This window comes from Aquarana catesbeiana, linkage group LG01 (genome assembly GCF_042186555.1).
Source record: "Aquarana catesbeiana isolate 2022-GZ linkage group LG01, ASM4218655v1, whole genome shotgun sequence".
Taxonomy (NCBI): domain Eukaryota; kingdom Metazoa; phylum Chordata; class Amphibia; order Anura; family Ranidae; genus Aquarana; species Aquarana catesbeiana.
In genome coordinates this window covers 571,069,131-572,186,623 of record NC_133324.1, presented here as the reverse complement: position 1 = coordinate 572,186,623, position 1,117,493 = coordinate 571,069,131, and the positions used below count along the sequence as shown (strand labels likewise).

General features: G+C 42.3%; 2 protein-coding genes across 2 annotated transcripts; both read right to left on the bottom strand.

Annotated features, from left to right (window-relative positions):
• Positions 1-44,349: 44,349 nt before the first annotated feature.
• ANXA3 (annexin A3) lies at positions 44,350-145,726 on the bottom strand. The gene is made up of 13 exons (XM_073597445.1): positions 145,599-145,726; positions 125,082-125,113; positions 102,591-102,678; positions 90,451-90,545; positions 87,405-87,518; positions 84,994-85,084; positions 77,213-77,292; positions 76,256-76,312; positions 59,237-59,330; positions 55,957-56,052; positions 48,661-48,719; positions 48,325-48,447; positions 44,350-44,548 (listed from the first exon to the last, which is right to left on the bottom strand). Exons 2-13 carry the CDS (start codon positions 125,094-125,096, stop codon positions 44,489-44,491), a joined length of 972 nt encoding a protein of 323 aa, XP_073453546.1. The 5' UTR covers positions 125,097-125,113; positions 145,599-145,726; the 3' UTR covers positions 44,350-44,488.
• Positions 145,727-231,448: 85,722 nt separating this feature from the next.
• Positions 231,449-1,061,743, bottom strand: FRAS1 (Fraser extracellular matrix complex subunit 1). The gene is made up of 74 exons (XM_073597432.1): positions 1,060,856-1,061,743; positions 1,002,345-1,002,376; positions 828,031-828,138; positions 825,666-825,758; positions 798,172-798,331; positions 778,661-778,794; positions 776,278-776,361; positions 763,309-763,410; positions 761,628-761,819; positions 738,769-738,858; positions 736,859-736,897; positions 727,724-727,871; positions 723,519-723,662; positions 717,817-717,951; positions 698,089-698,232; positions 682,796-682,936; positions 655,081-655,221; positions 586,329-586,502; positions 566,169-566,309; positions 562,487-562,630; positions 543,095-543,247; positions 541,874-542,017; positions 530,944-531,090; positions 507,305-507,445; positions 502,428-502,568; positions 499,144-499,284; positions 479,936-480,206; positions 471,501-471,585; positions 469,058-469,378; positions 462,571-462,724; positions 456,389-456,570; positions 444,301-444,417; positions 441,723-441,837; positions 431,591-431,728; positions 428,706-428,738; positions 426,565-426,696; positions 420,739-420,864; positions 419,788-420,035; positions 409,783-409,934; positions 404,239-404,416; positions 401,223-401,355; positions 391,065-391,255; positions 388,967-389,120; positions 380,623-380,886; positions 371,911-372,099; positions 371,053-371,172; positions 368,555-368,734; positions 366,322-366,446; positions 363,025-363,165; positions 353,155-353,382; positions 352,641-352,754; positions 349,254-349,404; positions 346,902-347,061; positions 341,048-341,216; positions 337,595-337,841; positions 305,807-306,151; positions 305,056-305,216; positions 301,233-301,380; positions 299,028-299,233; positions 297,737-297,893; positions 297,144-297,344; positions 293,554-293,741; positions 285,652-285,927; positions 281,387-281,619; positions 281,084-281,244; positions 271,015-271,229; positions 270,026-270,176; positions 269,422-269,529; positions 267,026-267,185; positions 266,836-266,952; positions 265,424-265,590; positions 263,809-264,014; positions 237,042-237,188; positions 231,449-235,414 (listed from the first exon to the last, which is right to left on the bottom strand). Exons 1-74 carry the CDS (start codon positions 1,060,935-1,060,937, stop codon positions 234,827-234,829), a joined length of 12,048 nt encoding a protein of 4,015 aa, XP_073453533.1. The 5' UTR covers positions 1,060,938-1,061,743; the 3' UTR covers positions 231,449-234,826.
• Between the last annotated feature and the right edge of the window lie 55,750 nt (positions 1,061,744-1,117,493).

Here is a 1,117,493-nt window from a genome sequence, read left to right as displayed (position 1 = left end):
TTCCTGTGATTTGCAGTAGAGGAACATCATTTTCAGTTTGTGGCTCTACCCTTTGGGCTCCCCGGGTGTTCACAAAGGTCCTAACACCAGTACTGGGTCTTTTAAGGGCCCAAAGGATCTTGGTGCTCGGGTATCTGGACAACCTCCTGCTCAGAGATCACTCACTACAGGCTCTACAACAGAGCATAGCCTGCACAGTGTGGTATTTGGAAAGCTTAGGCTGGATCATAAATACCAAAAAGTCAGTCTTGAGACCAGCTCAAAGTCTAAAGTATTTAGTTCTGATCCTAGATACAGTCCAAGCAAGGGTATTTTTGCCACCCCTAAGGATCTGTGCGTCAGATAAGGGGCACCAGACAACCCTCCATTCGGCTCTGTATGAGTCTTCTAGGGAGGATGGTGTCCCCCTTCGAGGCAGTGCCCTATGCCCAGTTCCATTTACAATAAGACATCTTGTTGGCTTGAAACAGGAGAGGATAAGCCCTGGATTATCCAATGTTCTCATCTCCTGGGGCACGCTTAAGCCTAAACTGGTGGTTGCAGGATCAGAACCTGTGAAAGGGAAAATCCTTCTTCCCGGTAACTTGGAGAGTACTGACTACAGATGCCAGTCTCTCAGGCTGGGGAGCGACCCTAGAAAGGCTCACAGCGCAGGGGAAATGGTTAAGGACAGAACAGATCCTGCCCATCAACGTCCTGGAGTTACAGGCAGTACATCTGGCCCTACGGTCCTGGACGGTGGAGCTTCAGGACTGCACTATCAGGATTCAGTCCGACAATGCCACTGCAGTGGCCTATATAAACCAACAAGGCGGTACCAGGAGTCATTCACTTCTGAAGGAGGTGATCCACATACTAGCCTGGGCAGAGGAACATATGCCAATTCTATCGGCAGTCCATATCCCGGGAGTAGAGAACTGGAAGGCAGATTATCTCAGCCGCCAGCAGATCTGCCTGGGCGAATGGTTCTTACACCCAGGTGTGTTCCAGGAAATTTGCCAGTGGTGGGGATGGCCAGAGGTCGATCTACTAGCATCCAGGTTCAACAACAAGCTACAGCAGGTTGTGTCCTGAACTAGAGATCCTCTGGCAATCGGAGCAGATGCTCGGGTAGCTCCATGGAGCCAGTACTCCCTGGTTTATGCTTTCCCTACGATCCCTCCTTCCACATTTGTTGCGCAGGATTCGGAGAGAGGGCGTTCCAGTCATTCAGGTGGCACCAGCCTGCCCCAGAAGGCCCTGATTCCTAGAGATTGTGAGACTGACAATAGACAGGCCATGAACGCGCCCACGTCGCCCCGATCCATTGTCTCAAGGTCCTGTATTCCACCCCAATTTACAGTCTCTAAATTTAACAGCATGGCTATTGAAGGCAGGGCGTTACAGGACCGTGGCATCTCGGGACCAGTGGTGTCTACCCTAGTGAATGCTGGAAAAGCGGTCACTAGGAAGATCTATCATAAGGTCTGGAAGACTTTTTTTATTGCTTGGTGTGAAGCCAAAAAATGGCATCCTTGGAAATACGTGATTGGGAGAATTCTCTCTTCTACAGTCAGCTGTGGAAATCAGATTGGCTTTGACTACAATCAGAGGTCAGATTTCGGCCCTGTCATTATTCTTCCAAAGGCCTTTAGCCTCCCATTCGCTGGTCTGAACCTTTATGCAGGGGGCAACTCGTTTCCTCCCCCCCCCCCCATTAGGGCACCTATGTATACTTGGGTCTTGAACTTGGTGCTGTCTGTGTTACAAAAACAACCATTTGAGCCTATCAAGGAAATTCCATTAGACTTGCTGTCACGCAAGATAGCCTTCCTGTGGGTAGCGGCCCTTTCATGCAGGGAACCGTACTTGATCCTTCACCACGACGGTCGTGTTACGACCTGTTGCCAAAATTGGTGTCAGCCTTTCATTTAAATCAGGACATTATTTTGCTTTCTTTCTATCTGCCTCGTTCGGCGGAAGAGAGATGACTGCATTCCTTGGATGTTGTCCGGGCAGTCAAGGTTTATTTGTCTAGATCTGTGGAGATCCAAGGATCAGACTACTTTTTTGTTTTACCAAAAGGACCCAAGAAGAGGGCAGGCAGCTTTCATAGCTTCCATTGCCAATTGGTCATTCAGGCCTATGGTCTGAAACATAAAGCTCCTCCCTTCAGGGTGAGCGCTTATTCTACCAGGGGTGTAGGAACCTCCTGGGCTTTTTGCCATCCGGTATCTGTGGCTCAGATTTGTAAGGCCGCTACCTGTTCTTCAGTGCATACGTTCACAAAATGTTATCAAGTGGATATTCGAGCAGCCGCGGATTCGGCTGCAGTGTACTATGGGCTGCCATATAAGGTCTGCTGGCTATTGTTTGGCAGGGTGTTTCCCTCCCCTCAAGGCTATTGCTCTGGGACGTCCCAGTAGGTAATGAATATTAGCCTAACTCTGTGTCCCATGATGTATGAAAAAGAAAATATAGGATTTTTTGTCATACCTGTAAAATCCTTTTCTTTGAGTACATCATGGGACACAGAGATCCCTCCCCTCTTTTTGAGAAATCATTGCTTGATACAAAACTGAAGTACTTCCTCCATGGGAGGGGTTTTATAGGGGATCACTTCCTGTCTAAAGACCTTTGGTCTACCCCTGTCCATTCACCTGGAGATTAAGTATAACCCAGTAGGTAATGAATATTAGCCTTAACTTTGTGTCCCCTGATTTATAAAAAAAAAAAGAAAAGGATTTTACAGGTAAGTATGACAAAAAAAAAATCCTATTTTTTTGTCAGCTCGCCAATTCCACTCGCCATGTTTGGAGGCGGAGGAATGCTGACTATGACTCCAACACCATCCCCACGGTCAAACATGGAGGTGGAAACATTATGCTTTGGGGTGTTTTTCTGAACAACTTCACTGGGGCCATGTACTGTCAAATCGTGGGTGAGAACCTCCTTCCCTCAGCCAGAGAATTGAAAATGGGTCATGGATGGGTATTCCAGCGTGACAATGACCCAAAACACATGGCCAAGGCAACAAAGGAGTGGCTCAAGAAGAAGCATATTAAGGTCCTTGAGTAATACCATAGAAAATTATATGGAGGGAGCTGAAGGTTCGAGTTACCAAATGTCAGCCTTGAAAACCTAATGACTTGGAGAGCGTCTGCAAAGATGAGGGCAAACTTGGCCAACTACAAGAAACATCAGTACTTGGCAAAACCCTTGTTGGCAATCACAGAGGTCAAAGTCAAGTTTTGCGAAGGGGTCAAATACTTATTTCACTCATTAAAATGCAAATCAATTTATAACTTTTTTTGAAATGCGATTTTCTTGTTGTTCTGTCTTTCACTGTTAAAATAAACCTACCATTAAAATTAAAGACTGATCATTTCTTTGTGAGTGGGCAAACATACAAAATCAGCAGGGGATCAAATACTTTTTTCCTTCACTGTACAAGAAAGGTGAGAAATTGTAGTAAGTTTTGAAGAGCAAACTAAATGAATAAATCAGCTGCTGCTGATCCAACGCATTCATTTTTATTGACCTATTTTTTTTTTGCATAAAACTTTTACCCCCTCTACACATTGGACCTTCAGCCTGTCTCTGTATGTGACCTGTATATTTACCGTTTTACCCCTCATTATTTAGCACATAAGCCCCCTCATCACCATCCCCCTATTGTATATTAACCATTCAGCACCACCTCCATCTGGTGCATCAATACGAAGATATAGTGTAGGATATGTTCTAAAAAAAAAAAAAAAAAAAAAAAGCAATTGGGATCACATTGGGGTGTCTACTTTCCATAAAAAGGGTTATGGTACTGTCTTGGCATTTTAACCACTTCAGCCCTGGAGTGTTTTACCCCCTCCCTGACTAGGCCATTTTTTGCAATGCTGCACTGCGTTGCTTTAACTGACAATTGTGCTGTCCTCCAACACTGTACCCATTATTTTTTGCGCTATAAACAAAAAAAAAGACAATTTTGAAAAAAAAAAAAAATCCAATAAAATAGGCCAATATGTATTCTGATATATGTTTTTGGTAAAAACAAAAAATCCCAATAAGCGTATATTGAGTTATAGCGTCTACAAACTATGGGATGGATTTATGGACTCTTGTAAATGGTTTTTACTAGTAATGGCGGCGATCAACAATTTTTTATCAGGACTGCAACATTGCGGTTGACAAATCTGACACTAAGTGACACTTTTTAGGGCCCAGTGACACTATACAGTGATCACTGCTAAAAAAATAAAAAATGCACTGTTACTGTATAAATGACACTGGCAGGGAAGGGGTGAACATTAGGGGCGATCAAAGGGTTAAGTGCTTTCTAATGGGGGGGGGGGGGGGGTGCTGTGACTAGCAGAAACACCAGATCCCAATTTTCCTCCCTCACTGAACGACGGTCCACCATTCTGTCTCTCATGTGAACGATCGGCAGGTCCCAGGGGCCATCACGCTCGCTGCTCCCCCTGTGTCCAATCACAGCAGGAGCGGAGCTCCGTCGGCATGTGCGCTCCAGAGCCAAGGAGAGGAATCATTTACAGATACGTGATTTTGTGTGTAGCCTCCCTGCCGGTATTCCTGAGTGTGGCTGGGGGTTAAAATTTTAGCACCATTAGCGGTAACTCCGAGCCACACTCAGGATTACATCTCAGGATCCTGGAGCGGTATACTTACCTTGTCCCCAGGATCCTGCGATGTCCCCCCGCGCTGTCTGCAAGCTCCGTCCTCTGCCCGAAGCCTCTCTGTGCCAGGCTCTGTTCTCTGCGAGCGTCGCGACACACGGGGGCGGAGCCTGGCGGCAAATTAAAAAGAGTGTCAAAATCATAACACATACAGTACTGTAATCTTACAGATTACAGTACTGTATGAATTCATTTAACTTCCCTTCTGTCCTCAGTGCTTTGGCCCATGCCCTGCATGCAGTATTATATATACTGTTCTTTCTGCCTGGATTGTCCATAGCAACCAAAAAGTGTCCCTTTACGTCAAAAGTGGCTTTAGACCAGCTAGAAAACAGCGATAATAAATTAGAACATTTGCAAAGTTGAGCGATAGTGAATCGTGGGGAAATTTATTTTATTATTATTATGTTATTAATTTTTTTATTTATATTTATTTATTATATTATAATTTATGATTTTGTGTTTCAAACTTCATCATACCCACGATATCTACTAGACTCTTTGTGGACAGATATAAGTGTGTTATTGCTAAGAATTACAGACCTACAATATAAAACGCCAAATTTCTATGCAAAATAATAATTGTACCGCTTTGAGACGCAAAAATCTGAAATAATCATACCACCAGGGAGGTTAAGGGCCGCCCTGCCGCAGTATATGTATGTGGGGCGGTCCTTAAGCGGTTAAGCAAGGTAAGGAAAACTATTTTTTTAAATGTTTTATCTTTTTTTCCTCTTATAGCAAGGGTAGGCAACCTTTTGAGCACAGTGTGCCGAAAATGTTTTCAAAGAAATTGGGTGTGCCGATTTTATAACAAAAAAAATGTCAACTTCACACTCTCAATCACGAAAAGGATTTTTTATAAAGTAAATACTGTAAACTACTTTAGTAGTGAGAAATTAACATCTTGCACTCTCACACCTCAGATCAGCCCCAATTCCTGCAACTCCACACCTCAGATCACTGTCCCTCCTGCAAATCTTTCATCACTGTACCCCCCTGCTCATCTGCCCCACCACTGTAACCCCCTGCTCATCTGCCCCACCAATGTACCCACTTTCTCATCTGCCCCACCACTGTAACCCCCTGCACATCTGCCCCACCACTGTGACTCCCTGCTCATCTGCCCCAACAGTGTAACCCCCTGCTCATCTGTCCCACAAATGTACCTCCTTTCTCCTCTGCACATCTGCCCCACCTCTGTACCCCCCTACTCCTCTGCCCCACTGCTGTAACCACTTGCTCATGTGTCCCACCAATGTACCTACTTTCTCCTCTGCTCCAACACTGAAACCCCCTGCTCCTCTGGCCCAACACTGAACCCCCCCTGCTCATCTGTCCCACCACTGTACCCTCCTGCTTATCTGCCCCATCATTGTACCCCCCTGCTTTTCTGCCCCACCACTGAACCCCCTTCTCATCCCTCCCACCACTGTACCTCCTGCACATCTGCCCCACCACTGTACCCCCTTACTCTTCTGTCGCACCACTTTAACCCCCTCATCTGCCCCATCAATGTATAACTTTTCTCATCTTCCCCACCACTGTACCTCCCTGCACATCTACTCTACCACCGTATCCCCATGCTCTTCTGTCTCACTACTGAATCACCTTCCCATCTGTCCTAACACTAAACCCATCAGCTCATCTGCCCCACCACTGTAACCCGCTGTCTCATCTGCCCCACCAATGTACCTCTTGCACATCTGTCTCACCTCTGTACCCCCTGCTCTCCTGCCCCACCACTGTAACCCCCTGCTCACCTGTCCCACCAATACACCTCCTTTCACATCTGCCCCACTGTTCTAACCCCTGCTTTTCTGTCCCACCAATGAACCCCCTTCTCATCTGGCCCAACACTGAACGCTCCTGCTCATCTGGCCCAACACTGAACGCCCCTGCTCTTCTGGTCCACTGCTGAACTCCCTTCTCATCTCTTCCACCACTGTACCTCCCTGCACATCTTTTCCACCTCTGAACCCCTTCTGCTCATTTTCCCCACCGCTGTACCCTCTTCTCATCTACGATATGCAGAGTGGTGAAAGAAAGCAGAGATGAGACACATCTACCTGTCCTGGCACCTCTCGCATCCAGCCTATGTGCTTGTATGTGATGTCACATACAAGCATCTTTAATGGATGCGCAATGATGAGCTCAGGTCAGGGGAATTTTCTGAAAGCAGTGGGCCTGTGTGTAGGATCATAAGTTGGGACCCCTCAGATGAAAAAAAGTGCGATGATCTGTGCCACAGGAAAATTTAGGAGTGATTTTCATTGTGCTGAATACTGGCTCTGGCTTAAAGGGACACAGAGTGCAGGGGTTCAGTAGTAAGTGATGGAAAAGTCTCCAGAAGCTCAACAGTAATGTGTGGTTTTCTCAATCACAGTGAAATCCCTTCTTTCTGGTGGGCGGGGCTAGCAGGACTGTGATTGGCTTTAGCAGTGGCCAATGACAGTCCTCCTCGTCCTGGAAACAGGGACCCAATCTCTTCCCCATCACAAAAGCTGACGATCGCAGCTACAGCAAAGTTAGAGAACCAGTGTTTCCCATCTTTTACAATGTGTGGGGCGTGTTGCCTCCCCCTCAGTGCAGGTACGGCATGGGAAATTCTGAAATTGCAATGCATTAGTGTCTCGCCGACACTTCCCTGTGCTGATGATGGGGAGGGAGTCGAGTACCGACAAAAGAGGCTTCATGTGCTGCTTGCAGCACCAGAGCCAGGGGGTTGCCTACCCCTCTCTTATAGTGAAAGTTTTTAAACAGCACCAAAAGACACCTTCTGAGACACATCTGACTCAAAAACAATGGTATAAAATTTGTTTGGGTACAGTGGAAAGGGGTGTGTCAGGGGCTATTCCAAAAAAATTGCCCCACAACAGCAAAGTGTTGTGGACTATCTCGGTACCCAGGGATTTAGACAAGGTAGATACAAAAATATAAATTTATTAAAGAAGAAACAATGATACAAAACATTAAATACAACAGTACATAGAATGATTATTGCACACAGTTACAGGTGGTTCAAAAAGGAACAGGTGTACCTCACTGGTAAATGGGAAGTAAAGATGTAAGACATAATCCTCTACATGTTTTGCAACACAAGTCACTTCTTCAGGAGAAATCGACCATAAACATCTATAGAAAAATAGTCTCATAGTTACATGATCACAAATATTGGAAACAATAGAAACAGCAAAAATACAGTAAAAGGGCACCAGATGGCACAATTAAAGTCACCCTATACGGGAAATCCCCCCCCCCAGCGGCAAACACGGGAGGCACTAGGTGTAATAACTGAAGTCAAAGAATATTGAAGATATTCTAATGTGGGTCTATATAGTCTACAGAACGCAAACACACAAGACCAGTGGGGAAGGGGAAAGGAAGGGTAGAGAGGGAAGAGGGGTTTGGAATGGAGGAAAAAGGGGGGGGGGGGGCAAAGGGGATCGGGGAAAAAAGAGGGGAAAGGAGGGGTAGAGGGGGAAGAGGGGTTTGGAAGGGAGGAAAAAGGGGGGGAAGGAGGGGGCAAAGGGGAGGGGGGAAAAAAGAAGATGGAAAAGGATAGGGAGGGAGGGGAGGAAAGAGATGGGAACGAGGGGAGGGAAAAGGGAAAGGGGGGGGGGAGGAGGAGAAGGGAAGGGAGGAAGGGGGAAAAGTGTGGGACACAAAGTGGGAGAAAAAAACAGGAAAAACATCAATCCAATCAAAAACGACCCCACCCAATAGATAGCATGTAAGTAGTGTAGCACCCGGGGGGTGTTTAAGGTCGATGGTACCCACCCCTACTTTCTTAACCACCTAAATTGAAGCATTACTCTACATTGTTTGGGTGCAGAGTTGCAAAACTGAGTAATTATAAAATTATCACAGTGCTATATAAACATGGCAGCAGTGGGCTAGGTTTGGTTGCTGCTAAGGGACCACACCTGTTCCTACACAGGCAAAACTCGTTATCCTAGTGGCACCCCTACGCACTGGAAACTGCAGCGCAGTTTCCATGCACTAGGAACTGCATTGCACTTGTGGTTTCTGTGCAGACTGCATTTTCAGAAAAGTTGCAGGGACCTTTTCCCTGCGTTTTCAGGAGGCACAGCTGCTATTTCAAATTGGCGGCTGTGCCCCTGCCATACACAAATTGCAGAACCGCACAAGTGTGAATCTAGCCTAAATGATCAAAGGGATTAAAGACAGAAAAAACATAACTGATATATAAGCTTATGGAAAGATTATTTCTGATATTAATAGTGTTGGAACAGGGTCCTTTACACGGCTGAATTCTGAACCTGCAATGTAAAGCTGTATTTCAACATTTCCAGCAGGGGGCAGTGGATATTTGAAAAAGCCTGTACAGATTTAAATAAACGAAACTCTTACAAAAGACTACACTGTAAATGGAAGGCTGACCGCAGGTCAGCCTGATTTTGTAGGAGGAGTCGGAATGTATTTAAACCCGCCCTCCTTCCTCCTTGCCTGACGACGATGTCTCTCGTGTTTCAGTGGTGGCTCACGTATTCCTCGTTGGTTCCATCGTCACTTCCGGTTTTCGGCACTTCCGGTTTTCGGCACTTCCGGTTTCGTTCAGCCAGATGGCAGCTCGGGTTGGGCTGCAGCAGGTTCATTTTATTTCTCCAGGCGTTACGCCTATGGTCAATGTGGGTGGGAGTCCCGAGGGGGTGCTGCCTGCCTTTTCACGCACAGGTCAGGTCAGGTGACTGGAGCGATCAGTTGGGCAGCGCCCAGCCCCGGTCACCAGAGCCGGTGTTCTGACATATAGTGTCCTCCTATCAGATAGTGTCCGCCCCGTACTGCGCAGGCGCAGCGCCTGCGCAGTACGGAGGAGCAGGAGATGCCGAAAATGTCCGAAGTTGATCAGCTGACCATCAGCTGTACACAGCGCTCGGGCACCTGTTAGCGATGGCTGTGTGAGAGGGCCCCTCGCGGGCTCGCTTCGCTCGCCACGCTTCGGGCACGGCCTCGCTGCGCTCGGCAACTATTTATTCTAACTCTATGTCCACTTGGATAGTAGGGAATGATCCTGGACATAGGGTAAGAATAAATGCGCAGGCGCCGTGTACAGCTGACGATCAGCTGTTGAACTTCGGAGTCTTTCGGCGTCTCGTTTGTCCCCCGTACTGCGTCTGCGCAGTACAGGGCGGACACTTCTGGATAGGGGACTGTATTTGACAAGACACCGGGTCCTCCACCCTCGGTAATCTTTATTTATCATGTCATGTTCCCTCGCTGCGGAACGTGCTCCATCATCTAATTCCCCTCCATCCCCCCTGGTCATCCTCAGACAGTGTACCGCCAGTTCAGAGCACGGAGGGGGCAGAGCCACTCAGTCTGAGGATCTGCCGTTTGTCCGAGCAGGGCTTGTCCAGGCATGGGATGGACGAGGGTAGTGTGGGTCGGGCTCATAGGTATGGTTGTATGCATGGCTGGGGGGGGGGGGGGGGGGGGGCGGGTTAGTTGGGGGCATTCTGACTGGAGTGCAGATTCCTGCTCCCCAGTCAGAAGTGTGGGCTGGGCCTGTCTGTGGGCATGTAAGTGTCGGAATAACTACATTTCCCGTCATCCTCCTTGACACAAGACATCACGGCCATATTTGACTCTCAATGGACGCTGCAGATGGCAGCCATGGAGAGGGCTCTACTGCATTCATGGCCCCGGCTCGACCAGTTCGGCCTGTCCGCCGGAGTGGCCGAGCTGGGTACTGGTACTGGGTATTGGGAGCATGGATAGAGGAATCCCCTGCTGGGGGTACTGTATGCTGGCACCCAGTGCAGTTGGGGTTTAGACAGCTTTCTAGCACCTAGCACCTTGGTTTCGTCTGCGGGTTTGTCAGGTGTGTGGGTGCCCACATTGCCAGTTTGCGTGCGTTTTGTCTAGTTATTAGGAACTGGACAAAAATTTGTTCAGTGTACAATCAGTTTAGCGTAGCTCTCAATGTCGCAGCTTTCGTATCTCGTTCTTACTCACATTTTTCTCATGCGATTTCACATTTCTCATGCGTTTTTTTTATGTTTCTCATGCAATGTTATGTTTCTCTTGCGATTTTACATTCTCATGCGATTTTATGTTTCTCATGCGATTTTACGTTTCTCATCCAATGTTATGTTTCTTATGCGATTCTTCGTTTCTCATGCTGTGTTATGCTTCTTTTGCAATTATACATTTCTCATGCAATTTTACGTTTCTCATGCAATGACATGGTTCTCTGGCGATTTTACATTTCTCTTGCGATTTTTACGTTTCCCATGCGATTTTACGTTTCTCATGCAATGTCACGCGATTTTACATTTTTCATGCGATTTTTACGTTTTCTCATGCAATGTTGTTTCGCATGCGATTTTACATGTCTCATGCAATTTTACATTTCTCATGCTTTTTTACGTTTCTCATGCAATGTCACATTTCTCATGCAATTTTACATTTCTCATGCGATTTTTATGTTTCTTAAGCGATTTTACGTTTCTCATGCGATTTTACGTTTCTTGTGCAATGTCACGTTTCTCATGCAATTTTTATGTTTTCTCATGCAATGTTGTTTCTCATGCGATTTTACATGTTTTATGCGAGTTTACGTTTCTCATGCTATGCCACATTTCTCATGTGATTTTACATTTCTCTTGCTTTTTTACGTTTCTCACGCAATGTCACATTTCTCATGCGATTTTACATTTCTCATGCAGTTTTACATTTCTCATGCAATTTTTATGTTTCTTATGCGATTTTACGTTTCTCGTGCGATTTTACATTTCTTGTGCAATGTCACGTTTCTCATGCGATTTTTACATTTTCTCATGCAATGTTGTTTCTCATGCGATTTTACATGCGAGTTTACGTTTCTCATGCAATGTCACATTTCTCATGCAATTTTTATGTTTCTCATGTTGTTTTTATTTTTCTCATCCAATGTCACATTTCTCTTGCGTTTTTACATTTCTCTTGCGGTATTCCATTTCTCATGTGATTTTTACGTTTGTCATGCGATTTTGCGTTTCTCATGCAATGTCACGTTTCTCATGCGATGTCACAATTTTGCATGCAATTTTAGGTTTCTCATGGAATGTCATGTTCTCTCGCAATGTCACGTTTCTCTTGCGATTTTTCGTTTATCATGCGATTTTACGTTTATCATGCAATGTTATGTTTCAAGTGTGAATTTACGTTTCTCATGCAGTTTTTTTTTTTTTAACAAAAGGTTCTCATGCAGTTTTACGTTTCTCATGCAATTTTTTATATTTCTCGTGCAACTTTCATTTCTCAGGCCACGCACGGTTCCCTGTGTCATTCACGTTTTCCCCGTGTCTTTCACGTATCGCACGTTTCTCATACAGTTTACGTGCTCGTGCAACTGCGCTTCTCATGCTGCCTCGGTTCTCATGCTGCTCATGCTACTCACGGTTCTTGTTCAGTTACGTTCTTTCACGCAGCTTACATTCCTGTCGCAGGTTACTTTTCTCAGTCTGCTCATGGTTCTCACGCAGTTTATGTTCCTCACCCAGTTGTGTGTTTTTTGCATTCAGTTCATGGTTGTTATTTTCATCATTTTGCTGGGTATCATTCATATGTTTTTATCATTTTAGTTATAATTTCACGGTTAGTCTTGGGATTATCCACTGCAGTTACCTGTCTCGTTTCAGGTTCACACGGATTGAGTTGGTCGTTTTTAATTGGCTTGTGCAGTGGCAAGTCTCCTCATCTGTGTTACATACGTTACATCTTGGTGTCTGTTCAATAAGTTATCACTTGCCTGACACATTTTCAGGTTCATTGTGACCACGTCATGACATCTCACTACTCATTTCATTTGCCAGACACGGCTTCAAGTTGCATAGGCCTGAGTTTACGTTTTAATTTGCCTGATGTGCCTCAGGTAATTCGGCTTGGCTAGTTTCTTGAGACTGGTACGTTTTCAGTCCAGCACAATATACATTTCTTTATTTTCATTTCATTCATGAGTCAGGTTCATCTACACCTTAGGTCTCTCTGCTACACTCCACTGCAGGGTTACCGATCACGTTATGGGTGCCAAAGGATTGAGTAAATCGTTTCTAATTGGCTTGTACAGTGGCAAGTCTCCTCATCCGTTCGCTCATGACCACGTCACGAATTCATACGTCATGACATCTCACTACTCGCATCACTTGCCTGACACGTCTTCAGGTTGTATAGGCCTGAGTTTACGTTTTTAATTTGCCTGAGGTGCCTCAGGTAACTTGGCTTGGCTAGTTTCTTGAGACTGGTAGGTACATTCCTTTCATTGTCATTTCATATACAAGTCAGGTTCATATCTACACATTAGATCTCATGGCAACGCTCCTCTGCAGGGCTACTTATTACGTTCTTGGGTTCTAAAGGTTTGAGACAATCGTTTTTAATTGGCTGGTATAGTGGCAAGTCTCCTCATCCGTTTCTCACATGTCCTGTCACCAGTTCATACGTCATGACACTTCTCATGTCTCTTGCCTGACACGTCTTCAGGTTGCATAGGCCTGAGTTTACGTTTTTAATCTGCCTTACATGCCTCAGGTATCTTGTGCCTTACTAGTTACCCATAACGGTTACTTTGACATTTATTCTCGGTCACCTTTATATGAGTAGCGGTAAGGGAAGCAAGAGTTTTTCTTTTTTCTTAAGGTAGGTTGGGATTCATTTGGTTAACTCTTGTTCATGACATTGTTTATATCATTTGCATAGGTCATCTCACTGGCAGCAGATATTGAAGACTTCGCCTCCATCCATCTGGCTTCGGTTAGGGGTTCTGTCGGCCTGGGATACCTTCCAGGTTTTTCCGTCTCAGTGTCCTAGGTTCTATTTGTTCATGCATTTAATATCTACTTGCGTTCATTGCCTTTTTGCCACTCTCAGCTCAAGCTTTCCACAAGCTGGCGCTCAGTCACAGTCCTAGACCGACTCATGGTGGCATCAGCGGAAGTACCCAGAGACGGGCCACTTTGCTTGTCCCTGGTGCTCCCTTCTTCACTAGCGCAGTGCATGAAACATCGCCATACCCTGCTACCTTACCTAGGTTTGGCCAACTTTTAGGATAGGTTCAGTTTCTGCTGCTTCTCTCCAAGGGGTCCATGTTTCACATTGTGGAGTAGTTAGGTAGGTGAAATTCAGCATGCACCTCCGGATACGTCCCGGATCCACTTGTGGAGATGTCATGGGCTTTCATGCGGTTGGCTGCTCAATGTCATATACGCTTACTTTTCATCAATCTTTTGCTAGCTCATACTACGGTCTTATTTTTGCCCCCTTTTAGGCATACTGACCATGTGACTTTCGGTACACCCCAGGTCACTTTTCCCGTTTCCCCTCAGACCTTTCCAATACGTATACATGAGACTCTGAGTACAAAGTAAAAACAGATACACATTATTTTACTGTTGTACATCCTATAGATCTTTGTTTGAGCTCCTTGCAGACGTGTGCATTCTTGAGCAGTGCCTGAGCATCTCCATTTTAATGTGGTGACTGAGGCTAAATGTGCCAGTGCTCTATACTTTGGCATAGCTGCTTATAGTTCAATTTAGGGGTGTGCAGGAAAGGATGACAACATTGAAGCTGAATCATCATTGTGCCAGAAAATTACCTTTCTGAGGCTATAATGTATGAAGGTATGATTTATTGAAAGCAAAACATTAAAATAGACCATTGACATTACAGGAACATGTACAACATCCAATTTAAGAATATAAACTAGATTAATAATACTTTACAACTTTTTCATTTCACTGCTATTTTTTTTTTTTTTTTAGTTCCCTTTTTTTGTATTCCCTTTTGTTTTAAATACCTTTATACTTTTCCTTTTTTATGTAAAGAATGCTGTGTTGGTGCATGCCAGAAAGGGGCAAGTGTTCCATAGACATAAATGTTTCCTGTTAAGCACAGTGAATACTCTTTTATAAGCTGTCCAAATACATAAGGTAAAAAGTTATTTACTGTCTGCAGCAAACTGACACCCTGCTTGATTTCGGGGGCCTTACAAAAGACGCATGATACCAGTTAACCTTTGCAAAGCAGAATCTGATAAAACAATCAGACCGGTGCCTATGATAACAGTATTTTTTCCCTCATCCTCAAGATAATGATTGATGGAAGATTGGACAAAGACAGGGCAAGGGAAACTCATTAAAAAGTATGTCACTCAAAACATTTTTCTATATTTTTTTACTGATGAACACAGCAGTATTACGCAAGCATTAAAACAATACATAATCTCCTTTAAGTACAGTGGGGACGGAAAGTATTCAGACCCCCTTAAATTTTTCACTTTTCACTCTCATATTGCAGCCATTTGCTAAAATCATTTAAGTTCATTTTTTTTCTTCATTAATGTTCACACAGCACCCCATATTGACAGAAAAACACAGAATTGTTAACATTTTTGCAGATTTATTAAAAAAGAAAAACTGAAATATCACATGGTCCTAAGTATTCAGACCCTTTGCTGTGACACTGATATATTTAACTCAGGTGCTGTCCATTTCTTCTCATCATCCTTGAGATGGTTCTACGCCTTCATTTGAGTCCAGCTCTGTTTGATTATACTGATTGGACTTGATTAGGAAAGCCACACACCTCTCTATATAAGACCTTACAGCTCACAGTGCATGTCAGAGCAAATGAGAATCATGAGGTCAAAAGGAAATGCCTGAAGAGCTCAGAGACAGAATTGTGGCAAGGCACAGATCTGGCCAAGGTTACAAAAAAATTCTGCTACACTTAAGGTTCCTAAGAGCACAGTGGCCTCCATAATCCTTAAATGAAAGACGTTTGGGACGACCAGAACCCCTCCTAGAGCTGGCCGTCCGGCTAAACTGAACTATCGGGGGAGAAGAGCCTTGGTGAGAGAGGTAAAGAAGAACCCAAAGATCACTGTGGCTGAGCTCCAGAGATGCAGTCAGGAGATGGGAGAAAGTTGTAGAAAGTCAACCATCACTGCAGCCCTCCACCAGTCAGGGCTTTATGGCAGAGTGGCCCGATGGAAGCCTCTCCTCAGTGCAAGACACATGAAAGCCCACATGGAGTTTGCTAAAAAACACCTGAAGGACTCCAAGATGGTGAGAAATAAGATTCTTTGGTCTGATGAGACCAAGATAGAACTTTTTGGCCTTAATTCTATGCAGTATGTGTGGAGAAAACCAGGCACTGCTCATCACCTGTTCAATACAGTCCCAACAGTGAAGCATGGTGGTGGCAGCATCATACTGTGGGGGTGTTTTTAAGCTGCAGAGACAGGATGACTAGTTGCAATCGAGGGAAAGATGAATCCGGCCAAGTACAGGGATATCCTGGACGAAAACCTTCTCCAGAGTGCTTAGGACCTCAGACTGGGGTGAAGGTTTACCTGCCAACAAGACAATGACCCTAAGCACACAGCTAAAATAGGGAAGGAGTGGCTTCACAACAACTCCGTGACTCTTCTTGAATGGCCCAGCCAGAGCCCTGGCTTAAACCCAATTGAGCATCTCTGGAGAGACCTAAAAATGGCTGTCCACCAACGTTTACCATCCAACCTGACAGAACTGGAGAGGATCTGCAAGAAGGAATGGCAGAGGATCCCCAAATCCAGGTGTGAAGAACTTGTTGCATCTTTCCCAAAAAGACTCATGGCTGTATTAGATCAAAAGGATGCTTCTACTAAATCCGAGCAAAGGGTCTGAATACTTAGGACCATGTGATATTTCAGTTTTTCTTTTTTAATAAATCTGCAAAAATGTCACCAATTATGTGTTTTTCTGTCAATATGGGGTGCTGTGTGTACATTAATGAGGAAAAAAAATGAACTTAAATGATTTTAGCAAATGGCTGCAATATAACAAAGAGTGAAAAATTTAAGGGAGTCTGAATTCTTTCCGTCCCCACTGTACCTTATCTTGGGATATTATGTTGCATACAGTGCTGTATAAGGGTCATGCACAAAAAAAAATAAAACAGGATAGGAATGATGATGAAAAACTGGTGTGGAGTGCCAACATGGAAGTAGGAAATAAACTAGTATCTGATTAGAGTAATTTCTGGGAGTCTAATGACAAAAGGGATTGCCCTAAATGTAGTTTTCATTTTGGGTGCAGGGGTCAATGTAGGAGGAGAGCAGAGAAGACGTGGAATAGAAGGCTGGTTTACAGAATAGACTTGGTGCATTAAGAAAATGGGTGATGGGGAGGGGAATGCAGATGACCGTGTCCATATAGTCCCCATGCAGGAATGCCTTAGCTGGTTTCTGAAGGTTTCACTTCCGTTTTGAAAAGGAGAGGGCAAGGCCCTCCATTGACTTGATAGCTTCAACTTTATAGGGGCCACATACAGTAGTAATCTAGGGGGAAAAAAATCTCTCAATTTTAGAGGAATACAAATTGTGACAGCATTCAAAAAAGTGCCAGTGGATGGGCTCATCCAGAAATCTGTAAAAAAAAAAAAAAAATTTTAATATGACCTTGACCAAGTCAAAGGGTCTCAATTTGCAAGGTCCTACGATGAATTCTACCAACATTGGTCAGTAAAATTTATGGAGAAGCAAAGTCGGTTCTGTACCATCTGTAAGAGATTTTTAAAATGGCTCTTGGAGTCTGGTACATATTGAGGACTTTGAGAAGCCTAAAATCTTTTGGCAATGGCCAGGTGTGAACATTTAAATTTTCTTTCCATTCCTTAAGATATGGTGCTTTGTCATCAGCTTTTGAAGCCTGAGGTGTGAACTATATATACGCTGTAGGGTTGGAATGTCTCAGGGGGCCCATAGGTCAGAGCAAAGTGTTTTAAAACCCGTAAAGGGATGAGAGAATGACCTAAGAGCAGTGGAAAGGAAAGGCAATGTCTGAGAGCCAGGTGGAAAGGACCTGTTGGGAACTTGTTTTGACAGAGAGCAGTGTTCCAAGGAGGCAAAATGCAGGGTTTTTAAAAACTTTTGTTCAGGAGAAAGTTATGAAATGGGCCTTCTGTGGAAACTGGGGCAAACTCAGGGTTACCCATAGTCATAAATGGCGGGGAATGGGCAGAGGAAAGGCTAGACTATTGGAGCACTTGAGAGCAAATTTTTAGTGTGGGCCCTATTGTAGGATGGGACTTAATTGAGAGGGGACTAGGAAGCATTACCATAGAAGTCTGTTCAGTAGAAATTTAGAGAAGGACTATTCAAGCAGAACCCATGGCTTGATGTCCTCATTTCTACATCTATTAACCTGGCCAGTTGCACTGTGACCTTTTGTGAGGTCTGGTAAGATTATTCTCCCATGTGGTTTGTGAAGGCTTAGGGGTTGCATTTTCAGTCTAGGGTGCTTGTTGGCCCATACAAATTTGGAAGACTGTTAACCCTATGTAAGTAGGACGTGATCGGGGAGAGAGGCAAACAGATAAGAAATGCTGCTAAAATGGTTATCTTGAGAATGTTACATTGGCCAAACAGGGAGAATAAGAAAATAAGTCCCATTTCTGTAACAATACGAGGACTTTTTGAAAAGAGATGGGAAATACAAGGAGAGGGTTTCTTTAGAGTATTCAGGTACTGAATAGTAATTGTAGCCCATCTGAAAGACCCGTTTAAATTCAAAGTGCAAATTTGTTGCTAAGATATCACAATGTTTATTGCCTCCCTTGTGGAAGTTTATCTTCAAGTGAGAAAGCTACCCGTATATTAAACTCTTGTAAGAGGTTCGGAAGAAATCTGTGGGATTGTGAGAGAAAAAGGAGGAGGTTATCTGCATAGGCAGATATTTTGTAGTTTTTCCCTGGGATGGCCTGGATGTTTGGGTTGTTTCGAACCCTACATAGGAAGGGTTCTGGGGAGTGCACAAAAGTCAGTCAAGCTAGTCACCAACAGCAGATGGTGTGAAAGAAAAGCTGGTACCATGGCTGACATTTAGGAAGTTGATAATATCTCTAGATTTACGTTGACAAGATGAAGCTAATCTGGTCAAGGCCAATTCATTCTGACACAATTGAGAGAGAGGAGGGTTTGCTGGAGTTCCAGATCCACATTTAAAAAGTGATTGTAAAGTTTCTTTTTTTTTTTTTATAAAAGTAATAAACGTTATATTTTCATACTTACCTGCTCTGTGCAGTAGTTTTGCACAGAGCAGCCTCAATCCTCCTATTTTCGGGTGCCTCTTCGGTGCGCCTGGCCCCTTCCTCCTGTTGAGTGACCCCACAGCCAGCAGCTTGCTATGGGGGCACCTGAGCCAAGTCACAGTTCCCTGTGTCTATTCAGACATGGAGCTGCGGCCTGGCCCCACCACCTCTCCTGATTGGCTAACCGACTTTGACAGCAGCGTGAGCCAATGGCGCTGCTTCTGTGTCTCAGCCAATCAGGAGGGAGAGTCTCAGGTGGTCAAGACACTCGTGAACATCGGTAGACAGATGGGGCTCAGGTAAGTATTAGGGGGGCTCAGCACACAAGGCTTTGTTGAAGCCACCTTTAGGTGACTGGACACTGGAAAAGACACTCAAAGCTTTAAATAGTCCCTCATGTAACCCCTCCCACAATCCGATCCTCAGTTTTATAGCAAGCAATGAATGACCAACAGCACAGAGGTGAGGGCACTGTACTGTAGTCCAAGAAAAGGATTTTCCGGGCATGTAAAAAAAAAAATCTAGATTTCCTTTAATCGCACAAGACAGATTTTCTTCATAATGGATGGGATGTCCCAAAGCAGTAATTGAAGGAATGATAAGCAATAACAAAATTATAGCAAGCAGAGTCCCAAAAAGAACTCAAAGTCCTATGGTCTTATGCACAGTGACTATTTTTTCTGCTGCTCATAGGGGTGTTTGGAATGCCTTTTCCCCAACCCCTCCCCTGACTTTATCCAGCCCTGTATGTGTCCACACACAGGCATTTAGAGGAAGAAAAATACCCACACCCAGTGCATCCTGGAGTTTTGACAGGAAAAAAAAAAACTGGCAAGTTTAAACACATGTAGACTATAATTATAATTCTGGCCAATGACATTAAAGAGGAAGTCCACCCTAACACTAAAATCTCTACATCTGCAGGCATCCACAATCTAAGACTAACCTATCTAGCCCTGTAAAGCAAAAAGCTCCGGTCCGGTCTCCAGCGGCAGAAGCTCTGCAGAGGAGACAGCCGACAACGGCTGGGAAATTAATGGGAAGTGACATCACCCATAAAGTTACTATGGGGCTTCTGTTGTCGGCTACTTCCTCTGCACCCGCCTCCACAGAGAAGCTGCCGCTGACAGCTCAGCTTGGGACCGGACCCGCTTCAGAAAAGGTATGTATAGCGATTTCTTATTTACAGAGCTAGATAAGTTAGTCTTAGATCGTGGATGCCAGTAGATTTAAAGATTTTAGTGTTAGGGTGGACTTCTACTTTAACACCCAATGTGCCTAAACGTGCCACACAAGTTTACAAGCGCCAGAAATAAATGCACTCTTGTGACCGAGAAGTGAAATATGGCCAAAAAGCTTTGGCCATACTACTCTGTTATGTTAAGAAGACTGTCTTGCCTTAAGCAGTGTATGAATCACTGATTCCGAAATGCCCCTTTCCCTTAGTACAAGAAGCGATGACTGTCTAGAAAGCAGTCAAAAAAGTACTCAAGGACTTTGTTGGTGGACTAAAGGAAGAAAAAACATGCATCGATTAAAGAACACATTTTTTTTATCTTCATCAACCTGGCATTTAATTGTTGGTTTTAAATCGAATCACTTTTGTCTTCCATGGAGGAGTAGCGCACCGACAAGGTCATGGAGTACCTTTTTGGCTGCCTTAGACAATCATTGCTTCTTGTTCTAGTTTACAGGATGTGGTAGTAAGTAAATCTCTATTAGATCTGTGGCATTGTGTGTTATTTTCACTTAGTACCAGGGTCTCAACAGCCATGCTGTTAAAGCCAGGAACCATGAAAAAAGGCAAATAGGACTGTGGTCAGTGGGTATGGACAATCTGGAAGACACTGAGGCAGTTCCACTAACATGCAAACAATGTCCAAAAACCAAGCCCTTCTTGGCCAAATTGGAGCCACCAGAATCACCATGGCCCTTTCCAACTCAATCCCGCAAGGCAGACGAGGTAGAAACCGCAGCTGGGGGGGAGGTCATGAGCCAGATGGAATCAATCTTACAGAGTCACCAGAGTATCTCCCACCAGCACTAGAGAAATTATAAAGTAATATAGGGCATCTCTTCAATACACCACCCTTAAGGGGTGTACCTACATACCTTTAATTATTTAGATTCAAAACCAACCTTATATCTTGGGGAAGTCCCGCACAATTAAGTTCCCCCAGATATGGGTGTTGGTTTTAAATCAACACTAGAGCATCCCTTGTTGTGGACATAAATCAGTTCAGTGTCTTGTTGAACCTGGATGCCAGAAGGTTCACATCCAGAGTCATTTAGTGATGATAGATTTACTGGAACACCTTTGGGTGTAAACAACCATTCCATCGGCGTCAGTTCCGGATAACTTAGAAAATCCGCCTGCCAATTTCCAAGGTCTGGAATGCCACTGAGTGTACGTGACTGCCTTGAATGAGGCCACTATTCCTAGGACTCTCATAGTAGGACCTCACCAAGGGATGTGCAGATAGTGTCCAGGCCTGTCCTAAAGGGAGACAAGTTGCCCCTGTGCCAGAAACGCCTTGTTCTGGATGGGATCTAGTAACATTCCTAGGTATTTCAAATATTGGGATCCAATCTATGCCCTGAAAGATGTGGATTGTCTGATGAAGGTTCTCCCATAAGGTCTCCCGCAAGAGTAGAGCATCCAGGTAACCTAGGACATGAATCCTTTTATATCGTAAGAAAACTGGAGCCAAGACTTTTTTAAAGACTTGGATATCCATGGCTAATCCATAGGGTAGAGCCACAAGCTGAAAGTGGTTGTCCTCCACTGCAAAGTGGGGAAAATATTTGTGTAGAGGAAAGATTGGGATGTGTAAGAACACATCATGGATATTGATTGAGGCCAAGTATTCTCCCAGACATGACAGATTTTTCAGATTCCATCTGGAACATTCCTGACTTTCAGAAAGGGGTTTAGTGACTCGAGGTCCAGAATGGGTCTGACTTCCCTGTGTGGTTTGGACATGTAAACAGTTTAGAGTAGAACTCCTGGTGCCTCTTTGCCTTAGGAAGCAGAATCACAACTTCCAGAGACTGAAGTTGGGAAATGTCTTTTACCAAATCCTCCTTGTGTTGAGACACAGGTACATTTGACTGCCAAAAATGAGGCGATGTTTGAGATTCCAGTTTGCAACCCAAGAAAATTACCTCCCATACCCAGGAGTCTGGGTATTCTGGCACCAGACATTTGCAAAGGCCAGCAAATGCCTCACCACTGTTCCCAGTGAAGGAAGGGGCCTCTTCATTGTGAATGGGACTTGGTACCAGGCTTAGACTTTTCTATGTTGTTTGGGCCATCTAGTGGTCAAATTCAGAATTTTCAGTTTTAAAATCAACAAGACTTTTGACCAGCACAGAAAATAGTCTAACCATAAGATCTTGCTGCATATGCCTGCCTATCACTAAAGATTTTGACCTGGCAGAGGCAAAATAATGCAGATTTATACTATATTCCCACTTTCTGACATTCCTACTAACGTAGGTACTTTCAAAAGGAACCAGTCAGTACCTAACACTAATTGAGAGGGAATGCACATCTTCGATTCCCCCTAGGCATTCTTTCATGTACATATTAATCAATGCCCCATCTGAAACCCTCAAGCCATCATTTTTAGCTAAATGGGAAAGAGACCTTCATATAAAACATCCTCGATGGAATAAACTGACAAAAAATAAATAAATAAAATAAAAAACTTTCACCCATAAGGTTTCAACTTGCACCAAACAGAATCAAACTATAAAATTCTGACCAGATGGTATCTTACCCCTCATAGGCTTCACCACTCCTATTCAAATACATCCAATCTCTGTTGGTGATGTGGTGACACCAAAGGAGACACCCTGCATATCTTCTGTAATTGTGACAAACGCTGCAATTTCTGGTCTATGGTGAGGCGTATAATGCAAACATTTACCAATTACCTGATTCCCTTAGAACCGGCCTTCTTTTGCTTACGCCATAATACCAAACCTGAGACGACTTACAAACGCTTGGTCTTAACACATTTGCTTAAGACCTGTTCTCTACCGAAAAGGGCTCCAACAAGCTCCTGAAAAAACGGTTCCATTGGCGTGAATTCTTGTACTCTGACGATCACAAAACCTTCATGGAGACTATCCACTGTTCCATGGTCTATGGACTCTGAGCCCCCCCCCAACCTCCTTTTTTCCCCTTTACCGATTATACTCTCTTTGCCCCATTTCTCTCTCTTGTTGGTTAATTATGGTGTATTTTTTACATTTTTCATATTTCTTTACGCTTCTTAATTCTGGCAGTATGCACCTGTTTTTCCTGTAAACCTGAATAAGCTGTGCTACTTTAAAGTAAACCTCCCTACTTTTACTACATAACTGTAATGCTTCTGTACTCGCCCAGGTAACACTTTGAGGTTGATTTACTGTGCACTGCAAGTGCATTTGCTCTAGATCTGAGGGGAAGTTCTATAATGAGGGGAAGCTCTGCTGATTTCTATCCAATCATGTGTAAGCAAAAATGCTGTTTTTTTATTATTATTGCATGCAATGGAGTATTCCTTGCAAAGTGAAGTTTTACCTCATTTACTAAGCTCTGAGATACTTGCAGTGCACAGTTTATTTTTCTTTAGTAAATCAACCACTTTATCTTTACAATATTTTACTACCTCAATATATGCACAGCTTGTTTGTTGAACTCTATTTGAATTGTAAGTACTTCCTTTGTTAAACAAAAAAAAAAAAAGAAAGGAAGAAGAACCGGTCAGGTCAGAACAATAGGATTTGCCCCTGTTGGCTATCCCAGGACTTACCTTATCCATCTTTCTCTTTGTGTCTATGACCTGAAAAAAGCATGTGCATATCTGATGTCAGAATGCCTGACCTTCACATGCATGTCAAGTATTCACAAAATAGTGAAGCAAGGATTAAAACAATTTTGGAACTTCCATCTTTCAAAATTTTTACGTCTTTAGGGCCCTGCGTATTCAGGGTATATGCGCAGAACACCTCCATTCTGGTCATATGTCCCTGAATGCATACAGTGATAAATACAAGTAGCCCCTGGGGCAACGTTTAACCCTATCCAGCTACAGCCAAAGACTTTGACAGGCAGCAGGGCTGAATGCTGCACTAAATCACCAGGATCTCATGAACAAAGGCGCCCACTGTGCAGGGTGTCGAATTATTCATTTTCTCAGCTTAATTTACACAGGTATTTGCCTGGTTTACTTTAAAGCAGAGTTTCAGGCTAAAATCAAACTAGGTGTAATCCAATCGAACATATTAGAAAATACAGTGCAACACACATACAGCTCAGTACACCGTTCATACATGTCAGTATATACAGTGTAAAACAAAAAAACACAAATTTGTTGCTCTTTATGTATATAAATGAAGTTTGAATTAGAAAGTCTTATTGTAAGCTGCTGGCACAATATTTACAGTTGTGCTCATAAGTTTACATACCCTGGCAGAATTTATGATTTCTTGGCCATTTTTCAGAGAATATCAATAATAAACACAAAAAACATTTTTTACTCATGGTCAGTTGATTGATAATGGCTTCAGCCACTATGTTTCCTCTTTTTAAATCATAAAAACAGAAACTACCCAAATGACCCTGATCAAAAGTTTACATACCCTGGTGATTTTGGCTGGATAATATGCACACAAGTTGACACAAAGGGGTTTGAATGGCTATTAAAGGTAACCATCCTCACCTGTGATCAGTTTGCTTGTAATTAGTGTGCGTGTATAAAAAGGTCAATGAGTTTCTGGATCTGTGGGAAAAGGTAGTTGAATTGTATAAAACAGGACAGGGATATAAAAAGACATCCAAGGAATTGAGAATGCCAATCAGCAGTGTTCAAGCTCTAATCAAGAAGTGGAAAATGAGGGGTTTTGTTGAAACCAAACCATGGTCAGGTAGACCAACTACAATTTCAACCACAACTGCCAGGAAAATTGTTCAGGATGCAAAGAAAAACCCACAAATAACTTCAGGTGAAATACAGGACTCTCTGAAAACATGTGGTGTGGCTGTTTCTAGATGCACAATAAGGAGGCACTTGAAGAAAGATGGGCTGCATGGTCAAGTCGCCAGAAGAAAGCCATTACTACCCAAATGCCACAAAGTATCCTGCTTGCAATACGTCAAACAGCACAGAGACATGCCTCAAACCTTCTGGCACAAAGTCATTTGGAGTAATGAGACCAAAATTTAGCTTTTTGGTCACAACCGTAAACACTACATTTGGAGAGGAGTCAACAAGGCCTATGACCATTCACCATTCCTACTGTGAAACATGGAAGTGGATCGCTGATGTTTTTGGGATGTGTGAGCTACAAAGGCACAGGAAGTTTGGTCAAAATTGATGGGAAGATGAAGTATGTTATCAAAAAATACTGGAGGAATATTTACGTTCATCAGCCAGGAAGCTGCGCATGGGACGTACTTGGACACTCCAATGTTAAGGTTATGATTAACAGCTTCAATCGAGCTCAAGGTTATCTGTTGCTGTCTCTAATTGGAAAGTGTGGATAGGCATGCATATTAAAGTAAACACTCTGAGACACGCTCAGCACCGTTACATCTTACACTTCTGATTTATTCAAGGTGGTGCTAATGTTTTATACACAGATACGTCATTGCTATGTTAGTCTAATAGGTACATCTCATTGGTTAAGATAGAAAAGATGATGGAGAATCTTCATAACGAGGTTTGGCTGTCCTTGGTTTTATCTTCAGTTCCGCGCTCTTCTGATGTGTGGGATGTAGGGGGTACCCGCCATTTTGAGAAGATATAGGAACAGAGCTAATCTGTATACTTATATAATGAGTAAGGAGAAAAATATGTATACACATAAGAAAATAGACATTTTCAGATTATTATCTACATCACATTCCTTCACAGTCCCCCCTAAAATGGCTATTTTCTCTTTTCTGTCCCTAATACTAAAAGTCCTACTTCACCTGGCCCATTCTCCTCGGCAACTCTTTTAGACTGTATATAGAGTTAGGCAGCAACTTGTTCACTTCCCCCCTCGATACAGCTGGAGAGGTGCAGTCAGGCGCTATCTATCCCTATAACCCTATAGGATTGTGGGATTTTGGACAGGGTGTGATTGTAGAGGAGTGAAGGATTTGTCATCTTCCATCATAAGGAGGTCCTCTTCTTCTTGGTGGAGAAATGTAGGTGTGCTATTGTCTACAGCCTTGCTCATTAACTTTTTACGAAAGGTAGAATACAGCATACAATTAGGGCTAAAAGAACCAGGATTATTAATACTGTTACCCCTATCTGGGCGAGCACCTTCTGCCACCCACTCATCCAGCTAAAGTATTGATCCCACAGGTCTGTGATTCCTGAGTTCTTCTTCAACTCCAATGACAGATCTTCTAATTTTCTTTATAGCTAGAGCAGTGTTTCTCAACCTCGCTAGTGCTGTGACCCCTTGATAAAATTTCCCAAGTTGTGGAGCCCCCTAATGGTAACATTATTTTCATAGTGTGGGTTATCAGCACCCAAGGCAAGACAAGTAATTTGCGCTCCTAACCCATGGTCATTTAGCGCTCCCTATGTTCCTTCCGCTCATACAGTATTAAAACCCCTTATCGTACATTTTAGGATGTACCACTCTCTTTGTTCTCCTTTCTTTCCCTTTTACCTCTCTATCCTAATTTCTTGATTTTTTTCCCCCATCCCTCTTTCTAGCTGTTTTTCTTGTTCTTTCTCTCCCTTTTTCTTTGTTCCGCCTCCTCCCCCTCTTTTCCTCTCCCTTCCATGTATTCTCTATTTTTATTCCTTCTCTTACTCCGTGGTGGGGGGAATGGGATGAGTGGCAGTGCTGGCGGGGAGTTCTGATCAGCCAACTTAGGTGATCTTGATCAAGGTCATCTGCTGATCTGAGAACTGTAGTGGGGACTTTTAATGGCAACTATAATCACAGGTAGTGTTACTCACTGCGTCTCCGGCTTCACTTTGTCTCCAACTTTGTGGTGTCTCGTAGCAGTGACACCTATGCTGAAATCTGGGCTGGGAGAGCAGTGCAGGCTTCAGGAACAGCCAAGGATTTGGTGACCCCTGGCAAATCATCATTTGAACCCCGAGTTGAGAACCGCTGAGCTAGAGTAACCTTACCATTTGGGCCAGTATTATCAGGAATGTAGGTGCAACAGGTTCCCGTTTTTTCCTATGATTTTACAAACACCTCCTTTCCCAGCTAGCACCATGTCTAAGGCCATCCGGTTCTGGAATGTCATATAGGAAGTGGGGGGCTAACTGGTCAGCAATTCCCTGGAGGGCATCTTTAGTGTAATTTACGAATCTCTGTTGGATATAGTATATGTAGTTAATCCAATCTACATTCTTGTTGACAGTTATTATGGGGATCAAAGACTCAAAACCAGCTTTTACCTGGTCCCTGGCTTTAAATTCATCAGGGACCCCCCTTGGAACCCCTATGGCATCTATGTATACATGAGGGTCAAAGCTTCCGGAGAGAATCGCTTCCTCCTCGGACTGTGTGCTGGGTCAGTGTATGTATCAGGGGTATCTTCGATTAGGATATGGGAGGCATAATGACCTTTGCAAGAGCACATTCACTGGTCCAGATTCCCTCTAATCTGGTCCTGATTTTCAAATTCCCACAGATCCAATACACATCACCAAGGGACTGGACCCGGTTTAATACCTGTCTTCTGCAAAGTCATTCTGCTTATCAGGGGCTTTCTATTTTCATCTTTCTTGTCTAATGCACTCTGGGGTCACCCAGTCTGGCCCTGTGTTCCAACCCACTTCCCCCCCCCTGGAACCACAACTCTGTCCCCAGTAACTGTCTGTGTGGCATACATATATATCCTTACCATCAGGAATGTCACTGTACCGATGACATTGCCATGAAGGGTCAAACGGACAAGGTACTATGTCACAGTAATCTAAGGTAAAGGTGGTCACATGTGTACCTGAAGAGTTATACCAGTATATAATAAAGTGAACCACCGAAGGTCAAGTATGTTGCCTTCAATATGTTGCCAACATCCCAAATCGGTGCATAGGAAAAGACCCTAAAAATAGGGAACTTATGTACCCCCTAGTACAGTGGGACTTTATGGGCGAACAAAACAATTACATTTAAGTAAAAAATCTTATTTATTTAGAAAAAGCATAAAAACAAGATATACTAGACATAAATCTCTACAAAAGTGCTTATGCAATGAATTTTCCTTCATATAATTATTGTATACTTCCATCTATAGACACATAAGTATACAATAATTATATGAAGGAAAATTCATTGCATAAGCACTTTTGTAGAGATTTATGTCTAGTATATCTTGTTTTTATGCTTTTTCTAAATAAATAAGATTTTTTACTTAAATGTAATTGTTTTGTTCGCCCATAAAGTCCCACTGTACTGGGGGGTACATAAGTTCCCTATTTTTAGGGTCTTTTCCTATGAAGAGTTATACCAAAACGTAATTATGTTATCGTTTTTGTGATGGCCACCTCCTGGGCCCCTCCCCGATCAAACAGAAAAAGGATATGCAGCACCCGAAAACACGCTCTCCTGCAGTGATAAGCATGCATTCAGGTGTTCTTCCTGGCCAACTTGACTGAGGTGGCTGTGGTCAGCAAAACTTGGAATAGACCATCATATCTTGGCTCAAGGATCTCCAGACAGTAGTTGGTGTGTTCCTGTATCTAATTCAGGATCTGGAATGGAAGAAAACACCTGGACATGCATTTGGGTTAATTCTCGTGATAATGAGGTTACATAATTAGTCAACACACCAGACTGCAACTGTAACTGTTGTGGAAAGTAACAACCAAGTCTGGGAGCTGAACCAAACAAAATTTCATAAGGGGATAGGGCGTGTCTGACACTGAATAGGGCAATGGGCAAACTGTCTGGCCAACTCATGTAAGTCTCTTAGGCCATCTTTAACATCCTGTTTTTTATTTAGTGTCCCATTCATCCTTTCTACCTTCCCGCTACTTTGAGGGTGGTATGGGGTGTATAGTGCCAACTGAACCCCCAGTTCTAACCAAATCTCTTTTGTAAGGGTTGCTGTTAAGGCTGGGCCCTGATCTATCAATATTACCTCTGGGACCCCAAATCTACATACTATCTCACTCAGTAGTTTCTTAGCTGTGGTCCTGGCAGTCATGACCACGTCCACTAGGGCGTATTCGAATCTGCCACTTCTTGGCACTTGAGAATGATCAATTTGCATCCTCTGGAATGGGGTATAGGGCTTTTGCCAGGTGTTTCTTCTGTGTTTTTTCTGTGCGTCCTGGGGTACTTTTGGTGCAGATAATGCATGATCTGCAGAAGTTGTCGGTCAGTGGAGTAACTCTTGGTGCAACACTTGTTGATAAGAGAGTTCATAAAAGTCTTTGTCAAGTGGGCAGCTCCATGTGCCCATTGCACCACGGCTGGGTACATACTCCTGGGTAGACAAGGCTTCTTGTTGCACTCGAATAGTCCATTTCTGAGAGTTGCTCCTCTCCGTTTCCAGCTTTCCTTCTCATCCGGACTTGCTGTTTCCTGTAGTTTTTAGATAAACTCTAATGTATACGTGTGAATGCGCTACTTTCAGATTATCACCACTTATCTTATTCCCTTTTTCAAAACAACCACTTATAAATATTATCATGTGCTTTAACTCAAACCAAAATTAAACATCCAATGCATAAAAAGTCCTTGAAATGTGCTCCAAAATTCTTCATCTATAATTGTGACTGCCGTGCTCCTAGGTTCCTTTGATAATCGTGTGTGACTTAGTGAAACACCTCCACCATCCAGATTGGCCACTCACCAGATGCTTATATAAAGATGTGCCTTTGGTTCATTCAAGGGATAACCACTCCACCTTTGTAACACTCCTCACCGGCTAACCTTGGACTCTAGTATTCCTCATATAGAAGTATAGGGACAAAAAGCGATCATAGCGCAATATGTTTAAAATATTTATTTAAAAACCAAAGAAAGAGTATTCACTCACATTTAAAAGTGCCCTCGAGCCGGCACGAAGCTTATCCAGCAGTTACGGGCGGGTGTTTGGCTGTATGCATGGTCCGCCTGTTGATAATGTGTGATATCCACACTTGGCTTGCACCTCAAGCCTCGTTCTCGTTCCTGTCTGGTCACGTGATACGAAAAAATCTCCCAGCAGCCTCTACGCGTTTCATATCATAGAATGCGTCATCAGGAAGCTGCCTTTTGATTGGTGTATGTGCTATTTATATTGCGTTTAACTGGAAATGGATGTTCCGCCATCTTAACTGAGGTTATATTCCCTTTCTCATTTCTTCTGTGTCTTACTTCCTGGTGTTGCCATTTTGACTAAGGGCCTTTGCCCACTTTATGTATCCCAGGTGTACATACCCACTTCCACTTGTTGTCATTCCTTAGATTGTATTTGGATGTGTTGCTATTCAATATTAATGTTGACCCATCTACAACTGCTGGAGAGGCTTTTACATATATTAAACATATCAACCATATACAGACATTATACACATTGTTCCCATTCCGCCGTGAATCCTGATACATGGGCAATATGAGACAGCAAAAAACCTATCCTTCAATATGCCTATTTTAAAACCATTTTCTTTTTTATTCAAAAAATGTCCATATTTCTATAAACCCTATTTTCCCTTTTCATATCCCCTTCCCAATACTTATGTAAATGGATGAAAAAAATATCAAATATAGAAATGTATGTATCAGGATTCACGGCGGAATGGGAACAATGTGTATAATGTCTGTATATGGTTGATATGTTTAATATATGTAAAAGCCTCTCCAGCAGTTGTAGATGGGTCAACATTAATATTGAATAGCAACACATCCAAATACAATCTAAGGAATGACAACAAGTGGAAGTGGGTATGTACACCTGGGATACATAAAGTGGGCAAAGGCCCTTAGTCAAAATGGCAACACCAGGAAGTAAGACACAGAAGAAATGAGAAAGGGAATATAACCTCAGTTAAGATGGCGGAACATCCATTTCCGGTTAAACGCAATATAAATAGCACATACACCAATCAAAAGGCAGCTTCCTGATGACGCATTCTATGATACAAAACGCGTAGAGGCTGCTGGGAGATTTTTTCGTATCACGTGACCAGACAGGAACGGGAACGAGAACGAGGCTTGAGGTGCAAGCCAAGTGTGGATATCACACATTATCAACAGGCGGACCATGCATACAGCCAAACACCCGCCCGTAACTGCTGGATAAGCTTCGTGCCGGCTCGAGGGCACTTTTAAATGTGAGTGAATACTCTTTCTTTGGTTTTTAAATAAATATTTTAAACATATTGCGCTATGATCGCTTTTTGTCCCTATACTTCTATATGAGGAATACTAGAGTCCAAGGTTAGCCGGTGAGGAGTGTTACAAAGGTGGAGTGGTTATCCCTTGAATGAACCAAAGGCACATCTTTATATAAGCATCTGGTGAGTGGCCAATCTGGATGGTGGAGGTGTTTCACTAAGTCACACACGATTATCAAAGGAACCTAGGAGCACGGCAGTCACAATTATAGATGAAGAATTTTGGAGCACATTTAAAGGACTTTTTATGCATTGGATGTTTAATTTTGGTTTGATTTAAAGCACATGATAATATTTATAAGTGGTTATTTTGAAAAAGGGAATAATATAAGTGGTGATAATCTGAAAGTAGCGCATTCACACGTATACATTAGCATTTTCAGCCCACCTCAGTGAGGTTTTTATGGAATGCCGCAACTTTGACACATTATATATATATTTTTTGAAAAGTAGTGGTTTTTGCGCCGGTGACACACATTCATTCACATTTAGATAAACTCTGTCCACTGGGAGAGTCTGTAAGGTAAGCACGGGGTGGTCTTCTACCACCCTGCTGTCCACTTCCAGTGGACCACTAGCTGTCTGTTTGGCAGCTGAATTGGCTAGATGATTGCCTCGAGCTTCCTTTGAGTTCATTTTGTCATGTGCTTTACTCAGAATAGTCACTTGGGTTGGGAGAAGCAAGGCATCCATCAAGTTTTCATAGGTGTTCCTGCAGCCGTCAGGAATCCTCTGTCCTTCCAGATAACATCATAATCATGGGCAATGCTGAAAGCATATCTTGAGTCCATATGAATGTTGGCTCTTTTTCCCTCTGCCCATTTACATGCTGTAGTAAACACTTGCAGCTCTGCCTCCTGTGCAGACATCACCGGTGGTAAGGCTTCAGCTTGTAGAAGTGTGTTTTCAGTGGTGACCGCGTGTCCTGTGCGGTATTTGCCACGTTCTTCAGCAAACAAATTGTTAGGTCTGAATTCTGAATCCTGCAGGGGTATTTCACTCACATGGGGAAGATGCGTGGTTTCCAACCATATTAGTTGGATGCAGTCAAGGGGTGACAAGTCAAGACTCTACTCCTCCTCCTTTCCCCCCTCGAGAAGTGGAAGAAGGGTTGTAGGGTTCAGTGTTTGCCAACTTAATAGAGTAATGCTGTCCAGTAGGAGGGAATCTCCTGGATCTTGGTTGAATATGGCAACAACGTCATGGGGAGCAAGCAGAACGAGGCAGTGTCCGAGGACCAAGTTCAAAGTTTTGTCAAGCAAGGCTTGTGCAGCAAAGTCAGCTCAGGGACAAAATAAGAAAATAGGCCTCCTCTTGCTACCGCATCCAGCCGTCAGGAATAATATCCTATGGGGCGTAGGCTGATGCCGTGTGATTGGGTGAGTACACCTGCAGCATGTCCCAGACGTTCGGATACAAAGAGCTTGAGCGTTTTGTCATAGTCTGGGAGCCCTAGCGCCGGGGATGGCGCACTTGAGGGCCTCAGAGTTAGATATTTCTTTAGGAGACATCTGGAAGGGGTCTGATTGCACATCAGTAGGAAGGCTTCTAGAATCCATGCTCCACACTAGGAAATTAGTCCAAGGAAGGCATGAAGGGATTTCTGGCTTTGTGGCAGTGTGATGTCAGAGATTTAGAGTAATCTCTGCCTTCAGTGAGGTGTCTTGTCCCATAGGACAAACAGTGTCCAAAGAAAATGACAGGTGTTGAGCACCACTGCAATTTGGGCTTTGAGGCTTTGCAACCTTGGTTGGCAAGATAGCACAACAGGCTTTCTGAGGTGACTTCAACAGGGGGTAAGTCAGCTGCACAAAGGAGAAGGTCATCAACATATTGGAAGAGAATCACTTCCGGGTGTTCCTCTTGTCATGTGTCAAGGATAGTCATAGCTTTTACAAACTGGCTTGGAAAGTTCTGTGCCCCTTGTGGCACAACTGTTTAGGTATGTTGCCGTTTCTTTCCGTGGATGAATGCAAAAAGGTATCAGCAGGAGGGGTGAGGGGGAACACTGAAGAAAGCGCTTGTAAGGTCCACCACTGTGAGGTACTTTGCAGTCAAAGGCATCCACCGCATGTACCTGGTTCTCTTTTAGGGGTTCTCTTCTTCCTAGAGAACAGAAATGTGTTGCATGGAGATGTACAGGCTATCAGGGCTCCATTTGACACGAGGGCAGCCTGCAGCGTGGGCTAACTTTAGGGGGTATTGTGATTTCCGGGGCAATGATGCGCCCTCTTTTAGCTTGACTGAAACTGGTGGCACCTTTAAGTGACCGTTGTCTTCCGGTCCTGTGGACCATAGGCACGCAGGTATTCTGTCAAGTACTTCCTTCAGTATTGAACTTGAAGTTATTGCTTCATGAAGTGTCATCAGGTGAGGCAGAGAACACAAAGCAGATGAGTCTTCTAAGGATAGGGGAGCATGTAACTTCACCCCCCTTCAGGCGTGTACATGATTGAGGCCTGTAGTCTGGACAACACATCAGCTCCTAGTAGATTCAAGGGACATGTAGAGGACACCACGAATCTGGTAAGCAAATCAAAAAATGTCCCCACTTGGAGTGGCTCAGCAAATGGACTGGAGTGGGGCACCCTATCCACTCCCACACAGGGAACGTGGGTGTGTGTGTCTTTTCATAGTGGGAGAAGTTCTGATCATCAAAAGCCTGTATGAGTCTAGCATGATACTTCTTCAGACTCCCCTTTATCTTGGGTAATATTTTGGATTGTGGTGGTCTGATCCCTCAATCTCTCCTTTGCCCAGTCATGGAGTTGTGCACAGAACTCCACGCCTGAGGTGTAAGAAGTGGCACTTGTCAGGCAGGCATCATTGAAGGCCGTCTGCATGACTGGCCAAAAGACATGTCCTGCTTTGATTTGGCATAGGTTGATCAAGTCTCTCCAGGCAGCTGAGTAAGTTTCTTGTATTTGCACTATCCTGTGGTAGAAGGGAATTGGCTGCTTCTCTGGGTCAGGCAGACTTGTCACTAAGGTCACTGCTCGTGATGTAGTAAAAGCGACATATATCACTGGTGCCCCTTCTGGTAAGGGAGACTGTTGTTGGGGCGGGGGCTGGGAAGGGGCACTATTCCTTACGGTTGCCAGCATGTGTTTGAGATCCTCTCGGAACTTTGAGTCCGGAGCCGGATTGGGGGTTAAATCAGCGGGTGGCCTTGCTGCCTGTTGTTGGGCTTCCCACTCAGACGTGTCTTCATCATTAACATATCCGGCCTGTGAATGTGATGCTTCCGTATAGGGGAAGACAGGTGTGTGGTATGAACCATCCTGGTTTAAAACAGGAAGGACTGGGTATCGGCTGTGTTTGAGCCTACTGGGTGTACCAAGATGGCCGCCGGCAGGAAGTGCACTGGGTTGGGTAGAAAGTGAAGGTATGGGTGCACTAAGATGGCCGCCAGGCTGAGTTGTCACAGTGGGTTGTGCTTGGGCTGGGGTGATGAGAAGGGAGTGGTTGTTAGGCGGAGGGCAGTGCTGTCCCTCCCCTCCTTTTGTTTAAAGTTCCAACATAGCGCGGTGGTTCACATATCATCAACTCCGTGATACAGGTAAAGGCACTGGGGAGATGGCTGTCATTAAATCTTCAATAAATGCACAGGTTTACATTGAAATTTTGGACACTTTTCTTATCCCATCTATTGAAAGGATGTTTGGGGATGATGAAATAATTTATCAAGACGATAATGCATCTTGCCATAGAGCAAAAACTGTGAAAAAATTCCTTGAAGAAAGACACATAAGGTCAATGTCATGGCCTGCAAACAGTCTGGATCTCAATCCAATTGAAAATCTGTGGTGGAAGTTAAAGAAAATGGTCCATGACAAGGCTCCAACCTGCAAAGATGATTTGGCAACAGCAATCAGAGAAGGCTGGAGCCAGATTGATGAAGAGTACTGTTTATCACTCATTAAGTCAATGCCTCAGAGACTGCAAGCAGTTATAAAAGCCAGAGGTGGTGCAACAAAGTACTAGTGATGTGTTGGAGTGTTATTTTGTTTGTTTTTCATGATTCCATAATTTTTTCCTCAGAATTGAGTGATTCCATAATTTCTTGTTAAATATATTTATTGAGTTTTCACAGAAGAAGAAATAAAATGATACAATACATGGATACATATCAGTCGTCAGAAGATCTTTGCAGTATGATAAAAAAGATAAATAAATAAGTTAATAAAATAAAGTAATTTTAGAGATATCTTACAACCATATTTACTATACACTAGTTGGGATTCTAGATGTAAGATTAGAGAAATAAATCAAGTTATTAGACTAAGTATCCACAGGAATATTTTAGGAAATAATAAAAGAAAAAGGAGAGGGAGGAGAGAAAGATGGAGAGAAAGATGGAAAGAAGGAAAGAAGAGAAAAAAAAAAAAAAAAGAGAGTTTCCCGGGATGATGATCCAGCTCTCATTAGGTATACAAATATAATATATATATTTCAGTAATAATATGATATATATCTTAGTGTGGTAACAACAGAGATTGGTCAAAATCTGTAGGGAGGTAGTTTTTAACCCATGGTTGCCAAATTTTGCGAAATTTATTTATTTTATTTTCTTCAATAGCTGTCATCTTGGCGTATAAAAGTGCTCTGTTCATTCTGTGTTTAGCTTCAGCAAGAATTAGATTTTGGGACTTCCACGCCTTGGCAATCGTTTGTTTAGCTGCAGTGCTAAGTTGGATAAACAATTGGAATTGAGTATGGGTGAGTATTGTGGGTTTAAGGTTTAGGAGTGCCGTTGCAGGATCTGGAGGAATCGTGATTTCCAGGGCTTTAGAAGCCATAAGAAATATATTCTTCCAGAATTCTTCAACTACGGGGCATTGCCACCATATGTGAAAATGTGTTCCTGCTGTGTCACATCCTCTAAAGCAATTAGGTGAATATGTGGGGACAAATTTAGCTATTCTAGCTGGTACAAGGTACCAGCGTGCTAGAACCTTGTAATTAGTTTCTGCAGCAAAACAATTTGGAGAGGAAGTTTTGGTGGCTGACCATATATTCGACCAATCTTGTTTATTAAACACTCGATTCATATCTTGTGCCCATTTAGTTGTGTATGAGGGTAGAAACTCACTAGATATCATATTAAGTTGGAAATATAATATTGAGATAAGTCCTCTAATGTGTGGATCACTTATACAAATCCGCTCAAATTGAGTCATTTGATTAAGAGTTGAGCCTGTACGAAGTGGTTCATAAAAATTTTTAATTTGTAAATATCGAAATATTTCAGTTTTAGGTAACCCAAAGGTTTCACATAGTACAGGAAATGTATAAATAGCTTTAGTCGAGGAAAGATTGTATAAACGAGTCAGGTTCGTAGAGATCCATGCAGAGAATGATTTTGGGAATTTCCAGGCAGGATAAAAGGCTGGATTATTAAGAAATGAAAGCAAGGGATTATGTGTTGATTGAAGATTATGTGCAAATTTACATTTATCCCATACTGCTAGGGTCTGTTTCGTGATAGGATTAGAAAGATGTATTCTATCAGCAGGACAGAGCCAAAACATATTTGCCACTGAGATAGGGTCACTTTCCACTGATTCAATAGCTACCCATAGGGGAGCTTCTACAGAAGTATGATACTTGGGTATAAGTGCTAGCTGTGCAGCGTAGAAATAGGAGGAAAAGTTGGGCAATCCCAAACCACCACTCAATTTATTAAAGTAAAGCGTAGATTTAGGTATACGAGGTTTGGTGGTACCCCAAATGAAGGACATAACTCTACGTTGAGTAAGTCTAAGAAAGTAAGATGGTAAAGAAATACTGAGTACCCTAAATAAATATAAGAATTTTGGCAGGATTGACATCTTTACCGCATTAATCCTTCCCAACCATGACAATGATAGAAGAGCCCATTGTTTCAGGAACCCGGAAGTTTGTTTAAGGAGGGGTAAGTAATTTGCCGCAAAAAGGTCTTTAAGAGAGATTGTGAGTTTTATTCCTAGGTATGGAAGCTGCTTTGGAACCCAAGTAAAGGGTAAGGAAGTTTGTGCCTGCCGAAGTTCTAATTGAGATAAGGAAATATTTAATGCATTTGATTTTGTTGGATTAACATGTAGTCCTGATATTTGGGCAAAATTATCTAGTGTTTTTAGTAGATTAGGGGTGGATATATGGGGATGAGACAAAAATATGAGAATGTCATCCGCAAAGAGACATAGTTTATGGTGATAACCACCTAGTTCGATACCTTTAATGTCAGGATTGGTTCTAATAAGGTGTGCCAGGGGTTCTATTATTAGGGCAAAAAGTAGAGGGGAAAGAGGGCATCCTTGTCTAGTGCCTCTTTTGATATCAATCATTGTTGACTTATAGCCTGCATATTTGATATATGCTCTAGGATTATTGTATAAGGATGAGACCCAGGTTAAAAAATTGTTTCCAAATCCCCATTTACCAAGGACATATTCCATATAAGGCCACGTAACCGAATCGAATGCTTTCCTTATGTCTAGGGATACAAGGCAAGCTGGGATTCGTCTAGTTTTAGCCGCATTAATAAGTAAGAGTGCTCTCCTGATATTATCTCCAGCTTGGCGTTTAGGCATAAAGCCTGTTTGGTCTTTATGGATTAGTAGGCCAATAATATTATTCAGTCTAGTGGCCAAAATTTTAGCAATTCATTTTATATCGAGATTTAGGAGGGATATAGGACGATAATTAGTCCAGGAGGTGGAGTCAGAATGTGGTTTGGGGATCATTGCTATTATAGAGGTGAGAGTCTCTGTTCTAAATGAGTTACCTTTAAGGATCGAATTGAAGGCTTTAGTTAAGATAGGTGTTAAGATTGATGCAAATTGTCTATAATATGTTGCCGAAAATCCATCTGGGCCTGGTCTTTTACGTAATTTTAAAGATTTTATTGCGTTAAGGACTTCAGTATTTGTAATTGGACATTCAAGAAGATCTTTCTGTTGTTGATCAAGGTTAGGAAGCATGATATTGGAGAACAGTGTGTCTGCTTTAGTTTTATCAAAATTTGAGGCAGAAGAATATAGTTTAGATAACTTAGAGCGAAAAATTTCAAGTATTTTCACTGGGTTACTAGTGTAAGATTCCCGGGATACTTTCAATCTGATAGGCGTATGTATATGTTGTGAATTTTTAAAATTCTGGCCATAGGTGTATCAGGTTTATTTGCCCTGCGATATTGAACATGCTGGCGTTTACTTATAAGTTTATCTGCGGTATCAGTAAGAAAAAGATCTAGATCCAGGCGGGCTTTTTCTAGTTTGGTACTGTTGGTAGCATTCGGGGAGGTTTGAAAAGTTTGATGACAGTCATTAAAGGTAGATTCAAGTTTTGCAAATAGTTTGCGTTCTCTTTTAAGATTAGTTGCTTGTTGTATCAGTCTACCCCTAATGACTACCTTGTGCGCCTCCCATAATGTAATAGCAGAGACATCGGCTGTATCATTGGATTTTAGGTAATCAGAAAGTGCTTTTTCAATCTCAACACGATGAGAAGGGTGGGTCAGAATTGAATCGTTTATACACCAAGTGGTATCGTGTGATCTAGGAATTGTGGAAGCAATGGTAATGAATACTGCGCAGTGGTCTGTCCATGGAAAAGGAATGATTTTGGATGATATGATTTCTGGTAGCATACTTGACGGGATTAGAATATGATCTATTCGTGAAAAAGAGTTATGCGGATAAGAATAATGAGTGAAGCGCCTACTAATAGGGTTCATGTCTCGCCAAGTATCTACCAGGCTATGAGTGGTGAGTAGATGTTGAAAAGTTAGGTTTATTGAGTTTGTGGTAGGTCCAGGGGGAGATTTATCGAAGAACGGGAAAATAGTAGCATTAGAATCCCCACAAATAACAGTACCAAACTTATGTACTTCTATAAGTTGAAAAAGGTGGGATAAGAAAGCAGTTGGGCGTTTGTTAGGGGCATAATAAGACACAATAGTAATAGGATTATCAGAAATAAATCCTGTTAGAACATATCGTCCTTCAGGGTCTGTTATTTTGGATACAAGGTTAAACGGAGTGGAACGGTGAAAACCAATGAGAGTTCCGCGCTGTTTAACCGTAGCTGAAGCAGTATAGAATTGTGGATATGATGATGAAAGAAATTTGGGATAAACTTTGTCAGTAAAATGCGTTTCCTGCAAACATATAATATTAGCTTTTTTCATAGCAAAAGAGCGTAAAGTCTTGGTTCGCTTATGTGGGGTATTAAACCCCTGTACATTTAATGACAAGATATTTATAGGAGCCATAAAACAACGAATGCGAATATTATAGCATAACAAGCAGAGTACTCACCGAGAGCCAGGATCATCAACCCGAGAGTCAGGAGGGAATAGCAAAGATTAAAGAAAGAAGCAATAGAATAGAAAAAGAAAAAAGGAGAGGAGAATCGAACAAACCCAATATGAAGACAATTTAGCAGTATATAAAGGCTAAATAATAGGGTGTAGGAGCATCTCAGGAGAGTTTTTAGAACTCTGAGAGGGTCCGGGACCACCAATAGAGACCCCCATAACAATGGTAGGAGTCCTTAGGTGGAATAAAGGGCAACAAGAAATTCCTAAGGGATGTATAACATCAGAGGACCACAGGAACTATTCCATTACTATCATGGAAAAATTTTGCTTAAATTGTTACAAAAAAAGAAAAAATAAAGTTCAAAAACTTGAGAGGAAAAAAAAAAACAGAAAAAAGTTAATATAAAAAAAAAAAAAAAAAAAAATTTTTGTAACATAACAGTAGTATGTAGCCATAACTCATTTTAGTCATGAATATGGCCAGTTAATTAACTCTGTCAGCATACTGTGCTGGAAAAAAGTAGCAAGGACAAATAACTAATCTGGCTTAGATTGTCAGTCCATTGAATCCTCATTGTTTGGTGGTGAATGTTCATATCGACCTCGCTTGTTAAGATTTTGATGGGAAGATGTGGAATAGCTGGGTTTTGGGTCTTTGTTTTGCTGTGTAGAACGAAAAGCTGAGCGCCTATGAGACTGGTCATTTGGTAAGATTGCTTCGGCTAGGCCCATATCAAATAGGGCTGACTTCAAGTCCTCAGAAGAGCGACAAACATATTTTGTTTCCAAATGAGTAAATCTGAGACAAAAAGGAAATCCCCATTGATAGGAAATTTGATTTCTCTGGAGTACCTGGAGTTGAGGTTTAAGTGCACGTCTTTTTGCAACCGTTAGTGGGGACAAATCCGTGAAGAGTTGATAGGTATTGCCCTTGAAGCTAAGAGATTCTCTCCCTCTGGCACCTGTTAGTATCTGTTCTTTGGTTCTGTAAAAGTGCAATTTAGCTATAATATCCCTCGGGGGACCATTTATTTTGCGTGGGGCTAACGCTCTATGCACTCTATCTATTTCGAACCTGTCAATAGGGGTTCCAGGTAATAATTCTTGAAAGAGCGCCGTGATATTAGCCTGCAGGTCTAGAACAGATTCAGGGATTCCCCTGATTCGATCGACGATCTCTGTTCTCTTGGTCCTCTAAACGATTTTGTAATGTAAGGTTTTCCTCTTTTAGTACCTTCATCTCAGACATGTAGTTCTGTGTAAAATTATCAATTTCATCAACCCTCAGTTCTAAGTCAGCTGTTCTCTGACCTAGTTCTCTAATTTCTTTAGTCAGTTTGTCAGTTATATGATCAGAAGTCTGTTTGAGGGCTTTCTGAAGCATACATTCAAATTTTTTGAAGATGTCAGACTGTGTAGCAGCTTGTAATTCACAGTATTCATATTCAGACTCAGACTCACCGTTAGCAGCCTGTGTCTTCTGACTGTGAGGTAAAGATTTTTCAGTGTATTCACCGCTGTGCTGACTGTGAGGTAAAGATTTTCCAGTGTATTTACCGCTGTGCTGACTGTGAGGTAAAGATTTTCCAGTGTATTCACCACTGTGCTGACTGTGAGGTAAAGATTTTTCAGTGTATTCACCGTTGTGCTGACTGTGAGGTAAAGATTTTCCAGTGTATTCACCGCTGTGCTGACTGTGAGGTAAAGATTTTTTAGTGTATTCACCGCTGTGCTGTGGGGGAGAGGATACTGCCGCCATTCCAGCCGCCAGCCTGTGTGCCGTTTCCTTCGTTTTTCCTGCTTTAATTTTCGTTTTAGGAGCTCTCAAGACCATTGTCAGTGAAGCTGACAGTATTAGGTAGGATTTTCTGCAGTTTTGGGATACTTGTTGGTTCACTGGGACCTGTAGTCCTCCGATGAAAACTCCCGAGGAGCGGAGCTCTAAGGTAACATTACCTTCACCTCAGGTTGCCGCACATGTGCCCCCGTGATTCCATAATTTATTCCCTGTGCTTGTTCTATAAATCTAACTGTTACCGGCCACCACAATTATTTTTCTTGATTTCTTTTAGTGTTTCTTAAAGCCAGAAAGTTGCCATTTGAAATGCCTTTAGTTTTTGGCCATGTCTGTGATCTGCTTTTTTTCTACAACAATAAACAACTGAAGGAACATCCTCAGGGACTGGTGATTCCATAATTTTTGCCAGGGGTTGTATTTCAACATCTTCTTCTCTCCTTTTCACAATATCACATTCTTCACAATATCACATTCCTTTCTCTCTCTGTTTCTCGGCTAACGGCTTAAGAGGAGAATACATACAACTAATGGGTTAATATTCTTTCTCACTGCTCCTTAACAAATTCCTTGGGTGGGGGCACATAAGGCTGCGCTCCTAGCTGGTACTGTCTGCTATAACCCTGTAATGTACAGTTAATCTCAGTACAAACAATACAGGGGTATTGGGGAGCAACGGGTCTTCGGGTAACCACTTTCTCTGACTTTCACCAGTCCCCAACCCCTCTTGTGTATAGCAAACAGTAAACCACAAATACACTCAGGACATTACACCTGCCACTCTTTGAACTACAAAATTTCAGCAGGCTAAGATAAACCACAGGGGCAGACAACTCCCCTTTTAACCCAGTTTATAGACATTGTTTCACCTCCCGCCCCAGAGGCCGACAGCTCGTCTGGGGGTGAGACTTCTGTAACACTTTCATACTGCAAAGCCAGCAGCTGAGAACCCTCAGAGGTCCGACAAACCTTGAGCCCGTCTATAACCATCTGCTACAAGGATATATCTCATCCCAGAGGCCGACAGCTCGTCTGGGGAAGAGAACACACATATGCACATGTAGCACTTTCAGTCTGCTGAGTTTCGTAGCCCAAAGAATGGCAGACAGTGAACAAATACAGACAGCAGAAACCCATCTGCAGGTTCGTTAAAACAGCCTCAGGCGAGGTAATGATTCCTGCCTCTAAGACAGTCTCAGCATACCGACAGAATCCAGCGGTCAACCTAAAGATAAGAAAGTCGTACAGTGGTAAGAATATAAAAGAAAACTTACCGTACTGTTAAGGCTGCGCAAAGACCCCCTCTGTTATCTTATCAGTTAACGCTGGATCGTTATCGCGGTCTGGCTTCAACTGTAGCCTGAAGCTCCCAGGTTTCGGCACCAAGGTTAATGGTTAAGGTTATGATTAAGAGCTTCAATCGAGCTCAAGGTTATCTGCTGCTGTCTCTAATTGGAAAGTGTGGATATGCATGCATATTAAAGTAAACACTCTGAGACACGCTCAGCACCATTACTTCTTACACTTCTGATTTATTCAAGGTGGTGCTAATGTTTTATACACAAAGATACGTCATTGCTATGTTAGTCTAATAGGTACATCTCATTGGTTAAGATAGAAAAGAAGATGGAGAATCTTCATGAGGTTTGGCTGTCCTTGGTTTTATCTTCAGTTCCGCGCTCTTCTGATGTGTGGGATGTAGGGGGTACCCGCCATTTAGAGAAGATATAGGAACAGAGCTAATCTGTATACTTATATAATGAGTAAGGAGAAAAATATGTATACACATAAGAAAATAGACATTTTCAGATTATTATTATTATTATCTACATCACATTCCTTCACACCAACATGCCAATGATCCAAAACACAAGGCCAAGTCGACCTGTCAATGGCTACAGCAGAATCAAGTGAAGCTTCTGGAGCACTATCTCAGTCTCCTGACCTCAGTATCATTGAGCCACTCTGGGGAGATCTCAAATGTGCAGTTCATGCAAGACAGCCCAAGAATTTACAGGAACTGGAGGCTTTTTGCCAAAAGGAATGGGCAGCTTTACCATCTGATAAGATAAAGAGCCTCATCCACAAATACCACAAAAGACTTCAAGCTGTCATTGATGTTAAAGGGGGCAATACACAGTATTAAGAACTGGGGTATGTAAACTTTATCAGGGTCATTTGGGTAGTTTCTGTTGCGATTATGATTTAAAAAAACACAGTTGATTGATAATAAATGGCTTCAGCCAAACACTAACCATGAGTGAAAAACATTTTTGGGTTATTTATATTCTCTGAAAAATGTCCAAGAAATTAAATTCTGCCAGGGTATGTAAACTTATGAGCACAACTGTATAGGTAAAACAAACAGATATAGTAAAAATGGTGCAGCACTTGCTACCAGTACATTCAGGAAGTAATGTCTTGCAGTTTTTATGAACATTTACAGCACAGTCTGTCCGCTGTCGGACAGACTGTGCTGTAAATGTTCATAAAAACGGCAAGACATTACTTCCTGAATGTACCGGTAGCAGGTCAAAAAGGGGTAGTTTTTACAAGCCTGCAGTGTCTTCCCACATATATTAATTTGATCAGCAAGGTAAAGCCTCATTGCATTGCTATTGTGCATCTGAATGGGGCTCATGTGCAGGGACGAGGGCCCGGAATGACTGTCACCAATAGAGGAAATTCAAGAGTGGAAATACAAGCAATGGCAGGCAGCAGAAACGGACTTCAGGTGCTGTGGTAGAGACGCTGGGGAATATCCCTGAGGTGAATTGTTGGAGCTGTCATTTGAGTGATATCTAATGCGCTATTTATCTCATTAGAGGGTAAGAGGCAGTGTGTTTAGGTGCTGATGATGGTCTCCTTACGTCTATAACACATGGTTTCTGCTTTAACACTTACCACTCTGGATGTATATATGGACTTTTGTTATTATAGTGCTGCACCATTTCTACAGTATACACAGTGTAACACACATACAGCTCAGTACACCGTTCATAGATGTCAGTATACACAGTGCAGCCCTAATGTAAATTTTGCAAGGAGAAGGAATTCTGAAACCAACCATAGACTGTTGTCACAAATGATCTGTTAGATTGCTTTTAAGTTAGATCTACTAACAGCAGATCACCCTGTCCCAGGAGAAAATAATACAAATATGACTTTTATAGCAATATATTCTTTATTAGCAGCTGTTCTGTAGTTTTGTGTGTTAACATTTAGCAAAGACAAAACAAGTATAAACTCTGATACTAAAAATGTCATTTCTTCACAGTAGCAATATTTTGACCACGTTCTCTCTTTAATCATCTCCTCCACAGAGTTTCAACAGCGCTGCCTCGTAGTCCCCAGAGGTATCCGACTGAAGACAACAAATATAAAACAATGTTGTGTTTAAAGCACACCTTTATAATTGACAGTCATCAGAGGCAGAAGACTGAAAACAATGCTTTTGGGAGGCCCTTTAATTATTACTTTATTATTCCCTTTTATATAACTGGCTAACATGATTGGATTTCCTGCAACTGATAGAGTATACATAACAAAATAAAAAAAAATATATAAATCCCTTATGACCATTTTTAAGTTTAAACACCACCATTAAGAAATACTTACCTTAGAACAAAGCCCTCCAGCGGCGCGCTGTAACCGCTGACAAGGATTCCATCTTCCCCTGGTCTTCCTTCCAGGTTCGCAGACTCTGGCTGTGTGAGTGGGCGGAGCCGCGATGACGCGTCACTCCTGAGCATGTGCGCGGGAGCCCTCAGTTCAGGCAGGGTGACATCACCGGCTGCATCCGGTGTGAATATCTCCTAAACGGGCAAATTTGTTTTGCCTACAGGTAAACCTCATAGTAAAAGCTTCTTTGCAGAGATGGGCTCAGAAAATCCCTCGATTCATGCCTGCATCATGGTATTGGGTCTCTCCATTACCTTTTTCAAGGTTTGAGACCTTGCCAAATGTCCAGTTTCACTCTAGACGGTTGAAACTGAACACTCTGGCAGTGTGAGACAAAAAGACTCAGTTATTGTACTGCCCTATGCGTCTAAACCTCAGGGTCAAACTCGCCTTAGCATGGTGAATTTTCAACACAGCGCTGGAATTATGGAAAACCTTTCCTCCACAATCATGGAAGATTCTCACAACAGATGCCAGCCTGTTGGGGTGGGGTGAAGTCCTGGATACCCTTTCGGTGCAGAGAATGTGGTGATAGACGAAAGTTTGCCTTCCCATCTACATTCTAAAATTCAGGGCGATTTGGCTGTCTCCTCAACACTGGAACCCTCTTCTGCAAGGACACCCTGCAAGAATCCAGTTTGACAATGCCACAACTGTGGCCTTCATTAAGTGAATCACCAAGCAGGCATCAGGAGTTGCGCCACTCTAAAATAAGTAGACTTGATCCTCTCTCAGGCAGAACTTCATGTTCCAGTCTTTTCTGCCATTCACAGCCCAGACATGGAGAATGGGCAGACAGAATTCATAAATTACTAGTACCTAGATCTGGGGGAATGCGCCCTCCAACTGCAGGTATTGCAAAAACTCTAGCTAAAGGACACAGGATGTAGATCTACTGATGTCCAGATTCAGCAACAAACTGGACAGGTTTGGGGCCAGGGACCCTTGAGTCTTCACAGTAGATACTCCGGTGACTCAATGAGACCAAGTCAACCTGATCTAAGTCTTCACGCCTCTCCAGATTCTTCCTCGCCTACTTTGCAGGATTGATATGAAGAGCAGTTCAGTGATCCTCATCGCACAAAATTGGCCCAGGAGGATATGGTACTCAGACTTCTGACAGATGCTCCATGGGCACAGCCAGACATACTCCTCTTTCTCAGTTGCTGGATTTAACAGCATGGCTGCTGAAGTCACAGTCCTGAGGGACAGGTGCTTTTCAGATTCTGTTGTTCCTTACTTGATAAAGGCTAGGAAGTTGACTTCCCACAGAGTTTAAGACTGTACAAAAAAAAAAAAAAAAAAAAAAAAAAAAAAAAAAAAACTTGTTTTGCTTGGTGTGTGGGGAGGAACTTTCATCACAGAAAGTACTCCATGGGTCTGTCCTACAGTTTGGTCTGGACCAATATTTGGACTTGAATACCATCAAGGGACAAGGTTCAGCCTTAGCCATTTCTGTTTCAGAGACCTCTGGGCTTTCACTCTCTATTTAAGGCATTTGCTCATGGTGGTGCTCACATCTCTCCTTCTGTCTGATCTTCTGTGTCCCCTTACCTCAATCTGACTCTTTTGGCTCTGCAGAAGCTGCCCCTCAAACCTATCAGGGATATTTCCTTGGCTAACCTTACCCGTAATGTGGCCTCTCTTATTGCTCTCACATCTACTAGCCAAGTCTATGAATTAGTGACCCTAACCTGTACAGATATTTTTTGTTTGTTTTGTGAAACAAAGTTGTTCTGAGGCTTAAGGGTACTTTCACACTGGGGCGGTGCCGGTGTTAGCGGTAAAGCGTTGCTAGTTTTAGTGGTGCTTTACCACTGTTATAGCGGCGCTTTTCAGCCATTAGCGGGGCGCTTTTAACCCCCGCTAGCGGCCGAAGAAAGGGTTAAAAGCATCCGTGTTGCCGCGCTGCCGAATCGCTTTGCAGGCGCTTTGGAAGCACTGCCCATTCATTTCAATAGGCAGGGCGTTTTGGGAGCGGTGTATACACCGCTCCGGCACCACCCCAAAGATGCTGCTTGCAGGACTTTTTTCCCAACCTGCAAGTGCACTGCCCTAGTGTGAAAGCACTCGAGCTTTCACACTGGGGAAGCATGAGAGGTGCTATTTTTAGCACTAAAACGCCTGAAAAGCGCCCCAGTGTGAAAGGGGTCTAAAGCTCTCACCAAGGTAGTCCCTGCTTATCACCTCAGTCAGGAAAATGTCCTTCCTTATGTCCTTCTCTGAAGCATCCCAGGGAAAATTGCATGCATTGTGTGAATGTAGTGGGCTCTGTGGGGCTCTAGCTATGACTTTCTTGCAGAAATCAGGATCCCCCCCTTTGTACTTCCTGATGACTCCCGCAAGGACTTCACTCCCTCTTGCCCCAGGTGGATCACACAAGTTATCCTTAATGCCTGTAGTCTGAAGAACAGGCATCTGTATCCCAGATTTGCAAGGCTGCCCCTTGGGCTTCTGCTCACCTTTGTGAAGTTCTTTCTACCAAGTGAACGTTCAGGCCCCTTCTAAAGCCAGTTTAGAGCACAAGGTACTATAAGCTGCTCTCCAGGCCTCTCAAACCATTTTTGTTCTGTGGGTCTGTTGGTATTGTAAGCGGTGTTGCCCACCTCTCAGTTGGATTGCTTTAGGATGTCCCACTCATAATGATTTAAAGAAGCCTTTGTCCTATACTGTAAAATCAGGACAATATAATTTTTGACTTACCAGTAAAATCTGTTTTCTGAGCACAGTACTGGACACAGACTCCTCCCCTCTGTTCATATGCTCTAATTGCTTGCTACAAAACTGAGGCCAGGTTTGAATGGGAAGGGGGGTGTTCACACAGCTTTTTTTTGCCAGTGTCCAGACACCTGAAGATAGCTGCTATAGTAATGATCTAAAGAAGCCTGTGTGCCGTAGTACTCCAGGAAACTGACTGTAATGAAAGTCAAAAATGCCATTTTATCCTTCCAAAAAGTGGTTATGTATGAAATACAGTATATTGAAGTTTGGATACTTCATTTCCATTTTTGTGAATTGGTCCACCATTTTTGTTTAGTGGTGCTGATTTATGGTTGATAGATTCTTACAAATTGTTTACAGATTTTGCCAGTATCTTTTCTTCTTTAAGTACTACCCCTCCTTTAAATAATAGCAGCCAGCCATATCAGGCATAAAGACTGGTAACAAGCACTCTAGAAACGTGTGGGGACCAATCTATGCTATTAACCATTACACATTTTCACAATTATGTGGGTGCTTCTAAATAAAAAAACAAACAAAAAAAAAAAAAAAAAACACACGTCCAGTAGACTGGCATCGACCAATACTGTAAAGTAAATCCAGGTGCAATTTTTTTGAGAAATTGAATATTTCAGCTATAACTGACAGAAAGTATCTTGTAGATGGTGGACCCAAAAAAAAAGTTGAACTTGGTGGACAAGTGTTGTTTTCAAACAGGTTACTGTTAACATAACTTACCTTGAGAGCTGAATGCAGGGACTCCCCAGAAAGATTCTTATATTCGGCACGGATGTCCAACAGATCAATTCCTGATCTGGAGACCATAATCCTTGTAAGAGTGTATTCATCTGTTCCTGCACCCTACCATGCAAAGGAAAATTGAAATAAATCCGATCAGGATCTAAAGGCACATACAGGAATGGTTCAGTATTAATGCTACTCAAAAATACTAAGATAACATGTATATTTTCTGGCTAGGTTTACTTGATTGTTGTGTAGGTTATATAAAAGTCAGTAGATGTCATAGAAACACTTTGTGAAAACAAAAAACATAAATAAATTGCATATAAATACCTTAATGGCTTTGTGTAACCTTTCAGCAAAGAAAGCAGGGGTGCTCCTTGCACATTTTACTGCATAAAAAAAAAACAAAACACACTGTTAGCATTACAGTTTAAATGATTTCAGTACATTAAATACATCATTTCAGATTTTAATTCCAATGAATATTAAATAGAGCTTTATTTTTTGAACAAACTGAAAACATTTCTATAATTTTTACATCATGCAAAAAAACAAAAAAAAAAACCCAAAACTACTAATTTTAGTTTAATTAAATGTTCTCCAGTACAAGTGAAAGTTGACTGCTTTAAAAGTGTGGGGTATTAAGTTACTTGACACCTGCCCTTCTGACGTAATCTGAAAAGTCAGTACAACAGAGTTCTCCTGGAGATCCCTTTCTTTCACAGCTGCTGCCTTTCAGATCTTCAATCCATAGCCAACAGCATTAATAGAGATACTCTAGGGTGCGTGGCTTGGACATGGTGAGTAAGGAAGCAGATCTTCAGAGCTCCTCACACCCAGCAGCTAAATCAGCTTGAACCAGCGGAAGTTTCTCTCTCACACGGACCCCACTGGAATGTCCCAGCACCGGAGAGCCTCCTCGAGACACAGCGACACAACCCAGCACGGGACAGGCTCCATCAGCTCCTATTTCGGTGGCGGAGGGCAGCCGTGTGGCGGGACGTCCAAAATGGCGACTGGGAAAGGCCGCGGGACGGACGCTGCAGCAGGGACCCGAGCACTACAACACCCTGCTGTGTCCCCCATTCTGACACCTCAGCTGGTAAGAGACATTGCCCCCCTGAATCCCCTGGCTCCTCTGCCTCACTTAATCAGGGCTCTGAGGTATCAGAGCTGGTGGGTGACCGGGACTTGAAGCAACATATATGATCTCTCCCCACAAAAGAGGACCTGGACCACTTTGCTACCAGAGTTGAAAAGGCTTTCAAACAAGACACAGAAAGCAGACACCACCCAGCTAGGCACCAGGTTGGAGACTCTGGAGCAGACTGTGGGGAATCCCTGCCTGCCATCACCCAGCTCAGGGACAAGAGTGCATAGCCCAGGATCACCAAATAGAGACTCTTATATCACAGTTAGATGACCCTGAGAATCGCAGCCGCCAATCCAATATACGCATAAGGGGGTTAGAGGCAACAGCAGCCAAGGACAATGTTCGCACCCTGCAAGGCATATTTAAGGAACTTCTATGCCTCCCCCCTACTGTAGCGGTCGAGACTGACAGGGCACACAGGGCCCTCTGTCCCCCCTCACAGGATGCAGACAACCCCGTGACATAAATTTGCAAACTGCACAAATATACTGTCAAGGAGCAAATCATGCAGCTCGCCTGTTTTTACCAGGATTTGTCCTGATGCAGCACAGAGCATTACACCCCCTCTAGGAATCCTTACGCACAGCTGGCATTACATATAAGTGGGGGTTCCCCTTTGGCCTTCACGTGGGAAGAGATGGTAAATCTGCTACCCTACGTTCTAAAGATGACCTCCCGCGCTGTCAAAACTGAACCTGGAACCAGTGGACTTCCCGGTCTGAAGATACTCCCTGGATGTCCAAACAGTACCAGCACCCCAAAACTGGCAACCAACTTGGCCCAATCGGTACTCAAGGAACCACAAGCGCTCTTCCTCTGCAACTGCAAGACAGGTGCCGGTGACCGAGGCACTCCCAGACCCCACTACAATCTCAATGATAACCCAGTGACGGCCATTAGACTTGCCTGCTGCCTAAACATGGCTTCCCAAGTTACACATGCACCAGGGGTGTGCTACCTAGTTATTCCGTTTGAAGCCACAGTTTTCTTGTTTACTATATCTTTTGCACATGGGTGAATTTACTGAGGCTGTTCAAGGGCAACACCATTCTAGTACCCCTTTTATCCAGGGTCCCGACATATACCAACTCCCCAGAACACTACAGCTTTAACTCCTGTGGGGAGCAGGAACTTCCTGGCTTTCTATGTCTGATCACATACCCCACATAGGACAACCCGTATTGAGTATTAGCCCGGATATGGGCACCTTGCCTCACTCATATGGCTCCCCTATGTAAGGGGGGCTGTACGAGTCAGGCAAGCAGTTTAGGGTAAAACCACATTCGGCCTCATGGGCAAAGGCAGGATATGTAAAGAGAGCAAGAAACATCCATAGCATAACGTTTTAATGAGTAAAATCAGATAAAAAGATGTAACCAAATGGCTCTTTACATTTAAAAGTGCCTATCTTGGCACTGGGGCTGCTGGCTTCTCATAAAGAGTAATGTGTAGAGTCACCTCCGCGTCCACCTCCGTGGATGGCGTGCGTTCCACCGGTTCGCACCGACAACCAGCTGCATCGGAAATGGCGTAGGCAAAAAAAAGTGAGCAGGTTTTTTTTTTCTTCACTTTTTTTGCCCAAGCCATTTCCGATGCAGCTGGTTGTCGGTGCGAACCGGTGGAACGCAGGCCATCGCACGCCATCCACAGAGGTGGACGCGGAGGTGACTCCACACATTACTCTTTATGAGAAGCCAGCAGCCCCAGTGCCGGGACAGGCACTTTTAAATGTAAGGAGCCATTTGGCTATATCTTTTTATCTGATTTTACACATTAAAACGTTATTATGCTATGGATGTTTCTTGCTCTCTTATATATCCTGCCTTTGACCATGAGGCGGAAGGTTCCTATCATCTACATTCCAATCAATGTGAGCAGGCACAATCCTGCAAAAGCGCTGTGTAACGAGCCCCTGCTCGCTCGGTTCCACTCTCCCGACACTCCTCTGCTGCTATAGAATCAGATTGCAGATCGCAACGTCTGATGGTTCAGTCATCCGATGCTCTGGGATTTGAACTACAACTATGTGCCGTTGGAATCCAGTTGTGATAGCTCAGAACAAACGGCTGTATGTAAGTTCAAACAGGAATCTCCTTTATTGAAAGGAATACAGGCTCTTTTATACAGTAAAAGAGGAGGTGCATACCTCCTACTCATATTACTCTGAACATACACCTGTGACCAGAAACCTAATTAACATGGACTAATTAACTAATCCCTTTAGACAGCCTAGATGACTCAGTCAGACTGGCTGTCTTGTAGCTCAGAAAATCCAATCAACATTATCACAAATCAACACAGAACTCTTCTTCACACCATAGCAGAGTTAGTTAACACAAACAACAATGGGGATCTAATGACTCTTAGATCCCATACTAGACTTATTTACAATAAACACATTCTAGCAGGCAACAGACAGACAGGTGGCTGAAATTGACATCAGCATCTCCTAACAGTATTTGTCCCAGCATTATGAATCAGCCACTATTTCTAATATGGCAAATCCAGTGTCCCCAGAGTCTGTGTGTCCTGGGGGACCAGGACCCGAATCCACAGTAATACCACCTCAAGGGTCCCCAGGCATACAGCTCACAAAGAGCACCGTTCCCCCAAATGCCAGGGCCCATAATCGGTCGGCAAGAGGCTTGCATTCAGTCCCCTCCAAAAGCCCCTATCCCGGGTGAGTCTGTCACACGCTGTTTAAACATCTTTCCTAGGAAAGAGCTCAAATTGGTCTAGTAAGCAGGTCACTTATCCATTCACTTTGGGTGTTGAATTTTCTAATTTCTGGTGAAGGACCACTTAGATTTTGTTGGAAGACATCATCACAGTTGGAAGATTAGTGTGCTTTCTGTGGACTTTTATGAACGATTTTTCACTGACTCACATTTTATTTTTGTCTTTATGGATTGATTGTATTGATTTTATTTTCTGCCCAGATGGACAATCTGAAACTACACTTCAATTTGTGACTTTATATAACATTTATTTTACTGTTTCATTATACTCTAGAACCTTTCACTTCACTGCTTGTTATGAAATACCAACCAGTTAATGAATATCACTAACCACAGCGCCCCCTACACCCACCTTTTCACAGGTTTTATAGTGGAACGGGAAGCCAATGACAACTCTAATAGGGCCCTCCAGCTTATCCACTGGGCACGCACACGCGATCGAATGCCTCCTTACTTGATCCTGTCTACGGACACGGAGAAGGCATTAGACCATGTGGATTGGGACTTTCTTAATGCTGTACTTCAGGGAACGGGTTTAGGCCTGCATATGTTACACTGGATTTCAGCGCTTTACGTGTCCCCTACCTCCCAGGTTAAGGTGAACGGCGGCCTCTCTACAGCATTCCCTGTCCGTAATGGCACGAGACAGGGATGCCCGCTCTCACTCCTTCTGTTCGCACTGGTCTTAGAACCACTGCCGCAGAGGGTCAGATCCAACCCAAGCATCAGAGGGGTGCAGGTAGGCTCTCTTGAGCAGAAACTTTCTGCCTACGCAGATGATGTCCTATTTCATGTAGTGGATCCCCTTGTCTCTCTGCCAAACCCGATGGGAGAACTGATTGCCTACGGAGAGGTATCTAACTTTCGGATAAACCTTACCAAATCCGAGATCCTACCGATTACTGTCCCCCCACCTCTGGCAGCCTCCCTGAAGGGATCTTTTCCTTTTACATGGTCATCCCCCTCTATGAGATACCTAGGCATTCAGCTTACGGACCGACTTGACTCCCTATAGACTCACAATTATGCCCCCTTACTTAGGAAGAACTGTCAAGATCTGCAGTCCTGGGACAAGGCGTCATTTACATGGGTTAGCCGGACAAACATTCTAAAAAATTACGATACTGCCCCGCATTCTTTTCCTCCTGTAGATGGTACCTGTGCATTTACCTAAGCGCTTTTTTGCAGAACTTCGCAGCCTCTTCATTAAGTTTGCGTGGGGTGGCAAGAGACCACATCTTGCCATGGCGATGCTACAAAGATCTAAGCCAAAGGGGGGTCTGGGGATACCTAATATATTTCAATACTACCAGGCGATCGCCCTGCAGCATATTTTAAATTGGAGATTCCACACACCCCTAAGTTACGGGTTCCCCTGGAAAAAACAATGGCAGGCCTATTTATCCTATGCTCCCTGGGTCCCTGCAGGAGATAGAGGGCTCTCTGACTGGGTTTCCCCACCAACAGTACACTCCCAGAGGGTGTGGGACAGAACAAATGCCCGTTTAGCTTTGGCACCACAGACATCCTTACTGGCAGCTATAAGTAGGTAGATACACACACCCCCAACCCCCCCCGCGCGGAGCGGGTGGCCTTCCTTTGAACCTGGACAAGCGACGAGGTTGTTAGCCTGGCAAGATTCGTAGCGGGTAGCTCCCTGACGCCACTTGCCACCCTACGGGAATGATATGGTGGCTTCCCTTTTGATTTCTGGAGGCACCGCCAATTAGAAACTTTCATAGCAAAATACCACAGACACGCACAGCTTAGGACTAATCTAACTGAATTTGAATATATGTGGGCAGCTGAAGCCCCCCTGCCCTACACGATTTCGGCTCTATATAGGATGCTAGAGACAGCAACAGCTAGCCCCAAGCCCCTTTATGTAAAAGAATGGGAACGGGACCTCCTAATTTTCACAGGAGAGCAGCTCTACCACCTGTATCGCCTGACTAAAATTCAATTGACTCTAGGACCCAAGAAAACAATTATAAGATCCTATTGAGATGGTACAGGGTACCCACTAACCTGGCTAGAATTTTCCCCTCTGCTTCTGACTGGTGTTGGAGAGGGTGTGGAATGAAGGGAACATTCCTCCACATTTGGTGGGAATGCCCACTGCTAACACTGTTCTGGACTATGGTTGGTAAACACATAGCAGATGGTTTGGGAATAGATATCCCAGCTCTGCTAAAACATTTTTTGCTCCACATCCCCCCCATGCCTATGTCTCGCTACAAACGAACACTCTCCCCCACCTTCTTAATGCAGCAAAACACCTTGCACCAATACACTGGAAAAGCTTGCATATTCCAAGAGAGCTTGATTGGTTGAGGAAGGTGGGGGAGATCATGGAAGCAGAGAGCTGGCTCACTAACTATAGCCTCATCTACTTTAGACGTTGCCTTACTTACCTTAGCAGATCCTTCCTTTGGGAGACTTTTCCAGGCGAACCATCCTCCAACGACTACCGGCTCTACATAAAGAGGGCCCAATCCATCAACGAACCAGGTGAGAATTTTCACTTACATCTTTCTCCTACTATTTTTTTCTCCCCTCTTTTCTTATTGGTGTGTTTCTTCCTTTTTACACCCTTAGGATACCAGACTATCCATCTTCGAACTACCTGGACAGTCACCAGGTGTTTGGCCGGTCTAGGTACCTCGAGTTCACTTATGATGTTTTAAGCTATGCGAGTCGAATATGCAATAATTCTAGACTTTATGCTTGCGAGCACCCTACCCTCTTCCAGTTTGGGAGAAAGGCTTGTCCGTATAGATCGGATGTCTGGGACAAGAAGGGTGCTCTTATAGCTATAACAAACTGAAATGTCTCCCTGTTGATACGGTTGTCCACATTTAGACCATGCTAAATGTTATGTGACCTTGTAATGACAAACTGTTTATAAAATAAAAATAAAGATTATATAAAAAAAAAAAAAAAAAAAAAAAGATACTCTAAAGACCACTGACGTGCTGCAATAATGTAAGAAGCATCAAAATTCTAGTTTCCTACTTATTATTATGATCCACATGCTTTCCAGTCACTCACCTGGAACAAGCATACAGCTAAGTCAGTGAGAATGCACGACCCTAGATCTACATATAGGTTCTGAGCAAGTGACTTAGAAAGTATCATAGCATTCCGCATCAGTGTCATATAACCATTCATTTATGATCAAACTACCTTTTGATGTCTTCTTGGTCAATTTCTTGATCAATAAATTACTTTTCTATAAAATGGGGTGTTAGCTGGACATACGAATGCTCCCGTTTTGGGCAATGGAGGAGCTGTGTGCAGAAAGTCCTGAAACTGGGTATTAACAGATCAGGCAAAGATCTCTATTCTGCCCAAGCACTTTGTTCTCTAAGAATGTCTATTCAGGGTTGTCATGGCACAACAGACACTAAATTGTTATCAAATCTTCCCAAAACAGTAGTCTTTTCTATGGGCACCTTAATTACATAAAACAGATGATGCGTGACAAACAAGAAATTTAGCACTACAATTCCCTGCAAGATGGTCCTCATACGAAAGCTTTTCTGTGCTCCCATGATATGAAATCAGACAATCACTTTAACTGTCTAACTTCTTGGTGTATCTAGCAAAGGTTATCATGGCAACCACAGAGCATGCATCTTAAACAAGCTGACATTGGCAATTTCCTAATTCTATCCTGACAGATTTTTTGTCTCTGCAAAAATATGATTTCAGTAAGCAGAACTCTGGTCTTACCTATGGCAAGAAGCAAATCTTCAAGGTGACCGGATATTTCACCAGCTATGCTTGCTTCAATACCTTTATTGCAGATTTTCTGATATTCATCAAATGCTGTTTAAATAGAAAAAAAAGCCACCCTTGAGTAAACGTTACTTAAGATCTTTCACCCAATACGCAGCAACATACTGGCCTAACTTCACTTCAAAACTGAATTAAAACTCCAAAAAGACATGGTGGTAGGTTAAATGGTTCCTGTCTAAATTGGACAAATAAAAAGAAAGAATACCGCGCTATGAGCACAAAATAAATAAAATGAAATAACATAAAAATGCAGCCGCAACAAAAAAACTACAAATATTAGTGTAGCAAATAAGAAAAAGAAAAATAAGTGCGCTTGCAAAATGATGATTATCCAGTAATAGTGAATCATATGTGAAAAAGTATATTTAAATCACAAAGTGGTGGTGAAAGTTCATAAAGTATTGAAACATGAAAAAAAAGTCCATTCATAAATACAAGTTCAGTGAAGGAAAAATATGTGAATCCAATAGATGGGAATCCCACATCCAAAATTCAACCACCTCAGCCCGCATGAGAGGGAAGGGGAAGAGCGAGATGTGAGGGGAACTTCCAGACTCCAGGTGCATCCAGGTAACAATAAGACTGAATGCTTACCAGAGTTGGCGGACCTCCTCTATGGCAAGGTCAGACACAGGCAGATATAACCCTCTGCAGGGATGAACGGACTCCCACGTCAGGATCCTCGGATGTCTGTAGTATTCCAAGGGCAGACAGGTCATTCTGAAAAAAACTCACTGAAACTTTTGCTGCACTCAGCTTCCCACAGGTAGTCACACTCCCAGGACAGCTCTTGGACTAATTATATTATCTATTATATTATCTGTGGACCAGCGTTGGGATCACTCTACACACTGAGAGTAATCCCGACGCTGGTCCACAGATAATAGTTTCATTAGTCCACAGCTGCAGAAGATTTTTGAGAGGGTTAGACAGAGTGCAGATTATATGCCAGCCTGGCAGATGACCAAAGTCCTAGAGGAAGAACTGGGCCCTGACTGGAGAGACAAACTGGCATATTTTGAGGAGTGGCCCTTTGCAGCAGCCTCTATTGGTCAGTTACACCTCGCAAAGCTGCTCGATGGGCGTGAGGTGGCTATGAAGTTTCAGGAATTGCTCAGAGCAACAAGAGTGATGTGGACAATCTGCTGTCTGTCCTCAAGATGAGCCTCGTTCTGCCTGATGGTTTGTTTCCTGAGAACAGTGTTCAGGTCCTGCAGAAAGAGCTGTCCTTGGAGTGTGACTACCTGTGGGAAGCTGAGTGCGGCAAAAGCTTCAGTGAGTTTTTTTTCAGAATTACCTGTCTGCCCTTGGAATACTACAGACATCTGAGGATCCTGACATGGGAGTCCGTTCATCCCTGCAGAGGGTTATATCTGCCTGTGTGTCTGACCTTGCCATAGAGGAGGTCCGCCAACTCTGGTAAGCGTTCAATTTTATTGTTACCTGGATGCACCTGGAGTCTGGAAGTTCCCCTCACATCTCGCTCTTCCCCTTCCCTCTCATGCGGGCTGAGATGGTTGAATTTTGGATGTGGGATTCCCGTCTATTGGATTCACATTTTTCCTTCACTGAACATATTTATGAATGGACTTTTTTTCATGTTTCAATACTTTATGAACTTTCACCACCACTTTGTGATTTAAATATACTTTTTCACATATGATTCACTATTATTGGATAATCATCATATTGCAAGCACACTTATTATTTTTCTTTTTCCTGTCTAAATTGGCACTAGTATGTGTATGTATGAATGCGAGTTAGGGACTTCAGATTATAAAGCTCCTGGAGGGTAGCGACTGATGTGAATGTACAATATATGTGTAAAGCGCTGTGTAAATCGACAGCCCTAGATAAGTACCTGTAATAAATAAACACCACACCACACCACCTGCACCATTTGCCTATACGTGCAAATATCTAAACAGACAATCATTTAGCAGCAGCCAATGGTCATGCAGATACCAGCCAAAAGCTTCGGGTAAATGTTCACATTAAACACCAGAAAAAAAATTTAAAAATAGGACCTCAGTGATTTTGGTCTTGGCACAATTGTGGTACCAGATGAGCATTTCTGTACTAGTTAATCTTCTGGGTTTTTCACACTCAGTCTGTAGGGTTTACTCAGAATGGTGGAAAAATATTCAGTGAGCAAAAGATGGAAACAACTTGATGAGAGAGGTTAGATAACTTCAATAACCACCCTGTGGTAAGCAGAAAATTATAGAAAGCACATGCACAGAGGATGCACAAAGAACTGAGAATGTTTTTGAGAGCAAAGGAAAACTCTACTCAGTTTTACTATAGTGTTCATGATAAAGTGCTTGGTAAATGTATATAATTAGTTGCTGTTAAGTGCACCCTTTATTCAGTAGAACATCACCGAAAATAAAGGTAGTTGATGGGCATAGCTAAATGTTATGGCCATATGTGGAGTTGTGATATAATTATGCTGTTCTGTGTAGACCACTACCCAAGGATAGGCAAAAGATAACATTTCACACAATAACTAGTTCATCTTATTAACACTATTCCCACATGCCGGTGAATAGTGTATATCACTAAAAATGCCCAGTGACTCCTTAGGAGTAAAAGGTTCATCTCCGTCAAATTATTCAGTTCACCAACACTGCATCTTGAATTCCTGTAATTATTCTTATTATACAGGTTTTGTATTAACGCCAACAGTTTTCTCAGCGCTTTACAAAATGAAGGCAGATATTAAATTTGGTACAAGAGGAATCAGAGGGCCCTGCTCGTTAGAGCTTACAATCTACGAGGACCAAAGAAGTGCAAGCTGCAGGGTACACAGCATGTCATCCTCGGGTATTGGGAGCAGATGACTAAAAGATGATCATGGCTTCCAGTGCGTCCCAGCCAACAAGAGAGCCCACAACAGGAGCAGGCAGATAAGCCATTGTGTTCTGGGTTCTTCTCCCACCATCCAGACCCTAGGATACAGCACACCAGACTGTCAACAACCAGTCAGGTTTTCAGTATAATAAAGAACTAAAACTACCATATGTGTGCTCTCTACTAAACATGCATGTATTGTGGGAGACCTGAGAGGATATCGGAAAAAAAAGTGATATTTCAGTGGTCTGTTTATGGCCTATCCACTTTCTCTGTGTGCTTTATACTAAAAGGAAACAATTTCATAAAACATTCCACCACAAAGCGGATTTAATTCCCAATAAGAAAACAAAAGTCATACTTAGCCGGAGTTGTGGGAAACTTCTCAAACAAAGAACTTCAATAAACTTGTCCTCATCTGTCCCCCACTTTTTCTCCCCCGCATTGTACAGAATCTAGGTATAAGAAAAAAACTGAAAATGAACACACACAATACAACACAAGTCTCTTATCCAATGTATTGTCAGCCATATGCATCTTCCAACATCCTCTGAACTGCATACAGCAGACCGTCAGCAGGTGTTCAATACCTGTGTACCTGAACACCTACTACATTATACACTACCAGCATAAGCATGTCAATCAGAATAAGTTTTCAAATATGTTTAACCAAAGCTGAGCTCACATCAATCATCAATTTGATCCACCAAGAATAGTTAAAATACATCATTTACTGAATCTGAATCATGCCAGGTGGAATAGAAAGGTCTCAACGTGCTTTCAACCCAGGTACTTAAGACTTTATGCTAATGTGCCATTTTCCTTCACAAAGGCTAGAGTGCAACACTTAATAGGTGGAATAAAACAAAGTTCAAAGTACCGTCTGAACACAATGGTCAGGTCACTAGCTAGTGCACACAATCTCCCTTTTACCAGAAAGCTCCACACAAGTCCTGATTAAGGGGAGACTGAGGAGTAGGTGGCGGTCTGAGACGGAGGTGTTGATAGCTGGTTTTACCAAATTTCACACATGTATACAAATAACATTAGGTAATTTTAAAAGTTTACCATTTTAAATTACACTATTTTTGTACCTCAAAAGTCCCGCTAAGTTTATTTTCATTTGAGCATCAAATATGCACTGAGGTCCATGGTACTTTTTTTTTGTTCAAATAAAATGCAGCAATCAAAATTCACATTGTGCTTGGTTAAAAGGACCTCTAAACTCAACATATTGTGGAAATTAGTGCAGCCACTACATCTAAGGATTGCTGGTAAGCTACAATATATTACATTTTTGTTTTGGAATTGAGATACGCTTTAAAGCTGAACTCTGGGCAAAACAGAAAAACGTACACAATTATGAAGATGATCCAAGTTTTATTCTCTGTGATGTCATCACAGGATACCCTTGCAGACTTCTGCCACAGCTCCAAGAGGGAGGAGTATGCAGGGTGCCCTAAATGTCGTTTTGTACAGCAAACTCCAATCGTTTGCACCACTAAACCAAACACTCACAAATTACCACAATTTCAGCTATTTCCCACCCGAAAACTGTGTGACTGCTGTAGCGGCAGTATAGCTGAAAACAAGTTTTTTTTTCAGCCTTCCCTAGCACTCAGAAAAGTAACTGCAAAGGCCAATAAAAGCAGATCTTGTAATGTCAGATTGCTACTGCTCTTCCCTGAGTGTGCAGCATCTGTAGTTTACTGTATATAAACATAGGAGCCTTTTCACAGTTGCACCGCTCTGCCTTAGGAGTAAAGCACCGCTAGTTTTAGCGGCGCTTTTCGGCCACTAGCGGCCAAAGAAAGGGTTAAATAAATGCGCCCGAAAAGAGCCACTGCCCAAGCGCTTTGCAGACACTTCGGCAGTGCTGCCCATTCATTTCAATGGGCAGGGATGTGGAGGAGTGGTGTATACAACGCCCCTAAACTGCTCCAAAGATGCTGCTGGCAGGACTTTTTCTAACGTTCTGCAAGCACACGGCTCCAGCGTGAAAGCACTCAGGCTTTCACACTGGGGCTGCAGGGGAGGCATTTTTCAGGCGCTATTTTGAAAAAAAAATTTTTTTTTTTGTTTCAAATATTTTTATTGATAAAATCAAACAAAGCAACATTGTACATGTTGTTTCAACATACATGGTACATTAATATTGGTTGAAAGCATTCAAGAAAAAAGAACCATCATTATCCAAAGCAAAGAGCCCAGCATAAGCCTTAATGTGTAGAGATAGATCTCACGTTTTGACTTTCTTTTTTTCTGTCAGTAAATTTTGTAACCAAGTAATTTTTCGCCTTCACTAATGTGCGCTGATGAGGCGGCACTGATGGGCACTGATGAGGTGGCACTTATGGGCATTGATGAGGTGGCACTTATGGGCACTGATGAAGTGGCACTGACATTCCACACTTATAAGCACTGATAGGTGGCACTGGTGGGCACGGATAGGCAGTACATATGGGCACTGATTGCCAGCACTGACTGGTATGGCTAATGGGCACTGATTGGTGGCACTTGTGGGCACTGATTGCTGCCCCTGGTGGGCACTGTATGCTGGCATTGGTGGGAACTGTATTGTGACACTGTATTTCACCATTGTAATCGGGGCACTGATGATCAGTGTGAGGCGAGCAGAGCCGATTACTGGCATCCCCGTATTTACATGTGATCGGCTGTGATTGGACACAGTCGATCACATGGTTAAAGAGCCGCGGACGCGGCTCTTTACACAGATCGGGGTCGCGCCTTGTCCTAGCAACACGGCGCGATCGCCGCGCTGTCATATGACGTCATCCCAGAACAAGAGCAGCACCATCGTCCTATGACGGTGGGCGGGCAGCAAGCAGTTAAAGATTTTACCATTTGCTGACTGGCTCACGCCCATATACGTCGGCAGGATGGCACTCCTGCACAAACTGACGTACCTGTCTGTCAGTCTGCAAAAGCCGGATAGCAGGCGTGCGCCCATGGGTCCCGCAGACTCGATGTCCGCCAGAGGCCTGCGATCGTGGCGAGGAGAGGCAGAACGGGGGAAATCCTATGTAAATAAGGCATTTCCCTGTTCTGCCTAGTGACATGACAGATCTTATCCCTGTCATCGGGAACAGCAATCAGTCTCGTCAGTGGTAGCCCATTACCCTTATAGTAAGAACACTCTGAGGGAACACACTTAACCCCTTGATCGCCCCCTAGTGTTAACCCCCTTCCCTGCCAGTGACATTTATACAGTAATCAGTGTCTATTTTTATCTCTGATCTCTGTATAAATGTCAACGGTCTCAAAATAGTGTTAAAAGTGTCCGATCTGTCCTCTGCAATGTCGCAGTCCCGATAAAAATCACAGATCAACGCCATTACTGCTAAAAAAAAAAAAAAAATTATAATAAAAATGCTATAACTCTATCCCCAATTTTGTAGACGCTATAACTTTTGCGCAAACCAATATACACTTTTTGCAATTTTTTTTAACAAAAATATGTAGAAGAGTACATATCGGCCTAAACTGAGGAAGAAATTCCTTTTTTTTATTTTTTTGGGGGATATTTATTATAACAAAAAGTAAAAAATATTTTTTTTCAAAATGGTCTGTCTTTTTTTGTTTATAGCGCACAAAATAAAAACCGTAGAGGTGATTAAATACCACCAAATATAGCTATTTGTGTGAAAAAAAAAAGGAAATCAATTTTGTTTGGGTACAGGGTTGCACGACCGCGCAACTGTCAGTTAAAGCAACGCAGTGCGGTATCGCAAAAAATGCGATCTTCTGGGGCTGAAGTGGTTAAGGGAGCCCAGTAAAGCAGAGTTGTAAATCATTGGAATTCTAAAGAAAGACAGGCTTTGATTTCTGCCAGATTGCTACTCTGCTGCCTCGAATAGAGGATGAGATTCTTATGATATTACAGCAAGCTACAGATTTCACGCTTCTTCAGGGCAGCGTAGTAGCAATCTGATAGTCTGCTTTGTATTCGGCTCATCCATGGAGCCACAGCAAAACAGACCACAGATCAGTGCATCTTGAATATGACATTATAGTGAGGCAGAGCTGAAGAAAAAAAAAGGTAGGTGGTGGGTGGAGACAGACAGGTAGAACCTGTCCAAACCTACCAGAAGTACAAAAAAAAAACTAAAACTACACTGGGGCATTATACAGTGCCTTGAAAAAGTATTCATACCCCTTGACATTTTCCACATTGTGTCATGTTACAACCAAAAACGTAAATGTATTTTATTGGGATTTTTTGTGATAGACCAACACAAAGTGGCACATAATTGTGAAGTGGAAGGAAAATGGTTTTCAAAATTTTTTACAAATAAATATCTGAATGGTGTGGTGTGCATTTGTATTCAGCCCTCGAGTCAATACTTTTTACAACCACTTTTTGCTGAATTACTTCTGGAAGTCTTTTTGGGTAGGTCTCTATCAGCTCTGCCCATTCTTCTTTGCAAAATAGTTGTCAGACTGAAAGGAGAGCATCTGTGAACAGCAATTTTCAAGTCTTGCCACAGATTCTCAACTGGATTTAGGTCTGGACTTTGACTGGGCCATTGTAACACATGAACATGCTTTGATCTAAACTATTCCATTGCAGCTCTAGCTGTATGTTTAGTTGTCATGCTGGAAGGTGAACCTCTGCCCCAGTCACAAGTCTTTTGCAGACACTAACAGGTTTTCTTCTAAGATTGCCCTGTATTTGGCTCCAGCCATCTTCCCATCAACTCTGATCAGCTTCCCTGTCCCTGCTGAAGAAAAGAATCCCCACATGATGCTGCCACCACCATGTTTCATGGTGGGGATGGTGTGTTCAGGGTGATGTGCAGTGTTAGTTTTTACGCCACACATAGCGTTTTGCTTTTAGGCCAAAAGGTTCCATTTTGGTCTCATCTGCCACTCATCCATAAAGACCAAATTTGTGGATGGCACGACTAATAGTTGTCCTGTGGACAGCTTCTCCCACCTGAGCTGTGGATCTCTGCAGCTCCTCAGAAGTTACAATGGAAATCTTGTCTGCTTCTCTGACTTATGCTCTCCTTGCCCGGCTTGTCAGTTTAGGTGGACAGACATGTCTTGGCAGGTTTGCAGTTGTGCCATACTCTTTCCATTTTCAGATGATGGATTGAACAGCGCTCTGAGATATTCAAAGTTTGGGATATGTTTTTAACCTAACCCTGCTTTAAACTGAGATTAAATTACACAGGTGGACTCTATTTACTAATTAGGTGACTTCTGAAAGCAGTTGGTTCCACTAGATTATAGTTAGGGATATGAGAGTAAAGGGGGCTGAATACAAATAAACGCCACACTTTTCAGATATTTGTAAATACATTTTAAAAACATTTATCACTTTCCTTCAACTTCACAATTATGTGCAACTTTGTGTTAGTCTATCACATAAAATCCCAATGAAATACATTTACGTTTTTGATTGTAACATGACAAAATGTGGAAAATTTCAAGGGGTATGAATACTTTTTCAAGGCACTGTATATTCTTGTTCCTGGCGACCATCCTGCACCCACAGCAGACACAGGTGCCCAGTCCCCTGGAGAGGAAATGCTGGGGAGAAAGCCTCTGAAGGATGACTTCAATGGAGGACAAACTCCACAAAAGCAAAATAACATCTTTTTATCACAGGATTAAAAAGGTAAAAAATTACCTACATTCAATTTGAGAACTATTTTTGCCCTGAGATGAGTTTTAAAGCAGAAAATAGAAGAAAACAGCTAAACGGCCACACTCCAAATAACACCTTTTTATTCGTGGCAAAACAGTTTAGAAGATCCAAAATCTCTTACATCATGGTGATGAAAGGTACAGACAGGCTAATGCGTTTCATATCAATATAGAGCAAACTCAAATTGCCTGAGGGCCACATGACAAGTTTTCATAACCCATGGGGGCCGCATGCAAACTTTCAAACTTCAAAAACAAACTATATACAGTTGTAGTTACTGCTTGCTACCAGTCACTGCTTACTGCCAGATGCTTGGCAGTGTTTGCTCTGTGTTAGATGAGCCAAGTTTGCTTTAAGTGAGTAAGCAGTTGAGACCCTAACAGCAGACGCATTATTAAACCCAGCACTGATGTCAGCAAAACACATTATTAAACCCAGCATTGCCCCCCACACTGCACAAATACCCCCCACCCTGCACAAATAACCCCCCCCCCAAATTTCTACCCCAGTCACCCCACTAAGGACTTGCCTCAGTGTGATGGCTCACTCACCTCTCCTCAAGTTAGCTCCTGGCTTCAACACAGGGCACCCAGAGAAGGACACAATCTCCTGCCCTGAGGTGGCAGCAGGACCCTGGGTGGGCGGGGCGATGGGTGGATCCTTCCTCCACTCGGTTCTCTCTGGGCTGCAGCAGCATGCAGCATAGGGGACACAGAGACGGAGACAAAGCTCTTTGGCGCTTCCCCCACTGCGGTGCAAAACCGTCCAGGATCGGCCCGCCTGCGGGCCATTTGTAACCAGTCCGCGGGCCGGTACTTTGAGACCACTGATATAGATGCTTAATCATAGCTGGTGACCATAAACAGACTGAAAATATTTATAGTGAAATAAAACCAATTAGGGGATAGACAACCCCCAGAAACTACTCCCATATCTAATCAGACTAAAGTGGAAACCAAATGTGTACAGGAAAATGGGCAGTACGAAAAAAACAGAGCCAAAAGGATTAAAACCTCTGAAAGAATGACAAAGCATTAATATATACTTAGTAAAGTCAGAATAGAACTGGTTCACTGTGTTGGCGTGCTGTCCCATAGCAGATAATAATGCTAACTGGGTTCTAAAATAGATACAATATACAGTATAAAAACATGACAAGGCACTGAACAATGCAATAAACATATCTGCACGGCTGAGCGCAAACTTACCACGAACAATAGTAGAGAGACGATCACTGCCAGAGAACTGAAGTTGACTAATGTAAGGCTATTCAGATTGGGGCATTTAGGGTGTCGGCGGTAAAGCGGCACTATAATTAGCGCCGCTTTACCATCGTTTTAGCAGCGCTGTTTGGCCGATAGCGAGGCCGTTTTAACCCCCGCTAGCGGCCGAAAACGGGTTGAAACCGCCGCAGCAGCTGCGCTGTCCCATTGTTTTCAATGGGAAGGGCCACTTTAGGAGCGGTGAATACAGCGCTCCAAAGATGTGGCTTGCAGGACTTTTTGTACCGTCCTGCAAGTGCACCTCTCCAGTGTGAAAGCCCGAGGGCTTTCACACTGGAGACACAGCAGAGGCGCTTTACAGGTGCTATTTTTAGTGCTCTAGTGCCTGTAAAGCGCCTCAGTGTGAAAGCCTAAGGCACGGTTATAAAATATTATGTAATAAAGAGTATACCAGTTGGCCAGTTTTGTAGACTCAAATGTTTATGTAGTAAGGAGTCTGACTTCAGGAGAGAAGCTACTCATGACATTCAGATTCAAGGACAGGGGGTACTCCAGCTCTGTCATCAATAAGGCCCTGGTTATTGCTGAGAACACCCCAGCTGATGCTTTGTTGAATAGTGGGTCTCTTGGCAATAAACGTCATAGATTGAAAACTTCGCAATTCTCTAATATCCCTGTATTTTCAACTCCTTACAGTATAGCGTTTGAGAGAATTAAAAAAGTTATTAAGAAGTACCTTCCTGTTTTGACCAATGACCCTATATATGCACAGATCTTATTCGATGGGATACAGGTCGTTTCCAGGAGAGCGCCCACTCTAGGCAGGTGTCTGTCACCCAGTTTATATACTAGTGCACGACCACCCGTGCACTGACTCCAGTTTAAAGGCACTTTTACGTGCAGTGTCAATAGTTGCTCATATTGCTCATTTATTAAAACAGGTGATCGCGTCACTTCGTTGTCCACAGGTAAATCTTTTAGGATTGGTTCCTTTATTAACAGTAACACGTGCTATGTGGTTATGTTATTACATGCACCACATGCCAGATTTAGTATGTAGGAAGGACCACCCGATGTCTGGGGGACCCTTCATATGATCATCTGTAGGATATTGAAAAAAAAAAAAAAAACAATGACACTACTAACGTAGCCAGACATTGGGTCCAACACCACAATAAGGATACATCTAGCCTAGTGATTCAGGGTAAGGAGAACAAGGTGACAAGTTTGGTATCTTGTGCAGTAAGGAAGTTTACTGGATATTTACTTTACATACAAGAATACCAGTACGGTTAAATTATTATTGAGACGTTTCCTACTTTAATGAATAGCAACACTGAAGTAGACCCAGTCATATATTGGTATTCACACTCCTGTATACATATACCTTTACATGTGCTATTTTGTCATTCTTATGTGCATGTACAGTTGTGTTTTTCATGTTCTCTACTATCTTTGCACCTTATATGAGTGTATTTAGGGCGGTAATGCCGGCCATACACGGTTCGAATTACGAAAGAATTTTCTTTCGAAAATCGTATCAAAGAATTTTCGTACAAATTTCGCACCATTAGTGGGCTGCAACAATGGCCGATTTTCGTGCGGCAATCAAATTTGAGGAATCGAACATGTTGGAAATTTTTTGAAAAACAAACGATTTTCTAATCAATGATGGGAGAATCGTGTGAGAAATTTAATAAGAAAAGAAAATTTACGGAGAGAAAAGAAGATTCCTGCCCACGAAAATTCTTTTCTGTAGCAACATGAGGTTAAATTGAAGGCTTGGTCGGACGAATTTCGAAAATCAATGGTGGCACCATTGGATCACCAAAAAAAAAAAAAAAAAAAAAAAAAACTGATTTTCAAAAGAAAATTAGTTTGAAATTCGACCATGTATGGCCTGCTTAAGTCTATGTACTTTTTGTCATATGGTAGATATTCTAACACGTCTCCTTATAGCTTTTAACCTTGCATTTACATTTTTTTTTTTTAAATGAGACTTTTAATCGCACTGCTATGGACACTGCCTTTGACATGCATTGGACGACTGTTGCTTTATACTGCTGTGGTTCACGCATGTCATATTTTAGCTGGTTGGAGTATCCATATGCATTTGACGGGAGTGTCCATATATGTTAGTCGTATGCAAAAGTTTAGGAACCCCTGACAATTTCCATGATTGTCATTTATAAATATTTGGGTGTTTGGATCAGCAATTTCATTTTGATCTATCAAATAACTGAAGGACACAGTAATATTTCAGTAGTGAAATGAGGTTTATTGGATTAACAGAAAATGCGCAATATGCATCAAAACGAAATTAGACAGGTGCATAAATTTGGGCACCCTTGTCATTTTGTTGATTTGAATACCTGTAACTACTTAGCACTGATTAATTGGAACACACAATTGGTTTGGTGAGCTCATTAAGCCTTGAACTTCATAGACAGGTGCATCCAATCATGAGAAAAAGGTATTTAAGGTGGCCAATTGCAAGTTGTTGTTCTCTTTGACTCTCCTCCGAAGAGTGGCAACATGGGGGCCTCAAAACAACTCTCAAATGACCCGAAAACAAAAGATTGTTCTACATTATGGTTTAGAGGAAGGCTACAAAAAGTTATTGCAGCGATATAAGCTGTCAGTGTCCACTGTGAGGAACATAGTGAGGAAATGGAAGACCACAGGCACAGTTCTTATTAAGGCCAGAAGTGTCAGGCCACATAAAATATTGCAGAGGCAAAGGCGAAGGATAGTGAGAACAGTCAAAAACAGCCCACGGACCACCTCCAAAGACCTACAACATCAACTTGCTGCAGATGGTGTCACTGTGCATCATTCAATAATTCAGCACACTTTGCACAGGGAGAAGCTGTATGGGGGAGTGATGCAAAATTGCCTTTTCTGCACACACGCCACAAACGGAGTCGCTTGAGGTATGCAAACGCACATTTGGACAAGCCAGCTTTATTTTGGAATAAGGTGCTGTGGACTGATGAAACAAAGATTGAGTTATTTGGTCATAACAAGGGGCGTTATGCATGGCGGCAAAAGAACACATCATTCCAAGAAAAACACTTGCTTCCCACAGTAAAATTTGGCAGAGGTTCCTTCATGCTGTGGGGCTGTGTGGCCAGTGCCAGTACTGGGAATCTGGTTAAAGTTGAGGGTTGCATGGATTCCACTCAATATCAGCAGATTCTTGAGAATAATGTTGAGGAATCAATCAAAGTTTAAGTTATGCCAGGGCTGGATATTTCAACAAGACAACGACCCAAAACACTGCTCAAAATCTACTCAGGCATTTAAGCAGAGGAACAAGTACAGTGTTCTGGAATGGCCATCCCAGTCCCCAGACCTAAATATCATTGAACATCTGCAGGTGATTTGAAGCCGGCTGTCCATGCTCGGCAACCATCAAACCTAACTGAACTGGAGATGTTTTGTAAGGAGGAATGGTCCAAAATACATTCATCCAGAATCCAGACACTCATTACAGGCTATAGGAAGCATCTAGAGGCTGTCATTTCTGCTAAAGGAAGCTCTACTAAATATCGATGTGATTTTTCTGTTGGGATGCCCAAATTTATACACCTGTCTAATTTTGTTTTGATCCATATTGCGCATTTTCTGTTAATCCAATAAACCTCATTTCACTACTGAAATATTACTGTGTCCTTCAGTTATTTGATAGATCAAAATGAAATTGCTGATCTAAACACCCAAATATTTATAAATGACAATCATGGAAATTGTCAGGGGTTCTTATACTTTTGCATTATATTTGCAATTATATATAAATAATTGTATTGGACAACGGTGTTGCTTTATACTGCTTTGGTTCGTGCATGTCATGTCCTGGCTGGATGGGGTAGAATGCCCATATGTGTTTTATGGACACTCAATGTATGCCTTATGTATACGATATGCGGTTTACTTGCTGTTCAAAGTGGTTCATTTGTGAGTTTTATTTCAAGAAGCTTGTATACGTTGACACACGTATCTGTATGGTTTCCTTAGCGCCATCTGTGTAGCCCTTTGCTTTATTGACTTCTGCCTGAAATCATCTCTTCTACGTTCCTATGTTTCTGCCTTCTTGTCTTTGCCTTTGTTTGTCATTAGCTCTTTTCCTTCTATTTCATAAACTGTTTCTGTTTATAAGGTCTTTTCCTTTTTCTTTACCACATACATAGTAGATTCGAGTCCGATCGCTTGGTCTCAGCATATTGCTTTTTGCTTATATTTCATTTATATTTTTTTCACTTATGTCCGACGCAGTAATATGCCTGGGATAGAACATTGATTACTACTTAATAGTTTATAACCATGCCTTACATTAGTCAACTTCGGTTCTCTGGCAGTAATCGTCTCTCTCTACTACTGTTCCTGGTATGTTTGATTGCGCTCAGCCGTGCAGATATATTTAATGCATTGTTCAGTGCCTTGTCATGTTTTTATACTGTATATTGTATCTATAATAGAACTCTGTTAGCAATATTATATGCTATGGGACAGCACGCCAACACAGTGAACCAGTTCTATTCTGACTTTACTAAGTATATATTAATGCTGTGTCATTCTTTCAGAAGTTTTAATCCTTTTGGTGGCTCTGTTTTTTCGTGCTACCCGTTTTCCTGTGCACATTTGGTTTCCACTTTAGTCTGACTAGATATGGGAGGAGTTTCTGGGGGTTGTCTATCCCCTAATTGGTTTTATTTCACTATAAATATTTTCAGTCTGTTTATGGTCACCAACTATGATTAACCGCTTGCCAACCAGCTGCCGTCATTTTACTGAGGCGGGTCGGCACGATGCAGCAAACCATCGCAGCTATACGTAGGCTCGCAGGACCGGGATAGCAGACACACGCCCACTGCACTGCAGGGGTGCCGATGCTTGTGGCCGACAATCGCGATGACCGACCGACCGACCGATCCCGAGCATGAGGGAGAGGACACGGAGGTGTGTGTGTAAACACGCAAATCCCTGTTCTGTTACGAGTGACAGATTTTGTGTTCTATTAGCTAGGAACCACGATCCATCACTTCCTCTAGTCAGTCCCCTCCCCCTTCAGTTAGAATCACCTCCCAGGGAACATAGTTAACCCCTTCACTGCCAGTGACATTTTTACAGTAATCAAGCATTTTTGTAGCACTGATTGCTGTATTAATGTCAATGGTCCTAAAAATGTGTCAAAATTGTCCGATGTGTCTGCCATAATGTCGCAGTCACGATAAAAATCACAGATCACCACCATTCCTAGTAAAAAAAAAAAAAAAATAATAAAAATGCTATAAATCTATCACCTATTCTGTAGACGCTATAACTTTTGCGCAAACCAATTAATATACGCTTATAGCGATTTTTTTTTACCAAAAATATGTAAAATACATATCGGCCTAAACTGAGAAAAAAAAATTAGCTTTTTTTTTTTAAAAAAAAAAAAAAAAAAAAACCTAACAAAATGGGGATATTATAGCAAAAAGTACAAAATATGTTTTTTCAAAATTGTCTCTTTTTTTTTTTTGTTTATAGCGCAAAAATAAAAAACCACAGAGGCGATCAAATACCACCAAAAAGAAAGCTCCATTTGTGGGAAAAAGGACATCAATTTTGTTTGGGTGCAGCGTCGCAGGACAGCGCAATTGTCAGTTAAAGCGACGCAGTGCCGAATCGCAAAAAATGGCCCGGTCATTCAGCAGCTAAATCTTACAGGGCTGAAGTGGTTAAGAACCTATATTGATGTGAAACATGTTAGCCTGTCTGTACCTTTCATCACCATGATGTAAGAGACTTTGGATCTTCTACACTGTATTGCCACGAATAAAAAGGTGTTATTCGGAGTGTGGACGTTCAGCTGTTTTCTTCTATTTTCTACACAACTGTAGAGCCTGCACCTGAAGTTGTGAGTGGGGAGGGCGGCTATTAGAGAAACCAACACGCTTGGAGCAGCATCGCTACCTCATGAGTTTTAAAGCAGTATTAAGCCCAAAAGCAAACATATTGCAGTTTACCGATTCTTAGTCTGTGGTTTTTCACAAGCTCCAGCAGAATGTATCAGTTTACAGGGATGAGAAAAACCATTTAATATTTTATATTAAATACTGACAGGGCTGATTAAAATGATCATCTTTTGTGTAAAACCTTTATCCCAAAATTAAACAGTTTGTTCTAACAGATTATAAAATATGAGCTGGAGATTGGTTTCAATTTGTTAGTGCATCTAAATCTGAAAAGAAAAAAATCTGAAAAGAAAACTGAAGCAGCCACCACACCTGATTGTTAAAGCTGCAATATATTACATTTTTGGTTTTGGTTTAATACTGCTGTAGCCTCCCTGGCGGTATTCCCGAGTCTGGCTCGGGGTAAGATTTCAGTACCAAAGGTGGTAACCCCGAGCCAGATCGCATCGCAGGGTCCATGTAGAGGTTACTTACCTTGTCCCCTGCATCCTGCGATGTCTCCCCGCTGTGATCTGCGAGCTGCCGTGTCTCGCTCGATTCACAGTGCCGAGCTCCGTTCCCTGCGAGCGTTGCGACGCACGGAGACGGAGTTCGGTGCCAAATTCAAAAAGTAAAAAACACAGTATAGATACAGTATACTGTAATCTTAGTTTACAGTATGTATCAAATAATTACACATCCCCTTTATCCCTAGTGGTCTGCCCAGTGTCCTGCATGCAGTTTTATATTATAAATACTGTTCTTTCTGCCTGGAAACTGGAGATTGTCCATAGCAACCAAAAAATGTCCATTTACGTCAAAAGTGGTTTTAAACCAGCTAGAAAGCAGCGATAATAAATTAGAATCACTTGCAGAATTGAGCGATAGTGATTTGTGGGGAAATTCGTCAACTAAAAGCAATGACAGCGACAATTCTGCAACTGAGCAAATTTCAGTGTTTTTGATTTGATTACATTATTGAATTATTATATTATTATTTGTTATAATTATAGTTATTTATTATATTATAATTTATGATTTTGTGTTTCAAACTTATCATACCCGGGATGTCTACTAGACTCTTATTTGGACAGATTTAAGTGAATTATTTCTAAGAATTACAGGCCTACAATATAAAACGCCAAATTTCCATGCAAAATAATGGTACCGCTTTCAGCACCTAAAATCCGAAATAATCATACCGTCAGGGAGGTTAACATACAGCCTAATAAATCAAATCTCTGTCAAAGTCCTCATAGCTTTCATCACCCCAGCTACTCAGTCCTTCTGAAGTGTTCTGCATTGCTATTGGTCCCTTTACACCTGCTCTTTGCACATGGTATTCAATGTAGCCCTGCCTGCAACTATATTTAGATTCAAAGATGTCAGGATCATTTTATCAATGATCAAAAACAAACATTTGTCTCAGGACCAGATCAGATGCCCACTTGAACCTATAAAAAAAAATTCATACCAGCCCCTTTAAAGAGCCCAATTTTTAAAGTGGAACAAAGGTTTTTTGCTAGTCTTGGACAGAGTGAGGAATGGTCAGAGCCTCTGTTAGATTTTATTGAGCAGCTGCCCTAATAAGCAATCCAATTACCTAATTATCTTTTAACGTCAATGTCCTTGGTATCAGGGACGTGCAGTCAAGTGAGTCAGAGCCTTACCTGCCATGAACATAAAAAAAAACAAAAAAAAAAAAAAAAACACACGCGCGCCGAGGGTCGTAACTCGGCGACCTGAGATCACAGAGACCCCAAATTTGGGGGATAGATAGCATAAGTCCTACTCCATGAGGGATCCTATGACCTATGGTTCCGGAGATATGGGGGTCCTTGCGCAGTCTGTCAGAAGCTACATACAGGGCAGCCAGTTTAAATACAAGCTGGCACACTCTGTTTTCAGCAGACTGAGAGGATGAGCTCACAGTGCCTCTCCTCACTTCTTGACAGAAGCACTGACATCAATGGACAGCTTGGAGTCTTGGACCAACGGTAAAGTACCATTAGCCCCAGCTGTCCAATAAAACTGCCGTGGAGGTATGCCTCTCACTGCAGTGTCATAGAAGGGGCATGTATCTAAAAGACAAATGCTCCCTTCCAGCCCAGCCCTCCTAACTACAAGGAAATACATGGGTTTATGGGTATGTTTTTCTCACACAGGTAAAAGGGAGAATGAGAATCTGATGCGGTTGAAAAGGTACTGTTTTAATCAAGCTAAATCTGCCCTCAAATTTTCCACTCGCCTACTCGTATTTTGCAAAGTGGAACATGAGGGCTGGCGAATGTGGGGCTGCCCGGGAGCGAGGCGTGGGGGGGGGGGTTGGGGGGTGTGAGCACCGCCGGCATGCAGGGTTGAAAGGGAGCCGTTCTTCCAGCTCTCTCTTCCGCGGGAAGAGAGAGGAGAGCAGGCGTCATTATCAGAGAGTGGAGACATCGCTGTAACAGCTTACATTTCAATTGCCGGTGTTCCCCGCACTCACCGTCACATTGATGGACAGATCACACGTCCAATCCCGGGACGTGCAACATATATAAGTCTCGGCCAGGAGGTGGGGCTGTATGTAACGGCGAGAACACACTGCAATTGAAATGTAAGTATATATATAGATATGAATAAGAGAGAGAGAGAGAGAGAGAGAGAGAGAGAGAGAGAGAGAGAGAGAGAGAGAGAACGAGAACACACTGCAATTGAAATGTAAGTATATATATAGATATGAATAAGAGAGAGAGAGAGAGAGAGAGAGAGAGAGAGAGAGAGAGAGAGAGAGAGAGAGAGAGAGAGAGAGAGAGAGAACGAGAACACACTGCAATTGAAATGTAAGTATATATATATAGATATGAATAAGAGAGAGAGAGAGAGAGAGAGAGAGAGAGAGAGAGAGAGAGAGAGAGAGAGAGAGAGAGAGAGAGAGAGAGAGAGAGAGAGAGAGAGAGAGAGAGAGAGAGAGAGAGAGAGAGAGAGAGAGAGAGAGAGAGAGAGAGAGAGAGAGAGAGAACACACTGCAATTGAAATGTAAGTATATATATAGATATGAATGAGAGAGAGAGAGAGAGAGAGAGAGAGAGAGAGAGAGAGAGAGAGAGAGAGAGAGAGAGAGAGAGAGAGAGAGAGAACGAGAACACACTGCAATTGAAATGTAAGTATATATATAGATAGATATGAATAAAAGAGAGAGAGAGAGAGAGAGAGACTCACTAAAGATAATGCTTTTTTTGTATAATGAGATAAGATGTTATGCCAAGTAAATAGATACCCAACATGTCATGCTTTAAAAAACTGTGCACACTCACGCCAAACTTCAGTACTTAAAAATCTCCATAGGCGACGCGTTAAAATTTTTTACAGATTATATGTTTAGAGTTATACAGAGGCTGTCTAGTGCTAGAATTATTGCTCTCGCTCCAACGATCATGATGTATGTAACCTGTTTGTATCTGGCTCTGATACTAGCCAGTGCCTCACCAGCCACTGACCTCACCGCACGTCCCTGCTTGGTATGAATATCTAGAGTGAAGCAAGATCTCCAGACCTGCATACTTTTTCGATGTCAGTAAATCAGAAAGTACTGAAGACAATGGATTAGAATAATATCCAGGAAATTACACACTTTTAGGAGAGGGCATCAATGGCCATTGGGGGCCTTTCACACTGGGGCGGGGGCGTTGGCGGTAAAGCGCCGCTATTGTATGTATTACCCCCTCACTAGCGGCCGAGAAAGGGTTAAAACCACCGCAAAGTGCCTCTGCAGAGGCGCTTTGCCGGCGGTATAAGCCGCGCCGTCCTATTGATTTCAATGGGCAGGAGCGGTGAAGGAGCGGTATACACTCCGCTCCTTCACCAATCCGAAGATGCTGCTAACAGGACTTTTTTTCCCGTCCTGCTAGCGCAGCGCTCCAGTGTGAAAGCCCTCGGGGCTTTCACACTGGAATTAAAGCAGCGGCACTTTCGGGTTGGTTTGCAGGCGCTATTATTAGCGCAACAGCGCCTGCAAACCGCCCCAGTGTGAAAGGACCCTTAGGCATTTCATTTACAGTCATTTTCAGTTTATGAAATCAATTTCTAACCAGCTTATGAGTACTAAAATATCTCAGCTATGTACTCCAATAAATCTGAGGTATATGCTAGATTCCCTACAGGGTGCAATAAGTTTTGCATTGGGCCTACCTACATCTTACAGCATCCATGAAAACAGCCATATTGTGTCTAATCCAATTCCGATTCCTTATACTACCCAGGCACCAAAGGAAGTAGTGGTTAACCCTCTGCTAGACTTGCTTATCAGCTAGATTTCCCATGATGCAGCATCAACCCCTAGACTCGCTTCTTTACTGGCTGCATTAAATTACCAATTCTTTGCACTAAAATATGCACATAGCTCATCAGACATTGACTAAAAATGACTATCTGATAAATAGGACTGTTTAAGAGGTAGAAATTACAAGTCATTAGCATGCTAAGTGAGGGTGGCAGGCTGTATATATCATTATCAGGTGTCAATGGTACAGGGCTGCAGGGGAGGCCTGTCTAGCTTAATTTACCTCTGCATCCTTTTTAGCAAGATGTTCATCCACTTTTGAACTTTCATCACGTCTTGCCTGCAGAAAAAAAAAAGAAAAAAAAGAGAATCAATTTTTATAGATTAAGTATATGGAGATTGATTGTGTTTTGTAAGGAAAGCTAAAGGCCTCAATCCATTTACTGAGGTAAACTTTACCACTACATTTACTAAAGACTTTGGTGTGTTCTCAGCAATCATTACAGCATCTTCATTAGGTTTTAGATCCATACCAGAACCTTTCTTCAAAGCCCACGTTTAAAAGAAGGACGAAACTATAATTTTTGCAATAATCCAGTGAAAATCATAATGCTTGTCAGCCATTTTCCCAATTAGTTTAACATAAATACAGCACTCATAAGTGAATGTAAACGCATACTGTTTGTATGTTTACACACATTATATCAGTACCAGACTGATATTAACAGACAAAGCCAATCAGATGCCAATCTTAGAGACCAATAGATGGACATACCGAGAGAAATATGTAGGCTGCCATTGCTGACATTTGTCTATAAATGCCTGATGCCTGTCTGTCCCTGGCTTCAAGCAGACTTTTTTTCCCCCCATTTCAGATAGAGTGGAGGGAGGGTTATAACCTTTGTGAGCTTTATTTTTGCCACCCATGTCCCATTGGAGAGATTTCCCCTTCCCAATCTGTCCTATAGCTAAAATAAAAAGTGAGAAGAAAAATTCCTCCAAAGTGAGGGACTCCCTGGTGAACACCAGAACTAATGTCCCCCATTGGAAGGTTATATATTCCTGCTCTAGTGCCCACTTTTTTTCCCCTTTAACCTTCAGTGATAACAGTAAATAGGACAATCAGAAAAAAAATCTACTCAATGGGGACACAGACAGCAAAACCTGCCATGTGTTCTAATCCCTTTACACCATATCCAAAACTAAAACAAAAATAAGTTTTGCCTAGTTATATACTTACATTAGCCAAAAAGAGCAAGGCTTTCCGAAAGTCACCCGAGGTCTCCGAACTGATGTCATCTCCAAGGCTTTTGCCATATACTGCAAGACAAAAGAACAATGCATTAATAGGGAACTGCAGACATCTTTTAAACTATAAAGTGTTGGCCACAAATAGAGTTGCAAGTACTATAACCGTTCTGAACATTACTCAGGTGAGAAACATTTGGGAATAGGGGGGATCAACCACAATACAAAATGTGCACTACCACCTCTTATAAGAGATTGCTTACGCTGGCCATACATTATACAATATTCCTATTCATAGTTACATAGTAGGCGAGGTTGAAAAAAGACCAACCTATGTGTGTGATTATATGTCAGTATTACATTGTATATCCCTGTATGTTGCGGTCGTTCAGGTGCTTATCTAATAGTTTCTTGAAACTATCGATGCCCCCCACTGAGACCACCACCTGTGAAAGGGAATTCCACATCCTTTCTGCTCTTACAGTAAAGAACCCTCTACGTAGTTTAAGGTTAAACCTCTTTTCTTCTAATTTTAATGAGTGGCCACGAGTCTTGTTAAACTCCTTTCCACAAAAAAGTTTTATCCCTATTGTGGGGTCACCAGTACAGCATTTGTAAATTAAAATCATATCCCCTCTCAAGCGTCTCTTCTCTAGAGAGAATAAGTTCAGTGCTCGCAACCTTTCTTCATAACTAATATCCTCCAGACCCTTTATTAGCTTTGTTGCCCTTCTTTGTACTCGCTCCATTTCCAGTACATCCTTCCTGAGGACTAGTGCCCAGAACTGGACAGCATACTTTAGGTGCGGCCGGAGCAGAGTCTTGTAGAGCGGGAGAATTATCGTTTTATCTCTGGAATTAAACCCCTTTTTAATGCCAATATTCTGTTTGCTTTGTTAGCAGCAGCTTGGCATTGCATGCCATTGCTGAGCCTATCATCTACCAGGACCCCCAGGTCCTTTTCCATGCTACATTCCTCCAGGAGGTTCTCCCCCCAGTTTATAGATTGCATTCATATTTTTGCCACCCAAATGCATTATTTTACATTTTTCTACATTGAACCTCATTTGCCATGTAGTTGCCCACCCCATTAATTTGTTCTTTTTGCAAGGTTTTCACATCCTTTAAAGGATAATTCTAGTAATATCCTTAAGAGAATTTCCTTTACCATGTAGTGCAAGGGCCAGCCTTATTGCATACAAAATTTAAAGTGTTTAGGTTTGACCTATTATATGGTTTTGGTAAATCCATATGAAAATTAAATAAGAAAGTTGTATAATGTAATGTCAGCCTAATGAATACTTCAGATCATCCACCTTCAAAATGTATAATAATTGCCACATTACATCATATTAGAAGCACAAATAACTTGAATAATATGCATTCAGATAAATACAATTGTACCAAATGAGTCCCATGCAGTCCCAATTATTACTGTATACATTATAAGTGGATATTATGATAGAACATAACCAGAGCAAAATACTGCTCATTATCCATGGCCAAATTAATTATCATAACTATGGGACATGACTGTGTGAAAATAATTTAGTCCCATGAATAAAAAGTCCTTGAAAACATTTCACTTTGTTAGAGAAGCTTGTTCCACAAGAAAAAGTAACTAACCACTTGCAGCCCAAGGTACGTCTCATGACGTCCTTGACTTTGCGGGGGTATATCTGAATGATGCCTTGCAGCTACAGACATCATTCAGGTATCATCTTTTAGTGCTGGCGATTCCCTACACCATAAGAATGATCATAGCGGCTGTTACTCCGCTTGATCGTTCTTACGGGCGGCGAGAGGGGACGCCCCCCCCCCCCCCCCTGCCAGTACTTCTACCGACTTACCACTTCCATCGGTGAGTCGATGGTCGCTGGAGTCTATGATCGTTCGGAGGCCGGGCGTGATGTTATGACGTCACGCCCGGTGGCCTCTGCATTCAAATGAATGGTGCCGTTAATTTTTTTTTTTTTCTTCATTTCAGGCTTCCCAGCCTAGAGGTGAGATGTGGGGTCTTACTGACCCCATATCTCACTGTAAAGAGGACCTGTCATGCCATATTCCTATTACAAGGGATGTTTACATTCCCTGTAATAGGAATAAAAGTGATCAAAAAAAGGTTTATTTTTTTAAAGCGTCAAACTAAAAAAAAAGTAAAATTAACAAAAAAAAAAAAAAAAAAAATTTAAAGCGCCCCTGTCCCGTGTGCTCGCACGCAGAAGTGAACGCATGCGTAAGATCCGCCAACATATGAAAAGGGTGTTCAAACCACACGTGCGGTATTGCAGCTAACGTTAGAGCGAGAGCGATAATTCTAGACCTAGACCTCCTCTGTAACTCAAAACATGTAACCAGTAAAAAATTTTAAAGCGTCGCCTAGGGGGATTTTTACGTACCAAAGTTTGGCGCCATTCCACAAGCGTGTGCAATTTTGAAGCATGACATGTTAGGTATTTATTTACTCGGCTTAACTTTATCTTTCATATTTAATTTTTTTTTTTTTTTTTTTTTTTTTTAAGCATGAAACTTTTTTTTCCAAAAAAACGTGTTTGAAAAATTGCTGCCCAAATACCGTGCGAGATAAAAAGTTGCAACGACCGCCATTGTATTCTCTAGGGTCTTTGCAAAAAAAAACATATATAATGTTTGGGGGTTCTATGTAATTTTCTAGCAAAAAAATGATGAATTTTACATGTAGGAGAGAAATGTCAGAATTGGCCTGGATAGGAAGTGGTTAAAAGACAAAGTCCATGTATTCAACATATTGCTAAACAACCCACCAAACCCAGAGCACCCCTGGTGACAGTATGTTTTTTATTCCCAGTTCCCAGGGCCGGACTGAGAATAAAAACCAGCCCTGAAAATAATTTCATACCAACCCCATAGCATTATTTTACCAGCCCAACGTCATTATTTTCTTGTTCATGAAAGGGAAAACCATGCATTTTAAAGCACATTTGAAGAGCGTATTATATATACATAAGACAGATATGAAAGCACATAGGGCTAGGAATAATATATAAATATATATTTCAGCAAATTTCAGTTGAAAGTAGTGAAAGTGAAGCAATTATCAAGGGGGACAACATGGGACTCTGGGAATGTGAGGGGGGGGGGGGGGGACCAGAGACCACCTTCCGCAGAAAATACACTAACGTAAGGTGTGTGGGGGGGGAGGGGAGGAACCTTTATATCAGTGCCCCCTTACATTATTGTATTCACTCCCCCCTTACATCAGTGACACCCCCCCCCCCCCCAGACTGGCCTGGCGGCGCTGTCACTGACCTCCTCTCAGGTGCACCATGCAGGGCTCAGTCAGTCGGCTCCAGCTTGGTGGCTCTGGTTTTCCTATAGTCTCCTCTCCACAGTCCACACATGTCTGACTTCTCCCATGACCCCCATCCCCGTGGCGCTCCCACTCTTGACTCCTCTCCAGACTCCCTCAGAGACTGCAGACATGATATAAGACAAGAGATGGTCCGATGCCGTGGGCATATTACAGGAGATGGTCCGATGCCGTGGGCATATTACAGGAGATGGTCCGATGCCGTGGGCATATTACAGGAGATGGTCCGATGCCGTGGGCATATTACAGGAGATGGTCAGAGGCCGTGGGCATATTACAGGAGATGGTCAGAGGCCGTGGGCATATTACAGGAGATGGTCAGAGGCCGTGGGCATATTACAGGAGATGGTCAGACGCTGCGGGCATATTACAGGAGATGGTCAGAGGCCGCGGCCATATTACAGGAGATGGTCAGAGGCCGCGGCCATATTACAGGAGATGGTTAGAGACTGAGGACATGATACTAACGATGTTAAGAGAATGTAGACATGATTCAGGAGATGGTCAGAGACTGCAGACATCAATGCAGCCTCACTGTGCCCATTAAATGCAGCCTCAGCGTGCCCATTAAATGCAGCCTCAGCGTGCCCATTAAATGCAGCCTCAGCGTGCCCATTAAATGCAGCCTCAGCGTGCCCATCACTGCAGCCTCAGCGTGCCCATCACTGCAGCCTCAGCGCTGTGTCATGGAACTAAGTGTGAAATCATGTTCGGCCGTGCTGTGACAAAAGTCCCACCCTCCTCCTAGACCAGCTCGTGTGATAGACAGATCACTGCGTTTATCACACGAGCTGGTCTAGGAGGAGGGCTGGACTTTTGTCGTAGTGCTGTCGAACATTTCACAGGTCCATGACACAGCAGTCTCCCGCTGTGCGTAAGAAGGGGAGCGCTGCAGCCACGGCATAGATCCAAAACAGCCCCAGCACCCAGGGCAGGCAGCCTACTGGGAAATGTCCCGGTATCCCGGTAGGCCAGTCCGGCCCTGCTTCTCCCCCACAGCTGCTGTTGCTTTTGAAATCAATGGTGCTGTGCAGGGCTCCACCCACACAGGTGCATCATTCGTTCACAGAGATCTGTGAACGAATGAACTACAAGTCCCATCTATCACTGCGGCAGATAGACTGGTAGCTCTTAATGGAACAGGAGTGTGGTGATCATAGAACTCATTGATACTTCCTCCAGCTCTGCAAGGGAAAGTCTATACCTCTGTACAGGTAGGGAGCTGGAGGAAGAGCCTGCAGGAGCCGGCATTGCACCAGTGATCCACTGATCATGGATGCAATGCTTTGCAGGCTCCTGTGTAAAAAAAATAAAAAAATAAATGCACATTTTTTTTCCCCTTCAAAAACATGTACATTTATAATTTTTTAAAAGGTGAACCTATACTTTAAAATCACATACTTTGGATATTAACAATGTCATCATTTGTATATTTTGGCCTTATGATGTATAGAGAGCAGTTTTTTTTTCTGGTTATGGAAATTACTATGCATGGAACCTTGGATTGTGAGTAACGCGGTTAACAAGCGTTTTGTAATACGAGCTATTATTTTTTTTAAATCCTGACTCAGTTTGTGAGTGTTGTCTCGCAAAAAAAACAGGTTTCAAGCCTCTGCGGTGTGCAGTACCGCATTAGGCCAGTGGTGCGGGGGCACCGGTGACAAATGGAGCAGCTCGGAAACACTCGGAGTGTTTCTGAGCCTTTCCGAGTATTTACGAGTCTCTCCAGCCCCCCCCCCCCCCCCCCCCTCGGCCAAATGCGGTATTGCATGCAATAGTAGTTAATGTGGAACAAGTTATCTTTGTTTCCATTGACTTCTATGGGGAAACTCGCATTGATATGCAAGTGCTTTGGATTACAAGCATTCTCCTGTAACAGATTATGCTCGTAATCCAAGGTTCCACAGTGTTAGTGAGTATTTGTATTGTGACCGAAGGAAGTACAATGAAATATTCATCACTGGGCCATCTGTTAGACTGATAGGGTAGTGTACATTTTGTACTTGGTCGATTTAAAAGTTTGGATGATGCTGGGTCAATCTGGAATGTGGTGCTTAGATGTAAATAAAACATGCCATTTTCAACCATATCCTCGCCGCTTTTCAAATTCTCAGTGAAGGTTATAATTATAAGTTAAGCCTTGGTTCACACCAATGTGGCTTTGAAATGGCACCAGAGGTTAAGAGGTTGAGAGGATACTGGAGCTTTGTCACACTTCCGGATCTTGTGGGATTATTCAGGTTGCTATGGAGATGTTGGTAGGAGCTATATAATGTCACTAGTTGCTAGGCTCCCCATCTACTGAAGAAACCAGATCATGTGGCACAACACATCTAGGGGAGGAGTCCAGCGAGTGACGTAATGCCGGAGTCGCGCCGTGAGAGGTGGTGAGCCAGACAATATTGTTTTTGAGTAGCGCTTGTATTTTAAATTTCTTGCAAGTGTAAATTTCAGTGGGGTGTTAATAAAGTGTCAGTACAGAATACACTGTTTGTCCTTTTGCCTTGCTTAACATATGAGCAGAGTCTGTGGTAATCCTCGGTGAGTCGGGAAGATGGAAGCCTTTCATTAGCTGCAGAGGGGTGCAGGTTCTACCTGGGGTGTAAAGAGATGAGCATTTGTCGATTTGTATCGAGGTGAGCAGGCCCCTCACCTGGTGATGGATTGTCGCACTGCACGAGAAGAGCAGGCACGGGGTGCTTTGATACACAGGTATTTCTCTACATTAACACTGAAGATTGCATTGTGTTTGCTTTTATACAATCACAATATTATCACTATGGGACTTTTTTGGACTATTTATTAGGTTTATTGCTGCTCTACATGGATTTATTTTGTTAGGTACAGGTCAAGGTTAGTGTTGAAACCTGTGTAGCGGTGTAGTTGCCACTAGTAACAAACAATCCACTAATTCACCCCAATGCCAGACTCCCATAAATCACTTGCAGAGACCATGAATAGTCTTTTGCTGGTTTTGTTTTTTTGTTTTATTGGGGGATACAACTTGGTTGGGGAAAAGGGTATATGGGAGTCCCATAGAATAATTTAATTGCCATCATATTTTAAATTGTAAAAGTTAGCACATAGGTAGAGCCAGAAGAGATGATGTGCATTTGTAATTGCTATGATCTTCCTCCTGCATCACCATGCAGACTGTTGCTCCTCCTCTGCTCAACTCCCACAGAGTATTACTTCCAAAAATTCCCCATCCATTACTCGTGTAAAGGATGCGGACATCACTCTTGACCATGTAAGAATAATGTTCTCAGAACTTCTCTCCTCCTGCACAAAGGTTATCCTGTAGCTCCCCTCATGCACAAAACTTATCTTGAAGTAAAGTAATGTCACATCTTCTTCCATGAGCAAGAAGGACCCACTCTGAATAAGTCCTTAAGCCAGCTCTGGTTGCTTGCTGCTACTAGACCAGAGGCCTGCAGCACCTCTCCCCGGAGGCCTAGTACTTTAAAAGTATTTGATGGATGGTGGACTACTGTTCCCAGCCAGCCCAGCTTGCAAATCCTGTGCCCTCAGGCCACATCGATTTGACACATATCACCACAGTCTCTCCTCTGATCCAGGACTCCCCATCATTCACCGTGTAAATAATGAAGACTTTGCTAATGACCATGTGGAAGCAAAGTTCCCTCACAAACTTCCTGGCACATCCAGCCCTCCACTGTGGTAACACTCACCGACCTCTCTGTCCTGAGTCCTTGATGGAGAACTTGACTGGCTCATACGTTCCCGACAGCTTCACCTGCCCCTTCTGATCCAGGAGAGTTCTTTATCAATGACCGTGTGATAAAGACATTGCCAATGACTGTGTAGAGGCAAAGTTCCCTCACAGATTCCCCCAGGGCCTCCTACTGCGATCGGTACACACCCCCCCCCCCCCCCCCAAGATGGGTGTGCCCTCCTGCTGCTGTCTAGTATGCCATCCTCCACTTCACTCAGCCGACAATACTCCCCCCGTGGCATGTTACCTCAGATTATATAGGAGGCCCGCCCCCTGCCAATACCAGTTGGGGATTGGTCAGGGCTCCCACACAAGCTGCCTGCCACTCCAGTCCTAGGCCGTGCCCCTCTGGAAGCAGGGGAGGCGCCTCAGAACTAGAGCACAGGTGGCCACACCCACTGCTACTCTGACCACTCCCAGCCCCCAGATCAAAACAGACAGGCCTAGCTTGCAGCATAGGCCTGCCTAAATTTGCCTGTGCTGACAGTCTAGATCTTATACTAGCACCTACCTATTGGTAGAGGGTGCTACACCAGCAATGGCAGCTTTCAGTTCTAACAAGTCCCCAATAAAAACACATGGATCCATAGCAATTTCAAAAATACTGTATGCCCGCACCCTTTAAAAAAGAAAAAAAAAAAAAAAAAAGAAAGCAAGCACACAGTAATTTTGGTCGGTTATAATATACCTGTGTAAAATGCATCTCCAACTTCTTTCATTTGTTTGCTGGTTCTAGATGCTAAGATTTCAATTAAGATACTTTCAGTTGTTCCCGTGCCCTGGAATTAAGAAGAGAAAGTAAATGTACAGCAAGTTTGTGAGAAAGCCCAAGTATATATAGTGTATTGATAAAGTAAATGAAAAAAAGAGCACTTGCATTGAAGGTTTGATCAAGTTACCTTCAGGCACTCCTGTCCGTTGCCAGGTAAACTGAATGTTCAGCTCAGGAAGGGAAAAGTGGAGATAAGCAAATTCCATGGGTTCTGCTCTTAAAGTGGTTGTAAAGGCACAAGGTTTTCATGCATAGAATGCAAAAAAAAAAAAACCTGTGTGCAGCAGCCCCCTCAAATACTTACCTGAGCCCCCTCTCGATCCAGCAATCTCCACGAGAGCCTTGCACTCTGGGGACTTGCACTTTTGATTGGCTTTTGGCAGCAGCGGGAGCAATTGCTGTCAATCACAGCCAGTGAGCCAATCAGGAAATGGAGGGGATGGGGCCAAGTCATGGCTCCGTGTGTGAAAGGACAGCTGCTTGTTGTGGGGGCACCCAGCAGGAGGGAGGAGCCAGGAGGGCCTGCGTGGGACCCGAGAAAAGGAGGATCCGAGCTGCCTTGTGCAAGACCACTGTACAGAGCAGGTATGTATAACAGGTTTGTTATAAAAATAAATAAAACACACAAGACGTGTAGGGATCCAATATATTGTTGCAACATCCAGCTCTTTTCTGTAGCGTGTACACTTTAACATGCATACAATGAAAAGCATAAGCTGATGTGAGCTTCTTGAGCTTTGTAGAGTGTGAAAGAGGTCTTACTGTAAAGAGTGGAAGCAGCCTCAGCCGAGACCAGTGATGACAAACCTCGGCACCCCAGGTGTTTTGGAACTACATTTCCCATGATGCTCCACTGCACTGCAGTGTAGTGGAGCATCATGGGAAAAATAGTTCCAAAATATCTGGGGTGCCAAGGTTCACCATCACAGGCCATACCCCCAACATATTTCACCCCACTTACTACACCCCGTGGGCAGGACAAAACATGTTGGGGGTGTGACCTGGATAGGGTCTAGGCTGAAGCTGCTTCCGCTCTTTACATGAGGGCTGTGTGTAATGTGCGGCTCCTGGGACTTAGTTTCCTTCCTCATTTACTTCTATGGAGCGGAGACAAGCTCTTTCCCTACCTGCACTCCCAGCGGGTCAGCATATAAAGACCCACTAGAACCTGAAGTAGCACCCTCAATTTCTTTGTAAGGGGTAAAGTGCACAAATCCTACAGCCAGATTTCATCAGATCAAAAGCATGCATTGCACTTAAAGTGTATGTCTGGAAAAAAATATTCAGTACGTCTCTGCAATACATGCATTTGTCTCCAGGAAAATGCATGAGTTTATACTGCCATTAATCCAGTGAGTTTCTAATGTCCTATAGTGAGCTGAAAGAACAGTGCCTTTGCTGCACTGAAATATCTACCAGGATAGGTAGGTGGAAGGCCTTGTACAAGCAGTATAAAGTGCACAATTATCAAGCTCCATGCTTGGCAAAAAGATGTGTTAGATTGTTTGTACTGTTCTAGTGTTATTTAGTGTATTAAACCAGAAAGTAAAGTTTTTTCTTTTAACATTTTTGGTAAAAAGAAGTTAAAAGTAGAAAAAAGTTAAAAAAAAAATGTTGGTAATTGTCAAAGCAACATAGCACTGCAAATGTTAAATTAGAGAATGAAGGGGTATTTCAGGCTGGTACTCAAGTGGTTAAAGAAACAGAACATGGGGATGTACTGTAATATTTTTCTATATACCGTATATTTTGCCCAGGGACATATTTTAACAATTTGTTTGTGTAGTGCATTATTGCAGGTGAACAAACCAGTATGCAACATAGAAAGGAGAGCAAGTGTGACTTTATTTACATTTTACTGCCTGTATGAATTTAAAAGTGAATTTCCAGCATCTCCATTTATACATTTATGTAGAAACACAGAGTGAAAATGATTTAGAATCATTTTTCAGTCCCAAAGGATAGACAAACCAGTCACTTTGATATGAGACTGGCAATGTGATGAAACAGGCAAGATGGGAATATGTTGTCACATTGTCAAACTGTCCCACACATTGCCTGTTTTCCTTTGCAGCCATTTCATACCACTATACTAATTGTCAGTTAAACTGATCATCCCTACGTACAAAGCTACCTTTGGAAGTATAAAGCAGTTTTAATGATCTACTACAGAAAGGACAGGGAATAGCTTTATTTTCTTGTTGCAAAAACCGCAGTATGATAAGAAGCAGAACTAAAAAAATGGATATAGGAAAACTGCAAACTGCAACAACATAAAAACTGAATGCATCTAGGTTGCGTTGTAGTGTTGGCCATTTCCAATTTACCTTCATCGCTTTCTTTAGCTGTTTGGCATCAAACACAGCAGGAGGTAATACGAGGGAGACCAGAAGATGTTCAAAATTGCCAGACAGATCACTTTTCAAATCATCTTTTAATTCCTTAATAAAACAAAGTAGAACAGGTTGCTGTTAGTAGCTAATTTTGGTAAAAGTACACTACAGACTAATAATAAAAATAAAAATAATAATAATAATAATAATAATAATAATGATGTAGGTAATAGACATTAGGCTGCAATCTTACATTCACAAACAACCAATCCTTTTTTTTATTTTTAGTATCTAGATGCATCATACAGAGTTGTAAGTCAGTGTGCCCCGAAAGCTCTTATGCCACAGGGCAATAAACACAGACCTGCAAGCTGATAAAAAAAAAAAAAAAAAAATCTAACAGTGTTTGGCTAGCTAAAGCAACTTTAACTTTCATCGGTTGTTATGGACAGCAATCAATTTTTCAATGGCATACAATACCGACAGCTCGCCATGCATGTCAAGGCATCTTACTAAACAGTGTGGATTGAGGGATCCTCCCTTCCAGCTGTTGCATCCCGATAGCTGCAGCATCTGCAGCTGTCTGAATAACTGAACGGGGACTGCATCCAATCAGATCGAGAGACAATTTTCCACCCGGCTCCTTCGATTTTTCAGCTGAAGGATGTTGAGATAAAAAATTGCTGACCGGGCCAACTGTATATCAAATTTTGGCTGATTTATCAGGAATTGGCAGAAGCTTATGGTTTCTTAAAGTAGAACTATAGACAAAACTTTTTTTTTCATTTTGGATAGAGTAAGGGAGGGTCATAACCCATGTCAGTTTATTTTGTGCCATCTGTGTCCCAATTCCCCTTCATTTCCTGTTCTTTAGCCAAAACAGGAAGTGAGAGGAAATTCCTGCAAATTAAGGGAATTCCATAGAGCCCCCCAGGTCACCAGAACTAGTGTGCCCATTGGAAGATTTCCTCTATTACTTTTCTGTCAACAACCGAAAATGTGGGATTTTCTTTTACTTTCAATGATAATGGCAAGCAAGAGGAATAGAAAAGGGTGAACCTCCCTAACAGGGGCATAGACGGCAATAAAAATGAACCGGTGTACTAATCCCACTACACCAGTGGCGGCCCATCCATATGGGGCGCCGCCCCCCAATCCATGCACCCAGCCCCTAATGTACATGCAGGGCACTGGACGCATGGATATGGATTCCAAATGAGTTTTTTTGTTTGTTTTTTTTAGAAGCACATGATTAGAGCCTGAGGCTCCAATTGGCTAAAAAAAAAAAAAAAGGGTGGGAAAAAAAAAAAAAAGTTGTGCGACCATAGCGAATTAATATTCGCTATGGTCTTCCCAATTCTCCTCCCGGCCAATCAGGAAGCAGGTCCTGTGACCCATCACTCGATTGGCCGAGAGGAGAAGCGATACTATTGGCCGCCAGGGAGAAGGAGGGAGAAGACGCAGGGGAAGCCGCCGTGAAGCCCAAGAGGAGGAGACGCAGGGTGAAGCCTGGAGGTAGCACTGCCAGCAACCTAGAAGGGGTAAGTGCAGGGCTAGTGGTTTTCCTGTGACCTGACCTAATGACAACAGACCGATATACCACCAATCGCCACTGCTCTACACTATATCCAAAACTAAATGAAGGTTTTGCATTTAGTTGTACGTTAAGTAAATATCATTTTCTCAAACCATTACTGAGACTGAATCTAATTATGTCTGGTAATCTGTGGTTTAACACAAGCTTGAATATACAACAAAATCTACTGTACACAAGCTCTCATGCCATAGTTTATTAACTGTGGCCTAAATTCAAGATTCCTTGGTTAGATTGGTAATAGACTTCTATATTTATTGATCCAACAATCACTTTTTATATACAAGACCTCAGGAGTGCCATATTTCAGTGGAGCAAGCCCTAGAAGCTTCAGAGTAATATAATATAAAATATAATGCTGGCCCATACATGGTTCAAATTTTGGCTGATTCCTTCAGAAAAAATTCCAGCCACGGGTGGCCCTGTCGGCACCACCCACCTCAACAAATGTCAATCTGAAATTTGGAGGAGCCAGGTGAACAATCAACTAAACAGTGACTTTACCCCATGAGATGCAGTCACTGTTCGGGTATTCTGATAGCTGTAGGTGCTGGGTAACAGAATACAATAGCAGGCGGGGAAAATGCCTCCATCCATGAGGTTTAGTATGAATGGAGTAATCTATTGACCTCTCCTGTTCAGCCCATGGGGCTGAGTGAAAGAAATCTTGAGAAAAGTATGGGTAAAAAAAAAAAAAAAAAATATATATATATATATATATATATATATATATATATATATATATATATATATATATATATATATATATATATATATATATATATATATATATATATATATATATATATATATATATATATATATATATATATATATGTTTTCGCTCAGTTCTTAGTCTCCAGTGAGCAGAGAGCCAGTGACTGTCTTTGCTCTGCCCCTCCAGCGCTCACTGGAGTGCTGAGCTGGGGAGAGAGCAGCTGGCTCAGTCTCCCAGCAGAGAGCCTGGACCGGCTGAGTGATGTCAGCAGGCTAAAACGGGTCATACGACTGCAGAACTACATTCCTGTGATATCCAGGAGAATTATAGCTAAAATAGCTTTGGCTATATTTATCCTTTATTGTGTATGGCTAGACCAAAGACAAAAAGTACTCTTGGCTTACAGCAGGAGTCACATGAAAGTATAGTCAGGATCAAGGTGATCTTCTCTTAAACTTGATTGTGTACTAACAAGAAAAAATTATGCAGTGTAAAAAACAAAATAAAAATACTGAATTGATATTTCCCAAACCAGTTATAACAGACATCCACTTTCATACAGATCTTCACAAACAATTTTTCAGAAATTCTTAAATTAAGGATCATGACAGGTTTTGACAAGCTGAAAGAAAAGCTGGTACTTCAGAGGCCAGGGATACATATGACATTTAAAATGGCTTGTACATAAAAAAAAAAAAAAAAAAAAAAAAGATGTATCTGAAAAATACCTTTCCACAGGCTGCCTCATATTCTTTTGCAATTAACTGTCTCTGCGCACAGGATCTTTGTGTCAGTATGTTGATTAAAGATTCTTCATCAGTTCCTGGGTAAAACAGAATTTGAAATGTATCACCATTGTGGTTTATGAAGGTAAACAAAGTTAGAATCTCCCAGCATCTGACAACTAATTCAATAGCAAGTCAAAAATGCATATCCCATATGACACCAGACTGTCTAAAATGCTGCTCACACTGGTCCTAAAAACCCATTTTTTTAAAATATTTTTGAAATGGCTCCTGCATTAAAAGTTTAATTTTTTTTTTTTTTTTTTTTCAAAAACTGAAAAGGATTTGGATCGCCTCCAAGTTTCACATCTCTCAGGGACTCCAGGAGGCTTTTACATCTGAGCGGTGTAGTAATAGTTTACTGTGTGGTGGGCATGGTTTGTAGCAGATATCTGTAACGGCTACAAACCTCCTTTGGATTATTTTCTCTGGGGACTTTGTAGCTAGCTTCAGAATGCACAAAATTAAGCCAGGTCAAAGAGACTCCGAAGTCTGGTGCAAACTCTTTAAAGCCCAACACCAATTTTTTTTTTTTTTTTTTTAAGAGGACGATGAACCAAAAATGTTGCAGGTTTAGATTTGTCACTCTGTTGGGCAGATTCTACAACTTCCTGTCTCCGATTCCAAAAAAAAAAAAAAAAAAAAAAAAAAAAAAAAAAAAAAAAAAAAAAAGGGGGGGGGGGTTGTGTGGTTGTTACCAAGACAGGAATGCATTGAATAAAATGCAAAAATATATAAATCTTGCGAGGTACTCTAGAGCAACCTGAGACTACAATCAGCGTCAGGTATAAAGTAACCTGAGGTTACAACCTAGCATCAGGTGTGGTATTCCTGTGAAAACAAAGTGCAATTTCACAGCTGCTAAGCATTGATCACAATCCCATAATCTGTGAAAACATATACAAAAAACAAAAAAAATGCAGCGCTGTGTGATACTGAGCCTTACCAATGTATAGATAGTGCCATAAACAATGAAAATCAATATTGCTAGAAAATGTAACTATGAACATAAAAAAAAAACATTTTGTGTAACAAGCAAGCTCACAGTAAAAAAAAAAAAAAAAAAAAAAAAAAGAGATTCTTTCTATCCAGCCTCTTTCTTGTTTTACAATTTACTGGATTTTTCTGTGGGATCCTGCTGAGCCAGTTTCACTTAGAGCCCAGGAGTGCTTCAACTCCTGGGCTCTAAGTGTGCGGTCACACTGTTGGAGGTGAGCGCATTCACACGGGTGGGGGGGGGTGCATGTGTGTGAAGTCACCCTCTTCTGATCAGAATTATCATCACTAGTGTCACTTTTTGGACAGCAATACGTATAATCGTATAATACCCCAATTTGCACTTTTGTCTCTGTGGATTGATGAAAATTTGGAGAAAAAAAAAAATATTTTTTTGGACACTTGATATTAAGGAATAATACTAAATTTTTTTTTTACTGTGAGATTGCTTGTTACACAATTTTTTTTTATGTTCATAGTTACATTTTTTAGCAATATTGATTTTCATTGTTTATGGCACTATCTATACATTTGTAAGGTTCAGTATCACACAGCGCTGCATTTTTTTGTTTTTTGTATAGAATAAAATGCATTGTCAGAGGTTCTTATGGTTCCCCTATACACAGGTTTCTGATCCCCTTGACTGTTTTATTGGCTAAATTACTGTTACCGATTTAGGCTCGATTCACACCTATGCATGTTGCTTTTGAGCGTTTTTGGAGGTTTTTTTTTCATGCTTGCCACGTTTTTGAGCCGCGTTTTTGCCGCGTTTTTGCCGCGATTTGCGGTTTTTTTTTTTTTTTTTACAGTCTTAAAAAAAAAAAAAAAAAAAACGGCAAAAACGCACCAAAAACGCATCAAAAACGCTGCAAAAACGCAGCACTTGCGTTTTTGATGCTTGTCCATTGAAAACCATTACATGCAAAACGCTGCTTTTTGCATGAAAAAAAGTCCCCGACCCTTTCCAAAAACGCTGAGATACAAAAAAGCATTGATGTGAACATGTTCCATAGGAACCCATGTTAAAAAATTCCCGTGCATTTCTGCAAAATGCAAAATGCATCAAAAAACGCGCTAGTGTGAATGGGGCCTTAAAGTGGATGTAAACCCGACATTTTTAATTTTTTTTTTTTTTTTTTTGATATACTGTAGAGTATAAGATTTCCCATCATTTGAGCCCAGTCTTGCCACACAGAGTTAATCCAGCTCTGAGCAATCCTCTTTTATTGTTCAGTGAGAGAAATCTTGACAAACTGAGAAAAACTTTGTCAAATACTCCCCCTTGCTGTGAGTGACAGCCTCAGACACAGGCATGATTTTTTAATTCCCTCCCCCACTCCTTTCTTCAGCAACTCTGCAAGGATTGGCTGTTCCACACCTCAGCATGATTTGGCATGTTGAAGTCATGTGATTACTTTCCTGTCTTTTTACTGGATGTTAGAGATCATAGCAGAAGTTCATTTAGAAATACAAAGGAGAAAATGCATATTGACAAGGAGTGTAGAGGTGGGCGGGGAGTCTACTGACATCACGACTCCACCCACCGAGCTCCAGACAACAGACCCACCCACAGAATATGCAGTTTTTCGGGTCTAATAACAGACAGAGGGGAGACATTTGACAGGTAAAGATACATGCAGGAGGCATGTATATCCTTATAGATAAACCCCATGGCAGTAGTTTAGAAAGGATGACATTGGGTTTACATCCACTTTAAAGCAATGTATCCACATTAAAGCCAAACCTTTCTATGCAGCTGAATGCCTTCTTAGAGAAATTACTGTTGTGGTATAACTAACTAAAATTCTTCGCTATGCATTTACAATCCCTGATATGACACTATAACTGGCAGCTGAATTAGAGAACATGAGTGGCTATTGAACCTGGAGATTGTGCAGCTAAAGCTGCTGGAATTCATTCACTATGCAATTGGACTGCAAATCTCTGCTGCAAGAGAGAACCTTCATTGACTGGAATTCAGATTTTTTTTTTGGTGATTAAAGTATTGCTAAACCTACAACAGTAAAATCAGACAATATATACAGTAAAGCATGCTGGTTATACTCACTGTGGAACCTAAGGGGTTAATCCTCTGCCTTGTGTAAAAAAGCTGTTTGATCCTGTCTTCTCTGATCCTCCCCTTCTTACTGTCCCCAGACCATCTCCTGATAGTACAGAGCCTTGGGGCACTCTGCACATGCTCAGTTTAGTGTGTATTGCTAGAATTTTTTTTTGTGCACGTGATCAGCACAGGGCCAATCAGCACTGTCCAGACAGAGGGTCAAGGGTCATGCAGCCTCATAGGTCAGAGGAGAATGAAAACCTCTCCTACAAGCTTTAACCAGTGCTCATCCGGAAAAAGACAGAAGTCACAAGACTGCTAATGAGAAAGGGTATTTAGCAGTTATGAGTTACTTAACCACTTCCCGCCCGCCCACGTCATATGACGTCCTGGGCTTTGGGCGGGCATATCTGAACGATGCCTGTAGTTACAGACATCATTCAGATATTGCCGGTTTCAGCCGGTGAATCTCTACACCATAGGAACGATCATAGCGGCCGTTCCGCTGCTTGATCGTTTCTATGGGAGGCGAGAGGGGACACTCCCCCCCCACTGGTGCTTGCTCCGACTCACCGTTACGATCGGTGAGGCGGAGAGCGGATCCGCCAGCGCCATATGTAGATCATAGAGATTTCCGGCGGACCAGATGGTCGCCGGAGTCTCTATGATCATCGGAGGCCGGGCGCGATGTTATAACGTCACGCCCGGCCTCTCCATTCAAAAAAACGGCGCCGCTTCGGCTAGGAAGCGGTGATCGTTTTATTTATTTTTTTTATTTCAGGCTTCCCAGCCTAGTGGTGAGATATGGGGTCTTATTGACCTCATATCTCACTATTAAGAGGACTTGTCATGTTATATTCCTATTACAAGGGATGTTTACATTCCTTGTAATAGGAATAAAAGTGATCAAAAATGTTTTTTTTTTTTTTTTTTCAAAAAAGTGTCAAAATAAAAAAAAACAAAAAAAAAACAAAACAAAATATAATTATCAATAAAAAAAAAAAAAAAGAAAAATTTTAAAGCGCCGCTGTCCCCGTGTGCTCGCACGCAGAAGATAACGCATACGTAAGTCCCGCCCACATATGAAAACTGTGTTCAAACCATACATGTGAGGTATCGCCGCGAACGTTGGAGCAAGAGCAATCATTTTGTCACTAGACCTCCTCTAACTCAAAACATGTAACCAGTAAAAAAATTTCAAGCGTCGCCTATGGGGATTTTTAAGTACCGAACATTGGCGCCATTCCACGAGCGTGTGCAATTTTGAAGCATGACATGTTAGGTATCTATTTACTCGGCGTAACTTCATCTTTCACAATATGCAAAAACATTGGGCTAACTATATTGTTTTTTTTTTTTTTTTTAAATATAAAACTGTTTTTTCCCCAAAAAAAAAAAGTTCGAAAAATTCCTGCGCAAATACCGTGCGAGATAAAAAGTTGCAACAACCGCCATTGTATTCTCTAGGGTCTTTGCCAAAAAAACATATATAATGTTTGGGGGTTCTATGTAATTTTCTAGCAAAAAAATGATGATTTTTACATGTAGGAGAGAAATGTCAGAATTGGCCTGGTAAGGAAGTGGTTAAACAATTGCATTTCTGTGTACTGTGGGTCCTGGGTTTAGTAACACTTTAATTTAAAGTATAAAATCTTGGTGGACTAACACTTATTAAAAAACTTAGTATTTACTACAGTTTTTGCCATATTTCCTTTAAAGGAATATTTTTTAGACTTGTAACCAGACAAATATTTTTCCCCCAGCCCTGTGAAGTGATTACATTTGTTCACAACTAAGACAATGGACTTTTTTCAAAAAGTGTTTAAATGCAGACATTTCTCAAGTTGACTGTGTTTTGCTACAGCTTCCTCCTTTGCAGGCTCAAAGAAGTCACTGTTTAAGAATAATTGTTGAACACTTTCGTGAATGATGAGGTGAAAAATGACTATAGGGCAAAAACTAAAAGCTATTCGAAGAACAATGTGAGGTTAGCAATGATATGGCTATATAAGGCCTTATTCACAACACGTTGGATGCAAAATAACATCCAGCAATGTTTTTTTGTAGGCTGCTTTTTGTTTGCAACGGGACTGTGCTCACAGCTAGGGGATCCACTGAGGGCAGTCATGAAAATCAATAAAGCAACCAAGGTCTAGATGCTGCAGATAGTTAGGACCTTCATGCCATTCCCCTTGCCATTAGCCAAAAAATCAGGACGGGTCTGTGGATTTTTGTTGCATTTTCCAAAAAGTCTGCTGACTCTACCCCCCGTATTTCAAATTAACATTTGAGACCTGTTGGCCCACAGAATACTTTTCAAGCATCAGTCACCCAACCAACTCACTGTAACCCCATTTTCAGCTCATCCACATCGATGTGGACCTCTGCTATTGCAGTCCATCCACTTTAAGGTCTAAACTGTGAACTTCCTATCAATTTATACATATCTGACCATTCTAATTTGACCTTTTACTACCAAAAAGGTCCTGTCACCCATTGAAACTAAATACTGTAGTGTATGAAAATACCAGGAAGGAAGCAGTTTCTGAAATGCTACAATGAAGTTAATCTAGCATATTCTTCCACAAATACAGTTTATTAGATCACACAACCATATAGCTTGTTAAAATATTTGGGCAAAGAGCGACTGAACTTCCTGGCTAGGTCAGCGGACACAGGATTTATGGTAAACATTAGCATTACCAATCTGATGTTCCCAATAAAAGGCACACTGAGTATATATGCTAGCTTCCTTATTGCACAATGGTCAAATTAATATAAAACACCAATAATCAACTTCTGAGTTTTTGACATAGAAAAACCTGGTGCAACATGAACACTGAGTCATAAGCATTATATGCTCAAAGACTTATTTAATGCCCAACTCTATGCAGTAATAAAAAAAAGATAAAAAAAAAAAAGAAGTTTAAATTGTCCCCACACCCAGGAGAAGAACAATATAATGCTTGTTTTATGGTATGACCTAGCAATACTTACAGTGCCTTGAAAAAGTATTCATACCCCTTGAAATTTTCCACATTTTGTCATGTTACAACCAAAAACGTAAATGTGTATTGCCATTTTATGTGATAGACCAACAAAAGTAATAAAGTAATTTTTTTTACAAATTAATATGCAAATAACGTGACGTGTATTTCTATTCAGCCCCCGAGTCAATACTTTGTAGAACCACTTTTCACTGCAAATATTGCCACAAGTCTTATTGGGTATGTCTCTACAGGTTTTGCACATCTAAAAAGAGTGAAATGTTTGCCCATTCTTCCTTGCAAAATAGTTCAAGCTCTGTCAGATTGGATGGAACAGCAATTTAAAGTCTTGCCACAGATTCTCAAATAGATTTAGGTCTGGACTTTGACTGGGCCATTCTAACACATGAATATGCTTTGATCTAAACCATTCCATTGTAGCTCTGGCTGTATGTTTAGGATTGTTGTCCTGGAAGGTGTAGTAAGGAGGGGTTTGGGTTCCTGGAGGACTGGGCCGACTTCAGTCGATAACCAGTACTATAGAAGGGACGGACTGCACCTAAATGAGGAGGCTGCAGGTCAGCTGGGAATGAAGATGCCCACAAAGTTAGAGGGGTTTTTAAATAGGCAATATGGGGGGAAAGTCCAGAGGTAGAGCTAGTCAGCGTGGAACATATTCCAGAGGGTAGTATTGGGGGCATTAGTGGTAGGTTGACCAAAGCACATAAGCCCAAGGTAAGTAGGTTGCAAGTCCTAGTTGCAATCTCGGAACACCCAATAAGAGGATAATATGCGACCGGCCTAAACTACGTGGCATGTTCACCAATGTCAGGAGCCTGGCGGACAAGATGGGTGAACTAGAGATACTGTTGTACGAGGAGGATTTGGATTTTGTGGGAATTTCAGAGACCTGGTTCAACAGCTCTCATGATTGGCTGGCAAACATTCAAGGGTATACCCTTTATCGCAAGGATAGAGATGGTAAAAAAGGGGGGAGGGGTATGCCTATATATAAAGAATAAATGTACAAGTGAATGTGAGAGATTACATCACTAAGGGAGCTAGGGAGGAGGTGGAAATCTTATGGGTAGAGCTCCAAAGGGATGAAGCTAAGGGGAAAATAATATTGGGAGTGTGCTATAGGCCCCCTAACCTGAGGGCGGAAGGGAAGACAGATCTCCTATCACAATTTGGATTAGCAGCAAGGATGGGAAGTGTTATAATGGGGGATTTTAACTATCCAGACATAGACTGGGCGGAAGGAACCACACATTTATTCAAGGCTCGCCAGGTCCTAAATGTCTTGCAGGACAATTTTATGGGTCAGATGGTAGACGCACCAACTAGAAATAAAGCGTTACTGGATCTACTGATTACCAATAATACAGACCTGATCATGGATGTGGAAATATGGGGCAATTCAGGTAACAGCGATCACAGGTCAATTGGCTTCAGTATAAAATCACACAAATAGGAAACATAAGGGGAATACAAAGACACTGAATTTCAAAAGAGCCAACTTCCCTAAACTACAAACCTTGCTAGAAGGCATAAATTGGGATAAAATCTTAGGAACAAAGAACGCGGAGGAGAGATGGGTTTGCTTTAACAGCATATTAAATAAGGGCGTTAGCCAATGCATCCCATTAATACATTTAAAAGAGTGAACAAAAGTCCTGGATGGCTTAACTCCAATGTAAAAATGCATATAAAAGCAAAGGAGAAGGCCTTCAAAAAATACAAGGTTTAGGGATCATCATCAGCATTCAGACTTTATAAAGAATGCAACAAGAAATGTAAGGGTGCAATAAGGACGGCTAAGATAGAACATGAAAGACACATAGCGGAGGAGAGCAAAAAAAAATCCCAAGAAATTCTTAAGTAAGTAAACCGTAAAAAAGGGAGGACAGACCATATTGGCCCCATAAAGAATGAGGAAGGACATCTGACTACAAAGGATGAGGAGATGGCAAAGGTATTGAATTTATTCTTCTCCTCAGTCTTCAAGAGGGAATCGGGGGGCTTCAGTAACCAAAAGGGCAGTGTTTATCCTCATGACACATCACAGGAAGGACCTCCATGGTTAACAGAGGACAGAATTAAAATTAAACTTGGGAAACTTAATATTAATAAATCACCGGGAACTGACTGGCTTGCACCCGAGGGTACTTAGTTTAATTTTTACTGACAGTCTACTGACTGAAATGGTACCAGCTGATTGGAGAAAAGCCAATGTAGCACCAATATTTAAAAAGGGCCCAAAATACATCTCTGGGAATTACAGACCAGTTAGCCTAACATTGATAGTATGTAAACTCTTGGGGGGGATGATAAGGGATTATATACAAAATTTTAGTAATGAGAATGGTATCATTAGCAGTAATGAGCATGGATTCATTTAAAATTGTTCTTGCCAAACCAATCTATTAACCTTCTATGAGGAGGTGAGTTGCCATCTAGATAAAGGAAGGCCCATAGACGTGGTGTATCTGGATTTTGCCAAAGCATTTGACGCAGTTCCCCATAAACGTTTATTGTACAAAATAAGGTCCGCTGGCATAGACCATAGGACGAGTACATGGATTGAAAACTGGCCACAAAGGGCGAGTTCAGAGGGCGGTGATAAATGGGGAGTACTCGGAATGGTCAGGGGTGGGTAGTGGGGTCCCCCAGGGTTCTCTGCTGGGACCAATCCTGTTTAATTTGTTCATAAACGACCTGGAGGATGGGGTAAACAGTTCAAACTCTGTATTTGCGAATGATGCTAAGCAAGGCAATAACTTCTCTACAGGATGTGGAAACCTTGCAAAAAGATCTGAACAATTTAATGGGGTGGACAACTACATGGCAAAGGAGGTTCAATGTAGAAAAATGTAAAAAAAATGCATTTGGGTGGCAAAAATATGAATGCAATCTATACACTGGGGGGAGAACCTCTTGGGGAAGCTAGGATGGAAAAGGACCTGGGGGTCCTAGTAGATGATAGGCTCAGCAGTGGCATGCAATGCCAAGCTGCTGCCAACAAAGCAAACAGAATATTGGCATGCATTAAAAAGGGGATTAATTCCAGAGATAAAACAATAATTCTCCCGCTTTACAAGACTCTGGTCCGGCCGCACCTAGAGTATGCTGTCCAGTTCTGGGAACCAGTCCTCAGAAAGGATGTACTGGAAATGGAGCGAGTACAAAGAAGGGTAACAAAGCTAACAAAGGGTCTGGAGGATATTAGTTACGAGAAAAGGTTGCGAGAACTGAACTTATTCGCTCTGGAGAAGAGACGCTTGAGAGGGGATATGATTTCAATATACAAATACCATACTGGTGACCCCGCAATAGGGATAAAACTTTTTCGCAGAAGGGAGTTTAACAAGACTCGTGGCCACTCATTAAAATTAGAAGAAAAGAGGTTTAAACTTAAATTACGTAGAGGGTTCTTTACTGCAAGGATGTGGAATTCCCTTCCACAGACGGTGGTCTCAGCGGGGAGCATCGATAGTGTCAAGAAACTATTAGCTAAGCACCTGAACAACCACAACATACAGGGATATACAATGTAATACCGACATATAATCACACACATAGGTTGGACTTGATGGACTTGTGTCTTTTTTTGCCCTCAGCTACTATGTAACTATGCAACTATGTAATCTCTGCCCCAGTCTCAAGTCTTTTGCAGACTAACAGGTTTTCTTCTAAGACTGCTCTGTGTTTAGCTCTATTCATCTTTCCATCAACTCTCACCAGCTTACCTGTCCCTGCTGAAGAAAAGCATTCCCACAACATGATGCTGCCTCTACCATGTTTCACGATGGGGATAGTGTGTTCAGGGTGATATGTAGTGTTATTTTTCCGCCACACATGGCGCTTTGCTTTTAGGCAAAAAAAAAAATATTCAATGTCGGTCTCATCGGACCAGAGCATCTTCTTCCACATGTTTGCAGTGACCATGGCTTCTCGCAAACTGCAAACAGGACTTCTTATGGTTTTCTTTCAACAATGGCTTTCTTCTTGCCACTCTTCCATAAAGGCCAAATTTGTGGAGTGCACGACCAATAGTTGTCCTATGGACAGGTTCTCTCACCTGAGCTGTGCATCTCTGCAGCTCCTCCAGCATTACCATGGGCCTCTTGGCTGCTTTTCTGACTAATTCTCTCCTTGCCCAGCCTGCCAGTTTAGGTGAACAGCCATGTCTTGGTAAGTTTTCAGTTGTGCCACTTTCCATTTTCAGATGTTGGCTTGAACAGTGCTCCGTGAGATATAAAAAGCTTAGGATTTTTTTTTTTTTTTTTTTATAACCTAACCCTGCTTTAAAATTTCTCCACAACTTGATCCCTGATCTGTTTTGTGTGTTCCTTGGCCTTCATTATGCTATTTGTTCACTGAGGTTCTCTAACAAACCTATGAGAACCTCACAGAACAGCTGTATTTATACAGAGACTAAAATTACACTCAGGCGGACTCCATTTACTAATTAGGTGACTTCTGAAGACAATTGGTTTCACCAGATATTAGTTAGGGGTATCAGAGTGAAAGGGGCTGAATACAATGCATGCAACACTTTTCAGATATTTATTTGAAAACCATTTATCATTTTCCTTCTACTTCACAATTTGTGCCACTTTGTGTTGGTCTATGACAGGGATATGCAATTAGCGGACCTCTAGCTGTTGCAAAACTACAAGTCCCATCATGCCTCTGCCTCTGGGTGTGATGCTTGTGACTGTCAGAGTCTTGCAATGCCTCATGGGACTTGTAGTTCTGCAACAGCTGGAGGTCCGCTAATTGCATATCCCTGGTCTATGATATAAAATACATTTATGTTTTTGGTTGTAACATGACAAAATGTGCAAAATTTCAAGGGGTATAAATACTTTTTCAAGGCACTGTACCTTACTCCAAGTTCTCATGACAGATGGTAGGCTGTTTCCCTTCCAGATTTGGAATACATGATAAATTATTGGATGTGCACAGAAGAGCGCCTGGTACAAGAGGTTATCATTTGAAGGATAAGTTCACCTTTTACAAAATAATAATAAATGCATCAACAGATCACAGGTGTAATGCCAGGACTGCAAACCATTAGTACCTTGTCTGCCCGTACCTCCGATACGGGCAAGCAGTTACTGAATTGCAGGAAGAATAATGAACTACAAGAGTGCTCATCAGAAAACTTGCAGTTCATTGAGAGCTACAAGCCATTGGTCGAGGTGGCTGAAAATACGCGTAGTTCATTCATTCACAGAACTCTGAATGAATGATGCAGCTGTGTGGGTGGAGCCCCGTTTGTTTTCAATTGTTTTAAAATGTGACAGCATGTGTGGGGAGAGAAGGGGAGGTTGTTGGGAGAGGAGGCAAGAACTGGTACATGTTATATGTTCCACCCTAAACATGGGTGGAACATTAACATGTTCCAAAAGTGAACTTAGCCTTAAAGTCCTTTAAGTGAGATGATCTTTTGTGCCAGGCGTTCCTCTGTACACATCCAAGAATTTACCATCCAGCAAGTGCTTCTTTAGCCGCCAGAGAGGTAGAAGCCTAGGAACAGAATAGGGGTCTCCCAGATCTATATTTCTACAGGGATCTGCTACTTTGACACAAAGCTAATCTTACAGGATATCCATCTGAAACCAATTTTGAATTCTATCAGTCCAGAACCATCATACACACATCAGGGATCTGGAATGTGGTCTACAGTCTTCCTCCCTGCCAGTTTGGTTGCAACGACTAGTTCACTGAAGCTGCCCTTCTTGTCACTGTCCCTCTCACCATCACCATGAACAAAGCAGGACCAGAAACCTCATCCTATCCTAGTGAAGTGTCTGCTGCTGCCATGTTCTTTAGGCTATAAGGCTGTCCACCCACATTCTAGCCTGGAGGAGCAGAGAAACAGACTGTTGGTGGTCTCTGGGCCATGTAGTAAGGCAAATATTATTCAGTGTAAGAATTTCCTAGATAAAACAAGAAATATATTCATCAGGGGTAGAGGGAACAATTTTGATTATTTTATTATGCTTCACAGATTTATTAATAAAACTTACCAAGACCTTTGATTGCTTTTCTGACAGCATCAGCATCCCTTCCTGCACTGAATCCAGGGAAATCTTTAACAGTTCCTCTGCTGCCAACCTGTGAGTGATCAAACATGATCAATAAAAAGTCTATGAAGCTTTATTAAAATTTAAGCGACATAAAAAATAAAAAAAAAATGATGAATTAAACAGAATACTGAAAATAAGTCATAGCAATTCATGAAATTTAGATTCAAATAAAATAATTCCATGTTATGGTGAGTATTAAATGGTCTTCCTTTGTTGTCAATCCAGTTTAGCTTGAAGAGAGTATATGTTTAACCACTTGCTTACTGGGCACTTAAACCCCCCTCCTATCAAGACCAATTTTGAGCTTTCAGCGCTTACGCACTTTGAATGACAATTGCGCAGTCATATAACACCGTACCCAAATGAAATTTTTAGATCATTGTTTCAACACAAATAGAGCTTTCTTTTGGTGTTATTTGATCACCTCTGCAGGTTTTTACTTTTTGTTAAAAAAAAAAAGTAAAAAACTGAATTAAAAAAAAATAAATAAATAAATAATTTATATATTTTGTTATAAAAAAAATTTAAAACAGGTCATTTTCCTACTTCATTGATGTACGCTGATGAGGCAGCAGTGATGGGCACTGATAGGCGGCAGTGATGGGCGGCACTGATTGGCACTACAGGTGGGCATTGATAGGTGGCACTATTAGGTGGCACTGATGAGGCAGATGTGCCCATTCCACTTCGGGACCGATGTCCCTGACATCTGAGCCGGTGATAGGCTTTTTTTTCTACTCACGCTGTTAGCGGGAGTAGAAAAAAAAAAAAAAAAAATTACTGATCTTTTGTTTACATCATGTGATCAGCTGTCATTGGCTGACAGCTGATCACATGGTAAGGGGCCGGGACCGGCCCCTTACTTAGATCGGTGATCACCCGAGTCTCAGTGACTCGGTGATCACAGCGCGCTCGGCGCGCGCCCTGTAGGGTGTACGCAGGGAGCGTGCACGGGGGAGGCAGTCATATGATGGCCTCCCGGGAATTCAGGTCCGCGCTGTGACCGTCATTCGGCCATAGCGCGGATGTGAGGTGGTTAAAAATGTTATCATTTGTACATAGTCAATCCTGGTTCATACCCGTGCATTATCTAATGTAACGCGAGTCGCACAGAATCACCTGACAAGGGAAATCACATTATTTTCAATGTTGCCCATTCACATTAATGCAACTCTGTGTGGTGCAATTTTGGAAAAGGTTCCTGTGCTACTCTGGTGCAATTTCAAGTGAACAAGCTGAAGTTAGAAGCTGAGTGGCTACCATGCATAGCTGCATCAGATTTAGCACTCTCCAGTTTTAGTAAATCAACCCAATAGACTGATGTCAAGTTCAAATTGCCATGTGCTATGCTATGTTCAGCCTGGGTTCACACTGCTGCGGTGCGAAACACTGCATGTAATTCGCACAGGATTACATGTGGCGTCTCTGGGGTGCGATTTGAGCCATGGATCTGTATGGCTCAAATTGCACTGCATTCGCATCAAACTGGTGCAGGAACCTTTTTTGTCTGCAGGTCATGCGATCCAATTCTGCAAATTGCACTGCGTTTTGAAAACCTATTGCGGGGTCTCGTTAACGTAACATACACTCTGCAAACAGTTCGCATAGACGGGTTGCTATTTACATGCAGTGCCGAATTGGCATTGAATTCGCACCGCATCTGGTGTGAACCGAGGCTTAAGGTGCATTTATGGAAGTAGGCATTAGGCTAAACACATCCTAATCATTTTCTTGTCTTTAATGTGCCCACTAAAAGATCTAAATCCTATTTCCCTAACAGTCCTGGGAGGCGCTGTGAAATATTTCCACTCCAATACTTTTTCCACCATTTAGAGAGAGTGGAAAGGGTATTGGCATATAGCACTTAAAATAATCTATAGATTTATATTAAATATATACAGTGCTGTAAAAAAATAGGATTTTTATAACAGCTTACCCGTAAAATCCTTTTCTTGAAGTACATCACGGGGCACAGAGCCACAGTAATAACTGTATGGGTTATATGGCACCTTCAGGTGATGGACACTGGCACACCCTAAACAGGAAGTTCAATTCCCCATATAACCCCTCCCCTTAGCAGGAGTACCTCAGTTTTGTAGCAAAGCAATACACATGTAACCAGAAAGAGGGGAGGGACCTCTGTGTCCCGTGATGTACTCCAAGAAAAGGATTTTACAGATAAGCGGTTATAAAAATCCTATTTTCTTTATCATACATCATGGGACACAAAGCCACAGTAATAACTGTATGGGATGTCCCAGAGCAATGCCACCTGAGGGGAGGGGACACAAACAAAAATAGGGTGCAATCAGACCTGAGGACCTATACTGCTGCCTGCAGCACACTGACCCAAAGGCGATGTCCTCATGACTTCTTAAATCACCTGATAGAATCTGGTGAATGTATGGACTAAAGACCAAGTTGCAGCCTTGCAGATTTAAGCCATGGAGGCTTGGTGATGCACTGCCCATGAAGCACTAACAGACCTGGTGGAGTGCGCTTTGACATGAAAAGGTGGAACCTTCCTCTTCAAGCCATAAGCTTGAATAATTACCGGCCGAATCAATTTGGCAATAGTGGATTTCGATGCTGCCTGTCCTTTCCTAGGACCTTCAGGCAACACGAACAAAACATCTGTTTTCCAAATCTGAGCAGTCACCTTCAAATAGATCCTGACTGCTCTCACTACATCTAAAGAATGTAGTGACTTTTCTTCCTTAGAACCGGGTTCTGGAAAAAATGAAGGTAAAACAATATCCTGGTGTAGGTAAAAACCTGAAACCACCTTTGGCAGAAAGCTAGGATGAGGATGCAATACTACCTATCCTTGTGAACAATTAAATATGGCTCTTTACAAGAAAGACCCACCAACTCTGATAGCCATTTCTTCTGCAAGAAGGGTAACAGAAAAACTAGCTTCCTTGACCAAAGGAATATGTCATATCGGCTAAAAAGGCCGTTTCTGTAATGCCGACAGAACTAAATTCAAGTCCCAAGGGTTCAGGGGTGCTCTAACCGGTGGATTAAGCCGCGTTACCCTTGTATAAAGCTTCGGACCAAAGAATGCAAAGCTAGCGGACATTGAAACAATACTGATAAGGCAGAGACTTGGCCCTTGATAGTACTCAAGGCCAGTTTCATCTCTAGCCCCATTTGCAAAAAGGTAAGAATTCTAACTATGACATACTTCCTAGGATGCCAAACCCTGGATTAACACCAAGAAACATATGCCTTCCAGAATATATATATATATAAATGTGTTGTCTTTCTTAAACCATACTCTGGTGAATATATATTCACCTTGGTAACAGACGTCTATATCTCCAATTAAAATCCCATTATCCTTAAGGGAGCAGTGCCTCTCTCTTACCTTCTATTTTTATATGCCTTCCAGACTCCATAATAAATGACTCTGGAAGCTGGCTTCCTTGCATTAATCAAGGTAGGTATCACTGAGCCAGAAAGCCCACGATTCTTTAGAATGTGAGTTTCAATAGCCAAACCATTAAATTTAGCATTTGTAAAGTAGGATGGAAGACTGGTCCCTGCGATAGCAGGTCTGGACGTGGTGGTAGGGTCCATGGGGCCCCTAACATCATTTTTACTATTTCTGCATACCAAGATCTTCTGGGCCACAAGAACTACAGACTTCCTTTCCCACTTGATCCTGCGAAGAAGTCAAGGTAGCAGCAGATTAGGAGGGAATACATAAATCAGTGAGGTTGATCCCACGGGGTCACCAATGCATCTGTTTCGCATGCGAGTGGATCCCTTGTTCGTGACACAAAGTTGTCGACTTTGTTGTTGAACCTGGATGCAAACAGATCTACATCCGGGATCCCCCATCTTTGGCATATAGCCAGGAAGATGTCGGGGTGAAGGGACCATTCCCCTGGGAACAACAAAGATTGCCAATATGCACGGCACATGTTTTTCTGCCCAGGTTAGGATATGGTTTACTTCTCCCTGGGCTGCCTGACTTCTGGTGCCCCCTTGGTGATTGATATAAGCCACTGCTGTGGCATTGTCGGATTGAATCCTGGCAGGAGAATTCTGCCACCTGAATGTCTAGGCCCTTAGGGCTAGACGTGCTGCCCGATTCTCTAGAATGTTGATGGGCAAGGTCCTTTCGGTTCTGGACCCTTTCCCTTGGACAGACGCTTCTTCTAGGACTGCTCCCCAACCTAAAAGGCTGGCATCTGTTACCACCTTCCAGGTAACTGGTAAGGAGGATTTCCCCTTCTGCAGATTCTCGGATATCTTCCACCAACTGAGGCTCTGGCGCACTTTTGGCGACAAACGCATTGAAAAATCTAGTGCCTGAATCTTCTTGTTCCAGCGTTCTGTCTTGCGGGTTTCCTCCTCCAGGACTTCTTTTGTCCCTGGGGTTGACCCTGATGTTTACCTCTTGAACCTGACGGTGGAGGCCGTCGCGACTGCCTGGAGGCGGATGCCCCTGGCACTGGAGAAAGAGCCCTTTTAAATGAGGGACATTTAGTCTTTTTCTTAACTGGCAAAAGGGTACTTTTCCCACTTGATATTTTTTGGATATATTTGTCCAAATCCTCTCCAAACAGCTTTTCACCGTAGAAAGGAAAACCAGCCAGGAGCTTTTTGCATGGCGCTTCGGCTGACCAACTTTTTAACCATAAGATTCTATGCATATATACCAACCCAAGCATAAGGCGAGAGGTTTGAAGAATAGAATCTCTGACTGCGTCAATTGGAAAACACAAAGCCGCTGGCAGTTCAGCTAATTCCTGGGCCTGCTGTTCAGGGAACACCTAGAGTACCTGTTTCAAATTGTCTCTCGAGGACTGACATACCCCAATTGCTGCCACTGAACCTGCCAAAGAGAAAATGTTTTTTTAAACAGGAATTCCAATTTTTTTATCAGTTGGATCCCTAAACATTTGTGCATTGTCAACCAGACAAGTCAAACTTTTATTCACAGAGGATATAGCAGCGTCTATTGCTGGTATACTCCACATCTTAGTAAATTTTTCCTCCATGGGATAAAGTGTTGAAACTTTTTAGGAGGGAAAACATGCTTATCTGGGTTATCCCACTCAGAATACATAAGCTTTTCTAGTAATGAATGGACAGGAAAGGCACGCAAGGCTTGCGGAGGCTTTAGTGAACCCAAACAGGAAGTGGGCTCTTCAACCAACTCCGTTAAGGGTAGCTTAAATGTGGGGCGGACCATTTCAGTAAGAGAATGCATCAGTAACTTCTCAACATGTGAGAAGTTGATTCCTCGAAAGGGGAATCATCAGCCTGTTCACCGTCCCCTGAGGGGGATTCATCTTCCCCCTCCCACAGTTCCTCCGTTTGAGGATCCCGGGTGGTAGAAGGGGGCCTAATGCATTTTCTTCCACTCTGTGAAGATGTGATTAAAGCCAACAATCTTTCCTCTAAACCACTCATAGCTGAGGCGAAAGCCTGCTCAGTTATATAGACAGGGGCTGAAGTGTCGGAAGCAATTTCAGCCCCTGATGACCCCGCTGGCTCACTCTGCCCAGCCTCCTTAGATCGGGATGGTTTTGCAGAGGGAGGTCATTAGGACCTGAGGGCGACCCCTTTGTGTCCTTGGTTTTTGTGGCATTTGTACCACCTCCTCTGGTCATAGTGCTGAGCACAAACGCAGAGGTACTACCGAAAAAATGCACCCCCCATTTTTTTGGTAGTACCTTTGTGTTTGTGCTCAGAAGAGGGAGCATGGCATCAGACGGCAGGATGCCGCGCCGGTCCCGCCGCCATTATGGCGATTCTCTTCGGCAGCTCTCCTCCACCCCAGTCCTCCATGCAGTCCAGCAACTGCCGCTACTATTAAGCTCAGCCTGATGCTTAAGTAAATGTGCCTAGGAATGCCTGTGTCACCCACTCACATGCCACCCGTCTGCTCTGTGTCCCTCCTTTAACTGTATGCACCTGAAAAAAGGTGCATTTTATAGCTATACAGCACGCGTTGTGGACGCTGAAGCACGCCAACGCTGCTAAGCCCTGCCCCCTTCCTCCGACCACCCATTGCGCCCCCCCATCCATTTTAAAATAGATCGTTTTCCCGCGCGAGCGGGCTCCGCTCCTGACCGGACTGCATGGAGGACTGGGGTGGAGGAGAGCTGCCGAAGAGAATCGCCGTAATGGTGGCGGGACCGGCGCGGCATACCGCCGTCTGACGCCATGCTCCCTCTGCCTGGAGTAAAGCTATCCAGGTGGGGGGACATTCCTAGGAGAAACCCCCCCCCCTTTCCCACGACTTTACCTGGAGCTTGAGCCGGAGGAAGCGTGCAGCTTGTACACAGATCGAGACTGACAAGCATGGAACAGGTACGTGCTCTTGACAGCCCCCGGTGGTGACTATAGGCATGACAACATTTACTTAACAGCTTCAGATCCGGGCCATTGCCAAATGACGGCAACAGCGCGGATCTAAATTGCCGGGACGACGTCTATTGACGTCGTCCCGTGCATGAGCGGCCTGCGCGCCCCCTGCAGGGCGCGCGCGGCGCGCTCGGTGATCAGCGAGTCTATGAGACTCGCCTGATCACAGATCAGAGTAAGGGGTTGGTCCCGACCCCTTACCACATGATCAGCTGTCAGCCAATGACAGCTGATCATGTGATGTAAACAGAGCCGGTAATCGGCTATTTTTCCTCCTCGCGCTGACAGCGCGAGGAGGAAAAAAAAAATCCGATCACCGGCGGCCATGATCGGGACATCAGTCCCGATCACGGCGATCTTCTAACACAAGGCAATAGGCAGCAGTGCTGCCTACCAGTGCCCACCAGCGTCACCCATCAGTGCCCACAGTGCCAACAATCAGCGCCACCCATCAGTGCCCACAGTGCTACCCATCAGTGCCCACAGTGCTACCCATCAGTGCCCACAGTGCCACCCATCAGTGCCCACAGTGCCACCCATCAGTACCACCCATCAGCACCCACATCAGTGCAGCCTATCAGTGTCACCTACCAGTGCCCATAAGTGCCCATCAGTGCCACCCATCAGTGCCCCCCCATCCGTGCCACCCATCCGTGCCACCCATCCGTGCCACCCATCCGTGCCACCCATCCGTGGCCATCAGTGCCGCCTTATCTGTCCCCATCAGTGCCGCCTTATCTGTCCCCATCAGTGCCGCCTTATCTGTCCCCATCAGTGCCGCCTTAACTGTGCCTATCAGTGCCGCCTTAACTGTGCCCATCAGTGCCGCCTTATCTGTGCCTATCCGTGCCCATCAGTGCAGCCTATCAGTGCCCACCAGTGCTGCCTCATCAGCGCATATCAATGAAGGAGAAAAATTACCTGCTTGCAAAATTTTATAACAAACTATGAAACATGATTTTTTTTTTTTTCAAAAATGTCCATCTTTTTTTGTTTGTTTAGCAAAAAATAAAAATCCCAGATGTGATCAAATACCACCAAAAGAAAGCTCTATTTGTGGGAAAAAAATGATAAAAATTTCATTTGGGTACAGTGTTGTATGACCGCGCAATTGTCATTCAAAGTGCGACAGTGCTGAAAGCTCAAAATTGGTCTGGGCAGGAGGGGGGTTGAAGTGCCCAGTAAGCAAGTGGTTAAAGGAGAAAACCCACAAGAATTTGAAAAATTCCTTAGGAATCTCTCTTACCTTATCCAGTTGCAGGGTTCTGTGGTAACAGACCCAATCTTCACCACTCACGGTGGGCTCCATTAAAAAACCTTCAGGGTTTTTTTATATCCCCCTTTATATTGGGGGATCCACAGCCCTGGGCCTGTAAAAAAGCACCCCACCACGAATATGGCTAAAAAAAAAACAAATACTGGATCCCAGGGTCCAGCTCTCTAAAAAAAAAAAAAAAAAAGAGAAGAGTTACAGGTAAAACCTCATTTCTTCGGACACGAGGCCCGGGTACCATTCAATTCGGCCTGGAAAAGACACTTTGAATGGATCCGGTTGCATGGCTTGCCCCAGCAAGGAATATTCCAGCAGAGCTCAGCACAGCACATCTTTACTCGTTATCAACACCGGAGAAAAAAAAACTGGAGGTACTCCCGGTAAGGGGAGGGGTCATATGGGGAATGGAACTTCCTGTTTAAGGTGTGCCAGTGTCCATCACCTGAAGGTGCCATATAACCCATACAGTTATCACTGTTGCTCTATGTCCCGTGATGTACGATAAAGAAAAGTATTTCAATAGAAGCGGTCTGACCGTGAAAGTGAAGCGCAGTAAAGATCTCAAAAAGCAACACATCAAGCCGCAATCTAAAGAAATTCTAGAACAGATGGGGAAAAAGTAATTGACATGCATCAGTCTGGAAAGGGTTACAAAGCCAGTTCTAAGGCTTTGGGACTCCAGCAAAGTACAGTGAGAGCCATTATCCACAAATAGAGAAAACGTGAAACAGTGGTGAACCTAGGAGTGGCCAGCCTACCAAAATTACTACATGAGCATAATGACGACTCATCCAGAAGGTCATACAAGAACCCAGAACATCATCTAAAGAAGGGCAGGCCTCTCTTGCCTCAGTTAATGGCAGTGTTCATGATTCAACAATGAGAGACTGGACAAAAATGGCATCCATGGGGAGAGTTCCAAAGCAAAAGCCACTGCTGACCAAAAAGAACTCCAAGGCTTCTCTCACATTTGCCAAAAAACATCTTGATTATCCCCAAGACTTTCTGTAAAATATTCTGTGGACTGAAACAAAAGTTGAACTTCTGGTGTAACACTAAGCATTTCATAAAAAGAACCTCATACCAACAGTCAAATATTGTGGTGTTGTTTGATGGTCTGGGGCTGGACGACTTGCCATAATTGATGGAACCATGAATTCTGTGCTCTACCAGAAAATTCTGAAGGAGACCGACCAGTCATTAGTTTGACCTCAAAGTCAAAGTCCGGACTTAAAGCGGGATTCCGGCCAAAAAAACAAAATTAAAATTAAAAGTCAGCAGCTACAAACACTGTAGCTGCTGACTTTAAATAAGTACTTACCTGTCCTGGGTGCCCGCGATGTCGGCCGTCCGAGGCCGACCCGTCCCTCGGCACTGCCATCCTAGGTAAGGGAAACAGGCAGTGGAGCCTTGCAGCTTCACTGCCAGTTTCCTACTGTGCGCGAGCGGCGCGGTGCTCTGTGAATGGCCCCGTGGTGTTCTGGGAACACACACAGTTCCCAGAAGACAACGGGGCCGCTCACCGAGGAGCAGAAGAAGAGGAAGAGGCAGATTAGGAAGACTGCCTAGCAACAACGGTTTAGGTAAGTTTAATTTTTTTTTTTTTCAAATGCTTTTATTTTTTTAGGATTTTTGGTGTAATTTTTTTTTCAGGGTGGCCCTCCACTTTAAATTCGATTGAGATGCTGTGGCATGACCTTAAAAAGGCCGTTCATGCTTGAAAACCCTCCAATGTGGCTGAAATAAAACAATTCTGCAAAGAAGAGTAGGCCAAAATTGCTCCAGAGCAATGTGGAAAAAAAAAAAAAAAAAAGTGAAAAACCCATTGCCAGTTATTGCAAGCGCTTGATTGGAGTTGTTGCCGTGAAGGGTGGCACAAATAATTAGGTTTAGAGGGCAAATACTTCTTCACATAGGGCCAGACAGGTTTGGACAGCTTTTTTCCCTTAATAAAAACAGAATTTTGTATTTACATATTAAAAATGTGTTTGGTGATCAGAATCGTTTAGGTGTGACAAATATGCCAAAAAAGGAAGGAGACAAATACTTTTTCACAGCATTGTAACCAGCTGAAATTGTTTTCCTTCGTTTTGGATATACTGTGGAAGAGTTTGAACCATGATCAGGTTTTTCTGCTAGGTTAGAAAAATTCCTCCCCCCCCACTTCCTCTACTTCTGACAATGTTTTACGAGCCAAGAAAAGACGATAACTCTTCAACAAAAACAGACAGAATTTTTTTTTTTTTGTAAAGTATAGGAAGGCTAAAACCCCATCAGAACCCGTATGTTTCCCTACTGAAGATTTTCATTCCTGTCTTGTAAGGCTCAGTATGCATTTTTTGGTGCTTTTTGCAGAAAGCACTGCAGTTCATTTAAAATGGTTTCCTATGGGACACGTTCCCATCTGTGCTTTTTTTAAGTCTCTGCATCATTTGAGTTTTGTGTTTTTTTAATCTGTCCAACAACAAATTGAAAGAAAAAAAAAAAAAGCATAAAAAATGCAAATCGCTGTAAAATAGCATGTGCAAAACGCACAGCAAAGAGCACTGTAGAAATGATCAAAAGCAAACTGCATGGGTGTGAACCGGACCTAAGATTGTTGTCAGCAGGACAGAAAATGAGGGTAAATCTCTCCATCAGAGCCCTGAAAAAAAAAAAAAAAAAAGTAAAAAAACCTGCCAGTAGTTCTAATCCTTTTCCACGTGACCCAAAACTAGAAAAAAAAAAAAGTTATTGGCTTAGCATACACTTTAAAGTATGGTTCTCTAGGCACTTTTTCTAATGCTTGTAAGCAGCATGGTTTTATCTAGGATTCTCCTTTAATGTCTGAGTCACTTGGGATCATATTGGCTTAGTATCCACCCATCACAAATGTTTCTGTGCCAGTGCTAATTACTGCCACAATAAAAAGCCGCCTTACCACAAAGCAGTGGAGCATGATAAAACAAACACAGTTCTTCAAATAGCCACGTATTTTCTCCTACACGGTCTCAACAAATTCTGGACTCAAATAAATGATTTACCGTAGGCTGCAACATAGCCTGTGCACATCCTCTGTATCAGGAAGTTCTGATAATCGTTTTCACAAAAGATTTTCCATTCAGTCACATTCCAGGCTTTCCCCCACCAGCTCATTACATTGTGCACTACAATGAGCTATTGTCCTGTTCTCCAGGGTTTAGGCCAGAATACTGGCTGAATTAGGGCTCACCGACTTTGTAACATCATTAACCAGGTTTTGTGGCCACCACAACTAGCCACATTTTAGGCGATCTATTGTTTTTGTAAAGGGAAATATGTATTCTATCAAGCGAGTGCAAGGACCTAATACAACTGGTATCACAAACTTCTTTTCTTAGTTTTGATAGCGTTAAGGAGAGTTAGAACCAATGCAGAGATATGCCTTATTTATCACAAAGAAACGTCCCCTGAGAATATCTCTTGCATAGACTAAATACGTATGGGGGGGCTACCAGCCTATGATGTCATCACAACCCCTGGTATACCGCAGCATGGTGCCTGTGAGCTTTTGTTATCCTGAGATGCTTGTGAGAATATTTTCATTAAATATATTGGCGTTTTTAATAAGATTTCTCTATGGTCCTCTATTTTCTTTGAATCTTACTGCAGAGAATTGCGCTTTCCAGACAGCCAGCAGAGGACCTGGTAGGCGTGGAGGTTGTTACCATACTCTGGTGTGATTCGTATTTGGTGTATCCTGCTCTAGTGATCTCTAATAATCTGGAGCTCCTGGTTATCGGTAAAGTCATTCATATAGCTATGTCTGAGGTGCTTCGGACTAAAACATGTGGATATGTGGCATTTCATTTTCACACAAGATTCTACACACTGGTCCCCTAGTGGAGCCCTGAAACATTTTGGGAATGGACTTTCATTTTAAAAAAACGCAAGATTTTTTTTTTTTATATTGCCCCCCCCTAATGGAGCCCTGTATATCCCTTTGGGGAGTGGACTTTCATTTCTACTATATCACTGTTTGATTTATATTGAATATGCCTTTTTCCACCTTATTGGTGGTTTTATTTAATAACGCTGATATTGTTTTTATCACTTTGTTTGCTTTCATTTGATCATTTATGGTCAGAGATTTTGCGCACTCTATTATTTTGGTTTTAGGGAACATGGTGTGCAGCATTACCCTCTAGCACAGAGCGCATAATTATTTGTGGATTTATTAATATTGGAAAAATGTTTGAGGCGTTCCAGTTATAAAAAAAAAAAAAAAAAGGGTGCAATGATGGTAAAAATTATCCAAAATAATTATTCATATTTCACTTTTTATTGGTGTAGAGGGGTTGCTTTGGATCACTTTTTAAATAGCCCTGTAGAAGACTGGAAGTACAGGGACTGTGTATTTCAATAGTAACATGATTATAAACTTTGGTTGCTAGAAACTGGAAAATCTAGCTCTACTGCAATATATGTACAGCTGCACATTCATACCATAAAAAGCCTAACATTTTACAACTATTTAACTCTCCATGGTTGTCACTTTAATAGCAACAACGTTATTGATAAAATAATTCAGATCTGCCTTATAAACCACACTATGAAGGTAAGAGCCAAAATTAGCATAGGAAGAGATGTACAGCCAGGAATGTGGCTGCTTTATTACACACAAACATTTCATGTGGATCTTAAGGTCATTTATAGCACACATTACTACCAGTAAATTTACAAAATCAAGCTGCATCTGCAGCTGTACCACATTTGAAAATTACATAAAAACAATCACTAAAATTTTAGCTTTAAACAAGGTAAAAAATGTGTGCCTGTTCCAGAACAGGAAAAATTGGGGCTATAAAAACGATGCTAAAGAAGTGCCTTAACGTGCACTATATGCAGGAAAGGGGTGCAAAGGGCAGCTGACAGTATGTACTGTACAGTATGACAGCTGACAGTATGTACTGAAAAGGAATGTGAAGGCAATGACAGTGAGCAGTATGTGTGGGAAAGGTGTGCTGAAGGCATGACAGCTGGACACAGGTATGGGAGAAACGTGCAGGGGGTGGGACAGTGGGCAATACACACAAGAGTGGAGGGTATGACAACTGGCAGTTTGTGCAGGAGAACACTGATGGTATGACAGAAGCCAAAAGTGCAGGAAAGAGTGTGGAGTATATGACAGCAGGTGTGCAGAGGGTATTATGGGGAGAATTGTGTGCAGAAGAAGGGTGCAGGGGGTAATAAAGGGGGGTAATCTGTGCAGGAGTGGAGTGTTGAGGCAGCGTGTGCAAGAGAGGAGTGCTGCGAGTAAGACAGTGCATAAAATATGCAGTAAAGGAGCCCATAGGGTATGACAGGAGGCATTATGTGTAGGAGAGAATTGTAGAAGAAGAATAGTGTGCAGAAGAATAGTGAAAGTGAAAAATAGGACAGTGGGCAGAATAAAAAGGATAAGTATAGCCAAAGCTATTTTGGCTGCACTTCTCCTGGGGATCACAGGAGTGCAGTTTGTTCTGCACTCCTGTGACCAGTTTTCAGCTTTAGCCCGCTGTCAGCCATCACTGAGCCAGTCCAGAAAGATCCTGACTTTACAACTGGGATCCACCCAGATGCCTAAACTGAGAGCAGCTTGTGAGCTTAATACAGGCTTCTACTCACATTAATTGTCCAGCAAAGTCCACTGCTGTCACCATCAGGAAACTCATCCTGAGAAATGCCATGCAAGCATCCCTGCAGTGTATGAATGCAGATAGGACATGGACTACAAAAGGCTGGGGGGGGGGGGGGGGTGGATTCAGCACTGGACACAGCTGAATAAGGTTCAAACAGTTCTTATCTCCAATTATAGCATTTTATGTTCACTGGTAAACTTCATTTAATAATGAGCTAATGTCAGCATCAGATAGAAGATACGTTTAATTTTTAACCAGAGACCAAAAACTTTATGGAATATTATTTTATACTGAACTGTGTATCCATAAAAAAAAAAAAAAAATCAACCAAATGCATAATGGCTTCTTTTCTCTTACTAAATGTGAATTTTTTTGTACAGCTACATTGTCTAGTCTCCAGTTTTAAAAATTATGTGTCTACACATCCCTAATCTCCTGACAGGATGCTATGTTCTGTACACAGCTTGACTAAGCAATATTTCAACACTTCACTTATTTTTGCACAGATCATATTATCTAGTTTACAAATAAACTTTCTTTGGTAAACACCATTGATCTAGATACACTGAGCATTTAGGGCCCTTTCACACTGGGGCGGTTTGCAGGCGCTATTGCGCTAATAATAGCGCCTGCAAACTGTCCCGAAAGTGCCGCTGCTTTGTCTCCAGTGTGAAAACCCCGATAGCTTTCACACTGGAGCGGTGCGCTAGCAGGACGGGAAAAAAAGTCCTGCTAGCAGCATCTTCGGAGCGGTGAAGGAGCGGAGTGTATACCGCTCCTGCCCATTGAAATCAATGGGACAGCGCAGCTACACCGCCGGCAAAGCACCTCCGGTGGTTTTTAACCCTTTCTCGGCCGCTAGCAGGGGGGTAAAACTGCCCCGCTAGCGGCCGAATACCGACGGTAAAGTGCCGCTTACAACAGGGCGCCGACGCCGCGACCCGCCCCAGTATGAAAGGGCCCTTATTTAGACAAAAGTAAAAACTCTTCCAAGTTATCCATTAGGCCCCTTTCACACATGCGGACCTGAACGGACCTATGGAGGTCTATGCGGGTCTATGGAGCGACGGATGTCAGCAGTGACATGTCAGCCGACATCCGATCCCCTCCGCTCATCTGAATCCAGGCTGATGGAAACCCTATTTTCCATCTGTCTGGTGGATCAGATGAAAACGGACCGTTTTTATCCGATCTCCCATAGAGGAGAGTGGAGCTCTGACAGGTCCGTCCCTACACAGTGAGCAGAGACGGACCTGCCATCTGCCGGCTCAGCGAGGGATCAACAGAGCGATCCCTGCCTAAGCAAGCAAAGTCCGTCAAAATGGACATGTGTTCGTGAAAGGGGCCTAACACTTAGGCCACTTTCACACTGAGACGCTATAGCGCTAAAAATAGCGCCTGTCCTCTCACTCCAGTGTGAAAGCCCGAGTGCTTTCACACTGGAGCGGTGCGCTGGCAGGATGGTAAAAAAAGTCCTGCAGGCAGCATTTTTGAGGCGCTGTAGGAGCGGTGTATACACCGCTCCCAAAGCACCCCTGCCCATTGAAATCAATGAGCAGCGCCGCCAAAGTGCCACTGCAGCGCTTTTAACCTTTTTTCGGCCGCTAGCGGAGGTTAAAAGTGCCCCACTAGCAGCCGAAAAGCACAGCTAAAATGACGGTGAAGCGCTGCTAAAAATAGCAGCGCTTTACCACCAATGCCCCATCGACTCAGTGTGAAAGTACCCTTAGAACTGTTCGTTCTTTCTACATTAAAAGGCCTCATGCACACTGGACGTTTTTACAGCTGCTGTTTTTAGCTTCAGACGTTTTTTATTCTACAGTCAAACTCTCCAATATGTTATCCTATGTGTCCATACACACATAGGCTGTTAGCAACTGTTTTTGGCTGGGGTGTTTAGCTGTAAAAAAAAAAAAAAAAAACCCACACAACACACAAAACTAGTGGATTCTGAGAGGAATTTTTCAGCTGTAAAAATGCAGATAAACGCTCAAAAATGCAGGACAGCAGCGTTTAACGTTTTTGATCCATTAAAAAAAAAAAAAAAAAAAAAATTGCTAACACATAACGTCCAGTGTGCATGAGGCCTAATAAACACACTGATGCCAGAACTCAGATATCGTGTTTCCCCGAAAATAAGCCTGGGTCTTATATTATTTTGGCAATAAAAGACACAGGGCTTATTTTTGGGGTAGGTCTTACCACGTAATGTGCTGTCTACTCTCCCCCTCTCTCTCTCCCTGTCTGACAGGAATCCCCAGTGTGAACCGAGTTAAAATGCTTGTAAATCCTATAATTCACTCTATTACAGTAGTAAATAATGTACAATGTGTGTGCGTTTCTGTAATATAATTGTGGCAAATACCTTCATCATAGCGCTGTTCTTCTATTCTGTGACCCGCCTGAGCTCTCTTCCCCGCAATTATATTACAGAAACACACACACACATTGTACATTATATACTACTGTAATAGAGCAGATTATAGGATTTCACAAGCGTTTTAAACTAGGGCTTATTTTCGGGGTGGGGCTTATATTGCAGCCCTCCTGGAAAATAATGCTAGGTCTTATTTTCGGGGGATACGCGTAGTAAAGCATTTTTTTTTTTTTTTCAGTAGAAAAGAGGTTAGAACTGTGAATGTCTGTATCCCAACCACAATATCTTTACTTGCTGCCAAGTGACCGGTATAATTTCAGAAAGTGAAGGTACATGTTCACACATTAACATTTTGTAAATAATAAAATCGAAGCGTTCAAACCTTTTTTTCCCCCCTTCTAACAGATGGGGTTATCCTTAGAGTTTATTAGCCTACTTTTGCATAGCAACTGCGATTTCTACACAATTGGGACACAACAATCTACTGGAGATAACCATGGAAGAACACCATCTGGTAAAAAGGTATATCACTTGGAAAGGACACTGGGATACTGGTGCCAGCCCTTCATACAGACACATACAGCTGTATACTATAACCATTCATGTGTACAGTGCATCTGAAAAGTATTCACAGCACTCCACTCTTTCCACGTTTGGTTATGTTACAGCCTTATTCAATTAATTATTTTCCTCAAAATTCTAAAGACAATACAGCATAATGAAAATGTGAAAATAAGTTTGTTTGAAATCTTTGCAAATTCATAAAAAAAAAAAAAAAAAAAACACACACACGTACATACAGTGCCCTGAAAAATTATTCACACCCCTTGAAATTTTCCACATTTTGTCATGTTACAACCAAAAAACGTAACTATTTTATTGGGATGTTATGCGATAGACCATCGCAAACTGGCACCTAATTGTTAAGTGGAAGGAAAATGATAAATGGTTTTCAAAACCTGTTACAAGTAAAATATCTGAAAAGTACCATGCATTTATATTCAGCCCCCTTTACTCTGATATCCCTAACTAAAATCGAGTGGAACAAATTGCCTTCAGAAGTCATCTAATTAGTAAATAGAGTCCACCTGTGTAATTTAATCTCAGTACAAACACAGCTGTTCTGTGAAGTCCTCAGAGGTTTATTAGAGAACCTTAGTGAACAAACAGCATCATGAAGGCCAAGGAACACACTAGACAGGTCAGGGATAAAGTTGTGGAGAAATATAAAGCAGGATTAGGTTATAAACAAAATATCCCAAGCTTTGAACATCTCACAGAGTACAGTTCAATCCATCATCCTAAAATGGAAAGAGTATGGCACAACTGTAAATCTACCAAGACATGGCCGTCTACCTAAACTGACAGGCCAGGCAAGGAGAGCATTAATTCCGAGAAGCAGCCAAGAGGCCCATGGTAACTCTGGAGGAGCTGCAGAGATCCACAGCTCAGGTGGGAGAATCTGTCCACAGAACAACTATTAGTCAAGCACTCCACAAATCTGGCCTTTACAGAAGAATGGCAAGAAAGAAGCCATTGTTGACAGAAAGCCATAAGAAGTCCCGTTTTCAGTTTGTGAGAAGCCATGTGGGGCACACAGCAAACATGTGGAAGAAGGTGCTCTGGTCAGATGAGACCAACATTGAACTTTTTGGCCTAAAAGCAAAACGCTATGTGTGGTGGAAAACTAACACTGCACATCACCCTGAACACACCATCCCCACCATGAAACATGGTGGTGGCAGCATCATGTTGTGGGGATGCTTTTCTTCAGCAGGGACAGGGAAGCTGGTCAGAGTTGATGGGAAGTTGGATGGACACAAATACAGGGCAACCGTAGAAGAAAACCTGTTAAGAGTCTGCAAAAGACTTGAGACTGAGGTGGAGGTTCACCTTCCAGCAGGAAAACGACCCTAAACATACATCAAAAGCTACAATGGAATGGTTCAGCTCAAAAAAATATTAATGTGTTAGAATGGCCCAGTCAAAGTCCAGACCTAAATCCAATTGAGAAACTGTGGCAAGACTTGAAAACTGTTGTTCACAGATGCTCTCCATCCAATCTGACAGAGCTTGAGAAGAAGAATGGGCAAAAATGTCACTCTAGATGTGCAAAGCTGGTAGAGACATCCCCAAAAGATTTGCAGCTGCAATTGCAACAAAAGTTGGTTCTACAAAGTATTGACTCAGGGGGGCGAAATACAAATGTACGGCACACTTTTCACACATTTGTAAAAAATTTTGAAAACCATTTATCATTTTCCTTCCACTTCACAATTGTGTCTCACTTTGCAAAAAACAAAAGATTGTCCAGGAGTCTCAACCTAGTAAGGTTGTCTGGACGGGGAAGAGTGTGAGTTTGACAATAATAGAAAGTAACACTTCCACAGCCCAAACAAAAACCATTCACCTAAATACATACAATTTAATGATTAGGTGTGTTCCTCTGAATCAAATAAGCATATTAGAAAAAAAAAAAAAAAAAAAGGGGAAGAGAGGAGGACCAAAGGCCCAGACAGGATTCTTCAAAGAGAAACAAACTGGAAATATCAAAGAGTAATAAATAGTAATCTTTATTGAAAACAAATCCACTAAGGTATCATTAAAAAAACAGGAAGAAAAATACCTCCACCACAAATGTAAAGACTGATAACGTTATCAAGACACAGATGGCCACAACATTCATTCAACTCTCATACAAATAATTTACCAGCTGGTAAGGTAAAGAACCCCCAAAAAGAAAATTTCCTTGTGTATATATAGAAGCAAAATGCTAATTGATAATCACTGAGGATGTCTTTAGGCTTTACAGCAAACTTCAGCTGGTGACACTAATACCGTGTATAGAGAGCAATTTTACAGACCGCCCTGGATGGATTAGGATGGATAACCACAGAGGGGGGCTTGATAAACCGATAGCGAGCTGGCAGAAGTACAGTCCAGAGATAGAAAATAAGCTTCACATAGGGTTCTCCAGAAAGATACTTCCACTCCCAGCTAAAGTGTCATCTCATTGAGGCCAGCTGAACAACAGTAAATAAAAATAGATAGGAGAGGTGCAATGTAGGGGAGTGAGTTCCCTTCATTTACCCCGTCCGCTGATAGTGTTCACGGATGAAAACTCACCATTCTCCTGGGGTCCAGTTAACAGATAAACTGTTTGTTTTAAGACGATTTACTGTCTTAAAGTAGCGAGACCAAAATGTCATAATGCTTCCTCTTCCTCCTTATTACTTTGATTGATAGTCTGGGTGTTCTGACGGTTAGTGTGCCAGTATCTGAAGATTACTTTGCGTAGGAAACAGCTAACATCTTTGTAGCCCTCAAACGCATTCATAGCTGACTTGGGTGAGAAAGAGAGTCCCCTTGTAAGTAATGAAATGTGATGTTGGTTGCGTGGAAATTCAGTGAGATTAACCACCTTCAAATCAAGATTCTCTGTTCCCCCCAGGTTCTGAGCTGAACGATGGTCTATTTCCTTTATCTCCTGCGTGTACTGGCTCTGAGTTCCCTTGTATTTGTTCCTAGAACTTTTTCTCTTTCTTTGTGTTGGTCTATCACACAAAATCCAAATAAAATACATTTACTGGTTTTGGTTGTAACATGACAAAATGTGGAAAATTTCAAGGGGTATGAATACTTTTTCAAGGCACTGCAAGTATTCACAGCCCTTGCCATGACACTCAAAATTGAGCTCAGGTGCATCCTGTTTCCACTGATCATGCTTGAGATGTTTCTACAACTTTATTGGAGTCCACCTGTGGTAAATTCAGTTGATTGGACTGGATTTGGAAAGACACACACCTGTCTATATAAGGTCCCATAGTTAACAGTGCATATCAGAGCACAAACCAAGCCATGAAGTCAAAGGAATTGTCTGTAGACCTCCGAGACAGGATTGCATCAACGCACAGATCTGGGGAAGGGTACAGAAACATTTCTGCAGCATTGACGGTCCCAATGTGCACAGTGGCCTCCATCATCTGTAAATGGAAGAAGTTTGGAACCACCAGGACTCTTCCTAGATCAGACTGCCCGGCCAAACTGAGCGATCGGGGGAGCAGGGCCTTAGTCAGGGAGGTGACCAAGAACCTGATGGTTACTCTGACCGAGCGCCAGCGTTTCTTTGTGAACAGAAGAAAACCTTCCAGAAGAACCACCATCTCTGCAGCACTCCACCGATCAGGCCTCTATGGTAGAGTGGCCAGACGGAAGCCACATGACAGCCTGCCTGGAGTTTGCCAAAAGGCACCTGCAGGACTCTGACCACGAGAAACAAAATTCTCTTGTTTGGTGAAACAAAGATTGAACTCTTTGTCCTTAAAAGCAAGCATGTCTGGAGGAAACCAGGCACTGCTCATCACCTGGCCAATATTATCCCTACAATGAAGCATGGTGGTAGCAGAATCATGCTGTGGGGATGTTTTTCAGTGCCAGGAACTGGGAGACTAGTCGGGCTCGAGGGAAAGATGAATGCATCAATGCACAGAGACAACTTTGATGAAATCCTGCTCCAGAACGCTCTGGACCGCAGACTGGGGTGAATGTTCATCTTTCAACAGGACAACTACCCTAAGCACACAGCCCAGATTACAAAGGAGTGGCTACGGGACAATTCTGTCAGCCAGGGCCCAGACTTGAACCTGAATGAACATCTCTGGAGAGATCTAAAAATGTCTGTGCACCGACGTTCCCCATCCTAACCAATGGAGCTTGAGAGGTCCTGCAAAGAAGAATAGGAGAAACTGCCCAAAAATACGTGTGCCAAGCTTGTAGCATCATAGTCAAAAAAACTTGAGGCTGTAATTGGTGCCAAAGGTTCTTCAACAATGTATTGAGCAAAGGCTGTTAATACTTATGTACATGGGATTTTTTTTGTTTTTTATTTTTAATAAATTTGCAAAGATTTCAAACAAACTTCTTTCACATTGTCATTATAGGGTATTGTTTGTAGAATTTTGAGGAAAATAATGAATTTAATCCATTTTGGAATAACAAAATGTGGAAAAAGTACAGCGTTGTGAATACTTTCCGGATGCACTGTAAATAAGTGGGAGCTGGAGCAAGTGGCTTTCGGTGCTCTCCTCTTCTCCTTGAATCTTCAAATTATGGGAGGGCCCTCAGTGTTCTTATATACAATAGAGGATCATTGGTCCTGCATTATACTTGAGGTGACCGCTGGACTGCGTGCCTTAGAAAGGTGTTTTTTTTTTTTTTTTTTTGGTGGTGGTGGTGGTGGTGGTGGGGGGGGGTTGCAAAAAAAGGAGAGATTAGACCCCCAGTCAGTTTGCTTTGCTTTCATTGCTCCCGTTAGGGAGATTTGCCCTCTCTATTCGTCCTGTTTACCTTTATCATTCAAAGTGAAAGAAAACCCTAATTTTGGGTTGTCCCAGGAAAAGTAATGGGAGAAGAAATCTTCCAATGGGAAGACTAGTTCTGACGACCTGGGGGTCCACAAGGAATGCTCTTAATTTGCAGGCATTTCCTCTCACTTCCTCTTTGGATATGGGACAGGAAGTGAAAGTAAATCTCCCCAATGGGGCACAGATGGCAAAAAATAAAAGTTTATAACCCTCCATTACGCTATCCAAAAAGAAAAAAAAAGTTTTGCCTATAGTTCTACTTTAATGAGTATTTAACCCTTGCAGTATGGGAAGGCCCCAGAGTAATTTTATGTTTGGTGCCCGAATGTGGACTTAAAAATTCATGCAGGCATAGGTTTACTAGTTCTGTGATACACCTGCCATATTGTATAGCCAGACAGCTAACACCCTGATTTCCTGGTGCAACCTAGCATCTACCTGTGTCATGTTGAGACTTAAAGCTTGCGAATGGGGCAGTAAGAGAATAATTACCCTATGTGACAGCTTCTCAAATTACATGCTCACTATGCTATGTCTTCAGGCGCCACATGGTGCAGCAGGGGTTAAAAAAGGAAAGGTAGGTTGTGTGCAGCTAGTGCGACAGCCATTGAAGTGAACATGCATTGGCAAAGCACATGTTCACTTTAAAAACTATTTAGCATTCAGCGTTACAGAAATGAACTTTCAAGTTAAGAATTTAGTATAGTGCAAAACCCACTTGCCCAACACCTACTATGGGAACATTTCAGGGTAGAAATGACATTCTTTAGTGGCAAATCTTAAAAGCGGAGTTCCACACAAAAATGGAACTTCCGCTTTTCGGAACCCTCCCCCCCTCCGGTGTCACATTTGGCACCTTTCAGGGGGGAGGGGGGTGCAGATATCTGTTTAAGACAGGTATTTGCACCCACTTCCGGCATAGACTCCCATGGGAGTCTATGCCTCTTCCTGTCCCCACCACGCTGTCTCCTGGGAAACACACAGCTCCCAGGAGATAGCGGGGACCACTCACGATGCGCAGCGCGATTCGCGCATGCGCAGTAGGGAACCGGGAAGTGAAGCCGCAACGCTTCACTTCCTGATTCCCCCACCTAGGATGGCGGCGGCAGCTGCCGAGAACCGAGCGGGTTCTCGGCGTCGCCTGCCGACATCGCTGGACTCTGGGACAGGTAAGTGGCCATGTATTAAAAAAGTCAGCAGCTGCAGTATTTGTAGCTGCTGGCTTTTAATATTTTTTTTTTTTTTTTTTGCGGTTTGGGTGGACTCCCTCTTTAAGACTGGAAAGCACAAAAATGAGTGTTGATAACATAGTTCACTGATGCATAAAATGAGGACATTACTATATGCAGGTCTTTACCAATCAAGAGGCCAGATTAAGAATAAAACTGTACATACCCACACGGATGCCATTTCAAATTGGGATTAACCTGTTAAAAAACAAAAAAATAAATAAAAAAAATAAATAGGAGCTGTAATAATAACTTTACATTCATCAAGTCTAATATATTGCATGCAGTGACTAAAATACGATCAGTTACCTATTTTCATATTCAGCACAATACAACAGAAATAGGCCTCTAATGCAGAAGATAAAAAAAAAAAAAAAAAAAAAAGAGAAGAGAAGACGACATTTGTACCATGATCACCAGGACTGGGTAGTCCAAAAGACTCCTTTTCAACTGAGGCTGCTGTGTGCTGCATTGTTCTCCCCTATGCATAATTGTGACAGTCAGGTTAGACTAAAGGGCCATACACATGGGCTAGATATCAGGGGCATTGGCAGGTTCAATAGAAACCAGCTGACATTTGGCCCGTGTGTACAGCAGCGGGCTTCTGTTGAGGCATGACCAAAAAAAAAGGTCTGCCGGTCGGCGCCTGATCAGTGCTTGAGTGCTGGCCCCCTATCCCCTATTTAAAAGAGAAAATTGAGTACTGTCCATGATACTTTTTTTATTTGCACTAACATACAATTTTTCAGGACAAGCTTTCGGGGTATGTCCCCTTCTTCAAGGTCCAAGCAGTACTCAGTACCCTATTTAAAAAAAAAAAAAAAAAAACAAACAAACAAACACACGACTACTGTGTGTCAGGCGTAAGGCCAGCCATAGACGGTGCACATTTCTTTCCTGCAACCACACAGACAGTGCTGACAGTAGAATCCTGGCTGCCGAACAATTGTCTTATCCCAGAGTCCCAGAGGGGGGGGGGGTCAGGGGAAGGCGTATAATTGAGCTGCACGATTCTGGCCAAAATGAGAATCACAATTTTTTTGCTTGGAATAAACATCACGATTCTCACGGCGTAAAATCTTTCACATTATACAAAAAACATTTGGGCTAACTTTACTGTTTTTTTTAATTCATACAAGTAATTTTTTCCAAAAAAATTGCATTTGAAAGACCGATGCGCAAATAAAGGGTGACATAAAATATTGCAACAACCAACATTTTATTCTCTAGGGTCTCTACTAAAATATTATATTATATATATATATGTTTGGGGGTTCTAAGTAATGTCTAGCAATTTCTAGCAAAAAAAAAAAAAAAAAAAATGATGAAAATACTTGAAAACAACAACTGCCAGAAAAAGGTTTAGTGTTTAAGTGGTTAAACGTTCCTAATTTACAAACAGAAGTCTATTCCTTTGATGTAAAAGACAAATTGATACAATGTTTAGACTTAACATTGGACTGATAGAATGTTTTTAAACTTGGCAGACTGCCCAGACTTTGACTTTTGATGCTGAGAGCAGAGAGAAAATTCATACCACAGATCGGGAAGATCGGGAAACCCTTTGTCAAGATCACAAGGGGGAAAAAAAAAAAAAAAAAAAAAAAAATCGCGATAACGATTCTTGACGATTAATCGTGCAACTCTAGCGTATAGTTGCCGCTAGCGATAATCACAAGTGAAACTTGGTACATTCAGCCTGCCCACACACTGCTGAACTTCAAATCGGCTATAGCCGGCCTAATTCCAATGGCCAATTTGTTTGTAAAGACAAGGGAACTACAGTACGTGTATGTAGATAACCAGCTAAAATTAAAGTAGATAAAGCAAGAAGAACACTACATTGCAAGCAATTGTTAAAAGCAGAAAGATAACTTTTATATTCTAGCCACATCAGCCCTGGAAAGGATTTACCCTCTTAAAAAAAAGGAGAAGTGCAATTCGTTTTGCACTCCTGTGACCTGTTTTCAGCAGAGAGCAGGCTGAAGTCTGCTCTCTGCTGACGTCACCAATGGCCATCCAGTCTGAATCCGCAGGGTGCCTGGACTGACACCCCGGTCAGGCTTTCAGCAAGCTGCTGAGAGTCGGAGATGGCCGCTCCCGCTCCCTCCACAGCTCAGCCCTCCAATGAGCGTGGAGGGGGTAATGCAGAGAGCTGTGATTGACAGTCTACAGCTCTCTGCTCACTGAGCTCTGAAAACCGAGCAATTGGCGGTGTTCGATCGATCAGTTCGCGGTGTAGAGGCACTGGGGGACAAATGCAGCAACGGACCGATGACTCCTATGGATCGCTGTCTCCTATGGCAACAATCCTGTAGCAGTTACTAACGGTAGTTGTATTCAACTATTGGCAACAAACAGTTCTCCGCTTCCTCCACAGTCACTCACTGTGGGTCTTTACTCATGAACTCCCAGTCTTTCACTAGACTTTGGATCAAATAGCCACTGCATCCCCTGAGCTTTTCCACTTTAGTGCACAGTATCTTCCTCAAGGGTCACCCCCACTTCCCTGCTGGGTCCCTGGCTTGGCACTCACAGATACTCATCAAGCATCACCACTGCTGTCCCGCTGGGTCCCTGGCTTGGCACTCACTGAAGCTTTCCCACTTCTTTACTGTGCCCAGCTGGCGAGAAGACTGCTCTGGTACTGGTTTCAGCTTACTCACAGTGGTCTCTGGTAACAAGGTGGTTAGTCTCTTAGTGGCGACAGCTTCCCCTTCTACCTCCGACAACAGCTGGTTCCCCGTCCGGCTGAACCGCTACTTCTGTTTGGATTGCAAGCCAGCAGTCCCAACTGCTGCTCTCCTGCTTCTGGATAGGCCTCAGACAGCCTAGCAGCCACACATGTCCCGGGATAGGCCAGTACAACACACGCCCACCCAGACAGCCGTCCAGTTGGCACAGAACCCCGCTCACCTGACTCCACCCAAATAAATAGGCTCTCCCAGCAGGGCAAGGGACCAAAGAACATCCATGCCCATTGGCTGAGACACCCTATACATTCAAGTCTGAGCTTGCAAAGCCCATGTCTTATCTAATGTCACTAGCATGGTGCAACAAGTCAGATTTAGAGAGGAATCAATTGATCTAACAACTGGCCAAAGCAACTATTGACTGGTAACTAAATTTGATAGCAACCCTGCCTAAACATCAGGGTGCTACATCAGTAAGGCCATTTATTGCGATACGGCACTACATTATTTTAACTGACAATTGCGTGGCCCTGCGATGCTTTACCCAAAACAAAATTTATGTCCTTTTTTTCACACAAATAGAGCTTTCTTTTGGTGGTATTTGATCACCTATGCGTTTTTTATTTTTTGCGCTATAAACAAAAAAAAAGCAACAATTTTGAAGGCAAAAACTATTTACTTTCTGCTAAAACATATCCATTAAAATAATGTAAAAAAATCATATTTATATCTTCATCAATTTAGGCCAAGCGTATATTGGTTTGCACAAAAGTTATTGCATCTACAAACTATGGGATAGACTTTTTTTTTTTTTTATTTACTAGTAATGGCAATTAGCGATTTTTTTGTGGGACTGCGAGCGGAGCTTTATCGTCTGTTTAGCGATGCTATCGGGGCGCTTTTAAAAGGGTTAAAACCGCCCGCAAAGCACCGGCTTTGATTTCAATGGGCAGGGGCGCTTTAGGAGCGGTGTGTACACCGCTCCTACAGCGCTGCAAAGACGCTGCTTGCAGGACTTTTTACTGTCCTGCAAGCTCACCACTCCAGTGTGAAATTGGCTCCCACTGTGTGTCTATGGTCGCTGACGGCACACACGTGCCCGAGACCAGGAAGCGCGAACATCGTACAAGTACGTTGTTTCTTAGCTGGGTCACCCTGCCGCAGTATATGTGCGGTCCGGAAGTAGCTAGGGAGGAAATATATATAACATCACATACATACATACACACACACTACTTGTTTATTTGTTGTATATGTTTTATGTGGATAGAGATAGATATATATTTTTTTTTTCTTAAGTGTAATATGTCATATGTCATGTGTAGGGGCATGGTCTGGACATGGCTGAGTAGAGACGTGTGTCCTGTGGGCTCCTGATCTTCTCCTACCAAAACGTCAAGACAATCCATAAATCCCGTACCACGAAGTCTGGGGGAGAAATAGAATGGTATTTCTCAAGTTCCCGATCGACCTCCCCTGAATCCAAGATGGCCGAACCAAGCGGCCCTCAGCACAGAACTCCTGACATCATGGCTCCCCCAGCCTCCCCTGCTGCCTCTACAGCCTCAGATGCCTACTCTGTGACACACCGGCGGCTTTCAAACCAGACACAGAGTGACTCCCAGCCATCCCTGATGCTGCGGGTGGACAATGACCTCAGGACGCTTCTTCAGACCCTCCCATCTAAAGCGGACATTGAATTCTCGGTCGATTAAGTACCTAGAGACAGAGATCCCTCGAGACTTTCATGATATTTATCCCCTGAACTTCAGCCCCTTACGGACTAAGATCAGGCGCTCTTTAGAATCATGGCACCATCTTAAACTATCGTGGTTCGGCCAAATGAATGTCCCCAAGATGGACACTCTCCCCAAATTATTGTATCTTTTTCAAGCCCTTCCCATCACCCTCCCTTGTGCCTTTTTTCACACACCCCTCTCCCTAGCGATCAAATTCATCTGGCACCACCACCCCTCCAGACTCAAGCATAAAATACTGTGGACCTTCAAGCTCTACTCTGGGGATATCACAATAAATTCCACACCATGACAGAACTTTCCCCCTTGACACTGGCGGCATTATCCCTATGGTATGGTAAACAACTCACCTATGCGCTGTCCACAGACCCCAGCCCACTGACCCCCTAATTTGACAACCCAGCACTCCTTGCATATAATGCCTTGGGGTACATTGGTTCTTATGAAAGGACTCGATGGCCCACGGCACGGCAATTTGTCCACACCACTACAGGCAGATTTCAACCACATCAGGGCCAACCAGTCCCCCACCACAGCTGACTGGTTATCCATGCTGTCTCTATTGCAATTTAGCAAAACCCTACACCTTTCCAGACAGATTCACAGACCACTTACAGCTTTTGAAGACGTGTAGTCTCTCAGATCCCCAGACATACCCTATGTCTGTCTGATATACAAAGAAATTCTGTCCCATACCCATAATGCACTACCAAACTTCATACAGAAGTGGTCCAGGGATTTGGGGATTGAAATATCCCCGTGGCAATGGCACACCACATTTACAATCACAAATAATCTATCTCTGGGTTCACACAGGAGAAGAACTACAAACTCCTATGTCAGTGGTACAGGGATCCAGTCACAGTTCACAGGATGCTCCCCAATACTACTGACATCTGCTGGCGCTGTCACAGAGGAAAAGGTACCTACCTCCATGTGTGGTGGGAATGTGGTCGCGGTCGCCCTTTTTGGAACCGGAATTTTCAATTCCACAATGACATGTATAAGGATTCTCATATTCCCTCCCCTAAGGTGGATCTGCTATCCATCCTGCCTGGTCCAATTAAAACAAGAAAAAAGAAAAAAAAAAAAAAAAGCCTCCTTAGATTCTTTTTGTCAGCTGTACCAAACTGTGGTACATCTGGCTTCATTACTCCTCCTCTGACCCTCTCCTTAAAAGGATATCCGCATAAGTGACATGAATACCTAGGTCTAGCTGTACAACACCGATTATTCCCAGCTGGGGTCAATCGGTGAAATCAGGCTCTGAATTCTGACAACAACCTTCTCTCCAGTGATTGGGACGCCAGATGCTGTGATTATATTTTGTACATAGTGTTTGTATTCCTCCCCCCCCCCCCACCTCCCCTCTTAAACACCCCACACAACTGATCATTCCTTTTGTTGTGTACTACTGCTCAGTGATATGGATATCATACAATGTTATTGAGAACTGTTTTGCGCACATATACAAAAAATATATACATTGTTTTGTACACGTTGCGGTATTCGTTTACCACTACCCCCCCCCCCCCCCACTTCTGTACCCCGTTGCTGTATTTGAAAAAAATACCGTATTTATCGGCGTATAACACGCACCCCATTTTAGGAGGGAATTTTAAGGAAAAAAAACTTTTAGGAGGGAAGTTGAAGGGAAAAAAAAAAACTTACATTCAAATGCCCATCATTGCAGCCTTCTCAGTGCAGCCTTGCCCCAGTGCAGCCATGTCAGTGCAGCCTTGTCAGTGCAGCCTTCCCCAGTGCAGCCATGTCAGTGCAGCCATGTCAGTGCAGCCTTCCCCAGTGCAGCCTTGTCAGTGCAGCCTTCCCCAGTGCAGCCTTGTCAGTGCAGCCTTCCCCAGTGCAGCCTTGTCAGTGCAGCCTTCCCCAGTGCAGCCTTGTCAGTGCAGTCTTCCCCAGTGCAGCCTTGCCCCATTGCAGCCTTCCCCCATTGCAGCCGTCGATCCCCTGTCCCTACCATATTGGGCTTCAAAATCGCCGACCGCGATTTGAAAATGGCGCCGAAATACACAGAGCCGGTCCTCGGCTCTTTCCGGCGGCTCTCGTTCATTTTCGGCTCCACTCGTAGTCCCGAGCGGAGCTATCCGAACCTAGCCGAGTAGGTTCGGATAGCTCCGCTCGGGACTACGAGTGGAGCCGAAAATGAACGAGAGCCGCCGGAAAGAGCCGAGGACCGGCTCTGTGTATTTCGGCGCCGGCGGCGCCATTTTCAAATCGCGGTCGGCGATTTTGAAGTTTTGACACCACGGGATCGCAGGGGATCGGCGTATAACACGCACCTGCGATTTTCCCCTGATTTTAAAGGGGAAAAAAGTGCGTGTTATACGCCGATAAATACGGTAAATAAAAGAAAAAAGAAAAAAATTCAACCTCAAAGCGGACATTGAGGCTATGATCGGGAAGATTGGAGACACACCGCCGAGACTTTCAGACGGTTACACTGGAGGTACAATCCCTTTCAAATCGCATGACCGCTTGAGAATCTACTCTCTCCACCCTAGAACAACGTGTGTCTGCTCTGGAGTCTCTGAAAGTATCTCATGTGGATACAGTGGTGGCCCTGCTTCACCTGGAGGACAGGAGCCGCCGTAACAACTTACGGCTCCGAAGACTCCCAGAAGCTACTGACGTGGAAGATCTACCAGCAACGGTGGTTGCCATCTTTCATAAAATCTTAGGAGACTCACCCCCTGCAAACCTGAACTTTGATAGGATACACAGAGCTCTGGGTCCCCACTCATCAGACCCTGATAGACCACGGGATGTTGTCTGCAGGCTGCACCCACAAAGAAACCATCCTCCGCAGTGCTTTGGAAGCGGGTGCTATTGACTTTGATGGAGTGGCTGTTAGGATTCTCCCAGACCTCTCAAGAGCAACTCTACACTGCCGGGCTCTGCTACGCCCCATCCTGGAGTGAGCCTGCCAGCTGGGTTTCACCTACCACCTTGGCTACCCCCTCTCCACTACATTCCGTAAGGGATCCTTCACACATCTGGAACATCTTCTGCGTGGAGAAACCCCCCCCCCCCGCCCCCCCCCGAGATTACAGAGGCTCCGAAGGCGATCCTGTGATCCATCCTCAGAGGAGCTGCGAGAGTCTTAGCTGACCTGTTCCTGCAATGCTCCCTGGTCTTTCGAAAGCAACGTGCTGGGGTCTGGTAATCTTAATCTTTCCCTTTACATGACTTATACAGCTGTTTAATGTACATACCTGCCTGTCTCAAAAGGTTTCATATCTACCTGAGGAAACAAGATTTCTTTATTGTAGGTGTATCTGTCTACTGTCACAAATCAACAGAACTGACTAACTCTGGCAGTGATAGTCACACCGTTCTCACCCTAAAGGCTTGGTTCGTTGCTGTTTACGGGACAGTTGGGTGGCCACTTCATCTATTCCTGATAATGGTGCCACACATCATTGCATTACTCTCCGACCTAAGTTTTGGGCTGCTGATAGGTCACACCTCCGTGAGGGACGGTACATCTATTTCTCGCTCCCACAAGATGCTGTGTGTAAAGATCCCCACCTGCAAGGACTAAGTGCCTTAATGTTTTTTTTTTCTACGGTCTTGATAGTGGAGATGCTACCCAGTCAACTGATTTCCTTTGAGATAGATAGATAGTGTTCAGACCCCCTTAAATTTTTGCTAAAATCATTTAAAGTTCATTTTTTTTTTTCTCTCTAATGTACACACAGCACCCCATATCGACAGAAAAACACAGAATTGTTGACATTTTTGCAGATTATTAAAAAAGAAAAACTGAAACATCACATGGTCCTAAGTATTCAGACCCTTTGCTCGGTGTTTAGTAGAAGCACCCTTTTGATCTAATACAGCCATGAGTCTTTTTGGGAAAGATGCAATAAGTTTTTCACACCTGGATTTGAGGATCCTCTGCCATTCCTCCTTACAGATCCTCTCCAGTTCTGTCAGGTTGGATGGTAAACATTGGTGGACAGCAATTTTTAGGTCTCTCCAGAGATGCTCAATTGGGTTTAAGTCAGGGCTCTGGCTGGGCCATTCAAGAACAGTCACGGAGTTGTTGGGAAGCCACTCCTTTGTTATTTTAGCTGTGTGCTTAGGGTCATTGTCTTGTTGGAAGGTAAACCTTCGGCCCAGTCTAAGGTCCTGAGCACTCTGGAGAAGGTTTTCGTCCAGGATATCCCTGTACTTGGCCGCATTCATCTTTCCCTCAATTGCAACCAGGCGCCCTGTCCCTGCAGCTGAAAAACACCCCCACAGCATAATGCTGCCACCACCATGCTTCAATGTTGGGAGTGTATACAGGTGATGAGCAGTGCCTGGTTTTCTCCACAAATACCGCTTAGAATTAAGGCCAAAAAGTTCTATCTTGGTCTCATCAGACCAGAGAATCTTATTTCTCACCATCTTGGAGTCCTTCAGGTGTTTTTTTTAGCAAACTCCATGTGGATTTTCATGTGTCTTGCACAGAGGAGAGGCTTCCGTCAGGCCACTCTGCCATAAAGCCCCGACTGGTGGAAGGCTGCAGTGATGGTTGACTTTCTACAACTTTCTCCCATATCCCGACTGCATCTCTGGAGCTCAGCTACAGTGATCTTTGGGTTCTTCTTTACCTCTTACCAAGGCTCTTCTCCCCCAATAGCTCAGTTTGGCCGGACGGCCAGCTCTAGGAAGGGTTCTGGTCGTCCCAAATGTCTTCCATTTAAGGATTATGGAGGCCACTGTGCTCTTAGGAACCTTAAGTGAAGCAGAAATTTTTTTGTAACCTTGGCCAGATCTGTGCCTTGCCACAATTCTGTCTCTGAGCTCTTCATGCAGTTCCTTTGACCTCATGATTCTCATTTGCTCTGACATGCACTGTGAGCTGTAAGGTCTTATATAGACAGGTGTGTGGATTTCCTAATCAAGTCCAATCAGTATAATCAAACACAGCTGGACTCAAATGAAGGTGTAGAACCATCTCAAGGATGATCAGAGGAAATGGACAGCACCTGAGTTAAATATATGAGTGTCACAGCAAAGGGTCTGAATACTTAGGACCATGTGATATTTCAGTTTTTCTTTATTAATAAATCTTCAAAAATGTCAACAATTCTGTGTTTCTGTCAATATGGGGCGCTGTGTGTACATTAATGAGGAAAAAAAAATGAACTTAAATGATTTTAGCAAATACATACATACATATACACACACACATATACATACAATGTTGATTAGAGGAGAGGGGGGCTTCCTTCGAGTATACGAGATCCGGTGGAGGGGTCATAGTGGCTGTGGTGTGAACCCCCTATAGTTTATTAAACTTTTACACCCATATCTATACCCCTCTGCGAGGTGGGGGCTCTGCTGGTGTGGCTCTGGTAAGTGGCTTGAGCGGTGACCTTTTCACGGCTAGCTACTCATGTGTCAGCTGTTACAAAGGGCCTCGCTCTCCAGCGGGATCCCCATTTGCAAAGGTCTTGGGATAAGTGGGTTAACACACAGGCATTATTCCCTACCATGGCTGTCCATGTAAGGCTTATCTGTGGGGGTCTTGTACACTGGTACGAGAACGACGGCTCCAACGCCCCAGTGACACCCTCCGGGTGGTCCCCCTTGAAGAGCGCCCGCGCTTCTCCACCTGCCTATGGGGGAGGGTTTTGGGATTGTGGGGGACGTTCTTGTGACCAGTTGGCCTGGGAGGTGGAACATCTTTGCAAAAGAGGCCGATGTGTCCTCCATCCCTCGCCATCGCCCTGGACTTTAGACCCCTGTTTATACCTATACACCACGAAGGGGCTATGCTATTGGGCTCTTGATGAGCACTCCCTTGTTAGCAGAGCATATTGTTGCAGGCATATTTGACCATTCTCCCCAACATTACACGCTAACTGCTACTAGGCGCGCCCTCTTTCCCTTACTGGAACTCTACAGCGGGGGAAAGTACCTCCACCGGGAGCTTGGCAATTCATAGGCAACATAATGTTCGCTTGGGGGTCTCTTAGAGATCATGACTTGCAACAGCATTAGTTTTCGTTAACTTATTATTTTAAATAGTGACACTAGGCTGCATGTACATTGTTTATTGTTGTTGGTTTTTTCTTTTTGTGCGTCTCTCTCCGATTGCACGGGATGGGTGGGAGGAGTCAGACATTCTCTCTGGGCCTGCTCTAACAGATTCCCCATTTAGGCCAGAGCACACACATCCGATAGCGAGTTGATGTGCGCCTTTGCAAATGTATTTTTTGCTAGTGTAACTAGAGAAACTGCGCTCTTCTAACAAAGCTTCCTTTTGTTCTTTTTCTTTCTACCTAAACTTTTACTTCCACTTACCCTCTGCTTCTTCCTTTTTTGTTTGTTGTTTTTTCTGTGTAAGATGGGCACATTGAAGATAATATCGCTTAATGCTAAAGGTCTTAACGTTCCTGAAGAGACGTATGCTTCTCCAAGAAGCATCTACATGCAGATGTAGCCTTTATTCAGGAAACCCATTTCAGAGATGGCAAGCTCCCCTTCCTTAATAGATTTTATCTTCAGACCTACCATTCTACTAATGTTGCGGCCAAATCTAAGGGAGTCTCTATAATACTCTCTAACAAACTCTCATGGACTTGTCAGGAGACCCTTGACCCTTGTTCATTAAGGGTACAATTCGCGATGTCCGGGTGACACCAGCCACGCTGTATGCACCTAATGATCGTCAGGACCTCTTCATCAGTCATAACTTGGAAAGACTTCTTGAATTTGCGGAAGCCCATTTGATTCTGGGCAGCGATTTCAACGTCCCTCTGGCTCCAGCCATGGAAACTTTGTCTGGCTGCTCCTCTATCTCAAGCTCTTCATAATGCTAATATGGTTTATATTTAGTGTTTGCTTCATTCAGAAGAGAGAGACTATACATTTTACTAGGGGTGTACCAAATGAAAAATTTGGTGCCGATACCGAAAGTGAAGGATGCACTAGGCCGAAAACGATACAAAAAATGACCGTTTAAAAAAAATTTAGATTTTTTATATATGAAAATTGTATTACATTCAACTTTTTAATATCATCAATTAAAATTAATATGAATTTGTTTGCCATTATTGGCACCTTTAGTGCAAGAAAGGTCAAGAAAAATGCAGTCTGCAGTCTCTAACAATCTCTTACTTAAACACATTGCTAATAGTGTTAGCAAAATTTCCATTCGGTTCACCTCTAGCAGATATGATACAGGAGATGGTCTGAGACTGCAGACATTATACAAAAGATCAATGCCTCACCAGTGTCCATCAAATGCAGCCTGCCTGTGCCCAGCAGCCTCACCAGTGCCCGTCAAATGCAGCCTGCCTGTGCCCAGCAGCCTCACCAGGGCCCATCAAATGCAGCATTCCTGTGCCCAGCAGCCTCACCAGTGCACACCAGGGTGACACTCCCGCAATGGACCCCGCCCCCTTTCGGTATCGGCTATTTTTTGCTATCGGCCGAATGAAAAAAAAAAACACCATTTTCGGCTGATAATTTTTGGCGGCCGAAATTTCGGTGCACCTCTACATTTTACTCTACCCCTCACAAGATGTACACGCAAAATCGACTTCTTTCTCATTCCACATTGCCAACTCCATGCTGTGGTGGATACCTTCATTGGTATAATCACTTTGTCGGATCACGCCCCTATTGTTTTGACGTATGCATTATCTGACGTTCTCTCCGCCGCAAGTAGATCTTGGAAGCTGAATGAAAGCCTTTTACAGACTCCTGAAGTTCTAGAGGACGTAGAAAAGCAATTACGTTTTTGCTTTCAAATGACTCACCAGATGGAGACCCTGGGATCTTATTCAAAGCCCATAAGGCGGTCATCTGAGGAGTGCTCATTAAACATGGGGCGCGGATTAAGCCGGCACAAGAGGAGAAACTCTGGTCTCTGCTGACGGAGATTAATATTCTAGATTCCCAACGTAAAGCTGCTCCGGACCCGATGCTAGAACGAGATCTTTTAAATCTTCAGAAACAAGTAGTCGACATCCTATGTTATAAAACCTAAAGCTACTCTACAAACGTGTTGTAAGGTATTTTACGAATAGGGCAATAAATGTGGTTGGATGCTGGCCAGATCAGTCCGAGATCAAAAATTGGCTACTTACATTTCATCTGCGAATGGCAAGAAAGCTATCCTGCCCAAGCAGATCGCACAGGAGTTTAGAGACTTTTCCGCTCTATATAATTTACCAATACTATCCCCTTCACAAACACAATTGGAAAACTCTTACCTCATCCCACATGCCACAAATATCAGCAGAACTGAGAGAAGGACTGGAAGCCCCCCATCACATTGGAAGAACTTCTATCGGCTGTTGGTGCAACTAAGCCAGATAAAGCCCTGGGCCCCGATGGCTTCACGCTACAATATTACAAACAGTTCCTTCCCACCCTTGGCCCGTACTTGGTAAGACTAATGCACTTGGATCAGAAACAGCACTTCCTAGAGATACTCTGAGAGCACGTTCTCATCATTCCTAAAGACGGCAAAGATCCTGCCTCCTGTGGCAGTTATAGGCCCATCTCGTTATTGAACCTGGATCTCAAGTTGTTCACCAGAATTTTGGCGTCTCGCCTCCAAACACCACTTGTAACACTTAATTCATTTGGACCAAGTAGGATTTATTCCCACTCGAGAAGCTCGTGATAACATAGTTAAAGTCCTTAATTTGATCCATGTGGCCAATGCGACTCACACTTCATGTGTTTTCGTAGGTATGGATGCCGAAAAAGCATTGAACTGAGTCAACTGGAATCTCATGTTCTCGGTCTTGCATAAGCTTTGGAGAGATCTTGGTTAAGTGGATCGGCAAAATATATGCTGATTCATCTGCTCAGGTTAAAGCCAATAGGGTTCTCTCCAACCCTTTTCCTATTACAAACAGGACGTGACAGGGATGCCCGCATCACCCCTTCTTTTTGCGTTATCTCTTGAACCATTTTTATGTAAAATCTGTTTCAACCCGGACATTATAGGACTGACCATTAATAGAATCCAACACAAAGTCTCATCTTACGCAGATGACTTGCTCTTCTCTAACCAACCTCTCAATTTCTCTCCCGGATATCCTTCAGGAGTCTGAATACATATAGAATGTTGTCCAATCTGAAAATCAATTTAGAGGCAATGGGGGTTGAGATCCCGCCTCCTCTCCTTCAAACTATGAAACACAATTTCAAGTTCAAGTGGACACTCGGCCCTGAAATACTTGGGCACATATATCCCACTTAAGTTAACCCGTACTTTCAAACTAACTTCTCCCTGTTCTTACACAGGACTCACGTCTTGTTAGTATTTTACCAAAGTTTCTGTACTTGCTCCAAAAATTACTGATACTTTCCAGTTACAACAAATACACTCACTTTTTATTACATTTATTTGGGCACATAAATGACCTCGCCTTTCCCAGTGTCTTCTCTCTCTCCCTAAACAAAATGGAGGTCTGGCACTACCAGACATTCAGAATTATTACCAGGTATCATATCTGAGTAGACTTATTGATTGGCATCATCACTCCGACATCAAACTTTGGGCCACAATTGAACAAGCACGAAGTACAATACCGTTAACAGGGGCCCCTTGATACTACGAGGCTCTACCTCGAACCGTGAGATCACATCCCCCGACTGGACCCACGATGCGTACACATGCATCTCTCTCTCCTTCCAGATCTCCACTATTCCCCATTTTAGGGAACCCACGTTTCTCCCCAGGCGTACAGGATGCGACTTTTCAAACTCAATTAGAACGGGAGACACCGAGCCTCATTTTCTGACAGCAGGTAGATGACCTATTTCGTCCCTAATAGACGTCACGGGTACTTTCCGTTTAACATTCTGGAGAGCCCTTCAGTTGCACCACTTCCTACACTCATTGCCAAATCCGCAAGTGTTTGGCCGTCAATTAAACATATTTAAAGATTATTGCTCCGACGAGGGTGCACTGCCTCAGGCACTCTCTAAAACTTATAGCTTACTCATCACCCCCTCAGATGAACAAATCCTGCCGCACCTTATGAAATAGGAAAAAGATTTAAATCGCTCTTTTACATCGAACTAAAAGCAAAACATTATCAGATTCTCCATCAAATCCTGGACGAAGATTTAAGAAACCAATTTCAAAATTCTCATGAGGTGGTATTACACCCCCCCCACCAATTACATAACTTCTTTCCTACGACCACAGATCGTTGTTGGAGATGCCAAGAGGGGGTTGGAACGCTGCTTCATATCTTTTGGTCATGCCCTAAACTTGAGTACTTTTGGAAAGAAGTCCGAGAAATTTAAAAGTTTACTGATTATGTAGTTCCTGACGATCCAGCCTTTTTCCTATTACACGTTTCAGACATCCCGGCTAAAATATGTAAAAAAATTTAATTTAAAAAAAAAAAAAAAATTTTAAAAATCAATTGGACGTCATCTTTTAAATGCGGCCAAATCCTGTGTACCCCTCCACTGAAAGAAAACACAACCACCGACTAAGTCTTTGGCTTCGCAAAGTGGAGGATATAAATAAAATGGAGGATTTAATCCTTACAGCGCAACGTAAAAGTGAAAAATATTCCAAAACATGGAGGCTGTGGAACATGTTTGTTCTGTGGAAGGGGCCCACTCTCTCTCTGAGGGTCTTTATCAAGAGGCCATTTAGGCCTACTTCAAGATTGGTACTTTAATAGATAGCTTGACTGATTACTTTACCGTTTGTCTGATAAGTCCATTTACAGTTGATGTATTTGCACCATCCATTAGACTTCATGTATCCTTTAATGTTTCCATGCTAATGCCCTGTTACACTAAAGCTGCCTTTTCCAGGTTGAATGAATAAATAAAATATTTAAAAAAAAAAAAAAAAAAAAAAAAAAAACAAAGTCATGTGTAGCGCTGGATGAGACTACAACTAGATTTCATTTTATGACTTTTTGGAAAAAATATTATTCTTGAAATTCCTTCTTGATGGTCAATGTTAAATATAAGAAAAGAGAAATTTTGGAAAACGCATTTCACAATTTCAAAATATCTTCCTAAATTTTGCAGTACACCTGTCACAGACAAAAATGTACCTGTTAAACACCATACATTAAACACGGTATATTTTTTGTTCTTTTTTCCTGCTATTCCATCTAACAATAGCTGTGCCTAGATGCAGATTAAATTATTGCTCCTATTTTTGTGTCATGGTTCTCTAGCAGGAGGCTCCTAACTTTCTAAACAATGGGCCAGTTTACTGCACTTTAGAGGGGCCAGACTGTGGCCAGTGGGAGAAGAAAATGCCTAATGCCGCGTACACACGGTCGGAATTTCCAACAACAAATGTTCGATGTGAGCTTGTTGTCGGAAATTCCAACTGTGTGTAGGCTCCATCGGACATTTGTTATCGGAATTTCCGACAACAAAAATTTAAGAGCTGGTTCTCAAATTTTCCAACAACAAAATCGGTTGTCGGAAATTCCTATCGTGTGTACACAATTCCAACGCACAAAATTCCACGCATACTTGGAATCAAGCAGAAGAGCCGCACTGGCTATTGAACTTCATTTTTCTCGGCTTGTCGTACGTGTTGCACATCACCGCGTTCTTGACGTTCGGAATTTCCAACAACATTTGTGCGACCGTATGTATGCAAGACAAGTTTGAGCCAACATCCGTTGGAAATAAATCCAGGATTTTGTTGTCGGAATGTCCGATCGTGTGTACGCAGTATAAGTGTCAGTGGAAGTAAACAATGCCCCACCATTGGTTTTAGTGGAAGGAATAGTGCCCTATTGTTGATGTCAGTGGGAGGAATAGCACCCAATTCTTGGTGTCGGTGGGAGGAATAGTGCCCCATCATTAGTGTCAGTTGTGGATGGAAAAGTGCCCCAAGGGCCAGATAGAGGCAAGCAAAGGGCCACATCCGGCAGTTTGGAGACCAGGGTGCTAGAAGGGCGCTCCCTCCCCCAAAGCACCCACCCCCCCATGTTGAGGGCATGTGGTCTGGTACGGTTCAGGAGGGGGCACTTGCCTGTCCCCACCCCCTTTCCTGACCGACCGGGCTGCATGCTCGGATAAGGGTCTGGTATGGATTTTGGGGGGGACCCCACGCCGTTTTTTTCGGTGTAGGGGGTTCCCCTTACAATCCATACCAGACCAAAGGGTATGGTATGCTCCTGAAGGGGGAACCCATGCCGGTTTTTTTATTTAAAATTTGGTGTGGAGTTCCCCCTCAAGATTCATACCAAACAGTGCCAGGGATACAAGTCGGATCCCCGTTCAATACGAGTCGGTACCCTGTCGGGTTGCCATGGAAATGGCAAACCGCAGCTAAACGCAACCGCAGCTAATCGCACTGTGCACTTACAGCTGATCGCAGTGCCTGGAGCGTTGAATTTCACAGGAAAAAAAAAAAAAAAAAAAAACCATGCTTTTAGCTGCGGCAGGATAGCCGTCCGTGTGAAAGGCGCCTTAATCAAAGACAATAGGTACAGGCAAATATTTCACTGTTGCAAAGTTTGATAAGACAAAATTGTTAACCAGTCTATAACTGGATGTAGGGTGGCTCAGCACCTTGGAAGTTGTGTCCGGAGGGCAGCATTTTATTATTACATCTAGGAAAATGCCTGTAATTCTGCTTGGCTGTGTTTATATTACATTCAGGATGTGATGCAAGAAAGCTACCACTCCTAAACCTGATGCACACACCCTAAACCAGAAGGGATTTTAAAAGCAGCATATTTCCCAATCATTCCCCAGCACCAGAGTGTTATCGTCAAGGCTCAGGAATCTCCATTTTACTCAGACAATCTCAGGGTTATTAGAAGTTCAGAAAGACTTTGTTAAACATCTGTTTGAAAAAATCGTAATAACCGATATGCCATACAGTTACAGATTTATTAGATACACACAATGTCATGATTTTATGTGGGCTTACTGTTACACTATGGTTCACACTTCAGTTGGACAGTTGGGCATATGTTGTCATTACCAAATCACATTATTCTTATTAATAAAAGTATCTATACGGCCATAAACAAACTTTTCCCCATCATAAGACCATGTGGTCTCAGGCTACCATTTTATACTGCAGAGTCTCTTTTTTCAATCATCAGCGAACAAAGATAAATGCAGTCTGTACTCAAAGTATTGTCTGTACTCAAACAATTTTTTTAGGGTTGGTTCACAACAGATGCAGTCCAGTGCATTTTTTTTTCTGCATCATAAACACATGGAGAGTAGATTATATGGGTTCCAATGGCCTAGTTCACACCAGTGTGGTCAGTTCCGGTGCAGAAAAAAGTTTTGTTGAAGTTTTGACAGCTGAGGGTGGCGGATGTCAGAATACAACTGCTGGCACTGCGTAGTCATCCATCCACGCTATTTAGAAAGGACTCAAAAGCGATAAGCTCTAAACATTTCTGCGTTCAGAGCTGTCAGCTTCTTCCCCGGTCAGGGAGGAGACGAAGTACAGTCAGTGCTCAGACAACTTCAAAAGAGTGTACATGTGACATCAGGGATCTAATTGTGATAGCAATAAAGCAAAATTAAAAAATAAATAAAAAGGTACTCAAGCTCACGTCAATAGAGTCTTTCTAAATGTGGCCTGGGCTTGCATTTCATCCCTGTTGAAGCAGCCTATCACTCCCCCAATCTCAAGAGCTGGCCAAACTCAAAGGACATCAAACACTTGTAGAGCCTTACGGTCCCCTTATATCATACAGAGGAGAAATTCTGTAACACCTGGTAGCCATGGTCTACGGTCTCTTCTCACTTCAGATCAAGAGCTATACTTTAATAATCCCAAAGGGAAATCAGGAAATTATTACGACACAGACACACTTAAAGCTGGGGTCCACCTATCTATCGTTTTTTTTTTAGTTCATTCACAAACTTTTCTTCTCAGCATTACATACTCACATATTGTGTGTAATATGTCCGCCTGTGTCAGATTTCGTCGGAAAGAATAACTTATATTATTATTCACTGCAGGCGGTTTCCATCTTCATTGTGGGCATTTGAAGCCCACAAGCATTTATTTCCTGGATGCGGTGAATGCTGTGCTCCCAGCATTCACCGCTCGTTCCCGCACATGCTCAGTGGCTTTCTGGGAAGCCTGAGACTAGCTCCCAGGAGACTGTGCGGAGTCTGGGAGAGGCTAGAAACACGCCTACTCCCACGGGAGGAGAACCAGGAAGTGCAAAGAAGAATAGAAAAATAAAAAGGTAATTACTGCGATTTAAATTTTTTTTAACGGCATGTCAGCATCTAGGCAAGGAAGAGAATACATACAGATATTGTTCAAAATTTGGGTGGAACCCTGCTTTAAAATGAGGCTCCACCCGAAAGTGGAACTTCCGCTCATTGTACTCCTCCCCCCAGAAGGTGCCAAATGTGGCAACGGGGGGGGGAAGTAAACCTGTCTTTCACAGGTATGCTTTCCCCACTTCCGGTAGCCTCAGCCGCAGTTATTGACATCACAGCTGGAGATCCCTCCTCCTCCTCCTCCTGTCGCCAGTCCAGTAGGAGAGAGGAGCAGAGCGGAGCCTCACGCATGTGCAGTAGGGTTCCCAGTGTGAAGCTGAAAGGCTACACTGCCGGGTTTCCTTACCCACAATGGAGGCGGCATGCACCCGACAGCTGATGGAAACATCAGCTGCAGTGCCGACATCGCTGGACTCCAGGACAGGTAAGTGGCCGATTATTAAAAATCAGCAGCTGCAGTATGTGTAGCTGCTGGCTTTTAATTTTTGCAGCGGTGGGCGGACATCCACTTTAACAAAGACAAATTCAAGATCACAACAATAGACTGAACAAGATGCAAAAACACCACAAAATTACCAATAATACAACTACACTACAAATAACACATCCATACAATTAAAATACAACATAGAATAAATAACACAGATTAAAATAACAGGCAAACTACCAAATAACACATCACAATACATCTCTCTAATATTGGTCAGTCACCCAAATCCTCCGGGCAACCCTGAGCTCATTATGACTGGCCGCATCTTGGATAGATTTTGACCCCCTATCCAAGGAAACCTCTTTATATTATTTCACCGCATTTAGGTGCCACTGAAAATGAATGGCACCCGAACATGCATTTTGTGATTAAAGTGCGATTTGAGATCGCAGGCAGAAAATCAGCGATTCTGCCCAAGATTCCAAAATGTCAAATATACAGCTTACACTGCACCATGATTGGACAAAGCTTTGCCAAATCAGGGCGCAGAATGCACTGTGCATTGCAGGGTGTTTGTCGGGGCGAACGCCCTGTAGATTTGGGTGTTTGGCGAATGGGCAAATGCTCAGCCCAAACTGTTCGCCCATCCTTACTAGTAAGAGCCCTTGCACACTGGGGCGGTTTGCAGGCGCTATTGCGCTAATAATAGCGCCTGCAAACCGCCCCGAAAGTGCCGCTGCTTGTATTCCAGTGTGAAAGCCCCGAGGGCTTGCACACTGGAGCGATGCGCTGGCAGGACGGTAAAAAAAGTCCTGCTAGCAGCATCTTCGGAGCGGTGAAGGAGCGGTGTGTATACCGCTCCTTTACCGCTCCTGCCCATTGAAATCAATGGGACGGCGCGGCTATACCGCCGGCAAAGCACCTCTGCAGAGGCGCTTTGGGGTGGTATTTAACCCTTTCTCGGCCGCTAGCGGGGGGTAAAACCGCCCCGCTAGCGGCCGCATACCGACGGTAAAACACCGCTAATAATAGCGGCGTTTTACCGCCGACGCCGCCCCCGCCCCAGTGTGCAAGGGCTCCAAGGATGAGCTCCCACGTATTCGCACACTTCACGTGCAGAGCCCGCCAGGAAGTCGGCACGGCGCTGCGCTAATCACAGGCAGTGAGATATTGTCCCGATGCACGGCTACAGAGTGTAAAGTGGTCGGTGAGTGTAAATTGATTGGATTAGGGAGGTCATTATATTATACGGCTTTGGTAGAGCTAAAGTTGTTTGAATTGTGTATGGTGACCCGTAGGAGATTGCCTATGGCTGCACAGACAAACTGTTGCATATTAGAGATTAGAAGCTCATTATCACAGATAAGCCATTCAATAAAGCAGTGCACTTGTCATACAAGGATGTGTAACCTAAACAGTCCTGGTAATCATGTAAAAGCTGCTGCTGAGGATGGGACAGGGAGACAGAACACACATAATGTGACTAGGAGTGTACAGCAGACAGATCCAGTACAGCAGACAGACCCAGTACAGCACACTCCCCTCACTCTCCATGTTCTACTCACCGACTCGTCTGCTCCAGTCACAGCACTGCTTCTCCCCTCTGGACTCAGGCTGAGGAAAGTGAACAAGCCGCACCCTTCCCGGGCTCAGTCATAGGAGGGAGGATGGTGATGAAGAGTAGGTCCAGTCAGCGCTCCTCCTCCCGGCATGCACTGCACCCTGCACGTCAGGAAGTCTCCTACCTCACACACTGGACTCTCCTCACACACAATGCAATAAGAGAGCGACTGGCCAAGTCTCCTCACACGAAGGTTACACTCACACTAGATTTATTGAAAATGCAGGTGACAAACTTCAAGTGTAACTATAGTCTAAACTAAGTTTAGAATAGAGGGGTTAGACCCCCCCCCCCCCCCCGTCAGGTTTTTATTGTTGTCTGTGCCCCTGGTATACACCACTAGTTTTTTTTTCTTCGTTTAACCCAGCAGACTGAACAAGAAAAAAACTGACAGCTCAGATCAAAGCCACTGTACTAACAATCTGATGTTAGTACAGCGATATCCCCTGCTGTTCTCTTGTGTTAAGACAGAGGAACGCCCCCCCTTCCGCCAGCAGTGGCGTCACTAACTGGTGTCACCCCCCGCCCCATTTTCAGGACGGTGGTTTTTGGTGGTGCTGGGCAGCAGTGTGGCCCTCTCTCTCTGGTGGGGCTGGGCAGCGTGGCTCCCTCTGGTGGTGCTGGTACAGCATGGCGCTCTCACTTTGGTACAGGTACAGCGTGGCGCTCTCTGGTGGTGCGGGCACAGCGTGGCGCTCTCTGGTGGTGCGGGCACAGCGTGGCGCTCTCTGGTGGTGCGGGCACAGCGTGGCGCTCTCTGGTGGTGCGGGCACAGCGTGGCGCTCTCTGGTGGTGCGGGCACAGCGTGGCGCTCTCTCTGGGGGTGCAGGCAGGGCTGTTTTTTCCACTGGGCCCGCTGGGCAGTTGCCCGGGGGCCCCCACTTGTCTGGAGGACCCCATCCAGGGCCGATCCTCAGTGCTGCAATCTGCTGATTAAGTTGAATGACTGCACTGGTTGCTCACTTGCTAGAATTGCTGGCTGCCCAGCATCTAGCTAGCAACCAGTGATGTCAGTCAGAGGCCACGGCTGCCCCTGCATTCATAGTGCACCGCGGCCGCCCCAGCAGCTAGTGAACAAGCTCTGCCCACCTCTGCCATGTTCTTCAGACAGCGTGGAGAGGGAGCGGAGCGGAAAGATGGCCCTTGATAGCTGGTGCTGCTGCGCTGCTGTGAGTGACACACTGTACTGCTCCAGGCCAGCGGCCTCAAGTAAGTCTAACACTGTCTACTTAAGTACGTTCAAGTTGTGCATCACACACAGCCACTGTCTGTGCCCCTTTAAAAGCTGCCACTGTGCCCATCAAACGCAGCCACCGTGCCCATCAAACGCGTGTTGTATTGTCCAAACGTTGTGTTAATGTTTAAACACTGATTTTGTTGGAAGTACCAATAAATATAGCCTTTTTGATAATTTGCATTTTTATTCTCGTGTGTGATTGTGTAGACAGTGCCCCAGTGCCCTGTATTGCCCAGGGGCCTATAATGCTCTTAAGATGGCCCTGGGTGCAGGTACAGCGTGGCTCTCCCTCTGGTGGTGCAGGTACAGCGTGGCTCTCCCTCTGGTGGTGCAGGTACAGCGTGGCTCTCCCTCTGGTGGTGCAGGTACAGCGTGGCTCTCCCTCTGGTGGTGCAGGTACAGCGTGGGATTCTTTCTGGTGGTGTGGGTACAGTGTGGCACTCTAGTGGTGTGGGTACAGTGTGGTATTCTCTCTAGTGGTGTGGGTACAGTGTGGGATTCTCTCTAGTTGTGCGGGTACAGTGTGGCACTCTGGTGGTGCGGGTACAGTGTGGCGCTCTCGCTCTCTCTGGTGTTGCAAGTACAGTGTGGTACTCTCTAGCTTCCCCCCACAGTCCTCTTTTTTCCTGTAGCACTCACTCCCTCAGCATTTTCTTGGATTCCAGACTCTCAATCCCCCCCCCCCATCAGAATGCATGCTGGTGGCTTTAGTCTGCACCCTGTGGACAACAACGGGGCTGCCAATTTTCCAGGACTATATGTACCATGATGCTCCCCTAGTCTCTTCTGATTGGCCCTCTGCTGTGCACAGAATGGGCAGCAAGCTGGGCGGCAAATCAGATAAGAGCCGCTCTTTATTCTCCCACACTGCTGACAGGAAAAAGGGGGGCGGGGGAGAGATACACTTACAGCCCACAGCTCGCTCTCCCCTGTCACAGTGCCTCTGCTGTTCTCTGGCAGACTGAGCGGGGAAAAGAGCCCGCTGTTACCGCTTCACTGGTGTCGCCACGGTGTCATCCGCACTCCCATAGCGATGCCACTGCCCGCCAGAAGACTCCGGTCAGCGCTCTCAGCTATTAGCTGAGAGCACCAATCAGGAGCCAGTCGCAGACCTTTTTCGGTCATGCCCCTTCAACAGAAGCCGGTCCAGCTGCCATACACACAGGCCAAATTCGGCCAACATTCAGCCCCTGTGTACTAGGCTTTAGTCACCTATTAGTCCTGTTTATAGACATTGGGGTTGATTTACTAAAAACTGGAGAGTGCAACATCTGGTGCAGCTGTGCACGGTAGCCAATCAGCTTCTAACTTTAGCTTGTTCAATTAAGCTTTGGCAGAAAAACCTGGAAGCTGATTGGTTTCTGTGCAGAGCTGCACCAGATTTTACTCTCTCCAGTTTTAGGTAAATCAACCCAACAGTAAAGACAGACAAGCCTGCTGTCAAATGGAAGCGATCTGGTGGCTGAGCAGCCACCCAATCAACTCTCTGGAAAAGGCCACCCCCTGCATGTGCCCTCACCATGCATCCCAGGGTCCACATTCCCACCAGCCAGGAGCTGCTGGGTAGATGGGGGGGGGGGGGGAGTGAGGCAGACATGTGTCCATTCTCCTCCGCTTCTTCTTGCTGACCCGGAAGCAATGTGTAAAATGTCACTTCCGGGACACCGTGTCAGTTTTTCCCACCTGTATGGCTGGGGAAGAATCCCCATTCATTGGACAGGTGAGACATCCAGAGTCTCATTAAAGCTTTGGTCAACCTATCACCAAAAAATCATTACATAGGAGACATTTGTCCCCTATGTGGTGGAAAAAAAAAAAGTAAAAAAAAAAAAAGAAAAAATGTAAGTACCACCCAAGCACACAAAATCACCCCCAAAATTTTGAGGCCCCCCACATGCATGCATATACAAAATGTAAACACACATATTAGCGATACCAGTATCGGTGCCAATACTAAGCATTAGCATGGGTAATGAATTGAATTAAAGACTGGACAGCCGCACTCTATTGACACCTTTATTGAAGATGGTTTAAAATTCTTCTGGTACAAAGGCTTCAGAGACACAGGATCAATGAAAAGTGACATGTTTCACACCTCTATAACTAAGCACCCCATAAGTTGTGAAACATGTCAGCTTTTCATTGATCCTGTGCCTGATGTCTTTGTACCAGAAGAATTTTTAAACCGTCTTCAATAAAGATGTCAACAGAGTCCGGCTGTCCAGTCTTTTCTTCGATTCATTCCTACATGCAGAGCCAGCACCAGGAGCGCCTAGATTGGTGTTCTTTTGTTGTTTGCATTTGCATGATTACTTGTGCAAATACTCCGATACAGTAAAACCTTGGATTGCGAGCATAATTAGTACCAGAAACATGCTTGTAATCCAAAGCACTTGTATATCAAACCAATTTCCCCATAAGAAATAATGGAAACTCAGATGATTCGTTCCACAAGCATTTATTCATAAGTCCTTCGGTTTATAGTCCATATAACAAAGGTTATAGCAATGTGATAAAACCATAAAACGTCCATCCACAAATGGAAGCCTCCACATGGGGATTAGAAGCAAAATCCAGCAGGAGCTACAGTGTATAAAAGAGAAGAGAGGCGCCTCTAAGTGTAGCAATATGTTGCTAAATGTTGTACCTTCATTAAATGGAACCATATTGCTACACTTAGAGGCGCCTCTCTTCTCTTTTATACTCAGTTGTGGCATGACACTACTTGTATATCAAGTCAAAGTTTATTTAAAAATTTTGCTTGTCTTGCAAAACGCTCTCAAACCAAGTTACTCTCAAATCAAGGTTTTACTGTACTTGAAACCGATACTTTTGCAGTGCGATTTCAGCCCATGCAATATATAATAGTCAGGCATGAAAATACAAATAGTGGCGCATACTGTAGTATATGAAATGTAACTTAACCCCCCTGGCGGTATTCCCGAGTCTGGCTCGGGGTGGATTTTACATACCAAAAGCGGTATCCCCGAGCCAGACTCGGGCTTGCATCGCAGGATCCAGGAAGAGTTTACTTACCTTGTCCCCTGGATCCTGCGATGTCTCCCCGCTGTGATCGGCGAGCCGCTGTGTCTCGCTCGATTCACAGTGCCGAGCTCTGTTCCCTGCGAGCGTTGCGACGCACGGGGACGGAGTTCGGCGGTAAATTCAAAAGTGAAACACATAGTATAGATACAGCATACTGTAATCTTACAGATTACAGTACTGTATCAAATAACTACACATCCCCTTTGTCCCTAGTGGTCTGTCCAGTGTCCTGCATGCAGTTTTATATATATAAAACTGTTCTTTCTGCCAGGAAACTGGAGATTGTCCATAGCAACCAAAACTGTCTCTTTACATCAAAAGTGGTTTTAGACCAGCTAGAAAAAAGCGATAATAAATTATAATCACTTGCAGAATTGAGCGATAGTGATTTGTGGGGAGATCCGTCATCAAACACTAAAAGTAATAAAAACTATAATTCTGCAACTGAGCAAATTTCAGTGTTTTTGATTTGATTACATTATTATATAATTTTTATTATTATTATATTATTATGTGTTTTAATTATTTATAGTTATTTATTATATTATAATTTTTTATTTCGTTTTTCAAACTTTATCATACCCATACCATACTAGACCCTTGTTTGGACAGATTTAAGTGAACTATTCCTAAGAATTACAGGCCTACAATATAAAACGCCAAATTTCTGTGCAAAATAATTGTACCACTTTCAGCACCTAAAATCTGAAATAATCATACCGCCAGGGAGGTTAAGTCCATACAAGAGTCATTTGAGCTATATAGCTCTATGTGAGATGACAGTCTGTGTAACCAGGGCAGCCTTGCAGGGGGAGTTGAAGCACACTCTAAAACATATGGAAAGAAAACAGAAAATAGGCACCGCTTGAGTAAAACTGTATTAATTTAATAAACAAAGTATATTAAAAACTCACATTGAAGTATCTTTACAAAGGCACAGTGGAGTCCAGTGAGAACGTCAATCTCTGTCTCAGCTATCAGCGCTAGTCTCGTCCTGTTGAGCTGTGTTGTGTGAGGCTGGCGTCCTGTCCACCAGGGATCTTTCGGCTCCCAGGCGGGATCCAGAACAAGGTCTGGAACGCAGCCAGCAGGTCTCAGGAGAGAGCTGGAATGCAGCATGTGGCGGGATGACGTCACAGACATGATGCAACGCGTTTCAGAGCATGCACAGTGGGAAGATGGTGAAACTGCATGCTCCTTTGTCAAGCTAACCCTTCCATCCCCCCCCCTTCCTGTTCCCTCTCCTTTGCTATATTAATTCTAACACTATATTAATAACTTGTTTGTGTAAATGAGACTATTCATAAGTGGATTTTAGCATTGCACTCTGTCTAAGGAGAGTGTGTGTGTGTGTGTGTGTGTGTGTGTGTGTGTGTGTGTGTGTGTGTGTGTGTGTGTGTGTGTGTGTGTGTGTATGTATATTATATAATATATTTTAAGGAAAATTTTTATCCATACTTACCGTAATTTTCCTTTCCTGGATCCTCCCCACGTCAGCCTACTATGGGTCAGCTCCACCACCTCTGACCCCTCCAGGACCACCTCTTTTCTAGCCCATAAAAGGGCGGCTGTCTGCCCACACCAGTGTTAAAAAAAACCCCACCTCGCGACGGATAAACTGGGTGGGAATCCTCTGGCTGACATGGGGAGGATCCGGGAAAGGAAAATTATGGTATGGATAACAATTTTCCTTATTCGTGGACCCCCCCCCCCCCCCCCATGTCAGCCTACTATGGGATGTACCAAGCAATATTAAGAAGGGAGGGTAGACAAAAAAAAATATATATATAAGCCAAAACCCTCAATGCAATGCTACTCAAAATTTTTAATGGGCAACAACCGCCGTAATAACCGTAGAGTTAAATGTTTCTTCAGGCGTACAAGCCATATTAAGCTTGTAATGCCTAATAAAAAGGTGTTGGGCGCGCTCCAGCTTGCTGCTCTGCAAACTACCTCAGGGGCGACCTTCGCGTATGCCCAGGATGCTACCTTACCCCTCGTCGAATGTGCTCTGATCTCTGAAGGAGGAGGAAGGCCCAGCGTTTTGTATGCAATATGCATGGTCTTGACAAACCAGGAAGACACAACTCTGGATGTTGCCGGCATACCCTTTTTAGGGAAGACCTACAGCTGATCTTGTTTTCCAAACCTTTTAGTCCATTTCAGGTATGTTGAAACCACAGAGACCAGGTCTAACCTACTCCACTCATCAGCTGTATCCGCCGGAAAGGCTGGGAGAATGACCTCCCAGTTCATATGAAATTATGTGGCCACCTTAGGTAGAAAGCTCGGTATCGGCCTAAAGACTATCTTGTCTGGGAGCACCAAACAATATGGTTCTTTAGATGAGAAGGTGCACAACTCGGAGTCTCTTCTAGCAAATAATGAACAAGAGAAAGCTTGATCAAACGGAGAAACCAGCAATGTTCCCAAGACTAGTGTTAAGTCCTCTTTAGGAAAAAAGATTTCAATGGCTGCCCCAAAAAAAAAAAAAAAAAAAAAAAAAAATCAGATCTCCACCAGATGTAGATCATATCTTGTACACAAGGCAGGGATTTGACCCTTCAGGGAATTATAAGCTAACCCTTGGAGAATACTCTGCAGAAACTCCAAAATGGTAGATACTGAAGGAGATCCAAGGTCCCAACCCCTTTCCGTAGTATTCTAGATTCGGTGATAGGTTACATTCATTCTGACAATCCTGTAATAATGTCATTAACTTTATCCTCCTGCAGTTCGGGTGTCAGGCCCCACTCTGCAGAAGGAGATTGTGACAAGGAGGCAGAGGGATTGGTGAGCCCAACTTTATCCTCCAAGCCAGAGGGAACCACAGCTCCCTGAGCCAGTAAGGTAGGACTACTATTGCTGTGACCCTTTCCCGCTGAATCTTCAGGAGGATTTTGAGAGCCAATGGAAGCGGTGGGAACACATACACCAAGGGGAAGTTCCAAGACCTGGACAGAGCACCCTGACACAATGCCTGTGGAAGCTAGGTCCGGGAGAAGAAGCAAGGCAGTTGACAATTCTCCAATGCCATAAGATCTATCAAAGGCGTCCCCCAGACCCTGCAGATCTTGCGTAGGTATTTGGGGTTGAGGCCCCATTTGTTGTGATCCCCAAAGCCTCGACTCAAGCAATCTGCTAAAACATTGCCAGGCCCTGGGAGTTAAGATGCTGTAAGAGAGCCGAGATTCTTCTCTGTGCTTAGGAAGATTGACATGCCACCTGAAGGAGGGGGTGACTTCTTGTGCCCCCTTGATGAGATACATAAGCCACCGTAGTTTGTTGTCCAAAAGAATCTTGACAGCTCGACCTCGCAACATAGGTTGGAACGCTAAGAGCGCGTCTGACAGCATTCAATCCCAGGAAATTTGAACTCTTCGCCCCACAAGGGTTCCATTGGCCTTGAACCTGCTGTCCCAGGCAGTGTGCCCCTCAGCCTGCCAGACTGGCATTGGTTGACACCACTATTGGTTCTGAGGCCTTCAACAGAACTCCGCGGGAAAGATTGCGAGCTACTGACCACCAAGCAGGGACCAGATTATCGGAATTGGCAGACGATCCCACTGAAGAAGAAAGTTGCATTGAAACCTCCTTCTGTGCCACCTGACCCATGGGACTACTGGAACTGTGGCTGACAAAACCCCCAGATACTGCATGCATTCCTTCAGCATCATAGAAGGCCTACTGCTTTGTCTGAGAGTGGATCTCCTGGACCTTCCTCTGAGGAAGAGAAACACGACCCCGATCCGTGTTGAATTGTACTTCTAAATACTCCAACATTTGGGTCAGATGCATCTAGCTCTTCCGAAAGTTGATCAACCAACCAAAACGAGCTAGTGTTTTGCAGGTGAATTCACATGAACTAGAAGGAGCTCATTTGCCTGACCCAGAAGTAGCATGTCGTCTAGATAATGGAATATTTGCACTCCCTTGACCCTGAGAGTCGCAACGACAGCAGACAGTAGCTTTAAAAACGTTCTCGGAGTAGTGCAGAGACCGAATGGAAGAGATTGAAAATTAAAATGAGAGCCTTCCACGGAAAGCCTGAGAAAGCGATGGTAAGATGCGTCTATGGAGACATGAAGATACGCATCCGCCAGATCGATGGAAACCATCCAGTCTCCTGACTCCACAACCGAAACGATTGTTTCCAATGACTCCATTTTGAATGGTGGAACCTTCATGTAAGAATTCAGGACATTGAGGTCAAAAACTGGTCCGAAACCCCCTGAAGCCTCTGGGACCAAAAACAGAGGGGAATATACTCTTTGACCCAATTCGTGCCTTGGAACTGGAAGGATGGCCCTTGCTGCCAACAGCTCCCCTATATATCCTTGCAAACATTGCTTCCTTTCCAAATCCCTAGGAAGTCCAGTTTCTATGAACAAGGTCTGAGGGGGCCTTGTTCTGAACGCGAGACGATAACGTGATCGAATGATGGCTACAATCCAGGCATCATGTAATTTATCTGCCCAAACACCCCCCTGAATTGGGCTAGTCTTGCTCCTACTTGAGAGGGTTAAGCGGAGACAGCTTCAGAAGGACTTATTTGAAGCCTTATGCCGCGTACACACGGTCGGACTTTTCGTCTACAAAAGTCCAACGGACGCTGACGGACTAAAGCTGGCTGGTAATCCGATCGTGTGTGGGCTTCTCCGGACTTTCAACTGACTTTTTTAGCCTCAAATCCGACGGACTTTAGATTTGAAACATGCTTCAAATCTTTACGTCGTAACTACGACGGACCCCGAAGTCCGCTCGTCTGTATGCTAGTCCGACGGACAAAAAAACGACGCATGCTCATAAGCAAAAACTAAACGGAAGCACTCGGTCTAGTAAAACTAGTGTTCGTATTGTAGGTAGCACATTCATCACGCTGCCAAATCTGTGATCGTTGAATGCAGCGCATTTTATTTCTTCTTTACGAATGCTCTAAAGAACGAAGGTGTTTTGCTGTTCATAATCAGAGTTCTCCTGAACTGATTTCTGGATTCTTTTTCTCTTTGATCTCATGAATGATATAGTATGCATTTTAAAAACAATGTTTCCATACTAATAATACTTTTTCCCCTTTTTTTTTTTTTTTTAGGTTTGTAAAGTTACCACAAAGAACCCATTATTCTAGTTTTTTTTTATAGTGATTCTTTTTTAGTTTTTAGATAAAGTTAACCCAAAGCACCGTTTTTGGTTATGTAAATTTTTTTATTTTCAAGACTTACCACTTGAACATTATTAACATTAGTAATGTATTTTTGGTGTGTTTTTTTCAAACTCAATGAGATTGTTGTCCCTTGTTAATTTAACATTGTGTGTAAAATCAATGATTTAAAAGAAAACACATAAAGTCTTTTGCTAAACTCAAAAAAGATCCATTTATTCATGGTCAAAATAAAATAAAGAGGAAGTCAACGCTGGCAAAAGTCGGTGTACAAGAAAATTGGGATCTTGCGGAGTCCATATAAGAGGGAGCACAATCTGGTCCAAGAATCCCAGAGATCAACAGCACCAGCAGATGATCTAGATGTCCCCAGACTGTGGTCCTACAACAGCCTGCGTCTTCTGTCAGACCAGACTGAACCCAGGTCATCACTTTCTTCTCTTCCCTGCAGCCTTTCCTCCACGCTGCCCTGCAGCCTTCCCTGTAGCCTTCTTTTGAGGCTGTGGCTCTGGTGTTTCAGTTGTGGCAGGAGGAGGAGGAGGAGGAGGAGGAGGAGGAGGGGGGGCTGCCTCATGTAGTTGGGTGTTTTGTGTTAGCGTGCCCTGCAGCCCCTTATGGATTGTTTCCCCAAATAGGCGCTCACAAATGAGGCGCTGCTCCCAATCCATCTGAAGAAGCCTGCTGGCTAAGTAGCAGCCATAGGATTCTTCCGCTTCGGGGGGGCTCCTTAAAAAACGGGTGGCCTCTTGCATGAGGCGCAGGGATGCGTCCTGTGTGACCATCCCCTTCCTGGCCCTTTTTTTGGGAAGGTGGAGGGGAGGCACTTGGGATTCGGTCAGGCTCCTACTGGGCCCAGCCACCTCACTTGGCCCAGCCACCTCACTTGGCCCAGCCACCTCACTTGGCCCAGCCACCTCACTGGGAGCAGCCACCTCACTGGGAGCAGCCACCTCACTGGGAGCAGCCACCTCCTGCCTGACACTGGGCCCAGCCTCCTCCAGGATGATGGTGAATCCGGCCTCCTCCAGGCTGTCCATGGGCCCGGTCTCCTCCTGCCTGCCACTTTCCCCACATTCCTCCTGGATGGACTCATCCTGTGTATAAAAAAAAAGGACAATAGTTTTAGTATATTTTTTTGGGTTCATCAATGACACACAGTTTGCTTCTCATGAATAGCAAATTCAATGTGAATACATCTCTTTAATAAAAGTCTAATCAGACACCCTAATTATTTCAAGCAGGTGCCAAACATATTTAGCCACTACTGTCAATTGATATGTATACACAATTTTGAGTGCAAAATTATTTTAGACAATTATAACATCCAGTTAACATCATTAATATTAGTACAGTAAATATTTGTTAAAATAATTTACCTGACTCCAGATGGTCATATCTGGTTCATCCAGGATGGAAGACCCAGCTTGCTCCTCATCAGCCTCTGCTGGGGTGGAGGGAAGGGTTGAAAGTGATGGCCTGGCTTCATTCTGGTCATCAAGAAAACGGAGTTGATTGTAGTACCACAGCCTGGGTACATAAACATCATCTGCTGATGCTCCTGATCTCCTTGATTCCTGGATCTTCTTATGCTCCCTCTTATACATGTTCCTCAAGACCCCAATTTTCTTGAGCAATGTCTCCATTGTTGCTTCCGGGATGGTCGCCTGGACAAAGGACAGAAGTCTCTCCAGCGTTGACTTCCTCACATGCTTTGCATAATACTGAGGGTGTTTCACCTCCCACAAATTCCTCATCTCTCGATATTTCGAAATAAAAGCTGTAAGGAACTCTGGATCCTTAAATAGGGGATTCATTATATCTGGAAAAGATGAAGTCACAAGACAAAAAACACTTTTATTATAGGTTTCTGCTAACCCCTCATCATCTTCTCCCTATGTAGGCCTCATCAATCTATCAAGCCATATAGGCCGCTTGCTACAAAGTCATGACCATAAAACCCAAAAAAAAAATATCTAAAATTACCTTCGTTTTGTAACGTCCTGGTCCACTATCACCTACGCACAGAACGTACGTACGACATGTGCGCAAGGGCCCTCTTTACATACTACGCATGTGTGAAACTCCGCCTGCGTCGCCCGCCCCTGACGTTCGAAATTAACTCATGTTCTCCGCCCCCTAATTCGACGCACAGAACGTACGTACGTACGACACGTGCGCAAGGGCCCTCTTTACACACTACGCATGTGTGAAACTCCGCCTGCGTCGCCCGCCCCTGACGTTCGAAATTAACTCATGTTCTCCGCCCCCTAATTCGACGCACAGAATGTACGTACGACACGTGCGCAAGGGCCCTCTTTACATACTACGCATGTGTGAAACTCCGCCTGCGTCGCCCGCCCCTGACGTTCGATTTTAACTCATGTTCTCCGCCCATTTTTTGTTACGGCGCGTAGTGGAGTAAATAATGGCGGAGACACCTGACATGTTGACGACCTCAGGTAGTGGAGACAGCCCGGAGGCTGGAACGTCAACAAAATCTGTGAGGCCTAGATTTAAGGCCTCTAATATGAGTTTTAAAGAGATGGTGGAGATGGTGGCCATTCTTCACAAAGACGACTATGATGGGAAGTATGGGCCGTACGCACGGCCAAAATAATGGTGAAGGTCGTGGACACTTTGCAGGCATCTTTTGGGGTCCAGCGCTCCAAGGATCAACTTCGAAAAAGATGGTCTGACCTGAAACTCAGGGAGCTGGATCAATACAGACGTATCCGGAAAGTTCTTAAAAAAAGTAAGTACTTGTCGTGTTTTTCTCTTGTGTTTATTACCTTGTATACTGCTCCATGTGCTTTTCCTTCCTATACGATTTTTTTGTTCATCGTTTTAAACGATCTTTTAATAAACTTCGTTACATATCTATCTATCTATCTATCTATCTATCTATCTATCTAGAGAGAGATATAGAGAGAGATATAGAGAGAGAGAAATATATAGAGAGAGAAATATAGAGATAGGTAGATAGATAGATATAGAAATGTAAAACATTCTTTTTGAATATTTTAAGTTATCTTTTTTTTTGCTTTACATTTAGTTAGATATTTATAGATTTTGTTCCAGATATAGAGAGAGATCAAAAGATTATTAACTATATTTTGAGATATTGATATCTAGATATCTATCTATACGATATGTCTTTATAATTTTAAATATTGAGGTAAAATAGGAACTCTACACAAACCACTTCACTACAAATGTTGGAAAATTACTATGTACTAAAATATCTGTGTGCTAAGTAGATTAATAATTTTTTGTTTCACATAGGGGAAAAATCACTCAGCCAACAAGAAGACAGTCCACCCCAAGCCAAACATGATTGGGAAATCAGCCCAAGTCCCACTGAGGATGTGGAGGAAGGAGAGGTGGGCGACATGGGCACCCCACCAGGTGAGTGTCTGACACACCAGCTTACGGTAATCTATGCATGGCTGCCTTTTGTTTAATGTAATTTGTCTACTCTATTTTAGGGGATCTGGTTGTGCTTGATTCAAGCAACAGCGCCACCCCCGAGGATGTGGAGGAATTATGCTACATGGGCACCCCACCAGGTCAGTGTCTGAGACAACAGCTTTATTATGGTAAGGTAAACTATGTATGTGTGCATATTTCTAAAGACATTTTTTGGTTTCATTCCACTTTAGGTACAACAAGAAGTGACTATTTCACCTCAGAAAGTGCCCAACGGCTAATTGGTCAAATAATGGCCTGGAATAAGGACATCGATGAAATGCGTAATCGGCTGGATCGTATGCAGCAGGAAATGAAGGACATGATTGATGTTTTGGGTCGAATCTAAATGCCCTTTTTGAAACCCCAAAACAGCAATCATGTCCTTCATTTCCTGTTTTGCTGACCCCATTCTGGGCCTTCTCTTTATTTTTTTGGCTGAACAGAAATGGCTGTTTAACCTAATTGAAAAAAGGAGGGCTGTTTCTCGTAAATACCTAAAAAATCCACAAAAAAATAAAACTTGATTTTCTCAAAAACCACAAAAAAAAAAAAAAAAAAAAAAAAAAGATTTTAAAAAACACAAAAAAAAAAAAAACACAACTTGATTTTAAAAAAAAACAAAAAAAAAAAAAAACCAAAAAAAACTTGATTTTCCAAAAAACAAAAAAAAAAAAAAAAAAAAAAGCCTGTTTGCGAAAATCAAAAAGCCAAAAATATTTTTTTGTGGATTAGGTAGAAATATTTAAATATAATTATATTTTTCTACATTATTAAGATATCATTATATTTTTGTCTATGAACATTTTATACTAAATGCAGAACTGAATGCATAACAACCATTAATAAAAACATCTCCTTATAGGAATTAAATAAATGTGTGGTTTGTTATTTCAAGGCTCAGTATCAGTTTGGTTATAATTGTAAAAAAGTTGTTTACAGTGGCAATGGAGCTTATTTAGACATTTAAAATTAAAATACAGTTGGCACTACAACTGCTCGACCATAACCTAGGAGACAGCCCAAAAGAAAGGCAAGCAATAAATATAATGCAAGATTTCATCAATATTTTTTTTATTGTAAAAAATTAAATATCCTGGCCCATTGCAATGGCCCCCCTACCCATAAAATAATTAACATATTGCTGTCTAACTTGACGGGCACTTTGGGGGGCCAAGCCAGTACGGACAGTATCCAGGCCCGTAAGGTTGGCATCTATTTGTCCGGCCTCAGGCCCAACTGTGCCTATATAATTCTGAGAATGTTTGTTTAAAAAGTTGTGCAGAATGCAGCACGATAAAATGATAAAATTAAGTTTGTATTCCGCCAAATTAATGGCTGTTTGAAACAGGCGGAACCGGCTGGCCAGAATTCCAAACGCATTCTCAACCACTCTTCTAGCTCTGGCCAGCCGGAAATTAAAAACCCTCCTCTCCGGGGTGAGGGTTCTTTGGGGGAATGGCCTCATGAGGTGCTTGCTGAGAGCGAAGGCTTCATCGGCAATGAAGACAAAGGGGAGTCCTTCCACGTTATCCGCATCAGGTGGCAATCCCAGGCCACCACTCTGGAGACGCTGGCAGAACTCCGTCTGGGCAAATACTCCTCCATCCGACATCCGGCCATTCTTCCCTACGTCCACATATAAAAAAATCATAGTGTGCCGACACCACCGCCATTAAAACAATACTGTGGAACCCCTTATAATTAAAATAGTATGACCCCGAATGGGGTGGTGGCACAATGTGGACATGTTTCCCATCTATAGCCCCTCCACAATTGGGAAAGTCCCAACGGCTGGCAAAATGGGATGCCACAGTCTGCCATTCCTGTGGCGTTGAAGGAAACTGGGGAATCAAACAAGAAAACCAAAATCAATTAATTTGGAAGCTAACATTGCAAGAAAATTAGACAATTAAAAACATTATTCCCCAGCATCAGTATAACATTCAATAATTTAATTCTTCTGGAATAACTAATATGGAAAGGCACACTTATCAGATTGCTCACCCCCTCTGATGGAACATTGATTACATTTTAGGGGGTTGTGAAATCCCTAAAAAAGATTACTTTTAGGACACGCAGGAATTTAGGGACTAAAAAGGCTACAAGACTGCAGTTGTCGCACTCTGCAGGTGCAGTTGCTAACCAGCTTACAGTAAATGAGGTAATGTAAAAAGGCATTCATGTTGCAAGGAGTACACAATCACATGCAAGGGCAATTAATGAAAACACTTTGAGGCTTGCATATGATTTGATGATGGAAATCAGCAGAGCTTCTGCTCATTTACTAAAGCACTGGAACAAATGCACCTGTAGAGTGCACATGCATTTTGCAAAGTGCAACATATATTTGCTTTAGACAAATCAACACCACAGAACATTCAAGCTAATTTTTACGAGGGTGGGGGGGGGGGGTTGTGAAATCTAGATAATTGCTATTTAGCAGCACACTATTTGGAGTGAGTTTAGGTGGGGGGGGGGGGGGGTTGGGAAATCTAGCTAATTGCTAATTATAAGCACACTAAATACACTCAAACAAAATACATTCAAAATGAGTAGACTAGGTGGATATGTTCCCATCACTTCATGCTGGGGAGGTTATTGAAGGAAAATATACATGCATGACAAAAAATAACAGGAAAAAAATCCAGCATGTGTGAGGATAAAAAGGGGACATTCACACTATATTGCAATGATGGTAAGTAGTGTTTGAAGCAAGAAATACATTACATTATCAAAGATTACATAAAAGAACATGTGATGCTAATAAAAGAAAAATATCTTACCTTAATATAGTCCTTCTGCAGGACCTGGATGATGGCAGAACAGGTCTCTGGGATAAGGATCCCCAGAGCCTGGGGGGAGATGCCAAATACCGCAAGGTAGCGACCAGCCTCTGCTCCGGAGTGATGGCTTGCCTCATGCAGGTATCCTGCCTGCTGATATAGGGGGTCAGCAAAGCCAACAAACGGTCAAAAACGGGGTCCGTCATCCGGAGAAAGTTCCTGAAATCCTCAGGATTATTCTCACGGATCTCACGGAGCAAAGGCATGTGACAGAACTGGTCACGCTGAAGCAACCAATTCTTGGTCCATGAACTCCTCCTCGCCCTGTTCATGGACTGGTCTTGGGCTGAAGAATAAACTACAGCACCAAGCACATACAATGCACGAGCTCGACGACGAGTACGTACAGGTAACATGGCTTCAAAACGGTCGGCTGGTCAGAACGCACTAAACAGAACGCACTGAAGAACAGCAAGGCCTGTGAAGAACGACCTGAAAATCAGGAACGAGCGGCCAATAAAACAAAGATTTCTCAATGCCAACTGACCAAACGCACTGAAAAGCAGATACAAACCTCACAAGCACAGACTGAACAACAGTTAAAACGAACTGAAAAATACGAGTCTCACAAGCGCGAATCGTCTCTCACCAAACTTCTACTAACACGAGATAAACACGAGATTAGCAGAAGGAGCCCAAAGGGTGTCGTACGGGCTATTGAACTTCCGTTTTATAGTCTCGTCGGACTTGGTGTACGTCACCGCGTACTAGGCTGTCGTACTTTTGTGTGGTCGTGTGTAGGCAAGTCCGTTCGTAAGAAAGTCTGCCGCAAGTCCGCCGAAGGTACGTCGGAAGTATGTCGGACAGGCTGTCGGACTTTTGTAGACGAAAAGTCCGACCGTGTGTACGCGGCATTAGGCTCTGTTTCCACTACTGCGAGTTGTTGTGCGACTTGACACATGCGAAGTTGCATGACAAGTCAAAACCCATTTTAATGTCCCCGTTCTAATTGGTGCAACTTAAGTCGCAGCAACTCCAAAAAAAGGTTTTTGCACTACTTTGCTCCGACATCTGTGCAACTTGTTCTCACATGGTTTTCACAGGTCGAATGACATCCCATCACAAATCGCACAGCAAAGTCGCAGTGTAAATCACACGACTTTGGGGACGCAGCAGTGGAAACACAGCCCCAGGAGCTTTGTTGGCCCTGGGCTTGGAAGGTTTCTAGAAGGTTGAACCAGCTCCCCTCCACTGTCTGAAAAACTGTAAGCACTGGCCTCTCTGAATCCTTCTTTGGATCCCTTGTTAAACCGAAAGGGCTGCTGTGTCTTTCTCTTCTGCGGGATTAGGCCAGATCTGCCACTGGAAACCCACTGAATTGCTGATTCTAATGCCGCGTACACACAAGTGGACTTTACGGCAGACTTTGCCCGGCGGACGGGATTTCGTGAGACAATTCGATCGTGTGTGGGCTCCAGCGGACTTTGTTTTCTCAAAAGTTGGACAGACTTAGATTTGAAACATGTTTTAAATCAATCCGTCGAAATCGAGTCCGGTCGAAAAGTCCGCTCGTCTGTATGCTAGTTCGATGGACAAAAAGCCACGCTAGGGCAGCTATTGGCTACTGGCTATGAACTTTCTTGTTTTAGTCCGGTCGTACGTCATCACATATGAATTCGACGGACTTTGGTGGATTGTGTGTAGGCAAGTCCGTTCATTCAGAAAGTCTGTCGTAAAGTCTGTCGAAAAGTCCGCCGGGCAAAGTCTGCCGTAAAGTCCGACCGTGTGTACGCGGCATAAGTCTTCACGAAGAGTAGCTTCCCGTCAAATGGACCCGAACACAGACTGTGCTGAGAAGCCTTATCGGCCGACCAATGCTTCAACCATAAGGCTCCGCGGGCTGTGACGGAATGAGCCATTATCTTTGCTGTCAACTTGACCTGGTCGACAGCCATAACTCTACAGCAGTCTTAAAAACTGCAAAGGAGAAGAACTGCCACTTCCCAGACTTTCATCCAAACATCCACCAGCTCCGCTACCCACACTCTAATGCCCTGTACACACGGTCGGACATTGATCGGACATTCCGACAACAAAATCCATTGATTTTTTTCTGACGGATGTTGGCTCAAACTTGTCTTGCATACATACGGTCACACAAAGTTGTCGGAAAATCCGATCGTTCTAAACGCGGTGACGTAAAACACGTACTTCGGGACTATAAACAGGGCAGTAGCCAATAGCTTTCGTCTCTTAATTCATTCTGAGCATGCGTGGCACTTTGTGCGTCGGATTTGTGTACACAGGATCGGAATTTCCGACAACGGATTTTGTTGTTGGAAAATTTTATAGCAAGCTCTCAAATTTTGTGTGTCGGAAATTCCGATGGAAAATGTTTCTTTGGAGGCGACGATTCTTCCTGCCACTTCATCGCATCCTAAACAACCTCCACCAAGGGGGGAACCAGTGCAGAAATCAAACGTATGCGATTCTGAGACTATCTCAGCCTCAGATGGATCCGAATCGCTATCGACTGCAGAGTTAAAACGCACTGAAAACACATGATGTGAATCTGCAGATGGTGAAGATACAGCAGGATGAGCAGGATTCCTTGAAACACTCTTTAACCCTTCCTTGACTGCATGCCTAATGTAGGATTTAACCTGGCATGCTTTCGCAGCATTTTCCTGAGCTGTCTGATGTCTTGACCTCTCTTGGCTTGGGTCCGAGCGACTAAAGTGAGGTAAGAGCGAGGGAGATCTGGAAAGCTGTGACAACAGGCATCTATCCAGCTGCATGCGACTCTGCGATTTGTCATGTCTAGTCCCTTCTTTACTCTTTTGAGGCTGGAATGCTGATTTGGAACCTCTTTGCAGGAGTTTATCTCCCAGTGGGCCCTTCTCTCTGTAAAACACAGAGGATGTGCTCTCTTTTAAAAAAAATAAACTTTTTTTTTTTTTTCAAAACAAAAATAAATAAATACAATTAAAATAAACTTCTCCATCCAAATCTTTAGTGCTAAGGTAGCTAGGCAGGCAGGCAAAATTCCCCAGTCCTAAAAGGTACAGGATAATAAAAATTCTCTGACAGACAAGTAACACAGCAGAAGTAATGAGAGACCTGGAAGGAAGCTTACCAGAGCAGAGTAGCAGATTGATCAGCTGGAGACTGAGATCAGGCTAGAGGACAGAGCCTGCTGCAATCAGCAGTGAGCATTCTGATGTTTGCTAGGCAACCCAAAGAGGAAGCTACCTCTGACCTTACCTGCTCAACTCTGAGCTTCCTGAAAGGAGCATATGTGGAGGCGGTGAACTACAAGTCCCAGCGAGCCCTGAACACACAAAAACATGGAAGGAGAGAGTGCCAGCACCTGCCTAGGGAAGGTATATACAGTCATTTATACTGCCAGTGACCTTTGCCAGTAATACACAGTCATTTATACTGTACCATACAATCCCAGCACCACGGGAACCCACCTCCTCAGGAGATTTACAGCCTATATGGAGGGGGTCTTCTGAACCAGGAGAGGCTGAATCCGACAGGATGGATGGAGGAGGAGGAGAAGAAGAAGAAGAAGAAAAAAAATAAAAATAAAAAAAATAAACATTAAAAGGCATCCGGAGCAAGGACAAAAAAAAAAAAAAAAAAGAACACCTTACGTGGGCAGACAGCCGCCCTTTTATGGGCTAGAAAAGAGGTGGTCCTGAAGGGGTCAGAGGGGGCGGCCCTGACCCATAGTAGGCTGACATGGAGAGGTCCAGGAAATATATATATATATATATATATATATATATATATATATATATAGTAAATCGGGAACAGCTATGGCCCATAAACTAATATAAATATTGTATATCATTGTTTACTTTATTTTTTAAATTCCCTTCAGACTCCAATCCATTTAGACATGCCTGCGCTCATATATGGCTGCATAACTTTAACTAATTATCATATACTCATTTCTTACTTGCAGACATGTACCATTAATATAATCTCAATAACCAGTTTGTTATAATAACATTAATTTTTTAGAATAATTTTTTCTTGATTAATTCATTTTTTCTTAATTAATATAATTTTCTCTTAATTTTTAATTATTTTTTCTTGAATTTTTGTCTTTTCTACAATTTACCTCTGAGTACATGGGTATTATTGACCATTATTGGTTGCTTATTTGTCTTAAAGTGCTTTTTCAATTTATTGAGATATAACAGAAATGGGGTAATTAGTGCTACCTGTGTTCGGAAAGAAATGGGGTAATTGGCACTACCTGCGTTCGGAAAGGTGATCTACCAGGTCACTCTTTATATGGCCCAGGGAACTCCACGAATAGTTGGATCAATGTGGTGTGTTTAAACATCTACACCCTACATGAGGGGTAAGTGAAAGTAAGGGTACACCTATATAAGGATAAACAGTGATGATCTTAGTTACACCAGTAAATGTTAAAAAAATATTAAATAATATTTAAGCAATACAATAGTTACTCCAACCTCGTGTAAACGCAAAAAGTACCAAAATGAATAAGTGAAAACTAGGGCTAGTGGGTGGAATGCAGTTGGAGCTCATGCTGCGTATCTACAACTCGAGTTCCTTTTGCTGTCCATCAGTTAGGGTTGGGTTATGTGCTAGCACACCTATGCTGTATGGACTTTGTTCTTTGTTGTTTTTTTTATATATTTTTAGGCACTTTTCACACTGGGGCGGGGGCGGCGTCGGCGGTAAAGCCGCTATTGTTAGCGGTGCTTTACCGTTGGTATTCGGCCGCTAGTCTTGACAGTTTTACAACCCGCTAGCGGTCGAGAAAGGGTTAAAAACCACCGCAAAGCACCTTTGCGGAGCCGTGGTGTCCTATTGATTTCAATGGGCAGGAGCGGTGAAGGAGCGGTATACACACCGCTCCTTTACCGCTCCAAAGATGCTGCTAGAAGGACTTTTTTTACCGTCCTGCTAGCGCACCGCTTCAGTGTGAAAGCCCTCGGGGCTTTCACATTGGAGACAAAGCAGCGGCAGTTTCATTTTACTATTTTGTCAAACAAAATTGTAAACCTCTATTGCTAGTTAGAGTGCAGTTACAATTTCCTCCACCAGGTGGTAGTACCACCAAGGCACATAAAAAGGCTGCTCACAGCCCATTCTGGTTAGCTTGAGAAAGGAGCACGCAGTGTCACATTCTTCCCACTGTGCTTGCTCTGAAACATGTTGCATCATGTCTGTGACGTCATCCTGCCACATGCTGCATTCCAGCCCTCTCCTGAGACCTGCTGGCTGCGTTCCAGACCTCATTCTGGATCCCACCTTTCAGCTCTCAGTCGGGATCCCGAACGATGTCTGGAACGCAGCCAGCAGGTCTCAGGAGAGGGCTGTAACGCAGGTTGGTAGCAGGATGACGTCACGGATGTGATGCGATGCATTTTAGAGCATGGGAAGATGGTGACACTGCGCGCTCCTTTGTCAAGCTAACCAGAATGGTGGACAGGACGCCCGCCTCACACAACACAGCTCAACAGGACAAGGCTATCGCTGATAGCTGAGACGGAGATTGACGTTCTCACTGGACTCCACTGTGCCTTTGTAAAGATACTTTAATGTGAGTTTTTAATATACTTTGTTTATTAAATTAATACAGTTTTACTCAAGCAGCGCCTATTTTCTGTTTTCTTTCAATACATAATATGTAGGGTTGCACCAATAATGTTTTTTTTTTTTTATCGGTGAGTATAAGTACCGATACTAGTGCTCATATACTGGCGAATACCATATACCGATAACTTTGCAGTGCGGTTTGAGCCCATACAAAATGTATGGGCTCAAATTGCACTGCAAAGAATCACATGCGATTTGAAGAGAAATGCAGTGAGATTCCTTTCTGAATCATATGCAGTTTCCCACACCACTCCTGTGTGAACCCAGGCTTGTCATAATGACTTCAGCCTGGGTTCACACAGGAGCGGTGTGGGAAACCCCATGCAATTCGGATTGGAATCTCACTGCTTTCTTGTTCAAATCGCATGTGATTCTTTGCAGTGCGATTTGAATACATTAATTTTGTATGGGCTCAAATCGCACTGCAAAGGTATTGGTATATGGTATTCGCCAGTATTTGAGCACAAGCATCGGTACTTATGCTCGCCGATAAAAAAATAACAGTATTATATCCTACATATTATATATTGCCACGTACACCGAAGTGAGAGCAATAATTTTAGCACAGACCTGTAGGAGCTTTAAAAGTTTTGCCTATTGAAAATCTAGAGTAATGAAGTTTGTCGCCATTTCACTGGTGCAATTTTAATTTTTGACATGTTGGGTATCTATTTACTCGGCACCACCTCATTTTTTATATTTTATCGAAAAATGTACTGAAATTTTGTGTTTCCTAGACCTTTGCACTAACATGTAACATAAAAAAAATGGAACTACCACTATTAACAGTTTGCTGAAGACAAGCAGACTAAGGACCTGGATTACTGGAACCATGTCCTGTGGTCTGATGAGACCAAGATAAGCTTATTTTGTTCAGATGGTGTCAAGCGTGTGTGGCGGCAACCAGATAAGGAGTACAAAGACAAGTATGTCTTGCCTACAGTCAAGCATGGTGGAGGAAGTGTCATGGTCTGGGACTGCATGAGTGCTGCCGCCACTGGGGAGCTACAGTTCATTGAGTGAACCATGAATGTCAACATGTACTGAAGCAGAGCATGATCCCCTCCCTTTGGAGATTGGGTCGCAGGGCAGTATTCCAACATGATAACGACCCCAAACATATCCCCAAGGCGACCAGTGCCTTGCTAAAGAAGCTGAGGGTAAAGGTGATGGACTGGCAAAGCATGTCTCCAGACCTAAATCCTATTGAGCATCTGTGGGGCATCCTCAAATGGAAGGTGGAGGAGCGTAAGGTCTCTAACATCCACCCGATCTGTAATGTCGTCATGGAGGAATGGAAGAGTACTCCAGTGGCAATCTGTGAAGCTCTGGTGAACTCCATGCTCAAGAGGGTTAAGGTAGTGCTGGAAAATAATGGTGACCACACAAAATATTGACACTTTGGGCCCAATTTGGACATTTTCACTTAGGGGTGTACTCACTTTTGTTGCCAGCGGTTTAGACATTAATGGCTATGTGTTAAGTTATTTTGAGGGGACAGCTAATTTACATTGTTATATAAGCTGTACACTCATTACTTTACATTGTAGCAGAGTGTAATTTCTTCACTGCTGTCACATGAAAAGATATAATAAAATATTTACAAAAATGTGAGGGGTGTACTCATTTTTGTGGGATACTGTATGTCCTGTTACCTGCAGACACCTGTTTCTGCTTTAAATCTTCCCCTCACAGCTGTCAGATACAATCCTCAGCAGCTGTCTTCCGCCGCTGTGGGGGCCCATTCACACTATGTGCACTTACCTGTGTTTTTCCTCCTGGATAAATGCAGGTAACTGCAATGACTCACAGAGCACAGTGTTTCTCTGCGTTCCAGAGCTGTGAGATATTATGTTTTCGCGCACCTCTTTGGAAGGCCCTGCATGTCATTGCACAGCATGTGCCGCGCACCACACTTCATATAAAGTTCACACACAGAAAAAGGGAGCAGTGTGATGCGATAAAACAGCTGCTGCTTACACACTAAACCACTGCAGTTTAGTGTGCAGGCCAGTGTCATTAGCAGCCACTGCTACTGAGAACGGTTGCACCAAATGCCTGCACACCTCCGCCATTCACAGAGTTTGACCTACTAAGCCACAGTGCATGTTATCCTTTTAACCAGTTGCAAACAGCCTGTCTGCAATGTACTGTGGACGGACGGCCCATGCGGGCAAAGTGGCATACCCACATATCGCTGCCTGCTTCTGGGTTTAGGGCACACACGTGCAAGCCTACACTGACACCTGCTGTGATTGTACACAGCAGGAGTCTGTCAGCAGATCCTGGCCAATGATTTATGGCCAGGACCTGCTGATCTGTTGTGTCCAATCACAGCCCAGAGCCCTGTGTTAACAATCAACACAGGGCTCTGTACGAAGGGAACCATCTCTGTGTTTCTTATCTCTGCAAAGCAGGGATAAGAAATAATGAGATCTTTAGTAAAAAAAGGCACACATTACACATTGTTAGGCACACATTTCACCCCTTCATTGTCCTAGATATTAACTCCTTCCCAGCCAGTGTCATTAGTACAATGACCGTGTATAGTATTATCACTGATCACTGTATTAGTGTCACTGGTGATGTTAGAGGCAGTTAGTTCCCCCCCAGCATCAGTTAGTGTCACATTGCCTGCCATACTATTACAGTCCCATTATAAGGCGCTGATCACCGCCATTAGTAGTATAAAATTTTTTAATAAAAATTCAATATGTATATTTATATACCTTTGTTTGTAGACTATAGTATATTATTTTCACGCAAAACAATCAATATACAGTCATTGGGATTTTTTTTTTAACCAAAGACATGTAGCAGAATACATTATGGCCCAAATTTATGAAGAGATTTGATTTTTATATATTTTTTTATTAGATATATTTTATAGCAGAAAGTAAAAAAATTGTGTTTTTTTTTTCAAATTGTTGGTCTTTTTTTGCATGCAGTTTACCGCACAGCTCCTGTGTGAACCCAGGCAGAAGTCACTATGACAAGCCTGGGATCACACAGGAGCCGGGGAAACCACATGCTATTCGGACAGGAATCCAATCACATTCCTGTTCAAATCAGATGAGATTCTTTGCAATGCGATTTAAACCCATTAATTTTGTGTGGGCTCAAATCACAAAGCAATCCCATTTAAGAGCATTACATGAAATGTTGCTCACTATAAGGTCATCACAAACAAACAAATCTAAAAAAACTCTTTAATGGCAATTAAGTTAAGCAGCAGATTAACAAAATACTGTGTATATGTTATAAACCTTGTATATTTGCATAATTTTTGGAAAGTATTCAGCTCAATGTACCGTATCTGCTAGAACTACTACCTGAAGAAAACCCTTCCACAATTTCCTCTTTATGTAACTACATATTAAACATTTTTTGGGGGGAGGTTTAACTTAATTTTTATTTTGCATGCTATTAGCCTCACCATGTCACCAGGCCCACTATGTGAGATGCCATTAAAACTTGGACTTTATTTTATTTTATTTAGCTTACCATTTGGCCCTGTTCACGCATACTGCAGAGACTTGTGTTTTATCGCACTGGAAGAATACAGGTCACTGTAAGGACACAAAGAATACAACAGTTTTCTAATGCCCCGTACACACGGTCGGACATTGATCGGACATTCCGACAACAAAATCCTAGGATTTTTTCCGACGGATGTTGGCTCAAACTTGTTTTGCATACACACGGTCGCACAAAGTTGTCGGAATTTCCAATCGCCAAGAACGTGTTGACGTCAACCACTAGAAAAGGCCATTTCAGAACCAAGAGCGGCACCCTTTGGGCTCCTTTTGCTAATCTTGTGTTAGTAAAAGTTTGGTGAGAGACGATTCGCGCTTTTTCAGACTCGTGGCTTTCAGATCATTTTCTGCGGTTCAGTTTGTGCTTGTGGGTTTGTATCTGCTCTTCAGTGCGTGCAAGCAAGCTAGGCGTGACTTGTCATTGTGTTCTTGTTCGTTTGTTACTGTTTTTCAGGTCGCTCTTCACAGGCCTTGCTGTTCTTCAGTGCATTCTGTTACTTCGTTCTGAGCAGCCGACCGTTTTCTAGCCATGTTGCGTATACGTACTCCTCGTAGAGTTCGTGCTGTGCGGGGGCTTGGTGTTGGGGTCCTGACCTTGACACAAGTCCAGTCCATGAACAGGGTGGGGAGGAGTTCATGGACCAAGAATTGGTTGCTTCAGCGTGACCAGTTCTGTCATATGCCTTTGCTCCGTGAGATCCGGCTTTGCTGACCCCCTCTATTAGCAGGCAGGATACCTGCATGAGGCAAGCCATCACTCCGGAGCAGAGGCTCATCGCCACCCTGCGGTATTTGGCGACGGGGAGAAGCCTGCAGGACTTGAAGTTCTCAACAGGCATCTCCCCCCAGGCTCTGGGGATCATTATCCCAGAGACCTGTTCTGCCATCATCCAGGTCCTGCAGAAGGAGTATATGAAGGTAAGATTTGTATCCTTTAATATCACATTTTATTGTATTTAATGTTTGATAATATATTGTATTTCTTTCCTCATTCCCTAATTACCATGATTGGAATATGCTGTGAATGTCCCCTTTGTCCTCATGCATGCTGGATTTTTATGTAATTATTATTTTGCTTCTTCATACATATTTGCCTTCACTTACCTCCCCAGCATGGTCTACAGGCCCTATATTCACCTCATGTAGTCACTTAACAATGTATTTTATCAGCTCCATAGTAGTGCTTTACCCCAAACACCCCCTAAAATGTTTTAAAATGTGATTGGTGCTTTAAATTCAGGCAGAGTGCCAGAGGCTTTTTTTTTGTGGGTCCCCAAATCATTTTTAACCCTCCCTCCCCCCAACTGCTAAGTCAGCTGATAACAATTCTCTATCCTTAATCATCTATCTGCTGACTTTGCCAAACCCATAGACACTATACCCATCTCTTTTGTGGTCATATTTATGGATGAATTCCCCAAAGCATGTAGTGCAAGGGCCTGCCTGTATACTTTCAAATGGTACTGTTTAAAGTTTTTGTATCCTGTTATTATCTTGATAGGTAATAGCAGAATGTCCAAATGTGCTCAAATGTGTACAATGTGTATTTATATCTTTGTATTATGACACTTCTTACCTGTCCAGTGGGCTGCCAATAGTGTAACTAAGGAGGGGCTGTTCAAAGTAATACCCATTATTTAGGCATTCATCTCTCAATGAAGTGGAGAGGGTTACCTGTCCAAGAGCTCACCCCCCTATAATGTTAGAAATGGCCCATGAGAGGGGGTGGGGGAGGGGGAATCTGATAGGTGTACCTTATACTTTGGTGTTTAAAAATTCCCATTAATAAATGTTATCTTGATGTTGGCCAAGAATGTTTGTGTCTAATCTGCTTTCCATGTTTTAATGTGCAAAAAGACAAATTTTTTTTTTCCTCCACAGTTTCCTTCCACACCACAGGAATGGCATACTGTGGCCTCCCACTTTGCCCAGCGGTGGGACTTTCCTAACTGCGGAGGGGCAATTGATGGGAAACATATCCACATCGTCCCACCACCCAACTCGGGGTCATACTATTATAATTATAAAGGGTTCAATAGTATTGTGATGTTGGCGGTGGTGTCGGCTAATTATGAGTTCCTATATGTGGACGTGGGGAAGAATGGCCGCATGTCTGATGGTGGAGTCATCGCCCAGATGGAGTTTTACAGGCGTCTTCAGAATGGCAGCTTGGACTTGCTACCTCCAGAAGACAATGTGGAAGGACTCCCATTCGTCTTCGTTGTGGATGAAGCCTTTGCGCTGGGGGACCACCTTATGTGGCCATTCCCGATGAGGACCCTCACCCCGGATCAGAGGGTTTTTAATTACCGGCTGGCCAGAGCCAGAAGAGTGGTGGAGAACACATTTGGAATCATGGCCAGCCGGTTCCGCCTATTTCTTACACCCATCCATATGGCAGAGTATAAACTGAATCATATAATCCTGGCGTGCTGTGTTCTACATAACTTTTTACTGTAACATTCTGCCAACTATGCTGGCTCAGTTGGGCCTGAGGCCGGAATTATAAATGAAACAACCCTGACGGCGCTTGAAAGTGTCCGTCCTGGCTTGCCCTCCCTGAGTGCCCATGATATCCGGCTAAGATACCTTGAGTTCTTTGCGGGTAGGGGGGCCATCAATATGCCAGACAATTTGTGAAACCTTGATCAAATGAAAAAAATTAAGCAAATCTTTGGTGACATTTACTGCTTGTGTTTGTTTTAGCTGACCCTGACCAAAATGTGAGTCCTGAAATGGCGTGATTGTGTAACCTTATACAAAGCACTGTTGGGTGTTATTTACTAAAGGCAAATACACTTTGCACTACAAGTGCACTTGAAAATGCACTGAAACTGCACTTGGAGTGCAAAGTGGATTTGCCCTTAGGAAATAACACCCATTGTCACAGAAAGCAGCAATTACATCACCACAAAAGTGTTGTAGCGTTGATACAATAATCCACACATTCTTGATTAACAATCTTTTTAATACCTGCACAATCACATGTGCATTTAGAAAAGGTTTTTAAAACAAACCAACATGTTTGTTGTATAACAATTTTTGGGGTGGCATTATCAAAAATAGAAATGTCCACTCAAGATAAAACAGGCATGTTTCAAAACAACAAGAAAGACACAAATCTTGAACTTACAAAGTTCACATTAGGTAAAACTTGAAGGCAATATCAGACATGAGTATTTAGGAACTGTGTTTGATATTGTGTTCAGATGGGGTGAAGTCACCCCAGGAAAAGCCAAATTTTGAAGATGCACACCAATTTACGAATGTCAACATGTGCTAGCTGCCATCACAGGGGATCAAGGGACGTGTTTTGGGGGAGCAACCCCTTCCTCTCAGCTACTTTATTATTGAGGAAGGGGTTGCACCCCCAAAACGCGTCCATTGATCTCCCGTGATGGCAGATAGCACATATTGACACACTGTGTGCATCCTCAAAATTTGGCTTTTCTAAAAATCGCTAAAAAATTTTTAACATTGTAGCACACAAAAAAACAAAGGGATTTGGAGGGGTTTTAAACTCTCCCCAAAACATCAATGATGTTATTATTTTTTTGAATAACATCATTGATGTTTTTCTTGAGGTTTTCCAATGCAATATTACACCCCATGATCTCCCCGATCAGGATCTGTGCACTTTTGGAGGTGAAATGCCCTGGATCCACGACATCACGATCACCTAAAAAGAGAGAAACCAAAAAAAAAACAGGTATTATAAATATGCCGGCATCCATCTCTTACCCGAGCCTGTGGTCGCAGACACTCACCTGTTGTGGTGCCTATTTCCACCACGTCTTCCTCCTCCTGTTCTGTTTGTTCTGGGTTGATTTCCCCTTCTTCCCGAGGAGAGGGGTCTGTGGTCTCCTCGGATGAGGGGTGTCCTCCGAGTCTTTTCTCCCCTATGTAAAACAAAAATGATATACTTAGCACACAGATATTTGATGGCAGAACTATAAAGATGAAACATTGCTTGGAAGTGGGGTACAATTGACTATTTTTGCAGAGTTCCAAGATGTAGAATTTTTAGTGTCCTTTGTCAAGCATCAATACTTTACCTGTTTTGTACAAGCTTCACAGATGGAGACCCCCCTATAGTATCCACTGGAGCACCTGTGTGGCCCCCCTAATAAAAATGGTGTTCTTGTGTCCCACACTAGTGCTCCAGCGTCCAGATGTGAAAACAGCTGATGAGTGTCCTCTCCGTACACAGAATCTAGTTTGCATTTCATTCTAGTCACAAACCCATCTACGCAACCAAATATTTTTCATACAAGTAGGCCCTAAAAAATGTGGGCAAATGCATATGGTCAAAACAATGGTGTTTTATAGGCCGAAAGAAAAATGTTTGATACGAACGAATAATGTGCCCATGAACATGAAAGTTTCCATTTTAAACTGTATAACACTTAAGAAAAGCACATGGAGCAGCACGTACGTAATACAGACAAAAAGAATAGGAACACAGCACAACTACTTACTTTTTTGCAGCACTCTCCGGATCTTTCTGTACCGCTCGGGCTCTCTTAATTTCAGGTCCGACCACCGCTTCCTGAGCTGATCTTTCGATCGTCGTACCCCGAAATTCCGGTGCAGACTTTTGACCACTTTCGCCTTGATCTTGGCCTTTCTGATATTGGGGTTGGGGTAAGGTCCATACTTTCCGTCATAGTCGGCCTTCTTCAGGATGTCGACCATCTCCAACATCTCACCAAAGGACATATTTGAGGCCTTAAATCGTCTCCTTCTGGATCGGGACGTTTCCGGATCTGGGCTTTCCTCCTCCTCCTCGTTGCTATAATTAGCACGCACCTGCTCTGACTCCACCATGTGCTCTTCACCCACTGCGCCGAACGAAAAGGGGCGGGGAATAGACTAGAAAGAACGTCAGGGGCGGGCGGAGTTACACATATGCGCAGTGTGTATAAAGCCTAACACGCGTGCGTAGTACGTACGATCTGTGAGCGGAGGAAGGAGTATCGGAGGCGCCGATCGTGATAACGAAGGTAAGAGCCAAACTTGGGCCTATACTGCTTCTAGATTGAGGCCTATATTGTAACTAGATTAGGAGAGTTTTGCCTGACATTAGGGTTTGTCTTGTGTTGTGTCTTGCAGTGAAAATGGATATCTTGAAAGATAACGACTTTATGGCAATCCTCATAGATATGTTCAGGGAGCTGCCTTGTCTTTGGGAGATAAACCACCCACATTATAAGAACCAAACAAAGAGGAAGGCAGCACTGGATCAATTGCTGGAATTTGTGAAGACGGTGATCCCCACGGTAGACATGACCTATTTGAAGATCCTAATTGGTGGCCTGAGGAGCACTTATCTAAGGGAGCACAAGAAGGTCCAGGATTCCCAGAGATCCGGAGCTGCAGATGACATCTATGTCCCCAGGATGTGGTACTATGACAGGCTGCATTTTCTGGCAGGCCAGACTGAACCCAGGTCATCACTCTCCAGTGTTCCTTCCACGCTTCCTTCCCCCCCAGCTGAGGCTTCTGAAGCCCAACCTGGGCCTTCCAGGCAGCAACATGTGGAGGAGCCCAGCTTGAGCCAGGTATAGCATTCCTCTAAATATTTCTGGTTGTCCCATCAATGATGTTAACTAGATGTTAGTTTGGAGTACTAATTTATGATTGTGATTGATGATGCAAAAACTAAAACCATGTCTCTTTTTCATACACAGGGAAGTCTCAGCCAGGAGGTGGCCGGGCCGAGCAGGCTGCCTGATATCCAGGTCCCTCCCATCCACCTGCAAAGAGAAAGTGGCAGGAAAAGGAGTACCCTGGAGGAGGCTGCCATAGGCCTCTTTTGGAAGGCTACAGAGGCCCTGACAGCCCCCCACACTGTGGAGGAGGACTTTGCTGGCATAATTGCCTGCAAAATGCAGCGGATGGAGGAGGGCCAACAACTCATGTGTGAGTCCTTAATGTTGGAAGCTCTCAATAAGGGGTTGAGGGGCCAAATAACATCTGCTACCCACATTTGTGACCTCACACATGGTCCTCCTCCTCCTCCAGGTCCTACTAGTCCTCCTCCTCTTCCAGGTCCTACTCCTCCTCCTGCCACATCTCCAACAGCAAAGCCACAGCCAGGAAGGAAGCATGGAAAGAAGACCAGAAAGTGATGACCCTGGGTCCAGTCTGGTCTGGCAAAAGATGCAGGCTCTTGTAGTACCACAGCCTGGGGACACAGATGTCATCTGCTGCTTTCCGGATCTCGGGGACTTCTGGACCAGACTGCACTCCCTTAGATATGGACTCCTCAGGCCACCCATTTTGATGTTAAAGAATTGATGTCTGCCCTGGGGGTCCAAGGCTTCGCCAATTTCTGCTGTTTCTCCAGCGTTGTCTCCCTCTTTGTTTGGTTCTGAGCCCTTAATAAAGGAATTTTTGTTTCAATTATACTCGCCTATGTGTTTTTTCCTTCAAAAAGAACAGTTTGTTGGTGAGGATTCAGGTACATTTCTAAAGTACAATGTGAAATTAACAAGAGACACCAACACCAAGCAACCTCCTTGAGATTAAATAATACAAGATATCAATGGTGTTGTAGTAACTTGACACACAAAAATATTCTGGAGTAAAACTAAAACTAAAATAAAACAAAGATCAGCCTTGAAAAAAATACAAACCAAAAAAAAATCTGCCTTAAAACAAACAAAAAAAAGGAAATACAACACAAAAATAATGTTGTCAGATGTGACAAATCAAAATATATTGAGGGAATCCCGATAAATAGTAAAGAAAGAAGTTTGTGAGAAGTCTGTGTGAATATGAGCAGCAAAACTACTTAATTCTTCTCACATTATAAAGAAGAAGAGAGTGCGCTGTATTAAACCATTTTTAACATTGCAGTGTGACAAAAGTGCTGTATCCATTGCGAACGCTAAGTTTACCAGACCGAGCTGTTCCGTCTCGGAATTTCTTCTGAGCATGTGTGGCACTTTGTGCGTCGGGAACAGGCCACACACGGTCAGAATTGACGCAATCGGATTTTGTTGTCGGAAAATTTTATAGCCTGCTCTCAAACTTTGTGTGTCGGAAAATCCGATGGAAAATGTCCGATGGAGCCCACACACGGTCGGAATTTCTGACAACACGCTCCGATCGGACATTTTCCATCGGAAAATCCGACCGTGTGTATGGGGCATAAGTGTGTTTTTCACACCACAACGTTGGTGTCATGTGTGGTGCCTTGCATTAAAATGCTACAGGTATGCAACGCAGGTATGCAACGCAATGCATGTCAATGCACCGCAGGTCTATTGAGAACAAAAAAAGCTTTGTTATTATTCTGTCCTTTAGACCCATACAGCAGCCATGTTAGAGGGGAAATAGACAGTGTGCAGAAGCTGGCTAGTGAGGTGCCTTAATGGCAGAGAGAATCATTTTTGTCTCCCTACCACTAATACTGTATTTGGACTTTTATTAGAGAAAAACATAATCCCTCGGAAGACAATCAGTTTCAGATCGTTCGGTGTCTTAATGTGTAAAGACCTTCTAGCTGCTTTTGCAGTCACATGGTCTGTAGGATTCTTTTGAGAGCATCATTGGCAGCTAGATGTTAAATTAGGTCTACAGGCCTAAGCTTTATTTTCAAATTGGGAATACAAAGACACTGAATTTCAAAAGAGCCAACTTCCCTAACCTACGAACCTCGCTAGAAGGCATAAATTGGGATAAAATCTCAGGAACAAAGAACACGGAGGAGAGATGGGTTTGCTTTAAGAGCATATTAAATAAGGGCAATAGCCAATGCATCCAATTGGGTAATAGATTTAAAAGAGCGAACAAAAGTCCTGGATGGCTTAACTCCAATGTGAAAATGCACATAAAAGCAAAGGAGAAGGCCTTCAAAAAATACAAGGTTGAGGGACCATCATCAGCATTCAGACTTTATAAAGAATGCAACAAGAAATGTAAGGGTGCAATAAAGAGGGCTAAGATAGAACAGGAAAGACACATAGAGGAGAAGAGCAAAAAAAATCCCAAGAAATTATTTAAGTATAAACAGTAAAAAAGGGAGGACAGACCATATTGGCCCCATAAAGAATGGGGAAGGACATCTGGTTACAAAGGATGGGGAGATGGTGAAGGTATTGGATTTATTCTTCTCCTCAGTCTTCACAAGGGAATAGGAGGGGGGGCTTCAGTAACCAAAACTGTAGTGTTTATCCTCATCACACATCACAGGAAGCACCTCCATGGTTAGCAGAGGACAGAATTAAAATTAGACTTGGGAAACTTAACATTAATAAATCACCGGGACCAGATGGCTTGCACTCGTGAGTACTTAGGGAACTCAGTCAAGTAATTGCCAGACCATTGTTCCTAATTTTTACTGACAGTACCAGCTGATTGGAGAAAAGCCAATGTAGCACCAATATTTAAAAAGGGCCCAAAATACATCACTGGGAATTACAGACCAGTTAGCCTAACATCAATAGTATGTAAACTCTTGGAGGGGATGATAAGGGACTATATAAAAGATTTTAGTAATGAGAACGGTACCATTAGCAGTAATCAGCATGGATTCATTTAGAATCGTTCTTGCCAAACCAATCTATTAACCTTCTATGGGGAGTTGAGTTGCCATCGAAATAAAGGAAGGCCTGTAGATGTGGTGTATCTGGGTTTTGCAAAAGCATTTGACACAGTTCCCCATAAACGTTTACTATACAAAAAAAAGGTCAGTTGGCATGCACCATGGGGTGAGTACATGGAATGAAAACTGGCTACAAGGGCGAGTTAAGAGGGTGGTGATAAATGGAGAGTACTCGGAACTGTCAGGGGTGGGTAGTGGGGTCCCCTAGGGTTCTGTGCTGGGACCAATCCTGTTTAATTTGTTCATAAATGACCTGGAGGATGGGGTAAACAGTTCAATCTCTGTATTTGCGGATGATACTAAGCTAAGCAGGGCAATAACATCTCAGCAGGATGTGGAAACCTTGCAAAAAGATCTGAACAAATGGGGTGGGCAACTACAAGGCAAAAGAGGTTCATTGTACAAAAATGTAAAATAATGCATTTGGGTGGCAAAAATATGAATGCAATCTATACACTGGGGGGAGAACCTCTGGGGGAATCTAGGATGGAAAAGGACCTGGTGGTCCTAGTAGATGATAGGCTCAGCAATGGCATGCAATGCCAAGCTGCTGCTAACAAAGCAAACAGAATATTGGCATGCATTAAAAAGGGGATTAATTCCAGAGATAAAACGATAATTCTCCCGCTCTACAAGACTCTGGTCCGGCCACACCTAGAGTATGCTGTCCAGTTCTGGGCACCAGTCCTCAGGAAGGATGTACTGGAAATGGAGTGAGTACAAAGAAGGGCAAAAAAGCTAATAATGGGTCTGGAGGATATTAGTTATGAGGAAAGGTTTGCGAGCACTGAACTTATTCTCTCTAGAGAAGAGAGGCTTGAGAGGAGATATGATTTCAATTTACAAATACCGTACTGGTGACCCCACAATAGGGATAAAACTTTTTTGTGGAAAGGAGTTTTTAACAAGACTCGTGGCCACTCATGAAAATTCGAAGAAAAGAGGTTTAACCTTAAACTACGTAGAGGGTTCTTTACTGTAAGAGGATGTGGAAATCCCTTCCATAGGCTGTGGTCTCAGCGGGGGGCATCAATAGTTTCAAGAAACTATTAGATAAGCATCTGAACGACCACAACATACAGGGATATACAAGGTAATACTGACATATAATCACACTCATAGGACTTGATGGACTTGTGTCTTTTTTCGACCTCACCTACTATGTAACTGTGTAAAAAAATTCTGAATTGTGCACATTTAGCCCTGCCAGTATATTTATTGAAATTATTAAATACAAACAATAGAAATATTAGCAACAACCAAATCAGAGTCTCAGCATAACATAAGAATATATCAGAATGCAGACAATAGTTATCCAGATAAGTACTGGTCATTCAGATAAGGATATATATAATAAACAACAACCTAGAGAGGCAGAAATCATATAATCAATTTGTCAGGCATTCCAACTTCTAACCGTAGTAGTAATCAAATAGAAAACCACAGGAATGGTTAGGATAATTATTATACCGGAGAAGAGAAAAGTGGCATCCCCATACCTGAGAATATCATTTTAGTCGGAACCCCAAAGGGCCTCGGAACATTCATCAAAATAAGAGGTAAAGAAAAAGACAAAGTGAAGAAAAAAGAAAAAACAAAGGGGGGGGGGGGGGTAGGTCAGCCAGGAACAGGTTAAGAAACTTACAAGTACCAAATCCATGGGTCCCATGTTTTGTTAAACTTAAGCTTCACATAATCAAATGGTACAATGGTAGTAGTTAGTGCTGCCCCAAACAACAACAGCAGGAACAAATAAGTAATACATTTCACATATTTCTTTTGGACCTCGTCAGGTAGCTTATGGAAGAGGGTCGCCTCCGGGGATCTGCGAATATTCACTCCCGTCACTGAATATGTAAAGTTAAGCATTCTAATCCAAAATCTAGTCACTATAGGGCATTGGCACAATATGTGACACATTGGGGATGGACCCCTTACACTCACCTTTTTTGAATTGTCTTGTCAAGCAAGAGGCCTCTTGTGGGGGCGAATCTCTGCAATATATGCTTCCCTCACTGACCCGACTACAAAACTTTCATATGACTCAGTGGAAGCAGGACCTGAAATTTACTTGGGAATTGCCTGGCTTGCAGGACATTGCCTATGCCTTGTCTAAAAATCTATCAACGCCACACTGATAGAATCTAACTATAAAACTCTTTTGCACTGGTATTTGGTGCCCACCCGTATTGCCAAAATGCATCCTACTGCATCGCCTGCCTGTTTTTGATGTTGTGGGCAAATGGGGACAATGGGGGTTATTTACGAAAGGCAAATCCACTTTGCACTGCAAGTGCATGCAAGGAAAATAAAAAACAGCATTTTAGCTTGCACGTCATGATTGGATAATAAAATCAGCAGAGCTTCCCCTCATTTCAGATCTACCCCTCAGATTTAGAGCGACTTCACTTCCAAGTGCACTAGTAGTGCAAAGTGGATTTGCCTTTCGTAAATAACCCCCATTGTCCCCATTTGCCCACAACATCAAAAACAGGCAGGCGATGCAGTAGGATGCATTTTGGCAATATGGGTGGGCACCAAATACCAGTGCAAAAGAGTTTTATAGTTAGATTCTATCAGTGAAGTTCAATAGACTTGAATGAAAAGATGTCTGCCTCCTCTTACTAGTTTGTGGCCACAATCCAGACTTTTCCTCCTGCCATTATAAAGTGTTACAGAAGGCGTATGTGGAAGCTCCATCTGCCTTCCAGTGGCGCAACCACAAAACTCTCATGTTTGTAACAGAATGTGTCACCGCTTGTACTAGGTCTATCAAGGCATCCACCAAAAATCAGCTACCAGGTTCAACTCCTCTAGAACCATGCCAAATCTTGTATTTAAAGCCATTTCAAAACACTTTATATCAACGGCAACGCTGTTACTGGTCGACAGGCAAATGCCAATGTATAGATTCTCTACAAACTTGATGGGCAGTTGACCATAATTTCTGCATTCCAAATGTAATTCTGAATGAGTATTTTTTATGCATTCCAATGCGCTTTGCCACTTTTCAGATGCGTTCCATACAGAAAAAAATGTAACGTTCAATTATGTTGACTGCACTAGAATGTACTGCACTGGTGTGAGCTAGGTCATTGGAATCCATGTTAAACACTGTCCATGCGTTCTTGAAAAAAATATACTGGACTGCATCTGATGCAGACCAGCCCTGAGCCCACTTATTGATCCATAAGATCTCTAAAGGCAACTGAATTTTCTGTAAAGAAAAAAGAAAACAAAGACACTGGATGCGCCAGATGCTATATGGCAGCACCCACCCCTGGAACTGAAGCGCATAACCATGCATCAGCCGCCTTCATCTGATAAAGTTTAGAGCACCTGTTACTGTAAATTGGTCTTCTGATGAGGTCTCTGCCATTCCTTATCAACGAGTTCTTTACGCTCTGTCATTATGGGAAAAAGCCCTTTCTTCTTCACATTTGTAAATATCTGTGTACTTTTTTGCGATGACAGGGCCTCTGGCCCCGATACTAAAGGAGCCAATGAGATTGAGATCAAAAGTATGCACACCCAACCTCTCTTCGTGTTGGCTGTAACATGAATATTTGCAGCATACTTTCTGCTACAGAGTTCTAAATAGAGGCTTTGAATTTTGCACAACCGCATCCTTATCCATTATCACTTCTCTGAGGCAATGCATGCAATGTAATTTCTCTGCCACTGCAGACTGCATGCAGGTCCAACATGGCCCCTGAGCTCGGTGAGGCATTTTTCTATTATGCTGACATAAACGCATGTGAGCCAGTGCCACATGAGCTGCTTGGGGAGCATGAAAGTCACCTTGTGCAGGACTCTGAGGAACGCGGATAGTCCTGGTCAGGGGAAGATGAGTGTTGGCGGGTCATGCGTTTTCTAACGTGTTTGCATTTAGGGCTTCTGCTCCTAAAATAATGCAAAACATCATAGTTTGCGGTCTTTGAGCAATCTTTTAAAATCATGGCCCACGTTGCCCCTCCTACCTTTCCCTAGTCTTCTGTGCCATTAACAGATGTGGCAAGCTCATAACTGAGAAAAATATATAAAGAAAATCATATTAAAGAGGAACTGCAGTTTTCTCACATAATTTGTAATAAAAACATCTTTGCCATTCTGAAGCTTCCCTCCAACCACTTTGCATATTATTTTATATATACTGTGATTCTGTACTTGCCAAATATGCTGCAACAATCTTCCCTCACTGAGTCTGGCTGCAGCCATTTTAACTGTAGCTGCTGCCTGTTCACTTCCTGGCAAACTCTCATGAGAGTGAGAGTGAGAGAGAGAGCTGTGCATGATGTCATAAGCCTAGGCTTTTTAACAGACAAGAAACAGGAAGTGGGCTGTATAAGGTATTTACTGGCAGAAAAAAATGTTTTACTATAAAAAAGTTAAAACAAGGGCAGGGGATTGAATAGATGGAAAGATGAAAAAATGTCCCTTTAAGGCCCATCTGCTTGCATCAACTTACTTCAGAAATTATATAAACCAAAAATGATCTTGTGCAACAGTAAAAACACACTCAATAAAGAATATAACCTAAAATCAAATATACATGATAAGTAAATAATAATAGATCAATAATAAATTAATAATAAATAAAAAAAGTGATCTGAGACATCCAACATAAATTATAATAATAAAGAAGTCCATATAGTGATGTATTAATCCTCTTCTAATCAGGCATCGCTCTCGATGGTAATTATCTCAAAATAATGTACTCATAAATACACTAGGTTGCCCACAAATCTTTGTGAATAAGAGAAGACATATGTACAATCCAAAAACAAGCTCACAGAACTCTCACCTCCAATCCTTAGATCGTCAGCATAAAACTTATTGGATGTTTTTTTCTCCTATTCCGATAACAGCCATCAGGGTGTCCTCCGTCCCAATATAGGTTGTACCTATACACATGTTCCATATCCGGGTCTATATACCTCTGTGATAATGAACTCACAAAGGGGAGGGGGGAAGGAAAGAGACCTCCGATAGTGTAGTATGTCAAAATAGTCAACTAATTTATTAAATAAAGTGAATTGGACTCTTACATAAATAACAAGGTTTAAAAGCAAAAAATGTAACAATGTGGCGTTATCTCGCCGTTCTCACGTCACTTCCGGTATTCAAATAACATCCACTTCCAGCCACTCCCTACGCGTTACGTCATCCACGTGACTTCATCAGGCTGCTGCAGGCATCACCCAGTACCGTTTTTTAGAGCCAGCAGTTGGCTTTTTAGTGATAACAACCGATGTGGCTAAAAGCCACTCGGCTGTTATTCTAAAGGTGCGGGAGGGGATGCCCCCCCTCCCTCCGCTGCCTTCCGCCGCTCTTCCCGGGCCTCCTGTTACACCGGAGAGACCCGAGCCACCAATTGGCCCATCCGCTGCATAGGCTAAGACCTTAACAAAGCCAAATTCGGTGCTGATCGGGTCTCCGATGTAAAATCCCAGAAGTGAGGTCACAGCGTCACTTCTGGTTTCTTCGGCTGCCAATGCGCCAATTTTAAAAGAATGACAGTATTCAGAAACACAAATTTTGGCTCTGAATACTTTTAAGTGCAAAGAAGGGATTTGGGGTCTTTTATACCCCTGATTCCACCATAAAGAGTACCTGTCACCACCTATTAATGTTACAAGGGATGTTTACATTCCTTGTGACAGCAATAAAAGTGATCAGATTTTTTTTTTCTTTGAAAGGGACAATGTTAAAAAAATAAATAAAATAAAATAAATAAGAAAAAAATAATAATTTTAAAGCGCCCCTGTCCCCGCAAGCTCGTACAGCAAAGAAACACATACGTAAGTTGCGCCCACAAATGTAAACCGTGTTCACATCACACATGTGAGTTATTGCCGCGATTGTCAGAGTGAGAGCAATAATTCTAGCAAAAGATCTCCTCTGCAACTCTAACCTGGTAACCGTTAATTTTTTTTAAAACCGTCTCCTATGGAGATTTTTAAGTACCATAGTTTGTCGCCGTTCCACGAGTGTGCGCAATTTCCAAGCTTGACATGTTAGGTATCTATTTAATCGGCGTAACATCATCTTTCACATTATACAAAAAAAGTGGACTGACTTTATTGTTTTGTATTTTTTTTTTAATCATGAAAGTGTCTTTTTTCCCTAAAAATTGCGTTTGAAAGACCGCTGCGCAAATATCGTGTGACAGAAAAAAATTGCCATTTTTTTCTCTAGGGTCTCTGCTAAAAAAATATATATAATGTTTGGGGGTTCTAAGTGATTATCTAGCAAAAAATATGGGTTTTAACTTGTAAGCAACAAATGTCAGAAATAGGCTTAGGCATAAAAGGGTTAACAGGTGCTGACAATATAGAAATCACACCGGCAAACAGTTAACCACTTTCGTCCCATAGGATGTCATATGACATCCTTCGGTTGAAGTGGTGATATCTGGATGATGCCTGCAGCTACAGGCATCCCTCAGATATCTTTGTTTTCAGCCGGCGATTCCCTCTAATGTAAAAACCACCCTAGCGACTATTTAAGGCAGCGGGATGGGACGTATCCTCCCTCCAGCTGCCGTCCGGTGCCTCTCCCGTAAAATCGGGAAACCGGAGATTAGATCGGGCGGCGCCGTCGGATTACCATAGAGCTGGGCGAGGACCGGATGTTCCCGGCCATCTCTATGACCCTGGAAGGCTGGAAGCGACGTCAGACGTCACTTCCGGTCCTGGCAGAGCTAAACACATTTTTTTTTTCAAGTGAAAAACAGAGATCAATGTTTTTTGTTTTTTTTTAATCTCATGCTTTCCAGGGTATACTATAGGAGATATCTGGGGTCTTAGTGACCCCCGATCTCTCCATAAAGAGAACCTGCCATGCCTTATTCCTATTACAAGGGATGTTTACATTTCTTGTAATAGGAATAAAAGTAATAAAAAATAATAATTAATGGGACAATGTAAAAAAAAAAAAAAAAATAAATAAAGATAAAATAAATAATAATAATAAAAAAAATTAAAGTGGCCTGTCGCCTCGTGCTTGCACGCAAAAGCGAATGCATACGTCGGTTGCACCGAATATGTAAACGCCGTTGGCACTACACATGTGAGATATTGCTGTGAACTTTAGAGCGACAGCAATAATTCTAGCACTAGACCTTCTCTGTAACTCTAAACTGGTAACCTGTAAAAATGTTTCAAGCGTAGCCTATGGAGATTTTTAAGTACCAAAGTTTGGCGCCATTCCACGAATTTTAAAGAGTGACATGTTAAGTATCTATTTACTCAGCGTAACATCATCTTTTATATTTTCACAATAATTGGGTTATATAATGTGTTCTTTTGCATTTACATTCATTAAAGTGTATGTTTTCCAAAGCAATTGTGTTTGAAAAATTGCTGTGCAAATACCGTATGACATAAAAAATGGCAACAACCGCCAGTTTATTCTCTAGGGTATCTGCTAAAAAATCTACATATAATGTTGAGGGTTCTGAGTGATTTTCTAATTTCCTGTAGGGAAAAAATGTCAGACTTGGCCTGGGTGGAAAGTGGTTAAAATGGTAAAAAGTTAACTCAACCTTTCTGTTGTGTGTCTCTGTGTGCCACACGGAGCATGGAGAAGAGAAAGAGCAGCAAAGAATTGTCTGAAGATTTGAGAAAAAATGTGGAAAAGCATAGATCTCAAGGTTACAAATCCATCTCTAGAGATCTTAACCAGTTCCCGACCGGCACACGCTGATGTACGTCGGCAGAATGGCACGGCTGGGCAATGGGCGTATGTGTGCGCTGCCGGCTGGGAGCTCCATGAGTCGGGTCGCGGGTCCCGCGGACTCAATCGCCGTAGGGATACCCACAATCGCCTCACGGAGAGGACGAATGGGGAGATGCTAGTGTAAACAAGCATCTCCCCGTTCTGCCTAGTGACAGTGCCACTGATCTCTGCTCCCTGTAATCGGGTGTCACATGTAGCCACACCCCCCCACAGTTAGTAACACTCCCCAGGACATACTTAACCCCTCCGTAGCCCCCTAGTGGTTAACCCCTTCATTGCCAGTGTCATTTACACAGGAATCAGTGCATTTGTATAGCACTGATTGCTGTATAAATGACAATGGTCCAAAAAATGTGTCAAAAATGTCCGATGTGTCCGCCATAATGTCGCAGTCATGATAAATTTTGTTTCGTCTGTCCACGGCACATTCTCCCAAACGGATTTTGTCTTCCTCTGGTAAGTTTTGGCAGACTCCAATCTGACTTTTTATATTTGTGTCAGCAGTGGGGTCCTCCTGGGTCTCCTACCATAGCGTCTCTTTTCATTCAGATGGCGACGTATAGTGCAAGCTGACACAGTTGTACCCTGCGCCTGAAGGTCAGCTTGAATTTTTCTGGAAGTTGATTGAGGTTCTTTATCCACAATTTGAACAATCCTTTGTTGCAATCTTGATCAACTGTTCTCTTTCGTCCACATCCAGGGAGATTAGCTACAGTGCCATGGGCTGTAAACTTCTTGACAATGTTGAGCCCAGTGGACACAGGAACATTAAACACTTCAGTCCTGGAAGGGTTTACCCTCTTCCTGACCAGTGCGTTTTTTTGCAATTCAGCACTGCGTCGCTTTAACTGACAATTGCGCGGTCGTGTGCCGTGGCTCCCAAACAAAATTGACGTCCTTTTTTTCCCACAAATAGAGCTTTCCTTTGGTAGTATTTGATCACCTCTGCGTTTTTTTTGCGCTATAAACAAAAAAATAGCGACAATTGTGAAAAAAAACGCATTATTTTTTACTTTTTGCTATAATAAATATCCCCAAAAAATATTTTTAAAAAAACATTTTTTTTCCTCAGTTTAGGCCGATACGTATTCTTCTACATGTTTTTGGTAAAAAAAATCGCAATAAGCGTTTATTGATTGGTTTGCACAAAAGTTATAGCGTTTACAAAATAGGGGATAGTTTTATGGCATTTTTATTATTAATTTTTTTTTTTATTAGTAATTGGTTTTCGGGGTCCCGTACGCGGCTAGGCTCCCAAAAAGTCTCACACATGTGGTATCCCCGTACTCAGGAGAAGCAATAGAATGTATTTTGGGGTGTAATTTCACATATGCCCATGGCATGTTTGAGCAATATATCATTTAGTGACAACTTTGTGCAAAAAAAAAAAATTGTCTTTTTTCCGCAACTTGTGTCAAAATATGAAATATTCCATGAACTCGACATGGCTCTTAGAAAATAACTTGGGTTGTCTACTTTCCAAAATGGGGTCATTTGGGGGGGGGGGGGTTTAAACTGTCCTGGCATTTTATGCACAACATTTAGAAGCTTATGTCACACATCACCCACTCTGCTAACCACTTGAAGACAAAGCCCTTTCTGACACTTTTTGTTTACATGAAAAAATATTTTTTTTTGCAAGAAAATTACTTTGAACCCCCAAACATTATATATATTTTTTTAAAGCAAAGGACCTACAGATTAAAATGGTGGGTGTTTAATTTTTTTTTTCACACGTTATTTGCGCAGCGATTTTTCAAACGCATTTTTTTGAAAAAACACACTTTTTTAAAATTTTAATGCACTAAAACACATTATATTGCCCAAATGTTTTATGTAATAAAAAAGGTGATCTTAGGCCGAGTACATAGATACCAAACACGACATGCTTTAAAATTGCGCACAAACGTACAGCGGCGACAAACTACATACATTTTTAAAAGCCTTTAAACGCCTTTACAGGTTACCACTTTAGATTTATGGAGGAGGTCTATTGCTAAAATTACTGCCCTCGATCTGAACTTCGCGGTGATACCTCACATGCATGGTGCAATTGCTGTGTACATATGACGCCAGACCGACGCTTGCGTTCGCCTTTGCACGAGAGCAGGGGGGGGGGGGGGGGGGGCAGGGGTGTTTTTTTTTTTTTTTAATTATTTATTTTGCTTTCTTATTTTATTTTTAAACTGTTCCTTTCATTTCTATTTTTTTTATCATTTGTATTGTTATCTCAGGGAATGTAAATATCCCCTATGATAGCAATAGGTAGTGACAGGTACTCTTTTTTGAAAAAATTGGGGTCTATTAGACCCTAGATCTCTCCTCTGCCCTCAAAGCATCTGACCACACCAAGATCGGTGTGATAAAATGCTTTCCCGATTTCCCAATGGCGCTGTTTATATCCGGCGAAATCTAAGTCATTAAATGCTTGTAGCTTCCAGTTTTTTAGGCCATAGAGATGATTGGAGCCCTTCTGGTCTCTGATCAGCTCTATGGTCAGCTGGCGGAACCACCGGCTGCATTCTCAGGTTCCCTGTTGGGACAGGAGAGCCAGAGAAAACCATGGAAGACGGTGGTGGGGGGGGACATTCACTCCCACTGCTTTTAAAAGCAGTCTAGAGGCTAATTAGCCACTAGGATTGCTTTTGCATGAAAGGCGACTGCTGGCTGAAAAGAATGATACCAAGATGATACCTAAACCCGCAGGCATCATTCTGGTATAACCACTCAAAGTCCAACAACATACCAGTACGTTGCTGGTCCTTGTTGGGCATATATTGTAATCTTTTTTTTCATGCAGCCTGTGGGCTGAACAAAAAAAAGAGATTGATCGTGGGTATGCCCACCATTAGAATACCTCCCTTCATCCACCCACTTCTAATGATGGGCATACATGCACTGTTTATATATGCCGAAGCATGGGGGCATCCGTCAAAAAAGGTTGGAGCAAATCGCTCCTCCGCCCCTGCTGCCCCCATGCTTCGGCATATATGCTCTTTTTTTTAACTGTGGTGGTGTCAAGATAAATAAATCTGCGCTGCAGCTGAATGGCGTACCTGCTAAGCAAATGAAGGCCTCTTGAGCCCCCTAGGGAAAGAGAGCCTTGACTGATGGGGGCATGGCTAGGTGTGTGTCAAGGGGAACGATTGGTTGGGACATGGGGATGGGATGGGCCTGAGCTCAGGAAATCGTGTGCCCCAGGGAATTCTGGGTCTTTCGGAGGAGTCGTTGGAAGAGCTGAGAGCTGCTGTGGACCCTGCACCCTCTATCATGGACAATGACCTCCTGTTGGCCAGGGTCCACGAGCTGGCTCTCCAGGGACAGGTTGTATTCTCCCTCCTCACCCCTGAGATGCCCCCCCTCTCCGAAGTCGCCTGGGCCCCCCCCGCCTCCAGGCTCAGGAGACGTACCTCCCCCCCCTCCAGGCCTTCATACACTGCCTCCACGTCCCTCCGGAGTCCCTGAGGCCACTGGTCCCGCCCCCCCCTCTCCGTCCCCTCATGCTGCCATCCGTCACCAGAGTCCTCTCCAGCGGGTCCCCCACCATCAGTGCTCACCGCGGGCCGGGTCTCCTCTCGCCCGGCCCGCTCCCGGAGCCCCAGAGTCCAGCGGTCGGTACGGGCTTTCTCCAGCCGCCTACCCCCCCCGCGGGCGCTTCCCGCCTCCGATCTCCGCCCGCGGGTGGGTTAGAGAGCTACCGTTGTCCATGGTCCCCCCCGCCCCGCCAGTGTCCGGCGGGGGGTGCACTCGGGGGGGCGTCCCGCAGTGCCAGACGCCGGGCACGCCAGCCCGGAGTTACCGCACTTGCAGCCCCTCCTCCTGCTCCTTCCTCCATGCTGTCTCTCACAGCTGGCGTGTCACAGCCAGCGTCTCTCTCTGTGCCCAGCGGGGCGGGAGATTCAGATTTCGGCACAGTCCATACTGCCTCTGTCGTGGCCACTGTGCATCCATATCCCCCTGCACCCAGCTGGGTGGGGGATGATGGTGCACCTGTCACTCATCCCCTGCAATTAACCCCTGCATTACCACATCCCCCTGCACCCAGCTGGGTGGGGGATGGTGGTGCACCTGTCACTCATCCCCTTCAATTAACCCCTGCATTACCACATCCCCCTGCACCCAGCTGGGTGGGGGATGGTGGTGCACCTGTCGCTCATCCCCTGCAATTAACCCCTGCATTAACGCATTCCCCTGCACCCAGCTGGGTGGGGGATGGCAGGGCAGCTAACACCACTCACCCCCTGCCACTGCCCCCTACCGTCCCACATCCCCCTGCACCCAGCTGGGTGGGGGGATAGCAGGGCAGCACATGCCGCTCACCCCCTACCGTCCCACATCCCCCTGCACCCGGCTGGGTGGGGGATAGCAGGGCGGGCACATGCCGCTCCCCCCCTACCGTCCCGCATCGCCCTGCACCCGGCTGGGTGGGGGATGGCAGGGCTGCACAGGCTGCTAACCCCCTGCCACTGATCCCTGCTTCCTGTATCCCCCTGCACCCAGCTGGGTGGGGGATGGCGGGGGCGGCACATGCCACTCACCCTCTGCCGCTGCCCCCTACCGTCCGGCATCCCCCTGCACCCGGCCGGGTGGGGGATGGCTGCGCTGCTCAGGCCTCTCACCCCCTGCCTTATTACATCCCCCTGCGCCCACCTGGGGGGGGATGGCCTACGGTCGCCTGCTTCCCTCCCCTCATCACTGACCTCTGTCCACTATCAGCTCCCTGCGCCCGGCTGGGCGGGAGATTCCGTCCAGACGTCCGCTGACACAGCCTTGCCCTGGTTTGCCGCCCTGCACCATCTCCCTGCACCCAGCAGGGCGGGAGATGCCTATGTGATGCCTGCCGCTGTGGCCTTGCCCCTGCCTGCGGCTCGGCACCATCTCCCTGCGCCCGGCAGGGCGGGAGATGCGCATGCCACGCCCGGGATGTGGGCTGAACCTGCCATGAGTCCTACACCTGGTTGCTCCGGATGCTGCTCGGTTGCTGTCCTCCGACCCCCCCGGGCTTAACAGGTTCGGTGGCCAGACCGCCACCCCTGGACCTCCTTCCACTATCCTTCACAGACGATCCTGTACCGGATTTTCCTCCTGGACTTGCTGTTGGTCGTCCTTCTTCTTTGACTGCACACCTGCGACTCAGTGAGTATGATTTTGATTTGGGGTAGGTCCGGTGACGCTGCCGTATCGGGTCCACCGGATTAACGCATTATCACGGTTGTAATATCGGTCCGGTCTCGCATGGGTGTGTCGGGTTTCGGCATGTAGTCTAGCCTCTTTCGCAGGTGGCGCTTTGTGGGCGGTTTAGCATAGCAGCACACACCTGTCGGAAGACGTCAAGGATAAAATCTGGTGATGCGAATTTATGGATTTCCTCGCCTCAGTCCCTCCCTGACCGTGAAACGATCAAAAAATCCAGTCGGTTTGACGTGGCGGTGCGAAAAATCGAAGCGGCTTCCTCGGACATTCAGGAACTGGCTGCCAGGGAAGAGCTGAGAGCTGCTGTGGACCCTGCACCCTCTATCATGGACAATGACCTCCTGTTGGCCAGGGTCCACGAGCTGGCTCTCCAGGGACAGGTTGTATTCTCCCTCCTCACCCCTGAGATGCCCCCCCTCTCCGAAGTCGCCTGGGCCCCCCCCCGCCTCCAGGCTCAGGAGACGTACCTCCCCCCCCTCCAGGCCTTCATACACTGCCTCCACGTCCCTCCGGAGTCCCTGAGGCCACTGGTCCCGCCCCCCCTCCGTCCCCTCATGCTGCCATCCGTCACCAGAGTCCTCCCCAGCGGGTCCCCCACCATCAGTGCTCACCGCGGACCGGGTCTCCTCTCGCCCGGCCCGCTCCCGGAGCCCCAGAGTCCAGCGGTCGGTACGGGCTTTCTCCAGCCGCCTACCCCCCGCGGGCGCTTCCCGCCTCCGATCTCCGCCCGCGGGTGGGTTAGAGAGCTACCGTTGTCCATGGTCCCCCCCCGCCCGCCAGTGTCCGGCGGGGGGTGCACTCGGGGGGGGCGTCCCGCAGTGCCAGACGCCGGGCACGCCAGCCCGGAGTTACCACACTTGCAGCCCCTCCTCCTGCTCCTTCCTCCACGCTGTCTCTCACAGCTGGCGTGTCACAGCCAGCGTCTCTCCCTGTGCCCAGCTGGGTGGGGGATGGCGGGGGCGGCACATGCCACTCACCCTCTGCCGCTGCCCCCTACCGTCCGGCATCCCCCTGCACCCGGCCGGGTGGGGGATGGCTGCGCTGCTCAGGCCTCTCACCCCCTGCCTTATTACATCCCCCTGCGCCCACCTGGGGGGGGATGGCCTACGGTCGCCTGCTTCCCTCCCCTCATCACTGACCTCTGTCCACTATCAGCTCCCTGCGCCCGGCTGGGCGGGAGATTCCGTCCAGACGTCCGCTGACACAGCCTTGCCCTGGTTTGCACCGGATTAACGCATTATCACGGTTGTAATATCGGTCCGGTCTCGCATGGGTGTGTCGGGTTTCGGCATGTAGTCTAGCCTCTTTCGCAGGTGGCGCTTTGTGGGCGGTTTAGCATAGCAGCACACACCTGTCGGAAGACGTCAAGGATAAAATCTGGTGATGCGAATTTATGGATTTCCTCGCCTCAGTCCCTCCCTGACCGTGAAACGATCAAAAAATCCAGTCGGTTTGACGTGGCGGTGCGAAAAATCGAAGCGGCTTCCTCGGACATTCAGGAACTGGCTGCCAGGGTTCCGTGCTTACGCTGGAGTGCTTTGCGAGCGTTTTCCAGAGTTGGTACATCATTTTTGTTATCTTGATCTCACATTTGGGGTGCCTACAAGGCGTACGAGGACCAGTGTTCCACTATGACACGCCGTTTTGCCAAACAGAGGTATCAAGGAAGGAGTTCTGCTTGGATTGCCAGGATGGTAGCCTGTGGTCATTGCTTATGCTCTTTCCCGGCCGGGGGCCAAGCTTGACATTCCTAAACCGGAAGACCCCAGTGATCGTCTCAGAGATGCTTCCCTGGTTAGACCGGTACTCCCCCCCCCCCTTCATAGAGGGGCCTTGGCCTTGAGGGATGGTTTGGCCCGTGGTTTTGGATCCCCCCCACATTAACTCCTTCGGGTGTGCCAACCATGGCACCTAAAAAAAAAAAAAAAAAAAAAAAAAAAATTCACCTTATCCACCACTTGTCCTATCTTTCTGGCTCCTCGGTCTAGGACGGCATAGACTAGGAGGAGACCAGGGTCCACTACGCCTCATTTTACAAGGCGCTCCACTTGATCAGGATAGCTTGGCCTTCGGCCTTTTTTCTGGCCAAGGCGGACATTGCGTCCGCCTTCCGCCTCCTCCCGGCCACCCGCAATGCTTTCATCTGCTGGGATGCTACTTTCAGGGAAGTTACTTTTTGACATGTGCCATTTCTTGGTATGTCTTTGAACTCTCCAGTAGTTTTTCTTGATCGGGTAGTTGTCCATGCGGCTGGTTTGCAGTCCGTGTTACACTATTTGGATAACTTCCTCTTCACGGGCCCAGCTGACAGCTGTGAGTGCCATCCCGCTGTCAGCCGACAAGACCGAGGGCCCTGTGACAGTTCTGGCCTTCTTGGGTATTGTAATCGACACCGTGGATATGGTTTTCAGCTGGCCAGGCTACTGGTTGCTGGAGGAGGTAATGAACTCACAGCTGGAGCTATACACTGATGCGGCAGGCTTCTGTGGTTTCGGTGTTTTTTCCAAGGGGAGTGGTCTGCTGAATGTTGGCCGGCCTCATGGGCCCGCATGGATTTTTTTTTGCGCAACCTCACATGGCTGGAACGCTTTCCGATTATTGTCGCCACTGAGCTGTGGGGGCGAGCGATTGCGCAATCGATAGGTGGGTTTTTCTGGATAACATGAGCGTGGTGCAGGTGGTCAATCAACAGTCTGCCAGATCCCCGCTGGTCATGTCGTTGCTGCGTTTTTGGTTTTTTAAGTGCCTGCAGTTTAACGTTTGCTTTAGAGCTAGGCATGTCCCTGGAACCGCTAATGATATTGCTGATGCCCCCTCTCGTTCACAGCATCATCATTCCCGCACCCTCGCCCCGTCGGCTGCCCCGGAGGGCCTCCCCTGTCCGGCCTACTTGTTGAACCTCGTTTTCGAGGTTTGCCAGTCCTCTGGGTGTCGCCTTCCCTTCGGACGTGGGCGTTATACTGCCGCGTGTGGGACAACTAGGTCCAGGCATTTGCCGGTCAGTTTTTTCCATCTCGTCTTCACAGACAAAAAAAAAAAAAAAAGTAATACGCAGCAATGGCTTTATTTCTTACCTTGTTTATTTACTACAAGAGGTTCTTCAGGTTGCCATGGTTTCGTTGGCCATTCCTTCTTTGTCCTTTTTGGTTTCAGCTCCTTGGGTGGGAGGACATCACAAAAGCGTTTCCAACCCGTCGGGTCCTGCGGGGTTGGAGGTGTGCGGCTTATTCCCCTGCTTCCTGGCTTTCGGTTTCCCTACCTATTCTCTCCGGTATCCTTTCCTGTGACCGTCCGTTTGTTTCCCCATTTGAGGCCCTGTTCTTTTGGATCGTGGGAGATTCCTTCATTTACTGGGCCGCGCATCGGGCAGAGGTTCGGAGCTACGGGAAGAATTGGGGTTTTACCTATGATCTCGACCGACTCTGCTGGCTTGGGCTTCACGGTTTACGCTGGCCTCTGGTCCTTCCAGAGGGTTTATGCATTCGGTCCCATGTGTCTGGCACCATCATCTTGATTCTTCACGCTGGGGGGAATTATGTGGGTTATACACGTTATGTGACTTGATCTCTGCCATCAAGCGGGACATTGCTCAAGGCTATGCAGCTTACACCAATTTGGTGCCCATCTGGTCGGAAATTGTGCCCCGCCTGCTGTGGGCAAGGGAATTACCCGCCCCCCCCAGCTAGAATGCTTCCGTCAGAAAGTGAATGCTCAGGTCGCCAAGTTTGTTCGGGAAATAGGGGGGTTCGTCATCAGTCACAAGGACCTGGAGGGTAATAATGATGATCTGTTGAGACCAGGTGGTGATCACTTTAATTACATTGGGTTGTATATATTCAACCTTTGCCTGCAGCGAGGTGTGGAACAGGTGCTGGCTGCGGTGGGGCGCTCGTCAGTTATTAACTGACGGGCGTTTGGCGGTTTTCTTGACCTTGCCAGCAGTTAAAGTTGCTGTAATGGGCTATGCCCTTGATGGAAAATTGGAAATAGGCTGTCTGTCCAGCACTTATGGTAAGGACAGGCCCCACTTCCCTCTTTTGGTTAAGTGCTCACAGTACGACTGTGACTGGTACTGGTTAAATATGTTCACCACTTCCCTCTTTTGGTTAAGTGCTCACAGTACGACTGTGACTGGTACTGGTTAAATATGTTCACCACTTCCCTCTTTTGGTTAAGTGCTCACAGTACGACTGTGACTGGTACTGGTTAAATATGTTCACATGTTATGTGTTGGAATTTAATAAAGCTGTGGCCTTGCCCTTTCCAACCTAAGGGTTGTAAGTGTCTTATTTAATGGAGTGAAGGGCAAGGGTGGTGGGGGATTTTTTCCCTTGGTGTTACGTTAAGTGGGACCTAAGCCCATTGCGCCTCAGCAGTCATGAAGGCCTCTTGAGCCCCCTAGGGAAAGAGAGCCTTGACTGATGGGGGCATGGCTAGGTGTGTGTCAAGGGGAACGATTGGTTGGGACATGGGGATGGGATGGGCCTGAGCTCAGGAAATCGTGTGCCCCAGGGAATTCTGGGTCTTTCGGAGGAGTCGTTGGAAGAGCTGCCCACCCTCCCACCCCTTTTTCCTATGTTTGGTATGTCACAGCTTGCTGCGGTTTTCTTGACCTTGCCAGCAGATAAAGTTGCTGTAATGGGCTATGCCCTTGATGGAAAATTGGAAATAGGCTGTCTGTCCAGCACTTATGGTAAGGACAGGCCCCACTTCCCTCTTTTGGTTAAGTGCTCACAGTACGACTGTGACTGGTACTGGTTAAATATGTTCACCACTTCCCTCTTTTGGTTAAGTGCTCACAGTACGACTGTGACTGGTACTGGTTAAATATGTTCACATGTTATGTGTTGGAATTTAATAAAGCTGTGGCCTTGCCCTTTCCAACCTAAGGGTTGTAAGTGTCTTATTTAATGGAGTGAAGGGCAAGGGTGGTGGGGGATTTTTTCCCTTGGTGTTACGTTAAGTGAGACCTAAGCCCATTGCGCCTCAGCAGTCATGATGGTTAACAATAAAACAAAGTAACATTACAGTATAACAGTAAGACTTACCAAACCTGCAAAGCAAATACAAAAAAAATAGTAAAAAATAAAACATTTTATAACGCAACCTGTGCCTATAATATATATATATCCCAAAGCATGGGGGCATCCACCATCCACCAAAAGTTAGGGGCAAATCGCTCCTCCGCCCCTGCTGCCCCTGCTGCCCCCATGCTTCGGCATATATGCTGAAGTATGTAACTGTGGTGGTAAAATCACCTCCGACAGCGCTGGAGTCAAGGCTTTATGTATTGTGGGAGCAAACGCTGTTGCTGTCAAGATACATAAATCCGCTGCTGAATGGCGTACCTGAAAACAAAAAAACGGTTAACAAGAAAACACAGTAAACAGTAAAGTATAAAAAAATGACATACCTGAAAAGCAAACAGGATAAAACATGATAACAATAAAACATTGCAGAATAGAATACAGTAAAAAAGAGCAGAACAATAGAGAGAGAGAGAGAACAATAAAACGACAACTATTTTTGTTTTTTTTATTTTATATTTTTTTGTTATTTATTTATTTATTTATTTACACTTTTTTTGTAACTAACTTTTGTAACTGTAAACGGTTCCAGGTTCGGGTCTCTCAAAATGCGATGGCATCTTGGGAGACCCTGTGAAAGTGTGCCTAGTCTGTGCAATGCTGTACCCTACGCTGAAATTCCACTAGTGTATGGTAGCGTTGAAAACATTCACCAATGCAAAGACCAGGATTGTCAGGACAGGAGGGACAATAATAGTGTGTGTCACGCCTATATCTGCGCTTTCTGCAGACACAACATTTTCTTTGGGGGGCTCGTTGGGTATGGGTACGCGGGAGGACATAAGGAAAATGCCTCTCATGCAGCCGGTTTACTGCATTTGGTTGGGGATGGTGAGGTGGAGCACCGTCTGGAAACAGAAGGGCTCTGACGATCTCTTCCTGGAATTTAGGGAGGATCCAGTCCGTCCTGAAGCTCTGTATAGCACATGAGCGTTCAGCAAAGCCAATTGAAATAAATAAACAGACACTTTTTTATACCAGCGTCTAGCCTTACGGGCAACTAGGTACGGTGCCAACAACTGGTCGTTGAGATCCACCCTTCCCATATTTTGGCTATATTCATGGACACAGAGGGGTTTCTCCACAACACCAGTCGCCGTAGTAATTTGGATCGTCCTGTCTGCATGAAGGGAGGTAAGAACGAAAACATTCTTATTATCCCTCCACTTCATAGCGAGCAAGTTATTACAATTCAATCAGGCTCTCTCCCCCAGCCTAAGACGGGAATCTACAAGCCGCTGGGGAAAGCCCCGACGATTAGATCGCACGGTGCCACATGCTCCAATCTGATGATCAAAAAGGTGACTAAAGTGACACGCTCGTGTAATAATTGTCCACGTACAAATGGTACCCCTTTCCGAATAAGGGTGACACCAAGTCCCCACACAATCTTGCCAGCGCTTCCTATGTAGTCAGGGCAGTTTGTCGGCTCTACGTGGCTATCTCTTCCCTTGTAAACCATAAAACTACATGTATAGTGTGGCCCTGTCACAGAGCTTATACATCTTGACCCCGTATCTGGCACGCTTGCTGGGAAGGTACTGTTTGAATGACATGCGGCCAGAAAACTTAATCAGGGACTCATCAACGCAGACAACTTGATGGGGAGTACACAAGTCTGCAAAACGTTGGTTGAAGTGGTTTACGAGGGGCCGAATTTTGTAGAGCCGATCGTATCCAGGGTCTCCACGAGGATGACAGAGTTCATTGTTGTTGACGTGCATGAACCACAAAATCTGCTCGTATTGTGCCTTGGCCATGGAAGCAGAGAACACGGGCATATGGTACATTGGGTCAGTGGACCAATATGACCGCAACATACTCATTTTAACTATGCCCATGTTGAGGGATAGGCCCAGAAAGGTCTTAAATTCGGAGACCGTAATTGGTCTCCAATCTCTGGCAAGGGAGGACTGGGGAATAGCGGCGATGTATTGACCAGCGTACAAATTGCTTTGGTCCACAATAGATCTATAGAGATCTTCGGTGAAAAACAGCGAATAGAAATCAAGTGACGTAAAATCAACTGTTTCCACCTGGATGCCAGGTTGGCCAGTGAATGGGGGAAGTACGGGTGCTGCAGAAGTGGTGGGCTCCCAATTCAGATTGGCGAATTCTGCAGGAAGGACACTATGAGCACGACGGGCCTGTCTTTGTCTTCTTGGTGGCAGCGGGACACTACTTGTGCTTGCCACCTCACCAGCTTGAACTGCACTTATGGGACTCGCCGCGTGTTACTGCAGTGTTGGATGTACGACCAGGGTGTACTAGGCCGCTGGTGCTTGCCAGTTCACCAGAAGGAATAGCGGCGCTAGTACTTCTCTGCTCCATACGAGAGCCCTTCGGTTCTTGCACCTCAACAGCAGAAGAAGAAGATTGGGGTCTGGTACGCCTGACCTTGGCAGGGACAACTCCGTCGTCAGAGCTATCTGTCATGGAGCCGCTGCTGTCTACAGGTTCATATTCTGAGCCTGAATCTGACAGATGAGTGACATCCTCTTTACTATCTGTCATGCTCAGAAACGTGCAGGCCTCTTCACTGGTGTACCTTCGATTTGCCATTTTGGACTCTAAATTTACTGGTACACTAGTGAGACTCACAGGTAAAAAAGCTCCTGACTGTTAGCGACTGTATCAAAACGCCAACAAAAAAATTGTTAGTGATCACAGGGATCAGGCCTGACTCTGCGAACGCTGCAGTTATGTGTTTAGTGTTTTGTAAGTGACAGTGATCGATCGATACTGCACTTGGGTGGGCAGGGCTGGGCTGGACAGAGGGGCAAAACGCAGTTGCTAGCAGGTATCTGGGCTGATCCTGCTAACAGTGCGTTTTTGTGGACCCTAAACTGCTGGGGACGCTAGTATAGATCTGATCAGATCAGATATTGATCCGTTCAGATACTATACCACTAAGGGAGGTGTATGCTGCATGCGTGGGTGTCAGCAGTACTGGCACTAACCTGACACTGCCTGGGGTGACGCAGACCCTATCTGACCCTAAAACCTAACTTATATCACCCGCCGGGCGATTAGGGGGTTAAACCTTTATTAGGTAATAAACGGCAGGTGCCGAAACTATAAAAAACAGACTAACTAACCAGCGTCACCCGTAACAGTTATACAGTGATCACTGGTGAAAGGGTTAACTAGGGGGCAATCAGGGGGTTAAAACCTTTATTAGGTACTATATGGGGGTCCCTGATGCTATAAAACGCTGATGGCGAACCTAAATACTTACCTCCCTAACTAGCGTCACCTGTGACGCTAATACAGCGATCAGAAAAACGATTGTTTAGTGACACTGGCGAAGGGGGGTGATCACAGGGTTAAACCTTTATTGGGGGGGTTAGGGGGGCACCCTAGACCTAAAGGAGCCTACCACTAACTGCCCTACCACTTATAACTGTCAAAATGACACCAATGCAGTAATCAGTAAGAAAAAAAAAAACTGCTATTGGTGTCACTGTGACAGGGGGTGATTGGGGGGGTGATCGGGGGTCACTAGGGGGGTGAAATGTGTGCCTAGAGTGTTCTACTGTAAGTGTTGTGTTTGGTGCACTTACTTGGATGTCTTCTCTCCTCGGAAGCCAGAACGAAAAGGCTTCACGAGGAGAGATGACATCACTTTCTCTGCCGCTGTTTACATTACAGAGGCAGAGGAAGCATTTCATTCGTCAGGAGCGATTGCGAGGGGGTGGCCATGAATAGATGGCCTCCCCCTCAGCACGGATCACTCCTGCAACAAAGCCGACCGCCGCAGGCACCGGGGAGGGGGTCCGATCAGACCCCCCACCTGCAGGCAGGCAGGCAGGCAGGGACGTACAGGTAAGCCCTCATGCCTGCCTGTGCCATTGTGCCGACGTACATCGGCATGTGGCAGTCAGCAAGTGGTTAAATAGTCCAAATGAACTGTATTATTATAGAGTGTATCTTGATGTAGACATCAGGACAGCACAATCAAAAAGGAACATTTCTTTGCATATATGTATAGGTTTTTCAACAATTCTATTTTCTTTATAGATGCACAAAACAGTTATATTCCCCTTGTGCCTGGCCCCTACTCCTTCTGTAGTGTGTAATAGTTAAGGAATCTTTCCAACATTCCTCACATAGCTAAATGTGAGCCTGTGCTAGGCTTGGTGTACTGTGTATTAGTGTACTGTCAATTGGCCAGTACACTATTTAAAACAATTTTCTTTAAAGCAGTGGCGTCTCCAGCTTTCATATTTGGGGGATATGACAACTATAATAGGATAGGGCAACTATAAAAATGTATGTATATGTATGTGTACATATATATATATATATATATATATAAGTATTCACACCCCTTGAAATTTCCCACATTTTGTCATGTTACAGCCAAAAATGTAAATGTATTTTATTGGGATTTTATGTGATAGACCAACAGAAAGTGACACATAATTGTGAAGTGGAAGGAAAATGATAAATGGTTTTCAAAACAGGCAGCGCACCGTACGTCGACGTCAAGTGGTGTTAGGGTAATATACTGGCAGATTGGGGTGATATAGTGCCAGGTTAGGGTGATATAGTGCCAGGTTAGGGTGATATACAATAGTGCCAGGTTAGGTGGTAGTGGCAGGCTAGGTGGCAGTGCCAGGTTAGATGGTAGTGCCAGGTTAAGTGATAGTGCCATGTAGGGTGGTAGTGCCAGGTTAGGTAATAGTGTCAGGTTAGGGTGGTAGTGTCAGGTTAGGGTGGTAGTGCCAGGTTAGGTAATAGTGCCAGGTAGGGTGGTAGTGCCAGGTTAGGTAATAGTGCCAGGTTAGGTATGTAGTGCCAGGTTAGGTAATAGTGCCAGGTTAGGTGGTAGTGCCAGGTTAGGTAATAGTGCCAGGTTAGGGTGGTAGTGCCAGGTTAGGTAATAGTGCCAGGTTAGGGTGGTAGTGCCAGGTTAGGTAACAGTGCCAGGTTAGGGTGATAGTGCCAGGTTAGGGTAGTAGTGCCAGGTTAGGTAATAGTGCCAAGTTAGGTAATAGTGCCAGGTTAGGGTGATAGTGCCAGGTTAGGTAATAGTGCCAGGTTAGGGTGATAGTGCCAGGTTAGGTAATTGTGCCAGGTTAGGGTGGTAGTGCCAGGTTAGGTAATAGTGGCAGGTTAGGGTGGTAGTGCCAGAGTAAATACATGACAACATTAATAGATAAAAGTCTTGTTACCCTCTTCCTCCATCACCTGCATTAAAAGCATGAATCTATGACTGTCCCTGCTGCTGCAGAACCTCCTTCTCCCCTCCCTGAAGTAAACATAAAGAAAAAAAACTCAAATTAATTCTGGCTTCTTCTTCCTGGAACTGTAATCAAAATGTGGCGGGTGGGATGGGAAGAGGGAGGGGTTGCAGCACGGACAAAGCATTGCAGCCTCACCATGCCCATCATTGCCGCCTTATTGTGCCCATCATTTCCGCCTTACTGTGCCCTCATTACAGCCTCACCATGCCCTCATTGCAGCATCACTGTGCCCTTATTGCAGCCTTACTGTGCCCTCATTGCACCCTCACCGTGCCCTCGTTGCAGCCTTACTGTGCCCATCATTGCCGCTTTACCGTGCCCTCATTGCTGCCTTACTGTGCCCTCATTGCAGCCTCACTGTGCCCTCATTGCAGCCTCAGCGTGACCTCATTGCAGCCTCACCGTGACTTTATTGCAGCCTCACCGTGCCCTCATTGCAGGCCTACTGTGCCCATCATTGCCGCCTTACCGTGCCCTCATTGCAGTCATACCGTGCCCATCATTGCAGCCTCACCGTGCCTATCATTGCAGCCTCACCGTGCCCATCATTGCAGCCTTACCGTGCCCATCATTGCAGCCTTACTGTGCCCTCATTGCAGCCTCACCATCGTTGCAGCCTTACTGTGCCATCATTGCAGCCCTACTGTGCCCTCATTGCAGCCTTACTGTGCCCTCATTGCAGCCTCACTGTGCCCTCATTGCAACCTTACTGTGCCCTCATTGCAGCCTTACTGTGCCCTCATTGCAGCCACACTGTGCCCTCATTGCCGCCTTACTGTGCCCATCAGTGCCGCCTTACCATGCCCTCATTGCAGCCTCACTGTGCCCTCATTGCAGCCTTACTGTGACCTCATTGTAGCCTCACTGTGCCCTCATGACAGCCTCACTATCGTTGCAGCCTTAGCGCTGTGTCACAGAGCTGAGTGTGAAATCATGTTCTGCTGCGTTATGACAAAAGTCCCGCCCTCCTCCTAGACCAGATCGTGTGATAGAAAGAACACTGCGTCTATCACACGAGCTGGTCTTGGAGGAGGGTGGGACTTTTGTCATAGGGCAGCAGAACATTTCACAGCTGCGTGACACATCGGTCTCCCGCTGCGCGTGAGAAGGATGGAGGGGAGTGCTGCGCTGCAGCCACGCACGGCATAGATCCAAAGTGTCCCCAGGGCAGGCAGCCTACCGGGAAATGTCCCGGTATCCCGGTAGGCCATTCCGGCCCTGTTGGGGGGGCACATGGGGGGCCCAGTATGATGTTGGGGGGGGGTCAGGCTGTAGACGCTTCTGCTTTAAAGCACCTGACATTAATCGTACAAACTATGTATAGTGTGAGGAAAAAAATAACCTGTAACCTGATGGTACTGAAAATTTGTATTACCTATATATACAGTATATATTGTGAGAACCAGCTTCAAACGGTAGAGCATTATTGATGCAGCCGCTTACTTGAATCTTCTTTTTTTTTTCCAAATAACATTTTATTATTGTTTGTATTTGCGATACAGAATAAAGAGGTACACAATTTCAAAGGTGTAAATCGTAATAAGCATCATTTCTAACAGATAGTTATTCATGAATATTGTTGCTATGTTTAAAGACAGCAGTCATTATTTATCTGGCGTTATCGTTTTGTCAAATATGCATCTCTTATTCGTTTAATAAATCGTAACAATTTATATGTTGCTGTAAGAGTCACAAGAATACTCTATTTGAAGGGAAGGAGGGGAAAGAGGAAGAAGGGGGGAAAAAAGAAGTCATCGCGATAGCTTTTATTTTTTTTTTATTACCTGATCATGGTGGATCTTCCCGAAGGTGCCACAGCTCCCAGACCTTATTATGAGCCTCCAGTCTGTCCTGCATCCTAGCCGTCATTTTTTCCATCAATTCGACATCATAATTCTGGAGAAAAGGGCTTCAGGAGAAGGGGGGGTGCGGCGTTTCCAATTTAGGGCTATGAGACAGCGTGCTGCTGTGAGAACATGGCGTACTAGTTTTTTGTAGGGCGCGGGGAGCTTCAGCGGTGGCAAACCTAGTAGTAAAAATTTTGGGGTCGCTGGGACCAATTTTTCAAGAAGGTGGGCCAATAACTGTTGGACTGTGGTCCAATATGGGGTGATTAGTGGGCAACTCCAATAAATATGGAGGAGGGTGCTCTTCGCCCCCTGACATCACCAACACCTATCTGTGTTAGTCGGAGGATTTTGTACGCATTTTCTTTATATAGTGTACATATTGAACTTTTTGCTGCTTGGGACCATATCACCTGCCACTGTTCTTTGAGATTGGGTTAGGTTGAAGTCTCCACCCTCCACAAGAATCCCATGGTTTGACCGGAAGATGCGGGCATATACCCTGGACAGAAAGCTGTGTTTTGTGTTTGGGGAGTATATGGCACAGAAGGTGACCTCTTGTGTTTGCCAGAGTCCCTGCAGTATGATAAAGTGACCATGGGGGTCGCAGTATTGGCCGAGCTGGTGTAAGGGGACCCACGTTTAATAAGTATGGCAACTCCAGCTTTTTTATGGAGTCAGAAAACACTTTCTCTCAAGTCTCATATCCGAGACATGCCCTTAGTATAGACTGGGTGTTAACGCTGGGGCGATTAGGGGGCTCTTAGGGGGCTCACTCGAAAAAAAGAGAAAAAATGAAATTGTCTAGGGCTGATTCATCTGCAGTGTCTAAGTGGTTAGTTCTTGCGTTAATCTGGAGCTGCATTTAGTATAGTTCAGCTGCTTTTGTGCTCGGCTTGGCAGATCTGCGGGGAGTGTCCGTGGATCGAGGTCAGTTAGAAGGGGGTACTTTCTGCCAAATTGTGGGTGGTGTTGGTGGTGTAGCCACTAAGTCCCAATCCGGTAGTTGGGAGGTTGGTATCCCCAGAACGTCACAGAAGACACGTAGATCCTCTGGGTACCGTAGAATGGCGGATTTGCCTTGATGTTTTGCAGTGAGGCTGAAGGGGAACCCCCATGGGGGGATGGATTCTTCTTTCAATGTGTGCAGTAAGGGTTGGAGCAGTCTGCGTTTTTGCAAGGTGATCCAGAAGAGGTCGGGATATAATTGTATCTGGACATCGTCAAAAGTCACTTTGCGTGCCAGGCAGGCTTGTCGCATAATTTCTTCTTTGACAGGATAAGAGCTAATCCTGCATATGATATCTCTTGGCTTAGAGGTGGCTCCCTTGGGACGTAGGGCTTGGTGGGCCCTGTCCATTTCTAAGTATTTCGCTGGTGGTTTGCCAAGTAGGTTATTGAATACGGTCTGCAGGGTCGATTGCAGGTCTTCTGAGCCCTCTGGTTCAGGTATGCCTCTCACTCGAATGTTGTTTCTGCGTCCCCTGTTGTCCAGGTCCTCTGCATGTCATTGCATGTCTCTGAGCAGGGATCGGTGATCCGCACCCTGGAGTTGGATCCTATGTATGGACAATATTGTTTCCTGGATTTCTTCTTTGGCCATTTCTACTCTGTCTGCGAGATGTTTAAGGCCTGATTGGAGTACCTGAATTTCTGAGTGGCATGTGGATTTGGGATGTTGGGATTGCTTGCAAATAAGTGTGCCACTGAGGGGGCAAAGGAGGTGTTTGAACAGGCCCATAGAACTGGGGGGGGTGATGATGGGCAGGATGGTTGCGGTTGGGGGCCTGTTGTGGCCACGCCTGTGGCCTGGTGCGGATTTGGTGCTGGAGGGTCCCACGGTCCTAACCATGTCTGAGCCTGCCCTGGCTGGGGAGGCCTCACACTGTGTGCCCCTGGCGGAAGGGGGGCTGGGATGCGGGCTTTGAGCTGGGATCCCTTGAGCGGAATAGTCTCTGCTCCTTGGGGGGGGCGAGGAGGCTGCATGGAAGCCTGCAGGCTCTTGAAGTATCTGGCTGGTGGGGTATGCAGGGCCGGAAAGTCCAGGGAGAAGTCTGAGGTGGTGGGGGATCCTGGATCTTTGCCATGGACGCAGGGGTCTGAGGCTGTCCTCAGCAGCCTCGGGAATGCTTCCGAGCACTGTGTGTAGTGCTGAAGGGGGGATTAGGCATGGTGGCCTGTAGCCCACGTGGTGAGGCCTCCGGGGAGGTGGGGTTATTCGGGGGACTCACCGCTCCGGAGTGTTGGGTGGACTCCATGGGGCCTGTGGCTGCCAGCGGGGAACCTGTGGAGGCCCGATGTGTGGAGGGAGCTGGAGGAGAGGGCTGCATGGTGGTCCGGGAGCAGTGTGTATAGGCGTCATCTTGTCCTCCTCGCCTGGTGGCATGTCAGGCGGGTAAAAGAAGGATCGGAGGTCCGTGGAGGAGCCCGGAGGGGGCTCCGATGTGCCCCGGGCTTTGGATGAGCGTGTGGTCCTCGATCTGCCCATTCTGCTGATTATGCTGCGGGCTAAGAGAGCTTGGAGATCAGGCACCCATCCAGGTCGACTTCTGGTCACACCCCCCCTAAATCTTCTTTTTAAAGGCTTTTCTTGCCCACTTTTATTAAAACAAAGTTCAAAACATCACGCAAGTTTCCCTTGCACGGTTTTTAAGCATTTTTCTGCCACTAAACAAATTTTCATCAACCTCCTGGTTTACATTTGCAGTTCTGCTGCTCTTGCCTCAATCCTCAGGCCCTTGTCTCCATCCTCTGGACAGTCTTTTCACACAAACGCTATGCAAGCACCGAGCAGCTCCCTGCTGACATCATCACACAGGTGGGTGGAGCTGATTAAAAACCTATTGGGAGAGCGGGAGAAAAGAGGCAGAGGAATCATTGCAGATAACAGTTTTTGCCTTTATGAGAGTGTTTGTGTGTTCTTTTAGGGATGCAAGTACAATTTTATTATGCTCAATAAACAGTATTAAAGCAGAGAGCACTAGATGTTCTCCTCTCCAGGAAGCTAAGTCAGTTCTTTCTGGAAACAGTGAAAACGGAGGAGGGGGTTTGCCAGCCAGAACGAAGTGACTGTGAAGCTAACTTTCATTACAGTGGTTTGTTGGTGTTATCAACACCATCCCTTGAGGCGTTCCAAGGGGTCCATTTATAAATGTGAGCGTCCAGCTGTCAGCACATGGGGTAAAGGTTTTATAGACCAAAGGTGGTGGTTTTTTGCTTTGGAGAGGAAGATAATAGGACCACTATTTTCATTTTGTCTTTTTAGTTTTTATTTTGGAGTACTTTATCACTAAGGACACTTTCTTTCTTGTGAAGATTTATAACAGCAATTTGTATTTGAAAGACACATTTGTTTTTTATTTCACATACTTTGATCATTTACACTTTTTTGACATTATTATAAATGTATTTATTATACATTTTTGCACAATTATTTTATATGCAACTTATTGTCCATGCAAAAAAGAGTTATGAGATGTAAAAAATTAAGAAATGACACTTTGCTGCAATGTAAAGTAGTGAGTGTACAGCTTGTATAACAGTGTAAATTTGCTGTCCCCTCAAAATAACTCAACACACAGCCATCAATGTCTAAACCGCTGTCAACAAAAGTGAGTACACCCCTAAGTGAAAATGTCCAAAATGGGACCAATTAGCCATTTTCCCTCCCTGGTGTCATGTGACTCATTAGTGTTACAAGGCCTCAGGTGTGAATGGGGAGCAGGTGTGTTAGATTTGAAGTAATCGCTCTCACTCTCTCATACTGGTCATTGGAAGTTCAACTTGACACCTCATGGCAAAAAACTCTCTGAGGATCTGAAAAAAAGAATTGTTGCTCTACATAAAGATGGCCTAGGTTAGAAGAAGATTGCCAAGACCCAGAAACTGAGCTGCAGCATGGTGGCCAAGACCATACAGCGGTTTAACAGGACAGGTTCCACCCAGAGCAGGCCTTGCCATGGTTGACCAAAGAAGTTGAGTCCACATGCTCAGCATCATATCCAGAGGTTGTCTTTGGGAATTAGACTTATGAGTGCTGCCAGCATTGCTGCAGTGGTTAAAGGGGTGGGGGGTCAGCCTCAGACCATATGCTTCACACTGCATCAAATTGGTCTGCATGCCTGTCGTCCCAGAAGGAAGCCTCTTCTGATGCACAAGAAAGGACTGCAAATAGTCTGCTGAAGACTAGCAGACTAGGGGCATGGATTACTGGAACCATGTTATGTGGTCTGACGAGACCAAGATAAACATATTTGGTTCAGATGGTGTCAATCGTGTGTGGTGGCAACAAGGTGAGGAGTACAAAGACAAGTGTGTCTTGCCTACAGTTAAGCATGGTGGTGGAAATATCATGGTCTGGGGCTGCATGAGTGCTGCCGGCACTGGGGAACCACAGTTCATTAAGGGAGCCATGAATGCGTACATGTACTGTGACATACAGAAAGCAGAGCATGATCCCCTCCCTTTGGAGACTGGGCCGCAGGGCAGTATTCCAACATAATAACGACCCCAAACACACCTCCAAGACAACCACTGCCTAGCTAAAGAAGCTGAGGGTAAAGGTGATTGACTGGCCAAGCATGTCTTCAGACCTAAACCCTATTGAGCATCTGTGGGACATCCTCAAATGGAAGGTGGAGGAGCGCAAGGTCTCTAACATCCACCAGCTCCATGATGTCGTCATGAAGGAGTGGAAGAGTACTCCAGTGGCAACTTGTGAAGCTCTGGTGAACTCCATGCCCAAGAGGGTTAAGGCAGTGCTGGAAAAACAAAATATTGACATTTTGGGCCCAATTTGGACATTTTCACTTAGGGGTGTACTCACTTTTGTTGCCAGCAGTTTAGACATTAATGGCTGTGTGTTGAGTTATTTTGAGGGGACAGCAAATTTACACTGTTATACAAGCTGTACAATCACGACTTTACATTGTAGCAAAGTGTCATTTCTTCAGTGTTGTCACATGAAAAGATATAATAAAATATTTACAAAAATGTGAGGGGTGTACTCACTTTTGCCAGATACTGCATGTATATATATTTATCGTCGTGGCCGTATGACCGAGACAGATATGGATCACATAAATACGTGACAAGACTTACAATAAAATAAACCTGAAGTGTGCCTTGGTGGTCTAGTCGGTATGCCAAGAAAATGGGGCATACCCAAGATAAGTAATGGGTAGTTATGGGGAAGGATGTGCTGAGAAGTGCCCTAAAAAAGGGAGGGTATTGCGCACTGGAACCGACAAAGAGCATGGGCGAGTGGGCTGCTTAAACCCCCCTGGGCTCCTACCATAAATTCAGGCCACCATACTGACCTTCTTATTTATTGTCGTGGCCCTATGACCAAGACAGATATGGATCACATAAACACGTGACAACACTTACAACATAAATAGACCTGAGGTGTGCCTTGGTGGTCTGATCGGTATGCCAAGAAAAGGGGGCAAAAGACTCAGGGGAATAACTCTTTATTGATTCTTATGGTTTATTGAGCTAGCTTGGTGAAGGCCTGTGCCATTTCCACCTAAGGATTTGAGATGTGGCAAAGCAAGCGGACTTCCATCTGCCTAATTTCTTGATCACGTGGTCTGGAACTCCATGCTGGGATGCAGCTGAAGCTGCTCCAATCCAGAAGGAATGTTAAGATCTCTGATTGGGGTTAAAGCCAAAGTTGCCTAGGAGGATGCTGACGTGCCTGATAAACTGGATGCCACTCAAGGGGTTGGTCGGAAAGGGTAGCAACGGGCTACCACCTGATTGGCTGAGTAGATGGGACAGTAGCCGGTCGAGCACCATCACTGGGCACCAGGTGTTGTTAGTCTGAAATAAGTTGAGGTCAACCCCGGGCCCGGTTTGTTGGGTTTTGGAGACTGTAAGATGAAGGGTGTAATGGTTCTGAAAGCGAGTCAGGTGTTGGAGCAGTGTCTGACTGCTGGTGCTGTTAACAGTAATTCACTAGGCCACAAGAAACCGTAGAAGGTAAAGAAGATGGCCGCTTTGATGACTAGGCTGGGCAAAACCCCAAAAGGAGAACGTGTAAGGATTTTAGACTTGTCCCTGAAGATGGCACTCGGGATGGGTAGGCGTTTGCCACTGGCTATGGGCTGGTGCTTTTGGATGCCCCATAGGAGGGACCTGGGCCGTGAATACTGATGGTTTACTAGGGTCCTGTAAGGACAGAAAACGCCGGACGCCGGCTAGGTATAGCCTGATGGTATTGTGTGAAAGGGCCAGCTACATGTGATAATACGTTTTGATGGCTAGGACACGTCTAACATCACCTATAGATGCCCCGGGGCAAGAGGCCAAAAACTTGTGGTTCCAAGTGTTCCAAGCTGTGTGATAGATCTTCAGTGTGTTGCATGCCAAGGAGTGGTTAATGAGCTGGGTTGCGTTGGCAAGGAGCGACTTTGGTCCATTGTCAGCAACGACCAGGGTGAGACAGGCGTAGTCATTGGGTCGGCTCCAGGCTCCTGCTGGAAAAATAAAGTAAAGCTTAGGCTTAAAGGGAACAGCGCATCTGCTGTGATATTGCATTTGCCAGGAACATGCTTGTAGTGAACATAAAACTTGTGATGGAGTGAAAGCTGCACGAGCCTGCACAGGAAGGACATGATGGGGAGTGATTTGGATCTGCCTTTATTGATGTCAGCCGTGGCCTGGTTGTCCGTAGTGAAGACCACTGTTTGTCCTGTCCAGGTGTGGCCCCAGACCTGGGCAGCTGCTATGATGGGATACAGCTCGAAGAGTGATGAGGACTGGGTGAAAGGAATTTAGAAGGATTCCTGGGGCCAAGATTCGGCAAACCGGTGGCGGCCGACAATAGCCACAAAGCCCGTAGAGGCTGCGGCATTGGTGACCACCTGTGGTGACTGAGCTGATGATGCCAGGATGAACATTGAAATGCCGTTTCAGTTAGTGTGGAACTCGTTCCACATAGCTAAGTCTGTTATTGCTGCTGGGTCTAGTTTGAGAATTCAATCTGGTCTTGCACTGCTGTGAGAAAGACTAAAAGCCATGATATAAAGGACCGCCCTTGAGGAATAATCCACATGGCGAAATTGAACATTTCTAATAAGGATTGCAACTCCCTTCTGGTACACCCTTGCGACCAGGTGAAGTCATGGATAAATGTCCTGATACGGGCTATTTTGCCACGAGGTAGGCTAGCCTGCATGTCCAGAGAGACACCTAGGAAGTTGACAGAGTGTGCCAGGCCTTTCACTTTATGCTCAGCCGTGGGCACATTGAGGTTGCTAAACACTATTCTGAACCTGTCTAGATCTGCTGGGGGTGTGCCTGGTTGTTTGATGAGCAGGAAGTCATCGGGGTAGTGGATGACCGTCTGACAGTGGGCCTGGTGTGACAGAATCCATGCCTGAGTGAAAACGTTGAACAGCCATGTGCTGCTGTTGGACTCGAAGGCCAGCTTGTGGCGAAGCAATGAGACTCCCTCCACTTAATGCCGTGCCACCACCAGAGAGACGGCTCGATAGGGAGGAGTTTGAATGCATCTGAGATATCTGCTTTGGACAGCCAGGCGCCGGGACCTATCCCAATGATGGCCAGGTCAACTGAGGTGTATTTGAGGGAAAATTCCTGCATTCGTGGATGGCGAGTGGTAAGGGTATAAGACCGGTGTGGGACCTCGCTGTGAAGCCGTGCATCAGGAATATGGCCAGTGAGAGGGTGGGGTGTGTAGAGAGGTAGAACCCCAACCAACTGACATGTATCCGGCCTAGTTAGGACTTCCCCTGCTGTTTCAGTTGACAGGTGGCCTCCGGTAGTGCATTATGGCATGATGTGCAAACGTGGAGAAGCCTGCACTAGCCATGGAAGCATCCATCCTAATTGTAATTGTTACATATGGCGGCACCCCCTACTGAAAAAGGTGGTCTGTCCAGTTGCCGCAATTGGTAAAGGGCTGGCCAGCCTTGACTGGTGCCGGAGGTGGAAGGGGGGTAGAAGGGGCGCCTTATGGTTGCATCAGAGCACCAATTCGCCGTGTGGATAATGGACTGGCAAATAGTACAGAGCGGGGAGCGGAGGCCTGTGAAGTGGCAGCAGAACAGATCTGTGTCAGAAACACTCCAGTCTGGGATGGGCTGAGCCTGGCAGCTGCATTGGCCAAAAACGACCGGTGGTAGTCGTAGAAGGAGTGCCCACCGTACTTGTATCCTAAGTCCATGACTGTGTGGAGATATAGGTCCAGCGCTTGCCTCCTGCTGGGGGCGGTTGAGCAGACAACATCTCTAAACATCCCGAATGCCAAGACAATAAGGGGGACCTGTGACCTACACACCTGACTGGCACCCTAGTAGCGAGGTCCTGGCACAGATCGAGACTGAGTCAACCAGAAACCAATGGTGAGGGTGACATAAGTGTTGCATGTGTACTCCCTTTACCTAAAATGAACTGGCACACCCCTGTCATGCCAATGACCCTGGTGAAGATGCAAACTGTATGTTTTTTCCCTCCTTTTTTTTTTTTTTTAATTATTTTATTTATTTTTATTTATCTGAGGAGGTAACATCCAATCTGGTGCAGGATAGAAACCAGGACTGACCTGAGGGAGAAAGGCAGAGAAAAAGATGAGTGGCCCGCATGCCACTGGAGATGAATGGCCAACTGGATGCGTGTTTATGTGGCTGATTGTGTGCCACTAAGGTGTGTTTGCAAGTTACTTTTGTACGCGGGTTTGCACGTAGGTGCTTGCTGTGAAGTGTTTTATACTACTGGAGACAATATTGCGTGGTTGCAAGGGTCTCAGTGAGTGTCAGGTTTCTGAGACGATATTGCATGATTGCAAGGGTCTTGATGAGTGTGAGGTTGTCTGAGACGATATTGCGTGGTTGCAAGGGTCTCTGAGTGTCGGGCTGCTGAGACTATGATATTGCGTGGTGGCAAGGGTCTCAGTCAGGTTTGCAGAGGCAATATTGTGTTGTTCCAAGGGTCTCGATGAGTGTCAGGCTGCTGAGACATAATTGCGTGGTTGCAAGGGTCTCTGTCAGGTTTTCTGAGACGATATTGCAATGTTGCAAGGGTCTCTATGAGTATGAGGTTGTTTGAGAGGATGTTGCATGGTTGCAAGGGTCTCGATGAGTGTCAGGCTATTGAGACAATATTACATGGTCGCAAGTGTGTGAGCTGCAGAAGACGTTGTTGCAGATACTGCCCGTGTCCGTTCTGCAGAAAACGTGGTTGTAAAGGGACAGATAGCTGTCTCAAAGGTGGTCTTTGACAGGCGAAGACAGAAAAGATAGAGAAAATTGACTGTAGAGGCTTAATTGTAACCCTAAACGGGCAAGTATAGAAAAGGACAACATTCGTATAATCCGTAAGTTCCGTAGTGGAAACTAACGAACGACGGGGGGACACAACGAATGGTAACGAATTGACCTGACATGAAATTTATTGACAAATCCTACCAGCGACAGTGAGCCGCGCGAGTGAGTTTGCATCGGACAGTGGAGGGAGTGCAACCGTGCATGAGGCACTTAAATATAACTTTGGTCGGGGGGCGTGGCCTGGAGAGTGATGGGATAGGACGGGTTTGATGAGAGCTCCGCTGCCCATACAATCCTGCTACAATCCGGGCGATCCTAACCTCTCTGCAGTATTCAACAGGCCCGCTTTGTTCCCGACCTGGCCATCGGACTAATCCGGCCGTTTGGAGCGCCATCCGCGGCCGCGATCGCCGGATCTCCCCGCCCGGGGACGGCCTGTAGGACAGACCGCGGCTTCGGCCTAGTCTATGGAGCGGCGGCCATCTTGCTTCACCCGGCAGCGGCTCCATCACAATTCCTGGCTGCATCCTGCTCCCCAAAGACCCCTGAGTAGCTGCCCTGGCCACCGGACCACCTAAGGACATTACCACAGCAACTTTGTGCCCTATAGAGGCTGGCTGGAGGGTCTGAGGCCCGACCTGCTGCCTGGAGCGGCGGCCATCTTGGTACACCCGGCGGCAGCTCCTGCACATTTCCCTGCCACAGCTTGCTCCCCGGAGACCCTGGGCTGCCTGTCCTGGACACTGGATTGCCTGTGGGCACTGCCAGGGATTTTCTACGCCCTTTGGCGGCTGGCTGGAGGGTCTGGGGCCCCGACCTGGTCTCTAGAGCAGCGGCCATCTTGCTGCACCCAGGATCACCTCTGACCCTGCAACTCACTTGTGGAAGATTCTTAAAGCAGCATCAGCAGCGGGTCTTTAAGCCGACGGACTTCTTCACATGCACCGCCGATCATCCCGGCCAGCCAGAGGAAGGGGTAAGAAGTTGAAATTTCCCCCCGAACCGGTGGAGGCGGAGGCGGCCTGTGTAGGCCGCGTGGGGCCCGGGAGGCGAGCCAGTGGCAGCATGGCGTCCCAGCCAGAGCAGTCCCCCTCTACACAGCCAGGCCTGGCTGATGTCTTGGCTGCTATAGGAAATTGCCAAGCCTCCCTTACTACCCTCACCTCCAAGGTAGATGCCGTGCAATTAGATGTCGGTCTAATAAGACTGGACATGGATAAAATAAGGGGCAGACTTTCTGATGCCGAACAGCGTCTGGGGCAGGTGGAGGACACTGTGGAGTCTCATGGAACAGACTTAAGGGCCCTGCAAACCAAAATTAGAGCACTGGAATATAAATCAGAGGATGCGGAAAACCGTAATAGGAGGAACAACCTCCGTATTGTAGGTCTGGCGGAAGGAGCTGAGGGGAAATGCCCGACGGAGTTTATTGAAGGCCTACTACGTTCCCTCCTACCAGGGGCTCAATTTTCACCTTTCTATGCGGTGGAGCGGGCTCACCGGATTCCTCCCAAGCCGGGCCCCCCTGGAGCACCGCCACGCACATTTATCCTAAAGTTTCTGAACTTCCGTGACAGGGATGAAGTGCTCCGGGCTGCTAGAGTGCAGGGAGAAATACGCCATCAAAATAACAAGCTGCTCATCTTCCCTGACTACTCTGTAGAAACTCAAAAGCTCAGACGCTCCTTTGACCAGGTGAAGGCAGCCATGCGTCTTAAGGGCATTCGATACAGTGTTCTGTTTCCAGCACGATTGAGGGTTCAAGACGGGGAAACTACCAGATTTTTTACCTCCCCCAGGGATGCTAACGCATGGCTGGAATCATTGCCCCCCGACCGTTAAACGCTGCAAAATGTTCTTCCGTTCTTCTGCTCTGAATATTGGCCGCTGATTGTTCAAACTTTGACAGGGGACTTAATCTTGCACCCGTTGTGCCTTTTGTACTCCCTGTCAGTATACAATATAAGTGTTGTGCCCCTGGCTGTGCCAGGAGATATCTACTCTCAAGCTTGCCACTGTTTGAATCTACTGTGGGATAACCTCTTTTGCCCCTGACAAGATGTTCCTGAGATGTTGGGACCTTTTAGAGATGAAGATTACCTATGTTTACTGACTTACTGCAGCAATGACCTGTTTGGCTCTTTTGGAAGCTCAGATTTCAGTAATTCCTGAAGGAGGGTCACTGGCGGACTCTAGTGACCATTACACATAGTGCAGGTTCACTTTTTTCACTTGCACGTGATATATACCTTTCATTATGACTGCCTAATGCTGGAATTCCAATCTGGGAGACAATCAATTGATAACTGCATTAGAAGGAGAAAGCGTTTTGCCAGATTGTCTGCCTAGAGTATGGCATACCCTGTATTTCTGAGCTGCAGGATGACCCTCCTCATCTATCCTAAACAGAGAACATATTTTATTTTATTTTCATTTTTTCTATTCTTCATGTGCTGCTAGTTTAATCCACATATCTACTCACCCACATTGGTCCGAAATGAGACGGCCCGAAATAACCTTGTTGGTTGGAACGCTATTTCTCTCCTAATTCTTACTGGCGGCGGAGTTCTCGTTACCTTACGTGGACAGTCCTCTCCACTAAGGGTCTATACCCACTGGTTCACGCTCCCTGAACTTGGGGTTTTATTTTTCTTTTTTGATGTTTGGGGAACAAGGCATTCCTAGGTTGGGGTGGGGGATGCGGGGTGGGGGGCGGGGTTCAATGCTGGGTTTGTTTTTGTTAACACTATTTTGTTGTTTCGGGTGCTTTAGATATGACGTATGTTTGAACAGAACCATTTACACAGTGCTATGTAGAACAATACATGTGTGGCTGGACTGGGATGCTACCTGTCTGGTATGTTACATAACTGCATATCCATTATACATCACACTCCATGGCTGAGATAAAGGTAATTTCATGGAACGTTCGGGGGCTTAATACTGCTGTTAAGCGTTCCCTGGTGTTTCGTTTCCTTCGCTCCCACAATCCACAAATCTGTATTCTACAGGAGACGCATCTGCCGCAAAAAAAAACGGTTTGCCTTAGGAAAGCCTGGGTGGGCCTTAATTATCATTCCACCTTTTCCACCTATGCCCGAGGGGTTAGCATCCTGGTTCACAAGACACTACCGTTTAGGCTGATTGAGGTTAAAACAGATAAAGAAGGGAGATTTGTTGTTATACATGCTAATATATTTGATAAGAATGTGGTACTAGTTGGGCTTTATGTTCCTCCGCCAGCATCTGGCAGGGTCCTTCACGAGATCATGCAAATAGCTGTGCAATTTGATACCGCATTGGTATACCTCGTGGGGGACTTTAACATGGTTCCACTGGTGGAACTTGATCGGCTGCAATCCTCGGCTCGGGACACTCCGGACCTCAGGCAGTGGGCTGAAACTTTTGCCCTCACTGACGTCTGGAGGCACTTGTACCCGACATTGAAAGTTTTCACTTGCCACTCAGCCTCACACAAAACGCTATCTAGAATTGATCTTGTATATGCTTCAGGCCCTGCATTGCAGTATGTGCATGACCTATCTGTGCTTCCCAGGGGAATTTCAGATCACGCACCATTGTGCTTGACACTTACGCTGTCTGTTCCACCAGGGACTCGCCTGTGGCGTTTATCCAGATTTTGGGCTAATGATGAGAGACTGTTGGAACCCCTAATGGCCTCTATCTGCAATTTCTGGATGGACAATGCTGAATCAGCTGCCCCTCATGTTATATGGGACTCATTTAAAGCTTGGATACGAGGGGAGTATGGGCATAGTATCACTCGGCTCAAACGTGAATCTACTCGCTCCCTGAGTGAGCTGGAGGCGCTGGCGGGCAGGTTGGAGGCTGAATACGTTTCTGCTCCTGGGGAGGACCGGTATAGGGCGTGGAAAAAGGCACTGCGTGACCTATCCACCACTAGAATGGCCCAGACAGACAAGGCCTTGTTATACTCCGCTCAACGCGTGTTCGAGCATGGTGGTAAAAATGGGAAGCTTCTTGCGTGGCTGGCTAAGGGAAACATACCTTCAACCCCCATAGGTTCCATTAGAGACAATACTGACCAGATCCTTACTGCCCCTGCTAATATTAACGACCGTTTCCGAGAATACTTTCAGGAGGTTTACTCCTCTAGAGATGTTGCATCGGATTCATCCATGTCCTCCTTTTTTGACTCCCTGTCTATCCCTGTGTTGTCTGAGGAAGCAAGGGAGGGGCTGGAGGCTGACATCACACTTGAAGAGATACAGGTTGCCATAGGACATCTCAAGGGAGGGAAGGCCCCGGGTGCAGATGGGTTACCATCTGAATTTTACTCCAATTTTTCTGAACTACTGGCCCCTAAGTTGACTTCACTGCTTTCTAAATTTGCAAATCTGACAGCCCTACCTGACTCAATGAATGAGGCGGTTATTGTACTGGTTCCTAAACCAGGAAAGGACCCTCTTGACTGCGCATCGTATAGGCCCATCTCGTTGCTTAATGTTGATGCCAAGATTTTTGCTAAGGTCTTGGCCACCCGACTGTCCCATGTAATAGAAGACCTAGTGGGTATAGACCAGACGGGATTTATGCCAGGCAAGGGCACAGATATTAATATTAGGCGCCTATTCCTTAACTTAGCAACATCGCATGACAACACAGGGTCCAGGGTTGTTGCCTCTTTAGATGCCGAAAAGGCTTTCGACTCTGTTGAGTGGAAATTCTTATGGGAAACCTTGCGTAGATTTGGATTCGGCCCTAAATTTATTCACGGCGTACGTTTGTTGTACCGATCCCCCCGGGCACGGGTTCGCACCAACAATTGGGTCTCAGACTCCTTTGCTCTGTTTCGTGGTACGAGGCAGGGATGCCCGCTCTCCCCCAGCCTGTTCGCCCTGGCGCTGGAGCCTCTGGCAATTGCCATTAGGAGTGCACCGGACGTTCTGGGCCTGCGGGTGGGTATGATGGAAGAGCGCCTCTCCCTCTATGCCGATGACGCATTATTGTACCTTAATGATGCTGGACCCTCTCTTCAAGCTGCCCTGCGTATTTTTGACAGTTTTGGTGGACTCTCGGGAGTTAAGATAAATTGGACCAAATCAGTCCTATTTTTTATAGATGATGAGGTTAACTCTGGACCCCTCTCCTCCCCACTACAAAGGGTTAGGGAATTTAAATATCTTGGAGTTGTGATCACTAGGAATCTCTCTGATTTTATTGTAAAAAACCTGACCCCTGTCCTGAACACCTTACGTTCGAAATGTGCTGCCTGGGAGAATCTTCCTCTGAATCTTCTGGGTCGCATTAGTCTCCTTAAGATGATGATCCTGCCCAAATTCAACTATCTGTTTAGGAACTGCCCGGTCTGGGTCCCCGCCTCGTTTTTTAGGGAAATTGACCGTATAGTGGGATCCTTTATTTGGTCGGGGAGAAACCCTAGGTTCTGGGAGTGCCCAGTTGTTGCACTGTTTTGGACTAAGATTATAGGTGAAATCAACTCCAGATTGCAGACCTCTATTCCGCTCTTGCCGGCCATGGCGTTGCTGGGGATACATGATGATGAGCAAAGGCCATATCATCTTAAATTACTGATTTCCTTCCTTCTTTTCTATGCCAAAAAAGAAATACTCATGAAATGGATAAATTCTTCCCCTCCATCCTTTTCAGCCTGGGAGGCACAGATTGAGGCAGTGATCCCCATGTATAAAATGACATATATAAACCGTGGCTGTCCGTGGAAATTCGAAAAAGTTTGGTCTCCGTGGATGGCCTCGTAGAGAAACATTCAGTCCACTACGTTTATTTGCTCCAATAGGGAAGGGTTCTGGAGGGTGGAGGGTGGACGGTACTTGATGAGAATGGTACTATTAACCTTACGTATTGTTTGCGGGTTTTGCATGTTAATTTCCCTATCCTCAAAAATGTAATCTACGTATGTAATGTATTGTACTCTGTTGAATGGTATTCTGTAACTGATTATCTATTACAACAATAAAGCACCACTGTTTTTGTTAAAAAAAAAATATATATAACTTTGGTCTAGTGAATAGATGAGAGAAAAAGTGCATACGAATGATTCAAAAGTAACAAAAAAGTAAAAGTAACTGAACACATGACATGGGTGACACGAGTGGCCACGAATTGATATGACAAAACATGGTAACGAATCCTACCTGCAACGGTGGGCCGTGCGACTGAGTTTGCATCGGACTGTAGCGGTTGTGTAATGTATCAGAAAAGTGTGGTGTGGCGCCGTGCATGACGCACACCAAATAACTTTGGTTTGGTAAACAAATGAGAGGAGAACCATGTATGAGGGATTCGTAAGTTACGCTGTGGAAACTAGACACGTGGCATGGGGGATACAACGAATGGCAACGATAAAAAGTATACAATGTATCTGATACAAATCGATTGTAAAGAGAAAGGACTCAGATATGAACTGGTTATAAAATGTTTGAAATGAATCCAATACGAATTGGTAGTAAGGAGTATTAAATGAATCGGATACGAATCGGTTGTAGAGTGTATGCCACTCCTTACTCTGAAACTGAACACATACCAACCACCCAGCCCCCCAGGGGAATCAAAGTACAGACAAGGCACCAGGTGGGTCTAATTACCACCTCAATCAGCCACAGAACCCGTGCAAACAATACATGCTCATCTCCAAATGGATGAGAACTACTTCTACATCGTAGGTCTGCAAGTGCACGTAGGTCAGCGAGTGCACGTAGGTCTGCGGGTGCACGTAGTTCTGCGAGTGCACTTAGTTCTGCGAGTGCATGTAGTTCTGTGAGTGGTCTGCGAGTGTACGTAGTTCTGCAAGTGCACGTAGTTCTGCGAGTGCACGTAGGTCTGCAAGTGCACGTAGTTCTGCGAGTGGTCCACGAGTGCATGTAGGTCTGAGAGTGCACGTAGGTTTGCGAGTGCACGTAGTTCTGCGAGTGCACGTAGTTCTGCAAGTGCATGTAGGTCTGCGAGTGCACGTAGGTCTGCGAGTGCACGTAGGTCTGCGAGTGGTCTGTGAGTGCACGTAGGTCTGCGAGTGGTCTGCGAGTGCACGTTGGTCTGCGAGTACCTGTGTATTGTCTTGTTGAGTATTAGTGTCAGGAAGCTAGTTGTTAGGTAATTTGGACAGGGTATAATCCCCAATCCTCATTAAATTTAATAGGTACAAAGCCCGGCGGGTGTGGAGAGGCGACTCGTTGTACATCTTGCGGCATGTATGCATTCCTTGATCATCCGATAAAGGGTGAATACTGCTGTGCAAAATTGAAGCGCATTGTTTCCCTGGAAGCCCAGGCTCTGAATCTGGGGAAGCAACTGTCAGCACTGAGAAGTCCCTCCATACTAAAGGAGAGCCAGGAACGTACACGGCAGGTGTCAGCTGGGGCCAGCACAGAGGAGGGTGGAGACAAAAAGGTGCAGGCACTAGCAAAGAGTAGATGGGTGACAGTCAGGATGGGTAGAGGGGTAAGTGCCAGGGAGGCCAATCCAGGGCTGGAGCATCCCAATAAGTACGCTCCATTGAGTGACGTTGGTGAAACCAGTCAGGGACCAGCACTGCTGGAGCTGAGGGACTCTCCTAGCTGCCGGGGGAAGAACTCCTCCAGTGAGAGTGGTGGGGAAGTGAAGGGAAAGGAAAGATTCTGGTGGTAGGGGACTCAATTCTTAGAAGGACAGAGAGGCCAATCTGTAACAAAGACCTGAAGCGCCAAACAGTATGTTGTCTACCGGGTGCTCGGGTTCGGCACATCACGGATTTGGTGGACAGATTACTGGGAGGGGCTGGGGAAGACCCAGCTGTCATGGTGCATGTTGGCACCAATTACAAAGTCAAAGGCAGATGGAGTGTCCTAAAGAATGATTTTAAGGACTTAGGAGCTAAATTGAGGAAAAGGACCTCCAAGGTAGTATTTTAAGGAATACTACCGGTACATCGAGCCACACCAGAAAGGCAGAGGGAGATTACGAAGTAAACAAGTGGCTGAAGAGCTGGTGTGGTAAGGAGGGGTTTAGGTTCCTGGAGGACTGGGCCGACTTCTCAGTCAATAACCGGTACTATAGAAGGGACAGACTGCACCTAAATGTGGAGGGTGCAGATCAGCTGGAAATGAAGATGAAAAAGTTAGAGGGGTTTTTAAAATTGGCGATGGAGGGAGGGTCCAGAGGTAGAGATAGTCAGCACGGAACATATTCCAGGGGGTAGTATTGGGGGCATTAGTGGTAGGTTGACCAACGCACATAAACCCAAGGTAAGTATAGTAGCAAGTCCTAGTTGCAATCTCGGAACACCCAATAAGAGGATAATATGTGACAGGTCTAAACTACGTGGCATGTTCACCAATGCCAGGAGCCTGGTGGACAAGATGGGTGATCTAGAGATACTGTTGTACGAGGAGGATTTGGATTTTGTGGGAATTTTAGAGAACTGGTTCAACAGCTCTCACGATTGGCTGGCAAACATTCAAGGGTATACCCTTTATCGCAAGGATAGAGAGGGTAAAAAGGGGGAGGGGTATGCCTATCTATCAAACATAATGTACAAGTGAATGTGAGAGATGACATCACTAAGGGAGCTAGGGAGGAGGTGGAATCCATATGGGTAGAGCTCCAAAGGGATAAAGCTAAGGGGAAAATAATATTGAAAGTATGCTATAGGCCCCCTAATCTGAGGGCGTAAGGGAAGACAGATCTCCTATCACAATATGGATTAGCAGCAAGGATGGGAAGTGTTATCATAATGGGGGATTTTAACTATCCAGACATAGACTGGGCGGAGGGAACCGTGCATTCATCTAAGGCTCGCCAGTTCCTAAATATCTTGCAGGACAATTTTATGGGTCAGATGGTAGATGCACCAACTAGAAATAAAGCGTTACTGGATCTACTAATTGCCAACAATACAGACCTGATCACGGATGTGGAAATACGGGGCAATTTAGGTCACAACGATCACAGGTCAATTGGCTTCAGTATAAATCACACAAATAGGAAACATAAGGGGAATACAAAGACACTGAATTTCAAAAGAGCCAACTTCCCTAAACTACAAGCCTTGCTAGAAGGCATAAATTGGGATAAAATCTTAGGCACAAAGAACACGGAGGAGAGATGGGTTTGCTTTAAGAGCATATTAAATAAGGGCATTAGCCAATGCATCCCATTGGGTAATAAATTTAAAAGAGCGAACAAAAGTCCTGGATGGCTTAACTCCAATGTAAAAATGCATATAAAAGCAAAGGAGAAGGCCTTCAAAAAATACAAGGTTGAGGGATCATTATCAGCATTCAGACTTTATAAAGAATGCAACAAGAAATGTAAGGGTACAATAAGGACGGCTAAGATAGAACATGAAAGACACATAGCGGAGGAGAGCAAAAAAAAAACCAAGAAATTCTTTAAGCATGTAAACAGTAAAAAAGGGAGGACAGACCATATTGACCCCATAAAGAATGAAGAAGGACATCTGGTTACAAATGATGGGGAGATGGCGAAGGTATTGAATTTATTCTTCTCCTCAGTCTTCACGAGGGAATCAGGGGGCTTCGGTAACCAAAACTGCAGTGTTTATCCTCATGACACATCACAGGAAGCACCTCCATGGTTAAAAGAGGACAGAATTACAATTAGACTTGGGAAACGTAACATTAATAAATCACCGGGACCAGATGGCTTGCACCCGAGGTGGTACTTGGGGAACTCAGTCAAGTAATTGCCAGATCATTGTTCCTAATTTTTACTGACAGTCTGAAATTTGGACAGTTGTGGAGGCAACAAGGACTCTCGTGGTACAATATGAACTTACAGCAGTCAATTTACAAAAATATATAAATTTATTATGCACAAATATACACATCATAAAAAGCCTTCAATAGTAGATAATATACATTGGATGCTGCTAATCATGGAGCATCAACTTATCTGACATAAATTGGAAGAACTCAGATATATATAATAATGACTCCGCGCTGTTACACACAGAGATTTATTCTTCCAGTTGCACACTATACATGTTTCGGGGTGACCCCCTTCTTCAGGAGTATATTAGGTCAGAAAATGATCTACAAGAAAGTATATGGATCAAATATACAGTATTAGCAACAGAAAGACATAACTAATAATCAACCTTCGTGGTATACTGGTATACAACCTTCAATACAGATAGAATCTAATATACCCCTCAGTATATCCCTTGACATTAAGGATTAGGCCCATTTGAAATGATTAATTTAGGAGCAAAAAAATAAACTCACCCACATAGCCGGCACCAGATTTTGGGCATCACAAGGCCAAAAAATTGACAATCTCCCGGGCGAGTGCGGGAACCAGGAAAAGTGAAGTCACATAAAGAAATTGTTACATGGAGAAGAAAATACTTGAGAAATTAAAAAACTAATATTTAAAAAGTTCATAGGCTACAGAGATCTATCTCACAACCATTGCAATTCAGGTAATTAAATTCAAAGTATACAATCAAAGTATTTCAATTAGTGATACACACCTATGGAGTCTTCACTACACAGAGCATGTAATTAGGCAGGGAGAGAGTGTGTTATCCAAGTGGATATTGAAGTCAGATGTAGATGGAGATAGTCCAAGGAACCATCTAAAGCCACATACGAATTCTATATAATACATAAAGAACATTAACCGCTTCAGCCGCGGAAGATTTTACCCCCTTCCTGACCAGAGCACTTTTTGTGATTTGGCACTGCGTCGCTTTAACTGACAATTGCGCGGTCGTGCGCCGTTGCACCCCAACAAAATTTACATCCTTTTTTTCTCCACAAATAGAGCTTTCTTTTGGTGGTATTTGATCACCTCTGTGGTTTTTATTTTTTGTGCTATAAACAACAAAAGAGCGACAATTTTGAAAAAAAAACGCAATATTTTTTTACTTTTTGCTATAATAAATATCCCCCAAAAATATATAAAAAAAATTTTTTCCTCAGTTTAGACCGATATATATTCTTCTACATATTTTTGATAAAAAAAAATCGCAATAAGCATATATTGATTGGTTTGCACAAAAGTTATAGCGTCTACAAAATAGGGCATAGTTTTATGACATTTTATTATTCATTTTTTTTTTACTAGTAAAAAAATCTGCGATTTTTATCGGGACTGTGACATTATGGCGGACTTGTCAGACAATTTTGACACATTTATGGGACCATTGGCATTTTTCTTTAAATTCTATATTTTATTTTTTCAACCACAGAAAAAGAAAAAAAAATTACATTTTCATATATATATATATATATATATATATATATATATATATATATACATATAAAACAAATATCGTTATTGCTGCTTCCAATTAGCAGAGTATAACTTAGCACATTGTGATTCAGTTTTTAGTAGACACATATGACTTATTATCAAACAAGACAGAAAAAGAAAAAGCAAGAAAAAAAAAAACAAAAAAAAACAAAAACCCCAAATACAAAAATTTCCCTATGGCATTATTTAGGTTCTCTCGCTCTCTCCCCCCCCCCCCCTCATAATGACCCATCCTGCTCTCCGAGCGCATATCCGTACTCCCTGGTGCAGACCAGAAGAGACCATGAATTCCATTTTTTATTAAATTTCTCCACCTTACCCTGTGTAATCGCAATGCCTTTTTCCATGGCGTATATACAGTATCTGCTACTTTTTTTAACCAGTGAGATCGAGGGGGGTGATTCTTGCTTCCAAAAGGCCGGGATACAGGCCTTTGCCGCATTCAAAAGATGGGCCACCAGAGAATTCCGATATATACACTTTGAGAGGTCCGAAAGATGAAGAAGATATCTTGCTGGGTCGGACCCCGGGTCATACTCTGCTAATTGTCTTACAGTATCTCGTACTTTAGACCAGAAATCTACTAACTTTCGACATGACCAAAAGATGTGGAGCATATTACCCTCTGATTCTCCACATCGCCAGCATTTATTTGTCCGCTCTGGATACATTTTTTGTAGTAATGATGCAACTTTATACCACCTTGTAAGAATTTTGTAGCATAACTCTTGGTATTTGCTGGCAGTTGAGGAGTAATGAGCAAAGTGTAAAATATAGCTCCTTTGCTCTTTGGAGAGTGTAATGTCCAGATCTCTTTCCCATTTCGAAAGAAATCTTGGGACAAAGTCTTCAGGGGGATCTATTAATATTTTATATACCTCCGATACTCCATGTGCAGAAGGCTCTTCCAAAAGGCATACATTTTCTAATGGTGTATTTAAGCGGTCTGATCTTTCCCCCCTATTAATGGAGGTTAGGAAATGTGTAAGCTATTGCATCTGCCATGGATCCAGTGGCAGACAGAACAGCGATTGCATTTCCGACCATTGGCATTTTTACAGCGATCAGTGCTATAAAATTGCATTGATTACTGTAAAAATGTCACTGGCAGTGAAGGGGTTAACACTAGAGGGCAGTGAAGGGGTTAAGTGTGTCCTATTATGTGTTCTAACTGTTCATACTCTGTATGAACAGATGATCTGTCTGTTCTCCCCTCAGAGAACCGGAAACTGTGTGTTTACACACACAGATCCCGGTTCTCCGTGTCCGGGACCGCTGGGCACTCGCATCGGCTCCGTGGGCCCCTAGTGGCCACAGGGCGAAGCGACGTTACACAACGCCGTTTTGCCCGGCCGTGCCATTCTGTCGCAATACAACTGCGGTGTATAGGCGGCAAGTGGTTAAAGAAGCTTATCGTTAGAAGGATTGAAACATCTTAGCGCAGATCAAATCCTAATGAGAGTGATCAAAAGAAACACCAACCTATTTGAGAGGTCTCAAAGCATAATGTCAAGATCACATCATGCGGGCTGGATATACTCAGTAGGGATCCAAGATTCAAAGAGTGTTCACAATGAAGTATTACACAGGATCTCAGACAAACACCAGATCAACCAGGATCTGTGGAAAAACATATCTTTAGACCGTGGTTCATACAGGAACACATCATAAAGATCATACCAACACATATAGCAAGACACATACCAGTCAATCAACTCTACAGAGTGTCCCCCTGGGAAACCTATTATTTCTGAAAAGGAATCTTTAATGGAAAAGGCTAGCAGATATGTGAACTCATTTTTAATGCCACATGTCACTTGCCTTCCATCTTACATTCGGGACCTATTGAGACATATTGAGGGGACTCATGTTCCTCCGGGTGCCCTGCTCGTAGCTGTGGATATAGAGGCTTTGTAGTATCCCACACGAGTGGGGTATCCGGGTGATCGAGTCCTTTCTAAAAGAGCAGGATCATACCACCTGGTCCCATAATGTATTTATTCTGGATATACTTAGATTTGTACTTACCAGAAATCATTTTGTCTTCATGAATCAAGCCTACCTACAAAGGCAAGGAGTGGCAATGGGCACTTGTTGTGCCCCGGCTTATGCCAATTTATATTTGGAAGAATGCAGTTGTGGCTAGATGGTTATATCAGATACGGCACCTCATCCCGAAGTAATTAAATAACTGATAGGAAAAAGGACAGGGGATTATAGCGGTGCTAGAGCAAAACAAGTGAAAAATAGGGTAGAAATATAAAATCACAAATATTTTATTTCACAATATTCAATACATAGAAAAAACAATAAAATAATTAGCAACAAAGAGTGTATATATTGCGTGTGACCCAAGTGCAGTAGGGTGGGCCGGATGAAGACGGCCTTTGAAGCAAGGGCTCAGTTTCCTACATGTTTCGCCAAAACATTGGCTTCCTCAGGGAACAAGAGCTTTTTTGCAATATAAGAAAATCTATACATAAAGATACAAAAAACATTGTGTAAACAAGCAAGAACATTAAAATATGAGCTGTTGTAGACATTGTTAGATGTTGGAATATTGAGGCTGGACAATCTCACAAGGGGGGTAACCCTAAGGTGACACCAGAGTTCCACACATACCTGCATCCCTCATCCCTAACAAACCGTTTATCCATCTCTGACTCAGCCCTTAATTATTTTCTCTCAGGACCTATCAACTCCTTGCCATTGCTTAACCTCTCACTCCAATGCAAATTATGTGAACACTGCTTTGTGACTGTCACATGCCTTGCAAATAAGTTCACCGGGTAAGCAATTTTCTGTCACCTCTCTTACCTCTTTACAAGATTGTTGTTTAACAATCTTTGCAATGTTAACTGGCTCACTTTTTCCTATACAGATTACTACTCAATATCTCCACCAACTATTTCCGTTTGCCCTCTAATCCATCTACAGGCGTTCTTCCCTTTATTAATCAACTTGCTTTTAAAAGTGTGAGTTCTCTTGAGGCTGTTATGCCCTATTTAACTTATGTATAGTTTATTACCTTTTCTGTTCTTAAAATTTAATGCCTTACACACATCTAAAATTTACTTAGCCACAACCATTCCTTAACTTTCAATATACCTAATCGCCAAGTTTTCTATGTGCCCCCTGCAAGCATAAATACGGTGCAGCCTGTCCTTCCCTCCTCCGGGGGTCTTCTGCCGCGCCTCCCCTGGGTGTCTGTTGTTCAGGTATGTGTGGAACTCTGGTGTCACCTTAGGGTTACCCCCCTTGTGAGATTGTCCAGCCTCAATATTCCAACATCTAACAATGTCTACAACAGCTCATATTTTAATGTTCTTGCTTGTTTACACAATGTTTTTTGTATCTTTATGTATAGATTTTCTTATATTGCAAAAAAGCTCTTGTTCCCTGAGGAAGCCAATGTTTTGGCGAAACATGTAGGAAACTGAGCCCTTGCTTCGAAGGCCGTCTTCATCCGGCCCACCCTACTGCACTTGGGTCACACGCAATATGTACGCTCTTTGTTGCTAATTATTTTATTGTTTTTTCTATGTATTGAATATTGTGAAATAAAATATTTGTGATTTTATATTTCTACCCTATTTTTCACTTATTTTGCTCTAGCACCGCTATAATCCCCTGTCCTTTTTCCTATCAGTTAATTTATATTTGGAGGATGGGAGAGTTGGTTGTTCTCCGATGAAAGATTTGTACCCGCATGATGTGATCTTGACATTATGCTTTGAGACCTCTCAGACAGGTTGGTGTTTCTTTTGATCACTCTCATTAGGATTCAAGTTCTTCCAATTTATGTCAGACAAGTTGATGTGCCATGATTAGCAGTATCCAATGTATATTATCTACTATTGAAGGCTTTTTATGATGTGTATATTTGTGCATAATAAATTTATATATTTTTGTAAATTGACTGCTGTAAGTTCATATCGTACCACAAGAGTTCATGTTGCCTCCACAACTGTCCAAATTTCTATCTAGTAATAGGACGAAGGTACATTAATTTTTTATATCAAGTAGCGTTTTCATATATTTACTGACAGTCTACTGACTGGAATGGTACCAGCTGATTGGAGAAAAGCCAATGTAGCACCAATATTTAAAAAGGGCCCAAAATACATCCCTGGGAATTGCAGACCAGTTAGCCTAACATCAATAGTATGTAAACTCTTGGAGGGAATGATAAGGGACTATATACAAGATTTTAGTAATGAGAACTGTATCATTAGCAGTAATCAGCATGGATTCATGAAGAATCGTTCTTGCCAAACCTATCTATTAACCTTCTATGAGGAGGTGAGTTGCCATCTAGATAAAGGAAGGCCTGTAGACGTGGTGTATTTGGACTTTGCAAAAGCATTTGACACAGTTCCCCATAAACGTTTACTGTACAAAATAAGGTCTGTTGGCATGGACCATAGGGTGAGTACATGGAATGAAAACTGGCTACAAGTTAAGAGGGTGGTGATAAATGGGGAGTACTTGGAATGGTCAGGGGTGGGTAGTGGGGTCCCCCAGGGTTCTGTGCTGGGACCAATCCTATTTAATTTGTTCATAAACGACCTGTAGGATGGGGTAAACAGTTCAATCTCTGTATTTGTGGATGATACTAAGCTAAGCAGGGCAATAACTTCTCCGCAGGATGTGGAAACCTTGCAAAAAAATCTGAACATATTAATGGGGGTCCTAGTAGATGACAGGCTCAGCAATGGCATGCAATGCCAAGCTGCTGCTAACAAAGAAAACTGAATATTGGCATGCATTAAAAAGGGATCAACTCCAGAGATAAAACGATAATTCTCCCGCTCTACAAGACTCTGGTCTGGCTGCACCTAGAGTATGCTGTCCAGTTCTGGGCACCAGTCCTCAGGAAGGATGTACTGGAAATGGAGCGAGTACAAAGAAGGGCAACAAAGCTAATAAAGGGTCTGGAGGATGTTAGTTATGAGGAAAGGTTACGAGCACTGAACTTATTCTCTCTGGAGAAGAGACGCTTGAGAGGGGATATGATTTCAATATACAAATACCATACTGGTGACCACACAATAGGGATAAAACTTTTTCGCAGAAGGGAGTTTAACAAGACTCGTGGCCACTCATTAAAATTAGAAGAAAAGAGGTTTAACCTTAAACTACGTAGCGGGTTCTTTACTGTAAGAGCGGCAAGGATGTGGAATTCCCTTCCACAGGCGGTGGTCTCAGCGGGGAGCATCGATAGTTTCAAGAAACTATTAGATAAGCACTTGAACGACCACAACATACATGCATATATAAGGTAATACTGACATATAATCACACACATAGGTTGGACTTGATGGACTTGTGTCTTTTTTCAACCTCACCTACTATGTAACTATGTAACTATGAGACGGCAACCCCATGGACAGTGAATCCTATAACCAGTGGAGTCTATGTCGAGTGATATCAGACAACGACCGACAGTGGCTTGGATCTATGAACGAATCGTATGTTTGTAGATGGGATGACAAGCAAGGCAGAAGGAACCTGTGAATGTACTATGCCTGCCAAATGATGTTGGAGGGATGTGAGATAGGAAGCATAACAAATCGCAACATTGCGTATGATGCAACAAGATTTGAATCCTACCTGCAACAGGGAGCGTGAACCGCTGATAAAGACTACGAACAGAGAAGCTGCAACACACTTGTGATCGAATGCACAGACTCGCGAACATGAGGTGAGCTGGGAAGAGTTGGCCTAGTGACATGTAGTATCGCGCACTGGAACCGACAAAGAGCATGAGCGAGTGGGCTGCTTAAATACGCCCCTGGGCTCCTCCCATGAATTCAGGCCACCATACTGGCCTATATATATATATATATATATATATATATATATATATATATATATATATATATATAAAATTTCTGTTTCCCTACTCACACCCCAGTACAGCCCCCTTTGGAGGATACAGAACCAAGTTTGATTTTGTGGTGCTAAGTAAAAACGATAACAAAGAAAAACAGTAAAATTGATATCCTGCAGGCAGCAACAATATATTCCCCACCAGCAACAACAGACCCCCCCGCAACCAGCAGCAGTAGATCCCCCCAGCAACATAAGACCCCCTACAATAGTGGATCCCCCCAGAAACATAAGACCCTCCCAAAACAGTAGATCCCTCAAGCAACACTACTTTCCCTGTAGTGAGCATCAGTAGACCGTTCAGCACATCCCAGTACCCCTTGTCAACACATACATTCAGTGATGGAGGTGCCTGAACTGCATACCACCATGTTCCCGCTGAAAAGCCCTATATACAAGGATGGAGAGAAAAGTTCTTAGCCTTGTATAGAAAGAGTTTATTAAGAGTCATTTCTCAGCATAATCGCCTTTCGAGCCTTTGTACTTAGTCCATCGATGTTCCAATGCCATAATGCCAGTTTTGTTGCAGGTTTCCTCAGCCAATGGCATATACATATTCTCTTTTCTGCACATAAGAATCTTGAACTATACAGACACATGAGGCAGTGGTGTTGCTGTAGACAAAAGAGAGTAGTGATCATGGTGGCACTGGATATATTTGTAGAAAAAAACTGACAGCCACTACCAGTGTCTATGCCACTGAACATCTGACAAATGACAAACTACAGACAATTTAGTCAATATTACCAAAATTCTCTTTATTAATATAAATGTTTCATGGCACATATATTTCAGGTACAATATATATGTACTGTATATATAAAAACAATAGGTAAGTTGGTATTCCTACATTTAAAGCACCATAACTGGGATACTGAGTCATCTCATACAAAGACTCGTCTTGTGCACATAGTGAGTGAGAGGAGCTCAGTATTACCCTAGTGAGCATTTCGCTCTGTCCACACTCACATAACTTTCCAGCATTTTTTATTCCCACAACACAACTGTCCAAAGCAACCTCCCCCGCATTTCAAGAAAGGCAAAATGACAACCATGCTAAAAGATCTGGGTTCAGTCAAGACTAAAAACAAGAGGCAACATAATGCTTAAGGTTGTGTTTTTAGATTTTCTACATACAGTAAGGCATTCAAAAGATTGGAATTGCAATAAGTTAGACAATGTTAGATGGCACAAAATACTGGCTCTAATGAATAATATTGAGTCTCGCTATCCTCTGCAGTTTCTATAAAAAGAATTGAATGCTTGTTGGACCATAAATAAAATATTACATGAACCTAGAGGAACTTGGAACGTCCAGACAATTTTATTCATTAGTTGTATGTGACCTCCTACAATTTTGGTACATACTTATTTTCATCTTTGTTTTTTAGGGTTTTTTTCATATTTAGAGATTGTTTTATATAAATTTAAAGAGCACAAAATAATGCAGTAGTGTTTCCCATACTAGACAATCAGATATTCTTTATTTTTTCATTCATTTGATACATTTGTTTTTACTACCGAGATTATATGATTATGTTTCCATGTCTAAATAAATATAGAAACTTACCAATCTGGAAGTTTACATTTCTTTCTAAAGGCAAAACACATATTGCATAGAACATGTATAAAAATAATCTGTCATGTATTCTTGACTAAAAAAATATTCAATTTTTTTTTGTAGTGAGAATTAAAATATAATAGTTGGTTCATGACATAACACGGGCTCTACAACTCTCTCACCATGAAAAAAAAAACATAGTAGAGGGGCCCATTTTGCTCTGTAAATTCCAGTGCATATGCAGCAACTGCATTTTCAGAAGTTTTCAATGGTGAATATCTACTTCTTACCAAAATAAAAATCTTAAAATTAAGATAAAAGGGTCATTTGTTACCACTAAATTCCAAGAGCATTTTTGCAAGCTGTATTTTCAGTAGTAGTTTTGTAAGATGTGCAACCTCCCTTCCCTTGCCAAACAAAAAAGATCCTTTATGCTCCCCCTATTCCAACATGTACCTGCACCAATTACACTTGCAGTAGTTTTTTTTCCTGTACATATATAGTACAGGGAATAGTTTATAGACAGTGTAGCCTAACCAGCTCACTCATAACTAACCTATATAGTATGGAAGATTTTTTTGTTAGGTCCATAGACTTTCCACCATTTCTAGATGTTAGCTACACAGCAGAGCAAAGCCAATTAGTACTGAGGCTTAATGATCAATTCTATTGAGCATTATGAGTTTTAATATGCTTAATTAATAGAGCCTGAAATTAGCTTTATTCTCCACTGATCTATACATATTTGATTACTTGTCAGTGTTATTAAAAAGATTTTTAAGTGTAAAATAAAAGTTACAATAATAGACAGCAGTTTGAAGTATCAATGTCTAAATGTAGACTAATAATGTATTTAATATTTCAAAAGTATGTCATTTTCTTTTTTGAAATACTAATTATTAGTAATTTTAATTATTGATGTTGCTTCTGAAAACTCATTTTAATTGAGTTTTATCCAGTGTTTTAGAAACAAATAAGCCTATTTCCATAAAATAAAAAGAACAATATTGCAGGTTTATAGGCAACCATACACATTCTACAGTGGTGTTCTACCTCATAAAATAATACTTTGTGTATAATCTTCATTTCTCCTAGAATATCACAAATGTAGCCTATTTCAGTCTGCAGGCTGATCCTTCCTGCTACCACCCTCTATGCTTAGTAGTAAGCACAATAAAGGCCTTCAGACATAAGCTGAACTTATAAAATGAATTAATTACAGCCACAATGCTACAGAATATGTGTCTATGTCACCATTAAAATGTATGTTTGGATAAACTAAAAAAAAGTTAGTACATCTCTGTAATATGGGCACATGTTTACATTTTGTCTCTTTAAAAAAAGCTGCATGTATAGAAAAACGCCTGCTAATCTGCCAGAAATCCAGTATCCCTGCTGCACTTAAATCCCAAGCAGTGCTGCCTATGTTCTTCCCTTCTGCACTGCAAAACTCCTCCCTATCTTCTTATCTCCAAAACACCAGGAAAGGGGGTATTTTGTTGTCCAGCACAGGAAAGTTTCCAACTCAGTACAGTAAGCTGGCAGATTGCTGGATTTCTGGCAGATCAATGGATATTTTTCTATATGTGCAGCATTTTCAAAGAGACAAAACATAGCAAATATGAACGGCACATGTTTTTTTTATTTTGCCCAGATATACACCTAAAGTGGAACTAAACCTCCCATCCTTTAGAACCAAGGAAATGGCCATATTAGCCTCTGTTTGATCTGCAGTTGCCATGGTGTTGCACATGTGATCAGCTATGACACCAGCCATGTGATGGCTTCACAGTTCAGTTTAAAGCTAAACATAAGCACACTAGTAACTATAAGTTATCATTCACAATATGCCTTGAAAGTAACTGCTTTGGGAAACTGTTAAATTGGTGGGTTTAGTTCACTTTCGTGATAGGGGTATAAAGTTGAAACATACTGTAGGTTATAGTCTGTTAATTTAATGATTTTTCTTGGAGAGAGTCCTCTTAATCCTAAAATAATATTCTTCAGGAAACCTAATAAATTAAGCATATCAGTATGGATTCTCTATTAACCTTCATAAAAAAGATGTGTTGATATTTTCAGAATTATTTTAACGTATCACAAAAAAAATTTAAAAATGGTATATGGAAAATATTTGCATCCTAGAGACGAAGACTTTGAAGGTATACAATAATGACATAACGAAAAACAAAAAATGTGTTTAGTGGTTGGATCACGTGCTATAAAATGAATACAGTGCAGGTAAAGCTATTAAGTATAATACAATGACATGTGATTGACCTTTGGTGGCAGTGCTTTATATGTGCAGTGCATCACTAGGGGAAAAGAACAAAAAAATTTGTCACATTTTTCCCGATATCTCACACACGCATGGGCATAACGAGGTAGCTCAGTTGTGAGTCAAAGTACATACTGCACATCCGTTCATCACTCTATTACTTTCCCTTTTCACTAATAGAAAAATACTGGTGTTTCGTTCTCTTGTTTAATTCGTATAAAAGAGCAGATATTTTGTATCAAAATATATTTTTGTGCTAGCCCATGGAACATCAAACTTCTGTCCCATCATGTAAGTTATTGTGAACTTTCACTTCAAAGTTCATCTGTTTGATCTTGACGCCTTTGACCTCATAGCTATCTTTACTTTCACTGAGAAGGTTGACGTTCCTTACAGTACAGTGCTGTCTGTTTAAGTTCTTTTCCACACGCTCAATATTTTTCCTTGAAGCATCCACTTTGGTGTTTAGTGGATATTCTTCTGTGGCATCCTTAGGTGGCTTCTTTTTCTTATTTTTTCTGCATTTCTGTACTATGAGGCACACAGACAAGAAAACAAGCATCAATAACATTATGGCTGCAAATGCACTTCCAATGGAAGCGCCTGTTTGTGATGCAGCTGTAGCCGCTGTTTCCACTTCTAAGCTCAAAGTTTTCATGTTTGTGCCATTCTTAACTTGATCTCCTTCATTGTCATAGATCAAAGAGTCATCCAGTGTTAGCTGCCCATTCTTGTCTACTAGATCTCTGCGTCCACGTCTCAGCTGATAGGTTAGAGATCTCTGCACTCTGGGTCCTGCCATCGTCTCTGGTCCAATAATGTAGATAACTTGAAGGTACCACTGATGACCAGTTTCAACCTTTCAAAAAAAAAAAAAATCTTCAGTGAATAAACCATACAGGACTTAAATTTTTTTTTTTTTTTTTATCGCCTTGCTGCATCATTCGTGGTTATATAAGAGCACATACACAAAGGAGTGTATAGTGTTCTGTTTATGTCAAATTTCAGTGACCCTAAGGTGAAAAATATCATATTTTGGAGATGCTTAAAGGACTACTCCAGGGAGCACACCAGTTAGTGTATAAAACAGAGTCATGTAGAAGTCCTTAAAGCCTAAGTACAATGAAAATAGAAAACACAAAAATAAGCACAAGGGACACAACTTACCGTTAGCAGGATGTGTGCCTTGTGCTGATGCCTTTTCTAAGTGAAATCTTCCTAAAAGCTGTAGTATGGCTTCTATGAATTAGGAGCTGGGTGTAAAGGCGTGTCACAGCTCCTACAGTTCTATTACCCCCACTGTACCTGAAGATTGGGGGGAAGGGGGCATGGAAGGAGGGGGATTTCACCTAATAGAACCAGCATCAGTACAAGGGACACATCCTACTGACTGTAAGTTATGTCCATTGTGCTGATTTTTGTGTGTTCACTAACTGCAGTAAACAGGTTACTTCAGTTGTGCCTTTATAATTAACGTAAATTTTTGTTTGCACAGTTTCCAAAACCTTCTTTAAATTAAGGCACACTGGTGGCGACTGTAAATATGATAAATGGCTATCAATACTTCAGTGTACCCTAGATGCCAAAGCACACTATTAGAGATCTGGAAAAGATTTGTCATTAGACTTCACTATTGGTCAGTGACTCCATCAGTCAGAGTTTTAGGTCTATAGTGATGCATTGGAGGCAGATGTTTTAGGTGTATAGTAAATAATAAATGTAGCGCTATGTGTAAAATTATAAATATAAAGGGCAAATATCTAAAATAAATAAATCCTACATATAGAGGAATAGTCCATAAAATGAAAAAATTAAGAAATAAAACATGAAAAACATGAAATAAAACTGTGCACGTTTATTATTAGGTTATCTTATTTAAACATCACAATATTTTTTACTTATGGCGCTGATTGTTTCATCTTATAAGATGTTTTAGGTGTGGCTAACTATGATTTTGGAGCTACACACTCCCTAGCATTTTTGTTTTCCAGGGTGCCGCTGACCTTTAGGATACTTTAAGAAGCAACCCTAGCTACCTTCTTTGCAAATGTATTTAGCATCACTACAGGTGTATAAACTGTTGGCGCTATATAAATCCTGTATAATAATAATAATATTGAAATCAATATAAAAAAGTAGATTTTATTTTGTGAAATGTGTCAACATAATGAAAATAGGTTCAGTCTGCTACTATTTTGTTGCTATCAAACTACATTGTGGGTCTGGTACATTACATGTTGAATGACCTAACTGTATTCATATTTTTAATGCAGAATTTTGCTATGAATTAATGCATATATACCACAGCACTATTTATAGGTAAATTTAAACAAAAGTTAATTTAAGTGTGTTGCTATAAATGTTATAAATAAACCTGCATTGCTAAGCTCTGTGTTTTCTGAATAAAGTCGGTTTATCTTATTTTGAAGTTGATTGAAAAATGTGTAAATATACTAGTAGTAATTATAATAATAACAATAGCACACCTTATACAGGGCATCAACTTTCATAGTAAACCCATCCACTCCTGGCATACCGCCCATAGCATGAAAATCCGGTTGATCTGAAGCAAACCCAGCTTCAAACGGAACGTCATGGAAGTATTTATCAGTAACTTCCGGCTGGTTTCGATCCTGCAGAAATTGAAGTAAATAGCAAACAAGTTGTTTATTAAAATCTATTGATTAATAAACTTCGTATAAGAAATAAGCAAACTTACAAGCACACAGGAAAAGTGCATCTAATATTACATAAACAACAGGAAAGAAAAAAATGCCTAGTGCAATTTACAAAGCCATCCATAACTCTGCCCCCAGCTACATCACTAACCTAGTCCCAAATTTCCAACCAAGCCGCTCTCTTCGGTCCTCCCAAGACCTCCTGCTCTCTAGCTCCCTTGTCACCTCCTCCCATGCTCACCTCCAGGATTTATCCAGAGCTTCTCCCATCCTTTGGAACTCCCTACCCCAATCTGTCCGACTGTCCCCTAATCTATCCATCTTTAGACGATCCCCGAAAAGCCTTCTCTTTAAAGAAGCCTATCCTGCTTCTAACTAATACACTTTTTACTTTCTCCATCAGCTCATCCCCCACAGCTATTACCTATTGACCCTCTCTTTTAGATTGTAAGCTCTAAGGAGCAGGGCCCTCTGATTCCGCTTGTACCAAATTGTAATGTAACTGTAATGTCTGCCTTCATTTTTTTAAGCGCTGCGCAAACTGATGGCGCTATATAAATCCTGTATAATGATAATAATAATAATTATCTACAGCACTTTAGTAACAGGTGAAAAATACAAATTCTATTCACAAACTAAAGTGGATTGTAACATATCTCAAATACAGAAACCAGAAGTACGCCCTCTAGCCTCAGAGGACCATACTGGCTGATGCGTTTCTGGGGACCGACCCCTTCTTCAGAGCAAAGAATGGTTATCTACCAACCTCCACCGCCTTAAATATAAGGTTACGCATAAAGCCTCCCACCTCCCCCTGAAGGGGTTGGGGGAAAGAAGGTCAGAGTGGAACACCACCCCTGGGGATTCCAAGTGGTATACTAACGGTGGCACACAACAGACCCAACTGTACGATTCAACCCAATCAGTACATTTTACACATGGCAACATACGATGTTGCCACGTGTAAAGTGTACTGATTGGGCTGAATCGTATAGTATAGCATGCACACCATTTTAATATGAACTGTAGCATTAAATGATTGATGCTCATTTATTTGATGTTGTCATTGGAAATTACATGCTAACGACAGTTTAATTTACCACTTGCTGCCCACCCACAGTCAAATGACAGAGGGGCGGTGCGGCTCTCATTCTGAGCAGATGTCAAATGACCTCGGCCCGTTCAAACAGGGCATGTGCACGATTGGAAGCGCAGCCTGCCACTGCCGGTGGCGGCGTGTCACCGAGACAGAGCACGTCACCAACAGGGGTGAACAGCCAATGATCATGGCTGTTTACCACATGAACGGCTGTGATCCGATCATGGCCGATCACAAATGTAAACACAGACCGGTAACTGGCTGTTACCGGCTCTTCTCTCCTCACACACCGTCTCTAGTGCACTGGTCACCATCAGTGACCATCGCCTGTCACCCATCAGTGAATGTCACCTTTCACCTATCAGTGACCGTCGCCTGTCACCTGTCACCCATCAGTGACTGTCACCTGTCGCACAGCCCATCAGTGACCGCCACCTGCCATCCATCTGTCACCCGTCGCACAGCCCATCAGCAGCATGCCAAAAAAAGTTCATAGCAGTAAGGAGGCATTCCAAATCCTCTCCATGACTGATGAGAGCAGTGGGGAGTTCTCATCAGATTCCAATGCCAATTCCAATTCCAAATCAAATTCAGCATTTGAACCGATTGATAGCAGTGGATCGAAAAATGAATCGGCGGAAGAATGGGTCCGTCCTAAAAGGGCACAGCGCTCTGAAAACCAGGCAGCCACCAGCGAAAGACCCCAAGATCAAATGCCCAGGTCCAGTACCAGAGCTGTTGCCAGCGATAGACTCCAGGAACAAATGCCCAGGCCCAGTACCAGCGCTGCCGCCAGTGACAGACCCCAAGAACAAATGCCCCGGCCCAGTACCAGCGCTGCTGCCAGCTGTAGACCCCAGGATCAAATGCCCAGGCCCAGCACCAACGCCGCAGTATCACCCCCAAGTACCAGCACAGGAATTTCAAATCCCCCAACTACAGCACTGGAGTGTCACCTCCCCCAAGAGTCAGGGCTGCTACATATCTCCTAGATGCTCTTGCCGACTCAACATGGCTGCCTTCTGACTCGGGATCAACAAGTATTCCCCCTTTCAACACACAGCCAGGTGTGCAGGCCAAAACTCCAAATTTCTCGGAAATTGATTGTTTTTATTTATCTTTGCCCGACACTTTGCTGCAATTGATTGTGGACCAGACCAATCTATATTCCCAGCAGTATATTGCAAACAACCCCCATTTATCATATGCCCATCTATTTCAGTGCAGAGATTTGAATTTGGAGGGGTTCAGATTGTTTATGGGCCTCACTATAAACATGAGGCTTACAAAAAAAAAATGAAGGACATGCCTACAGGTCCACCAACTTCATCAACCACATGCCCATTTATTCTGCCTTAATGCCCAGGACCCGATATGAGATGATTATGCGTTTCCTTCACTTCAGCGACAAAACCCAGTGCCCTCCCGAAATCATCAAAATTATGATAAATTATGTAAAATTCGCCCACTCATGATTTTTTTCCCCCAAAGATTTGCAGAACTCTATGTCCCTGATCAGCATATATGTGTGGATGAGTCCCTGGTACCCTTTTCAGGACGGCTAGGAATAAAACAATATACTCCTAGAAAAAGACATGGAGCAAAATTTTACGTTTTGTGAGAGAGTCACGGGATATCTGTATGCATTCTGCATATATGAAGGAAGAGATTGCCAGCTCCACCCCCCTGAGTGCTCGGCCTACATGGGCACAACTGGAAAAATTGTATGGAACCTGGCATACCCACTGCTGTACAAAGGTTATCATATATACCTGGATAACTATTATACCTGCCTGCCCTTTTTCAAATACCTATACCGTGCAAAAACCTGGGCCTGCAGAACATCCAGAAAGAACAGGAAGGGCTTCCCGCAATCTATAGTTAACAAAAAACTGTGAAGAGGGGAAAAGCAACAAAGTGCTGGTCTTGAGGTGGAAGGATAGCAGGAATGTGTACATGATGTCCACCATACATGATGTTGAGGTTCAGAGAAGATGAGGTCCCATTGTAAAGCCAACATGCGTCCATGAATATAATCTCTTCATGGAGGTGGGGGTGGATTTCAATGACCAAATGCTTCAGCCCTATTTGGCAATAAGGAGGTCCTGTTTCCAGTACAAAAAAGTATCAATTTATCTCATTCATTTGGCCATTTATAATTCATACAGTGGGGCAAAAAAGTATTTAGTCAGCCATCAATTGTGCAAGTTCTCCCACTTAAAAAGATGAGAGAGGCCTGTAATTGTCATCATAGGTATACCTCAACTATGAGAGACAAAATGTGGAAACAAATCCAGACAATCACATTGTCTGATTTGGAACGAATTTATTTGCAAATTATGGTGGAAAATAACTATTTTGTCAATGTCAAAAGTTCATCTCAATACTTTGTTATATATCCTTTGTTGGCAATGACAGAGGTCAAACATTTTCTGTAAGTCTTCACAAGGTTGTCACACACTGTTGCTGGTATGTTGACCCATTCCTCCATGCAGAGCTCCTCTAGAGCAGTGATGTTTTGGGGCTGTCGCTGGGCAACACGGACTTTCAAATCCCTCCAAAGGTTTTCTATGAGGTTGAGATCTGGAGACTGGCTAGGCCACTCCAGGACCTTGAAATGCTTCTTACAAAGCCACTCCTTCGTTGCCCGGGCGGTGTGTTTGGGATCATTGTCATGCTGAAAGACCCAGCCACGTTTCATCTTCAATACCCTTGCTGATGGGAGGAGGTTTGCACTCAAAATCTCACGATACATGGCCCCATTCATTCTTTCATGTACACGGATCAGTCGTCCTGTTCCCTTTGCAGAGAAACAGCCCCAAAGCATGATGTTGCCACCCCCATGCTTTACAGTAGGTATGGTGTGCTTTGGTTACAACTCAGCATTCTCTCTCCTCCAAACACGACGAGTTGTGTTTCTACAAAACAGTTCTACTTTAGTTTCATCTGACCATATGACATTCTCCCAATCCTCTTCTGGATCATTCAAATGCTCTCTAGCAAACCTCAGACGGGCCCGGACATGTACTGGCTTAAGAAGGGGGACATGTCTATCACTGCAGAATCTGAGTCCCTGGCAGGGTAGTCTGTTACTGATGGTAGCCTTTGTTACGTTGGTCCCAGCTCTCTGCAGGTCATTCACTAGGTCCCCTTGTGTGGTTCTGGGATTTTTGCTCACCGTTCTTGTGATCATTTTGACCCCACGGGGTGAGATCTTGCGTGGAGCCCCAGATCGAGGGAGATTATCACTGGTCTTGTATGTCTTCCATTTTCTAATTATTGCTCCCACAGTTGATTTCTTCACACCAAGCTGCTTGCCTATTGCAGATTCAGTGTTCCCAGCCTGGTGCAGGTCTACAATTTTGTTTCTGGTGTCCTTCGACAGCTCTTTGGTCTTCACTATAGTGGACTTTGGAGTGTGACTGTTTGAGATTGTGGACAGGTGTCTTTTATACTGATAACAAGTTCAAACAGGTGCCATTAATACAGGTAATGAGTGGAGGACAGAGGAGCCTCTTAAAGAAGAAGATACCGTATTTATCGGCGTATAACATGCGCCGGTGTATAACACGCGCCAGCGTATAACACGCACCCCAAGTTTAGGAGGGAATTTTAAGGAAAAAAATGTTTTAAGGAAAAAAACTTACATTTAAATGCCCATCAATGCAGCCTTGCGCAGCGTCCATCTGCATGCTTGTCCAGTGTCATTTGTAGCCTTGTCAGTGTCATTTGCAGCCTTGCAGTCATTTGCAGCCTTGCAGCTTTGTCAGTGCCCATCTGCAACTTTGTCTGTGTCCATTTGCAGCCTTACCCAGGCTGCAGTTAAATTGCAGTGACTTGTCAGTGTCACTGCAGTTTGAAAATGGCGCCGCCGGCGCCGAGATACATAGCCGACTTGCGGCGGCTCTCGGCCACTTTCGACTCCACTTGTAGTCCCGCCCGGGATGGGTGTGACTGTGAGCGGAGTCGGCGGCGCCATTTTCAAACTCCGCTATGTATGTATATTGGCGGCCGGCGATCGCTCCGCTCACAGTCAGCGGGGGATCGCAGGGGATCGGCGTATAACACGCACCCGCGATTTTCCCCTGATTTTAAGGGCAAAAAAGTGCATGTTATACGCCGATAAATACAGTACTTATCTTCCACCATAATTTGCAAATAAATTCTTTCAAAAATCAGACAATGTGATTGTCTGGATTTGTTTCCACATTTTGTCGCTCATAGTTGAGGTATACCTATGATGACAATTACAGGCCACGCTCATCTTTTTAAGTGGGAGAACTTGCACAATTGGTGGCTGACTAAATACTTTTTTGCCCCACTGTATATCATCTACACCAAATCCACGGAAAGCCCCTCCACCTTCCTAAAATTCATCGAAGAAGTTGTCACGTCCCTCATCTATCAACAAATACTCCCCCAGAAAACCTTCGCTCTGATGCTGTTAGCCAACTTCATGAGCACCACTTCCCGGACAACATTCCACCATCTGAAGCATGCCTATGATGCCAAAAAAGATGTTGCGTATGCAGCAAAAGAGGATTTCGAAGAGAAACCAGCTAGCATTGTTCCCAGTGTCCCTCCCAACCCAGCCTATGCATTGGAGAATGCTTCCGATTTTATCACACATTCCTAAAATTTTAGCCCATATTTTTAACCATTTCCCCATTTTCATCAACTGTGCTGACCATTTTCCATGCTTTCTCAAATAATCATGCCACTGCCTTCCATATGAACTGACTCTGGCCTGTTTTTTGACTATGCCCCTGCCTACCGTTTGGACTGTTTCCACGTGAACTGACCCTGGCCAGTTTTATATGCTATGCTTTTGCGTACCGCTTGAACTAATCTGTTGCCCTGCTACTGTAGTACACAGGGGTCTCACATATGTGAGGGGCTCCAGAATTGTTTTTCGGGATGGCGAAAACACATTTTTTAGCTTTCTCCGGGTTTCATAATTTCCGGATTAGGGTCTGGAGTCTGGTGGCTTCATAGAGATTTGGGTGGGAGAAGCTTCTACCCCTGTGCCCAGATCTTACCTGACTGAGTCCCTCAGCCTGCTGCTGACCTACTGCCATCATGTTTCTGCCTGCCGCATGAACTGACCACACCTCTGCCTGCTACCTGTACTATGGAAATAATTAGCTGTAGCAAGAGGCAGTATGTTTATGAAGGGCCGGAGAGCGGTACAATAATGAGTGTCTGAAGGTAACAGTGTACCAGGACCAATATTATGGCTGTGCTGGCTTTCTCTGCCTGGACAATTCCTATGGCCAACTGCTTTGGCTGTTCTGACAATATTCCTGCCTGCTGCTTGGATAATTACTATTGCTGTCGCTAAGCACATGCCTCCCTGTTGCCTGGACCAATGCTCACCTCTGTGGACACTACTAAAACCACAGGTAATACTTTTTTTAGCCTTTCCTTAATAGAATTTATTTTGGAGTGTAATTCTTGGTATGTACATGCTATGTGTTAGAAATATGAAGAGGGGGGCCTGGCTTAGCGATGTTGGCGTGAAGACGCTTTTCCTGGAGCTCTGTATGGGCTAGGTCGGATAACAGGCAGCTATACCGCACCGCTCAGCTCTTCTCTCATGCCGGGAGACTGGAGACAGCAGCCGCTAGCTGGGGATCCACGGGGAGCCAACATCACTCAGTATTTTCTCTGCCAGCACTCCGTTCCCTCACCACGGCCTCTTCCAAAATGGCGCCGCTCAGCACCACTAATGCTGCTGGCTTCGCTGCCACTAAACTCGTTTTACGGCGCGGTCTGATATAATTGATCCTCGCGGTGTTCCCAGTGATAACGACTGTGAATTACATGCTGTACTTGCTTTGATCTATGTAAGTGTACTTGCTACAGGGGGGGAAGATTTTTATTTAATCAATAAAAATTCTTTTATCAACGGTATCACACTATGGAGCCCTCTCTTGTTTTTGCATATGAATGAGCGGCCCCGAGGGAAAGACCGTCCCACTTGTCAGCTGATGAACACTAATGATCGCCCGTCTGTGATGAAAACTAGTATCCCATGCCGTTTTCATGCTGTTTGACCCACCATGGTCTGGTAAGATTTGAATCTTTAAGAGTGTTTTCCAGTGATCCATTGGTGATTTATCCACATAGCCGTGGACAGGCCCCCTCCCCCATAGTTTTGGGCTCTACAAGTTTAGGCGATTGCTGGCCTGGTTTTTTTTTGCAGGTCCCTCATGAGAGCTCTGGACGTTTTGTCTTTTTAGTCTATTTAGCACCCGCTCCTTTATGCTCGGAGCCCTTTTTGGTGGGGAAATGGGGCCTGTCTTGCGGCTTTGCATTTTCTTTTGACTCAAGTGTTTTTTGCTTCACTGGTTAATGACATTAGAAAGGATCTTCGACCTGTTCTGGCTGGTATGAGTGGGCAAGATGATGGGGCTTACTTCTTTTTTTCTCCCCCTCCCCAGCTGCTCAGGGTAGCGACAGGCTCCAGATTTCCACCTGGTATACTACTGTTAAGCTGCCCCCGTTATCTTGGTCACTATGTATTAGGTGTTTGTGGTATTTCTTTTGCTTCCATAAATGTTTCTTCTGGGCCGTACATCTCCATCTCTGATTTTTTAGTTACATAGTAGGTGAGCTTGAAAAAAGACACAAGTCCATCAAGTCCAACCTGTGTGTGTGCTTTTATGTTAGTATTACATTGTATATCCCTGTATGTTGTGGTTGTTCAGGTGCCTATCTAATAGTTTTTTTTTTAAATTATCGATGCTCCCCGCTGAAATCACTGCCTGTGGAAGAGAATTCCACATCCTTACCGCTCTTACAGTAAAGAACCCTCTACGCAGTTTAAAGTTAAACCGCTTCTCTTCTAATTTTAGTGAATGGCCGTGTGTCTTTTTAAATTCCCTTTAGCGAAAAAAGTTTTATCTCTATTGTGGGGTCACCAGTACGGTATTTGTACATTGAAATCATATCCCGTTTATACCTCCACATACCTTTTTAACGGAACATTGACTGACTGCTCAAATGCATATTTGGTAAACCTGCGTTTATACCTCCACATACCTTTTAAACTGAACATTGACTGACTGCTCAAATGCATATTTGGTAAATCTGTTTGTCACCACTGTTTCAACTCCATCTGTAGCCAAGCTCACATTATTTCAATGTTTATTTAGCCATTAAGTCTTACCTAAATTATGGGTTCCCTTATCTTTACAATTTTGGCCTTTTAGTCCCCTTGCAGTTTGATTGTGGTGTGAAAGTTATGCCCTGCTAGCTGTGTTCCTAATATGCACTCTTAATTGATTAATTGCCAGATTCTATCCACACCCAACACACAGTATAAAAACAAGGCCTTCTTTACGGGAGAACACATACAGGGGGCAGCACATACAGGGGTTCTTCCAAAGAAGTGGGGTTCTTCAAATAAGTGGCACTTCTGCTCTTGCACTTCAGCGATTTGCACAAAGCAAACTACAACAGACAGCAGATGACCTCTATTCCAAATTATCTCACCTTCCTCTCTGAAACATGCTCTCTTTACCTCTCCTCCTTTTCACAATTGCTGCCTCTCTACTCAAACTCTCTTTTCTTCACCCCTCTGCTCCATCCCACAATTTGTACATATCACGTTCACTTCTCCCCTCCCCCTATTACTGCACTCATGACCTCTTTCTAACTCTAAGCCCACTTGCTAAGAAACCCCCCAGGATACTGAAGCATGTCCCCTCATACAAATCATATTCTCATATTACCTCCCTTACTCTTCTGCTTCTCCTAACCGCTGGAGATATTTCCCCAAACCCTGGGCCTCCCTTATTTAACTGTGCCCAACACACCCATCACCCTACACCCTCTGGCAGTAGTCGCAATCTACGCAATTTAGTCTTCATTCCTCTTCTTCCCAACACCAGCCTCCCTCTCTCCTGCGCCCTCTGGAACACCTGCTCTGTCTGCAACAAACTCACTGCTGTTCATGACCTCTTTGTCACTAATTCCTTTAATCTACTTGCTCTCACCGAAACCTGGCTCCATGAACATGACACCCCTTCCCCTGCTTCCCTATCCCAGGGTGACCTTCACTGGACTCACTCCCCTAGGCCTAATGGACGCAAGGGAGGTGGAGTGGGATTCCTCCTATCCCCCCAATGCACCTTCCAGGTTATTCACTCTCCTCCCTCTTTTTCTCTCTCATCATTTAAAGCCCACTGTATACGTCTATTCTCTCCTACTTCCCTAAGAATTGCTGTGATCTACTAGCCCCCTGGACCATTATCAACTTTCCTTGATGAGTTTTTTGCCTGGCTACCCTACTTCCTCTCTTCAGAAATTCCCACAATCCTTCTCGGTGATTTCAACATCCCTGCTAATACAGACACTCCTGCTACTTCTAAACTTCTTAGTCTAACCTCTTCATTTGACCTAAAACAATGGGTACAGGCTTCTACTCACTCTGATGGCAACACCTTTGACCTTGTATTCTCCTACCTATGCACTCCATGCAACTTCTCAAACAATCCTTTTCCTTTCTCCGACCATCACCTTATTAGTTTCTCCCTCCCCCTGTCTTTCACCACCTTTCCCTCCAATCGCCTAACCATCACCCGTAGAAATTTTCGCAACTTCAACTCCTCTCTCCTCTATTCTGCTACTGACCACCTCTATGACAAAATCTTTCCCCTGTCTTGCCCCAGCCAAGCCACGTCCATCTACAATAAATCCCTGTCCTCCACCCTGGACAAGCCCGCTCCCCTCAATACACGCAGAATCAGGCCGCGACCCCTACAACCCTGGCAAACAGATTACACTAAAATTCTCAAAAAATGTAGTCGCGCTCTTGAGCGTCTGTGGCACAAGACTAAGTCTCTCAAAGACTTCAACCAATACAAATCTGCCCTCCAAAAATACTATTCTTTCCTCCACACTGCCAAGCAAACCTATTTTACAGCTCTTATTAACACCTTCTCATCTAGTCCCCGTAAACTCTTCTCTACCTTCAACTCTCTACTTTGTCCTCCACTGCCTCCACCCACTGACTCACTCACTGCCCAGGAGATCGCTAATCACTTCAAAAACAAGACTGATACAATCCGCGATGAAATCTCCACTCTACAGGTATCTCCCCCAGCTAAGATCCCATGTCAACAGGTACAACTGACACTCCCCCTATTCAAATCTGCTACTACAGATGAAGTTGCTAAACTCCTTTCTGTCGCCCACCTAACCACCTGTTCCCTGGACCCTATTCCCTCTCATATGCTACGGTCGCCCTCTGACTCCATCCTACACTCTCTAACCCACATCTTCTTTTTTTTTTTTTCTTACCACATCAGCGAAAACCACTTGAGGGCAAAATCAGGTTAACGTTCATTAGCTGCCGCCTTCACCAGTTCACATCATTGTGGTGTATGTTTTCCTCTTTTAGTTCTGTTTTTTTTCTTTTTTATTAGTTTTGATATAAAACACACATACCCAAAACATACCATTTTACTTACAATTTTTACATTGTTAACTAGTAAGCACCCCCGTGGCTAGGTATAAGTCCCAGTTATATTAATTTTCCGCCCTCCCTTTTCTTTTTTTTTTTCCTACCCCCTTTCCCCTTTCTTTTCCTTTTCCCTCCCACCCTCCCCAAGGCCCTAACGTCCACCCACCCCCCTCCCGCCCTTGACCCACCAGGTGTCTCCCTCCCCCACCACCCCCATATAATAAAAGTACCCGGAATATCTTAAATCCAACTAGTTTTGTCTCTATTCTGTTCCCGCCCACCCCGATACCTTTATGTTCCCACGTTCACATCGATGTAATTTACCGTCTAACTTCCTCCAAGTTTCAAGGGGGAATACCAATCCAATCAAGCCATGGGCTCCATATCTTTACAAATTTACCATAGCTACACCTTCTGACATATGTTGTTTTTTCTGTCCACACTAAGTTGTTCATTACTTCGACCCAGTCTTCCGGAGTTGGGGGTATAGCAGAAAGCCAGGACTGGGCTATCAACTTCCTTGCCTGGTATAGGCACCTCCGCATGGCGATATTAGTACTGGTAGACCCTATATTTTCGCTTATCAGGCCAAGAATACATACCCTGGCCTCTAGTGCTAGTTTGATCTTCCACCTAGTTTCTATGATTTTTATCATCTCTCTCCAGTACCTTGCTAATTTTGGGCATCTCCACATCATATGGATAAGGTCTACTGTGTCCAGGCACCTAGGGCATTTATCATCCAGCCTGCTACCAAATTTATGTAGTCTTTTTGGGGTATAATAGACTCTATGCAATAGAAAAAGGTGCGAGGCCTGCTGTGATGGAGAGACGGACACCAACGGGCAATACTCCAGAATCCTCATTCACTGATGGTCCGTGATCTCCCCCACATCTATCTCCCACCTTGCCCTAACTCCCATAGACGACTGTGGGGCAAGTAGCTTTTCAACCAGCTGCCCGTATGCCTTTGCTATCAGGCCCTTGGTGCTATTTGTTTTTACAATGCTTTCAAGGAGAGAAACCTTGCACCACACAGGCGGGCAATTCCTGAATTGGCTATCCAAGGCATGCCTAACCTGTAGGTAATAGTAGAATGTTTTTTTGGGAATACCATAGTCAGTCCTAAGCTCAATAAAAGATTTTAATATTTTATTGTCTCCATATAGTTGGAGCCTACTAATTCCTTTGAGTTCCCAAAACCTATTTTTTTCCAAGGTCATCAATTCCTGCAGAAATTTATTTTGCCATATAGGTGAAAATTCAGTGAACCCTCTGTAATCCATAATCCGTTTGGTCAACTGCCAAACTTTCTTTACTAATCTGTTTGTTGGAGGCCCATCCTGTAATGACCCGGCCTCCAATGCCTCTATCAGAGATTTATGGGGGCTATTCTGTAGCATAATTTCCCCGCTAGTGTTCTTCCACCCCTGGGTCTCGCATCCCCCTATATGCTGCAACTGGGCTGCCAGGAAGTAGTTATATGGATGAGGCACTGCCAGTCCCCCCTCTCTGGTAGGACGCTGTAATGTCTGCAGGCTAATCCTTGCCTGTCCTTTCCTCCAGATTAGTTCTCTAAACAAGGTGTTTATTTTTGAGAACCATTTCTTCCCAATCCAGACTGGGGAGTTATGGAGTACGTACAGAAGCTGTGGCAACCATATCATTTTGACTAAGTTAGTTCTGCCTGCCATTGATAGATGTCGCTTTTTCTTTTAAATTTTTCCAACAGGGGGGTTAGGTTATCTTCAATATAGTGCTGGGGGTCACTGGATACCGTTATTCCCAAATATCTCATTTTCTCATCTTCAATCTCTCCCTCACCTCTGGTGTCTTCCCCAATGCTCTAAAACATGCACTGGTTACCCCCATACTTAAAAAGCCGTCCTTGGACCTTACCAATCTTAACAACCTACGTCCTATCTCCTTGCTCCCCTTTTCCTCTAAACTCCTTGAACGCCTGGTTTACAACCAACTGAGTGACCACCTCATTAAAAACAACCTTCTTGATCCCCTTCAATCTGGATTTCGCCCTCAACACTCCACAGAAACTGCTCTTTTAAAACTCACAAATGACCTACTAACTGCAAAAACCAATGGACACTATTCTGTACTCCTACTTCTGGACCTTTCAGCTGCCTTTGACACGGTTGACCACCCCCTCCTCCTCAAAAAACTTTACTCCCTCGGTCTCCATGACTGTGCTCTTCAGTGGCTCTCATCCTACCTATCCCAACGCACCTTCAGTGTCACTTACAATTCTACTTCCTCCACTCCTCTTCCCTTCTCTGTCGGGGTACCCCAAGGTTATGTTCTTGGACCTCTTATTTTCAATCTACACCTCTTCCCTGGGTCAGCTGATAGCCTCTCACGGCTTTCAATATCATTTCTACGCTGACGACACACAAATCTATCTCTCCACCCCTCAACTCACTCCATCAGTCTCCTCACGCATCACTAACTTACTAACCGGCATATCTGTATGGATGTGACACCACTTCCTCAAACTCAACTTGTCCAAAACCGAGCTTATAATATTTCCTCCCTCATGTGCCTCTTCCCCTGACTTGTCTGTCAAGAGCAATGGCACAACCATCCACCCGTCACCACATGTCAGGGTACTAGGTGTTATCCTGGATTCTGAACTCTCCTTTCGGCCCCACATCCAATCACTTTCCAAAGCTTGCCGCCTCAACCTCCGCAACATCTCTAAACTACGTCCCTTTCTAACCAACGAAACCACAAAGCTCCTGATTCACTCCCTGGTTATCTCTCGCCTCGACTACTGCAACTCCCTCCTCATTGGCTTACCTTTAAATAGACTATCCCCCCTTCAGTCCATCATGAATGCTGCTGCCAGACTCATCCACCTTACAAACCGCTCAGTCTCTGCTACCCCCCTCTGCCAATCCCTCTATTGGCTGCCACTCGCCCAATGAATTAAATTCAAAATACTAACAATAAGTTACAAAGCCATCCACAACTTTGCCCCCAGCTACATCACTAGCCTAGTCTCAAAATACTAGCCCTCTCCATTCCTCCCAGGACCTCCTGCTCTCTAGCTCCCTCATCACCTCCTCCCATATCCGCCTCCAGACTTCTCCCGAGCCTCGCCCATCCTCTGGAATTCCCTACCCCAATCTGTCAGACTGTCTCCAAATGTATCCACATTTAGGCAATCCCTGAAAACTTTCCTCTTCAGAGAATTCTATCCTGCCTCCATCTAACAACTGCACTATTTTCTCCATTAGCTCATCCCCCACAGCTATTACCCTTTTGTATAACTTGACCCTCCCTCCTATATTGTAAGCTCTAACGAGCAGGGCCCTCTGATTCTTCCTGTATTTAATTGTATTGTACTTGTACTGTCCTCCCTAATGTTGTAAAGCGTTGCGTAAACTGTTGGCGCTATATAAATCCTGTATAATAATAATAATAATATCCCCTCTCAAGCATCTCTTCTCCAGGGAGAATAAGTTCAGTGTTCGTAACCTTTCCTCATAACTAAGGTCATCCAGTCCCTTTATTAGCTTTGTTGCCCTTCTCTGGACTCTCTCCAGTTCCAGCACATCCTTCCTGAGGACTGGTGCCCAGAACTGGGTGGCATACTCCAGGTGCGGCCGGACCAGAGTCTTGTAGAGTTGGAGAATTATCATTTTATCTCTGGAGTTAATCCCCTTTTTAATGCATGCCAATATTCTGCTTGCTTTGCTTGCAGCAGCTTGGCACTACATGCCACTGCCAAGCCTATAATCCACTAGGACCCCCAGGTCCTTTTCCATCCTAGATTCCCCCAGAGGTTCTCCCCCTAGTGAGTAGATTGCATTCATATTTTTGACACCCAACTGCATTATTTTACATTTTTCTACATTAAACCTCATTTGCCATGTAGTTGCCCACCACATTAAATTGTTCAAATCTTCTTGCAAGGTTTCCACATCCTGTGGAGAAATTATTGCCTTGCTTAGCTGAGTATCGTCTGCAATTACTGAGATTGAGCTGTTTATCCCATCCGCCAGGTCGTTTATAAATAAATTAAATAGGATTGGCCTCAGGACAGAACCCTGGGGGACCCCGCTTTCCACACCGGACCATTTCGAGTACTCCCCATTTATCACTACCCTCTGAACTCTCCCCTGTAGCCAGTTTTCAATCCATGTACTCACCCTATGGTTCACGCCGACAGACCTTAGTTTTAACAGTAAATATTTATGGGGAACTGTATCAAATACCTTTGCAAAATCCAGACACACCACGTCTATGGGCCTTCCTTTATCTAGATGCCAGCTCACCTCCTCATAGAAGGTTAATAGGTTGGTTTGGCAAGAACGATTGTTCATGAATCCATGCTGATTACTGCTAATGATACAATTTTCATTACTAAAATCTTATATATAGTCCCTTATCCCCTCCAAGAGCTTGCATACTATTGATGTTAGGCTAACTGGTCTGTAATTCCCAGGGATGTATCTTGGCCCTTTTTTTAAATATTGGAGCTACATTGGCTTTTCCCCAATCTGCTGGTACCATTCCAGTCAGTAGACTGTTGGTAAAAATTAGGAACAATGGTCTGGCAATTACTTGACTGAGTTCTTTAAGGACCCTTGGGTTCAAGCCATCTGGTCCCGGAGACTTATTAATGTTAAGTTTTTCAAGTCTATTTCTAATTCTATCTAATTAGTGTGTCTACCACCCCCCGATAGGGCTGTTCCCTGCCTTGGTACATCATGTGCTTTGTCAGGGACCCACGTGATACAATTCATATAGATTTTACCTATCCTACCCACCTCTTTCTTCCCCTCCTCTTTCCTTTCTTCGGTAGTAGGCCGAAAGGAATTAAATTTTTTGGCCTGTAGTCAGTTGCTACCTCTCATCTCCTTCACTTTTATTTCCCCTCTTTTTTTTTTTTGTTCCGCCTTTTCTTCCCCTCTCCTTTTTTCCTGCTTCCTTTTGTGATTCTTTTCTGGTTTCTGATTTCTCTTGTCTGGGGCTGCTCTGTGGGGGGCTTATTCCTTTTGTTTTACGGTTAGTGTGTTTCCTTCCCAGCCGCCATGGGCCTTCTTAGGGAAACCTCCCTTAACGTGCAAGGTCTGAATGTCCCAGCGAAACATACTCTGCTTTTAGCCGACCTCCGGAAAAGCAGATCTCAAATTGCTTTTCTGCAAGAGAAGAAGTGACATGATCCCTAGACTGACCAACAGAGACTTTCCTCTGATATACCACAGTCCTTCATCCATTTCTAAATTTAAAGGAGTTAGCATTCTGGTTGCCAAGTCTGTGCCCTGGACCTTTGGTGCAGTGCAGTCTGACCCCCAGGGTCATTATCTCCTTCTCAAGGGGAAGGGTCTTGATGTTCAGGTCACTTTTGCCAATGTCTACTTCCCAAATGTACACCACCCGCAGTTTCTGCAGGACCTTCTTCTCGTATTTTTGGAGTTTGTGGAGGGGCTCCTGGTTCTTTGGGGGGGTGATCTTAATTTTGCCATGGATCCTTTAATACAGTGGTCATCAACCCTGTCCTCAGGGACCACTAACAGGCCAGGTTTTATGTATTGGGGAGATGCAGACTAGAATACTGCAATCACTGAGCAGCAAATTATATCACCTGTGATGTATTTCAGTTATCTTGCAAACCTGGCCTGATAGTGCGCCCTGAGGATAGGGTTGATGACCATTGCTTTAATGTCTCTCGGGGCTCTTTTCTTTTATCCTATGCCCAACCTAAACGCCTAAAGACTGATCTGCAACTCCTGCAGTTGGTAGACCCCTGGCGGCTATTACACCCTACTGAATGGGACTATTCCTTTTTCTCTCAGGTCCTCCATACTTATTCACGTCTTGATTACATTTTATTTTCTCATAGGGCCTTACCTAGGGTTGTCTCTGAAATATCTGTTATTTCTTTTTTGGATCATGCTCCGGTTCATTTAAACCTCCAATTGGGGCTGATCCTTCAGAGCCCCCTGTCATAGGGATTAAATGGAGCTCTTCTGCAATCAGTGGACATACGCACTGAATTGCATGCGGCTTGTAGGAGTATTTCTCTGTTAACTGTGACTCAGTGGATAATCCCCTGGTTGTGTGGGAGGCTCACAAAACGGTCATTTGGGGCATGTTCATTGGGACTGGAGCCTGTCTTAAGAGGGAGACATCTCGACGTACGGATGAACTCCTAGCTAAGTTACAAAGTCTGGAATCTCCCCATGTGGCAAATCTTGCAAGTTCCACCTATCAGGAACTCCTTCAAGCTCAGGAGGAGCTCCGGTCCCTTTTATACCATAAAATAAAGCAAAAATTGGCCTGGGCCCATCGTGCTATGTACGCATTTTTCAATAAACCTGGTACATTATTGGCTCGGGCTTTGCGTGGACCCAGCACCAGAACTTATATCCCCCATCTTTTGGACTCCGCTGGTCGGCAATTTACCACCTCTACAGCGATGGTGGCAGAGTTCTGCACTTTCTACCACGGTCTTTACAATCTTGATCATTCTTTTTTGTCAAGCTCCCCTTCAGCAGCGTTCCAAATGATACAATCGTATATAGCATCTTCAGGTATGCCGTCTCTCCCTTCTGAAATTTGAAATAAATTAGAAGAACCTATTACAGGGGAGGAGCTGGGGGTTGCCCTAGCCCATTCCAAACCTAAGAAGGCTCCAGGCCCAGATGACCACGCCACCGGCCTATTACAAGGCCTTTTTTGAGGTATTGTCTCCTTACTTAGTTTCCATGTTTAATTCCATTACGTAGGGGAAGCCCATGCCCCTGGACATCTTGCAGGCAAACATCTCTCTGATCCCTAAAGAGGGGAAGAATCTTACTCAGTGTGGGAGCTATTGCCCCATTTCCCTTCTAAATGCAGACTTGAAGTTATTTACAAAGATTCTGGCAAACAGGCTACTCCCCCATATCCCCCGTTTAATTCACAGAGATCAGGTGGGATTTGTACCTCTGTGTGAACCTCGAGACAAGACGATGTGGGTTATAAATTTGATTCACGCTGCCAGAACCACTCATCATCCCCTTCTCCTGCTGTCTACGGACACAGAGAAGGCTTTTGATAGGGTCAATTGGCAGTTTCTGCCTGCCACCCTGGAGCATATTGGGTTGGGGTCTTTCTTGCTGAGCTGGATCTTCTCCCTCTATTCTTGCCCCTCTGCCGCTATCAAGGTTAACGAGATGAGGTCTGACTTTTTCACAATCACAAATGGTACCTGCCAGCGTTGTCCCCTGTCCCCTTTCATTTTCATTCTTTCCCTGTAACCTTTTCTCTGCACTGTAAGGGTGGACCCTGATATTGCAGGCTAGAAGTCATTCGATGTCCATACGGTGGCTGCCTTTTCAGACAATTTGATATTTTTCCTGATGGACCCTTTATTGTCTCTGCCGCATTTGCTTCAATCGCTGTGCACATATGGTGCCCTCTCTTACTATCAAATTAACTTGTCTAAGTCCTCTGCTCTTAATATTTCAGTGGATTGGGCCACGATTGACTGTCTTTGTCAATCTTTCTTCTTCCGTTGGGGGGTGACTCTATTCGCTATTTGGGAGTTAATATTACTCCTGAACCTGCTTCTCTCTATTTGCCCAATTTTGACCCAACTGCGTACTGATTTACTCCATTGGCACTTGCTCACTTTAACCTGGTTTGGTCGTTGCAGTGCCCTTAAGATGACAATTTTGCCCAGGGTTCTTTATCTTCTGCAGGCCCCTCCTATCCTGCTACCTCCCGTTTTCTTCAAACGTGTGAACTTCCTCTTTCGGGAGTTTGTATGATTCCATCGGGAAACCTTGCATTTAGTTCCAACTTCTCCACCTTTCCAAACGCCATGGTGGAGTTGACCTCCCAGATATACGGGTGCACTACAAGGTGGCCCATCTCACCAGGCTGATCGATTGGATTGTCATGCTGATGCAAAACATTGGGTGGCTATGGAGATGGAGGACTCATGTGGAACTGCAAAGAGCTGGCCATGGATCACTCTTTCGTTGCCAAAGAATCTCAGTAATCATCCCACTCTTGGTAGCACATTGAAGGTCTCCAGAAACATCTTTCTCAGCTCTTCGGTCTCTACATCACCTTCTGCCATGATCCTTGTTCTGGGCAAGCCGGAATTTGAGCCGGGCCTTCAGAGTCCCTAGTTTCAACGCTTGGTGTCCAGTGGTCGTCTCCACCTCTGGGACTTCCTGGGGCCTGATGGTAAGCTCTCTTCCTCTGAACCCCTATTTGATTTCTGGAGTGGTCTCCAGCTCTGATATTTCCTTTGTAAATGCCGATCCTCTCCAGATATTTTTCGTCAACTCACGGAATTGGAGACTATCTTTCACAGATGGGAACAAATCCGCCATAGTCTTTCTACCATATACGCAGCTCTCATTCAGCCAGCGGTGGACTTCACCCCTGGCTTTCTCTCTAAATGGGAATCTGATTTGGCCATGCAATTCACTGATTCACAAAAAAAGAAAATTCTCCACTTTGCCCAGAAGTCTTCTATTACCACAAAGGATCAGGAGACCAATTACAGGATCTTAACCAGATGGTACGGGGTCCCCACAACTCTGCATCGCTTCTATCCTCAGGTATCAGATACCTGCTGGTGATGTGGTACTGGACAGGGTACCAGGCTACGTATTTTCACTTTTTGAACGCGGCAAAGGTGTATATTCCTTTGTGCTGTAGGTCTGTGAAACTGCCTACAAAGTCTCTTTGGTTTTCCAAAATTAATGAACTCAGGGAGCTGGAGGACCTCATGGCTACCTTACATAACAGGGAGGAGATCTTTCATGACACATGGAGGCCATGGCAATATTCTGTGTACACTGATGCTTATTTGCAGGTGGTCTCACAATCCGGCTGAGCCCCCAGGGCCTGTGATACTTTTTTTTTACCCCAGGCGAGAGAGTCTGCTTTTTCCTGGTTTCTTCCTTCTTCCTTTACTTCTTCCTTCTTTTCCCCCCTCTTTCCCATTTCTCTGCTTCTTCCCCCTATTTTCCTTATTCCCCTCCCATACCCTCTATGAAGTTTGTTAATATATTCCTTGCAGTTTCAATGGGTACCCAGTCACTATACTGTGTCCATTTGGTTGTAGGCCCTGTCTGGGTCATTTTGGCCTACAGGGCCTCTCTGAAGACCCCGGTCTTCTTTATTTAAATTGAAATATACTGTAGTTGTTTTCTTGCTTTCTTATACTGCATTTCATTTGTATGTGCTGGAGACGCTCACCTGCCACCTCTTTCTGGGACTGTCATGTTTTTTGTCCCCTGATTTGCAGTTTGTCATTTCTTTGGTTCTCATTGATGCTATGCAGATCATATTGCATTATCACTGTTTTTTTATAAGTCTGTCAATTCATGTGACCTTTTTATGCACTATTTGTGCACATGTTTGGAAATGCAACTTTTTGTTAAATAAAGGAATTACAATAAAAAATGAAAAGAAACATGTAGGGCCTTCAAAAATGATAGGTTGTCAGGAAATTAGATGTGTAAGGTGCTACTTGAATGTTGAACTTCTGTATGTGGCCAGGCTGTGTAAAAGTCTCACACATGTGGTATTGCCATACTCAGGAAGAGTAGCAGAATCTATTTTGGGGTGCAATTTTTGCTATGTACATGCTATGTGTTAGAAATATTGTATAAATTGATAACTGTGTAAACAAAAAGCGTTTTCATTTTCCTTTCACATTTTCCGAAAACTTGTGGAAAAAAATGAACCGTTTAAAAGACTCATAATGCCTCATAGAATATACGCTGGGGTGTTTGCTTTCCAAAATGGGGTCATTTTGTGGGCGTTTTCATTGTCCTGGTGCTCTAGGGCCTTCAAAAATACGATAGGTCGTCAAGAATATATGTGTAATTTATGCTCCTAGAATGCCTGGAGGGGCTACTTGGATGTTGGGCCTCTGTATGTGGCCGGGCTGTGTAAAAGTCTCGCATATGTGGCATCACCATACTCAGGAGGATTAGGAGAATCTATTTTGGGGTGCAATTTTTGCTATGTACATGCTATGTGTTAGAAATATTGTATAAATGGACAACTTTGTATAAAAAAAAATGCGTTTTCATTTTCTTTCCACATTTTCCGAAAACTTGTGAAAAAAAATGAATTGTTCAAAAGACTCTTAATGCCTTATAGAATATACACTGGGGTGTTTGCTTTCCAAAATGGAGTCATTTTGTGGGGGTTTCCATTGTCCTGGTGCTGCAGAGCCTTCAAAAAGTGTGATAGGTCATGATGACATTAGATGTGTAATTTATGTCCCTAGAACACCTGACGGTGCTCCCTGCATGTTGGGCCTCTGTATGTGTCTAGGCTGTGAAAAAGTCTCACACATGTGGTATCGCCATACTCAGGAGTAGCAGCAGAATGTGTTTTGGAGTGTAGTTGCAAGTATGCATATGCTGTGTGAGAGAAATAACCTGTTAATATAACAATTTTGTAAAATAAATAAATAAATAAATCTTGATTTTGCAAAGAATTGTGTAAAATTATAACTTTAAAATCTCACCACAGGACTTGCTAAACTCCATGGAATGTCTACTTTCCAAAAAGGGGTCATTTTTGGAGTATTTGTACTTTGCTGGCTTGTTAGAGTCTCAAAAAATGAGCTAAGCGGGGGGCGTGGCTGGAGGCGGAGGAAGATGGCCGCTATTTAATTGAGCTCCACTGAGTTAGCTTTCCCTGAAGCGGCTTAGAGTGACTTATGGAGGTACTGTGGGCATAGATAGCTACCGGAGGACCCAGAGAAGTAACGGGTCACAATAAGAAAAAGAAAGGACCACAGAGGACCCCGAAAAATAGAGAAATATAAGTACCAAATAGCTGCTTCTGTGAGGAGAAAAGGCGCTGTTTTACCTAAGCACTCTGATGCTGGACAGTAGTCAGCGCACCTCAGAGGGGGAGAGATTATTAATACTGACAATGGAGAACATGTCAATGACCCAGATATGGTGGAGGATATTGGTGGCCCACAAAGGCAAAGCAGAATAATTTCCCCCTCAGAATAGCTTGCAAGTAGTTCAACACTTGAATATGACAAGCTGCCTCATGATAACCCCCGTGCTGACAAATTTCTTGCCTTTCCCACATCAGGTCAGCCTATACTTGAAACAAATATTAAAGAAATGCTCCTATCCCTGAGAGGAGCAATTCGACAAGATGTGAAATCATATATGCACAAAACTAATGTGATAATAGAAGGTTTGGGAGTAAAAGTAGATGATATAAAAATAACAAAATGGAGGATGTCACTGACGCGCATAATGACCTGGTTGACTCTCATTTTGAGCTAATAGAAGAAATGAAACAACTTAGACTGAAAATGGCAGATATCGAGGACAGGTCCAGATGCAATAACATTAAATTTAGAGGGATCTCCGAATTTGTCAAAAATACGGAATTGCATGAATTTGCTAAAAAAATGATGTCTGACCTGCTACCAAAGATTCCACATCAGGAGTTGATAAGTGACAGGGCACATAGACTGCCGAAACCTCAGCATATATCAGAAAAGCTCCCAAGAGATGTTATTGCGCAAATTAATTTATATCATTTTAAAGACCTTCTGATCCAACGTGTTCCATTACCTGATCCATATGCAGGCATTATTTTCTACTCCGACCAGACAAAGATTCTTCATAATCATAACATCAAGTATTGATGGGGCGTCGATCGTAATGATATTTCCTACACCGTTCACTCATTGGACGATGGTCTGAAGTTACTGGGACAATGGGGTTTAATCCCCATGGATGAAGATAACCCACAGGGGAAATTACTTACAACTTGAACCTCCCAAGAAGGGTAATTCAGTCATGTCTAAAGCTTACTGACTCTAACAAGGCCAATGTATTTTTCTCTATTGCGGCTAATATTGCCACATCCCCAGGCCTATCTGTTCTAGGGGAAAGTTTTACCCCAAAAGAAAGTGATTCATTTTCCCCAATATAACAGTGCATATATATGCACCCTAAAGTTGCTTGCCAACCTACAGTTCTTATTCATTCTTATGTATTTTTATGTTTGGTTCTATTTTTGTTTTGATACCTTATATTATAACAGGATCGTAATCTTACTCATATTTCCTAAAAGCATCTACCTTTACTCCTTCAAGGGGACGTCTCTTTATTCAGGAACAATATAATTATAGATATTGGCCTATCCACATTATGATGCAGCTACTACTTGTCATCAACGCCAAAACAAATGTCGCAACTTTTCTCAACACCAATGGGCTAAATAGCCCTCATAAAGAAAGCACTCTGAACTGACGCTATTAGACTCAAGAGTGACATTATATGTATACAAGAATCGCATTTTGCGAAAGACAAAGCACCTACATTTTTGCATCGCCTATTTCCACATATCTTTTGCTCTAATAACTTTGGAAAGAAGAAGGGAGTGATAACGGCAATTTAGGAATCAGTCTCGTTCCAGCTATTAGACTTTGTAATAGATGACCAAGGCCGGTACATTATTCTGGTTGCTTCAATAAACAATACTATCTATACAATAGCCAATATTTATGCTCCTAAAAAACATCTACAAAAATGTATCATCAATATCCTGAAAAAAGTAAAGAAGATACGGAAAGGTCATCTCATCATATGCGGAGACTTCAATGCTCCAATGGATCCGAATTTAGAAACTACTAAAAGAGACCGCACAAATAGATTGGGCCTGGGCGACATCTTTGCTGCAGAGGATTTGTATGACCCATGGAGATGTTTCCATACTACTGAAAAAGATTATACGTTTTTTCCAACGTACATAAAACTTATTACAGAACTGATTTCTTCATTGCAGACAAATTACTCTTACAAAAAAATTCAGATGCACAAATTCATAATATTACTTGGTCGGATCACTCCCTAATCACTTTAATTATAGCGACAGGTCAACAAGGCCCTACATCCACCCTTTGGAAGAACAATACATTCCTTTTTTGACAGGAGACGTACGTGTCTGCAATGAAAAACAGAATTTTTTGATCTGAATGATGATGGGTCTACCTCTACCACAAATATATGGTGTACTCACAAGGCATTTGCTAGAGGTATACTCATCCAAATGGCATCTAGGGATAAAAGGGAAAGGTTCAAACTTATTGATACTTTCCTAAAGGACATATCTAATCTGGAAAAAGAACACAAAAAAATCTCCTAATAATTCTAGCCTAACACAAACACTCAACAATAAAAGTAATGAGCTTGATCTGTACTATTGACCAAACATGATAAATTCCTCAAAAAGTTGCTTAATTAAAATTTACGCCAGCATATTGGCCAATCGCCTACTGGAAATCACCCCCTATTTGATCAATCCAGACCAAGTGGGATTTGTTAAGGGTCGACAAGCCCCAGACGGCATGAGAAGGATGATCAATCTGATCAACTATGTGGAAAATACACAAACGTCTTCTCTGCTCCCTAGGTCTGGATGTAGACAAGGCGTTTGATAGAGTTAATTGGGACTACAGCTCTAAAACCCTGGAGAAATTAGGATTAAAACATGAGGCAATTATGTTACTTTATACGCAACCTTCAGCAAAAGTTTCCACCTCTGGATTGTTATCTAAGAACTTTAATCTTACAAATGGTACTAGACAGGGATGTCCTCTTTCACCCATCATCTTTTCTTTGGTAATTGAACCCTTAGCGGAAACAATTATGACCAACAAAAACTTTTCAGGAATAAAAATAGGTAATAGAACACACAAAATTGGGCTATTTGCTGATGACATAATTCTATCATTAACTGATCCCGAGAAATCCTTGCATATGGTACAATTAGTACTTGACTCCTTTAGCAGAATTTCCTACTATAAAATTAACAACAGTAAAAGTTTTGTCTTACCTATGAACATATCCGCCGATACAGCTTCCATTCTTTGGGAAAAATTCAATTATAATTGGGACGCGCCTTCACTAACTTACTTAGGAATCAACTTTACTTTCCCACAAAAAAATTATATGCAACCAACTTTCCAGCCCTATTGGAATCGATTTCTAAAACATTAAAAAAACGCACTTATCCTGGATAGGTAAAATTGCAGCATTTAAAATGCAAATTTTACCGAAGATACTATACCTCTTTAGATCCCTACCTTTTACAATGCCCTCAAGTTTTTTTTAAAAACCTAAGTATTAAAATAAGAAACCTAATTTGGAACGATAAAAAGTCAAGGGTAGCATTTTCTATATTAACGTCCTTTAAAAACAAGGGAGGTATGAACTTACCTGATATGCAAAACTATTACTACACAACACTCTTTGTCTGTCTATTGAAAGAGAACTCACCAAAGGCAATGATCTATTTGCTTTATCAATGGCTTATACAATGATCCCTAGGGTTATAATTCCTAAACTGATATCCATTAAAGCTACCCTGTTAGCGTGGAAACTGCTCGTCTCGAAATTTCAAAAGGAGATTTACAAAAGATAGCTATACCACTTAGAACTTTTGAATATTGTAGCGGTCGTGTCTCATTGTACAATTGGATCAATCAAGGTTTTAACTTCTATGTACATCTCCCTTCAGAACACAAAGCCACAATGAACAATAAATTAAATAAACTAAATCGCCTAAAAAGTTTTAGTCCAAATCAAGATTTTGAAATCCCGTCTTTGGTTTGGAAGCACCTCACAAACATCAAACCTGGGAAACATAAAAAGCATAGCTTTTTTGTACAAGGTGTTTTCTCACTATCCTAAATTTGAGAAAAATCATAATACCGGTATGTGTAAATGGGAAAAAGATTTAGGACAATTATTCTCAGACGAGTGTTGGTACAATGCTATGAGAATAAATCAAACTGCCACATCCTGCTTGGAGCATTGGGACAACTCCCAAAAAATATTGACTAGATGGTATATGACTCCTTATAATTTAGCTAAAATATATCCATCTACATTTGCCACTATGCTGGCGATGTAAGGACCAAATTGGGTCCTTATACCATATCTTATGGAGCTGTAAAAATGTGATCAGCTTCTGGAACTCAATCCCCTCTTCATTGCCTCTCTTACAGGTAATTTATCAAAACTACTACCAGCTACGGCACCCAACCTTGACATTTTTCCACCTCAATATAGAACAATAGTGGCAAATATTCTTATAGCAGCAAGACTCACTATCACAAAAATGTGGAAATCAATTGAAGCCCCTAATCTAAGTGATGTCATTCTGAGATTAAACACCCAAGCATATTATTAACTGCTACTAGCGCTTAGGAATTACAGTGTAATTTACTGGCCTATACACCTGGAAAACCAAAAACAGTTAACACTGCACTGTTAACACAGTGTACAATGAAAAGTAAAAAAATTTAAAAAAAGTAAAAAATAACCTACTAATTTATTACTAATAGGTTTGAACTGTTTGCTGGCAATCACCTCATTAGCTTAGAGCTACACAGGGGAATTTTAGTGGCACTATCATGATACTAGAATAATCACTATGTGTATCAACTGATTGCTAAACAGGCTCACTAATCTCATATAGTCAAAACAAGTTCCAAACATGCAACTGGTTGCTGCAAGATCTGCATTTATTTTGCCAGCGACTACTGTCATAGGGAAAATCCTGAACTTGACAGTAGTTGTCACTGGAACAGGGGATGAGGACACATTTTCCAATGAGGACACCTGGTAACAACTGTCAAAGGTGGGCTTTACCCTCAGTTTGTGGAGATTTCATGTTACTTCCTTCAATGTATCAGTGTGACAGGATATGTTACATTTTCCCCACGCTACCTAAAAAATATGTCTAGTGTTCCACTTTATGTGAAAAGCCCACTGACACTGCATCAAGTGGTGCTGTTGTCAATAACAACCTGTGATATTCCATATTTTTCCATGTCCAGGAAAAACTGTATTTTTTATCCTGCTTTAATAGCAAGCCTTACTGTATCTACTCCCCTATTTAAACCTAGATTAACAAAAATAATATAAAAGCAGCTTTTTGCAAAACCCATTATGGTAATTGTTTATAAAAGGTCTCCTACTTACCAAGAGCAAAAAGCGGTGCTTCAAGTTTTTATTAGGTTGAATACAACCATACTGAGGCCCTTCATTATATATAGTTCCAGTAGGGTCAAAGAAAGGTACATATCCATCCTTCCCAGTGCAAAGATAGACCTTCTCCAGCTGCAGCTTGTACGCAGAATTGAGGTTCTGGTCAGGATTCCACAGTACTCTTCCATATAGTGTTTGCCCTACAGTAATATAGTATACATTGAAAATAAAGAAAAACAGTGGTTTGCAAGTCGTTTAAGTTTAAAGCAAACAGAGTAATAGTATGAAACAGTGAAACCATGTAACAAAATGATCACTAAATCAAAGGATAAAGGCAGCTGAATTTATAACCAAATCTCATCTTGGCCTTGATCTCTCCTACCTTCCAAGGGAGGTATTCCAGTGAGGCATTCTTTTACTTTAGAGGACTAACAGGGAGGATTAATAGGTAGAGAGGGTGGGACCAAGCTTGATTTATAGGAATAAATAAGATCTGCATATAGTTTAAGCTGCCTTTACCTCTCTCTGCATGAAAAGTTTGAAATGTTGCTCACTAAAGATAGCCTCTATATATTCACCATTATATGCTTATTTTGACATGTCTAGGTTTCAGACAGGTTCACTTCATTTGGAATCATAAGCTACATTAGACTTCCTTTTCTGGGAAGACTTCCTCTCCACCAGCAGTAAACCCCTATGATAACCTGTCATACCAATGGGTTCAAATCAAACATGCCCTACTTAGAAACAAATGAAAATGTAAATATGTAACACATAAGGAAACTTTAACTGCTCTACATGAGTGTAAGCAATATACCTCATGCTGAGCCTATATGGATAGCAAGATTTCAGATTTTTGCACTACATAATTGATGGAGTACTGCATTTTCATTAAAGTTTGATTAATTAATCAAACTCACAAACTTGCTAGATTCAGGGGTTTTGCTAACCAGTTCATTATGTATGTGGCTTGTGACGAACCTCTTCTCAGTAAATGTCAAGATAATTGATTGTTGAATATTATATGCTGCATGCATTATTTTGGCTTGCATTGAGAATTTTTGATGAATCCTTCCAACAGCTGATCGTGTCATTCTGCTAAAAGTTCTGTATAATCGTCTGCGTGTGTGGCTGAACTGGCTGAGATGTTTGTCCTCTCCTTCACAGAGAGATGTTTAGTCGGAAGATTAGCGTACAAAAAGATAAATGCCTGATGTTGGCATTTACCTTCATCTTGGAGAATTGTTCCTTTGATTTCAACAAGATGACCTTCACATGGGGCAATTACATGCATGTCCTGTTCAGGGCTGTGTTTTTCTGGCACAGGGATACACGTGTTGCATGCATCCCCATGCTAGTACCCTCACGGATGTCATATTGGGACACAGCAGCTATGTCTGTGCAGCTGCTGCATGTCAATAGACAAAAATGGGACTGCCCTGAATGGGACATGCATGTAATTGCCCCAGGTAAACGAGGCCTTACTGGATGTTTCGGATCTTGTTTATAGTTTTGATTATACTCATTTGGATCATTTTATTGATGTTACACAGTGGCATGTTAAACATACTACTAACAAAAACCATTGTTGCATATCAGACACTGTTACCTTTGGAAAAGGCCCCTTTATAATCCATCTCAGCCAGGGACATTTCAGTCTTAGTTGGGTCCATCAAGAAGATCTTTTCATTGTTGCAAAGTTGGAATTCTGTGTTTAATGAATATACTACAGGCACTGGACGATTCGTTTGCTGGAATGCAATGGGAATAAGAAACCTAAGAACACAAAATTTGAAATGCATTGGTTATTTATGCATACAGTATTATATTTTCTTATTAGATAAGCTCAAAATATAAATTATAACCAAACAGAAAAATTCAGTTAAAAACATTTTCTCCAAAATCCCCATCTTACACATTCCAAAACTACTTTAAAAGATACAGTACTTGTATCACATTTAAGTGGTATACTGTATTTTTAAAGCCATTTATATGATTAAGATCTAATCACATAAATGGTTCTACCCCTATTCTAACATGATCCACTGCAGGCCATGCTGCCTCTTCTTTGCCAGAATGACAGTTAATAAACTGTGCACCTGAGAAATGAAAAAGGGAGAGGAAAATGTGAACCCATGATTTACAGCAAAGTTCCCTATGGGGATTTCAGCCCCAAATGTTTTTAATTCTGCAGAGTGTGTAAGGTTTAGAATGCTTTGGCTGTCTTGAGCCTCAATGGGAAGCTTTCACTTAATTTTCTGTCACTGGTACCATACAGAAAATAAAATAAATATCTACAGCAGATGGAAATACATTTATTTCCTCAACAGGGATACAGAAAGTGGTAAAAAGAAACTGAAATTCTTATTCCCAAACTAACCAAACCAGAACCTGACAGAACGAAAATTCCCAAATAAAAATGAACAAAGGGACAGACCTTGGAGAATAGCTAGGAGAGGAATAGGTAAAGTGGACATTTCTAAACAAAAAGAAAGTTTTATCGGCTGACCTTTCTGTCAATAATTTTATGTACAGAACAGTAAAGTGACCTGATGTGCAGGTATTAGAGCAGTCCTACTGACTGATAGCCAGGCTACTAAGATGTATTTAGGTAGCACACAGCCAAACTAAGTTACAAGGGGATTTGTCTGGAAGCTGGAGTACATTTTTTACACAGCTATACACTTAAACACTAAAACATGACCTGTGGGTCTAATAGGCTTGCAGTTTCCAAAGTGAGGTTTTAAAGGGATGGAAAGCATCCTTGAAGTATGTCAATCACTGCACCCTCTACAAAGTGTTCCCAAACTGCTGCATGCAGGAGCTCCCACCATTTCTGAACATGATATTTAACTGTGCCTTTCCAAGTGGCACAATATTCAGGAAAATGCTAACCTCTGAACGAGGCTCTACAGCTGTGCTATTACAATGTAATAACACACAGTGCTGCATACTGTTTGAAGAATATACAATTCTTCCAGCAATTTCTATAAGAGAATATTTAAGTAATTCAGATCAGACCTTTCAGGCGCATGGGCTGTGCAGGCCAGAGGTTTATCTCCAGGGTCAATCCAAGGCTGGGTGGGCTGTACTGTGCAAGGGATGAGATAGATGGTATACTCCCCTGAGTAGTCCTTCCTGTAAAGAGAGGAATGGTTAAGAGCATGTAGCATACAGTTGTAGCTAATTTACATTATCCTATTGTTCGCACCTGCTATATGAGCTGGTTGCTCTCCACAACTGATATGGAGAGTCAAAAGTCTGGGCGCTCCACAAGTGCTGAAGGTCAAACTCAATGCCACCCAGATGATCAGGAGCAATAATACGAGATTTAATTTCTGGCAAGGTATGGTGCTCCATAACAAACTGACCTGTCGAAAAAAATGAAACGTAATTTGCTAAGGATACGTGGACATCAGTTGTGCATTGAAGAAAGAAGATTTTTACATTAGCATGGGATCTTTACACTGGACACTGGTTAAATTGTCCAGTGCCCTTTTGCTTGAGGTAGTAATGGCAGCATCAACCATAGAATTTAACAAAGGACTGGATGATTTTCTTACAACTAATGATATCCACAGTTATACTTTATTTCTTAAAGCAAAATATGGGAATATTTTGATCCAGGTAATGTACCAGAACTTACTCGGGAGTCAGGAAGATTTTTTCTCTGCATGGCAAAATTGACAACCACTGCCCAGGGGGACTGTTTTAGCTTTCTCTGAACCAAAACTGTAATTTATTTATTGTAATGTTGTGTACATCCATCTTCCAACTAAAAAATACTCTTAAAATGATTTTGTTAACCTATTTATAATATTTAGCAGTATCAGTTCATTCCTAGTTTTAAGTTTCAACTGTAGGTAACCATTAAAGGAACTCCACATTTCCAACTTTTATTTCGTTTTTGTCAATGTAATCATATTGGGTGAATATTTTCCCATTGTGGGATTGTCCTACTTTTTTTACTTGTAGGACTCAGAATGTAATCTTTTCAAATTATTTTCCTTTTTCCATAATCCATCTATTCGCGATGTTATCCATCTGCCCTGCATTATATATTATCCCCCTTACCTGTTCTGGAGCATGCATACTTTTATTAGTCCCAATCTAATGTTGGGATGTAAATTGAAAAGCAAATGCTGGGGAGGGGTAGAAGGGTATGACTGTGAGCAGACAGAATTGCTGGATTCATACCTTTCTTTACAAGTTTTAACGTGTTTTCATGTACATTATTGACGATGGTGCATTTTTATTGTCCTCAACAAGCCCTATAATGCTCATCGATGCATCACATAGATATGAACTCGCATCATTTAAAACAATGGCCAACCTTTGCATGCACTGAGGTACATTACAACACAGGAAATAAAATACATAGGTGAAATGGACCTTAAGGTCAGTTTGTTTCAGTATGGAGAAGAGCAGACAACGAAGGCAGACACATTGAGGATGACTGATTAAAATGTTGAAAATCTTAACTAAATAAATTGGAGCTGTGTTCACTTTGCATACCCAATCACATGCAGATTAAATAAATGTACAATGCTTTTCACATGATTAGATATTTTAAGTGGATCTTCACTCTATTTGTTAGGTGAACATTCTCAATTCATTTAGTGAATCACTCTCCTCTTGAAGGCACAACAAACCTGTGTTTTCTTATACATTCCCTAGTGCCTTGATTATGCACACCATTGTATTTACAGGTCCTCAGTCCCCTCTTTAGCTATAGGTATTGTGGAGAAATTCATCTTCAAAGTTCTCACAGAAATTTTATTTTTTTCCCCTATTACACCAGAATCTTAGAAGCCTGCCGGCCTTTAAATGTAATCATACAGAAGGAATGTCTAAGCAGTTAGAAACCATAAAACAAGCTTTTGAGTCTTTGTGGTGATCATTGAAAACTCATTACTTTAGAGTATATGCAACTAGAGGTAAGCAAATGCTTGTTTTAAAGCTCTTTTGAAATTGTTTAGAATATGTAAATAATTTAAAGTATAACTAAATTATAAACTAAAGAATAGAGTGGAGAGGGATTGGTACACATGTCAGGTTTTTATTGATGTCTGTGCCCCCATTACGGAGATTCACCCTCTCTATTTGTCCTGTTTAATGTTATCATTGAAAGTGAAAGTAAAAAAAATCCAATTTTGTGTTGTCTCCAGAATAGCAGAAGAGGTGAAATCTTCCAGTGGGGACACTAGTCCAGGTGACCCTGGTGACAACCAGGGGTTCCCTGAATTTGAAAGGATTTTCTCTCGCTTACTGTTTTAATTATGGGACAGGAAGTGATGAGAAATCTCCCCAGTCCCCAATGAGACACAGATGGTATAACCTCCCATTACTCTATCCAAAATGGAAAGAAAATGTAGCTTTAGTTCTGCTTTAATGTCTATGGTCTGGGTATTTTAATGTCGATAAAACATTTGAGCTTAGATGCTCAATTCACAAAGCTTTGACTCAAGGATTTATTTTTTTTTAGTCATGTGATTGTAATTTTCAAATCTAATTGAAAATAACTGTAAATTCTTTAGAAAATAATCCTTATGTTATGTTAGCTTTGAAAATTGACCTTGATGAGATTTACATTAGTATGAATGTTACCTCTGAATTTAGCATGCGTTTTAAACTCTATCACCAGACGTCCATCTTCACGAATATATATGCGAATGATCTGGAGCCTAGCGGACAGAACACTGTCTGTCTGTATACCTGTAAGGTAAAACAAATACTCATTGTCAATATTTTACAGACTGGAAAATGTTATGATTTCTGCCAAGATCCCCAGTTCACTTTTTGGCACAGTAAACTGTTGAATTCAGTGGTTTCCAATTATTCTTTATTAATGTCCACACTGCTCTTTTCAAAAGTACAATCACTGCAAAAAAGAAGGTTTCACCATGTCAGACCAGTGTGTTGCTGCAACATCCCTAATTTTGGTAAATGAACATTCACAGCACATTTACCAATATCTTCATGGCATTCACCCTTCACTGCCAACAAATGGCAGCAAATTCAGGCAGACAAATGTGCTTGGATTTTCCCAGTACTTCTATAAAGACCCATGTGTGTATTATGAACACTATATTATACTTCTTTTTTTCTCCAACCGGCTGAACACAAATACTGCATTGCTAATAACTTGATTTGTGTTCTAAAATAGTCAACATCTATATTAATATTCCTTTATAGTGAGAATAAATCTTACCAGTTCTCCAGAGGACTGTGTCATAGAAGAAGGAGAATTCCATCTCTGTGTGGTGCTCCAGTGATGCCCATCCTCTGGGTGCAGTCACATATATATACGATACGTAGAGCGGTACATGAACAGTTAAAAAGGACTGGGCCGAGTCTCTCACCTTTAAAGGGTTATGAATAAAGATAATCATTGCATTAAACATACAATACTCTAATGTTACAACTTACTTGTGACAGGGGTTAGCAGAGTAGCAGAAGGAAAGTGCAAATCCATATTGTTTAGTTCCATATCATCTTAGCATCACAAAAGCTGAAGAAACGACTCCTAAAACCATACTTAATTTTATTGCATAGGGTCTTAGCATAAATGTTAATGTGGACCCAACATCAGAAATATATATTTTTAAATTTAAGTGCATGCTAAGTAATGTGCATGCCTGTTTATATGTTTACATTGCATTGTGTTAGCATATGTTGCACTGACGTGTTGTGTTAGGGCACCCTATTACTTAGGATTCCAATGAACCATAATGCATTCAAAATAAATGATAGCACAAAGCGCACATGTACTGCCGCCCTTTGCACATTTTACCATGCTTTACTGCAATGCTGAGGTGTGAATGGGCCATTAGTAAATGACTTGATGGTAGTTATTACCTGTCAATCCATAGTATAGTACATTTCACTGGGTGCAGAGCCCCCCAACCCCCCCCCCCCCCCCCCCGTGGCTACATAAACCCATTCATAGAGGCACTCCCCATCTCAAACTGAGCAGCACAATCACATTTACACTGTTTAAAATACGGTATATAAAGCATAAACTGGGTAGTGGGAGGTGGAGGAACCCCACTAACATTCCAAACCTGAACACAAACAAGACTTTTCACTAGGAAGACATTAGAAATAATATATTTTAATATATGCTTGCTTTTCTGGACACACTGTACATCCCTAGTTTATACTGCTGTACATAGGTACAATAATACGACAGAACAGTACCTGAAAGTCAGCTGTTACAGCACCACCACAGACGTCAATAAGTTCAGTCATGTCATAATATGCATCAAAGGTCCAAATGCAGCTCTTCAGGTTCAGGTGTTTGTATAGTTGCACAGTCTTTGGCTCTCTCACATTAGGATCAAACTGGTATGGTCGGTCATAACCAGGACCCACAGCGATGCTGTCATATGTCACCTCATCTAAGAATCCTGCCTCTGAAAACATAAAAATAATTATGCATCAAAAATAAAAGCTTTGTTACCTCTTATTATTGACTCATTCATATAAGTATGGCAAAGTATTAATCATGCTATATGTAGAAATGATGGCAGAGAATATAATCTACTTATACTACTTAATATTCTTTTATAACCAGGTGCAGAGGTACCTGAAAAAATGACATACTAAGAGTGATAAAAAACATTGTTGACTATGAATTACTGTATATAGTTATAAAATCTGAAGAGATAGGGGATTGGCGCTGTTCACTAGTGAAAAAAATAATAAATAAACTATAAATAAACTCCTAACACAAGGGAAACATAACACCCCAATCCTAGGTGGGTGAGAAGTGTAACACAGTGTAAAATATTATTTGAAAAAAAAATATACGTGCTGAAAATATTCACAAAAATGTGCAGACTACCCAAGGTGAAAAATTAAGAATAATACATGAGTTAGAACTGCAAACAATAGTAAAAGTGAATGATCAATCAGGTGTATATAAAACCACAAAAAATATATATTCAATAAAAAAATATGGGTGAGTAATACCTAGGAAAGAGGACAAACACAGTGTTGCCCACTAAAAATTAGTGTATATACTAGTGAAGCTGAATGTTATTGAAAAACTGAAAAAATATATATAAGCTGAAAAAAGACTACCGGCATGTAGTGTGCATAACAATCTTAGTGCACAAAGAAAATCAAAAAAGTGAAAGAGAACCAAAAAGAAAATGAAAAGTCCAAGCAACCAGAAAAAATTATTTCAAAAAAACAAAAAATGCCGTGAATATTAAATCTATCGTTCAGTGTAAATAAACAGTTCTTGTGCAGCAAGCTAGTGCATCTTCAAAGGTTGCAGGTAAGTCCGTCCCAATGAATGTATACTGTTCTGTGTGGAGTCCCCTCTAGTGCCCCCACTCACCGGAGCGCCCAACCCCTGCAGGGGTAATGAGCATGTAGATGTGAATCCGATGATAAAAGCGGTCGGTGTCCCCCTCACCACCTATTTTCCACCTGTGTCACCAGATCGCTTCAGACATTTTACGGAACTTGTCCTTCGACATAAATCCCAGAGCCAGACCAAATTCTCATAGCTTCCTTCTTGCATGGGAGGAAGCTATGAGAATTTGGTCTGGCTCATTACCCCTGCAGGGGTTGGGCGCTCCGGTGAGTGGGGGCACTAGAGGGGACTCCACACAGGACAGTATACATTCATTGGGACGGACTTACCTGCAACCTTTGAAGATGCACTAGCTTGCTGCACAAGAACTGTTTATTTACACTGAACGATAGATTTAATATTCACGGCATTTTTTGTTTTTTTGAAATAATTTTTTCTGGTTGCTTGGACTTTTCATTTTCTTTTTGGTTCTCTTTCACTTTTTTGATTTTCTTTGTGCACTAAGATTGTTATGCACACTACATGCCGGTAGTCTTTTTTCAGCTTATATATATTTTTTCAGTTTTTCAATAACATTCAGCTTCACTAGTATATACACTAATTTTTAGTGGGCAACACTGTGTTTGTCCTCTTTCCTAGGTATTACTCACCCATATTTTTTTATTGAATATATATTTTTTGTGGTTTTATATACACCTGATTGATCATTCACTTTTACTATTGTTTTTTTTTCAAATAATATTTTACACTGTGTTACACTTCTCACCCACCTAGGATTGGGGTGTTATGTTTCCCTTGTGTTAGGAGTTTATTTATAGTTTATTTATTTATTTTTTTTTTCACTAGTGAACAGCGCCAATCCCCTATCTCTTCAGATTTTATAATTATTGGATCGCACCTTTGGTGCTTTCTCTATTTGGGGGGCTGCAGTTCGGTTACAAGCCCGTCCTAAGCGCGGAACACCACTATATACATTACTGTATATAGTTGCCTGTGGTAGACTGTCACAAAGATGAGGCTAGCATAAGGTTGGTTTAGTTCACACAAAGGGAGGTCACAGGGTATTTATTTAACAGAGTGAGAAACAAACACATTGTATTTGATAAGGGACCTGAATATTTCAACATTGCCTTAATAGGGACACACATATTAGTACAATAAAAATGTGATGTGTGTCCCAATTTAGAACAATAGGAGAGCATATCCTAGACAGTTTTGTCCTTCTGACAAAAAAAAATAAAAAATGGTTGTGGTTTTCTGGGCAAGCACATTACAAACTGTATCTGCTTTTCTCCTGTCTAGCACTTCTGGAGTAGAGGGACTGTTTTCACCCACTTTACTCATTACTAGTTTAACCCTTTCATGACTAAGCCTATTTTTGACATTTGGTGTTTACAAGTTAAAATCCGTAATTTTTGCTAGAAAATTACTTAGAGCCCCCAAACATTATATATATATATATTTTTAGCAGAGAATCTAGAGAATAAAATGGCGATTGTTGCAATATTTTATGTCACACGGTATTTGTGCAGCAGTGTTTTAAAGGCATCTTTTTGGGAAAAGTGTCACTTTCATGAATTTTAATAAAACGAAACAGTAAAGTTAGCCCAATTTTTTTATATAATGTGAAAGATGATGTTACGAGTAAATAGATACCAAACGTATTATTGCATGATTTATAATTGCACGCACTCGTGGAATGGCGACAAACTATGGTACCTAAAAATCTCCATTGGCAACGCTTTAATTTTTTTTTACGGTTACCAGGTTAGAGTTACAGAGGAGGTCTAGTGCTAGAATTATTGCTCTCGCTCTGATGATCGCGGTGATACCTCACGTGTGATTCAAACACCAGTTACATATGCGAGCGCGACTTCTGTATGCGTTTTCTTTGCTGCGCAAGCTCGCAGGGACAGAAGCGCTTTAAATTTTTTTTTTCTTATTTATTTATTTGATTTATTTTTATATTAATAAATTGTGTTTAAAAAAAAAATTGTGATCACTTTTATTGCTGTCACAAGGAATGTAAATATCCCTTGTGACAGTAATAGGTGGTGAGTGACAGGTACTCTTTATGGAGGGATCGGGGGTCTGAAAGACCCCTGATCCCTCCTTTGCACTTCAAAGTATTCAGATCACCATTTTCAGTGATTCTGAATACTGTATATTTTTTTAAAACCGGCGCCATTGGCAGCCGAGTAAACGGGAAGTGACGTCATGACGTCGCTTCCGTGTTTACAATCAGGAGACTGGAACAAAGCCATTTCCGGCTTCGTGCCAGTCTGTCCCTAGCCGCCGGAGGTGGCGGATTGCCGATCGGGTCTCCCGGTGGGACAGGAGGCCAGAGGGGGGGGCGTCGGTTGTTATCCCTGGAAAGCCGATCACCGGCTCTAAAAAACGGTACCAGGATGATGCCTGCAGCTGCAGTATAACCGGTATAACCCTCGAAAGCTGAGGCCACACATCTGCGTACGCTCAGTGGGAAGGGGTTACAATCTTAAAGTGGACCATCAGTCATTTTTTTCAAATTTCCATCTATTAAATCCTCTGCCCTTGTTTTTTAACTTTGGATAGTAAAACACTTTTTTCTGCCAGTAAATACCTTATACAGCCCACCTCCTGTTTCTTGTCTGGTAAAAAGCATAGGCTTATGACATCATGCACAGCTCTCTCACTCTCGTGAGAGTTTGCCAGGAAGGGAGGGGGAATGAGTCATAAGAGGGCCAATGAGAGCTGAAGGGCTGGAGGTATGCCTCTGTGTGTCTGTGTAAATCCAGGAAGTGAACAGACACCAGCTTCAGCTGCCCACAGTTAAAATGGTGGCAACCAGACTTATTGGAGGGAGATCTCTGTAGCATATTAGGTAAATACAGAATCACAGTATATATAAAATAATATGCAAAGTGCTTATGTGAGCAGACTGCAGTTCCGCTTTAAATTATATATGCCTACTGGTATGCTGGAAGAATAATGAGATGCACAGTCTTTTAATAAAAAAATTAGGTCAATAGTGTATATTAAATAGGAATTTTGACTGACCTGTAAATTCCTCATCTTGGAGTACAGTACAGAACACAGGACTTGTATTCATAGACCATGCATTATATGCAGACTACCTTGGGGTAATCGGACACTGGCAAAAACCTGCCAGGGCCATCTCTAGTGTGCACGCATATAGCCCACTCACCCTGCAAGTTTTTTTAGCAAGCACATTTTTTAGCAAGCAAACAGAAGTAATCAATGGCACAGATGTGGGGGGGGGGCTGTACCCTGTACTGTGCTCCAAGATAATACATTTACAGGTAAGTCAGAATTCTTATCATCCGAATTGTACAGTGCAGGCCACAAGACTTGTATTCGCAGACCATGGGACAGCCCCAAGCGATAAAATGAGCAGTGGGCAACAACACAGGAAACAGAACTGCTAATAGGCCCATAGGAAAACAAGGGTAAGAACCCAAATACAAGAACAGAATAAAACTTGGAGAATGTGTAAACAGAGGACTATGTGTCAGCCTTGCAAATCTGGGATATAAATGCTTGATGTTGAAAACCCTAAGGAACACCAACAGTGCTGGTGGAATGAGCTCTGATTGAGCAGGGAGGAACCCTTTCTCTAAGAATGTAGGCCCTGGCAACACATTGCCTGATTCACATGGCAATGGTGTAGCAGGAAGCAGGATGCCCTCTCGGAGAATCTACAGTCAGAACGAAGGGGGATTCAGTTTTGTTAAGAAACAGCATGGTTGCTAGGTAGATGACAGCCCTGGCAACATCCAGGCTCTGAGTTTCCTTAACATGTTTTGGGGGCAAGACAGAGGGAAGGAAGAACAATGTCCTAATAGAGATGTAAAGAAAAGACCAAATTATTAGAAAGGAAGGTTTTGGTCTCAAAACCACCTTGTCCTTGTGCAAACATAAAAGACCATTCCGAATTCCAAATCCCATATACTGAATTCCGTGTTCCTAATTCTAAATTCCGTGTTCCAAATTCCAAGTTCTGTGTTCCGAATTCCGTGTTCTGAATTCTAAAATCCGTGTTCCAAATTCAATATTCCGTGTTCTGAATTCCAAGTTCGGTGTTCCAAATTCCGTGTTCCGAATTCTAAATTCTGTATTCCGAATTCCAAATTCCATGTTTCGAATTCCAAATTCCGTTGTTCTGAATTCCAAATAACGTGGTCCAAATTCCGTGTTCCAAATTCCATGTTCCGAGTTCCAAATTCCGTGTTCCAAGTTAAATTCCATGTTCCAAGTTCCATGTTCTAAATCCCAATTTTCGTGTTCTGAATCCCAAACTCCGTGTTCTGAATTCCGCTTTCTAAGTTCCAAATTCCGAGTTCCAAATTCCGTGTTCCAAATTCCGAGTTTCATGTTCCAAATTCCGAATTCCATATTCCGTGTTCCAAATTCCAAATTCAGAATTCTGTGTTCCGAATCCCAAATTCCGTGTTTTGAATCCCAAATTCCGAGTTCCAAGTTCCGTTTTCCGAATTCCAAATTACGTGTTCTGTATTCCAAATTCCTAGTTTTGTGTTCCAAATTTCGAATTCCATATTCCGTGTTCCGAATTCCATGTTCTGAGTTCCGAATTCCAAATTCAGTGTTCCGAACTCCAAATTCTGTGTTCCGAATACCAAATTCTGTGTTCCAAATTCCAAATTCTGTGTTCCAAATTCCAAGTTCCACATTCCAAGTTCCGAATTCTGAATTTCGTGTTCCGAATTTTGAGTTTCGTGTTCCAAATCCCAAATTCTGTGTTCCGAGATCCGTGTACCGAATTCCAAATTCCATGTTTCGAATTCCAAATTCCGTGTTCCGATTTCCAAATTTCGTGTTCCGAATTCTGAATTCCATGTTCTGAGTTCCGTGTTCCTGTTCCAAATTCTGTGTTCCAAATTCTGAGTTTCATGTTCCAAATTCTGAATTCCAAATTCCGTGTTACGAATTCCAAATTTTGTTTTCCAAGTTCCCAATTTCAAATTCCAAGTTCTGTGTTCTGAATTCCAATTTTCATCTTTCGAATTCCAAATTCCGTGCTCCAAGTTCCATATTTTGTGTTCCCAATTCCATGTTTCGAATTCCAAATTCCGTTCTCCAAGTTCCGTGTTCCGAATTTCAAATTCCGTGTTCCGAATTTCAAATTCCGTGTTCCGAATTCCAAATTCCGTGTTCCGAATTCCAAATTCCGTGTTCTGAATTCTAAATTCCATGTTCCAAAGTCCACGTTCCGTATTCTGAATTCCAAATTCCTTGTTCCCTATTCTGAATTCCAAATTCTGTGTTCCGAATTCCATGTTCCGTATTCTGAATTCCAAATTCTGTGTTCCGAATTCCATGTTATGAATTCCAAATTCCGTGTTTCGAGTTCCGAATTCCAAATTTCGTGTTCCGAGCTCCAAATTTCGTGTGTTCCAAATTCCTGTGTTCCGAATTCTAAGTCCTGTGTTCCGAATTCCAAATTCTGGGGTTCCGAGTTCCAAATTCCGTGTTTCGAATTCCAAATTCCATGTTTTGAATTCTATATTCCATGTTCTGAATTCAAAAATTCCTGTTCTGAATTCCGTGTTCCGAATTCTAAATTCCGTGTTCCAAGTTCCGAATTCCAAATTCCATGTTTCGAGTTCTAAATTAAAAAATTCCTGTTCTGAATTCCGTGTTCTGAATTCTAAATTTCGTGTTCAGAGTTCCGAATTCCAAATTTCGCGTTCCGAATTCCAAATTCCGTGTTCCGGATTCCAAGTTTCATATTCCAAATTCCGTGTTCTGAATTTCAAATTCTGTGTTCCAAATTCCAAGTTGTGTGTTTTCCGAATTCCAAATCCCGTGTTCCGAATTCCAAATTCCGTGTTCCGAATTCCGTGTTCCAAATTTCGTGTTCCAAATTCCCAATTCCAAATTCCGTGTTCCGAGTTCCAAGTTCTATGTTCCGAGTTCCAAATTCCATGTTCCCAATGCCAAATTCTGTGTTCCCAAAGCCAAATTCCGTATTCCAAATTCTGTGTTTCAAATTCCATGTTTCGAATTCCAAATTCCGTGTGTCCAAATCCAAATTCTGTGTTCCAAATTCCATGTTTCGAATTCCAAATTCCGTGTTCCCAATTCCAAATTCCATGTATCAAATTTCGTGTTCCCAATTCTGTGTTCCAAGTTGCAAGTCCCGAATTACAAATTCTGTGTTCTGAATTCCGTGTTCCAAATTCCAAATTCCGTGTTTTCCAAGTTTCAAATTCCGTTTTGAATTCCAAATATTGTGTTTTCCGAATTCCAAATATTGTGTTTTCCGAATTCCAAATTCTGTGTTCCGAATTCCAAATTCTGTGTTCCAAATTCCATGTTTCGAATTTCAAATTCAGTGTTCCAAATTCAAACTTTCGAGCTCTGAATTCTGTGTTATGAATTCCAAATTCCATGTTCCGAGTCCCGTATTCTGAATTCCAAATTCCATGTTCCGAGTCCTGTATTCCGTGTTCCGAATTCCAAATTCCATATTCCAAATTCTGTGTTCCGAATTTCTGAGTTCCGTGCTCCAAATTCCGAGTTCTGTGTTCCAAATTCTAAATTCCATATTCAGAATTCCAAATTCCGTGTTCCGAATTTCATGTTCCGTGTTCCAAATTCCGTGTTCCGAATTCCAAATTCGGTGTTTGTCGAGTTCGGTGTTCCAAATGACGTGTTCTGATCTCCTAATTCTGAATTCCAAATTCCATGTTCCGAATTCCATATTCCGTGTTCCAAATTCTGTGTTCAGAATTCCAAATTCTGTGTTCCGAGTTCCAAATTCCATGTTCCGAGTTCCAAATTCCGTATTCCAAATTCCGTGTTCAGAATTCCAAAATTCCATGTTCCGAATTCCAAATTCCGTGTTCCAAATTCCATGTTCCAAATTCCGTGTTTTAAATTCTATGTTCCAAATTCTGAGTTTCCTGTTCCAAATTCTGAGTTTCCTGTTCCAAATTCCGAGCTTCCTGTTCCAAATTCCATATTCCGAATTCCAAATTCTGTGTTCCGAATGTCTAATTCCATGTTCCAAATAACGCCCTGAAGAAAAGTCTTAATTAGGGATTTTGAGGCAAGAGGTTTCTGGAATAAAATGGACAATGAAGAAACCTGTCCCTTAAGGGTTCTCAGGATCAGAAACTGGTCAAGACCAGACTGAAGAAAGGCCGAAACAAAAGTGATAGAGTAACAGTGTATGGTCAGCTTTAGAGTGGCAACCTTCTCCTGAGAAAGGAAAAACAATTTTTTAAAAGTAATTGTAAAAAACAAACAGGCTTATACTTACCTGCTCTGTGCAATGGAATTGCACAGAGTGGCCACGATCCTCCTCTTCTTGGGTCCCCCCTGGCACTCCCGCTCTTCTTGGTTTGACACCAGAGGAAGCGGCTTCCTATTGTGGCACACCTGTAGGCTCGCTCCCGAGCCACACTGCCTGTGTCCATAGATACAGACAGTGTGGTTTGGCCCCACCCCTCATCAGTGGATTTAACTGAGATCAGTAGGAGCCAATGGCTCCTGCTGCTCTGTCATGCCTGTAAGAGCAGGGAGAGAGCCACTAGAGACAGACACAGTGCTGGATCGAGATTGGGCTCAGGTAAGTATAAGGAGGGGTGAGGGGGCATACTGCTACCTAAACACTTTTTACCTCAATAGAAGGAATTAATTAAGGTAAAAGAATGTTAATGCTTTAGAAACACTTTACATTCCTTTTTCATGGGATAAATCTCAGCAAAAAGCTTAGGGGGAAAGAATATCCTTTCACGGTTAAGTCAACCCTAAAGTAGTGCACAATCAATGCGTGCATGTACAGGAAAAGTCTTTTTTGACTTTGCTAGCTTCTTGGTGCCCATAGGGGCTTGTCTTGGGTTTTGACTTGTCAGGTGCTGCTAAGCTAAGACTACTCAGTGTGTCCACAGTAGAGGGCATTTCACCCGAAGCCGTAGGTTGTGCCTCTTAAAACGCAGGGGAAAGAAAAACCTCTGCTGTCTCTGCTACAAAATCAGTGTCCTCAACACTTTCCTCCATATCATCTTCAAGTAGGTTAGGAAGTTACCTTTTTATTTCCTGAAGAGGGTCAGAGGAGGCAGAGGAAGTGAAGCCTTTCTGGTCGCTGGAAACCGAAGGTTCTAAAAGCGCTGAAAGTTTTATTAAAACATTCAGACATAGTGGAAGAGAAGTCTGCTTTTGTCAGTTAGGCTGCATGGTGCACACCTACGAAGGGACTAGAGTTAAATGAGGGAAGCATCATAACAGGACATTGCTCTGGCACAAGGGAATTGTTATCACTCCAAGCAGTGTTCTGAGATTCCTGTAGGTCATCTGCAGGACACATGCTATTCGGACATTTTTGGAGGCATTTTACTAACTGCATCATCATCCTGAGACTAAGGAAGAAAGAAAATGGCAATTTTAAATTTCTCTAGCTGGAAAGTGTTAGAGGAAAAATAGTAGGGGGTACCACAATAAAGTGAATAACTGTCAATTTCCCAACCTATAAAACTACGTTGTGTGATAAGCACTGCAGCTTGTCTTATTAAAAGGCAGGAACAGGTGCCAACATATAGGGAAACCCTGTTTTACCTTATCTACAATGCTGAGCCAGGCTTCATTAATACTTAGTAGGCATACCTTTGAAGAGTCTGGGAACTCTAGGGACTGGGAACTGTAGAAATAGACCACGGCGCTGGACCTGTATAGAACCCTGAGGCTAAGTACACACGTCTCAGCAATGGGTGGGGTTTTATGAGTGCACACTAGGGGCGGCCCTAGCAAGTTTTTTGCCATTGTCCAATCACCTGAAGATAGCCTGCATATAACCCATGGTCTATAAATACAAGTCCTGTCTTCTGTACAGTATGAGTCAAATATATAAATTCATTTTCTTTTATCTTACGTTTTTAAAATGTTATTTCTCTGGCTTTGAAACTAAAGTGCATACAATACCTGAAATGCCTCTCAAGTCACGGATGGTGACAAGGTTGGAGCACACATGCTGATGGCGATACACAGACTCAGAGAGAAGAAAGTGCAGGTTATGCAGAGGCATAGTAGAGATGAGAGGTAACATGCCATCTTGGTGTGGTATCTGCACTGAGATGTGAATTCTAATGGGAAAAAAATAATGCACAGTAAAGATCTAGAATTAAGGCCAATGATGCCTTTCTTTAACTGTAACTACATATTTTGTAATATTTTATTTTGGGTTGATTTAATTTCATTATCAAATTAAAGGAGTGTATGACATACCTGTTGGGATGTTCTTTATGTTTGACATCCAAATATTTCAAAGTAGCTATAAAAGACTGGGCCTGGAATCCTCTAGCCGTGCCTGCTACTACTGGTGTATGGCAGATGGCACTGTCAGTTCCTATACTCACGATATTGCTTCTCAGTGGTGTGCCCACATGTCCAGCTTTATCCACAGCTTTGGCTACACAGCGTACATGAAAACGCCTGCTGAAATAAATGCTATCCAGCACCTTGGGAGGTCAAATAAGTCAGAATCACTTTTAAATACTGTATCATTTAAGGTAAACATCAATATATAATTAAAATAATTTAATCAAGTATTGTATACATTTATGAACATGTGCAGTATTATTGCCATAGTTGTTGTATGTCATTTAAATGAGGAAAACAATAAATGCTGATGGGTGGAAAGAGGATAGTAATAAAAAGTAAAGTAGTGCCTACAGGTGTAGACTGGCAATTTGGTAACTCTGGTATTAGCCAGGGGAGAAGGAGATGATATTTCTGGGAGTATATAGGCAAATGAGAACTTCTAAAGTTGATTCAGTGTTGCTTCATTCTTCACTTGGTCCCCGATACATCTCTGAGTTAGTAAGGGGTGCCAGTACATGAACACTGATAAAACATTGGGCTTAAGAAAAGTTGGACTGTGTGCTTAACTTGCCAAGATTCTTTTTTGTGCCTAGGTACCAAGTACTTACTGTATCTGTGCACCTTTTGGTGAGGGAGATAACAGCAGACAGTTATGTAAATGGCCATGGCTGTACCTATTATGTATTACTTTACCTACACCTATTTTATTAATTAACAAACAGCAGCAACCAAATCATAAATTAAACAATAAACACAAAATGTGAACACTATTTGCTTTCTAATGCGATTCTCCTACATTGTGATCTACAATGAGCCTGGGTTCACACTAGATGCGGTGTGAATTCCCAGCGAATTTGCTGCGGATTCGGCGCTGCATCTACATTGCAACTCGTCCATGTGAACAGATTGTGAAGTGTATGTTAACAACTCCCCGCAACCAGTTTGCAAAATGCACCGCAATTTGCAGAATCAGATTGCATGGGTGTGAACACCCATGCGATCTGATTCTGGTGCAGACAAAAAAAGGGTCCTGCACCAGTTTGGTGCGGATGTGGTGCGATTTAAACCATACAAATCCATGGCTCAAATCACACCCCAGAGACACCACAATTAATTCACACAGGAATGTGCTGCAATTCCTGTGCAAATTACATGCGTTGTCCTGCACCACAACAATGTGAACCTGGACTGAAAAGTTAAATCGGTATTAAAGTCCAAAACAGAAAATGATTACAGCTCACCAATTTTTAGGTGTGGTGGCAGCATTAGTTTTCTTTTCTTTAGGCTTTTTTCTTTATTTTCTCCTGGTGATCCAGCTAGTAAGTCTGTTATTTTTCAACTTTCATTAACAGCCCAAGCTGTCCAGACAAAGTAGTAGTTAGGGGGTTGAGACAAACCCTTTAACACTAACAGAAGCTTTTATTTATTTATGTAAAACCTTTAGCCCAAAAGGAACAAAACGGTTTGCTGTAACTGCTTATAAAGTGTTAGCCATAGTTCAGTTTTAAATTGTTAGTCTAGTCTATCTAAATTTGCTAGTTTAATGCCGCGTACACACGGTCGGACTTTCTATCCTACTTGGTCCGGCACACTTTCTGACGGACTTTGTCCGCCAGGTGCGCCGGACTTTAAAACGGACGGACTTGCCCACACACGACCGGACTTTCCGGCGGGCTAAGTCCGCCCGTCTTTCCGACGGACTTTCGCCGAAGTTACGGCGGACTTTCAGAATGAACGGACTTGCCCACACACGGACAAGTCCGTTCATTTTGAACGTGACTCAGGTGTGACGGGACTAGAAAAGGAAGTCAATCTTGCCGCTTTTATCGGCGAGATTGACACCTTGCGAGCCCCGTCGCGGGGCATACCAGGCCCTTAGGTCTGGTATGGATTATAAAGGGAACCCCCTACGCCGAAAAAACGGCGTGGGGTCCCCCCTAAAATCCATACCAGACCCCGATCCGAGCACGCAGCCTGGCCGGTCAGGAAAGGGGGTGGGGACGAGCGAGCGCCCCCCCCCCCCCCCCCCTGAACCGTACCAGGCCGCATGCCCTCAACATGGGGGGTGGGTGCTTTGGGGGAGGGGGGCGCCCTGCGGGGCCCCCCACCCCAAAGCACCTTGTCCCCATGTTGATGAGGACAAGGGCCTCTTCCCGACAACCCTGGCCGTTGGTTGTCGGGGTCTGCGGGCGGGGGCTTATCGGAATCTGGGAGCCCCTTTAATAAGGGGGCCCCCAGATCCCGGCCCCCCACCCTATGTGAATGAGTATGGGGTACATGGTACCCCTACCCATTCACCTAGGGAAAAAGTGTAAGTAATAAAACACACTACACAGGTTTTTAAAATAGTTTATTAAACAGCTCCGGGGGGGGGGATCTTCCTCCGGCTTCGGGGGTCCCTCCGCTTCATCTTCTCCCGGCGTCCGGTTGGTTCTTCTCCCGGTGTTCCAGTTCTTCTGCCAGCTCCTCTGCTGTCTTCAGGTAGCTCTCTTGCCAGCAGAGGTCCGGACTCCTGGGCTTCTGGGCTTCTGGGCTTCTTCTCTTCTCTTCTCTTCTCCAGATGTTGACACGACGCTCTCTCCGGCTGGACTGCTCTCCGAGGGCTGCGTTGTGACTTATATAGGCGGAGACCCCGCCCCCTTTTGATGTCACAGTCCCTGGGCATGCTGGGACTGTGACGTTTTAGGGGGCGTGGTCAACATCACCCAGTGACCACGCTCCCTAAAACGTCACAGTCCCAGCATGCCCAGGGACTGTGACATCAAAAGGGGGCGGGGTCTCCGCCTATATAAGTCACAACGCAGCCCTCGGAGAGAAGTCCAGCCAGAGAGAGCGTCGTGTCAACATCTGGAGAAGAGAAGAGAAGAAGCCTAGAAGCCCAGAAGCCCAGGAGTCCGGACCTCTGCTGGCAAGAGAGCTATCTGAAGACAGCAGAGGAGCCGGCCGAAGAACTGGAACACCGGGAGAAGAACCAACCGGACGCCGGGAGAAGATGAAGCGGAGGGACCCCCGAAGCCGGAGGAAGATCCCCCCCCCCGGAGCTGTTTAATAAACTATTTTAAAAACCTGTGTAGTGTGTTTTATTACTTACACTTTTTCCCTAGGTGAATGGGTAGGGGTACCATGTACCCCATACTCATTCACATAGGGTGGGGGGCCGGGATCTGGGGGCCCCCTTATTAAAGGGGCTCCCAGATTCCGATAAGCCCCCGCCCGCAGACCCCGACAACCAACGGCCAGGGTTGTCGGGAAGAGGCCCTTGTCCTCATCAACATGGGGACAAGGTGCTTTGGGGTGGGGGGCCCCGCAGGGCGCCCCCCTCCCCCAAAGCACCCACCCCCCATGTTGAGGGCATGCGGCCTGGTACGGTTCAGGAGGGGGGGGGGGGGGGGCGCTCGCTCGTCCCCACCCCCTTTCCTGACCGGCCAGGCTGCGTGCTCGGATCGGGGTCTGGTATGGATTTTAGGGGGGACCCCACGCCGTTTTTTCGGCGTAGGGGGTTCCCTTTATAATCCATACCAGACCTAAGGGCCTGGTATGCCCCGCGCTCGCCGCAATAGGAAAATGTGTTTTTCCTATTGCAGCGAGCGCGAGATGCAATACCCTGCCCTCGTGTCGCATCTGGTCCGTCGGACCAGCATACACACGAGCGGGCTTTCCGTCGGACCAGCACACACACGAGCGGACTTTCCGCCCGAAACTGAGTCCGGCGGAAAGATTTAAAACTTTCTTCAAATCTAGGTCCGGCGGGCTTTTGGGAAAAAGTCCGCTGGAAAAGTCCGTCGGCGCCTACACACGGGCGGATTGTCCGACACACTCTGGTCCGCCGGACTAAGTATGCCGGAAAGTCCGACCGTGTGTACGCGGCATAACACTACTCTCTCCTCAGAGAGACAATGCTGCTGACCAAAGGTGTCTGCTTTACTACTTCATCTAAAATGCAGACGCCCTAAGATAGGGAGTGTGTGGATCACCAAGCGAAATAAAGGCAAAAAGCTTAAAAAAAAAGAAAACAGATGCAGCCACCACCTCTAATGATTGGTAAGCTCCAATATATTACACTTTATTTTTTGGGTTAAATAGCATTTCAAATTGAACTACTGCATGATGTTGTCACTTATCACTTCATGTTTAACCAAATAAGGATGATATTTTTTGTTAGTACTCACCATATTATTGACACTTGTGAAAGGGGTAGTATCAGTTATCGTCTCAAAAGGAGATCGGGCCCCACTTGAGTCAGTGGGAGCTGCCACTTCCCAGCTGAATAAGATTGTGGACTGGTTGATGCCGGCCTCCTCACATCGCTCCCTCATTATGGAGTATTTAGGAAAGTGGTGGTCACATGGTGTGACACATACCAATGGGTACCCAGGAGATGGAAATTTTTTTGAACCCTCTTTGGTAACTTCCTCCACATGGTCATAGTCAGCCAAAGATACCACCTGAAAACAAACAGAATAATTCATTAAAGTACTAGATGCAAATAATAGTGTAAAATCACTCTTAAAATAAGGCTGCACATTAGCAAAAGAGGCAATAATGTTTGTAGCTACCACCAGGTCCATGTTCTTGGTTCTCATAATGCTTAAAGAGACTTACAATGATTGCAGAAAAAAAGGGGAGAACATGGCAGGACTTTAAATGAGACATGCAGTCAGCAGTGGTGGGTGTAAAAAATGGTATATTTAATTTAAATCATGATTAAAAATTCATACAGTGAGATACATGATAAAACAGCAAAATTCATATATATACATATAGGAACATTAATTAACATGACAGTATGTAGGCCCTTATGCTACATTAACTGAGAGACTTCCTATTTGTTTGAAATTACTGATAGCATTTCAAATATCCACATACACATGAAAAACGATTAAGCGGTTTAGGCATTGCATGTACTACAGCTCTACGTGTTTCGTGGAGTGTGTTAATCCACTCATCAGGAGCAGCAATGTCTTTGATCTGAAAAAGAGAGACAATGAAAGATGTCTAAGTCACTGCCTTAAGGGGGAAGGTACACCGAGGGGAAAGATGTAGTATGAAAAAATATACTCTGAACAGTACTCACAACCGCCATGTGGAGATGCAATTTTGAGAGCTGGAGGCTCCCCTAAGGGTATCTTGTCCGGGAGCTGTGGCAGAGTATGGCACAAGCAGGCCTGCCAAAATAGCCCCGTAACCTGAGGAAAAACTATCCGAACACCGGTGGCTCATCTGCATCAATTGCAAATGGTGGCTACAAAGATCTTGAGTGATTTCTAGAATTAGGTGGGACATATAGGCACTGAGTCCCAGAGGTGATTGTTTGGCTGCCTGTGGACAGTTGTGAGAAGATAAAGTGCAGAGTAGACAATCAGGGATTTGGCCTATATGAAAACAGTTTGTTGCTGATGACTAGTGGGACTCTCAACATAAAAGAAAAAGCTGCCATATCATTTCATGTATGGCGCATGAGTGCTTATAGTGTGAAATGTAAAAAAAGAGGGGATGCTGGGAGGGAGGCACCATGTTAAACTGCTTTTTGGGGAACAGAAAAGGGTCCCAAAAAACAATAAGTCAGATCTAGATCAGATCATATCTAGATTAGCTCAACGATTTGGCAACCATAAACACAATAGGGACATTTATCAATTCTGTCACAAGGCAAACAATTTTTTTTTTTATATATATAACTTTATTTGAAAAGTACTTTCAAATTTACAAAGGTAATGCCCTGTACACACGGTCGGACATTGATCGGACATTCCAACAGCAAAATCCATGTATTTCTTCCGACGGATGTTGTCTCAAACTTGTCTTGCATACACATGGTCACACAAAGTTAAGGGAAAATCCGATCGTTCTGAACGCAGTGACGTAAAACACGTACGTCGGGACTATAAATGGGGCAGTAGCCAATAGCTTTCATCTCTTAATTTATTCTGAGCATACATGGCACTTTGTGCGTTGGATTTGTGTACACACGATCGGAATTTCCGACAATGGATTTTGTTGTCGGAAAATTTTATAGCAAGCTCTCAAACTTTGTGTGTCGGAAATTTAGATGGAAAATGTATGATGGAGCCCACACACGGTCGGAATTTCCGACAACAAGGTCCTATCACACATTTTCCATTGGAAAATCCGACCATGTGTACAGGGCATAACAGAGGGGAAAAGACATCCCAGGGATACAAAATATTAAAGCAAGTTCCACCCAGTTCTGTGTTTATTAAAAGTGTAGCTGCTGACTTTTAATAAACACACGTTCACGGGTCCCGAAGCCTCGCTTCTCTCCCCCGCCTGTATGCGGCGCCGGCATTACTACTGTGGACACTGGCTGTGACAGCTTGCGGCTTCACAGCCAGGTGTGCACTGCGCATGTGCAAGTTGCACTGCGTATCCTGAATGGCCGTGCAATCTTCTGGGAAGTGTCCCAGAAGATTGCAGGGAGGGAGGGGCTGCCTAGGGTGAGAGGAAAAGTCGCCTAGGTAGCCCGAGTGGAAGTGGGGGGCTGGGTACCTGTCAAAACTAGGTACCTTTCCGCCCCCCCAAAAAAATGACATGCCAGACGAGGCATGTCAGGGGGTAAGAAGTACTTAAAGCGGAAGTTCCACTTTTGGGTGGAACTCCGCTTTAAGGACATCAGTGCAATCATAAAGCATGTGCATATGATACTGCAAAGTTACAGCCTTGGTTACAGTCATAAATTCCTTATTTGGCTTCTCTAAAGTAGCACTGCAACTAAGTGAAACCTGCTCCTAACTACTTCTTAATTATGTGTCTGGAGTTAAAATCTGTCTCATTTTCAGTAGCAAATCTGTCTTTGAACTTTTAAAACTGTTGCACTTGGCAGTCCAGGAACAGAGATGCACAGGTCTGTAAACCTGTCACAGAGACTTTACTGAACGAGATCTAGCTTGATTTGCAATTAATTTTTGAGATAATTTGCTTGAAAAATGTCCTCCAATGCGCTCACGGCTGAATGATGTCAATTGGAGCATGTTTCACTTCATATATCAGAATACTCAAAAATGTTGTTACAGCTCTACAGTGATGCTCACCACTGAAATAGTTGACTTTTCGGTGCTTATAGATAAGATATGGAATAAGGCCAAACAACATTTTCACTATGAAGGGTACTCTGAATGGTCTCATATATGGAACAATAGCAATTTTCCCGAATTGTGTAAATTGAAGGGTTTCTCTGTGTGGTCTAGGAGCGGGGTGGGGTATATTCAGCAGTTATACCAAGGAGGACTTTTGCGGGACTTTCAATCCCTAAGGGAAGAATATGGCATACCAAATGTTGTGTTTTTTCAATATTTACAACTTAGGCACGCCATCTCAGCACAAGCTACACTATCCAAATGGGAATTGACTAGACCAACGGTGCTCACACAGTTGGTAACTTCAATGTCTAGGAAAGGGCAGATATCATCTATATATGAATCACTAATAATGCAGATATCCAAGACTATGTCATTAAAATGCAGGACGAGTTGGGGGGAGGATATAGGTCATATCACAGATGAGGAATGGTCTGCCATAATGGAGACTGTACCCAAGGTATCTCTTTCCTCTTCCCAAAAACTCACACAATTATTCATTATACACCGAACTTACCGTACCCCCTATAAACTATATAAATGGAACAGAAGAGATGACCCTTTTTGCCCCCGTTGTAAGATAGATAATGGCACCCTTATACACATGCTCTGGAAGTGCCCAAAATTGCAAAGATACTGGTCTGAAATAATCAGCTCTATAAATAAAATATGGAATCTTACATTTGTGGTTGACCCCAAGCTGTGTCTGTTGGGATGGTTGGACAAGGAGCTATATACACCGCACACATATATAGCCATTACAAGAATATTGTTTATTGCTAGAAAACTTATAGCTAAGAAATGGCTTTCGGTGACACCGCCGACACACGCAGAATGGGTGAACACCATATATTAAACTCTATTGAGGGAAAAGCTGACATACCAACACAGGGGTAGCCCAGCAAAGTTTGAACGTATATGGGATCCATGGTTGGAGGTACCTGGTCTAGCCCCCTTCCAATTGGTCCAAAATAAAATACTCGGTGGCAGGACGCAGACGCCTACCCCCCTTGTTTGAGGAGGGAGGTTGTCTACACTGGATGGATACAGGATGATATGATGTTATAGAGACTCAGAATGTGGATCAAACTGACATAATAATTTTGATGAGAAGCTGTCTTACTCTGCAGTGACGAGTTATATGGTTTTAGTTATATATTAGTTAAAGAAAGAACGCTGGAATCACCCCCCCCCCACTGTTTAGGGGGGAGAGGTACCTCTACACCGACCGATTGTCCTTTCAAGGGCCGGGAGCAGGGTAGGGGTACAAAGTACTAAAAGGACACATTTACTAATCATAGAAAATACGAGATAAGGCTGAAATTGGTATGGATATGTAAAGATTTGTCTTCATACGTTGATTGTAAGATTATATATACCATAATAATGCAGGAAACGTAAGCCGATTGACTGTACATTTGGATAATAATATGTCCTTGGCAATGTAATTTGATATATGTTTTTGTTTTAAGGAAGAGTCTTTTCTCTTCCTATGTTTTAAAAACCAATAAAAAAAATCTGATTTAAAAAAAGAAATAGTTGACTTTTCTATAAAAATCTGGTTCCGTACAGAAAAAACACTCAACCAGTTGTTCTTACCCCCAATTCACTTTTACTAGTTAACTAAATAAGGCAAACACATCAGCCATAACATAGAACCTACATAGGGTGATCAGGCTTGTAGGACCCCACTGACCACATTGTGTTAAAATCACAGCCTTTAATTTAATTAACTTTCTGACAAGTAATTTAGTAGGCTCATTTGATAAAGTTTTGCGTCTCTTAAGATGAGCAATAAAAGTAACAGACCGGTATTGGTAAGCTGCAATATATTACATTTTTAGGTTTGGGTTTAATATCGCTTTAAAAAAGATTGACATTAAATAGTGGAGTGTGGAGTAGGGAGAGAGAAAATACTTTTGAATAATAATTCCAGAACAGTTATACATCCATGCAAATTCTTAGTCCCCAAGTGCATAGCTTTACATTTGTCAACATTAAACCTCATTTGCCACAGTCGCCTGATTAAATAGTGCATTGAGGTCGGCTTGTAAGTTGGAGACATCCTGTAAAGGCGTTATTCCATTGCATAGCTTGGTGTCATCTGCAAACACTGAAATTTTACTTTTAATCCCAGACCCTATATCATTCATAAATAAATGAAAAAGTAAGGGTCCCAACACTGACCCTTGGGGTACACCTGTGATAACCTTAGACCATTCAGAGTGTGAATCATTAATCACTGCTTTCCGAATTTGGTCTTTTAGCCAGTTTTCAACCCGTGTACAAACAAATCCTTCCAAGCTTGTAGACTTTACCTTACACATTAGCCATGTGTGGGGAACTGTGTCAAAACGCTTTTGCAAAATCCAAGTATACCACGTTCACAGCCACCCCTCTGTCCAAGGTTTTACTTACCTCCTCATAAAAGAAATCAGATTTGTCTGACAACTTCTGTCTTTCATGAATCCATGCTGTCTGTTGTTTAAAATACTTTTTTTTCAGCAAGAACTCATCAATCTGGTCTTAAACTCCCCAGTATCTTCCCAACTATAAAAGTTATACTAACAGGTCCATAGTTACTTGTTAAAGACTTTGATTCCCTTTTAAATATAGGCACCATATTTGCCTTACATCAATCCAGTGGTACTATGGCAGTCATTAAAGAGTCCCTAAAAATTAGAAACAATGGCTTTTAAATGACAGAGCTCAATTTTTTTAAGATCCGTGGGTGTATTCCATCTGGTCCAGTTGCTTTATCTACCTTTATTTTGTCTAAATATTTCTGGACCATATCACTTTTGAGCCATTGTGGATCATTCGGGGCTGTGTTAAAACCATCCCTATTACATTCGAACCTCTGAGCCGTCGTGAATCAACCAGGGTCCCAGCTTGTCCTAATATTCTACCCCACCTGTGTCTTTCCCCCTTCTTACTTTCCTGTCTTTTGGTTGTTAATGCAGGCACACAAATAGTACACCAGCTGGAGGTTGGAGATGGAAAGAGGAGGAGGGAATGGGAAAGCAAATGTGAAATGTGTAAGAGGATGAAAGGATCCTAGGGCTCCCTACCTTATCCCGTGGACAGATAAATATACATATGTAATGTTCATATTAATGTATACTTCATCATTTCACATCAACCTAACTAAGAAGCAATATCTGTAAGGAAACTGTATGATCAAATGTACATATGAAACCTGCTATTCCTTCTCTCCATAATGTTGTTTATTGTGATGACTTTGTGCTTGTATTGCATCGTCTTTGCCCACGTTGGGCGTTAATAAAAAAACGGGACATGAGCTCCCCCATGCTCCTTTGTATACACAGAGCTGAAGAAGGTATTTAATAAATTTGCCTTCTCTTTGTCCCCAGTCACCCACTTTACATTATTTTTTAAAGGGCCAACATGCTCAGACCTGACCTTTTTACTATTAATATATTTGAAGAATTTTTTGGGGTTTGTCCTTTATCTTTTGCAATCTGTCGTTCATTGTGAAATTTTTGTGTCCTTGATTTCCTTTTTACATATTCTGTTATATTCTTTGTAAGATTTAAACTATGATCTTGTTCATTCATTTGTATATTTTATCAATAGACAAAGAAAATGTCTTGCAGTCCATTTGGGGACACTTGTGTGTTTATGATGATACTTATACTGCTTCGTTAAAAACCTGAAACATACAGTAAGAGGGTGCAAAAATAGAAAGCAATAGCCCCGCTGCCACACACCTCACCTGGCCCCAGTGGTTAGCAGGTAAAAGCCTCAGCTTGACCCATCCAGGCCAACATGTATCTCTTCCTATTTTTTGCAGTGTGCTTTGGATCTGGACCAAAATCCCCTCAGCCTGCACCCTCACCAGTCAGCAGTATCCAACTCATCAGACCTTGAAAGCCTGAGCGAGGACACTTAAGCATTTATCATGGGTCATACTGTAAAAGGGGTTATCCTGGGCTGGCCTACAGCTTTTTTTGTTTCTCAGGGTGCAATCCTCCTGTAGGCAGCAGTATAACCAAGAAAAAGCTTTTATGGTGAGTACAAAAATCCTATTTTTTTCAGCTAATAAAAAACATTATGTTTATTCTTAGATTGCAATAGTGTAGGCATCTGACTGCATCTTAATATCAATCTCAAGTAAACTCTTGTATCAGCATTCAGACTGGAAGAGTACTGGTCAGCATTCTGAGCCAATCTGTTTGGGGTGTGTGTGTCATTAGGCTTGAAGTTCAGCTTTAAACCCTATCTGTTAAATGTGAATAGATTATGCTTTAGAATATCTATAAAACCTCACACATTGGCAACAGAAGCAGATCCCAGATAGCAAGCAATTATGTTGCAAGTTTGAAAATTACTCGCTAAGCTATTTCTGGACTTGCTAGGCTTCACAAGTTTGTTACACAATTGCAGCAAGTCCGCATTGCATGACTCCAGATCAACTTTCTTTGCAAACATTCTGCAAGTCTGTTGCAACTTCTGGTTCAGTTATGTTGTGCAATTCTTCCCACCACGGGGGGGGGGGGGGGGTCACTGTGACTTGCAGAGCTCTTGCCACTGCAACTTTGCTCTTGCTGGAGACTTGCCACACACATTTTCTACAAATTTTCTACAAATTGGAGAAGTGTCAACTAGAACCTGTGCTTCAAGAGCTCTGCAAGTGTACAACGTGCCAGTAAAAATATGCAGCAAGTTAACAGACTTACAATTCAACACTGCCACAAATTTGTGGCAAGTTATCCTTGCTATCTGGGATGCTAGCACAATCACATTATTATCACAAAATATAACCATTTATATATAAAATTACACATACTAAGCATTTATGTCTGATATTAATTATAAAACCTAATAATATTATATTTTTTTTAGGGAAACAATATATAATGACTTTGAGCTCTTATGGTGGGTGTTACAGGATTACCCGAGAAGATAGCTAAACTGACATATATTTCAACTTCAGCTAACTATAACAGTACTTACTATAGGTGGTGAAGGTAATATGAGACTTCCTGCTGCCTCCTGATCCAGAATTGTTACTGTTGCAGTTGTGATATCACCAAGAACAGCCTCAACTGGGTCATCTGGACCGAGAACCACTGAAAAGGACTCATGCCATTCCCTGTCCTCATTTGACAGAATCTCAACCTTAAAAAAGATGTGGTCAACACCTGCAAATAGTGACAGGTAAACCATAAACTGGTTAATGAATACACCTTCATAGTTTTAAAACAAAATGTTTCCTTTTGTTCAACTTTTAATTCAATATACCCATGCATAGCTGTACAAAAGCACCGATCAAGGATCAGTTATAATAATACATTCAGCAAAACATGTTTCAATCAATATAGGATTTTAAATAAATAAGTAATTAAAATGTAAACTACATGATCGTATGTTTGAGGACGCCTGTCCATCACACCTAGATGAGCATGTTGGACATCCCATTTCAAATCCTTTGCTACAACAGCTTCCACTCTTCTGGGGAGACTTTTCTCAAGATTCTGGAGTGTGTCTGTGGAAATCTGTGCCTATTTCAGCCAAAAGAACATTTCTAAGGTTATGCATTAATGTTAGTTGAGAGGACATGGCTCCTGGTGTGAAGTGGGGGACTATGATAAATAGGGGAGCTCCTGAATTGAAGGGGAAGGAATCTGATGTATATTGAGCTCCTGATGTAAAGTGGAGGACTCTGATGTAAAAGGACGCTCTTCATGTGAAGGGGAGGACTAATTTTCACCTTCCTCTTTTATCTTGGCTGTTGCAGCAGTATACACTCTGTGTTGTATCTTACTTAATCCTCCTGACAACTGCGCTCTGTATGTTATATAGTTCTAGTTCTGACCAAAATGTTAAATGTCCCAACAACTGCTGATTTTAATGAAATTCGTCTTTAAGACAGGCTTAGATAAAATGATCGCTTTTTAATGCAGAAAAACATATGTGATGAAAGAGTTTACCTTCTGAAAAATTATCCTTTGTCCTTAGATTTATATTCTATGTGTCACTGACATTGTCACTTGTGGCACAGTCATTTTATGGTACACTTGCAGTTTACACAGTGAATAGGCACAGGTTCTGTTTCATCATCCTAATTTAAGGCATTCCCACTCTTGGGTGGGAATCAGACCATGCCTGCTATTTGCCGCAGCATGCTACAGGTTTCACCATGAGTGAAACTGAAATAAAATTCCACATTTTGGGTTATCACCAGAACAGGGATGACTGGGAATCTTCCAATAGAGACATTAGTTCTGATTACTCTTGTGACAACCAGAGGGGGATATGATATGATGGTGTTGAGTTTTTCACTTTAAGGTCATCACAAAGGACAAGGGGCACTCTTTACGTCTTTACGTCTAGAGGAAAAAAGATTTAATCCCCAAATACGGAAAGGTTTCTTCGCAGTAAGAGCTGTGAAAATGTGGAATAGACTCCCTCCAGAGGTGGTTCTGGCAAGCTCAGTTGATTACTTTAAAAATGTCCTGGATTCTTTCCTAAAAGTACATAATAAAACTGGGTACTGACATTTATAAGTAAAGTTGATCAAGGGAAAATCAGATTGCCTCTCGGGGGACCAGGAAGGAATTTTTTCCCCTGCTATAGCAAATTGGATCATGCTTTGCTGGGGTTTAGGATTGTGTATATGGGATTGTATTTTTTTTTGGTTGAACTAGAAGGACTTGTGTCTTTTTTCAACCTGAGTAACTATGTATCCAGGGGTTTCCTCTCTTTGGAGGAATTTAAGTTGGCTACACACTATGCAATTTTTATAAAATTTTCTTGTACAACTTTTCTTTAGAGTTACCAAAACCATATAATATGAGGTCAAACCTAAACACAAATTTTTCAAATTGTATACAATCAGGCAGGCCCTTGCACATAGTTGAGGATAAATCTTAAGGAAATTGAACAACAAAAATTGTATAATATGTATCCAACTTTACTCTCACTTTCTGTTTTGGCTATGATGTGTGGCCTCCCAGATGATCAACAGAAGTTGATCATCAGGCTTCTGACAAAGCGACATGTCAGAATATATTCGGACGATCAGCAGCTGCAGCCGATCAACTGTAGCTACTGTCAGAATACAATGTCCCAGAAGGGGGGAATCTTCCATCCACCTCATTTGTGTAGATAGAGGAATCTGTTCACTGGCTGAAAGAAAAAAAAATTAACCTTGTATGGCCAGCCTTAGTCATGCTTACATTTTGTCATACTGTTTTGACTTTTTTTTATTTGTTAAGATTACTTGTTAAAGGAGTTGTAAACCCTCAGGGTTTTTCACCTTAACGCATTCTATACATTAAGGTGAAAAACCTTCTGTGGTGCAGCTGCCCCCCAGAGCCCCCCTTTTTGTTACCTAAGTCTGATCATTCCAAGCAGAACAGCTCCAGCTGCTGTCTCGGGTCTTCATTGAACAGATTGATAGCAGCAGGAGCCGTTGACTCACGCGGCTGTCAATCAAATCCAGTGACACAAGAGCCGGGGGGCGGGACCGAGTCCTGCAGTCTGTGTCAGTGGGGGCACTTGATGAAGAGGAGAAGCCAGGAGCACCGCTGGAGGGCCCCAGAAAAGGAGGATCGGGGCCGCTCTGTGCAAAACCATTGCACAGTGCATGTAAATATAGGCATGTTTGTTATTTTTAAAAAAATTAGCCTTTACAAACACTTTAAGGGTATTTGTTACAATGTTAAAAATGTTTATACTGTTTAAATATGTAGGCCTCTTTCACACAGATAGGTAGCTGTGCCCACTGGATTTCTGCGGCAAGAATCAACAGATTCTTGCTGCTGGAATGACTGGGTCATGCATTCAGCAGTGACCTCTCAGCCCATTTAAACTAATAGTGGGCGGACAGCGGTCACTTAGCGAATAGCTGTGGTTAGGGACAGATGTCTGAGCCTGGTCGCAGACTATTTTTGTTTTAAGCTGGGTTCACACCTAATACCGATGCGGCCCCCAGCAGGGGTCCTGTTCGTACCCGTTCACCATTTCAGGTCCGATTTTAGCCAGATTTTTGTCTGAATTCAGACCTGAAATAGACCAAAAGAAGCAAAGGGCTCCTGTGCATAGAGAGCCGGTAAAAATCTCCTGCTATTATGAATTGGATGCGGACAACCTGCATCCAATTCACAATGGTGTGAACCCAGTCTTAGTGTCTGATAAATTTTCTGTCATATTTCAAGTTGCCATTGCTCTGTCAGTAAATGTTCCATGTTTTGTGGTTAACAAAAGTTGTGCTGGGGTGGTGGCCCCAGTGCAGCGTCAAACCAGCAGAGTGCAAGAGAACAGTGCAGCCCCATGATTCCTAATGACAGCTCTTTGCATGATCAGTAACTGAAGATTTACACAGTTCAAATATTAGTGCTGGGTTTATTGTGGGGCACATGAACTTTTCTAGACAGAATTAAATTTGTCCACTACTTTCAACCTTTCCCTCTGACCCTGAAGGCCCCCACATTCCTGCAGATGTCTATTTGACCAAAATCCAGAACCACAGAAGTATTTAAACTTTAATTAACAAGTTTACTGTCACTGGTTGCCCTAAGTTCTTGGCAAAAAAAACTCACCAGGACTGAATTTAAGAACTCGGCTTTTTGGATAGTAATCAATGCCTGACTGAGCAGATCCATCTCGAGTGCTGCAGCGAACTTTGGATGTCCTATTCTGGTCTCCTTTTCTGATTACTTTGATGTTCAAAGTAGCCACTCCATCTGGCTCCCGAGGCTCTCGGATCTGATAAGTAGACTCTTCAAATTCAATAGTTGGTGCTATGGATTTTAAAAAGAGGTTCATGATAAATAATGTATAAGCAGATTGAGTGATCATTTACTAAACATTAAACACGTCTACAGAAAATGTGCCAAAAAATATAAACTACGATTTTTAACACAGTTTAGTACTTTCATAATATTACTAAAAAGCATACTGACAAAGCTCATTGTGTAGTAGATATATGAAAAACAAATGAGATTAGCCTTGCTATATCATGTTTTGATCTGTGTTATTTCAACAGGAGTTGTCTGAATGTCTTCTGTGGGCCCACTACAACAGTTTAATGATAAGCTAAGCGGTATCTAACTAGGAATAAAGTTATTTATTGCATATGACTTGATTTAAACACATATGTTAGTAATAGATTATATTTCTATACAGCACTTACCATCTTCATCATTAGAGATAGTAATGGTGGCCATATCAATCTTCCCAACCCTGGCTCCACTCCAATGACTGCCAAGTGGATTGCCTAAATATATTTTGAACTGTTCCTCTGGTTCAAATACGGAGTCATCATTGATAAAAACTGTGCAGTTTTTCACCTGTTTACAAAGATACGTCAGTCATACATTGTGTGCAAGCGCAAGGGGCCCCTGAAACAATGGGGGGCATAGCTGACTCCTACAAGTCATTACAGGATGTGGATTCTGTCTGTACAGAAAATACTATTTATTTTTCCATTTATAATGTTGCTAAGTTACTGCTATTAAAAAACTATAAGATATTAATCATATTTTACTAACATGTCAACAGATGTTTCTATTAAAAAAATGCAAGTCAAAACATACAAGAAACTTCTGTGCTGTAGTGGATTTGAATGATAATGGATGCTCTCCACTACTGGTGCTCTTATTGGCTTAGATGTTCCACAGGTCACCAAATACCCACTACGCCCTTCCAAAACACTGCTTGACACAAAGCAAGAAGGGTGCACCAGCCTAGCACAACACCAATGGCACCATTTATTAAAAAAAATAGACAAATATACTCACAAACATCAATGAGTTGACATCCAAAATAAATGTATAGCAGACACTACATTTCGAGGGTGGTCCCTATTCCTAAGAGCTGAATGTCTGCTCACGCAATATTGATTTATATATTACAGTATGTAATGAGTTAGGACTGACAAGTGTATTATATGTTATAACACACACATATATGTTTTATTTGTATTCTTTTGTTTAATTTGAACCATTTGTAATGCTAGATCAAGAAACTATATATGTCTGCCCCACAGGTTATATGCTGTCTCAAAGGTGCAGCTGCCACATTAAAAAATATTCCAGTTAATAAATGGTGCCACTGGTAATACACTAGGCTGGTGTACCCTTCTTGCATTGTGTCATGAAAAAAAATGCATGTAACTATAGACCATGGCAAGCATTATGGTCATTTCATCTGCTTGTAAGAAAACTTGCTGTGACTACGCCAACAATGGAGTTGTTAACCTCAACAAAAGCACACCTAATACTTGAGTGCAAAGAACAATTTAGTTTTCTGTAGTCAGATCAAGAACAGATGAATTCTGATTGGATGCTATAGGGTCCTTTACTTTTCACAATGCTGTTTGCCTTAATAAATTATCCCAAAACAGTTACATGAATTGGGCTATGGTATGGTGTGGCATACAAACAAGTATGGCTTACTTATCTGGCAGTCATTTATATACTTACTTTTTCTCCTTTAAGAAATGTAATACGGGAATCATCTGAATTTCTTCTCTCTTCAAAGTCATCCATCACTTGTGCAGACTGAGACTGTGTGTAACAACGCACTGAGGATTCATAACTCAGATCCCCGCTACGTATAATGGGAACATGAACCAATCCATCCTTTTCCTTCACTGTCAATACATCCTTACTGAACTGCATACTGGGGACTATAAGGAAACCAAAAATTAGCAAAAGAATTGTTCATAACAACCAAACAACAAATAACATCAAATTTCCCAAAAAGTGGAGATAAAATCAATTTACAATGCAAAACATTAGGTATCAGTTAAAATTAAACACTTTCTACACCATAACATGGGTAAAGGGCTTTATTTTGGAAAGTACGTGTTCTAACTTTCTTCTAAAAGATACCAAGCAGTTGTGTGTGGAGTACATCCATATAAAAAACACAAGTTCTTTAATAAATGCAGTAACTTTACCTATTAGGGATGCTTATTACTTTGAATGCCTAAATATATTAAATTATCTGTTCGCCATTGCAGAATGAATACAAATGCCAATAAATACTAACAGTATCATTTAAATAGATGTAAACTGTAGCTAAATAATATTTAAATTGTTAACTTGCAAACTTTTAGATACTTATTCCCTGGGCTCTTGTTAGAGAATAATGGGGAATAATTTAACTAACATTTTCCCCAAACACGCACAGTTTAATGCAGCGGATTAAGATTGGTTAAGATTAAGATTGGGGAGGGAGTGCTCATTGAATAGGCGCACTTTGCATAAACTGCAAAGTTTGCTTAAAGAGGAGCTTCAGTTTCCCCCAAAGAATTAAAAGTCAGCAGCTACAAATACTGTGGCTGCTGACTTTTAATATAATGACATTTATCTGTCCAGAGATTCAGCTCTATCCTCACCTGAGCTGATTCTTCAATCGGCTTCGGGTCCAGGTGCATGTTAATTAAACCTGAAGTGAACCCATGCGGATTCCTACTGCGCATGTGCAAGTCATGCTGAGCTTTGTGAATGGCCCCGCAGTCTTCTGGGACCTGTGATGTGTCCCAGAAAGCTGCAGGGTAAGGAGGGGGGCCGGTCTTCTGAATTAGGAGCGGGTACCTGTCAAAAACAGATAACCCCCCCCCAAAAAAATGTCAATTTTTAAAGAGGAGGGAGGGAACATTAAAACAAGAACTTCCCTTTTTGGATGAAGTTTTGCTTTAAATTTGTTCTGTGCACTGTTTTTCATAAACATTTGCCATGTTTGTTGATGCCATGTTGGCTTTTTTTATACTGTATAACAAATTCTGTTTTCACCTCTTTTCATCTTCTTCCTGATCTCAGTTCTGTTTATCACTTGAAGCCTCTTTATTCACTTCCTGTCTACATGCACTTGTTCAAGCATCAGGTGCACATTATTCCCCTGAACCAGCTTCCTAATAGTGACAACATTGGACTATGTCTGGGCAATGTATGTCAGCATGGCAGCTTGTCTCCATCAGAGGAACATATGACAGCATGAAAATGCAGGTGCACAGCTGGGAGACTGTTGTCACCCCATTAACGGGAACCTGCAATGATAGGATCACCATTATTTTAATGAAAGATGCAGATTTAAAAAGAGTGAAATGTACTTTTAAAAATAACATGAAGCTTATATGAGACCTTAGTGGTTGGGCATACATCTACTTTAACAGTATGGACACTCGTTTGGTACATAACTTTATCCTTTTGGGTAGGATATAAAGACAACAAAATATCCCCATGTTTTCACTGATGGCATACAGCTAACTAGGATCTTCATGGTAAGAGGAGACAGTGGAAAGAACCCAACAAACTCAACTAGCTGTAAAGCTAGCTAGCATTTTGTTTAATACTTATTCTCTTGTCTGCTTTCCCAGATAATGTTACTTCTCTTTTACATCTTCCCAAACAACCTCAGGGGTATTCCTTTGACAGTGCCTGTATGGCTAGAACTGTGGACTTGCAGTTTCTACCAGTGGTACCATATGCTTGGAGTTTGTATTTTCTATCCACGTTTCCTCCCTCAGTTCAAAGAACTACTCATACGGTGATAGGTTTCTATTCAAAACTGCCCTGTGTTTGTGATAGTTTGTGATCTAAATGAATCTATGTGCTCTGTAAATAGTTGCAGAATATCCAGAGAGAGATAAAAGGAGTAATATATACAACAAAACATATTACCATCCTGAACTGTATCATTTATGGTAATGGTGGCTTCAAATGGTTTGATAAGTTCAGCCCCTTGTGCAGAACTTAAAAACACAATAAACGTTTCCAGTCCTTCAATAACTGGGTGCTGTGTGTCATCAAGGATTGTCAGAGTGCAGTGCTGTAATACAGAAATAAGTAAAGTCACATATATTCTATTTATTACATTATTCCCAGTACTCACTTATTGAACAGGTTTAAAAATAAACAACCACATTTGACTGTATACATAACAATTCAAAATAACTTTACCACATGAAATAACTTTAAAATAAAATGTAAATTCTATACAAAAACTGCAGTGCTTTCCTAACCACCTTTAGAGCATTTTAATTGGAATCATAAGAAGCATTGGGGACACTTTAATTAAAGCTGTCATAGAGAAAAGCTAGGCATGTCTCCTGGGTCTTTTTTAAATGTTCTCATAAAATTAGAAGTTTACAAGAACGCACACATAGTGTAATGGATTTTTTCATTAAAGGGGCCTTATTCTTTAAAAGTAAGGTAGCTTTTAATCTATTAGAAAAGTTAGACTAACCATACCTAAAGGACCATTAAACTTAGGATGAACTAGTAAGGCAAGAATAATATTAGTGAAAAATAGAAGAACCTCGCACTATGAAATAGCTAAATGAGCTAGTTCTAGAAAATTAAAAATATATATAAGCTGCTCCCCTCAAAGTGCAATAGTGCTAGCCTTGTCTGATTTGGAGTGTATAATAATAGGGGGCGCTGTGAACTTAATAAATTATACTAAATTAAAATACATCATCAGTGCGCTTCCTGATGACGTTGTGTTGACGAAACGTACTTCGAGGCGCATCCCGGTCACGTTACTTCCGGCCACTTCCGCCTTCTGTCTCACCACGGCGGTGGAATGCACGCTGATTAATACAGCATGAGTGGGGCGGCTATTCCTTCCATTTACCTGGTGACAGATGCTTTATACCTCCAGTGACGAGGAAATGCTCATACTAATGTAAGGGGCCATTTGGCTCATGTTTTTAAAACGATTTTTTAAATTAAACTGTATCACGCTATGGTCCTGTTTTTTCATTTTTTTCTAATTGTTACTGCGGTGGAGTATTAGCAAGATTCCAGCCACATCTCCTCTGATATACCAGCAAGACCACAAATCCACATTTAAAAAAAGCCCCATCTGACCTTCTTTTTAGTTAAAGAGGTCATGGTGGTCTGGTGAGTAGGAATTTCACTCACATCCACCGGGTGTTTTCTCATGAAGTTTTGCCATTGGTGATGGTGTAAAGATTGATGTTGCATCACAAAATATTTATGGACTTTTGTTTTTGATTAAATATTTAAAATCACTGTTATTTCAACACTGGATTATTAACTAATCATTAATTACTAATTAGTTAAGCACCTTGCACTTTATTTGTATATGCACAAAATTTTGTATAATTTATTAAGTTCACAGCACCCCCAAGAATAATATTAGTACAACATGTAGATATGTATTTAAAAGTGCTCTCACCTATAAAAAAAAATGAAATATTTCACATTTCTGTAACTCTAGTGCAACCAGCTTATCTAGTTTATGGTAGTCAAAAACAACAGTTGGTGGCTTTCTTAACCACTTCCCTATCAGGCCAATTCTGACATTTCTCTCCTACATGTAAAAATCATCATTTTTTTTGCTAGAAATTTACATAGAACCCCCAAACATTATATATGTTTTTTTATCAAAGACCCTAGAGAATACAATGGCAGTCATTACAACTTTTTATCTCGCACGGTATTTGTGCAGCAATTTTTCGAATGCGTTTTTTTTTTTAAAAAAAAAAAAACAGTTTTGTGCTTTAAAAAAAACAAAACAGTAAAGTTAGCCCAATGTGTTTGCATAATGTGAAAGATTAAGTTATGCCGAGTAAATAGATACCTAAGATGTCAAGCTTCAAAATTGCACACGCTCGTGGAATGGCGCCAAACTTCGCTACTTAAAAATCCCCATAGGCAACGCTTTAAAATTTTGTACTGGTTACATGTTTTGAGTTACAGAGGAGGTCTAGGACCAAAATTGTTGCTCTCGCTCTAACGTTCGCATCGATACCTCACATGTGTGGTTTGAACATCGTTTTCATGTGGGCGGGACTTACATATGCGTTCGCTTCTGCGTGCGAGCTCACCTTGACAGGGGTGCTTAAAAATTTTTTTTATTGTTAATTTTACTTTATTTATTTTAGCTTGACACTTTTTTCCCCCCCAAAATTTTTTGATCACTTTTATTTCTATTACAAGGAATGTAAACATCCCTTGTAATAGGAATATGGCATGACAGGTCCTCTTTACAGTGAGATATGGGGTCAATAAGACCCCACATCTCACCTCTAGGCTGGAAAGCCTAAAATTAAAAAAAAAAAAAAAAAAATCCTGTCTTCCCAGCTGAATCGGTGCCATTTGTTTGAATGCAGAGGCCGGGCGCACCCAGCCTCCGACGATCATAGAGACCCTGGCAAACATCTGGTCCGCCGGAAATCTCTATGATGAACATCCGGGGCTGGCAGATCCTGTGTCCGACTCATCGATCGTATCGGTGAGTTGGTAGAAGCACCTGAGCCGCTATGATCGTTCTTATGGTGCACAGAATTGCCGGCTCTAAAAGACGATATCTGACGATATCTGAATGATGCCTGTAGCTACAGGCATCATTCAGATATCCCCATTCAAAGCTGGCGTACGGCGGGCGGGAAGCGGTTAAACTATAATCTCTACTAAACTAAGTTCATTCAAATTGTATCTCTAGCTAAAAAGTTAAATTTTTTTGTTTTTAGCTTTGGATAATATAACGTCCGTCAGATTTCTAGTTCCCTGATGGGAAGATTCACACTTTCTGTTTGCCTTGTTCTAAGAGAAGAAATCTTCCAATGGGGAAACCTGTTCTGCTGACAACCGCCCGAAAGGGGATTGCTCCTCACAGAAGTTTTCTTTTGAATTCATCTTGTGGTTTCGGGACAAGTGAAGGAACATTCCAATGGGACACAGGCAACCTTAAAGTGGATGTAAAAGTGGATGTAAACAAGTTCTCCATCAACTGTGATAAAACCAGCCTGAAATGTGTGTCATGGGAGGATGCTATAAATAGATTAGCAGACAGCTGAACTATTCACGAAACAGCTCTGCAAGTCTCTGCCTATGTGTAGGGGGTATGTGCCTTTCCTCCAATCAGCTGTCTTTACTGTATGCCCAGACTTCACTCCCAGTGCTGAACAGGAAGAGAAAATCTGTAACATGAGCTGCACTTTCTAAAGAACATATACGGTTGAAGACAACAGATCTCTGTGTATCATCTGATGCTGTTCACTTTACTGGGTATATGTGAGGGTTTACATCCACTTTAATATGAAATGTTCTGAAACTTTTAAACATACTGTATATCTAAAAAAGTTTGTGAATCCCCTTATTGTATAAAATAACTTGAAATCAGATATGTTTAGAGGGCCTTTGGGTTGGAACTGGATTCAATTTAAATGTTCCTACAGAATCTGACTCCACTTCCTCATCCAACTGTAACGTCTCCCCCAGGCTTGAATTTAGTGTAGAAGATAGACTGTAAAAGAACCCTGAGAAGAATGATAGTGGCAGCCATTGAAATTTCAATTTGCTTGTTGTAGTGGTGGCTTTGAAAGGTCTTTGAGGACCCTACATAGCAGTGACAGATACATGTATATAACGTCTGTCTGTGTAAATATTTGCTATTGTATGTTTTTTATTTATAACGTGTCTACTATTGCGTCTGATGAATATATCAGTCTTGAAATATACTGTTTTTACGTACCTCTATTGTTTTACCGGATCTAAATTCAATTTTCTTTGAGCTAGGGATATAATCAATGCCTGGAGTAGCAGAGGGTGGATCTGAAGGGCGAGTGGCACACCATACGGATGTTGGCACTGAAAGGTCAGGTCCACTTCGGAGCACAGGTATCTCAATAGAGCCTGTAGAAGGAGAGTACATTTTTGGCCATTAGCAGAACTCTGTAAAGTATTACATACAAAAAAGAGAGAGTGAAACATATGAAATGACACAACCAGAAGGTAGCTCAGTTATAATTGTGACATGCAGTTGCTCAAAATTGTTCAACAGCATAATCCATGACAATGCATGGTTTTCCCTTGTGCAGTTACTAATGCGTGGGGGAATACACTGGTACACACTGTAATGCAGTAGAACCCCTTACAGCAGTCTTTATAGGGTACTTCACCCAGCTATACTCTGCCATTCACTAGGCCTCATCTCAGGCACATCCATCACACCATGAAGTTGGCATTCACAGCAAGAAAGAATTAAAAAGAATACAGGAAGATTTACTTCTCACACTAAGGACATTCCAGAACCTTCTAGAATATTGTAAAGCTATCTTGTCATATTAGCCTATAAAAAAAACATGCAAAGAGGGTTTACTAGTATGTATAGATTTAAACTGTCCAATTATTTTTTTAAGGTAGTCAGCATTGGAATTCACAGCTAACATAGATATTTATTAAGAGAAACCAAACAATTTTAGTGTAGAAAAGCATATTTATACCTATGTCTTCACTAACAGTAAAGGTGAGATTTCCTAATGAAACTGTTGAAGCATCATTTGGTCCTTCGATAACAACTCTGGCTGTAGCAATATTGCCAATTCTGGCATTTTCAGACGTATCAGCAAGGGCTATCTCAAATTCTTCCTCTTCTTCATATTCACTGTCATCAATCACTTTGATGTCACAGGTCGACATTGTGACTCCAGGCCCAAAAACGACACGATTTTCAGTGGTCATCGCTCTAGATTTAAAGTCTGAGCCTGATTGAAGAGCATAAAGACTACTCCCCTTAGCAGATTTTGGTATTGTGTAGCAAATGGCAGAAACAACACTTCCAGGATCACCTGTTTACAAAAAAGAACAATATAAGCACACAATTAGTTCTGTGATAAATCGGTAAGTTTTAGTCTTTATTAAAAAAAATGTATAAAAAAACACAAAAGGACACTTCGCAGATACTCCTGTTATTTTAACATATAAAAAATCTTTACAAAAGATAACACAGAAAAATTAAGATACATGTATACATTGATAAACAGGTACACATGGTTGTAATATTACTATGCAGCTGAAGTCCTTTCATCTAGATCATAGTACTAATAAGACAATTGTGTTATATTCCATAAAGTTTCTTTAATGCAATGCTAATGTCGTAATTAAGGTGATTTCAATGGGAATACATGGAGGTTTTGTATTTGTTATTTTATTTTGGTCAATAGTAAAAATACAATAAAATCTGGCAAAACACAATAGTGCTGTGGGAGGCATTCCCCCATCAACACTGACCTGTGATGGAAGGAAAGACAATTTGAATCATCATGGGCTGCTTTACACCTGCTCCCCCCTTAGATTTGCTGGCGATTCTCTGGAGCTGATGTGTAAAAACAGATACAGAGTACCTTTTTTACTTTAGTTTTTTTTTTTCTTTAAATAAAATCTGTTCCCATGTACCCTTAATTTACTATAATCAATCACAATTAACTCTTTCTCCCCTTAGCTTCCTGCTGATTCTTTTTTTCTATTTTTCTAACTACAATAAATTGTTTTGTTCAAATACAAAATTAAAATTTTTAAAAAATGTTATTTATAAATACCTTTGTAATGCCTTGTGCCAGAATCATAATTTTAGTATCATTTTAAATAATATAAATGAAAGAAAAACACACTTTTTAGCAACAGTATTTTTTTTTTACTTACACTGATCAAATTAGAAAAGGGTGCATTTTTTTTGTTTAGTTACATGTATTGGACTACATAAAAAAATAAAACTTTTGCAAGATAAAATCTCCAAAAGAAAAAAACAAAACATATGTATTACGTTGTTATCTTAAAGTGGTTGTAAAGGCAGAAGGTTTTTAATTTTAATGCATGCTATACATTAAGATAAAAAGCCTTCTGTGTGCAGCAGCCCCCCTCAGCCCCCCTAACACTTACCTGAGGTCCCTCTCTGTCCAGCGATATCCACGAGTGTCTCTGCCGTCTGAGATTCTCCTTACTGATTGGCTGAGACACAGCAGAGGTGCCACTGGCTCCCACTGCTGTCAATCAAAGTCGGCTAGCCAATCAGGGGAGAGAGGGGCAGGGCCGAGTCAGGCTCCGTGTCTGAATGGACACAGGAAGCTGTGACTCAGCTTGGTTGCCCCCATAGCAAGCTGCTCAACAGGAGGGAGGGGCCAGGATCACAGAAGAGGGACCAGAGAAGAGGAGGATCTGGGCTGCTCTGTGCAAATCCACTACAACAGAGCAGGAAAGTATAACAAGTTTATTATTTTTATAGGAAAAAAAACAAAACTTTACAATCACTTTAAGTATTAAAAGTTACTGCTGAATAAACAGGCCTATAGCAGCAATTCAAAAATTTCTCTGGTCTATGGGGCCTAAAGTGGTTAAAAACAGATATAAAACATCAGTTTAAATGATAATATATAAAAACATTTATTATAAACTAAAAGAAAAATTCTGCTAGGAGCTCAGTAGAGATCACTATATCCTCAAACACTTTATAGGAGCAGAAGACACACCTCCTAAAGTCCTGCTGTCTGCTTCTTTTGGTAGGGTGGACTCCTATCAGAGAAATACATTTGCGCACCTTATGGATTAAATTTGCTCATGCTTGAAACTGGAGTGCAGCCAAATATTTATTTTGGTTTATAGAAGCACCTACTAGGTTTGTCTCTCTACCACAAATTTTTCATGAACCTACCTTTTGATGGAGCTGCCTCCCTGTCATCTTTTGCTTGGTTGGTCTACAAAATGACAGCTTGGTCCCCAGCAAGTCATTTATGTTGCTACTCATTACCACTTTAACAGGTCTTTGTACAGTAGCAGTTTGTCTGCTGGTCCCTCCTAAAGTATTTTACTACGAGGCCCAGAATATGGAAAAGCAAAATGCTATATACAGTCCGTAAACTGTTTAGTTTTAAAAGCTTATTTAAATTCATTGTGTTACAAATCAATTAGAAGTCTCTACAGATAAACAGTGACATGAAAAATTTGCAAACACAGAGAAATCATAAGAAAAACTAAAGGAGAAAATAGAAGGTAGATGTTTAAGTGGCAGATATTATTGTCTTAGACCACAGTACATTGTTAGATTAAAAAGGTCTCTGCTTGCAGCGGTGTAGATATCTATAATGGAATGCTGCCGTGAGCTGCCTGTTTAGAAATTTCCATTAGATCTGACAGTTGCCAGGATACAGATAATCAAACAAATGAGAGGCACAGCCAAAGCAATCACAGAATTGTTTATTGATGTGGATTCGGCAAGATGAGAAGTTTGGAGTTCCCATAATCTACAAACTTTAATAGAAGTCCCATAGGAGACATCTATATAAGAAAGCACTTCTATTTTATTTGGAAAGCATCACAAAATACAGAATGAGAACCTTTGCAATATGTGTGCAGAAAATGTAGTTTGATTGGTATCTATTTGATCTGATTGTAGCAGTTTTTATTTGTAATGTACCATTCATGTTTGTACAAATGTTCTCATCTCTAGCAATGAAAGTGAGATGCTTTATCTATACACACACATCTCAACCACAACAAGCTAAGTCACGTTATTTATTATATGCTCTCCACATGCACAAGGAGCTTTTGCCTCCAGGGGTTACCATGAACCCCCTCCTATATACTACCTGGCTTACATGGCATACAAGTCGTACCTGCTGTATGTTAAACAGCCATGCTTCTATCTTTCCTCCAATGAGCAATATTCCAGACTTCCCAGAATGTATGGGTTTCCCTACTCTTGTGCCCTGTACACATGATCGTACATTCCGACAACAAAATCCATGTTTTTTTTCCGACGGATGTTGGTTCAAACTTGTCTTGCACACACACGGTCACACAAATCTTGTTGGAAATTCCGAACGTCAAGAATGCGGTGACGTTACAAATAGCCGAGAAAAATGAAGTTCAATAGCCAGTGCGGCTCTTCTGCTTGATTACGAGCACGCGTGGAAATTTGTGCGTCGGAATTGTGCACAAACGATCGGAATTTAAGAGAATGGATTTTATTGTCTGAAAATTTGAGATCCAGATCTCAAATTTTATGTGATGGAAATTCTGATGGAAAATGTCCCATGGAGCCTACACAAGATCTGAATTTCCGACAACAAGCTCCCATCGAACATTTTCTATTAGAATATTCGACCGTGTTACGGGACATTAGGCCACATTCACTCTTGGCATTTCTGGAACAATGTTCCATGCCCAAAAAGGTTCCGTAACTTCTTTTGGTGCATTTGTCACATGTAGGGCAGCTCATTCCTTATCTAATAATCCACCTCTCTTTCTGAAGGTGAAATCCTATAATACCTCTACTATTAAAATATTCTCTCAAAAAAAGTTGGGGAGATTCTCTAGCCATCCTCATAAGCTATTCCAATCCAGCCTGCATACTTTTCACATCTAGTTAACTATCTGCCTTTATACCTAGACTGGGCTAGACTTCTTTAAATAAGACATGTTTAGACACGTGGAAGTCCTTGATTCATAGATTGACAACTGACATGACATACAACAGTCAATAACACAGTGCTTTCGATCTACATTGTCAGGGCCTGGACCTGAACCTGGGACCTCTGCTGTGTCTGGTAGTGACTCTTCTCGCTGAGCTACCTAAGATGCTGGACAGCATCCTGTCTGATCCATTGGACAACCCTGCCTATTGCCTTAACTTCTGCTGAACCTTCAACTCTTTGCTCCTCCTATGAACTTCCTGATTTAAGCCATATCTCTGCACTTCCTGTTTGCCAGATTATTGTGCTCTTTTTAGCCAGTATCTCGCTCTCATCTTCCCTGCTGCCATCCAAATTTTGCTACCACTCATTATCGACCCTTGGCTTGTTCCTCGACTATGCTTCTGCCTGATCGCAAATGCAGCTAGTTGTTATCGACCCTTGGCTTATTCCTTGACTATGCTCCTGTTTGATCCTTACCTGCTTATCTGCTACTGTATCCTGGCTTCCTCACCTCCTGGTGGGGCGATTCTGAGGACCGCGATCTGGTACTAGCATGCAGCAAAATCCCTCTCCATCATCAGGAGCCCTTGTGAACACTGGTTAGTACTTAGACTCCGCACCTCAGGTGAGCCTGCGTCATCTGCTATAGCAACTAGTCTTCAAGCCTGACCCCTGATCATGACACACACAATGGTATGTGACTAGATTACTTCACAAAGACTACCCAACTGAAATTCAAATCCCCAATTTTTTTGGGGGTGGTTCAGCAAAATGGCAGCCTCTGGCAAAAAGAAACAGGATCTGTTCCTGAAATGTTGGAGACAATTTACACCATACATATTTTAGTAGCATAATTATTAACCACTTGCCGACCAGCAAGGGGCATGCCCCACGGTCTCCGTGACCGCGGGTCACGCAGACTCGATGTCTCCCGGGTGCCCGCGATTGTGTCACGGAGAGGAAGAACAGGAGAGGCTTTTGTAGACAAAGCATTTCTCCGTTCTGCCTAGTGACAGGACAGAGATCACAGCTCTCTGTCATCAAGAGCAGTGATCACTGCCCTGTGTGTTAAAGCCCAGCCCCCTAACAGTTAGAATCACTCCCTAGGACACACTTAAACCCTTCACTCTCCCCTAGTGGTTAACCCCTTCACGGCCAGTGTCATTTACACAGTAATCAATAAATTTTTTATAGCATCGATCGCTGTATAAATGATAATGGTCCCAAAATAGTGTCAAAAATGTCCAATGTGTCCGTGTCTGTCAATTATTAAAAAAACTAAGCGCCAAAAGAAATAATATTAAAAAGGCACAATGTTGAACCAGCTGCAGTAAAAAAATTGCCATAAGGCAATGATAAATAAGTAAAAAACAGTCCACCGCGGTCTTGGCAGATATATACACATATATGTGAAACAGTCCCAATATAAAGTGATATAAAGTGCTCGTGCTCAGTAATGGTACATCTGTGTTCCAATGTGCTTAGACTGGGTGCCCCACATAGATGTACCCCTAGGAGTTGACCAACTATCTCTAGTATGGTTGTTCAAGCATGTTGGGATACCCCTGTGGAGGTCCATTGCTGGCGTCTCATGTAGTGTAATGCCTCATATGGGTAGATAAAAATCAGAAAGAATCCTCATTGCGCAATATTTTTACTAAAGTTTATTTTAAAAACCATAATAAAATTTCACTCACATGTAATGGTGCCTTATCATCCAGGCACCCAGTGTGTGTAGCAGGTGATTTTTTTGTAGGAGAAATCAGCCCACAATGGTGGCAGGTACCATTACATGTGAGTGGAATTATATTATGGTTTTTAAAATAAAAAATCAATGAGGTTTCTTTCTGATTTTTATCCACCTGTATGAGGCATTACACTGCATGAGACTGTGACATTATATGTCACAGTGGTGATTGGAGTGGATTCAAGCTGATATCCTTTTTCCCTTTGATGTGTTTGGATATTAATTGGACTATTTTTTGCACAATATTTTTTGATGTTATTATAGTTTTTTAAGTTGCGCTACATCAATTTTGGTACATGAATGTACATAATATAACTAGATACTAACATTTATAGGTAAAGCTGATCCAGGGAATATCTGATTGCCTCTTGGGGGATCAGGAAGGAATTTTTCCCCCTGCGGGAGCAAATTACTTCATGCTTTGCTGGGGTTTTTTGCCTTCCTCTGGATCAACTATGGGTATGGGATTGTGTATATGGGATATTTTTTTTTCTTTTTCCTTTTTACAGGTTAAAGAACTTGTGTCTTTTTTCAACCTAACTATGTAATTATGAAATGTATGTTTCTTGCTAAAGAACATTATATTTATTAAGTTTAAAAAATAAAGAAACATGTGCCGCGCTATCTACTTGTTGTTCCGCTATCACATCAGTAATAAAGAATGAATAAAGTGTCAATAGTGCTATATGATACTCAACTGTGCAAAATCAAGTTCATAACATAGCTGAAAAATGATAAAAATTAGTGATATATCCTTGGGATATATAAAACCATTCAAGATCTCACACATCAAACTAATAAAATAAAATTGTTAAAATCAGGTTCATTACAATAAATCCTGAATAAATAAAGGTGAAAAAAAGTGAAAAATAAAGTGCTAAAGTGCATACAAACTGTGATGTCCTGACCATATATTACCAGCTGCCTCCTGCACCATCCTGTCCCCTCCCCAGCGAGTGTCATTGTAATCGGCTGTTGGCCATTTTCTTGTAGCCTGAGGACATTCTATTGTCCATAGGCTTAATCTAATCCACTAGCTATACGGATATCCACAACTGGATACTATACGGACCATCTCACAGCAACATGGATCTGACTCCTACCCCATCTTGCTGTGGTCCCACCAATGTAATATGTGTACCAGACGGATATAAGCCGCATTCCTACATTGATACTCGATCTTAGGACGATGCTGTGGAGCAAACCTATTACCTCCTCCCAGATATATAATCACCTTTTACTAAACAAATACATCTTGAAAAACAAAATATTTACTAATTTACTAAAATTCTAAATGTTGCATATGGTTCAATACATAGTATTTGCCAAAGAAATATGTACTACTAACACACTGGAATTCACAAATAATTTCCCATATAAGTATATACTGGGACCAAAATTAACTACATAAAAGTATATATTAAAATAAAAGCTAAAAATAAAATCTATAAAGTCTGGATCAACCATATACCGATAGTTAGTAACAGTAACCTACACATAATTATAAAAGTAAAATTAAAGGGATATCATCAAATTAGAGGGATATCATCATATCCTTACACAAGTGGGGCAATGTGCCTCAAAGATGCTGATATCCCTATATATCCCCTTAACTGTTGTGTTATAGTAACTTGAGTACCTTGATTTAGTCATTATGGTTCTATACACATCTAACCTACTCACAAGGAAGACCACCTGCATAGTGTATAATCAAAAATATATTATTTATCCAGGGTCTATGGTGGCAACTGTTGGTGGGGATATATGAATCGCTGTCATTGCTGTTTCCTTAAAGTATGTTTTTGTTTCTATACCTCAAGGTGTGTTAAAGATCCCCAAATCCAAAAAGTGTACATTATCCTTACTAATCTCCCATGTCAAACTGATATTTTGATCATTGTTATCCATGGATTGTAGTAGAATGTCTAAATTTTCAGTGATCTCTTTCCATATCAACAATAAGTCATCAAAGAAGCGTCTATACAACACCACCCTCAGGTCCATGCTGTACAGAATATCTTCCTCCTCCCATTTAGCCATGTACAATTTAGCAACGCTGGGCATAAAATTAGCGCCCATAGCAACACCTCTTAACTGTAAATAGAAATTGCTCTGATATCAAAAATAGTTATGTTTTAAACAGAATTCCAGACTTTAAAAAAAATTCCCGCCGCTTACGTTTCATATCAGTGTTCTCTTTTAATGCCCACTTAACTGCTCTTATAGGCCCCTGGTAGTCAATATTTGCATACAGTGAGGCCATCACCGTATTCATATTAGTATCACATTTCTTTTTTTTTTATAAATTTCTTTTTATTGAGCAGTTTTAATAGCATATACACAGCTGGGTGCGTCAACGTGACACCTACCCAGTTAACATTGGCCTCATAGGGCCAAACATGACTAACCAACTAACACAGTCACTCCTATCCTAACCCAAATCTCCCATCTTCCCTCCCCTCCCAACTTGTCACAGCTCAAGGATAACATACTGCCTAAGTAAGTAAGTTAAGTCTAATCATCACACATAGCTTTGTTGTGGTAGTACAGTAACTTCCTCCTTTCCTTCTTCTTTAAACATGCCCGTTCAATTTTAAACATGCCCGACTGTTATTTACCCTTAACATAATGAGTTTGATGGTAAGTGTCTCCTAACCCACCGTAGTATCAGATTCCCACCATACCTTCCATATTTTATCAAACTTTTTCTCACATCCCCTTGCTCTATACGTGGACTTGTAGAATGGTAGCATACTATTCACTAACTGCTTCCAGAACTTACTCTCTGGAGCATTCTTATTCTTCCATTTAAGTAATATTGCTTTTTTTCCCATAAAAAAAGAGGATGGTAAGTAAAGTTCTTAGAGCCCTAGTTGGAACCACCTCATCCACCAGTCCCAACAAGCAAACCTTAATTGTTACTGGAATGGGTACTGATACAAGAGCTGAAATACATTGTGTGATTTCCTTCCAATACTCTTGAATGAGTGGGCACGACCAGAATATGTGCTCAGCATTGGCTGGAGAGAAAGAGCATCTCCAGCACTTTGCCGAGTCACTACCATACATTTTTGCAAGCCTAGCCGGCGTGTAGTAACTTCTGTGCAAAAATTTAAATTGGATCAGTCTGTCTCTTGCTGAAACTAGATAGCTAAAAGGTTGTGACCATAATTCATCCCATTCTTCCCCCTGTATTTCCGGAACCTCTGCCTCCCATTTAGATCTACAGTTGAGTACTGCTTTTGGAGTAATTTTGAAGAATTCTTTATATGTTACTGAGAGGATTTTAGGCAATTCCTCCTCGGAGAGCATAGATTCGAGTGTTGAAGGCAGGGATTCCACCCTTAATTCTTTGAATTGCTTCTGATATGCATGTCTGAGTTGGAGGAACTGGAATAGGTAGGAATTAGGTAAGTCATGTCTGGCCTTGAGTTGAGGAAAAGACAGAAGTTCACCAAATGATGTAATATCCTTGAGTGTTTTAATACCCTTGACTGTCCAGATCATAGGATCTAGCATATTGTAAAATTGTGGTAGCAGGGGATTCATCCATAATGGAGAGGACGGGGAAATCCCTTGATAACTGGGAGATGCTAATTTTACCGCCAAGCCCCTGCTCTAATTGTGTCAGTGTGATTGGTAAATCTGTTTTAGTACCCCTGAACAAGGCTAAGCGTAAGCTTTCATATGACCCCAGATGAGCCGCCTCCAAAACTGTGGCAGCATCCCCATCATTCGACAGTATCCATCTGCGGGCAAACACCATTTGCCCTGGCAGATAGTACTTATGCCAATCCGGTAAAGCCAACCCTCCCCGTGCGCACGGTTCTTGGAGCACTTTAAGTCCTATTCGGGGGGTTTAGGTGCCCATAGGAATGAACCTACCAAGCTGTCTATGCGCTTGAAATATGCCTTTGGTATCCAAACCGGGGCATGTCTAAGGAAATAGAGGATTACCGGTAGGATTTTCATTTTTAAAAGACATATTCTACCCATTAAAGATAGAGGTAATTTAGCCCAGGTTTGTACTTTTTGTTTAAGGAGAGTTAACAGTGGGAGTAGATGCAATGAGTAGTAGCCCTGTACTTTCACTGTGATTTTGACCCCGAGATATTTTAATGTGTCCACCCATTGTAACTGAAGATTCGGGTCAGCCCCTTCCTTAGCTTTGGCATCTATGGGTAGTATGGACGACTTGCTGCAGTTCACCCTGAGCCCTGAAAATAGGGCGAATTTGTTTAAAATATCTAAGACCGCCCTTAAAGATTTACCAGGGTCATTAAGAAACAGGAGCATGTCATCAGCGTACAAGGCCAAAGTTTCGTCAATTGTACCCACTCTAATAGCCCCCACATCACCAGAGGACCTAAGGGCTATGGCCATGGGCTCCATTACTAAAGAAAAAAGAAATGGGGACAGTGGGCATCCCTGCCTAGTGCCTCTGCCCACTTTAAATTAAGCAAATACTGTAGATCCTAATCTTATGGCGACCTTTGGGTTCTTGTAGAGCATAGAAATCCACTTCCTGAATTGCGGACCGAATCCCATAACCACTAATACTTTGAGCATATATTTCCAATCGACAGAGTCAAAAGCTTTTTCTATATCTATGGATACTACAATTCTGGTGTCCGAGTCTGTGGGCGGCAGTTGCAAGTGGGTAAAGAGTCTCCTCAAGTTTGTGTCCGTCGATTTTCCCGGCATAAATCCAGTCTGGTCAATATTAACTATGGCCGGAATGACCGTGGCTAGTCTCGTCGCCAGTAGTTTGGTTAGGATCTTTAAGTCTGTGTTCAAAAGTGCTACTGGCCTATACGACGCACAGTCCGTCGGGTCCTTACCTGGCTTCAACAACAAGATCATATATGCCTCCAACATGGAGTTTGGTAGGGAGGAATTGTCATGACAGTACTCTAGAAGCCCATTAAGTCTAACTGCCAACTGTTCAACGTTAGCCTTGTAAAAATCAATGGGGAACCCATCAGGCTCGGGGGCCTTATTAGGCGGGAAAAGCAAATATTGCTGCCTGTATCTCTTTGACTGTTAGTTTGGCTTCTAATAAATTTCGATCACCATCTAATAACTTCGGGATGGGTAACCCTTCCAATAGTACATGCAATGCATCGGTGTCATATTCAGGGATCGGTGAGTATAAGGAGGAGAAGAAGTCAATAAACTCCTGCATAATGGCGGCCGGGTCGGTGACCATAGTACCTTGCTTGTTCCTGATAACTGGAATATGAGCAATGGGTGACTGGTCCGCCACTAGCATAGCCAGGAGCCTACCATTCATGTCCCCCTCTGCAAACACCACGTGTGCAGCTCTTGTCATTTCAGGACTGGTAAGACTTTTCACATGAAGGGACAATCCCCTTCTCGCCTCCAGCAGTGGTTCATATGAGGCCCCAGTAGGGGAACCCGCATGAGCCTCCGCGCATTCCCTCTCACTCTGTTTTAAAGTGTCCAACTCCTCATTTTCATTAACCCTTGCCGTTTTTATAGCTGATATACATTCACCTCTAGTTACTGCCTTAAAGGCATCCCATACCGTTGGTGGATCGGCAGAATCTACGTTAATTGACCAGTACGACTTTATGGATCCCTCTAAATGGACTGCCACCTGTTCATTTTGCAACCAACCAGCCGAGAGGCGCCATCCACCCCCCCTTGCCCCAGCTGGGAAGGACAGGGCAAGAGAAAGCGGGTTATGGTCGGAAAGGCCTCCTGCCAGATATTCAACACTCTCCACATATTGCAAGATATTGTTATTACCAAAGGCTAGATCTGTTCTCTCTGCCGACCTATGCGTCAATGACAGGTGAGAGTAGCATCTGTCTGTTGGGTGTTTCCATCTCCACAGCTCGACCAAGCTTGCCGCTGAGGCCCAACCACACAGGTCTGCCAAGCTCAGTCTACTCGGGTTGGAAGAGTCCAACGCCGCGTCTAACACCGCATTGAAGTCTCCCATCAAGAGCGGGGGAGGTGCAGAAACTGAGCCAATCGGGTCAGCATATCATATAGTAACTGGGCCTGAAATGGAGGAGAAATGTAAACATTCACCATTAATATCCTACTATAATACACATCCATTACATCCGCCACATAAAGTCCACCAGGATCTGTTATAACCTGGTATACATTACATGGAATTGCCTTAATGACTAGCACCGACACTCCTCTGGCAAAGGTGGAATAAGTAGAGTGGAATGCTTTTTGTATCCACGGTTTGCGTAGAGACAGCACTCTGCTTCCGTCCAAGTGTGTCTCCTGCAAAAATACTATGTGCGGTTTTGATTGCTTTAGGTATTGGAACACCGATGCCCTCTTAAACTTATGATTCAGGCCTCTGACGTTCCAAGACACAATGTGCAATTTATCATCATATTGAAAAAAATAGTTGTTACCACATTTAAAAGAAAACTTCCCTCCTTTTTAGTGATGACCATACAATAATATAACCTATATTGACTTTACGAATATGAGCTGTGACAAGTAAGCTAAACCCTCCCCCCCTGCTATTATACCAGAGAACATCCCCAACAAAACACAAAAAAGTCTAGCATGTAGCTTCGTACCAAAAAACAAAAAACAAAAAATTACAGCGCGTGTCTGCCGCATCCGTCGAAAGTCTGGCAGCTCTCCTACTGTGCACTCCCAACTTCGCTGTGCTCCGAACATCATAATCTATGGAGCATTGAAACACTTGAGAGATTTTTGGACTCATAAAAAAAAACCCTTGCCATGAATGCAACCGACTAAAGGATGTTCGGGTAAGTAGAACTATAATGTCCTCTTCCTGAACTCCACTCTGAGGGGAGCAATGAGTACATTTGTGTAAAGTAAAAATTCAAAAATAAGTGAAAAAAAGGAAAAAAGAAATAGAAATAAAGATAAAAATAAAAAGGAGAAAAAATAGAGCACCAAATGAACAAAACGTCCAGAAAAATTGTTAAAACTTCTGCCATAAGTGTTTCTGAGCAATGAGTATGGAAGCCTCCGGATTTGAAGACCTTGCAGACAGAGAAAAAACTCCTCGGGAGTGTGATGATGACTCCAGGAGTGTGTATCATTCCTCCATTTCTGCGATGATTCAGGGTAAACCAGCACATCTGCATATCCAGCAAATCTCCGATTGACTTATGACTTTCGTAAGTAGAGGAGAGGAGTGCTAGGAACATTCATTCTTGCCTTTAAACAGTGATGCCCTTGAAGAGGTTAAACTGCAACATTCCACCTGGGCAAAAAATCTCCACACAAACTGTTGTTAGGAAAGTTCCTTATCCATCCATTCACATGCCTCTGCGGGATTGTCAAAGAATCTCACATTGCCTTTATACTGTACCCGGAGCCTGCTTGGATATAACATGCTATACTGCACCTCTTTCTCATGCAGCCTTCTGCGTGCATCATTATAGGAGCGGCACTGTTGCTGCGTGGCTGCTGAAAAATCTGGGAACAGCATTATCTTGGCATTTTCGAATTTCAACTCTTTAGATTTCCTGGATTGCGTCAAAATCATGTCCCTGTCCCTGTAGTTTAAGAACCGAACCAAAAAGGGTCTAGGGAAGGCTCCTGGTGGTCTTTTACCAGTGGAGACCCTGTGCGCTCTCTCCACTATGTATGTGGGGGGTAAATCTTCCAGTGAGAGAAGATTAGTGAAAAACGCCTCAGCAAATAGTGCTGGCCTATCCCCTTCTGCTCCCTCTGGCAGGCCAACCACCCTGATGTTGTTCCTTCTTTGGCGGTCCTCAGCATCATCTGCTCTGCGTTGAAGGGAGTTTACCAGGCCACGGAGTTCAGCAAGTTGGGTACTCTGGGTATGGGAAGTGTCCTCAACCCTGGAAACCCTGTCCTCCACCGTGGTAAGCTGACCTCTAATTTTATCAAGATCATGTCTGATCAGTGTGCATTCTGATGACAAAAGATCAATTCTCCCCATTAGCTCCGACTTACTGGCACTGATGGCCTCCAGGATTGGCCTGGTGTTCGCCTCCGTGTCCACCGCTAATAGCTGTTCATCAGCCGTTTCTGTGTCAGCCAGCAGCTCCTCTGTATCCTCTGCCTGCGCCATCCTAGTCACTGTGTGTTTGGCGCGCTGTTCAGGCTTCCGGGAAGACAAGATGGCAGGGGCGGAGCTTCTTTCCATCTACTTAGTGGAGCGGGTCTGGCGCTGATCTGTGTGACCCCTCTGTAGTTTTTTAGAAGCAGCAGAAGGCATCACTGCGATCCTCCTACCTTCCCCCAGGTGCCGGTTCTGTTGTGATCCGGATTAGAGTGCTCCAATACCACGGATTATGCTCAGGATATACGGAGCTCTGAAGAGTTGCTAACTGCCTCGATCACATCCGGCCACGCCCCAAAATTAGTATCACATTTCTTTAACAACTGCAAGGTGTGTTTGGTAGCCTTTAAAAAGGCCTTAGTTCCCTTAACTAGGGGCTGCAGATGTACATCAATATATTCGCCTAGTCAGGAAGTGAGTGACTCTATCCCGCTAATCCTCTGGGGGATTATTCTTGTCCTTATGGATTTTAGGGATGTAATAAATAACCGGTATTCTACACACCATAGGTACCAAGTACTTTCCTTCGCTTTTATTCAATACATCCCTCTCGACTCCATATCAGACTATATATTCAAGCTCATTTCTAAATTGTTTCGTTGGATTGTACTTTAATACCTAATATGTTCCTCTATCCTCTAGAATTTTGTTCATTTCTGTCTTATACTGTTCTATCGACAAAACCACAATCCCTCCCCCCTTGTCCGCCGGACGTATGACTATATCCTTTCTGTCCTCCAGTGACTTAAGGCCCTTTATTATATCCTTCTGCTCGTACACTTTTTTTATGGGTAATTGTTCTAGATCAGTGGTAACCAGTTTTTTGTCAACATATTTGTTGTTCACTATTTGGGGGTTAAATACAGAGTGATTCTTTAGCCCTTTCATGACTAAGCCTATTTCTGACATTTGGTGTTTACAAGATAAAATCTGTATTTTTTGCTAGAAAATTACTTAGAACCCCCAAACATTATGTATATTTTTTTAGCAGAGAATCTAGAGAATAAAATGGCGATTGTTGCAATATTTTATGTCACACGGTATTTGTGCAGCAGTCTTTTAAACGCAACTTTTTGGGGACAAAGACACTTTTAAGAGAAACAAAATAATAAAGTCAGCTCAATTTTTTTGTATAATGTGAAAGATGATGTTACGCCGAGTAAATAGATACCAAATATGTCACGCTTTAAAATAGTGAACAGCAACAAACTACAGTACCTAAAAATCTCCATAGGCGACATTTAAAAAAGAATAATGGTTACCAGGATAGAGTTACAGAGGAGGTCTAGTGCTAGGATTATTGCTCTCGCTCTGACGATCGCGGTGATACCTCACATGTGTGATTTGAACACCGTTTACATATTAGGATGCGACTTCCGTATGCATTTCCTTTGCTGCGCAACCTCGCGGGGACGGGGGCGCTTTAAAATTTTTTTTTTTATTTCATTTATTTTTATTTTTTTACATTATGTTTTTTTTTTTTTTAATTTTGATCACTTTTATTGCTGTCACAAGGAATGTAAACATCCCTTGTGACAGTAATAGGTGGTGACAGGTACTCTTTATGGAGGAATCCCTTCTTCGCACTTCAAAGTATTCAAAGTATTCGAAGTATTCAGATTGCCATGAACAATGATTCTGAATACTGTATATTTTTTAAAAACCGGCGTCACTGGCAGCCGAGTAAACAGGAAGTGACGTCGTTTCTGGCTTTGTGCCAGTCTGTCTCTAGCCGCCGGAAGTGGCGGATCGAGAATCGGGTCTCCCGGTGGGACGGGAGGCCCAGTAAGAGTGGCGGAAGGCAGTGGGAGGGGGGATGTCCCCTCCAGCTCCTCCGGGATAACAATCAAGCGGCTTTTAGCCGCATAGTTTGTTATCCCTGGATAGCCAATCGCCCGCTCTAATAAACGGTACCGGGATGATACCTGCAGATGCGGGCATCATCCCGGTATAACCCCCTAAAGCCGAGGACGCGTATCTGCGTACGCTCGTCGGCAAGGGGTTCGTTGAGTGTAATCCCCTTCTGCTGCTGCCCTTTACACAAGATTTTGTGCATAATATTTTTTCACATTAAGTTTCCGTATGAATTTTTAAATTCCTATGTAGGTCTCAAATTTATTTAGACCCTTTTTTGGTGCATACTTGATTTCCCTGTCCAAGGTTAGTACTTCTTCCCCGGTTAGATTAATGCCACTGAGATTATATATCCCTTCACCTAATCCTCCCGCCTTCTTATTTTGTTGTATCCTTCTTCCTCCTCATTGTCTCCTTTTTCTACATTTCTTTCTTCCCTGGTAGACTTCCCCCTCCCCTCTTCTCTAAAAAAAAGAGGCCCCATATTGATCGTCTTGATTAGGTAAATCATACAGAGGCAGATAACTATTATACGTAGGAACATCATATTGATCTGTGGGTGGTCTATCATATCTAGGTCTCTGCGGTTTTGGTGAATAATATTGTCCCTCATCCCGTAGGGGTCCTCTATAGGGTGGCGGTCCTCCCTGATGGTGATAATCACCCTGTGGTGGTCCCCTATATTGTGGTGGTCCTCCCCTTTGTGGAGTCCTATTTTGATGCCTTTGTGGGTTTTGACCCCCTTTATGGGGGCCTTTATACCTATACCTCTTACTTGATAATTGCTCCCTTGATAACCTCTATTCCAATTACCCCGATTTTGTGGATTCCCCGTAAGCGGTGGTCTACCCCTATTATTATTGTAGCGTCTATTGTCATAGTTACTGTAATAGGGCTTCCTAGTATTGTGTGGCGGTCCCTGAGGGTTCTCTGGTTCCCTTTCTGAATTTTAAAGCTTTGAATAGAGCGGTGCACTGACGCACCAGACCCATGTGAGTACCCTGGACTGAGGCTTTTTTGTATAATAAATTGGTGTTATAAAATGATATCACACTATCAAGCCTTTTTTTCCTAGTGTTTACAGCGTTATTGAGCAGCTTGGGATCCCGCAGTTAACACAGAATCCAAAAATGATTCATATGTGTGGTTTGACCAAGCTTAAATGAGAGGTCACATGCTCAGAGGTGAGCGGCTATTACCTAAGGGTGGGGAGCACCAGAGTGTGGACACTGCAACACGGTTTTTGATCACTTCTATCAATGGATTCACAGATTTATGTTTGGTAAGAATTTGTTATGCTATTTGTTTATACTGACCCATGTGATGGTCAGGACATCACAGTTTGTATGCACTATAGCACTTTGTTTTTCACTTTTTTGTCACTTTTATTAATTCAGGATTTATTGTAATGAACCTGGTTTTAACAATTTTATTTTATTATTTATTATTTTATTTTATTAGTTTGATGTGTGAGATCTAGAATGGTTTTATATATCATAAGGATATATCACTATAGTATTTTTATCATTTTTCATGTTCTGAATTTGATTTTGCACACTTGAGTATCATATAGCGCTATTGACACTTTATTCATTCTTTACTATACTGCTGTGATAGCAGAACAACAGGTAGATAGCGCGGCACATATTTCTTTATTTTTAATGCTATTACACGGCTATATGGGACGTGATTAGTGCCAGCAGCTGTCCATATGTTTTACTCTCAGTAGGTAGCTCGCAAAACTTTTATATTCTGTTTGATTTATCAAGTTGTTATGGGTAAAGTTCCCTTTTAATTCTCAAAAATCACTGACAGGGCCTCCATGCACAATTTATTGTTAGCCCACCCAATGTTCAAAGTTTGATACTGTACTCCAAACCACTAGACGCATATTGATGTTGCACTGCTATGTGACTACCATCGATTTCACTGTTTTGACCAGATATTGTGGTCATCTCTGTTCACTTCCTACATTCTTTCTTAAACAAGGTATATATTTTAGTGTTTTTACCATTTTAGCGTTTTTACCATTTACATAGAATAAACATTTTACAAACATATAATATAGGGTGATTCCATGATTGAATGTGATTACTGCATCATGGGCTGTCTAATGAGAAAGCTTTGCCTTTTCTCTTGCAGATTTAGGATCTACACGGCATAATCTTTATAGGAGAGAAAGGGGTATCCCTCCACTAAATCATTTAGGCTCCATTTACACTTGTGCGACATAAAAATCGTGGATTTTCATTGTGACTTTACCGTGCAACTTTGGATGAGTGCGACTCTGTTACGACTTTGGCTTTGGCCAATGTGATTGTTTGTAAAAAACACAGTGAGTGCAGCGCTAATATTGATATAAAATAAAATATGATATCCTTATGGTAATAAAAATTACAAAGTGATCAACGAATTAGTGATACATACAATAATGAGTGAAACCAAAAACCACTACGTTGAAAAAAGAAAAAAAAATAAATACATTTTTTTTTTAAAAAGAAAAAAAAGAAAAAAAGGGAAAACTAAAGCAATGTCCCATAGTGATCAAATAAGAAAATCCATGTATATTGAGCCTCCAGAGGAGAAAGGATGAATTGCAGGAAACAAAAGCTGTGGCACCAATCTTCCCAGAGAAAAAGTGTGTTCAGATCAACACCCAAAAGTGAGGTAGCTTGCTTACCAAAAAGCCATGATTGCTGCAAACAGTCTTGCCCAGCACAGGGAAATTGTAAGTCTCCCCAAAACTTAAGGTCATCCGGACCAGCCGATCTTCCAAGGTGACAGTGATGAAGAACGGCGCAATCTCCCCACTCACTGATCAGCTCCCTCACAGATACAGAGTACCGATCATACCCACGTGTGGCAGGCTGGCATTTCACCCGGAAGTACAACTATGGAGGCTCTATGTAACGGGAACTTCCTGTCACAAGAAGTTCCCGTTACGTAGAGTCTCCATAGTTGTACTTCCGGGTGAAATGCCAGGCTGCCAAACATGGGTATGCTCTGTATCTGTGAGGGAGCTGATCAGTGAGTGGGGAGATTGCGCCGTTCTTCATCCCTGTCACCTTGGAAGATCGGCTGAAGAAGTTCTTCTTTTTTGGTCGGCTCCAGGCCACCTGTTGATTGCAGTTGTTTCTCCGTATGATCCCATACATCCATTATTGGGACTGCTCAAGCAACACAAAGGATATTGTTCTATCTTCTCATCAACCATCCTTACCTGTGATCTGTGACCAGTATATGCTGCACATCTTACAGCAGTAAGATGAGCTGCTTGCAGACACAGAGGTGTCACCACTGAAGATTGCATTTGGCACACGTGTGCTTCCTGGTGGTGGGATTGTTCCTTTTTTGCTCGACACTGACTTTTGTTACCTTTCTTTATTATCATAAGGACTTTTTATTTTATGTGTTTCTATATAAGTTTACACTGGACTGGCATCTCTTTCATATGTCTTATATTTTATGATTACTGCACCAGTCATTATTTTATGTACTTGGATTTGATGTACACTTATTCAGTTGCTATTACCTCTTCAGCTTTCACCAGTATTCTTTTTGCAACACTCCTCTCACCTTCCCCCACAGCGCAAACACCATCACTATTATATAGCCACAGGTATTTGCAACAGTACCCCCTTAATTTAAATTTTAGACAGCGCAGGAATCTTTTTCATATATATAAAAATGGGGTGGAGCCCCCCAAAATACAGCCCGGAAAGTGGGGGGTGGGGGTGAGCGTGCGCCCCCCCCTGAACCATACCAGGCCACATGCCCTCAACATAGTGGGAAGGTGCTTTGGGGGCAGGGCCATGTTGATGGGGACAAGGGCCTCTTCCCCACAACCCTGGTCAGTGGTTGTGGGTTCTGTGAGTGGGGGGCTTATCGGAATCTTGAAACTCTCCCAGATCACACGTGAATGAGTAGGGGTATCCCTACTGATTCACCAAAAAAGTGCAAAAAGTAAATAAAAACACAACACAAGTTTTTGACAATTCCTTTGTTAAAAAATGTAAAATAAAAAAATGTCCGTTGTCAATTACTATGCCCGCCATCAACGCCGACCTGAAAAAAAAAAAAAAAACTCCAGTCCCGACAAAGGCTTCCACCATCTGACAGCTCTTCAATAATAAAGGGGTGGGGCCACCTGGTGACATAACCAGGTGGCACTGCCCCTTGTGATGTCATTGATCAAGGGCATGCTGGGTTGGGGACGTCAGAAGGAAGCGGTGCCATCCAGTGACATCATCCGGTGGCCCCGCCCCTTAGTTATTTAAGAGCTACCAAACAGCGGAAGCCTTCGTTGGGACCGAAGGTTTTTTCATGATGTCTGTCAGCAGTGGTGGCAGACGTCGTGATTGACAATGGATCTACACGGGGGACATTTTTTTTTCTGTTTAAATAATGGAATTGTCAAAAACTGCCTGTCATTTTTTACACTACACTTTTTTTTGGTGAATGAGTAGGGGTACAATGTACCCCATACTCATTCACAGGGGGGGGAGCGGCATCTGGGATCCCCCTTGTTAAAGGGGATTTCCAAATTCCGATTCAACCATCAACATGGTGACAAGGTGCTTTGAGGGAGTGGCAGAGCCCCCCAACCCCAAACCCCCCCCATGTTGAGGGCATGTGGCCTGGTATGGTTCAGGAGGACGAGCGAGCCAGGCTGCATGCCCGGATAAGGGTTAGGTATGGATTTTGGGGGAGGGTACCGCATGCCGTTTTTTTACATGTCCAGCATTATCTTTCTACCATTCAGTTGTCCTTGGGGAAACCCGCTGTCAGTCGATGATTCATCGAAATTGAACCATTCTGAAAATGTGAACTTCGATAGAAAATAAAACAACTGAAACGTTATTTTTATTGCTGGCATTCTTTTCACAAGTTGCATGTATATCATGCAGGTGCGACTTTTGAGAGTTTACATTGAAGTCTATGGCCCTCAAGTTGCATGAAAGTCTGACCAAAGTAGCACAGATATGAACAGTACTCATTGGGAAACATGGAGTGCAACTTGTTATGTGACTTTGGGGACCAAAGTTGCAATGCAAGTTCCACAAGTATAAATGGGGCCTTAGCTGTTTTTTTTGGAGAACCTGAGATTCTACTATCAGGTCTACAGTCACAGAGACCGCAGAAAACCAAGTTTGTACCTGTTGTCTACAAAATAGTTTATGCTGTTTTAATTTACCAAACTAAAAATCAATTTAAAAATTGTGTTATTTACTAATGAACAGCTGGCCATAGAAAATAGACAGCAGTCCAATTCCCATCTTTTTTTGACAGAATGTTTATGTATAAATATATGAGTCAAATAGGTAAGAAATATCAGCTACGGATGTAAAAAAAAAAAAAAAAAAAAAGCATCCTATAGAGATGTTATCAAGCTCTGGATGAACTAGATTCTCCTTGGAGAGTTTGCAAGAACATTATGAGTTTGATTCACTAAAGGCAAACAGACTTTGCACTTTGTAAGCGCTGTTGCACTCTGCAATGGAATTTGCTCCAGGGCTTTGCTGACTTCCATCATCCAATCATGTGTAAGCATGCAGTTTATTTTCCTTGCATGTGACTGGGTGTATCACTAAGCTCTGAAGCATATTCTATTTGCCTTTAGTAAAACACAAAAACACATTATATATATACAGTAAATATATATATATATATATATATATATATATATATATATATATATATATATACCGTATTTATCGGCATATAACACGCACAGGCGTATAACACGCACATTCATTTTAAGAGGGAAGTTTCAGGAAAAAACTTAAATTTTAAATAAGGAACTTTGAAGCAAAATAAGGGTCAGTGCCTATCTGCAGCCTCACCATTGCCATCAATGCAGCCTGATTAATGCCCACCTGCAGCCTCACAAGTGCCATCAATGCAGCCTTATTAGTCCACATCAATACAGCCTCACCATTGCCAGCAATGCAGCAGCCTCACCATTGCCATCAATGCAGCAGCCTCGCCATTGCCATAAATGCAGCAGCCTCGCCATTGCCATAAATGCAGCAGCCTCGCCATTGCCATCTATTGACTTCCTATTACAGAGGCCGCCAAGTAAACAGGAGATTCTCACTGTATGTAATCTGACGCCCCCCCCCCCCCCCCCGTTGCCTCCGAGGCAGCTGAAACTGAAGTATTGGCGTATAACACGCACACGCTATTTGCACCCGATTTTCATGGTGAAAAAGTGAGTGTTATACGCCAATAAATACAGTATATATACACACACACACACACACACACACACACACACACACACACACATATACAATGGATATAAAAGTCTACACACCCCAGTTAAAATGTCAGGTTTCTGTGATGTAAAAAAATGACACAAAGAAAAATTTCAGAACTTTTTCCACCTTTAAACCCCATTCACACTGAGGAGCTTTACAGGCGCTATAGCTCTAAAAATAGCGCTTCTCCTGTCACTCCAATGTGAGCCCCGAGGGCTTTCACACTGGAGCGGTGCGCTGGCAAGACGTCAAAAAAAGTCCTGCTAGCAGCTTCTTTGAGGTGCTTTAGGAGCGATGTATACATCACTCCTAAAGCGCTCCAAACCTTTTTTGCTGCTAGCTGGGGTTAAAAGCGCCCCACTAGCAGCCGAAAAGTGCCACTAGAACTACGGAAAGGCCCCCTATGCCCGGGCGCTGTGAGTGTGAAAGTGCCCATTATGTGACCTATAAACTGTACAACTTTTGGGGGGGTAAAAATAAAAAACTAAAATAATTTGGTTGCATAAGTGTGCACACCCTCTTATAACTGGGGATGTAGCTGTGTTCAGAATTAACCACTTCAGCCCCGGACGAATTTGCCCCCTTAATGTAATTTTTAGCGATACGGCATTGCGTTACTTTAGCTGACAATTGCGCAGTCACGTGACGCTGTACCCCAATAAAATTGGTGTCCTTTTTTTCCCACAAATAGAGCTTTCTTTTGGTGTTATTTAATCATCTCTGCGGTTTTTATTTTTTGCACTTTAAACAAGTAAAAGACAGACAATTTTGAAAAAAAAAATGCAGCTATAAAACACCCAATACATATTTTTTAAAATCTAATTTCTTCTTCAATTTAGGCTAATTAGTGGGACTGCTTAAGCAGTCCCACTATTGTTATTCGTTTTTTTATTTATTTTTATTATCATTATTATATATTATTTAATTTTATTCTGTACGTTTTTTGGCTCTGCGTAACTTCTGCATACTTTTAGCTATTAAAACCATTCAACTATTAAAATGTTTGTCTCTTTCAGCTGATGATGGGACTGCTTCAGATCCTTCAAATCTTCTTCCGCTCCCAAAAGTTTCAGCTCCTTCATACTTTCACCTACAGACTCCAAACAAACCTTAAAATGTTCACAAAATATTCAGCTATCTGGCTATATCTTTTCAGTTTGATATCTTTTACAGTTTTTGTGAAAAAGCTGTTTGTTTAGTGGTAATTTCGGGCAATTTTAGCTATTAAGCAGAGTGTACTGTGTTGCCTTTGTTGCCATGGTTACCAAAGCTTCTGTTATACACAGGGGGGGGTGGTGGCTGGAGCATCTCAGCTCTGATTACAGAGCCCGGGGGAGGGGACAGACACACCATGTACTGATTTATAATTGAGGAATATGATGGGGCAGTTTTGATGGGGCAATTCTGATGGGGCAGTTTTGATGGTGGCAATATGATGGGGCAGTTTTGATGGGACAATTCTGATGGGGCAGTTTTAATGGTGGCAATATGATGGGGCAGTTTTGATAGGGCAATTCTGATGGGGCAGTTTTGATGGTGGCAATATGATGGGGCAGTTTTGATGGAGCAATTCTGATGGGGCAGTTTTGATGGTGGCAATATGATGGGGCAGTTTTGATGGTGGCAATATGATGGGGCAGTTTTGATGGGGACAATTTTAATGGAGCAGTTTTAAAGGTGGCAATATGATGGGGCAGTTTTGATGGGGGCAGTTTTGATGGGGCAATTCTGATGGGGCAGTTTTGATGGTGGCAATATGATGGGGCAGTTTTGATGGGGACAATTTTCATGGAGGAGTTTTGATGGGGCAATATGATGGGGCAGTTTTGATGGGGGTAGTTTTGATGGGGCAGTTTTGATGGGGCAATTCTGATGGGGCAGTTTGATGGTGGCAATATGATGGGGAAGTTTTGATGGGGTAATTCTGATGGGGCAGTTTTGATAGTGGCAATATGATGGGGCAGTTTTGATGGGGACAATTTTGATGGGGCAATTCTGATGGGGCAGTTTTGATGGCAATATGATGGGGGCAGTTTTGATGGGGGCCGTTTTAGCAATTCAGCTATTCAGCATTCCCGCGAATTTTCCCCAGGAAATGCGTTTTCTAGTTTATCATTTAATTTTATTCCATACGTTTTTTGGCTCTGTGTAACTTCTGCATACTTTCAGTTATTAAAACCATTCAACTATTAAAATGTTCGTCTCTTTCAGCTGATGATGGGACTTTTCAACTTTTTTTCTACTATTTATACTTTATAAAATATTAAGCTTTTTAACACTTTTTTTAACATTGAAGTCAATGGGAGCATGCTTGAAATCCCTAAAATCTTATTCCGCTCCCAAAAGTTTCAGCTCCTTCATACTTTCACCTACAGATGCCAAACAAACTTTAAAATGTTCGAAAAATATTCAGCTATCTGGCTATATCTTTTCAGCTTGATATCTTTTACAGTTTATGTGAAAAAGCTGTTTGTTTAGTGGTCATTTCAGGAAATTTTAGCCATTAAACAGAGTATACTGTGCTGGTTTTGTTGCCATGGTTACCAAAGCTTCTGTTATACACAGGGGGGAGGTGGCTGGAGCATCTCAGCTTTGATTACAGAGCCCGGGGGAGGGGACAGACACACCATGTACTGATTTATAATAGAGGAATATGATGGGGCAGTTTTGATGGGGCAGTTTTGATTGTGGCAATATGATGGGGCAGTTGTGATGGGGACAATTTTGATGGAGCAGTTTTGATGGGGACAATTTTGATGGAGCAGTTTTGATGGGGACAAATCTGATGGAACAGTTTTGATGGTGGCAATATGATGGGGCAGTTTTTATGGGGGCAGTTTTGATGGTGGCAATATGATGGGGCAGTTTTGATGGGGCAGTTTTGATGGTGGCAATATGATGGGGCAGTTTTGATGGGGCAATTCTGATGGGGCAGTTTTGATGGTGGCAATATGATGGGGCAGTTTTGATGGGGACAATTTTGATGGGGCAATTCTGATGGAGCAGTTTTGATGGAAATATGATGGGGGTAGTTTTGATGGTGGCAATATGATGGGGCAGTTTTGGTGGTGGCAATATGATGGGGCAGTTTTGATGGGGCAATTCTGATGGGGCAGTTTTAATGGGGCAATTCTGATGGGGCAGTTTTGATGGTGGCAATATGATGGGGCAGGTTTAATGGGGCAATTCTGATGGGGCAGTTTTGATGGGGCAGTTCTGATGGTGGCAATATGATGGGGCAGTTTTGATGGGGACAATTTTGATGGAGCAATTTTGATGGGGCAGTTTTGATGGCAGTTTTGATGGGGGGCCGTTTTAGCAATTCAGCATTCCCATGCATTTTCGCCAGGAAATGCATTTTCTAGTTTATTTTTATTATTATTAGTGGGACTGCTTTAGCAGTCCCACTATTGTTATTCGATTTTATTTATTTTTATTATTATTTATTATTTAATTTTATTCCATACGTTTTTTGGCTCTGCGTAACTTCAGCATACTTTTAGCTATTAAAACCATTCAACTGTTAAAATGTTAGTCTCTTTCAGCTGATGATGGGACTTTTTCAACTTTTTTCTACTATTTATACTTTTTAAAATATTAAGCTTTTTAACACTTTTTTTAACATTGAAGTCAATGGGAGCACGCTCTCAAAAGTTTCAGCTCCTTCATACTTTCACCTACAGACACCAAACAAACTTTAAAATGTTCACAAAATATTCAGCTATCTGGCTATATCTTTTCAGTTTGATATCTTTTACAATCTTTTACAGTTTTTGTGAAAAAGCTGTTTGTTTAGTGGTCATTTCAGAAAATTTTAGCTATTAAACAGAGTGTACTGTGTTGCTTTTGTTGCCATGGTTACCAAAGCTTCTGTTATACACAGGGGGGGAGGTGGCTGGAGCATCTCAGCTCTGATTACAGAGCCCGGGGGAGGGGACAGACACACCATGTACTGATTTATAATTGAGGAATATGATGGGGCAGTTTTGATGGGGCAATTCTGATGGGGCAGTTTTGATGGTGGCAATATGATGGGGCAGTTTTGATGGGGCAGTTTTGATGGGGATAATTTTGATGGGGCAATTCTGATGGGGCAGTTTTGATGGCAATATAATGGGAGCAGTTTTGAAGGTGGCAATATGATGGGGCAGTTTTGATGGTGGCAATATGATGGGGCAGTTTTGATGGGGCAATTCTGATGGGGCAGTTTTGATGGTGTCAATATGATGGGGCAGTTTTGATGGGGCAATTCTGATGGGGCAGTTTTGATAGTGGCAATATGATGGGGCAGTTTTGATGGGGACAATTTTGATGGGGCAGTTTTGATGGTGGCAATATGATGGGGCAGTTTTGATGGGGACAATTTTTATGGGGCAGTTCTGATGGGGCAGTTTTGATGGCAATATGATGGGGCAGTTTTGATGGCGGCCGTTTTAGCAATTCAGCTATTCAGCATTCCCACGCATTTTCCCCAGGAAATGCATTTTCTAGTTTGTATTTTGCTACCTATTTTTGGTAAAGAAATCCCAAAAAGCATCATCATGACAATGAAGTCTGGAGCCACCAAGTGCCTGGTTCCAGTAATCCATGTCCTTAGTCTGATTGTCTTCAGCAAACTGTTTGCGGGCTTTCTTGTACATCATCTTTAGAAGTCCTTCTGGGACGACAGCCATGTAAACCAATTTGATGCAGTATGCAGCGTATGGTCTGAGCACTGACAGACTGACCCCCCCACCCGGTCAACCTCTGCAGCAATGCTGGCAGCACTCATACGTCTATTTCCCAAAGACTACCTCTGGAAATGACGCTGAGCATGTGCACTCAACTTCTTTGATTGACCATAGCAAGGCCTGTTCTAAATGGAACCTGTCCTGTTAAACCGCTGTATGGTCTTGGCCACCGTGCTGCAGCTTAGTTTTGGGTCAGGGTCATGGCAATCTTCTTTTAGCCTAGGCCATCTTTATGTAGAGCAACAATTCTTTTTTTCAGATCCTCAGAGAGTTCTTTGCCATGAGGTGTCATGTTGAACTTCCAGTGACCAGTATGAGAGAGTGAGAGCGATAACACCAAATTTAACACACCTGCTCCTCATTCACACCTGAGACCTTGTAACACTAACGAGTCACATGACACTGGGGAGGGAAAATGGCTAATTGGGCCCAATTTGGACATTTTTACTTAGGGGTGTACTCACTTTTGTTGGCAGCGGTTTAGACATTTATGGCTGTGTGTTGAGTTATTTTAAAGGGACTGCAAATTTACACTGTTATACAAGCTAAACGCTCACTACTTTATATTGTAGCAAAGTGTAATTTCTTCAATGTTGTCCCATGAAAAGATATAATAAAATATTTACAAAAATGTGAGGGGTGTACTCACTCTTGTGAGATAATGTGTATATATATGTATATATATATATATATATATATATATATATATATATACACACACACAAACACACACAGTTGTGCTCACATAACCTGGCAGTATTTATGATTTCTTGGCCATTTTTCAGAGAATATGAATGATAATGCAAAAACATTTCTTTCACTCATGGTTAGTGTTTGGCTGAAGCCATTTATTATCAATCAGCTGTGTTTACTCTTCTTAAATCATAATGGCAACAGAAACTACCCAAATGACCCTGATCAAAAGTTTACATACCCTGGTGATTTTGACCTGATAACATGCACACAAGTTGACACAAAGGGGTTTTAATGGCTATTAAAAGGTAACCATCCTCACCTGTGATCTGTTTGCTTGTAATTAGTGTGTGTGTGTATAAAAGATCAATGAATTTCTGGACTCCTGACAGACCCTTGCATCTTTCATTCAGTGCTGCACTGAGGTTTCTGGATTCTGAGTCGTGGGGAAAGCAAAAGAATTGTCAAAGAATCTGTGGGAAAAGGTAGTTGAACTGTATAAAACAGGAAAGGGATATAAAAAGATATCCAAGAAATTGAGAATGCCAATCAGCAGTGTTCAAACTCTAATCAAGAAGTGGAAAATGAGTGGATCTGTTGAAACCAAACCACAGTCAGGTAGACCAACTAAAATTTCAGCAACAACTGCCAGGAAAATTGTTCGAGATGCAAAGAAAACCCCACAAATCACTTCAAGTAAAATGCAGGACTCTCTGAAAACATGTGGTGTGGCTGTTTTAAGATGCACAATAGGGAGGCACTTGAAGAATGATGGGCTGCATGGTCGAGTCGCCCGAAGAAAGCCATTACTACATAAATGCCACAAAGTATCCCGCTTACAATACGCCAAACAGCACAAAGACAAGCCTCAAACCCTCTGGCACAAAGTCATTTGGAGTGATGAGACCAAAATTTAGCTTTTTGGCCACAACCATAAATATAAACTACATTTGGAGAGGAGTCAACAAGGCCTATGATGAAAGGTACGGAGGTGGATTGCTGATGTTTTGGGGATGTGTGAGCTACAAAGGCACAGGAAATTTGGTCAAAATTGTTGGCAAGATGAATGCAGTAGGTTATCAAAAAATACTGGAGGAACATTTGCATTCATCAGCCAGGAAGCTGCGCATTGGGACGTACTTGGACATTCCAACATGACAATGATTCAAAACACAAGGCCAAGTCAACCTGTCATTGGCTACAGCAGAATAAAGTGAAGGTTCTGGAGTGGCCATCTCAGTCTCCTGACCTCAATATCATTGAGCCACTCTGGGGAGATCTCAATTGTGCAGTTCATGTAAGACAGCCCAAGAATTTACAGGAACTGGTTGCTTTTTTGCCAAGAGGAATGGGCAGCTTTACCATCTGAGAAGATAAAGAGCCTCATCCACAAATACCACAAAAGACTTCAAGCTGTCATTGATGTTAAAGGGGGAAATACACGGTATTAAGAACTGAGCTATGTAAACTTTTGATCAGGGTCATTTGGGTAGTTTCTGTTGCCATTATGATTTAAAAAGAGTAAACACAGTTGACTGATAATAAATGGCTTCAGCCAAACACTAACCGTGAGTGAAAGAAGAGTTTTTGTGTTATCATTCATATTCTCTGAAAAATGGCCAAGAAATCATAAATTCTGCCAGGGTATGTAAACATATGAGCACAACTGTATATATACACAGTATCTCAGAAAAGTGAGTTTACCCCTCACATTTTTGTAAATATTTTATTATATCTTTTCATGTGACAACACTGAAGAAATGACACTTTGTTACAATGTCATTTCTTCAGTGTTGTCACATGAAAAGATATAATAAAATATTTACAAAAATGCGAGGGGTGTACTCACTTTTGTCAGATACTGTGTGTGTATATATATATATATATATATATATATATATATACACACACACACACACACACAGTATACACACACACACACATGGTATATCCACAGTATATATGAAGTGCTGTTAACAAATATTTATTTTTTAAATATATTCATCACTATAATCTACACCATTCTATCATTGGAAGGGGAAAAATAGTTCTGCATGGGGGAATCACTCCTGCTGAGGTATTGTATTCTGACATTGTCAGAATACAATGATCAGCACTGCCAGCTATAGCTAGTGGCAACATTTTTAAACAGGCTGGTTGTACAGAAATCGATTGGTAGATCGACATCTGTACTACCAACCTGCCCATACATGGATCGAAATTTGATCCAAGTAGGGCCGGCCTAAATTTCAAAAAAGTGCTTAATTTGTGCCTCTATGTCAGAAGCCCAAGATTGTGAAACTAGACAGTAGCATCATTCAAAATGTGTGAAGTATTCAATTCAGTCAATATCTGATTGATTGTTGCTTTGTTTCTGTTGTTGCATTTTACTTCCCAATATATGCCAAAATGTAATCTCTAAAAAGTATAAACCTACACCATAAAAATGGCTGATTTTGAAGGAAATTGCATTTTGTACACCTGCAATGCTGATATTTTAGTTGATGTTGAAGAGAAGTAATTGAATTGTAAATCTTACAGACTTTCATTCAGGAATGTGGCCACTTAAGCACACAATAATGGCTGTTAAGTGGCTATTACTGAAGATATTGTACATCATTGGTTTGCTTGACCGATACTGGCGCAAGCCCCAATCACTTTATGAATTTTCTGGGAAAGATGAACAAATTGTTTCTCTAGTACAACAATATATACATCAAGCTGTTTGTAAATTCAATCCAAATCTAAAATGTGTATTACAGACTAATGCGCACCGCAGTTGTGCTGTGTCATCAGAATTTCCTGCATATCTGCATTCATATTGATTGTGTTATGCGTAAATTACTCAATTGCTTGCTTTCATGTCTACAAACATGTTTCAAAAATAATTTCATATATGCACACAGTAATTCTTTTTTTTTATACATAAAAGGCATGATATTGTTGTCTAGCATGCTATAAATGTACTCAGAACAATTCCGGAGTCTGTGCAGATTACAATGTCATTCCTTCAATTATCCACTAGAGGGCAGCTGGCAAGCATTTTCTGATAATATGATGGGAAAATTGAACAGAACTTGAAAAAAAAGCAAAGTTCTAAATTTAATTATTTAATTAAGTAATGCGTAATCTGCAAGTGCAGTTTTTTTTTTTTAAAACGGCTGTGCTTCTTCTCAAATGTGCACTGCAAGCTTCATTGATTCCTTTGGAAAGGCCATTTACTGTTCAGTTACGAAACAGAAAAATATAATATTTCAGATTGTAGCTTAGATGTGCAGAAGAGGCAGGGCCCATCCAGAAGACTTTTTAGAAAAGACTGTGTGGCACTCGGCAGGCTGCACAGTAAAAATTTGAGAGAAGCGGGGACAGGTAAGTGTAATGGTGCCCATACATTAGAGGAAAAACTGTTTGAAAAGCTGTCATTTGGACAGTTTGTTCATTTTTTTGTCCAGTTAATGGGCACAGTTTAAATGTGATGTTTTTGAGCCAAAAAAGGAATAGATTGTAAAAATTCTGCTGAACGGATGATAAATTGAAAGGTTAATGTGTTTCCCACCCACTAAAAATGTAACTGTTGGTACTGTGCATACAAACGGGAAACAGATTTACTTATGTCCATTGAACGATTTATCTTTCGAAACTCATTAGACTCAGTGTGGGTTATGGGGACCCATAAACAATGACTGTATTTAAACTACAGTTATCCTTTAAATGTGGTGATTTGAAGACTAGCCACTAAAGAGAGTTCTCACAAATACGCATAACTATACTAAGGTACTGTTATACTTCAATAACAAATTATCCTTTAATAACAAAAATATGGAATAATCTTGAAAAAAGGAATATCAAACATTATTTTAAAGTAAACATTTCAATAATAAATCAAAATAGGCACTATAATATCCCTTGAATACTGCATTAATGGGGACCTGTCGGAAAAATTAGATAGCAGCAACTGATGTTATTATATTATGTTAATAGGTACGGGAAGCAATGCTAAAGGGTTGGAAGTTATTCTTTAACTTGTAACGGGTCAGTGACTCTGTACTAAAAAAAAGGATGGGGAAGACTGCTCCATATTATGTACCTTTAACAAAGTCAGCAATGGCAGGTACCATAATTCTATACAGACAGGTCACATGTTTTGCAAATCGGTATTGAATACCTTAATGGGACAATACCTGCCCATAGTAGTCTGATGCACACCATTAATATGATCAATTTACTAATTCTGCTTCTAAAACTGGTAAAAATTTGCTACTGATGTTTGTGAAAATGATATTTATACCCCTTAAATCCAAATCTGTTGCTATAGTGATAGTTCCAACAAGTCATGGTACAAAACAAATAAGTGCCTATTATTCATATACTAGGACATGTCTAAAGATATGTATGTTTACAGATATGATATAGATTTCATACATGTACAAATTATGAAACATAAACATTATTTTTTTAGCAGAAAAGTTGACTAACCCTTTCTCTCAATAGGAATAGAGAGGACATCTGCACTCTCACTGGCCCGATATATCTTCTTATCAAACTGTAGAGTGGGCTCATCTTCTGTGTCATTAATGTTAACAGTGGCTTTAGTGATCTGTCCCAGAAGTGCATAAGCAGGCATACTCAGTTCCACTGTGAAGTGTTCAATGCCCTCGTACACCTGGTCGTCACTGATGATAATGGTACAGGCCTTGCTGTCCTCTCGCTCATCAAATTGCACCTAATGGGATTAAACATTAGAGTGTCACTCTGCATTAACATAGATTTCTTTTCGTGCTAGTTCACACCAGACTCAGTTCCATTCAGTTCCATATGCTTTTTTTCTGCACTAGAAAATGCATGCACAGTGTTTTCCGTGTATTCCAATGGCTCTAGTTCACACCATGCAGTCAGTTTTCGGGGCAGAAGATGACTGGAAACTGACTGCATGGTGTGAACTAGAGCCATTGGAATACATGGAAAACACTGTGCATGCATTGTGTGCAGAAAAAACGCGCACAGAACTGAACGGAACTGCGTCTGGTGTGAACTAGCACTACTGTATTTAGAATATGCATCATTGATAGAGACAGCAGAGGCACTTCAATAATCTCACTCTGCACTTACCTGTCCTTGCAATTTCACTACTATTGCTAACTCTTCACCCACACAAAAATCTATATATTTTTTCTAAGAAATCTACTGCATAGTTTTCTGATATAGAAAAAAAGAAAAGAAAATTACATAGGAGAGCAAGTACAAACACTTTAGACATTACATGGAAAATAGACTGCTGTACTGCTGCACAAACTGAAGGCCAATGTTAGTAAAGAACACAACTGTCATTTTCTTTTTTGCCCTATTATTCTAGAACCCCAAATGAAATGAGTAAAAACCCTGGGGCTAATTTAGTAAAGGAGAAAAGACTGTTCACTTAGCAAAGTATCACAATTATCTAGTCACGTATAGGAAAAAATGCTCTTTTTGATTTTAGTTTTTTAAATCAAATATTCAAAGTGAACACAGCTAGTGTAGTATATTCAGAAACATTTATTAACTAAAATCATCACAGATTGCTCTCACATAAAGTGATGCTTAAGCAGGGTAATGGAAAGTGAACTGTACTGTATGAAAAAAGTCCCTCTAGCAGCAAGGATCCAGCCCTAGCCAAGGCAGGATCCTTGCTGCTGGAGGGATGTTTTTACTCATTGCATGGTGGACACTTGTTACTACAATTACATAAACCTACTGCTCCTTTTTTTTGTCAGCTGGCGACACTATAGTCCAACAATCAGCAGCTTGTGTTTCCAGTAGCCACTATTAGCACAGTTACAGTCTCCTTGCCTTTATGTCCCAGTCTTTTACCCACACTTGTATATGATGGCTGGAAGGCTTTTTAATCCCAACTCTTTTACAATCAGATTCCCCAGCCTTCCATCAAAACGAAAGTATGTCACTAGCACACTACTGACCTCCAGAACAAGTCCAAGGCTATTCAGCAATCATAACAGAAGCACCGTTTCGGGGATTTACAAGACCCCTTCATTAGGCTTCCCTTCAATTGGGTACCCTACCTGTGTTACCTCCTGTTCTCCCTATTATGCTATACTTATTCCTATGAATGAGAGGTACCTATGGTGGCCTTTAACATTCCAGCAGAGTATGGCACATTCATAAGACAGAAATGGGGCTATGGCATGGGTGCACAGTGGGAAGAGGATCCAGGAAAGGCTATATAATTCTGGGCAGGAACGTGCAGCTAAGATTGCTGTAATGGGGATGGGGGGGCTGATTTTTCACTCGTGGGCTGCACTTTGGGATTTTTTTGTTAAAGGTGAAGTTGTCCTTTAACACTTTCTTTCATTCATTTTATACAGTTCCTTATCCATAACATGAGTTTAGCGGATATCATTTAAAAAAGATACAAATTAGCTGCTACATATTTTCTTTTTTTCTCTTGTTTAATATGGTGTGTAGGGATATGCAAAACTGAGAAATTCACCAGAAAATCAGCCCATTGATTCAGGCCAGTGAAATGTAACCATTCAATGAAGTGCATTAATGTTGATAGAGAAGGCAAAAATTAGTTTCTTAGTGGTTTTGAATGGTGGAATGAGATTTAAAAGGCCCCTGAGAATTGGAATCCTTTTTGATAACCTGGACTCGTTCAAAAAATGCCCCTCATTAGCCGAGAACATGACTTTAGATACTGTAATAAACTTAGAGTTTTGAACTTTGGTCAATTTGTTGCTTGCATATTGTCATGATTGCCTGTATGTTGCTTGCATGATGAAAGGATTGGCCATTGGATGCCCACAATTGCTTGTTTATTGCCTTCATATTGTCACAATTGTCTGTTTGGTTTAGGCAGCGACTTAGAGGCGTTACAGGGCTTCCAAAGATACATGGGAAGGCTTTCTTTATGGTAGATCATTTTTTCAAGCAAGGTAAAATTAAAGGCTAATATTGGGGAGATTTCAGCAAGGGCAAAAATGGTAATTTAGCAGCAAATCAATTTCTTTTTTAGGAATAAAAAAATAAAAAGACGCTAATAATATTATGCAGTTTTATATCCAGCAAATGTGTTCTAGACTCCTTTTCAGATCATTAGCGAGATTACTTTTCAGCTGTGCTAATTGAAGCCAAATGCTTACAGAAAACCAATGAGATATCAGTGCAGTGACTTGTTTCTTGTCACATGGCTAAGTCTGAGGTTTCAGACAATGGAAGCCGCCAAGGAAGCTTCTCTGCTTTGCTGTGCTGTCACTTTAGACCTAAAGTTCTCTAAAATCCTTTTTAAGTTTATACTTTTGTTTTATACCTGTTATGTTATGCTTTAAAAGAGGGGGGTTATTTGGGACTTTAAATGAGGCACATAACACGCCAGGCCATGTGTCTCCATCACTATTGCAGTTAGAGAAAAAAGAGAGAAAAAAAAGAAGGCTGGGACTTTAAATGAGGTGCATGACAAGCAGTTGGTGGATAATCAATGCATATGAGCACATTGAAATTCATATGTATACACAAGTGGAATCATAACATAAATGGAAAGTATTTTGATAGTGGTGTTGAGAGCAGATATTGATTGAAAGAGCCTCAACAAATAGTAAAATTCATGATTATAACAATTCATACATGGGATAAAACATGAATGTCAATTGTACGCTGGGGAAATCTCACCCAAAAGAAAAAATACCCTTCCCTACTATACTCACAAATCAGCTCATGTGTCAACACATGATACTATGGACAAAGGGCCATCTGGGGACATTTAAAGTCCCAACCTTCTTTTTCCTCTCAAACTGTTGTTTTATGCTGTTTTTAGTAACTATATGCAATCTATATGTTTCCCTTTAAAGGCTAAAACGTTGACATAGTGACAAAGCTTGACATAGTGGTAACAATTATGAAGGTGCAACACATGCACCAGATTTTGCAAATATTTACCTGGCCTGCATATTCCACATAATCCTGCTGTCCTGGTCGGGAGCCCACACTGGAGCTGGATGTGGCAGTGCCCTGTTCTGTGCGGCACAGTACTATGGCATACTGGTTGAGGTTCCCTGTCCTTTTCACAGTCACACTGATGGATCCTGCCCTTTCACTCACATTGTAACTGTTAATAGAAAGAAACCTTTGTGTTCACACAAAATCTTCTAAGTATGAGTTACTTTATACTATAAAATGAGGGCTAACATCATACGTATTCAGAAAGTATAGATAAAATAACATTTTATATGCATAGTATCAGAAGTTTTTTGACAAATAAGCTGCATATTTTAGGAAACCCTAAAGTGGTTGTAAACCTCAGACACGAAATATGAACAAAGCATATCCCTCTATAGTGTGTACTTGTCTCAATTGAGAGCACTAAGTATTATTTCTGTCTTTTGCTTTGTTTCTCTGCCATCAGCATGAATCAGGGACAAGGGACAAGGGAGGGACATCCAGCTGATTGACAGCCTCAGCTCTGTATTTGTGCTGTATGAAGGGGGTGCGTGCCTTCGCTCCAATCAGCTCTCACAGTTTTCCTGACTGAGCTCTGTAGTGTGTAGTGTATTTTCACCTCTCCGCCCCCTGTTTTCTGACAGCTCGACATATAAATTCTACAAGACATGAAAGAATGTTCTCAGGAAGAGCTGGGATTTTTCAGGTGCCAATAACTTACGTCACAACATCAAGAAAAAATCATATAGTTTATTAGGTTCATATTAAAAGCTTTAGGAAAAATATAGAATATGGTTAAAAACATTTGATCATTTCAGAGTCAATGTCCCCAATAACATTATTTACAAATGGTTGTCATGGTGTAGCAATCACAACATGTTTTGGCAATTTATAGGCTTCTTCCGGAGGTATTTGCTACCACACCTGGATAGATAAATCAAACATGTAAAACTTGGTAAGCATAATGAACAAAAAATAGATACATTTCATAAATTTTCAACATATGATAGTACATCTGAAACATAAAGCTTGGTGGAGGGCACCTTACCAATTCACTGTAAATATAAAGAAAACCAATCCAAAAGATCAGGACAAGAAAATATTTTTTCCTTCAAAAAAAAAAGTTAGAGTCTAGTCACGGCTCAGCGGGAAGGAAAAACCAAAACTCGGAAATCGAGCAGTACCGTATATACTCAAGTATAGGTCGATCGGAATATAAGCCGAGGCCCCTAATTTACCACAAAAAACTAGGAAAACTTATTGACCCGAGTATAAGCCGAGGGTGAGAAATGCAGCAGCTACTGTAAGTGGAAAAGAGGGTCAACAATGCCCATCTGCAGCTGCATGCCTCCCTGTGTCCTGTGCATACCTCACTGTGTCCTGTGCATGCCTTCCTGTGTCCTGTGCATGCCTCCCTGTGTCCTGTGCATGCCTCCCTGTGTCCTGTGCATGCCTCCCTGTGTCCATTGCAGCCTACCTGTGCCAATCTGCATCCTCTCTGTGCCGATCTGCAGCCTCTGTGTGCCAATCTGCAGCCACCATTGTGCCGATCTGCAGCCAGCATTGCCCGGTCAGCGTGTTATAAAAACATTCGGCGGCCATTTCAGTGTTCAAAAGCTGTGCCTCCTCCTCATCTGCGATAGGCAGAACACTCAATTTCCCAGCAGTCAGTGTTCAGCCTATCACAGACATCTGCTCATCCTCATACCACGAACGAGGATGAGAGGATGTCCGTGATAGGCTGAACATTGACTGTGGCTTTTGAAAATTGGAATGGCCGCCGTCTGTCTGCATGAAACGCTGATCAGGTAGGCAGATGGTGGTGACTCGAGTATAAGCCGAGGGGGGCACTTTCAGCCTAAAAAAAAGGGCTGAAAATCTCTGCTTATACTCGAGTATATACAGTATGTGATTGGCCGCAGGAGCAAGAATTGGCTAGAATTCATAAGCGATTAAGAAATATTTAAAATATGCTCATAATAATGTAAGAGACTTCTAGACATTTGCAGTATGTAGAAGTGAAGTTAAATTTACTAATGATTTAAGGAATAAAGAGCATCTGTACCTTTATCTCCCCTTTTGAAACACTCACTATGGGTACATAGAACCTAGGCTGTCAAACAGTCTCATACGGGAACTGCAGGATTGACTCCAGGCAAGCTTCTGACTGTTTGGCGGCCCAGCATTTTAAAAGGGGAGATAAAGGTATAGATGTTCTTCATTCCTTAACCACTTTTTGACCATATTACTTACATATACGGCGGCAAGGTGGCTCTGCTGCACAGGATCACGTACCTAGTACGCGATTCTGCACTTCCAGGTCTGGGGCGCCTCTGGCGACCCGCTACCGCCGTGATTATGCACAGTGGGAGCTGATCTGTAGGTACCACAAACTCAATGTCCACCGCCACCCGCCATTCATTAGACAGAGGGTCAAAATGGCAATCTGCCTATGTAGACAAGGCAGATCGCTGTTCTGTCAGTAGGGAAGGCATTGATCCTGTGTTCCTGCAAAGCAGGAACATGGATCAATGCCTTCCCCCAGTAAAAGCACCTCCCACACAGTACACAAGCACTGGCTAGGCACACAGTTAACCCTTTGATTGCCACTGATGTTAACCCCTTCCCAGCCAGTGTCATTAGTACACTGACAGTGCATATTTTTTTTAGCACTGGTCCCCAAAAAGTGTCAAAAGTGTCAGTTAGTGTCTGATTTGGCCGCCACAATATCGCAGTCTTGCTATAAGTCGCCGATCGCCGCCATTCCCAGTAAAAAAATAAAAATGAATAAAAATTCCATAAATTTATCCCATAGTTTGTAGTCATTATAACTTTTGCGCAAACCAATCAACATACGCTTATTGGGATATTTCTCCCAAAAATATGTAGCAGGATAGATATTTGCCTAAATTGAAGAAGAAATTGGATTTTTTACATTTTATTGGATTTGTTTTATAGCAGAAAGTAAAAAATGTTGGGTTTTTTTCAAAATTTATGGTCTTTTTTTGTTTATAGCGCAAACATTTTTAAATGCAGAGGTGATCAAATACCACCAAAAGAAAGCTCTATTTCTGGGAAGAAAAGGGACATACATTTTATCTGGGTACAGTGTCGCATGAGCGTGCAATTGCCAGTTAAAATAACGCAGTGCCGTATCGCAAAAAGTGGCCTGGTCATGAAGAGGGGGGTAAATCTTTCAGAGGTCAAGTGGTTAAATCATTAGTAAATTTAACTTCACATCTACGTACTGCAATTTTCAAATTTTCATGCCTCAATCTTATATCCTATATATATGGTAGAGATAAATGTCTATAAATCTCATACAATATTATGAGTATATTTTAATTATTCCTTAATCGCTTATGATTTTCTAGCCAATTCTTGCCCTGAGTACCCCTCCTACGGCCAATCACATACTACTCCATTTACAAGTTTTGTTTTTTCCCTGCCGCTGAACTGTGACTAGACTCTAACCTTTTTGTTGAAGGAAAAAATATTTTTTGTCCTGATCTTTTGGATTGGATTATTCATATTTACAGTGAATTGGTTAGATGCCCTCCACCAAGCTTTATGTTTCAGATGTACTATCATATGTTGAAAATCTATTAAATGTGTCTGTTTTTTGTTCATCATGCTTACTAAGTTTTAAATGTACATATACTAATCTACATGTTTGATTTATCTACCCAGGTGTGGTAGCAAATATTTCCTGAAGAAGCCTATAAATTGGTGAAACATGTCTGGATTGCTACATCATGATAACCATTTGTAAATAATGTTATTGTGGACATATTCCATATTTTCCCTAATGTTTCTACTATGAACCTAATAAACCATCCAAATTTTACATGATGTTGTGGCATAAGTTATTGGCACATGAAAAATCCCAGCTCTTCCTGAGAGCATTCTTTCAGGGGTGCCAAAGAGATTTCCTCGGACCAATCAATTCCTGTGCTGATCTTTATAAATTCTGTTCTTTGCATAGATGTAGAGAAGGGAAGACTGCAGATAAACAGGTATAACATATTTAGGAGGATTTGCTTCATCTCTGTGTATAACCTGAGGCCAGTCACTTCACTGGGTATATGTAAGGGTTTACAATCCACTTTAAAATGTGCTGATGGTAAAATCTTATTAACACCAGGTAATTACAAATGCACATATGTACATCTTAGAATATATTTCAGACATCAATTAGGCAAAGTAAACAGGCAGATGTATAATATCGGATTCCCAGTCCCTAATACAGAAGCTGGCAGCATTATTACATTGCACAATCAAGTCATCTAGTTCCAGGCAGCTATAGTACTGTGCTAATTTACCACTCAATTGAAGTATTACAGGTTATAGACGGTAAGGTATAAGTAAGTTAGGTGGAAGCTTTCAATGAACTATTATTTTATGTTTTCTATCATACACTGCGGATTTGAGTGACTTCAGCCTAATGAGATCTAAATGATGTTCCCCTTGCAGAACCAATGGTGTAAAATAACTCAATATTCTATAGTATCTTTTAAATATATAAAACTACAGCTGTTCTCTATTTTTTTGTCAGTATATATATAACTATTTATCAATATCTACATGGTCTCTGCTGCAACTATTGTAAATAGTTTGATGTGTATGCTAGACTCTACTAAAGGGTAAAGCAGACATCCCTATTAAATTGCTACTTTGTACTCTGCATTCTGTCTTATCTCCCTGACAAATGACTGATTCAAGCATCAGAAGCACATATTGTGATTCCTAACAAGTTGCTGGATTTATCAGAATAGAAACATGCAAGAAGGTGAGACGAAGGACGATGCAGAATAACAAAAGTGGGTATTATTGCATTATGTATTTCCCATGGTCTAATACATATGTGAGAAGTATGTAAATATTTCATACAAAAGCAATGCACAGCTCACAAGATCTATTTACTTCACCCAGTATTATTTACTATTTATTAGACAAGCGTCTTATTACAGTCTTTGGAGTAATATGGCACATGGCACTAGCTTATATCTGATGAATGGGCATCCCATAGTTCACTGGAAATAATCATACTAGGATCTAGAATCAGGTAAATCTTTCCTTGTTAAAGTGTATGTCCAGCCCAAACTTTTTTGACTAGAGTAGGGAAGGGATAAAAAATATATATTTTTTTTTTTTACGGCTATTCAGGGCTCAGCTGGACAGATTTATTCTCACTTCCTGTTCTGACAGAATTATATCAAAATGTTTTTCTTTAGCATAGTAAGGTAAGGCTTGAAATGACGTCAGGTTTTTAATTTTGTCTGTGTCCTTGTTTCAGATTACTCTCTGTCTGTTGACACCATTGTCAGCAGGACAGGAAGTGTGGGGAAGCCTCCCTAATGGAGGCCCAGATAGCAGTAAAAAACATAACAGGAGTTCTAGCCTTTATCCACTCAATTCACAGCTAGAAAAACATTGTTTGGCTTGATATACAACTTAAGTACAGTATATGCATATTAAGCAATGTGTAAGTGTAACACTTCTAGATATGTATTATATTTCCCAGAAATCACATTATTACACCAGACAATAAGAGAACAAAAGTACATACTACCAAGTGCTTATCCTAGGTACCCTGAAAAGTGCCCAAAAATGAATGGAGAGGCTGGAACACTTAGTGGATGAAATAAACAACATGAGCCAAGATTAAATTAATAAATGTATATTAAAACATGTATATATTTATATATATATATATAGATTTATATATATATATATATATATATATATAGATAGATATATATATATCTATCTATATATATATATTATATATTTAAGCAAAATTCTAATATAACAAATGTGTAGTGGTGAAAAGCAGGTCCAGGAACAGACTTACCTAACATGACTGAAGCTTATCAGAGACCACTGGATGTGGAACATGTTGTCACTGACCACATTTGGTTTACTGTCTTTCACAAGAAACTTGAAATTATCCATTGTTTCCTTGTATTTCTCTTCACGCAGAATATAACGGATCAAGCCAAGGTTTATTTCCTCTGGCAGGAAATAATCCATATTTAATCATTTTAGAAAACAAAAGAATATGTATAAAAAGCAGGAAAATACATGTGCAAATCCTATTCAAATCATAAGAATACAAATACATCTGCAGCTGATTAAAAAAAAAACAAAAAACTTTTGTTCATAATTCCAAGAGCCCTTTCACACTGGGGTGGGAGGTGCGTCGGCAGTAAAGTGCCGCTATTTTTAGAGGAGCTTTACCGTCGTTTTAGCGGCAGTATTCGGCTGCTAGCGGGGGGGGGTTTTACCCCCCCCACTAGCGGCCGAGAAAGGGTTAAAAACCACCGCATGCTGGCGGTATAGCCGCGGTGTCCCATTGATTTCAATGGACAGGAGCGGTATACACACCGCTTCTTCACCACTCCAAAGATGCTGCTAGCAGGATTTTTCTTACCGTCCTGCCAGCGCACCACTCCCTTGGGGCTTTCACACTGGAGACACAGCTGCGGCTGTTTCAGGGTGCTTTGCAGGCGCTATTTTTAGCGCAATAGTGCCTGCAAAACGCCCCAGTGTGAAAGGGGTCTAATACTGGAAGCAAATGTTTTAAACAAATGTTTATGTATAGTGCAGCCCTCAAATGTTCCACTCGCAAAAAAAAGGGGGCTGGTGAGCGTGGGCTGCCTGGGAGCGAGGCGGGGGGGGGGGGGGGGGCGAGCACCGCCGGAAGGCAGGGTTGAACGGGAACTCTTCTCCCAGAGATCTTCCCCAGGGGAGAGAGAGCCGGCCCGGATCATCAGAGCGTGGATCATTGCTGTGACAGCTTTAATTTCAATTGCCGTGTGTTCCCCGCACTCGCTGTCACATACAACTCCGCCTACTGGCCCAGGTACTTTGATAGACAGAACACCCGTCCAATCCCGGGACCTGTGACGTACATCAAAGTCCCTGGGCCAGGAGGCGGGGCTGTATGTGATGGCCAGTGAATAAAATGAAAGCTGTTACAGCGATGTTCTGTGCTCTGATAATCTGGCCGGCAATCCTCTTCCTCTCCTCTCTTCCCCTGCACTGGTAGGCTGCACTGATGGACACAGGTAGGCTGCATTGATGGACACAGGTAGGCTGCATTGATGGACACAGGTAGGCTGCATTGATGGACACAGGTAGGCTGCATTGATGGACACAGGTAGGCTGCATTGATGGACACAGGTGAATCAGCAATGATGGACACAGGTAGGCTGCAATGTTGGGCACAGGTGAGGCAGCATTGATGGACACAGGTAGGCTGCATTGATGGGCACAGGTGAGTCTGCATTGATGGGCACAGGTGAGGCTGCATTGATGGGCACAGGTGAGGCTGCATTGTTGGGCACCAGTGCGGCTGCATTGATGGATACAGGTAGGCTGCATTGTTGGGCACAGGTGAGGCTGCATTGATGTACACAGGTGAAGCAGCATTGATGGACACAGGTAGGCTGCATTGTTGGGTACAGGGGAGGCAGCATTGATGGACACAGGTAGCCTGCATTGTTGGGCACAGGTGAAGCAGCAATTATAGATACAGGTAGGCTGCATTGTTGGGCACAGGTGAAGTGACATTGATGGACAGGGGTAGGCTGCAATGTTGGGCACAAGTGAAGCGGCTTTGATGGATACAGGTAGGCGGCATTGTTGGGCACAGGTGAGGCTGCACTGATAAAGTTGTTGTTAATATTTATTTTTATAACTTAATTCTGCATAAAACATTTAAGTGTCACTACTGAGATCATTTATAAGGGCGTGTTTAGGGGCGGAATAAGGGGCAGGGCAAGGTAGGGGTTGGGTGGGGCAACTGGTGGCGAGTAACCCTTGAAGCCTGGCTAGTAGCTCAGGACTTGAAATTTTGAGCCCTGGTATAGTGTATAAATATAAACTATCTGAACATGTGAGCAGCCATATTTGCTCATTAAATTTTCAGGTTATGGTTTCTGCTTAGCATTGTAACGCATGCTTTCCAGTTAATTTACATGTGTGCTTGTCTGGTCTAACAACAGTCAGGTGCTACAGCAAAAACCTGCATAACACAGGCTATACAGATATGAAATACAATAATAAACTTAAGGCATGGTGAGTGTGGTGGCTGTATGTGAAATGTATATGAAAGTGATTACTTTTAAGTAACTTTTGTAACATTGCTATAAAATGTGCTGTCACTCAAAGCATACTATACCATCTCTTCAACATATAATACCTTGTGTAAAGGACGAAAGGGTAACACCAGGCTTTAGCTTGTTTTCCAGATAACCATGGCTAGGTCCACTTAGAATTTCATAAAAAAGTTGTTTGTCATCTGTGTCTGGGTCCATCGTCAGCAGTTCCTTCTTTGTAATATAATTAGAGGCCTGTGGAAAAAAACAAACACCTAAACCAATGCTCAATTGACCAGTATATTTTAAAGCTTAGCAATTGGCCTTCTTCAGTTTGAGATCACACTTTGATATTGCAATCGTCACGACAGTTATTTCATGACTATGGGTACATTTCAAAGACCTATCTTGGGAAGACCGTCATCCTCTTTGCCCAAATACCACGTGGCCACTATGATATGTTGCCCCTCATGCTGACCACAAGAACATCACAACTGCACACCATAAGCCTACCCAATATAGTTCACGTGCAGGTTGTTACGCAGGAACAATATGAATATATCTCCAACAACTAGAGCTGTGTCTAGCTGCAGACCCATATATGATCAAACTTCTGAACTGCAAATGTGAAATCTTAACTACAGACAAAAAGACCAGCACAGCTCAGTGTGCAGTAAAAACAAGTGAATATATATACAGCTGTGCTAATAAGTTTACATACCCTGGCAGAATTTATGATTTCTTGCCCATTTTTCAGAGAATATGAATGATAACACAAAAACATTTCTTTCACTCATGGTTAGTGTTTAGCTGAAGCTATTTATTATCAATCAACGGTGTTTACTCTTTTTAAATCATAATGGCAACAGAAACTACCCAAATGACGCTAATCAAACGTTTACATACCCTGGTGATTTTGGTCTGATAATATGCACAAAAGTTGACACAAAGGGGTTTGAATGGCTATTAAAGGTAACCATGCTCACCTGTGATCTGTTTGCTTGTAATTAGTGTGTGTGCATAAAAGGCCAATGCGTTTCTGGACCCTTGACAGACCCTTGCATCTTTCATCCAGTGCTGCACTGACGTTTCTGGATTCTGAGTCATGGGGAAAGCAAAAGAATTGTCAAAGGATCTGCAGGAAAGGTAGTTGAACTGTATAAAACAGGAAAGGGATATAAAAAGATATCCAAGGAATTGAGAATGCCAATCGGCAGTGTTCAAACTCTAATCAAGAAGTGGAAAATGAGGGGTTCTGTTGAAACCAAACCACGGTCAGGTAGACCAATTGGTATTTTCACCACAACTGCCAGAAAAATTGTTCAGGATGCAAAGAAAAACCCACAAATAACTTCAGGTGAAATACAGGACTCTCTGAAAAACATGTGGTGTGGCTGTTTCAAGATGCACAATAAGGAGGCATTGAAGAAAGATGGGCTGCATGGTCGAGTCCCCAGAAGAAAGCCATTACTATGCAAATGCCAGAAAGTATTCCGCTTACAATACGCCAATCAGCACAGGGACAAGCCTCAAACCTTCTGGCACAAGGTCATTTGTAGTGATGAGACCGAAATTGAGCTTTTTGACCACAACCATAAACGCTACATTTGGAGAGGAGTCAACAAGGCCTATGATGAGAGGTACGGAGGTGGATCGCTGATGTTTTGGGGATGTGTGAGCTACAAAGGCACAGGAAATTTGGTAAAAATTGTTGGCAAGATGAATGCAGTATGTTATCAAAAAATACTGGAGGAACATTTGCATTCATCAGCCAGGAAGCTGCGCATGGGACATACTTGGACATTCCAACATGATAATGATCCAAAACACAAGACCAAGTCGACCTGTCATTGGCTACAGCAGAATAAAGTGAAGGTTCTGGAGTGGCCATCTTAGTCTCCTGACCTCAATATCATTGAGCCACTCTGGGGAGATCTCAACATGCAGTTCATGCAAGACAGCCCAAGAATTTACAAGAACTGGAGGTTTTTTGCCAAGAGGAATGGGCAGCTTTACCATCTGAGAAGATAAAGAACCTCATCAACAAATACCACAAAAGACTTCAAGCTGTTATTGATGTTAAACGGGACAATACAGGGTATTAAGAACTGGGGTATGTAAACTTTTGATCAGGGTCATTTGGGTAGTTTCTGTTGCCATTATGATTTAAAAAGAGTGAATACACTTGACTGATAATAAATGGCTTCAGCCAAACACTAACCACGAGTGAAAGAAAAGTTTTTGTGTTATCATTCATATTCTTGGAAAAATTGCCAAGAAATCATAAATTCTGCCAGGGTATGTAAACTTATGAGCATAACTGTATATTAATATAATATAGTAAAATCTTGGATTGCAAGCATAATTTTCCGGAAACATGCTTGTAAGCCAAAGCAGTTGTATATCAAAGCGAATTTCCCCCTTAAGAAATAATGGAAACTCAGATGATTCGTTCCACAACCATTTATTCATAAGTCCTTCAGTTTATAGTCCATATAAAAAGATTATAGCAATGTGAAGGTTGTGTAACCATAAAATAAATGTCCATCCACAAATGGCAGCCTCCACAAGGGATTAGCAAAATCCAGCAGGAGCTACAGTGTATAAAAGAGAAGAGAGGCACCTCTAAGTGTAGCAATATGGTTACATTTAATGAAGGTACAACATTTAGCAACTTCACATGGTTGATGAATAAAGAGGCACATCTTAATAAGCAGGCATCTGGGGTAAGACTGTCCACATAGACCATCCTCCACAACGCTCCTACAATCGTGACCAGGAAGACTACCCTGCAGTAGAGCAATTTGAAAGCGAGGCTTGAAGCGCAGCGTGGAAGGGATGATGTTGATGGTGGTGTGGAGGATGGTCTATGTGGACAGCTTTAAACCGGATGCCAACCATGTGACTTGCTAAATGTGGTATTTTCAATAAATGTAACCATATTGCTACACAGATACACTGTTCTGTTTTATACTCAGTTGTGACATGATGCTACTTGTATATCAAGACATCGCTTACCCAAAAACTTCACTCTCCAAACACAAAACAAATACAATTTGTTTTACCATGCGCCCCCCCCCCCCAATCAAAAGCCACAATCGTTCACAGTTTAAGAAACCCACAACGCCAAATACATAATTGGTGCTCCAAATGCTAGATAAATTAGTAAATTCTAAAATATATAAACAAATATGTGCTGTGAGCTCTATTCCCCTAAATAAGCATGAAGTACAATCTGTGTATTACAACCATATGCATGCTAGGAATGATGGTGCTACTCCTGGGACTGCAAAGAAGCCAAATGTGTAGAACTGGGCCAGTAGATAAAGACTCCATATGTACAGCGGCATCTGCTTCTTCGACAGAAAAAACATTTTAGTCATATAAAGTTTCACTCATCTATACACATATCCACACACATATCCACACCACTAGAGTCCTAATCCATCGTGAATTGTGATTTCCATATATAAATCTTTACATATCAGTACCTTGCCATCCATGTACTCCAGCCACTGGAGACCCAGATTGGTGACAATTCTAGGTGTACCATCATCCACTGGGAGGATATCAACTTTGAATCTTTGAGGAGCTGCTGTTACTATCTGAAACCATACATTAATAATATTTATTTATTTGAAGGGAAACCATGATTGCTGCCATGAAGAAAAAAAAAGCATAACAAGCATATAGACACTTAAACAACTTAAAAAAAAAACAAAGAAAAAAACTGTAGAAGCATTCTAGAATGACAAAGTAACTATAAAGTACATTGATTTTTAAAAGGTAAAAAAAAGCAACATTGGTGGAAGATTTTCACCGCTGTACAAAATAACTTTCTAAAACACAGTAATTTTTGTTAGATACTGTATTATTTTAATTTCATTCTCACAGAAAATAATAGCATTTGAAAGCTGTCACGTATATGGTGTATAATCTAACAGCATTAGGAATACTAAAGCACAGCCATTCTTCCCCATATTAATAGTAAATTCCAGTTCTTACTTCCTTTCCTCCTTCTTCTACAATGAAGAATGGGTTGGTTCCATCCGACACAGTAAAGGAGAATCTATCCTTGAGAGTATTACTTCCATCATGATTGTAACTGATACGATTCTGATAGATGTCATCCATTGTGAAAGTAGAGGTTTGACGGTAGCTCTGCCCATTGCTGCTTCGTTCAATCACCCCGTAACGAGGTGGTTGGACAATGGTGAATGTGACTGATTCTGCCTGTTAACAAAAAACAGGAGCACTGTCAGGAAACTGAAGTAGATAATACCGTATGACACCAACCACTGAAACATTACTAGCCATGGCAGTTGACAAAGTCTGACATGAAAATATATCACATAGACTGTTCTGGATCCGAGAAAAGAGAATGCTGTAAATGTTAAAGAGAATTAAGAGTTGATGCATGGAAACAATAGGAAAGGAAAAGTCAAGGGACCTTAGAAAATAATCAGATTCCAGAAGTTACATTTTTAGAAATGTTAAGTAAAGTTGTAAAGCCTTGATAGGTTACTATGGACTACTGCAAATTTTCTTTTCTTAAATGTTTTATCAAAACATACATCTGTATCCTATATAGTATTAGAGCCAGATGGTCACATTTGGAGTTTTATATTGAAAGTATGCCTCCAGGCCTGATTTTTTTTCTATGTTATGCATGTACCAATATTAAAATCACCCCTTCCTATGTACCAGTACCCCTAAACTAACTTGACAATGCTGTCAGATACAGCTGTTACTCACATTTTCTGCTGAAAACTATACTATCCACATAATGGATACATGTGTTACCTCCTGTCTCTACAAATCCTCCTGTGTCCACAACGATGTGACTTACTCCATTCTACATACACATCCGTATGAACTGCACTGTCCCAAGTCCATATTACACAGTCGCGATAACAAGCTACCTCACCTAAAGTAATTCACTTGCCAAAAAGAACCCCTCCAATGTTTCCAGTCCCACTCACACACCACCAAACACAGCCTCACCTACTGTGTCCCAACCACCACCTACACTTCTATGTAATACAACTTTCCAAATATCAGTCTTGTCTTCACCTCATGTCAATAGTGTTGATAACTAATAGTAAACAGTGCAGTTACAGTATTTCCTAATAGTTATTCAGTGCGATCATTAGTGACAGAAGTGCAATTCACAATCCATTGGATGCCCATTCACAAAACACAATGTAAATCCATTCAAAGTGAAGCACTGTTCAAGAACTGCTCTTTACCAGTGTCCTGAAACAGCCTCTGAGCAGTTTAATATAGTATAGTAGGGCACTGATGAACTGCAGTATCAAAAGAGTACTAGGCTATTCCCCAAATGCTACCTTTACACTGTAAGCCACTTAAATATTCCCCATTTTTGAATGGGCACATATTTGCTAGTTTTATTAAATTATCATTATCCTTGTCTCTACCCAGGAGGATTTTCCATATATGCTCCCGTAACATGGGTAACAAGTCTTTGGCTCTCCTAATAATCCTCTGTGGTGTAATCCATCTTTGAGGGAATTGTTTAAGCTGGAGGGAGGCACTCTGTGGGCCCGATATGGGATTAAATATGTCCATCATTTAGTTTTAGAGGGGGAATTTTGTTCCTTTGAGCAGATAGCAGGGCAATGCAGGATTTCTGAGACTTGGTGTTTCAAGTATTTACAGCCTCGCGATGCAGCCTCTGCCCAGTTTGGAGGGGGTGGGGGGGGGATTAGTGGAGTTTCACAATAATAAATTGGAGTCTATCTTGTTGGAGACTCCAGACTCAGCTGGTCTGGTTTCCAAATATTATCCTGCCCTGGGTCCCAGAGATTTTTTTTTTTTTTTTTTACCACATACCACATCAGCAGGATTTTAGAGAGATTTTAACTCAGCTGAGTCATTAAACTGCGCCCCCTCTCATTTTCGCATCATTGTGGCGTAGAAAATTTGTGATCCCTTTTTCTCTTTAATACCAAACTTTTAATGGCTTTTTCCTTTCCCTTTTATCCACTGAAGATACAAATATTTGTTTGTCTATTTTTCTCCCCCCTTCCCCCCACCCCCAAAGGAAAAAAAAAAAAAAAGGGGAAAAGGCCCTCCCACCATCCCCCCTCTCTCTCTCTCCCCCCCCGGTCCTCAGGAATCCATAATTGTCATATACCTCTCCGTGTTCCTATACTCAAGCCATCTTGCCCAGATCCTAAGATATTTGTCTCGTAGGCCCTCCATTGAGTGTATTGCTTCTTCCATTCCTCTAACCCATTCTACCCTTGTTATCCACTTCCTTATCCTTGGGGCTTCCACCCCCTTCCAACAACACGGGATCAGTGCTTTAGCTGCGTTTAGAAGGTATGGGACTGCTGACTTGGTATACTGGGAAATCTCTTTCTCCGTATCATGAAACAGACACGTCCATGGGTTTTTGTTGACCTGCTCCCCCATTATATGTTGTATTTCGCCCAGAATTTCCTCCCAATACACCTGGATTTTAGGACACTCCCACCAAAGATGGGCAAGGGTACCAATTTTTCCACATCCTCTCGAGCAAGTTGGAGGGGTCTCAGCAACATATTCATGCACCTTCTGGGGCGTCCTATGCCACCTCGCTATCGCCTTATAAGCCATTTCATGTGTCCGAGAATCTCTTGCTGTTAGATAAACCATCTTTAAAATCTTGCATCTGTGTGCCTCACCTTCTAAACCTCCTATTTCCCTTTCCCACTTCTCCAAGAAAGTGGGGTGCCCTTTACTCGCTTCCCCCCTTAAAACGCTGTACAATTTAGAGATGTTTCCTTTCACACTAGTGGGGGTGCTTAATAATTTTTCTATGAAACTTTGCTGGTCTCTTCCTCTCAGTGGTTGTGGCAGTGATCGTGCAAAGTGCTGTATCTGGGCGTACCTCCATTTATCCAATGGTTTGTTCCCCCAGACCTGTGTGATTTCAGTATAAGTGTACAATCTGTTTCCTCTCATCACGTCCTGTAATTGTATTACGTCTTTTTTTGCCCTTCTCGTGAAATATAAGTGCTCCTCCTTCCCTGGTAAAAAATAATCCGTATTCAATAGTGATATCAGTGGTGAATTAAATTCCCAATGGAAACTCTTGCTTACCCTATCCCAAATTCTAAAAGTGTTCCTAGTCAAAAAATTTGCTCTGTTTCCCAACTCCCTATATTGTGGAGGGATCCATATTAATTTTTCTATGTCCACCCCACTCAGTGCTATTTCTATGTTCACCCAGCTTTTCTCCTGTTTACTGTATAACCAATCAATTATCCTGGAGATAACAATTGACTGGTAATACTTTATAAAGTCCGGTGCACCCAACCCTCCCTGTTTTTTATCCTTCACCAAAATGTCATATGCTATCCTAGGGCGCCTACGTGCCCATATAAATCTTAAAATTAGAGACTGTAGTTTAACAAAAAATGTAGGGGGGATCGCTATTGGGATCATTTGGAAAGTATATATTAACATGGGCAACACAAACATTTTTATCGCGTTTATCCTACCAATCCACGACAAAGCTCTATATCGCATCCTACCCAGTAGATCTTTAATTTTGTTAAGTAGGGGAATATAGTTAGCGGAAAACAAGTCCCCCGGTGAAGGTAGTATTTTTATACCCAGATAAACCAATTCCCTCTCACACCATACAAATGGGAGCCCAGATTGAAGTGCTCTCTGCTCTCGCTTAGGGATTGATATATTTAAGAGCTCTGACTTACTCATGTTTATTTTAAAGTTTGCCAATCCGCCATAGCGCTCAAATTCCTTGAGCGCCATGGGGATTGTCATTCTAGGGCAAGTAATGAAGCATAGTAAATCGTCTGCAAATGCTGCTATTTTATGCTCCTCCGTTCCAACCCTAATTCCCTTAATATCTACGTTCTTACGAAATGCCGCTAAAAGTGGCTCCAAGGTTAAAATGAACAAAATCAGGGAAAAATCCTCGCCTTGGGGTGCCTGTATAATGACAGGATCTATCTCATCATCCTCTCCCCCAATCCTAGATGTTTCAAGGTTTCAACCATAAATCCCCAGCCCACTCTATTGAATGCCTTTTCGGCGTCAATTGATAGCAAGGCTGCTGGGGTATCGCTCCTAATTGCTTCCTGCATTAGAAGAATTGTTTTCAGAGAATTGTTCCTCCCCTTCCTTCTGGGGACAAATCCCACCTGGTCGTTATGTATCCACTGTTTTAAGCCAACTTTCAGCCTATCTGCAAGTATTTTAGTGAAAATTTTTGTGTCTACATTTAACAACGAGATTGGTCTGTAGCTTCCAGGGGAAGCTGGATCCTTTCCTTCTTTCAAGATAAGGGTAATATAAGCTAATAGGGATTCTTCTCGAGACTCTTCATTCTCACCTAGGGCATTCAAATAATCGCACAGTTTAGGTACAAGGATTTCAGAAAATTTTTTATACTAAGCTATGGAGTATCCGTCGGGGCCCGGGCTCTTTCCCAGGGCAGTGTTCTTTATCGCCTTTTCTACCTCCTCCTGAGATATAGGGGCATCAAGGCGTTCAACCGCATCCCTTTCTGCCCTGGGAAGGTCTAGTCCCCGCAGGTACTCCCTTATCCTTTCCTTCTTATTATCGCTCGATCTCTCTTTCCGGCCTACCTTATATAGGGCACTGTAATAGGAGTGGAATATTCTAGCAATCTTAGGAGTAGAAAATTCTAAGTTCCCCTCTTCATCTCTCATTTTAGGTATAAAAGTCCTGTTCTTTTTTTCTTTAATCTTTCTTGCCATCCACTTTCCTGATTTATTACCTTCTTGGTACATATCTCTATTTATCATGTCGAAAGCACACTTCCTTTCCTTATCAAATAGCTCATTCAGATGTTTTCTTTTCTTTATTAGCTCATGCTTTTCTGGGAGCCCCCTAGGTCTTGTACTCTGTTCTACTTCCTGGATCTCCCTATATAAACGTGTCAACTTTTCCCCCCTCTCTTTTTTTCCCCCCTGCTCCAATAGCAATCCAAATCCCTCTTATATAGGTTTTATGTGCTTCCCAAAGGGTGGCCCTGGATATGTCGTCTGTATCATTAGTCTCAAAGTAACTTTTCAATTCCTGCTCTATTTTCACAACTACATCCGGATCCTGGATGAGGGAGTCGTTAAGTTTCCAATTTATCCTAGGCCGATCCACACCAGCGATCTCTACTTGAATTTTCACCGCTGCGTGATCGGACAGGGTAATAGCTTTAATTTCCGCTACCTTCAGAAAAGGGACCAACTGATGTTCTATTAAAATATAGTCTAACCTCCAGAATGATCTGTGGACAGAGGAGAAAAAAGTATAATCACGTTCTTTTAAGTGGCTTATCCTCCACGCATCCATTAACTGAAGGCGCTTTAACATTTTTTTAAGTGTCCCGCCTTGTGTAACAGATTTTGACTCGCCCCTTGATGTGTCCAACTCAGGGTCCATACACAAGTTTAAGTCCCCTGCGACTATTAGTTTGCCTTTTTTAAAGGATTCTATTTTCATCAAAATTCTCCTGAGGAAGTTCTCCGGATTTCTATTAGGGGCATAAATATTCGCCATTGTAATCCAAGTATCGAACATTTTCCCCTTCACAAAAAGGAACCTGCCTCCTGGATCGGCAAGTCGCTCCTCTTCTACGAACATCATTGTTCTATCGAACCCTATAGCTACTCCCCCTGAATGTACAGATCCTGCGTCCCCATAGAACCACTTTGGGAACAAATGCGATGTCAATCCCCTTCCTGAATGCGTAACATAGGTTTCTTGCAAAAACACCATGTTTGCTCCCAAAAACTGCAGTTCCTGATTGATTTTATACCTTTTTTTTACTGTATTCAGTCCCCTTACATTAAATGTAACAAAGTTTACTACTCCCATTTTTCATCCAAGAAAGGAGCGTCTGGCCAGTCCCATGAGGCACAACAGGAGAGAGAGAGAGGGGGAGAGAAAAACAAAAAAAAAAAAAAAAAACCCGACCCCCCCTCAACCCCACCCTTCCTTCCTACCCCCCCTCCCACCAAGGGGGGGTCGGGTGGTCTCCCTCAATCTGGTGCCACCCTGCACCCATGTTCCCTGTTGGGCTTGTGTCGTGGAAAACCCCCGCACCACCCTGGTGCCCTCCAGGATTATCCATATATGCTTCCGTAACATGGGTAACAAGTCTTTGGCTCTCCTAATAATCCTCTGTGGTGTAATCCATCTTTGGGGGAATTGTTTAAGCTGGAGGGAGGCACTCTGTGGGCCCGATATGGGATTAAATATGTCCATCAGTTAGTTTTAGAGGGGGAATTTTGTTCCTTTGAGCAGATAGCAGGGAAATGCAGGATTTCTGAGACTTGGCGTTTCAAGTATTTACAGCTTCGCGATGCAGCCTCTGCCCAGTTTGGAGGGGGGGGGTAGTGGAGTTTCACAATAATAAATTGGAGTCTATCTTGTTGGAGACTCCAGACTCAGCTGGTCTGGTTTCCAAATATTATCCTGCCCTGAGTCCCAGACATTCACATCTGGTTGACCGAGCTAGGGCCAGTTGGACTTCTATTGCACCAGAGTTGTCAGATGAGATGTGGACTAAGGTGTTTGCTATGTAACTATCCCACAGTTATTGCCTTAATGGATTGGATGATCCAGTTACGTCCCTTTCATCAAGTTTATTACACCCCTGTACAGCTGTTACGAATGCAAAAAAGAGATTCTGCGATATGTTATAAATGCCAGCTGAGTGAAGGCACTTTTATTCATATGGTGTGGGAATGCCGGAAGGTACGACCCTTGTGGAAACAGGTTACAGAGATTATTGCTGACACCTTTCATTTTCCAAACATAAGTAACCCTTTATTGTGTCTCCTTTGAGTTATTGCAGATGAGGAGATGGATGCGGGCACTAAGTTGTTTCTTAGTGTCCTTTTTTTCTCTGTCCGCAACCTTATAGCGAGAAGGTGGCTATACGATGAAACTCTATCTTTAGGGATGTGAATGAGGGTAATTAATGCTGATATTCTGTTTTAACAAATTACATATGAGGCCCGGGATAACCCCAAAAATTTTGAAAGGTATGGTTCCGCTGGATTGATTCTACTGCCACATTGGGGGGGAAGTAGATATCTGAAAAGATGTGCAAGAGTGAGGAAGGGACTACAACTTGGAGGCAGCAAGAGAATAAGGGATGCATTACACGTTCTACAGGACCTGTCATTTTGTTTCTCAGAGTATTTTTTTTTTGTGGGATATCGGGGGGGTCGGGTTGTCTTTGGGACTGGCTGAATCAAACATGCTTTAATGTATTGAAATTTACTCTTAAAACAAGAAAAAAAAATCCAGGAAAAGTTATTGCCAGATTGTAAGGGTTGCAGGTGGATTGCACTATACATTGTGGTTGATCATTATTTGATTATGTAAACAAACATTGTACTCCTTTTCTCTTGGGAGCTGTGTGTATTATCACACTTGTGTATTGTACTGTTATGTCAGCATGCATGTGCTGGCTTTTTGATACTAATGCCCTGTACACACGACCGGTTTTGCCGTCGGAATAAACTCCGAAGGCTTCTCCGTCGGAACTCTGACAGAATTCTATTCAAGCGGTCTTGCCTACACATGGTCAAACCAAAGTCCGACCGTCCAGAACGCGGTGACGTACAACACGTACGACGGGACTAGAAAAAGGAAGTTCAATAGCCAGTAGCCAATAGCTTCCGTCTCATACTTGCTTCAGAGCATGCGCTGTTTTTGGTCCGTTGGAACAGCATATAGACAAGCGGTTTTCCCGATAGGAATTGGTTTCGTCGGAAATATTTAGAACATGTTCTATTTCTAGGTCCGTCAGAATTTTCTAAAAAGAAAGTCCGATGAGGCATACACACGATCGGAATATACGACGAAAAGCTTCTGTCAGACTTTTTCTGTCGGACATTCCACTCGTGTGTACGCGGCATAAGTGTAACCTCTGTTGCCTGGTAATTAAAAACTTCTTAAAAAAAAAAAACATTATCCTGATTTTTTTGAAGTGTATGTAGCTGGGTAAGAAAAATAAAAGAATGATCCAAAGGCTACAGCTTGGAAGCGTTAAATTTGCTTATATACTTGAAGCCCCTTGTGCCACAATATTACTATACAGTTGCTCCTACCTCGGTACCTAGTCAGAAGGATGGACCTTTTCTATGAGCCCGTATTCAGACAGCTTTGTCATCTTACAATACCAAACATTGCACAATGGCTTCTGGTTGTCCTAAAAGTGAGACTACCACTGCCACTGTTATATAAACTCACCGGCCACTTTATTAGGTACACCTTGCTAGAACCGGGCTGGACCTCCTTTTGCCTTCAGAACTGCCTTAATTCTTGGCATAGATTAAACAAGGTAGGTGTTGGAAACATTCCTCAGAGATTTTGGTCCATATTGACATGATAGGATCATGCAGTTGCAGCAGATTTGCTGCACATCCATGATGCAAATCTCCCGTGCATCCCAAAGGTGCTCTATTGGATTGAGATCTGGTGACTTTGGAGGCCATTGGAGTAGAGCAAACTCATTGTCATGTTCAAGAAACCAGTTTGAGATGATTTGAGCTTTGTGACATGGTGTATTATCCTGCTGGAAGTAGCCATCAGAAGATGGGTACACTGTAGTCTTAAAGGGATGGACATGGTCAGCCACAATACTCAGGTAGACCGTGGCATTTATACGATGCTCAATTGGCACTAAGGGGCCCAAAGTGTGCTAAGAAAATATCTCCCACAACATTACACCACCAACCTGAACAGTTGATACAAGGCAGGATGGATCCATGCTTTCATGTTTTTACACCAAATTCTGACCCTACCATCTGAATGTCACAGCTTAAATCGAGACTCATCAGATTAGGCAATGTTTTTCCAATCTTCTATGGTCCAATTTTCTTGAGCCTGTACGAATCGTAGTCTCAGTTTCCTGTTCTTAGCTGACAGGAGTGGCACCTGGTGGGGTCTTCTGCTGATGTAGCCCATCTGCTTCAAGGTTTGATGTGTTGTGCATTCAGAGATGGTATTCTGCATACCTTGGTTGTAACAAGTGGTTATTTGAGTTACTGTTGCCTTTCTATCCTCTCGAACCAGTTTGCCCATTATCCTCAGACCCCTGACATCAACCAGGCATTTTGGTCCACACGACTTCCGCTCACTAGATATTTTCTCTTTCTCGGACCATTCTCTGTAAACCCTAGAGATGGTTGTGTGTGAAAATCCCAGTAGATCAGCAGTTTTGAAATACTCATACCAGCCCATCTGGCAAACAACCATGCCACGTTCAAAATCACTTAAATCCCATTTCTTCTCCATTCTGATGCTTGGTCTGAAATTCAGCAAGTTATCTTCACCACATCTAGATCTCTAAATGTCTAAATGTTGCCATGTGATTGGCTGATTAGCAATTTGTTTACCAAGCAATTGAACAGGTGTACCTAAAAAAAATGGACAATGAGTGTATAAAAAGAGCAAAGAAAAGTTTGCCCATAATGATTTGTCAGATTCAAGCTGTCATTTATAATGTTGATGTGAAAGTTAGGTTCATTATTGGTCTCTGTAGTCAACATATCCAATTTTTCCTTGCTGCCATAATAAAAAAAAAAACCTTGCTGTTTTAGCTGACTGCTATTGTTCTTCTTTGTTGCTTTCATCCTTTATTTAATAGATGGTTCAACACTACACAGCATAGCTTCCATAAACTCTGTTGTTGCTGGCAAGGTTGATAAAGAAGAACTAAATTATTGCTACAAATCATTGTAAAACAGATAATATTATTGTGTCAGTCTGCAATAATGGTTTACATATTAAAAATGATACAGTGTCTCACGCCACTCATTGTTAACATGCCACAGGTTATAGTTTTAGCAGTCAAGGTTCTCATACCTCAGTATCGGCATCAACAGCTTTCAACTCAAACTCTGTGATAGTCTTCCGAACACCTTCTTGCACCCTCATTCCTGAATTTTGAACCACAGGCAATGAGTCATCCACCTTATTGATGGTGATGTAAAATGTTTGTGACACCTAAAAAAATATAAACAAAATACAAGAACTTAGAAAGACTCAGTCGTAAAGTTCCATGTTGTCAAAGACAGCCAATTTTGGAAAATACTTAAGATTAGCAACAGAGAAGTTGTACTGTATCTGTTTCACACCCTTCAGACTTGTCCATATTTCACACAGGTTGCCGTAGTGATCGGGTGGATGGTACCACTCTACAATCAAGGAAATACAATTCTTTACCAGCACAGCTTACTATAGTGGTAATCTTGTCCTTAATTCACATAAAGCAACATGCATCACACGCTTATTACTTTGTGTGAATAAAGGGCAAAATTATCACTATAACAAGGTGTGCTGGTAAAGATTAGTATTTCCTGCAACTTAGCAACAAATTTATGAACATCCAATGCAAATCAGGCTGCCCCACAGTTAGCAAAGTATATCCAATTTTTTTTTTGTGTGTACTTGCAGCCTTGCACCTGAAATCCGGGAAAGCCAATTGAGACAGTTTAGCAAAGGCAGGTGACACATTTACAGCTGTGGATAAGACAGTCACAATTAAGAAATGGTCAGGGCAAGTTTTAAATTCTTGCAGTGCTACTTAGAGTTGCAGAGGGGAATTTATCAATCAAGCTATAATCTTACAGAAAATATGTCTCACAATCTGTCTACCTGCTCTTGTTTCGAATTGTCTTATCCGAAAGAATTTTTTTAAATCCCCCTTCACAGTGTAAAAATGCCTCCAACAGTTACAATTTATAGACATTTAGACCTGTACAGAACACAAGATTTTTAGACATTTATCAAGCTTTTCTCCTCTGTCTTAGCTGCCATTTTAAACTAAAGAAGGCTTAAAGGTGACAGTGGTAATATTTAAAAGAGTATGGTTTGTTTTTTTGGATATTCATACTTACCTAGGTGGATGGAGCAACAGACTGATGCTGCAGCTGTCCCCCGCATCTCTGCAATGAGAACCGAACCACCGAACATCGCCGATGGCTCGGTTCTCTCACGTCCCCTAATGGAGAGATGCTGACTGTCAATCAGCATCTCACCTGCTCTGCTCCTCCATGCTCAATGGAGCGCTGAGCTGTGGAGGGGCAGGGAGCGGCTGTCTCAGCAGCTCGCTGAGACTGCCATCAGTCCAGGCAGCTGGCGGATCCAGACTTCCTAAGTCGGTATGATGCGCTGCCTCGACTGATTGCAGTGAAGTCATTGAAGAGCGGACTTCAGACCGATCTCCGCTGAAAACGGGTCACAGGAGTGCAAAAGGAATTGCACTCCTGTGACCCTAGTACCGCATACACACAGTGCTAAGTGTCCTTCGCGCTATCAATAATGTGTAGCACAAAAAAAAAAAATAATAATAATAAATGAGTTGATTGCAGCAAAATCTAAAGTGTTCACAGTGACACCAATTAGAAAACTAAACAATAAGAATGATTTCGCACAGTGATCCAATTATCTGAGGAGATCTCCTCTAAGTATGATATGGCGAAACAGTTGTAATAGGACTACCAAAGTGCATAAAGTGCATTCAATAAAAAGTGATCATAAACTCATGACTGGTACAAATATATAAATAAAAATAAAATGACTGGTGAATAATAACAAAGATGCTGCTAAATAATGTACCAATAATAATCAATTGTGCAGTATATATTAAATGGTCCAAAAATAGGATGAATGGATAATCGCATGCAAAATCCAGCAGACTGGTTGTACCTAAGTTGATCAACTGATCACCTTGGTACATTCAGCCTGCCCATACATGGTTCAAATCTCGCCCGGTTCCTGCTGAACCCACTGAGATTCAAACAGCCTGTGGCCGGCTTTAGGAACAAAGAATCTCACATGGGGGTGGGGCAGAGTTCTCAGTTCATTCAGGGCTTCCTCTCTTCACTCACGGTGGCTGAATGGAGCATATGGGAAGTGAAGGAAAGACAAGTATATGCAACCAGTGAACCACCATTAAAAATTATGAAACACTTTTTAACCTCCCTGGCGGTATTCCCGAGTGTGGCTCAGGGTGGATTTTCAATACCAAAAGCGATGACCCCGAGCCACACTCAGGATCGCATCGCAGGATCCAGGTACAGCTTACTTACCTTGTCCCCAGTTTTCTGCGATGTCCCCCCGCTGTGTGTGCGAGCCGTCCTCTGCTCGATTCATCACAGTGCTGGGCTCCATTCCCTGCGAGCGTTGCGGCGCATGGGGACGGAGAACGGCGCCAAATTCAAAAAGTGAAACACACACTATACATACAGTACACTGTAATCTTACAGATTACATTACTCTATCAAATAATTTCACATCCTTTTTGGCCCTAGTGGTTTGTACAGTGCCCTGCATGTATTCTGCCTGGAAACTGGAGATTGTCGATAGCAACCAAAACCGTCCCTTTACATCAAAAGCGGTTTTAGACCAGCTAGAAAACAGCAATAAAAAATTAGAATCACTTGCAGAATTGAGCAATAGTGATTCGTGGGGAAATCCATCATCAAACACTGAAAGTAATGACAGCGACAATTCTGCAACTGAGCAAATGTCAGTGTTTTTGATTTGATTACATTATTGAATAATGTTTTATTATTCTTATATTATTATTTGTTATAATTATTTATAGTTATTTATTATATTATAATTTATGATTTTGTGTTTCAAACTTTATCATACCCGGGCTGTCTATTAGACTCTTGTTTGGACAGATTTAAGTGAGTTATTCCTAAGAATTACAGGCCTACAATATAAAACGCCAAAATTTCCATGCAAAACATTGTACCGCTTTGAGCATCTAAAATCTGAAATAATCATACTGCCAGGGAGGTTAAATTGTAATTTGTGTATAGAGTCCCTTTAAACTGTTCCTGTACCTGGACAAATAAGATCTTTTAAAGCCAGGAAAATTAAAGGCTGCTTTAAATATACTGTGCAATATTCATGTATAGCAGCATAATAATTTTTCAGGCTGAAAGCTTATGAATAGATTGAGTGCTGCGAGCCGACTCCATTTAACCTGTGTAAACAAATAAATGCTAAAAAACAAGAAAAATTTAAACTGTGAGATACATGTATGCGCCTTGGGAAATCGGCCTCAAAATATGTTTTTAGAGCATATTCACATATCCTGTGTGATATCACAAACACAAAACACGGCAAAACAAAACTTGCTTCTACCTCATTGACTCCATCTGAGACAGTGAAGGTGAAATCATCTGCATGCTTCTCCTCTGTGCTAGTGTGAATGTACTGGATGCTTCGTGATTCAATGTCCGCCTGGCTGAAGCTGCTAATTTTTATACCTGGAAAAAGAGAAGCTATGGAATGTTATTATTTCATATTGATATGAAAAAGCCACATATACAAACAGATACAAAGACATACTAGTTTGTCTTTTGCACTTTGTTCTCCTGTCTTTATCTGAAATTGCCATTCCTAGCATATAACTAAAAATTGTAGAACAAGTGTTTTTTGCCATAGAAAGTGCTGGATGTCCATTTTGTCCTGTACTTTTATGCAAAAAATTAGAACCAGCCCTTTTCATATCACATTCAGGTAATCGGACCTTAGATGCATTGACCTAGCCCTGCCAGTGGTTGTAGGGCCATCGTGAGAAATAGCTGGTACATGTGCACAGGGTGGCCATTATACTCTGTGACTGGGCCCAACATGTGAAGCTTTGCAGAGAAGTCATAACCCAAAGTGTAACTGCTAGTGAGGTCAGGGTAGTGCAAAGCGCTGGTGGCTTGCATCTAAGATACATGATGATAAGAACAGATGTGCCAGTCAGGGAAAGAGGGAGGCGCAATTCTCATTTTTGTGAAAATAGTACAGTTGCACTTTAGATAAACACTATACTCTTGTTAACCATATCTCACATACCCTAATCCTCCTCATCAAAAGTTGACTTTGGATGTCTTGGGTCTTTACTGCTCTGGCCCGTGCAAGTACTGACTTCTGGAAAACTGAAACTTTGTCTGGACTAGTGCAGACTGGAACATTCAGAAACCTTAAAATGTCTTCATATGGAAAATATGGTACTATATTTTCAAGGTCCAAGAACACTAGTAGCAGAAAAAATGCATAAAAATGCTCACAGTAGTTCATACTGCACAAGAGTTTAGAAGAGTTTAGGAGAGTTTATGAGCATTTGCTTTTATATGTGTTTTTTCACAAAATATTCCCCTCTGCTCATTTTTCAATGTACACTTGAAAACGCAGAATGCTCCTAAACAGAAAATTTGAGAACCTGCTCTCAAACATTTGTGTGCGGAAATTCCAACAGCAAATGTTCGATGGAGCATACACACGGTCGGACTTTCCGACAACAGGCTCACATCAAACATTTCTCATTGGAAATTCCAATCGTGTGTACGGGGCTTTACAGGAGTGAATTTCCCTTCCTAGGGGTAGATTTCCTCTCACTTCCTGTTGTCTCCCTCCGTTTGTAAGTATGAGTTGTACGTACATTGGATGTTAGTAACTTGAGGACTGCCTGTAGAGAGTAGAGAAAAAAAAAAGCAAAACTCCTGCAGAAGCAGCATTTTATAAGCCCAGTGTGCATGCACCCTCAGTGAATACACATTTTGAATTATTACGGTAGAATTTATCTCAAAGCAATTTTTGATGTGACTGTTCACATTTTAACTTGTTCTTTCATATTTTAATTGTTGTATTCTATACACAAATAAAAATGCTCCCTCTGGAGTTCATTTAGCATATCAAGTAACATGATTTGGACCCATCACCAATGTTGTCACATGAGAGAAAGGAGATCAAGTTATGTGCTCCTACATGCCTGGAAGTACTGGGTATTTTTTTCACTTCCGGCATCTGAACAGAGCAACGAAAGAATGGAAGAAAGGTGCATATGTGTTGCTGGGGAATTAAGCATCAAAGTGACCCCAGTGTTTTGGACCTGCTGAGTTTTTTTTTTAATCACTGCAAAGATGTAGATAAACATATACTGTATACTGTATGTGTAGACAGATTTACAATATTTTTAAAACACAGGCCTTCATTAAGATTATTCACATTTTACATTAAAGGCCATCTCCAAACCGATATTGTTGTTTTGCAATGTTGATGGAAAGTTGAATTGCACAAATGATGGCTTGCTTGATGTATTTTCCATAATACAGCATGAACACATCATTGGGTGTCCAAATTCCAGAGGCACTTTTGTTATGGTCTAATGTGATGGGGTGGAAATAGAAAATGTTGCCAGATAACATCATTACTGGAGACTGACATATAGTTCACCTGCAGGTGATTTTACCCACTGCATCTAATATCAGTTTTGAATAGAGTTGGCCTTTAAAATCAACTAAGACCAAATAAATCATCTTGAATTTAAGATAACTCATTTTAGGAATGTGCTCTGCGTTAGCCTGAAAAGGAGACACTGTACCTGGGGAACCCACATGCTCCAGGCGGCCCAGACTAGGTTGTCTAGTGATGTGAAACAGAAGCTCTCTGGGTTCGCTGTCCTGATCTGTGGCTGATAGTTGCTGCGTGGTGATTTTCTTCCAGGAGTTTTCATCCAAGGTGAGACCTTTGTTGGCAGTAATTGATGGAGGCTGCTTGTCCTCTAAGAATAATGAGTACAAACAAAGCATGCTTAGAAGTCAGATTTACAAGTCACTCAATAAATGCCTTGTCTGGGTAAAGGTTAGAAAAAAAAAAAAAGTTACATCTTAAAATATTGACATAGTTTGCATCAGTGTTTTAGCTTTTCAGAAATCTCTTGGAAATGTGCTTAAATATTAAAAGGGACCTGCCACACTGGTGCAGGTCAGTGCGATTTGCACTTACAATTTAATTGCCGTTTGCAACTTCGTTTAGCAGAAGTCTAGGCAAGTCACAATGAAATCGTCAAAAAGTAGTGCAGGAATGTTTGAGTCGTTCCTGCACTACTTTTTGACGATTTCATTGTGACTGTACATGAGTCTCAGCAATTTGAACGGTTCCATTGCCAACAATGAGGTGCGACTAGTCATGCAATTTGGAACTGTCAAATTGCATGACAAATCGCATCAATGTAAACGGGGGTATAATCTTCATAACAGCTATCTACCTTTCATGTTGTGTCCATCAACTCTAAGGCTGGCCCATACATTATACAATTTTTTGTACAATTTTCCTTTAGAGTTACCAAAACCATATAATATGAGGTCAAACCTAAACACTTTCAATTTGTATGCAGTCAGGCATACATACACTGCATAGTTGAAGGTAAATCCAAAGGAAATTGAATAAGAAAATTGCATAATGTATGGCCAGGTTTAGGCCTTTATTCTGTCTCTATCTTAACACTTAACCCTACACTTTGTCCCTTAAAATCTCTTAGGGTGGATTCAGTTTTCTGTGCATTATCAAAAATCATGCAATTTTTGCACTGCTATTGTGTTCAATAATCTGTATATAGCAAAAAACTAAACAAAACAAAAAATCAATGCATTACACATATGTGAATTATCACCTTTTAAGACAATGGCTAAAATATGTACATGCATTGACATGCATTAAAACCTTAGGTGTTATGGGCCCTAGGCCGGCCATACACAGTTTGAATCTTGGCTGGTTCCTGCTAAACTGTTAATGGGCAGGCTGAATGTACCGGGTTGATCAATCGATCAACTTGGGTACAACCAGCCTGCCAGATTCTCTTATGATTATCACTACCTATAATCGGCTGCTATAGCCGCTAGCAATAATTACTGTCTTCTCCTGGCGGGGATGGCTTCCCCTGTCAGAAGAAGACAGTTGCTGATTCCCCTGTCAACACTGTACGTGTTGATGGGGAACTTGTGCAACCGTGTATGACCAGCCTTATTCTTTAACTCCTAGACTCTGTCATCCCTCCATTCAGCCACCCCATGGCCCTCTACCTCTGGCCTTGTATTTTCTTGCAAAAGTTATATACCTCCTTAAAAACCTGTGTCCACATAAGACTGTATGCAAATGTGGCAACTTTGAAAACAGATCGTATGCTTCAACTGCAACTTATGCTTATGCTTCAACTATTGTTTTTTTGTGTTGAAGTAGAGCAGCATTTTATAAATGAAATCCATAGTAAAATATAATTTTGCAATAAAAAATACAACAATAGTCTTTTTACTGATTCTGATCTATTCCCTGCTTGATTATGGCAGATGAGTAGCTATTACTACAGGCAACCATCTGTCTGCAGACAAAAGTACTTATTATCCTATCGACTGTGCACATGTTAACGTATACTGCATTACATGTGTTGAAGTATTTTAGGGTGTTTTTGTTTTAGAGGTGTTTTGGCCTGAAGAAGGAGGCCACGCCCCCTTAAACGCATTGCCATAGCAACCTAAGCGCCAGCCATCAGCTGTCTCTACCCCATGATCAGGTGGTTGCACATCGGGGCCAAGTCTCCCTGCCATCAAAGGATCCCCGTTGTGAGCGGGTGGCTCATGTGCAGCTGACACACAGAGACCTTTGACTGTGAGTCTGCCCTGGATCCAGCCTGGAGCCCTGCACTCGTGAGAGCCATCACAGCTTCACACAGAAGCGCTTCTTTGTCTGTACTGAATGTGAGTGTTTAGTGACACTCTGTTTCTTTTATCTCTATACAAATAAACGGAGTTGCACTAGGAGCAGATGCGCTCTGTCTTTATCTCTGCGCTTTATCTTTGCAAGGAAATCTCTCTAAAGGTAGAGGAAATTGCCTCTTTTACAGCTGTCACTCAAACAAATGTCCCCAATGAAGGACTTCTCTTATTTCCTGTTCTTGTGACAACTGTAAAATGATGGATTTCATATCAGTCTCTGTCCCAGTAATCTTTCCCCATCTATGCAAAACAAAAAAAGTTAGGGCTTTAGATATTGTTAAAGAACAGGATAGGACAAAAATAGGACATTATCATAAAAATGACTTACCTAATATGCTTATATAGAAAGACTGGTCTATAAGTGCATTATCTTCTGTATCAACCACATCAAATTTTAAGGCAAAGCTCCCCCCTGATTCTCCTTTCTTGTGCTTGTACTGAACATATCCTAAAAACATCCAAATTATAAATAAACTTTAAGAATTTTATCACGCTGCCATACTGCTGCTGTATATGCAAAGTAATCACTTGGCAAGTGGCGTATATCAGACAATTGCTTTTCTTTATTACTGCAAGATAAATACAGCATTACAGATGTGCTGTCCTAATCAAACAATTTATTTTAAAATCAGATGAGACAATATTAGTCACAAGATAAAGGAGTGAGAAAATCAGAGAAGAAGGGCACATTTATTATAAGAATGGAAAATAATTAAGATTGATGCCTTTTTATAACAATGCTGAGCCCCAATATGTGGTTTCTGGAGAAAATAAATCCAATTATGAAAGACAACATGCAGAATTTGTAATGTCAGTTGGCAATTTATAGTCACTTTCTTATAATTTTAGTCAATGTGTTTGTATTACTTGCACAAAAATGAAAATAGACTAGAGACATGTTTATGAAGGATTTTGCTGTATATTCACTGCCTGACACATTGCACAATCTGGTGCAGTTGTGCATGGTAGCCAATCAGCTTCTAACTTCAGCTTGTTCAATTAAGCGTTGACAAAAAAACCTGGCAGCTGATTGGCTGCCATGCAGGGCTGCGCCAGCAGTTTTTTTTACTATAATTACACCAACATATCTTAGCCCACACGTTTTCCTTGCTCTATCATTGTACATTTAAAATCTTTAATAATTTAATATAAAATGTGTTATTATATATATTTAATTATTTATCACCTTTATTAATATCTGACTGAGTAAAGCTGGTGATTGGTCCCTTTACAGAAATGGGTAGCAGATTACTGTTCTTTGATATCAGCAGTTGTCCCACAGCAGGGTCTTTCTTGATGTCATATTGCAGTTTTTCATCATCTGAATCTATGTCAGTTCCCTTTAAATTCTTCTCAGTTATGATAGCTGTAGAACCTTGACAGGAAAAAAATAAAAAAAAATAATTTATTGAGCTGTCTGGCTATGCTCGTGCAACAAACAATTCCATTATTTGGATAATTAAGCAAACAGCTAGATTTTTTTACATGTTTTAGGACGCTTAAGACTGAATGTATTTCTACAGCAAAGTCTTTTGGGTATTTTAAAGGATAAGTTCACCTTTTGAACACGTTACCCTAAATACAGGTGGAACATGCAACATGTTCCAGCTCCTGCCTCCTCTACTCCTGCACCCTTACTCCCTGTAACAGTGGGTGGGGGATCTTCACCCGGCACCCACTGTTAGAATTTAAAAAGCTTCGCCCACGCAGTCACGTCATTAATTCACAGAGTTCAGTGAATGAAAGAACTAAAAGTACCGTCGGCTGCTGCGACTGACAGGTTGTAGTTCTCAATGCACTGCGAGGGTGCTGGTGAGGGTGCTCTTGTAGTCCATTGATTCTTACTGCCATTCGGTAACTGCCTGCCCATATCGGAGGTAGTCTGCAGGATTCAGGCATTGAACCTGAGATTTTACAGAATGCATTGTAAAAAAATAATAAATGCAGATGCACATACCTGCAAAAAGTGCATTTATTATTTTTTTTTTTTTATAAAAGGTGAACTTAGCCTTTAAATATCCTTAACAATTTGCTACAGGGGTAAATACAATACACAGTAACTCTGACAGACATTGATGAACATTGACTGATGATAGGAGTCACAGACTAGAGCAAATTGAGACACATCATGGCAGAGTGGGGTTGATTTACTAAAACTGCATGGTACAAAATCTGGTGCAGCGCTGCATAGAAACCAATCAGTTTCCATTTTTTTTTTTTGTCAAAGCTTAATTGAATAAGCTGAAGTTAGAAGTTGATTGGCTCATCAATTAGATCCAGAGCTCATTTCGGAGGAGGGAGGAGCCGGATATGGGTGGCTGACTGGACCGGCTGCTAAACCCGGGATGCCGGACGTCTCCTCCTCCAGCTCCGGCTTGCGGCTGAGAGCAACCCTGTCCCCTCGGTAGATTCGCCCGCCCCCCCCCGTGCTGGAACCGGGAGCCCCGGAGCCCGATGACCCTCGCCGTGCCGCAAAAGCTCCGCTAATCCCCCATAGGATATCGGCCACGAACCCCCCAGCCGCACTAAAAGCACCCCGGGCAAGCGCTGGCACACCGGGAGGCAAAGGAAGTGGACGGCAGCCAAGCTGGGAGAGAACCGAACTGAAGGGCTGCACCGCTCGTAGAAGCAGCTGACATAAGAAAAAAAAAAGAGCTCGGTAAGACCGTTTGAATGCGACTGAGGGGGTAAGTGCCTTCCTTCTTATCTCAAACAACTTGTGAGATCCCCCTTCTCTGCAGGGGACTGGGAACCAAAGACTAAAACCTTGTAAAGTAATCTTATAACTTTGTTAATATGCTAATGCAAACTATCTCCACTGTTGAAGGCTATTACTTTTCTATGACTCACATTGATCTCAATCAGCGATAAAACATGTGTAGTTAGTTTCATAGTCATAGGTAAGATACGAAGGATATGTTGGATAGAACGGGTTCTCATAAGCTGTAACCAAAGCTAATCTGTCCCAGGCAGTTTAAAAGTGTACACGTTTTGCAATCTTTGTGTCATGTCAGTGCGGTCAGCTCATACATAAAACGCACCCCTGAAGATAACTGAGAACGGGACTTGTTAATATTGTAGTAGCTGAAGGCAGCTGACAGGCAAGACTTGTAGAATTGCCTACTGGAGGGTCACCAAGTCGGGGGGTCTCCCCCCCTCTCCACCTGATCACTCCCGCCTCCCTCATCTACTTCTTCCGGGGTCTGCTGCTCTCTCCTCTCTAGGACTTAAAATTATAGTAAGGGTACTGCCCCGACACAGGGAGTAAGAGCTACCCCCAGAAAGATCAGGGGCATACGGAAAATACCCGACCCGAGGGGGCAGGGACTCCAGAAGAAAGCAACCCCTCGGTGACTGCAAAGTGTACTGGAGAAGGGTAGAATACATATTACATCAACTCGCAGGGGATTACACCAAAAGGTCACCTATACTTACCCCGCAGGAGCCCCAGGGTTAACAGCATAATGAAGGGAAGGGGAGGGAAAGCGGCAGCGGCCAATACGGCCAGTAGTAATAGAACAAGCGTGAGCCCGGGCGCTATAAGGAAATATATGGCCCAAGATGGGAATAAAGGGAGCCCAGGGAAGGCTGGCGGTCCTAAATGCAAAACCCCTGAACCCTTACCCAAAGTCAGTACACGAAGACAGCTAGCGGAGACGGATACCAATACTTTAAGTATGGAGACAAGGGCAGAGATCGCAGTGGCCCCCCAGGAAGACAACCAAATAGCAACAAAAAGGGAGATGGCAGAAATGTTCGCAAGACTAGAAGCAATTATTAAAAGCGAGATCGGAGCAATCCGACAGGACATGGGCCATACATTAAAAAGAGTGGATGAGTTGGAAACAACAACAGACACCCAGGGAACGGAGATAAAAGTCCTCAAACAGCAAATAGAAGAAATCCAAAGAGAACAAAGGAACCTCCGGTACAGATTGGAAGACCAGGAGAACCGTAACAGGAGGAAGAACCTGCGGATAAGAGGTCTGCCCGAGAAGGAAGGGGGGAAAGAAAACCTCCAAGAAATAATAGATCAAATTTTTGGAGATCGCCTGGATCCAACTGAAAATAGACCTAAGATCAAGTTAGATCGGGCCCACAGGATAAGGAAGCCAGTGGAGATCAGGGGAGATGCCCCACGAGATGTAATTGTCCGATTTCACAATTTCCAAGACAAAGAAAAGATCAAATCAAGCATAAGAGCAAATCAACAAGTGAAATACGGAGAGGAAAACCTACAGATCTTCCCAGATTTATCTGCAGAGACTCTAGCCAGGAGAAGAACTCTCAAGCCACTTCTAGCCCATCTCAAAGCAAATGACGTCCAATACTCATGGGGCTTCCCGGCATGTCTGACTGGACACAAGGAGGGCCGCTCTGCGACACTTAGGTTCCCAGAAGAGACACAAAAATTCTGCCAACGCTTGGAAGTGCCACTGGTGGAAATTCCGGGGTGGTGGGAAAAATCCGAAACTCAAGAGAACAGGGAGGGGATACCTGCCTGGAAGCCAGTTACCAATATGAGGCGACCGTAAACAGGAGACACAAGACTGTAATATGCTCACAAATAAAAAGAAAAAAGAAAGAAAGGAGAGAAAGAAGGGACGAAGAAAGAAAGGAGGAAAAAAAAAAAAAAAAAAGAGGGGGGAGTGAGAATGGCGGAGGGAGGGTGGGCAGGCGGGGGTTCTGGGGGGGGCGGTGAGAGGGAGTGGGGAGGAGGGGGGGAGTCGGGTACCCTGGTGAAAGTGGGCAGATCCAAGGATGGTACCCCCGAGCTCAACCTCTAGGGGGAAAACCGGGGGGCCAGGAGGAGTTAGTGGGGCCACGGTTAAAAGGGCCAGGAGAAGGTCCGTTACCCCAAAGGGGGGGGAGAGGGAGGGGGGAGGGGGGGGGGACGACAGGGGGGGGGACGAGGGAGGGACAGGGGTGGGAGGGGGGTGAGGGTATGACCGATAAGTATGACACTGCTCCCCGCTCTCCAGACCTAAAAAAGAGATTCAGCCTACGAGGAGGTGCGTCAATAGGATGGCTGGGATAAACTTAATCTCATACAACGTGAGGGGTATCAACTCTCCCGTGAAGCGCGCAAACATAGTAGGGGAGTTGAGGCTCCTCAAGGCAGAGGTAGTCTTCCTGCAGGAGACGCACTTCCTTGTGGGTAGGAATCAAAGAATACGCTCAAGGGACTTCCCAAACTGGGAATAAGAGTTCAAAAGGAATAGCGATAGGCTTTGCCAAAAACATTAGGTTTGGTTCAGATGAAAGAATGATTGACCCGGAGGGACGGTTTCTATTCCTCAGGGGCAAACTTAATGGGGTGGAATGCACGCTGGCAAACATCTACTGCCCAAACACCAACCCCGGGGGGTACCTAATGGGCATCCTTTCAAAACTGGAAAGCTTTAAAAGGGGGAGGACCATCATTGCAGGAGATTTTAATATATGCCTTGACCCAGGGAAAGACAGTACGTCGTGTGTCCGTGGGACCGGAGGGATATGGATGAATAAACTCAAAAGGAAACTGCACCAATACCAACTGTTAGACATTTGGAGGTTGCAGCACCCGAATAATAGAGATTATTCCTACTACTCCCACGTACACTCGACGTACTCTAGGTTAGATTTTTTCTTGGTGGAACACAGGTATGTAGACGAGGTAGAAGCCACAAGAATAGGGTCGATTACATTTTCCGACCATGCGCCAGTAAGTCTTCTGTAGAAATCAGTTAAAGGAAGCCAGCCTTCCAGTAGCTGGAGATTAAACGAGGATTTATTGCATGACAGAGATATAGACCAGCACATTAAGGAAGGACTAGAATTCTACTTTAAAACTAATTCGGTTGAGGAAACTCCAGAAGCTGTAGTATGGGAGGCCCATAAAGTTTTTATTAGAGGCATTTTAATAAAAGCGGGCTCAGAAAGGAAGAAAAAGGAGGCCAAGGAAAGATTAGCCATACAGAAAAGTATTCAGGAGCTGGAACAACGACATAAGCAAATGGGAGAAAAGGAGACATTGGTAGAATTACATAAAAAAAGAGAGGCCATGCGAGAGCTCATAGAAATAGACAACCGCAAGGTATATAACCGGGTAAAGAAAGAAAGATATATAGGAGGCAACAGACCCGGGAGGCTCCTGGCTAGGGTCCTAAGTAAAAAGAAAAATAATAATTATATCGACAAAATAAGAACTAAATCAGGCGAGACGGCCTATAAAGATAAAGACATTGCTAGGACTTTCCAGGAGTTCTACGGGGGACTGTATGCTATAAATAAAAAAATTAGCACTGAAGAGAGGGTAGAAAAGCAAGGGAAAATTAAAAAATACTTAGAAGATAGTGGCCTGTCTAATCTTTCAGAAAATGAACAAGTTACCTTGGAAGCCCCATACACGGAACTTGAAGTGAGGAAAGCGCTCAAAGGGTTGCAAATGGGAAAAAGCCCAGGTCCGGATGGACTGACGGTGCTTTACTACAAAAAATACCAGGATCTCCTAATACCAAAAATGTGCTCCTATATGAATGACTCTGGGGAAAAAGGAGAGATGAGAAAGGAAGCTTTAGAAGCCATAATAGCAGTCATCCCAAAGGAAGGTAAAGACAACACAGTATGCTCAAGCTACAGGCCGATCTCTCTCCTAAACGTCGACACGAAAATTTATGCTAAAGTAATCGCGGATCGACTAAAACCCATAATAGAAAGGATAGTGCACCCAGATCAGGTCGGGTTTGTGTCAGGGCGACAAGGCAGGGATAATAGTATCAAGACCCTCCTGGCGGTGCAGCAGCTGAAGAAAAGCGGAGCCCCAAGTCTACTCTTGTCAATAGACGCTGAAAAAGCGTTTGATAGGGTAGACTGGGACTTCATGATGGGCACATTAGAGGAGATGGGTTTCGGGAGCAAGATACGTAGAAGAATAGGGGCACTGTACTTGGGACCCACTGCTAGAGTAAGAACAAACGGAGTCCTTTCAGAGCCGTTCGATATGTATAATGGGACAAGACAGGGGTGTCCGCTCTCCCCCGTCTTGTTCGTATTAGCCCTAGAGCCCCTACTAGAAAAGATCAGACGGTGCCCGGATATTAGTGGGGTAACGATAGGAAAAGATCAATACAAACTAGCCGCATTTGCGGATGATATCCTCTTATACATATCGCGCCCAAGGATATCCCTCCCGAACATAATGTCAATTCTGTCAGAGTATGGCAAGCTTTCTAACTTTAAAATAAACCCAAACAAATCGGAGACACTAACCTTTAACACCAGCAAACCCAGAGATCATTCATATCAGAAGCACTTCCCCTTTTTATGGGGGCAAAAGGAGCTAAACTACCTAGGGATTAAGATTACAACCTCATACGAGACGCTTTTCCACGCCAACTTCATACCACTTCTTAACAAGATTAAGCAAGAACTTAGTAGAATTCACCTAGGACAATTATCTTGGGGAGGGAGAATAAATATATATAAAATGGTTGTATTGCCAAAAATCACCTACATAATGCAAATGTTGCCAGTGGCACTTCCACAGGCATACTTAAGAAAACTGCAATCAATTTTTCTAAGGTTTATCTGGAGAGGAAAAGCACCACGTTTAAAATTTACACAATTGACAAAAGCGAAGGGCCACGGGGGATGGGGAGCACCAGATGTGTGTAAATACTATGAAGCTATAGCTCTAGCTAGAGTAATTGATTGGGCAAAAAATAAAGCAGATAAACACTGGGTGAAAATGGAGAGGGAGATTAGTAATGCTAGGTTGAATAGAATAATTTAACACTTAAGAGAATTCAGTTCAGAAACGCACGAGATCACTAAACACGCACTAAAGATATGGGACAAGGTTCACAAGGGGGAGCACTGGGGATACAATTCCCCTTTAATGTCACTTAAGGATTCAGCATACTTTGCACCAGGAAGAGGGGAGTGGTTCGGGAGATGGCTATTAGATGAAAACATACAGTTAAAAGATGTCATGCAACAGAACAAAATATGCACATATCAGGAATTAAAGGAAAAAAAAAGTTTGCTGGTAATAAATACCTGGCGGTACAGCCAACTGAGTCAGTTTATTAGATCCCTCCCAAAACCAATTAGATCAAAGGGAAACCTACGCCCACTAGAGAAAATGTGCCTGGATAAAGACAGGAAGGGGGGGTTCTCCCAGACATATAGATTACTGATAGGACTAGGGAACACGGAAACCCCCTCTTTTATAAAGAAGTGGGAGAAGGAGTTGGGGGGGGAGCTTACTCCCCCAGAGGGGTCATTGATCCTAAGCAGAGTAACAGCCACGTCAGTCAACAGTAAAATCCTGGAGTTAAATTATAGATGCCTAACCAGGATGTACTTGACTCCAGATCGCCTGAACAAATTCCAGAACGGACCCCCACAATACTGCTGGAGGGGGTGCAAGGAGTCGGGATCAATGACCCATATCTGGTGGCAATGCCCGATAATAAAAATATTCTGGACAGAGGTGAGGGGCTTTATTAAAGACATAACAGGGATCATTACCCCAGATGACCCCTGGGTCTGCCTATTTCACCTGAGTGAAATGCCTAATAAAGTCTATCTGAGAACGTTACTGCCGCATCTTTTGGATGCGGCCAAAAGCTTGATACCCAAATATTGGAGAAGAACAGAAAGACCCGCTATGAAGGATTGGTTAGAGAACGTCAATGAAATACCTAGAATACTTAAGATACAGTGAGGGTATGAAAATGGGCGCCTTTGAGAAAAAATGGAAAAGGTGGGAAGAGTTTAAAACGTCCCTGAGAGCGGCCGAAATATGGACAGCCTAGGTTGGAAGATAAAGAGATAAAGAGACCCAGAGATCAACAGCTAAATGACCTCGGAAGCTGAAACAGAGATGGAATGGAGGAAGATAGGGAGAGAAGGGGGGGCAGGAGGGGACGCACGGTCTTGGGGGAGGTTAGGGGGGGAAGGGGGGGGATGGAGAGAAATGTATAAAGGTAAAATGTTTAAATACAACGTAAACAAGCTTTGTAAGAAGAAAAAAAAAAAAAAAGAGTACAATCAGCACTACCACGATGATGAGAAGCAGGAATGGGAAGAAGTTGGAAGTACTGATAACTGAAAAACGATTCCCAGATAAATAATCTTGCTGAGTGGGAAAAAAAAAAAAAAAAAGAAGTTAATTGGCTACCGTGCACAGCCCCACCAGATTTTGCACTCTCCAGCATACTTCACAACATAAAAAACAGGTCAAACTTTAAAAAAGTTGGGATGAATGGTAGGGCCATTAAATACAGTGTAGTTAGACAGTTAATCTTTTAAGTTAAAAAACAAAGTATAAATATATACAAACAACAAAAGAACACCGCTCTAGGCAGACATCTCATGATGCATCTCACCTGCTAATGGAAACAGGTGCTGGCGCTGCATGTAGGAATGAATCGAAGAAAAGACTGGACAGCCGCACTCTGTTGACACCTTTATTGAAGACGGTTTAAAATTCTTCTGGTACAAAGGCTTCAGAGACACAGGATCAATGAGAAGCTGACATGTTTCACACCCTTATGGGGTGCTTAGTCATAGCTTTGACCAAGCACCCCATAGTGGTGTGAAACATGTCAGCTTTTCATTGATCCTTTGCCTCTGATGTCTTTGTACCAGAATAATTTTAAACCGTCTTCAAGGTGTCAACAGAGTGCGGCTGTCCAGTCTTTCCTATAAATACATACAACCGATATAAAGGACACATTGGGATATAATTGCTATATTGTTATGGAGTCCACTTAGAACAGGTCATGGGCCACAAGATCATTTTTTATTACATTTACCTAAAATGTATTGGATTTACCTCTCTAAATAAAGTTAGACAGTATTCTGTAGATTTTATTGTCTGTATACAGTATGTGAAAAAAAGTTGAGATACCTGCTGAGATCTGCAGGCCTCTGTTTACTGCCATCCTCGGGGATGCCTTCCTCTGTGGCTCAATATTAAACTGCAGTCTTCCACTCTCAGTGTAGCGACCATCTGAGAGAGAGAACCTAAATTCATCTGAATGTGTAGTTCCACCCTCAGGTATATATACAATCAGTTCATCCAGCACATCCTGGTAAGTAAAGTAGGAGCCTTGAAGCAGGATACGGCCATTATCCAGTGGTTCAGAGTAGAACTGTCTTCTCCGTAAGTTCCCTATGGCAGTGTGCAACACAAAAACAGTTCTTTTCATGGTATTCATGTTAAGTAGAAAGAAAACTAGTTTGACTGAAACAAAGATATTTAAACATACTTGATATGTAGATATTTTATTAATGCTATTCATTTATCAAAAGAAAAATAAATATACCCTTATGCAGCCCTCAAATTTTCCACTCGCCTACTCGCATTTTGCGAGTAGAAAATGAGGGCTGGTGAGGAGATGGGCTGCCTGGGAGTGGGGGGGCAAGCACCGCTGGCGGGCAGGGTTGATCGAGAGCCGTTCTCCCAATGATCACCCCGTGGAAGAGAGCATGGAGGAAGAGGAGAGCCACAAGATCACCAAGCGGTATAGCACGCCGGAGCGTGTGCTATTCATGCTCTGTGATCCCGTGGCTCTCCTCTTCCTCCAGTCATGATCCGGCTGCCCTCTCTTCCTCCGCCCTGGCAAGGCTGCAATGTCGGGCACAATGAATCTGTAATGGGGGCACGGTGAGTCTGTAATGGGGGCACGTTGAGGCTACAATGGGGGCACGTTGAGGCTGCAATGGGGGCTCGGTGAGGCTGCAATGGGGGCACGGTGAGGCTGCAATGTTGGGCACAGTGAGGCTGCAATGTTGGGCACGGTGAGGCTGCAACAATGGGGGTATGGTGAGGCTGCAATGGTGGGCACGGTGAGGTTGCAATGGTGGGCACAGTGAGACTGCAATGCTGGGCACAGTGAAACTGCAATGCTGGGCACAGTGAGACTGCAATGGTGGGCACGGTGAGGCTGCAATGCATGGTGAGTCTGCAATGGTGGGCACGGTGAGGCTGCAACGATGGGCACAGATCACACTGCAATACTGGGCACAGGTCACGCTGCAATGATGGGCACAGGTCACGCTGCATTGATGGGCACAGGTGAGCCTGCATTGATGGGCACTGGTGAGGCTGTGCTGAGGGGAACTGATAAAGTTGCTGTTAATATTTATTTTTGTAACTTAATTCTGCATAAAACATTTAAGTGTAATTTCATGAGATAAATTATGAGGGTGTGATTAGGGGCAGAATTAGGGGTGGGGCGGGGTAGGGGTTGGGTGGGGCAACTGGTGGCGAGTAACACTTGAGGTTTGGCTAGTAGCTCAGGGTTTGAAATTTTGAGCCCTGCCCTTAAGTATTTAACAGTCAGGTTTATCTTCATTTCAGTTTCAGAATAACTATAGTGGCAGCAACTAAGTGGAATAAGTCAGTAGATTCCGTTTACTGGAGTTAAACAATAACAGGTCAGTTTTTCATCCTCCCGGGCATATGCATAGGTGTAGTAACATCGTTAATAATGTTACCTGTTATCAGGGCTAAAAAATTTCAAGTCCTGAGCTACTAGCCAGGCCTTAAGAGTTACTCGCCCCCAGTTGCACCACCAAAACCCTACCCTGCCCGCCCCTAAACTTGCCCTTGTAAATTATCTCATGAAATGACACTGTTAAACGCCTCCCCCAGTACGCCTCTATCTCCAACACCTCCCCCATTACGCCTGTACTGCCAACGCCTCCCCCAGTCCGCCTCTACCTCCAACGTCACCTCCAACGCCTCCTGCAGTACATCCCTACATCCAAGGCCTCCTCCAGTACACCTCTACTTCCAAGGCCTCCTCCAATACACCTCTACCTCCAACACCTCCTCCAGTACACCTCTACCTCCAACGCCTCCCCCAGTACACCTCGACCTCCAACGCCTCCCCAAGTACACCTTGACCTCCAACGCCTCCTCCAGTATACCTCTACCTCCAACGCCTCCTCCAGTATACCTCTAACTCCTCTTCCCAGCATATCTCCGCCTCCAATGCCCCCCCCAGCTATGCTTTTAATGACCCCCCAGCACACCTCATCTTCTGACCTCCCCTCTCCAGAACACCTATGCCTCCAATCCCCCCCCAATCCAGAGCAGAGCATCCATGCTTTCAATATTCCCCCCAATCCATTATACCTATGCAACCCCCCCCAATCCATAATATCTTTGCCTCCAATAACATCCCCCCCTTCCCTATCCATCATACCTATGCTTCCAATTAACCCCCCCAATCCAGCACACGCTTGCTTTCAATCCCACTCCCCCTTTCTCCCAGCACACATCTCGTTTAATCCCCCATTGTACCAATGCCTCCAGAACACTATCATATTTACGATTCTACAGCTATGGGGGTCAGTCATCGGTGCACACTGAGGGCGGACCAAGATGTGCAGCAGGAGGAAGGCAGAGAGGGGCGGTCCCAGCTGGCACTTTAATGCCTATTACAGTGCACGGTCCGTGTGCCTGGGCGAGGATTTGCAGTAGAATGGAGGCGGAGAGGGTGGTCCAAGGTGGCTCTTAAATGCCTATTAAACAGCACGCTCTGTAAACCTGGGATGTGCGGCAGAAGGTGGAGAGGGGGGGTCCTAGGCGGCTGACTGTATGTATTGAAATGACCGTGCTGCAAGCCTGTGTGTAGCGGGGGGGCACTGGCTATACATTCCTGGGACAGCACAGCCCTGTCCATACTCGCCCTCCTCATTTGTTTACTCGCCAAATGCGAGTAGACAAGTGCAAATTTTGAGGGCTGCCTGTTATGTTTAATTACTGTTTATTATTTTTAAAAATTACAGTAAATATTAAACATATCCAGAAGCTTTTAGAAAGAAGGTGTAACTTAGATAGGCATACAGATGGATATTAGAAGGATGTATGACTTACTGACATGGTAAAGAAAAAGAGCTTTAAAGCTGAAGATGTCTTTGTAAATGCAGATAATATTAACAGAATGTCAAGTTAACATGTAAAATAGACTTGTGTTTCTTCACAAGCATTCAATATTCAAGTATTAAAGACAGACAGGAGAACAAGTTATAAAGGAGAGGACCCCCTTGAGGAATCAGGATCTCAGATGTATGGAACAACTTACTCAAGTATGTGTTATATTCCACTAAAGAGAATAGAAAAAGAGAAAGAAAAAGGAGACACCAGAGCAAAAAAACAGTAGGAAAGGGAGAAAATATACCTCCCAAAGGAACACTCACACATAAGAGGAAGAGTCAGAAGATTATCTGTCGATAGTATCTTCAGATTTGCCATTTTCCCAAGAGATCTTCTGCACAACATCACATATGGCATCCAGTTCATATGCCCACTCCACCAATGGAGGGGTGTTATATTTACGCCAGTGGCTGGCTATAATGATTAATGCACTCCCTGGTTATCTCTCGCCTCCCTCCTCAATTGCTTACCTTTAATTAAACTATACCCCCTTCAGTCCATCATGAATACTGCTGTCAGACTCATCCACCTTACAAACCGCTCAGCGTTTGCTAGCCCTCTCTGCCAATCCCTCAATTGACTGCCACTCACCCAATGAATTAAATTCAAAATACTAACAATAACTTACAAAGCCATCTATAACTCTGCCTCCAGCTACATCACTAGCCTAGTCTCAAAATACCAACTTAATCGTCCTCTTTGTTTCTTCCAAGACCTCCTGCTCTCTAGCTCCCTCATCACTTCCTCCCATATTCACCTCCAGGACTTCTCCCGAGCCTCTCTTATCCTCTGGATACCTTACCCCAATCTGACAGACTATCTCCAAATCTATCTACTTTTAGGCGATCCCTGAAAACTTTTCTCTTTGGAGAAAACCTACCCTGCCTCCACCTAACAACTGTTCTTTTATTTTCTCCATCAGCTCATCCCCCACAGTTATTACCCTTTCGTATCACTTGACCCTCCCTCCTAGATTGTAAGCTGTAACAAGCAAGGCCCTCTGATTCTTCCTGTATGAATCTGTGCTGCGAAAACTGTCGGCACTATATAAATCCTGTATAATAATAATAATGCTACAGTGAAGAAATTACCTAAAAAGCTCTTGACCCAAGCTTCAGAGAGAGAATAGTGCGTTGAGGGGGGGTTAGGAAATTACCTAAAAGGCTCTTCTTAATTTATTTATATGACCCAAGCTTCAGAGAGAGAATAGTGCATTGAGGGGGGGTTATGCACAACCTTATCACCCACCAATTTACGATACAACATGTACAGTATCTCACAAAAGTGAGTACACCCCTCACATTTTTGTAAATATTTTATTATATCTTTTCTTGTGACAACACTGAAGAAATGACACTGCTACAATGTAAAGTAGTGAGTGTACAGCTTGCATAACAGCGTACATTTGCTGTACCATCAAAATAACTCAACACACAGCCATTAATGTCTAAACCGCTGGCAACAAAAGTGAGTACACCCCTAAGTGAAAATGTCCAAATTGGGACCAAAGTGGCAATATTTTGTGTGACTACCATTATTTTCCAGCACTGCCTTAACCCTCTTGGGCATGGAGTTGACCAGAGCTTCACAGGATGCCACTGGAGTCCTCTTCCACTCCTCCATGGCGACATCACGGAGCTGGTGGATGTTAGAGACCTTACGCTCCTCCACCTTCCGTTTGAGGATGCCCCACATATGCACAATAGGATTTAGGTCTGGAGACACGCTTGGCCAGTCCATCACCTTTTCCGTCAGCTTCTTTAGCAAGGCAGTGGTCGTCTTGAAGGTGTGTTTGGGGTCGTTATCATGTTGTCCTGCGGCCCAGTCTCCAAAGGGAGGGGACCATGCTCTGCTTCAGTATGTTACAGTACATGTTTTTATTCATGGTTCCCTCAATGAACTGTAGCTCCCCAGTGCTGGCAGCACTCATGCAGCCCCAGACCATGACACTTTCACCATCATACTTGACTATAGGCAAAACACACTTGTCTTTGTACTCCTCACCTGGTTGCGGCCACACATGCTTGACACCATCTGAACCAAATAAGTTTATCTTGGTCTCATCAGACCACAGGACATGGTTCCAGTAATCCATGTCCTGAGTCTGCTTGTCTTCAGCAAACTGTTTGCGGGTTTTCTTGTGCATCATTGTTAGAAGAGGCTTCTTTCTGGGACGACAGCCATGCAGACCAATTTGATGCAGTGTGCGGTGTATGGTCTGAGCACTGACAGGCCCCCCACCCCTTCAACCTCTGCAATGCTGGCAGCACTCATACGTCTATTTCCCAAAGACTACCTCTGGATATGATGCTTAGCATGTGCACTCAACTTCTTTGGTCGACCATGGCGAGGCCTGTTCTGAGTGGAACCTGTCCTTTTAAACCACTGTATGGTCTTGGCCACCATGCTGCAGCTCAGTTTCAGGGCCTTGGCAATCTTCTTATAGCCTAGGCCACCCTTATGTAGAGCAACAATTCTTTTTTTCAGATCCTCAGAGAGTTCTTTGCCATGAGGTGCCATGTTGAACTTCCAGTGACCAGTATGAGAGAGTGAGACCGATAACACCAAAGTTAACAAACCTCCTCCCCGTTCACACCTGAGACCTTGTAACACTAACGAGTCACATGACACCGGGGAGGGAAAATGGAGATTTGGGCCCAATTTGGTCATTTTCACTTAGGGATTTACTCATTTTTGTTGCCAGCGGTTTAGACAATAATGGCTGTGTGTTGAGTTATTTTGAGGGGACAGCACATTTACACTGTTATACAAGCTGTACACTTTTTACACTACTTTACATTGTAGCAAAGTATCATTTCTTCACTGTTGTCACATGAAAAAATAGAATAAAATATTTACAAAAATGTGAGGGATGTACTCACTTTTGTGAGATACTGTATATCCCTAATATTTTGTTCCAGAAAGGGAGTATTAGAGGGCATGTACTCCACATGTGTTAAATAGCAAAAGTAACCAGCGCTAAAACGTGGCCCTGTGTGAGTGAGAAGGGATCACGGTCAATAACGTGGGGTCTGAACAGAGTGCAGCTGGACAACAGCCATAGCTGGAAGATGTGGATAAAGTAATATATAACAAAATGACCCAGCGCTCAATGGGTTAACACAAAAGGCAGTCTCACAACAGGCAGTGGAACATAAACACAGACAGTTTATTCAATGATATATATGAAGTCCAATCCTGTTATCAAAGCAAAAGGAGTGGGGAGTGTTAAAAAGTATATGGCTTACAGTGTCACTGGAGGTCCTCAGAGCAACAAGGGGCTGACAGCCTCCGGGTGTAGGGAAAACCCTTGCAGCAGGGGAGGGGCCAATGCCCTGCTGCACTTTAGCCGAATGGGAGACTCGCTTACCAGCGCATGGAGGACAGCTAGACGTGCTGGAGGAGGAGGCGGAGACAATGGTCGGCAAGAAGGTGGAGAGCCGGACTCCGTACTTCACATGTCAGAAACGCCAGACCAGCTGGAGTGCTGACAGGAGGTGGGAAGGTGCCATGATCCTGCGGATGGATTCCCGCTGCTCTCTCCTGATGTAACCAAACACGTTAGTTGCTGCTCACTGCTGGGTGGAAGTGTCCTGAGGGGATGCAACATCCGGACGGATGAAAAACAGAGCTGGGTTGGCTGGCGATGATGATGGTCAGCGTTGCTGAAGGCTGTGGTGACTGGAACTGCTCGAGGACCAGAGTGACCCACAAGCTTCTCGACTGACGACGCGTTTCGCACGCATGCACTTTTTCAAAGTCACCTTTGAAAAAGCACATGCACGCGAAACGCGTGTCACGGCAATCTAGAAGCTTGCGGGCCACTCTGGTCCCTAAGCAGTTCCAGTCACCACAGCTTCAGCAACACTGACCGTCATCCACACCAGCCAACCCAGCTCGGTTTTTCATCTGTCCGGATGTTGCATTCCCTCAGGAAACTTCCACCCAGCAGTGAGCAGCAACTGACGTGTTTAGTTACATCAGGAGAGAGCAGCAGGAATCCATTCGCAGGATCGTGGCACCTTCCCACCTCCTGTAAGCACTCCAGCTGGTCTGGCGTTTCTGACATGTGAAGTACGGAGTCCGGCTCTCCACTTTTCTGTCGACCGTTGCCACCTCCTCCTCCTCCTCCAGCACGTCCAGCTGTCCTCCACACGCCGGTGAGTGGGGTCTCCCATTCGGCTGAAGCGTAGCAGGGACATTGTCACCTTCCCTGCTGCAAGGGTTTTCCCTACACCTGAATGCCGTTAGCCCCTCATTGCTCTGAGGACCTCCAGTGACACCGTAAGCCATTTACTTTTTAACACTCCCCAAACCTTTTGCTTTGATAACAGGATTGGACTTCATGTATATCATTGGGGGATTCATCTGAATGATATATAGTAATTTAGGTAGAAAATCCATTTTAATGATGTTAATTCAGCCAAACCGGGAAAAGGTAGGTCTGTCGCAAATTCGCTAGGTTAGATAGATATGTTAGGATCTGAATCCCGAGATGTTTAATGGATATGCATTGCTATTTGAAAGAAAGTTAGTTTGAACCCGTAAAATATCCTTTGAGGTAATTTTACCTTTTAAGACTTTAAAGAAACATGGCCTATTGGTGACCCCGAAGGATTGATTTAAGAGATGCTGTGCTTAATTCACTAAAATACAAACATTATTTGGAGTAATGTATGATGAGTCCTAATATTAAGGATCACATTGCTTAAAGTAAAACAAAAGGCATATTTTTTTATTTATTTTTTTGAATAAAGTGGGGGAGTGGGGGTATAACCCCGCCCATTTTGCTACCTCTATCCTATTGTGGAGATTTCCCTTCACTTTCCATATCAGGAATGGAGAGGAAATCCATCCAAAGTGAGGAAATCCCTGGTTGTCATCTGGATCACCAGAACTAGTGTCCCCATTGGAAGACTTCCTATTTTGGTGACAACCTAAAATTAGGAATTTCTTTTACCCTCAGTGATAATGGTAAACAAGACAAATAAAGAGGTTGTATCTCCCTAATGGGGGACCTGACAGATGTACTAATCCCTCTGCACTCTATCCAAAACTTTAGGAAAAGGTTTGCCTTTAGTTATACTTTAAATTAATGAATGTTTTAACAAATGGCATCTATTACAGCTTAGTGAATTAAGCCTACTTATCACTGTTTCACACATAAGAACTATGCTGTCCTACAGCCAGCCATCAGGTTCCAAACTGAATAAATATTACAAGAAAAGTTTTAAAATACTAGTTTAAGTGTAAAAGTCAGCAGTAACAGTATGTCACATAAACATTATTATGGCTCCAGGCTTACCATATAGAGGTGTTTTAGTCACATGGAAAATCAGCTCATTATCTGGTGTATCTATGTCCTGAACACTTAAGCAAGTGTTCCTTATTACAGCTCCTGCATTATCTTGAACACTTACAGGCAGTAAAAATATTTGTGGAGGTTCATCATTTTTGCCCTAAAATACAAACAAGAGCAAAGCGAAAGAAAAAATATTTATCCAATAAACGCTGTTATATCACACACACACACACACACACACACACATTACACACTGTAAATCCACTATTAATATTACATTCCTAAAAAAAAGTTAAAATGTTAATGTATCTGTCACTCATATAATTCAGGAAATTATCTAAAAATGTGTCATTATAAATAATTATACCAGTGCAAAAGTTATCACACTACTTTGACACTACTGTGACTATTTGTTGCTAATCAATCCCGAGTACATGCTGGGAATTTCTGCAATGATCAGCAGAAATTTCAAAACCACAGTGAACTTCTCCATGCCAGTGTATATGCCATTAGGATGCATGTAAGCAGCTCTTTAAGCTTAGTACAGCTGAACTGCCTCACTCCAGCAGCTGCTTATAATGTACATTGAACCCTATGAATAGTACTACTATTGCATGCATCTGTGTTCAATAAGGGTTGGTTATGGTTTGAGCAGAATTACTCACTGGCCCCTAGTGCTTGTTCACATCAACCCGCTACATGAAGAGGCAGTGTGATGCGTTGTTTCAGGGCATCATGCTGTTGACATTCTCTTCTTAAATTTATTTAAGTATTACAAAATTACACTTTGTTACAGTTCATTGACAAGTGGCGTGGGGAGAAAAATGCAGCATTTCTGATTTTTTTATGCACCCCACATCAACGCTGTGTTGTGCTGTGCTTGAGTCACATAGAAAACAATTGTTTCCTATGTGCCTTAGTGCTGAGCTGTATTGTTCTTATGCAGACAAACACAGGTCACATATAGTGTGAATAAGCCCTTATATTTTTTATGAACTCTGGAGGTAATTTCACAAAGCTTTCAGCTATGCACTGTACGCCAGTAAATCTTACTCCAGCTGCATCCTCTGAAAAGTAAAACAGTTTAAAAATCCTTGCCAGAGAACACACCCCAGCAAAATGGCTGTGGCAAGTGGGCAAACTTAGGAATTTAAAAGCAGAGGTTTTGTCAATGCATATAGGATTCATAAGGATAATTCAATCTTTTGGTATTTATCCAAGACTGAAATATCAAGTTTGACTGGGTAGTCCTTTCAAAATTCCTATTGGTCTAGTCGATGACAAATGTATGTACTCTATGTACTTGTAAGGGGTGACGATATAAGAAATCAAAAGCTGTAACTTGGCCAGTGCTGCAAACGCTCTCCTAGCCTTCTGCTTGTTTAGCGGCTTTCAAGAACGCAGAATCTGAATTCCTAACCGGTTTCATTTTTGTCCAGGAATGGAGCTGAACACAGACTAGTTAAACGACAAGTATGTTTTTTATTTTTTTGATTCATACTTACCTATGTGGATGCAGCACCTGACTGATGCTGCATCTGTCCCCCGCCGTCTCTGCACTGAGAACTGAGCCACTGAACACCGCAGATGGCTGGTTTTCACAGATCCCTGAGAGGAGAGCTGCTGACTGTCAGTCAGCGTCCCTCCTCTCTGCTTCTCCACGCTCACTGGAGCGCTGAGCTGTGGAAGGGTGGGGAGAGGCCGTCTCAGTGGCTCGCTGAGACTGCCATCAATTAAGGCAGCTGGCGGATCCAGACTTGGGAAGTTGGGTTGATGCTCTGCCTTGACTAATGGCAGTGATGTCAGTGGAGAGCGGACTTCAGACCTCTCCTTGCTGAAAACGGGTCACAGTAGTGCAACACGAATAACACTCCTGTGACCCAGAGGAGAAGCCCAGCCTAAAAAGCTCAGACTGGACTTCTCCTTTAAATATGCATTTAATGCGCTGTTGTGACTAAATGACTTCTGCTTTAACGTACACAGAATATTATTATCTATAATTGTAATATTTTTCTATAATTATTTGATATTCGATTTTTATGTGTATATCACTTTACAACAGACTGCAATTAACATTTTCACAAATAGCAGTAACACTGACCTCTATAATAATGGTGACATTGTGAACCTCAGATTGGCTGCTTCCATCTGTCATAAAGAAACTAAAGTAGTCAACAGTTGGCTCCACGCTGTCATGAACATTTTGCACATAATATATATAGTTTTCTATGATATCCTGAATTGGAAAGGAAGAGTCTGAGCCAATCTGACCTCCCAGAGAAGTTCGACCACCTGTTAAAAAGATTGCACAGACACTTCAGGAAAACTGTTAACTTACAGCAATTTTAAAAAAACTTAACTCTACACTCATAAAGTGGTTGTAAACCTCAGACATGAAAAATGAACAAAGCATATGCCTCTATAGTGTGTACTTGTCTCTATCAGAGCTTAGTGCACTAAGTGTCATTTCTATCTGCTGCTTTGTTCTTCTGCTAGTCACTTCTGACAAGTTTTGCAGACACCAAAAGAAAAAAGATGACAGGGGAAAGCACAGCCTGTGGTTGACAGCCTCAGCTCTGTTCCTGTGTGCTGTGTGAAGGGTTGTGTTTCTTCCTTCCAATCAGATCTCAGAGCTCTCCTCACTGAGCTCCAGAGTGTAACTTCACCTTTCCACCTTCTTTTTTCTAACAGCTCAAATAAGCTTTAAAAAATTCTGAACTTGGAACAGATGTAGAAAAGAGAAGACTGCAGATAAACAGGTACAAGTTATGTAGGAGGAATTGTTTCATCTCTGTGTATCCCCTGAGGCCAGTCACTTCACTGGGTATACAGTATCTCACAAAAAGGGAGTACACCCCTCACATTTTTGTAAATACTTTATTATATCTTTTTACGTGACAACACTGAAGAAATGACACTTTGCTACAATGTAAAGTAGTGAGTGTACAGCTTGTATAACAGTTTAAATTTGCTGTCCCCTCAAAATAACTCAACACCCAGCCATTAATGTCTAAACCGCTGGCAAAAAAAATAGGATTTTTACGTCATACCTGTAAAATCCTTTTCTTTGAGTACACCATGGGACACAGAGTCAGGCTAATATTCATTACCTGCTGGGTTATACTTCATCATTAGGTGAATGGACATTGGTAGATCAAAGTTCTTCAGACAGGAAGTGATCCCCTATATAACCCTTCCCATACAGGAAGTACTTTAGTTTTGTAGCAAGCACTAAATCCTCAAAAAAGAGGGGAGGGATCTCTGTGTCCCATGATGTACTCAAAGAAAAGGATTTTACAGGTAAGTATGATGTAAAAATCCTATTTTCTTTTTCATACATCATGGGACACAGAGTCAGGCTAATATTCATTACCTGCTGGGACATCCCAGAGCAATAGCCTTGAGGGGAGGGAGACACCCTGCCAAACAATAGCCATCAGAACTTAAACGGAAGCCCGCAGTACACTGCGGCCGAAAGCCAAATCCTCAGCTGCTCGAACATCCACTTGATAAAATTTTGTGAACGTATGCACTGAAGACCAGGTAGTAGCCTTACAAATCTGAGCCACAGATACCTGATGGCGAAAAGTCCAGGAGATTCCTACACCCCTGGTAGAATGAGCTCTCACCCTAAAGGGAGGAGCTTTATGTTTCAGACCATAGGCCTGAATGACCAATTGACGGACCCAATTGGCAAAGGAAGTTATGGAAGCTGCCTGCCCCTTCCTGGGTCCTTTTGGTAAAACAAAAAAAAAAAAGAGTCTGATCCTCGAATCACCGCAGATCTAGACAAATAAACCCTGACTGCCCGGACAACGTCCAAAGAATGCAATCGTCTCTCTTCCGCCGAACGAAGCTGAGAGAAAAAAGAAGGCAAAATAATGTCCTGATTTAAATGAAAGGCCGACACCACTTTTGGCAAAAAGGATGGAACAAGTCGTAACACGACTCTGTCATGGCGACTCCGACACCCAACTCCGACCAACTCCGACACCCTTCTAGCCAAGGTGATAGCCATCAGCAAGGCTAGTTTGCGTGACAGCAAGTCTAATGGGATTTCCTTAATAGGTTCAAATGGTTGTCTCTGTAACACAGACAGCACCAAGTTCAAATCCCAAGGACACATAGGTGACCTAATGGGGGGAAGCAAGCGAGTATCCCCTTGCATAAAGGTTCAGATCAGAATGGAGGCTAAAGGCCTTTGGAAGAATACTGATAGGGCCGAAACTTGACCTCTGATTGTATTCAAAGCCAATTTGATTTCCACATCTGACTGTAGAAAATAGAGAATTCTCCCAATCACATATTTCCAAGGATGCCATTTTCTGGCTTTACACTAAGCAATATAAGCCTTCCAGAACCTATGATAAATCTTCCTAGTGACAGCTTTTCTAGCATTCACTAGAGTAAACACCACTGTAAATTGGGGTGTAATATAGGACCTTGAGACTGTAGATCAGGGCGACGTGGAAGTGTCCATGGCCCATCTCTGTCAGTCTCACAATCTCCGGGAACCAGGGTCTTCTGGGCCAGGCTGGTGCCACCAGAATGAGTGGAATCCCCTCTCTCTGAATCTTGTGCAACAAATGTGAAAGAAGAGGGATCGGAGGGAAAGCATAAACCAGGGAGTACTGGCTCCATGGAACTATCAGAGCATCTGCTCCAATTGCCAGAGGATCGCTTGTTCGAGACACAAACTGCTTTAGCTTGTTGTTGAACCTGGATGCCAGTAGGTCGACCCCTGCCCATCCCCAATGTTGGCAAATTTCCTGGAACACCTTTGGGTGTAGGGACCATTCCCCCGGGCAGATCTGCTGGCAGCTGAGATAATCTGCCTCCCAGTTCTCTACTCCCGGGATATGGACTGCCGATATAATTGGCATGTCCCTCTGCCCAGGCTAGTATATAGTTCACGTCCTTCAGAGCTGAATGACTCCTGGTACCGCCTTGGTGGTTTATACAGGCCACTGCAGTGGCATTGTCGGACTGAACCCTGATGGGGCAGTCCTGAAGCTCCACCGTCCAGGACCGTAAGGCCAGACGTACTGCCCGTAATTCTAGGACGTTGATGGGCAGGGTCTGCTCTGTCCCTGACCATTTCCCCTGAGCTGTGAGCCCGTCTAGGGTTGCTCCTCAGCCTGAGAGACTGGCATCTGTAGTCAGTACTCTCCAAGTTACCAGGAGAAAGGATTTTCCCTTTCGCAGGTTCTGATCCTGCAACCACCAGTTTAGGCTTAAGCATGCCTGAGGAGATAAGCACATTGGATAATCCAGGGCCTTTCTTCCACTGTTCGAAGCCAACAAGATGTCTTGTTGTAAGGGCCTGGAATGGAACTGGGCATAGGGCACTGCCTCGAAGGAGGATAACATCCTCGCTAGAATACCCATACAGAGCCGAATGGAGGGTTGTCTGGTGCCCCTTATCTGACGCACCTGATCCTTCAGGGCACAGATCCTTACGGGTGGCAAGAATACTCTTTACACGTAGATAGGCACGTGTAAATACACGTCCTTTATCTAGATGGAGGCTAGAAAGTCTCCCCTCTGAAGTGAGGTTACTATTGAGTGGACAGACTCCATCCAAAAGGACTGTATCAACAGATACTTGTTCAGGGACCTTAGGTCCAAAATGTTTGGTTTCTGAACCGTAAACAGGTTTGAGTAAAACCCTGTGCTCCTTTCAAATACAGGAACCTCTACAATCACTGCTTTATGCACTAGATGATGTAGTGCCTGAAGCAATACGTTTCTTTTTTGGGTATCTGAGGCAACGCTGGATCTTAGAAACCTCTGAGGGGGAACCCCCCGTAACTCTAGCTTGTAACCGCGAGATATAATTAAGGTGACCCACTCATCCTGAATTGTTGTTTTCCAAATGTCCGCAAAGTGCAGCAGCCTTCCCCCCACCCGATGGAGTGGGGGCGTCCCCTCAAAAGGAGGGCTTGGTGCTGGGTTTAGAAGAATTTTGGACCTAGGGCCTTTTCTGGCCCTGCAGCTTGCCCCTGGCCCTAGCACCCTGTTGGTGGAGGAACCGCCCTGACGCTGAGACATTTGAGGAAGCAGTCCCTGGGTTTTTAAACGAGGGACGTCTGGTGCTTTTCTTCATAGGAAGTAGAGAACTCTTCCCTCCGGAAATGTTTTGGATATATTTGTCCACGTGATCACCGAACAAACGTTCCCCATGAAACAGGAAACATGCCAATAATTTTTTATCAGCAAGCTCGGCTTACCAGTTCTTAAGCCATAAAAGTCTGTGCATATGTACAGACGAGAGAGCCAGACGAGAAACCTGCTGTATTGAATCCTTTAAAGCATCAACAGCAAAACACAGCGCTCGTGGAACATCTGTCTTACTTTCAGACAGATCATCCTCCTGGTTAGGCCTATCAGGCTGTTTGACCTGATCCTTTACGGACTGGCAAATACCAATTGCTGCAACAGCTGGCTGAATAGCTGAACTGGCCAAAGAAAAAGAAGCCTTTAATAATAACTCCAATTTCTTGTCAACAGGGTCTTATCTACCGGACAAGTTAAGTTCTTGTTTAAGGAAGAGACTGCTGCATCTACGGCTGGCATTCTCCATTTTTTTAACAAACTTTTCATCCATGGGATATAAAAGGGAAATCCTTTTAGCAGTCAAAAAAGTCCTGTCAGGATATTCCCAATCAGCATACACCGCCTGTTCCAACAGGGGGTACAGGGGGTGTAGCGGGAAAGTCTGTGCGACCTGAAAAGGCCTCAGAGACCCCAAAGAGGACCAGGGGGGCACAGTCACCTCTGCAAAAGGCAACTTATAGGCAGAACGAGAGTCAGGATCAAAAGCCTCTGCGACTGAGAGGCCGACAATCGACTGGATATCTTATTGTCCAGATTGCTCGGAAGCAGACTCATCTGCCGGGCACTCCACCGAATCCTGAGCTTTAAGCTCTTCCCCATCCTCAACCCATTCCTGCTCCAGACTAGGAGACTCTGGGGAGGGTGGTCTGTCATGCTTCCTGCCACCCTGCGGGTTGGAGGCAATCATTCCAGCAATCCTGTGCTCTAATCCGACTAGGGCTGAGGACAGTTCATCCTTAGTGATAAAGGGTTAAGCAGCAGCATTGACTGTAGGCACAATACCAGATAGACGCAGCGTCTCAGATTGCCCGGAAGCCTCTAGTCCTTCAGGGGTATACAACACTAGGGATACAACTAGGTTCATCAGGAACTACTGACAACATAGATGTGCCCTTCCCTGTGTTGTTGGTCCCACTCCTCTTTTTGGAAGACATTTAATAGCCACAAACAAAGAGTACTTGGGTATAGTATTAAAACACCTCAGAAGGGAGACCCTTTAAAAGGACTCACCAAGCCTCTATGCAACAATCCTGCTAAACACCTTTAGCCTGCCAAGCAACACCTGGTGGCTCACGTGACCAGGGTAAGGAAAAATTAACCACTGTCTGTTCAGAGCCTGCTCTGTGTCCCACAGCTGCCCTCTGGAAGCACCACATGCTTGGCCTACACAGTTTAAATAACCTGGGTGTGCGCCAGAATGTTCTGTGCGTGTGCACGCATGTGCTTGTTCCCGGCGAATGGGCGTGACTGTATTTGCGCATGACGCAAATCTTCGTGTGCCCAGATAAAGGCTACAGCGCATGTGCGGCGAAGCCGCGTGCACCATGGCCACTAAACAAACACACTGCTGAGCCCAGCGGCGCTCTTGCGAACACACATGCGCCATGGTGAACCAAGGTGAAATGACGCACCGTCGTGCGCCATCATACAGGTAACAAAACAGCCAGACACAAGCAAAAAAGGTACACTTTGCAAACACTCACAGCTAGCCCAAAACTCCCCCGTATGGTCACCGCACACAGGTGTCCAGCTTTTAGCTAGCTTGACTAATTGTTACAATCACTGGGACACCCCACAATAATAAAATAAAGGAGTTTCACTTACCCGTCCAGGCGCAAGGCCACTTAGAAACTAAGGGCCCAATCTTCACCCTTCACGGCGGGTTACTGTCACTTGGACCTTCAAGGACTAGGTACCCTTTTCATGTTTAGGGTCCACTCCCTTGGACCTGTACAGCACCCTGCAGGAAATTCCTTAGCGATGTAGTGTCCAGGATTTCCACTCCGCAGGGTTCAGCGCCTGGAGACCACATTACAGGCAAAACCTTGCAGGATCTTGAGTCTTTTTTTGCGAGGCTCGGGTATCATTTAGCTAAGCATAAAAGCCTGTGTCAAATGGATCTGATCGGTCAATCCTTTGATTCATTTTGGAAACGTTTGTGGGTCTAGAGACCTGAAACTCAAAGAGCTCAAACAAACCGTGCCATCCACCTTGCAGACACTGGTAAAAACTAAAGTACTTCCTGTATGGGAGGGGTTATATAGGGGATCACTTCCTGTCTGAAGACCTTTGGTCTACCAGTGTCCATTCACCTAATGATGAAGTATAACCCAGCAGGTAATGAATATTAGCCTGACTCTGTGTTCCATGATGTATGAAAAAGAAAGTGAGTACACCCCTAAGTGAAAATGTCCAAATTGAGCCCAAAGTGTCAATATTTTGTGTGGCCATCATTATTTTCCAGCACTGCCTTAACCCTCTTGGGCATGGAGTTCACCAGAGCTTCACAGGTTGCCACTGGAGTCCTCTTCCACTCCTCCATGATGATATCACGGAGCTGGTGGATGTTAGAGACCTTGCGCTCCTCCACCTTCCGTTTGAGGATGCCCCACAGATGCTCAATAGGGTTTAGGTCTGGAGACATGCTTGGCCAGTCCATCACCTTTACCCTCAGCTTCTTTAGCAAGGCAGTGGTCATCTTGAAGATGTGTTTGTGGTCGTCATCATGTTGGAATACTGCCCTGCAGCCCGGTCTCCAAAGGGAGGGGATCATGCTCTGCTTTAGTATGTTACAGTACATGTTGGCATTCATGGCTCACTCGATGAACTGTAGCACCCCAGTGCCGGCAGCACTCATGCAGCTCCAGACACACTTGTCTTTGTACCCCTCACCTGGTTGCCGCCACACACGCTTGACACCATCTGAACCAAATACGTTTATCTTGGTCTCATCAGACCACAGGACATGGTTCCAGTAATCCATATCCTTAGTCTGCTTGTCTTCAGCAAACTGTTTGCCGGCTTTCTTGTGCATCATCTTTAGAAGAGGTTTCCTTCTGCGACAACAGCTTTGCAGACCAATTTGATGCAGTGTGCGGCGTATGGTCTGAGCACTGACAGGCTGACCCCCCACCCCTTTAACTTCTGCAGCAATGCTGGCAGCACTCATATGTCTATTTCCCCTCTGGATATGACGCTGAGCATGTGCACTCAACTTCTTTGGTCAACCATGGCGAAGCCTGTTCTGAGTGGAACCTGTCCTGTTAAACCTCTGTATGGTCTTGGCCACTGTGCTGCAGCTCAGTTTTAGGTTCTTGGCAATCTTCTTATAGCCTAGACCAGGGATCTTCAAACTACGGCCCTCCAGCTGTTGCGGAACTACAGGTCCCATGAGGCATTGTAAAACTCTGACATTCACAGACATTACTAGGCATGATGGGAATTGTAGTTCCTGAACAACTGGAGGGCCATAATTTGAAGACCCCTGGCCTAGACCATCTTTATGTAGAGCAACAATTCTTTTTTTCAGAACCTCAGAGAGTTCTTTGCCATGAGGTGCCATGCTGAACTTCCAGTGACCAGTATAAGAGAGTGAGAGTGATAACACCAAATTTAACACACCTGCTCCCCATTCACACCTGAGACCTTGTAACACTAAGAGCCCTTGCACACTGGGGCGGGGGGGCGGCGTCGGTGGTAAAACGCCGCTATTATTAGCGGCGTTTTACCGTCGGTATGCGGCCGGTAGCGGGGCGGTTTTACCCCCCGCTAGCGACCGAGAAAGGGTTAAATACCACCGCAAAGCGCCTCTGCAGAGGCGCATTGCCGGCGGTATAGCCGCGCCGTCCCATTGATTTCAATGGGCAGGAGCGGTAAAGGAGCGGTATAGACACCGCTCCTTCACCGCTCCAAAGATGCTGCTGACAGGACTTTTTTAACCGTCCTGCCAGGGCATCGCTCCAGTGTGCAAGCCCTCGGGGCTTTCACACTGGGATGACAGCAGCGGCACTTTCGGGGCGGTTTGCAGGCGCTATTATTAGCGCAATAGCGCCTGCAAACCGCCCCAGTGTGCAAGGGCTCTTATGAGTCACATGACACCAGGGAGGGAAAATGGCTAATTGGGCCCAATTTGGACATTTTCACTTAGGGGTGTACTCATTTTTGTTGCCAGTGGTTTATACATTAATGGCCGTGTGTTGAGTTATTTTGAGGGGACAACATTTTTTTTTACTGTTTTACAAGCTGTTCACTCACTACTTTACATTGTAGCAAAGTGTCATTTCCTTAGTGTTGTCACATGAAAAGCTATAAAACGTGTACTCACTTTTGTGAGATACTGTATGTAAGGGTTTACAACTACTTTAATGTGCATACAGGGGAATTGTTTTAGCTGTTGAGGACAGCAACAGATCATGCTCTTAATGTCCACTACAACAACATAGCTTATTCAAAATTCACCAACACTCCCCTAGCCTACTGATTGGAAAATAAAGAATGGCAGAAGAGTGAGGTCATCTCTTTATCCACTCTGTTTCTTTCTACTATTTTCTCTCTTCACTTTTTCTTTGCATTTTGCCTGTCAGTACAGCTGCATGCATCAGAGCCCAAGTGACTACGAATGCTTGCATCCCCTCCAGCAGCCTGTTGTAAATTGCCATTACTTATGTATTTATGTCTTCTATTCAATGAATGCCATTAAATGGTAAAATTGCCTCGGTTCCCAAATAGGTTTATGTGCATTCATCTCCACTGTATAGTTTTCAGCACGAAAGAACAAAGCAGTCAAGGTTCAGTACCTTAGAATCATATCTGAAAATGATTATATACCAACTAAACAGACTTACTGCATATTCTGTGGCTGTCACAGGCAACTGGTGTTATTGACTGGAATAGATGCTATACTGGACTTTCTAAGTCAAGGGGGGCAATATAGATCACATTTTCAAGAGGAAAGTGGAACTTTAGTCAGAAAATCAAGTTCTGCTAGATCACTTCATGCTGTCCCCTTATGCAGGTAAAGCTTTGTAAAACATTAAAAATAATTGCATGTACTGTTTAAAATCCAATAATACACTGGCTCACCCTGCTCTGTCCCTGCCCAGTTGCTCTCCATTTCTGGCATTGTGCCAAAAATCAGAGCCACTAGATGCCGATCTGCTGACGGCCTAAGATTTACAGCTGCTCAGGGGCTCTAGGCTTCAGCAAAATGGCAGCCTCCAGCAAGAAGAAATAGGAGTAATTCTGAAGGCAATTTATGGCAGCATAATTATTAATGTGAATTTTTTTTTAACAAGTTTTTATGGGTAAAATTCCACTTTAAACTAAAGCTGGCCACACATGGATCAAAATTTGTTTGATTCAGTAGGAATCTACTGAATTTCGATCCAGCAGAACCGTTCATGAGGAGTCAATCTATAGATCAATTTCTCATGAACAGGAACAGTCATAGATGGATCAAAATTCAGTCGATTCCTACTAGAAGGGGATTCACGCTCATTTCCTGGTGCTACTTCACAGTCCAATCACTGGCTGAGAGCAGTGAGGTGACTGGGCTAAATAGCTTAACTGCAGCAAAGAACTGTCAGGTCAGTAAGGCAGTGCTGTCTGACAAGGATGTGTAAATCTCATGTCTGGCTGGACAAAGTAAACAAGTCCTTTGAAAGGTAAATCAGCTCCTAAATATGTACCAATGTGTTCTTAGCTATTTGCCCAATGTATTTCTGTACAAAATTTGACTTTTTATTCCAACCCTTACCTTCTCTCAGTGTTTTGAAAATTATACAATTTTACATAGAGGCAAGGCTGATCTCCCAGTAAGTTTACCAATGCAGCATACAGATATCTCTACCATAAAATATATTTATCTGTACTCAGCTCATTCTCAAAGCTAGCACATGTCACAAGAGGAATATGTTGCCTCAGGCTGGTCTAGAACAATCTTTCATAGAAGATATGCTTTATTTTACCCAACTGCTACACCATGAAGACTATCAGCTTAATATTGATGTGGCAATGTACAAATAAAGTTAAGGATTACCCTTAGGCACTTTCATAAAGGAAACATGGGATAGGTCTATACTGATAAAAATAAAATGTACATCTCAATCTGGTTTCAGTCCTTACAGAATTGGGTAAAAATTACCGTTTTTGATGTTCTCAAGATAGCCAAACTTTGGCCCAGTGACTATATGTATCCTGAGTCGAGGTCCTAAAGTTACATAGTCTAGGGGCAGCAAGTCACGTGATGACAAAGAAATTCGCCCTCCTTCTTCCACCTGTACAATAGATCAGATACAGTCACTTTAATAAAAAATAGATCAATATGCTTTCCCAGCTTTAAATACCACAACATAAGAATAAGACATTTACCAAGATGTGAGAGGTAAAATAAAAGGTGGCTTTTTATTGTACGAGCCATCCTGCATGTAAAATAAGACTAGGGAAAAGCCTCAGCTATGGATCATCAGTCACAGAGAATGAAGTATAATCTTGTCAAGTAGTATTACTAGCACAGAATAATTTACAGGCTAAATGAAGTAGGAACAACATTCTATCAAGCTAAATCAGAAGATCTGAGGTCCCTGTTAAAGGGAATGTACATACTTTTGTTCAGATATACATTTATAAAAGATCAGTTTGGTATAATAATGTTATTAATACATGCTAATGTTTTAAAAAACCTTGTTTCAATATACAAACCAAATGTGCTCATTATATATGCAGCCTCTGCTCCCATCTTTGCAGTGCTGGTTATGCTTTACTGCTCCTCCTCACAAAGCAAGACCATAAGTCTGCTGACTCATGAAATACAATGACACCCCTATATGACTGATATCTTGAGACTGTTTTACTAAATGAATTGAGAATCTTCACATAATAAATTGTGTTAAAACTTAGGGGCCACTTATACTGGCTCATTGCTGCTAACAATTTTCCTATAATAGCGATCACCTAAAAAACACTGCTTCTTTAAAAGGAAAAAGAACTGTTTCTTCTTCATAGTATGGCCATAAAGAGCCACTTAATATGCTCGAAAGCCCTTCACTTTGCTACAAAGGGAGTCAAAGCAGCACTATAAAAATAATCAGCTAAGTCAGTGAGAAAGATCGCAGAAAGTTCCTCGGTGTTAGACGCATATTTTTGTGGTCACCCTTATTGACTAGAATTTATGTTGTACCTTAGACACTATGGAGACCAGGGGCGAACTGACCATTCGGGCCCTCAGGTGCTGCCCGAGGGCCCATGGCCACTAAGGGGTCCCATGAAATGCTCCTGGCAGAGAGAAGATCAGGCTCTGTGCCTAGCAGAGGCACACTGGTGGCTGGCTGCAGCTGTCATGACTGATCTGAGTCGAGCAGACAGTGCAGCTCCCCTCCCCCTCACTTTCCAAACTAATGAAAGAGGAGGGAGGATCAATCTGCTCCACCCCCGCCCATATCCCTCTGTGTCCACCCACATTGCAACCCCCGGCGTACAGCCAGTGCCTGTGAAGAGGATTGTGTGGGCGGGCTATTTGAAACCAATAGCAGCAAATACATAGAGAATCCAGAGAGCAGCCTTGGGAAAAGGGGGTATTGTGTTCATAGGATAACAGTGCTGGGGGATAAAGTATCTAGGGTGTATGGGGGGGAAACAGTGGTGAGGGGGATCTTGCATAGACATAGTGCTAAAGGTATCAGGGGCATAGAGGGGTCACAGTGAGGGGGGGAATATTGGGTGGAGGGGTCACAGTACAGGGGATATCTGTGAGGTAGAGAGGAGGGGGTATCTGGGGTGTAGAGGGGTCACAGTGCATGGGTTTTAGGGGGGGGAATGGGTAGGGGGGTCACAGAAAAGGGTCTGGGGGGCATGGGTAGAGGGGTCACAGTGTGTAGGAGTATCTTTGTGGGTCGGGGATAATGGGTAGAGGGGTCACAGTGCTGGGGATATCTGAGGTAGAGAGGTGACAGTGCAGAGGGTATCTGGGGTGTAGATGGGTCACAATGCATGGGTATCAAGCAGAGAATGAATAGAAAGGTCACAGTGAGGGGGGTGGATAGAGGGGTCACAGTGAGAAGGGATGGATAGAGGGGACACAGTGCGGGGGGCATGGGTAGAGGGGTCACAGTGCAGGGGTATCAAGGGGAGAATGAGTAGAGGGGTCACAGTGCAGGGTAAGATCGGAAGGGGTAAGGGGGGTGTCATCGGGGGGGGGAATAATGGGTAGAGGGGTCAGACCTTGCTACTTCTCGGTAAAGCAATCTGCGGTGGATCGCTTGTCAGAGATACTTCATGGAAGGTGATATGTTGCCTCTTTGCAGCCTCTTTTCCTCTTTTAACTCTATAAATACCACACCACCATGGTGCAACCATGTGCATTTTGTGGGACAGTTGCAGTGTGGCTTTGAAGAGAGCGTGAGAATTCAATAGCTGTGGCGCAGCCTCATACACTTAAATGGATCGCATTAGGAGGCGGTACTGTGCTGTTTAAGATGTGCTGTGCCATGTGTACAGCCATGAGCAGCTGTGTACCCTTCTTCTGGTAAGTGGTTGGGGGGCATAAACCACGGCTCAACTGCCTGATTTTACCAACCCCTGGCCGCCTACGTGAATGAGTCCTAAGGCAATGGGGAAGAGTAGAGACATTGTATAAATGTGATCCATGCCTTGATGTAACCTTGGTTGTGCAGAATGTAGTTTTCTGTTACATTTGAGTGTGGACAGGGAAACAGGGGGCCCCATGAACCTCTGTCTCCCAAGGGCCCCATGAGTTGTCTACCACTGATGTGGACTATTTAGAAATCATTTACTGTGTGAATACCTTGAGCATTCACACGGCCATCACAATTAATCGCCATAATGTGTTTATTTCCTATGATCGTCAGCTCCATCTAGTGGACATAATGTGGTATTTTCCTAAAGTACCTCAAATTAGGAAAATACTGTATTATGGGCACTAGACGCAGTTGATGATCATAAAGAACAAACATACTAGACTCTTTAGGGCAATTAGGCATTAGCACAGCTAATTTATTTTATAAGTAGACCCCTATGACTCGAACCAGGAAAAATGTAATTGTGAATAACCTCTCGCAAGAACTGCCCTGGTAAACTGCCCTGTTTTATGGTGGTTAAAGTCTGCAATATTAAGTATTTTTATAAATTTGTCATATGCATACCTTCAGGGCACTAATGGAACTCTGCTCTCTAGAACTGATCATAGGAAGACTTCTATCAACAGCTGTAATAATAACAGTAAAGATCTGATTGTCCAGACGGTCATTGTCCGCATTGTAGACAGTGAAATGGAAGAAGTCAGTAAGTGCCTGGTCATCTGTTTCTGTTATCGTAGAATACCTAGATCAGATGGAGAGGAACAATGTTAATGGAGATCAAAGACCCTCTAAGACAGGGGAAATGTTTCATTAACATAATATGCATTGCATCTATTTATAACAAAATATTTATACATTTGGGCTGTAATTATTTGGTACAAAGCACTTTTTGCAACAATAAATATGCAGTCCTAGGCAGAATAAGGGGTTAAGTAGATTAGAGGTTAAGGTAAGGTTAAAATGGTTGTAAACCTCTGACATGAAACAGGAACAGAGCATATCCCTTTTTAGTGTTTACTTGTCTCAGTTCAGAGCACTAAGGGGTTGATTTACTTAAGGCAAATAGACTGTGCACTTTGCAAAGTGCAGTTGCACGCTGCAAGAGCAGTTGCTCCAGAGCTAGGTAAATGAGCAGAAGCTCCGCTGACTTCCATCAGCCAATGATGTGCAAGCAAAAATGCTGTGTTTTTTTTTTTTTTCCTTGCACGTGATTGGGTATTCTTTGCAAAGGGAATCTTTACCTCATTTACTAAGCTCTGGAGCAACTGCACTTGCAGAGTGTACAGTGTACAGTCTATTTGCCCTTAGTAAATCAAACCCCTAAGTGTAATTTCTGTCCACTACCACATTTCTCTGCTATCTACATAAGTCAGGTGTGACAAGTTTTCCTGACACCAAGGGATTAAAAGGTATCAGGGGAGGGAGCTCCAGCACACAGACTGTGATTGACAGCCTCAGCTCTGTCCACGTATGCTGTGTGAAGGGGTGTGTGTCCCTTCCCTCCGATCGGCTCTCACTGAGCTCTGCAGATTGTAACTTCAGCTTCCAGCCCCCTACATTTTGAAAATTTAGACAAGCTGTAAAAAATCTGGACTGTGAATGGCTGTAGAGGAGACTGCAGATAAACAGTTACAACCCATGTAGGATGATTGTTTCATCTCTGTGTATCACCTCAGGCCAGTCACTTTACTGGGTGGTGGTTTACAACCACTTTAAGTGTAATGCCCCGTACACACGGTCGGACATTGATCGGACATTCCGACAACAAAATCCATTGATTTTTTCAGGATGTTGGCTCAAACTTGTCTTGCATACACATGGTCACACAAAGTTGTTGGAAAATCCGATCGTTCTAAACGCGGTGACGTAAAACACGTATGTCGGGACTATAAACGGGGCAGTGGCCAATAGTTTTCATCTCTTTATTTATTCTGAGCATGCGTGGCACTTTGTGCGTCGGATTTGTGTACACACGATCGGAATTTCAGACAACGGATTTTGTTGTCGGAAAATTTTATATCCTGCTCTCAAACTTTGTGTGTTGGAAAATCCGATGGAAAATGTGTGATAGAGCCTACACATGGTCGGAATTTCCGACAACAAGGTCCTATCACACATTTTCCATTGGAAAATCCGACCGCGTGTACAGGGCATTAGAGTCAACCTGGCATGGGCTCAAACATTTATACGGTAAAGTCGGCCATACACCTTTGCTTCAGAAACATTTGTGCGATTTTCACATCATTAGTGGGGCCAAATTGACATTCATTTTCAACTGCGGTATGAGAAAATTGGAAGGAGCAGGATATTTTTTTTTCTAGAATGAATGCATTTCTAACAGTGAATGTGGTTTTGGTGAAATTACATTCATTCCAAAATTGATTGTTAAAAGCAAAGGAAATTTTGAAGTACTTTTGAATGACATTTGTCAAGTCATCAAATGTACTGATGAGATTTTTTGTACAATTGTTTATACGAAAATCTACTAGTATATGGCTAGGTTAACAGTGCTGAAGGGCAGCAGGCATTTGACATTTGATGGAAGAAAAAAAAGCTGTACAACTGATTTATGGCTGGATGCTGCTCAAGTGTAGAGATCTTTTGTGGGGAAAGCTTTGATCTACCGGCAGTGGGCAACCAGCAGTTAGATTTACAGAGATGTGGTTCTGAAGGGAAGACAAAGAAAGGGGCTTCTCTCATCTTCTAGCTCCAGGATCCTTATGGGAGGCAGGGACTTTGATCTGGCAGCTGAATGTAGCCATAAATAGAGCTTGGGTTGCTACTCTGAAGGGGATCTGGGAGCAAGCTGTGGCATTGCAGAGCAAGACGAGGGACTTCTTGCAACCTCCACAGCCTTATTTTGAGGTTATATTAACTGTAAGGGTCAATTCACACTATATGCAGCTTTTCCAGTGCACCCCCAACACAGGGTAAAATGCCTTGCTTCTGGGATGCAGTACTTTTTTTCAGCACAGTGGGTTGGAATGCAATCCACCACAATGTTGCTGTGGTCAATAAATCTCTACTGAAATGTCATTTCACATTTTAATAAAGTTCTATGAGCAAAAATATACAGTGCTGAGGCACCAGAATCGTTGAGGTCCCCAAGTGCACACCAGCTGCAGAGCGTTCAGGATTTGGATGCAGAGATAGGTAAGCGTAGAGCTATGTTAAGGTTAGGGGCCAGGGCATTTGGGGAAAAACAGTTTTTAATATTACACTCCCAGTAAATATAAAAATATAAGCAAAAGTGCTTAAAGTGATACTAAAGTCTCTGTTTTTTTAATTGAAAAATAACAAACACATGTTATACTTACCTGCTCTGTGCAGTGGTTTCCACAGAGCAGCCCAGATCCTCCTCTTCTTGGGTCCCTTGCCAGGGCTCCTTGCTCCTCCCTCCTGCCCTTGCAGAAAGCAGCTTGCTATGGGGGCACCCAAGCCAAGCCGCTGCTCTGTGTATCCATTCAGACACGGAGTTGCAGTTTGGCCCCGACCCTTCTTTCTCCTCATTGGCTCAATGACTTTAACAGCAACAGGAGCCAATGGCGCCAAACTGCTGTCTCAGCCAATCAGGAGGGCGAGTCCTGGCAGCCGAGACTCTCCTGCAACATCGCTGAATCAAGATGGGCTCAGATAAGCATTAGGGGGGCCGAGGGGGGCTGCTGCACACAGAAGGCTTTTTATCTTAATGCATAATGCATAAAAACTTCTGACTGTACAACCACTTTAAAAAGCATCGGGCAAAAACTATAAATAAACAAAAAAATTATGAAATGTGAATTATCTTTTAACAGTGGGTGCTATTTTGTTTTTGGATAAACTCTAAAGATAAAAATATTTTTTCCATAAAGCAGGGCCTATAACAGGAAAATAAGCGGTCTATGTATAAAAAAAATTGCTTTGCAAATGTCTCGTCACAAATAATACCTGTAAGCGTTGTAATATTTGTGTGAAGTCCGTTTCCATTTGTTGCCTAACATTCAATCCTAAGAGAAAACAGCCTTAAGAATATTCAGCCTGAACATTAAGGCCTGGTTGACACCTATGCATTTTTTAGTGCGTTTTCAGTTTTGCAGAAACACACTACAGTCCATTTATCATGGTTTCCTATGGATTTAGTTCACATCTTCACATTTATGGAAAGGGCCAGGGATTTTTTTTCTGGTTTTTGGTTCCATACACTTCAATGGATCAAAAATGTGTATTGAAAAACGTAAAATGCACCTGGAATATTCAAACTGCAACCTGCATAAGTGTGAATCAGGCCTTAAACAATAGAGAAAATTGCTTAACACTATAGGCTAAGAACATTCAACCAAAAGCCCATATAAATAGGTATTAAGCATTCACATGGCCAAACACAACAAATAGAAACTAATACTACACACATAATATAGATATGGATATTAATGTGACTTTGGCATGAATGCTGATACATTTGCAGAGTAATTTTTTTTATAAGTAGACCTCTAAGGCCCCTTTCACACGAGGCGGACTCCGTTTCCCAGAGCCCGCCTCTGTCCGCTGGCTCAGCGGGAGATCAGTCCGTTGATCTCCGCTGAGCCGGCGGATGACAGGTCCCTCTCTGCTCACTGAGCGGGGAGGGGCTTGTCAGGCGCCGCTGCCGCCTATGGAGGGATCGGATGAAAGCGGACAGCATGTCCGTTTTCATCCGATCTCACCTGATCCGATCCGCCAGCGATGGACCTGGACGTAGAGCCATCCGTCTGCTTTTAGCGGATCGGACGGGGTCGGATGTCAGTGGACATGTCTCCGCTGACATCCGACGCTCCATAGACTAACATGGAGCGCCCGTTCAGGTCCGCCGTCAAAACTGACAGGCGGACCTCAACAGTCCGATCGTGTGAAAGGGGCCTAAGTCTTTCTAAGCCAACCCCAAGGTCATTGTCCAACTGCTTTTACTGTAACTTAAAGTGACAGTAAGTTCTGTATTCTTAACAACAACAAAAAAACAAATTTTGCTCGCAGCCTCCTCCAAATCTCCAAAGTCCTTTTATTTGCTGCTGTGATCTGACTTCCTGTTAGGGGGTGGTTACATATGTTCTCTATGATCGCACTGTATGTAGGAATTAGCCACCCTCACTTGCTTGCTCCCAAGATGGACAATGAATTAATGGATTATGGACTATGGGATGTGTAGTGTGCATAGAGCAGTGCATGTGTCTACGTGTACTCCTTGTTTCAAACAAACAGAAGTGGGAAAGTTCACATAAATAGAAACTTGAAATACATACGGTATATTTGAACTGGTTTACCTGCCATAAGATTTGCAATCCTGTCTAGGTAATCATGTGCTTCACTTGCCTCTTCCATACTGCAGAAAAGTCAGGTGACATTGATTTTTCTTGGTCCTGTTTTGCAGATTTGTTTATCACCTGGCTTTTCCTTGGACATGGAATCAGCACCATCACATTTCTGTCCGACTGTCCAATAACCAGACACATGAGTCAAGAAGTTGCAAATATGAACCTGACTGGCTGTGTGGTGTGGTATGGATGTGTGAATTATTATGCCGCGTACACACGAGCGGACTTGGTCAGACGGTCTTTCCGACGGACTTTCTGACTAGGTCCGACGGACTTTCCGAACCAAGGGACTTGGCCACACACGCTAGGACTAAGTCCGTTCATAAGTCCGTTCGGTTTGAACGTGATGACGTAAACGGTACTAAAAAAGGAAGTTCAATAGCTAGTAGCCAACAGCTTCCCTTGCGTCATATTTGGTCTGTCGGACCAGCACACAGACGAACAGTTTTCACAATTTAAGTCCATCGGACAGATTTGAAACATGTTCTATTTCTAGGTTCGTCGGATTTTTATCCCGAAAAGCTATCTGACTAGCCCACACACTATCGGATTGTCCGCCGGACTAATCCCGTCTGACCTAGTCTGCTGGAAAGTCCACTCGTGTGTACGCGGCATTAGACTGACTGATAAAAATTACTGTACAAATCTTTTGACAGGAGAAACAATTCACATATATGTATTAAAACTGTTAATTTAGTTATCTGCCTAGTGTTGCACTTCAGCTGAGCTGAACTTTGGAACTAATTATGCACATGCACTGTCTGTGTAATACACAGCATACTTGATCTTTCTGCTGTTGATATCCTCCATGGTAAAAAAGGAGAACTCCGAGAGCTCCTCTGCTGCTTGTCCCGACTTGGCCTTTGTAAGAACACCGTACATTGGAAGAGAAATCAACTGGATTCGGATTTTGGAATCTTGAGAGTTTTTATCCTGTTTGGAAACAAACAATTTCCATTTCACTGTTTTCATTCATTAAACAAAAGTATAAAAATGCTTATTAGCTCTTACCAAATGAACTCTTTGCTACAAATATTTCTTATATACTGGCCATTCTTTGCACTTGTGGCTCCATTCACACCCAAGCTTTTTGTACCTCGAAGCTTCAAAACACTCAATATCCAAAATACCATGGTTTTCAATTGTGCTTATTCAAACCTGAGTGTAGAGTCACCTGAAGCTTGTAGCTCGAAAAAGTTTCTTCTGAGCTACAGCAGTGGTTGTCAACTTACGAGCTAAAGAGGACCTTGTGTGTGGCCCCTGACATCACCAAAGGGTCACACATAATGTTCAATATATGTAATACTTGAGAGGACTGTCAGAAACTGCAGACATAGAGGACAGAGGTAGAGAGTGTGGGCATGCTACATTTTAGGGTGGGGATATGCTGCAGAAGACAATACAAAACTGGAAACATTACATTAAGCTAGTAGAAATCAATGCGATTACCCTAATCAATGTTCAGTGCAGACTGCTAAGGTCAGAGGGTCGCACATCATATACCAAAGGGCCACATGCAGCCCCTAAACCACAGGTTGGGCAGCAGGGAGATACAGGCTTCAAACTTCAAACATTTTTGGCATTAGACTTCAAATGGATTGCCAGAAAATGTGCAAACGTGCAAATATTTAGCAAGGATGTAATTCAAGATTGTAAGCTCTAACGAGCAGGGCCCTCTGATCCCTCCTGTATTGTATTGTAATTGTACTGTCTTCCCCGATGTTGTAAAGCGCTGCAAACTGTTGGCGCTATATAAATCCTGTATAATAATAATAATAATAATATTACATTGTTTCTTTTCTCTAGTAACTAGCTTTCCTAATAATTATTTGAAAAAAAAAAATGTTCAAGCCTCAGTGCCCACAGCAATGCCCATACAATTGCTAAAAAAAAAAAAAAAAAAAGCGTAGAAAATGACCAAAGATGCTCAGCTCAAGGGCAAATTCAGCCTTAGAACACAGTGATAAAGCAATTCCATCCAAGAGCATTGGAAGGCAACTTCCATGCTTGACAACAATATGCTTTTGTACTGAGGTTCAAATAGGTTTACAGGTTGCAGTTATCTAGTCCTAAATGAGTCACAAATCATTTCAACAATTCAGCCTGAACATAGGGTTGTGAAAATACACAAAGCAGAAGTTTCTGTGAAAAAAAAATGCCACACAACAATCGGTGGATTAGGGTATCATGCACACAGATGTAAAGCTGCTCCTGCGTGCTGATGCATAAAATTCCTGGTACTTTCTGGTACCCGGGAAACCACACGTGCCATGTACAACCACCAATACAAATGAATGGCTGTATGTGGCCATGTTTGGGTAAACGCAATTTTTTTTGCATTGGCGTTTATCTGAGTGTGCCTGCATGCACATGGGGTGTTCTGCATTTGCGGGGAAGTACTATAAATCAATGTTTACCTAAGCACAGGCACATACAGCCTTTCACTAGTATTGGTGGCTGTTCGTGGCACATGTCAGGGTGTGTCGTGGACGGAATCTAGGCTGAGGCAGCTTCTGCTCTTTACATGAGGGGTTTTGTGTGATGTGCGGCTCCTGGGACTTCTTTTCCTTCCTCATTGACTTCTAGGGAGCTGAGCAGTGGTGGCCCGTCCATGCGCCTGGACCTTAATCTACATGCAGGGCACTGGACGCATGGCTTTCAATGGTTTTTTTTTTTTTTTTAAGCACATGATTAGAGCCTGAGGCTCTAATTGACTTCAAAAAAGGGGAGCACTGCTCCACGAGCCCACCCAGTTGTGTGACAATAGCAAATTAATATTCACTGTTGTCTTCCAATCAGGAAGCGGTTCCTGAGACCCGATTGGCTAGAGAGTCTTAGGACTCCCGGCCAATCGGGTCTCAGAGCCCACTTTCTGTTCGACTGGGAGGAGAAGCAACGTCCCCGGAGTGAGGAGTAGCTGGAGCGAGTTGCAGCAGCCCTACCCGGATCCTTGTCATCTGCCTCCTAAGGTAAGGAGGCCTCTGACCGCCGCCTTCCTGTCCGTCTACTGTAGGGGCAGATGATCTCCACCTTCCTGTCCGCCTCCCGTGGGGGGGATCGCCACCATCCTGTCCGTCTCCCGCGGAATTATTGCCGCCCACCCCCCAAATTGTTGAGCATCACCCGCCAATGGAGCTGAGACAAGCTCTGTGCCTGTCTGCAATCCCAGCAGTTGTCAACATATAAGGAACAAGCTTAATTTCTTTGTATGGGGTCTCATAATACTGCACCATTAAAAAAAAGTTAATTGTTCAATTGACTTTTGTCAAAGGAGCTTGTTGGTAAAATGTCAGCCAAACAGCACCTGCATCCAATCAGATGCATATACAATCAAGGAACTGGCGGCTGTCAGAATCCAATAGCCTAGGAGGGGGGATTGATCCACCTACACTGTTAGCAAACTGGACAAAAGAAATATGTGTATAGTCAGCTTTAAGATATTTCTCAATTATTGTAATTGCCATCTATGTCTCAATTGAGTGTTTGTTAAAGTGAAATGATGAGGTGATATAATGTAATAAATAATGTTACTGCTTTTATTACCATTTTAAATCAATTTTCTGCTTAAAAAGACATAAAGGTGTGTTTTTAGTGTCAACCATGATGATATCACTTTTAATGTAACCAACACATTCCAAAGCATACAAAACCACTATTACTACTACTACTAATATCAGCAGATTCAATTAATTCTGGTTTTGTGGTCTTTGCTTCAAACATATTTTTTGCCTGTCATAAATAATGGCCAAAAATCAACCAACATCAACTGTGTTGTTTATCACTGCTTTCTTTTCTCTCTCAAAAACTTTTGCAGATTATTTTGTGAACAGTTGGATACAGAGCCAAAAAACTGACAAGGTAAATCAGGGATATCACACCAACGAAGTGTTAGTTCTCTTTCTCTAAGCAACAATATAAAAATAGCAAAGCACGTTGCTGGTTGATATAGCAAATAGTTCAATTTTTTATTGTTTCATGAAACAGCCTGTATTCTGAGTAGTTGATAAAAGATTTTTAAAGGGCTTGTTCGCATGAGCAGAAGTATTTGCCGCACCTTTGAAAAGTAATATGGATCGGAGTACAGTAGAGTAGTGACTGCTAGGCATTCAAAAGTGATACTGAATTCCACCCTTTTTTGTTTTTGACAGGCAAATGGGGATTGGGTATGCAAATACTTTCCCCGCAATCTTGCACCAAGTGTGCGGTTGGCAGTTGTGACACAGCTCTATTAACCTAAATGAAACACATTTGGCTGTGGTACTGCCTGCAGAACAGCACAGGGCATACAACTTTTGCCACGGCTGCAAAGCATTGTGACCACAGCTTGTATACAACCCTGAGCGGCTGCATGTATCTATTGGCTGGAATGTAAAACTACAGTTTGTAGTCAGAGTCTGTGAAAGTGAAAGTGAAAGAAAGTGATACTCCTAAGCACCAAGGCCTGAGGTGTGCCTTGGCCTGGCTGGTCAGTATGCCTGAAAGAGGGCAAAAAGACACAAATTTAGGTGAAGAAGGGAAGGTAACAATCCATCAAGTGGAGTAGCACGCGCCCAGATGGCAACAGTATATATCCAATAAGCATCCGCTATGACAGGAGAAACCCCCCCCCGACTCCTGACTTGGTGATGAGATGGAACCCCCTATAGAACCTGCAAAGCTAACCAGAACCCAACTAAATGTCCCATGAAAGATTGGATAGAGCCTGAAGCAACAACCCAGACATGAGAATGAACTGCTTGTGAATGAGAGGATACGTGGGGGAAGGGGAGCAATGGCTGGGACGAGGAGCCCCTGCAAAATGATGGCCGAGAAGATCCAAACTTTAAACGGACACCAGTGAAGTGCTCAGGGAAAAGTCCCCAACCCCTGGCCTACCCATACTTGGTATGGGGAAGTGCGAAGGTGAGTGCAAAAGGACAACTGGCAGGTGTTGAAAATGCTGAATACCTGAAGGATGTGATGGAGTAGGCGGATGAGGCCCATGCACTATGGCAATAAGCACTGTCAACATGGAGAAACCATGCCAGACACAGAACACAGGTCCCACCTGATTCGATAGGGTCGTGCTTCAGCCTGTGACCTGACAACCTAGTCTGAATCCTGAACCGAGGAAGGAGGGCCAGACTCCACCCCAGGGAAATAAGTTCCATGGCATGATACAGTCATACCCAAAGTGACTGAAGCCCCCCTACCTGAAACATGCTGGGAATCGGAAAAGATGACTGGACTGACGTCCCTGAGCAGTTCTCCAGGCAACATCCTAGACAAGAGATCAGGGCCGAGAGTGGAATCCAGAATCGTGACAACGTTTTCCCAACCTACCACTTAAGGACCGTCAAGGGGACATGGCTCAGCACACACCCTGAGAGAGACTATGAATCCCTGGCGGTAACCAGGGCCTCTAAGCAACAGGACATCAACTGAAAGAAGATTGACGACTGCTTCCGACCCAAGCACAGCACAGCAGCACAGAGACAGGTAATTAACTGAAAACTCGGGGCTGGTGTACTCACAGACCGTTGTGGGTAGTCGTACAGGTATGGTGAATGAACGTGCATCATATGACATATGGTATACGGGCGAGAAGATTGTGGTCAACAATCATTAACAAAAACGACATGTGAGCCCTAGCTAACTGACCCAGGTACAAACATGAACAAAGAAACGATGAGACATGACAACCAACGAAGATGAAAACAGCTGACTGAACAACAATGCCCCTCTGAGAAACGCTGAGGCTGAAACGCTATGACAGAAATGCTGAGACTGGACGCTGAGGCTGAAACGCTATGACAGAAATGCTGAGACTGAACGCTGAGGCAGAAAGGCTATGACAGAAATCTTGGGGCAGAAACGCAAGAACAGCAACGCTATGACAGAAAGCTGAAACCGAATGCTGAGGCAGAAACGTAATGACAGAAAACCTGGGGCAGAAATACAATGACAGAAACGCTGAGACTGAAACGCTGAGGCAGAAATGCAATGACAGAAATCCTGGGGCAGGAACACTATGACAGAACGCTGAGGCAGAAATGTGATGACAGAAATCCTGGGGCAGAAACGCTGAGGCAGAAATGCCATGACAGAAACCCTGGGCAGAAACGCAATGACAGAAACGCTGAGACTGAAACGCTGAGGCAGAAATGCAATGACAGAAATCCTGGGGCAGAAATGCTGAGGCAGAAATGCCATGACAGAAATACTGGGGCAGGAACGCTATGACAGAACGCTGAGGCAGAAATGCGATGACAGAAATCCTGGGGCAGAAACGCTGAGGCAGAAATGCCATGACAGAAATCCTGGGGCAGAAACGCTATGACAGAACGCTGAGGCAGAAATGCAATGACAGAAATCCTGGGGCAGAAACGCTGAGGCAGAAATGCCATGACAGAAATCCTAAGCAGAAACGCTATGACAGAACGCTGAGACTGAAACGCTGAGGCAGAAATGCAAAGACAGAATCCCGGGGCAGAAACGCTATGACAGAAATGCTGAGACTGAATGCCGAGACAGAAAAGTTGAGACTGAACGTCGAGCCAGAAATGTTGAGAAAGAACACTATGACAAAAATGCTATGACAGAAAACGCCATGACCATAAAAAAAAACGCCATGACAGAAATCCTGGGCAGAGATGCTGTGACAGAAATCCTGGGGCAGAGACGCTATGACAGAAACCCTGGGGCAGAAACGCTATGACAGAAACCCTGGGGCAGAAACACTATGACAGAAACCCTGGGGCAGAAACGCTATAACAGAAACCCTGGGGCGGAAACGCTATGACAGAACGCTGAGGCAGAAATGCAATGACAGAAATCCTGGGGCAGAAACGCTGAGGCAGAAATGCCACAACAGAAATCCTTAGCAGAAACACTATGATAGAACGCTGAAACTGAAACGCTGAGGCAGAAATGCAAAGACAGAATCCTGGGGCAGAAACGCTATGACAGAAATGCTGAGACTGAATGCCGAGACAGAAAAGTTGAGGCAGAACACTATGACAGAAATGCTATGACAGAAAACGCCATGACTAAAAGAAAAACGCCATGACAGAAAAACGCCATGACAGAAATCCTGGGCAGAGACGCTGTGACAGAAATCCTGGGGCAGAGACACTATGACAGAAACCCTGGGGCAGAAACACTATGACAGAAACCCTATGACAGAAACCCTGTGGCAGAAATGCTATGACAGAAATGTAGAGACTGTACGCTGAGAAAGAAATGCTGGGGCAGAATGCTATGACAGAAACGCCCGGGCAGAAAGCTATGACAGAAATGCCGGGGCAGAATGCTATGACAGAAATGCCGGGGCAGAACGCTATGACAGAAATGCTGGACGCTATGACAGAAATGGCAGGGCAGAACGCCAAAATAGAAATGCTGAACGCTATGACAGAAATGCTGGGGCAGAACGCTATGACCGAAATGCTGCGGCAGAACGCTATGACAGAAATGCTGGGGCAGAACGCTAAGACAGAAATGCTGAACGCTATGACCGAAATGCTGGGGCAGAACGCTATGACTGAAATGCTGGGGCAGAACGCTATGACAGAAATGCTGGGGCAGAACGCTAAGACAGAAATGCTGAACGCTATGACAGAAATGCTGGGGCAGAACGCTATGACCAAAATTCTGGGGCAGAAACCTATGACAGAAACGCTGGGGCAGAACGCTAAGACAGAAATGCTGAACGCTATAACAGAAATGCTGGGCAGAACACTAAGACAGAAATGCTGAATGCTGTGACAGAAATGCTAGGGCAGAACGCTAAGACAGAAATGCTGAACGCTATGACAGAAATGCTGGGCAGAATGCTAAGACAGAAATGCTGAACGCTATGACAGAAATGCTAGGGCAGAACGCTAAGACAGAAATGCTGAATGCTATGACAGAAATGCTGGGCAGAACGCTATGACAGAAATGCTGGGGCCGAATGCTACGACAGAAATGCTGGGGCAGAACGCTACGACAGAAAAGCTGGGGCAGAACACTACGACAGAAATGCTGAGGCAGAAACGCTATGACAGGAACGCTATTTCTGCCCAGAGCGCCCACATAATCAGCAGCTAATTCCACTTTTGGCCTTTGTTTAACAACATGCTGACAGGTAGGTTTTATCACTGAAACTCTGTCTCTTCTGCAGTAAAAGCTAATTTTTGCCTGTCAGCAATGTTCTTTTAATTACACACTGAGCCATAAAATACAGCATTCAAGAGGGGTGAGCCTGAGGAAGTCCATCTGTGCTAAAACTAGTTGGGCATAACTATAGCACTGTGACGACTTCACAGAATTGGGTTGATTTACTGCATGGTTCTAATTTCAGCTTGGTTAATTAAGTTTTGACAAAAAAACCTGGAAGTCAATTGGTTTCTATGAAGAGCTGCATCAGATTTAGCACTCTCCAGTTTTAGTAAATTAACTCCATTGCAGTTGCAGCCTAAGGCCCCATTCACACTAGCGCGTTTTTTGATGCATTTTGCATTTTGCAGAAATGCACGGGAATTTTTTAACATGGGTTCCTATGGAACATGTTCACATCAATGCTTTTTTGTATCTCTGCGTTTTTGGAAAGGGTCGGGGACTTTTTTCATGCAAAAAGCAGCGTTTTGCATGTAATGGTTTTCAATGGACAAGCATCAAAAACGCAAGTGCACCGTTTTTGCAGCGTTTTTGATGCGTTTTTGGTGCGTTTTTGCCGTTTTTTTTTTTTTTTTTTTTTTTTTATTTTTTTTTTTTGTAATTTTTTTTTAAGACTGTAAAAAAATGAAAAAAAAAAAAAAAAAACGCAAAACGCAAATCGCGGCAAAAACGCGGCAAAAACGCGGCAAAAACGCGGCTCAAAAACGTGGCAAGCATGAAAAAAAACCCTCCAAAAACGCTCAAAAGCAACATGCATAGGTGTGAATCGAGCCTAAAAGAGAATGAGTTGACATATCTTAATACTGGATGAACATTAATGCTGTGTGAGCGATTTTAATGGCTTTTGTTTTAACTCTAAATTGGTTGCACTATGATGGTCTCCTTCTTAGACATTTGCAGAACAAAAAATTTGTTTCGATTCGGATCGATTCGTTCAGTTAATAATTTTGTTGAGTTGCATTCCTAACAAAATTAGTTACGTTTCATTTATTTTGTTTATTCATTTTCTACCGGATTTAAATTTTTCCAATGGATTTGAAGTATTTGAATCAAAAATATTGAATTGATCCAAATTCATTGTGAATTTTTTTTAATTCTATTCTTTTATTATCTATTCTATTCTGTTTTACTCTATTCTATTCCCTTGGCTATTCAATTTTTTGGAGATGGCTACATTCTTTCTAATTTATTTTATTCTATTTGAATTTAGAATTTTGGAAGACGACTAGATTCTTTCTATTTTATGTTATTCTATTCTAATCTATTCATATTCAATTTTTTTCTATTCTGTTCTATTCTATTTTTTTCTATTCTGTTGTATTCTATTTTATTATATTCTACTCAAAATTTGAATTTTGGAAGATGGCTATATTCTTTCTATTTTATTTTGTTCTGCTCAAAATTAGAATTTCAAAAAGATAGATATATTCTTTCTATTTTATTCTATTATATTTGAAACTCGAATTTAGAATTTTGGAAGAAAACTATATTCTATTTTATTCAGTTCTATTCTAATCTTTTCTATTCTATTTTATTCTATTTTGTTCTATTCTATTATTTTCCTCTATTTTCTGTTCTATTCTTTTATTTTCTAATCTATTCTATTGTATTCTGTTTTATTCTATTCTATTTGAAATTCTAATTTAGAATATATTCTTTCTATTTTATTCTATTCCATTCTTTTCTATTTTAATTTATTCTATTTTTTTCTATTCTGTTACTTTTTTATATTTTCCATTATATTCCTTTATTTTCTATTCTATTCTTTTATTTTCTATTCTATTCTTTTATTTTCTATTCTACTGTATTCTGTTTTATTCTATTCTATTCGAAATTCAAAATTCGGAATGCGGCTATTTTTTAACTCTAATACACACAGTCTTTGAAGGAAATCAGCAATAGTAAGCAATATGTTTACATTTTAAACTTGTTATCAATTCCAATTCAGATAATTTGTTATTTCAGATGAAATTACGTTTCGTTATTTTGGATTTGTTTGAATTCATTACTATTATAATTAGGAAATTCTGATAAATCCAAATCTCCGAATAACTAAAATTTCGTCCGAATTTCGATTTGGAACAAAATAAACTGCATTTGTCTACTCCTTTTTCCTCACCCTCAAGCCTCATACAGAAGCCTGCTTAGACCTACTTATTAGATTAAGAAGTCATTTTGGATCGGCAAGTTTCTGTCTATGGGGAAGTGTGACTGTGGTGGGGGAGTTAATACCTTCTTCCATGGTGTGAAGCACCAATTTAAAATGGACACTTTATGAGCCTATCTGTACTTCATATTGCTGCTCAGGATATGCACTTTCAATTGAATTGCTGAACTGAGAGATTGTTACTGTTTTTCATGTTCCTTTAACTCACCTAATGTTTATGCACTTTATATGTTGGGACACTTTATGAACTCAAATGAATTGGTTATTGTGATTGTTGCATGGTATTTGCACATTTGAATTCCGTTATTTTCATTTAATGTCTCAGCATTTTATGTTTGGGTATTTTTAGCACAGATACAGTATGTATTTTGCACTAAGGTTTTATTGTTAGTTTTTAGGGCTGTATTATATTTTTCTATTTATAACATTAAACTGTTTCCCAAAATGCGTGTAGAATAAAAAACAAAATAGTAAACTAACCATATAAGCAAGGTTTGTCCTTGTGATAATGGCAGAACTTTTGCTAGCCACAGTGATGGACAACAAACAACCAGGAACAAGACGAGGACCATTATCATTTGCCAGTGATATGACAATTTTCACAAGAGTTGTGGTGGAGGTAATACCATCAGTGACTGCTATCTCCATGCTGTCTTCTGTAGTTCCAGAACCATCATGTACATACTGCAATGCGTTTCTGTTGATATCTTCGTATGTAAATGTGTCACCTAAAAAGAGATTGTTAAAATGATATGCAATTTCATCTAAATATTTGTGGTAATGAGATGGAGCAGTACATAGTTTTAGTCCTACACTTAGTTCTACCATTTCTATCCTCTAGGTTAGGCCCCTCCTTATCCCAAGTGGTATTTTCAATGGTCTATAAATAATGGGGGAGATTAACTATAAGTGGTGCACTTAGAATCTGGTGAAGCTGTGCATGGTAGCCAATCAGTGTCTAACCTCACCTTGTTCAATTAAGCTTTGGCAATATAACCTGAAAGCTGTTTTTCATGCAGAGCTGCGCCAGATTTTGCACTCTCTTGCTTTGGTAAATAACCCCCAATGTCTTGCTCTGTTACTTAATTTAGTAAGTTACATTACTAATACTGAATGCACTAGGGAAGGACTGATTTTACAAGTTAACCCTTGCATGGCTGCTTATCAGCAGTGTAATGGCACATTATTTAAGCTCAGATGTATGGGAAACCAGTCAATCTCACCTTGTATGTGCCACCAACAGTCCTGCAGTTGTGTGGTCTTCTCACAAATGTAGGACAATCTATCTATACAATGATTTCTAAAGTCCTATTACCCTATTATTATGTATAATATCGTAATATTGCACAGTGTTAAACAACTGAAAATAGTGTTACAATATATTCTAGACAAAACATGCAATGTAGTCATATATTATATTTTGCCGACTACCTGCACTCATAGGGGTTTGTATACCATCTTCAGACTTCAAAAGAACCCCATAGCGAGGTGTTTCCACCAGTTCATACAAGAGATCTTCAGGAGCAGTGTCAGAGTCACTCACTGTTAGCTGCATTCCTGTGCAAAAATAAAATTTTAAATGACATTTTACTACAAAGCCTTTCATGTGGGCTGTGTTTACTACCACTTGCCTGATGAAGGGGCCCTGCGTGACTCTGATACGTTGCCGCATGTGTACCGTGTGGCCAGGGGTGGACTGTCCAGTCAGCCAGTTCGGCCGTGGTCCGAGGGCCCGCCCGCTGAAGGGGGCCCACCAGCGCCACCTACTGGAACTCTCAGGGCACCCACGGGCCCCCGGCGACCATCTTTCAGGGCCCACCTGGGTCCCAGTGCTGCCTCAGGAGGTAGTGGGGGAGGGCGAGTGCCACCGGATCAAACAGAGCGGGGATCTCCCGCTTACCCGGGTGACCGCTGTCATCCGATGTCCCGCCTCCTGTCCTTTGACAGACGTCATACTGGTCCAATGCCTAGACGTGTGACGTCTATCATCAGATGACAGTGGCCGCCAGGTGTCAGAGCTGCTAACATGGGCACAGTGAGGCCACTAACATGGGCACAGTGAGGCCGCTTACATGGGCACAGTGGGGCTGCATTGATGGGCACAGTGAGGCTGCATTGATGGGCACAGTGAGGCTGCATTTGACGGGCACAGTCAGGCTGCATTTGACAGGCACAGTCAGGCTGCATTTGACAGGCACAGTCAGGCTGCATTTATTGATGGGCACAGTGAGGCTCCATTTAATGGGCACAGTGAGGCTGCATTGATGGGCACAGTGAGGCTGCATTTGACGGGTACAGTCAGGCTGCATTTATTGATGGGCACTGGTGAGACTGCATTTCATGGGCACAGTGAGGCTGCAATTGATGGACACAGTGAGGCTACAATCATGGGCACAGTGAGGCTGCAATCATGGGCACAGTGAGGCTGCATTGAGGGGCACAGTGAAACTGCATTGAGGGGCACAGTGAGGCTGCTAACATGGGCACAGCGAGACTGCTAACATGGGCACAGTGAGGCTGCTAACATCACCATAGTAAGGCTGCATTTAGGGGCACAGCGAGGCTGCTAATATGCGCACAGTGAGGCAGCTGAAATGGGCACAGTGAGGCTGCATTGGTAGGCACAGTGAGGCTGCAATTGACGGGCACAGTCAGGCTGCATTTGACAGGCACAGTCAGGCTGCATTTGATGGGCACAGCCAGGCTGCATTTGACGGGCACAGCCAGGCTGCATTTGATGGGCACAGTCGGGCTGCATTTATTGATGGGTACAGTCAGGCTGCATTTATTGATGGGCAAAGTGAGGCTGCATTTGATGGGCACTGGTGAGGCTGCATTTGATGGGGACAGTGAGGCTGCATTTGGTAGGCACTGGGGAGGCTGCATTTGATGGGCACAGTCAGGCTGCATTTATTGATGAGTACAGTCAGGCTGCATTTATTGATGGGTACAGTCAGGCTCATTTATTGATGGGCACAGTGAGGCTGCATTTTATGGGCACTGGTGAGGCTGCATTTGATGGGCACAGTAAGGCTGCATTTGGTGGGCACTGGTGAGGCTGCATTTCATGGGCACAGTGAGGCTGCATTTCATGGGCACAGTGAGGCTGCATTTCATGGGCACAGTGAGGTTGCACTGATAGGCACAGTGAGGCTGCATTTGACGGGCACAGTCAGGCTGCATTTGACAGGCACAGTCAGGCTGCATTTGACGGGCACAGTCAGGCTGCATTTGACGGGCACAGCCAGGCTGCATTTGACGGGCACAGCCAGGCTGCATTTGATGGTCACAGTCGGGCTGCATTTATTGATGGGTACAGTCAGGCTGCATTTATTGATGGGCACTGGTGAGGCTGCATTTGATGGGGACAGTGAGGCTGCATTTGGTAGGCACTGGTGAGGCTGCATTTGATGGGCACAGTCAGGCTGCATTTATTGATGAGTACAGTCAGGCTGCATTTATTGATGGGTACAGTCAGGCTGCATTTATTGATGGGCACAGTGAGACTTCATTTGATGGGCATTGGTGAGGCTGCATTGATGGGGACAGTGAGGCTGCATTTGGTGGGCACTGGTGAGGCTGCATTTCATGGTCACAGTGAGGCTGCATTTCATGGTCACAGTGAGGCTGCATTTCATGGGCACAGTGAGGCTGAAATCATGGGCACAGTGAGGCTGCATTGAGGGGCACAGTAAGGCCATTAACATGGGCACAGCAAGGCTGCTAACATTGGAACAGAGAGGCTGCAATCAAGGGCACAGTGAGGCTTCCATCATGGGCACAGTGAGGCTCCAATCATGGGCATAGTGAGGCTCCATTCATGGGCACGGTGAGGCTCCATTCATGGGCACAGTGAGGCTCCATTCATGGGCACAGTGAGACTGCAATCATGGGCACAGTGAGGCTGCAATCATGGGCACTGGTTAAGGCTGCATTAATAGGTTCTGGTCAAGGCTGCATTGATGGGCACTGGTGAGACTGCATTGAGGGGCACTGGTGAGACTGCATTGAGGGGCACTGATGAGGTGCACTGATGGGGGCTCTTTCCAACAGACTCTCAAATGGACACAGAGAAGGCCTGTACACACGCATGCATCATCATTACGCTTGGCACCTCCACGCACTGGGCCCACTGCAAACCTAGCTCTACTGACCCAGATAAGGCAAAGGCCGCTGCCTCCCTCCAAGTCCCTCCCTCGCCTCGGCAAACAGTGCCTGGAACGGCAAAAGAGGAGAGGATACACCAGCCAGCCACAGCAGGGCCAGGGTGTGAGCCAGGGGCCACCCATGCCAGTGACCCACCCACAGCAGGGCAAGGGTACCAGCCAACCACCCATGTTAACCCACCCACAGCAGGACCAGGGTGGCAGCCAGCCACCCACGGTGACCCACCCACACCAGGGAGCCAGCCAGCCACCCACGGTGACCCACCCACACCAGGGAGCCAGCCAGCCACAGCAGAGAGCCAGCCACAGCAGAGTGCCAGCCAGCCACAGAGGACACGGGAACCAGCCACAGCTACAGTACCCATAGTTAAGGCAAGAAGAGCACTACACAGTGACAGTTTAATTTCTACCTTGTAAATGGTTGGGTCAGGGGTGAGAGTCATGGCACAAAGAGGGGGTCCAGTGAGGACCAGAAGGAATGAAGGTGTTCACTGTACACTCTGTTAGAAAGAGGCCCCCCTCCAGGTCCCATTATACCCCTTTGTAGTCTCTAATGGGACCTGGGGGGACTCTTTTTAAGAAACTCTATAATGGACACTGAAAGGGTCTCTGTTAAGGAGAGACCCTCCTCCAGGTCCCATTAGACTCTCTTGTAGACTTTAATGGGGCGTGAAGGGGACGGTTTCTAACAGACTGTCTAATGGACACTGTTAGAGAGTGACCCCCCCTCTAGGTCCCATTAAAAAAAAGGCAGAAGTTGTCCTTTGTGCAAAATGTAGGGGCGGGGTCATGGGTGGAGTCATGGGCGGGGCCTGACAGGGGGCCCTTGTTTTATTTAGTCCGGGGGCCCTGAGTGTTGTCAGTCCGCCCCTGCATGTGACCATGTAATTAAAGCTTTGGACCCTTCTGAGGAAACCTTGGTGTGCTGATGACATTTCTACACTGCTACAGTTCCCAGCCGGTGGTCATTACAGCACCCAGCATTACTACAGCTATTATCAGGAACGTGTGCTGGGGAATATTACATTTGGACCTGTATAGTTATTGGCCACTTTTTTTTTCCACTATCAGTAGAAATATAGTCACCTGAAAATAAGCTCAACTACACATTTTAACAATATTCCAAGTCAGTTTAAGGACAATAAGATGATCCCAAAGGAGGGGTGATGCTTTGAGCAGCAAAGGTGGTGTGCCTACAGACTCCAGTGATGGCAATCCTGGTTAAAATCCAATTCTTTGTAATTTCCGGTAAGCTAATATTCTATGCATTTCTACAGCAATCATACAGTTCTTTTTCTCTAATGCCCCGTACACACGATCAGATTTTCCGACAACAAAACTGTGGATTTTTTTCCGAAGGATGCTGGCTTAAACTTGTCTTGCATAGACACGGTCACACAAATGTTGACCAAAAATTCCGAACGTGAGAACACGGTGACATACAACATGTACGATGAGCTGAGAAAAAGGAAGTTCAATAGCCAGTGCGGCTCCTTCTGCTTGATTCAGAGCATACATGAATTTTTGTGTGACGGACTTGTGTACACACGATCAGACTTTCAGACAACAAGTTTTGTTGTCGGAAAATTTGAGAACCTGCTCTCAAACGTTTGTGTGCAGAAATTCTGACAGCAAATGTTAAATGGAGCATACACACGGACGGACTTTCTGACAAGAAGCTCACAGTGAACATTTCCCATCGGAAAGCCCGATCGTGTGTACGCGGCATAAGGCTGTAACATCCTACATTACCAGTATAAAATGTAGTAATTTCAGATTAGCAGGAATGCTGCCCTACCTATAGTATATAAAAAAAGATTTCTGGCATGTCGTCCATCTTCAAGCCATAACTGTTTACTGTCATGTATACAGGATTTAAAATAACCATTCTATTGTTTCAAGAGAGAGGAAATACAGAAGACTTATTGCCACTCTTCCAGTCTGTGAGGAACAGAGGTTACTGCAAGGCAAATGGTGTAGGTAGTGGGCCTCATGTTCACTGACACAAAGGGGTTGATTTACTAAAGGTAAATAGACTGTGCACTTTGCAAGTGCAGTTGCACACTGCAAAGCGCAGTTTATCGAGAGCTTAGTAAATGAGGCAAAGATTCACTTTGCAAAAAATACCCAATCACATGCAAGACAAATAAAAAAAAAAAAACAGCATTTTTCTTTCACATGATTGGATGATGGAGATCAGCAGAGCTTCCCCTCACTTAGTAAGTTCTGGAGCAACTGCACTTTGTAGAGTGCAACTGCACTTGCAAAGTGCACAGTCTATTTACCTTTAGTAAATAAACACCAATAGACAACTATCTGCATTTTGTGTTCACTTATGTCTGGGTGTTAGAACTGTGTTATGCAGAAACTCCCATTCTTTCTAGAGATGAAAAGAGGTCTGGCTATTAGGGGCCACTGCACTTATTTATTTAATTTTTAGTTATATCCATTGTGTGAATCACAACTTGGTGATATCTCTCAAATAGTATTTTCTTATTTTTTTCTCTTCTTTTTTAGCTGCACAGGGGATCTTTTGTTACTCATATAACAATAACAACTATGTATTATCAAAGTATTGAAAATACACCTTGTACTTACTTATATTAACCAATAGCTGAGAATGAGTTGTCATAGCCAAAATGCAATTGTATGGCTGCATCTTTGATCCCAAAACTATACATGCATTCAAAGAATAAAAAATTTAAATAGAAAACAACCCTAACAAAAAACAGGGACAGCCACCAGTCAGCATTATGCACAAAGTGAATTTACTTCTTCAAGGAAGAAATGAGAACAAAACTGTGTGGAAGAAATGCAGACACACATCAGATTATGGCTTTCATTTTCAAACTTGCAATAGAAAATGCTAGCTTGGATCTAAGGGAATGCTATGGCCAGTCCCAATTTCGTTTCCTTTTACTTACTTTATTAAATTTTTTATAGTTATCAAAGAGTCTGTCATGCAGAAGAAATAATTTTTGCTATGATTTTTACGTTTATCTGGCTTAATATATTTGTATCTCCCCTGTCAGGCTAAACATACATCTGGTAAAAAGTAATAGAATTTAGAAAGAAAATGTTTGTCTCTAACCAATAGGAGTTCTTCCTCCTTGCGTGACCTCAAGAAAAGGAGCAGTGATCTGGAACACTGGAGGTTGCTGATCATTTGAAAGCAAATGAATAGTAAATGGCATCTCAGCTGTAGTAAACTCTCCATCTGAAACTGAAAGGAAGAATGCATAACATCACTCAAAAGATTTAATATGCAATACAAATGTCAGTCTATCTCACGTTACCTAATTTATAATATCACAACATAAAAAATGTAATTCATTCTGGTCAACACTGCAAAACAATGTTTTTTATATTTTATTTAAAAAGAAAGGGTTACCCAGTGCATGGCAGTGAGAGAGCCTGTATTGTAGTTTAGTTCAGCTAAATATTGTCTTTTTGGTTGGAATTTGTCCATATAAGCTTTAAAAAGGTTCAGGTGCAGGCCATCCCCAGAGTGTATCCAAGGTACTCTGTGAGCAATGTAAAAGAGAGAAGGAGGGAGGCGCACCTAAGTGCAATATTAAAAAGGTTTTTGTTGTTTCTCTCCTGTCCTCCTCACATTGTGGTCCACCCACCGATTGACGTCATTTCCCCCGTGCGGTCCACGCCAGGCAGCTGTAATCTCCTCCACTTCCTGCTCTGGAAACAGCATCCTGTGCATGTGAAAACACAGCTGATCGCTGGGGAAAACTGGATTGCTGGCACCCCTCAAGGAGGACCCTACACATGACAGATATGCCTATGATGTCTTCATTCCTGTAAGTGCATTTATGTTTGCGCTATTAAAAAACCTTTTTAATATTGCACTGAGGTGCGCCTCCCTCCTTCTCTCTTTTATATTTTATTTCACTGCTCCTAGCAATAACAAATTTCAATATATGACATTTAAAAAGTGTCACTGGTATTGAACAGAGACTAGGCATACATTTCAGGCAGTAAATGTATTTATAACTATGATACTATATTTGTAAGCCTGGTTTTTGTCTCTGAATTTTGTGAATGCCACAAAAAGTAAGTGAGGATGTAAAAGAAGTATAATTGATTTGCCAAAATTGTAGCATTTAGTGAATATAAATGCTGTAGATGTGAAAGGGGAGAGGGTACCCATATATCAATCTATTTCTAGGAACAGTCCGGCATGACAAAACTAGATCCATATTAATTTTATCACCCCATACAACTAGGTAATGTATTTCTGTATATTTTGGATTGAAAGAGAACTTATGTGGATAAAGATATGGGAGCTGCCATGACCTGGTTTATAAAGGTGCATGTTCCAGAGCTGTCATCATTATCCTGATTTTACTGGTTAGTGGGTCATCGACCTGGAACTAACATGAAGCCAAAAAGTTGTTAGCACCTGCATTCTTGTTGACCGGTAAATTACTATGTTGTAAAGTAAGGCAGCCCTCAAATTTTCCACTCGCCTACTCACATTTTGCAAGTGGAAAATGAGGGCTTGCAAGCTGGGCTGCCTGGGAGCGGGGGGGGGGGGGGGGAGCACAGCCAGTGGGCGGGGTTGATTGGGAGCCGTTCTCCCAGCGATCACCCCCCAGGGCGAAGAGAGCATGGAGGAAGAGGAGAGCCACGCTGTTACAGCTTACATTACAATTGTCTCCGTTCTGCTCGACACAGCCCCGCCTCCTCCTGGCCTGCGCCTGTGATAGACATAACACCGGTCCAATGCTGGGATGCATGCTGTCTATCTTAGGCGCAGGTCAGGAGGAGGCAGGGCTGTGACTAGCAGAGCAGAGACAATTGTAATGTAAGCTGTCTGTGATCCCACGGCTCTCCTTTTCCACCAGTTATGGTGGATGTAAACGGATGAACGTCTGTTTACATCTGCTTACATTTGAGTCAGTTAATGTTTGCAGAAAATAAAAAGGAAAAGATCTGCCTCATTTGTTTTTGGGGTGCGGACATAAACAGATGTAAACTGATGTCGCCCCTTTACCTTTATTCTGTTTTGTATGTTTTAAGGGAGAAAACAAACACTAAAAAAAAGATGTGTAAAAGAGGGATGTAAACTGAACTGAAAACAAATATGCAAACTTATGTAAATGGATATTACCTGAAATAGTATTTATCATTTTTTAATAAACAAAAAAGCATGACTGAACTGATGAGTCCAATGTAAAAGGACCCTTAATTTCAATAATTTTGCACTGTTCAATTTACCTGTGAAGAAGAAATTGACAGTCTCTGGGAGTCCTACAATATACAAAATACACACATTAGATTTAGCTTGACAACAGAAGTGAAAACAGAAGCTACCATTAGCGGTACCATTATTTTCCATGGAAATTTGGCGTTTTATATTGTAGGCCTGTAATTCTTAGGAATAACTCATTTAAATCTGTCCAAACCAGAATCTATTAGACATCTTGGGTATGATAAAGTTTGAAACACGAAATCATAAATTATAATATAATAAATAACTATAAATAATTATACCAAATAATAATATAATAATAATAAAAATTATTCAATAATGTAATCAAATCAAAACCACTGAAATTTGCTCAGTTGCAGAATTGTCGCTGTCATTACTTTTCAGTGTTTGATGACGGCTCTCCCCACAAATCACTATCGCTCAATTCTGCGAGTGATTCTACTTTATTATCGCTGTTTTCTAGCTGGTCTAAAACCACTTTTGATGTAAAGGGACGGTTTTGGTTGCTATGGACAATCTCCAGTTTCCAGACAGAAAATTTTTATAATCTAAAACTGCATGCAGGCCACTGGAGAAACCACTAGGGACAAAAGGGATGTGAAATCATTTCATACAGTAATGTAATCTGTAAGATTACTGTATACTGTATGTATTGTGTGTGTTTCACTTTTTGAATTTGGCGCCGTTCTCCGTCCCTGTACGTCGCAACACTCGCAGGGAACAGAGCTTGGCTCTGTGATGAATCGAGCGGGGGACGAGCCGCTCACAACACTGCGGGGAGACATCGCAGGATCCAGGGGACAAGGTAAGTAAGCTTTTCCTGGATCCTGCAATGCGATCCCGACTCTGGCTCGGGGTTACTGCTTTTGGTTCTCAAATCCACCCCGAGCCAGACTCGGGAATACCGCCAGGGGGGTTAAAGAACTCAAGGCAGATATCAGTCTGCACTCAAATTGTGATTTAAATTCCAACCACTGGCAACCTCTTCTCAGTGATTTGGTTTTTTAACCACTTACAGACCTGAAGATTTGTCTGTTTAATGACCAGGCCATTTTTTGCGATACGGCACTGTGTTGCTTTAACTGAAAATTGCGCGGTCGTGCAATGCTGTACCCAAACAAAATTGACGACCTTTTTTTCCGACAAATAGAGCTTTCCTTTGGTGGTATTTGATTACCTCTGCAGTTTTTATTTTTTGTGTCATAAATAAAAAAAGAGCAACAATTTTGAAAAAAAACAATATTTTTACTTTTTGCTGTGATAAATATCCCCAAAAATGTTTTTAAAAATCTATTTTCTTCATCAGTTTTGGCCAATATATATTCTTCTACATATTTTTGTTAAAAAAAAAAAATCGCAATAAGCGTATATTGATTAGTTTGCACAAAAGTTATAGCGTCTACAAACTATGGGATAGATTTATGGCATTTTTTTTTTACTAGTAATGGCGGTGATCAGCGATTTTTAGCGGCACTGCGACATTGTGGCGGACAGATAGGACACTTTTGACACTTTTTTGGGATCAGTGCTAAAAAAATGCACTGATTACTGTATAAATGACACTGGCAGGGAAGGGGTTAACAATAGGGGGCAATCAAGGGATTAAATGTGTTCCCTCATTTGTGTTTCATTTGTGTTTCTAACTGTGAGGGGATGGAACTGACTAGAGGAGGAGACATATCGTTGTTCCTAGCTAGTAGGCACACACGATCTGTCTCTCCTCTCCTAACAGGGATTTGTGTGTTTACACACACATGTCCCTGTTCTGGCTCTTGTGCCCGTGATCGCACGTGGCCGGCGGTCATCGCAACCACCGGCAACGCGCATCGACCCCCCTGCCGTGCAGCGGGTGCATGCCTGCTATAGGCATTTAAAAGGGCTGACGTACAGCTATGACGATTTGCGGGATCGTGCCGACCTGCCGCCGTATAATGACGGCAGCTGGTCGGCAAGAGGTTAAAGGCTACACAGGTAATGATTTAGGCTTTGAAATAGCAACTCACTTAAAAAAACATTTATTATACTGGGATTTTAATAGCTCCCCATCTTTTCATTTGTATGTGTTGAGTATAAAATAAAGAATCTGCATGGAGACCAATGCCCAATATAAATGCCTAAAGTGTTAGCTCACCTTTACAGAAAACTGTAAAGGCGAACAAGCACCGGAAACCCTCCCCACCCCCTGGTCCCTGCTGTACTTACCTCCAGGGCTGCTGAACTGTCAGCAGCCCCGCAGCCAGTCCAGCGATTTGAAATCTCTTCTCTCCTCCCTCTTTTCCATGCAGCGTTTCCAGGGCAGACCGAATCAATTCTGATTGGCCAGCGCAATCACAGTGAATCGATCTGGTCCATCCCCAGAGACCTGCACGGGGAAGAGTGAGAAAAGCAGGAATTTCAGATCCCCGGACTATTGGACTGGCTGCTGACAGATTAGCAACTCTAGAGGTAAGTACATCGGGGACCTGGAGGGGGAAAGGAATTTGGTGTCAGATCACCTTTATATTTTTTCTGTAAAGGTGAACTAACCCTTTAAATAGTAATGTTCAAATGGTAGGAGGTACGTGAGCAGCTCTCTCCAGTGTTGTTTGATCACTTTAGTAAACAGTGATAGAAAATTAGATGGTTTTCCCTCCACTTACAACATGTTACAAACTGGTGAATACCAGGAAACAAATGTTCTTTTATGACTACCAATACCCCAAATTTTGTGACTGTAAATTGTGATGAAGAAGGTTAATTCTACCACTAGTTTGGCACGGACTGTGAACTTTGTGATGCCTGCAAGTAACTTGTTGGTTTTATTGTACTAGATTCAAAACTCATCACAGTCTGCTGTATTATGCTAAACAATACTCACATGCCTCATAGGTTAACAGAAAGGTAATTTTACCTGTGAATGAAAAGTCCATAATCTCTCTCATGTGAGGTGCTGCTCTTGGAGGTCGGTACATAATATTTCCTTGATTTATGTCAGATTGTGTAAAGTACATTACGGGGGATCGTGGTCTCTCTTTGTGCTCCAAGGTACCTTCAAATTTGAAAGGAATGAGAAGTGAACATTTTGAACCAAACTTTCTCAGCTCGAAATCTAAATATTTTACTATGACTGTGTTTTCCCAAAATTCATACCCTAATAAAAGGAAGGAGAAGTCATCATTTACCGCATATGACTGTTTTCACATTCTGAAAGGAAAAATCCTTATTTGTTTTAAATTAGCCAGTATGCCTAATTCATTTTAAATTGCTTCTCTGGAGCTTTGAATAGCTGGTGTAAAGGCCTCACAAGTAGTGAAAGAACCCAAGATTTAGGTCAACATTTAGACATATTTAGACAAATCTGCACTTTGAAGTGGAAAGACACAAACTTCGGAGTAGGTTTTATGTCCGAATATATTTACTGGTCCATATGATGCACCATTTTTAAAACAAGTCATTATAGCTGTTTTCAGGACAGGAATCAGACACATTGATGATTACAGGAGGATAAAGCTTCAAGATCATCTACCTTGCCCCCCCCCCCCAAATTAAAAAAAGAAATATATATGTAGTGCAACTCTTTCAACCATTACTTACGCCTTTCTTACTTTAATTATATTTGAAGCCTAATGCCGCGTACACACGGGCGGACTTTTCAACCAGACTGGTCCGACTGACCGAATCCGACGGACAATCCGACCGTGCGTGGGCTCCATCGGACCTGCAGCGGACTTTTTCGGTCAAAAATCTGCCAGACTTTAGATTTGAAACATGTTTCAAATCTTTCCCGACGGACACGAGTCCAGTCCAAAAGTCCGCTCGTCTGTATGCTAGTCCGACGGACAAAAAACGATGCTAGGGCAGCTATTGGCTACTGGCTATGAACTTCCTTATTTTAGTCCGGTCGTACGTCATCATGTACGAATCCATCGGACTTTGGTGTGATCGTGTGTAGGCAAGTCCGTTCATTGGGAAAGTCCTTCGGAAGTCCGCCGAAAGTCCGTCGGAAAGACCGTCAGACCAGTCCGGTCAAAAAGTCCGCCCGTGTGTACGCTGCATTAGCCCATACTACAATACACTGAATAATCTCTTTTGGTCTGCTTCCTATATTTAGAGGTAACGTTGATAACTTGATATAGTCACATGACACAGAGTTTATTCACCCTGCAAAACAGGCATGTCACAGGGAGGAATTCTAATGCTAGTCAGAGTAAGACTTGCTAAAATTACAACAGACTAAACCCCTGTTTTTAACGCATACTGTTAGACAGGTCAATTTTGATGTCTGCGAGCTGGTGGTAAATAGGCTTGGAATTTTTTCCTGGGCATTACCCAGGCTTTGTTTGTATCTGTTTGTAGCCCTCCAATGCCGCTTACTGCGACAGCCAGCTATAAATGAGGGTGGTGGCAAGTTTTTTTAGATCACCTTGGTGTGTGTATTGGTCCAGCAACACACCAGCACCTTTGCAGCCATAGTGCTATCTGCTGGGTGTTTGGTGTGCTTCTGTACCTTTAACAAGGGGTGGGCTGCCCTTCAGTTCACCTGCCCCCATTTATCCATCAGAATGCATGTGCCTCCACTGTGGGGACACTCATATTTTAGTGTTAGGACCACAGATATCAGGGTGCGGAGACGAGGCTCTGTGGCTTACGCATGCGTTTGCAAATGCGTGCGGACTAAACCCCTGTTTTTAATGCATACTGCTAGACAGGTCAATTTGGTTGCCTGCAAGCTGGTGGTAAGTAGGCTTGGAATTTTTTCCTGGGCATTCCCCAGGCTTTGTTTGTAAAATTACAACAGGGACTGCACCTCCAGTATACACTTTGAGCTGTTGTGACACTGGAACTAGCAGAATGGCTATGATGCCACAGGTAAAGCCCACAGGAAATGTTACTGTTACTGAGAGTGTCTCTCTTAACACTTAATTTCAATCCTGATCTCAGTAACATTTCCTGTGGGCATTATCTGTGGCATCATAGCCATTCTGCTAGTTCCAGTGTCACAACAGCTCAAAGTGTATACTGGAGGTGCAGTCCCTGCTGTAATTTTAGCAAGTCAAATGCCGCGTACACACGATCGGACATTCCGACAACAAAATCCTGGGATTTATTTCCAACGGATGTTGGCTCAACCTTGCCTTGCATACACAGTCGCACAAATGTTGTCAGAAATTACGTGCTGACGTACAACACGTACAAAGGCACTATAAAGAGGAAGTTCAATAGCCAGTGCGCCACCCTTTGGGCTCCTTCTGCTAATCTCGTCTTTATCTCGTGTTAGTAGAAGTTTGGTGAGTGAGAATTCGCGCTTTTCAGCCTTGTGCTTTTCAGATCATTACTGCGCTTCAGTTTGTGCTTGTGGGTTTGTATCTGGTTTTCAGTGCGTGTAGTCAGTTCGCATCTGGTTTTCAGTGCGTATTTTTATATTACGTATTTGATTTTCAGTGCGTTCTTGTCCGCTTATTTCTGATTTTCAGCTCGCTCTTCTCAGGCCTTTCTGATTTTCAATGTGTTCTGTTAGTTCGTTCTGACCAGCCGACCGCTTTGAAGCCATATTGTGGGTACGTACTTATCATAGAGTTCGTGCTGTGCAGGGGCTTGGTGTTGGGGTTCTTACTTTGACCCAAGTCCAGTCTATGAACAGGGCAGGGAGGAGTTCATGGACGAAGAATTGGTTGCATCTCTGGTTGACGGGCCCTGTTTTTCACCATTTGTTGGCTTTGCTGTCCCCTTATATTACAAGGCAAGACACCTGCATGCGGCAAGCCATCACTCCAGAGCAGAGTAGTCACCACGTTGCGGTACTTGGCGACGTGGAGAAGTCTGCAGGACATCAAGTTCTCTACAGGCATCTCCCCCCAGGCTCTGGGGATCATTATTCCAGAGACCTGTTCTGCCATAATTCAGGTCCTGCAGAAGGACTATATTAAGGTAAGATTTCTCCTTTACCATCACATTCTATGTATTTAATGTTTGCTAATGTATTGTATTTCTTTCATCATTCCATAATTACCATGATTGTAATATGCTGTGAATGTCCTCTTTATCCTCATGCATGCTGGAAGTTTTTAAAGTTCCTTTTTTGTCCTTCATGCATATTTGCATTCACTAACCTCCCCAGCATGCTATCCTGGGCACATACACACCTAGCCTAGTCACTTAACAATGTATTTTGTCAGCTCCATAGTAGTGCTTTACCTTAAACTCCCCCTAAAATGTGTACAAATGTTATTTGTGTGCTTAAATTCAGGCAGAGTGCAAGAGGCTTTTTTTGGGGTCCCAAAATCATTTGGAACCCTCCCCCCCAGCCGCTAAGTCAACCAATACCAATCTATCTGCTGACTTTTCCAAACCCATACACACTATACCTACCTCTTTTGTGGTCAGATTTCTGTATGAATTCACCAAAGCATGTAGTGAAAGGGCCTGCCTGAATACTTTCAAATGGTACTGTTTAAAGTTTTGTTCTCCTATTATCTTGATAGATAATTGCAGAATGTAAAAATGTGCTTAAATTTGTACAGTGTTTATTTATATTTTTGTATTATGACACTTCTTACCTGTCCAGTGGGCTGTCAATAGTGTAAAGTAAGGAGGGGCTGGCCAAAGTAACACACATTATTCATGCATTCAGCTCTCAATGAAGTGGAGAGGGTTCCCTGTCCAAAACACATCCCCCCCTAAAATTTTTACAATGGGCCATCAGAGGGTTGAGGAATCTGAGTGGACCTTAGATTTTTTTTATATTTACGTCATTTTTTTAAAGATGGATATCTCGGTAACGGCAGCAGCTGCTGCCACGTCTGAGGTATCCATCTTTAGGGCCGGCGTTTCTGCACACGATAACGGTGGTCTCTGCGGCAGGTTCGCCGCAAGATCACCGTTATCGGCGGCGGGAGAGGTGCCACCCCCCCTCCCGCCGCTCTCCCGCGCCCTCCGCCGCTTACCGGAGCCGTCGGTAGCGGCGGAGGCGATCGGGTCCTTCCTGTGCCTGGGTATAGAGACGAGTGAGGCCAAGATGGCGCCCACCCGTCTCTATACCATAGGACGGTCGGAGCGACGTCATTACGTCAGCTCCACCCACTTCTCTTAAAGGCACAATTTTTTTTGTGTCATTTTTTTTTTTTAAACGACTTTTTTTTTTTTTTTTTTTTTTTGCATTTTAGTGTAAATATGAGATCTGAGGACTTTTTGACCCCAGATCTCATATTTAAGAGGACATGTCATGCTTTTTCGTATTACAAGGGATGTTTACATCCCTTGTAATAGGAATAAAAGTGATCCAAATTTTTTTTTTTTTTTTAAAACAGTGAAAAAATAAATAAAATAAAGTAAAATAAATAATAAAAAAAAAAATTTAAAGCGCCCTGTCCCGACGAGCTCGCGCGCAGAAGCGAACGCATACGTGAAAACGGTGGTCAAACCACACATGTGAGGTATCGCCGCGACCGGTAGAGCGAGAGCAATAATTCTAGCCCTAGACCTCCTCTGTAACGCAAAACATGCAACCTGTAGAATTTTTTAAATGTCGCCTATGGAGATTTTTAAGGGTAAAAGTTTGACGCTATTCCACGAGCGGGCGCAATTTTGAAGCGTGACATGTTGGGTATCAATTTACTTGGCGTAACATTATATTTCACAATATAAAAAAAATTGGGCTAACTTTACTGTTGTCTTATTTTTTTATTAAAAAAAATGAATTTTTTCCAAAAAAAGTGCGCTTATAAGACCGCTGCGCAAATACGGTGCAAAAAAAAGTATTGCGATGACTGCCATTTTATTCTCTAGGGTGTTAGAAAAAAATATATATAATGTTTGGGGGTTCTAAGTAATTTTCTAGCAAAAAAAAACTGTTTTAAACATGTAAACACCTAAAATCCAAAACGAGGCTGGTCCTTAAGTGGCTAAAGTACTCCTTCAAATAAATGTTATACTGATGTTGGCCAAGAATGTTTGTGTCTAATCTGCTTGCAATGTCATGTGCAAAAGTATTTTTTTTTCTTGTTTCACTCCACAGTTTCCTTCAATGCCACAGGAATGGCAGACTGTGGCTTCCCAATTTGTGAAGCAGTGGGACTTTCCCAACTGCGGAGGGTCAATTGATGGCAAACACTTCCACATAGCCCCACCCCCAACTTGGGGTCATACTATTACAACTAAAAGTGGTTTAATAGTATTGTGATGTTGGCGGTGGTGTCGGCGACATATGAGTTTCTCTATGTGGACGTGGGGAAGAATGGCCAGATGTCGAATGGTGGAGTCATCGCCCAGACCAAGTTCTATGGACGGCTCCAGAGTGGTGGCTTGGGATTGCCACCTCCGGAAGACAATGTGGCTGGTCTCCTGTTCGTCTTTGTCGCTGATTAAGCGTTTGGGCTGGGTGATCACCTGATGCGGCCGTTTCCCATGAGGACCCTCACCCCGGACCAGAGGGTTTTTAACTACCGGCTGGCCAGAGCCAGAAGAGTGGTGGAGAATGCTTTCGGGATAATGGCCAGATGGTTCCGCCTATTCCTTACGCCAATCAACATGGCGGAATATAAACTTAACCATATAATCCTTTCATGCTGCATTCTCCACAAATTTTTGAGGAGAAATTTGATGAACTATGTGGCCTCAGTTGGGCCTGAGGCCGGATTTCAAGACCAAACCCTGACGATGCTTGAAGCTGGCCATCCTGGCTTGCCCCCCAAAGCGCCCGCAAGGTCCGTCTAAAATATATGGAGTACTTTGCGGGTAGGGGGGCCATTGATATGCCAGAAAATGTTTAATAAACATTTTTTAAATAATTTGTATTTTAAACTGAAAAATATTTCCTTTGAGTTACTGCTTGTGTTTCTTTTAGCTGTCTCATAGGTTATCCAATGGGCTTATTTTTTTGGCCATTTTCTTCAATAGTGCAAACGTAATTTCTTTGATACATGAGGTGACAATCTCTTCTTCGGCTAACTATTATGTTGTGGGTCTGCTACACACACACCTTGTTTTTTTTTGTTAATGTATGTAATGCATTAATGCTAAAAATATTCATCATTTTCAGCACCATGAATTAATTTTTTGGAGTGACAAAAATGGCCTGATTGTTGCAAATTATAAAGCACTGTGGGTGTTATTTACTAAAGGAAAATCCACTTTGCACTACAAGTGCACTGCAAAAGTGCACTTGAAACTGCACTGAAAGTGCACTTGTAGTGCAAAGTGTATTTTCCTTTAGTAAATAACCCCCATTGTCACTGTAAACACCAACTTACTCCAAAAACTGCTATTGAGCATTGAAAGAAGAAGCCACACATTGTTGAGTAGAAATTTTTTTACTCTGTGCACATTCACATGTGTGTTTCGAAAACTGTTTTTGAACAGACCAACATATTTTTAGAAGAATTTTTTTTTTTAGACATTAGAAATATCCTTTTTTGTGGTAAACAGGCAGGTTTTTAAAACCATAAAACAATACACAACTCTGGAACTTACAAAGTTCAGCTTTGATAAATTGAAGCGCAATATCAGACATTAGTATGTCTAAACTGTGTTGATATTGCCTTCATCAGATGGGGTGATGTCACCCCTGTGAAAGCCAAATTTTGAAGATGCACACAAATTGAGAGTCAAAATGGGGATTTCCCTCCTGATCCCATGGCTAAGGTCAACATGTGTTAGCTCCCATCATGGGGATCAATGGACATGTTTCGGAGGGTACAACCCCTTTATCTCAGCTACTTGAGTTGCAAGGAAGGGGTTGCACCCACAAAAGCGTACATTCTTGACACACTCTGTGCATCTTCAAAATTTGGCTTTCAAATTTTTTTTAAAAATGAAGAAAAATAAAAACAATTAGTAAAATTTTGGTGTGTTTTATTTTCTGCCTAAAACATTAATGATGTTTTTGAGTCTTTTTTCCACATCATTGATGTCTTCCTTGATCTTCTGTAAATCCCTATTGCACACCATGATCTCCCCGATGAGGATGTGTGCACTTGCACTTGTGAAATGTGTTTCTTCTTCCACAACATCCACACACATCACCTAAAAATAAAAAAAAAACACACTATGTATTATAAATCTGCAGGCATACATCTATTACCTGAAGCTGTGGTCTCAGACACTCACCTGTTGTGGTCACAATTTCACCCACTTCATAAAACTCTCCTTCCTCCACATCCTTGGGCTGTGGTGTGGGGACTTCCCCTTCTTTAGGAGGTGGGGGTCCCTGGTGTCCTCTGAAAAAGGTATACTAGCACAAAGATATTTGAGGGCAGAAATAGGAATACGAAACATTGCTTGGAAGTGTCATCCAATTGTCTATTTTGGCAGAGTTCCAAGCTGAAGACATGATTTTTTCCCTTTCTTAAAGCTGGAATACTTAACTTTTTTGGTAAAGTATCACACATGTAGAGACCCCTAGTATCCACTGGAGCACCTGTGTGGGACACCCTAAAAAGTTTGTTCTGGTGTCCCACACTAGTGCTCCTGTATCCAGATGTGTAAACAGCTGCTGAGTGTCCTCTCCTTTCACTGAATCAAGTTTGCATTTCATTCTAGTTACAAACCCATCTAGACAACAATGTCATAAACTTCTTTGAATACAAATAGGCCTGAATAAATGTAGTTAACCTGTATCTGCCAAAAACATCGTATTAGTGGGCGAACCAACGATGTTTACTATGAACGATTAATGTGCCCACGAACCTGAAAGTTGTCATTTTAAACTGTACAACAGTAAAGAAAAGCACGTGTAGCAGCATGCAAGTAATAATAATAATAGGAACACAACTACTTACTTTTTTGCAGAACTCTCTTGAGCCTCCTGTACTCATCCTGCCCCCTCAATTACAGGTCCACAATTGCTCTTTGGATCGTCCTACACCAAAATTCCTGTGCAGACTTCTCATAACTTTAGTCATAATCTTGGCCTTTCTCACATTTGGGTTTAGGTAAGGTCCATGCTTCCCATCATAGTCGGCCCTCTGCTTATCACCCACAATCCAATGGGCAGACTGAAAGAACCAACCGCACTCAACAGTAATTTTTCCGAGCCTTTGTGCAGGTCTACCAGGACAATTGGGTCTCTCTTCTGCTGTGAATGAAGTTTGATCATATGCACCAGAATGCCAGCACCCTGGAATCTCCAATCTTCATAGTTTACAACACACACATGCATACCTTTGCTAATGCCTTCAGCTCCAGAAATTGAGGCTCTAAATTCCATGCAGAGGGACATGAATCAGGTACAAAATCCAAGTACAACTGAAAGCAGTCGCCAAGCAAAAAAAAATTGCCAACCTAGATTGAAACCCGTTGATAAGGTTTGGATAGCAGCAAAGAATATCCACTTTAGTACTATCTATGAAGTTTGCTCACCGTTGTGTCAGCCCTTATATTGTTACTGCAAGTACCAATTGTTATGGGTTACTAAATATAAAGTGAGAATTGTTGCTGCATTAAATTGGAGTGGTGGATAAATATTGTAAAGGGGGCACTGCACAAGTATCATCCACCTTTATAAGTCCAGCAGCAACTGCACCCATTGCTAATTCCACCACCACAAAAAAAAAGAGCAAACATATAACTTTTGACAACATATGATAAAAATAAAATAACATTAGTCAATATGTTTAAATGACTTGACTTCTTATGTGATAGGTTTGGTTAGTGATGACACAGAAGAGAAACAGTTAAATTAAATGCAAGGTTATTTTGGTGAAACCCTGATGGGAGAATGTGAATTGTGAAAAGAATTTAATTCAGTTGACACATGAATGACTTGCCCTGTAAACTTCCTGCTGTGATTCTCCATAACTTTATTAATCCCCTACGTTTTAGGCAGATATTTAATTAACTTTAATAAAGAATGAGTTTGTATAGATCCTTGTTATTAGATGTTGCATACAGACACTTTATATTGCCTAACTTCACTGCTACAAAGCTTCAAAAAAACTTTGTTGCAGGGATTTTTTATTAAGTAAGTATAGTTTGAATCAGACATGGAGGCATTATGTTATACTGGCAACATACACGAATGCATGGTATTCCCTTATGGAAATATCAGAGTCTTTAATAACTACTTCTGAGCAGAGTTTTAAGCTTTTTTACGTTTTAGTATACTGTAGATGAGGGAGAATATAATTAGCTGCTTTGACTTTCTTGCATGTGGATGAGCTTGCTGGTAACTAATGTCCTTTAGGTGGTTGTTATACAAAACTACTGAAATTGAATGCAAACAAGCTCTGGCCATACTGGATGCATCACTCTTCAGATCACTAAACAGTGTTTGACTTAGGTGCCAAGCTAACAGGTTCAGATATCCATAGGAAGCCCTGACTTTCATTGTCCGAGTATGTGGGACTTCTCCAGGATTTGGGTAACATTTGTAATCTAAGAGGTTGGTGGTGATAAGAATGGAAGTATTTTTTCAGCGTTTTCACTGTATATATTAATTAGCAGTTGTTGATTTTTTACACATCTGCAACAAGTTGCTATCATCTAGGAAGATTTAAAGTAGTGTAATTTTTTTTTTTTAAATAACAAACATGATATACATACCAGCTCTGTGAAATGGAATTGCATAAAGATTCTTCAAACCTCCTATTCTGGGGTCCTCTGCTGGTGCTCCTGGCTCCTTCTTGTCTACAAGTGCCCCCATAGAAGGCCACTCGCTATGGGGGAACTTGTGTGGGCTTGATCCCGAGCCACGCTGCCTGCATCCACAGACACCCATGCCGTGACTTGGTCCCATCTCACAGGATCACAGGATTTGACTTGACCTCAGAAAAGCCAGTGAGAGCGGGAAGAAAGGAGAGAGCCACTACAAACAGGCACAGCACTGGATCGAGTTAGGTCTCGGGGATGATACTGGTAGTAGAACATTTTTTACCTTGATGCAGGGAATGCATTAAGTTAAAAAAATAACAACACAGAAAAGGGATGCAGCAATATTCATTATGGAGCTTGAAATCAGCAGACTGTTTGAATGGGGGGACATAAATGTGATATTTACAGAACAGATGCATGTTATTCCTCCAAGGATGACTAGTCATTTCTGTACTCACCTTCATGTGACTGTAAAGGGACAGTTACATTATAGACAATTTTTTCACTTGGGCTCTCAGCATCAACAAAGGAAAGATAATGGGATCCAATCACTGTCATGCGGTCTTCAAGAGCCTGTAAAATATATATATTTATATACTGTTGCTTGGCAAGCAATTTCAGGCTATTTACTCCAAGCTCCTGAGATAGAAGTTTCTTTTTTTACAGTTATTTCACCTAGAAAAACCAAGTTCTCTAATGCTGCAGAAAAGAGTAAGTCACTAGTATATAATCAATACAGGCAGGGCTATTTCATACAAGTTCATGCATTCATTTTAGAATCTGCTTGCTAGGTTTTAACTATAAAGATGAATCTCATCAGCCTACAATATTACACAGCCCTGACAATAGTTATTAATACTTATTCCCAACAAATCAGGAACTGTCTTGAGACCTTCCAGACAGGGATTCCTGCAGAGCAGGATAACATTTTTTGTAGGTAAAAATTTGTATCCGATTAATTGGGCACAGTGGTTGGAAAAAACACACATGAAGACACAAGTTGTTTTATATTTCAGCTGATAACTTTGAAAAGATTATATTATAAATATAATATCTGTACAGTCACTTAAAGTAGAAGTCCATTCAAATCTAAACTTAAACCTGCTCTTAGCCCCATTCTAAGCCCTATGCTAACTACCCTGTAGAGGAAAAATGTGTATAATACTTCTGAGTGCTCTGATCCAATCACATAATCTTTCCACCTGCTGGCTTCAATGAAAAGGAGACAGCACTGACATTAGCTGCAATACCTATGCTGTGACATCACCCATAGGCTTACTATGGGGCATCGATTGTCGGCTGTCCCTCCTCTGCCCTGATGCCTGTGCTGGGAGTCGATCATGTGACAGGCCTGGAGAGCCCAGGGAATAGGCAAGTATAAGCAGCTTCCTTCTACAGGGTAGTTAATATTGGGCTTAGAATAGGGATGGGAGCAGGTTTACGTTTAATTTCACTGGACTTCTACTTTAAAGTGGTTGTTAACCCACTTTTACAAAATCCTCCCATCCTCTTTGAACTACAATAATAGGTGTCTCTGTGCTTGTGTAATGTGAAAAAATCTGTCAATCTGTACCAATATAAGTTCGGTTTCAGGCGCTCAGCTGACTTGTCCGCTATCTTCTCTCTCCGGCTCCCAGTTCCAGTGGGCGGGGCCGAGCCCTCCCAGTGACATCAGCTGGGGAGGAGGGGAGAGAGGAGAGAGAGCCGACAGTCAGCTAAGAGCCGGGAGCCGCGCACATATAGTGACCGTTTGGCAGATTTTTTACATTACACAGACACAGGGACACTTATTATAATGGTACAGAGGTGATTACAGCATTTAGCTGCAGATATGAGAGCAGCAGCAGGGGGGGGGGGGGGGGCACTGGTAAGAGCAGACAGGGAGGGGAGGGGGGATGAGGACAAAGGAAACACAGAAGAGCAGGCTGCGTATGACAGAGGCACGTACGCAGACTTCGGTGTCAGATATAGCGGTCAGCGAACAGGGGGAGAGTATAAGTATAGCCAGGCAGGATCAGCCAGGTATTACAGGTGTTACAGGGGGCCAAATAACACAGCACAAGCACTGAGCTGTAAAACATGCTTTAAAGGAACAGGATCCATTTTTTTTTTTGTTTAAGTTTTGGTGACGTACTGCAAAGGTACTAAAAGCCACCGTATTAGTTCATGTTATTAATATGTAGTACAGCATCACCTTAATAAAGTTGAATGCATTAATGTATTATTTGCTTCTATCACATATTCATAAAATCATATCAATTACTGTTCTTTTATACTGTCTGTATGCCAGAGTTTTTGTATTAAATTGTAATTTGTGCACTACTCAACTAGATCCTAACAACCTGCTGGTGCTGACATAAAAAAATAAAATCTTAGAGAACAAATACTCTTTATCAGCTGGGCATGCAATAGTATCCTTCAACCTAACCTCTCTAAAATGATACTCAAAACAATGGGCATTCTATCTCAAATATCCTTTAATTTTTAACAATACATTATCCAAAATTAGCTCATTAATGCCTCAATAATTTTTTGGCCTCAAGGAATCCTGTTTAAGTTCTACTTCAGTAATATTGTGGAAATAATTAAAATTATATACTATATTTACAGACTGAGCTTCTGTCCTAAAACACTATATACATGTGAAAGGACTGATCATCTTTGTATACGGGTGCAAGACAACTGCAGTAAGATTATCACTGATCTGACATACAGTACACAACTTAAGAGGAGGAAACATATTAGCCCTGTATGTAATCGTGGAGTGATCTATTCAGGCTGTCTGTTTACAACCTGTCAATATTCCATTACAGTGGCCGCCAGTGTTATGGGGTGTAAATAGAAGCACTACAGGGGTACATTATAGGCTGCCTTCTTTTGATGGGGACCCATACATCCAGGTACTGTATGTGCTTTGATAGGAGGAACATACGCCCCATCTCCATCTATTAAAAAGACTCCTAATCCAACCTCAGTCATAATTTGTATTTTTTCTAAAGCCTATCTTTCTCTTTGAGAAGGTTTGCTTTAACTTACAGTCATGTGAAGGGAGGCTCCAGGAGAAAGCTGTGGTGCACCAGGATGATTTGGTAGAATGCCAATATTAAACATGTGCCTATCCTGGGGTGCCTGAGTTGTTGTGGCACTGGAAATCTGAAAGTTGATAGAAACGCATAGAATCAACATTTTTCACTGTTGTTACTGCATAGTAAGGTAATCCTGAGCATATTTAGTAATGCTATTTAAATACACCAACAATAAATGATAAAGCCAGGGATCGTGCCCTCTAAAGATGGGAAATTTTATAAAAGCTTTCATTATCAAGGTACTATGAACAGCTAGCACCTCAAATCTGGCTAGTAATGTGCTGGGTTATAATTATGCCAGCCTTTGGGTACCAAAACATGACATGCCCATACACACAAAAACATGACATAGCCATACCCACAATAATCCAGGCAATATCATTTGCTTTCACTCTCTTTTAACCCACTTTGATTGCATAAACAACTACATGGTCTAGCTTATTAGGATATAATCAAAGCTGTTTAAAAGTCTTTCCAGTTGTTCAAAAAATGGTGTATACTGTATGTGACCAGCACTGCAGTTCATAGGTTACCACTAGGGATGAGCCGAACACCCCCCGGTTCGGTTCGCACCAGAACCCGCGAACGGACCGAAAGTTCGCACGAACGTTAGAACCCCATTGACGTCTATGGGACTCGAACGTTCGAAATCAAAAGTGCTCATTTTAAAGGCTAATTTGCATGGTATTGTCCTAAAAAGGGTTTGGGGACCCGGGTCCTACCCCAGGGGACATGTATCAATGCAAAAAAAACTTTTAAAAACGGCCGTTTTTTCGGGAGCAGTGATTTTAATGATGCTTAAAGTAAAAAAAAAAAAGTGAAATATTCCTTTAAATATCGTACCTGGGGGGTGTCTATAGTATGCCTGTAAAGTGACGCGTGTTTCCCATGTTTAGAACAGTCCCTGCACCAAATGTCATTTTTAAAGGAAAAAATCTCATTTAAAACTGCTTGCGGGTTTAATGTCATGTCGGGTCATGGCAATATGGATGAAAATCAGTGAGACAAACGGCATGGGTACCCCCCAGTCCATTACCAGGCCCTTTGGGTCTTGTATGGATATTAAGGGGAACCCCGCACCCAAATTAAAATAAGGAAAGGTGTGGGGCCACCAGGCCCTATATACTCTGAACAGCAGTATACAGGCGGTGCAAACAAGACAGGGACTGTAGGTTTGTTGTTAAGTAGAATCTGTTTGTAATTTTGAACATTTTTAACGTGTTTAGCTCCAGCCAAAAAATCTTTTCTAAGCTTTTTGGAAAACATAGGGAAGGGTTATCACCCCTGTGACATTTGTTTTGCTGTCTTTCCTCCTCTTCAGAAGATTTCACCTCACTTTTTTGTCCCAATGAAAAATGTTTTTTGAAAATTTGGGTTTTTTTGTGGAACAAGGATTGGAAAGCATCAGTGGAAAGGAGAAATTGTTTTCCCATATTAACTCTTACAGGAAAGAATTTCCCTTCCTAGGGGTAGATTTCATCTCACTTCCTGTTGTCTCCTTCCGTTTGCAAGTAGGAGTCGTTTGTAAGTTAGATGTTTGAAAGTAGGGTCCTGCCCTATATACTCAGCAGAAATTTGGGCCTTAGGTGTTGCTGTGGCCACAACACTGTAAGCCCTCACAGGGCCCTGCTGTGAAATATTAGATCAAGAATTGTAATTACATGCCCCTGTTGAACAGGAGCTGAAAAATTAGGCCTTAGGCACTGGTGCTGGTGCCACAACACTGCAACCCCTCACAGACACTCTAGTTGGAACGCAGGAACGAGCCCTGCTGCAAATTATTGCTTCAAAAATTGTAATTACACGCCCCTGTTAGACAGGGGCAGAAAAATTGGGCCTTAGGCACTGGTGCTGGTGCCACAACACTGCAACCCCTCACAGACACTCTAGTTGGAACGCAGGAACGAGCCCTGCTGCAAAGTATTGCATCAAAAATTGTAATTACACGCCCCTGTTAGACAGGGGCAGAAAAATTGGGCCCTAGGCACTGGTGCTGGTGCCACAACACTGCAACCCCTCACAGACACTCTAGTTGGAATGCAGGAACGAGCCCTGCTGCAAAGTATTACATCAAAAATTGTAATTACACGCCCCTGTTAAACAGGGGCTGAAAAATTGTGCCTTAGGCACTGGTGGTGGCGCCCAGAACCAAAAATGTTCTTACAAGCTATCAGCGTGATGATTGAGGAGGAAGAGGATAATTACTCAGGGATAGTCACTCAGCATCAGCATAGGCAGTCTTTGAAGGGATCTGAGATTTCAAAAAAAATTATTCGGTTACATCAGCATCAGGTGCTTGGTAGCTGGTGGTGATCCAAGACTCATTCATTTTTATGAAGGTCAGCCGATCGACCGAGTCGGTGGACAGACGCACCCTGTGATCGGTTACCACGCCTCCAGCAGCACTGAATGTGTGTTCCGAAAGAACGCTGGATGCAGGACAGGCCAGTAGCTCAATTGCATACCGTGCAAGCTCTGGCCAGTGATCCATCCTCAAGACCCAGTAACCCAGAGGATTTTCGGTGGGAAAGGTGTCCAAGTCTGATCTTGCCCCTAGGTATTCCTGCACCATGTAAAACAGACGCTGGCGATGGTTGCTGGAACCGATCATACCTTGGGGCTGCGGACCAAAAAATTGTCTGAACGCATCGGTCAGATGGCCACCTTCTCCACCGCTCCTTCTTTGACTGACCGAAGCCTCAGCAACATGTTGTCCAGAAACAGGAGTTTGTAACCTCCCAGTCTCTGGGAACGCGTTGCACAGACCTTTCTGCAAGGCCTCCCGAAGATGTTTCATCCTCTGCTCCCTCTGCGATGGCAAGATAAGGTCCGCAACGTTACCCTTGTAACGTGGATCAAGGAGGGTTGCCAGCCAGTATTGGTCCTTCTCCTTGATACCACGAATACGAGGATCCTTACGCAGGCTTTGCAGGATCAGGGAGGCCATGCAGCGTAGGTTTGCTGAGGCATTCGGTCCGGAGTCCTCTGGGTCACTAAGAACGACATGGTCCGCAGCCACCTCCTCCCAGCCACGTACAAGTCCATGTGTTTCTTGGGACTGATCCCTTAAAGACTGCTGCTGATGCTGAGTGCCAGGCTCCACCTCCATACTGACACAATCTTCCTCCTCCTCCTCTTCCTCCTCGTCCTCTTCCTGTGTGATCGGCGGGCACGCAGGAACACTGTCTGGATAAAGGGGGCCTTGAGAGCTAAGGAAGTCCTCCTCTTCCTGCCTCTGTTCTGCCTCAAGTGCCCTGTCCATTATTCCACGCAGCGTGTGCTCCAACAGGTGGACAAGGGGGACAGTGTCACTGATGCATGCACTGTCACTGCTCACCATCCTCGTGGCCTCCTCGAATGGTGACAGGACAGTGCATGCATCCCTGATCATGGCCCACTGGCGTGGGGAAAAAAAACCAAGCTCCCCTGACCCTGTCCTGGTGCCATAGTCGCACAGGTACTCATTGATGGCCCTCTGCTGCGTGTGCAGCCGCTGCAGCATGGCCAACGTTGAGTTCCACCTGGTGGGCATGTCACAGATTAGGCGGTTCTTGGGCAGGTTAAACTCCTTTTGGAGGTCCGTCAGCCGAGCACTGGCATTATATGACCGGCGGAAATGCACACAGACTTTCCTGGCCTGCCTCAGGACATCCTGTAAGCCCGGGTACCTGCCCAAGAACCGCTGCACCACCAAGTTAAGGACATGAGCCAAACAGGGCACATGGGTCATTTGTCCCTGTCAGAGGGCAGAGAGGAGGTTGGTGCCATTGTCGCAAACCACCATTCCTGCCTTAAGTTGGCGTGGCGTCAACCACCTCTGAACCTGCCCCTGCAGAGCTGACAGAACCTCTGCCCCAGTGTGGCTCCTGTCCCCCAAGCACACCAGCTCAAGCACCGCATGGCATCTTTTGGCCTGCGTACTTGCGTAGCCCCTTGAACGCCTACGGAGCACCGCTGGTTCCGAGGAAGAGGCCATGGAGGAAGAAGAAGAGGAGGGGGTGGAGGAGAGAGGTGTGTCACAATCAGCATTTTGGAGGCGTGGTGGCGGAACAACCTCCAACACTACTGCACCTTGTCCTGCATCCTTCCCAGCTGCCAGCAGAGTCACCCAATGCGCCGTGAAACTTAGGTAACGTCCCTGTCCATGCCTGCTGGACCATGAGTCAGCGGTAATATGCACCTTACCGCTGACCGCCCTGTCCAGCGAGGCATGGACATTGCCTTCCACATGCCGGTAGAGAGCCGGAATCGCCTTCCGTGAGAAAAAGTGGCGTTTGGGTACCTGCCACTGAGGAACCGCACATTCCACAAACTCACGGAAGGGGGCAGAGTCTACCAACTGAAAAGGCAGCAGTTGAAGTGCTAGCAATTTTGCCAAGCTAGCATTCAACCGCTGGGCATGTGGATGGCTGGGAGCAAACTTCTTTCGGCGGTGCAGCAGCTGGGGCAGGGAAATTTGCCTGGTACAATCTGACGTCGGTGTACCAAAAGCAGATTGCCCACAAGTACTTGGCTGTGACACACCTAATTCTACACCTTCATTCCTCTCACTGCAGGTCTCAGAGAGGACTGAAGGTCTAGTGGGGTTGGAAATCTCAGCTGATGAGGAGCAAGGAGAGATCCTCTTTGTTCTTTGGTGTGGGTCTTTTAGATACGCTTGCCAACGAACTGCATGGCAGGTCAACATATGTCTGGTCAAGCATGTGGTACCCAAGCGGGAGATATTTTGGCCACGCGAGATACGCTTGAGACATATGTTGCAAATAGCAGCGGTGCGATCTGATGCACTCGTCTCAAAAAAGGCCCACACCAAAGAACTTTTTGAATAACGCGCAGAGACTGCAGCGCCCTGCACATGTGGAGCTTTGGGGTGTGATGCAGTCAATGTGCTGCCCTTAGGCTGGCCCCTGGAGGGCATCCTGCCTCGTTGGTGATGTGCTGCCGCCTCCTCCTCCTCCTCCTCCTCCTCCTCCTCTCTCCTATCAGGCACCCACGTTGAGTCAGTGACCTCATCATCCCCTCCCTCCTCATCACTGGAGCAAACCTGGCAGTATGCTGCAGCAGGGGGAGCATGACTGCCAGATTGCTGTCCTTCTTGGGCACCCCCTCTGTCCGCGCTCATGTTACTGCCTTCATCGAGCTCAGTATCGTCATCAGAGCCTTCCAAACGCTGGGCATCCTCCTGGAGCATGTACCCAACACTGTGGTCAAACAGTTCGAGGGAATCCTCATGAGGACATGGTGGAGCTAGGGAAGGAGTCACTGATGACATTGAGCTGAGGGAAGAGGCCGCTGCTTTGCCAGACAAAGCACCCTGGGCATGGGTGAGAGAGGATGAGGAGGATGAGGACGGCTTGGTCATCCACTCGACCAAGTCTTCCGCATGTTGCGGCTCAACATGGCCAGCTGCCGAAAAAAAGGCCAAGCGTGTCCCATGGCCACGTGCTGATGAGGATGCACCGTCTCCACGACCAGCACTAGACACAGAGCCTGCTTGCCCTCTCTTATTGGCTTGTGACTGTCTGCCTCTCCTTCTTGGCCTTCCAGACATACTAATGGCCTGTAGCTGCACTAAGCTGGGATAGAACACCTGTAATTTTCTTCAAGTAGCTTTATATACTGTAACCAGACAAGCCTGCCTGTCAGTAGGAAGATAACAGGAACGGATCTAGCTGAACACTGTGAGCAGGACGCACTGTACTAAATGTAAATAGTCTAGCTGCCTGACCGTGGTACTAATAGGATCAAATAGAACACCTGTAATTTTCTTCAGGTAGCTTTATATACTGTAACCAGACAAGCCTGCCTGTCAGTAGGAAGATAACAGGAACGGATCTAGCTGTACACTGTGAGCAGGACGCACTGTACTAAATGTAAATAGTCTAGCTGCCTGACCGTGGTACTAATAGGATCAAATAGAACACCTGTAATTTTCTTCAGGTAGCTTTATATACTGTAACCAGACAAGCCTGCCTGTCAGTAGGAAGATAACAGGAACGGATCTAGCTGAACACTGTGAGCAGGACGCACTGTACTAAATGTAAATAGTCTAGCTGCCTGACCGTGGTACTAATAGGATCAAATAGAACACCTGTAATTTTCTTCAGGTAGCTTTATATACTGTAACCAGACAAGCCTGCCGGTCAGTAGGAATTTAACAGGAACGGATCTAGCTGAACACTGTGAGCAGGACGCACTGCACTAAATGTAAATAGCAGGAACGGATCTAGCTGAACACTGTGAGCAGGACGCACTGCACTAAATGTAAATAGCAGGAACGGATCTAGCTGAACACTGTGAGCAGGACGCACTGCACTAAATGTAAATAGCAGGAACGGATCTAGCTGAACACTGTGAGCAGGACGCACTGCACTAAATGTAAATAGCAGGAACGGATCTAGCTGAACACTGAGCAGGACGCACTGCACTAAATGTAAATTGCAGGAACGGATCTAGCTGAACACTGTGAGCAGGACGCACTGCACTAAATGTAAATAGTCTAGAAGATAACAGGAACGGATCTAGCTGAACACTGTGAGCAGGACGCACTGCACTAAATGTAAATAGCAGGAACGGATCTAGCTGAACACTGTGAGCAGGACGCACTGCACTAAATGTAAATAGCAGGAACGGATCTAGCTGAACACTGTGAGCAGGACGCACTGCACTAAATGTAAATTGCAGGAACGGATCTAGCTGAACACTGTGAGCAGGACGCACTGCACTAAATGTAAATAGTCTAGAAGATAACAGGAACGGATCTAGCTGAACACTGTGAGCAGGACGCACTGCACTAAATGTAAATAGCAGGAACGGATCTAGCTGAACACTGTGAGCAGGACGCACTGCATTAAATGTAAATAGTCTAGATAGAAGATAACAGGAACGGATCTAGCTAAACTGAATACAGTGTATATATATATATGCAACACCTGGGATGCATATATATACACAATACACTGTAAGTGCAGCTAACTGACTGACTGTTCTGCCTAATCTATCTAACTCAAATCAAATGACACTGTCTCTCTCTCTCTCTATCTCTCAGCACACCGGAACACACACTACACAGGGCCGCCGTGCAGGCGGCCTTATATAGTGTGGGGTGTGTACTAAATCCCCTGAGCCATAATTGGCCAAAGCCACCCTGGCTTTGGCCAATTACAGCTCTCTCTACTGACGGCGCTGTGATTGGCCAAGCATGCGGGTCATAGTGCATGCTTGGCCAATCATCAGCCAGCAATGCACTGCGATGCCGCAGTGAATTATGGGCCGTGACGCGCCACACGAATTTAGCGCGAACGGCCCATAACGTTCGCAATTCGGCGAACGATCGAACAGCCGATGTTCGAGTCGAACATGGGTTCGACTCGAACACGAAGCTCATCCCTAGTTACCACAGCATGATTTAACAGACCTTAGCATGTATAGCCTTTTAAAAATAATTATCTATAGCACAATATATAGAGCAACATAATTAGTTTTTTACATTTAAGAACAGATGTCTACTGAAGATTTTCTCCTAATGAAACCACCTTGTGAGAACTACTTATAAATATAATCAAAATCAACAGCGAAAGTATATTTTGGCTACTTTATGTTTTAAAAATATTTAATATGCTGCCAATTTCAACGGCACATAAACAACACATTCAGCATGCTGGGTGTTGAGCTCATAATAGGATTAATTTAAAGTCCATAAAAAAAAGTGCCTAATACCCAACAGTAGTCAGGAAATTGTCATATTATTTCACAAAAGCAATCCAACCTTTCTTGAGTTATACACTGACTTGCCTTAGGGCTCATGCACATACAGACTAGGTTGACCACTGGCCGTGGGAAAACGCAAAATGCATCAAAATTGCGCCACAATTTTACAGCGATTTTGCAGCTGCGGTCAAAGCGTTCTTATCCTGAATGTGATTCTTTAGCATTCAGGGGAGGGAGGTTTAACCTCCTCTAACCGCAGCAGCTTCTAAACTCTTGTAAAAGCCTATGTGTGCATGGAAACATAGGCTTTTGTGGAGTGGATTTTTGGAGCTTTGGCAAAAAAAAAAAAAAAAAAAAACCCCAAAAGCTCCTAAACTCAAGTTTAGAAGCTGTAGTGTACATGAGCCCTTAAAACTATGTTTCAAACATTATAGTGCAACAATGGGTAGGCAATAGGTATTGCTCCGAGCAGCCAGTGAGATCCCAGTAAAGGTAAAGCTAAAGCAGGTTACAATTTATTTCCTTGTTATTGGTAAGACACTCACTTTATTGCAATCAGCCTCTTAAAGCCTACTCCAAGACACACACATATATATATATATATATATATATATATATATATACACACACACACACAATACAAATACAATACAAAGCCTACAAAACAAAGTTAAGTGTGAATGCAGCCTACAACAGTAAAGAAAATGCTTATAACACCTATTTTTCTGAAATTTAAAAAAAGCAAACATGTTTATGAGTCAAAATATCTATGCAAAAAACACACCACCAATTAATTTTTATGTACCTTGTTACATAGAGTATGAAAAAAACAGGCACACTAGCATTGTTTCCTGTGCAAAAGACATATCTTCATGTCCTTACAGACCCCTGATGAATAAGATTTTTTTCTAAATGCAATGGAGATAGAGGGAATAGCACCATGGACTGGTTGAGGATGCAAAGACTGTTTAGCAGAGTTATTCACAACATTGCTGCAATCTAGCCAGTTAGGATCTACTGATAAATTATTCTCTTGCCAATATGCTCATACTACTGTGTGAAAACTGTAAGTGCAATAAGAGTGTTTAACAATAGTGTTTTTGAAATACCACAAAAAAAGGGACACTAAAATAAACAGTTTTTTTTCAGGGCTTTAAAAGCCATGTTGTTAGCAGCAATAACATTTAAATAGCTAAAAATGATATTGCTGGCATATGCATGGGAACAAAAAACACACTTTCGACCAGCTGCAATGAGCTAAGTCACTTATTCACTTTTATACTACTTTTTGAAAATTAAAATAAATTACAGGGTACACACTCAAATAAAGTTACCATCAAAACAAACAGCTGTGTCAATGAAAACAGTAATTTATTTCTGTGAAAGTATATATTTGTAAGACAAAAAAGAAAGGTCGGTTGAGGAAAAAAAAGATTGAAAGATGGTCCTGCGGGGCCAGACAAGAGCTATGGATTATCACAGAACCAGACATGTTTATATCTCACATTTAAATTACTGTCGGCTTTTAATAATAAAATAGCTAACTTCAAGTTATTTAGAAAACATAGTGGCAGGTGTGTTTTGCAAGTTGATTTTATGTTCTTATTTAAAGATAATTTTCCTCTGAGAGCAATGGGTAGTAAGTTCATTAATAGAAGACAGCGGTAATTTAGGGGCACTCTACAGAAGATTTGCTTGCATCTGCATGAAACATTCCCAGGTCACTCCTTATCTGTCGGAGTTATCTAGTGCGTTACTTTGCAAAATTCTTTAATCACCCATACTGATGGATTATGAGAGTACAATAATCAAGAGGTCCTTGTGATAATGATTAGGATGAACTCTGTGTGCTTCAATTCCTGGAACAAACACACTTATCTCATTCTAATACTTGCAATGATCTAATGAAGGCACAAGAGCCAAGTATATATCTCTCCCTTCTATTTGAAGTAAATTGCAAAGGCATCCCAGTGTTTTTTTCACAGGAGTTAAAACCCAAGCCTATCCCAAACTTTTTGTTTTAGTTTTAAATACAGTAGATCAGTGATAAAACCTACTAGCGCTATTTAGTTACTAGCTTTGAACAGAATATTAGCTGGAAGAGGAGACAATGGGAAATCTCTCCAATGAGGGCAGGCAGCAACAAAAACACTACTTCTGCACTAGAGATGGGAAAGGTTAGAACCTCAGTGGGGTGTAATTTGATGTCTACTGTTCCCCTCATTTTTTGTTCTGTTGCCACATGGACAGAATTTGAACAAAAATTCCCCAATGTGGTCACAAAACAGTAATAAAAATGGTCTGAAATGCTAACGTTATATACCTGGATCAACACTGCAAAAAAAGTAATGCCCTTTTAGCTTTGAATCACTGTTTAGGACCACACTCCACATCTACACCACAGCAAACTTCTAGTTAAAGGTAAAATCTAAATAGCTGCATTTCGATTCTACAGAAAATCCCTCTTACCCCTTTAGCAAAGAACAAATAGGCCTATCAAGGCTGCATGCCAACACTGCTTTTTGTAAACAGACAACAATCCTCTACATGGGGCTCTTAGCACTGATCAATTGTCTCACTGATCAGTTGTCTTCAAATGAATAGAAAGCAAAAGCAGCACTTACGACAATGCAAATATAATGACATGAAATTAGTTAAAGAGGAGTTCCACCCAGGGGGGCCATCAAAAAAAAAAAATGAAAAGTCAGCAGCTACAAATACTGCAGCTGCTGACTTTTAATTGGGCACTCACCTGTCCCTGGGTCCAGCGATGCGGGGGATCGAAGCCCCGCTCGTCCCCCCCCCTCCGCTCGTCGGCGCCGGCATTTCAACGGTGGGCGCCGGGCTGTGGCTTCACAGCCTGGCACCCACTGCACATGCGCGAGCGGTGCAGCGCGCCGTGATTGGCCGCTCAATCACCTGGGACCTGTAATGGGTCCCAGATGATTGACAGGAGGGAGGGTGCAGAGCGGAGCCCTTCCTGTGCCTGGGGGGGAAGTGATGTCACCAGCCCAGGCAAAGGAACAGGCAGACTACGAGGGATCACCTAGCAACAGGCATTTAGAGGTAAGTGAAAAAAAAAAAATCCAAATGTTTTTTTTTTTTTAGAATTTTTCCAGGTATTTTTGTTTTTTGGGTGGAACCCCACTTTAAGTACCCAGCTTAAACCAAAACCCAGCCATCAAAAAGGGGGCCAGATAAACTTAGATTGGAAATTGTTGAGGAATGTGAATTGAACGTAAATGCGAACTGTTGCACATGACATCTTAGTTTAACGAACTTCATGTCACATAAACTATTATTTCACAGCACATAAAATGTATTTGGCACACAGTAGAATGTGTATCAGCTTTGTGGCATCATCCTCCTAGCACACTACTGCCCAATTCTTTTTCTCATGTTGTGTGCCATTATTTATTTAGTCTAGATTGTGAGATTTTTTGTGTGGAAAGTTGCACATTGGATTTTTTTCTTACAATTGCCACACTATTTGCATCTTTCAATTCAAACCCTTCAATGTGAACTATTATTTGGTGCATACAGAAAAAAAATCAGGTTTCCATGCACCAAATATTTGGCGCACCAACAATAGGTTATCTGGACCATTACTTTTAACATACTGCCAACTGGCAGGATAGTCTGAACTGTTAAATCCAAAAAGAGATCACAAAAATTAGAAAAAAATTTGGCTTTTCGTTTCTCCACTTTTTTGTGTCATACCGATACAAACAAAAGAAATAAACATGAAAATGCCTAAACATTTGTGATCGCAACAATTTTCTGGGCGAAGTGGTGCATTATCTGACAGAAATGCAGGGGTGCCAATATTTTTGGCCATGACTAGATATAAATTTATATATATATATATATATATATACACACACACACACACACACACACACATCTACTGGTGAACATGAACGTCAGTTCCAAAAGAAGGAGGTATATTGGATTCATTGTTTGGATACACTGTATCCTCAAGGACTGAATCTCCCCAATACATGGGATGACAGATGTAAGTGCACTTCTACTACACTATCACATAGGGGTACACCACATCCATGGCACAGGAGGCAGGTTAAAGCTGCTTGTATATGCCAGCATTCAGCAGCATTAGAGTGGAACCCATCTTCACCCCTATTGTACCAATCCCCACCCCTGCTTCTTTAAATAATTGGGCTGCAGCACCACCCCCTGAAAGGACCAGAGCTTTTCAAAGCATTATAAGTAAAAAAAAACATTATGTGTAAAAAAAAATATATATCAACCTTGGATACTAATAAGAGGTATACGTATCATATATCTACAAACTCCACATTATTATGTACCTGAAAGCTAAATGAGTCTCTTCCTTGTGAGTGGGACCCTGAGTGCCGATACCATACCAGGCCCTCATCTATGTCCTTTTGTGTGAATGAAGTGGTTGGTGTGGCAAATCTTCCATCAGGCAAACGCTGCCAGCTATCTGCAGGTCCATCAGCAGACATAGGGGCCAAAAGCACAACTTCACCTAAAAAAAAAAAAAAGCAATTCTATGTCAATTGACTGGTTTAGGAAAAAATAAAAATGCATTTTATCCATGGGTATAAGGGACAGACTATAAGGAACAGGGGATGAAGGCTGTTGAAGAGCTGCATGATATGATAGATCATATACTCATAATTGTTGGCATTACATTAGGGGCGAGAATATATTCAAAGCCAATTATAACAATTAGCTAGCTTCTTCCACTCCAATGAGCCATAGTATGGATGTTTTGCAAAGAGAGGGAGAAGACATTTATCCACTACAGCACTATCTGCGCCTGGTACAAGACACGAGTGACTATTATTGATCATCTCATGAGCTAGATAAACTTTCTTGATGAGATTTCTCTAAATAAAGCACATGTAGTAGACATTACAGGTAATATATGCAATGAAAAACACAAATATGTAATACATATAATATTCCTCCTCAAGACATTTATTTTCCAGATATTCAGTCATGCTAACATGTACTCCAATCCAATAACTAAGTGGCAAAAAGAAAGCCACTTTCCATTTGTATGCTGTTGGAAATGTATGTGAAATACAATCATCTCAACAAAAAGCTTAAACGCCACTTCTGAGATTTCGGTTATCTGTGTAGTTGCTTCTTTCTGAACACCTGCATTATACACCTCTCATAAGAATAAAGTAAAGCAGAGGTTTCCAAATGTACATGTTTCCTTATAACATTCAATGCTATTATTACATTGTCCCCAAAGAGTGTTTTAAAATTCAGTTGCTGCTTTCAGCTTTGTTATTTGGTGGTTGTGGCAACATCTTACCAGCTTCTTAATTTCTGCATTTTTTTAACAACTGTTGTATTATGTACCTCTCGGATAAATCTAAGCAATGTTCTTCTAATTTATATGATTTTCAAAAAGCGTAATTATTTACAGGTGTTTAAATACCATCAGCCCCTGTCCTCAAGGAGCTTACAATCTAAGGTACCTACTACACAGCCAAACATACACATACAGGAGGCATGTCTTTATAGTTTGGGAGGAAACTCATGTGAGCACAGGGAGCACATGCAAAAGACCATGCAGGTAGTGTTCTGATTGGGATTTTGATCCAAAGATCCTAGTGCTGCAAGACAGAAGTGCTACCTAGAAAGCCACCGTGCATTATTTGTGATACTGAAGTGTTACATATACTGTCTTTTTGTGGACAAACAAGACTTTTCTTCCAAGAATTTATGTTTTGTTCACTATTTATTTTAAAAACAACTTTATATTCACAGGTTTGACTGGTGACAAGGGAGTGGGGGGGGGGGGGTGAGGCTGAGTCACATTGTGTGTGTGTCAATAGATGCACAAAGTGTGGCTCGGGAGTAAGCTCGCATGAATACCCCGCCTAGCAAGCGGCTGAGGAGTTAGGAGCACTGGTGGGGGACCCCAGAAGAGAAGGGTCGGGGCTGCTCTGTGCAAAACAATGGCACAGAGCAGGAAAATATAACATTTGTTACTGAAAAAACTGTCAAAAAAACATTAAACCAGAAGAGGAAATACAAGGGAGACCTCTGTATATGGAGATTTTTGAGCACAACACTGACAGTGTAATAAACCAGCTACTGCAGAGCGTGAACTGCTAATGTAATTGATACAATGTTTTAGAGGAAATCCTCCACAGATATGCAACAGATCACTTAATGTCAACAATGAACTTCCATCTCTATAACACTGTATACATTCTGTAAAGCCAGAGAGCTTTTGTGTTAAAAAAAGCAATATTTGTGCTATTTGTGCTAGGCAATGTTTTGTGCGAGTACAGGAAGAGGAAAGGCATTGGGATGCTGGGGTTCTTTTCACTACGTCAGCGGCTCTTGATTGCAGGGCAAAAAATTAAAGTAGGATAAAGAAACTTTACAAGAAGTCCTTGATAAAATAAAGAGGCGGGCAATTACATGGCAAATTAGGTTTAATATTGAAAAATGTAAAGTAATGTATTTTGGGGCTAACAACATGAATGCAAGTTGCTCACTAGATGGAGAACCTATGGGGGGAGGTGGGGAGTAGGAGCAGAAAGTTTCACGATGTATCTTCCATAGGCGTGGCACTCTAAATTGAAAGTGAGCTTCACTATAAGACCCACTACTCGGACTTCCAGGGGAGCCACACCTTATACTGCCACGGGCAGCCATGACTTATATAAGTAAGCTTGTACAAAGGAAGAGCAGCATCAATCGTGGCCTCCCAGGACAACACAGCAGGAGAGTCTGACAAGCTCCACTGACAAGTATTTCTTTCTTTAGCTTTAGATGATGAGAGCATTGCTCATTCTCATGAAGTCCAAGCAAGGTCAGTTCATATGAAACAGGCAGGGACATTTGTAATCGAATGTTAATCAATTCAAAAACATCAGGAAAGGGAATGATCTTGGGACAATCCTAGAACATATGCAAATAGGTTCCCAAGTGTAGCTGGCAGTGAGGACAGGTAAGATCTTGCTCTGGATACAGCCTGTGGAGTTTTATAGGGGTATAATAAATTCTATGCAAAAGTTTTATCTTTATAAGTTTGTCCCTATTAAAAAGGGTATTTACTCAAGAGATAAGACTATAATTCTACCACTTTACAAAACTCCACATCTTGAAAATCCTGTCCAGTTCTGGTCACCAGTCCTAAGGAAGCATGCACTGGAACTGGAGAAGGGAAACAAAGCTAATACCAGGACTGGAGGACCTCAGTTATGAGGAACAACTACAAACATTAAACTTATGCTCCCTGGAGAAGATTCCAAAATACTATTTCCAACACACATATTCCCCAAAAATGTCTGTGTGTGTAGATGGGTGCTGCAGTGACCACTGAAGATAATCAGATGATAAAGGTAGACAAAAAAAGATGGGATTTTATAGGGCAAAGCCACAGATAAATGGTTTAAACTCAGCGGTTATGTATAAGTGTGGATCAGGAAACAGAAAAAAATATTTTTTAAAAGTCTAGAAGGTATAAGACAGGAAAAATCCCAACGTGTTTCAAAATTTTAATCGTATTCTTCTTCGGGGGCACATGGTTATATTATAAAACTTTTCTACGGATGTAGAAAGTTACAATTAGACCAAAAAATCATAATCCAAAATATATATATATATACACTCACAAGGGAACTTGCAAGGCCTCAAAACATTGTTTTTGCTATAATGATGTGATTGCTGAATAAATCTTTGGACCCGTTTTGAAGATTTATGGTGTGCTGGTGACATTCTCTCTCCCTGGAGAAGAGACGCTTAGGAGGAGATTTGCTTGCAAAATACAAACCATCTGAATGGTGATTCTAACACAGGGAGAAATCTTTTTAGTCTCAGGTTGCTTAAGAAGCTACATGGCCACTCAATGGTGTTGGATTGGAAGTGGTTTAACCTTAAAGGATAGCATAAATTCACCTTTTGACAAAAAAATAATAAATGCACATTTTTTGCAGGTGAAGATCTGCAGATCTGTCATTGTATTGGCTTGCATACATTCTAACAGGAAGAATAAATGAACTACCACAGCGCTCACAGCAGTTCATTGAAAACTACAGGTCGCAAAAGCTGTCGGACCTTATAGTTTCCCATTCACAGAGCGTTGCCAGAGTCCCGCATGGCCGTGTTTTTATTTTTTATTTTGACAGCTAGCGGGGGGGAGGAGGGGAGAAGATTATCCTGTCACAGCCGGGGAGTGGGAGGTGCTGGGGCCGGTGCATTCATAACATGTTACACCCCAAATATGGGTGTAACATGTTATGAAAGGTGAACTTATCCTTTAAACTGCGTAAGAGTCTCTTTACTGTCAGAGTGGTAAAGATGTGAAATTCCCTTTTACAGTTGGTGGTGTCAGTGGGGAGTATTGATAATTTGAAAAAATGTTTAGGCGTGCATCTTAGTGAATGCAATATACAAGGATATGGGAAATGTTAGTGTCAGGGCCTTGATTTAAACCTGGCACCTCTGCTGTGCTTGGAAATGACTCTTCTTGCTGAGCTATCTGAGATGCTGGACAGCACCCTGTCTGATCCATTGGACAACCCTGCTTTGTGCCTTGACTTCTGCTGAACCTTGAACTCTTTGCTCCTCCCATGAACTTCGTGATTTAAAGTGGATGTAAACCCACTCTCATCAATTATAAAGTACTGCCATAGTGCTGAACTATAAGGATATACATGCCTCTATTTGGAGCCCCCAAAAACTACTGGTTCAGTGGGCGGGTCTGTTATCTGGTGCGGTGGGTGAGTCGTGATGCCAGCAGACTCCCTGCCCACCTCTACACTCCCCTTGGCCAGAGCGCGCACAGGATAGGCAGAGTGTGTTCTGGGTAAAAGCAGAGCGCGCTCACGGCCCCCCGTCACTTCTGCACACATGGATGTCCAGTGACAGTCGGGGATGATCTGTTCAGAAGGGACAGCTGTGAGCACCGATCTCCCTGCATGGCTTTTCATCATCTGCTTCTCCTTCTCTCCCTCCCACGGCTTTCACCTGAAAAGCCATGCAGGGAGATCGGTGCTCACAGCTGTCCACTGTCCTCCGTGTCTTCCTTCTCCAGCATGCTGTGTTCTCCTCCACCCCCCCTTTTTCTCTGGTCCCCACTGTAAAAGTGTCACTCATAATGTAGCTGGACCTCAGTTGACAAAAACTTTATTGTTTCCTGCAGGGTAAATCCTGCATTGCACCACACATTTTGTAGCCTATTATGGTGTTCAGGCACTCGCTCACAATGTTCAAACAGCTGTACCTTAGCTGCAAACTGTCAAATGTTTGCTGCAGGTTTATTTATGCTCTATGTCTCCAAGTTTGAGGCTCAGTTCAGTGCTCTAGCAAGCAAAATATTTGTAGCTATTTATCTCTCAAGTAATACATTCTAAATTTTATTTCAAGAAAAAAATGTTTCTTCCTCCTGTATTGCAGCCTAAGCAAGCCGTCTACATACTGTCTAGGCACTGAACAATACTTGTGGTGATTTAATTAAAATGCCTTTTTGAATATAAAACCTGCTTTGTCTCACTCTTGCATTTCAGCCTTACTAATCTGCTTACATATATTCCAGCCACTGTATAATATGTGTGGCTATTGTCTCTTAAATAATACACTCTAATGTTTGTTTGAGGATAAAAGCTGCCTTATCTTTCCCTCTTGCATTACTCCCTAATCAAGCTGCCTATATACAGCCCAGTGACTATGCTATTTGTGTCTGTTTTCTCTGAAATATTACACTCTGATTTTTATTTTAAGATCAAATCTGTCTTTTCTTTTGCCCATACACTGTGGGCTAAAGAAGCTGCTAACATGTTGCCCATCCACTGTACAATATGTTTGGCTGTTTTCTGTCAAATAATACACTCTCATTTTTATTTCAGAATACAACCTGCTTTCACTCTCCCTCTTACATTGTGGCCTAATGATGCTGTCCAAATACTGTCCAGCCACTATGCAATTTGTGTGGATATTGTCTCTGAAATGATATACTCTAACTTTTGTTTTAGGATAATACCTGCCTCATCTCTCCCTCCTATATTGCAGGATAATGAATCTGTTTTCTTACTGTCCAACCAATGTGCAATATTTATGGCTATAGTGTCTGAAGTATACACTCTAATTTTGAATAAGGATAACAACTGCCTTGTTCCTCCCTCTTATATTGTGGCCTAAAGAAGCTGCTAAGATATGGTCCAGTAACTGCACACTATTTGTGGCTATTGTCTCTGAAGTTACACATTAAAATTCTTAATTAAAGATGTAACCTGCCCTGTCTCTACCTATAACACTGCAGCCTAACCAAGATGCTTGCATACTAGTCAGACACTGTTATTTATGTGTTGTTATTGGTCGTTATATAAGTTTGCAATTTTCTAAATTTAAGCAGGGTTCAGTGAACACCTTGCAAACTGAAAATAGGCACATTCACTCATTCCTGGTTGCTATAGTTTAAAAATGTCATTTTGGTATGAATAAATACAATTGATGATTTCTGACATCTTCCATTAACTTCCCAATTAGTAGTTACCATATTTTGGGCGTTCACTTGTAATTGTGTATAAGATTTCAGAGTCAGCAGCACCAAATGCCCTAGACTGCAGCAGTCTGCTTGAAATCTGAAGCATTCCTCCCTCTGGAACCCATACAGCAGAGTTTAATACAAGCTGAAGTCCTCCATTTATCTGTCAGAGAAAGAGAAAAAGAGAAATCAGTTCATCATTCACATTTAGCTATGTTAACTTTGCTGATTCAGGCTATTTCTACATAGAAAAAATGTATTCATTAAAATGCTAATTATAAAACTTTTCTGTAATCCTTGCTAATACAGCCAATCCAAGTTCCAGTGAATACATTAAAATAACTTATAACTGTCCTTAGTACTTTATGCTTTGTTAAAGGACAACCAAGCTTCAATTTATATGAATGCTAATCAAAACTCAAGCTCTAAAATAAGGATAAAGTAGATGGCAGACTTATTAAAATTCAGCTCCCAAACTCCCTCACCCTAGGCTAGGCTCACATGGTCTCTGCAACCAGAAGCCACAATGAGGCCTAGACGTTTGACCCAGAACTGAAGTGCCAGAGGAATTTTTCTTGCAAACTGCTCATACAATTACTCCTGTATGGCTCAGTGTTTTTATGTAAATATAGTCTTAAAAAAATCTTAAAGGACCAGAAGGTTTGATGTTCACATATGTAGAGCCCCACTCTTTCTCACACAGTCTCTCACTGTCTATATCTATCTTTCTATCTATCTATCTATCTATCTATCTATCTATCTATCTATCTATCTATCTATCTATCTATCTATCTATCTATCTACAGTATCTCACAAAAGTGAGTACACCCCTCACATTTTTATAAATATTTTATTATATCTTTTCTTGTGACAACACCGAAGAAATGACAGTTTGCTACAATGTAAAGTACAGTGTAAAGTGTACTACAATGTAAAGTGTACAGCTTATATAACAGTGCAAATTTGCTATCCCCTCAAAATAACTCAAAACACAGCCATTAATGGCTAAACCGCTGGCAACAAAAGTGAGTGCACTCCTAAGTGAAAAGTCCAAATTGGGCCCAAAGTGTGTTTTGTGTGGCCACCATTATTTTCCAGCACTGCCTTAACCCTCTTGGGCATGTAGTTCACCAGAGCTTCACAGGTTGCCACTGGAGTCCTCTTCCACTCCTCCATGACAACACCACGGAGCTGTTGGATGTTAGAGACCTTGCACTCCTCCACCTTCCTCTTTGAGGATGCCCCACAGATGCTCAATAGGGTTTAGGTCTGAAGACATGCTTGGCCAGTCCATCACCTTTACCCTCAGCTTCTTTAGCAAGGCAGTGGTCATCTTGGAATACAGCCCTGTGGCCCAGTCTCTGAAAGGAGGGATCATGCTCTGCTTCAGTATGTCACAGTACATGTTGGCATTCATGGTTTCCTCAATCAACTGCAGCTCCCCAGTGCTGGCAGCACTCATGTAACCCCAGACCATGACACGCCCACCAACATGCTTGACTGTAGACACACTTGTCTTTGTACTCCTCACCTGGTTGCTGCCACACACGCTTGAAACCATCTGAACCAAATAAGTTTATCTTGGTTTCATCAGACCACAGGACATGGTTCCAGTAATCCATGTCCTTAGTCTGCTTGTCTTCAGTAAACTGTTTGCGGGCTTTCTTGTGCATCATCTTTAGAAGAGGCTTCCTTTTGGGACGAAAGCCATGCAGACCAATTTGATGCAGTGTACGGCATATGGTCTGAGCACTGACAGGCTGACCGTCCACCCCTTCAACCTCTGCAACAATGCTAACAGCACTCTTTTGTCTACTTCTCAAAGACAACCTCTGGATATGACACTGAGCACGTGCACTCAACTTCTTTGATCAGGGTGAGGCCTGTTCTGAGTGGAACCTGTCCCGTTAAACAGCTGTATGGTCTTGGCTACCGTGCTGCTGCTTAGTTTCAGGGTCTTGGCAATCTTCTTATAGCCTGGGCCATCTTTATGTAGAGCAACAATTCTTTTTTTCAGATTCTCAGAGAGTTCGTTGCCATGAGGTGCCATGTTGAACTTCCAGTGACCAGTGTAAGAGAGTGAGAGCGATAACACCAAATTTAACACACCTGTTCCCCATTCACACCTGAGACCATGTAACACTAATGAGTCACATTACACCGGGGAGGTAAAATGGCTAATTGGGCCCAATTTTGACATTTTCACTTAGGGGTGTACTCACTTTTGTTGCCAGCGGTTTAGACATTAATGGCTGTGCCTTGAGTTATTTTGAGGGGACAGCAAATTTACACTGTTATACAAGCTGTACACTCACTACTTTAATTGTAGCAAAGTGTCATTTCTTCAGTGTTGTCACATGGAAAGATATAATAAAATATTTACAAAAATGTTAGGGGTGTACTCACTTTTGTGAGATACTGTATCTATCTATCTATCTATCTATCTATCTATCTATCTATCTATCTATCTATCTATCTATCTATCTATCTCTCCCGAGTGTGGGTTAGTGCTCTCCAATCAGAATAATGCATGTGCTTTGTGTGTTGCAGAGTAATAGGTCTGACTATTAAAGTTGTGTGTCAGACCTCTGCAGAGAGACCACCACTTCCACGCAGAGAGCAAGTATCTTTCTCTAGCACATGCTGGCAGAAAACTGAGGTTTCTACTCAAGCTATGGCTGCTTTCTAAAGAAAACAAACTTTACACGGTCGTATTTTAAAAACTATAAATCCTACAGCGAAGAGCTTTATATTAGAATCACAAGACCCAGACCTAGATTTTGATGCATAGTATGTCTCTGAAATATTAAAAACTAAGGCACAGTCGCAGTTTAGATATTTCCCTTCAAATTTGAAGTGGCTAGAGTGGAGTTTCAATGAATGTCAATGGACGGCGTGAGTTTCAAACAAATGGTCATATTGTGAAAACTATCAGGACTATGGCTTAGCTGTGGGCATGTTTAGTGGCAGCAGGGATAGATGAACATTTTAATATAAGATTTGTGTAGGTGGGCTTGAAAATGAGGGAGTGGTGGCAGTTTAGAAATCATGTCCTTTTTCAGCTTTTGTCACCTCCCACTCTAGATTTGAACATTTCGCCATTCATTCCTATGGGACCAATTTTGCCACAAAAACAACGATATTTCGTGAACCATTCGGCGAAACATTCCACAAAGTAATAGCACAATAATCTGGAACAATCCGCACGTTTCGGTATATTACTGTCTATATAGTGTAAAAGCTGTGGGAGGAGTTAGGGTGGTAAATTTGGCTATAATAAGAATAATAATATATATGTGAGATAACAGTAAGTGTTCTTGCTATGCAAGAACACTTAATAAAGACTGGTCACTGCTGTTCTCTCTCCATGACAAGACTGATCTTGTCTCCGCCCCCTCCAGGTAGCCAGTAGTGGGTGGAACTGCTGGGTTCTTCTCACCGCTCTGCTCCCTGACAGGAAATGTACTGCTGATTGTGATGATGCCAGAGTCTGACAGATGGACAGAGTGCAGAAGAGAAGCAGCTTCAGGGGACCAATTGCATGGAGTGGGGGAGCCAGGGTGAGTGAGGGAAAAAGTTAAGTAAAACTTTAACTTTAATTTATCCTTTGTAGTGCAGGGAGGGCACCACTTCAAGCATTGTTTTTTTAATTTTTCCAGAGTTCATCCTTAAATGCCATTAAATGTAATAAGAGAGAGAGGGACATAATCAAGAGCAGAGTATTTTGTTCCTACTGGCGTGGGTCACATTGGAGGGTGTGTAGGTGTCTCATGTAGAATAATAAATGCTGAGACACCTGCCACGATTTTTAAGTGACTCAGACAACATTGTGTAGAAGCACTCCAAAGTAGCACCTTCTTTATGTTTTTCATAGAAAGAATTGAGTAAAATAGTCTGTGTTTGATTGCTGACATGAAACAACTTTAGCATGTAAATAAAAACATTCTGCTCCTGATCATCTCTCTACAGTTCTCATTACACTAACCTGATTTCAGTCAATAAACTCTTGTGAAGGGTTTGTTTAAATGACAGGTGAGTATAATTAGTGGGGCAGAGAGCTGATCAGTGTCAGACACCCAGAATACTCATATGTACTTGCTATCATCATCTTGGGAACACCTACATGGTCCAATTCTCTGGATATTCTGCTGGCACCTTCAGTGCGGTTAGCATGAATGAAGGAATCTGGAATATGTTATATTTTTTTCATCTATCACCATGATAGCCTAAGTAATACAGAGCTGGGTGCCTACAATCCAAACTGTATTTTTCTGTTGTTACTTATAAACCTTTGAGGTCAGAACCCAAGTTGCTGAATTGTTTTGAAGTGTGCATGCTTCAGGGTTTTCAGTGTCATCTTTATGTATCTATAGGAGTCCAAGTCCAATTACAGCATGACATAACTACAAGATGTAAAATGCATATTTTCAAATTGTTCGATACCCTTGCCATATACACTATATTACCAAATATACCTTTGGGATGAATTAGAGCGTAGACTGCGAGCCAGGCCTTCTCGTCCACATCAGTGCCTGACCTCACAAATGCGCTTCTGGACGAATGGACAAACATTCACATAGACACACTCCTAAACCTTGTGGACAGCCTTCCCAGAAGGGTTGAAACTGAAAAGAGTGGGCCAACTCAATATTGAACCCTTCGGACTAAGAATGGGATGCCCTCAAAGTTCATGTGCGTGTAAAGGCAGATGTCCCAATAGTTTTGATAATATAGTGTACTTTGTAATATTGATCTACACAAAAACAAACAGCAATGCATCAAGGTAACTAACAGCTATGAGCAGAAACAAAGGACATTTCCATCATCATAAGTGACGCCATTACAAATTTCTATTATCGTTGCAGTAAACAATATAGTGTGGAAAGCTTGGATTGATTATCCTGTATGTTCCGTCTTAAAATCCTGATAGAATGCTTTAGTGTGTCACAGCTTAACCAGTAACAGTATCTGTAAATGTGATACAAAAACATTCTACAAGAACACCGTTGAACATACAGTGCTCTGTCCAGCTTGTTCTCAAGTGACACACACTCATAATCCTTCATTAAACCATTACCAACTGAAAGTACTATTCAAGTTCATTGAGCAGAAATCCAATTTCTTTAAAGTAGTCACAATCCATGCAGTCCTTTAAGGTTATATTATTAAGGAAATGTATGCTTGAAATAACTGAAAAGTTTTTACTTTTATCCATTAAAACTTGCCTCTGGAAAATATGGAACATAAATACTACAGATGAATAGTTTCAGCACTTAATTAGTCATATCATAAAGTGTATGCCTTTCTGTGCATAAAGATTTTATATCAATTTTTTTAAGGCACAGATATGCGAGAGCTGCCATTACTGACTCATTTATGAAGGTGCATTCTTCTAACTTGGTCATCCTTATCCTTGCTTTTAAGATAGGTATTACACCGCTCCAGGCTGGAAGTAAGAGGGGGATGACCACACACTACCATACAAAAGATCTTAAAACCTTATTGTAGTAATCCACAGATGAAAATATCATCACAGCTCCACAAAGGCAGGAACAAACACTGGCGTGTTTCACATTATAGACCTTAGTTGTAATAGATAAGCGCTCTAAAGTGTGAAACAAATGTTTGTTTCGGCCTTTGTGAAGCTGTGATGATGTTTTTATCTGTTCTGCATGGTAGTGTGCGGTCATCCATCTTATCCTTGCTTCACTGTTGGGTCAGTCACTAATCGAGTGCACTTCAGGTGCTGGAACTCACTAAGTAAAGTTACCAAGATAAGGGTAAAATTGTGCTGTGATACGCACCCTTAAAAGCATGTCAACAAAAGTACCAGCTACAATTAAATATTTCCTGTACCTAAAGCTCAGAAGACATTAAATGAAGAACAAGAGAGTATATTAAATTTGGTACAGTTAGACTACTGAAATCCCATGGGCCTCAACTCTGGAAGCTGTACTCTAAATTTTTAAAAAATGGGGGGAACAAAAAGCTACTAACCAGCATTGTCTGTGGTCTCCCTGCAGCTGGTCTTTCCCCATTACTTACATTGCCTTTTCTGGCACTGTTTCTCTGTGGGGAGACATCTTGATAAAAAGTATTTTTGCTTCCTCATGTTAGGGCCTCCAGCAAGAAGAGTAAGCAGCAGCAGTGACACTAAATCTCACTCAAAATCTCCTGAGACTAGCTGTCAGAGGCAGCAGTACCTTACATTTCACATTGCAGATGCACAGCATGAACACCATAAGCATAGGAATGCCTAACCACCCTCACATACCAGGAAGTGCACTTTTTTTGGAGGCTTTCCTCAAAAAAGGTACATTTTATTAAAGGACTGCTTAAAGATAATTAAACAAAAAAAGTAACTTCTATAGCATAGCAAGTCTTCCCCTTTTTCCACTTTAAATAAGCCACATAATGATTTATTGGTATATAAAGTGTGTGACCTGTCTAAATGCAATTGCTAATACAAGTCAATTATATTTAATGCATCAAATACCTTTTCAGAAACTTTGATATGGAAGAGGATATTTTCAAAGTAGTATCCATCATTAAATTGAAAGAGAATGGCATCACCCTGAGTGTCAGAGCCATCATGATTATAATGCAGCACTCCATTTTTAATATCATCGAGCCGGAACTTATGGATGGGTGTATTCCCCGGGGGAATAACCAGCTGTCCATGTTTAGGAGACTCAAGAACAACAACTACAACATCCTGGGCATTATCATCATCTCTCAGGTCTAAAACAGAACTAGTAAAAGCTCCAATTTCACCTTTGCCAACTAGCATTACCTCCTTCCTCAGTATATATGGTGCCTGGTGTAAAACAAAATGCAAACATAATTAGCAAATAAGACAATATAAACCAGAAAGCGCAACAATGATACACAAGACTTTATTGGATATCTCCACCTAAAAGACCATGTTGCTCCCACACATTTAGGGTGAAACATGGTGCCAAGCAACCACCCCAACCCCCCCCCCCCCAACTGTGTGCACAGCCACATAATTTATTCAGAGAAATCTGTGAATTAATATACTACCATTCCCATCCACACTCACATTTGGATTTGGGCGTAACATATAACATGCTCCTAAGCATTACACCCCTGAGTTATCCCCGTGAAAGAAGGCAGGTGTTCCTCTCCTCCACAAATTGGTGTGGCTGTGTGGGGGCCCTTTGCACACAAGCACAGTTTTCATTTACTAATGTGCTTGTAGTTTTCAATGGACTACAAGAATGCTGATCAGCATGCCCGTAGTCCATTCATTCTTCCTCCAGATTTCTAACTGGCAACCCATATGGGGATACGAGCAGAAAGCTGGAGGGAGAACGTACATGAGCCTAACACTGCACCCATGACCAGTGCGATCAGTTTTGCAGGTTTCTGTAAAAAAACAAACAAAAAAAAAAATTATGCACATTTTTTCCCCCCACAAAATCATGTGTATGTATTATTTTGTTTAAAGGGTAACTCCACTTTCACGGGAAAAAAATAGCAATTAAAAAAATATATAGCATATACAATTGTAACACAAGTCATATTGCAATTGAATGGTATTAAAAAATACCTTTCCTTTTCAATCTGCAGCTCTGTCATTTTCTGTAAAATGCAATATGGCTACTTGGAGGTGTTTTGTCCATAGAATGTATACAGAAAGCCCTCCAGAAACATTATTTCCTGCTTGTATGATTGGCTCACTGATTTTCCCAAATGTCTACACTAAGATACAAATCAGATTTTTGGCATCCCCTGCAACAAAAAAATTAATTTTTTTATAAGATACTCCCAATAGGAAATAACGTATAAAGGGATGCAGACCCAGCAATTTTCCTCATTAGAGCCCTGATTCTGCACCAGCTGGTTAATAATTATGAAACCTCTCCCATTAGACTCACTCAGCACAGAGGAACAAACAGTGATTTCTTCAGAATAACAAAAAGTAGGACTCTGCAACAAAGTTTGTTAAAATCCTTGTAATGTTTTTTTTCTCAACAAAAGTGGAGTTACGCTTTAAGGGTAAACTTGGCCTTTAAAGAAGAAATTATACAGCTTGGACATACAGTACAGTTTGCTTATATGCTACATACATGCAATGGCAATGACGTGTTGGCAATGCAAGGTCCACTTATCTTGCTATCTCCCCCATAATCCCAAATAAAAACAAAACTGAAAGAGATTAAACACAAAAACTGACAGAAAAAAGTAAAAAATACTTTACATCCCAGCTGTGGGATCCCCTAAGTGAGTATGACATTCCCAGGCCTTTTTGCAGGATCCTGGGCAGGCTAAGGATCCCAGATTCCACAAAAATGCATTTCTGCACAGTGTTGGAGCGTTTTCTCCTTAGATTTGGGATCCACAGCTTTCCCAACACCCCGCAATAACATTACTCGGACGCCTATACGAGGTGACTTTGGAAGCTGGATGCGAGGAAAGTTTTTCTTTTTTACATTTTTTTACAATTACAATGCACATGGATGCATTTGCAGGCATATGGCTGAACAGTAAAATTTTTGTCTGTATTTGCAATGCCCCAGAACCCCAGCTTCTGCATAAATTTGCCTATTTGAAAAAATTACAAAATATTCTTATGTTTACAGGTGCACGCATATGGGTATATTTTCCAACATCCAAGTGCTACTGTAAACATAAGAACTGACATTTACATGCAAGTACCTGTACACAGTATATTGTAATCTTTCCAATGGCCCGAATTACGCAGCAGCTGGGGCTTCCAAGTGCCACAAATACAGTTATATTTTATGCTGCACACCCATAAACCTGCAAATTCATCTTCCATGTGCATGAGCTCTTGTGCCTTTCACTGAGCATTTTTTTTAACAATCTGCTTAAATACTCTTATCTAACATCATTTAATTGGGAGCAAGTTAAGATGGGTGCCCTATATTAGTGTTTAAGTGTTTTTATATCACCTTTGTCGACACAGCTTGAACATTGATGGCTTTTGTTTGGGAGAACAGCTGGCCATCGCTGACTTTTAATGAGAAGAAGCCACTCCTGTATACAAGAAAAATATAATTAGAATAATGTATATTTTATTGTTGGATGGTTGCTCAGGCTCTGCAAAGCTTCTTGCCTTAGAGACAATTTTATCACCAGGGTAGTGAATGACAGGAAATCTCAGCGATAGACAGCAATAAAAAATAGGCAAGGATTCTAACCATTCTCTATTCCATCCCAAAGAAAAAAAACCTCTAAAATCCTTACCTAAACCTTAACACTGACCAATTCCTCAAAATGTGCCCTTGTAGCTTATGTCAGAACTAAACTACACTAATACTTATCTCTGCTCCAACAATATGAGGTCCCTTAGCAGCATCAACATCTTCTCCCTTGGCTTCTCCATTGTGCCGGGTCCTTGGCCACCTTGATTGGCTGGCTGGGGAATGACTTAACTCCTGTGCATGCACACGGGGAGTATATTTATTCCGGTGTTGCTAATATATATTTAGCTAGACATTCACAGCTCAGTTTACATTCTAGAGAAAATTGCAAACAGGCAGGTATGCTTGTGTTAATGCAGAAAGACATAGCACATCTTCCCTACAATAAAGTGCCTGCCTGTTTGCAATTTTGTTTTCCCTTAAAGTGACATTAAAGTCTTGTTTTTTTTTTTTAAGAACAACAAACATGTCATACTTACCTGCTCTGCGCATTGGTTTTTGCACAGAGTAGCTCAGATCTTCCTCTTCTCGAATCCGTCGCCGGCATTCCTGGCCCCTCCCTCCTACCGAGTGCCCCATAGCAAGCAGCTTGCTATGGGGGCACTCGGGCCAAGCCGCTGCCCTGTTGGTTCATTCAGACATGAAGTCACGGCTCTACCTTGCCCCTCTCTCTCCTCATTGGCTCACTGATTTTTGTTCATTAATTTTTTTAAATCAGATAATTTTTTTATTGAAAAACAAACACAAAAAAAAAAAACATTCTTAATTTTACGGACACAAAACAGATCCCATATTTGTTAGGAAACATAAGAATCAATGTTAGCTGACCATGCGGTCTATTACATTCTTTGCTTGTACAGTAATAACTGTAACAACATTTTCAGAAATAAACATATGGTTGTACAATAAGGCAACTGTGGATGTATTTCTTTGGTCTTGTTCACTGATTTTTATTGACAGCAGCAGGCGCAATTGGCTCCTGCAAATGAGGAGGGGGGCTGCTGCACACAGATTTTTTATCTCAATGCATAGAATGCATTAACCACTTTCCACCGGGTGAACGTCCATGGACGTCCCCCGATTTCAGTAGTTATACCTTAATGATGCCTGCACCTAGCAAGTCTCTTTTTTGCAGAAGTGATCTGAGTGGCTAATTAGCCAATCGATCACTTCTGCAGGTGGCAGAAGGGGGTCCCACCCCCCTCCTGCCACCACCTCTTCCGGGCTCTCCGGTCACATCCCAGCGCAGAGGCCAGGAGCCTCTCTCATTAACCCCCGGAAATTGGGATTTCATCAGCGACCAGGGAATCTGCCAATCAGACTGGTCTGTGTCTGATCGGCTGCATGGGGGGCAAGAGGAGAGATTTGGGGTCTAATCAGGGGTGGATCATTAATTTCTCGGGGGGGGGGGCAATGAGGCAATTGCCCCCCCGCCCCAGAAATTAGTAATGGGCTGGTGGGTAAGCGGGCAGGTCAGTCAGAGGATGAGTTTGCGGGCAGGCGTGTGTGCTGGCGAGTTAGTCAGCAGGGGTCGGCAGGTGAGTAAGCGCCTGAGTGGGCAGGTCGGCGGGTGAGTGGGGGGGTTGGCAGGTGAGTGAGTGCCTGAGCGGGCAGGTCGGTGGGTGAGTGAGGGGGGTCGGCAGGTGAGTGTGCTGGCCGGCAGGGAAGTCATCGGGTGAATGAGTGGGCAGGCTGGTCGGCAGGTGAGCAGAGGTGCTGGCCAGTCAGCGAGCTGGTGGGCGGGGAGCAGAGAGATGACATCATCTCTCACCACCCGCCCTGCATCACTGTAGTTCCGCCCTCACTGTGCAAGCAGAGAGATTACATCATCTCTCTGCTGCCTGTATTCACTCTGGCAAGTGACAATCTGCACCTTAGCAGGCCAATGACAATCAGCAATGTGTGGCAGATGACATGGCAAGTGACAATCAGCAACATGTGGCAGGTGACGTGGCAAGTGACAATTAGCAACGTGTGACAGGTGATGAGGAAAAAAGACAATCAGCAACGCGTGACAGGTGACGTGGCAAATTACATTTCGCAACGTGTGGCAGGTGACGTGGCAAGTGACAATCAGCAACATGTGGCAAGTGACAATCCGCAATGTGTGGCAGGTGACGTGGCAAGTGACAATCCACAACATGTGGCAGGTGACGTGGCAAGTGACAATCAGCAACATGTGGCAAGTGACAATGCGCAACGTATGGCAGGTGACGTGCCAAGTGACAATCTGTCACATGTGGCAAGTGACAATGCGCATATGGTAGCAGGCAAGTGACAATCCGCAACTTGTGGCTGGGACGTGGCAAGTGACAATCCACATCTGAAGGCAGGTCGATGTGGAAAGTGACACGCTCAGGCCTCCCACTGATTCTGCATTATGGTGAGTTGAACCATTTCAATTTATATTACAATGTAATAATAGAAATAATGCGCTTCAATCATCCTGACACCATAACAACCATGGTGCAGTGATGATGAAAGCGCTAACACCAGCCATTGCCCCGATAAATTGCCCGCAAAAAAGTATTTTCTGGTAGTGCCCCTCCCAAGACTAGACTCTGGATCCACCCATGGGTCTAATAGACCCAAAATTTCTCCATAAAGAGGACCTGTCAAGGCCCATGTTGTCACAAGGGATGTTGTTCATCCCTTGTGATAGCAATAAAGTTCATTAAAAAAAATGTAAAAAATAAATAAATAGTTATATTGTGTATGAAATAAATAATAAAATATAAAAAATATTTTTTTTTAAAGTGCCCCGTCCCATTGTGCCTATGCACTAATGCGAATGAATATGGGAGCAATAATTCTAGCACCAGACCTCCTGTGCAACTCAAAACTGGTAACCTGTAAAGGCATTTAAAGCATTGCCTATGGAGAATTTAAAGCACTGTAGTCTGCCGCCATTCGACGGGCAGACACAATTTAAAGCATGACAGGTTAGGTATCTACGTAACATCATCTTTCACATTATACAAAAAAAAATTGGGCTAACTTCCACTTTAAATTTTCCCTCCAAATCATGATTTCATAAACCCTAACATTTAAACCCAAACCACTATAATGTTGTCTAAGCTAACCTAACATATCCCTATAAACAAATTTTTCCAATTTATCTAAGCCCATTAACAAAAACTTTATCATGTAGCAGCGTACCAGACATAATGTGGTGACTGCATTATTTTTATTTAGTTGAAGGACATGTACTCCAAGTACCGAAAAATACAGATTGATCCTGCTAGAAAATGTGTGTCTTTTGTGACTGCCTAGGCACCAAACTGAAATTTTGAACAATATTATATGCCTTCTAAGGTATCTTTTTTGAACTACAAGATGAGGAGAGGGGGATGTGTTTGTAGTTCAAAACAGGGAAGCAGCCTAGGGTGAGTGGAGACTAGGGCACAAGGACAAAGCTGTGCTATTGGCAGATCATAGGTGAATATAAAAGGAGAATAACACTGAAATAAATAAAACCAGTGCAGTCACAGCACCTAAGGACCGGTAAGATGCAATACATTACATTTTTGTTTTTGGGTTTAGATTTTAAAATTCAAGTAACCTCTCAAGCAGAATATCAAGAGATTGTTTCAGATTTCTGGTTGACCACATTTAGTTAAAATAGAAACAAAAATAACTATAAATCATCTATATTTGAGGATGTATCTTTATATACAATATTTCCTTAAAATACAAGAAAAAGTGATCTTTGTCATAGTTCTCATTCAATGACAATGCCCTAGCCTAGGATATGCACAACAGTGACCCCTCCTTATATATTGTACGTTTACTATTGTTTCAAATTCAGAAAATTCCTTTATTAACCCAGAGTGTTGTTTCTTAATCAGACATAGTGCTATGGTCAGCAGTGGGGTGTTTTATTATATGCTTTATAAAACAATCAGGTGAGCCTTCCGATGCAAAGTACATTAGCTGATTTGGAAATAATAACAATTTTATCTGAAGTGGGCATTCCAGTAGAGACATTTTACATGCTTCATCTGCGACATTGTGAATGCTTACTCATTTCCTTTGTTGAGCTTAAAGTAATATTATGATGAAAGTGAAAAGCAATTAAATCAGTGCAGATTTTACAGCTAAAGCTGCAAAACGATTTGCCATGTGTGTATATCAGTCACTGGTAAACCATAAACGAAAATCACTAAATTACAACAGAAAACACCTATATTAAATAAAAAGGCTATATCGCTAAATTTGCCTTTTATTGTGCTTTCATTTCAAATGTGAAAATAATTATGTAAAATTACCATTAAAATGTAAGGCTGTGATTAATCCATTTAATCTCCCACGATTTACTATGCATAGAAACAAATTAATCAAATGCTTTGCTGCTCACTAGTTACAGAAGAGTCTTAAGAATGTTCTATGACAGGTTTGTATAAACAGAACAAACTTTTGTTAGATTTATTATATTAGGAAGGGTAGTTAAAATGTCTTGTAAATAAACACGCATCCTTGATGACTCAACTTGCATTTGCATTTGCATTTGCAGCTACTAAAAGGGATGACCCTACTACAATAATTTTAAGAGCATAGATTATGGGACTAAAATGGCTGCCACTGCCAAATATATAAACAGTGGGGACGGAAAGTATTCAGACCCCCTTAAATTTTTCACTCTTTGTTATATTGCAGCCATTTGCTAAAATCATTTAAGTTCATTTTTTTTCCCTCATTAATGTACACACAGTACCCCATATTGACAGAAAAACACAGAATTGTTGACATTTTTACAGATTTATTAAAAAAGAAAAACTGAAATATCACATGGTCCTAAGTATTCAGACCCTTTGCTGTGACACTCATATATTTAACTCAGGTGCTGTCCATTTCTTCTGATCATCCTTGAGATGGTTCTACACTTTCATTTGAGTCCAGCTGTGTTTGATTATAGTCATTGGACTTGATTAGGAAAGCCACACACCTGTCTTTATAAGACCTTACAGCTCACAGTGCATGTCAGAGCAAATGAGAATCATGAGGTCAAAGGAACTGCCTGAAGAGCTCAGAGACAGAATTGTGGCAAGGCACAGATCTGGCCAAGGTTACAAAAAAAATTCTGATACACTTAAGGTTCCTTAGAGCTCAGTGGCCTCCATAATCCTTAAATGGAAGACGTTTGGGACGACCAGAACCCTTCCTGGAGCTGGCCATCCGGACAAACTGAGCTATCGGGAAAGAAGAGCCTTGGTGAGAGAGGTAAAGAAGAACCCAAAGATCACTGTGGCTGAGCTCCAGAGATGCAGTCGGGAGATGGGAGAAAGTTGTAGAAAGTCAACCATCACTGCAGCCCTCCACCAGTCGGGGCTTTATGGCAGAGTGGCCCGACGGAAGCCTCTCCTCAGTGCAAGACACATGAAAGCCCGCATGGAGTTTGCTAAAAAACACCTGAAGGACTCCAAGATCGTGAGAAATAAGATTCTTTGGTCTGATGAGACCAAGATAGAACTTTTTAGCCTTAATTCTAAGTGGTATGTGTGGAGAAAACCAGGCACTGCTCATTACCTGTCTAATACAGTCCCAACAGTGAAGCATGGTGGTGCATCATGCTGTGGAGGTGTTTTTCAGCTGCAGGGACAGGACGACTGGTTGCAATCGAGGGAAAGATGAATGCGGTCAAGTACAGGGATATCCTGGGCGAAAACCTTCTCCAGGGTGCTCAGGACCTCAGACTGGGCCGAAGGTTTACCTTCCAACAAGACAATGACCCTAAGCACACTAAAATAATGAAGGAGTGGCTTCACAACAACTCCGTGTTCTTGAATGGCCCAGCCAGAGCCCTGGCTTAAACCCAATTGAGCATCACTGGAGAGACCTAAACATGGCTGTCCACCAACGTTTACCATCCAACCTGACAGAACTGGAGAGGATCTGCAAGGATGGATGACAGAGGATCCCCAAATCCAGGTGTGAAAAACTTGTTGCATCTTTCCCAAAAAGACTCATGGCTGTATTAGATCAAAAGGGTGCTTCTACTAAATACTGAGCAAAGGGTCTAAATACTTAGGACCATGTGACATTTCAGTTTTTCTTTTTTAATAAATCTGCAAAAATGTCAACAATTCTGTGTTATTCTGTCAATATGGGGCGCTGTATGAACATTAATGAGGAAAAAAAATTAACCTAAATGATTTTAGCAAATGGCTGCAATATAACAAAGAGTGAAAAACTTAAGGGGGTCTGAATACTTTCCGTCCCCACTGTATATATATATATATATATATATATATATATATATATATATATATATATATATATATATATATATATATATGTGTGTGTGTATGTGTGTGTGTGACAACAATGAAGAAATTACACTTTGCTACATTGTAAAGTAGTGAGTGTACAGCTTGTATAACAGTGTTTATTTTTAAAAAATACATGCTTGGCCAGTCCATCCCCTTTACTCTCAGCTTCTTTAGCAAGGCAGTGGTTGTCTTGGAAGTGTGTTTGGGGTTATTATCATGTTGGAATACTGCCCTGCAGCCCAGTCTCTGAAGGAAGGGGGATCATGCTTTGCTTCAGTATATCACAGTACATGTTGCCATTCATGGTTCCCTCAATGAATTGTAGCTCCCCAGTGGCGGCAACACTCATGCAGCCCCAGACCATGACACTAACACCATCATGCTTGACTGTAGGCAAGACACGCTTGTCTTTGTACTCCTCACCTGGTTGCCGCCACACACGCTTGACACCATCTGAACCAAATAAGTTTATCTTGGTCTCATCAGACCACAGAACATGGTTCCAGTAATCCATGTCCGTAGTCTGCTTGTTGTCAGCAAACTGTTTGCGGGCTTTCTTGTGCATCATCTTTAGAAAAGGTTTCCTTCTGGGACAACAGTCGTGCAGACCAATTTGATGCAGTGTGCGGCATATGGTCTGAGCACTGACAGGCTGATCCCCACCCCTTCAACTTCTGCAGCAATGCTGGCAGCACTCAGACGTCTATTTCCCAAAGACAACCTCTGGATATAACACTGAGCACGTGCACTCAACTGCTTTGGTCGACCATGGCGAGGCCTCTTCTAAATCGAACCTGTCCTGTTAAACCGCTGTATTGTCTTGGCTACCGTGCTGCAGCTTAGTTTCAGGGTCTTGGCAATCTTCTTTTAGCCTAGGCCACATTTATGTAGAGCAACAATTCTTTTTTTCAGATCCTCAGAGAGTTCTTTGCCATGAGGTGCCATGTTGAACTTCCAGTGACCAGTATGAGATAGTGAGAGTGATAACACCCAAATTTAACACACCTGCTTCCCATTCACACATGAGACCTTGTAACACTAACGAGTCACATGTCACCTGGGAGGGAAAATGCCTAATTGGGCCCAGTTTTGACATTTTCACTTAGGGGTGTACTCACTTTTGTTGCCAGCGGTTTAGACATTAATGGCTGTGTGTTGAGTTATTTTGAGGGGACAACAAATTTACACTATTATACAAGCTGTACACTCTCTACTCTACATTGTAGCAAAGTGTAATTTCTTCAGTGTTGTCACATGAAAAGATATAATAAAATATTTACAAAAATGTGAGGGGTGTAATCACTTTTGTGAGATACTGTATATATGTAAGAACTTTAAAAAGGTTATTGGTAAAAAAATGAGAAATGTAATAGTTTACCCTTTGAAGTGCACCTGTGCACTTTAATTAAAGGTCAAGCAGGCCAAGGAAATTAGAATCAGAAAGATACAGAATACTGTGTTGTTTTAACGGTACTCTGGGTGCCTTGCATCAAGTTTTGCATGCTTCTTTGCAGTACTGAAAGCTAGTTCATTCCTACCCACCTTCCAAACCATCCTAATGGATTGCAAGGGTACCTAACATAGTGATGAGCCAAAAGCATGGTGCAAGAAACTGCAACCCAGCTTTTGACACTGCTAGGAAGTGCAGGAATATGTATCTTAGAGCCCCCTGGAATATGGGCTATTGGGTAAATTAGGCTCCAGAGAGGCACATGCAGGCACTTGGGGTGCCTGTTTTTGCTTTCTGAGGTCAGTTAGGACAATTGTACATCATAGCAGATGTACTTTAAGTAATTAAGAAAAATTAGCCATGTTTTAAGTACTTTGCTTAAATGCTTTATAAACCATGTATAATTGGTAACACTTTTCAGCCAACGATTGAAAGGACAATTGGTCTTGTGTTTCTTCTCTTACCTTGACTTCTCTTTGCTATGCTTGAACCTCACTCTTTGCTCAATTAGATCCTTCCAGCTGAAGTATGTGTCTTTGTTGAGATGAACCTCCTTGCCATGTAAAATTTTTACAAGGCGGCCATTGGTTGGGGCATTCACAACATGAAAAGTAAGGCTGACCTCCTCAGTATCCTCATCTTTTACACTCATAAAGGAGAAATCCAGTGGTCTCACTGCCCCAATACCAACCGTAAACGATCCATGCACAAGGAGCATTGGGGGATGAATGTTAGCTGAAATAAAGACAAAGAATGCTGGGGTTATTCTTGTTTCACCTTTGTGTCATTTCACATTGTCAGAAGATCCATTATCAGAAGATAAACAAGATAAACACAAGGTCTAATGATCCCAGGAACCTAAAAATTAAACAGAAGGCACTAGCAAAAAAGAAATGTTTGCTTGGAGATTCGCTTTAACCCTTCTAATTTGTGATGTTTGTCTGTCTCTGTCTAAAGCCTCAAACACACAATGAGAATATCAGATGAATGATCGTTCATTTTTGTTTGCATGCTAGTCTCATATCGAAAACGAATAGGTTACAAAAGTTATGAAAATTCTCCTTAGACAGAATACAACTTCAGAAGTGATGTAATGTATTATATTGTAATGTATTCTTTCATTTCTGAGCATGTGTGGTCTTGGTGAGATTTTTTTTCGCACAAATACTATACTAATTACAGGAAAATCATTTATTCTGTTATCTTACGTAAAAAAAAATTCATGCCTGTTACTTCTGATATTTTTTTCTCCTTAATGTGCCTTACTCCTGACGAATGGCTGTGAGTCATGAAACGCGTAGAGTTTACAAGGATGCCAAGACAAGTTCAGCTCACAAAGTGCATTGTATATATATATATATATATATATACTTATAATTAACGGATAAGTGATTTATGGATCTGTATTATTAATCATGTTTTTCTGAATTCTGTATTTTAAATTGTTTATAATAATTGTCTATATATGATTGGATCATTTACAATATATCATGTTTTTTAACCAAAGTTTATTGACATTATCAACTTGATTGTACTAAATAAAAAATCTAATGACTTATACAAATAAGGTAACATCGTTAATTTAGTGACAGGGCTCATTTAAAGTCCAGTTTTCTCTTTACTTATCTCATAGTATGTTATAGGGTAATAGGGATGGAGGTTTGCCACTCTACAATTAGGTTGTGTTAGGTCACGTTATCTTTTGGTATTGTCCAATTAGGGTGGAAGACACCTGGTTTCCCAGTGACTTGCCACACCATTATCAATTAACATATCACTCATCAATTAGTCATAAAATATCTCCATACACCAATATTAAGCTAACTGTCTAAAATTAAATTTATTAATCTGTAACATATATATTTACACAATGATGCCACTATCTGGCACATATTATTAGAATACAGCAGTTGTTTTCAGTCCAGAGTGAGCCCATTCTGCATGGAGGGGGTTGCCAGGTTGGTTTTTGGTCCCGGGGCTGCGATGCACGGCAGTCGTTTCCCCCTCCTCCTCATCTCATCTCCTCCCCTCATCCTAATATCCCCCCCTCCCTTGGATTCTGGACGGTGTAAACTGTCCAATAACAATAGACACACAGGTCAGGTGTATTCAAACTACTCATCAGTAAACAGTCTTATCAGCAGGGAGGGTCTGCTGAAGGAGTCCCCCCCCCCTCCACATAGACATACATCCCATAATATACTTTTTTCCCAAGGCCGACAGACACAACAGAACAATTAAATACAACCACACCCAAAGTGACTCCCGTCCCAGTGACACTTGGAGCAAACACTTGTAGGGCTGGTGCTGGGGAACAGTAGGGAAATCAGGGGAAGTAGGGTGCCCGTGACCCCCCCCCCCCTGTTTTTGGCATATAAGATTAAAGACATCTGGATTATTGGCTATTCCCCTTGATCCAGGCGATGGCAGCTGAGGTAACTTGCTTTCCAGTTGTCAATTCCTGGGATTTGGACCACAGAGATCACTGGATAGTGAGATTCTGTCCAAGAGAAGATCTGGTTTGCTTCCTTCAAGGCAGCCAGACTCCTGGTGCCCCCTTTATGGTTGATGTCTGCCACTGCCATGGCATTGTTTCTACTGCGCCCTTATTGGGTGCACATTCAAAAGAGGGGTCCAGTGCTGAATGGCCACCCTAACTGCTCTGAGCTCCAAGGTGTTGAAGGGGAGCTTGGCTTCCCCCAATGACCATGTTCCTTTGACTATCAGAGATTGGAACACCCCTCCCCAGCCTGAGAATTGCCTCTGCTATGATAACTTTCCAGTGATAAGGAATTAATTGCTTGCCTAGACAGAAGTAATGGAAACTAAGAGAAGATGCATGCTTTTCCCAGTTTGACAAAATGTTTTGTTGGAGAGTTCTTGATTGGAATTGGGCAAATGGTACTGCTTTGAAGGAGGCTACCATTAGTCCTAGAACTCTCATGGAGAATCTCAATGTGGGATATCTCTTGGATCTCAATTCTTAAGCTTGTGCTCCTAGAGAAAGAACTTTCCTTTCTGGTACAAAGACTTTTGCTTGGAATATGCCTAGGACCAGACCCAAGTATTCCAGTTGTAAGAAAGATGGGAGAGCAAACTTGTTGAAATGGATCACTCAGTTGAAGGCCTGGAGCATCTAAATTGTCTTATGGACATTTTCTGATAGCCAGAAGAGAGGAGTCCTTCAGAAGAAGGTCATCGAGCCTGTGACATAGATGCCCTGAGTCCTGAGCAGGGAAAGAAGAAGGGCTAAGACATTTGTAAACACTCTGGAAGCAGAGGATAGGCTAATGGGCAATGCAACAAACTGGAATGCCCGAGTGCCAATGTAAAGCACAGGAAGCGCTGCTGAGGTGGGAAAATGCCCTTCTGTGTCTCCTTCCTCTAAGACTGGCATATCGGGATTTGACTGTGGTTGAGAAAAAGGAGTAGGAGAGGAGACGTTGCATTTTTTGGGGCATGGATTGAGCTAGAGGATCTCTGATTATAGCTGTATTAAAGTGTTAGTAAACCCAGGACCCTGCATTCACTATATCTGGTCTCCCACAGTACACAGAACATGGAAATGCAATTACTCTAGTAAATATAAACTGCTCATCAGCAGTTAGAGCAGTCTTGTGACTTCTATCAGTGTCCAGCCAAGTACTGGTTAAAGCTTGCAGGAGTAGTTTTCTGACTGTCCTTTGAGACTGCAAGATCCCTGACCCACTGTCTGCACAGTGCTGATTGGCCCTGTGCTTATCACATGCATCCTCCCAAGAAAAAAAAAACTCTCTAGCAACACACACCAAACTAAGCATGTGTGGCCTGACTCCATATACTCTGTGTTAACAGAAAATTATTAGGGGACAGTGGAAAGAGGGAAGGATCAGCGAAGACAGGATCAAACAGCCTTTTTATACAACGTGGAGGATTAAGCCCGTAGGTTCCACAGTGAGTATAACCAGCATGCTTTACTGCATATACAGACTGATTTTACTGTTGTGGTTTAGTAACACTTTAAAGCCATAATCTTTCCATGGAAATGTTACAAAGAGAATTCTGCTTTAGTCAAATAGGCTTCTAATGGCATGCCTGCAATATACAGTGGGGACGGAAAGTATTCAGACCCCCTTACACTTTTCACTCTTTGTTATATTGCAGCCATTTGCTAAAATCATTTAACTTCATTTTTTTCCTCATTAATGTACACACAGCACCCCATATTGACAGAAAAACAGAACTGTTGACATTTTTGCAGATTTATTAAAAAAGAAAAACTGAAATATCACATGGTCCTAAGTATTCAGACGCTTTGCTCAGTATTTAGTAGAAGCACCCTTTTGATCTAATACAGCCATGAGTCTTTTTGGGAAAGATGCAACAAGCTTTTCACACCTGGATTTGGGGATCCTCTCCAGTTCTGTCATGTTGGATGGTAAACGTTGGTGGACAGCCATTTTTAGGTCTCTCCAGAGATGCTCAATTGGGTTTAAGTCAGGGCTCTGGCTGGGCCATTCAAGAACAGTCACGGAGTTGTTGTGAAGCCACTCCTTCATTATTTTAGCTGTGTGCTTAGGGTCATTGTCTTGTTGGAAGGTAAACCTTTGGCCCAGTCTGAGGTCCTGAGCACTCTGGAGAAGGTTTTCGTCCAGGATATCCCTGTACTTGGCCGCATTCATCTTTCCCTTGATTGCAACCAGTCGTCCTGTCCCTGCAGCTGAAAAACACCCCCACAGCATGATGCTGCCACCACCATGCTTCACTGTTGGGACTGTATTGGACAGGTGATGAGCAGTGCCTGGTTTTCTCCACACATACCGCTTAGAATTAAGGCCAAAAAGTTCTATCTTGGTCTCATCAGACCAGAGAATCTTATTTCTCACCATCTTGGAGTCCTTCAGGTGTTTTTTAGGAAACTCCATGCGGGCTTTCATGTGTCTTGCACTGAGGAGAGGCCTCCGTCGGGCCACTCTGCCTTAAAGCCCCGACTGGTGGAGGGCTGCAGTGATGGTTGACCTTCTATAACTTTCTCTCATCTCCCGACTGCATCTCTGGAGCTCAGCCACAGTGATCTTTGGGTTCTTCTTTACCTCTCTCACCAAGGCTCTTCTCCCCCGATAGCTCAGTTTGTCTGGACGGCCAGCTCTAGGAAGGGTTCTGGTCGTCCCAAACGTCTTCCATTTAAGGATTATGGAGGCCACTGTGCTCTTAGGAACCTTAAGTGCAGCAGAAATTTTATTGTAACCTTGGCCAGACCTGTGCCTTGCCACAATTCTGTCTCTGAGCTCTTCAGGCAGTTCCTTTGACCTCATGATTCTCATCTGCTCTGACATGCACTGTGAGCTGTAGGATCTTATATAGACAGGTGTGTGGCTTTCCTAATAAAGTCCAATCAGTATAATCAAAGCTGGACTCAAATGAAAGTGTAGAACCATCTCAAGGATGGTCAGAAGAAATGGACAGCACCTGAGTTAAATATATGAGTGTCACAGCAAAGGGTCTGAATACTTAGGACCATGTGATATTTCAGTTTTTCTTTTTTAATAAATCTGCAAAAATATCAACAATTCTGTGTTTTTATGTTAATATGGGGTGCTGTGTGTACATTAATGAGGAAAAAAAATTAATTTAAATGATTTTAGAAAATGGCTGCAATATAACAAAGAGTGAAAAATTTAAGGGGGTCTGAATACTTTCCGTCCCCACTGTAGCTATAAATGGATGCTGAGACTGGTGTTAAGCCAATTCTTGCTCCGGTGCAAGAGATGCATGATAACTCTTAGGTTGAGTGTTTTGCAGGCCTTTGGAAGAGTGAATGTTCATTTACAACTTTGTGCTGGCTTCCTTTCGCCTGGTCTGCGCCATAGCTAAAATTGAGGGTATTCCCCTGTGGGGTACTCAAGGAATAGGGTGCAGGGAATAGGGATGAGCTTCGAGTTCGAGTCGAACTCATGTTCGACTCGAACATTGGCTGTTCGCAAGTTCACCGAACAGCGAACAATTTGGGGTGTTCGCGGCAAATTCGAATGCCGCGGAACACCCTTTAAAAGTCTATGGAAGAAATCAAAAGTGCTAATTTTAAAGGCTAATATGCAAGTTATTGTCATAAAAAGTGTTTGGGGACCTGGGTCCTGCCCCAGGGGACATGGATCAATGCAAAAAAAAGTTTTAAAAACGGCCGTTTTTTCAGGAGCAGTGATTTTAATAATGCTTAAAGTCAAACAATAAAAGTGTAATATCCCTTTAAATTTCGTACCTGGGGGGTGTCTATAGTATGCCTGTAAAGGGGCGCATGTTTCCTGTGTTTAGAACAGTCTGACAGCAAAATGACATTTTGAAGGAAAAAACTCATTTAAAACTACCCGCGGCTATTGCATTGCCGACAATACACATAGAAGTTCATTGATAAAAACGGCATGGGAATTCCCCAAAGGGGAACCCCGAACCAAAATAAAAAAAAAAAAATGACGTGGGAGTCCTCCTAAATTCCATACCAGGCCCTTCAGGTCTGGTATGAATATTAAGGGGAACCCCGGCCAAAATTAAAAAAAAAAAAATGACGTGGGGTTCCCCCTAAATTCCATACCAGACCCTTCAGGTCTGTTATGGATTTTAAGGGGAACCCCGCGCCAAAAAAAAAAAAAAAACGGCGTGGGGTCCCCCCAAAAATACATACCAGACCCTTATCCGAGCACGCAACCTGGCAGGCCGCAGGAAAAGAGGGGGGGACGAGAGTGCGGCCCCCCCTCCCTCCTGAACCGTACCAGGCCACATGCCCTCAACATTGGGAGGGTGCTTTGGGGTAGCCCCCCAAAACACCTTGTCCACATGTTGATGAGGACAAGGGCCTCATCCCCACAACCCTGGCCGGTGGTTGTGGGGGTCTGCGGGCGGGGGGCTTATCGGAATCTGGAAGCCCCCTTTAACAAGGTGACCCCCAGATCCCGGCCCCCCCCATGTGTGAAATGGTAAGGGGGTACATAAGTACCCCTACCATTTCACGAAAAAAGTGTCAAAAATGTTAAAAATGACAAGAGACAGTTTTTGACAATTCCTTTATTTAAATGCTTCTTCTTTCTTCTATCTTCCTTCATCTTCTGGTTCTTCTGGTTCTTCTGGCTCTTCTGGTTCTTCCTCCGGCGTTCTCGTCCAGCATCTCCTCCGCGGCGTCTTCTGTCTTCTTCTCCTCGGGCCGCTCCGCACCCATGGCATGGGGGGGAGGCTCCCGCTCTTCTCTTCTTCTTTTCTTCTCTTCTTCTCTTCTTCATTTTCTTCTCCGGGCCGCTCCGCAATCCATGCTGGCATGGAGGGAGGCTCCCGCTGTGTGACGGCGCTCCTCGTCTGACAGTTCTTAAATAACGGGGGGGCGGGGCCACCCGGTGACCCCGCCCCCCTCTGACGCACGGTGACTTGACGGGACTTCCCTGTGACGTCACGGGGAATGCCACAGGGAAGTCCCGTCAAGTCACCGTGCGTCAGAGGGGGGCGGGGTCACCGGGTGGCCCCGCCCCCCCGTTATTTAAGAACTGTCAGACGAGGAGCGCCGTCACACAGCGGGAGCCTCCCTCCATGCCAGCATGGATTGCGGAGCGGCCCGGAGAAGAAAATGAAGAAGAGAAGAAGAGAAGAAAAGAAGAAGAGAAGAGCGGGAGCCTCCCCCCCATGCCATGGGTGCGGAGCGGCCCGAGGAGAAGAAGACAGAAGACGCCGCGGAGGAGATGCTGGACGAGAACGCCGGAGGAAGAACCAGAAGAGCCAGAAGAACCAGAAGAACCAGAAGATGAAGGAAGATAGAAGAAAGAAGAAGCATTTAAATAAAGGAATTGTCAAAAACTGTCTCTTGTCATTTTTAACATTTTTGACACTTTTTTCGTGAAATGGTAGGGGTACTTATGTACCCCCTTACCATTTCACACAGGGGGGGGGCCGGGATCTGGGGGTCACCTTGTTAAAGGGGGCTTCCAGATTCCGATAAGCCCCCCGCCCGCAGACCCCCACAACCACCGGCCAGGGTTGTGGGGATGAGGCCCTTGTCCTCATCAACATGGGGACAAGGTGTTTTGGGGGGCTACCCCAAAGCACCCTCCCAATGTTGAGGGCATGTGGCCTGGTACGGTTCAGGAGGGAGGGGGGGCCGCACTCTCGTCCCCCCCTCTTTTCCTGCGGCCTGCCAGGTTGCGTGCTCGGATAAGGGTCTGGTATGGATTTTTGGGGGGACCCCACGCCGTTTTTTTTTTTTTTTTGGCGCGGGGTTCCCCTTAAAATCCATACCAGACTGGTATGGAATTTAGGGGGAACCCCACGTCATTTTTTTTTTTTTATTTTGGCCGGGGTTCCCCTTAATATCCATACCAGACCTGAAGGGCCTGGTATGGAATTTAGGAGGACTCCCACGTCATTTTTTTTTTTAAATTTTGGTTCGGGGTTCCCCTTTGGGGAATTCCCATGCCGTTTTTATCAATGAACTTCTATGTGTATTGTCGGCAATGCAATAGCCGCGGGTAGTTTTAAATGAGTTTTTTCCTTCAAAATGTAATTTTGCTGTCAGACTGTTCTAAACACAGGAAACATGCGCCCCTTTACAGGCATACTATAGACACCCCCCAGGTACGAAATTTAAAGGGATATTACACTTTTATTGTTTGACTTTAAGCATTATTAAAATCACTGCTCCTAAAAAAACGTCCGTTTTTAAAACTTTTTTTTGCATTGATCCATGTCCCCTGGGGCAGGACCCAGGTCCCCAAACACTTTTTATGACAATAACTTGCATATAAGCCTTTAAAATTAGCACTTTTGATTATTCATGTTCGTGTCCCATAGACTTTAACGGTGTTCGCATGTTCGAACGAACTTTTTTCCTGTTCGCATGTTCTGGTGCGAACCGAACAGGGGGGTGTTCGGCTCATCCCTAGCAGGGAATAATGCCAGTAAGAGAACCCATGTGTAGATCATTCTCTAATGAATCCTCGTGGTGAAAGGGCCTGAGTACCTTATAAGAACTCTAAGTGGAAGTGGCATTAAAGTATGTAACCAGTGGTGTGATGTAACATATGGTCATCCACCTGAGACTGAGCTCTGAGTAGTTGAATTTTAGAGCCAAGTTTGAAAAGTTTCCATTGTGAGGTGAATAAGATCCAAACATAACCCTGTTTTAACAGTAATGGTCAGCGATACAGTGCCCCTGTCTTATCTGTCCACATGCTGGACTCTAAATAAAGTCCAGACTTTGCCGGTCATGGTGGGCATGTTCCTGAAGGGGACTTCAGAGACTGGGCTTTATAGTGATGGATCAAGGCCCTGGACATGTGTAGCACCCTGCAGCTAACTCAAAGTGTTGCACCTAGTGCCAAGATGAGCACCCATGCAGGATCCAGGGCTTGAAGCAACATTACAGGCCATCCCCACTGCATGGGGTCTGGGTATGAGCTGATCAACATATACTGCTTTTATGTTGCCATTAAAAGACACTGAGGGCTTGATTGAAGAATTGGAAGAAAAATAATAAAGAAAAATTTTAAACCCAGTTAAGTCAAGGGTGATTTTCTATGTGAAGGAGAAAAGGTCCATCACCTTCAGACATTAGCGCAAAACTGAGGATCTAGAGTATGGTAGGGTTATAAGGGAGGTCCTAGGGGGTGTGTCCACTAAAGCTTTGCCAGTGTCCAATCACCTGAAGGTACATGTCTATAACCCATGGTGTACAAGTATTCTACATATGTCCTGTGCAATCAAGATAGCATGATTTGTTTCGATGCTACCAATGCTATAGCTAAATAATTTGTATACATTTTTAAGGGCATTTTAAATTCACAAAAGGTCTTGTTCTTTGGTTCCTTACATTATGTTTATTTTACAATACACGATTTTATAGCATACACCAACAATTGTTACTTATATGTTTAAATTAATGTATTCTATACCTTTTATTTACCTTTCTTGTATTTTTGCAAAAAAGGGGTTTAAAGGGGTTGTAAACCTTTGCTTTTTTTCACCTCAATGCATTCTATACATTGAGGTGAAAAACCTCTTTTAATCCACCAGCCCCCCCATAGCCCCCCTTTTACTTACCTAAACCCGATCGTTCCTGCCCTGGAGATGAGCACACGCACTCCAGCCAGTGTCTCGGGTCCTGATTGGATAGATTCATAGCAGCGCAGCCATTTGCTCCCGCTGCTGTCAATCAAATCCAATGACGCGGGAACCGGGGGGTGGAGCCGAGTCCTGCTGTCTGTGTCAATGGATGCAGCAGCAGGACACCGGAGCATGCCCGGACGGGTGCCCCAGGGGAGAGTGCTTCTCCGACGGGGCACTTGAGAAGAGGAGGAGCCAGGAGTGCCGCTGAGGGACCCCAGAAGAGGAGGATCAGGGCCACTCTGTGCAAAACCAACTGCACAGAGGAGATAAGTATGACATGTTTGTTTTTAAAAAAAGTATTGCACAAAATCAGGGTTGTATGTTAAGTAACATGGCTTATGGTCAAATGTTGCCAAGCATCTTTTATCAATATACTTTAAACTTAATTTCCCATAAAGACTTTTTTTGTATAATACATGCCTCCTCCAATGGCACAACTATATCAGTGTAATTAAATCATTCAATATGCAATTGATTCATACATAATATAATTTGATGTGCGCTCAAAACAGATCTGACCACTCAAGGATCATTACTGTATAATAAATGAGAACTCAATAAAGATGAAAAGCTAATAACTGCATGTAAAGATGTTTCCCTTGAATTCTTCTTAGTGCTACCGTCATTCCCACATTATTCATACACTAGACACTGCGGAATTTCTGGCATAGATTCCCCTACAGATTAATATTTTATGTGGTGGGAATACTTTTGTGGAAGGATGTGGTGGCCTATTTATACTTTCACCTTTTCTTACAGTGAATTACCTCCCTTCCATTAACATGGCCATATTTATTTAAGAGGATTTCATTCCAACAAGGAAAACTGTTTTTTTTTAAATTACCAGAACATCAAAATCAATGTTACCAGCAATCTGGATGTAAAAGCGTTAACAACTCTATTTAACCACTTCAGCTTCGGAAGTTTTACCCCCCTTCATGACCAGGCCATTTCTTGCAATACAGCACTTCATTACTTTAAATGACAACTGGGTGGTCGTGTGACGCTGTAGCCAAATACCCAAATAATAGAGCTTTCTTTTGGTGGTATTTGATCACCACTGCGTTTTTTTGTTTTTTTTTTGCCCTATCAACAAAAAAAAAAAGACCGACAATTTAACAAAAAAAACTTTATTTTTTACTTTCTGCTATAAAACATATCCAATAAAAAAAAATTTAAACAATCAAATTTCTTCATGAATTTAGGCCAATATATAATCTGCTACATGTTTTTGGTAAAAAAAAAAAATCACAATTAGTATATATTGATTGGTTTGCACAAAAGTTATAGTGTCTACAAACTATGGGATAGATTTATAGAATTTTAATTTTATTTTTTTTACTAGTAATGGCAGCGATCAGCGACTTATAGCGGGACTGCTTAGCAGAAACACAGGATCACTACCTTCCCCTCTGACAGAACAGCGATCTGCCTTGTTTACATAGGCAGACCGCCGTTTTGTCTCTCTTGGAAACGATCAGCGGGTCCCAGCAGACATAGAGTCCGCCGGATCCGCTGATTGGTTCCCACTGTGTCTAATCACAGCAGGAGTGGGTTGCTGGTGGCCCGGAAGTGCAAGATCATGTACCTGTACATGATTTTGCACAGGAGAGCCGCCTCAACACTGTATATGTACTGTATATGGTCAGCAAGTGCTTAAAGCAGGCCCACAAAAAAATATAAGCCATATACCTAACTGAAAAAAATATGTACCATGGGGATAATTATTTTTTTGATCCCCTGCAGATTTTGCAAGTTGTCCCACTTACAAAGAAATGAAGGGTCTATAATCGTTATCATAGGTGTATATTAAATAATAGAGATAAAATATCAACCAAAAATCCAGAAAAAACACAATACAAATTTTATAAATGGAGTTGCAGTTCAGTTAGTAAAATAAGTATTTGATCCCCAAGCAAAACATGACTTACTACTTGGTGGAGAAACCCTTGTTGGCAAGCACAGAAGCAAGACATTTCTTGTAGATGGTTACCAGGTGTACCTACAGGGGTAGCAGGGGTCGCATTTGCATTCTGAGCCCCATGCTTCAGGGGGTATATGTGGCCCCCCCTGTATGCTTGAATAGGAGGAGCGGTGGGGCGGCTGCATATAGAGGAATCGATCTCTCCATTTTCCTCCTGCAGCCACTGAATGTCTGCGGGAGGGTGGGAATGGACTCAGTCCATTCATAACTGAAACATTCCTATGCTTCAGTTTGTGAATTAATGGGAAGCTCTCTACAGAGCTATTCCTGTCCATTCATTCTGTGCAGCTGAGACTGCAGAGAAGGAGTTTGAGGGCTGTGTCTTAAAAGTGGAACATCAGAAGTCTGTTAAGACCCCTGATATCTCACCAAAGCCCAACAAGTCTCCTCTTTTTTTTTTTTTTTAAATACCGGTAATAAAAAAATAATATTGCAAAAAAAAAAAAAATAACGAAAATAAAAAACTACTGACACCAGTGGCAGAACTACCAGGATCACAAAGGTCCCACTTGCGACCGGGCCCTGGTGTTTCGGCACTGGACTCAGAGGGAAGGGCCCCAGATGGGGGTCAGGGGGGGCCCTTCATGGTTTCTTGCACTGAAGGTTCTAGTTTCGCCACTGAGTACAGGCTATGCTGGATCGAGCACACAATTATTATTTAACGGCAGTCTTTAAACTATAGTCAAATGATTGTACCTAAGCTGGGGTATTATCACTCTGATGCAGGTAGGAGGTAACATTTCCTCAGTCTCCTCTCTTTCAGTGATCAGACTGTAGTACTGTAACTCTGTAATAGTTCATAAGGTATTAAGCAGGCTAGGGAGCTTATCTGTGTGAGACATTTGATAACAAAGCTAAGGAATGCAGAGACACCAGGACTGACATCATTGTGATATCTCTGTGCCAGCATCCAAGTCCAGAAGTAGACACTGACCCTGAATGATGCCTGAACAACGATGGAGCTGGAGTGTCAGGGGAAGCACTATAAGCTCTGAGAGATAAATAAAGGTCTAACAATGATTTTGGTGTTTAGTTTGTAAATATGTATGTAGAGCAGTGGTTCTCAACCGCTATAGTGCCATGACCCCTTGATGAAATCTCCCAAGTTGTGGGGACCCCTAACAGTAAAATTATTTTCGTAGCGTGGGTTGTCAGCTTCCAAGGCAAGACAAGTAATTTGTGCCCCTAACCCACGGACATTTAGCGCTTCCTGAGTCCCTTCCACTCGTACAGTATTAAAACCCCTTATGATACATTTCTTTCCCTTTTATCTCTAGCTATCCTAATTTCTTGTCCCCCCCATCCCTCTCTCTAGCCATCTTTCTTGTTCTTTCTCTTATTCTTTCTCTCCCTTTTCCTTTGTTCTTCCCCCTTTTCATCTCTCTTCCATGTATTCTCTATTTTTATTCCTTCTCTTACTCCTTGGTGGGGGGAATGGGATGAGTGGCAGTGCTGGCGGAGATTCTGATCAGCCAACTTAGGTGCTCTTGATCAAGGTCATCTGCTGATCTGAGAACTGTAGTGGGAACTTTTAATGGCAACTATCATCACAGGTAGTGTTACTGACTGTGTCTCCGGCTTCACTGTGTCTCCGACTTTGTGGTGTCTCTCAGCAGTGACACCTATGCCGAAATCAGGAGATAGGGTCTCCTCCAGCCCCACCCACTTCATTCCTCACCAGTCAGCAGACCTCTAGTCTCCGCCCCCCAGCCATGCTGTGAACTGAATGGGTGGCTGGGAAGAGGCTGAATGGGCAGCCGCGGGCTCCAGGAAAAGCCCAGCTGGGCGGCCACAGGCTCCAGGGACAGCCCTTCTGGGCGGCCGCAAAAAGGCTGGGAGAGTGGCGCGGGCTTCAGGAACAGCCCAGGATTTGGTGACCCCTGGCAAATGGTCATTTGACCCCCGAGAGGGTCCCGACCCCCAGGTTGAGAACCACTGATGTAGAGGGAAGCAGCAATATTACAGATGTAAGTTCTGCCTTCCAGCATAGTAATAATAACTCAAAACAAGTCCCTACTAAAACTTGCTCTAGTTTTCCTTTAAGTTCTTTCTCCCAGAAGTAACTAATACACTTCAATGTTCCCAATGCAAATATGGTCATTGGTATTCTTTTCATCTATGTTACAGATCCTCACTTCAGAGAAGCATTGGTATTCCAAGTTTGCTGTTCTATGTGATTTTAAAGTCATACGACCTGAAATTCACATTAATTAAACTTTACCAAAGAAATTCCTACGAAAGGTAGCTGTTACAGAATTTATAGGATATCTGCACTTTTAATCTTATAAAAATGGAACAGTTGAACAGTATTTTGATTAATGTTGAACAAAGTGAATATGTGTTAGTTAACATTTTCAAACCAATTATGAAATAAAAACAAACAAATGACTGAAAGCGGAGTTCCACACAAAAATGGAACTTCCGCTTTTCGGAACCCTCCCCCCCTCCGGTGTCACATTTGGCACCTTTCAGGGGGGAGGGGGGTGCAGATACCTGTCTAAGAGAGGCTCCCTCCTCGCTGTCTCCTGGAAAACACACAGCTCCCAGGAGATAGCGGGGAACAGTTACGATGCGCAGCGCGACTCGCGCATGCGCAGTAGGGAACCGGGAAGTGAAGCCGCAACGCTTCACTTCTTGATTCCCTCACCCAGGATGGCGGCGGCAGCTGCCGAGAACTGAGTGGGTTCTCAGCGTCACCTGCCGACATCGCTGGACCCTGGGACAGGTAAGTGGCCATGTATTAAAAGTCAGCAGCTGCAGTATTTGTAGCTGCTGGCTTTTAATATTTTTTTTTTGGGCAGTTTAGGTGAAGTTCTAATCCTTTCCCAATCTTACACAAACCGAAAATGTTTGTATGTAGGTAGGCTTCTGATGGAAAACTAAACTATTTATGGTTCAATTTATCCAAAAGTATTTGTTAAATGCTGTCATTGACCTTCAGGAAATCATCAAACTGTCAGCAGACAAGAGGTTCCTGTGGGGTCCTATTGCTGTCACATGGTGCTCTGAACAATGTTAAAATTTGATTTGTACAGATTATCGGTTGTAAAAACAGTCTTGAATAGAACTTGGAAAGCCAATATCTTATCAGTGTTGTGTGAATAAGAAAAGGTTGCCTTTTGCAGATGTAATCTCTTTTGACAGCTATATGCAGATTTTCATGTGCTGACATACAGTGAGGGAAAAAAATATTTGCTGATTTTGTACATTTGCCAACTGACAAAAAAATGATCAGTATATAATTTTAATGGTAGGTTTATTTTAACAGTGAGAGACAGAACAACAAAAATATCCAAAAAAACGCATTTAAAAAAAGTTATAAATTGATTTGAATTTTAATGAGTCAAATAAGTATTGGAGCCCTTCACAAAACATGACTTAGTAATTGGTGGAGAAACCCTTTTTGGCAATCACAGAGGTCAGTCATTTCTTGTAGTTGACCACCAGGTTTGCACACATCTGAGGAGGAATTTTGTCCCACTCCTCTTTGCAGATCTTCTCTAAATCCTTCTTGGCTGTCGCTTGGCAACTCAAAGTTGTGCGCCCCTGCACACAGGAGCTCGGAAGGCCTCCTTCACACAGGGTGTTTCAATTTGTGCCCCTTTCAGAGCCATATATAACTGCATAGGGATGCACAGGTGTTGCATGCATCCTTGTGCAGGCAGTTCCATAGCTGTCAGTTGAGATGCAGCAGCTGCGCAGACACAGTCATTAAGGTTTCAAGGCTGACGTTTGGTAACTCGAACCTTCAGCTCCCTCCACATATTTTCTATGTGATTAAGGCCTGGAGACTGGCTAGGCCACTCCAGAACTTTAATGTGCTTTTTCTTGAGCCACTTCTTTTTGGGTCATTAACCACTTGAGGTCCGGGCCATAGCCGAATGACGGCCACAGCGCGGACCTCAATTTCCAGGAGGCCGTCATGGGACGTCCTCCCCTGTGCATGCGCACCCTGCAGGGCGCGCGGTGCGCGCGCTGTGATCAGCGAGTCATGGAGACTCGGATGATGACAGATCTGAGTAAGGGGCCGATCCCGGTCCCTTACCATGTGATCAGCTGTCAGCCAATGACAGCTGATCATATGATGTAAACAAAAGCTCGGTAATCTTTTTTTTTTCTCCTCACACTGTCAGCGTGAGGAGAAAAAAAAGCCGATCACCGGCTTATGTTAAAAGGACATCGGTCCCGAAAAGGAAGGAGGCACATATGCCTCATCTGTGCCAGCCAGTGCCACCTGCCATTGCCACCTGCCAGTGCCCAGGAGTGCCACTTATCAATGCCCACAAGTGCCACCTATCAAGGCCCACAAGTGCCACCTATCAATGCCCACAACTGCTACCTATCAATGCCCACCAGTGGTGCCAATCAGTGCCACCTAGCAGTGCTGCCATCAGTGTAAGCAATCAGTGCCCATCACAGCCACCCATCAGTGCCCATCACTGCCACCTATCGGTGCCTATCACTGCCACCTTATCAGCGTACATCAATGAAGGAGAAAAATTACCTGTTTGCAAAATTTTATAACAAAATATTTAAAAAATATAATTTTTTTTTTAAATTCGGTCTTTTTCAATTTTTTTAACAAAAACTAAAAACCGCAGAGGTGATCAAATACCACCAAAAAAAAGCTCTATTTGTGGGAAAAAAATGATAAAAATGTCATTTGAGTACAGTGTTGTATGACCGCGCAGTTGTCATTCAAAGTGCGACAGCACTGAAAGCTAAAAATTGGTCTGGACAGGAGGGGGTTTAAGTGCCCAGTAAGCAAGTGGTTAATAACATCCATGACCCACTTTCAATGCCTTGGCTGAGGGAAGGAGGTTCTCACCCAAGATTTGATGGAACATGGCAGCATTCATCGTCCCTTTGGTGCGGTGAAGTTGTCCTGTCCCCTTAGCAGAAGAACACCCCAAAGCATAATGTTTCCACCTAGATGTTTCATGGTAGGGATGTTGTTCTTGGGGTCATAGGCGGCATTTCTCCTCCCCCAAACAGTTGAGTTGAGTTGATGCCAAAGGGCTTGATTTTGGTCTCATCTGACCACAACACTTTCACTCAGTTCTCCTCTGAATCATTCAGATGTTCATTAGCAAAGGCAGGCTTGTACATGTGCTTTCTTGAGCAGGGGGACTTTACAGGCACTGCAGGATTTCAGTCCTACACGGTGTAGTGTGTTACCAATTGTTTTCTTGGTGACTATGGTCCCAGCTTCCTTGAGATTATTGACAAGATTCTCCCGTGTAGTTCTGGGCTGATTCCTTACCGTCCTCATGATCATTGAAACTCCACGAGGTGAGATCTTACATGGAGCCCAAGACCGAGGGAGATAGACAGTTCTTTTGTGTTTCTTCCATTTGCAAATAAGCGCACCAACTGTTGTCACACTCTCACCAAGCTGCTTGGCGATAGTCTTGTAGCCCGTTTCAGCCTTGTGTAGGTCTACAATCTTGTCCCTGACATCCTTGGACAGCTCTTCTTTTGGCCATGGTGGAGAGATTGGAATCTGATTGATTGATTGCTTCTGTGAACAGGGTGCTCCTAATCTCAGCTTGTTACCTGTATAGAAGACACCTGGGAGCCAGAAATCTTCCTGACTGATAGGAGATCAAATACTTATTTCACTCATTAAAATGCAAATCAATTTATAACTTTTCTGAAATGCTTTTTTCTGGATATTTTTGTTATTGTCTCTCACTGTTATAATAAACCTACCATTAAAATGATAGACTGATCATTTTTTTGTCAGTGGGCAAACGTACAAAATCAGCAGGGGATCAAATACTTTTTTCCCTCACTGTATGTTGTGCTTGGGCAGCTTATTCACTCTAAACAAGCCTCAACACTTGAGAAATCATATCTGCCGTTCTTTTAGGCAACAAGGGACACCACAATACATGTCATGCATGCATTGTAGTATGCTAAAATGCAGGCACTTTGTTGGCACTGTATATGTGCGCTGGGGAGCCACTCATAATGAGTGGCAATGCAATTATTCAGTGCATTGGAGTGCATTACAGTATCTTGTACAACAAAACTTGGTTTTAAAACACATTCATGCACATAGGTACCGGTAGTTAAAAATCCAGCCTACAGTGCATCCGGAAAGTATTCACGGCGCTTCATCTTTTTCCACATTTTGTTATGTTACAGCCTTATTCCAAAATGGATTAAATTAATTATTTTCCTCAAAATACTACAAACAATACCCCTTAATGACAACGTGAAAGAAGTTTGTTTGAAATCTTTGCAAATGTATTAAAAATATCACATGTACATAAGTATTCACAGCCTTTGCCATGACACTCAAAATTGAGTTAATGTGCATCCTGTTTCCACTGATCATCCTTGAGATGTTTCTACAACCTGACTGGAGTCCACCTGTGGTAAATTCAGTTGATTGGACATAATTTGGAAAGGCACACACCTGTCTATATAAGGTTCCACAGTTAACAGTGCATGTCAGAGCACAAACCAAGCCATAAAGTACAAAGAATTGTCTGTAGACCTCAGAGACAGGACTGTATTGAGGCACAGATCTGGGGAAGGGTACAGAAAAATGTATGCAGCATTGAAGGTCCCAATGAGCACAGTGGCCTCCATCATCCATAAAAGAAGTTTGGAACCACCAGGACTCTTCCTAGAGTGGGCCACCCAGCCAAACTGAGCGATCAGGGGAGAAGGGTCTTAGGGAGTTGACCAAGAACCCACTGGTCACTCTGACAGCGTTGCAGCGTTTCTCTGTGGAGAGAGGAGAACCTTAGAGAAAAACAACCATCTCTGCAACACGCCACCAATCCAACACTCTGGACCTCAGACTGGGGCGAAGGTTCATCTTCCATCAGGACAATGACCCTAAGCACACAGCCAAGATAACAAAGGAGTGCCTATGGGACAATTCTGTGAATGTCCTTGAGTGGCTCAGTCAGAGCCCAGACTTGAACCCGATTGAACATCTCTGGAGAGTTCTGAAATTGTCTGTGCACTGACGCTTCTCATCCAACCTGATGGAACTTGAGAGGTCCTGCAAAGAAGAATGGGAGAAACTGCCCAAAAATAGGCGTAACAAGCTTGTGGCATCATACTCAAAAAAGACTTGAGGCTGTAATTGGTGCCAAAGGGGCTTTGACAAAGTATTGAGCAACGGCTGTGAATACTTATGTACATGTTTTTTTAAATTTTTTTATTTTTAATAAATTTGCAAAGATTTCAAACAAACTTCTTTCACGTTGCCATTATGGGGTACTGTTTATAGAATTTTGAGGAAAATAATGAATTTAATCCATTTTGGAATAAAGCTGTAACATAACAAAATGTGGAAAAAATGAAGCGCTGTGAATACTTTCCAATTTGCACTGTATATAAGTAGCTCAAAGTTTTCATCACTACACACCATCGATAAAAGCCGACATTATGGTTCCGCTCCAATGTAGATCAACCTTCCTCTAGCTTAATAACCTTCCTCTAGCTTAATAACAGGCATGCCATATCAAGTGTGTATAAATCATGCTACTGATATACTATAATAAAAATATTTGAGTACTAAATAAATGTGAAAATTTAGCTTCTCACCTTCACATCTTCTGGTCCTAGAATTTCCCAGAAAATTATTCCCACAGTAAGGCACACAATGGTGATTTTTTAGAAATGTCTGTCTGTCACAAATTTTACATTGCAGTGACTGATCACATTCAAGACATCCAGAAGGGCAGGCTGTAAAAAAGATACTTTAGTAATACCCATATATCACATTTAGCTCTATTCAAAAATCTTTAACACATCGAGAAGGACCTTTATTTTAGCCATGTGGCTGTGTCCAAGCAGTGGCGGAACTACCGCCATAGCGACAAACGCGGTCGCTATGGGGCCCGCAGCCGAGTTGGGGCCCGCACTGGGTGATACCCGCCAGAGGGGTGATACTCTTGGGTAGCGTAGCGGCAGCCGCACCACCAACACCGCTCGCTGTCCCTCAGCGGCGCGGACCGAAGCCGCCTCCCCTTCTCTCTGTTTACATCCACAGAGGAGGAGGAGCCTGCGCTCGAGCCTTGAGGGACACCGCTGTGTGTATCTGGAGTGGAGACTCTCAGCGCTGTTCTGAGGTATGTAAGGGGGTGTGTGTCTATACTGCTGGGGGGTCTGCACTGAGGGGGGGTGTCTGTACTGCTGGGGGGTCTGCACTGAGGGGGGTGTCTGTACTGCTGGGGGGGTCCTGCACTGAGGGGGGGTGTCTGTACTGCTGGGGGGTCTGCACTGAGGGGGGGTGTCTGTACTGCTGGGGGGTCTGCACTGAGGGGGGGTGCCTGTACTGCTGGGGGGTCTGCACTGAGGGGGGGTGTCTGTACTGCTGGGGGGGTCTGCACTGAGAGGGGGGTGTCTGTACTGCTGGGGGGGTCTGCACTGAGTGGGGTCTGCACTGAGGTTGGGGGTGTCTGTTCTGCTGGGGGGGTCTGCACTGAGGTGAGGGGTGTCTGTTCTGCTGGGGAGGGGGGTCTGCACTGAGGTGGGGGGTGTCTGCACTGAGGAGGGTCTGTAATGCTGGGGGGGTCTGCACTGGGGGGGTGTCTGTACTAAAGGGGGTCTGCACTGGGGGGGTGTCTGTACTGATGTGGGGTCTGTAATGCTGGGGGGTCTGCACTGGGGGGGTGTCTGTACTAAGGTGTGTGTCTGCACTGCTGGGGGGTCTGTACTACTGAGGGGGGTCTGCACTGAGGGGGGGGTCTGTACTGAGGGGGTGGTCTGCACTGGGGGGATGTCTGTACTGCTGGGGGGTGGGTCCTGCACTGAGGGGGGTCTGTAATGCCGGGGGGGGTCTGCACTAGGGGGGTGTCTGTACTGAGGGGTGTCTGTACTGCTGGGGGGTCTGCACTGAGTGGGGTCTGTAATGCTGGGGGGTCTGCACTGGGGGGGTCTGCACTAGGGGCATGTCTGCACTAAGGGGGGTGTCTGCACTGCTGGGGGTGTCTGCACTGAGGGGGGTCTGTACTGAGGGGGGTGGTCTGCACTGGGGGGATGTCTGTACTGCTGGGTGGGTTGGGTCCTGCACTGAGGGGGGGTCTGTAATGCTGGGTGGGCTGCACTAGGGGGGGTGTCTGTACTAAGGGGAGTATCTGTACTGAGGGGTGTCTGTACTGCTGGGGGGTCTGCACTGAGGTAGGGGGTGTCTGTACTGATGGGGGTATGCATGTGTGTCTTTCAGGGGCTGCATACTAGGGCTGAGGAAAAAATCGATTTGAATCTTGAATCGAGTTGAGTGGTCAAATCGATTCAAATTTTCAGCAAATCGATTTTTTTTTTTTTTTCACCAGGACCGCCGCTGACACCGCTCCGGTCCTGAGGAGCTGTGGGTAGGAGTTTTTGGGTGAGGCCACGGCTTCGGCCTAGTCCGCGAGGCCGGACGCCACGGACTAGGCCGAAGCCGCGGACTCGCCTAAAAACTCCTGCCCACAGCTCCTCAGGACCGGCGCGGTGTTCATCAAAAAAAAAAAAAACGATTCGAAACGTGAATTGAGTTTTTTTTTTTTTTTAAATCGCAGATTTTTTTTGTGGAAAAAATCGCCCATATACTGCATACAGTATACTGCATACTTTGTTGGTCGAAATTTATATACGCTGTTGCCTGGGTACTGTGCCACATGGGTGTGATAATCTGTTGTTCAATGGCATAGTTCATTTTTTTTTTTTTTTGTGGGGGGGGGGCCATACAACATTTTGCTATGGGGCCCTGTGATTTCTAGTTACGCCCCTGTGTCCAAGTGTCCTTATCTTGGTTTGTTAATGTTGTAAATTGTTGATATGATTTTACTAACAAAAACACAACTCAAAATAGCAAACACACCACCCTTTTTTTGGTAGGTGTTAAAAGAAACCCTGAAATAAAACGTGACAAAATGTATAGATACTGGTCATTAATCTCTGCTGAATGGGGAGGACTAGAGTTCAGACAAAGCAGTATAATGTGTTGCTGTGCCTGAAAGCCAGTCCTCTTTTTCAGTTAAGAGCACATGACAAACAAATCGAAGAATGGGCTGGAAGTAGGGCTAGAGAGCAAGGAACGGTTGTGTTTTCACTATGGAAGTTGGGCATATGTTGTATGTACAATAAAAGCTTCCTAATTTTTAAATTATGTTTTTGGTTTATATCATGCATTTCATTCTATCTGTCTGATCTGGGTATTATGGTGTTATAATTAAAGCATTTACATTCATAACCAGTCTAGTATAAAAGTACCTAAAATGTGTCTTTGGGATAAGTAGCTTAAGCTGGCCATAAATGTCTCTTGGTCAAGGATTGGTCCATTTAAAGATATACATTGGGCATAAAAATTATGCTGCTGACACTGCAAGTAATTCTTTTCACCAGTAGAGATGTTCCACCTTATTGAAAAATCACTGTCCAATCTAGCTATCTTTAGAGAAGAAGGTAGGGAATTGCAGCTTCAAACTTTTTGGTGAATTGCATGAGTACAGTGGTGGTGCCAATGCAGTTATAGACAGGCAATACATCTCAGGAAGATATCTTCCCTGTGTGTGACAATTCTTAGGGAATAACAATTTGATCTTGCATTTTTTTGGGGTCACCAATCCACTTCCCATCGGGCAAGCTACATGTGGGTTAAATTCTCTCTCTGTGCTGGAATGTTTTATTTTCTGCCCCACTTCCTCCCACAATCCAAAAAAAAAATAGTAGGTAAACTCTCTATCATAACTGGCTTAGAACAAAATCTCTGTAACTGTAAAGAGCAAATTAGGTTGTTAGTTCCATGGAGGCAGGGATTTATATGAGTGGTTTATAGTCTTCATAAATGGCTGCAGAATACATCAGCACTATATATGTGGATAAAATAAAAGTGTACTTACCAAGGCATCTACGATCAGAGTGTGACACAACATGGTGCTTTCCACATTCAGTAACACACTGTCCATCAAGCAGGTAGAATGGGGCCTCACATTGACTACAATGACTGGAATGAGTGCACAACAGGCAGTGTTCTGCACACTCTGTAATAAACAAAACAAGAAGTCAAACATCCTCTTAAACTCCAGAAGATTTACCCCCTTCATGACCAGGCTATTTTTTGCGATATGGCACTGCGTTACTTTAACTGACAATTGAGCGGTCATGCAACGCTGTACCCAAATGAAATTTAAGCAATTTATTCCCACAAATAAAGCTTTATTTTGGTGGTATTTGATCGCCACTGGGTTTTTCATTTTTTGCTCTATAAACAAAAAAGACTGACGACGTTGAAAAAAAAAAAACAATTTTTTACTTTCTGCTATAAATATATATCCAATAAAAAAAATGTAAAAAATCTAATTTCTTGATAAATTTAGGCCAATATGTATTCTGCTACATATTTCTGGTAAAAAAAAATCCCAATAAGCGTATAATGATTGGTTTGCACAAAAGTTATAACGTCTACAAACTGTGGGATATATAATGGAATATTTATTTTTTATACTAGTAACTAGACTGCGATATTGTAGCGGACAGTCTGACACTGACACGTTTGACACTTTGTGGGAACCAGCGACACTAATACAGTGATCAGTGCTAAAAATATGTACTGTCACAGTACTAATGACAATGGCTGGGAAGAGGTTAAACATCTAAAGTGATCAAAGGGTTAATTGTGCGTCTATATTAAATGGAAATATTGATGATGGACTTTATAGGCACCACGATACACAACATTAAAAAAAATGAATATCTTTATTACGATTTAAAAAGTTAATTAACAATGCTAAAACATTTCTCATTCACACTGTAGTAGTTGCCTAGATGGCGCATATTACACCAACAGAAACACCAACAAGGTCTGATGCAGGTGTCCCTCTATACAGTGACCTTATGCAGCCACTTTACCAGTAAAGCAGTGGTTCTCAACCTCTCTAGTGCCGTGACCCCTTGATAAAATTTCCCAAGTTGTGGAGACCCCTAATCGTAAAATTATTTTCATAGCATGGGTTATCAGTACCCAAGGCAAGACAAGTAATTTGCGCCCCTAACCCATGGACATTTATCGCTCCCCGAGTCCCTTCCACTTGTACAGTATTAATACCCCTTATGGTGCATTTTAGGATGCACCACTCTTTCTCTTTGTTCTCCTTTCTTTCCCTTTTATCTCTCTCTATCCTAATTTCTTGTTTTTTTCCCCCATCCCTCTTTCTAGCCTTCTTTCTTGTTCTTTCTCTTATTCTTTCTCTCCCTTTTTCTTTGTCCCGCCCCCTCTTTTCCTCTCCCTTCCATGTATTCTCTATTTATATTCCTTCTTACTCCTTGGTGGGGGGAATGGGATGAGTGGCAGTGCTGGTGGGGAGTTCTGACCAGCCAACTTAGGTGCTCTTGATCAAGGTCATCTGCTGATCTGAGAACTGTAGTGAGGACTTTTAATGGCAACTATAATCACAGGTAGTGTTACTCACTGTGTCTTCAGCTTCACTGTGTCTCTGACTTTGTGGTGTCTCGTAGCAGTGACACCTATGCCAAAATAAGGAGATAGGGTCTCTTTCAGCCCCTTCCACCTTACATTCCTCACCAGTCAGCTGACCTCTAGTCTCTGCCCCCAGCCATGCCGTGAACTGAATGGATGGCTGCGAAGAGGCTGAGTGGGTGGCCACGGGCTCCAGGGACAGCCCTGCTGTGTGGCCGCAAAAAAGGCTGCTGTTAAAAATAGTAAAAAAAAATAGTAAAAAAAATAGTAAAAAAATAAAATCGAAAAAAAAATTAATAAAAAAACTGACACCATCCCCCATGGGCAGAGCTTTAGGGTTCACAGGGGTCACGTCAACCTGCGTAGGCCCTCTGAGTTTTGGTTTCACCTACACAGGGTGATAGGGCAAGCCCTTTGCCCCAGCGGTGTACTCTCTGCTCAGCCCCCCTACCCAGCCCAGTATAGCCCCTCCCCACCCTTCTCAACTGTGCACATGCACACAAGGTGGGGGCAGGCAGGCCACACTCTGAACTGCCAGATGAAAGTGGTGGACTTGTATGTGAATCTTATGCCGCGTACACACGGTCGGACTTTTCGTCTACAAAAGTCCAACGGACGCCGACGGACTAAAGCTGGCTGGTAATCCGATCGTGTGTGGGCTTCTCCGGACTTTCAGCAGACTTTTTCAGCCTCAAATCCGACGGACTTTAGATTTGAAACATGCTTCAAATCTTTACGTCGTAACTACGACGGACCCCGAAATCCGCTCGTCTGTGTGCTAGTCCGACGGACAAAAACCCATGCTAGGGCAGCTATTGGCTACTGGCTATGAACTTCCTTATTTTAGTCCGGTGTACGTCATCACGTACGAATCCGTCGGACTTTTGTGTGGTCGTGTGTAGGCAAGTCCGTTCGTTAGAAAGTCTGCTGCAAGTCCGCCGAAAGTCCGCCGGAAGTCTGTCGGACAGGCTGTCGGACTTTTGTAGACGAAAAGTCCGACCGTGTGTACGCGGCATTAAGGTCAAAGGGCCTCTTTTACATATAAGCCCACTGCTTTCACTCAGCAGCTAAAAGCGAAACGTTCGGTGGTAGCAGGGGGGTTCGCAGGTTACCCTTTGCATCAGGGCCCACAAGCTTCAAGCTACGCCTCTGCCTGTTGTGGCAGCATGTAAGAGATTTGGATCACTGCTTTCATACACAATGCTACTTCCATGGTCTCTAGCTTTTGCTTTCTGAACAGCGCTGTTGATTGGAGTAGTGCTCAGGTGAACATGGCAGACCTCTGGAGCTCCAGGCTGCTGCACTGTGTGAGAACAGTCATACGACTCTCCTATGTGCTGCCAGCACAGGATATTTTAACTCTTACTGCAGTACTTAACAGCTGAAAAAAGGACCCTGACATGTTTTCAATTTGCATTTTGAAATATATAAGTTTACAATTTATATGAATCTTTTTATTATGCAATATACAATTTCAAGGACTATGTTTATTATATGGACAACACAGCCACATAAAAAAAATCACCACATGATTATTATTATAATGCACATGGAATATACTTAGAACTAACAAGAAGAACAACTTAGGGAGGAGGCCAGAATGATGCAGAGCTAAAGCATATTAAAAAATGATGAATCTACCAAGAGACAATAGTAATATGAGGAGGATGTTAAGATGGATGAAAATAACAGTGAAGAAGAGAAGAAATTAGATTATAGATGACAGTGGAATGCATTAATATTTATATAGGAGATGCTGATGACCTGATTATCTCATGGCTAAGGAGGAAATAAGGGAAAGAAGAAGTACACTGTAAAAGGTCATCAATGAGGAGTTAATAAATAATGGATTGTCAGTCAGCCAAGGTTATATCTGCGGGAGGTAAAAACGTACGTGAATCTAGTAATTCATGTTTATTTCCAGAATGGGAGCATCATTACTTCTCTACGCAGTAAATAAATGTATGCTAATTCAATTTTCAGTACGTTAGCTATACAAATGGAGTTGCTCTGGCAGTCAGTTATACATACGGGAATGAAGAGGAGGCCGTGAAATGTGGCACTTGCTGTCCAGAATAGAGGTATATATAAAAAAAAAATTAAAGCCCTCTGCTGTACACCTGGCTATAACCATATTATTGTTTGGTAATGTACTCTGTTTTTCAATTCCAGATAGAAAATACAATGAAACCATATGTGTCAAGCACTAAGGGGAAGTAGTTTACAGTAAGTAAGTCCAAAAGCAGTCCCAATTGCAAAAGAGAAATATATCGGCACCCATTAACTGATAAAGTATGTGGGGATTTGGACAGATGTAAGTTTGTCAAATATAGTGTGTAAGGGTAGAGAAGATGGTATGGGTATTATTACGCAGCATACTTTAAAGTGAACCTGCGCTATACCCATGCAAGTTTACTTACAGTGGAACTGAAGGATGGGGGTTCAGCAGGAGCACTTGCTTTATTGTGCAAATATGTATGGCATACTTGCGCACTATTGCAAACTCACCACTCAGTTTGCTATCCTCCAGCAAAGACAGTTTGAAACTTTCCCTCACCACTCCACAGCCAACACCACTGCCATCTTCACAGAAAATCTGCCAGTGTTTTCCTTTTTCAGCCACAGGGCTACCAGTGATGAAACAACTCCTGCATAAGTGTGATGGAGCTGCATTATCCCATCACTAGGCTCTATTCTTTGAAATTTTACATATCCCAAGAGTGCACTCTTCCCTGTGCATGGGCTACAGCAAGTGTAGGTATTAAAAAATCCTAGTAAAAGGAAAAGGTTCTTTTTCAGCCCCCCCCCCCACTGCTTATACTGTACCCAAGTTATGTTTGCTCCCCCTACTGACCCATTCAGTCACTGGAGAAAAGCAAAAAAAACAAAAAAACAAAAAACAAAACAAAAACTGTATAAGTCAGTCTGATGGGAGCTTATACAATGTTAGGGACCTTCCTCCCATCACCACATGACAGTGAGTGAATGTGCAAGTCGATACAGAAAGTCGTGTGTTCCCCCATACCCATAAGTATTGGATATTGTTTCAATTCACGGCATTGCTGTCCCCTTCTGAAAATGCTAATTGTCAGTCTGTCTTTGTCTTCAATACTTTAGCTCATTGGCTTTTAACAAATATTCAGCAATAATAGATCAGAATGAAATATCAGAAAATGGCAGCTTCTATATTTTTCTAAGTTTTAATTGTTAGAGATAGAAAAATTCTTATATCATTTTACAAACCTGTAGTTTGGTTGGTTCACTATGCTCACAAATTACAAGGCACACATAAAAAAGTACCTCTGCAGGTGTCCCGATGCTTGTAGTAGGAGGGTGGACAATGCTCAACACAAGCTCCATTATGAAGGACGTAGTGCTCCATACACTGCAGGCAATCAGTGTTCAAAGGGCCCTTGCAGGCATTGCAGCTCCAGTCACACTCTGCATAAATAAAGGAAATATTACTTAACAATGTGAAGAGCTAAATATATATCAAAAGAATCAGTCACTGTATCCAAGGGGATAGGCACACGGCATATATTCCTGAATGAGTGTGTGCCAACACTGATTTCATACATCCCTCAACATTGGATTATGCCTCTGACATGTTTTGTTTGGCAGTAAATCTCAGAAAAAAAGACAACTGCTGATATTATATATTCTTTTTTATACCTTATCTTTTCCAGGATATGCTTATGGATTACAGTACATATACACAAATAAAAAATGTTTCTTACTTGAGGTTGGGTTTATGTATTTTTGGACTTGCACTGTGGTGGACTATACATGATTTGCAGTTACAGTAATGTAAGAGATACTACAGCAGCCCTTTTGTCTGTTTGTATAGGGCATGTGTTAAAGTGTCACTGAACCCACAAAATAAGAAAAAACTATTAATAAATGCTGTATTACATGCTGTTCATACTCACTCAGTCACTATGAGATTCATTTTCTATATTCTGCAAAAAAATGGGATGATCCTGCTGTTCTCTATCTCAACATTCTGTTCATGTCCCTGTTCATGTCATCTAGGGATTTTGCAGCTGTTTAGGCAACTCTGCACATGCTCAATTTTTTCTATGTTGAGCATTTCCTCCCTATTACATCTGAGTAGCCCATATGACTATTGAGTCACACATGTAGGCATACACACAGTGGTAAATGACAGCCTTTTCCCTCCCTCCTCCCCCATGACCAGTAACCAGCTAAACACAATGGGGGCAGGCTATTACATCTTGGTTCACCTCCCTCTTATTCGAAGACACAGGCTGGAGATGCGTGACACAGCCTTTGAATGGCAGAAATCAGCCCACAACATGTTATTTCCACAAAATAATAAAGATTTGATGTCAAATATATATTTGTATACCAATTTAAAACAGTTTATTGATATTATTTATTTTTACTCTGTATTCCAAAGGCTGTTTTTCTTTTTTAATTTTCAACATGTGACCAGCAGCAGACGACTAGAAGCTCCTCCTGCTTATGTTTCCCTGCAGACAGGCTGGGAAAGATCTGGGTGTGACAGCTGTATATCAGTTAGGAAAAAAAGTACATAAAATGTTTTTTTTTTAAATAAAATAATCACCATGGCATTATCCACTGTGGGGAGATTAGCTCGTGGGGATCACCTTTTCTCGAAATGAAAGTCAGCGTACAGGCAGTTTCTTTAAAATCTGGCGGGTTGCCAGCTTTATTTACAGGTGGTTTGCAAAGTCATAAAAATAAACAAAACAGTAGAACAAATCCTTGCTGTCCGGCGCTAAACTAAACAGTACACTGCTCTCTATACGGTGTGGGGCTGGTCCTCGTCACCCACAAAACATGAGGTAAAACAAACCTTCATTTTCAATCCACACAAACAGGGCTCCTCTCTCTCAGATTACCTTTTGAGTCTCAGGCTAGAGCACTGCTGTGCTCTCTTCCTTGTCATTTAAAGTTCACCTGAGCATGGACTCAAGTGGACCAGAAGACCCAGACCGGAAGCAAGCCTGCCACAGAGGTCGGAAATATCCGGGCCAGATTCCGGTTCAGTCTCTGACAATAGAACAAATGCGAGGTGAAATATACCAATCACCGATGACCTCACCTCGCATACCAGTCACACCACATACAGAAATAGAAGCGATAATGTCAATTAAACAGTGTGTGTTTAGTATCGCTTTAACAGATTGCTTTAAAAAAATAAAATCTGCCTTAAGATAAACCTTTAATTGTAAATAGATCATTAAATGATTATCTGTAGTAAAAGAAGCTCCTTAAATTAACACATAACCTCCTTTAACTGAGCAAGCACCTAGAGACCCTTAAAACCAGGGATGGAGGATGATGCAGCGGTATCATTGGAGACCGCAGTCGTGGGCTCCTATGAGGCATTGTTTCACTTAGTGTTCTGTGGGTGCAGGGACCCTTATCCCCTCACTGGGTCTATGAGACCTGTTGTTAGAGCGTATGAAGTAACCAAGAGAGCTGAAATTAAGGACAGAGTAGTGTCCCCGTATATGCCATTGTGGAATAATCCTCAGCTGACCCAGTTCTTTGTCTACCCCGACCCAATTATTTGGATGAGGTATGGGTATTTCACTATCTTCAGCTTAGGCAGGCTTTTTCTACACAATTTGGATCTTCCAGTCTATGTGTGAAGGTTGGTGATTTGGAATCCTTACTTAGAGATAAAGACCTTGCCAAAGCCCTAGCCACTACTTATAAACAACCGTTCATAGATACCACCAAGTACATCCTCTTGTCGCACTGCATGGTTGTCAGACGTCCCACAGCTAGACGGTGATGACTGGGACAACGTTTGGAGTACCACCCTCTTCCAGACTAGTGTCAGCAAAAGATCAAATTATACAATTTAAATTTCTCCATAAAAATGTTATATATATATATATATATATATATATATATATATATATATATATATATATATCTTGCAAAGATCTTTCCCACACATTCTTCGAACTGTTGGAGGTGTGCTGCCCCTGGGGCAGATTTTGTGCACATACTTTGGCATTGCACACCCATCCAATTGTTCTGGTCAGAGGTTGTGGTAATATCGGTCACGGCGATTAACATTAGACCTTCTATAGAATATAGAAGTTTGTTTATTGGGCTTGGTAGACCTGTTAGCACCCAAAAAGGTGATCTGTACGCTACTTACCATACTTTTGCTTTATGCACGTAAAATCATAATTCTGTCATGAAAGAAACTGCTGCCTTCCACCATCATGTTCTGGAAGGTGTTAGTAAATAATGCATTACCATTGTACAAAGCTACATATCTTAGAAGAAGCGTACCATCTAAATTTGAAAAGGTTTGGGTTGGTTGCATTAATGACAATTCCACTGCTTTGGATTGATTGTTTGTAGATTAAAGTTTCCTGCTGAGGGCAAAGTACTGGTCAGTACCTGGTAAAATTGCTATCTGCATTTTTGGGAGTGTTGTGATTAAAATTGAAAGTGCCTATTATGTGCTCTGTAGTCATTTCTTTGAATTAATTTGTCACAAATGATATATGGGAGCTGCATTATTCACTGGTGCTAAAGCATTGTAGAGCTGACTGTTGACAGTTTTTAAGTTTGTAACTCTATATGGAAACCTAAATAAAAAGAATCCCCCCCCCCCCCAAAAAAAAAACAAAAAAAAAACGGGTGGAACAACAGGCTGCTTTGTGCCTTCCTGCAACCCTTTAAACATATTTAAAACAAAAAAATAGACATTCCTTTTTTGGGGGGGACTTTTGGGGACTTTCTCCCTTTATTTTCACCTGGTAATGCTTTAAATAACACACTTTCTGTTCCTGAGAGCCAATGCTCACACATCCAGTGTATCTAAGGAGGAAGTATTTTATCACACAGGCTAGACTTCAAGCATGTCTACCTCTGTTCATCCCTATAACACTGCCTACGCTTTCTGTTCATCTCTCAAGAAGTGCAAGGACACTGAATTCTGGCAAGATCAACTGGCATTTTCTATACTTGCTAAAAATTAAAATAAATACACCAGTACAGAATTAGTGGGTCAGCTGTACCTTTAAAGCCCAGCTGCAATCACAGAAATTTACAGTCAGTCATTCACAGTTTTAATGTCCTGTTAGATCAGTATGTGCGCAGTATGTCTAAACATGACTGCATAGTCAAACAGACAACAAAGTTTGACTATGCTGCCCAGTGCACCCCATAATCTAACAGATCTGGTCAGACACATCCACATCAGAACTACGACTGGGTTCACAAATGTGCAGTTCTGTGAGTCGTGTTTTGTGTGGGCATGGCAGCCCATTCATTGGACTGCTGTGCCTTCAGAAAACGCAGGAAAAGGGTCCCTGCACCTTTTTTCCACCACAGAAAGCACAAATGCAGTGCGGTTCCCAATGCAGGGAAAATGTGCTGCGTGGGGGTGCCATTAGCATTAATGGCAACCCCACACATCTCTCACAGAAGCGTGTTTTTCTGTGCAGGCTGTTGCGGAACAGGTGCGGACCCGAAGCAGCAAACACCCACATAAGTGTGAACCTAGCCTACAAGTCTTTTTGAGGATACATCCAATGAGGGGTGAAGCTTATAGTTATTTAGGCCAGGCATCTCAGCCCAGAACTAGCCACCGTCCTGTGCTTAACATTTTAGGTGCTTGACATATGGGTATTGTAGTTATCTGTTGCTAGTGCACATCATAGAACTGATGTAAATCTCTGAACTGAAGATTTTTCACTGCTGAGGATCTCAGCACTGTAGCAGCAGTGGAGGAAGTGTAGTTATACTGCCCTTTGCAAGTGAATTTGTCCCAGAGCTTAGTGAATGAAGTGAAGCTCTGCTGATTTCCATCATCTAATCATGTTAAAGCAAAAATGCTTTTGTTTTTGTTTTTTTTTACTTTCATTGCACGTGATTGGTTATTTTTTGCAAAGAATATGTTCTGGGGAAAATGTCCTTGCAAAGCAAATCAACCTCAGTGTGCATACCTGTTCCAGGTAGTTCATATTTTAACAATTATTGTTCACTTATTATTCACAAAAAAATTAAAAGAGTACATTAGGAAAAAAATGTGGAAGGTTTGTCTATGTGTTGTTTCTATGTGGTGTGTATGTAGTAGATAAACTGTATACCAGTAAGCATACAGAGAATTGCTAATACTGTGATATAATGGAAGCCAGTGTTCTGAGAATATATATTCTTAACTTGGAAATGATACTGCATGCCGTATAATGCAAACCACTATTACTGCAATGCCAGTGTCAATGTTGTATATAATGTGGCAAGGATTAAGTGTAGAACAATGTATCCACACACAAGAAAACAATTCTCTTAACTGGGGAAATTACTCAAATTAGTTCTTTCATTGGTGAATTAATTTACAGTAAACCGGTTGTTTTATTTCTGTAAGATGAAGAAAAGGAGGGCATGGAAAACACAAATAACATTAATATTTTAGAAGAAAACTAAATTCAAGTACATTTTTTAGTATTACAAGAAAACAAAAACAAGAGAAACTTAATGTGTACTCCTGGGCATCGCCCTCCATTTTACTCCGTTGTTATTGATTGAGCATATTGAAGTTCAGTAGTAATCACCTCTCTTTGTGGAAAAACAGGAAGAAGCCTGTTCTAAGTAGTCCTCAATAACAGCACATAAGAGAATTCAGAAGGCAAATTTAGACAGGCAAATTCAGTATCTCAGCAGATACAACATTCCAGAATTTGACACAAATAGACAAGTTCATATGATGCCCAGCATAAAATTATACCATCTATCCTTGTGTTTTCAATAAAAGCTTTCATTCATATGGAGTGACATATGGTAAAGAACAGCATTTTTATGATAACCCAGCAGTCTCATAAAGCAGTCTTTCAGGAAACACAGCACTCTTTCTTGTAACATAACAATCTCTTGTGACACTGGCAGTCTGCTGTAACCTAGAAATAGAATTCTAATCTTACTGATGGTTTATGAGTTATACATCAAATGCATTTGGAAAGCTTTAAACTCCAGCCAACACATATTCAGCTTTGAATAGAGCAGGTAACAGATAGAGCCTCTGTCAGGTTCTTATTCCTAGCAATAGAGATCTGAGAAAGCAGTTGCTGCCATCACACAGTGGCCTCAAAAGTACACCACTATATACTGTATGGAAATCCCCTACTCATAATAAATGAAATTGAAATTGAATGAAGTAGAGTTTTTTTCATTTCAAAATACAGAAAAAGTCAAAACAGATTTTTGCTAAGGTGTCTCCAGATCACATAATACAATCATAAAAGTGCCAACTGTCTTAAACTCCGAGTCTTAGTGGTTCTCGACCTTAGTGAGACCAGGGCAATGTAATTTCTTCCAACCCTTCCATGTCCCAAAAGTAAAAAAACAGGAATTTGACTTGTAAATTCCCTACCTTGGAGTACAGTACAGGATACTGTCAGAGTATTCATACACCAAGTGATGGGACACCGGAAAACCTTTAGAGGACACACCCCCTGGGTGCCTCTCTTATATCCCTATTCCATTCCATACAGTACAATACACAGGAAGAGTATTTATATACCATGTGATGTCCCCAAGCAGTGAAAAAGAAGGGTGGGCAACAATGAGGCAAAAAGAACTGTACTAAATGAGGCAAACAAAACTGTACCAAAAGGCTCAAACAACAAGGGTCAAGAAACCAAACCTCAGAGTGCCTCTTTGATAACCCTGCAGCCAAAACGTGAAACAGCAGAAGACTGGACCTCAACCTTTGAAAAAGAATGAACAAAAGACCAGGTGGCCATTATTCTGGAGGAAGCTTTTCTTGCATTTAGCAAAGTAGGAATTGCAAACTCAAAAACCCCACTATCCTTTAAGGCCTGGGTTTCAACAGCCATACCGTTAAAGCCAGAGACTGAGAAACAGGATAATACAAGGGGCCTTGAAATAGCAGATCTGTTTTTTTGGGAAGACCTAAGGGGTTTTCTGCTAGAAATCTGAGTATGTCTGTATACCAGATTCTTCTGGGCATGTTGGTGCATTTTGGAGGGATTTCCTATCACTTCCTGTCTTTGCCATGGGACAGGAAGTGAAAGGAAATGTCCCAATGGGTCCCATAGAAAAAATAAAACTGGCAAGATGGTTATAACGATCCTTTGCTCCCTTACTCTATTCTATAAATGTGATCCTGATACTGTCAGGTTAGGAAGTGAAATTTTAAAATTCTAAATAAATGAAGTCCTGGCCAAATGCCTCAAGTTGGGCTTACAGGTTAATTACAATGCACTTAACTGCATTTGTAAAATTGTTGTATATACTGTATATGTATCATAACTTGGATTCACATTCTAGAAGATGCATTGCTGCATATATAACAGGCAATGCCAGAACTAGAGGTCAAAAGTCAGATTTGTACAGACTATATATGTGTTTATAGTATATTTTAAAAGATACATACAGTATTCCTTATTTTACAGCTAGAACAAAACTATGCTTGAAAAGGACCATGTGAAGGAAAATTACAGTTGATAAATGTTCTGTGTAAATTAAGCACAAGTAAACTTTTATCAAATCTCAGTCTAAAGTGTCGGTTAATTTCAGTTTGTATGGTCCTTGTAACACTGCATGTTTTTTAGCTCTCTTTATAGAGTCACATGGGAAATAACTGCAATCATATTCAATAAAGATTTGCAGCTTGCTCTAGCAGACTACTAACACTCTGCAAATGTCACAAAGTAGGCACACGGTGGAGCGTCCCAGTTGTGCAAGGCTCTTGCCAATTAAAATCTCACTATGTGAGCGTTGTTAACCATCACTGTTAAAAATAATCCCAGGAAATTCAGACTCAGCATGTAATAGAAAAAAAATCAAAAAATCAAAATCAGATGTCCTTTTCTATAAAATCCTTGTGTGAGAAATATCAGTAAACCTAAGAATACAGTAAATCTAATAATCTAATCTAATAAATGTATACGTGAATCTCAATTTTGCTGTAAATGTTGAGTTTAGCCATGCCTCTCCAATATCTCAAGTCCTTCATTGGTCTCTTCAGGTAGTTGACATACCTACTAACTTCACTAGTACTCACAAACGGGAGTCTTGCTCCAACTGCAAGCTTTAATCCCCTTGCTCACATACACAGGTTACTAATTAGTAGGGCTGCAACTAACGATTATTTTCATAATCGATTAGTTGGCCGATTATTGTTTCGATTAATCGATTAATCGGATAATAACCTTAAAAAAAGTGTGGTGTATAATTTAATGTGTAAAGTTTAAAAAAAGGCAATTTATTCTTCAAAATCTGTATGCAGTGGTAAATATAAATAATCAACTATAGGATTAGGGAGCAAAATCTCTAATCCACTCTGAGAATAACAGACAGAGGGAGATATACTGTATATACTATTGGAGGTTGAATCTGGTAAATATCATCAGACTCAGAGATCACATTTTTTATTTAGACCCCATTCACACTGAGGCACATGATAATAGTAATGTGCCCTGCCTCCTTGAAATGTGCCCTGCTCCCACGTAATGTGGCTTGCCTCCATGTAAAAGTTTACTTTAAATGTAATAGTAATGCCTTCTATTACCTCCACTCTATCAGCCTCCACCTTCTCTGGGTTCAGATGCTGATCTTCCCTGCACAATCTTTATAGTCATTTTTTTTTTTTAAACAACGATGGTATACTTACCTGCTCTGGTTTTGCACAGAGCAGCCCTGATTCTTCTCTTCTGGGGTCCCCCACCGATGCCTCTGGCTCCTCCTGTCTTTAGAGTGCCCCAATAGCAAGCTGCAAATTAACCACCTCAATACTGGGCACTTTCGCCCCCCTCCTTCCCAGACCAATTTTCAGCTTTCAGCGCTCTCACACTTTCAATGACAATTGCGCGGTCATGCTACGCTGTACCCAAATTAAAATTTCTTCATTTTGTTCACACAAATAGAGCTTTCTTTTGGTGGTATTTATTCACGACTCCGTTTTTTATTTTTTGCGATATAAGCGAAAAAAGAGCGGAAATTTGAAAAAAAAAACAATATTTTCTTCTTTCTATTTTAAAACAAATCCAATAAAATCAAATTTTGTCATAAATTTAAGCCAAAACGTATTCTGCTAAATGTTTTTGGTAAAAAAAATCTCGTTAAGTGTATAATAATTGGTTCGTGTGATCACGGACACGTGCGCAAATGATCATGTACAGATGTGCGCAGGTGACATATGTGTACAGATAATCATTGGGACATGTGATTTTACTGGGACATATGTGGGGGACATGTGTTTTTACTATGTGGGGACATGTGTTTTGGGGACATGTGTTTTGGGGACATGTGTTTTGGGGACATTGTGTGTTTACTTTGTTTGTTTTGTGTTTTTACATGTGTGTGGGGACACTAGACTGGTGATCAGTGAGTAAAAAGCTGTAAAAAACAGCTCATCCTCACTGATCACCAGCCGGCTGCAGCGATCCGCTCTCCTCTCCTCACTGACAACTTCCGTGTGAGGAGAGCAGAGCAGATTGCCTAGCAACCAGCTCTGTGTTTACATCACATGACGGCTGTGATTCGACACGGCTGTCATGTGATCAGGAGGGCCAATCGCAGAGCCCTCCTGCCGATCGGAGATGCGCCGTGTCCGGGTGACACGAGCGCATCGGGATCACGCCGCTGCGCGGGCACGCGCGCGATCCCGCTCCTTCTGAGTGGACGTTCCTGAACGTCCACTCAGAAGGAGAGATAGCCCACCCAGCCGTTTATGTGCAGTGGCCGGGTGGGAAGTGGTTATAGTATAGAGTGCCCCTATAGCAAGGTAAAAAAAACTTCTGCTTTTAGACCCACTCACTTCCTGCCCAGGACTACATGTTCCATGAGGCATTGCTCCTCACACAGTCACAAGTTCTCAGGCACTTACTTACATGTATGGATGGTGTACTGAGCTGTATGTGTGCTGCACTGTATTTCCTGATATGTAAACAAATAATGCATTCTGTATGCAGGCCAAATAATCGGCTGGCCGATTAATCGATTATGAAAATAGTTGACAACTATTTTCATAATCGATTAGTTGTCGATTAATCGATTAGTTGTTTCAGCCCTACTAATTAGTACCTAGCAGCACAGAAAACAGGGGGCAACAATCTATAAAGTGCTTGTCTAGCCACAATGCTGCACTCACCAGATTTATAAAAGATTTTTTGTATAAAAGAGACACAATCTTGCCCACCCAAACAATTATGGCAATCATCATCCATGTGGTTAGGATGTTTGCGGTTACAGGAAATGCAAAATTGTGTTGGCTTTGCAGGAACGATAGAAAAAGACATGGAAAAAAATAATCACCTACTAGAAAATAGTCAAAAGACCCCAGCTCTGCAAATGTTCATCCATGAAAGATCTTTCAAAGTGATCATGCTTTGAAAAATAACTTATCCAATATTTAGAGCTAATCCAAGGGGTCTTTGGTGACACACTGCTTTCACAAAATTCTGTGACATAGTTACATAGTAGGTAAGATTGAGTAGACAATTGTCCATCCAGTTCAACCTGTGTTGATGTACGTGTGTCAGTGTCAATAAATATTTCCCATATCCCTGTATGTTGTGTTCTTTAAGATGTATGTCCAAGAGTCTTTTAAAAATATCAATACTCCCTGCTGACACCACCAATTGTGGGAGAGAGTTTCACATCCTTATCGTCCTGACAGTAAAAAACCCCCTGCGCAGCTTAAGGTTAAACCGCTTCTCCTACAATCTCATTGTGTGGCCCATGTCCTCTTATACTCCCTGAGACTGAATAGTTTTTTTCCTACACTGGGATCACCATTGAGATATAGGTAAATTGCTAGTATGTCCCCTCTCAAGTGTCTCTTCTCCAGAGGCAATAAATTTAGTGCTTGAAGTCGTTCCTCGTAATTGAGGTCCTCCAGTCCCCCCTCTGGCCTAACCAGAGTTTTATAAAGTGGCAGGATAATAGTTTTATCTCTGGACTAAATCCCCTTTTTTTATGCATGCTATTAATCTGCTGGCTTTGGTAGCTGCATCTTAACATTGCATGCTATTGCTCAATCTGTCTTCTACTAGGACCCCCAGATCTGTCTCCATTCTCGATTCCCCCACAAGTTCTCCCTCTAGTGATTAGCTTGCGTTTATGTTTTTAGCCCCCAAGTGCATTACCTTACATTTCTCCACATTAAACCTCATCTGCCATGTAGTTGCCCACTCCATTATTGGTTCAGCTCTTTCTGTAAATTTCTATATCTTGATGTGAAGTTATTGCCTTGCTTGTACAGTATTTGTGTTGCCCGCAAAAACTGATATTGAGCTATGTATCCCATCCTCTATATCATTTATGAATAAATTAAACAGAATTGGTCTCAAGACAGAGCCTTGGGGTACCCAACCTACCACTCCAGACCAGTCTGAGTAGACGTTATTTATCACCACCCTTTGGACGTGCCCCTGTAAGTTTTCTATCCAAGAACAAACCTTATGGTCCAAGCCTGCAAACCTAAGCTTGTAGATTAAGTGTTTGTGTGGAACTGTGTCAAATGCTTTTGCAAAATCCAGATAGACCACATCCACCGGCCTCCCCCTATCTAGGTGGCATCTCACTTCCTCGTAGAATGTTAAGAGATTGGTCTGGGAGGAATGGCCTTTCGTAAACCCATGCTGATTACTACTAATGATAGCTTTCTTCAGCCAATTCTTGGATATACAGTGGATATAAAAAGTCTACACACCCCTGCTAAAATGTCAGATTTATGTGATGTAAAAAAATGAGATAAAGATAAATCATTTCAGAACTTTTTCCACCTTTATTGTGACCTATAAACTGTACAACTCAGTCGAACAACAAACTGAAATCTTTTAGGTGGAGGGAAGTAAAAATTAAAAACTAAAATAATATGGTTGCATAAGTGTGCACACCCTTAAACTAATACTTTGTTGAAGCACCTTTTGATTTTATTACAGCACTCAGTCTTTTTGGGTATGAGTCTATCAGCATGGCACATCTTGACTTGGTAATATTTGCCCACTCTTCTTCGCAAAAACACTCCAAATCTGTCAGATTGCGAGGGCATCGCCTGTGCACAGCCCTCTTCAGATCACCCCACAAATTTTCAATCAGATTCAGGTCTGGGCTCTGGCTGGGCCATTCCAAAACGTTAATCTTCTTCTAGTGAAGCCATTCCTTTGTTGATTTGGATGTATGCTTTGGGTCGTTGTCATGCTGAAAGATGAATTTCCTCCTCATGTTCAGCTTTCTAGCAGAATCCTGGAGGTTTTGTGCCAAATTTGACTGGTATTTGGAACTGTTCATAATTCCATCTATACTGACTTAGGCCCCTGTTCCAGCCCCAAAGCATGATGCTGCCACCACCATGCTTCCCTGTGGGTATGGTGTTCTTTTGGTGATGTTCAGTGTTGTTTTTGCACCAAACATATCTTTTGGAATTTCTGACCAAAAAGTTCAACCTTGGTTTCATCAGACCATAACACATGTTCCCACATGCTTTTGTGAGACTTCATATGTGTTTTTGCAAAATTTTGCCGAGCTTGAATGTTTTTTTTTGTAAGAAAAGGCTTCCATCTTGCCACTCTACCCCATAGTCCAGACATATGAAGAATACAGGAGATTGTTGTCACATGTACCACACAGCCAGTACTTGCCAGATATTCCTGCAGCTCCTTTAATGTTGCTGTAGGCCTCTTGGCAGCCTCCCTGACCAGTTTTCTTCTCGTCTTTTGATGAATTTTGATTAATCTTTGTCTCATTTTTTTACATCACAGAAACTTGACATTTTAACAGGGTGTGTAGACTTTTTATATCCATTGTAATTCCTTATCATCCTCTCCAATAATTTACCTACTTCTGATGTTAAGCTGATTGGCCTGTAGTTTCCCGGAATATGTCTCTGCCCTTTTTTGAATATTGGTACCACATTGGCTTTTCTCCAATCAACTGGTACAGTTCCTGTCAGTATGCTGTCCACAAAGATTAGGAATAATGGTCTAGCTATAACCTGACTGAGTTCTTTAACCACTAAGCCACCGCCCACCGTCATATGACGGCTGGACGAGGCTTCTATTGTTCTGGGAGGACGTCATATGACGTCCTCGCCCTCCCGAGCCACTAGGGGGCGCGCGCGCCCGCTGCGTCACTCGGGACCCGGTGCGCGTGCCCGGCGGCCGCGATGTCCGCCGGGCACCCGCGATTGCCGGGTAACAGAGCAGGAGCGTGGATCTGTGCATGTAAACACAGATCCACGTCCTGTCAGAGAGGAGAGGAGACCGATGGCGTGTCCCTTGTACATAGGGACAGCGATCGGTCACCTCCCCCAGTCAGTCCCCTCCCCCCACAGTTGGAATCACCTCCTTAGGTCATACATTAACCCCTCGAGCGCCCCCTAGTGTTAACCCCTTCCCTGCCAGTCACATTTACACAGTAATCAATGCAATTTTATAGCATTGATCGCTGTATAAATGTGAATGGTCCCAAAAATGTGTCAAAAGTGTCCGATGTGTCCGCCGCAATATCGTAGTCACAATAAAAATTGCAGATCGCCGCCATTACTAGTAAAAAATAAATAAATAATAAAAATACTATAAATCTATCCCGTATTTTGTTGACGCTATAACTTTTGCGCAAACCAATCAATATACGCTTATCGCAATTTTTTTTTACCAAAAATATGTAGAAGAATACGTATTGGCCTAAACTGAGGAAAAAATTTGTTAAAAAAAAAAAAAAAAATGGATATTTATTATAGCAAAAAGTAAAAAATATTGTGTTTTTTCAAAATTTTCCCTCTTCTTTTGTTTATAGCGCAATAAATAAAAACCGCAGAGGTGATCAAATACCACCAAAAGAAAGCTCTATTTGTGGGGAAAAAAATGATAAAAATTTAATTAAGGTGCAGTGTAACATGATCGCGCAATTGTCATTCAAAGTGCGACAGCGCTGAAAACTGAAAAATGGCTTGGGCAGGAAGGGGGTGTAAGTGCCCTGTATTGAGGTGGTTAAGGACTCTCGGGTGTAAGCCATTTGATCCTGAAGATTTATTTGTGTTAAGCTTATCTAGTCTTTTCTTGACTCCGGCCTCTGTTAGCCAGAAGAGTACGTCCTGTGATGTGTTATTAACAACCCTGTCATGGTCCTTTTCCTGTGTAAAAACTGATGAGAAGAAAGCATTCAGTACAGTTTCCTTCTCTGTGTCATCTGTAACCATGCTCCCATCATTATTTTTTATGTGGGCAATGTGCTTTGATTTAGTTTTTTACTGTTAATATATCTAAAAAATTCCTTGAATTTTTTTTTTTAATCTCTTCTGCTATGTGTCTTGCGTAGTCTTTTTAAGCCGCCCTGATTTCGTTCTTATGCCCCGTACACACGGTCGGACATTGATCGGACATTCCGACAACAAAAGCCTAGGATTTTTTCCGACGGATGTTGGCTCAAACTTGTCTTGCATACACACAGTCACACAAAGTTGTTGGAAAATCCGATCATTCTGAACGCGGTGACGTAAAACACGTACGTCGGGACTATAAACGGGGCAATAGCCAATAGCTTTCCTCTCTTTATTTATTCTGAGCATGCGTGGCACTTTGTGCGTCGGATTTGTGTACACACGATCGGAAATTCCGACAACGGATTTTGTTGTCGGAAAATTTTATAGCCTGCTCTCAAACTTTGTGTGTCGGAAAATCCGATGGAAAATGTGTGATGGAGCCTACACACGGTCGGAATTTACGACAACAAGGTCCTATCACACATTTTCCGTCGGAAAATCCGACCGTGTGTACGGGGCATTACACTTCTTTAGTGCTGGAATGCCTACAATGATCCCTCCACCTTATAATTTTTGAAGGCCGTTTTTTTCTCTTTAATAAGACTTTTTACGTTCCGGTTTAACCATCCAGATTTACCTTTTGCTCTTCTATTTTTATTGCCCATTGGAATGAACTGTGTGATATCTTTGTTTAATATGTTCCTAAAGCATTCCCATTTTTCCTCCACGTTCAATGTTTCTAGGATTTGGTCCCAACTGATGTCTAGTAGTATTGAGCGCAGATCAGAAAAGTTTTCTCCTTTAAAGTTAGAGTTCTTGTGCTACCTCATGCCTCCTTTTCCTAAAAATTACTCTAAATGTGATTGTCCTGGGCTCACTAGATCCCAAGTTGTCCTGTACTACCACATCTGAGATCAGACTTGGATCGTTCGTAATTAATAAATCTAGCAATGCATTCTTTCTAGTCGGAAAATCCACCAATTGAGACATGAAGCTGTCCTGTAAGACATTTATGAAATGACAGGCCTTTAATGAGTGAGCTGTCCCCTCAGCCCAGTCAATATTGGGATAATTGAAGTCCCCCATTATGATGACATTCCCCTGCCTCTCTGCCATTTCTAACTGTGATAGGAGGTCCAGCTCCTCTTCTTTCAGGTTGGGGGGGGCTGTAACATACCCCCACTATTAATTTCCCACCCACTTCTTCTCTTTGGAGTTCTACCCACACAGATTCCACCTCCCCACTCATCCCATTCACAGTGTCACTCCTCTCTACCACCCTCACATACTTTTTGATATAAAGACACACCCCTCCCCTTTCTACCTTCCCTGTCCCTCCGATACAAGGAATACCGCTGAATATTTTCCAGCCAGTCATGTGAGCTGTCAAACCAAGTTTCTGTTATTCCCACAAAGTCTATGTGCTCCTCATGTAATAGCAACTCCAGATCCTCCATTTTGTTAGCTAGGCTCCTGGCATTTGTGTATACACCTCTCAGTGTTCTATGAGTGCGTATTAAATTCTCCTTGTGTTTTTCCAGGCTTTGTTTTGGATATGTCCACTCATTCACCCCGGGATTAGATATTACGACTATATTAGCACTACAGACTCCACTGTTTCCCTCTGTCCTTTGCTCACTGCCGGCTATCGCTTCCTCTGAACTCTCCCCCTAACACCTAGTTTAAAAGCCCCTCCAACTTTGTGGCCATCTTTCTTCCCCATAGAGCTGCACCCTCCCCATTAAGGGTGTGGCTCAAGGCACCAGTAGTATTTCTGAGAAAACCACCTTGGAGGTCCTTCTCTTGGAGTTCACTGAATGGATTCAGTGATACAGAATTCTTTCTGGGATTGAAAAATCCCCTCCAGTTATAATTTTATTCTGTAGGATCAGACAGGTTTAATATAATGAAACATGACTCAACACCAATTTTACTTTTGTTTCACTATCACCTGAAAATAATGTCTTTATGTCTCTCAATAGTGTCCATCTTCAGTTTTAGTATTCTGTTCAAACTTTAAAATAAACTCCAGCTTTTCCTCCCCAAAACAACAGATGCATTGTGCATGTAAATTAATCACAACCCTGCTGCCAGTTTGTGTGTAACTTACCTCCTTTAGCTGTATACAGCAAGTTTCCGTGTCTGTGATGTAAATCCTCTTCCTGGCTGAATTTAAAAGTTCTCTGACTTCCTGTTTTCTTCCTTTTACAGTCCTGATACAAATGTCCCATGATCCTTTGAGCCTCTGCAGCTTCAGGGCGGACTATGGGAGTCACTTGTACCAGTTCTGGGAGTTGATGTGGGTGGGTCCTAGGGTTACTGTGGGTGTTTCTGGGCCTTCATGTGGGTGGTGAAAGGTGTAAATGTGTCATACCACCTCCTGTGTCATTCCTGTCTTGCAGCATGCCAAAGAATAATGGCTTCCTGCAAGATTACAGAGAAAAGGCTATGGGAGGTTATTATGAAGGTGTTTCATTCATATGTAAATGAATCACTTCACAAAGAGCAAGGCTCTGGGAGATTGGGATCTGAGGGGTGTGACTCACACTGGTCGTCATATTTAACTGGGCAGGATTGAATTCTAATTGGGATCCATTCAATTCTGCCCAGCAGCAGCACAGCTAGTTCTCAAAACAAGCTGTGTATGAAGTTGTTTCATTCTTGAATGATGCTGTAATCTATGAGGCAGGACTTGGGAGGTTTGAACTCTTCCGGTAGGTGTGACTGGGCAGGATTGAATGCTAATTAGGATGTATTCAATCCCACCCACCATCAGGGCTGTGAAGGAAGTTACATTGTTTGCTGAGTCTGAAATACTACAAAGGGGAGTGTTATAGACTCTAGCTGCTGCAGGAAGTGGCTGTGGAAGGGACAGAGTCTATTAGCGGGATATACAGAGCGTGACATGATACAAAGCCACAACTAAACCCATACTATCAGGAGATCTGTAGACAACAGAGCAGCATGGTACAGAGGTATCATCTATGCTGGGATTAATAATTGCATTTAGTTCTAGTGAAAAGAAAGTTGGAGTTCAGCTTTAAATGGTTACAAATCTGCTGCATATATTACTCTTAGTAAACACACTTTACTGTGAAATTGGCTAATTTAGATCTCCCCTTTAGCACTCTCTTTATGGTTATAGGAATTGTCCACGTTTACTGGCAGCCAGAATAAAACTGATTATTGACTAATTGCTGGAAGTTAATAAACATTAATGCACTTTACACTAAAGATTGCATTTATTACACTTGAGTAAAGCATGAATGTATGAAAGCATGAATGTGTATATTTTTTCTAACCCAATTTGTTTTCTAAGGCACAACTTCACATTTTAACATTTTTAAGAGGAAAATTCTTGGCAAAATTAATTTGTAAGGTGTAAATGTGCTTCTGTTTTTCAACTATTTATTTTTTTAAATAAAGTAATATTAAAGCAGAGAAGAACCATGCTGTTATACATTTTATTTTTTTTTGAGTGTTGTTTCTAACAGTGGAAAAGGCCCGTTTGACCTTTATTTTATTGTAAGGTTCATCTGAGAAGGTGCGCATCTTTCTATAGAGGGTGGAGTGAAAGCACTGATTTAGGTATCTTTCATACAGGCAGCCAGGAGGTGGTAAAAACAGGCGGCTGAGCCATGAATTTACCAGCCCAGCCGGCCACCCACCCGAATCTTAACATTACAGCATGACAGGGCTGTTTACATGTACTGCTTGTTAAATCCACCCATGGAGATCAATGGGGCTGAGCTGCAACTGGCCTGCAGCAGCGTTCAATGAATGCGACTGAGGTGCTGTAGTGCAGCATTTACAGGGTTAAAGTGGTGTTCCGGCCGAAATTATACTTTTTAAATAAAAATACCCCTATAATACACAAGCTTAATGTATTCTAGTAAAGTTAGTCTGTAAACTAAGGTCTGTTTTGTTTGTTTATAGCAGTAGTTTGTTCTTTTATAAACTGGCAGCAGGCCGTGGCCATCTTAAGTGTGGGCATCTAAAGCCAGACTGTATTTCTTCCTGGATCTCATCCTTGCAGATCTCGCACATGCTCAGAGCAGCACAAGCCGTGTAATAGGTTTCAGGTCAGGTTACCATAGCAACGGCAGTGTCAAAGAAAGTTGCCGCCCCTTCCCAGAAGGCATTGCAAACAGGAAATGATGGGATGGGCCACGGCCAGGGAGGAGGAAGTGAAAAATGAATACAGCAGATATACAGTAGGTGCTGAGAAAAAAAATTAAAAATATCCAATTCGTTTACAGTGCACAGTTTAGTGAGGGATGCTGAAGAGTTGTAAAAGTGGGTGGAACTCCACTTTAAATCAGGTGATAAATCATTATTTTGCCTCTTCATCACCTGTCAAATGACTTCTGAAAAGTGTTCCCAACATCTTTCACACTTCAGAGTGACCCACAAGCGTTAAAGGTGCAACTGCACATAGAGATATTTGATTTGAAAGAATTACTGCTGCCCTTATAAAAGACTGCTGATATAAAAAAATAATCACTTACTGTGGACTCTCTTAAGCACTTTACTAATTTGTTTAGTTATGGACTCAAAAAAATATTGGTTTATTGCACCAATGATATAATGATAGCACATATGGTTGTTAAGCTACATTCACATGGGCGATGGGGTGCGGATAGTTTGCTACATTCACACTGTGGGGTTGACTTAAAGGCAAATAGACTCTCTGCAAGTGCATTTGCTCCAGAGCTTAGTAAATGAGGTAAAGCTTCCCTTTGCAAAGAATACCCAATCACATGCAAGGAAAATAAAAAAACCTGCATTTTTGCTTGCACATGATTGGATGATGGAAGTCAGTGGAGCTTCTGCTCATTTACTAAGCTCTGAAGCAACTGCATTGCAAAGTGCACAGTCTAGTTGCCTTTAGTAAGTCAACCCCTATGTGCTTTGGCTGCATACAAATAGGTCAATTAGCTGCAGCCAAAAACTCAGCAGAAACACCATTTCTGGATGCACACTACCAGGGTCGGTCAGAGGCTCTATACACATTCAGATGAGCAGTTGCATGCAAATAGCGGACTCTTATGACAGTTGCAATTTTAAGCCCAGATTTGTAAGAGTACCATTTCCAGCATATGCCAGACTGAAATATGTCTGGCCAGAACATCATACTTTCCCTTTGAATGGCTTATGCCGCGTACACACGGTCGGACTTTACGGCAGACTTTGCCCGACTAAAACAAGGAAGTTCATAGCCAGTAGCCAATAGCTGCCCTAGCGTGGCTTTTTGTCCGTCGAACTAGCATACAGACGAGCGGACCCCACTTGAAGTACTGTTAAATGAAAAGGTCAAACATCAATGGGTTACAAGCATTTATCTTGTGTAACTTACACCACAAGTTGAATTGTGTTCTTTGCTTGCCAACAAGTTAAAAGACTTCAGTGCCTAATAACTTTTTCATTGTTACTGCCAACCTGTGTCTCTTATTATCTGTAATGCACTGATTTGCTGCCAGCATAAGATCCAGCAATAAGCCAATACTATGTTTAGAGCAGCTGACTTTACATATATTGACATTTTACCAAAAAAATTTCTGTATGGAAGCACATTTCATAATAAAAAGTAATAGGTTACTTTGCAGGATTATATAAAATACTATCATAAAAAATATATTTTTTTAGTAAAACCATTTGTCGACACATCTGCCTGGACAAAGACAAAGCTTTTCCTGGTTCATGACTTTAGAACTCAATGCACACATGAAATGAGTGAAAAATGTTTTCCTCTTTTTGAGAAAAGGGGAGTAATAAATGGGGATTGATCACAGATGCATTCCAAAAATTGCTGATTAACACATCCTACACAGCTTGATTGTTGCAAGAGATGCTGCAATTTATATCATTATTTTTATATTGTCTGGGAGGTGGAACAAAACAGGCAGTGAGAACTCAGGGCAAATAGTGATTTTACAAGGTTTTCTAAAGAATATGATGTCCGCCACCCCCTTTGACAGCAGTAATATAAACAAGATGAGTATCCCCTATCTAAGCCTTTTAAGCTGGACTGAACAACAGGCTCTTGTCTACGGCACATACACAACCAGCTAAAAGTTCTCTGGGGGAAACAACTAATAGGTCTGAAAACCTTGCTTGATTGCTATTGTCATTGCTATTGTCAATAGCATGGCTATTGCTATTGAAATACCACATCCAAAGTTCTGTTCCCAAGGTTTCCCAAGCCTGTTCCTTTCTTTATAGACAAAAACATATAATCATAGACATAGACAATCTAAGCATTCATGTTTATGCCTGCATATGATCAAAAAACCAACTCCGATGGTCCTGCATGCACCTATATTACCCTGTGATAGTCAGCTATCGCTATAGCTGTGCCAGCCGTTGTTGGCGCTCCCTCCTCTTTCCTACAGCTGCCACTCACTGATACATGGAAGCCATATCACATAACCATACCAGAGCATGCTTAAAACAGGTAAGTATAAACATTTTTTTACAAAGAAAATTCAAAGGAGAAAGAGGGTGGGGATTTTGAAGGTGCAAAATGATATCAAATGCATTCAGTAAAAAATATTTTATTTCTTGTCTTGAGGAACAAAACAAAAAATATATATGTACATAAAATCAATGTTTCGCCCATAGATCGGGCTTCTTCAGGGGAGCTGTCCTTGCAGAGGTACAGGCCTTCTGCATATCCACTCCCAGGGCAGTGCTTCTATCCCGGTTCACCCAAGGTAACGGGGGCAGCAATCCTGTTACAGTCACACCCACGGCTGACTATCACAGTCAAGGCCACAAATGGCTGGGGGTCACAGAGGGGACAAAAGGACCAGAGTATAAACCCTGGAAAAACTTGAAGCCGAGGGACTTAATAGAGCCACCTCACAGCACTAAGGGTATTCAATGGACTAGTACTTAGGTGAGCAGTGGCACTTCATGTCCCAAGGGGCTCCGAAGTGCCACTGCTCACCTAAGTACTAGTCCAGCTCACTGTGCACGGGGACGGAGCACGGCGCCAAATTCAAAAAGTGAAACACACCCTATACTTACAGTACACTGTAATCTTACAGATTACATTACTGTATGAAATTATTTCACATAACTTTTGTCCCTAGTGGTTTGTCCAGTGCCCTGCATGCAGTTTTATATTATAAATACTGTTCTTTCTGCCTGGAAACTGGAGATTGTCCATAGCAACTAAAACCATCCCTTTACATCAAAAGTGGTTTTAGACCAGCTAGAAAACAGCAATAATAAATTGGAATCACTTGCAGAATTGAACGATAGTGATTTGTGTGGATATTTGTCATCAAACACTGAAAGTAATGACAGCGACAATTCTGCAACTGAGCAAATTTCAGTGTTTTTGATTTGATTACATTATTGAATATTGTTTTTTATTATTATTATTATATTATTATTTGTTATAATTATTTATAGTTATTTATTATATTATCATTTATGATTTTGTGTTTCAAACTTTATTATACCCGGGATGTCTACTAGACACTTGTTTGGACAGATTTAAGTGTGTTATTCCTAAGAATTACAGGTCTACAATATAAAATGCCAAATTTCTATGCAAAAGAATTGTACAAACTTTATCATACCCGGGATGTCTACTAGACTCTTGTTTGGACAGATTTAAGTGTGTTATTCCTAAGAATTATAGGCCTACAATATAAAATGCCAAATTTCTATGCAAAAGAATTGTACTGCTTTGAGCATCAAAAATCTGAAATAATCATACCGCCAAGGAGGTTAACCTCCCTGGCAGTATGATTATTTCAGATTTTAGGTGCTGAAAGCGGTACAATTATTTTGCACAGAAATTTGGCGTTTTATATTATAGGCTTCTAATTCTTAGGAATAATTCACTTAAATCTATCCAAACAAGAGTCTAGTAGACATCCCGGGTATGATAAAGTTTGAAAAATGAAATAAAAAAATGATAATATAATAAATAACTATAAATAATTATATCAAATAATAATATAAAAATAATAAAAATTATTCAATAATGTAATCAAATCAAAAACACTGAAATTTGCTCAGTTGCAGAATTGTCACTATCATTACTTTTAGTGTTTGATGATGAATTTCCCCACAAATCACCATCGCTCAATTCTGCAAGTGATTCTAATTTATTATCGCTGTTTTCTAGCTGGTCTAAAGCCACTTTTGATGTAAAGGGACAGTTTTGGTTGCTATGGACAATCTCCAGTTTCCAGGCAGAAAGAACAGTTTTTATAATATAAAACTGCATGCAGGACACTGGGCAGACCAATAGGGACAAAGGGGCTGTGTAATTATTTGATACAGTACTGTATTCTATAAGATTACAGTATACCGTATCTATACTGTGTGTCTCACTTTTTGAATTTGCCGCCGAACTCTGTCCCCGTGCGTCACAACGCTCACAGGGAATGGAGCTCGGCACTGTGAATCGAGCGAGACACGGCAGCTCGCCGATTACAGCGGGAGGACATCGCAGGATCCAGGGGACAAGGTAAGTATACTCTACATGGATCCTGCGATGCGATCCCTAGTCTGGCTCGGGGATACCGCTTTTGGTATTGAAAATCCACCCCGAGCCAGACTCGGGAATACCGCCAGGGGGGTTAAAAGGCAGATAGACTGTGACCAAAAGACGGCTACAGTGAGGGTGTACATAGGGGTCCTCCTGTGATTGCACTGCTGCCTACCAGTGCCTAGCAGTGCCCATCAGTGCTGCCTATCAGTGCCCATCAGTGCCACCTATCAGTGCTCATCAGTGCCGCCTATCGGTGTAGCCTCATCAGTGCCGCCTCATCAGTGCCACCTATCAGTGTCCATCAGGGCAGCCTATCAGTGAAGCCTCATCAGGGCACATCAGTGAAGGAGAAAAATTGCCTGTTATAATTATGACTTTTTTTTTCAAAATTTTCTCTCTTTATTCGTTTGTTTAGCAAAAAATAAAAAATCCAGTGGTGATTAAATACTACCAAATAAAAGCTCTATTTGTGTGAAAAAAAATAGAAAAATTTCATATGGGTACAGTGTTGCATGACCACGCAATTGTCATTCAAAGTGTGACAGTGAAAGCTGAAAATTGGGCCCAGTAGGCAAGTGGTTAATTTGAGCTCAACTAGCAACTATTGTTGCTTTAATGTACAATCTGGCATTTGTTATGGTTTCCTAAATGTATCCTTTTCAAAAAATCTACCTATTAAAGTAGAACTAAAGGCAAAACTTTTTTTTCCATTTTGAATAGAGAACTGTGGAACCTATAACTCCAGTCAGTTTTTTTGCCATCTGTGTCCAATAGAGATTTCCCTTCCTGAACCATAGCTAAAATAGGAAGTGAGAGGAAATCCCTCCAAAGTGAGGGTATCTAGCGGTGTCACTAGATCTAATGTCCCCATTAAAAGATTTCCCCTCTGTTACTGTTTTGGTGTCAACTCATAATTTGGGATTTACTTTTGATGAGAATGGTAGACAGGACAAATAGAGAGGGTCGATCTCTCTAACAGGGGCACAGACAGCAATAAAAACGTGACAGGTGTTATAATCCCTCTTTACCCTATAATCCCTCTTATCTAAAACTAAAAAAAAAGTTTTGCCTTTAGTTACACTTTAAGCAAGATAGCAGAAACACACAGTGCATTGCAGTCTCAAACATATTAACATAATTTATTATTAACATAATAAGTCTTTGTTTAACTAATTTTACCTTTGCATGCTGCGGTACTGTAGTCAAGATAATACTGCTGTGTGCAGCTTTCATATTGGCATTCTCCAAACAGCAAAACTTTGTTTGGGTCTTTACATGCAGAACATCCCTCTGCTGAATCACAACTTAAACATTGGCTGTTACACGCTGTTTGAGAGAAAACATGACAGTTAACAATGGACTATATAACAGAATAACAAAGCAGTCATTAAAACTTTATGCTTTCATTAAAATTACTGTTTGCTATGGACTGGTGGGTACCAACTATTGGCTCAGGAGTTACATGTCGCTCTTCAATTACTTTGATGTGATTCCTAGCAGCTCTCAGCAGACATCTAACTAAAAACCTGAATTAGCATAAAGTCAAACAGAGGTTTCCCAGTGTCTATCGTTTCACTAATATATTTGTGAATATTTATTCAGACCAAAATATTTAAATGCATTTTTGTACTTATGTGTTTGCATTTATACTTTATCATGACTCCTGGTCTTCCCTGAATATGTATAGTGTAGGTAAAGAAGAGAAAATAATCGAGTTTCAACTTTTGTGAAAAGCCATCAGCTAAGCTTTCTTTTACCCCCCCCCTGGTTGCTGACATATGTAAAGTGTGGAGACACACAACCTCCAAAGGCGCTAAGGTGTATTTGATGTGTGGGCTGTGATTGAAAGTCTGGTTTCACTTTCTCTATGCTGAGCAAGAAGTAAGATGGAAGTGTCCAGTGAAGTTATAACTATGGCTCTGCTTTGGGTAAAGACGAGCAGAGTTTTTGTAAATTGGTTGTGCACTGGTAAGTTGTATATAAGCTGAGTAGTTTATATTTGCTGCCTTTTCTGAAAGGGTAGTTTTCTAATGTTCTTGGAAAGTACAAAAAGACAAGGCAATGAAGAACTGATGGTCTTACATGGTAGATATGTTGATGGATGGTAATTGGCCAATAAAAAGCATTTGGCATTCAAGATACCCACTCATACTGTATATGAAACAGCTCTGGTGGTAGAAAATACAATTTATAGTGTAACATATGGTTCCTAAGTCCATTTCTGTACAATCACTGCTGTTGTTTTCTGTATGATAAGTGCATTTAACATCCCCACAGAATGACCATATCTACCAGATACAAACATCACAAAGGATAAACAAACCAGCAGTAGATCCCACAACCTAGATTCAGAAGTTTCAGTATGACCCAATCTGCCCAAGTAAAACTATTTGAGAAGACATACTATGGTACAAAAAAAAATAGTGGTGGGGCAGAAGAAAGTCAATCAGATGACAGCAGCAAAGATAAAATAAAAAGAAAACAAGATGTCAGACCAACAACAAGGGGTGATGCAAATATAGAAAAGATATAAAATTTTGCTATAAAATGAGCAAAATGGGCAAATAGAAGCATAAAGGCAACAGGTGCTTAAACCTTTAAATTGTAACTCCACTTTCATGTGGAATAAAAATAGCACATAAAAAAATAATATAGCATATACATTTGCTACACAAGCCATAATTGCAACTGAACATTAATAAAAAATCTTTTCAATCTGCAGCTTGTAAGTTTCTCTAAAATTCAATGCAATAATACAATCTGGAAGCATTACAATCAGAGTCAGTGTGCCGAATGCCCCTTAAAAATGTAATTTCCCATTTGTGTGATTGGCTCAGTGGTCTTTGCAGAAGTCTGCACTAAGATAAAAGTCAGATTTTTGGCATCTTTTGCAGCAAACATTTCATTTTTGGTGAGATACTCCCCAAAGGGTTAATCACATCTAAAGGGATTCAAACCCTGCAACTTTCCTCTGCAAGTGCATTAGCTGATTAATAATAAGTCACTCCCATTCACATTCACTCTGCACATTGATGCAAACAAGCTGACAGCTTTTCCTTTAAACAACCAAAAATAATAAGCTGCAACAAAGTTTATTAAAATCCTTGCAATGTACACTGATCACCCAGAGGGGAATGTTAGTTCCTCAACGTAAGTGAAGTCTCTCTTTAAGTTTAAATGTATGGCACAGAAATCTAAAGTGATGATGGGATAGAAGGACAGAAATAAATTTGTTCTGCATATATTGACATGGAACCTGGGATCATGCTGTCAACCTGTGCCAAAAAATATGACATGGTTGAGACATATTTGAGAAATCAACTTTCTTAAATATTCACTTTTTAAGAACTTTGCAAATCCGTCAAAAGTTAACTTACTTCTTAGACTAGCCAGAGAACAAACTAATAATTATCTCCAGTCATATAGCAAACAGAATTATTGGAGTCTTTCAGATGTCTGCCACTGTTAATCTAAATCTGTGCAGTAACTGTTTTTCTATGATGAAGTTCTTGGTTCGTCTTTCAACACTATAAGATCTGGCTGTTCCTCTTAACTTCATACTCCACATTTCTCAATGTCGACAAAAAGGTATTTCAGAACTAATGGTTCATGGAAGGACACTGCAGTTAAAAGAACAAACCTGAAAACAGCCGGTTCAGAAAAAAACGAAATCTTTTATTTCAGGCAACAATAAGCTGCACTGTTAAGAAACAGATAACAAACGTTCCAGGTAGGAGTCACTGTATGGCTTACAATAAAGTATTCTTTATTGGCAAGACTACAATACAAGATGCAGAAAGTCATATGTACTGTTGATTTGCTACTATAAATCTTCCAAAAATAACCACAGCCCAAAGCACTATACTGAAATATATAGGAAGCAGGGCATGGATTCAGCCCTTTAAAGACTATAAAAACAATAAGGTAATTCTATGTTAAAAATTATGATTGACATACTGCAATCATTAAACACATGAGAATATCCTCCAGAATGCACAGAATATAAGATTTTTTTTTCTTTAAGTACAAATTTTTAATTTATATTTAATGGTCTTTTGTGCCCCAGGCTTCCACTGGTATAAAGGCAAATCACTTTAGGGTGCTGCTGAATTAAAAGAGAAGTATGAGATTTTATTTTACATTTTTTAATTTTACTTTTCCTTTAACCACTTAAGGACAGAGACTCGTTTTGAGATTTGGTGTTTACTGGTTTAAAACAGTTTTTTTTGCTAGAAAATTACTTTGAACCCCCAAACATTATATATTTTTTTTCTAACACCCTAGAGAATAAAATGGAGGTCGTTGCAATACTTTCTGTCACACGTATTTGCGCAGCGGTCTTACAAGTGCACTTTTTTGGAAAAAATACACTGTTTTGAATTAAAAAATAAGACAGCAGTAAAATTAGCCCAAATAAATTTTTAATTTATATTTAATGGTCTTTTGTGCCCCAGGCTTCCACTGGTATAAAGGAAAATCACTTTAGGGTGCTGCTGAATTAAAAGAGAAGTGTGGGATTTTATTTTACATTTTGGAATCATACTTACCTAGGTGGATGCAGCATCAGACCGCAGTGGTCTTACAAGCGCACTTTTTTGGAAAATACACTTTTGTGAATTAAAAAATAAGACAACAGTAAAGTTAGCCCATTTTTTTTTTATATTGTGAAAGATGATGTTACACCAAGTAAATTGATACCCAACATGTCACGCTTCATAACTGCGCCCGCTCGTGGAATGGTGACAAACTTTTACACTTAAAAATCTCCATAGGCGATGTTTAAAAAATTCTACAGGTTGCATGTTTTGAGTTACAGAGGAGGTCTAGGGCTAGACTTATTGCTCTCGCTTGAACAATCACAGCGCTACCTCATATGTGTGGTTTGAACACCGTTTACATATGCGGGCACTACTAACGTATGTGTTTGCTTCTGTGCGCAAGTTCGGCAGGACGGAGCGCGTTAAAATTTTTACATTTTTTTCTTATTTATTTTTATTTTTGAAAATTATTTTTATTTTGCTTTATACAATACATATTATAACAAGCCACACAACATGGGCTGCAACCGGCCACAAACTTGCCGGTACACTACAGAAAAACAATACAACATAAACGTTATCACCGAAACTTGTGATAAATCCCCCCCTAACTTTGCCCAGACAGGTACACAAACATTCCCACCTCCAGACGGAGGCAGTCTACCATGACAAAAGGATACAATTCCGCGGCTCCCCCGTGTTCTATCAGATATCCTTCATGGGATGGTTACGCTCTCCACCCCCCACTCCCCAGTGACATAGCTAAGAGAGTTGCCCATCCCCAACTGTGCAGTGTGCAAATTTTACAATCACTCACTAATCGTCTAGCCTTTCAAAACAATCACCCTTCCGTGTTACCATATCTTCAAAGGATCTTGGGTTGTGCCTCAGTGTGGTTAATCTGATACCTTCTCAAACTTGTTCAGAGCCCCTCTGCTCAAGTATGTAGCCTTGTAAAAGGGTACTGCCTTGTTGACCAATGTTTTCCAAGACTCCAAGGTCGGTGACACAGAGTTCTTCCATGAAAGGATAATGCACTTTTTAGCATAGAACAGTAACAGGGTAAGAAGGGTCCGTATGGCCCTGGTAGTGGCCAAGGGCTCCACTAAGTGTAAAAGGCATACTTCGATGGACATAGGGATAGAAATTGAGGTGACCAACCTCATATAGGAGGCAATGGCTTGCCAATAAGATTTAATTAGTGGGCATTCCCAGAAAATATGCATGAAGTTAACGAAGTGAAGGGTGCAGCGCATCTCCAGCACAGGGAGTGCTGATTCCCAAACATCTTTGCCAGTCTACCCCGGGTGAGGTAGATTCTGTGCAGGAATTTGTAATGAATCAATCAATCTCTGCTAGATACTAGATACTGGAACGTGGTCCCCCACATGTCGTCTCAATCGTCTCTGTCCAGCCCCGGAGCCATAGCCTCCCAAGCTCTCCTTACTTTTTTATTTTTACACTGTTTTTTTTAAAAAAAAATTGTTGTCACTTTTTCCCATTTTTTGGGAATGTAAACATCCCTTGTAATAGAAAAAAAGCATGGCAAGACGTCTTAAATATGAGATCTGGGGTCAAAAAGACCTCAGATCTCATATTTACACTAAAATGCAATAATTTTTTTTTTTTTTAAATGTCCCTTTAAGAGCTATGGGCGGAAGTGAAGTTTTGACATCGCTTCCGCCCTGCAATGGTATGGAGCTGGGTGGGGGCCATCTTCCCCTCACTCAGCTCCATACCACACGTGGACCACACCGATCGCCTCCAGCGCTGCCGGTGGCTCCAGTAAGCGGCGGAGGGCACCAGAGCATGGGGAGAGGGGGGCCCTCTCACGCCACTGATAAAAGTGATCTTGCGGCGAATCTGCCGCCGAGACCACTTTAATCTGAAAGTTGACAGTCCACTCTTGAAGAGGATATCGAGGTTATGGTAGCTAGCTGCTGCCATAACAACGATATTCCTCTTCAAACAGCCAACGTATAACAAAGACAGTCGGCAAGTGGTTAAACGTAGGGTAGTTATTTGGAAAGGGGAACTTTAGACATTTAAAGGTTTTTGGTTCAAAGGAACTATAGACATTCAAAAGAATACATGTAAAATACTAACTATCAATAGGTGTTAGGGCTTGTTCAGACCAGCGTTATACCACAGCCATTGGCATGTGTCTTAAAGGGAGCTGTGCCAATGTCATGTAATGATGAATTGCGCTGTTTACTTCTTCTTCCAACTTTATTGTAAAATTAAAACAAATATACCGCGCTATCTCTTTAAGTTGTGAGGTAGCAGCCGGCACAGCAAAAGATCAGTTTGCAAAGTGAAAAAAAGGTAAGTGAAATGTGCAGCGCTAATTTGCTGTCTTTAACCACATGCGGACCAGCCGCCACAGTTGTACTGTGGCAGAATGGCACAGCCTGTGGCCACTAGGGGGCGAGCCGATGCGTGTGCCCTGCGGTCTCGATCACCGCCGGGCTACCGCGATCGCTGCTGAGACATGGAGAACCGGTATCTGTGTGTGTAAACACAAAGTTTCCGGTTCTCTGAGGGGAGAACAAACAGATTGTCTGTTCATACAGAGTATGAACAGACGATCTGTTATCTTCCCTGCACAGTCCACATCCCCCTTCAGTAAGAACACAAACTAGGATACACTTAACCCCTTCACTGCCCCCTAGTGTTAGTTAACCCCTTCACTGCCAGTGACATTTTTACAGTAATCAATGCATTTAATCGCACTGATCACTGTATTAATGCCAATGGTCCCAAAAATGTGTCAAAATTGTCCGACGTGTCCACCATAATGTCGCAGTCACGATAAAAATCACAGATCGCCGCCATTACTAGTAAATTAATAATAAAAATGCTATAAATCTATCCCCTATTTTGTAGACGCTATAACTTTTGCGCAAACCAATCAATATATGCTTATTGCGATTTTTTTTACCAAAAATATGTAGAAGAATACATATCAGTCTAAACTGAGGAAAAAAACATTTTTTTATATATTTTTGGGGGGTATTTATTATAGCAAAAAATAATGCGTTTTTTTTCAAAATTGATGCTCTTTTTTTGTTTATAGCACAAAAAATAAAAACTGCAGAGGTGATCAAATACCACCAAAAGAAAGCTCTATTTGTGGGAAAAAAAGGATGTCAATTGTGTTTGGGTGCAACGTTGCATGACCGCGCAATTGTCAGTAAAAGCGACGCAGTGCCGAATCGCAAAAAGTGCTCTGGTCAGGAAGAGGGTAAAATCTTCCCGGGGCTGAAGCGGTTAAAGTGAACAAAGGTAGAGTATTTAAACAAGGAGCACAATATATGTAAACATCTTGAATAAGAAAAAATGAACAATACGTTTATACAAAAGTGAATGTACACTATATCAAAAAGTAAAACAGTGCTCATAAAAGTTGTTAAAAGATCACAAGGAGACCTAACATTTAATATAATAATTAAATTGACATGTCTCTAATATAAAAAACAATCATGTGAATATAATAGAAAACAAATAGAGCAGAAGTCCAGAAAGTGAAATAATTCAAAGTCCATAGATGAATGAACATAACAACATGGTGACTTCAAACATAAGGTTTGTGTAGACAAGATTGGCAATAGACGATCCACCACCAATAGGTACAAGGCTTACCAGAAAGATTGAACCCAAACTGGCATACGCCTAATGAGTCAATCGAGCAAGGGAAGACCAGCATCAACATACACTACATCGGGTTGGGATATAAACTCCTGTGGTCCTTCACAGCAATACTTATAATGAATAACCCTCCGAAGGGGTAATGACAGGGAGCCAGATGAGTGATCTCTCCCGTATGGTGTCGTTTATAGGGATAAAAAGAAGAGAGGCCACATAGTGTAATTCCCTTTCAGTAAAAAGGCATTTAGTATGTAAAAAGAAACACTCACATTTGTGAAGATAAAAAGCGATTGATATAAAATATAGATTTTGACGCAGTGGCATCATCAGAGCCTGTCCCGACACGTTTTGTCTAATAAGACATCATCTGGGTTGCTTGTCTACTGCAGCCACTGCGTTTATATACAGTAATAAATACCCCATAATGAGATACAGCTCCTTGGTAATTACATGTGTCAATGCTTACTTCCGGTCATAGCCAAAATGGCGCGGACGCATGTGGTTCAAGCCTCATTCCTAAATGAGATGGCTTCAGAGGCGTACCGTTATATTTATCATTGATACATTTATCTACCAATTTTTTTGTTTAATGTTAACCCCAGATTGAGTGTCAGCTCTTTGGTGTATAGTAAATTACAGCTAAATTTTAATATACATTTTTTCGATATCAAGTCCACAAATAGTCATTCATAAACACAAGATGATGTTGCCGACCCCGTGTTTGTAGTCCCGGTTTTCAGTTGGGTTGCATGTATGTTTACTCTGGTGTTTTTTGTTTTGGGCAGTATTATTGCGGCCCAATGCAGACGTCGAGTATGCACAGGGTAGTATCTATTCATCTTTATTATAGATCATGTCAAGTTGGTTTCAGAACGAGGCTTGAGTCTCTTTTCCGGCATCTGATTGTAAGGCTTGGCTTGATGTATGGTCTAGCACTGTTTTGTGATCCTAATATACGCAGTGACGTAATTTCAGCTGCTTTCTGAAGTCATTTCCTTTCAGAATGAGGCTTGAACCGCACGCCTCTGAAGCCATCTCATTTCTAAATGGGGCTTGAACCGTACGCTTCTACGTCATTTTGGCTATGACCGGAAGTAAGCATTGACACATGTACTTACCAAGGAGCTGTATCTCATTATGGGGTATATATTACTGTATATAAACGCAGTGGCTGCAGTGGACAAGCATCCCAGATGATGTCTTATTAGATGAAACGCGTCGGGACGGGCTCTGCTGATGCCACTGCATCAAAATCTATATTTTATATCAAGTGCTTTTTATCTTCACAAATGTGAGTGTTCTTTTTACTGAAATGGAAGTACACTATGTGGCCTCTCTCCTCTTCTTCCTATAAACCAAACCATATGGGAGAGATCACTAATCTTACCTATCTTCCAACTTTATTGAAATGTGGCACTGTAACATATGGCAGAACTTGCGACATTTATGAGTTGGGAAGGTGTATAAGAATCTGTCGCAAGTATCTCTCCTGCAAAATGGCAGAGTATTACAGGCAGAGAAGTGTATTAAATGTATTAAATATCAGTTCCAGAGGAATTAAAGACAATATTGATGCAGGATTGTCTGATAGACACAACACAATAATTACACATACAAAACAAGCTAAAGTAACAGAAAAGCATACAAAGCTTGCTTTAAAGAGTAACTTAACTTTTGTAGCTCTACGTTAGACTATGTTCTGTACAGAGTCATTCTAAATGAGAGTGAGCAATGCATTTTAATCTGCTTATGCACTTTCTGTGTTATGATGAGATAAGTCACAGTTTTTGCATCTCTTTAGAAGAAATTAACCCTTAGGGAGTATCTCACCAAAAATTACATTTTTATTGCAGAGGATATCCAAAACATGACTTGTAACTTAGTGCAGAGTTCTACGCACAAGCAGGAAATTGCATTTTTGAAGGCATTGGGGTTGACTTACTTAAGGCAAATATTCTGTGCACTGCAAGTGCAGTTGCTCTAGATCTGAGGGGAACCTGCAAGGAAAATAAAAAAAAAACAGCATTTTTGCTTGTACATGGTTGGATGATAGAATTCAGCAGAGCTTTCCCTCATTTCAGAGCTTCCCCTCAGATATAGCACAACTGCACTTGCAGTACACCTGCAGTGCACAGACTATTTGCCTTTAGTAAATCAACCCCATTGAGTGCACAACATAGCACTGCAGTTTGAAAATTAAAAAGACAATTTTTAATAACATTACATTATGGCTTGTGTAGCAAATGTATATACAGTACCGTACTAATATTTTCCCACGAAAATGTAGTTGCCTTTTAAGGCTTTGTTTTATCTGAGTGAAACTACTTTACTGTCTGATAAAGGATGAATAACTGGAATGAACTAATCTGAGTTCTGTAATCAAGGGGCTATTTGAAGCTTAGCAAGGTTTCACATGTAAAAAAGGAGATCAAAGCTCAATCTACTGGCTGGATAGAAGATTCCAAAATGTTAATATGTCATATTTACCAGACTAAACTAAAATGTAAATGTTTTTTTTAGTCTTGACTGTAATAAATAAGAAAATATGTACAAAGTAAATATCCTATATTTTTAATTGTTCAACTCAATTACTGATTCTGCCAGCCCTTGTGCTAATTTTAATTTCCTTACCAATAAAGTGGTTATGTATTGCTGCTCACTCTCCTTCACTATATATAATACCAAAGGCTAAGAGCAGTTGTGGTTCAAACAATAAAGCAGTACAAAGCAAAGTCTGCCAATAGCAGACAATAAAGATCAAACTATGAATTGGTATGACTTCCGTTAAAGGGATTCTGTGCCCAAAGTATGTACAATAAAGCATTTACATATTCTGAACAAACAGTAAGGGCACTATAAAAATCGCTAATTTATATTTGTAGCTATAGGAATTGTGGAGAAATGAATGACAGTGGAGTTGATTTACTAAATCTGAAGAGTGCAAAATCTGCTGCAGCTGTGCTATGTAGTCAATCAGCTTCTAACTTCAGCTTGTTCAACTAAGCTTTGACAATAAAAAAAAAACTGGAAGCTAATTGGTTTCTATGCAGAGCTGCACCAGATTTAGCACCAGTTTTAGTAAATCAACCCCAGTATTCTCTCTGATAATCAGGTGCAAACCTATGCTAGTTTTTTATTACACTGTGAAATAGATCTATATGGTGTGCTTACTCCTGACAGTTACTGCTATACACCAACCAAAACCTAACTGTCTTACTAATTAATTTGCAGTACAACAAGCCAGCGAGGTTGTGCAGAAAATGGCTTGTTTTCATGCTCTTTTACTGTTAGAAAAGCAGAACTAAACTCCCTCAATCAACATTGACTATTTTTAATTCTTATGCTGCTAGCATTAATAAATAGATAGAAAGGTATAGCCTATTTACATGTTTTAAACTTTTTTTTACATTTATTCTGCTACTTCCTGGTTTACAGGCCTAGGCAAAATGATGTCATACATCCCATTAATCTTCAGAAGGGGAGGAGGGGTTTTCACAGCTAAAGAACACTCTCCTGCATGCATGCCTGAGCTATGGGCATATGGATTCCAGGAAGTAAATGCTACATGAATCATCTGCCCTTACTCAAAATGGCTACAGCCAAAAAATGCTAGGGGGCGATTTTCAAAGTGATTTCTCAGTAAAGCAAAGCAAAAACGCAAGAATGGATGGAATATTAAAAACAAAGAAATAGCGTTTTCAGTTTGTGGTGCTAATATGCAGTTTAGTTCCGCTTTAAAAACACGATTATTTAAATATATTAATATCTATATTCTAGGAACATGTGTGGCTTAAGGTAATTCTGATTGACTGCACTATAATACTACACTTTGCAGTTACCTTTTCTCGCATGAGTCTTTTAATTCAAATGCGGTCTACAAAATGAATAAAATCTAGACTACTGATAACAGCAGAGATACAGACCCTTGCACACATTTCCATCCCGGTAGTATCCTTGAGCACAAATCTGAGTACACATGCCATTGTGAGACAAAACAAGACCATCCTCACAGGAAGTACACGAGTTTAGGCCTGGACCACTGCAGGTTCTACAAGACAGGTGGCAACCTGAAACAAACACAGAGAAATGATGGATAAATTACCACCAATATTCAAGATGCAAGAAGACAAAACTGCAGTCAAGAAAATCAATTCAAGTTTAAGCAATAAATATACCAATTAGCAAATGCATTCCAGTTATGATACTTGCATAATCAGATTTTTGCTTAATGATTTGTTCCTTGTTGAGTTGTACATGCTATAGGTTCTGTTATTTCTTATTGACCAACCACAGGGTCAATACCTAGTTTGCATTCTTATTTTTACTCTCAGGCTCTGCTCTTATTCTGTAGAATGAACAAATCAGGAGTTTACTTGAATATGTTAGATGTATTATAATTAAGCAATTACATTTGCATTGCAATTAAAGCTATCACTGTGTAACACCTTAACATCTGTATAATAAAAAGGTTCTATTCAAATGCCACTAAAGAAAATGAACAAGACATTTGATATTCTCATTATTTAGTCAAATGTACATGCTGTGTATTTTACACAAACATAGGCTTAATGTGTTAGGTATAGTTTAAACTATACAGATATTGCAAAGCGTATAATTATGATGCATTTGTCTAAGGCCATATGCACATAAACTTCTAGAGGCTTCAAAGTTCTCTAGTGTAAACTCCATCTGTGTTGACCCCTGCATGCACATCCGGTGTATTTCACCCAGTATGGCACTTGTGCTCTTGGGTAAATGTTCTGTACGCTTGCGCAAATGCTGGTGCAGAAACCATCTGCATTTGCATAAGAATGGCTGCGTACAGCCATTCACTTATATGGGGTGGCTAAGCACGGTGCCTGCAGCTTCCCGGGCATAGGAAAACGCTGTGGATTTTACACTAGAGGACTCTAAAGCCTTTAGATGTCTCTGTACATGACTTAGGCCTTAGCCATGCACAGAGTCATGATTGTATTATTTTAAGCAAGACAGTATGAAATCTTATTTTCTCAGTGCTGGAGCTCTTTGTGCTGTATGCAAGCTGAAGTCCAGGGGTAAAGGACCTGGTGAGTAGATAAGATTCTCTGTAGGGACTTACTTCAGGTCTACTTAAGTTTAATGGCCATATTACATTTGTGTCTTACCTTTACAGTTTCTTCCCTCCACATAAAAGCCAGCAGGACACTCTGGAATACAGCGGTCTCCAATAAAGTAATATCTGGAATACTGGCATTTTAAACACACACTTCCAGTATCATGTAAATTAGCAACACAGTACTGACACTGTGGATGACAATCTAAAAGAAAACAGCAATTATAATTTTCAGCTTTATGTAATCATATTTCATACATAACTTCTTTATACACAAAAATATTTAAATGGTGCAAATGCAAATTTTCCCCTGAGGGCATAGCTGCATCTACTAACTAACCAGGACACATCTGGGACATCCATCGCAGACACCAGAGAGAAGTGATCTCCATATAAAGCACTATATGCCTATTACCCCTGCAGGGGTGCTTGGATTCGGTGAGTAGGAAGTCTGAAGGGGGAGCACAGAAGTCACCTGGAAACATTTTTAAGCACTAAAGTCACCCTGATGATGTTCTAGTTTGATGCAGATAAATGCCTATGGACTATTACATACCAATCTGATTTGCATATTACAACATACTTTTGGCCTTAAGCCTCACTGCCTGATTTGCATTGTGCCCGCTTGGCTGATTGTTTGTGTTTGATCCATTTATTTATTTATATAGACGTGATAGCATATAGTGGTACATGTATATTGCGGTTTTTCTGTCTACATATTGTACTTATACAGTCAGCCTATATGCTTACTAGTCTTTCCCCTACCACATACCATTACACACCTAAAACTTTAGTCTAGGTATCTAGGGGTTTATCCACATCTATCCCACCTTAGCCATTGTGTAATAATATCTCACATCTTTTAGATGGTATGGGCACTGGTGTGTAACCGTCTATTGCATTATAATAACCCCTGTGGGTTTTTTCCTATTATACAGCAGTATTTAGGTTTTTTCCAGGTAGCGCCAACCACCCCATTATTATTATTATACAGGATTTATATAGTGTCAACAGTTTGCGCAGCACTTTACAATGTTAGAGCAGACAGTACAATTACAATACAATTCAATACAGGAGGAATAAGAGGGCCCTTCTCATTAGAGCTTACAATCTAGGAGGAAGGGTCAAGTGATACAAAGGGGTAAAAAAAATGTGGGGGATGATCTAATGAAGAAAATGAAAGTACACTTGTTACGTGGAGGAAGGATAGGCTTCTCTGAAGAGAAAAGTTTTCAGGGATTGCCTAAAAGTGGATAGATTTAGTGATTAGAGATAGTCTGACAGATTGGGGTAGGGAATTCCAGAGGATGGGAGAGGCTCAGGAGGAGTCCTGGTGGCGAATACGGGAGGAGGTGATGAGGGAGCTAGAGAGCAGGAGGTCTTGGGAGGAACAAAGAGGACGATTAGATTGGTATTTTGAGACTAAGCTAGTGTTCTAGCTGGGGGCAGAGTTGTGGATGGCTTTGTAAGTTCTTGTTAGTATTTTGAATTTAATTTGTTGGGTGAGTGGCAGCCAATGGAGGGTTTGGCAGAGAGGGGTAGCAGACACTGAGCAGTTTGTAAGGTGGATGAGTCTGGCAGCAGCATTCATGATAGACTGAAGGGGGATAGCCTATTTGAAGGTAAGCCAATGAGGAGGGTGTTGCAGTAGTCAAGGCGAGAGATAACCAGGGATTGAATGAGGAGCTTTGAAGTTTCATTGGTTAGAAAGGGACGTAGTTTGGGGATGTTGTGGAGGCTGAGGCGGAAAACTTTGGGGAAATCCCAAAGTTTGGATGTTGGGCCAAAAGGAGAGTTCAGAATCCAGGATAACACCTAGTACCCTGGCATGTGAGGATGGGTGGATGGTTGTGCCATTGCTCTTCACAGAGAAGTCGAGGAAGAGGCATGTGGGGGAGGAAAAATTATGAGCTCAGTTTTGGAAAAGTTAAGTTTGAGGAAATAGTGTGACATCCATACAGTTATGTCTGTTAGTAAGTTAGTAATGCGTGAGGAGACTGATGGAGTGAGCTGAGGGGTGGAGAGATAGATTTGGGTGTCATCAGCTTAGAAATTCTAGAAATCAGCTGACCCAGGGAGGAGATGTAGATTGAAAATAGGAGAGGTCCAAGAACATAACCTTGGGGGACCCAGTCGGAGAAGGGAAGAGGAGAGGAGGAAGTAGAATTGTAGGTGACACTGAAGATGCAGTGGGATAAGTAGGATGAGAGCCAGTGAAGAGCACAGTCATGGAGACCAAAGGAGTAAAGTTTATTGAGAAGGAGGGGGTGGTCAACCGTATCAAAGGCAGCCAAAAGGTCCAGAAGTAGGAGTACAGAATAGTGTCCGTTGGTTTTTGCTGTTAGTAAGTTATTTGTGAGTCTTAGAAGAGCAGTTTCCGTGGAGTGTTGAGGGCGAAATCCCAAATGAAGGGGACCAAGAAGGGTATTCTTAATGAGGTGGTCACTCAGTTGGTTGTAGACCAGGAGTTTTGGCCAGTCACAGCCACTCTCACACTGAGCAAGAGTTTAGGCCAATCACAGCCAGCCTTACATCTATTATTTTGTCTAGAAAATTACCCAGCACATTGCTAAATCTCATTATATCAGAGAGAGGGGACGTGAACAGATTGCAGATCCAGCCAGAGTTCAGTTTTATGGAAGCAAGTGGCCAAAATAGGTATTTAATACAGTTATATATGTTACTATTGGTATATAATGTGATTAGAACTGTATACTGAACTAGTTATGTGTTCATTTGTAATTCCACCAAATCAAACCAAACAAACATCACCAAACAGCATAGCAAAAGTTTAAACAAGTGTGCAAACTGCAAATTGCAATATCAAACAGGTAAAACTATTTCTTATGCCTCAGATATACCTCTCAGAGAGATCATAAAGTGTCTAAGGAACTTTAAAGTGAGAGTACAGATACTAAAGAGAGAAATGCATCTACCATTTTATGTAAAATGACAAGATTGAACAGTTAAATCGCCATTTTTGTTATACTTTACTTGTTATACTATTTTTGTTATACTTTGTTCAACACGTTTGTACATGCACTGCCTGCTGCTAAATAGTCAGTGTTATATAGAAGAAAAAAAAGAAAATCTGAAGTTAATAAAGAAGATATCATAGAGGTTTGGTGTGCTCTTTAAACCTACTGCTTCCATAGAACGGCGCTAGAAGAATTATAGAGTAAGAGATAGTCTTGTTTGAACTAAAAGGTCAGAGATTACAATTCTTCTAATGCCACAGCGTATAAGGCACTTCATAGTGCTGCGCCTGCCACAGTGGAACTATTAGTTGCCTTTGAGGGCGAAGCGATAGAGCTCCTCAACTTGCACAGAAAAGAGCGCATTTAAGCAGCGGAGCTACCATAGAGGCCATAGAACGTGTGTTTTAGTCAATCGGCAGCCGACTCTTAAAGTGGCAGAACTGAAAAGGCATAGTTACAGAAAGAGCGCCAACCCTCCTGCGATTCCTAGAGAGAGAAAGAGACGCATGGTGGGAGACCAGAATCCAGAGCTACAGCGCCTACACCGCTACGCACGAAGAGGTCACGTACTGCAGCCAGCTAGTTTCCCACCACTAGGCCCAAAGCCTGCAGCACAAAGCATCGCAAGTCAGCACAAAGCCTGCAGCATAAAGCATCACAAGTCAGCACAAAGCATCGCAAGTCAGCACAAAGCATCGCAAGTCGGCACAAAGCATCGCAAGTCAGAATAGAGCATCAGATCAAGAAAGACAAGTCTCCTTTAAGACCCTGCTCTTCAGAATAAGGTCAGAACTTTCCTTTATTACGATCATTGCACAAAGGCTTGACAAGAAAGAGACATTTTCGGGTTCAGGAATAAAAAGGACTGTAAGTAAAAAACAAGGGACAGTTTGTACTGCAAGGACTCTAAAGTATGTAAAGTGAAAGTCATTTTTTACTGCCTGCACCTATTGCTATTGCATTTAAAGTGAAAGTCTCCTTAATAGTTGTATTGATTGTTATAGCACTTAAAGTAAAAATGTCTAAGTCTAGTATTGTTATGCCATTGTTAGAGGATACAAAGATAGATGAGATAGAAGGTGAAGAGCAAGTGAACCTGTCTGAGGTAGAACATGGACACATGTACTGCAGTTACTAAAGATTTAGTAAAGCTCATGAGAGAACTATCATCTGAAGCTAAATATGATGAAGTTAAGGCAAGAAAGAGAATGAACAAGCTTTTTATGAGAGACTATGCTAGGTCTTTAGGAGGAACCACAATCACAAGTAGGACTTCTTCCACTAGCAGAAGTTCCAGTAACATATCAGAGTCCTCAAGTACTTTAATAGCAAAAAGAAAGCAACTTATCGAACAACTTGCTGTCAAGAAAGCAGAAATCGAGATGGAATCCGCAATCGAGGCGCAGCGTATACGAGTAGCAGAAATGGAAAGGCTGAAGGAAGTTAAGATTATAGAAGCCAGACTAAGAGTACGCGAAGAGGACATGAATAGTAATCATAAGTCCAAATCTGTACTAAGTGAAGATGCAGACTCCTACTTCCTTTCATACGCCCAGGAGAATGGAAGGAAATCACCAGTATGTAATGAAGAAAAAAGTCATTGCCCTTCCATCCCTGCTCAGAAAAACGAAAAGAGAGACTCACCCAATTCAGAACTAAGTGAAAGAATAAAACAGGATAAATCTGTTCCTAGATGTCACTGCTGATGATCAGGAGAATGTTGCGACTATTGTCCCAGCAAGACCACAGAGAACAGTCCCAGCAAGACTTCCTGTTCCGGAAACCTACTGTATTTTCAGGAGAATAAAATAAAAACTCTGCACTTACTCAACCCAATAGCAGCTCACACAACAAAAAAAGGAAATTTGTGAAAGTAACAAGTGCATATAAAGTGTAGCGCTAATTGTATCCAATGAGCATAAGGTTGTAATATTGCATACACCAAAAACATAAAAAGAAAAAAATGCATGTATCTCAAACGTTACACAACACTTAGTGTAAAAAAACCCTAATGGTCTTCAAATATCTGTTGAATGTGAAAAAAGTTCATAGTCCAATATTATAAGTCAAATGTTTCTGTTCACCACGTGGTATAAAGACATATGAATGTGATGGGTCCCCCACATAGAAGCAGTGCAGGCTTACCGGAAGGGTTGGACTCATACGAACGTATGTTCAATGAGTCAATAAGGCTTGTATTACCAACAGGCAATAAAGGAGGGTCTTTGGGCCAAACAGCGATGAGATCCAAAATACATCCAGAGCTTTAGAGGGACTCTTCTAAGGGTAGCTTGGTCTCGGTGGAATAGCCCATATAGAATAGAAAAAGGGGCCACATAGCATAATTCCGTTTGATACAACAAATTTATTAAAAGGTAAAACACTTACATTTTCCATAATAAAAAAGTGCTTGGTATAAAATTATGGCAGGCAGTGGAGTCTTCCGACGCGTTTCGTCTAATCAGACTTCATCTGGGCTACCCTACCACCGCTGCCATACTCTCTTATAAAAGTACTGTGACCCCCCTTGATGAGAATCCCGCTCGTGCCCATTAATTAGATGCACTTCCGGGTATCGCCAAAATGGCGGACCCGCGTGCGTTTCAGGCCTCTTTCTTGTTGTATAATGTGCGTTCCAGCACCCTCACGTTAATACTAAATTGTAATGTATATGTTATTTTCCCACATAATGTGTAAACTTATTATAAGACTCCTTGTGAAAAAAGAATCCAAAAAGAAATGCCCAGAGGATTATGAATAGAGAGAGGTGGGGGGGTCCGTCACGAAGAGTGATCAGTTCCGGGTCAAGCATGGGAAGTGTAACCGGCTCTGCAGATGAGGGGCGGAATATTCCGAGTGACGTTTACAGCGTCAGGATCAGCCGCGCCTCCCGCTTACATGGAGTGCAAGCAGGGCCGCCGTCAATTGCGTGCGTGTCACACCTCTGTATAGTAATAGGCCAGGGGCAATGTCGTCACCAATGGCTCAGCGTAACAACACGTCCCTGGAAGTGAGGTGACGTGTTGTCATATCAACATACAACGCTATATCGGTATATAGGCAGTTCTGACAGAAGTAGACATGGACCACCCCCCAAAGAAGACTCTATATATGTGAAGTGATGTTTTTATATTACATCAATGTAAAACATTAAGGAAACATAACTTGAGTGAATCAAACAAAAACAAATTAAAATGAAAAAGGAAGTCCATAGTCCATAGACTTTCCATAGTATTACAAAACAAACATATAGATAGAAGATTGTGTATATATTATCAGATGCAAATTATAAAGTGAACTATATATGTGTATATAAGTTCCACTAGGTGTAAAATTATAAAGTGTACTATATATGTGCGTATAAGTTCCACTAAATATGAAACATGATCCACACTATGCAAGGTGTAATTAGGGGATTACACCCCTCTATAGACGTGCATATATGGTCTAGACAAAATATCCATATAAGAAAAAAATTGATGTTTAAATAAAAAAATTATAATTGTGAAACTGTAATCCTCAACAATACTAAAAGAAAAAATATAAAATAATAATAAAAATGTGTGGGTCCGAGATAGATTCTCAATGAGTGATCCAGATGGGTTCTCTCTTTTGGGTTTGGTTACAAGGAGGGAATTTCTATCCATGTTGATAACTCTCTGAAGTTCAGCATCTAGGCCAGCATTGTCATATCCCTTATCCAGGAATCTTTGTCTTAAGACACCTGCTTGTGTGATAAATGTGTCTTAAGAATTGACTGCGGGGGACTGCATTGAGCCAAGAACTATGATGGCAACTGTCCCTAGGGATAAAACTATTTCCATCTGTTGATTTGAAATAAGTGTTAAATTTGAATTGTCTATTGATTTGGAAATCAAGATTGTCAATAGACAATTCAAATTTAACACTTATTTCAAATCAACAGATCGAAATAGTTTTATCCCTAGGGACAGTTGCCATCATAGTTCTTGGCTCAATGCAATCCCCCCGCAGTCAATTCTTAAGACTTCGTAGGAATTGCAGAGATACGGACACATTTAGCACTCAAGTAGGTGTCTTAAGACAAAGATTCCTGGATAAGGGATATGACAATGCTGGCCTAGATGCTGAAATTCAGAGAGTTGTCAACACGGATAGAAATTCCCTCCTTGTAACCAAACCTATGAGAGAACCAGATGCCACACACAAATGGGCCATGCTGACTACCTATTCAATATAGCATAAACAAATAAAGAACATCATGAGGAAACATTGGGGGGTCCTCAGACAAGACAACATTTTGGGGAAGATGCTACCGGAACAGGCCAAAATAATCTTTAGAGGAGCACCATCCCTACAGGGACATGTAGCACCCAAAGTTGTCAACCCCCCAGTGCGTCCATCCTTTTTCCATGATTGGACAGGGTTCTTCCCCTGCAAGAAGTGTGTTGTTTGTCAACACAACGCACCAATAGGACGCAAATTGACAGAATTTGCATCCACTGTTACAGGGAAGAGGTATGCCATCAAACCCTTCTGTACATGTAATTCTAGATATGTAGTATATCTAATTGTTTGCCCTTGTGGCAAACAATATGTCGGCCGAACAACTAGAACTTTTACTATAAGAGTGAGTGAACATATCAGTCTCATCAAAAATAGGGACTCAAAACATAGTGTTCCTAGACACTATAAAGAATTTCATAACAGCAGTCCCATAGGCTCACTATTTTTGGTGATTGATAAATACACTCCTCCCTGGAGGGGTGGGGCCATGACCAGAGGCGTTTCTCGTCTTGAAACGTTCTGGATACACGAACTACAGTCTCTTCACCCACAGGGTATGAACATGGAATTGGTCATCAATGCTTTCATTAATGACTCATAAGATCTAACTAGCTGGTGGGACATTTTTCTGTATGTTGTGTATATATACCTTACCACTTACCTGGTCACTCATTGAGAATCTATCTCGGACCCACACATTTTTATTATTATTTTATATTTTTTCTTTTAGTATTGCTGAGGATTACAGTTTCACAATTATAATTTTTTTATTTAACATCAATTATTTTCTTCTATGGATATTTTGTCTAGACCATATATGCACGTCTATAGAGGGGTATAATCCCCTAATTACACCTTGCATAGTGTGGATCATGTTTCATATTTAGTGGAACTTATACACACATATATAGTACACTTTATAATTTTACACCTAGTGGAACTTATATACACATATATAGTTCACTTTATAATTTGCATCTGATAATATATACACAATCTTCTATCTATATGTTTATTGTTTTGTAATACTATGGAAAGTCTATGGACTATGGACTTCCTTTTTCATTTTAATTTGTTTTTGTTTGATTCACTCAAGTTATGTTTCCTTAATGTCTCGACATTGAGGTAATATAAAAACATCACTTCACATATATAGAGTCTTCTTTGGGGGGTGGTCCATGTCCACTTCTGTCAGAACTGCCTATATACCGATATAGCGTTGTATGTTGATATGACAACACGTCACCTCACTTCCAGGGACGTGTTGTTACACTGAGCCATTGGTGACGACATCGCGCCTGGCCTATTACTTTACAGAGGTGTGACACGCACGCAATTGACGGCGGCCCTGCTTGCGCTCCATGTAAGCGGGAGGCGCGGCTGATCCTGACGCTGTAAATGTCACTCGGAATAGGCCGCCCCTCATCCGCAGAGCCGGTTACACTTCCCATGCTTGACCCGGAACTGATCACTCTTCGTGACGGACCCCCCCACCCCTCTCTGTTCATAATCCTCTGGGCATTTCTTTTTGGATTCTTTCTTCACAAGGAGTCTTATAATAAGTTTACGCATTATGTGGGAAAATAACATATACATTACAATTTAGTATTAACGTGAGGGGGCTGGAACGCACATTATACAACAAGAAAGAGGCCTGAAACGCACGTGGGTCCGCCATTTTGGCGATACCCAGAAGTGCATCTAATTAATGTGCACGAGCTGGATTCTCATCAAGGGGGGTCACAGTACTTTTATAAGAGAGTATAGCAGCGGTGGTAGGGTACCCCAGATGAAGTCTGATTAAACAAAACGCGTCGGGAGACTCCACTGCCTGCCATAATTTTATACCAAGCGCTTTTTTATTACAGAAAATGTAAGTGTTTTACCTAAATTTGTTGCATCAAACGGAATTATGCTATGTGGCCCCTTTTTCTATTCAATATGGGCTATTCCACCAAGACCAAGCTACCCTTAGAAGAGTCCCTCTAAAGCTCTGGATGTATTTTGGATCTCATCGCTGTTTGGCCCAAAGACCCTCCTTTATTGCCTGTTGGTAATACAAGCCTTATTGACTCATTGAACATACGTTCGTATGAGTCCAACCCTTCCGGTAAGCCTGCACTGCATTTATGTGGGGGACCCATCACATTCATATGTCTTTATACCAGCTATCCACGTGGTGAACAGAAACACTTGACTTATAATATTGGACTATGAACTTTTTTTACATTCAACAGATATTTGAAGACCATTAGGGTTTTTTTAAACTAAGTGTTGTGTAACGTTTGAGATACATGCATTTTTTTCTTTTTATGTTTTTGGTGTATGCAATATTACAACCTTATGCTCATTGGATACAATTAGCGCTACACTTTATATGCACTTGTATTTTCAGGAGACATACTGAAGTTCATAGAGTGGAAGGCAAGTTCTGAAATGATCATTGAGCATTATTGCTCCAGGCCAGTTGACAAGTTATTCTACCTTCAGAAATATGTTGGTGGAGAAGCAAAGAAAGTTCACGAAGGTAACTTCTATAGAACAGATGAAGAAGCATACAAGCAAGCTTGGGAAAAGTTAAATGCAAGATATGGTCATCCTTTCTTAGTACAAAGAGCCTTTAGGGAGAAATTGAATAACTGGCCTAAAATAGGTCCTAAAGAACATTTCAAACTCCAAGAGTATGGTGACTTCCTGCAAGCATGCAGCAATGCCATCCCACATGTACGAGGACTAGAAGTACTGAATGACTATCTAGAAAAACACAGGATGCTAGCTAAGCTACCTGAAGAAGTGGCTTCTAGATGGAATCGCTATGTGACTGAACAGTTAGATCTAAGTAAGAACTTCCCAAGTTTTGTAAAGTTCTCTGAGTTCGTTAATAAGGAAGCATGAATAGCATGTAATCCAGTAACAGCATCTTACGCCCTAAAATCCTTAGAAGAAAGGCCTGCGAGATATATAAGACGTGCAAGAGCAACTAGCTTTGCAACCGACACAACAGCTAAAGGTCTAGATACCTATGAGAGCAAGTTCAAAGTCACTACTGGGATCAGTAGAGAGACAGATCTGACAAATCCTTAGACTACCTTTAAGTGTATGTTCTGTGGAGAGAACCACTCTATACACAAGTGTCAACAATTGAAGGAGAAATCCCCAAATGAAAAGAAAAAGTTTGTACTTGATAACCAACTGTGTTTTGGGTGCCTAAGAAAAGGCCATATTACTAAGGAGTGTAAGAAAAGGGCCACATGCAGCGTGTGCAAAGGACGCCATCCTACACCACTACATGAAGAACGTCCAAAGAAGGATAAATCCTCAATACCTAAAGATGCTGAGAAAGAAAAGAAAACATCGGTATTCAGAGTGAGGGAAAGCAACGGCACATCAATGGTTGTACCAGTGTGCATTTCAAATCCTAAAAGGAAGAGTAAGAAGGTATACGCCTATGCGCTACTGGATGCCCAAAGCGATGTCACCTTCATTGATCAAGAAATCTGCAAGAAATTACAAGTCGCTACAGAACCAGTGAAGCTCAAACTCACCACATTGACGGGGAGAGACACATTAGTGAACAGTCAAAGGGTCAAAGGATTGAGAGTTAGAGGACTTCATTCAAACCTCACATTGGATCTACCTTCAGCTTATACAAAAGACGATATACCTCTAGATCGAGATCACATACCTACCCGTGAAAAAGCCAATAAATGGGAACATTTATCTGTCATATCTCATGAAATGTCCCCGCTGAAGGAGTTTGGTGTTGGACTGTTGATAGGTTATGATTGTCCCGAAGCTTTGGTACCATGAAGGGTAATCACAGGAGGAAAGAGTGAACCCTACGCTGTTCAAACTGATCTAGGATGGGGCGTTGTTGGAGGAAAACAGCAGACTGCAAACTCAAGACAGGTGACAGGATTGTGTCATCAAATATCTGTCCAAGAGTTACCAGCTGTAAGTTCAGCGGCAGTAATCAAGATCCTTGAATCTGACTTTGCAGACATAAGTTCTAAAGAAATACCCAGTGAAAGTCACATAGAATTGTCTATGGGTGATCCAGAAGTAAAAATTGTACAAACATTGAGCACTGCCGCCAAGTGTCAAAATGACATACTTGAAAGACTAGCCAGATGTTCAAAATGGAATACAGTCATAAACGTAGTAGCTCGAATTCAACGTTTGGCAAAAGGAATCAGAAAGAAGGAATCATTGAATGTAGAGGAAAGGATGAAAGCGGAAGATACAGTAATAAGACTCATTCAACAGTGATTCTATAGTGAAGAGTTAAAGAAACTTAGTCAAGAACCCAAAAGGCTTCCCAACAACCACCCATTGTACAAGCTTAATCTTGTTCTACAGGATGGTATACTGAAGGTGAGAGGGAGACTGGAGAATGCATTGTTACCCAGCAGAGTGAAGCATCCAGCAATTCTACCCAAAAATTCTACCTTCACAAGATTGATTATCGATCACTACCACAACAAATCCTTGCATCAAGGAAGAAGCTTTACCCAGAACTGTTTGAGAGAAGGTGGTTACTGGATAGTAAAGGGAAGCAAAGTTATAGCAAAGTATATAAGTAAATGTGTAACCTGCAGAAAGGCACGTAGACCTACTGAAGAACAAAGAATCGTAGATTTACCAGTAGATCGTGTAAACCCATCACCACCATTTCTTTATAGTGGAATGGATTGTTTCGGACCATTCATCACCAAGCAAAACCGCAAGGAGTACAAGAGATATGGACTAATATTTACATGTCTAAGTTCCAGAGCAATTCATCTGGAAATGTGAGAAGATATGTCAACTGACGCATTCATTAATGCCTTGAGATGTTTCATAGCCATTAGAGGTACTGTCAGAAAGCTTAGATCTGACCAAGGATCTAATTTTGTCGGAGCAAAGAATGAATTGAAGAAAGCTCTAAAAGAGATCGATAAAGAAAAGGTAACTGAGTATTTGTCACTGAATCAATGTGATTTTTATATGAATGCTCCACATGCAAGCCACACAGGAGGAGTTTGGGAAAGACAAATCAGAACTGTAAGAAATGTGTTAAGTTCAGTGTTGAGAAGGAGCTCTGGAAGAATAGATGATGCTTCACTTAGGACCCTATTCTATAAAGTAATGTCTATGGTTAACGGTCGTCCACTTACAGTTGACAACATCAATGATCCAACAAGTTTGGAACCTTTAACTCCCAACCATCTACTTCATCTTAAGTCTGATTACATACAACCACCACCTGGCAAGTTTACCAAAGAGGATTTATATGCCAAAAAGAGATGGCGAAGAATTCAATGTCTATCAGAACAGTTTTGGAATAGATGGAGGAAAGAGTACTTAGCCAATCTTACATTAAGAAGTAAATGGCAAAAAAACAGAAGAAATGTACAAGTTGGTGACATAGTATTAGTGAAAGAAGAAGATTTACCTAGAGGTCAATGGAAATTGGCCAGAGTTCTAGAAGTTCAAAAAGATAAAGACGGACTAGTAAGAAGAGCATTGTTACAAATAGGAAACTCAAAACTTGACAAAGAGGGAAAACGTCTCACTATTCCACTTAAGTTGGAACGTCCTATACAGCAGTTAGTTGTTCTACTTGAAAGTGATAAAAGACACTTGGAAGTTGAGAATCTGATGGAAAATTCCCTAAATTCATGTTCAAACTCTACTATAGAGAACATAGAATTATAGGCAATTTTGGTGGGAGTGTAGCTGGACAGCTAAGACCTGTCCTAGGTTGCTAAAGTGACTTACATGCATATACAGCTAGACCTGCTAATAACCTTAATACAGTTTATATGCTCACATGTGAGAGATAAAAGCAGAGTTATTTACTGTGACTTTATATATCGATGTCATATAACAGTTATATATTGTGTTTCACAGAAGCAAACCAGAAAGCATAGAGTTAAGCCTTTGTGACTCTCAGGAGTTTTGGCCAGTCTCACACTGAGCAAGAGTTTAGGCCAATCACAGCCAGCCTTACATCTATTATTTTGTCTAAAAAATTACCCAGCACATTGCTAAATCTCATTATATCAGAGAGAGTGGACCTGAACAGATTGCAGATCCAGCCAGAGTTCAGTTTTATGGAAGCAAGTGGCCAAAATAGGTATTTAATACAGTTATATATGTTACTATTGTTATATAATGTGATTAGAACTGTATACTGAACTAGTTATGTGTTCACTTGTAGTTCCACCAAATCAAACCAAACAAACCAAGCAAACATCACCAAACAGCATAGAAAAAGTTTAAACAAGCGTGCAAACTGCAAAATTCCAATATCAAACAAGTAAAACTATTTCTTATGCCTCAGATATACCTCTCAGAGAGATCATAAAGTGTCTAAGGAACTTTAAAGTGAGAGTACAGATACTGAAGAGAGAAATACATCTACCATTTTATGTAAAATGACAAGATTGAACAGTTGAATCGCCATTTTTGTTATACTTTATTCAACACATTTGTACATGCACTGCCTGCTGATAAATTGACAGTGTTATATAGAAGAAAAACTGAAGTTAATAAAGAAGATATCATAGAGATTTGGTGTGCTCTTTAAACCTACTGCTTCCATAGAACGGCGCTAGAAGAATTATAGAGTAAGAGATTCTTGTTTGAACTAAAAGGTCAGAGATTACAATTCTTCTAATGCCACAGCACATAAGGCACTTCATAGTGCTGTGCCTGCCACAACATCGGCTTTTAAAGTATGGGGATGACCAGTGAATGTTTTAGAGCGTTGGGAAAGATGCCAGAAGATAGGGAGAGATTGAAGATGTGGGTTAGAGAGTGTAGGATAGAATCAGAGGGTGACCGTAGTACTTGAGAGGGAATAGGGTCCAGGGGACAGGTGGTTAGGTGGGCGTTGGAAATTTGTTTAGCAACTTTATCTATAGTAGTAGGTTTGAATAAGGGGAGTGTTAATTGTGCCTGTTGACATGGGGTGTTAAGTGGGGGAGATACCTGTAGAGTGGAGATTTCATCACAAATAGAATCAATCTTATTTTTAAAGTGACTAGCATTCTCCTGGGCAGTGAGTGAGTTAGTGGGTGGAGGAAGTGGAGGATGAAGTAGAGAATTAAAAGGTAGAGAAGAGTTGACAGGGACTGGGGGAGAAGATGTTAATGAGAGTGACGAAGACCTCTCTGCAAAAATTGGTGGTCCTTCAGTAGCAGTATTTATTTTTCTTTGTCAAAGAAGCAAACTAATGCCTGGTACACACAGTAAGTTTTTTTTTTGTTCAACCCAGGAGGATGAATGAAGAAATAAACCGAGGAGCGATCTCCCAGCTGTGCTATTGTGTTCTGACAGGGGGACGGCCCAGAGTGCTGATCTAACATTATTCGGCTGCTGATTTGCCAGCATGCTCGTTCGACAGAAGCTGGTCATGTGATCGGACAAAGCTCTGTAGACAGGGCTGATTTCAGCTGATATTTGACCCATGTGTATGGGGCTTAAGGGTGCACTCACACTGGCAGTTTTAACTGAGCTTGGGCAAGGTACATCACTTAAGTCTGGGTTGTTTGTGTAGTGTGAGTGTGCCAAACCACGCATGGGAACTGTTAAAGTGATTATAAGATCAAAAGTTTTTTTTTTACCTTAATCCAATCTAAACATTAGGGTAAAAAAAACATTCAACTCCCCCCCCCCCCCCCCCCCCAATTACATACCATTAAAAAAAAAAAAATTATAAATTGCACTTATAGCATGAAAAACAATTTGTGCAGCTTAAAACTATATTTTGTTTGGCTTTTTGGCCACAGTAGTACTCAGAAGGAAACAGAGGCGGGAAACATCTGAAAAAAAGCAGAGCAGCACCTACCCAGGGATGGATGTTACAGAGTGTTATACTAACTCACTTGGTAAAACAAGAGGTAAATGTAATCTAGTGAGTGTGGTGTGTTATCCCTATCCTCAGAATCCTTGCTCTGTCTTGAACATAATCCAACTGGGAACGCCACTGTTATCAGCACTTTTTCTTCTTTGCACAGAAATGTATATTGAATATGATAAATACTAAGCATAAACTTGTTTGGACTTGTAAACTATTAACTTTTTTTGTGTTTGTGATCAGCAATATATTGTTTTTGTTTATGTACATATTGGCAAACACTGTCTTCCCTCTCAACTAAGTTTTTTTTTTGTCTGCATACCATATCCAAAATATGAATTCACTTAGTTGAATTCCCCTTTTAGAAAACTGTTCGTAGAACAGGTACCCCTATTGGTTTTCCCCTTTCCCCTTGTTCTGGATTTCCCCTCACTTTCTTTCTCAGTGAAAATGGTCACCAGTAAAAATAGATGGTCTAACCCTTGCCTTCACTATCCAAAACATAAAAAAGAATTTGCTTAGCGATATAATTTAAGTGTAGGTAGATGTAATGTGATTTATAGTATTCTTTCATTTAGCATGCAACCATTCATAGAACATTTGCATGCTGATGTAAGACAACTTGCTGGTCCTTGGAAAAACTTTTATTACATGGGCAGCACAGTGGTGTAGTGGTTAGCACTTTCACCTAGTAGCAAAAAGGGTCGCTGGTTCAAATCCCAACCACGACACCATCTACCTGGAGTTTGCATGTTGTCCCTGTGCCTGCGTGGGTTTCCTCCCACACTCTAAAAAGACATGCTGGTAGGTTAATTGGATCCTGTCTAAATTGGCCCTAGTATGTATGAATCCTTGAGGGCAGGGACTGATGTGAATGTACACTGTATATGTAAAGTGCTGCGTAAAGTTGACAGCGCTATATAAGTACCTGAAATAAATTAAAGCTTGTATTAGAATTTATCTCTGAAGGCATGATTACTGTCATCAGCTCTAATACTTCCCCCTATGGATTAACATCATAAAGGAACCAAGACTTTTACATTTTCTTCTAAGCAGGAAATCATGGCAGTAATTCCTACTATCACTGAAAGCATAATGACAGATATGAGAGAGGTAATATGTGTGCATAAAATGTAATGCACGGCATATTAGCAGATTGCTCACACTGACTTGCGCTGGTATACACTACTATAGACAAGTACATCAAATTAATGAAATAAAATACAAATATTAGCATTCACAAATCCACTTCATTTGCAGTGTAACACACAACATTTATTAGTAATAACCAAGTTAAAAGGATGTAAAGCTTGGCAAACAAAATGCTGCAAAACTAAAACTGCTTTACCTTGAAGGTTGAAAGTCAGATTAAATTCCTAAACTATCTAGTTCACATAGAATATGTAATTACACCTAATAAAGAAATACCCCCCTTTACCAATCTTTCTGCGGTAACTCTGAAATTAGACTAGTAGTTTGTTCTCAGTCAAAGTGTTATTATACTTCTAAATCTACAGTCATAACATCACATACTTTCTGAAAGCATTAAAAATCTAAGTAATGTACTTTTTTTGCTATTTATTTGTTGTATGCAGTAAAACTAACTTGTCATTACATAAACATGGAAGCTTCAATTTTTGAGCTCACCTTTGTTATGCTATTTCCCTGGCTGGCATGTTGAATCTCCAGCTTTTAAACTTTGAATCACTGACTTAGTATGTACTATGGGCCACTGGCTTTTTTTCTGGCATTTCTGATCTGCATGCTTGTTCCAAATGCTAACGCTAGCGAGTCAACATAACAGCCATTTGCCATTCTTTGAAGGAGGAGCAATGAAGAAGGTGGTATTTCTCTCTTGACTTGTTTTCTATGAAGCCAAATATCCATGAAAATGCTATATTAAATTAAATATTATGATCAGATCACAACATGCTCTTAAACAAAGAGCAGGAAATAAAGACAGTTTAGCTGTTTTTAATAATCAGTCTTTTTGGCATATATCTACATGATTGTTATCTACAATTTAAAAAAGTGTCAAAAAATATGCATATCATTTCAACCATGGTGACTGACAATAACTTTTTGACTGTGACAAATAGGATATCGATTCGCCATTGCTCTCTGCTCAAGGAACCCCTAGCAGCTACAGGAGGAGCCTCATAGTTCTAAAAAACCATGGTTGAGAAAGGCCAGGCTGTAAGATATCCCCAGTATTTCTGGCCCAAGAAGGTAGGACTAGGCCAACATCACAACCATTATACTAAGTTGTTATACATCTTACCTAAAAATGTAAGAGCTTAACACTGTTCTAAGAATCACTTTGAATACAATCCAAACTAAAGTTATTAGGACATAGGGAAACCCCCTAAATTACAAGAATCACAACCTAATCCAACAAAACCTTTTTCTACTCTTGACGAAGTTAAGCCCCATTAATGGTTATTTTTATTATAGACATTATCTTCTTTAATATATATTATCTGGTAAAAACATGGCATGCCTGGTAAACAGGGATTGTTGGAAAGCTTGTACCACTTAGGTTGGCCATACACGGTTCGGATCTTTTGAGAGTAAAACCATTAATGGGCAGACTGAATTTACCAATGTCAGAGAATGACTACCAGATGTTTGGCTAATAGAAATATGCATGCAGGAAGAATGGGTAATAGAAATACGCATGCCCGGCAGAATTGTGACTAGGTGTGCGCATGCGCACAGGAATGTCATGTTGGTGACGACTGACTGTTTAAAGGGGCTCCTGCTCATGCTCCAGTGCTCCTTTGCTTGTTTCCTTCTTGCTGACTCAGCTTGCCTCTGACCAGAACTTGGATCCTACCTCTGCTCTGTCGCCAGTTCCTGACCTCAGGTCCATTCTTGACCGCGTCTCTGTCTTATGTCTCAGTACCCAGCTGCTGCTGACCTCGGCTATCCCTGTGACCACGCTGTTGTTCCCAGCTCTGGATCAGCTACTGTTCCTGACCTGATGTTCTGCAGGGTCTGCATGTCATGCTGCAAGCATTCCTATCAACACCTGCTGGCATTCGTGTTCCTCCCTCGGTACCCTCTGTTCCACCTGCAGCGGGACCTTGGCCAGAGATTCAAGAATGGCAAACCTCGTCATTTCAATCTCCCATCAAGTTTGCGACAACCAAGTTGATTGATCGATCAACTTGGGTACAACCAGCCTGCCGGATTCTCTTGCGATTATCGCCGGCAGCTGCTATAGCCGCTAGCGATAATCACTGTCTTCTCCCAGCTTCCCCGCCCGCCCCGCCCCCCTGCCAGGAGAAGACAATTACTGTGTTGATAGGGGAAACGTGCAAATTTCCTTCTTGCAACCCATAGTTGCAGGAAAGAAATTTGCTTTGTGTATGGCCTGCCTTAGTTGATAAGAGGGCTAAGAGGTCAGGCTATTTTGTTTATAATAGAAGTGGCAAATTAAATTGTTTTCACATTAAAAGAGAAAAGGTGTGCTTAGCGTACATTAGCATAAATGCCATTGTCCTTGCACAATGCCTGTTTACTACTGCAAATGAATATAAAATATAAAACCAAGATAACCTTTTAAACAGGTTGAATATGGCATCGTGTTTTTAGAAATAATCCTGGATTACTTGTGTGCTTTTTTTAAATTTTTTCCAGACTTACATATTTATGTGAGCCTACATTCTGTAATGTTAACCTATTTTTCTGAAATTATGCCCTCTTTTTTATGGCATCATAAATCCAGTAAATACACATTCGCTTAATGCAATCTTAAGCTACACAACTACATGCATAGTTAATAAAATGTAAAGGAGTTGTTTTAATATAGAGATTGTTGCACCAATGAGGCTGTCCTCTATTCCCCTTATAATTTGCTAAAAACCCTCCCATGCCAGCTCTAATACCACAACAAGTGTTAGATTTTTCTGGGTCAGTCACTTCAAAAGTAATGAAGCCAGTGATAACTGGAATTTTCATAAAGAGATCAGCAATGGTAGCCCCCATATTTCTCTCATGATAGATTTACTTTAAATGGCCACCAGACAGCCAAATCATTCAACATTAAACTGGATCTATTTCCGTGTAGTAATGTCTGCATCTCCTTCCACTAAGCCATAATAAAAGTGTTGCTCTTAAGAAGCTAGTCTCAAGAGTGTGTTTTTCTATTCTAAATGATAAAGAATCCACCAAATTATAGCATCGGTTGGTTTTGTAATTAGATGTAGCAATCAATCAGAAGTGGAGATTCGGGTTGAAAATACTTACTTCTGAGAAGCTGTCAGGCAAGCAACTGTGCAAAACTAAAATACACTTTTGTTTCAAGTTGATGGTCTTTATTGAATAAAAAAGATATATGGGAAATAACACTTACCAACACAATAGCCTACTAGGTTAAGATACTGTCCATCAGAGCATGAGGTTTTGCAGCTACCAGCAATAAGACTAGCATGAGGGTGGCAAGTTAGACATTCAGCATCGGAAGAACCACTGCACTCCTTACATGACGGGTGGCATGCTGAAGCAATGGAGAACAAACTGTGGTTAGTAATGCTACACAATAAAAACATTACCAACAATGCCCATGCTATGCTTTTCATGAGGTTGCTAGTTCAATAACCCAGAACCTAAGATAAAATAGAACAGCAGTATGTACTGAGCAAACGTAGCAGGTGAACAAGTATAAAGATTCATGATTCATAGTCTTGGCAAAAATATAGCTACTTACTTTTAATATATTTTTTTAAATAGGCTTTCATTGTTTATGGATCTTTGTAGTGAACAAGTGAAACAAATTTACTAGGAGGATTTATTTACTTTGTGTACCTAAAGAGGAACTCCACAAAGTGAAAACCACAGGCGAACTGCCAATTTTATTTAGGAAATATACACTCAAGTTACCTTTAAAATGTAAAAGTAATTTTCCTCTAATTACTGAGGAATGTCAATGTGACTAGAAGAAGAGCAAAGGTGTTTGCAGCTAGGTAAACAGGAGATCGAGGCTACCTTAAGCGCCGGTTCACATTAGAAGCGGCACGACTTGCAGGTCGCCTCACCGAGGCGACCTGCACACGACTGCCGCGGCGACTTGCAAGACGACTTCTGTATAGAAGTCTATGCAAGTCGCCCCCAAAGTAGTACAGGAACCTTTCTTCTAAGTTGGAGCGACTTGCGTCGCTCCGATTAGAACGGTTCCATTGTACAGAACGGGAGGCGACTTGTCAGGCGGCTAGGTCGCCTGACAAGTCGCCCCCGTGTGAACCGGCTCTTAGAGCAGCAAGTCACCAGACCACAGATAATGTTCTGCTTCCACTGGTACTAGCATCTAGGTAAACAAGAGAGCAAGACAACCTCTAAGGCCTCTTTCACACGGATGATCCGTATGTCCGTTTTTCATCCATCCGTTTTCGGATGAAAAACGGACATACAGTCATCCCTATGGAGCGTCGGATGTCAGCGGTGACATGTCCGCTGACATCCGACCCCGCTCCGATCCGAAAAGTGTAACGGAGGAAAAACCTACTTTTCCCTCCGTTTTCGGATCGGATCGGATGACGACGGACACTACGGACCGTCATCATCCGATCCCCCCATAGGGGAGAGCGGCGCTCTGACAGGTCCGTCGCTGCACAGCGTGCAGCGATGCACCTGTCATCTTCCTGCTCAGCGGGGATCGGCGGAGCGATCCCCGCTGAGCCAGCGTGTGTTCACGGGGCGGATCATGACTGATCTGCCCCGTGTGAAAGAGGCCTAAAGCAGCTCTAACCATAGAAATACAGAAAGAAGCATCAGACTAAACTGGATGAAATAGGCCAAGATAATTTAAATAGTTGTCAAATAAATAAAAACAAGACAATCTGTCTTGGGGGCAACACCACCGCCCTTTCGTAAAAGCTCAACACAGGATAACAGGGCTCAACACATGGAGTAACAATGTGACAACTTGTTGTTGAGCAGCAATGGAGGCCAGCTGTCACAATGTTATTCCATGAACTTATAATACTGGCTCCCAAAAATGCATTGCATGTTTTTATATGACTTTTTAACAACAATTCAAATAAAAAAAAAATGAATTCTTATTTGGTTTTGGCCTGGTGCTTTTTTTTGTATTGCTATGGTTTGAGTTACAGTCGGGAGCCCTCTGAGGGAAGCCTTGCTATGTGGGAGGAACCTCCCCAGAGCTATTGAACTTTTTTCCACGTTTTCCCTCATTTCACTGCATATAAAAGTTTGAAAGTTCCCAGAATCTCTTTAAATACACTATATTACCAAAAGTATTGGGACACCTGCCTTTACATGCACATGAACTTTAATGACATCCCAGTCTTAGTCCGTAGGGTTCAATATTGAGTTGGTCCACCCTTTACAGCTATAACAGCTTCAACTCATCTGGGAAGGCTGTCGACAAGGTTTAGGAGTGTGTCTATGGGAATGTTTGACAATTCTTCCAGAAGCAACTAAGGCAGGTCATACACAAAGCAAATTTGTGAGGTCAGGCACCGATGCTGGACGAGAATGCCTGGCGCACAGTCTCCACTCTAATTCATCCCAAAGCTGTTCTATCGGGTTGAGGTCAGGACTCTGTGCAGGCAATTTAAGTTCCTCCACCTCAAACTCTCTCATCTGTGTCTTTATGGACCTTGCTTTGTGCACTGGTCCAAATCATTTGGTGGAGGGGGGATTATGGTGTGGGGTTGTTTTTCAGGGGTTGGGCTTGGCCCCTTAGTTCTAGTGAAGGGAACTCCTAAGGCATCAGCATACCAAGACTTTTTGGACAATTTCATGATCCCAACTTTGTGGCAACCATTTGGGGATGGCCCTTACCTGTTCCAAAATGACTGCGCACCAGTGCACAAAACAAGATCCATAAAGACATGGATGAGTAAGTTTGGGGTGGAGGAACTTGACTGGCCTGCACAGAGTCCTGACCTCAACCCAATAAAAAAACCTTTGGGATGAATTAGAGCGGAGACCGTGAGCCAGGCCTTCTCGTCCACATCAGTGGCTGACCTCACAAATGCGCTTCTAGAAGAATGGTCAAACATTCCCATAGACACTCCTAAACCTTGTGGACAGCCTTCCCAGAAGAGTTGAAGCTGTTATAGCTGCAAAGGGTATATTGAACCCTATGGACTGAGACTGGGATGCCATTAAAGTTCATGTGCGCGTAAAGGCAGGCATCACAATACTTTTGATAATACAGTGTATGTTGCTCTGGAGTCTAAACCAGCTCTGTCTGGAAACAGCAAATCACCTGACCACTGCTCATGTTCTGCTTGCACAGTGCTCTTCTTTATTGTACGTGATCTACAGCTGTTGTAGCCAAAAGGATAAGATCACTATCAATGATCCTTTAAAAACTATAGGTGTCAGACACTGAGGCGTGGTGTGATTCAAAACAAATATAAAGCCATGGCTGCTTCCTAGGCTCTTCAAAATTATAAACCCAAAGTCAGTACTAGGTTTCCTCCTTTAACTTGCTGAAAAAAATACATTGTGATGAATATTATATTGCCTACTAAAACTACTTTTCAATATTGTTTTTACAAATATTGACACCAATGTTGCACAACATTTAAACATAACTTACTTAATTCATGGACACCCATATAGGGGAAGTTTGGTCAGGCTGGAAACAGACTTTACTTAATGCCTGTTTCACACGGGCCATATCCAGTTTTGCTATGCAGAGGATCCGTTCGCTGATCACCTGCTGAGCTGAACGGAGCAGCCAGATGACAGGTCCATGCTTGCTCCACTTATGCAGAGCAGACATGGACACAGTCCACTCAGCTCTATGGGCAGGTAGATGTAAAAAGACCCACTGTCCTCAGATCTGATCTGGCCAGACGGAGGGGAACGGATGCCCTTCCATTTTTTTTTCCGTATCGGATTGGACCAGAAGGTAGCCGGGTGTAAACAGAGACAAGTCCCTTGACATGCATAGCTTCATTGAGGAGAATAGAGAGTCCGATTAGATCTGGCTGAAAAACGGACAGCCAGATCTGATCAGACCTCTCGTGTGAAAGGGGCCTAGGGCTTCTTGAACTACTTACCATGACAAGCTGTATCCTTTTTGTAGAATCCCTCAGGGCAGACTGACAAGCATACCCCATAGTGCAGAACATTTGGAGTATGGCAGCCAGTACAATTTAAATGATTTCTTCCGCTGCAGCTTTTACATGAGGAGTGGCATTCTGAAAAAATAGAAATGAAGAAATGAAAAAGTAAAGCTACATACATTTGCCTGTATAGCCATAATTTAAGGGCTACCGGATTACATACACCTGTATTAGTTTGCTAGGTTTAATTAATAAATACAAAGTATTCATTTAAAAGACAGGGTGCCATCCCACTGATGTTTACATTCTCACATGCAGTGCACATCGATAGTGATCCCCAAGTTTATCTAAAGAAGATAGCTCCATAGACTTCATTTTTTTTCTTTGTAGTTTTTATGTTTCTGGTCAAAAATACAATTGTATATGTGCTCACAATGGCTGCTGGGCCCTTACTTTGTGAGTTGACAAGCAGGATACAGTACTGTTTACTCAAGATAGTATACATTAATGGACAATTTACTATCCACACCACAATAAAAGATCATGAACCATACATAAGAAAATATTTCTTGGAAAGTGAGGTTTTCAGTTCACAGAATGAACCTTTTTCCTTGTAAATACTCAGTAATGTTTAATCAGTTTTAAGGCCTATCTACAGTCTTGCTGAAGTTAATCAAAAATGCTAATTTCAAAACCACACATAAAAAATTCGGCCATAGAAGGAGCCATTTTGGGAGATACACACACAGATGTGTCCTTATAAAGAGTTCATGCATTTTATGGCTTTCACCATCTTTTCATTCCTGTGCACTAAAGTCAAATGAGGCATTAAGGGTGTAATTATCTAGGCTAGTATAACATTATGGTGCACAACGTGTTTGTCATCAGTTTATCATTCCCTTCCCACCATTTTTACTGTATACCAACTGTGTATTTTGCCACGGATGAGAGACTTAGACAGTTGCTGTTACGTACTTTCCACAATATGCATCCATTAAACAGCCAGGCCGTGAACACAGAATACATCGATCACATTTTGCTGCAAAACTGAGTGAATTTATCAGAAAAGACTCATTCTAATTTGTCAAATCCTGAAATTCTAAATGACCTACCGATGCATATCTTCAGCTGCAGTCTGCAGGACTACTTTGAGACCCATCATTATATTAGCACCAAAGAAAAAAAATGCCGCAAACATTTCCCTATATTTAAAGCTATGTGGTACATCCAAAAGGTGAGGGCAATATCAGCAATTGAGCATTTTCAAGGTTTTAAGAGTTGGTGCTATGTGCTGGACTAATCAAAAGCATCTGTTATAGTTCTATTAATGCTGGCACACAAATTAATGTTAAAGGGTTAGTTCACATTTCCCAAAAAAACTGCCTCTTCAGCTAAGGGGCACCTCTACATTAAAACAAACTATGCAGCTTTGACTAGAGTTAAATAATGCCTTTGATATAGGTGTAGGCCATTTAAAGCGGGGGTCCACTTATCTATCAGTTTTTTTTTTTTTGAGTTCATTCACAAACTTTTCTTCTCAGCATTACATACTCACATATTGTGTGTAATATGTCCGCCTGTGTCGTATTTCGTCGGAAAGAATAACTTATATTATTCACTGCAGGCGGTTTCCATCTTCATTGTGGGCATTTGAAGCCCACGAGCATTTATTTCCTGGATGTGGTGAATGCTGTGCTCCCAGCATTCACCGCTCGTTCCCGCACATGCTCAGTGGCATCCTGGGAAGCCTGAGACTAGCTCCCAGAAGTCTGGGAGAGGCTAGAAACACGCCTACTCCCACGGGAGGAGAACCAGGAAGTGCAAAGAAGAATAGAAAAATAAAAGGTAATTACGGCGATTTAAATTTTTTTAAACGGCATGTCAGCATCTAGGCAAGGAAGAGAATACATACAGATATTGTTCAAAATTTGGGTGGAACTCCGCTTTAAACACCTCCCAAAGTCTGACTGATAATCTTCCAGCATTCCCCCAGTCCCGCTTTGCTGGTAGGAAGTTGCTAACACACTCCCAGCAATTATTGCTCACCTAAACCATCACAGCTCTTTCTCCATTTCAAAGCCCCTTGCATGCTCTCCCTCTCCTCATTTGCAGTAGATCTGAGCTCAGCGATGCTGCAATAGAGGAAATAGTGAGCTGCACATGCATGGGGGTTTGTGAGCTCACTCCTGTGATGATGATGGTGCAGTAATGGCTGGAAGTGTTTTAGCAATGTCTTAGCAACAAAACAGGATGGGGGGGGGGGGGGGAGCTGTCCCTGGTAGTTTTACAGCCAGGCCTTGGGAGGCATGTAGATGGCTTACACCTTTAACAAGGACATTATCCAACTTTAGCCAAAGCTGCACAGTTTGTTTTTATCTACAGAAACCCCTTACCTGCATAGGCAGTTTTGTGGTAAAGGTGAACTATCCCTTTAATGTCAACAGCTTTACCTGGGAAGGTCCATAAAATAGAGCAGAAGTAGGGTGCTACTACCCAATATGATCAGAAAATTATTTAGAGCTACTTGGGTGCGGAAAGGCAGTCGCACAGCTGCAGTAACAATCATATGAAAAGAGGCTCCTTGCTTGCTATTTAAAATCTTCAAAATGTATTGCTTCTCCATAAAAAGACACAGACAGCAGATGTAAACGCGTATCAGCCTTGCGGGCCTTGTTCACTACCATTACTTGGGAAGATGTTAGAGCACAATTGCTAGGACCAAGTGTTGTACCCCAAGGGTCTCCTACGTTTTTTCCGAAACAGGGTGTGGTGAAAAAAAGATGTTTTCAAGTCCAATGAAGTAAAATTGAATATCAGGGCCCAAATCTTTTATTTTACTTAAAAAATCCTTACATTTTTAAATGTTTAAATGTTTTTAAATGTTTCTGAAATTGCTATGATATCTGCCTATTTTTCTCTCTGAAGAAGCTGGGTAAGGATGTTCCAAATGTCATTTTATAACTTTGAAATCGGTTAGTTTATTTAACATTACATTAGAGTACATTAGAGAATGTATTTGCTGACCAAACTGTTCAAATTCAAGTGTCTTTCTATTTTGCTATTTTACAGCAACAGCACATTGAAATTAAAGTTGTGAATGAAGCATTAACCTCATCTACAGGCATATTGGCTGAAGGATATTGTGCCCTTTGATTATGAAATGATTGGATCACATATGATACCTTCAGGCTTTTAACAGTGAATACAAGAATATCAAATAATCTACTTATGACAGGAATTGATTCACATTCACCTTGAGCAAACATCCTACACAAAAGTGCGTGAATACAAAAGGGCAGGGGTGTTTATACACTGGAAAGGAGCCACAGTGCACAGCAAAGGTAGGTGGAACGAACAAGCCTTGACTTAATTTTACCTATCGCAGAGAGCCAAACTTTAGTTTGCAAATCCACACAACCAAGTGAAACATGATCTTTTTTTTATTTCATGATTGAATTTGTAGACAATAATTATGTTGATAAGCATGTGTTCTTACTTGCATGTCTGCATAGAAATATCTACAGTAACTGTAGTAACTGATTGGGGTCATTAAACTCCAGTGCTTTCACCAACATAGGTCAGTACATCTATTTATGCCTTTGCTGCATGTTAGAAGGAGATTTTGCTGCAACTCCTCCAGTTTTCCCAAAGTTGGCAAAAGAAGTGGTGTGTCTTATCCCTACAATACCTTAGCTACAAACAAGGCAGGGATCAGTGAAGATATGATTCTGTCTAATTTTAAATGTTACTCCAACATTTTATATTCCTAAAATGTGTCTATTGTACTATGTACTTTTGTTAAAAAATATTCTGCTCTGTTTGCATTGCTTCCTTTGTGTGGCAAAAAAAAAAAACTTTGTTTTTCTGTTTCACATTAACCACTTGCCGACCGCCGCACACACATATACGTCAGCAGAATGGCAAAGGCAGGCAAATGGGCGTACCTGTATGTCCCTTTGAGTTTGTCACCTATCGGCGCGCGCTGCCGGTGGTACACGCGATCGCCTGCCGCGCATCATGGGAGCGTGCCCACGGGTCCCGCAAACTCCATGTTCGCCGGCGGCCCACGATTGCGACGAAGAGAGGCAGAATGGGGAGATGCCTATGTAAACAAGGCATTTCCCTGTTCTGCCTAGCAACATGACAGGGAGCAGTGATCTCTGTCATGTTGTAGTGAGCCCATCCCCTCCCAATTAGAATCACTCCCTAGGACACACTTAACCCCTTGATGGCCCCTTAGTGTTTAACCCCTTCCCTGCCAGTGTCATTTATACAGTAATCAGTGGTTATTTGTAGCTCTGATCGCTGTATAAATGACAAGGGTCCCAAAATAGTGTCAAAAGTGTCCCATGTGTCCGCCATAATGTCGCAGTCCTGATAAAAATCGCAGATCGCCGCCATTACTAGTAAAAAAAAACATTAATAATAAAAATGCCATAAATCTATCCCCTATTTTGTAGACGCTATAACTTTTGCGCAAACCAATCAATATACACTTATTCGATTTTTTTTTACCAAAAATATGTAGAAGAATAAATATCGGCCTAAACTGTGGAAGAAATTTGTTTTTTTATATATTTTTGGGGGATATGTATTATAGCAAAAAGAAAAATATTGCTTTTTTCTCAAAGTTGTCGCTCTTTTTTTGTTTATAGCGCAAAAAATAAAAACCGCAGAGGTGATCAAATACCACCAAAAGAAAGCTCTATTTGTGGGAATAAAAGGATGTCAGTTCTGTTTTGGGTACGTAAAATGGGGAGGGGTTAAAACTGGAGGCATAACTAGAACCTTCAGTGCCCTGGTGGAAGAAACCATGAAGCAGGATACTTTTTAACAAAAGTACATAGTGCAACAGACACATTTTAGGAATATAAAATGTCGGGGCAACATTTAAAGTTACACAGAATCATATCTTCTCTGATCCTTGCCTGTTTTGTAGTTAAGGTATTGTAGGGATAAGACACCCTGACCCCTGGCCGGGGGCCCTTCCCTCTGTGCACAGTGGCAGAATGCAAGGGCCCAGTCATATGTGCGACCTTTGCGACCCTGGTAGTTCTGCCACTGGTGTCAGTAGTATTTACTGCTTATTATTTTATACCATTTTATTTAATTTATTATTTTAAAATATTAGTTTTACAATTTTTTAGTGGAACTGCTGCTATGATCATTCTTGCGGTGCACAGAATCGCCGGCTCTAAAAGATGATACCTGAATGATGCCTGTAGCTGCAGACATCATTCAGATATCCCCACTGAAAGTCATAGACATCATATGAGGTCCTTGGGCTGGAAGTGGTTAAAGTGGTTGTAAAGCCTAAACATTTTTTAACTTAATGCATTCCTTGCATTAAGGTAGAAATTGTTTAGGTGTCAGCATCCCCCCTCATACTTACCAGAGCCCTCATTCAATCCAGCACTGTGCACGTCTGCAGCTCTTCTCTCCCCTCTCTTCTGGGTCTCACTGGCTTTGTTGGGGCATCGGGAGCCATTGGCTCCCAATGCTGTCAATCTAAGCAAGTGACGAGGGAGCAGGGCAGAGTCCTGCTGTCTGTGTCAATGGATACAGCAGCAGGGCTCAGGTGCGAGCATGCATGAATGCCCCCATGGGAAGCAGCTTCCCAAGGGGGCACTGGACAGAGGGGAGGGGCCAGGCGCGCCAACGGGGGACCCGGAAAGAGGAGGTTCCATTGCACAGAGCAGGTAAGTATAGACATTTTTTTTTTAAATGTACCTTTACAATCACATTCATGCTTTTTTGTTTTTACACAAACCCTTTCAAGGTTTCCTCAAGCTGATTATGTTATGCACAGGGCCCCCTTCCCCTGTTATTGTTGGGCTGTCCTCAATGATGCACTCAGCACTGCAGTGACTGCTCTCTGCATGATTACACTGTGAGTGCAAGGCCACGTGTTAATGCCCAATCAGGGAACAAGTGTATAACGTCCTGTACCCACAGGCTGTCATCAGTCCTCCGGTTAGAATGACCCTGGACTGAGGACAGTGGCAGAAGAAACAAACTGCAGGTGACAGAGCCAGAGAGGATATTGCAGCCTGAACTGCTTTTTTTTTTAAACCTCTGGGGGGGGGATCCTTTTGAAAAAATTTAACTCAGAGATAGCCTTTAAAGCTGAAATTCAGGTAAACGTTCTCAGATTGCACAAGGTGAAGATCATGACGTCACCACCCCGCCTCTCCAACTCTTCCAATCAAAGAACACTTTGCATTCATTGAGAAAATGCAAAATGTTCTCTGAATAGTTCCAGTGCAGAGCGAGCTACCTACTGTGTTCACTAAGCAGCACAGCAACCACTCAGCAGGACCAAAAGCTAGCGGCAATCATGGTGGTAGTAGCAGTGTCTATTACAGTGATTTTCACCCTCCACGGGGGTTGGCCAGGTATGGTACATGCATCAATGTCCAAGCTGGACCAAAGTAACTATGCGAAATATGAATTTTAGCTTTAAAGCCCAACTTGAGGAAACTTGTAAGGTTTAAGTGCTTGTTTAGGTCTAGGGGACATAGAAATGTAGATTAACTTACCTGATCCTCTGCTCCTGCTTTTAGACCAGTCCCTACAGCCTCTTCTCCCCCATAATTCAGTGGTGTAAGGCCATGACATCATCAAGACGAATTTAGGGTCCACAGCCCTGCATTCCTTGTGAGGACGCTGAGGAACAGTACACCACTGGAGCATGGAGGAGCACCATTTGCCAGGGGAGGATCAGGTAAGTAAAAGTGCTTTTCTGTCCCCTAGACCTAAACAAGCTTTTTACACTTGCAGTGGGAGAATTTTCATATTTCCTGAAGTTGGGATTCAAATTTCACCAGAAGAGTTATAGACAGCTATATATACTCTTTTCACGTTTATCTAAAAAATGTTTTGGCTGTAATTGGGTTTTAAAATTTCAAACACTTTTATTATGTAGAAGGCCAAACCCTCCAAAATGTTTTGACTTGTTATATATATTATACACTGTATATATACAACTTCTTTTATTTTATTGCCAATAATAGTAAGCAAAAAATGCATTTTTTTACAAAATTTTCGGTCTTTTTTTATTTATAGCGCAAAAAATAAAAAACCCAGTGGTGATTAAATACCACCAAAAGAAAGCTCTATTTGTGTGAAAAAAGGACAAGAATTTCATATGGGTACAGTGTTGCATGATTGAGTAGTTGTCATTCAAAATGTGAGAGCATTGAAAGCTGAAAATTGGTCTGGTTAGGAAGGGGGTTTAAGTGCCCAGTGGGCAAGTGGTAAATTCACTGCACTATGGGGATCCCCTCTGTTATGTGAGTCCTTTGCAAGATATACTCATGATCTCTGAAAGGGCCATACCACCTACCAAAGGTGAACACCCCAGAGTGTCAGAAAGAGAATATCACAGTAAGAACTCAAAGGAAGCAGGATATAGGACAGCCCCTGCCTAAGGGAAAGATGAAATTAGACCTGGCACATAGTGGGTCCATACTTTGAGATGAGAGAATATAGAGAATGGTGGTAAGAATCACGTTGGTTTTTATATAGTGCACCTAGTTCACATACACAAATCATAGGGATGTGAGCATTGGAACCACTATGACAATGTTTAAGAATCTTGTTTAATAGACAGTGATCTAGATGTGTTTAATAGAGAAGTATAGGTTCCCACTGGAACGCTGGGCTGTGGAGGCTGGAGCGGCTGGCTTAGGCTCTCAGTGACTCACTGAGAGGCTGAGACAGGTGCCGGTCCAGGCTCCTGGGTGAATTCCGATCATATGGTTGCGATCTTTCCCCAGCCTGGACTGGCTCCGTGACATCAACCTACAGCGAGGTTCAGCCCACTGTCATCTGAAAATGGGTCACAGGAGTGCAGAATGAACCGCATTTCTGTGATCCACAGGAGAAGTACAGCCAAACAAACTTTGGCTGTAATTCTCCTTTAAAGCAGAAACTATAGTCTATTTTCTGCAAGGAAACATTTGAAAAATAATATTTTTGTAAGATTTCTATTTGACAATACTTAGATACATTATAAATAAAGAATATGTTTCAGGTAAATTCCAAACGAACAATGCACATGACCACAACTATCGTACAAGCTTGTTCCAAACAAACAAAAGTGAGTGGAAGGAGAGGTTTGGGAGCTCAGATGTTACAAGATGGCAGAAAAGCACAGTAAGAAACAATTTCATGAAATATAGATTAAAGTGCCATTAAGTAGTTATTGTTTGTGGATTATTTTTTGCGGAATAAGGGCATTGTTTAGTGTCATGTTAAAGCGATGTTCCACTCAAAAGTGGAACTTCTGCTAATCTGCTTCCTCCCCCCTCTGGTGCCACATTTTGAACCTTCGGGGGGGGGGGGGGGGTAGCTGTATTTAACAGGTACCCTTCCCCACTTCCGGGAGAAGGTGCCGGAAGTTCGCCCCCCTTCCTCCTTCCCCCGCTGCTGGGCCAATTAGAAAGTGCAGCGTGCTTCGCGCATGCACAGTAGGGAGCCGGCTTCACTGACGGTTTCTCTTGTGATGAATGGCGGCGGGAGTAACCGACAGCCGATCCAAAAATCAGCTGGGGTGCCGACATCCCTGGACAGGTAAGTGTCTATATATTAAAAGTCAACAGCTACAAAAACCGCTTTAAGGCTGTTTTTGTCATCTGGCCAGTGAGTCTGTCATTTTCAACTTCCTTGAAAAGACCAAGCTATCCAGTAAAAATGACAGATAGGACTGAAACTATTTAACACTGGCAGGAGTGTTTACAATGATCAGCTTTTATTCATTTATGTAAAACCTTCATCACAAAAGGAAAATAGAAACTGTTATCTGGAGTTCAGCTTTAATTTGCTAGACAAGTATATTTATATCTGCTAGTGTATGTAACATTATACTGTCCACCAGATAGACAATGCCGCTGTCAAGGATGCACCCTAAAAGCCTGCTCCTTCAAAAGCCTAGCCACTCAGGTAACTCAGCAAGAGCCCATTGTGAAACACAGCTGTCGCCATCAATATATGTGCACTACCAATTGTGTACACAAAGCACAAAGTAAATAGTGTGAGTCAGAAAATGTATTGCATTGTTAAAGCATCAGCTACTGTTTAGAATGTAAACTATTCCTATGGGCTTTCCAGGAGGGGCTTATACTGGACACTATATTGTATGGGTACTATGCAAAGCAGACACTCTTGCCCAATTCCACAAGAATAATTTTTTTTGCAACGCCTGAGTTTTAATTAACACACATTATATTGTGATATAATATTAATTGTTAAAAAAACAAATCACCATTGTTAGCATGTACAAAGTTCTTTCATGTACACTGGACTTGAGCTCACAGATTTAAAGAGGTTGTAAACCTCTGAAAAAAAATCACCAGAAAAAAAAACCTGCAAGACAAAGGCATAATGAGCTAGTATGCATCACATACTAGCTCATTATGAAATACCTTAAAACAAAACTGTTTCAGCAGTCCCCGCACACCGCTGTCACAGCCAACATCTTTCCCGGAGCTTCTTCCGGGTTTGCGGGCTCTGGTGCTGTTATTGGCCGGAGCTGCGATGATGCCACTACCGGGCATGTGCGCGGCAGCCGCCTTTCACGGCACGGGCTCATAAGGAACAGCACACGTGGGCCGTTCATTCAGAGCGCATGCGTCAGTGATGTCACTGGCTGCATGCACTGGAAATATCTCCTAAATTGTACAGGTTTAGGAGACATTTTCAATACCTATACAGTAGGTAAGCCTTATTATAGGCTTACCTATAGGTAAAAGTTTGCAGAGGAATTTTAATTCCTCTTTAAGCCGAATTGATAATTTAAACTGCAGCATTCAAACTGACATAATCATTAATTTGTCCAAACATGTTTCATGTATTACACAAACATTTAAAATGTGCAAATATATAAAACATGTCTGTGTCCCTAATATCTTTCTATTTACTTTTAGAAATTACAGTTCTTTTCCCACTGAGATATGTAGAAATAGTATTTATCATGTTAGATAATGAGTGTGAGTGTGAAATCTCCATTAAAGTGGATGTAAACCCAAATTTTTTTTTATATATATATCATACTGTAGAGTATAAGATTTCCTATCATTTGAGCCCAGTCTTGCCACACAGAGTTAATCCATCTCTGAGCAATCCTCTTTTATTGTTCAGTGAGAAAAATCTTGACAAACTGAGAAAAACTTTGTCAAATCCTCCCCCTTGCCGTGAGTGACAGCCTAAGGCACAGGCATTATTTTTTAATTCCCTCCCCCACTCCTTTCTTCAGCAGCTCTGCAAGGATTGGCTGTTCCACACCTCACCATGATTTTTCACTGGATGTTAGAGATCATAGCAGAAGTTCAGTTAGAAATACACAGGAGAAAATGCATTTTGACAAGGGGAGTGTAGAGGTGGGCGGGGAGTCTACTGACATCATGACTCCACCCACCGAGCTCCAGACAACAGACCCACCCACAGAATATGCAGTTTTTCAGGTCTCAACAGACAGAGGGGAGACATTTGACAGGTAAAGATACATGCAGAAGGCATATATATCCTTATAGATAACCCCTATGGCAGTAGTTTAGAAAGGATGACATTGGGTTTACATCCACTTTAACAGATGTAAATAATAATGTATATGTGACTATATTTTAGTTAGAGTTGTATCAATGTGGGTATGTAATATGTCTTCTTATATGACCCTGAAGATAGTTGAGAAGAGAAAACTGTTCTATAAAGCTACTCTGGCTCAGGCAACTGTATATAGCTTTGCCATCTGCCATCTGCTTCTTTTTTGGATGAATTTCCAGGGAAGGACATTTTTCATCAGGACATTTATTAAGTGCTGTTGAATTACAAGTAAATGTAATAACAGATCCTCGCTACAATCAATTCTTTCCAGTATATACTGTGGCACCACATGCCTTGATAGTATTAACCACTTCAGCCCCAGAAGAATTGCCTGCTCAATGACCCAGCCATTTTTTGCGATACGGCACTGCGTCGCTTTAACTGACAATTGCGCAGTCGTGCAACGCTACGCCCAAACAAAAGTGACATCCTTTTTTCCCACAAATAGAGCTTTCTTTTGGTGGTATTTGATCATCTCTGCGGTTTTTATTTTTTGCGTTATAAACAAAAAAAGAGCAACAATTTTGAAAAAAAAAAACACAATATTTTGTACGTTTTGCTGTAATAAATAACCCCAATTTTTTTTTTTTAAAAAGCTAATTTTTTCCTCGGTTTAGGCCGATATGTATTCTTCTACATATTTTTGGTAATAAAAATCGCAAAAAGGGTATATTGATTGGTTTGCGCAAAATTTAGAGCGTCTACAAAATAGGGGATAGATTTATGGCATTTTTTTTTTTTTTTACTAGTAATGGCGGCGATCTGCGATTTTTATCGAGACTGCGACATTATGGCGGACACATCGGACACTTTTGACACATTTTTGGGTCGACAATTATTTTAAAAGTTGTGTGATTACTACAAAATGAATGCAGGGATTTTTCAAAAAGAGTTTAGAGAATCCCACCACTATTTATAGGTCAAAGTATAAAAAAGATTTTCAGTCTCATAGTCAAAATGACAACTTTAGATTAAAAACACCCTAAAAATGGAAAAGAAAAAAGCCACACTTTAAGCTTTTCAACAATGCACCATGCTGGAGATATGGGCTAAAAATCCGACACAAAGCAAATGATACACACAATGTATGGAAAATAAAAATTTGAGGTGCTGCTAACATGGAAAACAACCCATGGTTATTCTTCTGGAAGTGAACATCTGATTGCTAACGGGGTTACCACCACTGCTTCTAAAGGCCTGATTTTTTTCAGGTATATCTTACATCTTCAGTGTGTTAATCTGCGGTAATCCTAACTTTAAGTAAATCTGTAGCCAGGCTATGCACATACAGTATAACTAGCTACAGGCACTGTGCATCAATTAATCCTCCAAATCCCTAACAAATGCACTGTGGTGAGATTGTAATCAGATTTCTAACAGCTTTACCTCAGTTAGGGATTGATTTTTGTCTAGACCTTGGCCTGGGGTGGCCTCTAGCTGACTTGCCCACTTAAATGCATATAACCATTTAGCTCTACCCCTTGCCTCTGACCATTTATTACATAATCTGGTTGGCAAACCTGGTCTTGATCTCACTTTTTTTCTTTCTTCCAGCAGTCACTTGGAAGGCTTCCAGCCTTCCAATGTAAACAACAAGCAGGTGCATTGTGCTTACATTAAAAGGTTTGAAGGTTGCAATGGAAGAGTGAACACAGTGAGATAAAGCTGCTAACCAAAGTAACTATTTTATGAACTTTGAGGATTAAATGCTTCTCAGTCTAGCAACCAGAGGTCATTCAGAGTTTATATTAAAGTAAGTTAAGGTCTCCTACCTTACTCCCATTGCAGAATGCAGCGTTTGTCTCTTTGGCATTCAACACTTCTCTAGTGGCGGATGCCTGTGTTCCACCTATCGACCCCTTATCACTATCATACTGCATAGAAGGGGGCATAGGCATTGGAAGAAGAAAGGTAGGAGACACAGTCCTCTAGAGAGGTATAATACCTCTTCTCCAGCAGAGCACCTTCCTTTAGAAATTGCCTTTAGCCCTGACAGGGCTGCTTTAAAATGCACTTATTGCTTGTTAAAAATATGTAAATACAGTAATACCTTGGTTTGCGAGTATACAAGCATTTTGCAAGACGAGCAAAATTTTTTTTACATTTTGACTTGTTATGCGAGCACTGTCTTGATATACAAGCAGTAGTTTCATGTAAAAAAAAAAAGAATTACACTCACAATGTTAAGGAGTCTGGTGCTTATCAATGTAAAGCCGCTGGTGTATATTTATAGTAAAGCCGCTGGTGTACAGTATACAGTACTGTAAGTACTGTACAGTACTTTAAGTGGCCAGAGGTCCGAGGGCGCTGGTGGCTGCCAGCGCTTCCTGGAGAACTCGGAGATGCTCGGAGACACTCCCAGCTTGGTGGGGGGGGGGGCATAACGCGCATTCGGAGCAGCTGGAAGTGTCAACAGTTCTCTAGGAAGCGCTGGGAGCCACCAGCACCCCCCGGACCTCTGGCCACATACAGTACTGTATTCTGTACACCAGCGGAATGACTGTAGTTATACAAAACCGGCTTTACTGTACTGTATACAACAGCAGCTTTCCATGGATTAACACCAGACTCCTTAACACTGTGAGTGTAATTCTTTTTTTTTTTTTACATTAAAACTGTGATCTTTTTTTTTTTTTTTTTTTTTTTTTACACCAGAGAGGTACTGTACAGTATTCCTGCCATTGATATGAGCTACAGTACTGTATTTCGAAGTGCAGGTTAATTTGTTTTATTTTTACAGCACACTTTATACTGTATTTTGTATTGCCTTCATCATTTTTATTAGAATAAATGGTTGTGGAACGAATCACCTGAGTTTCCATTATTTCTTATGGGGAAATTCGCTTTGATATATGAGTGCTTTGGAATACAAGCACGTTTCTGGAACAAATTATGCAAACCAAGGTATTACTGTAGTTGAAGGCAAGAGCCTGGCCAAAGGTTAACTTTCAAAGTCTCTAAAGAAATAAGACAATCGAAGCTTTAGTAGGTGCAGATTGCAAAAACAAACAGCTTTAAAATGATAGCACCTCCACAAGAGAAGCAGAAATGTGTGGCTTATCAATGCATAACTGTTGTGCAGAAACAGTATATAACTAGGCCTAAATTTGTGGAAAGGTGACATAAAATAAGTTACAGGGTGGCAATATTTCAGCTAGTCTGCCCTTTTTCTTATCTTAGCATATTACTTTCTTATGCATGCTTTGCATTAATGAAATGATTAAGACTTATTACTTCCTTACATGAAGAATATTATATTTATTGTATAGAATGTGTATGGAACCATGCAATCATAAAGATCTGTGTTCATAGGCGCAATATATCTTTCTTTTCAGCCAGCCATTCCCCCTAGTGTAAAAGCCATCCTAGTGGCCGATTAGCCACTGAATGGCTTTTACAGGCAGTGGGGGGTGCCCCCCTCCTACCGCCCATCGGCGCTTCTTTGGGCTCTCCTGTGCAATTGGAGAGCCCAGGATCTTATCCAGTGGCGCCTTCGGGTTACCATAGAGCTGGCTGAAGACTGGGTGGTCCCCGGACATCAGAATGATCCTGGGAGGCCAGAAGCAGCATAATGACATCACTTCCGGCTCTCACAGATGTAAAACACTGCCATTTTGTTTCCCTAGAAGGCTGAGATCAATGTTTTTTTTTAATCTAATGCTTTCCAGAGCAGAGGAGATATCTGGGGTCTTATAGACCCCAGATGTCTCCATAAAGAGGACTTGTCATGCCTTATTTCTATAACAACAGAAACAGAGACAGTTTACATTTAAAAAAAATTAAAGGGACAGTGTAAGAAAATAAATAAATACATATTTTTTTTTTTTTTGTGCCACCTATTCCCTCATGCTTGCATGCAGAAGTGAACACATACGTAGGTTGTGGCCGCATATGTAGCACTAGACCTCCTGTGTAACTCTAAACTAGTAACCTGTAAAAAATTTTAAAGCATCGCCTAGATTTTTAAGTACCGTAGTTTGGTGGCATTACACGAGCGCATGCAATTTTAAAGCATAACATCATCTTCTATATTTTACCAAAAAATTGGGTTCTTTATTGTGTTTTTTTGCATTAAAATTGATTAACCGCTTAACAACCTGCCCATAGCCAAATGACGGCTACAGGGCGGTTGTTTAACTCTGGGAGGACGTCCAGAATTCTGCTCTCGCGCGCCCCCTAGGGCGTGCACTCGAGAGATCCCGGTAAATGGCCGCTGATCGCGGCCGTTTACCATGTGATCGCTCCGTCAAATGACGGAGCGATCACATGTAAACAAACCGGCGTCATCTGATGACGCCGGTTCCTCTCCTCCCCTCTGTGTACCGATCGGTACACTGTGAGCGGAGAGGGGGATGGATGGATGGCTGCAGCGTTGTGGGCTGCATGTGTAGTGCCCACAGCGCTGCTCAGAGACATCCAGCCATCCATCCATCCATGCTCAGCCATCCCCACTACTATGCATGCCCTGCAATGCCCTCTGCAATGCCCCACAGTACTCTGGTATGCCCCACAATACCCCTGCAATACTCTGCCATACCCTGCAATACCCCTGCAATACTCTGCCATACCCTGCAATACCCCTGCAATACTCTGCCATACCCTGCAATACCCCGCCATACTCCGCAATACCCCGCCATACTCCGCAATACTCTGCCATACCCTGCAATACCCCGCCATACTCCGCAATACCCCGCCATACTCCGCAATACTCTGCCATACCCTGCAATACCCCGCCATACTCCGCAATACCTCGCCATACTCCGCAATACTCTGCCATACCCTGCAATACCCCGCCATACTCCGCAATACCCCGCCATACTCCGCAATACCCCGCCATACTCCGCAATACTCTGCCATACCCTGCAATACCCCGCCATACTCCGCAATACCCCGCCATACTCCGCAATACTCTGCCATACCCTGGAATACCCCGCAATACTCTGCCATACCCTGGAATACCCCGCAATACTCTGCCATACCCTGGAATACCCCGCAATACTCTGCCATACCCCGCAATACTCTGCCATACCCTGCAATACCCTGAAATACCCCACAATACACTGCCATACCCTGCAATATCCCGCAATACTCTGCCATACCCAACGATACCCAGCCATACTCAGTGATACCCAGCCATACTCTGCAATACTCAGTGATACCCAGCCATACTCTGCAATACTCAGTGATACCCAGCCATACTCTGCAATACTCAGTGATACCCAGCCATACTCTGCCATACTCAGTGATACCCAGCCATACTCTGCCATACCCAGCCATGCTCTGCAATACCCCGCAAAAATCTGCAATACTCTGCCATAACCTGCAATACTCTGCAATACCCCGCAATACCCAGCCATACTCTGTAATACTCGGTGATACCCAGTCATACTCTGTCATACCCAGTCATACTCTGCCATACCCAGTCATACTCGGCGATACCCAGTCATACTCTGCGATACCCAGCCATGCTCAGCCATGCTCAGCCATGCTCAGCCATACCCGGCCATGCTCAGCCATACTCGGCCATGCTCAGCCATACTCGGCCATGCTCAGCCATACTCGGCCATGCTCAGCCATACCCAGCCATGCTCAGCCATACTCTGCCTCTGTATGTGGCCAGGCTGTGGAAGTCTCACACATGTGGTATCGCCGTACTCAGAAGGAGTAGGAGAATCTATTTTGGGGTGTCATTTTTGATATGTACATGCTATGTGTTAGAAATATTGTATAAATGGACAACTTTGTGTTAAAAAAAAAAAAGCGTTTTAACCACTTCCGGCCTTCCGTCATACGACGTCCTTGACTTTGTGCGGGGATATCTGAATGATGGGTGCAGCTACAGGCATCATTCAGATATCATCTTTTTCAGCCGGCGATTCCCTACACCATAAGAACGATCATAGCGGCTGTTACACTGCTTGATCATTCTTACGGGAGGCGAGAGGGGACGTCCCCCCCTCCCGCCGCCCTCCAGTGCTTCTACCGACTCACCGCTACGATCGAAGCCAGGATCTTTTTTTTTTTTTTTTAAATTTCAGGCACAGCCTAGAGGTGAGATTTGGGGTCTTATTGACCCCATATGTCACTGTAAAGAGGACCTGTCATGCCATATTCCTATTATAAGGGATGTTTACATTCCTTGTAATAGGAATAAAAGTGATCAAAAAAATTTTTTTGGGGAAAAAAGTGTCAAACTAAAATAAATAAAGTAAAATGAACAATAAAAAAAAATAAAAATTTTTTTAAAGCGCCCCTGTCCGTGTGCTCGCATGCAGAAGCGAACGCATACGTAAGTCCCGCCCACATATGAAAACGGTGTTCAAACCACACATGTGAGGTATCGCTGCGATCGGTAGAGCGAGAGCAATAATTTTGGCCCTAGACCTCCTCTGTAACTCAAAATTTGTAACCAGTAAAAAATTTTAAAGCGTCGCCTATGGGGATTTTTAAGTGGCGAAGTTTGGCGCCATTCCACAAGCGTGTGCAATTTTGAAAGGTGACATGTTAGGTATCTATTTACTCGGCGTAACTTCATCTTTCATATTATGCAAAAACATTGGGCTAACCTTACTGTTTTGTTTTTTTTTAAGCAAAAAACATTTTTTTTTCCAAAAAAAACGCGTTCGAAAAATTGCTGCGCAAATATCGTGCGAGATAAAAAGTTGCAATGACCGCTATTGTATTCTCTAGGGTCTTTGCTAAAAAAAATATATAATGTTTTGGGGTTCTATATAATTTTCTAGCAAATAAATGATGATTTTTACATGTAGGAGAGAAATGTCAGAATTGGCATGGGTGCTCCAGAATGCCTGAAGGTGCTCCCCTGCATGTTGGGCCTCTGTATGTGGCCACGCTGTGTAAAAGTCTCACACATGTGGTATCGCCATACTCAGGAGTAATAGCAGAATGTGTTTTGGGGTGTAATTTGTGGTATGCATATGCTGTGTGTGAGAAATAACCTGCTAATATGACAATTTTGTGAAAAAAAAAAAAAAAAAAGAAAAAAAAAAACTTGATTTTGCAAAGAATTGTGGGAAAAAATGACAACTTCAAAAAACTCTCCATGCATCTTTCTAAATACCTTGGAATGTCTTCTTTCCAAAAAGGGGTCATTTGGGGGGTATTTGTACTTTTCTGGCATGTTAGGGTCTCAAGAAATGAGATAGGCCGTCAGTACTTCAGGTGTGATCAATTTTCAGATATTGGCACCATAGCTTGTGGACGCTATAACTTTCACAAAGACCAAATAATATACACTAATTTGGGTTATTTTTACCAAAGATATGTAGCGGTATAAATTTTGGCCAAAATATATGAAGAAAAATTACTAATTTTCAAAATTTTATAACAGAAACGAAGAAAAATTAATTTTTTTTACAGATTTTTCGGTCTTTTTTCTTTTATAGCGCAAAAAATAAAGAACCCAGCGGTGATTAAATACCACCAAAAGAAAGCTCTATTTGTGTGAAAAAAAGGACAAAAAATTCATATAGATACAGTGTTGCATGACTGAGTAATTGTCATTCAAAATGTGAGAGCACCAAAAGCTGAAAATTGGTCTGGTTATTAAGGGGGTTTAAGTGCCCAGTGGTCAAGTGGTTAAAGTATATTTTTCCCCACAAAACTGTGTTTGAAAAAATCGCGTGACATAAAAATTTGCAACAGCCATCTTTTTATTCTCTAGGGTCTCTTTTAAAAATATATATAATGTTTGGGGGTTCTAAGTAATTTTCTATCAAAAAAATACTGATTTTTACATGTAGGAGAGAAATGTCAGAGTTTGCCTGGGTGGGAATTGGGTATATAAAAAGAAGATTATGGGCTAAACCACTGGAATTATTCCCCATACAAGACACAGTCAGAATTATCTAATAAAACTATTCAAATGACATTTCACTTTTAATCAGTCACAGCAGATGGTGTTTTGCTCCTCATTTTTCTTGTTAAAGGACACCTGTCATGAGAAAAATATATAGGGATCCCTGTCCTGAAAGAATATGACAGTTAGGATTTGATTTGACCCCTCCCATTGGGGGGGGGGGGGCGGGGGGGGCTACACGTGACATAATTCTGCACACCGAGTGGAAGCATGGATGTGCCTGCTTATGGAGCTACCTGCTGTTTAATCCCATGCATCTTGTAAGTGTATTTTTATTATTTCCATAAATTGGCTTGTTAGAATACCTCACTGTGTGGGCCTCCTTTTGTATTTTAATCCCACTGTTAAGCGCATTGGCTTAGGAATGTGGACAGAATTCTGTTTCCTGGATAGTCTATTGGCTGCTGAGCAGCAAGGCAATCTGATCTCTGTGCGAGATCTGAGAATCTGGTAAGGATCTTTCTTAAAGCGGGGTTCCACACAAATTTTGAACAATATCTGTATGTATTCTCTTCCTTGCCTAGATGCTGACATGCCGTTTAAAAAAATTTAAATCGCCGTAATTACCTTTTATTTTTCTATTCTTCTTTGCACTTCCTGGTTCTCCTCCCGTGGGAGTAGGCGTGTTTCTAGCCTCTCCCAGACTCCTGGGAGCTAGTCTCAGGCTTCCCAGGATGCCACTGAGCATGTGCGGGAACAAGCAGTGAATGCTGGGAGCACAGCATTCACCACATCCAGGAAATAAATGCTTGTGGGCTTCAAATGCCCACAATGAAGATGGAAACCGCCTGCAGTGAATAATATAAGTTATTCTTTCCGATGAAATCTGACACAGGCGGACATATTACACACAATATGTGAGTATGTAATGCTCAGAAGAAAAGTTTGTGAATTAACTCAAAAAAGAAAAAAAGATAGATAGGTGGACCCCCGCTTTAACTTTTTGTGGTGACACTTCTTGGTGGTGTGATCTGTTTGAATTTCCACATAAGGAGAGAGAAGAGTGTGGAGGACTGCACAACTTGCACTATTGTTGCAGTTTTGGACTTTTATTTTTAATTTACGCACTTTATATAAAATCATGCACTTTATATAAGATTTATGCACTTTATATGTTGTTAATGCACTATTGATTTAACTTCATTGTTTTGGGATTATTCACATGAATGTGTTATTGTGAGTGATTTGCATTTATTGAATATTATGAATTCACTAGGAACAGCGCACTTTCATATATAATTCTATGACAGTTAGGATAGTTGCCCTACTGTCAGGTTAATTCAATTGTATTTTTAGAGGAGGTTAGCAATGGCAGCCTGCATATTTCCATTGTGATAGGTGTACTGAAAATAAGCTTTTTTTCAGAAACGTACTGATTTCCTATAAGAAAATAACACCATCTCATGCAGCCCTTATTATTCACACTACATGCTATCTATTACAATATAGCAGAGCAAAAGGAATTAAAATAACATTGTGGACTACATTAATGAATACTCAGGAGCACATATAACTTATTCATGGCTTGTGCAAGCAGCCCCAGAAAACATTAACCAAATCATTATCTTGATTACCAGTTGTTCTAGTCAGCAGCTTTACCTCAACGTGACAGTATTATGAAAACAAGCAATGAGAAAGTTTGGATTATATCTTTATACTTATGTTTATCTTACCCTGGCATATTCCTGCACTGTCCATGAAAAAACGAGGCTTGCAATGAGACTGACATGTCCCATAAGGCTTTCCTCTGTACTCCTGAACTGCCTGAAGTGAGTCCTCTGATTTTATACACTGTGTGCAGTGGGAGTCCTCTGGGCCCAGGCAGCTACGACAAGATGGATGGCAAGCTGGTGATGTAAGAAGCAGAGAACAGGATGCCTCAGTGAGGTTTCAAGATGATTTTAAAGAAAGAACAAACACGTTTTTTTATTAACTTCATGATCTGCCACTACTGAAGACAAATTGTTATCATTTCTTGAGATCAGATAAAAGGAAAACAGACACCTATTCTTTATTTATAGAGGAAATGCTGCACTATCTAGATGTTAGCATGAGTGCCTTGATGCAATGACATTAAATTAAAAAAAAAAAAAAAAGACACGTATTCTTTACAAATAAACTAATGAGGGCTTCAGCTTTACAATGAAACATAAAAATAATATTAGCTACAATGTGCATGTTGTAAACTCTTTTAGCCTATTCCCTATCCACTTTTTTATTAATTCTAACAATGATAAGCCTTGTCATTTGCCAGCTGAGAGATTTATTAATTAGAACAATTAGTTATTACCATTTAATATGAACATATCTCTAGAGATCAAAGTTTGAAGCTATACAAACATCTGTTTAAATATATACAATTACATTTAATGCCATAATGACAGAAGTTGAACAATAACACCACACATACCTAGCTGCATAAATATTTTCCGTAATGATATTTTCCATAATGATCGAGTGTGACTGGCATAAATGTCATGTTCAGCCCTCACACTCTGATAGGCAGCCATTTAGGTTTAAAGTGATATAATAGATTAAATGTTGTGTGCTTCTCAAATGGATGCAACAATAATGGATGGCCCTCTTGGCATGTATGTTTTTGCTGGGTAAACAAACACAAAATAAGTGTGCAACTCCAGTCAAAACTTTTTTTTTCTAAATTATGTATAGAGTGGGTAAGGGTGAGATCTTATGTCAACTCTTTTTGTTGCCTGTGCTCCCATTTAAAAGGTTTCATCAGTCTGTTTGTGTCCATTTCATCAGTTGAAAACAGAAAAGTTTCCCAAATGGGGCCCATACAGCAAACAAAATATTTTTACCAGCTTGGGAAAGGGTGAGAACCTCTGTTGGGTTTTTATTGCTGATTATAACACTATCACAAGGAAAAATAGGATTTTTATTACAGCTTACCTGTAAAATCCTTTTCTTGGAGTACATCATGGGACACAGAGCCTTAAGTAATTACTTAATGGGTTATGGGTCACCTTCAGGTGTTGACACTGGTATACCCAATCAAGGAAGTTCATTCCCTATATACGTATAGGGGTGGGGTGAGCGTGGAACACTAATACTCCTACAGAGGCACCATCCCAGAAAGATATGTAAATATGTGTCTAAAAACTTGTAGAAAAAAATGGGACTCTAATTGTGCCTCAAAGGAGTATAAACAAAATGAGATACAATATAATTATACAAGAATAATCAAATTTTTATTATGTAACCACTCGACGACTGCCTCACGCCGATGTACGTCGGCAAGGTGGCACGGACAGGCAAAATCACGTACATATACGTGATTTGCCTTCCGTGGGTGGGGGGTCCGATCGGTCCCCCCCCCGGTGCCCGAGGCGGTCGCCATTTGTTCCCGGGCGATGAGAGGTCAGGGGGAGGCCATCCATTGTTGGCCACCCCCTCCCGATCGCTCCCGGCGAATGAAAATGCTTCCTTTCCCTCTGTAATGTAAACAGAGGGAAAGGAAGTGATGTCATCCCTCCTCGAGTCGGTCTTTTTGATCCGGCGCCGAGGAGAGAAGACATCAAGTAAGTCTGCACAACACTACACTAACAGTAGAACACGCCAGGCACACTTGTCACCCCCCATCACCCCCCGATCACCCCCCTGTACCCCCTGTCACTCTGACACCAATAGCATTTTTTTTTTTTTTTTTGCATTTGTGTCAGTTTGTGTCAGTTACAAGTGTTAGGGCAGTTAGGTTAGCCCCCTTTAGGTCTGGGGTACCCCCCCTTAGGTCCAGGGTACCCCCCTAACCCCCCCTAATAAAGGTTAACCCCTTGATTACCCCCCATCACCAGTGTCGCTAAGCAATCGTTTTTCTGATCGCTGTATTAGTGACACAGGTGACGCTAGTTAGGGAGGTAAGTATATAGGTTCGCTGTCAGTGTTTTATAGCGACAGGGACCCCCATATACTACCTGCTAAAGGTTTTAACCCCCTGATTGCCCCCTAGTTAACCCTTTCACCAGCGATCACCGTTTAAGTGTTACGGGTGACGTTGGTTAGCTAGTTTGTTTTTTGTAGTTTATTATAGTTTATTACAGTTTATTATAGTTTTAGGGCACCCGCCGTTTATTACCTTATAAAGGTTTAACCCCCTAATTGCCCGGCGGTGATATAAATTACATTTTTAGGGTCAGCTAAGGTCTGCGTCGCCCCAGGCAGCGTCAGGTTAGCGCCAGTACCGCTAACACCCACGCACGCAGCATACACCTCCCTTAGTGCTATAGTATCTGAGCGGATCGATATCTGATCCGATCATATCTATACTCCCCAGCAGTTTAGGGTTCCCTGGAACGCAGTGTTAGCGGGATCAGCCCAGATACCTGCTAGCACCTGCGTTTTGCCCCTCGGCCCAGCCCTGCCCAGCCCACCCAAGTGCAGTATCGATCGATAACTGACACTTACAAAACACTAAACACACATAACTGCAGCGTTCGCAGAGTCAGGCCTGATCCCTGCGATCGCTAACAGTTTTTTGGTAGCGTTTTGAATCAGTCGCTGACAGTCAGGAGCTTTTTTGCCTGTGAGTCTCACTAGTGTACCCCTAAATTTAGAGCCCAAAATGGCAAATCGAAGGTACACTAGTGAAGAGGCCTACACATTTCTGAGTATGACAGATAGTGAAGAGGAAGTCACTCATCTGTCAAGTTCAGGCTCAGAATACGAACCTGTAGAGGACAGCGGCTCCATGACAGATAGCAATGATGACAGAGTTGTGGTCCCTGCTAGAGTCAGGCGTACCAGACCCCAATCTTCTTCTTCTGTCCTTGAAGTGCAAGAACCGCAGGGCTCTCGTATGGAGCAGAGAAGTACTAGCGCTGCTATTCCTTCTGGTGAACTGGCAAGCACCAGCGGCCTAGTACACCCTGGTCGTACATCCAGCACTGCAGTAACACTTGGTGACGTGGCGAGTCCCATAAGTGCAGTTCAAGCTGGTGAGGTGGCAAGCACTAGTAGTGTCCCGCTGCCACCAAGAAGACAAAGACAGGCCCGTCGTGCCCATAGTGCCCTTCCTGCTGCATTGGCCAATCCGAATTGGGAACCCACCACTTCTGCAGCACCCGTACTTCCCCCTTTCACTGGCCAACCCGGAATTCAGGTGGAAACAGTTGACTTTACGCCACTGGATTTTTATTCACTGTTTTTCACCGAAGATCTCTATAGATCTATTGTGGACCAAAGCAATTTATACGCTGGTCAACACATCGCCGCTAATCCCCAGTCCTCCCTTGCCAGAGATTGGAGACCAATTACGGTCTCCGAATTTAAGACCTTTCTGGGCCTTTCCCTCCTCATGGGGTTGAATAAAAAGAGTAAGTTGCGGTCATATTGGTCCACTGACCCAATTTACCATTCGCCCTTGTTCTCTGCTTCCATGGCCAGGGCACGATACGAGCAGATTTTGCGGTTCATGCACTTCAACGACAATGAACTCTGTCGTCCTCGTGGAGACCCTGCATACGATCGGCTCTACAAAATTCGGCCCCTCGTAAACCACTTCAACCAACGTTTTGCAGACTTGTTTACCCCCCATCAAGTTGTCTGCGTTGATGAGTCCCTGATTAAATTTTCTGGCCGCTTGTCATTCAAACAGTACCTTCCCAGCAAGCGTGCCAGATACGGGGTCAAGATGTATAAGCTCTGTGACAGGGCCACAGGCTATACATGTAGTTTTATGGTTTACGAGGGCAAAGATAGTCACGTAGAGCCGACAAACTGCCCTGACTACATAGGAAGCGCTGGCAAGATAGTGTGGGACTTGGTGTCACCCTTATTCGGAAAGGGGTACCACTTGTACGTGGACAATTATTATACGAGCGTGCCACTTTTTAGTCACTTGTTTGATCAGCAGATTGGAGCATGTGGCACCGTGCGACCTAATCGCCGGGGCTTTCCCCAGCGGCTTGTAGATTCCCGTCTTAGGCTGGGGGAGAGAGCCTGCTTGAAGTATAATAATTTGCTCGCTATGAAGTGGAGGGATAAGAAGAATGTTTTCGTTCTCACCTCCCTTCATGCAGACACGATGACCCAAATTCCTACGGCGACTGGTGTTGTGGAGAAACCCCTCTGTGTCCACGAATACAACCTTAATATGGGAGGGGTGGACCTCAACGACCAGTTGTTGGCGCCGTACCTAGTTGCCCGTAAGGCCAGACGCTGGTACAAAAAAGTGTCTGTTTAATTATTTCAATTGGCTTTGCTGAACGCTCATGTGCTATACAGAGCTTCAGGACGGACTGGATCCTTCCTTAAATTCCAGGAAGATATCGTCAGAGCCCTTCTGTTTCCAGACGGTGCTCTACCTCACCTTCCCTAACCAAATGCAGTAAGCCGGCTGCATGAGAGGCATTTTCTTTATGCCATCCCGAGTACCCCTACCCAACGAGCCCCCCAAAAAAGATGTCGTGTCTGTAGCAAGCGCGGATTTAGGCGTGACACCCGGTCTTATTGTCCATCCTGTCCTGGCAATCCTGGTCTTTGCATGGGTGAATGCTTTGAACGCTACCATACACTAGTTGAGTATTAGCGTAGGGTTCAGCACTGCACAGACTAGGCACACTAACACAGGGTCTCCCAAGATGCCATTGCATTTTGAGAGACCCAAACCTGGAACCAGTTACAAAAGTTAAAAGTTACTAAAAAAAAGTGTAAAAAAAAATAAAAATAAAAAAAAATAAAAACACAAAAAAAAAATAAAATAAAAAAACCAAAAATAGTTGTTGTTGTTTTATTGTTCTCTCTCTCTCTATTCTCTCTCTATTGTTCTGCTCTTTTTTACTCTATTCTATTCTGCAATGTTTTATTGTTATTATGTTTTACCATGTTTGCTTTTCAGATTTTTTATACTTTACTGTTTACTGTGTTTTGTTGGTAACCATTTTATTGTTTTCAGGTACGCCATTCAGTTGCAGCGCGGATTTATTTATCTTGACAGCAACAGCGTTTCCTGTCGCATCTCATGGCAGCATACACCTATGGGTTGTGGCTCCGCCCCCGCAACCTGATAGGACCGCGTAGCTATTAAAGTCTGAGAGAGCCCCTGCCCCAGCATTCTCCTTTTTTTCCTCACCTGTCAAGGACCGAAAACATGCATCCCTTACCTAAAACATTCGCCCCAGCCAGGTTCTAGCCTCTCCTGGGTGGAAGTCCTATCCTGTACAGCCTCTAAATGAGCTCAATGGAAGGAACCCCACTCTGATGGTCTCAGGGGTATGTTACAATACATTACAAACCTTAAACAGGTTTATGGATGGCAGCGGTCTCCAGCTCCTTTCTGTGCACCTGTGGGTAACTTCCCCTCCTGTCTGTCTCCATAGCTCCAGCTTGTCAGGACATCCCACTTTCCAGCTTCCAAAATGGCGTCGGAGGCCTCAGAGCGCATCTGAGCATGCTCGAGCGTGACGTCATCACCCCGGGACGGCGGCAAGTTTAAAAATGCTGTAATGTCAGCATTTTCTTGTCTCTTCTCTCCTGAGCCTGTAAGGGGGAATTTTGACCGGATTTCTTTTGCTAATCTACCCTGTCTCTCTCTTGCTATCTCCACGCCCAGGTAAGATCTATGATGGCTTTTTTCTTTGCTTGTTTACTATCTGCTATCCCATGCATGCTAAGCCACCTATATAATTATAGGTTGATTCATCACCTTTCATGGAGACCGTTGCCCAGGTAGACCATCGCCAGCCTACTAGGTAAGAGGGGATGATGGGTAAGTATGAAGAGAAGGAAAAAGAGAGCCCTCACTAATGCTGTTTAAATTGAACAGCCCCACCAGGTCTTCCAGATCGTCACATTCAAGACGAGGGGAGCCTTCAAGAAGGAGCCGCTCAAGCCACAGGCAGAGTCGCTCAGAGCGCGGCAGAAGTCGCTCAAATCGCAGAAGCCGCTCAAGTCGCAGGAGGAGCAGATCAAGTCGCAGGAGAAGCCGATCAAGATCAAGGTTTAGTCGCTCCCACCACAAAAAATCCCCTGCGCGCAGGAAATCTCCTGTCACCCAGCCTTCCCGTCCACCCGGGAACTCCTGCTGGATTTGCGGTGCTACAGCACTTCCAGACAAACTGGCCTGTCGCACATGCTTCATTGAGGCAACTAAAGACAGAGAAACAGAGGCAAGAGAACCAATTGAGCCAGAAGCCAGCAGACCTATACAAAGTACCTCATCCACTGCCCCATCATCATCAAAGACGTCAGACCCTCTCTCTGACACTGATGATCTAGAGGCATCCACCGGCTTCGACTTCTCATTGATCGACCCATTCGTGAAGTCAGTAAAAGAGGCGATCGACTGGGTGGAAGAAAAAGAAACTCCTCAAAAAGTGAGGAAATACTTTCCAAATCTTAAAAAAGACCCAGAGAACTTCCCGTTCATTGAGGAACTTGAGGATCTAATTAAGGATGAGTGGCAAAAGCCAGAGAAAAAAACTGGCCTCAGCAACAGATTATCAAAACTCTATCCACTTAAAGAGCCTAACGTCAACCCACTAATATCTCCTCCAGTGGTCGACTCCTCCCTAATGCGCCTCGCCAGGCACGTAACACTTCCAATAGAGGATGCAGTCACATTCAAAGACGTCCTGGATAGAAAGATCGATCTGGATCTTAAGAGAACCTACCTCTCGGCAGGTGGCGCTTGCAGGCCAGCAATAGCATTGGCTGCCGTCGGTAAGGCTATCTCAAGCTGGTCCACGATGGCCGAGAAGCTGGTATCGGAAGGAATAGAGCAGGAGAAAGTTATCTCAGCACTCCAAGAACTTAGTCTTGCAGGCGACTTTGTCGCAGAAGCCTCTGTGGATATAATTAAAACCACTTCAAGAGCAATGTTAAGCTCAGTAATGGCCAGAAGGGCGCTCTGGTTAAAACCCTGGTCGGCAGATCCCTCCTCAAAATCCAATTGGTGCAAAATACCCTTTGATGGCGTAAACCTTTTTGGAGAAAAACTGGACGTGGCTATTTCTAAAGTCACGGGGGGAAAATCGGGACTCATCCCTTCAGATAGGAGGCCCAGGCAGCAGAGACCACCGGTTTCTAGAAGAAATCTGCCAGATAAATACAGAGAGGCAAGATCTTACAGGCCCGGAAAAGAGTATAGGAGGAACTGGAAGAATCCCCAGTCATCATTCCTCAAGCTCCAAAAGTCTAAGACCCCTGCGTCAGGGGAACAAAAGTCTTTTTGAAGGTGCGTCCGCCCAACCAGCTTTAGTGGGGGCCAGACTCATGAGTTTCAAGCAGGTCTGGGCGGATACAATAAAGGACCCATGGACGATAGACACTGTCCAGTTCGGCCACAAATGGAAATTCAAGACACGGGCTCCAAGAGACCAATTCTCTCTAACCAGATTACCTGCATCTCGGGGAAAAAAGGATGCTACTGACAAAGTACGTCCAAGACCTGTTACAAAAGGAAGCCATAGTGGAAGTTCCAATATCCCAAAGGTCAACGGGATTCTACTCCCCGTTGTTTCTGGTGAAGAAGAAATCGGGGGATCTACGCCCTGTCTTAGATCTAAAGAATCTCAATCGCTCAATCTTAGTCGAGACATTCAAAATGGAGAGCCTCCAGTCAATTCTTCGGGCCATGAATATCGGGGATTGGATGCTTTCCGTCGATTTACAAGACGCCTATCTGCACGTCCCCATTCACATCTCATTCCAAAAATTTCTCCGCTTTGCGGTAGGTCTACATCATTTTCAATTCCGAAGCCTCCCGTTCGGGATCTCCACCGCTCCAAGGACATTCACAAAAATCTTACTGCCAGTAATAGCCTTACTAAGAGAACAAGGATTGAGGGTCCATCATTACCTGGACGACATCCTTTTGCTAGCAGACAATCAGGATTCCCTTCTACTGCATCGATCCATTCTGATTACCACCCTACAAAACTTCGGCTGGATCATAAACTGGGGGAAAAGCAATCTGCAGCCCACTCAGAGAATGATATTCCTGGGGGCGGAACTAGACACCCGTCTCAATACGGTGGAACTTCCGCAGGAAAAAATTCCCAGCCTCATTCAGAAGGCAAGAAAGTTATTAGCCTCTACCACACTACCAGCCCGGGAGTACCTCAGCATACTGGGGTCATTCTCAGCAACCATCCCAATGGTACAATGGGCCCAATGGAACACCAGACCTCTGCAAGCATCATTGTTAAAACAATGGAACGGGGTATCATTGTCTCAGCCGATCGTAGTCCAGAAAGAAATAAAACAATCACTCCGGTGGTGGACCAGATTGAACAATCTGAAGAGATGCAGGCATATAGTCCCTCTTCCTCAGGAAATAATCACTTCAGACGCCAGCCTGAAGGGCTGGGGGGCACACTACCGCCATCACGCAGTCCAGGGCCTTTGGACATTCAGAACACAGAACGTGGTTTCAAATATATTGGAGATGAAAGCAGCTTTCCAAGCTCTGTTAGCCTTCAGCCCCCTCCTCAGGGGGAAAGAGGTCCTGCTAAAATTGGACAACAGAGTGGCAGTTGCCTATATCAACAGGCAGGGGGGCACCAGGAGTCGCTCCATGATGCGGGAAGTCCGTCCAGTCTTCGAGTGGGCACAGCTGAACCTGTCGGGATTAACGGCAGCGTATGTCCCAGGAGTCCAAAATCAACTAGCCGACTCCCTAAGTCGGACCTTTGTATCAAACGAGTGGGCCTTAAGTCACCAAGCCTTTACCCTCATAACCCAGACCTGGGGGATACCGGATATAGACCTGGCGGCAACACCGGTCAACACGAAATGCCAGAGATATCTAGCCAGAATTCCTTTCCCATCGGCAGAAGGCACGGATTGCCTACAACACGACTGGAACTTCCGTTTGGGGTACATATTTCCGCCAACACCACTCATTCCGAGATTCTTACTCAGACTCAAGAGGTCGAAAGCCACAGTGCTAGCAGTCCTCCCATTTTGGCCAAGACGACCATGGTTTACGACGCTCCTCCAATTGAGCACAGCAGAACCACTGACACTCCCAATGACAGCGGATATACTGTCGCAGGGGCAACTCCTTCACCCATTTCCGGAGAGGCTGCATCTAACAGCATGGAGATTGAAAGGACTAGGTTCTTAGTCCAAGGTTGCTCCCAGAAAGTGATAGACACTCTCCTCCAGGCCAGAAAATCCACGACCAATAAAACCTATAAAAGGGTCTAGGAGAGTTTTCTCTTAGTCGCACAACAGCAATCCTGGAACCCGGCATCTCCATCAGTTCCTCAGATCCTCGAGTTTCTCCAGTTAGGTCTAGATAAAGGTCTTAGGTCTAGTACCCTGAAGGTACATGTATCAGCCCTATCCACTATGACAGGAGTGAAATGGGCTCAAGAACCTCTCATCATCCAATTTCAGAAGGCTTGCCTAAAGCTGAGACCACCTAGGAAACCTTCCTTACCGACATGGGATCTTTCAGTAGTGTTGGAAGCCTTATCCCATGAGCCATTTTTTCCGTTAGAGAATGTTTCCCTGTGGGACCTAACTCTCAAAGTCACTTTCCTAATAGCAATTACATCAGCTAAAAGGGTATCGGAAATTCAGGCCTTACAGGCTAAGGAACCATACTTGATGTTCTATCCAGACAAAGTAGTCTTAAAACCATCGGATCGCTTCATCCCGAAAGTGTCATCATCTTTCCACTTTAACCAAGAACTATGTCTCCCCACCCTATCCACAGAACAGGGTGATCCACATCCGCTTGACATAAAGTCGAATATCCAGGCCTACCTCCTGGCAACCAGCAATTTAAGGAAGACAGAGGACCTACTGGTCATTCCTCATGGGTTTAGAAGAGGACAAGCAGCAACCTCTCGCACCATCGCAGCATGGTTGGTGAAGATCATTAAGAGAGCTTACGCATCTAACAATGCACGAGTACCTGAGGGCTTAAGGGCACACTCCACAAGGGCAATGGCGACCTCCTGGGCGGCCTACTGCAGGGTATCAGCCGAAACCATCTGCAAAGCAGCCACTTGGTCTTCGAAAACCACTTTTATCTCTCATTATAAAGTGGACTCCGCTAGATTGTCCACGGTAGAATTTGGGAGAGCAATTATTCAGGCTAACTCCTCAATACCTTCTAAATAAAAAAACTTATCTTTTGCTCATACCCACCCAGTTTGCGAGTTATTCCCCATAGGTGTATGCTGCCATGATGCGACAGGAAAACGGAAAATTGTATACTCACCTTTCCGTAATTTTCCTTTCCTGTCGCATCTCATGGCAGCATACAAATGCCCACCCATCTGAGGTGAGGTATATATACACGGAGAATGCTGGGGCAGGGGCTCTCTCAGACTTTAATAGCTACGCAGTCCTATCAGGTTGCGGGGGCGGAGCCACAACCCATAGGTGTATGCTGCCATGAGATGCGACAGGAAAGGAAAATTACGGAAAGGTGAGTATACAATTTTCCGTTTTGCTCCCACGATATATAAAGCCGTGACTCCAGCGCTGTCGGAGGTGATTTCACCACCACAGTTACATACTTCAGCATATATGCCGAAGCGTGGGGGCAGCAGTGGGTGGAGGAGCAATTTGCTCCTGCCTTTTGCGGGAGGATGCCCCCATGCTTCGGCATATATATATTTTAGGCACAGGTTGCGTTAAATGTTTTATTGTTTACTATGTTTTTTTTTTTTGTATTTGCTTTGCAGGTATGGTAAGTCTTAATGTTATACTGTAATGTTACTTTGTTTTATTGTTAACCATCATTTGCTTAGCAGGTACGCCATTCAGTTGCAGCGCGGATTTATTTATCTTGACAGCAACAGCGTTTGCTCCCACGATATATAAAGCCGTGACTCCAGCGCTGTCGGAGGTGATTTCACCACCACAGTTACATACTTCAGCATATATGCCGAAGCGTGGGGGCAGCAGTGGGTGGAGGAGCAATTTGCTCCTGCCTTTTGCGGGAGGATGCCCCCATGCTTCGGCATATATATATTTTAGGCACAGGTTGCGTTAAATGTTTTATTTTTTACTATGTTTTTTTTTTGTATTGCTTAGCAGGTACGCCATTCAGTTGCAGCGCGGATTTATTTATCTTGACAGCAACAGCGTTTGCTCCCACGATATATAAAGCCGTGACTCCAGCGCTGTCGGAGGTGATTTCACCACCACAGTTACATACTTCAGCATATATGCCGAAGCGTGGGGGCAGCAGTGGGTGGAGGAGCAATTTGCTCCTGCCTTTTGCGGGAGGATGCCCCCATGCTTCAGCATATATAAATGGTGCATGTATGCCCATCATTAGAAGTGGGTGGATGAAGGGAGGTATTCTAATGGTGGGCATACCCACCGATCAATATCTTTTTTTCGTTCAGCCCACAGGCTGCATGAAAAAAAAGTTTACAATATATGCCCAACAAGGACCAGCAACGTACTGGTATGTTGCCGGACTTTGAGTGGTTATACCAGAATGATGCCTGCAGGTTTAGGTATCATCTTGGTATCATTCTTTTCAGCCAGCGGTCGGCTTTCATGTAAAAGCAATCCTAGCGGCTAATTAGCCTCTAGACTGCTTTTGCAAGCAGTGGGAGGGAATGCCCCCCCCCCCCCACCGTCTTCCATGTTTTTCTCTGGCTCTCCTGTCCCAACAAGGAACCTGAAAATGCAGCCGGTGATTCAGCCAGCTGACCATAGAGCTGATCAGAGACCAGAATGGCTCCAAACATCTCTATGGCCTAAGAAACCGGAAGCTACGAGCATTTCATGACTTAGATTTCGCCGAATGTAAACAGCGCCATTGGGAAATTGGGAAAGCATTTTATCACACCGATCTTGGTGTGGTCAGATGCTTTGAGGGCAGAGGAGAGATCTAGGGTCTAATAGAGCCCAATTTTTAAAAAAAAGAGTACCTGTCACTACCTATTGCTATCATAGGGGATATTTACATTCCCTGAGATAACAATAAAATTAATTAAAAAAAAATAAAAATGAAAGGAATAGTTTAAAAATAAGATAAAAAAGAAAAAAAATAATAAAGAAAAAAAAAAAAAAAAAACCCCTGTCCCCCCCTGCTCTCGCGCAAAGGCGAACGCAAGCGTCGGTCTGGCGTCAAATGTAAACAGCAATTGCACCATGCATGTGAGGTATCACCGCGAAGGACAGAACGAGGGCAGTAATTTTAGCAGTAGACCTCCTCTGTAAATCTAAAGTGGTAACCTGTAAAGGCTTTTAAAGGCTTTTAAAAATGTCGCCGCTGCACGTTTGTGCGCAATTTTAAAGCATGTCATGTTTGGTATCCATGTACTCGGCCTGAGATCATCTTTTTTATTTCATCAAACATTTGGGCAATACAGTGTGTTTTAGTGCATTAAAATTTAAAAAAGTGTGTTTTTTCCCCAAAAAATGCGTTTGAAAAATCGCTGCGCAAATACTGTGTGAAAAAAAAATATGAAACACCCACCATTTCAATATGTAGGGCATTTGCTTTAAAAAAATATATAATGTTTGGGGGTTCAAAGTAATTTTCTTGCAAAAAAAAATAATTTTTTCATGTAATCAAAAAGTGTCAGAAAGGGCTTTGTCTTCAAGTGGTTAGTGGGTGATGTGTGACATAAGCTTCTAAATGTTGTGCATAAAATGCCAGGACAGTTCAACCCCCCCCCCAAATGACCCCATTTTGGAAAGTAGACACCCCAAGCTATTTGCTGAGAGGCATGTCGAGTCCATGGAATATTTTATATTGTGACACAAGTTGCGGGAAAGAGACAAATTTTTTTTTTTTTTTGCACAAAGTTGTCACTAAATGATATATTGCTCAAACATGCCATGGGAATATGTGAAATTACACCCCAAAATACATTCTGTTGCTTCTCCTGAGTACGGGGATACCACATGTGTGGGACTTTTTGGGAGCCTAGCCGCGCACGGGACCCCGAAAACCAAGCACCGCCTTCAGGCTTTCTAAGGGCGTAAATTTTTGATTTCACTCTTCACTGCCTAGCACAGTTTTGGAGGCCATGGAATGCCCAGATGGCACAACCCCCCCCAAATGACCCCATTTTGGAAAATAGACACCCCAAGCTATTTGCTGAGAGGTATAGTGAGTATTTTGCAGACCTCACTTTTTGTCACAAACTTTTGAAAATTGAAAAAAGAAAAAAAAAAAAAACATTTTTCTTGTCTTTCTTCATTTTCAAAAACAAATGAGAGCTGCAAAATACTCACCATGCCTCTCAGCAAATAGCTTGGGGTGTCTACTTTCCAAAATGGGGTCATTTGGGGGGGTTTTGTGCCATCTTGGCATTTTATGGCCTTCAAAACTGTGATAGGTAGTGAGGAGTGAAATCACAACTTAACGCCCTTAGAAATCCTGAAGCCGGTGCTTGGTTTTCGGGGCCCCGTATGCGGCTAGGCTCCCAAAAAGTCCCACACATGTGGTATCCCCGTACTCAGGAGAAGCAGCAGAAAATATTTTGGGGTGTAATTCCACATATGCCCATGGCATGTTTGAGCAATATATCATTTAGTGACAACTTTGTGCAAAAAAAAAAAAAAAAATTGTCACTTTCCCGCAACTTGTGTCAAAATATAAAATATTCCATGGACTCAACATGCCTCTCAGCAAATAGCTTGGGGTGTCTACTTTCCAAAATGGGGTCATTTGGGGGGGTTTTGTGCCATCTTTGCATTTTATGGCCTTCAAAACTGTGATAGGTAGTGAGGAGTGAAATCACAACTTAACGCCCTTAGAAATCCTGAAGCCAGTGCTTGGTTTTCGGGGCCCCGTATGCGGCTAGGCTCCCAAAAAGTCCCACACATGTGGTATCCCCGTACTCAGGAGAAGCAGCAGAATATATTTTGGGGTGTAATTCCACATATGCCCATGGCATGTTTGAGCAATATATCATTTAGTGACAACTTTGTGCAAAAAAAAAAAAAAAATTGTCACTTTCCCGCAACTTGTGTCAAAAAATAAAATATTCCATGGACTCAACATGCCTCTCAGCAAATAGCTTGGGGTGTCTACTTTCAAAAATGGGGTCATTTGGGGGGGTTTTGTGCCATCTTGGCATTTTATGGCCTTCAAAACTGTGATAGGTAGTGAGGAGTGAAATCAAAAATTTATGCCCTTAGAAATCCTGAAGGCGGTGCTTGGTTTTCGGGGCCCCGTACGCGGCTAGGCTCCCAAAAAGTCCTAAACATGTGGTATCCCCATACTCAGGAGAAGCAGCAGAATGTATTTTGGGGTGTAATTCCACATATGCCCATGGCATGTTTGAGCAATATATCATTTAGTGACAACTTTGTGCAAAAAAAAAAAAAAGTGTTACTTTCCCGCAACTTGTGTCAAAATATAAAATATTCCATGGACTCAACATGCCTCTCAGCAAATAGTTTGGGGTGTCTACTTTCCAAAATGGGGTCATTTGGGGAGTTTTGTGCCATCTTGGCATTTTATGGCCTTCAAAACTGTGATAGGTAGTGAGGAGTGAAATCACAACATTACGCCCTTAGAAATCCTGAAGGCGGTGCTTGGTTTTCAGGGCCCCGTATGCGGCTAGGCTCCCAAAAAGTCCCACACATGTGGTATCCCCATACTCAGGAGAAGCAGCTAAATGTATTTTGGGGTGCAATTCCACATATGCCCATGGCATGTTTGAGCAATATATCATTTAGTGACAACTTTGTGCAAAAAAAAAAAAAAAAGTGTTACTTTCCCGCAACTTGTGTCAAAATATAAAATATTCCATGGACTCAACATGCCTCTCAGCAAATAGCTTGGGGTGTCTACTTTCCAAAATGGGGTCATTTGGGGGGGTTCTGTGCCATCTGGGCATTTTATGGCCTTCAAAACTGTGATAGGTAGTGAGGAGTGAAATCAAAAATTTATGCCCTTAGAAATCCTGAAGGCGGTGATTGGTTTTCGGGGTCCCGTACGCGGCTAGGCTCCCAAAAAGTCCCACACATGTGGTATCCCCGTACTCAGGAGAAGCAGCTGAATGTATTTTGGGGTGCAATTCCACATAGGCCCATGGCCTATGTGAGCAATATATCATTTAGTGACAACTTTTTGTAATATTTTTTTTTTTTTTTTTGTCATTATTCAATCACTTGGGACAAAAAAAATAAATATTCAATGGGCTCAACATGCCTCTCAGCAATTTCCTTGGGGTGTCTACTTTCCAAAATGGGATCATTTGGGGGGGTTTTGTACTGCCCTGCCATTTTAGCACCTCAAGAAATGACATAGGCAGTCATAAACTAAAAGCTGTGTAAATTCCAGAAAATGTACCCTAGTTTGTAGACGCTATAACTTTTGCGCAAACCAATGAATATACGCTTATTGACATTTTTTTTACCAAAGACATGTGGCCGAATAAATTTTGGCCTAAATGTATGACTAAAATTGAGTTTATTGGATTTTTTTTATAACAAAAAGTAGAAAATATAATTTTTTTCAAAATTTTCGGTCTTTTTCCGTTTATAGTGCAAAAAATAAAAACCGCAGAGGTGATCAAATACCATCAAAAGAAAGCTCTATTTGTGGGAAGAAAAGGACGCAAATTTCGTTTGGGTACAGCATTGCATGACCGCGCAATTAGCAGTTAAACGACGCAGTGCCAAATTGGAAAAAGACCTCTGGTCCTTAGGCAGCATAATGGTCCGGGGCTCAAGTGGTTAAAGAACAAAGTTTATAATATATTACAATCTTGGTAATTCAATTTGAGTTCAGGGATGTGCAGGTTCCCAACACATCTGGTGAGGCACAGCGATCCTCCCCCTTCGTTCTATCTGGACTGTGGAGCTATCAGGGTGTGGATCGGGGGTCCTCTGCATGCAATTCTTTCAGCATGCACTACCCACAGTATTCAATGCATAGATGGACTTGCTCTGGTCCCTCCAAATCCCTCATCCGGGCGACTCAAGCAACTCCAGGAATCCTTCCTTCCACACACACCTCCCAGGGCTAATTATGGCAGCTGGGCTTCCCTATATAGGATGCTATCCCATATGTCTTTCCCCAGCGGCTCATCCCCTCAGTTGTGAGGAACGTTGTGGACAGACTTTGTGTACTAGATTGCAGGTATTTGATCTATTCTTTTTTCTTTCTCTCTCTTTTTTCCAGCAGCCCTTCCTTTTAGACTAAAAAAACTTTTTTTTTTTTTTGTTTGGATTAGACTACCATCAGCTGTAAACTGTGCCCTCTTTTCCACTCTGGGACGTGTTTTAAAACTCACATATACATCACCTTTCATCACAATTGAAACCAACGGTTTAATCTTTGGAAACAACCATTTTTTTTTGCCCTTAATGGTGCTTCAACCTTTCAATTAGGTTTGGTCTAATCCCAGTATATTTACTTGGTGAGTAAACTTCAATAGACATTCTCTTGCCCTAGGGGCTAACTTTCTCTTGTTTTCTTTTTTTTTATCTTTCCATTTTTTATTCTTTTATTTAAATTTTTTTTTTTTGATCACCGAACTCACTACCTCCTATTAACCATCTGCATATTTAGGGGCCCCTCCTCTTTCGTCCGTCCAGGTGGGGAGGAGTATTCCCACAGGCTTCCAGGCCTCCTCTGTCCCACTGAGCCGGTGTTCTCCATGTGCGGTCCTTTTCGGTGAGTTGAGGGGCATGTCATTAAAACTTCGCATTTTGTATTGTATTACATTGCCACATAAATATTTAGTTCTATCTACTTGATTTTCCATACTAAATTCACTATAGGCAAAATATGACTGTACACCAATGGGTATATATAGAATTCATCACTGTGTTTATATTTTCAATCTTTTTTAATATAAATTTTTTTATTAATATTCGTTGCAATGTATATATTTCTTGATATGAATCCATGTAAAGACAAACAGATCAACACATGTATATTATTTGCATCATTATGTATTCATACTAATCATATGATGTATGGTACTCTAATTAAAACTCTATTTGTAGAATTCACATGACGCTTTCATCTGTGCTATCCGCAAGGCCCTGACGAAGCGGAATATGTGCGAAACGCATAGGCCATTCCTTGTATAATTTGTTGGGAACAAGCACATCCCTGAATTCAAATTGAGTTACCATGAATGTAATGTATTTTAAACTTTGTTCTTTAACCACTTCCCGCCCGCCCTATAGCGGATTGACGTCCGGGAAGTGGTTTTGTTATCCTGACTGGACGTCATATGACGTCCAGCAGGATAACATGCCGCAGCGCACTGATCTTGGTAAAAAGCCTCCGCCGGAGGCTCTTTACCACGTGATCAGCCGTGTCCAATCATGGCTGATCACGCTGTCAATAGGAAGAGCAGTTGATCGGCTCTTCCTCACTCGCGTCTGACAGACGCGATTAGAGGAGAGCCGATCGGCGGCTCTCCTGGCAGGGGGGGTCTGCGCTGATGGTTTATCAGCACAGCCCCCCCTCAGATCACCACACTGGACCACCAGGGATCGCCACTAGGACCACCAGGGAAGGGGCAACATGTGGATGGCCAGGTATGTACCCCCTGGCCATCCACATGTGCCCAGTGTGCCAAATCTGTGCCAATCAGTGCCCACAAATGGGCACTGATTGGCACCATTATGTTGCGGTGATGCCCAGCAATGCCACCCTTAGGGGCATCACTGCAAACAAGCAGTGCCATCAGTGCCACCCATCAGTGTCCATTCATGCCACCTGTCAGTGCCCATCCGTGCCCATCTATCAGTGCCCATCCATGCCCATCTGTGCCAACTATCAGTGCCACCCATAAGTAACCATCAATGCCACCTATGAGTGCCCATCAATGCCACCTATGAGTGCCCATCAGTGCCGCCTATAAGTGCCCATCTGTGCCACCTATGAGTGCCCATCAGTGCCGCATACCAGTGCCACCTATCAGTGCCCATCAGTGCCGCCTATCAGTGCCCATCAGTGCCGCCTATCAGTGCCCATCATCAGTGCCCGTCAGTGCCACCTCATCAGTGCCACCTCATTGGTGCCACCTCATCGGTGCCCATCAGTGCCGCCGTATCAGTGCCCGTCAGTGCCCGTCAGTGCAGCCATATCAGTGCCCGTCATTGAAGAAGAAAACGTACTTATTTACAAAAAAGTTTTAACAGAAACAAAGAAAAACTTGTTTTTTTTCAAAATTTTCGGTCTTTTTTTATTTGTTGCGCAAAAAATAAAAACCGCAGAGGTGATCAAATACCACCAAAAGAAAGCTCTATTTGTGGGAACAAAATGATAAAAAATTTGTTTGGGTACAGTGTAGCATGACCGCGCAATTGTCATTCAAATTGCGACAGCGCTGAAAGCTGAAAATTGGTCTGGGCGGGAAGGTGTCTAAGTGCCTGGTATTGAAGTGGTTAAATAACAAAAATTTGATTACTCTTGTATAAATATATTGTATCTCATTTTGTTTACACTCCTCCGAGGCACAATTAGAGTCCCATTTATTTATACAGCAAAAAGAGATAACCCCCTAGATGGGACTTTGACAGACCACCAACTCAATAATAAAAAAATGTCTTTTAATGGTGTAAAAAATAAAAGACATGTGCCATTAACACATAACACGAGTACATACAATGCATCACATGGAAAACAAAAAAGAATGTGTACAAATACAAATCATCCTAGATACTCTCCAAGGGGTAGTGTGCCCTGAAGCCCGACGCGTTTCCAGTATTCAACATTCAGATACCTTCATCAGGGGCTGAGAGTTGGATGTGTTTACAAAGATATTGATTCAGAAAATGAAGGACGAGGTATATGGCACAAAATGTCGTTTGAGCCTGAAATCTGGGCTCAGTGACAGACGGAGTAATATCCAAATGTCCCAAGATGGATGTATCCTATATATAATTTTTTTCTACAAGTTTTTACACACATATTTACATATCTTTCTGGGATGGTGCCTCTGTAGGAGTATTAGTGTTCCACGCTCACCCCACCCCCTATACATAAACTTACTAGGTGTTTCAATACACCACTTTTTTCCCCTTTTTTACCCCTAGGGGTTAACATGGAACATAACTCTTTCTTTGTTAACTATTATCATTTATGTTTAAAGTTGATTAAGATTTTAACAATTTCTACTATTTAAATTATTGTAATTAAAAACAATAGTCACATGATCAAAACCCATTTTAGGTGTAAACACAAACCCTTAAGTCTCTTCTTGCCTTTTCTTCTATCAACTTCACAACCTTCCTCTTCCTCTCCCCCCCCCCCGCCGTTTTTCCCCCCTCCCCCTCTGTATTCTCGTTATGGCCAACTATTGCGGCAGCGCATGGGTTGACCAAATGAATAAGATTAAAACCCACAGCATTAGGGGATAACATCAAAACGAATGAAATCACAGCCCTCTTTGAAAAAACTTCTAGAACACAAATCCAGATTCTATTGGCATAGTCAATTCTTTCAATCCTACATCGGCAACAAAGTAGTACCCCTTGGTTTGAGGACACAGGTTTTCCCCACATTAAAAAAACCCCAAGTCCATTACGAACAGAATGGGAAGAAAATCTTACTACTTGTTCACTAAATATGATGAGAATGTTGAAGGATCATTAAGATATAGAAAACAAAAAACTTGATGCCGAAATATAGAGTATACAAAATAAACTCCACGCATTCCGTCACCATCTTCGTCTCATCGGAAGAGAAAATAAAAACATATGTGGACGAATATAATAAATCACTTATACAAAACAAAGAAAAAAAAATTGCAAAAGACTCAGTAGCTTTCAAAATGGGAAGGGCTTACAAATGGAACACACTAAACTTCAATCACTTCAGGCAAACCAATGATGGGAACACCTCTGACACCTCAACATCTTCATCTGTTCGCTCTCAAACCAATTACACACATCGGGGCTTTCAGCCCCATACTCTCAATATGGGACCAATCGCCCCTGCCCCCCCACAAGAACATTCAGAGATGAATCGTATCCAGGCATCCAAAAGGAAAACACCCCCTATGTCTGATGGGGAGGACATTGTCCCTACCCCCCCAGACATGCGAGGTAGACCACACTTTAGTGGGGCAGCTTCAGGAGCCACCCCCAAGCAAACTAGACCATCAAATTTTTGGGCGCCGGCCTCCAAAGACAAAGTCCCTATGACTGCCAAGTCACCACCTCATACAGCATAAAGCCATATATATCAATTCATCACTCGCCTCACATAACACGATCCTATACATTTGATGTAATTAATCTTACCTCACAAACCTTTACTGACACGGAATTGGGAATTCTAGGTCTTGGGCTTAATTTTTGTCCTACACGGGACGTAAATCATTTTGAGGTTGTGAAAGATATTAACTTGTTTGACAGGAAGTTAAATTTCAAAACTTTCTGGCATAACCAGACCAATAAAATAGAAACAAACCCTGAGACTAAATGGTCCCGCATGGACTATAAAATGTTGAAAATCTTAACACAATTGGAAAGGGAGGGCGGCGTTTGGGACGATCCCGCAATTATGCACCAAATGTTAACTGATACAGAGGACTGTGCACCCCCAGGGTTCACACCACCCGAATTTAAAAGTAAATCACTTAAGTTTCCAACCGTTTCCAATCCTAACCTCAAACTTTTTGTGGATCGTACTACTCAAGATATTCAAAAAATGAAAACCATTCCAACAAAATCCAACTTAACACACACTCAAAGAGCAGCTTTAAATGAAATTAAAAAAAGAGAGGACATAGTAATTAAACCATCTGACAAGGGGAGCAATGTGGTCATTCAAACCACAGAGGGTTACATGGCCATGTGTTAGAAGATCCTGGAGAACTCCTCTTGGTATCGTCGGATTTCTCTATCCAGAATCCACAACTACCAACGGGAGTTCTTCAGGATCATAGATGGAGCCTTTTCAAAAAATCTAATTTCCACAAATACACGAGAATTCTTAAAAGTTCAACATCCCATAACTCCCACTTTTTATGCGTTACCCAAAACCCATAAATCCTTATCCTTACCCCCAGGCAGGCCCATCCTAGGCCAACCTGTACCTGGGGGGGTGGGAGCGTGAGGTTTTCTCCTTGGATGCTTCCTTGATATACCTGCGCCACACCCTAGTTTGGCACAGGTATATCGATGACATCCTGATTCTATGGACAGGGACCCCAGAACTCTTTGCAGAGTTCGTGGAGGAACTCAATCATAATGACTACAATTTGTCTTTCACCTACAACTGACAAACTCTCCCATTTCTCGATTTGAACATACATATATATATACGGAGGGAGCCATCACCACCAATCTACGTCGGAAAGACACTGCAGGTAATTCCCTGTTACACTCCACAAGCGCTCATCCGTCACATCTAATTGGCCCCATCCCCAAGGGCCAATACTTATGGGCCCGACGGAATTGTACCAATGAGAACGATTTTAAAATTCAAGCCTCTACAGAAAAGCTTCTTGGACCGTGGATACAGCAAGAGATGTCCCAAAAAAAGCATTTCAAAATGCATGTAACAGCCCACGAGACCTCTTGCTGTTCCAAGGTGAGAAGGGAACTCCATCACAGCCCCAGGGTATTCGTCCAATCACAAAATTCAATAATCAATCTCAAATCATCAAATGTATTTTAAATACCCACTGGCACCTTTTGAGTGATGACCCCACTCTAAGATTATTTGTAGAACCTGAACGTGAACCGCATGTCATTTATAAACGTAACCAATCACTACGCGACATCTAATGCCCCGTACACACGGTCGGATTTTCCGATGGAAAATGTTCGATCGGAGCGTGTTGTCGGAAATTACGACCGTGTGTGGGCTCCATCGGACATTTTCCATCGGATTTTCCGACACACAAAGTTGGAGAGCAGGAGATAAAATTTTCCAACAACAAAATCCGTTGTCGGAAATTCCGATCGTGTGTACACAAATCCGACGGACAAAGTGCCACGCATGCTCAGAATAAATAAAGAGATGAAAGCTATTGGCCACTGCCCCGTTTATAGTCCCGACGTACTTGTTTTACGTCACCGCGTTCAGAACGATCGGATTTTCCGACAACTTTGTGTGACCATGTGTATGCAATACAAGTTTGAGCCAACATCCGTCGGAAAAAATCCTAGGATTTTGTTGTCGGAATTTCCGAACAAAGTCCGACCGTGTGTACGCCCTATTAGTCTCTAGCCATTTTATGCCGCAGGGATCGCGGTAATTTACCGCAAGGTACTTTCCAATGTGGCAATTGTGACTTCTGCAAGTATATTATAACTGGGAATAACGTTGTTCTACCCACAGGGGAACATTTACGTATGCAACATTTCATTAATTGTGACACCATTGGTATTGTGTATTTGTTAACATGCGGTTGCGGTAATCATTATGTAGGTAAGACCAAGAGAAATTTTTGGAGAAGAATTAAAGAACACGCTGTAGATATACAGTTAGGTGTCACTGAGAAACCAATACCCAGGCATTTTGCGGAATGCCATGACTATAGTACTGAATCCTTGAAATTCCAGGTACTTGCCTGGGTACACCCCCCCTATCCGCGGAGAAAACTTTGACCAAAGAATCCTTCAAGTAGAAGCTAAGTGGCTTTTTAAATTAAGGGCAACACATCCACCAAGAATGAATGATGTGATCAGCTATGCCCCTTTCTTATAACACTATAATTCGATCCATGCACTTTTTGCCTGCTTTCATTTAAAATTTGTTGTTTTTTCCTCTCTCCCCCCCTTCCTTTTTTTTTAATATCTCCACCTTTGCAACCAACAAAATATTTATCCACTACAACCCTAACACGATACAAACTTAACATCCTCTGCATCTGTTTTACCTATTTTGGCTTAATAGTGTATGTGTTAATTTGGATCTATATATATATGGCTGAAACGGGGGGGGGGAGGAGCTGGAGGGTTTGATTTAGTTTTTCCTGTATTTGTGCATTGATGTGTTAGCAACTCTGCATTTATCCTAACTATTCACTTCTTTTTGTTTTTTTTTTTCTTTTGATGTGCCTCCTCACCCCCTGTTTTGGATCATTCCTGGAAGTAAGGCATTTGGCCATGCCCATGTCTATTCACTGCCTGAGGGGTCTGCCAATGTGCCATCTTCATAGATGGCTATACATGTGACAGTTTCCTGGTGATTTCACCAAGTCCCCATAGAGGCGTTTCCAACATATCCTCCATTGTGGGACACCGACACCTGACGACCTCTGAGTCGACGAGTGTACGGCCTCTCCCCCATTCTGTGGAACGCAGCGTCGCAGACGCAAATCCACCAGCGCTGGCTAGATGCCATGCCGTCCAGGTCCTGCCCCTTTTCTCCGCACGGGGGTGAGGCACAGCGATCCTCCCCCTTCATTCTATCTGGACTGTGGAGCTATCAGGGTGTGGATCGGGGGTCCTCTGCATGCGATTCTTTCAGCATGCACTACCCACGGCATTCAGTGCATAGATGGACTTGCTCCGGTCCCTCAGGATCCCTCATCTGGGCGACTCGAGCAACTCCAGGAATCCTTCCTCCCACACACACCTCCCAGGGCTAATTATGGCAGCTGGGCTTCCCTATATAGGATGCTATCCCTCAGTCTTTCCCCAGCGGCTCATCCCCTCTGTTGTGAGGAACGTTGTGGAGAGACTTTGGGTACTAGATAGCAGGTATTTGATCTTTTCTTGTTCCCTTTTTTTTTTTTCCAGCAGCCCTTCCTCTTAGACTAAAAAACCCTTTTTTTTTTTGTTTGTTTGGATTAGACTACCATCAGCTGTAAACGGTGCCCTCTTTTCCACTCTGGGATGTGTTTTAAAACTCACATATACAACACCTTTCATCACAATTTAAACCAACGGTTTAATCTTTGGAAACAACCATTATTTTTGCCCTTAATGGTACTTCAAACTATCAATTAGGTTTGGTCTAATCCCAGTATAGTTACTTGGTGAGTAAACTTCAATATACATTCTCTTGCCCTAGGGGCTATCTTTCTCTTTTTTTCTTTCTTTCCATTTTTTATTCTTTTATTTAAAATGTTTTTTTTTTTTTTTGATCACCGAACTTACTACCTCCTATTAACCATCTGCATATTTAGGGGCCCCTCCTCTTTCGTCCGTCCAGGTGGGGAGGAATATTCCCACGGGCTCCCAGGCCTCCTCTGTCCCACTGAGTTGGTGTTCTCCATGTGCGGTCCTTTTCGGTGAGTTGAGGGGCATGTCATTAAAACTTCGCATTTTGTATTGTATTACATTGCCACATAAATATTTAATTCTATCTACTTGATTTTCCATACTAAATTCACTATAGGCAAAATATGACTGTACACCAATGGGTATATATAGAAACTATCACTGTGTTTATATGTTCAATATTTTTTAATATAAAATTTTTTTATTAATATTTGTTGCAATGTATATATTTCTTGATATGAATCCATGTAAAGACAAACAGATCAACACATGTATGTTATTTGCATCATTATGTATTAAGATTGTAATGTATTTTAAATGTTGTTCTTTAAATAATAAAAATGTGATTATTCTTGTATAAATATATTGTATCTCATTTTGTTTTTACTCCCCCGAGGCAAAATTAGAGTCCCATTTTTTTCTACAAGTTTTTAGAAACATATTTACATTACTCCCTATATAACCCCTCCTCCTTCCAGGAGCACATCAGTTTTTGTAGCAAATCAATATACTTAAATCTCTAAAGAGGGGAGGGACCTCTGTGTCCCATGATGTACTCCAAGAAAAGCATTTTACGGGTAAGCTGTAATAAAAATCCTATTTTCTTTATCGTACATCTTGGGACACAGAGCCTTAAGTAATTACTTAATGGGACGTCCCATAGTAATGCTACTTGAGGGGAGGGAGAGACAACCCAAAGGGTACCCCCAGACTTGAGGACTTATACTATTGCCTGCAGCATACTGCGCCCAAAGGCAATATCCTCATACCTCCTTACATCCACCTGATAACATTTTTCTGAATGTATGCACTGAAGACCAAGTTGTGACCTTATAGATCTGAGCCATGGAGGCCTGGTGACGCATTGCCCAAGAAGAACTAACCGCCCTAAAAGAGTGCGTCTTTCCTTGAAACAGGGGAATCTTACCCCTTACATCATAAGTTTTGAATTATAACTTGCCGAATCCACTTAGCGACAGTGGATTTCAGCGCTGCCTGTCCTTTCTTAGGACCCTCTGGCAGACTAAATAAGACATCAGTCTTAAGAATCTGAGCAGTTGTCTTTAAATAGATTTTCACTGCTTTCACCACATCAAGACAATGTAGTGACCTTTTTTCCCTGGAACATGGTTTTGGAAAAAACGATGGCAGGACAATATCTTGGTTCAAGTGAAAACCTGAAACCACTGTTGGCAAAAGCCTGGACGAGGGCGTAACACCACTCTGTCCTCATAAATAATCAAATATGGCTCTTTACAAGAAAGAGCAGCCAATTCCGAAACCCTCCTTGCTGAGGATATAGCAACCAACAATACCAGCTTCCTTGTCAGAAGGACTAAGGGAATATGTTGTATCGGTTCAAATGGATGTTTTTGTAACACTGACAAAACTAAGTTCAAGTTCCAAGGGCTTAAAGGTGATTTAACTGGCGGATTAATTCGCATCACCCCTTGCATAAAACCCCGGACTAAGAATGCGTAGCAAGCAGTCTGAAATAAAATCGATAAGGCTGAGACTTGGCCCTTAATCATACTCAGGGCCAACTTCATCACTACGCCTAATTGTAGAAAGGCACGAATTCTGCATATGATATATCTCTGAGGGTGCTAACCCCTGGATTCACACCAGGAAACATAAGCCTTCCAGACTCTATAATGTATATTTCTGGAAGTTGGTTTCCTTGTATTAATCAAAGTAGAGATAACTGACCCGGAAAGCCCACGTTTCCTCAGAATGTGGGTTTCAATAGCCAAGCCGTTAAATTTAGCGTTCGTAAAGTAGGATGGAATATCAGCCCCTGTGAGAGCAGGTCTGGCCTTAGTGGAAGGGACCATGGATCCTCCACTGCCATCTTTACAATTTCTGCATACCATGACCTTCTGGGCCATGCTGGTGCTGCCAGAATTACCCGTTTTCCTTCCAGCTTGATCCTGCAATGAAGACGAGGCAGCAATTGAATAGGGGGAAATGCATAGATCAGTGAGAACTTATCCCACGGTATCACCAACGCATCTGTTCTGCATGCGAATGGATCCTTTGTTCTGGACACAAAGCTGATTAACTTTATGTTGAACTGGACGCTAGAAGATCTACGTCCGGAGTCCCCCATCTTTGACAAACAGCCCGAAAATATGTCGGGGTGAAGAGACCATTCCCCTTGGAATAATCTGCTGGTGGCACAAGTAGTCCGCCTGCCAATTCTCTATTCCCGGAATGAAGACTGCCGATAGACACAGAATATTTCTTTCTGCCCAAGTTAGAATATGGTTCACCTCTTTCTGGTCTGAGAGTCTCTTGATGCCCCCTGGGTGATTGATATAGGCCACAGCTGTGGCATTGTCGGATTGGATCCTGGCAGGACAATCCCTTAACCTGGAAGTCCAAGCTTTCAGAGCCAGACGCACTGCCCAAATCTCTAGGATGTTGATGGGCAAGGTTCTATCGGTTCTTGGACACTGTCCTTGGACAGTTGTCTCTCTAGTACTGTTCCCCAGCCTGAAAGGCTGGCATCTGTCGTTACCACTTTCCAGATAACTGGTCTGAAGAATTTTCCTCTTAGCAGATTCTTTAGTAACCATCAATTGAGGCTTTGGGACACCCTTGGGGACAGCCACACTGGCAAGTCCAAAGCTTGGATCATTTTGTCCCAAGCAGATAGAATACTGTTTTGCAACAGTCTCGAATGGAACTGGGCATAGGGAACTGCTTTGAATGAAGCCACTTTCTTTTCTAACAAACTTATGCAAAGGCGAATGGAGGGATCTTCTTTTGACCTGACCCTCCACACCAACTCTCTTATGGAGTTGTCTTTTGCTTGGGGCAAGAACACCCTTCTTCTGGGCTGTATCTATGATCAGACCCAAATATTCCAGCTTTTTTAGCAGTTTTAAGGAAGACTTCTCTGGGTTGAGAACGCAACCCAGATTTTTCCAGGTAACTGGTTGTAATGCGTACACCTTGCTCCAAACACCGATTGGTCTATTAGCAATAGATCGTCTAGGTATGCCAAGAGTGTTTATTCTGTTGTTCTACTTTGAACCGCAAAAACCTTTGGTGAGCGAGAAATATAGGGACATGTAGATATGCATCCCTGATGCTAATAGACGCCAGAAGTTCTCCTCCTTGTAGGATAGAAACTACTGACCTGATCGACTCCATAGAAAGGAGCAGATCTTCAGGAACTGATTTAGATTCTTTAGATCTAGAATAGATATGTTGAATTTCTGCGTGGATCTGTACATGTACAGGAAACGCATAAAAAAGGCTGTGAAGGTTTTAAGGAACCTAAGAGGAAACAGAACTATCAGCTGACTCTGCTAGAGGTAGCTTGAAAGAGGCACAAACCATCTCTGTAAGAGATTTGTACCAGCAATCTCTCAGATTGCGAGGCTGAGAAAGGTTAAACTCCAATTGTTTTCTCCGCAGAGGAGTAATAGGTTTGCCTTTCTTCCCGATCACCTGAGGGTAACCCCTCATCCTCTACCCACTGTTCCCTTGATAAGGGGTCTAAGGTGGGGGAGGGGGATCAAACATGCTTCCTATCCAGAGGAAAAAAGCATTTTCAATCATGTATATAGTGGCTGAAATGTTTTCTGTGCCTGGGCCTGACCGAGGCTTTCGTCTAGAATCTAACGGTGGAAGCCGTTGCCACTGCCTAGAGGCAGATGCCCTAGGCGCAGGAGAAAAAAGTCAGTTTAAATGAAGGACATTTATACTTTTTTTTTGACTGGCAAAAAAGTACTCTTCCTACTAGAAATCATTTGGATATATTTATCCAAGTCATCCCCAAATAGTCGCTTCCCATGAAAAGGGAAAATAGTCAAAGCTTTTACAAGCTGCTTCAGATGACCAATCTTTTAACCACAGGGTCCTACACATATGTATTAGCACAAGCGCAAGGCGGGATGCCTGGTAAATAGAGTCTTTAATGGCGTCTATGGCAAAACATAATGCCTTTTGGTAGTTCGGCCAACTCACGAGCCTGTTGTGCAGGGACCTCCTTAAGGGCTTCTTTGAACTGGTCCTTTAGGGACTGACACATGCCCATTGTAGTGACTGCAGGCTGAGAAACGGCTCCTACCAAGGAAAAAGAGGATTTTAACAGAAATTCCAACTTTTTATCTGTTGGATCTTTAAGCATTTGTTCATTGTCTACTGAACAAGTTAAATTTTTATTGATGCTGGAAATCGCAGCATCAGCTGCTGGTACTTTCCATTTCTTTGTGAATTTCTCCTCCATGGGATAGAGAACTGAAAATCTCTTTGGAGGTTGAAATGCTTATCCGGGTGATCCCATTCAGCATAAATAAGCTTCTCTAGTAACGCATGGACCGGAAACGCATGAAAAGGTTGTAAGGGTTTTAAAGAACCCAAAGAGGAAGAACCCAAAGAGGAGCGGACTTTCAACTGACTCTGTTAGGGGCAGCATGAAAGCAGAACAAAACATCTCTGTAAGATTTTGTACCATCAATCTCTCAGATTGCAAGGTTGTAAAAGGTTCATCTATTTCTTCTGCAGAGTAATAATCGGCTTGTCTTTCTACTTGATCGCTTGAGGGTAATACCTCATCCTGTGCCCACTGTTCCCTTGGTAAAGGGTTTGAGGTGGGGGAAGGGGATCTAGCACGCTTTCTATCCACTTGGGAAGATGCGATTAAAGCCGCTAATCTCCCTTCTAAGCCTTGCAGGCTAGAAGAAAATGCATCTTCAGTCACGTATACAGGGGCTGAAGTGTGTGAGAAGCAGTTGAATCAATAGGTTCCAATGACTCACCCTGGCTTGCCATGTCTGGTATCTCTGGAGAGGATGAAAGTGTGGAGGCATGCTGGAGTTCCCAGCGCCTGAGGGTGGAATTTTTGGTACCTTTGTGGTAGATCTGGAAGTTAAAAATGCTAAGCACAAATGCAGAGGCACTTTTAAGACAATATACTATTGCTGAGTAATAGTAGTAACTGCTACCATACAGATCAGCCTTTGGTGCTGAATAGCAATGCTACTTTTCCAGTTCTACTTCTCGGCTTAAAGTGCATTTTCACTTTTGTGTTCAGATTTGAGAAACCCCTTTTTAGATGTGCATTAACATACAATACACCACCCAAGTCTTGAGATCTTTAACACATTGTTAGGACAGACTGTATGCACATCTAGAAGATCTTCCAGCCCAATACTGACAGGTTATTTATGGTAAACATAATTTACCTGGTCCCTGCTTAAAGGGTTTGTAAACCCTCGTTTAAAAAATAAAATAAAAATAACAAACATGTCATACTTACCTCCACTGTGCAGTTCATTTGCACATAATGGCCCCGATCGTCTTCTTCTGGGGTCCTCCGGCGGCGCCTCCCGGCAACAGGTGTCTAGGTTGGAGAAGCATTCTCCTTGGTGGACACCCATGCGGGCACGCTCCCGAGTCCTGCTTCTGCGTGTATTCACAAAGAAAGCGGGACTTGGCCCCACCCCCTGCGTCATTGGATTTGATTGACAGCAGCGGGAGCCAATGGTTGCGCTGCTATCTATATCAATCAATCAAGAGCCAAGACAACGGGCAGAGAGGAAGAGCGCATCTCCGCCGAGGGAATAAATGGGCTCAGATGAGTACAATGGGGGGGCTGGACAGTGTGAGAAGTTTTTTCACCTTAATGCATAGGATGCATTAAGGTGAAAAAACACGAGGTTTTACAACCCCTTTAACATTACATAGAAGGGGAAAGCTAAGTGGCGTGTTTCATGAAAGTATGCTCAGAGAGTAATGGGTTTACAGCAAACTCATGGCTGCAGTATCCTGGTTGTCCCAAGAGCTCCAGACTACAAAAAAATGCAATGCGGTTCAAGATTGCAAAATTCACTGAACATCTACTGGATACGAATAAACTGTCCAACATAACTGTGAGAAAGTGTACTTCAGTCGTTCAGCACAATATTTGTTATACATCCAAGGTGTTCCACATAACTTAAGTACGCTACAGTTGTTTAGTCCACATTCACTTCTTGTGCACACGCACACACACACTCAATCACTCACCAATATAACTCAGTAAGGAAATAAGGAAGCTATTGTTTAGTCCTCATGATTACTTGTACATCCACATCATTCAACATAACTCAGTAAGTACTCCGCAGCCATTTAGCCCACATTATTTTCTGTAATCCACATTCCTTAGTGTACACTCATAATGCAGGCCTCACGGCAATAAACACAGGACACTGGTGTCTTGAATTCAACACTCTTGTTATAACAATATGGTTTTTCCACAGTTTGTCTTTTTTAATCTTTGTTATTTAAATTATTTTATTTTTCTGATGCATTAGTATAAATAAACTGTTCTGCATTTATAGGTTACCACATGAGAAATATGGGTGCATAAATAAATAAAGTAGCATGAACACACAAAGCTGTATATGTTATCATAAATGGTTACAAGTCTATACCGAAGTGCTGAAATATAGGTCATTTAATTTTGTTACTGTTCACAGCAACAACAGTAAGTGTTTGTACTTCTTCATGTGTCCCTGGAGTCATTAAGTGATCATTATCTACTGAGTAGCCAGTGGGTATAACCTTTCTTAAGGTCAAGTAATACTCCGAATGTCACTAAGAAATTTTTAGGTTTTGTAAAAGTTCTTACTTTAGATTTCTTTGAATTGTACATGTTGATTATTGACCTCACACTTTAGCTTAAATAAAAAAGAAGTGTTATCATAAATACATAAAATTATACAATCTCTTCTATATGTTATGTAAAAATACATAAACATTTAATAGAAAACGTTAAGGATGCATAACATGTGTGCGTGATTCTGTACACTCATGCAGAGGGCCGTGTTTTAAACCCAGGAGTCAAAGGTGGTCTATGCAGCCGCATGAAGTGAGCCTATTGAAATCAATGGCAGGCTGATGGCTGTCCAGATCTTCATGACCAGTGTACATCCATGCGGGACCAATGCACATCTTCAAATACATGTCTGCGCAGACCACCTGTTTCTCCGGGGAAAAAACATGACCCTCTACCTGGATGTACAGATCCCTATGTACATATATAAATGAGCACTAAAGGGGAAGAACAGACTGGCTGGTCTTCAAAAGCTTTGCTCTGCCCTGCTAACAATTCTAGCTAATCTACTTTTATATATATTAAGCTGTAGTTTAGGTGCATTGGGCCTTTAAATCCCAATGACACAACATGTTAAAGGAGATCTCAAGTTTAATAGAAACTTAACTAATTTCATTTTGGCCCGGAGAGAACAGAGGTCAAAGGGGAAAGTGCCCATGTAGTAAGGTGGACTGACTGTTAAAAAATTACAAAACTACAAATAATTTAATACAAAACAATTGGTTTCAATAAAAATGGCCTATTTTCTAAACTAATTCTACACACATTTTCAGCCCCAAAATCTAAGCCTAAAGAAAAGTGCTCCAGTCTGCTTTTTATACTAAGTTTCCTGATACCATATCCTATTGCTTATATCCTATGTAACAAATCAGCTAACTTCTTGAAGCCTGCTTGGCCATCAATTACTGATTCTCAGCCAACATCATTTACTATGAGACGTCTGATGAAGATATACTAATGTGTGTTTTAATTATGTACCTATGTGTAGATTTGATAAATGGCAGTCTCCTATGCTGCCAAATCATTCTCTGATCGTCCCATGGGTCAGTAATGCTAAATAGAATCTGTCATTTTTCTTACCCAAGGGTTAGATATATGAAAATCAATCTTTACATGACAAGTAGCAATTAAGAAATGTGTAGGTTTGGGGACTTAGATTTGACACAAGTTATATATTTCTATATAGAATGTAGTCCAAATTCAATCTGGGTTCTAAAAAAAGCCTATAAATTAATTTTACAACATAATTGTTTAAATGAATAGTTATATTTTACTTCTGTCAGCAATGCAATAAAATCATTCATACACTTGAAAAAAATGCAAATAAATGAAGCTTAATTCTTAAACTGAAGTGCAGTGTCTGAAACATCATTCTTCCTATAATGCAAAGCAATATTTTAGCAAATATTATACAACTATCTGATATATAACATTTTATATCAGTCTAATCATCACAGTTATATTTTAGGCTCTAAAAACAATGCAAATGTTTCTTCATACTGCACGGATAAATAAGGCACACTTTACTTTACTCCATTAGGCATTCCAGTTTCTCCCTGAATTCGGGTTAGACTATTTAAACTATTCTTGATAAACAAAGACCTGGTTGTAGAAAGGACAGGGGTCCATCCACCCCGTGGGACAAAACCCGGAAATGGTGAGACCCCCATAAATGGCAGGACTTTAAAGTGTGCCAGAATGTGAGATACACAAGTGCAACTATAAAAAAATAACAATTTTATTATTACAAAAATGTTTTGTTTTTTTTTAAATCACATTAAAAACCAAGTATGAGTTCAATATCAATATATATCACATCTGAACTCTAGTTTTTCAATGCCATTTTTTCTATCATGGAAGAATAGAGGACTTGGGCTGTGTCATCTGAGGCTTGAATATTTGTTGACTGAAAGACACTTTGGGGCTGATTTACCAAAGCCATGTGCCATCAGTAGAGGCGCAGTGCCACTATGGACATGGTGCACGGCATCTTCAATTCAATATTAACAGGAGATGGAGGTGACAATATTATGGGGTGATGTGGGGTGATGTGAGGAAGTTTAGTAACAACTGCCCAAGAAACAAAGATGCCCAAAATAGAATGAGAAAGTAACTTTTTCAGAGAAAGCCTGCTGTGCCAGCAAGTACGTTTAGAACTGCGTGAGATCAATGTATGCACTGCGCATGCACAAGCGGCTCTTGCGCTCGTTCAAATGCGTTTGTTCACTGCGCGGCCAAAATCTTAGTAAATGTTAAGCAATATTTTATTTATTTCAGGTACTTATATAGCGCTGTCCATTTACACAGTGCTTTACATATACATTGTACATTCACATCAGTCCCTACACCCTCAAGGAGCTTACAATCTAAGGTCCCTACCTCACATCCATGCATACTAGGAACAATTTTAAACAGGATCCAATTAACCTACCAGCATGTCTTTGGAGTGTGGGAGGAAACCGGAGTACCCGGAGGAAACTCACGCAGACACAGGGAGAACATGCGAACTCCAGGCAGGTAGTGCCGTGGTTGGGATTCGAACCAGCGACCCTTCTTACTGCTAGGTGAGAGTGCTACCCACTACACCAATGTGCAGCCCATATTAACAGATATAAATGCAATTGCATGGGTTGAATGGGCACACCTCTAAACTTGTCTTTTTTTTTTTTTTTTTTACGCTGGTTCACCTTTATGTATTTTTTTAAGGAGATTTGCACACAGGTCATGTTAGCATGTTACGTTGCCAACATGTGGCATGCACCTTGTTAAAATTATGTAAAAAGACTCTCGCTCCTCTAGCTCCTCCTAAAAGGGCATTTAACCTTCCACCTCTAATGCATATGATTTCCTTGGGCTAGCTTTTGCTTTTAAATGGGCACTCCACACTCCATTCTCCAATGCTCTAGTCTCCCCCCTCTATAACCCCTTGAATTTCCATGGGCTAACTTTTGATTTTAAAGGGGAACTCCACACTCCACTCTATTCTCCAAAGGCTGTGAGCTGCCTTCACCAATCCAAACCACATCCTTTTTCAGAGCATACAACAGGACCAGCTAGGAAAGGGGCGAGAAGAGCGATCGCCCAACCCCCTCTTGAACCATACAAGGCCACATGCAGTTAACATAGCTGGCTGCCTTTGGGGCATGTTGGGCTCAGCCCAATACCAACCACAAAGCACCTTGTACCCACTAGTTTAAAGGGGCTTTCCACATTCCATAAAGCCCCCTGTCTGCAGCCCCCCCACAACCCCAGCCTAGGGTTGTGTGGAAGAGGCCCTTGTCCCCCTGAATATGGGAACAAGGTGGTTGACTTTTGGGGTGCCCGAGCCCCTCGTGTCCCCAAGCATCCACCCTCCTTTCATGGGCTGGCTTGCTGTGTGTTTGGCTAGGGGTTTGTTAGTTTGTGGGAGGGGCACAATATTTTTTGAGTTTAGGGGTGGTATTTTTCATGGTGGGGGTTCTCATTTTAAGCCTTATCAGACCCAAATGGCCTTGTATGTATTGGGGGGACAGGCTATTTTTGTTTTGGGTTAAAATCTTGCAGCTGCAATGTAGATTTATACTTTTTTTCTAAAGCCTTATTTTGTGCTAGCTGCATTTGGGTTGTTCTGGGCATGCTCAGTGACTTTGTTTTTTTGCTGTGGCTCTTGGTGTGTGAAATGCATTTGTGTTGGTCTGGGCATGGTCAGGGACTTTGTTTTTTTTTTTTCTGTGCTTTTTTTTTTTTTTTTTAAATTTTTTATTTATATCAGGCAAGGGGGCCCGCATGGACCGACATACAAACAATAAACATCAACACGTTAACAGTCATAACGTTGAGCACAATCATATAATCCAATATACAGTTAAGCCTGTTAGTTCTTTCTGTTAACATCTGTCGTCTCAACACTTTGGTAACAATTAGAATATAGGAAAAAACATGAATATAAACCAGAAGAGGAATATTCTACGTATTCTTTAAGTATTCTTGTATTAAGTGGTGCAGTCCATCAGGCTCCCCTCCTACCATTATTACTTTAAAGTCCTAAGATTAGAAAAAGAGTAAGAGCGAGAGTAGGAGTAGAGAGGTGGGGATAGGATGTGGGGGGGGGGGAGGGGGGGGGGAGTGGACACGTGTCTCGCAATCACGGAGTATTTAAAGAACTCTCCGAGGCATGACTGTACTTGTGACACAGATGTGTGTCTCGTTTGTTAATTTACCATGTGGTTGATTGGAGGGTTATTCAGGTCTCTAGCAGGGTTTGGCCCTCGCTGGAATAAATGAACATATTCCACAACTGCCATGTCTTGGAGAATTTTTCCTGTCTGTTTTGAGCTGTGTGTATAAGGTCTTCCATTCTTTTGATTTCTTCTACTTTTTTGATCCACAAGCCTAAAGTTGGGGGTGTCTGGGATTTCCAGTGGAGCGGTATGCAGGCTTTAGCTGCGTCCAGAAGGTGGCGGAGCACAGACTTTTTATATATTTTGGTAGGTATATTGGATGCATGTAAGAGAAAAAATGCCGGGTCATTAGTAATGTTATAGTCTGTAAATTTCTGTATAATTGTCTGTATTGTATGCCAGAAGTTCGTCAGTTTAGGGCACGACCAGAATATGTGTAATAATGTCCCTTTTTCTGCTTGGCATCTCCAGCAGAGTTCAGGTGTCATTGGGAAGTATTTGTGTAAGAGTGTTGGGGTTCTATACCAATGTGTTAAAATTTTGTAATTCGTTTCTTGGGTTTTGGCGCATATCGAGGATTTGTGTGTGAATCTAATAATTTGCTGTCTTTTGGTACTGTTAAAATTACAGTTTAATGCCTTCTCCCATTTAAGTAAGCCTGGTGGTACAAAATCTGGTGTGGGAGTGTTCAGTAAGGTATATGTCAGAGAGAGTGTATGCTGTAACACCCCCGGCGTCGAGCACAGGTCCTCAAATGTGGTAGGTGGTAGGGCATTCGAGGGGGGCTGAATGGATTTGAGGAAATGGCTCAGTTGGAGAGCCCTCAGGAAATCTAGGTGGTAAAGACCCGTAGGTGCAGCAAGTTCTGCGCTCGTCCTCCACCTCCCCCCAATGCTAAAGTGGGAGGCTTGATAAAAACCCTCTCCAGCTAGTCTCTCAAAGACTGCGTCCTGTAGGCCTGGCGCAAACAAAGGGTTTCCCAGTACTGGGTATAAGGGAGAATTTGGTGAGAACAGGGATGCACGGGGCAGAAGACGAGCACAGACCTGTATGGTGTTTCCTATTAGAGGGTGTTTCTTGATTTCAATCGGAACTGCTGGGCAGCACCAAGGGGCTCTCCGGAGTGGAACTATACTTTGTTTCTGTTCTATCTGAGTCCAAAGTTTGGTATCGGTATGACGGCACCAATCTATCAATCTTCCTAGGTGTATTGCCCGGTAGTATGTACGCACATCAGGGAGTGCTAGTCCGCCATGTTGTTTGGGGAGGATTAGTATTTTGTTAGAGAGTCGTGGTCTCTGTTTGGCCCAGACAAATGTCGTAAAGAGCGATTGTACTTTCCTGAAATAAGCCGAGGGTATCGCGACGGGTAGTGCCTGCATAAGGTAAAGGAATTTAGGTAGTATAGACATCTTTAGTATGTTGCAGCGTCCCAGCCATGAGTGCAGTCCTGTGCCCCATTGGTTTAAGAGAGCTTGGACTTTTTTTAAAAGTGGTGGGAAATTCAACTCGTATAGTTTGGGCAAGGTTTGTGGTATGTGTGTACCTAGATATTTTAATGAGGTCGTAGTCCATTTCAAATTGAAGCTAGATTGGAGAAACGAGTGTTGTGGTTTAGGAATTCCCACCCCCATAGCCTCTGATTTGGTGAAATTGATCTTCAGATTTGAGAGGGACCCATATAAGTCAAATTCCCTAAATAGGTTTGGGAGTGATATCGTAGGTTTCGTGATTGAGAACATAAGGTCGTCTGCATACGCAGACACCTTATATTGTGACTGGTTTATGGTAACTCCTGATATGTTTGGGTTTAGCCTTATGTGGCACAGAAAGGGTTCGAGAGAGAGTGCGAAAAGAAGGGGCGATAGAGGGCACCCTTGCCTCGTCCCGTTGGTGATTGGAAACTGGTCTGAGATCACGCCATTCGCCCTGACCCTGGCCGTCGGTGTGGTGTAGATCGCTTTTATCCAGCGCATCATGTTATCGCCTATTCCCGCGTGTCGGAGTGTTTCAAACATGAAGGACCAGTTTACACGGTCAAACGCCTTTTCGGCATCGGTGCTTATAAATATACTCGGTGTTTTGGTGAGGTTAGCTGCGTGTAGTAGGTTTAAGACCTTGATGGTATTGTCCCTCGCCTCTCTACCCGGAACGAAGCCCACTTGATCTAGGTGTATTAAGTGGGGAAGGTGTTGTTGTAGTCTGGTCGCTATTATTTTTGTAAATAGTTTGAGGTCAGTATTAAGTAGGGAGATTGGGCGGTAGCTCCCACATTGGGTCGGATCTTTCCCTTCTTTCGGAATGACCGATATTTGGGCCTGTAGTGTGGATCTATGGAACAAACCTCCCTCTGTAAGATCGTTGAATAGTTCGGTCAAATGATCTCCCAGAGGCAGTAAAAGAGCCTTGTAGTATTGTATCGTAAGGCCGTCAGGACCTGGGGCTTTCCCTGGCTTAGTGTTTTTAATTGCTACTTGTATTTCTGTCAATGTGATAGGTTCCTCTAATAATGCACTTGTATCAGTCGTCAGGGTGGGCATAAGGGAGTTAGTCAGGTATTCCCTCATCTGTTCTGTCGTTGACTGTGTAGTTGATATATTATAGAGTTTCTCGTAATACGATTTAAATTCGTTTGTGATTTGTTGGGGTAGGGATATTTTATGGCCCGCTTGTGAGGTTACGTGTGGTATATATGATGCTGCCTTTTGTGTTTGTAGGGATTGTGCCAGCAGTCTACCACATTTGTTTCCAGATTCATATATTTTTTTCTTTGAGATTTGCATCGCTGCTTTAGCTTTAAATTGAAGTAATTCCATAATTTGCGTGCGTGTCATATCTAGCTGGGCGCCTAGTTGTCTAGAAGGGTCCTGTTTGTGTGCTTGTTCTAATGTCTGTAGTTTATTGATCATCGCGGTCATTTGTTCCGTCCGTATTTTTTTCAGTCTAGCCCCATGTTTTATCAGGATGCCCCGAATCACAGCTTTGTGCGCTTCCCATACCAGTCCCGCATCGCAGTCTGGGGTGCGGTTTACTTGAAAGTAATTTGAAATTTCTTTCGTCACGTCCGCTACTATCTCCGGGTCCTGTAGTAAACTCTCATTCAGTCTCCAAGGTTTTCTTTGTCCCCTGTAAAAATCAGTCAAAGCGTATCGCATCGTGACCGGGGCATGGTCGGACCATGTAATAGATCCTATGTTAATATCTCTGATTGCCTGTAATTGACTATGGGGTATCATGAGGTAGTCTATTCGCGAGTACGAGTGATGTGGGCGGGAGAAGAACGTGTAATCTCGTTCTCCAGGGTGGAAAAGGCGCCATATATCTATCAGTTGTGTGTCATGCAGTATGGAGTGAATTATTTTGTGTGCACCTCGAGATGTGGAGGACGTTCCCGTCGAGGTATCTTCCATAGGAATAAGGGGGATATTGAGGTCTCCACCAACTATAAGTTGACCTTCAGAGAAGGTTTGGAGAAGTTTCATATGTTTTTTAAAGAAGACTTCTTGATGGCAGTTTGGGGCGTACAGGTTGGCGATAGTCACTTTAGTCTCTCCTATCTTTCCCTTAAGGAAGAGAAATCTGCCCATCGGGTCTGTCTTTATGTCAGTCATGGTCCATGGGATTCTGGCAGAAATCTGAACAGAAACCCCTCTAGATTTGGCCTCCTTGTATGTCGAGTGGTAAACTGTTGGATAGTGCCTATTTTTCAAAATAGGGAAGGCATTTTCCCTAAAGTGTGTCTCCTGTAGCAGGACGATGTCTGCCTTCATGCGCTTCATGTCATTTTGTAGCATTCTACGTTTTTCTGGGACATTGAGGCCTTTTGCGTTTAAGGTGACGATTGTAATTTCGTCCATGATTGCGGAGGGCGTGGTGGGGGGAGGGGGGGTGATGTAGTGGGGTGGATGGGGAGGGGAGGGGGGTAGTTGGAAAAAGATATAAAGTCAAAAGGAAAGAAAAAATGAAATAGGAGGGTGTGTGACCCTCTAAGTGAAATCTAAGGTAATAGCAAAATTTTGCTTATACGCTCTTCAGGAAAAACCTGAGTGATGAGCGCAGGCCTAGGTGGGGGTTTGATCAGCAAGGGCCTTGGGGGGCTCCCGGTTGTCAACCAGATCCCTCTCAGCCCGTTCTGAGCGTAATAAGCTCTACAGGTGAGAATTTATAGAAGTTACTGATAAAATTCTTCAAATAAAAAGGAAAAAACAGAAACCATATTCTTCAACAATGTTTCTATTGCGGTAATCTTTAAAACATGTTAACTCTGCAGGGAGGGTCTGCAATTCGTGTTATCTCCACTAAATCCAACAGTTCCCGCCCCGTGTCTCTCAGACAAAGGGCCCCAGGCCTGCTGCGTGGTTTCACAGTGTGCCCTCGTAGACCTTCCTCCAAGAGAGAGGTTGGTAGCAGGAGGGGTGGGGTACTCTTATATCGTGTCCCTGGCATCTCACACCCACCCCCCTCCCTGGTGTATCTGGGCCCTGCCGGTTTTTACCCACCCCTCATAGACTTCCACCCTTCTGCTGCTTATTGTTTTGCCCGACCTCCCCTGCAGGGATTGTTAGTCTGAAGCTTTTAGCTCTTATACCTTACGTACACTCCCTTCCAGCATACTTCAGTCTATGGTCTCTGTATAAAGGACGCTGGAGTAGGAGATCTGGTAGAAATTATATAGCTAAAAGTCATTTAGAGTGAAACCGGTGCAGAGTGTCCTTACCCTCTAACATGCAGGTGTTTAAACGACCATTTTGTTGGTGAGTAATGAGTTGAATTACAGACACTGCAAGTTCACGATGGCCTTAGTAGGCAGGACTTCTTCGTCTGAATGTTCTGGTCTTGTAAGTCTGGGTTTGCTATGAGTAGTCTTTCCGGTTCCCAGTCCTTATTTTTGGTTACAACGGAGCTCTTAGAGTGGCTGGAGTGTCGAATGTGTATAGGATGGAGGGCCCATTACCCGTTGCCACCGGAGGTATTGCTCATTAGAGGGAGGGGGTGGGGATGCGCCAAACAGCACCTTGCCAGGCTCAGCTCATCTCTTCTCAGGACACCACTGGGTAGCATAAGTCTCGTTAGCTCGTATAAAGGCAGCGGTAACAGTGTCCCACTTATATTCCAGAGTTTCATTTAGGTGTAACCGAAGGTGCAGAACTGTACCCCGGATTGTATAGAAGTTTCCTCTAGTGGAGCCATGTGTTCAATAGGGAGTTCAGGTCAGTTTCAGCTCGGCAGCAATACAGTCCACCTGGGTCCAGTCGGGGGTGTAACCGCCGCTTGTTGGATATCGGCACTAGGTTTGACGTGGTGACAGGTCCTTTAATCAAAACAGGTAAAACTCCAGTGGGAAACAAAGAACAAAAAAGAACAAGAATGAAAAAACCCAAAGGAGGAACAGTAACCCCACTGGAGGATAACACATAACTTGCTTCACGGATGAAGCCTTATACATCCCTGCTTGTTAAAGAGTCACGGGTTGATGTTTGTTTATGACTCACGCGATCTGTTATTTGTGGTGGATCGAGATCTTCCTCGGCGCCTCTGAGAGCGGGTATTCCGGCCGGGGCCCGCTGCCACTGGGCCTGATCGGCCCGCCGGCCTTGTTATTTTCATTAGCCAATTCGGCACTGGAACCGGGTCTGTCCCCAGGAAGGTGAAGAAGGCGGGGAGGTCCGATGGTGTTCTCAACGTGAAGGCGGCTTGGTTGGAGCGAAATATCACTGCCAAGGGATAACCCCATCTGTAAGTGCAGCCTTGTTGTCTGGCGGCCTCCAGTGCCGGTCGCAGCATAGCTCGTCTCTGTAATGTGGCTCTGGAGATATCCGGTAGTATCTGGACACGGGCGCCATCAAATTCAACTTCGCCACTCTATCAGGCCGCGCGTAAGATAACTTCTTTTTGGGCATAGCGATGCAAGCGGCACAGGACATCTCGTGGTCTCTCGGGATCCGTGGACTTCGGCCCCAGCGCACGATGGACCCTGTCAATCTCTAAGGTAGGTGGTGGGGTTACCAGCAGCCGATGGAATATGGCTGTGACCGTTACTGCCAAGTCCTCAGATTCTGTGGCCTCTGGGATCCCCCGCAGCCTCAGGTTGTTGCGGCGGCTGCGGTCCTCCATTTCCTCTAAATGAAGCTGCACCTCTTGGAGTTCCCTGTCCCGGGACTCCTGTGCTTGTTCTAGAGATAGAATCCTAGATTCCAGGGCGGATGTTAGGCTCTCTCCGGTGGTCACCCTGTGGTCAATTGTTTGGATGTCCGTTTTGATTTCTTGTATGTCTCTTTTATGGGCCTCCTCTACTCGCTGGATTAGCGTCTCAATGTCTGCCCTCGTGGGTAGGGCCTGTAGCATGGCGCGGAGATCGTCTTCCAGGCGAGATTGGCCTGGTGTGGGATCAGCGGTGGCCGATCTGAACACTGCGGGGGTCCCCATGAGTGGGCCTGGATCTGTCGATATTGTCGGGGAGGGTGCCCGTGACATATCGGTGTTGTTAAAGTCACTCACAGTGCGGAGGTCATGTGGAGAGGCTGCAATGGCGCCCTGGGATAGCTCTCTTTTGTCCGGCAGGTATCTCTGGATGCCGAGCTGTGTGGTCGGTGTTCGTGTCTCTTTTGTGATCGCTCTGGTTCTGTATCCTTTAGGGGTGTTCATTCCGTCTCCATAAACGTAGCAGGTCGTCTGTTTGGCCGAAAAGGATCGGCTGAGGCCGGGAGCCCCTGCAATACACGTCTCTACTCGGCCATTACTAAGCCAGGCCCCTACTGGTTAATATTTTGCCAAGAACTGCATTTTTCTGCCCTGGAAGTTATGTAGTACTGGAGGGATCCTCTTCAAGCCTCCACAGGAACATGCAATTCGTCCACAGAGGGCCTCACCAAGGAGGTCAGGGATGGGGATGGTATAGGGCCTGCTCCGCGGCACAGGGCCTGCTCTGCTGTCCAGGTGGAGGCCTCCAGCCGTTTCAGGGCCCCCTCCTCCAGGCACTCAGGATCAGTCACTCTCCCAGGCAGTCCGGCGGCCCTGGATCCTCAGGAAAGGCCGGGGTTGCGGCCTATTTGTTCGTGGGGGGTGATGGGGAGATCAAGCCCCGTGCAGCAGCTGTGACCAGGCCCGAGCCCGGCCTTCAGATCCCACCCGCAGCCGCAGCAGGCTGTGATGGATGCCGGAGGCGCCGACCGCGCCAAGGGTCCTCGAGGCCGCGGCGCGGTCCGCTGGGAAAGTCCGCGGCTGCGGCCTAGTGCCGCGAGGCAGGCCGGGGACGTCCGGCGGGCCGCGATCTCCGCCGAGGACGGCAAACCCTCCTCTCCCCTCAGTGCACAGGAGACCCACGGGTCCCCCACAGTCCGCTGGGACGTGTCAGGGGAAGATTAGAGGCTGATGGATCCGGATTAGTGAACCGGTAAGCGGAGCTCTCTAAAAACGCCGCCGCTCACCTCGCCATCTTCTTTCTGTGCTTTTTGTGTGTGAACAGCACTTGGATTTGTATGGGCATGTTTAGAGAGTGTGTTTTTTGGGTTAGTAATTTAAGGACATCCTTAACAGGTATACCCACTTTGAAGTTCTGTCTCTACATTGGGTGAACTTACATTTTGTGTGTTTCATGGACTGTGGATGTGTTTAAATTGCCTCATTAGCACACAAACCTATGTTATATAAAGCTTGCAGATAGTGTTCCTAACCTTGCCCTGAAAAGAGGCAAGATTGCTTGATGGTGTGTGTGTGTCAGTCAGTCAGTGGCAAGAGAGTACATTTGGGTGTCCTTATAGAGTTTGTAACACATGTATTTTCCCTTTGTATTTTGTTTATGTTTTTGCAGAACAGTGTTTTAGAGCAAGTATATATATATTTTTTTTGGGGGGGGGGGGATATTTTTTACTGAAATATTTTTGATGTTGTCAATCTGTGTTGTTTGTAGGTTGTTTGTTTCACTTTGATTTAATTGTCTGTGCTGCATTATTTTGCAAAATCTTCCTCAAGCAATTGTGACTACTAAATGTTTAAATCCTTAAGAGACTGTCCGTTTGTGGGCGCAGTCCTTTTAACTCCTGTTAATTTCCTCTGCAAAATGGTCAGACCTCAAAACCATATTCTGTTAGTGTCTCAAATTAACATACATGTTTCTTTTTTCCTTGCTCTTTTCCAAGTCCTATTTTGTTGACCAATAAAACTTATAGAAAAAGTTTATGTTTTATGTGTTTTGTTAATAATTTGTTTGTGGTTTTCAGCCTCAGTCCCCCCAACGGGACATGTTTTGGGAATTTCTCTTAGCTAAATAGCTGTCCAAAATACCAAGCCATTGACTGTATATACCAAAAAAGGGGGGAGAAGGGACTTATGGACTTTTTAGGCACCACAAAATTGTAGATAAAAATTCCTTATTTTATTTAGTATCAAAAAACACATAACAAAAAAAGACAAAAAATATTGTTTAAAACACAACATATGTCTATACTTAAATCGTTGCTATACAACACCATCTACAATATGAAATTCTCCGGACATATGAGGAATAGCTTCAAATGTAGATCAGTCCGAAGAGGTGGCTAGATAGCAATTCCATAGTCAATTCATATGTTGAAATTGTTCGATGCTCGACATGTTTCGCGTATGGGCTACGCTTCCTCAAGAGCGATAACAATATATGTTGTAACTATCAAAGTATATAACATTACAATTAATTGTTAGTATCTATATACATAGGTAATAGAACACAGTTCCATCTGAGAGGAATGACTAGATGTGGAAGATGTTCATTCTGCCCCTGGATCCGTACAGGGACCAGCTTCAAACTTCCCAATGGTGAGACATTCACTCCTCATTTTCATGCTAATTGTGAAACTCAGGGCCTAGTTTATCTCATGACATGTGAATGTCAAGCCTTTTATGTCGGAAAAACTATCCGACACTTCCGTTCACGTATTAAAGACCACGTGTATTACTCTGGAGGAGGAAAAATGATTACATCTGTTAGTAGACACTTGGACCTTTACCATAGATTTGACACCTCGGTGGTCTCCTTTTTTGCCCTTGCGGTTATTCCAAGAAGCCCTCGGGGGGGTGACTGGGACAAACAAATTTTAAGGCAGGAAACTTTGTGGATAGAGCGGTTGAATGCGACTCGGGTTCCCTGGCATTAACGAATCGCAGTCCTATAAACCTTTTTTGTAACTACCACTGGGCCATAAGTTAGAAATATAGGCTCTGAGGTCAATCTGGGTATACCTACGTGGGTGTAGGCCCATTTTAGAGATATAGAGATCAGAGTTGAGGTTCATATACACTTTTGTACATAGCAAATATATCAAATATAAATATGGAGGTATCTACATGCAATAATAGAAATTTCTGTATTGCTTTACTGTAATTAAATATGTGTTTGAAAACCCTTTTTAAGGTACATGTATATGAGTTCTTTTGTGTGCCAAGCTCTACAGGCGTGGGTTTGCGCCGGCGCCACCTGGTGGTGCATCCTTGATTGCTATGCGGCCGCCCAGCGCCGCATTGGTTTCCTCTGATGTGGCGCGCGCATCGGCTGGCTATTCTAGCCGGCGGATGCAGCTCGCGGTGGGCGTGCGCCGCCCTCTTTTGCTGGAGGCGCCGTCTGGATTGACGGCCCTTCCGGCTGGTTGGGGCGCATGCGCACGGCGAGCATTTGGCCGGTCCGGATGATGTCACGTCGGCGGCTGCCGATTGGACGTCGACGGACGGGACGGGCACACAAATAGGACAGCGTCCTAATACAGTGTGCGTTCCGCCCCAGGTTCAGGAGGACAACATACGCTACAGGCTTCCCTTCCATTATATTCAGGTACCTTTTTCACCACAGTATCAATCATTACTATGGTACATACTGCTGGATGTTGGTTTTATATCTTTAACCTAGGTTTCACTCTCTCCTTTTCCCCCTTTTGTCTTTTCCTTCCCTTTGCTTTTGGCTTTATTCATACTTCAGGGCCAATATCTGAAGTTTATACTGGATAATACAACATTGATGCTGCGATCTATGTCTGTTTGTATTCCATGGTGGAACTCAGAGGCACACAGACTATGACTCTCGATTTGTAAAATTAATGGTGGTGAGTGTCCCAGATTACAGTAAGGAAATAGGCCACTTTGAATATATATATATATATAAACAAACTTACATGCTTGATGCAAACTCTCCTTTTTCCTCAAAATTTATTATTTTCCTTGTTTTAGGAATAGGTCCATATATATAAGAAAATAGTTAATACCAAGAACGTACTGACCCGGATACGTATACTCTTATCACATGGTCAAATTATATGGTTCTTCCTTGCTAGCGGACTTGTACCTTTCTTTATTATTTCATATTGGTTTTAAATGTGAGTATCTTTCTTTGTAATTTGTTTTCACCACTTGCCTGTTCCATTGGGGGGTTATTCTTGAACCCTCCATTTTCTTTTTCCTTTCTTCCCCTTTTTTCTCCCCTCCCCCTCCCCTCCCCCCCCCCCCCCCCGCTTTCCTTTCCCTTCTTTTCCCTCCCCCTCTTCCCTATCCCCATCCCCCCCCCCTTCCCCCCCCCCCCCCTTCCTTCCTTAAAAACCTGACTTGGGTCACAAATCTATTTTATTGCTACTTAAACACCATCTATTACTATGTTGTGCACGCCCCCATAGCAGTCCTTTAGCATCGCTCGGGTACTGACGCCCACTACCGCCCTGTCATGAGCAAGCACATAACTGTCCTTTTTGTATAAGATATGTGGCGCCATTGTAGACGCCTGTTTTTTACCTATGTATATAGATACTAACAATTAATTGTAATGTTATATACTTTGATAGTTACAACATATATTGTTATCGCTCTTGAGGAAGCGTAGCCCATACGCGAAACATGTCGAGCATCGAACAATTTCAACATATGAATTGACTATGGAATTGCTATCTAGCCACCTCTTCGGACTGATCTACATTTGAAGCTATTCCTCATATGTCCGGAGAATTTCATATTGTAGATGGTGTTGTATAGCAACGATTTAAGTATAGACATATGTTGTGTTTTAAACAACATTTTTTGTCTTTTTTTGTTATGTGTTTTTTGATACTAAATAAAATAAGGAATTTTTATCTACAATTTTGTGGTGCCTAAAAAGTCCATAAGTCCCTTCTCCCCCCTTTTTTGGTATATGCAATTGATAGGACGTGGCACAGTACTACTTTATGTGTATCCACGGCACCACTCCGTGTGACGATACACATCTCTTATATATTTTTCTTAATTGATTGAAATTGGGTGGGAACACCCGGGCCTTTTGGTGACAATAATTTGGGAACCAATTAGTGGTTTGTATCATAGATCCCTTTAGTTTTACTAGTAAATGATTTTTTATCTACCTCCATAAATTTATATTTGTGATTTTTTCTTTCTTAGTCGATCAGGCTTAACATTCAAAGGGAACTGACCCATGGACTTTGTAGGTACAGCATGGACGGGTTATATGTCGGAAATTCAGACCAACTGCAATGTTGATACGGAACAAGAAATTGGGATTAATCAGTTTATGGCTAAAATGAAACGCCTTTTAAAAAAGAAGGCCAACCTGTATTGGCACATAGAGTTCCTCAATAAGTATGTCAGGGAAAACATCAGTCCGTTGGGACTAAGGGTACAAGTATATCCCTCATTCCAGACCACAACTCCTGAGTTTAGGGTAGCGTGGGAAGGGATACTTACAACTTGCAGTATCAACTTGATGAAAATACTTATTTCCCAATACCAATCTGAATTGGTCACACTTGACCAAGAGATTGTAACATTACAATCTTCCAACGAAAGCTTAAAAACACATGTGTCATACACCAAACGATGGCAGGATATTAAAGATTTTGTCACTAAATCACTAAGGATATTATATACAAAAAACAAAACAAACTCTCCAAAGATAGATTGGCTTTCATGGATGGTTTTGCGTACCACTGGCAGTTACCTGCTCAAAAAAGAGGGCCTAGAACCAGAAATCGCACTGTGAAACATCAAGGTAATATACTATACACAACAGATGATGATACTGAATCTGATTCCTCTCTGTTTTCTTTACAGCCTCCCTCCAGGAAAACCAATCCCACGACTCATCACTCACATCTAGGAGCACGTAAGCGGGATCTTGGTGGTGGGTCTTTCACTCCATATTTTAAAAAACGTCCCCCTTCTGATAATTCTTCTGTTCACAAAAAATCTTCACTAGACACTTCTTTGAATACCGATACGAATGGACACTCATCTGGTAAATACCTGGGAGCCACGGCTCTACAGGCGATCCAGCTTCTCAACTCACAATCACAATCACATAATCTGTCGGCGACTGCGACCCCATCTTCTATAATCAGTGATATGGGTAGACCCCTGACACAGGGGACCACTACCGCAGAGAATACACTGCTCACATTTCCAAACACTTTTGGCAACAATACACAAGGTACACAACTCAGACAGAGCACACTAGATTTACACGTCTCACAGATTAGGAATCTGTCACAAAATTTTCAAATGTCAGAGCACAAACTACCACTCACGTGAATGCAAATTTGAATATTTGCAATTTAACCCCCTACTCTCTTAACACTCAGCAAGTAGAGGTCCTTCAGCTTGGTCTGAGCTTCTGCCCGTCTGCTGAAATAGATAAGTATGAAACCATTAAGGACTTATACTTATTCTCTCGGAATCTCACATACAAATTCCTATTTGATAAGGATCGGGCGCGATCCATACAGGACAAACAGATTTCCGAACAAGTCAAACACTTCACGATGGAGGACTTTAGAGCCTTCCGAGATTTAATGTTACTACTTGATGAGAGCGACCAAACAAACCATGGAGAGACCTCTGTGGCCTCCAATTCTACCTCTACAGAGGTCCCCCCAGCCAATCGGTTTAAAACTAAATCTCAACGTTTCCCTGACCTGATGATCAATCCTAGTATTTGGGCCTTCCTGATGGGCACGATCAATGACGTCAAGAATATGAATGTAACATCAAAACATAAAAACCTAACAAAAGCTCAAACATTAGCAATTAAGCAATTACAAAATCACCCTGACTTGGTGATAAAACCCGCCGATAAAGGCGGTAATATTGTTCTCATGACCAAAGCTGATTACAAACAGATGGCCATGAACATTTTATGTAATAAGACCTGGTACAAACGAATTGATTCGACGGAAATCGATCATTACAAAGCAGAATTTTTGAATGTCATTGGTTCTGCCCATCAGGAGGGCCTCATCGATCAGGACCTCTATAATTTTTTGAATGTGCGCCATCCTAGGATGGCCACATTCTATGCACTCCCCAAAGTGCACAAAAATCAGACCACACCCCCGGGAAGACCAATAGTGTCAGGTATAGGGTCTCTAACAGAAAACGCCAGCCGATTAGTGGACTCAATTCTTTTACCACATGTACTGTCGTTACCCTCATATATTAGAGACACAATGGACTTATTAAAACAGATCGAGGGGATGGTCGTGCCTCCTGATGCCCTGCTCGTGACCTTAGATGTCGAGGCTTTATACTCGAGCATCCCTCACGAGCAGGGCGTCGGGATAGCACGTACCTTCCTTCGTGAGCAAACGCATCATCGTTGGGAGTATTGTGAATTCATCTTGGAGCTGTTATACTTTATTCTGACACATAACTGTTTTACGTTTGATGGGTCCCACTTCCTCCAGGTACAGGGTGTGGCTATGGGCACGTGTTGTGCACCCACCTATGCCAACCTGTACCTGGGGGGGTGGGAACGTTCAGTCTTTTCGGATGACAGTATATCACATTTGACGAGTCAGGTGATGTGTTGGATGCGCTTTATTGATGACATCTTTATTGTATGGTCAGGGTCTATTGAAAATTTGAACACTTTGGTCAATAAACTCAACTGCAATTCGTTTAATTTGAAATTCACAGTATGCAGTGACTATTCAACCATCACTTTCCTTGACCTCACAATTTGCAAGGATAGAGATGGAAAACTGGCCACCTCTTTGTTCCGCAAAGAGACAGCAGGTAATACTCTGCTACATGCGGAAAGTGCCCACCCATATACTCTCATACGCAGTATACCATATGCCCAGTACCTCAGACTCCGGAGAAATTGCACCTTTACGGAGGATTTCAAACTACAAGCTAAAGCACTTTGTGAACGTTTGAAGGCAAGGGGATACAGCAAATCACTTCTTCGCCGTGCATACAATAGGGTATTGCGTCAGTCACGTAATACATTATTGTATCAACATAAAGCTCCAAAAGTAAACACGATGGTTAGATACATCACAAAATACTCCCAACAACATTCTGAACTACGGAACATTCTATCTGAACACTGGTCGTTACTACGCGAAGACCCGATCCTGGCCAAATACATAACTCCCACTCCTACCATCACTTTTCGAAGAAGCAGATCCCTTAGGGACAAACTTACATCTAGTCATTTCTGTAATGATTCTAGAACACAGTTACATCTGAGAGGAATGACTAGATGTGGAAGATGTTCATTCTGCCCCTGGATCCGTACAGGGACCAGCTTCAAACTTCCCAATGGTGAGACATTCACTCCTCATTTTCATGCTAATTGTGAAACTCAGGGCCTAGTTTATCTCATGACATGTGAATGTCAAGCCTTTTATGTCGGAAAAACTATCCGACACTTCCGTTCATGTATTAAAGACCACGTGTATTACTCTGGAGGAGGAAAAATGATTACATCTGTTAGTAGACACTTGGACCTTTACCATAGATTTGACACCTTGGTGGTCTCCTTTTTTGCCCTTGCGGTTATTCCAAGAAGCCCTCGGGGGGGTGACTGGGACAAACAAATTTTAAGGCAGGAAACTTTGTGGATAGAGCGGTTGAATGCGACTCGGGCCCCTGGCATTAACGAATCGCAGTCCTATAAACCTTTTTTGTAACTACCACTGGGCCATAAGTTAGAAATATAGGCTCTGAGGTCAATCTGGGTATACCTACGTGGGTGTAGGCCCATTTTAGAGATATAGAGATCAGAGTTGAGGTTCATATACACTTTTGTACATAGCAAATATATCAAATATAAATATGGAGGTATCTACATGCAATAATAGAAATTTCTGTATTGCTTTACTGTAATTAAATATGTGTTTGAAAACCCTTTTTAAGGTACATGTATATGAGTTCTTTTGTGTGCCAAGCTCTACAGGCGTGGGTTTGTGTCGGCGCCACCTGGTGGTGCATTCTTGATTGCTATGCGGCCGCCCAGCGCCGCATTGGTTTCCTCTGATGTGGCGCACGCATCGGCTGGCTATTCTAGCCGGCGGATGCAGCTCGCGGTGGGCGTGCGCCGCCCTCTTTTGCTGGAGGCGCCGTCTGGATTGACGGCCCTTTCGGCTGGTCGGGGCGCATGCGCACGGCGAGCATTTGGCCGGTCCGGATGACGTCACGTCGGCGGCTGCCGATTGGACGTCGACGGACGGGACGGGCACACAAATAGGACAGCGTCCTAATACAGTGTGCGTTCCGCCCCAGGTTCAGGAGGACAACATACGCTACAGGCTTCCCTTCCATTATATTCAGGTACCTTTTTCACTACAGTATCAATCATTACTATGGTACATACTGCTGGATGTTGGTTTTATATCTTTAACCTAGGTTTCACTCTCTCCTTTTCCCCCTTTTGTCTTTTCCTTCCCTTTGCTTTTGGCTTTATTCATACTTCAGGGCCAATATCTGAAGTTTATACTGGATAATACAACATTGATGCTGCGATCTATGTCTGTTTGTATTCCATGGTGGAACTCAGAGGCACACAGACTATGACTCTCGATTTGTAAAATTAATGGTGGTGAGTGTCCCAGATTACAGTAAGGAAATAGGCCACTTTGAATATATATATATATAAACAAACTTACATGCTTGATGCAAACTCTCCTTTTTCCTCAAAATTTATTATTTTCCTTGTTTTAGGAATAGGTCCATATATATAAGAAAATAGATAATACCAAGAATGTACTGACCCGGATACGTATACTCTTATCACATGGTCAAATTATATGGTTCTTCCTTGCTAGCGGACTTGTACCTTTCTTTATTATTTCATATTGGTTTTAAATGTGAGTATCTTTCTTTGTAATTTGTTTTCACCACTTGCCTGTTCCATTGGGGGGTTATTCTTGAACCCTCCATTTTCTTTTTCCTTTCTTCCCCTTTTTTTCTCCCCTCTCCCTCCCCTCCCCCCCCCCCGCTTTCCTTTCCCTTCTTTTCCCTCCCCCCTCCCCCCCTCCCCTTTCCTTCCCCCTCTTCCCTATCCCCCTCCCCCCCTTCCTTCCTTAAAAACCTGACTTGGGTCACAAATCTATTTTATTGCTACTTAAACACCATCTATTACTATGTTGTGCACGCCCCCATAGCAGTCCTTTAGCATCGCTCGGGTACTGACGCCCACTACCGCCCTGTCATGAGCAAGCACATAACTGTCCTTTTTGTATAAGATATGTGGTGCCATTGTAGACGCCTGTTTTTTACCTATGTATATAGATACTAACAATTAATTGTAATGTTATATACTTTGATAGTTACAACATATATTGTTATCGCTCTTGAGGAAGCGTAGCCCATACGCGAAACATGTCGAGCATCGAACAATTTCAACATATGAATTGACTATGGAATTGCTATCTAGCCACCTCTTCGGACTGATCTACATTTGAAGCTATTCCTCATATGTCCGGAGAATTTCATATTGTAGATGGTGCTGTATAGCAACGATTTAAGTATAGACATATGTTGTGTTTTAAACAATATTTTTTGTCTTTTTTTGTTATGTGTTTTTTGATACTAAATAAAATAAGGAATTTTTATCTACAATTTTGTGGTGCCTAAAAAGTCCATAAGTCCCTTCTCCCCCCTTTTTTGGTATATGCAATTGATAGGACGTGGCACAGTATTACTTTATGTGTATCCACGGCACCACTCCGTGTGACGATACACATCTCTTATATATTTTTCTTAAGCCATTGACTGTGATTTAAAGCACCTGTGGAAGATGAAGGTAAACCTGCAAACATGTTCTGTTGGGGGTACTTGAGGTCAGGGTGGAGAACTACTGATTTAGAGCACTGAGCTAAAATCTAGCTCAAGACAATCCTATTCTAATTGGGGGCATTTGAGGGAAACCGAGTGTTAGAACCCCTGCTTGTCTTTTTTAGGTTTGCCTTTGTGTCCCTTTTCGCAAAATTGGCTTCACTTCCTGTCACATAGCCAAACAGAAAGTGAGGGTAAAACCCTACCAATGTCTTTCTTTGAGGACACACAGGTCAATCTAACTAGTGTCTCCATTAGGCAAATTGTACTCTAGTATTTTGTTTTGTACACCCCAAATTATTAGGTATTTTTGGGTTTTATAAAAAGGCAAATCCACTCTGCAATACAATTGTACTCGCTGTAAATCTGAGGGGAAGCTCTGCTGATTTTATCATCCAATCATGTAGAAGCAAAATGGTGTTTTTTTTTATCTTCCTTGCATTTCCCCCCTCGGATCTCCAGCAAGTGCACTTATAGTGCAAAGTGGATTTGCCTTTAGTAAATAAACAACAAAGTCCAAGATACCTAATAATTTGGGGTGTACACAGCAAAATGCTAGAGTGAAATTTACCTAATGGGGAAACTATTTTGACTGACCTGTGTGTCCCCAAGGAAAGACATTGGTAGGTTTTTACCCTCACTTCCTGTTTGGCTATGTGGCAGGAAGTGAATACATTTGAAGGAGAAACCGGACAAATGTGGGAGGTGTCTTTACCCTATCAGGGGTGCAGACATCCCCAAAAAATGTCCAGACTTAAAATCACTCTGCACTCTATCCCCAAGCAAAACCAATTCATTATTTCATTTAACTTTGCAAAGACACATTCCTAAGTTCAACAGTGATCCATGGCAATGGCACATTAAGGCCTTGATTATTATCAAACACCAGCTGCCTTTCACTAGAAACATTTGTTGGGCCAGTCCTGGAAATCTGCATCTGCTTTACTATTAATTTCCAGAAAAAAATGGATTCTTGCAGCTAAATGTACCAAATGCATCTAGATGCACCACCGCTGTGTATGCAAGGTACGCGAGTGCTGTGTGCTTGTAGGTATGTACGCGTGGCGCATGTCTGGTTCCGGAAGTGGCAGACAGCACACAGGAATGACATCATGCCCCTACAGGAAGTTGCTTGTTGTGCTGTGAATTTCTTCCCACCATCATGACCTGCTCACTCTTCTCCCAGGAAGAAGTGATCCTGATTTGTAAAGCAAGTTAGTTTTTAGATTCTTTTTACATGGGGTGGTGTTTGTTTGGGTCATTTGTGTATGTGTAAATGATTATACCTCAAAACACACATCTACTTCCTGTGTCCAGATTTACTTCCAGGCCAATGTATATTGCTTCCTGCTTCAGTGTGTATATATACGTATGTGTATATATATATATATATATATATATATATATATATATATATATATATATATATATATATATGAAGGCCAGTATGGTGGCCTGAATTTATGGGAGGAGCCCGGGGGGGTATTTAACCAGCCCACTCACCTGTGGTGCTTGTCGGTTTCCTGTGCGCGATATACGTCACTAGGCCGACTATTCCGATTTCAGCGTTCGCAAATACTTGGCTCACAAGTTCCCGCATTCGTGATCTCCGTGCCCGAGAGTTTTTGAAGTCCGCGTTTACCGATTCGTTCGCACCACGCGTCTGGCTGGGCTGTCGCAGGTAGGGTCCCCTCGGATTTTTGTTTTTACGTACGTTATGTCATGTCACTAAACCGTGGTATCAGAATTACGAATCACTCGCAAATTTCACGAACGTAACCGCATGTGTATTACTCGCACTGTCGTCATGTTACCATTTCGCGTTATCTGAGGAAACCACAGCGACGCAAGCGACGCTTCATTTCAGACAGGTCTTAATTGTTAAACATGTGTCAGTAGACAGCCATAGCGATTCGTAAATGCATAAATCTTTTCGAACCACGTCAGTTCGATACCAATCATTTCTCATTTCTGAAACATTTCTAAATACATTTCTAACATTTCAAACCATTTCAAATCATTTCTCATTTCAGTCACGTACCGCGCTCTGATCCGAATCCAGTCGCACCTAAAAGATGCACCGATTCGCTCCGGTGTGCCCCAGTAGTTACGGCCTCATTTCAGTACATGCTCCAGAGTCACGTCATTATCAGTCGTTATGACTCATCGATTCGTACCTCTGTCATGGTTATCATTTCATTTCCACGTATCACGCTCCGATACGAATTCAGTCGCATGGAAATGCACCGATTCGTCTCGGCGTGCCCCAGGTTTTACCCACATTTCAGTACATGCTCCAGAGTCCGATTCGTAGTCAGTTGCTACAGCAGCACGACCGATTCGCGCCTCTGTCATGGCAAACAATATGTTACACCTGCACTTACCGCGCTCCGCTTCGAATCCAGTCGCATCCTCCATGCACCGATTCGTTACGGCGTGCCCCAGGGCTCGGCCTCATTTCTGAAACATGCTCCAGAGTCCGGATCATAGCTAGTCGCAGATATCGGGCGACCGATCCGCATCTCTGTCATGGAATTGCTATCATTTCACTCCCACAGCGCATCACCGTTTCGAAACCAGTCGCATCCGAGATGCACCGATTCGTCACGGAATGCCTCAGTTGTTTCGGCCGTATCCATACCTATACCAGAGCTCGGTGCATTGCCAGTTGCAAAATGCGGCACAACCAATGCGAGCCTCGGTCAAGGTAAACATTTCTCTCATTTAGTTTCTTACTGCGCTCCGATTCGAATCCAGATGCATCAAACATGCACCGATTCGTCCCGGTGTGCACCAATGTTTTTCAGTTGCCTCATTTCAGTACATGCTCCAGAGCCCGGTTCACGGTCGGATCAGTCACGACACGACCAAGCCGGACCTCTGTCATGGAGTTCACTCATTTCATAATCAAGGCAAACATTTCAAATCATTTCATTGTCACAAGATTGTAAGCACCATATAAGTCATTGCTTCAAGTTAGTCAGCAAACCCTTCACGAACTATCACCTTTCATTTTCCTCCAGGTCAGTCAAAGTTCAGTAGGTCCACCCTGCACCAGGTTGGACGATATCCCCCCAGGTAAAAAAAAAAAAAAAAAAAAAAAAAGTGGGAGAAAATAAGTCGGGTAAGTATGACTCAGGGAATCAAAGAAAAAACTTGAAATTTATGTCACCCCCAATAGGTTACAGTCAACCAAAAATAAGAGCTCAAAGACAGGATATTCTCACCAGATCAACCATGTCGCAGGCCGGCAGCGAAGACTTCACGGCCCCTCTGTCACCTTCCCCGGTCTCAGAGAGCGGCAGCGTGCAGTCCCTCAGGGGATGGACTATCCCCAAACTGACGGCAGAGCTAAGACGCAGAGGTGTGCCCTTCCCCGCCACAGCGAGGAAAGGCGAGCTGTTCAAACTCCTCTTTCCCCCACCAGCAGCAGGACCCAGTACCCAGCAGGCATCCCTCCAGTCAATATCTTCAGCCATCTCACAACTTCACACGATGGTGTCGTCCCTGTCTACCTCGGTCACAGACGTACAAACCAGGGTGGCACTCCTGGAGGCACGACCGGCCGCGGCTATCCCCGACCCAACCGCAACCCAAACCTTAACACCCCTTCCTGCAGGTACCTCAGGCTGGAGCCCCATTGTCTACCCCTCCCATTTGGTTCCAACCAGCATCAGGAAGGACATTTTGGACGGCAGGGACGTCAACCTGGCCTCTCTCCTTATTTCTGTGCACGATCTGGCAGACAATAAGGCCTACTCCTGGGGTGACATATCGGTGGTCCTTAAAGCCAAAGACCCCAGACTGAACCGCAAGTTATCCGTCCCAGAATTCACCCTGGCCTTTGGCATGCTGAGAGATGTCCTATGCTCAGCCGCCCCCAGCAGAAGGGAAGAGCTGGACTTATACCTCCATACGGTAGTAGACTTGGGCTACAAGTATGGAGGATTTTCCTTTTACGACTACCACCGTTCCTTTTCCGCAAAGGCTGCTGCCAGACTCACACAGTTCCAAACAACAACAAATTGGAGTCTCATGGACACAGAGCTGTTCTGCCGCCATTTTGCCGGCTTACGCTCACCCCTGTGTGCGATTTGCCAGTCCTCCACCCACACTGCCACCTGGTGCGCCAATGCGACAACCAGACGTCCCTTCGAATTTCCCTCTACCTCCGGTGCACTTCAGGGGCAGTCGGCCCCTGAACAAACGCCTCAGGTGGACAAATTCGGACGCCCAGTCTGAACCGTGGGAGGGGCAGCCATCTGCAATAATTACAATTACGGGTCCTGCAACTTCAGTCAGTGCCGCCTACTCCACATCTGCACCTTATGCCAAAGAGCGCACCCAAGAAACCTGTGCGAAGTCAAACAACAGAAGAGGGCATGACTAAGCTGGATCAATGTCTTATGGCTAGGACTCTACCTCACCTCACATCCCACCCCCTCCCTGGCCACCTACCTTATCCAGGGCTTCACAGTAGGCTTTCACACCGGCTACCCCACAGTACTTACGAATGTGGGAATCTTCGTTCAGCGGCCATTGACGAACAAGCCATAGATCGGCTCTTACAAGCAGAAGTAGACCGAGAGTACGTCATAGGCCCCTTCACTCAGCCCCCTTTCAGCACTTGGAGAGTCAGCCCTATTGGGCTTGTCAAGGGCAAATTCACAAATAAATTACGTTTGGTGTACGACCTGTCTGCGCCTCATTCTTCCCACATCCCCAGTCTCAATTCCCTGATCCCCTCCAAAGAATTCTCCCAAAAATATTCCTCCGTGGACATGGCAATCCAAGCAGTCATCAAAGCAGGTACAGGTGCCTGGCTTTCCAAAGCCGACATCTCGGATGCCTTCAAGCTCCTGCCTATACACCCATCCCTTTGGTGCTGGCATGGCATCAAGTGGAAGGAGGCATATTATTTTGCCACAAAACTAACGTTTGGTTCGAAGAGTAGCCCTTGGCTCTTCGACACATTCGCTCAATCCCTCGCTTGGATACTGGTACACAAGGCTCAGTGCCAAGAAGTCATCCATTACCTGGACGACTTCCTACTAATAGAACCTCCCAGCAAGCCCCCAGGAGACCTCGACAAACTCAGAGTGGTATTCGGGAATCTCAATGTTCCCATCGCCGAGCACAAAGTCGACGGCCCAGCACACAACATCACCTTTCTCGGAGTCAACTTAGACACCTGCACTATGCAAGCCAGTCTCCCCCTCGACAAACTAACCCGCATCAGGGCGGTCCTTCACAAATTCACCCACACCAAAGGGTGTACCAAAAAGCAGTTGCAATCTCTCCTGGGAATGCTTAATTTCGCCATGCGAATTATTCCACAAGGCCGCACCTTCGTGTCACGTCTGCTGAGATTCCTGTCAGAAACACAAGACCCCGATCAGATCCTGAATCTAGACTCCGCAGCAATAGCGGACCTATCTATGTGGGAGGAATTCCTGTCCGCCTGGAATGGCATATCCCTATTTATACCCATGGTGTCGGCCCTTTCACCTCAGGTGGCGACAGACGCTGCAGCTTCCACAGGTTTCGCGGCAATTTTTGGCCACCAATGGTTTTCAGGACCCTGGCCTCAACAGATACTGTTGATACCCAGCTTTACCCGAACATCTTCCCTCTTCGAACTCTATCCCATAGTGGCAGCTGCACAACTCTGGGGTCACCATTGGACAGGGCAAACCGTGGTCTTCACCACTGACAATCAGGCCACGGCAGACATCATCAACAAAGGCAGGTCCAAGTCCCTAGCAGTCATGTCCTTCCTGCGCAGATTGGTACAACTGTCCTTACAGCATCAGTTTAACATTCACTGTGCATTTATTCCAGGCAGATACAATTTAGCTGCTGACGCACTGTCACGTTTTAACTACACCTCCTTTTTCAAACAGGTTCCCGCACCCGATCCAGTGTCGGCCCCTATCCCCGTCTGGTCACAGCTGACCCTGGACTAGCTCAACATTTACAAGGAGCAACGCAGCTCATCAATCACTCACTCTCTCATAACACACTCAAAGCCTACCAGACAGCTTGGAGGGCATTCAATAAATTCCTCACATCCTGCGGTAAAGGACCAACAGATGTCAAACAGGTACTGGCCTTCACTTCATACTGCCATACTCAGCTGGCCTTATCTTACAATACCATTCGGCTATATCTAGCCGGCATACAACATTTCTTGACTCTTGAAGACCCCACAAAATCTTCACTGTTCTCATCACACGCTATACGAGCCATCCTTAGGGGCATTCAGAAACAACAACCAGTAATCAGCATCAAGCGCTTACCCATCACGGGGCCCATCTTCAGGGAGATGTCGACTATTCTGGCTACTTCTCCATTCGGTCTGCTCCCCAGCACGGTCCTACAAGCAGCCATATATTTGGCTTACTATGGGTTCTTGCGACCTGGCGAGTTCACCTGTAACAGCCCCACAGACCAAGTACTATGCAGACGGCACTTGCTTCGCTACCAAGACCATTTTATCCTTCACCTCGAGGTTTCTAAAACCCAGCAAACAGGCTCTGGAGTAGACATTCACCTCTACAAAACTAATAACAGCTGGTGTCCAGTCACCGTTCTTAACCGTCTCCTGTCACTCCTGCCTGAACAACCGGACACCTGTCCTCTTCTACCATTCCCAGTTAAACCTTTAAGTGCCTGTCAGTTTGTGAAACACATAAGGATACTTCTCCGCAATCTTCACCTTAACCCCAGTCAGTATTCCGGACACTCCTTTCGTATCGGAGCAGCCTCCGCAGCATCCCGCCATGGGGTCCCAGACCACGTCATCAAAAGATTAGGCAGGTGGAAATCAGCCTGCTTCGCCCGGTATATCCCCAATCCTCAAGTAGAGATGGCACAGGCATTTTCAAAATTGGCTCAATGAATAACTGAAAACCAATAAATATTATACCCCTATCTGAATGTTTTTGCCCCCTTATTTTGGCATACCGGCCATTAGACCAAGGCACACTTTCAGGTCCATTTCATATGGTAAGTCCACACTTCCAGGTCTATTTCTGATGGTAAGTCTTATGTTAACTATAAATGTTATCTATGTCCATATCGGACATAGGGCTCCAACCATAAGTAGGAAGGCCAGTATGGTGGCCTGAATTTATGGGAGGAGCCCGGGGGGGTATTTAACCAGCCCGCTCACCTGTGGTGCTTGTCGGTTTCCTGTGCGTGATACCCACCCTCCCTTCCCCATTTCACAGCATTTCTCAACTATTCAGTTCTCTTTACAGAATAATCATTTCTTAAACCAGGGTATGCCCCCTTATTTTGGCATACCGGCCATTAGACCAAGGCACACTTTCAGGTCCATTTCATATGGTAAGTCCACACTTCCAGGTCTATTTCTGATGGTAAGTCTTATGTTAACTATAAATGTTATCTATGTCCATATCGGACATAGGGCTCCAACCATAAATATATAAAATGAATAAATAAATATATATATATATATATATATATATATATATATATATATATATATATATATATATAAATCTAGAGATATTATATATTTGTTTGAATGTGATTGCTTAATCATGAACACAGCTACATCTCCAGTTATATGAGGGTGTGCACATGTATGCAACCTCATTATTCTAGTTTATTTGTTTCCTTCTTACTCCATAAAAGCTTGTGAGTTTAGTGTCAAATATTGTTGGGTAGTTTCTAGGACACATTAAACCTGCCAAAAGTTATGCAATGATTTATCATTGGGGTTGATTTACTAAAGGCAAACTTGCAGTGCACTTGCCTTTAGTAAATAACCCCCACAGGGTTAGCATGATCAAGCAATGTTTGAGAGGAATGGCTCTCTTTGCTTTTGCGCTCCTTAATGGCCTATAACACAGCCAGTGAGGAATGAGCATGGTTTGTTCCTTAGCTGCAAGTCCAGGGTCTGGTCAACTTTTTTATTGACCTTGTGAACAAGCATTTAGAAATGCCCACAGGGGCCAGAAAAGCCAGCATGTGTTCAAAAAAGTGTAGTTGAGGTGTTTTTGAAAGCTCAAGCATTTCACAGACCTGGTAAGTCAAACATCTGTATTTTTGAGGGGAGAGTAAAGTAGAAACTTGCAACTGGTTTAAAATGTGTTTTTGGGTTTGTTTATATAGAAGATGGTTCTGGTGAAGAGATGGAGGGGGCAGAGCTGCAGCCAGAGTTGGCCTCCCCACATGATAGATGTAAGTTGGAATGTTAACTTTTGTGTTTATTTACTAAAGCTGCAAAGTGCAAAGTCAGGCTCAATTCTGCATAGATACCAATCAGCTTCTCAGCTCAGTTTGTTCATTTAAGCTTTAGCAATTAAACCTGGAAGCTGATTGGTTTCTATGCAGAAGTGAGCCTGATTTTGCACTCTCCAGCTTTAGTAAATAAACCCCTTTGCGTCTTGTTGTTTTAGTGGCTAAAATATGTTGTTAGTTGTCTGAAATGTGTTTGTGTATTGCTCTTTATTTATGTAGATGAAACTCCTGAAATGAGCCAGCCACTACAGGAGGAGGAGGAGGATGTTGACACTGAGGGCCTGCAAACTAGGCCACATTTAGTTCTATGCAAGTACCTTTTTACACATTGTTGGACAACAGCATGTGTGTAGGTTATTTAGAGGTAGATGTTCAAGTTGGTGGCCAGGCTTAAGGAATTTGGTCATATAAGCTTTTAGTGCTTTAGCTGAGGTTCAGACTAGTGCAATCTCAGACAATGCATGTGATTGGCACCAGCACCGCAGGTGCCAATCACATGCAATGTCTGAGCAATGCAAGTTCAGCCATACATTTGTATGGCTGAACTTGCATTGGCTTTGCAGAGAAAAAGATGCCGGGGCTATTTTTTAAACACATTGAAAGCAGATTGCATGGGTGTTCTCCGGGAGTCTATGGCCAGATGTGGGTGCAAATACCATGTCTTAGACAGGTATCTGCACCCCCCTCCCCCCTGAAAGGTGCCAAATGTGACACTGGAGGGGGGGAGGGTTCTGAAAAGCGGAAGTTCAATTTTTGTGTGAACCTCCGCTTTAACATTGTAATGACACCTGCAGCAGGTTGCAGAGGGCAGTCTGACCTGCCTGCAGGAGAGAAGGGAGGTGTGAACCAGTGCTGGAATTCACAAGTGTGAACAAGGAGCCAGGAGTGTCAGTGGTGGACAAGAGAAGGGGATGATCTTGTCTGATATGTTTAATAATATAGGTAACAGCAGACAAATGTGGCATTGTTTTTTTTTTTTCTGGAAGGTTAACAATGTGCTCTGTCATACTCAATTGTTTGTTTTTTCCTTTTGTTTAGATTCAAGTTTGGATGATGAGGGGGAGGCCCAAGAGAGAGCGCAGGAACATTGGTATGGCAACGAGTAAGTCCTTTTTATCTTTTTTTTTTTGGGGGGGGAGGGGGTTGATGTAGCTAGCTGCCTAAGACCCCTTTCACACTGGGGCATTTTTCAGGTGCTTTAGTTTGGAAATAGTCTCTGCTAAGTGCATGATAACTGCCTCCCATTCATTCCAGTGTGCCTTTTCACACTGGGGTGGTTCGCTTGTGGGAGGGGCAAAAAAGTCCTGCAAGCAGCACCTATGGTGCAGGTTGGAAGCGCTGTATACTGTGCTCACAACCCACCCCTGCCCATTGGAATCTTGGTCCTTAAAATCGCTTTGAAAGCAAAGCGATATGGGCATTTCAAACATCATTTTCTGTGTTGAAAGCGCCTCGGTAGCAGGCGCAAAGCGGTGCCAAAGAGACGCTTAGACAGTGGGAAAGCGCCGTGAAAACGAGCGGCACTTTTTCGACAATGCAGCTGCGACCACAGTGTGCAAGGGGTCTTAGATTCGAAATGTTAAAACTCAGGCTAGATAGAACAAACAGAGTTTGTTAGCTGAGTTTAGAACAGGGGTGGCCAACCTTTTGAAGAGCGAGGGACACTTAAGCAACTTGTTAATCTGGCGCAGGCCACAATGAGTGAAAACGGCAGATGACAAGGACCCAGCCCACTCTACTCTATGGACCCTCCGATCCGTTCCGCCCAGATGGAAGGTGAGGGATTCCTATCTGTTTTATTTTTAGTGGATCAAATTTCAGGTAGGTGGGTGTAAAGTGACACAAGTCCCATTACATCTGTCACTCCATAGAGGTGAATGGAGGATCCGATTGGATTGGACTGATCCTAAGGCTGCTTTCCCACTGATGCACTGCAGTGTACCCCCACCACGGGTGCGTTGCGCCTGTGGCTTTCCTGTTTGTTTGCTGCAGTTTGCCCTGAGCTTTTATTGGATCCTGCATGTGTGGTGTACTTTGTGAAAGTGCATCAAACCCACAGGTAATAACAGAAGTCAGTGGCTCAGTGCACGTAACCTGCAGGTGCACCTGTGGATCAGTTTGAAAGCAGTCCAGTAACCACTGCAGAACAGATATACCCATATATAAACTGTGATTTTAGTCCTAAACATAGCTTTAAAAACAGTCTTCCATTCCAGTATTGCCAGCTGTTGGCCCAGGCAGAGAGCATTTGGTATCACTCCACCTCTGACAGGAGCCGGCACTATACAGTAAGCAACGACTTATGGGGCTCTGCTCCTCAGCCACTTGCTTCCTCTAACACCGGCTTCATTCACAACGCTGATGCTGTGGGATAGAGGGGTGGTAACCCAAGATTTGGCCTTGCCAACCCGCCATCCCAGAGCAGGAAGGGGTGGCACACATTATAAGGCTCTGTGGGCCACATGTGGCCCCCAGGCTACTGGTTTGCCACCCCTGGTTTAGACCTTGTCCAAAGTAAGACATTTTGCAAAATCCAGGCTGCTTTAAAAAAAAAAGGCTAAGTTGCTCAACATGGTCCGGGAAGACATGTATGGCTGTTTTGAGTGCTTTTGCTTACTGTCTTTTTGGCACAGAGAGCAGTCATTTTAATTGGGGCCAGTCTGCAAAGCAGGTCTGCCAAGAAGTACCCCCCCCCCCCCAAAAAAATATTAATCAAAAAAACAAAAACACATCTTACACTTGATGTGTAGATTATTGGCACTTCTTGGGAACATGGAGGAAAGCACATTCCCTGCCAGTGTTATTGGTCTAGGTAAAAAGTGTAGTATAGGGGGGTTATTTACTAAAAGTGCAAAATCTGGTGACAATCAGCTTCTAACTTCAGATTTTTCATTTAAGCTCAGACAATATAACCTAGAAGATGATTGGTTTCTATGTACAGTCTGATTTTACACTCTCCAGTGTTCCTAAATCTCTCCATTTGGGTATTTTCTTTGAAAAATGGATTTGGGTAACTGATGAGGGATACCTCCTTTAGTATTTGGTAAAACAGGGCCAGATAGTTGACATTTGTTACATACACTACACCAGCTACAATACAAGTTGGTTATCACGCCCCTTACTCCAACAATACCTAATATTAAAATATATATATATATATATATATATATATATATATATATATATATATATATGAAGTTTGAGAGTAGCCAAATGTCCTCAGGATGGCTCCTTGGTAACGTATAATGTTGACATATTTGTTTGCCTATTTTTGTAAAAATTAAATGAGCTGTGCATGTTATTTGGAGGAGAGATCACATAACATGTCATTGGAAGTAACCCTGGCCCAGCTTTAGGAAAAAAAAACCCTATCTGTCTGTTCCAGGTTTAGTTTCAATTACAGGTACCCCCAAAGCCAGGCAGAGCACCTGTACAACAAGGCACACCAAAGAACAAGGGGGTTGATTTGCTAAAACTGGAGAGTGCAAAATCTGGTGCAGTTGTGCATGGCAGCCAATCAGCTTCTAACTTAAGCTTGTTCAATTAAGCTTTGTCAAAATAAACCTGGATTGGTTTCTATGCAGAGCTGCACCAGATTTACCACTCTCCAGTTTTAGTAAATCAACCCCAAGGAGTATTGTGCATCATTTAGTTCTGCTAGGTTGACATGAATGGCTTAGGGGTAGATTAGCTCAAACTGGTGCATTCCGAATCTGCTGCAGCTGTGCATGGTAGCCAATCAGTTTCTCACCTCAGCTAGTTCAATTAAGTGTTGGCACTAAAACCTGGAATCAGATTGGTTTCTAGGCAGTAGTAAGCCTGATTTTGCACTCCCCAGCTTTAGTAAACTAACCCCTTAATTTTCCTGGAGATTGCAAAATAAGTCTCACTTCTGCATAGAAACCAGTCAGCTTACATGTTTAAGGTCAACCTAGCATAACAAATCTTGTCTGACTTTGACAAACCTTTTTAACAGAGCACCCTTAGGTACGTGTATAGCGCAAGCTTTGAACGTTATGGGAAAAGCACCTAACACTTGAAGTTCACTTTTTGTGGGTGATGTAGTGTGGAAGGTACATTGCAAAAATGCTATTTACTAATTTTTTTTCTTTTGGCAGGCGATTCTGGTTACCAGCAGCTGGCATGGCTGATGGCTCCAGTCAGGTACCCCCAGAGCCAGGCAGAGTACCTATACAATAAGGCAAATCAAAAAACAAGAAGAATCATGGAGACCACATTTGGCCTTCTCAAGAGCCGATTTATGTGCCTGGCCAAGCCTGGGGGAGAAATCCTGTACTCTGCTCGGAAGGCTGCCAGGATCATTCTTGCCTGCTGTGTGTTACACAACATCTGCTTGTTAGGAAATTAATCCTGGGAGCCTTCTGAGGATAGGGAGCCCAAGGTCCATCAACCAGCGGTCGCCAGAAGGGAGAGTACTGAGGCAGGATTGGCTACTCGAGCTGAGCTGATCAGCAGATACAGGCATACCCCACTTTTAAGTGCACAATGGGGTTTATTTACTAAAGCTGGAAATACAAAATCAGGCTCCCTTCTGCATAGAAACCAATGAGCTTCTAACCACAGCTTGTTCAATTAAGCTTTGGCAATAAAACATGGTTTCTATGCAGAAGTGAGCCTGATTTTGCAATTTCCAGCTTTAGTAAATAAACCCCATTGTGTACTTAAACGTGGGGTATGCCTGTACTTTACATGTAAGTAATCATACCTAGTTGTGAATTTTAAATAAAAAACACATTGAAATCTCTCCATAACACGGATTGATTTTTACAATAAAGACATGTAAAAATTAAAAGCCAGAATTATTAGATTGAATCTAGCCATGTATGTATTATGTCATAAAGTATGTGAAAGGGTGTGCCTGGTAGTTGGACCCTAACATCAACAATTTCTAGTAGGGATTATTCCAGCTAGTGACAGACCATGAACCTAAGGTGGTATGCACTACTGGACTAGTGTATGGGTAGGCCATACATTATCCATTGTGGCAATTTAATTTCTTAGACGTTTACCTTTTAACACATAGCACAAGGGTCTGCCTGATTGCAGACAATTTAAAAGTGTTTCATGAAATTCATATGCTTTTCCAAATGCCTGGAAATTGCCTTCAACAACAAAAATATGTAGACCCAGCCTAACTGCCCAGGTCCCTTTCAGAGACCTGGGCTAAGGCAGACATTTCTCCAGAGCAGGAGGGGTGAGCCTATAGCAACTCCCCATATAGTGTGACTTTTGGGTTCCTCGGTGACACACGTGGGACTTTTTCTGCCAGATCAAAATCACTACAGCAGCCATGCCCTAAAGGGTGGGGCAATACTACATGTGAGCCCCTATTTAGAATAAATTTGACTATTTGGCATATTCTGCTGCAGACATCTGGCGTGTCTATTGAAGCAGCTATCTTATTTAATAGCTAGTGACAGGACACAATTGTCCCAGATACTTAACACTAAAAATGCTAATTGGTGATGTGATTGCTCCATTGTATGTTTGTATATGTAGCTGCTTGTGTCCACCAGCAGAGGGAAGTTGGGTAGATTCCACACTTACAAATTCTGGAGGCATAAAAATGGTTTCAGCACTGCCCCTAATCTGTGATGTATGAAAAAAAGCACAGGCTTGAAAAATCATGGTCTAGCATGTCTTGAACGCTATCCATGTATCTGTAAAAGGGTGTGTTCTCATGTGCCCTATATAATGGACCAAAAATATTGTTTGGAATATACAAGTGGGTCATGGCACATCAACATTCCAAATTTTCCAATTAAGATGGTTATACACTACACAATCTGATGGTGCAATCTCTGTACAACTTGACATTTAGGCTAAATAGGTAATAGGAAGACTCACTTGAAGAATTACTTCTAATTGTAGTAAATCAAACAGGCTCTGGCACTAAATCGAATTTAGGTAAGATCTAATTGATTGCACAGTGTATTGTCACCTTTAAAGATATACAAACATGAATTTATTGTGTTTATAAACACTTTTCTGTTCTTTGTAATGTATTGAAAGATTTGGGTAAAAAAGAATAAAAACAAAATTGCAAAGATATATTAGAAATAATAAGAATTAGATTGGCATCAAAAGGGGTTAATTAACTGAGAACAGCTACTAATTGCCTAGCAAGACACACCCAATTAGATAAAATTAACTTATTGCATTGGGCGTGCTCTGTTATCAACGAGAAAATCGTATTTACCATAGCGGTAGTCGGATTTTAGATTTATTATCGTGTTACGCATCCGCGTGTGCCAGTTCGTGCAATCAATTAATGATTTTTCCGGCACACCAATTAATGTTTGAACCGGCGCAGCGCATTTGTCTTAGTAAATCACCCCCTTTGTGTTGTGTGGTGGCCGTCAGATAACTTTGTGAACCATGGACCATGCAGGAATGGTTTATATTGAGGCCTCTTAAAGCGGGGTTCCACCCAAATTTTGAACAATATCTGTATGTATTCTCTTCCTTGCCTAGATGCTGACATGCCGTTTAAAAAAATTTAAATCGCCGTAATTACCTTTTATTTTTCTATTCTTCTTTGCACTTCCTGGTTCTCCTCCCGTGGGAGTAGGCGTGTTTCTAGCCTCTTCTAGACTCCGCACAGAATCCTGGGAGCTAGTCTCAGGCTTCCCAGGATGCCACTGAGCATGTGCGGGAACGAGCGGTGAATGCTGGGAGCACAGCATTCACCACATCCAGGAAATAAATGCTTGTGGGCTTCAAATGCCCACAATGAAGATGGAAACCGCCTGCAGTGAATAATATAAGTTATTCTTTCCGACGAAATCTGACACAGGCGGACATATTACACACAATATGTGAGTATGTAATGCTGAGAAGAAAAGTTTGTGAATGAACTCAAAAAAAAAAAAAACGATAGATAGGTGGACCCCCGCTTTAAGAAGTTATGCTCTTGTGTAGTATGCTCATGGTTCCTATTTGTGATTTTGTATAATCTCTCCCTGTATAGTAATCTACTGAATGTTTGAGCCATATCATTGATCTGTATGCAAGCATGGATCCTGAGGAAGCAAGTTATGTGAAACATGCAGATGTGGCATAAATTGTTATTGAATTCTTAATTGGTATTTAACGTGATTTTTTTTGTTTTTTGTATGAAAAATTTTAATTTTATATTATTGTACTTGTGTGTCTCTCATTTTGGCACACTTTAAAGGCCCGTCCTTTATGGGGATCTCACCGCACCCTGGGTTTTGTTGTTAAAAGATAACAGGTTGAGAACAGATGATTTCTAATTCCAGTTAATGATGACTTGATGTTTGAATGTTGTAATTCATATTTATATAGATCATGATCTCATCTATATTAGGATATCTAAATTACTCCACAACATGATTACAGAAACACCTGAGCCTACTAGGCAGTGTAGACATGGCTGTGCACTTTATTTCAAAATGTTGTGGAAAAAGCAACAATGACATGCAAAGTGCACTAAGCCAAGCAGTAATCAGACATGCTGAGGATAATTCACTAATGGAAGGATTCTGTAATGACTTAGTCCACTTTGTACATTGCTTTATCACTGGTCAGCAAACTTGATGCTCTTATGTTTTCATACATTTTTAGCAAATTATTTTTTTTACGGCATTCTGAATTCTTCTTACAAACCTCTGCATTTAAACCGTATACAAAACTTTAAATAGAACCCGTCACCAATGGGAATTTGCAGTAATCTAGATTTCCATATTGAATGTTTTATTAGTGTAGTCTTAGGTTTTCTGGTTTACTGTAACAGATTAAATGTGTCTAACGCAATACCTTTTTTTATTTACTTTTGCCAGTTTTGTCCTATGCAAGAGATTTTGTTTACCTTACTATCAGTTCCATTAACAGTGGCCACAAAGTTATAAAGAGAAAGTGAATATCCCTAGAGGGAACACAGAGTAATAAAGACCTGACCAGGGTTCTAACCAATTAGTTTAAGCATTAGATACATTCTAACCGTTCAAGATTCCGATTTTTACAAATGTCTGTTGTCTGTCTGTTGGTTCTCTTTATGGTCAGAAAATGAAAATACCAACTGGCAGTCAGGAAACCTTTGGTCAAGTGGTTAATAAAGGAAAAAAAGTAGATTTTACATAAATTATCAAATGTAATGCAGTTAAACAATATGTAAATATACAGAGACATATCCTGTACAAATCTACACAACCACAAATATATAAAGGGTATTCATACCACTGCAGACAGTTCCATCAAAATAATATCCTATGCCGCAATTGCTGATACACTGTCCTTTCAGCAAGGCCAGTGGAGGGGAGCAGAAGGTGCACTGGTTGGCTAGTGGTCCGGAACATGATGCACATTCTTTGTGACAAGCTGTAGAAACAAGGAACATTAGAACAGATGCTTCATGAACAAGATTATATTGCTATATGCTTCAGTTCATTCCCTTCAAGATGATAACCTCAAAAATGTCACATAGGTCTACAAATAATAATATATAATAATAATAATAATAATACAAATGAAATTAGTTGAGCAATACAGTCTACTCTAAATCAGAAAAAATAAAATCTGGGGGGACTTTTGTCCACATTTGTAATCTTCTGACAGTTTGAAACAAAGCAGAAAATCATAAAGGGACACTCATGATATGCACTATGTTCAGAAATGATAATTGCAATACATAAAGATGGATTTCCTGTTTTATTTTTGGGTTCACATTTGAGCATAATTCTAATTCGGAAAAATAAGAGGCTATATAGCTACAAAATCAATTATTTGACAAATAGGGAGAGATTTAACAAAATTGGTACACTCAGAATCTGGTGCAGCTGTGCATAGTAACCAATCAGCTTCTAACTTCAGCTTGTTCAATAAAGCCTCATTCACACGAGGCGGATCCGCTCAGTACGTCTCTGCTCACTAAGCGGGGAGGGGCCTGTCAGAGCGCTGCTGATTCCTATGGAGAGATCGGATGAAAACAAACAGCACGATCCACCCAGACGGACGGCACCATATGTCTGATTTTAGCGGATCGGATGGCAGACAAGTGTCAGCGGACACATCTTCGCTGACATCCGTCTACCCATAGGTGTCAATGAATGGCCCGCTCGGATCCGCCTGAAAAAACAGACAGGCGGATATGAGCGGGCTTGCCGTGTGAAAGGGACCTTAGGCTTTGGCAATAAAACCTGGAAGCTGACTGGTTTCTATGCACAGGTGCACCACATTTTTTGCACTCTCTAGCTTTAGTAAGTAACCCCAATAGTGTTTCGTTTTTATATGTTTAATGCAGCTTTTGCAGTACAAATGAAAGGTCCAATTAATGCATTAGGGCCCTTCCTCCATCAAAAAAGCAGCTTTACAGTAATAAAAAAAATGTTATAATAAATGATTAAACACATTTGCACCCACAAAACCTAGGTGAGGATGATGTTCTGGGGAATGCTAAATATTTCAAATCTCATTATAACACAATCCTGCACTGCACTGCAGGGACTTCTAACAAGATTTTGGGTAGTAAGCTTTCTCCAGGACCTTGCTGGAAGCAGTGTGATGTCCCCCCTGCAGTACGGAAATCTGGGGAAAGGTAACAGGCTTACAGGCTTTAGTCTTCAACTGCACAGTTGCTAAATGTCAGAGAGGAGGGGTCCTGGTGTATTAAGCCATCCTTGCCGTTTACTGCAAAATCCAATTTAATTGGAGTATTTTATTCTTAATGCTTAAAGTGGTTGTTAAGCCACTAACTGATCATTATATCTTCCCCTCTGTCACATAAAAACCTGTATCCTAGTGCCTGTGCTTTATAAAAATAAAAGCCGATTTCTACCTGTATTAACAGTGTCTTCCAGCGATCACATGACTCTCAGCTCTCCCCATATGATCTCTCCAGCGGGTGGGGCCGAGATTCCCCTGCCGATGTCAGCCAGGGAGGAGAGACACATAGAGCCCGGAGTCATGTGATTGCTGGAAGACACTGTTAAAACAGGGAGAAATCAGCTTTTTTTATAAAGCACAGGCACTAGGACACAGCTTTTTTTTTTTTTTTTTTTAATTATTTTTTTATTTTATTGAGATTCAGCATAACAATTAAAAAGAAACCAAAGCATATATCCATAAATGACATTTCCATAATATCAAAAATTGTATATAAACATCTCAAAGTATTTTATTAAAAAAAAAAAAAAAAATAGAAAGAAGAAAACGGAAAAAAAGGGGGGGGCGGCACTTTCCATCTAAACATATAATATGTTATAAAGGGCTGAGTTTACTCCGACGTATACCCAGTTAAGGAACCCAACCTTTTCAGCCTCCTCAACTGTTCAGGTTCGTAGTATCCCTCAGTTCAGCAGCAAGTCATTACACCTCAATTTCAGTGAAGGGGGGGGGAGGGAAAGGATATAAAAAAAAAGGGGGGTGGAATTGCTCCACTGCAAGGGATAGCACATATCACAGATTATATATAAGGTTTACCTAAAGTTTGGAGTTAATGTTTAGGAAATTTTTTTGATTAGGATATTTTTGAGAAGATTTCACATTGGGTTTGGTGACTCGAAAGTTAAGATTCATCAAATCATTCACTGGGTGTACTGTCACTTAGGAGTCAGCTTGGACTCCCTTGTTACTTTAGGACACAGCTTTTTATGTGACAGAGGGGATGATATAATGATCAGTTAGTTTTGAAGCAGCAGGGAGAGGAGAAAAGCGGCGCTAGTGAGAGCTGACAGGCAGGGAGGGGAAGAAGGAGGACAGAGGAGACACAGGAGAGCTGCTGATAGCAGTGTGTGATGGAGGTATGTACTCTGACCAAGGTGTCAGGGCTCAGCAGCCCTGATATATCCTGGCCAGTGTACAGAGGGGAAGGTAGAAATTGTCAGGATCAGCCAGGTATTTCAGGTGTTACAGGGGCGTTAACAAACGCTTTAAAGTAAAACAATATCATGTTGGAAACAGCAGGCATGTAATTAAGAACAGAGCTGTTGCCACTTCCAAGCCTTTAACCACTAGACATCCGCGCTATGGCCGAATGACGGCCACAGCGCGGACCTGCATTCCCGGGAGGCCGTCATATGACGGCCTCCCCTGTGCACGGTCCTGGCCCCTTACCATGTGATCAGCTGTCAGCCAATGACAGCTGATCACATGATGTAAACAGGAAGATCGGTAATCAGTTTTTTTTTTACTCGCGCTGACAGCGCGAGTAGAGAAGAAAGCTGATCACCGGCTCAGATGTCAGGGACATCGGTCCCGAAGTGGAAGCACAACACATTCCTCATCAGTGCCACCTAAAAGTGCCACCTAACAGTGCCCACAGTGCCACCTAACAGTGCCCACAGTGCCACCTAACAGTGCCCACAAGTGCCACCTATCAATGCCAACAAGTGCCACCTATCAATGCCAACAAGTGCCACCTACCAATGCCCACCTGTAGTGCCAATCAGTGCCACCTGCCAGTGCTGCCCATCACTGCCACCCATCAGTGCCCATCACTGCCACCCATCAGTGCCCATCACTGCCACCTATCAGTGCCCATCACTGCCACCTCATCAACGTACATCAATGAAGGAGAAAAATTACCCGTTTAAAATTTTTTATAACAAAATATAAAATTTTTTTTTTTTTTTAAATTCAGGTTTTTTCATTTTTTTAACAAAAAGTAAAAACCGCAGAGGTGATCAAATACCACCAAAAGAAAGCTTTATTTGTGGGAAAAAAATGATAAAAATTTCATTTGGGTACAGCGTTGTATGACCGCGCAATTGTCATTCAAAATGCGTTAGCGCTGAAAGCTAAAAATTGGTCTGGATAGGAGGGGGGTGTAAGTGCCCTGTAAGCAAGTGGTTAAACATCTTAATTTGTTTCGTATTCTACCTTATATATATATTGTTTTCATAAAATACTGTCCACCAGGTTGCCTTATTCTTCCCAGCCTCTTTGACACTTGTCAGTGGAAGGGAATAGAAAAAACAGACAGGAAGTGACACCATAAAACAGAAGATGCAGGGACTGGGAGGGGCTACATTGATGTAGCACAATGAACTGCCCCTTTTACAGAGATGTTAGTGTCTGGATATGCTCAGAGGGAGGCAGCTGGAACAAATAAAGGCATAGATCCCAGGGTTGATATACTAAAACTGGAGACTGCAAAATCTGGTGTAGATGTGCATGGTAGCCAATCAGCTTCTACCTTCAGCTTGTTCAATTAAGCATTGACATAAAAAAAAAACTAGAAGCTGATTGGTTTCTATGCAGAGCTGCACAACTCCAGTTTTTGTAAATTAACCCCACAGAGCTTCAAAAGTCCTGCTGCTGCAGCTGTAGGAGTCTTACTGCTGTAGCTGTACAACCTGGGACACTATTACATGAACACCCTTTTGCAATTATACATTAATGCACATTTTGCCGTTTTGCAAGAAAGGCATGTATAAATGACATAGGTACAGTTGTGCTTTCAGACAATATGATCTTTACTTCCCATGGACCTAACTATTGCAGAGTTCTTTTTTTTTTATAAATTCTTTATTTTTCATAGATTTCACATTACAATTCATCAAGATCTTACAATGTCTTTTTATAACATCCTTAAAATTTCCATCTAAGCACATTGTGTTGCCTCTTAACCACTTCAATACTAGGCACTTAGACACCTTCCCGCCCAGGCCAATTTTCAGCTTTCAGCGCTGTCGCAATTTGAATGACAATTGCGCGGTCATGCTACACTATACCCAAACAAATTTTTTATCACTTTGTTCCCACAAATAGAGCTTTCTTTTGGTGGTATTTGATCACCTCTGCCGTTTTTATTTTTTGCGCAACAAATAAAAAAAGACCTAAAATTTTGAAAAAAAACAAGTTTTTCTTTGTTTCTGTTAAAACTTTTTGTAAATAAGTACATTTTCTTCTTCAATGACGGGCACTGATATGGCTGCACTGACGGGCACTGATACGGCGGCACTGATGGGCACCAATGAGGTGGCACTGACAGGCACTGATGATGGGCACTGATAGGTGGCACTGATGGGCACTGATAGGTGGCACTGGTATGCGGCACTGATGGGCACTCATAGGTGGCATGGATGGGCACTTATAGGCGGCACTGATGGGCAGTCATAGGTGGCATTGATGGGCACTCGTAGGTGGCATTGATGGTTACTTATGGGTGGCAATGATAGTTGGCACAGATGGGCACGGATGGGCACTGATGGGCACGGATGGGCACTGACAGGTGGCACGAATGGACACTGATGGGTGGCACTGATGACACTGCTTGTTTGCAGTGATGCCCCTAAGGGTGGCATTGCTGGGCATCACTGCAACATAATGGTGCCAATCAGTGCCCATTTGTGGGCACTAATTGGCACACTGGGCACATGTGGATGGCCATGGGGTACATACCTGGCCATCCACATGTTGCCCCTTCCCTGGTGGTCCTAGTGGCGATCCCTGGTGGTCCAGTGTGGTGATCTGCGGGGGGGCTGCGCTGATAAACAATCAGCGCAGCCCCCCCTGCCAGGAGAGCCGCCGATCGGCTCTCCTCTACTCGCGTCTGTCAGACGCGAGTGAGGAAGAGCCGATCAACGGCTCTTCCTATTGACAGCGTGATCAGCCGTGATTGGAAACGGCTGATCACGTGGTAAAGAGCCTCCGCCGGAGGCTCTTTACCAAGATCGGTGTAGCGGTGTGTCAGACTGACACACCGATCCACCGATCGCCGCGATGCGCGCCCCCGGGGGCGTGCTGCGGCATGTTATCCTGCTGGACCTCATATGACGCCCAGTCAGGATAACAGAACCACTTCCCGAACGTCACTCCGCCATAGGGCGGGCGGGAAGTGGTTAAATAACTCCTTAATTCAGTGTGAATTCTTTTTTTCTACTTTACCCCCACACCCTACTCTAAATAATTCCCACCCCCCCCAAAAAAAAAGAAGAAATAAGACCCCCCTTTCCCTGCACTTCCCTCCTCCCCCCCTCTCTGCCGAGCACCTTACCCTTCTACCTTTCCATTCTCGACCCCTCCCTATACACCACATAAGGGGCCCACGTCTCAGTAAGATTTTCCATTTGTTGGATTTCTGCGATCCTAGCGTATCACTGTGCTCTAGATGGAGGGCTATTCTTTTTCCACAGGACAGGGATACACACCCTTGCTGCTGTAAGAAGATACCTCAGCAAAGAGTTTTTTATATTTTTCCACTGATATAGGAATGTCAAATAGCAAAAAAGCTGCTGGTCTATCTCCCAGAGACACTCCTGTTATTGTTTTCAGCAACCATTCTCCAGAACTCCTTCATTTTCGCACATTCCCAAAAAATGTGCAATATAGTACCCTCTGCTTCATGACACCTCCAGCAGACATCTGACATTTGGGGGTATATCCGGTGTAATACAGTCTGTGTTCTATACCACCTAGTAAGAATTTTATATCCCCGCTCCTGATATCTACTCGCTACTGATGCCTTTTGGTTGAATAGCATGATACTGTCCCTCTGCTCTTGGGAAAATGACACACCTAAATCCTTTTCCCATGCCTGAAGGAAAGTAAGTTCCTGCGGTGCTTCTAATCCGGTTAACGTGGCATAGAAATATAACAACGAGTGTCTCATTGACTTCCCCTTCAGGCATATCTGCTCAAACCCTGTCAGTGCCCTGACTTCTGCGTATGTATTTGACTTGAATCGTATAAAGGCATTTAGTTGCATCATCCTAAAAAATCTAGTTCTGGTGCTATCTCTCGTTCAATCCCTCTTTTTGTCATTAAGTAGTTATCCAATGAAAAATGGACGATCCTACTGATACCTCTACGATGTATTGCTCCGAACCTAGGGTCCGATAGACCCGGCTGAAACGCCGACGTACCTAAAATCGGGGTCAGCGGACTAGGGTGTGTCAAGAGTTGTTTCTTTAAATATCTTTTTGGTTGTTCACAGGGTGGCACCTATCGTCGGATATTTCCTTACTTCCAGTGGCACATCAGCTTCTGGTATCCATACCAGACCTTCCAGAGGAATGTCTTTCGTTGCCTGTTCTATTTGTATCCAGGGTTTATTCTTATTAAGCCCGCACCACTCCACAACTTTGACTAAATGTGAGGCTCCCTGATATCTTATTGGGTCCGGAAACCTGATCCCTCCTTTTCCCTTAGGAAGTGATAGGATAGTTCTATGTACTCTTGCTGGCTTCCCGCCCAAATAAACCTCAAAAACCTTGATCTAAGATCTCTTAGAAAACTTGGGGGGATCTTGCAGAGTTCTGAAAGCCCCTGACCAGTCAAGTCTGTAAAATTTCAGATAGTAAATTACACAACAATTGTTGGTTAGAGTGTATTACTTTGATAAACACCCTTAAACGAGAAAAAACTACAAAAAAAGATTTTACAGTATTTAAGCAGAGATATAAAAAATGACTGCACAATTGCTTGATATATTCTGTGATTAAAGAAAACTAGAAACAGAATATACTGTATAGCTGAAAACTGGCAGACTACTTCTAATACATCAGCTGTATGTATTATGTATTATTCAATATGTGTTCTGTGTAGAAATAGTAGTAACTAGTATACAACTACTGAGAAGAAAAGACAGGAAAAAAGCAGAAGGGTAAAACACTCAGTGGTCTTTGAATTAGGTACACATATCTAGTACAGGGTACGACTCCCTTATCGACTATCAGAACAGACTGAATGCACTGTGGGATGGATTCACCAATGAGCTGGAAATTTTTCTCAGGGATCTTGCTCCAAGCTGACTCCACACACATTTTCTGCACATTTTTTTGCCTTAACAATCATACTGCAAACCTTCCTTTTCACCTTGTTCTGAAGGATTTATGATATATATGCAACATTCTCACACTGCTATCTGCATGTCGCAGCAAAAACTGAAATTCAGCAGACTGTTATTCAAATGTTCCGTTTTAGTGATCCTGCGCTCAACAATGTCACATTTTTCTTTTCTAAGCTGACAATAGTGGAACCTGGCATGGTATTCTGCTGCTATAGCCCATCTTTAAAATGATTGGCATGTCTTGTTCTCCTAGATATCCTTCACACACCACTATTGTAAAGAGTGGTTGAGCAGCTGTGGATTTCCTGTCACCTGGAACAAGTCTGGCCATTTTCATCCAACCTACTCCAGCTCTCTGGATGTATGTAGTATGTCCAGAGTGTAAAAGGTTTAAAACAAGCTCACAGCTACAAAAGCAGCCAGGAGCTTGTATCGGTTTTTGGCTCCTGGCTGTAATATGAGCTGTATAGCCGCCAAATCACTTTTATGATACTTATGGTGTGCCCCCTTGCAATAGCAATAAAGTTAAATGGAAAAAAAATCTTAAAAGAAAATTTAAATGATAGAAAATTGGTAAAAATAGCAAAAAATGTCAAAAGCACCCTGTCACTCTGCACACACCCACAAATGCAAACATGTGCATAGGCCGCGCATGGGAAAAATAACAGTGATTGCACCACAAGTGTTATAAATACGTGAGAGCAATAATTCTGGGTCCCTCATTTATGGTTTACTCCAAACTGATGAACTGTAAAGACATTTAAATCACCACTCATTGATAATTTTGGGTACCCTCATTTTTTTCCATTTTGTGGATGCACGCAGTTTTAAGGCTTAGCGCATTTGGCATTTATTTTCACCACACTAACTCATCTTTTATTCTGTACAAAAAAAAAATTGGGGATTACTATAGATGTGAGTATACAATGTTATAGACACTTTCTAATATAATTATAACATTGCAAGCACCATAACAACTTTCCTTAGTTCCAGAAATTATCTTTTTTACAAGGTTAAAAACATGTTTCATGGGGGGTGGGTCTCATAATATATCACACACATGCCGGGGAGTTTGGAATTACAGAACGCAGTGCCTGTATAGTCTGTTTAGCATAAGGCAAGATGCAGGATGTAATTGCACAAGAGACATGTGCAAGATGCAGGCTGAGATTGGGTGGGGGGCAAGTACAAGAGGCAAGCTTAGATTAGGCGGTAGGTGTGTGTCAAGACATAATTGATTGGGGGTGTGGTGGCTGACAAGCCTACGGAATGCAGGCATGCTGTGTGTGTGTCAACAGTGTTCTACACCTCTGAATGGCCAACCAAAGGATGGAAACTGACCACGCAAACACAGATCAGCTTCTGTGCTTTGTGTGATCAATTTAAAACAAGAAAGCACCAGAACTATGATTTGTAAAATACACATACTGCATGTAAATACACACATAAAACGCATAAAAAAACAAATATTTAGCATAACATACACTTTGAATTGAGTTTGTATGCAATAAAATTAATTGTAGTGTTTATTAAAAATAATATTGATTGGATGCAACATAAAAATTGCAATTATTATCTTTTTATTATTCTACAGGGCTTCTGCATTCAGAAAATATATAATGGGGGTATTTTTTTAAATTATCTTTTTATTGATAAATGCACAAAAGATGACAATTACAGGTAGATAAACGGCCATGCTATATCACAGTTAGGGTAATAACAGTCAACGTAAATACCACAATCTAACATTATCTGTTTAAAGGATTGAAACAAAGCAGTTTTGTGCAATCAATAAAGATTTTTGAAACCTTTGAGAAAGTAGTAACTAGTAATGATAGACTATATCTTAAACAGTGTTTGGTAGTGACAAAGTGCATAAATTTTTGAGCTTAAGAAAAAATAATGAGAAAAGAAAAAAAAAAAAAAAAAAAAAAAAAAAAGGAAGAAAAGGATGAATTGGGGGGAGGTCACGATAGGCAAAAAAAATGGTTTCATAAGTATTGAGAGTATTCATCAGAAAAATCGAACTGATCCCAGTAGAACCATCTGGTTTTGTGCTCTTCTGATTTGTCCTGAAGAACGGAGGTCAGATGCTCCATGCTTTCTATATCATTCACTCTGGCGAACCATTTGGCGAGGGTAGGAGGAGATTGTTGTTTCCACATGGCTGGAATGCATGCTCTAGCTGCGCTAAGTAAATGTTTAGGTAATGATTTATTGTATTTTTTCCGGGAAAGAGGGGTCAGGCTAAGAAGAACGGCTGCAGGGTCTCCGGTCACTGAGATATCTGTAAATTTGTGGATCAATTGGAGGACTTGCAGCCAGAATGGCTGGATGCCCGGCCATTCCCAGAAGATGTGTAAAAGTGTGCCCCTGTGGGAATCACATCTCCAGCATCAATCTCTCAATTGTGGGAATAGTTTGGCTAGTACAGATGGGGTTCTATACCACCGTGTCATGATTTTGTAAGTGGTTTCCTGGTACTTACTACATATCGATGATTTATGAGCGAAACAGAGAAACCTATCTTTTTGTTGTTTCGGAAAAGTGACCTGAAGGTCTTTTTCCCAATTGGAAAGAAAGGGAGGTTCCAATTGTGCATGGAAATCTAGTAGAGCGTCGTAGGAAAGGGACAAGGGGATCGGACCACCCCCAAGATAGAGCTCCTCAAATGGGCCGAGAAGCCTCTGAAAGAGGTGTGGCTTCGGTAGTGAGTTCAGGAAATGTGATAATTGGTGAGCTCGCCAGTGGTTCAGGAACTGTGATCCCCAGCCAGTAAACAGGGTTCTGCATGGAATCCAGCCATTTGTGCAGAGGAAATAGGACGCACATAAGACCTTCTGTGGCAAGTGTACGGTAAATGCTGGGTCTGACAATTCAGGACCAAACTTGAAACTGTTGAGCGAAGAAAGTTTAAAGAACCTTTCGGATTCAATCAGAGTGGGTCCAATTAAGGGGTGGTGGGAGAGGTGGGTAGTGTGACTTTTTCCAGGCTTTGTATTGGTACCTGTGCAGCATCTTGTTCCAAACAGACCCATAGCTTGGTGGCGCTATGCCTACACCAGTCTACTACCCTGTTCATGTGGACAGCTGTATAGTAAAGAGCCGGATCTGGGAACCCCATTCCTTCCTTAAATTTAAGACGGAGCATAAGTGCTCCGGTGAGTCGGGGGGGTTTTCCCCGCCAAACAAAGTTAGTAAAGGCGGATCTAACCGATTGAAAGTACGTTTGGGGGATCTTAATGGCAGGGCTTGTAATAGATATAAAAGTCTGGGCATCGCATTCAATTTGAGTACGTTACATTGGCCGAACCACGATAGGGCTAGACCATTCCATCTTGCCAAGTCTGTGGACAATGAGGCCAATAGTGGCTGAAAATTGGGTTTAAATATGGAGTTTAGATTTGCTGGTATTTTTGTCCCTAAGTATAGGTACTGGATACTGTGAGTCGCCCATCTAAAGGGGAAGTTAGGCTGTATGCTTTTCAGAGTAGGGTCCGGGAGGGAGACATTAAGAGCCTCAGATTTTTGGAGGTTTAACCTGAAGTTGGATATGGCACCATAGTTTTTCAGTTCCCGTAGTAGGGAGGGCAGAGATGTAAGGGGTTCCCTGATATAAAAAAGAAGGTCATCGGCATATGCCGCCACTTTGTGGTGGTATGCCATGTTTTGTACTCCCTTCACATCTTGATTATTAGGTATGTGTTGAAGAAATGGTTCTAGTGTGAGTATAAGAACAAGTGGGGATAGGGGACATCCCTGTCTGGTGCCATTAGAGATCACGAGGGAGTCGGAATTGAAGCCGTTGACTCTAATGGTGGCCATTGGGTTTGCATAAATGGCAGCTATCCAGGACAAGATTGGGGCGGGCATACCAAAACATTTGAGAGTTTCAAAAAGAAAAGTTCCAATCGACTCTGTCGAAGGCCTTTACGCATCTGTAGATAGAAGAAGCAGAGGAGAGTTGAGTTTCTCGGCTGATGCAATGATATCTAGGGTTCTAATGGCGTTGTCCCTGGATTGGATGAACCCTACCCGATCGAGGGGTACAATATGCTGCAAGATGACATTTAATCTGGTTGCGATGATTTTGGTAAATAACTTAACGTCGCAATTCAAAATCGAAATGGGACAGTAGCTGGCACATTGTAGTGGGTCTTTGCCTGGTTTCGGAATGACAGAGATGTTAGCACTGAGTAACTCGGAGGGGGTACCATGGCCATCTGTGATAGCGTTAAAGGCTTCTAAGAAGTGTGGTGTGAGTATTGATTGGTAGGTTCTATAGTATGAAAGCGTAAATCTGTCCAGTCCTGGGGCTTTCCCAGGCTGGGTGGCCGCAATGGCCATTGCAAATTCTTCGGTTGAGAGTGGTTGGGATAAAGATTCCCTTTCCTCCTGCATAAGCCTATGAAGTTGAGCCTCCTGTAGGTAAGTGGTAATTTCAGAAAGTACACTGGTGTGTTGTGAGGCCGAGGGAGTAGATCTCAAGTTGTATAAATCCGAATAAAACTTGCGGAATGCTTCAGCTTACTCTGGGGTGGAATGTATTTTAGTGCCGGAAGAGGCAGTCAATGCCAAGATGCTGCCGCACTTGTCATATTCATAGTATGAGTGACGGACCCTTAGAAGAACATGTTTGGCCTCGTAAAGGGAGTGTTCCCTAATCAGTTCCTGTACTGTCGTAAATACCAATTCCAGTGCAGGGTCTTGATTAAGTATATGTGCGTGTTCCAGAGTGTACAGTTTATCCAGCAGGTCAACTATTGTTTTCATTCTGCATTGTTTGGAAGTGTGTCCATACTTAAGCACCTCAATACAGTGCACTTTCACCCCCTTCCTGCCCAAGCCATTTTTCAGCGCTGTCACACTTTTAATGACAATTGCGCAGTCATGCAACACTGTACCAAAATGAAATTTTTATTATTTTTTCCCCACAAATAGAGCTTTCTTTTAGTGGTATTTGATCACCTCTGTGGTTTTTATTTTTTGCGCTATAAACAAAAGAAGAGTGACGAGTTTGAAAAAAAAACACAATATTTTTTACTTTTTGCTATAATAAATATCCAATTTTTTTTTAAACAAATTTTTTCCTCAGTTTAGGCCGATACATATTCTTCTACATATTTCTGGTAAAAAAAAATCGCAATAAGCGTATATAGATTGCTTTGCGCAAAAGTTATAGCGTCTACAAATAGGGGATAGATTTATAGCATTTTTATTATTTTTTTTTTTTACTAGTAATGGCGGCGATCTGCGATTTTTATCATGACTGCGATATTGTGGCGGACATATCGGACACTTTTGACACATTTTTGGGACTATTCACATTTATACAGCGATCCGTGCTATAAAAATGCACTGATTACTGTATAAATGTGACTGGCAGGGAAGGGGTTAACACTAGGGGGTGATCGAGGTGTTAATTATGTTCCTAGGGAGTGTTTCTAACTGAAGGGGGAGGGGACTCACAAGGGAAGGAGACCAATTGGTATTGCTCTATACTGAGAATACACATCGGTTTCCTCTCCTCTGACAGGACGTGGATCTGTGGGTTTACATACACACAAATCCACGGTCCTGCCGTGTTACCGGGCAATCGCGGGTGCCTGGCGGACAACGCAGATACCAGGCACGCGAATCAGGTGCCCAGTGATTGCGCGCCCCCTGGTGGGCCGGGAAGGCGAGGGCCTCCCAGAACGAGAGCCGCGCCGCCTGGCCATCATATGACAGCCGGTGGGCGGCAAGCGGTTATTAAAGATCCCATGGAGAACACACTTGTGTGCGACCCACAAAAAAAGGGGATTTTCTACGGATCCCGAGTTTGTGGCAAAGTAATCGCTAAGTTTGCGTTGTATGTCCGCTGTGATTTCTGCGTCTTTTAACAGAGATTCATTTAGACGCCACATAGGTGTGCTAGATTGCTGTTGTTGGGGGGTAACTTCTAATATAATCTGCGCATGATCTGAAATTGCAATATGGCCTATTTCGCCTTTGGAGGTTAGAGGAATGGTGGAGTGTTTGATGAGAAAGAAATCGATTCTGGAGTAGGAGCCATGTGGGGGGGAGTAGTAGGTATAGTCTCTCTTTTGAGGATGAAAGATCGTCCAATGTCAACTAGTGTGAGTGAAGAAGCTCTTTGCAGCGTAGTCTGGATCCTCTAGGGGTGGAAGGCAGCCTCGCTGAGGAGTCTTTGCGGGGGTCCATGGTCATGTTAAAGTCCCCTCCTAAGATAAGGGTCCCTTCCTTGAAGGAAACAAAAGCGGAGAGAAAAGATTCAAGAGCTGTTACTTGATTGGTATTGGGCAGGTATATGGTCGCCAGTGTGAAAGTGTTGGTAGTAAATTTTTCCTTTCAGCAGGAGGAATCTGCCCTTTGGGTCCCTCCGATGGATGTCTGTCAACTGCCATGGGAGGGACTTGGCAATCAAAATACTAGTCCCCTTAGATTTGGAAGATGGAGACGGGCTGTGATAGACTGTCGGGAAATTAGTGTTGTAAAGTTTAGGGATCTTATCTGCTCTAAAGTGGGTCTCTCGGAGAAAGACTATATGCGCTCTTAGTCTCCAGAGTTCCTTGAGGCAGCTAGTTCGTTTCTCTGTTACCCTGTCATCTACCTCAGACACTTCCTGCTTAAGCACTTGCAGTTCTCCCCTTAGTGCAGATTCTACCCTATTTAAGGCTTCAAAGTCAGCTCTTGTGGGTAGTTGCTGCAGGAAGGTCCACAACATTTGCTCTGTCAAATGTGCAGGGGGTGGGATTGTGCTGTAGGGTGGCTTTAGGTATAGTACTCACTGTGACCTGTGCAGTAGAACCATGCAGCCGGGCGTCTGTTTTATTGTTGTGGCTGTAGTTGAGGCCCTGTGCGGAAGCATCCACTGCCAATGAGTTGCATGGGTCCATATGGAATGTCCCATTCCCTGCTTCAGGGGACATAATAAAGGAGCGAGGCATGCATGGAGAGAGGTTGCTAGGAGGAGAGAACGGCGGCATGTCATTGTCCTCGCGGTGTTCTCCTTTTTTTGGTGCCGTGGGATCCGGAGCAGCGTGGCTACAGGTGGCCGGCGCCATCCTGTTCCCGGCCGGGGTAGAGGCCGTCTGTGGATTCTGCCGCAGGTACTGTTCCATGCCGGGAACGGTCGGAAAAGAATAGTCCGCTGTGTTCCCTGTTACCACCGGGGCTGGAAGATCCGTGAATGAGGGGTTAAAGGTGAATCGTACGGCTGGTAGGTCACCTCAGACCGGGAGCTCAGCTATCTCACCTCCTCATGCGTCCGTGCGGAGACCACGCCCCATACTGGGGGTATTAAGTAAGATTTTAAAAAGTGTGAAAAATAAAAAAATGCTCAAGAGGGGAACTGCTTAATAACCAAGTGCTCACTCTCAGAGCTATTGCCTATGGATTTTTTTTTTTTTTATCTTAAAGTAGAACTAAAGGCAAAACCTTTTTTTCCATTTTGAGTAGAGCAAGGGAGGGTTATAACCCCTGTTAGATTTTTTTTCGCCATCTGTGTCCCAGAGATTTACCTTCACTTCCTTTCCCATAGCCAAACAGATGAGAGGTAATCCCTGCATATTAAAGTGGATGTAATCATGAAATTTGAGCTGGGCACATATATCTGAAGTGTTTTCTTATCTCTCCTCAAAGCCATGTCCCGTGGCTTTTACCTGCTCCTTTCTTCTGTTATCAGCCTGATAACTTCTGACAAGTTCTCCTTCAACTGAGATAAAAGCAGCCTGAGTTTTCTGTTTGCAAGGATGCTATAAATAGATTAGCAGAGTGCTGAACTATTCAACAAACAGTTCTGAAAGTCTCTAACAATGAGGAGGAGGGGGTGTGCCTTTCCTTCAATCAGCTGTCTTGGCTGTATGCCCAGGCTTCACTGCAGTGCTGAACAGGAAGAGAAACTCTCCTAACACGATCTGAACTTTCTAAAGAATATATAAAGCTGAAGACAGCAGATATGCATGTAAAACTTATGTAGGGAGATTTGTTTCATCCCTGTGTATCATGAGAAGCTGTTCACTTCACTGGGTATATGTGAGGGCTTATATCCACTTTAAGGAAATTCCTTGGGGACCCCAGGTCACCAGAACTAGTGACTCCACTGGAAGATCTCCCCTCTATTACTTTTCTGGGGACAACCCAAAATGTGGGCTTTTGCCTAATGGGGGCACGGCAGCAATGTTCTAATTCCTCTCCACTCTATCCAAAATGAAAAAAAAGTTTTGCCTTTAGTTATACTTAAACACCACACTTCATAAACTCTACAGACAGTAGTGTATGAAAATCTCATAAGGGTAACAATTTATATGATGTTGCACCACTTACTATAGCAATAATCATTTTATGGTCAAATTCACTATAAACAAAAAAAAAAATTGTTTGATTTATTGGTCCACAATAAATATTTTTTGCACTGTACATAATATAAGTCACAAGTGTGGTTGTCATATCATCTACTTATTGGATGTAATCTCAATATGATTTTATTCATATAGTTTCACAGAGCCTGAGGAAGTGGGATATTTGGAACCCACAAAATGCGTTGTGACATAACTGTTGAGATCCCCCCTGCTACTGTCATCTAAGATCTTGAAGTTATCTGTTGCGTCTATAACAATGGATGTATATATTCTCAGAGTAGGATGGGAAAGCCAATGCTATACTATGAAACTTGTGTTTTTTAATATCAATACATTGTGGATCTGTAAATAGGCCATTCATGTCACGTATGTGTTGTACTTTTTAAAATAAATTTGTATATTTGTAAGAGCGATGTACTATATATTTTTTTATGTATATTGTTAGGCACCTATAAAGTCCCATGTCTAGTGTATTTTTTTGTAGGGATGTTGGTGCCTTTTTGTGTGGCAGTATATATTTATACAAATTCACTATGGACACACATTTCCTACAACAACTGAACTTCACAACCATGCCTGCATTTTTATTTTTTTTGTATTTGGTGCCAGGTGAGACAAATTCTGCATAACTTGAATGGAAATGGATACATCCATTAGCATTTGTATGAGCTCTCATTGTTCACAAAATAAGCTGTGGATATTCCATGCATATTACAATGACACTAAACTCTGATTTAAAAAAAAAAAATAATTACAGTCAGGTCCATAAATATTGGGACATCGACACAATTCTAATCTTTATGGCTCTATACACCACCACAATGTCCGTCGTCATTGGCTATATGGCTCTATAAACCACACACACCACGGTCCGTCGTCATCCGATCCCCCATAGGGGAGAGCGGCGCTCTGACAGGTCCGTTGCTGCACACGCGGGGATTGGCGGAGTGATCCCCGCTGAGCAAGCGAATGTTCATGGGGCGGATCATCATGGATCCGTCCCGTGTGAAAGAGCCCTAAAGCACTGAGAGCAAAACAATCCCAAAGGGATAAGTAACAAACCACTAACAGTGACTATATAAAGAAATATTATGTGACATGATTATATATAAAAATGTACAATAAAAATAAATAATAATATTAAAGTGCAGAGTGCAATCACAAATGCATAAATAGCACTAACAAGTGTACTTAATTAAACATAGGCTAAAAATACTGTGCAATACAATAAACGTGCAAAACTCTGCAAGGAAAAGACTTCCTGTGCAAGGTGCAAACATTCAGTGTAAACAATGCGATGCTGTGCGTGGCATGCACACAGCAAACGCACCGCAATGACAAAGTGGCTAGTGCAAAAAAATATCTAAGTGACAAACAGTTCCAATCAGTCCATCGTGTGCAAATGCAGTAATTGGTGAATACAAACAGGTGGAAGTATTCCTTCGCAAGGTGAATAAACGTTCTGATGTGCAGGTAATAAGGTGAAGTGCTTGAATAAATGGAAGGTAGTGACTCCTCTTCGTGCAAAGATCACACACTGATGGGTAATGGCCCCTTACCTTAAGGTAATGAGGTATCAGCATAAAAACAGTGCTGGTAATAGCTGCCTTTCTTTCTATTCCTGGACCCGGATCTGTTCTCCAGAGAACTTGGTCCCTCAGTAAGTGCAGGGGGCGTTAAGAAAAAGAAGGGGGTACCAAATAGTGTAGTATTGTTTGACCATAGCATGTTTTTATTAAAACAGCATAGGGTACTCACATATAGCAGAGCAAAAAACGACTTATCTCCAACGAGCGGCGAGCTCGTAAACCTCAGTCAGCATAGAGTGCCTGTCCCGTCCCTACGCATGACGTCACACAACACGTGACTTCATCCCCTTCATTTTATTTACGCCCCCTGCACTTACTGAGGGACCAAGTTCTCTGGAGAACAGATCCGGGTCCAGGAATAGAAAAAAAGGCAGCTATTACCAGCACTGTTTTTATGCTGATACCTCATTACCTTAAGGTAAGGGGCCATTACCTATCAGTGTGTGATTTTTGCACGAAGAGGAGTCACTACCTTCTCTTTATTCAAGCACTTCACCTTATTATCTGCACATCAGAACGTTTATTCACCTTGCAAAGGAATACTTCCATCTGTTTGTATTCACCAATTACTGCATTTGCACAGGATGGACTGATTGGAACAGCATTGCATTGTTTACACTGAATGTTTGCACCTTGCACAGGAAGTCTTTTCCTTGCAGAGTTTTGCACGTTTATTGTATTGCACAGTATTTTTAGCCTATATTTTATTAAGTACACTTGTTAGTGCTATTTATGCATTTGTGATTGCACTCTGCACTTTAATATTATTGTATATTTTTATATATATAATCATGTCACATAATATTTCTTTATATAGTCACTGTTAGTGGTTTGTTACTTATCCCTTTGGGATTGTTTTGCTCTCAGTGCTTTATTTTATTTACACTGCTACTTTTAGCAACATTATTTCTCTCTGCTGGATTAGCGCAGCACCCCCCCCCCCCCATTGCATTTCACTGATTATTTGGGTTTGGTTGGACCCTATTCGGTGCAGGCAGCTTTTCCATTCGCTTCGCCTTATTGTACATGGTAGCGCAGGAATAACCACTTTACACTTTGCCAATGGAACTGGTTCTCTTGTATTTATTGATGATGTGACTGCTGACAAAAGCAGCAGGATGAATTCTGAAGTGTTTCGGGCAATATTATCTGCTCAAATTCAGCAAAATGCTTCAAAACTCATTGGACGGCGCTTCACAGTGCAGATGGACAATGACCCGAAGCATACTGCGAAAGCAACCAAAGAGTTTTTTAAGGGAAAGAAGTGGAATGTTATGCAATGGCCAAGTCATTTACCTGACCTGAATCTGATTGAGCATGCATTTCACTCGCTGAAGACAAAACTGAAGGGAAAATGCCCCAAGAACAAGCAGGAACTGAAGACAGTTGCAGTAGAGGCCTGGCAGAGCATCACTAGGGATGAAACCCAACGTCCGGTGATGTCTATGTTTTCCAGACTTCAGGCTGTAATTGACTGCAAAGGATTTGCAACCAAGCATTAAAAAGTGAAAGTTTGATGGATGATTGTTAATCTGTCCCATTACATTTGGTCCCTTAAAAAGTGGGAGGCACATATACAAACTGTTGTAATTCCTACACCGTTCACCTGATTTGGATGTAAATACCCTCAAATGAAAGCTGAAAGTCTGCAGTTAAAGCACATCTTGTTCGTTTCATTTCAAATCCATTGTGGTGGTGTATAGAGCCAAAAAGATTAGAATTGTGTCGATGTCCCAATATTTATGGACCTGACTATATTCAAAGTATGTATTTTTAACTTAATTTCAAAATTAGTTTTTTTTTTTTTTTTGCTATGACTTCCTGAGCGTGGCTACATTTGTTCTCCATGGGTCCACTGTATGAATGAATGTGGCCACCCACACACTCTTGAGATGGACTAGAGACAATGGACTATGAAACTATGGGACTTGTAGTGTGCATAGAGCATATGACTAGAACTAAAGTGCACTGCTTGTTCCAAAAAAAGGGAGTTGAGATGGAAAAGAAGAGGTTTGGGGGCTTATGTTACAGGAGACAGAAAAACACGGTAAGAAGTGATTTCATGCAAAGCAGACTACATGGCCATTAATTAGTGGATGTGCATGGTTTTCTTTTGGAGAATAAGTATATAATTTAGTCTAATTTTGAATAGATGTATTCAACTATTTTATTGCATTTTATGTTTCAAGCCTTCGGCACACAGCTCAGTTTCTCTCAGGCAGAGACAGCATTCATTCTTACTGTTAATCAATGGCCTAGCACTCCCCAGCATTTAAGTAGTGTCTTGCTGGATATGCTAAATTAGCTGCAGCATGGAGCATACAATGTGTGTCAACCCCACCTCACACATTCTTGTAATAGCCAACAAATACCCTCAGTTAAACGTACAGGAGCATTTTATAATAATTTATGAAAAATATTATCATAAAGCATAATCCAGATGCTTAGATTTTTTTTTTTTATTTCCTCTGCTCTCCTTATAACTTATAAAACATATAAGCTTCTTCTTCATAGCCACACTTCTCCTTGAGATGCAGGAGAAGCTAATGTATCTGTTCATAAAAAAATCTTTAAACACTTTTCTCTCTGTAAATGTTTGTTGAACACCTAGAAATGCTGAAGGTATCTCATAAGTTAACAGAATTTAGGAACAAAAATGCCGGTGAATACAAACCTTTCACCTTCACAGAATATAGCATTGAATGAAACAGACACTTTAAACTGCAGTCCCCTAAAAATGCTAATAAGCCAATCCTAAGAAGTGTTCATAAAGAAGGCATGATCAAATATCAATAGCCACAGGAAAAAGATCATATGAATGAACTCTCATTAACTGTTTCTTTTTATCTTTCCATAAGCAGATGATATTGAGAGAGCCCACAGAGGTGTGAGGTATATATATAAAAAAAAACAATCTCATTTGTGCAATGTGCAGCCATGTGCACTGTTACGTGTCAAACTAAACAGACCTGCTATTATACCAGAAAATGTGACTTAATGGGCAAAAAAAGGCCATCATGTTCATGTCTTTTCCACATGAACTGAAAATTGCACTTTCATATTCTCAAACAGCTGAGCTTATCTTAAATAAGGTTACTGTAGAAACTTAAGTTTTATAATGCTGGAAAACTATCTGTTTCTCAGAAATTCCTTTCATGTAACACTCACATTATGTTAGCTGTTCCTTGTCACTTACATCGTAACAGATGACATTAAATTAGTGGTAATAGCTGGTGTTTATAGCTTGTCGTTCACAATCTTATCTCCACGAATTTGATTTCTTCTCCTACTCTTCAAAAAAAAGATGAATTTAATAAAAAGCGACTACGACTGAAATGACTGCTACTCAAGAATCCTCAATTTAGCAGGATAAATATTACCGTCTCACATTCTTCATACCGAGGCCTAATGCTACCATCAGCATGCAGTCAGAGTACAGTGTAGCGCACTGCCTCTAATATCCCTAGCCTCATTTACACTGAATGTTAATATATTGTTCCCTATAACCCATGCTTCTAATTAGACATCGAAAACAAGAAAGTGCTTAGGGAAAGATGTTAGAGAGTGAGCGTATAAATGAGCCTATTTAGACTACAGAATGATTGTCACAGAGGTGCAATATATTGCTTCCATTATAAAGTCAGGTGCAAGCTTGGCTGAGAATATGTCCATGCATCTTTGAAGGGCTGTGGATCCAGGATACTATTTTTCTTTCTAGCATAATCATGCCTCAAGTAATACAAGACAGCTAGTACTTTAATTCACATGAAGATTGAATGGTGAAGCAGTTTGTTTGGAAGGAGAAATAAATGTCCCTTTTTCTTGCTGAGTTGGTCCCTTTACTGTCATAAAGCAGACTGCAGTTTTACAATAAGTTATAAATACTGTCTGGTCATATGAATATCAATACATAAAAATTGATTAACATCTGTAAAATGCATTAAATACAACTGTCTCCCCTATTAAATGTTCGGTACATTTATTTGCTTATTTTTGCATTTTCCTTGATATTGGTTTGTTTACCAAATAGAAAGTGTGGAAAAATCATATCAGCAAGCTCAAATTCTTTGCCCTGCACACATGGGCTTATTTAAAAACACCATAATTAGGGACTTCCATCCCAGTTTATCTTCATTTTGGGTAGACACTAGAGACTTTGAGTATATGTATAGCCAAAACGTATTTTAACTTTTAGGGAAAGGTTAACATCACTACCAGGTTATTTTTTGCTGTCTGTATACCATCAGGGAAATTTCCCTGAACTTCTTGTCCCAGAGACGTAAAAAGAAATTTGAGGAAATCTCTCAAAGCCCTGGTTCACATTGATGCTACTTTGAAATCGCGTCCACTTCACCTGAAGTAGCGCGATATCAAAGTAGCAAGGTCAGCACGATTTCAGGTGCTACTTGATAGACATCTATGTGGCTTCATGCACAGATGTCTATTGAAGTCGCACCTGAAATTGGCAAAAGTAGTGCAGGAACTACTTTTGCAAATCGGTGCAGCTCCGCAAAATCGGTGTCGCACCGATTGGAACAGTGTCATTGCCTCCAATAGGCTGTGACTTGTCATGCGATTTGATCTCTCAAATCGCACGACAAATCGTTCCAATGTGAACCTAGGCAAAGGGAGGGAAATTCCCCACTTACACAGTTGTGCTCGTCGGATGATTCTCCTTATGAAGAAAGGCTAAATTTTGCAAAAAAACATCTGAAGTCTCCCAAAAGCATGTGGGAAAATGTGTTATGGACTGATGAAACCAAGGTTGAACTTTTTGGTCATAATTCCAAAAGATATGGTTGGCGCAAAAACACTGCACATCAACAAAAGAACATCATACCCACAATGAAGCATAGTGGTGGCAGTATCATGCTTTGGGGCTGTTTCTCTTCAACTGGAACAGGGGCATTGGTCAAAGGTAGAGGGAATTATGAACAGTTCCAAATACCAGTCAATATTGGCACAAAACCATCAGGCTTCTGCTAGAAAGCTGAAAATGAAGAGGAACTTCATCTTTCAGCATGACAACGACCCAAAGCATACATCCAAATCAACAAAGGAATGGCTTCACTAGAAGAAGATTAAAGTTTTGGAATGGCCCAGCCAGAGCCCAGACCTGAATCAGATTGAAATCTGTGGGGTGATATGAAGAGGGCTGTGCACAGGAGATAACCTTGCAATCTGACAGATTTGGAATGTTTTTGCAAAGAGTGGGCAAATATTGCCAAGTCAAGATGTGCCATGCTCATAGACCCATACCCAAAAAGACTGAGTGCTATAATAAAATCAAAAGGTGCTTCAACAAAGTATTAGTTTAACCTCCCTGGCGGTATGATTATTTCGGATTTTTGCATCTCAAAGCGGTACAATTATTTTGCATAGAAATTTGGCGTTTTATATTGTAGGCCTGTAATCTTAGCAATAACACACTTAAATCTGTCCACCAAGAGTCTAGTAGATATCCCGGGTATGATGAAGTTTGAAACACAAAATCATAAACTATAATATAGTACATAAATATAAAAAAATTAAAGAAAATAATAATATAATAATAATAAAATAAATTTCCCCACGATTCACTATCGCTCAATTCAAAGTGTTCTAATTTACTATCGCTGTTTTCTAGCTGGTCTAAAGCCACTTTTGACGTAAAGGGACACTTTTTGGTTGCTATGGACAATCTCAAGTTTCCAGGCAGAAAGAACAGTATATATAATATAAAACTGCATGCAGGGCATTGGACAAAGCATTGGGGACAAAAGGGATGTGAAATGATTTCATACAATACTGTAATCTGTAAGATTACAGTACTGCATGTGTTATGATTTTTACAGTTTTAATTTGCCGCCAGGCTCCGCCCCCATGCTTAACGACACTCGCAGGGAACGGAGCCCAGCACAGAGAGGCTTCGGGAGGAGGACACAGCTCGCAGACACAGCAGGGGACATCGCAGTATCCTGGGGACAAGGTAAGTATACCGCACCAGGATCCTGCAATGCAATCCCGAGTGTGGCTCAGGGTTACCGCTAATGGTGCTGAAATTTAACCCCGAGCCACACTCGGGAAAACCGTCAGGGAGGCTACGGGTGTGCACACTTATGTACCATATTTTATTTTTTATTTTTACTTCCCCCCTAAAATATTTCAGTTTGTTTTTTAATTGATTTGTACAGTTTATAGGTCACATTAACCACTTCAGCCCCGGAAGGATTTACCCCCTTCATGACCAGAGCACTTTTTGCGATTCGGCACTGCGTTGCTTTAACTAAAAATGGCGACGTTGTGCGACGTGGCTCCGAAGAAAAATTGACGTCCTTTTTTTCCCACAAATAGAGCTTTCTTTTGGTGGTATTTGATCATCTCTGTGATTTTTATTTTTTGCGCCATAAACAAAATAAGACAATTTTGAAAAAACGCATTATTTTTTACATTTTGCTATAATAATTATCCCCAAAAAATATATAAAAAACTTTTTTTTCCTCAGTTTAGGCCGATCCGTATTCTTCTACATATTTTTGGTAAAAAAAATCGCAATAAGCGTTTATTGATTTGTTTGCGCAAAAGTTATAGCATTTACAAAATAGGGGATAGTTTTATGGTATTTTTATTAATAATTTTTTTTTTTACTAGTAATGCCGGCGATCAGTGATTTTTATTGTGACTGCGACGTTATGGCGGACATGTCGGACATTTTTGACACATTTTTGGGGCCATTGTCATTTATACAGCAATCAGTGCTATAAAAATGCATTGATTCCTGTATAAATGACACTGGCAGTGAAGGGGTTAACCACTAGGGGGCGGGGAGGGGTTAAGTGTGTCCTAGGGGAGTGATTTCTAACTGTCAGGGGGATGGGCTGGTGTGTGACGTCACTGATCTCTGCTCCGATGACAGGGAGCAGAGATCGAGTGACACTTGTCACTAGCCAGAACGGGGAGATGCTGTTTACAACGGCATCTCCCCGTTCGTCCTCTCCGTGAGGCGATCGCGGGTATGCCCGCGGACTTGATCAAATCCGCGGGACACGCGACCCGACTCACGTAGATTGCGGCAGGCACGCGCGCGCACACACGGCGGCAAATTCAAAGTAACGTACGGGTATGTTACTTTGCGCAGCCGTGCCATTCTGCCGACGTAAATGTACAGGAGCAGGTTGGGAACCGGTTAAAGGTGGAAAAAGTTCTGAATTGATTTATCTTTGTCTCATTTTTTTACATCACAGAAACCTGACATTTTAACAGGGGTGTGTAGATTTTTTATATCCACTGTAAATAAGATTCTTGGTTTCCCTTTCCCCTAATCTCCTCCCCCTTTCCTTAACCCTTCCCCAACCCACCCCCCTTCCTTTTTTTTCTTTCTCTCTTCTTTTCTTCTTCTACCTCTATCTTTCACTATTCTTATCATGTCCATTGCTCATTTCTTATGCCGCGGACACATGAACGGACTTCTCGTCGGACTGAACTCCGAAGGACTTTTCGACGGAGTTCCAATGGAGTTCCGATGAAACGGACTTGCCTACACACGATCCCACCAAAGTCCGATCGTTTCGACCGTGAAGTTCAATAGCCAGTAGCCAATAGCTGCCCCTCCGTAGTTTTCGGTCCGTCGGACTAGCAATAGGGATCGGGTTCATCAGAAAGATTTGAAACATGTTCTATTTCTAAGGTCCGTCAGATTTTTCGACAGAAAAGGTCAGATGAAGCCCACACACGATCGGAATGTCCGCCGGATTAGTTCCGTTGGACCTTTTCTGATGGAAAGTCCGGTCGTGTGTAAGCGGCATAAGTTGCTGCTCTTATGCATGATGATAACTTGAACCTTATAGACCCTGAGTGGAGTATCAGGCTTATTGTAGAGGGACCATACATTTCGACTGCCTTGGAGACTACCTCCCTATCTGTATGTAATGGCCTCACTACCAGGTCCTACGTCAACACATTTACCACATTTACCATGACCGATTAATAAAAGTTCTTGATACCAAGGTTATGTTTTTATATACTACAATATGGGAGTTTTAGCAGCAAGGTTAGTGAATTCACTAACCTTGCTGCCAACCCCCCCCCCAGGGGAACTCTCCCATATTGTACTCTGTTTGAGGTGTGCAGCACCAATATCTCTCATACCATTGGTCTTCCCTATACTATGTTTTCATATACTTACATTGTTTATAGTATTCTGCTACTACCGCCTATGGTGAATGTTTGTTACTTATTCATACTGTCCTGTATTGACAACATGTATTCTACACTATTACTTTGCATTGATTATGTTTCTGTTGGTACCTTTTTACTATGCAAAAATGCCAATAAAAATAGATTAAATATAAATAAGAATTTTGCTGGTAGGCACAGAGTGAAGTTCTCCTTAACTTAGCCAACAAGATAGAACCAGCAGATGGTTCAATATGGTATTTAACCTAGAAAACAAAATGTATTATATTTCAGCTCATCAATCTTTAAATGTGGTGGCTGTATTCGTTTTTCATTTTTAGGCTTTTTTCCTTTATTTTCACTTGGTGATCCAGTAAGTAACACGCTTTCTGTCTTAGGGTGTCTCCACTCTAGATGGAGGAGCAGAGACACCTTTGGACAGCAGCATTACTGCTAAGCAGAGGGAGAAGGTTGTGTTCGATGCACTAGCAAATTTAGATGGCCTTGACAATTGAAGTTGAACGCCAGCTAACATTTTTTGGGCAGTTACAGAAACAGTTATTTTTCCTATTGGGATAAAGGTTTTACATGAATGAATATTAGCTAACCACTGTAAGCACTTTTGTCAGTGTTCCACTGTTTGCATCAACCCTCTAACTTCCATTTTGCTGGACAACTTGGTCTGTTAAAGGAAAATAAAACAATAACAGACTTACATACCAGACCAACAGGTGAAAATAAAGGAAAAAATGATTAAAAAAGGAAAACTGCTGAAGTCACCACATCTAAAAAGTGGTAAACTGCAATACAGAACATTTTTGTTTTGGGGTTTCACCACTTGCCGACCAGCCACTGCAGTTTTACTACGGCAGAACGGCACAGCTGGGCGAAACGACATTATGTAACGTCGCTTCGCCCTGTGGCCACTAGCGCTGCTTGCCCCCGGAGCTGATGCAAGTGTCCGGCGATCACGATCACCTGTGGGCTCCAGCGATGGCTGGTGACACACCGAGAACCGGGATCTGTGTGAACAGCGATCTGTCATCTCCCCTAGACAGTCCCCCCCCTTCAGTTAGAACACAGAGAGGGAACACAATTAACCCCTTGATCGCCCCCTAATGGTTAACCCCTTCCCTGCCAGTGACATTTTTACAGTAATCAGTACATTTTTATAGCACTGATCGCTGTATAAATGGCAGTGGTCCCAAAAATGTGTCAAAAGTGTCTGATGTGTCTGCCATAATGTCGCAGTCCCTATAAAAATCGCAGATCGCTCCCATTACTAGTAAAAAAAAAAAATAATAATAAAAATGCCATAAAACTATCCCCTATTTTGTAGGCACTATAACTTTTGCGCAAACCAATCAATATATGCTTACTGAGATTTTTTTTACCAAAAATATGTAGAAGAATACATATCAGCCTAAACTGAGGAAAAACCGTGCAATTTCAGTTAAAGCGACGCAGTGCTGAATCGCAAAAAGTGCTCTGGTCAGGAAGGGGGTAAAATCTTCCAGCGCTGAAGCGGTTAATAACACCTTAATCTACCAGTGGGCCCAATAAAAGTTTAAAAAGTTTAAGAATCTACTTAAGGGTCCTTTCACACTGGGGCGGTTTGCAGGCGCTATTGCGCTAATAATAGCGCCTGCAAACCGACCCGAAAGTGCCGCTGCTTTCATTCCAGTGTGAAAGCCCCAAGGGCTTTCACACTGGAGCGATGCGCTGGCAGTACGGTAAAAAAAATCCTGCTAGCAGCATCTTCGGAGCGGTGAAGGAGCGGAGTGTATACCACTCATTCACCGCTCCTGCCCATTGAAATCAAGAGCCACTTTGCGGTGGCTTTTAACCATTTCTTGGCCGCTAGCCGACGGTAAAGCGCCGCTTACAATAGCGACGCTTTACCGCCGACGCCCGCCCCAGTGTGAAAGGGCTCTAAATGTTGTATTTTTGTTTTTAACAAACACCAAATGTATATTGAAAACTTCATGTGGTAATATTTAATTTGTGCATTTGTCACTTGTCTTGACTAAGATCGCCAGTGAGACAATATATCTTACCTGTACACATTGCATCGGAGTTAGCATAATAGCCACCCGGACATTGTGGGACACATTTGCCATGGTGAAATATTCTGCCTTTGGCACAGGTTACACATCTGCTGCTATCCAAAGAGCATGTGTGGCATGAAGGATCACAGGCTTAAACAGACAAAGAGAATACATTAAATAACAAACAGCATAAAACACCATCACAAACATGATCAGACTTATAAAGTAGAACTGTACTTTGATGTGTTCCAAATGTGAAAATTTTGCCTGGGTTGCAATCTGCACTTGGCATTAGGCAATGTGACAGATGGCCACTAAGAATACAGAAAACCGGCCAGGCCACTATAAAATCTGGTCATAACTGTTCAGTCCATTCATTTACAATGTTTTTTACCAGACGAAACACCTTTCCATGTGCAGAGAAATGTCACAATTCCATCTTGTTTAATCTAAACAATGTTCTGCTAATTAAACCTCATAATGAAGGAGGAGGGTTGTTCCATATAAAATGTAATTGCTGGAGTGCAACTAAGATGACTTATCCTGGGAGGTAATACAATCTGATTTAAAACTATGATGGTTTAAATTACTGCATAAGGTATATTATGGACTACAAGACAGGCGTTATATATTCAGCCACACATTTTACTCATAAAATTTAAAAAAGATTAATACTAACACTTGAGTAAGAGCTGAAATCCAATGTATAGTTTAATGTATTGCATATTCCAACATAGTTGGTGATGCATTCCAGAGGCTACATTCAGGTATGTATATATATACAGTATACTTACCTGAGGTCTATATATCTAAACCTATAGCCAAATGGAAATATTTACTTTTCCTATCAAAGTCAAGCTTGGAACTCCCCCTCTCAGGTTCTGAGCTTTTCTATTAGTCAGTGATGATGTGTAATATGACAATCTGCGCTACCCCCGAAGGTGCAAAAATGAAAAGACAATATCTAAAAATATGCAATAGATATTTAAAAATATATATATATATACAATGGTGCTGCAATCTAGAAGAAAACTGGAATATTCAATTTTGTAAATATAGATAAAGTAAGTAATAGATGCGCAACCAAAGAAGGGAAGAAGGGCTGATGTGTGCAGACACAAAAAACAAAACAAAAAAAGGTGAAATATGTGCACCTTAATGATTAAAGCAAATGAAATAAAATATATAAATATATTATAAAAATATAATGAATGTCAGGATGAATCTCAAATAAATTTTATCCGCATACATATGAATAAACCTGTGCTGACACAAAAAAAAGAAAAGAAAAAAAGGGGAAAAACCTCAGTGCTAGCAAAAACACAAAAATAAGTCCATGGTGCATTCAATAAAGTTCATATGGAAATGAATTATTCCAGTGAAGAGCCCCAATATGTCCTTTTCTGCAAATGGTCCCACAGAATGGTCAAGGAATGAAAAAAGGGGAGGCCAGGTGGCCGCTTACCAGAACTGTAGGACCCCTATTACAGAGGTCTAATAGGCACAGACAGGAGGGAACAGTCAGTCAAGGGCAGCAACTTCAAACGTCCGTCCGGATCCTCTCACCCACCGGTATATCAGACTCAAATATGTTCCATAGGACCCGCATTTAGCAAGTGGAAATAGGGGCTTCCAAGGGATAACTCAAAGGAACAAAAAGGAGGGCTTCATGGTGCAGTACATTTTTCAAAAGAGTTGTCTTTTATTGTGACACTGTACACAAACATAGAAAAAAGCAGGCACTTTAAAGCGAAAGAAAGCCAGCCGCGGCTCACGCCACCCGACTGATGCGCGGTGACGTCTAATCCTCTAGCTCCACCCGTAGCTACGTTTCACCGTATTAGGCATCGACAGGGAAAGGAGGCCTCCTTTCCCTGTCGATGCCTAATACGGTGAAACGCAGCATTTGTGTGCAGTGTCACAATAAAAGACAACTCTTTTTAAAAATTACTGCACCATGAAGCCCTCCTTTTTGTTCCTTTGAGTTATCCCTTGGAAGCCCCTATTTCCACTTGCTGAATGCGGGTCCTATGGAACATATTTGAGTCTGATACAGTATACCAATGGATGAGAGGATCCGGACAGAATGAAAAGGAGGCACAATATGGGCTCACTTGTGTGAGAGTGTGGCCATCCCACCCCTGGTTTAGTTAGTTAGTGAAGTTAAATAGGATGTAGGGCATAGGGGAAGGATACTGCCCCTTTAAGGCTAAGGGAAGCAGATTGCTGGCAGGATCCAATAGGAACTCTGGGAAGGTTCTGGAATGTTAAGGAGGCTATATAAGGGGGTTACGCAAGGGAATTACCCCTCTTCTGGTAAACCAGCTCAGAAGACAGGAGCCCTTACCAGAATGGAGTCCCTTGTCAGGCAGCTCTTGGAAAAAGCAGGCAGTGAAGGCGGAGAGGTTTGGCTTCGCCGCTGCCTGGAGTTTATGGACAGTAGTGAGGAACAGCTGGGCAGTAGTGGAGCGGGTGTTGTAGCTATGGAAGAAGCAAGGGAACAGCTTAGGAGTTCGGGGCTGAGAGGAGCAGCGCTTGCCCAACATGAAAGAGCCGGGAGAAGCACGCCGCCGGATACGGGAGCAGCTGAGGAGATTTGGGAGCCGAGCGGAGCCGAAGAACATGTCGGCGGTGTCGTAAGCCGCAGCCGCCGAGCTGGGAAGAAGAGGCGGACTCTTTCCCCGTCGCCGGCAGTAAGAGGAGGATGGAGGGACCACAAGAGCCAGCAGGCCAGCGCAGCAACAAGGGGGCGGATGCCCGCCCGGTGCCCTCCAGGTCAGCATGAGGCAGCATCGTTTCAGCATGACACTCCCCAGATAGAGGTGTCTCACGGTGCGCAGGTTGGGCAGGAACTACAAGTCCCAGACCCCATGGTGCTGCTGGAGGAGAGTCAGCAAGCGGTAGTTCAGCCTGCAGCAGCGGGTGAGTTTTCACAACTAAACGTTTTATCTAGTTTGGTGGGGTCTCTGTCATCTTTAATACAGTCTCTTTCTAGTATGCCTGTCCCTGCTGTTTCTTCTAATGTACCTGCACTACCTCCTGCTACTTGTATTACTGTTCCTGTTCCATCTGTTGTTTTGAATACACAAGGGATTCAAAGCACTTCCCTCATTCCTGAGTCATTAACCCCAGCTGCGCCTGTCAGGGCGCCTGTACCTGAAACTTGTATGAAAGATGCTATGCCTTGTGAAGTCTCCCCACTAGGTTTCCATTTGAATTTAACGGTTAAGGAAAAAATATGGAAAGGGGAATTTATAGATATACTGTTACTTTTACCCTTACATAAAGAATTTATGGTTAGGAATGGCAGAAAGGGAGATGAGGAGGATAGGCGTAGACCTATACCAAGGTCCTTTAATAATTGGCTTCAGGCTTTCTACATATATGCTGGAGTATTGGCAGAAAAACACCCTGGGCTGTGTGGGGGCCTTTTTCAACATGTGGACCACATTCTTGAGGCATATAAGAATTTTGGTGGGCTGGGGTGGTTCTATTATGACAAATCTTTTAGACAAAAATTGTCCATTCACCCTACGCTAAGCTGGAGAATGAAAGATGTAGGACTTTGGCTTAATCTGATAATGCCACGGAAGCAATTAGCAGTAAAGCCGCCCACAGTTAACACTTCACATGCAACGTTTAGGAAAGGCTGCTGTTTTGCCTTTAATGACGGTCAATTCCGTTGGAATGCATCATGCAAATACAGGCACGAATGCGCTGTCTGTGCGGGAGCGCATCCGGCGGCAAAATGTTTTAAGAAACAAGGGACGTTGGGAGCCAGCCAAGTGCAAAAAGATATTTTTTACAAGAGCCTGCACGCCTGTGAGGCTGGAAAGAATGCGCCCTTGGCTGGGCAATTACCCAGACAGGGAGAAGGTGTGTTTTCTACTTGAAGGTTTTGCAAATGGTTTCCCATTACCTTCCTTCTCAGGAGAGGGGTGTAAGGTGGTGGGTAATTTAAAATCTGTGGAGTTATTTCCTCAAGTTGTTAGAGATAAGTTGTTAAAGGAGTTGGCGGAAGGTAGGATTGAGGGACCATTTGCGTATCCGCCTTTCAAGAATTTTCGGATCTCCCCTTTGGGTGTGGTCCCAAAACGGGAGCTGAATGAGTTCTGTATCATCCATCATTTGTCCTTCCCAAAGGGTAGTTCGTTAAATGATGAGATAGACGGGGAGTTGTGCTCGGTTTCCTATGCAACTTTTGAAGATGCACTAAGTAAGATCCGATCATGTGGTGAGGGGGCATTGTTAGCCAAAGCCGATGTAAAGTCGGCTTTTCGGTTACTGTCTATTTCCCCAGCAGCTTTTAATTCGCTAGGTTTTTATTTTGATGGATTTTTCTTTTGTGACAAATGTCTCCCTATGGGATGTTCTTTGTCCTGTTCATGTTTTGAGGCGTTTGACACCTTTTTACAGTCGGTGCCTTGTTTCCAAACTGGTTCAGATAGTGTGATCCACTATCTGGATGATTTTTTGTTTATAGGTCCCCCTGATTATTCGCTCTGCCTTGACTTGTTGAATAACTTTATGGCCATGTCTCAGTATTTTGGTGTCCCACTGGCGTGTTTGCCTGCTACGTCTTTAGAATTTTTAGGGATTCAAATAGACACTTGTGCCATGGAGTTTCGTCTGCCAGACGCAAAGCTAACTGAGTTGAAGTTGTTGCTGTCTATGGTATTAGGAAAAAAGAAAATTCGGGTGAAAGAGATGCAGGCTCTTTTAGGTTCCCTGGCTTTTGCATGTCGGATTATGCCGGTTGGCAGAATTTTTTCTCGGCGGCTATATTTGTCTATCGCTGGTAAAAAATCGCCTTTTGCCCATATCAGAATCACCAGTTCTCTTAAGGAGGACCTTTTGGTTTGGGACAAGTTTCTTGTCTGTTATAATGGGAGGTCCCTTCTCCAGTCTGAATTTATTTGTGCGCCAGATTTTTATTTTTTCATCGATGAGGCGGGTTCAAAAGGCTTTGGCGCGGTCTGGCAGTCACATTGGTGCTGTGCACCATGGCCAGAATCATGGGTACAGAATCAGGCCACAAAAAATGTAGTTTTGTTGGAGCTATTCCCTATCTTGGTGGCTTTAGTTATCTGGGGGCCCCAGTTTGCGAACAGAAGAATTCTGGTGCAAACGGATAACAAAGGTGTGTTGTACGCTGTAAATTGCCTGTTGTCTAGCTCGTTATGGGTTATCAAGGTGTTAAGACAGATTGTTTTGTTATGTCTGCAATTTAATATTTGGCTTAAGGCTAAATATACACCTGGGATTTTGAATAATATTGCCGACTCGTTATCCCGGTTTCAGATGGACCGTTTTCGGCGTTTGTTACCAGAGGCGGACGAGGTTGGCATTCCATGCCCGGAACATCTGTGGGAAGTAATCTGATGGTGGGGGATGCAATTAAGGGTTCAGTCGCCCCAAAAACGTGGTATAGTTACATGGCAGCCTGGAGAAGTTGGGTGTCATTTGCTGAGAGTGAAGGTTATAGTTGTAATATCTCTTCTGAGGCCACGATTTTGGCTTTCTTATCGTCTTTAATGCAGCAGCAGTTTTCTAGTCATTATGTGATGAAAACTCTTTCTGGCATTTCTTTTTTCTTTAAGTTACGGGGGTTGCAGCCTTGTTCTGGTTATTTCTCGGTTAGGCAGGCTCTAAAGGGATATAAGAGAAGATCGTTAATCCCTGATAGTAGAAGACCGATATCTGTGGAATTACTTGGGGGTCTTTGTGGAGCAACTAAGCTAGTTTGCTTCTCAGAGTACGAAGCCTTGCTTTTCAATACAGCCTTTTCCTTTGCTTTTTTTGGTGCTTTCCGTATTTCGAAATTGGTACCTGCAAATAAGAAGGAATTGTCGGGCATTTTGTATGAACAGGTGGTAACTGACCAATTTTGAGTACATATTTGGCTGCAGCGTTCAAAAATGGATCAGGCCGGCAGAGGCTGTTTGGTCAAACTACAGGCTCAAGAGAATGGGCTAGTTTGCCCAGTGGCTTTGGTTCAGCGATTCCTGGGAGCTAGGCCTCCAGTTGGGGGGCAATTCTTTATTCATGCTAATTTAGAGCCCCTTACTAAGTATCAATTTGATTCAGTGCTCCGGAAATGCTTAAATCATTTGGGTTTATGGAATTTTAGATTCTCCTCCCACTCCTTTAGGATAGGCGCAGCATCAGAGGCAGCCGAAAGGGGTTATCGGAAACGGCCATTAAGGAGATGGGGAGGTGGAAGTCGAAATGTTTCAAATTATATGTCAGACCTAACTTGTTCATTTAAATCCCTAGGTATGCAGCAAACGGTATGGATCATAGGACACTCGTTTATATACTGAGCACGTAAGAGAGCGGAGCACTGCTGTTACTCAGCTAATTTGTCCTTGCAGCCTGAGCAGTTTAAGTTATTTTGGAAAGGAATAAGAGGCCTCCAGTGGTATCAACTGTTTTTTCACTTATCCAGATTGTACCAAGTTTGGCCCCCTCCTTCTATTTTGTTGGTACACTTAGGAGGAAATGATTTAGGGAATGATAGAACACTGGACTTGCTGGCCATGATCAAGCGAGACCTCCATCGTTTTCATATGTCTTCTGAAGGTACTACTATAGTATTTTCAGAAGTGGTTCCTCGTCTCTCTTGGTTGTCCTCTTGTCAGAGGAAGGCTATGGAGAAGATGAGAAAGAGGGTCAATAGGGCAATAGAGAAGTTCATGCCCTTGATCGGAGGTTTGTCTTATCGACACATAGGTCTTGAAGGTGGCATTCCAGGCTTGTACAGGCAGGATGGTGTTCACCTTTCAGATGTGGGTCTTGATATTTTTAATTTAGGCTTGCAGCATGACATTGAGATGGCCGCGACGGTTGGGGTGGGCCGGGCTTGATACTCAAGTCCGGCTGGTGGGGGCTGGTTATTGATATCATATTGTGAGTTCTGATAACTGAGCAGATAATAAACTAATATTGGTTGATCAATGATGTTATTGCTTGTTAATAAAAGAGTAATAAATATATATATGTGTTTAAACCAATAAAGGTGCTGCGGCCAATTTTTTGTCATATTCAATGTTTGCTGTTTTTTATTATGATGGTTTAATGGGGTTAGATTGTATTTGGGTGGTGTGGCCTACAGTCTCATGAAAAGGGGGCACAATATGGGCCCACTTGTGTGAGAGTGTGGCCATCCCTGGTTTAGTTAGTTAGTGAAGTTAAATAGGATGTGGGGCATAGGGGAAGGATACTGCCCCTTTAAGGCTAAGGGAAGCAGATTGCTGGCAGGATCCAACAGGAACTCTGGGAAGGTTCTGGAATGTTAATGAGGCTATATAAGGGGGTTACGCAAGGGAATTAACCCTCTTCCGGTAAACCAGCTAAGAAGACAGGAGCCCCCTCCCACCCGCCCTTGTCGTGAGCACTTTTATGTGGTTGGGTTACCCTGGAAGTCAGGGGGGACTGGTTATTGATATTATATTGTGGATGGCTGCTCAAGTTCTGATAACTGAGCAGATAATAAACTAATATTGGTTGATCAATGATGTTATTGTTTGTTAATAAAAGAGTAATAAATATATATGTGTTTAAACCAATAAAGGTGCCGCGGCCAATTTTTTGCCATATTCAATGTTTGGTGTTTTTTATTATGAGGGTACCTATTGCATTAAAAACAGGAGATGCATCCATTTTAGCCTCCTGCTATGTTCATATATGTGTTTTATGTTGCAGCGTGTTTTTAAAGAACACAGGTATTTGTTTTTTTTTTCTTCCAGTACGCCAAAATGCTTTACATAGTGTATAGGAATAAATGCAAATGCATGAATAAGTATTTGTACTTGTGCTTACACTACATAGTGTAGAAAACCTTTCCTAGAAACCAGTCCAGTATCTATAAAACACAGTTAAAACTGTGCATCAACCTTTTTTTTAGTACAGAAAAAAAAACTGAAAAAAATGCAGATTGATACATGTGCACAGTTGCATATAGAGTCTTAGTTACAGAGCCAGTGCAGCAGGTATTAGTGACATTTTCTTGCTGTTAGTACATAGTAATAGGTTAGGACAATATAACTAACTGACCATGAGTGTTAATGTGATCAAAACACCAACACATTTTTCCCTCCTTGTCTTTTATAGACAGTATACCAAAATGTTTCTACACCCATTGGTGTAACAAGCACTTGTCAGAATCCTTCTCAGAGCTGAATTGACAAGTAACACATCTGCCTCTGCTTCTCATGTCGCTACTAAGCAGATATACAGGTCAGTTTAGTTATTAGGTTTCCTTACTGTTTTTCTGTGAGTTACACAGTCAGTCATCCCAAAACCAATATTTCAGTCTTTGGTATATGCTGGAGAGTTAGGCAACCTTGTGTTTTCTTAAACTTCCTGGTTATCATATCTTGGGTATTAGTTGCCTGGTCTGCACAGCCACCAGAGCGATTACAAATAGGTATTTTTCTGGATTTTACATTTAGAGCTGGTTCTCTTTTGCATCAAGAACACATGCATAGTGTTCTCCATGTATTCCAATGTTCACACCAGTGCAGTGCAATCCAGTGCAGTCAATAAAAGTCAAACATGCTGCTTTTTTTTTTGGAATGCATCTGGAACACAGCAAAATGCAAGAAAAACACACCGAAACAGATGCACGGAACACCTGTGCTTGCCTGTGCGGGTAAACACGACCATCACCTGTGTGAATAAGCCTTATTTAATGTTATCTCAGCACTTAGCTCTGAAAGAGATATAAGGCCTCGTTCACACATGAGCATACTACAGCAGACACACATGTTCACCCACACAGGGATGCATAGGTGTTCTGCACACTGTCGGCATTTGAGGCTGTGCACCCACATACAGTATCTCACAAAAGTGAGTACACCTCTCACATTTTTGTAAATATTTTATTATATCTTTTCATGTGACAACACTGAAGAAATTACACTTTGCTACAATGTAAAGTAGTGAGTGTACAGCTTGTATAACAGTGTAAATTTGCTGTCTCCTCAAAATAACTCAACACAGCCATTAATGTCTAAACAGCTGGCAACAAAAGTGAGTACACCCCTAAGTGAAAATGTCGAAATTGGGCCCAAAGTTTCAATATTTTGTGTGGCCACCATTATTTTCCAGCCTTGCCTTAACTCTCTTGGCATGGAGTTCACCAGAGCTTCACAGGTTGCCACCTAAGTCCTCTTCCACTCCTCCATGATGACATCCCAGAGCTGGTGGATGTTAGAGACCTTGCGCTCCTCCACCTTCTGTTTGAGGTTTGCCCCACAGATGCTCAATAGGGTTTAGGTCTGGAAACATGCTTGGTCAGCCCATCACCTTTACCCTCAGCTTCTTTAGCAAGGCAGTGGTCATCTTGGAGGTGTGTCTGGGGTCGTTATGTTGGAATACTGCCCTGCTCTACGAAGGGAGGGGATCATGCTCTGCTTCAATATGTCACAGTACGTGTTGGCATTCATGGTTCCCACAATGAACTGTAGCTCCCCAGTGCCGGCAGCACTCATGCAGCCCCAGACCATGACCCTCACACCACCATGCTTGACTGTAGGCAAGACACACTTGTTTTTGTACTACTCACCTGGTTGCCGCCACACATGCTTGACATCATCTGAACCAAATAAGTTTATCTTGGTCTCATCAAACCACAGGACATGGTTCCAGTAATCCATGTCCTTAATCTGCTTGTCCTCAGTGAACTGTTTGCGGGCTTTCTTGTACATCATCTTTAGAAGAGGCTTCCTTTTGGGATCACAGCCATGCAGAGCAACTTGATGCAGTGTGTGGCGTATGGTCTGAGCACTGACAGGCTGACCCCCTACCCCTTCATCCCCTGCAGCAATGCTGGCAGCACTCATACAACTATTTCCCAAAGACAACTTCTGGATATGACACTGAGCACGTGCACTCATCTTCTTTGGTCAACCATGGCAAGGCCTGTTTTGAGTGGAACCTGTCCTGTTAAACCACTGTATGGTCTTGGCCACTGTGCTGTAGCTCAGTTTCAGGGTCTTGACAATCTTCGTATAGCCTAGGCTATCTTTATGTAGAGCAACAATTCTTTTTCTCAGATCCTCAGAGAGTTCTTTGCCATGAGGGGCCATGTTGAACTTCCAGTGACCAGTATGAGAGAGAGTGAGAGCGATAACGCCAAATTTAACGCACCTGCTCCCCATTCACACCTGAGACCTTGTAACACTAACGAGTCACATGACACCGGGGAGGGAAAGTGGCTAATTGGGCCCAATTTGGACATTTTCACTCAGGGGTGTACTCACTTTTGTTGCCAGAGGTTTAGACATTAACATTAAGGGATATGTGTTGAAGAGACAGCAAATTTACACTGTTATACAAGCTGTACACTCACTACTTTACATTGTAGCAAAGTGTCATTTCTTCAGTGTTGTAACATGAAAATATATAATAAAATATTTACAAAAATGTGAGGCGTGAACTCACTTTTTTGACATATTGTAGATGTCAAATTAGTAGCAGCAGCTGTGTCCATGCAGCCAATTCATTCAATTGACATGAATGACAATGCCTGCAAGGGGATGCACAGAACACCTGTGTATCCCCATACAGGTAATCACAGCCTTCACATAGGCATATGCTATAGTTCACCTGTGTGAACAAGGCCTAAGAAGATAACAAGAGATTATGCTCATCCAATGTCACCAATAATTGAAATAGCACTTTTAAATTGGCTTATAATCTAATTTAATTTAGCTTTTAGCCACCTTTTTGTCACTTTAGATTCTCACTTTTCTCATGTTTCCAATTTTTAAAGTAAGCCTAAGAGCTAAAAACATCAATAACAGAACCACAAAACCTCTCCATGAATGCACTTGCTGCCTCTGTAAATTCAGGAGAGTTTCTCTTGTCAGCTCTGCCCATAGAGCAGGAAATTAAGTGCTTCCATGAAGCATTATTGTTTGGCAGCATGGTTCATTCACTCAACTGATGGACTACACCACAGTATCAAGCAATCAACCAGCACATGCTGCCTCCTTTACTGCAAGTGGCTGTGTCAGTTTTCTGGATCTTTTCAGTCTTGAGCTGAATGCTTACTGAGCCAAATAATAGCCATAAAGAAGACAAAATGCTCCCAGTCTATTATCGCTCCTCACTAGCAAGTTAACTTGAGGTTTCTTTAAACAACGTAGTCACACATGAATGTTTAGTATAATTTCTACAAAAATATCCCAAGGGTTTAATTTACTAATAAATAAGCTGCTTACTTTGCAAGGGAATTTTTTACTTTTTAAGGGAAAAATTCCATAGCTTAGTGATTGTAGTGAAAATTGACCTTTACGAAGAACACCCAATCATGTGCAAGGATAAGAAAAAGAAAAACAGGACTTTTGTTTGCACACGACGGAAGTCAGAAGAACTTCACCTCATTTACAAAGCTAAGGGAACATTCTCTTGCAAAGTGAACAGCCAATTTTCTTTTAGAATATCAACCCTCTGAAGCCTCACATTCCTTAAAAATTTTCATTGTAAGTATTTTCCAAACATACAGTACATACATACAACATATTGTACACTTACCTTCATTATACCATAAAAATAAGTAGAAAAGTTATTATAGGATGTCTACCCAATCTCCATTACAAAGATAAACTGACTACTGAGATCTATGTCATTTAGTATTTATTCAAAACAAATACACAATCAAAAGACAGTGCATCTAATCTACAGGCAGATGTTTATTCAGTTTTTATTACACTAACTACCTTTGCTTCTCATTTCAGCAACTGCCACAACCGTGTCCCTGTTATCAACACAGCTCAGCATTGCAGTTTTTTCATTTCAGCAACCAATCACTACCAATTGTTACACTAGGTGCACTGCACCCCTAGTGTCTAGTTTGGGATAAAAAATGATACCTAAGGGAAGAAGATGAGCCTTGACTACAAACATACCGCAGTGTGGTTTGCTCTTTCAAATTAGGACTCGTATGGTGTTCTGGCACCTATGTTACATGTCTAGGTGTAATAAAGAGATATGGCTAAGTGTGTCCAGGCAGTTAAAGTGGAACTACACTGCATCTAAGCACCACAAATGCTATTTGATTAATTTTTATTATTCAAAACAAACTCATTCATCCATTCATGTCTTCATGCTTAATTCTGCTGAGAAATCACTTTGAAAACACCCCCCTAGTATTTCTGGCTGTGGCCATCTTGAGTAAGGGGGCAGATGATTCATGTAGCATTTACTTCCTGAAATTCATCTGCCCTTAGCTCAGGCATTCAGGTGGGAGGGTGTGCTCTGCTAAAAAAAAACTTCCTCCCCTTCTGAAGACTCCTGGGATGTATGACATAATTTGCCTAGGCCTGGAAACCAAGAAGTAACTGAAGAAATATCCAAAAAAAAATCTAAAACAAGTAAATATGATTTACTTTCATATTTACTAATGCTAGCAGCATAAGGATTAAAACTAGTTAATGTTGATTAGGAGAGTAGAGTTCCACTTTAAAGAGTTATCAGTAAAAAAAGGAATTGCAACTTGTCTACTGGGGCCACTACACTGCTAAGTGTAGCGCAAAGCAATATATCAGGCATTTATTCTTTCACTTTCAAAGGCAGAAAGAATAAATACAAAACATTTTCTGTGAGCAAAATACTCAAACAAGCACTTTAGTACAGTAATTGCTTCATCTGTTGAAAGTGCTTTGGCAATAGAGAGTGCAATGTTCATGTGTGATTAAATATCACCTATATTTAACAGTAACACCACCGCTACCTTAGCGTACATATACATTACTTTTTAAGGTTAACGGACCCAAAAGAGTGAGAAATGGATTTTTAAAGTTAATGGAAGCAATCCCTGCATCGCAGGCTCTTTTATTCTAGCTCGCATAACTAATTTAATCTGATTGTAGGTTTGGACAAAATATGAATTTGTGCGAAATGCATTTTTTTTTTAAGCCCTTTTAGCATTTTTAACTCTGCTGATACTGGAGAAACACTGACACAATAGGAAACCTATGGTAACAATATTTATTTTTTTGTTAAATTGATATCCTTATCTAAAAGCAATCTGTTAGCATGCTGTTATTGTTGATATCTGGCGCAGGAGAGTATTGTGCAAGCCAGAAATTATGTGATTTTTGCAGTCGACAAAAAATGTTCAGTGCGGTGATAACTGAGTTATTGATCAAAACATAATGATTGCAAAAAAGCCACAAAAATTGTGAAAGTTTTATGCTTCAAAACTTTGTTGTATACATATAATGTCAGTACAAAACTACATGTTCTGAAGGAAAACTATCCAGAATCAGGAGCCAACTTTATAAGCGATTTATTAACATTCTACTTTTTCCCTCCATATAATGGCAACTGTTGTATTGCTGACAACTTTTACTTGGCACTCTTTAAAATAAAGAGAAGAAGGTCTTGGAGGAAATAGTCAAAAAGCTAAACTCCATGAAAACATTGAAATACACAGATGAAATACATATTCAGAAACTGGTATTCATGCAGCGATCGCACATTCTGACAACAAAATCCATGTTTTTTTTTCTGACGGATGTTGGCTCAAACTTGTCTTGCATACACACGGTCACACAAATCTTGTCGGAAATTCCGAACATCAAGAACGCGGTGACGTACAACACGTACGACGAGCCGAGAAAAATGAAGCTCAATAGCCGGTGCGGCTCTTCTGCTTGATTCCGAGCATGCGTGGAACTTTGTGCGTCGGGATTGTGTACGCGCGATCAGAATTTACGACAACAGATTTTGTTGTCGGAAAATTTGAGATCCAGATCTCAAATTTTGTTTGTCAGAAATTCAGACAGAAAATGTCCGATGGAGCCTTCACACGGTCAGAATTTCCGACAACAAGCTCCCATCGAACATTTCCCGTCTGAAAATCCGACCGTGTGTACGCGGCATTAGTTGTTCCTTATCAGTACATTTGCATGCGCCACACCTGAAATTAGCTCCCAATAATGTCTATCCCTATCCCAGTCTGAAAGTTATTATATAGGGGCTGATACCACGGGAAATGTAGATACTAAAGCAGCCCATAGATGATTTAATTTTCTTTCCTTTTACACCGGGTGAAAGAAAGAAAATCGCTAAATTTCTCCATCAACACGTTCAGTGTTGATGGAGAAATGCCTTCCAAAGCCCTAGTGTGTTCTGCCAGCAGGGGGGAGTGGGAAGCCTTCTCGGCCAGCAGAATACAATGCTAGCAGCTATAGACATTGGCAATAATCACATGGAGAAAAAAGTCAGACAGGCTTGTTGTATCCAAGTCAGTCGATAGATCAGCTTGGATACAATTAGCCTGCCCATAGATGGGTCGAATCTCGGAAAGTACCCACTGAACCGGTCAAATTTCAATCCATATTTGGCAGGATTTACATTTGTTGTTTGTAAATATACATTTAATGCTTTATCAGCTAATACACAGGTGTATTTGTTTGTGTCTATTATATCTGCCTGAAGTTTGGTTTAAAGACTATCAGCGGCATCTTGTTTGTTGCACACCACTTAGGCCTGAGATAAGTGAAAATTATATACCTTGTACAAGGATTTGCATAAAAAAAAAGCTTTCCAGATCTGCTAGGCATGTTACATTTACACAAATCATGCAGTAAGCATTAGGTAAAAACATTAGTAGGCTGCAATAGTGTTGATTAGCCTTGATTGCAAATTTCAACCATAGCTCAAATTACTTTAATATAGTTGTTCCGTTGCTGTCGTACCTACATCTATATTAATTATACATATACAGTTTTCATGTTTAGCATACGACTTTATGTGGGGTACAGGCCCATTAGCCTTTTGAGAGTAGTGGTTATGTGAAGAGACACGTCACTGAAACAATAGTCCATTTTCATCTATAAAAATGATACATGTCTAGCTAAAAATGCTTATAATATGGTGAATGAAAATCACTAAGTAATAAAATGTAAACTATTATGTTAATAAAATATGCATCAATGGTGATATTGTATAATAATGGACTATAAAAATGACCCATTTTGCTTTGTGCAGTTACCATAAATTGTTCATCAAATACTATCCTCCCACAAGGATAAAAATCATCTTCCAGAGCCCAACCGTAGCTAGGAAAATGTTTATACACTAAGTGAAATTTTTTCTATTAACGTCAACCAAAAAAAAATCAACATATTTTTTTTTTTCCTGGGACTCTCCTTCAACTTCAGTATGTTGCAACATGCTCTACTAATGGTGTTATTTATTCTTGGGAGATGCAATCAGCTATTGCACACATATACCCATGTCTCCTTACTGAGGTCATATAAGGTAACTGATAACAGGAGCAGAATTACCTTCACAAGTTCCATTCTGTTCAAAGAATCCTAGGCCGCAGCTGGCTACACAACGTCCCTGATGTTTCACCTGCAGTGGGTCCTTGCATATTATACAGTCATTTTCTGAAGCCCCGTTACACTCTGAGCAGGTTTCATGACAAGCTAAAACAGAAGATACTATGATTAACCATTACACACAGATATGCGTACACACACACACCAACACACACTTTTGGCACATATGTACAAAGGCTTATGCTTAGCATGTTGTATCATTCTTGCCACTATTGTATAAATCTGTCAATGTTTATATCATAATTGTATTTCACAGCATGTTGAAAAAGATACAGAAATAGGTGCTGAGCCCCGGAGGACCATGTAAGCAAAAGGCGGCTTTACTCTACACGGTTCCCTTGTTAGACTTTCCATTTTTTCTAAATTAGAGATGTATAAATATAAGTAATAATGAACAATATCTGCTTTGCAGAAGGACCAGCTTGAGTGCTTTTGGGAATGTGTGCAGCTGTGGAGGGGCTATGTTTGCTATCATAAGAAAGGAAATGCATGCTATACACTTTGCTCTTCATTACTGTCTCCTTTATAAAACAAGTTCTCGAAAATTACAACTGATGTCTAATTAACATACCTGTGTTCTTTCATGGAAGTATGAAAAAGATGTTATGTTAGTGGTATAAACAGTTTGGAAAGCACAGTCATGGTGGTTATACAACACGTGCTTACATGTAAAACAGTGTAAGCACATTGGTAACAAAGTTTCTATTCAATAGAACACAACTGTATAACCTCAATCATACTTGTTCAGTCCTTTGCATTCCCTTGCATTGACAGAAAGCAAATAAGATCATGGAATGGTGAAATGTAGGGAGAGATCATTAGGGGACAGGCGTGGGATACAAAGGAAGAGAAAGACAGAGAAAGACACTATAGAAAGCCCATTTGAAAAGAGAAGGGGAACACTAAGGGCACTTTCACACTGGGTTGGGGGGTGTCAGCAGTAAAGCGTCGCTATTTTTAGCGGCGCTATACTGACGTTTTAGCTGCACTCTTTGGTCGCTAGCTGGGTGCTTTTAACCCCCGCTAGTGGCCGATGTAGTGTTAATAGTGCCCGCAAGCGCGGCTGCCACAGCACATTACAGGTGCTTCAGAGGTGCTGCCCATTGATTTCAATGGGCAGGGGCACTTTAGGAGTGGTGTATACACTGCTCCTAAAGCACCCCAAAGATACTGCTTGCAGGACTTTTTTTTAACATCCTGCAAGCACACCACTCCAGTGTGAAAGCACTCGGGCTTTCACACTGGCGTGACAGGAGAGGCGCTTTACTGGCGCTTTGCAGGCGCTATTTTTAGTGCTAAAACGCCTGTAAAGCGCCTCAGTGTGAAAGAAGCCTAAGGGTGTGTGCCTAAAGGTGGGGATAAGACAGGGCACATTGGTTCTGGAAGGTTCCGAATAGGATTGGAGTATATGGGTTGCCAAACACCATTTCTCCCCACCTTCATTTCATGTAACTACCCCTTAACATTTACTTTAATGGCCAGTCTAGACATATGTAAAGGAATTGGACAGAAGACACAGTTTTTTGGCTAAAATGACAAAAATAGTTCATTATAAGGGTCAAAAGATTAATATGTTGTTCCTACACTAGCTGAAAATAACATACTAATCCATCAATTTAACACATATCATCGGTCTACAAAATCATATACTGTAATATTCATATTTAAGTATCCTTCAATCCTCAGCTAAAGACAGTGTTTAAAATTTTAATCACCTATCCATAATAGGAAGTCATTTTTTCTGAACAATTTATGGAAGCTAAGTTCAAATATTTTAAGTTGGAAACAGATCAGTGTTAAAAAAAGCTGACTAGGTTAAAACCCATTTTACAAATGTCAAGTATGTAGTCAGCTCTTCATTCAGTAACTGTACTACAAAAGTTGGCAGATCTAAAAAAAAAAAAAAACATTTATATTACTGAAATATAATCTTACCAGCTTGTCCTCAGTTAACTCCGTTGCAACATCATACAAAAAACATGCACACTCTTGCCATAACACCTCAGTGAGACAAGATGGCAAACGTGCACCTACTTGTTCAAGTGTTATTAAAGAGATCAAAATGATGTCGATTTTTAGTATTTATGACATAATCTCTTGTGCCTGAAGAAGTGTATGTTGCTGAAGTGTCATTTATTGAGGCTTAGGGGAGTTTTCATGTTTTACCCCTAACACCCAGAGATGGCTTATTTTCTGAACACATTATAAATATACTTTACTCCTGTCAAGAAAGTACACTTAACCCTACCTATAAATAGGAGACCTTAAATCTTGATGGTGGAGCTAAAAATGAAAAACTGATAACCACATGAAAGCATGTAGTGAGATGTAAGTTTAAGGGAACCTACTGTATATTCTCATGTGCAAACACAGAATGACTATACTAGTCCTTCCTTTTTACTATATGTGTTTGAATTTATCATTCTAGGTCCCTAATAGAGACCTCAAAATACTACTCTTCTCTTGATTGCTGGACAGACTGCTCAAGAATATAGAACAGTGGCACAAATACATAGGATTGGACAGACTTACAGTAGTTCTGCATCCTACTAGGGCCCTATTTAACAAAAGGCAGGTGTTGGCCTTTGCCTTTGGAAGCAGTCAAGAAGGTTATGCGGGCTTAGAAAAACATGGAATTTACTGACCAATTTACTGATGTGGCACCACATCCATAGACATATGAGAAGAACGAAAATAAGAAAAAACTGGATTTTCAAGGTGCCATTCTTAACCCCAAAGAAGTGAATACTTGGTTAGTTTAAAATACATACATAATTTTTTTCATTTACAAAAATGTACAAATTCAGTAGTTCCATAAAAACCTTTCAGTGCAGTATACTGCATGTAGGAGGATCCCTAAGAAAGGCACTCATTCTGCTAGACCCATACGTTTCCATATAGAAAATTATATTCAATGTACAGATAGTATAATAACTGTATTTAGGCCAGACTGCAGAAAACAATTGGGAGCCAGTGTCTACGCGTTTGGCCATTTACTGGCATCCTCAGGAGACCATACATATGACCAAGATCTGGTGACGCTAAATCCAAATAGTAAAGATGCCCCTGGTCATCTCAGAGCATGGAATGGGCACGTAGTAAAAATGGCTAGTAGGAACCGTAGAAGGGCAGTGCAAAAACTGTTCCAATAGATAGAGATTATATAAAAGAATATCTTTATAAGTAAATATGGGTTTGCATAACACCACAGAATTTATCATGCATTTTTGTTTTATCATTTTTGTACAGTCGTGAACGGTTACAATTTCTGCTAGGATTGTGTTCCTGTTTATGACACTCACTATGTTTCCTGGTGTCTACTGTCATTAAGACATAAAGGGATGAAAAATCCAAAATTTTAATAACTGTCACCAGATAACTAATGAAAAAAGTTTTGGCTATAGATACATAGATTTTGCCTATAGCCACATTTGGCAATAGATAGATTTTTATGCAGCACAGATAATTAGCTTTAATGATATAAAAAGGACTAGGCTTGCTTAAAATTAGTAGATCTTCATATAAAACCAGAGACTGAAAAAGATTTAAATTTTACCAAATTACTAAGTACAGTAAAATGTTTATTAAAGGAGACCCGTAATTTTGACAGGTTCATAGGAAACATGGAGTGGGCGTGGAGTGCCAAAAATTACAGTGGGAACCTTAGGACATCTGTGCCATATACTATACTTGCTGGAAAAAGAATGCATGTATATGTGAGCGCTGAAACTAGAAACAAGCTTTTAGCACTAAATATTTTTGTAATTATCAAGGACATGTAATGTGTATGACTAGCCAAAAAAATAAATCTGCTTCTTCTCTTTGATTTCTACACTGCAGTACTTTGTAGAGGAGTTAAGCCATCAGTTAATGCATTATTGGCTGTGCCAGTTGTGGTATATCAAATTATATCAGCAAAAATGAAAGCACAGCCATGTATTATTTTATATCTTATCCTTATTTCATATATCATATATCATATGCTTATTTTAACCAACGCGTTATATCATATGCATTGTATTATTAAATAACCATTTTCCACTGCATAATGGGATTGTAAAACAGAGCAGGAATATAATGCATTTCTAGACATTAGAATGCTGTGACAAAGACAGAAGTGAAGGACTGTAAAAACATTTACTAATACACATGTCAAATTTGCTTTGGTTGAGTTCTCCTCAATGTCAAGACTGTTATTACCATATTTAAACTTGTGATCCAGTGCCCAGGGCAGCAGATATATTTGTGATTAAATTTAGGAAGAGAACTGTAAGAAAAGGGGGTGTAAGGGTTGTTTTGAAGAGTAGGAAGATGTACTAAAGTTTAGTCAAAAATCAAAGTGATACTAAACACACACTGTTTAATTTACATTGTCCCTTCTATTTCTGTATGTGGATGATAGCACTGTAATTATTTCAATAATTTAGAAAAGAAATCTAAGTACCTTTTTTTTAAATTGATATACAACTGTCATAGGACCCAGATCTTTCCCAGCCTGTCTGCAGGGAAACATAAGCAGGAGGAGCTTCTAGTCCTCTGCTGCTGGTCACATGTTCAAAAAAAACAGCCTTTTGAATACACAGTAAAAATAAATAAATAATATCAATAAACTGTTTTAACCACTTGTCGACGAGCTCACGCCGATATACGTCAGCAAAGTGGCACGTTCCCGCAAATCGCCGTATGGGTACGTCTTCCCCTTTAAGAGCCATAGCGCGCTGCACGGCGGGGGGATCTGATGCGTGTGGCCGTTGGGCGTGGTCGCTGCTGGCTACCCACGATCGTGGGCACGAGAGCCAGAATGGGGATTTGTGTGTGTAAACACACAAATCTCTGTTCTGACAGGGAAGAAGAGACCTATCTGCTGTTTGTAGTAATTAAAAACAGCGATATGCCTCCTCCCCCAGTCAGTTCCATCCCCCCACAGTAAGAAACACTCACGAGGGAACACATTTAACCCCTTGATCGCCCCCTAGTGTTAACCCCTTCCCTGACAGTGACATTTATAGTAATATATGCATTTTTATAGCTCCGATCGCTGTATAGATGTCAATGGTCCCAAAAATGTATCAAAAGACTTTTTTACCAAAAATATGTAGAATACATTTTGGCCTAAACTGATGAAGAAATTTGTTTTTTAAAAACATTTTTGGGGATATTTATTATAGCCTGGTCATTAAGGGGGTAAATCTTTCTGGTCTTTAAGTGATTAAATTGTCATACAAATATATATTTGAAATTAAAGTTATATTATTTTTTGGGAAAACCATGGTGTGGGCAGATTTCTGCCAGTCACAGGCTGTGTCACACCCCTCCAGCCTGTGTCTTAGAATAAGAGGGAAGTGAAGTATTCATCAATCTACATGCAATAGCCCACCCCTATTGTGTTTAGCTGGTTAGTGGGTATGGAGGAGAAGGGATGGAGTGTGCTGTTATCTACTCTCTGTATACACTCACATGTGTGGCTCTATAGTTACATGGGCTGGTCAGATGTGATTGGGAGAAAATGCTCAGCATAGGAACTCACTGAAAACTGAGCATGTGCAGAGTTGCCAACACAGCTGCAAAATCCCTAGCTGAATTGGGGACATAAACAGAAAATGGAGATAGAGAGCAGCAGTATCAACCAGGTTTTTTGTAGAATACAGAAAACAAATCTCATAATGACTGAGTGACTATGAATAGCATGTAATAAAGCATTTATTGATAATTTTTTTTATGAAGTGGCTTTAGTGACACTTTAAACCATCTCTGGTTCCTCTTGTTTTTTCATCTTTACAACTGAAATTGGGACATACTCCCCCGAATAGCATGTTCTAGCAATATTAATTAGTAAAATAATTGGAAAACACAAGTAGAAGAATTTATGGAAAATAGGAGCTATATTTCAGAAGTGCCAAGGGCAGCATAATGTTTGTGGTTCTGTACAAAGTATGTTAAGATGTGTTTAGTGACTGTATGCAACACATTGCTCGATTAAACCTGTAAAATTCACAGGCACTTAACGATGGGAGATCTATTGCTAAAATGAGTAATGAACAGGGAATTTTATCTACAGCCTTCATATATGGAGGTTTCAATTACTGGAACAAAATAATACTTGTGACTGCCTGGCATATCTTATGACTTCAACTGAATGTTATATTTTATTGAAAGATAGAGGACATTTAAATGTTCACATTAATCATGGCCTTGGCCATTTCTTGTATTGATTTATCTGACAAGATGACTGTCAGCTCTAGCTTACATAGTGAAAGCTTTAAGTTCAGGCTTATATCTTACTCCCCAAGACAGGTCTACAGCGAAATGTCAGCAATATTTACAATGACAAGTTGTATTTGCAAATTCTGTGCGGAAAGCAGCATACTGAGCATTTTAAACATCAAGGAACCTTAAGAGAAACAAGGAGGAAGCCATTGTTGACCTCCTTCTGCAAATACTAGTCCCCTAGCTGACTTTAGCCTTAATACTTTCCGGGTCACTGGCACAGATTTAGCAGGCAGCCAAAATTGTTAGGAAAAAGTAAAATCCTGCATGCTTGTTCCAGCTTAGTGACAGGGAACAGCTACGAAAGTATTTTCAAAGGTTGGCAATGGCAGCCTATATAATGTATTTTTAGGATGGGTTTCCTTTCAGAAATATGGAGGCTAAAAATATTTTGTTAACATGGTCAGGTACATGGGGAGAATATTAGATGGATGATTACAATTTCAAGAGTAAACAAACTGATTGACAAAATGCATAGAAAATACAGTAGTGTTAGTATACCATCTACAGAAGCTTTAAAAAAGCCAACAATCTTAGTCTTAGATAGACATCATGCTGCCAAGTTGCCTGTTCAGACACAGTTCTTGTACAGTATGTAGGCCTACATACATTATTACAGTGTTGGAAGAGAGACCACCAATGTATTTACTGTAGGGAAGTCAGTAAGGCTTTTTCATGTAAGCAATGTGACTGCCAAGGTTTCCAGTAGTGGTATCAATGTGTAAGGCTAAAGGTTAAAATTTGAAAGTTATAATTCTGAGGTAAGCTTAACCACCTCAATACAGGGCACTTACACCCCCTTCCTGCCCAGACCAATTTTCAGCTTTCAGTGCTCTCACACTTTGAATGACAATTACTCAGTCATGCATCACTGTACCAATATGAAATTCGCATCCTTTTTTTCACACAAATAGAGCTTTCTTTTGGTGGTATTTAATCACTACTGGTTTTTTTCTTTTTTGTGCTATAAATAAAAAAAGACCATAAATTTTGTGAAAAAAATGCCTTTTTCTTTGTTTCTCTCATAAAATTTTGCAAATTAGTAATTTTTCTTCATAAATTTTGGCCAAAATTTATACTGCTACATAGCTTTGGTAAAAATAACCCAAATTAGTGTATATTATTTGGTCTTTGTGAAAGTTATAGAGTCTACAAACTATGGTGCCAATCACTGAAAATTGATCACATCTGATCAGGCCTTCAGTACATCAGGTGTATCTCATTTCTTGAGACACTAACTAATGCCGGCCATACACGGTTTGAATTTCGTAAGAATTTTCTTTCGAAAATCGTATGAAAGAATTTTCGTACGAATCTCGCACCATTAGTGGGCTGCAACAATGGCCGATTTTCGTGCGGCAATCAAATTTGAGGAATCGGACATGTTGGAAATTTAAAAAAAAACTAACGATTTTCTAATCAATGATGGGAGAATCGTGCGACAAATGTAATAAGAAAAGAAAATTTACGGAGAGAAAAGAAGATTCCCGGCCACAAAAATTGTTTTCTGTAGCTACATGCGGTGATATTGAAGGCTTGGTCGGCCGAATTTCGAAAATCAATGGTGGCATCATCGGATCACAAAAAAACAAACTTTCTGATTTTGAAAAGAAAATTCGTTCAAAATTCAACTGTGTATGGCCTGCATAAGTCAGGAAAGTACAATTACCCCCCAAATGACCCCTTTTTAGAAAGCAGACATTCCAAGGTATTAAGTAAGTAGCATGGTGAGGTTTTTTTAAGTTGCATTTTTTCCCACAATTCTTTGCAAAAAGAAGATTTTTTTTTTTTTTTTTTTACAAAATTGTCATATTATCAGGTTATTTCTCACACACAGCATATGCATACAACAAATTACACCCCAAAATACATTCTGCTACTCTTCCCGAGTATAGCGATACCACATGTGTGAGACTTTTACACAGCCAGACCACATACAAAGGCCCAACATTGAAGTAACACCTTCAGGCGTTCTACGAACATAAATTACACATCTCATTTCTCAACCACCTATTACACTTTTGAAGGCCCTGGAGCACCAGGACAATGGAATTGCCCACAAAATGACCCCATTTTGGAAAGCAAACATCCCAACGTATAATCTATGAGGCATAGTGAGTCTTTTGAACGGTTCATTTTTTTCCAGAAGTTTTTGGAAAATGTGTAAAAAAAATGAAAACGCATTTTTTTTAATGCAAATTATTATTATTATTAATGATATTTCTAACACATAGCATGTATATAGCAAAAATGACACCCCAAAATACATTTTGCTATTCTTCTCGAGTATGGCGATACCACATGTGTAAGACTTTTACACAGCCTGGCCACATACAGAGGCCCAACATTGAAGTAGTACCTTCAGACGTTCTAGGAGCATAAATTACACATCTCATTTCATTCCTACCTATCACACTTTTGAAGGTTCTTGAGCACCAGGACAGTGGAATTACCCACAAAATGACCCAATTTTGGAAAGCAAACACCCCAACATATATTCTATGAGGCATGGGCTGCAGATAGGCACTCGGGTACTCTGATGGGCTGCAGATAGGTGCCTGGGTAACTTGATGAGCTACAGACAGGTACTCGGGTACTCTGATGGCCTGGTGAGAGGTAATTGGGTACTCTGATGGCCTGGTGGCAGGTACTCGGGTACTCTGATGGCCTGGTGACAGGTACTCGGGTACACTGATGGCTTGGTGACAGGTACTCGGGTATTCTGATGGCCTGGTGACAGGTACTCGGGTACTCTGATGGCATGGTGAGAGGTACTCGAGTACTCTGATGAGCTACAGATAGGTACTCGGGGACTGGTATTTGGGTACTCTGAAGGGTGGTGACAGGTACTCAGGTACTCGGTACTCATATGATGGACTGTGACAGGTACTCGGGTACTCAGATGAACTGTGACAGGTACTCGGGTACTTAGATGGACTGTGACAGGTACTCAGATGGACTGTGACAGGTACTCATGTACTCTGGCACTCATATGGACTGTGACAGGTACTCAGGTACTCGGGTACTCAGATGAACTGTGACAGGTACTCGGGTATTCAGATGAACTGTGACAGGTACTCGGGTACTCAGATGGACTGTGACAGGTACTCGGATGAACTGTGACAGGTACTCAGATGAACTGTGACAGGTACTTTGATGGGTGGTGACAGGTACTTTGATGGGTGGTGACAGGTCCTCTTTATTGGGGGGGCAATCAGTGTGTGTTGGTGTACACTGTAAGCGGTAACAAGATGTTACCGCAATCTCCTTCACACACACGATTGGTGTGTGAGGAGGAGAACCCGGTAACATCTCGTTACCGCTCTATATTTACATTTAGTGATGGCTTGTGAAAGGATCACAACCGATCACATGGTAAACAGCCTCCGGCCAATGGCTGTTTACCAGCGTCGGTGACAAGCAGTGTTCCCGGGAACATGCCGCCACAAACGTACATGCGCAGCGCGCATGCGCCGTGCAAAGTGGGGCGGCACCATCTGTGATCACGTGGTAAACAGCCATGCCCAATGGCTGTTCACCCCCTCGGTGGTGAGCGATGTCTCCGTGACACGCCGCCACCGAAGGTACAGGGCTGCGCACACACGATCGCACGCATGCCCTGTTTAAATGGACGGACGTCATATGACGCCCACCCAGAACAAGAGCTGCGCCGCCTGGCTGTCATATGACAGCCGGCGGGAGGCAAGCAGTTAATGGTGCCATCAGCGCACTAGTCACAGTACTCCCTTATATGTCATAAGGATGGATCAAGCATTGTAAATGTAGAATTTTCAGGAATATCATATGTTGCATTGTGCCAAACTATAGGGTTCCAGCAGAGTTTGCTAAGTCATATTATAAATATTGTTATTTTAAAACTGGACATGGCAGAATTTCTCCCCAGACTAAAGATTTTCAATTTCTTTTAGGGAAATCAGCATGCATCAGTAAGGGCTGTGGCAGTGGTGTGAGCATATTAGGATACAGTTACCTCACTAATAATCTGTATTGTTTTGCCAAAATATATTAAAATGTCCAGCATTTGGTGGACTTTGCCTTGACATATTTCTACATACAGTATAACGGATACAGTTGTGCTCATAAGTTTACATACTCTGGCAGAATTTATGATTTCTTGGCCATTTTTCAGAGAATATGAATGATAACATGAAAACTTTTCTTTCATTCATGGTTAGTGTTAGGCTGAAGCCATTTATTATCAATCAACTGTGTTTACTCTTTTTAAATAATAATCACAACAGAAACTACTCAAATGACCCTGATCAAAAGTTTAGATACCCTGGTGATTTTGGCCTGATAACATGCACACAAGTTGACACAAAGGGGTTTGAATGGCTATTAAAGGTAACCATCTTCACCTGTGAGCTGTTTGCTTGTAATTAGTGAGTGTGTATAAAAGGTCAATGAGTTTCTGGACTCTTGACAGATCCTTGCATCTTTCATCCAGTGCTGCACTAAGGTTTCTGGATTCTAAATCATGGGAAAAGCAAAAGAATTGTCAAAGGATCTGTGGGAAAAGGTAGTTTAACTGTATAAAACTGGAAAGGGATATAACAAGATATCTAAGGAATTGAGAATGCCAATCAGCAGTGTCCAAACTCTAATCAAGAAATGGAAAATTAGGGGTTCTGGTGAAACCAAACCACGGTCAGGTAGACCAACTACAGTTTCAGCCACAACTGCCAGGAAAATTGTTCCTGATGCAAAGAAAAACCCACTTCAGGTGAAATACAGGACTCTCTGAAAACATGTGGTGATGCACAATAAGGAGGCACTTGAAGAAAGATGGGCTGCATGGTCGAGTTGCCAGAAGAAAGCCATTACTACACAAATGCTACAAAGTGTCTTGCTTACAATACGCCAAACAGCACAGAGACAAGCCTCAAACCTTCTGGCACAGTCATTTGGAGTGATAAGACTAAAAATGAGCTTTTTGGCCACAACCATAAACGCTACATTTGGAGAAGAGTCAACAAGACCTGTGATGAAAGGTACACCATTCCTACTGTGAAACATGGAGGTGGATCACTGATGTTTTGGGGATGTGTGAGCTACAAAGGCACAGGAAATTTGGTCAAAATTGATGGCAGGATGAATGTAGTATGTTATCAAAAAATACTGGAGGAACATTTGCATTCATCAGCCAGGAAGCTGCGCATGGGCCGTACTTGGACATCCCAACATGACAATGATCCAAAACACAAGGCAAAGTCAACCTGTCATTGGCTACAGCAGAATAAAGTGAGGGTTCTGGTGGCCATCTCAGTCTCCTGACCTCAATATCATTGAGCCACTCTGGGGAGATCTCAAATGTGCAGTTCATGCAAGACAGCCCAAGAATTTACAGGAACTGGAGGCTTTTTGCCAAGAGGAATGGGCAGCTTTACCATCTGAGAAGATAAAGAGCCTCATCCACAAATACCACAAATGACTTCAAGCTGTCATTGATGTTAAAGGGGGTAATACACGGTATTAATAACTGGGGTATGTAAACTTTTGATCAGGGTCATTTGGTTAGTTTCTGATGTCATCATCATTTAAAAAGAGTAAACACAGTTGATTGATAATAAATGGCTTTTCATGAGTGAAAGAAAAGTTTTTTGTTATCATTCATAGTCTCTGAAAAATGGCCAAGAAATCATAAATTCTGCCAGGGTATGTAAACTTATGAGCACAACTGTATGTATGGGCTCTGTCCAACACAACCTCTGTTTTATCGTTTAAGGAAGACTGATGTTGAGTTATTCAATTTAACGTCATCACAGAGGTCAAGGTGGCTCGCTTATGTCTAGAGGAAAAGTTTTAATCTCCAAATACAGAAAGGTTTCTTTACAGTAAGAGCTGTGAAAATATTATATAGACACCCTCAAGAGCTGGTTCTGGCCAGCTCAGTAGATTGTTTTTAAAAAAAAAGCCGGGATTCTTTCCTAAATGTACATAATATAACTGGATACTAACATTTATAGGTAAAGTTGATCCAGGGAATATCTGATTGCCTCTTGGAGGACCAGGAAGGAATTTTTCCCTCTGCTGGAACTAATTGGATCATGCTTTATTGTTTTTTTTGCCTTCTTCTGGATCAACTGTGGGGATAGAATTATGTGTATAGGGCTGTATACTTTTTTCCCCTTCTATTGGTTGAACTGATGGAATTGTGTCTTTTTTCTTACAAAAGTTTTAATTTACAGATAGCATAGGTATACCGAGCCGACGAACTAAGGCAGGGATCTCCAAACTACGGCCCTCCAGCTGTCGTGTGTGTAAGACTAGTCATGCCACACAAAGTTTGTGTGCTCAATTCATTATGGGCAGTCATTGAATATGGATAGGCAAATGGACCACATGGTGTGTATGCTATAAGCAATGCTCAAAATTTCAAGTTTGGAGCTACTAGCAATGACGTTGCTACGGCGGCGTCACACATGTGACCACGGAGGGTGTTCCAGGGCTGTAATTGGTTTACATAGTCACATGACCATCCGGGAAGTAAGGTGTGTGTGTGCGTAGAGGATTGCTGATTGGTCATATTACCTGCCCAATCTCAGCACTCCCAGCTGATCGGCTGTTTTGTTAATTTTAAGGTCTTTATATAGCGTGGTGCCTAACACTAGGTTTTATGCCCCAGTTGAAGGACTTTTGTCCGAAACATGTCGGGTTGCTGAGCCTTTGTGCTTTCTGACACCACGCGATACTGTTTTTTATCCTTTACTTTTTATGTGATCACTCCTTGTACCTGCCCGACTAGGTGGATTGTACTGTTAAGCTAAGCTTTTTGCTGTTTTATTACATTTTTATTTTTGGATTTAAGCACTATATGGAGGCCCTTTTCCTCTTTCCTTTTTTTATGGTTTGATGTGACACCATTTGGAGTTCGTATATCCTATCAACAGGGCTGGTGCAAGCATTTTTGACACCCTAGGCGAAACCTCATTTTGCCGCCCCCTTGGCTCCGCCCCAACTCCGCTCCGACTCCACCCCCTTTGCCCTGCCCATGTATACGGTGGAGGTGGCGATTTTCTGTAATGCCCCAAATGTAATCACCTCAGTGCAATACCCCTAATGTAAGCCCCCTGTGTAATGCCCCCAATGTACAGTATACAGATGGGGGCAGGAGTATACAGGTGGTGGTGTGCAGTATACAGGTGGGGGTGGGGGTGTGCAGTATACAGGTGGGGGGTGTGCAGTATACAGGTGGGGGGTGGAGGTGTGCAGTATACAGGTGGGGGGGTGCAGTATACAGGTGGGGGGTGGAGGTGTGCAGTATACAGGTGGGGGTATGCAGTATACAGGGGGGTGTGCAGTATACAGGTGGGGGGTGGAGGTGTGCAGTATACAGGTGGGGTATGCAGTATACAGGTGGGGGGTGTGCAGTATACAGGTGGGGGGTGGGGGTGTGCAGTATACAGGTGGGGGTATGCAGTATACAGGTGGGGGGTGGGGGTATGCAGTATACAGGTGGGGGTGTGCAGTATACAGGTGGGGGTGTGCAGTATACAGGTGGGGGTGTGCAGTATTCAGGTGGGGGTGTGCAGTATTCAGGTGGGGGGTGTGCAGTATACAGGTGGGGGGTGTGCAGTATACAGGTGGGGGGTGTGCAGTATACAGGGGGGGTGTGCAGTATACAGGTGGGGGTATGCAGTATACAGGTGGGGGTGTGCAGTATACAGGTGGGGGTGTGCAGTATTCAGGTGGGGGGTGTGAAGTATACAGGTGGGGGTATGCAGTATACAGGTGGGGGTATGCAGTATACAGGTGGGGGTGGGGTGTGCAGTATACAGGTGGGGGTGCAGTATACAGGTGGGGGGTGGGGGTGTGCAGTATACAGGTGGGGGTGTGCAGTATACAGGTGGGGGTGTGCAGTATACAGGTGGGGGGTGGGGGTGTGCAGTATACAGGTGGGGGTGCAGTATACAGGTGGGGGGGTGGGGGTGTGCAGTATACAGGTGGGGGGTGGGGGTGTGCAGTATACAGGTGGGGGGTGGGGGGGTGCAGTATACAGGTGGGGGGTGGGGGTGTGCAGTATACAGGTGGGGGGTGTGAAGTATACAGGTGGGTGGGGGGTGGTACAATACACTCCCCTGGGCACAGTCAATATGCAGACAGCTGTGTAGGAAGGTCGGTATTCCCCTAGCAGTAGGTCCTCTCACATACACACAAGGCAGTCAAGGTGTGTGGAGAGGTGACTCACCGTCAGGCAGATGACGAGCAGTGTGATGAGTACGGAGCCCCATGACGTCTCCTCACATCACTGGACATCGACTTCACTCTCCTCCATTACTGATCAAACACTCCGCCCTCTTCCTCACTCCGGACCGTCCAACCCCGCCTCCTCAGCGACGTCCTACAGAGCTCATCCTCTCTCCTAACTCGGACAAAACAGGACTCCGCCCCCAAGATCGCCTTCTGAGGAGTTACTGAGCGATCTGAGGGAGCTGCGGTGCGAACGAGGAGGAGAGGGAGGGGGGTGCCTCTGACTGAAGGAGCAGCACCAGAAGATGCCAGGGGAAGCAGGGTGCACTATCGTGCTTCAGCTGCTCTGCCGCTAATTATATCAACAACACCCCTACTGGCCTTGGCTGTGCCCTAGGCGGCAGTGCGCCCTAGGCGGCTGCCTAGTCCGCCTAGTGGTAGCACCGGCCCTGCCTATCAAGTGTGACCATCGGATGGGAGTCCAAGTTCTTTAGCCGGGTTGTCCTAGCTACACCATTTGCTTTCCACAGATTGTGACGGACGTATTGAGGCGTATCTCCACACCAGCTCCTTCCATCAAATATCTGCCAGATTGTTGAATCCAAACACCTGATTGACCCACCGCCGTATGGTGAGTTTGTCCACTTCTCATGGTAAGCGTACCCATTCCTTCAATATTTCCATCTTGATGCGGCAAAATATCTTATGAAGAGGTTATTCCCGTCACATATAGTGGTTGATTTACTATCATCTACAGGCATCATCTACACATGGGACTTTATTTCTTTTTTCTGAAGAAACTCCCATTTTTTTGGTTTATCACAGTTTTAGTTTTTTTTCTTTTTTTTTGCTGTCTTATATGGACATTTTCACCTACCTGTGACAAATTTTCCTGATTTGTTTGTCTTTTTGTTGTTGTATATTGTTCACGTTGATATCTGACCTACAAGTTACTATCAGCTTTATATTTGCACGTGAGGTGATACTTCACTTTTGCACTTTCTTACACACTAGCGCTGCATTTTGTATCTTTTTCAGCTACTAGCCAGGCCTTAAAAGTTACTCGCCACCAGTTGCCTCACCCAACCCCTGCCGGTGGCGTGCCCCCCCCACCCTTTCCGATGCGGCTCAACACTCGCCCTCACCTTATTGCCACTTGCCTAATGCGAGCAGGCGAGTGGAAATTTTAAGGGCTGGTATATAGTATAAGGAGGTGTATATAGAGTATATATAGAGGTGTATATATAGAGGTGTATATAGAGTATTTATAGGGAGTATATAGAGTATATATTGAGTGTATATAGTATATAGAGATGTATATAGAGTTATATACAGCATATATATTGAGTGTATATAGTATATAGAGGAGTATATAGAGTGTATATAGTATATAAAGGTGTATATAGAGGTGTATAGGCAGAGCACAGATCACATAGTCATGGTGTCTAAGGTATGGATACATGATTGTGGATAATCGGTGTGCAGACATCGCTTCATCTATGGAGACATTTCATCTTGTCCTCCCTCCTCCACCATCTGGACTATTATCCCCCTCCCCCTCTCCGCACAGGATACACAAAGCTCACCTCTCCTCCGCCTCCATCCCCGCATACTGCACGTGGCCTGACCTCCACCCACCCACCACACACGAACCGGGGAGGAGTCACACTACGCTTATCACAGAAAAGGTGCCACTGACTGGATGGCTAGAATTGTGTTTTAACACTGTACTGGAGAATCAGAGGCACCCACCCACCCCCCCCCCCCCCCAACCCCCCGATGCAGCTCCACATACTCACTCTCAGCTTTTTTCCACTTGCCAAATGCAAGCAGGTGATTGGAAATTTTGAGGGCTGCTATAACTCTACAGGTACCCATTCACACAGTTGTATGCCAGTTTAAACATGTATGAGCACAAAACTACCACAGCAAACATGAATGCGTTGAACTGAAAAGCCATAAGACAACTTAAATTGTTCTCTGTTGATTAGGCAGAAATAGACTGGCATTGCACATATTCCTGCAAGTAAATTTCCTCTGACATACACTAGATAGATAGATCAGATATCAAATGAAAAAAAAAAGGAACACACGTCATAATGTATGAGTAGCTTTACTCATACATAGTAAAATATAGTATGGTAGATACAATGTAGAGCCAATCATGCGGTAAATAATTTATTTGTACCTGATGTTTTCTAGATTTTAACAAGAAATGCCACTTAACGCTCACTGAATCTTTCCTATGAAAAGCTACAAGGCACTAACCGGAGGTATTTTTCCTTGGGTTGTTGGAAATGAATTATGGACACAGTGAAATCTGAAGCTTTCTCCACAAGCCCTGTATTAGGCAATGAGTGCAGCCACGCTGAACTAAAGAAAATTGGATTTATTCCCATGAGAACCAATGAAGACATTTTCCCAGAATCTTACTGTAACAGGAGAATTTGCCCACACAAATGCAAAGGCAATATAGTAGAATGCAGTCATAAAAATATCCAATATTGCTCAAACAATAAACTGAACATTTTTAAGCAAAGGCCCACTGTCATTGTTTTTTTTTTTTTTCTTCAGATCTTTGAAAAAAATTAAACACACATAACCCTAAAAGCAGGGTTTTTTGGTTTTCATAGTATTTGTTCTAGAGTAAAGTCTTATACCAACCTTTTGTGGGCCAACTTTTCACATTCTACATTCATGTACAGACTTTACATGGTGGAGTACAGTGAATCTGAAGATTTCTGACATAGCCAATTAGACTTTGCATGCCTTAGCCTATTGTTTTTAGTGGTAGAAACAGTTTATTGTTAATTGACATTTTAATCCTACAGAGTTCTATTGAAATAATATATATATATATATATATAAAGTATGCCTGTTCGCTCAATGGGATGAAGTGGTGGCAAGGGAATAAATTCATCGTTGGAGTAGCAATGTGAAAAGAAGTGCATGTCGGTACAGTGGTGGTGTGATTGAATTCTGAATTCTCCTCCCAAAACATCAGAGAAGGAACCCAGCATGTGGCATAAACTATATGAAGTTGTTTTAAAGTGGAACCCTGAGAAAAACATCATTCTTCCGGTTGCTGATGCCCGGGTACTGCTAGAGTTGTGAGGACCTTTTGTTATACCTCTGGAGGATATAGTTTGTTACATGCTCATTGGGCCTTATATAGCAATTGGTGTCTGGTAGGCTTGCATTTTAGATTTCACGAGGAGCACAATTGGATATAAGAAAAGAAGACATATTTCAACTATCATTTGCATGGTGTTGGGATATTATCTAATTTGTTTAGGATTATGGACATTAATGGAACTTTTATTTGCACGATAAGATATTGATACACAGTTGTATATAGATACATGATTTTGTATTGATATCTTAGTGCACATTTACCCAATGGTGAAACGCTTTTAACTCATCGCAGTAGTGGTGCTATTAGGAGTGCGCATTGGTGACAAAAGAAGTGTTCATCTATGCATTGGTAGCAAAGGGAGAAGTGTGCATCAGTGCAGTGATGACGAAAGTGGTGCCCATCAGTGCAGTGGTTACAAGAGTATGTCATAGAAGTGGTAATGAGAAAACTACACAAAAGTGCAGTGTTCAGTGACAGAAGTGCACACCAGGGAAGAAGTCAGTGAGATAAGTGCGCATTTTACAACAGTAGTGAGTGTTGGTGCAATTGTGGTGAGAAGAAGTGTGCATCGGTGGTGGGAGAGGATGTGTGCACTGATTCAGTGTGCACATCGGTGCAGTGGTGGCAAGAGCAGTGTGCATCAGTGCTTTGTGACGGCAGTACTGTTCCAGAAGAAGTGCATGACAATTCTACTAAATGGGTCTCACAGCACTTTATATCTAGTGATTCCACCATGCACAGACCAGTAGTCCACACTGGAACTGACAGGGCCGAGCACCCCAGTCACACTGGTACACAGAGAGCCTGGCAGGATCTGAGGGGGGCATGGCACACTGGCACACAGAGCCAGGGAGGACCTATCTGCAGGCTCCAACAGCAGCACTTGGGGGACCCCTGTGGCTAGACACACCACAGCCACCATTCTCTCCATGTGACTCCTTTCTAAGACACGTAACCATGACACTAAATGAGTCTAGTGCTGTAGCAATGCCATTTTATCAAGGATCTGCATCACTGTATCCCAAAGTCATAACTGTACATACCAAGCACCATTTTGTGTAACTCAAGTAATGCAACTTATGCTGATTCTGTGTACAGTACCATAAAAAGTGTCTCAAGCTCCTAAGCTAAAATATTATCTTCCCTTAGAAATGTGTAAAAATAAATGTCATGAGACGGACTCTTTCCATAAGACACAACCAGTTTCAAGGCATATTCCATTGAGCACAGAGGAGGAAAAAGAACCCTGTAGTATTTGCATAAAAATGAAGTCCAAATATTGAATTACATAAGCTAAATACAGATGCTTGCTTTTTTGCAGAAATATGTACATTTATTATTTGTTTCCACAGTCAATGGTTCGTGGGTGCAATGCCAAGCTCCTGTACAGGCTTTCCATTAAAGATCTGGAGGAAGTGTCAATGGGCTATGAGCGCGCTGATTACTGCACTCATATTCCATTGAGAACTACATTTTTAATGATTCCTTCAGTGCAGAAAAATACCTGTTGATCTGCCAGAAATGCATTCAACTCCTAATGCTGTTCGCTGACAACTGAAACTCATTCTTCCATTTTCACAACACAAAGGCTAATCATTCTGTGGTCCTAAAATATGAACTAGAAAGGCCAATTACTAGTTCTTGAGATAACACAGGAAGGTGTACACAGGAGTGCTCTAAATTTCTGACATGAACAATAGATATTTTTTTTTCACCTATTGAACAGATATATTAAGATGCTTTTAATGCTAAATGTAGCAGTCCAAAAGTGAGACAAATAAAGAAGAGTTCATTTTTGGGGTTTACATCCACTTTAAATTACTAATATACTGTATATTAACACAACTGCATAGAGTTCATGCTGTAATCTGTTAGATTTTAAGAAGCAGGATCCTTATACTCTGTTATTTGTTGTGTTGTTAACAATGTATGTTTTCAGTTTATTCACTTTAAAGTGAAACAGAAAATGATGGCACGATAAAAAAAAAAAAAAAAAAAAAAGAAAATACAAAATATATAACTAAATGTGATTTATTCCACACAGCTTGATATTGTACCTGAGCAAACAAGATGGCTTTGGAAGTATCCCAATCCACATGACGTTACACACTGTCCTTCTTTGAGCAACAGAGATCCCGTACAGGCTGTACACTCAAATCCATTGTTACAGCTGGAACATGTGTCTTTACAAGCTGTTAGCACAAGTAAACACAAATAAAAATGACAGTCACAAGGGAAATACACTGCAATACATAGACACATTCTGAATAAAGGGCATTAAAAAGTAAGTTGACCTCAAAAGAAAACCCACTATTGTTATACAGGATTTATACACTATGCAGTCACGCCACACCATAGCAGCACCCTATGCTAATCAGATCTTACAACTATGCTTCTTCTCTGGTAACATACCAGTGGACCATATTCGCAATAACAAGAGCCTGCTAGGAAACACTGCCACTGCTTTACATGGCTCCATCCTGTCTTCCTACAATCACCCTATAGCACTACAGGCTATTTCTATTTTCCAGAGGGCCACGCATGTGCAGTGTGCTCTCTCACTCCTGCTGCAGCTGCTTCAGCTGCTGCTAGCACTAGGGGGTGCTCACCATGATGGCTGCTCCTCCTCTGTAGGAAGACGGGGCAAAGTAATGTAAAGCAATGGCAGTTTTTCCGGTAGACTTCTGTTATCATGAATATGGTCCACATGTTTGTTACCAGAGGAGAGGCATGGTTGTAAGATCTGTTTAGCATAGGGTGCTGCTATGGTGTGGTGTGACTACATACTTTTTTTTTTTTTTTTTAAGGTAATCTAATCCTTTAAGCATAAAGAGTCTAAATTACTTAGAACTGAAAGCATAGTGCATAATACAGTACCATGTGATACCTAAGCCTAACAATTTGACAAAATATTGTTTCTTCCTTTTTCACATATTTCAAGTCTGACCCCATCCCAGTCACAATTTATATATTAACATTTCACAGTATGATGCACTATGCTGAGGTTATGTTAATAAATCCTTATTACAATGACTAGCCAACACTTTGTGCAGCTGCTAGGTGTCAGATCTGGTTGTCACTGACAGCTTTGGTCCCACTAACAATTGGGAACCAATCAGAGTCATTCCGCACATGTGATTAGCTATGACATAGAAATTACAGACAATCTGAAGGCTTCAATCAGAAAAAGATGGTTTCATCCTGCAGAGGACACTGCAAGATTGCAGTTTGCCTCTGTTTAATAATGTAAATGTTTAAAGCAGTTGCAACATTCAAAGTTCCACCTGTGGTCACATTTATTCAGCAAATATTTCATGTATTCCTGGACACAATAACTGCATTGTTATATGTAGTCAATCAGATGTGCTCATGAGCATAATCCACATGTATCAACTGATAATATCCATGGCAGATTACTTGAGCATGATGTGGATCTTGTGCCATAAGATGCCTGTATGGCCCATTAGGCATGACTAAAATTCCATCAGTACGTGCCATCCATAAATGCATCACATGGCTCGAGGATATTATTATGTATATCAGTCTGGAATATCAAGAGTGTAAATCATCACACATCAACTGCGCATACACTTTTCTCCATAATCTGTGACCGCAGAGCTAGCAACTCATCAGTACGACTCCTCTGTCTTTGTGATATGAAGAAGCAGAGCAATTAAAAATCCCCTATATCTATCAAAATCATGATGCAAATACAAAGTATTTTCAGAGCCAAAATGTTACAATGTATCATAGGTTAAAAACACTCTACTAGTTGCCAAAGCATCTTGTTCAAAAATCACTCACTGATTAAGGTCCCTTTCACACTTGTGCGACTTTTCCTATGACTTTGGACATTAGGGTCGCATTACAAGTCGTACCCCATGATTCCCAATGATAACTATTCATATCTGTGTGACTTCAAGTCGCACCAACTTCAAAGTAATCCCTGTACTACTTTGGTCCAACTTTGATACGCGTTGAGGTCCATAGACCTCAAGTTTACACAGGCATTCCCTGAAATCGTGTCGAAATTGCGCGACTTTCAAGTTGCGGCAGTGTGAAAGGGGCCTAAGGCTTCATTCACACTGGCACTTTAGGCTTTTGTGAATTGCAGTGGCAGGAATCTTCTGATTTCTGTTGCTGCACAAGCGGCTAGGTGCGGCCGCTGGCTCCATTCACTTGAAAGACAGTGTGAGAGCCCCTGTCTCGGTCAAAATGAGTGTAAAATGGACACAGGACTCTCAAAGCAGCAGTTTGAGAAGTTCCAGCAGAAGATTGGTGAGCAGAGAAAACTATGCTTTAAGTCTTCTCTGGATTTTGTAAGTCTGGATTGGGGCTGGAAACTTGAAGACTTCAAAGATCATTGGCAGTCTTGTGTCCGGGCTTTCTAGAAGTTCTGTAGGTTGTGTGTGTGTGTGTCCAGGTGCAAACACTCACTATAATGCAGATCTGAGCAAAGCTCAGGAGAGTTGGTGTGGGAGCACTTGCTGCAGCCAGGAGGGAGGTGTGCTACCGTTTAAGAACCCAGACAATATCCTTGAGACGGCACTCCATGTGGGAGAGGTTCCAGGTCAGTGGATTGAGAGAGCTGGGCCAGCTGAGAGAGTCGGGAGACCATAGCTGAGACAACTGGAAGAGAGAGTCCTGGGGACCAGAGGGGACCGTGAGTCTTGGAGTAGTGTGAAAGCCTGGAGTGTCAGGAAAGCCCCCTCCTAGAGGCCAGGAGTGGGTTTGTGCAGCAAGGTACTGCGCCCAAGGCTGCGTGAGCCTTAAGAGGCAGGTGGATTGCCATTTTTAATTTAGTGTATTCCTGCCGGAGAAGAACCCCTGTGGGGGCAATCCATATTTGTATGAACTTTCATTTTTGTTACTTTCAATAAAAGTGGGCTACTAAGCCCTTAAACTGAAGTTCCTGTTGGCTGTGAATTCACTGAAAACACATTTACCATTGAGCTAGACATCCCCCATATTACAACAGGTTGCCAGTGCCTGCAGCTATTTGTGGTTGTCCATACAGCCAGCGATTACTTACGGTGATCGCTGCTGGATGCAAAGGGCGTCCAGCCGCAATCACCACAGCTAATTACCACAGTCACCGAGAGTGACTTACAACTGTAGCTGTGTCCGTCAGCAGCCTGTCATTTTAGTGAAGGGGCTGGCAGACACACCTAGCTGCTCACAGCAGCACGCAGAAGATTCATTCCAATGCAGTTCACATTTGTTGCTGTTAATGTAGCCTAATACAGATCACTAGAGCAGTTTACTGTAGATGTGTGTCTCCTAACTACAATTGATATATGGAGTCATATTAATAAAATCTCCTGCGGGTCACTGAACGATGCTATGTCCATTCACATGAAACATGCCAATCCAAAAAAATAAAAACAATCCAGTAGCAAACTGAAGCAAGTAAATCCCATGGCACTGTACTGCACATTTTGTCAATATAATAGGAAAAGCCTCTCTGTTCATTGAGGTATTGCCTAGGCCAGGGGAAAAGCTGTGAGCACGCACACAACCACGTCTCTTCCTAGGGCATTTCTTCTCATAGCGGGACTTCTTCAGAGGGGTGTAGTGAAGTCATTTTAGTACGCTAATTACATAAATGTTAGGTTTTGAAAAATTACAGGATAATGCATTATTTCAAATTCCATATATAATCCCAATAAAGGCTATAATATATAAGTATTCCAAATCTAGAACAAAATTAAAGTCCTATCACCCTTGAAAGCAACAAGGTAGGCTACAAATGTTAAAAGGTATAATGTGTGGAACCAAGACATTGCAAAAAAAAAAACTGCTCTGGGATTCAAGAGTTTAGGGAGAAAGTGGCCTAGGGACTCGAGTCGAAAAAAATCTTTTAAATATTTATTTGGGCAAATTAGTCATAGAGTTGTAGTAAAGTTAGCCAATGTACGCGAACGCCACTAAACTTGACATAGGCTTCTAGGTTTCAATGGCCCTGACAAAACAGGTTTAAAGCAGAATTCTAGCCATAAACATGGTTTAAATACATACTGTACACATGAACTGTTATACCAGTCAAAGGGTTTGTAATTCTGTTTAGCAAAATGTATAAGCCACACAGAACATTGTTTTTCCAGGAAGTTGAATCCAATGAATTCTACCCCTCTGCAGTTTCCTGGGTCACCTCTCTGCCCTCCATCAGAAATCCATTAAAACAAGTATATCACATCTAAGTTATGCATTATACTAAATGCCACATCCAAGATTTCCTTTTCATAAGAAAACTCCAGAATACTAAACATCTACATGATGGATGCAAATGTTCACAGAACAATTACATTTTGATAGGATGGAACCCTTCTTGTATGGCACCTACCAGTTTACTATATGGGCACATATATACAAGACATTAATTTGTTAAGGCTTGTGTACACTGAAGTTTACTGATATACACTACTGCATTTATCGCAAGGCAAGAGCATAGATACTGTTCATAAGGTTTGGTGAACTCTGTTGGGGGTGCACTAAGAGAGTATGGGGTTGATTTATTAAAGGCAAATATACTGTGCACTTTGCAAAGTGAAATTGCACTCTGCAAGAACCAGATGCTCCAAAGTTTAGAAAATTAGCTTTGGAGTCAGAAGCTTAGCTGACTTCCATCATCCAATCATGTGCAAGCAAAAAATGTTTTTTTTTTTTTTTTTTTTTTAATTTTCCTTTCATATGATTGGATACTCTTTGCAAAGTGAAGCTTTACCTCATTTACCAAGCTCTGGAGCAACTGCTCTTGTAGAGTGCAACTGCATTTTTTAAAGTTGTTCAGTCTGTTTGCCTTAAGTAAATCGACCCCAATATCTTGTCATGTAATCTGGCTGACATAGGCCAAATAAGAGTATGGACTCATGATCATGCGTTTGTAATGTAGATAGATCAGAATGCTTGTTCTGATATTAGTAGCACTGACTAAATTTGAGTTTTAAAGTCATCTTTTCTGTATATGGTAGGCTGATGATCTTGTAATAAGGTCTCCATTCCAGCCAAGCACCTTCAACTAGATTTAAGTGTCTTTAGTTAAATTATACCTACGGGACACAGGCAAAATAATAACTGAAGGAAAATTAATTAATTAATAAAATGCTCATCATATTGTAAAGGTACTCTAAAGATGTAAAATGTTACTTTGGGTTTGATTTACTAAAAGCAAATAGACTATTCACTTTGCAAGGGAAGTTACACTTTGCAATGGAATGTTCCCCAGAGTTTAGTGAATTAAATGAAATTCTGCTGACTTTCATCAGCTAATCATGTGCAAGCAAAAATGCTATTGTTTATTTTCCCTGCATGTAATTGGGTATTTCTTGCAAACTGAAATTCCTCCGCATTCACTAAGCTCTGGAGAAAATTCCATTACACAGTGCTACTTCCCTTGCAAAGTGAACAATCTAAGCGTCTTTAGTAAATCAACCCCATTGTCTTTACATTTCAGGCTGTTATGTGACAAAATTGGCCACAGGTGCCATTGTTAATCGTACTGAACAGAATGCTGTGTGTCTTTGGTCAGAATTAATATAGTCAATCAGTATAAAATGCAGTAAATGTTTTTCACAGATTATATTTTATGGTTGCAAAAATATCTACAATATCCGCATACTGTGGAACAATGAAAAACGAACAGCTTTCTGCCACAGCAGCCAACCTGCAAGACCATATTTTGGCATATTTACTGCATCTTTTTTTAATGTAAAATAAACATAAGACACATTTTGTCTGGTGCCGTCAGAGAGTGAATTACCCAGGCATGTTTGGCCGTCCACATAGAATCCAGGGTCACAGCTGTGCACGCAGAGTCCCATCTGCAAAAAGTAAGTTTCATCCCGGCACATGTCGCAGTGGTCAGCGGACTGAGAGCAGGTTAAACAGTCTGGATTACATAGCTCTGCAAAAGAAAAATAGTGACTATGAGAAAAAGTTGTATCTTGTGTGTCAGCATACTGTCTATAACAAAAAATCTGAGCTATACATAACATCGCATTTACTGTATGTTCAAATTCAGAATACTTTATTAATCCCAAAGGGAAATTACTAATATGACCTCATCTGTCAAAGCTGTCTAAACTAAAATTTACACAATAGCTACAACATTTCTATTTTTTATAAATGAGATAATGGATCAGTCAGTAAAGCCTTTTAATGTGTTAGTAAAATAAGCATGCTTACAATAATTGCATCCCAATTTTAACCTATCGTTTCATAGCGTGGTCTAAAGCTGGCCATAGATGGATCCAAATTTGATTGGTTCAACAGGGACTGAATGAATTTCAACCCATGTGTGGCCACTTCTGCTCGCCATTAGTTGATCTAACAATTTTTCATGTATATCCAAAAGTGTTGTTACTTTTGGGTTCAAAGGTGTATAAATATTTACATTTAAAAGCATCACATCCTTTAGGCCTGGTTTACACTTCTGCAACTTCAAAGTTTTGAAGCCAGCATCCTAGCGGGACTTCGGCACGACTTGCATATAACTTCTTTAACAGACGTCAATGCAGGTTGTGCCGAAGTTGGACCAAAAGTAGTGCAGGGACCTTTTTCTAAGTCGGAGCGACTCAAAGTATTCTCAAAGGTATTCTCAAAGTCGGAGTGCATGTTGCACCAGTGTGAACTGGACCAAAAGTGGTTGTTAAGTCACTCGTTTAAATCACTTTTATCCCCTCTGTTTTAGGCAGATATAAAGCACTGTGGGGTTGATTTACTAAGAGCAAATAGACTGTGCCCTTGCTCCAGATCTTAGTAAATGAGGTAAGGCTTCACTTTGCAAAGAATATCCAATCACCTGCAAGGAAAATTGCATTTTTTGCTTGCATATGATTGGATGATGAAAATCAGCAGATCTTCTGCTCATTTACTAAGCTCTGGAGCAACTGCTCCTGCAGAATGCAATTGCACTTTGCAAAGTGCAGAGCCTAGATGCCTTTAGTAAATCAACCCGTGTGACTATTTCTTAAAGATTATATTTCTAAATACCTTTTTCCACAGCTCCACTGTGCAGTCACGTGATCCCTCTCCACTCTTCTTCCCCAATCTAAGGAGGGCAGCGGGAGGGTCTGAAATTCCCCTCTGATGTCAGCCGGCCAGCAAAGGGAGACTACGTGACCACGCAGTGGAGCTGTGCAAAAAGGTATTTAACCACTTCAATATCAGGCACTTTTGCCCCTTCCTGCCCAGGACAATTTTGAGCTTTCAGTGCTGTCGCACTTTGAATGGCAATTGCGCGGTCATACAACACTGTACCCAAACTACATTTTTTAGCATTTTCTTCCCACAAATAAAGCTTTCTTTTGGTGGTATTTGATCACCTCTGTGGTTTTTATTTTTTGCTAAACAAACTAAAAAAGACCAACATTTTTAAAGAAAAAAAAGTTTTTTTTCATTTCTGTTATAAAATTTTGTTTTCTCCTTCACTGACGGGTACTGATGAGTCGGCACTGATGAGGCAGCACCAATGGGCACTGATGAGTTGGCACTGATAAAGTGGCACTGATGGACACTGATGAGGAGGCACTGATATGTAGAACTAATGGGCACCAATAGGTGGCACTGATGGGCACCGATAGGTGGCACCGACAGGCGGCACTGATGGGCACTGACAGGCGGCACTGACTGGCACTGACAGGTGGCATTGATGGACACTAATATATGGCACTGATGGGCAGCACTGATTGGGCAGGTACTGACAGGTATTAATGCTGGGCACTGAATGGCACCGTGATGGACACTGATTGGCACTGTGGTGGGCTCTGATTGGCACTGTGCTGGGCACTGATTGGCACTGTGGTGGGCACTGGCAGACGTTATTATTGGGGCACTGCTGGGCACTGATTGGCAGCTGATTGGCACATCTGATGGGGCTGTGCTGATAATCAATGTGCTGATTATCAGCACAGACCCCCCCTCTCTGACAGGGAGAGCCGCCGATCGGCTCTCCCTGTCAGTGCGAACCGAGGAATGCCATTTACTGGCACTTCCTGGTTCTCGTGATGATCAGCTGTTATTGGTCACAGCTGATCACGTGGTAAGAAGCCTCTGTCAGAGGCTTCTTATCACATTCGGAAATGCGGCGTGTCAGAGGGCGTGCACCGGCATGTTATACTGCTGGACGTCATATGACACCCAGTCAGGATAACAGAATCACTTCCCGGTCGTCATTCTGTTATAGTTCGGGCGGGAAGTGGTTAAGAATGTAATGTTTAAAATATTGACACACAGTACTTTATATCTGTCTAAAGCAGAGGGGATGCCAGCGATTTTAATACATTACTAATCGATTACTCAGGAGGGAAGGGACGGGGAGGAGATTGTCTCTCACATAGACTACTGAGCTGACAGGCAGGGAGGGAGGGGGAGAGGGAGAGACTCACAGTAGAGAGCAGAGAGTGGGATGACAGAGGCTTCAAAAGTGACCACGGTATCATGGATCAGCAGCCATGATTACCATGGTCAGCACATACAGGGAGACACAGAAACAGGTAGGACCAACCAGGTATTTTATATCATACAATGGGACAAATTACACGGCACAAGCACTATCCTTTTTAGATCATGCTTTAAAAGGAACAGAAGCATTTCTTTTCTAGGGTTACAACCACTTTTAACTGCATGAAATTCTCTTTCATTAAAATCCATACACAACTAGAAGCTTGGACTGCCGGTCAGTTACCACTGAAGGATGCCAGGGGGACTGGCGTGATTTAGGCTCCATGCAAACTAGATGCTTAAAAATTGCTAAATAAAAAGGCTGGATAAAAAAAAAAATTAAATAAAATAAAATGTTGCCACTGTTTTTGCAATGTTTAGGAGTGTTTTCAAAAGTGTTTAGGAGCAGTAGTGTTTTTGTTAAGGAGAGGGTGGCCGCCAGCATCCTTAACAATCAGTGAATAGCTAGTTGTTACAGAGCAGGCCGGAAAGCCAGCCACCACGTCCTTAACAATGGATGACTCATCAGCTGTCAGCGGTGTTCCCCACTGACAGCTGAATGCAAACTAAACAAATGGCAGCAATAAAAACATTAGAAACAAACAGTGTGGGGGTCCCTCCCCCAATCCATATCAGGCCCTTCGGGTCTGGTATGGATTTTAAGGAGAACCTCACATAATTTTTTTTTTTTTTAAATGGCGTGGGCCCTCCCCTCAAAATCAATACCAGACCCTTATCCGAGCATGCTCCCCCCAAGCACCGGATCCCCATGACGATGAGAACAAGGGTCTCCTCCCCACAACCTTGGCCCAGTGGTGCGGGGGATGACTTTTTAGAACCTGGAAACCCCCTTGAGCCTGGTCCCCAAATGTACCCCTGCTCATTCACCAAAAAAGTGTCAAAAAGTAAAAAAAAATACACACACAGTTGTAGCCACTGCGTGAGTGGACTAGGTGCTTTCTTTGCATTACTGCAAATTTTCTGACATATTTGTAATCAAAATTATTTAACCAGAAAATGCACAAACAGTCCTGCACAAAAAACTAAAACAATGTTCCCCGGTGTAGATCCATCGCAAATGCCAATCATGATGAATGCCAGCCGTCAACCCAAAAAAAAGGGGGGGTCTGCACCCAACAAATGCTCCCACCGTCTGACAGCTCCGCCGCCTCACGTCGCTAAATAAACTAAGGGGCGGGGTATGCTATCCACCTGCCCTGATCTTTTGCTTATTTGACCACTACTTTCCCTGTCAATTTTGTACCATGCTTTGTTGCTGTTAGCTGTTGCTACTCCTCAATGACATCATCTTTATTGAACAACAGGCAGTTCCTAAGTCCCCGCATTTGGGCCCTTTTTAGGGTCTATATTCACCTTGTAACACAGAAAGTACACTACCTCTGTGACACTTTCTTTCAGTGAGGAGATCACTAACAAATAATTTCACTTTCAAATGTAGTAATCATATAGCATTCACGTAAGGTTTGTTTCAATCAGAAACACAAACATAATAATCAAGCATACCTGGCTTGCATTCTGGGCAGCATTGGCCTTCAACATTCACTGCTAGATTTCCAAGAGGACATGTGGGACAAGACGGTGAAAAGCAGGTCACCTGACCATCCTGACACTCACATTCAGTGCATGGGCCTTCTTTCCATTTCTCTCCATTCTTCAGCGAGCAAGTGATTGGAAAAAGAAATAAGTAGAACAGAGCAGATCAATCATTGTACACAGCAACTACCTAGCTATCTGGTATGCAGTATCAACCACTTTGAGACTCATGCACACTGGGCATCAAAAACACCACTTTTAAGGGTATTTGCCATTTATTTTTCCCTTCCTCTACATGCCCCTCCATGTTAGTCTTTAGGGAAATTTTTATGCTGCTTTTCCCCTGCCAGGAGAAAAGGTATTCAGAAGAGCTGATCAAATGCCCAGAAGGTGATCAAGACAGCTTACAATACATAAAAACTTATATATAGAACCCATGTAATTCAGCATATGTAATCTTTTCCAGTACGTTTTTCCTGTATTATACGTAAATATATACCATATATTGAAGTGCACACAATGGCATAAAGACATGGATACATATTATAATGCATGCTGCTTTTATAATAGCTTTTTTGAAAAAGGGCTTTTCGCAGCATTGCATGTGTGTATTGCATGATTGTGTTTTGAATAGTTAGGTCCTGTGACTTTTGTGTATAGGCTGCTCTATATCTCTAAAAAGTATTGGCAACTGATGGCAATGGATGTGTAAACATCACAAAACAATAGTGCAGCGATAAGATAAATTAAAATGTATGTGCAATACAACAGTGCAATGCAAATATATCAAAGTATTATGTGTCACCACAAATCTAAAAAATAAAATAAAGAAATCCAAATGCAATGCCAAAAACTGTGAATTCAGCGATTCTTTGATTATGAGGGAAATGACAGATGGATGCCAAATGCCACCAAACTTCTTAATGATAAACCACGCAGCAGCTCTGTGCGCAACAGAGGGGGGCTTACCAGAATCATATGACCCCCAATTAAGAGTGGTCAACCAGCGCTTGTGTATCAATCTAAGATATTCAGATTTCCTCAAAACCATATGTCAAATGATGGTACTGCTGCACAATAGATCGCTGTGCATATATACTCAGTTGGACAAAGTATCATGAAAAAGAAAAAGAAAGGCTCTCCATAGTGTAATCCCAATTAAAACTTCATTGTAGGTAGGTGTACCTACAATGAAGAGATGACAACCAGGCACGTCATAAAATAAGAACAACTCATATTCCAGAATCCAAGATGGCCTTGACAGGATCGCATATGCGTAATGGCGTGTGTTCCGTCTCTGACCTCCTAGTTTTGTCAAAGATGATTTGGCTCCTGATGACGCCATCCTTGGCGAAACTAGCAACCACATCTGTCATTTCCCTCATAATCAAAGAATCACTGAATTTACAGTTTTTGACTTCACTATTGTATTTCTTTGTTTTATTTTTTTTCAATTTGTAGTGATACATAATAGTTTGATATATTTGGATTGCACTATTGTATTGCACATACATTTTAATTTATATTAGCTTTGCAGTATTGTTTTGTAATGTTTATTATGCTATGTATTATGGTATTATGCTAGCTGCTGTATGTTTTTTAATAACCAATACAGCCCTAAAGTATTTTTTTTTTAGTTCTTATTAATGGATGTGTAAAGTCTACCATAAAATGGTTAATTTAGGTACAGAAAATGTGAGTAAATGCAGTTCTTAAGTGTAAAACAGATAAAACCCTTAATGTGAAACAGTAAGTCAGGGATATATCCATGCATCAAGAAGCTTGACATAAGTTTAACAGCTTTCAAACACCATCAGCCTGCAGACAGAATGGCTTATTGTGTTGTTCTTTATCGTGTCATCGTCTCTACCCGGATTCCAGGCCATTTATTGTATGTAGTGTTCTGAGTCATAATTCCTCCGCTGTACATTGCCAATAATTCCTCTACCTAATGATCTGTTTCACATATAAAGTCAATACATTTATATAGGGAGCACATAGGCTTTTACCAGACAGCTGTCTATAAATTTACACAATGTACATTGTAAATCTTATTGTGTCAAATATATAGTACTGTCACATGTACCATTAACATGAAAATGTAACTGTGAGATATCTCTCTTCCCCAACATCTCTGTGCCCAAAATGCCAAAGTATAAAACAAAGTTGCATTAGATTCACATATCCCAATGTGAAAGCACCAGCGCCTATAGTGCGAATTAACATTAACATTTTTTAGGGGTTTATTCATAATTTTACGGTAGTGGGTGGAGCCATGCAAATCATTCTTATTTACCCATAGGCCAACTGTGCACCGAGAACTGCTTATTTACAATAAAGATGCAACATATTAGCACAGGGCCATTTTAAACTGCATACAGCTATTTCGGATTGTGCGTAGTTCTGTCCATGAGGAACTGTGAATAATTTTTTAGATTTATATCAGTGAAACATGAAGATACCTGGGACCGTGGGTGGAATCGCTGCGATTCCAAATCACTAGATGTGAATGGGGTCTAAAAAAAATCTACTGTTCTCCTGAAGGAAGAAACTATTTGTTTTTTTAAAAAGATTTTCCTTCACATTTTCCCTTCCTTCTCATCTCATCTGGTACTTTGACTGTGATTAGGTTCAGTGGGTTGGTCAACCCTGAAAAGATGCAAGGGTGGCAAGATTCCTAATGTCCTTCACCCTACACAAACACTATGCACCTGTCTTTCTGTTAATGAATAAACACATCAGAAGATATCTGTTTTTACATATCATATAGCGTGAACTCTTTTAATCACGCAAATTCCAGGAAAATTGATTTGTGCTCAGCACTAAAATAACACCTCTATTAGAGATATAATGAGTTTGTGTACTTTGGTGTTTCTAATGGTCCCATTTGCTCTATGCGATTTAACTAAATGTTAATTAACTCTCCTTCCCTCGCTGCCTAAAACACTTCATGACTGTCAAGAGGCGAGGCGAAAAGCTTGTTAAATAAAGGAGAAAATTCTTCTAAACATAATTATCTCAAAAAGCGTTACGAAAAAGAACACAACACAATTAAATGTAACATGGGCCTAATTTTTCTCACATCACTGATAAGGGCAAGTGTCACGTGACTTACAAAGGGCTTTAATTGGTCTTGCAATTTTCAACAGAAGTTTTGCTCTAGTCAATGTACATAATAACTTCAGGTGCTTGTGGGTCAGACAGAATAAGATATAGCAAAAGTCTACCGATTCACAAAACAGTATAAATGCAGAAAGGCTCCAACTTATGCATACAGTCCAATTCATAATATATTAAAATAGGACATGTATTAATCTACATATAGATTAAAAACAAATACAATAAAAAAGAACTCAATCCCCTATGTCCCGCGCAGCTCTCATCGATTCCTTCTGCTGACCTCAATGTCACTACACTCTCCCGCAATGACATGGAAGTCAGCAGGAGGAATCAGTGAGAGCTGCTGGGGACCATTGAGATCAACACTCATAGGTTTGTTGGTTTCTCAGTGGAACTCAATGGCCAGTTCTCTGCAATGGAGCAGCATTCAGTGGTGCAGACTGCAGTAGAGATACATACAGAGAGTATGTATGTCTCTTCTTTCCAGATAGGCCCTTTGCTGATATGTTTTAACATGCAACAGGATCTCTTTCTAGAAACCCTGTACTGACTACTACTTAAAGTGGATATAAACCCGAATTTTTTTTTTTTTTTTATCATACTGTAGAGTATAAGATTTCCTATCATTTGAGCCCAGTCTTGCCACACAGAGTTAATCCATCTCTGAGCAATCCTCTTTTATTGTTCAGTGAGAAAAATCTTGACAAAGTGAGAAAAACTTTGTCAAATACTCCTCCTTATGTTCTGGGCAACAAATGTAAACTCAGCTGACCCACCTATAGTCTGGGATACCTTTAAAGCAGTATCAAGAGGTGAATGCATTTCAGCAATCAAAGCAGCCAGGAAGGAACACAATGCGGAACGTGAAATTCTTCTGGCCAAAGAGCGAGAGTGTGCACAAATTCAGGCAGACTCTCCCTCAGAAGCTAATTATGCATTCCTTTTGGGTTGTAGAAGGTCAGTAGAATTACACTTCACAGACCTGGCTCATACGGAGGCGAGGCATCGGGCAGAGAGTATTTTTGCAGAGGGGGACAAAAATGGTAAGCTGTTGGCAAATTTGGCAGCGGACCAAAGAATACCAGTTAACATACCAGTGATAAAAAATAATCTAGGGGCACCAGTTTCAGACCCAGTGGGAATTTTGGGCGAATTTGTAAATTTTTACAAATCCCTTTACTCACCTATTCCGACCTATGATTTGGCAGAGTTGGAAGGGCTACTATTTAGTCTTTCAATGCCAAAGCTGTCTGACGCAGATGTGGTTCAGCTAGATGAAAATATTTCTGTTTTGGAAATTGAGGAAGCCATACTTGCTTTCCCTCCACAGAAGGCTCCGGGCCCAGATGGCTTTCCCGCTGATTTTTATAAGCACTATATGTCACAACTGGCCCACAGATTAAATTTACTGCATGCACACTGTTGGGAACATGGAGCATTGCCGGACTCAATGATGGAAGCATATATGGTGCTTCTTTTGAAGCCTGGCAAGGACCCACAGGTATGCTCCTCCTATCGTCCTATAGCATTGCTTAACATGGATCTCAAGATTATAGCTAAAGTATTGGCTACAAGATTGGCCATGGTTATTCCGACCCTGGTCGATATTGACCAAACAGGTTTTTGCCTGGCATGTCAACAGATACAAATCTTAGAAGATTGTTCACACATTTGCAGATGGATAATACAGAGTATCCGGTCAGAGTCATTGTCTCCATTGACATTGAGAAGGCCTTTGACTCTATAGACTGGCAATATATGCAAGCAGTGTTGAAGGCCATGGGGTTTGGTCCTGGTTTTTGCCGCTGGGTTGCACTCCTGTATGGTGCGCCTAAGACGGCGATTAGGCTGGGTTCCCTGGTCTCTGAGTTTTTTCAAATAGGAAGAGGCACCAGGCAGGGTTGTCCGCTCTCCCCTTTTCTCTTCGCTTTAATGATGGAACCTATGGCCAGGGCTCTTAGGCAGTCTGAGAATGTGGGAGCAATTTAGGTGGGAACTATAAAAGAATGCATTGCGTTGTACACTGATGACATGCTCTTGTTTCTCAGGGATCCTGGGCCGTCTCTCAGAGCTGCTCTATCGATCTTAGACAAGTTTGCTACCTTTTCGGGTCTGAGAGCAAATTGGAGCAAGTCATCAATTCTACCGCTGGGCATGGCAGAAAAACGTCTAATAGATGATACATTACCGCTTCAATGGGTCTCCTCAATAACTTATCTTGGGGTTAAAATAACAGCCAATATTCATGACTATATGTCCCTTAACCTCCTGCCATTAGTTAATAGATTTAAGCAAAAAACATCAGCATGGAAGAATATACCTCTATCACTGTTGGGTAGAGAAAGTCTTATTAAAATGAAATTCCTATCAGTGATTTTGTATTTCCTACGCCATTCTCCTTTGTGGATCCCCAAATCTTTTTTTCAATCATTAAATAGCATAATAGGATCCTTCCTATGGTCACCACAATCGCCACGTATAAGCATCAAAATCCTGCGGGAGCCTTGGGGTCAGGGTGGTCTAGCATTGCCCGACTGGCAGAAGTATTATCTGGCGGGACAGATGGTATTTGCCAGGCGATGGTTGACAGCGGATAATGGTGATTCCACTACGGTTGTAGAGGCAGCACATCTGGGGTCGTATGAAAGTTTAAAGTTGGCCCTCTATAGGGGCTCGAAATCTTGTTTGCCCCTGACGGATTTGATGAAGTCAACAATTAAAGCATGGGAAATTACTACTTCCTTGATGTCCCCTAGCTATTCGGGAGTCACTCCCTCAGCCCCATTATGGATGAACCCGAAATTCCTGCATTTTTTCTCCTTTCCTGACCCCATGATCTGGGCATGCAAGGGTGTTAAGGTATTGAATGACATTACTAGAGAGGGGGAGCGTTGTACATTCAATCAGATAAAGGCCAGATATAACCTACCCAACTCTTTTTTCTTCCGTTATTTACAGTTGCGCCATGCTTTTCAGGAGCAATTTAAGGCCCAGAGAATTGAATATTTACCATCAACATTGGAGAACCTCTTAACAGAAGAGGATTTGGTTAAGCCTCTGTCATCAGTGTACAAATCTCTCTTTAACAAAACACCTTTGGGAATTGTCAGGTGTAGAGAACGGTGGGAGAAAGAAATTACTGACATTCAGGGAGAGGACTGGGATGATATGTGGGACCGTGCCTTTAAATACTGGTAGCTAGTCTCAGCAAGAGACCGTCTAATTCATTTTAAGTTTCTTCACTGCGTATGTTTTACACCAGCTAGGTTGTCTCACATATATCCCACAGCTAGCAGCCAGTGTTGGAGATGCTCTCATGCCCCAGCAGATGCAGAGCATATTTTTTGGACTTGCTCGCAAATTCAAATTTTCTGGTCGGGTATCACAGAATGTCTGGCGGAAGTACTTAGCACCCCAGTTCCAATAACACCTAGAGTCTGCCTAATTGGGTTGGTGGAGGAGGTGGTTCCATCTCGGGCTCACCGTACTTTATTAAATATTGTGTTATTTTACAGTAGAAAAGCCATACTATTGCATTGGAAAAAAACTGTTGCTCCCACATTGTCTTACTGGAAAAAACTGGTGAACTCAGTCATTCATTTATATAAAGCAACTTATAGATCTAGAGGTTGTGAAAAGAAGTTCAATAAGGTCTGGCAGGCCTGGCTAGATTCCACAGCTACAGTGGGATAAGCAAGCAAATAATAGTCTACTTAGGCGGTTAACAGAGTTGGGAAATTAATGTCTTGCTAATCTGATTCATGGATGTATTCTCTGCTGATAAATTAAGTGGGTTTTCTTACCATAAGATATTAGATAGTAGAAGGATATGATCTCAATGATATGTTTTTCATTATAAGGTGAACAATATGGTAATTATTTCTGTACATGTTTTTGTGTATGGCAACTGGTCGGGATGGAGGGTGGGGGGAGAGAGGGGTGGGAGTTAGGTTGAACTATGTTAGTACTGTTTCAGGCCCTGCGAGGCCAAGCTGGTAAGGCATGTTACCTTCTGGGGCATTTATGTCTGTTTGTGCTAAAAACTTAATAAAAAGAATGAAAAAAAAATAAAAATATTTACAGATGACAAAAATTTGTTTGAGGAATGATCAGAACTTTAAAGGGAGGGGGGAACAATGGACTGTTTTGGATTTCTATTCTCAAAAAAGACATCATCAAGAGGCCCTGGAATTTCAACAATTATTTGGGTGGAAAAACCAAGTCTATTCAACAAGCTGACTTGCTCTGGAAAGACTGCTCACATAAAACAAAGTACCATTTTTCACTGAATCTCATTGCCTCCTCTACCTTTGAACACCATGATCTGTCTAATTACCTCTAGTCCTGATGCTTTTTTGCATCTAAACAGCCATTAGCAGCACTGACCGGCGTTTGCTGTCTCTACCTAAACTGACTTATGCAGCACACATGTTCTACTGATTTACCAGCAAGCTAAAGCTACGTGCCACTACTTAAGTTTCTACTGCCATCTGTTTTATTTAGCACTATTTTATTACTCCTCCTGAAACATTATTTTATCACTATTATCCAATACAGATCTATCTGATTTTCATTTCACTGTCATCTAAGCCTTGTTAAAGTCCACTGAGGTATGTTTTCACAATTTATACACAATGCCACAGAGTAATAATGATACACACAAAACATATGTTGTTCTTGGATATAGTATGTTCTGCTGCATATCTCATTCTTTTGGCGATTAAACTCATTTGTTTTTATTATTTTTATTATTATACAGGATTTATATAGCGCCAACAGTTTGCTCAGCACTTTACAATGCGAGGGCAGACAGTACAGTTACAATATAATTCAAAACAAGAGGTATTAGAGGGCCCTGCTCGTTAGTTTAAAATTTAAGAGATGTAAGCTAATTTATGTACACTGGTTTACTTGATACCTTCATGGACACAATGAATGTATTTTTGGTTTGCCAAAAGATTCTCTTTTTACCACTGGTCATTTTATTGTTTTATTTAGTCCCATGCTCATTATTCTTGTCTCATCAAATATTATATTGCTTTTTTTAGCATGATTTGACAGCAAATAGAATTTTTTTAAGAATAATAATTTTTATTTTAATCCTATATGTGTGTGTATATAATGTAATTTAAAGTGGAGTTCCACACAAAAATGGAACTTCCGCTTTTCGGAACCCTCCCCCCCCTCCGGTGTCACATTTGGCACCTTTCAGGGGGGAGGGGGGTGCAGATATCTGTCTAAGACAGGTATTTGCACCCACTTCCGGCATAGACTCCCATGGGAGTCTATGCCTCTTCCTGTCCCTCCGCGCTGTCTCCTGGGAAACACACAGCTCCCAGGAGATAGCGAGGACCAGTTACGATGCGCAGCGCGACTAGCCGCAACGCTTCACTTCCTGATTCCCTCACCTAGGATGGCGGCGGCAGCTGCCGAGAACCGAGCGGGTTCTCGGCGTCGCCTGCTGACATTGCTGGACCCTGGGACAGGTAAGTGGCCATTTATTAAAAGTCAGCAGCTGCAGTATTTGTAGCTGCTGGCTTTTAATATTTTTTTTGGCGGTTTAGGTGGACCCCCGCTTTAAGGTGGGTTAATCATGTTTCACCCTATATTTACAATGTTTATATTTGTTTTCTAGCTCTAATGAAGTGGAGTGTTATTGGCCCCTGAAATTGGATGTTTTAAGCATTCATATGATGAATTATTAAAGTAATTTGGACTCCTTTACCATTTAGCCTGGCACTCCATTTGTATTTTTATGCTCTCGGTTACTAACTAGTCAAGGCTACAAATAGCCCTACAAGATTCCAACTATTTAAAAAAAAAAGCCTTGACTCCTCAGCCACTCAAGGTTTAGAGATCATGTTCAACCATCTTATTGGTATACTGAAAATAAACAGCAGCCACGTTTTGCTTTATGCTTTCATGACATTAGCTAATCAGTGCTGGATCTGAATATAAATGTATCCTTATAGTATCAATACTTACCATCAAATGTTTAACTCCACTCAAATCTGAAGGAGATTCCTGCAGATAAAAAGAAATACCTCTATGAGTAGATTGTGTTCTGTAAGCATGGTTATCAGATGTATTACAAACATTCCAATAAAGCACATTCCAGCGTTATCTAACACTCAGTCCCAAGAGTTACAAAACACAGCCATTTTAACCGCCTGTCAGGATTTAAGGGTCTCCTGCCTTAATGTTTACATGAATCTAGATTTAGGAATCATACATGCAGTTGAGTTAACAAAAAGGAAAGGAGTAGTCTATCTTGTTTAAAAAAAAAAAAAAATAGCCATAAAATGTCAGGATTAAAATAGCAATATACTAGAATACTTCATGTTAAAGTGAATCTATCTATACAATTTACACTTTCCATAAATCAATACATATCAACATTACCAGATCACATTACTATTTGTGTGAAAATTACACCTCCCTTGCCCTGCTGAATCCAAGGTTCCACATGTGACCACCAGGAACAATGTAGGTGTCTGACATCATTAGAGACTGCAGGGAGCCTATTGATTTCAGAAAGGTTCATCTAAAAGACTCACAACAAGATTACCAAGAAACAACCAAGGATGCAGCACTACTAAGGCACGCCATAGATGTTGCAATTTTCCACGGGTTGCAGGAAAGAAGATCGCTTGATTCTCCCATCAACACAGTCAGTGCTGATGGGGGAATCCCTCCCATGGAGCTATTGTGTTCTACCTTTGGGGGGGGGGGGGCATGGGGAGCCATCCCTGCCAGGAGAACACAGTGATTATTGAATCGTATGTAAAAATCTAACATGCTGGTTCTACCAAAGTCAATTGATGGATAGACTTGGGTACAATCAATCTGCCCATAGATAATTTGAATCATCTATGGCCAGCTTAAGCTTGAACCACCTATATTGGATTTCAGAGGGTGACAGATGAGAATGGGACCTGGTGATGATCCTACTTGGGATGTCGCAAGATGTTTTTAGTAAAATTATAAACACTCAAATCATTTTTTAACTAGGTTGTGAATTTTAATACTTTTTTTAACACTTTCCACACCTGAGCCTATTAATGAATGGGAAACAGGTCCAAAAGATCTTGGCACCAAAATCCCACAGAACCACTATAGGGTTGGTTTACTAAAGGCAAATAGGCTGTTCACTTTGCAAAGGGCTTTTCATATAGCTTGGTGAATGAGCTGAAGCTCCGCTGACGTCTATCACCCAATCATGTGCAAGCAAAGTACAGCTTTTTTATTTTCCTTGGATTTGATTGCGTATTCTTTGCAAAGTGAATTTCTTACCACATACACTAAGATAAAGAAATTGCAAAGTGAAAAATCCCTTGCAAAATGAACAACCTATTTTCCTTTATGAAATCAACACCACCCCGCATGTCTGGTGTGCCAGGTCCATTTACTATTATGTAATATCTATTTATGTATAAATTGATATATAAAAATACTAAAATGCATTTATTTGATAATTCAGTAGGGCATATGTGCCACAGATGTGACACCGATGCTTATAAATAGGGCAAATAACAAAGTAAGCATTTTTTCCATAAACAGACATTGTTGAAGTTCTATACAGATGTACGTGGCAAACATCCTTTATAAATGCAATGTCCTGGCATGTGTGCTGTGAATATTACATTTGATGCATTATAAATATTCCCCTACATATTAAAAAATACAAACTGTAATACAAATAATTCAATGTGTGTGCATAAAATTGCAATAAATTCATAAAATCTCTCTCAAACACAAAGAAATACATACAAAATAGACCATAAAGTCCCCTGTTTTTAAGTTTACTTCAAAATATATTTTCTGTATTATTTCCTTATTATTTCCTTTCCACCATAGATGTGTAATACTGATTCAGAAAAAGCTGCAATTCTCACCTCTCTGTCATGTTCTTTGTGCAGGCAGTAACTAGTGCTCAATACACATTCTGGACAACATTTGCCCTCAAAATGGGCTAATTCTTCACCCTGATAAAGAAAGGCAGATTATTGTAGTATGAAGAATGTACTTTTGCTGAGGTAATGCTATTCGCTGTGTAAACAGTGGTTAAATTGTGCAATGTAAAGATTTCACTCTAATCATCTTAAGGAGAATTGTCTGGAGGACTCTCAATGAAAAATGAGCAAATTCAGCATATTAGCACCAAGCCAATTCTCCACATACATAAAGGTGTTTTTATGTAAGATAAACACAAATGGTGCTGGCTTTATAATAAGCAGAAGGAAACAAAGTGTGTGCATGAATAAATAACAAATAGAAAGTTTACCTTAAAAAAATAAAAAATAAAAATAAAGGTAAAGGCTAATGCTGGCTATACTTATCTTCCCTTTGCTCCACCACTGATCTGTTCACCTGGAGAGCAAAGGGAAAAAAACCCTGTGTAAGCTGCAATTTGGGGAGTACCAGAAGGCTCTCGCTCTGCCTTCATGTGGGCCGAGTGACTGGATAGACAATAACTAAGAACCAGTGCTGTCCTGTGGAAGGCAGTGCTGTCCTATGCACCTGGCCGGAGCTACCACTAGGCAAACTAGGCAGCTGCCTAGGGCACACTACCACCTAGGGCGCAGCCACAGCCTTTGTCCCAATGCTGTGAAGCTCCAGGCGTATGTGAGCTCTCCTATTTGCTTGTCCCCGTTCAGTGCCGGCTGTCCCAGGAACACATCCGCTGCAGGTGCCGTGCCGCCAATCCCAAGATGTGCCCTGCTGAGCACCCCTACTTTCACATCTCCTCACTGCCACCCCGGGACTCCTTTGCTCCAGGCTGTCCCTCTGGTGCGGCCTGTGTGAGTACAGCAGAAGGGGGCAGGTCTCAGTGGAGATCATAAGAGCATTGAGAGAGGTGCAGCGGCTGTTAGTTGAGCTGACCTCCTGGCTGGCAGAGGACACCACGGAGCAGCCGGATGGCACTGGTGGGGACTCCTAAGCAATACTGCCCGCCCAGTGCTGGGGAGAGCCCTCAGGAGAGATGTGATGGATGATGAGGCCACGGAGAGATAAGGAGGAGGATGAATCCTCCAATCTACATCGAGCTGTGTGTGTGTGGGGGGTGAGTAATGCAGGAAGTAGGAGACAGGTAGGTCAGTGTATGTGATCAGATAGGTTAGTGTAATGGTCAGGTAGAACAAATGTGCTACAAGGCCAGGGCAAAGGAGGTGGGGTTAGGGGTGGGGTCAAGGGGGCAGCAAAATTAGGTTTTCCCTAGGGTGTCGAAAAACCTTGCACCAGCCCTGCCTATGCAGCCAATCTTCATTAATCAAAGTTTCCATGTAAATGTAGGGAAGCAACTCACATGCCCTGTACTTCACTTCACTGGGTGAATGGAGTGGCAGGGGAGCAAAGAGAAGGAAGGAAAAAGCTGCTGCAGGGTCCAGCATTAAAATTAACTTGTGTAGGCTCACTTTAAAGCTGGACTTCAGAGTCAGGCATGTCCACATACTTCACCTTTTAGAAGCATTTGCATTTTACTCTGCAAAGCCTTAACACTTCCAAGTAGTGCTAAAGGCTACCCACCCTACTACTAGTCAATAACCTGTGAGTGGTGGCCTCATTATTCAAAAGAAAAGTCTGAATGGAGGGAGTGAAGAAGCTTTGAAAATTAGAATTTTCCAGCTTTCAGGAGCACCAAGGGGCTTTTTCAAGAATATGACACTAACTGTCTGCATACCTTATAGTGTAATTTCATGACAGATTTGCTTTATTCCACTTATACAAAAACCTCTAAACAAAAACCTTAAAGCTCACCACAGGGTCAAGTCTCCCCACCACCCCCAATTTCCCTTGCAGCATGCCAGGCATCTTAAAATATAAATAGATTTAAAAAAACACATATACACACTTTTTTTTCCAGGTGCCCACAGTTCTTTGACATTACAGGTTCTCTAACCCTCCTGCAGTGGGCAGATCCTAGATGCTGCAGACAGCATTGATGTGGCACCGATTTCTGTTGTATTCTCTTGTGAGCCCAAGGGTGGGAAGAAGTGTCTTGTCACCCCAGGCTCACAGGACGTTGGTTGAATAAGACTGGGCATACTAACTTTAGGTTATATTTCTATGCCTGTTTACTGTCAGAACATGCGCATTGTCAGTTTAATAAACATAGCCGTTAATAAAAGGGGATTACAAAAATATTTTAGGCCTAAAAAATAAAAGCTACACTGAAAATGGCTGCTCAACAGTGTAGGTGATAAGAGGTGATGTACAAATCATCTGCAGCAAATTAAAGCAGAGTTCCACCCAAAAATGGAACTTATGCTTTAAGCACCCCTTACCCCCTGACATGCCACGTTTGGCAAGTCATTTTTTTTGGGGGGGGGGGGAGCGGGTACCTAGTTTTGACAGGTACCCAGCTCCCACTTCTGCTCAGGCCTCCTAGGCGGCTCGAGCAGAAGTTCTCCTCTCCCCCTCCCTCCCTGCAATCTTCTGGGACACATCACAGTTCCCAGAAGATTGCCTGGCCATTCAGGACGCGCAGCGCAACTCGCACAAGTGCAGTACGCACCCGGCTGTGAAGCCGCAAGCTAGGTGACAGCCGGGAGCCTGCACTTGCACACTGCACCATGGAGAGGTGAGGGAGATTAGCGAGGCTTCGGGTGGCCGCATCGCTGGATCATGGGACAGGTGAGTGTGTGTTAAAAGTCAGCAGCTATACTTTTTGTAGCTGACTTTTAATAAACACAATTATAAATAAAATAAAGTCAGCGCAAAAAATCCAATATTTAAAAATACAAGCAGCTGAACACTGAAGGTAAACATAAAAAACCTCAAAGTACATAGGATGAATAAAGCAGTGCAGCGCTATACCCAGAAGTTCAAATATTACTAATAAAAGTCCCTTTAAATTTAAATCCAAAAGTTGATAGAGAAAAGGTCTCCTCTGTAGTGGTCTAAGTGCTCATGACAGTCCATGCAGTGCTATACATCCGTGATTCCACCACCAGCTAGCCAAACCGCTCACCTCAGCATATGGACCCCTGAGCTAACAGACGGTTAAAAACAGCATTTACCACTCTCAGTGGATAAAGATGGAGACTTTCATGGGCAGATGGTCACACGATATAGAGGCAGCACTCAGTAATTGATGATCATGTTCACATGCAATAAAAATAAGAGTACATAGTGCACACTGTGTAGCTAAGAAGATCACATTTATTAAAAGTCAAGTACTCACATACACAGCACTACACCCTAGTGCTGGGATAAAGGTAAAATGGCATCAAAGGATAACGTCAAGTAGTAATGGTGGCTGCAGTGATGTCCAAGGAACTCCCGCGCGCGTATCGTCCACATCCGGACGCTGAGCGCTTTGGCTAGCTGGTGGTGGAATCACGGATGTATAGCACTGCATGAACTGTCATGAGCACTTAGACCACTACAGAGGAGACCTTTTCTCTATCAACTTTTGGATTTAAATTTAAAGGGACTTTTATTAGTAATATTTGAACTTCTGGGTATAGTGCTGCACTGCTTTATTCATCCTTTTAATAAACACAGAACCAGCTGGAACTCCGCTTTAACCACCTACGAACCGCCCGCCGCAGTTTTATGGCGGCTGTTTGAAGGAGGATATCGTTGTTATAGCAGCAGCTAGCTGCCATAACCCCGATATCCCTGTCTTCAGCGGACGGTCCACTACAAGATAAAAGTGGTCTCTGTGGTGGATTCGCCGCTTACCGGAGCCGTTGACAGCGGTGGAGGCGATCGTGTCCTGTCTCCTGTCAGGTATGGAGACGAGTGAGGGGAAGATGGCCCCCACCCGTCTCCATACAACTGCTGGGCAGAAGCGACATCAAAACGTCACTTCCGCCCACAGCTCTTAAAGGGCCATTTTATTTAAATAATTTTTTTAAATTACAATTTTTTTTTTTTTATTGCATTTTAGTCTAAATAATATGAGATCTGAGGTCTTTTTGACCCCAGATCTCATATTTAAGAGGTCCTGCCATGCTTTTTTCTATTACAAGGGATGTTTACATTCCTTGTAATAGGAATAAAAGTGACTTTTAAAAAAAAAACAGTGTAAAAATAAAAAATAAAAGGTAAAATAAATAATAATAATTTTTTTTTTTTTTAAACGCGCCCCGTCCCGACGAGCTCGCGTGCAGAAGCGAACGCATACGTAAGTAGCGCCCGCATATGAAAACGGTTTTCAAACCACACATGTGAGGTATCCCAGATACGCTTAGCTGAGATGGTGGACCTCCCTACCACAGAAGGTCAAAAGCACATCTATCCAATCTATTAACCTTCTATGAGGAGGTGAGTTGCCATCTAGATAAAGGAAGGCCTGTAGACGTGGTGTATCTGGATTTTGCAAAAGCATTTGACACAGTTCCCCATAAACGTTTACTGTACAAAATAAGGTCCGTTGGCATGGACCATAGGGTGAGTACATGGAGTTCAGAGGGTGGTGATAAATGGGGAGTACTCAGAATGGTCAGGGGTGGGTAGTGGGGTTCCCCAGGGTTCTGTGCTGGGACCAATCCTATTTAATTTGTTCATAAACGATCTGGAGGATGGGATAAACAGTTCAATCTCTGTATTTGCAGACGATACTAAGCTAAGCAGGGCAATAACTTCTCCGCAGGACGTGGAAACCTTGCAAAAAGACCTGAACAAATTAATGGGGTGGGCGACTACATGGCAAATGAGGTTCAATGTAGAAAAATGTAAAATAATGCATTTGGGTGGCAAAAATATGAATGCAATCTATACACTGGGGGGAGAACCTCTGGGGGAATCTAGGATGGAAAAGGACCTGGGGGTCCTAGTAGATGATAGGCTCAGCAATGGCAGGCAATGCCAAGCTGCTGCTAACAAAGCAAACAGAATATTGGCATGCATTAAAAGGGGGATCAACTCCAGAGATAAAACGATAACTCTCCCGCTCTACAAGACTCTGGTCCGGCCGCACCTAGAGTATGCGGTCCAGTTCTGGGCACCAGTCCTCAGGAAGGATGTAAGGAAATGGAGCGAGTACAAAGAAGGGCAACAAAGCTAATAAAGGGTCTGGAGGATCTTAGTTATGAGGAAAGGTTGCGAGCACCGAACTTATTCTCTCTGGAGAAGAGACGCTTGAGAGGGGATATGATTTCAATTTACAAATACCGGACTGGTGACCCCACAATAGGGATAAAACTTTTTCGCAGAGGAGAGTTTACCAAGACTCGTGGCCACTCATTAAAATTAGAAGAAAAGAGGTTTAACTTTAAACTACGTAGAGGGTTCTTTACTGTAAGAGCGGCAAGGATGTGGAATTCCCTTCCACTGGCGGTGGTCTCAGCGGGAAGCATTGATAGCTTCAAGAAACTATTAGATAAGCACCTGAATGACCACAACATACAGGGATATACAATGCAATACTGACACATAATCACACACATAGGTTGGACTTGATGGACTTGTGTCTTTTTTCAACCTCACCTACTATGTAACTATATGTAACTATGTAACATGTATCCCCACAGGGATGTTTCAAACCTCCCATAAGGCTTGAGTGGTCCTCAATCACATTGTATGGAGCTCCTGTCCAGCAAGGAAATCCAGAAATAGAAAAGGAAACCTCCAAAGGCCAGTAGTAAGCGATAGTATGCAGCGCTCCAAAAAGACAAAGGAAACACTCTTATAGGGCGTACACATGGTCGGACTTTGTTCGGACATTCCGACAACAAAATCCTAGGATTTTTTCAGACGGATGTTGGCTCAAACTTGTTTTGCCTACACACGGTCGCACAAAGTTGTCGGAATTTCCGATCGCCAACCACGCGGTCACGTACACCACGTACGACGAGACTAGAAAAGGCCGGTTCAGAACCAAGCGCGGCACCCTTTGGGCTCCTTTTGCTAATCTCGTGTTAGTAAAAGTTTGGTGAGAGACGATTCGCGCTTTTTCAGACTCGTGGCTTTCAGATCGTTTTCTGCCGTTCAGTTTGTGCTTGTGGGTTTGTATCTGCTCTTCAGTGCGTGCAGCAAGTTCCGCGTGACTTTAGGTAGTCATTGTATTCTTGTTCGTTCGTTACTGTTTTTCAGGTCGCTCTTCACAGGCCTTGCTGTTCTTCAGTGCGTTCTGTTACTTCGTTCTGAGCAGCCGACCGTTTTCTAGCCATGTTTCGTATGCGTACTCCTCGTAGAGTTCGTGCTGTGCGGGGGCTTGGTGTTGGGGTCCTGACCTTGACACAAGTCCAGTCCATGAACAGGGTGGGGAGGAGTTCATGGACCAAGAATTGGTTGCTTCAGCGTGACCAGTTCTCTCACATGCCTTTGCTCCGTGAGATCCGTGAGAATAATCCTGATGATTTCAGGAACTTTCTCAGGATGACGGACCCCGTGTTTCACCGTCTGTTGGCTTCGCTGACCCCCTATATCAGCAGGCAGGATACCTGCATGAGGCAAGCCATCACTCCGGAGCAGAGGTTGGTCGCTACCTTGCGGTATTTGGCCACAGGGAGAAGTTTGCAGGATTAGAAGTTCTCGACAGGCATCTCCCCCCAGGCTCTGGGTATCATCATCCCAGAGACCTGCTCTGCCATCATACAGGTCCTGCAGAAGGAGTATATGAAGGTAAGATTTTTATGCTTTAATATCACATTTTATTGTATTGAATGTTTGATAATATCTTGTATTTCTTTCCTCATTCCCTAATTACCATGATTGTAATATGCTGTGAATGTCCCCTTTGTCCTCATGCATGCTGGATTTTTATGTCATTATTATTTTATGTCCTTCATACATATTTGCCCTTCACTAACCTCCCCAGCATGGTGTCTCCTGCCCTATATTCACCTCATGTAGTCACTTAACAATGTATTTTATCAGCTCCATAGTAGTGCTTTACCCCAAACACCCCCTAAAATGTTTGGAAATGTTATTTTTTCTTTAAATTCAGGCAGAGTGCCAGAGGCTTTTTTTTGTGGTGTCCCCAAATAATTTTTAGTAACCCTCCCTCCCCCAACTGCTAAGTCAGCTGATCCCAATTCTCTATCTATCCTCAATCATCTATCTGCTGACTTTGCCAAACCCATACACACTATACCCACCTCTTTACTGGTCAGATTTATGGATGAATTACCCAAAGCATGTAGTGCAAGGGCTTGCCTGTATACTTTCCAATGGTACTGTTTAAAGTTTTTGTATCCTATTATTATCTTCATAGGTAATAGCAGAATGTCCAAATGTCCTCAAATGCGTACAGTGTGCATTTATATCTTTGTATTCAGACACTTCTTACCTGTCCAGTGGGCTGCCAATAGTGTAACTAAGGAGGGGCTGTTCCAAGTAATCCCCATTATTTAGGCATTCATCTCTCAATGAAGTGAAGAGGGTTACCTGTCCAAGATTTACACACACCCCCTATAATGTTAGAAATGGCCCATGAGAGGGGGGGGGAGGGGGAATATGATAGGTGTACCTTATACTTTGGTGTTGTTAAATTCCCCTTAATAAATGCTATCTGGAGGTTGCCCCATAATGTTTGTGTCTAATCTGCTTGCCATGTTTCAGAGTAAAAAATAGTAATGTTTATTGTTTTTTCCTCAACAGTTTCCTTCCACGCCACAGGAATGGCAGACAGTGGCCTCCCACTTTGCCGAGCGGTGGGACTTTCCTAACTGCGGAGGGGCAATTGATGGGAAACACGTCCACATCGTCCCACCACCCAACTCGGGGTCGTACTATTATAATTACAAGGGGTTCAATAGTATAGTGATGTTGGCGGTGGTGTCGGCTAATTACGACTTCTTGTATGTGGACGTGGGGAAGAATGGCCGGATGTCCGATGGTGGAGTCATCGCCCAGACGGAGTTTTACAGGCGTCTCCAGAATGGCAGCTTGGACTTGCCAGCTCCAGAGGACAATGTGGAAGGACTCCCATTCGTGTTCGTTGCTGATGAAGCGTTTGCGCTGGGGGACCACCTGATGCGGCCATTCCCAATGAGGACCCTCACCCCGGAACAGAGGGTTTTTAATTACCGGCTGGCCAGAGCCCGAAGAGTGGTGGAGAACACATTTGGAATCCTGGCCAGCCGGTTCCGCCTATTTATGACACCCATCCATATGGCGGAGTATAAACTGAACCATATAATACTTGCGTGCTGTGTTCTCCATAACTTTTTAAGGAAACATTCGGCCAACTATGCTGGCTCAGTTGGGCCTGAGGCCGGAATGATACATCAAACCACACTGATGGCGCTTGAAAGCGGCCGTCCTGGCTTGCCCTCCCTGAGTGCCCGTGATGTCCGGTTACGATACCAGGAGTTCTTTGCGGTTAGGGGGGCCATCAATATGCCAGACAACTGCTTGTGTTTGTTTTAGCTGACCCTGACAGAAATGTTTGGAGTGCAGAAAATGGCGTGATTGTGTAACCTTATACAAAGCACTGTTGGCTGTTATTTACTAAATGCAAAAACACATTTCACTACAAGTGCACTTGCAACTGCACTGAAACTGCACTTGTAGTGCAAAGTGGATTTGCCCTTAGGAAATAACCCCCATTTTCTCATCAAACAACAATTACATCACCCCAAAAGTGTTGTAGCGTTGAGACAATAATCCACACATTCTTGATTAACAATCTTTTTAATACCTGCACAATCACATGTGCATTTACCAAAGGTTTTTCACACAAACCAACATGTTTGTTGTATACCAATTTTTGTGGTGGCATTATCCAAAATCAAAATGTCCATTTTATAGAAAACAGGCCTGTGTAAAACCAACAAGAAAGACACAAATCTTGATCTTACAAAGTTCACATTTGGTAGAACTTGAAGGCAATATCAGACATGAGTATTTAGGAACTGTGTTTGATATTGCGTTCAGATGGGGGGAAATCACCACTGGAAAAGCCAAATTTGGAAGATGCACACAAATTTCCCAATGTCAACATGTGCTACCTGCCATCACGGGGGATCAAGGGATGTGTTTTGGGGGAGCAAGCCCTTCCTCACCGCTACTTTATTATTGAGGAAGGGGTTGCACCCCCAAAACGCGTCCATTGATCTCCCGTGATGGCAGATAGCACATGTTGACACACTGTGTGCATCCTCCAAATTTGGCTTTGGGAAAAATCACAAAAACATTTAGCACATTGTAGCACACAAAAGAAGAAAGTGATTTGGAGGGGTTTTAAACTCGCCCCAAAACATCAATGATGTTTTTATATTTTGGAATAACATCATTGATGTTTTGCTTGATGATTTCCAATTGTAAATTACACCCCATGATCTCCCCGATCAGGATCTGGGCACTTTCGGATGTGAAAGGATCTTCATCCACAACCTCACGATCACCTAAAAAGAGAGGAACCCCAAAATAAATTTGGTTTAAAAAAAATGCTGCCATCCATCTCTTATCTGAGCCTGTGGTCGCAGACACTCACCTGTTGTGGTGACTAGTTCCACCACGTCTTCTTCCTCCTGCTCAGCTTGTGTTGGGGGGATTTCCCCTTCTTCCAGGGGGGGGGGGGCTCTGGTCTCCTCAGATGAGGGGTGTCCTCCGAGTCTTTTCTCCCCTATGTGAAACAAAATGGTATAATTAGCACACAGATATTTAACCGCTTGCCATCCGGAGGACGTCATATGACGTCCTCGACTTTCGGGGCTTATATCTGAATGATGTCTGAGGCTACAGACATCATTCAGATACCGGCATTTTCAGCCGGCGATTCCGTACACCATAAGAATGATCATAGCGGCTGTTCCGCCGCTTGATCGTTCTTACGGGCGGCGGGAGAGGACGTCCCCCCCCTCCCGCCGCCCTCCGGTGCTTCTACCGACTCACCTCAGCGATCGGTGAGTCGGACAGCGGATCCGCCGGTGCCGGATGTTCACCATAGAGATTTCCGGCGGACCAGATGGTCGCCGGAGTCTCTATGATCGTTCGGAGGCCGGGCGCGATGTTATGACGTCACGCCCGGCCTCTGCATTCAAAAAAACGGCGCCGCTTCGGCTGTGAAGCGGCGATCGTTTTATTTATTTTTTTTTTTTAGGCTTCCCAGCCTAGAGGCGAGATGTGGGGTCTTATTGACCCCATATCTCACTGTAAAGAGGACTGATCGTGTCATATTCCTATATGTAATAGGAATAAAAGTGATCAAAAAAAAAAAAAATTTTTTTAAAGTGTAAAAATAAAAATTTTTAAGTAAAATTAACAATAAAAAAAAAAAAAAATTTTTAAAGCGCCCCTGTCCCCGTGAGCTCGCACGCAGAAGCGAACGCATACGTAAGTCCCGCCCACATATGAAAACGGTGTTCAAACCACACATGTGAGGTATCGCGAACGTTAGAGCGAGAGCAATAATTTTGGCCCTAGACCTCCTCTGTAACTCAAAACATGTAACCAGTAAAAAATTTTAAAGCGTCGCCTATGGGGATTTTTAAGTACCAAAGTTTGGCGCCATTCCACGAGCGTGTGCAATTTTGAAGCGTGACATGTTAGGTATCTATTTACTCGGCGTAACTTCATCTTTCACACAATGCAAAAAAATTTGGCTAACTTTGCTGTTTTGTTTTTTTTGAAAAATTGCTGCGCAAATACCGTGCAAGATAAAAAGTTGCAATGACTGCCATTGTATTCTCTAGGGTCTCTGCTAAAAAAACATATATAATGTTTGGGGGTTCTATGTAATTTTATAGCAAAGAAATGATGATTTTTGACATGTAGGAGCGAAGTGTCAGAAATGGCCTGGATGCGAAGTGGTTAATGTCAGAACTATAAATAGGAAACATTGCTTGGAAGTGGGGTACAATTGTCAATTTTAGCAGAGTTCCAAGTTGTAATTTGTTGAATGCCCTTTGTCAACCTGCAATACTTTACCTGTTTAGTGTGAGCTTCACAGATGTAGCCCCCCCTATAGTATACACTGGAGCACCTGTGTGGCCCCCCTAATAAAAATGGCGTTTTTGTGTCCCACACTAGTGCTCCAGTGTCCAGATGTGAAAACATCTGCTGAGTGTCCTCTCCTTACACAGAATCTAGTTTGCATTTCATTCTAGTAACAAAGCCATCTACACAACCCAATTCTTTGAAGACAAGTATAGGGCGTCAAAATGGTGGCCAAATGCATATGGGCTAAACAATGGTATTTTATATTTGGAACGAAAAATGTTTGATCCGAACGAATAATGTGCCCATGAACATGAAAGTTGCCATTTTAAACTGTACAACAGTTCCTAAAAGCACATGGAGCAGCACGAACGTAATAAACACAAAAAGAATAGGAACACAGCACAACTACTTACTTTTTTGCAGCACTCTCCGGATCTTTCTGTACTGCTCATGTTCTCGTAATTTCAGGTCCGACCACCGCTTCCTGAGCTGATCTTTCGATCGTCGTACCCCGAATTTCCGGTGCAGACTCCTGACCACTTTCGCCATGATCTTGGCCTTTCGGACATTGGGGTTGGGGTAAGGCCCATACTTTCCATCATAGTCGGCCTTCTTCAGGATGTCCACCATCTACAACATCTCCCCAAAGGACATATTTGTGTCCTTAAATCTCCTTCTGGATCGGGACGTTTCAGGCTCCGGCCTTTCCTCCTCCTCCTCGTTGCTCCAATTATCACGATCATGCTGTCTATCCGCCATGTGCTCTTCCCCCACTGCGCCGAACGAAAAGGGGCGGGGAATAGACTAGAAAGAACGTCGGGCGGGCGGAGTTATACGCATGCGCAGTGTGTATAAAGCGTAACACACGTGTGTCTTACGTAAGATCTGTGAGCGGAGGAAGGAGCATCGGCGACGCCGATCGTGATAACGAAGGTAAGATCTAAACTTGGGCCTATACTGCTTCGAAATGGAAGCCTATATTGTAACAAGATTAGGGGAGTTTGGCCTTACATTAGGGTTTGTCTTGTGTTGTGTCTTGCAGAGAAAATGGATGGGTTCAACGACCACAATTTCCTGCCCCTGTTCATAGACAAGTACAGGGAGCTGCCCTGTCTGTGGCAAGTGAGACACCCCCACTATAACCACAAACAGAAGAGGCAGGCAGCGCTGGAGAAACTGCTGGAGTTGGTGAAGCCGGTGGTCCCCACAGCAACCATCCCTTATTTAAAAGCTAAAATTGATGGCCTGAGGAGCACTTATCTTAGGGAGCGCAAGAAGGTCACAGATTCCCAGAGATCCGGAGCAGCAGCAGATGACGTTTATGTCCCCAGACTGTGGTACTATGAGAGACTGCGATTTCTGTCAGACCACACTGAAGTCAGGGAATCCCTCTCCACTCTTCCTTCCACGCTTTCTTCCACCCCAGCTGAGGCTTCCGATGTCCAACCTGGGACTACCAGCCAGGAAGAAGTGGAGGAGCCCAGCTGGAGTCAGGTATAGCATTCTTCCTCAGATTTCTGGTCAATAAATAAATGATGTTTACTAGATTTTATTATTGATCACTAATTGCTGATTGAAAAAAGTGTTTTACATATCAATAGACAGTAGTGGGCACCCAAAATTGGGACAAGAATGAAAAATGCTGGGCTCAGAAGGATAGTCAGTTATATTTGTTAACATTCAATTTGCAGCAGTCAGGAGGTGAAAATTGTGTGTGATTGATGAAAAAAAAAATAAAAGTATGTCCCTTTTTCATACACAGGAAGACCTCAGCCAGGAGGAGGTTGTAGAATGTGGCAGTCAGGAGGAGGCGGGGATTAGTGGCAGCCAGGAGGAGGCGGGGCTAAGTGTCAGCCAAGAGAAGCCTGGGACCAGTCGCAGCCTGACTGAGTCTCAGGTCCCTCCCTTCCGCCTGCCACATAAACGAGCCAGGAAGACGACTCCGAGTCCCGTGCAGGATTCAGCATTCAGGCTGATCCAGGAGGCTTCTGCGTCCCTCAGAGCCTTACCAACTCCTGAAGAGGCCTTTGTCTGCATGGCTGCCACCAAATTGCAGGGCATGCAGGAGGGCCAACGCAGGCTCTCTGAGGACCTTATTTATAAAGTCCTACGTAAGGGGGTGAGTGGGGAACTAACACCCAAGACGGATGTCATTGAGATGGACGATCCTCCTCCTCCTCCTCCTCCTGCTGCCACAACTCCACCACCAGAGCCACCACGTGGAAGGAGGCGTGGAAAGAAGACCAGAGAGTGATGACCCTGGGTTCAGTCTGGTCTGACAGAAGATGCAGTCTCTCGTATGACCACAGCCTGGGGACACAGATGTCATCTGCTGCTTTCCGGATCTCTGGGACTTCTGGACCACACTGCCCTCCCTTAGATAAGGACTCCTCAGGCCACCAATTTGGCTTTTAAATAATTGATGTCTGCCCTGGGGTTACGAGGCTTCACCCACTTATGCAGTTTCTCCAGCGTTGCCTCCCTCTTTGTTTATAGTTGTGAGCCTTTGATAAATTTTTTGTGGAAATTCTACTCTCCTGTGTGTGTTTTCATCCAAAAAGGACAGTTTGTTGGTGAGGATTTAGGTACATTTCTAACATAAAATGTGAAATTAACAAGAGACAACAACACCAAACAATCTCCTACAGATTAAATAGAACAACATATCAATGGTGTTATGGGAACTTGTCACAAAAAACACACTCAAACATTTTCGGGAGTACAAATCAAAATCGCAAAAATAAAAAAAAATAAAATAGAAACACAAAAAAAGAATCTACATTAAAGCCCAAAAATATATAAAAAATATACAAAAATATGTTGTCAGATGTGAGAAAGCAAAATATATTGAGGGAATCCCGATAAATAGTAACGAAAGAAGTTTGTGAGAAGTGTGTGTGAATATGAGCAGCAAAACTACTTAATTCTTGTCACGTTATAAAGAAGAAGAGAGTGCGCTGTATTAAACCATTTTTAACATTGCAGCGTGACGAAAGTGCTGTATCCATTGCAAATGCTAAGTTTACCAGAATGAGCTGTCCCGTCTCGGAATTTCTTCTGAGCATGCGTGGCACTTTGTCCGTCGGAACAGGCCACACACGGTCGGAATTGACGCGATCGGATTTTGTTGTCGGAAAATTTTATCTCCTGCTGTCCAACTTTGTGTGTCGGAAAATCCGATGGAAAATGTCTGATGGAGCCCACACACGGTCGGAATTTCCGACAACACGCTCCGATCGGACATTTACCATCGGAAAATCCGACCGTTTGTACGGGGCATTAGTGTACTCCGTTTATTGGTCAAAAGTAGTGAGTAAAAATACAGCACTAACTAGCGCAATACATAAAACTGTAATTGTTTAAAAAAGCCAATCAGTAGATCAGCAGCATAGAGGTGGCAGCGGGTGACGCCCGCAAAACAAGCTCCACCCCCCATATGAGGCGTTACGTCCTGATTGGACTTCGTCAGCATGGGGTCACAGTTTTATGTATTGCGCTAGTTAGTGCTGTATTTTTACTCACTACTTTTGACCAATAAACGGAGTACACTTAAAGCGGAGCGCCGCCGAAAAATTTTTTTTTAAAAGTCAGCAGCTACAAACACTGCAGCTGCTGACTTTTAAAACATGGACACTTACCTGTCCAGGGCGCCCGCGATGTCGGCACCCGAGGCCGAAGCGTCTCTCCGTCCTCGGGTGCTGCCACCTCCATCTTCGGTAAGGGAATCAGGAAGTGAAGCCGTGCGGCTTCACTTCCCGGTTCCCTACTGCGCATGCGCGAGTCGCGCAGCGCAATACGGATGGTCCCTGCTGCCTCTGGGACCCGTGTGTTTCCCAGCAGGCAGCGGGGAGGGAGCAGGAAGTGGCGTAAATAACCGCAGATTCTGCGGCTATCTATGCCGGAAGTGGGTACAGATACCTGTAATATACAGGTATCTGTACCCCCCTCCCCCCTGAAAGGTGCCAACTGTGTCACCGGAGGGGGGGAGGAATCTGATGAGTGGAAGTTCCACTTTTGGGTGGAACTCCACTTTAAAGTGTTTCCTTTGTCTTTTTGGAGCGCTGCATACTATCACTTTACTGGCCTTTGGAGGTTTCCCTTTCTGTTTCTGGGTTTCCCTGCTGGACAGGAGCTCCATACAATGTGATTGAGGACTGCTCAAGCCTTACGGGAGGTTTGCAACATCCCTGTGGGGATACAAGTGCTTTTGACCTTCTGTGGTAGGGAGGTCCACCATCTCTGGTAAGCGTATCTGGGCTTATTTAGTGAAGGATTTTGTCACTTTACATCAGAAGGACTTTCCCATTTTCTCCAAGAGGGATCCTGTTATTCCTTCTGTCCGGTCATTGGAGTTCCCATCAGGATTGGACTATCTCTTTTTCTTTTTCCTTTTATTTTGTTTTATGCGCTGCACAAAAATGTGAATTTTTCCCAAAAAAGTGCGCTTGTAAGACCGCTGCGCAAATACGGTGTGAAAAAAAGTATTGCAATGACCTCCATTTTATTCTCTAGGGTGTTAGAAAAAAAACAATATATAATGTTTGGGGGTTCTAAGTAATTTTCTAGCAAAAAAAACTGTTTTAAACATGTAAACACCAAAATCTCAAAACGAGGCTGGTCCTTAAGTGGTTAAGTACTGGGTGCAGCAGGAAGTCCAGTGGTCTAAGTCATAATCCACCTTAAAGTGGTTGGAAAGTCTAAAAGTTTTTTACCTTAATGCTTTCCTTTCATTAAGGTAAAAAATGTTTGGGTGTCAGTATCGCCCCCTCATCCCCTCTTTACTTACCTGAGACCTCATTCGATCCAGCACCGTGCATGTCTGCAGATCTTTTCTCCCCTCACTTCCGGGTCTCGCTGGTTTTGCTGGGGCACCGAGAGCCATTGGCTCCCAGTGCCGTCAATCAAAGCCAGTGACCAGGAAGTGGGGGACGGGGCCGAGTCCTGCTGTCTACGTCAATGGACGCAGCCGAGGGACTCGCATGAGTGCCCCCATGGGAAGCCGCTAGAGATTCCATTGCACAGACTGGGTAAATAGAAAAATGTTTTTTTTTTCTTTTTTTAATGTACCTAAATAACCCCTTTAAGAACGCTTGGTGGAGAACTGGGAGCAGAGCTACAGGCATAAATATGCATTGTATCTCTTTAATGTACCAAAAAGATGAAACAATGTCTATATAATAGCTTTAAACTCCTTTAACCACTTAAGGACCAAGCCTATTTTTCAAGCTCAGTGTTTACAAGTTAAAAAAAAGTTTTTTTGCTACAAAACTACTTAGAACCCCCAAACATTATACTTTTTTTTTCTAACACTCTAGAGAATAAAATGGCGGTCATTGCAATACCTTTTGTCACGCCGTATTTGCGCAGCTGTCTTACAAGCACACTTTTTTGGGAAACAAATCACTTTTTTGAATTAAAAAATAAGACAACAGTAAAGTTAGCCCAATTTTTTTTTTTATATTGTGAAAAATAACGTTACGCTGAGTAAGTTGATACCCAACATGTCACGCTTCAAAATTGCGCCCGCTCATGGAATGGCGTCAAACTTTTACCCTTAAAAAACTCCACAGGTGACGTTTAAAAAATTGTTCAGGTTGCATGTTTTGAGTTACAGAGGAGGTCTTCGGTTAGAATTAGTGCTCTTGCTCTACCGATCACGGCAATATCTTACATGTGTGGTTTGAACGTTTTGATATGCGGGTGCTGTTCACGTATGCGTTCGCTTCTGCGCGTCTGCGCATGAGCTCATTGGGACGGGGCGCTTTAAAAAATGGGTCACTTTTATTCCTATTACAAGGAATGTAAACATCCCTTGTAATAGAAAAAAGCATGATAGGTCCTCTTAAATATGAGATCTGGGGTCAAAAAGTCCTCAGATCTCATATTTGAACTTAAATGCAATAAAAAAAAAAATTATTTATAAAAACAAAAAAATGGCCCTTTAAGACGTATGAGCAAAAGTGACGTTTTGACGTCGCTTCCGTCCTGCTATGGTATGGAGACGGGTGGGGGACATCTTACCCTCACTTGTATCCATACCACAGAAGGAGAAGGACCTGATCGCCTCCGCCGCTACCGATGGCTCCGTTAAGCGGCGGGAGGCCCCTCTCCCGCCGCCGATAATGGTGATCTCGTGGCCAATCCGCCGCAGAGACCACCCCATCATTGTAAATAGAACCGCCCACTGAAAAGATGGATACCTCGGTTGTGGCAGCAGCTGCTGCCGTTACCCAGATATCCATCTTTAAAGTGCCGACATATATATACAGTGGGCGGTCGTTAAGAAACTAAATTCCCAAGTCATTAGCAAAGCATTGGTGGTTTTATTTTATTTTTTGTCTGTGTGATTTTTGACCAGGTAGCAGCCTTTTATAACTTTAACCCTCTTGTCATTTCCCTTCTACTTTTAACTGAAGTTAGAGTGGACCTTCATCTACAAACAGCACTTCCTCTCTTATGATTTCCTTCCCTTTCTCTTTACAGATTTGGATTTTCTTTTTAACATGAAAGTGGATGCACTTCCTGAATACTTGCCTAGGCGAGGATGACTTGTCCAGCCTCCTGCCGCCTTCTCAAATGACTATATCATATGTCAGGAGGCAGTATTACTGTGTACTGGCAGAGAACCGTGGTGGTCTGTGCACACGTGGTGGGGAGACCTGGCAGAGACCTGCAGTGTGTCTGCACATATGCAGGATCTTGTTTCAGGATGGCGATGTGGGAGCAGAGTGGCAAAGAAAAATTTTGGGCTGGAAGGAAGACATTATTGGGCTCCTTAGCGCAGTAATTATGTTTTTTTTCATTTATATACAGGGACAATTATCAGGGATTAGAAACAAAATTTTAACTAGGTAGGGTGAAGTTGCTTTTTAGGTTCAGTGATGAAAAAAGTCCATGCATACATGCCCAGATCTGTGAAAAAGCAGCATAGGTTAGAGACTTAAGCCTAGTACACACTGCTAGGTTTTTTTTCATTCAACCCAGCAGGCTTAATGAAGAAAAACTGATTGCTCAGGTCGGAGCCGCTGTACTAACAATCCGATGTTAATACAGTGATCTCCTCTGCTGTGCTATTGTGTTCTGACAGGGGGATGGCCCACCTGCCAGAACACTCCAGTCAGCGCTCTCAGTCATTGGCTGAGAGAGCGTATTGGGAGACAGACGGCAGACCTTTTACGGTCATGCCCATTTGAACGGCTGGCTTCTGTCGGACCGGCTACAGTACACACGGGCCAAATGTGGGCCAGTTTATATTGAACCGCCAGACATTCGGCCCGGAGTACGGGGCTTTAGAGTAGTGAAATGCTGGGGAGCATTAACATGCTTTTTATTTTAATATTTTTTTTTAAGTCATTAGGAAGAAAATACTAGAAAGTATAACATTCTCTACCTGTAAAATGCACTTATTATCTATGTCACAAAAATCATGGTCCATAAGCTACAACAATAAACTTTTTTTAGTTACTCCTATTTGGTGTAGGTACTATTGAAAGCTTTTTATAAATTAGTTCAATTAGTGCAAAAAAAAAATACCTAGCATTTACGTGGAAAGGGGATCAGCAACCCATGTGCAAGGACGCTTAAACTAGCTGTTCTTAAAACTAACACTGGTCAAAGTAGAAATGAGCATATTTTTCATTTGTTTCTAGTTGTGTTATGTAATATTGTCTATAAATTGCATAGGAAAAAAAATAATTTTTGCAAGACCATATTGCCAAAAGAAACCCTTTTTTTGTCCTGAATATATATATATATATATATATATATATATATATATATATATATATGTATATGTATTCCCATGTTATCTTATGCAATTATGAAGTTATTGATGAATCAACAAACCCATAGCAGAAATGTTAACACTGCTCCTGTCTATATGGGGTATACAGGTATAAAGAGCTGATCTGGCTAATATAGTTTTTTATAGCTGAGCAAAAAAAAAAAAAAAAAAACAACAAACAACATAGAGTATAAAATAACAAGATACGATTCTGTAATGAAAACAGAACCACAAACTCAGATGGTAACTATGTATCATGAATGGTCTGCCACTATCATTCTGGAAGTCATTATAATTTACCCCATATGGAAATTCATATTTGTTAATCTAGAATGTGTGTTTAAAATAACTGCAAAATGATATTCCATTGCAACAACTGAATAAACTATAGTGTCAAGTAAAGTTTAAGGAAATGCTTTCATGAGCTTAAGTATTTTTAGAGATATTCCTCTGGTATGTTGGTATAATTTTGGAACCACTAAAATTGACTTTGCTGGCTCAAGAGAAAATAGTTACACGTTGTGTAGTTCATGCGCTTCTATGAAACTCAGTCATCATCCGCACATACATATAGTACAAATTGATAATTGTTGAAGCATAGTATCAGCTCTTTCAATCTTTCCTGAATTTAGGTTTATTAATGCAAGGCAGAACAATTATCAACTTTCTGAATAGTATTTACTACCTCTCAATTCCCTTTTGAATAAGGAAGCTGTAGATTCTAGAGTCTTGAATGATCTAATGCTCTAGAATAATACAATGTAGCCTATGTGAAATGCTAAAGCATTACTTGCTGCCATGTAACATCTTTAAAAGAGAAGTATGGGTTTTGGCTTTTTTGTAGATTCATACTTAACTAGGTGGATGCAGCATCAGTCTGATGCTGCATCTCCCCCCCCCCCCCCCCCCCAGCTCCAACACTGAGAACTGAGTGATCAAACACCGCCAATCACTCGGTTCTCACAGCTCCCTAAACAGAGAGCTGGCAACTGTCAGTCATCGCTGTCGTCTCTCCCTCGCCCTCGTTCATTGGAGTGCTGGGCTGTGAAGGGGGCAGGAGTGGCGTCTCACTGAGAGGCTGAGCCAGGTGCCAGTCCAGGCTCCTGGGTGGATCCCGACCATATGGTTGTGATCTTTCCCGAGCCTGGACTGGCTCTGTGACGTTAGCAGACGGGACTTCAGCACACTGTCTACTGAAAACAGGTCACAGGAGTGCAGAACCGACTGCACTCCTGTGATCCACAGGAGAAGTACAGCCAAATGAGCTTTGGCTGTACTTCTCCTTTAAGTGCCATTTTATGCTTATAATAACATTTTATTGACAACTTTAGGAGGATATATATGTTTGACCCTCACAGAATTAAGCAAAACTTGAACATTTTTGTTTGCAGGTACAAGTGGTACCTGCATTTTCAAAAATATCACATAACTCTGTCATACAATATTACATTTGTCCAAAAATTGATAAAAGGCTGATTGACATTTTAGGTCTTGCTTAGACAGGTTAAGCTCATTCACCATCTGTGAGATTTTAGGCAGTGTTCCATCCTGGTTTTAAATGATCTTCTGATGTTGGTCGCTCAAAGAGAGCAAATCATTCATTGAGCTTGCACTTTCAATTGAAAGCCAGTTGTCGCAGGTAATGCATGAGGCAGCACAAAACACATTTATCAATTCCGTCACACAGCTCGACAATGCTAAACAGGAGCACTGAGGCAGGTTTACTATAATTAGACAACCTAATTAATACGTTTCCCCTCGTCTGCTCTAAAATAGCACTGAGACAGAATAAAAACTGCCCCTGACCACTTCTTAATTGTGTATCTGTTTTAAAAGAAAACTACCTCATCCTGATGACAACCTGTTTTATCTTAAGTGATTAATCTGTTAAAGACCTGTGAAATTGTGTTGCAGTTTGCTGCACAAGATTACTGTCGTGGGGGTTTGCAAATGTAAATAAAAACTGTTGCATAGACTTTGTTAACTGGCAAAAAGCCTGACTGGCATCTAAATTTGCCATAATTTGCTTAATAAATGCCTCATATTAAATGATTCCCTATGCACATGATGTACTGAATGGTTCAACTCAATTTCCTATTTACCCCTAAATCAGGAGTTCATTGTTCAACCAGAATGTACATTCACCTGTGAACAAGGTTAAACACTGTATGCTCCGTATCTAACATACAGTATACACTGTTGAATTTAACATAACTTGCATAGTACGTGTGTACAGATGTCCTCCTGAACCATCAATAGGACATCATGTTATTCATTCATTCATAAAATATTAATAGAAAATCCTTCTTGACAGCTGTGGGGAAGTATTTCTTCAACATATTGCCTAAAATATTTCTGGCAAGCTGCTCAGAGGACCGCTGTTCTTTTTAAAGAGTTGCAGAGAAGCAAGCTATGAATGCTGCCTATGCTATGCTAAAATTGGCATTATTCTCATAACTAAGTAAAGCTGCATAGAATTGCTACATAATCTAACACAAGTTACTAAGATATGTTTACTTAGCAATGAAAGCTGTATTCTACTTAAACACACATGGCCTTAGTCTAAGTGCAAAGGGTAATGACTATGTACAATAAGCAATAACCTATAACAACTAGTCATGTTAAATTTTATGTTTTTACTTAAAAATGTAATTCCCCCCCGGTTAAATGTGATTTCATCCTTCTCTTACCTTGTTCCCTGGGTTCAGCTGAAATAGCATACCCACCCAACCAAAGAATCTGTCGTTCCCTTGATCTGCCACAAGCCATCTTTCTCTCTGGCGTCATCAGGAGGTCAGCTGTCTATTATTGGTCCCAGCAGCTGGCCCCCTGATGACGCTCCACCACTCATGCATAGTGTGCTCTACACATTACCAAAGCCTACTGCCATGCATGACATTGATATCCTGGGGGCTTCTGGTGGGAGACGATGGGGGGGGTCATTCTAGCCTAGGCGAGCAAGGAAGCATTGGATGCACATCGTAGAAAATAGTGTTTTTTTGTTGCGATATGCTGAAAGGGGGGCAGTTAGGTAAGAGCGAAGGTCCACTTTAAAAAAAAAAACGTATATTGTTATCATTGTTTACCTGCCTTTGTGCTCCGTTAAATCAAAACCACCTTTATACTGTAGTGTTTAATACACACAGATACAAATTAAAAATCAAAACTTGTTCTTATGGTGTTACTTCACCTTTTCAGAAAAAAAATTAAAGGTGAACTTACACCCTACACCCACCCCAGTCCCAACTGTCCTTACCTCCTGTGGGTGATGCGCTGTCAGTGCCCAAGCAGCCAGTGTAGCCTTCCAAAGCTTTCATTCTGCAAGGCTTCCAGGATGGCACAGCCCACTGATCTGGCACTGAACAATCAGAAATGTGCTGATCTGTCCCAGAAGCCCTAGAGAATGCAGAGGGAGAAGAGCAGGAATTTTAAAACCCCGGGAGTGCTACACCGAATGCATGGACACTGACAGTCCATACCATACAGAAGGTAAGTACAACGGGGCCCGGGGATGGGGAAGGTGTAGGATGTTAGTTCACCTTTTCATTTTTTTAAAAAAAGGTAAACACTATATATAAAGAAGGTCTATTTCTATCTATAAAGAATCCCAACACAATTTAATAGAAACAATTCTCTGTGTGAAAACACTTGCTGTTAAGGATCCTTATGCTGCTGACCGTCACTGTATGGCTGCTCTTCATCCTCTTCTTGTCATAGTATGAATGCCTGAGTCACACAAAAATATGTGAAATCTGGCATTCGCTGCATCCCTTTCAAGACTGATGGGCTATCCTTGTCCCATTTAACCACTAGAAGATTCTGTGCTTTTAGGAAATATATGATCTGATCTGCAAACAAAGGGGCAAACCTTGTAATGGGAATGCTGAGGGTGCCAGCTTACAGACAGTAACACCTCTCCTGAGAGTTATTCTTTATTCATGTGCACCTGATTATTGTGGTTGTAAGACAAGAGAGTTTGTTTGCATACTTATGCAAGTCACAACAGGTCCAACAGTTTTATGACAACATATTTTAACAAATTTGCAGCATGGCCATGCAAGTGTATATTGCACTTTTGGCTACCTCTGAAGTTGTTCTTTAATGCTGTTATTTAGGAGTCAGAACCAAACTTACCCATGAGCACTCCACTTTGGAACACTGTGCTGGATAGCAAAGCACTTTCCCTCGATCACACAGGCAGTAGTCACAGTGACTTCCATTCCAGAGCTCTCCATGGTACCTGATGGATCCATTCACTGTGCAGCTCCCTTTACTGGACACACACTCCTCACAGCACTGACGCGGTTGCTTTATTTTGGTTTGGCCCTAACAACATAAGAAAAATAACTAATGTCATTTACAAACCTATATACAACCTTGGGTGTACACCAAACTCATTTATTTCATGTTGGTCAGTTTTATTAAATAGGCATTTTGATGTGATGCCAGTCATAAATCAGAAGAAGTTGAAATAAATAGATTATCCCCTGGAGGTAGAACTTTGGGAAGAAAGTGAAAGGAGATTTAAATAAGGAAGTTGACTGGTTTTATGGATAATTTTGTACTCCTGTGTAATTTTTATAATGCAATAAAATAAAGAATATAAAAAAAAATAGATTATCCCATCCACACAAAACACTCATGTATTTAAGCAGCCACAACACCTGCGGCTGCTTGAATACCTGAACAGTGACTGCATCTGACTGGATGCTGTCATTGTTTGGCCAACAATTTTCCACCCCGATCCTTTGATTTTTCAATTGAAGTTTGCCGAGCCAGGTGGTACCTATAGGTACCTCGAATTCTGGACGATTTTGCAGGAATTGAACTGTGTATGGCCAACTTTAGTCTCAAGGCAAATGCTTAATGAATATATATTATAAATGTCCATCAATAATGATGGTAAAAAGTATATGTGGCCTCCCCTGTGTCAAATTAAAAATACCCATACGCAAAAAAAATGTCTATATGCTTTTTCTAATATGTTGGCATGATTGCCTGCAGTGAAAGTTCAATCCAGGGAATGGATCTCAGTCAGTACACAGGTAATGATTTTCTGATCGATTTAACCTGTACGTATGGGTGTGTGTATACTTGAATATTCAGAGGAAAAATTGTGTTTTGGTAGTTAAATGTTGGATAACAGCCCAAAAACATAGTCAAGGTAACGGATACCTTTGGATGAATTAATTACACACATTAATGGACTTATTTGAATGTGTAAACAGCAATAATGATGTGCAAAATACATCTATCTATATCAGGGTTCTCCAAACTTTCTAAGCAAAGGGCCAGTTTACTGTTCTTCAGGCTTTAGGGGGTCAGACTGTGGCCAGTGTGAGTAGAAAATGCCCCATCATTGGTATTAATGGTAGGAATAGTGCCCCATTGATGGTGTCTGTAGGGGGAATGGTGCTCTATCACTGGTGTCAGTTGGTGGAATAGTGCCCCAAGGGCCAGATAAAGGCAAGCAAAAGGCCATATCTGGCCCCCTGGCCGCAGTTTGGAGACCACCGATCTATATCAACACTTTCATTTGTAGCTTCTGATGCATCACTGTCAGTTACTTCAATTCAAAATGTTTATTGGGTTTTAGATCAAGATCGCTGTATCTTTTCTACACTAAGCTAAATACACATTTTTATACAGTTAAGATGACACTGCAGATGAAAACTTCCACTTGCTTTAACTTTAGTTAAACTCTTAATGAAAACTTTAGGATTTCATAGGGTCCAGGCACATTACAAATGAAAAAACACAACCTGTCTCCAGGTCATGGTAATATATTCCCACTAAGAAACACTGGTTACATTACCTTGTAACATGTAAGTGATGAACAGGTCTTAGTATGGCACTTGACCTCTCCTTTATCACAAATACAGGTAGAACAAGGATTTTTCTTCCACTGTACACCATGCTGAACAGAGAAAAGTAGATGTGAGCATTTTAAAGAACATAGCTTCTAAATGCTTTAACAAACCAATTTTAGTACAACCTTCCTTAAGAAAAATAAAAGTTTGGCTCAATAAGGATTCATTTTTAAAGAGGTATTAAACTAGAAATTTGAAAAACCACTGACTAGTACAGTTTTTATAACAGAAGAGACCCTAGTAGCCTTTTCCCTTCTCCCTGCCTGTGTGCAATAATGCATACTGAGTCACACTTGTGCAGCTCAGTGTATATTTATGGCATCGCTCTGTGCCATGTTGAAGTGACTCCCATTTGCATGCATGGAAGTGACAACACTGTGACCCAGCTATTCATGCAGCTGAAAAGAGTGAGCCCGGAAGGAAGACAGGGCGAAAATGTAAGTTCCTGGAACCAGCTGGAGCACTGACACTACAACAATTGAAAGCTTTGTTTGACAGGTAACTCTGCCACAATGTGGTAATATGCAGTGCATATTAGCATATTATGGCATAAACCTCTTGGGGGCCCATTTAAAAAAAATATTCAGCTTTAGGTGCAGCCGAGTTTAATTTTGCTTTAGGTTTATTTGCAATTTTGCAGTTATTTTTCACCCTAATGAACCTTGTCTGTACCGTGCTGGCAGAACTTTATAATCAGTTGTAATCTAGATGTGCACACTGTCTGTCCTAACAAAGACACTGGGTTGTACATCCTTAAGCCCCGTACACACGATCAGAATATTATACAAAAAATACTGCTTTCGAAGTGCGATAATCTGATCGTAAGCTTTTGTCCAAAAATTTCCAAAGGGTCAAACATGAACATTTTTCTCGTACAATACCAGATTGTACAATTTTTGTTTAACTACTTCAATACAGGGCATTTTCACCCCCTTCCTGTCCAGGCTAATTTTCAGCTTTCAGCGCTGTAACATTTTGAATGACAATTTTGCGGTCGTGTGCCATTGTAATGAAATTAAATTTTGATAATTTTTTCCCCACAAATAGAGCTTTCTTTTGGTGGTATTTGATCACCTCTGCGGTTTTTATTTTTTGCGCTATAAACAAAAAAAGACCGTGAATTTTGGAAAAAAAAAAATATTTTTTACTTTTTGCTATAATAAATATCCCAATTTTAAAAAAAAACAAACAAATGTTTTCCTCAGTTTAGGCCGATATGTATTCTTCTACATATTTTTGGGAGAAAAAACCTGCAAAAAGCATATACTGATTGGACTGCGCAAAAGTTATAGCGCCTACAAAATAGGTTATTGATTTATGGCATATTTATTATAATTTTTTTTTGTTCACTAATAATGGTGGCGAATTTTATCAAGAGTGCGACATTGCGCCGGACACATCGGACACTTTTGACACTATTTTGGGACCATTGATTATTATACAGCGATCAGTGCTATAAATATGCACGGATTACTGTGTAAATGTCACTGGCAGGGAAGGGGTTAACACTAGGGAGCGATCAAGGGGTTAAATGTGTTACCTAGGGATTGGTTCTAACTGTGGGGGGAACGGACTGACTAGGGGAGGAGACTATACACTAGGAACACACGATCGGTCTCCTATCCCCTGACAGGACGTGGATCTGTGTGTTTACATTCCTGCTCTGTGACAAGCAATCGCGGGTGCCTGGCGGACATTGCGACTGCCGGAAACGCAAATTGACTCCCGAGTGACGTGGCGGGTGTGCACCCCCTACAACCCCGGGAAGCCGAGGACGTCATATGACGCCTGCCCAGGATGGGAGAGCCACTCTGCGGGCGTCATATTACAATGGCTGGGACGGAAAGTGGTTAATCAGTACAGTTTTCGTTTGAAAATACAAAACGAATACATTACATTACTTCAGAATTTTTTTCTGTCGTACGTGAATTTTCAAACTTTAGTAACCTATTTGTTTTCGATATGGAGACTACCATGCAACAAAAAAAAAAAATTATTCATCTGATAAGCTCATCGTGTGTACTAGGCTTTAATCTGTCCCCTAATTGCAAGCTATTTCAATAGAAGCTGCCTATAGTCTTAGGTATAAACCTTCTCCAAAGAAACATGAAAGGTAAGAAATATTTATATTTAAATTATTTGTAGGTATGCTGTTTGAATGAGAATGCATAGCAAAAATATATTGGGGGGGGGGGGGGGGGTCTCAAATGTAACTGCAAAAGTGGAAATACACTTTAAGCTTGAAATCTTAAGTGGCTTACTTATCAATCTCCTTGATACATTGACATCTCTTGCATTGCAGTGAAAGTCATCATTGCAGAGCACAAATGCACAAAATATTTTCTAGGGAGGATAAAATAGCTAGAAATATGACCTTTATCAGCAAATGACACACAGGATTTTGAAGATGTGAGGACATTGTGAATACCACATACCCCCACTGCATTCCTATCTCTAAAAATGCAGCTTGCCAGGGAATGTAGTTTTCAAAGGGCTATCCTACTTGGCTATTCTCATCACAGTAATATTTCCAAACCCTAAATTAAAGATGGCAGCAAGGGAGTATTTCCTTGTCCCAGTTTATACTTTCAGCTGAATTATATATTAATCACAAACACGTACACATTAACACTGCCAGTCTTCAATTAAGGCCCACAAAATGTCTGTTAGGTGCTAAGAAACCAAAATGTCAAAGTTTTATTGGAATTTTTTCCACAAACCATGGAGCTGTACCAATACTTGATTAATGGCAATACATATTCCAAAATCCTTCAGAAACATAATGGAACACAGTAGTATTACTTATATATTACTCCCCTGCTTTAAAGTGTTACTAAACCCACAACGGTACAATCAGTCTGTATATGCAGTAAAGCATGCTTGTTATGTTCACTGTGGAACCTAAGGGGTTAATCCTCTGCATTGTGTAAAAGAATGTAAGAACAGAGCCTTGGGGACAATCTACACATGCTCAGTTTGGTGTGTATTGCTAGAGAGTTTTTTTTCTTGGGAGAGTGCATGTGATCAGCACAGGGCCAATCAGCACTGTCCAGACAGAGGGTCAGGAGTCCTGCAGCCTCATAGGGCAGTCAGAGGAGAAAGAAAACTTCTCCTAAGCAGACACGGATTGAAGTCACAGAACTGCTCTAACTGCTGATGAGAAAAGATATTTAGCAGTTTATATTTACTAAAACAATTGCATTTCAATGTTCTCTTTACTGTGGGAGACCACATAGAGTGAATGCAGGCTCCTGGGTTTAGTAACACTTTAAGGTATCACACATTTCAAAGGTAGACAAAAAAAAATTAGTTACAGTTTAGTGTGGTGAGGGTTAGAACCAATGTGATGCTTTTATTATAGGGACACTATTCTGGTGACAGATATCTAAGAAGTACATTTATGCCGTGTTCACACGAGCGGACTTTTCAGCATCAAAGGTCCGACGGTCTTTCCAACGGACTTTCAACAGAGTTACAACGGACTTTCGAACAACTGGACTTCCCCACACACGAATGGACGGAAGTCCGTTGGTTTGAACGTGATGACGTACGAAGGGACTAGAATAAGGAAGTTCATAGCCAGTAGCCAGTAGCCAATAGCTGCCCTTGTGTCCTTTTTTGTCCCTCGGACTAGCATACAGACGAACATATTTTTCGACCGGACTCGAGTTCGTCGGAAAGATTTGAAACATGTTCCAAATCTAAAGTCCGTCTGATTTTCGACAGAAAAAGTCCGCTGAAGCCCACACACGGTCGGATTGTCCGACGGATTTGTTCCGTCAGACCAGTCCGGTTGTGTGTGTACGGCTTAGCTCTCACTTTGTAGAGAAGTCCTCTTACTCCCTGATGCATCTTTTGAAAAAGATATAAAGTGAAATCTTCCCAAAGGACAAAGACAGCAGTTAATAAAATGGCAGGGGTTTTAACAAAAGTAGTTTTAAATATATACAGTATCTCACAAAAGTGAGTACACCCCTCACAATTTTGTAAAAATTTTATTTTATCTTTTCATGTGACAACACTGAATGACACTTTACTACAATGTAAAGTAGTGAGTGTACAGCTTATATAACAGTGTAAATTTTCTGTCCCCTCAAAATAACTCAACACACAGCCATTAATGTCTAAACCGCTGGCAACAAAAGTGAGTACACCCCTCACTTTTGTGAGATACTGTATATATATATATATATATATATATATATATAATATACACACATATATAATCTGCAAAGCTAAGATACTGAATTAAATATAATTACACATATTTTATAATGCATATCACTTTCTTTTTTTTTCGTTCAACCAGTAAGCTGAACAAAAAATGAACCGATTTCTCCCATCTAAACATTCTATGTGAATGGGAGAATCCATCCCACTAAGCTATTGTATTGTGACAGCGGAAAAAATTCCCCATCAACATATAGTGATCAGTGTTGCTAGCTATAGCCAGCGGCACTAATCAAATGTAAACATGTAGGTGCCCCTCAGGCTCCAGAAGGTTATAGTCCATCGCCAACTCTTAGGAGTGTCCCAGGAACGGAGCTCATCGCAGCTCCGGACGTTAACATGTAGTGAAGAAAATATTCCTTAAGCTGCAAATCACTGCAAATCTGCTATGAAAGAGTATGTGGCAGTCTCAGCCTGGGCTCCAGCCAGGCCGCGCCTCCAATGCGGTTTGCACCGTCCCCTGGAGCTTAGTCAGTGGCACTGATCGTTTGGCCAAAACCCAACAGGCTGGTTGTACACAAGTCGAGTGATAGATGTACAACCAGCCTGCCCATACATGGATCAAAATTTGGCCAGCCCCTGCTGGACTGGCCAAATTTCAATCCATGTTTGGCCAGTGACACTAAACAATATCCCCATCTTCAAAAACATATACACAAACCCATACACAGCCACTACTTTATGGCCCTGTAATTTATTTTTTATGAAAAGGTTTTTTCTGCCTTCTTGTAATGCCTTTTGTAAGATCTTGAGCCTCTCCTTCTCCCTCTCACTTTTCTTTGTTTGGAATGAGCAGTGCATATGACCGCTACTAATGTGCACTCTTCGTTCACACTATAAATCCCATAGTCCACAGTCCCTAGTTCATTTTGGGAGTGAGCAAGAGAGGGTGGCTATGTTCCTATATACAGTGGGACTATGGAGAATGAACAAAGCCACCCTCTAACAGGAAGCCAGATCAGAGCGGCAAAAAAAGGAATTTGGGGATTTAGAGGAGGCTGAAGGCAATAGAAGGCACTTTCTGAGTTAAGAATACATACTTGAATATAGTTTTTTTTTTTAAATCAGAGTTTATTGTGACTCTAAATGCTAACCTAATTGATGAGTGAAAATCTTTGACTAGAAAGGGATATTTTTCAAAATGACATGTTGAGATCCGTAATATAAACAAGTAACATTTCTATCTATTTTACCTGTAATGAAAGGACAGGTCATTTTCAGTTCAGTAAAGCCATTTATACATGAGATGACACTTGCCAATCCAGCCATTTTTGGCCAGATCCCAGGGGGAATGATCAATGTGACAGGTTAGGAAACTTTTATGATAGATATGATTTCCCCAGTGACAAGTGGCACAGGCAACATCTGGCTGCTCCTCACTCCGCTACCCCCCTCCCCTCTCCCCTAACATAAAAAGGTATATTCGGCTGAGTGTACATATTTATGCTACTCTCTGTAGTGCCTTACAGAGTGTTTAGCCTGATGGCAGCTGGATAATGCCTACATGCCTAATGTTTATGTTCACCCCAAGTGATTGCAATTCCTATTTTATGTACAAACCATCCACTAAATCAACCTGAAAGGCAACACAGCCTACATGATGGGAGCTACAACATTTTTTCTGAGTCAGACTTACTCAGGAGGTGACAGCCTGAAGTGAAAAAATAGCCACATACAACAGCTAACATTTACCGGAATATCTAAATTGGACCTACAGTACAGTATATGAGTATGCATGCAAGACAGGGACCTTAGATTGTAAACTCGAGGAGAGGGACAGATGTAAATGTACATAATGTAAAAGGGCTGCACACATTTATTGGATAATACATTAAATAAATAAAATAAAACATTGAATTATATTAATAAATAAAAAAAAAAAACGTTTTTCACACATATGGTTGTTGCTGCTCTAAAAGGCTTATGCCTTTCTCTCTCTTTCACACACATATATGCTGGTACATATATATCCTAGTGGAGTTGGTTGTTAATTGACTCTGGTAATTACACTATAAATGAACACAAAAAAAATAAACTATTTATATTTCAGCAAACTCTAGCTGTCAGATTTCTGCTGTTAAGTATCTTGCAACAATTATCTTATTATCTTCAAGAAAATCTCCCTTCTGTCACATCTCAGTGTGGGCGTGAAATGTGAGCTTTTGGTGCCAGCACTGATAAGGTAAACACTGGATTTTGGGGTAATGTAGTATAGGGATTTGGTTAAAAGGATAGGTTATGGTCAAAAGTTAATTTTCGGGGAAAGCTTATGGGTAACTCACTACATAAAACTTAAAGTTTAGGTATTAAACCTAAAAGTAAATATTTGTTATATTGGAGTTTACTAATTCTTAGATGTGGTGACCTAATTTGTTTTCTTTTTTTAGGCTTTCTTTCCCATATTTTCACCTAGTAATCTGGCCAGAAAGTCTGTCATTTTTCAGAAGAACAAGCTCTCTTGTAGATGTACAGTAGCAGTTTGTGGAATGAGATAAACTGTTTACCACTGACAGGGGTGCTTACAATGATCAGATTTTATTTCTGTAAAACCTTTTTCCCAAAAGAAAAAAATTGTTGAGCTGGGGCTGTGAGTTGGAATTTGGCTTCTATGGCTGGCCATAGATGAATCAAAATGACAGGTCAAAGCTGGATCTCGATCCAGCTATGGGTAGGTGGGTTATACTGAAGTTGATCTATTGATAGACATTGCTGCAACCAGCCTGTCCATATTTTCTTATGTGATCACTGCTGGCAGCTATAGCTATTAGCAGTGATCATTGCATCCTGACTGTAGGGAAACCTCCCACTGTCAGAATACAACAACATACTGATTGTGTTGATGAGGGAATCGAGTGATTTTCTTTTCTAACCCAAGAAGGGTCAAAGGAACGAAAATTGCATAATCTATGGCATGGGTGCCCAATCTTGGCCCTCCAGCGGTTGCAAAACTACAAGTTCCATGAGGCATTGCAAGGCTGACAGTTACAAGCATGACTCCCAAATGCAGAGGCATGATGGTACTTGTAGTTCTGCAACAGCTGGAGGGCCACAGGTTGAGCACCAATGATCTGTTAGTACATCTTATGCCACGTACACACGAGTGGAATGTCCGACAGAAAAAGTCTTATGTAAGCTTTTCATTGTATATTCCGATCGTGTGTATGCCTCATCTGCCTTTTTTTTTAGAAAATTCTGACGGACCTAGAAATGGAACATGTTCTAAATATTTCTGACGGAACCAATTCCTATCGGGAAAACCGCTCGTCTGTATGCTGTTCCGACGGACCAAAAACGTTGCATGCTCTGAAGCAAGTACGAGACGGAAGTTATCGGCTACTGGCTACTGAACTTCCTATTTCTAGTCCCGTTGTACGTGTTGTACGTCACCGCGTTCTGGACACTCGGACTTTGGTCGGACTTTGGTTTGACCGTGTGTAGGCAAGACCGCTTAAATGGAATTCCGTTGGAGTTCCGTCGGAAAAACCTTCGGAGTTTATTCCGACGGCAAAACCGGTCGTGTGTACAGGGCATTACACTCCCCTCCCCCAGACTGACAATGCTGCTGGCTGCTAGCTGCTGTGTCCCTACTTTTCTCCTTCATCCAGAGTGGGAGCTAATACAGGAGCTGTGTTGCTGGTCAAATCACCAGATGAAAACAGAGGGAAAAAAGCCTAAACATCTAATGATTGGTATGCTGCAATATGTCACATTTTTGGTTTTGGGTTTAATATCGCTTTAAAATATGTTTAATACATCTCTGCGATACCAGCACATTTTCCCTTGTCTGTCTCTTTATAAATTTCTGCAAGTACAGAATAACATATGCCAAAAATCCAGTGAGGTGCTAACTTCCTATATTGAGCTGATAAGGCTGCTTCTGCTCCCGCTGTTGGACTGCACAACACCATCCTTGTGTTATAGAGATGGGTGGGGGGATCCTGTAGTCTAACAGGGAAGAACTTTGTTGGGGATATTAGTGCAGCAGAGACACCGTGTTGTCGGCTCACTACCAAAAGGTAACAGATCACTGGATTTCTGGCAGATCAACAGTTTTTTTTCTGTACTTGTAGCATATATAATGAGACATAACATGGGGAAATGAGCAATAATATGGAGAAGGAATCAATGAACATTTTTTTTATTTGCCAACTATACCCTTTTAGGGCTGAACTTATGGTTTCTATTAAAGATCTATGTTAGTCACTAAATAATCCTGTCATTAGAGAAATACTGAAACAACCATTGCTCGCCATCTTGTGAAAAGGTTACCTGCCTGGCTCTCAATGGCTTTAATACTTTCTGAAACAGTGACCCAGGAAAAGTACTCATTGGTGACCTCAGGTCAGTAACTCAAAGCTCTGAAGGCAGAGGTTAAAATAACAGACAGGTTTTCTTCACTGCTACCCCCATATCAATCAACTAACCAGTCAATCAATTCTGTCACAATGAAGCTCTCCTTACTTATTTCTCCTCTCTCTGGGCGGTCAAACATAGTGGTAGAGAAGTGAAGGGAAGAAAGATGCAGCTCAGAAATGCAGAACTTAAGGTGGAACTTTATCCATAACAATTTGATAACAATAATGTTCTTTATTAAAGAACATACATTCCACGTTAATAATTATGCTACCACAAATACTGTGCGTTGTAAATTACCTCCAGCATTGATCCTGTTTTTTTCTCACTGGAGGCTGCCATTTTTCTGAAGCACAAAGCCCCTGAGCAGAAGTAAATCAGAAAGTGGAGCCACGCCCATCGATGAAACAGTTTAAAAAAACGGTTACATTCCTGGAAAACTGGAATTGCTGTCACATTTGCTTGTGTCCTCAAAAAAAACTGTCATACCATCAAATGGCTGGTGTCATAGCTCATTACATATGCAAGACTATGACAGTTGCAGATCAAACAGAAGCAGCTTCCTTGGCTGTAAAGGATAAGAGGGTTTAATTCCGCTTTAAGGCTGTCAGCAGTTTGGCCTCTACAAAAAAAATGGAGAGCAGCTGAACATGTGCAGAGCAGGGTCAGCGTGTACAGCCATGGCCAAAAGTTTTGAGAATGACACAAGTATTAATTTTCACAAAGTCTGCTGCCTTAGTTTTTATGATGGCAATTTGTATATACTCCACAATGTTATAAAGAGTGATCAGATTAATTGCAATTAATTGCAAAGTCCCTCTTTGCCATGAAAATTAACTTAATCCCATAAAAAAAAAAAAAAACATTTCCACTGCATTTGTGAAGAAGGCTTCAGTGCGCCCAAGAAAGTGCAGCAAGCGCCAGGACCATCTCCTACAGTTGATTCAGCTGCAGGATCGGGGCACCAACACTTTAGAGCTTGCTCAGGAATGGCAGCAGGCAGGTGTGAGTGCATCTGGTGAAGACTTTTGTAGGATGATCTAGTGTCAAGAAGGGCAGCAAAGAAGCCCCTTCTCTCCAGGAAAAAGATCAGGGATAGACTGATATTCTGCAAAAGGTACAGGGATTGGACGGCTGAGGACTGGAGTAAAGTCATTTTCTCTGATGAATCCCCTTTGCAATTGTTTGGGGCATCCGGAAAAAACTTGTCTGGAGAAGAAAAGGTGAGCGCTACCATCAGTCCTGTGTCATGCCAACAGTACAGCATCCTGAGACCATTCATGTGTGGGGTTGCTTCTCAGCCCAGGGAGGGGGCTCACTCACAATTTTGCCTAAGAACACAGCCATGAATAAAGAATGGTATAAAAGACATCCTCCAAGAGCAGCTTCTCTCAACCATCCAAAAACTGTTTGGTGACTAATCATGCCTTTTCCGGCATGATGGAGCACCTTGCCATATGGCAAAAGTGATAACTAAGTGGCTTGGGAAACAAAACATCAAACTTTTGGGTCCATGGCCAGGAAACTCCCCAGACCTTAATCCCATTGAGAACTTGTGGTCAATCCTCAAGAGGCGGGTGAACACAACAAAAACCTCAGAAATTCGGACAAACTCCAAGCATTGATTATGCAAGGATGGGCTGCCATCAGTCAGGATGTGGCCCAGAAGTTGATTGACAGCATGCCAGGGCAAATGGCAGAGGTCTTGAAAAAAGAAGGGTCAACATTGCAAATATTGACTCTTTGCATAAACTTAATGTAATTGTCAATACAAGCCTTTGAGACTTTTGAAATGCTTGTAATTATACTTCAGTATACTATAGTAACATCTGACAAAAAGATCTAAAAACACTGAAGCAGCAGATTTTGTGAAAAATTAATATTTGTGTCATTCTCAAAACTTTTGGTCATGGCTGTATTATTGGATTTTACACAGCATAGGCACTTATTTTTAATGTTTTACATAGCTATACCTGCAAAAGGGGTCAGCCTGAAGTTATCTAGCAAGACTTAATTTTCTGACTAAAGTTCCAATTTCAAGTGGAACTTCACCCCCCTCTCATTAATTATTGGAAGTTTTTTGGAGGGGTGGAGGGAGCGGGTATCTGGTTTTGCCCCCCACCCCTCCTTCCCCCGCAACCTTCTGGGACACATCAAAGGTCCCAGAAGACTGCAGGACCATTCACAAAGTGCAGAGCAGCTTGCGCATGCGCAGTGGGAGCCAGTTGTGAAGCAGAAAGGCTTCACTGCCAGTTTCCCTCACATAAGATGCCGGCGCCTGAAACTAAAGCCGACTGAAGAATAAGCTCAGGTGAAGACAATACCGGATTGCTGGATAGGTAAGTGTCCTTATAACAAAAGTCAGCAGCTACAGTATTTGTAGCTGTTGACTTTTATTTTTTTCTGGGGGAGACTGGAGCCCTTCCTTAAGTGAACTTGTTCCTGTGCCCTGCATGGGTTCAACTGGGATAGGTTTAACTGATATCATTATAGGCCGGGAGCATAGGAGCACACATTTTAGTTCACATGTTTTGGTACTAAAATTTTGATTGGGGTCCTGCTTCTAAAAGCCAATGTAACTCAGTTTTTTAGTTCCGGTCACAATATACAGTTGTGCTCATAAGTTTACATACCCTGGCAGAATTTATGATTTCTTGGCCATTTTTCAGAGAATATGAATGATAACACAAAAACTTTTCTTTCACTCATGGTTAGTGTTTGGCTGAAGCCATTTATTATCAGTCAACTGTGTTTACTCTTTTTAAATCAGAATCACAACACAAACTACCCAAATTACCCTGATCAAAAGTTTACATACCCCAGTTCTTAATACCATGTATTGCCCTCTTTAACATCAATGACAGCTTGAAGTCTTTTGTGGTATTTATGGATGAGGCTCTTTATCTTCTCAGATGGTAAAGCTGCCCATTCCTCCTGGCAAAAAGCCTCCAGGAGGAGCCTCCATCTCAGTCACCTGACCTCAATGATATTGAGGTCAGGTGATTGAGATGGCCACTTCAGAACCTTCACTTTATTCTGCTGTAGCCAATGACAGGTCCACTTGGCCTTGTGTTTTGGATCATTGTCATATTGGAATGTCCAAGTACGTCCCATGCGCAGCTTCCTGGTATTTTTTGATAACATACTGCATTCACCTTGCCATCAATTTTGACTAAATTTCCTGTGCCTTCGTAGCCCACACTTTCCCAAAACATCAGCGATCCACCTCTGGGTTTCACAGTAGGAATGGTGTACCTTTCATCATAAGTCTTGTTGACTCTTCTCCAAATGTAGTGTTAATGGTTGTGCCCAAAAAGCTCAATTTTGGTCTCATCACTCCAAATGACTTTGTGCCAGAAGGTGCAAGGCTTGTTTCTGTGCTGATTGGCGTATTGTAAGCGAGATACTTTGTGGCATTTGCGTAGTAATGGCTTTCTTCTGGCGACTCGACCGTGCAGCCCATCTTTCTTCAAGTGCCTCCTTATTGTGCATCTTGAAACAGCCACACCGCATATTTTCAGAGAGTCCCGTATTTCACCTGAAGTTATTTGTGGGGTTTTTTTTGCATCCCGAACAATTTTCCTGGCAGTTGTGGCTGAAATTTTAGTTGGCCTACCTGACCGTGGTTTGATTTCAACAGAAATTTTCCACTTCTTGATTAGAGTTTGAACGCTGCTGATTGGCATTCTCAATTCCTTGGATATCTTTTTATATCCCTTTCCTGTTATATACAGTTCAACTACCTTTTTCCGCAGATCATTTGACAATTCTTTTGCTTTCCCCATGACTCAGAATCCAGAAACGTCAGTGCAGCACTGGATGAAAGATGCAAGGGTCTGTCAAGAATCCAGAAACTCACTGACCTTTTATACACACACTAATTACAAGCAAACAGATCACAGGTAAGGATGGTTACCTTTAATAGCTATTCAAAGCCCTTTGTGTCAACTTGTGTGCATATTATCAGGCCAAAATCACCAGGGTATTTAAACTTTTGATCAGGGTCATTTGGGTAGTTTCTGTTGCCATTATGATTTAAAAAGAGTAAACACAGTTGATTGATAATAAATGGCTTCAGCCAAACACTAACCATGAGTGAAAGAAAAGTTTTTGTGTTATTATTCATATTCTCTGAAAAATGGCCAAGAAATCATAAATTCTGCCAGGGCATGTAAACTTATGAGCACAACTGTAAAAGCTAAAACCTGCTTAAAACCAGCTGTCAACAGCCATATTTTCTCCATTACTCTTGTTTCACGATTAAACAGACTTAGAACATTCAGAAGATATGAGTCAGGGAGTAGTTTTACTACAATGAACTCAGAAATTACCTCATATATCTTTCCAGCTACAGTGCAAGACTTCGGAAGGCACTCGGGACAACACTTTCCAGGAACAATAGCCAAAATTTCATCCTAAAAATATAATTATATGTTTTACCTTTCAGCTACAGAAAGGAAGAGATGTAGACAAAAACACCTTTTCAATCAGCAACTGACTATCGGGCTTGTGTAGACAGGTCTGGAGTGACATACTTCTTTTTACTACACAAACACACACACACACTCACGATGGGAGGCCCAGCAAATTCAAAGCACCTCCTGTAATCCATATCACCTTCTAACAGCTTTTTACAACACAAAGGTCTCTCAGTATCACTAAGCCACTAGGTGAAGTGGCAAAATAAATAATCATATTGTACATCTATATATATATATATATATATATATATATATATATATATATATATATATTTACTGGAACTGAGATTAGGGTTAAAAGGAAATTCATTTTTTAAACTCTCTAGGTTGGACTTTGGAAGCAGGCTGGAACAACAATATATTATCTTTTTTTTTTAATGCATTTTTGGGCTGCCTGACTCCAATTATGCAACTGTGAAAAAGACATGCGACTCAAAAAAGCACCAAAAATGCAACGGTGGTGCATTTTTGATGCATTTTCTAATCATTTTAATAGAGAGCATTGGTTTTGGTGCACTTATGAAAAGGGCACCAAAGATGCAGCATGCAGGACTTTTCAAAACGCACCACACTCGCAGCGCAGTGCTGTAAAGAGTCCCATAGGTTTTAAAAGGAAATATTTTCATTGTGTTTTTCTTGCGTTTTCAGCAAGGTGAAAAAAACAATAAAATGCATTAGTGTGAAAGGGCCCTAATCCATTAGACTTGGTTCACACCAGTGTGGCTTTGAAATGCCACTACTTCAGCACAATTTCAAAACCACATATTGGTGCAATTTGCACCTCAGATTTCATTGCAGCTTGCAAATTTATTTAACAGAAAACTATGCAAGTCGCGATGATATCCCCAAAAAAGCAGTGCAGGAATGGAATGATTCAAATGCCGGAAATGGGGTGCGACTTGTCATGCGATTTGAACTGCCAAATCGCCTGACAAATTGCACCAGTGTGAACCAGGGCTTAAATTCAATTTTATTTAAACACATTCCATAGGGATGGAGTAAACACTAAAATGATCAGTTTTAGCCAGCTATCCTATAGCTGAATTATCTGCAACGTACAGATAATTCAGCCACGCTGGTAGCAAACACTAATCCTCCACTGGGTGGGTCTGTGTGTGTCTATGTTTGTACTTCAATATGTCAGTAAATGCATGCTCACTTATTCCATTGGAATGCATGAAAATTGTGAAAAATCACTGTATTTTTTTTCTTTTTATCGGAAGCTTGAAGTTTTGGGGCCCATCTGTGCAACAAGTGACATACAAAAACATGACATTTTACCTTTCACTCCTAACAACAGAAAAAAGAATAAGAGGAAAGCAAGGCATTAGGCTGGGTTCACACTGGAACACACAGCAGCTCACAGCAGGAGTCTGAAGTGTCTCCATTCACCATTTCAGGTCCTATTTCAGCCCGAATTTTGGGCTGAATTCGGACCTGAAATGGACCAAAAGACACACAGGGCTTCTGTGCAATTCGCACTGGAGCCGCCGCGCATATGTGTGAACCAGCTCCATAGAGAGCCGGTCACAATCTCCTGCTATGCGGAAATCTGCATCCAATTCGCATAAGTGTGAACCCAGCCTTAAGCAGCATATTTCTAAAACATTATATTTGAGATGTGAATAAAAATACTTTCATCTTGATTTTCTTATCCTCCATTAAAAAATATTGTGTAATTCCCTATAAGTGCTACGTAGCTTATCGATTACTAAGGCCCCTTTCACACGGGACGGATCCGTGTTGATCCGCCCCGTGTTTATCCGCTGCTCAGCGGGGATCGCTCCGCTTTCCCCAGCTGAGCAGGCAGATGACAGGGCGGGACCCGCACACTGTGCAGGGACCGCCCTGTCAGATCTCCACTCTCCCCTATGGGGGATCGGAGGAACACGGACCGTCTGTCCGTGTTCCTCCGATCCGCTCTGCAGACGGATAGAAAAATAGGATTTTCTTCCGTCCGCAGAATCGGACGAGAGCGGAGGCGGACGACATCGGGTGTTAGCGGATGTACATCCGCTGACACCCGCTATCCCATAGGGATGCATGTATGTCCGTATTTCATCCGAAAACGGATGGATGAAATACGGACATACGGTCCGCATGTGTGAAAGGGGCCTTATTTGCTTTATTTGTCATTTACTTATTAATTGCTGTATAACATTTTGTTTTAGGCACCTGGCCACTCATCATAAACACACAAATCACTCAAGATTAAAAGCTTAGTGGTATTTACCTTATCACACAGCATGGGGAGACAGTCTGCTGTGAAGCACTGAGTCACCCCACTCTTGCAGGTACATTTAGAACACTGACTCAACTTCCATTCCTCTCCATCCTTCATCACATGACCATTAAGAGAGCACGATTCTGCAATACAAAGAGACAAAGACCTAACCATGGCTGTGCATGGACTTCAGCAGTCACCCATCTTCTCAGTCCTACCCAACAGCAAGCATAAACAATAAAGGGCTTTTTCAGAGTTTAGGAAAAATCTGACTTCCCATTTCTGTATCATCACATATCTTTTGAATTAAGAATTAAGGAGAAGAATATACTGCAGGCTAACAAATGTGTAATTTCTTCTTTTAACAGCTACCTTTAAAAATGAAATACCAAGATACCTTTATTAAACCCTCAAATTTTCCACTTGCCTACTCGCATTCTGCGTGTGGAAAATGATGGCTGGCGAACGTGGGCTGCCTGGGAGCGGCGGGGCGAGCACCACTGGCAGGCGGGGTTGAATGGGAGCCGTTCTCCCAGTGATCACAGAAGGAAGAAAGAGAGAAGAGGATTGCCGGACGGATCATCAGAGAGCGTGGAACATCGCTTTAACAGCTTTCATTTGAATTGCCGAGTGTTCCCACGCGCTCACCATCATGTACAGCCCCGCCTCCTGGCCTGGGTACTTTGATAAACAGAACACCCGTCCAATGCTGGGACGTGTGACGTATATCAAACTACCCAGGCCACGAGGGGGGGCTGTATGTGACGTTGAGCACGGGGAACACTTGGCAATTCAAATGAAAGCTGTTACAGCGATGTTCCCCGCTCTCTAATGATGCGGCCAGCAATCCTCTTCCTCTCCTCTCTTCGCCTGCACAGGTGAAGCAGCATTGATGGGCACAGGTAGGCTGCATTGTTGAGCACAGGTGAAGCAGCATTGATGGGCACAGGTAGGCTGCATTGTTGGGCACAGGTGAAGCAGCACTGATTGTTACAGGTAGGCTGCATTGATGGATACAGTCCAGGCTGCATTGTTGGGCACAGGTAGGCTGCATTGATGGACACAGGTGAAGCGGCATTGATGGACACAGGAAGGCTGCATTGTTGGGCACAGGTGAAGCGGCATTGATGGACACAGGAAGGCTGCATTGTTGGGCACAGGTGAAGCGGCATTGATGGACACAAGTAGGCTGCATTGTTGGGCACAGGTGAAATAGCATTGATGGATACAGGTAGGCTGCATTGTTGGGCACAGTCGAGGCTGCAATGTTGGGCACAGGTAGACTGCATTGATGGTCACAAGTGAAGCGGCATTGAGGGACACAGGTAGGCTGCATTGATGGGCACAGGTAAAGCGGCATTGATGGGCACAGGTGAGGCTGCACTGATGGGTACAGGTGAGGCTGCACTGATGGGCACAGACGAGGCTGCACTGATGAGCACAGGCAAGGCTGCGCTGAAGAGCACAGGCGAGGCTGCGCTGATGAGCACAGGCGAGGTTGCGCTGATGAGCACAGGCGAGGCTGCGCTGATTAGCACAGGTGAGGCTGTGCTGATGAGCACAGGTGAGGCTGCACTGATGGGCACAGGTGAGGCTGCACTGATAAAGTTGTTATTAATTTATTTTTATAACTTAATTCTGCATAAAACATTTAAGTGTCATTTCATGATATAATTTATGAGGGTGTGTTTAGGGGCAGAATTAGGGGCTGGGTGGGGCAACTGGTGGCAAATAACCCTTGAGGCCTGGCTAGTAGCTCAGGACTTGAAATTTTGAGCCCTGAAGGCTTTATAAAATATTATATTATTATTATAATACAGTATTTATATAGCACCACCAGTTTGAGCAGCCTTTTACGTTAGGGCAAACAGTAGTTATAATGCAGTTCAATACAGGAGGAATCGGAGGGCCCTGCTCGTTACAGGTTACAATCTAAAAGGGAGGGTCAAGAGTTACAAAAGGTAATAACTCTGGGGATGAGCTGATAAAGAAAATAAAAGTACAGATATTAGGTGGAGGCAGTATAGGCTTCTTTGAAGAGATTAATTTTAAAGGGTCGCCTAAAAGTGGATAGAGTAGGAGATAGGCGGACAGATTGGGGTAGGGAATTCCAAAGGATGGGAGAGGCTCAGGAGAAGTCCTGGAGGCGAGCATGAGAGGAGGTGACGACGGAGCTAGAGAGCAGGAGGTCTTGGGAGGAATGAAGAAATCGATTAGGCTGGTATTTTGAGACAAGGTTAGTGATGTAGCTGGGGCCAAGTTGTGGATGGCTTTGTAGTTATTGTTAATATTTTTGAATATAATTTGTTGGGTGAGTGGCAGCCAATGGAGGGATTGGCAGAGAGGGGTAGCAGACTCTGATCAGTTTGTAAGGGAGATTAGTCTGGAAGCAGCATTCATGATGGGCTGAATAGGGGATAGCCTATTTAAAGGTAAGCCAATGAGAAGGGCGTTGCAGTAGTCGAGGCCAGAGATAAACAAGGAGTAAATTAGGAGCTTTGTAGTTTCATTGCTTAGAAAGGGGCGTATTTTGAAGATGTTGCAGAGGTTGAGGCAGCAAGCTTTAGAAAGTGATTGGATGTGGGGCTGAAAGGAGAGTTCAGAGTCCAGGGTAACACCTAGCACCCTGGCATGTGGGGATAAGTTGATGATTGTGCCATTGCTCTTGACAGAGAAGTCAGGGGAAGGGGCACGTTATAAACATATAAATGACCTTGAAGCGAAAAGTAGTTCGTGCAAGGTCATCTCGAAAAAAAGCTTACTGTTCTCCATTTTGTACACTGCTCACAATGGCCTTGTCTTAAGGGAAATGTTGTGTTTCTGAAACTGTGTTTCTATGACAAGCAACATCATTTCCCATCTTGCAAAACTCATAATTCAGAACCTGAGTAGTTATAATGGAGCAGGTAACTTAAAAAGCTGATTATTTACTGTCTACTGGCTAAAGTCTACCACAGTCAAATAAAATAATGCAGCAGTAATGGTCGGGCCCCCAACCTCATGGGCCAGGGACAGCTGCACCCTCTAATGCCAATCTATTAACACCTATGTGACATGCATACCATACATTATCAAAATAATCCAAATGTAACCTTATGTCCAATCACTTGTTCCCCAATGGAGCAGTCAACCAGCATACAGATTTGGCAACAGTCATTTCATGTCTATGGGTATGTTAAAATATTGCTTATTAAATGTAAAGCAAATCAATCCCTGTTTACACTCTGCTGCACTGGATTTCATTTGCTTTTATTAGTTAAGGGCATGTAACACTGACCAATTAGTGCCAAATCAAATAATGCACCCCAGATACATTGTATAGCAAATTAAGCTTTCATTAAAGAACACTTGAAATAATGCACACTAGACCCCTTCTATTGAATACAGCCTTTTAATGCCGATAGTAAATGTCAGTAAAGGCATCACGCTAAATGTACTTAATTGGATTCACAGTCTCATTTGAACAATTGGGCTTTTTCCTGTGTCCCTAATTAGATAGCGCTGTCAAATATCATGCTGACAGGACCAGATAAGCAAGGTGAAATTATAAAATTGAACAAAAAGAAAACATTTTAATTAGAGATTCTTACTTAGTTTTCCTTGGGCAGAAAAGGAACCAGGTTTAAATACAGACCTCACTACCTTAAATTGCAACACTTACAGCTTGCTAGTAAGTAAAGGTGAAATTTATACTGGCAGTTGTGTCACTTACAGATTTAATTCAAAGGAATGATGTGACTACTTCACTTGGATATGATTTAACATCACCAAATTATGTGGAGTGCTCAGAAAAGGCAGTCAGCAGAATTTTAAACTATGTACTTTCACCCATGGGATGTTTTTTTTTCTTGACTCTATAAACATTCAAATTGTTTTTATTGCAGTCTGTACTCTATCCTGTTCTCCTAGTAATGTCTGTAAATATAAAGCGATGATACTCAATTTCACATTGGATCAACAAAGTTATGGAGAAGAACTGACATATATTTTCTGATACTGTGTATATGCAAAATTAAAAATGCACTAGTTGAAAAAAACAGCAAGCCCTTCGGTGTGTATGAAAATCACACTTTAAATGAAATCTCAATTGCAAGCAATAAGCTTATTTAACATTTTAATGGAGCTTCTTTTGCAAAAACTACAACTTGGTTAATAGCTTATATAAATGAAAATCGCCAGTGGCTATAAAATTCTCAAACATGGAACTTATTACACTCACTAACTTTTTTCTAAGTTCTTTTCTAAAGTGAGTTACTGGGGTGGGTCCGCACATACTGTAGCAGATAGTGGAACTACCTACAGATGTCAGTTGCAATAAGATGAAACACAAAATAAGCAGCCACGACTGCAGTTCACTACAGTTTTAACCACTTGCCTACCGGGCACTTTTACCCCCTTCCTGCCCAGGCCAATTTTCAGCTTTGTCACACTTTGAATGACAATTGCACGGTCATTCAACACTGTACCCAAAATGTATATTATTTTTTTCCACACAAATAGAGCTTTCTTTTGGTGGTACTTAATCACCACTGGGTTTTTGCTAAATAAATGAATAACGAGAGAAAATTAACAAAAAAAAACTTTACAGTGTTTGTTAAAATAAATTGAGATAAAATTTCTCAAAAAAGGTAATTTTTCTCCTTCACATGTGTGCTGATGAGGCTTCACTGATGGGCTACACTGATGGGCATTGATAGGCAGCACTGATGGGCATTGATAGGCAGCACTGACGAGGAGGCACTGGTGGGCACTGATGAGTCTGCACTGGTGGGCACTGATAGATGGCACTGGTAGGTGGCACAGGAAAGGAGAGCCGATAACCGTCTTCTTTTTACATCCATGATCAGCTGTGATCAGCTGTGATTGGACACAGCTGATCACATGGTAAAGAGCTGCTGATTGTCCCTTTACCTCAATCTGTGATCAGCTGTGTCCTCTGGACACTGCTATCACAAAGCGTGCCGCCCACACCCAGCGTCATATGACGGCCTCTGGGAAATAGCCAACCGCGCTGTAGCCATCATTCGGTTATAGCACGGTTGCCTAGTGTTAAAGAGTCTGGGGTTATAACCAGTGGTGTAATTATGCTGGTTAACCACTTCCGGACCGCCGCACGCCGATATACGTCCTAACTTTGAAGAGGAATATCTTTGTAATGGCAACAGCTAGCTGCCATAACCCCGGTATCCTCTTCTTCGGCCGGCGGTCCGGTTTCCGATAATAGTGGTCTCTGCAGCGGATTCACCGCAAGATCACTTTTATCAGCAGAGGGAGAGGGCCCCCCTCGCTGCACTCCGGTGCCCTCCGCCGCTTACCGGAGCCGTCGGCAGCAGAGAAGGTGATTGTATAATGTTTGGGGTTCTAAGTAATTTTCTAGCAAAAAAAAACAACAACAAATATCAGAAAGAGGCTCGGTCCTTAAGTGGTTAAAAAATGCACATATCCTAAAAAACAATGCTGCCATATAGGGGTTGATTTACTAAAACTGGAGAGTGCAAAATCTGGTGCAGCTGTGCATGGCAGCCAATCAGCTTCTAACTTCAGCTTGTTCAGTTATGCTTTAACAAAATAAACTGGAAGCTGATTTCTATGCAGAGCTGCACCAGATTTTGATTTTGAAATCAGCGCCATAGTGATGAATGACACTGCTAAATAAGCACTGTCTTGCACTAAATAGGGTAGGGATTCCAATGACTAGAAGAATGAATAGGTGGATTAGATCATGTATGATATTGTGGAAAAAACTGATCTAAAAATGAAATACAAAAAATTAAATTAATCACATTGGCACTTTGGGCAATTCAGAACAAGGCTGTTAGAACTGTCATATAAAACAAGACATTATATTACAGCATTATGAATATTAAAGATGTAATCTCAAGCTAACGATGATGAACAAATATTAACAAAAATTAATTGTCAAAAGGCATGGATTAATGTGTAGACTACATGCTTTGCACTGCTAGGCTTTATCAGATCATGCCAATAGAGATGCTAGGCAAATTGAAGTACCGTGCTACCATCCAAGCTAGAAACACACTATCAATACAAGCATATGTCTAAAAGATAGATGGTGTAAGACTACTGTCTGTGTTAAAGTGCATGATGGATTTGTGTGAAGAAATAGCCTTAGGTGACAGTGTACAACCCTATTAATATTGTAAAGGATTTTGTGAAAAGGATTAACAGCTTTACGTTTCTGATAACATTAAGTAGTCAACCAATGTAAAAGTCTGTGCAGAAGGCATTACAACAGTAATGGTCGGGCACACAACCTCATGGGCCAGGGACAGCTGCACCCTCTAATGCCAATCTATTAACACCCATGTGACATGCATACCATACATTATAAAAATAATCCAAATGTAACCTTATGTCCAATCACTTGTTCCCCAATGGAGCAGTCAACCAGCATCCAGATTTGACAACAGTCATTTCATGTCTATGGGTATGTTAAAATATTGCTTATTAAATGTAACGCAAATCAATCCCTGTTTACACTCTGCTGCACTGGAGCAATCATACTATTGCAACAACACAGTTTAGAGACCTGCCAGGCACAGGCCTGCGTGTGAGGACTAGTAGTTTAATGTAGAAAGATAAGGCTTATGATACAGCAACACAGAATTGTGTTGCCAAATTTGCTGAAAAAGCTCTAGTGAAAAAAAATACAAAAGATTTGATACAAGATGAGATGAAATTGGTAGGTAGGAATGAGCTCTTAGAAACTAAGGCCAAACAGACTATGAAGTGAATACCATCCAAATACTATGGTTTTTCTGCCAAAATTCGACTTATTATTGTAAAATTGTGGACATTGCTGCAATCAGAAGTGCAGCTGTTCAAAGAAATTCCACTGTTGAATATGAGAAGAAAGATACTGAATATAAAGTTTATAAACCTTATTACCATACATTTGGTACTGTTTCCATGCCTACCATCCATTTGCTGTAATAGGCTTATCACTGAAGATAAGGTGTGCCATCTTAGCAAAGGTTTTGGTAACCTAGAAAATTATTTTTTAGATGCGATCTTATAAATGTATTACAATGTCCATGTGGCATTTGTAATGTATGAAGGGTAGGCTATCCAACAGATGACATAAATAGTTCACAAACAAGTACATAGCATTTCTAAAGGTGACAATTTAAATGACAATTTAAACAAGTTATAAATCCAGTTACTATGTAATGCACAAGCCTCATAAAATAATTAATAAAATAAACTTAATTAATTAATTAATTAATTAATTAAAACAGCAGAAAAAACGTTACTTCTCCTGACTGAGCCAATCTTCATTCACGTTTCCCCTGCCAGACACTGCAGCTCATAGTGGAAGGGTTTCATCAACAGAGGCAGTGCTGCCAATCCTAAAAACAGTGGACAGAGCAAGGTGTGGCCAGATGCCAATGACAAGCTGCAAGCTTTTGAATTAATAGTAACAAATCGAACGGTCACGCCCCCTGCAACATTTCTTTTCATCCCACTGAAGATACAACCTGCATGGCTACTGGGGCGTCAAGTCTGCTCTGCATTGAGGGGCAGTGCAACATCGTTGCCATACCATCACAGGAAGCTGAATGTGGTGGACTTCTTTTGCTACCTTAACAGTTATTTACGAGATATTTCAAGGTACATGCTGCAGCACATTATTTTTAAAATAGGGGAATATAATTCTACTACCTCTAATATGATTCTAAACATGATGCATCTTTAAGGCTGGGTTCACACTGCCGCACGGAGCAGCTCAAGGCAGGGGTCCAGTGCGACCCTGTTCACCGCCTCAGGTCCGATTCCAGTCGTTCCGGAGACATGTGAACTGGCTCCATAGAGAGCCAGTCACAATCTCCTGACATGCGAATTGGATGCGAGGAAACCGGCAATAGTGTGAACCCAGCCTTAACCTTTTAACTGACACAGACAGCCGAGGTGGCATTTAAGCAAGCATTTAACACTTGCAGGGCAGGTACAAAGGGGGATTTTTTTCTTTCCCTAAAGATAGGCTTTAATTAAAAAGATAAACCTAAAATCTTTTTAGAATAATGCATAATAGCATTTTTCACTTAGTAAAATAGTTTTTTTGGAGTTCACTACAGGTCAGGGTTTTCTTTAAGCCAGGGTATATGCTGCCACTTTCAGGTGACCGGATGCTGGCAAAAAGGTTGTTGTTGAGACATCCCCCATATAACCCCTTCCACTCCCAAGCAGCCTCAGTTTTGTAGCAAGCAATAGGAAGATTATAAAAAAACACAGAAAGGGACCTGTGGCCTGTCCTGTATGCCAAAACTAGTAACTGATACTAGTTAAAAATCCTATTTTCTTAGTCATACAGTACAGGACACAGTATTCTTGAACCCCGGGATTTCAAAAACAGTCCAACCGAGGGATGGGCAACACAGCAATCAAGAGTCTACTAGGCCCATGTGTCGATGGGTCGAAGAAAGGTTTGACAGAACAGAGAGTAAGCCTGAAGCACTTTACACCCAAAATGAGCCTCAGGGAGCCAGGCAAATGAGAAGAATAGCAACTGAGAGAGAAAAACAAACAGTGCATATCACAGCCATACAATGGAGGATAAACTTCCACAGGGACAGGAGCAAGACAGAGATTTCAGAACAATGTCCTACTTAGGGTGAAGAAAAAGAAAGGGAAAGAAGAGGCAATAGCCTCAACAACCTTGCTCCTCATGGAGTCAAGAAGGACTCCTTATGCCGCGTACACACGGTCGGACTTTTCAGCTACAAAAGTCCAACAGCCCGTCCGCGTTTCACACTCGAAACTGAGTGCTTACTCATATGAGTAAGCACTCAGTTTCGAGTGTGAAACGTGTCAGCTGATCCTGTACATCCTGCATGATTGTCTTGTACTTTTGATGGTCCTATCTCTACAATAAAGACAAGTTTTCTACTTTATCCAGTGTGCGGCATCCAGATCTTTCTATCCAACACACTTTTGTGTCCTAGGATGACAACACTAACTCACCGTTATGTATCTTTGGAGAAGCAGCATTGTTACCTCCTACTTTCCTCTTCTCCATAAAATAGAGGGAAGATTTCCTCAGAAATCGCTGGAATTAATATAACTGGTAAGGGCACACCATAGGCAGAAAACACAAGAAGATATCAGCTGACAAAATTTCTAGCAGGATCGAGATGTTTTTGCACTTAACAGATATAACAAAGGCTTTCAACAGTACATTACACAGACTAAAAGGGACCAAATAAGAGAAGTTAACTGTTGGGGTTTACATACATTTTAAAGCTAATCTCCGGGATTCATTTACTTTAAAAAGTTTGTTTGGACCAACCTGTTCCAAATGAACTATTTCCTTCACTAACAGATGTTCAATAACTTTTTATTGAAAAAGATTAAAAGTAACAATATAATGATGTAACATGTATTCTGAGGTAGAATATATCTAGTCATGGTAACAGGTGTACATAGCATAGACCTATAACTAGTCTAACTTGACATTATTACAAACCATTAACCAATCGAAAGATGTTGGAATAGAAGAGGGAGAGGGTAGAGAGGGGAGGGGGGATGAGGTAGGAGTTTAGCGTTAAGGGAAAGGGAGGAGGGAGGTTGCTTCACATTTATGTAGCATTAGCTTTACCGTTGAACATCTGTTGCATATCTTCAATCAGAGTTGGACACAATGTCCCCAAAGTAGCGGAGAATTTAAAGGTGAACCAGCAGGCCCATGTTTTATTGGAGGTGGAAGCTTGGTCTCTGAGTTCATATGTAAAGTCTTCCATGCAATAAGTATGATCTACTGGGGGCGTGGGCTAGCACTGGACCGAGATGGCTGCCTGATCAGCGTGCTCCGACATCTAGGGCTAACTTCTCAGCTTCCATAGGCGAAACAGCTTCGACTCACCAGCGAGGAGATGGCGGGAGAAACAGCTCTGCCACACGCTCCCAGGCGGACCAAACCATGCAGCTCAGCCGGACCATTCGGGCGATATTCCGCTCTCAGCAAGCTAAATCGCAGGCCTCTACCTAGACCTCAAGCCACGATGCTGCCAGTCAGCTCAATCAGCCCAGTGCATCCTAGGGAACATCCGAATGCCATCAGGCACGTTCCACAGCCATCCCCGCTTCTCAGCATGGCAGATCTGCAGCTAGTGGCGATGGACATAAAAAACACACTAACTGCCGCAATATGATCTAAGAGCTGTGGCCTCCCGCCTAGAGACTGTGGAATCGGCGGCCATGATGCATGGACCAGCTATAAGGCAGGTACAGCAGGTCACTGATACACATGCCCAGCATCTCATTGGGATGCATCGCCACATCGAAGACTTTGATAATAGGGGCCGGAGGCACAACATGCGAATTAGGGGACTCCCAGAAACAATAGAAGGCCCTCAGTTACAACCAGCGGTGTGGGCAATATGCAATACACTCCTTGGCAGACCTCCAGATGATTATATACACATGCCCAGCATCTCATTGGGATGCATCGCCACATCGAAGACCTTGATAATAGGGGCCGGAGGCACAACCTGCGAATTAGGGGACTCCCAGAAACAATAGAAGGCCCTCAGTTACGACCAGCGGTGTGGGCAATATGCAATACACTCCTTGGCAGACCTCCAGATGATCCTATAGAAATGGAGAGATGTCACAGGGCCCTTAGGCCTAGAGGTCGGGACGGTAATCCTCCTAGGGATACAGTATGTTGCCTGGTCAGCTTCACCCAGAAGGAAGACATAATACGTTTAGCTTGCAACCAAGGACAGCTGCAACATGAAGGCTCTGCCATACAAATTTTCCAAGATCTATCTACTATCACACTCCAGCATAGAAGGGAGCTCCGCCCCCTGCTCAACGTTTTGCGGGACAGACATATTATGTATCGCTGGAAATTCCCAGATCCTTGCACTCATCGGCTCGTCAGAAGACAAACCACTGAGTCCAAGACAGCCGCCTCTGTGAGTAGTCCCACTGGAATTCTTGTTGGCACCTCCGCCACTACTTACAGGTCCTATCTACTGCTTAATGCCCTAATGCTCCTTTTGACTGGGACTTATGCAGATGTCTAAATTCCTATGATGTCTTGTTGGCTGATCCCGAGTGTGTTATTGATGTTATCCATATGTTGGAACCTGTTGAAACATCCTTAACTGTTCTTAGCCTACATGCTGTTTCCTCCCGAAGATCATCTTCCCCTTATCTGGGTCAAAAACAATTAGGCTCCCAGGAGGCCTTTACGCCATTAACACTATATATAGCTTCTTCCCTTTTTTTCTCTCTCTCTTAGGCCCGGACTGATTTGCGATGAGCTGAATGTTGGGCCCTCTCGGCCTACTGGAAAGTATTAAGGTTAATGTCCCTTGCTCAGGTAACGAACTATATCCGTGACCCACCCACCAGCCGGGTCAAGCCTAAGAATACCCATGTGTGAGCTGACATTGCTTAGATAGTTGTTTTGCTCTCCAGTTATGCTTTATCATTACTTATGTGCGATGAGTAACACTTAGGCTTTTCGCAACACTGGCACCTAACGTATATTTGAATGGATCTGACACTACTGTGGTAATGCTGCATACATGATGGTTGGAAGACTGTCGTCTGATTCGTGTGACCTATGGCAAATTATGGGCCACACAAATCTGTGGATGAGAGGGAAGGTCCTCCTTATGAACCGACAGCATAACAGGGTTATGTTAAGAGAGATGTCAGAGCTCCTCTCAGGGACCGATCTTAGTCCCCTTTTGGCAATAAGTCCTCTGGGGTCTTGGGATTGGCTACTCCAGTTCCTCATGCTCCTGTGAGCCCTGACATCTCTGCTTGCAGCACCTTCATGGAAGCGTTCGGACGCGTTGGCTCAGCTTGTGGTCTCTCACAGCTATGTGGCAAAATATAACATATAAAATGTAATGTATGCAAGTTATGGGAAAAAGTGAGCTGAACTTCGGACAGCTAAGGGGGCATCCCGGCTAGACCCCAGTCTAGTGGCACGGAGGTCATTGCCCTTTAGCACATACCTCTCTACTGAGGAGAGCCAGAAGGAAACAGATCCTGTAGCAGTCCGAACTTCCTAGTCTTATCTACAGCATGCTCCTTTATCTCTACAGCTTAATAAGGGAGGACTAGGAATGGAACCTGTACTTACTAGAGAAATCTCCTTTCTGACCCTCCTCACTTGGACTTGCTAAAGCTGTTTTGTACGTAACTATTTGCTTGTAGGTTAGCCCTAGTTTGTCGGTACTATTTACTACTCCTGTGTTAGACCCCTATCCCACCTCAGAGTGGCAGGCTCCCCTTTGAAAGTTTTTGGCTTACCCTTCCTTTCCCAATATTACCCCTATCCTGTCCAATCAGGTGGAATAGCAGGCCTGTCTCCACCTCCGGAATTTATTCTGTGAGTGTTCCTCCCTCGTTCTCTTGAATCCCCCCCCCCTTTTTTTCCCTGAAAAACATAGCAGTGTCCTTGAAGAAGCACACTGGTTTAGGGCACAAATCCTTTTTATTCAAGAAACACACTTTAAATTGGGCTCAGCCCCACGCTTCCATAAGGACCGCTTTCACATTATCATGCCACCTGCCCTGACTCTAAGACTAAGGGAGTCTCCATACTGCTCTCTAAAGCGTTATTATTTGAAATTAAGGACCAACTGTTAGATCCAGAGGGTAGATTTATTTTCCTTAAGGGCTTGTGGAGAAATAGGCCTGTGACGTTAGCTAATGTATACTGCCCCAACTCCAGACAAGTCGCATTTCTGCGGGAGGTCATTGCGAAACTCTCGCTCTTTCAATCGGGTCATCTAAATTTAGGGGGTGACTTTAACGTACTTCTAGATCCCCTAACAGATACTTCAACTGGCACTTCCCCCCCTACCCTCCACCAAATTAAGCTCCAGCTTGCATCCCTGACGTTATATGACACCTGGAGGACCCTTTACCCCAGAGACAGAGACTACACTTTCTCCCCCCCCCCCCGCCGCCCGTATAATCGGTGCTCAAGACTATGGGGTATGGGTGTAGCGCTATTAAAAAGAGAAAATAATAATAATGCAAAAGTCCATATATTCAATAATAAGGAAAGTTCCAGATTTAATTAATTCTGAATCAGTTCATGAGTACTCTTGGTTAAGATGAAAAAGGAAAGAACCCATCACCAACACCGAAAAACACTGACCCTTACCGTCAGCAAATGGGTTCAACAGCACAACACTAGTAGATGGTGTCCACGTTTCCTCACAAACATAAGAAACTCCCCTCGGTGCCTAGAAATCCTCACTCCACTGATTGACCCAGAATTATGAATATGCCTTTTACCAGGATGGTTTAGCAATAGAAGTGCACTCCAAACATATAGCACAATAGTCATATATGCAAGGGAATAAGAAAGAACAAACTCATTGCGCAGACATCCCAAGCAAGGACAACTTTATTCATCATAAAATCCCAAATACAAACTCACATGTGAAAAATAAATGTAAGGCAGAAAAGGAAAACGACCAGCGCTTCCTACCAATAAGATGGCCGCCGCTCCTCCGTCCTCTCCAATGTGTCACTCGTCCCTTTGCTCCGCCCGACGTTTCATCACAAACGTGCATCATCAGGGGCGTGGTCGTGACGTGTGACGTTCGGATGTTTATATAGGGAACGGATGCAGAGACAATCTGGAAATTACATGCGTTCCAAAGGGCGGAAAATACTATCTCCTTGTAATTGGAACGCACTAACTGGAACACAAACTCAAAATTAAAATCCTATATGTGCTTCACACACAGGAAATAACCATCATCCATACCAAGGAATGCGCTATACAGGGTTATAGGGAACAGAAAAAAATGGCCTAACCTAATAAACCTTGAATGCGTACCAGAGGACAAATTCAACTCCCCTGCAGGCACTAAAACACAAACAGGCTACAATTAATGTGGGAAGTAATAAAAATTAAAAATTAAACCACATCAACAAAAATTTAATAAAAACTTCACGTGACTAAAAAGTAATGCAGACACAAGCCCATTAATTATTAATAAAAATATAACAATAATTATGGCAATAAAAACAGGAAATATATATATAATATATTCCCAACGGAATAAAAAATACCAAAAAATATTATATAATAAATATAATAGAAATGGTACTTGAGCTGATGGGAAAGGAAATCTCGCACATGTAGGGACTTAAGGAACAGCAACTTCTCATGGTAGGATTAAACATCAATGGTAAATAACAAACAACATTTATATAGTACAGGGTACGATCATTTAAATAAAAAATACAATAAAAATACAATAAAAAAATACTAAAATATTTGGAACGCACGTAATTTCCAGGTTGTCTCTGCATCTGTTCCCTATATAAACATCCGAACGTCACAACCATGCCCCTGATGATGCACGTTTGTGACGAAACGTCGGGCAGAGCAAAGGGATGAGTGACGCATTGGAGAGGACGGAGGAGCGGTGGCCATCTTATTGGTAGGAAGCGCTGGTCGCTTTCCTTTTCATGTGAGTTTGTATTCAGGATTTTATGATGAATAAAGTTGTCCTTGCTTGGGATGTCTGCGCAATGAGTTTGTTCTTTCTTATTCCCTTGCATATATGACTATTGTGCTATATGTTTGGGGTGCACTTCTATTGCTAAACCATCCTGGTAAAAGGCATAATCATAATTCTGGGTCAATCAGTGGAGTGAGGATTTCTAGGCACCAAGGGGAGTTTCTTATGTTTGTGAGGAAACGTGGACATCATCTACTAGTGTTGTGCTGTTTAACCCATTTGCTGACGGTAAGGGTCAGTGTTTTTGGGTGTTGGTGATGGGTTCTTTCCTTTTTCATCTTAACCAAGAGTCCTCATGAACTGATTCAGAATTAATTAAATCTGGAACTTTCCTTATTATTGAATATATGGACTTTTGCATTATTATTATTTTCTCTTTTTAATAATGCTACACCTATACCCCATATTTTTGTTATTGCACCAAACAATATTGTGTTAGCAGCTTTTATTTACTATTCTTTGTTAGCGCAACAAATCTGTTTTGTATATGGTACTCAAGACTAGATTACCTATTAATAACACAAGCAGACTTATCTTATCGCCATAGCGCATCTATCGAGAGCATGACGTTGTCTGATCATCACCCTATCACAATTACCTTGTTATTTCCTGATGTGGTCACCTCCACCAAACTTTGGAAACTAAATGGGTCTCTTCTCGCGGACCCTGGAGACCTAGAAAATCTTAGACAAGAGATAGGGGCCTTCTTCACCCACAATGATACGCCGGAAGTCTCTCCCATGACACAATGTGAGGCGCACAAATATGTCATAGGCCAGTTGCTTGCTGCCTCAGCACAGAGAAAAAAGGAACGTCAAACCTTGGTGTTAGAATTGTCCGATAAAATATGTACCTTGGAGGCTCAGCACAAACTCACATTAGCACTTAAAATATCACAGGAAATGGTGGAAACGCATGCACTTCTACTAGAAGAACTTTTCAAAAGGGCACGCCGCCGTAATGTCTTATCCCAAAAATTGTTCTATGAACTAAAAATCGCAGAGGTGATCAAATACCACCAAAAGAAAGCTCTATTTGTGGAAAAAAAAGGACGCAAATTTTGTTTGGGTGGAGCATTGCATGACCGCGCAATTACCAGTTAAAGCGACACAGTACCAAATTGTAAAAAGTGCTCTGGTCAGGAAGGGGGTAAAACCTTCTGGGGCTGAAGTGGTTAATAGGCTGCCTTACACATGACAGCAAAATAGCATATGGGCCATTTTAGTGTGTTATGGTTTGCACATTTTTTATTGCGTGTTTGGTGCACATTTTTGCACAAATTGCGCATTTGCTTCCGTGTTTCGGGTGCCATTAACAATTAATGGCACCAAATGCACAGCTAGTTCATTTTAGGTGTATAAAGGTGGCCTTACACTGTACAATCTCCTTTAGATTTACCAATACTATATAATAGGACGACACACCTATCTATCCAATCCGACAGGTCACTACATAGTTGATGGCAGATCTAAAGGAGATTGTACAATCAGATTGTATGGTGAGCTTTACAGACTTCCAGGGGCACACTTCTGTTTTCAGTACTACAGCTCTGCTCCACATCCGTTGTTATGTGATCACTCAGCTTCTGCACACTCTGATCAATAAACAATCTATGCAAAAAGAAGGTAGTAAACAATTGATCAGTAGAGGAACACACTGGTTGTGTATTCAGGAAGAACAGTGCTCACTGACAATGATTGCAGGTGAGTACAGCGTTGGGCAGGAGCAATCACGTGAAGGGGGAGGGGGGCAGTTTTTGCTGTTCCAAATAACAGGAAGTAATGGAGGAGTTTTCTATACCTCGAGGTTGAGGTAAGGATATACCCTAGAATATAATATAAAGAAAGCTTTTTCTTTTCTGTAACGGAGGTACATTAATGGTATATTGGTACATAGGGAAGCTGGAATTTATAGGGAAATGAACTTAGCCTTTAAACTGTGCTGAATGAAATCAGTTGCTTTCAGGGGCCTGTAGTACTAAAGGAACTGAACAAAAGCACGGATAAATCACAATGGTGCACTTGCTACATGTCCTTGGATAAACGCAAGAATATACTTTTGCATAGCTGCCATTATCACTGTATCTATCCAGTAAAACCATACACTGATGTTCAATTCGTACAGTGCTGTCCCAGTATGCCATTTACACTGAAGATCCAAGTAATGCTGCTTTCATGACTCTTAAGCAGTACATGTCAGCATTTTACCAATTAAACAAAAACCCGTAAAGCAATATCATGTGTAGTGTATTGAAAATTAAAAGTGTATTTTTAAAACAAAGATAAATACACATACAAAATATACAGTATCTCACAAAAGTGAGTACACCCCTCACATTTTTGTAAATATTTTAAGATATCTTTTCATGTGACAACACCAAAGAAATGACACTTTGCTACAATTTTCAGTCCCCTCAAAATAACTCAACACACAACCATTAATGTCTAAATGCTGGAAACAAAAGTGATTACACCCCTAAGTGAAAATGTCCAAATTGGGCCCAAAGTGTCAATATTTTGTGTGGCCACCATTGTCTTTCAGCACTGCCCTTAACCCTTATGGGCATGGAGTTCACCAGAGCTTCACAGTTTGCCACTGGAGTCCTCTTCCACTCCTCCATGAAGACATCACAGAGCTGGTGGATGTTAGAGACCTTGCGCTCCTCCACCTTCCGTTTGAGGATGCCCCAGAGATGCTCAATAGGGTTTATGTCTGGAGATATGCTTGGCCAGTCCATCACCTTTACCCTCAGCTTCTTTAGCAAGGCAGTGGTCGTCTTGGAGGTGTTTGGGGTCGTTATCATGTTGGAATACTGCCCTGCGGCCCAGTCTCCGATGGGAAGGGATCATGCTCAGGCTTCAGTATGTCACAGTACATGTTGGCATTCATGGTTGCCTCAATGAACTGTAGCTCCCCAGTGCCAGCAACACTCATGCAGCCCCAGATCATGACACTCCCACCACCATCTTTGACTGTAGGCAAGAAACACTTGTCTCTGTACTCCTCACCTGGTTGCCACCGCACAGGCTTGACATCATCTAAACCAAATAAGTTTATCTTGGTCTCATCAGACCACAAGACCTGGTTCCAGTAATCCATGTCCTTAGTCTGCTTGTCTTCAGCAAACTGTTTGCAGGCTTTCTTGTGCATCATCTTTAGAAGAGGCTTCCTTCTGGGACGACAGCCATGCAGACCAATTTGATGCAGTGTGGGGCGTATGGTCTGAGCATTGACAGGCTGACCCCCCCACCCCTTCAACCTCTGCAGAAATGCTAGCAGCACTCATTCATCTATTTCCCAAAGACAACCTCTGGATATGACGCTGAGCACATGCACTCAACTGCTTTGGTTGACCATGGCAAAGACTGTTCTGAGTGGAACCTGTCCTGTTAAACCACTGTATGGTCTTGGCCACCGTGCTGCAGCTCAGTTTCAGAGTGTTGGCAATCTTCTTATAGCCTAGGCCATCTTTATGTAGAGCAACAATTCTTTTTTTCAGATCCTCAGAGAATTCTTTGCCATTAGGTGCCATTTAGAACTTCCAGTGAATCAGTAGGAGAGAGAGAGCGATAACACCAAATTTAACACACCTGTTCCCCATTCACACCTGAGACCTTGTAACACTAACGAGTCACATGACACCAGGGAAGGAATGTAAGGGAGGGAAGGTGTATTCACTTTTGTTGCCAGCGGTTTAGACATTAATGGCCTTGTGTTGAGTTAGTTTGAGGGAACAGTAAATTTACACTGTTATACAAGCTGTACACTCACTACTTTACATTGTAGCAAAGTGTCATTTCTTCAGTGTTGTCACATGAAAAGGTTTAATAAAATATTTTCAAAAAGTGAGGGGTGTACTCACTTTTGTGAGATACTGTATATATAGTTATTTAAAAAAACATATAAACTTACCGCAATGTAAAAAAGATAACTGAAATCAAATTAAATCAAACCTTGTTTTTTTCCCTGCATGCAGTAAAATAGATTGAAGCAGATATCCTCATTCAAATTTGATCAGACCCCATTCACATACACTAGTTGCAGCAAAAGTCGGTTAGAGTTATGCCGTTCTCTAAAATCCTGGATTGCTTTTTTTTGGTCAATAGTCCTGGAATCCCTGCGCATTTTTCACTCTTTACATGGGAGTACTAGATTAGGTATTTATTAGATAGGAATTCCAACTAAGTTGGGTAAGTAATTGTGGCTTGTCTTTTAACATAAGTAGGTCCTCCTGAAGAAGCCATTTTTGGCGAAAAGTGTAGAGATCAAGACTTGCTATTGGATCCCTCATATCATCCAGCCCAGTACACTTTATTTGTAAGCTATCACCTATGTGGAGTTACACATGTTGTATATATTTATGGGCTAGATCTGTATGTGTTTAATGCAAAGTTAGCCCATATGGAAACACATAACTCTATTACTTTATTCAGGGGTTGTTAGTGGCAACCTAAGTCCTTCCTTTTCTTCTTTTTTGTTTTTCTCTCTTGGTCAATAGGAGACAACATTTTTATGTTCTGTATTAAAATGGAACTACAGCAGAACTAAATACTCGTCAGTGCCAACATCTTCTCCCCCACTTTTTCTGGGGTCTTGATTGGCCAGAAAGGCATGTGCACAGGAGTTCATGCATTCCAGCACCAAGGTGTGCCAAGAATGTATTCTGAGCTGGGAATCCACAGCTAAGCATGCATTCAAAAGAAGATTTCAAATGAGCAGGTAAGTTTGTTTTATCGCAGAGGAGATACAACATGTCTCGTCTGCAATAAAGAGCCTGTCTGCTCACAGTTTTTCTTTTCTTACTTTAGTTCTACTTTAACACTTCTTAAATAACAAATTATTGGTTCTTTTTTTGTAGCCTTGCTGTGTTTGTTTTTACTAACCATAGTAACAAATAGAACTTTTCCAAATGTAGAATTTGTTTAGCTGCAACAAATAATGACTTTTTTAAGCTAGGCTCTAATATAGAACTATACAAAACATGATACAAACCTCCTTTCCCGAAACATACAGGGCAGCATTCTCCTGGAGCCACTACTCCCACTTCTCCTTCATTGCAGTGCGTCTTGGGACAAGGTTTGGAGGCACATGATACCTTGCCATGCTTACATGTACACATAGTGCACTTGGATTGTGCCCACTGGGTGCCATGCTGCAACAACAATAACACAAAGTATAATTAGCATTTGTAGCAGGTGGAATATTTTAAATCATCTTGCATACAAATACCAAGCTCTGGTGTCATAGTAACCTAAAAGGTTTAAAAGTAACATACAAAACCAAACCTCTAGATGCATTAGCACTAAAAGACACGCTAGATTAAATCAGTTTTGAATAAATAGCTTCCATAGAGCTGCCGAATGATTTTATCTGCTAGAATTCACAAGATTCTTTAGTATCAGTTTACTATGGTCCATTTTCATGTCTCAAATGAAAAGTCTGATCCTTCCACTCAAAGTCACAGAAAGGATTGACCAATTCAACATGTTAATATCTGTTTTATGTAGATATTATTTCCTCACTAACTTCAAACATAATTCAGAGAATGCAGATGGTGCACTAAACCTCCTGCCATTGTAGTATAAAAAATGAAACTCAGGTCTGTATTTTCCAAAATGGTACTCATGGGCCAATGCCAAGGGCAGCAGGGATACAAATGGCAGCACCTTTTCTTTCCACTTCTGTAACCTCTGGTGATGCAATGCCGAATTAGGGTAGAACTAAAGGCAAAACATTTTTTTTTTTAATTTTGGCTAGCATAAGACAGGGTTACAACCCCTTTTAGTTTTCTTTTTTACAACCTGTTTTTCACATCCTGTCCCATAGCCACAACAGGAAGTTAGAGGAAGTCCTTCCAAAGTACGGGAAATCCTTGGTTGTCATCAAGGTTACCAGAACTAGTGTACCCATTAGAAGATTTCCCTGCTATTCCTGTTCTATTCCTGTTCTATTACATTCACTCTCTGTGATAACTGTCACCACAAATAGAGAGGGTGAAACTGGGGACACAGACAGAAAAAAACCTTTTGTACGAGGGGCGTTCCAAGTGTTCACAGCCTGACGTGGAAGGAGTGACCACATAGACATGAAACTTTATCACTGCATCAAGCCACTCTTCCAGATGTTTGGCACTAAATATGGTTTCCGTGTGCAATGTTGGCAATTTCTGTAATTGAGTTGAAGATGGAGCAAGTGAAGATTTGTCTGGTCATTAAATATTTGTTTCGGAAGGGCCTAACTCCTACAGGCAACTACAAGGGTATGCTTGAAACGTTGGGGAAGGATGCCCTATCCTACAGCACTGTTAAGAAGTGGGAATGGGATATCCTAAAGATGATCGCCGTTCTATCACACCTACGGATGTGACCACACAGAAAATATTAACCACGTGCACGATGAGGTAATGGTAAATCGCCAAGTTGACAATCCGGACAATTGCTAGGGTAACAGAGACAACAAAAAACACAGTTCAGTACATCTTCACCTGAAATCTTGATATGCACAAGTGTTCTGCCCAATGGGTCCCACAATTGTTAAGGTTGACTCGGCTGGGCAAATCGACATTACCTTACGTTGCTTTGCCTTTTGGCCACTAGGGGCATGCCCGATGCGAGTGCTCGGCGGGTGCGATGACTGCTGGGCACCCGCGATCACTCGTGGCAGACCGAGAACCGGGATCTGTGTGTGTAAACACACAAATCCCGGTTCTCTCAGGGGAGTAGAGACAGATCGTGTGTTCATACTAAGTATGAACACAGATCTCTCTCTCTCCTCCTAGACAGTCCCATCCCCTCACAGTTAGAACACACACTAGGGAACACAGTTTACCCCTTGATCGCCCCCTAGTGTTAACCCCTTCCCTGCCAGTGGCATTTTCACAGTAATCAGTGCATTATTATAGCACTGATCACTGTATAATTGTCAATGGTCCCAAAAATGTGTCAAAAATGTCCAAATTGTCAGCCGCAATATCGCAGTCCCGATAAAAAAAATCACAGAACACTGCCATTACTAGTAAAAAAAATAAATAATAAAAATGCCATAAATCTATCCCCTATTTTGTAGACACTATAACTTTTGCGCAAACCAATCAATATACGCTTATTGTGATTTTTTTTTACAAAAAATATGTAGAAGAATACATATCGGCCTTTTTGTTTATAGCGCAAAAAATAAAAACCGCAGAGGTGATCAAATACCACCAAAAGAAATCTCTATATGTGGGAAAAAAGGACGTCAATTTTGTTCGGGTACAGCGTCGCATGACGGCGCAATTGCCAGTTAAAGCGATGCAGTGCCTTATCACAAAAAATGGCCTGGTCCCTGAGCAGCCAAATCTTCTGGGGCTGACGTGGTTAAAAACGCACGAGACTCACAACATCCAGGGATAATCTGTAGCTGTTTAGGAGAGATCTAGGGAACTTTTGTGCTAGGTTTGTGACTTTGAATGAAACTTGGGTCCACCACTTTTAACCTGAGAGCAAATCTCAACTGAAACAGTAGAAACACACCTTCTCCCCTACACCGAAGAAGGCTTGGAATTTCACATCTGCAGCTAAAGTGATGGCAACAGTGTTCTGGGATTCTGAGGGTGTGCTGCTCATCAATTACTTTCAGAAAGGACAGACTATAAATCGGCAACTACAATGCAACCTGGATTCATCCTTTGCATGTTGCCATCAAGGTGAAATGTTGTAGTATGCTCTAGAAGTCTTGTTCCATCAGGACGATATGCCTCCACACTGATCTGCTTTGGTATTGGCTGCCCTTCTTCTTGCTTTTTTCTGGTTACCCTTCCATCACAGTCATCATATCTCGCAATATCAGACTACCACCCATTCCCAAAACTGAAAATGGAATTGTCGGGTGTTCATTTCACCAGTGAGGATGACTACTTTTTGGATGACCACACTTCAGGTTTTTTTTTTTTTTAACAAGAATCAGAGCACTGACGCACTGGAGTATGTAAACATGTTTGGTAAAGTATGATTAAAAATGTAGGAGTTAAAGTGATTGGCCTCGTTCGCATGGGTGTACGCAAGCATATGAGACAGTGTGAGTTTGGGGACACGCACAAGCACCCACACGAATATCAAACTGCGACTCAATTGATACTGGTGGTCAGGGCCAGGACAAGGAGGGGGGAGGCGGTGGGGGCTGCAGAGGGGCAGTTGCCCTGGGTGCAGTGTGGGAGAGGCGCCTGGTTCGGAGCACGCAGAGTAATCTCTCCACCACTCTATGCCCAACCTCTTTTGACTCTAAAGCCTCCTAAAAACTGAGCTGAAGCTGCGCCTGAACCTACTGCCTGTCAGCCCCTTCCCTATCTCCTGCTGGATCAGGGTTGTCATAGTAAGAGCAGAAGCAAGAGGGGGGTGGGGTAAACAAATCAACATTGCACTGCAGCCCCGATCATTGCTTGCCGTCCAGCAGTTACCAAAGCTCTGCCCAGGGCCGAATGAAGAAGTTAGAAGACGTCAGACTACATTCTTCAGTTGTGAATCTCAACTATTCTGCCTTCCACACTGTACAAATCTGTGCTGTAAACCTGCTCTGTGCCTCAGCAGGGCAGGTATAGTGAAAGTAAAAGTAAAATTCTTGAATATGTTAGGAATATACTGGGACTACATAGGTGTACTGTATTCCACAAAAACATTCATTACTGCCGGTTCACACTGCTGCGCTGTGAATTTGTTCTGTTTTCTTGTCCTGTGTGAGGTGCGATTTTACTGCAAATTTACCGCAATTTTAACGCGATTTTACAGCGAAATTCAGGAGTTGGTCATAGCTGCGATTGATGTTCTAGCCAATCGAATCATAATGGAAAAAAAAAAAGGTGTTAACTTCCTGTGTATTTCCTGTTTTTTGTGGAGAGTAGTGTGGTGGAATTCGCACATATCTGAACCAACAATGCGATTCCAGAACGATTTACATTGATGTCTATGGAGGCTAAATTCGCAACGCAACGCTGTAAACTCGCACAAGACCCTTTTTTTTATCGCATCGCATTCGTAGGGGAATCGCAACGCATGTATGTGAACGACGGTCATTGAAAACAATGACTTTGTGGATGACATGTGAATTTAGAATGTTTTTGACGCATCACATTCATTATGAACTCACATCAGTGTGAACCGGCACTTAATGTGTATGTAGCGATACCCCTGAAGGGGCTGCCTAAGTATGTTCAGTCCGTTACTCTGCCTCTCAACCCTAATAATAGCCTCAGCCCCCTCTGGCACACCTGGCAATAGTGTAAGTGCAATGACCAATGAGAAACACACACGTTATAATAAAACACAGAAATTGTCTTTACTGCAGTATTTCTGTGGAAGAATAACAAACAGTAACAATATATCAAGTAAACTAGAGATCAATAACTGAGATTTAAGAGCAATAGAGCTCTTAATCCTATATTCAAGCTTCTTTCAGGGGATTCCAAACCTGAGAATGTCCCCAAGAGCAGAGGCACACTTTAACAGTAAATAAAGCACAATATGGCACTTCAAATTTAGATTGGTTACCTCTACTCAGATTGGCTCTATGAGTCCAGGTAGGAGGAGAGCAGAGGGATGACTCACTGTGTCAGGCCTCTCTCTACTGTCACCTGACACCACAGGCCCAGCTTTACACACCTATTCAAGTCAGCAAGTAATGGCTTAACTCCATAGATAAACCGTCCCACACACCCAATACGTATGCAGAGCCCTGAACATGTGTGTGCGGATCTGTATTGGCCCTAACAGCTTCAGTCCTTTTTGAAGAAAAGATAAGCTTTGGTGTCTTCAGCTAGCCACTTTTGTTGGTGCACTTTAACTCCTGAGTAGCAGGGCAAACAATATAACTGGCCCAGATTATCAAGTGAAACGGACAGGGTTTTGTTCAACAAGGTGAGAGGATAATGGTGTCTGTATACAATGTTCCAGAAATGGATAGCCTTATCCTTTATCCCTGTAGTACTATAAGTGTCACCAAGATGACTACCGGCAATGATGTTTGTATACAGTGTTCAAATAACTCTTTCTGTAATGCAGTCTCTGTTCCCTGCAGATGGGCAGAAATGCCCTCTCACCAAATCCTGCAATCAGGGCTCAAGCGAACGTCCTGGAACAGGCAGGCTTTCATGGTGACCCGACCGGTACCCTCACACAGGAACGGTTCACCGTTGGTGGTGATGCACATCGATATTCACCTGGGATCCCTCTTTCTCAGGCTGGACGTCTTGACTGACAGCGGAGGCCTGAATCGCGCAGGGAGATTATCTGAGAGACAGCACCTCTCTCTCAGGTCTAGTCTCTTTACTCCCTTCATGGCTGACTGAACTTTACCTCAGGACACAAAATGGAGTCTTTTACTTTCCTGTCAGAAAAGCCTGCTGGGATTTGTATTTTTCCCGGTATACCAGTCTATGGGGCCGTTTTGTGTGGGAACTGCATGTCCCAGAAACCATTCCAGCTCTCCCTGCAGTTCAGTACAATCTCCGCCATTGGCTTTTGTAACTGTGCCCTTAATTGGTATTCCTCTTCCAGCCAATAGGGGCACAAGAGAGGCCACTGAATGCACAGCTCTGTGTGTCAGCTCACATTACATTAACTCAGTGAAAACAACAAGAAGGGGGGGGGGATTCCCCCTTACAACTGCTAGCAGGCAGCTCTCCCTAACTCAAGCTGGAAAGCCTGTGTACATTGTTCAGGTCAGCTTGGCGGAATTGCGGGTTATGGAGTGAGACACCCGCTACATGTATTATTATTATTATACAGGATTTATATAACGCCAACAGTCAGCCTCTGGTAAACTTCCTTTTACCTAAAAATTAGGGATAACACAGAACAGTAACCAGTTCTAGTACTGTAAATACCTAAGTCTCATCAATATCTTTTTCATATACTCTAACATGTTTTCTGTTTTTTTATGATTAAACTAAAAAGTTAAAAAAGACAATAGTGTGCTAAAAGTACAGGGTTAAAAAACCCATCAGCAGTATTGGGTAGTGCTGGTTGGTAGTAATTAACAATGGCCTTTACTTCTCCAGCACGAATTGTGTGTTATGCCTCTATGATAAGAGAGAAGGTGACGTTTACAGTCACCTTACCCTTTCATTAAATTGGATACACTTTTCTTGACAGAAGGATTAATGGTCCTTGTGCTGGGCCTTCCGAAAGCTGCTGCATACAGACCTTAGCAGCATGAGGATAGCATTCACAGCAGTGATTAGGGCTGTTTCCATGACCTGCATGACAACCTCTGCAGCACTGTGCCAAGTTCCCAGCCTCACAGCTTCTGGGGCAAAGTGTTCATCTAAAGGTAGGTCATGTGGAAATAATGACTCTAACCTGCACCGACCTTATATCTGTGAGAGATAAAGAATGATGCCTCGCTAATCTCTCATATATTTCAGAGTTAGGCCTTTATAAAAATCTATCTCTCTGGCTTTAATATAAATATCACCACAGGCTGGACAATAATGAGGAGCGAACGCAGCATGAAAGCAAATGATCTAACCTTTAACTGTGATCCAAGGTCTCAGATTAAATATCATTTATAGAAACCAAATTATTAAAAGAAACAGCATATATGTGATATACAGTATAAATGAGTCTAGTCAATCATTTTAACCACCTCCACGCCTAACACATATACAGTATGCAGCATCCAGGAAAAGAGCTTTAAACCTGGGCACCGCAACTCAGGGACAAGGAACTACCCAAAGCCTTAGCTACTATATATATAAGGAACTGCTCACTGACACTACAAAGCTTCTCACATCCTGTCGTGCTGCCTGGACGCTGGTTTTCCCACAGCTTTACAATGATGACTAGGATGATGTCTGGAGCACCACATTTGCCAGACTAGTGTCACCTGATACAGTTCAAGTTTCCTCATAGGATATACTACACCCCCGCTAAATTAGCAAAGATTTTTCCTGTGCACCCCTCGAACTGTTGGAGGTGTCATGCACCTGTAGCAGATTTTTTGCAGATTTTTTGGCTCTGCCCGCACATCTGGCGGTTCTGGGTGGGTGTGATGGACTGTGTTAGGTCGATAACTACAATTGCTATTGCACCATCTATTGAAATTTGTTTGTTGTGCTTGGTGGACACATTAGCACCCAAAAATGTGATCCATACTCTACTCACATTGCTCCTGTACTATGCTCGTAAAGTGATTATCTTATCTTTGAAGAAACTGCTGGCTCCTACCCTCATGGCCTGGAAGGCATTGATTAACAAGGCTCTACAGCTGTATGTAGTACTACATATCTCAGTAGAGGGGTACCAGATAAGTTTAAAAAGGTGTGGGGTGGCTGGATAGATGACAATTCAACTGCATCAGATTAATTGCCTCCTGGTGAATAGATGAACTATGTGGTGGGTAGTGAGGCTTGTGTAAGCCTAGATGGGAACCTATAACCTCTTTTACTACTGCTATTTGGGGATATCATACTGCATATAATGATTGTACATTGTATATGTCCTCCCCCTTCCCCTCTTTTTCCCCTTTACTAGGGTTTAATATGGAAGGATTTCTGATGTCTGTTATTATTATTTGGTATGGGAGTTGCATTGTACACTGGTGCTGGGAATTGTAGTGCTGAATGTTTATTATGTTCAATGTTTGTATGTATCCTTTTCTATGTTTAAAAAACCTTTAATTAAAAAAAAATCTGGGCACCGCATACATGTGTACTAGTGTTTGTGCTGGATTAAGCGCTCGCTCGCGCACTCCCAGCACAGAGGCCAGACTATCGCCCCTGGGTCTCTACTAACGATCGGGACCTGGGGAACCATATCCCGATCACATGATCACTGTGATAACCCCTAATTGGCTCACAGTGATCCTTCACTCTCTAGCCCAAAAACTCTGTGCTGTTTTTGCTTTGTGAAGAGGAGAAACAACAGACTTTCCCTCTGGCGAGGAGGAGAAGATACATTTTTTCTCCTCCCGAGAGGACGCGTCTAAAAAATAAAATGTGTCTTTTAAATAAATAAATATTTAATAGTTCAGGGCCTGATCTAATGTAGTGAGTAGTGTCAGTGTAGGTGCCCATGTTAGTGTCAGTTAGTGTCAAGTGATTATTTACTAAAACTGGAGAGTGCAAAATCAGGCCCACTTCTGCATAGAAACTAATCAGCTGATATCTAGACCAATTTAAAGCGGCCACGCTTTAATGATGTTTTAATCTCATGGTCCTTATGTTTTGCATAAATATGATTCTCTAGGTCAGGGGTCTTCAAACTACGACCCTCCAGTTGTTCAGGAACTACAATTCCCATCATGCCTAGTCATGTCTGAATGTCAGAGTTTTACAATGCCTCATGGGATGTGTAGTTCCGCAACAGCTGGAGAGCCGTAGTTAGAAGATTCCTGCTCTAGGTGGTCAGCTAGATGGCTCCCTCAGAGTTCATGATGTATTTGAACTTTATATGGAGTTTATAGCTAGTCGTTTGCCCTTCCTTTTTTTTATATGTGTTTATGTGTTGCCATGGGTCCTCATGGAAGATCTTACTTGATTGTTACAGTCTTCTTTTGTCCCCCCCCCCATACTTAAAGCAGGGCTCAAAATTTCAAGTCCTGAGCTACTAGCCAGGTCTTAAGGGTTACTCGCCACCAGTTGCCCCACCCAACCCCTACCCTGCCCCTAATTCCGCCCCTAAACACGCCCTCATAAATTATCTCATGAAATAACAATTAAATGTTTTATGCAGAATTAAGTTACAAAAATAAATATTAACAACTTTATCAGTGCTCATTAATGCAGCCTCACCAGCGCCCATCAATGCAGCCTCAGCAGAGCCCATCAATGCAGCCTCACCAGTGCCCATCAATGCAGCCCCACCAGTGCTCATCAATGCAACCCCACCAGTGCCCATCAATGCAGCCTCACCAGTGCCCATCAATGCAGCCTCACCAGTGCCCATCAATGCCTCTTCACCAGTGCCCATCAATGCAGCCTCACCAGTGCCCATCAATGCTGCTTCACCAGTGCCCATCAATGCAGCCTCACCTGTGCTCATTAATGCAACCTCACCAGTGCCCATCAAAGCAGCCTCACCTGTGCCCATCAAATCAGCCTTACCTGTGCCCATCAAATCAGCCTTACCTGTGCCCATCAAAGCAGCCTCACCTGTGCCCATCAATGCTGCTCACCTGTGCTCATCAATGCTATTCACCAGTGCCCATCAATGCTGCTTCACCTGTGCAAATCAATGCAGCCTCACCAGTGCCTGACAATGCCGCCTCACCAGTGCCCATCAATGCCGCCTCACCTGTGCCCATCAATGCCGCTTCACCAGTGCCCATCAATGCCGCTTCACCAGTGCCCATCAATGTCACTTAACCAGTGCCCATAAATGTCGCTTCACCGGTGCCCATAAATGCTGCTTCAACAGTGCCCATCAATGTCGCTTCACCAGTGCCCATCAATGCCACTTCACCAGTGCGAGGAAAGGGAGAGCTAGGTGGATCATCACAGTGCAGCGATTGCCTGCTGTAACAGCTTTCATTTGAATTGCCCAGTGTTCCCGCCGATTGCCGTCACACACAGTCCCGCGTCCTGGCCTGGGTACTTTGACAGACAGAACACTGGTCCAATGCCAGGACATGTGACATCTATCAAAGTACCTGGGCCAGGAGGCAGGATTGTGTGTGACGGCGAGCGCCGGGAACAGTGGGCAATTCAAATGAAAGCTGTTACAGCGGGCAATCCCCACACTATGACGGCCGGCTCTCCTCTTTCTCTCTTCCTCTGGGCGATCGCTGGGAGAATGGCTTCCATTTAACTCTGCCTGCCCCTTTTGAGGCAGCCCACACTCACCCTCAATCATTTTACACTCGCAAAATGCGAGCAGGCGAGTGGAAATTTTGAGGGCTGCTTAAAGTGATTGTAAAGTCTTGTTTTTTCAAATTAAAAATAACAAACATGTTATACTTACCTGCTCTGTTGCAGTGGATTTTTACAGAGCAGCCTGGGTCCTCATCTTTGGCCTTTCTGGCCCATCCCTTCTGTTGGGTGCCCACACAGCAAACAGCTTGCTATGGGGGCACCCGAGTCCAGTCACAGTTCCCTGTGTCCATTCAGACACAGCGCTGCAGCACGGCCCTGCCCCTTTTCCATTCTCATTGGCTGACTGACTGTGATTAACAGCAGCACGAGCCAATGGCGCCGCGCTGCTGTCTCAGTCAATGAGGAGGGGAGTCCTGGACAGCCGAGACATTCCTACAACATCGCTGGAGCTAGAAGGATCTCAGGTAAGTGTTAGGGGGGCTGCTGCACACAGAAGGCTTTTTATCTTAATGCATAGAATGCATTAGGATAAAAAACCTTCTGCCTTTACAACCCCTTCAAGTGCCACTTTTGTTACATGTACGTAGCACGCAAGGATTATTTTCTGCTCTGACAAGTGATCTTTTCTCTTTGTTCTTTAAAAACAATAAATAAAAAGGACCGAAACAGAAAAAAATCAGCTACTAGGTTTTATTGCCAAAGCTTAATTGAACAAGCTGAGGTTAAAAGTCGATTGATTTCTATGCAGAAGTGAGCCCGATTTTGCACTCTCCAGCTTTATTAAATAAACCCTATTGTCAATGTGTCTGTTAGTGTCAGTTAATCAGTTAGTGGCAGTGTGTTTTAGTGTCAGTGCGAGTGTTAGAGTCAGTGTGTTTAGGTAGAAAAAAACTCAAAATGCGTACTGTTGATTTTTGGCCCTACTATAGATACAAATAACAAAAAACGCACACATATGAGGTATCATGGTGATTGTGAGGGGTAGGAGAATTTATTTTGCAGTTTGTTTTTTTTCTGGCGGATCATGTTAATGGTATACAAATATAAGGCTAATATTTATATATATATATATATATATATATATATATATATATATATATATATATATATATATTATTTTGGCCCAGTTTTCCTTTCATAATAAAACAAAATAAGGAGATATCCATTACTATTTACCACCAATGAAAGCCCAATCTGCCCTGAAAACACGAGGTATAATTTACCTGGATACACTAAGTAGTTGCAATGATATGTACAGGTTTACTAACACACGTCAAAGTTTCAAAATTGGGTTTGGGTGTTAAAGTGATTGGAAATGATATATTTTTTTTTTAAATTAAAATTATAAATAGTGCTATACTTACCTAGGGTTATACTTACTTGCACAGAGCAGACCCAATCCTCCTCTTCTGGGTTCCCTGCCAGCGCTCCTGGCTCCTCCTCTCCTTGGTATGCCACCGTAGGAAGACATTTAAAAAAAAAAAAATATTGCTTTTCTTTCAAAATAGTCTTTTTTTGTTTATAGCGCAAAAAATGAAAACCACAGAGGTGATCAAATACCACCAAAAGAAAGCTCTATTTGTGGGGAAAAAAGGAAATCAATTTTGTTTGGGTACAGCATCGCATGACTGCGCAATTGTCAGTTAAAGCGACGCAGTGCTGTATCGCAAAAAAAGGCCGGTCGGTAAGGGGGTGAAGTGGTTAAGGCTCCTCGGGTGTAAGTCATCTGGTGACTTATTAAATGTTACGTTTTTCAAGTCTATTCCTTATTCTATACTCTGTTAGCCATGAGGGTGCTTCCTGTGATGTGTCATGAGGATAAAAATTGCAGTCTTGGTTACTGAATCCCCCCGTTTCCCTTGTGAAGACTGAGGAGAAGAATAAATTCAAAACCTTTGCCATCTCTCCATCCTTTGTAACCAGATTCCCTTCATCATTCTTTATGGGGCCAATATGATCTGACCTCCCTCTTTTGCTATTTATATACTTCAAGAATTTCTTGTGATTTTTACTCTCCTCCGCTATGTGCCTTTCATGTTCTATCTTAGCCATCCTGATTGAGCCCTTACATTTCTTATTGCGTACTTTGTAAAGTTGGAATGCTGATGATGACCCCTCAGCCTTGTATTTTTTGAAGGCCTTCTTCTTTTCTTTTATATGCATTTTTACGTTGGAGTTAAGCCACCTGGGACTTTTATTAGCTCTTTTAAATGTATTTCCCATTGGGATGCACTGGCTAATACCCTTATTTATTATGCTTTTAAAGCACACCCATTGTTCCTCCGTGTTCATTGTTCCTAAGATTTTATTCCATTTAATATCTTCTAGCAAGGAGCGCAGCTTAGGGAAGTTGGCTCTTTTGAAATTCAGTGTCTTTGTATTACACTTGTGTTTCCTAATTGTGTGATTTATACTGAAACTAATTGACCTGTGTTCGCTGTTTCCTAAATTGCCCCTTTTTTCCACATCTGTGATCAGGTCTGTATTGTTAGTAATCAGTAGGTCTAGTAATGCTTTGGTTCTTGTTGGTGCATTTACCATCTGACCCATGAAATTGTCCTGCAAGACATTTAGGAAATGGCGAGCCTTAGACGAATGCGCGGTTCGTTACGCCCAGTCTATGTCTGGATAATTAAAATCCCTCATTATAATGACACTTCCCATCCTTGCCACCATTCCAAACTGTGATAGGGGGTCCGCCTCCCCCTCCTCCCTTTGGTTAGTGGGCCTATAGCATACTGCCAGTATTACTTTACCCTTGGTTTCCTCCCTTTGTAGCTCTACTCATAAGAATTCCACCTCCTCCCTTGCTCCATTAGTGATGTCGTCCCTCACATTCACTTGTACATCATTTTTGATATACAGGCAAACCCCTATCCTTTTTTACCCTACCTATCTCTATGAGATAGGGAATACCTTTGAATGGTTGTCACCCAATCATCTGAGCTGTTGAACCAAGTCTCTGAAATTCCCACAAAATCAAAATCCTCCTTGTGCAATAGCAGCTCTAGTTCTCCCATCTTGTCCACCAGACTCCTGGCATTAGTGAACAAGCCACGCAGTTTTGTCTGGATGCATACTATCTCCTTATTGGGTGCTCTGAAGATGCAAATAGGACTTGTTACTATACTTACTTTGGGTTTAGGTGCTTTAGTCAACCTACCACTAATCCCCCATACTACCCTCTGAAATTTGTTCCACGCTGGCTATCCCTACATCTGGAGCCTCCCCCCGTCGCCTGGTTTAAAAGCCCCTCTAACTTGTCGGCCACCTTCTCTCTCAGCCGATCTGCACCTTCCCCATTTAGGTGCAATCCGTCCCTGCTAAAGAGCTGGTAACCGACTGAGAAGTTGGCCCAGTTCTCCAGGAACCCAAACCCCTCCTTTCTAAACCAGCTCCTCAGCCACTTGTTTACTTCCCTAATCTCCCGCTGCCTCTCTGGTGTGGATCGAGGTACCGGTAGTATTTCTGAGAATACAAGTTTGGAGGTCCTAATACTCAACTCAGCTGCTAAGTCCCAAAAATCTTTTTTTAGGACATTTCATCTTCCTCTGACTTTGTCATTGGTGCCAACGTGCACCATGACAGCCGGGTCTTCCTCAGCCCCTCCCAGCAATCTGTCCACCAGATCAGTGATGTACCAAACCAGACCGCCCAGAAGAAAACTTACAGTTCGTCGCTTCAGGTCTTTGTGACAGATTGCCCTCTGTGTCCTTCTGAGAATTGAGTCCCCTACCACCAGAATCTGTCTTTACTTTCTCTTGGCTTTACCCCACCTTCACTGGAGGAGTTATTCCCCTGGCAGCTAGGGGCGTCACTCTGCTCCAGCAATGCTGGTCCCTGACTGGTTTCAGCAATATCATGGAACGGGGCATACTTATTGGGATGTTTCAGCCCTGGATCAGCCTCCCTGGCACTTTCCCCTCTACCCTTCCTGACTGTCACCCATCTACTTTGCTCTGGTGTATGCACCTCTTTTCTTAACCTGCCTCTGTGCTGGCCCCTACTGGGTATGATCCCAACTCTCCTTTAGTATGGAGAGTCTTCTCAGTGTTGACAGTTGCTTCCCTAGACTCAGGACCTGGGCTTCCAGGGAAACAACGTGCTTACATTTTGCACAGCAGTATTCGCCCTCGATCGGATGGTCAAGAATTGCATACATGCCGCAAGATGTACACCGAGTTGCATCTCCCTACCCGCCGGTCATCGTACCCACAAATTTAATGGGGATTGGAAATTATGCTCTGTCCAATTAACTAACAAACTAGCTTCCTGACACTAATACTCAACAGCACACAGGTACTCACAGCACTCGGTGTATTCACAGCACTTGGGGTACTCACCTCATCTGGAAGCTGTTCACTTCACTGGATATGTGAGGGTTTACATCCGCTTTAAGGTAAAAAATGCTTAGGCTTTAGAACCACTTTAAGGTTTGTTTGACCCTAGTCATAAAGGGGTTAAAATTTTTAATTCTTTTATTGAATCCTTCCATAGAGTCGAGCAATGCCAAAAACAAATGCATATCCAATGACGGTGTCATAGTACAATGCCAATCTGCAGAAACAGTAAGAAACTCAACCAATCCATCAAAAAAGAAGTCAGTACTCATCAGGCATGGCGCTGAAAAAACTTCCGTTTTACAAAAATGTAAGACAACAGACCGACATGGCCTAAGAATGGAAGGTAGGCAAATTGAAAGAGGTATAGGGGGAGGCAAAAAAGAGGGGTGTTAGAAGGAAGGGGAAGGATGGGCTGAGATAAGACCATGAAGCCCCCTGTTTTCGCCCTGTCTATACTGTCTGTGGGTTATAAGACATGGTGCTTATAGAGAGAGGTAAGAACGGTCTTTCTCTTTCTTATTTGGACAAATATGGCCAATTTGGAACAGAACCTGAGCATGTAGGGAGCAGGTCCTAAAATGTATCCAAATTTTATTTTAAAATCTTGGGATTTATGCCCTTACTAGTAGAAACATGCCTCCTATCAAATACCACATAGCAGAGTCTGTAAAACTTTGATGATAAAAAATTTGGAAGTATGCATATTTCAAGGACACTTGTTCTAAGCAAAGTACACATCTCTTCCAATTATAAGTACCATTAATGAAGCTTCACTAACTTCTCCTTCTGAAAAGCTGGAGACTTTGCAGGCAGGAATTTTATGCTGTGAAAATTTGGAACACTCTGTTACTAGAGCTGGTTCTAGCAACTCTTCATTTTTTGGTTTAACTGGATGAACATATAGCTTTTTAAAAGCAGGTTATTATTTTCTTTTTTAATTATTTTTTTTAATGCACTTTTTTTGTGGTTCTATGTTTTTGCCTCTACAGTACAATAATAACTTTTAATAAGAACTAAGAAAATATAGAACAAAATTTAGTTGATTACTAACAAACAGATCTAAAAATAGGTTTTGCAAGCTATGGTTGCCATTCACAGCCTCTTTCAAATGAAAACAATGTTATATAAAAAATATAAATTATCCTTTCATTTGTTATTGACAGTACAAAAAATGCTTTGAGCATACCAGCTGTTTGCTTGTGATGTGCAGGTCTATTGATATCCTATATTTTGAATGTGTCCCTTCTGAAAACCGTTAATGACAAATGTGCGATTATTCAAATAGGCAAATGACAAAGGCTTCCGGAAACCAGAAGATGGAAAGCTGCTTGGTGAGCAATGAATGAGAAGGGACAAATAACCATTGTACAAGTTGATAACATCTGTGTAAAAAATATTTATTGCAATCATTTATTGTACTGGTTTAATCTTGAAGGGCTCACACATTGAAGTGGGCCTTTCAATAACTTTTAAAGGCAGCATGAGTACATCTCAGACATGTCACAATATACAGCAGTCAGTATAATTAAAAAAAAAAAAGAAAGAATAAGAAAAATCTGCCTAGGTTGAGTCACGTTTTAAAGGCTACCTGTCAGCTGAATTAAGCCATTTAGTAGTCACATTTTTTTTTACAGGGTACACAAGTACTCACCACTTTTGATAATTTGAATATATGTATATTTGCACTTTGATTTGCACACGCTTGAATCAGTTATGTATTTAGCCTGTATATATATACAATATATATATATATATATATATATATACACAGTATCTCACAAAAGTGAGTACACATATTTGTAAGGATTTTATTATATCTTTTCATGTGACAACACTGAAGAAATGACACTTTGCTACAATGTAAAGTAGTGAGTGTACAGCTTGTATAACAGTGTAAATTTACTGTCCCCTCAAAATAACTCAACACACAGCAATTAATGTCTAAACCGCTGGCAACAAAAGTGAGTATACCCCTAAGTGAAAATGTCCAAATTGGGCCCAAAATGTTAATATTTTGTTTGGCCACCATTATTTTCCAGCACTGCCCTAAGCCTCTTGGGCATGGAGTTCACCAGAGCTTCACAGGTTGCCACTGGAGTCCTCTTCCACTCCTCCATGTTGACATCACAGAGCAGGTGGATGTTAATAACCTTGAGCTCTTCCACCTTCCGTTTGAGGATGCCCCACAGATGCTCAATAGGGTTTAGGTCTGGAGACATGCTTGGCCAGTCCATCACCTTTACCTTCAGCTTCTTTAGCAAGGCAGTGGTCGTCTTGGAGGTGTGTTTGGGGTCGTTATCATGTTCGAATACTGCCCTGTGGCCCAGTATCCGAAGGGAGGGGGTCATGCTCTGCTTCAGTATATCACAGTACATGTTGGCATTCATGGTTCCCTCAATGAACTGTAGTTCCCCAGTGCCGGCAGCACTCATGCAGCCCCAGACCATGTCACTCCAACCACCATGCTTGACTGTAGGCAGGACACACTTGTCTTTGTACTCCTCACCTGGTTGCCGCCACACACGCTTGACATCATCTGAACCAAATACGTTTATCTTGGTCTCATCAGACCACAGGACATGGTTCCAGTAATCCATGTCCTTAGTCTGCTTGTCTTCAGAAAACTGCGGGTTTTCTTGTGCATCATCTTTAGAAGAGGCTTCCTTCTGGGATGACAGCCATGCAGACCAATTTGATGCAGTGTGTGGCGTATGGTCTGAGCACTGACAAGCTGACCCCCTCACCCCTTCAACCTCTGCAGCAATGCTGGCAGCACTCATACGTCTATTTCCCAAAGACAACCTCTGGATATGACGGTGAGCACGTGCACTCAACTTCTTTGGTCGACCATGGCGAGGCCTGTTCTGAGTGGAACCTGTCCTGTTAAACCGCTGTATGGTCTTGGCCACCATGCTGCAGCTCAGTTTCAGGGTCTTGGCAATCTACTTATAGCCTATGCCATTTTTATGTAGAGCAACAATTATTTTGAGAGCGTGAGAGCGATAACACCAAATTTAACACACCTCCTCCCCATTCACACCTGAGACCTTGTAACACTAACGAGTCACATGACACCGGGGAGGGAAAATGGCTAATTGGACCCAATTTGGACATTTTCACTTAGGGGTGTATTCACTTATGTTGCCAGCGGTTTAGACATTAATGGCTGTGTGTTGAGTTATTTTGAGGGGACAGCAAATTTACACTGTTATACAAGCTGTACATTCACTATTTTACATTGTAGCAAAGTGTAATTTCTTCAGTGTTATAGTCACATGAAAAGTTATAATAAAATATTTACAAAAATGTAAGGGGTGTACTCACTTTTGTGAGATACACACACACACACACATCTTTTTTGGGGAGGGGGGGCTGCACATAATTTTACATTTTAAAACTGCATTACAAGATTTGTAGGTAACAAATGCGTTTTAAACTATAGAAACCAGTCACTTTACATCCTCTTCCTGACAGAATGCTTGAGACATACACTAGCATCAGTATTGTCTCATATCTTTTCTTTGCTGAGCACCTGCCTGGGGCTGTAATGTAAAATGCAGCACTCATGCTAATACAACTGTTTCATTCTTCCCTCCATAATTCATCCTGTGCAAATAACAAATCGCTAACAGATGTTGATTTTTTTTCTTTTTAGAGTAGATGACATGATTCACCAACACAGAGAATATATAACAAATTAAAAGCAAGAGCTATATGTAGATTCTAGAAAATATCTTTATAAGGCACAAGTTCAGGAAGAAAGGTATTTTGTATACCTTAACTGCTCTGCAAATCATGACTTGGCTTTCTAACTATAACACTGAAATGACTATGTTAAGCTCCACCTCCCAGCCCCCCCCCCCCTTATGTCTTTTGTATATATTAGTAAAAACTAATGCAAGAATTTGCAATTAGAGCATCTGAGATATATACACATATACCATTTAACAGCGCAGACCACCAAAAAAGAGAAAGGAGAGATTGTTTCAATATTCCCGGTTATAGTTTACATGGTATACTAAAGCATCCAGTTATACAGTTGAAACACACAGGTGGACAGAAATTACTAAAGCCATCCGGCCAAAACACGTAAGCTGTTTTATCCTGTTATCACCTGGTAGTAAATAAACGTCCATACACTTGGATGTTTTTCGGGTTGCAGGCTGCCTATTTTCATTTACCATTGTATGAGTGACTGGAAGACACTTGGAGCCCAAGCACCATTTTCTCTACTCCCCATTAGGACTTATTGGGACTCCAATTTGATTCTTGCTTTTTCTTATAACAGACAGAAAAGGAGGGTATAGCCCAACCCATGTCAGTGAGGCAGAGATCAAACAAACAAGTACAAGCAAGTATTCTCCCGATGGCAAAAGAATGAATTCTTCATTGTTGGCTTCTCTCTGCCTTCATTCCTCAGTGAGTGCCCAAAAAAAGAAAGTTGTGACATAGCAGGGTCCTGTTTCAATAGATTCAGGCAGGATTTTTTAAAATATCCACGAAACAAGAAAATCCTAGTTTAGAGGAAGAAAAAAAAAACAAAATAGAAGGAAGGGGATATGGGAGCAGGGAGAGATGGAGAGGGGAATAGAGCAAACTGAGTTGTCTCCTTACCGCATAGTTGCCTCCTTACCCTTCAAGTCCAGCAATAGAACAGAGTGTAGTAGGTTAGCGGATCAAAAAGAGTAGAGTTTTAATAAGTAAAGTGACTGTTTATAGCACTTCATTAACAGGTGCGTGGGATGGAGGATGAAAGCCGCTGGGTCATTCTCCAAAAATCATATCATTAAAATTGGAAAAAAACTCTTTCACTTGATTACAAAAACACTGCAACACTTGCTTGTGTTGTTGACACCTCCAGGATAGGAGTAAACACAGTGGAAAAGTTTAGTACAGTATTTTAAGGACTCTGTTCCAAGCCCAATAGAATTTTAAAACCTGATGGAAATGGATGCGTGTGCAAGGCTCAAGATCCATTGTATTTGCCGCTTTGAAAAGGAGATCCCCAGGTCTACAGTTCTCTTTTTGAATTTAGTAACAAGTGACAAGAGGTGGACAGAAATAATATCAGGAAATGCTAGTTTATTTTGGAACTTGCAGCTGCCCCCTCTAACCCTACTGTTGTAGGCACTGGCCCACAAGTTTTGTGATGTTAATAGCAGCCCTTCCTGATATCAAAACTTTTGGGGAGCATTAGTTTATAATCAAGAAAACTGATTTTTTTTTTTTTCCCTCTGTCCTCCTGGCGTTCTGATGGAAACATTTTAATTGTACCCATTTCAAATATATAATTACTAAAATCAGATTTTGATGAATGCATGTAATTAGAATACGGTAAATGCACTTCCCTGAGGCAAGCACTGGATTTGACCAAATAATAATTACAAATTTCAGAGGTAAATAAAAATAATTTATTAACTTCCAATGAAAGCTCACACTACAGATTCATAAAAGGTTGCCACAGTGGAGTGCCACAATTTTTACATCTGGGAGGGCAAAGCTTTATTGGCTTTACGTTAAACCTATGCTATAAAAAACTGCTGATGCACTTGATATGTTGACACCTGTAAAACACTGACTTCTCACCTGCCAAAATCCCTGCATGTTTGCCATTGACTGCATGCCTACATTTATGAATGTTTACACATTAAAAGTGAGGTAGACACTTCCGGCTGGATGTGATTGAGGCAGGGTGCACCTCTCCACAGCTCCGCTCTCCTGATTATCATCCGCAGCTACAGAGTGAATAGTCTGACCCACAAACTTCAGATCTGGTGGGGGAGAGAACGCTGAACTTGGGGATGCCTTCTTCAACATTGAAAAAGACCGGAAAGGCACCGTTAGATCAGCGGCAGACACGCTCCATTAAGGACACAGCGCCTGGCCCCGCCCCCGCCATCTTGTCTTCCTCTCCGAAAGAGCAGCGCGCTAAGACACATCCTGGTAAGATGGCTCACACAGAGAATGCAGGGGGGACGGAGGGAGCAGGTGAGCTGAACCCTGCAGTGGATGCTGAAGCTATCACAAGGCCGATTCTAGAGGCAATCAATGCTAGCAAAGCAGAGCTCATGGGGCGCATTGATCATCTCTCATCAGAGTGCAATCTAATCAGGCATGATTTGGATAAAATCCGAGGCCGACTAACCACCGTGGAGACACGTGTCTCTGACATAGAAGACACTTCTCATGATTACGGAGCGCAAATTGCAGAGCTCAGAGATCAGGTCAGATCCCTTCAGCATAAAGCCATAGATGCAGAAGACCGACAGAGGAGGAATAATATAAGAGTGGTGGGTCTCCCTGAGGGAGCTGAGGGGGACAGGCCTGCACAGTTTGCTGAACATTTCTTTACACAACTGCTAGCCATGCCAGACATGCCCCCTACATATGTGGTCGAGAGAGCGCACAGGGTCCCGATGGGCAACAGACCCCCAGGGGCTTTCCCCAGACCGTTCCTGGTCCGCTTCTTGAACTTCCGTGATCATGACATGATCCTGATGCAGGCCAGGCAGACACCGGAGCTGAAGCATGACAACGCGCGCATAATGCTATTTCCAGATTTCTCAGCTGCGACAGAGCAAAAACGCAGATCCTTCAATGAGGTCAGAAGACGCCTGAGAGAAAAAGAAGTCAAATACAGTATGCTATATCCTAGCAAACTCAGGATCCAGCATAAGGGGTCGGTGAAATTTTTTGAGAACCCAGAGGAGGCCAGCGAATGGATGGACAAGGAACTATAACACGCTGAATATACAATGACATCATCCTCCTGAAGTGGAGGCTATGGGGTGAGGCCTTGTGGAATTGGCTTTAGTTTTTCACTAATATGTCATTCATATTATATTTTTTTCTTATTTTTCTGCTGCCTTTTTTTCTCTACATTTTGCCTTTTTATATATTTTTTATATTTTTAACTTTTCTTGGGTTTTTTTGTTTTCGGCTATATTCTATGGAGTCCATGCTTATGAGTAATGATGAGGAAGCGTGGATCTGTTGAGATTCACACCAACATAGCATGGCACGAAGGCTCATATTCTCCTTCAAGAAGTCCCCAACAAGAAATAACTCTCATTGACACCCCCACTTTATTATTATAATTTACGCTACAGGGTGTACAGTACATATGGAGTTGCTATATGGTACTGCTGATCACAGTTAAATTATTTGACGCACATGTTCTACATCCCTAGTGAGGTTAAAAGGGGTGATTCTGTATCTCTATCCAGGGACTTTCATTTTTGAGAGGAAAATTTTTCATTTTTCTTCTATTATAAGTTATTTTCTCTTATCAGAGTATCCTGAGTAATTCACATGTAATGTGGGTTAGGAATTCAAGTAGTCCTTATGGAAACGCCTAATGGACTCTAACTAATACAGTAGGAGTGTGTGGAGGTGCTAAAAGACCAGTTAAAGTGCTGCCGAACTTTCGATTGCTGTGGCGGGAGGTCACCGCAAGGTTTTTTTTGGTGCTGCTGTTTTGTTTAGGGAATAAGCTATATACTGGACTGGGGAGTTTTGTTTCTGGTATAAAAGCATGGGAGGGAAGTTTTGTAACCACAGCTCGACATAGGGACACATGTTTTATTTTAATCTCTAGTACAGTAGTGATGGATAAGCTATGTTGGGGTGACCCCCCTATATGGATAAACATCCGGTTGATGACAGATGGTGGTAGATACAAGGATGGCGGATGTCAAGATTGTGTCTTGGAATGTTAGGGGCCTGAATCACAAACTTAAGAGGGCCTCCATATTCCAATACATTAAACAAACTCGCCCACATATAATACTGCTACAGGAAACACATCTGGATGGCAGTAGAATCCTCTCTTTGCGCAAACCATGGATTCAAAGGGCAATACACTCAACCTATTCCACGTTTGCTAGGGGTGTTTCCATATTGATATGCAAAAATCTCTCTTGCACGATACATCAGGTATTCACAGACCCAAATGGTCGCTATGTGGCAATAGTCCTAGATATATGTCATAGAACTCTCATGATAATAAATGTATATGTACCTCCTCCATTTCAGGCTAAAATATTATATGATCTCTTGCCTAAATTAGCACCTTATGCTCACCTTCCTGTGATGGTTTTGGGAGATTTCAATGCGGTTCTTGATGCAGCATTGGATAGCTCTAACCCATCTAGGGGAAGCTCCAGTGACCTGAATGGATGGCAATCTGTGGCCAATCTCACGGAGTTATGGCGTTGGAAGCATCCAACGGATAGGTGCTTTTCACACGTGTCAACGGCACATAGACCTGCAGCAAGGATTGATCTTGCTTTCGAGAATAATCTCTTGCTACCATATGTGAAAGACACAGAGTATTTAGCTGGTGGTCTGACTGATCACAACCCCCTGGCTGTTACTCTGATCCTTGGTTCGGGAACACGGGGAGGGGGATGGAGGCTTTCACCCGGCTGGATACAAAATGAGCAAGTTTCCGCTCAGGTAACTAAGGCCATGGACACATATTGGTCCTCCAATGTTGACTCGGCGGATGCCTTCAAGGCAGTGACTCGGTGAGATGCCTTCAAGGTAGTGACGAGAGGGGAATTTATCTCCGCCATTAAAACAACCCGCAAGCAGGATAGGGAAGAGATAGAAATTCTGGAGAACAAGGAAAGAGAAGCGGCAGAGGCCCATACGGGATCCTCTACAAGAACATCTTATGACGCCTTGCTGGAAGCAAGACGATCCATTTCACTGCATTTTACGGGACAGGCCCGGGTAGAAATGGTTAAAGGAGCTCAGACGGTCTTCGCAGAGGGAGACAAAAATGGGAAACTATTGGCCATGTTGGTCGCTGACTCTCGACAGATTACAAATATTTCGCTCATCAAAACCCAGGGAGGATCTATACTTAGTGAACCAAAACAGATTATGCAAGAGTTTGTCCGGTTTTATTCCTCTCTCTATTCTCCAATCCCTGCTTATGACCCGACAGATTTAGATTCCTTACTTGAGGGCTTGCCAATACCAAAACTTACCGATGCGGACAGGAATACTTTAGAAGCCAAAATTACCAAGAAGGAAATTGAACAGGCAATTTTTACATTTCCCCCAAATAAAGCTCCTGGCCCAGACGGGTTTCCAGCAGACTTCTATAAGGCAAATGTGGAGGTCCTGGCCCCGAGAATTAACACACTACTGGCATACTGTCCTGAACATAACGCCCTGGCTGATTCCATGTTGGAGGCTTATATGGTCCTTTTGTTAAAGCCAGGGAAAGACCCACAGGAATGTGCCTCATATCGGCCTATAGCATTATTAAATACAGATCTTAAAATTCTGACTAAAGTACTGGCCATGAGGTTGGCTACAGTAATCCCCTCGATCATCAACATAGATCAAACCGGCTTCATGCCGGGGAAGTCGACAGACACTAACTTAAGAAGATTTTTTACTCATCTGCAAGTTCACTCAATGACCCCTGGTACTAGAATAGTAGTATCTATTGACTTTGAAAAGGCCTTCGATTCAGTGGATTGGTCCTTCATGTTTAAGGTCCTGGAGATTATGGGGTTCGGGCCATACTTTAGGAGGTGGGTGGCCATGCTTTATAATCATCCAAAAGTAGCAATCAGATTGGGAACCTCCACCTCAGATTTTTTTGAAGTGGGTAGGGGAACTCGGCAGGGTTGCCCATTATCCCCCTTTCTGTTTGCCATTGCACTGGAACCTCTGGCAGTTGCATTGAGATCAGCCAGCGCAATAAAATCCATTCGGGTAGGAACCATAAAGGAAACTTTGGCACTTTACGCAGACGACATGCTGCTTTTTTTGGAAGACCCCAGGGACTCCCTAAGAGCAGCATTAGGAATTATTAATCACTTCGCAATGTTTTCAGGTCTAAAAGTGAATTGGAATAAGTCATCAGTCCTACCGATAGACCCGGGGGCTAGAGCAGATGCAGACCCTGACTTGCAGTTAGAGTGGGTTTCCTCCATTAGGTACCTTGGCATACAGATCACAGCGAACATTCAAGACTACATATCTCTTAACCTGTTACCCCAAATAACATTGTTATAGCAGAAAGTACTAACATGGACAAAACTTCCGCTATCATTAATAGGCCGCATCAGCTTATTGAAAATGAAATTTCTCCCGGTGGTACTATATTTTCTGAGACATGCACCTGTCTGGGTTCCGAAATCGTATTTTCGAAAGCTGGACAGTATCATCTCATCCTTCCTTTGGGCCCCTAAGCCTCCAAGAATTGGGTATAGGGTGTTGCAGGAACCAGGAGATCGGGGAGGCCTGGCATTGCCAGACTGGCAAAAATACTACATAGCGGGACAGATGGTCTTTGCTCATAGGTGGCTGACGACTGAGGATGGAGATGCAGCTACAGTACTGGAAGCGGCACATTTGGGGTCATATGAAAGTCTCAAGTTTGCTCTGTTTAGGGGCTTCAGGTCTGAGTTACCTTTAACTTTGACAATGAAAGCCACTATTAAGGCCTGGGAAACAGCAGTTAAATTAGCATGTCCCAGTTACGGGGGAGTGTCGCCATCAACTCCCATATGGATGAACCCAAGGTTAACACAATTTTATAATTTACCGGATCCCATGATTTGGGCAATTAAAGGTATCAAGACGTTGGGGGATATTACAATATATGGTGAACTTTTAACTTTTTCACAATTACAGTCAAGGCATGATCTCCCAAACTCTTATCTATTTAGGTTTTTGCAAATTCGTCATGCATATCAGATGCAGTTTCGCAAGGTGGGGGTAGAATCCTTGCCCTCGTCTCTTGAAGCTATGTTATCAGACGTTGATCTGGTCAAGCCTCTCTCAAATACTTACAAGGAATTCTTTAAGGTAACGCCATTGGCGATTGATAGATGCAGAAAAAAATGGGAGGGGGAAGTCCCAGAGGTACAGGGAGAGGACTGGGATGATCTATGGACGCAGCCATTTAAACATCTGGTATCGGCGAGAGATAGACTGATTCAGTTTAAATTCCTTCATAGAAGCTACTATACGCCTGCTAGACTGAATAAGATCTTTCCCATAGTGTCGGCGGAATGCTGGAGATGCTCATATTCGCCAGCTGACGCTGACCACATTTTTTGGAGCTGCCCACACATTCAAAAATTTTGGACTGATGTCACGACATGTATTACTGAAGTGATATCAGTACCGATCCCAATGACTGTTAGGGTGTGTTTGCTAGAATTGGTAGATGAAGTGGTACCCTCAAGGGCCATGCGAACAATGCTAAATGTCTTGTTTTTCTATGGTAAGAAAGCCATTCTTTTGGAATGGAAAAAATCTAAAGCCCCGAGTTTTGCTGCATGGAAAGGCCTGGTAAACTCCATGCTTCTGTATTACAAAGCCACATACGAGGCCAGAGGGTGCATGAAAAAATTTGATAGGGTGTGGCAAGCGTGGTTTAAATCCAATAGCACAGTGGGTTAGTGGGGGAAAAATTTAATGTAATTTAATTTAAGCAAAGTGATACCCTCTGTTGGACAATAAAAGCCAGAAGGTCCTAATCATTTAATGCCAATTACTACATTTGGAAACTAGAGACACTGAATGTTGCAATTCCTGTCACAGGGGAAACAGTGCGTACATACCATGAAAATTGCTGTATTGATTTATGATAATATGTCGGGCTGTGGTTCAAGGGGTGGGGAGGGGGGGGGGGAAGATTGTTAGATAGTTGGTCTTTGTTAGATAGACAATAAGGTCATGTTGACCTTATGGGCACGGTCCTTGGACGAGCCCATTGTTGTATGATATAAAAAAAGAAAAAAAACAATAAACAGAATTTAAAAAAAAAAAAAAGTGAGGTAGACAGCACTCTGACAAGCCTGTAGTACTACTGATAACCAAAGCTTACCACTTCTTATGAAAATACTATTTCCCTCACTATAATTCTGACAAATGACTTCAGTGCTTTCTGACTCACTCACCTGAAACTAGCATAGAGAGTCAGAGTTCTGCCTTCATGCTGTCTTTCCTAACCTGCATGCCTGAGCATAGTCATTATCAGAATTACTGATGCCAGAGACAGAATGATAACTAGCATTTTTAGCAGCAGGTCAGCAGTGGCAGCCCCCATATTTCAGTATGATTACCTCTAAGGGTGATTTAAAAAATTAAAGCTATACCCTCCAAAAAAAAAGTTTATACTTGCTTGTCCCAGGGGAAAGCCGCTAGGAGAATCTTTGGGCTCTTTCACATGGGTGGACTCCACCAGCGGATCCGCCTGCTTAGCGAGGTATTTGTCCGCTGATCCCAGCTGAGCAGGCGGATGACAGGTCCATGTCTGCTCCGCTTATGCAGAGTGGACACGGGCACAGCCTGCTTTTCTCTATGGACAGTCAGATGTAAATGGACCGCCTTTCAGTTTACATCCTACTGTCTTCTAATCCAATCCGCCAGATGGATGGATAATGGATCCCCCATCCGTCTGTTTTTGCCAGACTGGATGACGGCGGGTGTAAATGGACATATGTCCTTTTTAAATCCATTGCTCCATAGTGGGCAATGAATGGTCGAATCCTAAAAAACTGACAGGCAGACCCGATCAGTCCGCCCGTGTGAAAGGGTCCTTCAGCATCCAACACACTTCAGGGTGTGTCCAATGCCTGTATACTATGCCATGGGCTGTGGTTCCATTCCACTGGCCCCTACATCACTAAAGAAGACAGCACAATATTGTGCTATCTGATCTGCAAGAGATCGAAGATATGAGGGAACTTGCAGCTGGATAGGTAGGTAAAAAAAAAAAAAATCTTGCACAGTTTTTGCTTTCATTTTTTTTCAAATTTGTGACAGAGTTCCTTCAGGGCCTATGTCCATGAGCTTTCATTAATGTCAGATGGGTTTCTATGGGTATGCAAAACCTGCTTTAAGCATGTCAAATGCATGTTAAAAGAAAGTTAAATGCAGGTCAAATTAACCTGTTAATGAATGAATTCTAAATTATCTTAAAAGCTTCTCAAAGTGATGTTCATAACACAGACCCAGAGCCTGTCAACAAATAATAATATGAATGACAACTTCTGCTAGATGGGAGATCACAGACTTGACACTGGATATGCATGTGAGGTAATGATGAGACCCCAAGAATATTAATGTTCAAAAATGATCTCATCCTTCCTTATATACTGTATGTCTGCATATAATTTTGAAAAGTTACACTTTCAGCAAAGAAAAAAAAGGAAATAATCTTTAAAGCTGTAATGTGCAGGGCAAGTCGGGTCCCCTTTTACACCTGCTGATTACATCTTTGAGAAGGACTGTGCTGGCCATGTACTGACAATATGTTCTCTTTATAATATCAAACATCAATATGATAGATATGGTAAAGTTTACAATAGAAAAACAGCACTTACTGCATGTTCCTGTCCTTCATACTGACAAGCACCTTCTTTTCCTGAAGTACACTCTGGACAGCACTTATTATGTTCTATTCGAAAGACTTCTCCCTAAATAACAACAAAAACTTACTTTCAGCTAGTTTTACAATGTATGCGCTGTAATAAAAGCAAAACAAACAGTCTTAGGGAAATAACTTTTTCTTATAAAGTGATCTTGAAAGTAATAGAACCTAGGCTGGTGTGCTGAATGCAGTTGCAAAAGTGCAAAGCATATAATATAATAAAATATAACGCAATACACAGTGCATTGTACGGTATACCATGGAACATTTGTAAATCATTCTGAGCCAAGGGAATTAAAAATGCATTATCTCTTATGTTTTGTATATTTTCCTGTTCTTGCTGCACAGAAATAATATATAACACATTTGGCTTTCATTTACTGCAGATAAAACAAATTTGAGTTTGATGCAGGTTGTAAATTCTAAAATTGCTCTGTGCAAAATTCACACCTTATAATTTCCCAGATGGCTCAGTCTTGCAGGTAGAAAACTTTTTGTAACGGCTTAATTCTGATTTTTATTTCTGTAATACTGATTATTCAAACCGTTAATACAACTTTCACATATAATGGCCTTTCCCATGCTTAACGTAGCTGTATTTGAATTTCTAAATTGGGTGTGCTAAATGTAAGTTAAAGGAATTCCTGAATGTTGGGGGTGTGCTAAATGTAGCTTAAATTACTGTAAATGTTTGAATGAATACACAAATGTTAACTTTGCCTATCAGCTAGAGCAGAGGTCCACAACCCTCTGGCTGCAGACTGGTGCTGGGCTATAGCCTGCTAGGGGCCGGGCCGTGTGACGAGGTGCAAGCGGGCGAGGCAACACAACCTTCACTGCCACCCTACATGCCCCAGAGGGCTCCTGCTTCCCTTCTCCCAGGACCCCTACTCCTTTCCCTCTCTGTGGTCATGAACAATGAGAAGGGAAGAATAAGGGGGCCAGGGACAAGATTCCACAGAGCACTGGTGAAACCCAGACTGCAATGCCCCCCAGGTGACAGGCAGCACCCCCAACATCACTCTCCCCAGGTGACAGCCTGCCCCCCCCAGTTTGTGGTGCCAGGGGAGTTGGGAACCAATGAATTAGAGGGTAGTCCCAGAGGCTCCAGCACTGGAAGTCAGTAGTGTTTATTCTCTCTTGCTGGCAAAATAGTGTTTGCTTGCGTATGCTCCTCTGCATATGTGCATGTGTGTTTCTAAGTGTACACAGCCAGGTCCAGTTAACAACCACTGGCATTTAACTCAAATAGCAAATGTTAAAAAAAAAAAAAACATACTGTGGGGTTAATTAACTAAAACTAGAGAGTGCAAAATCTAATGCTGCTGTGCATGGTAGCCAATCAGCTTCTAACTTCAATTTGTTTAATTAAGCTTTGGCAAAGAAAAAAAATGGAAGCTGATCGGCTTCTATGCAGAACTGCACCAAACTTTGCACTCCAGTTTTAGTAAATCAATACCTGTGTGTATATTTTCCAACAGTTGCATTTTTCATATAACACTTTTCAATAACAAGAAAGGCTTGTCAGTATTGGCTGGTGTTGGCTGGTAATTTTGCCTAGGGTTTAGCTTTAAGCTGCCCTGTGCTGGTAGAAGTCCAAGCTCAGCTCCCATACCGAGAGCAGAGATCCAGATCTCTAGCAGTCTGATGTGCCCCCTGCAGAGTTCTCCATTCAACACCTCCCTAATCCAAAGTGTTGACTGGAGAATCATGTAGGGATCATGGAAGGATGCTCACATAAGTGTCATGGTCAGGTTTCCACAAACTTTGAGCCATATATATATATATATATATATATATATTTAATGATGTCAAGTTAAATTATGATGACACGCATCAGTGAGGCGTGTAAATAAGTAATTTTTCTCTTTTACTACTAAAGTGATGGATAAAATGGATGTGGACACATGCATACATGCAGTCCCCGGGTTAAGAACACAATAGGGGCTGTAGGTTTGTTCTTAAGTGTAATTTGTGTGTAAGTCGGAACAGTGCATTTTCAAGTGTAACTTCAGCCTGTGCTGGGATGTGGGATGTTCCGGGCGCTTCTGGGCATGCAGTTATATTATCTGGGGCTCTTCTGGCCATGCAGTATATGTAGTACTGCAGTGTGGAATGTGTCCAGCTCTGCAAGATAGCTGCTCAGAGGTATCCAGAACCAGCGTGGAGCACAAGCAGCTGGCATTGATGTTCATTCGTAAGTAGGAGTTATTCACAACTCGGGACTGCCTGTATTCCTATGAGCATGAAAATTACAAATTTTTTCAAGAAAAAAGATTTCAGATATAAAATGGGAGATTCCCAAACTTTTACAGTACCTTTGTAAAGTCACATTGTGGATCCCTGCAAAACGTCATTTCACATATTGCTATGTTGTCATGGCAAGTACAGTCTTGACAAGATTCTGGTTTCCATTCAGTGCCATTCTGTAATGAAAAATATACAAAAATGTATTTACTGTCTGCACAGTAGAAAGCTATGACAAGCTGTGCCTAAACATTGACCTTTTATCATTAGTTTAACCTCTTGGGACTAGCACCTCCCGGCCCTTTAAGAGGTTTATGACGCCGGGAGGCAGCTTAAGATCACGTGACTGCCGTGACTGGCTATCACAGCAGTCGTGTGGTCCAAAAATGTTCGGTTAGGTGACGGCAACTGTGCTTGGAGTGCGCAGCACATGCACTCTTGGCATGGGTGTATAGGCAACAATTTACACAAATATGCGGTCCCTCGGCGCTAAGGACCAGGCGCAGAGAGGCCGCATATTTGCGTGGGCCAGCGCCAAGGGGTTAAAAACAGAAAGCATCTCATGTATCAGTGTTTTTTTTACTTAACCACTTCAATACTGGGCACTTTCACCCCTTTCCTGCCCAGCCCAATTTTCAGCTTTCAGTGCTGCTGCACTCTGAATGACAGTTGCGCAGTCATGAAACATTGTACCCATATGAAATAATCATCATTTTTTTCACACAAATAGAGCTTTCTTTTGGTGGTATTTAATCACTGCTGTTTTTTTTTTCTTGCTAAATAAACTAAAAAACAAATATTTTTAAAATAAAACACATTTTCTTTGTTTCTGTTATAAAATTTTGCAAATAAATGTTCTTCATACATTTAGGCCAAAAAATGATTCTGTTACATTTCTTTGGTATAAATAACCCAAATCAATGTTTATTATTTAGTCTCTAGGAAAGTTATAGAGTCCACAAAATATGATATATATATATATATATATATATATATATATATATATATATATATATATATATATATTTATATTTATATATATATATTTATATATATATATATATATATATATATATATATACATACACACACACACACATGTATACACACAGTATCTCACACCCCTCACATTTTTGTGAATATTTTATTATATCTTTTCATGTGACAAAACTGAAGAAATGACACTTTTCTACAATGTAAAGTAGTGAGTGTACAGCTTGTATAACAGAGTAAATTTACTGTCCCCTCAAAATAACTCAACACACAGCCATTAATGTCTAAGCCGCTGGCAACAAAAGTGAGTACACCCCTAAGTGAAAATGTCCAAATTGGGAACAAAGTGTCAATATTTTGTGTGGACACCATTATTTTCCAGCACTACCTTAACCCTCTTGGGCTTTGAGTTGACCAGAGCTTCACAGGTTGCCGCTGGAGTCCTCTTCCACTCCTCCATGACAACATCACGGAGCTGGTAGATGTTGGAGACCTGGCACTCCTCCACCTTCTGTTTGAGAATGCCCCACAGATACTCAATAAAGTTTAGGCCTGTAGAGACGCTTGGCCAGTCCATCACCTTTACCTTCAGCTTCTTTAGCAAGGCAGTGGTCATCTTGGAGGTATGTTTGGGGTCATCATGTTGGAATACTGCCCTGCGGCCCAGTATCCGAGGGGAGGGGATCATGCTCTACTTCAGTATGTCACAGTACATGTTGGCATTCACATTTCCCTCAATGAACTGTAGCTCCCCAGTGCCAGCAGCACTCATGCATCCCCAGACCATGACACTCCCACCACCATGCTTGACTGTAGGCAAGACACACTTGTCTTTGTTCCTTTTACCTGGTTGCCGCCACACACGCTTGACACCATCTGAACAAATACGTTTATCTTGGTCTTATCAGACCACAGGACATGGTTCCAGTAATCCATGCCCTTAGTCTGCTTGTCTTCAGCAAACTGTTTGTGGGCTTTCTTGTGCATCATCTTTAGAAGAGGCTTCCTTCTGGGACAACAGCCATGAAGACCAATTTGATGCTGTGTGCGGTGTATGGTCTGAGCACTGACAGGCTAACCCCCCACCCCTTCAACCTCTGCAACAATGCTGGTAGCACTCATACGTCTATTTTTCAAAGATAATCTCTGGATATGACGCTGAACACATGCACTCAACTTCTTTGGTCAACCATGGCGAGGTCTGTTCTGAATGAAACCTGTCCTGTTAAACCATGGTATGGTCTTGGCCACTGTGCTGCAGCTCAGTTTCAGGGTCTGGGAAATCTTCTTATAGCCTAGGCCATCTTTATGTAGAGCAGCAATTCTTTTTTTCAGATCCTCAGAGAGTTCTTTGCTATGAGGTGTCATGTTGAACTTCCAGTGACCAGTATGAGAGAGTGAGAGCGATAACACCAAATTGAACACACCTGCTCCCCATTCACACCTGAGACCTTGTAACACTAACGAGTCACATGACACCGGGGAGGGAAAATGGCTAATTGGGCCCAATTTGGACATTTTCACTTAGGGGTGTACTCACTTTTGTTGCCAGCGGTTTAGACATTAATGGCTGTGTGTTGAGTTATTTTGAGGGGACAGCACATTTACACTGTTATACAAGCTGTACAATCACTACTTTACATTGTAGCAAAGTGTCATTTCTTCAGTGTTGTCACATGAACAGATATAATAAAATATTTATAAAAATGTGAGGGGTGTACTCACTTTTGTGAGATACTGTATATATAGTGGCGGCTGGTGCTCAAAATTTTTTTAGGGGGGCGCAAACAAACTGAAAAATTCTGAAAAAAAACCCCATCAATTGCAGTACCATCAAAAGCAGAAACTGTACCATCAAATGCAGCCACTGTGCCCATCAATTGCCGTCACTGTGCCAAAAGCAGCCACTGTGCCCATCAATTGCCGCCACTGTACCAAACGCAGCCACTGTGCCCATCCCAATTCCTGTCCCTTCACCTCTCAGATCAGTCTCAATTCCTGCCCCATCAGACCTCAAATCCTGGTACATAGCATTTCTCACAAAGCCGGTATATAGAATTTCTCACAAAGCCTGGTATATAACATGTCAATTACCCCCTGTCTGCACAATTACCTCCCCCCATCTGCACAATTACCATCCCCCCATCTGCACAATTACCCGTCTGCACAATTACCCCCCTCCTGTCTGCACAATTACCACCCCTCCCCGTCTGCACAATTACCCCCGTCTGCAAAATTACCACACCCCCACCCCCAGTCTGCACAATTACGCCCTCCCCCTAGTCTGCACAATTACCACCCCCCCAGTCTGCACAATTCCCCCCTCCCCCTAGTCTGCGCAATCCCTCCTCCCCCTAGTCTGCACAATTACCCCCCCCCATCTGCACAATTACCAACCCCCCATCTGCACAATTACCACTCCCCCATCTGCACAATTACCCCGCCGTCTGCATAATTACCACCCCCCGGTCTTCACAATTACCACCCCCCATCTGCACAATTACCCCCTGTCTGCACAATTACCACCTCCCAGTCTACATAATTACCACCCCCCATCTGCACAATTACCACCCCCCATCTGCACAATTACCCCCTGTCTGCACAATTGCCACCCCTCCCCATCTGCACAATTATCCCCCCTGTCTGCATAATTACCACCCCCCCCCACCCCCAGTCTGCACAATTACCCCCCTCCCCCTAGTCTGCACAATTACTCCCCCTAGTCTGCACAATTACCCCCCTCCCCCTAGTCTGCAAAATTACCACCCCCCAGTCTGCACAATTACCACCCCCCATCTGCACAATTACCACCCCCCAGTATGCACAATTACCCCCTATCTGCACAATTACCCCCCTCCTGTCTGCACAATTACCACCCCTCCCCATCTGCACAATTACCCCCCCGTCTGCATTATTACCACACCCCCACCCCCAGTCTGCACAATTACCCCCCTCCCCCTAGTCTGCACAATTACCCCACCCCCCAGTCTGCACAATTACCCCACCCTCCAGTCTGCACAATTACCACCCCCCAGTCTGCACAATTACAACCCCCCGTCTGCACAATTACCACCCCCATCTGCACAATTACCCCACCCTCCAGTCTGCACAATTACCACCCCCCCAGTCTGCACAATTACCACCCCCCGTCTGCACAATTACCACCCCCCATCTGCACAATTACCACCCCCCAGTCTGCACAGTTACCATCCCCCAGTCTGCATAGTTACCATCCCCCCATCTGCACAATTGCCCCTTGTCTGCACAATTACCACCCCTAATCTGCACAATTACCCCCCGTCTGCACAATTATCACCCCCCATCTGCACAATTACCACCCCCTGTCTGCACAATTACCACCCCCCCGCCTGCACAATTACCACCTCCCATCTGCACAATTACCACCCCCGTCTGCACAATTACCTCCCCTGCACAATTACCTGGGGGGCAATTGTGCAGATAGGGGGTAATTGTGCAGATGAGGGGAAATTGTGCAGACGGGAGGGGGGTAATTGTGCAGATGGGAGGGGGTAATTGTGCAGACAGGGGGTGGTAATTGTGCAGACGGTGGGTCTGCGCAATTACCACCCCCGTCTGCACAATAACCACCCCCCCAGGTCTGCACCCCCCATCATCAGCACAGACCCCCCCCCAGTCACTCACTGAGTGATTGGCGAGATTGAGAGGGGGGCAGAGCACTGCAGAGAAGCGCAGGGAAGGTGACGAAGGGTCCAGCCAGGCCTCCAGGGATTAGTGTGTGCGGAGCAGAGGGGCAGCTCCGTGGCCACATACAAACTCAGCGACTGAGTCAGCTAGAAGAGAGAGAGACACACTGTCCGGTCCGTGACAACGAGCCTGACACACACTGAGCCCACGGCGGTTTACATACCTTAGAGAAGCCGCGCCAGCAAAGCCTAGGAGTCAATCAGGCCTGCTTCGTCTCCCACACACCACGCGCCGCCGGTCTGTCACAGTCCACTCCTCCACTCACCCCAAACACAGTGAGCAGAGAGACCGGAAGTGACACGGTGCAGCGAAAAGCACCGCCCACACATGCTGCAATGGCAAATCACTGGAGCTTGGAGAATGGGGGAGTGTTTGCGGGCGCATCTCTAGCGCCCTGGACACTCCCTAAACGTGAGCAAATCGGTTGCCCATGTGCGGCGCCCAGTCACTCTTAAAGTGACCTTTTTTTTTGTGTCTACTGTACCACTGGACGGGCCGCTACTAATATATATATATATATATATATATATATATATATATATATATATATATATATATATATATATATACACACACACACACTGCATATACACAGTATATGAAAATTATTCAATCTTGATGCACTGACGGCCTATCTCATTTCTTGAGGCTCAAAAATGCCAGGACAGCATAAATACCCTCAAATTACCCATTTTTGGAAAGTAGACAATCCAATGTATTCAGTAAGAGGCATGGCAAGTTTTTTGAAGTTGTAATTTTTTGTCAACATTTTGGGGAAAATTAAGAAATGTAAAAAAAAATTATTTTTTCACATACTATCACCAGTGCAGTACAGCGTCATCATATAACTGGTGTGGCAGTGATCAGGGACATTGACTGGTGACAGTATGTAAAAAAAGAACAAAAAAAAATAAAAATTGTAATAACTTTTTTAATATTTTTTTTTTTTATTACATTCTTTTTATAAATATATATATATATATATATATATATATATATATATATATATATATATATATTATATATGACCAGAGCAACTGAGCAACAGTGATCTGGATTTTTTTTTTGTACACTACGATTGCGAATAACAGTGAATATCACTGTTATAAACAACTATTTTTACTGAATGAAATCGATTAATTCAGTGTTTACTATTGTGATTAGCTGTGGTTGGTCACTGCTCATCACATGGTACAGATGGGCTATGATTGGCCCTGTCTGTACCATGTGATCACTGTGACCAATCACAGAGATCAACACAATAGTACACAATGAATGGCATGAATAAAAGCAATCCATTGTGTACAACTGTCATGTGATCTGCTGTGATTGGTCACAGCGATCACATGGTACCAGCAGCAGGTTGATACACTGATCTGTCATCTGCTGTGAACACGGGTGACATATGACGCCACAGCGTGGTCCATGAACTAGAGCAGTCCCGCTCGGCCGTCATTGTAGTATAGACCGGGCAGGAAATGGTTAAAGAATATGTTACCCCCAACATTTCATATTTCTGATATGTGTCTACTGTACCACGTACTTGTGTTAAAAAGTATCCTGTTCTCTTTGTATTTCTTCCTTAACCACACTAGGCATAGAAGCACACCTATCTCACTGTGGCCAGTTTTCTGGCTGTGCTGGGAGCATTGCCTGTCCTCCAATGGCCAAGACTTGACTTGACAATTCATCCCCCCCACCCCCGCACAGCCATTCACTGGGAAGATCAGTGTATTGCTAATAAAAGGTATACAAAGCATATGACCCTCTTATGTAGCTGAGAACATAGGCCATGTGATCACTTATAAAAAAGGTGAAAATGTATTAATAATTTTATGTATATATATTGGGGCACACCAGTCTGAGGGCTCGTTCACACCAGGAGGTGCATCGAGCAAGAGCTATTTTGCATGTTCCCGCGAGTTATTTTTTTGTTTTTAAATGATTTTTTATTGGTTTTTAAAAAGGGTATAACATACAACACAGAGCCTATTGGGCATACCCAGGCTCAGCAGGCCTCAGGGACCAGAACTATACATAAACAACTAAATGTGAATCAACCCTTCCCCCTCTACCCCTGTGCAACGCTCCCATCCCTGTCCATTAGGATAGAAAAAAAACCCACACAAAACCAGCTATAGTTATATAAAGGAGACACCCTCAAATCCTCCAAGATCATCTAGTGTTCCCGCCTACTGACAATCAAGCATGCATAGTCAAAAGCAACCCAAAAGTATACCCCTTGACCAGCATCCCCCCCAAAAGCTACTTGTAAGAGCTATAGAACGCCTCATCCAACAGTTGACGAATCTGCCAGCCAACTTTGCCAAACCTTTTCAAATTTGCCCTGGCATCCCAGAGTCACATATGTTGCTTTGTAAAAAGGTAATGATTTATTAACAATACCCTTTCAAAATGCTAGTGATGGTGCCTCTGACTTTTACCATGATAATACAATAGATTTACATGCATAAAATAATGTGATGATAAGAAACATCCTCTGTGCCCGTTTAGTCCTTGACCAACCCCAAGAGGCAGGCTGGAATGGTTAAAGGGACCGGTATTGATAAAGGTTGCTGCAAAGTGTATGTAACCCCTGACCAAAAAGTTTGCACTTCCCCACAATGCCAAAAGATGTGGTCAAAGTCTGCTGGCGAGGCCATACATCTCTAGCATTCTGCCAAAGTGGACCCATAAATAGAGGCACCAATTTAAATTGGATGAGGCGATCTTTAGCCTCATCCAATCTCTACATTTATTAAGAGGCAAAGTGAAGTCTTCCGGCATCAACTTCTTTTGTGAGATGTTATCAGACCAAAGGAAGTCAATGTTGGAAGAAAGAAAATGTGTTGTGTGCATTTGTTACAAGAAGTTGAACGATAAGGATTATTTATGATTATGGCTTGGTATTTAATTTAGTATTTCCTTTATATAATTTTGATAGAGCAGCAAGTCATCTTGATCTGCTCATAAAGTACTTAACCCTTTACATAAATCTATGATCCATGTATGTGAAAAGGAATGTCACATTGAACTGTAAGACAACCACCTTTTACTATGGCCACTAATCAACATGGCACACTTTGTGTGGTGCACTTTCTTTAGGCCACAAAAAACAATTCTTGCCATGAATGAGCCAGTTGGTTCTGTTTGCCTCCCAGGCCAGGGCAGTCCTCCCCTGATGAATTTATTTAGCTAAATGAAAAATGTTCTTAACTAAATCAACTGTGTCTGTGGCCACCCCCTACACCCCAGTATGTTGGCTGACCGCACAGCTTGCATAGAGCTCCACTGACAGTCACCAGCCCTCTGCTCACTGAAGACTGAGTCTGAATTTGTAGTCTTATGCCGCGTACACACGAGCGGACTTTCTATCCTACTTGGTCCGGCACACTTTCCGACGGACTTTGTCCGCCAGGTGCGCCGGACTTTAAAACGGACGGACTTGCCCACACACGCCGGGACTTTCCGGCGGGCTAAGTCCGCCCGTCTTTCCGACGGACTTTCGCCGGAGTTCCGGCGGACTTTCAGAATGAACGGACTTGCCCACACACGGACAAGTCCGTTCATTTTGAACGTGACTCAGGTGCGACGGGACTAGAAAAGGATGTCAATCTTGCCGCTTTTATCGGCGAGATTGACACCTTACTAGCCCCGTCGCGGGGCATACCAGGCCCTTAGGTCTGGTATGGATTATAAAGGGGAACCCCGCTACGCCGAAAATCCATACCAGACCCCGATCCGAGCACGCAGCCTGGCCGGTCAGGAAAGGGGGTGGGGACGAGCGAGCGCCCCCCCCCTCCTGAACCGTACCAGGCCGCATGCCCTCAACATGGGGGTGGGTGCTTTGGGGGAGGGGGGCGCCCTGCGCCCCCCCCCCCAAAGCACCTTGTCCCCATGTTGATGAGGACAAGGGCCTCTTCCCGACAACCCTGGCCGTTGGTTGTCGGGGTCTGCGGGCGGGGGCTTATCGGAATCTGGGAGCCCCCTTTAATAAGGGGGCCCCCAGATCCCGGCCCCCCACCCTATGTAAATGAGTATGGGGTACATGGTACCCCTACCCATTTACCTAGGAAAAAAGTGTAAGTAATAAAACACACTACACAGGTTTTTAAAATATTTTATTAAACAGCTCCGGGGGGGGGGATCTTCCTCCGGCTTCGGGGGTCTTCTTCCGGCTTCGGGGGTCCCTCCGCTTCATCTTCTCCCGGCGTCCGGTTGGTTCTTCTCCCGGTGTTCCAGTTCTTCGGCCGGCTCCTCTGCTGTCTTCAGGTAGCTCTCTTGCCAGCAGAGGTCCGGACTTCTGGGCTTCTGGGCTTCTGGGCTTCTTCTCTTCTCTTCTCCAGATGTTGACACGACGCTCTCTCCGGCTGGACTGCTCTCCGAGGGCTGCGTTGTGACTTATATAGGCGGAGACCCCGCCCCCTTTTGATGTCACAGTCCCTGGGCATGCTGGGACTGTGACGTTTTAGGGGGCGTGGTCAACATCACCCAGTGACCACGCCCCCTAAAACGTCACAGTCCCAGCATGCCCAGGGACTGTGACATCAAAAGGGGGCGGGGTCTCCGCCTATATAAGTCACAACGCAGCACTCGGAGAGCAGTCCAGCCGGAGAGAGCGTCGTGTCAACATCTGGAGAAGAGAAGAGAAGAAGCCCAGAAGCCCAGAAGCCCAGAAGTCCGGACCTCTGCTGGCAAGAGAGCTACCTGAAGACAGCAGAGGAGCCGGCCGAAGAACTGGAACACCGGGAGAAGAACCAACCGGACGCCGGGAGAAGATGAAGCGGAGGGACCCCCGAAGCCGGAAGAAGACCCCCGAAGCCGGAGGAAGATCCCCCCCCCAGAGCTGTTTAATAAAATATTTTAAAAACCTGTGTAGTGTGTTTTATTACTTACACTTTTTTCCTAGGTAAATGGGTAGGGGTACCATGTACCCCATACTCATTTACATAGGGTGGGGGGCCGGGATCTGGGGGCCCCCTTATTAAAGGGGGCTCCCAGATTCCGATAAGCCCCCGCCCGCAGACCCCGACAACCAACGGCCAGGGTTGTCGGGAAGAGGCCCTTGTCCTCATCAACATGGGGACAAGGTGCTTTGGGGGGGGGGCGCAGGGCGCCCCCCTCCCCCAAAGCACCCACCCCCATGTTGAGGGCATGCGGCCTGGTACAGTTCAGGAGGGGGGGGGCGCTCGCTCGTCCCCACCCCCTTTCCTGACCGGCCAGGCTGCGTGCTCGGATCGGGGTCTGGTATGGATTTTAGGGGGGACCCCACGCCGTTTTTTTCGGCGTAGGGGCTTCCCTTTATAATCCATACCAGATCTAAGGGCCTGGTATGCCCCGCGCTCGCCGCAATAGGAAAATGTGTTTTACCTATTGCAGCGAGCGTGACATGCAATACCCTGCCCTCGTGTTGTATCTGGTCCGTCGGACCAGCCTACACACGAGTGGGCTTTCCGTCGGACCAGCACACACACGAGCGGACTTTCCGCCCGAAACTGAGTCCGGCGGAAAGATTTAGAACTTTCTTCAAATCTAGGTCCGGCGGGCTTTTGGGAAAAAGTCCGCCGGTGCCTACACACGGGCGGATTGTCCGGCACACTCTGGTCCGCCGGACCAAGTATGCCGGAAAGTCCGACCGTGTGTACGCGGCATTAGAAGCTGCAGGGTACAGATGCAGCACTGAATTGATGCTGCATCCACCTTGATGAATATAAATATTATATTTATAAAACCCATACTTCTCTTTTAAAGGTATGAAGACCCTGTATACTTTTATCAACCAAGGGGAAAAAAAAGGAAAAAAAACACATCCTCTATTATGTATTAGGCACTCTCTAGTACAGTAGTGCTGCTGCTTGTGGCCCCTGCAGAGATCCTGTGCAAAAATGTACTTTCCCCAAAGGTCAATTCATGCACACTACTAAGCATGCACCTTCCTCCATGTGCCAGAAGTCTGGTCTAATAATTGGCTGCTCAGGCACTTAGCACTAATGGTAGGACAAATTAGTGTCATGAATTTGCATATACCAAGAAGTATTCCATTTTTAAAACTGGTGACAACAGGTAACAGGGTGACAGCAAGCAATGCTATTAGTATACTGGTTAAGACCCTGTGGAGAAGTAAGTTTGAGTTTTTTCATTAGAGACAGGTTTACCTTAAAGTAAAAATTATATTTGGCACTTTTTGAGGGGGAATGGGTACCTGGTTTTGACAGGTACCTTCTCCCATTTCAGTCAGATCGCTGTGGCGATCCAAATGGAAGTTCAGCCCCCCTCCTTCCCCAGCAGCCCTCTGGGACACAAGGCTTCACTCACGGTTTTCCTTAGTCAAGATGCCGGTGCCTGGACCCAAAGAAGAATCAGCTCGGGTGAGGACAACTCAAGTAATTGTCTTTATATTAAAAGTCAGCAGCTGCAGTATTTGTAGCTGCTAACTTTGATTTTTTTTTTTTTGGGAGGAGACTGGAGCTGTAGTAAAGTGAATAATGACCTCGGCATGACATTTTTATTCACATCACAGCTGATTCTCTCTTTCATGGTTGTAGAAGAGGCTAGTTGGTTTCCTTAGAAAGTAAAACTAAAAATAGGGCTGCTGCTGTGGGCTTCGGAGACATTTTTACCATAAGCCTAGTGTTAATGTAGCTATTATTTCCATCCTCGAGTATTTTAAATAATGGCAAAGGCATTTATGAAAAAAGTGGAGCAGAGATGTAAAATTGATTTGTTATGTGCTTTAATAACTATACATTATAATTTGACGTTTACTGTGGCTACGCTAATAAAATTACATTTTTCAGGACTGCTTATTAAGCAGAATTCAATTTCCATAACAATGAACAAACATTGTAATAAATGTACACATACATATATATATATATATATATATATATATATATATATATATATATATATATATATATATATAGTGCCTCCTTAAACCTATAAACAAATAAAAAATCAGCTTTAAAGAAGAAAAACTTAGATAAAAAGTCAACCCTGAGAGGACTGGGAATTATGTGAATCTGTGGCATAATGAAATGCTACAATAATAACAACCAAGGCTTCTTGGCTATAAAAATATCAGGTCCCTGTCCTGTACTGTACTCCTGTCTCTGTGCTCCCAGGAATCCCTGCTTTAAGTCTGTGATAATGAACAATGGATTTCTGCCAGCACAGGTTAGAATGATAGAGGCACTATTTCAGACAAGGCTTAGGCCATCAGCCCCATTGCAAGCCACACTACATATTTCAGCAGTGAATCAATAAACTATGAGTCTCAAGTGCTTTATGTATATTGACTGCTCCATGGCATCGCTGTACAGTACTTGAGCAATGTTTCATGTACAAATTGGAAATAAATCAGGATACAATGTTGGGCTCTGCTTCGTCCCCATATTGTAGAAGCATTGAAATCTATTAGCCTTTACATGCAAATTCACAGTGTAAACAAGTTATCAGAATAAGCTTGCCTTGTAAATTATTGTAATATAAGCAAATATGGCTGTCTAATTGACAGGTATAAATAAATATTATACATAGATGCCGGCTTTAAAACAGCTGCAAAAACCTATTTGAAACATATATGGAAACTGTTACCAAAAGATTGGGGGTTCTGCTCAGCACTGTGGTGAATGAATGCACATGCAGGAAAGGGATTACAGAAAATGTAAACCAAAACAGGACATATAGGAATTATTTTTTTAGATGTGCAGTGTGGCAGGCTAAAGAGTTTGGATATGCGTACAACTGAAGCATAGTTCAGAACCAGTAACAAGGGTAAGCAGGACACATAAAACAATATTTAATTCTAATCTAAATGGGAGTCTCATATGATGATGATTATATTAAATTGGTCTAATTTTAGAATATTAGTTTACATATGAATTATATAAATAGGCCTGGGGGCTGTATGTTTAATTATACTGTATATATCCACTTCCACTAGCAGTGTAAAACGCACAGCATCTTCTAAAACAGGGATTTGCAATTAGCGGACCTACAGCTATTGCAGAACTACCCATCATGCCTCTGCCTCTGGGTGTCATGTTTGTGGCTGTCAGAGTCTTGCTGTGCCTCATGGGACTTGTAGTTCTGCAACAGCTGGAGGTCCGCTAATAGCGTATCCCTGTTCTAAAACATAAGTTTTCACATTTTTTGTATAGCTAGAACATGCAGTCTGAGCAGCTGTAGTTTTCTTTAATTCATGATTTAATGGGTTTATTCAATCCATCATTTCTGTGACAACAGTTACAGCTTTATGTTATTTCAGAAACAGTACATTCAGGAACAGTAATTGCCTCTGCTAATTCACTTTTCAGAAGGGACTGAAAAAGTCCAAAGAAAATCCAACATATCTTTTTGAAGTCACATGTGGTTCTTTTCCTTAGGGCAGATATTAAAAACCTGATACGGTGTATATGGTTGATATGAGTATTGAATTCATCTGATGAATTTCAAATGCTCAACAATCTACTTTACTAGCCCTGATCTCACTCCTGACATCAGTACAAACAATTCCCATTGCTCATCTTCAGAGCAGCTCTGAAGAGCTGAATGATTGATTGTATTGATTGCACTTCAGTGATTTTTTGCTATGCTACCTCTGAAACTTAACTTGAGAAATCAACAGATCATGATTGAGGAATATATATATATATATATATATATATATATATATATATATATTTATTTATTTATTTATTATATACACATATGCTTTCCCCATCATTTTTTTATATGGAATTCATGGGGCTACTAAGGAACTGTGGTTCATTCTTAAAATGATACTAAACAAAGAAGTGTTAATTGCCATAATCCACTCACATAAATCATTCATATCATGGCACTGGATTTCGTTTTTTTTTAAATCCTTGAAGTACACTATTCCTGCAGCGCTTTTATGTGGTCACATGACCTTTCCCTGTTCTTTGGCACTTGCAGGGGCTTCTATTAAGCTTCTTGAACACTGTAGCTTGAAACAGCTCAGTACAGCTTTTCTTATTACTGAGCTAAAATACAGCCCATTAATTGTGCCTATGCACACAGGTGCGTAAACAAGCGCTGTGCATTCTTCAGTAAAAAAAATATATAGAAAAATCTGATTTTTTGGTCAGTAATTTACACCTCATGCGCGCAAATATGCATGAATGTGCACAAATGTGCGCAAATTTCCATTTACATATTGTGCAGAATGAGAACGTGAGAATATGTTTGCGCACATTTGCATGCAAACGCTTATACGCGATAATGTGCGTAAATACGCACAAATACATACAAAAAAAGTCTGAAAAAGTAGATGCTCAAACAGGAGTATCATGTGCAAGAGGCCTAACTCTGTTGATGTATGCTCTCTATAATGTGAACCTATGTCTGGCCATCCCTGATTGGTGCTGTGCCAGTCACATGACTAAAAAAAAAAAAAGTTTCAGAAGTGCAATTCAAATTAGGTTATAAATATCAAATAACTGTTTTACAACTCCCTATACATCTTTATTGATCATCAAATGTGTATTTTTTGTGCATTAATACGGTGTAGGCAGAGTCAGGGATGGCAGACACTAGCTTTCATTTTGTTCAGGTGGCATCTGCATCCAAGGCTCTTTTGTTTACTTTACAGGTATTAATAATTACATTAGATATATTTAATACTGATTTATATTAAAACTAAGATTATTCTTAGTGAATGGAATCAATCAGTATACTATATCCAGCCCACATAGTGTTTAGCAATAGGAGGACATGGTGGAGGACAAAGGTAGGGGATTGTCATTTACCACTGTGTATACTGTACACCCACATGTGTTACTCTATAATGATGTGGGCTGCACAAATAAGAAAAAGGAGGAAATTAAGAGCTTAGAAGGGAAATTAAATTGCGCATGCTCAGCAGAGGACACCTGCTGATCTACACAACCTTAGCCTGTAGTGGGGGCACAGAGAATATGGTAGGGACAGCTGAAGGCAGGATCGACCAGGTACATTTAATTCCAGAAAACAAATGTCTTAGTGGCTTTATAAGTATGAACGCTCTGTTATATAGCACATAATGAGAATTTTTCATAGTCTGGGTTTAATGACACTTTAACCAGTTGCTGCCGGCCTATAGCAAAATGAAGGCCGGGCAGGACTTTCATCAATCCCGATGTAAAGCTTTCTACACTTACTGTTGTTTCTAATTACAAAGTATTTAAAACATTACAACAAAAAAATTACACAGACGCAAATAACAACAATAGCAACACTTTATTGAACTCATACAGGAAAAACAAATAGTTTCCCCTTGCACAGTGCTGTCATCCTGTCAAATACCTATTGCAATTGAGTTTTCTCAATTTGGACATCAGCAGTGATCATTTACCAATTATCATCCAGGCACAGTTCACACTCCTTTATAATGTGTAAAAATAAAAATAAAAACCTGATCCTTTTCTCAGACTAGTACAGTGTTACTATGGTAACACTCTATTGCTCTGGTCACAGTGTATTAAAAAAAAAAATAGTTAAAAAACCCATTATAAGATAACGCTGTACTGCACTGGTGACAATATGTAAAAAAAAAAATTTAATTTCTTCATTTTCCAAAAAATTGTGACAAAAAAATTACAATTTAAAAATTTGCCATGCCTCTTACTAAATACCTTGGACTGTCTACTTTCCAAAAAAAAGATCATCTGGGGGATATTAGTATTGTCCTGGCATTTTCAGGCCTCAAAATGAGGCCGTCAGTATATCAGGACTTAACAAATTTCAGATATATACCATAGTTTAAGGACTCTATAACTTACCTACAGACTAAATAATATTCACCGATTTGGGTTTTTTTTTACCAAAGAAATGTAGCAGAATACATTTTGGCCTAAACTTATGAAGAAAGATTATTTGTATAAACTAAGAAGCTAAGAAAAACAGGTTTATTTTCAAAATTTTACATCTTTTTCCTTTTATTTAGCAAAACATAAAAAAGCCCAGTGGTGATTAAACACCACCAAAAGAAAGTTCTATTTGTATGAAAAAAATGATAAAAATGTCATATGGGTACAGTGGTGCATGACCGCGCAATTGTCATTCAAGGTGTGACAGCGCTGAAAGCTGGAAATTGGTCTGGGCAGGAATGAGGTAAAAGTGCCTGGTACTGAAGTGGTTTAACTTTAAATATGTCAATGTAAGTAATACTGCAGATCATCTTGAATATAATTTTTTGCTGGATTTTAATAAATAAATATGGTAAGCATAACTGCTGGTTGTATAACTCTTACTCAGTCAACATTTATAGTAGACAATCATTTTTGTTCCCATAAAATTAAACTGAGCTCTAATAATAAAATAGATATGAATTTCCCTGGAATACACAAGATGTATATTGTTGCCAAGATCATGATTTCCATCCCACAAATCACATTGTAAAGGACACTATGTTTATAGTCATTCTGGGAACAACTGTAGTCCCTATGTAAGAAATAATAGCCTTTCACGTCTCTGAATAGAGACTCAATATTGTAAGATTATACAGATTATTATGTGCTTCTAAATGTGAATTGTTATTAACGTCTACAAAGGGGCTGTCTAAATTGCAGTAGGCTCGAGGTCGAACAAAGTACTACTACCCTGGGATCCATAGTAAAGACAAAGTAACATACTGAAAATCAAACATGCAACCAGAAAAGGCTTTGCAAAGGCATTATGTAAATGTTCCAACTTTTCCCATGCACACAAGTCCCCAAGGCTGTTAAATAGTAAAAATGTATGCTGTATACAATCTTCTAAGAATAAGATTTTATTATGACAAAGTATTTAAAAGTTTTATTTCCAAGAATTAAAATCCAGTGTTGGCATTTTGGGTTTTACAGGAAATATCAACTTGGTGTTTACCTTAAAGCCCCACTCCAGTAAATGAAAACTCCTCCTTTTCAGTGGGGTTTTGCCTACACTGCAAAGGTTAACTGCTCGTTTCTGTCTAGGGGATGGTAAAAGCACTTACCTGATTCTCAGCTCCCTGGCAGATGGAGCTCTGCTATGGTCCAGCAGTTGACTGTTCCTTGCCTTTCTTGATTCCACTGCAGAGCTATGGTCTCTTGATGGCATCAGATGATCTTGGACCACCAGTCCGTAGTGGAGAAGAGGCTGCAGGGAACAGTCTATCATAGTAGTGGAGGAGTTGGCAGGAGCATGGGACTGGGAAGTTTATAATTACTTTACTGCATCCCCTAGACAGAAACCAGCAATTAACACTTGGAGTGCTGATGCAGCCCCACTGCATGGGAGTAATTTAGATTTCCCAGAATTGAGCTTTATGAATCCAGAATAGACATTAGCTGGTAGAGATGGCTTCTTGCCAGTTGAAGCAATTTAGATCATATTCTAATTCAAATTGTTGGTGTCACAAGCCCACCTCAATCTCCATTTTTATGCTAAATGCTGATGAAAAAGGGGTTCTGAATATTGCTTGACTTAGAGCAGATGAGTTTCTCAGAAAAACCCTCAGAAAAAATAATCTTTCCCTACCTGGAAACATTGGTTTTCCAAATTGATAAAACTTATTGCAATATATAGTATGTAGTATAGTAAGCTAGCCAAATTTTCAAAGAAACTGTATTCTTAAAGCTTAGTGGTTTAATGTTTAAAAGATATTCTTAAAGCTGATGGGAAAACAATTACCTGTCTATTATAATGTATATGTCCATACATGGATTGAAGTTGAGCCGGTTCAGAGAGAGAAAATTGTCGGATTTTGATTCATGTATGGGCAGGCTGGTTGTATACAAATTGATCTATTGAATTGTGCACAGTCAGCCTGTTGGAATATTCTCTTGATCAGTGCTGCTGGCTATAGAATGCAGTGCTGATGAGTGTATTGTGATGATGGGGAAATCTCTCTGCTGTCAAAATACGATAGTGCTGTAGGAGGGATTTGCCCATCCAAATTGAATGCGCAAATGGGGGAATTAAGTCATTTTCTCTCGTTCAACCCACTGGTTGAAGAAAAAAATGACTAGTGTATGGGGCAGGAGAAGAAAGGCCAGTACTTGGTTAAGTCCAGTATTGACTTTAGCAGAGAGAAGGCTGGGGCATATTTTTTCGTTCCTTATATAATGTCTTTATTCAACAAAGATGAATATAGGTACAGATCACGTGTTTGAAAGAACTATTATGGCTATTTATCAAACAGAAGGGCCAGTACTAGGTTAAGTCCAGTACTGCATGGGGAATATGTTAACAATGAACATTGTGACAGGAGGTGACAGAAGAGTGAGCAGAGGTATGACTTTAGCAGAGAGAAGGCTGGGGATTATGTTTTTTTCCTTTATATACATTTTTTTTTTAACCAAGGTGGATATAGGTACAAATCACATGTTTGGAGGAACTATTATGGCTATACAGATATCATTTGATATGGCCTACAGTTTAATTTTTAATTAACTTTAACAAAGCATGTTTATTCTCACAGAGCAAGCTGTGTGCAACATAAAAAAAGGAATTCCATCTTTTGTGTAAACATATTAAGTGCAACCATTTTGCAAAAAGCAAAAATATGCATTTAGTACTCTTTTGCATTTGAGACTACAAAGCATTGCAACTGCGATCAGTGGGTTGCAGGTGCCATGCTCTGTCTCTTGCTGACTCTTCCTCCAGCCTCTGGATTGTACAGAGATACAGACCTCAAACTACTAAGCTGGAGAAAGTATCAGTATACTACAAGTGCAGTTAAAAGATAAGTCCACCTTAACACTAAAACATCTACATCTACAGACATCAACGATCTAACACTAACCTATCTAACCCTGTAAAGAAGAAATCAGTATACATATCTTTTTTGAAGCCGATCTGACCTGATCCCACGCTGAGCTGTCAGCTGCGGCTTCGCTGTGGAGGCGGGTGCAGAGGACACAGCCGACAACGGAAGCCCCATAGTAAGTCTATGGGTGATGTCACTCCCCATTCATTTCACAGCTGTTGTTGGCTGTGCCCTCTGAAGAGCTTCCGCCACTGGAGACCGGATCAGCTTCAAAAAATGTATGTATACTTATTTCTTCTTTACAGGGTTAGATAAGTTAGTGTTAGATTGTGATTGTCTGTAGAGATTTTAGTGTTAGGGTGGACTTATCCTTTAAGTCACTGCATTTGTGCTTCATTGAGAACTACAATCCCTCTGCTGCGGTGGCAGATGAAACTTGTAGTTTTTAATCCTCAACCTCATGTGAATGAACGATGTAGTGCAACACACATACCGTGGATCATTAAATTTCGCCCAAAGCTTTTATTGCAGAAAGATCACATCACAAAGTACCAAGTGCAACGTTTTGTAGTGTGCAGGACCCCTTTGTTAGGCATGTGATGCAGTGAGCACACTTTTAAAACAACTTCAGGGCCCCATGGACACATACTGTATGTGCGGTGGCTTACGGTTTTAAGTCTAGGGCTTGATTTCAATCACTGGAGCCTTTAAGTATACAACCTTTGGCTGCACTTGCATCATGTCCTGTACAACAAACATTTTCTTGTTTTACTGCTCCTAAACTGGCTTAGAACAAGTATAAAAGTAAACCTATGTGAGATTAACTCACAGATTAGATTTCTATTGATAATGGCATAAAATATCTGTGGCCAATGACTATAAAAGTGAAAAAAACTGTGTTTTGACTGTTGCATATAGACACAAGCCCAGTGTGTGTAATGGTAAACCCAGAGCCACCTCTAATAGTTTTCACAAAGTCTGCTGCCTCAGTTTTTATGATGACAATTTGCATATACTCCAGAATGTTATGAAAAGTGATCAGATGAATTGCAAATAATTGCAAAGTCACTCTTTGCCATGAAAATTAACTTAATCCCATTAAAAGCATTTCCACTGCATTTGTGAAGAAGGCTTCAGGGCGCCCAAGAAAGTCCAGCAAACACCAGGACCAAATCCTACATTTGATTCAGCTGCGGGATCGGGGCCCCACCAGTGTAGAGCTTGCTCTGGAGTGGCAGCAGCCAGGTGTGTGTGCATCTGCACGCACATGGAGGCGAACACTTTTGGAGGATGGCCTGGTCACAAGAGGGAGAGCAAAGAAGCCACTTCTCTCCAGGAAAACATCAGGGACAGACTGATATTCTGCAAAAGGTACAGGGATTGGACTGCTGAGGACTGGGGTAAAGTAATTTTCTCTGTTGAATCCTCTTTCTGATTGTTTGGGGCATCCAAAAAAGAAAAGGTGAGTGCTACCATCAGTCCTGTGTCATGTCAACAGTAAAGCATCCTGGGGTTGCTTCTTAGCCAAGGGAGTGGGCTCACTCACAATTCTGCCTAAGAACACAGCCATGAATAAAGAATGGTACAAAAACATTCTCTTAGAGCAACTTCTCCCAACCATCCAAAAACAGTTTGGCAACGAACAATGCCTTTTCTAGCATGATGGAGCACCTTGCCATAAGGCAAAAGTGATAACTAAGTGGCTTCGGGAACAAAACATCGAAAGTTTGCGTCCATGGCCAGAAAACTCCCCAGACCTTAAGCCCATTAAGAACTTGTGGTCAAACTTCAAGAGGCAGGTGAACAAAAAAACTCCACAAATTCTGACAAACTCCAAGCAAGATTATGCAAGAATGGGCTGCCATCAGTCAGGATGTGGCCCATAAGTTGATTGACAGCATGCCAGGGCAAATTGCAAAGGTCTTAAAAAAGAAGAGTCAGCACTGCAAATATTGACTCTGCATAAACTTAATGTAATTGTCAATAAAAGCCTTTGACACTTATGAAATGCTTGTAATTATACTTTAGTATACCATAGTAGCATCTGACAAAAAGATCTAAAAACACTAAATCAGCAGACTTTGTGAAAATTAATATTTGTGTCATTCTCAAAACTTTTGGCCACGGCTGTATTGAATGTCTTGAGCTGAATGAAAAAAAAAACAACCGTGAGAATAAAAGGTTGGTTCATAAGTCATTTAGTGCATGAAACACTTTAAATAACCTCATGAGAACTCTATGGGAACATTATCAGAAAAATCTAGGCTGGAAATGTACGCATAAATTTCTTTTGGTTTTCATTGGCAATAATAAAGATCAGGGCTAGTGCTACACCACATGCACACATAATTCAAGCACATTTGTAGGGTATGCATTTGTATGTGAATGGCAATGTTGTAAAAAACAGAGAAGCCTTTTAAGTGGTCAGATCATTGCCTGGTCCCCTATGTACATAGCAACCTTATAGATTTCTTTGCACAGTAGCTGCTAGAACAGAACGCACATTACACTTGGAAGAAGGTTAACAAATGTCTTTGAATTATGGCTTTTCTCTGTCCAGCTTTAAAACATCACTTATTATAGTCAGTTATATTTTCCTTGGGAAAAATACAAAGTAACCCGTGCCTTGGAAAAGATCAGCAAGTACATCTATTTATTGATTAAATCATTAGACAATGTTCTGCAATGTAGACAGAAAAAGAAAACATAATTTTTTTTACAGTGCTCACTTCTAACATTACCTGTATCTCCAGGAAGCAGTGTTTATAGCTAAACTTCCCTCTAAATCTGATTGCAATTTCAAATATTTAACTCTCTCTGAAATCACTTGCTGTGTTTTGGGTCCCCCACCAATCTAACAGGCCTTGCAATGCAGAAAAATTCAAATATACCTGAAAAGACATGTGACAGATCTTCTTTAAATTCTGCAATTACCTTCTTAAAGTGAAACTAAACTTATAGATTTAAAGTTAAACAAAAACAGTTACCAGTTAAATGCCAGGAAACTGTCACATTCGTTGTGCTCTCAACCAAACTGTCAAACCATAAAGTGTCTGGTGTCATAAATGATCACATGTGCAGCATCATGGCAGTTGAAGATCAAACAGAGGCCAAGATGGCAGCTTCCCTGGCTGAAAACAATAGGAGGGTTTAGTTCCACTTTAACTTTCAAACATCACTAATCTAATTTCTTTTGCTTTATAGACATCCGCAAAAACAATCTGCAAAGTCCATCAAAAAAGTGGAGAAGCCAGAGATTGGGAAGCTGATTCTCTTCAGGCTATCTTCATAAAAAGGTTCCATAGTCTTAATTCATAGGATCTCAAATATATATTTTACAGTAGGCTGGTGAATTTCTTTGAGGGTAATTATCTGACAGGTAAGTCAAGATATCCCTTTGAGTGCAGCACAATGATTGTGACCTATATCTGTTTTGTCATTGTCTTCCAGAGGTCCAATTTCTTACCCAAGAGACATCTACCCAGAGATTCCAGGAAAAAAAGGCTCAACATTAGCCACACATATCCTAAAATAGAAAAATAGATGAACTACTGGAAAATGTCATCAATAATGGTAGGTTGATCACTAGCTACCCTGACAATATTTTTATTAATTCTCCTGTGAGATGGTGCTAAAAAGTTTGTTCTAAATAGCGTATCTTTGTATTGCTTGCACTAAATAAAAGGATGTTGTTGGCCCTACATATTCCACAAAAAATTTAGATTATTTTACTGCATAAAGCTGAGTAATCCTCATTTTCTTTTATCTGGCTGCAGTGGGCCGCACACTTGTTCATGTAGCTTTGATGTGAAAAGTTTAAAAATAAAGCTCACAAGACAGACATAACACCAGTATCTGAGGCTTAGTACAGCTGCCTGCTCTTCTTGCTATCATTCAGCTCATTTTGGCAGATAGCATAGGGTCAATACCAGCTACTAGCTAACACTAGAAAGCAGAGTCTGTTGAAACAGAAGATAAATTAGTGAGCAACATTCAGATTATATATAAAAGCATTATACACCCAGACAGCTGCCATATGGGATATGGGAATAGCTTTGCTGTGTACAGAAATTCATAACTGCTATGCAGCAACCAAGGCTGACTTATACTGTCTATTTAAAGGAAATGTGAAAAATATGGAGACTGCATCGGCAGATTTCCTCCTGAAAATGTTAGTTGCCTGGATATCATACTTATATACAGCTCTAATGCAGGCTATAGATTATGCGATTTTCTTTCCTGTAACCCAAAGAAAATCCCTCCCGTGGAGCTATTGTATTCTCTTGGCAGGGGGCACAAGGAGCTGCCTCTGCCAGGAAAACACAGTGATTACTGCTAAAGGCTATAGACGCTGGCAATAATTGCATGCTAAAAATCCAACAAGCTGGTTGTACCCAAGTTGATTAATGGATTGACTTGGGTACAATCAGCCTGCCCATAAATGGATTGAATCTTGGCCAGCCCCTGCTGCACCGGTTGAGATTAGCCCTATCCATGGCCCGCTTAAAGTGATACTAAGGTCTCTGTGTTTTTTGTTAATTTAAAAATAACAAACATGTTATACTGCAGTGGTTTTGCACAGAGCAACCCGGATCCTCCTCTTCTCGGGTCCCTCTTCGGTGCTCCTGGCCACTCCCTCCTGTTGAGTGCCCCCAGCAAGCAGCTTTCTATGGGGGCACCCAAGTTGAGCTGCAGCTCTGTGTGTCCATTCAAACACGGAGCTGCGGCCCAGCACTGCCCCCTCTCTCTCCTGATTGGCTAACTGACTTTGATTGACAGCAGCGGGAGCCAATGGTACCGCTGCTGTGACTCAGCCAATCAGGAGGGAGAGTCCCAGATGGCTGAGGCATTTGTGCAGACTGCTGGATAGAGATGGGTTCAGGTAAGCATTAGGGGGGCTGAGGGGGGCTGCTGCACACAGGCTTTTTATCTTGTTTGCATGTTCTCCCTGTGCCTGCGTGGGTTTCCTTCGGGTACTCCGGTTTCCTTCCACACTCCAAAGACATGCTGGTAGGTTAATTAGATCCTGTTTACATTGGCTCTAGTATGAATGTGTGTTAGGGACCTTAGATTGTAAGCTCCTTGAGGGTAGGGACTGATGTGAATGTACAATGTATATGTAAAGCGCTACGTTAATTGACGGCGCTATATAAGTAGCTGAAATAAATAAAATAAATAAATCCTAATGCATAGAATGCATTAAGTTGAAAAAAAAAAACCTTCTGCCTTTACAATCACTTTAGGTCACAGCCACAGAACAAGATATCAGTCCCGATATCACTCCAACATCCAGAATGCTATAGTAGGGAATAGGGAATGTTCTCTTTGCAAGCTGTGTACTCTTTGAATACCCAGTAACATAAAAAAGGAAATTGAAAAGCCAAGATTTTTCTTTGTGCATTAGAGTAAACACAGTCTTACCTTTACCTTTTATTTTTAAAGCTGTAGTAGAGGCACAAAAATCTTCACTCAAGTATATTTCTCAGTTCCACAAAGACTATAAACTACTTCGTATGCACCAAATGCCTTTGAAATTACAGATTTTACTTTGAAAAATTAGTAGTGACATTATCATAGACTGAGTGAGAACACAATAGCGGGAGGGAACCTGTGGACCCAACAAATATAGGCAGCCTACAGCAAACTATGGGGGTGGTGGGGGGATCAGGTCAGATACAAGACTAGTCATCCTGCACAAGGAAAGAGCGCAGCAGTGACCGGTATAATTCTCAGGAAGCTTTAGCACAGAGGTATAGTTTCACACTGGATTACTGCACAGATAAGGAAGAAAAACACAAAAACCCCAAATTCCAGTAAAAAAAATGCACATGTCTATATATATATATATATATATATATATATATATATATATATATATATATATATATATATATACAGTGGGGACGGAAAGTATTCAGACCCCCTTAAATTTTTCACTCTTTGTTATATTGCAGCCATTTGCTAAAATCATTTAGGTTCATTTTTTTGCTCATTAATGTACACACAGCACCCCATATTGACAGAAAAACACAGAATTGTTGACATTTTTGCAGATTTATTAAAAAAGAAAAACTGAAATATCACATGGCCCTAAGTATTCAGACCCTTTGCTGTGACACTCATATATTTAACTCAGGTGCTGTCCATTTCTTCTGATCATCCTTGAGATGGTTCTACACTTTCATTTGAGTCCAGCTGTGTTTGATTATAGTCATTGGACTTGATTAGGAAAGCCACACACCTGTCTATATAAGACCTTACAGCTCACAGTGCATGTCAGAGCAAATTAGAATCATGAGGTCAAAGGAACTGCCTGAAGAGCTCAGAGACAGAATTGTGGCAAGGCACAGATCTGGCCAAGGTTACAAAAAAATTTCTGCTACGCTTAAGGTTCCTAAGAGCACAGTGTCCTCCATAATCCTTAAATGAAAGACGTTTGGGATGACCAGAACCCTTCCTAGAGCTGGCCGTCCGGCTAAACTGAGCTATTGGGGGAAAAGAGCCTTGGTGAGAGAGGTAAAGAAAAACCCAAAGATCACTGTGGTTGAGCTCCAGAGATGCAGTCGGGAGATGGGAGAAAGTTGTAGAAAGTAAACCATCACTGCAGCCCTCCACCAGTCGGGGCTTTATGGCAGAGTGGCCCGACGGAAGCCTCTCCTCAGTGCAGGACACATGAAAGCCTGCATGGAGTTTGCTAAAAAAACACCTGAAGGACTCTAAGATGGTGAGAAATAAGATTCTTTGGTCTGATGAGACCAAGATAGAACTTTTTGGCCTTAATTCTAAGCGGTATGTGTGGAGAAAACTAGGCACTGCTCATCACCTGTCCAATACAGTCCCAACAGTGAAGCATGGTGATGGCTGCATCATGCTGTGGGGGTGTTTTTCAGCTGCAGGGACAGGACGACTCCAGAGTGCTCAGGACCTCAAACTGGGCCGAAGGTTTACCTTCCAACAAGACAATGACCCTAAGCACACAACTAAAATAACGAAGGAGTGGCTTCACAACAACTCAGTGACTGTTCTTGAATGGCCCAGCCAGAGCCCTGACTTAAACCCAATTGAGCATCTCTGGAGAGACCTAAAAATGGCTGTCCACCAACGTTTACCATCCAACCTGACAGAACTGGAGAGGATCTGCAAGGAGGAATGGCAGAGGATCCTCAAATCCAGGTGTGAAAAACTTGTTGCATCTTTCCCAAAAAGACTCATGGCTGTATTAGATCAAAAGGGTGCTTCTACTAAATACTGAGCAAAGGGTCTGAATACTTAGGACCATGTGATATTTCAGTTTTTCTTTTTTAATAAATCTGCAAAAATGTCAACAATTCTGTGTTTTTCTGTCAATATGGGGTGCTGTGTGTACATTAATGAGGAAAAAAATGAACTTAAATGATTTTAGCAAATGGCTGCAATATAACAAAGAATGAAAAATTTAAGGGGGTCTGAATACTTTCCGTCCCCACATATATACACACACACACATACACTGTATATATCTGACTTTAGACCATATTCACTTATCCTGGAGTTCAGCATTAAATGTAATCTCCAGATCATGTAAATTTTTGTTTAAACAAAGTCTGTATTTTTACTTTTTATTAGCAATGTTTTTAAATTCACCTGCTTTTATGAGCAATATGAAATCTGGAATTTACATAATTTTGACAGAATATTCTTTTGGCTTACATTCTCATTATATTTGCTTTACTTTACAAGCACATTTTCAATAGGACTTTCGGCTCGGTAATTTACACTAGTTTGCCAGAATTTTGTTCTAGCATATATTCTCATTATACTTGTTCTACTTTACAGGCACACTTGGAATAAGCATATTTACTCTGCAGGGTAGCCAAAGTGCAGGTCATAAGCAATCATACACTGTTAGCATATCAAGACCTATATGATTAGTAAGATGCAAGTGTTGTAATGCACAACCAGTGATTTATAACAATATGTTTGATGCTTAGGTAGTGTACAGAGCAAGCTTTAGAAACTTTCCAGCATTCTGACACTGTTTTCCAGCTGACTGCATTCTGAAGATTTGCAGTTGCAAAATAAAGGGCAAAAAAAACGTAATTATTTCATGTTGCTCACTGAAGCTGTATCTCATCTTTAGACAATTATCTTCCTGGTTCAGATGTAAAAAGTTGGCCTGTGCCTCTGCTTTATGACACCGACTAGCCTAAATGACAAACAGCTATGACATTAGTAAGGCAAAGGGTCTGGAAAAATCTGACAACTGCAGCATTTACTGTTGTCATGGAGGATCTTGCGCCTGTTTCAAGGGAGAAACAAACTAAAGATAAATTAATCTTCAGCTGGAAAAGAAAGCCTTTAACATAAACAAAAACACTTTTTGTGACAACTATTGAGTTCAGCTAATAAACAAAATGCCTGTTATTGCTTATCTGTGCTGACAATTTAATTTTCTTAATTTATTCAGCAAAACTTAACAGTTCTGTAGATGAGTAATTATTTTCACCATTGCTAATTAAAGTTCATTCAACTTCATATGTCGACTAATAACAGTAGTTTGAAGGATCTGATAGTTAGCATATTTAATAAGGACAGCTTTTGCATTTGTACTTATCTGAGTAGGCACAAGAGACCTTGAATAGAGGGAACACATACATCACTTTCTTCACTTGAGTACTCAAGACTCAAGTTTAGCGAAAAATGATATTGTTTGAGAGAATTATTCACTTAGGTATTGAGGTCTTTAAATGGGATATTCATTTAATACTGTCATTACAATGGGTTGACTCAAAGTCTAAGCATACTCCTAAAAAATGATTTTTTAAAACCACAAAGTGTTTGGAATTTAACAAATTCAGCCTATATTTCTTATAAGGGTTGTATTTTAGCACAGATTTTTTGTGTGCCACATGAGTTCACAACTGCCTAAATATTGAGATGCAATTTTTGTTGAGTAAAAATTACCAGTCCATGCCCATCTGGAGTACTGGGCTTCCATAAACATAAGACATATCCTTTCATACTAAAGATCTTTTCATATACAGTAATGCTTTTATCTATCTAAAATAATGTTTATTCAAAAATGCACATGTAAACGTGATATAAAATGTAAAATGTTGCCAAAATAAAATGAAATGGAAAAAGAGACAACAAAGAGTATTCATTCAACTGAAATAGACTGAAAATTCTAGCTTTTTAGTTTTTTTCATCCAGTAAAAACCTTTTGTACATATCTTAAAGTGTTACTAAACCCAGGACCCTGCATTCACTAAATCTGGTATCCCACAATACACAGAACATGGAAATTCAATTATTTTAATAAATATAAACTGCTAAATATCTTTTCACATCAGCAGTATATAGCACTCTTATGACTTTCATCAATGTCTAGTTAAAGCTTATAGGAGGAGTTTTCATTCTCCTCTGACTGTCCTATGAGACTGCAGGACCCCTGACCCTCTGGCCAGACAGTGCTGATTGACCCTGTGCTGTCCAAAGAGAGCCATGCCACGGCTGTGATCTCATTGGGGCTCAGCCAATCAAACGGCAGCTGCCCATGAACCCAGAAGGAAGACCAGGTAAAGATGAAAGCCCTGTCAGCTGTGACAGCACGTCGCTGGAGGGCTTCGTTTTTGGATAAGTCTTTCATAATGTGCTAGTATGTAATGCATACTAACACATTATGACATTCATTTGCAGGTTTTCCTGCAGTTTTCTACTGCTTTGAGACTGCCTTATGTCTAAGAGCATCTTACAGACCCTATGACATAACCTCCCAACGTTTTTAGATGGGAACGAGGGACACCTATTAGCAAAAGTATGCAAGCATAGGACAGACCCCTGCCATGCCCCCTTAACCACTTGACGTTCGCGCTATAGCCGAATGACGGCCACAGCGTGGACCTGAATTTCCGGGAGGCCGTCATATGACGGCCTTCCCTGTGCACGCACCCTGCGCGCGTCCTGCAGGGCCCGCACTCTGATCACCGAGTCACTGAGACTCGGGCAATCACCGATCCGAGTAAGGGGCCGGTCCCGGCCCCTTACCATGTAATTAGCTGTCAGCCAATGACAGCTGACCACATGATGTAAACAAAAGCTCAGTAATTTTTTTTTTTCTCCTCACGCTGACAGCGTGAGGAGAAAAAAAAGCAGATCACCAACTCATCTGCAAGGGACATTGGTCCCGAAGAGGAAGAGGCAATAATGCCTCATCTGTGCCACCTGCCATTGCCACCTAACAGTGCCCACAGTGCCCCTAGCCACCTATCAATGCCCACCAGTGGTGCCAATCAGTGCCACCTAGCAGTGCTGCCTATCAGTGTAACCGATCAGTGCCCATTATTGCCACCCATCAGTGCCCATCACTGCCACCCATCAGTGCCCATCAGTGCCGCCTCATCAGCATACATCAATGAAGGAGAAAAATTACCTGTTTTGAAATTTTTATAACAAAATATATATATAAAAAAAAAAGTTTAAAAATTCAGACTTTTTAAATTTTATTAACAAAAAATAAAAACTGCAGAGGTGATCAAATACCACCAAAAGAAAGCTCTATTTGTGGGGAAAAAATTATAAAAATTTAATTTGGGTACAGTGTTACATAAACGCGCAATTGTCATTCAAAGTGTGTCAGCGCTGAAAGCTGAAAATTGGTTCTGGACAGGAGGGGGGTTTAAGTGCCCAGTAAGCAAGTGGTTAAAGGAGCTGTATACAAAATGTATCGGTATCAGGCAAAAACGTACCCGATATTACCGATATTGCTTCAAGGGGTTTTACCAGGGTGATGCTTGCAGCTGCAGACATCACCCGGTACCGTTCCTTAGAGCAGACAGTCGGCTTTATTGTAATAACAACCGATGCAGCTCACTAGCTGCTTGGCTGTTATTACAAGCAGCGGGAGGGGCCATCCCCCCTCCCGTCGCCTTCCGCCGCTCACCCAGGCTCTCCAGTCCCACTGGGAGGCCCAAGCAAAGCCGGCTGGCCGAGGTCCCAAGCAAAGCTGATGCTTCATTTGGGTCTCAGATCTAGTAACCCGGAAGTGATGTCGACATCACTTCCCGGATTACTTCCATCTTAAAGGAGCCAGTTTTAAAAAAATATAGTATAATCAAAAACACAGATCTTGACGATTTGAATACTTTCAAGTGAAGAGGAGGGGTCTGGGGTCTTATAGACCCCCAATCCCTCCATAAAGAGTACCTGTCACTGCCTATTACTGTCACAAGGGATGTTTACATTCCTTGTGACAGCAATAACAGTGATAAAAAAAAGTGTAAATTTTTTTTTTTTCATGTACAGAATATCGGCACACAAAATTGGTTATCAGCCTGAGAGATGTCCGAAATATTGGTATTGTATCGGCACCAGAAAAACGATATCCGTCAATCCCTACTTAGAATGTGGCTGAGAGTAGGTTTAGAGTTAGTTATGTTTTGCCTTTACTTTCACTTTAAGTTTTGACAAAAAAAAAGGGAAGCAAATTGGTCTCTGCACTATATTTTTCACTCTCCAGCTTTAGTAAATCAACCGCTTTATGTTTTGAACTAGGACTGTGTATCTTTCAGTTACACATTTGTTGGAGTGGAACACATCATTTTTAATCTGCCTTACTATATAAACATTTTTTTCTAAATAGATATAGATGTAAAAAAAAAAAAAAAATTCTAAGATGATGTTCATAGAAGCATCAAGCATCAGCAGAATAATGAGGTCCTTAACACTGGATAATGCTGATACGCTTTTGCAAACTTTACACTTTTCAAAATGGTTGCCCTTGGCGGTTGTTTTGACACATAAGCAATCAGTGGTAATGGTGTGAATTATCTGTCTTTTTTCCCTGCAAAACACACTTCCTTGCAGCCTTGCTTAATATGTTTCCCAGTTTTATTCCTTTTTTTATCGTCTTTGATTTTCCAGAAAATCCTGGATGCAGGCCACAAACAGCACGTGGCCTAATCTTCTCCTCTGCCCAGGGGAACATGTATTCTCCTAACACACTGAAATTAGCTGCCAATTTTTGTAAGAATTGCATATTGACAAAGTCTTCCCCCACTTGTGCATTCTGTGTAATATACTGTGCTCATTCATTGAAAAAAGGGGATTCATTGCACCTTTTTCAAACTTGCTGAAACATCACCACACAAAAAAGAGGTATCAAGTATCGCACTGGATAAGAATTGGAATGCATTGTAAAACAGGAAGGCAACAATCAGCCAAATGATGCAATTTGTAATAAAAAGCCTGATCAAGTCCTGTTTCTCCTCTAAACTAATAGAGGTAACCTCTTTTTGGGGGAATTTTGTTTATTTTTTTTTTAAAAGCCATGTACCAACTGAACAGAACATACTGTTTCTGACTCTTCAATACTTTGTACATATGGAGAGCCTTAGTCAACAGCTTTACAATCCAAGCAGGAAAGAGGTCCTAGTTTTATTTACATTGTTCAATGAACTATGTTCAAGAATTCAGAAAGAACAAAGAGTAATATATCCCACCAATCAGGGTCCAATAACAGCCACCAGGAGCATTTATGACCTTTTAAATAGCCTGTAAAATCTCAGTTAAATTTTATGGTCTTTTACCCATTTTCAATATTAATTAAACCGTTCATCACACTTATTTTAATTATACATTTTAATGAATGTATTTTAACTACATGCACGTACCCTAAAATCAATTCCAGAGTCCAGCATTGAAATTTTAGCACTGGTATCTTCTAGCGTAACAGCAGGGAAGATCTAGGCGAGTATGCAAACATGGTGTTAAATTTACGTAAGGGAGGGGTTGTTTTAGGCTTATAGGTAGGGTGATTTATTGTGGGTTATGGTAAGATAGTGTAAAGATGGCCTTAGGGTGGGCCATCAGTCTTTGTACAAGAACTCTGAGCTGGAAAATTACTAGTACACTAAAAACGAATATAGTACCACAAACTGACTATGGCTGAGGGAACAATAAAAATTACATGAAAAATTATTCAACTTAAAAGTAGAGGACATATAGAATTGAGGGGTTATGGGTAACCTGGACGTTTAGCATACATATACACTGATCAGGCATAACTTTACGACCGCTAACATGTTAAAGGAATAACACTGATTATCTCATTACAAGGGCATCTGAAAGTTAATGGGATACATTATGTAGCAAGTAAACATGTTGCCCCTGAAGTTGATGTATGTTGTTTGTTGTGTATAGGGTTGTGCAGCCACAGACTGGTCAGGGTCCCCATGCTGATCTGCGTCCATGGGCAAAAGTGCCTATAATGGGGATTTGAGCATCAAAACTGGACCACGGAGCAATGGAAGAAGGTAGTCTGGTCTGATGAATAACTTTTTCTTTTGCATCATGTGGATGGAAGGGTGTGTGCGCATCTCTTACCTGTGAAAGAGATGACACCAGGATGCAGTATGGGAAGAAGGCAAGCCTGCAGATGGAGTGTGATACTTTGGATAATGTTTTGATGGGAAATCTTGGGTCATGCCATTCATGTGGATGTTACTTTGACATGTACCACCAACCTAAACATTATTGCTGACCAAGTACTCCCCTTCATAGAAACAATATTCCCTGATGGCAATGGCCTCTTTCAGCACGATAATGTGTCTTGTCACACAGCAAAAATGGTTTAAAAATAGTTTGGAGAACAAAAATGAGTCTGAGGTGTTCACTTGGCCTCCAAATCCTACAGGTGTAAATCCATCGATCATCTGTGGAATGTGCTGGAAAAACAAGTCTGATCCAATTCCAGGTTCCACCTCGTAACTTACAGGACTTAAAGGATCTGCTACTGATGGCATGGTGCCAGATACCACAGTATACCCTCAGAGGTCTAGTAGCGTCCATGCCTCTATGAGTCAGGGCTGTTTTGGTGGCAAAAGCAGGACCCGCTCAATATTAGGTAGGTGGTCATAAAGTTATGGTTGATTGAGAGTAAAAGTGGGAAACACACATACGTGCTACATGTTTGAATGTTTCTGCCCCTTAGGGCTTGTTTAGATATATAGATATTAACTTTGCTCCCTGGAGTTTTTTTATTTTAACAGCTAAAAATCTGGATATGTAGGCTGTTTCCCAAATGCCTTCATTTGAGTGAAATTCTTCTAAGATCTGTCTTAAATTAATGGACTAAATACAGAAAAACACTTGTGAAATAGAAAAGCTAATTTTCTAAATGCTTGTATGAAGCTGGAAACTGGTAAATCCTTTTAAAGGACAAAACCAATGTTACCTATTTTTCATAAAATACAGGCTGTCAACTATTATGGTTATTAAAATGAAAACACAGAAAGAAGCAGAAATTAATGCAAAAGATGGTTAAATTCCACATTCTAAAACATGCAGAAGTGGATCATGCCATAGAAAGAACAGTTCCTCCATGAACATAAAGCTGGAATATAGAGCCATTAAACACAGACTGAGTTTTATGTATGGTGTATGCATGGTGTCATTTATGATGAAAAGAATAGTAAAGCTACAATCAGGGATGTAGGCAGTCTGGCAGGAACTTGTAGTTCACTTGTCAAATGTAAATAGTTAACACGCAGGGCAATGCAAAAAAGTTTTGTTTTGTAGTGATCGCATCACCTGTACATACATTTTTTTTTTTTATATCAAAAATTTTTACTGAGCATATTGAAAGAATATACAAAGAAGCAAAAGTGCAACAGGCACTATTCATGAGGATAAAGCAATGACATAACCATACAGAGTGTAGAAATATAAAAGGTCAATAGTGGTAGAATGTTCCCTCTGGGCGGAGTCATGGAATTGGGAGTTAAGGGCGTAGTGGAGTTGGAGGCAACGATTGGGCGCACCAAACTGGTCTTTTAGAGCTTGAAACTATTTAACCGAGCCATTGACTATGACCTGCGAGAGAAATATAACCCCCGAGCAATCCATAGTTTGTAATCAGGGACAGTCAGCAATTCAGGCAGATGTGGGTTGTCCCACAGTGGTGTGTGGGTGTGGAGTATGGGGGTCTTGGTATTGGACATTTGCCAAATTTTGTAGTGATGAATATCATATGACACCTGTTGCCCATGTGAGGTGACTCTTGTGTGCCACATAATAGGACCTGGAAGGGGTGGGCAACCAAGCTAGCCATGGAGGAGCATACAAGTGTAGAATACCTGTCCCTGTCTGCAACAGAAAAAATGAGATAACTTAGAAGCATACAGGGCTAGGTCGGGTAAAGCAGTGCCACCCAGGTGGACAGGGCACTTCAGAGCTCGCCCATGATAGTTTATGTTGGGAGGGGCCCCAGATGAACGTATTGAGTATAGATTCCATAGATTTAAAAATATGTTCAGGGATGCCAATAAAAAGATAGAGCAGTTTGGGAAGGAGTATCATTTCCACCAGGTTAATACATCTCATAATTCCAAGGGGAAGTCGGGACTAGGTCTGGGTTTTGGTTTTTAAGAGATCATACAGGGGTTCTAAGTTGAGGCCTTTGTAATCCATGAGAGATTGTGAAATTTGTAGTCCCAAGTATTTGATCCTGCTAGCTCTGACAAGGGGAAGTGCGGCTTGGCTTGCAGTGGGGGCATCTACATCTAGTGGAAGAATCTGGGATTTAGACCAGTTGATCTGTAAACCAGAATATACTCCAAATTGCTTGATAAGTTGCAGAGCCGCCTGGAGTGAAGGGCCAGCGCCCCCTAAGTATAGAAACATATCATCCGCACAGAGACTGAGGACCTCGGTCCCCCATCCCATACGGAGGCCTATAATGTCCAGGTGTGCCCTGATGGCGATGGCAAGGGGGCTTCACAGCTAGGATGTAGAGTAGTGGGGATATAGGGCAGCCTTGACGAGTACCATGAGATAGCGAGAAAGGGTCCCAGATCCTACCATTGACTTTGATCCGGGCAGTAGGAGCCTGGTAGAGGAGTTGGAGCCATTTAATAAATTTTGGGCCGAAGTCGAACCTGCGGAGACATTCTCTAAGGTACCTCTATTACACGGAGTCAAATACCTTTGTAGCGTCCAGGCTTACCACTACCCTGGATCCAATATTGTCATGTGTAGATTGAAGATTCGCGAAGAGCCTCTCGAGGTTAAACGTTGTGTTCTTGTTGGGCATGAACCCCGTCTGGTCAGGATGTATTAAGTTGAAAATCACTTTGTTAAGCCGCAGGGCAAGACTTTTGGCTAGGATCTTGACATCTAACTGTAAGAGGGAGATGGGGCGGTACGAATTTAGGGAAGAGCAGATCTTTACCTGGTTTGGGTATTAAGACCACAAGAGCTTCACCCATAGAAACTGGGAGGGTGGCAGAGTCAAATATGTGGGTATATAGTGCTTGTAATTTGGGGATGAGGAACTCCCTGAATTGGTCATAAAACTCAAGGGGGAGTCCGTTAGAGCCCAGCGCATTGGAGGGTGGAAGATGCGTCAGTGCCTCTTCTATGCAGTCTGTGGTGATTGGCGCCGCAAGCTGTCTAATCTGGGAGTGGGTGAGGGTGGGTGAGGGTGGGAAAATCAATGTCCTGAAGGAACGCAGTCAGTTTGTCTTGAGAGTGACAGGCAGTGGAGGTGTATAAGTCAGAGTAGAACCCCCTAAACTCATCGGCTACTTTAGAAGGGTCTGTGATCATATCCCCAGAAGCTGACGGAAGCATGACAACCACTGGAGGCCTGTGGTCAAGATGTGCCATATAAGCAAGCAGTTTGCCTGCACGTTCATCGTGCTCAAAGATACACTGTTTACTAAAAAAAAGATTCCACTTGGCTTTTTCAAAGTACAATTGGTCAGTGAGCCTCGACTGCAATCTCACAAGGGAAGCATTGGCTGCCGATGGGTCAGTGATAAAAACCTGCTCAAGTGTACTCGGACACTCTTCCGCCTGTTGAAGTACAATCTTGTAGGAGGCCTTGTGTCTATTAATACGCGAAGAAAGGATCATGCGGGCATGTTGTTTAAAGGATTCCCATATCGACCCAACCGATGCCGACTTCTGATTGGTACGAAAGAAGTAAATCCATTCTCGCTGGATACTCTCCAGGTCCGACATGGTGGTCAGCCAAAAAGGATTCAGCTTTCATATACGGACCGTGGGGAGAGCAGGTAAGCGTAGGGACACCCAGTATGGGGAGTGGTCAGAGAGCACCCTGACACCAAACCCCACATCGAACAGATTGGGTAATAGAGCGGGCCAGACTAGGAGTAGATCAATGCGGACCATGGCAGAGTGTGAAGGGGTGAAACAGCAGTAAGCAACAGATGTTGGTTACTTATACCTCCAGGTATCTACCATGGCGAACTCCGAAAGGAACCTCCCAAACCTGGTGATTGAGGGTTTAGGTGACACTGGGATAGGGGAGCTGAAGCCATCAAGGCTGGGGTTTATCATCACGTTAAAATCCCCCAACAAAATAGCGAGCACCATGGGGTGTTCAGCCATGAAGCCCACTTCCTCCTGTAGAACACTAAACTAAAACAGAGGGGGATATAAAAAGCCATCAGAAGAACTTTCAATCCACTAATAGTGGCGTGCAGAAATAAAGACCGACCCTGGGGGTCCGACTGCAGGGAGTGAAGCTGGAATTGTACTCATTTGGCAATCAGGATAGCAACACCACGGGAAATGGAGGTGTACAGGGCCTGGTATAGCCATCCAACCAATGGTATTTTGAGCGCCATTTGCATTTGACCTGTGACATGAGTCTCCACCAAGATGGAGACATCACCTGTACATACTTATCTTCCTACTGCTCTTCTGCAACTCTACAATGCCACCGGGAGCAAAGAGTGTAACCCATGAAGCTTACACAGGGATAGGGATCCTCTTAGAGCTGGATGCCTGAGCAGGCGATCACCAAGCATTCTTTTATAAAGGGAAGTCGGTCAGGAACTTGAAGTTCAGTTGTCAATTACATAATGCTAACCTTTGGTGGGCATTGCAGAATTAGTTTAGTAATAATCTCATCAGCTGTACATGCTTATCTTCCCATTACTCTTCAGAAACTCTATGCTGAGCAAAGAGAGTAGCCCTTGAAACTTGCACAAGGATAGGGACTCTCTTAGCACTGTATTTATGGGCAGCAAATCACCAAACACTAGAATCGTCATGTGGGAGGAAGAGGAGTGAGTCATGTGCTCCCATAAGTAGATGTATCAGGTTTTTCTCTTCACTCCCAGTGGCCTTACACCGTAGCTGGAGACCAAAAGGGAGGTGAACATGTGCTGCTGACTGGGGCACCATAAAAAGAACTAGCTGCTTTGCGGAGCATGGATAAAATATCAGATTATCTGTAGATTATCTGTAAATTAAACTGTAGACCCTTGACTGGCAATCCTGGTGACTACAAAAAAAGTGGTCTGTTTGAGAGTATCTGCAAGGCCATTTCAGATACTATGTACTAATATATATTTTTACATGGGACTCTAAACCACTTCAGTACAGGGCGCTTTCACCCCCTTCCAGGCCAATTTTAAGCTTCCATTGCTGTCGCACTTTGAATGACAATTGTGCGGTCATGCAACACTGTACCCATAGGAAATGTTTATAATTTTTTGGAGACAGATGTAGCTTTCTTTTGGTGGTTTTGTTTTTGCTAAACAAACGAAAAAAGCCAGAAAATGTTGGGAAAAAAAGCCCCTTTCACACATGCGGACAGTATGTCCATATTTCATCCATCCGTTTTCGGATGAAATACGGACATACATGCAACCCTATGGGATAGCGGGTGTCAGCAGATGAACATCCGCTGACACCCGATATCATCCGTCCCCGCTATGGTCCGATTCTGCAGACGGAGGAAAATCCTATTTTTCTAACCGTCTGCAGAGTGGATCGGATGAACATGGACAGACGGTCTGTGTTCATCCGATCCCCTCATAGGGGAGAGCGGAGATCTAACAGTCTGACCTGTCATCCGCCGGCTCAGCGGGGATCAACAAAGCGATCCCCGCTGACCGAGCGGATGTTCACGGGGCGGATCATCACAGATCCGTCCCGTGTGAAAGGACCCTTTCTCAGTTTCTGTTATAAAATTTTGTAAATAAGTCATTTTTCTTTTTCACTGATGTGCACTGATGAGGCAGCATTTATGAGACTGTGCTAATGAGGCTGCACTGAGGAGGCACTGATGAGACAGCACTGAGCACGGAGGTACTGATGGGGCTGCACTGATGGGCACTGATGAGGCTGCAATGATGGGCATTGAGACTGTGCTGATGAGGCTGCAATGAGGAGGCACTGATGAAGCAATACTGATTGGCACTGATGAGGCGGGACTGATGGGCACTGATAAGACGGCACTGATGGTAGCACTGATGAGCTGCACTGATGGGGCTGCACAGATAAATCAGGGAACTGATGAATGTACTGAGAGTTTGCCGGTTATCGGATCTCCTTTTCTCACACAGACACAGAGTGTGAGGAAAATACTGCTGATAACCTGCAAGTCTGTTTTTTTTCTTTTAATCACATTTTTTATTATTATTCCCATAACACAACAATAATACACACAAAATTTCCCCCCCCCCAAAAAATTTTGTGTGGCCACCATTATTTTCCAGCACTGCCTTAACCCTCTTGGGCATGGAGTTCACCAGAGCTTCACAGTTTGCCACTGGAGTTCTCTTCCACTCCTCCATGACAACATCACGAAGCTGGTGGATATTAGAGACCTTGCGCTCCTCCACCTACCGTTTGATGCCCCACAGATGCTCAATAGGGTTTAGGTCTGGAGACATGCTTGGCCAGTCCATCACCTTTACCCTCAGCTTCTTTAGCAAGGCAGTGGTCGTCTTGGAGGTGTGTTTGGGGTCTTTTTCATGTTCGAATACTGCCCTGCGGTCCAGTCCCTGAAGAGAGGGGATCATGCTCTGCTTCAGTATGTCACAGTACATGTTGGCATTCATGGTTCCTTCAATGAAATGTAGCTTCCCAGTGTTGGCAGCTCTCATGTAGCCCCAGACCATGACACTCCCACGACCATGCTTGATTGTAGGCAAGATACACTTGTCTTTGTACTCCTCACCTGGTTGCCGCCACACACAATTGACACCATCTGAACCAAATAAGTTCATCTTGGTCTCATCAGACCACAAGACATGGCTCCAGTAATCCATGTTTTTAATCTGCTTGTCTTCAGCAAACTGCGGGTTTTCTTGTGCATCGTCTTTAGAGTAGGCTTCCTTCTGTCATGACAGCCATGCAGACCAATTTGATGCAGTGTGCTGCATATGGTCTGAGCACTGACAGGCTAACCCCCCACCCCTTTAACCTCTGCAACAATGCTGGCAGCACTCATACGTCTATTTCCCAAAGACAACCTCTGGAAATGACACTGAGCACGTGCACTCAACTTCTTTGATTGACTATGGTGAGGCCTGTTCTGAGCAGAACCTGTCCTGTTAAACCGCTATATGGTCTTGGCCACCATGCTGCAGCTCAGTTTCAGGGTCTTGCCAATCTTCTTATAGCCTATGCCTTCTTTATGTAGAGCAACAATTCTTTTTTTCAGATCCTTAGAGAGTTCTTTGCCATGAGGAACTTCCAGTGACCAGTATGAGAGAGTGAGAGCGATAACACCAAATTTAACACACCTGCTCCCCATTCACCCCTGAGACCTTGTAACACTAACGAGTCACATGACACCAGAGAGGGAAAATGGTTAATTGGACCCAATTTGGACATTTCCATTTAGGGGTGTACTCACTTTTGCTGCCAGCAGTTTAGACATTAATGGCTGTGTGTTGAGTTATTTTGAAGGGACAGCACATTTACACTGTTATACAAGCTGTACACTCACTACTTTACATTGTAGCAAAGTGTCATTTCTTCAGTGTTGTCACATGAAATGATATAATCAAATATTTACAACAAGGTGAGGGGTGTACTCACTTTTGTGAGACACTGTACATAGGTCTTAGCCACATCACTTGCATCCCAACTGGGAGGGTATCTTAAGCTATAATCCCTAGCAATGCTATTTTTGGATCAGAGTGAACCTGTGTGGAGCTTAAGGAGTTTAAAGTATCAAATACACCCTCCCAGTAGCGATGCAGTTTGGGACATCGCCACAACATAAGTATAAGTGTACCTGTATCAGTAGTGCACCTTAGACAATTGGTGTAACTGCTTTACCCCAAGAGTATAGTTTTAAAGGGGTATAGTGGGCTCTATGGATAATAAATAGCTGAGTTAGACACTGTGAAGAGGATAAGGATACCTCAAATAGATTTTTCAGAGCTTCTTCCCACTCCTTGTCATTAGGTGTCTCTAATGCCGCGTACACACGACCGGACTTTACGGTATACTTGGTCCGGCGGACAGGAGTCCGTCGGACAATTCGATTGTGTGTGGGCTCCAGCTGACTTTTTTTCCCCAAAAGTTCGACGGACCTAGAAATGAAACATGTTTCAAATCTTTCCAACGGACTCGAGTCCGGTCGAAAAGTCCGCTCGTCTGTATGCTAGTCCGATGGACAAAAACCGACGCTAGGGCAGCTATTGGCAACTGGCTATGAACTTCCTTGTTTTAGTCCGGTCGTACATCATCACGTACGAATCCGTCGGACTTTGGTTGATCATGTGTAGGCAAGTCCGTTCATTCGGAAAATCTGTCGTAAAGTCCGTCGAAAAGTCTGCCGGACAAAGTCTGCCGTACAGTCCGCTCGTGTGTACACGGCATAAGTCCCTACACCACTGCCCAAAGCTACCCACTTGTAGATTGGTTCTAGCTGTTTGAAAAGAAGAATATATACTCCCTATAATTCTGTTTACATGTGATTGGACACAGCTGATCACATGGTAAAGGGCCGCTATGATCAGCTGTGTCCATAGGACAGGGGGATGCCCTCCCAGAACTAGAGAGTGCACTGTAGCTGTCTTTAGGATATAGCGTGGTAATAATGTGGTTATAAACCTTAGACGTGAAATATGAGCAAAGCGTGTCCCTGTATAGTGTGTACTTGTCTCACTTAAGAGCACTAAGTGTAATTTCTGACTGCATCTTCGATCCTCTGCTATCAGCACAAGTCACTTCTGACAAGTTTTCCTGACACCAAGAGAAGAAATGTGATAGGGAGGGATTGGCAGCATCAGCTCTGTTCCTGTGTGCTGTGTGATGGGGGGGGGTCCCTTTCCTCCAATCAACTCTCAGCTCTGTGACCCCTTTTTTCTGAATTCGAGACAAACTTTATAAATTATGGACTTTGAATGGATGAAGAGAAGACTGCAGAAAAGCAGATACAACTTATGTAGAAGGATTTGTATAATCTCTTTGTATCACCTGAGGCCAGACAGTTCACTGGGGGTTTACATCTACTCTTAACAGTTCTGAACTAGTGATTGTGCAATATTGTTTCATTAGGCTGGGCACAGTTTAGTTAGGTACATAGTGTATGTGGTATAGTGCAGGATATCTATTCCTATGCTAGTATTAAATGTATCAAGAAAAAATATATGGGCTTCTCCTTCAATAAAAACTATAAATAAAAGCACTGCAGCACATTAAAATGTGTCTGTTATAAATCAGGAGCCAAACAAAGCATTTAGTGAGTTAACTTTCTTAGCAGCTTATCTTCCCTTTATATGAATGAGTGATATGGCCTTTTAATGAATAAGGTACTGCAACTTTCCTACTTATAGATATTATTGCGCCCTTCCTGCAAAGATAAATACATGTGAATAAATTGTGCATTGATGAGATTTACTTTCAAGCTATTAACCTATTAGCGCTGAAGACAATCTACAATCATTTATCAAACTTTCAGTCCCCTGTGTGTGTGTGTGGCATAAAAGACTATAAGACAATAATATGAAAGGCACACTAGTATGGAATCTAGATTAGATTTACAGACAATCAGTACTGAATAAATATTTGACAATATTCTAGGAAATATTCCATTGCTCAGGCTTTGCACATGTTTATTTTGCCCTATAATGTGCTTTCAGCTGGCAGGACAAGCTTAAATGTATCATCTGCTAGGATCTAGGGATTGCTGACAACATTAGCATTGTGCCACAGGCTGCTGATAACACAGAAATACGACACAATACAGACACCACGCAATGTTATGGTAATGGCCCATGTACATTTATGTCTCTGCATCATTAAGATGTATAAATGCATCTTAGTCACACCAGCTTTATATGACAGATTTTTTTTGCCACCTCAGTGGCAGAGAAAACCTTATCACGCAAATCTGTTCAAAAGGCTAGCTCAAAATTTTCATGCAGAATTCTTTTTAGAAAACTAAGAGTTTTATTTTTTTAAAGGAAAGCATAGTGGTATATCCCATAGCAACCAATCTCAATCTTAATTGATAACCTGCACTAGAAAATAATCACAGCTGAAAAACAAAGAAAGCAGTATTTTTTTCCCAAAATTAGCTTTGTAGCTCTCATTCTTAGTGCTTCCTTACTGCTTAGTGTGTCACTTATCTGGAGTGGTCAGGTACATATAAAGTGACCTTATAGGCACACAATCCAGGTCAGAACTCACTAAATTGTAAAACCAGGACCAGAAAAACAGCCTCATAAAATTTACCTTTGCAAACAAGCCAGCAACAGCAGCTCTCTTTTATCTGATTGTGTTTCTTCCCCAGATTATTTATATATTTTATTCTTATAAAAAGGTCAATGTACTGAGGTAAAAAAATAAATATACGGTTTAGCATGTTTAGCATATTTAAAATATCATGGACTTATTTTGTAATTGCATATCAATTATCGTCTGCTAGAAATGATTCACATTGAAATCCAATGTTTAGGTATGCCTGTTTTGCATATTTACATTGGTTCCAGCTTGGACCAATCTATCTATGCATCTGCCATACCTGGCCAATCCATATGGAAGCTGGAATTCGCTGAAGCAGGCACAGCCACTACAGTAATCGTTGCTAGCTTAAGGATTCCCAATGCCGGGTCACTTGATCAGCATGGGTGCCGCTCAGAGAACTCTTTAAGGCAGTTTCTAGCTTTCATTTTCATAGTTTAACCACCTCAATACAGGGCATTTTCACCCCCTTCCTGCCCAAGCCATTTTTCAGCTTTCAGTGCTGTCACACTTTGAATGACAATCGCGCGGTCATGCAACACTGTACCCAAATGAAATTGTTATCATTTTTTCCCCACAAATAGAGCTTTCTTTTGGTGGTATTTGATCACCTCTGCGGTTTTTATTTTTTGCGCTATAAACAAAAGAATAGTGACAAATTTGAAAAAAACACAATATTTTTTACTTTTGCTATAATAAATATCCAATTTTTTTTTCTTTAAAACAAATTTTTTCCTCAGTTTAGGCCGATACGTATTCTTCTACATATTTTTGGTAAAAAAAAAAAAAAATCGCAATAAGAGTATATTGATTGGTTTGTGCAAAAGTTATAGCGTCTACAAAATGGGGGATAGATTTATAGCATTTTTATTTATTTATTTTTTTTCACTAGTAATGGCGGCGATCTGCGATTATTATTGTGACTGCAATATTGCGGCGGACATATCGGACACTTTTGACACATTTTTGGGACCATTCACATTTATACAGCGATCCGTGCTATAAAAATGCATTGATTACTGTATAAATGTGACTGGCAGGGAAGGGGTTAACACTAGGGGGTGATCGAGGGGTTAATGTGTGTCCTAGGGAGTGATTCTAACTGTAGCGGGAAGGGATTCACAAGGGGAGAAGACCGATGGTGTTCCTCTGTTCTGAGAACACACCATCAGTCTCCTCTCCTCTGACAGGACCTGGACCTGTGTGTTTACACACACAGATACACGGTCATGCTCGGTTACCGGGCAATCACGGGTGCCCGGCACCATCGCGGCCGCCGAGTACGCGCATCGGGACCCCAGTGACACGGCAGGCGTGCGCGTTTAACGTCGGCGGCGCACGCGCGCCCCCTGGTGGGCAGGGAAAGGGAGGGCATCATATGACGCCCTCCCGCCTTCTAGTTGCGCCACCTGGCCATCAATTGACAGCCGGCGGTCGGCAAGCAGTTAAAGTGGTCGTGAACCTCAGACATTAAATATGAATGAAGTATATCCCTCTATCGTGTGTACTTGTCTCAATTAAGAGCACTAAGTGTCATTTCTCTCTGCTGTCTTGTTCCTCTGCCATCAGCATGAATCACATCTGACAAGGTTTTCCTGCCACCAAGGTGACAGGGAGACACGTTCAGCTAACTGACAGCCTCAGCTCTGTTCCTGTGTGCTATGTGAAGGGGGGGGGGTGTCCCTTCTCTCCAACCAGCTCCCAGAGCTCTCCTCATTGAGCTCTGCAGTGTGTAACTTTAGCTCTCCCCCCCCTTTTCTGATAGCTCAGACAAGCTTTTTAAATTCTGCTCTTTGGATGCAGGGAAGAGAAGACTGCAGATAAACAGGTACAACGTATGTGGGAGGATTTGTTTCATCTCAATAAAGTTCATATTCTCAATAAAGTATTCGCTGACTGAATGATGTCACCGCCTCTTAACCTTGTACTATCATGGAGCACTCTGCATTCATTAAGAAAATGCAATGTTCTCTAAATGGCAATGACAAGCAAAAAACCCCTTTGTTCACCAAGCAGCAAGGCAGTTGCTTGACATGGGACCTGGAAGGTAATCTACTATAATTGGTGTCTACTACAGTGATTTACAGCTTCCACAGGGATCAGCTAGGTTTTGCATTTACCATACAAACTTACATTGGTCCAAGCTGGACCATGGTAACTATGCAAAAAAATCCATACCTTAACGCCAGCTTTAACGAATGATGTGCTTTTTCTGGAACCCATTTTCATTCAAATATTTTAATTTTTTCAAAGTAAAATAAAAAGCTTTTGTGCATCATTCGCTGCTGCTTATAAGTGATAACGCCTGTGCAGGTCTTCATATTTAAACAAGAAAGTAGTCTTCTAGATCCATTGATAAGCAAGGAGCACAGACTGAAAGACCACACAAATATTCCCATTAGCTGTGGTATATAAAGCTACCAGGTGGGCAGAAAAACCTTAAGCCTTTGTTTGAACAATGTGAGGAATGTGCACTCAACATAATTGTCTGATCATACGTGAGCTGAACAGGAAACCTGTCTGTGTGTTTAGGCTGTTAGGTAAAGGTTCAGTCAGTAATACATAAAGAGGGGTAAGTAAGTGCAAGACTACAGAGTAGTAAACTGAAAACTGAGTATTAAAGCAAAATAAAAAAATAGGTTCACTTTAAAGTGATTGTGAAAGTCTAATTCTTTTTTTTTTTAAATAGCAAATAATAGATTTGCATAGAGTGACCCCGATCCTTCTCTTCCTGGGTCCAACTGGTGCACCTAGCTCTTCCTTTTCTTGGTGTGTCACCATAGGAAGCCACTTAATATGGTGGCACACCTGTGGATTCCATCCTGTGCCGCGCTGCCTTTGTCCATAGATACAGACAGCACGGCTTCCCTCCCCCCACCACCACCACCTGCTTTTTTTCACAGGATTTGACAGACAGCCATTGGCTTCTGCTGCCTCCTCAAAGCCTGTGAGAGCAGGAAGAGGTGCTACAGACGTGCACAGAGCTCGATCAAGTGAGGATATAAGGGGGGGTGAGGGACAATACAGGTACTGAAACATTTTTTACTTTAAGAAGGGAAATGCATTAAGGTAAAATATGTTTAGGCTTTAGAGCCACTTTAGTTCCACCATTACCGGCAGCATTTACTTATCTTCTTTCTATACCCCGCTGCCCCTGTTCAGCTGCCTGGAGTGAGATAGATGATACCTGTGTACACTGGATCTCTATTTAGAGCTTACTGTTGCCTGTGACAGTACTGGGACAATCACCAAGCGCCAGCATTGTCACATGGAATGAGACACATACCCCTTCAATACTCAGAAAAGTAAGTCTTGTCCTATGCTCCCATCGACTGAGTGGAGTAGCAAGGGATTTTTAAAAAAAATGTACGTTGCTAGAGGAACACAAACCTGCTTTGCATAGGCAAAGAAGAAGTTTGCTTTAAGTCTTCCCAGTGAAATGTCATAAATCTCAAAAGTACTCAACAATTTTTCAGCCAGGTTCCTTTTCAGCAGATCATTTTGCAACCCACAATCTGTCATTGCTAAGGCAGTCCATATTAAGACAGAATGTAATAGATTCATAACAATTGGATGCCCTGAAATCACCACAGGCTGCAGAAAAAAAACAGAGTTCACACAAGGTCCAGTTACTGATGGGATCATTTTATACTTTATCTGTCAATGACTCTTTATAAACATCCAGATTGCTAAGCAACAATGATAATTCTGCTGTAGCCGCCTGCCTGCAAAATCCTATATCACTCACTGTACACTTGTGTGATAATCATTCTAGTTGGCTTTGTTGAAGACAGGTGCAAGATGTCTTGACCACACATACATCATGTCTTGTCATGCTGCAACAGGTAAAAGGAATATATGTATCCACCTTGAGGACAACTTTTGCTGAAAAATGCTGCATATGTTTTCTTGTGCATCAGGGTTAGTTTCCACCGGACTAACCGTACCTGACGGCTGAAGCCAAGTTTATATTTACCACAAGGCATTATGAGCCAGTTTTCAGAGCTTTAAGGCTTTAAAAAGGTATACTTTTTCATGTTTTCCTTATTTAATTCCCCTCTTCGGTAGAATTCTAGATATTTGTTTCTGATTTCAGCAAGAGAAGTGTACCCCCTGTGAGAGGGAAGGGGTGCAGTGGATGTTAAGAGGAGTCAGATTATTCTTTAGCGTTCATAAAACAATCTCTCCGTTCTCTTGTACTGGTGGTCTGTACAGTGGAAACATAGTGCTATAAATGTCTGATCTATGCTGTCTTCAACAGTATATTCTAGTATTCATTTTTACTAAATCCATCACACAAGACAAGGGGCCAAGCCTTTACAAAAGGACCCCATTATTAAGGTGGGCATGGAGCTGAATGATGTTTAAACTGAGCCCTGCTTGAGATTAGTGATGTTTATGATACTAATATAGTTCAGTTTGTAGGTAACTGAAGGTTTCATGCTTATTGATTCAATCCAAACTGAAATTGCAATGTTTACTGCATAAAAGCTAAATGGAGGGCAAAAACTTTCTTGGGTCATTAGCTAGGTACCAAAAGGGTACTTCTAAGGACTTGTGTCCCAATGGCAGCTGCTGCTTCTTTTTTGAAAAATGTTACATGTACAGTAAGCAGCCTGTGACTGTCCTTGACAATTTAGAGGTAAAACTGACAGTCAGGGCTGGAGCACAATAATCACACTGTTTGACATGTTACATATCTATTTACTCGGCATAACATCAACTTTTATATTTTTACAAAAAAAAAAAAAAATGGACATTATTTTGTGTTTGTGTGCACTAAAATTAAAGTGTATTTTCTCCAAAAAAAAAAAAAAAATGTGTTTGAAAAACCGCTGTGCAAATGCCATGTGACCAAAAAAAAAAAAAACAATCCACACTAGGTTATAAACTTATTAAGTAAATATGAAGCAGCTGGCTATAAATTGTGATGCCAATTCATCATAATAATATTAACCACTTAACCACCGGGCCATACATAAAGAACGGCTCGATGACTCTGGGAGGGCGTACATTAACGTCCTCCCAGAATCGTGCGCACACGGGAGTAACCGTTTAACACGTGATCGCTCTGTCAAATGACGGAGTGATCACTTGTAAGCAAACCGGCGTCATGTCCAGTTCCTCTCTCCCTTCTCTGTACCGATCGGTACAGTGTGAGCGGAGAGCGGAGAGATCGTTTGCAGCAGCGCTGTGGGCTGGATCTATAGTGCCCACAGTGCTGATCTGTGCCCATTGCAGCCTCATTCATCCATCCATGCTCAGCCATCCCTCTGTCATACTCATCCATCCATGCTCAGCCATCCCTTTGTCATACTCATCCATCCATGCTCAGCCATCCACACTCAGCAATAATCATCCATCCATCCATGCTCAGCCATTCCTCTGTCATACTCGTCCATGCTCAGCCATCCACACTCAGCAATACTCATCCATCCATGCTCAGCCATCCCATCCACCCCCAGCCATACTCAGCCATCCAAATTTATGGCTCAACCATGCTCAGCCATCCCCATCCACGGCTCATCCATCCCCATTCATGCTCATCCATGCCGCATCAGTTCCCATACATGCCACTACAGTGCCTCACAAAAGTGTAATAGGTAGTCAAATTAGATTTGAGAAATGTATGCCCCCAGAACACCTGATGCTGCTCTCTGCATGTTGGGCCTCTCTATGTGGCCAGGCTGTGGAAAAGTCTCACACATGTGGTATCGCCGTACTCAGGAGGAGTAGGAGAATCTATTTTGGGGTGTAATTTTTGGTATGTACATGCTATGTGTTAGAAATATTGTATAAATGGACAACTTTGTGTAAAAAAAAAAAAAAAATGCGTTTTATTTTTTTCCCCACATTTTCCAAAAACTTGTAGAAAAAAATTACACGTTCAAAAGACTCATTATGCCTCACAGATTATACGTTGGGCATTTTCTTTCCAAAATGGGGTCATTTTTGCGGCCTTTCCATTGTCCTGGTGCTCCAGGGCCTACAAAAGTACAAGAGGTAGTCAAGAAATTAATTTGTGTAATTTATGCTCCTAGAACACCTGAAGGTGCTCCCTGCATGTTGGACCTTTGTATGTGGCCATGCAGAATGTGTTTTGGGGTGTAATTTGTGGTATGCATGTGTGTGAGAAATAACCTGTTAATGTGACAACTTTGTGGGGAAAAAAAAATCTTTATTTTGCAAAGAATTGTGGGAAAAAAATTACAACTTCAAAAAACTCACCACGCCTCCTACTAAATACATTAGAATGTCTACTTAAAAAAAGCCAAAAAAGACCCAAAAAGGGGTAATTTAGGGGGTACTTTCCTGGCTTGTTAGGGTCTCAAGAAATTAGGCTATCAATACTTCAGGTGTGATCAATTTTCAGAGATTGGCACCATAGCTTGTGAACTCTATAACTTTCACAAAGACCAAATAATTTTCACCAATTTGGGTTATTTTTACCAAAGATATATAGCAGTTTAAATTTTGGACAAAATTTATGAAGAAAATTGACTAATTTGCAAAATTTTCTAACAGAAACAAAGAAAAATGCATTTTATTTACAGAATTTTAAGTCTTTCTTTTATAGCACAAAAAAATTTTAAAAAACAGCGGTGATTAAATACCACCAAAAGAAAGCTCTATTTGTGTGAAAAAAAGGCCAAAAATTTCATATGGGTACAGTGTTGCATGACTGAGTAATTAGTCATTCAAAATGTGAGAGCACCGAAAGCTGAAAATTGGTCTGGTTAGGAAGGGGGTTTAAGTGCCCAGTGGTTAAACAAACAGCAGCGCTACAAAAATAAAAAATCTGAATAGTCTCCAAATGTCTACAAAGGTATTACCAATGTAAAAATAAAAATCATACATATATATATATATATATATATATATATATATATATATATATATATATATATATATAGTGCATAAATATTAGTCAAAATAGAGTGCAAATTATCAACAATAAAAAGTACCAAAAACAGTATAGCGAGTAATCATTCATGCACTACCCCGAAAAAGTCACTGCTTACGAAACGCATAGGATGTGGCCAGCTACAGCGTCCTAATGCACCGCTTGCCAAACACTGTCGGCGTTTGCTAACCATCAGCCTGCTCCTTGGATATTGTTGTGGATATTAAAATGCTGATTTGTTTGAGCTTCAATAGTCTGTAACAAAAGCATCCGTTTTAAACGGGCTTGACAATGAAAGCGTATGCTTTTGTTTTTTGGTGCTATTGTATCATGACTGCTGAGTGATGAACACCTTTTCCCAGTGGAATTACATCTGTGATCATTCCATACGTTTACAGCCATTATAACTTTTGGCCCAACTGTTCTGGTAAGAGGCACACTGTAACAATACATATGTCTCTATTTGCACTTTTTTGCACTTTTGCACTTTTTGATATTTTATTGCACTTTAGTGAATGAATGGTTACCAGCTAGCCCATTTTTGGCACCTTATATTGTTGATTGTTTGCATTCTATTTTGACTAATATTTATGCACTCTATATATTTACGAATTATTTTTTATATTGGTAATACCTTTGTAGAAATTTGGAGACTATTCACATTTTTTATATTTTTGCAGTGCTGCTCTTTGTTTAATATAATTTTCTAAAAGATGTTGATTGTTATATGCATGTGAGAAGTGTCAGAATCGGCCTGGTAGGCAAGTAGTTAATATGCCCAAATATATACTGTGTGTATATATAAAATTCATTCACTTTCACTATCTTTTTACATCATTTCACAATGTTCTCTACAACTGCTTGTAAAAATATGGCAGGAGAAGAGACAGCCAACACAAGCAAATCAAAAAAGTGAATTAGTTATAAAACAATCTAAAAAAATCTACTTTAAACTTTACTGACATAATGCACATTTTTTTTCGCCAAAGAATTACAGCTCTGTCCTCACTATGTTTTATTCTCAATAAAAAGAGCACACAAACTCAGTATTTTAGGATAGATATTTTACTCAGTAATTTGTTTAAGGTCAGGTACTTTAGGATTATTGCAAGACAGCTGCTACTTAATTCTGTATTGTTTTCTCCAATTAATCTTAAAAATGTAAAGTATTTTTGGTGTAAAATGTCTGTCTTCCAGTCCACCGAGCAAACCACTAGAGCATAACATACACATTGAGGCTCTAGGTGCAGAATCAGTCACATGTGTTATTCTCCTGGGCGGTAAACTGTGTTGCTGTGGTAAGTCAAATGCGGGGTCAGCTGTCAATTAAGGCAGTGCACCAGAAAGCATGTAAAAACATTATCTCCCCATCATTTTTCAGCAATATACAACCATACACAATATTATATAGCACACAATACCAAGGAGACAAAAACTAGACTGGATAGGGATATGGAATGTGTTGTAAAGCAAACAGCTGCCTAAGGTTTTTTGGGGTTTTTTTTCCTTTTTGTCCTGCGGACTAATGCCCTGTACACACGGTCGGACATTGATCGGACATTCCGACAACAAAATCCATGGATTTTTTCCGACGGATGTTGGCTCAAACTTGTCTTGCATACACACAGTCACACAAAGTTGTTGGAAAATCCGATCGTTCTAAACGCAGTGACGTAAAACACGTACGTTGGGACTATAAACGGGGCAGTAGCCAATAGCTTTCGTCTCTTAATTTATTCTGAGCATGCGTGGCACTTTGTGCGTTGGATTTGTGTACACACGATCGGAATTTCCGACAACGGATTTTGTTGTCGGAAAATTTTATAGAGAGCTCTCAAACTTTGTGTGTCGGAAACTCCGATGGAAAATGTGTGATGGAGCCCACACACGGTCGGAATTTCCGACAACAAGGTCCTATCACACATTTTCCGTCGGAAAATCCGACCGTGTGTACAGGGCATAAGAGTTCTGAAAGGTGAACCTGATTTGATTTACCAAAGGCAAATAGACAATGCACTCTGCAAGTACAGTTGCTCCAGAGCTTAGGAAAAGAGGTAAAGCGCTGCTCCCTTCTATCATCCAATCATGTGCAACCAAAAATTCTGTCTTAATTTTTCATTTTCCTTGCATGTGATTGGGTATTCTTTGTAAAGTGTAGCTTTACGTCATTTACTAAGCTCTGGAGCAACTGCACTTGCAGAATGTACCGTCAATTGACCTTTAGTAAATATGCCCCTATATACTGTAACTATTTTGTTTTTGTGATGAGGGATTGAAGCGTCAATCTAATAGCAATCAATAGCAGATAAATAGCATCAATCAATAGCAGAGCAATATTCCAGCTATTGGTGGCCTTTGGTCACCCATCAATTTCTTATATACCCTAACCACTTCAAGACCACAATATGTATATATACACATTGTGGTTTTTCAAGCAGTTTACCGGGGCTATGGGTGCAGCTGTCAGCCATAACCACGGTATTGTTTTTTTCACCCAAAGTTTCTATTTCTGCTAAAAGCGATCCAAGCAGTACACGTGGCTGGCCATAGAAGTAAACAGAGACACCAGATCATCTCTGGTCAGCTCTATGATCTAGGAGGCTGGATGCAAACGTCATGATGTCACTTTCAGTTTAGGGCAGATGTAAACAATTTATTTTTTTTGGAAAGCATCAGATCAATGTTTTTTTTTAATTATTTTATTGATCTGCTGCTTTCAAGGGTAGAGGAGAAATCTGGGGTCTTATAGACCCCAGATTTCTCCATAAAGAAGACCTGTCTTGCTTTATTATTATCACAAGGGATGTTTACATTTCTTGTAATAGCAATAAAAGTGATAAAAAAAATAACAAAAATTAAAGGGACAGTGTAAAAATACAATTTTAAAATTAATAATTAAAAAATAAAATTGCCCCAGTCCCCCCTCTTTACGCGTGTAGGCGAGCGCATACATAGATTGCGCACGCATATATAAAGGGTGTTCGTACCACACATGTGAGGTATCGCCGTGAACGTTATAACGAGAGCAATAATTAGAGCTCTAGACCTCTTTTGTAACTCTAAACTGCTAACGTGTAAAAAAAAATTAAAGGATTGCCTATGAAGATTTTTATATATTGTAGTTTGTCACCATTCCTTGAGCGTGCACAATTATAAAGCATGACATGTTAGGTATCTATTTACTCAGTGTAATATCATCTTATATATTTTACCAAAGTGTTTTTTTTCATTAAAATCTATTAAATCCTATTTCTTTTTTTTTAAATCACGCTTGAAAACCGCTGTCAACAACTGCCATTTTATTCTCTATGGTCGCTGCTAAATATATATATATATATATATATATATATATACATATATATATATATATATATATATATATATATATAATTTTTTTTTTTTTTGAGAGAGAGAGAGAGAGAAGACATTGCTGAAAGAGGCAGCAGAGGAGTGTGAATTTGAATGTTGGGCTGTTGACCACCTTCACGATTACCAGTCCCTAGCGGTATATGGTTCGATCGGTCACCTAAGGCTCCTGAAGGATAAAGGCCCTGGCTGGTTGTTAGTCACAAGCTTCAAAGCTTCTGCAGCTGGTAAGCATGCACTCTCTGTGGTGGTGGATTCACACTGTCTGTCCTAAAGTCACAGGAGAAAGTCACTATATTATGTCATTTGCTTTATCCACCTATTCTTGAGAGGATTTTCTCACGATTTCCCTATTCCATTTTTATATGTCACATGATTCACTTATTGGGACTTGCTTAGTTTTTATTACAAGTTTTTTGATTGGGTCATATGTTATTTTAGAGCACAGCTCCTTATGTTTATTTATCTATGTTTGTGTGTATTTTACTTTGAGCTTCAGCTATAGTTGTTGTAGGCTTAGAAACAGCGCAGTGTTTTTCTTTCCACATTATATATATATATATATATATATATATATATATATATATATATATATATGTCTGGGGGTTCTATATGTCTGGTATTGCACTAGGAAACCAAGATGGCGGCCAAAACCACTTCCGGTTTCGTGTCACAGCCGTTTTTGACTGATTGACACACAAAATTATAGGGGGTATAAATGGGGACATGGGTATAGACACAGCAGCTTCCTGATGACACAAATTACATTGCAAAACGCGTAGAGGCTGCTGGGAACTTTCTCATCGCATGCCGCTGTGAGGAGACACAGTAACAGAGGGGAAACAAACTGAGACACTGCTCTCCATTTACACTGCTGGATTTGCTTGGTGCCGGCTTAAGGGCACCATAACATGTGAGTTTAACCATGTTTTTAACTTTTTCAATAAAATGAAATGACATACTATACCATGATGGCTATCCATATGGCTTTATGAGCACTGAACAGAGCAAGAGATACTAATACATTGTTTGGAAAGGCTGCTATTGGACCCATCACAAACGGACTGGTTATCCTTAATGAACAAAAGGCGTTTATTCTTACTACATCTGGTGAGTGGCCATTGCATGAGGTTGTGGTGAAGTCACGATAAGTGGTGAATTAGGAGCACAATATACTGAAAAAGAAGGTCATTGCACAGAAGTGATCACTCACTGAAGACATCCAGTGTACTGTGGTGTTTCTGCAAATGTCAAGGACATATATTTTTTTGCACTATGCAGTACATATGCATGTTGATATGTAATATTTTGTTAGTAATATTGGCACATTGTTTAGTATTAATAATTTTTTTAAATAGCTTTTGGTAGCACCTACGTCATTGCACACAAGTAATTACCCACTGAGGACATCTAGTGGGCTGTAGCGTTTTTGCACATGCTGAGGACATTTTTTGCAGCAAGAAGTTTATATGCATGTTGATATGTGATATTTGATGGTCACTAAGTAATATTGGCACATTGCACATTTTTTAATACTTGTCATATTTTATTTTTTAGCACTTTAAACAGTTTTTTGGAATATTATTTTGTCACTAGTAAACACTAAGTGGACAGTATATTTTTGACACAATATTAATTGATACAGAAAAGCACGCTACATAGGATAAATATCCTATTTTTGTATATTTCAGCAGTGGTATCATACACAGAAGTTAGCGCAATTGTTATTGTTATTGTTAATTGGTAATTAAAAAGAAACTTGAGTAAGCCAACATTTTTACACTCATTTATCACATCAAACTGTGCTAATGAATCCCCGCTAAGCAGCCAAACATAGTGTAGGTTCATTTTAATTGAATGGGAAAAAGAATGTTGGAAATCTATGAATCCATAAAGCACACTGACAAAGTCAGAAGGAGCACTATAGAACACACTGAACAGGAATATTGTTACAAATAACCGTTTGATATCCGTATAATCATCACTAATAACAGAACACTTTGCACTGCACCCCACTAGTTTTAAAGCAGAACTCCAACCAAAAACAAGATATAAATTATAAGCTTACTAAAAGTAAAAAAAACAAAGCAACCTTTTTCTGCATAATTCACCTTCAATCCAAAGATTTCACCTGCAGTAGGTTTTTCTGCCACTAGATGTCCTTAGTCACTCAACCCACTTCCTTTGAGCCCAGGTCATCAATGACCCACCCTAGCCTGTGACTGCACATTGAAAGAAGTAGCAGCACATAGATGAGCACATGTCTTTGTCACACTTTTTTTTTCTCCAGCGGCATCTTTCTTGTCATCACATAAACTGATTGGCTCCTTGTCGTGTTTCTTTCTCTGATACTCTAGCTTACAGTGTACAGGGACAGCAAGGGGATGATACTAGGTCAAATTCAGGTATTCACATTGCTTATTCTTAACAAAATATATTGATATATATTTATGATTACAGAACTACAGTAAATTGTGTTTTATATCTGCCCGGAGTTCAGCTTTAATAAAAAAAACTGCAGCCTTCTGACTGCACTCATATTATACAGATAGGATTTTCATTGAAGATAAGCCAATGTTTGTAAGTGGATACAGCGCCCTTCATTCCTCAGCCTCCCTGCAGTACTACTGCAACGGTCTGTGTGCCAAATGACATTCTGGAAGGTATCCATGGTGAAACCTTTTTCTTAATTCCTGATGAACAGCAACCAAATATCACACAAATAAATAGTAAATCTAGCTGTAAAAGACAAATGTGAACTAATTAAATTTCATCATAACACAACCATTTCCCAAATGTAATAAATCCGTTTCTACAGTGCTGTTTTCTCTGGATTTGATATTGGTATAGTCTGGGGATGAATGAGTTCAGTAATGAAGCAGCACAGGTATGTGGCAAATATACTGAGGGGGGATCCATATTCTACTATGTCTCCTGCTTATAGCCGAATGCCAGGCAGATGCCAAAAACACCAATCAGTGTAATAATATATTAGTATTTAATATGCTTTGCCTATGCTTCACAGTCCAACCTGGAGGCTGTCCAATGGATGGATGTCCAGGGCCCAGCTATGTTTTCTGTGCATTTATCTGCTTTAAATCTGCAGTTCAGCTTTAACTTCGCTAAATACACAGTGCTTATATTCCTATGGCTTAGATTTTAGAGCTAAACACTTAAAGTAGATGGAAAGTCATTACATCTATGGCGGCCCATATAGTATCTACTAGTTTTTAATACCCCCCCCCCCCCAGTGGTGTTTATTCACATGAATTCACAAAATAAATAAAATTTTTTGACTGTATATTTATAGTCATGTGACCGCTAAGACTCAATATATGTCATTTACCGTCAGCGGCAAGTGCTGACATCAGTATGTCATAGACTGCAGACTAAGGCAGGCCATACATGGGTAGAATTTCGAAAGAATTTTCATTCGAAAATCTTATCCAACAATTTTTGTTCGTATTTTCCACCATTAGTGGGCTTCAGCAACAGCCGATTTGATTGCGGCCATCGAAATTTCAGTAATCGAACATGTTGGAGATTTTTGGAAAAACAAATGATTTTCTAATCAATGATGGGAGAATCATGCGAGAAATGTAAGCGAAAAAGAATTGCACATGTGCAAGAAAGTATAATAGGTGCCAACAGACCCATGCTACAGTGCACCACAATATATTTGCCATGAGTTGCGATGTACTCCTTCAAAAAAGCTGCAGGACCATTATCATGGCTTGTCAACCCTTCAAAATGAATGTCCTGTTTTTATTCAGTTTACGTTATTACCCTTGCTTTACCATGCCACAAAAAAATCAAAAAAGTCTGAATCAGCCCTCATAGTTTGATCACCTTTTATTTCATTGAAATGTAGAGATCAGCATTCACATTAAAGTCTTTAGTCTTCAGGGTTGAGTGAAGCTGGGCATAATTTTACCTGGAAGACTGAGTACATCTTGTGGCCAAGAATAGGTCCTGTAAGGGACAGCTCTGGATTAGAGGTGAGTATTTTAGCCAAAACCGTTTTTTTTCAGCACCTAGGGGACAGTTTTGAAATTTGTAATCCTAGTTGGGCTTTAAAGTGGAACTAAAATTCCAGAAATGCACACCTCCTCATTCCAGCGATGCAGCGGTTAAACACCTCACACCTCAAGAAAGAAGATTCCCAGCCACGAAAATTCTTTTCTGTAGCAACATGAGGTGAATTTGAAGGCTTGGTTGGTCGAATTTGGAAATCAATGGTGGCACCATCGGATTAAAAAACGCACAAATTTTCTGATTTTCAAAAGAAAATTCTTTCGAAATTCAACCATGTATGGCCAGCCTAAGCGGTGCTAGAGTTCACTCTGCATTTTAGAGCATGCGCACCGGAGAAAGCTTCAAATATGCACAGAGGTGCTTTTGAATACATGGGACTCTTCTGCTTCCGGGTGCTGGTTCCAGGTTCTTTGAGCAATAAGCAATTTCTGCCTCTCAGATAAGTTCCCACTGACACCTTTGATCTTTTTAGCTATCTGTAGGGGGGTAATTCTTGACCACAAGTGTAAGGAGTATTCTTCCCACTGACCATCACACTAATGTATCATGAGTTGTAACTATAGTAATTTTTAGAAGGGATTCCCTGTAGTTGGAAAGTTAGCTCAAGGGTTCCTCTGTGTCAAAAAGGTTCAGAAAAGCTGCTCTAAGGTAAGGTTAACATAATGTCAATGCGCATAGATAATGGCAACCTTGTAAAGGACAGGTTATCATTGTTGCCTGGAGTTACACTGTAATGTTTTATTTTACACTAGATTACTTACATTGCTATATGGGATTTAATATTAAATAAGGGGAAACAATCTGGATCTGCATGATGCTTAGGTCACAAAAGAAACAGTTTTTCTTGAGTCAAAGTTACAAGTACTGTGGAATAACATTGACCACAGACTGTTTTCTGCAAAAGTCTATGTATGGGATTTACTAATATTAGTAAATTTAATTAAACCAGTGGACCATTTGCATAAAATACCCTGTATTGGCTTTGATGTTGATGCTTGACTGATTTCTGCAAATTGAGCATAATGAGTTGGCCCCACAACCTAAACCTGGCCATAGATGGATAGTATTTTGAACAAAAATTCTTAGGAAAATTCTGTTTTGTTTGCTTTTTACAACTGATTTTTAAAGTGAATGGACTTTATTGAACGAAAACCCCATTTAGGGGTTTATTTACTAAAGCTGGAAAGTGCAAAATCAGGCTCACTTCTGCATAGGAACCAATAAGCTTCCAGGTTTTACTGCCAAAGTTTCATTGAACAAGCTGAGTTTAGAAGCTGATTTCAATGCAGAAGTGAGCCTGATGTTGCACTCTCCAGCTTTAGTAAATAAACCCCACACTGTTAAAAATTGGTTTGAGAAATAAATTAACTTTCTTAGAACCTTCTTTTCCCAAGAATTTTCATTCAAATTTCCACCTATGGCCAGCCTAAAGCCCTAGTTAAGCATTTTAGTACTTGCTGTACAACCCTCAGACCCCAGCAGTCTTTTGTAGGAGCATTGATTTGTAAAGCAGTAATAGCAGTGATCTCCACAAGACTCATGTAGCATGCACTGTTTCCTCTAGTATGTCTTCAGTCTGACAGTACTGCATATACCTAACATTATGTGCTGCCCTGTGTCAAGTTAGGGGCCACATTTGAGGCTCTCTATACTTCCTAAATGGACAACCACTGGCCTAAGAGATGATCTCCACCTTCATATTGTGTATAGATAACGAAAATAGTTCTATGGGTTTGATCATGCAGAAACAGATTTCAGAACGCCATGTCTTAGATGGTACCATTATGGAAATGCGACGCTCGCAAATGTTATTAAACATGTATGACTAAGTATGGATGAGTGCAGATGTGAATATACAAAGCAAAAAACATATAAATAAAGTCCAAATAAATGTGCTGAATGTTCTAATCCGCAATGGAAAAAACTTTTGAAGTGCAATGGACCACAGACGCTCCAGGACTTTTCAGGTGCAGAAACGCCACCCCCACATGTATCCCCACTCACCAAATGGCGATGACCCCCAGCTTTGCAGTCTGGGGGTCACTTCAGGCTTATGTGATGGTATCCAGAGAAGCTCAGGAGTGGTGTTGTGCACATCAGATCAAAGGATTTCTTGTTGGAATTTCTCAGCAGAATCACCAGGCACCAAAAAAGGATAAAAAAAAATAGAACTAACAGTGAAAAGTACCCTTTGAAAAGGGATTTATACCATATACAAATGGGTACTTACAAAATAGTTGATAAAAACAGGCATGTAAAGGGATTAGAGATGGATCCGGAAGTTGCTCATGGCGTGCGTTCCAGAAACCAGGAAGTGCATTCCAAGGAGCAGGAAATTACGTCAGTGCCACCGAAAATAGGTCGACATGTTTCGCCAACCTACAGGGCGTTATCAAAGACGTTTGATAACGCCCTGTAGGTTGGTGAAACATGTTGACGTTTTTCTGGTGGCACTGAGGTCATTTCCTGCTCCTTGGAACGCACTTTCTGGTTTCTGATCCATTGCACAAACGTTTTTTCCATTGCGGATCAGAACATTCAGCACATTTATTTGGACTTTATTTATATGTTTTCTGCTTTGTATATTCACATCTGCACTCATCCATATTTAGTCACACATGTTTAATAACATTTGCGAGTGCCACATTTCCATAATTTTACATTTCTAGTGAGTAGCACTTTGTGTGCGGCAGCTGCTTTCGTTTTCTTTTTCACTGTTTTTTCACCATTCAGCGCGAGTTTAAATTTTTATTATTCACTAGATGGTACGATGAAATGTGAAAAATTATGTTCTTTCCAAAGTTACTTACATTTTGCTTTAATTTCAAATAAATTGCAAAGGCAGTCAAGGATTTCAAAATTTACTATAGAGTATCTGTAAAGTGCCAAACAAGACCACATATGCCAAATTTCAGCTATATGCACTATATACATGGTCAGGATTTCAGAAAACTCCATTATGTTCTGTAGATACTGAGATTCTGACAGTGCCAGTGAACTTGCTCAACGTGAGCACTAACTAGGGTTGGTTTACTAAAATCCCATGTGCAGTCCAAATGTTGTATGATATGCATTTACTATTATTGAAAGTTACAAAAGATAGCAAAAAAGGTTCTATTTTCAAGTAAAGAAACCCGGGTAAATGACTTGAAAAATGTTTAGTATTCTGAATGGCCACATTACCAGACACTGTTTAATTTACAGTCATGAAAGTATTATTTGAGAGCAATCTACAGGTGTCAGAGAGATGTTATTCATCATACCTGAAGCATCCTGGAAGTAGAAATGAAAATCTCTAGTAGAAGTGAAAAGCTTAAAATACAGCCTCAAGAGAAAAAGGGACTCCCAAGTCACAAGCTGGCAGGTAGTAGGATTCAATTAAAGCATCATACTCACTGACAGCATCATTGGAAATGTGGCCAGTTAGAGTTTGATATAAACTACTTTAGGGAAACTTAGGTGCATAGAGGTTGTCTGAGAGTGAGTTGATTGTAATGCCCTATATAGATTTATGAACACAAACTAAAATCACTTTCATGAGCGGCAAAGATGCTCAACTATGCCTATAAACACATTTCAAGCCAACCCAGCCACAACTAAACACTGCAAAATAATTACAAAGTTATCATTTTAATAAATATCATTTTCATGAACTTGTCCTTACAGAAAGATGTCATTTGTCATTGCTAAAACCTTCAGGAAAGGCTAGTTGCTTGACTTTTCACCTTATTAAAATTGCTTCAATACTGAGTAAGTTATCCAAAACAAGCATAACAAAACCGAAGTCTGATGCTCCTGATCTGCATACTTGTGCTGAGTTGTTCTGAGTTAATGGCTTATTAGATAAACTTGTACGCCATGCATTTTCACTTTTAATATTTTTTATTTATTTTAGGAGATACACTAACTGTGTACCCCATGCAGGTGCAAAAATTTAACTCAGATAACAAAACACACGAAAACAGCACCGGAGACACTTAAAATATGAAAACGTGGATTAGTGTCTAGAGCCAGTTTACAAAGTTACTCTAGCTAACTCTCTAGGGGGTAGTTTGGCTCAGGTAGCTACATTGGTCTTATTAAAGGAGGTAAAGGAGGGAGATGGGGAAAGAGAAGTAAATTAATTGGGGGAGAGGAATACATCAACAGGAGGTGGGAAGGGGGGCAGAGTTGGGGTAAGGAGAATCAAAGAAAGGGTTATGGCTCAAGTTCAAAATGGAGAGATGTACTACAAAAAGTTAAAGTGCTAATAAACCCAGGACTTTACAGTCACTATATCTGGTGTCCCACAGTACACATAACATAGAAATGCAATAGTCTAAGTAAATATAAACTGCTACCGTAAATACTTTTTCTTATCAGAGGTATATAGCAGTCTTGTGACGTCTATCAGTGTCTGCTAGAGTTGCACGACTCTGGATAAAATGAGAATCACAATTTTTTTGCTTAGAATAAATATCACGATTCTTGTGGTGTAACATTATCCTTTCACATTATACAAAAAAATTGGGCTAACTCTACTGTTTTTAATTTTTTTTAATTCATTGAAGTGTATTTTTTTCCCCAAAAATTGCATTTGAAAGACCGCTGCACAAATACAGTATGACATAAAATATTGCAACCACCGCCATTTTATTCTCTAGGGTCTCTGCTAAAAAGATATATATAATGCTTGGGGATTCTAAGTAATTTTCTAGCAAAATATACTAATTTTAACTTGTAAGCAACAAGTGTCAAAAAAGTTTAGTCTTTAAGTGGTTAAACTGCCATCATTTACAGACCGAAGCTCATCCCTTTGATCCCAAAAGAACTAAAAGATACATTGCATCTCTTCTCTTATCTATCTCTCAGACAGGAATGTTGATAAACATTTATCTGCTTTTTTTTTTTTGACAGCTCGGCCTTACATAGAATCACGGAAATGGCTGATTAGCATCGTGAGGGGGGTTGAATCGAGATTGTGATTTTTTAACGATTAATTGTGCAGCTCTAGTGTCTGGTTAAAGCTTGTAAGAGGAGTTTTAATTCCCCCCTGAGGCTGCAGGAGCCCTGACCCTCTGTCTGGTCAATGCTGATTGGCCCTGTGTTGATCACATACACTCTCCCCAGAAAAAAAAAACTCTCTAGCAATACACACCAAACTGAGCATGTGCAGCTTGCCCCCCGAGGCTCTGTTCTATCAGGAGATGGTATGGGGACTGTGGAAGAAGGGGAGGATCAGAGAAGACTGGATCATACAGCCTTTTTACACAATGCAGAAGAAACAGAGCAATAATCCCATCTGTATAGTATAGAGTAGATCACCACTGCAGCTCTTTGACATAAACTTACCTAGGAGGAACAGACTTTTAGAAAGTATTAGTTAATAAACTTTGATGACATCAATCTGCCACCATCATTACTCTGCACTCCATCCCCCACCGCCCCTCCCCCATGTCTAGCTGGACCAAAGTAGTAAATCTATTTTACTTTCACATCTCACTGTCCTATAATGTCTATAGGCAGCCTTAGGCTGGCCATAAACTGTTAAATAGCACCAAAATAAAATGTGAGCATTGCTTTTGATTATCGGGCAACCTTGCCTTCTCCTTCAGACACCTATACACACAAATATATATATAAATATATTTATATATACACACACATATTTATGTATCTTGACACTTCCAGTAACAATTGTGTGCCCTTGGTGGCTATCTGTATATAAAAATACATATAGCGATCCCTATAATTTTAATCTAATAGCAGGAATTTGAAAAGTCCTCTGTCTTACTGACCTTGCATTTAAAACTACTGATAAGATTGGCCAAATACCTGAATAAGATATTTTATTCTCAGTCTCCTTTCCAGAGCCTTTTGCCAGCAAATGCTGATTAGTTCCATTCTTGTACTCCAGTTAAAGTGGAGGGCCACCCTGAAAAAAAAATCACCAAAAATCCTAAAAAAAAAAAAAAAAAAAAATGTGAAAAAAAAAAAAATTAAACTTACCTAAACCCTTGTTGCTAGGCAGTCTTCCTAATCTGCCTCTTCCTATTCCGCGGTGAGTTCTTCTCCTCGGTGAGCGGCCCCGTTGTCTTCTGGGAACTATGTGTGTTCCCAGAACACCACGGGGCCATTCACAGAACGGAGCCGCTCCCGCATGCGCAGTAGAAAACTGGCAGTGAAGCCGCAAGGCTCCACTGCCTGTTTCCCTTTCCTAGGATGGCGGTGCCGGGACCCAAGAGCTGAGGGACGGGTCGGCCTCAGGCGGCCGACATCGCGGGCACCCAGGACAGGTAAGTACTAATTTAAAGTCAGCAGCTACACTGTTAGTAGCTGCTGACTTTAAATTTTTTTTTTTTTTAGGATGGAATCCCGCTTTAACCACACCCACATCCACTCTATAACTTACTTGATACCATTAGCAAATTTGTTCTATTTCACTTTTTGTCAGGCTAGATTAGGTAATTTAACTATTGCAGCTTTATGGCCATTAAGGCTACTATTTTTCTACTGACTTTCATTATTTAAATTAAGGCTCTTCTCGCCATGCAGTACATGTAGTACTGCAGTATGGGATGTGTCCGGAGGTATCCAGGACCAGCGTGGAGCACAAGTGGCAGGCATTGGGGGGCCGTTTGTAAGTAGGAGTCGTTCGTAACTTGGGTGTTCGTAACTCGGGGACTGCCTGTAAACCGCATCCAAAAAAATAAATAAATCGGGCCCCGGGCAATTTAAGTTATAATGTGCTAGTATGCACCGCATACTAGCACATTATGACAGACTTACCTGAAAACGAAGTCCTCCAGTGGCGCATTGTCATCGCTGAAGGAGCTTCCATCTTCAACCGGTCTTCTTTCCAGGTTCGCAGGCTTCGTCTATCTAATTGCACGCAGGAGTTACTATTAACAGCATGGGGTCCTTCAGAGCGCATGCGCCGGTGTCACAGTCACAGGCATCTAAGGTAGATATCTCCTGAACGGTGCACATATGTACAGTACCTATAGATAAGCCTTACCTTTACCTATAGGTAAAAAGCACACATGGGTGTTTACTCCCACCTTAAGAAAAGATATAAAAAGAAAATCATCCTTCAATAATATAACAGATCGGACCATGCTTTAAAGCAGAACTCCAGGATTTTCAAAAAAATCCCACATTAGTACACCCCCCACACAAAATAATAAACAGTTTTTACATTTGTGAAATTTCTTACAGTTTAAGAGATATGACTGATTGCATTTTCAGGAAGTCAGCTTTGTGATTAAAAAAAATGTATCATCTTTTCTGGCAGGGAGGATCTCTTAGAACAGTGATAGCATCATATCCTCTTCTCTCTCTCTAACTGTAATCAGATTACATTTCCCATGAATACTTGGGATTCGACTGAATGTGGGAGGTACACTAGGCTTGTAAATGTGAACTCGCCCACTTCAACATAAATCACACCCCTCATTCTGCAGCCAGCAAGCCATACATAACACACGTTATGATAGGTTACAGCCTTATAAATGCAAAGCATTTTAATATAAATGCATATTAATATAATATTAATTTAATGCGTTTAATAAATACATTTAAATTAAATTAATAAATTTAATGCATTTAATATAAATGCAAACCAGTGCAGCTTATCAGTGCCCACTAGTGCCGAATGTCAGGGACCACCATGTCAGGGACCACCAGTCAGGGACCACCAGTGCCAAATGTCAGGGACTGCCCGGGCCGCTTGTCAGGGACCACAATATCAGGGACCAACATGCCAGGGACCACCAGCGCTGAATGTCAGGGACGACCATGTCAGGGATCACCATGTCAGGGTCCACCATGTCAGGGATCACCATGTCATGGCCCACCATGTCAGGGAATACCAGTGCTGCTTGTCAGGGACCACCAGTGCCACTTGTCAAGGACCAGCATGCTAGGGACCACCAGTGCAGAGCGCAGATTATTATCAGAAATAACTTGTGTGACACGGGGGGATCTCTCGCAGTTTCAGGTATTGTATGTGAGAACACCGATCGCTGATGCCCCGCCCCCACTATTATTATGATTGACAGTGCACTGGGGGGGGGGGGAGATCAGCGATCTGTGTTCTCATATAACAATACCTGACACAGTGGGAGATCCCCTCTATGTCATACAAGTAATTACTGATGATAGTCCCCGCTTTGAACAGAAATAGCAGGTGGGGGGGAGGCGGCGGCGGTGCAGGAGGAGTGGAGGGGTGGATTGCTGGCAGGAGCAGAGGAGGAGAAGAGAGGAGAAGGAGGACACCTTCTCCATGGGTGGCACAGACCGGGGGCTGTGAGACCCCTTCCGCCCACAACATGTCTGCTTCCTCCCTGCTCGTTTTCAACAACGGGGCATGTCAGACTGCTGGCTGAGCTTAGGAGAGGTATAGCAGCCAGCGGTCTTACAAATAGGATGCCAGCAGGCAATAACATTTTTTTGGAAAGTTCAGCAGCCTATTACAGAGGAATTACAGAGCTCAGAAGAACATGGATGGCAAAGTTGGTGAAGGTAGGAGATCAGCAACAAGGACATGGAAAAACTTCTTTGGCCGGAGTTCTGCTTTAATGCTTTTTTGCCTTCATCTGGATCAATTGTGGTAAATGGATCTGGATATGGAGATTTTCCATTGCTTTATTCTTTTTTTTTTTTTCTGTTGGGTGAACTAGATGGATTTGTGTAATTTTTTTAACCTGGGCAACTTTGTTGCTATGTAACCACACAGGTTTATTGTAAATGCTGTTTCTCCTAATTGGAGAAAATCAGCGTTAAAAACTCACCTGAACTGTTTTTTTAAACCAGTTAAGTAGAGTTTAGGAGTGTTTGGTTTTTTGGTGTTTATTTATTTCATTGGCCAGAATTTTTTATTTATTCTGGCAACTGAAATGAACAAACGCTGAAGCGCTAAACGCACCTAGCATTTAGGCGCATTTAGCAGTGTTTAGCATCGTCAAGCGTCAAGCATTTTTTCTGCCAAAACTCTGCTGCTCCTGGACACAGTGGCAGTGGGGCCTCTAATTTTAGAGGCAGAAAAAAAAAACCTCAGAAGCCCCTAGGAGTAGATGTAAAAACCAGTGTGCATAAGGCCTAAAAAGTTACTCTGCTTTAAATTTGTCCCAATGCTAATAGATGAGAAGAACATATATCACTGTAATTTAGAAATGTTAAATCCTCAAAAAGGTAAATCCTGAAAATAAGTATACTACAGAGAGATACAAGAAGGCTCCCTTCACACATTTTAGGTGCGATGCAATGAAAAAAAAAATCCTTCTTGCTGCATCTTTGATGCGTTTTATTTATGCATGTAAATCAATCCTAAAACACACCACACAGATTTGAACTGGCCCTATTGTTTATTCTTCATACTTTTGGCAGAATTAATCTTAAAGTGGACTATATAGATATAAATATCTATATATCTATATATAGATGTCACTGCTACCCCTAACAGCCGGGAGAGCAGCCCATCTAGTAGAGGTGGTGAGGAGAGTGCAGGTAGGCCTAGACAGTTGGTGGTAATAGGGGATTCTATAATCAGAAGGACTGATAGAATAATTTGTCGCCAGGATCGTCTCAACCTAATGGTTTGCTGTCTCCCTGGTGATAGGGTTCTGCATGTGGTGGAACGGGTGGATAAATTACTGTGAGGGGTTGGGCATGACCCAGCTGTCTTGGTCCACGTTGGAACCAATGACAGTATACATGGAAGGTGGAGGCTCCTTAATAATCAACTTAAAGAACTAGGCTGCACACCGAAGGGAAGGACCTCCAAGGTGATATTCTCTGAAATATTGCCTGTGCAATGCACAACACAGGAAAGGCAGGGGGCGACTAGAGAGCTGAATGCATGGCTAAAGACCTGGTGTAGGGAGGAGGGATTTGGGTTTCTAGAGCACTGGGCTGACTTTTCAGTGGGATGCAATCTATATGCTAAAGACGGTTTGCACTTGAATGGAAGGGGGTCTGCTGTGCTGGGGGAGAGGTTTATGGAAGGCTGGAGGAGTATTTAAACTAGGATTGAGGGGGGAGGGTGAACTAGAATTACATTGGGCAGACAGGTCAGTTAGGGGTCAGACATTAATGGAGGGTGGAATGGGGATAGATGGGGGGAGGGCAACGGCAGGTGACAAGAAAGTTCCCATGTTGCAAACAGCCATTGGAAACTATAGTGTCATTTGTACTACTAAAAATGATATGAAAAACACCAGAGCAAAATGTAATAATGCATTAAAGTGTTTGTAAACCAATGCCAGAAGTCTGCCAAGCAAATCAGGTGGATTGGAAGCGCTGGTGCATGAGGAGAGCTATGATGTAATCGGTATTGCTGAAACTTGGCTTCAATCCTCACAGGACTGGGCTATTAATATTCCTGGCTATGTACTCTTTCGAAGAGACAGGATAAAAAGAAAATGTGGCAGGGTCTGTCTCTATGTGAGAAGTGATCTCAAAGCAAGTGTGAAAGAGGACCTGGTTGATGAAGAGTGTGATGAGTCTGAAGTATGGGTGGAACTGCATATAGATGTGCGTAGTTCAAAGTTAATCATTGGAGTTTGTTATAGACCACCCAATGTTAATGAGGAGGTGGAGACTCAGCTCCTTGCACAGATGGAAAGGGCTGCAAGGGCTGGGACAGTGATAATAATGGGGGATTTTAACTACCCAGAAATTGACTGGAGTAATGGCACTGCTGGGACAGTTAAAGGGCAAAAATTTATAAACCTATTACAGGACAATTTTATGGTCCAGTTTATTGAGGCCCCAAATAGGAATGAAGCTCTGTTGGACCTGGTAATCTCAAACCATGCAGAGCTTATTACTAATGTTCAGATAAAGGAACACCTGGGTAGCAGTGATCATAACATGAGTTCATTTGATGTTAGCTGTAAACAAGAAATACATACGAGAAAGATAAAAACACTTAACTTCAAGAGAGCAAATTTTCCAAGGATGAGGGCTGCTCTCCAGGATTTAAACCGGGAGGGAATATTTGCATCGATAAACACAGAACAGAAATGAGAATTCTTCAAAAAGACTGTTTGGGACCTCACTGCAAAGTATATTCCCAAGGGCAATAAGTTTAAAAGGCTAAAAATAAAACCTATGCGGCTCACGGTCAAAGTTAAAAAAAGCTATAAACAATAAGAAAAGAGCTTTTAAAAAATATAAAAATGAAGGAACACTAGTGTCGTTTAAATGTTACAAAGAATTTAACAGAATATGTAAAAAGGAAATCAAGGATGCAAAAATTCAAAACGAATGACAGATTGCAAAAGATAGTAGGACAAACACCAAAAAATTCTTCAAATATATTAATAGTAAAAAGGTCAGGTCTGAGCATGTAGGCCCTTTACAAAATAATCTAGAGTGGGTGACTGGGGACAAAGAGAAGGCAAATTTATTAAATACTTTCTTCAGCTCTGCATATACAAAAGAGCATGGGGGAGCTCATGTCCATAATGGGGGTGGTATTGACACAGCCCCAAATGATCCACAATGCCTCAAAAGTGATATGGTCCAGAAATATTTAGACAGAATAAAGGTGTATAAAGCACCTGGACCTGATGGCATCCACCCACAGATCCTAAAAGAATTGAGCTCTGTAAGTTCAAAGCCATTGTATCTAATTTTTAGGGACTCATTAATGACAGAATTAGTACCACTGGATTGGCGCAGGGCGAACGTGGTACCTATATTTAAAAAGGAATCAAAGTCTTTACCAAGTAACTATAGACCTGTTAGTTTAACTTCAATAGTCGGGAAGATACTGGAGCGTTTAATAAAAGACCACATAGACGAGTTCTTGCTGGAAAAAATTTTAAGCAACAGACAGTATGGATTCATGAAAGACAGAAGTTGTCAGACAAACCTGATTTCTTTTTATGAAGAGGTAAGTAAAACCTTGGACAGAGGGGTGGCTGTGGACGTGGTATACTTGGATTTTGCAAAAGCGTTCGACACAGTTCCCCACACGCGGCTCATGTGTAAGGTAAAGTCTACAGGGTTGGAAACATCAGTTTGTAAATGGATAGAAAACTGGCTAAAAGACAGAATTCCGAGTGTAGTGGTTAATGTGATCACCCTGTGCCCCTAATAGACACAGGGTCACTTAGACATAGGAGGTGCATGGGAAGCTGAAACAAGGGTTTCCCAACCTCTCCAAGGGATTCTGGGTTCCACGGGCCCCCCGCCTAAAGTGACTTCTGTCACAATGATAATATCATTCCAAGACAAGAGTCCTGACTAATGTTGATGTTAAACATTAGATTGGAGTTGAAATATTAATTATATCATGTATACAGGAACTCTGTTTTACAAATAAGCATTTAATACAAGGTGACTCATGAAACAGCCATCAGAGAGCATTTTGGGTTTTCCAAAAGTAAGAACACACCTTAGTTTTTTTCCTTGGAGAGGGTCTTTAAAATTGAAAGTCTGAATGGAGCCCTGCAGAGCAGGAAGAGAAGGGGCAGGGAGGAGGGTTGATGTACTCCTCTGAGTCATTTAGCTGTGTGTGTATTATAGCCTCAGCTATACAGCTTTGTTAGCAAGCTTTTTCTTTTTTGAGCAGCACAGCTAAATGTATCCTGTTAAACATATTAAAGGAGCCAAACCTCAATATGACTGCAGGAAATAGTAATATGTAAAAGCAATATGCAATACTTCACATTAACCTGGCTAAAAATGAAAAAAATATAATAAAATTGTACTATTAGTAAAGAAAGAATTGTGTGTAAAACACATACATTCTCTTAAATAAGCATGTTGGCTTTGTTAGGTCTTATCAGGCAGAAAGTAATGGACAAATACATTTTAACATGCATGCAAGGCCACAACTGAGGAAGAGGCATTTGGCCACACAACACTTTAAGGCTGGCCATACATGGTTCGAATCTCGGCCAGTTTAGCAGAAACCGAGATTCAAACCATTATTCAATCTCGATTAACTTGGGTACTACCAGCCTGCCAGATTGGCTTCCGATTATCGCATGCGGCTGCTAGAGCCTCTAGCAATAACCACTGCCTTCTCCCAGCGGGGACGGCTTCCCCTGCCCGCACCGCACCACCCCGTCGGGAGAAGACAATCGCAGGGCAAGAGGGATTCCCCTGTCAACACTATCTATGTTGATGGGGGAATTATGCAAATGTCTTTCCTGCAACCACAGGTGTGCACCATCTATGGGCTGCCTAAGTGTCTTTGAGTTTTCATTCCTTACTCTTATTTGCTTGAGTGACATCCTTCCCTGGCTTGACTTCATTCTGTAAGTTAAAGATAAATTCCAGACATGGTATATTTTTACATAGTTACAATAGTACAGCTTGGACCAATGTAACTTTGTATAAACCATACCTGGATGATTCCCCTGGAAGCTGGAAATAACTTCCTGAATGAATGCCAAGTGTTCTCTGCGGTGGAGATGCTCCAAACAGAGAACGCTTTGCAATTATTTAGAAATTGCAAAGCATTCTCTGAATGGTGCCCATGCCACACTTGTAGCCCATTGATTACTTTCTCTAGCTCCATGACTGAAAGTCTGTACCTTGGTATGGACCTGGGACGGAAGCAATTACATGCAGCACCCCCCATGTACTGATCACAGTTGCAATGCCTTTCAAAAGATAAAATGCATTGGATTTCTTTTTTCCAATATGAGTGCATTTAATAATTTTTTACAAATGGTAGAATTTGCCTTTAACAAAAATGGTCATAATGAAATCATATTTCAGTACTAGTTTTTATGACAAATTGGATATGGTAAAGCAGAACAAGTGTTCAGCTCTTTAAACATTAGCCACCATGATATATTTTGCTCTATATGCAGATTATTATCTGTGTTCAATGTAAAATGTTCCTATAGTTTCATACTAGGTGCAAAGTTTGTCATGTCATTGTTTTGCTTTGCACTGTGAAATTTGTCATAACATTAGAGGGAGGCTTTAAATATGAATGTACTGTGATATAGCAGAAGCTTACTGTGAGTTCTGGCGGTGTAGTGGTCCACTTGTACTAGTTTACACATATACCTCTGTGATCTACTATACAAACAGCAGATGCTGAGTTTTTCCTTCCTCACTGATACGTACAAACATGGCGCTACAGCTAACTGCAGTGTAACAGTGTGAAGTGATTAATTATTAATGCTTCACAGTCAAGCATTAGAAAACTAAAACCTTAAACTGCAGACTTGCAGATAGCCAGATGTGCTGTAAATAAATTTAAAAGAAAAGGCTAGACTGCTGTTGAAGATAGATGAAAGACGAACACAAATGTACTATTCATAAACACAGGGGAAAAAATCAAATATTTCAAGAAAGTAATCAGGAAAAAGGGAGGAAATTCCCATGTCATATCTACTATATACAAATCAAGCCAAAAGAAAGATGATTAGGAGGAGCCAGCCAGACATTATGTACATATATTCTAGTGTGTACCGCAACACATTCTTACCAGCCATATGTTTACCTATAACAGATAAATCCATCATCAGCACCCAGTCAAAGAATGAATCAAGGCTTATCAGCAGCTAAATATGGTGTACGCTAACCAATCAGAGTAGAGACGCACGATTGAAAGAAGGGGATTTCTCAAAATAGTTTTATTGCTGATTTATGCCCCTAATACCAGCTTTACAAGGTACTCTGGTGAAAAAGATAGGACAGTGCTGTATTTATAATGGGCTGATAAACATGAAATGTTACATTGTCCATATGCTGTTGTATTTTTCTAACAATGTAATTTATTAGTATCACATGTGACAAGATACTTATGTAGTGAGATTGATTTATTGGCAACTTAATGCGGTATTAAACCCAAAAACAAACAGATATTTTACTGCAGCTTTACCATTATTTTTACAATTATTCTTAAATGTGATGGCTGCATTTGTTTCCTTTTTAATGCGGAAGTAAACCCATCCATAACAAAGTTTTGTTTCTGGCGCGTACCAAAAATGTAACACTCCCATTGGTTGTGCTCTCAACCAAACTGTCAAACCATCCAATGGCTGGTGTCATAACTAATCACATGTGCAGGATCATGGCAGTTGTAGATTAAACAGAGGCAAAGATGGCAGCTTCCTTGGCTAAAAATGATAGGGGGGGTTTACTTAAACTTTAAGGCTTTTTTCCCTTTCTTTCACCTGGTAATCTGGCCAGTAAGTCAGTTATTTTTCAAATTCCTTTAACAGACCAAGCCCTCCATTAAAATTGGCTATTAGAGGGTTGACACAAACCCTTTACCACTGACAGGGGGGCTTGCAATGGTCAAAATGGGAAACAAAACTGTTGCTCTAATTGCCTAATTGGTGTTAGCTGGAAATCAACTTTAATTTGTCAGTCAAGTCCATCTAAATCTGATAGTCTAACACTGCCCTCCTCCTAGACTGACAATGCTGCTGTTCAAAGGTGTCTCTGTTGCTCCTCTATGCAGAGTGGAGACTCCCTAAAGCAGACCACAGACGTGTCCAAAACCAAACATTCTGTCGATCAAGACAAGAAAATGGCGCATACGATTGTGCCATCATTTGTTTCCTTTTTCAAAACAAAATCCAGCATGTTGGGCCAGGCACTTTCAATTTCGACACAAAAGTCGCATGTCGCAGCTGGCACACTAATGATGTGAAAAAGAACAACCAAGAATTTTTGTTCGGTTTTTGACTCATCTATGACCAGCACTAACGGCTAAAAAAGAAAACGAATGCCGCCACCACATCTAAGGATTGGCAAGCTCCAATATATTACATTCTACTTTTAGGTTAATTACTGCTTTAAAATAAACTTCAATGTTTTATAAGAGCAAATATACAGACACATACCAGGTTTCCTTACCGTTGGCACCTGTTGCCGCAGTAAGTCTTACAATGCCATGGTTAGCGCTAACAACCATTGTACAGGTGTTAATATTTAGAAAACACATCTTAATAGGAGTCACTAAGAAAAAGATATTCAGTAATAACTTTGGAAGGCACTGCCAACTTGTTTTGCAAAATGTACTTGAATTTAGCTGTCTAGCCTACTTTAAAATGAATCTAAAAGTAATTTTAAGGTGACTCACACAATGGCTTCATTTCTAGTAAATTATTTAATTGTGGCCATTTATATACACATAAGTAGGTTCTGCCTTGAACGGCTATATCTGTACACAATTGACACTCTTGTTGAAGAACTGATCTAATAAGTAATCGCCTGATAACAGACTGCAGTGACTTTAGTGTAAGTAGACTGATAGATCTACAGGAAGAGTAAAGCACAATCGCTTTGTAGCATTACTAAGCAATGAAGATAGATAGATGTATATATAATGAGCAAATAGGGTTACCCCCATGAACCTCCAACCCCCACATACACACACACACTTTACCCTAAAGCATCGTTTTTTTTAAAACTTGAAACAGTACCTGTGTTAACAGACTGTAATTGTTAAACTTTAAGGCCGGGTTCACACTAGTGCGACAAACGCTCCGACATTGGGAGCTCATGTTGCATGACGTGTGAAAATCAATGTTTCCCTATGGGAGCAGTCCTAACTGGTCTAACACAAGTCGTTCCGACTTTAGAAATGCTCCCTGTACTACTTTGTTCCGACCTTGATCCTACTTCAGCCTATTGACTATCACTGAAGTCGGATCAAAGTCGGATCGCCGTCTTGTATGATCCGACTTTGGCATGCGACTTGTGCTCAGATGATATTGAGGGGGAACTCCGCGCCAAATTTTAAATAATAAACCGGCATGGTTTCCCCCTCCAAGAGCATACCAGGCCCTTGGGTCTGGTATGGATTTTAAGGGGAACCCCCTACGCCGAAAAAACGGCGTGGGGTCCCCCCCAAATCCATACCAGACCCTTATCCGAGCACGCAGCCTGGCCGTTCAGGAATGGGGGTGGGGACGAGCGAGCACCCCCCCTCCTGAACCATACTAGGCTGCATGCCCTCAATATGGGGGGTGGCTGCTTTGGGGCAGGGGGGTGCCCTGCGGGCCCTCCCACCCCAAAGCACCTTGTCCCCATGTTGATGAGGACAAGGGCCTCTTCCCGACATCCCCGGCCGTTGGTTGTTGGGGTCTGCGGGCGGGGGGCTTATTGGAATCCGGGAGCCCCCTTTAATAAGGGGGCCCCCAGATCCCGGCCCCCCCACCCTATGTGAATGAGCATGGGGTACATCATACCCCTACCTATTCACCTAGGAAAAAAAAGTGTCAATAAAAAAACCACACAACAGGTTTTTAAAGTAATTTATTAGACAGCTCCGGGGGTCTTCTTCCGACTTCAGGGTCTCTTCCTTCTTCTCCGCGCTCTCCGGCTTCTTCTCCGCGCTCCCTATATAAGTCGTTGTGGACCGTGCATACGGCATTACAGTGGGAGAGAGCGTCGTGTCAACATCGGAAGAAAGGAAGAGGGAAGAAGACGGCGGAGAAGACCGGGCCACTGCTAGCAAAAGAGCGAGCAAAAGAGCAGAAGATACCGGAGAGCGGGAGAAAAACCGGAGAGCGCAGAGAAGAGCTGCAACACAGGTGCTTTTAACCTCTTCTTCAGCCGCTAGCATGGGTTAAAAGCGCCCCACTAGCAGCCGAAAAGGGGCCGCTAACATGAGGGAATAGCGCCGCTAAAATGAGCAGTGCTTTATCACCAACGCGGCCGCAGTAGTAGCCTTACATCCAGCAGTAAACTGTTCTCTCTCATCAGTGGCGTAACTAAAACCTTCAGGGCCCCGATGCAAAAAATCATGAAGGGCCCCCCTGACCCCTGGACAGCGCTTTTCCTAGGGGGATGTCTGATAAGAGGAGGAGCCGCGAGAGCCGCCAAGGGACCCCAGAGGTCGGTGTTCGGGGCCACTCTGTGCAAAACTAACTGCACAATGAAGGTATGACATGTTTGGTATTTAAAAAAAAAAAACCTTTACAATCACTTTAAGGGGTTAAAACAGGTGGTCAGGAGGCAACATATTGCCTCTTTACCGGCTGTCAAATGCCTTTGAAAAGTGATCTGAGCATGGATCGCTTTTCAGAGGAACAGCATTTTGTTGCTGGTACTTTGAACGAGCAAGAAAAAAAAAAATCAGTCCTGATTGTACACATATAGGGTGTCAGGATTAAACGTGCATACATAAAATGTGCATACATACATCTAAACAGTGGCGGCTAGTGCTCAAAATTTTTTTGGGGGCGCAAACATTTTTTGAAAAAAAATCAACAAATGCAGCCACTGTGCCACTTAAATGCTGCCAGTGTGCCATCAAACGCAGCCACTGTGCCAAACGCTGCCACTGTGCCCATCAAACGCAGCCACTGTGCCCATCAAACGCTGCCACTGTGCCCATCAAACGCAGCCACTGTGCCCATCAAACACTGCCACTGTGCCCATCAAACGCTGCCACTCTGCCACTTAAATGCTGCCAGTGTGCCATCAAACGCAGCCACTGTGCCATCAATTGCAGCCACTGTGCCAAACGCTGCCACTATGCCCATCAAACGCTGCCAGTGTGCCCATCAAATGCTGCCAGTGTGCCCATCAAACGCAGCCACTGTGCCAAACGCTGCCACTGTGCCCATCAAACGCAGCCAGTGTGCCCATCAAATGCTGCCCGTGTGCCCATCAAATGCTGCCAGTGCGCCCATTAAATGCTGCCAGTGTGCCCTTGAATGCCCCCAGTGTGACCCCCGACCGCTCATTGGCACTTACCCTGTCTTGGTGGGGCAGCGGTGGCTGCGACGAGTGGGTTCCTCCATGCGTCTCCTGCTGTCCACATCTCCCGTCCTCTCCTCCTGATAGGCGTCCAATAGCGGCGCCTGTCGTTTCAGCCAATCAGGTGATGGGTAACAGACCCGAGCACCTGATTGGTGGAGAGGCAGTTTAGTTTTAGGAAAGAGAATAGAGTGGCCTGCGAGGTCACCTTTTTTGATGCCTATTAGAGCCCATGGCTCTAATCCGGTGCTTCAAAAACACCCCCCGCCACTGTAATTCAGGTTCCCTGTGCCCAAAAAGGGGCTGGGCGCCTGAATAGGGGGTGGCAGCGGCGGCCATAGATAGATTCATGCAATGCATGAATCTATCTATTGGTGATAGAGAGGTGGCTGGAGAAAGGGGGCGGCGCCCTTAATGCATGGGCCATCACTGCATCTAAAACACACACACATACACATAGATAAACACACATAATATACACACACATATACTGTATATACACACACAAACACATATACATATATAAATACACACATAAACACATGCAAACACATACATGAACACACATATAAGAACACACACATACAGAAAGCCTTTTAAAAAACGGCAGTGCTTTACCTCACCTCTTCCTTCTCGGGTACTGCACTGTAGAGGGAGACAAAGAGCACAGCACACACTGCTTTCACTTTAGAACAGTGTGACAAGCTCCCTGCACAGTGCCGATTACAGTTCGGCCGAAGATCGGGGAGAACGATCTCAGCCGCTCCTCCTATCAAGATAAACAGGGAGGCCCTCAAGGGCCCCCTGCAGCATGGGGCCCAGTCGCCATTGCGACCTCAGCGACCCCTATACTTCCGCCACTGTCTCTCATAGTCATCTCTTCTACATTACACCCCCATAGTCTTCTATGGGGCCATCCTCCAGCCGGTAGATGAGCCCCATAGAAGTCTATGGAGCTGCTCTGTGCAGGTGTGGCCAAAAGAAGGTGTCTTTTTTACCTCTGGATGCAAACAATGGAGGTTGCAACTGTCGGATTTTGACAAGTATACATCTGTGGAGGGGAAGGGTGGGATTTTTTAAGTTAGGATAAAGAGGAAAAATAATAATTGCACTTTGGGATTGATTTACTAAACGCAAATAGTTGCTCCAGAGCTTAGTAAATGAGCAGAAGATCTGCTGACTTCCATCATCCAATCATGTGCAAGCAAAAATGCAGTTTTTTTTCCTTTGCATGTGATTGGGTACTGTGCACAGTCTATTTGCCTTTAGTAAATCAACCCTTTTGTCTGAAAGTGCACTTGTTCTTTAAGATCTGTCCCAACTGGTTTACTACAGACAGATCTCAAAAGCTTTTTCTAACTATTTCATCAAGCTAGTTTAACATAGCTAAATTATTCTATTTGAGTAATGTGTACTATAATAAATACAGACAAAGCTTTAGTACACAGTCTTATTGCATATGACCCTTTATATAAGTATAGAATAAGTACAAATGCCTTCCTACAAGTTTTCTTTGGAACATTTATTACATCAAGCTGTGGCACTTACAAGATACGACTGGTAGAAAAAATAGAACACAAAGCACACCCACCCATCAACTATGCTCAACAGATTATAATTCCCACTCTTCCCCAGCAAGTCATTTATCATACAGCAGGAGATGCCATTACTTGTTATTAACACATTACATTTTCTCCACAAATCTATCATGTTTAAAACAAATGAATTGAGGACCCTGCTACATGCTGTATTTATTGAGATGTTACAAAAATAACAGTGACGGGGTGGCTTATTACAACCATTGTGTACTATGGGGTATTATTTCAAATGATGCTCTTGGGAAACTGTTCCAACACTTGTTAATTTGCAAACATATGCTCAAAACAAATGAAAACTTTGAATGTAATGACAACATCAAAATAGATTAGAAGACTAGCAATTCACATTTTGATTTAGAACTCGGTAATATTTTGTTCTGTAACCTGAAAATACCTGAATGTCATAAACCCTTAAAGTGAACCTAGCATAGCACAAAATATAAAACTAACATAGAACAGGATCCATAACGGTACATGCACAGAGGTGCAGTGGTAGCCCATGTGTGAATACTTCCAGTACCAGCACAGAACTCTCATTGATGACATGAAAATAATGGGGCAGAAAGTTCTTTAGGGATAAGAGCTGTCACCGGCACACCAACAAGTTTGTTTCAAAGTGCAAAACTCTTTCTTTATTCTTGTATGATCACAGGCAAAACCAACATTTCTGGACCGTGCAGGAACCATACCTCAGACATTTGATGAGGAAGAGTCCCTGCACGTACCTGAAAGATTGCTTTTCTCGGTGGCCATACAAGAATACAGAGCTTTGCACTTTAAAACAAGATTGTTGGTTTGCTGGCATCATCTCTTGTTGTTCACTGTGACCAATCAGGAGTCGTTGCAGCACCTTATTAACAACATACTTGATTATTGTGTACCATGTGTGAAAGGAATATAAAATGAACAAGTTTTGGGGATTAAGGATGCTACTCCTGGTCCTTAGCTTTCCTGGATAATCTTTCAAAAATAGAGGAGGGTGCATTTATGAATCTATGCCTTTGCTCCGTCCCTAGAAGTGTATTGATAACAACAGCTGTTTCAACTCTGAAGAAAGGGGCATGTCCCCGAAACATGTCAGCCTACCAACTTTGGCATATATGGTTAGATGACATCGCCACACAGCTGGAGATATTTGATATGCCTGTTCCATTCCATGTTTGTAAGTATGTTTTTGGCCTTTTGATTTAATAAAAAATGGTAGTGGTAATGCACTAGGCGTTTGAGCCCTTGTGTGTGTTTTATAGTTATTTTCGAGATTTCCCTGAGTGTTGCATCATGCAAAGCATTACAAGTTGTATTACTGTCTGAGCACTGAAGTGTTTGAGTATTTGTGAAGACCTAACAACAGCTGTGTGACAGACCACCTGGCACCCAGCCTAGGTATTTGCGCCAAAATACAGCTTCCTCCAATTTGGAACCAAGAACCAGGTATTATAGCTGAATATTGCACCCCAGAACAAGACAAAACTAGCTTAGGTGCAAACTGGAACTGACTTTATTGTAAATTCACACAGAATATATACCACACAAAATCAGATAAGAGCCTGATCACATTATCCTAAACATGGCAAACTGTAAAAAGTAATATCATTAGTATATCTAAGGAACAGCCAACATAAACTAACAGTAATTTAATTAAACAGTAAGCTAATTAACAACTAGTCACCTTGACAAGCCTAGGTTACTCAGGTCAGTGGCCACCCAGGCAGTTTGGCACCAGTATTCAAGAAGACCCAGGACTGTCCAATTCTCGTTAACCAGCTTTCTTTTCACTGAGTTTCAAGTTGGCAGAGACCATCATGGCTTCCTTGACTGTTAAATGTGGTAATGTCATCTTGCATTATATAACAGGACATCCTCCTGAATGCTTGTAGCTCCCTCAAATGCCAGGGCCCATAGTCAGTAGACAAGAGGCTATCCTGCATTACCCTCCAAAAGCCCTTGTCCCAGTTGGGTCTGGCACAAGCTGATTCTACAGAACACTATTTTACTTTTTAGTGTAAGGTACTACAGAACACTATTTTACTTTTTAGTGTAAGGTACCCTCAAGGCAGCATCATGCAAAGCAGTACCATCCTACCAACAAGCTGTAATGGAGTCTATTACACACTATAAAGTCTACTAGGCTAATCTATCAGGTCACACATATTAATGCAAAATGGTGGCCGTTACTGTGTGTACCTAATTCGTTTATAATTGTCAGTATTATAAGGGTGGCTGTACATGTTTATGTCAGGTCACGAGGCCTGATATTTTTTCATTATTTTTATTTAAAAAGGCCTGATCTTTAACAGTTCATACACAGAAATTGAAAAATCCGGCTATCACAAACATCTGGTGATCAAGCAGAACTCCCAGATTGTGCAATTGACATTTTAACTCTACGCCATTGTACAGATTCATTGATGGTTACTGCCACAGGACATTTTAAGCAGCACATAAAAAATCTTATTTTATTTATTTCCACCACGGGTGGAAGGTTAGAAAAATGGGATTTTTGACTTACCATAAAACCCATTTCTTTGAGTTCATATTCAGAACCATAGGGTTATACCGCCCCCTACAGGAGTAGGACACTAGGCAAAAAAAAAAGACTTGGCTACGGTGGGTGGGTGCTGTGTCTGTCAATGAACTGAGAGAAATGAATTTTATGGTAAGTCAAAAATCCCATTTTCTATTTCATTCATTGACATTCATTGACAGACACAGCCATCCATTATTCAGAACCATAGAGATGTCCCAAACCAGTGCCAAACATGAGGGGTGGGACAACGAAAAATCCCAAGGCTAACACAAGAACCAACCAGGTAACAGGAGCTCAACACAGAACAAGCTGGAGCCCAACCTGAACCATACCCCTTCAAGAGGGAAAAGACCCTCTAAACAGCAGCCTGCAAAACCTTGCGGCCAAAAGAGGCATCCGCAGATTCCAACACATCCACTTCGTAGAATGTTGTAAAAGTGTACACCGACGACCAAGTGGCCACCTTGCAACCTTGCGCAACGGACGCCTGATGAAAGAAGGCCCAAGAAGCACTAAGTGCCTGAGAAGAATGCGCTGTAACAGGGAAAGGAGGAACCCGCTCCCCAACAGAATAGGTCAGAGTCATCATCTGTCTGATCAATCGCAGAAGAAGCAGACAGCCCCCTTTCTTGGCCCGTCCCTGATCACAGTGAATCTGACCTCCAAAAAGATTCAGTGACTGCCCTCAGTAGCAACCCTAGGGTGGAAGGGGGAGCAGTGTGCCAAAAAAGCACCTAGGCCAGAAGCCTGGGCCTCACCCGGGAAGGAAGGGGGGTGGAGAAGAACCTCAGAGGGACTGACCACCCCAGGGAGCACCCGCGGCCCACACCACGTCCAGGGAAGTAGAAGAGGGGGCCTTGTACTTACTGGTCCAGCGAAGTGTGCGGATAACGCTCCCAGACAGATCCCCTCGCCACCGAAGTGGGGGGCTGTCGGCCATGAGGACTCAGACCAAAACCCGGTCACTGGATCTTAGTGTCCAGCCCGTCGCCCAGCCCGGAAGTTGATTGTAGATCTCACCAGAGAAAAAAACAGGAAAAAAGAAAATAACATTTTGGATCGACTTGGGCTATTTATATTCTAGTATTTTAGAGTTTTGCATGACCTTGAAAACTTTCTGCCAGTGCTTCAAGGAGTAAATCTGTTTATGCAGACTTGATCTGTTACAAGCCTATACACTCTGTAAGCTTTCAATGCAGAGAAGCGTTTAGAAATAAGAAAATATATGGGTTTGGTACTTCATTTCTCTTCCTTGTTAAAGCGCCTTGTGAAAGCTTACTGTCTTGATCTGGGCAGAGGGAGACATATTCTGATTTACAGGAACAAATCAGAAAGGAAGCCCCAACCTTCCATTACCAAACATCATGGGAGAGAGGTGCAAATATTGTTCAGGGAAGAAAAGAAATTGTAAAACTTTATAACCCAAGGACAAAACATGTGTGATTTATGACTTTGTTCAGCTTTGTTGGAGAATGTAAATGCTCCTAGCATACTGCTGGATTGTACGCTTTCTTATCCACCTCACCATATAAATGCTGACTTGCACTACAGCAAGGTCTGTGCTTTGCAGCACTGACACTTGACAAGAGACAGCTGCTTCTAACATAATATTCCTGCTTTACACACTTTACACACTAGATTACCAAACATAAGCATAGTGACTGGGTGAAAAAAATACTAAATACCGGTATATATCATTGACAAGAACCACTTAACTTAATACTAAATGGACGCTTAGATAAGCCTGGCTCACTGGTGATGTATATTGTGCTATACCTCAGCCCCCTGGTGCTCTAGCAAACCAGGTGAGCTATTATGAAATGGTAAACATCATTTTTCAATCTGGTTCCGTGTTATTATTATTATTACAAAAAGATAACAAGTTTTACCTACAAAATGTAAGATTTATTTTTTGCTTAGTGTATGCTCCATACAGACAATGACCTATCAGAACCATGTTTAATATGGGTCCACTAGTGTAATAGTTGTCCTTAATATATTTGTGTAATAAAAAAAAAAAGTAAAAAAAATGCCCTGCAGTATATACATAGGATTTTTAAACTCCCACGGCTGTTTGCATCCTGTGGAACATTCCTTCGTGTTAAAAGTATATGTGATCCCTCACCTTGTAAAACAACCCATTCAGTTTAAAATAAAAATGAAAGGAAAAACTTTTTTTCTGTATACATGTACATTTTAAATACCGTTTTTGATTACATACCCTCTGTTCTCAGCTGCATAAGGCTGCATAAGGCGCTCGCAGAGCTATGGGGAGGAGAAACAGCAGCACATTGAGTTTCCCAGTAAACGGCTGTGCAGGGGGGAAGGGCGTGTTACCACAAGTCTGATCTTTGGAGGAGAGCAGGCTGAGTTCTCAGCACAACCAGAAAACTGACCACGCTGTGCCTAGGGTGGTCAGTTTTTAATAGGAAATCAGATGGACTGGCAGGAACTCCAAGGATTTCACACAAAGAAAGCAATACAAAGAGAACAGGATACTTTCTCATACAAGTACACCGTACAGCAGGCACATATCAGGAATATGAAATGTTGGGGTAACACACCGCAACACTGATCTAGGTAAAGAGTCTCTGACGGAGACTCTTTACCACGTGATCAGCCGTGTCCAATCACAGTGTAAACAGGAAGAGCCGTTAATCGGCTTTGCCTCACTTGCGTCTGTCAGACGCGAGTAGAGGAGAGCCGATCGGCTGCTCCTCTGACGGGGGGGTCTGTGCTGATTGATTATCAGCACAGCCCCCCCCCTGAGGATGCCCACACTGGATCACCAGGGACGCCACTAGGATCACCAGGATGTCACTGGCATCCATCCATACCATCAATTAGTGTACATCAGTGCCACCTATCAGTGCCCATCCATGCCACCTATCAGTGCCCATTCGTGCCGCCTATCAGTGCCCATTCATGCCGCCTTTCAGTCCCCATCCGTGCCGCCTTTCAGTGCCCATCAGTGCCGCCTATGTGTACCCATCAGTGCTGTATATCAGTGCCTTTCAGTGCCGCATATTGGTGCCCATCATCAGTGCCCATCAGTGCCACCTCATCAGTGCCACCTCATCAGTGCCGCCTTATCAGTGCCCATCAGTGCAGCCCCATCAGTGAAGGAGAAAACGTACTTATTTACAAAGTTTTGTAACAGAAACAAAAAAAAACATTTTTTTTCAAAATTTTCGTTTTTTTTTTATTTGTTTAGCAGAAAATAAAAATCCCAGAAGTGATCAAATACCACCAAAAGAAAGCTCTATTTGTGGGAACAAAATGATAAAAATTTTGTTTGAGTACAGTGATGGATGACCACGCAATTGTCATTCAAAGTGCGACAGCACTGAAAGCTGAAAATTGGTCTGGGCAGGAAGGTGTATAAGTGCCCTGTATTGAAGTGATTAATAACATGAGTGATTTTAACTTTTTGATAGTTTGCAAATATTTATATATTTCCTGAAGTGAAAATGCTAATCTAAATACATTTTTTTACTGGTATAATTTTAATGTTCAATAAATGTGAAGTATGTTGTGGAAACCCCGCTAGATTAAATAAAAGAATGGGAAGCACAATCATGGCTAAAGTTCCATTTATATCAGGCAAGGCTCAGGTTCATATTATGGAAGAATTATGTAGCTATCATGTAATCATACAATACAAAAGCAGCACTGTTGAAAAGGACTTCAAGAATGAACTTTTCACCCCTTCCCCTAAAGCCACCGGCCATAGGTGGATCTAAGTACGGCCAGTTCAGCAGGAATCGGCTATATTTTGATCCATCAATGGGCAGGCTGGTTGTACTGAAGTCGATCAACCAGCCTGTTGGGTTTCTTTCGTACGATCAATGCAGGCAGCTATAGCTGCCAGCAGTGATCATTTTATTCCGACAGTGGCGAAACCCCCTGCTATCAAAATACAATAGTGCAGCGGGAGGGATTCTCCCATCAATGCTGACTGTGTTGATGGGGAAACTGAGCAATTGTCTTTGCTTCAACCCATGGTTGAAGGAAAAAATATTGCATAATATATGGCCATCCTAAGTCTTAAGAAAAGTACAAAAACATGTTAGGTTACAGATACAGTTAGGTTACAGTTACACCTAGGCCCCTTTCACACTGGGGCGGTGTGCAGGCGTTATTGCGCTAAAAATACCGCCTGCAAACCGCCCCTAAACTGCCTCCGCTGTTTGTTCAGTGTGAAAGCCCGAGGCGGTGCGCTGGCAGGACGGTAAAAAAAGTCCTGCGAGCCGCATGTTTGGAGCGGTGAAGGAGCGGTGTGTTCAGCGCTCCTAAACCGCTCCTGCCCATTGAAATCAATGGGACAGCGCGGCTATACTGCGGCAATACCGCGGCAATACCGTGGCTATAGCCGCGCTGTACGAGCGGTTTTAACCCTTTTTCGGCCGCCAGCGGGGGTTAAAACCGCACCGCTAGCGGCTGAATACAGCCGCAAAAACGACGGTAAAACAGCGCTAAAAATAGCGCTGTTTTACCGCCGACGCCCCCACCGCCCCAGTGTGAAAGGGGCCTTAAAGAGGAGCTCCAGTTGTTTTTGTGTTTATTAAAAGTCAGCAGCTACAAAAAGTGTAGCTGCTGACCTTTAATAAACACACACTCACCTGCCCCAGGATCCAGCGATGTGGTCATCCTCACCTGTCCCTGGCATTTCAACTGTGGACACCCAGCTGTAACAGCTTGAGGCTTCGCAGCGCTTGCTGAATGGTCCGGCAGTCTTCTGGCATCTGTGACGTCTCCCAGAAGACTGCAGGGAGGGAGGGGGATAGGCGAAGTGGGAGCGGGCACCTGTCAAAACCAGAAAAAGCTGAACTTCTACTTTTGGGTAGAGCTCCTCTTTAATTAGTATAATTACAGACAGAAAGTCATTCAGTTGCATTAGAATAAGAATTGTACTTCTTTACAGTGAGCCTACCCTCAAAAAGTGAAGACATTCTATCAAACCTTTCGTTGAAAACCTGCCCTCTTACGTGCGTGATACCATCCACCTTTTACAATCCCTGGAAGGCCTACATGTCTCAGCACAGTCACTACTGGTAGCTATTGACGTCGAGGCCCTCTATAGCTCAATTCCCCATCATTTAGGGCTGACTGTGGTCAGACACTTCATCACCCAAACTCACAGAGATGACAAAAAACTTTGTGAATTTGTCATTATGGCCCTGGAGTTCATCCTTTACCATAATGTTTTTTCTTTTGATGGCTCCCACTTCCTCCAGGTGCAGGGCGTGGCAATGGGGACCTCCTGTGCCCCGTCCTACGCCAACCTGTACCTGGGGGAGTGGGAGCAGTCCTTCCTCTCTGATGAGGCTTTCAGATCACACACTCAACACATAGTCGCATGGTATCGTTATATAGACGACATTTTGGTGTTATGGGGGGGTTCCGAAAACCAACTTAATGAATGCATCCATATGATGCAGTTTAACGATTTCAATTTAAAGTTCACCGTGACCCACAATGCACACAATATTACATTCTTGGACACAACCATCAGTAAGAACCCTGATGGGACGCTCTCCAGCAGCCTTTTCCGAAAACCTACCGCTGGCAACACCATCTTACACGCCTCTAGTTCCCACCCCCAACCACTGATCCGAGCGATCCCCTACAGCCAATACTTGAGGCTGAGACGGAATTGCTCTGACCAACAGACTTATCTAAGTGAAGCCGCCGCTCTCAGAGATAGATTGCTTCTGAGGGGTTATTCATCCACACTCTTGAAAAAAGCGTTTAAACGTGCTAACAGACACACTAGGCGGGAACTCCTCTTTGGCTCTCAGAAAAAGGCTAGTATGGACTCCACTACTAGGATCATCATGCGGTTTACAAACCAACATGAATCTATCAAATCCATTCTCAACAAACACTGGCACCTTTTGCACTCTGACAACACTCTACGCCCATATCTACCTGCTCGGCCGGCAATCACCTACCGGCGTACCAATTCCCTGCGTGACCATTTGGTCCGCAGTGAATTTGTTGGTGAAACACGCGGGGACCCTTGTAAGAGGTTTGGAACCTTCACATGTGGAGGATGCTCCACATGTAGATTCATGAATACACAACAGCATGTGACCCTCCCCAATGGACATCCATATAGACCACGCCATTTTGCTAACTGCAAAACAGAGGGTGTGATATATCTTTTAGTTTGCCAGTGTCTTCAATTCTATGTAGGTAAGACCAAACAAAAATTCTCGTTGCGAGCCTCACGGCACATTTCTACCATGAGGAAAGCGAATCCTGAACTTCCACTGGGGAGACATGTGGCGAATGTGCACCACGGTACTTTTCCCAACATCTATTTTCTAATCCTGGACAGAGTGCACCCGAGTCCGAGGGGCGGTGATTGGAACAAGGCCTTGCTGCAACGGGAGGCCCGCTGGATTGCAGACCTTGCTGCCACCTCACCCCCCGGCCTCAACGATCATTTGAGTTTTAGACCCTTTTTAGAGGGTTTCTCCTCTGGGGTTTGCGAGAAAGATCTGTAAAATATTGATGCTGTTATGCCCATCTTGGTTGCCTCCATGTATGTCTTTCCCTTGTTATTTTTGTTCATTTTGTTTTCACCCCTTCCCCCCCCCCCCCTGCATGCCGGGATTCGAGACACACTGTCGGTCGTGCTTGGGTAACATCTTTCAGCTGCAGCTCTGGGCTCTGGCCCCCCCTTGTCCCGCCCGGCGCACGTGGGCCCCCCTGGAATTTTTTGTCCTTCGGGGGGCCTCTTCATGGGTACCCGGAACAAACTCGCGGAATGTCTGGCAGCTCCTTTCCTGCCAGTCCATGCCCGCTATTCATGGTTCCCTCTTATGCGTCGGTGGGCGGTCTCTGCATGACCCCCCCCCACGGTTTTACGTGGGGGGGTGCCGTGCAGTCCTCGCCCAGGGTCCCTCTGCCCCTGCGGTGTCCATGCGACGACCTTCGGAGGATATTCCCCAAACTGTCTTTCCTTCTACACATCAACACATTGCGTGCATACCTTCCCCTTTTGGGGTGGTTTGCACTGTTTTGCTAGGTACACATCTCTGCCTGTGCATCGGTGTAGTGGCAGGTCACCTCTGTTTGGGCCCCCCTCTCTCTTTTTGAAATAGAGATATCCCGGGTTGCCGTGCATCTCTCCTCTCCAGCGTTTTGTGCTGGAGTGGCACTGTTTCCCGGGCACCCCCCTTTGGATCGCAGCGGGGAATGATGCGATCCTGGGTTGTGTTTGGCTGTTGCCACGGTTTCCCTTTCTCAGCGTCTGTTGACGCTGTGGGATTCCCCTGGCATCTGTAATTGATTTAAGTTGCGGTATGATTGGCTGAATCCTACGCCAATCACTGCCGCATCCACCCCCTTCCCCTCCTCCCACACTACGTCGCTATGGTTTCCCCTTCTCAGCGTCTGTCGACGCTGTAAGATCTCCCTGGCACCCGCGATTGATAGGAACGGCGTTATGATTGGCGGGATCCCACGCCAATCATCGCCGCACCCACCTCCTCTTCCTTCTTTTATACCCCACCCCCCAACGCCTATGTCGATGTCACTGTCTGACACGGCGGCGGCGGTGTGAGGCGGCTACTAACCATCCACAATATCGGCAACATTAGAGACCTAGGTAAGGCTCTCCCTGTACTACCTACTAGGATCATTTTTATCTTATCCTCTCTACATGAATACGCCGCTCAATGTGCCTGCCAGGGAACACCATGGTCATACACATTGGGCTGCATTACACTCAGCCAACACTCTCTTCACTTCTTCTTACAGATTTCCCTATATGAGGTCTCTACTCATCACTACAACTGCAGCTGAGTTTGCACTTCAAGCACACCTGCTTCTTCTACTTGTTACTGGGCATATTTTTTACATACTAATATTGGGGTAAGTTATATATGCTGAGATTACTTTTTAACCCCTGTCTTTTATGAATACCCGCACACCTGTGCGGTTTGCATGCATCTTAAGTATATGGTTATATTGCTGCTCCGACGCATGTTATTTATGCGTCTTTAGCAGATATACATCTAATTACTTTATAAGCCCCCCCTCCCTAGCATCTCAGCACATAAGGCTTTTTCTTCCCCCTTTTTGTATTTTCAGACAATTCCCTCTTCTCCCGTCTCTCCCCCTCTGATCTTCTTGTCGCTGGGACCTCTCGGGGTAGCGTTGTCCCCCCTTTGTGGTGATACACTGGGACCAGTGTGGAGAAGGTGGGGCCAGAGACACGCCCATTTCCCAATTTGGTTTTCTGGCGTCCGATGTGTGGTTGCCCCCGAGAATGCTTCCGACGGTTAGCCTCTTCTCCTGTTCATGCTTGGGTGTGTAGTTTTTTTTTTTTTTTTTCTTCCTCCTCTCTTTCCTAGAATGATGTTAAATGCAGTAAACATGTTCAATACAATTGTACCTAATTATGATATTTCATGTCTTACTAGTGTAAAGTCTGCTTACCATTTTGCCCCTGATGAAGGGACTTCAGCAGTCCCGAAACGCGTAGGCTCAGGTAGAAGACTACATGAATACACCTGTTGTTCGCTCACCAGCAGAATACTGTTTTTATTGTCAAACTGATTCACATGTTTGTATCTGTAAAAATTCTTTTCAATATGTATAATTTTATATATTTGTATTAATAAAACCTGCTTTTTTATTCTCATTTCCGTTGCCTTCAAAGTCCCACCACTCTCTGAGGGGTCTTTTTTCTTTTCTATCATATAGGAAACATCTAGAAATGTTAATTGTTGACATATTGGCCATGTCATGCTGCAGATAAAATATTCACCTGCATGCCTGTGTCACACTCCCTCCCTGTAAGTTACCAAACAGAGAGATAGAGAGAAACACCTTTTTATCCAGCCAGCTAGGGAGTGATACAAGGAAGCAGGTGAGTAGAGCTCTACTCTGCTTAGCCTGTAGAGCAGGGTTTGTCAAACAATGTTCCATGGAACACTAGGGTTCCTCCAGACCTTGCTTGGGGTTCCCTGAGCAATGAGCATTTTGTGGCTCTCAGGTAAGTTACAACCGACACCACTGATCTTTTTTATTTTGTCATTTAGATTTTGCTAAGATCATCACTCTCCTTTCTCCTCCTGTTGATATGTTCACTGTCAGCACATGTAAGTACAACAGATGATGACTATTCATTGTTAGACTCCCTACCAACAAGTGAGCTGCTGTGCAGCAGAAGAGAAGAAGCTAATTATCAAGACAGTCAGTTACTTCTACTAAATACATGTAAAATGCACTGAATTTTAAGGAACACTAAATGTATATGTAAACCCAATTACTAAAATCTCAAATAATGGGCCTGCATTTCCTGTACCCCATATTGCTTTTATCCTCTTTTTTATACTTTTGTGATCACTTTTATTGTATCATTTTTTGATACCTGACCTATATCAATAAACCATCCTGTTTGACCTGCACTATTTGGAGTCCTTCTTCCCCTGTTCTCATGTGTTTGTTCTTTGGAGTTCATGAGGAAGCGCTTTGGGAGATAACCGGATCGCAGAGTGCCTGTGGAATCCACGGAACGAGAGTCAGGGACACCACACTGGATCTGTCTGACCTCTCCCCCATGTCCAACATCCGATCCATCCCTCATAGGATCCCAAGCCTGTCCGACCCTTCTGTCGTATGACACCCAGGGTCCACCACAATTGGTAAGAGTATTTATTTACCTTCGAAGTGTTATTGAAAGTGACTACAGACAAGTGATTCTTTTCTCCTATGTGATTGGAGACACCTCCACGGGAAGAACTCACCCCTTCACATTTTGGTGGACTTTTTTGTTTTATGCACTCACTGTATTGAGTATTGCTTACCTTTTGTTTTTGTTTTGTCATGGTGTATTGGTAAATTATATTTGGGTCCAGTTGTACCATATCCAGGGTACACGTATCCTCCTATTAGCGCCACACTATCACTTTAAAAAATCTCAAATAAACCTTAACATGTAAATGACATTTTTATAGTTATCTTCAGTATTGTGCGATTTTCCGTTTCATTTTCTTGCCATAAAAATACTTGTTCAGGCACTTCCTGTTTTGAGTTGACAACAGTCCCCTAAATGTGCTCCTACATTGGAGACTACAAGCAGCCATGCTGACATACAGCATGGTCCACCATTGTCGCTATCAGAAAGGCAACACACAGTAATAAAGTACAGCTAATGGAGAGTGCATGCTCGCTGCAAAAGATTAGCAACACTTAGATGCAACAAAAAAGGTGAAAAATGGATTTTGTAGAAGAAAAAAAACAATGCGTTTTTTATTACATACATGGCTTTAGCAGAATGTGGAGGGGGGGATGTGCCTTTCCTCCAATCAGCTGTCACAGTGTATGCCAAGACTCCCCTCTCACTGCTGAAAGAGGAAGTAAAATTTCTAACACGATGTTCACTCTCTAAATAATATAGAAAGCTGAAGACAGCAGATATACATGTAAAACTTATGTAGGAAGATTTGTTTCATCTCTGTGTATCATTTGAGGCTGTTCACTTCACTGGGTATAGGAGAGGGATTACATCCACTTTAATATCATCAAGTTAAACTACTTAAACTGCATTTAGTGGTGTTCTTTCAAATCTACCAGGAATTGAGCTTGAATTCTCTGTTGCTCTGGATAGAAATGCATTGTGGGTAATAGCTTGTTTGTTGCCCAAAACTCACATAGTCAAACAGGGGCTTTATTCTCTGATAAAGAACCAAAAAAACATGGACTCTTATATTTATTCCAAACAGTGCAAAATGTAATGTGCAATACATACAAGTGACACCTGATTGAACCCATGACTGAACTTTGTGACTGTATTTTCTGTTTTGCCTGGAGATCTTCTTTAATGCAGGTATTGGTATCAAATGATGACACCGTAAAGAATGTATATACAACATGTCATAAATACCTGAATGCTTTGTGCCCCTAATTTGCAGGCTGTTGCCAGCAATAGGAGATATCTATTTTAACACAGCAAGGGCAGAAGACACTCGACAAGCACATCAAACTGAGAGCTTATAGAATTATAAGCCTCAAGTCACTATAATTGGCATGCTTGATGATGAGGCACTTTATGGTGCCAACTAACACCTTTTATTATTCTCTGTTAAATTTCAATCTACTGCGCTCTCCGTCTGGCTATCGCTCTGCAGCATACTGATGTATCCCCTAATAAACTCCACAATAAAGAGTCAACAAGAGAATCTAACATTATGGAAAAAAGGCTGTTAATTAATCCTCTACTTCTGCTACTATGTCTTTATATTTATTGACTGTAACCAATCGCATTGTGATTAGTGTATTAATGCATCAACATATTACCAACTGGAGGTACTGCCCACAGTGTATTTATGTCTGGTGCCTAGTGGTATCTGCTGACAATCTGAACTCTGCAGTATAAAATGCCATTTTTACTGGTAAGAAGCGATGTGAAAGTTTAAGGTTTACCTTCAGTCGGGGATAAATTAGAACAACTCAGCATATTGGAGATAAATTGTGCAGCTCAGCACATGCTAGAAAGATTGATGAAATCTTGGAAACGATGATGTGCTTTGAGGCATAATTTTATTTGCCTAAGGTCACTATGAGCTTACCATGAACTAAGATCTCCAGATTAATCCAAAGACAAACACTCAGCTGTCCGCTGTGGGCAAGAAAATACTCTCCGATGCGTTGAAAAGTGTTTATATTGTGTATCCAAATATTTCATAGTTAATCCATTAGCCTGTTCATATTAGCTCATGATTAATATAATAATTCAAACTTTGTTACTTTGATTGCCTTTTAAAATGGTGTTAAAGCAATGAACAAGGCATATTCAATATGTTTATATTCATAAGTCATTTAGATCTAAAGTCCATGAAACCATTTTTCTTTTTAGTTTAGCATACTTGGGGAGACCAGTTCACAGTATTTTGCTGTCCATGACCCCTCTGGGGAGATTTCACTTCACATACTGTTGCTGTGACAGCAGAACAAGAAATGAGGGAATCAGTTGTAACTCTGGCTGGAAGACACAGACGGTAGGGCTCCATTCACACTTGTGCGATTTGTCATGCAACTTTGGATATCAAAGTCACAAAACAAGTCAAAGCCCATTCTTTTCAATGGTAACCGTTCAAATTGATGTGACATAAAGTCACAGCGACTTTGAAAAGGTGCCTGCACTACTTTATTGTGACCTTTGATGTGATTTAGAGTGTAAAGTTGGATCAAAATTTCACCAAAGGTCACATCAAAGTCACGCTCCAAAGTCGCAATGGAAATCATACAACTTCAAATACACACTAATGTGAATAGAGCCTAACAATAACCTGACATAATCTATTATACCTCACCAACTTACTGAGAAAAATGTTTGGCGTCCCCACTGGAGAAATTTCCTATCAATTCCATTCCCCAAAAGAATTGAGGAAATATTTGCCCAATGAGAACACAAACAACAAGTAAAAATATCAAAGGGGTTCTAAACCTTATCCACAGTCCCAAAAAAGATTTAGCTGGAATTTGCCTTTAGGCTGACCAAGTATGTTACATTTTGGACATTATTCCTGGAACATAATAAGTGTCAGACTACTTTCTTGAAAAAGAAGAACGGTAACAGCGCTCTCTGCAGGGACAACTCAATCCATACACCAGGTCCACTCACAGGTGCCGAGGCTCGATGTGTCCCAACACACTCCAATGCAACAATAATAAGGAGAGCCGGCAAAACTGTAATCCTTGAAGTGTCGTTTATTGGTACATCAGAGTGACAATAAAACAATAAAGCTGACGCTTTTCGGCAATAGTCTTAGTCGAAACGCGTCAGTTTTATTGTTTTATTGTCACTCTGATGTACCAATAAACAACACTTCAAGGATTACAGTTTTGCCGGCTCTCCTTATTACTGTAGACTACTTTCTTACATCCTTTACAGTGGCCATTACTGAAAAGTTTAAGTTAAGTCTGAGTGTGGTAATCAAGCTCCATCCAGTGAACTCTCCACAATAATGGTAACAATCCCTAAACCGCAGAGAGCGCTGGGAACACGTGGTGACTGATACAGGCACTAAAGCTGTGGACATAAGTAAGACTCAGCTTTAAAGTGCACCTGTTCCCAGACTAACCAGTTGGTTACAGACTGATGCTCCAATAGTCCCTAATGGGACAGGTTACATATTGGGCATAAGTTAGCATTTATTATTTCCTAAGGAAGTTTTTATGCTCTGGTGTTTGGAATTATTTACAAGGTTCTACTACATCCAGTGGTTTACCAGTGAGCAGCAGAAATATAGGACTGCAAAATTTGTAGATTTACAGTTTTCACTTTCATTGCACAAGACTGTAGCGTCGGACTATTTTGTTTTTTTTCTTTGTTCCCAGACTATGCACAACAACTATCTGCCTGCTGGGGCAATTTTTTTAATTTGTTGCAGACGTGTTAAAATCTGCATTTTTTGCTAGAAATTACCTTAAACTCACCAAAATGTATATATTTTCTGAAAGCAGAGATTAAATTGAAAAACCCTACACAACAAAATGGTGGGAGTTGCAATGTTTTATGTTGCACGATATTTGCGCAGCTATTTATCAAATGCATATTTTCAAGAAAAAATACACTAAAATAAAATTTAGTGCAACTAAAAACATAAAAACATCAACACTTTTTTGGTAAAGTGGTAAAGATGGGGTTGCACTGAGTACATAGATTCACCTCTGTAGTTATTTGCATTGTGGAGAAATGTGAGCAGTAATAAAATCAAAAACAAAAATCTATTATATTCATGCTTACAAATTCTTAGTTGTGGTAGCTGAAATAGTTTTCTTATTCAGGCTCCTGTATTTTCACTTAGTGATCCTGCCACTTGGACAGACCAAGACTAAGTTGTCCAATAAAAGTGGAAATTAGAAGGTTGAGGCTGAACATATAACACTGACACGGGTGCTTACAATGGTCAGCTTTTAATCATTTCTGTAAAACTTTTAACCCAAAAAGGAAAGAAAAGGGTGCTGTAACAGCTTAAAAAGTTGGAGTTCTGGTGCGCTACCTTCTCCCCAGACTGAAAATGCTACTGTCTAAAGGTGTCTCCATTGCGCCTCCATTAAGGGTGGAGGCACCGTAGAACAAAAACTGCGTAACTGGACCTGTAACTTGCAATGTATTACATGTTTGTTATTGCATTTATACTACTTTAATCTAGAATAAAATAGAAGCCCAGGAATAACTTTCTCTTCCTCTTTATTGTCTGTGGGCAATAATCAAACAAACAAGCACTGGGCTCTTGCGAGTTATTAGAATTCGACTGAAACATGGCTTTAGCCTTTGTTGTGATCTTTGAGAGATAAATTACTTCACAGCTAGGAAGGTCAGAGATGGCATGTTTTAAAGCTCTTTTACTGCTTGTTAAGAATATATTTGAATTTGTCCATAGTCTGGGCACAGATTCACTTTAAAGTGTCTATCAACACAAAACTGATCAAAGTAAATGATCTACTGGTTTCTCAGAGATATCTGCAGATCAATAGCCAGTTTTACACTATGGCCACAGCAATTACAGGAGAGAGCCATTGTCTGTGCTGCATTATAATCAATCTAAAATTACCTTTAAAATGACATAGAGGTCAACAGCATAGCAAGTCTCCAAACACACCAGTTGTTCCAATAGGCACCAAGGCTGATTTGGACATAGCCAGTAACTGTAGTGGGGAGATCGCAGCGACATGGTCCCAAAGAGATATAAGAAAACACCAGACATCTTTAGGCATAAGTTGATCAGTATGTGGCTGTCCGTTTGACAGAAGAAGTCAATCCTTTGATCAACTTCTGTCAAAGATACATGCTGGAGAACTTTTGTCGATCAGCGGCTGCAGCAAATTAGCAGGTCCCTGTATTAAAATTCAATGTCCAGGCAGGGAATTCCTTCACCCACCTTGTTTGTGTAGTTGTAGGAATCTGTAAGTTGTTTTTTTTCCTTCGGTTAGCTGGCTGAATTAAAAAAAAAAAAAAAAGAACAGTGTATGGCCAATCTTTTTCTCTTTTGGGTGGAACCCTATAATACAACTGGCCCTAACTAAAGAACTAAAGCTGGGTACACGATGGGCCAAATATCAGCCAGTTCAACAAAAACCAGCAGCCTGTCCAACAGAAGACGGTCTATCAATTGGCTTTTGTCAAAGCGACATGCTGGAAAACTAGCATCCGATCAGTGTGTTCTGGTGAGGGGGAGAGTCCCCCTATGAGCACACAAAAGTACAGTGGGGGAGATCGCCATACTAACATTGCTTGTCTTAGTACAGTAATTTATTTTTGCTCATTCAGCCCGCGGGGTTGAACAAAAAAAACGTATAGTTTGTACAGGGCTTAAAAGGACAAGTACAGCCAAAGCTTGTTTGGCTGTACTTCTCCTATGGATCACAAGAGTGCAGTTCGTTTTGCACTCCTGTGACCCGTTTTCAGCAGAGAGCAGGCTGCAGTCCACTCTCTGCTGACATCACAGAGTCGGTCCAGGCTCGACGTCATCACGACCATGGAGTCGGGATCCGCCAGATCCCTGGACCAACACTCGGCTCAGCCTCTCAGAGAGTCTCTGAGAGCCTGAGTCGGCTGCTTCCATCCCCTCCACATCCCAGCCCTCCTGTGAGCACAGAGGGGGCAGAGCATAGAGTGGTGACTGACAGTCAGCAGCTCTCTGCTCGGGAAGCTGTGAGAACCGAGTGATTGGCAGTGTTCGGTCACTTGGTTCTCAGTGTAGAGGAGCCTAGGTAAGTATGATTCAGAAAAAAAAAACATACTTCTCTTTTAAGGGTTACCAAAAGACTTCAGAAAATCACTGCCTGAAAAAAATTAACTTGGCTAAGTTTTTTCTTTCCCATAGATAAATTTAGTCTTCAAGGTTCCCGGCATGTTTCTTTCCATTCTCCTCATTTATATAAAAAGGCCTACTAGAATAAATGTTAATATAATGACTTTTAAAAAACAATTTAATGGTTCGATGGTTCCCGTGCATGAAATTACCATCTAATGCATATGGTTAGTTTAACAATTCATTTTTGGATGAATTTAAACTTTTAGGTGACCCGATCACCATAGGGTCAGCTGCACTTAAAAGCCCTGTAAAAGAAGTGTTTATTTACTTTCTTTTACAGTGAACTGTGTAAGGAAAAGCCACAGCTTCTCTGCCCCGTAGCTGCTGCAAGCATTCAACATCCTGTTGACAAAAGGCAGTGGGTATCCACCTTGGTGCTGTTTGCCTTAGCTATAGGTAAAATCAGACAGACTGATCAGCAAACCGTACACTACTGCATCAGTTGACCAACAAGCCTGAAATAGCTGTATGTGGTTTAGAATCAATGGCTTCCTAATATTAGACTATATCTATGCAATAAACTAGCAGTTCTGATTACACAGATGACCCATGGGCATATAGGAATGATTTGCATGGGTATGCCCACTATCCTAAAATGGGTAAAAGCCTCTTATTTTTTGCATTGTCATGGAAGTGAGAATATTTAAATATTTTCAGTTTTAACAACTTCCCGCCCAAGGACGTCATATGACGTCCTGGACTTTCAGTGGGAATATCTAAATGATGCCTGCAGATACATGCATCATTCAGATATCCTTGTTTTCAGCCGGCGATTCTGTGTACCATAAGAATGATCATAGCGGCAGTTCCGCCGCTTGATCGTTCTTACAGACGATGGGAGGGGACATCCCCCACTCTCGCCGCCATCCGGTGCTTCTCCGGGCTCTCCCGTGCCATCGGGGACCCGGAGAAAGAATCGGCCGCCGCCGAATGACGAGCATAGAGATTTCCTCTCTATGAACGTCGGAGGTCCAGGCCGCGGATGTAAACAAAGCCGCGATCGCGGCTGGTAAGCATGAGATTGTGGATTTTTTTTTCCGATCTCATGCTTTCCAGCCTGGAGGAGAAATGCGGGGTCTTATTGACCCCGCATCAGAGGACCTGTCACAAATTATTCCTATTACAAGGGATGTTTACATTCCTTGTAATAGGAATAAAAGTGATCAAAAAAAAGGTTGTAAATGTAAAAATAAAAAAAATAAAGTAAAATAAAATTTAAAAAAAAAAATTTAAAACGCCCCTGTCCCCGATAGCTCGCGCTCAGAAGCTAACGCGTACGTTAGTCCCGCTCACATATGTAAACGCTGTTCAAACCACACATGTGAGGTATCGCCATGTGCGATAGAGCACAAGCAACAATTCTAGCACTAGACCTCCTCTGTAACTCTAAACATGTAACCTGTAAAAAATTTTAAAGCGTCGCCTATGGAGATTTTTAAGTACTGAAGTTTGGCGTCATTCCATGAGTGTGCACAATTTTAAAGCATGACATGTTAGGTATCTATTTACTCGGCGTAACATCTTTCACATTAAATAAAAAAATTGGGCTAACTTTACTGTTTTATTATTTTTTAAATCATGTAAATCATTTCCAAAAAAAACACAAATTTGAAAAATTGTTGCGCAAATACCGTGCGAGACAAAAAGTTGCAATGACCGCCATTTTATTCCCTAGGGTGTCTGCTAAAAAAGAATATATAATGTTTGGGGGTTCTGAGTAATTTTCTAGCAAAAAAATATGATTTTTACATGTAGGAGAGAAGTGCCACAATAGGCTTAGTATGGAAGTGGTTAAGAAGGGCCTGCTATGTTTTGCTTGGCCTGGTAAATCCTTGTGCCATATCACAGTTGTACCAATTCAAATTGACTGTGACCAAATTCTAAAGCGGTATTAAAGTGGTATTAAACCCAAAGCCAAAATTTTAATTTATTGCAGCTTACCAATCCTTAGATGCTGGCTGCATTAGTTTTCTTTTTTTTGGCTTTTTTTCCATCACTTTTCACCTGGTGATCTGGCCCGTAACACACCTCCTGTATTAAAATGTTCCGGCTCTGGATGAATGAGCACAGGGGTCAACTTTGGACAGTAGCATTGTCAGCTTGCAGGGAGGGGAAATGTTAGGAGTACTAGCAGATTCAAATAAACTAAACAAATTGAAGCCAAACTCCAGCTCAAACTGCAGTTAAACAAGCATTTACAACAACAGTTATGTTCCTTTTAGAATAAAGATTTTACATAAATAAATAAACGTTGATCATTGTAAGCACCCCTGCCAGCAGTAAATGGTTTGTCTCAACACTCTAAATCAGGGGTCTCAAACTGGCGGCCCTCCAGCTGTTGCAAAACTACAAGTCCCATGAGGCATTGCAAGGCTGACAGTTCTAAACATGACTCCCACAGGCAGAGGCATGATGGGACTTGTAGTTTTGCAACAGCTGGAGGGCCGCCAGTTTGAGACCCCTGCTCTAAATGATACATAATAAAATACAGGAAAGAAAGCCTAAAGCCGGCCATAGACGGTTCAAATCTCATTAATGGGCAAGTTAAATGTACCCAAAATGATCAATCAATCAACTTGGGTACAACCAGCCTGTCGGATTTTGCATGCAATTATTGGTAGCAGCTATTATAGCCACTAGCAGTAATCACTATGTTCTTCCAGCGGGGACGACTCCTTGCGCCCCCAGCCAGGAGAACACAAATTGCTCTGTGGGAGGGATTCCCCCATCAACACTGACTGTCAATCAAGCATTTTTTTTTTCAAAATCGCTTCATCTATGGCCGGCTTTAAATAGAAAATGAATAAAGAGATCACATCTAAGCTGCAATATAATAAATGTTTGCTTTAGCGTTTAATATTGCTTTAAAATCCTGTCCTAAAGATAAAGAGTCTCAGCATCCAGTAGTAAACAAATCAGTGGTGAATGGTCAGGTAGACAGTGACCCATGTATTTACCCTTTTTATTTTACACACATTACTTTCTGTTTTTGGATTTAAAAGTCTTGTAACATTAATCTCTGGGCTTCTTTGATGGCTTAGTCAGCCAATTAGACAACAAAGGTCTGACCTGTGTATTTTTACATATATGATTTAGCAGTGCTAAATCTCAAACTAAAAGCAGTCTGAATGCATAAGGCATCCCATGTCATACTGGCGTACAAAATAGTTTGTTGCCAAGCAGCACAATAATAATTGTGTATCACTACCAATGCTATCTTAGTAAACTATTGCAGACCAAATGAAAAAAAGTTTCTGTGATACATTTATTCTTAGGTTACATCTGCCCACAAATACTCCCAAGGAGCAGGAAACCTTATGATAAATGGCCGCATTTAGCCTTGACTGCAATGCAGGATTTTTTGGCATCCTATTACTTCTGTAACAACATTGTTTTTAAAAATGCTATACAAAGTTGCACACTAATGCAGAGTTAATAAAACTGCAGACATAATTTGCTGTGGCGTTGCCATCATTGAGATAATACTGTAAGTGTAATAGGAAATAATTATTGGGTAGGCATTCTATGATAATATTTTTCTCTAACACAAATCTTATTTGCAGAAGATAGATCACTCTATGCCTGTGAATGGTCTATTTCGCTGCGTGCTCTGAATAATATTTGCTGTGTTAAATGTGTGACAATTTTCTTCTACAGTGAGGGGAAGGAAGGCTTCTCTTAGGAAACCTAGACAATTTCAGAATTAATGGACCATCAAAGTGTTTCTTCTATATTTCCTTTCCTCTGGATGATACAAGATAAAGATAAATTACAAGATATGTTCTTGGGAGAGAAAATTAACTGGGAACTCTAAACACAGAGGTGATGAAACTGTGATTTATACAAACAAAGTCATGCACTGCAATTTATCTATGTATTTCAAATTTGAAGTGTTATTAGACAAGCTCACAATGAGTAAACAACAGTATATTGTGTACTTAAAGCATGCGCTGGATTAAACTATTGCATTTTTCACATTGTGGGCAGAAGTCCCTTATATGTGTAAAATATGCAAGTACAAAATTTATAAGATACCAAATTTTAATTTGGTGTCCCAACACGTGGTAACTCTGGTGAAAGATGTTGGTCCTGTACTCGGTGTGTCGGCGCTGATTTAGGGCATCATTCTAAAGTAAGTATTTTCATGCATACTAGCTCATTATGCCTTTGTCTTGCAGGTCTTTTTCCTTTTGTTTTTTTTTTGGAGGTTTACAAGCTCTTTAAAGGGGTCGTAAAGGTTCGCATTTTTTTAAATAAAAATAACAAACATGTCATACTTACCTGCTCTGTGCAAGGGTTTTGCACAGAACGGCCCCAATCCACCTCTTCTGGGGTGCCCCGTTGGAGATCCTGGCTCCTCCTATTCATCAAGTGCCCCCACAGAGAGCAACTTTCCATGGGGGCACCCGTGCGGGCACGCTCCCAAGTCTCGCTGCTGCGTCCATTAACACAAACAGCAGGACTAGGCTCTGCCCCCCCGCTCCTGTGCTACTGGATTTGATTTACAGCAGCGGGAGACAATGGCTCCTGCTGCTATCAATCTATCCAATGAGGACAGACAGCAGCTGGAGCCGCTGGACTTGTGCACATCGCTGGAATGGATGAGTTCAGGTAATAAAAAGGGGGGGCTCTGGGGGCAGCTGTAGCAAAGAAGGTTTTTTAAAACAGAATTAAGGTGAAAACACATGAGACTTTACAACCCCTTTAAGCTGGCCATATGTGGATTGAAATTCGTCCGGTTTAGCAGGAACCGGCTAAGATTCAATTATGTATGGGCAGGCTAATTGTGCCAAGTCGATCCATCAACCAACTTGGGTCTAACCAGCCTGTAAGATTTTTTACATGCAATTACTGCCGGCAGCTATAGCCACTAGCAGTAATCATTGTGCTCTGCCAGCCAGGAAGGTTCACTGTGACCCCCCCCCCCCCCCCACACCAGCAGAACACACTGCAGGAGGCATTCCCCGACAACAATGACTGTATTGATGGCAGAATTGAGTGATTGTCATTCCTTCCACCTGTAGGGAATAATCTAGGGACTGCCTTAGTCAGTACTGGTTCTTGCACTTCAGCTTCTGTCTATTCCTGTTTTTGGGTCCCTCTGCATTGTATACTCATTTTGTTTGTCTGTATTGGTTCTGGCTTCTTTTCCTGTGTGTTCATATGTGTAAAATGTTGCATCTGGTTATGACTTTATCTGTTATGTCTGTCTGCTGTGTGCTGACACTCTGCCTACTCCTGTCTGTCTGACTGCACGCTGGAAGTTGACCTGCCACACTATCAATTCGTACTTTAAATGGCTTTGACAAAGTGGTGATTTCTTAATTCTGGTGAGAACCATTTTCCATCAGCTGACATCATGTTTTATTGACATCTCTCTCCCCTGCCCTAGATTTCTAGTTGGCTCCTTATAACTTTGCTTCAGGAGCTCCCTAAACCAGCAAAACTAGCTAGGAGCTTCTTGCTGGCTGTGACAATATGAAATGAAATAACTGCTCTAGAAATTAAAATAGATATATAGTCACTCTTTCTAAGGATATATCACCGTAGGGGTGCCAGTATCCAATAAAATTTAGCTAAACTAACTAAAAACCTATTTATTTATCTTTTTCATTGTTTCAGTATTAAAGTGTTTTATATTTTACTATAGGTATCCAGTCCTTGTTTTACAAACATGTAATGCATTAAAATGGATTCCCAGGGCACTAAGAATTAGAAAGACAAGGTACAACTGCTTGCTTTAAAGCAAAATTTCCTTCCAATAAGTGCTGTTTTACTGGGATGGGTCACTGAACTGTGAAAACAATAAGCTTATTTCATCAAAGGAGCAAACTGAGAGCCTACAAAATGTGGAAAGGAGCCAAAACACCCACCAACTGGCTCAAAAGAACAATGCTAAGTAATTCGAGCATAATTCGTTCCAGAAAAATGCTTGTAATCCAAAGCACTTGTATATCAAAGCAAATTTCCCCATAAGAAATAATGGAAACTCAGATGATTAATTCCACAACCATTTATTCATAAATCCTTCAGTTTATAGTCTATATAAAAAGATTATAGCAAAGTGAAAAGTTGTGTAACCATAAAATGTCCATCCACAAATGGAAGCCTCCACAAGGGGATTAGAAGCAAAATCCAGCAGGAGCTACAGAGTATAAAAGAGAAGAGAGGCGCCTCTAAGTGTAGCAATATGGTTACATTTAATGAAGGTACAACATTTAGCAACTCACATGGTTGATGATTAAAAGAGGCACATCTAAGTATGCATCCGGGGTAAAGCTATCCACATAGACCATCCTCCGCATCGCCGGCTCTCATCGCTGTCAGTCTGCAATTGTGACCAGAAAGACTACCCTGCAGTAGAGCGATCTGAAAGCGAAGCTTGAACCGCTCGTGGAGCGCAGCGTGGAAGGGATGACTTTGATGGTGAGGAGGATGGTTTATGTGGACAGCTTTACCCCAGACGCCTGCATACTTAGATGTGCCTGTTTTAATTATAAACCAATGTTGTACCTTCATTAAATGTAACCTTATTGCTACACTTAGAGGCGATCTCTTCTCTTTTATACTCAGTTGTGACGTGACACTACTTGTATATCAAGTCATCACTTGTACATGAAGTCAAAATTTATTTAAAAATTTTGCTTGTCTAGCAAAACACTCTCAAACAAAGTTACTCTCAAACCAAGGTTTTACTGTATTTCATAATTGCTAAATAAAATAAATATTTATATGTTTTAGATTAAGTGTCAAATTAGGCAGACTTAAAGTGGTAGTAAACTCTCCCACATAACTTTTGCACATATAAATCATCACTGAATACTAGAGCTGCACAATTAATCGTTAAAAAATCGTGATCTCGATTCACCTCCCCTGACGATCTCTCCTGCTGAGTTTGACCATTCTTTCATATAAACAAGTGGAGAGATTATCTGCTCACTCAGCTGTCAAAAGAAAACATCCAGGCATTCTGCCAAGTTTAGAACTTGAAACATTGTATCTAACTTCCTTCTTAGATCAAAGGGATAGAACTTCTCTGTGTAAACAAATAACCTGGGCAATCTGCCAAGCTTTAAACAACGTGTAAATGCAGGAAGTTTAACCACTTAAAGTCTAAATCTTTTTCTGACACTTCTTTCTTAAGTTAAAAATCAATATTTTTTGCTAAAAAAAATTACTTGGAACCCCCAAACATTAGAGATAAAATATATATATATATATATATATATATATATATATATATATATATATATATATATATATATTTATTTATTATCATATTTTATAATATGGAATAAAATGGCAATTGCTGCAATATTTTATGTCGCACTGTATTTGCCCAGCAGTCTTTCAAATGCAATTTTTTGGGAAAAAATACACTTCAATAAATAAAAAAAAAGAAACAGTAAAGTTAGCGCAATTTTTTTTGTTTTAATGTGAAAGATGATGTTACGCCGCGAGAATCGTGAGAGAATCGTGATCTATCCTCTAAGCAAAAAAATCGTGATTCTCATTTTAGCCAGAATCGTGCAGCTCTACTGAATACACTACAAATCACTGTGAGTAGATGTAACCATACCTCCACAGTTTGCTTGTAATCTGTCCTGTTCTATTTATTGACGTCACCAGCGCATGTGTACCTTCTACCTGATTCATGAGTATGCTGTGTTTGTCATTTGCTCTCTTTGCGGCACTACACTGAGATACCAGGAGATTATAGTCCCTTTCAGAAGTTCCTGATACCCCATCTGACCTTAAACGTCAAACAGGTGTCAGAAACCATGAATCAGACTGAGACAGAAGTACAGTTAAATCTCACTTGTTTAATAATAATAAAAAAAGGTAAACAGAGTAAACATAGTCAAAACATAGCCAGAGTTCAGGAACCGGAACAGACAAGTCAAAACGTCAGGGAGCCAGAGATGCACAGCAAGCAAGATCTGGAGCCAGAAGGAATGCCAGCCAAGCAAGTCTTTAACAGGAAAGCGTCTCTGGAGAAGTGACTAAGGCGAAGGCAGAGATCATGTGGGCTGGATGGTTTAAGTAGGCAAGACTGACGAGCAGGATATCATCAACAGGTGAGTCACTGTGGAGAGATAGGAGCTGGCCTAGCCCTGACAACAGGTCTGCTATGATACGCGGGACACGGTTGCCATAGTAATCCCAGAACTAGAACAATGGTTAGCTAAGAAAGCATTGCGCATTTGCAAGATTACAGCTAGGAATAATAAGAAAGGGCGGAAGTACTGGTATATTGCAATGTAAACCTGAAAAACCATACTTTAAATGGAGCTAGCTTATCCCGGGAAGTACAGATTTTAAAACTGCTGGAAAAAAGTAAGAAACATGTGAATGGGAGATTAATACATTGTAGAATATGTTGTAATACTTTAGCATAATGTCTTTTTTTTTTAAAAAACAGCATCTGAGGGTCAGCATTTACTACTGCTTTAACTTAACTGGGAAACCTACCCTGTGCTAGTATTGCAGATAACAGCTTGTGCATTACACAGTAGGAGACGCATTCTTTCCCTAGTAGGGATAGGTTACTGGAAAAATGTATTCTTTATTTATAATAGTGAATTGGTCATAAGTAATTAGACATTTTATTTGATCAACCTATTTTATGTTTGACAACTTATGTCTGAAAGGTATCACCCAACTTGGAAATATTCCAACAAAATAACCTGCACAGTACAGACCTTTGCTGCAAGCTGTTAGACAATTATGATTCTACTTTATGCTGTCCTATGATCCACGCATTGTAGTAATGATTTATGTGCTGGAAAGCTCTATTGCTCACTGTTTAATGTGCGTGCAGAGTAATTTTCTGACATTAAATGTTTACTGTGTCTGGGCCACCAGAGCTAGACATATTGTGGTTTTACAGAACATTACTTCTTTTTCAGTCTGGCATACCATAGAGGAAAACACAGATCTAATCTCAAAGAAGTGCACAGCTTTTTGCAACATTGTTTTTTGTATCTGTTTTTCCAAAAACGTCTTTTGGAACAATTTTAACGGGCTGGCTGGCCTCAAAACGGCACTTAATTTAATTGATATTCATCATTTAAAATGTTTTAATTCTGCCCTGCTTTTTTTTGTGAAGAAAAAAAATATCAAGAAAAATAATTTAGGAAAGAATATCTTTAAAGCAACACAATATTGTACTTAAAAATGACTTGATGCAGGATTTCTAATAATTTTGGCCACATCCCATAACCTTAATGATTCTGTTATATGGATCTACTGCACTGTAAACAACATGTTTTCTAGATCTTGCACCAATAAACAATAACATATTCAAAACAGGGGCATTTAAGTGGGCATAACTGTGCGATGGGTCCCAATGGCAAAATCAAATATGGCTCTTTTTTCTCATATCTTCAACACAAAGGCAATTCCTTTAGTGATATAGATCACATATTGCTTTCATAGCAAACATATAGAGGTTTCCAAAATATGTTTATAGTGTATATAGTTACAAGTGAATAAAGAAATGGTTATAGTGTCCGTGTCCAAAAGTCTTTAAATTAGTTATCAATTCAACAAACATATGTCCATTGTGATATATTTGAGAATATCTAGAAGGTTCATTCTTTTACCACCAAAGTTTCAACTGCTCCTCCTGGTTACAATACCAGGACTATACGAGACTATGTGATAAGAGTTCCCTTTTATTGGAAGACGTGATAATTATTCTGTACAATTCTGTACAATGTGCTTGGAAATTAATGGCACTTAGGGGGATATTGCTCCCTTGGTGAAAATCAGGAAATGATTGCACACTTTAGAATTTATGTAGCCAATCTGTTAAATATGAAATGACAGTTCTGTAAGGGTAACATGCCAAGTCAAGGGAACCATTTTTTCAGTTCATAGCACGGGCACAATAAAATCATAATCTACTTATGATGAGGAAATTGAAGTGGCAAGTGCATGTCCACTATATTTATGGCAAGATGCCTGGTTGGCCAATCAGAATACACAGTAACGCCAAATGATTGCAAACAATTGGGTTTATACAACAATAACATTTAGAGCCCACAGATGGAAGATGCAGAATGTATTATTCATCCAGCAGTTTATAATAAATTGTCTGGTTTTACAGAGTTTTCATACAAGTAGATTCATTGTTTATATAGCATTAAAACCATTACCCTGTAAAAATAAAAAATAGAGTTAAAATATACCATACTAAAAATTAATGTATTGTTTACTATTACTACAGTGTCATCTGTCTCAAATATTTACAACAAATCAGAAATGTAATTTTCAAATAAAATAAACGGATACCCATGTTTAAATTTAGCTATGGAAATTAATTAACCATTTAGTGTGATTAGTACCAGTCAGTCATTTTGCAATCATCATGTGATAGCACTTGTGTTCTCCTCTCTGTCACACTTCATTTACATTACAGCAGGTAGGTCCTACCTATTATTATTATTAGCATGTTGTACATATATACTCACTACCCAACTACCTGAAAAAAAGCACAAAGTCATTCAGGATCAGCTGACTCATGAGAGCATAAAATTGTTAATGCAACTTAACTGTAGCAGGTCACAGAGCAAGAAGCATACCGAGCCATGGCAATAAAAATATTCAATTATACTGTGCTTTGCTGATTCTTGAGCCCAGTACACACTGCAAGCCAGGTTGAATGAAAAAATACTGACAAATTGCCGTACTAACACAAGTGATGTTAGTGTGGTGATCCTCCTTGCTGTGCTACTGTATTCCAACAGGGGGACTCCCCCCTCCCGCATGCCAGAATACACTGATCAGTACCCTCAGCCATTGGCTGCAAGCACTGATCAGATGCTAGTTTTCTAGCATGCTCCCTTGACAAAAGTTAGTGTACATGCAGACTTATAAACAGACAGTTTATATATATATATATATATATATATATATATATATGGTATATTTAGTTTGCATACTGGAGCAGTAGAGTACAATAAAAGCCCTGTAGAATTACAATGTCTTAAAACCTTCAGACATACAACACAGACATTTTGGTCCACGTGGCTTTAGTTTCAACTTAAGCTGATGGCAGATCATAGTTAGGCATGCAAGCATGATAAGACTACCAAAACTTTGTTCTGTTATAAAGACTGTGTTAGAAACATGTAAACGCAGGTAATCCAAGCATTAATTTCCATGTCCATGGTAAAGAAAGGTGTGAGAGACGTGTGGGGGCAAAAAAAAGTGGTCCACCATAAATAGAGAACATGGACAATCATTAGTTCCCTTTAACCACTTTAGGACCGGGCCTACTTTTCAGACTCGTTTTAAGTTAAAATCAGTTATTTTGCTCGAAAATTACTTAGAACCCCCAAACATTTTATATATATATATATATATATATATATATATATATATATATATATATATATTTTTTTTTTTTTTTTTTTTTTTTTTTTCTAACACCCTAGAGAAAACAATGGCGGTCGTTGCAATAATTTGTCACACTGTATTTGCGCAACGCTCTTACAAGCACACTTTTTGCGGAAAAAAATAAATTTTATTGAATTAAAAAAAATTAAACAGTAAAGTTGGCCCATTTTTTTTTATAATGTGAAAGATGATGTTACGCCGAGTAAATTGATACCCAACATGTCACGCTTCAAAATTGCGCCCGCTCGTGGAATGGCAACAAACTTTAATCCTTAAAAATCTCCATATGCAACGTTTACAGGTTGCATGTTTTGAGTTACAGATAAGGTCTAGGGCTAGAATTATTGCTCTCACTTTAACAATCGCGGTGATACCTCACATGTGTGGTTTGAACACCGTTTTCATATGCTAGCGCTACTCACGTATGCGTTCGCTTCTGCACGCGAGCTGGGCAGGACAGGGCACGTTACTTTTTATTTTTACACTGTTCTTTTAAAAAAAAGTGTCCCTTTTATTCCTATTACAAGGAATGTAAACATCCCTTGCAATAGAAAAAAAGCACGACAGGACCTCTTAATTATGAGATCTGGGGTCAAAAATACCTCAGATCTCATATTTACACGAAAATGCAATTAAATTAAAAAAAAGTTGTTTGGAAAAAAAAATGTCCCTTTAAGAGCTATGGGCGGATGTGACGTTTTGACGTCGCTTCCACCCTGCAATTGTATGAAGCCGAGCGGGGGCCATCTTCCCCTCACTCAGCTCCATACCTAACACGGAAGAGGACGCGATCGCCTCTACTGTTGCTGGCGGCTCTGGTAAGCGGCGGAGGGCACCGGAGTGCGGCGGAAGGGGGGGGCATCTCCTGCCACCGATAAAAGTAATCTCGCAGCGAATCAGCCACAGAGACCACTTTTATCTGAAAGCGGACCACCCGCTGAACAAGTGGATACCTGTGTTATGGCAGCTAGCTGCTCAGATGATACACAGGGATGAAACAAATCTCCCTACATACGTTTTATATGTATATCTGCTGTCTTCAGCTTTATGTATTCTTTAGAAAGTTCAGATCGTGTTGGGAGATTTTCCCAGTGAAGTCTGGGCATACAGCCAAGACAGCTGATTGGAGGAAAGGCACACTTCCCCATCCCCATAGGTAGAGACTTTCAGTTCTGTCCCTTGAATCATTCAGCTCTGTGCTAGTCTATTTATAGCATCCTCACCAACACAAAACTCAGACTGCTTTTATCATATGTGATGGAGAACTTGTCAGGAGTTATCAGGCTGACAATAGAAGAAAGGGGCAGGAGAAAGCTAAGGGACATAGTGCTTTGAAGAGAGATAAGAAAACACTGCAAATACATGTGCTCAGCTCATATTTCATGAATCGGGTTTACATCCACTTTAAGAATAGATGGGGTCTATGACACTTATCAATCCACAATACCTGAATGCACTTGCCAGGAGTTTGCCAGAGATAACAGATCATATATGCAGACATGAGGAGATTGTAATTTAAAAGTACGGTATATTATTATGTCAACAGGGAAGGAAAGGAGGTATCAGGCAGCCACTCCTGACACTAATATCACCTGGGGGGAACTACAGAAGTCTACTATAAAACAGCGACATGGCCAATCGATAATTCAACCAAAAATCAATGGAGTCTGTTGGTGTCAATCATATTGAGCCTATTGGTACCTTAACTTCAGAAACATTAATGAGTGCATTTCTAAACCTGCCATTTTGTACTGTACATCTGCTTTCTGATAGAACCCATAACATTGCTATGTTTGGATGCAAAGTTATCATCATGCCACTTTTATCATTGTTTTTTTATTTTATAAAGTATGACATTTAGATTTAAAAAAAAAACAAAAGACCTACAACACAAGAGCCATAGTTAACGCAGTAATAAACTTAAAAGAAAACATTTATTATATTGCAGCTTAACAATTCCTAGATGTGATGGCTACATTTTTTTTCTTTTTTAGGCTTTCTTTCTTTTATTTTTACCTGCTAATGAGTCTGTCGTTTTTCAACAGAACAATCTGTCCTGCAGATGTAGCAGTTAAGGGGTTGAGACAAACTGTATAACACTGATAGGGGTGCTTACGAAAATCAGCTTTTATTTATGCATGTAAAACCTTTATCCCAAAAGGAAAATCTGCTAGAACATCTAATCCGCCCCACCGTCCGAAGGTGCCACTGTGCTCATTTATCCAGAGCGGAGAGGCACCCTGATACAGGACGTGTGTTACTAGCCACATCACTGGTTAGAACAGAGGGAAAAAAGCCTTTAAAAAAAAGGCAGCAACCACATCTCAGGATTAGCTAGCTACATTATATTAAATTTTTGGTTTTAATAAGACTTTAACCACTTGACCACTGGGCATTTAAACCCCCTTCCTAACCAGACCAATTTTCAGCTCTCGGTGCTCTCACATTTTGAATGACAATTACTCAGTCATGCAACACTGTACCCATATGAAATTTTTGTACTTTTTTTCACACAAACAGAGCTTTGTTTTGGTGGTATTTAATCACCGCTGGGTTTTTTTATTTTTTGCGCTATAAAAGAAAAAAGACAGAAAATTCTGTAAAAATAATAATTTTTCGTCATTTCTGTTATAAAATTTTGCAAATTATTAATTTTTCTTCATAAATTTTAGGCAAAATTTATACTACTACGTATCTTTGGTATAAATAACCCAAATTGGTGTAAATGATTTGGTCTTTATGAAAGTTATAGAGTCCACAAGCTATGGTGCCAATCTCTGAAAATTGATCACACCTGAAGTACTGACGGCCTATCTCATTTCTTGAGACCCTAACAAGCCAGGAAAGTACAAATACCCCCCAAATGACCCCTTTTTGGAAAGTAGACATTCCAAGGTATTTAGTAAGAGACATGGTGAGTTTTTTGAAGTTGTACATTTTTCCCACAATTCTTTGCAAAATCAAGATTTTTTTTTCTTTTTTCTTTTTTTTCACAAAATTGTTATATTAGCAGGTTATTTCTCACACACAGCATATGCATAGCACAAAGTACACCCCAAAACACGATCTACTACTCCACCTGAGTATGGCGATACCACATGTGTGAGACTTTTACACAGCGTGGCCACATACAGAGGCCCAACATGCAGGGAGCACCGCCAGGTGTACTTGGAGCATAAATTGCACATCTAATTTCTTGACTACCTCTTACACTTTTGAAGTCCCTGGAGCACTAGGATAATGGAAACGCCCCAAAAATTACCCCATTTTGGAAAGAAAACAACCCAATGTATAATCTATGAGGCATAGTGAGTCTTTTGAACATGTAATTTTTTTTCTACAAGTTTTTGGAAAATGTGTAAAGAAAATGAAAACGCATTTTTTTTACACAAAGTTGTCCATTTATACAATATTTCTAACACACAGTGTGTACATACCAAAAATTACCCCCCAAAATAGATTCTCCTACTCCTCCTGAGTATGGCGATACCACATGTGTGAGACTTTTACACAGCCTGGTCACATGGAGAGGCCCAACATGCAGGGAGCACCGTCAGGTGTTCTAGGGGCATAAGTTTCAAATCTAATTTGACTACCTATTACACTTTTGTGAGGCACTGTAGTGGCATGGATATGGCATGGATGAGAACTGATGTGGCATGGAAGAGCATGAACGGGGATGGATGAGCCGTGGATGGGGATGGCTGAGTATGGATGGAATGACTGAGCATGAATGAGTATGGCTGAGTACAGCGGGGTAAGACTAAGTACGGCTGAGTATGGCTGAGTATGGATGGGATGGCTGGGTACGGCTGAGTATGGCTGGGTATGGATGGAATGGATGGGTACTGCTGAGTATGGTTGGGTACGGCTGAGTATGGCTGGGTACGGCTGAGTATGGCTGGGTATGACTGCGTATTGCAGGGTATGGCTGAGTATGGCTGGATATGGCTGAGTATGGCTGGGTATGGCTGAGTATTGCTGGGTATGGCTGAGTATGGCTGAGTACTGCTGGGTATGGCTGAGTATGGCTGGGTATGGCTGAGTATGGCTGGGTATGGCTGAGTATGGCTGGGTATGACTGAGTATTGCTGGGTATTGCTGGGTATGGCTGAGTACGACTGAGTATTGCTGGGTATGGCTGAGTATGGCTGGTTATGGCTGAGTATTGCTGGGTATGGCTGGGTATGGTTGAGTATGGCTGGGTATGACTGAGTATTTCTGGGTATTGCTGTGTACAACTGAGTATTGTTGGGTATGGCTGGGTACAGCTGAGTACGGCTGAGTACGGCTGGGTATGGATGAGCATGGCTGGGTACGACTGAGTATGGATGGATGGATGGATGAGTATTGCTGAGAATGGATAGATGGATGAGTATGTATGGCTGAGTATGGATGGATGGATGAGTATGTATGGCTGAGTATGGATGGATGGATGGATGAGTATGTATGGCTGAGTATGGGTGGATGGATGGATGAGTATGGATGGATGAGTATGTATGGCTGAGTATGGATGGATGGATGCATGAGTATGTATGGATGAGTATGTATGGCTGAGTATGGGTGGATGGCTGAGCATGGATGGTATAGATGGTATGAATGGCTGAGTATGGATGGTATGGATGGCTGGGTATGGATGGTATGGATGGCTGGGTATGGCTGGCTAAATGGCTGGAGTGGGCACATATCAGCTCTGTGGGCACTACACATCCAGCCCACAGCGCTGCAGCACTCGATCTCTCCCCCTCTCCCCTCGCACTGTACAGATCTGTACAGGGAGAGAAGGGAGGAACCGGACGTGACGCCAGTTTGTTTACATGTGATTGCTCCATCATTGACAGAGCGATCACATGGTAAACGGCCGCTATCATCTCCCGGCAGTCACGGATGTTCCGGGTGCATGCCCCAGGGGGCGTGCAAGAGCAAGATTCTGGGAGGACGTCCATGGACGCCCTCCTAGAATAAGTCGACCGTGCTGTAGCCGTCTTTCGGCTATGGCCCGGTCGGCAAGTGGTTAATGAAGACTATGGGTAACACAAAAAATGACATCACATAAATACAAATGTGCTGAAAAGAAGTCGCAATGAATCTCTTAAAAAGGAGCTCCAGTTTGGGCAAAACAAATTAAAAGTCAGCAGCTAACTGACTTTTAATATAAGGAGACTTACCTGTCCAGGGATTCAGCGATCTCAAGACCTCGAGCCAAATCTTCAATTGGCTCCGGGGTGCAGGCGCTGGCATCTTCATTAAGAGAAACCGGGATTCACTGCAAGTTTCCTACTGCACATGCACGAGTCCTCCTGCGCTTTCTGAATGGTCCCACCGTCTTCTGGGACCTTTATGTGTCCCAGAAGGCAACTGGGGAAGGGAGAAGGGGCCAGAAATACTCAGATTGCCACAACGATCTTACCCGGAAGTGGGAGCTGTCAAAACCAAGTACCCTTTCCCCCTTAAAAAAGTGCAAAATGTAGCAGTGGGAGGGGGGGAGGGTGCAAACAAGTGGAGCTTCCCCTTTTGGGTGGAGCTCCGCTTTAATTCTGGCTGGATCTAAGCATCTGCTGGGTTTCTAGTTAGGCTTTATTTTGACTCCTTGAGGTATTCCTTTCACACATATAAGTTCCCAGCCTGTTGAAAAATCTTGGTGCAACAGGCTTAAAACAGGAAGGATAGCATCTGTACTGCATGTAATATGCACAGTATTTATGCCAGTCCCCGTGAGCAAATGTTTCATGGCCGACCACTTTCTGGTAAGTGCATATGACCATCTTAAACATTATGACAGACAGACCCATTGGAAGTAAAATATACTTTATATTGCTAGGGTATTAAAAAGGAAAAACATTTCCATTACCAAATGGCTTTTAATTTGTAGAAAGGAAAAAGCACAGTTATTGAGTGGAGCAGGTCAAGGGGCCAATCCATACAAAGTAGGGCAGTATAGTGTGTTACCTCTGCAAGCCAAGTACAGCCACTCTTTGTTCACATCTATGCCAATTATAAACTTTAAAGCTGTATTGTAATCTCTTTCATAACATGCTTTTATGTTCTTCCTTTTGTAACTTGTTTTTCTATTGTGAAATACTAACAAAAGAAAGAACCAACTGAATAAAAGAATGACAAGTACTTGTGCCTCACAGCTAGTGATAAAAATATATTTCCACAGGATACAAATAACAAAACTCCAACTTGTATCATATGCTATAAAAATATGAAAATACGTTTTACAAAATTATTGTAATTGTTACCTTTTTTATGTGGCTCTCTCATACTCAAAAGATAGCAATTCTATGGGGTTGATTTACTAAAGGCAAATATATTGTGCACTGCAAGTGCAGTTGATTCAGAGCTTAGGAAGGCTTCACTTTACAAAGAATAGTCAATCACATGTAAGTAAAATAACAAACTGCATTTTTGCTTATACATGATTGAATGATAGGAATCAGCAGAGCTTCCCCTCAGATCTAGAGCAAATGCACTTGAAGTGCACAGTATATTTACCTTTAGTAAATCAACCTCCCCATTCTTAAATTAGATATCCTACATGTATGTTTGGAAGTGTGATCGGCATTTTAGTTTAGATAAAACTAACTGCAGAGACAATTAATTCCAATCTGCCTGAACAGGCTGATATACTTGTACTGAGAGAAGAAACAGCAAAATACAATTATAGGAAGTACATTCTGCTTATTTTATAAAGTGGCTTTATTTCACATTAATAAGATTATTTACTACAGCAACATAACTAAACTGCTGGCATTCTGTAAAAGCAGATAAATAAGTCAGCCTTACTTTTTGTCTTAAAGCATTTGTTACCCCAACACTTCATATATCTGATACTTGCCTGCTGTACCATGTACTTGTATGAGAAAGTATCCTGTTCTCTTTATATTTCTTCCTTTGTGTGAAATCCCTGGTGTTCCTGACAGTCCCTTTTCTTTCCTATTAAAAACTGACCACTAAGCAGGAGAACACATCGTGGTCAGTTCTCTAGCTATGCTGGGAACTCAGTGAACTCTCCTCCAATGATCAGACTTTTACAAGGCGATTGTTTACAATCACTTTAAGTTGAAAGATGACTTAGGCTCAGCACATACTGAACGATAAACGATAATCCGGTTTTCCTTGATGTTTTACACCGGGGGGAAACCGAGGATGATCATCCGTGGTTTTTCGTATCTGATTTTTCTCGTATGAAAACCATACGAACACAGTACCCAATAAACGAAGATCGTTAGTTTTGTTCAAGTATGAGAAAAATTTTGAAGTATGTCCCTTCGGTCATTTTCGTTTGGAAAGTCTGAATCGGATGTTGTGTACACAACATACAAACATCACATAATCGTGCCTCGTACAGAATTTCTCTTCCAATTTTCTCATAGTTTGTAATCCATTTTACTCTATATGTAAATAGGGCTGATTATATCACCTACTACACAAAATATGAAGCTACAAAGCTTCTTCTGAATAGTAACTATAATGAATGTTTCATATTTTTAATGTTTATACATTTTAAACTGCTCTTTTATTTGTTTTTATTACTAATGTAAATGATTTCTGTTAAGAAAGCACAGAACTGTCTGCTAGTATCTAAGTAAGCTAATAGAGGGAACATGGGTATCCTTCTGCTGACTGTTTCAACTGCATATGTTACCTGAACATTAATGCCCTGTACACACGCTCGGATTTTCCGACGGAAAATGTGTGATAGGACCTTGTTGTCGGAAATTCTGATCGTGTGTGGGCTCCATCACACATTTTCCATCGGAATTTCCAACACACAAAGTTTGAGAGCTTGCTATAAAATTTTCCGACAACAAAATCTGTTGTCGGAAATTCCGATCGCGTGTACACAAATCCGACGCACAAAGTGCCACGCATGCTCAGAATAAATTAAGAGACGAAAGCTATTGGCTACTGCCCCGTTTATAGTCCCGACGTACGTGTTTTACGTCACCGCGTTTAGAACAATCGGATTTTCCGACAACTTTGTGTGACCGTGTGTATGCAAGACAAGTTTGAGCCAACATCCGTCGGAAAAAATCCACGGATTTTGTTGTCGGAATGTCCGATCAATGTCTGACCGTGTGTACAGGGCATAAGAGCTGGCTCACACTGGGATAACTTGTCAGGCGACCTAGCCGCCTGACAAGTCACGTCCTGTTCTGTACAATGGAGCTGCTCTAATAGGAGCGACGCAAGTTCCTGTACTACTTTGGGGGCGACTTGAGGCCACTTGCATTGACGTCTATATAGAAGTCATTTTGCAAGTCGCCGCTGCTGTCATGTGCAGGTCGCCTGAGGCAGTCGTGCTGCAAGTCGTGCTGCCTCAGTGTGAACCGGCTCTTAGGGGTCCATTCCAGCAATTTTTTACATAACAGTAAAGAATTGGAAATCATATTTAGTGGTGCCATTTGAGGTCTGCAAATGGTAAATAGAAAATAGTCTATAAAATATTTTATAATTGCTTGCCTAAAGAGAAATAAAACAAAACATTTTATTTTTTTGGAACATAATGAAAATATAAAAATATATGCAAGCATTATACATTATTTTTGGATTTTTTTTCTTGTTTGTTCTTAGAAAAACCACCAACAGCTCTGTCTCTTTAGAACCATTTTTTCTGACTGATCTGCTATCTCCAGTCCTAATTCACAGCTTTGTATTGCTATATTTTATTTGACTTCCAACTATTTTTAAAGATCACTAATCTTTCCGTGTCATCTTCGCAATTTGCAGCTGGAGCCCAATTCTTTGTTTCAGTATCACATTGATCTTCTGGGAGTTGAAGAAGCAATTTCCTTCTAAAATTGTAAAGAAATGGATAGCAGAATCTATAAGAACTTTCCTATTTCATGTATTAACCTCACAACTATTTATTTTACTAAAGTCAGACAACACTTTTCTGTACAAGAAGTTTCAAATTATTTTCTGGAGGCCAGCATACACATTTAATACAAAGTGCAATGTATATGTGCAAAATGCAGCAATTACATTTCAAATTTCAAATCCGAACAACCGCAGAGAAAAATCAGATTGGGCACTTTGGTTCACGACCCCTAGCAAACATTCCTTGCTCTTTGTGCTGTCATATTAAATATAAAGCCCTTAGTGTTGATTAGAAAATATGCAGGGCAATGCAACCATGAAAAAAAAACCCTGTTGATCCCATAGGTCCTCTAATGAGCTGGTAACTTCCTGTGCTCTATGGTGCTCTATTTGTTTCATTGTTTCCAGGTATCTCTCTGCACTACAAAGACAATACCTTTTAAGTTGTGCAGAACAGGAGAGGGGTAGTTGTTCTGTAGTCTAGGGCAGCCTTTTGCAACCAGGGTGCCCAGGCACCCTGGGGTGCTTTGAGGTTTCTTCAGGGGTGCCTTGGCAAAATGCCTAAAATTTGATCAAAAATTGTAATAAGCCAACAGGTGGATGAAGCCTGCCTTTTAGTTACAAAGTCTTGGGTTTTCATTATGCACCATTATGACTTTCTAGTCACTGGCATCCTAACAACCAATGACATCATCAGTTGATAAGGAGGATGTCTGTTGCCTCCACAGCATCCTTGTTTGACCCTCCTCTGTCTCTCTCCCTCAGCACTAGGGTCACATTAGCTGACTGATGGAGAGAAATTGAGGGAGGAGAGAAACACTGGAATACTAGTCAGTACCAGTGCGCAAAAGTGTATTTGCTTTGGAAGAAAGAATCACCTCTAACATTAGGTGTCCTACGTCTAGATGTTGCTGCATTGTGTAAAACTATTAGAATTGCTTTTTACATTTTAGAATTGGGTGCCTCGAGATTTTCCATAATTTTAAAGGGTGCCTTGAGATTGTCTCAGTTTTAAAGGGTGCCTTGACTGAAAGAACAAGAAGGTAAATAGAGATATGTGGCGCTAACTCAAAGTGCATAAATGTGATGAAATAAATATGATCCAATTCTTCAAGTAAAGTGCCTATGCGTAAAGAACAAAATCACATAAATAAAGTGACTAAACATGCATTAAATTCATAAAACGTGACCGCCCAGTCACGTGGGCGGTGACGATACGCGTCAGGGAAGGGTCAGGTGTCATCACTTCTGGCCGCGGCCGAGACCGGAAGTACTGGGATCTGTGCTGTTCATCTTATGCTGTACATGTAAGTTACTATGTTGTTTTGAATAAACCTGTTTTGAATACTGCACAATGGGGATACTCCTTTCTATTGCATGCCTCCACCCAAGTTGCCAAACTTGAGGCCTTCCATTTGGAGATTTGCCAGACCTGTGACGATCGGAGGAGACTGATCGATTGATGGTGTTTCATCCACTTCCTGATTGCAGGCTCAACTTGACCCTAGGGGTCTTTGCTAGAGGTGAGAGGCTGGGAGAAACGTGTGGCGCACCACGGAGTACGGTTATTAAGAGGAATCTGTCACCTATCATCGTTTGCACTTGCACTTTTTTCATCTATTTTTTTGCACAAACTGTTGTATGAAGACTCACTTTGTTCACGTTGGAACTGTATTACATTAATTGGATCAACTTGTGGCTATTTTTATAGCGTTTCTGCCCTTTTTGCACCTTATGCGATTTTTGTTATTGCATGCGACTTTTTTATTTCATGCGATTTTTTTAAAATTTTTTCTAAATTTGTGATTTTTTTTTTTAATCTTGATGCACTTTTAGACTATTTTTTGATTTATTCACCTTCATTTGGATTTGTTTATTTATTTGATGTCATATTTCATGAATTTTCACTGTCATTTATCCAATGTCACTTTTTATGAATTTAATGGATGTTTAGTCACTTTATTTATGTGATTTTGTTCTTTATGCATATGCACTTTACTTGAAGAATTGGATTATATTTATTTCATCACATTTATGCACTTTGAGTTAGCGCCACATATCTCTATTTACCTTATTGTTTTTCTGTGTGGGAACACTGCCGTATGTGTGGCGGCTTCTTAGTCATCTTTAGCTGCTTTGGCTCATTTTGGTTTTGCGCATTCGTTTTCTTCTTTGTTGACTGAAAGACTGAAAGAACGTTGAGAAACACTGGTCTAGGGTGACAATATTTCTCCTCCATTGATACATTACAGTGAGTGAATGTTGTAACACTAGGACAGCAATTGTGTTACTGGTAGGGTTGATAGGTATATAAAAAAAATACCCTTAACCTGCCTCCTGACAAAAATCACATAAATCATAATGACAGCAAACGCTTTCATCAGTCCAATTTATTTTTGGACTTAGGGATGACTTAATATGCTAAATATAGGAATGACACAAAGAGAACAAAGGACATGAAACTATAGACTTAAGAATATATTCCATCTGGTGTGCTGATATTCCAAGTGTTAAAACGAAAAAACATCCATAAAATATTGCATAAACACTTGTTAATAGTTCTAAACAAACTAGTAGTTTATACCTTACTAAAGTAAGGTATAAAAAAAGCACAATCAAAAAACTATGTCTGCTATAAATTACTGCTTAGGACACCTGCCATAAGATATAGTTGGCTGCAATTGCCGACCTTATTTGGAAAATGCGGATTGCCTGGCTTTTTTTCTAGTTTCAATACTTTTGGGGTCACTGACACAGCAAGTATTTTCAGAATTTTGATTTGTTCAAGTATTGATTTACTAAAGGCAATTGGCTGTTCACTTTGCAAGAAAATTTTAATTTTGAACGGAGTTTTCGCTTAGCTTAGTAAGTGAGGTGATGCTCTGCTGACATCCATCATCCAATTATGTGATAGCAAAAAATAGTTTTTTATTTTTCAGGACAGTGCAAAATGGCATGACCCTCAGAAGGGGCATCCCCACAGCGCCCTTTAGTGACAGTGTAGTGGTGCAGAGGGTAATGCTAAGGTTTTCACATGAGCATCACTTTTTGCCTAGTTAGGGCCACCTGGGACACAGGGTGAAGAGGGAAGAAGGCCCTATGGTTACATGTGGCCAGCCTGAGGGCATCAGAAAAGGTAGTACTAAAACATAAAAAGTATACATACTCCCAGTGGGTGCCACGAGGGGGCGGGGTGTAGGAGAGAAGCATGCAGCGTTATTTCCCATGTGGTTTCACCACACAAAGCCACCAATTGTGCTCAATGTTGTCAACATTGCTATTCACAATGCAGAACTGAGAAGTGCTGCAGATAGATATACAATTGTGCTCATAAGCTTACATACCCTGGCAGAATTTATGATTTCTTGTCCATTTTTTAGAGAATATGAATGATAACATTTTAAAATTTTCTTTCACTCATGGTTAGTGTTTGGCTGAAGCCATTTATTATCAATCAAATGTGTTTTATCTTTTTAACTCATAATGGCAACAGAAACTACCCAAATTACACTGATCAAAAGTTTACATACCCTGGTGATTTTGGCCTGATAACATGCACACAAGTTGACACAAAGGGGTTTGAATGGCTATTAAAGGAAATCATTCTCCCCTGTGATCTGTTTGCTTGTAATTAGTGTGTGCGTATAAAAGGTCAGTGCGTTTCTGGACTCCTGACAGACCCTTGCATCTTTCATCCAGTGCTGGACTGACGTTTCTGGATTCTGAGTCATGGGGAAAGCAAAAGAATTGTCAAATGATCTGCGGGAAAAGGTAGTTGAACTGTAAAAAACAGGAAAGGGATATAAAAAGATATCCAAGGAATTGAGAATGCCAATCAGCAGTGTTCAAACTCTAATCAAGAAGTGGAAAATGAGGGGTTCTGTTGAAACCAAACCACGGTCAGGTAGACCAATTAAAATTTCAGCCACAACTGTCAGGAAAATTGTTCGGGATGCAAAGAAAAACCCACAAATAACTTCAGGTGAAATACAGGACTCTCTGAAAACGTGGTGTGGCTGTTTCAAGATGCACAATAAGGAGGCACTCGAAGAAAGATGGACTGCATGGTCGAGTCGCCAGAAGAAAGTCATTACTACACAAATACCACAAAGTATCCAGCTTACAATACGCCAAACAGCACAGAGACAAGCCTCAAACCTTCTGGCACAAAGTCATTTGAAATGATAAGACCAAAAAGGAGCTCTTTGGACACAACCATAAATGCTACATTTGGAGAGGAGTCAACAAGGCCTATGATGAAAGGTACTGAGGTGGATTGCTGATGTTTTGGGGATGTGTGAGCTACAAAGGCACAGGGAATTTGGTCTAAATGGTTGGCAAGATGAATGCAGTATGTTATCAAAAAATATTGGAGGAACATTTGCATTCATCAGCCAGGAACCTGCGCATGGGACGTACTTGGGCATTCCAACATGACAAAGATCCAAAACACAAGGCCAAGTCGACCTGCATTGGCTACAGCAGAATAAAGTGAAGGTTCTGGAGTGGCCACCTCAGTCTCCTGACCTCAATATCCCTGAGCCACTCTGGGGAGATATCAAACCTGCCGTTCATACAAGACAGACCAAGAATTTACAGGAACTGGAGGCTTTTTGCCAAGAGGAATGGGCAGCTTTACCATCTGAGAAGATAAAGAGCCTCATCCACAAATACCACAAAAGACTTTAAGCTGTCATTGATGTTAAAGGGGGCAATACACGGTATTAAGAACTGGGGTATATAAACTTTTGATCAGGGTCATTTGGGTAGTTTCTGTTGTCTTTATGATTTTAACAGAGTAAACACAGTTGATTGATAATAAATGGCTTCAACCAAACACTAACCATAAGTGAAATAAAAGTTTTTGTGTTATCATTCATATTCTCTGAAAAATGGCCAAGAAATCATAAATTCTGCCAGGGTATGTAAACTTTTGAGCACAACTGTATGTTGCATGTTGCATTTTTGACATGAATGAAATCCTCAGGAGGAATAACTGTGTGTACTATTAGTATTTTAAAATCCCACAGCACAGTTATTATATTAGAATTTATTGGCTGGTATGTGCATTTATGAGATGAGTGTTAAAGAAATGCCATAAGATTTAAAATATAGAAAGCACAATTGCTGCTTTTCCATATTCCTGTTTTATTAAAAGTCTACTTACTGGTATATCTATACATCTAAACATGTGAGGACTTGTGCTTAGCTCCTAGCTATATTTAATCTTTGTAGAGATGTAATGTGTGTATAAAAGTAGATGATGACAAGCATTTTCAGACAAAGGCAGTCTACAAGTTTCCCTTAGTAGTACTTTCCTTTAACCAAATATCTTTTTCAAAAAACAAAATTTTAAATTTGCAGTTTTTCAGCATTTACACCTATCTTGCTAGGGCTCCTCTACACAGCAATATTCACACACAATGCATCTGATTAAAAACAGAAAAAAGTTTCACACTTTTGATTTGATAAAAAGCATGAACCTATCTTTCAGAACATAACCTATACATTTAGTTTCTTTACTGGAGCTACAGGAAGACTGCGCTGACATGGAAACATCTTTCATCATGCAATATAAAGATTAAAACAGTCAAAAATAAAATTTGGACATTCAGTGACCCCCTACTCTGCCCCATAGTGGAACACACACCCCTCCTAGTCCATACTCCATTCTCCCTTGGTTTGGAGTCGGACATAAAGTGCTTGGCACCCTTAGCTACTGCTACCCACTCTTCCATTGGATAGCACTTAGACCCCTTTCACACTGGGGCGGTTTGCAGGCGGTATTGCGCTAAAAATACCGCCTGCAAACCGCCCCTAAACAGCCTCCGCTGTTTGTTCAGTGTGAAAGCCCGAGGGCTTTCACACTGAAGCGGTGCGCAGGCAGGGCAGTGAAAAAAGTCCTGCAAACCGCTTTTTTGGAGCGGTGAAGGAGCGGTGTATTCACCGCTCCTTCACCGCTCCTGCCCATTGAAATCAATGGGACAGCGCAGCTATACCGCGGCAATACCGCGGCTATAGCCGCGCTGTACAAGGGATTTTAACCCTTTTTCGGCCGCCAGCGGGGGTTAAAACCGCCCCGCTAGCGGCCGAATACCGCTGCAAGAATGACGGTACAGCAGCGCTAAAAATAGCGCTGTTGTACCGCCGACGCCCCCACCGCCCCAGTGTGAAAGGGGCCTTATTAAGTGCTATCTGTCCCCTCTGTTCATCGGATATTCTTCCTCTCTTTTTTTCCCTACTTCTCTTTTTCACCTCCCCCAACTTTTTTTTTGCTACTTCCTCATCTCCCTGTTTTTGTAATCAGCCTGTGGTGTAAATGGGCTCTCTCAAATTCATCTTTCTCAATGTAAGGGGTCTCTACATCCCTGAAAAACAGTCACAAGTTCTCCAGGAACTTTGGAGATTGCATGCTGATGTCGCTTTCCTACTGAAAACACACTTTTCTTCCTCCAATCCACCTAAATTGAACAATTTCAGATACCCCACCTCATATCACAGCTTTTCCAACAATTCTAAATCTAGAGGTGTCTCCACTGTTTTGGCCAAGTCCCTTTCATGGACATGCAAAGCTAACTTACAGATCCCCAGGGCTGTTACCTGTAATTGAGAGCTAAAATATACCCTCCCAACACCTCTCAAATTTCATTCCTAGAGAAATGTCTGACTGACCTTTCAATTTTGCAGAGGGTACAATCATCCTGGGTGGCGACTTTAATGTTGCCCTAGACCCCCTTCTCGACTTGTCTTGAGGGTCCTCTCAATTTTCTTTCTCATACCTGCGTTGTTTAAAGTGGTTGTAAACTCTCCCCGACAACTTTGTCCCATGTAAATCACCATAAAAAACCCTAATGAACACTGCTTGTAGATATCTCCTTACTTGCTTAGTATTGTTGTAATCCTTTTTGCTCTTTAGAATGACTTCACTGAACATGCCCAGATCTTCCCTGATTTACGGCACACTCTGTGTACTTGTCTGTCTATTATCAGATCTTCCTACGGCACAACTCTGAAATCCCACGAGACTGCATAATCACTCAGAGCTTCCTACTACACCCCATGTGACCATGTGACATCACATGCAGTGAAGCTGATAAGACTGACAAAGGCAAACACTAGATAATCAGCACAAGTAAATACTATGAAATCAAACAAGTCAGCTATGAGCAGTAAAGCAGGGTTGCCATAGAAACGTTGGATTGAGAAGGAGGCTTGTTTAACAGTACAGGAAGTGCTCGATGTAAGGGCGGATATACACTCTACTGTGGACTCAGAAAACAATACTTAAAGGGGTTGTAAAGGTATTTTTTTTTTTTTTTTAAATAACAAACATGTTATACTTACCTTCACTGTGCAGCTCGTTCTGCACAGAGTGGCCCCGAACCTGGTCTTCTGGGGTCCCTCGGCGGCTGTTTCAGCTCCTCCCCGCAAGCATTTACCACCTTAATGCGAGCTCCCTCGCATGGTGGTGAGTGCTTGCGGGCACGCTCCCGTGATACAGCCGGCGGCTATAGCCGCTCGCTGTATCACTCGGCTCCGCCCCCCGGCGCACCGCGTCATCGGATGTGATTGACAGCAGCGCGAGCCAATGGCTGCGCTGCTTTCAATCCATCCACTGCAGCCAATCAGCGACCAGGCTGAGCTGCAATGAAGATGACGAGGACGAGCAGCGAAGATTCGAGGCGTCAGGTAAGTAAAACGGGGGGCCTGGGGGCGGCGGTACTGTCAAAAGTTTTTTCACCTTAATGCATAGAATGCATTAAGGTGAAAAAATTTTTACCTTTACAACCCCTTTAAGATGACGCTGCCTAACCCCTGGAAACAAGTTTTTTAAAAGTTTCTTTAAACAGTAGTAATATGCGATTTGGGCTGGATTACAGTGGCTATAGTTTGATAATTACTTATTATAATGAACTAACTGAAAAGCAGCATCAGAGTGGTAGAGTTTACTTCCTCTTTAAATGATGCCTAGACAAATCCAGGCGCATCAATATCTGGGGATTCCAGCATCACAATACTCAATACTATACTTTCTTCTCGCTAGCTCATCAGTCCTTCTTGAGGATATACTACTTCTTCGTGCCTCCTGCATACTTAGTAGACCTAGTCCAAGAGACCGCCATCGAACCTACCATAATTTCACACCACGCGCCGATCACAATGTCCCTTTCATTCACAAACATCCCTCCCTTCACAAGCAATGGTGCTTGAATGAAAGTCTAATACAAGATGACCAACTGAAATCTGCATTGCAAGAGGACCTTTCTATCTGTTTTTATTACAAATGACACTCCAGAGTAAAGAACTCAATTTTTATGGGAAGCTCATAAATGCATTATTAGGGGCGAAAAGTGAACGTAACAAATTCCTTCTCTCCCTTATGTCCGAGATCCAGTCTCTAAAGGTGCAATACAAAAAATCCCAAGCCCTTAGACTGGCGGTGGAAGTGTGGTGTGCACAGGCTCTATGAATACGCTCACTCTCTCCTTTTGACGACAGTAAGGGTACGGTCAGGGTACGAATGCTTTGTGGTAGACTACTTTATTATGAATAACAATGCTGGGAAACTACTAGTATGCTCCCTCTGAGACCCACAAACACAGATTTGTGTTTCCTAAATTGTCTCCCCCTCAAGGTGCAAACTTACCAAACCCACAGAAACAGTAGAGGGTTTTCTACTCCCCCTTTACAACATTCCAGACTATTTTGCCTCCCCCAATCTGAAGGATGGTGACGCCCTTATATGTCATTATTTACAAGAGGCCTCATTACCCAAACTGACCAGGGCAGAACAGAAGACAATGCATTATCCTATGATGGAGGAGGCCCTCTCTCATGCTCTGAAGTCAAAGCCCACCTAGAAAAGTCCAAGGGCCCGATGGCTTCATGCTTCATTACTGCCTTCAATTCCCTCCACCAGGGCCACTCTGCCAAAAGACACATTCTGCACCCACATAACATTAACGCCCAAGAAAACAATGATCTCTCGTTTTGCTCCTGTTACAGACCCGATTTCTCTGCTAAACGCAGACCTAAAAATCTAACTAAAATACTGGCATGCCACCCGCTCCCATACCTCATACGGGTCATACACCGTGACCAGACTAGATTTATCCCTGGTAGGGAAGCGAGGGATAACACCTTAGGGCCCCCTGATCTTATACACTTTTGTCAATCCATCTCCCCGCCCATGCTTTTACTCTCCAGAAACGCCAAAAAGGCGATCGACAGGGTACTCTGGCGGTTCTTGAAAAAACCCTCCACCACATGGGCATGTTACGATGGATTAACTCCCTCTATGACGTCCCTGTCATGGCTGTGAAACGGTACTCTATCTTCAGGTTTCAAGTTAGTCAACAGCATCCCCCCTTTCTCTCCTTATTTTTATCTCAACCCTTGAGCCCCTTTTAAGGCATATCAGGGGTAATCCAAATATCCAAGTAGTCCAGATTATTACAGTCCAGCATAAGGTTGCCATATATGCGGACAACCTGCTCTTCTTTACTAATTAGTCCTGAAACAACTATCCCAAACCTGTTGAAAGAACTGGACTCCTATCCTCGCCTATCCAATTATAAGATCAATCTCTCTAAATCCGAGGCTCTCAATGTTAAGATTCTCCTGACAGGCTAACTTCTATACGATCCAACTTCCTGTTCCAATAGCCAGAGCAGAAACTGAAATACCTGGGTATCATCCCTACCCCAACATTGACCTCTACCTTTTAGGGAAAATTTCCCACCACTACTGTCAGCTCCTCATTGGGATCTACAGAAGTGGCATTGTTCCACATACACCTAGTTGGGCTGCAATAGTATACTAAAAATAAATGCCCTCCCTCGGCTGTTATACCTCTCCCGGTAGCCATCCTCCAGAATTTTCTGCAACAATTTCAGAGAAAATTTTTGCAGTTTCTCTGAGCTGACTCCCCCCCAGAATAAAAACGGATACCTCTAGCCTATCAAAACACGGCATAGGGATCCCCGACCCTCTATCACCAAGCTTTGCAGCTCAATAAGGTTCTCAAATGGTGTAAGCACACTTGCATTATGAGCAGGTATTTATTAAACAAAGGTTCCTCTACATGTGCTCCCCTGGTTGTGGACTTCATGTCCAGCTAGCAATAGAGACCATCCAACCATAAACACCCCCCTTCCATAGGATTCTCATCTCAATGCATCTCCTGCTGCGCCTTCCTATCTGAGAATCTGGAACCCTGGTTCTTTCCTGGGGCTTCAGGATGCCAGATTCCACCCTTTTCTTTCCTCAAATGAGTTCAGTGCATGGAAGACTGTGGTCACTATCCAACCTATTGTTAACCCCCCTCCTTTTTGGCAGCAATACCAGATCAGACACTTCCCCCTCTCTATCCCTGTTCCCCATGAGTGACTCTGGGCGTCCCCTCCTTTCGAAAACTGACTGCGCTAGCCCCCAACAGCTTCACCATGGCCTCTCCATTGCCTACGCTGCTCTCATCTCTCCAGGATGAGGAAGGCATCTCCTTTCTTAGAGTCTGGGAAGCAAACGTAAATTAACAGTTCTCCACTGAACAACGCAAGTTCATTCTTAACTTTGCACATAAGTCCTCCATCTCCCCAAGACTCCAGGAGTCCGGTTATAAGTTGTTAACTCAATGGTATAGGGTGCCCACAACCCTTCACTGCATATACCCAAAGGCGGACCCCACCTACTAAAGGTGTCAAGTGGAAAGAGGCACACTGTTTCATATCTTTTGGTCTTGCCCGTTGATCCATCCCTTCTGGCAGGATGTCTGTACCCAGATTCGGGAACTCACCAATCTCTCTCCAGAAGATGACCCCGCTGCATGTCTGCTTCACCTAAGAGCTGCCTCTCTAAACGTAGATAAAGTAATTAATTGGCGATTCATCTCCTAAATGTGGCAAGGGCTTGCATCCCAATTCAATTGAAGTCCACCTCTCCCCCCCCCCCCTTCACTCTGGGACACTGTATAAGGTCTGGGAATGGCATTGTGAGGAAGGAGGACCTTACACTATCACTTCGGAAACAAATAGCCCGTTTCAAAGAGACACTGGTTCTACTGGACCCAATTCCCCAACTCAATATGCCAACATGTTAGTCTCTAACCCAGTTTAGGCATGAGATTGCACAACAGGGCCCCCCTCCTCCCCTTTTTTTAATCTTTTCTCATTCTGCCCTACTCTGCCCTCTCTCTTCTCTTCTCCTTTTCTTGTTTGACATTGAAAGTTATATTGAGAATTGACAGGTACCTTCTAGTTTTACCTCGTCTGCAACATATGTTCTTCCCTTAGAGGGCTGCTTAACAAATTCCCCACACACCAAGCCAAATTTATCAGGATCTTCTTGAGGGTCTATCCTCTTTGCCCTGGACATAAACCGGAATCATAGGCTGATTCAATATTACAGGAATCCTGTATTTGTTGCCTTTCTAACACTGCTTTTACCATCAATGTTTTGGCCTATGTGTGTGCCATTTTTTTTTCTGGCTTGCATACTTGCTGACTTTGAGTATTGTCGCTTTAAATAAAAAAATAAATAAACAAAATTGGACAGCCCCATCTAAGGTACTTTCAGATTGAAACGTTACCATTTATAAACATAATGGGGGTTGTTTACGAAAGCTAAATCCACCTGGCGCTACAAGTACACTGCAAGTGCACTTGGAAGTGCAGTCGCTGTAAATCTGAGGGGTAGATCTGAAATGAGGGGAAGCTCTGATGATTTTATCATCCAATCATGTGCAAGTTAAAATGCTGTTTTTTTTTTTTGGTTTTTTGTTTTTTTTTTTATTCTGGAGGATTAGCACTACCTGACGTACGACTATACTACTTAGCCTCACATTTAGGACGCATACTGGACTGGAGGAGAAATAAAACATCCAAACTGTGGGTACAAATTGAACAATCCCAAACTTACATACCCTTAAAGGGTGCGTTGTGGTGCTATGGTGACGTACCCCATAGACTGAAGTCTCACCCTTTAATAGGTACCACCTTGCGACATAGCCACCAAATTGCCTTCCACTCCTTGCTCACGTCAAGAAAGTCGCCGCTGTTCCCTATACTGGGCAACCCAAACTTCGACCCAGGCTTACACTTGGCGGAATACTGAACCCTTAGGGACTCAGGCAGTGACCACGCATCTGAATTTATCTCTGAAGGAAAATGGCCATCCATTTCAGATCTGTCCAACCCAGCAGGGGCCTATCACCTCCCTTTCTGGAAAGCGGTACAACTACACCACTACCTGCACTCCCTTTTCAGGCCACAGGACTTCGTGCGGGAACAAACGTCATTTGAGGACCTTTGTTCAGGTGAAGGCCCGTTAGCACATATCTTATCCCAAACTTACTCGATGTTAATCTCGCCAAATGAACCACCACAGCTACCCTGTTTGACCAGTTGGGAAAGGGACTTGCATCGCACCTTCTCGACAACACAAAGACAACGTATCATTACCCTCTCCCTCAAGTCCTTGCTCTGCACTAGAATGCAAGAAACTAATTTCAAATTACTCACACGCTGGTACCTGACTCCCTCCAGACTACAGAAATGTTTCCCATCCACCTCTGGACGGTGCTGGCGCTGTTCAGGGGACAAGGGAACCCTGATTCATATTTTTTGGTCATGTCCTCAGTTGAGGAACTTCTGGGAGGAGGTCAGGCGCATCACCCAAAAGTTCACAGACTATACCATCCCTGACGATGCCGCATTCTTTCTCCTACACCTTTCCACGATCCCCATCAAGACATACAGGAAATCTCTTGTACGTTATTTACTAAATGCAGCAAAGGGGTGCATTCCCCTCCTTTGGAAACAAAGTCTCCCCCATCTATAGCATTGTGGCTACCTAAAGTGGAAGAAATTAAGAAAATTGAAGATCTGATTTTTACTGCACAACACAAACAAGAGGCCCACAAGCAGATCTGCGATATTTGGAACATCTTCATCTACTCTGATGAAGGACAGCACTTACTAGGATGTTAATCCCCCCCTCTACGTCTTGCAGGGCCATACCCTCATAACTCACTAACTCAGCTACCGCCATGTCTCCCCCCCCCCTTTTTTGCCCCCTCCCCCCCACCCTTTTCATCCCTCACCTCTCCCCTCTTTTTCTTACTATTACCCCATTGAATTTTTTGTCTTCTCATCCTTAAGAAAAGTTGAAAAAGCAGGCGAGGAATGCCCTGATATTATGTTACTTGAAACAAACATTGTTCAGTTCTAATGCTCAAGCTTACACATGTAATGTTATCTGCCCTATGTATATCTAACCTTTGCAAAATTCACTGTAATCAAGTCTGTATTTGCACTAATGATTGTACTTTGGGGTCCTCGCCCCTGTTTGGAGTTGAATAAACTTTATATTTGAAAAAAAAAATGCTGTTTTTTATTTTCCTTGCATGCCCTACTCGGATTTACAGCGACTGCACTTCCAAGTGCACTTGCAGTGCACTTGTAGTGCAAAGTGGATTTGCCTTTCTTAAATAACCCCCATTGTCTCACTCACAAAAAGTGTAGAGAATAATCTAACTGAACATCTTTCTGCAAATTAAGTAAGAATTAGATAAAGCTATGTTCATTTGCCAAATATGCAAGTAAAAAAAACACAAAAAAGGTTTACTGGATTATTAGGCCTCATGCACATAGACGATCAGAGACTCAAAAGTGCTCCAGTGTAACATCAATTGGGCTTGCGCATGACTGGGGATCGGCAGGTAGCGCGTACAACCGGCCATACAAATGTATGACTGTATGTGGCTGCACTCGTGTAAACACTGATGTCTCCATACATCAGCATTTACCCATGGGTGTGTTTATTTCCCAGAACGTGTAAATGTCGTGCTTGAGAAACATGAAGTATATGCATATGCGGGTATGGTTGCACACAGCCATGTATTTGTGACTGGCTGTGGCTCTTCACGCAAACAAAAGCATCAGGAATCCTATGTGCAATAATTTGTGACACTTATATCTGCCTAGAGTTAAGCTTTAATGCAGCATTACCTCTGGAAATCATATTAAAAGAATCATTTCTTTAAAAGTGGTAGTCCAGAAAAACACATTACAGTCAGCAGCTGGATCAAAGGTAAAAAAGCCAATAAGTTAGCAGGCACATAACAATATCACATGGGTCAGAATTCAAAGCAGAGTAGAGTTGACCCCTGTGACTTCTTTATTTCAATATTTTAGATTCTCTTTTATTACAAAATATGAAAAATCTGCTAACATATCATCGGACATGAAAAATGTTACAGCTTTCAAATAATAACTTACTGACCTTCTGCCATGTAGTAAAAAGCTTTTTTTGTGGATACTTGTCTTTTATACTTCATAGATTAGCATTCCATTCAAAATGATATCACTTTCTTACTTGGATCCAACAGCATTATCAAAAGTTCTATACAAAGATTTATAATAATTTTCTCCATTCCGCCATTATAAACAAGTAATCCCAATTGAACACAATTTGAGTGAGTGATGGCCAACAGTGAGTAATGGCTTGTCTGCAGGGTCTGTTATAACTTCCTTATGATATTTCTTTTAGGACAGAATGCATAGCTGCTCACTATATGCCAGGCATGTAAGTCCAGCCTGGGGCCCAAACACGGCCTGCGTTCCCATTTTGGACAGCCCGTCTGGTAATTTTGACATTTATATCTTTTGTAGCCCCCAAAGAATCCCTGAGCGCCGGGGGCCACAAAAGATATAAATGCTGGCTGCCTTGGAGGGGACGGGGAGGGGGCAAGATGAGTGCCATACATACAGGAGTATTGCCTGTTTACATGGCAGCCTATGTAAAAGGAAGTCCCGTATCCTGCCATTGGATGACTGTTCTGTCCATCATAGGAGGCGGGACTTTCTATTAAAGAGCCCGCCGAGAAAACAGGAGTTTCTCCTGTATGACTGTTGGTGCTCGTCCCGCCCCCGCCCTGTCTCCTCCAAGGCTGCAGATGGGCATGAATCAGGCTGCACTGATGGCAATGGTGAGTCTGCATTCATGTCAATGGGGGATGCTGCATTCATGGCAACGGGGTTTGCGGCATTCATGGCACTTGTGATGCTGCAGATGGGCACTGATAAAGGTCGGTGCCCATCAATGCAGCCTAATTTTGCTTCACATTTCTTCATTTAAAATGTAAGATTCTTTCCCAAAACTTCCTTTTCAAAGTTAAGGTGCATGTTATAAGCTGATAAATATGGTATATCCAAATAACACGCCCAAGCTCATCTCTTCACCACACACAGCCACAAAGGCAAGAGAATTCTTGTTGGGCAGTGTATTAGTGCTCGAACAAACACACTTAGATTGAATTTTAATGGTTTAAAGAATGTCAGGCAAAATGGTTGGCCCTCACACATGTTTACTTCATCAAATCTGGCCCTCTTTGAAACAAGTTTGGACACCCCTGCTTTATGTAATCAGTGTTGCAATAAACTTTATTCCAAAAGTACTGACTGTACAGATGGTACAGACAAACCTCATCAAAATCCTCCCAGTGCGATCCATTTCAGTTCACAGATGAATTATTTGGACGGATGTACACATGGTGGCATCTTCATTATCTGCTCCTACAACTGTTTCAAATGCACTCCTTAATCCCCCAAAACATGCAGCATAGGCTGACTAAGAACCTCTGGTATTGGCAAGCAAAATTTGACATTTTGCCAAAAGTCAACATCTAAGCCCTGTTCTTTACCTCTGATTATTCCCCCAGAACTCTGATCTGTGATTTGTAGGCAATGACACATGGCTGGGCAAATATGGCTTTCACATAAAGGCCACAGTTGCCTGGCAATATACCATACAAAAAAGCAAAATGGCAGCAACAAGCACTGGACATCTGGGGACAGACCAGATAAGCTGTATGGTTTATATTTTGTAGCATCTTCTGAAATCATTGGCATATGAAATGTTTACTTTAACTGTGGCTGCAGTGAAACCAAGGTAGAATACAGCACAATGTCTGCAGGCTGATTCTGGGTGCAATGATGTTGAACATGTTTCAGTTTCTATGCTAGTAATGTTATTACCCCTAAATCAGCATGCATCTAATATCAAACTTACCTGCAAAACACACAGGTTTATAGCCCACCATCAAGGCTAGAATTCCCTCTACAGCATGTGTCAAACACAAGGCCCGCAGGCTGAATCCAGCCCTCCAGGCCATTTCATGTGGCCCTCACACCCAGGGGGAGAGGAGGAATTGAGATGCAGACAGCCTATGAAAGAGAGCTGAACCCTGCACACTGTGCATAGCACATCCCTCAACGCTGCACATAATGCACTCCCGATATTTATTGCCCCATTAAGATCCTCCTACTATTTGTGCAATTTGGCCACACACACCGCTCAATGCAGTTCAGCGGTGTTTGAGTTCCTGTACCTATTCTCTGAGAAAAAATAAATACATTTATATAGTCTTACAGAGATAACCAGCCCTTTGAAGATAACCATAATGCTGATGCGGCCTGCAAGGAAACTGAGTTTGACAACCCTGCTCTGCAGCATTAAATGTTGTGTACTCTTCCCACCAGAAACAAGCATCCCCCAACACTCGCTTGTGCCAACAAAATTTTCAGCTAGCAGGCTTGAACTTAATCCTACTATAACAAAATCCCCTCAGAACTATAGTTACTATAACAATTATAATCCCCTCAGAACAGAGCAAATACTGGAATTTTGCCACCCTAGGTGCTGTGTACAAGTTAGTGGCAAACTGAGAACCCATTAACACAATGTCAACTACGTTCTGTTGGGCTGTGCCACTCGCATTCCCAATGCAATTGACAAACAGAAATCTTTTGTTTTCAAGAGTCTCAGTTCACTCCAATGCAAGTGAAAATGGAACATTCTGCATTCTGCATTTAAGCACAGCACAACAAGCTGCAACACAGCGTGTGTGAAGTAAAATAAAATAAAATAAAATATTTGTTTTCTGCACATTAACGCAATGCATTAAAAAAATGAATGTCATCACATTTCAACTCAAGTGCGTTTAATGCGCGTCAGCTCAGGTGCATTCAATACACATAAACGCCTGTTAAACGCAATATATGTGGTCTAATACAGCCTGATAGAGTTGCATTAAATTTACTTACAACCGTTTCATATTCTTTTAAATATGATTTAAGTTTGGTAAATGTAAAAGATATTGAAAATTGGGTATCCTAAACCATCTACCATGTTCTAGCTAAAACCTACATTAAAGCTATGGTTAAAAAATAACGAAATTCTATTACTTATTACCAACAAGAGGAAACAGTTGTTGCAGTTGAGCTCTGTTGTTTAATAATTTACTTTAGATGTGCTTTGCATTGTAAAACCCTTAGGCTTTACCATGTATTGAAAACCAAGATAATGATCTACCACTTTATGTCAAGATAAAATTAACAAATAAGTCACATTTTTGCACAGAAACTATTCACATTTGAACCAAAAATTTTATAACAGCCATGACTGATCGCACGGATAATAATTCACATAAAGTGGAGCAATTGGTGCACTAATATTACTTCTAGTAGTTTCTGTGTTGTTAAACAAACTGAGATGTGTATTTGCCCTTTAGAAAAAGTATCTGTTTCAAAAAATGTTCATCTGTTTCAGAAAAAAAAAAACATTTCAGCTAACTGTACGTTCAAGCAGGAGTCCGTTTTTTGTAAATAAATCTTTACAAAAAGCACACGCAAAGTGCCCCACTTTCTGCTCTAAAGCTTTGCTCTGCCATTACCGAACCAGCAGTCTCTAAATATTTCATTCTTAATGTGTAAATACATGTTTTGATTGCTCCTACTGTGTGGCATAATCTAAGCCTGGCCGTTATAACTAAATCCTCACAGCATGATGTCTAAAGTCAATCTTCTTTAAAGGTCAGGTGACATATAATAAGAAAAAGGAAAGAAAAACTAACGTGAAAGGTGGAAAACGTCTACATGGCTGGCAAAAGGGTATACACTAACATATAATTACAATAGAATGGTTAGTTCTATAAAAATTGGAGAAACATGGAAAACATGGGTATTTCACCTAAATTAGCCCAGATTCCATGTTTTAGTTTTGCAATGCAATCTGTAGCTTGAAAGCTGAAACTTCTCAGGTTGCTAGAGAAAATTCTCAACGTTCTTCATAAATCAGCCCAAGAATATGCATAACAAGCTGCAAGTAAGCATCTGACAGAATCTAGAAATGCTGACAATACTGATGACCACCGAAACGTGGTATAGATTAGTTGTATTAGCATCATTGCATCAGCTGAAGGTGTGGTATCTAGCTGTACTGAAGTCCACTGCATTGCAATGCTCACTTAGGCAGTTCTACCACCTGTAAAGTGGCTGGATGCCCAATCTAACGTGTGGATTTTCACACAAGCAATACTTATGCTTTTGTACGTAGCACCAGAGTTGTCCAATCCTAAACTCTGGTCCAATAAAAAAGCAGATAAAACCCCTCCTTCATTTATATTAGATGACAACCTAATATGCAAAGGTCTGACGCCCTGAAAGCTTTGCAGCTCCTACTACATGATGGGAAGAGTTTTTCCTGCTAAAAAGTTCCTCAGCTATAATTGCCAAAGAGAAGGTGGCCACACAGTCTTACTTTTTGTTTTATTTCTTCTACAAGCACCTAACCTTTGAAGGGATGGGACCTCAATAAGTAGTAAGCATTTCCATAAAAAAACGAATGTTTCTGCACAGGTAATCTCCTATGTTGTCAATTTGGATTCAAACAGTACCTAACAAAATTCCTCTTTAACTCAATATAAAAAGATTGTACCATTCAATTTGGAAGAATAAGAGAATCTCAATTTACTTTCATAGTTCACACTAAAAAAGAAATCTGGCCGGGGGTATACATTTCTGTGTATTTATTCATTATGCAGCTACAATATTAGTTTATTGCTTCTGATATGCATTTCATGCCTCCTAAAAAAAAGCATAATTGTGTGAAAGGCAACGAGGGGGTGTTTTTTTTCCCACTGTATAATTTGGCAAATGCATAAATTTAGCCAATGAGCACTATGGGGGAGATTTACTAAAACTGCTGCACTCAGAATCTAGTGCAGCTGTGCATGGTAGCCGATCAGCTTCTAACTTCAGAATGTTCAATTAAGCTTTGTTAATAAAACCTGGAAGCTTCTATGCAGAGCTGCACCAGATTTTGCACTCTCCAGTACTAGTAAATAACCTCCTATATGTTGTGGCGAGAGAAAGAAAAAATAAGGGAGCAGAGAAGAAAAGGAACAAAGCAGGGGCAGAGGGGAGGGAAAGGGAAAGGGAGGGGGATTAGAGAGACAGTTGGGGGGGAACTCCAGTCCAGCCTAGAGAACTTGACCAAGGCAACTTTAGAGTTTAAGAAGGCGACGGTCGAAGTCCTCAGGAGAAAATGGGAGAGCCCTCTTTTTTTTCTTTATACAGTCAGGTCCATAAATATTGGGACATTGACACAATTCTAATCTTTTTGGCTCTATACACCACCACAATGGATTTGAAATGAAACGAACAAGATGTGCTTTAACTGCAGACTTTCAGCTTTAATTTGAGGGTATTTACATCCAAATCAGGTGAACAGTGTAGGAATTACAACAGTTTGTATATGTGCCTCCCACTTTTTAAGAGACCAAAAGTAATGGGACAGATTAACAATCATCCATCAAACTTTCACTTTTTAATACTTGGTTGCAAATCCTTTGCAGTCAATTACAGCCTGAAGTCTGGAATGCATAGACATCACCAGACGCTGGGTTTCATCAATTGTGATGCTCTGCCAGGCCTCTACTGCAACTGTCTTCAGTTCCTGCTTGTTCTTGGGGCATTTTCCCTTCAGTTTTGTCTTCAGCAAGTGAAATGCATGCTCAAACGGATTCAGGTCAGGTGATTGCCATTGCATAACATTCCACTTCTTTCCCTTAAAAAACTCTTTGCTTGCTTTCGCAGTATGCTTCAGATCATTGTCCATCTGCACTGTGAAGCACCGTCCAATGAGTTCTGAAGCATTTTGCTGAATATAAGATGATAATATTGCCCGAAACACTTCAGAATTCATCCTGCTGCTATTGTCAGCAGTCACATCATCAATAAATACAAGAGAACCAGTTCCATTGGCAGCCATACATGCCCACGCCATGACACTACCACCACCATGCTTCACTGATGAGGTGGTATGCTTTGAATCATGAACAGTTCCTTTTCTTCTCCATACTCTTCTCTTCCCATCACTCTGGTACAAGTTGATCTTGGTCTCATCTGTCCATTGGATGTTGTTCCAGAACTGTGAAGGCTTTTTTAGATGTTGTTTGGCAAACTCTAATCTGGCCTTCCTGTTTTTGAGGCTCACCAATGGTTTACATCTTGTGGTGAACCCTCTGTATTTACTCTGGTGAAGTCTTCTCTTGATTGTTGACTTTGACACACATACACCTACCTCCCGGAGAGTGTTCTTGATCTGGCCAACTGTTGTGAAGGGTGTTTTCTTCACCAGGGAAAGAATTCTTCGGTCATCCACCACAGTTGTTTTCCGTGGTCTTCCAGGTCTTTTGGTGTTGCTGAGCTCACCGGTGCGTTCTTTCTTTTTAAGGATGTTCCAAACATTTGATTTGGCCACACCTAATGTTTTTGCTATCTCGATGATGGGTTTGTTTTGTTTTTTCAGTCTAATGATGGCTTGCTTCACTGACAGCTCTTTGGATCTCATATTGAGAGTTGACAGCAACAGATTAGAAATGCAAATAGCACACTTGAAATTAACTCTGGACCTTAAATTTGCTCCTTGTAAATGGGATAATGAGGGAATAACACACACCTGGCCGTGGAACAGCTGAGCAGCCAATTGTCCCATTACTTTTGGTCCCTTAAAAAGTGGGAGGCACGTATACAAACTGTTGTAATTCCTACACTGTTCACCTGATTTGGATGTAAATACCCTCAAATTAAAGCTGAACGTCTGTAGTTAAAGCACATCTTGTTTGTTTCATTTCAAATCTATTGTGGTGGTGTATAGAGCCAAAAAGATTAGAATTGTGTCGATGTCCCAATATTTATGGACCTGACTGTATAAGCCCACATTCTGTGTGCGTTTCCCACACCATGTTCAGAAAGCACTGCAGTTGTGATCAATGTTAACTCAATGACATCCCAATAGCAGGTCGCAAACAGTGCATTGCCCTGCACCAGATCTCATTGTACAGTAGTACCATGTGATCAGGTTGCTGTAAATTTTTTAAAGTAGTGCATACACTACTTTTGGTGCGGTCTGGTGTGATTTTAGCCCATTTAAGTGAATGGGCTGAAATCGCATTGCACTTGGATCACATATGAATCGCAAAAGAATGCACAGTGCGATCCATGGTGTTAAATGGCCCTAAGTTACTGTGGAGAGAAGATACAAAGTTTGGATTACTTTTCTTTTAAAACAGCTAGACAAATTCTAGGTCAGTTTCACATGGCAATAACAGTTTGAGAGTACTTTATAATAGAAGATTTCATGCTCCTGCACATGAAAGCAAAATACGAGCCCTTTCATGTTTTACGTTAATGTTCTCAAGCAAAGGTATAGGAGTACCCTTGCATTTTATATCTAAAGGTAGAATCAAACCATAATTACTGGTTAAGGCTTCAAGCATAAAGGCCTCTCTTTGTCTTTTCCATAGCTCACAGCTTTCTTACTTGAGCCATTAGGGTCACTTTTCCAGCTGTTGTAGTCTTACAGCTTTATCTCCTATATGCATTGTTCCCAGTGCATACAAGAGACACATAAATGTCTGCTTCTATTTGTGTTAGAACGCGCCCTGGTTCCACCTGCAGGACATCCCAACCCTTCATCAATGATCAAAGCCAATGGCATTTAGGAGAACATCAAACAGACCTACACTTCCGAGAAAAAAACTGATAACAAAGCCTTCCTGTAACATGGAAAACTGTTCTTTAATCTCTGTACAACTTTCTTCCCACACTCCTATTCCCACACACGGTCATGAAACCACCAGAGTTAGCTATTCCAGGAATGTAGCTAATGAGAGATCCCATGAATTAACATAAACAGACATATTTATGAAAAAGTGCTAAATGCAGTAGCCTTCAACATTTCCCAAACATATTACATAAATACCATGGCCCTATTCATTAGGAAAACCCAATAACATCTTCTATAGCCACTGTTTTGACAAAATGTTCCTAAGTATTGATAAAGCTTTAGTTTTCTGATTGGAGACCTAAAACATGGAAATCTGGAAAAGAAACTGGAGAAAGAGTAAAACTGATCATGCAAAAAAGGAATAAGTATTTCCTACTTATTACAAGCCATTGTTATAATGCCATAGTCATCCTGCTTATTTACTTGCACTCCAAATTTTCAGCTTTATAAATGCAGGGAATTTCAAACAAATATCCAACCTGACCCTTAAACAAGCTTTTCTAAATATTTTAAATGTTCTAAAATATTAAGCAGAGAATGAAATGGATGGAAAAGGAGGGAGAGGGCAAACCAGAAGTACGAGGTAGGTCTAGTAAATAACCAGACCGTGATTCCACCTAGTAAAAAAAAGCAGTCAGAACCGGATATAAAATGTTTGAACCTGCATGACAAGCAGCAACACTATAATGTTAAGTTGATTGTGAGTCGCCATTTAGTTTGGTTGTGTTTTCTGTAGTGTGCTGAAAAAATGTTAAGTTCAAAAGTTAAACAACGTGTCAATTTGAATTTCTTTGTAAAAATGCACAAAACACCAACAGAATCTTTTCAAATGCTTACTACAGCTTATGGGAATTATGACCTGTCTCGTGCGCGTATGTTTGAGTGGCACAAAAGATTCAGCGAGGGACGTGAGAATGTCAAAGATGATGAATGCCCTGGACAACCTTGCACTTCAAGAACCGAAGAAAATGTAGAAAAAAAATCAGTCAGGTTGTTCGAAAAGACCGCCGACTCAGTGTTTGAATGATAGCTAAATCCATGCTCATTGTTTTTTAATATCTAGGGTGTAATTTTGAAAAAATGGGCTCCAGAAGGCACAACAGTTAACCAGCATTATTATAAGGAAGTTTTGATAAAGCTGAAAGAGTCAGAAAAAAACAGCCGCAACTGTGGGAAAATTGTTTCATTCTTCACCAGGACAATGTGCCTGCTCACACAGCAGTTGAAGCAGTTTTTGACTGACAAGCACATTACTACAGTTGAACATCCTCCATATTACCCGATTTAGCACCATGCGACTTTTATCTTTTCCCAAAAGTTAAACCAGTGCTTAAAAGGGACATGTTTTTTAGTCAGTTGATGCTGTAAAGAAGAAAACAGCTGAGCTGTTGAAACAGCTGACAGAAATAGATTTTCTCCATGCCTTCAACCAGTGGAAACCAAGACTGCAGCAATGTATTAGTACAAATGGGAAATATATCGAAGGGGGCAAGGATTACATTTGTAATACATGTGAGTTATTTAATCAGTCTTGTTATTCAATAGACATGCCTTGTATAAGAGCTTACTTTTTTAGTTTTGCTTTAGAAACACCACCTTTTGACATTTTTGTCAACCAGCACAAAACCCCTTCTTGCTCACATAATGGTGACCAATTTTTGCTGTAATAGTTGTATGAGATGATTTGGAGACAAAGAGATGTCAATATATGAGATATGTTAACCACTTCAGCCCCGGAAGAATTTACCCCCTTCCTTACCAGAGCACTTTTTATGTTACGGCACTGCGTCGCTTTAACTGACAATTGCGCGGTCGTGCGACGTTGCACCCAAACAAAATTGACGTCCTTTTTTTCCCACAAATAAAGCTTTCTTTTGGTGGTATTTGATCACCTCTGTGGTTTTTATTTTTTGTGCTATAAACAAAAAAAGAGCGTCTATTTTGAAAAAAAAAAAGCAATATTTTTTACTTTTTGCTATAATAAAATATCCCCAAAAAATATATAAAAAAAATCGCAACAAGCATATATTGATTTTTTTTGCGCAAAAGTTATCGTGTCTACAAAATAGGGAATAGATTTATGACATTTTTATTATTATTTTTTTTTTATTGGTAATGGCGGCGATCAGCGTGTTTTATCATGACTGTGACATTATGGCGGACACATCGGACACGTTTGACACTATTTTGGGAAGAATTGTCATTTATACAGTGATCAGTGCTATAAAAATGCACTGATTGCTGTATAAATTACACTGGCAGGGAAGGGGTTAAACACTAGGGGGTGATCAAGGGGTTAAGTGTGTCCTAGGGAGTGATTCTAACTGCGGAGGGGATGGGCTACCTAGGACACGGCAGCGATCACTGCTCCCGATGACAGGGAGCAGTACAACTCTGTCTTGTCACTAGGCAGAATGGTGAAATTCCTTGTTTACATAGGCATTTCCCCATTCTGCCGCGGGACACCGTGGACATCGAGTCCGTGGGTGCCGCAGGCACGGTCAGAGAGCATGCGGCGGGCGTGCGCCCACAATGCCGCTTCTTAAAGGGGATGTACCTGTACGCCCATTTGCGCAGCCGTGCCATTGTGCCGATGTATATCGTTGTGCACTGGTCGTCAAGCGGTTAAAGAGTGAATCTATGAAAAGCTTGTAGTTTACGTTTTGGATTGTTCAGGGCCCTGGTGTCAAAATTGTGGTACTTTGGTACTTACTGTGTTGCCCTTGTTTTGTTTGTCAAGGTACTTGCTCAGGAACAGCGATGAAAAATATTTATCACACTGGCTTGTACTAGCTAATAGATTTGGTTTATCCTTTACATTCTTCCTTTTTCTGTGCTGTTCATGCTTTTTTTCTCTATGAACTCTTCTAATTCATCTTGCTTAGATGAATATCAAACGTGGTTCCAGTAATTTTAGAGAGCTGTAGTAGACACCTACTTGTAAAAGGGCTGTAATAGCTGTGATCTTTACCAGTAGCTTGTAACATGTCCCCCATCTCTCACAGTTTCCTGTAGCATGTCCCCAGTCTCCAACCACACCTATAGCATATCTGCAGTCTTTGCACATCTCCTGTAGCATCTACAGTAGATATGAGTGGTGGCGAGGTTTATGAGTAAATATTTTCTTTAATCCTTGAACCTTACACTTTTGATACTTTAAGTTTTTATATCCACAAGGTTGCTTTAAAAACAAACCCTAACTTACCTCTGTAGCTGCAGCCACAGTGAAATAATTCATCCTAAAAGTTTGCAGTGAAAGCCTTTTGATTTACTTTCCTTTTCCCTTAGTACCTCAAACCCCCCTCCCCCATAAGCAGTGAGGTATCAGCCTACCGATCTTATCACTTGTAATGTAAATAAAGAGCTGCACACTGTACAGGAAGAGGGGAGAGAAAAAAGAGCCGAGACCCAGCTTTAGACTCTACAACTTTAGTGCCTCCATTACGAACTTTGAGGATGAATTTCTCCACAGTGGCTATAACTACAGAGGTCAGTGAAGGCCTATTTTAAAGCTTGTTTGCCACTTGCCAATAATTTGTAAATATATGTATGTTTTTACTGTGTCCACAGTTCTACTGTAAGCATAATTACTGCTACAGTGCATCCGGGAAGTATTCACAGCGCTTCACTTTTTCCACATTTTGTTATGTTACAGCCTTATTCCAAACTGGATAAAATTTATTATTTTCCTCAAATTTGCACAAACAATATCCCATAATGACAACGTGAAAGAAGTTTGTTTGAAATCTTTGCAAATGTATTAAAAATTGAAAAACCAGAAAAAAAAATCACATGTACATAAGTATTTATTCACAGCCTTTGCCATGACACTCAAAATTGAGCTCAGGTGCACCCTGTTTCCACTGATCATCCTTGAGATGTTTCTGCACCTTGATTGGAGTCCACCTATGTTAAATACAGTTGATTGGACACAATTTGAAAAGGTACATGCCTGTCTATATAAAGTCCCACAGTTAACAGTGCATGTCAGAGCACAAACCAAGCCATGAAGTCCAAGGAATCGTCTGTAGACCTCTGAGACAGGACTGTATCGAGACACAGATCTGGGGAAGGGTACAGAAAAATTTCTGCAGCATTGAAGGTCCCAATAAACCCACCAGGACTCTTCCTAGAGCAGGCCACCCAGCCAAACTGGTGCAATTGGGGAAGAAGGGCCTTAGGAAGGTGACCAAGAACCCGATGGTCACTCTGACAGAGTTCCAGCATTTCTTTGTGGAGAGAGGAGAACTTTCCAGAAGAACAACCATCTCTACAGCACTCAACCAATCAGGCCTGTATGGTAGAGTGGCCAAACGGAAGCCACTCCTCTGTAAAAGGCACATGACAGCCCGCCTGGAGTTTGCTAAAAAGGTACCTGAAAGACTCTCGGACCATGAGAAACAAAATTCTCTGGTCTGATGAAACAAAGATTGAACTCTTTGGCCTGCATGGCAAGCATCATGTCTGGAGGAAACCAGGCACCGCTCATCACCTGGCCAATACCATACCTACAGTGAAGCATGGTGGTAGCAGCATCATGCTGTGGGGATGTTTTTCAGCGGCAGGAACTGGGAGACAGGATCGAGGGAAAGATTAATGCACCAATGTACAGATGAAAACCAGCTCCAGAGTGCTCTGGATCTTAGACGGGGTGAAGGTTCATCTTCCAACAGGAAAACGACCCTAAGCACACAGCCAAGATAACAAAGCAGTGGCTACAGGACAACTCTGTGAATGTCCCTTAGTGGCCCAGCCAGATCCCAGACTTGAACCCGATTGAACATCTCTGGAGAAATCTGAAAATCGCTGTGCACCGACACTCCCCATCCAACCTGATGGAGCTTGAGAAGTCCTGCAAAGAAGAATGGGAATAACTTCCCAAAAATAGGTGTGCCAAGCTTGTAGCATCATACTCAAAAAGACTAGAGACTGTAATTGGTGCCAAAGGTGCTTCAACAAAGTATTGAGCAAAGGCTGTGATACTTATGTACTTGTGATTTTTTTTTCGATTTTTATTTTTAATAAATTTGCAAAGATTTTAAACAAACTACTTTCATGTTGTCACTAGGGGGTATTGTTTGTAGAATTTTGAGGAAAGTAATGAATTTAATCCATTTTGGAATAAGGCTGTAACATAACAAAATGTGGAAAAAGTGTAGCGCTGTGAATACTTCCCGGATGCACTGTATATATCACATCTAAAGCAGATAGTGACTGGGGCTATGTACCTTCACAGGCACATAACCACATTACAATGTAACACATAAGAAAGAAATTAATCAGCGCGAAGTGGTGTATAAATCGAACAGCAGCTGAACACTAGGGCCAATATTCAAATCCCTCAATAAACATCAATAAACAGACAGTGCAGTGCTAGATAAATGAAGAAAGGATGAAGTCCCCGCCCACTGGGACGCAACGCGTCCAGAACGAGGTAGCGTCGTGACGTCACCCGCGGCCACTGCGCATCTGCTCTGCTGTCCGGAGGAACAGGAGATCGCCATTACTGTTTGCCTGCTATTTCCAAGTACTTCACTTGTGAGTGTTTTATGATTCCTTATATTGAAATAAAGATCATTTTAGACGGAGAGCACTATTTTTCGCCACTTTTATTTCCCTTATGTCTCCATTGGAGTGTCCTGTATTGGGTCCTTGATGGTTCTTGGTGAAGATTTGCTTAGCCGCATAACACTTGCATATTATATGCTAAAAAGCGCTTTTGACCCTCTATGATTAAAGGGTCTACAACATCAGGTGAGAGGCCATTTGTATCTGTGGTGGTGGGATCCTGGAATCACCATTTGCTTACACACAGTCCTTTTTACCTTGAAGATCTGTTTGGACCTGAATATATGGACTGTTTTATACACCGTGGTGGATTGTATTGTGTCCTACTTCAATTTTATTTTTTATTTTTCCTTAACAATGTAACACATATCTAGAATAAACTGGACCATCATTAAGGCCCCTTTCACACGTGCGGACCGTATGTCCGTATTTCATCCATCCGTTTTCGGATGAAATACAGACATACATGCATCCCTATGGGATAGCGGGTGTCAGCGGATGAACATCCTCTGACACCCGATATCATCTGTCCCCCCTATTGTCCGATTCTGCAGACAGGGGAAAATCCTATTTTTTTATCCGTCTGCAGAGCAGATCAGATGAACACGGACAGACAGTCCGTGTTCATGCGATCCCCCCATAGGGGAGAGCGGAGATCTGACAGGGCAGTCACTGCACAGTGTGCCCTGTCATCCGCCGACTCAGCGGGGATCAACGGATCATGGGTCAGGTCAACACGGATCCCCACGTGTGAAAGGGGCCTAATACCACTGGGCTCATCCAGTAATACAGATAACAGTATGTAAGGTGCATTCACCCATTACCATTAATCAAGAGTCATCTTTCCAACTTTAAGAAATATCTATACTTTCTGAGTCACTGACAAGAAAGGAACATAAAGCTAATGCAGCAAGAGTGAAGTCAGAGTTCCTGATTTCCAAATTTAATGATTTAGAAAGTGCTGATGTCAGACAACCATAAGGACAGCCAGAGAACTCAAATATGTAGAAGTAGAGATCAGTGAAGGCAGCTCCTTAAAGTCATTGCAAACCTTCCTGTTTTATTTTTTTTTAAATAACAAACATGTCATACTTACCGCCACTGTGCAGCTCGTTTTGCACAGAGTGTCCCTGATCCTCCTCTTCTGGGGTCCCTCAGGGGCTCTCGCAGCTCCTCCTCACATCAGATAACCCCCTAGGAGAAGTTCTCTCCTGGGGGTTATCTGATGCGAGGAGGAGTTACCGCGCTCCTGAGTCCAACATTTGCGTCCATAGACACGAATGCCGGACTCGGCCCCGCCCCCGGCGCCCGCGTCATTGGATTTGATTGACAGCAGCAGGAGCTAATGGCTGCGCTGCTATCAATCTATCTAATCAAGTGCCGGGACCCAGTGCAGAGAGGGAGAATGCGTGTCCGCCGAGGGAATTACGGGGTCCAGGTAAGTAAAACAGGGAGGCTGGGTAGGGGCTCAGGTAAGTAAAACGGGGGGTCACTGCCAGAAGTTTTTTCACCTTAATGCATCCTATGCAAAAAACACAAGGGTTTACAACCCCTTTAATTCCCTCAGCATTGTTTTCCTTGGGTTGTAGTATTTTACTGAATCTTTGGGATGAATTTAATAAAGGTAAATAGACTGTGCACTTTACAAGTGCAGTTGCACTATTTTTCCCCAGAGCTTTGTAAATGTGGTTAAGTTCTCCAGATATTCTTTGTCTAATCATGTGTAAGCAATGCATTTCTTAATTTTTCTTGTACCTGATAGGGTATTTTTTACAAAGTGAAGCTTCACCACATTACAATTACTACTTACTAAGGAAAATTAGTGCAACTGCACTTGCAAAGTGCACAGTCTATTTGAATTTAATAAACCCACTTTAATATCCCTCAACTACAAGTTTGTTCTCAGTGTATCTTCAACCATTATTTCTCCAAGCTAAAATTAGTTAACGATATTTACCAAAAAAACTGTTATGAAAATTGTTTTTACCTTATGAGATAAAGGGGGTCTGAAATGCGGCTCCTGATATCACCAAAGGGCTGCATATTATGTTCAATATATGTAATGTCTAAGAGGACTGAGTATGCACGTGCTACATTTTTGGAAGGGGATATGCTGCAGAAGACAATACAAAACTGGAAACATGTTACATGAGGCTAGAAGAGATCAATGCTGTTACCATAATCAATGTTCCCACTACAAATTGCTGAGGTCCGATGGGCTCATTCACACTATATATGGTGACTGGCATTTTCTGCACCTGATCAATGCCAGTCACTACAAGTAAACATAGGACACAATTGTTTTCTATCTACCCTGTTCAGGGCCATCTTTAACACAGGGCAAAAGGGGCAGCTGCCCCGGGCCCAGTCATTGTGGTGGGGCCCAAAGTCTGCGCTGCCTACAAATATTTGATGAGTGGATTCAGGGGGTCTCAAGAAAATGTTTGCCCGGGGTCCAATCAATATTAAAGACAGCCCTGACCCTGTTCACACTATAACCATGCTTTGAAGTAAGTTGTAGTGCATTGGCAAAAAAAATGCAGACCTGCTGCATTTCTCTGCAATGCACCAGAGTGAATGGAAATCTAACTTCTCTTACATTATTTGCCTGAGGACAAGTACCGAAACCAGAAAGTAAAAAAAATAGCCAGGCAACTAGTATTTTCAGAAAGAAGTCAGCAATGGCAGGCCATATATATCTCTCATGGCAGGTTTACTTAAACATCATAAAACTGCTAGATGAAATTAGAGATTTGCCATGAAGACTGAGTTTGTGAGTCATCAGTGCTTTCCAATTTATTTGCTGGAAACCTGAAAATGAGTTCCTGAAGTATGTGAAAATTAGTTTCAGAACAAGAGAACTTGCAAACTATGCTACATATAGAATGTTGATTAGATGACCTGTGTTTTGACAACTGTATACCCACATTTTTGTCTTTAATGGAAAAGTGTTGGAACGATTAATGAAGCAATTATTTAGACGTAATAGCCTAAGGCACATGAGTTCCCAGTGCTCATTAATGTCTATGTCTGGACAACCTAAAAAAACTATGCTTTACATCAGTGCAATACATGCACATTTCTCCAAGTATTGTCTCTAAAAAACACTGCAAGTACAGAAAAATGCCTATCTAGCCTATCTCGGATCTAGTGAGCTCCCAACCGCCCATGGTGAGAGGACAATGTTGCTCCTGCTACACTAAAATCCGGTCTGAGGTCCCACCTGCTGATCTACAGAATGCACCACCCCTTAGGTTATGGAGAAGGAAGGGGGTTCTGTATTCTAGAAGGGAGGACCTGAGCAGGGCCAACAACCTGCTTGGGATTTCAGTGCAACAAAGGCTGTGTTGTAATTTTTTTACAGGAATTTAGAAGCTCAATTAATGTCTGGCAGAACCCTCAGGTACTTTTTGAACTTGCAGCAAGAAAAAACACTGGGAAAATGTGCATATATCACAGAGATATTTTAAACATACATAGCATACTTTTTGCCCAAACAGATGCTTTAATCTGTATCTAAAACCAAAACATTTTTTTTATTTTGGTCTATGTACTATTTGGGAAATTCCTCACTTTCCGCCCTGTAGACCCAGCAGTAAATGAGGAAATCCTCTCTTAACCAGTTGCCGACCACCGCACGCCGATATACGTCGGCACTATGGCAGCAGTGGGCAAATGGGCGTACCTGTACGTCCCCTTTAAGAGCCGGGGATAGCAGGCACACACGCACCGCGTACAGCGTGATCGTGCCCGTGGGACCGGCAGACTCGACGTCCGTCGGTCTCCCGGCGATCTTGTCATGGAGCCTCAGAACAGGGAAGTGCCTATGTAAACAAGGCACTTCCCCATTCTGGCTTGTGTCATGACAGAGATCACTGCTCCCTGTCATCGAGAGCAGTGATCGTTGTCATGTGACTAGTAGCCCACCCCCACAGTTAGAATCACTCCCTAGGGCACACTTAACCCATTCATCGACCCTAGTGGTTAACCCCTTCACTGCCGGTGCCATTTATACAGTAATCAATGCATTTTTATAGCACTGATCACTGTATAAATGACAATGGTCCCAAAATAGTGTCAAAAATGTCCGATGTGTCCGCCATAATGTCACAGTGCCGATAAAAATCGCAGATCGCAGCCATTACTAATAAAAAAATTAATAAAAATGCCATAAAACTATCCCCTATTTTGTAGACTCTATAACTTTTGCGCAAACCAATCAATAGCTTATTGCCATTTTTTTTAACCAAAAATACGTAGAAGAATGCATATCGGCCTAAACTGAGGAGAAAAAAAAGTTTTTTTTATATATTTTTGGGGGATATTTATTATAGCAAAAAGTAAAAAATTATTTTTTTTGTTTTTTTCAAAATGGTCGCTCTTTTTTTGTTTATAGCACAAAAAATAGAAACCGCAGAAGTGATCAAATACCACCAAAAGAAAGCTCTATTTGTGGGAAAAAAGGACGTCAATTTTGTTTGGGTGCAACATCGCACGACCGCGCAATTGTTAGTTAAAGCGACGCAGTGCCGAATCGCATAAAGTGCTCTGGTCAGGAAAGGGGTAAAATCATCTGGAGCTGAAGCGGTTAAACAGTTTTCACTTGAACAAGTGTCCCCATTGGAAGATTTTATGGCTATTCATGTTCCGGTTGCAACTTAAATTGCCTTGGATGGAACCATTCAAAAGAAGGTAGAATGAGGTGGGATGAGACATCAATTCAGCTACTGAGCTCTCTAAACAACAGAAGACATATAAAAAGGAATTTAAAGCACCCACTTGCTGACTGAAAAATGAGAACACATGACACAAATATTCAATGTTGAATATTTATCTGACCAAAAATATTTAAAAAAAAAAAAAAAGTTTCTCTAACCACAATAAAGAAAATATTTACAAAACGGCTAAACAGTATCGATATGAAACAATCTCCTGAGGTGAATCTCAAAGGTGGATTTCCATTCATCAATGTATACAGAAAAGCATACAACCCTATTGCTTATATAAGTTAACTATACATATAAACAACAGTGTAGCTTTTTAGGCAAAATACCTAATTGGCTTAGGCTGTGCTAAATACGCATATAAGCTAATTGATTTACCAAAGGAGAAGACAATGTTCCCTTGGCTTAGTGAATAAAGATTAGAATATTCAATGTCAATACACAATTATTTGCAGGTTTATTTTAAAAAAGGCAAACTTGCCCTGCACATGATTGGGTGATTAGAGAACACAGTACGTAATCATTTGCTAATCTTTTAGAAAATCATATCCAAAAGCCCAGGTGATAAATACCTTATATACAAGTAAAAATAAAATATAATACTTTTCCACAATTGTAAAATATAACCATGTATTCATCTAACATGTGAAATCAACAATATGCTGACATATGTCATCAAAGGTATAGTTTTCCGTTACAAGCAACAATCTGTGCAATTCCTGAGCAACCGGCTTTAACATACAAGTTCAGCTTCAGGGCAATATATGAAAAGAAAATAGGCCACTGAGATAAGAATACATGCATGCTGCTGTAAAGATAGTTATGCTTTAAATAAAGTAACAAAATCCAACTGGTTTTACTTGCAGCATGTTAAGCCTGGTTTTAAATATCTGTAGTTCCACAGCAAATCTATTCTAACCATCAAAGCATCTGCCAGCTGTGCAGTACTTAGACATAAGTGTGTAGGATTTACACAAAGAGCTGTTTCTGGAAACGAGTGAAATCTATCCACAAAACACTGCAACTGTGTTCAAATAGGAAAGTCCACTCAATATACCCTATTTATTTCTTAAAGTGGAACTATACTCACCTTGGCTCCAGCGATGCAGTGTGCCGTTGATATCTTTGGGTATCGATCGCTAGCCAGTGTCATGAGCTAGGCTGAGATGATGTCACGTGTGCACTCAGTCAACTCACCATTGCTGAACTTGAACAATGTCCGCAGCTTATTGTACAGGGGTAGACAGGCAGGTAAGTAACTTTAATACAGAAGAGATATACAAAGGATATAGAAAAGAATCACCCCCCCCCCTTAAAACAATCACCTTTGGTTGCTTTGCAGCCTAAAATGAAGACAGACACTGTTTTTGTTTTATCCAGCTGTATTTACTCAATGCAATTTATAACATCTAAGTGAAAGATATAACACCAACAAGTCATAAAAAAGGAAAAAAAAAAACATTAAAAACAGAATCACTGAGTACGAAAAAAGGATCAACCCCCTTAAGTCAGTATTTTGTGGAACCACCTTTTGCTTTAATTACAGCCATAAAGGGGTTGTAAACCGTTGAGTTTTTTTCACCTTAACGCATTCTATGTATTAAGGTGAAAAACCTTCTGTAGTGCAGCAGCCCCCAGAGCCCCTCTTTTACTTACCTGAACCCGATCGTTCCAGTGACAGGGGCGAGCACAGCAGCTCCAGCTGCTGTCTCGGGTCCTCATTGGATAGATTGATAGCAGCAGGAGCCATTGGCTTCCACTGCTGTCAATCAAATCAAGCAACACGGGAACTGGGGGGCGGGGCCGAGTCCTGCTATCTGTTTCAATGGATGCAGCAGCAGGACTTGGGAGCGTGCCCGCACGAGTGCTCCCATGGAATGCGGCTCTCCGTGGGGGCACTTGAGAAGAGGAGGAGCCAGGAGCACCGCTGGGAGACCCCAGAAGAGGAGATAAGTATGACATGTTTGCTATTTAAACCCCTTTAAGTCTACTGGAATATGTGTCTACTAACTTTGCACATCTAACTTTGCACATTTGCAATATTTGCCCATTCTTCTTTACAGAACTGCTCAAGTTCAGTTAAATTTCACAGTTCATTTTAAGTCATTCCACAGATTTTCAATGGGGTTCAAGTCTGGGCTCTGACTAAGCCATGCAAGGACAGTCATCCTTTTCTCTTTTTCAACCACTGTGTGGTCATTTTTGCTGTGTGCTTTGGGTCATTGTCATATTGGAAGGTAAACCTTCTTCCCATGGACAAATTTCTGGCAGAGGGCAGCAGATTTTTCTTAAGAATTGGTGGTATTTTGCCCCATCCATTTTTCTTGTATCCTGAAAAGTGCTCCAGTCCCTGCTGCAGAGAAACACCCCCATAACAGTTTATTACCACCTCCATGCTTTACTGTAGGAATGGTGTTATTTGGCTGGTGAGCGGTATTGGATTTCCGACTGGAGCACTTGTCATGATAGAAGAAAATGGATGGTGCAAAATACCATTAAAATCTTGAGGAAAATTTGCTGCCCTCTGCCAAAAAGATGTCAATGGGAAGAAGAGGACATGACAATGACCCAAAGCACAGCAAAAATGACCACACAGTGGTTGAAGGAGAAAAAGGCGAATGGTCTAGTCAGAGCCCAGACTTAACCACTTAAAGTGGATGTAAACCCGACATTTTTTTTTGATATCATACTGTAGAGTATAAGATTTCCCATCATTTGAGCCCAGTCTTGCCACACAGAGTTAATCCATCTCTGAGCAATCCTCTTTTATTGTTCAGTGAGAAAAATCTTGACAAACTGAGAAAAACTTTGTCAAATACTCCTCCTTGCTGTGAGTGACAGCCTAAGAGACATGCATTATTTTTTAATTCCCTCCCCCACTCCTTTCTTCAGCAGCTCTGCAAGGATTGGCTTTTCCGCACCTCAGCATGATTTGGCATTCTGAAGTCATGTGATTACTTTCCTGTCTTTTCATTGGATGTTAGAGATCATAGCAGAAGTTCAGTGTTAGAAATACACAGGAGAGTGTAAAGGTGGGCGGGGAGTCTACTGACATCACAACTCCACCCACCGAGCTCCAGACAACAGACCCACCCCCAGAATATGCAGTTTTTCGGGTCTAATAACAGACAGAGGGGAGACATTTGACAGGTAAAGATACATGCAGGAGGCATGTATATCCTTATAGATAAACCCCATGGCAGTAGTTTAGAAAGGATGACATTGAGTTTACATCCACTTTAAGGACCGGAAGATTTGTCCCTTAATGACTAGACCATTTTTTGCTATACGGCACTGCGTCGCTTTACCGGTCGCTTTAATTGCGCAGTCATGTGACGCTGTACCCAAACAAAATTGATGTCCTTTTTTTCCCACAAATAGAGCTTTCCTTTGGTGGTATTTGATCACCTCTGCGGTTATTTTTTGCGCTATAAACAAAAAAAGACCAACAATTTTGAAAAAAAAAAACCAATATTTTTTACTGTTTGCTATAATAAATATCCAAAAAGAAAAAAAAAAACCAACAAAAAAACGTAAAAACACAAATTTCTTCATCAGTTTAGGCCAGTATGTATTCTTCTATATATTACACAGTAAGCGTATAATGATTGGTTTGCACAAAAGTTATAGCGTCTACAAAATAGGAGATAGATTTATGGCATTTTTATTACTTTTTTTTTTTGTACTAGTAATGGCAGTGATCAGAGACAGATCAGACACTTTTGACACCTTTTTGGGACCACTGATATTTATAAAGTGATCAGTGCTATAAAAATGCATGGATTACTGTATAAATGTCACTGGCAGGGAAGGGGTTAAAGTGATTGTAAAGCCAGGTTTTTTTTTTTTTAAACAACAAACATGTCATACTTGCCTCCACTGTGCAGGTCATTTTGCACAGAGGGGCCCCGATCCCCGACTTCTGGGGTCCCCTGGCGGCGGTGGTAGCTCCTCCCCCGCATTGTATAAAATCCTAGGACAGGGATATGCAATTAGCGGACCTCCAGCTGTTGCAGAACTACAAGTCCCATGAGGCATAGCAAGATTCTGACAGCCAGAAGCATGACACCCAGAGGCAGAGCATGATGGAACTTGTAGTTTTGCAACAGCTGGAGGTCCGCTAATTGCATATCCCTGCCCTAGGAGAAGCGCTCTCCCGGGGGGGGGGGGGGTTACCTTGCAGGCGCGCTCCCAAATCCAGCATTTGCGTTCATAGACGCAGAATGGCGGACTCAGCACCGCCCCCTTACAACCCCTTTAACACTAGGGGGCAATTAAGGGGTTAAAGGTGTTCCCTGGCAGGCGTTTCTAACTGTGGGGGGATGGGACTGACTAGGAGTACAGAGAGATTGCTGTTCCTGATAACTACGAACAGACGATCACTCTGAATTCTCCTGTCAGAATGGGGATCTGTTTGATTACATTGACAGATTCTCATTCTGGCTCTCTGAGGAGCGATCGCGGGTGGCCGGCGGAAATCACGGCCACCTGCATTGGCTCCCCCTCAATGCCTCAGGCACACACCTCTGGCGGCGTGTACACACCTGCTGTAGCTATTAAAGAGACCGCCGTACATCTATGGTGATTCACAGGAACGAGCCGACCTGACGCTGTTTAACCACTTCAGCCCCGGAAGGTTTTACCCCCTTCCTGACCAGAGCACTTTTTACAATTCGGCACTGCGTCGCTTTAACTGCTAATTGCGCGGTCATGCAATGCTGTACCCAAACGAAATTTGCGTCCTTTTCTTCCCACAAATAGAGCTTTCTTTTGATGGTATTTGATCACCTCTGCCGTTTTTATTTTTTGCGCTATACACGGAAAAAGACCGAAAATTTTGAAAAAAAATGATATTTTCTACTTTTTGTTCTAAAAAAAAATCCAATAAACTCAATTTTAGTCATACATTTAGGCCAAAATGTATTCGGCCACATGTCTTTGGTAGAAAAAATGTCAATAAGTGTATATTTATTGGTTTGCGCAAAAGTTATAGCGCCTACAAACTAGGGTACATTTTCTGGAATTTACACAGCCTTTAATTTATGACTGCCTATGTCGTTTCTTGAGGTGCTAAAATGGCAGGGCAGTACAAAACCCCCACAAATGACCCCATTTTGAAAAGTAGACACCCCAAGGAATTTGCTGAGAGGCATGTTGAGCCCATTGAATATTCATTTTTTTTGTCCCAAGTGATTGAATAATGACAAAAAAAAATAAAAATTACAAAAAGTTGTCACTAAATGATATATTGCTCACACAGGCCATGGGCATATGTGGAATTGCACCCCAAAATACATTTAGCTGCTTCTCCTGAGTATGGGGATACCACATGTATGGGACTTTTTGGGAGCCTAGCCGCGTACGGGGCCCCGAAAACCAATCACTGCCTTCAGGATTTCTAAGGGCGTACATTTTTGATTTTACTCCTCACTACCTATCACAGTTTTGAAGGCCATAAAATGCCCAGATGGCATAAAACCCCCCCAAATGACCCCATTTTGGAAAGAAGACACCCCAAGCTATTTGCTGAGAGGCATGTTGAGTCCATGGAATGTTTTATATTTTGACACAAGTTGCGGGAAAGTGACAATTTTTTTTTTTTTGCACAAAGTTGTCACTAAATGATATATTGCTCACACAGGCCATGGGCATATGTGGAATTGCACCCCAAAATACATTTAGCTGCTTCTCCTGAGTACGAGGATACCACATGTGTGGGACTTTTTGGGAGCCTAGCCGCGTACGGGGCCCCGAAAACCAATCACTGCCTTCAGGATTTCTAAGGGCGTACATTTTTGATTTTACTCCTCACTACCTATCACAGTTTCAGAGGCCATGGAATTCCCAGGTGGCACAAACCCCCCCCAAATGACCCCATTTTGGAAAGTAGACACCCCAAGCTATTTGCTGAGAGGCATGGTGAGTATTTTGCAGCTCTCATTTGTTTTTGAAAATAAAGAAAGACGAGAAAAAAACATTTTTTTTTTCTTTTTTCAATTTTCAAAACTTTGTGACAAAAAGTGAGGTCTGCAAAATACTCACTATACCTCTCATCAAGTAGCTTGGGGTGTCTACTTTCCAAAATGGGGTCATTTGGGGGGGGTTTTTGCCACCTGGGCATTCCATGGCCTCCGAAACTGTGATAGGCAGTGAAGAGTGAAATCAAAAATTTACGGCCTTAGAAAGCCTGAAGGCGGTGCTTGGTTTTCGGGGTCCCGTACGCGGCTAGGCTCCCAAAAAGTCTCACACATGTGGTATCCCCGTACTCAGGAGAAGCAGCAGAATGTATTTTGGGGTGTAATTTCACATATTCCCATGGCATGTTTGAGCAATATATCATTTAGTGACAACTTTGCGCAAAAAAAAATAAAAAAAATAAAAAATTGTCTCTTTTCCGCAACTTGTGTCACAATATAAAATATTCCATGGACTCGACATGCCTCTCAGCAAATAGCTTGGGGTGTCTACTTTCCAAAATGGGGTCATTTGGGGGGGTTTTGAACTGTCCTGGCATTTTATGCACAACATCTAGAAGCTTATGTCACACATCACCCACTCATCTAACCACTTGAAGACAAAGCCCTTTCTGACACTTTTTGATTACATAAAAAAATAATTTTTTTTTGCAAGAAAATTACTTTGAACCCCCAAACATTATATATTTTTTTAAAGCAAATGCCCTACAGATCAAAATGGTGGGTGTTTCATTTTTTTTTTCACACAGTATTTGCGCAGCGATTTTTCAAACGCATTTTTTGGGGGAAAAACACACTTTTTTAAATTTTAATGCACTAAAACACACTATATTGCCCAAATGTTTGATGAAATAAAAAAGATGATCTTAGGCCGAGTACATGGATACCAAACATGACATGCTTTAAAATTGCGCACAAACGTGCAGTGGCGACAAACTAAATACATTTTTAAAAGCCTTTAAAAGCCTTTACAGGTTACCACTTTAGATTTACAGAGGAGGTCTACTGCTAAAATTACTGCCCTCGATCTGACGTTCGCGGTGATACCTCACATGCATGGTGCAATTGCTGTTTACATTTGACGCCAGACCGATGCTTGCGTTCGCCTTAGCGCGAGAGCAGGGGGGACAGGGGTGCTTTTTTTTTTTTTTTTTTTTTCTTTATTATTATTATTTTTTTATCTTATTTTTAAACTGTTCCTTTCATTTTTTTTTTTTTTAAAATCATTTTTATTGTTATCTCAGGGAATGTAAATATCCCCTATCATAGCAATAGGTAGTGACAGGTACTCTTTTTTGCAAAAATTGGGGTCTATTAGACCCTAGATTTCTCCTCTGCCCTCAAAGCATCTGACCACACCAAGATCGGTGTGATAAAATGCTTTCCCAATTTCCCAATGGCGCTGTTTACATCCGGCGAAATCTAAGTCATAAAATGCTCGTAGCTTCCGGTTTCTTAGGCCATAGAGATGTTTGGAGCCACTCTGGTCTCTGATCAGCTCTATGGTCAGCTGGCTGAATCACCGGCTGCATTCTCAGGTTCCCTGTTGAGACAGGAGAGCCAGAGAAAAACACGGAAGACGTTGGGGGGGGGCATTCCCTCCCACTGCTTGTAAAAGCAGTCTAGAGGCTAATTAGCTGCTAGGATTGCTTTTACATGAAAGCCGATCGCTGGCTGAAAAGAATGATACCAAGATGATACCTAAACCTGCAGGCATCATTCTGGTATAACCACTCAAAGTCGTGAATGGCGTACCTGAAGACAAAAAAATGGTTAACAATAAAGCACAGTAAACGGTAAGGTATAAAAAATTGCATATCTGAAAAGCAAACATGATAAAACATAACAACAATAAAACATTGCAGAATAGAATACAGTAAAAAAGAGCAGAACAATGGAGAGAGAATAGAGAGAGAGAGAACAATAAAACGACAACTATTTTTTTTTTATTTTATATTTTTGTATGTGTTTTTTTTTTTTTTACACTTTTTTTTGTAACTAACTTTTATAACTGTAACCGGTTCCAGGTTCGGGTCTCTCAAAATGCGATGGCATCTTGGGAGACCCTGTGAAAGTGTGCCTAGTCTGTGCAATGCTGTACCCTACGCTAATACTCAACTAGTGAATGGTAGCGTTCAAAACATTCACCAATGCAAAGACCAGGATTGTCAGGACAGGAGGGACAATAATAGCGGGTGTCACGCCTATATCCGCGCTTGCTGCAGACACGACATCTTTTTTGGGGGGGTTCGCTAGGTAGGGGTACTCGGGAGGACATAAAGAAAATGCCTCTCATGCAGCCGACTGCATTTGGTTGGGGATGTGAATGGGGGAAGTACGGGCGCTGCAGAAGCGATGGGTTCCCAATTAGGATTGGCGAATGCAGCAGGAAGGGCACTATGGGCATGACGGGCCTGTGTTTGTCTTTTTGGTGGCAGCAGGACACTACTTGTACTTGCCACCTCACCAGCTTGAACTGCACTTATGGGACTCGCCACGTCACCAAGTGTTACTGCAGTGCTGGTTTGACTACGACCGGGGTGTACTAGGCCGCTGGTGCTTGCCAGTTCACCAAAACGCTACAAAAAAAACTGTTAGCGATCGCAGGGATCAGGCCTGACTCTGCGAACGCTGCAGTTATGCGTTTAGTGTTTTGTAAGTGTCAGTGATCGATCGATACTGCACTTGGGTGGGCTGGGCTGGGCCGGGCGGAGGGGCAAAACGCAGGTGCTAGCAGGTATCTGGGCTGATCCCGCTAACACTGCGTTTGTGGGAACCCTAAACTGCTGGGGACGCTAGTATAGATCTGATCAGATCAGATATTGATCCGATCAGATACTATACCACTAAGGGAGGTGTACGGTGCGTGCGTGGGTGTTAGCGGTACTGGCGCTAACCTGACGCTGCCTGGGGCTGGTGCTTGCCAGTTCACCAAAACGCTACCAAAAAAACTGTTAGCGATCGCAGGGATCAGGCCTGACTCTGCGAACGCTGCAGTTATGCGTTTAGTGTTTTGTAAGTGACAGTGATCGATCGATACTGCACTTGGGTGGGCTGGGCCGGGGCGGAGGGGCAAAACACAGGTGCTAGCAGGTATCTGGGCTGATCCCGCTAACACTGCGTGTTTGGGAACCCTAAACTGCTGGGGACGCTAGTATAGATCTGATCGGATCAGATATTGATCCGTTCAGATACTATACCACTAAGGGAGGTGTACGCTGCGTGCGTGGGTGTTAGCGGTACTGGCGCTAACCTGACGCTGCCTGGGGCTGGTGCTTGCCAGTTCACCAAAACGCTACCAAGAAAACTGTTAGCGATCGCAGGGATCAGGCCTGACTCTGTGAACGCTGCAGTTATGCGTTTAGTGTTTTGTAAGTGACAGTGATCGATCGATACTGCACTTGGGTGGGCTGGGCCGGGCAGAGGGGAAAAACGCAGGTGCTAGCGGGTATCTGGGCTGATCCCGCTAACACTGCGTTTTTGGGAACCCTAAACTGCTGGGGACACTAGTATAGATCTGATCGGATCAGATATTGATCCGTACAGATACTATACCACTAAGGGAGGCGTATGCTGCGTGCGTGGGTGTTAGCGGTACTGGCGCTAATCTGACGCTGCCTGGGGCGACGCATATCACCGCCAAGCGATCAGGGGGCTAAACCTTTATTCGGTAATAAACGGCGGGTGCCCTGACGCTATAAAAAATAAACGAACTAACCAGCGTCACCCGTAACGGTTATACGGTGATCAGTGGTGAAAGGGTTAACTAGGGGGCAATCAAGGGGTTAAAACATTTATTAGATAGTATATGGGGGTCCCTGTTGCTATAAAACGCTGACGGCGAACCTAAATATTTACCTCCCTAACTAGCGTCACCAGCGACACTAATACAGCGATCAGAAAAATGATCGCTTAGTGACACTGGTGACAGGGGGTGATCAAGGGGTTAAAACTTTATTAGGGGGGGTTAGAGGGGTATCCTAGACCTAAAGGGGGGGTAATACTCACTGCCCTAACACTGTAACTGTCACAAACTGACACCATGCAGTAATCAGAAAAAAAAATATACTGCTTGCTGTCAGTTTGTGACGGGGGGGTGATCGGGGGGGGATCGGGGGGCGATCGGGGGGGATAGGGGGTGTAAAGTATGCCTGGCATGTTCTACTGTGTGTGTGTGTGTTGTGCACTCACATGTCTTCTCTCCTCGGCGCTGGGACGGAAACTGCCAAGCCGAGGAGAGATGACATCACATCCTCTGCCTGTGTGAAACTACACACAGGCAGGGGAGGATTCCGATTGGCTGGGAGCGATCGCGAGGGGGGGGCCACGATCGGATGGTCTCCCCCTCGCCTCCCGACGCTCCCAGTCAAATGCCGACCGCCGCTGGCACCGGGGGGGGGGGTCCGATCGGACCCCCCGCCCGCGGGAGGCAGATCATGTATGGGTACGTGATTCTGCCTGCCCGTGCCATTCTGCCGCAGTATATCTGCGTTAGGCGGTTGGCAAGTGGATAATGATGGTGGCTGGTCGGCAAGTGGTTAAACCCCTTTGAAAATATGTTGAATGACTTGAAGACTGCAGTCCCCAAATGATCACCATCAAATTTAAATGAAGTGGGAAAAAATTGCAAAGTCTGCCCTTTCTAAAGTGCGCATGTGTTGTAGACGTCACCACACGGCTTTATTGTAAATATGTCCTAAACTGTGGAGGTTTAGGAGATATTTCCAGCACCTACAGGTAAGCCTTAATATAGGCTTACCTGTAAGTAAAAGTGGTTGTACAGGATTCCCTTCATTTAAAATGGATAACACCTGATCAAAGGAAATAGGCAAAATTTTGGAAGTGAAAATGTTACTGCACTTGTTTATATACAGACGAGATCAATCAGGAAAATTATTTTACCATGGTAATAAACAGCTGTGAAATGCTTTGAAAACTAAATAACTTTGGCTATTTTTTTTAACTATACAAACAAAAGGAATATGTGAGGAAAAAAAAAAACTTTGAGATTGTCATTTCAAGTAAATTGTGAAATTGTGCCATTTTGTTGGATTTCAAACATGATAAAAACTTGCAAAAAGAAATAAAATCTTTTTACTAGATTTTGCGTGAACCGAATATACCCATTGAGCGGCACAAATAGACCACCTCGCTGCATACCAATCGACCTCTAATACCCTATTGTTGGTAAGTTTAGAGGTTTACCTGATTGCCCCTATAGGGAGTTATACATTTCTATGGATTATCCCCGATACCCAAAAGCACATAATTAAACATTCTTTGAAACTATGGGACCAGATGAAATATTTAGATAGATGGTTTAGGCTATTGTCACCACATACTGTATGCCTTTGGCTACCATAAGTTACAACCCTTCCTTTTTTCCTGGTCAAATTGTATACCCTGAAAGATGTGTTAAGCTTTGATACGCTGCAAACATCTGATCACATCCCTCCAATGGAACTGCTTCAATATCCTCAAATTCACAACTACATTAAATCAACATTGCAACACGCAGATTCACCTTTGATGCTCACTTCCTTCTAACACATTTGTGGTGGTGACCCATTAGCGAAAGGCACATTCTTAGAATGCTTATAATGTATTTATAATTCTTTATCTGGGAGTGACACTTCTGACCATCCAGTTTACACTCCAAATTAGGAAAATGATCTAGGGTCCTCACTGGCGCCACAACAATGGACCAAAGAATGGGACATCACTACTCATGGCTCATGAGCTCTTTCTTTTTGGAGGGTAACTATAACCTTATCCTCTAGTGGCATATGGTTCCCTCTAAAATCCCTAATTTTGCATAGGGTTCCTCAGATCGTTGTTTCCGGGGCTGTGGTTTGTCTAGCACTTTGATATATGTGTGGTGGGAATGTCCATGAATCAAACAATTTTGGATGAGAGTGTATCAACAACAGTTTTGGGAAATAGCCTTCCGAAAAATCCATGTGAAGCCTTGCTCAACCTCAAGCCTTCTACATTCACCCCCAACCAATTTAAATTGGTATCTTTCATCTTTACTGCCACTGGACAAACCCTTGGGAAGACATATAAATATGGGTTTCTGACTATTGCACAAATCAAGCAAAAAAAAAAAAAACTCATGGTATCTGTTCATTGAAATCAGCTAGCAGCTATTTTACACAAAAAAATCAAAAATAATTCCTATCTTTTTGTAGGCATTTCTAAGTGTAACAAATACTACATATTCACACCTTTGGGGATTTCTAATGTTTTTAATGTTTGGCATAAGTGACTCATGCATGTCCTCATGAATGGTCATAATCTTGGTAGATTTTGTGGACTGGGTCTGGCTTAAAGCGTATCTATGATTCAAATATAAAATCTTTTATTTCCACATTGTATTTCAATTATTTCTTGCCTACTCCTATTATTTTGAAAGTTCTTGAAGTTTATAAACTTACTTTGTCAAGATCCCACTTATTTAATTGAATTCTGTGACAAATGTTCACTACGCCCTGTGGCGTCGGCACTGTTGTGTCAGAGAATTCGCAGAGCCTGCCTTCTGAACTACAGAGGTGCTGAGACAAGGTGTTTTAAGAGGCGGAGTCAGTAGAGGCAGGCAGGAAGTTACTATGGGATGTATAATCTTTAAACTGAAAATAAACAGCAGAGGAGAAGTTGCAAAGCATGCAGGGAATCCAGAAAGTTCTGGCAAGAGATGGCCAAGTAAGCTTTTATTGGATTGTCAAGTATAACTATTGTTATTGTATTGTTATTACAATGCTGATGTTATAAAATAAAAGTGTATGCTGTGATCATAAATTTCCTTTAAATTGTTTGTTTTTATAGTTATTTCCTTAATATAAACCTATAGCCTGAAGACAGGCTGTAACTGTTTTGTAGCCTAAAGCGGAACCATACTCATCAATTTAACCGTTTCCCAAAACAATTACACTCATGAATGATAACTGTCACAGTGACTTTTTCTATCAACCAAACTGTCAAGTCATAAATTGGCTAGAGCAGGTCTTGACAAATTTGCTTTGAATCTACAGTAGGAGCCAGCTAAAACACTAAGGCTTCATGTACACTGCTGCTGGTAAACGGATGTTTAGGAGCAATTGGGCATCTTTTTCAGCTGCCCCTGAACTCTCCTCTGTTATCTTATCAGTACATGTACACAGGGTCATTTATAGTAGTTTCTAGGCAGTTGAGGTTAGAAGCCTTTTTTTGGAATGCAAAAAATGGGTTCAGACGGATGATCAGAGGCATTTGAAACAACATTTTTCTTTTTCTTTTTACAAACGCTTCTAGCTGCAATTGCAGCATGTAAACACGGCCAAACTGACTTTTTAGATGCCGGTTTTTAGCTGTCAAGTTAAATAGTTCAGGAGAGGTTAAACGTTGTCCCGTGTACATGAAGCCTTAGAAGCCAGTTTTTTTTTACCGATTGCCGACCAGCCGCCGCAGATCCACTGCGGCAGAATTGTACAGCTGGGCGATTCGATGTTACCTTATGTCGCTTCGCCTTTTGGCCACTAGTGGAGCGCATGCCCGCTGCGTATGCCAGGAGCCGATGTGAGTGCCTGGCGGGCGCAATGTTCGCCAGGCTCCCACGATCGCTCGTGACAGAGCGAGAACCAGCATCCGTGTGTAAACACACAGATCCCGGTTCTCTCAGGGGAGTAGAGACAGATCGTGTGTTCATACCATGTATGAACACTGATCTCTCTCTCCTCCTAGACAGTCCCACCCCTCCCCCTACAGTTAGAACACACCTAGGGAACACAGCTAACCCTTTGATCACCCCCTAGTGTTAACCCCTTCCCTGCCAGTGACATTTATACAGTAATCAGTGCATTTTAATAGCACCGATCGCTGTATAATTGTCAATGGTCCCAAAAATGTTTCAAAAATGTCCAATCTGTCCACCACAATATTTCAGTAAAATAAAAGTCGCAGATCACCGCCATTACTAGTAAAAAAAAAATCAATAAAAATGCCATAAATCTATCCCCTATTTCGTAGATGCTATAACTTTTGCGCAAACCAATCAATATACATTTATTGCAAATTTTTTTACCAAAAATATGTAGAAGAATACATATCAGCCTAAATGGAGGAAAAAATTTGTTTTTTTAATAAAAAATGTGGGATATTTATTATAGCAAAAAGTAAAAGATATTGTGTTTTTTTCAAAATTGTTGTTCCTTTGTTTATAGCGCAAAAAATAAAAACCACAGAGGCGATCAAATAGCACCAAAAGAAAGCTCAATTTGTGGGAAAAAAAGGACGTTGATTTTTTGGGTACAGCGTCGCAGTGCCGTATCGCAAAAAATGGCCTGGTCATTGAGCAGCCAAATCTTCCGGGGCTCAAGTGGTTAAACTAACAAAGATCGCTGACCTGTGTACAGTGCCCTGTGTGTTTGTAAACACAGGACTCTGTGCTGTGAATGGCTACAGCCAATCAGCAGGTATTAGCCATAAATCACTGGCCAGGACCTGCTGACAAAATCCTGCTGTAGTAAATGCACGCCCCAAAACCAAAACATGCCACCCGCCTACAGTAAATGACATCAGCACGTCGTTCCTACCTACGCGTTTCGTCACACATAAGTGCCTCTGGATGACGCCAGGTGACAAAACGCGTAGGGAAGAGCAACGTGCTGATGTCACCGCGTACACGCAGGTCCCAGATTGATGGGCTGTAATTGAGAGCCGGACGGCTTGGAGTTTATACTGCATTTTTTATTTGTCTAAATTGTAAGTGCAACACTTTTTATCTAATAAAATCACCCAAAGATTTTAGACTGTGGAAGCTTTTATTTCTTCATAGGGACCAACTGACAATACGTACCTTTGAAGGATAATACCTGGGAAGACGCTGTGATTATCGTTCTACATCTTAAAAGGCCCGGGCTGGGTATTAAGCCAAAAGCGTGCGTGATCTCCTGTAATAGGAGATCATTTGAAGTTGGTAAGCGGCAGTGTGTGTAGAGGTGGAGATTATATCTTTTCTCACCACGATTCTTGGGTGCATCATGTGTCAGTTTCACATCTGAAAATCATCTTTAACATAATGGACTATTCTTAATATGATGCAATATGATAATCAATCAACTTTATCTGCAAAGAGTCACTTTATATGGAAGTTTAGCACCATCAATGTTCTTTGCACGGATTCACTTTATATAAAGGTTTAGAGCAACTTGATATTGAAAATACCTTACATTGTGCACAATTTTAACTCATTTACTGTGGAATCAGATTTAGATATGCTTTAGCTCTATCACTGAGTGTACAGTGGTGGCGTCAATAGGGGGAGCCGCCCCCCCAAAGCTAGTGATAAAAAATAAAAATAAAAAGTACCTTTAAGTGTGTGCGGGCGCCAGACACACAGGTGTCTATGGAAAGTATGACGTTACTGCAATCATGTGATTGCAGCTGGGACGCTTGACTGGCTTCATTTAGCGTTTCATCGGGCGCAAAGCCATGCACCCTGAACACTCCCACTATACAATTATTCTGCGTGTGGCGGTTTATAATTGGCGGAGCCGTGGAGGATGTAGGGCGGTGCTTTTAGCTGGATCACTACACTTCCTGTTGTGTCACTGGTCAACTTGTTCCAGTTCCACCAGCCAGCCATGGGACACTCCTGTACATCTCCCAGCCTGCTGCTACTGAGCCCAGAGAACAAACAGATTAGACCCTGGAGTGCCCGGGGGCGATCGCTGCCCAGCCTGCATACAGGTAGGTGGCCATCCATCCACTGTTCTGTCCAGGGCTGCTGATAAGGGGGGGGGGGGCTGGGCTGGGGGATATCAGTTCATCCAGAGGGAGACTGTAGCTAGAGGGACTATTTTCTCTATTTCGGCTCCTATGCGGATTTACACTGGCCGCTTTTGCCAATAGTGAGATTAAAGTCCCAGCTCTCTCAGTCTCTGTGCTGCTGGCGGAGGACTGACTCGGCTCACACACTGCCTGCCTCCTTCAACAAGTAAGTGCTGAGGGAACCAGCAGCAGCAGAACGGTGGCAGGCTCAGGGCAGACAGAGAGCTATAGGTCTGTGCAGTAGTCCATGTCCTCCACCCATCTCCCTGTGAAAGACTCAGCAACCAGCAGTGCACACAGAGGGATCCCTGTAAATACACAGAGAAGTATAGGTACAGTACATGCAGGGCCAAGACTGGGGGAGCACCTGCTATGCTATTTTCACTGTCCTCACTCCTGCTACAGCAGCACCTTTCACCTCCAACTTTACTCCCCCTCTCTCCGTGTACTGCAAGTTTGTACATCTTCCCAATCACACAGATCCTCTCCCCTCCTTCACTTTTCCTTGTTTGCTCTCCCCTTATGTATCTTCACCTCTCCCATGCTGCAGCCTCCTGTGTCAGATCTGACCATTCCAATCACTGTCTGACTTTCCATCCCACATTACTTTTTATCTCTTTTAACTGTTCAGCAGCTCAGCACATTCTCTGCACTCATTTAAGGTGGCTGTAGTAGGAATGAAATAATAAAAGGAATCATCTATTTTAAGACCACCTTATATGACTGCAGAGAATGTACTGAGCTGTTGAACAGTTAAAAGAGATAAAGTAATGTGGGGTGGAAAGGGTGTCAGTCAAACAGTCAGTGATTTGACCCTTAGAGAGGAATGCCCAGATCTGATACCATAATACTTGTAAAGAAAACCTTAGGGGCTCATTCACACAGCTGAGCTGGGCAGTACAAGCAGGCAGTTGAGCTGAAGTTTTAACACCCCACCTGAAAAAGGAGATGCAGCCACTCAGTGCTGTTCAATGGCAAAAATTAAATGGCATGTCACCATGAATGGGGTGCACCACAACTACCCTGCAAGTGCGTGCAATAAACATGGCTGGGGCATTGTGGGTCTGCATTTTCAGAGTTAAAACAGGCAGTGAGTAAATGATATATTGCCCCCTCACTGCTTGTCAAACACCACAATAGCCACCCATCCAAAATCACCCTTAAAGTCCTTTTAGCCCCACTTTCTCCCTTCAAGTTCCCCTTTCGTTTCATGCATTTCAACAGAGTCAAGTTCCCCTCCTTCATCCCACTGACATACACTAAATGCCAAATTAGTCTTCCTGAGCTTGAGACAAGTGATGCAGTATGATTATCATGATGATGATCATTGAAGGACAGTGAAATGCATCCTTAGGCCCCTATCGCACAAGGGGGACTCCATTTTGCTCAGCGGGGGTTCTATCCACTGGTTCCCCACTGATCAGAGCAGAGCGGACAGATGACAGGTCCATGTCCATTCAGATTATGCGGAGCGGCCACGGATCGAGCTAACGCTGCTCTATGGGCAGTCGGGTGTAAATGGACTCCGCTAGACATCGGAGGACATATCTCCTTCCGTTTTTTTTTTTGCTGATCAGGTACGCTGTACCCATCATTTCTAACAGCAGCCCTGAGGCCAAGTCATATTACTGCTGCTAGGGAAGAGTGGATGGGTTAATTTGTGCTGATGTGTTTAGCTGGTGCTGGACTTCAAATCTTCCAGAGATGTCATCCTGGGACTCAGAGTATGGTGCCAGCAAATAAAAAGTGGTTATGTCAGCAAGGCTAGCAGTGGGCTACCATTGGCATTACTGATGCACTGCATCACTGGAGTGGGGACCCTCATAATGGGCACAGCAGGTGTACAGACCCAGGTACTCAGCACAGGGATGATGGGAACCTCTCATAATAGGCACAGCAGGTGTACAGACCCGGTAACTCAGCACAGGGATGGTGGGAACCCCTCATAATGGGCAAATCAGGTGTACAGACCCGAGAACGCAGCAAAGGGATGGTGGGAACCCCTCATAATGGACGATGGCAGCCAGCAGGTGTATAGACCCGGGTACTCAGCACAGGGATAGTGGGAACCCCTCATAATAAGCACAGCAGGTGTACAGACCCAGGAACTCAGCACAGGGATGGTGGGGACACCTCATAATAGGCACGGCGGGTGTAAAGATCCAGGAACTCAGCACAGGGACAGTGGGAACCCCTCATAATGGGCACAGCAGCCAGCATCTGTACAGACCCGGGAACTCTGCACAGGGATGGTGGGAACCCCTCATAATGGGCACAGTGGGTGTACAGACCCGGGAACTCTGCACAGGGACAGCGGGAACCCCTCATAACGGGCACAGCAGCCAGCAGGTGTATAGACCCGGGTACTCAGCACAGGGATGGTGGGAACCCCTCATAATGGGCACAGCAGGTGTACAGAATAGGGAACTCAGCACAGGAATGGTGGGAATCCCTCATAATGGGCACAGTGAGGCTGCATATGATGGGCATAGTTTTATCTAGCAGTAATGATACATAACCACCTGATAAACGGCTAGCCCTGCATTACTAACAGTTTAATTTTTCAGTTTGTTTGCGCCCCCCCCCCCAAAAAAAATTTTGAGCACCAGCCGCCACTGTTAGTGTATAGCAGGGATATGCAATTAGCGGACCTCCAGCTGTTGCAGAACTACAAGTCCCATGAGGCATAGCAAGTCTCTGACAGCCACAAGCATGACACCCAGAGGCAGAGGCATGATGGGACTTGTAGTTTTGCAACAGCTGGAGGTCCGCTAATTGCATATCCCTGGTGTATAGTAACCATAAGCTTTAAATTGTCATAAGTGAAGATTAGGCCCATAGGTGTATTAGTTTGACTGAAGAAAGTTGTGATGAATTAAACACATGAACTTGCCCAGCATGCCCATACATAGGCAAGACATCCCACTAATAACATTATGACAATGGTATGGAATTTTCCATTGGGGTTTTATTATAACTTTCAAATACCAGTTCGAGGAACACAGCTGGTATCGGCCCTCTAGGCGACAAGTACATGCAAATCTGTGCCTTGTGTAGTCTACATATAAAATGAGGCCTACAATTAATATATCCCGCGGCCAGCTGTTTCTCTCTGCTACATGTTATCTCTCACAGGCTCTCATGTGTCTTTATAGGCTGATCTGCTAATTAGATGTTCCTGTAATTTAATATATTGCTCCTGCCTCGGTGTGTTAGTACTTTTAGATATCTCAATCTATAACCATATAAACATCACCAAATGCAACCATTTTTCTAAAAGCAATATGAATATACCAATTTTTTTTAAACTTTTCCTGAAATTTTACATAGACATCTTTTCAGAAACCGTGCTTGAGAAGTTTCTTTAAGGCATGTTTTGAACTAATATTTCAAAAACTACAACCGTAGGCTGTATTAAGAATGCAGTATAGTTCTGAACAATGTGGCACTACAGATGTCACTACATCTTTTATCTAACAAAGGCTCACAATGGGGTTGATTTACTAATAATGGAGAGTGCAAAATCTGGTGCAGATGTACATGGTAGTAAATCAGCTTCTAACTTCATCTTGTTTAATTAAAGAGTCCCGCGAAAAAAAAAATTAAAAGTCAGCAGCTACAAATACTGTAGCTGCTGACTTTTAAAATAAGGACACTCACCTGTCCCAGGGTCCAGCGATGTCGGCACAGGAGACCGAATCGTCCCTCGGTCCTCGGGTGCTGCCGCCGCCATTCTCTGTAAGGGAATCAGGAAGTGAAGCGCTGCGGCTTCACTTCCCGGTTCCCTACTGCGCATGCGCGAGTCGCGCTGTGCTTCCTAACTGGTCCCCGCTGTCTCTGGGACCCGTGTGTGTCCCAGCAGACAGTGCGGTGGGGACGGGAAGAGGCATAGACTCCCGTGGGAGTCTATGCCGGAAGTGGATGCAAATACCTGTCTTAGACAGGTATCTGCATCCCCCTCCCCCTGAAAGGTGCCAAATGTGACACCGGAGGGGGTGAGAGTTCCGAAAAGCGGAGGTTCAATTTTTGTGTGAACCTCCGCTTTAAGCTTTGACCAAAAAAAAAAAACCTGGAAGCTGATTGGTTTCTATGCAGAGCTGCACCAATGCACTCTCCAGTTTTAGGAAATGAACTCCACTGTGTATTGCCGGTAGTAAATCACATAAAGAAAAAAAAAGATAAAAAAAACAGGCCCCGAGCAGTTTAAGTCAAAATGTGCTAGTATGCATCATATACTAGCACTGCCCTCGGATTCCTACTGTATTAAAGTGTATTATATTTGTACTGTCTACCCTCAAGTTGTAAAGCACTGCGTAAACTGTTGGCGCTATATAAATCCTGTATAATAATACTAGCACATGAAAACGAAGCCCTCCAGCAGCGCGCTGTCACCGCTGACGGCTCTTCCATCTTCACCTAGTCTTTTTTCCAGGCTCGCAGGCTTCGGCGATTTGAATGGCCTGAGCCGGCAGTGATGTCACTCCCGTGCATGCGCGCAGGAGTAGCTTTTTACAGCACAGCTCTAAAAGGAACGCCACGGGTATGCCGTTCCTTCAGAGCGCATGCACCAGTGACAACACCGGCTGCATCTAAAGTAAATATCTCTTACTGTACCTATAGGTAAACATCATACATAGATCACAGATATAACTGCACCTTTCTAGTTTAATCTTCATTTTGTGCAAATAGCTTATGTAAAAAAGCTTTTTAACCCTTTTAAAACATTGATCTAAAAAAAAATGTAGATAAGAAAGATCTGTGACTTTTAGGTGCTCCTTTATAATGCATACTGGATGTATAACATCTACCCTTTCTCTAGTGCAGGTCTAAAATCACACAACCTCAATCACCACAAAGACACTGCACATCAAAATCATTACAAGTGTCCTTTCCCTATTCATGCTGCTCTTCTCCTTATTAACTTCTCTAAAGGCACTTTCATACTGGGGCTGCGCTTTTCGGCCGCTAATGGGGCACTTTTAACGCCTGCTAACGGCCGAAAAAGGGTTGAAAGCTCCCTCAAAGTGCTGCTGCAGCGGCGCTGCCCATTGATTTCAATGGGCAGGGGCGCTTTAGGAGCGGTGTATACACCGCTCCTAAAGTGCCTCAAAGATGCTGCTTGCAGGACTTTTTATAGCATCCAGCCAGCGTACCGTTCCAGTGTGAAAGCACACGAGCTTTCACATTGGAGTGAGAGGAGAGGCGCTTTACCGGCACTATTATTAGCGCTATAGCATCTGTAAAGCGCCTCAGTGTGAAAGTAGCCTTATAGCAGAGATTTGATGTAATACATATACACACTTAAGGCCCCTTTCACACGAGGCGGGCTCCGTTTCTACGGAGCCCGCCTCGGTCCGCCGGCTCAGCGGGAGATCTGTCCGTTGATCTCCGCTGAGCCGGCGGATGACAGGTCCCTCTCTGCTCACTGAGCGGGGAGGGGCTTGTCAGGCGCCGCTGCCGCCTATGGAGGGATCGGACGAAAACGGACAGCGTGTCCGTTTTCGTCAGATCTCACCCGATCCGATCCGCCAGCGACGGATCTGGACGTAGAGCCATACGTCTGCTTTTAGCGGATCGGACGGGGTCGGATGTCAGCGGACATGTCTCCGCTGACATCCGACGCTCCATAGGCTAACATGGAGCGCCCGTTCAGGTCCGCCGTCAAAACTGACAGGCGGACCTGAACGGTCCGATCGTGTGAAAGGGGCCTTAGAGTCCACTTTCCATATTGCTATAAATGTAGCTATAGTTCACAGGGCAATGAAACTGACTCATTAATTACAGAATTCAAGTGAAAAATTAAACATGTAAAAAACACTCTTCTTCAAATCCCAACACTGGCCATTTTTCACATGTTGAGTAGACATAGAAAGAGTAAATACTTTTCAAGGTTTCACTATTGTCAATTATTGTTGTCCATGACCTTGCTGAGGGGATCTTCTCACTGAAATCATCAACTGTCACTGACACAGGTGGCTACAGGCAATAATATTTAAAGTAATACATACATATTCTAATTCTTCCCCAATTTACTGAAAAAACATTTTTTTTTATTTTTGTGTGCAACATATGTCCCCACTGGGGCTTAGTTAGTCTGGTGAGGCTGTGTTTACTAAGGACCTGTTCACACCAGAATGCAGACCACGTTCTGTGCAAGTTTCCCCCACTACAATCAAAACGCACTGCAGTTGCGATCTGCAGAGTGTGTCAATGGTAATTTAATGACACCCTAAATGCAGGTCGCAAATGCAGTGTGTTTTCCTGCAACGGATCTCATGTTACAGATGTACCATGTGATCTGGTTGCTCTGCTTTTTTTAAAGTAGTGCATGCACTGCTTTTGCTGGGGTCTGGTGTGAATCAGCACATTCAAAATGAATAGGCTCAAATAGCACTGCACTGAAGTGCATGTGAATCGCACAGGAATGTGGAGTATGTTCCTGTGCGATTCCTGGTGTGAACTGGCCCTTAACCACTTCAGCTCCGGAAGGTTTTACCCTGTAGCGGTGTAGTTGCCACTAGTAACAAACATCCACCAATTCACCCCGAGACAATGAACAGTCTTTTGCTGGTTTTGTTTTTTTTATTGGAGGATACAACTTGGTTGGGGAAAGGAGTGTATGGGATGCCCATAGAATAGTTAATTTCTGCCATCATATTTAAAGGTTTAAAAGTTAGTACATATTTGAGCCTGAAGAAATGATATGCATATATGGTAGCTATGATCTTCCTCCTGCATTTCTTCCTGCATCACCATGCAGACTATTGCTCCTCTCCTGCTTAACTACCGCAGACTATTGCTTCCAGGCATTCCTCACCCATGACCGTGTAAGGGTGAGGACATCACTCTTGACCGTGTAAGGGTGGTGTTCCTAGAGATGCTCTTCTCCTGCATAAACTTATCATGAAATTGTTACTGCAGTAATTTGTCACAGCTTCTTCTGTATGTTAGAAGGACCCACTCTTAATAGTTCCTCTGACTGGCTCTGGTTGCTCGCTGCTACTGGGCCAGAGGCCTGCAGTACCTTTCCCCGGAGGCCCAGTAGTTTAGAAGCACATGTTGAGCGAAGGACTACTGTTCCCAGCTAGCCCAGCTTGCAAATCCTGTGCCCTCAGGTCACATAGATTTGACACATCTCCCCACAGTCTCTCCTCTGATCCAGGGCTCCTAATCATTGACCATGTAATGATGAAGACTTTGCTAATGACCTTGTAGAAGCAAAGTTCCCTCACATACTTCCTGGCACATCCAGCCCTCCACTGTGGTACACTCACCGACCTCTCTCTGCCCTGAGTCCTTAATGGAGAACTTGACCGGACCATACGTTCCAACAGCTTCACCTGCCCCTCTGCTCCAGGAGTTCTTTATCAACGACCGTGTGATGATAAAGACATTGCCAATGACCGTGTAGAGGCAAAATTCCTTCACAGCTCTCCCTGGGCCTCCTCCTACGATCGGCGCACCCCCTCCCCCAGATGGGGGTGCCCTCCTGCTGCTGTCTAGTATTTCATCCCCCTCTTCACTTAGCCGACAACTCCTCCCAGTGGCATGTTACCTCAGCTTATATAGGAGGCCCGCCCCCTGTCAATACCAGTTGGGGATTGGTCAGGGCTCCCACATGAGCTGCCTGCCACAGTTCTAGGCCTTGCCCCTCTTCCAGAACACTCTCCCTGGAAGCGGAGGAGGCGCCTCAGAACTGGAGCACAGGTGGCCACACCCACTGCTACTCTCACCACTCCCAGCCCCCAGATTAAAACAGACATGCCTAGCTTGCAGCATATGCCTGCCTAAATTTACCTGTGCTGACAGTCTCCTAGTAAAATCATATTACTAGCACCTACCTATTGGTAGAGGGTACTACAACCCACTTCCCGATCGGCCATTTTTTGCAAGATGGCACTGCATTGATTTAAATGACAATTGCACGGTCATGCTATGTTGTACACAAATAAAATTTACATCCATTTTTTCCCCACAAATAGAGCTTTCTTTTGGTGGTATGTGATCACCTCTGCGGTTTTTATTTTTTGGGCTATAAACAAAAAAAGAGCAGCCATTTAGGATAAAAAAGAATATTCCTTACTTTCTGCTATATAACATTCCCAATAAAAAAATTAAAAAATCTAATTTCTTCATTCAGTTTAGGCCAATATGTATTCTGCTACATACTTATGGTAAAAAAAATCCCAATAAGTAATTATTGATTGGCTTTACTCAAAAGTTATCGTGTCTACAAACTATAGGTTAGATTTATGGCATTTTTTTAATTTTATTTTAAGTAATGGCAGCAATCAGTGATTTTTAACGGGACTGTGACATTGCGGTGGACAAATCTGACCCTAAGTAACACTTTTTGGGGACCAGTGACACCAATACAGTGATCAGTTCTAAAAAAATGCACTGATCCCTGTATAAATGACACTGGCTGGGAAGGAGTTAACACCAGGGGCAATCAAAGGGTTACATGTGTCCTAGGGAGGAGTTTTCTAACTGTGGGGGGGAGTGTTACACTGGAGGAAAACAGATCATATTTCAGTTTAGCTGAAACAGAAGATCTCTTTTCCTCACTGACAGATCATTAGTGTGCCCTGTTTACATAGGCACACCGCTGCTCCGTGTCTCCTGTGAACGACTGGCGGGTCGCGGTGGCCACCGCAACCGCTGGACCCGCTGAATGGCTCCAGCTGTGTCCAATCACAGCGGGAGCAGCGCTCCAGTGGCATGCGCGCGCCCCCCTACACCACGTGCACAAAATCACATACAGGTGCGCGATTTTGCGCTTGCCACAGTATATGTATGGTGGGCGCTCCAGAAGCGGTTAAAATGTCCAGATATGTGATATGTGCAGGGGAAAGTAGTGAAGCTGTACATTGCAGAACTTTATTCTACCAGCAGTGACAGATGTTCCACCCTTGTTCCCTCTAAAAAAAATGAATCAATATACTGGCCTACATTCATTAAAGTGTATGTTACCTTAAATATTTTTTCTATGTATTGTACGTGTTCAAATATGTGCATTTCATAAATCATAGGGGCTTACCGGTATTTACTAAAGCTGGAGAGTGCAAAATCAGGCTCACTTCTGCATAGAAGCCAATAAGCTTCTGGGTTTTGTTGCCAAAGGTTAATTGAACAAGCTAAGTTTAGAAGCCGATTGGTTTCTATGCAGAAGCGAGTCTGATTTTGCACTCTCCAGCTTTAGAAAATGAACCCCACAGTCTCTATCATTTTTATATACTTCTTTGATCTGAAGTGCCTGGTTGATCCTGTCAGTCACCTTTCTTCCAAACTGGCCACACAAAAAATAGAAGCTGATCTGTGTTCGCGTGGTCAGTTGGAAATAAGCAGTAAAGTGGGAATTTAGTCCAGAATTATAAGAAGGGTGAACAGGGAAGAATTTAAATGCTTTGTCTCTTTTGCATTCAAGTTACTTACATGCCTGTCCGTCCTTGTACAGTGAGCTGTGCACATGCAGCTCACTGTACAAATTTGGCAATGCCCAATCTGACTGAACTTCAGCACATGTGCAGGAGTGATGCCATCCCTGCCCGGCCAATTACAATGGCCAGCAATTGAGATCTGCAAGTTGGCCGCCTGAAGAGGTCAGTGGCTGGGCGGGGAGCTATGGGACGTCCCATCGCTGGAGCTGAGGTGAGTATAGTTCAGTTTTAAATAACAATGAAATAGTATACATTAGCTGTTTACCTGCCAAAGGATTTGTATTTCGGTTCATGCAGTTCTGGGACTTGATTTTCCTCTGCAGCAGTTAACACATTTACAGGACTAGGTTCTACACCTAGCCTGTGACTGGACAGTGAAAAGAGAAGCAGCAGACCAATGAGCTCATCTCTCTATCACTCTGCTTCCTTTTCCTATCAGTATGTTCCGTGCTAGCACACGAGCTGGCATACAAGGCATTGCAAGCCTGGTATTAAATTTAGGTACTTGAATTACTTGCATTTTTATATAATTTACTTAATATTACTGAATACAAAGCTTTATTACCCTGTGTCTCTTATGTACCTGGAGTTCAGCTTTAAAGGTTGAACCATCTCTTACTTTCATAAATCAAGTGGTATTTCCACACATGCAGCATATATTATCATAGTTTAGTGAGACAAGGCCATGCTCATTTAAACAGAGAACAGTGATTTTATAAACCAAATACAAATTTGTGACACCAGCTTCCTGTTACATGTTGAACTGTCTGAAAAAAGGGCAAAACTTGATAAAGATTTTGCACAAAGGCATCCCATGGGAGTATAAAATATTTATCCTAATCGGCATTCATTTCTCAGGACTGTAATGTGAAGATTCCTTGAACATGAATTTCACATAGAATTATTGATGAGGTTATCTTAAGTGACCTTTCGTTGTTCCTTAAACAATATATATATATGCATAAAGAATTCCAGCAAAGGCTTTTTTTCTACTATCTTTGAACCTTTGTATAGCAATATAATAACTTCTAATATGGAGGAAAGTTTCAGTTTTTACTACAGAAAAGCATAATTTTCTGCAGTTCAAATACCTTTTTATCAGGTTAATACATTATTATAAGGTATATATTTACAGTATATGAGCTGAATTGTGGAGACATAAAACAAGCTAATATTGAAATAGGACTACCCAAGTTATCTGCCCACCCCTCTCCCTTAAAATCAGTATCAAGTGATTGCCTGCTGCAGGACTCCAGACCAACTGTTTCTGAGTCAAAGTAAGTATATATCTGCATTATTTTTTTAGTTTAAATCCTAACTCCTCCATAGGTTTTAGGCAGCCAAACATTCTCATTCCTCGAGAGGACCTCATCGACATGCAGACATACTTCTACTGTATGTCCTGCAAATCATTATGTTTATATGCCAGAAGAAGGGCAGCTTCTGCTGTACTTCTGAATCACTGAGACTGTAAGCTCTGTAAGTCTCATAGACCCAAGCAATATGGTCGCTATTCACCTCTGAATGCTCGCTTTGTAAAGTAACTGTTAGGTGGTGCTGTGTTCACTTTGAATACACAATTGTGTGGCCATTAAAAAGCAAAACACGATTTTCTTTCTTTCTGCTAGCACGATTGGGTATGCAAACTCCCAAAAAATATCAGCCCAGTCATTGTTCCATCCTCTGACTTTTTACTTTTCTTCAAAAACTCATATACAATTCAAATGAATTGAACATACATCCAAATTTAATATAAATCCTACAAATTATTGAGTACAAAAAAATTCATACTACTGACCAAACCCAAAAAATTTACAAAATCTGATATGTAAGCTGACATACCGCAAACAGCGAACCCTGGAAGACACAGGCACCTGTAAGGGAGAAAAAAAGTAAATATAAGTTTTGGAATGCATTTTTACAATATAACTTTTACTTAAAAGTTGCAAACAGCTGGTATTTAAAGTAGAAGTCACCCTAAAACTAAAATCCCTGCATCTATAGACATCCATGATCTAACTCTGAACCTATCTAGCCCTGTAAGGAAGAAATCAGTATACGTACCTTTTTTAAAGCCGTTTCAACCCAATCCTACTCTGAGCTGCCAGTCGTGGCTTCGCTGTGAAGGTGGGTGCAGAGGACACAGATGACAACAGAAGCCCAATTATAACTCTGTGGGTGACATCACTCCCCATTCATTTCACAGCCATTGACGGCAGCTTCTGCCACTGAAGACGGGACCAAATCGGCTTAGAAAAAAGGTATATATACTGATTTCTTGTTTACAGGGCTAGATAGGTTAATCTTAGGTCGTGGATGTCTGTAGATGCAGGGATTTTAATTTTAGGGTGGACTTACACTTTAATGGAACAACTGTTCTGAATGTAAATTTGAACAACCCCACCCCACCCCCCAAATCCATGTATTACCTTGCATAAATATTCTTCCTGCCCACAGGTTACTTCTTCTAACTATATACTGGTGACTTCTAATTTATCTTCCATTAGTACTGATAGTCATGTTAATCCAATGGACTCAACACTTTAAATCACTGACTTGGAACAAACACACAGATTAGGAGTTCTGACTTCACAAGCAGGCTGCATATATACTAAGCATTTTAAAGCCATCTACAGTTACATGCAGAATAACCTGGAGAGCTAAAACATCTGAGTAACAGATGTAAAGATGTTAAAGTGGTTCTAAAGCCTTATTTTTTACCTTAATGTATTCCCTGCATTAAGGTAAAAAATGTTCCATTACCAATACCACTCCCTCACCTCCCTTTTACTTACCCGACTCTTCACTCGATCCAGCGATGTGCCATCTAGCGGCTCAACCTCCACTCTCACAGGCTTTGCTAAGGCAGTAGGAGACATTACTCAGTAAAATCCTGTGACAAAAGGAGAGGGACACAGGCAGCGCAGCTCGGGATCAAGCCAGCAGGTGGGCCCCCATAAGAAGCCCATTTCCTATGGGGGCCCATTGAGAAGAGGAGGAGCCAGGACTGTCAATGGGGGACCCCAGAAGGAGACGTTCGGGGCCACTCACTGCAATTCCATTGCAAAAAGCAGGTAAGTAGTTTGTTATTTAAAAAAAAAAGACTTTACATTTCCTTTAGGACCAGTTCACACAAGATGCAGTTCCGTACGCTTTTTTTCTGCACAAAATGCATGCAGTGTTTTCCATGTATTCAAATGGCTCTAGTTCACACCATGCAGTTTCAGGTCAGTTTCTGAAACTTTCTACATGGTGTGAACTAGAGCCATTGAAATACATGCAAAACACTGCATGCATTTTGTGCAGAAAAAAAGCGTACGGAACTGCATCTTGTGTGAACTGGCCCTTAATGCTCTGTAAAAATAGATACACAAAGATGCTCATAGTATTCTTGATCCATATTTATGTTTTGTTTCTTTTTTTTAAGCTAAATAATTATGTTATATGAACAGTTATGTCATGTACATCTTTATCTTTGGAATTTCATGAATTTTCAATTATTAATTATTGTTGCTATTAACTGAACTTTAGATTAGACTGTACATATACTGTATACTACACCAAGTCACCAGGTTGAGATGTTCCCTTTACGTAGTCTTGAACGCTGTCATTTTTAGGTATACGTATTAGAATTATATCATCATTCTGTTGTGCTTCAGAATCTTTTCCTCCTGGTGAATTCTATACTTGCTGATTTACACAATACAGATTGATCAAACAATTTGTCATTCACACATTCAGCATCATCCACGCATCTGCTACAAACAATTTTCCAACCCTCAATGCAAGTTATTTCACCACCTGAAAATAAATACTTTATAAGTACACATAAACTAACATATGTTTTCTGAGTGCTTTTATCTTGATGGGAATTCCCCCTCTAACTTCAGTTATTTTACTTGCTATGTGTAGCATCTAGGCCACATGCGCATGCACATGGGTACACCTGCATTTAGCAGGAGAAATTGATCTAGGAAGTATAAATAAACGTCATCCTTCCCAGATTAATTGACCCTGCATCTGGATGTAAATGCATTCAACCCCCACTTTGGATTCCAGAATTGCAGAAAAACGTGGGACATGGTTGCGGTGCTATTATTTCTTAATGGTACCACAAACATGGTGTGATTTTGCCACGATTGTCGTGCGACAAAGAGCATGAAAATCACTGCAAAAAAAGCCAAACGCACCTTGCTCAGTGCCAAAGTTTTGTGAGCTTCCTTGGCACGTTTTTGGAGCAGAGGGAGGCCCATTCAAAATGAAAAGGAAACAGCCATGTAGTACAGACTGTGAAAAGTAGGCAATAACAATCACCTAAGCCGTGTAGTATAGAAAAAAGTTTATTGAAGATTGATTAAAAAATAATGTGGAATTCCATCCACCTTAGAAAGTGCAAAATCTTCCAGAGATTGAACAAATTCAAAATGAATGGTGCCGCTCCAAAAACGCACCACAAAATCAAGCAAAAAAAAAACAGACTTAAGCCAGTGCAGCTTTGAAATAGCGCTACTTCAGCATGATTTCAAAGCCACACATCGGTGCAATTTGGATTTCTGATCTCATTGCTACTTCATGTAATAGAAGTCAATGCATGTCGCAATGAAATTGCAGAAAAGTAGTGCAGGAACCTTTTTTAAAGCGATAAAAAAAAAAAAACCCTTTACAAACTAACAGACATGTTATACTTACCTGCTCTGTGCAGTTGGTTTTGCACGGGGCAGCCTGGATCCTCCTCTTCCCGGGGTCCCTCTTCGCTGCTTATGGCCCCTTCCTCCTGTTGAGTGCCCCCACAGCAAGCAGCATGCTATAGGGGCACCCGAGCCAAGCTGCAGCTCCGTGTGTCGATTTAGACATGGAGCTGTCATTCAGCTCCACCCCCCTCTCTCCCCTGATTGGCTAACTGACTTTGACTGACAGCAGCGGGAGCCAATGGCATCGCTGCTATGTCTCAGCCAATGGACATCGCTGGACAGAGGGGACTCAGGTAAATATTAGGGAGTGCTAGGGTGGCTGCTACACACAGAAGGTTTTTTATCTTAATGCATAGAATGTATTAAGATAAAAAAAAACCTTCTGCCTTTACAACTCCTTTAGGCTGGGTTCACACTATTGCGAATGAGATGCAGGTTAACCTGCATCCCCGTCGCATGTCAGAAGATTGTGACAGGTTCTCAATGGAGCCGGTTCACACATCTCTGAAGCGGCTCCAGAGCGAATTGCGCGGGAGTCCTGTGTGTCCTCTGGTCCGTTTCAAATCCGAAATCAGCCAAAAATTCGGACTGAAATCGAACCTGAAATGGTGAACAGGGATGCACCGGACCCCTGCTGTGAGCCACTCCATACTGAGGTGTGAACCCAGCCTTAAAGTCACTGTGAATGGTTCGATTGCCAAAAAGGGTGCGACTTATGTGATTTTGAACTGTCAAATCACAGTGGTGTGAACTAGGTGTAAAGGTCCTGGTTAACAGAAATTTCTCCTTTGTGTAAATATAGCCTGACTGAATGCAGCTTCAAGCGGCTGAACATCTAGGTGTGAATTTGGCGATTGCAAAGCATTACATGCTTCCTATGCAGTTAGAAAATGGCCCTTAATGGATCTGAATGCAAGTATTTTTAGACCCATGTGCATGGGACCTTACACTGTACTTTCCCTGTCATGTATTACATTCAGCTGTGGTTAGAAACACAAAAGTAAGAAAGTGTCCACAAACAATGTATATTCTTTCAGCTGTGTTTCTCCAGGTCTTGTATCTTTCACCACCAAACTGCCACTTAAATTCTGCTTACCAAGGGTATAAGACTACATAGAGATTGGTCTAAATGCACTCAGCGCAAGTTAGTAAATGTCCTAAACCTTGACTTTACCATGTGTAAGCTTAATCCTCCAGATCACGTTGCCCTCATCACAAGAAATCTCCATCTCCTCTGAGCTGCTACTGCATTTATTAAATAGTCAAAATCAAAAAAGCCATATGCAACAAAAAAAGGCTTACAGCTTAATCACACAATATTTAGGTGGGTGTTCTGTGGTAGCAGCTAATAGAAGATTTATTCTTTTTCAGATACATATATAGTCTGACAATTTACACGATGCTTTACATATATACTGTATTGTACACTCACATCAGTCCCTGCACTCAAGGAGTTTACAATCTGAGGTCCCTAAGTCACATTCATACATTACATGCTAGGGCCAATTTATACAGGAGCCACTAAGCCTAGAAAGTCTTTGGAGTGTGGTAGAAAACCCACACAGTGTCAAGAAGAACATGCAAATTCCAGGCAGGTAGTGCCGTGGTTGGGATTCAAACCAACAACCCTAGTGCTGCCAAGTATAAGTGCTAACCACTTAGTCAATGTGCTGCACAGAAAAAATGCTTAATGCTTGTAAACGTGCCTAAACACATCTGAAGGCGATTTAGAGCTTGAGCATTAATTCATTTCAATTGCCAGAATAAAATTATTCTGGCGAATGAAAGGAATTAACGCCCAAGGGCTTGAAGCCTGTAAATGCGCCTAGACGTTTGTAAAAGAGTTAAACACTTTTACAAGGGTCAGCCGTTTTTTCTGCAAAAACTATCTTTTAGGAAAGTTAAAAACATCTAGTGTGCATGAGGCCAAAAGCATCCAAACTGATAAGAGTCATGAATGACCTTGGCTAAGAGGAAAGATTAGCTGTACTGAATTTATTTTCTCTTGAGAAGAGGAGATTAAGAGAGATAGAATCATCATGTGTAAATACATAGGTGGTCAATATAGTGAACTTGGTGTAGAGTAATGCCGCGTACACATGAGCTGACTTTTCGACCGGACTGGTCTGACGGACTTTCCGGCTGACTTTCGACGGACTTTTGACGGACTTCCGACAGACTTTTTAACGAACGAACTTGCCTACACACGATCACACCAAAGTCTGACGGATTCGTATGTGATGACGTACACCGGACTAAAATAAGGAAGTTGATAGCCAGTAGCCAATAGCTGCCCTACCGTCGGTTTTTGTCCGTCGGACTAGCATACAGACGAGCGGATTTCTGGGTCCGGCGGAGTTACGACGTAAAGATTTGAAGCATGTTTCAAATCTAAAGTCCGTCAGATTTGCAACTGGAAAGACCGCTGAAGGTCTGGTGAAGCCCACACACAATCGGATTGTCAGCCGGATTTGGTCCGTCGGACCAGTCCGGTCGAAAAGTCCGACCGTGTGTACACTGCATTATTCACTTTAAAGTGATTGTAAGGGTTCGTTTTTTTTTGTTTAAATAACAAACATATCATACTTGCCTCCCACTGTGCAACTCGTTTTTCACAGAGTGGCCCCGAACCTCATCTTCTGGTGTCCCCAGGTGGCTCTCGTGGCTCCTCCCCACATCAGATAACCCCTTAGGAGAAGCGCTCTCCCGGAGGGTTACCTTGCGGGCACGCTCCCGAGTCCATCATCCAGCATCCATAGCCGCCGAATGTATGACTGACTCGGTGTTTGTAAAGTAGGATGGAACACTGGGCCCTACGATAGCCAAGTCTGGACGTGGTGGTAGGGTTCATGGGGGCCCTACCACCATCTTTACTATTTCTGCATACCAAGATCTTCTGGGCCACACTGGGGCCACAAGAACTACCGACTTCCTTTCCCGCTTGATCCTGCGAAGAAGTCGAGGTAGAATAGGAGGAAATGCATAAATCAGTGAGAACTGATTCCACGGGTCACCAACGCATCTGTTCCACATGCGAGTGGATCCCTTGTTCCTGACACAAAGTTGTCAACTTTGTTGTTGATGCAAACAGATCTACATCCGGGATCCCCCATCTTTTGCATATAGCCAGGAAGATGTTGGGGTGAAGGGACTATTCCCCCGGGAACAACTGCTGACGACTTAAGTAGTCCGCCTGCCAGTTCTCTACCCCTGGAATGAAGATTGACGATATGCATGGCACATGTTTTTCTGCCCAGGTTAGGATATGGTTTACCTCTCACTGGGCTGCCTGACCTCTGGTGCCTCCTTGGTGATTGATATAAGCCACTGCTGTGGCATTGTCGGATTGAATCCTGACAGGAGAATTCTGCAATCTGAATGTCCAGGCCCTTAGGGCTAGACGCGCTGCCCGAATCTCTAGAATGTTGATGGGCAAGGTCCTTTCGGATCTTGACCATTTCCCCTGGACAGACGCTTCTTTCAGGACTGCTCCCCAACCTGAAAGGCTGGCATCTGTTGTTACCACCTTCCAGGTAACTGGTAAGAAGGATTTCCCCTTCTGCAGATTCTCGGAAATCCTCCACCAATTGAGGCTCTGGTGCACTTTTGGCGATAAACGCATTGGAAGATCTAGTGCCTGAAATCTTCTTGTTCCAGGCCGATATGGTTTTGCAGCAATCTCGAATGAAACTGAGCATAGGGAACAGCTTCGATTGAAGCCAATATCTTCCCCGACAACCTCATACAAAGGACCCTTCTTTGCCCCGACCCCCTGAACCAGCTCAATTATGGCACTGATCTTTGCCTGGGGTAAAAACACCTTCTTCTGAGCTGTATCTAGGACCAGGCCCAAGTACTCTAATCTTCTTACTGGCTTTAAAGAAGATTTCTCTAGGCTGAGGACCCAACCTAGGTATTCCAGGTAGTTGACTGTGGTGACCATGCTGTGGTCCAAGCGAACTACCGACCGGTCTATTAAGAGCAGGTCGTCCAGGTAAGCTATTATTGTTATACATTGAGTCCTTAATCTGGCCAGAGGAAGGGCCAGAAGTTTTGTAAACATCCGAGGTGCAGTAGCTAGACCGAAAGGCAAGGCTACAAACTGAAAATTACGTTTTTCTACTTCGAAACGCAGATACTTCTGGTGAGCGGGGAAAATAGGGACATGCAGGTATGCATCCTTATAGTGGATTGATGCCAGAAGTCCGTTGTAGGATGGAGACTACAGATCAGATTGATTCCATGAGAAAAGAGCAAATCTTCAGGAACCGGTTTAGATCTTTGATATCTAGAATGGGTCTGACATCCCCATTTGGTTTTGATACCGTGAAAAGGTTTGAATAAAACCCCAACCCCTGCTCTTCCACGGGGACCACCATGATCACTTTTTGCAACAAAAGTGGGTCTAACGCTAGAAAGAGAGACTTCTTTTTCTCTGGACCTTTGGGGACATTTGACCTGAGGAAACGAGGAGATGGGAATTCTCAGAACTCTAGTTTTCAACCTAGAGCTATTGTGGGGACCACCCATCTGTCCCGAAATTCTTCTTGCCAGACCTTTGAGAACTGCAGAAGTCTTCCCCCCACTCGACCGAGTGAGGACGCCCCTTCATAAAGTGGCTTTAGCGTTCTGTCTTGCGGGTTTCCACCCCCAGGACTTCTTTTGTCCCTGGTGTTGAGCCTGAGGTTTACCTCTTGAACCTGACTGTGGAGGCCGTCGCGACTGCCTGGAGGCTGATGCCCCTGGCACTGGAGAAAGAGCCCGTTTGAATGAGGGACGTTTACTCTTTTTCTTAACTGGCAAAAGGGTACTTTTTCCACTTGATATTTTTTGGATATATTTGTCCAAATCCTCCCCAAACAGCTTTTCACCGCAGAAAGGAAAACCAGCCAGGAGCTTTTTGGATGGCGCCTCAGCTGACCAACTTTTCAACCATAAGATTCTACGCATATGTACCAACCCAAGCGTAAGACGGAAGGTTTGAAGAAAAGAATCTCTGATTGCGTCAATTGCAAAACACAAAGCCGCTGGCAGCTCAGCTAACTCCTGGGCCTGCTGTTCAGGGAACACCTTGAGTACCTGTTTTAAATGGTCTCTCAAGGACTGACATACCCAAATTGCCGCCACTGCAGGTTGAGCCACTGAACTTGCCAAGGAGAAAATGTTTTTTAACAGGAATTCCAATTTTTTATCAGTTGGATCCCTAAGCATTTGCTCATTGTCAACTGGACAAAACTTTTATTCACAGAGGATATAGCTGGTATACTCCACATCTTAGTAAATTTTTCCTCCATAGGATAAAGTGTTGAAAACTTTTTAGGAGGGGAAAAAGTGCTTATCTGGGTGATCCCACTCAGAATACATAAGCTTTTCTAGTAATGAATGGACAGGAAAGGCACACAAGGCTCGAGGAGGCTTTAGTGAACCCAAACAGGAAGTGGGCTCTTCAAACGACTCCGTTAAGGGTAGATTAAATGTGGAGCGGACCATTTCAATAAGAGAATGCACCAGCAACTTCTCAGCATGTGAAGCTGAGGAAGGTCCTTCCCCACTTGATCCCTTGGAAGAGAAATCATCAACCTCTTCACGGTCCCCTGAGGGGGATTCATCTTTCCGCTCCCACAGCTCCTCCGTTTGAGGATCCTGGGTGGTAGAAGGGGACCTAATGCGTTTTCTTCCACTCTGTGAAGATGTGATTAAAGCCACTAATTTTTCCTCTAAACTACTCATAGCTGAGGAGAAAACCTGCTTAGTTATATAGACAAGGGCTGAAGTGTTGGAAGCAATTGCAGCCCCCCTAGATCGGGATGGTGTTGCAGAGGGAGGGTCCTTAGGGCCCGAGGACAACCCCTTTGTGTCCTTGGTTTTTGTGGCATTTGTACCACCTCCTCTGGTCATAGTAATGAGCACAAATGCAGAGGTACTACCAAAAAAAATGCACCCACTGCTAAGCAATAGTCCAGCAACTGCCGCTGCCATTAAGCTCAGCCTGATGCTTAAGTAAATGTGCCTGGGAATGCCTGTGTCACCCACTCACATGCCACCCGTCTGCTCTGTGTCCCTCCTTCAGCTGTATGCACCTGAAAAAAGGTGCCTTTTATAGCTATACAGCCCACATTGTGGACGCTGAAGAACGCCATCGCCGCTAAGCCCCGCCTCCTTCCTCCGACCACCCACCGCGCCCCCCCTTATATATTTCAAAATAGATCGTTTTCCCGCGCAAGCGGGCTCCGATCTTGACCAGATCGCATGGAGGAGGACTGAGGTGGAGGAGAGGAAGAGAGCTGCCAATGGGAACTGCTGTAATGGCAGCGGGAACGGCGCGGCACACCACCAGCTGACGCCATGCTCCCTCTGCCTGGAGTAAAGCTATCCAGGTGGGGGAACATTCCTAGGAGAAAAACCCCTTTTCCCACGTCTTTACCTGGAGCTTGGGCCGGAGGAAGCGTACAGCTTGTTACACAGAGCGAGACTGACAAGCATGAAATCAGGTAAGTGCTCTTGTCAGGCCCCAGTGGTGACTATAGGCATGACAACACTTACTTAAAGGAGAAAAACCCACAAGAATTAGAAAAATTCCTTAGGAATCTCCCTTACCTTATCCAGCTGCAGGGTTCTGTGGTAACAGACCCAATCTTCACCACTCACGGTGGGCTCCGTTAAAAAACCTTCAGGGACTGGGGCCCCCTTTTTATCAGGGAATCCACAGCCCTGGGCCTGTAAAGCACCCCGCCAGGAATATGGCTGAAAAAAAACAAATACTGGACCCGGGTCCAGCTCTCTAAAATGAGAAGCGTTACAGGCAAAACCTTGTTTCTTCGGACACAAGGCCCAGGTACCATTCAATTCGGCCTGGAAAAGACATTTTGGTTCCGGTTGCATATCTTGCCCCAGCAAGGAATATTCCAGCGGAGCTCAGTACAGCACATCTTTACTCGTGACCAACACCTAAGACACTGGCGAAAAAACTGAGGTACTCCTGGTAAGGGGAGGGGTTATATGGGGAATTGAACTTCCTGTTTAGGATGTGCCAGTGTCCATTCACTGAAGGTGCCATATAACCAGTTATTACTGTGGCTGTGTGTCCCGTGATGTATGATAAAGAAATATGTGCAGCGCTACAAAAAAAATCTATAATTGCAGAAAAAATTTAAATAAACAGCATGCGATACCGTTGCTATTTTGTACACATTACCATGCCCATAATGATCAAATGGACTAAAATACCACTGCAATCAATAAAGTCACTGTGCATATATAACAATACATGAACAAAGAAAACATGATAATCCTAATGTGGAAACAAAATAGCATGTAAATACCAATCACTAAAATGCTAACTGTAATTCATATAAGTACATGAAATATAAAAGCTATAGTATACAGCTTCATTCTTGGCCTCCCAGCCAGTACAAGGCAGCCATTTAGCAAGATAGATCCATAAAGTTCACCATTACATGGGTATAAAGATAGAAGAAAAAAGGCCAACCACAGTAAAGCTCCGCATGTAAACTAGTATTTATTAAAAGGTATTGCACTTACAAGTCATCTGTATACAGCACGCCAGTGTTAACATCCACAAACAGGTAAAAACATCCCAGTGTCAGGTTCCAAAATGGCCATGGTAAGATCGCGCTTGCACAGTAAGCTCTTGTGTTGGGCATCCTAGCTCCTCCCTACACGGTGCATCATAGATGAGAATATCAGGGGCCGTGGCCTCTCAGGGCTCTACTGGGCAATAGCTGCCATACTATAGCAATCATCTGATTTATGCAGAACCTCCACCAATAGTGGAGTCCAGCACTCCACCACCCATTGTCTGTAACAATAAACCTTGCCCTTTAGGAATACCCACATTTCACCATGTCCACCAATCACTTTGCATGGCATATATCTTTAACCCACAAATATTCTGTCACTACCATGAATGACTATTTGGTTGTATTTGCCACCCAGGCCAAAGATTTCTAGTCATGACCCCTATCTCTCTATTCTGGGAACGTGGATCCTCTCTACTGTTTTGAAGACACTCTATTGTCATCTCATGAACTGTCTCTTTGGGTCTGAAGGCCTCTTTGGGAATGTTATGCACCTAGCACTTTATGGCACTTTATACAAGAGTTGAATGCTTTTTTTATTAACAAGGTTTTATATTTCTTGTACCTATATGAATTCCAGTTAGCATTTTAGCGATTGGTATTTTTTTTCTTCCACATTTGGATTATCAGATGTTTTCTTTGTTTGTGTATTGTTATATATGCACAGTCACGTTATTGATTGCAGTGGTATTTTAGTCCATTTGATCATTATGGGCATGTTAAATTTGTACACATTAGTAACAGCTCAATAGATTGTTTATAAAAGAGCTAGATACTTTACTAAATGCACAAAATATAACTAGATATATTTTATAGGTAGTAATAACATCCGAGATTGTTGATCTAGGCAATATCCGGTTGCCTTTGGGAGATCAGGAAGGAACTTTTCCCCCATCGGGAGGGCAGGGGAAATATTGGTATATAAGCCTTTTTGGCTTTGAGTATAGCTAAGTGTAAGGTGTTTGGCATAAGTATTAAGTATAACAAAGTCATTTGTACAACTTGTTATAAATTGTTACAACCTCATTTTCTGCTACATCTCACCACAGTACAGTAACTATCTGAAAATGAAAAGATGTTTGTTGTATTTGCATATTCGAAAACAATATTTATGTTCAGACTGCACAAAGTACAAAATATTGTTTCTAAAATAAACAACCGCTGCATAAAAGAGAAATAAACATGACCCAATTAGAGGTGCACAATATAATGAAAGGAGAGTATTACAGGTAGAATTAACATCCTCAGGCTGATTCAGTAACATATCCATGAAATTCAGAGAAAAGAGCGACAGCCATATACTGATATACTGTAAAAAAATAGGTAAAGTAAGCAGCATTAGCACTACACACTTCTTCAATAGCATAAGTGTCCAATGTAACAGATTCCAGGCACAGCCCCTTACAATCTTTGTCTCTCACAACATCCTAGTATTCAATCAATGCTATCCATACTATTAAATCTATACTTTTCTTCATCTTAGATTTAGACCCCTTGCACACCAAGGCGTTTTTGCAGCGTTTTAGCGCTAAAAATAACGCTCATAAAATGCTCATAAAACGCTCCCCATGCATCTCAATGGACCCTTTCACACTGAGGCGTTGCGCTGGCGGGGCGTTGAGAAAAGTCCTGCAAGCAGCATCTTTGGAGCAGCTTTTGGGCATTGAAAAAAGTGCTTCAAAAATGCCCCTCTCCATTGAAATGAATTGAAAACGCTGTAAAAACGCCTGAAAAACTCCTATAATCCGCCCTGAGCTGTAGAAAAGTCACATGATCTCACAAAAAGGTAAACATGCAAGCAGAAATGAGAGCATCTACAACAGTGGATCTCAACTCCTGTCCTCAGGACCCACTAACAGGCCAGGTTTGCAAGATAACTGACATACATCACAGGTGATATCATTTGCTGCTCAGTGATTGCAGTATTCTAGTCTGCATCTCCCCAAGGTAATACATAAAACCTGGCCTGTTAGTGGGTCCTGAGGACAGGAGTTGAGAACCACTGATCTACAACAACAGGACTGAAATTGTGGGAAGGTCAGAATGATTAAACAGACCATCAAAATGATTTGGGACTAGTGGGATCGGGATTAGGGTTCTGGTTTTGGGACTAGTGGAAGTGGGTTTAGGGTTAGGGATTTTGGACTAGTGGGAGCGGGATTAGGGTTGGGATTAGGGTTAGGGATTTGGGACTAGTGGGAGCGGGGTTAGGGATGTGGGAGTGGGATTAGGATATAGATACTTACATTGCAATGCTCATCCGAGTATAATTTTTGAACTTGTCTGGGTGCACTCTCAAGTCCTCGTATAGCAATGCAAATTGTCCAATTGAGGTGTGCGCTTGGAGGATGGGGTGAACCCAATAGCGACGGTGCTGCCTCTGTTGGTGGATATGCTCCCAATAGAGTAGCACAAATAACAAAAACAGCTCCATTAACTCCATCTTCTTTATTTACCCTCTTTCACCTCAACGAGATACCAGGAAGTACACAGGAAGTGATGTAGGGAGGTGGAGTTGTTCTTTGACGCCGATGCTTCAATAACGCTTGAAAAACGCTGTTAAAACCCCTGCAGCATTGCGTTAATTTTACCGCTAACGCCCCTAAAAAGCTGTAAAAACGCGGTAATAACGCTATGGCGTTTTTAGGGCTTTTTTTAAGCGCCTTGGTGTGAAAGGGGTCTTAAAATAGAGCTAAAGATGTTGTTTTTCATTTAGGGTAAAGTAAGGGAGTGTTATAACCTACGTCAGTTTTTTTTGCTATCTGTGCCCTACTGGGGAGATTTCCCTTCACTTCCTATTCCATCCCAAAGACAAATCATGAAGCGAGAAGATATCCCTCCAAAGTGCACATAACAAAGAAGAGGGAATGCTAATGTCATAATTTTGGTCATATATGGTCCATGATGTCATACACATCTCCACCCCTTTGTATACATGCGGTGGGGCAGGGAATCTCCCACCCAAAACGAATTGGCCCAGCAATACAGTTACTTCAAGGTTTGGCCCACACCCAGTTCAGACAAAAGCCAAGGTCATCCCCAAGAAACCATGCATGGGAAGACTACCATTTATAAAGTATTTGTTTCATGTTTTAGCCCTGTAAATTGAGATCTATGCATAACCTTCCAAATGCATTGGCTGTAAACTGATATTCTGTACACTATTTTTTATAAAAAATAAAACTTATATCTGGATTGATCCACATGGTTTTACATTCTCATCTTTTCACTCCATACAAGCTGATTTACCCGGGGATCCTCTCGGGGCTGAAAAAAAAAGTGACCAATCTTCTGCGCTCAAAAAGATGGTTTTGGGCAGACAGGAAAATTACCGCTTAGGCTGGTCAAATCCTTGTGCTGGCTTTGCTGTCCCCCAGCGCCAGGTCAGAGAAACTCAAGGAAATAACTGCAAAAACAAGAAACCGAGGGCGCACCAGCCTAGCACATTACTAAGGGTGTTGAATTTATTTGCAGCCTTGATGCTTCGCGCTTCGGTCGTCCGCGATTCGGCATCGATGCTGCGACCAAAATAATTGATTTTAGGATGACGTCATCTGCGGGCCACTCCAAACGGAGCCAAAAGGCGCTGTGCCCTGCCTCTCCAAAATGAGCCGTGGGTGTTAGCCGCGCCCTCTTTTCCTGCCTCCCGATAACGTCATCCCCAGCCACGTTGCCATTCGTTTAGCTGACTGCTCACAGGAGAGGAGACATGTGGAGCGAGTGTCCCCGACTGCCGGTCTCCAGAGAGTCCTCCTCCTCCTCCTTGGCTCACTGTCACACAGGCTACTGTGGGAGACCTGAGCCAGCGTCCCGTGATTGTCCTCCTCACGACAGGCTGCTTTAGGCAGTGTGTTACCTGAGCAAGGCAGAAGAATACTGGACGGCCACGCTTGTCCTCCTCACAGGCTGCTGCTAGCAGCGGGAAACCAATTGCCAAATTATGACTTGATGGTGGACCTAAACATTAAAGTGACAATGCCATTTCATTATTTATGGTTTATGTATGTCTTATAGTCTTAGTGATTGATTCACATCACAACTTCATTGATACCTTTTTTTTTTTTAAGGATTTTTGGTTTTGCTCATCACTGAACCCACACATGCAGCCATGCATTGCATGTGTGGGGCAGTGATAAGCAAAACTATAAGTCATACAAAAAAAAGGTATCAATGAAGTTGTGATCTTAATCAATCACTCAGACAATAAGACATACATAAACCATAAATAATGAAATGGCATACATTGTCGTTTGGGGGGACGTTATGGGGACATTGTCCACAGTCTCTGACCCTCTCTTGTATCATGTCCGCCGTCTCTGTCCATCTCTTGTATCATGTCCGCAGTCTCTGTCAATCTCTTGTATCATGTCCACAGTTGCTGACCATCTCCTGTATTAGGTCTGCAGTCTCTGGCCATCTCCTGTAGTAGGTCTGCAGTTCCTGACCATCTCCTGTAGTAGGTCTGCCATCTCTGACCATCTCTTGTATCATGTTTGCAGTCTCTGACTCTCTCTTGTAGTATTTTGGGGGCAGTCTGAAGCTCCTCTTTAAAGTGGAGTTCCACCCAAAAATGGAACTTCCGCATTTTGGAAACCCCCCCCCCCTCCGGTGTCACATTTGGCACCTTTCAGGGGGGAGCAGATACCTGTATAATCCAGGTATTTGCTTCCACTTCCGGGCATAGATAGCCGCAGTATGCGTGGATATCTATGCTATATCCGGCGCCTCCTCCGCCCACCCCCCCCACTGTCTTCTGGGAGAGACACACGTCCCAGAAGACAGCAGAGACCAATGGAATCGCACAGCATGACTCACGCATGCGAAGTAGGGAGCCAGGCTGTGAAGCCACAAGGCTTCACTTCCTGATTCCCTTACCGAAGATGGCGGTGCCTCCACCTGAGAGCCGAGGGACAGAGCGGCTTCTGTCCCTCGGTAAGTGTCCATATATAAAAAGTCAGCAGGTGCAGAATTTGTAGCTGCTGACCTTTACAAAAACCAAAATTTGGCGGAACTCCGTTTTAAGTTGTCTGCTATGTTTACACTTTGCTACATGTAGGGAAGCCAGCAGAGCTTCTGCTCATTTACTAAGCTCTGGAGAAATTGCTCTTGCAGAGTGCAACTGCACTTTACAAAGTGCTCAGTTTATTTGCCTTTAGTAAATCAACCCCACAGGCTTTTATTGAGGGGTGAAAAAAATTCACAAAACCATAAAAATTTTTAGGAGGACTTTTAAGTTAAGGAGCAGCAGTGTGCGTGAACCCTAAGCAAACAGAAAGGAGTTTGCCATCACTGGCCACAAAGATATATACATTAGAATTGCAAGTTAAAAATGTTCTTCCATAAAGTTATGATGTACATTTGAAACTCAACTTAACCCTAGAACTGACAATGACATCTATTCATTTTTCCATTTAAATCCAGATCTTCTAGAAAATATTTAATGGAAAGAAGTATGGAGAAATCAGTGGCTTGGTGAGACTTGGCTTGTAACAGGACACTGTAATGACGGCATGTGAAAGTATTCCCTAATCGCTATTTAGTAGATATTCCCCATATTTCACTACTTTTATGTCCTGCAGTCAGCCAGGTGCAGACCACAATCAATGGGTTATTCAGAGCCCGCTCTGACAGCAGTTATCCGGATTTAAGAGGTATTTGTTTTCAAAATTGCTTTCAGTAAGCCAAAGATATATTTGATCTCATGTTGTCAGTGGTATAGACGCACAGCTCCTGTCACAAATCATGGTCACAACAAGAACACAAAATGAATACTAATAGTAATAATTTTAATGAAATCTAGCTACTAAACTAATGCAAATAATTTATGGATGAATGTGTCACTGTCTTTATCACCAAAACGTGTTCTAAAATACACAAAATGATAAAATAAGCAATGTTACTGTGAATAGATATAAAAGAAGATTTAACGCAGTTTAGTATTAATTGAGAAAAAAATGAAATGTATCTTCATCCTTTTTGTTAAAAAAAATATATTATCTTCATCTGTCTTTATATTAGTACCTCCATCTGTCTTTTTCATAACCCTGTACAGCAAAACCCAGATCAGCCAAGGAAGGGTCATTAAGCCTGACAGGCTCTACTGCATTGCACTACTGCTGTTGATAGAAGGAGAGAGCACAAGGATGACCTCATCAGTGAGCTGATGCTACTTTATTATCCAATAACAGACTGTAGTAGTCCTTGACCAAGCTGTATTACTTTAAAGTAACTGCACAAAGTAGAACTGAATAGAGAGTTTGTAGTAAAGATTTTGACAAGGGGCTTTGCACCTCTGTGGGCAATATCTTGTTGGATTGAAGACAGGTGAGTAAAAGACTGGCAAGGGAGGTTGCCAGCAGGGGAAGTTTTATTATATACTGTATGCGCCACAGGCGCTGTTACAGTTTAATTGCAGTGGATAGTGAGATCAAACTTCTGATTGTGCTGTATGCCAAGTACAAGGCTGGCTTACCAGAAAAACAATGTTTTAACAAACTAATAATTTGCCCATATTTATTTTAACTGAGAATTGATTTGTTTGCCTACAATTTTAAGTGAAATAACTTCCACAAGCTTAGACAAACTTTATATTTTAATAGAAAAAAATATATAACAATCTTTATCTTTAAAAAGTGGCACTAATTATGGAATGCAATTAGCTATTTACATAAATCCCTGCTTTGCTCAAATCTGTAGTTGTCCTACCTTATTCCTGTTTTGCCTGTAGAAAGTTACAGTACAACATATACAACTACTACTGTAATGTAGTATTAAAGCTTGTAGAAGGCAAATTTTATTTGATGAGCCAGAAAGCCACTCCTAGAGGAGCAACAGAGACACCTTTCGACAGCAGCATTGTCAGTCTGAGTAGAGGATAACGTTAGAGGCACTAGTAGATTTAGATGGACTTGACTAACAAATTGAAGCCAAACTCTAGCTAACACTTTTTAAACACTTACAGCAACAGTTTTCTTTCCTCTTAGGATAAGGGTTTTACATAAATAAATGTTGATCATTGTAAGCACTCCTGTCAGTGGTAAATACTCAACACTAACTGCCACCTTTGCTGGACAGCATGGTCAGTTAAAGGAAATTGATAAATAACAGACTTACTTACTGGCTGGATCACCAAGTGAAAATAAGGAGAAAAAGTAAAAAAAAAAAAATTAAAAAACGGATGCAGCTGCCACATCTAAGAATCGGTAAACTGCAATATATTGCTTTTTCGTATTGGGTTTTATACTGCTGCCCTGTTGTGGTCTGACAACACGCAACATTTTGTGGACTGATCGTTGTCAGTGTGGATCAGTTTTACTTTGCCAAACTACTCCTACTACTAACCCATACGATCTCCACAACATAGAGGCTAATTTTACTGTAGTCCCAATATAAGGCTATCTACTCCTTGAGAAAACACAGGGAATAAGCACTGGACACAGAACAGCTCTAAATTTCTGGTATGACTAGCAGGTAATCTGTTGCACTTATCCAATATATATAATACAATTTCAATTATATATTTAACAGGCCAAAAGGGAGTGAATAAGAGAAGTTTATTGTTAGAATTTACATACAATTTAACTATTTTAATGGAAAAAAGCCTTTTGTCTGCAAACGTACACTATGTACTGAGGCTCAAAATAAACACATAGCTCCAGGAGCAGAGAAGTAACTCTTGTCCCCTACCTGCTTGTTCTCTGTGGAGTTTACTTTCTTCGAAAGTCAAAAGCTGCTGCTGTCCTCTGTATTTATGAAGGTCATAATGCTCTCAGGCACCCATGGGTGCACTCTGCATTAAAGGCCAGTTCACGCCAGATGCAGTCCAGTGTATTTTTTTTCTACATCAAAAACGCATGTACAGTAGATTATATGGCTTCCAATGGCCCAGTTCACACCAGTGTTGTCAGTTCCAGTGCAGAAAAAAAAAATAGAACGTGCTGCATTTTTTCTGCACAGAACTGTACTGGAACACAAAATGCATAAAAAACACACCATGACGCATCTAAATGCATCGAAAAAATGCATTACAGGGAAAAAAAAGACAGGAAACTTTGGGGGAAAAGGTAGGGGGGAACAATCCTTATGGTTTATCTATAAAATAAATATTCCATATAAATATAAAATGAAAACATTAAAAAAACATTAACCCTAAAACCATTATACAGTTGTTCCCTTTTAAATGTTAAATTGTGACTGATTCTCTTAAAAAATAAAAAGGTTTAAAGATTGTGGATGGTGTAAATAAAGACATACTGTATGCACGAAATAGCTTTTATCTCTGTATCTTTTCTCCATCAGACTTAAAAGGACAGGTAAACTCAAGTGGCCCTTTCTCTCCTTTAGGTATCTAAAACACAGATCAAAACCAAAAAAATCGATGCCAGGGTCACAGATGAGAACTGTACTAATAGAAGCAGGAACAAAGACACACTGAAAGCCAGAGCAACTCTCAGAAGCCCAGCCATGTTCCCGTTTAGAAAGCTTGCTAAATCCTTAATTATGGCAAATATCAGATGTATTTATCAGGTTGAAAGAGCAAAACTAACAACCATATCAACAAGAATTTGCTTATAACTAGGCCCATTCAGTAGGGCAAGTGGAAAAGTGCAAAGTGCAAACTAAGAGCTAATGACAGATCACATAAATCCTTGCTTTACTAACTTGGCAGTAGTAAAACAGACAACAGGGAACTGCAATCTGTTAGTGGCTGATCATTTCATTCTGGGACATATACATCTGGGGAAAAGGAAACAATTTGGTTCCTTAACTACTTAATCTCCGGAAAGTTTTACCCCCTTCATGACCAGGCCATTTTTTGCTATTTAGCACTGCGCTACTTTAACTGGTAATTGTGCGGTCATGCAACACTGAAATTTATATAATTTTTTTCACACAAATAGATGGTATTTTGGTGGTATTTGATCACAGCTGGGTTTTTTATTTTTTATTATAAAACTAAAAAAGACCAAAAATTTTGAAAAATAAATATTTTTTTTTACTTTCTGCCATAAAACATATTCAATAAAAAACATTTTAAAAATCTAATTTCTTCATAAATTTTGGCCAAAATGTATTCTGCTACATGTCTCTGGTTACAAAAAATCCCAATAAGTGTATATTGATTAGTTTGCGTGAAAATAATAGCGTCTAAAAACTATGAGATATATACTGGAATTTTTTCTTTACATACTACTAATGGCGGTGATCAGCGACTTATAATGGGAGTGCGACATGCAATCTGACACTAACTTTGCCGAGTGTGAACTGAGTAACTGCCACTGACATCACCAGTGACACTAATACCTTAATCAGTGATAATAATATACACTGTCACTGTACTAATTACACTGGCTGGGAAAGGGGTAACATCTCAGGTAATCAAGCGGTTAAATGTGTGCCTAACAATGTGTTAATTTGTGTAATGTGTGCTGCTTTTTACTAAAGAACTCTTTGTTTCTTCTCCCAGCAATGAAACAGAGATTTATATAAAACAAAAATCTGCGCTTAGATATACATGTGTAGCTGCAGCCTCCCAAAAAAGGACCCCACAAAGTGTTGTCCCAAATGATGTGCATGGTAAGAACAGGAAAAATGGCGCTGCTAGAGAATGATATGATATCCCCTCTGACCCAAGGAGGGTGACAATCAAAGGTGGATAAATAAAACCCTGTTAGGATTTAATAACATCTAAATTCCAAACACATGTGAAGTGCAATGCAAAACATAAACCAAAAAATGTCATCAAATAAGTGAATCCTGAATTGCAATATGGAGTGTCCAAAATAGTTGATTAATAAAAAAAAACTGTGAATAACTAATCATAGAATTATTTCTGAAACATATATGATACTATAGAGAAAAAAAAAAGTCCATATAGCAGTATAAAACTCCTTTCAGTGTGCCATGTGCATATTTCCAAAAAAAAATTGCTTTGTGCTAGTATCCAAAAAATGGCAACTTTATATCCTCTTCCGTGCAAGATTAAAGGGACTTCTTGTGCATAAAATAAGGTGACCAAGTGCATCCAAAAAAGGTGACTTCTTGTGCTCCCCCTCAAGTATGTACACTCACCAGAAGCCCTCGCCCCTGCAAGGGTAAAGAGCGTGTAATAAGATGCTTGACCAATCTGGATGTTCCCAGAAAGCGATGAACTCTCCTAATGCGAACCAAAGTGTGTCCGAACCGGCATCCATATTTAATCAAAAATGGGCATCCATAGGGTAAATACGATATAAAATATGTTTATTGGTATACTGGATAATAAAAAGGACTGTAGTTTAAAAAATGGGGCTAAAAAACACTCTGCCCCACCAATAAGAATGGCTGTAAAGTGACCAGTTCCTCGACGCCTCAGACGACGTCCGGTGATGAAACGCGTAAGGGGGGACTTGGTACACATCAACGTCAACGTCACTTCCGGTTTGCTTGTAACGGTCTGTGGAACGCACGCCGTCCAGACAGAGGAACTGGTCACTTCACAGCCATTCTTGTTGGTGGGGCAGAGTGTTTTTTAGCCCTGTTTTTTTTTTTAAACTACAGTCCTTTTTATTATCCAATATACAGATAAACATATTTTATATCGGATTTACGCTATAAATGCCCATTCTTGCATTGCACTTCACATGTGTTTGGAATTTAGATGTTATTAAATCCTAACAGGGTTTTACTTATCCACCTTTGATTGTCACTCTCCTTGGGTCAGAGGGGATATCATATCATTCTTTAGCAGTGCCATTTTCCCTGTTCTTACCACGCACAATGAAACAGAGATTGTTCCCTCTGTTGCTTGTCAACACAGGGCTCTGGGCTGTGATTGGAAGCAGCTGATCAGAAGGTCCCAGCCATGAATTATTGACCAGTAACTGCTGACAAACTCCCGCTATGTACAATCACAGTGCGTGTGCACACCCTAAACCTGGAAACAGGCAGCGACATACCAGTACGTCGCTTTGCCTGTACAGGCCGCCCGTCTGCAGTACATTGCAGGCAGGCAGTTCGGAAGTGGTTAATGCTGAACCCTAGGAATGATCTGTATTGCATAGTTACATTGTGCCAAGCTGGACCAATGTAAGTATGTATATCTAATATCTGAAATCACTGTAGTAGTTGGCGTTACCACAGTTATAGCCACAGGTCCTTTGTGAGTGGCTTCGCCTTTACACACTGACAACATGGTTTACTTGCTTGGCACTGCCACCATTAAAGTGGATGTCCGCCCACCGCTGCAAAAATTAAAAGCCAGCAGCTGCACATACTGCAGCTGCTGACTTTTAATAATCAGACACTTACCTGTCCTGGAGTCCAGCAATGTCGGCACCGCAGCTGATGTTTCTATCAGCTGTCAGGCGCTGTCGCCTCCATTGCAAGTAAGGGAATCCGGCAGTGTAGCCTTACGGCTTCACGCCGGAAACCCTACTGCGCAGGTGCGAGGCGCCGCTCCTCTCTCCTACTGGCCTGGTAGCCGGGGAAGGAGGAGGGAGCCCCGCGGTGACGTCAATACCCACGGCTGAAGCTCCCAGGAGTGGGGACAGCATAACTGTGAAAGACAAGTATCCTGCCCCCCCTACCCCCTGAAAGGTGCTAAATGTGGCATTAGAGGGGGGAAGGAGTACAATGAGCATCAGTTCCACTTTTGGGTGGAACTCCACTTTGTGTTTTTTTTGTTTTTTATGAATACAGGGCATTCTCTGATTGGCTGAAGTGGGGGGGCGGTGTGATTTCACAGTGATTTTCAGCTTTCCCAGCAGCCCATCAGGTATGCATAATTCCATTGTGTCAAGCTGGATTAATGTAGGTGTGCAATACAGATCAATCCTGGAGTACAGGTTCAAAGTAGAAACACTCAATTACTTACAATATTGCTAAAAATACTAACTTTTTAACAGCAGATGACCCTTCTTTCAATAACTAAAGTAAAAATATAAAGACAGGCAGCAAAACCAAATGCTCTGGGCTGTTTTATTTTTTATTTTTACTGGCACTGCAAAGCAAACCTTTCTTGCTAAACAAAAATGTGTAAAAATGTGTAATCCCTTCTAGATTGTAAGCTCTAATGAGCAGGGCCCTCTGATCCCTCCTGTATTGATTTGTATTGTAAGTGTACTGTCTGCCCCATGTTGTAAAGCGCTGCGCAAACTGTTGGCGCTATATAAATCCTGTATAATAATAATAATAATAACCTTGCAACATAAATGTAACTGATACTAACCTATATGATTTTTTTCCAGGACCCAGAAATACAGTGCCTTAGTATTCATACCCCTTGACATTTTCTACATTTTGTCATGTTACAACCAAAAACGTAAATGTATTTTATTAGGAATTTATGTGATAGACCAACACAAAGTGGCACATATTTCTGAAGTGGAAGGAAAATGATATTCCATTTTTTTACAAATAAATATGTGGAGAGTGTTGCGTGCATTTGTATTCAGCCCCCCTGAGTCAATAGTTTGTAGAACCACCTTTCACTGTAATTACAGCTGCAAGTCTTTTTGGGGATGTCTCTACCAGCTTTGCACATCTAGAGATTGGATGGAGAGCGATTGTGAACAGCAATTTTCAAGTCTTGCCACAGATTCACTACAAATCGGATTTAGGTCTGGACTTTGACTGGGCCATTCTAACACATGAATATACTTTGATCTAAATCATTCCATTGTAGCTCTGGCTGTATGTTTAGGGTCATTGTCCTGCTGGAAGGTGAACCTCCACCCCAGTCTCAAGTTATTTGCAGACTAACAGGTTTTCTTCTAAGGATTGCCCTGTATTTGGCTCCATCCATCTTCCCATCAACTCTGACCAGCTTCCCTGTCCCTGCTGAAGAAAAGCATCCCCACAACATGATGCTGCCACCACCATGTTTCATGGTGGGGATGGTGTGTTCAGGTGTGATGTGCAGTATTAGTTTTCCGCCACACAATGTTTTGCTTTTTAGGCCAAAAAGTTCAATTTTGGTCTCATCTGACCAGAGGACCATCTTCCATGTGTTTGCTGTGTCCCCCATATGGCTTCTCTCAAACTGCAAACTGCACTTCTTATGGCTTTCTTTCTACAATGGCTTTCTTCTTGCCACTCCTCCATAAAAGCCAGATTTGTGGAGTGCACAACTAATAGTTGTCCTGTGGAAAGATTCTCCCACCTAAGCTGTGGATCTCTGCAGCTCCTCCAGAGTTACCATGGGCCTCTTGGCTGCTTCTCAGAATTAATGCTCTCCTTGCCCGGCCTGTCAGTTTAGATGGCCATGTCTTCGTATGTTTGCAGTTGTGCCATGCTCTTTCCATTTTCGGATGATGGATTGAACAGTGTTCCGTGAGATGTTCAAAGCTTGGGATATTTTTTTTTATAACCTATCCCTGCTTTAAACTTCACAACTTTATCCCTAGCCTGTCTGGTGTGTTCCTTGGCCTTCATGATGCTGTCTGTTCACTAATCTCTGATGGCTTCATAGAAGAGCTGTATTGATACTAAGATAAAATTGCACAAAGGTAGACTCCATTTACTAATTAGGTGACTTCTGAAGGCAATTGGCTGCACTAGATTTTAGTTAGGGGTATCAGAGTAGAGGTGGCTGAATACAAATGCACGCCACACTTTTCAGATATTTATTTGTAAAAAATTTGAAAACCATTTATCATTTTCCTTCCACTTCACAATTATGTGTCACCTTGTGTTGGTGTATCACATTAAATCCCAATAAAGTACATTTATGTTTTTGGTTGTAACATGACAAAATGTGAAAAATTTCAAGGGGTGTGAATACTTTTTCAAGGCACTGTATATAGCATATACGAGTGAGCAGGAAAGGGCTGAGTATGCCGACAGGAGCTCTGAGTAGCAGATTCTCATAAGGATGTGGTTACACTACAGAGAACTGGTACTGTATCACACTTTATTTACCATTGAACAAACAGGAGCTCCTGGAATAGGACTTTTTACAGCTGTATAAACATTTGAGTGAATTTTTGTGGGTGTGGGGACCAGAAGATTTTTGTATACACCATGAGCACTAGTGAATACTTGATCAAGGTTTGGCAAAATGTGAGGAGTGTAGGGCTGCAATTAACGATTAATTTTCATAATTGATTAGTGGCAGATTATTGTTTCAATTAATCGAATAATAATCCTAAAAAAGTGTGGTGTATAATTTAGTTAATATGTAAAGTTAAAAAAAGGCAATTTATTCTTAAATATCTCTATGCAGTGGGTAATTATAAATAATCAACTATATGGTTAGGGAGCAAAATCTCTAATCCACTCTGAGAATAACATACAGAAGAGATATACAGTATATACTATTAGAGGTTGAATCTGGTAAATATCATCAGACTCAGAGATCAAATGTTTTATTTAAAGAAAAAAAAAATAAAACTGTTTTGCAGATTTTCAGACAGAACTGTAATATATTATGTATGACAGACTCCCTTATCATAGGCAGGTGGCTTGATAAAAGCTAACTGTGCATTCTATCACTTATGCTGGCCGTACAAAAACAATGTCTTCCTCCCAAAAAAAATAATTAATTTTAAGAAAGTTTGTTCGATTTTCTAATCATTAGTGGGGTCAAATCAATGTTCGTTTTGGACCACAGTGACCGGAAAATTTGAAGGAGCGGAATAGAAAACTTCTTGGTCAAAGGAATTTTGAGACAGTGTATGTGGTTTTGTTCAAAAGGGATTAATTTATAAACAGTGAAACAGTGAAAGTAATAATATATATTTCTTATATCATAGATATAATAATAAATACACCCAGAAGTAGGATATATGGAAATTTTAACTAGGAGTCAGACATGAAGCTATATGAATGGTGGAAGGGAGATATAAATCTTTTTGATCAAAGTAGTACTAAGGCCCCTTTCACACTGGGGCGGTGGGGGCGTCGGCGGTAAAACAGCGCTATTTTTAGCGCTGTTTTACCGTCGTTTTTGCGGCTGTATTCGGCCGCTAGCGGTGCGGTTTTAACCCCCGCTGGCGGCCGAAAAAGGGTTAAATCCGCTCGTACAGCGCGGCTATAGCCGCGGTATTACCGCGGTATAGCCGCGCTGTCCCATTGATTTCAATGGGCAGGAGTGGTTTAGGAGCGGTGAATACACTGCTCCTTCACCGCTCCAAAGAAGCGGTTGGCAGGACTTTTTTTTACCGTCCTGCCAGCGCACCGCTTCAGTTTGAAAGCCCTCGGGCTTTCACACTGAACAAACAGCGGAGGCTGTTTAGGGGCGGTTTGCAGGTGGTATTTTTAGCGCAATACCGCCTGCAAACCGCCCCAGTGTGAAAGGGGCCTAAATGCTGAGACTTTTTTAAGGATATGATAATTTTAAATACAACCCACAATACTGGTAGAAGTTTACTTTAAATGTAATTGTAATGCCTTATATTACCTCCAGTCTATCAGCCTCCACCTTCTCTGGATTCAGATGCTGATCTTCCCTGCACAGTCTTTAACCACTTGCCCACTTGGCACTTAAACCCCCTTCCTAACCAGATCAATTTTCAGCTTTCGGTGCTCCCACATTTTGAATGACAATTACTCAGTCATGCAACACTGTACCCATATGAAATTTTTGTCCTTTTTTTCACACAAATAGAGCTTTGTTTTGGTGGTATTTAATCACCGCTGTTTTTTTTTTTGTTTTTTTTGCGCTATAAATGAAAAAAGACCATAAAAATCTTGTAAGAAAATGGATTTTTCTTTGTTTGTTATAAAATTTTGTAAATTAGTAATTTTTCTTCATAAATTTGGGCCAAAGTTTATACTGCTACATATCTTTGGTAAAAATAACCCAAATCAGTGTATATTATTTGGTCTGTGTGAAAGTTATAGAGTCCACAAGCTATGGTGCCAATTACTGAAAATTGATCACACCTGATCACACCTGATGTACTGACAGCCTCATTTCCTGAGACCCTAACAAGCCAGAACAGTATAAATACCCCCCAAATTACCCCTTTTTGGAAAGTAGACATTGCAAGGTATTTAGTAAGAGGCATGGTGAGTTTGTCCATTTATACAATATTTCAAACACACAGCATATACATACCAAAAATTACACCCCAAAATACATTCAGCTACTCTTCCTGAGTATGGCGATACCGCATGTGGGAGACTTTTCCACAGCCTGGCCACATACAGAGGCCTAACATACAGGGAGCACCATCGGATTTTCTAGGGGCATAGATTTCAAATCTAATTTGACTACCTATTACACTTTTGTGAGGCACTGTAGTGGCACTGATGGGCACTGTAGTGGCATGGATGAGAACTGATGAGGCATGGATGAGCATGAATGAGCCATGACTGGGGATGGATGAGCCGTGGATGGGGGTGGCTGAGCATGAATGAGGATGGCAGAGTATGGCTGGGGATGGCAGAGTATGGCTGGGGATGGCAGAGTATGGCTGGGGATGGCAGAGTATGCCTGGGGATGGCAGAGTATGAATGAGGATGACTGAGCATGAATGAGTATGGCAGAGTATGGCTGGGGATGACTGAGCATGGCAGAGTATGGCAGGGTATGACTGAGCATGGCAAAGTATGGCAGGGTATGACTGAACATGGCAGAGTATGGCAGGGTATGACTGAACATGGCAGAGTATGGCAGGGTATGACTGAGCATGGCAGGGTATGACTGAGCATGGCAGAGTATGACTGAGCATGGCAGAGTATGGCAGGGGATGAATGAGCATGGTAGAGTATGGCAGAGTATGGCAGGGGATGACTGAGCATGAATGAGCATGGCAGAGTATGGCAGGGGATGACTGAGCATGAATGAGCATGGCAGAGTATGGCAGGGGATAACTGAGCATGAATGAGTATGGCTGAGCATGGATGGATGGCTGAGGATGGATGGATGAGTATGGATGGGATGAGTGCAGGAATGGGCACAGAGCAACTCTGTGGGCACTACAGATCCAGCCCACAGCACTGCTGCACCCAATCTCTCCCCTCGCACTGTACCAATTGGTACGGAGAGGGGAGAGATGAACCGGACATGACGCGGCTTGTTTACAAGTGATCTCTCAGTCATTTGACGGAGCGGTCACGTGGTAAACGGCTGCTGTCAGCGGCCATTTACTGTGATCCATGATGCGGATATTCCTGGGTGCGTGCCCCAGGGGGCACGCGGGAACAAGATTCTGGGAGGACGTCATAGTACGCCGTCCCTGAGTTATCGAGCCATGCTGTAGCCATCATTTGGCTATAGCGCGGTTGTTAACTGGTTAAAGTGATTTTTTTAAACAACAAACATGTTAAACTTACCTGCTCTGTGTAATTGTTTTGCACAGAGCAGCCCTTATTCTCCTCTTCTGAGGTCCCCCGCCGACACTTCTGGCTCCTCCTGCCCTTAGAGTGCCCCAATAGCAAGCTGCAAAGTATTGTATAGAGTACCCCTATAGCAAGGTAAAAAACTTCTGCCTTTAGAACCACGCACTTCCTGCTCAGGACTACATATCCTATGAGGCATTGCTTCTCACACATTCAAATTCACAAGATCTCAGGCACTTACTGACATGTATTGAGCTGCATGTGTGCTGCACTGTGTCTTCTGACATGTATGAACAGTGTACTGAGCTGTATGTGTGCTTCACTGTATTTCCTGATATGTAAACAAATAATGCATTCTGCATGCAGGTCAACTAATCGGCTGACCAACTAATCGGCTGACCAACTAATCGATTATGAAAATAGTTGACAACTATTTTCTTTCAAAATGTTTTATTGATTTTTCAAGAAAAGACATACAAATCATCAGCATTAAGTAAGTAAATATAAAGCAATAAATAAAAAAAAAAAAATTTCGGACCCCCTTGGGGTTACAAGTCCAACTGACGACAGTAGATATGAGAATATCTCTGGTCAGTGACCATACCTGAATACCATTATAAACCAAAACTCATTCACTAAAACCATAGAACCCTGAAACTTGAGAGGTTTGGGAGAAGGGGAGGAAGGAGAGACCGACTGCACCCCAGTAGGGAACACACTGTGCCTGAACGGAACACTCCAACTCTCCCCTTGCACCCCATTAGTTAACTCTAAAGATCTCTTGGCAACAAACAAGTGAATATATTCCTACGTCGTATGCTTCCCTTGGGAGCAAGGCTCCTTAGGGGTCCCTACTATGGTTTGGTCGTAAACAGACACAACATCGTCTTGAAAGATCAACATGACAAATAACAAATGAGAGGAAAAGAGAAAAGTTGAAAGGATAGGGGGGAGAAAGAGAGAGAAGAGAGAGAAGTCAGAAGCCAATCCACGGGAGGTGTCCCCCCAGACGCCGAGACAGCCAGACGCATCATGGTTGAACCCCTGGAATCAAGGAAATGCCCATGAAATTAGCCCAGGGTTCCCAAATTTCTCTTTGGTGTTGTTCAGGGTACTGGCAAGCTTCTCTTGGGCCATGATCCAAGAAATTTTGCGGATAGCCGCTTTGAAGGACACCTTGGGTTGTTTCCATGCTTTGGCAATGGAGAGCTTAGCTCCCAGCAAAATGAAGTGTATCAATTTACGAGCAAGTTTGGGAGTCTTAGGTAAATGGTCGTTTAGTAGCGCTAAGGCAGGGGTCCTCGAGATCTGTACTCCAGTAATTTTCCTAATCATGTGAAAAGTCCTGCTCCAGAAAGGCCTCAACCGTGGACATTCCCAAAAGATATGGGCCAAAGAGCCCCTGAGTAAACAACCCCTAAAACACCTGGGGTCCGTAGAGGGGAACATTTTGGCCAGTCTTTCCGGTGGAAGGTACCATCTTGTGATGACCTTTACGCTGGACTCTATCAATGAGATGTTCAAAATGCCCTTATATGCCCTACTAAAGGTGACCCTCCATTTCTCTAGGTCCCACTCCAAGGATAGATCTGACTCCCAAGCTGACATGTATGGGGTCTTGGCGTTTTGATTAGAGAGTGACTGGTAGATGATGGAGATTCCACCCCTCTGCTCTGTAGACCGACCGCACCATATTTCATAAGGGGTGAATGAGTGGGTTGAGGATTTGTCTTTTCCCATATGAGTGAGGAAGTGTCTGATCTGCTGGAAACGAAAGCTCTCAGAGCTAGGCATCTCCAATTGACTCACACAGAAGGCCCTGGAGATAGGCCCCATTGATGTGAAGTAGTGTCCAATCCGGTACATCCCCTTGTCCAACCACCAGCGGAATGCTTTGATGTCAGTTCCCGGGGGAAAGTCAGGATTATTGAAAATGTGAGCAAGGGGGTGTCTGTAGGAAGTTATGTTTTGATGGTTTCTCAGAGAATCCCATAATTTAAAAGATTGCAAGAGGATAGGGGACAAAATCGGAGGACGTTTTTTGGGGGGGACCTACAAAAGAAAGTCGATAGTGAAAGAGGGAACTGCCTGTCTCTCTATCTGTATCCAATCTGGTCTCTCAGCCTTCGCGTATACCGTCGAGATCTGGGCTAGCCGGGCTGATTGGTAGTACCAAAAAAGCTGCGGGAGGCCTAAACCCCCTTGTGGTCTAGTTAAGTATAAAGTGCTCTGTTGAAGTCTGTACCCTTTCCCTCCCCAAATGAATTTTATTATCTTTTTTTGGAACAATTTCAAGTGCTCTTTATTGATGTTTATAGGGATGGCTCTGAAGAGGTAGAGGATTCTGGGAAGCAAAGTCATCTGGACTGCATGAATCCTCCCTAACCAGGATAAACCCCCTTTAGCCCAGTTGACTAAGTCAGCTTCGAGTTTGCGGTATGTGTGAGGGAAGTTGGTTGCATAAAGGAGTTCTGTTTTAGCTGTGAGCCTAATCCCTAAATAGTCAATGTAGGAGTCACTCCATTTAAATTCAAAGGCACTCTGCAGGGAAGTTGACAACTATTTTCATAATCGATTAATCGATTAGTTGTTTCAGCCTTTAAGGAGTGTATTCTGCACTTTCTCTTATATAAAGCTTTAGTTACCAACTACGAATGTAAAACCTGTCCGGCAAAGAACACAAAAGAAAAAAAAATGGACATGACAACTTTAACCCCTTCACACCGACCGTATGCAAATTTGTGTTCATGGCTTGAAGGGGTCATACTGGGATGATACCTGCAGCTGCAGGCATCACCCTGGTACCGTTTTTTAGAGCGGATGGTTGGTTCTTTAGTGATAACAAGTGGTGCGGCTAAAAGCCACTCGGCTGTTATGCTAAAGGAGTGGATGGGGACATCCCCCCTCCCGCCACCTTCCGCCGCCCTTACCGGGCCTCCCGTCCCACTGAGAAACCAGAGCCACCAGTCGGCGTGTCTGCCGGCTAGGCTGAGACCCGAACAAAGCCAGATTCGGCTCTGATCTGGTCTCTGATGTAAAATCCCGGAACGTCACTTCCGGTTTATTCGGCTGCCAATGGCGCCGATTTAAAAAAAAATGACAGTATTCAGAATCGCCAATTTTGGTGATCTGAATACTTTTAAGTGCAAAGGAGGGATTTGGGGGGTCAATTAGACCCTCAATTCCTCCAGAAAGAGTACCTGTCACCACCAATTACTGTCACAAGGGATGTTTACATTACTTGTGACAGTTATAAAAGTGAAAAAAAGCTCCCCGGTCCCTGAGTGCTTGCGCAACAAAGAAAACGCATACGTGAGTCGCACCTGCAAATATAAACGGTACAAGTGATGGAATCGCCACGATCGTCAGAGTGAGAGCAATAATTCTAGCAAAAAACGACCTCTGTAACACTGACCTGGTAACCCTTAAAAATGTTTAAAGCGTCGCCTATGGAGATTCTTAGGTTCCATAGCTTGTCGCCATTCCATGAGTGTGCGCAATTTTAAAGCAGGACATGTTAGATATCCATTTACTATCTATTTATTCGGCATAACATCATCTTTCACATTATACAAAAAAAAATTGGGCTAACTTTACTGTTTAGGTTTTTTTTTTAATTCAGGAAAGTGTCTTTTTTCCCCAAAAAAATGTATTTAAAAGGCCGCTGCCCAAATACAGTCTGACATAAAATATTGCAACGATCACCATTTTATTCTCTAGGGTCTCTGCTAAATAAATAAATATATATATATATATATTTATATATATATATATAATGTTTGGGGGTTCTAAGCAATTTTCTAGCAAAAAATACTGATTTTAACTTGTAAGCAACAAATGTCAGAAGTAGGCTTAGGCGTGAAAGGGTTAAAATGACAGTAAAAGCTATAATACTTCTTCACTCACAAGTAATCAACCTATTGCTACACAGAGGGGGAGATTTACTAAAACTGGTGCACACAAAATCTGCTGCAGCTGTGCATAATAACCAATCAGCTTCTTACTTCAGCTTTCTTTTAAATCCGATGTACCGAAGGCCAGTCATACACAGCCGAGATTCCAACTGTGTATGGCCGGCCTTATTCCTGCAGTGCTGTTGTATGGTCACATGATATATTTTCCTGTTATTTGGCATCTGTAGGGAAAGATCTTTTTTACTTTAGAGGTATAAGCAATATACATTATAGGTATATTTAATACTGATTTATATTAAAACTAAGCATTCTTGTGAGTTTCTTAATGAATGTAATACGATATTGTATCCCACCCTCATAGTGTTTAGCAATAGGAGGACTTGGAGGAGGAAGGGAGGGGAGTCTAATTTACCACTGTGTATATGCCCATATGTGTGACTCTATACTCATGCAGACTGCACAGATAAGAAAAGTAAGGAATTTAATAGGGAACTGAAACTGGAGCATGCTCAGCAAAGGACGACAGCTGGTCAACATAATCTCAACCTGCAGTGGGGACTCAGAGAAATGGGAGGGACAGCTGAAGGCAGGATCAACCAGGTATATTTCAAAGCTACACCAAACAACTGCTTTAGAGGCTTTCTGAGTATGCACACTGTGTTATATAGCATGTAATGAGAATTTTTCATAGTCTGGGTTTAATGACACTTTAAGATTTGACGATAAAACCTGGAAGTTGTTTGGTTTCTTTGCACAGCTACACCAGATTCTGTGTGCACCGGATTTAGTAAATCTCCCCCAGAGTGTTGAAATCATGAAAATGTGTTACTAATCAACATATTGACAGATATAAGAATGAGGATTTCAGAGTGCTTTGAAAAGAGGTTACAGGCTTGATCTCTGTCTTACACTACATCATAAGTAAAATTCCACTCCTTTTGTGATATTACTTTCTTCTTACAATAGGGATATGACAGAAATGCCTATGTAGATTATGCATTTAACTAGTAAATGTGTTCCTGTTCCTTGGACAGGTAATTTGGAATAGTGGTTGTAAAGTAAAACAGCAAAAGTCTGCACATTGTGGGATTTGCAGTAATTTCTACCAATACAGGAAATGGCAACAAATACATTGTTTAATACATTGTACACACAATGAGTTTATCCAGAGGTTGCTAGATGATCCTTGAGCAATGAACATCTTCTGCATCTCAGATGAGTAACCACCGAAAGCAATGATCTCTACAGCTGTCTGTAGAGGGGAGCAGTAGATATGGCAATTATTATCAGAGGTTCCCTGAAAGTCCCAGAACATTTCAAAGGTTCCCCTATGTAAACATTTTGGGAAAAGTTGAATTAACCTGTTCTCATGACGCATGAGGTGCCTCGTGCCTTCTATTTATGAAGCTGTCCTTCTCTGTACTCTTTCCAATTCCACAATATTCTTTTTTGTAAAGTAGTACTATAGGCAATTTTTTTTTTTTTTTGTATTTTGGATAGAGAAAAGGAAGGGTTATAACCCCTGTCAGTTTTGTTTTTGCTATCTCCCACAGGAGAGATTTTCCTCCACTTCTTGTTCCATAGCCAAAACAGGAAGTGAGAGTAAATCCCTGAAAATGAAGGGAATCCATTGGGGCCTCCAGGTCACCAGAACTAGTGTCCCCATTGGAAGATTTGCACTATTACTGTTATGGGGACAACCCACAATTTGGGATTTTCCTTTACCTTTGCTTTCAATGATAATGGTAAATAGGACAAATAGAGAGGGTGAATCTCCCTAATAGGGGCACAGACAGCAATAAAAAAAATGACAGGTGTTCTAATCCCTCTCCACTCTATCCAAAACTAGAAAAAAGGTTTTGCCTTTAGTTATACTTTAACTGGTGCCCAAAACTGAACTGAATATTCAAGATGAGGTTTTACCAATACTTCATATATGGGCATTTTTTTTCTACTGAGTCTATACCGTTTTATTACAAGAAAGTATCAGGACTGCTTTTTTAAATGCTATAAAATAATGTCAGGATTGACAACAAAACATAAAAAAAATGTAATATTACTGGAATTTCCTCCAACATCTCTTTTGAAATGATGCTGGAAGCACTGGAAAATGACAACCACTCACAAAAAGGGCTGTGTAATTAAAAACTGCACCTGCTGCAGCACATCTATAAAACAATACAGTTGGTTATGATAATATGATTATCTTTATGAAATGCAGTCATGGTCTAGTAGGTGCTAAAAGTTTATACCTCCAGGCAAGGCACATATTCTCACCATTACACCGCAGCCAATTCCTGACCACAAACGAAAACATGTTTAACGGTGGTGCTTTGTTCACAAAAAACAACATTCCAATGTACACAATACAAACCATAAAACACAATAAAAGCCATCCATTATTTAAGCACAACTGAACAATTTCCTGTACAGCTAATTGGTTTCCAGACTGCTTGAGCTTTTCACTGACCATAATATTCCCTGCAGATGTAAAGAAGTTGTGTTGAGTGGATCATGCTCTGCAGAGGGCACCTGAATAGTGTTCACACATACTTGATGACTATCTCGCATAACTTAGTCAAAACATCCTATTTAAAACATGCATAGAAAATACATAGCGGGGCAACTAAAGTAGGACATATTCAAACATTCAGTATGGTAATGTATAGGTATCTAAAACAAGAAATGACAGCACTGTTCATAGACAAGTAAAAGCCACTGTACATATCCACAAAAACACACATTTAGGATGATGCGTTTTAAACAAAATAGAAATAAATCTGAAAATGGGAATTTGTCTATGGTGACCAATCAGATACTTTGTTTCATTTTTCAAAGAATAACAAATGAAAATGATTTGTCATAAATAACAATTTCTATTGTTCTCACATTTTGTTTAAATTTAACAATGGACACAAAATATATCTATCCATACATAGGAATATTCCAAGAAAACGAGAAGGTAAAGACTGGCACAATTAATAAATTGCTTTTTTCTACATTACAGTAAAAAAATTCACACCTATAATCTCCTATCAGCAACAAAATCTTTTTTTTAGATATCACAGTAAGTGATGGCACTTGACTTTTTTTCATATTTTACTTTTTTATACACATTGTATACTACTGATACTAGCTTAGACATATTTAGTATATGTAATACAAAACACTTGCTGTATTGTAACTAAGACTACGCAAGTTACAATATAACCACTTGAAGACCTTTTCTGGCAATTTTGTAACCCCCAAACATTATATATTTTTTTAGCAGAGACCCTAGGGAATAAAATGGCAATTGTTTCATGTCCAACGATATTAGCGTAGCGGTTTTTCAGATGCAACTTTTTTGGAAAAAGTACACTTTAATGAATAAAAAAAATGTAAAAAACACAATATATATACCCCACATTTTTTGTAAAACATAAGAGATGTTACGCAGAGTAAATAGATACCTAACATGTCACACTTTAAAATTGCACATGCTCGTGGAATGGGGACAAAGTATGGTACTAAAAAATCTCCATAAGCAACGCTTTAAAAAAAAATTACAGGTTACCTGTTTAGAGCTACAGAGGAGGTCTAGCGCTAGAATTATTGCTCTTGCTGTAACGTTTGCAGCGATACCCCACATGTGTGGTGCGAACACTGTTTACTTATGCGCGTGTGACTTACAGATGCATTAGCTAAGCTTCTGTATTTTTATTTTATTTTTACACTATCCCTTATTTTTTTTTTATCACTTGTATTCCTATTTCAAGGAATGTAAACATCCCTTGTAATAGAAATAAGAATGAGAGGTCATCTTTATGGAGAGATCTGGGGTCTAAAAGACACCAAATCTCTCTTTTACCTTTAAAAGAAAAGATCAAAAAAAAAAAAAAAAACGGTTTTACTTTCACCCTAGACAGGAAGTGACATCATGACATTGCTCCAGTCCTCCAAGGACATAGAGGCAATCACAGACAATTTAGTCTCCCATTGCCTCTGTGACCAGCTGGCCGCACCATCAGATCGTTTCTCAGGCGCACTGGCGGAAAACGGTAAGCCTGAGAAACACCAGCAAGTGGCGGAAGGAGGGGAGGTATATATGTATTGCAGACAGCAAGTGGATAATTCAAGCCATGAGGGTAATGCTGGCTTTCTTTTCTGCAAATTTCTTTCCAGCAAACCTCGGGTGTCAACGAGCCATTGTATTTATCCAGCGGGGGAAGCTGATTATTGCTAGAGGCTATACCAGCCTGAATGAACTAACCTCTCCTCTTGCTCTGGTAACAATTTTAAAGTTTTCAATTTCCCTTACTTTTTCATTTTGACTTTATAAATTCTATGGCTTCCATAATACCTTTATACGAGCTTAATACTAGTAAAAAATCTCACCCTAAAGATAATATATTAAAATGGTTAAATTCTGTTAAAGAATAAAAGAATGTAAGAGACAGACATGTGATATTTATCATAAAAAGAACTAGAAACAATATGCTATCAGGATAAAGCATCATATTTCCAAGATGAAGTATTGAGATATCATGATAAAACTGCACTTAGTCAATAAAACATATTCATCATAATCTATCCATGAAGATCTTATTGAAAACAGTGGCCAAACATAAAACTCCATTAAAAAAATCTATAATCTAATAAAAATTTTATTTCCGGACAATGATTCAGTCAAGAGCACATACATTTTTATGATCTTCCCGTTGTGGTTAAAACACGAATATTGATTCATTCTGTACTTTCTCATTCAATAATTTTTGCTACTTTCAGCTTTTTTAATTTAAACTGCTTATATTAGATTGAATTTGCCATTTCTATCCAGCTTGACAATAATCATAGTAGGTGTGACATGCAGCAGTTAAACAACAAAGACTGAAGAATTAAATTAAAACATTTTCCTTCTTGTATCCATTGTTTACACAAAGACACGATTTTGTACTACTTAGGGCTTTTTCACACGGCCGATCCGTTCAGGTCCGCCTGTCAGTTTTTTAGGCGGACCTGAACGGACACTCCATGGAGGTCTATGGAGCGTCGGATGTCAGCGGTGACATGTCCGCTTACATCCGACCCGCTCTGATCCGAAAAAGTGTGACGGAGGAAAAACCTACTTTTCCATCCGTCTGCAGATCGGATCGGGTGACGACGGACTCGGAGGTCCGTCGTCATCCGATCCCCCATAGGGGAGAGCGGCACTCTGACAGGTCCGTCGCTGCACAGACCTGTCATCTGCCTGCACAGCGGGGATCGACGGAGCGATCCCCCACTGAGCAGAGCAGGCTCAGCACACGGACACGTCCGTGTGAAGGAGCCCTTATAGTTTGTAAGCTCCTGTACTTTAGAATTTTAGGGCCGGTTCACACCATAGAAACATAGTCTGGATGCATTTCTGCATGCATGTTTTTGATGTGTTTTGGTGCGTTTTCCCCTCTTTTTCTTCACCTTAAAGGAGTTGCTAAACCCTCAACAGTAAAATCAGTCTGTATATGTAGTAAAGCATACTTGTTATGCTCACTGTGGAACCTAAGGGGTTAATCCTCCACATTGTGTAAAAAGGCTGTTTGATCCTGTCTTCTCTAATCCTCCCCTTCTTCCATGTCCCCAACTCATCTCCTGATAAGGCAGAGCCTTTGGAGTCACTCTGCTCATGCTCAGTTTGGTTTGTATCGCTAGAGCATTTTGTTTTTCTTGGAAGAGTGCATGTGATCAGCACAGGGCCAATCAGCACTGTCCAGACAGAGGGTCAGGGATCCTGCAGCCTAATAGGACAGTCAGAAAGAAATGAAAATTCCTCCTACAAGCTTTAAGCAAATACTGATAGAAGTCACAAGACTGCTGGTGAGAAAAGGTATTTAGCAGTTTACATTTACTAAAACCATTGCATTTCCATTATCGTAGGAGACCAGATATAGTGCATGCAGTGTCCTGGGTTTAGTAACACTTTAAATAAAGAAGTGTGCAATCCAGAGCATTTTGTATACGTTTAACGGCGTTCCAGTACAGTTCAGGGCAGAAAAAATGCAGCACGTTCTACCTTTTTTTTCTGGAACTGACCACACTGGTGTAAACTATACCACTGGAAACCATATAACCTACTATCCATTTTCGAAGCACAAAAAAAATGCACTGGACTGCATGTGGTGTGAACCAGCCCTTATACCATAAAGAGTTTGAAAACTTTGGGAAAAGTCGCATTAACATTGAGGCTAATAAGCGCAAAACTGCTCCTAGCTTTTTGTATTAGATCTTGCTGCTGTGCATTCTGTTGCAACTCACTGCATGGTTTACTTTTTCTTTTTTTATCTCACAAAATGGCACTTCATTTAACTCTATGTACAGCAGCGCATTGAAACACAGTTTGCTGTGTTGATATGCAGTGGCGTGCATTGTGTTGAATAAAGATGCAGACATGCTGAATTTTTACGCAATGTACTATTATAATATGATACTGCTTTCAATGTGTCCTTCGTAGGTTAATTGTCTTCTGTCCAAAAAATTGGTCCTAGTATATGAATGTGGGTTGGGGACCTTGGATTGTGGGCTCCTTGCGGGTAGGAACCGATGCGAGTGTGTGATATATGTGTGGAGCGCTGCGTAAATTGACGGCGCTATATGGGTACCTTAAATAAATAATAATAATAGATGAGCATCTTAATGAGACACAATGTATAGGGATAGGGACAATTGTAGACACGCACCCACACTCACTCAAGTTTAACTGGATGGACTGGTGTCTTTATTCAACCTTACTAACTATGTAACTTACATTGGGTCTCTGTTATACACAGTAAAAGGCAGGTCAGCAGACATGGTGTGAATGAGCCCTCAATGCACAGTATATGCTTAATAATGGATGTTATTTCTGTCGCTACTAGACACCAAGAAGCCGACTTCTGTCAGATCGGCCAACGCCACCCAATATTCATCCCGTGTGTACGACCCTTAAGTGAATTTTGACAGGCAAGAAGACAAAGTAAAACCTACTACTATGTAGTCTTAATTATAAACAAAGATGGTCTTAAACCTTACATAGAAATAGCGTTTTATTTCTTTAACATGTTTCTCTAAAACATATTGAAAGGGTAATACAATCCCTTCAAACTGATTTTGTACAAATGATCAAGGTAATGTACATATGAAGTAACAAACTTCATATGGGGGTACATAAATCTATTAACATGGGCGGCACAGTGGTGTAGTGGATAGCACTTTCGCCTAGCAGTAAGAAGGGTCGCTGGTTCGAATCCTGACCACGACACTACCTGCCTGGAGTTTGCATGTTCTCCCTGTGCCTGAGTGGGTTTCCTCCGGGTACTTCGGTTTCCTCCCACACTCCAAAGACATGCTGGTAGGTTAATTGGATCCTGTCTAAATTGCCCCTAGTATGTATGAATGTGAGTTAGGGACCTTAGATTGTAAGCTCCTTGAGGATAGGGACTGATGTGAATGTACAATGTATATGTAAAGCGCTGCGTAAATTGACGGCGCTATATAAGTACCTAAAATAAATAAATAATATGCCAAGAGCTATCTTAAAGCGGAGTTCCACACAAAAATGGAACTTCCGCTTTTCGGAACCCTCCCCCCCTCCGGTGTCACATTTGGCACCTTTCAGGGGGGAGGGGGGTGCAGATACCTGTCTATGCCTCTTCCCGTCCTGACCGCGCTGTCTGCTGGGAACACACAGCTCCCAGGAGAGAGCGGGGACCACTAGGGACGCGCAGCGCGACTCGCGCATGCGCAGTAGGGAACCGGGAAGTGAAGCCGCAACGCTTCACTTCCTGATTCCCCCACCTAGGATGGCAGCTGCCGAGAACCGAGCGGGTTCTCGGCGTCCCCTGCCGACATCGCTGGACCCTGGGACAGGTAAGTGGCCATGTATTAAAAGTCAGCAGCTGCAGTATTTGTAGCTGCTGGCTTTTAATATTTTTTTTTTTTTGGCGGTGTGGGTGAACCCCCGCTTTAATGCACCCTAACAAGACAACGTAGAGGTAAAATTACACTCACACTGGCATAATGAAGGATAAAAGAATGTATATTACTTTACAATCTGTGGCTCTGCTGTTTTTATAGACAGCTGTAAATAACCCAAAGACCACTCAACTCAGCCAGCCCAAGTTAAAACGGGGTTCCACCCAAATTTTGAACAATATCTGTGTGTATTCTCTTCCTTGCCTAGATGCTGACATGCCGTTTAAAAAAATTTTAATCGCCGTAATTACCTTTTATTTTTCTATTCTTCTTTGCACTTCCTGGTTCTCCTCCCATGGGAGTAGGCGTGTTTCTAGCCTCTCCCAGACTCCTGGGAGCTAATCTCAGGCTTCCCAGGATGCCACTGAGCATGTGCGGGAATGAGCGGTGAATGCTGGGAGCACAGCATTCGCCACATCCAGGAAATAAATGCTTGTGGGCTTCAAATGCCTACAATGAAGATGGAAACCCCCTGCAGTGAATAATATAAGTTATTCTTTCCGACGAAATCTGACACAGGCGGACATATTACACACAATATGTGAGTATGTAATGCTGAGAAGAAAAGTTTGTGAATGAACTCAAAAAAAAAAAAACGATAGGTGGACCCCCGCTTTAATCTTCCTCTCCAGCATTATTCCAAGACATTCCCAGGCCATGTGTCATCACACTGATGTCATCAGAAGCAAAAGCTGACCACCTGATGATTGTTGACCGATCAAGAAGAGGATCTGGGAAGCTTTTGGGAGTTTGCTGTCCAGTCCAGTTGGATCGGGATGGGAGATACATGTCAGAGAGCAGGTTGATCTCTGTTACTGGGGTCATCTTCACAAAGTGAGTGTGCCAAGAAGGGGCATAACGGTGAAGGTGTCACAAGTTGCACACTCTTTTCACTGGTGATACCAAGTTTTGAGCTGGATTACACTACGTGTTGTGCACTTTCAGAGACAGTCATATTTTAGTTTTGATATGATAAACTTGAATCCGACAAGGCCTAATGTCACATTCAACCACAAGCGCTTAAGGAAGTATGTATAAGGCAAGATAGAAGTGAACAGCCAAAATTAATGGCAACAGCAGCTGCCTAAAAGGTGCCTCTAAATTAGAAACAACACTGCTGAAACATAAGTAAAAGCCTAAAAAAGCTAATGGCAGCGCTAAAAGATGGTTGGTCCTAAATAAAACAACCTAAAAATTGTCATATAATAAAGTCCGTGTACACTTTTAAATGCTGACGTGGATGATCCTGAATGAATTCTTATGACGGTCTATGGAGTGTAATCATCATCAGTGTTTTTATCAGCAACACTGCAATACACACTCGAACATGTAGATTGTCTATACATGTTAAATAGAATGAGGATGCCGTGTAGCCCCACCCTCTGATGATGTCATGAGTGACGAAACGCATCAGGGTGGAACTACACGATGTACACACATCAGGTCATTCAAGGAAAGCCAGTAGGTTCCTATCATAAGCAGCAGGAGACTCTGTTAGCCTGATGTGAACTGTGAACACCGCTTGTTTAGTCTTATATTTTGTAAGTGTACACCCTGAAGGGGGGTTTTCCCTTCCTTGTTTATCATTAATAAAATGTGTTAAATGGGATTACGCTATGTTTGCCCCTTTCTGTTTTGGTTTTAAACACTGATCCATTGGCAAGCTGTCCTGATCGTCCATCGAGGAAGAGCATTTATGGTGATTCCCATGGGTTGCGACCAACACGCTTAAATCAAGGTTGGATTCAAAAACAGAAGCAAGAAAATTAAGAGTGTAATACAATAAATAATAAAGTGCAGTATGAGCAATATATAGTATATTCCCAGGGAGATGCTAAAGGGTAAAGAGGGGGTACACGGGGGGAGGCCATGTCAGGTCAACCCCTGCATAGCCCCTCCCCTTCATAGGAATATAATTCCTCCCACTATCCACTTTAGTCAAGCACAGTATCGTCTCTAGCATTAGTAGCAGAGGGAGCTTCAACCCAAATGTCTCAGACCTTGTGAAATTTTGGGGGCAACCTCGGGAAAGATATGTCATTTTATACAATGGGGCCACTAAATTAATCATTTTCTTCAAGCTCTCTATAGTAGGGGGTCTGTTCATTTTCCACACCAAAACAATAGCTTTTCTAGCATAGAACAGAAGAAGTCCCAAAAGCGTTCTGGAGGTCCAGGAAAAGGCAAGATGGTTGACCAAACCCAACAGACAAACAGCCACCGTTTGAGGAACGAAAATTGTGGTTGCTGAGCAAATAAACTGTAGGACACCGGATTAGGATGTTTGCACATTAATCACACAAGGGGAGGATGATTGTATACATATTTATTTTCATTTTTATTTTTAATTATTTTCTTAAAATTTCATTAGCGCAGCAATTATTTACAAGTTGTTTTTTGAGTGAATTTTGGTTAACTTTTTTGCTTGCAGCTTAATTTGGGTTACTGGTGTTCAAGAGTTTCACAAATAATAATGTTTCATAATAATGTGCAAATCAATATACTATTAAATGAACTGTCGGTTTAATTTAACAATACAAAATATTTTAAAAACTGTACATTTTAGGAAGGGAATTAACTACATTATATTACAGGTTTGACAAATAATCAAACATTTAACCCAGAGTTTTCACATTATTTACTATTGTAGAGATTTTAGGTACAGTATGTCTTAACAGTATAATCTTTCTTTTAGCCACCAGAACAGTGAAACAGGAGAATGAAATATTATCAGGCTAGAATTCTGGTTTAATCTCTTCCTTAATCTACCTTCAATTCACAAGCAAAACAAACTACAGAGAACTCCCTGGTTAATAAGGTGGGAAACAAAAAAAAAAAACTTCAGCACAATCTCCGGCCTGACCTTAACTTCCCCCCTCCCCCTTTAGTTTCTCTGGGGGATGGAAAGCTCAGTAAAGAAAACGGCGGTGGCGTACTAAGGGAGCTGCAGGCCTTGGCAGTACCTAATATTCAGCTCCATTAATCCCTTCTCTTTGTGGAGCAATTTACAGAGCACAGCCATAGATTGTGGTCTGGGATTGTGCATAGAAGTATTAGTATCTCCAGGAAGCACAGCTCACTTCATTCCTCTCCGGCTCCAGCTTTAAAGAGCACTACACAACAGGTGGTACCCTTCTTTCAGCCTGGCAGCGCACACACACACACACACACACACACACAGGCAGCACAAATAGACTTCATCTTAAATGTATCCTCCTCAGCAGCTGTCAATATAGAAAGCACAGAACTTCTAGTAACAGAACTACATCTGATGAAAATACATTATTTTTTTTAATTTGAACTACTGCATTCAATGCATATTAAACTTTATTGCACTGCGACCATAAATTCCACTGTAAATCCTGCCAATCCCAACAGGGTGCCTGCTTCATGGTAATACCCCCTGATTCTTCTTTTTGAAAATACTAGGCAAGGCAGCAACTTCAAATCAATCAGGGTCAATGATAAAGTCAGGGTCAGGCAGTTCATTCATTGTATGCTTTAGATCGGAGGTCAGCCACCAGTAGGTCGCAATCTACCAGTAGATCGCAGCCAGGTGACTGGTAGATTGTAGTCTGGGCTTGCTGACCCGCCATCCCAGAGCATCAAACAGAGTGCAATGCAGAGGGGTTACTTGTAAAGTTGGAGCTGTAGTAGGGAGCAAGAGCCGCATAAGAAGATGCCTCCTCTGTAGTTGTGGCTCCTGTCCCATGCATGAATGATACCAACTGCACTTCACCTCTTATCCCGGCTAGCGGTCTCCAGAGTGGTGCCAGCAGCAGGAAAGAAGAGATTATCGGGTCAGTGTGAAGCAATACATTGGGTATATTAGTATAGGGCTGCTTTCACACTGATGTGCTGAGGTTTATCCACACTGAGGGTGCAGTGCAGAGTACCTGGAGCTTTCCTGTGGGTTTGCTGCACTTAGCCATAGATTTCTATTATATCCTTCGGGTTTGGTGCGCTTTCAGAAATTGCACCACACCTGTAGGATATAATGGAAGTCTATTGAAAAGTGCAGCTAACCCAGGAAGGTGGCAGATGCACTGTGCGGCACCCGAGGTCCAGGTAAACTGCAGCACATCAGTGTGAAAGCAGCCTTATAGGGGGCTCAGAACAGTAAGGGTTCATTTACATTTGTAGTTTGGGGGTTGGTAAAACCCCCATAGTTAAGACATGTTTTTCCACCCCTGCCTTAACTGCACCCCCTTAAGCTGCAGTGGCCAGGAGTTTACACATGTCACAGCCACAGCAGAAAGTATACGCTCTGTCATGGTTGGTGGGTGTAGCACTTGCCAAGCATGACCCATTCAAGTGAAGGAGGCTGCTCTGCAAGTGACCTGCAATATTGTGCAGTACAGCAAACAAAAGGATAAATCAGACAGTGTTGTGTTGCTTTCTCACAATCTGCTTTAATCCCTTGGACCCCACAGAAGCATGTAGTTGTAGGGCGCCTGCAGATAGAGGGCTTAATTCCTGCTGCGGCATGTGTACACCCTTGGCTGCTGCCTTAGCAGCTTAAGTGGGTACAGATTGGGGGTGGTAAATCCACAAATAAACTGCAGGGTTTTACCACCCCACAACTTTGTGTAAATGAGCCCTTAGGGTTCCACTACCAAATGCAAATAATGGGGCGTACACACGGTCTGACTTTTCGTCTACAAAAGTCCGACAAACTTTCGACGGACTTTTGGCGGACTTGCGGCGGACTTTCTAACGAACGGACTTGCCTACATATGATCACACAAAAGTCCGATGGATACATACGTGATGACGTACACCGGACTAAAATAAGGAAGTTGATAGCCAGTAGCCAACAGCTGCCCTAGCCTTGGTTTTTGTCCGTCGGACTAGCATACAGACGAGCGGATTTCTGGGTCCGGCAGAGTTACGACGTAAAGATTTGAAGCATGTTCCAAATCTAAAGTCTGTCAGATTTGCGACTGGAAAAGTCCGCTGAAAGTCCGGGGAAGCCCACACACGATCGGATTGTGCGCCAGATTTGGTCCGTCGGACTTCTGTAGCCGAAAAGTCCGACCGTGTGTACGCCCCATAAGGGTTCATTCATAAGTGCAGCAGGCACTGCTGCCCCTCTGAAAAGCGATCCAAGTGTGTTTGACAGATGGTGAGGAAGTGATAAGTTGCCTCCTCAACACCTGACTTAAACACATGATTGCCGTGCAATGCACAAGATTGTGACATGGTAGTACGGCAATTAGAGATTTAAATCAGGTGCAAGGTGGCGACACTGGGTAACACTGGGCCCGGTGATCTTTGACTTCTCCCATGTTGTTCAGGTAGATCTCCATCTCTTTAAGGTTGCCTATCCCTGCTTTAGATAATTCCAACATTCAGTCACATTAATCAGGCTTTTCACATGGCTCCTGAGGTGTGCAAAGTTTCTATCGTTACAAAGTTATATGGAGGGGAGTTTCTTGGTAGAAAAAATGAAAGCCTGTAGGAGCCACTTATTTGAGCTCCCTTGAGCTGCAGTGTGCATGAGCTCTAAGGTAATATAAAAAGAAAACCTGCCAGTTATTATGCAAAGAAACAAGAGAAGACCCAAACAGACACAGGGAGAATGATGAGCTTCATTCAGATTGTAGTGCAGCCGCAGGATTTAAACCTAGGATTAAATGTAAGGGTGCTAACCACATAGGCAGGCACAATGCAGAAGTCAATGTTTTCCAAGTCTAGTTTATCTGTTTAAATGCAACACTTTCTGTTTTTACTAAAATATACTTTTACTGTAAGGGGGCTCACTCTATGGAAAAGTTGATCAGCAGAATATTTAGGACAGCTACAACATTGGATGAGATACATTTTCCAGGTTGCAGTAGATCAATGAGAGAAGGTGCTCCTAATTAGATATTCTAACAAATGTGCAAGCAACAGTAAAATTCCACTATACCTCATTTATTATATCAGCCAAATATAGAAAACAAATTACAAACGAAAAAGTAACTCATGAAAATCATGAGGCGATGTGCTCTTATCTTTCAGGCCCAGTTCACACTATGCATGCCCCTATGCAATGCACATGTGGTTCAGTGCGGTGAAAAAAGTCCTGCAAACCGCTTTTTTGGAGCGGTGAAGGAGCGGTGTATTCACCGCTCCTGTCCATTGAAATCAATGGGACAGCGCGGCTATACCGCGGCAATACCGCGGCTATAGCCGCGCTGTACGAGGGGTTTTAACCCTTTTTCGGCCGCGGGGGTTAAAACCGCACCGCTAGCGGCCGAATACCGCTGCAAGAACGACGGTACAGCAGCGCTAAAAATAGCGCTGTTGTACCGCCGACGCCCCCACCGCCCCAGTGTGAAAGGGGCCTTAGACTTTTAGGTAAAATTCACACCCTTCATTATAGAAGTGCCTCTTTGTAAACCTGCACAAGTCTGCTCAGATGTAACAATGTACCAGTTTATTACCTAACCCTACATTGACTTGTACTGTGACCAGAAGCTTTCAGTATATAAGCTCATATAAGCATGCTAAACTAGACTTTTCCAAATATTTACAACATGTGACCATATTTGATTTTCTTTCCACTTCTCCTTCAAAAGACAGCAATAGTGGTGTCTGCAGTGTGAATCCCCTCTTTACACAGGCCAAACATGAACTATTGCCCAAAGCAACTGTTAGGAACATATTGGGACATATAATGTAATCTATGGCTGTATTTCAGCACCCGGGAGCTACAGGTGTGTACAGCCACCTGAACAAATAAATTACAGTATAGAGTTGTATGCAGGTTTTAGCAGCTCCGAGCATAAGCATGCACACGCGTACAGATTGTAGCTGAATGTCTATGTCTGTATTAGGTTTCTGATAGGGGTGCAACGGATCAAAAAACTCATGGATCGGATCGATCCTCGGATCAGAGTCACGGATCGGATCATTTTCGGATCAGCAAAAAAAAAAAAGACAAAGGTGATTGAGAGAAAGCCAAACTGTGAGGCCCATGCGGGGAGCGCCGCAACAGACGATTCCCCAATGTCATGCACCAGCGGACCATGGGGGTGGGGAGGCGCAATGGAGAAGACGGCCAGATCAACCAAGCCGCTCAGCCAGAGGCGTCATGACAAGCCCCCCGAGCACTGGAGATGGCGAGCCAGCCGACCAGCTGAAGTACGCCACGAGGACGCCAAACAGCTGGCACGGGAGGCATGACATCGATGGAGGAGGGGAAACCCCCAGTGCGCGTCGCAGCTCCAGGACGTGGAAAAGAAGCACGGCCAGGACATACAACGGCCTAACCACATGTGGTTAGAGGTGTTCTGTCACATTATCAACCATGTAAGGTCAGCAGGTTTGCTGTCGCTTTTAAAATTTAACATCTAAACAGTCCGTCCGATCTACAAATACTGTATTTATGCATATAAGCTCCGTTTTGTGTTGAAAATAGCTGTTAAGTCTAAAACTAAGGTGGGTGTAACAAGATGTCTGCTTGCCCCCTTCTCACTCTCTCATTACAGTACTGTGCAGGAGTGTGGGGTGTAGCAAGATGGCGGCGACGAAACATCACTTCCTGAGGAGACAGCGGCCACCGCCGTGTGTACCAAGATGGCTGCAGCTCCGGAGCCTTTTCTATGGCCGAGGCCGCAGAGCGCTCCGCGGATCGCGGGTGTGCCGATCCGCGGAGGTTGACCCGTACGGATCACGGATCGGTGACGATCCGTTGCACCCCTAGTTTCTGAGCAAGAGTGGTATACAATGTGAAAAGATTCATGAAATATATTACTATATGCCATCAGTTTCTACATAAAGTGATTGTAAAGGCAGAAGGTTTTTTACATTCTATGCAGTAAGGTAAAAAAACTTTCTGTATGCAGCTTCCCCCGTAGCCCTCCAGTAAAAAACATACCTGAGCCCAATCTCAATCGAGCAATGTGCACGAGAGCCAAGGATCTCTCAGTTCTCTCACTCCTCATTGGCTCAGATACAACAGCAAGAGTCATTGGCTCCCACTGCTGTCAATCAAAGTCAGTGGTGAGGGAGTGGAGCCAAGCCATGATCTGGGTGTCTTATGGACACAGAGAGCAGGGTTCGGGAGCAAGCATATACGAGTGCCGACAGTGGACCCGAGAAGTGGAGGATTGGGGCTGCTCTGTGCAAAACCATTACACAGAACAGATAAGTATGCCATGTTTGTTATTTTAACGGAAAAAAAAGGAAACTTTACAATCGCTTTAAAGTGAATCTGCACTGTACCCATGCACAGCATGTATTCACATGCCTTTCACTCTTGTCTCTATTCAGCCTTAGGCAGTGAGGGAAAACAGCCCTAGGTAAGCTCATGCCGGATTCCCATTCTGTGAGTAAACAGGGCTGACCATCTCAATACCCTCATGCGCAAGTGTCTGGCAAATCATCAAAGGCAAGTGCTGTCACATAGTGTGAGTCACAAGCTCCCTAATATATGGAAGTAATAAATATTTTATATTAGGGAAGTAAGTGTGCTGCTTTACTCTGCATGGGCAAGGACAAGCATTATCACATGGGGTGAGTAGCATGCTTCCTCAGGGCTCATGTGCATGAGTGGCTATGGGGTAGTAAAAGCAGAAGTCTGAGTTATTATTATACAGGATTTATATAGTGCCAACAGTTTGTGCATCGCTTTACAATCTAAAGGGAGACAGTACAGTTATAATACTGTACAATAAAATACAAGAGGTTAAGAGTGCTCTGCTCAAAAGAGCTTACAATCTAATAGAGTTGTCGTTTCACTACCTCCAACCTCCCACCAAAACTAGGGCATGCAGCCATCAGGGCTGCACACAGTCTGCAGCCACAATACCTTGCTTTGTGACAAAAATTTGATGGAGTGTTACTTTTGGCAGGTGGTGCCGCCACCGAATGCAACCCGTTCAAGTGAATGGGGCTGCGCTGCAACTGCCTTGCAACCGCATACAATGTTAAACCAGATGGTAAGGAGGCAACATATCACCTTCTTACCGCCTGTCAAATACCCTCTGAAAAGAAGTCTAACACAGCTGTACCTGTGAACAAGCCCTTACACCTAGAAGTAATAGGTAATTTATGACATGTACTGAATATGCACTGGGCATAACTGGGCTTTGATGAGAACCTGTTGCTTTGCTCTGAGAATAGGCAAGACACGAGTTTACTTTAAGTGAAATGTACAATTTCAGTACCATAATTACACAAATAATACACACTTGCAGCGTGGAGCAGATTTTTGATAGGAATACGCACTTTAGCTGACTATGAATGGGTAAAGAGTGCAGGATACAAGTTCTTATTGCAGTTCTGTGTTATAATAAGTATCAGCGATTGTATCTTAAAACTGCTGCAGACTTTGTTGCTAACAGTCAGGTGGGCTGAATTTTTTCATCTGATATTTTATTCCTCTCTGACGATACAACAGAAATGAACAGACATAAGCTGGCACTCCTAATCAGTGGTAACTTCCAGTGAACTTATGTTTACGTCACTGTAACATTAAGTGCATTCCACATCGTACATTTCATTACTCCGCTCATCGAGTAGGCACTGGGTCATAGATGATGAAAATAGGAAAATGTACTCCATAAAGGCACAAAACCATAGCAACCAGATTTCATACTAAACTTAAATAGATTGCAGTAAACTGTATATGTATACATAAAAATATGTATACTATCTGTATATTTGTTATGATGGCATACAATAGAGTTCTACATTTCCAGGTCCATTTTTTTTTTCTTTGGAAATACTGGGAAGAGTTAGAAACTCTGTCAGGTTTTTGTAGCTGTCTGTGTCAGAGGGATGGGGGGTGATGAGAAATCAATTTGTGCATGGCACAATTTTGGAAAAGGATCATGTGCTACTTTGGTGTGGTTCCAGCCCCACAGAATATGCAAACCACGTCCAAGTTGCAATATACAATCGCACTGAAAATCAGATCGCAGCAATGTAAACTTAGTCTTAATCAGCTGATTAAGGTGGACCCCTCTTCCCTATCTAGGGAGTAACAAAGTAACAAGTTCACTACAAACATCCCCTTAGGATGCTGGTACTTATCTTCCAAGCACAGAGCTCTATAGAGTGGGTATTGGGAAATAATCACATGTCCCTCTATACCTGAAAGTACCGGGTTTTTCTTGGGGCTATGGTAGGGAACTGGGGCAGCAATGGCAGTGAGGGGGCCTGCTAGCTTATTACTTTGCCTAGAATGATCCAATTAGAGTTTTGCTTTAAGAGTCAACTTAGTGCAATGAGTCGTTTCTCTTTTGTGAATACAATAAATATTTTTAAAAGGTCAAATAAAGCAAAAAACATAAAGATTTCATAAACCTGTATACATTAGAAAAGTGCATTATATTATTCCTTCCTCTCTCATCCACACATTCTTTAAAGCTGCTGTGGACAATGGCGAGGGAAGTATGGCTGTACTACTGATGAGCACAATGCTACACCGATCCTTAAGATAAGTATTAGACCAGCAGAATTACTTATTTTACACTGACACGCAAAGAAAAAGATAAGTCATTTTTTTATTATTCTGAAATCTGCACTGTAGGATTATGTATGAAAAGGTCCACCCACATTCTCCACAGTCTGACAATTCAGCCTCCGCATCATGTATAAACATAGAATTCCACAAGGCAAACCATGGGAATACATTTCTTTAGGTGCACTGGCTTATTAATTCAATACATTTTATTTTACAGACCTAAAGTGCCTAGCAAATTCATGCATCCACATCATTTGTGCAGTGGTCATAAGGACCAACCATATATACCCGTATCTACCAGTATCCTGGTTATACTCTACCCTATACAGACACTAGTTTTCAAAACAAAACACAAAAAAACTACAATGAATATCTTAAAAAGTATTGCTTCTCTTTTTACGCCCATTTCTCCACTTAAACTGTACAATGATGTAAATGAGCCTCTGAATCAGTATGACTTCTAGGCGCAATAGGAGGATCTCTTGCTTATATACCTTCCATGTCTGATGCCTACTCTTTTTTTGCTCTGCATGGATTTCTGCTATGGAAATTGTTCTATTTCTGACAATATTGGACACCTGTTCATCATGTCTCTACTTTGTAACCTACTATACATATTTTCAATAAAAGCATTTATGGAAAAAAAAAAGTAATGAATAAGCAGTTGTCCCAAACAGCCTACAATATTTACTCAGATGAAATTATTTATTAGGGGTCTATTTATAAAAAAAAAATGATGCTTGAATGTGTCAGAATTGGCACAGTTGTTCTAAATAACTCTTTAATGCACTTAATATGTTTATTTCCTATGATCATTAACTCCATCTAGTGGCCACAGTATTAGTTTACAGATTCAGGTATTTCAGGAAAATACTGCAATATGGCCACTAGACGATTATAGGAAATAAACATATTAGACACGTTATGGGGATAATTTGAGACAGCTGTATGATGATACGTTCACACAGAAAATGTTTTATAAAAAGATTCCTAATATTTAATTCCCTAAATTTACAACTGGAGATTGGTTACTATGAAAAGCTATTCCACTTTTTCTCTCCTCCCTTAATATGGCATAGTTGGTGTATATAATAAACTATTTAGTAATGGCATGAACATTTCATACCATGTGTAACATTAGAGTGGGTGCGGTGAACTGACGATACTGATACTTGTAAAAAGTTACAATGTAACAGACGCAATCCTAAATCTGACATATCAGCTTGAAAGAAATGTGCTGGTATAAGACATAGTTGACAAGTACTTTTGAAATGACTTAATTTTATATAAAGGACACAACTTTCCTTGTCACTTCCACTTATAGCTGAACAGGTCTCACTAACTGAATTATATAGAATGTCTCCTGCAGATAGAATAGTAAGAAAGATGTGGGGGGAACAGACAACTGTACTTCATTTACAATCTGAGATGATCATCACTACATTGACATGGCTACATCATGATAAGCCAGTCTTTCTGTGCCATGACACTGTATTGCAATGGACAATAAAAACTACTGGGTTCTGGTAATACTTAGTTAACTCCTTACCAGCAGATCTGCAATACACTGCAAAAAAAAAAGAAATGGAAAAAATACTCTGAGGTATAATAAACGATTAAAGTATATGTAAACCCCAAATTTATTTTTTAGCAAGTCTGATGTCATGCCTCACTTTGGACAGTTTTCTTTAGGGCCCATTCAGATGGACTGCAGCAATCCGAGTCAGCTAAATTCCACATCTGGATTCAGCAGCACTCTGTGATCTGGTCACATACAAAGTGGACAAAAATCTGCATCCAGTTTATGTGTGGGCAGAACCACTGTCCCTGAATGTAAACTGTCTGCCTCCAGAGCCAGTTGGGGCACATAGTCACATGTAACTGCTTGGGAGAAACGTTACTTGTGAATAGTAGTGGCCCGACCATGGATTTGTACAGTTTACATATCTGGTTGTGTCACTGCTGTTGGTACACCTGTGTGTATAGAAGTAGTTTCTCCGCTAGCAAGAATCACAGAGTTTAAAGTTTTTAAGCTGAAGATCCTGCCAATAACAGCACTTCTTGTGGCAGGCTGACAACGCTAAGGCCACATTCATACTTCGTGTAGCAGGAACATGAGTTACTTTTTTTGCCTGTTTCCACACAACGCACATAGGGAAACCAATTCACTTAAATGCATGACAGTGTGACAAAGAAGCTCATGTGCCAAATTTTGGCACTGAGCCAGGCACGTTTGTTCACACAGTTTTCCTTGATCTGCGCACGCTTTGTCGCACGACACTGTGTTTGCGGTGCCATTAGGAAAAAATGGCGCTACAAGCACATCTTGCTTCATTTCCATATTGGCTGAAACATGCGATTCTGCCCGCATTTTCATAGCAGCATAGTGTGAATGCAACCTTAAGCATAGTCAGCTTCCTGTGTGCCCTCCATCAGTTGACTGCTCAGGTCCTTTATGTAGGCTGCCTACTAAAGGAGCTCACATGGCTGGCTGACAAGGCTGCTGCTAACTACAAGACAGTGCCCTAATGTTGTCACTCTGTAACAGGAAGTGCTGTTAATGACAGGATCTCCAGGAAAGAAACACTGTAACAGATTCACATATAAATATTCTCCTAAGAAAACTATGACAGTGAGGTATGATGTCAGACATACTGAAAAAAACAGAATTAGGGTCCATTCACACTAGTGGGCGCATGGTACGCTCTATATAATGTCTGTTGTGTAAGGGATGTGTGATGCAATGTTGCACTGTTTTCTTTTTTAACTTCATTGAAATGTCCCAAAATGCCATTTCATTTAACACTGTGCACTGCAGCGATTAGGATGCATTGTAGCATGCCGCAATGTTCTTCCCTGTGTAATAATGCAACCTGCCCTACTTTTCTTTAGCAAGCACACAGTGTGCTGGTGTGAACTGAAACAAGAAGACATAAGGCAAACTGCCTTGTCTGTATGTTGGGAGCAGTACAGGGACATGTTCGTCCAGTGCCCAGGGAAAGGGCTGAGTACTGCGCCCCCTCTCCTACTGCAAGTGAGTGCCATAGAATGGATGTACTGCCCTGCGCCTATTTTCTCCCTGTTGCTCCGGCTGACCATGGTTGTCATGGAGTGTGTATGTGTATGGTGAGGAGAGTCCCGCCCCCCCCCCATTGAAAAAAAACACACGGCTGTCCTAAAAAAGCTCAATTACTTTTTGTACCTTCAAGCAGTGGGCACAATTAAATAAAATGGGAATCCTGATGATGAGCACTGAGACGCTTTGGGAAATGTGCTTCAAATCGCTGAGGTTTACTAGTTCGCATACACATCAACCCTTCTCAGGTTCATGTGACTGGCCATGAGCACACTGCCTAGAAGTAAGTAGTAGAAAGGAAGTGCACACCTGCGATAAAAGTTATGTGCTACCTAATTCTTTTCTTTTATTATCCAATCGATGTGTGACTCATTCAAAACAATCAAATACCCATAACTTCAATTCTGTTCTATTTAAGAACGGATTCAAGCAAACTGAGTTGATTGGCCAGGGAGGATAATAGTCGAGACCAAGGGAAGGGGGGTGGGGAGAGAGAACCCCAAAAGAGGTTTGTACCTCAAATAGGGATGGGAGCAGACTGCGGAATACTCCTTAAAGCGGTGTTCCACCCGCAATTTTTTTTTTTTTTAAAGTCAGCTGCTACAAACACTGTAGCTGTTGACTTTTAATAAGGACACTTACCTGTCCAGGGAGCCCGCAATGTCGGCCCCCCGAGGCCGATCCATCCATCGGATCGGGTGCAGGCGCCGCCATTGTAATTAAGGGAAACCAGCAGTGAAGCCTTGCGGCTTCACTGCCCGATTCCTACTGCACATGCGCGAGTCACGCGGCGCTTTGTGAATGGCCAGCTGTCTTCTGGGACACACACAAGTCCCAGAAGACAGTGGGGGGGGCTCGCCGCACAAAAGTATATGACGTCCTGCACCGCGGACTGGATGGATCGGAAGTACAGGCTGTACTTCATTAAAAGGTACTATAGAATAAAAAAATAAATAAAAAATGTAATATCCAAAAACGAGGGTTGGAAAGGTGGTCTTTCGTTTAAGATCACCTCTCAAAAGTGGGTGGAACTCTGCTTTAAATAGACTTTATTCAATAAATATACAAAATACAAAAAAGTTTACAATAGGTTTGACAAAGACTAAAAGAGACAACGTTGTTCATTAAAAAAAAAACGCATACCCGGACGAACGTTGTCTCTTTTAGCCTTTGCCAAACCTATTGTAAATGTTCTGTTTTTTGTATTCTGTATATTTTTTAATAAAGTCTTTTAAGGAGTATTCCGCAGTCTGTTCTCATCCCTCTTTGAGGTACGGACCTCTTTTGGGGACCTCTCTCCCCATCCCCTTTCCCTTGGCATTGAGCATTTTTGATCCTCCATTGGTGAACTCCACCCAAATGTGGGCGAGTTGATACTCCAGCATTTGACTGAACCTGATATTGCTCTGATATTGGTCGCCTGGTCGATGCCCATTCCCTTTCTCCACTTCTCCCCTTTTGATGTATTATAATAGTCGATCATTTTTGCACTGAGATGCTTGGGTCATTCATTCGATTGTATTCCAATCGATCAGATCATGAGTTTGAGTGGTGGAAACAGAGATGCGATTGATAACTTACAATTGTATCTTCCAACTATCACTCAAAATGTTTTTCTCCATGTGTGTCATATTGACCAATTAGGTTGCTGACTTCTAGATTGATTATTTCTATCAGGAGAGATTGATTGTTTATCAAACCGTGTATGGCCAACATTAGAGTTACCATACACGTTAGACTGTACAATCTTTGTACAATCAACTTCAGATTTACCAAAACTATGTAATAGGCTTCACGCACATGGGTATATTTAAATACTCCTATCTACGCTGAATATTTCTGCCAGTAACTATTAAATGCTTTGATGCCAGGAGCTGGCAGAAAGCACTTTTGGCACACAGTTGCGCACATTTTGATGTATGGTGTTTAGAAGCAAATGTGCATAAATGTGGGGTTGATTTACTAAAGGTGGAGAGTGCAAAATCCAGTGAAGCTGTGCATCAGTTTCTAACTTCAGCTTGTTCAATTAGGCTTTGTCAATTAAAACTGGAAGCTGATTGGTATCTATGCAGAGCTGCCCCAGATTTTGCACTTTCCAGTTTTAGTAAATCAACTCCAATGAGTTTATGCACATTTGCTTCTAAACACCATGCACGTCAAAATGTGCGCAACTGTGTGCCAAATTGTGTTGGCTAGAATATTCTTTTATTCTAGCCACTAGAAGGAATTTATGCACATACCTGCCCGTTTACACACATTTATGAGCCTAATTTATGGCAGTAACCTCCTTTCCTAATGCAGGAGTTTTTTTAAGCCCCTGGATGCTGCTCCGAAATATAAATGTAAATACCACAATGTGCACAGACACCGAAAAAGAGCTGAGATTAGAGGTATACAAAGCTATACAATTTACAATCTGATTGTACAATCTTCTTTAGCTCTACCAACATTTATTTACTGTAAGGAGCTCTCTGATTTCATACTAATTGAACAGACTGGTTATAAAGATAGGCTCCAGTCTCCCCCATATAAATTATAGTCAGCAGCTGCAAATACAGTATCTGCTGACTTTTAATATAAGGACACATACTAGTCTTCAAAGGGCTGTGGGTCCAGGCACTGGCATATTAAGGGAAACCGGCAGCCACTTTTCCAGTGCTCACACACAAACTACACTGCACTTTGTGAATGGTACTGTAGCCTTCTGGGCTCTGTGATGTGTCCCAGAAGGCTGTGAGGACAGCGGAAGGGGGGCCAACTACAGATCGCCCCCCAAAAAAAGGACCAATAATTAAAGAGGATGGTGGAAGATGCAAAGAAGTGGAACTTCTCATTTTGTGTGAAGTTCCACTGAAAGTTCGGCCTCATATTACATAGTTTTGTTAACTTTCAGCATTTGTTCACACCAGATTGTTTTGTGTGCATTTTTTTAAACACATACACAGTCAAATCTGTGTTTTCCAAACACCCGAGTTCAAACCACTGCATTCAGTTCCAGTGTTTTGTATAAAATAAAGTGTAATAGTGTGCGTTTTGTGCAGAGGAACATGTGTAAATGCATAGGAACCAGCTTTCAAGTTTTATTATCAAAGCTGAAATGAACAAGCTGAAATTAGAAGCTGCTTTGCTACAATGCACACCTGCACCAGATGCTGAGTGCTCCAGTTTTAGTAAATCCCCCCCACTGTGACAATGAGACCCCTTTCACACTGAGGCGGTTTTCAGGCATTTTAACGCTCTAAATGACACCTGAAAACCGCCTCCCATTCATTTCGGTGTGACTTTTCACACTGGGGCTGTGCGCTTGTGGGACGTTAGGAAAAGTCCTGCAAGCAGCATCTTTGGGGCGGTTTGGGAGCGCTGTATACAGCAATTCCAAAACTCCCTGTCCATTGAAATGAATAGGCAGCGCTTCCAAAAAGTGCTTCGGAAACTCTGCACCACAAGTGCTTTTAACCCCTTCTTTGGGGTTAAAAAGTGTCCCGCTATCGGCTGAAAAGTGCCGCAAAAGCGCTAACAGCCGGGCACTGCAGTGTGAAAGTAGCCTAAAGCATTCAAAACGCACTGGGAGTGCGATCTGCCACGGGTGTCAATGTATTCCTAACAAACACCCCAAACACAGATTGCAAAACACTGTGCGTTTGCCTACACTGGATCGCATGGTACCGCACTACAGTGCATTTTTGAAAAGTAATTTTGGTGCGATTTCAGCCCCTTCAAACGAGTGGACTGACAAACCGTCCCGCACTAAGAGCCCTTGCACACTGGGGCGGGGGCGGCGTCGGCGGTAAAACGCCGCTATTATTAGCGGCGTTTTACCGTCGGTATGCGGCCGCTAGCAGGGCGGTTTTACCCCCCGCTAGCGGCCGAGAAAGGGTTAAATACCACCGCAAAGCGCCTCTGCAGAGGCGCTTTGCCGGCGGTATAGCCGCGCCGTCCCATTGATTTCAATGAGCAGGAGCGGTAAAGGAGCGGTAAACACTCTGCTCCTTCACCGCTCCGAAGATGCTGCTGGCAGGACTTTTTTTACCGTCCTGCCAGCGCACCGCTCCAGTGTGAAAGCCCTCGGGGCTTTCACACTGGATACACAGCAGCGGCACTTTCAGGTCAGTTTGCAGGCGCTATTATTAGCGCAATAGCACCTGCAAACCGCCCCAGTGTGCAAGGGCTCTTAGGCAGGCCATACATGGGACGACTTTCTAAAGAATTTTCTTTCGAAAATCTTATCTAAGGATTTTCGTTTGTATTTCGCACCATTAGTGGGCTGCAGCAACAGCCGATTTTTCGCGCGGCCACCGAATTTGAGTAATCATGTTGCAAATTTTTTGAAAAGCGAATGATTTTCTAATCAATGATGGGAGAATTGTGCGAGAAATGTAATCAAAAAAGAAATGCGCATGTGCAAGAAAAGAAAATTCCCGGAAAGAAAAGAAGATTTCCAGCCACGAAAATTCTTTTCTGTAGAAACTAAGGATGAGCTCAGGCGTGTTCGCACAGCCCACGTGCAGAGCCCACCAGGAAGTCGGCACTGCGCTGCGCTAATCACAGGCAGTGAGACATTTCCCGATCTCTGAAGCCGCGCATTGGGGCAATGGGGCTTATTTACTAAAGGAAAATCCACTTTGCACTGAAAGTGCACTTGGAAGTGCAGTCGCTGTAGATCTGAGGGGGACATGCAAGGAAAATAAAAAACAGCATTTTAGCTTGCACATGATTGGATGATAAAATCAGCAGAGCTTCCCCTCATTTCAGATCTACCCCTCAGATTTACAGCGACTGCACTTCCAAGTGCACTTTCAGTGCAAAGTGGATTTGCCTTAACCCCCAGTGTCTCACTGCCTGTGATTAGCACAGCGCCGTGCCGACTTCCTGGCGGGCTCTGCACGTGGGCTGTGCGAACACGCTGGAGCTCGTCCTTAGTAGCAACATGAGGTGAAATTGAAGGCTTGGTTGGCCGAATTTCGAAATCAATGGTGGCACCATCGGATTACAAAACACACAAAATTTCTGATTTTCAAAAGAAATTCTTCCAAAATTTGACCATGTATGGCCAGCCTAAATTGCACAGGCATGCGTTCGTGAGCGATTCAGTTGTGAACCAGCCCTAAAAGTCCTACTGGCCGTAGCCGGTGGATTGCACCAAACTTGAAAAAAGTACTACTGCACTGTTTTTCAGGTAGGTGATAAGGTCGCTTTGTCTTGCGGTGGAATAGCTGCACAACGCGGTCCTACCACAGCTGATGTGAATGGGCCCTAAAGATGCAGGCAGTGCGGAAATGCACATTGTGTTAGGAAAGAGAATCATGTAGAGTATGTCCAATCAGATTGTATAATGTATGGAGAGGATCCAAATGTCATGTATAGGGAGGTGATCAGAGTACTGACCTTCTGCTGTGCGGAGGAAAGCTGCCAATGCCAAGCAATAGACGAGGAAGGTGTGCATGGTCTCCTTGTTCCCGAAGTCCATGGTTGGAGGGAGCACACTAGATCCAAAGGTCAGGCGATGAGGTGGTGGTGGGGATGGAGCGGTCACACGTCCCCCAGGTCCATGCTTGTACGATAATGATGGTGGGTGTCTCAGTGCGGGCTCCCCGTGTATCCAGTCATCCCAGTAGTGTGTCCGGAGGTGTGAACGCCGCGATACAACAAGCCGCTGGTCCTGTGTCAGCTCAGACACACTCTCCTCCTTCTCCTTCCCACAACTTTCCCCGCACTGTCAGGACACTCTTCTCCCCTCCTTCTCCAGGGACTGAGTGAGGAAACTCCTGTCCTCCGGGGACTGGGACAGCGCTGTCCCTCCTCTATAAATAGGGAGGCGTGTGTCACCACAGAGCCTGTGCCCGGGGGCTACACATGTCCTCCTCAGAGAGGGAGAGGGAGGGACGCCTGCAGGCCGGTGTACACTCACCTCAATGAACAAGTGCTAATAACACGTCCTGGCCTGGGACACCCTCCTAATACAAAGTGCCCACTAAGCCCTTCCTCTAATATGGTATACTAATACGAATGGTTATCCGTACGTGTTAGGAATGTGCGCTGTGTGGACGAGGCATGCACACACATATACACTTCTCCCACTGTGTACATTGCTCACATTCCCCCCCTTCTCACAGTGGAAATGGACACACACGGAGCTCAGGGAGAGATTCCACAAAGTCACGTGAGGCAGGGAACAGCAACCTGATCTCCTTATCCATGCTATGCTGACTTCAGGCTCGGCTTTTGTCGGTGAAACACGGATCAAAGCTTCCTGAATCTCAGCAATTGCTGAGGTAAAAAGAGGAGGACAGATAAACTGGTGTGCGGGTCACAAGGACTGGCCCTTCCCGCCCATTAATCTCTGTACTACCTCTGTTCTGAGGTAAACTCACAGCACTGTTCCTCACCTGACTGACTTTGGGGGTTATTTACTAAAGGAAAATCCACTTTGCACTGCAAGTGCACTTGAAAGTGCAGTCGCTGTAGATCTGAGGGGGACATGCAAGGAAAATAAAAAACAGCATTTTAGCTTGCACATGATTGGATGATAAAATCAGCAGAGCTTCCCCTCATTTCAGATCTACCCCTCAGATTTACAGCGACTGCACTTCCAAGTGCACTTTCAGTGCAAAGTGGATTTGCCTTTCGTAAATAACCCCCTTTGTGTAATTCAAATACACCAAGGTTCACATTGAAGAGATTTGACAAGCCAAATCAGCAGCTATTGCCAGCAATGGCACCGTCCTAATCGGCGCGCCGCAGATTCCCAAAAGTAGTTCCTGTACTAAATTTGGCAACTTGGGGGGGGCGATTTGTATAGACACCTGGGCAGGAACCCGCACAGATGTCTGTCATATCACCCTTGAAGTCGGACTGCATTGCCAGGTTGAAATCGTGTGAGTTCAGCTAAACTCGTACAATTTCTGAACCTAGACTATATGGAGGGAAAAGTGACTACTAGCATAGCTCCTAAGGCCCCTTTCGCACCGGGGTATCGGCGGTAAAGCGCCGTTATTTTTAGCAACGCTTTACTGATGTATTTGCAGGGGTATTCAGCCGCTAGCGGGCGCTTTTAACCTCTGGTAGCAGCCGAAAAAGGGTTAAAACCACCCGCAAAGCGCTGCTTGATTTCAATGGGCAGGAGTGGTATACACACCGCTCCAAAGATGCTGCTAGCAGGACTTTTTTTTACCGTCCTGCCAGCGCATTGCTCCAGTGTTTAAGCCCTCTGGCTTTCACACTGAAGAGACAGGAGCGGCTCTTTCAGGGTGCTGTGCAGGCACTATGTTTAGCGCTGTAGTGCCTGCAAAGCGCCCCAGTGTGAAAGGGGTCTAACTGTCCGTAATTTGGAGAGTTTGTCCCTCTTTTAAAGAGGAGTTCCACCCAAAAGTGGAAGCTACGCTTATCTGCTCCCCCCCCCCCCCCCCCGGTGCCACATTTGGTACATTTCGGGTGGGCAGATACCTGTCAAAAACAGGTACTCTCTCCCACTTCCCTGTAAGGGCGACACAGCAATCTGTGTCATTACCGGCCCCTCCTCCTCCCCCCCTGCTCCCTTCTGGGAGACACGCACAGGTCCCAGAAGACAGCAGGGACCATTCAGAAAGCTCTGCACGACTCGCGCATGCGCAGTAGGAAACAGGCTGTGAAGCCATAAGGCTTCACTTCCTGTTTCTCTTAGTAAGGATGCAGGCGCCTGCACCTGATGCCAATCTCGGGCTCCCTGGACAGGTAAGTGTCCTTATATTAAAAAAGTCAGCAGCAGCTGTAGTATTTGTAGATGCTGGCTTGATTTCTTTTTAATACAGGTTAGAACGTCTCTTTAAAGTGATTGTAAAGGATCTTTTTTTTTTCAAAATAACAAACATGTCATACTTACCTCCACTGTGCAGCTCGTTTTGCACAGAGTGGCCCCCGAACATCCTATTCTGGGGTCCCCATCTACTCTCGCGGCTCCTTCCCGCATCAGAGAAGCGCTCTCTCGAGGGGGTTACCTTGCGGGCACACTCCCAAGTCCAGCATTTGCATGCACAGACACATATGCCGGCCCCTGGCCTTCGCGTCATTGGATTTGATTGACAGCAGCGGGAGCCAATGGCTGCACTGCTATCAATCTATCCAATCAATAGCTGGGACCCAATGGAGAGAGGGACGTCCCCGCCGAAGAAATGAAGGGGCTCAGGTAAGTAAAATGGGGGACTGGGGGGCCGGTGACTGACAGGTGTTTTTTCACCTTAACCCCCCTAGCGGTATTCCCGAGTCTGGCTCGGGGTGGATTTTCAATACCAAAAGCGGTATCCCCGAGCCAGACTCGGGATCGCATCGCAGGATCCAGGAAGAGTTTACTTACCTTGTCCCCTGGATCCTCTCTCCGTTGTGATCGGCGAGCCGCTGTGTCTCGCTCGATTCACAGTGCCGAGCTCCGTTCCCTGCGAGCATTGCGACGCACGGGGACGGAGTTCGGCGGCAAATTCAAAAAGTGAAACACACAGTACAGATACAGTATAATGTAATCTTACAGATTACAGTACTGTATCAAATAATTACACATCCCCTTTGTCCCTAGTGGTCTGCCCAGTGTCCTGCATGCAGTTTTATATTATAAAAACTGTTCTTTCTGCCTGGAAACTGGAGATTGTCCATAGCAACCAAAACTGTCCCTTTACATCAAAAGTGGCTTTAGAGCAGCTAGAAAACAGTAATAATAAATTCGAATCACTTGCAGAATTGAGCGATGGTGATTTGTGGGGAAATCCGTCATCAAACACTAAAAGTAACGAAAGCGACAATTCTGCAACTGAGCAAATTTCAGTGTTTTTGATTTGATTAAATTATTGAATAATTTTTATTATTATTATATTATTATTTGTTATAATTATCTATAGTTATTTATTATATTATAATTTTTTATTTCGTTTTTCAAACTTTATCATACCCAGGATGTCTACTAGACTCTGGTTTGGACAGATTTAAGTGAATTATTCCTAAGAATTACAGGCCTACAATATAAAACGCCAAATTTCTGTGCAAAATAATTGTACCGCTTTCAGCACCTAAAATCTGAAATAATCATACCGCCAGGGAGGTTAATGGAGGAGGTAAACAGGAGGGTTTACAACCCCTTTAAGACCAAATCCTTCAGTCCCTCTGCAGTCTTAAGAAAATTGGGTGAACATTTTCATCTCAGGAACTTTTGTACAATTTTCGTATAGTGTGTACACAACTTTCGACAGCCTATTGCAATTTTTCGTACAAAGATTCCCAAAGGGACAAACTCCAAAATTTTTCTTAAACGGGAACAGAACAAACGATTTTCGTTTAACCACTTCCTGCCCACTGTATGCAGAATGACGGCCATGGGGTGGTTCTGTTATTCTGACTGGGCATCATATGACGTCCAGCAGGATAAGCCGCTTGTGTGCGCCACCGGGGGCGCGGAGCTTGACGATAACTGGTGCGGTGTGTTGATCCGACACACCGCATCTCCGATCTAGGTAAAGAGCCTCTACTAGGCTCTTTACCACGTGATCAGCTGTGTCCAATCACATCTGATCACATGGTAACCAGGAAGTGCCGTTAATCAGCTTTCCTCTATTTGCGCTGACAAAGCGCGGGTAGAGGAGAGCCGGTCAGCGGCTCTCCTGACAGGGGGGGTCTGCGCTGATAATCAGTGCATTGATTATCAGTGCAGACCCATCAGCAGTGTCCACCACTGATGTCCATCAGTGCCCCACCAGTGATGCCCACCGTTTTCATACAAGAAAAATCACAAACAAAAGACTGCACATGATCAGAAACAATAAACGACAACAAAAAAGCCTTTGTTGTACGAGAATTTTTGCACAAATTTTCGTTTGTCGGTTTCGATTTGCTGTGAAACAATGAGGAAAATCGGACGTTCGTTCGCCAATTTTCTTATAGTGTGTACCCCACATTAGGTGGTCAGATGCGTGCATCTCTATACAAAATTATTATTATTGTACAGGATTTATATAGCGGCAATAGGTTACGCAGCGCTTTACCATATAAAAGGGAGACAGTACAGTTACAAAACAATTAAATACAAGAGGGTTAAGAGGGCCCTGGACCAAAAGGTTATGCTGCACTCCCACAGCTTCCAATACCATCTCTACGCAGATAAAACCCAAAAACAAATGCGAGAGGAGGTGGTGAGTAGAGAGATACTCTACTCACCACCTCACCTCAGTCTTCTCTCTCATTTCTCTTTCAGTAATTTTTATTTCAGAGTTTTAACATAAGGCCTCATGCACACTGGACATTTTTTGGCGCTTTTCAGAGTCAGAGCGATTTTACAGCTGAAAAACTCCTCTCAAAACCCACTAGTTCTGGGGGTTTTTCCAGCCAGAAAACGCCCCTGCCAAACAAAGCTGATAAAAGCCTACGTGTGCATGTACACATAGGATATCTTGCTGGGGAGTTTACTGGATGCAGAAAAAAACACCTGAAGCCAAAAACAGCAGCTGTGAAAATACCCAGTGTGAGGCCTAATACAACAATGTAAACAGTATCAAATCAATGTCAAAAAGCAGACGCACCCTCCAATATGATCAAAGAACAAATTATAATAACCAGAGTACATACAAGTCAAAAAGACCTAGCCTGGCGAGCAGGCTCTACCAAATAGAGCAACAGTGTACCAAAGGCATTACACTCAAAAGTGTCATCAAACTAGTGCAGAAAGTCAAAATATGGAAATAAGTATGAAATAACATTACCATAAATTGTAGGTCACAGATAGATCAGCTACTGTACATGGATAGGTAAGGGAAGACGAGACGTTAATGTCAAGGATTAGTCGCAGTGCCTCAAGGCACAATTCCTCGTTCCAGAGGAGATATTGAGATTTGAGAGGCTCTTTGGTCCCCCGTCAGCATTCTTGTAAAAGTTATTAAAAGATAACAAAAATGATAAAAAAGAAGAAGGTAGAAGAAGGAAGGAAGGAAAGTAGAAGAAAAGGCCAGAGTTGGTCCTTTCGCTCTGGACCTCTAACCACAAGGTGTCCCAGTGTCTAGGGAGCTTGAAGGTACACAATCCAGGGGTTCCACACTTTTTCAAACCTGGCTTGTTTATCTCTGATGCCGCGTACACACGAGCGGACTTCACGGCAGACTTGGTCCGGCGTACCGGATTTCGTCGGACAATTCGATCGTGTGTGGGCTCCAGCGGACTTTGTTTTCTCAAAAGTTGGACGGACTTAGATTTGAAACATGTTTCAAATCTACACGATGGACTCGAGTCCGGTCGAAAAGTCCGCTCGTCTGTATGCTAGTTCGACGGACAAAAAGCCACGCTAGGGCAGCTTTTGGCTACTGGCTATGAACTTCCTTATTTAAGTCCGGTCGTACGTCATCACGTACAAATTTGTCAGACTTTGGTTGATTGTGTGTAGGCAAGTCCGTTCATTCAGAAAGTCCGTCGAAAAGTCCGCCGGGCAAAGTCTGCCGTAAAGTCCACTCGTGTGTACGCGGCATAAGGATGCTTGTCAGTTTTTCATCAATCATAATCCCGAATATTTTTTGTTTCAACAACGTGACATCTATCACAGGTGTTTTCCATGCTCACACTATAGTTATTTCAGCTGCTAGGAAGATGAAAAATATGAGAATTTGGAGATGTCTGGGAAACTCTTCCGACAAGTCAGCGAACAATGCTGTTTTGGCGTCTCTAGGTATATTTCCTCTCGCATTTCTAACTTACTAACTGACATATCAACATGGATGTCGCACCACTTCCTTAAACTAAATCTTTTTAAAACCAGGCTTGTGATATTCCCCTCTGCCTGTGCCCTCCTCCCTGACTTTTCTATCAAGATCAATACAATTATCAGTTCTCTCCTCAAGCCAGGGTACTAGGTTTGATCCCAGATTCTGATCTCTCCTTTCAGGTCCTACACCAATCACTGCCAAAAGCTTGTAGACCCCACCTCTATAACATCTGTAAAATGTTCCCCTTTTTTGAACACTTGTCGACCGCATAACACAGTTACTGTGTATGGCGGTAGAGTGGCTCTCCTGCGCCAGATCATGTACCTAGTACATGATCCGGGACTTCCGGGTAGGGGGGTCACAAAGAGACAGTTGGCACGCTGCTTGTACTGAGATTAATCTCTGCACAGGACACAGCAGACAACGGCTATGAATTGGGAGCAGTGGCGGCTGCTCATAAGGTGGCGCAGGGGCTCCCCCCCAATCCATGCACCCGGCCCATAATCACCATGCATTAATATTCGCTAATGTCTTCCTGCTTCTTCTCCCGGCCAATCAGGAGGCGGGTCCTGAAATCGGATTGTCCGGGAGTCCTAAGACCTGATTGGCCAGGACGGGAAACAACCACCGGGACTCAGGAGAAGATGCAGGGGGGAAGGCGCCGAAGCAGCAAACTGAATGGGGTAAGTGCGGGGCTGGCGGACGAGCGAAGCAGCGAACGAGCACCAGCCACCACTGACGGGGAGTGACGTCACCCATAGAGTTACTTTGGGGCTTACGTTGTCGGCTGGCTGAAGTGAAGCCACAGCTGAGAGCTCAGCGTGAGATTGGGTCGGATCGGCTTCAGAAGAGTTATGTATACTGATTTCTTCTTTACAAGGCTATATAGGTTAGTGTTAGATTGTGGATATCTGTAGATGCAGGGATTTTAGTTTTAGTGTTAGGGTGGACTTCTACTTTAACTAATGAAACCACCAATGTACTCATTCTCTCCCTTGTTATCTCTCGCCTTGACTATTGTAACTCATAGGCCTACCTCTCCATAGGCTATCCCCTCTTCAGTCTATCATGAATGCTGCTGCCAGACTCATCTACCTTACTAACCACTCAGTGTCCACCACCCCTCTCTGCCAATCCCTACACTGGCTTCCGATCGCCCAACTAATTCAATTACTAGCAAAAACATACAAAGTCATCCACAACTCTGCCCCCTTTTATCTCCAAATATCACCCAAACCGTCCTCTCAGCTCCTCTCGAGACTTCCTGCTCTCTAGCTCCCTTGTCTCCACCTCTCATGCTCATCTACAGGACTTATCCAGATCTTTTCACATCCTCTGGAACTCTCTACCCCAATTTGTCCAGCTATCTCCTACTCTGGCCACCTTTAGGCAATCCCTGAAAACTAATCTCTTCAGGGAAGCCTATCCTGCCTTCACCTAACAACTGAAATTTTATTTCTTCTATCAGCTTGTCCCTCACAGAAGTAACCTTTTGTAACCCTTGCCCCACCTTATTGGATTTTTAGCAGGGCCTTCTTAACCCTCTTGTATTTTATTGTAACTGTACTGTCTCCCTTTATACTGTAAAGCACTGCATAAACTGTTGGCGCTATATAAATTATGTATAATAATAATAGCTTTAGCCCGCTGTTGGCTGAAAACAGGTCACATGAGTGCAGAACTAACTGCACGCCTGTGATCCATAGGAGAAGTAGGGTCAAAAAAAGCTTTGGCTGTAATTCTCCTTTAAACACAAGTAGTATAAGATATAGCTCAACTCTTGCTGAAAATTACAACCCCTGGCAAAAATTATGGAATCACCAGTCCCTGAGGATGTTCCTTCAGTTGTTTATTGTTGTAGAAAAAAAGCAGATCACAGACATGGCCAAAAACTAAAGGCATTTCAAATGGCAACTTTCTGGCTTTAAAAAACACTAAAAGAAATCAAGAAAAATAATTGTGGTGGCCAGTAACAGTTAGATTTATAGAACAATCACAGGGAATAAATTATGGAATCACTCAATTCTGAGGAAAAAATTATGGAATCATGAAAAACAAACAAACAAAATAACACTCCAACACATGACTAGTACTTTGTTGCACCACCTCTGGCTTTTATAACTGCTTGCAGTCTCTGAGGCATTGACTTAATGAGTGATAAACAGTACTCTTCATCAATCTGGCTCCAGCCTTCTCTGATTGCTGTTGCCAAGTCATCTTTGCAGGTTGGAGCCTTGTCATGGACCATTTTCTTTAACCACTTCAGCCCCGGACCATTATGCTGCCTAAGGACCAGAGGTCTTTTTCCAATTTGGCACTGCGTCGCTTTAACTGCTAATTGCGCGGTCATGCAATGCTGTACCCAAACGAAATTTGCGTCCTTTTCTTCCCACAAATAGAGCTTTCTTTTGATGGTATTTGATCACCTCTGCCATTTTTATTTTTTGCGCTATAAACGGAAAAAGACCGAAAATTTTGAAAAAAAAAGAAATTTTCTACTTTTTGTTATAAAAAAAATCCAATAAACTCAATTTTAGTCATACATTTAGGCCAAAATGTATTTGGCCTCATGTCTTTGGTAAAAAAAATGTCAATAAGCGTATATTTATTGGTTTGCGCAAAAGTTATAGCGTCTACAAACTAGGGTACATTTTCTGGAATTTACACAGCTTTTAGTTTATGACTGCCTATGTCATTTCTTGAGGTGCTAAAATGGCAGGGCAGTACAAAACCCCCCCAAATGACCCCATTTTGAAAAGTAGACACCCCAAGGAAATTGCTGAGAGGCATGTTGAACCCATTGAATATTTATTTTTTTTTGTCCCAAGTGATTGAATAATGACAAAAAAAAAAAAATATTTACAAAAAGTTGTCACTAAATGATATATTGCTCACACAGGCCATGGGCCTATGTAGAATTGCACCCCAAAATACATTCAGCTGCTTCTCCTGAGTACGGGGATACCACATGTGTGGGACTTTTTGGGAGCCTAGCCGCGTACGGGGCCCCGAAATCCAATCACCACCTTCAGGATTTCTAAGGGCGTAAATTTTTGATTTCACTCCTCAATACCTATCACAGTTTTGAAGGCCATAAAATGCCCAGATGGCACAAAACCCCCCCAAATGACCCCATTTTGGAAAGTAGACACCCCAAGCTATTTGCTGAGAGGCATGTTGAGTCCATGGAATATTTTATATTTTGACACAAGTTGCGGGAAAGTGACACTTTTTTTTTTTTTTTTTTGCACAAAGTTGTCACTAAATGATATATTGCTCACACAGGCCATGGGCATATGTGGAATTGCACCCCAAAATACATTTAGCTGCTTCTCCTGAGTATGGGGATACCACATGTGTGGGACTTTTTGGGAGCCTAGCCGCGTACGGGGCCCCGAAATCCAATCACCGCCTTCAGGATTTCTAAGGGCGTAAATTTTTGATTTCACTCCTCACTACCTATCAGAGTTTTGAAGGCCATAAAATGCCCAGATGGCACAAAACCCCCCCAAATGACCCCATTTTGGAAAGTAGACACCCCAAGCTATTTGCTGAGAGGCATGTTGAGTCCATGGAATATTTTATATTTTGACACAAGTTGCGGGAAAGGGACACTTTTTTTTTTTTTTTTTGCACAAAGTTGTCACTAAATGATGTATTGCTCACACAGGCCATGGGCATATGTGGAATTGCACCCCAAAATACATTTAGCTGCTTCTCCTGAGTATGGGGATACCACATGTGTGGGACTTTTTGGGAGCCTAGCCGCGTACGGGGCCCCGAAAACCAATCACCGCCTTCAGGATTTCTAAGGGGGTAAATTTTTGATTTCACTCTTCACTGCCTATCACAGTTTCGGAGGCCATGGAATGCCCAGGTGGCACAAACCCCCCCCCAAATGACCACATTTTGGAAAGTAGACACCCCAAGCTATTTGCTGAGAGGCATGGTGAGTATTTTGCAGCTCTCATTTGTTTTTGAAAATGAAGAAAGACAAGAAAAAACTTTTTTTTTTTTTCAATTTTCAAAACTTTGTGACAAAAAGTGAGGTATGCAAAATACTCACTATACCTCTCAGCAAATAGCTTGGGATGTCTACTTTCCAAAATGGGGTCATTTGGGGGGGGGGTTTGTGCCACCTGGGCATTCCATGGCCTCCGAAACTGTGATAGGCAGTGAAGAGTGAAATCAAAAATTTACGCCCTTAGAAAGCCTGAAGGTGGTGCTTGGTTTTTGGGGTCCCATACGCAGCTAGGCTCCCAAAAAGTCTCACACATGTGGTATCCCCGTACTCAGGAGAAGCAACAGAATGTATTTTGGGGTGTAATTTCACATATTCTCATGGCATGTTTGAGCAATATATCATTTAGTGACAACTTTGTGCAAAAAAAAAAAAAAAAATTTGTCTCTTTCCCGCAACTTGTGTCACAATATAAAATATTCCATGGACTCGACATGACTCTCAGCAAATAGCTTGGGGTGTCTACTTTCCAAAATGGGGTCATTTGGGGGGGTTTTGAACTGTCCTGGCATTTTATGCACAACATTTAGAAGCTTATGTCACACATCACCCACTCTTCTAACCACTTGAAGACAAAGCCCTTTCTGACACTTTTTGTTTACATGAAAAAAATTATTTTTTTTTGCAAGAAAATTACTTTGAACCCCCAAACATTATATATTTTTTTAAAGCAAATGCCCTACAGATTAAAATGGTGGGTGTTTCATTTTTTTTTCACACAGTATTTGCGCAGCGATTTTTCAAACGCATTTTTTGGGGAAAAAACACACTTTTTTAAATTTTAATGCACTAAAACACACTATATTGCCCAAATGTTTGATGAAATAAAAAAGATGATCTTAGGCCGAGTACATGGATACCAAACATGACGTGCTTTAAAATTGCGCACAAACGTGCAGTGGCGACAAACTAAATACATTTTTAAAAGCCTTTAAAAGCCTTTACAGGTTACCACTTTAGATTTACAGAGGAGGTCTACTGCTAAAATTACTGCCCTCAATCTGACATTCGCGGTGACACCTCACATGCATGATGCAATTGCGGTTTACATTTGACGCCAGACCGACGCTTGCGTTCGCCTTTGCGCGAGAGCAGGGGGGGACAGGGGTGCTTTTTTTTTTTTTTCTTTATAATTTTTTTGCTTTTTTATCTTATTTTTAAACTGTTTCTTTCTTTTTTTTTTTTTTATCATTTTTATTGTTAACTCAGGGAATGTAAATATCCCCTATGATAGCAATAGGTAGTGACAGGTACTCTTTTTTGAAAAAATTGGGGTCTATTAAACCCTAGATCTCTCCTCTTCCCTCAAAGCATCTGACCACACCAAGATCGGTGTGATAAAATGCTTTCCCAATTTCCCAATGGCGCTGTTTACATCCGGCGAAATCTAAGTCGTGAAATGCTCGTAGCTTCCGGTTTCTTAGGCCATAGAGATGTTTGGAGCCACTCTGGTCTCTGATCAGCTCTATGGTCAGCTGGCTGAATCACCGGCTGCATTCTCAGGTTCCCTGTTGAGACAGGACAGCCAGAGAAAAACACGGAAGACGGTGGGGGAGGGGGGGCATTCCCTCCCACTGCTTGTAAAAGCAGTCTAGAGGCTAATTAGCCGCTAGGATTGCTTTTACATGAAAGCCGACCGCTGGCTGAAAAGAATGATACCAAGATGATACCTAAACCTGCAGGCATCATTCTGGTATAACCACTCAAAGTCGTGAATGGCGTACCTGAAGACAAAAAAATGGTTAACAATAAAACACAGTAAACGGTAAAGTATAAAAAATTGCATGCCTGAAAAGCAAACATGATAAAACATAATAACAATAAAACATTGCAGAATAGAATACAGTAAAAAAGTGCAGAACAATAGAGAGAGAATAGAGAGAGAACAATAAAACGACAACTATTTTTTTTTATTTTATATTTTTTTTTTTTTACACTTTTTTTGTAACTAACTTTTATAACTGTATCCGGTTCCAGGTTCGGGTCTCTCAAAATGCGATGGCATCTTGGGAGACCCTGTGAAAGTGTGCCTAGTCTGTGGAATGCTGTACCCTACGCTAATACTCAACTAGTGAATGGTAGCGTTCACACATTCACCAATACAAAGACCAGGATTGTCAGGACAAGAGGGACAATAATAGCGGGTGTCACGCCTATATCAGCGCTTGCTGCAGACACAACATCTTTTTTGGGGGGGGTTTGTTGGGTAGGGGTACTTGGGAGGACATAAAGAAAATGCCTCTCATTCAGCCGACTGCATTTGGTTGGGGATCCCAATTAGGATTGGCGAATGCAGCAGGAAGGGCACTATGGGCACGACGGGCCTGTTTGTCTTCTTCTTGGTGGCAGCGGGACACTACTTGTGCTTGCCACCTCACCAGCTTGAACTGCACTTATGGGACTCGCCACATCACCAAGTGTTACTGCAGTGCTGGTTTGACTACGACCGGGGTGTACTAGGCCGTTGGTGCTTGCCAGTTCACCAAAACGCTACCAAAAAAATTGTTGGTGATCGCAGGGATCAGGCCTGACTCTGCGAACACTGCAGTTATGCATTTAGTGTTTTGTAAGTGACAGTGATCGATCGATACTGCACTTGGGTGGGCTGGGCTGGGCCGGGCGGAGGGGCAAAACGCAGGTGCTAGCAGGTATCTGGGCTGATTCCGCTAACACTGCGTTTTTGGGAACCCTAAACTGCTGGGGACACTAGTATAGATCTGATCGGATCAGATATTGATCCGTTCAGATACTATACCACTAAAGGAGGTGTACGGTGCGTGCGTGGGTGTTAGCGGTACTGGCGCTAACCTGACGCTGCCTGGGGCTGGTGCTGGTGCTTGCCAGTTCACCAAAATGCTACCAAAAAAACTGTTAGCGATCGCAGGGATCAGGCCTGACTCTGCGAACGCTGCAGTTATGCGGTTAGTGTTTTGTAAGTGACAGTAATCGATCGATACTGCACTTGGGTGGGCTGGGCGGAGGGGCAAAACCCAGGTGCTAGCAGGTATCTGGGCTGATCCCGCTAACACTGCGTTTTTGGGAACCCTAAACTGCTGGGGACGCTAGTATAGATCTGATCGGATCAGATATTGATGCGTTCAGATACTATACTACTAAGGGAAGTGTATGCTGCGTGCGTGGGTGTTAGCGGTACTGGCGCTAATCTGACGCTGCCTGGGGCGACGCATATCACCGCCGGGCGATCAGGGGGCTAAACCTTTATTTGGTAATAAACAGCGGGTGCCCTGACACTATAAAAAATAAACGAACTAACCAGCGTCACCCGTAACAGTTATACAGTGATCAGTGGTGAAAGGGTTAACTAGGGGGCAATCAAGGGGTTAAAACATTTATTAGGTAGTATATGGGGGTCCCTGACGCTATAAAACGCTGACGGCGAACCTAAATATTTATGTCCCTAACTAGCGTCACCAGCGACACTAATACAGCGATCAGAAAAATGATCGCTTAGCGACACTGGCGACAGGGGGTGATCAAGGGGTTAAAACTTTATTAGGGGGGGTTAGGGGGGTACCCTAGACCGAAAGGGGGCTAACCCTAACTGACCTAACACAGTAACTGTCACAAACTGACACCATGCAGTAATCAGAAAAAAAAAAAAAAAACACTGCTTGGTGTCAGTGTGACAGGGAGGGGTGATTGGGGGGTGATCGGGGGGCGATCGGGGGGGGGATCGGGGGTGTTTAGTGTGCCTGGCATGTTCTACTGTGTGTGTAGTGTTTTACACTCACATTCCAGTCTTCTACCGAGCCGAGGAGAGATGACATCATTTCCTTTGCTGCTGTTTAGCATACAGCAGCAAAGGAAATGATCTGATTGGCCGGCGGCGATCGCGAGGGGGGAGCCACGAATGGATGGCCTCCCCCTCACCTCCGATCGCCGGGGGACAAAAGAGGACCGCCTCGGGCACCGGGGGGGGGGGTCCGATCGGACCCCCCACCCGCGGGAGGCAGATCACGTGTATGTACGTGATTTTGCCTGCCCGTGCCGCCTTGCCGACGTACATCGGCGTGAGGCGGTCCTTAAGTGGTTAACTTCCACCACAGATTTTCAATTGGATTGAGATCCGGACTGTTTGCAGGCCATGACATTATGTGTCTTTCTTCAAGGAATTTTTTCACAGTTTTTGCTCTATGGCAAGATGCATTATCATCTTGATAAATGATTTCATCATCCCCAAACATCCTTTCAATAGATGGGATAAGATAAGTGTCCAAAATGTCAATGTAAACCTGTGCATTTACTGAAGATTTAATGACAGCCATCTCCCCAGTGCCTTTACCTGACATGCAGCCCCATATTATAATTGACTGTGGAAATTTGCATGTTTTCTTCAGACAGTCGTCTGCATAAATCTCATTGGAACGGCACCAAACAAAAGTTCCAGCATCATCACCTTGTCCAATGCAGATTTGAGATTCATCACTAAATATGACTTTCATCCAATCATCCACAGTCCACGATTGCCTTTCCTTAGCCCATTGTAACCTTGTTTTTTTGTGTTTAGGTGTTAGAGATGGCTTTCTTTTAGCTTTTCTGTATGTAAATCCCATTTCCTTTAGGCGGTTTCTTACAGTTCGGTCACAGATGTTGACTCCAGTTTCCTCCCATTTGTTCCTCAGTCGTACATTTTCTGTTTTCAAGGCATATTGCTTTAAGTTTTCTGTCTTGACGCTTTGATATCTTCCTTGGTCTACCAGTATGCTTGCCTTTAACCACCTTCCCATGTTGTTTGTATTTGGTCCATGTTTTAGACACAGCCGACTGTGTACCACCAACATCTTGTGCAACACTGCGTGATGATTTACCCTCTTTAAGGAGTTTGATAATCCTCTCTTTTTTCAATTGACATCTCTGGTGTTGGAGCCATGCTTCATGTCAGTCCACTTGTTGCAACAGCTCTCCAAGGTGTGATCACTCCTTTTTACCTACATATTAACAAGCAGATTTAATCTGATGCAGGTGTTAGTGTTTGTAATGAAAATTTACAGGGTGATTCCATAATTTTTTCCTCAGAATTGAGTGATTCCATAATTTATTCCCTGTGCTTGTTCTATAAATCTAACTGTTACTGACCACCACAATTATTTTTCTTGATTTCTTTTAGTGTTTCTTAAAGCCAGAAAGTTGCCATTTGAAATGCCTTTAGTTTTTGGCCATGTCTGTGATCTGCTTTTTTTCTACAACAATAAACAACTGAAGGAACATCCTCAGGGACTTGTGATTCCATAATTTTTGCCAGGGGTTGTAGTTCAGCGTTTCTCAAAATTAATCTAAAGGCTAGAAAAAAAAATTAAATCATAAAAAAATAATGTCATACATTCATATAATAAATAATGCATGACTGAAAACTAGCTAGGCAAACATGGAGGTGTATGAAGACACTTTTCTAGACTTCTTTCTCATAGGCAGCCCTACCAAGGGCTAAGCTATACTGCTACTAAGTAGCTACTTGCTGAAAGTAAACTTAATATGCTAGAGCAGGGGTCAGCTACCTTTTACATATTAAAGCGGGGTTCCACCCAAATTTTGAACATTATCTCTATGCATTCTCTTCCTTGCCTAGATGCTGACATGCTGTGTAAAAAAATTTAAATTGCCGTAATTACCTTTTTTTTTCTAATCTTCTTAGCACTTCCTGGTTTTCCTCCCATGGGAGTAGGCGTGTTTCTAGCCTCTCCCAGACCTCCCACAGTCCCCTGGGAGCTAGTCTCAGGCTTCCCAGCATGCATTGTGCAACAGTGTCATCACAACATCTTGGTGAATGCTGGGAGCACAGCATTCACCGCATCCAGGAAATACATGCTTGTGGGCTTCAAATGCCCACAATGAAGATGGAAACCGCCTTCAGTGAATTTTATAAGTTATTCTTTACAACGAAATCGGACAAAGGCAGACTTATTACACAGAACATGTGAGTAGATAATCATGAGAAGAAAAGTTTGTGAATGAACTCCAAAAAAAAAAAAACGATAGATAGGTGGACCCCCGCTTTAAATGTCCTTTCTACAACCATTAGACAAACCAGCATGCCAATAAACAGTAGCATGCAGTAGTTTTTTTTTTTAATTGTTCCACTCATAATTGTACTGCTAATTACACGTTAAACTCATTAATCATTATTATTGTTATATGGTGCACAAAACAAGTTTATATTTAGACCTACCAGCCTCAATGCATGCATCTGCAGGCCTCAGTTCATTCAGTGGTGTTACTAGGGTTGGTGACGCCTAGTGTGGTAAAACATGGTATCACCCCGCCCCCCCTCCCAACCTGCTACAGTGTGTCCCCTTCCGCTAGCCTGCCACAGTGCCCATCTTTATGATGCAACCAGGGGTGTTTTATGAAAGCAGTAAGCCTGTGTGCAAGATCATAATTTAGGCCCTAATACTAGAGAAAGCAATGCCGCGTGCATAGGGAGATGGAGGGTGAGAGAGAGGGGGGGTGAGAGAGGGGGTGAGAGAGAGGGGAGTGAGAAATAGAGGGGTTGAGAGAGAAGGGGGTTAGAGAGGGGGAGTGAGAAAGTGGGAGGTGAGAGAAAGAGGGGGGTAAGAGAGAGGGGGTGAGAGAGAGAGAGAGGGGGTGAGACGAGGGAAAGAGAGGGGGGTGAGAGAGAGAGGAGGGTGAGAAAGAGAGGGGATGAGAGAGAGAGGGAGGGTGGTGAGAGGGGGAGGTAAGAAAGAGAGGGGGTAAGAGAGACGGTGGATAAGAGAGGGGGTGAGAGAGAGAGAGGAAGGGTGGTTAGAGAGAGAGGGCTTCCCTATCCCACCCTTACTACACCAGGATACTCCCCCATCCCCCCCAGAATTACACCAGGAGATCACCCCCTCCACCCCCAAATTTTTTTTTATACTATAATCTGATATAATTATATCAGCAGGGTTCCCTGATCACTACATCAGCTGTGGCAAAGGAGTCATTGCACAGTCATGTCACCTAATATTATGGACTCTTACCTTCCTGCAGCATGCCCGGCTTCATCACCAGCTGTGTGTGGAGAGGCATGATCACATAAGTGATCATGCCCACTCTGCCACCATAAGTGAGCTACTTCCGGGATTGGAGGCAGCTGCTGTCTCCTGCGTCACTCCCCTCATTGTCGTCAAATGTTCAGTCCACAAAGCATGCACCTTCAAACCTCAGATCAGCCCTGATGCATGAATTTGAGAGCCCAGCTCAGTGCCAATGCATGAACTTCAGATCAGTTCCAATTCATGAACTTCAGATTTCTGATCAGTTCCAATTCATTTCATGCACCTTTAGACATATGATTACCTCCATTGCTTGCACCTTCAAACCTTAAATCAGCCTTAATTCCTGCACCTTCAGACCTCAATTCAACCCTAATTCCAGCATCTTTAAACCTTAGATCAACCCCAGTTCCTGCACCTTCAGACCTCAGATTATTCCCAATCCATGTGCCTTCAGACCTCAGATTGGACCCAATTCCTTCATCTTTAGACCTCTGATCAGCCTCAATTCCTGCACTCATACTGCTTATTAACCTCCCTGACAGTATTCCCGAGTGTGGTTCGGGGGTTAAATTTCAGCACATTAGCCGTAACCCCGAGCCACACTCGGGATTGCATTGCAGGATCCTGGTGCGGTATACTTACCTTGTCCCCAGGATCCTGCGATGTCCCTCCGCGCTGTCTGCGGGCTCTGTCCTCCTTCAAAGCCTCTCTGTGCCAGGCTCCGTTCCCTGCGAGCGTCGCAACGCACGGGGGCGGAGCCTGGTGGCCATTTAAAAAAAATTGTAAAAATCATAACACATACAGTACTGTAATCTTACAGATTACAGTACTGTATGAAATTATTTCACATCCCTTTTGTCCCCAGTGTTTTGTCCAATGCCCTGCATGCAGTTTTATATTATCTATACTGTTCTTTCTGCCTGGAAACTTGAGATTGTCCATAGCAACAAAAAAGTGTCCCTTTACATCAAAAGTGGCTTTAGACCAGCTAGAAAACAGCAATAGTAAATTAGAACACTTGCAGAATTGAGCGATAGTGAATCGTGGGGAAATTTATTTTATTATTATTATATATTTTTTTTTTATTATTTATATTTATTTATTATATTATAATTTATGATTTTGTGTTTCAAACTTCATCATACACGGGATATCTACTAGACTCTTGGTGGACAGATTTAAGTGTGTTATTGTTAAGAATTACAGGCCTACAATATAAAACGCCAAATTTACATGCAAAATAATTGTACCGCTTTCAGCACCTAAAATCCAAAATAATCATACCGCCAGGGAGGTTAAGGCCAGTTTATGCACCTTCAGACTACAGATCACACCCAATTCCTGCATCTTTAGACCTTAGATCAACTCCAAATGCTGCACCTTTATACCTCAGATCAGCCCCAATTTCTGCACCTTTAGACCTCAGATCAGCCCCAATTTCTGCATCTTTAGATCTCAGATCAGCCCCAATTTCTGAATTTTCAGATCATAGATCAGCCCCAATTCCTAAAACTTCAGACCACAGATCAGCCCCAATTCCTGCACCTTCAGACCTCATATCAGCTCCAATTTCTGTACCCTTAAACCCCTGATCAGCCCCAATGCATGCACCTTCAGATCAGCCCCAATGCATGCACCTTCAAATCAGCCTCCAAAACCTTCACGTTCAGACCCCACATCAGCCCCAAACACTGCACGTTTGTAAACACAGAGGTTTAATAGAGGAGGAAGAGTATAGACATGCTGGTGGTTTTCTTCACCACACAAATGTCTTTAGCTTCCGGCTAGAAATCTCTTTCAGTGACGTCAGGGCGATAGGTAAGCTGTTGGTCAGACTTTGTAATTGAAAGCCTTCTGAGCTGCCATATATCATTTTTTTGTGAAAATTGAGTTTTCTTTTCAGGAGCCACGAAGCACATCTATACAATACATCTACTGATTAAAAAAAATCACAGATGGAATTTTCTTCCCACACATTTACCAATGCCATGCCATAAAAAAGGACATTTGGATGGCATGTGGGATGTTGTTGATTTTTTCTAGGATAATGGGGTCAATTCAATAAAGGTTATTGCATGCAATATTTTTTTTCTAATGTTGCATGTGATAAAAAAGAGTAATTTTATCAAAGTAAAACATAGAATTTGCGGTAAATACTGCAAAAATTGAGATAAATCAATAGTGAATTCACTTAAATAAAAAAAAATAAAAACTCATTCTTTATTTATTGTAACGGTAGTGTTACCAGCTCTAGGGACAGCTACTACATCCACATCCTGACATTGGAAATTGTATACATATTGGGAAAAAAATCCCAGAAAGGAATAGGACTTTAAAGGATGTAGGGCTGACGCTGAGATGAGCACACAGTATTAGGTAAAAATAGTTTAATTAGAAATTGTTAAAATCACATACAGAGATAATCATATCTCAAATTGTACACAATAGCATAACATGATGTATAAACATTGATACTTGTTCCACATGCTTTATAACAATTCATATAAGTAGAATCCGCCAACATGTTTCCCGAAGTGCTATCTCCGCTTCTTCAGGGAAATTCACAGTGTATCTAGTCATCACTAAATTGAAAGAGATACCATTATTATCAAATTATGCCAATTAGTTCATACAATTCTCAGATATTTATTTACAGAATATACAGAAACTCATACTACAAACGTGCTCACCAAATACATCGGTATGCAGCTCAATGCGCTCCCACAGGCTCATATAACAAGACTGCCAAGCGAACACTGGATCATGTGATGAATATGGCGGAAAGGATATCCAGTACCAAGTACTATAAAAAGAAGGAGAGTATATATATACTATGATTATTACAGTATTAAATGTTTAGGCAAAAGGACGCCGCATATATACCCCCTATTTCCTATACTCAATATATGGCATGGAGGCAAGAAACACCGTAGTTTTACGTCACATAACTGAACCGACTATTAGGTCATTCAAAAATATATGACAAACCCATACTGAATGTACAGGGGAGGGCCATTTAGTAATTTATGAAAAGATGAGGATATCTTTACATACTCCCGGCTAAAGTATCAAGTGTAGTCCCCAACTCACATATTCCCAATTACTCTTTATCCTCCTGCAACATTACAAGAGATTTTGTTGTGATTGCCTAGGACTCACACAGATATGGACCGGGATTACACTATCCATCCTCCAGAATCCAAAACATAGTCTCTCATCCACATCCTGGTGCAAACAAATGGCGCTCACCAAACTCTCCCCACTATTAGAGCCACAAGTCATCATGTACTTTATACTACTCCTAAAATGTCAACATCCTTACCATACAATCAGAGATTGTTAATAAATCCCGCCGGGAAAACACCCGGCTACTGAGTCTGCCGCCATGCACTTAAGAATGATCCCACCTGACGCGGCAGAGCCAGGCCCGGCCCATAGACGTCATGTCCAGTGCAGGCGCCTGAGCAGGATGCATGTGCGCGGGAATCGCGGACCCACCTCAATATAATATAGGTGGTCCTGTATACGTTGACCAAAAGTGTGTTTGGTCTTACCTATGTAAAATTTGCTGCAAATGCAGAGTGCAATATATGCCACACCCATTGATTGGCAATCAGCATAGGATTTGGATTTAAGGATGCCCCCTCTTGGACTTGGGAGCGTATGACCCCCCCTTACCCATGGACATTGATCACACCCCCCACAGTGATATGTGCCCTCACCTCCCACAGCTCCTTCTTCAGGGTCATGGACCAAGCTATTTCTGATTGAGCAAGCTCGTCTAAATACCACCTCGGGTCTGTTATTGACATATTTAGAAATAACACTATCCTCAGATAAAAACTGAATTTAGTGATCACTTTTGTGGTGTTTTTGGTGAGTTGGGCTCTCTTTTTAAAAATGAATTCCTCTATTTGGTTCAACTTAGCTTTCTGATATGCTCGTTTTAGGACCTTTTTACTGTATCCTCTACTCAGTAAACGATGAAAGAGGGCCTTGGCCCCAGTCTCAAAGTCCTCTTCCCTGGCACAGTTCCTCCACAGCCTGAGGTATTGGCTGAAGGGGATACTCCTTACCAAGGAGCGAGGATGAGAACTGTTGTAGTGAAAAATGGTATTGCCTGCCGTATCCTTCCGGTACAGATTGGTATGTAGGGACCCATCCAAGTTCAAGAATACCCTCAAATCCAAAAATGTGATGCTCTGTGCGTCATACTGCATTGTAAATTTAAGATCGTAATCATTCTTTATTTATCTCATGGTATACTCAGTCTATCTTTTGGGAGTTTACAAAATAACAACGAGGGACACTGGCCAGTAAGTTAAAAGAAAACAATGTATCAGTGTGGAAATGGTGGAAATGTTAATATTGCACTAGAAAGATAATTTTTTGAGAGTACACTAGAAGTTTTGCTATATATAAATACAGTCAGGTTCATAAATATTGGGACATCGACACAATTCTAATCTTTTTGGCTCTATACACCACCACAATGGATTTGAAATGAAATGAACAAGATGTGCTTTAACTGCAGACTTTCAGCTTGGGGCCTGGCAGAGCATCACCAGGGATGAAACCCAGCATCTGGTGATGTCTATGCGTTCCAGACTTCAGGCTGTAATTGAATGCAAAGGATTTGCAACCAAGTATTAAGAAGTGAAAGTTTAATGGATGATTGTTAATCTGTCCCATTACTTTTGACCCCTTTAAAAGTGAGAGGTACACATACAAACTGTTGTAATTCCTACACCGTTCACCTGATTTGGATGTAAATACCCTCAAATTAAAGCTGAAAGTCTGAAGTTAAAGCACATCTTGTTCATTTCATTTCAAATCCATTGTGGTGGTGTATAGAGCCAAAAAGATTAGAATTGTGTCGATGTCCCAATATTTATGGACCTGACTGTATGTACTGTCCATAGAAAGTACAGGCCGGCAACTCAACAGCTTCTCCATAGAAAATATTTATTTAAGCATTACAACAATAACATCATCCAAAAATGCTGATGCGTTCCGGCCTTAGGTCTTCATCAAAAGCATAAAAATATGAGATTAAAAACAAGTATATATAAGGGAAGCAGCCCTTGTGAGGTATGAAGGGTATAAATCACTTAATTAAGAAATCAACCCATTAATTGGTTACAGGTGGAGATGACCAGACCTGGGCCAAACAAACACACACAAAAACAGGGGATTTCAACAAAGAGCACAAAATGTTAACCATTACAGTCCCACTGATACAACAGTGGAAGATTTTCAATAAAAAATCATTAATTGCTCTACTTCAGAGCATTATTTCAAAAACAGGCTAACATTCATCCTACTGTTCATACCCAACGGTATTCTGGTATTTAACGTGTGTATCCACCACACATCCTCTTGGAGCAGGGTGTGATGGGTATCCCCCCTCTTGTAGACTGTTTAATTTGTTCTAAACCAAAGAAAGAAAAAGTATCTCCATGCACTGTCTTGAAATGTTTAGATACATTAGAAATATTTGGCATTTGGATTGACAGTGTCATTATAGTGTTCAGAGACCCTGATTCATAGGTTGCGAATGGTGCAACCCACGTACTGTATCTGGCAAGCACTACATTCCACTACATAAACCACTGATTTAGAGCTGCAATTAATAAAATGTTTAAGAGTGTAGGTTTTGCCTGTGGAGAAAGAGGAGACAGTTTTGTTTTCTCTGTGTCTTCTACATTGTCTACATGTGCTGGTGCCACAAGGAAAAGATCCAGTGGTACTTAACCATGTCCGTGGGGGATGATGAGGATGAAAAAGGGTAGGAGATAGGATAGATCCCAGTGTGGGAGCCCTTCTACTGGAAAAACTTTATCCCTGTTGTAAAATGTCATACAATGTCTTATCCGCATATAGAATGGAAAGGCACTTTTTGACAATTGCTACAATTTGATTATATTGTCTAGAGTAAGTAGTAACAAAATGTATTTTATTTCTATTACAATGGGGTTGTCTTTTCCTTGTCAAAAGAAGTTTATTGAGTATACAATGTTATAAAGATACATAAAGTAAGTTTACAAGGATCTATAAAGTAAGCTCATTGTTTTACAGTAGGGTTTATATAGGTAAATATCATGAAATTTCAAATATTAAACATTGGGTTCACGTAAACCTAAATTAAAGATATATATCATTTCCTTAGTTACTTTTGTAGGTATTTAAATGATTTATACCTACTATACATATTGTTTACAAGTAGAGTGTATATAGGTCAAATAAATTCTGATAATGAGCTTTAATCGTAAGGTGGAGAAAAGGAAAGAGAAAGAAGAAAAAGGGTTGAAAGGTAGAGGTATGGTCCACAAGGTTGTCCCGCTCGTCAGTTTATTATACTTTTTAGTTCTCTTTGAAGCCTTAGAATGGGTGTCACTGTAAGTCATTTAATCTGTTACCATGGCAAGAGGACAGAGTCATTGAAGTTTGACAGGAACTGTTGTTTTATCCAAGGATGCCAAAGTTTTTCAAATTTTGGAATTTGATTTTGATCGATGGCTACCATCTTAGCATGGGACATTGTATTATTCATTCTGTGAATTGTTTCTGCTAGTACCAATGTAGGAGATTTCCATGCCTTTGCCACTGTTTGTTTTGCAGCCGTTATTAGTTGGATCATAAGTTTGAATTGAGAGAGTGTTAACCATTCCGGTTTTAGATTAAGTAAAGTTAAATATGGATCTGGTTGTATTATTTTTTTAAATATTTTAGATGCAATCACGAAGACTTCCTTCCAGAAGGTTTGGATTACTGGGCACGTCCACCATATGTGTAAATATGTGATTATTTCTGGGCATCCTCGAAAACAAAGAGCTGAGGTATTAGGTGAATATTTTGCCACTCTAGCGGGTACAAGGTACCAGCGAGTTAGGACTTTATAATTTGTCTCCAGTGCTAAGATGTTGGGTGAAGATGACTTAGATGTGAGCCATATGTTAGACCAGTCCGTGTGTTCTAAAGTTCGTCCCAGGTCCTCCTCCCACCTCTGAACGTAAGAGGGTCTATTAAGATTTGCTACTCCATATAATTGATTATAAAGTGATGAAATTGTACCTTTAGCAAATGGATCTTTTGTACAGATTGATTCAAAAATGGATAATTGGGATAATGGTGTATCCCCCTTTAGGAATGGTGTATAGAAATTTTTGATTTGGAGATATCTAAATATCTCAGAGTTTGGTAGATCATATTTTTCTCTAAGCGATGGGAATGAAAGGAATGATTTAGATGCTATGAAGTCATTTAGTGTCTGAATGCCTGATGTTGTCCAAGCTTTAAAAGAATTTGGGTAGATCCATGCCGGATAAAAGGCCGGATTTCTGATAAAAGAAAGGAGAGGATTGTGTGGAGATTGTAACTGATATTTGGTTTTTAGTTTATCCCAGAGAGATAAGAAGTGTTTAGTTATGGGATTATGAATTTTAAAGCGGTCTTTAGGATCAAGCCATAATAAATTTGATATTAATAGAGGGTCATTTTCTGAAGCCTCTATAAATACCCATAATGGGATTTCCTGTTTTGCATGGTATTTGGACAGACTGGCCAAATGTGCTGCTCTGTAGTAGTTAGTAAAATTAGGGTATCCCAGGCCTCCTTTATTTTTGGGAAGATGTAGTGTGTGTATAGGTATACGTGGTTTAGAAGAGCCCCATATAAACGAAGTTGCTCTTTTTTGTACTATTCTCAAAAAATAGGAAGGAATTGGAATAGGGAGGACTCTGAATAGATAAAGCAATTTGGGTAGAATAGTCATTTTGATTGCATTAATCTTCCCTATCCAGGATAAAGGAAGTTGCAACCATTGTTTTATTAGATTTGTGATCTGTCTTAATACAGGAGGATAATTGGTTGAGAATAAGTCAGAATGAGATGCTGTTAAATGAATTCCAAGATATGGGATTGATTTTTCTGCCCATGTGAATGGGAGTGCAGCCCTAGCTGGGATCAATTCCATGTTTGTGAGTGAAATATTAAGCACTAGGCATTTCTTAGGATTAATCATAAGGCCGGATAGGGCTGCAAATCCATCAAGAGCTGGTATTAAGTTAGGACCAGAGACCTGTGGTGATGATAGAAAAAGTAATATATCGTCTGCAAATATACATAATTTGTGTGTAATACCTCCTACTTCAATGCCAGTTATAGTTTGGTTTGTTCTGATGTATTGGGCCATGGGTTCGAGTATAAGGGCAAATAATAAGGGAGATAATGGGCAACCCTGTCGGGTACCTCTTTCGATATTAAAGGCTTCAGATTTGTATCCAGCATATTTTATATAGGCTTTGGGTTTATTATATAATGCTTTGATCCATGTTAAAAAGTGGGGTCCAAAACCCCATTTTTGTAATGAATATTGCATATATTGCCAGGATACTGTGTCAAATGCCCTCTTAATATCGAGAGATAGAAAACATAAAGGGATTTTCCGTTTTTTAGCAATATGTGCCAATAACACTGCCCTGCGTATATTATCGCCTGCCTGTCTATTTGGCATGAAGCCTACTTGATCTCTATGTATTAATTTTCCTATAATGCTATTGAGGCGTTTTGCTATTATTTTTGCTAATAATTTAATATCGAGGTTTAACAGAGAGATAGGCCGATAATTCACACAGGAAGTATCATCAGAAAGGGGTTTTGGGATCATACAAACAATTGCCATTAGTGTTTCTTGCCGAAAAGAATGTCCATCTAGAAGTTTGTTAAAAGTTTCAGTGAGAATGGGAGAGAGTATTTCTGAGAATGTTTTATAGTATAAAGCCGAGTAGCCATCTGGGCCTGGTCTTTTGTTAAGTTTTAGGTCTTTTATGGCGTTAGCAACTTCATCTATAGTTATAGGCTCATCCAAACTGCTTTTTTGATTCTGAGATAACTCAGGTAAGGTTATTTTTGAGAAGAAGGATTCAGCCTCTGTAGGATTAAATTCATTGTTTGTCTTGTATAAAGTTGCGAGATGTGAGTGAAATTTATGGACTATTTTAACTGGATTACAAGTGTAAACATTTTTTGATAATTTCAAACGTATTGGTTTGAAAGATTTGTTCGTTGAATTTAATGCCCGAGCCAAATATGTACCTGGTTTGTTTGTATTCATGTAGAAATTGTGTTTGGAGCGTTTGAGGGATTTATCAACTGACTCAGTGAGAAATAGATGGTATTCCAATCTAGATTTTTCCAGATGAGATTTTGTACTCTGGGATGGATTATCTTGAAATGATATGTAGGCTGCATTAAAATTGAGTTCTAGTTTTTTTGCTAGATTTTTGCGTTCCTGTTTAAATAGTGCCATTTGTCTTTGTATTGTACCACGCAAGACAGGCTTATGAGCTTCCCACAGTGTTATTGGGGAGATGTCTGTTGTATTATTAATTGATATGTATTCCTTTAAAGCTTGTTCAATGGCCTTCTGATGTAGTGGGTGTTTGAGCATTATGTCAGGTAAGTACCACGTTGGGTCATGCGCTTTTGGTATGGCTGAGGCTATAGTAGTGTATACTGCATTATGGTCAGACCACGGAATCGGAATTATATCTGATGCAATAATTTCTGGTATCATTCCTATTGTTAGAAAAATATGATCTATTCTGGTGAAGGTTTGATGAGGGTGCGAGAAATAAGTGAATTTCTTTTTCATTGGGTTACTTTCTCTCCATGAATCTACCAGATTGTATTTGGAAAGAAGTTGAGAAAAAGGTAATCTAGAGGTTATTTTGGATGGTGTAAAAGGTGATTTATCTAGAAATGGGAGGAGGACCTGGTTTGAATCCCCACACATTATCACTGTTCCTATTTTGTGTGTATTAATCACTTGTAATATATGTGAGAGGAATGGTGTAGGTTGTTTGTTAGGAGCGTAGTAGGAAATCACCGTGATTGCTGTATCCATTATATAACCCATGAGTATCAGGTATCTACCTTCTGGGTCTTTAATTTCTGATGATAAGGTGAATGGTGTGGATCGGTGAAATGCAATTAGAGTTCCCCTTTGCTTGGTACAGGCAGAAGCCGTGTAAATTTGTTGATAAAAAGGAGAAATATATTTTGGAGTAGAATCTTTGGTGAAGTGTGTTTCTTGGAGGCATACTATGTGAGCCTTCTTGTTATGGAAAGTACGGAAGGCTTTGGTCCTTTTTTGAGGGACATTTATTCCCTGAACATTCAGGGAAAGTATATTCAGTGGTGCCATGGCAATAGATCAAATAGTTTTGACTTACTTTTTGTTATGCAGAGCTGACTGCGCAGATCAACCTGTGTGGACTGAAGAGATGAATAGATAGAAAAGAAACCAGTGAATTCTGGAGTAAAGAGTAAACAAAAAACATATGAGATTAGATGATACATTGTATAAATTATTTTTTGCAAGTAATCACAATTTACCCGTGAAAGAGAATAAATATCTCTCTCAGGGGAATAAGTGCCTTCGTCACACTCCCACATAATATGGTTGGGAGAATGAGGAGGGCTAATGGGGGTACACGGATCTTCCGCTTACAGGAGAGAAGTGCTATGTCAAAAGACATCAAAATGATGTTTCCTTAATTGGAGTGCAGAATATAGTTTTTGTTGAAATTATTTATTCCAGGGTGGTTGTATATGGTTAGTCTTGCCCTAGGCTAAATAATTCAGTTAGAAAGGTACTGTTAATAACTTTGGTATTGATGAAGATAGTTTGAATTATTTTGGGATTTTAACCCTTTTAGAGTAAACAATTACATATTTTATTCATATGTAACTGTTTAGATATGTTAACTCATAAAATTGAGGTTGTATTGCTTCAGATTAGAATAAACAAAAACATAATTCTAGGAACTAGTTAGGTAATAATATATTTGTTTTAAGAAAAGAAAGAAAAAGCTTCCATTACTTCTGGATTATTGAATATATTTGTCCTAAAAAGTAATACATCTATTGTTATTACCTGATAATATATAACTGAACAAGAATTTCCTTATTTCACTTATATATTCTAAGGCTATATGAATCAGAAGTAATAAGAAATATAACTGGAATGTAACATGATCCCACACAGTGTGTGACTATCAGAATGCAGTTACATTGAGTTATAAATACAGGTTTTTTTATAGAGAACCATCTCTTAGTATAATAAATGAAGAGATATCAGGAATTAGGATGTCAGTCCATTGAATCTTCTTGGTCCATGGATGATGTGGCATAACGGCCTCTTTTGTGAGAATGATGATTCCCATTTTGTTCTGAAATTTTCTGGGTGCTGCCTGAAGGTGAAGATGACGCCATTCTTCTGCGTGTGGGAGTGTTGCTGCTTGTGGGTTCTGTCAGATTTAATTTTAAAAGGGTTTGTTGTAGTTCATCTGCTGATCTGCTTCTGTAAATTGTACCTTGGTAGTTAAATCTGACTGAAAAGGGGAAGCCCCATTGATACATAATGTTGTGGCGTTGCAGTTCCATTAGTTGGGGTTTCATGGATCGTCTTTTAGTAATAGTAAGTTGGGATAGGTCAGCAAAAATTTGATAATTGTGTCCTTGAAAATTAAGTTCCTTTTTTTCTCTTGCAGCAATTAGTATTTGTTCTTTCGTTCTGTAATAATGAAATTTTGTGATTATATCACGTGGGGGTCCATCTTTCTTTTTGGCTGTGAGGGCTCTGTGTACTCTGTCCAGTTCTAAACGTTCAATAGGGATATCTGGCTTTAGTTCTTGTAATAGAGCAGTAATAGTAGATTGCAGGTCTGTCACAGTTTCAGGTATTCCCCTTATGCGCAAGTTTGAACGTCTGGCTCTATTTTCGTAATCTTCGAGCTTAGTTTGAAGTATTAAATTCTCTTTTTTTAATTGTTCCAATTCTGTTATATTTTCTTGGGTTGTAATTTCAATTTCATCCATTTTTATTTCTAAGGCTGCGGTGCGGTTTCCCAGCTCTCTTATTTCTTTGGTTAGGCTTTTTGTTATTTGGTCTGAGGTTTGTTTTAAAGCCTTATGAAGCATCTTTTCAAATTGTAATAATATTACTGGGGATACTGAGGAGGCTTGTGGAGAAGTTTGTGAGAGAATTTGTTCTGTATCTGACTCAAATGGAGAGTCTTGCTGTGATATTTTCTGTCTGTGAGAGCGCCCTGATGCTGTATCTTGTGAGGTGACTGGAGCTGCTTCAGCTGCAGTGAGTGCCTGTGAGCTCTTTGTGAGGTGATTTTTATTTCTGCCACGGTTTCCTCCCAGTACCATATTTCCTGCCCAAACTTTCACAGTTTGTTCCCTGGGGTAAAAAGGTTCAAATGGATACCTTTTGAGCCTGCAGGCTCCGCTTTGTCCTTCTCTTCTCTCCTCAGCGGTGTGGAGCTCTAACAATGCATGTCTGCTCCACTAGGCTCCGCCTCCTGCCCCCCCGGGATTGTCTTTTCATACTAGAGTTCTCTGCATTTTTTAGCATGCTACTTCTATCCTTTTTCCCCGTCTTGATCTTGCCATTATCAATCAAATGTTTTTTGTATCCTCGCCTCATTAAGTAAATATGTACTGTATATATATATATATATATATATATATATATATATATATATATATATTTTTTTTTTTTCCTTCGTTCACAGAACAATCTCTCTCTGGTGCAGTGTTTGACTATGAAAAAAACATTGTAAAAAAATCATACTAAATCATACTAAATTTATGACAAAACATACGTATTGACCTCATTCTGTAAATAACGCATGTTTTTTCATAAATTGACTACTTTTGAAATAAATACTGCATGAGTTATTTTAAGGCAAAACCTATTGAGGTATTTATCTCTAAGTGAATTGACCCCAATGACACTTAAAATCTGATTGACTGCTATGGGCAGCTGTATAGACAGTAGTAATGATAGTTTAGTTCTGAGATGTAATTATTATTCTAGCTCAGGCTGGATAAATGCATACCTCCCAACATTTTGAGATGGGAATGGGGGACACCTACTAGCATACATATGTAGGCATTGGACACGCCCTCTGCCACACCCCCTTAAAGGAGAATTAACCCCCAAAAAAAGGTTAATTAAATCCACAAGGGCTTTATTTTTACCACTACTAATCCTTTATATTGGCTTTTAAAATTTACAAATGCAGCAATTTAGAATTTGGATAAAAGGTTTAGCCCTGGGAAACACTGTTTGATAGATAAATAGTGCATTTTATATACAACTATATAGATCAGACCAAAATGAGGGACAATGAGGAGGAATGAGGGACAGAAGGACATTGCTCCAAATCAGGGATAGTCCCTCCAAATCAGGGACAGTTGGGAGATATGTAAATGTAGGAAATCGCCTGGCTCTCTTTTGTCTATTATCACTGTGCTTCACCCTGCACCATAAACGCTCCTCTCATTTCCACTCTGTGGCCTCCCACATTTCTAGAACCTCAAAGCTGCTTCCTGGTTGACCAGCAGTATGGATGAACATTTTTCCAAAGGCCTAGTGCCTACCATCTGATAGCAGAAAGTGTCCTTAGTGCAGGAGGGGTATCAGCTATTGGCAGTAAGTGCAACTGAAAAAAGGCATCTTGTCTTCTGAGCAAGAGCTACATGAAGGTTGATATTGGCCTAAGCATGCTCTTCACTATGAATCAATTAGTAGAAGTAGTAGTAATAGATCACTAAGCAGGCAGAACTAATTGTTCCTTATAGAGTAAGCTACACAAACAGAATGCTGCAGAATCTAGAAGTGATCATTCAAACATGACTGGGGTTTTGAGAAATTACTATTCCATGACACTGATACTACTTGTGTAGTTTACTCTATTGGGAGCTACATGTTTAGCAATCAATTGCTAAAGCATGCAAGAGCAACTAAAAAATGATTGTGAAGCTCTAGAATATTTAAGTGACTTTCAGCAAGTGGTGTCACTACAGGGTCACCTAAAAATAAAGCAATAAAGAAAAGGCACTATACTTACCTTTCTGGTAACTAGGGAAGAGCTTATAGTTCGGTCTGAACACATGCCAAACAGTTACCCGGTAAGTTGGAGCTGAACATCATGTATAATAGCGCGGTCATTGATTGTTAAAGATGCATTGGAGTGTGGACTTTAAGAGGGAACCCCACGTAAAAATTAAGAAAAAAAAAAAGCTTGAGGTCCTCTCCAAAAATCCATACCAGACCCTGATCCTTTAGTGCTGATGAGGACGAGGACCTCTTCCCTGAAATCCTTTTTTACTTGTAAATGTCAGTTTTGCTGTAGTAGGTTGTATACATCGTATAAATCCGGCACTTTACAGGAAGGGTCAGGGCATGTCCTAGGCACGTTATTGAACCGCTTAAGGACCGCCCTCTGCAGTCGTACTGCGGCAGGTTGGCTCCCCTGCGCGAACCACCGTCATTGCACGTTGGCTACACCGTCATTATACTCTCACGCTTGCTGCACTCTGCTGGAGTGCGCCCGTGGGTCGGGCGGACTCAATGTCCGCCATTTCAGAGGCGGAATGTGGATCTGCCTTTGTAAACAAGGCGGATCCCCATTCTGACAAATGACATGACAGAGATCTACTGTTGCCAGTGATCGGGAACAGTGATCTCTGTCATGTCCTAGGCAGCCCATCCCCCCTACAGTTAGAACACACCCAGGGAACACAGTTATTAACCCCTTGATCGCCCCCTAGTGTTAACCCCTTCCCTGCCAGTGTAATTTTTACATTGATCAGTGCATTTTTATAGCACTGATCCCTGTAGTAATGTCACTGGTCCCCAGAAAGTGTCATTTGGGGTCAGCTTTGTCTGCCGCAATGTCGCAGTCCCGCTAAAAATTGCAGATCGCCGCCATAACCAGTAGAAACAAAAAAAGTCCCTAAATCTATCCTGTAGTTTGTAGAAACAATAACTTTTGCGCAAACCAATCAATATACGCCTATTGCGATTTTTTTTAACCAAAAACAGGTAGAAGAATATATATCGGCCTAAACTGATGAATAAATTAAGTTTTTTTTTACATATTTTTTTGGGCATGTATTATAGCAAAAGGTAAAAATATATATATATTATTTTTCAAAATTGTCGCGCTTTGTTTGTTTATACGGAAAAAAAAAAAAAAACGCAGAGGTGATCAAATACCACCAAAAGAAAGCTCGATTTGTGGGAAAAAAGGATGTCAATTTTTGTTTGGGTGCAGTGTCGCACGACCGCGTAATTGTCAGTTAAAGCGAAAAAATGGCCTGGTCAGTAAGGGGGAAAATCCTCCCGGTCCTTAAGTGGGTTAAAGGAATATTGCATTTTTTCATTTTGCACTTTAAGCATTATTAAAAATCGCTGCTCTCAGACAAACAGAATTAAAAAAAAAAGTTTTTGTTTTGTTACGTGTCCCCCAGGGCAGTGCCCAGCCACCTATGCTATTTGAATGACAATCCCTTGCCTATTAGCCATGAAAATAGTCATTGCTGTTTTTTTTGGCTCCCATTGACTTCAGTGGGGTTCAGTATATGAACTTTAGTAATGTTCACCGAACCTGCCTCAAACCCAGGTATTTTCAGCTCGTCACTACTGGTGACATTGAAATGACACTGCTTCATTGCTGTCCTACTCCTGAACAGATGTGTTGAATACGTTCTCTCCATTTCACAAACAGTATACTGTATCTTCTTACTGACTCTCCCTGGCAGGAGAAATCACTCTGTGCATCGGGAGAAGTGCTGACATATGCCCTATTAATTCACTTAAAAACTATTTTAATGAAAAAAGTAGTTAAATTGCCAAATACGTTCATTAATATAAATATGTGGTACTCTTAAAAATATGAATGATAAGAATGCATAATTGAATATTCCCAAACATAGATATAGTTAATTGTACCTGTTTAGAGATATTTGATTATGTATTTTTATCTTTTGGGGTTTTTTTTATACAGTTTACTGAACATGTTTCTCATTATGTCTGTGTAACTGATATAGTCTCCAGGTAGAGTTTAGACAGTTGTCAGTTTTCATTTTGTAAGTCTTGGGGAGGGTGGGAAGATATAGGGGTAAAAACTACTGTACTATATATTTATATTAATAAAAGAGTTTGGCCATTTGAGAGTGTGTTCTACCTTGGTATTCTTCTTATTTTGTTGTTGGTATGCATATCATTTAAAGGGGTGACGCACCTCATTATATTTGTTGGTGTTATAAAAAAGGCAATGAATAAGGGGAAGTGACAATAGCTTATTTTATTGATTTTGTGCACACTTAACCGCTGCCCAACCGCCTCACGCAGATATACTGCGGCAGAAGGGCAAGTACAGGCAGATTAACGTACCTGTACATTGCCCTTTAAGAGGTGGCTTGCCCGCCGGGAGCTCCATGAGTGTGATCGCGGGTCCCGCAGACTCGATGTCCGCGGGGTTACCTGCGATCGTCTCACGGAGAGAAAGAACGGGGAAATGCTGATGTAAAGAAGTATTTCCCCGTTCTGCCTAATGACACTGACAGTGATCACCGCTCCCTGTAATCTGGAGCGGTGATCAGTGTCGTGTCACACATAGCCCATCCCCCTACAGTTAGAATCACTCCCTAGGACACACTTAACCCCTACAGCGCCACCTAGTGGTTAACCCCTTCACTGCCAGTCACATTTACACAGTAATCAATGCATTTTTAATCGCACTGATCGCTGTATAAATGTGAATGGTCCCAAAATAGAGCCAAAAGTGTCCAGTCTGTCCACCATAATGTCGCAGACACGATAAAAAACGCTGATCACCGCCATTACTAGTAAAAAAAAAAAAAATTCATAAGAATGCCATAAAACTATCCCCTATTTTGTAGACGCTATAGCTTTTGCGCAAACCAATTTAATAAACGCTTATTGTGATTTTTTTTACCAAAAATATGTAGAAGAATATGCATCAGCCTTAACTGAGGAAAAAACATGTTTTTTTATATATTTTTTGGGGATATTTATTATAGCAAAAAGTAAAAAATAATGTGTTTTTTTCAAAATTGACGCTATTTTTTTGTTTATAGCGCAAAAAATAAAAACCTCAGAGGTGATCAAATACCACCAAAAGAAAGCTCTATTTGTGGGGAAAAAAGGACGTCAATTTTGTTTGGGAGCCATGTCGCACGACCGCGCAATTGTCAGTTAAAGTGATGCAGTGCCGAATCGCAAAAAGTGCTCTGGTCTTTGGCTAGCCAAATGGTCCGGGGCTTAAGTGGTTAAAGCATTTCTAAAGGCAGAAGGTTTGCATTCTGGTTAATGCATTCTGCGCATTAAGATTAAAAACCTTCTGAGCACAAGCCCCCCTCATACTTACCTGAGCCCAATCCTGATCCAGCGCTGTGCCAGAGAGCAGCATTTCTGCTCTCTTTCTCTCTCTTCACTGTCTCAGAGGCAGAAGTGGGAGTCATTGTCAATGGACACACAGAGTGCAGCTTGGGATCGAGCCTGCACGATTGCCCCCATAGCAAGCGGCTTGCTATGGGGCAAATAGCAGAGGGAGGAGTTAGGAGCGCCGGCAGGGAACTTGAGAAAAGGAGCATTGTGCCTGCTCTGTGCAAAACCATTGCACAGAACAGGTAACTATATCATGTTTCTTTTTTTTTTTTTTAACCCTTTACAATCACTTTAAGCAGTTAATGACATTTAGCAGAAGAGGTGTGCTAAAAAAAATTAAAAATAATCGAAAGATCTTAGCGTACCTCAGGAATCTACCTACCTTTCACCAAGTGAACTCTAGTGAAATCAGAGGGATCTAGCTGTCAGAATTGCAGTCATTCCCCACTTGGTATTTCAGAAGGATGTACAACAGTTTTTGTATGAATTAAGCCTGCAAACAGAGGTTTAAAGCCTTGCTCATAAATATTTTATAACATTAGTATTATATTTTCTTTTAACCATATTTAACTATGTTCTCTAATTCTTCCCTATTTTTGTTCATTTATAATTTTGTATTGTGTTACTGTTTATATATAAAAAAATATATTCCCTATTTTTTTTTGTAGATATATCAATTTCATGCTTTTACCTGTAACACAGTGTTAGCCTGTAGCTGCTTGGCTATAATAAACATTCTTTAAATAAAGGTGCAAACTCTGTAGCCCTTGTCAGGGAAAAGGTAATCTATTGAAGAAAAATGTTTATGCAATGCAATGCAAACATTTTCAGCTGCTTATTAAAGTCTATAAGGACTGTAGACGGTGCTTTAGTCTGTAATCCTGTAGAAAGTATGAGAGATTACAAGCTTCATATGTGTCCAATATCATATACTGTAGGTATCATATGCCTTTTACTGTCAGAGAAGCCAACACATCTATTCTCTAGAATAGATTCTAAATATATGACATGTATCTTTTTTATCCTTCTGTGGATATTGCATTCTCTTTCTCAAGGCTGAAAAACGTAAAGTGACTGTAAAGACTGAAGGTTTTTAACCTGCATGCATTATGCATGAAGGTAAAAAAAACCTTCTGTGTGCAGCAGCCCCCCCCCCCCCCCAAGCCCGCTAATACTTACCTGAGCTCCCTCTCGATCCATCGATGTGCACAAGAGCATCTGCTCTCTGGGGAATCTCCCTTCTCATTGGCTGAGACAAGCCATTGGCTCCCGCTCCTGTCAATCACAGCCAGTGAGCCAATGAGGAGAGAGAGGGGGTGGGGCTGAGTCATGGCTCCATATCTGAATGGACACGCAGAGCAGCAGCTTGAGAGCGTGCCTGCTTGGGTGCCCCCATTGCAAGCTGCTTGCTCTGGGGGCACTCGACTGGAGGGAGGGGCCAGGAGCACTGGCGAGGGACCCGAGAAGAGGAGGATCTGGGCTTCTCTGTGCAAAACCGCTGCACAGAGCAGGAAAGTATGACTTTTTTTTGCCTTTAATATCCATTTAAAGCATCCAAACATTTAAACTATAACAAAGATTACTGATGCATACTTAGAAAAATTTTAAAATGATCAAATGGGAAACTAGGCATATACACGTAACCATCAGTTATATGAAAACAAAGATCATAACAAGATTATAAAAAAAATACATACCGGTAGTTACTGTTATCCAAAAGTATTGCTAGTAGAGGGAGGTTGTTATGATTTAATATTATATCTGTAATGATATTCAGCCATGCATGGGTAATTGAATAAAGTAACAGAAGGTATTACCTAGTAAAAGTGTTTTGCTGTGCAGAGCAGTCAGAAAAGCAGAACTGATCTATCAGCCCGAATGAAGCCAATAGCTGAACATAATGGACAGATATGGGAAAACAAAATCTTAAAAAGAATATATACAAAAAACAGAGAAGCAGACATCAAGAATAGGTTATAGGAGCAATTATTTAGTAGCTGCATGTTTTCTGACATGCTGTAATATTATTACATATGGGGCAAGAATACTGGGTATTTAAATAGCATCCATGCCCACACTATGGACATTAAAGTATTTACAAGTAGTAAAAGAACAGCCACCCCCTCACCTCGCTAATTGCATATAGTGCAGGTGCGGCCCATCCAATAAGGGCGCCGCCCCCCCGGTTCATCGCCACCTCCCCTATCCATGCGTCTGACCCCTTTCAGGACACCAGTGCATGGATTCCAATGCAGAGGGGATGATTTTTTGAAGCACTGATTAGAGCCAGAGGCTCTAATAGGCTTCAATATAGGGTGGGCTTGGGTCGCATAGAGTGTGCTCTGAGCCCACCCAGGTGTGTTACAACAGCAAATCAATATTCGCTGTTGTAACACTGATCCTCCTCCCGGCCAATTAGGAAGCCGGGTTTGACATCGGTCACCCAATCTGCTGAAAGGACAGGTGATCCTATTGGATGCCTGGGAGAAGGAGGGGAGGAGCTGGAAGCCGCCATGGAGGAGAGGACTTGGAGCAGAGCAGCTGCACCATGCTGCCTGCCACCTGCCACAATGTAGTAAGTGCCGGACTGGCCGGCAAACGGGGGGGGGGGGGTTGGCTGTTTGCCACCCCCCCCCCCAAAAAAACACCAGCCGCCACTGATGTAGTGTGTAATAATCATTGTCAAAGATGCTCACAGATCACAAATAAAGACTCTAACGTTGTGTTGTTTCAGCTGGTTTGGAACAGGTTAAAACAGCCTTTCTAAACCTTTTGAACAAGGAGAAACCCTTAAAATAACCTTCCAGCCCCAGGGAATCCTGCTAATAATTACTATCTCTACAGCTTATGGTATATTATTGTGTGATGGTCAGCTAGAAGAATGTGACTTTCATTTGTAGCGGTGGGAAGAATCACCCACTTACCAACAGATAGCTAAAACATCTTTGGTGTCAGTGATTACTTATCTTATAGGCAGAAATTGATAACTGCTAGTGCTACCCTTAACAACCTCTTGAGGAACAATTAGGCTCCACAGTACCATAGTTGACAAAGATTGGGTATATGTTTACATTAGAAGGTGCTTCTGCTTCCATAGTAAGTAACAGGAAATAAATTATGATTTCAGTACCTCTTAGATTTGAGGGATCATTCACACCATGTGAGGTGATCTGTGTTAATTTGCACAAATAAACTCTGACTCACCACTAGGGCACATGAAGAACAATTGTTTTCCACGCATTCCTGTTCAAAACCACAATGCTGCCATGAGGTAGGTTGCAGTGCATTGCATATAATGACATGCTGCATATTTCAGTACCACAGCTCACCTAAAGTGCTCTTATCCTTTGTCTTCCTCATCTGATGGTCTATATATTAATATCATTAGTATAAAGTACTGTACAAAAGTTTTGGACAGGTGTGAAAAAACTTGGTAAGAATGCTTTAAGAGATAGACGTGCTAATAGTTTATTTTTATCAATAACAAAATGGAAAGTAAATGAACAGAAGAAAAATCCAAATCAAATCATTATTTGGTGTGACCACCCTTTGCATTCAAAACAGCATTAATTCTTCTAGGTACACTTGCACACAGTTTTTGAAGGAACTCGGCAGGTAGGTTGTTCCAAACATCTTGGAGAACTGACCATGACATGTTATCTATCTGTGCCATCTGATATTCCCTAGGAGGAGCACTGCCCTGGAGAGTATTCTCTGTCGCTAATCAATATTTAGACAGTGCTATCACCCCAAACCACAAAATTACAATACAAAATAATTATTTAGAGATATATAATATAAATTCATCTAAAAATAAATAAATATATTAAACAAAAGTGCAATTTTATAATGCAATAAAGTTTTGCATGCTCAAAAAATGTGTAATATTGGTTCAAGTGTCTTGTGCTCAATTTTTATTATCAGAAAAGTCCAAAAAGCTTGTACAAGAAGAATCTTCTATATCCCACTTTTTAAAATGTCCAGTACAAAGACTTTTTTTATTTATATATAAAGTGCACAAAGTCCCGTCATCCGCAATCCTATTTAGAACCACCACACATATATCCTCACACCAATAGCTCTAAAAACTCACCAGAAATAGTTGCTTTAAGACACCAGCACAGAATGCATTTAAAATATCATCTCACTACACATACTGGGTCCATGCTCGCAGCTAGGAAGTGTGTCTGGAGCCAGCCCAGTTAAAGAGATACTGTGTGTCACACTAGTCTCGGTTATGCCACTATAATATGTGCATAGTGTGATGTTTTTTATAAATGCACTTCAGTACGGTTTTACACTATGGAAGCTCTCTTCCTTCTTCTTTTTCGCTGGATCCTGTCATTGCGCTCTGAGTACTGACTGAGAGTGGCGTATAAGTGATAGCAAGCTCTCAAGGAGACAAGATTGAGAAGATTGATTCCAATTAGTGGCGATCCCAGGAGATGATATTTTGAATGCATTCTATGCTGATGTCTTCAGGTTACCAGCAACTATTTCTGGTGAATTATTGGTGTGAGGCTACACATTTAATGGTTCCTAAAAGTATTGCAGGACTTTATATATTATAAAAAAAGTCTTTGCATTGGACACTTTAAGAAGCGGTATATGTATCTTCTTGCACAAGCTTTTTGGACTTTTCTGATGATAAATATTGAGCACAAGACACGTCATTCAATGTTGCACATTTTTTGAGCATGTGACACTTTTTTGGATTATGATATTTCACTTTTGTTTTATTTATTTGTTCATTTTCTTGGATGGATTTAATTTATGTTGTATATCACTTATTCATTATTTTGTATTGTAATTTTATGGTTTTGAGCAATAGTGCTGTCTGCTGTCTAAGGCCCCTTTCACACGGGGCTGTCAGTTTTTAATACTCCGCTTGCTCATCGGGATCGCTCCGTTGATCCCCACTGAGCCAGCAGATGACAAGTCCGTCTCTGCACTCTGTGAGAGAGAGAGAGTCCACTCTCCCCTATGGGGGGATCGAATGATTATGGACCACCTGTCCGTTTTCATCTGATCCGATCCGCCAGACAGATGGAAAATAGGACATCCATCCGTCTGGATTTTGCGGAGCGGATTGGATCGGGGCGGATAGGATGTCAGCGGACATGTCACCTGCTGACATCCGATGCTCCATAGAGATGTATGGAGCGACCGTTCAGATCCGCCTGAAAAAACTGACAGGCGGATCTGAATGGTCCGCACATGTGAAAGGGGCCTTGATATTGATTAGCTCTGAGTGGTGTTTACATCACCTAGATTAGTGTTTCTCAACTTCAGTCCTCAAGGTGCCCCAACAAGTTGTTTTCAGGATTTCCGTTATTTTGCACAGGTGATTTGATCAGTTTCACTGCCTTAGTAATTACCACAGCCGTTTCATCTGCGGGAAATCCTGAAAACAAGACCTGTTGGGGCGCCTTGAGGACTGGAGTTGAGAAACACTGATCTAGATATTAATATTATTATTATTATACAGGATTTATATAGCACCAACAGTTTGTGCAGCGCTTTACAACGTTAGGGCAGACAGTAGCAGCTGTTTCATTATACATGCCGCATACACACGGCCGGACTTGCCAACAAGCTAAACTCCGTCGGCATTTCCGACAGAAAGGTTTAGAACATGTTCTATATCTGACGGAAATGCCGACGTAAAAAGTCTGATGGGGCATACACACGGTCGGAATGTCCGACCGAAAGCTCCCACCTGACTTTTTCTGTCGGGAAGTCCGGCCGTTTGTATGCGGCATTACAAGTATTCTCTTGACGGTCACACATTATCGTGATCACTTGCAAAGTATTTTTTGTGTGACTTTTTTTTTGCTAGCTTTTGCTCTGTGTGCTACATTTCAATGACTAGACTTGATATACTAACTTTTCATTGCTCCCTTTCAAGTAAGCCCATATTGGATTGTGAAAAAATAACATTATTGGTATTACAATGCAATTTTGTAAATGGAATGGAAGCGTAACCTGTGACCATAGACCTCCCGTAAAAACAAACCCTACGAACAAACACTGTTTACAGGGTTTGCTTACAATTTGTACCAATTACATTAAAAAGATATTAATATATGTTAGATAATACAATATTATTGTTTCAATGTATTTTAATATTAGTTAGTTATATGCAGAAGCAAAGGAGCTTCCTTTGATTTGCACATAATGTCAGATAAGTGCAACTTAATACAGAAGTTTCCCAGTACGCTTTTTAGCTACTCAGCAAAAACCCTAACTATTTCAGCTACTCAAATTAAATAAGCAGGTTTTCATTGTATACATCTGCAGATACATGTAAATCCACAATGTCATGTCATGGCACCTCTAAAAAGTGTGTTTCTTAATTCAAAACTAAATGAGTTCCCAACTATGGGACGCATATAGTAATTCACAAATTAAGATAATGAATCCCTGGTTGCAATTGTCCATACCATCCTCCATGGATCTAGCCCTACTGGGTATATATGAGGACGACCAATGCTCTCATCACGCTAAATTATTGATATCCTATCTTTTGTTTTATGCAAAAAAAAAAAGAAATCTGCTGAAATGGACCTCGCTGTCTCCCCTACGGTGTCTTACTGGGAGGCCATGGTGGATGCGGCACTACCTATGTACAAACTTACCTATATGAATTAGGGGTGTCCTTGGAAGTATGATAAGGTGTTGTCCCCTTGGACTTAAGGCTAGTGGGACTTATTTGCTATCCAATTTGCATGGTGGGATGGAGTACACTGGACTAACCCAACATTCTAAACTGTGCCACCTACCCTTTCCTCCTTCTTCGCTGCCCACTCATCCTACCTATTGGTATGGAAACCTTGACTCCTGCATTGTCTATGCTTATCATAGTTTTGGTATGCTAAATTGTGATTCCTCTTCACCAGTTGTATGTTTTCTTGCACTGTTAGTTGGACTGCTATACTTCCTGATACCATTCACTGGATTTATATGGCACTGAACCATGTCACTCTGTATATGTAGCGGGTGCCCTGCTCTTTCCTGCGGCCTTGTCAGGCTGGCCACTGCGAGTGCATAGGCTCTTCAAAGAGGGAGAGCGACCCTGTCAGTGCCTGCGGAGGATTTCTCCCCCCCCCCGCCTTCTCTTCACTGACACTGGCTTCAGTCAGAGCGGTGCTCGCACAGGCATTGACCGCTCTCTGCTCCCTCCCCTGTGTTCCTATTGACTGGAGGAGAGGGAACCAATCAGGAAGGCGCCAATGAGAGAAGCTGTGACAAGCCGCAGGAGCAGCTGCAATGGACTCTAGGACATGTAGTCCCCTTACCAAATGGCCCCATAGTCTTGTTTGGGGACAGGAACTACAAAGCCCAGGATGCTCTGGGGGAAAAGGAACTAGAGACTCCATCTTGTTGCCTGAGGGAAGTCAGTTACCGTGAGGCAGGAGAAGAGACTGGACTCAGGGGAGAGGTGTTGCCTCCCAGGTCAGTCCACAGCTCGGTTTGTAAGTTCCAGAGTCAGTTGGGGATATCCAGCCTGTGAGGGGGTTGCATATCCAGGTGCATATCCAGGCGCACCTGTATCGACGGTGTGAAGCGTTCCAGTGTGAGGCGACCAGTCGGGTTGCCACAAGAGCCTGCCTTTTTTCCAGGACGTTCATTTGGACCTGATTGCAGGATTTGGTGAGAGGGCATTTGTCCATCTGTAGGAAAGGGCACTGCACATAGACAGAGTTACCTCACCTTTGCTTACACATACCAAAACCTGGGTCTTGTTAATGGCCTGTTAAGCAGTCACGGTGTCGGCCCTTGTTATTCGGATACTGTCAGCATATCACAGATACACTTTGCCAAGCAGGAGTTAAGTGCACCAACTAAAGTGGCTAGCTGAAGATCCAAGGCCTCATCTTTATTCCAAGGAACTGAAATTACTGGAGCAATACGTGAACGCACACACATGTTCAGGGCTCTGTATATGTAGTGGGTGTGCGGGATAGTTTATCTGAGACGTTAAGCCACTAAATGTTGATTTGAGTACAGTGTTGGTTGTTGGGCCTGGTGTCAGAAGACAGAAGGGAGAGGTCTGACATAAGAGAGTGTCATTCCTCTGCTCTTTTCCTGCCTGGACTCATAGAGCCAATTTATACAGAAGTAACCAATCTGATATAGAATTGTCATTTCTAAGTGTTTGCCCCTGCTCTTGGGGTTATTCTCAGGTTTGGTATCCCCTGAGAACAGCCTTAATACAGTATTGAGCTATATTGCTCTGGGTCTTAGTTATTACTGTTCAGCTGATTTACTCAACATATGTACACTGTTACTGTTCATTATTTTTCCACAGAAACCTTACAGTAATGACAATTTCTGTTTTATCATAACCTGTGTGTTTCTCATTGCACTTACACTATTGCCAGGTGTGGTAGAGGGGCTGAGGCTATTCTTGGGGTTGAGAGGCAGAGTACGGAACCAAACATACTTAACCGCTTTCCATCCAGCGCACAACGATATATGTCGGCACAATGGCAGGGCTGTGCAAATGGGCGTACCTGTACTTCCCCTTTAAATTGCGGGCCAGCGGGTGCCTGCGCCGCGTGAGCGTTCCTGCGGGTCCCGACTCGATGTCCGCCATTGGTCCGTGATCGGGACACGGAGATGCAGAACGGGGAGATGCCTATGTAAACAAGGCATTTCCCTGTTCTGCCTAGCAACATGACAGGGATCTACTGCTCCCTGACATCGGAACTGTCATGTTCTAGTGAGCCCATCCCCCCTACAGTTAGAACACACTGAGGGAACACAGTTAACCCCTTGATCCCCCCCTAGTGTTTAACCCCTTCCCTGCCAGTGTCATTTACACAGTAATCAGTGCATTTTTATAGCACTGATCGCTGTATAAATGTCACTGGTCCCAAAATAGTGTTAAAAGTGTCGGATGTGTCTGCCGCAATGTCGCAGTCACAATAAAAATCGCAGATCGCTGCCATTACTAATAAAAAATAAAATCAATAATAAAAATGCCATAAATCTATCCACTATTTTGTAGACGCTAAAACTTTTGCGCAAACCAATCAGTATATGCTTATTGTGATTTTTTTACCAAAAATATGTAGAAGAATACATATCGGCCTAAACTGAGGAAGAAATTTGTTTTTTTATATTTTTTGGGGGTATTTATTATAGCAAAAAGTAAAAAAATATAGCTTTTTTTTCAAAATTGTCGCTCTTTTTTTGTTTATAGCGCAAAAAATAAAAACTGCAGAGGTGATCAAATACCACCAAAAGAAATCTCTATTTGTGGGGGGGAAAAGGAAGTAAATTTTGTTTGGGTACAACGTCACACGACCGCACAATTGTCAGTTAAAGCGACGAAGTGCCGTATCGCAAAAAATGCTCTGGTCAGGAAGGGGGTAAATCCTTCCGGGGCTGAAGTGGCTAAGCGGCTCCCTTGGGGGTAGCACTACATGTACTTTATGCTGTATAATGTAATTGACTTTAATAAAGCACTCCAGTTTTGCAGAAAAAAAAAAAGATTCAGCAACACACCAAAAACCCAAACACTGCCCAAGGAAGCTGAAGACCTTCAATGTGCACTTTCACCAAATCCAAAAAAAAAAAACAATGGCAGCTGCTGTGATTAGTTTGATAGCAACATAAAGGTGGAAAGTGTACAAAGCCGTTTTTTTTTTTATATGGTGCACACACACCAAAGTTCTTCAGCTGCTATGGATGATAATGAGTGGCTTTACGTTGTACATTGTAATTGCCCATTGTTTTATAACTGATAATAGAGGCTAAAATTGTTGTTTTTTTAGTTAAAGCAAACTGGCACTTTTTATTTTACATACATATTGTTCTCTATTTAACCTCATTGTAAACCCTTTACTACTTCAGCCATCACACCTGCACATTCCCTATGGACCAGAGAATTTTTTATTTTTTTTGCTGTTGGTGTGGGCTTATGGATTTGGCTTTATTTTGTCATTACTTGATCATTTGAGTCCCCAGTGCGCTTTTAAAATGACACTAGGATAGTTGCTATTCATCCCAGTACCATTTTAAAACAACACCTGATCTCACTTGTGGATCCACCATCTCCTGCAGGTCTCAGCTGGTTTGCATCCTGCAACTGTTGACTATCTTTGAGAGGTGGCATTCAAGTATTAAGCCCAGTTGCAGTAGCAGCCACGAGCTTTTAGTTCAGTCAGCTCTGGGCATTCCTGTAAAAGTTATCCTGGTAGCTCTGCAGGTCACTTTTATGGTGCTGCTGGCAGAGAACAGCAACTAGCAACAATCTCAAAGATGCCTCCTGTGCATCTGACGTCAGCTCTTCTTGACTGGAGGCTTCATTGAATTTCAGGGTTAGGCCCCTTTTACACTGGGGCGGTGGGGGCGTCGGCGGTAAAACAGCGCTACTTTTAGCGCTGCTTTACCGCCGTTTTTGCGGCGGTATTCGGCCGCTAGCGGTGCAGTTTTAACCCCCGCTGCCGGCCGAAAAAGGGTTAAAACCGCTCGCATAGCGCCGCTATAGCGCCGATATAGCCGCGGTATAGCCGCGCTGCCCCATTGATTTCAATGGGCAGGAGCGGCGAAGGAGCGGTGAATACACCGCTCCTTCACCGCTCCAAAGATGCAGTTTGCAGGAGTTTTTTTTTTCTCCTGCCAGCGCACCGCTTCAGTGTGAAAGCCCTCAGGCTTTCACACTGAAGAAACAGTAGAGGCAGTTTTAGGTCAGTTTGCAGGTGCTATTTTTAGCACAATAACGCCTGCAAACCGCCCCAGTGTGAAAGGGCTAAGTGTCAACTGCAAACTCTTATCCGTAAGCCCCAGAGGAATTAGTCATGGCACTGGATGCTGACCTGGAAATAGCATGCAGCCAGTGAAGTATTGGGTCTCCTGATATGAACATGATTGCTCCAGGTCATTGACACACCAGTTAGTAAATGAAGTGTAAAAATAACTGCCCCAGAGCTAAAAAAAAAAAAAAAAAAAAAAAAAAGAATTACGAGTCCTAAGTGTGCAGCTTTTATGTCACTATCCCAGCACATTCCTTTTAATTAGAGACTGTGCAATGACTGCATTTTTAAGACTTGCTGTTAAAACTCCTTTTATACCAGAAGCCACTTGAAACAGTAATCACTGAAATGTGCAAGTTCAGAAATGAGCTGGCTGCTTTAATTTATAACAGGTAGGAAACCTGTAACATCTTCCCTTCTAATTAGGATGCTTTAAAAATCAGAGAGGTGTTGACAGAACAAAACTAGTTCTTAGAGGAAGAGACAAAAAGAAAGATGTTAAACCAGAATTACAGAATATTAAGGTTGAAAAAACTGTAGATTCACTACACACAAACAATGTAACTGTTTGCAAATTCTAAAATTTGTACTCCTAATACAGATACTACTACTGTATAGCTTTTAATAATTGACTATGATGGCTGTTATTACTATTTCTGTTAAATACAAAGATATGGGATTAAACCTCAGAGTTTGCTCATAAACCTTTGTATGTGTAGTCTAATAAAATTTGTTAAATCACTCATGTATAAAGGTTTTGTGATATACAAATGACTACCAAAGTCAGCTAACTTCAAATGACTTTTCTGTCTGCCTCTCTCTCTCTCCCCTTCTCTCCTTTTTTTCCACGATCAATTATTCATACTCATGCCTCAAGGATTTCTCCTGTGCTTCCCCTTTCTCTTGAACTCTCATCTTTGTGTCACCAGAGACTCATCATCTCCCAAGCTTGTAAATGCCTCCTGCAAACTCACAGTTCAGACAAGCATTTTACCTTTCTCACGACATCATCGTGTTTTAATGAAAGGTTGTACTTTGTGTTCTTTCTTTCAATACCACACTATTTTAACTATGTACATTAAAAAATACCAGACATACAATTTACTTCATATATGTCCTGTGATAATTTGATAAATCCCTGTGTGATTACGTGTGTAGCACTCTCTACCAATAGGTAGGTGCTAGTAATAGGGTTTTTTATACTAGGAGACTGTCAGCACAGGCAAATTTAGGCAGGCCTATGCTGCAAGCTAGACCTGTCTGTTTTGATCTGGGGGCTGGGAGTGGTCAGAGTAGCAGTGGGTGTGGCCATCTGTGCTCCAGTTCTGCTTCCAGGGAGAATGTTCTGGAAGAGGGGCTGGGCCTGGAACTGGAGTGGCAGGCAGGTCATGTGGGAGCCCTGACCAATCCCCAACTGGTATTGGCAGGGAACAGGCCTCCTATATAAGCTGAGGTAACATGCCACTGGGGGAGAGGTCGGCTGAGTGAAGTGGAGGATGGAATACTAGACAGCAGCAGGAGGGCACCCCCATCTGGGGGGGGGGGGTGCGCCGATCGCAGGAGGAGGCCCAGGGAGAGCTGTGAAGGAACTTTGCCTCTACACAGTCATTGGCAATGTCTTTATCATCACACGGTAGTTGATAAAGAGCTCCTTGAGCAGAAGGGGCAGGTGAAGCTGTCGGAACGTATGGTCCAGTCAAGTTCTCCATCAAGGACTCAGGGCAGAGAAAGGTCGGTGAGTGTACCACAGTGGAGGGCTGGAGGTGCCAGGAAGTCTGTGAGGGAACTTTGCTTTTACACTGTCATTAGCAAAGTCTCCATCATTACACGGTCAATGATGGGGAGTCCTGGATCAGAAGAGAGACTCTGGGGATATGTGTCAAATTGATGTGGCCTGAGGGCACAGGATTTGCAAGTCGGGCTGGCTGGGAACAGTAGTCCACCATCCAACATGTGCTTTTAAACTACTAGGCCTCCGGGGAGAGGTACTGCAGGCCTCTGGCCGAGTAGCAGCGAGCAACCAGAGCCAGTTAGGAGGAACTATTCAGAGTGGGTCCTTCTAGCATACAGAAGAAGATGTGACATACTACTACTTTAATAATTTCAGTATGAGTTTGTGCAGGAGGAGAGGAGTTCTGGGAACATCACCCTTATACGGTCAAGAGTGATGTCCTCATTCTTTACACGGTAATAATGAGGAATTCTTGGAAGCAATAGTCTGTGGGAGTTGAGCAGAGGAGGAGCAATGGTCTGCATGGTGATGCAGGAGGAAGATCATAGCTACCAAATATGCATATCACTTCTTCAGGCTCAAATACGTGCTAACTTTTAATGAATTTAAGTATGATGGCAAAATTAACCATTCTATGGGCATCCCATATGCCCCTTTCCCCCAACCAAGTTGTATCCCCCCAATAAACAAAAACAAAACCAGCAAAAGACTGTTCATTGTCTCTGCAAGTGATATATGGGAGTCTGGCAGCGGGGTGAATTGGTGGATGTTCGTTACTAGTGGCAACTACATCGCTACACATGAAAAGCTTTTGTTTAATTCCTTTTGTGAAATTTATAGCGAAGCAGTACTTTGCTCTTATTACAAAGGAGGCACCAAAGTCAGGCTGTACTTTACTTCCCTGTGCTGCCCAGCCACTTCAGTCCACAACCAGGACTTCAGGATTACCTGCCTTTCATAATGCCATACTTGGTGCCAGAGTTGGGCAATCTCCTACCTAGCCCTAAAGCAGGGATATTCAATTAGCGGAGCTCCTGCTGTTGGAGAACTACAAGTCCCATGAGCAGGGCCGGACTGGGAATAAAAACCAGCCCTGGAAATAAATTCATACCAGCCCCATAGTATTTTTATACCAGCCCAACCGCATAACGTCTTTATTTTCTTGTTCACAAAAGGGAAAACCATGCATTTTAAAGCACATTTGAAGAGTGTATTATATATAGATAAGAGAGACATGGCTTTTACAAACAGCAGCAATTTTTTTCAAGGCAAAAACTTATGCCATTTACTGGCACATTTTTTATTGACACTGCAAAAAAAAGGTGCCGTAAATGGCAGTTTTCAGTGCAAATATCAATATTTAAGCTATAAACTGCTATTAGCAATGTGTTAAGTTAAACAAAAGTCAAAAACCATATTTCTCCATTTACATGAAAGTCAGATTAATATAACCCAACACAGAGTTCACCCATATATCAGGAGGATTCCCCTTTACAGTGCAAGGGAACTCTGACATAAAGGGGAACATTGCAGATCATGATCTAAGCAGGAACTCTGATATAAAAGGGGGGCACTGGTGACCAGAGACCCCACTTATATTAGAGTCCACTGCATTCCCCTTTACATCAGAGTTCCCCCTTGCACTGTAAGGTGGAATCCTGCAGACTATGATGTAAAGGGGAACTCTGGGAATGTGGGGAGGACTCTGGTGACCAGAGAGTACCTTCCGCAGAAAGAAAACACTAAAGTAAGGGGGTTTACTGATATAAGGGGGAAACCTATATATCAGTGCCCCCTTACAATATTGTATTGACCCCTCCCCCCTCAGGTAGGCCTGGCGGCGCTGTCACTGACCTCCTCTCAGGTGCACCTTACAGGGCTCAGTCAGTCGGCTCCAGCTCGGTGGCTCTGGTTTTATCCCATAGTTTCCTCTCCACAGTCCATACATGTCTGACTTCTCCCATGACCCTCATCCCTGCGGCAATCCCACTGTTGACTCCACTCCAGACTGCAGACGTGATATAAGACAAGAGATGGTCAGAGGCTGCGGATGGTACAGGGGAGGTCAGAGGCTGCGGATGGTACAGGGGAGGTCAGAGGCTGCCGATGGTACAGGAGAAGTCAGAGGCTGCCGATGGTACAGGAGAGGTCAGAGGCTGCCGATGGTACAGGAGAGGTCAGAGGCTGCCGATGGTACAGGGGAGGTCAGAGGCTGCCGATGGTACAGGGGAGGTCAGAGGCTGCCGATGGTACAGGGGAGGTCAGAGGCTGCCGATGGTACAGGGGAGGTCAGAGGCTGCCGATGGTACAGGGGAGGTCAGAGGCTGCCGATGGTACAGGAGAGGTCAGAGGCTGCCGATGGTACAGGAGAGGTCAGAGGCTGCCGATGGTACAGGGGAGGTCAGAGGCTGCCGATGGTACAGGGGAGGTCAGAGGCTGCCGATGGTACAGGGGAGGTCAGAGGCTGCCGATGGTACAGGGGAGGTCAGAGGCTGCGGATGGTACAGGAGAGGTCAGAGGCTGCGGATGGTACAGGAGAGGTCAGAGGCTGCGGATGGTACAGGAGAGGTCAGAGGCTGCGGATGGTACAGGAGAGGTCAGAGGCTGCGGATGGTACAGGGGAGGTCAGAGGCTGCGGATGGTACAGGGGAGGTCAGAGGCTGCGGATGGTAGAGGAGAGGTCAGAGGCTGCGGATGGTACAGGGGAGGTCAGAGGCTGCGGATGGTACAGGGGAGGTCAGAGGCTGCGGATGGTACAGGGGAGGTCAGAGGCTGCGGATGGTACAGGGGAGGTCAGAGGCTGCGGATGGTACAGGGGAGGTCAGAGGCTGCGGATGGTACAGGGGAGGTCAGAGGCTGCGGATGGTAGAGGAGAGGTCAGAGGCTGCGGATGGTACAGGGGAGGTCAGAGGCTGCGGATGGTACAGGGGAGGTCAGAGGCTGTGGAGGGGGGATGACAGGAGGTCAGAGGCTGCAGGGGGGTGACAGGAGGTCAGAGGCTGCGGGGGGGGGTGACAGGAGGTCAGAGGCTGCAGGGGGGGGGACAGGAGGTCAGAGGCTGCAGGGGGGGACAGGAGGTCAGAGGCTGCAGGGGGGGGCAGGAGGTCAGAGGCTGCAGGGGGGGCAGGAGGTCAGAGGCTGCAGGGGGGGCAGGAGGTCAGAGGCTGCAGGGGGGGGGACAGGAGGTCAGAGGCTGCAGGGGGGGCAGGAGGTCAGAGGCTGCAGGGGGGGCAGGAGGTCAGAGGCTGCAGGGGGGAAGGAGGTCAGAGGCTGCAGGGGGGGGCAGGAGGTCAGAGGCTGCAGGGGGGGGCAGGAGGTCAGAGGCTGCAGTGGGGGCAGGAGGTCAGAGCCTGCAGTGGGGGCAGGAGGTCAGAGGCTGCAGTGGGGGCAGGAGGTCAGAGGCTGCAGTGGGGGCAGGAGGTCAGAGGCTGCAGGGGGGGCAGGAGGTCAGAGGCTGCAGGGGGGGGCATGAGGTCAGAGGCTGCAGGGGGGGGCATGAGGTCAGAGGCTGCAGGGGGGGGCAGGAGGTCAGAGGCTGCAGGGGGGCAGGAGGTCAGAGGCTGCAGGGGGGGGGACAGGAGGTCAGAGGCTGCAGGGGGGGACAGGTCAGAGGCTGCAGGGGGGGGCAGGAGGTCAGAGGCTGCAGGGGGGGCAGGAGGTCAGAGGCTGCAGGGGGGGCAGGAGGTCAGAGGCTGCAGGGGGGGCAGGAGGTCAGAGGCTGCAGGGGGGGGCAGGAGGTCAGAGGCTGCAGTGGGGGCAGGAGGTCAGAGGCTGCAGGGTGAGTAGGAGGAAGAGGCCACCAGACAAGTACTCGCTGCGGTACTTTTAAAAATGGCGCCGCTCGGCGCCATCGTCACTGCGCATGCGCCCGCATTTCCGAGAATTGCCGAGTGTGTACGGACTTTCCCGAGCACGGCTAGCTCGGGAAAGCCCGTACACACTTCCGAGAATAGCGCTAGCGCATGCGCAGTTGCATGTCAGCCTGGCAGCCCCGCGGCCATGTTTCTTTCAGGCACCGCTGCCCTCACAGCGGCACCAGGGGCAGCCAGACAGCCGGCCCACCGGGGGATTTCCCGGTATCCCGGTAGGCCAGTCCGGCCCTGCCCATGAGGCATAGCAGACTCTGACAGCCACAAGCATGACACCCAGAGACAGAGGCATTATGGGACTTGTAGTTTTGCAACAGCTGGAGGCCCGCTAATTGCATATTCTTGCCCTAGATCCTTAAGAATCACCAGGACTGCAAGGTATGAGGGACTTCCTGCCTTCCACAATGCTGCACTTGGTGCAGCCTTCCACAATGCCGCCCTATTTGTGATTACATGAAAAGCTTTTGTTTAATTCCTATTGTCCTGTACATGCCAGGTGAAATTTATAGCAAAGCAGTACTTTGCTTTTACTACATGGGAGGCACCAAAGTCAGACTGTACTTTACTTCCCTGTGCTGCCCAGCCACTTCAGTCCACAACCAGGACTTCAAAGTATAGCGGATTTGCTGCCTTTCGCAATGCCATACTTGGTGCCAGAGTTAGGCAATTGCCTGTCTAGCCCTAGAGCCTTAAGAAACCCCAGGACTTCCAGGTATTGTGGAAATCCTGCCTTCCACAATGCTGTACTTGGTGCCAGAGGTGGGTAAAAGCTTTTACTGAGAAATCCAAAACTTTCTCTGGGATTTACGAGTGGTCTGGGGCAATAAAGAACCATTGAGAAGGTAGGTACAGATCCCTTTATGGTGCCTCCTGCACAACAAACGTGTTACCTTGCTTACTTTGAGCAGAGTACAGGTTTGATTTAAAGTCAGACTGCTTTCAACTGATATATACAGTTGTGCTTATAAGGATACATACCCTGGCAGAAGTTATGATCTCTTAGCCATTTTTCAGAGAATATGAATGATATCACAAAACTTTTCTTTCACTCATGGTTAGTGTTTGGCTGAAGCCATTTATTATCAATCAGCTGTGTTTACTCCTTTTAAATAATGACAACAGACTACCCAAATGACCCTGATCAAAAGTTTACATACCCTGGTGATTTTGGACAGATAACATGCACACAAGTTGACACAAAGGGATTTGAATGGCTGTTAAATGTAACCATCCTCACCTGTGATCTGTTTGCTTGTAATTAGTGTGTGTGTATAAAAGGTCAATGAGGTTCTGGACTCCTGACAGACCCTTGTATCTTTCATCCAGTGCTGCACTGACATTTCTGGATTTTGAGTCATGGGGAAAGCAAAATTGTCAAAGGATCTGCGGGAAAAGGTAGTTGAACTGTTTAAAACAGGAAAGGGATATAAAAAGATATCCAAGGAATTGAGAATGCCAATCAGCAGTGTTCAAACTCTAATCAGGAAGTGGAAAATGGGGGGTTCTGTTGAAACCAAACCACGGTCAGGTAGACCAACTTAAATTTCAGCCACAACTGCCAGGAAAATTGTTCAGGATGCAAAGAAAAACCCACAAATAACTTCAGGTGAAATACAGGACTCTCTGAAAACATGTGGTGTGTTTTTTTCAAGATGCACAATAAGGAGGCTGTCAGGAAGGGCATGCCAGCAACCAAGATGGTAGCCACAGAAGACGTCCTGAACCTTCAATATCTGTAAGGAGAATGCGGCGGGTGCATGCACCTTGTGACAGTTCATGGTGCCAAATGAGCTATTTGAACTGGGTCAGCACCCAGATTCAATGCTGTCTGCTCTACAGCGTTCCCCTCCTATCCTTTGCCTGATACCTGTTCCAGTTGTTTGACCCAGCTTGTTTCTGACATTCCCTGCTTTCTGTCTGCACCTGACCTCGGCTTGTCTCTGCACCTGCCTGCTCCTTTTGCTACCTCGCTGCCAGCCTGTTACCGATCCGGCCTGTACCCTGACTCCACTCCAGCCTCTGCATCAGTTCCTGACTTGCCCGCCTGTGTATGACCCAGCCTGCCTGTACCTGCCTTCTCTCCAGCCCTCTGAGAGCATCCATCCCACTTGCAGCTGCATCTGCTTCTCAGCCTGTGGTGTTCCAGTATTAGTCAGTTCCAGCTTCCCGCTAACCGCTGTTCCTGGTCTTCCGCTATGTCGGTGTTCCTCGACAATCCCGCTAGAGGTTCCAGTCCAGCTCCGCTGTCAGAGATCCTGCCAGGCACTTGTGCGACTCTGCACTCCTGAACCTCCTGTCTGCTCTAAGAGGGGCCTCGAGTCAGAAGTGTAAGAGAGGCCGTCCTCTGCATATCAGGCTCTACCACCAGGTATGTGACAGAGGCACTTGAAGAAAGATGGGCTGCATGGTCAAGTCGACCAGAAGAAAGCCATTACTATGCTAATGCTACAAATTATCCCACTTACAATACGCCAAACAGCACAGAGACAAGCCTCAAACCTTCTGGCACAAAGTCATTTGGAGTGATGAGACCAAAATTAAGCTTTTTGCCCAAAACAATAAATGCTACATTTGGAGAGGAGTCAACAAGACCTATGATGAAAGGTACACCATTCCTACTGTGAAACACGCAGGTGGATCGCTGATGTTTTGGGGATGTGTGAGCTACAAAGGCACAGGAAATTTGGTCAAAATTGATAAATGCAGTATGTTACCAAAAAATACTGGGGGATTTGCATTCATCAGCCAGGAAGCTGTGCATGGGACGTACTTGGACATTCCAACATTACAATGATTCACAACACAAGGCCAAGTCAACCTGTCATTGGCTACAGCAGAATAAAGTGAAGGTTCTGGAGTGGCCATCACAGTCTCCTGACCTCAATATCATTCGGCCACTCTGGGGAGATATCAAACATGCAGTTCATGCAAGACAGCCCAAGAATTTACAGGAACTGGAGGCTTTCTACCAAAAGGAATGGGCAGCTTTACCATCTGAGAAAACAAAGAGCCTCATCCACAAATACCACAAAAGACTTCAAGCTGTCATTGATGTTAAAGGGGGCAATACACGGTATGAAAAACTGGGGTATGTAAACTGATCAGGGTCATTTGGGTAGTTTCTGTTGTCATTATGATTTAAAAAGAGTAAACACATTAACCATGAGTGAAAGAATTGATTTTGTGTTATCATTCATATTCTCAGAAACACGGCCAAGAAATCATAAATTCTGCCAGGGTATGTAAACTTATGAGCACTGTACTGTGAACTGTATTGTGAAGAAGTACGATGGATATAAAAGATTAAAAGAGTTAATATGTAAAGTGTAGATGAGTGTAAAGAGGTACAGTACATGGTTACCTATAAAGGCTAGCCACATTTAATTGTGTACGACCTCTGTGCTCTATACATTGTGCTGTACATTACATGCTTTAGACAAATGCAATCTCTGCACTGTGGTTAATGTTACATTCACAGGGTGCTTCATACATCAAATACTCCTATACACTATGCATTCCTACTAAGATTTTTTTTGAGAAATCCAAAATGTAATCCCATTCAACAAACAGGAATGCCTTTGCTTATTTCACTCTGCACTTTCTTAGTCTCATCTAGAATCATAAAATAAACCTTTGTGGACAAAAAACATGGAGGATATCATTGCTAAGCTCTTCTACTAACTTTCTTGCTTGAAAACTCAGAATACAGGAAAGTAACCTGAAACAGTTGAAGATAAGATAAGATATGAAGATACATCTGAGAGACTGAGCTAGCCGCTTCTGCCTCCTCTCCTGCCTGGTGCTCCAGTGAGCACTGGAAGGGCAGAGCAGCAAACCGTTGAATGACAGTCACCACCCTCTGCTCAGTGAAGCCAGAGAACTGAGCAATCAGCAGTCATGTAATGGTGGGGGCTGGTTGCAGCATTGGACTGATGCTGCAAAAGATATGTAAGTATGTATGTTTGTTGTTCATAATCTTGCACTTATCTTTTAAATCATAAGTATGCTTGAAAACAAAGTGTAATTATCCTTTTTGCCTCCTTTGCCTGACCTAACCTACCCACCCTCCCTAGGGTTGCCACCTGTCCGGGATTCACCCGGACAGTACGGGTTTAGAGTAATTTTGAATCACGTGTCCGGGGCTCCTGCTGCCTGGAACCCGGACACATGATCCAGACCGCACTGTGGCTCAGAGCTCCATCTGTTCAGCTGGGGGCTGGGCAGGAACATTACTGCAGGTTCTTATCATAATACAGCTGTTCGGACAATTGAATCAGTCCCAAACGCGACCCCCGCTTCTATAGTATCCGCCGGGGAAGGTAATTGCCGGGAACCGCAGCTCACATGACTTTCTCAGACAATGCACAGGATCCTACAGGAGGAGAAGAGGTGTCCGGTAGACACTGGAGGCACTCGAACCCTGGACAACTTAACAGGGGACGAGACCGCTGCCTGTCCCCCTCCATGTCACTCTGCCTGCCCCCCCTCCTGTCAATCTGCCTGCCCCCCCTCCTGTCACTCTGCCTGCCCCCCTCCTGTCACTCTGCCTGTCCCCCTCCATGTCACTCTGCCTGCCCCCCTCCTGTCACTCTGCCTGCCCCCCTCCTGTCACTCTGCCTGCCCCCCCTCCTGTCACTCTGCCTGTTCCCTCCTGTCACTCTGCCTGCCCCCCCCTCCTGTCACTCTGCCTGCCCCCCCTCCTGTCACTCTACCTGCCCCCCCTCCTGTCACTCTGCCTGTCCCCCTCCATGTCACTCTGCCTGCCCCCCCCCCTCCTGTCACTCTGCCTGTCCCCTCCTGTCACTCTGCCCCTCCCTGTCACTCTGCCTGCCCCCCTCCTGTCACTCTGCCCCCTCCCTGTCACTCTGCCTGCCCCCCCCTTCCTGTCACTCTGCCTGTCCTCCTCCTGTCACTCTGCCTGCCACCCCCCATGTTACTCTGCCTGCCCCCCTCCCGTCACTCTGCCTGTGCCCCTCCATGTCACCCCCCCCCTGTCACTCTGTCTGTCCCCCTCCATGTTACTCTGCCCTCTCCATGTCACTCTGCCTGCCCCCCCCTCCTGTCACTCTGCCTGTCCCCTCCCCCTCCATGTCACTCTGCCTGTCCCCCCCTCCTGTCACTCTGCCTGTCCCCCTCCATGTCACTCTGCCTGCCCCCCCTCCTGTCAATCTGCCTGCCCCCCCTCCTGTCACTCTGCCTGCCCCCCTCCTGTCACTCTGCCTGTCCCCCTCCATGTCACTCTGCCTGCCCCCCTCCTGTCACTCTGCCTGCCCCCCTCCTGTCACTCTGCCTGCCCCCCTCCTGTCACTCTGGCTGCCCCCCCTCCTGTCACTCTGCCTGTCCCCTCCTGTCACTCTGCCTGCCCCCCCCTCCTGTCACTCTGCCTGCCCCCCCTCCTGTCACTCTACCTGCCCCCCCTCCTGTCACTCTGCCTGTCCCCCTCCATGTCACTTTGCCTGCCCCCCCCTCCTGTCACTCTGCCTGTCCCCTCCTGTCACTCTGCCCCTCCCTGTCACTCTGCCTGCCCCCCTCCTGTCACTCTGCCCCCTCCCTGTCACTCTGCCTGCCCCCCCTTCCTGTCACTCTGCCTGTCCTCCTCCTGTCACTCTGCCTGCCACCCCCCATGTTACTCTGCCTGCCCCCCTCCCGTCACTCTGCCTGTG

Coding starts and splice junctions, on each gene's coding strand:
- ANXA3 (XM_073597445.1), bottom strand. Junction 59,331..76,255: donor TTGCTAAAAAGGATGCAGAG/GTAAATTAAGCT, acceptor TCTTATACCTAG/ATTCTGTACAATGCGGGGGA. Junction 44,549..48,324: donor CCCTGCATTCAGCTCTCAAG/GTAAGTTATGTT, acceptor TGTTGTCTTCAG/TCGGATACCTCTGGGGACTA.
- FRAS1 (XM_073597432.1), bottom strand. CDS start 1,060,937: ATGGACTTCGGGAACAAGGAGACCATGCACACCTTCCTCGTCTATTGC. Junction 297,894..299,027: donor CATTTCTTAAAGGAGAAAAA/GTAAGTATATAA, acceptor CTTTGTAAACAG/GTGAAAAACTGCACAGTTTT. Junction 267,186..269,421: donor AACGCATGCTAAATTCAGAG/GTAACATTCATA, acceptor TTTTTTCGACAG/GTCAGTTTGTTATGGAGCAC.